General features: G+C 45.4%; 45 protein-coding genes, 8 long non-coding RNA genes and 3 other non-coding genes across 104 annotated transcripts; 23 read left to right on the top strand and 33 right to left on the bottom strand.

Annotated features, from left to right (window-relative positions):
• Positions 1 to 13,986: 13,986 nt before the first annotated feature.
• On the bottom strand, positions 13,987 to 20,347 carry LOC125391389 (spermatogenesis-associated protein 31F1B-like). Its single transcript, XM_048420737.3, has 4 exons — positions 20,093 to 20,347; positions 19,457 to 19,502; positions 18,494 to 18,554; positions 13,987 to 17,848 (listed from the first exon to the last, which is right to left on the bottom strand). The coding sequence occupies exons 1-4, from the start codon at positions 20,234 to 20,236 to the stop codon at positions 14,149 to 14,151; spliced, it is 3,951 nt and encodes a 1,316-aa protein (XP_048276694.3). The 5' UTR covers positions 20,237 to 20,347; the 3' UTR covers positions 13,987 to 14,148.
• A 13,670-nt stretch (positions 20,348 to 34,017) lies between these two features.
• On the top strand, positions 34,018 to 41,805 carry LOC146891448 (uncharacterized). Its single transcript, XR_015735181.1, has 2 exons — positions 34,018 to 34,181; positions 40,017 to 41,805. It is a non-coding gene; the product is annotated as an uncharacterized LOC146891448 (long non-coding RNA).
• Positions 41,806 to 86,805: 45,000 nt separating this feature from the next.
• LOC146891447 (spermatogenesis-associated protein 31F1B-like) lies at positions 86,806 to 93,022 on the bottom strand. The gene is made up of 4 exons (XM_087897171.1): positions 92,822 to 93,022; positions 92,206 to 92,251; positions 91,690 to 91,750; positions 86,806 to 90,644 (listed from the first exon to the last, which is right to left on the bottom strand). Exons 1-4 carry the CDS (start codon positions 92,963 to 92,965, stop codon positions 86,975 to 86,977), a joined length of 3,921 nt encoding a protein of 1,306 aa, XP_087753297.1. The 5' UTR covers positions 92,966 to 93,022; the 3' UTR covers positions 86,806 to 86,974.
• Positions 93,023 to 107,667: 14,645 nt separating this feature from the next.
• On the bottom strand, positions 107,668 to 115,560 carry Spata31f3 (SPATA31 subfamily F member 3). The gene is made up of 5 exons (XM_048420607.3): positions 115,322 to 115,560; positions 114,817 to 114,862; positions 114,119 to 114,179; positions 112,661 to 113,133; positions 107,668 to 108,242 (listed from the first exon to the last, which is right to left on the bottom strand). Exons 1-5 carry the CDS (start codon positions 115,463 to 115,465, stop codon positions 108,049 to 108,051), a joined length of 918 nt encoding a protein of 305 aa, XP_048276564.1. The 5' UTR covers positions 115,466 to 115,560; the 3' UTR covers positions 107,668 to 108,048.
• Positions 115,561 to 141,541: 25,981 nt separating this feature from the next.
• Positions 141,542 to 143,609, top strand: LOC148119561 (uncharacterized). The gene is made up of 2 exons (XR_015735109.1): positions 141,542 to 142,702; positions 143,156 to 143,609. It is a non-coding gene; the product is annotated as an uncharacterized LOC148119561 (long non-coding RNA).
• A 3,836-nt stretch (positions 143,610 to 147,445) lies between these two features.
• Positions 147,446 to 150,911, top strand: LOC146891446 (uncharacterized). The gene is made up of 2 exons (XR_015735108.1): positions 147,446 to 147,574; positions 148,780 to 150,911. It is a non-coding gene; the product is annotated as an uncharacterized LOC146891446 (long non-coding RNA).
• A 21,977-nt stretch (positions 150,912 to 172,888) lies between these two features.
• Phf24 (PHD finger protein 24) lies at positions 172,889 to 201,561 on the top strand. Of its 6 annotated transcripts, none has more exons than XM_085677231.2 (9): positions 172,891 to 173,090; positions 178,875 to 179,007; positions 190,487 to 190,868; positions 191,567 to 191,752; positions 194,854 to 194,932; positions 195,235 to 195,440; positions 195,748 to 195,908; positions 196,178 to 196,273; positions 196,643 to 201,561. In XM_085677231.2, the coding sequence occupies exons 3-9, from the start codon at positions 190,491 to 190,493 to the stop codon at positions 196,737 to 196,739; spliced, it is 1,203 nt and encodes a 400-aa protein (XP_085533357.2). In that variant the 5' UTR covers positions 172,891 to 173,090; positions 178,875 to 179,007; positions 190,487 to 190,490; the 3' UTR covers positions 196,740 to 201,561. The 6 variants fall into 6 exon arrangements, with proteins under 6 accessions (XP_085533358.2, XP_085533357.2, XP_085533356.2 ...); XM_085677230.2 differs by having other exon boundaries at positions 178,800 to 179,007; XM_048420423.3 differs by lacking the exon at positions 172,891 to 173,090 and adding an exon at positions 173,595 to 173,707 and having other exon boundaries at positions 178,800 to 179,007.
• A 6,685-nt stretch (positions 201,562 to 208,246) lies between these two features.
• On the top strand, positions 208,247 to 216,722 carry Dnajb5 (DnaJ heat shock protein family (Hsp40) member B5). Of its 5 annotated transcripts, XM_048420089.3 has the most exons (5): positions 208,263 to 208,393; positions 209,139 to 209,280; positions 211,425 to 211,669; positions 214,586 to 215,187; positions 215,337 to 216,722. In XM_048420089.3, the coding sequence occupies exons 2-5, from the start codon at positions 209,213 to 209,215 to the stop codon at positions 215,568 to 215,570; spliced, it is 1,149 nt and encodes a 382-aa protein (XP_048276046.1). In that variant the 5' UTR covers positions 208,263 to 208,393; positions 209,139 to 209,212; the 3' UTR covers positions 215,571 to 216,722. The 5 variants fall into 5 exon arrangements, with proteins under 5 accessions (XP_048276048.1, XP_048276050.1, XP_048276046.1 ...); XM_048420091.3 differs by lacking the exon at positions 209,139 to 209,280 and having other exon boundaries at positions 208,247 to 208,337; XM_048420093.3 differs by lacking the exon at positions 209,139 to 209,280 and having other exon boundaries at positions 208,255 to 208,393.
• Positions 216,723 to 225,899: 9,177 nt separating this feature from the next.
• LOC125391273 (SPATA31 subfamily G member 1) lies at positions 225,900 to 227,280 on the top strand. Its single transcript, XM_048420614.3, has 2 exons — positions 225,900 to 226,160; positions 226,522 to 227,280. The coding sequence occupies exons 1-2, from the start codon at positions 225,924 to 225,926 to the stop codon at positions 227,278 to 227,280; spliced, it is 996 nt and encodes a 331-aa protein (XP_048276571.3). The 5' UTR covers positions 225,900 to 225,923.
• Positions 227,281 to 227,442: 162 nt separating this feature from the next.
• Positions 227,443 to 229,988, top strand: Spata31g1 (SPATA31 subfamily G member 1). The gene has a single exon (XM_085677227.2). The coding sequence runs from the start codon at positions 227,443 to 227,445 to the stop codon at positions 229,390 to 229,392; it is 1,950 nt and encodes a 649-aa protein (XP_085533353.2). The 3' UTR covers positions 229,393 to 229,988.
• An 8,929-nt stretch (positions 229,989 to 238,917) lies between these two features.
• On the bottom strand, positions 238,918 to 257,138 carry Vcp (valosin containing protein). Its single transcript, XM_048419857.3, has 17 exons — positions 256,861 to 257,138; positions 252,334 to 252,445; positions 251,989 to 252,161; positions 250,703 to 250,845; positions 250,125 to 250,255; positions 248,509 to 248,640; positions 246,753 to 246,855; positions 244,947 to 245,080; positions 244,733 to 244,868; positions 243,959 to 244,071; positions 243,367 to 243,531; positions 243,142 to 243,264; positions 242,664 to 242,876; positions 242,171 to 242,479; positions 241,748 to 241,903; positions 239,755 to 239,909; positions 238,918 to 239,595 (listed from the first exon to the last, which is right to left on the bottom strand). Exons 1-17 carry the CDS (start codon positions 256,875 to 256,877, stop codon positions 239,490 to 239,492), a joined length of 2,421 nt encoding a protein of 806 aa, XP_048275814.1. The 5' UTR covers positions 256,878 to 257,138; the 3' UTR covers positions 238,918 to 239,489.
• Positions 257,139 to 258,864: 1,726 nt separating this feature from the next.
• Positions 258,865 to 268,391, bottom strand: Fancg (FA complementation group G). Of its 3 annotated transcripts, none has more exons than XM_048420372.3 (14): positions 267,881 to 268,389; positions 267,631 to 267,724; positions 266,626 to 266,757; positions 265,984 to 266,186; positions 263,916 to 264,051; positions 263,645 to 263,775; positions 263,410 to 263,556; positions 263,123 to 263,283; positions 261,627 to 261,693; positions 261,180 to 261,466; positions 260,996 to 261,042; positions 260,340 to 260,495; positions 259,793 to 259,910; positions 258,865 to 259,653 (listed from the first exon to the last, which is right to left on the bottom strand). In XM_048420372.3, exons 1-14 carry the CDS (start codon positions 267,971 to 267,973, stop codon positions 259,545 to 259,547), a joined length of 1,881 nt encoding a protein of 626 aa, XP_048276329.1. In that variant the 5' UTR covers positions 267,974 to 268,389; the 3' UTR covers positions 258,865 to 259,544. The 3 variants fall into 3 exon arrangements, 2 of the variants coding, with proteins under 2 accessions (XP_048276329.1, XP_048276330.1); XM_048420373.3 differs by having other exon boundaries at positions 267,631 to 267,721; XR_014997327.2 differs by lacking the exon at positions 258,865 to 259,653 and having other exon boundaries at positions 261,193 to 261,466; positions 267,881 to 268,391.
• A 19,555-nt stretch (positions 268,392 to 287,946) lies between these two features.
• On the bottom strand, positions 287,947 to 296,561 carry Pigo (phosphatidylinositol glycan anchor biosynthesis class O). Of its 3 annotated transcripts, none has more exons than XM_048420280.3 (11): positions 296,499 to 296,561; positions 295,281 to 295,792; positions 294,112 to 294,255; positions 293,802 to 293,925; positions 293,129 to 293,288; positions 292,445 to 292,624; positions 290,622 to 292,149; positions 289,987 to 290,193; positions 289,556 to 289,773; positions 289,018 to 289,088; positions 287,947 to 288,867 (listed from the first exon to the last, which is right to left on the bottom strand). In XM_048420280.3, the coding sequence occupies exons 2-11, from the start codon at positions 295,789 to 295,791 to the stop codon at positions 288,738 to 288,740; spliced, it is 3,273 nt and encodes a 1,090-aa protein (XP_048276237.1). In that variant the 5' UTR covers position 295,792; positions 296,499 to 296,561; the 3' UTR covers positions 287,947 to 288,737. The 3 variants fall into 3 exon arrangements, with proteins under 3 accessions (XP_048276237.1, XP_048276236.1, XP_048276238.1); XM_048420279.3 differs by lacking the exon at positions 296,499 to 296,561 and adding an exon at positions 295,881 to 296,033; XM_048420281.3 differs by lacking the exons at positions 287,947 to 288,867; positions 289,018 to 289,088; positions 296,499 to 296,561 and adding an exon at positions 295,881 to 296,055 and having other exon boundaries at positions 289,591 to 289,777.
• Positions 296,263 to 298,803, top strand: LOC146891444 (uncharacterized). The gene is made up of 2 exons (XR_014997326.2): positions 296,263 to 296,625; positions 297,764 to 298,803. It is a non-coding gene; the product is annotated as an uncharacterized LOC146891444 (long non-coding RNA).
• Positions 298,804 to 300,589: 1,786 nt separating this feature from the next.
• Stoml2 (stomatin like 2) lies at positions 300,590 to 303,995 on the bottom strand. 2 transcript variants are annotated; one of them, XM_087897169.1, is made up of 10 exons: positions 303,848 to 303,995; positions 303,485 to 303,622; positions 302,911 to 303,010; positions 302,720 to 302,778; positions 302,529 to 302,630; positions 302,251 to 302,385; positions 302,004 to 302,148; positions 301,787 to 301,866; positions 301,448 to 301,576; positions 300,590 to 300,859 (listed from the first exon to the last, which is right to left on the bottom strand). In XM_087897169.1, exons 1-10 carry the CDS (start codon positions 303,890 to 303,892, stop codon positions 300,731 to 300,733), a joined length of 1,062 nt encoding a protein of 353 aa, XP_087753295.1. In that variant the 5' UTR covers positions 303,893 to 303,995; the 3' UTR covers positions 300,590 to 300,730. The 2 variants fall into 2 exon arrangements, with proteins under 2 accessions (XP_087753295.1, XP_087753296.1); XM_087897170.1 differs by having other exon boundaries at positions 303,485 to 303,591; positions 303,891 to 303,909.
• A 971-nt stretch (positions 303,996 to 304,966) lies between these two features.
• Positions 304,967 to 317,723, bottom strand: Atosb (atos homolog B). Of its 6 annotated transcripts, none has more exons than XM_048420284.3 (9): positions 317,588 to 317,723; positions 309,316 to 309,459; positions 308,106 to 309,074; positions 307,489 to 307,547; positions 307,205 to 307,310; positions 306,920 to 307,078; positions 306,640 to 306,708; positions 306,368 to 306,543; positions 304,967 to 306,244 (listed from the first exon to the last, which is right to left on the bottom strand). In XM_048420284.3, the coding sequence occupies exons 3-9, from the start codon at positions 308,997 to 308,999 to the stop codon at positions 306,091 to 306,093; spliced, it is 1,617 nt and encodes a 538-aa protein (XP_048276241.1). In that variant the 5' UTR covers positions 309,000 to 309,074; positions 309,316 to 309,459; positions 317,588 to 317,723; the 3' UTR covers positions 304,967 to 306,090. The 6 variants fall into 6 exon arrangements, with proteins under 6 accessions (XP_048276241.1, XP_085533352.1, XP_048276243.1 ...); XM_085677226.2 differs by having other exon boundaries at positions 307,205 to 307,307; XM_048420286.3 differs by lacking the exon at positions 317,588 to 317,723 and adding an exon at positions 312,564 to 312,588.
• Positions 317,724 to 333,719: 15,996 nt separating this feature from the next.
• Positions 333,720 to 538,357, top strand: Unc13b (unc-13 homolog B). Of its 5 annotated transcripts, none has more exons than XM_048419901.3 (40): positions 333,720 to 334,057; positions 376,582 to 376,611; positions 381,840 to 381,939; positions 387,570 to 387,687; positions 388,695 to 388,818; positions 395,378 to 395,451; positions 404,235 to 404,292; positions 444,535 to 444,769; positions 448,016 to 456,043; positions 458,038 to 458,352; positions 460,299 to 460,389; positions 503,665 to 503,711; positions 506,406 to 506,484; positions 508,788 to 508,862; positions 509,491 to 509,710; positions 511,292 to 511,519; positions 512,112 to 512,253; positions 513,785 to 513,954; positions 514,350 to 514,465; positions 514,760 to 514,923; positions 515,539 to 515,689; positions 517,956 to 518,024; positions 520,234 to 520,323; positions 520,948 to 521,076; positions 524,841 to 524,968; positions 525,559 to 525,644; positions 529,323 to 529,449; positions 529,638 to 529,734; positions 529,944 to 530,087; positions 530,545 to 530,622; positions 531,088 to 531,165; positions 531,637 to 531,725; positions 531,942 to 532,094; positions 532,209 to 532,332; positions 532,430 to 532,486; positions 532,651 to 532,731; positions 533,225 to 533,372; positions 536,209 to 536,301; positions 536,479 to 536,638; positions 536,802 to 538,357. In XM_048419901.3, the coding sequence occupies exons 1-40, from the start codon at positions 334,036 to 334,038 to the stop codon at positions 537,085 to 537,087; spliced, it is 12,804 nt and encodes a 4,267-aa protein (XP_048275858.3). In that variant the 5' UTR covers positions 333,720 to 334,035; the 3' UTR covers positions 537,088 to 538,357. The 5 variants fall into 5 exon arrangements, with proteins under 5 accessions (XP_048275858.3, XP_048275860.1, XP_048275861.1 ...); XM_048419903.3 differs by lacking the exon at positions 448,016 to 456,043 and adding an exon at positions 439,633 to 439,668; XM_048419904.3 differs by lacking the exon at positions 448,016 to 456,043.
• On the top strand, positions 472,263 to 472,413 carry LOC125391430 (U4 spliceosomal RNA). Its single transcript, XR_007229119.1, has one exon. It is a non-coding gene; the product is annotated as a U4 spliceosomal RNA (small nuclear RNA).
• LOC125390792 (uncharacterized) lies at positions 511,505 to 539,961 on the bottom strand. Its single transcript, XR_007228881.3, has 3 exons — positions 539,788 to 539,961; positions 513,770 to 513,963; positions 511,505 to 511,616 (listed from the first exon to the last, which is right to left on the bottom strand). It is a non-coding gene; the product is annotated as an uncharacterized LOC125390792 (long non-coding RNA).
• Positions 539,962 to 540,021: 60 nt separating this feature from the next.
• On the top strand, positions 540,022 to 661,710 carry LOC125390791 (phospholipid-transporting ATPase FetA). Its single transcript, XM_087897168.1, has 29 exons — positions 540,022 to 540,099; positions 544,302 to 544,345; positions 572,022 to 572,102; positions 592,103 to 592,158; positions 594,131 to 594,244; positions 595,226 to 595,324; positions 597,305 to 597,366; positions 602,036 to 602,108; positions 602,441 to 602,511; positions 609,653 to 609,735; positions 610,940 to 611,098; positions 613,263 to 613,351; positions 628,360 to 628,556; positions 633,511 to 633,719; positions 635,220 to 635,263; positions 644,388 to 644,550; positions 645,598 to 645,786; positions 646,458 to 646,573; positions 649,712 to 649,876; positions 651,878 to 651,989; positions 653,286 to 653,391; positions 653,838 to 653,985; positions 654,505 to 654,688; positions 656,111 to 656,334; positions 657,739 to 657,822; positions 658,727 to 658,972; positions 659,126 to 659,264; positions 660,471 to 660,601; positions 660,697 to 661,710. The coding sequence occupies exons 2-29, from the start codon at positions 544,318 to 544,320 to the stop codon at positions 660,880 to 660,882; spliced, it is 3,558 nt and encodes a 1,185-aa protein (XP_087753294.1). The 5' UTR covers positions 540,022 to 540,099; positions 544,302 to 544,317; the 3' UTR covers positions 660,883 to 661,710.
• A 4,426-nt stretch (positions 661,711 to 666,136) lies between these two features.
• Rusc2 (RUN and SH3 domain containing 2) lies at positions 666,137 to 716,566 on the top strand. 4 transcript variants are annotated; one of them, XM_085677223.2, is made up of 13 exons: positions 688,317 to 688,405; positions 689,407 to 689,801; positions 703,905 to 706,004; positions 711,141 to 711,791; positions 711,981 to 712,166; positions 712,310 to 712,450; positions 713,158 to 713,234; positions 713,376 to 713,550; positions 713,640 to 713,745; positions 714,330 to 714,376; positions 714,751 to 715,540; positions 715,628 to 715,765; positions 715,848 to 716,566. In XM_085677223.2, exons 3-13 carry the CDS (start codon positions 703,973 to 703,975, stop codon positions 716,041 to 716,043), a joined length of 4,539 nt encoding a protein of 1,512 aa, XP_085533349.2. In that variant the 5' UTR covers positions 688,317 to 688,405; positions 689,407 to 689,801; positions 703,905 to 703,972; the 3' UTR covers positions 716,044 to 716,566. The 4 variants fall into 4 exon arrangements, with proteins under 4 accessions (XP_085533348.2, XP_085533350.2, XP_085533349.2 ...); XM_085677222.2 differs by lacking the exons at positions 688,317 to 688,405; positions 689,407 to 689,801 and adding an exon at positions 666,137 to 666,281; XM_085677224.2 differs by lacking the exons at positions 688,317 to 688,405; positions 689,407 to 689,801 and adding an exon at positions 668,871 to 669,040.
• Positions 716,493 to 718,666, bottom strand: Cimip2b (ciliary microtubule inner protein 2B). Of its 2 annotated transcripts, none has more exons than XM_048419921.3 (6): positions 718,511 to 718,666; positions 717,694 to 717,917; positions 717,419 to 717,615; positions 717,253 to 717,304; positions 716,976 to 717,173; positions 716,493 to 716,740 (listed from the first exon to the last, which is right to left on the bottom strand). In XM_048419921.3, the coding sequence occupies exons 1-6, from the start codon at positions 718,570 to 718,572 to the stop codon at positions 716,652 to 716,654; spliced, it is 822 nt and encodes a 273-aa protein (XP_048275878.2). In that variant the 5' UTR covers positions 718,573 to 718,666; the 3' UTR covers positions 716,493 to 716,651. The 2 variants fall into 2 exon arrangements, with proteins under 2 accessions (XP_048275878.2, XP_048275879.2); XM_048419922.3 differs by having other exon boundaries at positions 716,976 to 717,028.
• An 11,868-nt stretch (positions 718,667 to 730,534) lies between these two features.
• On the bottom strand, positions 730,535 to 738,612 carry LOC125391301 (uncharacterized). The gene is made up of 3 exons (XR_007229055.3): positions 738,320 to 738,612; positions 735,524 to 735,918; positions 730,535 to 732,007 (listed from the first exon to the last, which is right to left on the bottom strand). It is a non-coding gene; the product is annotated as an uncharacterized LOC125391301 (long non-coding RNA).
• A 1,078-nt stretch (positions 738,613 to 739,690) lies between these two features.
• On the top strand, positions 739,691 to 744,286 carry Tesk1 (testis associated actin remodelling kinase 1). The gene is made up of 10 exons (XM_048419887.3): positions 739,691 to 740,139; positions 740,288 to 740,409; positions 740,538 to 740,586; positions 741,109 to 741,255; positions 741,565 to 741,647; positions 741,808 to 741,898; positions 742,069 to 742,152; positions 742,279 to 742,368; positions 742,491 to 742,620; positions 743,101 to 744,286. The coding sequence occupies exons 1-10, from the start codon at positions 739,936 to 739,938 to the stop codon at positions 743,985 to 743,987; spliced, it is 1,887 nt and encodes a 628-aa protein (XP_048275844.3). The 5' UTR covers positions 739,691 to 739,935; the 3' UTR covers positions 743,988 to 744,286.
• Cd72 (CD72 molecule) lies at positions 744,229 to 753,694 on the bottom strand. The gene is made up of 9 exons (XM_087897167.1): positions 751,853 to 753,694; positions 751,659 to 751,766; positions 751,019 to 751,090; positions 750,457 to 750,546; positions 749,686 to 750,018; positions 746,620 to 746,774; positions 745,950 to 746,059; positions 744,762 to 744,919; positions 744,229 to 744,515 (listed from the first exon to the last, which is right to left on the bottom strand). Exons 1-9 carry the CDS (start codon positions 751,932 to 751,934, stop codon positions 744,481 to 744,483), a joined length of 1,143 nt encoding a protein of 380 aa, XP_087753293.1. The 5' UTR covers positions 751,935 to 753,694; the 3' UTR covers positions 744,229 to 744,480.
• Positions 753,695 to 753,908: 214 nt separating this feature from the next.
• LOC125390784 (uncharacterized) lies at positions 753,909 to 763,069 on the top strand. The gene is made up of 3 exons (XR_015735107.1): positions 753,909 to 755,303; positions 757,583 to 757,679; positions 758,982 to 763,069. It is a non-coding gene; the product is annotated as an uncharacterized LOC125390784 (long non-coding RNA).
• A 10,144-nt stretch (positions 763,070 to 773,213) lies between these two features.
• Positions 773,214 to 774,881, bottom strand: Sit1 (signaling threshold regulating transmembrane adaptor 1). Of its 2 annotated transcripts, XM_048420576.3 has the most exons (5): positions 774,650 to 774,874; positions 774,393 to 774,528; positions 774,258 to 774,316; positions 774,074 to 774,135; positions 773,214 to 773,983 (listed from the first exon to the last, which is right to left on the bottom strand). In XM_048420576.3, exons 1-5 carry the CDS (start codon positions 774,690 to 774,692, stop codon positions 773,750 to 773,752), a joined length of 534 nt encoding a protein of 177 aa, XP_048276533.2. In that variant the 5' UTR covers positions 774,693 to 774,874; the 3' UTR covers positions 773,214 to 773,749. The 2 variants fall into 2 exon arrangements, with proteins under 2 accessions (XP_048276533.2, XP_085533347.2); XM_085677221.2 differs by having other exon boundaries at positions 773,214 to 774,135; positions 774,650 to 774,881.
• Positions 774,882 to 776,873: 1,992 nt separating this feature from the next.
• LOC148119560 (large ribosomal subunit protein uL23) lies at positions 776,874 to 777,396 on the top strand. The gene has a single exon (XM_087897166.1). It carries the CDS (start codon positions 776,877 to 776,879, stop codon positions 777,345 to 777,347), a length of 471 nt encoding a protein of 156 aa, XP_087753292.1. The 5' UTR covers positions 776,874 to 776,876; the 3' UTR covers positions 777,348 to 777,396.
• Positions 777,397 to 783,518: 6,122 nt separating this feature from the next.
• Positions 783,519 to 783,787, bottom strand: LOC146891442 (RNase MRP). The gene has a single exon (XR_014997481.2).
• A 295-nt stretch (positions 783,788 to 784,082) lies between these two features.
• Ccdc107 (coiled-coil domain containing 107) lies at positions 784,083 to 786,478 on the top strand. Its single transcript, XM_048420207.3, has 5 exons — positions 784,083 to 784,260; positions 784,343 to 784,494; positions 785,761 to 785,818; positions 785,906 to 785,996; positions 786,068 to 786,478. Exons 1-5 carry the CDS (start codon positions 784,155 to 784,157, stop codon positions 786,444 to 786,446), a joined length of 786 nt encoding a protein of 261 aa, XP_048276164.3. The 5' UTR covers positions 784,083 to 784,154; the 3' UTR covers positions 786,447 to 786,478.
• A 223-nt stretch (positions 786,479 to 786,701) lies between these two features.
• Arhgef39 (Rho guanine nucleotide exchange factor 39) lies at positions 786,702 to 790,613 on the bottom strand. 2 transcript variants are annotated; one of them, XM_087897165.1, is made up of 9 exons: positions 790,405 to 790,613; positions 790,180 to 790,274; positions 789,850 to 789,970; positions 789,525 to 789,643; positions 788,820 to 788,890; positions 788,452 to 788,634; positions 787,910 to 788,139; positions 787,611 to 787,699; positions 786,702 to 787,487 (listed from the first exon to the last, which is right to left on the bottom strand). In XM_087897165.1, exons 1-9 carry the CDS (start codon positions 790,540 to 790,542, stop codon positions 787,472 to 787,474), a joined length of 1,062 nt encoding a protein of 353 aa, XP_087753291.1. In that variant the 5' UTR covers positions 790,543 to 790,613; the 3' UTR covers positions 786,702 to 787,471. The 2 variants fall into 2 exon arrangements, with proteins under 2 accessions (XP_087753291.1, XP_048276163.3); XM_048420206.3 differs by having other exon boundaries at positions 788,452 to 788,580; positions 790,405 to 790,611.
• Positions 790,614 to 797,361: 6,748 nt separating this feature from the next.
• Positions 797,362 to 800,476, bottom strand: LOC125390947 (uncharacterized). 3 transcript variants are annotated; one of them, XR_015735105.1, is made up of 6 exons: positions 800,379 to 800,476; positions 799,884 to 799,976; positions 799,621 to 799,696; positions 798,707 to 798,990; positions 798,539 to 798,621; positions 797,362 to 798,103 (listed from the first exon to the last, which is right to left on the bottom strand). It is a non-coding gene; the product is annotated as an uncharacterized LOC125390947 (long non-coding RNA). The 3 variants fall into 3 exon arrangements; XR_015735104.1 differs by having other exon boundaries at positions 798,546 to 798,621; XR_015735106.1 differs by having other exon boundaries at positions 798,546 to 798,621; positions 798,806 to 798,990.
• Positions 798,753 to 805,403, top strand: Ca9 (carbonic anhydrase 9). Its single transcript, XM_048420168.3, has 11 exons — positions 798,753 to 799,077; positions 800,016 to 800,045; positions 800,300 to 800,470; positions 800,585 to 800,727; positions 800,810 to 800,902; positions 802,210 to 802,276; positions 803,530 to 803,687; positions 803,846 to 803,981; positions 804,114 to 804,140; positions 804,545 to 804,623; positions 804,734 to 805,403. The coding sequence occupies exons 1-11, from the start codon at positions 798,753 to 798,755 to the stop codon at positions 804,798 to 804,800; spliced, it is 1,296 nt and encodes a 431-aa protein (XP_048276125.3). The 3' UTR covers positions 804,801 to 805,403.
• A 905-nt stretch (positions 805,404 to 806,308) lies between these two features.
• On the bottom strand, positions 806,309 to 815,455 carry Tpm2 (tropomyosin 2). 4 transcript variants are annotated; one of them, XM_087897163.1, is made up of 9 exons: positions 815,210 to 815,451; positions 814,660 to 814,785; positions 811,227 to 811,360; positions 811,005 to 811,122; positions 810,843 to 810,913; positions 810,287 to 810,362; positions 810,042 to 810,104; positions 809,855 to 809,924; positions 806,309 to 806,476 (listed from the first exon to the last, which is right to left on the bottom strand). In XM_087897163.1, the coding sequence occupies exons 1-9, from the start codon at positions 815,321 to 815,323 to the stop codon at positions 806,394 to 806,396; spliced, it is 855 nt and encodes a 284-aa protein (XP_087753289.1). In that variant the 5' UTR covers positions 815,324 to 815,451; the 3' UTR covers positions 806,309 to 806,393. The 4 variants fall into 4 exon arrangements, with proteins under 4 accessions (XP_087753289.1, XP_087753287.1, XP_087753290.1 ...); XM_087897161.1 differs by lacking the exon at positions 810,287 to 810,362 and adding an exon at positions 810,637 to 810,712 and having other exon boundaries at positions 815,210 to 815,448; XM_087897164.1 differs by lacking the exon at positions 806,309 to 806,476 and adding an exon at positions 807,194 to 807,514 and having other exon boundaries at positions 815,210 to 815,455.
• Positions 815,456 to 823,367: 7,912 nt separating this feature from the next.
• Tln1 (talin 1) lies at positions 823,368 to 854,557 on the bottom strand. 2 transcript variants are annotated; one of them, XM_085677219.2, is made up of 58 exons: positions 854,307 to 854,557; positions 848,701 to 848,863; positions 848,176 to 848,273; positions 847,766 to 847,895; positions 847,536 to 847,688; positions 847,205 to 847,347; positions 846,980 to 847,107; positions 846,231 to 846,291; positions 845,387 to 845,491; positions 844,873 to 845,028; positions 843,497 to 843,598; positions 843,273 to 843,349; positions 842,193 to 842,373; positions 841,936 to 842,049; positions 841,718 to 841,826; positions 841,312 to 841,520; positions 841,052 to 841,150; positions 840,651 to 840,707; positions 839,987 to 840,154; positions 839,509 to 839,803; positions 838,757 to 838,923; positions 837,920 to 838,048; positions 837,631 to 837,747; positions 837,416 to 837,529; positions 837,099 to 837,233; positions 836,843 to 836,971; positions 836,590 to 836,692; positions 836,270 to 836,478; positions 835,816 to 835,935; positions 835,435 to 835,632; positions 835,123 to 835,262; positions 834,848 to 834,941; positions 834,678 to 834,767; positions 834,445 to 834,567; positions 832,404 to 832,547; positions 831,275 to 831,436; positions 830,913 to 831,053; positions 830,643 to 830,824; positions 830,340 to 830,472; positions 829,986 to 830,087; positions 829,737 to 829,907; positions 829,500 to 829,649; positions 829,291 to 829,392; positions 829,096 to 829,215; positions 828,070 to 828,216; positions 827,796 to 827,962; positions 827,504 to 827,687; positions 827,288 to 827,413; positions 827,074 to 827,190; positions 826,428 to 826,613; positions 826,231 to 826,338; positions 825,678 to 825,783; positions 825,360 to 825,484; positions 825,132 to 825,257; positions 824,948 to 825,010; positions 824,660 to 824,842; positions 824,047 to 824,175; positions 823,368 to 823,937 (listed from the first exon to the last, which is right to left on the bottom strand). In XM_085677219.2, the coding sequence occupies exons 2-58, from the start codon at positions 848,828 to 848,830 to the stop codon at positions 823,812 to 823,814; spliced, it is 7,683 nt and encodes a 2,560-aa protein (XP_085533345.1). In that variant the 5' UTR covers positions 848,831 to 848,863; positions 854,307 to 854,557; the 3' UTR covers positions 823,368 to 823,811. The 2 variants fall into 2 exon arrangements, with proteins under 2 accessions (XP_085533345.1, XP_048276364.1); XM_048420407.3 differs by lacking the exon at positions 840,651 to 840,707.
• A 176-nt stretch (positions 854,558 to 854,733) lies between these two features.
• On the top strand, positions 854,734 to 859,976 carry Creb3 (cAMP responsive element binding protein 3). 3 transcript variants are annotated; one of them, XM_048420414.3, is made up of 10 exons: positions 854,734 to 854,914; positions 855,001 to 855,156; positions 855,248 to 855,404; positions 855,480 to 855,550; positions 855,666 to 855,755; positions 857,833 to 857,939; positions 858,030 to 858,098; positions 859,113 to 859,197; positions 859,277 to 859,361; positions 859,449 to 859,976. In XM_048420414.3, exons 2-10 carry the CDS (start codon positions 855,004 to 855,006, stop codon positions 859,772 to 859,774), a joined length of 1,143 nt encoding a protein of 380 aa, XP_048276371.3. In that variant the 5' UTR covers positions 854,734 to 854,914; positions 855,001 to 855,003; the 3' UTR covers positions 859,775 to 859,976. The 3 variants fall into 3 exon arrangements, with proteins under 3 accessions (XP_048276371.3, XP_048276370.3, XP_085533346.2); XM_048420413.3 differs by having other exon boundaries at positions 859,434 to 859,976; XM_085677220.2 differs by lacking the exon at positions 855,248 to 855,404 and having other exon boundaries at positions 855,001 to 855,091; positions 859,434 to 859,976.
• Gba2 (glucosylceramidase beta 2) lies at positions 859,908 to 872,029 on the bottom strand. Of its 2 annotated transcripts, none has more exons than XM_048420409.3 (17): positions 871,391 to 872,029; positions 867,201 to 867,292; positions 866,907 to 867,022; positions 864,255 to 864,473; positions 863,717 to 863,956; positions 863,393 to 863,495; positions 863,081 to 863,234; positions 862,881 to 863,006; positions 862,532 to 862,704; positions 862,221 to 862,325; positions 861,919 to 862,026; positions 861,669 to 861,820; positions 861,445 to 861,551; positions 861,184 to 861,326; positions 860,992 to 861,107; positions 860,709 to 860,900; positions 859,908 to 860,454 (listed from the first exon to the last, which is right to left on the bottom strand). In XM_048420409.3, exons 1-17 carry the CDS (start codon positions 871,723 to 871,725, stop codon positions 860,176 to 860,178), a joined length of 2,760 nt encoding a protein of 919 aa, XP_048276366.3. In that variant the 5' UTR covers positions 871,726 to 872,029; the 3' UTR covers positions 859,908 to 860,175. The 2 variants fall into 2 exon arrangements, with proteins under 2 accessions (XP_048276366.3, XP_087753286.1); XM_087897160.1 differs by having other exon boundaries at positions 863,717 to 863,951; positions 871,391 to 871,437.
• Positions 872,030 to 872,199: 170 nt separating this feature from the next.
• Rgp1 (RGP1 partner of RAB6A GEF complex) lies at positions 872,200 to 881,037 on the top strand. Of its 2 annotated transcripts, none has more exons than XM_048420411.3 (9): positions 872,200 to 872,351; positions 872,726 to 872,860; positions 873,174 to 873,310; positions 873,571 to 873,654; positions 873,753 to 873,902; positions 874,116 to 874,262; positions 874,466 to 874,593; positions 874,767 to 874,956; positions 876,302 to 881,037. In XM_048420411.3, the coding sequence occupies exons 2-9, from the start codon at positions 872,745 to 872,747 to the stop codon at positions 876,523 to 876,525; spliced, it is 1,176 nt and encodes a 391-aa protein (XP_048276368.1). In that variant the 5' UTR covers positions 872,200 to 872,351; positions 872,726 to 872,744; the 3' UTR covers positions 876,526 to 881,037. The 2 variants fall into 2 exon arrangements, with proteins under 2 accessions (XP_048276368.1, XP_048276369.1); XM_048420412.3 differs by having other exon boundaries at positions 872,250 to 872,452.
• Msmp (microseminoprotein, prostate associated) lies at positions 876,647 to 877,710 on the bottom strand. Its single transcript, XM_048420416.3, has 3 exons — positions 877,577 to 877,710; positions 877,252 to 877,360; positions 876,647 to 876,931 (listed from the first exon to the last, which is right to left on the bottom strand). The coding sequence occupies exons 1-3, from the start codon at positions 877,704 to 877,706 to the stop codon at positions 876,751 to 876,753; spliced, it is 420 nt and encodes a 139-aa protein (XP_048276373.1). The 5' UTR covers positions 877,707 to 877,710; the 3' UTR covers positions 876,647 to 876,750.
• Positions 881,038 to 884,655: 3,618 nt separating the features above from the next.
• On the bottom strand, positions 884,656 to 884,759 carry LOC125391442 (U6 spliceosomal RNA). The gene has a single exon (XR_007229130.1). It is a non-coding gene; the product is annotated as a U6 spliceosomal RNA (small nuclear RNA).
• Positions 884,760 to 916,127: 31,368 nt separating this feature from the next.
• Npr2 (natriuretic peptide receptor 2) lies at positions 916,128 to 935,478 on the top strand. 2 transcript variants are annotated; one of them, XM_048420009.3, is made up of 22 exons: positions 916,128 to 917,571; positions 918,351 to 918,556; positions 924,358 to 924,471; positions 924,746 to 924,881; positions 925,100 to 925,194; positions 925,364 to 925,496; positions 925,713 to 925,797; positions 927,172 to 927,292; positions 927,451 to 927,525; positions 927,728 to 927,805; positions 928,020 to 928,124; positions 928,242 to 928,313; positions 930,340 to 930,499; positions 930,782 to 930,937; positions 931,185 to 931,353; positions 931,534 to 931,680; positions 932,145 to 932,268; positions 932,412 to 932,480; positions 934,321 to 934,495; positions 934,566 to 934,664; positions 934,919 to 935,010; positions 935,125 to 935,478. In XM_048420009.3, exons 1-22 carry the CDS (start codon positions 916,905 to 916,907, stop codon positions 935,188 to 935,190), a joined length of 3,144 nt encoding a protein of 1,047 aa, XP_048275966.1. In that variant the 5' UTR covers positions 916,128 to 916,904; the 3' UTR covers positions 935,191 to 935,478. The 2 variants fall into 2 exon arrangements, with proteins under 2 accessions (XP_048275966.1, XP_048275967.1); XM_048420010.3 differs by lacking the exon at positions 927,451 to 927,525.
• A 90-nt stretch (positions 935,479 to 935,568) lies between these two features.
• Positions 935,569 to 938,044, bottom strand: Spag8 (sperm associated antigen 8). 2 transcript variants are annotated; one of them, XM_048420011.3, is made up of 7 exons: positions 937,649 to 938,031; positions 936,849 to 937,560; positions 936,549 to 936,723; positions 936,341 to 936,386; positions 936,144 to 936,258; positions 935,983 to 936,045; positions 935,569 to 935,885 (listed from the first exon to the last, which is right to left on the bottom strand). In XM_048420011.3, exons 1-7 carry the CDS (start codon positions 937,687 to 937,689, stop codon positions 935,691 to 935,693), a joined length of 1,347 nt encoding a protein of 448 aa, XP_048275968.3. In that variant the 5' UTR covers positions 937,690 to 938,031; the 3' UTR covers positions 935,569 to 935,690. The 2 variants fall into 2 exon arrangements, with proteins under 2 accessions (XP_048275968.3, XP_048275969.3); XM_048420012.3 differs by lacking the exon at positions 936,144 to 936,258 and having other exon boundaries at positions 937,649 to 938,044.
• A 386-nt stretch (positions 938,045 to 938,430) lies between these two features.
• On the bottom strand, positions 938,431 to 940,679 carry Hint2 (histidine triad nucleotide binding protein 2). The gene is made up of 5 exons (XM_048420013.3): positions 940,528 to 940,679; positions 939,102 to 939,242; positions 938,900 to 939,004; positions 938,728 to 938,800; positions 938,431 to 938,614 (listed from the first exon to the last, which is right to left on the bottom strand). The coding sequence occupies exons 1-5, from the start codon at positions 940,651 to 940,653 to the stop codon at positions 938,523 to 938,525; spliced, it is 537 nt and encodes a 178-aa protein (XP_048275970.2). The 5' UTR covers positions 940,654 to 940,679; the 3' UTR covers positions 938,431 to 938,522.
• Positions 940,680 to 943,806: 3,127 nt separating this feature from the next.
• Fam221b (family with sequence similarity 221 member B) lies at positions 943,807 to 952,178 on the bottom strand. Of its 3 annotated transcripts, none has more exons than XM_048420193.3 (7): positions 951,815 to 952,178; positions 948,918 to 949,617; positions 948,623 to 948,766; positions 944,841 to 944,951; positions 944,480 to 944,677; positions 944,245 to 944,364; positions 943,807 to 944,094 (listed from the first exon to the last, which is right to left on the bottom strand). In XM_048420193.3, the coding sequence occupies exons 2-7, from the start codon at positions 949,615 to 949,617 to the stop codon at positions 943,913 to 943,915; spliced, it is 1,455 nt and encodes a 484-aa protein (XP_048276150.3). In that variant the 5' UTR covers positions 951,815 to 952,178; the 3' UTR covers positions 943,807 to 943,912. The 3 variants fall into 3 exon arrangements, with proteins under 3 accessions (XP_048276150.3, XP_048276151.2, XP_048276152.3); XM_048420194.3 differs by having other exon boundaries at positions 943,807 to 943,882; XM_048420195.3 differs by lacking the exon at positions 948,623 to 948,766.
• A 79-nt stretch (positions 952,179 to 952,257) lies between these two features.
• On the top strand, positions 952,258 to 974,434 carry Tmem8b (transmembrane protein 8B). Of its 5 annotated transcripts, none has more exons than XM_087897158.1 (13): positions 952,689 to 953,256; positions 956,673 to 956,862; positions 957,202 to 957,409; positions 964,181 to 964,314; positions 964,570 to 964,823; positions 965,791 to 966,116; positions 968,406 to 968,499; positions 968,616 to 968,739; positions 968,825 to 968,967; positions 969,127 to 969,305; positions 972,756 to 972,902; positions 973,025 to 973,141; positions 973,384 to 974,434. In XM_087897158.1, the coding sequence occupies exons 1-13, from the start codon at positions 952,731 to 952,733 to the stop codon at positions 973,717 to 973,719; spliced, it is 2,778 nt and encodes a 925-aa protein (XP_087753284.1). In that variant the 5' UTR covers positions 952,689 to 952,730; the 3' UTR covers positions 973,720 to 974,434. The 5 variants fall into 5 exon arrangements, with proteins under 5 accessions (XP_087753285.1, XP_087753284.1, XP_048276148.2 ...); XM_048420191.3 differs by having other exon boundaries at positions 964,555 to 964,823; positions 973,388 to 973,715; XM_048420189.3 differs by having other exon boundaries at positions 952,690 to 953,256; positions 964,555 to 964,823.
• A 5,325-nt stretch (positions 974,435 to 979,759) lies between these two features.
• Positions 979,760 to 980,710, bottom strand: LOC125391370 (olfactory receptor 13C2-like). The gene has a single exon (XM_048420726.1). The coding sequence runs from the start codon at positions 980,708 to 980,710 to the stop codon at positions 979,760 to 979,762; it is 951 nt and encodes a 316-aa protein (XP_048276683.1).
• A 6,712-nt stretch (positions 980,711 to 987,422) lies between these two features.
• On the bottom strand, positions 987,423 to 988,361 carry Or13j1 (olfactory receptor family 13 subfamily J member 1). The gene has a single exon (XM_048420593.2). The coding sequence runs from the start codon at positions 988,359 to 988,361 to the stop codon at positions 987,423 to 987,425; it is 939 nt and encodes a 312-aa protein (XP_048276550.1).
• Positions 988,362 to 1,010,007: 21,646 nt separating this feature from the next.
• Positions 1,010,008 to 1,010,975, top strand: Hrct1 (histidine rich carboxyl terminus 1). The gene has a single exon (XM_048420417.2). It carries the CDS (start codon positions 1,010,179 to 1,010,181, stop codon positions 1,010,530 to 1,010,532), a length of 354 nt encoding a protein of 117 aa, XP_048276374.1. The 5' UTR covers positions 1,010,008 to 1,010,178; the 3' UTR covers positions 1,010,533 to 1,010,975.
• Positions 1,010,976 to 1,012,432: 1,457 nt separating this feature from the next.
• Positions 1,012,433 to 1,014,991, top strand: Spaar (small regulatory polypeptide of amino acid response). 2 transcript variants are annotated; one of them, XM_048420419.3, is made up of 2 exons: positions 1,012,433 to 1,013,048; positions 1,013,658 to 1,014,991. In XM_048420419.3, exon 2 carries the CDS (start codon positions 1,013,871 to 1,013,873, stop codon positions 1,014,096 to 1,014,098), a length of 228 nt encoding a protein of 75 aa, XP_048276376.1. In that variant the 5' UTR covers positions 1,012,433 to 1,013,048; positions 1,013,658 to 1,013,870; the 3' UTR covers positions 1,014,099 to 1,014,991. The 2 variants fall into 2 exon arrangements, with proteins under 2 accessions (XP_048276376.1, XP_048276375.1); XM_048420418.3 differs by having other exon boundaries at positions 1,013,620 to 1,014,991.
• Positions 1,014,992 to 1,047,731: 32,740 nt separating this feature from the next.
• On the bottom strand, positions 1,047,732 to 1,048,691 carry LOC148119559 (olfactory receptor 13C7-like). The gene has a single exon (XM_087897157.1). The coding sequence runs from the start codon at positions 1,048,689 to 1,048,691 to the stop codon at positions 1,047,732 to 1,047,734; it is 960 nt and encodes a 319-aa protein (XP_087753283.1).
• Positions 1,048,692 to 1,054,414: 5,723 nt separating this feature from the next.
• LOC148119558 (olfactory receptor 13C7-like) lies at positions 1,054,415 to 1,055,374 on the bottom strand. The gene has a single exon (XM_087897289.1). It carries the CDS (start codon positions 1,055,372 to 1,055,374, stop codon positions 1,054,415 to 1,054,417), a length of 960 nt encoding a protein of 319 aa, XP_087753415.1.
• A 5,541-nt stretch (positions 1,055,375 to 1,060,915) lies between these two features.
• LOC148119557 (olfactory receptor 13C7-like) lies at positions 1,060,916 to 1,062,031 on the bottom strand. The gene has a single exon (XM_087897288.1). The coding sequence runs from the start codon at positions 1,062,029 to 1,062,031 to the stop codon at positions 1,061,072 to 1,061,074; it is 960 nt and encodes a 319-aa protein (XP_087753414.1). The 3' UTR covers positions 1,060,916 to 1,061,071.
• A 5,703-nt stretch (positions 1,062,032 to 1,067,734) lies between these two features.
• On the bottom strand, positions 1,067,735 to 1,068,694 carry LOC148119556 (olfactory receptor 13C7-like). Its single transcript, XM_087897287.1, has one exon. The coding sequence runs from the start codon at positions 1,068,692 to 1,068,694 to the stop codon at positions 1,067,735 to 1,067,737; it is 960 nt and encodes a 319-aa protein (XP_087753413.1).
• Positions 1,068,695 to 1,074,394: 5,700 nt separating this feature from the next.
• On the bottom strand, positions 1,074,395 to 1,075,354 carry LOC148119555 (olfactory receptor 13C7-like). The gene has a single exon (XM_087897286.1). The coding sequence runs from the start codon at positions 1,075,352 to 1,075,354 to the stop codon at positions 1,074,395 to 1,074,397; it is 960 nt and encodes a 319-aa protein (XP_087753412.1).
• A 5,708-nt stretch (positions 1,075,355 to 1,081,062) lies between these two features.
• LOC125390738 (olfactory receptor 13C7) lies at positions 1,081,063 to 1,082,022 on the bottom strand. The gene has a single exon (XM_085677217.2). It carries the CDS (start codon positions 1,082,020 to 1,082,022, stop codon positions 1,081,063 to 1,081,065), a length of 960 nt encoding a protein of 319 aa, XP_085533343.2.
• Positions 1,082,023 to 1,096,074: 14,052 nt separating this feature from the next.
• On the bottom strand, positions 1,096,075 to 1,097,117 carry LOC125391024 (olfactory receptor 13C7-like). The gene has a single exon (XM_048420293.3). It carries the CDS (start codon positions 1,097,115 to 1,097,117, stop codon positions 1,096,155 to 1,096,157), a length of 963 nt encoding a protein of 320 aa, XP_048276250.1. The 3' UTR covers positions 1,096,075 to 1,096,154.
• Positions 1,097,118 to 1,097,772: the final 655 nt, after the last annotated feature.

The raw sequence follows: 1,097,772 nt of genomic DNA, 5'->3' as shown, positions 1-1,097,772 counted from the left end.
GTAGTGAATAGCTGTGGTTGTTACACCCCCCTCCCTTCCTCTTCTTTTTGAGACAGGGTCTCATTATGTAGCTCAGCCTGTCCTGGAACTCACTATATAGATCAGGCTGGCCTCAAACTCATAGATATCCATCTGCCTCTGCCTCCTAAATTCTAGGATTAAAGGTGTGTGCCACCACACTAGGATTGTGTTTTGTTTTTAGATTTATTTTATTTTTTATGTGTGTCCAGCTGTGTGTGCATGTAGCCAGAAGCGTGTGTCATATGTTCTGAAGCTGGAGTTATAGCCACCCAGAGTGGGTACCAGGAATTGAGCTCTCTCCAGTTTCTCTGGTGGTTAATCTTCCTTTTCAAGATTTTCCTTGACTGGCTCTGTAATTAAGATCTAAGCCTCTAGGTCACACCTGTGAGGAGAGATCTAGATAAGCTTAGCCTGTGAGACTATCTATGAAAGTTTTTCTTTAAATAATTAACTCTGTGTGTGTGTGAGAGAGAGACAGAGACAGAGACAGAGACAGAGAGAGACTATAGATCTATAGATGCATGCAGTTGCCTTTTTCTCGTGGATTCTGTAACTGAACTCAGGCTCTCTCTCTCTCTCTCTCTCTCTCTCTGTCTGTCCCTTCCTCTCTTTCTTTTTCATTCTTTCTTTTTCCTTTTTTTTTTCTTTTTTTGAGGTAGGGTTTCACTGTGTAGCCCTAGCTCCCCTGGAACTCACTTTGTAGACCATGCTGGCCTTGAACTTACAGAGATCCACTTGTCTCTGCCTCCAGAGTTCTGGGATTTAAGATGTGTGCCGCCATCACTGCCACCCTACCAGGCCATCAGGCTCTCAAGACAAATGTTTCCACTCCTCCAGTTAATTCTCTGGTGCCAGGATTTTCCTGACTGCATTAATCAAAGGCACACCATAGAGGTGGGTAGCTCAGGGTAGACACACCATAGAGGTGGGTGGCTCAGGGTAGACACACCATAGAGGTGGGTAGCTCAGGGTAGACACACCATAGAGACAGGTAGCTCAGGGTAGACACACCATAGAGACAGGTAGCTCAGGATAGACACACCATAGAGGTGGGTAGCTCAGGGTAGACACACCATAGAGACAGCTAGCTCAGGGTAGACACACCATAGAGACAGCTAGCTCAGGGTAGACACACCATAGAGACAGGTAGCTCAGGGTAGACACACCATAGAGGTGGGTAGCTCAGGGTAGGCAAGAGGTGGGTAGCTCATGGAAGACATACCATAGAGAGGATTGGCTCCTTCCAGTGACCATTCAGCTATAATAAGGTCAGAGGTACAAAACCATTTGACGTTTTGCCTGCTTACCTTGAGTCTGCTAGTGAGTTCATCTACTCTGTTGCTGCCACTAATATCTTTGCTGAACCAGATTCTTCTGGCTTCCAACCTGTACTGAAGACCAGTGGTTCTCTTAGACTCTTTAGATCATCAGTGCTAGACTGGGATGCTAAGGTGTCTATCCTGTCTTGTGGATATCAGCTACCAGACTCTTAGCCTCTTCAGTGTGAAGTCAGCCATTGTGAAGACACCCAGACAGTACTGTATAAGCCAATCTGATAAATAGCCTTTTAAAATATATATTCATTCTATCTTTTTGGTTCCCCTAGGGAAGGCTAATATATAACCTGTCTGAGTTTTCTAAAAAGAAAGATATCATGGACCTGAAGCAAGGTACGACAATCATCAGAGTCACCGGAGAGCTTGTTAAAAATAAAAACTCAGTCACTATTGCAGACCATCCTAAATAGCACCTCAGAACAGAGCCAAATAAGCTGTATTTTTACCAGGTTGTCCAGGTAATTCCAGGCATGTGATGGATGCCACCAACAGAGCCAGCTGGGACCGTTCTACTTCATCCCACACTGCAGATGGGCAAAGAGCTCGTGGGAGGCAACGAGGGTGGTCTGAGAAAAATGGTGACCCCCCACCCCTCCTGAGGGAGCAAAGTGGTGACCCCACCCCTCCTGAGAGAGCAAAGTGGTGACCCCACCCCTCCTGAGGGAGAAAAGTGGTGACCCCTACCCCTCCCAAGTAAGGTCACTTCCGGCCCAGCACAGGACCAAAGGGGAAGATGAAGCCGGAAAACGAGGCTGCGTGGGTTCCAACTCCTAAAATCTCTAGGTCTTCTCTTCCACCTGAGATCCCATTATGCCCTTGCCTTTGTTTATGCTCTTACTGGTGGTACCCGTTCCCTCCAGGTCCCATCGTGGCCCGCGTTCCTAGATCCAGGAAGCTTTTCCTAGCACAGACCAGGGGGACATCGCCCTTCGAACTTGAGCCTGCAGAGGCAGAACAGCCTGAAAGAGATGTTCCGTTCAGGGGCAGCGGGGGTCTTCCTGCTTGGTCCTGGGCTTAGACTCAAGGGGCCTTGAGGGAAAGTGGAGGTTTGATGGCGACGGAAATTTGCTGGACAAAAAACTTCTGCCCCGAGAATAAAGGGAATTGACAAGCTTCTGCCCTACCCGGAACAGGAACCAGGGAAGCTGAGAGGGAGGCGCCGAGGCAGCCTAGAGAGGAGTAAGCCTAGCAGAGAGGGCAAGATGAGGGGGACATAGTTACTTTCCCCCAGGACTCCAAGAACCCATGCCCAGCCAGTCCCCTGCCCTTAACAGATGGGCTAGCCTCATCTCAGCCCACAGTCCCGCCTGAACCCCCAACATAGGCACAGAGGTTCTGAGTTTACATCCTAGAGCCTCTTTGGGTCCCTGAGCCAGACTGGACATACACTGTTGGGGGAAGGACACGAAGGTTGACGCTGTCCATCTGAGAGTTCAGTGTCCACATAAGCGTTCCAGTCCTTAGAGTGAAGGTTTCGACCCCTCGGGAAACCCGGTTACTGTGACGGTCCATGGAGGCCCAGGGGCAGAGGGTACCCACACCAGCACCTAAGGGTAAAGAGTGGAGCAAGTACCATGGCTGATGCCAGAGCTCCTGATGGAGCAGAACTATCCTGATCACAGGACAGTGCCTGCAGAGTAGGGGGAGATCTGTGGGTGCTGCTGCCTCCCCCAGTTTCAGTAGATCCACTTCCTGTCTGCGACAGGTACCTGCGCCATTCTGGGGTAGGCATCTTCGCGTCTTAGGTCTTGGAAGGGTCTGGAAATCCCCGTATTAGAATGCCACATTTCCTTCAGCCCTGGTCCTTCATGCTCTCCTCTACTTGGGGGCTCCAGCGCAACAGATGCTCCCTCAAAGCTTGGCAGACGAGAGCCAAGGGGAGGGTATGGCGGGAATTTCAGTTCAAGGGTTGGGCTAATCCTGGAAGAGGCTTTGGGGTGGGCCAGGACTCATGGGCTTGCATATTCAACCTGGGTCAAAAGGCCTGGGTACTTGGTGCTCCTGGGTTCCCGGCAGAGCACTGAGCCATCCAGGAATAAGATGCCTTGAGGACAAGGTGGATGGTAACCGTACCAGCAGGAGCCATTGAGTTCCTGAAGGTGTGAAAGCTGTGTGCCCAGCATAGAGGTACACATGACGCAGTGTGTAACTGTTTGGGGCAGGGCTAGAGTAGAAAGGTATTGACATTGTGGTTACAGATCACGGCAAAAGTCAACAAGGACAGGGATCCTGGTGATGTTAAATTGGGGTTTGGAGTTGGGCTGTAATTTCGCTGATAAAGATTGCTCTGTCTTGGATTGGTCCTTTGGAGAGGGCATGGAGCACATCGCTGAATTTAGGGTGAAGATTGGCCAAGGAGTTCCATTGTGTGTTGGAGGTTGGTTCTCAACTTCTAAGACAGTCTAGGGAGAGATGTGGGGTTATGTGCCCTGTGAAGTTCTGCTCTGATAGTGGGGAGCTTGTTGACTGTTTTCTGGGCTCTCTGTGTGAGGTTAGAAGTCTCTCTGCAGCCATCCAAGTAGGGCAGGCTATCCAAGTCCCAGGATGTAGAAGGGACATCACAGCCTTCTACAGCAGGCTCACCTTGCATCCAAAGGCCTTGCTGGCTTTCAACAGCATCTTCTTTCTCTAGAACATTTGTCTCTTTCTGGGAACGAGGTGGGAGTTGTGTTTAGGAGCAAGGTTTAAGACTGGGATTGTAGCTAACATTAAGGCCTGACAGAGAGATAGAAAACGAATCATGCCTTGTGTCAGCAGCTCCCTCCTGGGCACCTGGGACTTTGATGGTTGCCAGAGGGCAGCCTGGATCAGGTATGGCTGCCTGGCTTGTTCTTTCCCTGTGCTTGCTGGGTCTGGGCTGTCAGCGGTCTGACGGCGTGGAGCTCTGAGTAAACGGAGACGTGTTTACAGTGAGCGGTAGATGGGTTTCTAAAGAGGCTCGTGACCTCATGCCCAGACTCCAGCAATTCTTGCAAGGGAATCTTTTCAATGTGAGCAGCTTCAAGTGTTCACTTAGCTTTGTCAACATTAGCTAGTTACCACTCTCAAGTGTGGGGGGCATTGTCGTTTGAACCCAGTGAGGCAAGCGCTCTGCCACTGGGCTGGACCCTCCTTGGGTGATTCCTTAAGATCTAACAGTCAAGTTGTTGAGACCAGGATGTGGACACGAATCCAAGGCTATCCCATCAAAGACAGGCAGTAGGATAGAAGTGAGAAACCAGATTTCAAGGAGGGAGAAGGGCCAGCATGGTGGCACAGCTTTAATCCCAGCACTATGGTGGCAGAAACAGGTGGATCTCTGTGGGTTTGAGGCTGACCTGGTCTAAATACTGAGTTCCAGGTTAGTCAGGGCTCCACAGTGAGACCTAGAAGCTTGCTTAAGGGATGGATCTGGACAGCATTTGTGTCTGTGGATCTGGGCAACAGGCTGTATGGCTATGTGTGTTAACTTGTCTTTGTGTCTGCATGACTGTCTTGCCTGTGTCTGCTCCACAGTGTCTGACAGGGTAGGCACCTGAGCCTATGTAGGCACATTGTCTAGACAAGACTTTGCAGGAGTTGACTCAGTTTTTGAGTGGTGTGATTGACTTTGTCATATGAACCTGTGAGACTGGATATGTTTCCATGGGAGTCTGCTTTGGCCTATCTTTTTGCCCCCCCCCATGCCCCCTGACACACCGCAGCTGCCAGCACCATTTACCGCAAATAATGGCTTCCCTTCCCGCTGTCTGGATTCCCATGGGTGAGGCTGCCTGCCCAGGTCCCTGGCCCTGTGGCCTCTGAAGCGGGTCTGACCTTGGGAGCGCTAAACGCTGGAAATCCCCAATGCTCCTTGCCTGGGTAGGGGCTGAGAGAAGTTATGTGGAGAGGGGGAAGGCAAGAAAGGCAGCAGTTGGCAGCACCCACTCTCCTGGAAACGAGATCTTTTCCTGATTCTTTCTCGGGCCAGAGTCCTGATCTCAGTCTCTGGGTATGAGGATAGCAGTTCCCCCACAAGCCCAGGCCTATTAGGTGTAGATCTTTGCTGTGTCACGGGAGTCGGAATTGTGTAAGAGCTCCTGTCCACACTCAGGGTTGTCTTCCCTTCCCTTCTCTCTCTGCAGTGGACAAAGGAGGTATTCTTGTACTCTGTAGGGCAGGCTGGCTGTCCTGTTGAAGATTAGACCCGGGTGGGTTGGCATAGTAGCAGGGACCCAACCACAGCACCCACAGTGCAGGAGCAGTGTCTCCATCTTGTTTATCCCCGTGTTCATCTGTGATCTTTGTCATCCTGTATAGGCTGCAATGAAGAGGCGCAGAAAGGAAGTATGTGCACACACACACACTTACGCACGCAGTTTCACACGGAGTCAGACACACACACTCCTCCATTCACAGTAACACAGACACATACAGTCTCACACACATACTGTCACAGACATGCACACACACTCTCTCACACGCACAGACACAGACACTCACACACACAGTACACACACACTCTCACAGACAGATAGACACACACACACACAGACCCACTGTGGGACAGAAGTGCTGAAGCTGCGTAGAGGATCTTCTCCTATGTCTACTTTCAGCTGCACAATTTTTTTTCCAGAGAATTCTGCTTTATTTTTATTTCGTTTTGTTCCAAACCATATTGGTAATTGAAACCAGGGCCCTCCATGCTAGGCAAGCACTTAACCATGAAAAAGCATTCTCTCTCAATAAGATATAGCTCTCCCAAGATATTTTTTTTAAACTGTATTTTTGCTAACTATGGTAACACATGCCCTTGTTCCCATCACTCAGGAGGCAGAAATGGTCAAATCTCTGTGAGTTCCAGGCCAGCCAGGACTCCATCATGAGACCTTATGTCTGGGTTAGGGTTACTGCTGTGATTAGACGCCATGACCAGAAGTAAGCTGGGGAGGAAAGGGGTTATTTGGCTTACACTTCAGATCATAATCCATCCCGGAGGAAGTCAGAACAGGAACTTAAGCAGGGCTGGAACCTGGAGGCAGGAGTTGATGCAGAGGCCATAGAAGGGAGCTGTTTACTGACTTCCTCCCCACGGTTTGCTCAGCCTTCTTTCTTACAGAATCCAGGGCTACCATATAGGGATGGCACTACCCACAATTATTCTGGGCCCTACCCCAGCAATCACTAATTAAGAAAATACCCTAGAGGCTCACCTACAGCCCTATCTTTTGGAGGCAGTTTCTCAATTGAAGTATTTTCCTCTTAGATGACTTCAGTTTGTGAAGGTTAACATAAAACTAGCCAGAACACTTGTATTACATTTTTATATTTTAAATTTAGTTGGGCAGTTGTGGCACACACTATTAATCCCAATCCTTGGAAGGCAGAGGCAGGTGGATCTCTTGAGCTGGAGGCCAGTTTGGTTTACAGAATGAGTTCCAAGACAGCCAGGGGTACTCAGAGAAACTATCTTGGAAAAAAATTTTGAAATTAATTCTTGGAGAATTTCATACATACAATGTATTTTTATTATAGTCACCCCTCACTGTCCCTAACTCCTCCAAGACTCATCTGAGATCTCTACCCAGCTCCACCCCTCCCAACTTTATGTCCATTTTTAAATTTATTTTTTATAACCCATCGAGTCTAATTTGCGCTACTCATAAACATAGGCTTATAGAGCCATCCACTAGAGTTCAGGCCATACCCTTGAATGAAGCTGATTCTCTCCTTCCTAGGAGCCCCCAGCTGTCAATAACTCTTCAGCTAGCAGTGGGGGTACATGTCTCTCAGGCTGTTTTAAAATGCTCTTCCTGAGATCCAAAGGGAATTCTCTAGGCCAGTGCCATTCATCCCGGCAGGGTATACTAGAGCGACCCTCACATTTCTAATCAAGCACGGATACACTCCTAGCATCTACTCTTAAATCTAAGGCAATAAATTCTTGAATTTGTGCCTTTGTGAGGCTTCTGCTTCTTCAGATTTTCCTGAAGTCTAAGGGAAGGTGACAGGTGGCATTGTGCTCAGCTGGTGGGAAGGAACGGGAGGTTTCATCCTCTTCAGCATCTTCCCTCAGCATCCTCCTCAGCATCCTCCCTCAGCATCCTCCCTCAGCATCTTCCCTCAGCATCCTGCTTGACTTGTCGGCTCTGGCTCCCCGTTCTCTACTCTACCGAGAACTCAGGGTTCCGAAGATCTCTGTTGCAGTTCATCTCTCCACCCCTTGTCGCGGGAGGTTGGTCAGCAGCATGGGCCCACCATGGAATATGACAGAGGACCTGTGGGTGCCTTCGGAAGGACCTCCACCCTAAACCAGGATGTGTGCAGAGTAACCTGCCTTCCTACCTTAGGCCACCATGACATTTCTGAGTCAATTCCCTTCACAACTACAGCCCCCGCCCCTCCACCCAGTCTCCTAGCTCTGTGGCTCTCTGCCCAGTTCCCACAGGGCAGAGAGGATGCGCCTGTCACAAGACCTCCTTTTCATCTTTGGGATGCTTCAGGAAAACACCTGGGAGAATGTTGGCTCAGCAGGCCTGGTTGTGTGTCTCTCTGCCCTCTGGACCAGTGAGGGTCTGGGTTTCCTTCCTTTAGGGGCAGATCATCCATCATTCCAAGTGCAGACACGTCCATGTGTTTGCCATCTGGACTTTTCTGCTGTGGATGGACGATGCCAAATGCTCATGTTCTGCTGGATTGCATAAGCTTTGCCCCCACTTCTTACTCATTAGATGAGCTGTTTACTGGCACTAGATTTCCTTAAGACCAAGGGCATCCTCTCACCCCTAATAATGTACCGTTTCCCGCATTCCCAGCCTCCTTCACAGTTCTCATTGGAAGGATGCAGCGGAAGTACGTTTTGGGGGCTTTTGGGGGCCAGTTCTTTTGCTCTTTGTGGCTCCAAAGACAGAAAGTCTCTCCCTTAACTAATGAGAGTATGGTCAATGACCCCAAGGGGTGAAGGAGAATCTGGGAAGGGACAGTCACTCAGGACACCTTCCTCTCCTTCCTTCCTGGGGTTCTCCTCTGATGCACTTGTCCTTGGTCCCCCGTTGAACACTTAGCTCTTCTCAGACTTTGAGCATTCTGTGCTTTCTGAAGGCTCTCTCCTGCAGCTCCCGTGTTCCATCAGCACCTGTTCAGATGTCTGAGCAGCAACATCAACTACCTTTCTGTGTGCGTCTGGGCATGTATGCTGCTACCCAGTTTTTGCACTGATAGAAACTTCCCTGGGCTTTCCTGTGAGGCCATGGTCCCTTCCTAAATCCCCCTTCACCCTTAGGGTCTTTGTCCACACACTAATTAATTTATGAGAAACTTTCTTCTTTTGATTCATGAAGGACTCCTGTTAATTCTATGTTCTGTGTGTGGGAGCAAAGGGAGTTCTAGGAAGTTCATGGGAGCTAGGCCTGTTCTCTTTCCTCATCCCTTCACCTTCTGTCTCCCCTTCTTCCCAGAAAGACTCTCACTATTAGACCAGGCTGTCCTGGAATGCACTGTGTATGTAACTCATGCTACCCTCGAACTCACCATCGGCCTTTTCCAGGGCTTTTACAGAACTCTTCAGGTATAAACCTCCATACCTGGCTTCCACCTTTCTCCCCTTGGAACCATTCCACCAAGTCTGCATGATTTACCCACCCAAGGCTCTTCTTAAGGTCATAGGTCATTTCTTGACAGTGAAATCAGATGTCGGCATCTGACATGGCAGATGTGCACGCCTCACGCGGTTCATCGCTTTGTTCTGGAAACCCCTCCACAGCCTGATTTCACTATGTCATGCCCACTGCGTTTCAATTTCTTCCGCTTATTAGCTTCTCCTCTAATTTCAGATTTGTACCTCTGCCCCTTCTAGGGGTCACACGCAAGGCCTCTCACAGTTTAAGCAAGCACTCCACTGTTGCTCTCTATCCCCAACCCTTCAATTTCTTAAAGAAACAGCATCCCAAGGCCCAGTCCTTATAGTATGTCTCTATTTTCACTGGCTCCCTGAGTGGCCTTATCTGGTACCACAGTTTTGTTACTGAGAGCACAGCACACTGCCTTACCTAATCTTGTCTTTGGGGAATAAGGTGGGTCATGGCGGTGTTTCCCACTGGGGGCTGAATATAAAGCTACTAACCAGTAAAAGAATGTTCTGGGCGGCCTTTTGTTGTTTCTGGTATTCTGTGTAAGGTAGGGATGGTTGCCTGAGAGGATGTGGCTTGTTGGGTCTGCCTGATGGTGGGGACTTGCTTCCAGGAGGCTGAGAGCAACCTTGTTGTGAGGTCGCTCCAGGCAGGTTGCAGGAAATCTAAGTTTGTAAACTTGAGGCTTCTGATGGAGACTTGGTGTTCTTCAAGGACCTTTCTGGAATCTTTCTGACATCAGATGAGCATCTGCCTGGATTTTTCCTGGCCTCAGAATCAGGATTTGGTACCCTATACATCCTGTTACCATGTTTATCTCCACAGCCTGCCTATACCTTAGTGTTTTCTTCCGTCTGAGAATTTTCTTTCCTGATTTCCTCTTGCACTGAGGACGACTAGTTCCCAGATTCCAGGGCCCCTCAGTCCTTTTCTGAAATAAGGGCCAGGAGAGTGTCAATGAGTGGTGCAGGCCCATGGCTGATACTTGGGCTGGAGGAAGTCTAATGATTTGTCAAGAAAGTCGCTTTGATTCTCCACACCCGACCTTCCAAGCTGTCATGTTCTGTGGGATTTCCTCCTGCTCTGACCTGACAAGGCAGGTAAGAAAGATGCAAGACACTCAAGGAGACGCTCTTAAGAAGGGTGAGCATGGATGGTCTCTTGGCCTCCTCCTTGACGGACTGAATCTGACTAGAAAATGAGTTATGGGTCTGGAGAGAAGGCTCAGGGCTTGAGAACATTGGCTGCTCCTCCAGAGGTCCCTGGTTCACGGGTTCAATCCCCAGCACCACATGGTAGTTCACACCTATCTGTAACTACAGTTTCGGGGGTTACAACACCCTCACGTAGATATACATGCAGGCAAAATACCAATCAATGCTCATAAAACAAAAATAATAAATCAAGAAAAGAAAATGAGTTGCATCAAGCATTTACATTTACCTAGACAGGTCTCTAAAGTATGTCTACCTGACATTTTAGTTAGCCATGTAAAAATTCACATCAAAAGACATTTCCATTTGAAAGCCTTGCTTATTAGCTCTTAAAAGCAAGGACAATTCCCACACAAGACTGTCCAACACTCTCTGACCTTTGATTTCCACTGGGTTTTTATCCAAGGCTTTCTTAATGATGTTTACATAAAACTCGGTATTTTTTAGTAAATTTCTATGAAGTCTTATGACATTTAGAGGTGCAGATTCAACCACTGTGTGCAGTGGTTTAATGCTTTTAGTCCTAGCGCTTGGAAGACAGAGACAGGAGAATCTCTGAGTCTGAGGTCAGCCTGGTCTACAGAGTGAGTTCCAGGACAGTCAGTTAGAACTGTACAGTGAAACCTTGTCTGAGAGAGAGGGAGAGGTGGGGATAGATAGAGAGAGAAGAATAAAAAATAAAGAAAAATGGACAAAATGACCTATCTAAGTGAAAGCAATCCAGTCTGTGGATTTTGTCAGCTATTTTATGAATGACTGTATACATCTGTGTTTTGTATGTTATGTCTACATATATGCTTGTATTTGTATATTTGCATTGTACTAATTGCCTTATAGATCAGCGATGGTTCATGCAGGTTAAAGTAATTAAATCAGCCCTAAATGGGGGCTGGAGAGATGACTCAGTAATTAAGTGTGCTGGCTGTTCTTCTAGAGGACTTAGGTTCAGTTCCCAGCACCCACACGGCAGCTCACAACTGGCTCTGACTTCAGTCCCAGGGGCTTCTCTTATAGCCTTTGTGGGAACCAGACACTCCTATGGTACATACACATATATGCACACATACAAATAAAAACTTTTTTTAAATTAAAAAAAAACAGCCTTAAATGCCTTTTGGTTCACATGATTTACGTAAATCTTTGACATTATGTTAATTTAAATTTATTCGTAAGATTAAAGAAATAAAGATGTCTTTAAAATTAATATGTCTCTACCTCAGTTGCTAAGTCAATAAACATGATGTTTTATCTATTAAGTCTCAAAGGAATGTGTATTTATTTCAAACGATCACTTTCTAGCTCTGGTTAAATAAACACCTATTATTTTAGGTTATTGTACTGTATTTGATATCCCTTATCTAGTATCTAGTTATATACAAATATCTGCAGGCTTAACATGTGATGTGTTGAGCTTCACCCAAATGTTCTGCAAAAGTCTGCACAGAAGGCTGGGCCATGCGAGGAACTCAGTAAGTGCTGTGTTTTGTATACTATGCGTGGCATCTAGAGCTTCAACACAAAACCAGCCATAAAATTCTCAGCGTTATTGCCATTTGTGTTTGTTTCATTTAGAAAAAAAGAAACATTATTTGGGAAATTTTGCTTTATCTGGTTAAAATCTGGCCTTCCCCTTTTCTCTTTAAAGGAATAGAAGGTATCTTTGTAGATTTTTTTGAGATTTATTATTTTATAAATATGCGTGTTTTGTCTGTGTGTATGGCTATGCACCATGTGCATGCCTGGTGCCCCTGGAGGTAAGAAAAGGGCATCAGATCCCATAGAACTGGAGTTACAGATGGTTGTCAGCCGCCATTTGAATCCAGGTTCTCTGGAAGAACAGTGCTCTCCAGCCTGGAAACTTGGTCTTCGTCTGCTGTTTTAATCACTTTTGCCACAGTCTGTACAAGATAAACCTGTGTATCAGATAAATCTACTATGATCATTACTATTCCTTCCTAAACTGATAAGATGTTTAAAACTGATTTATGTAGACCCATCAGAGACAAAATCACTGAATTATAGGTTCTGCTGTGCCAGAGGTTTTAAATGTCGTGTTAAATATAAAAAACTTAGTTTATAGAAGATCTATTGATCTGATTATTAGATTTTTTAAAATGTAGAATGTATTTATGGCCCCAAGCCTCCTAAAATGATAGTTTAGAGAAATACCAAGTGGATAGCCTCCGAACTAAAATTGTACTAATAGCCTTTTCAGATTTACACTTGTGTGCTCCCAACTGCATTATGGTCGTCTCTGTGCACACTATGGTGGGGATGATGGCAGCGGAGGGCGTGACAGTAGACCTGAGTCTGCATGCATTTTGATGGTAGAGCTAACAGGATTGGCTGGTGAACTGGATGTGCTCTCTTAGGTGGAAAAAAAAAAATCAAGGATGGCACCATTGCTTAGACCAAACTCCTGGGAAGACAGGGCTGCCATTAAACTTCTATGATTAATACTGACCGGAGCAGTTGTTACAGGAGTGATGGGGGGCCGGATTTGTGATTCATTTCTGCAGGGTTGGGGGTGAGCAATGGGATTCCAAGTGTATCTGTTGAGTAGGCAATTTGGATATGCAAAATGAGAACTGCGTGAGTTCTGAAACATGGCTGCGGCCCAGCCCGTGTTTTATTTATTTATTTATGTTGTGTTTAGTGTGATTCCTGATGCAGAGCCAAGCACCTGGCCCACCGTTAACGTATTTGTTGAGTACAAGGTCTTTCTCAAAGTCAAACTTCTGGAGACTGCTTCCTCATCTGAGTACACCCTCCTGTGTCAGGACCCCGTGCTCCATGGCATCGGTGACACGAATGGGAGGCTGTGTCTACAATGGGTGTGACTATTACTGATACGTCATCCAAAGCTAGAAATGAAGGAGTATCTGAAATAAAGGACTTCATGAAGCCGCTATACACCAGCCAGAAGGAATTGTTTCCTGGGACAAGATTTCAGAGCTTTCAGCAGCAGTAGGGTAGATGAGAACTGGAAATAGTCATTGTCGGAGCTAAGAACATTTTATAGACTTTGAGGGAAGAATTGTATCCCATGGTGGCTATAGATAAAAGGAGAAAGAGCGTAGGCAAAGGGAGTGGGAGGGGAATGGGAGGCTGGGAGGAGGTGGAAATTTTAAATAAATAAATTAATTAATTAAAAAAATAAATCCTTTATACCAGTGGGGTGGGGGAGATCATTGGCAAAGACAATGTTTTGGAAAAGGAGGGTAGACTCTGGGAATGTGTTTGAGACAGGGTCTCACTGTGTAGCCCTTGCTGGCCTCAAACTCACAGAGATCCGCCAGTCTGTGCCTCCTGAGTGCTACGATTAAAGGCGTGTGCTACTATACTGGGCAACTAGTTTCTTCTGGATTGATTGGAGCTAATCATTTGGCTTGTTCATGCATAAATAGGACTCAGTAACCCTGGTGGTGATGGGATTTAAGGAATGGCTCATAAATATGAACAGTCTTTTTGATTGGGTCTCTAATTTGTTGCTAATGAATTAATTTCCTTTTCATTCCATCCTTTGGTCTTCTTAATTAAGTCAAGAACATCTCAGATTTTTTCTTTTATCTCCTTATCTTTGGCCAGAGATATGAGACAGGCCAAGAGTTCAGTGAAGGAAGTAAAGCTTACCCTTTATTTTTAGTGTACATTGCACAAGAGACTTCCTTTCTGATCAAGTCTTTTAATTCATTCTATGGTAGGGACACCTGACTTGTCTAAAAATGTGCTTTTACATCTCCTTCCTGAGACGAGGGCAGATATTTCAGTTTCTTTCATACTTTCCCTTAATGATGCGCATCAGAGACAAAGAAGACAGACAACTCATTTAGAGATATAGAATCTATTTTGGGTGGTACCCTCCCCACCTGTTCATTAAAGAAAATGACCATAATAGTGCTCTTAAAGGGATACAGAAGTCGGGGAGCCTAGAAACTGTCATCACACTGGGGGTTCTCCTTTACCAGATGAACATTTCTGAGCTGAACCTTAGGACCTAGGTGGATTTTCTTGTTGGGTGGCACAAGCCAATCTAGGGCAGTGCCGAGGACAGTGTCGGGGCTGGCCTGTTACTGAGACAGAGCCATGCTGGTGAGAGCATGGCCCGAGCTTACTGTCTAGAATGTGGGGAGCAGTTGAAAACGATGTGATTACTGACCTCTCAGACGACGCAGGTTGGGCCTTGGGCCCTCTGCAGTTCTCTCTCTTAGTTTCCTTGGTGGGGCTTTTGGCTTGAGGCAGACCCTTGTCAACATTTTCTTTACTGGGTTTGGACACTTTCCCGGGTGTAGAGACCGTGGGTTCCATGTGGGTTCTGTCTTTTACCTTGGGGCTCATAGAGTGAAGAAAATATTTCATCTTATTTTTGAAGCCAGCCCCTGGAAGGCTGGGGCTAGCGTGAGGAGAGGCTGGCATCACCTGTCTCCATGAAATGTGGTCTTGCCAAGCTTGGCCCCTAAAAGGTTTTCCCTGAGTTGGTGGGTGTGGGAAAGGCAGACCCTGGGAAGTCTTGGAGGCCATAGGCTGGGGGACCTTGGCAATCCTTGCAGGTTCTGGGATGGCATCTACCTTGGTCAGACTGTCTTGCATGTCCTGTGCAGCATCTATCTCTATAACGACTTCTGGAGGTGGTTCTGGGAACTCAAACTCTGAGAAATTCTGGGGGCTGGGTGGATAGGGATCCTCAAGATGAGAGCTAGGCCTCTGCTTTGAGGAGCCTTGGGGTGTCTCAGGGGGAGGCCTGTTTTCTGGCTCCTCTTCTCCATCATGGTATGTCTCCCCACTGGTTGGGGAAAGCCCAAGACCTGCATCTTGTTCTTCAAGGTCCCACACTGCCTTGTGTTTCCATGACTTGTTGCTCTTTTCTGTCAGCGTGGGGACATGGGCTGAATACCTGCTCTTGCCTGGGTTTTGAGACTCACTGATAAAAGTTTTCTCTCGGTTGGGTTTTTCCCCACTGGTCTCCAGCTGAACACAGTGCACTTGGGCCTCAGTCATATTCCTGAGGAGTGAGGCCTTGGAGCCCCACTGGGCAGAACCATGGGGTGCTGCTTTGGAACTAGGTTGCTTTTGCTTGAGGCACATGGCCTGCCCTGCAGTGGCTGGCTGTTTTCCAAGGTGGACCCTGTTTGCATCTGGGGCCGGAGAAGAGTCCCCTGAGTTGGGCAGTTGTGGCCCCGCTGTGCTTTCTGGGATGCCGAGACTCCTAAGAAACTCCTGTATAGATTCACTCTCTAGGTCCGCTACGGCCAGCTCTTTGTACTCCCTCTCCTTTGTGGAAATTCCAAATTGCATCGCTAGGACCTTCTTTTTCAGGTGGAAATTCAGTCTCGCCAAGATATGTGTGTTTAACAAGTTGGAGATGCTGTGAGCCTGGCTCTCTGGAGGCCCCTTCTCTGTCCTTCCTGCCACCTGCACTTCAGACTGGACCTGGCCTGTAATATCCGCAGAAGCCTCCTTGTCATCCCGAGTACATGGCTCAAGTGGACCTTCGAGGGAGGTCGTGTGAGGCAGAGTTTCTGGTGGGCTTTTGACAGCCCCAGACATTCTCTCTGTGGTTCTAGGTTTGCTAGTGACTGCTGGGGATGAGGGTCTAGAGAGGGCCACGCAGTAAAGGGCAGGCAGGCCTGACAGGAAGGCCAGATACTTATGCTGCAATGTTGTCTCCAGTTTCTTAATGGTTTCCTCAGGTAGGGCTTGGGGCCGCTTACAGTGTTCAATGAGAGTGCCTGACAGGGCCTCTTTTTCCTGGTCAAGGGCTGCCGGTTCTGGTTCCTGAGAAACAGCTCTGTGATGTAGGTCAGGGTTTTTTTCTGCCTGTAGCTCCAGATGCCGGCTTGCTGGAATGTTTGAGAAAGAAGCCCCGACTGACAAACTCCTGGGAATCCTGCATTCCCAAGAGCTTTGGACACAGGCAGGGACCTGGCCCTGGTGGATCTGTCCACATTTGGAATCAACGTGAGCCTTCAACATTGCCTTTGCCTGGCCAAACAAGTGAGGTGCGGGAACTGACTCTCTGTCCACTGCAACTGCAAACGGGTCACCAGACCCATCGGCCTCTGGGTCTCCGGGCTGCAGGATGCTCACATTGGGTAGTGCCCCGCTGCTGCAGGACCGGGGCTTCTGGTCAGGAGAGGAGAGGACCAAGTGAATGGAGCGTTGGATCCTCTGGGGCAGGCCCCAGCGCAGGTGAATGAGCTGCTTCTGGAGGTGGAATTCCAGCAGCCTGCGTGCATGCTCTGGGAAGGAAGATTCCCTGGCGCAATGCCAGAAGGGCCAGGTGATTTTTACATTCTTAGCTTTACCATGTGTTTCACACAGCACGTGACTCCGGGTGTCCTGATTTCTCAGGACAACTGCCGGCAGGCCCCACTGAAGCTTGACTTGCTTCTCTAGGAGGTGGCATTCTAATGCTTCACACTCAGCCAGAGTTAGAACTGGGACGTCCATCCGTGCTCCTTTATGCTCATGGGGATTCTGGGCATTTGGAGAAGAAGAGGAAGAGGGAGGGGCTGACTTACGTGGAGTTTGGGGCAAGAAGGGGAGTGAGAGCTCCCTTGTGGGCTGAGGATCCTGGGAGGAGGGCTTGGACATAGTCTTGTTCTTGGAACCACTTCGAGAGCGTAGGGAATCCAGGGACTCACTGTGAAGAGATGGAAGGCCACAGAATAACTGACTATAGTATTCACTCTGAAAATTGCTCTCCGAGTCATTAGCTTGTGCCTTGGAGGATGGATAGAAGCCACTTAGGTGTTCAGCTTCACAAGAGGGCAAGAAAGTGTGGATCTGACGCCAGTGCTCCCTTTGTTTCAGGCTTACAACAGACCATTCGGAAACCCAGCAGGTCTGGGTGGGCTGGTCTGCCCAGCACAAGCTTTTGGTGTGGTGGGACATGGTCCCTGTTCTGTCCATAGTGAGCTCAGAACCACTGCTCAAGCTGGAAGAGAAAGAATTTTTTCTAAATTGACAAAATAGCATCGGGTCTGGCATAAGCTGCCTCAAGGACTCCTCCACACGTCTGGGGAGGCCCCACTTCTGGAAATGTATCCATTTTTTTACATGTATTTCAAGAAGCCTGCAGACTTGAGGACTAAGAAATGGCATGTGGGAAGACAGCACCGCATCCATATCCAATGACATAGTATGGGTCAAGTTAGTGATCTCTGGATCCAGGGATAGTAAAGACACAGAGGACTTCAAGTGATGGTGGTCTTGGCTTTCCTGGTCAACCTCTGGTTTGTTTGGCGTTAATTTTTTCTCAATCATTAAAACCACAGGATCCTCGAACCTTAAAGGAACCATAGTCTCTGGAACCACGGGCATGTCTGCCAGGTGAAATTTCTGATCTAGCTGGAGGTGATCCTCATAGCACTGTTGAACACCGGCTGCATTGGTTGACTGTGCTAAGTGTTCTGTTAGCTGTGCTACTGATGCAGTTTCAGATGCTAGTGAAAGATTTATGGAGGGTCCGGAATGAAGCTCCATGTTTTGCTCAAAAGACGCACTGGATATGGGCACCATCTCTGGGCAAGAAGAGCCCCGTGGCAGTCCCAACAAAGCAGGGGAGATCTGTCTTTGCTCGCTCTCCAGCAACTGACGAATCTCTAGAGTTGCAGCATCACAGATTTGGCAGCAGGGATCTACACACAGGAGCTGCCGCACATGTTCCTCCTTGGGGAGCCAGCTTTGGCTAGGAAGAGAAAAATGGCCACTGTTAATGGTGGAATGACATGTCTGGGGATTGCTGTACCCTTTCCTCCACGCCCACAGTTCTGAGCCTACACTGTGGCAAATGAGGTCCTCGTGGGAACCCTTCAAAGTATGGGATGTCCCTGCTGCCGTGCCCAGAGAACCATTGAGATCATTCACAGCCTCTAGAAATTAAGTCGAGGCAAAGATGATGGACTGAAGGCGTCCCAGCAACTGCTCCCTCGTCCCAGACAGACAGGAGGTCACACCATCGGGTCCAGCCAGCCAGACCCAGGGCTTTGTTCTTGAAAGGGAGCAGCTGGAAGCAGGCGACAGGGTGACCTCTTTGTCCTAAATCTACTCTCTTGACAACTTGGTGTCTGAGTGCAGCTCCAGCGATGCCCTTCACAAAGTGTGCAAAGGCGGCTCTGAAATGCGGAACCGTGAGACCCTAACAGAGGGACCTGGGTATCGGGTGGGTCTTCCCTCCCGAGGTGTGAACCATCTCTGCCCTGACAACCTCTCAGCTGGTGACTTCGCCTCCTTGGTGTGTTTCTCCTTCCATCTGCTATTCCCTTTGCTCACCCCTGGCCCACACCAGGCCAAGAAATCATCACAGTTTAGACCACAAAGGTCAAGAGGTCACCTTTTCATGATAGACAGCAGCTCCCACGGCTTCTCAGCTTCTTCTCGGGAAAGTCTCCTGGCTGAGGAATCAGAACACAGTGTTAGGTGGTGAATGGGCATTTTAGGGTGTTCTATAGGTAGGCAGGCCTTTGGCTCAGCAAAAGGAGACTGAAGACCCAGACCCAGTGCTCTAAGGCACGAGTTTGTATCTAGCATGGCTGTCCTTGCCTAGTCTCATTTATCTCCACAACCATGTGAGGCTCACCAGGATCGTACCGATTGTGCAGATGACCAAATAAGTTGAATTTTACAGGGTATTAAACCTAGTTCTTAAATCAGATTTTCTCTCTTTTTTTTTATGACAAAATACCCGATATTAGTAACTTAGGTTTATTTTGGCACTTAGTTCCATCCACTGAGGCAATTGGTACCTAGTGTAGCCAGTCCTAGAGACAGCCCACATGCCTTGCGAGTGGCAGGGCCATAGGAGTGGACCTTTAAGGATTACAGTGCCCCTTCCACTCTGCTGCACACTGCTTCCAGATGTACCCTGATTCGAAGAAGCCACGCTGCCAGCAAGCTCTTTCTTGCTGCTGAGACAAGTCACCCAGCCACTCTGCCTTCCCTGCCGTGACGGACTGCCAAACTCCGAAACTATAAGCCAAAATAAGCCTTCCTCCTGCGTTCTGCTACGCGTGCCGTCACTGCCACGAGAAGAGGAAGCAGTAAATCCCAACTGATCTCCTGCTGTACAGTGATCTATATTATTTCCTTAATTGCCTATTCTCGAGGAAATTAGGTAGAACCTTTTAGAATACCCCCCATGTTCTCCGTTCCCACCCACAGCAGCCTTCTGTGTGAATCCCAGGTTGGAGAAGTGGATTTTCAGAAGGGAAAGCGCCTGACTCTGGGCAGCATCATAGGGAAGAGGACTGTGGGGAGCTCTCCCAGGGGCAGGGCGCAGGGGTCGCTGGGACTTTACCTCTTGATGCTGCATCTCTAGCCCTCTGTCTGACTTTTCGGTGACGCTTAAAGAGAAAATATTACAGTGTAAAGGTAGGACTCCATTTTCTTCTTCATGTCTCGAACGAGCGAAAGATCGTATCCATTTCCCTATATGTTACATGCTCCCTTATGTGGCCTCACCTAGACTTCACCTCCCTTCCCACTGAATGTTTCCCTTCCCTGCTTGTTTCTGATTCATTTAAGGCTCTCCATACTCCTTCCTTACGCCTCTACTTCCATAAGAACTTCTGTAGAGAGGGTGATACAGGGAGAAAAGCTGAACAGACTCTAAGGTATTTGCGCCAGCCGGAGGACGTCTGCTCACTAAGTCCTCCAAGTCCCCACTGGGAGGGGTCTTTTGAGACCCAGTGTGGTAGTTTTTCTATTGCCTAATTCTCAACTCAAGATAAACAGGGAGGCTGTTGCCTTTTCAATTGCAGTACATTGCAGGGGGAGGGCCTGGTAAGGAATTATTTATGGGTCTTTTGTAACCACTTGCTTTCTTTTCTAAGTCCTTTGGCACAAAATGGGGGCAATCAGAAGGAACACTTAGCATTTAAAAGTTACTTAGTTAGGCTTAAATTAGCTCAAGTTTAGTCAGCGTTTTTCCTACCCGGCAGCAGCTCTTTTTAGGTTCCAACTGCAATCCCTGGTAACTCCGTCTTATTTGCCAGGCAATTAGAAAAATGATGAAGATGGAGCTATAGGTACATAAAGGATACTCGACATCCCACAGAGTACACACAGAGCTCAACATGACCTAAACCTCGTCAGCACGAGGGGACCAGTCATCTCTGCCTCTAGTCATTCAGGGGCCTCAGTGCCTAATGGCTCTCAGCACTGGACACTGTCATGGCTGCCTCACAGAGGATAGAATTAGGACGCCAGAGTGCATCACAAAGCTCTGTGTTCCACAGAGGTTGTTCCAGTGGAATTCACTCTGCAGAAGTGTGTGTGCATGTGTGTGTGCGTGTGTGTGGTCATCTGTAAAGGCGATGGAGCACGAGGCTATAGGTACCAGGCTCACAATCTCTCAATCCCCTTTCCTTTCCTTCCTTTGTCTCCCATACCAGCCTCTTCGTTCAGCTCCCTCCTTCCACAGTTCGTTTATCTTCAGAATCTTGAGTTCTTTGGCACACGGGGAACCTTGCAAGAAAGAGTGACTAGGAGAGAGACCTCCACTAACTCCATTCCCCGAGACCCACAGGAGTTTCGAGGGTATGGCATGGTCCCGGCATTGAAACTGAGAGCTTTGATGTTTCAAACAAGGGGTTATCAGAGATCAAAACCGCTCGAGGGGCTGGTTGTGGCTGATGTGCTAAAGCCAAGGTGGCAGCATCTCTAAAGGACCCCATTCAGGGAAGAAAGACGACCTGCAGTGTGCGGGTGGAGAGCAACGGTAAACATCGCCCTCCTCCAAGGCACACTGACTAGCACACTCGTGCAACTGCACCCTAGCCTTGAGTTCCCAGCCACGTGAGAGCCTCCCAGCACCCAGCCTTCCCTGCTACTGGTGTAGTGGATACACGATGCGCTCACTCCTGCACTGCAAGGTCAAGAGCACAAAGACATTTAGGGTGTCCGTTTGTAGTCTCTGATCTCAAGAAACTAAAACTCTAGTTGCAAATGTTAATTCAAATAAAGTAGGAGTTAACACCAGGATAAACAGAATTTTGTATTCATCTTATTCTTGCAGCCATCCAATTTCTGAGAAGAGGAAGCATAGCAAGGGGCCTGGTTATCCGAGACGACTCCTGGACTTCTGGGTAGTTAGAATTTGGCTTAAAACTCCTGACTGTGCTTCAGGACTCTCCCTAATAGGATGAGAACTTGCTAACAAATATATGAGCTAAGGAATGGGCCACTAAGTTCATTTGGCAGCAAAAAATTCAGGTTTGCTCTTGAAGAGGTATAGGTAAATAGCTGAATGGGAAAAGATTTGAGCAGGGTTGAGACCTACTGGGGACGACTGCCATTTCTTTATTTGAGTCATTAACATTGATTTTTTTTCTTAAAGTAGGCATGCATAGTACAAAAATAGGAACACACATATGGTACAAAATATATGTAATACATATGTATAATTACAAAATAGGAAAGTCAGAAGGTACATTTCTTTCCCATCTTTGTCTCTGTCCACTTAATTTTCTTATCCAAGTATGTTTTAAAATTACATTAGTGTGGTGGTTTGAATGAGAATGGCCCCATGGGCTGATGTGTTTGAATGCTTAGTCCTCAGTTAGTGGAACTGCTTGTGAAGGATTAGGAGGTGTGGCCTTGTTGGAGTAGGTGTGTCACTGGGGGTGGGTTTTGAGGTTTTAAAAACATATGCCAGGCTCAGTCTCTTCTCCCACAACTTGCACATTAGATGTGAGCTCTCAGCTACTTCTCCAACACCATGTCTGACTGTCTGCTGCCATGCTTCCTGCCCTGCTAATCATGGTCTAACTCTCTGAAATTGTAAGCAAGACCCCAGTTAAATGTTTCCTTCTGTAAATTACCTTGGTCATGGTGTTTCATCACAGCAGTAGATCAGTGACCAAGACACATAGGAAGCATAAATAATAAGCTTGGTTATGCGGTTTTTAGGCTTTGTAGTCGGTTTGTGGGAAGAATGTGGGAGAGTTTGGAGCTGTAGGCTAGAGAAGCTTTATGATGCTGTATTGATGGGCATTCAGCTGGAGAACAGAAAACCAAGATGCTGCTAGGAACATGGGTAGTGGAGGCCATGCTGTTGAGGTTTCAGAGAACAGGGGCTCTATTGAGAACCGGACTAGATGTCATCCATGATACATTCTTGTGATGGCATTTCAATTGTATTTTAATAAATAAAGACTGCCCGAAGATCTGAGACTAAAACAATCTGACTAGTCAGCCTTACAGACCAGATTATGGTAACACACATCTTTAATCTCAGTAGCCACAATAACACACACCTTTAATCCTAGTAGCCACAATGGCATGTACCTTTAATCCCAGCGGTGCACGTCTTTAATCCCAGCCCTAGGGAGGAATATAAAATGGTATGGCAGGGAGCAGGGGAGGCTCTCAGACAGACAGTCTCATTCTGAGACTCCTGGAGGCAGGATCACCATTTTCACACTGAGGTCGAGGTAAGAGTCAGTGGCTAGATGTTTTGCTTTTCAGATCTTCAGGTTGAACCTCAATTTCTGACCCTAAATTTTTATCAACTGTACTTCACATTCTGGAAAAGCTTAAGGTTATATTAAACCTATGTCTTGAAAGTTTGAGGCTGAATTCAAAAATAATGGACTAATTTGTTTGACAGAGGAAATTTCAAGACAGCATAGCATCCTTGTTGTGTTGCAACATTGCTTACTCTTAGCCAGAATTCTGATGAGAGAAAGCAGAAAGGTAAGAAAAATGTACAGCCTGGTCAGAAAAAGAGGGGGACCCCAGTTGTGGTGGTTGGAATAAAAATGTCCCCATAGGCTTTTGTATTTGAATGCTTAATTACCATGAAGTAGAACTATTGTTTGGGAAGGATTAGAAGGATTAGGAGGTATGGCTTTGTTGGAGTAGGTGTGTCCTGGTTAAAAGAAGCTTGTCACTGGGGATGGACTTGGAGATTTCAGAAGCTCACACCAGACCCAGTCTGTTGTAGGAGCCTGCTTGCTTATTCCCGGCCACTCAGACTCAAAATAACCACACAGAAACTATTAATTAAGTCACTGCTTGGCCTATTAGCTTTATCTTCTTATTGGCTAGCTCTTACATCTTAATTTAACTCATTTTTTTTTATCTGTGTATTGCCACATAGCTGTGGCTTACCGGCAAGGTTCCAGCTCATCTGTCCCCCATGGCTACTACATGGTGTCTCCCTAATCGGCCTTCTTTCTCCCAGCATTCAGTTCTGCCCTACTATAGTTCAAAGCAGTTTCTTTATTCATTAAGCAATAACAATAAAAGCAATAGATATGTTGAAGGACTTCCCACACCATTTCCTCCTTTCTGTTTAAATAAAAGGAAGGTTTTAACTTTACATAGTAAAATTACATATAACAAAACAGGAATCAAGCAAGAATTACAGTTACAACATTTATATCTACTTTGTCTTTTATCATAACTAAGGAAAACTATAACTATATCTATTCTTCAACTCCAGAAGGCTATAATATTACCCAAGTAAACAGGAAGTTCATTGTAGGCAACTTCCAAAACTCTAGAAATGACAGAGACGTCTTGCTGCCTGGACAGTCACCCAAAATTCTTCTGTAACATTGCGGGCACCCATCTTCAGCCTGCTGTCCTGTAGTATATGGAAGATTTTTTCCATGAAGCAGGAAATTTCAAAGACAGTTTTGCCTATATTGACAGTTTGTCAGTTATTTTCTTCTGTGTTCTGCAGAATGTCTAGCAGACTCTCATGAAGCAGGAACCCTGAAGGACTGTCTCACCTTTATGCAAGTTCAGCAGTCATTTTTCTGTGGGTCCCACATGTCCAGTTCATACAGAATGACATCAAGCAGTCCAGGCAAGAACAGTTTCTTGCCCAAATGGCTAGCAAACTCCATAAGGAGTCTCTTCACTGCCCATCTTCCTCTTGAAGTTATTAGTATTGACAGGAGCAGATGTGTCTCATTGCCATGAAAAGTCTAAGTTCTTCAAACATTTTAAATGTCATATTCTGTAGTCTTTGAAAGATCTGAAGAATACCTATCTAACTGAAATATATCTCTAAATATCTAGAAAACCTAACATGACTATAAGCTTGAATATTTTAGAAGACTATCTATTAACCTGTTTTCCTTAATTATGTATTACATTTTTAAATGAACAGCACAATCATAATACCTTAATCAAGAGCAGAAATATACATATAACAAGATTGACCTAAAATTTGTATCAATAGACCAAGATCCATACCAATACAAATCTCTATAGCATATCCCTCTTTAAATGTAGACAAACATTTATGAACAATATATGGGAATTTGGGTATTGTTCTCTCCAAACTGCTTCCTGCTTTTTGTTGGGTGAAGTAATTTTTGGGGGTGTTCACAGTGACCTTTCGGCAGTTCTTGATTCATCAAACCACTTAGTCTGGAAGAAATCCATAGGTTTTCATCTTCTGTGGAAACAAAAGGAGAACCTCTCTTCCAAAGCAACAAATCATTAGACCCAAATTTTGGAATCAAGATATCTTTAAAATATATAGGTTGGTTTAGTTTAGTAGCCCATACAATGAAATATTTCTCTGTGCTTAGCTCCTTCACAACCAAAAACGCAAAGGAAACACATAATAAACATAACCCAGACTCTAAGCATATATTTTCTTTATGTAGCTTCTTTTTCTTATTCTATTATTTTCTCTACAAGTTTAATATTCATTTTATTATCTTTACTCCTTTAATCTATGACTGTCTGTACTCTTTTATATTACATTTACTGTCTCTTTACTCTTTTTCTTCTCTCTCCCAAGCCTACTTACATTTTGTAAACACACTGTGTCTCGTTTAGAGGTCTTTTAAGTCTGAATCTGTCCTATCGTGTATCTGTAATTTTTTTTTTCTGACCAGGACCGCTTCTTAAAATGCTAAAGCAGCTTGACCAGTACTAAGGCTATTTTGCCTTTTGGCTCTGCCCAGACCAGCATGGTGGAGGTCCGTTCACTGCCTCTGAGACTGTCCAGTGGAAGCCGTCCTCATCACCTCAACTCTGATAACCAGATGGCCCATGCTGCCACCAAGTAACTTGCAGCACACTGTCCACAAACCCCATTTAAATGCTCAGCCTCCTGAAAGAGCCAGAGTTTGTGCTGGCTGAATCAGGAAGACCTCTCTTAAAGAAGCCACCAGCAAACAGAGCAAGAAGCTGCATTAAACTCCGCTTTTTGTTTTTGGGTTTTTGTTTTTTTTTTTGTGACTAGGATTCCTTTTCAAGCTCTCTCAGGTTTTTATGTGGATATAGTTACCCACATTGGTGCACCTCTGTCCCACCCAGTCCTGCAGCCATTCAGTCCCAAAGAAATACACAGAGGTTTACAATAATTATAAACTGGTTGGCCTGTTAGCTCAGGCTTCTTATTAACTCTTACATCTTAAAGTGATCCATAATTCTTGTCTGTGTTAGCCATGTGGCTTGGTACCTTTTATCAGTGAGGCATTCTCATCTTGCTTCCTCTTGGTTTGGGTGACAACTGCAGACTCAGCCTTTCCTCTTCCCAGATTTCTCCTGTTCTGGTTCTGGTTGCCCCACCTATACTGCCTGGTTGCCTATACCTCTCTCTCTCTCTCTCTCTCTCTCTCTCTCTCTCTCTCTCTCTCTCTTTCTCTGTCTCTCTCTGTCTCTCTCTTTCTCCAGAGCAGAAGATGCTAAAGTCAAGCAATGGGTAGCAGGATTGCGCGCCTTCTATGGAACTCATGAATGGGCTGTGTATGAAGCTGTGAAGGCATCTGAGTTGCAATGGAGACTCCAGGTTGTTGGTGATTCTAGCGTTGTGGGATGTCTGATGAGGAAAACTTCAGGCACCAAGTGGAGCCAGCCCCAGAGAGAGGCAGTGCTGAAGAGTAGGTCCCTCTGTAGCCCATAGGATGCCACAATAAGTCCCAGATGCCTGACATGAAGGGACTCATGTTTGTCCTGCTGGGCTTCAGTTTTGCTTTGTTCTTTCCTTGCTAAATGCCTCCATTTCTCACCTTTGGAATGGGTCATTTACTCTGTGCCATTGGAGGTAGAAAGTATTCAACTTATTTTTAGATTTGACAGGCAGCACAGTTAAGAGATGGCTTTGAGTTTTATAAGAGACTTTGTTATTTTCAACAGTACTGACATTGGTAAGACTCTGGGTACTTTTGAAGTTAGAATGAATGTATTTTTGCACTATGAGAGGATCATGAGCCTATGAGGGCCAGTAGCGGAATGTTATAATTTAATGTAAAATGTTCCCCATGGGCTCATGTCTTTGAACACTTAGTATCCAGCTGATGGCACTATTTTTGGAGGTTATGGAACCTTTTGGGAGGTGGAAGAAGCAGGTCACAGGAAGGCAGGCTGTATAGACTCTAACCGAGTCCTGCTTCTGGGCCCAGTGTTTGTACTTTCTGATGGGTTATGTGGTATAACTAGCCATCTATGCTCCTGCCCTTGCAAGAGCAAGCCACTCTGGCTGCCATGGCTTCCCTGCATTCTCCCTGCTCACAAACTCTTCCTCCAAGAGCTGCTTCTGTCAAGTACCCACCACAGAGGGAAGAAGGAAGCAGGACACTGTGAGGAAGAGAGGAAGAGATGCCTCATCCTGAGCTAGAGTCCCTGAGGTGAATTGTCCCTCAGCTGGGGGAGATAGTAAGGAAGCTGTTGAAAACGCAGCACAGCTGGGTTCTGAAGAAAGCAGGTAGTGCACATGCATACATGCAGGGAAAACACACATACGTGCTTTTTAAAAAAAAAACAGATTTGGAGGTTGGTGAGACAAATCAGCAGTTAAGGTAGTTACCAAGTCTGACGAACCTGGACTGCCAGGACCCATGTATTAGGAGAGAACCACTCTTGAAAAGCTCTCACACTCTCTCTCTCTCTCTCTCTCTCTCTCTCTCTCTCTCTCTCTCTCTCTCTCTCACACACACACACACACACACACACACACAATTCACTAGAGGGGGAAAAAAAAGAACAGATCTTGCCAAGATTAGGTAATCTTTGGCCTAGGGACGCTTCCAGTAGGTGGAGGAGGGACATTTGTCATGACTTTGGAAGGTTTGTTTTTATCCGGATCCATGACAAACTCATTAATCACTTACTGCGCTAGCCAGACAGGTGTTCACAGGAATCTCGGGGTTAGTTACAACTTGATGGGAATCCATTAGCACGGAGAGAGGAGGGAGCCGTCTCCTCCTCAGCCTGGGGCAGAAGCTGACATCACTGCTGACATGGGTGCTAACAGAGTTCCAGGGGTGACCTGAACACCTAGAGAAGGAGGTGTGAGCAGAGCTAACTGGTAGACCATCCCCACGGCCCAGGAGAGCTCAGGAAGGGGCTGAAATGGGCTGAATATGGGCTCTTGACTGGGGGAATCGTCGATTCTGGCCATGCACCCCCTTTCTACTTCCCCATGCCTGGTTTCTTGCATGGAAAGCTTCATTGGCCAAAACTGTGAGCCACACACTAGGAGCAGTAGAGGGGACAGCTCTGTCTTCCTGTCATCTGCCACCTTCATGTGCAGGTAACTAGTTCATAGACGTGTACAAAGTAACTGCAGGTCTAAGAATGTCATAGCTTTTAGGGGGAAATGATATTTATAGTAAGCTAATGTCATGCCTAGTTTATTGTCAATGTAACACAAGCTAAAGTCATTCAGGAAGAGCTCTCAATTGGGAAAATGCCTCCATAAGACTTGTCTGCAGGCAAGGATGCAGTGCATGTTCTTAATTAGTGATTGATGTTGATGGGCCCAACCTGTTATGGGTGGTGCCACCCCTGGGCAAGGGAGTGGTCCTGGGGTGTTTATGAAAGTAGGCTGAGAAGCCGGGGACCAAATAAGCAGCCCTTCTCTATGGCTTCTGCATCAGTTCCTGCTTCCAGGTTCCTGCCTTGCATTCTTGCCCCAGCTTCCTTGGATGACAGACTACAAGCCACAAGATGAAATAAACCATCTTTTGTCAGGTTTCTCTTGGTCATGGTGTTTTACCGCAGCAACAGAGACCCTGACTTAAGGCACTAGGTAAAAACGTGAATTGGAATAAGGTTGTGGGGGGCAACATGTGAAATTAATTGAACACCACAAGTCTAACCATGTAAAACTGTGACCTTGAGAGAAAAGAACAGAAAAAAAACACTCCATACTGAATCAGAGTTGCTTAGGTGTGTTTTGACTCATTTTGGATAGGGCTCTCCTATGGTTTGAATAATTCCACCAAAATGCACGTTGAAATATAGTTTCTATGATGAGATGGGTCCTATTAAGAGATGGGATCACAAAACAAAAGGGAAAAAGAAGGAAGTGGGGGAGGAAGAGAAGCATATGAGGTATTAGAAGGTGACCGTTTGGATCTGGACAGCCAATCCATGTGATATTTCCTGGGGAAGAAAGCCTCTCACACTCCTGGATTTTCTCAGTTGCCTATTTTTCTTTGTGTAGGGTTGAGGCCCTGTGGACTTTTCCCTCCCACTTTGGCATGTCCATTGGTGATCAAATTGTATTTAAGAATATATATATATCATATATATATATATTGCATATAAATATATATGTATATATATATATGTAATGATGATGAAAAAAGAGACCATGAATTTGAAGAAGAACAAGGAGGGCTATATGGGAAGGCTTGGAGGAAGGACAGGGAAGGGAGAAATGTTGTAATTGTGTGTGTCTGTATGTGTGTGTGTATACATACGTGTTGTAGTTAGTCTCAAAATAAATAAAAGATGAATTGGGTTAGTATCCTCATGGATTAATGTCAGTGAGTTAATAAGTTGTTTCTTGAGTATTTTGTTACACAGTCAAGCTCTTTGCGCTTAGCTTGCTTTGTGTCACCATGGCCTGCACAGATGCCAGGTGTTGTCACTGCCATGCTCAGAACTTTGAGGGAATAGATGCTTTCTTTATAAAGTTTTCTTCATAAGTTATGTCACCTGTGACATTCTGTTATAACAACAGGAAATGGACTATCCCATGGTTTTAGGAAGGCCACAACAAATCCTAAAGCTTCTGGACTATAACATAGAATGTCTTCTTTAGGACTTTTAAAAAATAGTGCTGCATATCCAACCAAGGGATTGTGCATACCAGGCAAACATTCTTCCATTCTTCCACTGAGTCACATCGCCAACCCTTTCATTAGGAAATTCTTGAGGGTAGAAAAAATTCCTTGAAGAGTCATAATAAGCAATAATCATAAAGGAAGACAGATACATTGGACTACATTTTTAAAATCACTATTTTTTTAAAGAGTAGTGTGGTAGTTTGAATAAGAATGCCCTGCCCCCACAGGCTCATGTTTTAAATGCTTAGTCCTCAGAAAGTGGCACTATTTGAGAAGGATCAAGAGGTGTGGCCTTGTTGGAGAAAGTGTGTCACTGGGGGTGGGCTTTGAGGTTTCAAAAGCCCAAGCCAGGCCCAGTGTCCCTCCCTCTTCCTGCTGCCACAGATCCAGAGGTAGAACTCTCAGCTACTTCTCCAGCACCATGTCTGTTTGTGTACCACCATGCTCCCAGTCATGATAATGAACTAAACTTCTGAAAGTGTAAGTAAGTCCCAGTTAAATGCTTTCCTTATAGGAGTTACTGTGGTCATGGTGTCTCTTCAGGGCCACAGAACACTGACTAAGACAGGTGGGGAAAGATCTATTACTTGCAGCAGGGAAGGGAAAGCACTAGAGTAATTCCCAAAGTGGTGGCCTTCGCAAACAAAGCATGAGGCCTTTCCGTAGTCACCTAAGACAGCACATTAGGAATGGACACGTTCCTAAGCATGCTCAGTTATGGATCATGCTCCCGAGTAGTTACAGTTTAAGGTCATTGTCTTTGCTAGGGTTCCTACTGCTGAGATAAAGATCCAACCAAAGCAACCCTTTTTGTCTCACACTTCCAGGTAGCAGTCCAACACTGGTGGAAATCAGGTCAGGAACTAAAACAGGCCAGGAGCCTGGAGGCAGGAGCTGTTACAGAGGCCATGGAGGGGTGCTGCCTACTGCCCTGCTCCCCATGGCTTGCTCAGCCTGTTTTCTTATAGCACCCAGGACCCCCAGCCCAGTGATAGCACCAACCACAAGGGGAGGGGCCCTCCCACTTCAGTAACTAATTAAGGAAATGCCCCACAGGTTGCCTACAGGCCGGTCCACGGAGGCATTTTTTTTTCGGTTGTAGTTCCCTCTTTCAGAGAATTTTGCTTGTGTCAAGTTGATAAAAACAAAACAACACCAAACCCAACCAGGACAATTCAAGAAAGAAGAGTAACTGACACATTTTGGCCATGCTTAGCTCAAGGTTCTGGAGCACAAGCTTAAGAGGTTAAACTGGCCAACACGAATATTTTGGGGGCATGCCCCACTGAGGCCCGAGCTATGGCTGACAGGAGGGCCTATAGGTGGCCTCAGTTTTCTCCAACAAGTTTGAGTTTTTTAGTTCTTCACCCTGTTTCTCTGGCGTGATGACTCCAGGTGTCTTACAGGTTTCTTACAGGATGGAAGTACTTCCAATCTCTCAAATCCCAAATCTCTAACAGAGATCTCTTTCAGGCTTTCGAGACCTCTCTGAAGTGGGTGTGTGCCTACAGGTGCATGTTCGTGCAAGTACACGTGGCTGTGAGTATGTACCTATAAATGCATTTGTGTGCAAGTACACATGGGTGTGTATGCGCCTATAGGTGCACATGTGTGCAAATACACATGTGTGCATGTGCCTGCATGTACACGTGTGTGCAAGTACACATGGGTATCTTTGTGTTTGTGCCTACAGGTGCACATATGTACAAGTATACATGGGTGTGTGTGTGTGTATCTGCTTATAGGTGCACATGTATGCAAGTACACATTGGTGTGTGTATGTGCCTATAGGTACATGTGTGTGTAAGTACAATTGTGTGTGTGTGTGTGTCTACAGGTGAATGTGTGTGCAAGTATACATGGGTGTGTGTTTGTATGTGCCTACAGGTACATGTTTGTGCAAGTACACACGGGTGTGTGTGCTTATGGAGGCCAGAGGACAACTTTGTCAGTTATTTTAAAAATGCTGTCCATCTTGCTTCTATGAGACAGCGTCTCTTATTGGCCTTGAGCTCACCAACTGGGCTGGTTGCCTGGTGAGCCCAAATGTCTGCCTATTTTTGCCTGTCTAGCACTGAGATTTCAAGTATTTGCCACCACTCCCTGCTTTTTAATGTGTGGGTTCTGGGGCTCCCACTCAGGTCCTCACACAGCTCTCCTCTGCAGTACCGATGGCCAGACAGCCTTGATGAGGCTTCCCTATAAGAAGGGACTCCTTTTACTCTCGTGCCTCTGAAGTTAGTCTAGATAAAGGTTATTCCGACCCCTGCCAGAGGTTGGGGCCAGCATGCAATCTCAGCCTTAGACTGACACCTGTGCGCTTTCCAATCATCAAGTTCTTCTTTGTTTTCAGGACGCTTATGGCCAACTCAGGGTCTGGTCCCATCCATTGATTTTGTAAACAAAAGATTTGGAGTAGCTTCCAAGTTCACCCAGAAGCACAGCAGCGGTGTTGGATGGTCCTGTGCAGGGGTCAAGCCTAGAGGACGGCCTGCCTTCATCGATTCTTGGGTCAAGTTGACATAGACTATCTAGTCCAGACAGGTAACAAAACAGACAAGTGGGCAAAGGACTCCAACATGCATTTCTTGGAAGAAGGCCTCTGTCCTGACTGGTTTTATGTCAACTTGATGACAGAGTTACCAGAGAGAAGGGAACCTTAATGAGAAAATGCCTCCACAAGATCTGGCTGTAGGCAAGCCTGTGGGAGCTTGATAGGGGAGGGCTCAGCCCATTGTGGGCTCTGTCATCCCTGGCCTATGAGACGTCTCTGTGGACTCCGGGTGTCCACAGCACAGTAAAGGACCCTTGCGTATTTGCCTCTAGGGAACGTGTGGAAGTCAGACCGTTCCCACCGTCAGGCTGCAGTGCCACAATTATCACCTTCAGATCTCTCCAGGAAGCTGTTCACAGCTCCCAGTTCCTAGGTGCTGTGGGTCACATAGCCTTGTAAAGACACCCGGACAGTCGTGCCTCTGACAGCCCCTCACAGAAGCATTCACAGCAGCTTTGCTGTGTCTTTTGCTCATAAAATACCAACAGACACCCCAGGTTCCGAGAACAGGGATTTTCTTCCTCTTTTTAATATTTGAGCATCTTTGTGTCAATTTGACACAGGCTAGAGTCATTTGAGAGATGGAAATCTCAGTTTAGAAAAATACATTCATAAGGCTGCAGGCAAGCCTGTAGTGCCTTCCCTGGGCTGGGGGTCCTGGGTTCTATAAAAAAGCAGGCTGAGCAAACCATGAGGAGCAAACCAGTAAGCAGCACCCGTCCACGCCCTCTGCATCAGCTCCTGCCTCCAGGTTCCTGCCCAGTCTGAGTTCCTAGCCTGGCTTCCTTCTATGATGGACTATGATGTGGCAGTGTAAGCCACAGACCTTCTCCTCCCCAGCTTGCTTTTGGTCATGGTGTTTCATCTCAGCAATAGAAGCCCTAACTAAAACAGGTCCCTTGTTTTAAAAGCAGGGAATAATAAAGGTAGTAATTAGAAAATCTTACTCTTTCCCGAGATGGGGTTTCTGCATAACAGCCCTAGCTGTCCTGGAACTCACTGTGTAGACCAGGCTGGCCTCAAACTCACAGGGATCCGCCTGCTTCTGCCTCCCAAGTGCTGGGATTAAAGTCGTGTGCCACCACTGCCCAGCTGAAATTTACCCTTTTTATCTCTAATGTTCTAAATCTCAAGGATAAACAATATGCATGGATTTTAACTGTTCATATTTATGCTGTGTGCTGTCGGTCTTAAGCACCAATATCAGATAATTTAAACTTTGCGTCCTCACTGACAGTTCATAATTCATATATCCTAGTTCACTGGTACAGAGAGAAGTCCTTCATTCTTACCAGAACAGTAGAAATCCTCATACCAATACATCCTCATTTGTATCCTTCGTCCTGATCAGTGTGCACCTCCTGCACACTGCGGAAGGTGTGGCCTCCCCATCACAGTTATCTTATTCTCACTTCAGGTCCCACCCACGGTTCACCAGAATTCTGTGCTCCTGGGCATTGCATATTACAGGTCAGGGACAGAGAAACAATGCATGAGCTTCCTGGGTCTGTGCCAATTCTCAATTAAGATGAGAATTTCAAATTATACACCACACACAAGTTTGTAACATTTCAAATGGGAAACCACAAAGCCACTCAGGAGTCCCCTGGGGGCTCGTGTAACCTTGTTAAGTAGCTTAAGTCCTGCTGAAGCTGTGGAGCACAGTCCCTGGGTGGATGGGGTGTTTCTCAGCGGCAGAACACCTGCTGAGCTTGCACTAGGCCTTGGACTCAATCCCAAGGAGGTGGGTGGGAAGAGAAGGAGGAGAAGCAAGAGAAGGGGGAGAGAGGAGGAGAGGAGGAGGAGAAAGAAGGAGACTCATACTTTGAGGAGTCACTGAGAAGGGGGGGAATAGAAACTTTCAGGAGTCCATTTTCTGTATAATCAGCGTATCTGACGGTGATTCTGATAAAAGATGTATTATGAGAGCAACCACTAAGCAAATACCCATAAGAGAAAAAACACACAAAAAAATCAAAATTGTACTAGGATTTTTCACTAAATGCAAAACAAGCCATTAAAGAGGAACATCAAAAAAAAGAAAACTGTGAGACTTCAATTTAACCATAAACACAGCCTTGGGAGAATATGCAATAAATAAAGCAACTAAAGGGAAGATTTGCATCAGATCAAATGAGGTCTGCTGGCTCCACATTTCCTGTACGTGCAGAGGACCCAGGCTTGAGTCCCAGCACCTCAGCTCGCAATGGTGACGTGGTGATGTGAGAGAATTGTCTGTATTCTGTCAATCATGTTTTAAATAAATGCTGATTGGCCAGGCAGGATGTGTAGGTGGGAAAACCAGACAGGAAGTGGAAATGATGCAAGGAGAGCAGGAGAATTCTGGGGAGGAGGAAGTTGATTCCTTCCACTCCTGCCCAGATCACCGAAGCAGCAGGATGTGAGCTGCCCCACTGGAAAAGGTACTGAGCCACATGGCTAACATAGATCAGAAAAATGGGTTAATCAAGATGTGAGAGTTAGCCAGTAAGAGGCTAGAGCTAATGGGCCAATCAGCATTATAACTTACAGAGATCTCTTGTGTGATTTCACTTTGGGACTAAACAGCTGGGGAAACTAGGCAGGACAAAAGCCCCAACAAGCAGGCCCACTCATGTTACAACATGGGGTGTCCCTCTGTATGCTGTGAACATGTTTTATTACCGTTGGTTAATAAAGAAACTGTATTGGTCTATGGCAAGGCAGAATATAGCAAGGCGGGAAATCCAAGCAGAGATAGAGGAGGAAAGAAGGTGGAGTCAAGGAGACACCATGGAGCTGCGGAAGAAGAAAGACAGCAGAACCTTACCGGTTAGCTACAGTCTTGTGGCGATACACAGATTAATAGACATGCGTTAATTAAAATGTAAGAGCTAGCTAGGAATATGCCAAAGCTGTTGACCAAGGAGTGTTGTATTTAATATAGTTTCTGTGTGATTATTCGGGTCTGGGCAGTGGGGAAATGAAGGCACAGTCTCTGACTACAGAATGGTCAGTAACTCCACTTTCAGGAAACGTGATGTCCTCTTCTGGCCTCCAAGGGCACCAGGTAGGCACATGGTATACATATATATATGCTGACAAATAACCATACACATAAAATAAACATAAATCTTGAAAATGTGGTACTGGGTGATGACTCAGTGGGTAAAGCACTTCCCGTGCAAGCTGAGGAACCGATTAGCATCCCCAGCACACACTGGAAGACCAAGCTGGTTTTGTGTTCATGTGTGCCTGCCTACAAGCCCAGGACTTTGTGGAGTCTCTTAAGAAGAGGGAGTTGCAACTGAGGAGTGACTTTCATCAGACTGGCCTGTGGTCATGTCTGTAGGGCATTTTTCTTGATTAGCATTGGTGTGGGAGGACCCAGCACCCCATGGGCAGGTATTCCTCAATTGCGTAAGAAGGCAAGCTGAGCAAAAGACAGGGCCAGCCAGCAATAGTGTTTCTCTGTGGCCTCTGCAGGTTGGTTTTTGTAAGCGTCTTACTACAGCAGCAGAGACCAACCTAGAACAGGGGCTCAGGTCAGCATCCTCTCTATCTGAAGATTTCTATTACAACCTTCCAAACTGTATGTGTGAGTGACGACTATGTGTGTGACTGTGTGTGTGACTGGGTGTGTGGGTGACTGTGTGTGAGTAATTGTGTGTGACTCTGTGTGTGACTGTGTGTGTGACTGTGTGTGTTTGACTGTATATGTGTGACTGTGTGTTTGACTGTGTGTATGTGACTGTGTGTGTTTGACTGTGTGTGACTCTGTGTGTGACTGTGTGTGTGACTGTGTGTGTGACTCTGTGACTGTGACTGCGTGTGACTGTGTATGTGACTATTTTATCACCAGCATCTAGCTCAGGGCCTATTATCCAGTCAATACTTGTGGAAAACCAGTGAAGTAAAGAGCTGAGAAAAGCATGCACGCTAAGCAGTTTGTTCTCTCGGCACTGGGATCTTTGAAGGGTTCTGAGCAGAGGATGAAGTGGTCCGGTGTGGGGGTTCCCAAGCGTTTCCAAGCCGTCACACTCACTATACGCAGCAGTCTGTATTACCCCAGGTAGCACTGCTAACCATTGTGACATAGTACAGGGAGCGCTCACAACTGTGGCTATTAACATCTGTGAGTCTCCTGAGGGGAGGGGAGGGAGATTTCAGAGGCACTCATTACCCGGGCGCCCTGCAGTTAGCACCCTCTTTCCACTCTCCTCCTTACCCCGGGCTCTTTTGTGAGCTGCACCAGCTGGGTAGGGACCCCGTAACAGTTTCGGCCGAGATCTGGATACCCAGACCGCTCTACTGTCATATTTGCATTTCATACTAAATTTGTCTATAACGTTATAAATTTCACACTCCTACATTTCTGTTATAACATTATAATCATAAAAATGACATTTTTGTCTTCTCTTTTGCAAGTGAAATGAGCATTTCCATATATAATGGAGAAGAGAAATTGCTGGTCATCTCGCAGAGTGCTTTGGGGGCTTGCTACAGGCTGAGGCTTAAGTCCTCAGTGTCTGGAAGAAACCATGTCCTGTGTGGGCTCCCAGCTGCCCTCGTGACTGCGGTGCTCACCGGTCCACATTTCTTTCACTGAAACTGAAGGAGCTTGAGACGAGACACAGTTTGGGAGTGGTCCTCTGAAATGTTTACCATTGGTTACTCCTAAATACTCTTCCAAGATTTCTGACAGAGGGAAGCTCTCTCCCTAAAGAGCGTGTGCAGAGCACTGCAGGCCTAAGATATAGGATCAAGAGAGTTGGGGGAGGAAAAAGGATGGGGAGGGGAAGAGAGGAAAAGGACAGGGAGGGGTGACTCGGGGTGGGGGAAGAGGGCCTTTGCAGCTAGCACTCGCCCCAGAGAGAAGAGGATATGTGCAGAATGGGGCATCATGAAGCAATACAGTCCAACATCCATTTCTCTAAAGACTAGGGCCACTTCCTGATGCCACATATGAAGATTCCTAGTAACCTTATGACAGTTATATGAATTCTTACCACTGGGTAACTGACCCTGTAACAAGTCCAATCCCAAGTCCAAGGAACTAATGAACAGATCTCAGAGAGGGTCAAGAACATGGAGAATCCGTCTAAGTAAACCTGAATTTGACATTTTTTCCTCAATATTATAACTTCAATAATAGCCTTTAAAAAAGATTCATAAGCTGTGTGAGTGTCTGGAAGGTGAGAGGGAGTTGGGAAACGTCATCTTCATTGGAGATGCATTTAGGGAAGAACCCAGCCAGGCAACATGGTTGGAAGAAGCCTTGCTCTCTGCCTGAATCATGACTCCAAATCAGTGTGTTTCAAGGTTGTCCCTAAGGGACTTTGGCTTTGCTCTCTACACATAGGCTATATCCTAAAGGACAGGAAAATGTAGGGGCTCTTGGGGTAACGACAGCTGTTTTCTGCAGAAGTCACTTGCAAGTGGAAATCCAGGGCGCCCTTCAAGCTCCCGAACTGTCTCTCTGGTCTCCAGATGCCTGATATATTTCGGGCCTGTAGTTCCTTCTATTCTGTACATCTTGCTTTGTTTCTTCTCAGCAAGGCCAACATTCCCCTTCTGAGTCTAATCGTAACAAAGTACCTTAGACTAGGTAACTTAAAAACAATAGAAGTCTGAAGCTCACAATTCTGGAGGCAGAGTCACCTGAGGTTAACATGCCAGCGTATTTGGTGTTGGGTAAAGTTTCAGGTTGTGCCGTGCATTTACCCTGAGCTTTCTCACCTGACTCTGAATGTTTGTTTGTTTGTTTGTTTGTTTGTTTGTTTGTTTTGAGACCAGGTCTCTCTGTGTAGCCCCTGCTGACCTGGCGCTCCTTATGTAGACCAGGATGGCCTGGAACTCACAGAGATCCTCTGGCCTCTGCTTGGGTCAAAGGCCTGCACCACCACGCCTGGTCCTTAACAACCTCTAAGTATACAGTCTCATAGCATTAAGAACACTGTCATTGGTGAGTCATCAGCATCTGTCTCCAGAACTCTTACTGTGCCATAAAACCACACCCGCCAACATCGGCGTCACCTCCTCCCCGCCACCCGTAAGCCCCCGTCCCTCCTCTTCTGTATCTATGGTTTCCACTCCTCCGAGTACCTCCTATAAATGCACCTATACAACATTTGTCTTTTTCTGGCTGGCTTGTTTTACTTAATTTAGGTCCATCTGTATTGCAGCATGTCACAGAATTTCCTTCCTTCCTAAAACTGAATATTTCATTACTTTGATAAGCAGCATTTTATGGATCTCCTAACCTGCACTGGCTGGTTGAGCTGTTCCTGTGTTTTATCTCCTGTAGACTGTGCTGCCATGACGCTAGGTGTAAAAGTTTTCACAAATATGGAGCGCTATAGACACGCAAGGCACCTTTGAGAGAGGAGTTTTCCTTTCACTTTTATTAATAAATTTTATTTTATTTCACACACACATACACCCTGACCACTTCTCCCATTTCCTCCCTCTCTCCAGTCCCTTCTCTACAAATATTTCTCCCATATTCATGTTTTATTAAAAATTACAGAATTTACCCAAGGCCATACGTCTCTGTGACCACGGCTGCAGAACTACCCGTTAGAGCATTGGTTCTCAGCTTGTGGGTCATGACCCTTTTGGGGGTGATGTCAAATGACCCTTTCACAGAGGTCACCTAAGACCATTGGAAAACACAGGTATTTACATTATGATTCATTATAGCAAAATCACAGCTATGAACTAGCCATGAAAACAATTTTGTGGGTGGGGTCACTATAACATGGGGAACTGTATTAAAGGGTCACACATTAGGAAGGCTGAGAACCGCTGCATTAGAGCCATTGTACTTAGAGAGGTAACCAAGCCCCAGAAAGACAAATGTAACATGTCTCCCTCACATGTGGATCCTAGCTGTGACTCTTCAATTTCATATGTTTATTCTGGAAGACCCCAGGAAGCCAGGAAACTGGAAAGGGTTTGGGGATGAGGGTAGCAGCACATAGGACAAGTGATGGGTATTTAACTATGCAAAGATGTGTTGCATTTATTTAACTAGGTAAGGATGTGTTGCAGTTTTAACTTGCCTACCTAAGGCACCTGATTGGTCTACTAAAAAGTTGAATGGCCAATAGCAAGGAAGGAGGTATAGGCAGGAATTTCAAGCAGGGAGAATAAGTAGGAGGTAAAATTTAGGCCAAAGGGAGAAAGAAAAGGAGACAACAGGGAGATGCCAGGGGCCAGACAGACAGACACAGAGGGAGTAGGGAAGTGGGACATACAGATTGAGAAAAAAAGGTAATAAGCCCTGAGGCAAAATGTAGATGAATAGAAACAAGTTAAATTAAGTTAAAAGAGCTAGTGGGACGAGCCTAAGCTAAGGCCAAGAATTCATGATTAATAATAAATCTCTGCATTTTTATTTGGTAGCTGATTGGTGGCCCAAAGAAAACAGCAACTACTATAGGAGACAGAGAGAGAGAGAGAGAGAGAGAGAGAGAGAGAGAGAGAGAGAGAGAACTGGGGGGTGAGAAGGCTCATACACGGAGAAGGGTGAGGGATGGGGGTGGGTAGGAGAAGGCTAATCAAAACAAAAGGGAATATGAGTCTACAGTCTGACAACCCAATTTAAAAATTACAGAGAATTATCCTGCAAGGGTAGATAATGCCAGCCCTAGAAGTAAAGGCCACCAGACCGCCCCACCCCCCCAAAATAGTGCCAACTGTGGGATGCCTCCACAGCAGTGCTTGGTCAAGGAGGACTCAAAGGTCACCCAATAATTCAGACACTTGTCATTTCTCTTGTTTGTCCACCAGCACAAGATTCTGTGGCTGAAGGCACTACATCCTTGAATGTAAGATATAGAAAAATCCGGCTGAAGCTGAGCGCAAGTTTCCCGCGGGCTGGCTAGCTTTCACAGTGCCAGCTGAGGCTACGCAGGCTGCTGGGGGAGTAAAGGCACTGGTGGTCGTATCCACTGTGAACTCTATGAACTATAATACTATCCTTCGGGCAAGATGTGCCCATTGCTGAGACACTGCCATAGTTGCCATGGAGACGACCAACTACTCCATATTTGGGTGTGAGACCCCCTCGAGAAGATTCCACACTCAGTAATTAGTTTTCCTCATCGCTCTCTCTACTCTCTGTGTGGAAACTCTTTCCCAAAACTCATTTCAGAAATTTAATGACCCTTCCTCTCTTTTTCCAGATCCCTCGTTCATTCTAGATGTAGAAGTTCCCCTTTTCTTTCTATCCCTTTGTTCCTTTCAGCTGTTGATTCCCCCCTTCTCTCTTCCAGGTGTCCGACAAGACTGAAGCCTGTGACTCGGAGTTCTCTGAAGAAGCAGAGTCCAGACTGAAGATGCCCCTAGACTGCCCTTGGCCGACAGAATGCAATGGTGGTGGAAAGAGGGGTTGTTATAGAATGCTACAGAGCTGATGCTGGCTTCTCAAGATGGTCGTATGGACACAGACAGACAGAACTCACCTCAACCTGAATCTGCTATGTAACTTCAGAAAGAGACGAGAAACGTGGAAGGGCAAGGAAGGCTGTGGCAAACGGCAGACAATGAGAAACCAGGTACAACAAAGATAATAAATGCTGGATTTATAAAGGTGATCACAGACTCAAACTTAGAACACTGAACAAAGCAGTTGGAAAATGGGAAAATGCCTCCTTTGCCCCTCTGGCTTCCAAACTGAAGAGAGAGAGAGAGAGAGAGAGAGAGAGAGAGAGAGAGAGAGAGAGAGAGAGAGAGAGAAGACTCAGCAGAAGCAAACAGAGCAACAGCAAACTTTTAGACAGCAGATTTGCAAGCTACATGTTGCAGATGTGGGGGAAGGGTCCTGCGTAGGTGGGAAGGGACACTGTGGGCTGAGTATGAAGGGAAATGATATTAAGAGAAACTCCCTAATCAGGCTACTCTGCCAAGGAGCATAGAAAAGCGCTACAATGTATCCGTAGAAAACTGCTACAATGTACCCATAGAAAACTGTGCTACAACGTATCCCAGCATCAAAGGCCCTTAGCCCTCTCATCTCAACTAAGCAAATTAAGGCCCCAGATTCATGTGAACACCCCACAGGAGCTGACCTCTTCAAACAATGGAATAATTTCTCCTCCCTTTAACAGCCACCAAACCTAGACAGTTTCTATTCAAATGTGCTCCAGTTAAACTGGGTACAAGGGTAGGAGGACCAATGTAGCCTGAACTAGCTTCAGTTGCATGCACAATTGGGCAAGCTGTGTCCTATGAAAGAATAGTGGAGAATCTTCTGTTTACCACATTTGGGTGTGTATATGGTTGAAATTAGATGCAATGTGGGAAGAGATGTTCAGTAGATGAAAAGATTCTATCATTCAAATCTGTCAATCAAAATACAGAACCATCCAGCTGTGCCTTGTAGTAAACAGCTCCTTCTTTCTTTAGACCCCATAAAAGAAGTTCCAGGCATGAACTTGGAACCCTGAGAGTTCTCTTGATTATGTGGCCCCCTGTCACTCTTGTTAGCATATTTCTAATCTATTCTATCATCTTGATTTTGAACAGTTTCCTGGCTATTTTGCAGTCTGTGTGTGCTTATTTCAGTTACTGGAATATGATGCTAAGAATCCAGAAACACCTGGTCCAGATAGAGACTGCTGATAACACAAGAATATGATAATATACCGGGCCTGGAAAGATGGCTCAGCAGTTACCAGCACTTGCTGTTCTTCCAGAAAATCTGGGTTCAGTTCCCATCATCCATGGACACTGGGCACACATGGTGAGTGCTCAGACATACATGCAGGCAAAGCACCCAAACTCATGAATCTAATAAAAGAATAAACATCTAAATCATGCAAAAGAAATCTCCTCTATCTGAAGACCCCGCCTGTGAATTTTTTTTTGTTCTGTTCCTACGAAAGTCCATATTGTTGGGTGTGGTGGACTATGCCTCTAATCCTCAGCGTTTGGGAAGTGGAGGCAGGTGGATCTCTATGAGTTCAAGGACAGCCTGGTATTTATAGCAATTTCCAGATGTGCTAGAGTCACACAGTGTACCCTGTCTTAAAAAATAAAAAAGCTCTTCCATGGTGGACCTGCCATCCAGTGTAACTTGCATCTGTGTTCCCAGGTTAAGGTCACTCGTACTTTGTTGATAACCAGGTATCTGGTTATTTAATAAAGCAGAGTTGTTTATATTCACTATATATATGTGCATATATATATATATATATATATATATATATATATATATATATATATAGAGAGAGAGAGAGAGAGAGAGAGAGAGAGAATATCTATATATAGCCCTGGCTATCCCGGAACGTGTGTAGCCCAGGCTGGCTTCCAACTCATAGAGATCCTCCTGACTCTGCCTCCAGAGTACTGGAATTAAAGATGTGCGCCACCATGCTTGGTGACCATATTGATGATAAGAAGACAAAAGAGGCCTTCATGATCCCTGAGCCTTGCCAATCCCCCCGCACAGACAGAAAGTGAGCACAAGCCCGGAGAGGTGTGCAGACTGAGGTGTTAACACAAGCCCCTGTCCTCCCACAGAGGAAGTGATTTTCCTTCCTCCGAGCTCTGGGAAGCTCAGGAACTGCAGTAAAATAGTTTATGAATCATAAGGAAAACTTTCTGCCATGTCCTAGTTTAATTGTAAAAGGGAAGCAGATGGAAGGGAGGAGGGTAATTAGTCATAATGTACAGGCCAAAAGGACACAGACTATTTTACAATCTTTGATGTGTGTTAAAGCCCAAATTCAAATACTATCATTATCATTTAGGTATTTTGCTTGTGGTCCAACCTACCCATAGCCAATCATCGCTTTTTCCTAAAGACTTTCCTCCTATTCTATAACTTTCCCTGTTGCCCATAATTCTGCCCCTCTTACCTGTAGCCTTTATAGGCTCAATGTGTACACCTTCTTTTGTTAGGAAGGCAATTTACAGCAGGTTTAAGTGCTTTGGAAGTCCTGGAATGATTCACATTCTATTAGGATAATGAAGACTATTTTCTTTCGGCCAAATAACGATACTGACTGCATTGCTGTTGGCCAGGGGTAGGACCCCAGCAAGAAGTAATTCCCTGTGTGAAGCATGTAGGAACACAGAGGTACTCAAAATAGAAACTTTACAGAGACTCAAGAAATTATATGATCTTGTTTGATGGAACCACTTGTTAGTGACTTTCCTGTTGTTGCAATAAACGATCTTGACAAAAGGGGACTTGGGGAGCCCGGCGGTGGTGGCGCACACCTTTAATCCCTCTTCTTGGGAAGCAGAGGCAGGCGGATCTCTGAGTTTGAGGCCAGCCTGGTCTGCAGAGCAAGTTCCAGGACAGCCAGGGCTACACAGAGAAACCTTGTCTCCAAGAAACCAAAACAAAAAAACAAACAAAAAGGAACTTTGGGAAGAGAGTTTTCAGCTGATGGTTCCAGAAGGGTAGAATCCACCATCATAGAAGGAGAGACAGCAGCAGAGAAAGCAGGGCAGCAGAAGCAGGAAGCTGACTGACCACAACTTCATCCACACATAGGAAGGAGAGGGAGAGGAGGGAGAGAGAAAGGGGAGGGGGGAGAGGCAGTGAGAAAGGAGAGAAAGGGGGAGAGCAGGAAGCGGAGTTGGGCTATAAAAATCTCAAAGCTGGCTCCCAGTGATGTACTCCCTCCGCCAGGTTCTACTTTGGAAAGGCTCCATAGCCTCCCCAGATAGCACCACCCACTCGGGAGCAAGTGTTCAAATCCAGGAGCCTTAAGGAAACAGTCTCATTCAAACCCCATAGCTGTGTTGAGATGGTTCCACCTTCTGAATGCTAAGACAAGCACAAGATTCCCAAAGCAGCAAAGAATCCTGCATCTTAAATACAGTCTTTGAAAGATAAAACAAACATTTTCATTCAGTTTGCTTTCTGTTTTATTTTGCATTTGCTATTTTAAAAAATATTTATTTTATTCCATGTATGAGGTATATATGTACATGCCACATGCATGCTTGGTGCCTGCGGAAGTCAGAAGAGGGTATTAGATCCCCCGGAACTGGAGTCACAAGTGTATAAGAACCACCACACGGGTGCTAGCAACCGAACTCAGGTTCTCTCCAAGGACATTCAGTGTTCTTAACTGTGGAGCGTCTGTCCAGCCCCTCATCTGGTATTTACTGATCCTGGTGTTCTAATGTTGTTTCGGTTGTACTAGGGAGGGCCTGACAGCAGTCTGGAGTCCACGTGATAAGGAGCAGTAATTTCCACACCAGACAGAAACTGTGGTCAGGGAAGGCAAATCATTGCCGTAAAATGTCACTAGACACAACATCCAGGCAGCCTTTGCTCCCCCTTTCTAGTGTTCATCTTTTTCTTCCTTTCTCTTCTTTTTTCTTTTTCTTTTTTTCTTCTTGAGACACAGCCCCTCTGCATAGCCTCGACTATCCTAGAACTCACTATGTAGACCACAAACTCACAGAGATCCACCTGCCTCCTGAGTTCTAGTTTTGAAAGCATGAGCCACTACACCTGGCTCTAGTGTTTATTTTGAAGAGTTTGCATTTTGTTTAATTAAGAAGAGCATAACATCTTTGTACAATTATTATCTTTTCTATAATTCTAAAACCATAAAATCAATAGCTCTAAAATCAGTTGTAGTAAGATCAGGTGTGCACTAACACAATGTCTCTCCTGCAAAATGGAACTCAAAAATGTCAAGATTTAACTCTCTGGAACAAGGGAATCTTGTCCTCTGGGGTCCTCCCAGCCTTTGGGACTCGCTTACAACAGGAACCATTGCCGACTCTAGGGAGCCACTTTCAACAGACCCAGAAACTACCTGTGCCTTTGCAGAGGAGAAACAGAGATCCCACTCACTGGGGCTGGAATTGAGACACAGTGTACTGAAAGACAAATGCTGGCAGTGGGATTAGACGGGAAGCCAGAGCCCGCAGTACTGAAGTGCCAGTGCTGGTTAGATGATTTTTGCACAACTTACGTTTAGCCCAGTCTGAAACCTTGACTTAGACACTAGAATGGTCTGGTTTGTCGAAGCCTTGACAAAAATACTTTTTACCAGTGGTAGGGGCGTGGGAATTGAAGAAATATAAGTAAAGAATATGAAGACACATAAAAATAATAAGACAGAAAAATAGAAAGTATTGGGAGGGCATTTTAGTGACTGAAATCCTGAAATGTATCTGTGTTTATTTTTTATACCCACAGTAAGCCAGGGGAGAAGGTAACAAGGGACTTTATTAACATGATACAGAGGATAATTCACAGGTCAATGGCTTTATCACTCTGCGACATCAAATCCTCAGCATTTTGCCATCTAGGTAGCTAAGGTGCTCTAGGTCACATAAGCTGAAGATCGCCCTTCCCTAGGTGACCTCATAGTTACAAGAGAAGGAGCAGAGCACACCTGCATATCCTGACCACCCGACCACCCATCAGGATGACATGAACTTACTAGAATGAGCTATCTTAATTTCAAAAGAGCCAGGCAACCACCTCCTGAGTTAGGAGGTACAGTTATGTCTGTCAGTCTCCAAAACTCTCTGACCTGCAGACAAAGTGGAAATGGGCCCACATTTTTTTGGCCTCCATACTGTTTCAAAGAGGTCTTCTAATATTCATCGGGATGTCTGTCTGTCTGTCTGTCTCTCCCTCAGTCTTCTGATAGTGCCCCAGGCTCTCTTTCATCGCTTTGGCAATGGCACTAGTAAAGAAGTTTCTATTTAGAGCAGCTGAGCTCCCAAGGGGATGGGGTGAACCCCTGTAGCATCCTCCTGCAGTTTGGCCCTGATACATTAGTGGGAAGTGGTGGAGCAGGGTAAGCAAAAGCCAGGTTTTCACGTGTGTGCACAGTCTCTGGGGGTTTTTCTGTGGAAACAGTGCTGTTCAAACCCTGCACAGGCTGTAGGTGGTGGACACACAGGAAAGACTAGAATAGTGCTGTAAAGCCTTTGAAGACTGAGCTGACATCATATCACAGCTCAGAAGGTCACTTAGAAGAGTCTGAGTCCAGCTGGATCCATTGTCTGCTAAAGTTAAAACACCATCAGTAGGGTGTTTCAAGAAAAACTTCAAGTCTCATAAAATAACATTCAAGACATCTAGGATCAATGCAGTAATTCAACTTATGAAAAGCCAGAAAAATCTCTGGTGGAAAAATATAAGCAATAACAATGCCAAGATTAGTCAAATACTGAAGTAATCTAATAGAAAGTTAAAGGAAATGAAACAAAAGAAAAAATTGAAAATTCCTGTAAAGAACTAGGTTTAGCTGGGTGTGGAGTCACACGCCTTTAATTCCAGCCCTGGTGAGGCAGAGGCAGGTGGATCTCTGTGAGTCTGAGGCCAGCCTGGTCTACTTAGTGATACCGTGTCTCAAAAAAAGAAAACGTTTTTCTGAAAAATTAATTTGAAGAGAAAGACAAGCGCACCAATTTAAGAAGCCTAAAATATTTGGAACAGGAATAAATACAAAGAGACTTTATGCTCAGACATATAATAATGAAAGTGATGAAAAACGGAGACACAGAAGTTTTGAAGTAACCAGAAAAAAGCAACATATTCATGAAAAGGAATGAAATTTCAGCGAGAATGGATTCTCATGAGAAACCGTGATGACCAAAAGAAAACGGAGCAATAATTGCCAAGGCAGAATTCTGTAGCTACTGAAATGTTCTTCAGAATGAAGGAAGGGGAAGACATCTGAGAAAAAAATGAAGTAAATGGAGGAACCCAATACTGGAGGAACTCCTCTGTGATTGATGCTTGAGAGAAACAGTGACTGAAGGCAACCGAGAGCTTTAGGAGTGAAGGGCAGAAACAGGAATTATGTAAATATCCTAATTATCTTTCCTCTGGGGCTGAAATGCCTGGCGGCTGAAAGCAGCCGGGTAACTCTGCTGTGTTAGTTTCTTTCCTACGGCTGTGATCCAAGCACCAGGCAAAAGCAGCAGAAGGAAGGTGGGGCCCATTCCCGCTCGCTGTGTGATGGGGCAGTCTACCCTGACCGAGAGTATGGCTGCAGGAGTATGAAGCAACCGGCCAGGCGCGCCCGCACTCAGAGAGCGGAGAGAAACGGACGCTGGTGCTCGGGTCACTTTGTCCTTTTTACTCAGTCTGGCAGTGGTGTCCACACTCAGGATGTATTTTCCCTTTTTGGTTAAAGTTTGTTGGACACAGCCTCGTAGACACACCAGAGGTGTTTCCAACGTGATTCTCAATCTAACCATCTTGACGATGAAGATTACTCATCTCAGTTGCCTAATAATATATTTCATTGAACCTAGGGCCTCACACGTGCTAGAGAAGTGTCCTCCACCAAGCTCCAGCCCCAGCAACGATGCGGTGTCCAGTGTACATGAGTGTAATATATAAGGGGGAGATACCTAATGTAAGACTTCCTATCACATACAATTGTTTTTCCATCAGCTTAATGGCTGCACCTGGATCTACTGATAATTTTAACTACAGACACTGCCCGATTGCTTCCGCTCTGCGGCTGCCACCCACTGTAGTTTTTAACTAAGTATCTATTGTTCTGTTTACCAATAGAGACTCGGGAGTCAGATGTTGACGTGAAAACCTGCTAGCTCAGAGAGGCTGAGAAGCAACCAGCTGACCTTCCCTTTTGGCTGGAGACTCAACAAGAGAGATCATCTCTCCAGCCATCCCAAACCAAATAAATGGGAAACTCCAAGCCCCCCTCCACTCCTTCCTGTTCACCTCTCATACTCTCTATGGCTAATTACTGCCAACTAGTTGATGACTCCGCCCCCAATTCAAGGTTGATTTTTATGACCAGTTTCAGGTTTCACAGTGTGACCACGTATCCCATAATATACAGTGATCTACATACATAGAGCAAGAGGAAGACAAAACCATAGAGGACCAGAGGTCTTCACAGTATAGGTGGTCAATGTTTGAATTTATATAGAACAGAAATTGGACAAAGATTTTTTGGTTTTGGTCAAATAGTGTTGATTGTGACATCCACACGCAATAAAACCGACCGCACCCTAAACCTCATGCACCTTCATTTGCAGTTCATGTGACAGTTTATCCCAGTGCTACAGTGCTTGTCTGGAATGCTTCAGACCTTGGTTAGACTCCTAAGGCTGACAGCAAAGCAAAAACCAAACCACCAAAACCTCAAAACAGGTCATAATTAAAATGTGACATGTGAAATTATACCGCTTTTGAAAGAAAATTTTTGTGACTGAATTATGATAGAATTCTTGGATATGATACTGAAAGAATAAATGGTGCATGAAAATACTGGATTTCATTTTAAAATTATGCAAAGGATGCCTTCTTTTTTTAAAGAGGGGGACTAAAGAGAAGCACAAGGCAGAACGACAGCCTCCAGAATGGGGAAAGATCTTCACTAACCCCACATTGGAGAGAGGGCTGATCTCCAAAATATACAAAGAACTCAAGAAATTGGTCATCAAAAGAACAAATAATCCAATAAAAAAAAAATCGAGAACAGACCCAAATAGAGAACTTTCAACAGAGGAATTTAAAATGGCTGAAAGACACTTAAGGAAATGTTCGACATCCTTAGCCACCAGAGAAATGCAAATCAAAACAACTCTGAGATTCCATTGTACACCTGTAAGTAAGGTCAAGATCTCCTGAGTAAATGTAGAGCTCAATAATACTAAGAGCTCTTGCTGCTATTCCAGAGGACCTGATTCAATCCCTAGAACTATGTCAGGTGACTCACAACTGTCTGTAACCTCCACTTCTGGCGTCCTCTGGGACCTACACTCATAACCACACATCCACATGTAGACACACACACCTACACATAATTAAAAACAATAAAAATCCATGAAAAGATGAGCTATAGTTCGTAGGAAATATTTGTAAATCAAACATTGGACAGAGGATTTATATACAGAATATATTTTATTTATTTAAAATTTAAAGTCAGGATGCAAAGTATCAGACACCAAAGTGTGCTGTAGACTCTTCCCCCCCCCCTTCCTCTGTCTCCTCCCGCTTCTGGTCTCTTTTCCTTTTTTATGTCAGGTGTCCTCTGACCCACCCCTCAACACCTATTTTTCTCTTCCTTGGTCTTGTTCTAGTTTCTCTCGGGTTTGACCCACATTTGTACCCTTTACACACGCATACAGATAGGATCCATGTATATGAAAGACCACGTGGTCTTTGTCTTTCTGAGTCTGAGTCACCTCACTTAATACTATACTTCACAGGCCATCCATTCTCCTGCAAATTTCACTTTTCTTTACAGCTGAATAAAGTTCGACTGTGTATCTGTACCACATTTTCCTTATGTGTCTGTCCATCTTTTGATGGACATCTAGGGAGATTTCAGATTCCTTGGTATTATAAACACTATAGCTTAGATTTTTTTTAATGGTTAAAATGCAACAGGAAGAAAAATAATTCAATTAAAAACAGCCAGATTGTTTAAATTCTATGTGTACGGGTGCTCTGTCTGCGAAAATAGCCAGATTGAGAAGACGCTTGACCAGAATGTGTATGGACGCCAGTTAAGCACATGAAAAGCTGGACAACAGCCATTCGGAAGGATCAACTTAGAAAGACTACGTGTTCCAAGTAGCAGCTACAAATGCTGGTGACTCTTTTTGCGTCCTCTAACCTGAAGAGCAAAATGATGTTTTCAGTCTGGCAAGCCTTCTCTCAAGCAAAACAAATTCTGGATTAAACACGTCTGACTCGGGACTGGAAAGATGGCTTGGAGGTGAAGAGCGTCTGGTGCTCTTGGAGAGGACCCAGCTTCAGTTCCCAGCACCCACATGGCAGCCCGCAACATTTTGTGACTCCAGTTCCAGGGGACCCCAAACCCTCTTCTGTCCTCTGTGGGCACCTGTATGTACATGGTACACATACAGAGAAGCAAGCAGACACACATACACATACATTTTTTTAAGTCTGACTTAATTGTAGATTACACAATTAGGTAAACAAAATCTATAAAATTGCTCAAGAAGTTAAGACACTTCCACTAATGGGAAGGCTTCTCTGTCTGTGGCACTTCTTAAATGTTGAAAAGGCTGACCCTCTGGCCCCCTGCTTGATCTGGCTACCCGATACAAAACCTCAAAGCATAGTTCCTGGAGGTGGGTGAGTTCTGCTGGCACATTACTGAGTCAGACTAGAAGCTGCCCAACCACAAGTCTCCTCTGATTTGAACTGTAATAGGCTTTGGTTTAGCAAAGCAAATCCCCGCCCCTTCCTTCACACACATCCATTCGCAGTGTGCTCTCCTCAAACCACCTCAGGGGATGTGTGTGGCTCACACTGTAGAACGGAGATGTCTAAAAACATGGTCTATTTTTGACTATAAATCACGGAAGAAGGTACAGAAAAATTTCCAGGCTACAAAAAAAAGGCCCCTGGGGAATTCTGGTGCAAGCTCAGCTTGTCAATCAAGAACTATATTCCAGGTGGTGACAAGTATTAGCATCATTCAGGTGGATGCCATTTAAATACTTCCTACCCTGGGGAAAGTGGAGTAAAGAACAACCTTTGAAATAGTCAGAACATTCCAGATGAGTATCTTCTTAGTACATTTGGAAGTCTCTAATCAAACTTCTTTAGTGGGAAGTCGTTCATTTCTGAATTCTTTTTTAAAAATTTATTTATTTATTATTATTCAGTGTTCTGCCTGCATGTATCCCTGCATACCAGAAGAGAGCACCAAATCTCATTACAGGTTGTTGTGAGCACATGTGGTTGCTGGGAATTGAACTCAGGACCTTTGGAAGAGCAGGCAAAGCTCCTAACCACTGAGCCATCTCTCCAGCCCAATTTCTGAATTCTTATTTATTTATTTATTTATTTGTTTATTATGTATACGATATTCTGTCTGTGTGTATGTCTGCAGGCCAGAAGAGGGCACCAGACCCCATTACAGATGGTTGTGAGCCACCATGTGGTTGCTGGGAATTGAACTCAGGACCTTTGGAAGAACAGGCAATGCTCTTAACCACTGAGTCATCTCTCCAGCCCGCAGTTTCTGAATTCTTTAAAAAAAATATCAACAACAACAACAACAACAACAAAAGCAGTTTACTGACATACTGGACTCAGACTCAGTATGCTTTGATTCAGTTAAAAGGCCAGGAAAGCTGAGGCAGGAGGATACTTGAGTCTGAGAGCTCGGGGTTAGTTTGAGCAATACAGTAAAACTTAGCTCAAAAAACAAACAAACAAGCAGCATCTTGGGATTGCAAATCTTTGCTGGTAATTTGATGGGACCTAAAATCCAGAGACATGCCTCTGGGTGTGTTCCGTGTTGGAATTTCCTATAAAGACCTTTTTACAGAGCATGCAGAACCTTCCTGTCCAGGTACAAAGAGATCTGATGTAAAAGGAATGACGCTATTAGCCTACCTGCCTTTTTCCTTGCTGGTGAGCATATCTGCTCTGATCATCCGTTGCTGACCTCGAAGCCTGGTCTCTTCAGTTTCCCAGTGTAGACTGAACACCAGGAACCTCCCAGGTCTTCAGTGCCAGATTGGAACCATGGGTGCATCCAGCCCTGAGAAGTCTCTAGTTCTCAGCTTTTCCAACATGCAGAATCGTAGGTGCATGGAACGAAGCTAATAACATCCTCAAATGACCCAAGAATGTAAGAGTCTTCCTTGAAAAAAAAAAAAAAAAAAACGCTTTGGGATGGGAGAGGGTCAGAATGATATTCCCAGATGAAATAATTATACTCTTGGCTCAGTAAGAGCTAGCTCTCTGTAGGCAACCCTTTAAGTCCTAAAACAGGACCTGGGGAGAACATCATATAACAGTCTAAAGCAATGATATTCATGTCAGTATGCATTATTGTTATGTGATGTCCAGGATGATCTGAACACACATCCGGGCACTCCAGACATAGCACAGGGAATAGTCTAGGGAAACAGTCCCACCCAATCACAGCTTGGTGAAACAGTGAGTTTAGCTGGGGTTACTTAGAGGAGCACAGACAGCTACATCAAGAAAGAAGAGTCTCTCTCTCTCTCTCTCTCTCTCTCTCTCTCTCTCTCTCTCTCGTGTGTGTGTGTGTGTGTGTGTGTAGACAGGGTCTCTCTGTGTAGGCCTGGCTTTCCTGGAACTTGGAGGTTGGCCTCATATTTACAGAGATCCTCCTACCTCTGCCATCCAAGGGCTGGGATCAGAGGTGTGAGCTTCCACCACACCAGGCCGATCCCCCCGCAATTGGTAGCGGGTCCCCGTACTACTTCATCCTCTCTTCCTCCTTCCACAAGGAAAGCAGTGAACCCAGTACACCGTGGGCCATCATGGCTGCCTTTCCTTTTAAGACAGCAATGAGCTGACCTTATCTAGAGGCCAGAGTACCACAATCTTGCTAAAAACTCTCTTACATTTAGAAAAATACATAATTTACATAGTTTCTGGAAGAAATCCATTAGATTTTAAAAAGTTGTTGTTATTTTGTTGTTGTTTTGTTTCTGTGGGACTGACTCAGCAGGTAAGAGCACTGGAACTCTCCCAGAGGGCTTGGGTTTAGTTCCCAGGACACACACAACAGCTCACAGCCATCTGTGATTTCCGTTCCAGGGGATCCACCACCCACAGGCAATGCATGCATGTTATACACAGACATACGAGCAGGAAAAACACCCTTACACAGTTAATAAAAATAAATGAATCTTAAATTTAAAAATTTACACTGTGTATGAGTTTTTTTTGTGTGTGTATGTGGTATGGTGTGGTGTCTGTGGTGTGTGTGTATGTGGTGTCTGTGTGTATGTGGTGTGTGTATGTTCAGGAGCATACAAACAAGCTATAGCCCTCATATGGAAGTCAGACAACAACTTGTAGAAGTTGGTGCTCTTTTTCCACCATGAGGATAAAACTCAGATTTGATACCTTTAAGCTGAGCCATCTCACCAACACATCCTTGGATTTAAAGACACAAATTCTAAGACAGAGAGAGTGTGAGTGAACCCAAGTTCTCCAAAAGCCTCAGCATCCTGTGTTGAAAGCTGGGAGGACTCAATAGGAGTCCAGCATCTTCTACGACTCACACAACTCTCAGTCTGGGGTCAAGGGTCAGCACCGGGGTCATACTACAAGCAACAGCAGGACCCTCTTGTATAAAAAACAAAGAGGACCAGGGTCCAGGACTGAAAGCTTCGAAGATTATTGAAGCACAATTAATAAAAACCCAGAGACAGATATTGGGGTTCAACCTGAAGGTCAGAAAATCAAAACAGCCAGTCACTGGCTCTTACCTCTTCCTCAGTCTAAGGTGGCAATCCTGCCTCCAGGAATCTCAGAATGAGACTGAGAGCTGTCTCCTCCCATCTTATATTCCTCTCTAGGGCCGGGATTAAAGACTTTACTCTTAGATCTGCAGAACATTTGTAAGGACAAGGTGCTGTGACCTCCTCAATAGACACTGAAAATGCTTCTCACAGAGAGACTGGAAGGGAGGAGGGGGAGACTCACTTTCTCCTAGGGCTGATAAATTGAGATGACAATCTCTTTTTTTATTAATAAAATGTATTTATTCTGTATGTTTTCATATTATGAATCTTGATCCGATGCATTCTTTATCCCTTCACATCCACCCTCCACCCTTGCACCCCCCCAATAAAATAAAATTCAAGAGAAAAAAATGAAGAAAATAATTAAAAAGGAAATGAATTTAAAAATTTCATCATGGAAGCTGCAGTATGACCCAATAAGTCACACCGTAGACCCTTTTGTCCACACATCTCTACTTGCAAGTGTTCATTGCAGGGAGTCATTGAACTGATTTGAGGCCCCTGGTCTCCACTACACATATGATGCTGGACCTCCACTAGGATTCTTCCTGGATATCCCGTGAGTGCCCTGGATTGTAGAGGTACTGTAGCTTTGGGTGTGCAGGTCAGGTCCCTTCACATGCTCCAGCAGATCATAGATGAGGTGGATGCTAGGACAGGCCAAGTCATAACTCTAGGTCTGGGCCTGAGCAGCTGTAGGGTTGGTTGGTCAGATGGAAAATGGGGACAGCTCTCCCATGCTCATCCACACCTCCACTAACAGGATTAGCCCTGTTGTGTTGCCCTGGTGGGCAGGGCCTGCTCTCCAGAGTGTTGCAGAGGGTGGGGGTCAGGGATGGCGCTCCCCTTCTTATGACTACAGGACCAGCTCTCCTACCATGCTTCAGGCACTGATAGGTGATGGGGGAGGGCAACTCTCCTCTGCATATGCCATCATAGCATCTATACCATGCTCATTTCAGGGCTGGCTCACCCACACCTCCACTAATAGGGTGGGCCCTGTTGTGCTGCTCTGGTGGGGTGCAGGGCCTGTTCTCCAGAGTGTTGCAGCTAGTGGGGGCCGGGGACAGTTCTCTTGATCTTATGACTACAGGGCCAGCTCTCCCACCTGCCCCCCCGGATTGATAGATGGGCAAGAAAGGAGAGGGCATCTCTCCCCAGCCCATGTCACTATGTGGCAGATGAAGGTTGGGGCTGGGTCTCCCACGATCCCATCCTCAAAGATGGCTCACCTGTGCTCTCATCAACAGGGTCAAGATAACATAATCTTGAGGCTATCTCCAGTTATATTCTACTCTCTCAGCCTGGCACAACCCAAGCTCAGTAGGAGAGTGAAGGTCACAGAGAGACCCAAAATTGAAGAGAATTTGTTAAGGAGCAGGGACTCTGCCTCTGGATGCCCAGCTTCCTGTCATGTAAACCAGTGAATTCTTCTTATCATTTAAGATTTGTTTGGATTATATTTCTACTACTTGTAAATGAAAAAGAACTCAGAAAGCTGAATAGAGAATTGACAAGTAAATCTGAGGTGATAGGTGTTATAAGAAGAGGGCCAAAGTCAAGACAAGAAAATCAGTATCTCTAAACCAACAAATACAACACCTAAGCTTAAAAAATATTTTGTGTGTGTGTGTCTGTGTGTGTGCATACACCTAGGCAATGTTCCTGTGTGCTCAGAGACCAGAAGACAGCGCTGGATCCCTTGGAACTGCAGCGCTTGGCTTGTGCTGTGAGCGCCTGCATCAGCACTCTGAAGTCCTCGTGACTGCACAGTGAGCTCTGAATACTGAGCTGTACCTCTCATCCTACCTACGCCACTCTCTACTATGTCTTGGGGCCACTTTCTCTGAGTATAATATAAAGGAATTAGTGTTGCTTGTGAAATTAGAATTCAGCTCTAAACATTTTGTTATTTTGGAACCTAGCTGACATTATAATACCTAAAATCAAGTAAGTTGAGTCCAGGCATTATACTCTTTAATATGTTTTGCTTTATTAAACCACCAAAGACAAGAAAATTGAGACTGGTTAAACGGATTCTTTAAATTGCCAAGGAAATTTGGAGAACCGCCATAGTCTGGAAATTGAATGTCCTCCAAAGGTCTGTGTGTTGAGGGATTGGCCCACAGGATGATACCATTTGAAAGTCCTGTGGACCTTTAAGGAGATGGGGCTTTAGAGGATGCCCTTAGATCACTGAGGATGTGCCTGTCAAAGGACATCCTGAGACCTTGCTGCCTTCTTCTTGCTCTTTGCTCCCTGGCTGGTGTGGTAAATGTGCTTGCTCCACCGTGTGTGCTCCCTACCATTGCCAACTGGCAAACCCGCAGAGAACTGAAATGCCCATCGGCTTTAAGCTCCACAGCCGCTGAGCTCCGACGAACCCTTTCTCATGGTGTTTTCCCTGAGGTGTTTTGTGATAGTGATTGACAGCTGACTAACACGGGCTCTGTACGTCGTTTACTCTGATGTTAGAGCACAGACTTGCTTTTGACTTTAAAGGTGTATTTGCTAAGTTAGGGGTGGTGGCATCTGTACCATCTCAGTGCTTGGAAATTGAAGCAGGGGGGTCATGAGGACAAGGTCAGTATGGGCTACATAGTGAAATTCTATTATAAAAAGATAGATATAATTTACATACTTTAATATATATCTAATTGATCAATTTATGGCGCAGTACTCAATGGTTTTTGGCATATTCAGAGGTAACAAACCATCATTACAATTTTAGTGCACACTCATCACCTTAAAGGAGAATTTCCATACTGCTTATCATCTTAGTGTTTCTTTTGCGACTATAGCCAAATAGACAAAGACAGAGTAATTTATACAGAATAGAAATGTATTTGGTTCACAAGAGATCTGGAAGTCCAAAAGACCAGTCTCTGCTTGCCTTTTCCTCTTTTTTTCTTTTTATTTATTCTTCTCTCATACAATACATCCTGACTACCATCTCCCCTCCCTTCACTTCTCCCATTGCCCCCTCCTTCTCTCTCCCCCAGGTCCATTTCTCTTCTGTTTCCCCTCGGGAAAGAGGACCAAGTGCAGACCCAGGCAGGCTCTGGGATTGCTGCTGCAGTCTCTGTGAGGCCCTGTGAGCCCTGCTTAGCTGGTTCTGTGTGTTCTCCTGGTGTCATCAACCCCTCTGGCTCCTACGATCCTTCCTCCTTCTCTTCCACGGGGTTTCCTGAGTCCCTCCTAACCTTTGGGTGTGGCTCTCTGCATCTACTCCTATCCGCTGCAGGAGAAAACCTCTCTGATGACTATAGGACAAGGCACCAATATTTGGGTATAGCAGAATATCATGTGGAATCATTTCATTTTTTTTTAAATTTTTGTCAGTTGTGTTTGGTTCTGTCCTAGGCTTCTGAGGCACCTAACTCCTATCCATACAGTGTCTGGCATGGGCCTCTGCTGGCCTTCTAGTCATGGCTTGATAGCTACATCGTGATATCATAACATGGCTAAAAAGAACATGCATCCTTATTTGGGTATCTTTTTTTCTCCTCCTCCTTCTCATCCTCCTCTTTTTCCTTCTTCTGACACACGTGTATCACACGGGTCTTATCTCCATGATATCATCTAATCCCAATTATTTTCTAGAGGTCTTACTTCAAAATACTATTAATATATGGATTTGGAGGATTTTGTTTCCAACATGCAATTTTTGGAGAACACATTAGAATTAATATACACCTGTCATCATCTGCCACCCTCCCCCCAATCCTTCTGCAACCAGTAATCTCTGTATTGAGCTCATTCTTGTGAGCCAGTTGGCCTACCTGCCTATCTTCCTTCCCATCTCCCTCTTTTTCTCTTCCTGTTTCTCCTGCTTTCTTGTTGCTATTCTTGTGTTTTGAGACAGGATCTTGCTAGGTAGTCTAAACTTGAATTCACTATGTAGCCTAGGTGGCACTTGACCTCAAAATCCTGCCTCTGCTTCCCAAGTGCTAGGACTATGGGCATGTATCACTATGCCCAGCTTAGAGATTTAAGTTATCTCACACAGTAAACGATGTATTATGTTTATTTTCATTTAGCATCATATTTTCAAAACTCATTGTAACACGTGTCAGTATATGCTTTCAGTGGCTGACTAGAAATATTCTTTTAATAATTAATAATGGAATAATAAATAAAAGTCCATTGTGTGGACAAATCCCATTTTGCTTGTCCGTCAGTCTGTTGGTGGACATTTGGGTTGTTTTTCCCTGTGGTAGCTATGAACAATGCTACTATAAACAGTCATGATTCTGAGGATGTACATTTTAATCTACTAAAATAGTAGCTGGCCATGTGGCAATTCTATCTTTAACTTTTCGGAAGCCGTCAGGCCTCTTTTTAGAGCAGTCTCATCCTTTAAAGTCCTCACCAGAGATTCATGGGGCTTCATCTCTTCGGGTCCTTGGAACTCCAGATACCGGACTTTCTGATTTTAGAGATGCCTGGGGCTCCATGTGTGTATATATATTCTAATTTATATATGTTCTAAAATCCTTGTCAGATGCAAGACTGGTAACTATTCCATCGACTTCTTCCTGGTTTGCCTTTATGAGATCTCAGTGGTGTCCTTGTCTTACAAAATTATGTTTGTAGTGTGTGCGCGCACGCGCATGTGTACATGTGTGTACGTGCGTGTGTGAGCATGTGTGCGTGTAAAGGTCTGAAGGCAGTCGGTTCTTTCCTTCTACTATGTGGGTCATAACTGCAGGTCACCAGGCTTGGCATCTTTTCCCAAGAAACCGTTGTCACTTGCAACAACACAAGTTTCCCCTTATGTTTTCAGGCAAGGGTTTTGTAATGTGAGCTCTTTTTAAAAGCCCCTAATCCAATTTAGATATGAGCTAGGGATCCAACAGTACGTTTTGCATGTGAGTAGCAATTAGTTTAGCACCATTTGCTCAAAGACTATTCTTTTTAAATTTCTGAGTACATCATACATTTATACAATGTGTTATGATCATAACTATCTCTACTTCCTGCTTCTAACTCCTCCTGGATTCCCCAGCCATGTCCCCATCCCAACTTCATACCCTCCCTTTTAAATTAATTTTTTCTTTCCTTTTTTTCCCCCCTCTGATCCTTGGGAATTTTTTTTTTGTGTGTGTGTGTGTGTGTCCACCCTCATGTCAATACTGAACAGACTTAATTACTATTATTTTGTAGTAAGTTTTAAAATTGTGAAGTGAGAGTCTCCCTACATCATTATTTTTAAAATTGTTTGGCTGTTCAGAGCTATTTAAAATTCATTCTCTTAGGAACTGCATTGAATATGCAAATACAGCTTTGAATATGTAAATTGGGGAGTATGTCCATCTTAATAATGTTAAGTCTTCTAACCATGAATATAGGCTTTAAAAATAATATTTACTTGGATTTAATTTTTTTCAAAAATGGTTTTGTTTTTATATTTCTTACACTTTTGCAAAATTTATTTGTATCTTTTTCTTTTTAATTCTATTAAGAATGTAATGGGTGGAGTGGAGCTGCAGAGGTGGCTCAGGTACTCTTGCAGAGGACCTGGTCTCAATTCCCAGGACCCACATAGTGGCTCAAGCTGCCTGTAACTCCATTTCCAAGGCCTCCAACGCCTCTTCTGACCTCTCTGCACATCAGGCACACATGTGGTGCGCATAGATATATGCAGGCAAACCCTCCTAGGCATGAAATAAATAAATAATAAATGTAATTTTTGCAAAGCTTCATTTTTATGAAGATAAAATGCATAGGAATAAAATAGAGTCCTGTACATCCCTCTCCCAGCCCACCTATTTCTGTTCCCACCTTGTAGGCAGAGTTTCCTATACCGACCGCTGCTCCCAAATAACCAACACGGAGACTTAAGATTACTTAAAAATGTTTGGCTCATAGTTCAGGCTTATTACTATCTAACTCTTATAACGTAACCCATTTCTATTAATGGATGTGCTGTCCCAAAGCTCATGGCTTTTACCGCTATCCAACTTTGTGTGTACAACTCATTCTCCATCTGTCTGGCAACTCCTCTGACTCCACCCTTCCTCATCCCCTCATTCTCAGTTTGGCTTTCCCACCTAACTGTATCCTGTTCAGCTATTGGCCAGTCAGCTTGCTTATTAAACCAATCATGGTGACATACGTTCACACAGTGTACAGAAGGATTATTCCACAGCACCCCTTCCCTATTTCCCTCATCCACCTCTGTGTGCTACCCCTCCACAGAATATGGCAACCCTGAGCAGTGTCTGCCTGGATGCTGGGACTCCCTGCTTGGAATTTCAGGGCTTAGAGAGGTTCCAGAATCTTGGCCATGGCTCATGCGTTTATAGAGTCAAGCTGAAGGCCTCAGGGTACCTTTCCTGGACCATGCTGAGGGGAGATTGCATGGGACCAGAGTTCATGCATGCTGTCAAGGAAATGTTCAAGGCTGTGTGGGTTAAATTCAAAGGGTAACTCTGAGCCAGATGCACAATGGATTCTGAGGAGCAGGAGCAGGTACCAGCTTCTGTGAAGAACAAAGTTGCCATTATTGGAAAGATCTACACCCTGGTGGAGTATAAAGAGGAATCAGTCTTGTATGTGGTATGTAGCTGTGGCTTAAGTTGGACTTGGTTGCCAATGTAGTCACTGTGAGGTCACTTCCTGGATACACGATTCAGCCCAGCAAGCTATGCCTAGAAACTATTCTTGGGCAGACAGATGAACATTATCACTCTTTGGAACACCAGAGCTGGAAGGGTGTAATTGAGTGCTTGAAGACTGTCTACGCAACTAACAATGCCACAAGGATTGAATGCAAGGATTGTGCTTTACTATACCTTCAAAAAGAGGCAGGGCCAGGCCACAGCTGTCCTTCAGGCCAAATCTGTGAAACCTGGGTGTGTTTGTTTCTGCAGTGATGTGAGGGAGTTGCCAGGCTATACACCTCTGATGGCTGTTGGGAGCTGTGAACCCCCAGATCCTAGATTTCTGGTAAACAATTCATTTCCCCCTGATCTGAGTGCCTACAGCTGCTCTGAGCACGAGACCCTCAGGAGTTCCTGATGGCAGGGGAATGGTTTCTGGTGCGTTTGGCTGGGGCGTGGCTATCAGTTAAGGATCCCCATATAAGCTGCCCCTAGACACAATAAAGGAGGAATTCTTGGGGCATTCCTGTCTGTGAGTCTTTTTGTATGTTCAAATCTACAGACCCTTGCCTGAGACTCGCGAACTCGTACTGTCCCATGGTAGACAGGAGGGCAGTACAGATGGCTGTTCTTGGTTACCAATTTGACTACATCTAGAATCAACTAAAACCCAAAGGCATGGGTGTTATGATCTACTGGCCTGGCCTGTCACCTGGGTATCCTGTCCGTTTAGCTCAAGTTTAATGGATATTAGTGCTCCTGGGTGGCCTCTAGGCCCTCAGAGAGGAGGTGGGGGAAGGAAGATCCGGAAAACCATGAAAACCACATTTATTCTCTGGGGAGCAGTTTAAATAGCCTGTAGGAGTGGTCTTGAGCATCTCTAAGGAGGGATCATTGTTTGGCAGGTTTTCTCAGAGGTAGAGTCTGGACTGAGGCAACTCCCAGAGAAGAGGGCTTGGGCTGAAACTTTCCACCCAAACATTGGAGGTGGAGTCTGGACTGAGACAACTCTCCGGGAAAGGGCTTGGGATGGAACTTTCCACCCAAACATTTCAGACTCTTTGAATATAAAGATGGGGCTGAGGTGCCTGCTTCTAACCAAACATCGGGTACATGTGTGAAGGGTTTTTTCTTAATTAAGTCATTTGAAATGGGAAGACCTACTTTCAATCAGGGTAGTGTGAGGTTGAAGATCCACCTTTAATCTGGACCGCACCCGCTGCTGGCGTTGTATGTAAAGGACATGGGAAAGAGGAAGCTTGATCTCTCTGCCTGTTTGCGCTCCTTCTCTCTGGCAAGCCCATCCCTTCACTTGTGTTAGAATGCACTTCTTTGGAATTCTGACATTACTGAAGACAGGTTGAGACATTCAGTGTGGTAGTTTGAATGTAACTGACCCCCATAATCTCACATGGAATGGCACTAGTAGGAGGTGTGGACTTGTTGAAGGAAGTATGTCCCTGTGGAGGTGAACTTTGAGGTCTCTTACATGCTCAAAATACCACCCAGTGTCACAATCCACTCACTTCCTACTGCCTTATGATCAAAACACAGCCAGCACCATGTCTGACTGAAAGTCACCATGGCCTCTACCATGATGATAATGGAGTAAACCATCTGAAACTTTAACTCTTCACCCCAATTAGTTGTTTTCCTGATAAGAGTTGCCGTGGTCAGGGTGTCACAGCAATAGAAATCCTAACTCAGACAGAAATTGGAACCAGGGACTGGGGTATTGCTGTGATAGGCTTGACCATGTTTTTGTTTGGAGGAATTTGGACTTTGGTACTTTGGGTTAGGAAAGCAGTGGAATGCTTTAAGCCCTGCTTAATGGGTCAGATTAATAGGAGCATGGGAAACAGTCGTACTGAGCATGGTTTGATGAACTGTAGGGGGCTGGCCGAAGAGATGTCAGAGGAGAAGAATTTTAGTATGTCGCCTAGAGATCATTCTTGTGATATTTTGGTGAAGAGAGTGGCTGGTTTTGGCCCTTGTCTGAAGAGTCTGAATGTGGCTAAAGGGAAGATCTTTGGATTAGTTTCATTGACAGAGGAAAATCTCAAAACACCCTAGTATAGACTCTGTTGTGTGATTATTAGTGGTAACTCTAATAAAGATTTATAATGAAAAGGAGATTGCTGAGCAAGGAAAATTACGAAACATACAGGTTGAGAAAAGGGGCACCAAATCCTGTGTTTAAGGAGAAAAACAGGTTAAGAAATGGAATACATGAAGTGGTGACCTCAGGGCAAGATCCCATCCAGCTAAGTTTCCAGCTTGTGAAAAGGAATTTAAAAAAAAAGTTTAGAGCTAGGTGTGGGGGTGCACACCTTTAATTGTAGCACTGGGAAGGCAGGGGTTGGTGGATCTCTGAGTTTGAAGCCAGCCTGGTCTACAGAGCAAGTTTCAGGACAGCCAAGTTTAGGCAGTGAAAGACAGAAAGCTGGTGGGAATGCAATTGAAGGAGGGGTCACGTCCCGGCAACAGCAGAACTTGGCAGCTTCAGCAGTGTGGTTCTGGAGTTAAGGACAGAAGAAAGAGGCTAAGGAGTTTGCCTCCATGACTAAGGAAAGCTGCTGAGGCCAGGCGTGTGTCAGGGGTGTCACAGGGGAATGGAGGCCTAGAGAGGCGGCCATTGCATGAAGCTGTGAAGTTGAAGCCTGGATTGCCTTGGAGAACCCCAGATGTGAGAGATGCCAGAGTCACAGGATACCCTGTAAAGGAGAGCTGCTTACAGGAAGTGGAACCAGCCCAAGAGAGTGTGCTGCCGTCAACAAAGCTGAATGGAGTTGGAGATCTGAAGAGTGTTTGACATCAGACATGGAGATGCAGAGTCTGGAGTTTGTCCAGCTGATTTCCGGTCTTACTTTGGTCCAGTAGCTCCTTACCACGCTTCCTTCCCTATTTTTGTGGGGTGGTGATATATATCCTGTATCATTATATGTTAGAAGTATGTGATATGATCACATGCTCCATCAGTCCCAGTCCAGCTGGCCTTGGTGAGTTCTCATTAGATCAGCCCCACCATCACAGTGGGTAGGCACAACCCTTGCGGCCCTGACTTCCTTGCTCATGTTCTCTCTCCTTCTGCTCCTCATTTGGACCTTGGGAGCTCAGTCCAGTGCTCCAATGTGGGTCTCTGTCTCTATCTCCATCCATTGCCAGATGAAGGTTCTATGGTGATATGCAAGATATTCATCAGAGTGGCTATAGGATAAGGCCAGTTCAGGAACCCTCTCCTCAGCTGCTCAAGGAACAAGCTGGGGACATCTCCTTGGACACCTGGGAACCCCTCTAGAGTCCAGTCTCTTGACAACCCTGATCAAACCAGACTCTTTGAACATGGCTGACATGGATGACTGACTGAGAAGCCAAGGACAATGGCACTGGGTTTTGATTCTACTCCATGTACTGGCTTTGTGGGAACCTAGTCTGTTTGGATCCTCACCTTCCTAGACCTGGATGGAGGTGGGAGGACCTTGAACTTCCCACAGGGCAGGGAACCCTGACTGCTCTTTGGACTGGAGAGGAAGGGGAAGGGGGAGTGGGGGAGGGGGAGGGAAATGGGAGGAGAGGAATGGTGAAAATTTGTAATAATAATAAGAATAAGAATAATAGAACAAAAAAGAAGTATGTGATATGCTTTTTTGTTTTTATTTCTGCAGGTGATTGCAGTTAAGAGATTGCATGCATCTCCAAAAAGACTTTGAACCTTAGGCTTTTAAATAAGTTTGAGACTGTGATAGACTATAGGCACTTTTGAAGTTAGATTAAGTGCATTTTGCATTATGATATTGTTACAAGATTATGGGGACCAAGGAGTGGAATGTGGTGGTTTGAATGTAATTAGCTTCCATAAGCTCATAGGGAATGTCACTATTAGGAGGTATGGCTTCGTTGAAGTAGGTGTGACCTTATTGGAGGAAGTGTGACACTGTGGGGATGGGCTTTTTTGAGGTCTCTTGCTCAGGCTTCTTTCAGTGTGACAGACAGTCCACTTCCTGTTGCTTCTGATCAAGATGTAACCAGCACCATGTCTACCTGAATGCTACCATGCTCCCCACCATGGTGATGATGAACTGAACATCTGAACTGTAAGTGAGCCTCCCCAAATAAATGTGTTCCTCTATAAAAGTTGCCATAGCCATGTCTCTCTTCACAGCAATAGAAACCCTAACTAAGACATCCATCCTCATGGACTGAACAACTACTGAATTCTTGGATTGTTTGTTGGTTGACTGTCACTGTTACACTAGCTGGACCACAACATGTAAGCCAATCTAATAAATCATATATACACATATATATGAATTCATTATATAAAAAATCATACACATGTTTTAGAATAAGTTCTATATATTTGTCATATAATAAATTCTATATATTAATCATATAATAAATCACAAATTCATTTATATAATAAATTATATATATATATATATATTCATTCTATGAGTTCTGTTTCTCTAGAGAATCCTGACTAATACAACACCCAAATCAATTTTGAGACAATGATCACAGCCAATTGCTGCATGCAGCTGGAACAGAATCCTTTCCACTCGTGCCACCCAGTCTTTATGAGAACATTATTGATCGTTGGGCTGCTGGTCTTGTTAGAGGATCTGATGTAGTCCTTAGTGAGTATATGCAGTCTTTGAGATGAGGGCCTGGCGTCCATTTGTCCAGGTAGTGGCCGGAAAAGAGCCAATGCCATGGTATGCTGCCATCAGCTTCCAACATGCCGAGAAATGTCAGTCTTGAGTATCACTCCAACATGATTCAGTGAAGAAGGAATCAAAGTTGGAAAGGTGTAGACTCACTGCTTGGGTGGTCACAGCTCCACAGTGAACTTCATCAGGTCTGTCACAGGCTGCCTGCACACCTTGACTCCAACCAGCTTCAAAGGGACCACGATACCTATACATTCCCTGGTACAGTGGACTAGGGAAGAGAACTTTGAACCATAATTTTTTTGGGGGGAGGGGGGCAGAGGCTAGGGTGTCCTGGGGCTGGCTTCCTTAGCGGGTGCAGTGGTTTGAATAAAATGGCTCCCATAGGCTCAGGTATTTGAATGCTTACTCACAAGGAAGTAGAAGTATTTGGAAAGATTAGAAGTTTTAGGAGGTGTGGCCTTGTTGGAGGAAGTGTGTCGCTGAAAGTAGGTTTCAAGGTTTCAGAAGCCCATGCCATGTAATAATGAGGGGCCTTGCTAGTTTGTGGTTTCTGTCCCTGCCTGGTAGCCCACAACCAGCAGGCCCCAGAGAAAATCAACCACACAGATCTCTATAAGTTATAATGCTGATTGGCCCATTAGGTCAGGCTTCTTATTGGCTAACTCTCACATCTTGATTAACCCATTTTTCTGATTTATATTAGCCATGTGGCTCAGTACCTTTTTCAGGGGGCAGCTCACATCCTGCTGCTTCGGTGATCTGTGTAGGAGTGGGAGGAATCAACTTCCTCCTCCCCAGAATTCTCCTGCTCTCCTTGCATCATTTCCACTTCCTGTCTGGTTTTCCCACCTACACCTCCTGCCTGACCAATCAGCATTTATTTACAACATGATTGACAGAATACAGACAATTCTCCCGCACCAATGCCAGGCCCAGCCCAGGTCTCTCTGTCTCTCTCTGTCTCTCTGTCTCTCTCTGTCTGCCTATGGATCAGGGTGTAAAACTCTCAGCTACTGCACCAGAGCCTACCTGCAGGCCACTATGCTCCTCCCCTCCATGATGATGAAGGACTAAACCCTCGAAACTGTAAGCCAGCCCCAATTAAATGTTTTCTTTTAAGAGTTGCAGTGTCGTGTGCTTCCTCACAGCAATAGAACAGAGGCTAAGACACCACAGGTGGGGTTGTGGCAGTGGGTGTTTGTGACTAGGCCACCACCTGTCCCTCCTCCCTGAGGTTTTTCAAACCATGAACTCTTCAACATTTACAATTCATTCTATCCCCTCTCCGCAGGACAGCCTGGACCTTACTGTGCAGTTCAAACTGGCCTCAAACTTGTGGCAATACTCCTACCAACCTCCTCAGTGTCAGGATTGCAGGCATGAGCCACCACGCTTGAGTTTGATGGCATCTTCCCTAAGTGACATGGGAAAACTCCCGTTCTACCTGCCGGCTAAGGAAAGTCACTGGTAATCAAGGGCAGAGTTTTACTTAATCGATGTTATTTTTAAACCAAATGACTCTTCCAGGAATTCTCCAGTGCAAGGAAATTTGGTTAGCTGTTCCCCTACCCCCATCTTCAGAACAATTTGTTTTTGTGCATCAGGTATCGACAGTGGGATAGGCATCCTGCCTGGGGCCCTTAGAACTCCCGGATGTTCTTATTGGGTGCATCAAGGAGACATCGGTTCCTCCCACCCTTTCTTTCTAAGTTACTTTTCTATTGCTGTGATAAAATACCACCATTTTATTACTGAAATAAACCTTCCATGCCAAGTTTGCTTTCTTATACACCCTAGGAGCACCTTCCAGGAATGGCCCTGCCCCCACTGGGCCGGGTCCTCTTTTATCAATCATCAGTTAAGAAAATGCATGCAGACTTGTCTGCAGGCCAGCTGATGGGGGTAATGCTGTGGAACATTTCTTTACACTCTGTGAAGATGTGTCATTGTGACCGGTTTAATAAGGAGCTGAATGGCCATAGTTAGGCAGGAAGAGGTTCAGCAGGACTTTTGGGGACAGAGAGGACTCAGAAAGGAAGAAAGCAGAGCCACCAGCCAGACACAGAAGAAGCAGGATGGGCAGTACAGAGCAAAGGTAACAGAGCCACTAAAAGAACATGGATTTAAAAATATGGGTTATAAAAACTAGTTAAGAACAAGGCTGAGCTTTCATAATTAAGAATACGTGTCTGTGTTATTTTTTGTGAGCTGGAAGCCCAAAGAAAAAGCATACTACAGAGCAACTTTTTTATTTTATTAAATTGTGTGTGTGTGTGTGTGTGTGTGTGTGTGTGTGTGTGTGTGTGTGTGTACGCAGGTACCCACTGAAGCCAGAGGTGTTGGATACCCCTGGAGCTGGTGGCTGAAAACTGAACTTAGGTTCTCTGGAAGAGCAGTGTATGCTTTTAACTACTGAGCCGTCTGTCCAGCCCCCGGGGGCAACTTCTCAGTGAAGTCTCCGTCTTTCCATAGGGTTCTAACTTGTGTCGCATTGCTAAGAAAGAAAAAGTCCTTACTCGTTTCTTTCTCTTTAACCTGGGACATTTCTCATTCACCCTCGTTTGCAACAAGCAGCCTTGAGAGTTAAGGAAATGTCTGCTCCTAGTGAAGAGCAGGCTTGTTTTTTTCTTACTGTAAAAGCTACTTACCGTTAATGCTCTGTGTTCACCCGCTACCCCAGAGCACGCTACATGGACAGGCGTCTGTCATAGGCCCTTCCCACACCTGTGGAACTTGGGGGACCTGGAACAACAGCAACAAAGCTGCCACGGCTGAGCTGAGAGAGATCAGGTTCCTTACCTCTGACTTAGGGGGCCTCTGCCAGCATTCATGAAACATGAGGCAGACGGTTTGTTAGCTTAGAAATAAAACCTCGGTCTCTGAATAATTAGTTTTTGCCCATCACTGCTGTGTGTTTTTCTAAATGTTAAAACTGATTTTGTTCATTTCTCAAGTGTCCCAGGAACATATCCTTGGTAATTAGACATCTTTAGTAACAATGTTTTTTTTTGTTTTGTTTTTTGTTTTGGTGCCACATACCTTTAATCCCAGCACTCTAAGAGGCAGAAGCAGGTGGATCTCTATGAGTTTGAGGCTAGCCTGGGCTACATAATGAACTCAGGCCAGCCAGGGCTACACAATAAGACCATGTGTAAAAAAAAAAAGTTTTATCTTGGTCTTCATATAAGATATAGACCCCAAGGTACTGGAAACATGTCACAGTTCATATCTGAAGGCCTCAGAACCAGGGAGGTTGATGATACAAATCTCACTCTGAGGTCAAAGGCGACAGAACCTTAGAGCCAACTGCTATTCACTGGTGCTCAAATTCAGAAGAAGCTGGGATTCTGGCGTCCAAGGTGAGGAGCACCGTTCATCGGCTCCTGCTGCCGGTTACATATTTTCACTCTCTTCCTGGGTGTTGATGTTGTTTGTTTTAGTTTTTTTCTAGTCCTGTGCTGATTGGTGTGTACACACCCAGTACTCAGGGTGGATCTTCACCTCTGGAAACACTCAGACAGTGCCCCCATTCCACCATCGCTGTAACCAAATACCTGACAAGAAGCAATGTAAAGGAGGAAGTCTGGCTCACAGTTTAGAGATATGGTCCCTTATGGCAGGGAAAGTAAGACAATGGGAGTGGCTCGTGGCTGTAGGGACAGGAGCATGAGGCCACCTGCTCACATCTGCTCATATCTGCCTGCTAATCAACATGACTTTGGGGAAGACATGGATATAGAATAATTTACCCTCTCTCCTCCTCTTCCTCTCCCTTCTTGAGTGAAGATTGAACTTGGCACCTGGTACAGACAAGTACCACTGAACTACATCTACAAACGGCAACGCCAAACTTTCTTCAGGCAGAGGCACACTAACAGCTGTCCATCTCCACTTGACCTTCCATCTGCAAAGACTCTTAGAAAACAGCATCAGTTAGAATCTGTTCTTGGACCATTGCAACCAACGGCATGGTTTATATTCAAACGTCGCCCTTGTCTCTTAGAGAAGACTACCCATTTTTATTTGTTTGTTTGTCTTTGTTTTTGAGACAGGCTCTCCCTACATAGTCATGGTTGTCCCAGAACTCACTATGTAGTCCAGACCGACCTCAGCTGTTGACCTGGGTCCCAGGGCAGAAAATTGCACACATGTTCTGAGTAGCATTCTTGCAGACCATGTTTGTTCTGATTATTTTTTTATAAATAAATCCTTCCTTTCTTTTTTTTTTAAAGATTTATTTATTATTTTTGCCTGCATGTATGCCTGCACACCAGAAGAGGGCACCAGATTTTATCACAGATGGTTGTGAGTCACCATGTGGTTGCTGGGAATTGAACTCAGGACCTCTGGAAGAGCAGACAATGCTCTTAACCTCTGAGCCATCTCTCCAGCCCCCTGTTCTGCTTATTTTGTTTTAGTTTTTCTGAGTTATGCTTATTTGGGGCTGTGCCACAGACTGTCCGTTTACAGGGGTGTTTAAGCTGTCTCAGGGTTTCAGTTACAATAAATTATGCCTTTTATAAGAACTCACACGCACGTTTACACAAACAGTGTATCCATTTCTTTTGAGTAAATTGGGATTGATGGGGTATGTTATAAATGTTTTATTAACTTTGCCATAAACTTCAAGACTGTTTTCCAATGTGACTGCACCCTTTCGCCTCCTCGACAGAAATACAAGAATTTCAGCTGCTCTGTTTTCCCTGGAAGTTGGCTTTGTCCACTTCCTTCCATTGTCCTTTCCTTTCTCCCTCCGTCTCCCCTCCCTACTCCTTCCTTCCTTCCTTCCTTCCTTCCTTCCTTCCTTCCTTCCTTCCTTCCTTCCTTCCTTCCTTCCTTCCTGCGGTGCTTTGAAAGAAAATGGCCCCCAAAGGGAGTGGCACTGTTAGGAGGTGTGGCCTTGTTAGAGGGAGTGTGTCACTGTGGGGGCAGGCTTCAAGGTCTCTTTTACTCAAGCTTCCCTCAGTGTGGCGGTCAGTTGACTTCCTGCTGTCTGCTCAATGTAGGATTCTCAGCTATTCCTCCAGCACCACGCCTCCCTGCCATGATGATAATGGACTGAACCTCTGAAACTGTACATGAGCCTCCCAATTAAATGTTTTCCTTATAAGAGTTGCATGGTCATGGTGTCTCTTCACAGCAATAAAAACTCTAAGACATTTTTTCTTTCTTTCTCTTCTTTTTATTAAACCTTTTAATTATTATTTTATTTTCTGTGTGTGGGTGTTTTGCCTACATGTATGTCTATGCACCACATGTGTCTGCAGAGGCTAGAAGGCAGAGGCATTGGATCTCCTGAAACCTGAGTTATAGACGGTTGTTAGCTTTCCTGTGGGTTCTGAGAATTGAACCTAGGTCCTCTGGAAGAGCAGCCAGTGCTCTGAACTCCTGAGCCCTCTCTCCAGCCCCATTGTCACTTTTTTCAACTTGAGCCATTTAAATGGGTGTTAAATTATTATTTAAATGGGTGTTATTATTATGATTTTAACTGTATTTCCTCAATAACTAGTAATGTTGAAGTCTTTGTTTATTTTACACTTATTCATTTATTTGTCTCTGTGTGTGTGTGTGTGTGTGTGTGTGTGTGTGTGTGTGTGTGTATGTGCATACATGTGGAGGTCAGAGGACAACCTGCAAAAGTCATTTCTTTCCCTCTACCATTTGGGTTCTGGGGATCAAATGAGGTCGTCAGACTTGGCAGCAAGTGTCTTTACCTGCTGAACCATCTTGCTGGCTCAACATCTTGCTTTTCAGAGATGTGGTATTTTGTTGAACCTGAAGCTCACTGCTTTGGCTAGCTTGGCTGACTACTAAGTTCCTGGGATCCACCTGTCTCCGGCCTCCAGTGCTAGGGTTGCAAGCAGTGTGGCTGTGGCTAGCTTTTCATGGACTGAGGACTTGAACTCTTGCACTCAGAGCTAGTACTCTTGCCCCAGGGGCATGAGCCACAGATTTTTATATCTTACGAATTTGTCATTTATCTGGTACATGGTTTGCAAATGTTCCCTCCAGTATTTGGTCTTTTTAGTCTCTCAAAAATATCTTTTGAAGAGTAGAAACTCTTATTTTGATGAAGCCAAGCATCGCTGTTTCCTTACGGACCGTACTTTTGGCTTCATAGTTCCGGGGCTGTAGATCTCATATTTAGTTTCTGTGTTTTTGAGGAGCAGCCAGATGTCTCCCTCCTAGTGTTTTAATGGCTCTGCTGTGCTTTGTGAGTGCGCTCTCTGTGACTGCTAAACCCTTCTGAGCTGTTTTGTGGGTCAGCCTGTGGTCTACTGATGTTTGGTGTGCCAACAGAAACAACCTAGACCTTGCTGTTTTGGAAAAAGCCTTCTATAAACACCAATTATGTCAATTGTTTGGCACCTGTGTCCAAATCCACAACCCATTTATCTCCAGAAAATTTTCTCTCTTAATCATTGTGAAAGATACTTCTAAAAAAAAAAAAACAAAAAAACCCCTATTTTCATGATAAATGTATGTGTTTATTGTACCAGATTCTGTTTTTGTGTATTTTGAAGCTGTGTTATTCGATGATTAAACGTTTAAGATCTGTATGTCCTTTCAATGAACCTGTTGCCTACCACTCTAAAATCACCTTCATCCTGCTAGTCAGTTTTGCTCTGTAAAACATTTCAGTTAATATTACATGCCCACTGTAGCGTTCTCTTGGCTAATATTATCACGGTACACATTTCCCTAACCTTTCCATTTTAACCTAATCTACTTATGACTTTACATCCAGATTAGACTTGTTGAGGCAGGATATCATTGTTCATTACTGTTTTTTTCAGATTTATTTATTATGTATACAGTGTTCTGCCTGCATGTATGTCCGCACACCAGAATAGGGCACCAGATCTCATTATAGATGGTTGTGAGTCACCGTGTGGTTGCAGGGAATTGAACTCATGATCTCTGAAAGAACTGACCAGTGCTCTTAATCCCTGACCCATCTCTCCAGCCTGCCTAACTGGTTTTTAAAACCAGTCTCAACAATCTCCATATGTTATTTGAATGTTTAAGACATTGATACTTAATTATTGTAAATGAACTCAATTATTATAAATGAACCATCTTGATATTTGATTTATCACTTTTATATACAAAAATAAAAATAGTATTGTAGTGTTTGGTATTATTCATGTTTTAATATCATGTTTTGGTATTATTTGTGGTATTATTCATGATTTCAACCATCCACTGGGCATCTTGGAACATATTATCGCTGTATACATGCCCCATATTTCCTGGGTTAGTTTATTGGTAGGAAGGCATAAGTAGGTCTTCAAGACCTTTCCCTGGGTCCCCATCAATCTCTCTGGTTTCTGTGCTAAGTGTATGTGTTTAACTCCATAACAAAGAACTGTGACCTTGATAATATATCACACTCCAAGATCAGTAGACCAGAACTGACATGGACTTCAGCCGATCCTTGTGACTCAGCTTATGGTTGGGGGTTTCAGCTTAGTCTTACAAGCTCTCATTTCACACTCATCATTTTCCCCAACTCTGTCTCATGGGCTACCGTCTCTGGCATTGGAGACAAAGACAGTAACCATGTAGGATCTGTAACAAGTCCATATACACACATACACATAAACACACACACATACACACATATACATATACACACATAAATAATACATACATATATACACACATACATGATACACACATACATATATATACACACATACATAATACATACACATGTACATAATATGTTCCAACTCTTATTTATATAAAATATCGGTTATTATTTGAATATTAAATATTCTTCACAGACTCATGCATCGATTGTATTCTCAACTATTGGCACTATTTCTGGGAACTTTCTAGACAGAAGCTGGTTGAAGGAAGCAGGTCAGTTGGGGCAAGCCTTTGAAGGCTCTCCCTGGTCTCCAGCTCCTTCTCCCTCCATGCTCTGCTCACACCATCATGGTGTTCTGCTTCACCATGGATGGACTGAAGTCGCTGAAACCATAAACCAAAATAAAGATTTCTTCTCTTCGATGGTTTCTGTCAAGCATTTGTAGCAGCAATTAGAAAAGCGACTAATAAAATGCCAGAGAAGCGGGGTCACTGTCCAGGCTGACCCTGCCCGTGTGGTTCAGAAGTCTTCGGGAAGGTTGATGGGAGGAACTGGAAATGCCGCTAGAGAAACCCTTGCTGTAGTCAAGGCTTGATGGAGGACTATAGTGAGTTCAGGGAAGGAAGACAGACTGGAAATGCCATTTCCCCAAATCCTGGCTGTCAGACAAAATCCAGTTCCCCTCTACCAAAGTGACTCCTTATTGCTGGCAGAAAGGACAAATGGCTACCTGTGATGCCTATTAGCATATCAAAGTGCCTGCTGGCCTCCAGGCTCCCTCCTTATCACAAGTACCTGCTGCACACTGTTAGGAATATTTCTTAAGAGCTTCTCCACTGACACAAATAATTCCAATCAGATCAAATCATACCGAATAAAAGATGCCCTTGTTTGCTGCAGCGCTCCTGGATGGCACCGGGAAAGCATGGCGAGGGGAAGAGAGAGCAGGGGAGACCACGTGTTCCTTTTCTGGGGGGCAGCCTAAATAGCCTATGGGAGTGGTCCTGACCCTCCCTAGTGAGAGGTTACCGGCTTGGAGGGCTTGCTTGAGCCTTTCTGGGGAGGGGTCACAGCTTGGTGGGCTTTCTCAGAGGTGGAGTCTGGACCAAGGCAACTTCCAGGGGAGGGGGCTTGAAGTGGATGCCAGGGACTGGGGGTGACGCTTCCAACAAATATCCCAGACTCCTTGGGTATGGGGTTGTCAGGGGCCTAGGGTCTCACTTCCAACCAAACAGACACTTCAGCATCCATGCTGGGCTGGCCTCCTGGCTCCCTCAGTACCACAGGTACCTGTGACACACTTCAGCATCCATGTTGGCCTCCTGGCTCTTCTCAGCTTCCCCCCAAAATTTCTCCAGCTCCTGGGCTTCCCTCCCCACCAGCTACCCATCCTCCTTGTAGCCCTGCTATGACAGCTCTGCGCTCTCCTGTGCCTCCCTCTCTTTACCCTCTCTTGCTTCCTTCTCTGTGCTCCTTTTCACTCCCATCTCTGCTCTGCTCCTGCTCTGCTCATGGCCAGGGCTCATTTGCTGACCGTGCTCAGCCTACTGCCTTCTCTCTCTGCTCTGGACTCCTCCAGATGCCTCTGGCCATTCTCTGCCTCACATTACAACACAAACCTCCCCCTTAACCATGCCACGGAGCAGCCTTGTCATCATTGGCTTGTCCAGTGGTTGCACAGGAGGTCAGAACGAGAACAAGAACCAGGACCACGAAGGCCACAAGGCTCCCGCGGTTTCAGTTGGGAGGCGATAATCTTAGGACTTAGACTGTGTCGCCTAGAAAAGAAATCGTCTGTATTTTATTTGTGTCCTGAGACTTTGAGTAAGGCTAAATATAAAAGTAATGGACTAATTAACTTGGCGGAACTTTCAAAACAGCAAAGTTGGACTCAGGCTGTTTCTATGGTTAAGGCAGCATGCTTTCAGCCAGGTTTATGGCGAGGATTTGGGATAAGTGGAAAGTTTTGAAAATTATGCAATTTGGCTAGCAATTGGAAGTGTTTTTAAAGTTTTGGACAAGAAGCATCTGGCTATAAAAGATATTAGTGTCATTAAAAAGAAATAAGCTACTTTAGTACAACAAGAAAAATGTCTTGAGGGCATCTTAAGAATTGGCCAGACCATACAGGCTTAGAGGGTATAAAAAAAAATCTTTCAAAGGACTCCCTGGAGAAGGGACCCTGTGCCTGACAGCAACTGTGTCACTGGATCCATTTCTGTAACAGGATATGTGAGACAATTAACTTAAAAAGAGGAAGAATGGGGCTGGAGGGACGACTCAGCAATTAAGAGCACTTACTGCCTTGCAGAAGAACTGAGCTCATTTCCAAACACCTGCATGACACCTGACAACTGTCTGGAGCTCCAGTTTCTTCTTCTGGCTTCCTCAGGAGCCAGCCACACACAGGGTGCACAGGCATGCATGCAGACAAAACACCCAGATACATAACATAAAAGAAGAGGCCAAAGAGGGAAAGTTTGTGGGGACTTATTGTCGGGGGTGTCAGTCAATGTTTGGCCGGCTTCTTGCTTGGGTTCCTGTGGAAAGGCCTCGCAGAATGGCTGGGAGTTTTAGTTAGCCAAAGCTCATTAATCATACACCTCATGATAGCCAAGAAACAAGAGAGATGTGGGTAGGGTTCCACTGTGTCTGTAACGACCAGGATGAATAAAAGTAACCCTTTAGGACTATGCAATTCAACGGTAGACCCTTGTTTGGCAAGCACAAGACCCTAGGTCCGGTCTTCGGCACTGCAACCGCCTCTCACTAGGCTCTACTTCTTAAAGATTTGCTACCTCTTCACACACACCTTGCTAGGGACCAATCCTTTAACCCACAAGCCTTTGGATGGGTGGGTAGAGGTGGCATTTCAGATTTAAGCTGTAGCAAAAGTCAATTATAGCTCTTTGGGTCCAAGAACAGCTTGTTTATGCATTCCCTAGGTTCCAGGGCAGTAAGTGCTCCTTGTTTGGCAGGAAAGAGAGCCTGAAGGTCTATAGCGGGAATATGAGTTCAAGGGCTGGACTGGTCCCAGAAGAGGCTGTGGGGTGGTCCAGCTGCCATGGGCCTGTATATCCAACAAGGGTCAGAGGCAGTTTGATTCTCTTAGGTTCTCTGGCAGATTGTTAAACTCTCAGGCAGCACAATGCCCCAGGGATAATGCAGCTGCCCCTGAAAAAGTCTATGTTCCCTCGAGGGTGTCCATGATACAGCCCTTCATGTGCCTGTGAAATTCTTTTGCTCACGTAGAGGCGTGTGTTATCCAAAGTGTAGCTTCTATGGGCTCAGAGTTATTCCGTAGCTTAGACCAGCATTGACGTAGTCACAGACCAGACTTGGGCCGTGGAAAAGTCAAAGTGGTCCTGTTGATATTAAAGTGGGGTTTGAAAGTGAGTTTGTAATCCAGGGAGATGACTTAACAGGTGACGGCACTTGCCGCTAAGCCTGACAGTCTAAGTGATTCCTGGGTCCTACATGGTAAAGAAGAAAACTGACTCCCAAAAGTTGACCCCTAACCTCCACGCCCACAGTGTGGTGCTTGCATGTATGCTTATGCGCATGCGTGCGCACACACACACACACACACACACACACACACACACTCACTCACTCATACATGCATACCTTAAAAATAATTAAATAAAACTTTTAAAATGTAATAATTTCTTTTTTAAAGAATTGGTGTATTTTATATTAAGGTCGTGTTGGGGATGGAGTAGAGAATTATCTGCATTTAGCCTTAGGGCTGAAATGTCCAAGAATATAAACTGTGTGTTAGTTTTTAACTTCTTAAATATTTGTTTTTGTTTTTTTACTTATGTATGTGTATGTGTGTGCTTGTGTATGCCACATGTGTTGATGTCCTTGGACACCAGAAGAGGGTGTTAGACCCCCTGGAGCTAGAACTACAGGCAGTTGTGAGCTGCCTGATGTGATGCTGGTGTTCCAACTCGGGTCCTCTGGAAGAGCAGCACCTGCTCTTAGCTGCCAACCGTCTCACGAGGCCCCCTTAACGTCAGACTGTCTGGCAGACAAAAGCCAGGAAGGTCTGGTGTGAACTTGGGCTGAAACACACCCAGGCTTGTGTATTCTGTGTAGTTTTTTTCTGATTTACATGGGAACTTTTTGGCTGTTTTCTGGGCCCTCTGTATTTGATGGTTATGAGTGTCTCTATAGTCATTCAAAACAGACAGACAGCCAATCATCTGCCAAGGAGAAGGGGGATGTCACAGTTGTCCTATGGTCATCCAAACAGGACAGGCAGCCAGTCGGCTGCCAAGGAGAAGGGGGATGTCACAGCTCTCTGTCAAACTGACTTAACCACACTCACAGACTTTGTTGACACCAGCATACAGTACTGGGGCTTTCCTGGTGAGGGGTTTGTAACTGAAAGGTGATGGAGAGGGTACTGGAGTGACTGCCTGGTCGGAGAGTATCTCAGGGCGCACAGCCAAGTCGCTGAGACCAAGCTATGCGCGTGAATCCACGACTTCCCTGCAAAAGGACAAGCAATAAGATAAAAATTACAAACCAAGTTTAGCAGAGTGGGGGAGAGGCCAGAAGAGGCCGAGAGGTTTAGTGATGGAGAAGGGCTGGAGGGTGCATTTGGAGTACAACTGTGTCCATTCATCTTTGCAACAGGCTGTGGCACTGTGTGCACAAAGGGGTGTCTGTGTCAACACTTGTGTACCTAATGTGGGGTGCTCATGGTTTGTAGTGGACGATTCCTTGGTACGATTCTGTGTTCCCTGAACTTGTTCCTGACTGACAGGGTTACCTTTGACATATTTGTGTGACTGGGTATCTGTTTCCCTATGGGTTGGTTTCACACCCCCCCCCCTTTGCCTCCACTTTCCACCTGACACACCCCAGCTGCCAGCACTATTTACCGAAAATAATGGCTTCCCTTCCCCCTGTCTGGATTCCCATGTGTCAGGCTGCCTGCCCAGGTCCCTGGCCCTGTGACCTCTGAAGCAGGCCTGACCTTGGGAGTGCTAAGTGCTGGAAATCCCCAGTGTGCTCCTTCCTATCTGAGGACCGAGAGAAGTTATGCGGAGAGAGGCAAAGTGGGAAAAGCTGCAATGACAGCAGCAAGTCTTGCTTCTGGAAATAAGATCCTCTCTTGATTCTTTCCCAGGTCCCCTGCATTGCCCCATGCTCTCCTCCCAACAGGCTGTGAGAGTTCCGTTCTTGTCATCTCCAGGCATGGGACCTGGAAGATTTCTGCAATCTCACCTGCTGTGGATGTCCCCAGTGCCTGCCCTGCTCAAGTCCTTATATGCCTGCTCAATTCCCAATTGTACTATTTTTCACTTTGTGCTTCCCACAGCCTTCACCCTTTCCTTTTTCTCCTCCTATTCTCTCTCCTCATTCTAGTTTGCTTCTTGTTTGCTGTGAATAAAAGCAACAGACCATAACCAAAAGCAACTTGGGAAGGAAAAGGTTTATTTTAGCTTACTGTTTGTAGTGCATCATTGGGGAAACCAGGGCAAAACTCAAGACAAGACCTTGAGGTAGAAACCTCTGGGTGAAGGAATGCCAGTGAGCAGTTCTGTTCTCATACCTACCTAGGGGTGGCATCACCCATCGAGGCCAGCCTGCACCAATAAAATGCCCACAGACGTGCCCACAGGCCAGCATGATGGAGGCAATTCCTCAGTGGAGGGTCCTCCTTCCCAGATGTGTCATTGTCTGAGGCTGGCCTTCTACCCACAGCTCTCCTTCCTCAGCCTCTAGAAGGCTGGGATTACAGATGTATGCCACCACGCTCACCGCTTACATCATTCTCTCTTTGCAGTGCATACAGAAAGCATCCTCGTCTTTCCTTCTATGATCCTCCTGGCCTAGGCCGTGGGATGACTGTTCCAGTTAGGGCATTAGGCCTTGGTAGGCTGATGAACACTAGAGACTCAGCCACAGCCCATGATGCGGTGTGCTCCCATGTGACTTATGCCTGTGCACATCCTGTGGTTTCTGCCCTCCCTCCCTGGCTTGCAGTCAGCAGGCACAGAAGTGAGGCAGCATAGGCTCAGTCCTCTACAACCCAGTGTTTAACAGGAGTGACGTGGAAAGGTCGCTCTTCTCCTTCTGTGTTCAGTTGCCAGAAATTTGATGTGGGATATTCTCCTGTACGCTGGGAATGTGTTGCTTTTACTGGTTAATGAACAAAGCTGCTTTGGCCTATGGCAGGGCGTAACATAGCTAGGTGGGAAAGCCGAACTGAACACAGGGAGAAAGACGATGGGGTAGAAAGACGCCAGCAGCCGCCGGAGAAGCAAGATGTGAGGTAACAAATCACAAGCCTTGTGGTAAAGTATAAACTAATAGAAATGGACTAATTTAAATGTGAGAGCTAGCCAGTAATAAGCCTGAGCCATCAACCAAACAATTATAATTAATCGTAAGCCTCTGATTTTTTTTATAAGCGGCTGCGGGAACTTGTGGGTGGAAGAGAAACCAGTCCAGGCTGGAATGGGCGGGACACAAAAAAAGTATCCGGCTACAGAAATTTCTTCCAAACAATTTGAAGTGCTCTGCTGGGAGTCCCAAAGGAAGAGCTTCTAAAATGGTCTGCACTGTTCTCAGTGGCACGCCATGCGAGGGGTGAACTACAGATTTCTAACCCAGTGCTGATGTAGAGCAGTGAGTTAGCAAATTAGTCTTGACAACCTCTGTCTTTAATTTATGCCTTCGTGAGGTTTCTGCTTCTTCAGATTTCCCTTCTCTTAAGTCTGAGGGAAGGTGACAGGTGGCATTGTGCTCAGCTGGTGGGAAGGGACTTCATCCTCCGTCAGCATCCTGCTTGACTCGTTGGCTCTGGCTCTGGCTCCCCATTCTCTACTCTGCCAAGAACTCAGGGTCCCAAAGGTCTCTGTTGCAGTTCATCTCTCCACCCCTTGTCGCGGGAGGTTGATCATCAGCATGGGCCCATCATGGAGTATGACAGACAGGACCTGTGGGTGCCTTCAGAAGGACCTCCACCCTAAACCAGGATGTGTGCAGAGTAAGCTGCCTTCCTATCTTAGGCCACCATGACCCTTCCAGTCAGTTCCCTTCATCCAAGTCTCTTCTGGTCTTACTGCTCTGCTTAGCCCCCACCAGGAAGAGGATACACCTGTCACAGGGCCTCCTTTTCATCTTTAGGATGCTTCAGGAAACACCTGGAGATTGAGATGGCTCCGCAGGGCTGGGACTTGTATCTCCAGGACCAACGATGCGCTGGGCTTCTACCCTTCAGACACAGACATACCATTCAGAGAAAAGCAGCACCCACACTTGCAGCCCTCTAGGCTCTCTGCTAGAGGTAGGCCCGTGGCGCTTTGCACTCTGGTCACCTGTCATAGCAGCACACCCTCCACTAATACTTCTTGGTTTGACCAGATTGGTTAATATTTCCTTAGAGACCCAGAATATTCCTACTTCTCATAGCACATTGTAAAGGAATTCAAGCACTCTTACGTTGGCCCTTGCTGTGCTATGACAGGCCGGAAGGAGAGCATAGAAGTGTCACCTTCTGAGAGCTATACTGTATCCAAATAAAGGTGGATGATATCTACTCAGGAATGCCTTGTCTTGCTGATACCCAGTGATTAATTCTCATCTGCTCTCTCTCTGTTACCTTTTTCATTGTGAGAACAAACTTCTCTTTCTTACAAGGAGATTTCCTTTGACTCACATTTTCAGGGAGTTTCTGTGTATCACAGCATGGAGGACATGGTAGGAGGAGCTTATGGGATCAATCCACACTTGGAAGCAAGGAGCTCGGGCCACAAGCAGAAGCGATTGTTACCTTCAAAGTTCTGCTTGTCGTGACCTACTTCTCCCAGCCAGCCTCAACTCCTAATGGCTTCAGATTCTTCAAAAACATTTCCAGAAGCTGAGGGTCGCTCACTGAAACACGAGCCTGTGTGGGACAAGCTGTGATCAAGCCCTGAGATGCTCCCAAGCCTTTCTGAATATTAGGTCAACACCCACACTGTCTCACATTCAGAGCTTTCTCTGGGATCTGGTCCTATGTCCCAAGAACATCTGCTTCTCAGCCATAATCAGTGACTTCCACCGCATTTTCATGCCCACCTGTGCTAACACTGCTCCCAACTTCTGAAATCCTGTCTGCTGTACCAGGGTTCTCTACAGGAACAAAACTGATAGAGAGAGAGAGAGAGAGAGAGAGAGAGAGAGAGAGAGAGAAGAGGAGAGGAGAGAATATATATGGGATTTACTAGAGTGGCTTACAGGCTTTGTTCTGGCTCTTCCAACAACAGCTGCCTCTTGACAGAAAGACCAAGAATCCAGTAGTTGTTCAGTTCATGAGGCTGGACACCTTGGCTGGTCTTCAGTCTGCATTGGAATCCCAAATAAGTAGCTTCCAATACTAGCGAAGGAACGCCTCAACAGCAGGATACACGACCCTGTCAGTGAGAAAGAGACCAGCAAGCAAAAGCCAAAGCTTCCCTCTTCCTTGTCCTTTTACGTGGGCTGACACAGAAGGTGTAGCCCAGATTTAGGCTGGGCCTTCTGACCTCACATGTTCTGGATTTAAGGTAGGTCTTTCCACGGCAAATGATCCAATTAAGAAAAATCTCTCACAAGTGTGCCCGACTGCTTGGGTTTTAGTTGATTCCAGATGTAGCCAATGAAAGACTCTAGCAGGCAGGACCATGGCAAACACAGGCTAGAGCATGGCAAACACGGCACAGGCCGGTTTTGCCTTTTACCCTTCTCCCCCTTGCTAAACCGTAGATTATATTCTTCCTAAAGCTAGCCATCAAGATCTGTTCCCTTATATGACACTGACTCACTCCTGAGACTGAGCACCAAAGCCCAACTACCAAAACATCAAGGTCCAGCAATCAACACTCATTATTTTAATTAGCCTAATTAAAATACCCAATTAGAACTTACCGACCTGCCCTCGCTCATTTTAATACAGACCTCCCGTTTTCCCTTCTTAAAACTGACACTTGCAAAGTGATTTGTTGCTATTTCTGCCAAATTCAGATCCAGCCACCTTGTCTCTTTGCCTTGCTTAATAAAGGATCTCTGTGTTTGGTTTGTGCTTGGAAATTGGTGCTTGAGTGTGGTCTGCGCCTGACCCGGGGTCCAGAGGGGCGGTACCCTGCAGCCGCAGGTCCCTTCAGCCAAGGTGGCATCCAAGATTAGCCTTCACACCTGCCACTTCCAGGATCTCTGGGCACCTCCAGTTCTCCAGCCTCGTGTCCCTTCCCTGCTGTCATCCTGTCTGTGTCTTTGCTGGCAGTCCCCTATTTCTGGGAGAAACTCTCTTCTTTTATGTTTACCGTTTCTTTACCGCCACCAAGATATCTCTGCTCTTGGGCAAGACCAACTTCTTGAGTTGGCCCCCATCACTGCCAGCTTGTGTAACTATGAGAAAGAAAATGCCTGCAGCAGTTAGAAAAGGGGAAGGCTTTCTTCCGACTTGGGGTTTCAGAGGTTTTAGTTCCTGATCAGTGAGTTTTGCTACTTTGGGTGACGAGTCTGCTTATCATGGTCAGCCGCAAATGACCAAGAAAAACAGCTCATCTCAAAATGGCCAGGAAAGCCCCTTCTCGTGACTGCACCCATCAACCCGACCTCCTTCACTAAGACATCCCCAGCCATACCTCCCTGCTGATCGCACTAGGTACTTACTTGTCCCTTTGCTGTGGCATGATGTTTGATGAAGACAACCAAAGGATGTTTACTTTGGCTCCCATGACAAAAGAATGGAGAGAAGTCATGGCGGCCAGAGCTTGAGGCAGCCAGTCACACTGAAACTACAGTCAGTAAGCAGGCAGACATGAACGGACGTGCTTAGCATGCTTTTTCCAGTGTATTGAGTCTGGGACCCCAGGCCACGAAATGGTACCACCCACATTTAGGTGGCTCTTCCTACCTCAGTTAACCAAACCTGAATAAACCTTTACAGACAAGCTCAGAGGTTTGTTTTCATCGCAATTCTAAACGCCACCAAATTGACAGTCAGGGTCGCTCACCACAGCACCTCAGCCTGGCAACAGTGTTTGCAGCATGCGGTCCTTCTGAGCCATTTCAGAGCCACCCTACAGCAGCAAAGCTCTCCCTCCTCCAAAGCAGCACTTGGACCTGACGGCTCTTCCTCCCTTGCTGTCTTGCATTGTTAATTTATTGCTCTTGAGCAGCGCTTTCCCGCCTGTATTCAATATGCTGTGTCTCTTAAGAAAACCGAGGTGCTGGGGTAGAGCTCAGCACCTTCAGCACTTGCCCAGAATACTCTAGGCTGTTGTGGGAAGTCATTCAGTCACAGCTTTTGGGTACCGGCCCATTAGGGCGTGGTCGGAGGTACTATGATGCAGATGAAGAGCCTGCTCACTCTCTCTTGGCTGGTGGTCTGGATTCTGTTCACAGCTCCCAGCACCCACAGAGCAGAGGATGACAGCAGCTTTCTTATTATGAGTGTTCCCCAAATAAACCTTTGTTATCTCTTATTCCAGGTTCTTGTGGATTTCCTTAATTATGCCTACACTCTGGCACCCAATGTGGGACCCAAATCCCTGATCCTGAGATTAAGAGTCTCATGTTCTACTGACTGAGCTAGGGACTAAGGTTATCAAAATTCTACTTTCAAAAATTCTACTTCTCCCCATACCTATTTTTGTCTCTATGGTACCTTTCTTTAAATTTATGTCTATCAAAATTTAAACTTTCTGTTTTGACATGAATAATGTTTAAACTTTCCACAGTAATCTACAGTACTCTCTGAAGTCTCCAGAAAGAAGATGGGGCCCCACAACAATGATCCCACCTGGTTCATATGATGCCATTGAGCTGATAGTACCACTCAAAGATCAGTTTTGGGCTACAACTTGCTCAAGATAATTCTAACTTTACTAGCTGAGATGGTGCACCTTCTTACAACATTCTGGCCAAAACTTCAAATAAGAACTTCAGAAAAGCCTACTGACTACTCAAAGACTATCTACAATTGTACCAGACAACAATCTTGAGACCTAACCATCATTTTAGTTTTTACAGGATCCCATAGACATAACATCACCCCCATGACAACTGGAAGTAATTCTAGAAAATGACATCCCCTCTCCCAACAGAATTTGTCCTCAGGGTTAGGGACAATTGTTATCTGTTAGAGGTTGGTTGTAAGTTGTATAAATTGTATATGCTATATAGGGTTGGGGTGGAAATGAAATAGGCCCAGGGATCTCTTATGGAAAAGAAAAAAAGGGAGGAATGGATGTGATGGAATAATGGGTAGATTAGTGTCTCTACTGTGAACTATTAAAGACAATTTACATTGGTATAGATTCTTGTATAGTAATACACATTTACAACTATTTTCACATTCCTGTCTAAGATAATTTATATATTGATACAAATTCAAATTATATTTGTTATATTGGGTATGCTCCTATTTCTGCTTACAATATTTGTGCACATGTGCAAAGTTATTTTTATCAAATTGTATGCATGTGTGTTTCTACCTCTGCTTACGTTTTTTGTATATTGATGCAATTTTAAGATATATTCATCATATTGAACTATACATTTCTAACTCTGATCAAGATTCTTATACATATTATTTACATTTTGAGGTCATTGTTCTCATTTGTTGCACATCTGTTTAAAGATTGTTTAATTTTATAATGTGAAGCCTTAGTCTTTAAGCTATATAGGTATTAAGAATTACAATTCATGCTTGTCATACTTATAGTTAGGCTAGTCAGGTTCTCTAGATGCACAGAGATTGTATTCTGCACAAATAGGTAATCTTCAAACACTTCAAAGAACTGTAGAATATGGCATTGGAATAACTCAGGATTCTGTTGTGAGACATGATTGCTCCTGGCAGCATTTATCTATTCCTGAGAGAATGAATGTTGGGCAGCAAAGACTCTCCAGTTGGAGCTTGTTTTCTTCTTGGCAAAACTGATCTTTGGGCAAAGAACTGCCCTTGCCTTGACTATTGGCAATATTCACACTGCCCAAACTAGACAAGCATAATACAAGCAAAAATGACTCCCAAACCTTACCAAGACAGGGTAGGGCAGCCTTTTGAATTTTCCTGCCTCTGAAAATGGTCTGCCAAATACTCTAGGCTTTAGCCAAGGTTGGTTGCCCCAACGTTGCAAATGAGATTTTGGGTGATTGCCCAGGTAGCCAGAAGTCTCTGTCATTTCTTGTACCTATTGGAAATCGCTTTCTTGCAACTCCTGCTTACTCAGATAATATTATTTTCCTTAACAGGTCTTTGATGAGGTTGAAGACTAGACAGTCATAGCTTTCCTCTCATAACTTAGCTAAGACATTTTTAATACAAGACTTAGATACCTCAGGCTAGGATAACTATTGAAATAATCTGTTATTTGCTAATTACCTTAGATTGAACATTTAGCATGTGTTTCTTGCTTGAAGATGTTCATGTCTGTTGTATGCTTTGTGTGTGTGTGACTTTGCCTTTTCTTTTTCCTGGACAATGCTTGATATTTGTTCTTATTGTATATAGTTTTGCATTAGGTTTAGAACCCTCTTATTTAGGCAAAAGGGGGAAGTGTTGTGGGAATTCATTCAGTCAGTAGCCTTTTGGGTATCTGCCCATTAGGGCATGGTCTGAGGTACTGTAAGTGCAGATGAAAGTGTGCTTACTTTCTCTTAGCTGGTGGTCTTGATTCTGTTCACAGCTCCCAGTGCCCACAGAGCAGAGAACAGCAGAGACTTCCTTATTGTGAGTGTTCCCCAAATAAACATTTGTTATCTTTTATTCCATTTGTTATCTTTTATTCCATGTTCTCGTGGACCTCCTTAATTACACCTCCATGATACCCTGGATTTGATTCCCAGGATCACAGACAACAAGCAGACCCACCCTCTGTGGAGTCTCCACGTCTCCCTATGACTTTCCTACACCCCTATGAAATAAATTCTTGAAGGACCAGTTGCTTCCCTCTGTTCTCACATCACTTCCGTTGATGTAGGAGAAGCTTGAAGTAGTAACACTGACATTATAAAGCATTTACTAATAAATTTACCTAGGAGATATTAAGTTATGTAGAATTTAGCTAAAGTGGTGTTGCCTTGCACAGGACCGTATCTTACTATGCAATTCTCACATCTGCCTAAGTGGACAGCCTTGCAGTCCCCTGTCTCAGTTTAAATTAAACCTGGGGCTGGGACCTAAAAGAGATTTCCTATGACAGCAGGACTAGGGTTTGTAGCACCTACAGTCTACTCTCAACTTCCTATAATTTCAGCTTCTAAGGATCTGTTAACATAGGTGAAACCATCTTGTGTAACTTGAAAACCAGTTTGTGACTTAGAGTAATACAAGACAGGAGCCTGTCCCATGGCAGCTCAGGTAGGACCTAAGCCCAAAGTGGCGTTGCTGTGCTAGTGAACCAGACTAACCTGTGAACCTGGACCGTGCAAAGCTTTTACAACATCCCCTAGGATTGTATTGCTGTGCCTTGCTCCCACGTTAGCATCTCAAGTCTTAGCACTGATGCCCATCTGCGAGATAACTTGGAGACTGTCCTCTCTGTGTGGCTCTGGCTTTGACAACCCATTTCAGTGTGCTGAGCTCACACATGCTGCCAGTGAGCACCAGCAGCTAGCTGAAAGCTCTCAAGGACCTTTCTGGAACCTCCACAAGTGCCATCTTCCTGGCCTGGCACAGCTGAGGACTTCATGGTGGACATGGGTTGAGCCACCAAGTTCCTAAAGCAACCCAAGTGGAAGCCAAATTGCAGTGGCACATTCCTTTAATCCCAGCACTAAGGAGGCAGAAGTAAGTGGATCTCTGTGAGTTTAAGGCTAGTCTGGTCTGTAGAGTGAGTTCCAGAACAGCTGGCACTACACAGAGAACCCCCCCCCCCCAAAAAAAAAGACAAATGAAAAACACAAACGAAACGAAAGCATCCTAACTGGAGAAGTCTCCCGGTGGAAGCCTGCAGCAGAGTGATCTGCCCATTTGCTCCCCACCAGGAAATGTCAAACCTTTATAGCAATATGATATTGTAAGTAATAACTGTGTGAATCGTCTGAGCATAATTAAAAGGCAAATTTCACGTGGACATCCTACTTCCTGACCAGCGCAGAGTCTGCTAGCTGTGCTTTCTACAGGATCTGATGCCTTTTTCTGGCCTTTGTGGGCTCGTACACATATGTAACACACAATCACATATGCAGGAAAAACACCCATAGGCATGAAACAATAAAACAAAAGTATATTGGAAGAGTAAGGTTGGCAGACGAGAGGGTGGGCTGTAACGACAGAGGTGTGTGTGATACCAACAGGACACGGCAGTTGAACTCGGTACAAGCCGTTGGCCTTAATGGTCACAAATACACTTACATAATGTCTTAGTGCTGGGATCTTTGCCAAGAAACTCTAAAGCTCCATTCATTCCTTTATCACACAAGCAGCCTACAGTGACTGCACTCCTGTCCCCACCTCCTGTGCTGGCCTTGGGCTAGCCTCCTGCTTCAGTTTCTTTTGGTGTTAAGAAAACTGGCCTTTTGTTCCTTGTGTGCCCATCACGAACACAGCTGCTTTGTCCCAAGTACAAGAACTCCCTCTGTATGTGTCTGCGCCTTCCCTGGATCCCCCTTCCAGGAGGCACCTAGGCCACACAACTGAGCACACAAACCAGGCAAAGGGGCTGATGCAGGCTGTTGGATGGGTCCTTAGAGGCATTCCCAACACCAATGGGTTGAGCAAGGAGATTCCGAGACCCAGACGTGCTATTTGTCATATACGCTCTGTGCATCTTCATTTTAGCTAGCTGCTTTTGATCAACTCAAAGGCAGTCCTTGAAGAAAGGTGTACTAATGGTACTTCTCTAAAACAAGCATGCGAACTTGGGGCTAAATCTCCGCTCCTGGATGGGGTTGACGTCATCACTTCCTTCATACCCCCCCCCTTAATAATAAAAGGCAGAGACAAGAAGAAACAGACTGTTTATAGGTACAGAATATATTTTGGGTGGTTTTTTTTATCCACCTGTTCATTAAAGGAAATGACAATAATACTGCTCTTTAAAGATACCGAGGAGGGGGAGCCTAGCGGAAGAGCCTGAGTGGTCACCATTAGCAGAAGAACATTTCCAAGTAAACCTTGGGACCTAGGGTGGGTTTCTGTATTGAGTGGTACGAGCCAATCTAGGGCAGTGCCGAGGACAGTGTCGGGGCTGGCCTGGTACTGAGACAAAGCTATGCTGTCCAGAGCGTGGCCCAAGCTTACTGTCTAGAATGTGGGGAGCAGTTGAAAACGATGTGATCACTGACTTCTCAGAGGGCGCAGGTTGGGCCCTGGGCCCTCTGCAGTTCTTTCTCTTAGTTTCCTTGGTGGGGCTTTTGGCTTGAGGCAGACCCTTGTCAACATTTTCTTTACTGGGTTTGGACACTTTCCCGGGTGTAGAGACCGTGGATTTCTTGTGGGTTCTGTCTTTTATCTTGGGGCTCATAGAGTGAAGAAAGGCTTTCATCTTATTTTTCAAGCCAGCCCCTGGAAGGCTGGGGCTAGCGTGAGGAGAGGCTGGCATCACCTGTCTCCGTGAAATGTGGTCTTGCCAAGTTTGGCCCCTAAAAGGTTTTCCCTGAGTTGATGGGTGTGGGAAAGGCAGACCCTGGGAAGTCTTGGAGGCCATAGGCTGGGGGACCTTGGCAATCCTTGCAGGTTCCGGGATGGCATCTACCTTGGTCAGACTGTCTTGCATGTCCTGTGCAGCATCTATCTCTATAACGACTTCTGGAGGTGGTTCTGGGAACTCAAACTCTGAGAAATTCTGAGGGCTGGGCGGATAGGGATCCTCAAGATGAGAGCTAGGCCTCTGCTTTGAGGAGCCTTGGGGTGTCTCAGGGGGAGGCCTCTTTTCTGACTCCTCATCTCCATCATGGTATGTCTCCCCACCGGTTGGGGAAAGCCCAAGACCTGCATCCCCTTCTTCAAGGTCCCCCCCTGCCTTGGGTTTCCCTAACTTGTTGCTCTTTTCTGTCAGCGTGGGGACATGGGCTGAATACCTGCTCTTGCCTGGGCTTTGAGGCTCAGTGCTAAAGGTTAGGTTGGGTTTTGCCCTACTGGTCTCCAGCTGAACAAATTTCACTTGGGCCTTGATCATATTCCTGAGGAGTGAGGCCTTGGAGCCCCACTGGGCAGAACCATAGGGCGCTGCTTTGGAACTAGGTTGCTTTTGCTTGAGGCACACAGCCTGCCCTGCAGAGGCTGACTGTTTTCCAAGGTGGACCCTGTTTGCATCTGGGGCCGGAGAAGAGTCCCCTGAGTTGGGCAGTTGTGGTAGCGCTGTGCTTTCTGGGATACTTAGAGTCCCAACAGGCTCCTCTGTGTATTCACTCTCTGGGTCCTTTGCATTTGACTCTTTGAGTTCATTTTCTATTATAGGCATTCCCAACTTTATCTCTAGAACCTTTTTTTTCAGGTGGAAACTCAGTTTCGCCAAGATCTCTGTCTGCGTCTCTAGAGGCACCTTCTCTGTCTCTCCTGCCACCTGCACTTTAGGCTGGACCTCTTCTGCAATGTCCTCAGAAGTCTCATTGTCATCCCGTGCAATGAGCGCAGAAGCCTCGTTCTCATCCTGAGTACAAGGTTCAAGCCTACTCCGATATGGGTCTTCAGGTAAGGTCACCTGGCTAACAGTTGCTGGGGATGTTGCTCTAGAGGGGGTCACACAGTAATGCACAGGCAGGCCTGACAGGAAGGCCAGATACTTATGTCGTAACGTCGTCTCCAGTTTCTTAATGGTTTCCTCAGGTAGGGCTTGGGGCCGCTTACAGTGTTCAATGAGAGTGCCTGATAAGGCCTCTTTTTCCTGGTCAAGGGCTGCTGGTTCTGGTTCCTGAGAAACAGCTCTGTGATGTAGGTCAGGGTTTTTTTCTGCCAGTAGCTCCAGGTGTTGGCTTGCTGGAATATTTGAGAAAGAAGCCCCGACTGACAAACTCCTGGGAATCCTGCATTCCCAGGAGCTTTGGACACAGGCAGGGACCTTGCCCTGGTGGATCTGTCCACATTTGGAATCAATGTGAGCCTTCAACATTGCCTTTGCCTGGCCAAACAAGTGAGGTGTGGGAACTGACCCTCTGTCCACTGCAACTGCAGATGTGTCACCAGACCCGGCCTCTGGGTCTCCTGGCTGCAGGATGCTCACATTGGGTAGTGCCCCGCTGCTGCAGGACCGGGGCTTCTGGTCAGGAGAGGAGAGGACCAAGTGAATGGAGCGTTGGATCCTCTGGGGCAGGCCCCAGCGCAGGTGAATGAGCTGCTTCTGGAGGTGGAATTCCAGCAGCCTGCGTGCAGGCTCTGGGATGAAGGCCAGGTCTCTGGTGAGGACTGCGGATGACTTTCTTGGCCAGGAGGCTTTTAAAGTCTTGTGGGGCTTTGCTTTATTACATGGCTTATACCGTATGTGGCTCTGCTCATAGGGAGATCCGGGGATGACAGCCGGCAGGCCCCACTGTAGCTGAAGCTGTCTTTGTAGAAGGTGCCATTCCAAGGCTTTACACTCAGCCAGAGTCAGACACGGCACGTTGATCTGAGCTTGGCGCTCATACAAAGACTCTTTTGGGGAAGCCAAGGAAGAGGGAGGGACTGCCGTAGGTGGAGGTGGCGTGTGGGGTGGCAAGAGGAAGGGCGAGGCCTCTTTCAAGAGGTAAGGATCTTTGCAGGAGGGCTCGGGTGTGTCCTTGGAGAGACCTTGAGTGCCTAAGAAGGTAGCCGCCAAAGACTCGCTGTGTATAGAAGGGAGGCCACAGAATAACTGAGGGAATGTCTTCGGGAGTTTGTTCTTGGAGTCGTTCGCCTGTCCCTCGGGCAGTAGCCAGATGCCATGGAGAATGTCATGGTCAGGAGAGGATAAGGACTTCTCCACAGGACTTGTGATTTGTCCGCAGTGTGCTTTTTGTTCCAGCTCCACATTAGACCACTGAGAAACCCAAAAGATCTGGGTAGGTTGGTTGTCTTTATATGAGCACCAGGTCTCAGGGGAAAGACTCCCAAACCCGTGAACATAGTCTTGAGGAGTATTGTTCATGATCAAAGAAACTGGTTGGTTATTTTCTAGCTGGAAATACATTGGGGGGTTTGGCATAAGTTGCCTTAGTGATTCCTCTACACGTCTGGGGAGCCCCCACCTTTGGAAATGCATCAATTTTTTCACATGTAGCTCAAGAAGCCTTACCACTTCCGGATTGTGGGATGGCGGGAGGACAGTGGTGACAGGAGACAGGGTCATCGGATGTGTGACGTGAATACTATCTGGGCTCAGGGTTTGAAAAGGGGTCTGTGAGTTGAAAGATGGGTGGTCTTGGATCTCCTGGATGTAGTTATAGCTTAGTTCGCTGTGCATCATCTCTTCGGCATTCACTAAAACCGCAGGCTCCCTAAGCCTTGAAGAAGCTGCAGCCTCAGAGACCATGAGCATGTCTGCCCGATGAAATCCCTGTCCTGACAGGAGGTGATCCGCACAGTGCTGTTGAACTGCGGCTGTGCTGGTCGACTGTGTTAAGTGTTCCGTTAGTGTTTGGGTCACAGGTGCTGGTGGGAAGTCTGTGGAGGGTCTGGAATGAAGCTCCACGTTCTGCTCAAAAGACGCACTGGACATGGGCACCATCTCCAGGCAAGAAGAGCCCCGTGGCAGTACCAAAAAAGCAGGGGAGATCTGACTTTGCTCGCTCTCCAGCAACTGACGAATCTCTAGAGTTGCAGCATCACAGATTTGGCAGCAGGGATCTACACACAGGAGCTGCCGCACATGTTCCTCCTTGGGGAGCCAGCTTTGGCTAGGAAGAGGAAAACAGCCACCGTTCATGATGGAGGAATGTGTCTGGGGATTGCTGTACCCTTTCCTCCACGCCCACAGTTCTGAGCCTACACTGTGGCAGATGAGGTCCTCGTGGGAACCCTTCAAAGTATGGGATGTCCCTGCTGCCGTACCCAGAGAACCATTGAGATCATTCACAGCCTCTAGAAATTAAGTCGAGGCAAAGATGATGGACTGAAGGGGTCCCAGCAACTGCTCCCTCGTCCCAGACAGACAGGAGGTCACACCATCGGGTCCAGCCAGCCAGACCCCGGGCTTCGTCCTTGAAAGGGTGCAGCTGGAAGCAGGTGACAGGGTGACCTCTTTGTCCTAAATCTACTCTCTTGACAACTTGGTGTCTGAGTGCAGCTCCAGCGATGCCCTTCACAAAGTGTGCAAAGGCGGCTCTGAAATGCGGAACCGCTGAGACCCTAACAGAGGGACCTGGGTATCGGGTGGGTCTTCCCTCCCAAGGTGTGAACTATCTCTGCCCTGACAACCTGTCAGCTGGTGACCTCGCCTCCTCGGTGTGTTTCTCCTTCCATCTGCTATTCCCATCCCCTTTTTACCTTCTCTGATAGATCACATCCTAACAGAAGTTCCCCTCCCTCCACTCCTCCCAGACCCCCTCTCACCTCCCTTCTCCCCCAGTTCCTTTCCTCCTCTGTTTACCTTTCCAGAAAAGAGCATGAAAATTGCAAGCGAATGAATGGAACTAGAAAAAAAAATCATCCTGAGTGAGGTAACCCAGACCCGGAAAGACACAATGACGTGTATTCACATAAAAGTAGATGTTAGCTGTTAGTTAAAGGATAGCCGTGCTACAACCTACAAATCCAGAGAGGCTAAGTAACAAAGAGGGCTCAGGGTGGGGTGCATGAATCTCCTTGGGAAGGAGAAATCGGATAGATTTTGTGGGCAGACTGGGGGTAGGTGGGATGGAAACAGTTACCCCCTTTTCACACCAGCCCAGAGCAGGCAAAAAAATTATTACAGCTCAGAGTCCACAAAGGTCAAGAGGTCACCTTTTCATGATAGACAGCAGCTCCCACGGCTTCTCAGCTTCTTCTCGGGAAAGTCTCCTGGCTGAGGAATCCGGACACAGTGTTAGATGGTGAATGGGCATTTTAGGGTGTTTTACCAGAATCTGAATAGTCAGCCTTTAGCTCAGCAAGAGGAATCTGTGCACCTAGACTCAGTGTTCTATGGGGTATTTGGCTATAGCATCACCATTTACAGTATATGTTCCCCCGGAGGAAAAATTAATGTTACGCTTATTTTATTGCTAACCTTACAGGTGAAACAAATTCTCGTCAATGACTGCTAAAGACATCTTAATTCCTCGGTTCTTTGTCAGGGGAGTAAGGCAGAGGAGTTTCAGCTTTACTTTCTGATTCCCCATCTAGGGCAGTTTTTAATGTCACCAGTTAGTGGCTCTGGAGGCTCAGAAGTTAGAGCCGGTGGCCCTGGGTGGGGTCACAGGAAAGAGGACTGTGGGGAGCTCTGCCAGGGGCAGGGCGCAGGGGACGCTGGGACTTTACCTCTTGATGCTGCATCTTTAGCCCTCTGCCTGACTTTTCGGTGACGCTTAAAGAGAAAATATTACAGTGTGAAGCTGGAACTGTTTTCATGTCTGTAATGTGACAAGGGTCATATATACATTTTCTTTTCCTTTCAATTATCTATGTGCAGTTTTGGAACTCTCCTACACTGCCCTTGGCAATGCTCCGCCCCTCTCCCCCACCCCCTTCTCTGCATCCTTCTGGTTCTCCTGGAAATCGATCTGAACTCCATTTTCCACCCAACTACTGAGTGACGTTCTACTGGAAACTGCGGTAATATTATAGACACATTATAGGATGTGTTCTTATATAAAAGACCTTCCACGTATAAATGGCATAACAGATTTAACTGGGAAATTCTGTACTGGGAGATCTGGAATAATGGTAGTCTCTATTCAAACCAATAGAAAGGATTTTGGTTTATGCCTCATGAACGTCCTAGTAAGGAAAGGCTTCCAGCCTCACAGAGGAAATCTATTACACACTTGAAAGTATCCTATCCAAACTGTCAGACAGTGCTGGTGAGGGCCTATGTAGAGGGTGAACAGACACTGGAACTTGAAAGCTCCTCCGCTAGGTCACAGGGTTTCCCTACCCGGCAGCAGCTCCTCTTCTGTTCCCACTTCAGTCTGCAGTAATTCTGTTGCACTTGCCAGATAAGTAGGATAACAATGAAGATGTAGATATAGACATATAAGGGATAGTCACTATCCCACAGAAAGTAGGCAGAAGTCAACATGGTCCAAACCTCATTAGCGTGAGGAGACCAGCCATCCCTGTCCTAGGACATTCAGAATCCTAGTGCCTATCATCTCCCAGGACTGAACCTTGTCAGGTCCGCCTCACAGAGGACAGAACTGGGCCACTAGACGGCGTCACAAAGCCCTCCATTCCACAAGCCGAGGTGGTAATTCGGTCCTTAGAAGGCGGCATGTGGCCATCTTTTAAGGCTCTGTACCCTGGATCTGAATGGGCCACACTCACAAGCTGTGCCTGTTCCTTAGGTCACTTCATATTCGTTCCCGCCATCCCAGCTTGGCTTCACAACTGTGTAGTTGTTCCTGGTGGCCAGAGTCTGGGCTTGAGCTTCCCGGCTTGTGATGTCAGTAGGAAATTTTATTCAAAGCAAAGTAATAGTATAGATCAGAAAGAAAGAAAGCCGTTAGACTAGTGACAGTGGGCCACACATGTAAAGGAACACAAGACCTCCAACTACTGTTGGACACTTCCTTTCATGGAATTTAAGAGAAGGAAGATTTTGATTACGTAGGTGACTCTTATCTTGACTGACAGATTGTTATATAACCTCTTTGCTACTGAGCATGCTCCTTCCCATACTGCATCTGATCTTGACCATAGCAGACTCAATCATTCTGTGCAGACATAATCCTTATGCACAGGCATGAGATGGATAAGTAGTGGTCTCTCCCTAAAAGCTCCCTCAGTGTACATATTATCTTGTTACACATGCATCCCAAGTTAATTCAGGCCACACCAGCTCTTCCACCCTCTTACAGGATGTATTGGAAACACCTGTGAACAGAAACTGTCCATGTTGGATGGTTGTTAAGAGTTTGTGGACAACCTATAGTCAAGGCAACATCCTGGGTTGTTTGGGGATTCCCATGGGGCCCTTTGGGCCATCAACTCAATTAGATGCAACCCAATCCTGGTACTGGAAGCTTTGCTTCATAACAAGAACTGGCCAGTTGGGGTTCTGTTCCCCCACCCCCAGTATTTGACAATTTTATTTAAATCACCCTCATTTATGTATAAATCTTAGAAAGTTTCTACTGTAGTATGTTCCATTATCTATCTATCCATCCATCCATCCATCCATCTATCTGTCTATCCATCTATCTATCTATCTATCTATCTATCTATCTATCTATCTATCTATCTATCTAATCTATTTCTGGTTCCCAATGAGCTCTCTCTGTCCCCTCTAGTCCCATATTCTACACCTACCACCTGTTGTCCTATCGATTGTGGCTTAGTGATCATTGACTTAACAGCTAATATCTACATATAAGTGAGTACACACTGTGTTTGTCTTTGGGGTCTAGGATATCTCACTCAGGAGAATTTTTCTAGTTCCATCTATTTGCCTGTAATTTTCATGGTGTCATTTTTTAAAAGTGTCTCTTAACTTGTATTGACTCTCTGTAGATTTAACATCATGCATCCCTAACCCACTTAGCTCCCTGTCCTCTCATTTCTGCCCTCTGCCCTTGCAACTCCCACCACCCCAAAACAAAACAAAATCTAAAAGAAAAAAACAAAATCAAACCAAACAAGGAGAGAGAGAGAGAGAGAGAGAGAGAGAGAGAGAGAGAGAGAGAGAGAGAGAGAGAAAGAGAAGAATCTCATCGTAGAATTTGTAGTACGGTCCAATGAGTCACAGTTTACCCTGTAGTCCATTCATCTTTATTCATTACTATGAGTAAATAGTCTGCTTTGACACCTCTGGCTTCTGCTTCACCACCAAGAATGGGCTTTCACTGGGGCCCCCCTTGGATCCCCTTCACATGCTCCAACAGTTGATAGGTGAGGTGAATGCTGGGGTGGCCCACTGATAGCCCTGGTTCTTGGCCTGTGTGATACATTGCTGGCTTGGTCAGCCTGTCAGCTTTCCCTCGTCATCTCTACCTGGGCAAGCTCTCCAGCACAGCCTCAGCTAGCTCACCCCATGGAGCCTGCAGCAAGGACCAGTTTTCCTGCTCTCAGGTCCCCGGGTTCAGCTCACCCACACTCTCCAGCTCTATTGTTTTGTCCAAGCGAAGTACATGGGTCATTCTCCCAACTGATGTAGGGGGCATATAAGGGGTGGGGGCGGAATCAGCTCTCCTTCTCTCACACCCTCTGGGTCAGTTTTAGTGTGCTGCCCAGATGGAGTGCAGGGCCCCCTCCCTTGTGGGCTGCCCCTGGGCAGGGGCAGGGCTAGTTTACCCACTCTTGTGACCCCAGGGCCAGATATCTCACCTGCTGCAGGTAGTGAGGGCAGGGCATCTTTCCTTCACCCATGCCACCACATGGCAGACAAGGGTGGGTAGGGTCGCTCTCCTGCTCACACATCCTCAGGGCTGGCTCATCTGAGGCCTCTTCAACAGGATCAGCTCCAGTGTGCTGCTCAGGTGAGGTGCAGGCCTGTGGTGACGGGTAGGGCCATCTTCCCCGAGTAAAGGGAGCCAACTCTCCCATGAGAGGTGGGACCAACTATCCTGCTGCAATATTCAGCAAGGGGCAGGGCCAGCTATCCCAAGACCAGTAAAGGGCAGGGATAGTTCAGCATAGGCTTCGGACTTCAACACGCTTCCTATGATCCCTTATGGTAACATGGACCATGGATATCAACATAGACTCAGATGCAGCAGGACCATGGACCCAAACATGTCTCCGCGGCCCCAGATGACAGTGCAGGCCACTCCGTGCATGACCCTGGTGGCAGTGGCATCATGGCCCTCAGACAGCAACATGGCCCCAGGTAGCAGCCCAGATCCCTGGCATCGGCATAGCCTTCTATTGTGTCAGGAGGCACAGACATTAACACCGACCCTGGCTGCAGCAAGGTAACAGACCCAGACACGGCCCTCGGCAGCAGTCCTGGCCCGGATAACTTCATGGCCCCAGGTGACAGTGCTGGTCACGCAAATCGGAGGCCATAGTGTCTACAGCCCTCATACACCAGCGTGGTCTCAGGTTGTGGCCTAGACCCTGGGCATCCATGTGGTCTTTGGTGGCAACGTGGGCTACTGGATTGCCGCGCCAGCACGGCAACTGTCGTTCTTCTGAGCCAGGGACGTCGGGATTAACACACAACACAACTTCAGGTTCTGCAGACAAGCCTTTATTCCACTTTCTCACACAGTATATATAGCCCTCAGCAGGGGAGGACAAGACAGCAAAAGCAGGAAGCTCATCACCGTAACTCAATGGCTTAGGGGTAAACATCCTTAGAAACATTGCTGAAAACAACAGGTTGTTCCTGTTTTTGTTCCTGTTTTCAACCAAGTGCAAGAGTGCAAAACAGATCAAGTGGGGGTGCAAAGGCCTGTCCTCTAGGGACCCAACACTGGATGATGTCATTTTTAATGTCTGAGTAGTACTCCATTGTGTAAATGTTCTACATTTTCTTTATCCATCCTTCTGTTGAGGGACAGCTAGGTTGTTTTCAGCTTCTGGCTGTTGTGAATAGAGGAGCAAAGAACACGATTGAGCAAATGTCTCTGTGGAAGGATAAGGCGTCCTCTGGGCATGTGCTCAGAGTTATAGAGCTGGATCTTGAGGAAGATCAATTCTCAGTTTTCTGAGAGGCCACCACACTGTTTTCCACGGCGGCCGTGCAAGTTTGCACTCTCACCAGCAACACATGAGTGTTCCCCTCGCCACGTCCTTGCCATCTAAGTCATTCTGACAGGTGTGAGATGGAATCTCAGAGTAATTCTGATCTGCATTTCCCTGATGACTAAGGATGTTGAACATTTCTGTAAGTGTTTCTCAGCCATTTGGGTTTCCTCTATTGAGAATTCTCTGTTTAGATCTGTACCCCAATATTTAATTGGGTTGCTTATTTTCTTGATACATAGGTTGGGTGTTTGGCTCTGTCTTGTTTTGTTTTTAACTATGCATTTGGATATTTGCCCTCTATCGGATGTGTAGCTGGTAAAAATCTCTTCACATTGTTGCTTTGTACAAATGATGGTGTTCTTGGCTGTTGCAATAGCTTCTCAATTCCATGAGGTCCCACTTATTGTTGATTTGGGTGCCTAAGCTAACAATGCTCTGTTCTGAAAATCTTTTCCCGTGACAATGAGCTCAAGGCTATACACACATGCCCCTAACAAACAAACAAACAAACAAACACTTCAGAGAATGCTTCAATGGGATCAGTGGGGTCAGACATGACTCCTGGGATAGCAACATTGGGTTTAGTCTAAAACTACAGGTTTTAGGGCAAGAACTGGGAAAGAAAACTCTAACAAATCCAGGACACTGGGGAATGGGCCCCAGAGATCAGTAGGCAGTGAGAAACACTGGCTCTCTGTAGCAGAGGCGCTGGTAGATGGGAATGCAGATGTGGAGGAAGCGGAGGGGAAGTGATAAAGCCTTTGAATTTGCTTCCTGTCCCTTACTAACAGTGGTGAGACAGCCTCATTCTATAGTCCTGGCTAGCCTGAAACTCACCAGGTAGACCAGGTTAGCTTTGAAGTCACAGAGATTCACCTGCCTCTGCCCCTGAAGTGCTGGGATTAAAGGTGAGTGCCTGGCTAAAGGTGTCCAGTCTAAGGATTTTTTAACATGTACATGGCATACGTGTACACATACAACATGCAAACGCAAAGGGGGATGACATCTGTCTGTCTGCCTTCCCCACTCTCATCTCACTTCATCTGCTGTTGTGTTTCTTTTGTGTGCGTATTTCCAGATATCCCAGTACACTTTAGCGGGAGAGAGTCTGTCTCCAGCGAATTCTGTTTTTAATTGTAGAGGCTATTTGTGATTTCCCTTATAATCTCTCCATTCTGTTTCATTGATCTGTTGTCTTTTTTCTGAATTCTGTATCTGGATTAATTTATGAAGCCTGATAACAAAGAAAGTTTAGGGCCAGGCAGAGCTACAGTTTTTAAAGACATTATATTGATAGGCGTCTCATAAATGTCCTTTTCAGGTTGCTGGACTTTCCTTCTATGCTTTGTTTGATGAGAGGATTTTTTTGTTTTGTTTTGTTTTTGATTTTGTTTTTGTTACTTTAAAAAAAATCTTGAAATATGTTGAATTTTATCAAATAAATTTACTATATCTATTATTGTGACCATCTAAATTTTCTCCTTTATACTGTTGTGGTAGTCTACACTGATTTTCAAAATTTTGATTTAGCATTAAGCTCCTGGAATAATTCCATTTTGGTCTTATTTAATGTATTGAAAAGATTGGACTTGCTAATATTTTGTTGAGGATTTTTTTTGTTTCCACATTTATGAGTGATAATATGTATTTTACCTATTTATTTGTTTATTGTTTGTTAGGCTAGCAGGATAAGCCTGACCTCAAAAGATGAACTGGAATCGGGACTGGTGGCAAGCTTCTCCTAGTACTAGGGTGCTGAGACAAAGGCCATTATCTCCTAATCTCGCAATCCTTTCAAACAGTTCCACTTCCTGGTGACTGAGCATTCAAATACCTGAGCCTGTGGGGGTCATTCTTGTTCAGGCCACCACACTGTGTGTCCCAGTGCAACTTCAATGAAGTTCTCTCATCAAACTTTCCCTTTGCTTGGTGTAGAATTTGTCTTTTTTTCTAATTTTAGTGATAGGGATTACTGTTTTGAAATCTTTTCTAATCTGGATATTTAGTGCTATAAATCTCCTTGTGTGCATACGTGTGAGTGCACCAGGTGTGTGCAAATACATGTGGAGGCCAGAGATCAACCTTGGATGTCTTTTTTTTCTTGAGCCAGCACCTTGGTGTCAGCTTGGAGTCTGCCAGTTAAGGCAGGCTGATGATGGACTATTGAGTCCCAGGACTCTTCCTGCCTCTGCCTCTCCAGTGTTGGTTATCACAAGTGTGTGCCACCGTGCCTAGCTTGAAAACTATTTTTACTTTTGAGAATTTTGTATCTACACTCAAATATGATCATATCTGTCTTTTTTACCTCTTCCAACAAGCTCCCCTCCTAGTTTCATGTTTGTTTGTTTGTTTTAAATAACCCACTACATCCAGCTAGTATAGCCTGGGCTGTAGAGTGGGGGGGGGGCGCATCTAGTGGAGCATGGGAATCCAACCGGTAACCACATCAGAATGATTCTCTCTCCCCAGCAGCTGTCAATGCTCACAGTTTCTCAGCAAAAGGAGGGGCCTGGAGACCACCTGAAGGCCCATATTTCTATAAGGTGTGGCAGCCAGGCTCTAAAGCCATAGACCCCACCTGAGGAGGTCACATAGCCTTCCAGACAGGCTCTCGCTGCCCAAACAAAGGGCCAGGATGTTGTTGCTCCTTTCTTTGTAATTTGGAGAATGCCTGATAGAGATGCTGATTCACTGACTCAAGCCTACAAGACAGTTAGCATACAGAGCAGACAGGTAGTTGTGGATGTGACTAAAAACCATTCACCTGGTTACCTAGGAAACAGAATGCTAATATATTTCCCCTCAGTTAAGTTTTGGTATAAAGGCTGTTTGGATAATAAATGAGGAGGAATTCTTTAGGATGTGAACTTGGGACTTTATGAGGGACCACTGAGAATCTTCCTCCTGATAAAACCATGTGAGTTGTGTCTTTATTTCTGCACCTCCACCCCAGTCCAGAGAGATAGTTTATGTTGGAGTCTGGTGGAGAGACTTAATTTAGGATCCAGATAGCACCGGACCCCGACAACCACCTACCCCCATCTATGCCAGGGTTTCGGCTGGTATGATCTTGCACAGGTCTTGTGAAGCAGCTGTGCGATCATGAGCGTGATAGGCATGCCATGCTCAGAGGATGCCATTCCACAGCTCTCCTCCCATTATACCCTTTCCCTCTCCCGAACCATTGATGGTGGTGGCCATGGGCATTCATACAGACACTCTGTTTAGGTCAGAGCCCTCAGTCTCATTCCTAACACTTTCACCAGTTAAACATCTTAGATTTGGCTTATTTCCACTGCAAAAATGAAGCTTCTCTGGCCTAGGTTAAAAACATTCCGCATGTATGGGTATAAGAATAAATGTTTAGAAGACAATTTGACAGCATGAGCATTTAGCAAAACAGCAATAGCTGGTTCTACCCTAGGGCCTGTGACCTCCCTAGAGATGGGCTTTTGACTAGGATGACAGTACCAGGCATAAAATTTTCTCCTGTGGCATATTAATATGATCAAAATATATTGTATAAATATATTTTGCATAAAATTCTCAAAGAAGTAATTTAAAATATTATAACCTTAAAAAATCTGTTTTTTTTTTTTCCTAAGGATACTGTTAAGCTGGACAAAGTGGTACAGGCTTGTAATCCCAGTACTTGAAAGTCTGAGGCAGAAGAATAATGAATTCAATGCCAGCCTGAGCTACATAGTGAGACACTGTCTCAAGAAACAAAGAAGGAAGGAAAGTAAAAGAAAGGGTGGGGAGGAGGAAATGAGGGCTAGATAGTAGTTCAGCAGTACTGTATATATTTGCATGTATGTGGTCCTTGGTCTGATACCCAGTGTATCCACTGGATAGAAAGCTTTAAAGAGACGTGGAGGAATCTTAAACACATATTACTAAGTGAAGGGCCATTTCTATAAAGGGAACATACTATATGATTTCAACATACAGCACCCTGGAAAAGACAGAACTATGGAGACAGCTACTCCAAAGTTCTCAGCAATGCTTAGCAATTAAATGTTCAGTAACTAAAACAGCAACACAAAAGCACAGTTCAAATATAGGCAATGGTCTTATGTAAATGTTTCTCTTAGAAGATACACTTGTGTACACGAAAAGATGTGTAGAGACTATTATCAGCTGGTAGAAAAATGCAAATCAAAACCGTAGTGAGATGCTACTTCACACACTTCAGCACGACCAATAGAGAACAAGCATTGGCAGAGATAAGGATGAAGTGCAATGCTGGTGCGTTGCAATGCTGGTGCGCTGCTGATGCGACTACAAAATGGCACGGCTGCTGTGGAAAACGATCTAGCAATTCTTTAAAAATTAAAGATAGTCACTAAAGAGATGGCCAAGCAGTTAAGAGCATGGGCTGCTCTTCCAGAGGACCCAGCTTCAGTTCACGGCACTCTCACGGCAGATCACAACTGTAACTCTAGTTCCAAAGGACCTGACTCCCACGTCTGGCCTCTGAGAGCATCAGTCATGCACACAGCACACATACATGTTCACATACACATACACGCACATATACATACACACACATGCAGGCAAAGCACTCATACCCACAAAATAAAAATAAATCTTAAGAAAGAGGTTCTCTTTGCAAAAAAAAAATCTTTTTAAGAAATTAAAAGATAGAATTATCACAATGGCTCAGCAGTTTTCCTCCAAGGTACATGTCCAAAGGAAACATAAGGATTCGAAAAGATACTCACATACCAGTGTTAACGTGATACATACATGGTACACAGACACACATGCAGCCAAACATGTATACACGTTAAAAATAAGTGAAAATTTTTTTAAAGGCCCACAGCTAGGGAGGCCATGGGCACCAGGGTAGAGCCTGCTTTCATTTTGCACAGTGGTCGGTGTTGTGACTTCAAATGCCCTCATAGGTTTGTGTGTTTAAACACTTGGTCCCCAACTGGTGGACTGTTCAAGAACACTATGGAACATTTAGGGGTTAGAGCCTTGCTGGAGGTTGTGGGTCCCTGGGGTGGTCTTTACTGTTTTATAACCTGGCCCTGCTTCCTGTTGTCTCTCTGAGTTTCACATGTGTGAATGAACTGTGACCAGCCAGACTCCTGACTACCAGGCCAGCCTTAGGCTTCTGCTGCCACGCCTTTCCTGTTGTGTTGGATGGTATCCCCTCTGGGAATAGAAGCCAGAATAAACCATTTCTTCCCTACGCTGCTGTTTGTTGGGATATTCTACCGCAGCAACATGGGAGAAACTGATATCATGTCAAATATAATAGTAACCAATAATATAACCAATACAGTCATGTTGTCAAATGGCATTCTACATACTGATGCTTGTATCCACAGAACTTGGCTGCTCTCGACCTTGGTTGAAGAAGCTGCTTTTTGCGGTGGAGAGTAGTCAAAGCAGAGATGGTCAAAGGGCTGAAGATCAGAGTACACATCCCTAAATGGGACACCTGTATTCACTCCCCTAACACCAAGGGTCATGAACACTGCAGAAGACAGAATGAGTGTAAGCCAGAGGATGGGGAGGGGTGTGTAAAATGCTGTCTGCCAGACAAGCCACGGCTCACAACCATGAATCCACTGCAGCTGTGACAACCAACTCAAGATCAAGCCACCCAAAATCCTGGTGGAGATGGGGTGATGACCTCCAGTCCCCACCCCTTTTGGTGGTTACTAGCTTTTGGTAGTTACTAGCTTCTGGGGAAGGGAGGATCATTATTTTTTGAAGCTATGGCCATTGTTTGGTTCCCATTCTCTACTGGATGGCCCCACACCCTTGCACATACAGGCAGCACTAACTGGACTTAGTGGGCTACCAAAAAAAAAAAAAAAATGAAGTTGAGAGAGGGCATATTAGGGGAATAAGGGAGAGTTGGAGGGGTAAATTGAAGTTTGTGGTAGTCTCAATGCAATTGAGCCCCATAAACTCATAGGGAGTGACACTGTCAGGAGGTGTGGCTTATTGGAGGAAGTGTGACACTGTGGGGGTGGGGTTTGAGATCACCTATGCTCAAGCTACACCCAGTGTGAACACAGTCTACTTCGGCTGCTGGTGGAAAAAGATGGAGAACTCTCAGCTCCTTCTTCAGCACCAGCTCTGCCCGCACGCCACCATGTCCCACCATGACGGTAATGGACTCAGCCTCTGAAACTGGAAGTCGTCCAGTTAAATGTTTTCCTTTATAGGAGTTGCCGTGGTCATGGTGTCTCTTCACAGCAATAGAAACCCTAATACAAGGGTGAATATGATAGTTCATATTTCACTGTGTGAAGTTCTCAAGAATGAAGAAAAATTATAATTAAAAACTTAGAGATTAAAAAGAGAAAGAAAAAAGGAAGCAGGGAAGAGAGAGAGAGAGGGAGAGAGAGAGAGAGAGAGAGAAACGAAAGAGGGAAGGAAACCATAGCATGTATAACACAAATAAAAACCTCTGCTCAGTGGGAGTGACCCAAGGTAGACAATATTAATACAAAAGCCACAGCCGCCACTCAGCCTGATCAGGATGACAGCATCAAAGTCAGGCACAGTGGGGTACACTTGTGGCCCCAGAGAAAGGATTAGCAGGGTCACTATGAGTTAAAGACCAGCCTACCAAGATTTTTTTTTTTTTTTTTTTTGGTTTTTCAAGACAGGGTTTCTCTGTCTTGAAGCCTGTCTTGAAGGCTTTGAAGCCTGTCCTGGAACTCACTCTGTAGATCAGGTTGGCCTTGAACTCACAGAGGTCTGCCTGTGTCTGTCTCCCAAGTGCTGGGATTAAAAGTGTGCACCATCACCACCCAGCCCAAGACTTTTTCTTAAAACAAGTCAAGAATAAAAAATGTGACACCAAGACTTCATAGCCAAGCCTGCAACAGAGCAGTCACGAAAGAGCCTGGTCAACATGGTGAAGTTCTGGGCGAAAGCTAGATAAACGGGGCTTCAACAAGGCCTGTGCGGTCCCTGGTCTGGTGTTAGAAACACGTGACGACTTCTCCAGAGAATGTATGAAGACATTGCTGTGTGTGTCTTCAGCGGTGAATATTGTTTTATAGTGGGGATCCCTCTGCCCCTCACATCTGGCCCTGAGTCTCCAGAGCCAAGCGGGGCTCCTCCCAGTCCTCTGCAAAGCAAAACTTGCTGGTGTCCCTCTTGCCAACCACTCCAGGGTCTCTGGAGTTCTCCCTTCGCCATTTCAACTGCTTCGGAATTCTCACGTGGACAAGCAGCTCCCTTCTCTGCCAGTTCCAAGGTGACTGTCTCCAGATTTCTCAAGTGGATCCCTGCCCCCTTCCCTTCACATTCACCTTTGATCTACTTGGTGCTATTCGCTCCCTATTTTGCTGAAACAATCACTGTCTTTGTAAAGGTGCTTAAACCAATAGTCAGTGAGCTTAAAAATAAAAATGCCTTGTAGTGTACAAGATGAACATTAGTAATTCATCAATATTGGTTCCTCAACTGTAAGAAAGAAAGACACCACACTAATGCAAGATGTAATAATTAAGTAAATTTCCGGGGACAGAAAAGGGTTCATGGGAACTTCCTACTTTCTCACCAGTTTTCCTGAAAATCTTAAACTGCTTTTTAAAAAAGTTACAGCATCATAATATGAATATTTTTATGAACTATCATCGTCCATGAACACCTTTCTTGGGACTCAGCTTGGACAGGCAAAGGTAAGCTAAGATGGCAACGAAGAGGTATGTTAAAAGGTGAGGTTGTAGAAAGGTAAGATTCAGAGGCTGGGAGAACTTGAGAGCCAGTATATGGAGATTTCAAGGGCCTACGTGGACTAGGGCCCTAGAGTCAGAGATGTCCCACAAGCTGAAATGCTGAATAGGGTGGGGCACTTCTGCCCCTGCTCAGGATGTCCCAGCCACTTACTGACAAGAGATTGTCATGATAAGATGGAGCAAAGTCAGGAAATGAAACATCATGCATTGAGCGCTGTGTTCTGTGTGTCTTATGACCTCCTCTTTCCAGGATGGAGTGGTGGGGGATGGCAGTGAAAAGGTTAAGTATTTCTGGGGAAGACAATGTTTCCTCAAAATCATCCACCACTCCTGCCTCTTACAATCTTTCCACTTCCTCTCCCACATAGACGCCTGAGTCTTGAGTGAAGGGTGTTTAATAAAAACATCCCATTTAAGAATGAGTTCTCCAAAGTCTCTCACTCCCTCCACATTAAGCAGCTGGGGATCTCTTTGTTAAGTACCATCTACAGCAGGGGCTTGAGCGGTGCCCTGATTTATGAGTATTATAAATTCATGGGTGTAACATGAGGGGGCCGGCTTGTTGGGGTTTCCGTCCCGCCCGGTACCCCACAACCGGCAAATCCCAAAGAGAAATCACACACAGGACTTCATAAGGTTATAAACTGATTGGCCCATTAGGTCAGGCTTCTTGTTAACTCTTATAACTTATGTTACCCCATTATCCTTATCTACATTAGCCACATGGCTCCGTATCTTTCTCAGCTGGGCAAGTTACATGCTGCCTCTTCGGTGGTCTGCGCAGAGTGACGGAGGGAGCTTTCTGTGTCCCAGAATACGCCCAGTCTCTTTGTTCCACCCCTACTTCCTGTCTGGCTTTCCCGCCTATACTGCCTGCCTGGCCAATCAGCGTTTTATTAAAATATGATTGACAGAATACAGACAATTCTCCCACAACACATGGGTAGCAATATGTGGGTGGGGAGGATCTGAAAGAAGTTGGGGGAGGGGAAAGAGTATGATCAAAATATATTCTATGAAAAAATAAAAGAAAATAAAAGCACTGTTGGGGATCAATTGCCTGATTTTGCCATGAAATAGGAGCCAGTTAACAACATGGAGGAGGGCATGGGAAGAACACACTCCATCGTAACCTGGGAAATATACATATTAACTCAGGTTCCTACCTGAGCCAGTCAGTTCCCTTCAGACAGGCCTCCCTCTAGAACTCCCCATCCCCTCCTCCAATCCATACTCTGTGAATTTCTGCCTAGCTCCCCGCAGGCAGAGAGGATGCCTGTTGGAAGGCCCCTTGATCTTTGTGGATGCTTCAGGAAAACACCTGTAGAGTGTTGACTCAGCGAGCCTGGGCTTTGTGTTTCTCCACTTAGAGGATCAACTAAGGGCTGATCTTCCTTCCTTTAGGCACAGAATCACCACTGAGAGGAGGAATGACACACACACACCCATACTTTTTCCCACCCGGCTTTTCCGCATTCTGCTAGCAGTGAACACATTGTACTAAACACTGGGGTCCTATGAGAGGAAGCAGCTCCCATTACCACTTCCTCTTGACTTTATGGGATGGTGATAGATCCTGGCTGTCCTTATGAACCAAAGGTATCCCAACCCTGCCTCACACCACATCACAAGGAAGCCCAGGACTTCCTGCACTTGCTTTAGCTCTCCTCTGAGGTAGGCTAGCAGGACGCAGCAACATGCTGCCTCTTTTCCTTTCTGCTTGCCAGTTTTCATTTCCTGGTCCACTTCCAAATCCTTGCTCATCCATGCTGAGCATAGGATCCTCACCCCCACTGCCTTGTTTCTATCTCCAGTCTCTGTTCTTCCTGGATCCAGCTCCAAGGATTCGGAGCTTTCTCAGATACCTTTTTTCTTGCTGCTCCCAGTTTCAAGAGCGCCTGCTTCACACCTGTGATGAGCAGCTCCAGGCATCTTTCCTCCCCATTCCTCCCCAGCTGAAGTCTCACTGCCTCCAGCTCCTGAGTTCCAGACAGACACTTCCATGGTAACCTCCACAAACCAACTCCTTCGAGGGCTCTCCAACTCTTGATTCCCAGCTTGCTCCTCCCCCTGAAAGCCCAGGCTCAACAAACAGTTCACTGGCAGGTGATGACAATGACAGCCGAGAGACAAACTGATGATTTGAGAAGCAAGTGAAGAACTTGCAAAAGGAGCGAGAATAAGCACCCACAACGAAGAGTAGCTAAAACCGCATTTGGCTGGTGGTGTAAGGAATGAAGTTTAGGAAAAGGAAGTTTCTCCATATACAAGTGAGCATGCGTCTCAAATTATCAGTATACAAGTGAGCATGCGTCTCAAATTATCAGTTCGTCTCTCTGGACTATCATTGCCATCACCTGCCAATGAACTATTTGGTTTTGCTTTCTGGCTTTTTGAGACAGGGTTTCTCTGTGTCACCTCAGTTGTCCTGGAACTTGCTCTGTAGGCCAGACTGACCTCACATTCAGAGATTCGCCAACCTCTGCCTCCCAGGTGCAGGGATTAAAGGGGTGCACACCACTGCCCGGCAGAACTATTTTCTGTCTTTAAAAACACACAAAGACCAACCTTGTAGGGCAGTTGATCCCTTCCTCGCTGCCCCTTGCTCAGTAGTGCACTCAGTAACCCTACAAAAGAAAGCAGCCTTCGTGGGCCCCACACCCCTTCCATTGTATTTCTATGAAACAAAAACCCTCAAAAGAGTTAATTATATGTGTTGTCGCCAATTGCTTTCCTGTCAGTTGGCTGCCAAGTCTTACCTGTTCCTTGAGACTCAAGGTCTCGAAACCATGAAGGATCTCTGTATTTCTCAGGGTGACAGGCAGCGCCAAGTCCTCATGTCACCACTAGACTGGCTGCTCTCCAGCTGACGGATAATGTTCTCCTCGGGCCATTTTCACTCCCCAGCTTCAAGGTCTCTTCTCTCCTGGTTTCTCTCCCCGCCTCAATGACTGCTGCTTCCTAGTGCCTTGGGCTCACTCACTGGTATCATCAGGAATTTTCTTTTCTCTTCCTTTCTCTTCTTTCCTCCCTACGATCCTTCTTTTCTTTCCTTCTAACTTCCAAATGACTTTATCGAGTTTTTAAATTACATGAAGTGTTCATTTGGGTGGAGCCGACAGAATAAGTAAATTGTAAAAGGGAGCCATCAACGCAGAGACAGCCTGAACACTTTTTCGGGGAAAGGCAGGTTGCACATTTCTTATTTCAAGCCTGACTATACTTTTAGTTTATCTTATACAAGGGCCCCTCCCTTTTCAACACAAGTCCCTCTACCCCTAGGAGTCAATACAAAAGGCAGGCTTAAGCACCTATACCACAGCAAGAACATTATCTACTTTATCGCACACAGTAATGAACACAAAGAAAAATACCAGTGTTTTCGCTTATAGGCAGAGTATATTTGGAGAATACCATGCCTCACTTAGACGGCAGTGGACATGACGGTTGTCAGCCTTTGTCAGGGAAGGTGCAGAGCTTTGGGAACCTACAAACTCTTTCGGCTTGAAGTGGTTGGTCCTCTCTGTGCTAACCAATGCCTTCTGATGAGAGGAGTAGCTGCTCCTGCTACTGATTTTCTAGCTGGGTGACACAAATCAGCTGTGGACAATTTTCAAGGCAGTCGTGGGAGTAGCCATGAGGCCCAGGGTTGGTTGGGCCGAAGTGGGTGTTGCTGGAACTGGATAGGCACTGTAGGAATCGACGCAAGTCAAATGTTATTCTTGGCACAGAGAGGAGTGGCCTTCGGGTCTTCTGTCATTCACTTCATGTCGGCTCCCTCCGTGTGGTCTCTGACAGGAGTCAGGCTCTTTGGGGGCTCTGCATTCTTGGGTTTGGCCTCTGTTTTAGACTTAGACAGGGCAATGGGTTCCTCCAGCTGTTCACCGTTAACTTCAGGGTTAACCCAGTGGGAAAAGAACGTCATCTTATTTTCCTCTTCGGCTTCTGGGGGTTCTGGAAAGGTGGAACTCCAGTGAGTATAGTCTTCCCCATCAGACCCCCCAACTCTCAGCCCTACCAAGTTTCACCCCTACAACATGGCCTGGAAGTGGAAGAATTCCACTTTGAAATTTTTCTATTTAAAAAATGAAGTCCCACAAATACTGGGTCAGTAGATGATGGCCCAATAAGTTCGCATTGAAAGGTCTGGCCTTGTAAGAACTGGGCACCCCAGGCTGGGCATCCCCAGGGACCACTGGGTGAAATAAACGTGGGTTTAGCCTAACAGATGTGCAGAACATTTTTATCTGTCCCAAGGAATCCTGAAGGATGTTCCGGGTACCAGCAAAGAAACTGATAAAAACCGAGGGGCTAGAGATGGTAGCTTTACCAACAGAGGTAGAGCTCTCACCTCCTCTCACCGGTCCCTCTCTCCACTGAAAGCAACTTGCTTAAACTAAAATTCTACCCAAGAAAGATCCCAATGAGTCCGTGGGAAGGAAAGCAGCCCTGGGGTTCTGCTTAGAAATCTTCTATTGGCCCATGAACCTCAGCAAAGTGTCTACTTGGACTCCACTAGGTCCGCTGTTTTCCATGCTTAGGTAAGAACTCGGCTTCACTCTGGTCTAAGGGATTCAGGGAATCTTCTGGTTGGATTATTCACACTGGTCCCCAGCTACACACAAAGAACCTGGGTGTCTATGGTGTCCCAAGTGACTGTGAGATGTCAGAGGCACAATGGGCAGAACCTTAGGGCTCTCTGCTCAGAGTTCAGCTGGAAATTCTTTCAAGCAGACCCACGCTAGATCTAAGGGGTGTGGGGATCCTGGGGATAGGACTCTTGGAGCCGTGCTTTTCTTTACTGGCTTAGATCCCCAAAGGTCTCCAGTGTGGAGATATTCTTTGGACAAAAGGTGTCCCCTGTCCTCCTATCTGAATGGGACTTTTCCAAACATATCGCTAGGAATTTTTTTTTTAAAGTAGAAATTTAGTTTGGAAATGATAAGAGCTTTGAGTGATTAAGGAATGTCAGGATCATGTGCTCAGTTGTACTTCAGCCTGGAATACATCTCTGGTTATGGCGTACTGGCGCTTGGAACATGTGGCCAGAATTTAGCATGCCACTATTAAGGTTAAAACTGAATTAGAGATTCTAATGGGCTCAGGACTCATCTCTGTGAATGTGTATTAGCTAAAACTGCCCGGGTAATAATAGCCCAGAGAGAACCACAAAATAGCAGGCAGCCCTGGCAGGAAAGCAAATTTGTTTCCAGTTCCTAAATGTCTGTGTGAGACAAGGCTTGGGCAACTTAGGGCCAGCAGTGTCGATGTCTGGAGAGACTGTCACTGCTGGCCAAGGCCTGTAGGTGCCAAGCAGTCTGATCTGATTACTATCTGTGTGGCTCAGACTTGTTTTCCAGGGAAGAACAGAACCAAGTTGCTGTCAGAGCTCCTGGGGGTACTGTAGACAGTGACTTTCAGTCTCAGAAGTTAGGGACGCGGGCATGGTGCTCTTGGGGGTCTTCCCTCTGTGGGCTCTGCCACAATGTTTTGGTCTAACCAACCAACTGTGGACTGGCCCTGTTGCTGCAGTAGATCAGTACAGGCCATCATTCTCAAGGGTTCTGGCCGAGGAAAACGTCCCAAAGATCGGGGTGGTGCTGCTTAGGGCAGGCGCTGCTGTTCCGCAGGGACTAGAAGCAGCTGGTCGGACTGCTGAATCTTTAGGGACCGGTTCCAGCGATAATAAAATCAACCCGCTGTTTCAACCGCTGCTGGAGGGAGAACTCCAGCAGGCACACTCCAGGACAAGGCTGCTACCCTCTTGAGGTCGGAAATGGCCTTTCATCAGGCAGATGCCTGGATCTGATGAGACAAGCTCTAACACATCTCAGGGTTTATACGCTACATGGTTCTCTGCATCTACAGAGCTCTCTGGAAGAGAGGCAAGTCCCTCTGAGGCTACCACTGCCATATTCACAGGTGCCACGCCAGGACTTCACCCTTGGCCCAGAATTGGGACATTAATCTGGGTTTGTCAATGGAAATGCCCAAGTTTGGGAAAGTGGGGAAGAAACTGGTAATATCTGAAGTGTAGGAAATTTTAGGCAATACAGACATAAAGGAGTAATTGAATAAGAAAGGTTATAACTCTCCTGTTGTGGAAAGATCCCTAAATGCAAACTCAAAATCCACTGTGCAGAAGATGAACTACAGAAAGCGACCCAGCGATGGCACACTGAGTTTCAATGTGACCACGCCACCCCAAACACACACTCCTTCAAGGCCATGTATTAAGACCACTTAAATATAACAAGAACTTTAAATCTTTGAAGGAAAAAATTGAAGAAGACACCAGAAAGTGGAAAGATATCCCACGTTCTTGGGTATGTAGAATTAACATAGTAAAAATGGCAATCTTACCAAAAGCAATTTACAGATTCAACACAATGCCTGTCAAAATCTCAGCAAAATTCTTCACAGACCTCGAAAGAATGGTACTCAACTTCATATGGAAAAGCAAAAAACTCAGGATAGCCAAAACAATCTTGTACAATAAAAGAACTTCTGGAGGCATCACAATCCCTGACTTCAAACTCTACTATAGAGCTACAGTACTAAAAACAGCCTGGCATTGGCATAAGAACAGACAGGAGGACCAATGGAAACAAATAGAAGACCCAGATATCAATCAACACATCTTCAAACACCTGATCTTTGATAAAGAAGCAAAAAATATCAAAAAGAAAGAAGAAAGCATATTTAACAAGTGGTGCTAGCATAACTGGATATCAACGTGTAGAAGAATGAAAACAGATCCATATCTATCACCATGCACAAAACTCAAGTCCAAATGGATCAAAGACCTCAACATAAAGCCATCCACACTGAACCTCATAGACGAGAAAATGGGAAGTACACTTGAACGCATTGGCACAGTAGACCACTTCCTAAATAGAACCTCAGTAGCACAGACACTGAAAGAAACAATTAATAAACAGGACTACCTGATACTGAAAAGCTTCTGTAAAGCAAAGGACACAGTCAACAAGACAAAACGGCAGCCTACAGAATGGGAAAAGATCTTCACCAACCCCACATTGGACAGAGGGTTGATCTCCAAAATATACAAAGAACTCAAGAAATTGGTCATCAAAAGAACAAATAATCCAATAAAAAAAATATTGGGTACAGACCTAAACAAAGAACTCTCAACAGAGGAATCTAAAATGGCTGACAGAAACTTAAGGAAATGTTCAATATTCTTAGACATCAGAGAAATTCAAATCAAAACAACTCTGAGATTCCATCTTACACCTGTAAGAATGGCCAAGATCAAAAACACTGACGACAACTTATGCTGGAGAGAATGTGGAGTAAAGGGAACACTTCTGTATTGCTGGTGGGAGTGCAAGCTGGTACAGCTGCTTTGGATGTCAGTATGGCGATTTCTCAGAAAATTAGGAAACAACCTTCCTCAAGATCCAGCAATACCACTTTTGGGTATATATCCAAAGGATGCTCAATCGTACCACAAGGACATGTGCTCAACTATGTTCAAAGCAGCATTGTTTGTCATAGCCAGAGTCTGGAAACAACTTAGATGCCTCTTCACCTAAGAATGAATAAGGAAAATGTGGTACATTTACACAATGAAGTACTACACAGCAGAAAAAAATGACATTTTTGAAATTTGCAGGTAAATGGATAGATCTAGAAAACATCATATTGAGTGAGGTAACCCAGACCCAGAAAGACAAATAGCATATATACTCATCCATCAGTGGCTTTTAGACATAAAGCAAAGAAAAACCAGCCTAAAATTTACAATCCCAGAGAACCTAGATAACAAAGAGGACTGTAAAAGAGACATATGTGGATCTAATCTACATGGGAAGTAGAAAAAGACAAGATCTTCGGAGTAAATTGGGAGCATGGGGATCATGGGAGAGGGTAGATGGGGAGGGGAGAAAAAGGGAGGGGATTAGAGAAAAATATATAGCTCAATAAAATCAATAAAAGATGTCTTAAAAAGACTACTTAAACACAGCTAAAAGAAGGAGAGAGCAGAACCTAGGCAATGGGATAGAGTTGGAAACTACTCTGTAGTGGCCTTCTGAGGCTGCTAGAGTCGAGGGGATGGTAACCCATCCTCCAATGGTTGTTCGTTGTCGGGTTTCTGGTCTTTGAAAATATGGGAAGTGGTGAAGCGGTGTACTACAGATGTCCCCAGGAACTCCTCCACAGAACGGGGGAAAGCTCAATGTGAGAATGTATGCATTTATGTCTTCCTATACTCACAGGCACCTTGCCACCTTTGGGACATACGAACAGCAGGTGACAAGAATATGGGATCATAGGGTATTGTTTCAGGTTCAGGAAGCAATGGGTACCCGGACAAAGAAGGAATCTAATACTCAAGGGCTGCTGACCTTCACTCTTCAAGACAAGCTTCGTGATTTTCTTCTTCTTTTGCTGGTTTGCAGGAACCCCGGGTTCTTCCACACTTGAGGAAGACAGAGAGCCTGCACCCTGGGACACATTTGACCCTTGAGGCTCCTGTTTTTGCCGATGATCAGCATGGTAACATCGCAAGTTGGCATCACCGGTTGATGGGGCAGATTTCTGATCTGTTGACTGTGATGGTGTGAGGCTGGATGCCAGTGAAATGTCCCTGGAGTCTTGGGAACAGAACTCTGAATTCTTGTCAAACAACACTTTTGATGAAGCCAGTGCCTCCAGGCTAGAAAAGTTCTGTGATGGTCTCAGCGAAGTCAGACAGGTCTCTTTGTTCTCATACCCCAGCAACTGCTGAATTTCCAGAGCCATCGCATTGCAGATGGGGCAGGAAGGGTCTGAGCACAGGAGCCGCCGGACACTTCCTTCCTGAGGAAGCCAGCCCTGGCTAGGAAGGAAAATGGCAACTATTAAAGACAAAGTCAGCATGGCGCCTGACTCCTTGGGAGTGGGGAAAGATCGCTTTCCCTCCTGCACCCTGCAAGTCCTGGTTCTGTGCCTCCAGGAGTCCTACCTCTCTGCTCCTCTTTCTGGGAAATTTTCAGGTGGTGAGGTCTGTGGCTGAGCTGAGGGTCTGGGAAAAGGTCTCAGGCAACCTGTCAGAGGGTACAGCCCTCAGAGAGGACTAGAAACCTGGGTCAGTTTTCTATCAACCTTACCGAGAAGCTCAACTAGAAAAAAAGAGCCAGGTAGATAAGAGGCACCGAGGGATTAGCTGATGGGCGGCATTAAGGACACCACCATGTGAGGTCAAATCAGTTTTTTTGGGGGGGCGGAGGGGGGAAATCTAAGAAACTTGGTGTCTGGTAAACAGTTTATCCAACTGAGAAACGAGGCCCTCACTCTAAGAACTGTGGGTGTCCCTGCTGCTGTCCCCAGCATCTCTTAGGAATCAATCCCATTCTATAGAAGTCCAAGGGAGAGTGTAAAATGGCTGACTGAGGGTGTCCCAGAAACCGGCCTTATGGAAGAGAGACCTTCTGAGGAGACGCATGTGTCTGTCAGCAGAATTCAGCCAGACCCAAAGCTCTGCCCTTGAAAGGATGTAGCTAGTAAGAGATGGGACAGTAATGGCTTCTTTATGCCAAACCTATTCTCTTGACAAAACTATTCTCACGACAGGAGCGCCACCATCCCTAGTCAACCCTGAAAAGTAGAACTACTCAGACCCTAGAGTAAAACAGGTGGCTTCTCCTTCTTGAGAGACATACAAACCCTCTCGGCCCTGGCAAACTTCTCAGCTTGGACTGAGACACTCCATGGTGTATCTCTCTAGTCAACAGCCCCATTCCCATCCTTTGCCCAGGCCAGCCTAAGCAATCATCAGAGCCAGGCTGGGACTTGGAAGACCACAGAGAGTAAGAAGAGTTCACCTTTTCATGACAGTGAGCAGCTTCTGCAGTTTCTCAGCTTCTTCCTTGGAGGTTCTCTTAGCTGAAGGAGGAGGACAGAGGGTTAGGCAGAGTGGAAAGTTGAGGGGGCAATGGATAAGCTGAAGGCCGCTGGGCGGTGGGGCACGCCTTTAACCCCAGCACTCAGGAGGCAGAGGCAGGCCGATCTGTGAGTTCCAAGTCAGCCTGATCTACAGAGTGAGTTCTAGGACAGCCAGGGCTACACCAAGTCTTGAGAAACAACGACAACAAAAAGAAGCGGAAGGCTTTTGAAGGGCAGGTGACCCACAACCCAAAGAGTAAATGCTCTGCGCATAGCTAATTGCGGCACTGTCCTATACCCAATTTCATTTGACCTTCACAACCACGCAGTTAGCGCCCGTTTTGTGGAGAACAAAGATGAAAGTAATGTGGCTTCCACAGGGCTTTAAAAACTCGCAAAAGACAGAATTAAGGATATTGGCTTCCCATCCTTGTACTTTATCTCAGGAAGGTCAGACGGAAGATGGAGCATGCCTGGTCTCTTTCCCACCACAGACATCTTCTTTGGTTGTCACTGGTTTATAGCACAGTCTCCGAGGGTTGGAAACACCTGACTCCTGGTGTCAGTCAGCGCAGAGGGCCAGAATCTGTGCAAACCTCACCCACAGAGGTAGGGAGTCAAAGAAACTGGGATTTACCTCTTGGTGTTTTATCTCTAGGCCTGTGCTTGATTCTTCGATAACACTTGAAAGACAAAAATATTAGACTATGAAGTAGAAACACCAACTTTTTTCATGTCTAAAATGAAACAAAATCCAGAAATAATGCCTAATCTTTTTCTGTCTTCCAGCCTTGCACTCCCCACCCTCCCTTTCCATCTCATCACCCTTGTTTCTCCCATTTCTGCCTCACTTCGAGACTCTTCCATACTCTATATCTTCCATCCCATTTCATAGACAAGCTCTGTGGTGGATTCAAGGGTCAAGCAGAAAGACAGGGCAAACTAAAGAACAGGCAACACCAGTAACCAAAGGGCTCTGTTATCCAAGATCCTAAATGTTCACCAACCAGAGCTGAACTGGGATCCAGTGAAGAGATCCTCATTGAAAAATAAAAATCAAGGGGTATGATAACCAACAGATGGTGAGGGGGTAAACTTCTCCTTATAAACAACATATTCAGGCCTGGTTAGTATTTCCCTACCTTGTGACAGTTCTTGTCAGGTCCCAACCTTAATCCCTGATAGCTCCTTTTCACATGCCAAATAATTAATGCAATAATGAAGATAGATCCATACGTATATATCGGGTATCCCACATCCCACAGAATAAAATTAGGGTTCAACATCACTCAACTTCCCTAGTCATCCCTCCCCCAGAATTCCATGGTGTTAGAATGCAAAGCCTCCGAATTCTAGAGTTTGGCTTTCTGCCTCACAGAAGACATACTCAGGCCATCAAACTACCTCACAAAGCCCTCCTGCTCCACCAAGCAAGCAGAGAATCAAAACCTTTGTCTAGCTTGGATAAAATTATGAGGTGGTTCAATATTCAGATGAGGATGTCGGTTGTCTTATAGGCTGCAGAGCCTGTGACAAAAGATATCACAGTCGCTGGGCGGTGGCGGTGCACGCCTTTAATCCCAGCACTCGGGAGGCAGAGGCAGGCCTGTGAGTTTGAGACCAGCCTGGTTTACAAGAGCTAATTACAGGACAGGCTCCAAAGCTACACAGAGAAACAATGTCTGGGGCAGAGGGGAGGTGGGAAGGCAGTGTAGGAGGAAGATGTCACATTCGCAGGTGCTATATACCCCTTCCTGCCTCCCTCCCTACTCTATGCTGTGACAGCTCAGTTCTGTGTTAATTCCGTGGTCTGGCAATTGTCTCCAGATAACTTGTGTCTTTATGCACAATGCATCCACTAAGCAAGACAGAGGCTAAGTCAGAGCAATACCAGGAATTCCATGTACTGGGGAGACAACTAAAACTCACACAACAGGCTTGGGCAGGAATTATAGTGCTAAATTTAATGTCACAGGTAATGACTGACAGCCAGTATTGAAAGGTTTAGGAAGAAGATCATGTAAAACAGGTCTGGGGAAAAAAAAACAAAAAACAAACCAAACCTATCTGGCTGCTGTACTTCTGAATATTTCTGAGAAAGGACTTACGCTAGGCTGTGCAACCTATCTGGAGAAGGGTAGGATGCTGGTGGAGACAGCCCCTTCCACGGAAGTGTAGGACAAGACTCGCTTTGAAAGCTCCAGTCCAGGCTCAATTCTTCATAATTGTCTCGCAGATCTTGTGGCACCTGGCCTATTCCTTTAGATAGGTTAGTGGCATGACTTTTGCCAAGGGCTCCCAACTAGTAAATCTTTGTTTGAAACCATCATGATTACGATATTTGACTGAAATGGTGTTTATGAACATCTGAATAGCCTCAGGCATAGCAAGATTTATTCCATTTGACCCCAGCAGGTGTAAAGCTTTGGCTTGAGCCCAGCACCAAAAGAATATAATAAATAAATAAATGCCAAGAAAAGTTATTAAAATGATGAGTTTGTTTTATGCTAAATATATCATAGCATAATTTTTAGAATTGTGGTTATAGGACTTTTTAAACTAGTTAGAAGGAAGAATATTCTGGAAATTATTTGATGAATGGATCAGTGAGTGTTTTCCTTATGTGTCTCTTATCTACAACACAAAATCAATTTTTAGATTAAAGATGATTTACGGAAAGTTTCCATGTGAATATGAGATGAGTTTGAGCCATTTCAACATCTTCTATGAATTTGCAAATGTCGAAATGAGAAAGGAATGAGAAGTTTCTGCAAACAAAGAGTGCGAAACGGCAGATTAGCAAAAGCCAAGTGAAAAGCAGCGTGAAGGTTTGAATCTGGAATAACCCCACCGGCTCATATTTTGACTCTGGGAGGCTCTGGAAACCTCAAGAGGGGTCTAGCTGGCAGAGGCAGTTCATCAGGGCAGGCCTTTCCAGGTTATAGATCTTGGTCTGTTCCCCTTTCTCTACTTCCTGGCCCACCACCATGGGAACAACCACCGCTTCATGTTCCCACTGCCACGGGCTGCGCCGCTCCGCCATGCTTCCCCACTATGAAAACTGAAACTGTACATAAGCCAAGATAAATCTCACCCTCCTGTCTGTCAGATGTTTTCGTTCCAGTGACACAATTCATGCAGTCAGCATGTCGACCCCTTAGCGGCAGGCCCATGCGCCTAAAAGTAGCAGATTTCCTTAACTGATGAGAATCCCTACTCTGAAACTCAAAAGGTCCCAAAATCTGACTTTCTAAAAATCCTAGCATGATTCCACACATGGAAAATTCCATGTCTAATCTCACGTGACAGGTCATAGACAAAGCGCGGGTGCAGTAAGCAACCTTGGGTCGACATTTATGAGGTACCCATGAATTCTCAGTGATGTCGTGGTGGACTTTTGTATGTGCAAACATGTCTAAAAATCTCAAACCTTTCAGATAGTCAATCTGTATAACTCTTTTTTTTTTAATCCTTGAGCTCCTGGGTTCAAAATATCCTCTCACCCAAAGCCCCTAAGTCTTAGGACTGCAGAGGCACGCTGCCAGCACATCCCAACTGGGTTTTAGCCGGTTCAGTTGACAGGCTCTAACTTCCAACGGGGGTCTGCTGCCCTCTAGGCTACAATGGCAGATCTTGGGCTTGACTTCCTGACTTCTCTTTCCCAGGCAAAAATCAACAAATTCTGTAAACCTGCTCCTCCTAGTGCCCCATTTACTACACAGGTGACCCACGGCCGCTGTGACCTCATTACGTCACTAAGACTTCCTCTTGCGCCCTCCTCTCCATCGATACCCAGGGCAGGTGCTGCTCCTTACTCACTTGTTTCTTGGAAGCAAGCTTAAGGCAGATCCTGCTCCCGTTGTGATGCTGCAGTGCCATGGTGGCTGTCATCAGATCTCTCCAGGAAGCTGTTCGTGGCTGTAAGTTCATAGGTGCTGTGGGTCACATAGCCTTGTAAAAAAAAATCTGGAGAGACAAACCATGGGTATCAGTGTTGTCTCTCCAAGAAAGTCTTGGATTTGAAACAATGGTGACACCTGAGATGTTCTAAGGCTCTGGAGACAGAGATCCACGACCACTTTCACACACGAGCATCTTGGCTAATGCATTGCACACAGTCCAGTACCCACACCTTGAAACGAAAGAACCTCCACAGCGCCACTAGAGGGCAGCACAAGCCCACCTAACGATCCCACACTCCAGCAATGGTCCCACTGAAGAACGTTTTTACAAGGTCATTCTCTCCAGAGGCTCTCAGCACGTCAAATCTCGGGGAAGCTGTAAAAATATTTTTATTCGGGCGTTACTTCAGATAAAATGAATAAGAATCTATAGAGGGAGTATCTAGCAACTTATCATAAAGTAAATATTAAGATTAAAATCTTATGCAAAAGAGTACTAGGTTATTTAGACATAATCTAATATCAACTGACCTCCAAAAGGGTGAAATTTCTAGACTTGGATGAAACTATGTCCTATCTTTGTTCTTTTTTCTTTCTTTCTTTCTCTCTTTTGCTTGTTTGTTCGTTTTGAGACAAGGTCTCTCTAGGTGACCCTGGGTATTCTGGAGCTCACTATGTAGACCAGGCTGCTCTCAAACTTGTAGAGATCTGTCCCCTCTGCTCTCTCAGGTTGGGGTTAAAGGTGTGGACCATCACACCCAGCTTCTGTCCTTATCTTCACGCTCAGTTTCTTTATTTCATGTTGGGGCATGGACTTACTGTGGATATCTTAGGAAACCCAAGAAACTTGGTTAAGAAACTCCAATATGATTCACACCAGGCCAAAGAGCACAGCTGGACTATGGGACCTCTTCAAGGCCAGCGTCCTTTGTAGTCTAGGAAGTTATAGGAAATAACTACAAAAATAAAATGGGGGGGCGGGGGCTGCGGAGAAAGAGTGTACAAACTACCAAGGCCAAGAATGAAAGAGGTGACCAACTCAAATTCCAAAAATACTGAAGGGATAATAAAGTTGTAATACGAACATTTTAATGTCTATAAATTGACATCTAAGATTAAATGGACTATTAAGGCTTGAATATATTCCCTCAAAATACACATGAATCAGAAAGCTGACTGACAAGGCAACAGTCTTAGGAAGATAGGCCACTCTCAAAGCAGTTGTGGAAGCACATCCTGTCTTCAGTCCTCACAGCTGGGACACAGCCTCTACTCCCTCACCCTCACAGCTGGGACACAGCCTCTACTCCCTCACCCTCACAGCTGGGACATAGCCTCTACTCCCTCACCCTCACAGCTGGGACACAGCCTCTACTCCCTCACCCTCACAGCTGGGACACGGCCTCTACTCCTCACAGCTGGGACACGGCCTCTACTCCCTCGTCCTCATAGCTGGGACACGGCCTCTACTCCTCACAGCTGGGACACGGCCTCTACTCCCTCGTCCTCACAGCTGGGACACGGCCTCTACTCCTCACAGCTGGGACACGGTCTCTACTCCTCACAGCTGGGACACAGCCTCTACTCCCTCGTCCTCACAGCTGGGACACAGCACCTACTCCCTCACCCTCACAGCTGGGACATGGCCTCTACTCCTCACAGCTGGGACACGGCCTCTACTCCTCACAGCTGGGACACGGCCTCTACTCCCTCACCCTCACAGCTGGGACACAGCCTCTACTCCCTCACCCTCACAGCTGGGACACGGCCTCTACTCCCTCACCCTCACAGCTGGGACACGGCCTCTACTCCCTCACCCTCACAGCTGGGACACGGCCTCTACTCCCTCACCCTCACAGCTGGGACACAGCCTCTACTCCCTCACCCTCACAGCTGGGACACAGCATCTACTCCTCACAGCTGGGACACGGCCTCTACTCCTCACAGCTGGGACACGGCCTCTACTCCCTCACCCTCACAGCTGGGACACAGCCTCTACTCCCTCACCCTCACAGCTGGGACACAGCCTCTACTCCCTCACCCTCACAGCTGGAACACAGCCTTTACTCCCTCGTCCTCACAGCTGGGACACAGCCTCTACTCCTCACAGCTGGAACACAGCCTCTACTCCCTCGTCTTCACAGCTGGGACATGGCCTCTACTCCTCACAGCTGGGACACGGCCTCTACTCCCTCGTCCTCACAGGAGGACACAGCCTCTACTCCTCACAGCTGGAACACAGCCTTTACTCCCTCGTCCTCACAGCTGGGACACGGCCTCTACTCCTCACAGCTGGAACACAGCCTCTACTCCCTCGTCCTCACAGCTGGGACATGGCCTCTACTCCTCACAGCTGGGACACGGCCTCTACTCCCTCGTCCTCACAGCTGGGACACGGCCTCTACTCCCTCGTCCTCACAGGGGGACACAGCATCTGCTCCCTCACCCTCACAGCTGGGACACGGCCTCTACTCCCTCGTCCTCACAGGGGGACACAGCATCTGCTCCCTCACCCTCACAGCTGGGACATGGCCTCTACTCCTCACAGCTGGGACACGGCCTCTACTCCCTCGTCCTCACAGCTGGGACACGGCCTCTACTCCCTCGTCCTCACAGGGGGACACAGCCTCTACTCCCTCACCCTCACAGCTGGGACACGGCCTCTACTCCCTCATCCTCACAGGGGGACACAGCATCTGCTCCCTCACCCTCACAGCTGGAACACGGCCTCTATTCCCTCGTCCTCACAGGGGGACACAGCATCTGCTCCCTCGCCCTCCTGATTTCTGCCATGTGAGAACACAGCAGGAAAGTCCTCACCAGGACCCTCTGGTCTAGTGTTTTCAGCTTGGACCTCCCAGTTGACAGCTGAAAAACTAAATCTCTATTCTTTATAATTGCGCCAGTTTGTGGCATTCTGTTCTAGCAGCACAAAGCAGGTTAAGAGATTAACAACTTATGTTTTAACTATGGAGGCTCAAACAGAAATAGATAACTTGAACGGTTTGTATCTGTCTAAAGAAAGCACATTTTTTACTTAAAACCTCATGGCCAAAAACTACTGCTGGCAAGAACGTTCCAGGACATATATGTTCACTGTGAATCCTATCAAATATTTAAGGAAGAAATAACACCAGTTCTATAGAAATTCTTTCAAAACACACATGGAGACACAAACCTAAATGTAGAGTCCATATATGAGAGAAAATATGCAATGTTTATCTTTCTGAGTCTGGCTTATTTTTTTAACATGATTTCTACCTCTATTTCATTGGAATTTTGCTTTATTTATGGATGAAAATGTAACACATTGTCCTTAACCATATATCTGTTGATGAGCATCAAAACTAGTCCCATTGTTTAGTTATTTTTTTAAAAAAAAAAAGCAGCAATAAACATGGATGTGCAGCATCTCTGTGGTAGGACTTACGATTCTTTGGACATCTTCCTGATGTGGTATAGAGGGATCACATGAGAGACCTAATGCTAGTTTGTCAACAGTTCCTTCCAGTGTTGCCCCAAATGTTCTGGCCAGTTCAACAGGCAGGAGAGAAACAGAAGGTAGTATCAGAAAGGAAGAGACAAGACTGCCCTAATTCACAAATGGCATGTTTAGATAATGCTTGAGTTTGGGTTTTTTGTTTTTGTTTTTGTTTTGAAACAGGCTCTCTCTGTGTAGCCCTGGCTGCCCCGGAGCTCACTATGTAGACCAGGCTGACCTCAAACTCGTAAAGATCTGCCTGCCTCTGCCTTCCAAGTGCTGGGATTAAAAGCATGTGCCACCATGCCTGGAACAAATTGAAAAAAAAAATTAAATGTCATTTACATTTGCACCAAAATTAAGATAGAATTAAATCTAACAAAAAATGTAACAGACTTTCACAATGAAAGCTACAAAATCATTCTAGAAGAGTTTAAAGGCATCCACAAAAAGATAAATTCACATCATTCACAGGTCATAAGCCTTAACATTGCTCCTCAAATTATCTAGAGACTCCAGAAAATCCCCAACAAAATCTCAGCAGACCCTTTTGCATGAATTGACCACCTGACTCTAAAATCCAGGGTAATACCAAGACTCTAAACAGTAAAATTTGCTTTGAAAAAAGCCAGAAGTTTGAGTCTGGTTTCAAGACTGAAGCGTAGTGATCAAAACTCTGTGGTACTGACATGAAAACTGCCCACGGATCTGAGGCACTGAGACAAAATGGCCTAACTCCCTAGTTCGCAGACAGGTCAAACTGTTGAATGCTGCTGTGAATGCTTGTTTTATGTAGAGATTTCATAAGCATTGTAAGCACCCTATAATGTTGTCTCTGGATTTTAAATGGCAGCAAATAGAATTTTCCCCAGCCTGGCAGCCTGGAATAGGAAACTGTCAGTAAACTGCCCATTCTCAGGAGGGTAGCCACATGGCTGCCAGCTGTTCTGGGCACTTTATGCTCTCTGGCTACAAAGACCACTGTGACCGAAGCTGCAAGGGCTGATACAGAAGACCTCGCTTCAGTTACAGCTGCTGTAGATGGCTTGTATCAGACCTCAACATGAACATTCCGAACAAGACAAGATTTGATGAATCTCAGATGCCCCTGGAACTAGTCTCACTCAAAATGGGAGAAAAAGTAATACCCTGCAGCTCAGCAAGAAGCCAGCCATGAGTTTGTGCTGTGTAGTAGTTTCTGTTGAGGTGAAACAGGGAGGTAAAACAACAGCGTGTCCTAAGGGGAGGAGAAATACTGCAGGGAAACTCCTGAAGACAGGAAAAGGGCAACTCAGAATAGCTTCAGGAAGTTCCTGAAACTGACCTGAGTCACTAGCATCATCCTCTCAAAGTGTCTAAGGAGTAAAGGCTAAGACTCCCTCTCAGACAAGCCCAGCCACCTAGAAGCAGAGACCAACTGGCTGCCTGGAAGAGGCTCTGACCGCCTGAGGCACTGGGGAAGGCCGCTCTCCAACCTCTTGAGTTGCCTGCAGGCTGTCTAGTCTGCTCCAGTTTTCCCAGGATTTGTGCGCTGCCCCCATGTTAGTGTGGGCTTTGGTGATGAAGCTGTCTTTGAATCATTTCTACTCCTCTAAACCTTTCACCTATGTTCCTATAAGTAACCCAATAAAACATTGGTTCACCAAGTTGAACTTCGGTGGTATCCATGTTTGTGTCTGTCATAGGCTCCCTATATGGGATAAGGAGGCACATGTGGTGTGTGTGTGTGTGTGTGTGTGTGTGTGTGTGTGTGTGTGTGTGTTTTGCATCCTCTCAGAAAACCCTTCACACAACAGTGTGATTCAGGATGTACAATTGATTCTTAAGCAGAACCTGTATGATCCCTACACAGGGTTTCTTGTTGGTAGAACTCGAGTCTGTGCTATGATTGTCGCAAATACAATTCTTTGTCTATAGGTCATACCCATACCTCATGCTCCTCCTGGATACGTAAGCAGGTGGTCCCACTCGGTCAGCTTCTAGACACTGACTTATGCTACCTATGGTGTTGCAACATCAGGCTGCCAAAGGGTTTCTCTACAAAGTCTTTTCTGGCCCATTTTAATATTCATCATGGGTGGAGCAGGCTGAGCTGGTAACAAGGAGATGGTGGCAGCAATAGCAGCAGGAGTGTGCAAGGAGTGTGGAGGATGAAAAACACAGCAATATCAAGGATAGCATATATATGAAGCCAGAGAAAGGCCAGAAGCTCTTCCCCGGCTGGGTTCACCCAAAACAAAATATGGAACATGCTCAAGAAGAGCTTGCAGTACACACCCACGGCAGAGATGGGTTGTGTGGAGATGGCTTATTAAGGGTCATGCAATTCACGGCTTTGGGAAAGCACGCTTTCCTGCAGCTCACTAGCCAACCCCTATTCTAGTGCATTCTTTCCCTTTTTTAAGAAGCTGCTTCTATTTCTATTTCAGTCCATGTGCCCTAGTACACAAGAATCTGCATACAGTCTCAAATTCATGCGGGTAACAGTAGTGACGAGAAGGTGCCTGGAGAGTTCTAGAGAATGACTTGGGACACAGATCACAAACCACGGTGAGAGTATTGGAGAAAGGTGTGAATAGACCGAGAAGGCTGTACCTGGAAGAGTTCCAGGGAGCTACAAACCCTTGGGGTCAAAGGTCTAGTTCTAAGAAGTCCAACGCCAGCCATTCTAAGTGCTAACACTCAAGAACTATGGCACTAACTTTCACTGAGAGCACACCAGGGCCGACTGTTGCTGCTATCTGTGCTAAGAGGATTATGGTAGCTGCCAAGCGCCAAGCCGTGGGCAATCAGAGCCTGAACACCTCTATCCGCCAGTCTTTGACATCCAGAGCCTAGATCTGTAATCCCCTAGTTCTTGGGGGTTGATATTGAAGTCTGAGCGAGCCAGCCCAGCCCAGAAGCCTTTGGCACTCAAGGGCCTAAGCCAGACAACACTAGAAGAGCTAGTCCTTGCAGGCTCGCGATTTTTACCCGCAGAAAGCAAAAGGGACGCCAGTCAGCCGCATGTGGACAGAACAAGCAAGGGGATCTATGAATGGAGCCACACATAAGCGACACGGGATTTTTGACAAAACTGCCAAAGCAATTCAGTGGCAAAGGAGAATCTTTTCAATAAACGACTGTGGGATGATTGATATCAGTATGTAAAAGCAATTTGTTTTAATTGATTCCTCTCACTATATAAAAATATGGCAAAAGAATGAGCTAGGAATGCAATTCTATAAATGTACTTAATGCTACTGAGTTGTACTGTTAAAATGATTAAAATCATAAATTTTATATAATACCTATTTTATCATACTGAAGAATTTGGTAGACATTTGATGTGGGATGAACATATTTGTGGCTGTTCTTGTGGTTATTACATAATATAGCAGGAAAAGTCAGTATTTACAGTTCATCCACAAATAGTCCTGTTGTGTTTTGTGTCTACACAGCTTGTTCTTAGGAAATATTGGATATTTCCTTTTTTAAAACCAGCATTAAATATTTAAATAGAGAAGTCTTTATAAATTCCATTTAAGAGTAAAACATGTAGTCTCATCCTTTTGTGGAATTATTCATCTAATGTCATCTATATTTATATCAAGATTTTGTCTTACTAATAGATTAGAAAAAAATCAACATCTGTCAGGGTAAAAGGATTTTGTTAGGATCACTGCTCCTGATAAAAAGACAAAATTTTTAAGAATTAAGGAACTGAATATATAACCTAAAATGAATTTTTTCTGGAGAAAATCTTTATGATCTTGGATTATGCAAAAAAAATTCAGATTTTCCATCAAAAGCATGATCCATAGAATAACAAAATAGCAAGCTTTGTTCCTTCGGAACTAAAATCTGATCAGGTGTGGTAATGACATCTGTACGCCAGGTTGAGGAATTACATCATGAGTTCAAGGCCAGCCTGGGATACATAGAGACTGCTAAGCCAACCTGAAAGTCCTGGTTAGAGTTTCTACCACTATGAGAAACACCAACACCAAAAGCAAGCTAGGGAGCAAGGAGTTTGCTTGCCTTATGCTTCAACACCATACATCGTCCTTCACTGAAGGAAGTCTGGACACAATATCAAACAGGGCGGGAACCTGGAGGCGGAAGCTGATGATGCAGAGGCCGCGGAGGGGAGCTGCTTACTGGCTTACTCAAGTGACCTGCTCTGCCTGCTTTCTTATAGAACCCAGGACCACCAGCTCAGGGATAGTACCACCCACAATAGTCTGGGTCCTCCCACATCAATCACTGATTCGGAAAATGCCCTACATCTGGATCTTATGGAGGCGTTTTCTCTGTTGAGGTTTCCTCCTTTCCGACGACTCTCGCTTGTGTCAAGTTGACATAAAATTAGCTACTGAGCTAAAGAGAAGAAAAAAGATTAAAAACCTTCAACATCATACTTTAACATTATAACAAATATATGGATATAGCCATTAATAATCAAACATCATTAATGTAATATAATATATTAATTAATAATATATAGCTGGTATTTTGCTTATTCTGAAGAAAGTATTTAATGCCACTTATAAGGCATTATTGCTAAAAAAGAATCTAACTTAAATGTCTTTAAGTCTTTGGACCTAACTACCATTTAGGGGAAGGAAAAAGTAGAGGGACATGCCCAAACCACAGGGATGTAATTAGTAAAACCAAGACTGTAGTCAAATGACCTAGTTTAATTAAAACAAGATTAAGGAGAAAAACGAGATCAATTGAGCAGAACCTATGTATTAATAGGTATTTACAGGGGCCGGGTGGAGGATTAACAGAAAGGAAGAATGTAAGAGCCATATGGAAGCCTATTTTGCGAGATAATTTTAAGACATACTTTTTCAGAAAAAGGAGTTCTAAGGGAGGGGCCTTGCATGGGTGGATAACAGCTCCCAGAAGCCATAGGTTATTAAGCGAAATCCCAGTGTTGGGTGTGTGCATCTCCTTTCGAGTCGCTGGTCAAAGAAAACTCAGAAGTTCCACAAAACAATACAGGGTATGAACATTGCTCCTAGGTGCTAGCCAGAACTAGATGATAGAACCCGGTTACTGAAGACACGGAACGGACTCAAACTGAAACTGAGCCGGAAGCTTCCTTCTCACTGACTAGCTTTCAGGAGGCTGGGAAGTGCTATGCAGGCTACTGAGGGAGAAAAGTTGGCTGTAAACCGTGAACTGACACCTCAGATCGCAGGCGAGATGTGCCCACTACTGCAACCGTTGTGGTGGTAGACAAACACTTTCTGACTGAATTCTGGCCAGCTCCACTGGAGGAATTCATACTACACAACGGGTTAAAAGCCCTAGACTGCGGAGGTCATAGCCCTGTGAGGGAAGCTACTATTGTTTTGCTAAATGGACGAGGATTTCAAACCGCCTTCTAAATATTTATGTTTATATCCATATATTAGTACCGCTCTCAAGCCTTCTTCCGAGAAGCTCCTGTTTGCCGTGTGCAACCGTTGATGCAGAGGCTTACAACTGGCCAAAATGTTGGAACTAAGTGGCTGTTAGGGACTCAGTGGGGCATCTTTATAACCTCCAAGACTCAGAGGACACTCAGAAGAGAAAGCAAAAAGAAAGTTAAAGCCAGCTTTGGAAGCAGTGATGTGAAACACTGTCTCACGGCCGGGCATGCCATGAGCTCACAGCACCTACATGCCATCCTGGATGAGGGAGCGGTTCATGAGGGCCCTCCCCCGCCCTGAGGAGCCATAGGCAGTTAATGGTTATAACAGGGGAAGAGCTGATGCCTCGGGGGTATAGCCATTAGTAACTTGCCCTTGCCCAAGGAAAACCTCGGCCACCCATGCTCATACAGATAACCCTAATGAAATGCTACACACACACCAAAGCATGAGAGTTGGAGGAGGACACATTGGTAGAAAGAAAGGGTTTGATGGAAGAGGGACAGAAATAAGAGAGGATAATTGGGGAGGTTGGAATATGATCAAAGTATATTAAATGTGTATATATATGAATTATGAAAGAATAAATAAGCCAAATAAGGTTTTAGATACATTAGACATTTAATATTAAAAAATTATTCTAAGTCAAGCATGGTGCCATACACCTATAATCCTAGTATTTGGAAGATGGAAATTGGAAAATCAGATAGTCAAGGATATCCTCAGCTCCATAGCAAATCCAAGGCCACCCTGGGCTACATGAGAGCACCCAGGTTTAATCACAGCAGCTTAGTCACTTTAAGTTTTTGTGTTTCCCAGCCAGGCACAGTGGTAAATGCTTTTAATCCCAGTACTTGGGAGGCACAGGCAGACAGATGTCTATGTGTGCAAGGCCAGCCTGGGCTACATAGTGAGTTTCAGGCCATGCAAGGCTATATAGGAAGACCTCATTTCAAAAAAAATTGTATATTTTCTGATAGACACTGAAATGTTTCATGTTATAACTGATATGTAGAACTTGCCTTAAATTGTTTGAGTAGAAATGCTATGGGAATATAGACGGAAAAAGATTTGACAAAAGTACTGAACATTAGTTAATGTTAGATTACCTAATTAGGTAAAATTAATATATAATATTATCATATTATATATAATATGATATATATAGTATAATAAAATAGAATTAGATGAAAGTTAGATGACAGGCATGGAAAGGTATGTTATCCTGTTAAGGACTGTAGCACATTTGTCCCGGCAATAGAAAGGCTGATGCAGGAGGATCATGAGTTCGAGGCCAGCCTGGGCTACATAGCAAGACACAATTTTGAAAGAAAAAAGGTCTTATTTCTGTCTTAGAAACACATTGCTGTGGTGATTCCCCAGCAGGCTCTCAGCCGGCAGGGATAAGGACCTGGGAGAGGAAAGAGGGAAACTCGGCCCAGCCCGATTTTATTCTAACTGCTGCTAGACCAGGACTACTAGAGTCTGACCCAGACCATTTTACTTTGACCATATTTAAGCACAGAACAGTTTTGGAGAAAACTATTCAGATAACAATGAACTCAGCCCCAGGAGCACACAAAGCTTAAGACTGTTTACACTGAAGCTCTTTGCAAAGTATCTGTGACTTCACCCTAAGAAGGGCTCTTGTTGACTTAGAAACAAGGCTGGAGATAAGGGTTTAGGAAGATTGACTGAGATAAACCTTAACGCCTTAGGTGTCAGGATTGGCCTGGCCCTAAAATATCACAGAAGCCACTTAGGCTGCTGTAAAGCACAGTGGCCTCACTCATAAGGATGGCTTTTATGACCAAAAAGCAATGCTCAGGATTTAGGGGGAAAGAGCCTGAAATAAGTACATTCTGGGAGAGACCGGCAGAGCCTGCCTCATCAGACAGTGAAGGACCCCCAGGTTGTAAAACTACACCCACCATCCCTGGCATTCCAGGAAGAGTGGCTGCGTGCCTCATTCAGTTGAAGAGGTCTGTGTGTTTAACTTCCCTGACTTCTCCGATGCCTGACTGTGTGCACAAGGCCTTTTTACTTTCTACACATTACTATGATTACAAAAGCAAATTCTAAGTATTATTCTTATATAAAACATGCTTTTATTAAATAGTACTGAGCTACCCATTCAGTCATAGGAAGTACATTTCCATCTGCCCTATTGCATCTCAAAGAAATTTTGAAAATGAAAATTGTATTCATGATTTTAACATTTCAGGATCTACATACCCTCCCATTTAAACAAATGCTTCTAAATGTTTTGAACTTTGATTACTATCTGTGAAAGATTTTAGTTAAAAGCAAAAAGTCTTCTACATAACGGGATTGAGTAAGAACTGGTGGCAAAGATTCACAGACTTTAAAGCAGCTCTGGAAGGTGTGTGTATGGTGTCTCCAACAACGACCAGTTCTGGGCAGTGGACTACAAACAAGGATTGAAGAATCTAGAAACACAAGGGAGAATACTGCTGGTCACATGATCCAGTGAAAGACTCCCGTGGGCGTCTTCCTTCGGGAGAGACCCCGTACCCAAAGATCAGTCGAAAACACGCAGCCGGATGCAACAGCAAGAGGTTTATTGGATGATACGCAGGTACCTGGGGCGACAAGTCGTTCGGAGGACTTGCGCGCCTGCAGGTTGGGGGTGAGGGGTTCTTATAGGAGAGCAAAAAGCGAGGTTTACAGAAGCAAGATGCAGGGTGGTAAATTTTTAACCTAAATAACAATGAGGGGACTACTCAGCGGTTTACTGTTTCTCTTATCCTGCCCCCCCTTTCCTGGCTGGCGACTAGATGTCTGATTGCACAGCCCCTGACTCGTGAGAGCCCCGCTTTATACGTGACTCAGGCCTCGCAATCCTCTCTTTCTTTGTTCCTATGGCCAGTCCATAAATCCCTGTCTTGCAGCCAGATAAGGCTGTCCTTGCTCTAATCTCAGGTGTCTTTGCTTTAGCATTCCGGAGGCCCTGAGCTTGTTATTTGTTCAGCATTCCGGAGGCCCTGAATTAAGCTAAACGGTATAATTGTGGTTAAAACGAGTTGGGGTCCTTCATTCCCCCATTTTTTTTAGTGCCTAGTTCTAATCATAGAACTAGATTTCAATATCTTCTTGACCTTAAAGCACTGTATTGAAGGTGTAACATCCAAATCTGAACAGCACTTGTTCTTTTTCTAATAAAGGTAATATCAGTAGCAGAAGCAAAATTAGGAGTGGTCCCATAAGGGAGGATATCAAAGTAGTCATCCAGGGAGATCTATTCGCATAATCCTCCATCCTTTAAGAATAACAAATCTAATCCCCTTCTATTTTGTAAGACCATTTCTGAGAGGGAAGTCAATGACTCTTCGAGTTTGGAAACAGATTGTTCTAAAGCCCTCAAATCTTAATACATTGAAGTACTGAGGGGCCTGTATTAGGGCAGCAGTACCTGCCCCAACATCGGCAGCTTCTCTAAGGCCCAGGATTACTGCTAGTGTCAGAGAAATAGGTTCTCGTCGAAAGCGAGATGGGTGCCATACCAGTTGTGCAAGCATACAGTAATCTTTGGTATCATCAAAAATTAACATTGACATGCAAGGCATCAAGCCTGTACTACAAACCCATCATCTACCTAAACCAGGAACCAAGTACTAGGTGTCAGGAGTCTTAGGGTTCTTTAGAGTCTCATTACATAACCTCAGTAAGAGACCAGTCCTCTAAACCCAAGCCTTTTGACTGGTAGCGTTGTCAAAAGCCTCGGATACTGTAGTTCGGGTAGTTCAGGAGCTCGCTTCATGTGGGAGGCGTGGACCCAGGCAGAGATGCATACTTCTTTCAGTTGTTTTCAGATCTGGTGTCTCTCCATTTCAAGGGCCTTTAGACGGGGAAAATAAAGGTCTAGAAAGAATAACATCAGGATTATACATTTTATCCGATTCAGTGAGCAGTGGTGGTTCTCCATATAGGATCTTATAAGGGATGAGTTTAAATCGCCCTGGGGCATTCCAAACCTGGAACAGGGCAAAAGGGAAGGAGGGCTGTCCAGTCATTTCTGCAGGTCTCTTTAGAATTTTATTTATCCTTTCTACCTGTCCTGACTCTGGGGTCGGTAAGCACAATGTAATTTCCAATTGATCCCCAGTTGGGCGGCCAGTCCCTGACTTACCTGGGCAACAAAGGCAGGTCCAGTATCAGACCCAATTACCTTGGGTATCCCAAACCTTGGGAAGATTTCTTCTTTGATCTTCATAGTCACCGCATTGGCTGTCTCAGTCCTGGTAGGAAAAGCTTCTACCCAGCCTGAAAAGGTATCTATAAAAACTAATAAGTACTTGTTGCCATATCTGGCTGGCTTAATTTCTGTAAAATATACTTCCCAGTAGGCTCCAGGCCAATCGCCCCTGAGCCTCTTCCCAGGAGCATATATGGAGTGTCCTGCATTAATCATAGCACAGGCCTTGCAGTTTTTGACTACTTCTTCTGCCAAGACAGAGAGTCTGCCATCTGATTTCCTTCAGCCATAGCATCTCAAGTTTTTTTGGTGTCTTAGACAAGTATATGTCTTTTCCTGCAGATGTTAACAGTCCTCTTCGTCTGTATATTGCTCCATGAATATGGGCAGTAGCAAAAGCATACCTGTTGTCAGTGTAGATACTGGCTGAGACTTTTTCCTCTGCCACTCATAGAGCTGGTATCAAAGCCGCAAGTCCGGCTTTTTGTGCCAACGTCCTTCAGGGAGGCTATGCCCAGGCCATTTGCTTCCCATCCACCACTGCTGTCCCCGCCTTCCGCTTACCTTCGATCACGAAACAGCTGCCATCCGTACACCAGCTCGGACTTTCAGGCCAAGGCTGATCCTTCAGATCATTTCTGGTGCCAGCTTCTCAGCGCATTGATGAGTAGACGAGGTGTCATCAGCCTCAGGCAGTAGGGTAGCGGGATGGGGGACACCAGGGGGAGCGAAGGTCACTGGTTCAGTCAACAAAAGGCTTTAATCACCTCCAGCCTGGTTTGAGTAAACCCGATCTGGGCCTTCAGCTTCGTTAGCAAGTCTCTTTCTAACAAAGATAGGACGCTCGGGGATAACCAGAAAGGAATGAGTCACTTGTCCTCTCCCCAAATCTACAGTTCGTGAGGTGGTCCATAGATATTGTTTCTGTCCAGTTGCTCCAATTATTATAGTCTTTTATTTTCTCCCCTCTAATTATCTTCTGCTAGGGCCAGTACCTTAGAGTCCCTTCCTTTCTTCTTTGGGCATTTTCTTGCCCAATGTTCTTTTTCTTTGCAATAAGCACATCGTCCTTTGTCCAAGGGGTGCCTGTCCATGTTCATCTTTGGTCTTCTGTTGCCCAGGTTCCCTATCTGTCTAGGTTCTATCTTTCCTTTTTCTCCTATCACTGTGGCCAAAATTTTATCAAATTTCCCTTTTGTCTATGATCCCTCCAGTCCTCTTTCTTCTGCCTCCATCTCTCTCTCTCTCTTTCTCTCTCTCATGCTTCTCTTTCTCCGTGTCTCATTTATGAAACATTTTCTCTGCCTCCTTTAAATGCTCAAGAAACATAGATGGCAGAGCCCTGCAGTGATGGACTGTCAGCTGCTCCCTACCTGCTTTAAGTTTGACCTTAAAAACATACATGGGGACCTAGATAAGGCCCATCTGTTTATATATTTTTTTAACCAAAATCTCCCTTGCTTTTTAGACAACACAGCAAAAATTTCTCTTGCTTTTTAGACAACATAAAAACTCTTACCAAAGTCTTTCTTGTGGTTTTTCTCAGTGGGGATATATGGCTATATTTTAAACAAGAACAGCATATAAAATCCTATACCAGTGTGAAACATTTGAGATCAACAATAGGCTCTTTTTTTAAAAAAAAAATGAAACATTAACCAATGATAATTTTTTGAACAAGAACAGTACATACCAGTACGAAACATTTGAGACCAGCAATTTTTTTTAACATTAACCGACAATAATTTGTAACCAGCCTCTATAAATGATGACAGATATTTATAATATTTATAACCCATAGGATCTGAGAGAGCTCTTCATAGGTGGAGTTAAGCCTTGGCCAGCTTTGACCAAAGGTTTGAGGCGCACAGCTCCCAGGGCACTGAGGAAAAAAGATTGTTAACCTCTTTAGGTCATAGCAATTATCCAGCCCAGCCATCCACGTGCTTGGGGCTGAGGCTGACCCTTTTTTTTTTTTTGAAATATACCCCTATGCTTATGGCCATATCTCTAAAGTCTTGTAAGTGATCACAATATCAAAGTCAAAGAAAGGCACAACAATACACAGACATTTAAGACAAAGGCACCAAACAAACCAAAGACTTCAAGCTGCTGCTTCATGGGTGTGACCAGCCCCATTTCCAGTCTGGGCCACGCACTACGTGGGCGCCGACCCCCCTCCATCATCACCCGGTTGTTGCAGGAGTTATTCATCGGGGCCCACGGCCCGCAGACGGCGAGGGGGAGGGGAGCGCGCCTTTGGGGCCGCGCGGGGAGAAAGACACTGGAAGGCGGCGGTGGGCGTGCAAGCGCGCGGGGCCGCAGAGGAGTGCCAGGCCACGACCGTAGCCCGCGGGGCCCTGCGAGGCTAGAGTCCTCGGTCCCGCAAAACAATGCGCAGCGCGCGGCGGAGCTCTCCTGGCCCAGCCCCCCCCCACTGGAGTCCCGCCCGTGACGGCTCGCAAGCCGAGGGCGGGCGGTCGTGGGCAGGGACTCTGCTGCTTGCCCTGGGCTCGCCGGCAAACCTCGCTCTCCGCGGCGAGCGCGGCGGGAGGCCAGGCAGGCTGCCGGCCCTTGCGGTTCCCGGCCGCTCGCCCAGGCCTGGGCGCCCGGGAGCCGGGTCCACGGTGGGCAGCGGCACTAGTGGCCGGCGAAAGGCCGGTAACCGGGCCCCGGGGGCCCACTTCCCTAGCCCCCGCGCACGCCGCCGCGCTGGGGGTGGATCATAGGCCAAACTCTCCCAGGTGCCGATCTGTAGTAAGGCTTAAAAGGGGTAGTCAGAGACTGCCCCCTGCTGGTGTTTCAGTAAACAAACAGACAAACCTCAAAGATGCACAATAGGACAAACAGACCGACAATCAAGCACGCTGCGCAAACGGAGGTTACAAAGGGGCTCCGGACACCCCCTCTCCCAAACGAACCCCGTACCCTCAGACAGAAGTCCGACTCTGGTCGTGGGTTCAGACAAACGAGCCCTGTACCCTCGGACAAAAGTCCGACTTTGGTCGTGGGTTCAGACAAATGAGCCCGAAAAATCGGGCTCCCAAACTCCTTCGGAACGTCTTCCGGGGTGCAGGGGGGAAAGTACGAACTCGTCAGTTCCTTTCCGAGGCCCGCCAAATACAAATCGACCCAGCTGAAACGTACAAATTCAAATTCGCAGCGCAACAATCAGACGCCAAAGACGTAAGACAAGTACAGGACATAGAACATAGAACATGGAATTCTGACCAGCTTACCTCACCTCCCGGCAGTGGTTCGGCGGTCTCTGGGATAGGGGCCTCAACTTCCCGGCCAATGCACCAAATGAAAGACTCCCGTGGGCGTCTTCCTTCGGGAGAGACCCCGTACCCAAAGATCAGTCGAAAACACGCAGCCGGATGCAACAGCAAGAGGTTTATTGGATGATACGCAGGTACCTGGGGCGACAAGTCGTTCGGAGGACTTGCGCGCCTGCAGGTTGGGGGTGAGGGGTTCTTATAGGAGAGCAAAAAGCGAGGTTTACAGAAGCAAGATGCAGGGTGGTAAATTTTTAACCTAAATAACAATGAGGGGACTACTCAGCGGTTTACTGTTTCTCTTATCCTGCCCCCCCTTTCCTGGCTGGCGACTAGATGTCTGATTGCACAGCCCCTGACTCGTGAGAGCCCCGCTTTATACGTGACTCAGGCCTCGCAATCCTCTCTTTCTTTGTTCCTATGGCCAGTCCATAAATCCCTGTCTTGCAGCCAGATAAGGCTGTCCTTGCTCTAATCTCAGGTGTCTTTGCTTTAGCATTCCAGAGGCCCTGAGCTTGTTATTTGTTCAGCATTCCGGAGGCCCTGAATTAAGCTAAACGGTATAATTGTGGTTAAAACGAGTTGGGGTCCTTCACCAGGAAGACACTGAACCACAAAGAATTAAAGACACCAGCCCACAGGGACACAGAAATACGGTGACGATAAAAAGGGCAATTCTTAACTCATTAGCCCTTGCCCCCTAACTATCCGATCATGCAGAATACTCACATATCCTTTGGGTTTATCTCACTGTTGTTTTAAGACAGGGTCTCCCTATGCTTCCCTGGTTGCTGGCCCGGAGCTCCCTATGTAGACTAAGCTGTTCTCAAAGTTGTAGTGATCTTCCTGCCTCTGCCTCTAGAGTGCTGTGATTATAGACATGATCTGTGATATCTAGCTATGCAACAGATATATATATATATATATATATATATATATATAGTATTTGAAAATAAAATATAACATTTTCCCTTCCCTCTCATCTCTCCAATCCTCCCTATGAACCCCCCTTCCTTGCTCTCCCTCAAATTCATAGCCTCTATTTCTTTAATTGTTATTGGTGGTGGTGGTGGTGGTGGTGTGTGTGTGTTCATGTTCCTAGATACATAAATACAACCTGCAGTCTGTATAATGTTATTTGTGTGTTTAAGACTTCAGGGCTGACGGCTTGGTATTGGATAACCAGTCTGGTACTCTTCCCTGGGAAAGGCTTATTTCTCCCTCTCTGGTCGGTCCTTAGGCGCCTGTACTCTGTCTGGAGCTGAGGCTTCCGTGAAGTTTCCCCTTCTGGTTTGGCATGTCTCTTTGTGTCATCCTCCTTCAGCTGTGATGAGGACTCTTCACGGTGTAGCCTTTCTGACTTTCCTAGGAGACGCAATCTCACACCAAACTTCCTGTCTGCCATCTCTTACACTCTTTCTGCCCCTCTGCTTCTGTGATCCCCAAGAGCTGTGTTGTAGACGGACTAGTTGGGGCTGGGCACCACACGGCTACTTGTTCTCTGTATTTTCCTCAGTTGTGGTTTTCTGTGATGGTCTCATCTATTACAGAAAGACATTTCTCTGGTGAGGGATGAGAACCATACTCATCTGTAAGTGTGAGGATAAATATTTATAATATTAATAATTATATTGCTGTTATGAACTTCCTGGTCCTTAGGAAAAGACCATAGACTCAATCCGAGTATAACTAAATGATTTATTGATTACCGCTAGCAAGACAACAATCTCTGAGACAAACTTGAGATTGTCATGAAAAGGGGGGTGAGGGAAGGATTTTGTTTTATTTATTTATTTTTATTCATTTTGGCTTTTCAAGACAAGGTTTCTCTGTGTAGCCCTGGATGTCCTGGAACTTACTCTGTAGACCAGGCTGAACTTGAACTAAGAGATTTGCCTGCCTCTGCCTCCCTCCTGAGTGCTGGGACTGAAGGTGTGTCACCAGCCCACACCCAGCAAGGGAAGGGTTTTTAAAGAAGAAATTCACAAGAAGACCTTGAATATCTGCACAAACAAGCCAAGAATTGGTTCGCTCTGCCAAGATTAGGTAGTTAGTCTTAGAGGCCAGGCTGTGGTAGCATACCCCTTTAATCCCAGCATTTGGGAGACAGAGGCAGGCGAAGTTCTGTGAGTTCAAGGCCACCCCAGGGCTACGTGAGATTAAATCAGACTAAAAGAGAAACACTCGCAGCAGGAGGGAGGTGGAGATGGGAAGGGTGGAGAGAGGAATATAAGGTGGGAGGAGCCAGGAGCTCAGGATTCACTCTGAGGTTTCATAGAGACAGCATTCAGTCTGAGGACTTGCAGAGACAGGATACCCCATGTGGTCTGAGGATTTCATAGCGGCGAGAACTAGTGACTGGCTGCTCTGCTTCTCTGATCTTTCACCCCCTAATATCTGACTCTGGGTTTTTTATTATTAAAACCAATTAGAATTCGCACTGCAGACAAGAGTCAGAGACAAATGGCTAGAGGGTACCGAGATGGATGCCTAGCATAAAATGGAGGTTTGTTTGTTGGTTTGTCTGATTTTTAGCCATCCCACTGGTTTAGTAAAGTGGTGGTTGTAGGTTCAAGGACTTCACTAGCCCCAGTTAGTTGGCTAGGTTTCCAGACCAGGCATCTCTCTTGTTCAGTTGGTTGGAAGTTCAACTAGAGCAGATTTTAAATCCAATTAAAGACCTACTGGTTACTGCCAAGGTATGCATGCCACTACTGTGCCCTCAGGGATATTGGATTTTTTTCTTTTTCTTTTTCTTTTTTTTTCTTTTCTTTCTTTCTTTTTCTTTCTTTTTTTAAGAGAGAGAGAGAAAAAAAGAACCATCTTAATAGAATCTGAAAATAGGAAACCAAAGAGAAAGTCTGGACTCAAAAACCTACAGTGTCCTATAGGTGCACACCTGGCCCTTAAGAGTAAGTGTTCACCTCAGGTATTAATAGAGATGCCCAGCCCAGTGATAGAAGCACTAACAACATTCATGCCTCTGACTTGATCGCAAGTTCATCAATCACTTTCTGTAACTAGATCTACAAGAAGAGAGTGTCCTGCCCAGCAGGGTGGCAGCATGCCAGGTCCCTGGAGGTGGGGATGGTCCCACTGTGGACTGGGGTATTAGCATTCTGATGTATCCTTCCGTCTCGTTCTGGTTTAATTTCAATGGCTCCATCCCAAAGAAACTATTTGGCTCAAAGCTCATCACCAAAATCAGAGCCACGTGGCTGCAAAGCCGAGCAATGCTGACACCTGGTTCTCCCCACTAACTGTGCCTCCCAATTCTCACCCTGCTGGCCCAGGGCAGAGGCAGGGAGACAATTCTGAACATCAGGGCTGTGGTGACCACAACCCCCAGCCTTCTAACCAAAGAACGTGAGTGCCACCGTTTCTCCTCTGAGCTGATCTCTTCTGAGTCTGCTCTCTCTGAGATGAAAGCATTGCCCACTAAAGCTTTTAGACTACAGTATTGTGGAGGATATAAATTAAATATATCTTGCTAACGCAAATCTTACGGGTGAGCCACAGTGTCACACAACTTGGGCATTCAAGGTCAGCCTGATCTACAAGGCAAGTTCCAGTCCAACCAAGGATACAAAGTGAGAACCTGTCTCAAAAATATAAACAAAAATCCATGTTTTAAGCTGTGGAGATAGCTCAGTCAGTACCCATAGCTCTTCAGAACCTAGGTTTTAAAAAAAAATCAGAGGTAGTGGTGTGCTCCTGAAGTCCCAGTGCTGGGAAGACAGAGACAGAGGGACCCTGGGACTCACTAGCCGACTAGCCCAGCCACACTTGGCAAGCTCCAGGTTACTTTTTTTAATGAATGATGCCTTAGGAAAGATACTTGAAGTTGTCCTCTAACCTCCATGTGCGTGAACACACATGTGCATGTGTACCAGGACCTGTACCCACATGGAGTTACACGTTTTCTGAATAGTAGGGATTATGAGGCATTCACCCATACAATAGTACTCAAAGTATCTGAGGTGTGCCTGGTAGAAGAGCTGCCATAGATCTATAAAGAGAGAGGTCGTTTGGACTGAAGCAGTCTGGGAAAGCTTCCCGTAGACATGGGTACATAAGCCGGGGGAAGAGAGGCTTTTTCCTATGGGTGATTTGAATGTAGACATCAGCACATGCAACCTGCTGAAATCTCTGTGATGCTCACAGGATGTGGGGCTCACAGGATACCGTTAATCTAAGAGCATTTTATTTTATATATAACTCATCTGAATTCAGTGAATCTGGGGCTTCATTTTGTCTCTGTGTGGAAACTGGGGTTGTGGATGTCTCCCTCCCTGTGGGCACATTTTTTCTGCCTCACATGAACAGAAACTGAGGAGATGGGTCTTCCGAACCTGACCATATGTGTTTCTAGGTATAGACATCTGTGTGGGTGCATTTCTCCACAGAATTTTTGGTCTTTGTGGGTGTGTGCACATGCAGTCCTAAGGGGATGAGAAGAAAAGAGAAAAGGTCTAGAGGGACTGAGAGTTTGTGGAGGGAGCCCCTGCTCAGAAGCCTGTGGGCTTTCACACATTGCACTTTCCTGGGGTCCTTGAGTACCAGCCTCAGTACCCACTCAGGGCTCAGAATTGGACGTTTATGGCAGGCGAGGATCTGAGGGTAAAAAGATGAACTCAAGAACCCTGGCTCTGCATCTTCTTTATTTTTCAGGGGAGGGGAGGAAGTGAAGTGAAGGGGTGCGAAGACAGAGAGTAAGGGGACGAATAAGGAAAGTAAGGGGTGATCTCCTTGAGATTTCTAGTTTTCACACAGGCATAGTTGGAAAATTCCATAGGCAAGGACAATGATAATATGCATATCAAAGTCACAAAATGGGCAGGTAGAACCTGACAAAGCAGTACTCCGGAGCAGGTGACCTGACCCAGGAATAAGCCTGACCTTCCAATCCATTAGATAAAGTTACTAAACATCCCTGAACCCTGGATCCACCCATTCTCCTCATCTAATCTCTGTGGTGATAACCAGTTTTGGGGACGCCCAGATTTGTTTGTAAGCAAGGTGAGGCATGCTGCCTTCCTGCTCAGTGCCTGTCTTCTATAGAAATTTCTATGTGGTCTCTTAGCCGGTAATTTTGTGGGATTGACTCTATGTAAATCTGACTGTTAGAATAGAGTGAGTGTTATGGCTCTAAGGCCTCATGGTGTCGGGGAATGGAGCAAGGTCACCCCGTTGCTGCGCTGGAGAAGTTACACTGCCGAGGTGTTTTGGGAATGAATCCCATTTTGAAGGGAGAATCATGATCTCACGAGGTGTCCACAGCGACTTTTCCAAAAGACAAGACTTCCCGCAGCTCCACAAAACGTGTTAGTCCATGTGGACATGTATGTATAGAGTTGTATGTATTCCATGTGGATCTGCCTATCGGTCTCTCGCTGTTCATTTACTGTGTGGTCTTCTGGGCTCCAGCAACATTCATGTAATCAATACCTGAAAAAGAATCAACACTTCATGTAATCAATAACTGAAAAGGAGTCTACTGTCGTGGCGGGAGCTTAAAACCCCAGAGCTGGGGAGGTGGAGATCAGCATATCCCCAGGACTCGCTGGCCTGTCAGCCTAACCCAGTTGGCAAGTTCCAGGCCGTGAGAGACCCAGTCTCAAGTTAAAAATAAAACACAAAAATTTTAAAAAGGTAAAGATCATCTGAGTGAGGATGAAAGACCTGGATAAATCCAGATCCCCCTAGCAGGAAAAAAATAGAGCCAAAAATCTAAGCAGGGAGGGAAGAATCAGAAATCTAGGATTAGCCGGTTCAGTGTTTCAGGAACTAGCTGAAGATAAAGTTAGATTGTAATCTTAAGAATAATCTTGAGAAACAGGGAGTTTCCCCCCTTGTGATTATCATTGGTATTTTTGGGATACTGTGTTTCAGGAACTAGCTGATTATAATCTTGAATAACCTTGAGGAACAGGGAGTTGCCCCCTTGTGATCAGCACTGGACCTCCCTACCCCTTTCAGATTACTGGGCTGTGGTTTCTTCCCTTAAAAACCCCTTCTCCCAGCTACTCAGGGTCGAACTCTTCCCCTGCGTGGGTTCTGAGTCTCGGCTCCAGTGCACTGGTACTAACTCGATTAAAACCTCATGTGATTGCAGTAAGGACAGTCTCTCATGAGTTACTGGGGGGGTCGTGTCATCCCGAGGCTTGAGTGAGAGTCTCCCCAAATTGGGGGTCTTTCAAGGAACCCATTTGTCCTCTGTCTGTGTTCTCACCAAATAAACACAAAATTAGCTTTCACTAGCTAGTCTTCAGTTTTCATGTGTTTTAAAACATGCTTGCATGATGAATATATGGTCAATCCAAGTAATAAACATGTTTGACGTCTAAAGAAAAAGAATTAGTGTAGACAGTTCATGCTTCTTCTCGTGAACTCTAAGCATACAGTTGCATAGTGGTCTCTATACTACAGCTGTGTGCTGACAAGAGACGGAATTAGTTCAAAGTCAGTGTTAGTCTTCTGCTGCCACTTTAAGAACTAACCACGCCCACCCCAGCCACTTTTGGACCTCCCCCGCAGCCATCTTCTCTCTCTCTCTCTCTGGTGCATGTGTGCTTGTGTGCGTGTGTGTGCGCGCGTGCGCACGTGCATGCGTGTGTGTGTGTGTGTGTGTGTGTGTGTGTGTGTCTTTGTTCTCTCTATGTTTGTCTATGTTTTTCTTTCTTTAAGTAATAAATGTCTAGCTTTATATATAGCCTTATGTCCATTTACTCTATCGTCCACCACCTGACTCTGCTGCGCGCCCAGCGGGGACCCTGACTCCCCGGCCGCATGGCGCTGCCACTTGCAGCTGCTCCGTGAGCTGCCCGGGACATCCCACCATGGTATTATTTTTAAAAGAACAAAATTTGGTGCCGCGGACTCAACAGATTCACCCGCCAAGGGCCGGTCCTGGCTTCACATATCGTCCGGGACTCTGAGCTCCAGTTTCCGGGATTGAATCGGAACCGAGGACTTCTCAACCCCACCAACTGCCTGGACTCCTTGCTACAAACAACACCGGCTTCTGCCTTTTTAACCCGGGATTGACCGGTCCTCCCGGTGTTTCTGGGCTCGGGATGGCGTACGGCTTGCATCCTGTTAAGCCCATGCATTCCCTCACCTGGTGGCCCGAGGCCTCCAGTCTCCTTCTTCCTCTTTATTTCATTCTGTTCTTCTTTCTCATCTTTCTCACAGAAAAGGCTGATCCGGTTCGGCCTATACCCCCCACACGTGGATTGAGGACGCTCACCCACATGTCCTGGGTGGTCGATGATTATTTGCATCTCACCCTAAACGGGGACCCGTTCCCCATAGGCTTGAGACGCCACAGTTTTTGAGGAATTTTCACGGTCTTGACCTGGAAAAGCAAGTCATACCAGCCTAAATATGCCTTAAATTATCTGTTTATATGGGTTTTTCACGATTCAGACTCTGCATAACAACCAAGCGGCCCCCGGCTTTTAAAATTCCCGTGGTCTTTCCATTCAAGCCACAACACGTGGCCGCTGCCATGTTCATTGGGGTCAGGTGACTTTATCGCTAGATTCACTGAGAGCCAGATCACGCCACCAGGCCCTCCCACTGTTATGTATGTCCCGCTTTCCCCTCCCCCTCCTCAGTGTTCACTGAAATCCTCTCCTTAACTGTGATTACAGGTGTTTTGCATAGTGACGTGCTTTCTGATAGGGCCCATCAGAAACATACACTTTGCCTAATTCCTGTTCTCTGTATATAATGATTGTTCATTTCATCTCGTTTCAGACTACAAAATCATAAACTGGTATGGACTTTTAAGCTGTTTTCTACCATTGTCAGTTCTGCCACTAATCTTAATGTTACAAACAGTTTTTTTTCTTTCTGTCTGTCTTTTTACAAATGTGGATCTTACCTATTAAAAGTCAATACAGTCAAGCTCAAACCCAATCTTCCAGACAGATTCTATACTGCAGCTACACCTAATAATCAGCCCTCAACTGCTCAGAGATCTGGGGAATGCGATATTAATTGTTTAATTATTTAAAAAACTTTTCATAACAAAAAGAGACAGGTTGGCTCCTAGCAAGCACTCTGTTTCCTCAGAGAAGACAGAAGACAGACGGTCACGTCACTGACCACCATCCATCTGCAGTTTGCTTCGACTGCCAAGCGTTGACCATTGGGCAAAGACTGCCTTTCACCTAAACTGGAGACCTCCAAATGTGGACAGGATCACTGAAATCGACAGCCTAGCTGCCCAGGGTCAAGGTAGGCCTGTCTTCCTAAAGATTTCTTGGTCCACAGGGTCTTCAAAAGCCTGGCAGGCTCTACATTAAACAACAAAGGTCAATGCAACCTTCAGCGACCAGGGAGGACCAAAGAGTAGCTCTGGGTGCCAACCAAGTAAGTTCTCTGTCATTTTTTAATCAGTAACTCAAGTAAAATCTTATCTTTCTCAAAGATCTCTGACAGTCTGATAGCTGAGAGGTTTTGCCAGGTTGTCTCATCAAATAAAAATACTTTTCATTATAATTTCTGTTTTTACAAACCCAAGGAGTTCTTAATACAATGTATATGCCTAAAACTTCTGTTTTTCTTATAAGTTCCAGGGAGCCAAATTTAAAAACCCACCGTAAACAGGTCAGATACAAACCTCTCAATTCCCTGGTCCTAAAATTTTTTCTCAGTTTAACTTTATCCTCTGTTCTGCCAACACCCTAGCCAGGTCCAAGGGACACCAGACATTTCCATGCCACAGACACCTGTCCTGTCAGAAACAGAGACCAACTATGCCAAGATGTGACCAGCACCCAGCTTCTCTCGGATCTCCCTCACCCCCACACCCCCCAAAGACGATGCCCACAAATCAGCCGGAAGCAGTCTTGAGAATTCGCCGCCCCAATTCCTTCAACCTATAATGCCTAACCTACTTTTTATTATAAAAAGGATCCGGGAATGTTAGTCTTCTGCTGCCACTTTAAGAACTAACCACGCCCACCCCAGCCACTTTTGGACCTCCCCCGCAGCCATCTTCTCTCTCTCTGGTGTGTGTGTGTGTGTGTGCGTGTGCGTGTGCGTGTGTGTGTGTGTGTGTGTGTGTGTGTGTATGTGAGTCTTTGTTTTCTTTATGTTTGTCTATGTTTTCCTTTCTTTAAGTAATAAATGTCTAGCTTTATGTATAGCCTTATGTCCATTTACTCTGCCGTCCACCGCATCCAGCCGCCTGACTCTGCCGCTCGCCCGGGGACCCTGACTCCCCCCGCCGCATGGCGCTGCCACTTGCAGCTGCTCCGCGAGCTGCCCGGGACATCCCACCATGGTATTATTTTTAAAAAGAACAATAGTCAGTGTAGGAAGTTTGGGTACAATTCTGGGTCTCTAAAATCTAGCTTACCTTACAAAACCACCAACACACAAGATTTTGGTTTTTATAAAGGAAGTGAATAATTTCCTGTGACCCAAATTCCCTGATTTTTCTACCTTAGTTTTCTGAGTTAAGTAAAGTACCTCCCTTCAACCAAAACTTCCTCTAAATTTAAAAATGCAAGCATATGTATGTCTAAATGCATTGACAGTCATAGGTATATTTTGAAGGGGGCTAATTTTATGCAATTGTTGTAATTGTGGAAATCATAAGCATGTGTGTTAAAATAATTGTGACTTTCATACTGGGCTATAGCTCACTGGTGGAATGTGAGCCTAGCATGTACAAGACTCTGGGTTCACGCCACAGTAGGGTGAGAAAATTAAACCAAAACCTAACTGTCATTTTCAGATCCTCAACTAACCTTAATAATTTAAATAAATTATAGATAAGTTTTGGATGCATGAAATCTTTCCAAGAAACACACAAAACACTGTTCACTAAATATAATTTACACTTTTCTTTCCTAGAATAGCAATACATGTATTATTATGTATTAATACAATGCACAAATGTATTAGAGGGTCCTCTGCTATCTTAAATTTGCTGGTTTAGTATGTAGGGGATGCTCATGAAACAAACTAGATTAATAGCTTGTGGTTTTCTGTCTTCTCACTTCTCTTCATCCTCAGTTTCTTATTTTGTTAAAGATGATAATACCTTAATCCCAGCACTTGGGAGGCAGAGGCAGGTGGATCTCTGAGTTCGAGGCCAACCTAATCTATAAGAGCTAGTTCCAGGACAGGCTTGAAAGCTACAGAGAAAACCTGTCTCAAAAAACAAAAACAAATAAAAAAAAAGATGATAATATAATTGATTAAATATATAAGATTATATATCTGATATGTCATAGAGAAAATGGAAGGCAAGTGATAGTTACTATGATTTACCGCCTTCTCCCATGCAAAAATATCCTTCCAAGCTGGAGTTCAATCCACTTTGTGAGACATTAAGAGCAAAGAACCAATGGACTTGAAGTTAAAAATAATAGAAAGTTTCCATGTGAAATGCAGGAGCTCCTGGGTAAAATGATGGGCTAGAGGGTGTCTCTAATGCTGTCTCTGTGTGATTACGAGAAGGCAAGCACAGTGGAACATTAACAGGGCCATCACACCTGGCATTTACTCTGGAGCAATGGTCACTTAGGCCTCGGAATTATCTCTGTAAATATCAGTGGTTGTTATCTGAGATTTATGCAGTTGCTCTTTCTGGGGATTTCAGAGTCTTAGCATAGCCTCAGTCATAAAACCTGGAATTCTTATAATTGACAGTGTTTGCTTAGGTAATGGTTCCTTAAGACAACTCCCAGTTCAGGTAAGAGACATTGGTCCGCGGGAAATGACTTGCTAAATGGATTCTTGTGTATCTATAAACAAAGCTGCTGCAGAGCTCTGGTCAGTGGGTCCTTGAGGCTGATTCCTCCTGCTGCTTCTGCTGAGCCTAAATTCATTCTGCAGTGTCTCTTTCTTTGTCTGACCTGCATAGCTCAGAGCACCAAGGGGAAAGAGTCAGAAAAAGAAAAAGTCGACTTTGCCACAATAGTGAAATAGAAGAACATAGAAACCCCCAAAAGTGAAAAGATCCTGGCAAGGATGGAGAGACCGTGCCACTCAGAAGTCAGGCGTAACACAGCCTGGGGTTCAGACCTCTAGCAAAGGGGTGGGACAGAGACCACTTTTCAGGGTAACAGAAAAGTCAGGCAGTCCCACCCCCAGGACAAGCCCACAGCCTTCTAGACTGCAAATGAGACAGGGTTTGTTGCCACAGTGACTCCTCCCATGGTGAGGACAGCGGTAGACAAATACCAACGTGCCACACTGTGTGACTTAGAAGGAAGAAGTGGCTGCTCTTCCAGAGGTCCTGAGTTCAATTTCCAGCAACTACATGGTGGCTCACTACCACCTATATTGGGATCTGGTGCCCTCTTCTGGTATAAAGGCATACATGCTAATAGAGCACTCATACATAAAACAAATAAATACATCTTTAAAAAGTTTAGGATTAAAAATATCACCACATAATAATAAAGGGAACAATTCACAAGAAGGTTTAACAATTATATATATATGCACCAACTGTTGGAATATGTGTAATATAAAAATGGGGGATTATTTGGGGTTACTAGGGAGACCTACAAGAATTTAACTTTCTGATGCACTGAATAAAGTTGGCTATTGCATGAGAATTTAATCCACCTCATTTTTAGGTCCTGCTCTCCCAGATTCATGCTGCCACTAGAGCGGTAAACAAGATATACGAGAAAAAGAAAAAAATCTAAAATAATCAATACCACCACAGAGACCTTTGGAGCAGTATCAGAAGCATTGAATTGATGTCAGAAGGATTACAGGGACAAAAGCAGACTGGGACAGAACTGTACAATGCCAGCAAACTGCCCAAATTTAATGAAAATTACACATTTACAGATTCGAAAAACCTTGGTGATTCTCAACCAATGTAAGAAGTCCATGCCTATTGATGTAACCGTGTCATCCCCGCTCCCAGCATCCCAGGAGAGGCTGAGGCTGGAGGACCACACCTCCAAAACCTTCCCGGGCTGCAAACAGTTCAAGGCCACCTGGGGCAACCTGACAAGGCCATCTCAAAATAGCATTGTTTCAAGGGAAGAGTATGCAAGACATATAGCTCAATGACTTACCTTGTATGATAATGACCTAGATTCAAGTCCCAGGACCACAGGGGTAAGGGACAACTGAGGGAGGGAAATGCAGGAAACCATGCCTTAACCCTTGGGGGAGTGGGGTGGTGGTGATTGGTTTGTTTTCCTAACCTGGAAAACTCAATTCAATTCTTGTGATAGAGAAATAAGTCATATAATTCATTCCTACAGAATACTGCTGGGCTGGAGAGATGGTTCAGTGGTTAGGAGCACTGATTGCTCTTCCAGGGGTTCAATCCAAGCAACCACATGGCAGCTTACAAGCATCTATAGTGGGGTTTGATGCCCTCTTCTGGCATAAAGGCATACAGGCAGATAGAGCACCCATATACATAAAATAAATGAACTTAAAAAAATAATAATACTGTGAAAGTGCTAGAGACATGGTTGCTCTTCCAGAAGACTCTGGTTTAGTTCCCAGCACCCACATGGTAGTTTACAGCCATTTGTAACTCGAGTTTCAGGAGATTCATTGGCCTCTTCAGGAACTAGGCACGCACATGATATACAAACATACAAGTAAGAAAAACACTCAAACACATAAAACAAAAATTTAAAAAAAGAATTCTGTAAAATTCTTTCTCCTCATGATTCCATTATCTTCGCTACCTGGGAAATGTTAGGGATATTAACAGGATTCTAAAATTAAACTTTGCACAGTTTAGGCTTCAGAAGCGCTTGGATCTTTACGGCCTAGTGCAGCGGTCAGCAAGTTTTTCTGTGAAGAATCAGATAATAAATAATGTAGGCTTTGTAGATAGTGTTCTAAGAAAGGGCCAGATAGTAAATTATTTATTTAGACTTTGCAAATCCCTCCTCCAGTCTCCTTCCTGGTGCGGGAGAATTGTCTGTATTCTGTCAATCATGTTTTAAATAAACGCTGATTGGCCAGGCAGGAGGTGTAGGCGGGAAAACCAGACAGGAAGTGGAAATGATGCATGGAGAGCAGGAGAATTCTAGGAAGGAGGAAGCTTATTCCTCCCACTCCTGCCCAGATCACCGAAGCCGCAGGATGTGAGCTGCCCCACTGAAAAAGGTACTGAGCCACATGGCTAACATAGATCAGAAAAATGGGTTAATCAAGATGTGAAAGTTAGCCAGTAAGAAGCCTGACCTAATGGGCCAATCAGCTTTATAACTTACAGAAATCTCTGTGTGGTTGATTTTCTCTGGGGCCTGCCGGCTGGGGGAACTGAGCGGGACAGAAAATCCCCAACAAACAGGCCCCCTCAGGTTACACCTTCCCAGAAGGCAGTGCGGGCAAGGTGCTCTCTGCATGTGTTTGGGGGCCCAGGCTCCATTAGTTTCTCTGGAGCAAACCTTTAAATGCTGCCACCTTTGGGAGGGGGGATGAGGCGTGGGAGAGGAGACTTGGGGATCTGTCTGCGTATGTTCAACATACCGCCCTTCACACACACAAACTCTCTCTCTCTCTCTCTCTCTCTCTCTCTCTCTCTCTCTCTCTCTCTCTCTCCTTCTGATATAGCTGGGGCACAAATCACGAATCCTGGGCCCTTCCGGAGTTTGTCTTTTTCTTGTACCCCCCTCCATGGCGTTTAGCCGTCGCTTTCTCCGGGCTCCCAAGCCGGTCCCCACCAGTCCATCTGGTTTTCAGCTCTCAATTTTTGAAAGTCTTTCTCACCTTTCATCTCACTGTCTCTCCATCTGCTCCACTCTCTTTATTTTCTTAGATCATGAGCTTATTCCTTTTAGTTTTTAGTACCCTCCCCCGCGTATGTGCGGCTTTGTGTATGTGGGGAGAGGGTGGGTTTCTGTGTGTCTGTGTGTGTGTGTATATCAGTGCCTCTCTCTCTCTCTCACTCTGTGTGTGTGTGTGTGTGTGTGTGTGTGTGTGTGTGTCTATATAGCTCTGTGTGTGAGTGTGTGTGGAACCTCTGCATTCCAGCTGCGAATCACTGGGAACTCAGGACTACTTGGGAGTCCTAACTACACACAAGCTTCTGCTTGTGTGTATCAGGAAGCTTCTGCTAGGTTGGTACTCTGTCTCTTGGCCTTCTCCTGCCTTCATGCTCCCACCCTCAGGGGCTCCTGCTCCTCCTCATTCCCCTCTCCTCTGAAAGGAGTTTCTCTTTTCTCAGGTGCCCCTGCTTTTACTGGGTTCATGGAAATGCTATAGATAGGTAGAACTGGAGTGTCAGTGTATGATTTGGATCCTCACTGGTTCATTGTCCAAATATTAGTCCCACTTAAGTCCCCTGCTTATTTCTATTTCCACCACAGGATACGAGCCTCGGGTGGATGCTACTCCCTCATCTGGTCTCCTTACTGCCGTATCTTCTATCTATAGCACAAGGCCTGTAACCAACAGATACAAAGAACGAAGGAATGAGAGAGAAAACTGAAAACCGGGGAACAATGCTTATTTCACTGGCACTGGGACTCTAAGCAAAGTCTTAAGGATGGGATTGGCAGGTGGTTCAGTGTCTCCAGGCACTGGGATTGTAATCATGGGAAGCAGCAGCCTGCATCATCCCCACCCTCGATAAGAGCTATTAAATCGGGTCTCAGCTGCATGCTGTGTGGTAGAATCCACTACTGTAAATATTCAAGTCCATAAAGTAGCCTCCTGAGGAGAACTGAACAGACATCGCCAACCTAAGGCAGCCAGCCTCTCCACTCCATCCTCTTAGTCATGATCTCTTGCCTCTCCCCCCGAAATTGGGGCTCTTTAGTCAATCCAGTGACCTAGCATCTTGTAAACCTTTTCCAAGAATCTCAGTTCTGGTCTGGATAACTTCATCCCCTGCAAAGATCGTCTGTAACGTTACAAAACCAGTGTTCCTGCATTTCTACTTCTGAAGGATAAAGATTACTACTATAGAACATCACTTTCATATGTGAAATTACCATTTCCATGAAAAATGGGTGAGAAAAAAAAATGTTGGTTGTCTCCCTAAAATCTCAGGGGCTGAAGCCACAGCTGGAGTCGAGTCTCCTGCGTCAGGAAGGGGCCACTGAATGCACAGGTTTCTTGTCAGAGGCTGACCCGGCCAACTTGCCCTCTGCTAGAATAGAAGGAACCTGATGTCCGACATGTCATTTGGGAGCTGTCACTCAAAATGTTTAATAGCTCTCGTTCAAAGGGCAGGCACAAGACTTCCCTTATTAAAAGTCATACCCAGAATCCTACAGGCCTGGTTACCAAAGAGTGCTGAGGGTGTGGTGGCTAATTCCCACCACCAGAGCAATCCAGAAGGTGTTAAAGGAAACAAAAGAGCCTGGATGTAGTGCCATGAGGATCAGGGACATTTTACTCGTGGTATTTAAGAAGACTCAGAGTAATTATGTCACCGTCGTTTTTCCAGAACTGACCATCAGGGAGCAGATCATTTAAACTGTACAGAAAAACTAAAGAAGTCCTGAGGCAGGGAAGGGACACGGAGAACTGAAGTAAAAGATTGGGCGTATTTTTCAAGCTAACAATTTTAATGCTATCACACAAAAAAAAAAGGTTCTAAATATACTTCGGTGTCAACGGTGAGATTAAATTGAGAGACTGTATTCCACCTGGAAACCTGGAAACATATCTAGGCAAGAACCCAGCCTGGGAGGAGTTGACAGAAGCTGAACAAGAGGAAGAAACTGAGCCATCAACCTATAGCACTGACTTCCCCAGGTTAGTGTTGAGGAGACTCGGACCCTCATCTGATCCCACACGCCAATACTCAAGGAACAAACAGTGTAAGTTTTATGCTGTCACATATAGGCAACCAGCTCCCTAGAGGTCAGAAGTCAGCAGTGGAACCCTTCAGTGCTCCTCTGAAGGGAGCCTGCCTCTAGAACCTTCTCTCTGATCTCCAGCCACCTCACACGTCTCAAGGGTTGAACCCAGATTCAGTCTCCACGTCTGTGCCCACTTTAATCTGTATGTCCACTCTCTCTCCCACCCTTCCCTATCTCTAGGCTTCAAACCAAACCCTGGCCTAAGAAAGCTCAGGGTGAGTTTATGGGATAACATCTCCTGTCGTACCCATCCGTACCCATCCTTCAGAGATGTCGGTTGTCCAAGCCACTCTCTATTGGGAAATGAACCCAAATTTCCCCACACCACAGATGTTAGTGTAATGGTTGTTCTGTCTCTTTAAGAGACAAGCCATGCCCACTCCCTCCCCCATCCGCTGAGGCAGACTGATCTTCAGCTTCCAGCCTGAGCTCACTCTCTTTTCTGTCTTCTTCTCGGAGAGGCAACTTTGCTTCTGCCTCTCTCCCCACTTCTCCGCTTCCCCCTCTCTGTCTCTTTCTCCTCTTCTCTCTCTCTCTCTCTCTCTCTCTCTCTCTCTCTCTCTCTCTCTCTCTCTCTCCCCCCTTCTCCCTTTCCCCTCCATAACCCCCTGAATAAATATTCAACCTCACTCTGCATGTCATGTCTATCCATGTCTCTGTCTCCTACCCGCCCGCCGTATGTTTCCCTGCCTGGGACCAGCCATTCCCCCGGGGAACAGCAGCTGTCTCTGCCTGGGACTGACTGCTCCCAGGGACTGCTGTCTGCCGCCACATGGCCCACTACCACCATTTGGGACCTACAGCATTTCTGCTGCCTACTGCCACCGGGGATCTTGCACCTTTTTTAAAAAATCATAAAAGTTAGCAGTTCAAGTAAGGAGAAGAGGTTGGGCTTCAATTTCTTCCAACCCTGAGGATCTGTAGAAGGCAAGTGACAGACTTCCAGTAACTGTAGTGTTCTATGATATCAGGAAGATGATTACCATAATTTTTCAGTTAAGCTTATGCATCTTTTTTGTATCCTAACCTAACCACTGTTCGATTTCACATAGACCAGAAACTTGGCACACACACAAAAAGATACTTAATAAGACTAAACAAACAATTTAAAGGGATAATAATAGCAATGAAATTTCAGGTGGTTGTTCTAGGTTTATAAGTTTCACTATAGTGTCTTCATTACCCAGGTTTCTGTTACTGAAATTATCAACTTAGAGAGAGGGGAGGTTTATTTTGTCTCCCAGCTTCACAGGATAGAGTCTATACTCAGTTAGCCACATTGGTTCTGGGTCCTTGTCAAAGCAGAACATCACCGTTGGGAGGATTGCATGGCAAAACAAAATCACTCATCTCAGCACTAGGAAACAAAAGGGGAAAAAAGAAGAGGCCAGGGTCCTACAATCTCCATAGTAGGTGTGTCCCCAGTAACTTAAAAACCTTCTGCTTGGGTCCACTTCTTTTTTAAAAATATTTTTATGTATTTATTATGTATACAGTATTCTGTCTGCATGTATGCCTGCAGGCCAGAAGAGGGCACCAGATCTTATTACAGATGGTTGTGAGCCACCATGTGGTTGCTGGGTATTGAACTCAGGACCTCTGGAAGAGCAGTCAGTGCTCTTAACCTCTGAGCCATCTCTCCAGCCCCTTGGGTCCACTTCTTAAAAGTTTCCACTGCCTTCAAATGGTGCCCAGATGAGACCAAGTGTTTAACACCAGGACCTTTAGGGAAATTCCAGATTCAAGAAGTGATAGAGGAATGACAATATTACTAATATGATAATAAGCTAAGTAATTCTTCAAATGTTTTATATTAATGGATATGTTTGTCTTAGTTACTTTTCTATTACCATGGCAAAACATCAAGACCAAGGCAACTTATAAAAGAAAATATTCAATTTACAGCTTGAGGTGAAAGTCCATGACTATCTTGGTGGGGAACATGGTGTTGGAACAGTAGCTGAAAGCTCACATCCTCATTTGTAAGTGGGGGACAGGAGAGCTAACTGGGCTTCCAGCCCACCCTCAGTGACACGCCTCCTCCAACAAGGCCACGCCTCCTAACCCTTCCCAAACAGTTCCGGCAACTGGGTACTAAGTATGCAAATATATGATTCCATGTGTAGGCCATTATAATTCAAACCACCACAATATTTTAAAATTAAATATGTAAATATAGTTAAAATTTTCATTTTAAGTATAAACAGCTGGTCTACACTAGACTATCTCTATAACAAAATGCTACTCTATATATTCCAGAAAATTTTTCTAAATGTGCACTCATCATCACTCCTTGGCTCGCTATCCCAGCCTAGCTCATTTTAAAATGTGAGCCCCTCCACCATGATAGCATGAGCCCCCAGTCTACCCTAGCAGACAGGCTCCACGAGAGAAGGAATTCCTGGGCCTTCACTGCTGTATCCTAGCTCCAAGAACAATGTTTGGTAACTGTGAGTCACTCCCTAACCATCGCAGAATTAATGAACGAAAATCTGTGTAAGTCTTTTAGTAGCTGTAGTTACGTTTCCTGTGTGAGTCTCTGTGTCGGTATGTGCATGTCAGTGCCAGCACCCACGGAGGACAAGCTGGCTCTCCAAGAGCTGGAGATACAGACAGTTGTCTTTACAGACAGTTGTATAAGCCACCCAAAATGGGTGCTGAGAATCTAGCCCAGGTCCTCTACAAGAGCAACTCTTAGCCATGGAACCATTTCTCCAGCCCTGTTCTTTATCCAAAGACAGGTATACTTATGCAGTTAAGCGGAAGCAAGGAAAATAAACTGATTACACATATTTTCTGGAGGAATTTTTAAAACTTTGTTTATTTTATATGCATGGGCATTCCGTCTACATTTATGTTCATGTACCACATTCATGACTGCGGAGGCCAGAGAGGGTGTTAAATTCTCTGGGCCTGGGGTAATGGGCGGCTGTAAACTGCCATGAGTGCTGGGACTCGAACTTGGGTCCTCTGGAATTACAGTGCTCTCAACTGCTAAGCCATCTCTCCAGCCCTCTTGCAGAGTTTATGACAAACACTCACAGTAGATGTGTTAGGTTCTATACTAAGCGCTTGACTTACAAACACTTTATGATACGGCCCCTCTGGTGAGCTTTCCTTCTAAAAACCTGGGAGAAGCAGACATAAAGGAGCTCAAAGAGGTGAGCAATCCTGTTAGCTGGCCATAGATGATTTCATTTTCAGTTTAGTGAAGCCTGAGTCAACTTCATGTGTTGTTCTTGACGTTCTAAATCACAAAGGACCATGCTGGACCTCCTGTGATCTGTCTTCTCAAAATAGTGAGCAGAAGGGCTGCTCTGAGGTTTGGGGCTCCTCGGTCCTGGTGTGCACTGCAGCAGCTCTGAGGTTTGGGGCTCCTCGGTCCTGGTGTGCACTGCAGCAGCTCTGAGGTTTGGGGCTCCTCGGTCCTGGTGTGCAGTGCAGTCACTCAGAGGTTTGGGGTTCCTCGGTCCTGGTGTGCACTGCAGCCGCTCAGAGGTTTGGGGTTCCTTGGTCCTGGTGTGCACTGCATCAGCTCCGGTGTTTGGGGTTCCTCAGTCCTGGTGTGCACTGCAGCCGCTCAGAGGTTTGGGTTCCTTGGTCCTGCTGTGCACCGCAGCAGCACTGAGGTTTGGGGTTCCTCAGTCCTGGTGTGCACTGCAGCCGCTCAGAGGTTTGAATTCCTTGGTCCTGCTGTGCACCGCAGCCGCTCAGAGGTTTGGGGTTCCTCGGTCCTGGTGTGCACCACCACTGTCCTGCTGTGCACCACCACTGTCCGACTGTGCACCACCACTGCTCAGATTCTCCCCAGATGACAAATGGCAAGCAATGTAGTCATGCTGCCCGTGTCACAAGGCTATGGAGAGGGAGCATTAATAAGTGATTACAAAATTCTTTGTAAACACAGGGTACCATAGAAATGCAAAACATCGACAACAACAGTAATTACTTCTAATTGCCACCTCTATTCTGTGTGCAGCTGTCTCTCAGAACCCACTTGGAGAGTTTAATCATCCCGATCAATAAAGTCACCTCCCTCCCTCCCAGACCTGCCTAACAAGCTGTCCTTGTCTCTTTCTACCCCCCACTGGCTATCCTCCTCTGTGTTTCCCCTTTCCTTCTTCCAGATGGTCAGCAAGGGCTAAACACTAGTATTAATGTGGAGGGTCTGCTTGAGCCCTCCAAATCCCTCAAACACAAGTGGGTGTGAGGGCACAGATAGACTGAACCGCCTCCCCATCCCTATCCACCCCCATTCCCATCCCTACCCACCCCCACCCCCATCCTTACCCACCCCCCACCCCCGCCCCTTACACAGGAAAGGAAAACTTCCTCTTACAAAGCTCACAGAAGATTTTGTTTTGATTTTTTGTTTGTTTGTTTGTTTGTTTGTTTTTCAGAGTCCTACGATTCACTCTGCCTGGCCTGGAGCTCATTCTGTAGACCAGGCTGCCTTGAACACGCACAGATCCGCCTGCCTCTGCCTCCCGAGGGCTGGGATTAAAGTGTATGCTACCCTGCCTGGCTTACAGTATAGATTTTGAATGTCCCCCAAAGATACACATGTCAGTGGCTTGGGTTTGGATCTGTTGCTTTACTGGGCAGTGGTGGAATCTTCCTGAGGTGAGGGCTGGTCGGAGGAAGTTAGGCCACCGGAGGGATGCTGTGTTGAAGGGGCTAGGGGACCCTTGCCTTCTCCTGTTTCTTTTTTTGTTTCCTGGACATCATGAGGTGAAAGCTCTCTCCCTCCACATGCTCCTACAATGGGACTCCACAGGCCCAAAGCAACAATGCCAAGTGACCATGTATTGAAACCTCTCAAAACCGTAAGCCAACATAAACCTTTCTTTTTTTTAAGATCCTTTCGGGCATTTTGTCCCAGTTGGCTTCTGGTAACTGTCATGAAACACTGGGCTGACAGATGGTTATTTAGTTAACAATGTAGGTCACTGAATAAATGGAGCAGTCCTAACAATGATCATTTCAACATTCTACATTCACGTATGTTCTGTCTATGTCTTCCCGGATGGCTGCAATGGAAATCATAGGGCTTGAGAACTACAAAGCTATTTATTCTCTGGTCAGCCAAGCAGTCCGCTCAAGCGCTGCCCATCATCCTCACCTTGGCTCTAGTCCCTCCTGCAACGGTTGAAAAGTTGTCACAACGGAAATGTCTGTCCTTCACTCACCAGGCTTTCGCCTTTTCCTTCCTTCAGCCGCATATTCCAGGGGAAACCTAATTTCTTGGTGTCTATTATTTCAATAGTCTGACAGCTACAGGAAAGAGCATGAGTGTCTCTTTAGGACATCTTTGTTCCTGTCAGGAGTGTGACAAGAGCAAGAGATCAACTACAATAATGGTGGCTAGGGGGAAATCGTGCGTGGAGAAACACGTGCTGGTTTCTGCGGGCTGGCGAGGACCCTCCCAGGAGGGGAGCCTTGCAGAGAGGGGAGCCTTGCAGAGAGGGGAGCATAAAGGAAATGGTTTGTTTTGTGTGGGTTTTTTTTTTTTGAAGGGTGGTGTCTCATGACATCTTTGGTGCTGATACTATGGAAATGATCCAACAGACATAACAATAATGAAAAATAATGAAATTAAGGCTAAAAGAGTACAAAAGAAGGAAGAGATTAAGCGACAAGACGCATCTACTCTGAGCTGCACTGGTGAAGAACAGAGGCGCAGCTGTGAAAGTGAAGCCAATCCCCGATCCCTGTGTCAAACACACAAATGCTCCCGCAAAAGGAGAACGGAACCCAGAACCAAGAAGGAAGGAACGATGCCGTATGAGAGGCCCGGCACCAGTTTCTATTGCTGGCATGCTGAAGGACAGCCACTGCGCCTGCGCCACCCTGATGCGTTCCATTACCCGCCGAAAGCAGAGCCTGGGAAGCATGGGGGTGAGTGTGGTCGTTTATTCAGAGGCAGCAGTAGCCAGGACTGCAGAAGCCTTCACTAGGATTCGCACCAAGATAGGCTCCATCCTGTATTTTCTCATCATTAACATTCCCAGCACCTGGGCAGTCTTCGGTCCTTCTCCAGCTTCCTTACTGTAATATCTTTTACCCCAGTGGCCATGAGCCCAGGTGAGAGTTATGCTAAGATCAATCAAGTACATGAGTGCAGTCGGGAACAGAGGGGATGACCACGGGGAACATCTGCCAACCCAGCCGCCCACTCTGATCCAGGACTTATTAACTGCGCCCACGGAACCTTAGTTATTATAACTATAATAACACTTTTCCCTTCACAGGCCCCTTTGGAGAAAGACCCGAACATCATCACAGCAGATCTGTGCCATGGTGTCAACCTTGTTTTTCTTCTAGGTCAAGCCTCTTGCTGCCTTCTCTCTGTCCTTGAAGGTCATTTCATGATTCTGGCTTCTTACATTGGAGCTCTCCATCCCTACGTGATACTAAAGAGCCCAGATCTGTGACTCTTCCTACTATCAGCCTGAACTGGGAAGTACAGCCACCACTGCTATGCCAGTGCCCCTCTCCAGTGTTTCTGCAGTGGCCTGGTAGATGGTGTGTCCCTAGGCTCTCCTATGGAACATGATCAACTGTGCTATTATGATTTCACATGATGCAGTCATTCTGCTTGCCCATTTTCCTCAGTTTCTTTATTCTTTCCACCATCTTTTAGGATGCCTCAGGCACACCTCCTTCCCTCAACATTGGCCATTACCTTTTTAAGCTTCTAAGAAACACTCCATTCTCTTGGGCTCTTAGTAGGACTTTAAATCCTGTGTCAGCAAACACATGTATGCGCGCGCGCGCACACACACACACACACACACACACAACTACCCACAAGTCAATCAATTCTTTTTTTTATTTTTTTTTTTTATACCTGGAGGGACAGCCGTGGGTGCTGGGAACCAAACTCTTATATTTTTGGTTGTGAGCCTAGCCTTTAACGGCTGAGCCATCCCTCCAGGCCAAGTCAATCAATTCTTGATTATCCAATTTTATAGTACCCTTATGAAAGCTCCTTCAAGGGCTGGAGAGATGGCTCACTGGTTAAAATCATCTGGTTGCTCTTTTGGAGGATCCAGGTTCAGTTTCTAGCACTGACCTGGCAGCTCACAACCTTCTGTAACTCTAGTTTCAGGAGATCTAATGCCTTCTTCTGACCTCTGCTGGTCTCTGCAACCACCAGGAAAGCACACATGCACGCTGGAAACACACACACACACACACACACATACACACATAAAATAAAATACATCTAAAAAGTAAGCATCCTGAAAACACAGTCTTGGATATACACTGTCTTGCTTTCATCAATGTATGATAGTCAAGGTTTTTACATCTTAGCATATACAATATCTTTGCTCCCTTACCAGGTAATAGGCCTCCCCTTCTAGGTTATGTTGATGTTTAACCTTACATCATTGGCCTGGCAGGAGGGGGTAGGGCTCCTGAGGGGGAGTTGTACAATGGCGAAAAGGGCAGAATCTGAAACATCTATTAAAATGTCAAGTATTGGGGCTTCCGAAAGAAGAGCAGGCCATGCCTGCAGTCTTGGCATTCAGACGGGCTTCAGAGCCAGCAACCCCAGGAGCATCCCTCCAGATGTCTCTTCCCATATGTCAGGGTCCAGGTGTCTCCAAGCAGGACCCTGAACTCAGCACAGCGGATTTGCTTTGACTGATGACTTAGGACTCTGGAGCCACTAACTCCCAGATCTCTGGGCTGCTTGTCTGTGCTCTCTTTACTGCCATGCATAAGGGTTCTCCTGCTTGGGTTCTGGTTCTCCGTTAGCGGCCCCCTGAGTCTGTTATCTCTCTGGACAGCATCAGTGGGTTCTGGTTCTCCATTAGCGGCCCCCTGAGTCCCGTTATCTCTCTGCACAGCATCAGTGGGTTCTGGTTCTCCGGTAGTGGCCCGCTGAGTCCCGTTATCTCTCTGCACAGCATCATCAGTCAGCTTAGCCAGAACTAGCAAGCTCTGCTGCCTTTGTCTGGATTGCCCCCACACACACCATATGTTCCCGGCAAATGAATCACTGCTCCAAAAGGCAATCCTTCTAACCATGAAGCTTCCCTGATCACTTTCAGAAACGGCACCACCATTGTATGCCAGGGACTAGCCACCCAAATGGGAGCAATCTTTGCCCATCAGGCAATAAGTGAACCATACCCAGAATTTGTTCATAGAATACATTTTCTTGGACCATGTAGACCAAGAAGATATCAAAATGAAATAAGATACATAGAGAGAGACCTCAGAGAGAGAAGGAGAGGCAGACAGACAGACAGACACAGAAAGGAAGGATAAATATTAGACTGCATGTAGTTCTAATAAAAATTCAAGCCGGGCGGTGGTGGCGCACGACTTTCCCAGCACTCGGGAAGCAGAGGCAGGTGGATCTCTGTGAGTTCGAGGCCAGCCTGGTCTACAAGAGCTAGTTCCAGGACAGACTCCAAAGCTACAGAGAAACCCTGTCTCGAAAAACCAATAAATAAATAAATAAATAAATAAATAAATAAATAAATAAATAAAAATTCAACAAGGTCATGGGAAATCCTCGTGCCAAAGTGGCTGTCAAATATGTGCCTACTGCTGGGCAGTGGTGGCACACGCCTTTAATCCCAGCTCTCAGGAGGCAGAGGCAGGCAGACCTCTGTGAGTTTGAGGCCAGACTTGTCTACAGAGTGATTTCCAGGACAGGCTCCAAAGCTACACAGAGAAACCCTACCTTGAAAAAAAAAATGTGTCTAAGGAATAGTCCTGCCAAGCATCCCTGCTTGAAGCCCTCTCATGCTGAGGATGACCCACAGAGAGCACGGCCTTTGTGTAAACAGTGAATTCAGAGCGTGTCACGCTCAAGCTGTCAATGAATCATATACCATGTGATATGAGTGCCTTTTCGTGGCTGCCACAAGACTTCACAGAATTCTCTTGAATATTAAATAACATACACAGAATGTTTGGTTTTATCTAGGATGTAGAAACCACACAGATTTTGTTGGTTGGTGGAATTATAATTTTTATTAATAGTCAGTGCCTGTTCCATTGAGAAGGCATTGTCTCATGGTTCCAACCATGTAGATGTCACACCATAACATCCTGACACCTTAATTTCTATGTTGTCCACCAAGAATTTTAACTTTTGACATTCTCTCTCTCTCTCTCTCTCTCTCTCTCTCTCTCTCTCTCTCTCTCTCGTTTATTGTTGTTGTTTTTGTTTTTGTGAGACAGGGTCTCACTTTTTAGAGTGGGCTGGCCTCGAACTCACCCTGTAGACCAGGTTGGCTTTGAACTCACAGATATCTGCTTGCTTCTGCCTCCTGGGTGCAGGGATTAAAGGTGTGTGCCATCATGCCCTGCTGGCTTACTTTCTAAATGACACTATTTATCTAGTAAGAGTCTACAAGCTAATTTCCATATTCACTCAAAGATATGCATTAGCTGTCTCACAGGTTTATATGAACAATTTTATATTAATCTAGCAAAAACCAGTTTACTACATACCTAAAACTAGACTTCTAATGGAGCACCTCTGGCCGTGTGTAAAAGCGCCTTAAGACGCATACTGGAATTCAATAAGCGCCGACAGTATCACTTTACAATAATGGTGACATAGCGGTGGTTGAAGAAGGTGCTTTTGGAGAGCTAGGCTAATTGGTGACTTAGGCTGCATCCTCAGCAATTAAGGGGCTGAGATAGAAAGATGGCTGCATTCAAGGCCAGCCTGGGCTTCATAGGAACTTCCAAGCAAGTCTAGGCTAAAATAGAAAACTCTGTCTTTAAAAGGCAATTGTACACCAAGCAGTGATGACCCATGCCTTTAATCCCAGCACGCAGAGGCGGAGGCAGATGGATCTCCGTGAGTTTGGGGAGTAGGAACTTATTGCCACACGCAATGTGGGGCCAGGAGGAGCTGCACCGGCGCTAAGACAACATTTGTAATGGAAACAAAGAGAATAAGAAACTTCCAGAAGGGAAAAAAATCATCTAAAGTTAGTCATTAATTTATTCTAGTGGGTAAGGAAAAGAAATTAAAAAAATAAAAACTCCCAGGTCCTGAGAAAGAAAATGGACCAACTGGGAGTATTAAAAGCCAGGCGCTGTCTGCTTTGGTTTGGTTTTAATACTCCCATCAATCACTTGCTCTTCTTCTAATGGCAGCCCCCTCAAAGACCCACGCAAACAAAATTGTTACAAATTAAAATAAATTTAGAGAGAAAAAACAGACCAAAGGCATGATATTTCTTCAGAATCAACGCTCAATTTCACCTTTAAAACACTGTGTTTGAGTTATGTGTCTGTGTGTGGGTATGCACACGCGTGTGCTTACAGAGGTCCGAGGCATCGAATCCCCTGGAGCTGGAGTTACAGGCTGTTGAGAGCTGCCACCTCCTCTGTTTCCACCCACCAATCCATGCCTCCTCCAGTTCTGTTTAGGAAAGGGCTGATCTCTCATGAGTAGCAACAAAACTATTAACGGGTGATCATCTCTCTGACCTTTAAGATTCCAATTGTATAAACCATTTCTTCAACATATTTTCTTTTGCTTGAACTGGATTTCTTTCATTTGACAGCTCAGACAGTACAAAGCGAGTTTCAGAGTTCCAGGACAGCCTCAAAAAAAAAAAAAAAAAAAAAAGACCCAACTGCAAGACAAAGGAGCTATATTTACAAACTAACAGTAATCTTAAGAAACACAGAAAACTATACACTATCTTAGCATTCACGTGGCGAAAGCTTGGCGAGAGCTATGTGACAGACATGGTGTTATTTACGAAGTTTAGACCCCAGCACTGATCTGACAACTTTGCCATCTTGTACACTGTAATGACTGACATGTACTAGCACGTACTTTATGTCAATCATGATGCAAAGAACTTTACATGCATCACTTTGATCATTTCACACTTAAGGAGACAGAATCAGGACCGTAAGAACCCATCCCCAACGACACACGCCTGCCAAGTGTGGTTTTGCAGTCTGAGTTCCGATCTCTCACTCCAGACCCCGGTTCTTCACGGGCCCCTGCATAGCCTCTCTTGTGGTCTGTCTGTATCTATGATGTGAAGCTAAAATACTTCCAAAATCTATAGACGTCATTTTCTAAGACTCCTAAGTCCTCTGCTCGCTGGAGTGCTTTAAGACTATTGAACGGTCTTTGTTTTCAGATGCTCAAATACGCTTGTTTCATCTTGTGCCTTGGGGAGCCACATCAGAGAACCTCAACTCCCTTTTAACTCTTAATACCTTATGAAGGCTGAACAAGTGGGTTTGATGGAAACAGTAAACCTCGTATAGAGCCACAAGGAACTCCGAGGTCTTGAGCTGTCTCTTCTCTCTCACGGAATCCCCACGGACAGGCCTGGAAAGTTCAAAGTTCCCCTTTTCTGCTCTTCATGGTCCGTGGTCCAGGATGTAAAAGGAAGACCGAGAGACATAATAAAATAAATCCTCAGCAGACAGATACAGCTCTCCTTCCTCTACCCAGCGCGCTGAGTTTAAGTCTTCACTGTCATTTATGGTCTCAGTGAGAGACATTTCCCACACAGAAGTCCATTAGGCACGTGGGAAACCACGTTAAGTGTGATATACTCACCAAACCCCACTAATGTAAACATTTATCACGATGGAGACATTGGCAAGACACATCTTAGAACTCCCCACTGTCTTCCAGAGCCTGTCCAGTCTGGTTCCTACCTTCAAGCTCGTCTCTGAAATTGCTTTTGAGACATCCCCAGTAACACCCACACTGTTTAATGCACAAGTGGGCTTAATATACACCATTGAAATCTGTCATTAAAACTTTTAAAACTGACTGAGCCTGGTGGCATTTGCCTACAACCACGGCGCTTGGGAGGCAGAGACTGGAGAATCGAAAGGCCCCATGGTAAGTTTAAGCCAGTCTAGGCTACTTAGCCAAAATTGTCTCAGAAATACCACAGCGGGGGGGGCGGGGGGGGGCAGGGACTCGCTATGTAGTTCTGTGGTAGAGCACTTGCTTAGCACGTATAACTGGCGTCGTCTTCAGCATACCCTCTACCCACCCACTGCCCACCCACTCCCCAAAAGAAGACTGTTGCTGACACTCAGCAGGAGCTGAATTCTGTGGCTCCTCTGCTGTTTCTGCCTCCCTCTACCTGATGCCTTCTTCCTGCTTCTGGTCGTTTTCTGGCTTCATGTTCTAGTTCTTTCCCCGCCCGTGCAGCCACTCCTCGGTCTCTTGGAAGACTTTACAGCTTCCCCTAGCTCCTTAGGAGAATGTGTCCTCCATCTCTTCCTACGTGCTTTCTCTCTACATCGCCCGAGTGATCGCAAGCGTAGCCTCAGCCTCAGGAACTGCACTGATGCTCCCAAATCTGTGTCCTCAGCCCTGGCTTGTCTTGTGAACTTCCTGTCCGTATACCTTTCATCTCCAACGAGGTGTGCAGTTGGCTTCTCAGATAGAACACCATCTCCCATGAGTACCTGGACCTTCTCCATCAGGCCACGGCTCCAATAATGACTGTATGGTTCACAGTCTATGGTTCTTGGCCTTGAGCAGCCAGCACTCTTCCATCCCCTCCCCTGCCCCACCAGTACTTCACTTGTCTAGCTTTTGTTCACCTCCCTTCACCTCTACACACCCTCTCCTCTGCATCCATGTGAAACCTCTTCACTCGCACCACTTACCGCAATACAAGGTTGCCATTTCCCGTTTTCTTGTCTATACCTTTGATAGGTTTCAAGCGGGGGCTTTATTTATTGATTTTAATATTTATTATTTCTATTTGTGTGTGTGTGTGTGTGTGGTGCTTGTGAAGGTCAAAGGGAACTGAATTCCTTGGAGCTAGAGTCACAAGCAGCTATGAGCTGCCTGATAGGTATGGGAGCTGGGAACTGAGTCTAGGTCCTCTACAAGAGCAGTAAGTGCTCTCTCTACTCACTGTTCTAAGCTTAGGAGCTAACCCAGTTCCTGAGGCATGATAGGTACTCAAGGAACGAACAAATGAATTCCTAAGGCTTTACCTGGGCTCAGAGCCAGGCATGCTTGCTGTGCCTCGTCTGCTCTGCTCCAAACGACTCCAAATCATTTCTTGGCTACTGCGCTATTTCCCTAACTCAAATGTCATGCAGTTTCTAGGATGATCTTTCTAAAGCCAAATTAGGTTACAGTGCTCCTGACTGAAAGGTTCCAACGGATTAGCTAGAGCCTCCAAGGCAGTTCAAAGCCTGAGAATAGCATAACACACAGGGGTCTCTGCTCCCTGCCTGTCCCCACTCGAGCCACACCATCCACCACCAGTGACTCCACCGTGTCAGTAATTCTTTCATGCATACACTCTTATTTGTCCAACAAAATATCTAATGGCTGCTCTATGGGAGCCAATGAAAACACCCCAGATCACCAAGATGAGGAGATACGCCATGTTTAAACCCCCCTGCCCTTCTGGAGCGCATCCTCATCACCTTCACGTGCCACCCTGAGCAGGAGACCTTTGTTCAGTGTCTGTTCTGTAGAAATGTAAGAATTCCAGCCAGGCCTGTAATCCCAGCACTTGGGAGGCAGAGGCAAGCGGGAGTTTGAAGCCAGCCTGGTCTACGGAGCTAGTTCCAGGACAGAGAAACCCAGTCTCAAAAAAAACAAAAAAGAAACAAACCAAAAAACAACTTCATGATTCTTTATAACCATCACTTGTACCTATTAGCCATGTTGGTCTAGGTTTTTACGAGCATTTGGTTATGCATGTGAGAGGCGGGGCTTCCTTGAGGGAAAATATAATATTTCTAAGCCTGTCTCGGAGCCTTGGAATGAGCCTGTAGAAGTCGCTTCATGGTAAATCACGCGTGTGTACTGTATCCCTCACTAAGCTATGAACTCCCACTCCAGCTGTCCTCCGTGCCAGCTCAGAGTCCTTCTTCCCTGGTCTGTGATCTCTGCTTGTACTTGCCCACAAAGGTCACTGCAGGACCAGAGCGGTACCCAGGAGTTCATCTGCATTTCTTTTTCAGGGTAACAATGCCCTGCAGCTTGCTTGTGACCTAGAGGAGCACTCATCCTAACACTTCCTTCCAATTCCTGCAGCTTTTATTAGAAGTAGAAATCTGGGGCTGGCGAGACGACCTGGCAGTGAAGAGCACCTGCCGCTCTAGCAGAAGACCTAAGCTTGGCTCCAGGCACCCACATCAGGTGGCTCACAGCTACCTCTAACTCCAGCTCCAGGGGACCTGACACCCTCGTCCTGCCTCTGCAATCATATACACACACACAACAACAACAATAATAATCTTCAGAGAACTGCTCACTGATTCCAGGACACTGCGGCTGTTCTCAGTCTGTTCCCATAAGGCACAGGACCCGTTAAAGCTGATTAAGAACATGTGTAAGAGTATTCTGTACTTATCAAGGGATTTTGAAGCTAAGTATAATTTGGACTGTTGTACAAAGGGCCTACGTAGAATCTAGACTTATAAAAATTCTCTCTGGATTCCTCCCTAAGTCTACATAAGTCTCTCATGCTAACTAAATCTGTAGTTCCCTTGGTCTAAGATCATTTTGTCTGGCTTCTCTGGAAGTACATACTATATTCGTCTATTTCCTAAGCTGCCCAAAATCAAAGGATCAAAATCACTTAGAGCAGGCAGAGCCATCCAGGCCCTTGATGTGTCTATTATGAGTGGAGACCTGAGAGGCTTCAAAGAATCTAATTCTCAGAAAGATGGGAAAAGTCTAGGTCTTGTCATGAGCACATTTTTCTTACCTATCTTACGATCGTTCCTTCACGTCTCAGCTGTGAGTCTATGAGTTGAAGCCAATTCCATTAATGAGCCACATGTTCTGTCAGGGGAATGCTTCCAGACAAAGCAGCCTCGTTATTAACTCTTCTCTGGATGTGGTCAACGGACACAGAGAAAACTGTCTTTTTAATATCTCTTTCTTGCCTTTTAATATATTAATGCAAGGCAACACATTCTGAAACCCACTAAATTTCATTAACTAGAAAATGAGCCTCTGAGCTCAAAGGAACAACCAAGGCCTTAGGCCCTGGGAGCACCTGCGTCGCTGTGAAGTTCCACACGGAAAATCGTCGTTTTGAGGCAAATAAAGAATTTAGGGTCAAAAACGATAACATCCACAGAACATCTGTGTTTATATCTCCGAGTCCCCACTGCAAATCAGGCGCTGGAAAGAAAACAAGGTTCCTGCTGTTAGAGTCTAGCCCACCACTGAAGCAACAACACACAATGTTGAAACCAGCAAATACGATGATGGAAGTGAGCACCAGATGCTGCGTTAGTCTAGGCGAGGTGAGGGCCAAGCTACTGTGGGAAGTGATATCTGATCCGACTTACACAGAAAGGTTTAGCCAGCCAAACTGGAGAGCCGAGCAGAGCGGTGAACATGCAGTCAGACAGCAACCGGCTGACTTCATTAACAAGGAAGGGTTTTTGTTGGGTTGGGGTTTTTGTTTGTTTGTTTGGGTTTGGGTTTTGTTGTTACTGTTGTTTTGTCGTTTAGGTTTTTTCTCCCCCCCCCCCTTTTATTTCAGGGGCTGTGGAGTATGAGTATTTGGGGGCAGTGGTTTGCACATGAGGCAAGAAGAGGGTATTCAGTATCCCATCCTAACTCTGGCCAGGGATCTGTATGCCACAGTGATCCTCCTGCCTCAAGTGCCACAGTGCTAGAGAGTTACTGGTACGGCCACACCCAGATTTCTATTTTCACCTTTTAATATTATTTTATGTGCATGAGTGGTTTACCTGCATATGTGTCGGGGAACCACGTGTGTGCCTGGTACCTCCAGAGATCAGAAGAGAAAGCTGGATCCTCTAGAACTAGATAGAATTACAGACAGCTGTGACCCCGATGTGGGAGAATCAAATCCAGGTCCTCTGGAAGAGCAGCCAGTGGTCCTAACCACCCAGTCATCTCTCCAGCCCCACACCTGGTTTTTATGTGAATGCTGGAATTTGAACTCAGGTCTTTAATGCTTGCACCGCAAGCATCCTTACCCTTAGCACAGGAAGTCTTTGAAAAGCTGCTAGATAATCCAGATGCCTGAGAAAGATGAAGATGGGGGACTAAAAGACATATAAGCAGGAACAAAGGGTGCTGCTTTGGATAACTATAGTCAAAATAATTCCAAAGAACCAGGCTAATGAAGCTGCTGCTAGTGGCGGCAGTGGCAGCAGCAGTGGAGGAGGAGGAGTTGGTGGTGGCGGTGCTGGTGCTGATGCTGGTGGTGCTGGTGCTGATGCTGGTGGTGCTGGTGCTGATGCTGGTGCTGATGCTGGTGGTGCTGGTGCTGATGCTGGTGCTGATGCTGGTGGTGCTGGTGCTGATGCTAGTGGTGCTGGCGGTGCTGGTGCTGATGCTGGCGGTGCTGGCGGTGCTGGTGCTGATGCTGGCGGTGCTGGTGCTGATGCTGGCGGTGCTGGTGCTGATGCTGGCGGTGCTGGTGCTGATGCTGGTGGTGCTGGTGCTGATGCTGGTGGTGCTGGTGGTGCTGGTGGCGCTGGTGGTGGCGGCAGTAACAGTGGAGGAAGAGAAGTTGGTGGTGGTAGAGGTGGTGGTGATGTGTCCTCAGACCTTGGTGATACTGACAATAGTTCTGGTACTAGATCCTGAATGCTGGTATCTAAAAGTAGATCCCTAGAGCAAAGCCCCACCATCCCATTGGCAACCTGCAAGAATCACAAAATGGACAATTCCTGAATCAGATAGGAAGCGATTTCAATGCTAACAGATAAAAAGGGGACACCCATAAAATAGATGGGCAAAGATTGGGCATGCTTATACTCCCAACAGCTAAGAAACTGAGGCAGAAATGCTTTGGTGGAGGGGCAGGTGGGACTTGCAAATAACTTAAAATATCACACAACAAAATTAACTAGATGCAAGTCAATAAAATTCCATGATCTTCTATACAGTTAGAAACAGCATTGTGTACATGTGATGCACTCACCAGAAATTTCTGCTCAGTTCTTTGCTATTTTCTTTACTTACTTTGCATTATTTGCTAATGTTACCTGATAGCTTTAAATTTTATATTATTAATTTAGGATCATCTTCTCCAATATATGTTGGAAATATGTTTGTGAATATTTAGTGTGTGTGTGTGTGTGTGTGTGTGTGTGAAGCTGTGCACATGCCGTAGCTCTCATGTGGGGACAGGACGTAGAGAAATCATGCTCGTACTGATCCGGAAGCTTTCTCCCTGCTGGCTAGCTTTCTTTCCCATAGAAGCTATAATAAGATCTCTTAAAACCAGCATGGGACTTCACAAAATCACAGAACACAAGGTGGTGTGTACTGCAGATGTAACTCGGTAGTAAAGCTTATGCTTGGCATTCACAGGCCTTGGGCTCAGTTTCCAGAGCAAAAAGTCAGTCATGTTTATATTCTAGCAGCGAACAACTGGGAATCAAAATCGTGACACTGTGTGGTATGTGAAGTGCTGTCAGGTGCGGTGGCACATGACGCCTTCAATCCCAGCACTTGGGAGGCAGAGGCAGGCGGATCTCTGGGAGTCAAAGCCAACCGGGTCTACAAAGCGAGTTCCAGGACAGCCAGGGCTGCACAGAGAAACCCTGCCCAAAAAAAAAAAAAAAAAAAAAAAGGCAAAAGATATGAAGTACTTAGCTGTAAATACAACACATATGAAAGGTCTGTATATTTGAGAGACTTTAAAATATTGGCTGAACTCAGAAGAGATCTAAATAAGTGAAGGTGTCCTTTGTAAGGGTTGAAACAGTCAATCTTGGAATGAAAATTGTTAATCTAAAGATTTAACATAATTCCATTTAAAATGCCAACATAATTTTTTATATAATAAATAAGCTTCCTCTAGAATTGCCATGGAAAGATAAAAGAATTAGAATACCCAAAAACGTTTTTAAAAGAACAAAGGAGAGTCGTACTACCTCAGCGCCAGGACAATAACAATCACCCTTGTAAAGAAAGCAGTGCCCGGGGAGTGAATACAGGCACTGAACAGTAGAATGGAGTTGACGCCACGTGTTGGGAAAAGCAGAACGTTTCTTTCCTCTGTTCTCACACCAACATCTAAACAAGTCTTCTGTGACCTCAGATGTGTGGGAATTCTCTACACTAGCACGCAATGACTCCGCATAGCTGGACATCCTCCAGTCCTGTCCACTCTGACACTATTGCCCAGGACAAGCTCAGTGCACTTGCAAGGTCCCGGGTACAACCCCTGGCACACAATGAAGAAGGAAAGGAAGAAAGATGGAAGGAGGAATGGAGAGACAGAAGGAAAGAAAAAGGGAAAGGAAGGAAGGAAAGAAAACTTGTCCACTTTGTCGACATGCCTTGAAGCAGTATCGGCTCTCACAGACTGGCGGCTTAGGCCCAAGACTGCCCTGTTCAGACCTAGTTGTGGGTCTAGGACTCCAGAACTTCTGACCAATGCACTACAAACCGGATTTCTCATGATGTCCTCTTCAGGTTTGATTTGTCCAGCAAGCTCACTCATAGAACTCAGGGAAACACGATCCTTTATGGAGCCCTAAACAAGTTCTTAAAGAACACAGATATGCACCCAGATGAAGAGATACATAGGTCTTCACCTGCAAAGATCTCAAACACGGGAGTCTCTACCTTTTCAGCATGCCAAACCGTCTACAATCTCCTCCCTGCAAGTCTCTGTATGTTCTGCTTCAAAAAGCTGTCCAAATTCTGTCCTTCGGGGTGTTTGTGTATTAAATAGGTATGAGCTCTACTAAACTGGGCAGGGAACCCCAAGAATGGCCTGTCCAGATTCCTCCTCCAGTGTATGTGGCAGGATCCTTCTAAGTGAGGGAGACCTTGTGATTTATTAGGTAAGTATTTCTATACAGCCACCTAAAGGCAAGGAGAGACGAGAGTTTCTATAACTCGCATTTAGACAGGAGTTATAAATTAGTAACCATGGTCAAAAACAAAAATATAGGACTGGAATTGTGGTCAGTGGTAGTGTGTTTTGTCTGCTATGTTCAGTGTTTAGTGAATGCACATATACATGCATATACATGCACACTCTCACATACATATTCCAGAAAAAAAAGGCCCACCCAAAAAGTGGGCAAATGATTCGTAACAGTTTTATTGACATATAATTGATATTTTTTTTAAAAAAAGAACTATATGCATTTAACTTGTGTAACCTGAGCTTAGACACAGACTAAGCAATTTCTTGTCCATTCCAGGCTGCAGACTGGATGATTTACAAACAAAACTTTATTTGGCTCATGGTTCGGCAGGCTGGGTTGCCCAAGAGTGTGGTCTTTGTACCGCATCATCTCATGGTGGAAGCCAGGAGGACAAGAGCGGGGGCGGGGAGCTGAACTTGCTTCTGGGATCAGCCCACTCTAGCGACATTAACCCATCCCAAAGGCAGCACCTTTCTGACTACTGACTCAGGCCTCACTTCCCAACACTGTGGCACTGAGGATTAAATTTGTAACACATAAAATCTCAACCGGTGACAGGCAGCAGCTGGAATAAGACAAGGCAGTAGAAAAGCTTCTTAAACCTGGTCCTGTTTATAGGCTGAAGTGGGGGAGCCAATAAGGGAGAAAGCTGGGGTTCAGAATGACAGTAGATCAAGCAGAAGAAGGAACAAAGGGAAATGTGATCAAAGGCACAGGTGGGTGAGTTGGCAGTCTGCAGAAGGACGTGGCTCTCCTTCTAAAACTATGGGAAAGGAAAAGCGGATAAGTAAATATGGATGTTTTACATCACCTTTGATGCTCAGGATAAAGATTTCCAATCATGCGCCCTGTCGTGAAAGCTCTGATTCTTTTATTTTTACTACAGCAGTCTCAGATGAGGGTTTTCAAAGTCTTAGTTAGGGTTTCTATGCTCTGTGTCTATGAGACGCCATGACCACAGCAACTCTTATAAGGAGAACAGTTCATTGAGGCTGGCTTATAGTGCAGAGGTTCGGTCCATTATCATCATGGTAGGGAGCTTGGTGGCATGCAGGCAGACAAGGTAGTGGCTTCATCTTGATCAGAAGGCAACAGGAACACTAAGTGGTATCTTGAGCATCAAAGCCCACCTCCACAGTGACACACTTCTCCAACAAGGCCACACCCACTTTAACAAGGCCACACCTCCTATTAGTGCCACTCCCTATGAGACTATGCAGGCCAATTACATTCAAACTACCACACCAGTCCTAATAGGCACAAAGCCCACTGCTTCTTTGGCAAATGGGTGTAAAGAGACTGTTGTATTGAGGGTCTAGGATCTTTTTCCTGTACATGCATGTTTATTGTGGTACTGCTCACAGAAATCAATATACGGAATGGGCCTTGGTACCTGTCTTATAGTGCTGTGACGGCACACCGTGACCAAAACTAAGTTGGGGAGGAAAGGGTTTATTTGGCTTACACTTCCTTATAATAATGACAGTACATCATGGAAGGAAGCCAGGACAAGAACTAAAACAGGGCAGGAACCTGGAGGCAGGAGCTGATGCAGAGACCATGGAGGGGCCCTGTTTACTAGTAAGCTTTCACTAGCTTGCTCAGCCTGCTCTCTGATAAAACCCAGGACCACTAGCCCAGGGATGGCACCACCCACCATGGGCTGGGTCCAACCCCATCAATCACTATTTAAAAAAAAAATGCCCTACAGCCAGATCTTACAGAGGCATTTTCTCAACTGAAGTTTCCTCCTTTCAGACAACTCTAGTATGTGTCAAGTTGACATAGACTAGCAGGCACAATGTCCATCAACAGAAAAGAAAATGGAAAAGAAGATATAGTTTATATACCCAATAGGGCTTTATTTAATATAAAAACTAAATTGTGTCATTTTCAGGTAGATGGACTTAGAACTAGTTATCACTGTGTTGAGCGAAATAACAAGACTCAGAAAAACAGGTTTCACCTTTTCTCTCCTACATCGAATCTAGATTCTTCTGGGAAAATATAACCCTGAAAGTAGAAGAGTAAGCACTTGGGAAGGGGAAGGGTGTCCACGGAGAGTATGGGGGTGGAGTAATCACGGCACAGTAGATATACCATGAAAACGCCAGAATGAAGCCCACTGGGGGGGGGGGGTGTTGAAACAGTCTCGTGTAGCTCAGGCTGGGCTCACATTCACCAGCATCTTAGAATGACTAAGTCCTGATCCTCCTGCTGCCACCTCCCCAGCGCTGCTGGTATTACAGGCATGCTCCACCACTCCCAGATGAAACCCAGGGTGCCAGGTCTTGAATTACTATGCTGAGGTATTAAAAGGAGAAACTGAAGCTGACTTCGGTGTTTGGAGATGGGGACTGTCTTCGGGTTTCTATTGCTGTGAAGAGACACCATAACTAGGGCAACTCTTATAAAGGAAAACATTCAATTGAGGTGGCAGCTTACAGTTCAGAAGTTCAGTCCATTATCATCATGGCAGGGAGCATGGCAGCATGCAGGCGGACATGGTGCTGGCTACATCTTGATCAGAAGGCAACAGGAAGTGGACTGTGACACTGGGCAGTTACTTGAGCATAGGAGACCTCAAAGCCCGTCCCCTCAGTGACTCACTTCCTACAAAGTCACACCTCCTAATAGTGCCACTCCCTATAAGCCTATGGGGCCAGTTACATTCAAACTACTACAGGGGCTTAGGGAAGTGATTGCCTTGGGTGTTAGGGTGAACCCCTCAGGGTTGATATTACAGGTCCTTGGCAGGAGGACGGTGCCTTTTTGTTTCCTGTTTCTTCAAGGAATGGCATATTACAGATGCACAAGACATAGTTTTGAAGAAAAGAAGAAATTCTTTCCTTTTTGGACACTTCTATGAGGACATTATAACAGCCTTCTCTTCCATATAGGCCCATCAAGTAGCCTAGGAATAGCACACTGTAGACAGTTCTATGGTCCCTGTCTGAAATTGTTGGCCTGACATGATTCTAAAGGTGAGTACCCCACACCACATGGAAGGCGCAGTCTGCTCTTCAATGTTAGTTTCACAAGAAAAAAAAAAAAAACAGGGACTCTTGTTAACACGAATCCTGTAGCTGTGGGTTGTGATGCCTAGCTGCCTCAGTCCTCAACAGCAATTTGGGTTCTGATATCAGAACACCTGGGTTTCAGTCTCATTGCCATCACAGAGTAACTCTGCTCCCTTAGGCAAGTTGTTTCATCTCTGTGCCTCAGTACAATTCCTCCGAGGCATAGTGTCTTAACCCACCTTGGGAGCTCATGCCTGTAACCCCAGTAGGAGGGCTGTATGACTGCTTGGAGTTTGAGGCCACCCGAAGCTCTATTACAGAGCAGTCATAGCTCTATACAAGGTATTTAAAATAGTACCTTTGCACTTGGCATTTTTATTACCAGTTTTATCATCAGATAATAATATATACTACTATATTTACGCAAATTCTACATTAAGTACAAAGTATCCCCCCCATAACACCTGGAAAGTGTGGCACGGGAGGGGGGGATACTAAATGCTCAAAAAATAGCGTGAGCTGTGTTTGATAGACACAAATGAAGGCGTCTCTAAAATGTAATTTAGATAAGAGGGGTCTGGGGATATGTACACATAGTCTGTTATTTTCCTGTAATTAGTTGCTAGATGCTTTGTGACTTGGTCTTTTCCTTGCCCTCTTCAAAGCGTGAAGTTTGTTGCAATGCGCGTTAGAGTTCTCAGAACGCTAGCGGCCTGACAAGCTGGCTGTTTGGCTAGTCTGAGGGCTGAGGTTGCTGCAACAAAAAGTGGGTTACATGACAGAACAGCTCTGTTGCTGGAGGTGGAGAACCAATAGACTCCGACCAAGCACACAGGGCGAAATGGAGCAGCTACGGTCTTTGTGACAGTTCCTCTGGCCACTCCCGAGCCCAGTGGGTACCTGACGGTAAGCGCCCCATGCTGAGCCCGGAGACCTGGGTGGGTGCGCTGATACAGTCGGACGGGTGTGTTCTTCCTAGCCCGAGCAGGTGCTGGCTGGTGGCAGCATCCGCACGTACCCTGCTCTGCCCCGTGAGCGGGTCGGTGGGAGCCTTGCCGCAACGCCTGCAGCGCAGACCCGGGCCAGGTCCGGGGCGCGCTGACCTTGCCGCGAGCGGCCGGGCTGGCGCAGTCCCCGCGCTGCAGTGCGGGCTGCTCGTGCGGGCGCCCCCTGGCACCCGGACCGCCCGCTCCTGGGCCGCCGCCGCCGCAGCGCGCCCGTGCTCTCACCGCGCGCCACACCCGCCCGCGGCCAGCCCAGCAGCGCGGTCCGCGCCCGCGGCTCGGGAGGGTGGGGCGGCGCGCGCCCACGGGCCGGCCGGAGGCGCCGGGCGCGGGTGCACGCGCAGCGGGTGGGCGTGCTCCGGGCGCGCGCACCGCCGCCTCAGCCTGTCGCGCCGCCCGCGCCGCCCGCTCCCGGCGCTCGACCCAGCACGTCGGCTCCGGAGCGGCCGTGGGCAGCGCGGGCCCGCGGCATTAGAGTCCGCCGGCCTCGGACCCGCGTCCCGCACGGGGACTGTCCCGGTAAGCGAGGGCGGGGGCGGTGGGACCCGGCCGTCACCCTGAGGGGCGGGTCTGCGGTCCCGGACAGTCCTCCCCGGACTTGGATGCTGGTGTGGGAGCCGCCCCCAGGGGGCCCCTGTGCAAATGGATGCACCCCAGTGACAGCCGCCTGTACCCCTAAGGGAGTCCGTGGGGCGGAAGGGAGACGCCCAGGGCGCTCTGCACTTTCTGCCTTGCACAGCCCCAGTCTGGAGAGCATCCTCCCCAGGCCCCCAGAGAGGCCTTCTGTGTAAGAGTGGCAGCATCAAGGTAGTCTCTGGACTTGGCTCCATGTGAGACCATCTGGACCCCAGGGACCTTCCCGGTGGTGTTGGTGAACCCCGGGTGATCTCAGCCTGTGCCCCAGAGATGCCCAGAAGGAACCCTTGCCTGGAAAAATTGGATCCGTTTGTAGCATCATAGCTCCAAGGACTTTGGCATTGACCTCCTATGGGGCTCAGCATGCCCTCACTTGTACCCCTCAACATAGTGGAAAGGAGTGGGGACTCTGTGGAACTGTGGCCTTTGTTCATTCCAATTCCCACCCTGCCCCCATTAGAATTTCTCTTCCGTATGATAGCCCAGTTGGCTTCAAGCTGGACTTTAGGGGAGACAGAAACTGCTTCTAAGAGCACAGGGCCCAAGGGGTACCAGGACCAGTGAGGCCTCCAAATCAGAAATAGGAGATCTGAGCTCTTGAGTTTGACTATGCTGAGCAGTAAGACCAAGTTTCTGGAGGAAGGAATAAGGAAGAGGAGAGGGTTTTTGAACGCCCCTGTGCCAGGCACTGTGCTACATGTTTAAACATCTTACGTAATAACAACAGCTTCATAAACTTGCCCCATTTAAACATTAGGTATTTGTGACGCAGAGATCACAAACGTTTGGAGGATGGCGTCTGTTCTTCAAATTTAACTCAGAGAAAAGTATCCAAGAGGGGCAGAAGAAAGAGTGGATGTTGGTAATAAGTTGTGGTGTAGTGTCAAGCATGGAGCTTTGCGGTAGCAGATGCTCAGCAAATGTGATGCTTAAACAGATGAGGTCGGTTTAACTGAACATGGAACCATGGGGGCGGCTATCCACTTCATCCCCAGGCTGTCAGGACTTGCTTGAGAGAACTAGAGGGGCTCCCAACGGAGTCTCCTGGGGCCACTTTCCCTGCTGCAGGATCTTGGGAACAAAGACGGGGAGACATTGTCACCTCTGAGTCACCCACGCTTCCCTTGTGGCCCTCTACATGCACCAGAGGACACTCATCCATAAATACCACTCGGGACACTTTGCCGAAGAGTTCTTCTATGTGAGGGAAGCAGGAGAGTGGGGAGGATGAGAGCCAAGAAAGGCTTCTTGGAGAGAACGCCTGAATCTGATACACTAATGCCCCTGTCTCACCCCCTCAACACTTTCATTCCAACCGAATCCTAAGGATTTAACTTTGGACCCAAAGATAGATTCTGGCTTCTTATCTAAAAGTGGAGTGTTGAAAGGGCCAAGCAATGGAATTTACCAGAGAGCCATTGAATGTTCCTGTTCGTCTCTGTCCTCCTCCTGCACAGCCAAATCTCCTCCTTTAATGAAACCAGCCTCCTAGAACTGGGCTCCAGCGAGCCATGGCCAAATCAGAGCAGAGGTCCATCATATAGTCAGGCTTGGTCCTGGGCTTCTTTGAAGCCATATATACCTACTTTGCAACTGAGGCAGGGAGATTACCACAAGTTGAATACCAGCCTGGGCCACAAGGAAAACTGTCTCAGAAAACCAAAACCAAACAAACAAGAAAACACTATTTTTTTCTGCACTGGCTGTGGTAACATATGCCTATTATCCTGGTACTTGGGAGACGGAGGCAGGAAAAGCTCAAGTTCAAAGCCAGCCTGGCTAGATAGCAAGTTCTAGACCCTGTCTCAAAAAGAAAAGATAAAAAGAAAAAAAAATGCTTATTTGGGCTTCTGCAGTTACACGGTGAGAAGAGAGACCAAGCTAGTGAAGAAACGGAATGACCTGACTCACCAGTTGTTAGTAGGGCTTGCTTTTCCTTAACCCCTTGGCTCCTTTAAGGATGTAATAGCTGTGGTACCTCACGCATGGCTCAACAAGCAAATTCTTATAGAGGTTCCTATCCCTGTTTAAAGGTATCTAATCCCCTTTCTGCTGAAAGCCCCTCTCATTAGCTCATCTGACCAAATTAAACACATACGTCGTTTAAAGAGGGAACTGAGGCCAAGCCTGCAAATATGGTGGAGTTGGTCCTAATTCAGATAGTTCTTTGCTTGGTTTTGATTTGTTTTTTGTTTTTTTCGAGACAGGGTTTCTCTGTGTAGCCCTGGCTGTCCTGGAACTTGTTTGAAGCTGGCCTCGAACTCAGAGATCTGCCTATCACTGCCCCCTGAGAGCTGGGTCAAAGGCTCGCAGATATTTCTTACTGAAGTGTTGTTGCGATATTGTTGCTATTGTTGTTACTAAACTGGTCTTTTCATCAAGGGCTCTGAGTATCACTCCCTGGTAAGCTTAGGGGGAAATATCTTGATTGATCCAAATGCTCCTCAAATCTTGGATTCTCAGTACCATCTCCTGATGTCTAGTACTGAGTAAACATTGCGTTTCAGAACTTGTCAGAACAGTAGCTAAGCACAGCCTGAGTCAGAATGTGTGTGTCGGGTGTCACTGGACAGCCTTACTCTTCTCAAAAATGCTTCCTTCCAAAGGAAAGGAAGGAGACTGTCCCTTCCCCACCTGAGTAAGCATAAACAGATATGGATTTCTCAGCCTTGGCTCTTCCACAAATCCCCTGACCACATTCTAACCACTTTCTTCTTCCAGCTTTACCCATGTATTTTCTAAGTGCTTCCTTTGCTTGGAACATGGATAATAAAGCCTCCCCAGGTCCATTTCCCATGCCCCTCACTTTCTCCCATACACCTGTTCCTAAGTGGCTCAGATTTATGCTGATAGTCTCCCGTCTCTTCAGCTACAGCATCCGTTGACCCTCGTCCCACATGCCTCTCTAGCGATGCTTCTTCATTCCCCGAATTTACTTATTCATATCTGATGGGAATATCATTATCTACTTGGTCCTCCAGTCTTAATGACTAAGTCCTGACTGGAATTGCACTGCCGCCTTTGGATCAGGAAGCTTGAACTGTCGGTGTCCATCTGGAGACATGATTATTGGTTCCATTACAGCATCTTCTCCACTCTCCACCCACCTTCCAGCAATCCCCTCAGAGGTCTGCGCACATCCTAAGTGCTGCTGACTTGCCGGCGCTGTGCCGTATAAATAGGAAAGTTCTTGTCCTTGAGAAGTTTGCATAGACTCAGTCTGCATTTCTTCACTCGTTCACTATTAATATAAAGTGCAGGGAAAGGATTGGGGGAAATACAGCTTCACAGGCCGTGCATGGCAGTCAGAATAGAGTGTGTCCTTTTCCCGGGTGTCACAGACAGCAAGCTGCTAAGATGTGCTTCTACGGGCAGCCACGGTCCAACCCCCCCTTCCAGAGTTTTGCCTGTGTGTGTTGAGCGAACTGGTCACACACGCTCTTGCCTTCCTATGCTGGTCACATGTTTGGTCACATGTTTGGGTAGCGCATCACAAGTGACAAGGCCCTTTACATGTCGTCGTCTCTGATCTTGAAAAGGTTTCCTGTCACTGTGGTCTTCTCACGGACGTAAAGCGAGATGACTGGCTCGTTCTCTTCTTGCTTGTGTTTGTTTTTCAAGCTTATGTCTCCCGTAGACAAAGCCCCAGTGATTACTACAATTACTACCTGCCAGATCTTAGGTTGAGGGAAGAGTTTCCTGTTACAAAGTTTGGGAAGAAAGGTCACAGTGCACTCACTGCTCAGCCCTGGGGTTTGTAGGACTGCCCCTCCTCATCCTGGTCAGGCTCCCCCTTCCCTGGATTCAAACGAATAGGCTTTGTTAAACAAATATTTTAAGCATACTACATCAAACCAGTTCTTTGAGCTGATGCTAATTCATATGTGAATGCAGATTTCCTTGCCTATTTCTATCCAACACCCAAGCTGGCTTCATAGCTCTAAGTCATGATGGAGTCCCCATATAGCTCCATGCTTGGCATGTGTTCTTACCTCTTCCTGGAATGCTTTTTTTTCCCTCATCCACTGGGTTAACTCCCACTCATCTTCAAAATTTAGCTCCAGCAACACCTTTTATTTTAATCCTACACGCATGCCCCTACACATACTCTCTGCATCCTACACGCATGCCCCTACACATACTCTCTGCATCCTACACGCATGCCCCTACACATGCACATACTCCCTGCATCCTACACGCATGCCCCTACACATACTCTCTGCGTCCTACACGCATGCCCCTACACATGCACATACTCTCTGCATCCTACACGCATGCCCCTACACATGCACATACTCCCTGCATCCTACACGCATGCCCCTACACATGCACATACTCCCTGCATCCTATACACATACCCCTACATATGCACACACTCTCTGCATCCTCACAGACAGAGATCCCATTCGTTCATCCTACCAACAGCTATATTAGCACTTATTTGTGCTGAACACATAGTAGGCTGCACGCACGCATGCACGCACACACACACACACACACACACATACACACACACATATTTACAGCCTCAAAAAGCAAGCAAATGGTAATAATTAAGGTGTAATAACTGCGTAAGTGGAGCTGAATCTGTGCTTTGGGGATCTGAGAGCAGAAAACAGGGAGTGCCTCTCCATCTTGCTGGAAAAATTCACTTGCTGAGTGCAATCACACCAGCCAATCACTGCCAGTGTGATGTTCCTTAACTGTTGCTCTGCTTCTGTGGGAAGTCAGAGCTGTAGCTTTTAATGAAGACAGCCCAATCCCCAGAGGCTAAAGATCATGCCATCATTTTGTTCTCGTGTATATTAAAGCTCCATGAGCTTTCAGTAAATATTAAGCAGCAGCAGGATGTCCCTCCTGCCTCGTAGGCTTGCGCTGAGGCCAGGAAGACAGTTTTACTGTCTTTAGCCTGTCTGCTTCTTAGAAAGTCCTGAGCATCTCTCTGCAGTGTGGGTGACTGTGTCTTCCCAAATAGGCAGACGTGGACGGCAGGAGATGGGGAGGGAGACCTTCAAGGTCTACAGACATGAGAACTGAACCCCGTCTGTAGGCTCCGGCGGGGGACCGACAACTAGAAACGGACTCTGAGGACACTGAACTGAGAGGCTGGATTCCTAAAGCAACAGGCAGCAGAGAAGACCTGGACCATTTGGGGCTTGGGTCGCCTCAGAGCCCTACAGAGGGTAAGGGACTTCTTCGTGATAGCTCTGCTTAAGTTCTGCGGGCTGATGCTGGTGTGTGTGGTGAGCTCGGGGTCTGCGCCGTGCCCTCTAAATCAGTGCTTCTCCACCCGTGGGCGATACCTCTTTGGGGGTTGCATGTCCCTTCCACCGGGCCACATATCAGATCTCCTGCATGTCAGATATTTACATAATGATTCCTAACACACACAGAATTATGGTTATGTAGTAGCAATAAAACAATTGTATGGTGGGGGTCACCCCAACATGAGGGTCACAGCATTAGGGAGGCTGAGAACCGCTGCTCTAAGTTGATTTTCACAGACCACAGTTCCGTTGGCTTTCTATACTTTGTAACTTTTCCCTTCTGTGTTAACTGTGGCGCTTTCCCTGAGGTTCTTGGTCAGTCCTTCGGAGACATGCTTCCAGGACACGCTCATGCACAGCTGCCGCTCCTGCTCAGCTCTCTGCCCAGATCCAGAACGGAGGAGATGCATTTCCCAAGCTTCCTTCTTATGCTCCTAGCAAGCTGCCCTCCTGTGGGCCAAGCTATAGTCGACAGGACACAGACTTGGAAATGGTGGTTTCCCCATCTTACCGTTGTGGTGGTGGAAACTGGCTAAGTTCCAGGATTTCATCCCTCCCATTTGTAGACAGATAGTAGCAGACACTGCCCTCTGTGGCCAGAAAATCACTCATAGTTGCTGTATGGTGGGTGGGTGTTCTTACCGCAGAACCCTGACTCATGTTCGTTCGGGCTCCACCTCTGAGGGGGTAGCGCTGATGTGATGCACTGAGCATAGTTCCAGAGACGTGTTCTGATCCAAGTTTCAGCAGATTTATTTGCCTTTGTTTTCTTTAGTTTTTTAATACTGGGAATTAAATCTAGGATCCCATGTCTTTTACACGTCCTTTATCGCTCAGCCACATCCCTAGCCCTCTTTTCGGTTTTCGAGACTGAGTGCTGCTAAATTGCCCAGGCTGGCCTTGAATTCACTTCACAGCTCAGGCTGGCCTTGAACTTCTGATTCCCTGCTGCCTCAGAATCGTGAGCAGCCGGGATTACAGGCCGGTTTAACAAGCCCAGCTTCTGGCCAACACTGATGAAAAGGAAGGTATTGGAGCCAGGCGCCGGTGGCACACGCCTAATACCAGCACTCGGGGACAGAGGTGGATCTCTGAGAGTTCAAGGCCAACGAGGATAGCCAGAGCTGTTACACAAACCCTGTCTCGAAAACAAAAAAAGAAATGATACTGATACCATGTCTGAAATAAACTTATTTTGCCCAGTCATCTCTGCAACATTCATGTTCTGAGAAAGGCAGAGGAGACATCTATATTTTTCTACCTTTGTTTTCATTTCTTTTGCCACAAGCTCAACCCCCCTCATCTATCTATCTATCTATCTATCTGTCTGTCTGTCTGTCTATGTATCTATCATCGTCTATCTATCATCCATCCATCATCCATCTACCCATCTATCATCTATCTATCATCTGTCTCCTCCCTTCTCTCCCTCTGTCGACCAGGCTGTCCTCAGATTCACAATGACGTTCCTGCCTCAGCCCCTCAAATGCTGGGATTATAGGTGTGTGTCAACACACTCAACTTTCAGTACCCCCCCAGCCTGCTTCTTCACACTGAGGGGTTCTCATTGCCTGTTCCTGCCTCGGAAAGTCCTCATAAGCTCCAGAAAACCCCTTTTAATTGCTCTTGGGCCCTCCAAACAGCATTCATTCCTATACAAAGGCTCAGGCTCAAGTGGGTGAGTGTACTTTATGGCAGCATGCTGGATAAGGAAACTCCTGCCTATTGGGAGGGTTGTCCCTCAGTCTCTCCACAGCCACAAGCCTTTATAGAGAGCGCCTGGCAAGAGAGGTTCCCTTGCTGCCTTCGCCTTCCTTATTTCTTTCCTAGCTCCTACTGTGGAGCAAAACCTCTCCACTCCCACAACTTCGCCCTTATAAATAATCCCATTGCATTCTAAGCAGGCACTCTGCGAAGAATGGGTGTGTCTTGCACACACACACTCTAAGCTTCCCACATACTCGCTCTGCCTGACAAGTGCATCTAAACAGCCTTCTCTTGCTGAAGGAAAGATTCTGACATTCCTGTTCCACAGTCGGCTGACCCTGCTTGTCTACGTCATCCGCCCCCCACCTGCCCCTACCCCAAAGGGTCTTTTTTTTTTCCTGTATGCCACAAAACCTTGATAGTCACATAGTCACCTCACTCCTGAGAGACAACATCTTCTAATCCTCTTTTCATTCTTGTTGAAGAAGCAGAAAAAGAGAGAAAGAGAGATTCCACCCACCAGCCAAAGAAGTAGTCATTAGGAATAATCTGTGAGATCTTTCACTTCCTTTCGAGTTGCTCTTCTTCCTGGGACTTTCTTCCGGCACAGGAGAGACCAGGCTTTCTCACCAGGCACCCGTTTTACCCGTCACTAATCAGTGCCACTTGTTCCTCCAGGAATTAGAGCTGATTGTGTTAATTTCTCGAACACCACAGGTGTGCGTCCCAGCTATCCCGGCACACTCGCTTTTAATCAAGGTGTCTTCTGTAGTCCTCTCCATTAAACCCTAAGAGGTTTCGCCTTGTTCTTCAGGCTTAATTCTGTTGTGTCCTCACAACAGCTTATAATCAAATCAGAGTCGTCATTTCAAAATGATGAAAAAAATGAACAAACAAAAAAAATGGCGTGAGGTCTCGTCTGGATCTTAATGGCTTCCTACTCATGGTTCTGCTTCACACTCTTTGCCTTAGAGGTATACAGTGATCTAGAAAAATGAACCATCTGTAATAAAAAAGAATAGCCATGTTCAAAGAAACTGTGGCAAGGAATATTAAGTTACTTACCTTTTATACTTGATTATTTTCTCAGGGCATGTAAGCTTCTGTCTTCATAAAAGTTCCCCCAAAAATAAACTCCCAAAGCCATTGCGGTGGCTTCATTATCATCTGAGCTATCTTCTTATCTTCACACTGAGAAAGTGGTTTCCTGGCAGGGGTCAGTGGGTGGAAGCAGACAGTGGGAGGAGCTACAGTGTTGGGAGGTATCTGGGTCCAGACGCTAACCCTGCAGAGTGATGTTCCTAACTGGGGGAGCTTGTCCAGTATCCCTTTTTATGTCGTCAGAAAAAGCCAAAACACCAAATGCCATCCTGCGGCTCTCCCGGTGCCTCCGCCCTGGAAAGTGATTTTAGTATGCTCCAGATCCCCAGATAAACGTCTGCAGCTACGTTTCAGCATGTGCCTTCTCATAAACATAAAAGTGTCATCACTGTTCTCTAAGTCTTCTGACATAGCTCCTAAGAAAGAGGCTCCTCCTGTTTGTCTGGAGAGCTGTGCACTCCCTATGACCCCAGGATCCAGGTGGGCACTGCCAAGCTCTGGTGTTTTACAATCTGTTACACTGGCGAAAATAAAATTAGATAAATAAATAAATAAATAAATTTTAAAATGAAGAAAGGATGGCTTTTACTATTTGTTAGAAATATAAGTGTAGGACTGGAGACATGGCTCAGAGGTTAAGAGCACTGGCTGCTCTTCCAGAGGTCCTGAGTTCAACTCCCAGCAACCACATGGTGGCTCATAACCATCTGTAATGAGATCTGGCGCCCTCTTCTGGCCTGCAAGCATACATGCAAGCAGAACACTGTATATGTAATAAATAAATAAATAAATAAAAGTTTTTTAAAAGACATATAAGTGTATATTATACTTGCTGTGCCCTTCAGCCCACTCACTTAACCCCTGAGGTTTTTGACATGGCTTTTCCCTACCCTCAGAATCCAGCTAATCCACTGTTTGGGAGCCATTGCTCTCATCTTTGTATTTCAGAAACTTACGTCAAACTTTATGTAGTTTGTCTATTAAGTTATGTTGTAGTTTCCTGTTGAAATTATTTCTCCCCTCTTACCATTGTTTTTTAAAATGCTTTAATAAATTGGAAGGGCATGGTGGTGTGTACGCCTTTAATCTGACTCACGATGCAGAATCAAGTGGGTATCTTCAAGTCAAGGCCAGCCTGGAGTCCCAGGTCAGCCAGGCCTACATGGAAAGACCTTGTCTCAGAAAGGGGGTGGTGGGCATTAGTAAATGTTTAGCACTGTGGTTTTAAAAGAATCAGTCTGTCGTGGAGAGTGTAACTCTTTTCTCCTTCCGTTCTCTTCACCCTTTTCTTCCTTTTCTCCGTCATTATTTCCCCTTTAGAAGTACAAATCCATTCTCTTTCCCATTCTTGGTGCCAGTGATGGACCACAGTCTCACTAGACTAGCTTTGAGGTGTCCGTCTGCAGGGGTGCATAACTCTCTGGAGACTCCAGGGGGCGCCTGTTCCTTTCAGCGTCTCGAGTCCACCAACATTGCTTGGCTGTGACCTCTCTTTTTTTCAAAGCCACTGTCGTCTTTCACATCTTCCCCATGTCCCGTCACAGAGCAGGCATCCTTCGGCCAGTCTCCCACTGGTAGACCTCCCATCCACACACTGTTAGAAATCACAGCCATCTTTAAATCCACAGGAAGAGTGGAGTGGAGTTCCTGAGTGACATGCGCAAAGCCCTGGTCAGTTCCAACACTGCCAAAGGAAAAGAATCATGCTGTGCAGTGGTGGTGCACGCCTTGAGTCCCAGCACTTGGGAATCAGGGAGGCAGACCTCTGTAAGCCTGGTCTACAAAGCGACTTCCAAGATAGCCAAAGCTGTTACAGAGAGAAACCTTAGAGAGAGAGAGAATAAGTTGAATGAAATGTCTCAAAAGACATTTATATGGAAAATAAACATATAAAAGAACTTCTGGGGCTGGGGAGATGGCTCAGTGGTTAAGAGCACTGACTGCTCTTCCAAAGGACCCGGGTTCAATTCCCAGAACCCATATGGCAGCTCACACCCATCTGTAACTACAGTCCTGGCATCATCACACAGACATACATGCAGGCAAAACCCCAAGGTACATAAAAAAAAAAAAAATAAATCTTTAAAAAAAATTTTTTTTAAAGTTCACTGTGCTTTGTCACCAGGAAATGCAAATCTAAACTGCGTTGAGATTTACCTCTCCCCAGTCAGAATAGCTGTCTCCGTGAAAACACAACAATGCTGACATGGATATTGGGTTATTAGTCCAGTCCCCTTGGAAATAAGCACAGAGGTCCAAAAAAAAAAATAACCTGAAATAAGACTGCCATACTGTCTACTCCTGAATTGTGTACCTGAAGGAACCTAAAATCAGAATACGCCAGAGATAACTAAGCCAAGCACTCAGGAAGCTGTGGTAGGAGGACCCTGACATCCAGGCCAGCTTTGGAGAGAGAGAGAGAGAGAGAGAGAGAGAGAGAGAGAGAGAGAGAGAGAGAGAGAGAGAGAGAAACAGAGAGAGAGAGAGAAACAGAGAGAGAGAGAGAGAATGAGAATGGTTTCTTACCAGCCTGAGCTACACAGAGACTCTGCCTCAAAACAAACAAACAAAAAAGTAGATATATTGAGATATCTGTGTACCTTTTTGGTTATATGTTTTGAGGCAGGGTCTCACTATTAGACTCAACTCATCTGGAGCTACTCTATAGACTGGTTGGCCTCAAACTCACAGAGATTGGCAGCCTCTGCCTTCTGAGTGCTGGGATTAAATGTAGTACGTGTGCCCATGTCCAGGTACACTCATGGTACTGTGGCACTCTTTACAGTAGTCAGGTTATTAGATGCCCATCCACAGATGAATGGGGAATGAGATGTGGCATTTATACACAATAGAATCTTCTTCAGCTCTCAGGAAGAGTAAAATATTTACAGGAAGATAAGTAGAGCCAGAGACTGTCAAGTTAAACAGGTGAGACAGACTCAGATGATGCTCAATGTTTTCACTCATATGCGAATATAGACTTCTATAAAAGGTGTCAGGGTAGAAGGGGGATTTTTTCATAAAGAGGAATGACCAATGGGAGAAGGGATGAGGAAGGGCAATCAAGAGTGAATATGTTCAAAGTACATTCTGCTATATGTGTGGAAAAGCATAATGGAACCCATTATTTTGTACAATTACTAGACATTAAAACTGTTTTGATGATTCTGAATCACTATAGAGAATCATTATAGGGTAGTTTGGGGGTTTCCTTTATTTGGTTGGTTTGGTTTGGCTTTTTCAAGACAGGGATTCTCTGTGGAGCCCTGGCTGTCCTGGATCTCGCTTTGTAGACCAGATTGGCCTCGAACTCACAGAGATCAGCCTGCCTCTGCTTGAGTACTGGGGTTAAAGGCCTGTACCACCACCCAGCAGGTAGCTTTAACTAAATAAGATGTATTGAAAATAGCAGTGAGGGGGACTGGAGAGATGACTCAGTGGTTAAGAACACTGGCTGCTCTTCCAGAGGACAAGAGTTTGATTTCTGACATCCATATGGTTACAACTGATTGTAACTCCAGTTCCAGGGGATCTGACGCCCTCTTCTGGCCTTTGTGAGTAATGCATATGGAATACACAGACATACATGCAGACACAACACTTATACACATAAAACAAAAAGAAATAAATCTTTTTTTTTTCAAAAGAAAAACAGCAGGGAAGGGTTGTGTGTCGATTTAGCACTCCTCCTCTTTGTGTGTCTAGGGGAATTGCCTTCCTGCCTAACACAGAACACAGCTATTGCACATGAAGCATCTGGGCAGTGTTGGGGTCATAGGCCCATCTAGAACCCCATAGTCTAGCTTTAACATACATTCTTCTCTATACCCCTTAGTGCTGGCAACCCTCTTTAGGTCATTTGGGATTTTAAAAGAACGTGAATGTTCTAAACGCCTAGAATATACGCTCCAGACACAGGCTTTAAGAGATAGTCCACAGCAATAAACTATCTCACACCAAAGTTAGCTGCCAACTCGGGCAAGGGGGTAGGAAGGGAAAGTGGAAAACATAGACTAGAAAATGTGAAAACTGGATACATTCATTCATTGAAACTCAGACCCTGCTTTAGTTTCTCTTCTGTTGCTGTAGTAAGATCACATGACTAAGGAAACCTATAAAAGAGACAGTGTGATGAGGCTTAAGCTCCCAGAGCGTTAAACTCCGCGATGGCAGAGTGACCGCATGGCAGCGGGCAGTTGAGAAGCAGCTGAGAGCTCCCGTCTTGATCCACAAGCAGAACACCTAGCGACACACCTCCTCCATCAAGGCCACATCTCCTAAGGCTTCCCGAACAGTCCCACCAACTGGGGGCCAAGTATGCAAACATGGGGGCCTATGGGGACCGTTCTCATTCACAGATCACAGGTCCTGTCGGCATTGTGTGCTGTGCCCCGTTTGCTAGTGGGCTCCCATGTTTGGGACTTTTTTTCGATAGTGACACACTTGCACCTCAGTGGTTTTCACGCTCTTGAGTCTTCCCTGTCCTGTGCCATTCATCTTTTCAATATTAGAAACAAAGCATCTTTTTAAATTTAACTTTTTATTTATTTGTATATGGGGGAGCAGTATATGCTTGTAAGTGCAGGTGTCTGTGGAGGCCAGAGGGAACCCATCCCCTAGAGATGAAGGTGGAGGAGTTTGTGAGCTGCCATGCATGGGTGTTGAGCACAGAGCTTGGATCCTTCGTGAGCTTTAGCTGCTGAGATCTCTCCAGCCCCTGATATTTATTTTCAATAGGAAGGAAAGAAGTATGTTTTAATCAGAATTTACTTTGAGGGCCTGGAGAGGTGGCTCAGTGGTTAGAACACTTGCTCTTCCAGAAGACCTGGGCTGAATTCCCGGCATCCATACAGTGCTTCACAGCCATCCGTAGCTGCAGCTCTAGAGAAGTTGATGCCACTTTCTGGCTTCTGAGGACACCGGGCATGCAAGTGGTACCAGACATACATGTGATCAAAACACTCATAAAATTAAGATTATTCTTTAAAAAGAATCTACTTTGTCAACTGAGTTACGCTTTCCTAGATCAGTGATTCTCAACCTTCCTTTAATACAGTTCCCCAACCATGAAGTTACTTCATCGCTACTTCATAACTGTAATTTTGCTACTTTTATGAATTATAATGTAAATATCTGATATGCGACCCTGTGAAAGGGTCATTTGATCCCACAGGTTGAGAACCACTGCCTTGGAAGACACATTCACAGTAAATATTCTTTAGTTTTCTATGTCAGGGTTTTTAGCCTTTTGAGTTTCTCACCCGGATTTTATAAACTAACATGGAAGAGGCAAGGCCTCTCAATTTACCAATTCAAGAATATGGGTTTCTGTCAGGCGTGGTGGCACACACCTTGAATCCCAGCCCTCATGAGACAGAAACAGGAAGACCTCTGTGAGTTTGAGGCCAGCCTGGTCCACAGAGCGAGTTGCAGGACAGCCATGGCTACATAGTGAGACCCCCATCTCAAAAAAAAAAAAAAAAGTGAGAATATGTGAGTTTGCCTAGTAACAGGAAGTCGTGAAGTAGAAATTTGTACCACTGTGGTGCGCACAAGCAATAAATATTTCTGGAAAGAATATGTGACTCTCCCCAGGCATGGTACATAGTAAGGTTCTGCTTGGAAAAGGAAGAGTTCTTGCCAATTAACTGCAAAGATTTGGCTTTGGCTTTATCTGTGTGTGTGTGTGTGTCTGCATGTACAGAGGGCTCCCCCCCTTCTCTCTCTCTCTCTCTCTCTCTCTCTCTCTCTCTCTCTCTCTCTCTGTGTGTGTGTGTGTGTGTGTGTGTGTGTGTGTGTGTGTGTGTGTGTGTATACAGATATATGCATGTGGAGGCGGAGGCCAACTTTGGGTATCATCCTTCGGAGCCATCCACCTTGTGTTTTGAGACAGTGTCTTCCTCTGTATCCCAGGCTGTCCCTGAACTCACAGCAGCCCTTGCTCAGTCCCCAGAGTACTAGAATTACAGGCATGAGCCCACCATGCCTGGTTTTGAAAATGCTTATTAAAATCTATTATGTTCCAGATAGCTCACTAGGGTGGAGGTGAAAATTGTGCAGGGTGAACTAGTCAGGGGAAGTTGACATTGATCAGATAATCATCCCATTAAATATATGATGAGGAAAGTTGCTACTCTAGAGAAGGAGCTTGGTCTGGGAGCACTCCAGTCTGGAGACTGCTCTAGAGAAAGAGCCTGGTCTGGGAGCACTCCAGTCTGGAGACTGCTCTAGAGAAGGAGCCTGGTCTGGGAGCACTCTAGTCTGGAAACTGCAGTGACTTCCCCCAAAGAAATAACACTTGAGCAAGCTGGAAAGAGGAGTCAGTATTGGTGCGCTTACTTCCGGAAATAAAGAAAGCATGTCAAATAAAGACTGGAGCGGGACTAGTAGAGCTTGGAACACAGAGAAGAGAAGGAAAGTTGGGATATATGGCGCCTCATAAGCCGTAAGGCACAGACTGAAAGGATCTGATCCTAAAAGCTGTAGAGAGCCCTGGAAAACATTCATGCTGCTGTGGAAATCCTGAACGTCCCAGGGTTCCTTAACCCAGTGATTCCTCTAGCTTATTTCCAATTCTCTGACTGGTATTTCTCTTCTTCTAGTCTACTTAAAACTGCCATCTACCATTCTGTCCTTCAGCCAACCAGTTACCAGTTTATTCCTAAAAGTCCCCAATTCTATTTTCATGGCAGCAAATGCACTTGGCGTCATACCTGCTCTTATTCATTGCAAACCCTCACTCAGCCTCTTGCCCAGCCTAGTCCTCTCATTGTCTCTGCCTTTTCCCTGCTGCCACTTTCCCCCCCCAAATAAACTGAAGATAGCTTCTCACACATTCCCTGAGGTCCTCTGTGACCTGATAGTGTGGTCTCACACTTTTTTTTTAATCCTTAAAAATAGCCAGATTGCTATATAGTTTGTGGCATAAAATTTACTCATTTAAAGTGTAGCACTAAATTATTTTTAGCATATGCAGTTAGGCAGTCATCACCATGCTCCTACATTAGAACGCCTTTGTTGCCCCTCCACCACCAAATAAGGCCATACCTATTAGCAGCACACCCACCCACGAGCTCTCTGCAGACTTAGGGAAGCACCAGTTTATTTTATTTCCCTAGATTTCCTGGCCATGTCACAGAAACGGAATCACAGAACCTCTGCCCTCACATGACTGTCTCCTTCCCAGGCTCACCCATGTTTCATGTGTGTCTACACTGTTTTGTAAGAGAAGGCTATTCCATTGTATGGATAGTCGGTCTGTCTGTCCTGTCTCAGCTCTCTCTAAGTCGTCCTGGAGTTCTTCCTTGGAGTCTGACGTTTAAAAGCGTGTGTGGTGTGGTGCTATCCGTCTCCGTTTCTGATGGTGGGTACTTAGTGACGTGAACGTGGCACCATTCAATAAGCCTTGATTAGCGTGTGTTGAGCACAAGGTTAACGTGGACTGTTGTTCTGCTAGAGCAGACATTCCCCGGCCATCTTCCAGTGAGGCTTCTGAGAGTAGGAAGGCGTAGACCAGCTTTGCAATGCACTGTGTCGTGTCCTTACTCTCCCACGCTGTACTGTGGTTCTGCAGGGAACAGGGATAATGTTCCTTTTAACTTGTGAAAAGTTATGGGCCTTATTGGAGAGTCTAAAAGCAAAGGTGAAAATGTGAGCGTTAGCAGTAATAAAGTCTTAGAAGAGCAAAGGCACCTACCATAGAATTTGACTAGGCCTGTTGTCTGTGAGTGGGAGACCCACATGAGGGGATCGAGGGGTATTTGTGCTTGACTAGGCCTGTTGTCTGTGAGTGGGAGACCCACATGAGGAGATCGAGGAGTGTTTGTGCTTGACTGGGCCTGTTGTCTGTGAGTGGGAGACCCACATGAGGGGATCGAGGGGTGTTTGTGGCCTTGACCACATACGTGGAGGTGACAGAGCTTCCTGGCTGCCTGATTATTATTATTATTCTTAGAAGGAGTCTTCTAAGAATAGAAATTCATTCACTCTGGCTTGAAAGTTAGCCAGCACTCGATAAGGATGGACCCTGGGGTGAACCGTGCACAGTGCTCACTGGAGGAGCTTTCTTACAATCAGAAAACCTGAAATATGTTAAGTCTTCTTTAGAAGATGAAAAACTTGAGGTCTAGAGTCTCAACCACCCCAACCACCTCAGAGTCGCAGAGACCTAGTGCCCCGAGCTAGACCAGCTCTCCATAACAAGGAAGACAGTTACCACATATTATAGTACACTCTACTTAATTAAACACTATTTTTCATCTTTCTTGTATGTGGGGTGTGTGTGTGTGTGTGTGATGCTGAGGTCAAGCCCAGGGCCTTAAGCATTCGGCACAAAGCTCTCTAATGTGGAGCTATATCCCCTACCCAAGTTCACTTTCTTACGTTATCCTCATGGCACCCCTGTGAAGTGCGCTGCACAGATATGCCTCCTTCCACAGATGGCAAAACCAGAATCACACAGCCAGTCAGAAGCAGACCAAGCAAGGCCTTCTGACGTCTTAGCTTGTACCCTTTCCAGTATGCCTTGCTGCACTATTTAATAGTACCTGCCTTTTCCGTGAATGGATAAAACTGATTTTGTCCACAGAGCCATGGGGGTGCTGATGTCCAAGCGGCAGACCGTAGAGCAGGTGCAGAAGGTGAGCCTGGCTGTGTCGGCCTTCAAGGATGGACTACGGGACAGGCCTTCCATCAGACGTGGGGGTGAGCTACCAGGGTCCCGCCGCGGCACTGTGGAGGGCTCTGTTCAGGAAGTACAGGAAGAAAAAGAGGCAGAGACCAGTGCCCCTGTGGTTCAGGAAGAGAGCAGCATCAACCGTGCAGCCTGGGAGCGGCTCCGGGATGGGCGTGGAGTTGAGCCTGAGGAGTTTGACAGGACCAGTCGATTCACACCTCCTGCCTTCATCCGGCCCACCCGGAAGCTGGATGATGACAAACCTCCAGATATCTGCCTGGATCCCCGGGAGCCTGTGAGTGTTCCGTTAAGGCAGGATTCCCCTGTCTTCGCCCTTATAAGGATTAAAGAACAGGACAGGGAAAACTAGGTGTGGTTGAGGTGAGACTTGGAACCAGAAGAGGGAGCTGGGTTCAGAACAGTCCTTGCCCCACAAGACGGGTTTAAATGTGTCTCTTTGTAGAGTGCTTGCCTTGCGTGTTCAAGTCTCTCTATCCCCAGTACCACAAAGGGAAGCAATATTTCATAAGAATAAAATACTAAGTATAGCTTGGATTAGTCATAGTGAAAGACTTGGACTTTTGAGTGGGAAGGAATGGCGGCATGACAAAGCTTGAACTAATCCTATCTATGAATTCTCAACCACAGAAGGTACTAACCCTTGTAGGGGACCTTGGGAAATTAGAAAGGGGAACTGAGGTAAGTTACAATGACTGGGGGTTCTATGGCATATAGATAGTATTAAGACCGCTGGGGATGTTGATGTCATATAGTGCTTGGGACAATCACTCACACAGATTATTTTCTATGAAGTGCCAGTTGTATCCCAGAAACACAGTAACAGGGCCCTAAGCATCTAGAAGAGCTTCCTGGTTCTCATCCACCAGGAAGAACACTCTTACCCTTCACCGTGGCTCCAGAGAGACCCAGTCCCACACAGCAGCCCGTAGGATCTTGCTCTCTGTACTTTCAAATCCTGTTCATTCCGGCCAGGTTGTCAATGATGAGATGTGTGATATCTGCGAAGTCTGGACCGCTGAGAGCCTCTTCCCATGCCGCGTCTGCACCAGGGTCTTCCACGACGGCTGTCTGCGCCGCATGGGCTACCTCCAAGGAAACAGTGCAGCGGAGGTGACAGAGTTGGCCCACACCGACACCGGCTGGAGCTGCTACTACTGTGTGAGTCTGGACTGCAGGACGGCAGGAAAACTTGGCATCTTTCCAGAGGCCCAGTCTTAAAAATGACTGTTTCTAAGCCGTGACCTAAGGGGTTTTCTAACAGTGCATGCAAGGGTCCTAGGTAGATAGATAATCAATTCCTTGTTGTGTGGTGCATTACATGACACTTAAAAAAAAACCACATGCCAGCAGCGCACAGATCCGGTTGTAATATGCTGGACCTTGCCAAGTGTGTTCCAGAGGGAGCAAACCACCCTCAGCTGGGAATCAAAAAGAACAGGTCTAACTGACGAGGAGCGAGCAGTCCTGCACAGGGAAGTGTTAGCTTCTCTAGAAGTCTGTAGCTGTTGTTCCTCGTACTTACCTGGAAAAACCACCTGGCGTCCTGACCAGCGTGCTTCCAGGGGAGGTAGCTTCTGTCTCAGGGAAACACTCAGTCTTGATGTCCTCGCTTGACCTGCTGCCTATTGGGAGCTTTGATTCTTCATCTCTGAAATGATGGTTATGTGAATTAAGTAGCAAAGCTGTATTGATTCAGAACGCTGCAACTCTGTATAAATGCCTTCCAGCTCTTAATGGCAGAAAGGATCTTAGGTTTCCATTGAAAGCCAGCTTCACAACCGTTCATCACCACTCCTGAGTAGACTCCCAGTCTTTCCTTCCTGCTGTGCCATCCTGCGGATTCTTCACCAGCCTCTGACTCAGTGCACGGAGCAGCTGCTGGCCGTCTTCCTCTGCCTGCAGAAAGGAAACGTGTGCTACTTTCTGACTCTCCACCTATGGCTGATCCACAAAACCAAGTCTGGGAGTTATTTCCAGCTACTGCGTACCCCACTCTGAAATACACCACAGAATACACACCCTGCTCTGCTGTCCTGTCCATCCTTGTCTCCCTCCCCTCCTCTCCCCGACCCTTACATACATACACTGCCACCAGCGCCAGCATGTACAGCAACCCTGCCTACGGTGTGCTGCCAGCACAGGCCTGCGTCAGCCAGCGCGTGTCTCCTTGCTGTCTCCTGTGAATCCTCTGCTTGCTTCCCAGCTCTGCTAAGGTCCTGCCATTACCACCTCTACCAGCCTCTTACAGAGACTTCCTCTGAGTTCATCCCTTTCTCTTCCCTCCATCTACAACCATACTTCCTAAGAGCTGTCTCCCGACTTCTCCGCCCCTCCAGCCTGACCTCTGCGTTCAGCTCCTTGCTGAATGGACTTTTACTGAGGTCATCAAAAATCTCTTAATGGTCAAGTCCAAAGATGTCTTTTCAGGTGTCTTTGAAGAAAGTATCTAACGCTTCCTTATTTCCTTCTCTTTCTCTTGTCATTTGTTTTCTAGAATGTATCACTAGATGGAAACTAGACAAAATGTTCACAAATAATAAATATCACCACTCTTAATACCACCTCCCACAGCCTGCCACAGCCTGCCACAGTCTTTGCTTGGTATCCAGGACTCCCAGTCTCTTCCGGCCGCTTTTGATCATTCTTTCTCAACAGCAATGGTTTGTTTCCATTCTGGGCACTGTGTTCCTGGGGGTCCCATCGTCTTTCTCACTATCTAAACATTAGTGATTCCCGTATCTGTGTCCAGACTTAAATTTCCTACCTCCCTCGGGGGCTTCCCCATCTTGTTGTCTCACCGGTACTTCATGCTCAGACTGCCCCCAAATGAACTTGCCTTTCTGCCCACAGCTGCTCTTTCTCCATCCCTTACCTCTGGGAACAGTAATGTCATTCTCCGGTTTCCCAGTCCCAGCTCTTCCCTGGCCCTCATCCCTCACAGCCGCTGGGCCACCAGGTTCTGTTGACTCGGCTACTGACACTCCTCACCTCTCTGCCCCTCCCTCTGCTCATCTCTGGTTTTAGACACTCATTTTTTCTTACCCGTTCCTTTACAACAGCCACTTAACTGCTCGCTGAACCACCAGATTTTGTCCCTCTGAACCATTTCCCTATAGCAGTCAGAGATCTAACAATGACAGCCACCCTTCCGTGCCTTCCCGTTGTCCTAGAACAAACGCCTAAGCTAAGGGTCTCAGCCCAGGCCATCTGAGAAGCGTCACAGTTCCTTATCTATTTCTGTTTCTCCTTGCACCCCCTTCGCGGACACATGCAGCAGCCACACCAAATATCACAGTGTCGAGCACACAGCCATTGTGCCCAGAACATGCCAAATGCTCAGTAGGTATCTACTGAAAGACTCATCGGGTTCTCGGGGAAACCCTTAGATGGGTACCCATGTGATACCTGCATGTGCTCTTGGCTGACAGTTCAGGAGAACAGCTAACCAACTACTGCAAAGGACTTTTATTCTCTAATCTTTTTCAGTTTTATTTTCTTATTATTTACTTATTTATTTGGCTTTCCGAGACAGAGTTTCTCTGTGTAGCCCTGGTTGTCCTGAAACTTGCTCTGTAGACCAGGCTGGCCTCAAACTCACAGAGATTCGGCTGCCTCTGCCTCCCGCGTGCTGGGATTCAAGGCGCACACCACTCCACAAAGAACTTTCATAATTTAAGGACTTCGTAGTACTGCCAACAGGATAAGTTCTCAGTGCTTCCTCGTAATTACAACTTCTATGACAGCATAGAAACTCACTTTGTTTAGGAACATTTCGGAACCGTTCTAGAACCACTTAAAGCTGCATAGCCCCCTAGAAGCAGGGCTGTTTGTTTTTATGATGAAAATGTGCATTAAGCACAGCCAGTGCTTCTAATAAATCCGTGCTGAGCATCTGGGCTAGGATGGACAGGGATCGACAGCGCCAGGTATTCAGTGTCTCTTTATGCCTGCAGCAGCTTCATGGGGTACTTCTGTGACATCCCTGTTTGCTCGGGGTAACTTGAAAGCAGTATTTACTAAAGGGACTTAGCCAGATATCTGGATTCCAGGGAGGACTCTTCCCCAAATTCAGACAGCTCAGAGCAAATCTTCCCTTTTTCTAGGGCCTTAGTCTCCTTAACTGTGAGTGGGGGCTGGGATCGGGGGTCCTGGTATCTGTTTCGGGGGGGGGGGGGGAACGTCCCCATCCCACTTGACCCAGGGCTTCTCGTTTGTCGCTGACCTGTCTGGCCACTGACTTCGCTTTCACGTTCCCCCAGGACAACCTTAACCTGCTGCTCACCGAGGAGGAGATGTACAGCCTCACAGAGACCTTTCAGCGGTGTAAAGTCATCCCTGGTAAGGCCGGCAGCTGCTGCGGAGAAGGAGGGGCCCGCCGCATCCCCTTTCTTCCTTTCCGGGATGAACGGTGAAAAGAGAATTTGGGGATTTGGGGAGTAGGAGTGAGTGAGTCCTCGTTCCTGGGTTATGGCCATCAGAGGCACTGCCTTCCCCCACAGCTCCCCTGAGCTCTCCTGGCTATGGGAAGTATAACCCGACGAGAACCGGGACGGTGGGGGCACTGAGGGTGCCTTAGAGGGGGGTGAAGGTGTCCAGGGCTGAGGAAGGGTGGGCATGGCCAGCACTGATGCCTCCCACAGATTGCTCCCTGACCCTGGAGGACTTCGTGCGCTATCGCCACCAAGCAGCGAAGCGAGGGGAGAGCAGCAGGGCCCTGAGCGATGAGCAAGAGGAACAGGCAGCCCGCCAGTTTGCAGCCTTGGACCCTGAACACCGAGGCCACGTAGAGTGGTCCGACTTCTTGTCCCATGAATCTCTCCGACTGCTGCAGCAGCTGCGTCCGCAGGTGAGGAGCGGCAGGAATGGATGTCCATGGGGGTCAGAGGCCTCAGGCGCATGCTGGGCACATTAGGGGAGCATTGGGAACTGTCTAAACAAGAGCAGAGATCAGCAAAGGGTGCCAGGCCCATCCAGTGATAGATGACCAGTGACCAGGGCTGAGGAAACTGATGGAAGATCGGCTTTCGCTGGACTCCCCTAAAATTGTCAGGCTATCAAAAAGGCTCTGGGAACATCTAAGGAGGGCAGCAGAGGTTTGGACATGGAAGTGCAATTTTCACCTTCGCAACGTTAACTTAGCTCTTCTTCCCTAGAACTCTCTTTTGAGGCTTCTCACCGTCAAGGAGAGGGAACGCGCCCGGGCCACCTTCCTGGCACGGGGCAGCGGGAGCACCATCAGTGAGGCAGAGTGCCACCATGCCCGGCACTCTTGGTTCTGCAAACGCCTGGCAGAGGCGTCCTCCTGTAGTGTCAGGTCTGCTCCCCACCAGTCCTACCCTCTTGGCCTTCTGCTTGTTCCATCTGGACGCCCTTGGTATAGCATGTGCTTCTCCTGTGGGCAGAAGGTCCCCCTGTGGACTAGGTAGAGGCAGCACGTAGGGCAGTCTCTGTCCTAGACTGTGCTGCCCCATGTCCGAAAGCCTGGACAGGCGTGTCTAGGTCCATGGGTTCACCGGATTTTAGGAGGGAGGCTCACAGCCTTTTGTTTTCGCGCTCCTAACTGTATGTTCTTGTGCCTGGCAGCATCAGCCACGTGGGTCCCATAGCAGACAGCAGCCCAGCCGGCAACAGTAGCAAGAGTGAAGATAAGACCCCGCTGCCCACAGAGCAGGAGTCCAGGTGAGCTGACACTCCTCTCTTCTGTATACAGCCACAACACCCTTTATAGATAAAAGAAGGCATTACCACTTCCACTCCAGAAGAGCAAGCGTCCACCCTAGAAACCAGGCCCCAGAAGGACACATTTGACCCCAGGTCTCTAGGGCTAGACAGCTGATCTGCTAGCTTTGTGGCATAGCCCACCCTGACCATATTTAGACATGAGGCAGGCTTTCCCGAGTTTCGTCCAGGCCAGGCCAGCCTGCCACCAGGATCAGGTCTGATGGGACTTCAGGCTCTCTACCCAGGCTGGCAAATCTCTCTCTCTCTCTCTCTCTCTCTCTCTCTCTCTCTCTCTCTCTCTCTCTCTCTCTCTCTCTCTCTCTGCAGATCTGTGGACTGGCCCACCTTCCTCAGAGAGAATGTCATCTACATCTTGGCTGCTCGCCCTAACAGTGGAGCGATTCACCTGAAACCCCCAGGATAGTGTGGGGCAGAGATTAGTTCTGGGACGGTGGCACCTTCCCCCTCCTCTCCTTTCACTTTCCTCAACCAACCTCTGGCACTGAGACTCACAGGAATGGGGCACTGCCAGCATCTTAATTTGTCATTAAGTTCTATGGCATTGAAGCCACTGTTCCCCTGACAACAGAGGCAGTATATGTAATGCCACACTGAGAAGCCCTGAGAGCTGTGGCATCATCTCCTGCCCTCACATCATGAAACTACCTGCCACCTCATGCGTACATATGTGCGCATGCAAATGCAGCCACATACATGCCTAGATAGCCATGCCTTCAAACTCCTGGTTCTTTTTTCGATGAAAAAGGACCAAAATCCCTTTGTGAACCCCCTGGTGTAGATGAGATGGTCTCGTCTCACTCTTTCTATTGGCCAGTTCTGAATTCCAGTAGAAAGAAAGGTGCAGACTAGCCTCGCTTCCTCCCCTCCAGGAGATGCCCAGAGGCCCCCTGCCCACATTGAAACCCCCTTCCGTGATGAGCCGCTGTTGCTCATAAGTGTCTGTGTGTCCCTCAGGTGTGTTGTGGGAGAACAGTGAAAAATCATCCCTGAAGTTTGTGTTTAAATTCTAATTCCTCGTGACAGAAAAGGAAACTAGCTTGTGGGTTTCTCACTGGAAAAAGTGGAGACAGCCTCTCCCAGAGACCCAGAATTCTAGGAACTTTTCAACTAGGTCATCCAACTTCACAAGCCGTTAGCAGACCAGGAAAGCCAAGGTGAGACTCCTGGCCCCTACATGGTATCGCATGGTCCAAAGCTCTAGGGACCCGAATGGGACAGATGCACTGACAGAAATCGCAGCCCTCTGTGGGAGATGCTTCACTGGCTGCCACGGAGGTCGACGAGGATACAATCTCATGGGAGAGGAGAGAAAAGCAGGCTTTTCCTGCTTCCCAGCCCAGCTCCACCACAGACATAGAAATGTGGCGTTGTGGAGGGCCGGCCAGCATCATCCATAGCCTGGAGGAGCCCTGCAGAATCCCTAAGCAGTCGTACTGAAACAGAAGAGGATACAGCCAAGGCTTGTGAAGCTTTGTATCTCAACTGTCAAGAAGTCCTAGTCGGCACCCTAAGGGGGCAGAGTTTGTCCTTCTGCCCATCGTGGAGGTGTAGCCTCAGCTGCTGCTTCTCTGCTGCTAACTCGTGTCTTCCCCTCCGTGCTAGGAGCTGGAGCTAGCCTGAGAGCAAGGGAGCCATAGGTGCACCAAGGTTGGCCAGCAAGCTTTACCCAAGCCCATTACCCAGTTCCGAAGCTCTCAAGTCAGTACATGGCGGGGGTCAGCCCTTAGACCTAGGGCTCCAGGTTCTGGGTTTCTGTTTTCAACCAGATGACTTAGGTATAGCCAGTTCTGACAACGAAGGGTTCTTCAAGAGAGGGTTGAGCCAAGTCATGCAGAAGCTTGCAATATCTCCACTGCTCAAAGCCCTTGTACTAAAGTAGATGGTTAGAAAGAAGGAGCCCATCACTCAGTGTTGACATGCTTAGGTGAAGTGGGAACTGAAGCCAGGGCCTTGCCTAGAGTCCTGGGTGGTCTGTTTGTAGGAACTGCCTGCCCCAGAAGCAGGGTGGTAAACTGCTGGAGAGAGATTATTTAGGACTGAGATGATACAGATAGGAGATACATTTTGGGGTTCATTGTAAAACCCACAGCTTTTAAAAACTACCACTTAAAGCTGGGCGTGATGGTACATATCCTTAATCCCAGCACTTGGGGGACAGAGGCAGGTAGATCTCTATGAGTTAAAGGCCAGCCTGTTCTAAATAGTAAGTTACACAAGTGAGACTTGGTCTCAAAAATAACAATGAAAACTACTCAGCCATGTCCCCCAAACTGATTGGTAAGGGGGCCCATTATTCAATCTAGACGAAAGGAAGGAAGGAAGGAAGGAAGGAAGGAAGGAAGGAAGGAAGGAAGGAAGGAAGGAAAGAAAGAAAGAAAGAAAGAAAGAAAGAAAGAAAGAAAGAAAGAAAGAAAGAAAGAAAGAAAGAAAGAGCGAGCTCCTGGGCTCAAGGACTGTCTGTAGCAGCCAGGCCTGGGGTTTTCCATTGAGAAGATTAAAGCATGTTAAATACAAGGTCTCTTGCTCACTCTCCCAGTGAGTCATCATCTATCCCTGTGGCTGGGAGCTGCTGAACCTCACAAGACAGTTTGGACAGAGATCATCTCTGGGCTTTGAAAACTTAACAGAGCTTTCCTGCCACTCCCCAGCTGTAGGTACTGGGAGCCCATCTTGCTCCATGGGCCTTTACAGATCCAGATGATGCTTGCCACTTTGGAGCTGTGGGGGATTTGTTTGTTTGTTTGTTTGTTCTGAGTTTCTTGCGCCTGCAGTTGAAGGGCAGAAGACCACAGGTTGGCTGGGTCCCAAAGTTTGCAGAACCAGCCCCACAGCTCATCCACACTAGGACCAGGCCTATTTGGGAGCACCTCTGTATCCAGAACAGTGGTTTTCCTTGGTGGGGGCCTGATGCAGAGGGCCCACGGGACTCTACCCCCAACAAAGAATGGGGGTTCCAACTTACAATAATCCTGAGAAGCAAAAAGCAGACAGAACAGCTGGCCTCTTCCCCATAAGCATCTAGTGCTCCAAAGGGGGGTCCCTTGCTCCCTTAATCCACTGCTACAGAGGCTCACCCCAACCCCAGTGTCCATGCTCTCTCTTTCTGAAGTGGCCCCCCGGAACCCCTGCCATGTGCACAGAGGTGCACTGTCATCACCTAGTGAGACTCATCCCTATTCAAGCCTTCCTATCACTGTGACTGTCTGAAACCCTGCCAAGTGCAAACATTAATGTCTGGCTCTGATGAGGGTATGAGAAAATGTTTCTGTCTTTTCCATCTTGGCTGCCAACAATTAAGATCGATGCTTTTCCCAAACACCATCCATCCTGAACTCCAACCAAGGGAGGCTTGGAGGCTTGAGTTACACATATGCTTCCCTGAAGACTGCTTGTCCCAAGCCTGGTTTTCCTCCAGCAGTTTTCGTCCACATGTTCAAAATTAGATGAAGGGGCATCGTGATGACACAGCAGCGCTTCAGGGTCAGAGTTCCTGAGGTTGGCTTAGCCCTGCACAACCTCTCCAGGTCTGTTCCTTGGCCTCCTCCCCTGAGGCAGTGACCCCTTGTGGTATCCCAGGGATGGAGCAGTTTACTCATTCCTGGGTACTGATCCTCTCAAGTGCTCTTCCTCTGAGGATAGCTGCAGCAGAAGCCATGAATACATTGCCTCTTTCTGCCCCCAGCCCAAGCGGTGGGCTGGCAGGGTAGACTCTTGCCTTTCCAGCCCTAGTGCTCCCTATGGGAGGTCACCTGGACCTTGTTTAAGTGGCCAAGCCTTGGAGTTCCCCCCTTCCTATCACCCAAACAGAAAGCACAGAATTTTACCGCCTGGAAAGAGGCCACTCCCCAGGGAAATGAATACCAAGGCTGCCCCATGCCTTAGCCCAAAGCACAGCAGTACAGCAGTCATTGTAGGCAGCACAGCTTCCAGCAGTGCAGAGAGCACTCGCGCCAGGAGTTAGGCTCCACAGAAACTGTCTGTAGGGGCCCATCCAGCCAACACTACCCAAGAGCCAAAACTAAGCAACCTTGAGGCACAAAACTTGAACTGGCAACAGGCTCTGATGTCAGCATGCCACGTCTCCTTCCAACCAGCAGAGTAAAGACACACATGCTGTCATGCACTGCATATGTAATAGAAAGACAAGTCTATAGGGTCACTCATGGCCCAGAGCATGGAAAATAAGGTCAGGCCTTGTCTGGACCAATAAGTAAGAAGCCCAGTTCCACTCTGGAAATCCATTCAGAGAACTGTGTCATTAGGCAACTTCTTAGTGCAAGCATCAAAGCATCTTACATAAACCAAGACAGCTACCATGCTATTAGGCAATATAACTTATGGGACCACCATTGTACATGCCATCTGTTGTTGGTTGAAATGTCACTATGTGGCACATGACTATTCTGTACTTGGCACTAAAAGGCAAAACAACCTTGATGCCAGAATTTCAGAAGACCCTGGCAGTACCTGTTACTACGGCCCCCTTTTAACCTGTCATTTACAGTGGAGTCAAGTCATCACAGTCTCCTTGCCATTTGGGTTTAATTTGCTCACTGTATCTCCCTTGGTCCTGGCTGCAGCCCAGACAATGGAGATCTTAAGTGGGCGTGATGAGTGTATGGCCTGTTCCCACAGCTCAGCCCTGGACTATGGTGGGGCCGAGCTTTCCTCCTGGAGTCGCTTGCTTTTTGCCACTATTTTTGGCAACCTTGAAAAGAATTTCCACTAGACCAACACTAAAGAAAAGCTGCCCCCCTCTGGGCTGCATGTCCCAATAGCTCAGAGCATGGAGAAGAGGATCTAGTCTGATCTAAAATAATGATTAGGAAGCCTAACTCCAGTCCAGCTTGGGATGGAAAGGGTTGGCCTCTCCATATCGGCAAAGGCCTTCAGATTTAGCCTCCAAGCATTAAGGGATATTGTGGTCTGTTTCCAGCCAAACAGGCTGGGCGAGGGGTGGGGGGGATGTGGGGGGTGGAGGAGAGGGGAGGCTCTGAGAGCCCTGAAGTAACTGAGGACCCAAGTCTCTCTGGTTCCTCACGTCCTTCCCACAGCCTTTTCTGCTGAAGGTAACTTGGCAGCAATCAGAAGGGACCCACCCCTAGCCCTCTTCCTATCTACAGCTGCATGCTCCTCCCTGTGACTCAGCCTTCACAGTACTCCGAGCAGGAGCTCCCAGAGGCTGGGCCCTGCAGAAACCAGAATAAAAAGATTGTGATGTTGTTTCTGCTGCTTGCTTCCTGTTGTTGGGGATCCTCCCATTTCTCTGTCGTTTCCCATCACTGACCAGTTCCTGGCCTGAGTATAAAGCAGGGCACTGCAGCCTTCGGTCTGTCTTCAGTGTTCATAGTCTTAGAGGTGTGTGTGTGTGTGTGTGTGCGTGTGTGTGTGTGTGCCTGTCAGAGTACCTCAAGGGACCTGTTGCCATGTAGTCTAGCACCTCCCCTCTCCACTCCTCAGAATAGACCCAGACAGAGAACCAGGCTTGTACAGAGAACCACATTACAGACGTTTCACCACCTGCACAAGTCTTCCACGCATCCTGCTTCCACACCTCCCTCAGCTAGGGTTTTCCCACAGGGCAGGGAGTGTCCACCCAACTAGGGAAGTTTGATAATATCACAGGAGTTCCTTCTTATCTCCAGACTGGGGAAGCTGAGCAGCAGGGTTGCAAAAAGCATGAAAACTAGATCCTTGGCTGGTAAGATGGCTTCAGAGAGGAAGGCGTGGTGCGGGAGAATTATCTGTATTCTGTCAATCATATTTTAATAAAACGCTGATTGGCCAGGCAGGCAGTATAGGCAGGAAAGCCAGACAGGAAGTAGAGGTGGAGCAAAGAGACTGGGAGTATTCTAGGAAGCTCCCTCTGCCAGTTCTGCCCAGACCACTGGAGAGGAAAGATGTAAGCTGCCCCGCTGGAAAAGGTACTGAGCCATGTGGCTAACATAGATAATGATAATGGGTTAATATACGTTACAAGAAACCTGACCTAATGGGCCAATCAGCTTTATAACTTATAGAGATCTCTGTGTGATTGATTTTCTCTGGGACTTGCCGGCTGTGGGGTACTGGGCGGGAACAGATACCCCAACAAGCCGGCCCTCATGTTACATATGGCACCCAACGTGGAGAGAAGATGGAGCCCCATAACAACAACTCCACCTGGTTGAGATGACGTCATGATACTGATAGCACTACTACAAGACCTGTTTTGGGTACCAGCTGCACAAGCCGGTCCTTGTGCTACAAAGGCGCTTGCTGCCAAGCCTGATGACCTAAGTTCGATCCCCCCGGCAAATGGAGATAACTCCCATAAGTTGCCCTCTGGTCTCCACATGGCATGGCATGTATGCACACACAAAATAAATAAATATGCAATCTTTAAAAATTAAAATCCTGCCAGGCTGTAGTGGTGCACATCTTTAAACCCAGCACTTGGGAGGCAGAGGCAGGCAAATCTCTGTGACTTTGAGGTCAGCCTGTTCTACAGCCAGAACTGTTACACAGAGAAACCTTGTCTCAAAAAACCAAAAATAAAATAAAATAAAATCTTGTATCTCTATGAACAACTAAGTCGTCGTGTTCTCCCCGCCTGCCCCGGTCAGCAATTCTAGTTGGAGGTTTAATCCCTGCTAGGACCATGACTCCCACCAGGTGCCACTTGCTCCCACGGCTTGTTGGAACCCCACCTCTGCACAAACTTCTACCTGTCTGGCTCTGTACGTACCCTCTGTCTACCAAGAAAGTCATTCCCCCAAGGAGAAACAGTGCTACTCAGTTCTCTAAACGTCAAGTTAAACGCAGTGTTCTCCCTAACTCCACTTCTTCCAGGGGTTCCTTGGATTTGACTTGGCAAACCTGTTTCCTCATCTTTAAAAAGCTAAAGAACAGTCCCTGTCATGTCTGCCTTCTGAACTGATAGAAAAAACAGGTTGAGGTTGGTGAGAGGAAAGGCGCCGCGCGAGCGGAGCAGCTAGATTCTGTTTCCTCTGAAGCTGTGTGTCAGCTTCCACCCTCCTGCAGTCTCAGGCAGAGCGCTAGGTACCGCCCGTGGTCTCTGTCCACAGTGCTGAAGTCACAGCCAGCTAGAGACTGTCGGTCCTTTGTTCCCACTTGAAGTAAACATCAAATGTAGAGATTTCCAGGCTCAAAAATTGCCCTCAAATTCAGAAAGTATCATCAAAATGTTTTTATTTAACTTATTTCAAGTTTTTTTTTTTTCAAAATCATAATAGACCAGAGATGAATCAGCAGCTCAGGGGCAAAAAAAGTACTTGTGGTTTTAACTTGGTATGAGTGATCTATATGAGTTAGCTACCAAAAAAGGGGGAAAAAAATGAATACAACCTAAGGCTACATGGAAAGAAGTCTAGCTAGTCAGGGAGGGGAGGCAAGCCATCTTTTTTTTTTTTCTTTTTGGATTTTCAAGACAGGGTTTCTCTGTAGCTTTGGGGGCCTGTCCTGGAACTAGCTCTTGTAGACCAGGTTGGTCTGGAACTCACAGAGATCCACCTCCCTCTGCCTCCTGAGTGCTGGGATTAAAGGCGTGCACCACCACCGCCCTGCTAAGGCAAGCCATTTTGTTCATATCCAGCACTTCTGGAACAAGCACTTGACGAACAAGCCTTGAATGGCTGGAATCGAACATGGCAGATGAAAAGCCCATGAAGACCTGAATCCTGGAGAGGGCGAGCATGAGTGGTGCAGATGGCTGGGGTTTGGCAATGGGATCTATAAAGCTGGAGGAATCTCAAGGACAGAGCCTAGCTGAAGGGTGAACCTTGTGAAAAGACACAGTTCTTCTCAATAGGCACGAAGGACAACTAACCCCCAGGAGAGGCAGTGCAGCCATCAAAACATTCCACAAGGGTGCTGAGTTTGAGAGTGTCATACCTGGCAAGATACTGAGTCCTCTTCACACCTGAGGAGCCAGTCCACATTAAGCACCTTCCCAGCCCTTATCCAAGCTGATCTGAAGATAAGTTTGTAAGTTCAAGCAGTCACATGACTTTAAAGTTTAAGTATCAAAAACCTAAAACTTTCTTAGTTCATTGGTAGGCTCCTGGAAGCTTGCCTTGAGACTCTTATGCTACTCGCCCTCTGCTGGCCATCCCTAGAACTGCCATCTCGTCCTAAAGTGAGAAATTAAATCTTTCAAACCTCAAAGGTACTGATCACTTTTGGCCTCGAAGCTCAAGGAGATGCCAGCAGGTACCAGGGAGTTAAATTGCTGGTCAGTGCTCAGTCAGTGAAAAAGACAAGAGTGACAATGACGATAAGTTCATGTGTCTAGCATTAAAATTAGGGCTTAACTATGTCTAGGAAATAAGCGAAGGCTGAGGCTGGATTCAGGGATTGCTTTGGCCAAGATTATAACTAGAGGCAGTGTCTCAAGCAAGTGCCAAAGTTGGGACTCGGTGTGGGACAAAGTCTATGTTCATATGTCAGCACGAAGCACGTATCAGATGAGATGCTAAGAGTTTGACCACAGGAAGGAGTCAGTCTGCATTCAAAGCAGCATTTGTATGGCCAGGTAAAACATCACATGATGAGCAACCAGTCACTGGAGAGCCCCAGACATAGATGCCACCCAGGGGACCAGTGGGGAAGATGAGAAACAGAAGAAAGTAACCTCTAGCTTCTCTAAGGAGTTGCTGGCTTTAAACGTGGTGATGGGGTAGACTGAGGATCCCCCTTTCTCCTCAGAAGATGTTGCAGTCCCAGCTTCATATTATAGGCTCCTCACACACCACACTGCCACACATGATTCATAGGTTCAGTTTGGGGAAAGGGACAGCCCAAGAGCCAGTGCTGTTGCTGCATAAAGCTGGCAGTTGTGGGGGTAGTCTTTCTTGCCTCCAAGATTCTGTTTCTACTAGCAACAGGGCCTGGCATCCTCCCACACCCATATCTTAGCAACCATGGGAGCCCCTGGCAACTGCTGCCATGGTGACAAGACAGGGAACTAGAAACAGGCCGAGGGGGGAAGCACTTCCTCTGGAGGATTTGGGATGTGCAAGATAGGGGGCTCCCCCTCCCATACACAGTCTGGGAGGGGACATGAGCTCCTGCTCAAACACCTCCTCACTGGCACCCACCCCCACCCCCTGCCCACAGGTTCCGGTTCCCTCAGGGTGAGGAAATGAGGGACACCTAGGGTTATGACGTCTCCATGAGCAGGGAGGACAAGCGGGGGTGTTTGGAGCCAACATGATCACAGATGGGTACATACACTGGCAGAAATGGTGTCAGTAGCCACATACTTCCCCCCTTCTTCATGTAGCCACTTGCTTGTACAGCCATTCATTTAATCATACATGTGTGCTATCATGAAAATCGCACACCGATAGCAAGTACAGAATCGGGCATACTACACACAAAGATAACTGTGCAGATACACCCTTACAATGGAATTATGATTATAACAGTAAATAACTCCCAATCAGACACACATATGTGTAATTGCACTCACACACAGATAGCCCTGAACACACAGTAGAGTTAATTTGAATATTAATCCCATGCCGAGCTCAGAAGGAAGACCATTATTACATGTGTCACCTTAATTAACCCTTGAAAAAGCCCTGAGAGCTTCTATTGTTGCTTGGCCAATTTGCCAAGAACAAATGAGGCACAAAAGGGGTGAGTGGCCCCCCAAGATCAGCAGGCTCTCCGACTTCAGCGCTCGTTCTTACAGCCCATGCTGCACTGCGCACCTTGCTCAGATGCCCTGGACAGTGGGACAGAAGGCAACGGTGGTGGTGCAGACAGTGGAGTCTGGGTCCCACTCCCAAGGACACAAACCTAGAGTCCCTGAAGTTCACACCCACAGTTTAGCAGGGGCAGAGCCAGGTGACGAAGTTCAGCCTCTGAGCTGACAAGGACAAGGCTGGGAGCAGCAAGAGGCAGACCTAGATTTAGAAAGAAACATAGCTGTGGGCTGTTGGGGTCACTAAGTCAGGAGGAAGGATAGTGAGAGCCCCCAAACCCTAGGAGGCAGTACCACTCCCAGACCCCTCTTCCCAGGCTGCCCCATCTCTTCCTCCTCACTACTTCTTCCCCTCATCGCTGCCCATCCCTTCCTCCTCACTCTTCCCCCTCTGGTCTCTCTGTCCCATTTTGTTGCTCCTACAATCTCCGCCCCGGCCTAGCTCACCTTCCCCTCACCCCTCACTTCCTCTTTGCCTCCCACCCTGTCTTCCTCTGGCCCCTTTCCAGTTCCCATTCCACCTCCTTCAGCCAGATACCTGCTCGTTCCCAAACTGATCATGCCATCTCCCATCCTTCATCACTCCTCTACCCCGCTTCCTCTTCCCACCCTCATTCCTTTTCTTACTCAAATTCCTTTACACTCAAGAGTCCCAGGTGGCACAACGGGAAGAGACAGGTAGTTAAGAATATGTAGACCTTGCCTCCAAATCCCCAGACCCCTCTCCTGCTCTAATCTGTGGCCTAGATAGCCCAAGCCTCAGTTTACAGTTCTATCCAGCTTGCATGGCCTCCTAGGTATCTAAATCTGTCTCTTGAAACTGGCAAAGAATGAGAGACGAGAGCATTTTCTCAGGCCTTTTCTTTGTCACTAAATCTCCCAAGAACCCTTCCCCCTCTTCACCCCCAGATTACCCCCTCCCACCCCCGCTCCCTCCAGCACAGATGGGCCTGGGAGACAGTAACGTGGGCGCAAGCTCGGTGTCTGCTGGAGCGGCGGCTTCCGCTGGCGACCGCCTCCGCAGCCCCGCCTGCTCTGAGTATCGGGGACACTGGGGCTGAGATTTAATGATTTACTGGGGATTGGGGGAGCAGAGGTGACAGTGTATGAGGGTGTTAAGAAAGGGGACCATGAGAAGCTGAGGTAAAGGGTTAAAGGGAAAGCCATGAGCTGTGATATTGCAGACCACAGAAGTAGGGAGATAAATTAAGAATAAGACAAAAAAAAATAAGAAAGATGCAGAAAAAGACAGAATATTGGGGTGAGGGAAGGACGGGTATCATGGGGGCAAGAAAAAGAAGTTAAAGACAAAGATGAAAGGTTGATTATAAGGGGCCCTGTGGACTCCAAGTAGCTGAGAAGTGGCTGTTCCTAAGACAGTCAACAGCCAGCGAGAAAGGACTGCACGGAAGATGGAAGGCAGCTGGACAGAGAATCATGAAGGTGTCACTCCTGGAGTTACCAGTTACTATTGTGTGCAGAGAGGAGGTCGCAAGGGCACATAGACTCCCAGGTCTGTCCTGGTCCGTTTCGTACTACAGTTAAGCCATGTCAGGTCAACCCCAGAACAAGACAAACTAAAGCTAAACCAGGCCAGGTCGGGTTGGCTCACAGTTTGCTAAACGGTAAGAACAGTGGCTTCACCTCCCCCAGTGCACTATTCCCGCTCTCCTTCGACTCTCCTAAATGAAGAAAGGAAAGAATGACTGGTGTAACCGCCAAGTGGAGAACGCAGTTTTCCTATTAGGTGGTCTTTGAGGTTGAACTCATTCCAGAAGGTTCTTCCTGGACTCAAGTAGTTGCCAGCACGTCTCACCTCATACTGGAGACTGGACTAATATAGTTGCCCCGCTGGCTTGGGTCGAAGTCACAGGGATGAGCCAATAAAATCAAAGGGCGCCTGGAGTTGACGCCCTCTGTCCTTTTCACCAATGACACGACGAGATGGAGAAGAGGTGTGGTTGATTGATCCCGGAGGGCACCAATCACACCCACACCAATCACTGCCCGGAATGTGTGCGCGTGTGGCCGGGTGACAGGGGCGGAGAAGGGGTGGCTATCACCCGGACGCTCGTTGAGAGATGTCCAATCATAGCAGAGTCTGAGCTGAGTGACGGGCAGACAGTACAATGGGAAGCCCGGAGGCGGAGCTGTGGGGGCGGGCTCCCGGTCCCGCTGTCTGCGGCCGGCGGGCAGGCGACTCCTGTCCCGAGTGGAGGCGGCGGAGCCGGAGCCGGGGGAGGGGGCAGCGGCTGATAGAAGGACCGCGGCGGCGCCCGCAGCTCCTCACCGGTGAGGGCGCTGAGCGAGGACTCGGGGGTCCCAGGAGTGAGGCGTCGAGAAGACAGGTCCGGAGCCGGAGGGGGGACGGGGGACACCGAGGGTCCATAGCCTTCTCTGCCATAGGGGTGTGGGGCCTGAAAGCTTGGGGTCTGCCAGGTGCTAGGTGTCTGCGACGAGGGTCGGGCTGGGTCGGGTCGGATTGGGTTGCGCCGGGCAGAGGCGTTTCTGAGCAGGCCAGCCAGCCAGCCAGCTGGGGTGACATCACCGACCCCCTCCCCCGCGCGAACCCCCTTCCTTCCTCTCCCCGCCGCGCCTTTTGTCCGGGCCAGGCTCGGCTCTGCCCCGCCCCTCCCCGCCCATCTGCGGAGGAGGAGACTCCCCGTCAGTGACTTCATTGAGTAGATTCTTGGAGATTGGCCTTGGTCCTCCCCAGAGAGGCGAGAGGAGCTCACTGCCTCTCAGGCCCTCACTATCACACCTGTCACAGGTACACACGCTGCCACTCAACAAGCACATACTGTCACTTCCAGCCTCACTGTCACACAGCCATACAGCCACTCACATTCAGCCAGACACTGCTGTACCTGAGAGCAGGTGGCCGCTGGACCCTCTCCCTCCACTCCGCACCTGGGGATCAGGTCCAGCTCCTGCTGCACGAGACAGGCCTTGCTGGGCAAGGGCCTCTGAGAATCTGAGGAGGTGGCTGCCAGAGCTACAGCGTCCCAAGCAGGCTCCGGTGGAGCGATCAGAGGTGAGGGGCTTGGCTGGGCATGTTTAAGCGCACAGTGCTCTCCTGCCCACCCCCAGCAGCACCCCCACTACAGGCTCGAGGAGCTTTCCGGAGCTTCCCACACTTCTGGGGAGAAGACTTCTTAGCCAGCTTGATGTTTAAAATTCAGCTGGAGCCCTTAAAACTTCGAGCGTGGACGCTGAATGGGTTTGTAAAGTTTCGGTAAGTCCCTCCTGAGAAGGGCACTCATATCCATGCCGAGTCAATTCTCCACATCAGCCATTCCCTGCACTGCCTCCCTCCTTCCTCCCTTGCATCGCATCCTCATTTATTTCACCCTGTGGCATCCTTTGACCTCACCTGATCGTTTGAATGAATTGTCCCCATATCATTCATCTCTCTCAAACTCTTTGTTTCCACACCATCTCCAATATTTCAGTTCCTCTGTTCTCCTTCCCAAGCCACCAGTGACCTGTTTTCCACTTTGGCCATTTCCTTTTGTCATCTCTTGTCCCCTCTGTCAGTACCCACTCCTCCCTGTCCTTGACAGTCCCTTTGCTCTTCATCCTTGTTTTTTTCATTCCGAGCTCTACCCTAACATATTCCTCATTCATCAAAGACAGAGCCATGCCATGGGGCTCCTTTGTCATTCTGCCACGTGGCTTGTGGGGAGGGAGAGGGAAGGAGGGTGGAAAGGTGGGAAAGGAGGCAGGTCCCGAGAGTTTGCCCTGTGTCTGTGGAGGCAAGAGAATTATGGGTCGAGAATAGCTAGCAGGTGGATGCCAGGGAGGAAGCTGGCAGTGGTGAAGTGGTAGTGAAAGGACCACAAAAGGTGGGCGGGCTGGTAGGCTATGCCACTTGCCCCTCTGCCTAGAACATGCTGGAGTTTTCTGGCACCCTGTTGCTGTTCTAGGTTTCTTTCAATCCAGGGGTAAAGAAAGTGTGGGCTGAGGCAAAGATGGCAGACCACCCCGTCTCCCTCTCAGACTGCTAATGCCGCTTCCGAAAATGGCTGCCCTCCCCCAGATGCTCTTTCTTCTCTGCCTCCCCCAAGTCCTGTCTCCCCCACAGGCGTGACATGCTGGTGTGGGGAAATGGGGGAGTACCCGCCTCTATGGTGCCTTCTCTTTGTCAGAGTGAGGTGACTCCCAGAGCCATGAGTCAACCTAGCCACCTACAGCAGGCCCTGTAGGGCCAGGAGCTAAGGCCATTCTCCCTGCCTACCTGGGGCCCCTGAGGCTTCTCCCCCAACTGTCATAGCCCTTAGTCCTGCCAGGATACCTTGTACACCTCACTACTGTGAAGTAGTAGGGTCAGAAAAACAGACCTCAGCTGTGGCTGCCAGACATTGCTGGAAAGACTCTGGTTCTCCCTGTTTTGACAAGGGCTGGCTACACCTCAAAAATGCTAAAGAACAATATCTGGCCACTCCCTTCATCTTGTCCACAGATCCATTGATGAGAGCAGGCTAGAGCAGAAGAGTCAGAGCATGTTGGTGTCCGTGAACCCCACTCAGAAGGGGTTGTCGGAGGAGTCAGATCCTAAACTGTAGGAGCAGATAGAGGAGGGGCTTCAACAAAGGTATTTAGGACAAGGTGGTAGGTGTCCATCTGTCTCCTGGTGCTTTTGTGGTTCACTACCGTTGGTGCGTAGGCCACGCAGACATGTATTCCCACGTCAGTGCGTAGATGCTGGGAAACGAGTAAAGGCAACTGTTACCCTGCTTGGGGGATAGACAGTGCCCCCCCCCTTGCTAATGAGGGTGTTAGAAACAGCAGGTTCCAACGGCTGTGAGTCATCCTGTGATCTGAGTTACACGTGAAGCTTAGCATAGCCTGGGGAGAAAGGGCAGAGAGACCTAGGGTCCCCAGAGGCAGAAAAGACTCCAAACTCCCATACCCTGGTTCAACTGGCCAAAGACTGGAGCCTGGTCCCAGTCCTGGGTTACTACCCCAGCTGTCCTCAGTCTGGGCACCATGCCTGAGGTGTGGCGTAGGAAGACTATGAAGTTCAGGTGACCTCACTCAGTCCGCTGACCTTCGCCAGCTTCTGTGAGCCTGTCAGTCTACAGAGCCATCTCACTCAGAAGGGCCTCCCAGGGGTCCTCAGGTTGGCTCAAGGGTCTGGGCCGCAGCTTAGCCCCAAGAAGTGGACCACAAAGGAATCACAGAATCCTAGCATGTCAGAACGGGAAGACATCATCTAGCCCAAAACTTTCATTGTACAGATGGGGAGAGAGAGGCCCAGAGAACAGGCATGACCTTTTGAAGGTCATACAGGGAGTCATTCAAGGATTGCAGGATCATCAGGAGTGGGGCTGGGCTGTAGAGAACAGGGCACCAAAGACTGGACTTGGGTTCTTTCAGAAACAAGGAGCCCAGCACCGGTCCAGTGGCTGTGATGGGAAAAGATTATTACAAGATTCTCGGAATCCCGTCAGGGGCCAATGAGGATGAGATCAAGAAAGCCTATCGGAAGATGGCCTTGAAATACCACCCAGACAAGAACAAAGAACCCAATGCTGAGGAGAAGTTTAAGGAGATTGCTGAGGCCTATGACGTGCTGAGTGACCCTAAGAAACGGAGCCTGTATGACCAGTATGGGGAGGAAGGTAAGAAGGTGGTACCGCGGCCCAAACCCGAACCCCTGGGTGAGCCAGCTCTCATAGTGGGGTTGAAGGAGGCAAGTTTCCTTAGAGTAGCCCACTCCTCACTACCTGGTTCCTGCTCACTCTCCTCCCCATCTATCTCTCCCCCCTCCCTTGTCCCCTTCTGGCCCTAGAGAGGCTGGAGTCTGAGCCAGAGGCCTCCTCCCCCTCTCCTCCTACCTTCTTTCCTTCCCAGCCTTATTAGTCCTGCCTGAAGTCCCTGCTGCTTCATTGGCTGATCTGAAAGGTTGGGGAGAGCGAGCCTGTGGCTCTCTGAGGACGGCATTTACATTCATCAGCATAAAAGTCTGGCCCTTGAACAGCCGGGGAATTAACCACTAGAGTTCTGAGTGGAAATGGTTGTTGCCACCATCCCCCAACCCCTGGCCACTTTGGGCCAGCAGCACAGATTTGTCTCCCAGAGGAAGTGGCAGGGATCCAGGACTGGAAGGGGAGATGTTGCTGGCATCTTACCCCATCCCTAGGGCAGCTGGTGGACATGCACAGGGCGGACAGCAGGAAAGGCCCAAATAAAGCCTCTAAGAGCGTGGCTCCTCCCAGCACATCCCACGGGCATGATGTAGCTGCTAATTCTGGGCCTGCCCCTCGGGGCCCGCCTGCCACCCGCCAGCCACAGGCACCTGTCAGGCTATATTAAGAGACATTGTCACAGCTGAGGACTCTCCTTCCTGGGAAGACCTGCCCTTCCTCCTGACGACATCCACCGTTCTCTCACACTGTCCTCCTCTTCACCTTCCCCAGCGTGTGCTTAGAATGAGACCGGCTAATGGCATGTACCATGCCTGACTAAAGGCAGGGGCTCAAGAGCATGCTCCTTCCGTCCCCTCTTCATTTTGTGTTTTGTTCGTCTCTGCTGCTCTCCTCCCCATGCCCTGTCTTCCCAGCCCCCTCTTTTTAGTCTCCATGCTGTGAACTTATTCCATTTTTCCCTGATCATTCCTAGACTTGCCAATTCTCAGAGAGTTCAGGCACCTGCTTGAATCCCCGGCATTCTCTCAGCTAAGGAGGGAGGATGGGAAGGATGGGAGTGGAGAAAGAAGGCAGGCAGTGCCGGCGCCACGCCTCACGTGGCCTGTCTCAGAACTGCATTTAATCCTGCACTTAACCTAACCTTTGTTAAGCGAAGGAGCTGGAGAAGCTACTGAGAAACTTCCTCCCCCACCACATACAAGCCCAAGTGAAGGAAACACCCAGACTCGAACCCTAGGCAGAGCCCCTGGGTTCTGGTGTAGATCTCTGTGGCCCAGGGAAGACCACTGGGTTGGAGGAGGGAGAAACCACCTTGGAAAGTCAGGTCTATTTCTGTCCACTCTGATTCTTCCTCAACAGCCAGCCAGAACAATTGTGCACGGAGTGTGTGTGCAGCTCTGGCTTGGGACAAGTTGTTCTCTTTGAAGTGTGGTGGTGTGGTAGAGTCCCCACAGTGAGAATTACCCCCGTCTTGTTCTCAGTCCAGCCTCCTGCTCTCTCAGCAAGCTCTGCCTAGCTTTGTAAACTTGCTTCATAACTAGCCCTTAACAGAAAGAACAGACCCCAAGTCTTCGGTGAGAGGTTAGGAGGCAGCTGCCACAAGCCCCTGAGTGCCTGTTATTTGCTTGCCCTGTCTAATGAAACCCAAACCCATCCTCATGGTCCCATGAAATAAGAGGATATTTTAGGCCCAGGTTCCCAAGGCCAATTGAAATTTTAGATAAAAGGCTCAAGAGGGCTAAGAATATAGTCTAGTGCTAAGAGCACAGTACACGAAGCCCTAGGATCCATCCCAGAAGCACTAAATTAATAAATAAGTCTCAATGAGAGGGACCCCTCCCCTATCTGGGCCTCAGCCCTGAATCAGTCTGTGTTAATCCTCTTCCCACTACTCCATCACACACCTACCACAAAAATACCATCCAGAAATCCGCGTCCCTTAGACAAGACCCAACTCCAGAGAGAGCATCTGTGGTCGTTCGTCCCTTGCATGGTGCCAGCCCACTGGGTTGTGGTTGCTCCACGTTAGCTGTGGGATGCAGGGCTGGTGTGGTGTAACTCTGGGGAGACTGGTCTACTGGAGCCTATGTCTGTACAATATGTGAATGACGGTCCCTGAAGCTGTGTGTCGTGGGACCAGAGTATGGGAAGAAAGTAATTGAGTTTTTTTCCTAGAAAAATTGTTTTCCATTTCCATGTCAATGAGCTTCCTTGTTTTTTTGAGACCTCTTGCTTTCCTGTTGGAGCAAAAATTAGGGAAAGATGAAGAAGAACCAAAGCAGGGTTCCTCCTGGATTGTGCCCACACTTCATTTAGGACAGGTCGATTACTAGCCCCCTCTGTGGTCAAACCCTGTCTGTTTCTAGCTCTGTGTGTCTTGGGAAGTAAACAGGGATTTGGGAGTCAGGTATAGCCTGTCATGTGATATGAGGCCAGCTGCCCAAGCTTTCATGAGGCATGTTTGGACTGAGTAAGTGGGGAGGATTACATAACAGAGGCTATCTCCTAAGTCCCCTGGTCCTAACTTTTCAACTCACTGGCTAACTAGTTTGATGGACTCTCAAGATGCAGGTTGTCTGGGTTTGTGTTTTGAGACCAGATCTCACCGCACAGCCCAGATTGGCCTAAAACTCTCAGTACCCTGCCCAGTCTTTTGAATATTGAGGTTACAGATATGCACCACCATGCCCAGATGTCTGCTCCTAAATATGTAGTTAAGTGAGTGGATATTAATTTTGTCCAACGCTTTTTATACTGTTACCCTCTCTGTGGGAGTTAAAGATTGCTTCTTTCTCTAGGTCCATGAACTGGCAGCTTAGCAGGCAGGGGAAAAAGACTGGGATGGGGCCAGGATGGACCACACTGCCCCTAATTTCTCCTCCCCTTTAGGCCTCAAGACCGGCGGTGGTACGTCAGGTGGCTCCGGTGGCTCCTTTCACTACACCTTTCATGGGGACCCTCATGCCACCTTTGCTTCCTTCTTTGGTGGCTCCAACCCCTTCGATATCTTCTTTGCCAGCAGCCGCTCCACTCGGCCCTTCAGTGGCTTTGACCCAGATGACATGGATGTGGATGAAGATGAGGACCCATTTGGTGCCTTTGGCCGCTTTGGCTTCAATGGGCTGAGTAGGGGTCCAAGACGAGCCCCAGAACAGCTGTACCCCCGGCGCAAGGTGCAGGACCCCCCTGTGGTGCATGAGCTTCGGGTGTCCCTGGAGGAGATCTACCATGGCTCCACTAAGCGTATGAAGATCACAAGACGACGCCTTAACCCTGATGGGCGAACTGTGCGCACTGAGGACAAAATCCTGCACATCGTCATCAAGCGTGGCTGGAAGGAAGGTACCAAGATCACCTTCCCCAAAGAGGGTGATGCCACACCTGACAACATCCCAGCTGACATTGTCTTCGTGCTCAAAGACAAGCCTCATGCACACTTCCGCCGAGATGGCACCAATGTGCTCTACAGTGCACTGATCAGCCTCAAGGAGGTGGGGCGCGTGCGTGCGTGCGTGCGTGCGTCTGTCTGTCTGTCTGTCTGTCTGTCTTTCTGTCTCACATCCCCCCCACCCTGTGTACATCTTCCTTTCTCCCCACTCTCTGCCTCCCTTTGCCTCACTCTCTGCCTTGTTTTCCCCAGGCGCTGTGTGGCTGCACTGTGAACATTCCCACCATTGATGGCCGAGTGATCCCTTTGCCCTGCAATGATGTAATCAAGCCAGGCACCGTGAAGAGACTCCGTGGGGAGGGCCTTCCCTTCCCCAAGGTGCCCACACAGCGGGGAGACCTTATTGTTGAGTTCAAAGTTCGATTCCCAGACAGATTAACACCACAGACCCGGCAGATCCTTAAGCAGCACCTACCCTGCTCCTAGGCTCTGCCCCGGCCGGTCTGGAGCCTACCACAGCAATACCCCCACACTCACTCCATCTCATGTGGACCCGGCTGGATGTCCACTGGACACTGGCACTTTTCTAAAACGCAAACAAAAGCCACTGATTTTCAGGAAAATGTTCCTGTCCCCAACCCCTTTCAGAGCTGGGCTGCTTTGGGGGAATGGGAGGGAGGTGGGAAGAGCTAGCCCAGGCCAGGGGTCAATTTTCCGTCACTAGCTTTGAATCCAGTCCCCACTCCAGTGGCTGGAGAGTGACTCGAGTGCTACTTGAAGATCTAGAGTCCTTGTCCATGCCTGTAAATAGCATGTCCTCCTCCTTCTCAGCCTTGCTAACCCTTTCCTCCCCCTTCCCTTTTGCGTCCTCCTGTTTCTGGAGAAAGAGGACAGAAAGGACCCCCCCCAGGTCTGTAGTGTCCAAGACTAACCCACAAGTATTCATGCACACGAAGCACTTGCCTGAAGTGGTCTGTGTCTCTCTGGGAGACGAGAGGAGAGGACATAGGAAGGAGAGGTCATTACCTGTGAACAAGGCCATTCATTGAGCACGAGACACTTTTTCATTTGGGGCAGGGAGGTGAACCACCACTCAGGAGCCTCCCCAACAGCTGCCCTGCCCTACACCCACCGAGTTGAAGGGTCCGCTCCCCCCGCTGCTCTGAGGAGTGTTCAAGGATGGAGAAAAGAGGGGTTGAAGCATTACAGCCAAGAGGTGGGGCAGGACCCATCTCCCAGCCACCGTCAGGAAGGAAAGGGCTTTGGGGTCAGGTGGCAGCTACTCCCCACCAAGAGATTCAGGATTATAGGTTCCTCCCCACATCTCTGAACTCAGGGTCGAGCCACCCCAAACTTCCAAACCCCACTTTTGTGATATGTGAAGCTACTTATTTCTTACCTTTCTGGAGGCTGTGTCGGAGATTTCCAGCCCCTCTCTACCTATGTGACCCCCACCTCACTCCCACAGTTGTATAAAAGTCAAATAGTGAAGGAGATGGGAGAAGACTGCTTCAGCTGGTCCTGGGGTGGGGTCTTTAGGTTTTCTCACTTTGACAAGCCCCTGAATGTTTTTATAGTAGTTTTTTGTATTTTTTTGTAATGACAGTATTATGAAAAAAATAAAGTATTTTAAAAATATGGCCTCTGAACAGGAGCAGGGCCCCTGGGGTGCAGGCAGGAATGCAGGGGCACTGTCGGCCTCCTTCCAGAGCCCTGATCACCCCCAGAAAAGCCAAACAACCTCAGTCTAAGCCGAACTCAACCCCTTCTTCCTGTAAGCTCTGACTTTTTGGAGTTCTGGAATATACACCCCAAACAACAAAGCTAGAAGCCACAGCCCAGCTGTCTGTGGAGAAGATGCCCTTGGCTGTGAGAAACAGAGCCTGTTCTCTTCAGAAGCTGTCAACATGAGAGCTAACAGACTTGTCTGAATGTTCTCTTTGAATTAGAGACATTTTATTCCTTGGAGGGAATGGAGGACTTTCTGACTGAAGAGAATAGGCACACTCCCAAAGACAGTTTGGCCAGCAAGTGGGCTGAAGAGATGGCTCAGCGGCTAAGAGCACTTCCTGTTCTTACAGAGGAGCCAAGTTCAGTTCCCAGGACACACATCAAGCAGCTCACAGTGGCTCAGGGGAACCTGACAACCCTGGCCTCCTCAGGAACCTGCATTCATTCACACACACAATTAATTAAAAATAATAAAACTAATTTTTTTAAAAGTTTGGGTACAAAAAATGTAGCTAGAGCATGCTGGCAGGCCTGGCTGGGGTCTGGGTTCTGCGAAGGGCACTGACCACAGTTGCAACTCCTTGAATCACCATTTTCTGAGGATGTCTGTCCTGCTACCTGACTTGCCTGTCCCTGCTAGACAACCCTGAATCTCAGGGCCTGGTTAATACTACATAAAGGCCACTGCCTTTTCCCCTTGTGTCTGGGTAGGAAGGAATCCTGTGGTTACAGGAATGGCCACCTTCAAGTATGGCAGTCACACTGCTAGAGAGAGGCCTAAGACAGTCTTGAGACCACTTCCCAGTAGCACAAGGACGGCTGCCTTCTGCTGGGCCTGGCCCCCCACAGGTGGACACTGGGCTTCTTGGGACCTTTCTGACTCACTCTTCACCCTGTGCAGAAACACCAACAAAGGCTCCTTCCTGTCTTTCCACTTCCTGTGGGAGGCTCTTCTCCTACTCCGCAAACCAGAGGGTCTGGATCACAAAGATGTCTGCTATGGGCAGGGTGGACCCCCACCCTACATAATCCTACTTCATTCTCTCCTTCATTGGGAATTCTAAAGTGCTCTCACTCACTTGAAGCTAAATATTATCTTGTGCCTTCCCTGAGACCTAAAACTTGAGGATCTGAATGTCCTGGACCAGAATTCTCCTTCCCGCCCCTCTGTGAACACACAGGACCTAGGAAATTGTCCTGTCTTCATATTTTCACTGAACACACTCTTCTGGGACCACAGGACCCTGAGATCCTAGAAAACAGGCTACCTGAGGCAAGATAAGCTTCTGTTGAAATGCACACCACACACACAATAGAAAGAGGAGAGGAAGGAGAAAGGAAAGAGGGGAATGCAGGGTAGAACTTTATGAAAATAAAGAAACTAGGGAGTGTTTCCTGGATGGATCTTTATTGGATTTAAGTTTTTAGTGTGTGTGAGTGATTGTGTGTGTGTGTGATTCTGTAGTAATATCTGTGGCAATCATTTGTCCAGTTTTGTATGACAATAAGATGTCTTCAGACTTGGCTACCCTGATCGTGAACCATCTTAGCCATTGAAGTCACTCAGTCACTCAAACATTTAGTTTCTGGACACCTCTCAGCTCACTGGCTGTCAGGAACTCTGACTGTGACTTGGACCTCACTTCTCCTGGGCCTATTTGGATTACAAACGAAATTCCAAATCTCCAATATCCTTCTAAAGAGGAAACTGAAAAGCTGCTGCTCTCTGTGATGCGCCCTCCAGCCGCTCTAGCTTTCTGCTCCTGAGCACTGCTCCTCCACAGCCCGAGTCTGTTACAGAGCGCCCTCTCACAACTGGCTCACAGTGGGTGAGCGTATGCCCTCTTCTGGCTTCCTTAAGCCACTGCATGGACTGGTGCAATCATACATTCAAGCAAAACACTCAAGCAAGCATATAAGAAAGTAAAATACACAGCCAAGGCTACACAGAGAAACTGTCTCAAAAAAAAAAAAAAGGCCACAAAGAAGAAAGGAAAATACAAAAAGAGAGAGACATTTTTAAGTCAACAAATTGAAACTTTGGAGTTGAAAAATACAATATCTGAAATGAAATTTTTGATAGGCATATTAACAGATTAGGAAGACAGACAAAAACCAGTAAACTTAAAGATAAGTCAATGAGCTGGGTGTGGTGGCTCAGTCCTTTAATCCCAGCACTTGGGAGGCAAAGGCAGGTGGATCTCTGTGAGTTTAAAAACAGCCTGGTCTATAAAGCGAGTTCCAGGTCAGCCAGCACTGTTACATAGAGAAACCCTGTCTCAGGGAAGAAAAAAAAAAATAGGTCAATGAAATTATTCAATTTGAAGAATAGAGAGAAAAAAGAATAAAGGAAGAGGGAGAAAACCTTTGACCTGTGAAACACCACCAAGCAAAACGTAAATAATGGAAGTTCTAGAAACAGGAGAAAAAGTAAGAAATGTGCACAAAGTCCTGGGTTGGATTCCCTAGCACTAGAAAGAAGGGGAAGAAAAGGAGAAGGAGAAAGAGGAAGATGAAATGGCTGAAAATTCTCCAAATCTGATGCAAGAACTTATTTATATGTATACCCAAAAAGTTCAGTAATGGAGATCATTGGTGAGTGCTTTGCCTAGCATGTGAAAGGCCTTGTTCAATTCCAGCACAATAAAAGAGTAATCCCAGGTGGGTGTAGGGGACAATAAAAGACCCAAAGCTGGACAGATTGCATCCAACTTCAGTAAGGCTTGGAGCTGATTGTAATCAGAAGTTCTTCAAATCAGAAAGCACATATGATGTAATCCAAGTGTTGGAGGGAAATTCTATACACAGAAAAACTACCTATCAAAAATGAAAGAGACAGGGAATGGGGGTCACTGCTTTCATCCCCACAATGAAGAGACCACAGCAGGAAGACCAGGTTGGACTAGATAGCAAGTTTAAGGGAGAAAGAGGAAGGGTGGTAAAGCTAAAGTCAGACACTAACAAAATTACACCTTTGATCCTAGCACTCAGGAGGAAAGGGCAGGTGCATATTTGGATGTTTAAAGCCAGTCTGGTCTATTTAGTGAGTTCCAGGACAGCCAGGGCTACATAGTGAGACTGTCTCAAACAAAACCCTGAAGGAAAAATCAAGACATCCCTAGGTAAATACTGAGAAAATTACTCACCGGTAAATATGTCCAAAAACTCCTCAAGGGCCCTTCAGGCTGACATAAAGGAAACTAAGAAGTAACTCAGATCTACATGAAATAAAGAGAACTAGTCAAAGGAATTACACAGATAAAAATAAAAGTAGGTACAAATATTTTTATTTGTATTTTTTTTTATCTTACTCCACATGACAGCTCACAAAATCTGCAACTCCAGTCCCAGGAGAACCAACACTCTCTTCAGCTCTCTTGGGCACTGCACACACATGCAGGTAAAACACCCAAACACATAAAATTAAATTTAAGAAATAATTAGAAATCAGATTCCTGCATTAATCCGTATTTATAAATATGAGTTGATGGAGATACATTGCAAAAATACTACTTTATTCTCAAAAAGCCATGTGTATATGCACACACATACACATGGACCCACACATATGCCAAAACCGGCATAGGCACACACACACATGAAAATGGAATAATAAAATATCAAGATGAACAAACTTAGGCTCTGTATGGAGATAATGAGAAAAGAGCCTACAGGGCAGTATCCCAGCCATTGAGGATCCTATCTTGTGAAAACAAAGCTCCTTTGGAGAGATCCTGAACTAAGAACAACACTGAAGAGGTCTTTGCTGGAAAATAAGTGCCTAGGGTGTGTGCTCTGAGTTCAGTTCCCAGGCACCCAGAGCACTACAGCTGTGGAGAGTGGTGCCAGACTGCATGTCAGACAGGAAACAGAATTAGCAGTAAGAAAACATACAAATTTGGATAGACGACTAATTTATGACTCTTCCTTTATTCTTCCTGCCGTATATTTCTTTCATAAATTCTCTGACTTACTCACCCTCCACCACTGACCTCAATCCAACCTGCACTAGGGCTCTAGACTGGCATGGGTCATGCTAGGATAAAAAGGTACAGCAGAGATTAATGAATACTACCCTCCATCCCCACCTGGCCCACCAAAGAGCAAGCAAGTCCTGAGTCTCACGAGCTGTATTCTGGTAAGTTCTCCAAGGCTTGGCCACATGTGATGGAGAACGAGCAAGCAAAAGTAGTACAGACGATGCCTAAAACAGTCTTTTGTGGGAGGCTCTGGAGCACTTGAGTGGCCAATGACAACTAATGAGCTGGCACAAGAACACCGTATATTTTAAAGTGCTTTCTTGTCCACTATACCATATGTTCTTTATAAGCATGCTGTGAGGGATACAGGTCAAGAGTATCTCAAGGAGGAATCTGAGCCGAAGGAAGTTAAATAATTTGTCCAAAATCAAAACTCAGAAAGCCGAGGTCTTGGGACATTTGTTCTACTGTATCACACTGCCACCTGGTGGGCATTTGCCAGAAATACATGGTTCTTCCATTTTCAGAGCAAAGCAAGAACCAGAAAGCTGGTATTCCGAATGCTGGTTTCTTCCTTTAGTTTCCTCATGGTGAAGTGTTTTGCTGCAGAAATGAGCTCTAGCAATGAACATTCTCAAAGACTGTGGGCTATGAAAAGAGAGAATTTCGTTAACCCTTGAGAGCTCTGAGCAAATAGACCTTTAGCAATGAATACCTATTTGCTGTGTGTTCTTCCCTTTGCACTGATGCTGAAGGACAAGAAATGAGAGAAATGACAGCAAGGGTTTCACCAACATGACTCTCACAATTGTGCAGAAACTATGATGTCCTTTAAAAGGACCAAGACCAAGATCACCAAGAAGCCCCTCAGAGGGCAACATCTGGTATGTCTGCCATATGTGAACAGTTAGGGATCCAGGAATTCCAAAAGGTTTTCAACACAACCAAAACAGATGGTTTCATTGACAAAGAAGATTCACATGATATTCTGGCCTCACTGGAGAAAAACTCAGTGGATAAATATCTGGATGTTGTGATGAATGAAGTTATAGCCCCACTGATTTCACCATTTTTCTCAGCATGTTGTTGAAAAGTTAAATAGTACAGATCCTGAAAATAAAATCAGAAATGCTTTAGCTTGCTTTCATAAAGAAGTGACTGGTGAATCAGGTGATGGTGATGTACGCTTTTAATCACAGTACATGGGAGGCAGAGGCAGGCAGATCTCCGTGAGTTTGAGGCCAGCCTGGTCTACAAAGTGAGTTCCAGCGCAGTCAGGGCTACACAGAGAAACCCTGTCTTGAAAATGAAAACAAAAAAGTGATTGGTGGGAGCTAGAGTGATGATTCCACAGCTAAGAGTAATGGCTGCTCTTCCAGAGGACACAGGATCGATTCCCAACAACCATATCTGTAATTCCAGTTCCAGAGGATCCAACCCCCTTTCTGATCTCTTTGGATATCAGGAAGGCAAGTGATGCAAAAATATACATGTAGGTAAAACATCCACACACATAAAAAACAAAATGAAAAGAAGAGGAATGCTGTGGAATAGTAATTTAACTAGGCAAAGATGTGTTACATTTGCTTATGCTGCAGAATATCACTAACTATGTGAAGGTGTATGACGTTTGTTTACGCTGCATTTGTTTAATGTTGTACAGATGTGTTGCATTTGTTTCACCTTGCCTGCCTAAGGCACCTGATTCATCTAAAACAAACAAACAAACAAATAAAAAAACGCTGAACGGCCAATCACTAGACAGAGAAAGATAGACAGGGCTGGCAGGCAGAGAGGATAAATAGGAGGAATCTAGGCTCAGGGGAAGAACAGGAGGAATGAGGGGAGGAGCAGAGAACAATAGAGAGGCCTTGGGCCAACTAGCAGACATGAGGAGCACTGAAAGTAAGATATACAGAAAGAAAGTAAAAAACCCTGAGGCAAAAAGTAGATGAAGAGAAACAGGTTAATTTAAGTTAAAAGAGCATTCAAAACTAATAATAAGTCTCCACAGCATGATTTGGGAGCTGGTTGGTGGCCCAAAAGAAAAAGTCTGGAACAGAGAAAGAGGAAGAAGAATTTGCACCATTCAGAAGGATTACCCGAGCTGATGACAAACATACAATCAATTACAGATGAGCAAATTGAATCAACAGTACATGGAAGCACAAATTGACAAAATGGGGATTCCAACTACTACATTCATATGCATTCTTACACATGGAGCAAAAGACAAAGGTGTCTAAAAGGCCTTCCTATTTGAGCCAATCATACCTTGTTGCCACTTTGGGCACTTCTGAGATTTATCTCCCCTCAGCACCCTTTGCATGCCCTTAGGTTTACAGTTTTTTTATTTTGCACTTATTGCCTGCCAGTTGAGGGCACACGTATCTTTACAGACTGTAACAAGACCTTCTGTCATTTTCAGAATAGAAAATAGGGCGACTTAACTTACCAGTGGTCTCAACACTCCCAAATAATCACAATTCACACAAAACCCACACAGTTTTCCAGAGAAAACTGTCCATCATTTTTTTTTCTGAACAGTAATTAAACTTTATGGTAAAAAGCAAAACAAAAAGAAATAAAAGAAGGGCTTGGTACCAATTGTCATTCTCTTCGGTTTAGGTAAACTATAGACATTCTCTATGTATGGATAATGTGATTTGCTAATTTAATTAATGAATTTGTGGGGGATTTTCTGAAATTCAAATTTTGAAGATGTTGAATCTCTCTACACATTTACTCTTCGAGCCTATAGTCCCAGCTACTAGAGGGTGAGGAAGGAGGACTACTTCAGTTCAACAGTTTGAGCACAATCCACATGACAGTGAGACCATGTCTTTAAAACATATATGCAAACCTTTAACCCTAACCCTGAAAGACAGAAGCAGGCCGATCTTTGTGAGTTCTAGGTCAGTCTGGTTTACACAGCAAATTCTAGGCCAGCCAGGACTACATAGTGAGAGCCTATCTTGAAAAAAAAAAAAAAAACGTAAAAGAAAAAACCCAGGAATGATGTTTCAGTCCTGTAATCCAAGCACTCAAGAGACTGAGGCAGGAGGATTGCCATGATTTGAGGCCAACCTGGGATGTGTATACAATGAGTTCCAAAACAGCCACCACTACAAAGGGAGACCATGTCAATGTAAACTGAATGTATGCAGTGGGAATGTATGATGAATGTATGATGAATGGGAAAATCACAGAATTCTATGTCCCCATACTGACGTACTGTTGGTGAGAGTGTAAACTGGTGCCACAGAAATCATTGTGGGGGTTTCTCAAAACAACAACTAAAATTAAAAAGAGAGCTACATGGAAGCTAGAGAGATGGCTCAGCAGTTAAGAGCACTGAGGTCCTGAGCCGCCCACATGGTGGCTCACAGCAGTACATACTGAGATCTGGGGCCCTCTTCTGGCCTGCAACATACACACAGGCAGAGCACTGTATACATAATAAATAAATAAATCTTAAAAAAAAATAGAGCTATCAGCCAGGTGGTGGTGGCACATGCCCATATGCTTTTAATCCCAGCACTCAGGAGGCAAAGGCACGCAGATCTCTGTGAGTTCGAGACCAGCCTGGTCTTCTACAAGAGCTAGTTCCAGGATATGCTCCAAAGCTACAGAGAAACCCTGCCTGTCTTGAAAAACCAAAAAAAAAAAAAAAAAAAAAAAAAAAAAAAAAAAAAAAAAAAAAAAGAGCTATCATATGACTCAGTAATACCACTCCTGGGCATATACACACAAATGGCTTTATACCCGACCTTAGAGATACTTACATATCTCTCTCTCTCTCTCTCTCTTTTTTTTTCCTGTTCTACTTACAGTAGCAAGGACATAAAATCAGCAAAAAAATAAAAAGGAAAATTAAAATGTGATAAAAATACAAAATAGAATTTTCATTCCTAAAGAAAAATGACAGTTGTGCACTTGTACACACAAATAAAAATGAAAAATCCTGGAAAATGGAAAGAACTGGAAAATACAGAAAGTGAGGTAACTCAAGCTGTACTATGTAGCTTGTACTCAAGCTAGTATTATGTCAACCGGGCACAAGCTAACATCCAGGAAGGTGAACCTTGGGTAAGAAAATGACCCCACCAGATTGGACTATGGACAAGACTATGACTCATTTTCTTGACTGATGAGTGATGTGGGAGGATCCAGCCCATGTGGGTGGTACCACCCCTGGGCTGGTAGTCCTGAATGCTATTAATAAGAAATCAGGCTGAGCAAGTCACGAGGAGCAAGCCAGTAAAAGTGCTCTTCCATGGCTTCTGCATCAGCTCCTGCCTCCAGGTTCTGCCTTGAGTTCCTTCCTGCCCTAACTTCCTCAGTGACGAACTATGATGTGGAAGCATAAGCAGAAATGAACCCTTTTTTCCCCACATTGTTTGTTTTATTATGTTTTGCTTTTTGGTTTTTTGGTTTGGGGTCTTTATTTTGGGTGGGAGGAGTGATAGTATTTCATACCAGAAATAAAAATTGTAACTAAGGACAGGCGTGGGAGCACACACCTTTCTTTAATCCCAGCACTCAGAAGGCAGAGGCAGGCAGATATCTGTGAGTTCAAGGCCAGCCCGCAAAAAGGAAGGGGTTGGCAGAGAAACGACCAAAATTAGTATTATGAAAATGCCATAAGAAAACCAATTTGTGCTAGGAATAAAAATTAAACACACAAAAGCAGATTAAAAATTGCACACACCTTTAATCCCAGCACTCGGGAGGCAGAGGCAGAGGCAGGTAGACCTCTGTGAGTTCAAGGCCAGATGGTCTACAAAGTGAGTTCCAAGACAGTCAGAGCTATGAAGAGAGACCCTGTCTCAAAATAAAACAAAACAAAACAAAAAAACCAAAAACCCTGAGGTACTAAGTTGTTAGACTGAGGTTTCACAGTAGAGTTTGGATGGCATAGTTCAATGTTAAAATGCATGTCCTAGAGCATGGACAGTTCTGATCCTGGCGATCAAGACAAGGGCAGCACTGAAATTTCACTGTCTGATAGAGGTAACATTTTAGTCCTAAGCTCCAGGACATGGCTCTGGGGTCCATGTGGGGGTTGGGAGTTCTGTGTTCTATGATGTAGTGATGACCTCAAGAAACTGCCACTAAGTTGAAGAAAATGAAATGGCTGCTACAAGATCAGTTTAGGGCTAAGGGAGATATGGGGTTTCTCCAAGGCCAGCTGACCCAGGCTCTAGCCTGCAGACACTGCAGCAGCATCATCTGCCTTCAAAGTCCAGGGAGTCTGGTGATATTATTCTTGTTTATGGTTTGGCAGATCCGAAGATGGCAGCAGCTCAGGAAATGGCAACAGCTTCAGCCCTGGTACTCTGGAGACATAAGGATGCAAGGCAAGGTAGGTGCCCACTGATGTGGATATGTATGAATAACTATTGAGATGACATGTGAGGTCAAAATGGAGGGTCAATGTCATGGATGTGGTCCCAGATATGTGATTATATGATTATAAGGCACAGATTAGTGACTGGGTGAGTGTTCAGTGGCACGATTTGAAAGACTAATCACAGACCCTGACATGAAGAAATGCTGATCTCTAAATGTGAACTGGGTTCTGACATTAACAATGGATGAAGAGCAGGAAAAGTGACTCCTCACCAGAGCTGTGAGGCAGGTGAGCCTGCACATAGAGCTAAGGAATGTATGATACGTCACATGTCTCTGAGATGTCATACCTAACAGTATGCTCTATTCCCTAGGGACTACAGCTTCTGTACCATTTAGCCTTCCTTGATTGCTTGTGGAAGCAAAAGTCAGAGGAGGAAGAGGAATGTGGAGAAGAGAAGGCAGAAGAATCATTATCTCTGGATCCACTAAAACCATATTCTCCTTCCAAAGACATTCACACTGGAAATGAAGTCACTGCAGCTCCACCCCAGCCATCCTGTAGTTCTGAGGGCCTCCCTGAGGCCACAGAGTTACGAGAGCAAGTACTCACGCAACCTCCAAGTCCTTCCAGATCCTTCCCTACCTTCCAGATCCTGACCAACCTACCTGAGGGGAACAAGACAGCTTCAGGGGATTACCTACCGCAGAGAAAAAGCCAGCTCTTCTGGGGTCTCCCCTCGCTACACAGTGAGTCCTTGGAGACTATTTTCCTGAGCTCAGATGACCCTTCTCTACTAATGTTGTCTATTTGTCCTTCTGTCTTCTTCAACAAGGCTGCCTTCCTGCCTGTGTACAACTTGTTGCTTTCCTATTATCACTCCCCAACTTACTATCCTAGCCCTGAAGCCCACACTATGAGAAATCTGGAAGGAACAGCAGCTGGTTCTCAACTAGTTCAATCTCCACCTTCCCCTCTTATCCCATCAGTATCCTCTACTATTAAGCCCTTGCCTATAGGTTGCAAGGGAATCATATCTGACACTGAGGCATACACACCGTGGTTTACACAGCAGAAAGAGGTTCCTTATGTCTCTGAGAATCAAGTCCCACACCCACAGCCTGAATGCTAAAAAATCAGATCTTCCACATTCTTATATTCATCTGAGGCCTGGAGGGAAACGCCAGGGGACCCCAGCCTCCTTCAACACAATCCAGAATCACCTTCTGCCTCTCTGTTGTATCCTTCTAATCCTCAGGAAGTCCTAACTAGATCTGAGGCTTCATGGATAACCATGAAACAACATGAGCACCCAAAAGCCTCTCAATCTGCAATGCCAACTGCAAGCCCACACCCAGCTTCCCTGACAGAATACCAGAGAACCAACCCTATAGGAGACCTGTCTGGATTGAAAGCTCTCTGGGAACCTACAGGGCAAAACAAGAACCCTCAGATCTGTAAGCTTCCACTCTTAGCCACTGTCACAGTAGCCATGACAGAACCTCAAGTAACTGGCCCTCCAGGAACTCCCCCTGAATATGAAGCTCAGTGGGGAATTACACAACATAAAGACAATCCCCAAACTTTTGATCCCCTAATGCCAGCCTCCTGTCAACCACCAGGTTCTCTGTCAGAAGTAAAAAATGTTAACCTCAAAGGAAGACTTCCTGCACCAAAGGACTTCTGGGGTAGCATGGTATCTAGAGAGAGCCCATCTGTTTCCAGGTCTCCAGTGTCAGTCCCCTGCCCTCCTCTAGACATCCTGTCAGAACACCACAGGCCCCTAGAGCATCTGCCCGGATACAAGCCTCAACAGCAATACAGAGAAAACTCGGGCAATCTCTGGGCCTTTGAAACCCCAACTTTGAACTTCAACATGGGGTTCTATGAAGCCAACCCTGCATGTGTCCCCCCGGGATCTGAGGCTCCACCAAAGGATAGACCTGATATAGAAAATCTCTGTGTCTATGCAGACCTAGTTTCATCTCCTAGCCTTCCTTCTGCCTCTCAGCCAGACTTTGTAATAATGGGTCAAAGAGTCTTTTTAGAATCTAAAGTTTTATGGGAGACAAAGGGGCAGAGAAAGAATCTCTGGGTGTCTGACTCCCCATGTCCTGCCCACATACCTCTAGCCCCCTTTATAGAGCCACAAAGAATCAATACTGTGGATGGCTTCCCTAGATCAGAAGCTACATGGAAAGATCCTGTGCATACAAGAAAATGTTTGTCTTCTGAGCCTCCATTTCTGAACCTCAACCCAACCCCGGTTCTTGTACAGTCACCCCTCAGAGTTAGCCCCATAGAGAACCTATTTAAATCTAAAGTGTGCTGTGGGGACACTCAAAGAAAAAATAACTTCTTGGCCTCTGAGCATCTAGCTCAAAGCTTATCCCAACACCTGCTTGGAGCCAGTTCCTCAGGAGTCCTATCTGAGCCTGCTGGAGGGTACATGAAGCAGAACGAAAACTGTTGTGTTTCTGCATCCTCAGTTTGGGAATCCAGCCCACCTCCAAACTCTGTTTTGAAGTTTCACATAAGTGAGCTTTCTGGAGATCCATGCAACTATAAGCCTATGGAGTCAGTAGGAGAGCAGAGAAAGGACTCCTGGGCCACTGAGCTACCAGACCCCAGTTTTCTCTCTGCTCACCCCAACACCGAGTTTCTATGTAAAAATGTACAAGAAAGACAGGCCTCCCAGGCCCCCAGTCCTCCAGTAATAAATCCTCTGCAGCCAACATCCTGGACTCCCATTCTAGCTAAAGCCCTAAAGTCTGAGTCTATCCAGCCTGGCCTACAGAAGGAAAAGATGTCCTCAGAAGCCAAGGCGAAGGTCCCATCTTCCCAGGGTGGGGCTGTCTCTGGGGTGTGTGACCACCCTGTGAGCCATGCCTGGCAATGGAGTAGAGAATTAAAGCTCAGACTAAAGAAACTACAGCAGAGCCCCACTCTCAAACCCCTAGGCCGACATCACCCACTTTGCAGCTCCCCAGCTCTTAGCTCAACTCCAGAATCTTGGGGACTCTCCTCTTGTCCTCAGTATCAGACTCATCCTTTCAGTCTGTACCCCTGCTCTTCAAGTAGTAGTCCCCCAAAAGTTCAAAGGACAGAACCTCAGCCTGTCCAGGCCCCTCACTGCCCTCACTCCTCTTCTAGCAGAACAGAACAAGTCTCAGAAAAACAAGAGGATGAAATGGAAAGTAAAGGTCCGGACCCCATCCCCAGGGAATGTTCACATGAAGGCTAATGAAAACTGCTCAGGAATGGGGGAGTCCTCAAATACAGCGGTTCTGGTCTCTAGCAAGAGACAGGACAAGACTTCAGTACTAATTTCAGCCCAAAAGAAAGGGAGTCCCAGAAAATTCAAAGCAGAGAAATGTGGAGGGACTGCAAGATTGGGATCCTCCCCTGTCACAAGGAAAAACAACCCTGCCCGGGCCTGCAGACCAACATAGGCCCCTAGACACAGATTTCCTATAAAGTCTCAGCATAGAGCTCAGTGTTCTCCACACACTGTTGTTGCTCAGCAGCTTCTCCCAAACGCAGCTGGTCCCCAGGATCAACAAAGGGCAGGCCTGGTAGCTGGTGATACCCAGAATCCTCGCCATCGTAAGCACTGTCCTTGAGCCCCCAAGGGGAAGCAGCTCCAGTCCTCCACATCCCATAGTTCCCCTACCAGAGGTTTTCAAAGGTTGTTAGCTAAATTTCTAGGTGTCTGTAGGCCCTTGCCAACTAAGTCATCAATAAAGTATGATAGTACTGGCACCCAATATCCTACAGTGTGAACCAAACCAGGTGTGGGTATGAAGGTAGAGACAAACAGAAAATTCTAATAAAGTAGTTCAACTAGACAAATCCCATTTATGTCTTCTTTAAAGTCTAGGTTACTAAAGATGTCAGTTCCCTATTCTAGATTCGATATAGCCCCTATTCATTAGGTTTTAAGCAGTGGTTTTACACTCTGAGGGGTTAAGCAGTCCTTTCACAGGGGTCACCTAAGACAACTAAAAACAGATATTTACATTATGATTCCTAACAGTAGCAATTTTGGTTAGGGATACCAGAGAACATGAGGAACTGTATTAAAGGGTCACAGCATTGGGAAGGTTAAGAACCATTGCTCTAGAGAAAAGATAAAGAGTTCTGCAGCTTTAACTTTCTTTTCCAGGCTTTTAGGAGTCCACACGTCTCTGTTCTTTAGGGTAAAGCTGCAAGGCCAGAGAAACACAGTTGGTGCAGTTCTTGAGAGAAAAATACTTCATACCAAATGAAAGAAAAATGCATCCATTCACATAAGAACCAATGATATAAACAACTGTTGTTCATATTACAGTTCTTCTCTTCATTTACTTGACCTATAAATTCTGTTGTTTTGAGACAGGGTCTTACTATAGCCCAGATTAGTCTGAACTTAGTATCCTCTTCCCTCAACTTCCCAAGTTCAGGGACTCCAGATGTGTGCCACCATGTTTATTTAGCTTCTGTATCTTTCTAATCACTCCTTTTCATCTTTACATCTCAAGCCCGCCCTTCTCTCTCCTTGAATCAGCTAATTAGACCCCAAGGCCACATAAAACAAGTGTCTTCACATTTTGGACCTGTATTGAGACTTGTAATTTGTCTTTTTGTTTTTGTTTGCTGTTTACTTTGTTTCCTAGAGATTCAATTTAGGGCCTTGCAGTGTTCAGCAAGTGCCCTACCACTTGCTAAATCCCCAACCCATTTCACATCTTTAGTAATTGCCAATTTACAGCTTTTACCCATTTTCTTGGTGTACTGTTGGTTGGGTAGGGTACTAGCTTTCTCTTGTTGATGTAACAATTCAGACAAAACACGTTTGCCAAAAGACTAACACATCTCACACTGCTATATCAAGGGATTGGCAGAGAAGCAACTCCTTTCTGCCTTGCCTTTTCCCAGCTTCTGGGAGATGCTCATGAACCTTGGCTATTAACTCCTTTTCTTCATTTCTAAAGTTATCAAACGCAAGACAGGTCTTTCTCACATTGCTTCTCTCTAGCCTCTCTTGTCTCTCTCTTCCTTTTGGGTGAAGGGGACTGGATCTTGAGTATTCAACAAAAATGCTTTACCACTGAGCTACATCCCTAGCCCATCTTCTTCCACTTTTAAAGATCCTTGTAATTATGTGAACCTACCTGTACAATCCTAGATACTTCCCGGTTTATCAAACCCAGGGCTTAACCCCATGATCAGCAAGCATTCTGTTATAGGCGCAGGCTTCACATCTGTCTTAAAAGTCAGATGATGGAGCCAGGTGTGCTCCCTTTAATCCCAGCACTCAGGAGGCAGAGGCAGGCAGATCTTTACAAGTTCAAGGCCAACCTGGTCTACAAAATGAGTTCCAGGGTAGCCAAGGCTACACAGAGAAACTGTTTCAAAAACACAACAAAAAAAATCTGATGATGAATGACCTTATTTCCTCTTTCATCCTTATTCTCCTTTGTATGTACAATTAATACATTCAGGGGTTACAAATATTACAGATGTAGACATCTTGCCAGGCATGGTGGTATGGTACACTACCTTTAATCTAAGCATTCTGGAGGCAGTGGTAGGCAGATCTGAGTTCTAGTCCAGCTAAAGTTACCTAGTGAGACCCTGTCTCAAAACAACAAAAAAGATGTAGACATCTTAGAAGACCACTATCCTACATATAAAATGTATCAAGTCAATTCCAAAATGAAACAAATTACTTGGCATGTTAACTTTAAAACATTAAGAGAAAAAAGACTACTAACTCAATTTCTTTTTTTTGTTGTTGTTGTTGTTTTGGTTTTTTTGTTTTGTTTGTTTTTTCCTTGAGACAGGGTTTCCTTGTAACTTTGGAGCCTGACCTGGAACTAGCTCTTGTAGACCAGGCTGGCCTCGAACTCAAAAAGATCTGCCTCCCGAGTGCTGGGATTAAAGGCGTGCGCCACCACGCCCGGCTAACTCAATTTCTTGTAACTGCAAATATGCAAATACTTCCTTCCAGTTGTTTATAGTAGTGACTTTTACTATACCAAAGTTTTACATCTTATGTAGTTTTAAGTCCATCTTCTTTTTTCTTTCTTTCTTTCTTTCTTTCTTTCTTTTTTTTTTTGAAGTAAGATCTCATGTAGAAGTCTGGCCACAAACTGGTTGTGCCAGGGTTACAGGCATGTATCACATGACTATGACTTCTGAAACATTTATAGTTTGTATATTTAGGTTGGTAAACAAACATTTTAGCATGGGATTTAGTCTTTAATTCCCCCCCAAATAATATCCAACTTCACCAATACTATACTCTTAAGTCCTCTGCATTAACTAGATCAAAGTGCAAAATATGGGAAATTTTCAACTATCTCTAGACCTGATCCACATGATCTCATTCTATTCTCACTTTAAGAAAAACTTTCCCCTTTAATCTTTTTGTTTTTCCTAAAGTTTCTCTGTGTAGCCCTGGCTAGTCTTGAATTTACTGCCTCTGCCTCCCAAGCACTGGGATTAAAGGGATGCATCACCACTGCCTGGCAAAATGTGTAGCCCAGACTGGCCTTGAACTCATGATTCCTCTGCCTCTACCTCCTTCAGCAAACCCTATAGCTATGCACCACAATCACCTTAAACCCATCATTCTTAATTCTTCCTATACTCATCTGATTTAATCCATTATTAATCATTAACATACCTATGTTTCAAATCCATCTCCACTATTACTTTCATAGTCATTTCTCACCAAACTGGTTGCCTTAATCCTTTCAATCTATTTCTGCTACTACAATTCTCTAGAAGTCAACACAATTTCATGTGTGTCATAAAATTGAGCAAAAGGATTAATGCTCACCTAGCACACACAGAACCCTGAATTCAACCCCCTAGAACTTCAAAGGAAAAGAAAGCACATCTTCCTCCACATCAAAAAATTTGTCTTTTGTCAAATATCTTCAATGCTTACTTATATTTATTTATTATGTATACAATATTCTGTCTGTGTGTATGCCTTCAGGCCAGAAGAGGGCAGCAGACCTCATTACAGATGGTTGTGAGCCACCATGTGGTTGCCAGGAATTGAACTCAGGATCTTTGGAAGAACAGGCAATGCTCTTAACCGCTGAGCCATCTCTCCAGCCCTGTCTTTTGTCTTCTTGAGACAAGTATTGGAGACACAGGTCTCACTGTGTAGCCCAGGAAGGCCTTGAATTTGCAATCCTCTTGCCTCACTCTTCCAAAAAGGACTCAAAAGAAAAAGGACTTTAAATGTTATGTATGCATGGTGGCTTACAACTGCAATCCCAACAGCTGAGATACAGGTTATGAGGAAGCAGGAGAATCGCTGCAAGTTTGAAGCCAGCCCGGGCTAGTCTATAGTGAGTTTCAAGCCACCCAGACTATAGAATAATAACCTGACTCAAAAACAAAACAAAACCAACAACAAAAAACAAAGTCATTCTCAGAGTTTGAGGCCAGCCTGGTCTACTGAGTGAATTAATTCCAGGCTTCACAGAGAAACCCTGTCTGAAAAAACAAAAACAAAACAACTTTAAGCAAAGAAACACATAGATGTAAATTATACTGGTTTGGTCAAAATAGTTTTAAATGACATTTGGCTCACTAGGGAAAGTCTGAATATGGGGTATGGCTATCAGACTGGTTCTTGATACCTACACCCACACACAGACACACACCAGGAAATTACTAAAAAGAAATATAGACCTCACTAACTTTTAAAATAATTTTATAAAATTAACTTCAGCAAGTAAAAACATTTACTGTCACATCTGACAGCCTGAATTCAATTCTCTAAACCCACACAGTCAAAGAAACAACTCCTGAAAGCTATCTTCTAAACTCCATACTCACCACCCAGACATACCCACAAAATACAAATATATGTTCACACATAAATGCAAAAAAATTTACATATACATACATAATACACACACACACATACACATATATATATATACACACACACACACATACACACATACACACACAGTAATAGAAAGCTAGGCATCCTGGCACATACCTGTGATCTCGACATACAGGAGGCTTACGCAAGAGGTCAGTTTGAATTCAAGGCTAGCCGAGGACACACAGTAAAACTTTGTCTTAAAAAAAAGCCAGGGTTATACTTAATCTATTGTCAAAAAAAAAGAAAGGAAAAAAAAAGTCAGGCATAGTGTTATATGCCTTTGATTCCAGCACTTCAGAGGCAGAGACAGGCAGCCTGGTCTATAGAAAGTTCCAGAATACTGTAATAGTGAGAACCTGCTCCCTACCAAAAAAAGAAAAAAGCCAAAAAAAGGAGTGTCTCAAAAATTTTTTTAATGCCACGTGTGGGCTAGAAGAGTAGCACATACCTATAATCCCCTAATAGCATAGAGGAAGAGTCAAAGAAGACAAGTTCAAGGTCAGCTTGGGCAATGAAATGGGATACTACATCAATAAACTAATTATTAAAAGGAAATTAATCAAAATAAATACATGTGGGGTCTATGGTACAGCTTAGTTACAGGACATTCATTTAGCATGAATAATTCTCAGCATGGTCAAGAAAATTAAATACTACATAAAGTGACACATTTACACACCTACCTAGAAAGCTGATTTCTGGCCACTGGAGATACTATTTTTGCTAGGTATGATAGTATATACTTGTAATCCTAGCACTTGTACAGCTGAGGCAAGAGGATCATCCCAAATTGGAAGTCAGCCTGAGGTAGAGAGAGCCCTTGCCTCAAAAATAACTTTTTACTTTTATTTTTCTAAATTTCTATAATGCACATCACCACTTCTTCTTTTGGGGCAGGGTTGATTTGAGACAGGGTTTTTCTGTGTAACAGCCGTCAAACTTGCTCTGCCGACCAGGTTGACCTCAAACTCAAGAGATCCACCCGCCTCTGCTGCTGGTAATAAAGGTGTGCACCACCAAATCTGGCTCACATTACTTCTATGAAGGTTAAAGAGTAAATTATAAAACTATATATTGTAGTGCTTATCTCTAAGCCCAGCACTTGAAAGAATGACAAAAAGGAAAACTAAGGTTGAGGCCACTTTGGTCTCAACAGACTGCCTCGAACCCAACCCTCAAGGGTAAATTTAAATTCTATGTGCAGAACAATGAGTATATGAATGACAACACTGTGCTGCTGTATCACAGAAGTTGGATGATTGGGTTTTTCTTAAAGGTAAAGGGCTGGATATGATGGCACATACTTTTAATCCTAGCGCTAAGGAGATAGAAACAGGCAGATCTCTTAGAGTTCAAGACTAACACGATCCACAAAGAGTTACAGGCCAGACAGGCCCACATAATGAAACACTGTCTCAAAAAAGGTGGGAGAGCAGAGGGGACTGGTGAAATGGCTCTGTGGATAGTGTTTGCCACCAAGACCACCAATTTGATTCCTAGGAGTCCATGGGTGAGAAAATTTGACTCCTGAAATTTGTCTGACCTCCACCTGCACTTGTCACTTTGCATGTCTGTCTCTCAGGGGCCAGAGAGATGACTCAGTTGTGAGCAGGGGGGGGCTCTTCCAGAGGACCTGCTTCTCAGCACCGACCTGGCAGCTCACAACCATCTGTGGTTCCAGTTCCAAGGGATGACTCTCTTATGGTCTCTGATGCTATTAGGCACACATGTGGTGCAGATATAAACACTTGCCCATACAAATAATTTTTAAAAATAGATTTTAAATGCAAAAAATAAGGAAAAAGGGATAAAAAGTGAATTGCCTTTTTTTGTGTGATATTGAGGATCAAACCCATGCATAGGCGAGGCAATCTATGCCCCTAGCTCAAAAGTGAATTAATATTAAATCTTGCAATATTACTTACATACCACCTTAATTTCCCACATTTTTTTTAGCATAAAATGCACTATGGGGATCAAGTATTTTAGGTGATTTCTGACCTCTCCAAACTCAAATTCCTTTCTTTGCATGCCTAACCTCACACTGATCAAGCACACCCTGTGACTTCACTCAAATGTTATCCTGCACTTCATCAGTCTCTTATGTTACCATGGTTTCCCTCCTTGATTTCAGTTCTTTTGAATGCCCCATCTCTCCAAAGTCCAAATTTCAGGGCTTGGAGGTTAAGAGCTTCTTGCTCTTCCAGAGGACCCAATTCAGTCCAGAACTTCGATAAACAGTTCACAAACCACCTGTAACTCCAGCCCCAGGAAATCCAACACTCTTCTGGCCTGAGGTAGCACACAACACATAAACCCATACTCATATAACTGAGAAACAGGCTGTAGGTAACAGTAGAGTACTTACTTACCTAGGATGCACAAGGCTCTAGTTCAATCCCTGACCACAACAAAATTAGCCATTAGCTAGGAGAGGTGGTAAAGGCCTTTGATGCAAACATTCAGGAGACAGCTTGGTCTGGTCTACCTAGTGAGTTCCAAGACAGACAGGGCTACAGTGATATCCTGTCTCAAAAACATTCACTTGACGTTAATTTTGTGGCACTGTACGTCCGTTGGACTTTCTTAAGGGCAAATTCTGAGTTATCTTGGACCCAAATAGGTCTTTGGATGGTATTTAAAATCTTGCCTTTGCTATGTTGGTTCTCTATAATGTAGTTTATGTCATTCTTTTTAGATAATTACATCATTTCCTCCTTCCCTGTCCTCACTCCAAAACTTTCCACATGCCTCTCCATGCTTTCAAATTCATGGTCTCTTTTTCTGTTGTTACATGTAATGTTATGCCACATTCTTGACCTGATTCTCGTCCTCTGATCACAGCACATCCTTCTTACACAAGTACCCAATAGTTCAGAGGGCATTTTCAAACATTTTAGCTAAGAAAGTGGAGGTCCAACTGTCAACCCTAGTATGACAAGTAACCATCCTAATGCACCTTCCAGTAACTTAACCTGTATCCCTATGTCCTGGGGGGAAATGATCCATGTCTTGCTATGATCATAACTTGATGAAAGAGTCCCCAAAGTCTTTCTCCAAGTAGGCTCATCTCCGGCCTTTAACGAAAATGGGTTGTCAGCATACAAGGATGACAGTGCAAAGTGGGTAGAAAAACTACAGACCACATAATCAGGAAAGCCCAAATGGCAAGGGGAATAAAAGCTAAGTGGTGGGTAGAGACAGTGATTCAAATCCTAACAGCAAAATCTATTTACCGAACAAGTCTAGAGAAGATGTTCCAGTCTGTAATCAGACAATCTAAGTTATCTTATGTCCTTGTAGTTTGCCCATACAGACTAGAACTTTTTTCTTATTGTAGATTTTGTGATGACCAATTCTGCTTAGTGGATTAGTAACTATTAGTTACTAATAGTTACTAATTAGTTAATAATTAGTAATTATTTTCAGTTATTACACTCTTGGGGCAAGGTTATGGCACTGACTTCAGAAACAGTAGTCATAACTATGGTATATTCTTGAATGACCAAATTAGAGAGCTGGGGGATATAGTTCAGTGGAACAATGCTTAGCTGGAATGCACAAACCTCCAGTATTTTAAGATATGTATGTCTACATGTGGCATGTGCAAGTAATAAGGAGGTGGTACAAGGATTTGGAGTCCTCCGCAGAGTATAACCTCTTAATGATTGAGTATTCTCTTCTGCCCAAAACCTTTTTTTCTTTTTTGAGACGAAGCCTTGGCTGTCCTAGAACTTACTATGTAGACCAGGTTGACCTCAAACTCAGAGATCTGTCTGTCTCTGCATGCATTCTGAGTGAATCACCATGTCCAACTCTCCAAAACATTTTTTTTTTTTTTTTGCAAATCTAGTACCTAATCCTTCAGGATAAAGGGTTCTACAAACCTGGTTTTATCAAATACAGGTAGAAGGGGAACACATTCACCACATATGCAGCTCCATCAGGCTGCTCCCCTTTACTACAGACCTACCCACTGATGCTGAATGTATAGTCCAAGAAAGTACAAAAGAAATGCTATCCCCACCCACCCTGCTCAGTAAGGCTACATTAAAGTGTTAAAGAAAGGGGGTGGGACTGCTTTTAGGAAATCCTGGATGCTCAGAGAAGAGAGAAAAGACTTTATTGGGTTTTTCAGGAGTGTAGGAGTCATGAAAAAAAATTTTTTTAAAAAAAAAAATTTCTGATTTAAGTTCTTCCCATGTACAAGACACAGGTCAGTGACAAATTTCACCCCAAAGTATTCTGGCAATATTCTGTCCCTGGTGGGTTTTACCCTTGTGATAAAGAGATAAGGAATAAACTCATTCCCATCCTTAGTTATGGATCAAGAGTAGTATGAAAGAAGGCTAGGGATAGATGGATTAGTGAACAAACACTTGCCACATTAAGTGTGAGGACCTGAGTTTGAGTCGTCAGGACCCACAAAGCCAGATGCCAACAGTATATAATTCTAGTGCTCCCAAGGCAGCATGATGGGAAGGAGAGAAAAAAGAACCCGTGTCAGTGGTGGCACACACCTCTAATCCCAGCACTTGGGATGCAGAGGCAGGGCAGATCTCTGTGAGGCCAGCCCAGTCTACAAAGTGAGTTCCAGGACAGCCACGGCTCTTAACACTGTACAGAGAAAAGAATCCCCCCAAAATTCCCAAGCCAGATGTAAGGAACAGCAAAGAGACTTCTTAGTCGCAAAAAAGGTAGAAGGTGAGGACTGATACCCAACAGTGTCCTCTAACCCACTTGCATGCAATCACACTTATAAAAAAGCAGGTACATTTTTTTTTAAAAGTGTAAACTTTTTTGGACCCCTGAGTATGTCAGTAGGATGCAAACTTCCAGGAAAAGAAGAGGCATAGTGGCCAGGACTCAGGCTCCATTTTGACCCAACATTTATTGTCCTTTTACAACATGTCATTTTTTTTTAATTTTTAATTTTTTTTTTTGGTTTAGAAACTGCTTATGATTAGTCTTCCAACAGTAACTCAAAAGCATGTAAAATAAAATCAACCTACTTTCTATATAAACACCCAGCAAACTGTGGCCCCTCATCCACCTACCCAGGTTGGCTAGGGGTAAGGGAGGGCTTGGGCAGCATTGAGAAAAGTACAGACGCTTTATTGTGGTAATGGTGAGGGTAGTGCCTTGGTTTACACGCCACAGGTTGCCTGCACCACCCCACTCTGCAGAAGAAATGGTGTAGGCCCAAGGCCCAATTCCTTGCTGGTAATTCACTCTTCACCTCCCAAATGAAAATCACTTTTATTTTATCGCTTTTGTAATTTTTTCAACAGAAAACCCCTGTCCAGAGTCTAACTGGAGCTGAACTGTTCAGACTGAGGAATGGAACAGGCCACGGGTACACCCATGGTCCCTCTCGGGCAAGTGCCCCCACCCCCAGGGAACAAGGTCCAGCTAGGCCAGCTCACTGCATGCTGGCACACCACTTAGCCATACAGGTCATCGTCATTGTCTTCTGTGTACACACTGCCACCTGTGCCACCTCCACTGCCCTGGCTGGGGCCAGCTCCACCCTGGTTCCCTGAAGGGAATCTGTATATACAAGAAAAAAGCCAAAAAAGAAGATATGGATAGGGCCTGTGCAAGGTTTTCATAACTACTGCTCTAGCCTCCTTATGAGTCCCCACCACTGTTTCTACAAGCCCAAGTCCCCCAAGCAACTTAGGAATTGCCCATTGCCACCAAGATTACCTGAAGCTGCCGAAACCTCGACTTTGCTGAAGTGTCTGGGCAAACATTTCATATTTCCGAATGTCATTATCACTGACAGAACGACGGGCAAAGCGCATAGCTTCTTCAAAGTGATCTCTGCGGATCTCAGGCACTGGATCATCCTCTTCTACTTCCTATAAAGTTGGTAAGCACAGACCACTATGCTAGTTAGGACCCAGTATGCACTCCATCCCTGGTCTTCTTATCCTCCAATTATTGTAGCAGTTTATGGATCTTTGACTCTCCAACCTTAATTAGGTGCCAGGCCAAATTTCCTAAAGGTAAACACTGCTCTGTTTAAAAATGTACCAGTGCATCCTAGAAATGGGAAAACTATACAGAAAGAATTCTTATCAGTTGTTGCCAGGGGCTTAAGAAAAAAAAGATACCGATTGAAGTGCCCTAAGGGAACTTTTTGTATCCTAACTGTTCCAGCAGTTAACTTAGACAGATGTGTGAGACACATGGAAATTAGTACTTAAAGAGACTATAGCACTTTAAGCCTCAAATCAGAGTGTCAATAGATCTTCACTATTCTTTACATACTATATTGTACACTGCTTTACCTAGAAGCTTCATTTTCAGTTAACACATACTTCATAGTTGCTTTGTATTTTTGAGACCAGGCCTAGGCTGACCTGGAAATTCTGTCTTCATACATCCTGATTCTGTCTTCATACATCCTGATTCCTACAACCTTTCTAGAAGTTATTTGCCCTCTTACTCCTTTATTGAAAGATCTCTTCAAATCTCAGCTTAACCCCTACTCTTCTATTGAGAATTAACTCCAATTGCTATGATTTATGAGACTAATTTCCAGCATCAATTGCTTTTTTTCTCTAAGAAACTCCTTAACAGTTATACTGCAAAGGCTCTCTCTAAAAGGCAAAGAAAGCCACTTGCTCATTTTTTATTCATTCACAGAGTGAATTCCAAATAGAGTGGAACCACTTTTTTTTCCTAAAGGTTTTTCAAGACAGGGTTTCTCTTGTGTTACAGTCCTACCTGTCCTGGAACTAGCTCTTGTAGACCAGACTGGCCTCAAACTCGAGATCCACCTGCCTCTGCCTCCCGAGTACTGGGATTAAAGGCGTGCGCCACTACTGCCCAGCTAGTTTTTACATTCACAGGGTTTCTCTGTGTTTTACATTCTTATATATACATACATTTACATTTTTCATTTTGGGAGTACATGAATTCCCTTCCCCACCAGAATGGAAAAGTCCAGACTCTAAGTTTAAAAAAATCTTTTCCAGAGCTGGAGAGTTAGTTCAGCGGTTAAGAGCATTGCCTGCTCTTCCAAAGGTTCTGAGTTTAAATTCCCAGTAACCACACGGTGGCTCACAACCATTTGTCTGGTGCCCTCTTCTGGTCTGCAGACAGAATATATAAATATGTATATAAATATACATAATATATAAATAAATATTTTAAAAAATCTTTTCCAAGCTGGAGAGAAGTCTCAGCAGTTGTTAATAACACTGGCTGCTCTTCCAGAGGACCAAGGTTCAATACCCAGCACCCATATGGCAGCTCACAACTGCTTGCAACTCTAGTTCCAGGAAACCTGACACCCTCACAAATAAATGTAGGTAAAACACCAAATGCACATACAATTGAAAAATATAAATAAAACCTGGTTTATCTGTTGCACAATCGTACTTTCATTTCCCTCTAGGCATCAAGTTTAAACCGAACACATAGTCAACCCATCTCTTTCTACATGGGTTCACTTCCTTTTTTATACAGTATCATGTAGTCTTGTTTGGTCCTGTGCTTCTCATCTTTCTGTATTCACTACTGAGAGATGGAATAGGTATGCACAGTAGAACAGGCATGGACCACACCCAGCTTAGCTGTTTAGTATTCATTTTCTTAGATACCCATCTTATCATTTCAGTCAAGGGACCCTTCCTAATACCTTCTGCTCTCAACTCATAGACTGGCACATCTGGACAAAGTGCTGACTCACCATAGCTGATGGATTTGTCTGCCTCTCTCGTTCTCGCCTAATCTCACTCTCAATAGATTCACGAATGGCCAGTTTACAAGCACGTTGGCAAATCTCTGTCAGATCAGCTCCAGAAAAACCGTTAGTCATCTTAGCCAGGAACTCCAAATCCACATCCTAAAGGAAGCAAAAGAGCTACTTTAGCATCATGCCTTCCTGCCATGGGGACACATGGATCTTTGGGCCATCCACTTTAAACACATTGCTCCTGCCTCTGCCACCCCATTTTATTCTTTATTTCTTAAATTATCCTAATAGTCACAAAACTTTCATGTTCCCTTTAGCTAACACAGAGACCTCCAAAGGCATCCTATTCAGGAATCAAAAACATTCTATATTAGTTTCAAAGAAAAAAGCCCCTACAATTGACAATTTTGCACCTGCCTTGGCAACTGGGGACTTGCGCAGATTAGCTTTTAGGATGGCAACACGGGACTTCTCATCAGGAAGTGGGATATAGATGAGTTGATCAAGACGGCCAGGTCTTAGGATAGCAGGATCAATGATGTCAGGCCGGTTAGTAGCTCCAATGATAAACACATTCTTTTTTGTGGACATGCCATCCATTTCTGTCAGGATCTGATTGATGACTCGGTCAGCAGCTCCACCACCATCTCCAATATTACCACCACGAGCCTTGGCAATTGAATCTAACTCATCAAAGAAGAGTACACAGGGGGCAGCTTGCCGTGCCTGTGAAAGTGAAAGAGATCAACTCAAATATTAACTAAATTTCTCAGACTTCAAAAGAAAACAAATAATCACCAATGCCTCAACTGGGCTGCCAGTTAACAAAATGGTTCTGACTCTGGAGAAATAGCCTCTTATTCTATCTTGCCCCCAAACATATGAACATTAGCCAGCCTCTGAAGCTCACCTTGTCAAAAATTTCCCTGACATTGGCCTCAGATTCCCCAAACCACATGGTCAGCAGCTCAGGACCCTTGATGGAGATGAAGTTAGCCTGGCACTCATTAGCAATGGCTTTGGCCAGCAAGGTCTTCCCACAGCCAGGAGGTCCATAGAAAAGAACACCTTTGGAAGGAGTCATGCCAAATTTGAGGAATTTGTCTGGATGTTCCACAGGATACTAGGAAAAAAAAAAGATAATTTAGTTAACTTCCATATTTTAAATAAAATTGTTTTTAGTCATAAGCCTATCATCTACTTCATGGTACATCCTATGGTCTATGATGCAAGTTTTTTGAAGATATGCTCCTTACTACCTAAAACTGGCTAACAGCAGGCTTCTGGGTTATACTCAGATTCTAAGTAAATTTTTAAGTCTGAGGCTTAAAAGGCCAACTACTAGATACCAAGGCAATGACCCACTACCCTAGGTCAAATTAGCCTACCTGAACCAACTCCTGAAGCTCCCGTTTGACATCCTCCAGGCCTCCAATGTCTTCCCAGGTTACTTGTGGCACCTCCACCACAGTTTCCCGAAGGGCTGATGGGTTGCTCTGACTCAAGGCCCACTAAAAAGAGTGTTTGAAAAAGTGGGAATAAGATGGGGAGGAAAGCTTTGCATACAATAGAATACATGTTTGTGTTCTTAATTTGGGGGATGTGGTTCTTACCCGGAAGTCATCCATAGTAACTGCCAAGGAATTCATGACCTCAGCATCAATGGTCTCATCCTCAAGGTCAATGAGGTCCATTTTTTTTCGGATGGCCTGTAGAGCAGCCTCTGAACATAGGGCTGCCAAATCAGCACCCACATGGCCATGAGTCTCATTGGCTACCTGCAGAGAGAAGATCTACTGACGACCTATCCTTAAGACCCAGCTTCCTTAAGAAGTCAGAAACAGAATTCTAACTTCATCCCATGATTCCTATCTCTGATTCCTCCTGTATTCTTGAAGAGATACACTAGACCATTTATTGGTAGAGGTGTTAAATATTCAAGCCTGGATTTGAGAGGTGGAAATAAAGCTGCCCCAACAACTAAAAACATATTCCTGCCCTGAAAACAAAATAATCTCCATCCAACTCTAACATTGCTGTGTAGCCTACACTGGCCTCAAACTCAAGATCCTCCTGCCTCAACCCTTCCTGAGTCCTGAGATTACTGATATGAATCCTCTCATACTAGGTTATGTTTGTAGTCCCTTGCAACTTCCTAAAAACAGAGCTACCCTATATCTTGGCCATCCATCATCACCACTCCACCTGTTCCAAGTCCACATCATCTGCCAGTTTCATGTTCTTGGTATGAATCTGAAGAATTTCCAAGCGTCCTGTAGCATCAGGGATTCCAATATCTACCTCTCTGTCAAAGCGACCTGTGGGACAATACAAAGATGTAAAACAGGAATATCTGCTGATCGTAGACAAGTCATTCCAGAACTCTCTTATTTAGAGTTAACATTAATGCCTCACAACCTGCAAAACCTTCAGGTTTAGGTAAACCAATAGGTGGTTACTCCAGAGCAATGGTTCTCAACCTGTGGGTCATAACCCCTTTGGATCAGATATTTATTTACATTACCATTCATAACAGTAGCAAAATTAGTTATGAAAGTAGCAACGAAATAATTTAATGGTTGGGAGGTTCATCACAACATAAGGAACTGTATTAAAGGGTGGCAGCATTAGAAAGGTTGAGAACCACCATTCTAGAGGGAATACAGAATGGAAAAAAGACAGTAGACCCTGCCATGGCAAAGAAACTGAGGATTAAATAACCTGGATGAAAGACAGTGAGATAAGGAAATCAAGCCAGCAGAACTATAATATGCCAACAAGTAAGAACAAGTTGAGTTAGGCAGTGGTGGCACACACCTTTAATTCCAGCACTTAGGAGGCAGAGGCAGGTAGATCTCTGAGTTCAAGAACAGCTTGGTCTACAGAGAATTCCAGGACAGTCGGGGCTTCATAGAGAAACCCTGTCTTAAAAACCAAACAGACAAAAAGAACAAGCTGGAAAGAATTTGCGTTCTTTACCAAACCGCCGTAGGGCTGGGTCAATGCTATTGGGTCTATTGGTTGCTGCCATAACGATCACGTGTGCTCTTTGCTTTAGGCCATCCATAAGGGTCAACAACTGAGACACGATACGGCGCTCCACTTCCCCGTGAGTCTGTGAAAACAGTATGTCTGGTTAGAAACTAAGTCAGGACCTTCCAAGTCCCCACCATCCCCCTAGGTAAGTTCCTACTTTCTCTCTTTTGGGCGCAATGGCATCAAGCTCATCAATGAAGATGATAGCAGGAGCATTCTTTTCTGCTTCCTCAAAGGCTTTACGGAGGTTGCTCTCAGACTCGCCAGCCAATTTGCTCATGATCTCAGGACCTGAAAAGATACAGAATAGACAAGAGAGGGCCAATGAGGTGGCTTAATGGGTCAAGGTGCTTGTTTACAAAGCTTGATAACCAGATTTTAGTCCTGCACCCCATGTGGTAGAAAGAAGAAACTAATACCCTCAAGTTGTCCTCATGTGTGCATGTTCATACAAACACAATAAATTAATAAAATAGTTGGGTTTTTTTAGAGACAACAAAAAACAATCTCGAAAGAAACTTGTATTTTCTTCCCTAGCCCCAGTATAGGTCCTGAGTAAGAATGTAGTCATTTCTGTCTCTCACAGCATTCTCGGCCCGTTATCAAGCTCAAGCCAGAGCTACCAGATCAGACTAGAAATGGACTCTGCATACCTCCATAGCACAGTTCCAACTGTGAAGATGACAAGGATGATTTGGTAAAAGGCTACTTACCATTGGACCCCTAAGATCTAATTATCATGCTAAAGACAGACAAATGATTTTTTAGCCCATATTCCCCAAAAACTCTCAGATAAGAATAGATTTTATCCAGGTGGCAGTGGCACATGCCTTTAACCCCAGCACTCAGGAGACAGAGGCAGGTGAATCTGAGTTCCAAGACAGCCAGGACTACATAGAGAAACTATGCCTCAAAAACAAAGCAACCTTTTGATTGATCATTACATCTTGTTTCCCAAATGTCTTCAGGTTATCCACAATCTTTCGCAAGGGAAAAAAGAGGAGAATCCCAGCACTTGGGAGGCATAAACAGGCGGTTTTCTGTGAGTTCAAGGCCAGCCTGGGCTACAAAGCAAAGCAGCCAGGCCACACAATAAAACCATGTCTTAACTCCCATCCTATACCTCATTGCCCACACCCAAAATATACTCATTTATCAGAAAATGCTTAAGTGAGGTTACAGAGATAGTTCAAGTGCTAAAAGAGTCTACCTACCTTAGAAGAATGAATACCCAAGTTAGATCCCTAAAACCTACTGTCAAAATAAAACAGAAAAACAGGCATGGTGACACACACTTGTAAACCCAGCACTAAAGAGGTAGGTGGATTCCTGGGGCTGGCTGGTTAGTCAACCTAATATACTTGAACAGTTCCAGGCCAGGTAGACTGCACCTGAAGAATAAGAGTCCTCTGAACTGGACACAAGTGCATGCATACTCCTACACACAAACACACACACGGCTAAAAACTAAAGAGATGAGTCAGCAGTTAAGAACACTAGCTACTCTGCTAGACATCCTGGTTCAATCCCCAGCATCTATATATATCATGGTTCATAGGTTCATAATCAGCTTTAACTCCATTTCTAGAGGTTCTGATGCTCTCTTATGGCCTCCTCATGTATAGCACACACACAGTATACACACATATATGCAAACAAAACAGAACAAACTTGTTAAAATAAAACAATTTTTTAAAGATTTATTTATTATGTATACAGTGCTCTGCCTGCAGGCCAGAAGAGGGCACCAGATCTTATTAGCTACCCATGTGATTGCTGGGAATTGAACTCAGGCCCTCTGGAAGACCAGCCAGTGCTATTAACTACTGAGCCCTCTCTCCAGCTCCAAAATAAAACAATATTTTAAAATATGCTGAAATGTATGGATACAAGTGGATATATCTGTGAGCTTCCCATCTCAGAAATGGGTCTAGTCAGATACAAGATAGACCAAGTTTCTTACCATTGATCAGGAAGAAGAAGGCTCCAGTTTCATTTGCCACAGCTCGGGCAATCAGCGTCTTCCCTGTCCCAGGAGGTCCATATAGCAAGATTCCCCTAGGAGGCTAAGGAAAGTAGAGAGTAGTTAGGGTCAGGAGCTTACCTTCCCCCAACTTCATCCATCCTAGACTAGCTTGACTAGGGATCTAGTGAGGGATGAGAGCCAGGGCTCTCATTAAGAAAAAGCCTCCAGAGGTTGGAAAGATGGCTCAGCACTCAAGAGCACTGGCTGCTCTTCCATAGGACTCAGTTTGGTTGTGGCTGACAACCACCTGTAACTCCAGTTACAGTAGATCTAATGCCTTTTTTTGTCTCTCTGAACACTGAAAGCTCGTGGTACATAGTCATACATACAGGAGTAACACCCATACATATAAAATAATAATAAAAAAGAACAAACAAGCATTTGAGACATGTTTATAATCACAAGTGAAGAGGACAAGGTGGAAAGATTACATGCTTGAGGTGAGACTGGGTAACAATGGGAGACCAAACAAAAACACAAAGAGCAAGGACTGGCAGCACATATCTTTATTCCCAGTACTGAGGCAGAGGCAAATGGATCTAAATTCAGTGCTAACCTGGTGAGTTCCAAGATACCCAGGGATACAGAGAGTCTCAAATATCCTATCCTGCTACCACCCAAAACAAACAAACAAAAACCACAAAGAATGAGTCCCTGGAAATAAACACCGATTAAACGATCATACATTTCTTTTACTGACAGGGAAAGTGATGCCAGCAAGTTAGTAACATTTATAAATTCAACTTCCACAGGAGACTAACATATGTTATGACTCAATTAACATATGCTAAGGGCTCAATTTGACAAACCAGGATCTAGGTCACTGGATAAAGCAGGGTCTGTTTTTCATTGTTAGAGGCTTTCACAGGTGTTTATAACCTTCTAGGAAAGGGATTCTCAATCTGTGGGTCATGACCATCAGAAAACACGTATTTCTGATGGCCTTAGGCATGCCCAACCATAAATTTTCACTGCTACTTCATAATGGTAATTTTGCTGCTGAGGTGTCTCAGTACCTAAGACCATCAGAAATGTGTTTTCCAATGGTCATGACACACAGGTTGAGAACTGTTGCTCTGATTTAATCTCAGGTTAAGATGTCTATTTTTTTGTTTGTTTGTTTGTTTGTTTATTTTTCAAAATAGGGTTTTTCTGTGTAGCCCTGGCTGTGTGCTGGAACTCACTTTGTAGACCCAGCTGGCCTCAAACACTAAGAAATCCGGCACTCCAGTGCTGTGATTTAAAGTGCACATCACCACCACCCAGCCCAAATTGTTTTTTAACAATCAATAATCAATTGCAACTTTTCCTCTTTGAAGTTGTCTGCAGCCTTATCCACAGTACACTGAAACTGCCCTCAAAGAAGTCAAAACCATTTGTATGCTTCCTAGACAAATTAGTCATTTCTTTTTTGGTATGATCTATTACATACAAAAGGTCAGAAAACTATATTCTAGATAGGTGGTTCTCAAATGTTTAACTCAGAAATCTAATACTTGATCAATTTTCTTCCTTTATTGAGTAATGGGCTATAAAACTGGCAAACTTATGGCTAACATTTTAATATGATCCATGAAAGAACTGTAATGTATATTATGTATGTGTATGTATCCACAAATATATACCACCCATTTTGTTCTTTATAATGGCTCTAATGAATTTAGAGCCTTCTCTAAACGCTAAGGATGCTCACCTTCACACCGATTGCCTTAAAGAGCGCAGGATGTCTCAATGGCAGTTCCACCATCTCCTTTATCTGAGCTAGCTGCTTCCTGCAGCCACCGATATCATCATAGCCTACTTCATTCAAGGACTCTTCCTCATCCTGGAAATGGAAGCATACAAAGAACAAAGAAAATAAGAATAGTATTGTCAGCAAAAATACAATTTTTCTAAATTCTCCCACTATGTGGTGTGGGGAAATATTCTGTACAAGAAGATTCTCTTCTATAGTAATCTCATCTTAAGCCAGATGTAATGGCACATGCTTGTAATCTCCAGCACTTGAAAGGCAGAGGGAGAAAAGACTGAATTTGAGGCCAGCTCGGGCTACAAAGTGAGTTCCAGACAGCCTATTTAGCAATACCCTGTCAAAGGAAAACAAAACAAACAAAAAACAGAAACAAAAACCCAAACCCTCCTCTGTGACAGTCCTTAGTCTTATTGATAAGGGATCCCTAAAATTAAAGCTAACCTACATTACTGGGCCCATCAACATCCCATTTTGAATGGAGTGGGGGTGGTTCACAAAGCACCACCCAACTGAGGAGCAAGCTGTATGTAGGCAGTTAATGGCTGCTAGGAGACAGAATCATATTCCTTAGTGGTACAGCCACTGTCATTGGCAAGCTGGTCAATAACCCCCCCCCCCATAGCAATGATCAACTCTAAATAAATTCAGTGGGCCACCAAGAGGGGAAAAAAAACAAAGAAATAGAAACAGAAACATGAAGTAGGAAGATTTTGAGAGAAAAGGGAGGATCAGCAGAATTAGGCATGGTGGCGCATGCCTTTAATCCCAACTTGGGAAGCAGAGGCAGGCAGATGTGTGAGTTCCAGGTCAGCCTAAGTGACACAGTGAGACCCTGTCTAAAAAAACAAACAAGCTGAGTGGTGGTGGGGCACACCTTTAATACCCTTTATACCAGCATTTGGGAGGCAGAGCCAGGTGGGATCTCTGTGAGTTTGAGGCCAGCCTGGTCTACAAAGTTGAGTTCCACAACAGTCAGGACTGTTACAGAGAAACCCTGTCTTATAAATGAATGAATGAATGAATAAATACAAAAAACCCAAAGGGGGTAGGAATGAAAGAGTAATGAGGAGGGATAATATGATCAAACACAGCTACGTGGGTGCTGGGAACAGAACCTAGAACCTCTGGAAGAGCAACCAGTGTTCTTAACCACCAAGCCATATCTCCAGCCGTTTATATTTTTTGAGACAGGATCTTCCATCATAGACCATCATGCTGGACTCAAACTTACAGTAATACTCCCATTTCCACCTCCTAAACATTAGGATTATTTTCATGTACCACCACACTCAGTGTCAATCTTCTAGACTTCATCTCAAATCCATGGCATTGGGTTCTTTCAATAAATACTTGGGTGATTTTTCACTTCCATAAGGTCATCTAATCTCCAAAAGCATTCAGCTTGATAACCAACACAAATGCCACTTGAGTGGTAATAAAATTGGGAGACGCGGATACAGTTCAGTGGCAGAGCACTTGCCTAAAATACACAAACCCTGGGTTCAATTCCCCAGCACCACAAACAGAAAACAAACTGGGATAAGGGAGTAACTCACCTCTCGCTTGATTGGCTCCCCTTCACAGTGGATCACTGTGTCTGGAGCAACAATACAGTAAGGGCTGGGATCTGTCTCTACTACTTTGAACTCCACAGCTCGCATACCACCCCGGACAAGGAAAATATCTCCTATAATACAAAGCAATACAAGCAAAATTAGAGGTGTCAAGAACAAGATCAAGTGAAAATTCCCCACCAGACCCATGAGCACTCAGTAGATACCCTTCTTCCCTAACCAGGCAATAGTAAAACCCTAATCTGTATTGCATTTCTCTGCTACTCAAGACTAGTATATAGAAATGATATGACAGAAGCTCCCTTTAACAAACAATTAGGGTACAGATAGCCTAAGCTTTCACTACAACCAACAATGGCAGAGGTGTACACTTTAACCTTGAGAGTCAGCAAAAAGAGAGACATGAGAACTACTTACTATCCTGGAGCACAGAGGAGGTAAGAGGGCAGACAAATATGCGTGCAGGATACATATATGCATACTCATAGACATGAAAATAACATGAAACTGTTCCAAAGTTTACTCAAGTATCAACCATTCTTAAACTCAGTTTCTCTCACCTTTCCGGATGGGTCGATAAGCTTCCAGGAAGTACGGCTTAAGGTACACTTCAAAGAGATTGCCAGTGATGCCTTCCACCGTGTCATCGATGGGTAGCACATGGATACGTTTGCCATACTTTACATCAGGGCATGGCTGGATGCTGAGGATGACAAGCAGACTCCACATTACCAACCACACTGCAGCCCCAAGCACTGGGTGTCCGAAAGGGCCTGGCACAGACAGCTGATGGCAAGCGAAAGAGAAAAGGCAGGGATGGCCTTAGGTGAAGAGAAGAAGGAGAGCAGGGTGGGAGAGGAGGCAAAGGAACAGCCAAGCAGAACTAAGAAAAGTCACAACCACAACAAGATAATAGAAGTCCACTCATCATTAAGTCAAAATTAAGAACACTTGGAAGCCGCACATATGCACAGTTCTACCACTTGAGTCTTCAATACGGAATAGTCAAGGATAATCTTTTCTAGTTAATACTGACCATAGTCTGTTTCTCCCAAGTGTTGAGATTACTGGGAATATAGGTACATGCTACCATGTGTGGTTGACATCCCACTTTTACAAGGGGGAGGGGGATGGCAAGGTTTGACAAGAGAATCAAAACTTTTGATGTCAGTGAAAGACATAAAAAAAAAATTTCAATCACAAGATCAAAACACCTTGAGAAAGTGACTAAGCAGGCTCAAGAAGGTACTTAAATTTAAAAAAACTTCAGAAACTTGATTGATCCTGGCCAAGTAACTGGAGATTGTGGAAGCCTCGTGCCTAGCTGGGAAGAACAACTAAAATCATTCATACCAGAGCAATCCCAGGTATAGCCGTAACTATGCTCTTCTCCCCAGGTTTAATTATCTTTATTGCTTTCCTTTTCCTTTTTGGAGACAGTCTCACTATGTAGACCACATTAGCCTGAACTCATAGCCCCACCTGTCTCTGGGTCCCACGTGCTGGGATTAAAGGTATGCACCACCAAGCCCAGCCTAGGTTTACTTATTTTTAGAAGTACTGTTTTAGAAGACCTCCCTTCCTACTCTCACTTCCACTTCATTACAGCACCATCACAAGCCATTAAGAAAGCCATGGAGATGCCAATTTGTCCTAACAATCATAAAGGGGAGGTGGATTTTGAAGTCTCTAGAAAGGCAATGCAACCTGAAGACAACCCTGAAAACATGAGTCTTCCCATGACCAGGTAGCTGCCATGGATTCCGTCCTGGTTGTAATGGAGGGTTGGTGTCTATAATGCAGGCTGTAGTATATGGCCTCACATCCCACTCCACCCCACACACACCTGATGACATCCCCTAGGCGAACACGGAGGTTATTCCGAACAACTCTATTCATTCGAATCTTCTCATCAGAGCATGTGTCATCAGAAAGTACAATGCACACAGCTTCCCGTCTCTTCTTTCCTTTTAGCAACACTGTGTCACCTCGGAACAACTGCAGTTCATCCATCTTGGGCTAAGAAAAAAACAGTTAAAGACTTGGAGCCACTGAGCTTTTCAGTAGGCAGAAGCCCTCTAGGTTAGAATTCCCTATAAACCCCCACTTTATCCGTCACTGCAAGAAAAATGACAAAAGAAAGCTGGGGAAATCTAAGTGCAGTAAAGAGTGGACTGTACACTCAATTTACCTGGGACAAGGACACCACACTGTTATCTTCATTGATGGCTTCATCAACAATTAACCGATTGGGTCGGTTCTTTTGTTTGAGAATGGCTGTTGATAAATCATCGCCTTTTGAACTGGAAGAAAGAAAATGGGATCAGACCTAAAGGATACTGAGCCCCACCAATCCCTAAGATTCACAAAGGCAAGAAAGAATGCATAGATGAAGCTTAAAAGCTCAGATAAGCAGGTCGGTAGTGGTACATGCCTTTAATCCTAACATTTGGGAGGCAGAGGCAGGTGGATCTCTGAGGCAGGCCTGGTCCACAGAGCTAGTTCCAGGACAGCTAGGACTGTTACACAGAGAAACCCTGCCTGGGGGGTAGGGGTGGGGGGAGGGACTAAGAAAGAAATGAAAATGCTTTCATAACGCCTGGTGCATGGTCACCACTGAAAAAGTTCTCTTATTGCTTGTCCTCCAAAGGAATAAAGTGAGCCAGAAAATGTTTAGGGAGGCCATGTTCTACCTAGCAAGCCTCTGTACAACAAAACACAATTTTTAACACTATCCTCCTCAAAAACTAAATCTCATGAATCCAAGAATATTTCCAAGTACCACAAGACCACCAAGCACAAAACAACATAAAATAAAAAGTAATATACAACAGGACAAAAAAAAACCGTATCTAGAACCTTCAGAAAGAGGATCCAACTCCTGGCATTTCTATAAAAGCACATGACTTTTGTTAATTCAGAAACAAAAATCGAGAATGTTTGAGACATGGGAAAATCCTTCACTTAAATTAAGAAACTAAGTTGTTGCTGGGCAATGGCACCTTTAATAACAGCACTAAAGAGAGGCAGATCTCTGAGTTCAAGGTCAGCCTGGTCTATAGACTTGAGTTCTGGGACAGCCAGGTTTAAAAAAAAAAAAAAGGAAGAAAGGAAACCATGTTTCTTTTTAAAGGTTATTACCACATGAATTAATTACAAATGTTAGTTTCATTGACATTTCCATACTTGTATGTATTTTTATGAGCCCCCATTGCCCTCTTTAGGCCCTCTCCCACTGATCCTTTTCCTGTTTTGTGTATGTGATCCAATTATTTTAATTAAGAGCTAACATGATGAGGGGTAATCTACATGAGCAACCTGTCAGTGGCTACACTACTTGAGAAAATGTGTCCCTTTACCCATGCAAACCATTAGCTGCCACTAACTCCTAAGGAACTGGTGGGACCTTATGGGCCTTTCCCACTAACTTTATAGAAGTTAGTGTTATTCACTGGACAGTGATACTAACTCCTTTCTTTCTACATTTATATCTGTCTTGACTGTATATATGTTATGGTAGTTGCTTTGTCTTCCTACCATGTGGGTTCGTTCAATGGACTGAACTTAGGTTGTCAGGTCTGGCAGCATGTGTCTTTACCTTCTAAACCAATTCACTGGTACCAAATGTCATAACTAGCTCTTTTCTAGCATCCATCTACTCAGTGGACTCTCCCTCTGAAGTTACCTCTGACCACGAACTGTGGGATAAGCCTTTCTTTAATCCTAGCAGTTGGGAGGAAGAGGCACATCGATTATCTATGCATTTGAAACCTGTTTAGTCCACAGAGTTCCAGGCTGGGGCTATATAGTGAAACCCTATCTCATCAAAAAGAAACAAATGAAATCCCCAAAACACTTTTCTTCCAATGTTTGAGAAACGTTATTAACCAAAATAGAAGTCAAATGATGGAAAAAGCAAATGAAGGGGAGAAAAAAAATCTATTTCTGCAACAAATTAATAATAGGCATAGTGCTTCATTATAGTGCTTCATGCCTGTATCTCAGCAATTGCCTGAGCAGCACAGCAAGACTATTTCAATAGTAGTAATCATAAATGAGTGCCTATAAAGCATCACATTGTTCTAGGAGCTGAGATGAGACAGCAAAATCAAACAAAAAAGCACTGCCACTGGAAATAATCTTACCCTCACTTATAGACTATTGTTTATTTATTATTATAAAGGGCCTTGCTATATATAGCCCTGTCTGACTATATAAACTAGGTTGACCTTGAACTTGCAGTGATCCTCCTGACTGAAATCAGAGGCCTGCATCACCACACTCAGCTATGTTACATCTTTAATCACTACTTCAGATAAACTAGTTTCCAGAGTAGTTTCCTTAGCTCTAACTTGCCTCCTCATTTCAAAGGGTGTGGCCATAATGATGCTGAGATTCCAAAAATAAAAGTGTATTCACCAAATTTTCTATTTTCCCATCTTCTCAAACTGCTTTCCCCAGAGGCTGCCCATCTTCTTATTTTATTTACAGGACTGAATTAAAGATAATTCCTCAAGTTATCACTTTGTATTTTAATCTCAAAATTGCATTTCAGAATCGGGGCATGGTGGCAAACACCTTTAATCCCAACACTTGAGATTGGCCAGCTAGTCTACTGAGTGAGTACCAGGGCAGCCAGGCTGTCACACAGCGAGGCCCTATCTGGAAAGGAAAAAAAGACTGCAACTCCAATCTGACTGAGTCCAGACCCTGGCTCTAGAGATGAGTGGTATGCCCTTAAAGACCTGTAATTCATCTACCCATGGAGTTAGAGCTGGTAAACATTTGAAAAGAGCTGAGAGCAACTGCAGCTCTAAATGTTCTTTAGGGAAATCTATCGTCTGCATGACTCAGGTCCTTTCCAGAACTCAAAACCACACAAGGGAACTTGGAAGAAGTTCAGGTAAGAACCATCAAGAAGACCTAAAGGTAAAAACCATCTATGATGCCAAATTTCAGGAATTTTAATTAAAAAAAAAATCTGGATATAAATGTGCATACTGTGACTTTTCTATGACCCCATTATTGGGGGATAAGGGTGGCACAGCAGCAAGACCAGATATATTCAAAACAACCTTGACTACCGTGGCTGAGTTTACCGTGGCTGAGTTTAAGCCCAGTACCTGAAAGGCAGAAGCAAGCTATCTCTGAGTTCTGGGCCAACCCTGTCTACAGAGTGAGTTCCAGGACAGCCAGGGCTACACAAAAACCCTGTCTTGAAAAATAAACAAACAAACTTAACTTTAAAAAAAGATAGGGGGCTGGTTAGATGGCTCAGTGGTTAACAGCACTAACTGCTCCTCCAGAGGACCCGGGTTCAATTCAAAGCACCCACATGGCAGCTCCCAGTTGTCTGTCACTCCAGTTCCAGAGAATCTGACATAGTTATACCAATGCGCATGAAATAAAGTTAAATAAAGTTTTTTAAAAAAAAGATAAATAAAACAAAGGTGAACTACTACAGAATATTTTTAAAGTATATTTGTTTTTGAGACAAGGACTAGGTAGCCCGGGAACTCTCAATGTAAACTAGGCTAGCCTAGATAGAACTTTCTGCCTTTCGAGTGCTGGGGATTAAAGGCGTGCACCACCCCACCCACCCTGGCTATTTAATACTAATAGTCCTTTTAACTAAGCAACTGAGTGAATATTTCATTCTAAGGAAATGAAATTTGAAACACCTAATCGTCTCAAAACAGCAAGATTTGTATAAATTATTTTCCTAGGCTTGCTGGTTTTTCTTTTTTGCTTGGGTAGCTCTAGTTTCTAAACGGAATGTCTGAAGTAACTGGGTTTTATTCGATGTTTTCCTAAGAAAGTTGGGGCCATAAAATCCCAAGGCCCAAACAATCTCTAATCGTAGCTACTTGGGAGAGAAATGTGTATGTTTTTAAGAGTTATTTAAGACTTAAGTCAACTCTAACCTGCAATTTCTGAAAGCCGTAATACAGAAAGCAAAACCAAAACAAAACCAACTCAGACTCTAACTTTAGCACCATAAAATAGAAAAATACCTTTCTAGCCACCCCCTGGACAAAGAAAAAAATAATAATAGGTAAAGTTTCCTTGAATTTACAACGGGCCTAACGAGGTGAAAATCGCCATTTAAGAAAAGCACGCCCTTCCCTCTCCCTATCAGGCCCGCAATACCCAGGGTGTAAAAGATGCCAACCTCCGGCAAGGCCGTCCGGCTCTACCAAGGCCGACCTGGGCTTCCTTCTCCCGGGTAGCTCGGCCCGGCCCTCCCGAGTCCCGGGGCTCCTGAGGCCTTCACGTGGCCCCAAGTCCACGCCCACTGGGCCCAGTCGGGGCCTCCGGCTCGTAGTGTTTTCTCTTCGCGGGCTCAGGGTCTTCCGCGAGTGGTCGGAGAAGCGCCCGACCGGCGTTCCAGCGCCATGGAGCTCCGCGCCGGCAGCGTGGACCCTAAGGCCTAAGTAGGCCGGGGCCGCCGTGCCCAGGGAGCGAGGCAGGCCGGCCGGGGCCTGCATGACACAGCACCATCTTGCCCAGGCTCCGACCCAGGCCCAGCGCGGGCCCGACCTAGGGGGCGCGCGGGTGCACAGCCCGGCCCGAGGCCCTCACTCGCCCCTTTCCTCTCCTTCCGTCTCTCTCCTCCCGGCCTAGACTCTCCGACGCGGCCCTGCCTGGCCTACCCAGCGTGGCGAGTCCCACGGTGCGCGCCGCCGCAGCCGGCGGCCGTGCGCGCGCATCCACTTACTCGGCTCCAGAGGCCATGGCGCGCGCCTGTCCCGGTCGGCGGCTGTGGCGGCCTGAGGGTAACGGCTACGAGAATGGCAGGCGACCGGCTAGGCCCGGGCTTGACTCACTCAGGCGGTGGATCAACAGCAGTGACAGACCCTCAGACAGCCTCCCTCTCGCTTCCTCCCAGCGGCACCGGGGCGGCAGGCGGGCGGGAGACGCTAGCTCCGGATCCGCGAGGGGGGCAGCGGCAGCGACTAATCAAACGACGGCTGCAAACGCTTCGCTGAGACTGAGCCGAGAAGAGCCGAATCATCGGAAGGAGAGCTGCCCTCACCTCCACCAATCAGCGCCTGCCTGGGGACTCGTGCCCGCCTCTCCGTGCCTCTCCCCAGCAACCCGCGGACCACGACCAATCAGAAAATTCGTTTAGTGTGTAGCCCCGCCTCAAGGCTGCAACACGCCTAGTAACGCCACGTCAATTGGCCGCAGCACTACGCTTCCTCGACGGATTGGGATTCCTGACCAATCAGCAAAAGTAATAGGCCAGCTCGGCTGGTAAAAGGAGAGCCTTTAATTCCTCCGAGGAGGCCTCTCCTACTTGGCTCCAGTTGATTGGCTCCTTAGTTTATAAGCTGCAGGAAGAACCTGACACAATGGCTTGAACCCTTATTAGTTTAGTCGGGTCGTAATGGTAACCCACACAGTTCATTTCTCGCCAATCCTGGGGATCCTCTTACTCCACTACACCAACCCTTCGTGCTCCTTTACAATACTGGCTCCAACGAAGGGCGTGGTGGATGGGCTAGATCTGTAATCCTAACAGTTGGGAAGCAGAGGCAGGAGGATTATTAGTTGGAGATCAACTCAGGAGACAGGACCTTTTCTGAAAAACAAAACCAGATCGGGTGTAGTGGCGCAAATCTATACTTCTAGCATCGATACAGTGTCTCAAAATTAAATTTTAAAAGCAGTGTGGTGGCACATTCTTTTAATGTGCCACTTGAGAGGCAGAGGCAGGCGGATCTCTGAGTTATAAATCAGCCTGATCTATAAAAAAATAAAATAATAAAATAAAAAAGTCACAGCCAGGCAGGGCCGCATAGTGAGACTCTATCTGAAAACTAAGTAAATAAAATTTTAAAAAGCAAAAACAACTGAGTATGGTGGTATTGACCTTAGATGCCCGTGCTCTACAGCTAAGAGCAGGAGGGCTGAGAGTTTGAAGCCAGCGAGTGCTGAAGAGATAGACTAGTTCTAGGCACCTTTTTCCGAACCCTAGTACTGAGTCAGCAGCACCCCAGCTCCTAATCCATTCTGTTGACACTGCACGCTCTTAACTAATCCCCCAGGCTTCACAATTCCTCGGGCTTTGGGAGTCCATACTCCCTGTCATAGTGCATAAATAGCACCTGGTGAGGAGGACTCAGGTTCAGAGAGGTCAGTGACTTCTACAGAGCACACAGCACTTCAGCAGTGCCTAAGAGCAAGAAAATCAACCCCAGGCTCGGGCTTAAGGTCCTTAGGCCCCAAAAGACAATGAATTGGCACTCATTGTAGTCCACAGACTGTTAGCTCAAATGGAATCCTGATTCAGTTGACCTTTAACCTCCTATCCCAGACTGATCTGAAATAGTTTGGCTCTAGAGATGGAACTACTCTGAGAAACATCTCTTTCATCCACCTGTCTCTGCCTCCCGAGTGCTGGGATTAAAGCTGTGCACCACTTGTCCCTCCCTTAAGTATCATGTACCCACTCTTCCTTAAGAGGCCTGTCAAAATCAGTCTTCAGACCTGACCTCACTCACTGTCACCTAGCCCAGATTCCTGTGCTTTCAGATAACAGAGCTAGCGAGATGGTTCAGTGGCTAAGACAATGTAATTGCTCTTCCAGAGAACACAGGATGGATTCCCACCACCCGTCAGGTGGTTCACAACCTCCTGTAACTATGGCTCTGAGGGACCTAACGCCTCTGGCCTCCAAGGGCACCCACGCACATATGGATAGCATACACACACATGATTTAAAATAAGTAATTGAAAATTTTAATAATAATTTTTAAAGGACTATATCACTGCTTCCTCGAAAGGATTAATGTAGCATTTTACTCATACACCTCAAGCTCTTAAATTAGATGGGGAGGGGGGCTGGGTAAGGGATAGGGACTGCGGATTATATATGAGGAATTGGAGTTCAGTCTCCACAATCCACCCTTCCAAAAGGAAAGTGGGGGAAAAGGGGGGTCTGGAAGGCAGGGAAGGCAGACAGAAATGGATGTTGGAAAGATAGCATCTTAAAAAATAACACCTATGAGTCTACCATGAGCCTTCCCATTCAACCATGTGTAGTAAGCAGATAAGAAATAAATATGGGATTTTACTCAACACACACACCAAAAAGGAAGAAAGGAAGGAAGGAAGGAAGGAAGGAAGGAAGGAAGGAAGGAAGGAAGGAAGGAAGAAAAGAAGGAAGGAAGGAAAAAGTGTCATGACCAAAGTCAATGATTTGCTCAAGAAAGCATTCTGGAACTAGAATGGCAGTAAGCAGACCAAGGTTCATAATACACCAACCTCATCAGTGGAAGAATTATTTGGGAACAGTCAGCTCCAACCATATTATCCAAAGAGGATAAGGCAAAGAAAACCCCTCCCCATGGAGATGGTCCACAGGGGCCCCAGCTCAAGCTCCTGGGAACAAGAAAGCTACAGGTCACAAGACTCCAGAAGAGACGTTCCAAACTCCTCGAGAAGAGCTTCACAGTTAGGGGGATGGATCCAGCTCAAACAGGTTTCTAAATACAGTGGAAGAGACCTGCAAAGCAAGAATGGTGATGCCTAAGAGTGAAAGACCGACATAGGTTTGACATCCTTTCTTCCTTTTGTTCCTCATGACCCCCACTACAGAATTCCAGCTCCCTCCACAGCCCCAAGTCAGGAAGATTCAGTCTTACCAGGTGGTTTCTTCCTGTGCTGGCTGAGTTTGGGCCTTCTGCCAGAAAGCAGCAGCCTCATTCTTCCGTTCCAATCTCTTCAGAGTCTGAAGCAGGTAAAAGGAACCATCTCTGTTGCCTATAGCCCCACCACAAAGTACAAAGACTTAGAACCTGATTTACAGACCTGGAGAGAGGAAGCATCTTGTCTACACACACACACACACACACACACACACACACACACACACACACACGAAACCAAAACTAGATTATTTATAACCATACTCTCCCAGAAGCCACCACTTGCCCAGTACAAAGTGTTCAATTGGCCCTGTTCCTACAAAACCATCCTTACATAGTCCAGATCTTTATGTCTGAGGACAACAGGGAGACCAGGGAATTCTTAGGAGCTTGCATACATGTTTGTTTGTATATGCATACATGGGTACCTCCTGGGTAATACAGTAAAAGCCTATCCCAGTCTTCCTATCTGGGCATACTATGCTTACACTTCTGTTCAAGTATTACCCCTCCTGTACAGCTAACGTCATACAAATGTACTCACCTGGGCATATCTGCACACTAAGGAGGAAGTCACTTAAGGCCTTGGTATCCTGGTTACTAGCTGCCCATTCCAGCCCACGGCTAAGCAGAGCGGCTACTTGAAGATGTTTCAGCACCACATCAGGCCTACACTTCTGCTCACAGTTGGAGCCTGCCCCTAGAGATCACCACCAAAGTCAGCAAGTATCTTCCTGTCATCCAAGACACACAGTTGCTAAACCCCCAAGTCCCCATCCTGCCTTTCCCAACTTTTTTATTTTATTTTATTTTTTTTTTTGAGACAAGGTCTTACCACAGAGTCCCAGCTGACTCAGAACTCACTATGTACATTAGGATGGCCTCAAACTCAGAAGTCTACCTGCTGAAGCACTAGGATTAAAGGTATGTGCTACCATGCCCAGCAGGTCTCCTGAAGTCTCCCAGTCTAGTGGATTGAAATACAATGGAAAGGGGAATTCACAAGCCACTTTCAGTAGTTAAGAAAAATTGACAATCTAAATTAGAGTCAGGCATGGTGGCAAACACTGAGAGGTAGAGGCAGGAGGAACAGAAAGTCATCCTTGACTAAAATAGTAAACTTAAGGCCAGCTGGTCTAAATGAGAACCTCTTTCATAAAAAAGAAAAGAAAAGAGAAAAATTTTTTAAAAATTAAATACCTTGTTCTTTGTCCTCAGGCAGGGCCCGAAAGAGCAGCTCGAGGCACCTGAAGTAGAATAGAAACAGAGCGATAAAGAGCTGACCCTGACATTAAGGTGACTACTGAGAACAAAGTCCATCAACCAAGGTCCCCACCAGAAGTCATCCTTCCACACCTCCCCAGCGCTCTGCTTCCTGACTCACTGGCTAAACTCACTAAGTGCCTCTTTTTGAGCCTTTAGTTGTGACCAGGCCTGGCCCTGAAGCAGGTGGGTGGCAGAGACCCAGATTGGGCAGTATGACAGTTCTTTGGTTCTTTTTCTGGCATTTTCCCACAAGGACATCTTGGGAAGCAGAGAAGAGGTTCGGCTGAGCAGCTCCTCACATACAGTCAAAGCATCTGGAGCTCGGCCTGCCTGGATCAGCGCTGCCGCCGCCTCCAGACACAACTCTGGTATACAAGGCCCTGTAGAGGAGGTGGGTGGGGGGAACTGGGGGAGGGAGGGAAGAGACAGTGTCCTGAAGTGGCATGACACCATTCCTGAGCTCACCACCATGCAAAGAGAACTGGTTCCCCAGAGAGACCAATGAATAGGGTGGGGGTGTCCCAACCCACCCAGCTAATTGCAGAGAACCTTAAGACACACCTACCCCTGGTTCTGAGTCGCCCAGCAACATAGCTAGCAGGTCCAGGTAATGTTCTGCAGCATCTTCTGCCCTGGAGAGGTAGGCAGCCCCTGAGTTTCACCAAGGACTCTGGCCCCCCCATAAAGGTTAGAATGCTCTCTTTGCTAATGGATGCCTTGGTTCCTGAGGAGTAAAGGGGGAGCAGGGTTTGGGAGCTCCAACCCTGGCTCAGTATATATCTATCCCATTTCAGGAGAGATGGGAGAGGTTACTGTCTGCATGAGGACTTCTCAGTTAAGGTCCCTCTTTAAGGCAGGAGGCTATGTCTTGCCAATGCTTTAATCACAAGGATAAGCAATCACACAAAAGAAAAAAGGGGTCTGGGGAACATGGTTCCGTGGATAGAGTGCTAGTTATGCAACTATGAGGAGTTTAGCGCCCCAGTACTCTTGTAAAAACCCAGTACGGCAATACACTTTTTTGTTTTGGTTTGGTTTGTTTATTTGTTGTTTTTTTTTAAGATTTATTACGTATATAGTGTTCTGTCTGTATGTATGCGTGCAGGCCAGAAGAGGGCACCAGATCTTACAGACAGTTGCAAGCCACTATGTGGTTACTGGGAATTGAACTCAGGACCTCTGGAAGAGCAGTCAGTGCTCTTAACCTCTGAGCCATCTCTCCAGGCCCTTGTTTTTGTTTTTTTTGAGACTGTGTAGCCCTAGCTATCCTAGAACTCACTCTGTAGACCAGGCTGGCCTCAAACTCAGAGATGCACCTGCCTCTGCCTCCCAAGTGCTGGGTTTTAAAGGCACACACCACCACAGCTGCAGCTACCACCACCAGGCTACAGTACACATTTTTTCCCCTTATTTATTTATTTATTTATTTAAAGAATTTCCACTTCCTCCCCTCCTCCCAATACCCTCCCGCTCCCCCGACTCCCTCTCTTCCTCCCTCACCATTCCCAAGAGCAGTCAGGGTTTCCTGCCCTGTGGGAAATCCAAGTTCCTCCCCCCTCCCTCCAGGTCCAGGAAGGTGAGCATCCAAACAGGCCAGAATCCCAAAAAGCCAGTCCATGCAGACGAAACAAGACCCAGTGCCATTGTCAATGGTTTCTCAGTCAGCCCCCATGTCAGCCACATTCAGAGAATCCGGTTTGATCACATGCTCGTTCAGTCCCAGTCCTACAGTACACATTTTAACCACAGCACTGGGGATGAGGGAGGAGTCAGAGACAAGCAAATCACAAGGCTTCACTGGCCAGTCAGTCTAGCCAAAACTAGTGAGCTCCAGGTTCACAGAAAGATCCTGTCTCAAAACTTACAGTATACAGCAATAGAGGAAGATACCTACTGTCAATCTCTAGCTTTCATACACCCCAAAATAGCCAAGTGGAAGCTCCCCCATCCCTGCACACACACATACCAAAAATAAATAAAATTTTAGAGAGAGAGAATCACAGCCCAGCAAAAGCATGAGAAATGCAAAAAGAGGCTCAGGTGAGCAGCTGGGAGACTCACCTCCCTGTCTGTAGACATCGACTTGCTAGCAGGTGCTTAGCCTGGCTCTGTGTGCCACAGCGAAGAGGAGAGGCTGGGCCAGGTTGTGGAAGTAGCAATTCTACCTCAATAAGAAGTTTGAGTGTAGAACTATGAATGGGACTATGAGTGGCACTCAAGGCCTAAAAAGAACAGAAAGAATTTAAATCTTTGAGCCCCACACATCTGTGTACTTCTGTCTTGATGAGTCACCCCAACACAAGCACCTGCTCAGTCCTCCACAAGGTGTCTCCACTGAAGCTCCTCACCTCAACCAGCAGCTCCAGACTCTCCAGCTCAGCTACTGTGTCTCCTAGTTGCCGATATATTCTGGAAGCCTCCAGAAGTGGAAGGGCACAGGTGACTCCCACCTTCAGGGCTGCAGTCAAGTACAACAGTGCTCTCTGTGGATTTCCCTACATGAATGGGAAGAGACAAGTCTTAGCTACCCTCACAAAGCATGCTGCCCATGGTTTCTCCCAACCCCTATAGCTTTATCTTTACCATCTTACGAAGACAAGTCCCCAGTGCTGTGTACACCTGGACTAATACAGACGGTGGACACAGGCCTGAGGCTGCTTCATGCAGGTTGCTTAGTGCATGGGGTAGGCTCCCTGTGATTAGCTCCTGGAGGCCTGGGGGCAATCACAGGACAGGATTAGAAAAGTCAGGAAACAAGATGGAAAACAAGAACCTAGAGAATTCCATGAAGATACAGAGAGCATAAGCCCAGAGGACCCCTTATGGAAAGAGGAGATGAATCAGGTTACTAGACCTTGGCGGCAGGCAAATGCTGTCAAAAGAACATCCCTCAAACTCTCAGCATCCTGTATAATCAATGGGGCAGCTGCCTTCTCAGCCGGAGGGTTCCAGGACTTTAGCAGTAGTAGCAGATCCTCAGAGGTCTCGGTCTGGAGAGAGAAGGGCAGTCAGAGGCTTTATCCCTGTGAGCATTCTGTCTCCTCCTGCCAGTCTATCCCAGTCTTTGAGCCCAAGAATCCTTCTGATTACTGTTCCCTCGTTATAAGAGAAAGATAACTATGGGGCAATGATGTGGGCAGGACAAAAAATCCTAGAAAGTAATAACTGAAGTTCCTTGTCACTCATATGCCCAAGTGGACCTGGGACATGGAATGTGCTTGGGTTACTATGAGAAGACCGAGGCTAGGAGGTAGCTTTAGCAGTCACAAGAGCCTTATCCTGACTTGGATTTATTAAGCTATTTTTAAAACTGTCCTCAAGAAAAATCCCCAACGAGGAACTAACCAGAGAAAGGTCACTCAAAAAAAAAAAAAAAAAAAACCAAAATACTGGTTTTAGTGGGCAGTAGTGGCACAGGCCTTTAATCCTAGCACTCAGGAAGCAGAGGCAGGCAGATCTTTGTGAGTTTGAGGCCAGCCTAGTCTACAAGAATGCCAGGGCTACACAGAAAATCCCTGTCTCGGGGGGGGGGGGGGGGAGGAAAAAAAAACTGGTTTGGTTTTTGTTTGGGTTTTTTTTTTTTTTTGCCAACTATCATAGCAGCATATGACGCTGTAAACTGAGAATGGTGGTACAGGCCTGTTACCATAGTGACGCAGCCTCTGAGTGGTGGTTCTCAAGTTCCTGATGCTGCGACCGTCTCATACAGTTCGTTATATTGTGATGACCCAACCACAAAATTGTTCCATTGCTTCTTCATAACTGTAATTTTGATACTGTTATGAATCATAATGTAAATATCTGTTTCTGATGGTCTTTGGTGATCCTGTGAAAGGGTTATTTGACCCTCAAAGGGGTCACAGCCCACAGGTTGAGAACCACTACTCTAGTGGCTAAGGCTAAAAGGATCATCTTGAACGTGGGCTACAGAGTAAGTCCAATGCTAGACTCAACAACTTAGTAAGGTTCTATCTCCAATTAAAAACATGAGAGCCAGGCAGTGGTGGTGCACACCTTTAATCCCAGCAGAGGCAGGCGGATCTCTCGAGTTCAAGACCAGTCTGGTCTAAAGGAGCTAGTTCCAGGACAGGCTCCAAAACTACAGAGAAACCCTGTCTCGAAAAACAAACAAACAAAAAAATAAGCCAATGAGAATTGAGAGCTGGGTACTGTGGTTCGTACCTGTAAAACTCAGCATAGGAGAGGCTGAGCCAAGGAGGACCGCAGCAAGTTTGCGGCCTGGGTACACAGTAAGAGCCTGTCTCAAAAAACGACAAGACCTGTCATGATGGCGCAATCCTCTAAACCCAGCACTTAGAGGCAGAGGCAGGAAGATCTTTCTGAGTTTGAAGCCAGCCTGGTCTGCCTTGAGAACTAAGGCTACACAATGAGACCCTGTTTCAAACAAGTGTGGGTGGGTGGGTAAGGGGTGGCATGGACTGGAGAGATGGCATTTGTTCTTACAGAGGACCCAAGTCTGGTTCCCAGCACCCACATGGGGGCTCACAACTATCTGGAACTCCAGTTCCAGGGAATCTGACCCCTTCTTCTGACCTCCATGGGTACCGGGCATGAACACTGTATACATGCATATGTGTAAGTCAAACACTCATACATATAGAAATATTTTTTTTTTTTTTGGTTTTTCGAGACAGGATTTCTCTGTAGCTTTGGAGCCGGTCCTGGAACTAGCTCTTTTAGACCAGACTAGCCTCAGACTCACAGAGACCCACCTGCCTCTGGCTCCCGAGTGCTGGGATTAAAGGCGTGTGCCACCACAGCCGGGCTAGAAATAAATGGGAAGAAAATGGTAAATGTATCTCAGCGGTAGAGTGCTTGCCTAGCGTGTCTGAAGCCCTAGGTAAGATACACAGCTATGAAGACAGGAGGGTAGGCAAGTTCGTCTTCACTTCCCCAGTTACCTGGCTGCCATGTAGGGTTTGCAACAGCAAGGCCAGATCCCCCAGGTGGTCAGTACTCATCCAGAGGATAGCCTGAAGGCTGGCCAGGCAGTGTAAGGCAGGTAGCAGCTCTGGCAGAAGGGAGGAGGCAGACAGGACAGAGTGCCACAGCTCCGGGAGTCTCTGCTGCAACTTGGGCTCCAGCTGATTCTGGGTCTCCAGCACTGTGGAGCACACACACACACACATACATATCATCATCTCTCAGCTCCCCACACTCTCTGGTCTAAAATCCCAAAGAAAACAATAACGCACCCTGAGGACTAGAAAGGGCATTGATCTCAGCGGAGGTCAACCTCACTCTGCATGTCGTGGCTATCCAGGTCTCTGTCTCCTGCCCGCTTGCCATATGTCTCCCTGCCTGGGACCAGCCATTGCTCGGGGACCAGTCACTGCCTGGGACTGGCTGCTCCCAGAGCCCGCTGCCTGCCGCCACATGGCCCGCCACCACCATTTGGGACCTACAGCATTTCTGCTGCCTACTGCCGCCAGGGATCTTGCAACATTTTTTAAAAAATCATAAAAGTGCCTCTCACTCCTCCCCCAGTCCCTAGCTTCACCTCTAAATCCAGACTGGATTCTTAGGGGCATGGGAGGCCTTACCTCTCTCTAGGCCCCTTTGGACATCCTGGGTAAGGTCTTCAGTGAAACCCTGGGCCAGGCTAGCCCTCAGGATTATATAATTACAGGTGACAGTCAGCTCCAAGGGGAGAGCAGGAACAGCAGCAGGGAGTCCTGGAGCAACAGATGCTGGTCTCTCAGGCTGTCCCAGGAAATACAGCCCGAATGCCTTCCATCCCAGAGATCAAACCCACTCCAACCAAGATGGCTTCAATAAGGAATTCATCTTTGGCTCAGACAACTTGGAGAGTAGGTCTCGAAATCTCCTGAAAAATCATTCTTCAAATGTTGCAGTGTGTGTGTGCATGTGTGTGTGCCCGCGCACACACGTGTATGTGTGTAGGGTAAGGAGGCATTCACCTATTGAAAGACAATTCCACCCCTGTCTCTTTTGTGCTTTAAACAATGTAGGCGGACGATTAGTTTGTATCTAGGGTAAACATCAGAATGAACAGTTGTTTTCTAGAAGTTCTTAGACTTTGAAAAAAACATGTGGAAACAGTGATTGTTCTGTTATCTACAGAGCTGTTTTTCTGAAGGAGCTGTACACCCTTTGCATGGTTTTGTCACCGTGAGACAGTTCTGGCACACTTGGAGCACCTAGAATTATCGGGCACTACAAACAGTACACAATAAGGACTAAAGTGACAAGGGTGTGATGTTGTCCTCCAGAAAAACATGCAGATTAAATTAGGGGCTATGGTATGAGGAGCTTGTTTTACCCCAAAAGCAACTTTTGTGTAACAGTCAACCAATATGCCTTTGCACTGTTGTTCGAGGTTTAGTCCATTGGAGGCTGGACCTCCCTGCTGCAAAGAGGCGAAAATTCATCTTGAAGTGACCTTTCTTTCTTTGATCGTCCGCACAATACAGACAAAACAGGGATCCCTAAGCCCCAAAATACTCAACAGTTCCAGAACCACGTAAGAGAAGCTGATCTTTGGCTGCTGGGGAGAGGAAATGAACTTCCTGGAAGCTCTGTCTTACCTTGCAAAGTGATGAGGAGCTCTTTAAACCCTTCCAGTGTGTCTTGAGCCAACTGCTGTCGCCTCAGAGAGGGACGAGAATCCCCAGTCAGCTGCTGAAATTAGAAGGGGAGGGACACATTTTCCAGTCCCTTCTGGTTCTTCGGATAGAAATCAAGTTCTCTTCCTTTCCCTAAGCTAGGGTGAAATCATTACAAAACCGCTTTCTGGGATCTTGAGGATACAGGACGAGGGTCCCAGCAACATCTTACCTTAGCCTGTCTAACGAGCCGGTCATTCTTTTCCCTCCACAGGTCCAGGATACTAGATGTTTTGGGGAGGGCTGGAATGATCTGGTTGGACATTGTCGCGGAGGTGGCGCCCCGTTGCCCGAAAAGGTTTTCTGATGGGTGAGGCTGGTCCCACCGATGCCTTCACCTTAGCCGCGAGGAGGGTGCCCCTCTCGGTCGCAGCCGGCGGGCTCTCGGTGGCCAGAAGTTCACTCACTCCTCGCCGCCGCCACCGCGGCTCTGGTTGGCCAGGCTGCAAAACTCTCTGCCGCGGTTGGTTCACTTCAAGAGTCGGTTCCCGCGGGAAACTGAAAAGAAACCCGGAACAACGAGGTGGTGGAGACAGGCCAGCCACAGGCCAGGTACAGACTGTTAGCCTTGGCGGGGGCCAAAGTAGTGAGACTAGGTTAGGGAGCGAGCCTTGACCCCAGAGTCTCTGGCCCCGCTCTGCCTTAGCACCAACGGCAACCCAGGTTTTCCCCTCCGTGGCAGGCTGGCCCGCGCGGTGCCTGCTGGGGGTTGTAGTACTGTGGAGAGAGCCCAAGGAAGGGTTCCCCACCCCCACCTCCACTGACCCCCTCCACCCCACTCCCCTATCAAAGAAATGTCTCTTAAAAGCTAGGGACAGGGGATTGAAGAAGTCCTTGGTAATCTTCCCATCCTTTCTCTTTGAGCAAATAGTCAGGGGAATCGGACATCCCAAAGCAGAAAGGAGAAAAAAGTACACGACACTGTTATAATTCAAAATGATTCAAAGAAGAAATGCAAAATCCCCAAATATAAAGCTTAGAAAACAAGCGATCACCTTCATGGATTTAACAAGTTTTGGTTTTGCTTCGCTGTAGTTATTTCTGAAGACTGGTTTTTGTTTGGTAATTATGTGTATGTGTCTGTTATGAGTAGGTGCATGAGAATACGTGTACATGAGGTAGCCAATGCCCTGGACCTGAGCTTCAGACCTGACCCGCCTGACATGGGTACTGGGAACAGAACACAGGCCTGCAAGAGTACAATATACTCTTACCCCGGAGCCATCTGTCCAGCCCAATGTTATTTTTGAAAAAAATCTCACTATGTAATCCTGCCTGGACTGGTACGGGCTTTGCAACCTCCAACTGGTGGTAGTCCTTCTGCCTCAGTCTCTTAAGTGCTGGAATCACAGGTGTGTGCCACCATGCCCAGCAAGCAATGAGGGTTTTGTTGTTGTTTTGCTTTCTGAAGCAAGGTCTCTCTATGTAGCCTTATCTACATGGAATTCATTTCAAAGATTCTCAAACTGTGGTTCTTAACCTATGGTCAAGGCCCCTTTGGGGTCCCATATCAGATATTTGTGTTATGATTCATAACAGTAGCAAAGTTATAGTTAAGAAGTAACAGTTAATAATAATTTTATGACTCAGGGGTCACCACAACATGAGGAACAGTATTAAAGGGTTTCAGCATTAGAAAAGTTACAAACCACTGGTCTAGAATATCTGGCCTCAAACTCCTAAGGATTTTGCCTTAGGAAAAACAGCTGCCTCTGTTTCCCAGTGCTGGGATTAAAATGTGTGCCACTGTGCCCCGCCAAAACATTTCTTATTTGGTTCATTCATTTTTGTCTTATGTGTGAGTGTTTTCCATATTTATGCTATGTAGCTCTCGGGCATGCTTAGTGCTTGGGGAGGGCTAGAGGAGGGCATCAGATCTCCTTGTACTGGATGGATGGGAATAAACCAACATGTGTGCTGGGAATTGAATCCATATCCTCTACAAGAGCAACAAGTGTTCTTAGCCACTGCACCAACCCTGCAGCCCAACAATATGTTCTTAAATCAAAAAATAAGCATGAACATTAAGTAAGAATGAAAAATGAACAATAAAAAGTTGAATTTCATTAAAATGGAAAATATTTAAACTGGGAGTGGTGGTGCATGTCTCTGATCGTAGCAGGGTGATGGGAGTGGTAGACCAAGATCTGAGGCAGGAGGATCAACAATTCAAGGCCAGCCTTGATCCACATGAGACCCTGAAAACCAAAAAGCAAACAAACAAGCAAAAAATAATAATAAATAAATCTCATGCTCCAAAGAGAAAGGTATCTATCTATAAGAAAAATCACACCTTCAATCCCAGCACTCTGGAGGCAGAGGCAGGTTGATCTCTTTGAGTTTGAGGCCTACAAAGTGAGTTCCAGGACAGCTAGGGCTGTCAAAGAGAAGCCCTGTCTCAGAAAACAAGCAAAGAGGGGGGGGCGGAGAAGGAGGAGTAGAAAAAGGAGGAAGAGGAGGAGGAGGAGGAAGAAGAGGAGGAAGAAGAGGAGGAAGAGGAGGAGGAAGAGGAGGAGGAGGAGGAAGAAGAGGAGGAGGAGGAAGAAGAGGAGGAGGAGGAAGAAGAGGAGGAGGAGGAAGAAGAAGAAGAAGAAGAAGAAGAAGAAGAAGAAGAAGAAGAAGAAGAAGAAGAAGAAGAAGAAGAAAAGAAGAAGAAGAAGAAGAAGAGGAAGAAGAAGAAGAAGAAGAAGAAGAAGAACTAGGTCCGTGAGGACAGTTCAATGGTAGAGTTCTTGGGTGTTTTTTATTGTTTTGTTCTTGAAACAAGATCTCACTATATACCTTTGCCCTGGAACTCTCTATGCAGACAAGGCTAGCCTTGAACTCACAGAACTCCACCTCCCTCTGCCTCCCAAGTGCAAGCACCACCACACCTAGCAGTGGCAAAGAAAAAAATTAGACAGAGGATCTGAATGGACATTTCTCTGGTAACCACAAGAAAAATATTCTACAAGTCCTCAGGAAAAACGAGAATGTAAAATTAAAACACATCACATCTGCTAGGAAGACTGAAATCGTCACTAGGAGACAGATAACAAGTATTACACAGATACAAAGAAATCAAAGCCCACATCTGGAGATATGACTCAGTAGCAAAGCCATTATTCTCAGGAAATGTTAGTCAGTGTTGTGCTGTAGGCCTGTAACCCTGCTGTGGTCGGTCCTGCCGAGGCCAGGGTTCAAGTCCTAAGGTGGGGAAGGGGCTTCGGTATGAAGAAATGAAGCAGTGTCCAACCTCCAGATGAATTTCACACAAGTGGCTGTCCCGAGTAGCTCGAGGCACCTTTATTTATACTTCAAAAAAAAGCATATTTTTCCATACTAACAAACATGTTTGTGGTGATATTTTGTTTGTGCTTTAACAAATAAAGCTTACCTGAAGATCAGAGTGTGGAGCTAGCCACACTACTTAGCCATAGAGGCCAGGCCGTGGTGGCCCACACCTTTAATCCCAGCACTCAGGAGACAGAGGCAGATGGATCTCTGTGAGTTCAAGGCCACCCTGGGTTAAGTGAGGCGTGAATCAGTCTAAAAGACAAACAGTCAAGCAGTGGTGGATCACACCTTTAATCCCAGCACTAGGAAACTGATATGGCTGGGCAGAGAGAGGGATACTAGGCGGGAGGAGATAGGAGCTCAGGGCATTCAGTCTGAGGATTTGTCAAAACAGGATACTCCATTCGGTAGTGCTAAGAACTAGTGACTGGCTGCTCTGCTTCTCTGATCTTTAAGCATCTACCCCGATATCTGATTCTGGGTTTTTATTATTAAGACCAATTAGAAATCACACAACACATGCTTTTTCCACCCTCCAACTTTAACTCCAGCAAAAACAAATACATCAACTATGGTTTTTTTTCCCCCAACCTTTACATCAAAATATCTTTTAAATCAAAAAACAACACTTATAATTTTGCTAGGCCAAATATCAAGCCACATAATCCTGTCTTTACAAAGTTAAAAGGTGGTAAACATAGGCACACATTCTCAAGAACAGCATCATTCGAAACTTAACAAAGCATATATACAGAAACATGGGTGATCTATCGCAGATCCTGTCAACACTGAATCAGAACAGCTCCGGAGGTCTGCAGTGATAGCTGTCACCCCAGACAAGAAACCCGAGAAGCATAAGCTCCCAAAGGATTTTAGGGAAAATATGAGAAAAAAAATGGGTTTTCCAGGAATGATCACATCTGTCCCATGCATTATTAACACTAAAAACCAAGAAAATCATCAATATTATGAGAGAGAAGGAAGCATGCAGGCAGTGCAATCCCAGCAGTATTCTACGCTGTCTTGAAGTTCACTGGTTCTTGCCGAGTGAGACTGTCTCCTTGGGCTTTGTCTTGGGGAGAACCGTTGGACCAGCACTCACATGCTGATCCAAAACTAGGCTGAATGGCTCCCAACATCATCCCAACACTCAAGAGTAGGACAAAGGAGGGGGCTGGAGAGATTGCTCAGTGGTTCAGAGCACTGACTGCTCTTCCAGAGGTCCTGAGTTCAATTCCCAGCAACCACATGGTGGCTCACAGCCATCTATAATGAGATCTGGTGTCCTCTTCTGGTGTGCGGTCATACATGGAAGGAATACTGTCTACATAATAAATAAATAAATCTTTAAAAAAAAAAAGAGTAGGACAAAGGATAGGAGTTCAAGGCCATCTTTGGCTATAAAGTGAGGTGGAGGCCAGCCCGGGCTGCCGGAGACACTGTGAGCAACAGAAATAAACACATACAGTGCTGGAGAGAATGTAAAACGGTGTGCAACTTTACAAAAAGTTCTCTGACTTATGCTTTGCTTTTAAGGCAGGGTGTCCTTGAAGTCAGGATGAACCCACTTCAATCTCCCAACTGCTGGGGTCACAGGCACGTGCCACTGTGCTCAGGAGCCCAGCATGTACGGCAATCTGTTTGTTTGTTTATTTATTTATTTATTTATAGTTTTTTCTTTAATAATTATGTACTTCCTTAAATTTTTTTCATTGGTTTCGTTAATTGTACATGGTACTGGCTTCCATAAGGACATTCTCAAACAAGTATAGATGATACTTTGAGCATCTCACGTCACTCCACACTCCCTATTCTCCCTTCTCTCACTCCCTCTCTTAGTTCCCTTTGTTTCTCTACCAAGTAAGCTGGACAGGGCTGAGTGCTATGGGGTAGCTATGAATATGGCCCAACATAAAATCATAAACATATTTAAAACAATGTAAGATTGTTTTTGCATTTTTTGTAACTTGATTATATGGTTCGGAAGTATGGCTTTTGTTGCAATATAAAAAGATTGGACATATCTGCGTGGTGACACACAACTTTGAATTCAATGTTCCATAGACAGAGGTAGGCTTTTCTTTAAGAGTTCATTACTAGTTTAGTCTAAAAGCAAGTTTCAGGACAGCCAGGAGTGACACCCTATCCAAGAGTTTCAGTTTTTGGCACATGTGCATGTGCCTATGTGCATGTGTGTGTGTGTGCACGTGTGCGTGTGTGCATTTGCTAGCTAAGATTGGCTGAGGAGCAAGCAGCTGACCTTCCTCCTTAGCCAGTGTCTCAGAAAGAGAACTTCTGTTCTGCTCTCAAAAAAAAAAAAAAAAAAAAAAGCTGCCAGACTCAGTTCCATCTTCCATCTCACTACTTCCTGTTCCTTTCTCTATCCATTTCCTGGCTCCCTCTCAACTCTCTATGGTACTTCTTGCTGTCAACTAGTTGCTGGCTCCTCTTCTTGGTCCAAGGTTCATTTTATTTAACTGATGCAATCTTTGAGTCCACAGTGTGATCAAATATCTCTCAACACTCTACCTTATTCCTTTAGACCAGTGGTTTCTCAACCTGTGGATCTTGATCTTTTGGGGAGATGGGATGACCCTTTCACAGGGGGTCACCATCAGAAAACACAGGTATTTACATTATGATTTATAACAATAGCAAAACTACAGTTATAAAGTAGCAATAAAATAATTTTATGGGTGGAGGTCACTACAACATGAGGAATTGTATTAAATGGTTGCAGCATTAGGAAGGTTGAGAACCACTGCTCTAGATGGTTTCTGTTCCAGAAACTGGCTGTTTGGCTAGACTGCCATGGTTAGGAGAGTACTTAGTGGGCACAGAGTTTCGTTGAAGGTGTGATGCCACGCACCGCACCCTCCCCTCCCCCCTTGTCTGCACTCTATGCACTAAAATCCAGTTCGCAAGTTTCGAGCAAGGGGCTGGAGGTTGAGAAAACACACAGAGACAAACAGACACGCAGACCTCCAATCACTGGTACAAAGGTCCCTCTTTAATAGCACCATGGAGGCTTAAATAGCCTGCAGTCAATGACCAACAGGTGAAAATCCCATCCTCTGACTCTCTAGGCAAGGCACAGCTTTTAGTAACTTCAATTAGAAGGCTCTAGTAGGGAAGAGCAGCTGAAGGCCAGGACTCAATTAGTGCCAACAGGGTGAACTGTTCTGGAATTGATAATTGTTATCTTTGCTAATTACATACTTATGACCACTGAACTCTACACTTTTTCTGGTCTTTTGAGACAGTTGTCTCATTCTGTAACCCTGAGTAGCCTACAACTTGCTATGATAATCTAATGGCCTTTAATGTGTGGCAGCTATCCTACTTCTGCCTACTGTTTGCTGGTAATATATAGAAATATATAATATATATTAGATTTATTTTACTTAATATATGTATTTATATATCTTATGTACTCTGCATGCCAGAACAGGGCATTATATCTCACTATAGAAATGGCTGTGAACTGCCATATGGTCCATGGGAATTGAACTCAGGACCTCTGGAAAAACAGCCAATGTTCTTAACTGCTAAGCCATATCTCCAGCCTGAAATTTTAATTTTCTTGTCATTTTTAATTTTCCTGGAGTTTTCATTCTACTTCTTTATTTGGCTATGGAAACTGCACATGTGTTGGGGGTCAGAGGGCAACTTGTGAGAGTCAGTACAGGGTTCAAATTTACTCTACTTGCTAAGCCATCATCTCTCCACCCCCACACACAGAAACCTTAAGAAAATAATACTTCTAAATGGTGAATTTTGTAGTCATGATAGTACACATGCCTATATCCTAGCACTCAGGATGGTAAAGTAGAGAGATCAGAGGTTCCAGGCTGGAGAGATGGCTCAGAGGTTAAGAGCATTGCCTGCTCTTCCAAAGGTCCTGAGTTCAATTCCCAGCAACCACATGGTTGAAGGTGTAAGTCACAGACAATCCCACACCAGTTTGGAATTATGATTAATAGAATGGTTATTTATTCAAAGGGGAAAAAACTTACAGATTACCGTCCCAGACAACAGCCCCTCCGCGCGAACAGGAAAGGAGTCCAGGGGCCGGAAACGGAGCCGGAAGACAAAGAGAGAGTGGAGGACAGCCGCTGCTTTTTTTTAAAGGGAGAGACCACGCCCCAATGGGCTGGTAACTCAGCGGCGATTGGCTGAAGGAGCTGAAGGAACTCCCACAGTATCTCCCCCTTTTGTTTAAGTAAGAGAGTTCTAAGCCTACTACGCAATTATATACAATAAGTACAAACCTACGAAATTATATACAATAAATACAAATATCCTATTCTAACTAGCTTAAGTCTTGTATAACAAATAACTTGGCCAAGTCATGAAAGGAAAGTAACTACATTTATATAATCTTCAATCCCATCGAAGATCTGAGAAGGGAAATAATGTTATCTGAGTAATTAGGAAGTGCAATCAAACAACTTCCAGAACATGTAACAAATCGCAGAGACAACTGGCTACCTGGACAAACACCCAAAGTCACATTTGCAGCGTTGAAGCAACCAACTTTGGCTAAGGCCTGATGTAACTGACATACCATTTTCAAAGGCAAGAAACTTCAAAACTATCTTACCCTGTCTTGGCAGGATATGACAGTCTTGTTTTATCCATTTACGGATATTCTGTAACTCTGTCAGTAATTGAGGTATGAGCATTTCTTTACCCAAAGGCCAGTTCTGCCAAGAAGAAAGGCTCCAGGTGGAGTGTCTTTGGTGCTCAACATTCTCTCGGGCATAGATCAGTGTTGCCAGGAGTGATTGTGTCTCCCTACCATAGAACTCTGAATTAGATTAAAGGCCATTTTCTACAGCTCTTTGAAGAGGTTGAAGATTATCTATCTATACTGAATATAATCTCTATATATCTAAAGAACCTGATTAGTCTAATTATAAATGACAAACTTAGATGACTGTTGATCTATATAATTCTCAATATCTGTCTAACTTAAAGACTGAGATAATAAACAACTGTGCAATAAATGAGGACAATGTGACCTCCAAATATAAACAATGTGCAAGTATACATTACAATATGGTAAATATATATTAATACATAAACAATATATAAGTATCTTAATCAGAGGTAGAAGTGTACAATGCAATATGGTAAATATACATATATCAGTACAATATATATATACAAATACATAAAAATGTTTTAAACAGAAGTAGAAGCATGAAGCATGCATGCATAAAATAATCAACATAATTTAACTTTGTATCAATATATAAGAATGAATACCAATACATTTGTCAAAAACAATAACTCACAAGTACAAAGCTATTATCCCATAATCCAATTATCCCTTTTTTTTTTTTTTTTTTTTTTTTGGATTCCTGCACTTATAAAATTCCTCCCCCAACCCTCAACCCTATACTAATTATAACCAACCCCTAAATGATGTCCCTAAACCCAAGGACAAACTTTACTGGGAGAGGGGACGTCGTTCTCTAGAATTACTTCCAGCTGTCATGGGGGCGACGTTCTTTCTGGGGGATCCTGTGAAAGTAAAATGATGGTTAAATTTCAAGATCAATGTCTTTTAAAATTGCAAATAGTCTCTGAGTATTTTGTGGAGGTCTGGCCAGAATGTTGTACAAGATGTGCATCATTTCAGCTAACCACGTTGGCATCGTCTTGTGCAGCTGGTACCCAAAACAGGTCTTGTAGTAGCGCTATCAGTATCATGATGTCATCTCAACCAGGTGGAGTTGTTGTTATGGGGCCCCATCTTCTTCCTGGAAACTTCAAATGTCACTGTAGGAAAAACTCATTGTTCATTGTGGAAAACTTAAACATTAATTATATAGACATATACATGAATACCTATATTCAATGAGAGACATGATAGATATATTTAATGAAGGTATGATAGATATGAAGAAAAGTAAAGATGTTTTCTAAACTCATATTTCTTTCTGTCCCATATCATGGCTCTTGACATGAGACAGAAACTCCAGAAACTCTGGGTTTTTCTTTAAACAACAGGCTTGGAATTAGAGAGGGACTGAGCCAGAGTCCAACTCTAAAACCAGCTCTATAAATTTAGAAATATAATTTAGTATGGTACTTACAGAACCTATTCAGTTTTCTTGATAGTCCCTATTGGGCCGTTATTTTCCATCTGTCAGTATTCAAATATCCAGGGTCCCTTGAACTTTTCAAAGATCAGTGTTTTCCTGTGGAGATAAGAACAGAACCCTGCCCCCATTCTATATGCTTTTCTTACCACCTGTATGGTTATCATCATTGTAGATGCTGTCATTTCTCCTTTCCAAGAGGTTTCTCCTCTTCAAATCGAACCTTTATTAATTTTGATGGTATCCACAATTTTTCTTCTCCTGTGGAAACAAGAGCAAAACCCCTTCCCCAACGTAGCACATCTCCTGGCTTCCATTGAGAGGTCAGCACGTCTTTGAAATAAACAGGTTGGTTTAGTTCAGAAGTTTTTTCCATTATCCAATGCCTCTCTGCTGCTGTTGTTCCTTTCTCATTAGCATTAAGAAAATTCAAGGTTAATAAAGCATTATGCAATCTATTTCTGGGGGTATCTTTCGTCCCTTTCTGTTTGTTTAGCATATCCTTTATAGTACGATTTGATCTTTCTATAACTGCCTGACCTGTAGGATTATTTGGTATACCTGTAACGTGTTTTATATTATAATAAGCAAAGAAGCGTTTCATTTTCTTAGATACATATGCTGGACCATTGTCTGTCTTTATTTGTGCAGGTATACCCATGATGGCCATAACTTCCAATAAATGTGTGATTACCGAATCAGCCTTTTCTGAGCTCAGGGCAGTTGCCCATTGAAAACCTGAATACGTGTCTATGGTGTGGTGTACATATTTTAATTTACCAAATTCCATAAAGTGGAACACATCCATCTGCCAGATTTCATTCCTTTGAGTACCCTTTGGGTTACTCCCTGCAGGCAATGGTGTTTGATTATAGAAAGAACAAGTAGGACATCTCTTTATAATGTCCTTAGCTTGTTGCCATGTAATGGAAAACTCTTTCTTTAAGCCTTTACTATTGACATGATGTTTTTTATGAAATTCTGAGGCCTGCAGAACGCTTCCAATCAATAATTGGTCAATTTCAGCGTTACCTTGTGCTAGAGGCCCAGGCAGACCGGTATGGGACCGGATGTGTGTTATGTACATTGGACAAAGCCTATTCCTAATTATGTCCTGTACCTCGATAAACAATGAAGTCAACTCTGTGTCATCTGGTATGAATTCAGCGGTTTCAATATGCAAGATAACTCTTTCTGCATATTGTGAATCTGTAACTATATTAAGAGGTTCTTTAAAATCCCTTAGCACCATAAGAATGGCATATAATTCTGCCTTCTGGACAGAATTATAAGGGCTTTGTTCCACCTTACTCAATTCTTCCGATTTATAACCTGCTTTCCCTGATTTATTTGCATCGGTATAAAATGTCCGAGCTCCAGTTATTGGAGCATCACGTACAATTCTAGGAAGAATCCAAGAAGTTCTCTTTATGAGGTTAAGTCTATCACTTTTGGGATAGTTGCTGCTAATTTCTCCCAAAAAATTAGCACAAGCTCTTTGCCATGGTTCATTATCTTCCCATAACTTTCTTATTTCCTCAGTAGTAAAAGGCACTATAATTTCTGCTGGGTCTATACCTGCTAGTTGACGAAGTCTCAGTTTACCTTTTATAATTAATTCTGAAACCTTTTCTACATAAGTTTTTAATTTTTTACTTGGTTTATGAGGTATAAATATCCACTCTAAAATAATATCTTCCCTCTGCATTAAAATCCCTGTAGGAGAAATTCTGGAAGGCAGTATGACTAGGATGGAACTAAGATTCGGGTTGACCCTATCCACATGTGCCTCCTGTAATTTTTCCTCAATCATTGTCAGTTCCTTTTCTGCTTCAACTGTCAATTTTCTGGGACTATTCAAATCCTTATCACCATCTAAGGTTTTGTTTAAATGAACTATTAGATCAGGTGTTATCCCAACAGCTGGTCGTAGACTGGAAATATCTCCTAACAATCTTTGGAAGTCATTAAGAGTCCGTAACCGGTCTCTCCTAATTTGTGCCTTTTGTGTTCGAATTTTCTCTAACCCTATTCTGTAGCCTAGGTAATTAATAGAATCTCCTCTTTGAATCTTTTCAGGGGCAATTTGTAATCCCCACCTAGGCAAAACTTTCTTTACTTCTTCAAACATACTTTCCAAAATATCTTTATTTGAATCAGATAATAAAATGTCATCCATGTAATGATAAATTATGGACTTGGGAAATTGCTTACGAATTATTTCCAGTGGCTTATTAACAAAATATTGACACAATGTGGGACTATTGAGCATCCCCTGTGGGAGGACAGTCCATTGATATCTCCTAGTAGGCTGAGAATTATTATAAGTAGGCACTGTGAAGGCAAATTTTTCTCTATCCTTTTTTTGCAAAGGTATAGTGAAAAAACAATCTTTCAAATCAATAACTATAAGAGGCCATCCTCTTGGTAATAGAGAAGGCAAAGGAATTCCAGATTGTAGCGGACCCATAGGCTGAATTACCTTGTTGACAGCTCTTAGATCTGTCACCATTCTCCATTTACCAGATTTCTTTTTTACAACAAACACAGGAGAATTCCAAGGGCTGGTTGATTCTTCAATATGGTTAGCATCTAGTTGCTCTTGTACCAGCTGTTCCAAAGCCTGTAACTTATCTTCAGCTAGAGGCCACTGCTTGATCCATATTGGCTTCTCAGTTAGCCATTTTAAAGGTAGGGCTGTTGGTACCTCTAAAGGTTTGCTATTGGCTGTGTGTTCTTGTACAGCCTGAATGGCTGGTGACCTTTTTCCATAATACCTCATTATATCCTTCCCAGAATTGTGAGTTCCTGGAACTACAGGAATGTTAATCTGGGTATTCCATTGCTGTAGCAGGTCACGGCCCCATAAATTTATTGCAATATTTGCTATATATGGCCTTAATCTTCCTATTTGCCCTTCAGGCCCTATGCATTCCACCCATCTTGTGCTTTGTTTTACACGAGATAGGGTTCCAATTCCCAGGAACTGAACATCTACCTCATGAAGAGGCCAATTCGGATGCCAGGATTCTGGAGTAATTATACTTACATCCGCACCTGTGTCTAATAAGCCTTCAATAAAAATGCCATTTATACAGACTCTTAGCTTTGGTCTTTGATCGTTAATATACGTTTGCCAAAATATACGTTTACTCTGTCCTCCTGAATTTTTTGACTCATTCTCCACATGTAATTCATCATTTAGACCAGTATTACTTTTTACGGCAGACATTGGAGTTTTTAATTTTCTTGGTGAGACACATTTTCGACTGTAACTGGGAATGACTGGGCCACTTTTGGCTTGGGGGCCTGCGAGAGGCCCCTCAAGGAGTTTCCCGATGGTATCGGGTTGCCTTGTCTGTCTGTTGTTGACCTGCATTCGTTGGACCAATGTCGGCCTTTACCGCATCTTCTGCATATACCTGAAGGCTGAGATCTCCTACTTTTGTCATTCCCAGAGGAGATATTATTCCTAGGATTTCTTTGCCTGCAATCCCTTTTCAGATGTCCTAATTTACCACAATTAAAACACCTGGTAGTTTGATGTCTCCTCATAGCTTTGGAAATCGCTTCTCCTACCCAGGATTCATCGTTATAGCTAAACATCTCAACATTCATTGTATGCTGTATCCATTCTTCCATTGGTGCTGATCTAGATCTTAAAGGCCCAATTATCTTTTTACATTCAGTATTTGCATTTTCAAAAGCTAGAGATTCAAGAAGTATTCGTCTAGCTTCTGGGTCTGTTACCCCTATGTCCAGAGCCTTAATTAATCTTTGCACAAAGTCAGTAAAGGGTTCTCTCTGTCCCTGCCTAACCCTGGTATATGATTCGACCCTTTTTGCTGGATCTTGTATTCTATTCAAAGCATTCAAGGCTGCTTTGTGACATAAGGACAGCACTTCTTCATCATAAAGAGCTTGGACCTGTGGATCAGCATATGCTCCTACACCAAGAATTTGATCTTGGGAAACCTCCACACCTTTTGCTCTTCCTTGCTGTTCCATATGTTTGGATTCTTCTCTGAAATAAATTCCAAACATCAAGGAAGGCCCATCATCTAAAACTGCAGACACTAGCTGAGAGAAATCATGGGGGGTAGCTCTGACATTAGAAGCCCAAGTCCTTATCATTTCCTTAACAAATGCAGAGTGCAAGCCAAAGTTAACAACAGCTTGCTTAATTTCTTTTAAATCATTCATTGCTATTGGTGTCCATCTAGCTTCTTTAACTCCCTTTGAGCCTTTGGAAGTTAACCCTTTGTCAGAATAAATTACAGGGTATGTTGTTAGGACCCTGGGTAAGCCAGTTCTAACAGCTGGTGGTGGCATTGTATCCTGTCCTTGTGCCTTCTTACTCTGTTCACCAGCTCCAATAGTTTCTTCAATCATTTCTAATCTTTTTATCATTGTATCCCTTAAATCCTGAATCTCCTGACCTACCCGTGTTTCTAGTAATTTCACTAAGGTATCAGTTTTTTGGTTCCCATTCTGGAGGTTCATTCTATCTGTTACCTTATCAAAACTTTGTGGTAACATCTGAACGTCAAATTCAACAGCCTGTACCCTTTCAGGTAACTTCCTAGTACCCTTGGACATGGAGTCAATTTTGTCTATCATAGTATCCACTTGTTCAGATAACCCCTGATTTTCAATAATTTTAATCCTTTCAACTAGTTGTTCAATATTAGTCCGTAAAAATCGTATCTTTCTTAATGATAAAATATTGAAAAGAAAACTGAAACCTAGTAACAAGTAAATTAATATATTCCCATAGTCATATAAACCTTGCATGACATAATCCATTGTATTAATAAAGAAAACAGTAAAATTGGCATTGGAAACAAAAACTGCCATATTACCTCTTGTCTAGTTGGTGGCGCTGTTGCCAAGTTGCGACTAGAACCACTGCAAAGGTGACTTAAACAGGTCCTGTTTCAGTGTCTGCCTTAGTATTTGTTAAAAACTAGGAAATATAAGTTGCTCAAGAAAGAAAGTTTAATTAAATCAATTCCATACACGGAACCAGAAACCCAGAATCCAGGGGTAGAAAAGAGCAACCCGGAAGCCGCGTATGCCTCCACGTGACTGAGTCGTTCTGATTCACGCCACTAAAGCGCCGCACTTACAAGGGAAATTTGAAAACAACTCAGAAAAGAGCAAACCAGGCAGGCAGAGACTGTCCCGAGCCTGTGGAGCTTGGGAGGCGTGGGGTTTAACTGAACTGCTGGCTCCACACACAGGGCACAGGCCGCAGCTGAGGGAGGTCTCGTGACTAGCCGAGCTGGTAGCAAGCAGTTGAGTGGGGGGGAAGGGGGGGTTCTACAACCAAACGTGGGGCGCCAGATGAAGGTGTAAGTCACAGACAATCCCACACCAGTTTGGAATTATGATTAATAGAATGGTTATTTATTCAAAGGGGAAAAAACTTACAGATTACCGTCCCAGACAACAGCCCCTCCGCGCGAACAGGAAAGGAGTCCAGGGGCCGGAAACGGAGCCGGAAGACAAAGAGAGAGTGGAGGACAGCCGCTGCTTTTTTTAAAGGGAGAGACAACGCCCCAATGGGCTGGTAACTCAGCGGCGATTGGCTGAAGGAGCTGAAGGAACTCCCACAGTACATGGTGGCTCACAACCATCTGTAATGGGGTCTGGTGCCCTCTTCTGGCCTGCAGCATACACACAAACAGAATATTGTATACATAATAAAGAAAGAAAGAAAGAAGTTCCAGGCCATCATGGACTATATAATGAGAGCCTATTATAAAACAAAAATTACTCTTATTGTCTGAAGTTTGTTCAACAACGGGGTCTCACCATGTAGCCCTGGTGGCCTGAATTCCAGGCTAGTCTGGAACTCAGAGGGATGCTCTTACCTCTGTCTCCTAGGTGCTAGGATTAAAAAAAGCATGCACCACCGTGTCTGACTTTATCTCAACTTTTAAAAAGAACGAATAAACATTGTACTGAAAGATGTCAGTCACGAAAGATCATGAGTTAGAGGGCCTCCTTTCTATGAAAAGCCGAAATGCTCGCAGCAGGCAAACCGAGACAGAGAGCAGGTTGATGAAGGCGGGTGCAGTGGCACATGCATGACTGCAACTTGAGCACCTAGAAGGAGGATCCAGAGTTCAAAGCCATCTTCAGCTACGCAGGACCCTTTCTAACAAGCAGATTAGTGAACCTCCAGAAGCTAGAAAAACTGCAGGGTACAGTTTTTCTTCTGAGTTGGACTGATCTTAGGGATAATTATGCAACTTTGTGAATATATAAAAACTACTGAATTGGGCGGTAGTAGCACACACCTTTAATCCCAGCATTTGGGAGGCAGAGGCAGGCAGATCTCTGTGAGTTCAAGGCCAGCCTGATCTACAAAAGATAGTTCCAGGCCTAGGACCGTAACACAGAGAAACACTGTTTTGGAAAAAAAATAATAACACTGAATTTTATACTTCTAATGGATTTCCTCTTAAAATTGCCTCAACTTGGCTGGCCTGAACCTCACTACATAGAGTAGGTTGTCTCAAACATTTTTAGATTTTCTGTTTCCCAAATGCTGGAATCACAGACATTTTCCATCATACCAAGTTTTTGTTTCTTTTTTTTTTTAATCCATTTTACAAGATAGCTGGGGACTAACCTCTCCCCTTTCCATTTCTGTTAGTGTAAGCAAAGATCAACTAATTTGCCTCAAATACTATATAATTTTCATCTGATCTATACTAGGGTTTGGCCATTAACAATTTGAACATTTTTTGGCTGTTAATCAAAGCAGTGAATGCTTCTATCGCTTAACTATTGTTTAACTTTTCTCCTACACACTAAGACTCCTGATGTCCTATTGTTGATTTTTTTTTTACTCAAATTTTTATGTGTTTGTGCCTGAGTGTATATATACACACCATGAGCATGCAGGAGCCAATGGGAGTCAGAAGAGGTTGCTGGATCTCCTAAAGCTAGAGTTACAGGTGGTTGTGAGAAGTCATGTGGGTACTGGGCATCAAACCCGGTCTTTTGTAAGAGCAGAAGTGTTCTTAACGGCTGAAACTCTCTCTAGTTCCAGTTGCTGAATTTTACTTTTCTTTCTAAGAAAGGGTCTTATGTAGTCTATATTGGCTTCCAACCCAACTAAGTATGTAATTGAAGATATCCTTGAACTCTTCATCCTCTTGCCTAGACCCCTCAAGTACTGGGACCCACGAGTGTGCCACTATCTTAGTTAGGCTTTTATTGCTGTGAAGAGACACCATGACCATGACAACTCTTAGAAAGAAAACATTTAATTGCGGTGGGAAGCTCACTTATAGTTTCGAAGGTTCAGTCCATTATCATCCTGGTAGGGACAACAGCAGGCAGGCAGACTTGGTGCTGGAGCTGAGAGTGCTACGTGTGTCTCAGGCAACAGGAAGTCAACTGACTGTCACACTGAGGAAGCTTGAGCAAAAAGACCTCGAAGCCTATCCTCACAGTGACACACTAACTCCAACAAGGCCACACCTCCTAACAGTGCCACTTCCTTTGGGGGTCACTTTCTTTCAAACCACCTCATTCCACTCCCTGGCCCCCAGAGGCTTATAGTCATATCATAATGCAAAAATGCATTCCGTCCAACTTCAAAAGTTTCCATAGTCTTTAATAGTCTCTTCTGAGACACATGGCCTTCTCTTAACTGTAATCACCTGCAAAAAATCAAAATAAAAAACTCAGATCACAGTGCGAGGCCAGCTTGGTCTACAAGAGCTAGTTCCAGGACAGGCTCCAAAGCTACAGAGAAACCCTGTCTTGAAAAACTTTAAAAAACAAAACAAAACAAAAAAACAAGATCACATACTTGTAACATGAGGGCCGGCTTGTTGGGGTATCTATCCCGCCCGGCACCCCAACAAGTTGGCAAACCCCAAAGAAAACCAATCACACAGAGATCTCTATAAGTTATAAAGCTGATTGGCCCATTAGGTCAGGCTTCTTGTTAACTCTTATAACTTATGTTACCCCATTATTCTTATCTACGTTAGCCACATGGGCTCAGTACCTTTCTCAGTGTGACAGCTTACATGTTGCCTCTTCAGTGGTCTGCGCAGGAGTGGCAGAGGAACTTTCCTGCTTCCCAGAATTCTCCTGTTCTCATTGCATCACCTCTACTTCCTGTCTGGTTTTCCCGCCTATACTGCCTGCCTGGCCAATCAGCGTTTTATTAAAATATGATTGACAGAATACAGACAATTCTCCCACATCATTTCCCTCTTTTTTTTTTTAAACAAAGGAAAATACCCATAGTCCATTTGTTGGGAATGTGGGCGTAATATTTCAGGCTACTTCCTGCTGGTTGGGGGCGCTGATAATCAAATGGGGACCTAAAGAAAATTTAGAGTTATAATCAAGTCCTGACTGGAGTATCCTGTGAGTCTTGATCATCTCAGGCAGCAGTCTTGAATCTGTTCTGGATGTGGAACTATGTCATCTGGGCCCTCTATTCCTGTCGGAGATTTTTCAGGTGGCCTCCCTTGGTCAAAGGTGATTTTTCTTAACTTTGAATAAATCCAGAGCCTCTCATTTTCTGTGGAAACAAAAGCAAAATCTCTTCTCCAAAGTAACATACCTTTTGACTTCAAATTTGAAGCCAAGGTATTTTCAAAATATCTATATTGGGTTAATTCAGCAGCATTTATAAACAAAAGTCTTTTGGCAGCTGTTGCTCCTTCCTCAGCATTCAAACAATTAAAAGAGAGCATAATAGCATACAGTATCAAGATTCTCTGTGTATTTTCCATCTTTATGATGGCTTTATTTTAACCTCTATTTCTTTTATTTTTACTTTTACTTTTTGAGACTGGTTCTCTGTATATCTTTGTCCTGGAATAACTCTGTAGACCAGGCTGTCCTTGAACTCAAGAGATCCCACTGTCTCAGCCTCCCCAGCACTGGGATTAAAGCCGTGCACTACCACACCTTGAGGTCACAGAGGTCAAATCTCTACCTCTGTCTCTTGAAGTCACAGAGGTCAATATGCCTCTGCCTCCCAGGCATTGGGATTAAAGGTGTGTACCACCACACCCTATACATACTTCCAACATGTGATGGCACAGGATATACATTACCATTCTAAAATTCAGGAAAGAGAACATAGCAAGGAAATACTGGATCAAAGCAAGATCAAAAACAAGCTGGGCAAACTGCAAATTCTGCATCTCCACGTCTGATGTCAACACACTCCACATCTCAGCTCCATTCAGCTTTGTTGACTGCAACACTTCTTTCTCTTGGCTTGGTTTCACTCCCTGTTAGCGGGCTCTTCTTGGCGGGTATCTCATGACTCTGGCATCTTTAACATCTTGGGTACTTCAAGGCAATCCAGGCTTCACCTTTACAGTTTCACACAATGACCTCTCTACTAGGCCTCCATTCAGGGACACTTCTGACACATGCCTGGCCTCAGTGGCTTTATTCCATAACTCCTTTCTTCTGTCCTGAACTCTAAAACCAGAATCGCATGACTGAAGCTGTCAAGTTCTGTTGCTTGCTGGGGCTGAAACATAGCCCCCTCATTCAATTAAATCTTCACCAGTTTTCTGTCTTTCACTGCTAAGCTGGATTGTCCTGAAACTTGATCTGTAGAACAGGCTGGCCTCAGACTCAGATATCCACCAGCCTCTGCCTTCCCAGTGCTGGGAATAAAGGTGTGCCCCACCATATCCAGCTCTATGCTTTTTGTTTGTTTGTTTGTTTGTTTTTTTAAATTCCTTTCCACAAATTGGAAACTTAGCTGGGTGGGATCTTGCCCTGAGGTCACCACTCCCTTTATTTAATTTCTTAATCCATTTATCTCTTTGAACACAAGGTTAGCTCCCTTCCACTTCCTGGTGCTTTTATTCTCCTCAAAATATACCTTTTGTAATTTACCCTGCTCAGCTTGTTCCTTTTCATAAATCTTTATTAGTTACCACTAATAACCACATGACAGAGTCTATACTAGGCTGTTTTGAGATTTCCTCTGCTGATAGAATTAGTCCAAATCTCTTCACTTTAGCCTCAAGCAGACACTTCAGACAAGGGCAAAAGGCAGCACTTTCTCCACAAAATATCACAAAAATGATTTCTAGATGACATACTAAAATTTTTCTCTTCTGAAACCTCTTGAGTGAGTCTCTGACAGTTCAAATAACTCTTAGAACCTCTGTCTTTGATGCTCCTACTAGTATGCCCCATTAAGCAATGCTTAAAGCATCCTATTGCTTTCATAATCCAAAGCACCAAAGTCAAAATTCCTCCAAATAAAAACATGGTCAGGTCTATCACAGCAGTACCCCAGTCCCTGGAACCAACTTTCTGTCTTAGTTAGGGTTTCTAATGCTGTGAAGAGACACTTTGACCATGACAAGTCTTATATGGAAAACATTTAATTGGGGTGGCTCACTTAGAGTTTCAAAGGTTCAGTTCATTATCATGGTAGGGAGCATGGCAGCATGCAGGCAGACTTGGTACTAGGGTTTAAGAGTGCTACATGTTCCAGTAACTGTTCACATGTAAAGTGAACTGTCACACTGAAGGAACTTGAAGCCCGCCCCCAGTGACACACTTCCGCCAACAAGGCCACTCTTCCTAACAGTGCCACTCTTTATAGGGGCCATTTTCTTTCACACCACCACAGTCACTATACCTAGCTGTCCCCGTTTTAACATCTGTTCCATCTCCTCCTGACTGGAACACAAACCTCAAGAGCTGTCCCTGCCCCTATCTCCAGAGCCTCTTCCCAAGTCTATGGGTGGACATTTTCAGGACAATGTCACACCTTAAACTCGACATGTGAGTGGTGGGATAAGTAGAGGCACAGGATGAACATAAAAGAGAATCATTTAGCCTGACACACACCTTTATTCTGGCAGGCAGAGGCAGGAGGATCTCTGTGATTTCAAGGCTAGCCTACTCCACATGTTGAGTTACAAGCTACAGATACATAGTGAGATTGTTTTTAAAAAAGACACATTACATTCATTTCATTTTGGCTTTAAGTTGGGAATAATCAATAGGCAGGTAGATGTGATAAAGGTGACATGGGCTGAAAAGCTAGAGAGAGGCTTCTACGGCCATGGGAGGGAAAGGGTACCAGAGGAAGAAACGGTGCTGCTTAAGGCTTCAGACGCAGACGTCTGTGTGCTTCCCAATGCTGGGCTTGTCTTCTCTGCTATCAGTTAAAGCACAAAATGACCAAAACCAAACAAACAAGGAAGATGGCAGGACAAATGGGATGACTAGAACATTTGGGAAGAACCCAGACAGCTTCTCGTCAAAGAGTTCTCGGGTACAGCAAACCCTGCCTAAGATGACATATCTAACTAATGGTGGGAGGAGAGGCTGACTTGGTGAGCTCTTCCACATCTTAGATACACACATTTACACTGCTATTTCATGCCACTTGGGTGACCACCCCATAGTCCATCAGCTGCATCCAAATAAGGAGCAAAGGCTCAGGCTCCACAGAGATTCTGAATTATAAAATGAAGTCCCGGGGTAAGCAGTCTCTGCTTACATGATGGTAAGAGGTGTGTCTGAGGCTCTCTTGCAGAATGTCCAGCACCAATACAGGTCAGGCCAGATGATTCTTCAGCCCTCTCCATGGCTAGGTGCCAACACGCAAGGCCTGGGCTACCTCTGCTGAGTCAGAACTAATCGTCTGAACCAGGAACTCACGGCGCCATCCACTCGCATCACCAAAGCTATGCCCAGGAGAAGTCCCACACTGCTCACAATGAAACCGATGGCTTCAAAAATGAACCTGTGAAGAAAGATGGAGTATTTCAGGACACAGGTAATAATAGGTCAAATGCCTTTCCCTAAAGAGGCAAAACCTTGTCGACTTAGGATAGCCATGGTTTCCTCAAAGTCTTCCCCTCCATACCACTTCTTCTTAAGCAAACCCACTTACTTTGGGGCAAACACCTTCCAGACCATGAGATGCCTTCGGAGGATGGAAGCTGCCAAGGCACAGGCTAGAATCTACAGGAAGAGAGGTGGGCAGTTACTTTGGAGGAAGCAAGACAAAGGAGGAAAGCAGTGTATACCACTGGAAAACACCCTGGGTTGGGAGTCAGGAAGCCCAGTTCTTGTCCTGGTTCAACTACTGACTCCTGTGAGCTTGGATCAGTCACTGTCACACTGTCTGTAATGCTGACATTAGTGCTTTGCCTTCCAGCAGGGGGCGACACCAGTAACTCATCTCCACCTCTGTATCAGTCTGGAAAAGAATCCTGGCCATACCCACGACTTTTCCATTATGCCTGACAGGCAACGAACAGGACCCATATCTAGACACAGCAGAGAAAAATGATCCAGGATTGGAATAACAAAGCCCAGGCCAGTACAAATCTGCCCTCTGAAGCTCCCCAAGGTATTTGAAACTAAGAAAAAGTGTAAGTGTGCACTGGGGCAAAGGTCATCAGCTCCCATGTCTCCACTGCACCCACCTGAACTCCAAGGACAAAGAGGTACTTGAGGCCAAGCTGCAACAGGGCTGCATTGAAGTGATGCGGAGCATCCCGGAGGCGCATCTCCATCAGGGGCCCCTCTGCCTCCTCCTCAGGCCTGACTCTGGCCTCAGCTTCACTCCCTGAGAGCTGCTGCCTCTTCCTTGACACTTGACTCTCACACAGGAAGGGCCAGAGCAGGAGCAGCGGGCAACCTACTGCCTCCGGGAGGACAGACTGGCATCAAAGGAGGGCCCTGGGACCAGCCCAGCCTGATCCCCAACCCCGAGCTGGCTTGGGCTGCAAGGAGCTCAGGGCCAAGGGATTGCAATGAGCCAACAAAAACTGCATCTTCCCTTCCAGTCAAAGTTTCCCTTTCTTTCCACAAAGCTGGAGTCAACAGAAGTTAGGGAGGAAAAGCAAAGAGGTACCTGCAAAGAGGATGTGGGAGGCAAAGGTGTTGGCTCCCACTAGTAAAGCAGGCAACCAAGTAGAAGAGCCATGACCTTCTGGGAATCCCACGAACGCTGCATGCCAATGGATGGCTGAAAAGACAGGCTGGTGGCCAGTGGAGTAGAAGGTCTGGGTGGCCAGAAGGGCCCAAGCTGAGACCGCCTGCCACAGCACAATAAAAGGACCTAGAAGAAAAGCACATTTCTTTACAATTACATCTCACCAATAGCCTTCTGTTCTGGGACCATCCACTCTGAGGACTTGAGCAAAGTTTTGTAGACAGTCATAGCTACCCCAACCTTCCTTACAGTCAATATTGCTATTCTCATTGCCTCAGTGTTGCAAGTTATAGCACAAGACCATAGTGTTTGGTTTCTTCTTCCTCACAAAGCGCTCACCATGCCATAATATATTCATAGTGTATCATGTTTGTAACTGAAGTGCATTTCTCTGAGAAGTGAGTTCTGAAACCCCGCTTGGGAGTGGGGTAGGACGAGTATGGTGACGGCAGATAAGGGAGATCTTCCCAACTGCAGGGGCGCGGGGACTGTGGGTCAAGGTGAGAAACACCTGCCTCCAAACAAGATGCATCAGGGCTAAGGTTCGTATTTACCAGTGGTGGTGACTGATGTCCCAGCCGCAAGCAGATGCAGGAGAAGGAAGCTCTGCAGAAACAGGAGCAGGAACACGAGGCTGACACGCTCGACATGCAACAGCAGAAGCGGGAAGGCCAAAAGGATGAGGGCTGTGACCATCGTGGCGGAGTAGACACTTCCCAACTGGTACGCGGCTACAGTGACAGGACCCTGAGATTTGGTCCTCTCTAACCGGCCCTGGAGCTCTTCCTGCATGTGGCGGTAGATTTGTGGGACCACATAATCTAGGTCAGCCTGAGAAGTAGGGGGACCTGAGAAGGGAGTGAGGATAGTCCTGGTCCTCGAAGCACCAGCCCCAACCTTGACCAGCACCGTCACAGGCCTCCACAGCAGCAGCATGAGCCCTGAGGCAGCCAGTCCTACCACAGCCCGAGGCAGCATGGCTGATGCCCCAGAAACCAGGGCCCGGAGGCGTGGTGGTGCTTCATCTGCCCCTGATGCCAACGCCCAGTAGGCAGCCGTGCCTAGTACCATGAGGGGCAACCCCCAGCGCACAAAGAGCACAGGAGGCTCAGGACTCTTGAGATTACCATAGCGGCGAAGCCACAGGCGCACAACAACTAACAGAGTCACCAGTGCCCCCACGCAAGCTCCGTACCACAAATTCTTGGCTCGACCGCCCACCATAGACGCCAAAGGACTCAGCCAGGGAGAGGAGTGGCAAGCAGGTGTCTCTTCAGGGCAGCGATGGAAAAGCCCAGCTAGCCTTGTACATAAAAGCAACCCAATTCCAAGCCTCAGGGCATATGTGCCACTGTGCCGTGGAAGGCCTGTTGGGGCAGAAGAGCCAAGGCGGGACATTGTAAGCAGTTTAGGTGGCAGTAGCTGGCCCTCCCAGTGAAGATGAGCAACCAGGAATAGGATGAGAGAGCCCAAAAGGAAGGGAGTAGCCCTGGCCTCAGCAACAACAAAACTATCAGAGAAGAAAGTGGCCCAGCGAATGAGCAGGAGCAAGAGAACAGGTCCAGGGACAGGGAGTAGGGGTACCAGGGGCCTACTGGATCCCCAGCTAACCCACACTTTCCACAGAAAAGGGAGGAGTGACCCTGCTGCAGCTACAGCCCCTAGAACCACTGCATCCACCTTTGACCCTGCAGTTACCGCAAGTCCAGCATATAGTACGGCCCAAGTTAGGCCCCAGGCTACAGGTATTAGCAGTAGCGGGCGGAAGGGAAAGCCTGGGGATACTGCCAACTGTGATGCAAGCAGACAGAGAAAGCAGGCAGCAGCCAAGAGAGCAGCACCCCCTGCCATTCGGACCAGAGAGAAACGGGCCCAAGACTCGATGCATATGGCCCGAGCTCCCCGCAGGAACCGCTGCAACTCAGCGGTCAACGTCTTCAGCGATGTCTCAGCCTCCTGGGGATCCTGCAGGAGCTGCTGGTAGCTAGCAGAGGCCTTGGAGAAGAGCTGCTGCAGCTGACGGAGCTCTTTAACCTGGAGATCCTGAGTAGCAGCTGCGTAAGTATGCAAAAATCGGGACACCTGGCAGGAAAGGTCAAACAAACAGGAATAGGTCGGGGAACAAAACTGGGACAGGGGTAAGGACAGATATAAGGACAAAGGTGAGGACGGGAAGGGGAGGTGAGGATGGGGGTGAGGACGGGGGTAAGGACAGAGGTACTTGGAAATCGGGGGCCCAAACTCTGTCCACAATGGGAGAAGGGAGGATAATAGAAGAAGGGCATGGCTATGTTATGGAGGCGAGGTGAGGACAGGAAGGACAATGGTGTGTTTAATCCTCATACTTGGCACACACACGTCTAGCCCTTTCACCTACCTGCTGGGCATTGATGTAGAGAGCTGAGACTTGGGCCAGAGCAGAGGCCTGAGGATGGGAGTCGTTGCCCCCTGAGAACAGCTCAGTTATCACTTCCCCGATGTTCCCAAACGGGATGGGCAGGCCTAGCAGCAGTGCCAGTGTGGGCACAAGGCTGACTTGAGGAATAACCTCTGGCTCCTAGAAGGAAAGGACAGGTATCAATTGGCTCATCAGGCCTAGGTTAGAATGGTGGGAGGGAGAGTCTGGAGAGATGGTCCAGTGGGTGAGAGCGTTTGCTGCATTAAACAGAAGGACCGGAGTTTGGATCACAGAATCCATGTAGGAAGCTGGGCATGGTCATGCATGTCTGTAATCTAGTGCCGTGGTGGCGGACAGGATTTCTGGCCACCAGGATGGCTTAGGTTCAGTGAGAAACCCTGTGTCAGTGGAAGAAGGTGGAGCATGCGAGAGCAGGATCCCCAATGTCCCTTGGCCTCCTTGTACACAAGTTATACCAGCACACACGTGTGCACATATACCACATACATATCACACACACACACACACACACACACACACACACACACATAAATAAATAAATAAATAAAAATAAATGAGAGTGGGGCCAGATCGTGGTTTTGGGAGCCTAAGGTGAAGGGACCACAATGTGGGGAGAGCAGAAGAGGTACAAGCAGGCCTCACCTCTGGTGGGACAGTAGGGAAGAAGGGGGTGGGGCTGTACAGGAAGAGTGCAGCTGAGACCTCCAGCTCACTGTCCCCTCCATGGTCTCCATTCATGGTCATCCCATGGTCACCAGCTACTACCAGCAGTGTGTCATTCTCCAGACGTTCCAGAAGTTCCCTGGGGGCCAAGAAATGTGTCAGAGGGTAGGGAGAGATAAAGATTCTCCTCGGGGGCCCATTCAGCCCCATCCACTGACTTCCATAACAGGCCTTTGTCAAAAAGACATCTCTTCAGTCATAACACTGCAGCCCAGAGTACACGCCAAGTTATTCAAAATGGATGGTGCCCCTAGGTTTTGGGGAAAAGGCCTATAGAAAATAATTCAGAGTCAGAGCATGGTAGTGCATGCCTTAAATCGCTGCACTTGGATGCCAGAGGCAGATGAATCTCCGTGAGTTTCAGTCCAGCCTGATCTGGTTTATATTGCAAGTTCCAGGTCAGTCAGAGCTATATAATGAGACCCTGTCTCAAAATATATACATATATACATTCATACATGCAAACATACAAACATACATTTCATCCAGGAAAGAGGCTCCAAATAAGGTTTTTTTTTTTTTCCTCATAGTAGCCTATGTCCTGAGATTTTCAAACATAAACCCACTCCCCCGGCCAATATCCCACACTCACTGGATCACCTGGTCCATCTGGCTAAGTTTCTTGGCCATTTCAGGGTGGTGAGGGCCATGCTTGTGACCACAATGATCCACGCCCAGGAAGTGGGCGATCAGCACGTCCCAGGCACCGCTGTCCACTGCGGAGGGGAGAACACTGAATACAGGGCAGCAAGGCCCACTCCTCACCTGAGCCCAGCCTTGGCACTCCTGTATGCCCAGGGAGACAGCCACAGGCTCTGCCACAGCCAGCATCTATAGACTAAAAGCACCCTCTCTGACTTCCAGGGTTGGGCAGGCACTAAGCGCTCTCTCCCCATGCTCACTGGTAGGATAGAGGTGTTCTAGGATGCCATTGTCCACTGTGTGTAGGTCTCTGACATTGAAGGAGGAGAAGAAGAAAGCTTGAGAAAACGCTCCAGGGAAAAGGTCTTTCCAGGTATCATCTCCCATGAAAACGATACGCCTTCCTGTAGAGACAAGAGGGGAATCAGAGCAGGGGAGAACATGAGAGAAGACTCTAAAAAGCCCATCAGAGAACAGGTGGGACAGCTCAGTGGGTCAAAGTGCTTGCCACCAAGTCTGACAACTTGAGCTCAAGACTCAGAACCCACATGGTGTAAGGAGAGAATCAGCGTCTAACGCTGACCTCTTACCTCCACACATGGACCATGGCATGTGCACTTGCACAAAGCACACTATGTGTGTGTATGTATACACATATCCAGTAGAAATGTCTCTCTTTTTGTTTTGTTTGAGACAGGGTTTCTCTGTGGTTTTGGAGCCTGTCCTGGAACTCGCTCTGTAGACCAGGCTGGCCTCGAACTCACAGAGATTCGCCTGCCTCTGCCTTCTGAGTGCTGGGATTAAGGCATGCACCACCACTGCCCAGTGTTTCGATAGGAATCCCAACCACACATCCCCAAGATTAGGAATTCATTCAGTATCACCTAAAATTTCCTATCAAGCTTTCTCTGACAACCATATTCCCCCTAGACCACATTCCATTCCTGTAAAATGATCTGCTACTCCTTGGTCCCTAGGGTTTCTGCTGACATGTATGTTTGTTTGCTTTGAGACAGGTCTCACTATACAGACCAGGCTAATTTGGAACTCAGAGATCCTCTTGCCTCTGCCTCCTGAGTGCTGGGATTACAGGCATATGCATTATGTTCTGCCTTTGACTTCTTTTTTTTTCACAAGCAGTCAGTGAACACCTCTATTCTTTTCTCCGCACTTGCAAGCCAAGACCCCTGCCTTCATTTCTTCCTTAATTGGGAGCTCCCAAGAGTTAAAACAAACATTTTGTGTGTATTAGAAGCTTCATCAAGGACAAAAAAAAAAAAATCTCTTGAGTTCTCCACAAGCAAGGTCCCATCTATTTCTACTCTTCAGTTTCTCTACACCATAGTCCTTACAGCTGGGAACCCTAAGTCCTGGCTCCCCAACATCTAAAGGCCAGTTACACCCGGCTTCCAAAGAGGTACATACTGACCTGCACTGTTGAGCTGCTTAATGAGATTATCTTCCACTATAGCATGGCTGGCAAAGTTACTGCCAGCATCAATAAAGGTAGGCAGGGAACCAGTGGTGAGAGCTTTGAGACGCTGCATGGTGGTCGTGGGGGGATCCACTTGAGATCGGTATAGTCGGGCATGGTGGGGTTTATTCTCTAGGATCCTCTGCAAGGAGCCTAATTTTCCCAGAAAAGGCACGGAGACAGGACGTTCCCCAGGTACATGTGAGCGCTGGGGCTGGGCAAAGTCAAATCGCAGAGCGTCTATCAGCACCAACACAACCCTGGAGAACCGGGATGGCATCCAGCAGGCCCCAGATTTTCCTTGGCTCCCCCATGGTAGGGAACCAGGGCCGGGGGGTTCTTGGCAGCTGCTTTGGTTGGTGAGCTCCAAACGGGTGAGAAGGAAGCCACTTGTGAAGAGTGCAATACCAGCGTAGAAAAGAAAACAGACCCAGGCTAAGAAGAGGAGCACGGAGACCTTCTGCATCCTGGTAGAGAAGAGGAAAGTTTCATTGTGGTGCAAAGAAAGAGTGGACATTTTGTCCCTCAAAACAATACCCAACAACAACCACTTACTGCAATAAACTTCAGGATGTAAGCAACTCATAGTCAACTCATTCCAGCTGTTTCTACCAGTCATACTATCTGAGGGAGAGATGCAGCGACTCTGGATCTCAACCTGGAACCCACGTTACATCTACTGCTTCGGGCTCTGGGCGTGAGCACAAGAACCTGGGCATATACAACCAGGAGATCTAATGCTATCAAACCACAGTTTAGAAGCAAGACTATTCCAAACGGCTGGTAGATGGTTCTCTGTCAGTTCATTTCAATGAATCCCTTCGGACTATCTCAACATTGCTAGGGTGGCAACAGAGAAGCAGCCACACAGAAAACCGGACTGAGTAAACGGCGCCGCCTGGCGGGGGCGGAGGAGACGAGGGGGAGGAGTCACGCGCCGCTTCCGGGCGGCCAGGATCAACAGAAAGCAGAGGACCGGCGTCCCCAGGAGCCCTGGTCTAGAGCCCGTTGAGCTAAGCGGGATCCAGGAGTCCCGGCGGCTCTGTCTCCTCCGGTGGAAACCCGGCCAACACGTGGGCATGCTCACTCCGGTGCCGGGCAGCCCGGCAGCAAGCTGAGGCACCTGTACTAGGGATGGCTGAGACAGAGGGTTCTCGGGAGATCTTGGCTCACCTGGATCCGCGCCCGGAAGTGCAGCGGCGGTGCCTGTAGCCTGACACCACAGAGGTGCGCACGTCGGAGAGAGCGCCCTGCAGGAGATTCGTCGCCACCTGCTGGCCGGCGCCAGGATGGAAGGCTGGCAAGTTTGATGGAGGTTCTAAGAGTTGGGAGGAGAATTGGAAGGACGACGGGTGTATACATAATCATAAAAGAAAAATTCAGGGGAACACTTTTTTTGAAAAAAAAAATTCATTTATTTTATGCGAATGTGTTTTGTGTACCTGAGTGTATTTGTGTACCAAATGCATTTAGAGCTGCAATTGCTCTCAACCACTAAGCCGTCTTTTTTTCGTTTTTTGAAATACGGTCTAGTCTATTATGTAGCTTTGGCTGTTGTGGAACTTGTTATGTAGACCAGGCTGGCCTCGAACTCAGAGACCCGCCTGCCTCTGCCTATTTTTTTTTGTTGTTGTTGTTGTTTTTCGAGACAGGGTTTGTTTGTAGCTTTGGAGCCTATCCTGGAACTAGCTCTTGTAGACTAGGCTGGCCTCGAACTCACAGAGATCCGCCTGCCTCTGCCTCTCAAGTGCTGGGACTAAAGGCTTGCGCCACCAGTGCCCGGTTCCCTTTTTCTCTTGCATCCTTCTCTTCCCCTCTTTCTGAGCCAAGGTTGCATTATGGAGCCTAAATAGGTTTCTCGCTTGTGAACTTTCTGCATCTCCTGAGTGCTGAGTTTTGGACAGGCTCCAAAAACTACAGAGAAACCTTATCTCGAAAATAAAATAAAAAACCCAAAAAACAATAAACAAAACTGTTAGTTGAATCTTAAAAAATATTAATTAGGGCCTGAAAAGATGGATCAGTGGTTAAGAGCACTTGTTTTTACAGAGGACCTGGGTTCAATTCCCAGCCACCACATGATGGCTCAAAACCATACAGAACTCCAGTTCTAAGAGACCCAAAGCGCTCCTCTGACCTCAAAGGCACCAGGCACACATATGGTACATATCCATACATGTGAGCCAAAACACTCATCACATAAAAAAATCTAATTAATAAAAATCAAATAATGCAATTTAAAGATGAACAGCGTGCCTCCAGACATTCCTCTAAAGAGGATACACATAGCCAACAAGCACATGAAAAGATTCTCAGTATCATTAGCCATCTAGGAGGTTCTAGAAGTAGCATTGTAACTGTCCTAGTTTGGACTACGGATGTATCCCAGCACTAGAGTACTGGACTGGCAGACACAAGTCTCTGCGTTCAATCCCTAGCATACCAAAGAAAACAATAGCTGGAATGGTTGCTTGTAATACCTGGATTCAGGGAGGAGGATCGCCACACGCTCAAGGCCAGCCTGTGCCAACAGAGACCCACACACCTCAGGGAGGAGGAAGAAAGATGGTGACAAGTACGAGCAAGGATGTGCAGAGACTGGAGCCTTCACACACTGCTGGCTGTGAAATGGCACAGCAGCTTCTCAAAAGGTTTAGCCGCTGTGTTGCCCAGAAATTCCCCACCTACGTAGACACCCGGGGGTGATGCTCAATGGTAACCATCAACAGAACCTGAAGTCACTTGGGGGATGGGCTCTGGACACACTGTGGGGGTTCTCTTAGCTGAGGTGGGAAGGCGCGTTATACTGTGGATGGAACCATTCCTTAGGCAGGGATCCTGAACAGAGTAAGAGTGGGCCAATAGTAAGCGTGCTACGAATGCATACATTCGTCGTGCTCTTCTGATTTACAGAGGTAATGTGACTGCTACAAAAAAATAAAACAATAAAACTACCTCAAATTTGTTTTTAGTTTATTTTAGTTATATGTGTGTTTGTGTTTGTGTGTATGTGCCTCATGGAGGTTGGCATGTCGGAGTCAGATGGAGCTGGAGTTAGGTAAGGCTGCAGTTTCCCTGATATGGGGGCTGGGAAATGAACTCTAGTCATCTACAAGAGCAATACGTGCTCTGAACCACTGAGCTGTCTCTCCAGTTCTCACTGCTGTGACTTTCCTGCCATGATGGGCTGTGACCTGAAATTGTTCGCTAAATAACCTTTCTCAGGGCTGGAGAGATGGCTCAGTGGTTAAGAGCACTGACTGCTCTTCCAGAGGACCCGGGTTCAATTCCCAGCACCCACATGACAGCTCAAAACTGTCTGAAGATCCAGTTCCAGGGGATCTGACACCTTCACATCAATGCACATAAAAATAAAGTTAAATAAACCATAAAAATATTTAAATAAATAAATAACCTTTCTCCTTTACATGTTTTTGCTAGAGCACTTTATCACAAAAGAGAAACTACACACCAAGATGTACAATACATCTCAATAAAAACCTGTATGTGCCAGGTGGTAGCGCACACACTTAAGGCACCTAAGAGGCAGAGACAGGTGGATCTCTGTGAGCTTGAAGTCAGCCTGGTCTACAGAGTGAGTTCCAGGACAGCCAGGGCTACACAGAGAAACCCTGTCTCCAAAAACCAAAACAACTATATGTAAACATACAAAGTAGCATCTATAATTACCAAAAGATCAAAACTCAAATTTCCTTTAGTGAATAAATAAAACCTGGCATGTGCATGTGGCAGTGTGTGTAGGGAGGGGTCTACATTCTAATGTGTGCTTACACAGTCTCTAAGTATATTAAAATCTACTGGATTTACTGGTTGATGGAAGATGTACAGAACCCTGGGTTAGATCTCCAGCATTCCATAACATCTGGTATAGTTGCACACACCTGCAATCCTAGCACTTGAGAGGTAGAGGCAGGAGGAACAGATGTTCAGGGTCATTCTAGCTTGTTTGGGGCCAGACTGGGATACACGAAACACTGTCTCAAAAACAGTAAGTAGTTAGCTAACTAAAAGCCTAACATACATAAAATGGGTAAGTTGGCTGAACATGGTAGCACATACCCGTATTAGCACTTGGAAGGTGAAAGCAGGTATACCACAAGATCAGCCTACCTCCAGAAACAACAAAAAGGGCAATTTGTATATGTGAGTTTATCTTGGCAGGAAAAACAACTCAATCTTCTTTTGGTTTCTTAGTAAATATGGGGCATTTTATCTACAGATTATCTACAGCCCTACAAATGTACTTCTTCCTTTCCCATTAAATATATCTAGTTGCTACTTCTTGCTTCTATTACCTGTCCCAGCCACAGCAGTTCCTTTCTCTTGTGTTCATAAACCAGATGCGCTCTGCCTCTCAGCAGTTACACACTGCTTTTTACACACTTCATTTCCAGATCACCAAATGGGTCTCTTTCCCTCCTTCATATCTAAGCTACAGTATCATTTTCATTGACATTTCCTGGAACCCAAGCTAACTTACATTAGTTCTTTCATCAGAACAGTATGACTTAAAAATGACTGTATGTATGTGCATGTGCCACGGTGTGCGTGTTCCACATGTGTGTGTGGAGGTTAGAGAACACCTTTTATGAAACTGGTTCTTCCAGCTTTTGGATGGTTCCAGAGATCCAACCAGGTCATTTGGCTTGCACAGCAAGACGCTTTAGCCCCCTGGTGACCAGCCCTGTTTATGACTTTCTATCACTGTCTACTTCCCTACCTGACTTTGTATTTTGGGAAAGCAGACCCACTGGGGTTCAACTTTATTGCTGCTGCTTTGAGAGAGGGTCTCACTAAATACTTCAATCTGGCCTTGAACTCACTCCTGCTGCTTCAGCCTACCAAGAGCTGGGATTTTAGGTATGTATTGCCATGGCCATCTCTTAACTGCTCTTTAAACCCTAGTTGGTATCTTTTCTACTTGGTACACAGTAGACATTGAATGGTTCTGAATGAACGAGGTCCACCCTCAGTCCTTCAAGACCGCTGAAGTACCATTCTGCCAAGGTAGTCCTCTTTCGGCAAGTTTACCCAAACACCTGCACCAATCAGCAGGAGGAGCGGGAACAACTCTCCAGCTCACAGCTCAGTAGACACACGCTTTAATCCCGCACTGGTGTAGGCTTCCCTTGAAAACAGAATGATTTCATGTCACGTGAAGTTCATTCTTGTGGAGTGGGAGTGGCCATCCAAAGAAAGTATGAGTGATGTTTCTAACTTCATTCTCTAATCAAAAAGGACAGTTTCCAATTTGCCGCTGATAAGTTTATTACTTGATTATTAAGTTCAAATAAAAAAATAAAAACTAAAATTTTATCAGGGAGGCTAGAGCCAGAATCGGAGAGTAGTTTCCTGTCCCCAGACTCCCTGGCCAAGCCATCTCCTTAACTGAGCTTGACTCTACCCAGTTCTTCAAGACTTGCATCTGTACCCTGGACATCTCTGCCGTTCTCACTGGAGTTCTGGGCTCCAGGCACTGGGGTTTTAGTGAGAGCCCCATATACACCCATGGCCTGTGGAGAGAGGAAGAGAGCCATGAGGACACTGCAGAAGAGATCTGCTCCAGACTGCTAACAGGAGCCACTCAACTCCTTTGTTTCTTTCGTTTTCCCCTTTCTCTCTCTCTCTTTTTTTTCTTCCTTTCGAGACAGGGTTTCTCTGTAGCTTTGAAGCCTGTCCTGGAACTCGCTCCTGTAGACCAGGCTGGCCTCGAACTCACAGAGATCTGCCTGCCTCTGCCTCCCAAGTGCTGGGATTAAAGGCAGGCGCCACCACCGCCCAGCTCCCTTTTCTCTTTCATCCTTCTCTTCCCCTTTCTGAGCCAAGGTTGCATTATACGGAGCCTAGATAGGTTTCTCGCTTGTGAACTTCCTGCATCTCCTCCTGAGTGCTGATATTAAGGCATGTACCACCACCCCCAGCCCCTTGCTTTTTCTTGTTCCTTCAACCTAAGCATTGCAGTCAGTGATAAGAATCCTGCAAACCATCACCCCGGGGTGACTCAGAACACTGACACGGGTATCTGCAGGACTGAGTGGAGATTTCCATTCTTAGCTCCTGACACTGTTATTATTGTACGCTTGTCTTCAAAGAGCTCTAACCTGAGCCACCATACTTGTGACGTCACTGGGATTGGAGGGCAGTAGGACTGTGTTGGAGTCCTTGGCAAGCTTGGAGAATGCGTTGACATACTGCTCAGCCACAGTCAGTGAAGCTGCCGCATCTCCATTCTGTGGGCACAGGGGGTTCAAATCAAAGGCCATAAATTTAAGGAGAGAAGAGAAAGGTCAGGTTCCCGGAGAAGCGGTATACAAATCCTAATACAAAGCTCAGGTCGTCTGGCTCAATGGAGTCCACAGTGTCAGGAACTCTCCATAAGGGTAGATGAGCGGAACCCTTTGTCTATTCCTACCCCCCATTCCCACCCATCGGCCTCTCACATGTTGAGTCAAAGCTGAAGCCAGGATTCGAATTGCTTCAGCTTTAGCCTTGGCCTTGGCCAGAACAGCACTGGCTTCTCCTGGAAGGAAAAAAAAAAAAAAAAAAAAAAACAGTTTGACCCAAGAAATGAGAGTACCCCAAAGTTCCTGCTCCAGCAATTACCTGTCATATCCATGCTGTGTTCCTCCCTCAGCCTCTATGCTACTCACTGCTCACCTGCTGCCTGATTTATCTGTTCAGCTTTTTCTGCTTCCGAGGCCAGAATCTGGGCCTGCTTCTTCCCCTCTGCCACATTGATAGCTGACTCTCGCGTCCCTTCAGACTCTAGAACTGTGGCCCGTTTCCGCCGCTCTGCCTCTACCTGAAAGTCCCAACAACCCCATCAAGAAGCAGCCAGGGGGAACCCTACCCAGGACTCACGACTATATCTACCACAGTAGGGGATTCTGATCCTGTCCCCCACCTGCATCTGCATAGACTCTTTCACGCGGGGTGGCACATGGATGTCCTTGATCTCATAGCGGAGGCAGCGGATACCCCAACAGTCAGCAGCTTGGTTGATGGCATCCACAATGTTGGCATTCAGGGATTCCCGCTCCTAGAGATAAATGTGAGCAGGTACAAGTCACTGTAGCTATCAAGAGCCTAAACTGGGAAGGTCCCGGGCTAATCTTCATCTCCAGAAAAGATCTGGCAGGGCAAGGAATGTGCCCCCAAGCCCTCAGTCCCAGATGTGCTTACTCGAAAAACTTTGTCCAGAGAGAGTTTGCCAAGCTCTGATCTCATCGTCGTCTGAGCTAACTGGGTGACAGCATACTCAGGGTCTTCCACACCATAACTTGCCTGAAAAAGGCAAGTATAGGGTAAGAAATGAAGATACAAGATTTTAATGAGGGGCAACTGAGAAGGCTGGATAAAGCTGGGGCAGATACCTTGTAAGGATCCATAATACGCAGGTAAAGGACTCCATCTATTTGCAGAGTTACATTGTCTACAGAAGCAAAAGAGAAAAGGAAGGTGGTCAGACCTCTTGTCTCAACCAACTCTTTTCACCTAAGCCCCAGATCTACAGAAATCACATCCTAATGCACTTAGCACATCCCCATCACCCTGTGTCTCTCACCAAGGGTCACAGCCGACTGCTCTGGAACATTGATGACAATTTCCTTGAGACTTTGCACATATCGGATTCGGTCTAACACAGGGATGAGGATATTCAAGCCCTGGGAAAAGAAGTCATAGATTCTCAGTGGGAGTACTAAACCTGAAATCCAAGCTAAGTTTGGAGTAAGCAGAAAGTCATGTACGGAACCCAGGAAAGCGATAGCTTCTGCCAAGACGTGTCCTCAAAGGCTGAAGTGTCATTGATAGGGAAACCTAAGAGCACAAGAATTAAAGACTAGGCCTCTGAATGTCAAGAGAATGGGAGCCAGCAAGAATAGCCATTTTTTGGAAGACAGGTGATGCTGAGAGGATGGGTAGCTTTAAGAATGCAGCCTGTGGAATACTTGGGTAAAAGGAAAGCAGAGGAACACGGATGTGATGGTCAGGGGCTCTGTCAGATCCGGTCCCTGCTAGGAATGGTCCCTAGTAGTCAAAAGGCAAAAGTGTAGACAGGCCCCGGGTAAGTCCCACTCCCACATGAGTAAGAGACCCGATCACTTGGCTGGCTGGAGGAGGACAAAAGAGGTTCTCACAGGTTCCAGGATCCGGTGGAATCGGCCCATCCGCTCCACCACCCAGGCCTCCTGCTGAGGCACAAACAGCACCACGGTGTTTCGGGGCAGTCCAGAGGAGGCGCGGCGCGGAGCGCGGCCAGAAGCCTGCACAGAGCCCTGAAGAAAGACCAGAGTCGACTGAGGACGCGGCGCGGAACCCCACTTCTATTCGGAAGGCATCTCCCTAAATCGCGACCCCCAAGGATCCCCGGAGAATGACTCACGTGGGGACCATGACCTCTGACCCCAGTCCTTCCCCAAAGTTGGAATCCCGCTCCTTCCCAGCTGAGGACCCAGGTGATTTCTGTCCCGGGCCTCTGAAGAAGGTTGCCTCGTCCTCACCCTCAGCAGAAGGGCTCCAGTGCCCCGCGCCGCGCGCGCCAGCATTTCCCACAGCCTCAGTGACCTCCGGAACCAACGAGAGGTGGGGCAGAGCGGCCTCTCCTGAAGCCTAAACCCGAGCCCTTCCTCCTGATGTTCCACTCCGCCCGACGTACTTCCGGCGTCTCATTCCACTTTTTGCCCTCGTCCGTCCCGCCCCTCCTCCCCGCCCCCCCAATTGGCGTACTTAGCAGAGCGTACGTCAAATCGTTCCCTGGGAAACGTAGACTTCGAAGAGAGAGCCCAAGAGTGGAAGTTTGTTTTGGTACTCAAGAAGTTCCTGGGTATTGTAGTCGAAACTGAAGTAATATTCTGTCTGCAAGTGATACAGAAACACCTCCCACCAAATTCTGTACCCACACCCGTGACTCAGTTTACTCCCCAGCTCATTTAACTGCCCCAATCTGTCACCATAACAATCAGTGGTTTGGCGCTGACTAGTTGCCGTGGTTGCCATAGTAACATTCTTGGGTAGTCGTGCTGTTGTGCCCAACCCACCCACTGGGGACTGACCCCATTCCCGTTGTCATGGTAACTAGGAGGCCTAACTTTGCTTGACGACTGGGCGGAGATTTTTTTTTTCCCTCTTCCCTCTTTTCCCAAGTCGTCAACAGTTGTTTCCATATTTTCTGAGCCAGATACTGTCAGGCGTGATTTCCTTACGTTCAGAGACCAGCGAAGAACCTCAGTCTTTCATTTTGTCTGGAGTATGTCAATTGCTCAATCTCTGACACTCTCGAATACATCCCTTAAACGGCCCGTATTATCATCATCCTCATCCTTGTTTGACATACAAGGACAATGAGGTTCTGGAGGGCTAAAGTGACCTAGGAAATTAATGCAAGAATCCAGATCCTCAGAGTTTAGCTTCTCTATAACTTCACTATACCCTCCCACCCCCAGCACCTTATCATATGAAGAGGAATAAGACTATGCTCCAAGAATCAGCCCGACCTCGCCTAAGATCCCTCGGGGTTAGCAGCCTGTTGCTTCCTCTTTAGAAGAGAGAACAGTTCCAGCTCCAACTAGGCCCTACCTCTCCATCCACATCTCTGAACACAGAAAAAAAGTAGAACTTAGTTCAAGTTTCCAAACAAGAATTTATTTTTTTTTCTAAAAAAATGTACCAGGTACAATTTTTCCTGTTTTCTGTTTTGTTTTCAAGTTTCAGCAAATGCTTGTTCCCCTCAGTCAAGCCCCAAGAGATAACAGTTGAGGCTGGGTCAGAGTCTTGAGTGGGGAATGTGGTAACTGGAAACCACATGACCGAATAAGAGGGGCACCCCTCATCCCAGCTGAGGTAGGTGGGTCAGAGTCTGGTCAGGTGAGAGGAGGCTCCCCAGTCCTTAGGCCTGACTCTGTCCCTGGACACCTTCCTCAGTCAGGACCCCAAAGCAAGGAAACACAGGCAGGAGGAGAGGGACAACTGAGTCTGAAGCCCTAGGTAAGGGGTGGTTAAACCCCTGTTATGCACACATGCACATTCTCTCCCGCACGCACACCCACACAAACCCAAGTTTGTGTGCATGCATATATTTGCATGAGCACTTGCACATGCGCAAACACACACACACACACACACTCACTCACACACACATAATCACATTAGCTTTCAAAGATGGGTTGGAGGGGAGGGAAGGGAAGGGAAGGGAAAAGAGGAGAACGCAGGAAGCTGAGTCTTTGGCTAGTGACTCAGTTCCTCTGGAATCCACTCTCCGCCCTCAGCCGAGGGAGAGCAGTTCTTCCCTCGCCCCGACATCAGCTTCTTCAAGTCCTGAGGTTGGAGCAGTATCTGAGAGTGGGGTGATGCCAATGATCAGGTTTGGGAGGTCACCAAGGCCATCCAATTTGAATAAATTATAAATTAAAAATAAATAAAATAATAAGTGGCCCCTGCCCAGGACAGGGAGGCAACACTGGCATTACTTGCCTAGGAACTTGGGACAATCTCAGGGTAGCTCTGGTTCCTCCCTACTACCTAAGCTGGCCTGGAAAACCCAAGGGAGGGGACAGGCACATGGAGGACCCAGAGTAGACAGAGTATGGAAGGATCAGAAGCTTTAAACACCCAAATAATCAATTTGGGTGTGAGCGTGGTGAGGACTTTAATTAATGGGGCTCTCACCATTTCTCCACAGTTTACCCTGTCCAGGATGGAGCAGGCTAGGCAGGCTTTGTGCCCACCTAACTTAAGATGATGTCAATCAGAGCAAAGGTGAATAACGTGGATTATGGGGGGCCTCAGTCACAGCCTGCAGTTCATAGGGGAGCCCTGTGTCCAGCTCCAGGCTCCGGCGGGAAAAAAGCAGGCGGATATCTCCATGCAGGCTTAGGCGGCCTGAGCGGGAGCTCCGGAACCTAGGGGAAGACAGCACGGACCAAGTCAGTATCCAGATGACTGAGAAGAAAGGAGAGATCCTATTTGACAGTACGGGACAGATACCCGAATTTCCCCCAGCGTTCCCGTGGTCCTGCATTTACCTGAGGTGCAGCAAGTAGCAGAGGAGGCGGTGGGTGGGGTTAGCATTTCCCTCCTCACCTACAGGCACCAGAAAGAGGCGATGGCGCAGGAAGGTCATGTGGGCAGCAGGCATGTCCGAGAAGTCAAAGGTCACAAGGAACATCTTCACCACAGTCTGGTTGGGGTTAAATAAGGTCTGGGGACAGGACGGTCCAAGTCGGTAGGGTCTATGGGTTAATTTTCCTCTCTTCCCACATCAACAACTCCCTCTGGGTACCACTCTCTCACTCACCACTTGGATGGTGCCCACCTTGGGCACACTGTAACCCTTCCTCCCCAGAGGATTCAGGTCCACAACACCCTAGGAAGATCGTAATCCATTAGCCAGGCTAGGAAGTAGAGAGCCGTGTGCACTAAACCCTGGCTGCTCTGTAATGTCTCCCCTTAGACTTAGCCTCACCCCATAGTAGAGTTTTGCCCACATGACTCTGACTAACTCTTAGAAGAACAAGTAAGGCACACCTTTTCCCACTTCTACCCCCAACCCCTCTGAGGTAACTTTGGGGTCATACCAAGAAGGGGGCCGGGGCATTTTGCTCAGAAACATCAAAAAAGGTGACAGTGACAGGCAGCGTGACATGCTGGGGACAGTAAGACCCACTGGCTCCAATCTCTGCAGTAAAGCCCTCAATGTGGCCAGATGGTGCAAAGCGTCCTCGAAGCAATGATTCCTGGTATTGGGGTGGAGTAGACACAGTCTGAGAGTGACGCCTATTCTTTCCTTTGTCTGTTTGCGCCACACTCCACCACTGAATTCCTCCCAGGAACCCCTAATCACAAAGGCCAAAAGGAGTTACCTCAAAGTTGCCCAGCAGGGTACGGCTGACAGCAGGGGTAGGAAAGGGGGAGGCACTGGGAGGGCTCAGCAGGCCTGGCCCCTTCCGGAGGCTTCGAAGGGAGCTTCTGGTAAGAGAAGGGGCATGTGGGTTGGTCCGAGTAGTCTGGATAGTCCTATATCCAATCCTTGGACCCCACTCTTTGCCACTCCCCAGGGCTCCCTACTATATATAGCGCTGGAAAAAATGACAGACTTCTGCCTGTGCTTTCGTGGCCAGGGTAGAGGGAGAATCTGGTCACTTACAGCTTCAGGCGACGGGCACCTTTCAGCCTCCGCCCCATGGGACTGCAGTCTGTTGGGTCCTATGGTGAAAATATTGAGAAAAGAGACTGCATGAAGACCTGACATATTTTGGGATAAGGACTGACTACAAGTTCTCTGAAGAACATCTCTATAGGTCTCCGCTACCTTCACCTACACTAATGTCCACTTAAAAGTGATGAGAGTACTCTGGATGTGGCAACATATGCCTGTACTCTTAGCACTCAGAAGACAGAGGCAGGAGGGTGAAGAACTCATGCTTGGCTGCATAGGAAGTCTGAAGTCACTCTAGGCTATCTGAGACTTTGTCTCAGAAAGCAAGACCAAGAGACTGGGGATATAGCTCAGTTGATGAGAGTGTTTGCATAGCATGCACACAGCCCTGGGTTTGATCCACAGCACCACGGAAACTACGGTGGGGTTGGGGTGGCACGGTGGGATTGGGGTGGCACCTGCCTTGTGTAATCCCAACACTGTACTTGGAAGGTGGAGAAGTTCAAGGTCATCTCTGGCAACCTAGGCTTGCCTGGGATACATAAGACCCTGCCTCCAAAGAAAGAAAAATAAAAAAGAATAGATGAACTCATCCACTGGCTTACCAAAACAGGCTCCTTGGGCCCAGGCAGCAGGTGGCTCCAGAAGGGTGTGGCTTTGGCATCAGAACTATTGGCAGCAAGAGGGCAGCCCAGGGTTCCCCGGCGCCTCCGAGGGGCTGGCCCCTCATCCTCAGAGCTGACATCCAAGGCTTCTCCAGCGGGCAGCAGCCTTCGCTTGGTGGGGCAGGGGCCTGGAGGTCCAGGGCCAGGGGGTGTGTGCTCGGGACTGTGCCCATTGGCAGTTCCAGGGGACTCCCTAGGCCAGGGGCTGCTCCCATTGCCCACCCTAGCCACTGGGCTCTTACCCCCTGTTTGTGCAAGATTGTGCAAATCAGTGTCAAGTGTGTGCAGCTGGCCTGAAGGGCCTGGCCCTAGAGACTCCCCCAGGTACCCCTGTCCCCCTTGATCTGGGAAAGCCCAGTCTCTGGTGTGCAAAGTATTGCAGGAAGCATTTGATGAGGGCCAGGGGGTACTTTGGGTCCCTGAAGTCCAAGGTGAGGTGGCACTACCTCCCTGTTCCACAACACAGAGGCCATGATGGGAAAAATGCTGGCTGGCCACACCCAGTCCCAGACCCAGTCCCTCTGGGCTCAAAGGTCCCACAGTACATGGTTCTTCAGGGGGTAGGCTCTCTCTGGTCCCCAGCCCAGGGCCTCTCTTCAGCTCCCGGGGACCCTCAGTGGCAGGGGCGGGCCGCTTCAGAGCCCTAGGAGGCTCAGAGGCACCAGCTGGAGGGGAAAAGATGGATACCTGGTAGACCCCGGGGGATGTCGCCCCCCCTGCTGGGCTGTAGCCCATGAGCAGGCCACCCTGGAGGGTCCCCTGTCTGACTGGAGGCTGTGAAGGGCCAGCCTCTGGCTCTGAGGATGGAGACGGCTCCGCCTGCACGTGGCGCATGAAGCCCCCCTTGGGTCAGGGGGGGGCCCCCACACGGCCTTTATGCTGGGCCTGGGCTGGGGGGCCTGGGGACATCTGTAAAAAAGAAGAAAGGGAGGTCAGGGGAATCAAGGAGTTTTCTTTCTTCCAGCTGAGTTTCAGACCCTCCTCCATCCTCAGCAGGTGACCTTGAGCAGTGTGTGGAGTTAAAGTTGACCAATCCTGGGACAGATTAATGTAATTCAGAGGCTACTCTCAGAATTTCAGGCCGGGGTGGGGGGCACACTTGGCTCCAGATTCTTACTGAATTTGCTATTCCCTCCTTGCTGGAAATTACCCCGATGAAGACGCCTCAAGCCTAGGTGTGTGTCTGCTCTTCCTGTCTGATGTCTTGTCCCTTTAGCTTGCAGTCTGGTCCATGCCCACTGCACTGGCAAGGTGACTGCCACCATTCCGTGCAGCTCCTGGGCTCAGCTGGACCCTGAAAGCAAAGAGAAAATATAAGTCAGGATCCCTGAAACCATTGATATGGGCTACTAGATTAGCACATACACCAAGACACCCTCCCCCTTTGCCACAAGCTCTTCTAAAAAAGAGGCAGACTTGAGACCCAGGGCCCAGGCAGAAGAGTTGGGCTACTTGAGGAGTCAACAGAGAAGCAAGTCGTGCCTGACTGCATTAGGGGTGTGAGAAGTGAGTAGAGGCAAGATGAACCATTCAGCCGGGTCACTATCTTGGCAACTGGTCAATAGGGGATAAGATGCCCCAAAGATCCGAGATACCATGTCAGCTAGTAGGTGGATAGGGCAATAAGTTACCTCTCTTACTCAAGGCCACCCAGTTACACAACCCACTTCCATGCATCTATCCCAAGGGGCAAGTGCCACCTGAGAGCGCTAGGGGCAGAGGTTGTGAAGACAGTCGGTCACACCCCATCACACACCTACAAGCCTCAAGTCAACTCCACGCCAGCCTTTCATATCTGAAACCCCAACTGCTTCCAGCAATCTGTCTTCTTAGCAAGAGAAAAGAAATCCAACCAAAAACATGTAGTAGGGGAGGACCTGGTGGGAAGGCACTTTCTGGTTCCCACCCCTCCCCCCAGGCCCTGCTCGCCAGAGATAAGGAGGCAGCAGGCAGTGGACTGGAAACAACAGGAGAATCTCTCCACGCCCCTCCCCCAGCGCACAACCAATACTCAAAAAACCTAAGCCATTTCTTTGTGCTGCCCAGGCACCAAAGTGGTATCCCTGGGCCAGAAGCCAATATTACAGTGATGAGACTGTCAAGTTGAAGGTCGGCTGTCCCAACTGTCATCCTTATTTGGTCAGCAGCCCATGAGTACTACCAACCACATCGCCCTTTAACATAATGCTAGAGGCTGAGGCAGGAGGATCTTGAATTTAGGTCTGGTCTAGCTACATTTTGAGGATCTCTCTCAAAATCAAACAAAACAATAAAAAAGAAGCAATAAAAACCAGGTTACATCCAGCCTCCACTACACCAGAGTTTTCAAAGGTCATCTGAGACTACAAGAGACCCTGTCTCAAACAAAACAAAACAAAACAAAACAAAAAACAAGCTGGGGCGGTGGTGGCGCACACCTTTAATCCCAGCACTCAGGAGGCAGGGCAGGTGGATCTCTGAGTTCCAGGCCAGCCTGGTCTACAGAGCAAGTTCCAGGACAGTTAGGGTTACACAGAGAAAACCTGTCGAGAGAGAGAGAGAGAGAGAGAGAGAGAGAGAGAGAGAGAGAGAGAGAGAGAGACAAGAAAACAAACAAATTCCAACAAACTAAACAAAATCCTCTTTCCCACTCCCCTTCCTTGGATAGCTCAAATCCCATCCCCTCCGAAAGGTCTCTCCTCTGAGACTTCCCCATGATGGCCACTACATTTTGCAACCCAATAATACGTCTGTTCACTTTTGATCAAGCCAGACCTGAGGACAGGTTCAGTTTTAAGCTCAGGAGAAACATACAAGCCTGGAAAAAGCCTAAATACCAGCCCTAGTGAGTTGGGCAGCAGTTCTGACAGTGCCCAGAAAGCCTCCCCGAACATAGGGAGAATTGCCACAGCAGATGTGGTGGTAGGAGGCAGAGAGAAAGGAGACATTTACACTTCGGGACTGAAAAGCTCTTCTGCATCAACAACCCCCATCATTGCAGGTCATATGTTCCCATTTCCCCAGACCCTCTTTAGCATGGAGATCCTAAGAGTATTCTGGTCCTTTTTGGTGGGTGAGATGGCTAGAAAGAGGAGAACACTAATAGTGGCAGTGTGTTGAGAGAGTACAATCTGTTCTCATTTCTGCCCCTCCTATTCTCCACCCAGGTCTTAAAGTTCAAGAAGGGCATTTTCCTTAGCATCCCAATTTCCAGGTCATCTCAGTTGGCCTCCTGAGTCCTTGCCGTGAGGAAGTCAGGTGACAGCATGATGCTCTACTTGACCCCAGCACGCCTGGCATCTGCTCATTAACCCAGAGCCTATTAGTTCCCTCCCTGTCAAGAGACGCTCTAAGATTCACTCCTCTGCCACCCAGCCGGTCTGGCTTTAGACCATGGCTTCAAGCTGACTCATGGGGCAGGACTGCAGGGAGGGGGGACAGACCAGGATAAGCCAAACCTCACCCTCCATGCAGGGGATGGGCAGCAGCTGGCATTAAACAGCTGTGCCAGACTGTGGCTGCCAAGGACTACAGCTCCCAACATGCCGAGAACAAGGCCAGCAAAAACAACAAGTCCCAGAATACCATGAGGTCTGTACCCTCAGATACTTGTTAGGCCCCAGAGGTGGGAGAGGTTCTAGTATAGGAAGAACACCTAGGCTCACTCTTTCCTTCCTTTCAGTGTTCACGACACCCATTTCACCCTGACCAAGAAGTGTTCCAGGAAGAATTCCTATCCATGTGTTTTTTCACTCTTATCCTATGCAGAGTACTGCTGCTCACTGCTGTACGTTTTGTCCTCACACACGGCTACACACGCTACGGTGACTGTTCTAAGACCACCACTGTGAGTAGGAAGGTCAGTCTCTGCTTTCACCCTCCCTCTGGCTCCTGACCTAGAGTCCTTCACCCTTAACAGAGAGGGAACAGACCTCAGCAACCCCTTCAAACTGAAGCGAGTAGACTCACCTTGGCTCCTGGACTCCTTGTTCTGGACGATCCCCCACCCCCTGTTTAGCCTCCCAGGTCGGTTCTCACTCCCTTCCTCTTCACAACCTGGGGCAGGCCCCATAACCTGCAGAGGCTTTGAAGATCTGCACCTTCCACCTAGTACACACTCACCCCGCTCCCAAATTGGCTCCGCTGCGGTGGCCGCTGCTCCGGGCCCTTCCGTCCCGTCCCGGTCCCTCCCCTCGGATAACCAGTCTCCCCTGTTACGGGCCCCCAACCCAGACAAAGGGTGGCTTAGGCTGAGAGCCTTGCTCTTGTTTGGCTCTTCTCTGATCAGCTTCGTGTGCAGCACTAGCGGGCCCTGGCGTCCGAAGCCCCTCTAGCCGCTGCTGTACCCCTCCCCGCGACGGTCCCTCCCCGGGGCCGCCCCGGCTCCGCGCCGCAGACTCCGCTGCCCCTCTGACTCACAGGCCATTTCCTACCAGCTGATGGGGCCGCCCGCCCCGCCCAGCGCCCGGCCACCCCCGCCACTGCGACCACGGCTGCCACGCCCCCCTCAGACCACACCCTCTTTGGGCAACAAGTATGCTCATTGGCCCAGTGGAGGCCAGCCTCTCAGCAACCTCAAGTGTGAGTCACGCCCTCTCCAAGGGGCGAACATCTATTGGTCCACATAAGGGCAGGCCTACCCAATGTTGCCCCGCCCACCCTATTAACCCTTTTTTCTGTCCAAGACCCAAGTAATTCTCCGTCCTGTCATTTAACCCTTTCAGACTTCATCCTCACCCGTCTCAAGAAATGTTTCTCCTCCACCCTTCCTGTTCTGAGGTAAATTAATAGGAAGCTCCAGCCTATTCTTCTCATACCAAAACCAAGACTAGGTAGGTTCCAAGCCTATTCACCTCTCCCAGCATTCCTAAACAGAGCTCCAAAGTGAGAGGGTTGTTGCTATCCAGTAAGCTTCCTACAGGTCAGAGGGGAAGAAAAAGACCTAACATCAGAGGCTATCTCCATCCATACTGACCCCCTTCTCTCCCCCATCCCCTCATCCCTTTTTTTTTTTTTTTTTTTTTTTTTTTTTTTTTTTTTTTGTCTTTGTTTCTAATCCCAGGGAATTCCTGAGACAGGGATATATTTAAATTTCAGGGACTCAGGCCTTATTCTTTGTATCTCAAAACTCTTCTCAGATTGGGCTTTGAAACACTTTTTGCTGAGAGGCCTCTGCTCTGTTTGAGGAAGCACAGCACCCTACGAAATGAGTTAAAGAGGCTTCTACCCAGAGTCACCCTGAGATGAAGCTAGTCTTCATGACTCAGCTCTCTCCATCTCACCAACCTCCCCCTGAGTCACTGGGCCCCAGGCCCAGCCCTGTCCAACCAAATCAAGTGGCAGCAGAATCAGCATCCCTAACCTTTGTCCTCTGGCTCGGTACATAACCAGGGTGGAATCTTTGCACGGACCGGGCATTCACAGACACCTTTTAGAGGGGCTGCTCTGGAGATAACCTCGGAAAATGGATAGCCTTGTCTACCTTGTCCTCTGAACGTAACAAACAGCGAGTCAGACAGGTTGTCACCAAATCAGACCTTTCCTCCCGTTCAGTTACAGAAACAGGAAACAAATACCAGAGCCAAAAGAAGTAGAGTTCATTCTGTCCTAGTTAAAGGTCCAGTAAGGCCCAAGGTCCTTTTCTGCCCTGCCTATGCTATGAGCCCCCGGGATCGTCAGTTGAAACTGAACTGTATAAAGAGACGCCCCCTTCCTCCCTACTTCCTCTCTATGTTCTACGATTAGCTACAGCAAACAACAGTTTTCTAGGGTTCTTTCTCTTTACCTCTGATGAGCAGGAAGCCCTCCCAAAAAGGATGTACTTCCCTAAGACTGACTTCCCTGCCAGCAGCAGGATTTATAAAATTGCCAAAGCCCTCACAAAACTGCAGCATATCAAAGTGTGAACCTATTTGCCTTAGTAAAGCCCTCCAGGAAGACAGAAGAGACAGAGACCAGCTCAGGAAAGCCCTCAGCAGCTCTACCTGGTTCTGTCTTACTATCCTACACTCTCAGTCCTCAGCTTTGTACAAAAATCAGGGAGTAATATTAAAGGAGTCAGGATCGAAAATATTCCAGGCCTCAGTGTGCCCTGGGGAAAGAAGTTCAATCATGCATGAGGTCACACCTAGCTGCACTGAACTCTGAGCTTGCATTTTTGTAGTTGTTTTGAGTTTTAGAGCCAAGATCCTGCTGTGTAACCTAGGCTGACCTTGAACTCATGATCCTCTTGCCTTAGCTTCCAGAAGGTTAGGACTACAGGTTATTGGGTGTTTTGTTTATTGTCTTTGCTTTGTTTCTTTGGGACAGGGTATCTAGTAGCTGAGACTGTATTTAACACTGGTAATCTCTTGCCTCTGCTGCTGGAGTGCTGGGATTACCTAGACACAGCCTGACTTTAAAAATTATATTGTTATTTGGTTATGGTTGTTAGGGTTTTGTGTGTGTGTATGTGTGTGTGTGTGTAGCCTTGGCTGTCCTAGAACTAGCTCTGTGGACCAGGCTGGCCTTGAACTCACAGACATCTGCCTGCCTTTAACGAGTTTGAAGCCAGTCTGGTCTACAGAGCAAGTTCCAGGACAGCCAGGGTTACACAGAGGCTCAAAAAACAAATGAACAAAATTATTCACTGCTGGGAATGGTTGCACATGCCAGCTCTAGGGAGGCAAAGGCAGGCAAATCTCTGGGAGTTTCAGGCCAGCCTGGCCTACACACAGAGCTCCAGGCTAGCCAAGGCTATGTAATCAGACCTTCTCTTAAAAAACCAAACATTTTCTACTTTGTTATGACGATGATACATATATGTATGTGTGAGGGCAGATCAGAGGACAACTTGGAGAATTTCGTTCTCTTGTTTCACCGTGAGGTCAGGGACAGGAATCCGGTCATCAGGATTGCACAGCAGCTGCTTTCATAAGCTGGCTCACCTTACTGCCCACCCCCTCCTTTTAAAATAAATAGCAGTTATCACTAGTTTACTTCTTTTGGGGGGGGTGTTACTCGTTACTCTTTGTTTTGTTTGTTTTTGAAACAGGGTTTCTACACAGAGAAATCTGTATATCCCTGACTGTCCTGGAACTCCTTCTGTAGACCAGGTTGGCCTCAAACTCACAGAGATCCACCTGTCTCTGCCTCCTGAGTGCTGGGATTAAAGGCGTGCCCCGCAATTTAATTTCTCACAAGCATACACATGTGTTTGTCTGTGTTATTTTTCTCTCTTTTCCTTCTTACTGGAAACGCTATGAGCACAGCAACTTTGTCCTTCGCGCTAACATTCTCAGAGTCTGGCACATAGTAGGTATTCAATAAAATTTAGTGACGAAAACAATGGGCCCAGATACTGAACAGCAATTTGAAAACTTGAATCTTAACTCCTGCTCTCTCACCAAGTCGCCTTAGGAAAGAAGCCAGTTTCTTTGACCGCAAGTTTGCAAATTTAAAATGAGAGGTTCTGAGCTGGGTTTGGAGGTGTGCATCTATAATCCCAACTTTTAGGAGGAGGACACAGAAAGATTAGGAATTCAAAGTCATAATCGGCTACATAGTGAAATAGTGAGTTTGAGGACAGTCTGGGTTACTTAAAACCCTGTCCCCAAGTCCAAAATTAAAAAAAAAAACAAAAATAAACAAACAGACAAATAAATAAAATAAGGTTTCCATTAAACAATGACCGCTGAGGACATCTACAACCCCGGCTTTATAATCCTAATGGCTAATGCGCACTCACGTCTATCACAGAGGACAAGCAACTGAATTCCTGGCTGCTGGAAGCAAAGCGGAAAGGCTATATACTCAGCATAGCAAACTGGTGGCTTTTCTCTTTATGCCCCACCCACTCACACAAAATGCCCTAGCCCAGAGGAAGCTTGAATGCCTCTGCCCTAGGCCCGCCCCCCTCTGATAAAGAGCGGCTGGGAAGCAGTGTTGCCATAGAGATCAGTGCCTCCTCAAAAGGCTTCAGTCTGCCCTTCTTTACCCCACCCTACCCCATGGCTTTGTCTGTCTTGAGCACCCCTCCCTTCCTCAGCCAGGCTCTCAGCAACTGGGTGGCTGTGTGAGAAGGCTGGCTTGGGGCCCCTTGTCACACTCGTTCAGTCACGGTGTGGAAGGCAGCCCTTTCCCACCATCCCCAAGCCAATCCAGAGGCAAAAAGAACGGTGGCACCACATTGATTCTCTTGGCCCCACTTTGTGTTCTGACAGTCTACTTCCAAACCCAGAGTGTAGGGAGCCATTCTCTCTTCATCCCCTAGCTGGGCTAGAACCTTTCATCCCTTCCCAGGTCACATTTACCATAGTGGCCCACCATTCAGAGCATACAGGATCTTCACTACTCAGCATTTCTCTCTAGAGAATCCACAGAATTTCTGAGGATCTTGTAATTCCCCACCCAAGGAAGGACAAAGGTAGAGAAATCAGTTTCTGGCAAGAGGTAAAATGTGGATTTCCTGGCAGAGGTGTTGGTGGTAGCAGCATGGTGGGATCTAGGCCTCCAGGCTGGTCACCAGGGTCTCTGAACATTAAGTACAAAGTCTGGAACAGGTCACAGATCCTAGACTGGCAAGAACCAGGCCAGGCCCCAGTGTGAGGAAGGAAGTGGGAAATGAGCACACCCAGAGCATAAGGGCAGGGCAGGGGGTGGGGTGGGGTGGGCAGAGACCAAAGCAGGTTTCTGTAGGAACAGGAACTAGATTGGGAATTGACAGGAACCCTGTGACAGAAAGGGTCCCCAAAGATACTAGTTGGGGAAAGTATCCTAGCCTTAGCTAGATAGATTCGAAGTAGGATCTAAAGACAGTCACACAAACCCTGTGGCAAGCAGGGCCTGCCGGTTCTCTGTGTACACAAGTCAGAAGGAGGGGTTAGGAGCTCAGCATCCAGTAGCACCAGATTAGCTTCTTGTTCTATTAAGTTCAGCACCCTGACTCCTAGAATACAGACCACAAATGTCTTCCTGGAGGCCCTACAATGCAGTAGATAGAATGTTACTCTCTAGAAGTATTAGGATTCTCCCCAACAGGGGTGCCTACAACTCCTGCCCTTCACATATTACCCTACAGCCCATCCCTCTTTCCCTACACAACCCCACCGACTCTCCCATATGCTGGACCACCAGCCAGTTTTCCATCCCATAGACCCCCATTCTCCCGAAATTCCTCCAAATCGCTCAAGTATCACCTTTAATCCTTCCATCAGACAGCGATCCTTTTCCCTAACCCTAACCTCCAAATTCACAAAGCACTCCCGCCCTTCCCCCACAACAGCCCCTAGAGAGTGCACCTCCTTGCTCACACACTAACCCCTAACTGCTCCCCCAATTCCGCATCATCCACTCCAGAGCAACAATCTCCAAATTCTTTTCTTCGCTAACGGTGGTCCTACTTCAGGTCTGCCCAAGCCCACCCTCGGCCTTTCCTCTTTTTCCACGCGCACCCCGCCCCACACCTGTAGTTCCGTGGGTCCTGTGGCACTTGAGAAGGTAGTAGATGGGAGCAGTGACTGAGCAGCCCTAGCTGCAGCCTGGGCCTGTAAACCTCGCCCCTTGGGTCCGAGCCCCGCCCCCGCAGCGCCCGGCCCACCCTCTCCCTTGTCCTAGCTCCCACCTTCCCCGGGTTTGTCCCCCTTGCCCCGGTTCTTTAATCCTTCAGACTCCTCCTCTGCAGCCGAAACCACGCCCCCTCCATAACCGCGCCCCTTTCGTCTTCTTTGCATTACCCCAGGATCCTCTGCTTTCTGAGCACCACCCCCTGATTACCGCCCCCTTTGGTTCTCTCCACCTTCCATCAGGACCCAGCCCCTTGGATTACAGTCTGGTGGAACTCCTTCTAGGTCCCTTTCACGTGAACACTGTCCCCTCTGACTGCAGTGACTTTTATCCCCCGCCCCTTCTCCCGCCTGCCTCACCAGGGCACACACGCTCCTTGGCCCGGGTCGGCAGGCTGTGATTGGCGGCGGCTGCCCCAACAGATGACGGTGGAGACAAAGTGATGGCTGTAGGTCGTCTGAGGTCCCACCCCGGCCACGTGCGGCTTCTGTGATGACAGGTCCAGGAGGGCGGGGCTTTGCCTGACCAGTTACAACCCCAAAATGACCAGATCTGGCCGCGGCTGGGGAGCCGGAGCTCCGGCCAAAACTCAATAAACTCTCTCTCTCCAGGTTCCTCTCCTCTTCCCTCCCCTCTCCTTCCCTTCTCTCTCTTCTTCTTTTCCTTTAAGTGTTCCAGTTTACTGTAAACTGGCCTCTAACTATCCGTTCTTCTGCCTCCCTCCTCCTCCCAAGTGCTTGAGTTCCTGAGGTTTTCTTGCTGGTGTGAAAGAGCCTCTTGAGTCCTCTGTAAAGACTCTGAGTTAGTAATGTGTATTTGTCCTAACGAATATCCGAGAGGTTTACAACATAGTGTATAGGAGTCACAGGTGTCTAAGAAAAGTGGAAGAATCTGAAGAGTGAGGTTACAGTTTAGCTAAATTTTAAGGTCGGGTCTGGGTCCAGGAATGGGCAGTAGGAGTCACATCTGTTTCTGTTGAGGTGGCTCAAGGAAATGTGTGACCTTGTATCGAAAGCAGGGAGGCAAGACGCAGAGGGATTTTTTTTGTTCAGTAGATTTCTCTAGCAAAAGACGACTCTCAGTAATAAACAGAGACCTCCCTCAAAGTAGAAAAACACAAGTGAAAATACATGGTGCTGTTACTTGAAATGTAAAGTACTGAAACGGGGCTATGGGAGCCTGAAACTGATGAAGAAAAGTATTTTGCCTTGCAAAGGTGCTGAGTGAGCTATCTGAAAACCAGAAAGCAGATGCATTGCAATGTGGAGGTCCTGAGTCCTCCGGAGGAGATCCAGGAGCACAGAGAGATGTAGCCTAGATACCGGTAGGTGGCAGCACAGGACACTTGTAGACCTCAGTGAGGCTAGCCGTAGAGCCAGTTGGGGGTTTTCCTGATGATTTGACAGAGTTGATTCTGATAAACAGAGAAAGAAGTTCTTGGAGGCTCTGATTCTTTAGGTTCTGTGACTTTAGTTAATGTGTGTGTGTGTTTATTCATTTGTATTTTTTTTTGCTTGGAGATAGGGCCTATCTTACTCCAGTGTTACTGGCTTAGAACTCACAGTGTAGCCCAAGCTGGCTTTGAATGTGCATGGATCCTTTTGTCTCAGTTGCTTGTGAAGTAGGATGGGGGGGAAGTGAGTAAAGTAAACTGGCCAATTCAATGCCGAAGGTGTGCTACACAGCTGCAAACAGAAGAAAAGAGAAAAAGAAAAAAAAATTCTCCATCTTTAAGAAATTCACTTACGCAGCCTGGAGAGTTTGTAGTGACTTGAGCTCAGAATTGTCTTTATCTTCAAATCTGGGGGACCTGACATTGGTCATTGGATTTGCCAGCACCTGCAGGTACATCTGCATAATTAAAATCTTTTTAATTTTTTTTTTCGAGACAGGATTTCTCTGTGTAGCCCTGACTATCCTGGAACTCAAGCTGTAGACCAGGCTGAACTCACAGAGATCTGCTTTCTTCTGCGTCCCGAGTGCTAGGATTAAAGGTGTGTGCCACCACTGCCTGATAAAATAAATCTTTAATCCCAGCGTTTGGGAGGAAGAGACAGGCCGATCACTGTGAGTTTGAGGCCAGCCTGGTCTACATAGTAGGATAGCCAGGGCTACATTAACAGATTTTGTTTTTTTTAAAAAAGGATTGTGCCAACAGAGTTGTGTGTGCATGGATGTGTGCACATGCATGTGAGTACAAGCTTGCATGCATGCTCATACCACATGGCGTGTGTGAATGTCATAGGATAAATTTTCTGGAGTCTGTCCTCTCGTACCACCATGTAGGGTCTAGGGACCAAACTCAGGTTGTCAGGCTTGACAGCAAAGGGCCTTTATCCACTGAGTCATGATGTGGGATCTCCCTCTGTATGCTGTGAATATGTTTTATTACCATTGGTTAATAAAGAAGCTACTTTGGCCTATGGCAGGGCAGGATATAGCAAAACAAGAAATCTAAGCAGAGATAAAGGAGGAAAGAAGGCAGAGTTAAGGAGATACCATGTAGATGCCGAAGACACTAGAACCTTACTGGTAAACCATGAGTCTCGTGGTAAAATATAAAATAATAGAAATGGGTTAATTTAAGATGTAAGAGCTAGCTAGGAATATGCCTGAGCCATTGACCAAGCAGTGTTGTAATTAATATAGTTTTGTGTGATTATTCGGGTCTGGGTGGCCGGGAAATGGAATCGCAATCTCTGATTGCAGAGCCAGCTCACCAGTCACAGAACAACGTTGTTTTTAGATTTACAGAAGTCTTGTGAAGATGGGATAGTTTCCATACATACCTCAAACCCAGTTCCATTATTATTATTATTTCAGTTAAGCTTAGGGCACTGTACACCCCAGGCAAGCAATCCATCACTGACTATTCAAACTCTGTTTATTATTAAGACCATACAGTATATGGGCCATTTATTATGATTAAAGAAACAATATTGGTACAGTACCATCGATTAACATTGATGTTTTATACAGCTTTTCTTAGTTTCTCTTTTTTTTTTCCTGTGTTAGGATTCCTTCCAGGATTGCACATCATATGAAGTAACCTTAGTCTTCTGTTTGGCTGTGACAGCCTTTCAGATTTACTTGATTATTGATGATCTTTAACAGAATCTCAATTTGTGTTCTGACTCAGACTCCCAAGAGCAGGGATTACACATGTGCCCACCACGTCTGAATTCTCCTTTAGTCAGTTGGAACTGAACGTGTATTAGAAACCTGTAATCCCAATGCTGGGTAGACGCAGAGGCAAGAGGATAAGAGTCAGTGTTAGCCTCTGCTACATAGACCAGTTGATACAAACCTGGGTTACATAAGGGCCTGTCCCAAATGGGAAAATAGCATCTGGGGAGTGGCTCAGTGGGTAAAGTATTTGCTATGTAAACATGAGGGCCGAGTTTAGATCCCAAGCACCCGTATAAATGCCAGGCATGCATGATGGTTCTGCCAATACATTAATTTTTTTCCTATAAGACCCATTTTCTGGGTGGTGGTGGTGCATACCTTTAATACCAGCACTTGGAAGGCTGGGAGGATCTCTGTGAGTTTGAGGCCAGCCTGGTCTACAGAAGGAGTTCCCAAAGCTACACAGAAAAAAAAAAAGACAACCAACTTGGGGTTGGAGAGATGGCTCAGCACTTAAGAGCACTGACTGCTCTTCCAGAGGTCCTGAGTTCAATTCCTAGCAACCATATAGTGGCTTACAACCATCTGTAATGAGATCCGGTGTTCTCTTTTGGCCTGCAGGCAGAAATATGGGCAGAACACTGTATTTATAATAAATAAATCTTTAAAAAATAGACCCATTTTCGGATTTCTGAATGAAATAACTAGGAAATGATGAATGTGTGATGTTTAGGCATAAAGTTGTTGACTATTCTTTAAAATATTACATTTTCTTTCTTCCTTTCTCTCTTTCTTTCTCTTTCTCTTTCTTTCTTTCTTTCTTTCTTTCTTTCTTTCTTTCTTTCTTTCTTTCTCTCTCTTTCTCTTTCTTCCTCTCTTTCCTTCTTTATTTATTTTGGTTTTCCAATACAGGATTTCTGTATTGGACAGTGGTGGTGCACGCCTTTAATCCCAGTACTTGGGAGGCAGAGGCATACGGATCTCTGTGAGTTCAAGGCCAGCCTGGTTGACAGACCCAGTTCTAGGACAGGCTCCAAAGCTATTAAAAAAAAAAGTTTGGAGGAGGCATGGTGGTGCAAGCCTTTAATTCCAGTACTTGGGAGGCAGAGTCAGGGAGATTTCTATGAGTTCAACATTGGCCTGGTCTACATAGTGAGTTCCTAGCCTGCCAGGACTATCTGAGACCCTATCTCAAAAAAAAAAAATTTTATTAATAGTAGTAGTATTGGCATTTTATGTGTCTGGGTGTTTTGCCTTCATGTATGTCTGTGTATCATGTGTGTGTCTAGTGCTCAAGGAGGCCAGAAGAGGGTATTGAATTCCCAGGAGCTGGAATTACAGACAGTTGTGAGCTGTCCAGTGGGTGCTGGAATCGAACTGGAGCCCCTGCCAACATATTTTTTTTTTAAAGAAATTGTAGCAGTTTCAATTCCTAAAGCAATATATGAGAGCTGTACTTTCTTTACATTTTTCCACCCTTTTCCCCTTGCCAGTGCTTGATGCCAATCTGTTTTTAAAGATTTATGTATTTATTGATTATGTATACAGTGTTCTACTTGCATGTATGTCTGCAGACCAGAAGAAGGCGCCAGATCTCATTACAAATGGCTTTAAGCAAACATGTGATTGCTGGGAATTGAACTCAGGTCCTTTGGAAGAGCAGCCAGTGCTCTTAACCTCTGAGCCATCTCTCCATCCCCGATGCCAATATTTTTAATTCAATTCTAGTGGATATGTAGTAGCACCTCACTGAGGCTTTAATTTTATTTCAGTCGCTTCCCTGGAACTGAAGTTACAGACATTAATGAGTTGTCTTGTGGGTTCTGGGAACCAAACTCAGGTCATCTAAGAAGAACAACCAGTGCTCTCAGCTGATGAGCCGACTCTGCAGTCCTGTTTAGGAAACTTTTTTAATATATATTTGACAAAGGAAACTATTGCAAATATCTTTTTCCCCACTCTCTGTGAGCTGTGAGCTGGGCCTGGTGGAGAAAGAGGCATGTGGATCTCTGTGAGTTTGAGGCCAGCCCAGAGCCAGGACAGCCATGGCTATACAGAAAAACCCTGCCTTGAAATATCAAAAAAAAAAGGGGGGGGGCTGGAAAGATGGCTCAGCAGTTAAGAGCATTGCCTGCTCTTCCAAAGGTCCTGAGTTCAATTCCCAGCAACCACATGGTGGCTCACAACCCTCTGTAATGAGGTCTGGTGCCCTCTTCTGGACTTCAGGCATACACACAGACAGAATATTGTATACATAATAAATAAATATTTAAAAAAAAAGAAATACCAAAAAAAAAATGACTGTGTAGTACAGGTTGGCTTTGAGTTGAGATCTTCCTATCTCAGCCACTGAAGGTGGTTGGTGCTAGGTTAGAACCGAGGTTTAATCAGGTCTTCCTCTCTTTTTTTTCCTCTGTCTTTCTCTTCCTCTGGATGTGGATAGAACACAGGGCCTTGCCCATTCTAGCTATAAACTTTACCATTGAGCTATAACCCCAATCTATTTAACGGTGTCTTCAATGAACTTAAGTTCTCAACTATAGTGATCAAATTATTACTGAAATCAGGTCTGATCTGTTCTGCTGAAAACCTAGAAGTCAGATACCGGAGAAAGGAGCAGGGTGAGGTAACACACACCGGTAATCTCAGTACCAGGGAAGTTGAAGTAGGAGGATTACCATAAATTCAAGGTAAGTCTAGAGTACATAGTACTTGATCAGCGAGAGATACATAGCAAGCCTCTGTTTCAAAACATCAGCAATACGGGCTGGAGAGATGGCTCAGAGGTTAAGAGCACTGACTGCTCTTCCAGAGGTCATGAGTTCAATTCCCAGCAACAACATGGTAGCTCATAGCCATCTGTAATGAGATCTGGCGCCCTCTTCTGGCATGCAAGCATACAAAGAAGGAAAGTTGTATACATAATGAATAAATAAATCTAAAAAAAAAAAACCAAACCAAAACAAACAAACAAAAAAACATCAGCAATAAAACAAATGAGTGGGAGGAAAACAGGACTAGTTAAAGAGGGCCCTGAGGAAAATGGAGGAGACATTTCCAGGGCAAATTTCTATCTTCAGGGGCTCGGGAAGGGCAAGTGGCTGTTGTGAGACACACACACAAAAAAATCAAACAATAGGTGGGAAAGCTGGCTGAATGGGTCTTTCTCTTCAGAGCCATTTCGTCCTCCTTAAAAAAAGATTTATTTTCACCGGGTAGTGGTGGCACACCACCTTTGATCCCAGCACTCAGGAGTCAGATACAGGAGGATCACTGTGAGTTTGAGGCCAGCCTGGTCTACAGAGCAAGTTCCAGGACAGGCTCCAAAACTGTGTGCAGAGAAACCCTACCTTGAAAAACAAACAAAATTTATTTCATTTTACGTTACGTGTATATATGTAGGTCTATGTATAGGTATGTGCATGTGAGCCCAGGTGCTTTAGGAGTCAGTTCAGAAGAGAGTGTCAGATCCCTGGAGCTGGAGCTACAGGGAGTTGTGAGCCACCCCACATGTGCTGCAAACCAACCTTGGTCCTCTGAAGGAGCAGTACGACCTTTCAGCCCCTCTCCATCTTCTTGAAGCTGGTCTGCACCTTAACCTCCTCCCGCAGCATCTGTGTTTTCTTTTCGATAAACCAGTTTCTGTGAACACGAGAGGAGGAGGCTTTATAAGCAATGTCCTCAGAAAATGACAGATGGGGGTGGAGAGATAGCTCAGAAGTCAAGAGCACTGGCTGCTCTTTCAAAGGACCTTGGTTCGATTGTCACCTACCTGGCAGCTTGAAACTGCAACTCCAGTTCCAAGTGATTCAATGCCTTCCAGCTTCTGTGTACACTGCATGCAAATGGTTCATAGACATATTTTCATGGAAAACAGCCATACACTATATATATGATATATATAAATGTATAAGTATAAATATATAAATATATAGTGTATGGTATATATACACACCACACACACACACACACACACACACACACACACACACACTTTTTTTTTAACAAGCATAAATTAGAGTATAACCAGGCATAGTGGTGCCTGCCTATAACCCCAATGTTTGTGTGGAGGTCAGAGAACAATGATGCTGTCTAGGGGTACAGGAACATATTTGTTTTTTCTGCCAATTAAAATGCAGGAAAGGTCGGCCAGTGGTGGTGCACGCCTTTAATCCAAGCACTCAGGAAGTAGAGACAGGCAGATCTCTTTGAGTTTGAGGCTAGCCTGGTTTACTAAGTGAGCTCCAGGACAGCAGAGCTACCCAGAGAAACCCTGCCTTAAAATAAATAAATAAATAAATAAATAAAATGCAGGAAAGAAGTTTTATTGAAAATCTTGGGGGAATACTAGCAGAGCCATCATATAATATCAGAAAAAACAGGGTCCTCATTCAGGGTTCTTTGTTTCATTAATAAAATAATGCAAAATGAACTTAAACGGAAGCTCATGTACAATTTATTAGAGTTTAAAAAGAAAATCCCAGGTAGGCAAACTGCAAAGGTGCAGCATCCGGGGCAGAGGAGGGTGGAGAAGATAAGCGTGGAGGTAAACCCAGGTGGCAGGCAGCCCCATCTGGAGGAGGGCTTAAGAAAAAGAAAGGAAGCACAAAGCACTAGTTACAGAGTTTAAAAGCATATTTAGGTTCCGGTCAGTATGTGAGCGAAAAAGACAGAAGAGAAGAAAAAGAAATGGTTAGGCCTCAGAAAGGTGGCTCTTAGGGACTGCACTAGAGAAGGGAATGCTGGGAAGGAAAACATATTGTGTTAAGGTGAACCTGCATTCGTAGCCGAGACTCTGTCCGGCTCCACTGCAGCAGGGAGGAGACAGGAGCACAGCGCCATCTAGAGGTAGATTCTATTATTTGCAGGAAGGTGCCGAACTTAGCTTTTCCTCTTTTGTGAGTCTTAGGTTTGAACTCAGGCCACCAGGACTGGCAGCAAGCCCTGCTACCCACTGGCCCGTCTCACCTATTTCGGAGTTTTGCATTAGAAGACCCACCTTGAATGTAGGTGACGCTGTTCCTTGGTCTTGGAGAAAATGGGAAGAATACTCCCATACATACATCCCTCTGATTTCTGTTCTAGGTTGTGGACGTAACCAGCTCTCTCGACTCTGCCACTGTGACTTTCCTGCTATGATGGGCCTTACTTGGAACTGTGATTTAAAATAAACCTCCTTCCCTCCGTGACTTTCGTCACTGCAATTGATCACACCAACAGGAAACAAAACTAATAGGTCAGGTGTCCTGTTCTGTCATTCCTTTCTCATTCCCTTGAGGTGGCGTCTCTTACTGAACCAGAAACTCACATTTTATGGTTTGCTTGGCTGGCCTGCAAGACCCGGTGACTCTCATGTCTCTTTCCCTACCATTGCATACACTCCACAGACAGCTGGACAACGCTGCAGAGGACATGTAGCTGCTTTACTCTGGCGCCTGTGGTGTAGCCTCAGACAAGACCGTTTCAAATAGTTTGCATCAGACTTTTTGCTACCACAAGTCTTAAGGGACCATACAACAGTTTCCACTAAGGCAAAAGGTGTATGTTTGTGTCTATGTGTGCACACGCCCTAGCAGATGGACTCTGGTAACTAGTGAAAAGGAACAATGCCAGTAGTGTAAACAACTTGGCACAAAGGTTTTGTTTGGCATGATTAGCACAAATATTTGTGTTTTTGTTTTGCTTTGTTTGAGTCAAGGTCTCTCTGTATAGCCGTGGCTGTCCTAGAACTCACTATGTAGACCAGGCCAGCCTCAACCTCACAGAGATCCATCTACCTTTGCCTCCCAAGTAAAGGGATTAAAGGCATGCATCATCATGCCTGGCCTTGTTTTGTTAGTTTTTCTTTTTGTTTTTTAAAATGTAGCTGTGAGTGGTGGCACATGCTTTTGATCCCAGCTCTTGGAAGGGAGAGGCAGGCAGATCTCTGAGTTTGAGGATAGCTTGGTCTACAGGATGAGTTCCATGACAGCCAGGGTTACAGAGTTACAGAGATACTTTGCTTCAAAAAACAAAAAAATACATTTAATTTATCTTTAAAATTTAAATTAACGTTAGCTGGGTAATGGTGGCATATACCTTTAATCCCAGCACTCGGGAGGCAGAGGCAGGTGGATCTCTGTGAGTTCAAGGCCAGCCTGGTCTACAAGAGATAGTTCCAGGATAGGTTCCAAAACTACAGAGAAACCCTGTCTCAAAAACCCCAATTTTTTTAAAAATTACATTTAGTTAATTACTTAGTTAATTTTGTGTGTGTATGATCGAGGGCAGTTTGTGGGAGTTGGTTCTCTCTATTCACTATGTGAGTTCTCAGGTTTGTCAGCAAGCCACGTTCAAAGACTGAACCATCTCTCTAACCCTTGCTTTGGTTTTTATTTGCTGGCTGGATAAGAAAGTAAGCCCCTGGGTGTCACATTCCTGTTCTTCCTCTTTGACATTGTAACAGAAAACCTTCAGACATTTTCTTCCATGCTCCTTCCCCTTCCCTCGTTTCAGGAGCAGGCTGAACAAGTAATGTGAAGAAAGAAGCTGCTAAATGAAGTTGACCATGGTGGTGACACACACACACACACACACACACACGCTGTTGCAGCAGAGCGGCATCTGCAGCGCTGACAGCAGAGCAGCCAGTTCTGATATCCACAGAAGTCGTGTTGTCATAAGAGCGGCCCCAGGGTTGAGGAACTGTGCAGTCTTTCCAGTGGCAAAGGCAGAGCCACCGGAGCAGTGGCCGTGCTAAAGCAAAGGCCCCTGGAGTGTCAGTAATCAGTGCATCAGTAATGACGGTGGCAGAGACAGCATGATAACTTCCAGACAGGGTCTCAGACACCCAAGCTTTGGAACCAGTGCCATTAAGTGCTGTCAAGAGTAGACAAATCAGCTGGGTGGTGGTGGTGCACACCTTCAATTCCAGCACTCGGGAGGCAGAGGCAGGCGGATCTCTGTGAGTTCGAGGTCAGCCTGGTCTACAGAGCTAGTTCCAGGACAGGCTTCAAAGCTACACAGAGAAACCCTGTCTTGAAAAATAGAGTAGACAAATCTCAGGAGCCTAGACTTGGGAGCTATAATGCAAACAGCTGTAGGCACCAGCAACTCCCCAGTGCCCTAGATCTGGGTGCTATGCTAGCATGAGCTGAGGAATTCTGACACCAGGTCTACATACGTGCCTTAACAATTTTGTTAAAGGTCCCTTATACCCCAGGCCTACAAAAAGAGTGGTAAGATTTGTCACTGTAAGCCTAAGGGTCCTGGTACCTCAGTCCTGCACACAGAGCTGTCATACTAGTACGTGCCACCTACTGCTGTTCCCTACCGTTTATTGCCACTGTGCTACTGATCTCTGTCAAAGGCCAAGGGACACAGCAGCTGCCAAACCCAGTACTGGAAGGACTTCACTTACACTTTGCATCCAGGCAGAGGACCCCCAGCCAACTGATTGACAACATGATGAGGCCTGGGCAGGTCTAGGCAGGATATAAGGGACTCTAAGTGCTTTTCTCTGGTAAGAGCATCACAAGGGAGTTTGACTTCCTCCAGCGAGTTGACTGACACTTAAGGCAGGGCTTCCTTGAAGTCAAAAGGTTTAGAACTTGATCCTAGAGCCTCGGGTCTCAACCTATGAGTTTTGACCCTTTTGGAGGTTTCATATCAGATATCCTGCTTATTAGGTATTTACAATACAATTCATAACAGCAAAATTACAGATATGAAATAGCAATGAAATAATTTTATGGTTGGCAGTCACCACAACATGAGGAACTTTGCATTAAAGGTTTGCAGCTTTAAGAAGGTTGGGAAGCACTGCCCTAGAGAAATGTCTGAAGAAAGAATAGAAGAAGAAAGGTGCTTCAAGGCCAGCCTGGTCTACAGAGCTAGTTCCAGGCCAGCCTAGTCTACAGAGTGAGTTCCAGGCCAGCCAGGGTTTCTCTGTGTAGCCAACCAACGAACCAAACAGAAAGGAAGGAAGGAAGGAAGGAAGGAAGGAAGGAAGGAAGGAAGGAAGGAAGGAAGGAAGGAAGGAAAAGAAGAAAGATGCAGCAAAAGCCCAAGTAAGCTAGCTTGAGTATCCGTGGAGACTTCAGGAGCAGCATATAGATGCTGAAGGCTTGAGATGCTGGTGCAAGTTGTTGGACTGGAAGTTACTGTTCATCACTGTCTTGTGCAATTCTTTTTCTTTAACTTGTTTGTTCATTTGTTTTTGCTTTTTTGAGACAAGGTTTCTCTGTGTAGTCCTAGCTGTCCTGTAACTCATTCTGTAGACCAGGCTGGTCTTGAACTCATGAAGCTCCACCTGCTTCTTCCTCCCAAGTGCTGGGATTGAAGGTGTGTGCCATCACCGCCTGGCAGTATTTTATCGTTTGTATGTGTGTGATTGTATGTATGTGTGTGTGTAAGTGGAGGTCAGAGGGAGGCAGTAGTGGGAGACAGTTCTCTCATTCCACATTGTGGGTCCCAGGGATCAAACTGGTCATTAGTATTGGTAGCAAGCACCTCTACCCACTGAGCATCTTGCCAATCTTGTGAGCCACTTTTGATATATAGAACACATTAAAAAAGAAGGGCGTTGGGGAAATGGATGTACTCAGCACTTATGTACTCCTTTTGCAGAAGACTCAAGTTTCGCTCCATGCATCCAAGTTGGGTGACACACAGCTGTCTGTAACTCCAGCTTGAGAGGCGTTGGTTCCTTTGGCCTCTAAGAGCACTTGCACACACACATAATTAAAAATGACATAAATTGACCTGCTGGGTTCTTCCTCGGCCTGGACAGGTGGAAGACACTCACAGGTCAGTCCGGCACCTCAAGGTGACGAGTGGGCAATGTTACAATGAACAACTGTGTGGTGGAGAGATGGGAAAGAGAAGCTGAGTGGGTCATGTGCTGTGGAGAGGCAGGACTGAACAAGAAGGCAGTGGGGAAGAGGCAGAGTGGGTGGTCTGTGCTGCCACCTGGGGTCATGGTCATGTCCAGCCAGGGCTGATGCCAAGAGCCATGTCTGGATCCGTTGCTCTAGAGCAGCCAGGGTCTACGTGGATGTCCGTGGCTCCTATGACCACCAAAAGTCCCGTAGATTCCCCAGGGTCTGGGTCTCTACCTGCTGCCATGTTGGTGTCTGAGAGTGTTGAGAGAGGTTTCTGTCCTGCCCAGTCCTGCAGCCATTTAGTCCCAAAGAAACACACAGAGGTCTGCATTAATTATAAACTGGTTGGCCTGTTAGCTCAGGCTTCTTATTAACTCTTACATCTTAAAATAATCCATAATTCTTGCCTGTGTTAGCCATGTGGCTTGGTACGTTTTATCAGTGATGCATTCTCATATTGCTTCCTCTGCATCTAGGTGATAACTGCAAACTGAGTCTTTCCTCTTCCCAGAATTCTCCTGTTCTGGTCACCCCACAATATACTTCCTGCCTGGTTACTGGCCAATCAGCATTTTATCAAACCATTACAAGTGACAAATCTTTACAAGGTACAAGACCATTGTCCCACAGCAGAGAGCCAGGCTGCCACCTTGCCATGCTGATCTGAGTGGCCTGTACTGTCACCCAGGGCCATGGTGACATTTGGCTCGGTCTATGTCTGGGCCTCTGGTCTTACCACGGCTGGGGGCTGTGTTGATGTCTGTGGCCTGTGATGTCACCAAAGACCACATGGATGCCCGGGTCCTGGGTTGCCACCTGTAGCCATGTTGATGTCCGAGGACTTTGCCACTATTGGGGCCATACAGATCTGGGGCCTTTGCTGCTATCCAGGATCACGATGGTATTTGACCCTTGCTGCTGCCAAGGGTCATGTTTGGGTCCATCGTCCTGTTGCAGTTGGGGTCTATATTGTGTTCATGGCCTGTGGCCATGCAGACTACATGTGTTGAAATCTGAGGGCCATGTTGAGCTGGCCCTGCTCTTTGCTGATCATGGGAGGTCTGGCCTTGCCTCTCTCTGGCTGCTGCAGTGGGAGGGCCCTGACAAACACAGAAGAGTTCGCCCCATGACCCTGGCCCCTCGGGAGAGATAGTCCACCCTCAGCACATCCACAGGAGAGCTGTCCCTGATGGTGTGTACACAAGAGTGCTGTTTCTACCCCTTGCCTGAGGGAGGTGGTCCCTGCAGAGGTTGGGACTGACCAACTCAGCTACCACCCAGGCCCACACTCAGTGCCTTGAATTGGTCCACCCCAACATCTACCCCATTTATGACTTGCAACAGCGCTAGAAGGGAGCCTTCCTATGGAATCAGAACCACAGGATCTCTTGACTTGAGGGGGTAGCAGGATGCCCGAGAGGAGTTTCAGTGAGGGTCCAGTATTGATGACATACCAGAAGCCAGAGGCTTTGAACCAGACCCACAACTCATTGCAGTGACCATTTGCAAGGGAAGCTGATTGGACAAGGAGGTTTACTGCATGACACACCGCAGCTCCAATTGATGGAGAGCAAACCAAGAGGTGATAGAGAGGCAGGAAAGACAGAGGAGCCAAGTGGTTTGTTGTTGTTTCTTTTTAAATTAATACTTTTTTTCCTTTTTTTTTTGTGTGTGGGGACACTGTAAGGGTGAGGAGTGGATATGGAGGGACTGGGAAATGAGTGGGATTGGGGTGCATGATGTGAAATTCCCAAAGAATCAATAAAAATTGTTTTAATAAAATTAAATAAATCTTTAAAAAATGAGGTGTCGTCACTCTTATAATTGGGATAGCAAAGATTATGACTTATTTTTTTCAGGAGACTATTGCTTTCTCAGTTTCATGCTTCAACTTCCATTTTTTGTTTATTATTATTAGTTTTTTAAAATTTTTATATATTTTTACTTTGTGTACATTGGTGTTTTGCCTGCAGGTATATCTGTATGAGGGCATCAGATCCCCTGGAACAGAAGTTATAGATAGCTGTAAGCTGCTATGTGGGTGCTGGGAATTGAACTTGGGTCCTCTAGAAAGTAGTACTTTTAACTGTTGAGCTATCTCTCTAGCCCCGTTTTATTATTTTTAAGATTATTTTTATTTCATGTGTAGGAATGTTTGCCTGTATGTGTGTATGTGTACCATGTGCATGCCTGATGCAGGTGGAGGCCAAGAAAAGGTGATTGGATGTACTTTAACTGGAGTTGCAGATAGTTGTGACCTGCCATGTGGCTGCTGGGAACCAAAGGTAGGTTCTCTGCAAGCGCAGCGAAAGCTTTTAACTCCTGAGTCATCTCTTCTGCCCCTTACTCTTTTTCTATTTGTTTTTTAGACAGGGTCCCATGTAGTTCAGGATTGCACTGAACAAACTGTGTAGCCAAGAATTGCCTTAAATTTCTGAGCCTGAGCTGGGTGGTGGTGGTACACGCTTTTAATCCCAGCAATTGGGAGGCAGAGGCAGGTGAATTTCTGTGAGTTCAAGATCAGGCTGGTCTACAGAGCGAGTTCCAGGACAGGCTCTAAAACTACACAGAGAAATCATGACTCAAAAAAACTAAAAATAAATAAAAAAATTTACTGAATCTGCTGTCTCTATCTCCCAAGTGCTGAGATTACAGGCAGGTGATGTCATGCCTGGCCTCATCTTGCATGCTTTGGTAAAGCAAGCAGCCATGTTGGTCAGGCCCACATGTCAAGGAACTGAGGCTTGCCCCTAGTTACTAAAGAGCTGAGGCTGTTACTCCAAGCCCTGGAGGAACCGAGTTCTGCCAACAATCATGGGAGACAGCTCAGAGCAGAGATACTCCAGCCAACCTGGCACGTCAAAGTTTCTGAGAAGCCCTAAACTGGAGGGCCCAGTTAATTTGTGCCTAAATTCTCGACCTGCAGAGACTTTGAGATAACCAGTGTTGTTTTAGGTTGCTAAATCCTGGGGTTATTACATACCAATAGAGAATACCCTGGCTGAATCTACCAAGCTCTTAATTGTGTGCGCCTCACTATTCTATTATTTCCAGGTGCAAAGGGATTACTAGTCTCTCATTGGCTGGCCTCTGCGTTCTCTAGAAGGATCCTTGAAAAATCAATAACAGCTCTGTTCTGTCTACACCCAGTACCACAATTCGAAAGTTCAACTCCTTTTTTTGGTGTATGTTTTTGAGAGAGGGCTTTCTGTGTAACAGCCAGGTTGTCCTAGAACTTGCTTTGTAGACCAGGAAGAACTCTAACTCTCAGAGATCCACCTACCTCTGCCCGCTGTGTGCTGGGAATAAAGGTTTGTGCCACCGTGCCCAGCTTCAACTCCTTTTTCAGTTTCTTGTTTGCTCTAGAAAAAAAAAAACTGCGATAAATAGCTAAATACTCAGACCACTGTCTTTGAGATCTCTTGATTAGGGTGCCGAGTTAGCTTGCTCCAAATCTTCCCCAGATTTGTAGTTATACCATTTAGAAAATCAGTCTCTCTCTCTCTTTCTCTCTCTCTCTCTCTCTCTCTCTCTCTCTCTCTCTCTCTCTCTCTCTCTCTCTCTCTCATACAGGGTTTCGTAGTTTCGCGCAGCACAGGCTGCCCTCAGATTTTCAGATTTACCATTTAGCCATGAGTTCCTAATTCTCAGCCTCCATCGTCGAAGAGCTGGAATTTTGCCTCCACAGCCCAAATGCAACCTTCTGTAATTACTATGGCAAGTACCTCTTCGGTTGTAAGGTCTAGCCTCATTAAGGAAATCCATTGCAAGTCTTCAATTAAAAGAATCTGTTTTTTGTGTGGAAAAACCCACACGCGCGAAAGGAGCAAAAGGTTTCAATTCCCGCCGCTCACAGGTGAGGGTTAGTTCCGCCCACCCTTGCTTGACAAGCCCTTTCAGTGGGCGGAGCTGCTTTCAATCTCACAGATTAGGAAAATGAAGCGGACCTGGTTGTCGACGCGCTACTGAGGGGGCGTGGTCGGCAGACTGGGCGCGAGCGGATTGGCTGGGGGCGTGGCCCTGAGGCTTGGCCCCGCCCAGACCCTCGCACGGATCCCAGCCCGAGTGACGGGAGGGAGCTCTGGTCGCTCCCGCTTCTCAGCTATGGCGCCTCGGGGCCGCGCCCAGTCCTCAGTTGGCCGGCGGAGCCTCAGCCCTTTCCTCTGCTCGCTACGACCGTGAGAACCCGGGCGGCTCCGAGGGAGCGGGGAACGCGGCCGGCGACGGGCACCATGAGTAGCGGCCGGCCCCGCGAGGCGGACAGCCCGAGGCGGCGCGGCACCTGCTGAGAGAAAAGAGGGAGCGGCCCGGCGCGGCGAGCGGCTGAGGTGTGGCGGAGGCTGGTCCGTGCCTCGGCCATGTCGCTGCTCTGCGTGCGTGGTGAGTGCGCGGCCGGCGGGACCCGAGTCTCCCGCGCCTGCCCCACGCGCTTCTCGGAGCGTCCGGGCACCGCCTCTCCCGAACTTCACTCCTCGTGCATCCCGGGGTGGGTGCCCCGGAGGGGGATGCGTTCCTCGTCCCGGGTAAACATTCGGCGAGGTCTCCCCTCTCTTCCGACCTCCCCTCTGCAGTGGACTGCTGCTCTCCTTTCTGGCAGCCGGTGACAGTGTTGGCTGTCTTGCCAGGTGCTGTAAACAGCGGACGGGGTCCGAAGAGGGTGGCTTCGTTAGGGGACCGCCAGCCTGTCCGGAGCCGGCAGCCTCGCCTTCTTCCCCCTGCTCTGTGAAAGTACTGGGCTTGGAAGCGGCTTCTCTTTTATTGCTCTGGCCGTGTTAGTGGTACAGCTGTCACGTCGCTTTAGTTTATTTCTTGATTTGCATCTTACTCTTGTCTGGCTCCTCCCTGACTCCTTCCCTTGTCTAGGCTCAGATTATTTTCGCATAACGCTTTGAGGAAGGATATGCTGGCTTCTCTGCTTTGGGAGCAAAGCATGGAGATATGGTTTATTGTAGTTTAGCTTCTGTCCCTTTCTCTGAGGGCACTGGATCCATCCAGGAAGGGATGTGTGTTTGTGTGTGATTTTTTTTTGTTGGTAACAAGCAGTCTTGTTATGTAGCCCAGGCTGGTTTTGAACTCATTGTATAGCTCAGGCTGCTTTGGAAGTCGTAATCTAGCCGCCTCACCTCCTGGGATTACAGGAAGTTTAGAGTTTCAGTCGTATGAGGTACAGTGCCCTGGTTGGACGTAGATCTGTGTGAGTAAGGTCTATTCGTTGCTGGTTTTTGTAGTATTCCGAGAGCCAGACTCCGTAGACGTTTTGAATGAATGTAAGAACCGTGATTTTAGAGAGATTATCAGGTCAGAAAAAGTAGGGGTTTGGATGGCTGATTGAATTTGATCTTGAGAAATTCAAGCTAGAAGCTAGTCGTATCTGTGAACAAAATGGTGTACTAAAGTGGCTTGATTGCGAGAGCACATTTACCCGCTAAGGCCTCTTCCAGAGCCTTTTCCTGTCACTTTTTATGGAACAGCCAAGAGTTCATGTTGCTTTTGGCCATCCAGATTAGAAGCATTGTTGTTTGTGAGCCCTCTGATTACAGGGCTTTCCCCAGCTGCTGGCAAATGGGGCCGCTTTGGGCTGTTCTCTTCCACTGTCTTGTAAAGCTGCACTAACCCCAAATAGGATTTGGTTACTTCTGGGGATTATGAGGGATACAGTTTTTCTTCTTTAGTGGTTGATTTTTCATTAATGAGAATTTTGCTTTGGTTTTAGGGAGGCATTTTCCTGCAGCAGCTAGCTGGGAATCTATTTATTCCTTTAGATCCCTGCTGCTGAGTAGCAGGATTTGGGAGAGGTTGGGTTTGGGAATGCCTCTTGGACAGTTTATTAATTCCCTGCTGCCACACCATACCATATGAAAGATTCTGTAGGCAGGCGCATTTTAAAACCAGATATTATCTGAATTTAAATAAATAGAGAAGCTGCTGCGGTTCTTGTTTGATTGTCTGGACATCCAGCTATTTAGTCTCTCACGGTCTCTGTCCCCTCTGCCCCTTCTCCAGCCTTACTCTAGAGTCAGGTCCTCCTATGTCCCAATTTCTTGGATTATAGGTTTGCATTACCGTGCCTGATTTGCTTCCTGCTTGTTTGCTGGGGTTTGAACTTGTGCCCTTGGCACGTTAGGCATGCACTTAACCACAGATCTAGACCCTTAGCTCCTCTGCTTTTTGAGTGGGGGAGTGGGCAGGGCAGAGTAGCCTAGGCTGGCCTTGGGCTTCGGAGTTTTTCAGTTGTTGGTGTGAGCTATTACACCTGACAAAAACTAAATTTTATACAGTAACATTCCTTGCATTATATTTTGTCAGCTGGAATTTGTAGTTTTGTTACTTTTTTTATTTTTTGAGATAATGTTTCATTTTGTAGTCCACAATAGCCTACATAACTCATTATGTAGCCCTGGCTGGGTTTTGACTGGTGGTGATTCTTCTACCTTAGTCTTCTAAATACCGGGATTTGCTGTACCTCATCACACACACATTTAATTCCAGAATTTGGGAGGCAGAGACAGGCAGATCTCTGAGTTTCAGGCCAGCCTGATCTACATAATGAATTCCCTGCCTGCTGTGGCTACTTAGTGAGACTTTCTCTCTAAAATAATCAAAAACCAAAACAACTCCACAAACAATGCTGGGATTATAGACATATGCCCACCCAGCACTCCTCACTGGGAGGAGGAATGTTACTTACTGTCTGAGAGCATACTATCTAGTGATAACTTTTTAACAACTCAATTTCAATTCATCTTGGAGTTGAATTGGGTTAGAAACTTTTCAGTCTGGCAATGGTGGCACATGCCTTTAATGGGAAGGCTGAGGTAATTGGACCTCTGAGTTTGAGGCCACCCTGGTTTACAAAGCAAGTTTCAGGACAGTCAGGGCTACACAGAAAAACCCTGTCACCAAGAGAGAAAAAAAAAAAAGAAAAAGAAAAAAAAAAGAAACTTTTTCATGCATTTAAATTCAAATTGTAGTTAGTGATATATAAATTGGTAAATTGTGTTTTTGTTTTTTATTGTTTTGCCTTGCCTTTATTAATTTATTTGAGACAGTGCCTCTACCTTCTAAGTGCCTCTACCTCCACCCTCTACCTCCTAAGTGCTGGCCAAATTGGCTTTGACCCTTCAATCATGCCTTATTTCCCACAGGTTAAAGGCTCTCAGTATCTTGATTCCTGTGTTCTCTCTCATATGCTAATTTAATTTTCTTTTAATTTTTATTATATTAGTGTGTGTATGAATGTTTTGCCTGCATGTATGTTTGTGCACCACATGTGTGCCTGATGCTGTGGGAGACCAGAAGAGGCCTTGGATCCCCTGGAACTGGTATTATAGATGGCAATAAGTCACTATGTGGATCCTGGAATCGAATCCTTGTCCTTTGGAAGAGTAGCTAGTGCTCTTAACTGATGAGCCATCTCCTCAGTCCCTAAAAAGTGTTTATTTAGAGTGTGCATATGTGCAGGTTCATGCCTTTTGTGGAGGTCAAATGACAACTAGCTGGAGTCAGTTCTTTCCTCCCACCATGTGGGTCTGGAGATGGAAGTCTGGTTATTAGTCTTGGCAGCAAGTGCCTTTGCCTACTAAGTCCCTGGCTGGCCCTAGCTCTCCTTTTTGATATATGTGTTCTTTTTAAGAATTTATTTTAAATTATGTGTATATACGTATGTCTGTCTGGGGGTATGTCCATCTGTAGATACAGGTGTCCCCAGAGTGACAGTTGGATGCTGGAACTTGAGTTGCAGGAGGGTGAGACACTCCTGTGTGGGTGCAGGCAACTGAATTCAGGTCCTCTACAAGAGCTACAGTGTGTGCTCTTAACTGCTGCAGCGTCTCTCCAGAGATGACACTTTTACCAGCACTTTGCTCTTAGCACTAACTTTGTTCGTTCCTGCATCTGCTTTGTTCTGTGCTGGTACCCTCTAAAAGACTTACATCTCATCTCCTATTTATCTAAAATACTTCCTTTCACAGTTTAAAGCCTACCTTTGTTGAAAACTTCCTCAGTCCCCAGTGACCTTTTTCTCCTTTAAACCTTAGAGAACTTGTGGTCTGGGCAGCGGCATTAATTTGGATGTGAATCATGTACTCTGGCATTGGTCTTGTATTATTACACTTAAGGTGACCTGAACAGAGAGACAGCATTGGTCAGATCAAACTGGAATTGTCTTGAGCTGGAATAACCCCTTGTAAGAGGTACAATGAAAACTAGATTGAGGGAATTATTGTTATTATTGAAGAGGAGATTGGTTAGACTAATAAACAGTGTAGAAGCCATTTGAATAACACAGAAAGTTTAATTCTGAGTAGATTTAAGATGGAAAGTTTCATAATAACAGATGGAAAATAGTTTAAAAGTTTTCTAGATCACTTCATCAATAAAAGAATAGAACCAAGATAAATGGGTTAGTGGTTTAAATTATAGGATTTTGTCAGGTGGTGGCTCATTCCTGTAATCTTAGCACTTGAGAAGTAGAGACAGAAAGATCAGGAGTTCATGACTAGTCTAAAAGTTCTGTGAGAGTGTTTGTCAAAAGACCAAATATAAACAAATAATGAAATAACTAATAAAATTATAGGAAATTTAATTATAGCTTAACATAAAGAAGACCTTTATGTTAAGGGCTGGGGTTATAGCTGAGTGGTTGAGCTGCCTCACAGGTCCAGTCCCTGGAATTGATCCCTAACACCACAAAAGTGAATACAAACCCAAAAAGAATGTTGACAGTTAAGGTTTTTCTTAAAAAAGAAATATAATAGCCTGCTTATGAGAACTACTGTATATATATATTGTAAGCAGTAAGTGAAGCAGTTGGAGGAGTGTCCTAAAAGGATGTCATCCTTTGGGTAGGAAGTTTTTTTTTTTCTTTTTTTCTTTTTAAAAAAATCTTATTTTGGGGCTGGGCAGATGGCTAAGTGTCTAAGAGCACTGGCTGCTCTTCCAGAGGTCCTGAGTTCGATTCCCAGTACCCGCATGGCAACTCACAACTGTTTGTAACTCCAGTTCCGGGGCATTTGCTCTCACACCAATGAACATAAAATAATAATAATAAATTAAAAAAATAATTAAAAAAATCTTATTTTATATACCAATTCCAGTTCCCTCTCCCTCCTGTCCTCCTGCTCCCCCCACCTTCTCCCCAACCCACCCTCTATCCACTCCTCAGAGAGGGTGAGGCCTCCTATGGGGAGTCAACAAAGTCTATCACATCACTTTGAGGCAGGACCAAGGCCCTCCCTCTGTATCTAGGCTGAGCAGGGTATTCCTCCATAGGGAATGGGCTCCAAAGAGCCGTTTATGCACTAGGGATAAATACTGATTCCACTGTTAATGGCTTCACAAACTGCCCAAATCACACAACTGTTGGAGGGACTAGTTCGGTCGTATGCGTGTTTTCCCTCTTAGTCCAGAGTCAGTGATCTCTCGCTTGCTGGGGTCAGCTGTTTCTGTGGGTTTCCCCATCTTGATTTTGGTCCCTTTGCTGATAATATCGCTCTCTATCTCTAAAACTGGACTCCAGGAGAGTTCGGCCCAGTGCTTAGCTATGGATCTCTGCAACTGCCTCCATCAGTTACTGGATGAAGGTTCTATGATGACTATTAAGGTAGTCATCAATATGATTACAGAGCAAGGCCAGTTCAGATACCCTCTCTACTATTGCTAGCTTACCTTGTGGACTCCTGGGAATTTTCCTAGCACCAGGTTTATACTAACCCCATGACTCCCTCTTTCAAGGTATCTCTTTCTTTGCTCTCCCTCTGTGTCTTTCACCCAACTCAACTTTCCCTATTTCTCATGTTCTCCTCCCTACCCCCCTTATCCCCTTCCCACTCCCCTGTTTGAGTTTTTAAGAAACCATTATGTTGCCAGGTGGTGATAGACACATTTAATTCCAACATTGGGGAAGCAGAATCAGGTGGATCTCTGAGTTCAAGGCTTTGAGTTTCAGGTATATACAGAGATGGTGTTATATAGCTCAGGCAGGCCTCAGGGTGACCTTGAACTCATGATCCTTCTGCTTCTGCCTCTCAAATGGTGATATTAACCATATCATGATGCCAAGCTTTGTATGAGTATGTGGTTATATATAATTTAATATACACAATATTCTATATTTGAACCTAGGGCTTTATGCATGGTAGGCAGGTTCTTTACAGTAAGCTACATCTTCAGCCAATATTATTTCTCAATTTTAATTTTGTTTTGCTTTGTTTTGTTGAGACAGGGTTTCTCTGTAGCCCTGGCTGTCCTGGAACTCACGCTGTAGACTAGGCTGGTCTCGAACTTAAGAGATCTACCTACCTCTGTTCACCAAGTGATGGGATTTAAAGGCATGCACCACCACTGCCTGGCCTATTTCTCATTTTTTCTTTCTTTCTTTCTTTCTTTTTTTTTTTGTGGCTGGAGAGATAACCGTGGGTGCTGGGAACCGAACTCTTATATTTTTGGTTGTGAGCCTAGCCTTTAACGGCTGAGCCATCTCTCCAGCCCTATTTCTCATTTTTTAAAAGTTAATTTTATGGGGCTAGAGAGATTGTTCAGCAGTTAAGAGTGCTGACTGCTCTTCCAGAGGACCTGGGTTCAATTCCCATCACTCACATGACGACTTAAAACTATCTGTAACTCCAGTTCCAGGGGATCCAATACCCTCACACAGATGACATACCTACAGGCAAAACACCAATGCACATAAAATAAAAATAAATCATAAAAAAGTTAATTTTATGTTTTCTTATATAAGTCGTGTGTGTGTGTGTGTGTGTGTGTGTGTGTGTGTGTGTGTATGTGTATAATTTTTTATTTTATTTATTTTGTTTTGAGACAAGTCACTATGTAGTCCTTGCCTGTCTGGAACTCTCCTATTTGTACACTGGGTTGGCCTTGAACTTGTAGGGATCTTTCTGATTACTAGAATTATAGGCATATATTACCACATCCAATACGTGGTTTTTCTTTTTTTCTTTTTTCTTTTTTTTTTTAAGATTTATTTATTTATTATGTATACAGTGTTCTGTCTGTCTGTATGCTTGCTGGCCAGAAGAGGGCGCCAGATCTCATTACAGATGGCTTGAGCCACCATGTAATTGCTGGGAATTGAACTCAGGACCTCTGGAAGAGCAGCCAGTGCTCTTAACCTCTGAGCCATCTCTCCAGCCCCCCTGGTTTTTCTTAGTAATGTGGAACATTTCACTGTATATGTCCTTACTTTAAACAGTTTAGTATTGGTAGATATTTAGAATTTTTAAAATTTCTTTAACATAGTGCTACAGCTTCCTGGCTATTTTATTGTTAGGTGTTTAGCTTTACAATCAGGTTTTAACCTGAATCTCCTGTGTGGTTTACTGGCTGCTGTTTTCCTTGGTGTAATAATTATACTCAGGTGGATCCATTAGGAAATGCAATGTCTATGTCTTAGATGAGCATCTTCTAGGGTGTTAGGAATATTTCCTAACACGAGCTCCCTGCCAACGCAAAATTTCCCAATCAAGCCAAATTAAGAAATATCCAGGTTTAATGTGAGATCTGTGCTCTTGGGTGGATCCGAGGGAGAAACGGGGTTGGGGGGAGGTCTCACTGAGGAAGAAAGGGAGACCACGTGTTCCTCTTTTGGGGGATCACTCAAATACTCTGGGAAGTGGTCCTGATCCCACCCCCAGGGAAGGGTCAGGACCTGGCCTGCTGGGATTTGGAGTCCAGACCAGGCCTGGGGACTGGGATAGATGCGAGGGGCAGGGACCTATACTCCCAACTTGATATAGAGGATCATCATTATTAGCAGTTAATATTTTATGTTATCAAAAGGATCAAAGAGGACTGGCAAGATGGCAAAATGGCAAGTTAAAACCTTCCTTTTTTATTTAGAAACAAAGGGGGAGATGATGTGGGATTTCCCTCTGTGTGCTATGAATATGTTTTATTATCATTGGTTATTAAAGAAACTGTTTTGGTCAATGACTTAGTAGTTTAAAGCCAGGTGGAAAATCTGAACAGAGGTACAGAGAGAATGTAGGTGGAGTCAAGGAGATGCCATGTAACTGAAGGAGAAAGACGCCAGCTGCCAGCTAGAACCTTACCCGTAGACCACAGCCTCTTGGTGATTCACAGATTAATAGAAATGAGTTAATTTAATATCTAAGAGTTAGCTAGAAATATGCATAAGCTATTGGCCAAAAAGTGTTGGAATTAATACAGTTTTTGTGTTATTATTCGCGTTCGGGCAGCCAGAAATGAGCAGTCTCCAGCTACAAATGAGTAAAATCACATGCCACCAACCTTGGTGGAAGGTGAGAGCAGACTGAACTCTGGCCTCCACATGTGCCTGTGGCATGTGTACCTCCTATAAGGAAACAAATACATATACATAATAAAGCTTAAAAACTTCTATTCTAAGTGTGACTTGTCATTTACCCATTTTTTTCTGTTTTAAAAATCATTTGTTATTTTGATGTATATGTATCTGTGTCTACATAAGTTTATGTGTATCTTGTGTGTGTAGAAGTCCAAGGAGACAAGAAGAGAACATCAGATTTCTGGAACTGGAGTAATAGATGGTTGTGAGCCACTATGTAATGCTGGGAACCAAACCCAATCCTCTGTAGTAAGTACCACTGAGCCATTTCTCCAGGCTCTCTCTCGCTCTTAATAAATAAATAAATAAAATATATACACATTTATAATATATATCATAATATATAACAAATCATAGATATAATTTTAAAATTGGAAACATGTACAGTGTGGTGCATCTGTGTTACTTCTGTCTCAAACACACAAAATAGGTCAATAATAAATGCTTTTAAAAATTTGTGCTTGGTTGTAGCTCTGACAGAGTTCCTATCTGTTTGCCCAAGGCTGTGGAGTCATCCTTGTACCACAATTTTTCACATATTGCACAAGAATTGCTTCCATTTTTAAAGTAAAATAATGGTTTTAGTAATGTTAAGTGAACATAGGTGATTTATGTTGCAACTTGCCCTTAAATAGCTTATGATTTATTGTCACTAATTAGTTACCCAATTAACTTAATGGGAAACTTGTAGGTTAACTTTAATGGTTCAAATATTTATAGGACATTCATAATCATCGTGTCCATTCTACTCAGAGATGCCCTGAGGATAAATTTTGGTTTCCAGTCACTCTGGCAAGTAGTAATGATTTTAATGTTCTAGGCATAAGAATAGATTGATAAAACATTTATTTCTCTTACTTTTTCTTGACACTATTGTCATCTGTTGCATCTAGTTTCTTGTTTCTTTCTATCACATTAGAATTCTGGTAATCCCTGTCTTTATAAGTAGAGTAGTTACTGGATTCCTTTTTCTTAACCAAGTCACCAGGAAGTTTATGCTGCTTTGTCCTTTCCAGGCACCAGGCAACAGCAAAGGAGGAAAGGGCCAGCTTCCTCTAATATGGCTCATGTCATAAACTCTGTGTAAGCAGTGCGTTCTCTAATTTCTTAGGTTTATTTGCTTGTTTTGTGATAGTCTCGTGTTCTTAAGGTTAGTCCTAAAGTCCTGATCCTCCTGCTTCCAATTTCCAAATATTGGGATTCTAGGTGTGTGTCATTACTTTGGTTTAATTTCTTTGTTTATAAAATTATGGTTTCTCTAAGATTTGGGCTTTTCAGGCAAATATGCTAAAGATATGTATAAAATGTGCTCCAAACCTGAAGAATCATGTTTTAGCTAAATTTTCAAATTTTATTTACCTGTGCTGTGTGTTTCAGACTTACTTTTCTATGAGTTTGTTTAAAGTTTGGGCTATGTATCTTTTGTAAATATTTGTTGAGTACCATCTCTATGCTTGCTTATGATAGAAATTTATATTAGATAAGAGGCCATAGACTCTACATGGGTTTTAAAAATATGTCCTTAGCTGAGTGTGATAGTGAATGCCAGTAGATGAAGGCAGGAAGACCAAGGACTGCCTAAGCTACATAGCAAGTTCCTCTCCCAAAACAAAAACAGCAGTCTCTGAAATGTCTCAGAAGTTAAAAGTGCTTTGCTGTGCAAGTCTGATGTCCATGACTCTGAATCTGACTCCTGGAACCTATGGTAGAAAGAAAGAACTGAGTCCCAAAGTTGTCCTCTTATGCACACATGCACACACACATAACAATGATAAATAAAAGAAAAGTAAAATAAACATTTAAAAATAAATTCTTTTTTAAAAAAATATTTATTTATTTATTTTATTATGTATACACTATTCTGTCTGTGTGTCTGCCTGCAGGCCAGAAGAGGGCGTCAGATCTCATTTCAGATGACTGTGAGCCACCATGTGGTTGCTGGGAATTGAACTCAGGACCTTTGGAAGAACAGGCAATGCTTTTAACCACTGAGCCATCTCTCCAGCCCACATTTAAAAATAAAGATGAAAATGTTTGTATAAATTCGAAGACTATTCTTTTTAAATCTGAGTTAGGATGAGCAAAATAATGTATTTTTTTCTGTACTAGGGAAATAACTGTATTGTCTTTTAAAAGTGTGTTTTGTACTGTTTTCAGTGCTGAAGATTGAATTTGAATCCTTACACCAAGTGCTCTACCACTGAACTACATCTCCAGCCCTCTTTTTCTAATTTTGTGTCCCTGGATGCTTTTGTTTTTGCATCCAGGCTGGCATCTAGAGTGCTAAGATTATAAACATATGCAACCTGGGAGGTGTTAGCCAGATACTTCCACTTAATTACAGTAGTGCATATGCTGTATTTCACTGTGTGAATATACCATGGTTTTCTGGATGTACTTATTAGCCTGGTGACAATGTAGATTGGATGAGGTGGGCAAGTGACTGGAGGTAGTTAAGTTAAAACAGGAGTAATTTTGGTTGTCTGTAAAGTTTCTTCCCGCTCTCACTGTGTTGCCCAATATGGTTCAGGACGTTCAGTTGTCTGCTTCAACTTCAGGAGTCTGGAATTACAGTTGAGTAGCAGCATATCCACATTTTTTTTCTTTTTTTTGCTATACTGTACGTTGAACCCGGGGCCTCACACATGATAGCTATGTTAATTTATCACAGTTATACCTCAAACCTTTCTAAACTTAAAAGATGTATCTTACATATATGAGTTTACGTGCTTGTGCCATGTTGCATGTATGGACATCAGAGGACAACTTTCAGGAGTTAACTCTCTTCTTCCAGGGGATCCTGAGCTTAATTAAGCTCAGATTCTCAGACTTTCATGGAAAACACTTTTCCTGCTTTGCCATTTTATTAGCATATGTTGATTATACAGACTAATGGGCTTCATGTTTTTCATTATTTGGAGTCTCCGTTAAAGCTCTCTTGTTCTTCTCCCACTTTAGCTAATCCCTGTAGCCTTCTTTCTACTTTCATGCTTTTGTTGTTGTTAAGTTACCCAATGAAGATCATCAGGGTCACTTACAGGGGCCCATATGCCCTACCAGTAATTATACCATTGAAGAAAATATACTTTCCCCCATCAGTTGCTAAATTTAAAACTGAGGGAGGAGGGATTGGGTCCTATGAGCTCCTCCTCCTTCTATGACCGAATGTTGACATGCAGATCTAGTGCAGATAATCACAGATGTTATTAAGTTCAAGAGTTCAGTACCATGTCATGTGTGAAAAGTCAAGTGTTTCACACCACTCCCCGACTTCTTTTGGCTTTTATTTATTTTTTGCTCCTTCTTCTGTGATATTCTCTGAGCCTTTAAGAAAGTGAAATAGATATCACATTTATGGATTCATTTGTTCTTCCTTTGACCACTATAAATTTCTTCAATCACTGAGAACTTCTGCAGAAAGAAGTTTGTATGGCCAAAGCAGACAGCTTCATGAATATGTTACTTAGAATATATATGTATATAGTTATTTAGAAGGCAATTCGACAGGCCCTATTTTAACTTAAAAAAAAATCTTCCTTGAGACTGGGTCTTGCTAAATTGTCCAGGTTAGCCTTAAACTTGTGATCCTCCTGCCTCAGCTTTTTACATAATTGGGATTACATTTATTTATTTGAAACATGGTCTCGCTGTGTAGCCCAGATGGACCTTGAACTCCTCATCCTCCTGCCTCAGTCTCGAGTAGCTAGATTACAGCCCTTACTCCTGGTCTGTAGGTATAATGTTTTCTGATGAGATTTGAACTATCATAGAAAAACTGTGAAATCTATCACTCCCATCTCCTACCTCCCACCTCCCATTTAGTTTCATGTCACACAAACTGGCCTTGAACTCAGTATGTAACTGAAAATGGCCTTTAACTGATCTTTCTGCCTCCTTCTCCCCAGTGCTGCAATGATAGGCATACTCTATTTTTGTTCCCCACTTTTAAGATTTATTTATTTATTTAATTTATGTGGGTGTCTGCATGTATATCTGCATACCAGATGAGGGCATCTGATCTCATGGGACTATAGTTGCAGATAGTTGTGAGCCACCATGTGGGTGCTGACAATTGAACTCAGATTCTCTGGAAGAGCAGTCAGTGCTCTTAACCACTGAACAATCTCTCTGACCACTATTTATATAGATTTTAAGACAAGGTCTTACTGTATAGTTCTGACTTAGTAGTTCTGGCTGTCCTGGACTCATTCTATAGACCAGGCTGGCCTTGAACTCACAGAAATCCTCCTGCCTTTACCTTCCAAGTGCTGAGATTAAAGGCACGTACCACCATGCACAACCCTGACTTAGTGTGTGTTGTGCCTGTGCCCCTGCCCCTGCCCCTGCCCTGACAGGATTTCTCTGTGTAACAGCTCTGGCTGTCCTGGAAATCTCTCTGTAGACTAAGCTGGCCTCGAATTCACTGAGATCCGCCTGCTTCTGCCTCCTGAGTGCAGGGATTAAAGGTGTGAGCACTACTGCCTGCCCTGACTTAAATTTTTTGAAGATTAATTTAGTGTTGTGTGGGTTTGTGTGCATGTATTTGGAGGCTAGAGGTGATTCTCCTGGTGGTATTTATCACAGGGGTGGCCACCTTATTTTCTGAGTTCATTGCTGGTACCTGGGGTTCACTTATTAGGCTTACCTGGCTGGTCAGCAAACCCCATGGATTCTGCTGTCTCTGCTTCTCCAGTACTGGGATGGCATGGCTTTTTTATGTGGGTGCTGAGAATCAAATTCAAGTCTCTATACGTACATGGCAAGTACTTTATAGTAGGTTTTCTCCCCCCATACCCCCATAGGTTTCTCTGCTGGCACAGTAAGCCAGATCAACCAAAATTGAAAAAATATAACAAGTTTATTCCCGGTGAGTTCTCCAATCCCAGAGATCAAGGAAGCCCCACCCACAAACGAAAGCAGGAAGACTTTATAGGTTGTAGGCAAGGGGTGATGACATGTCCATCACAAGCTGGGTTTGTGCTAAGTATGGTCAAAAACTGGGTGCTTTAGGTGGGGACTTGGTGGCAACTTAAGGGGAGGAAGCTGCAGTAGCCACTAAGAATGCAGAACTGGGCTTGGTGCCTTTCCTTTGTTCAGAGACTCTGAGCAGGTGGGGTTTAGAGAGAGAGAGACTGATAGAAAGACAGGAATGGGGCTTTCTAGATCATGCAGGGGTGAACTGGAGGTTCCAACTGAACACTTTACAGACTGACTTTTTTGTTTGTTTGATTTTAAGAGTCTTTTTTTTTTTTAATGTATGTGTTGACTTGTTGGTACAGGTGCATACAGTTGCTCATGGTGACCAGAAGAGGGTGTCAGATACCCTGGAGCTGGAGTTACAGATCGCTTCAGTCCTTTGCAAGAGCAGCAAGCACTTTTAAACACAGAGCCATCTCTCCAGGCCTCCTGGCTTACTTTTTAAATAGCACTTTAAATTTATTTATTGTGATGCTGGAGGTCATGCCTTAAACATGTTACATAAGAGCTCTTCCACTGACCAATTGGTGGTGATGCACTGACCTTTAATCCCAGCACTTGGGAGGCAGAGGCAGGAGGATTTCTGTGAGTTCAAGGCTAGCCTGGTCTATAGAAAAGAGTTCCAGGACAGCCAGGGCTACACAAAGAAACCCTGTCTTAGAAGAAAAAAAAAATAGAGAGAGCTTTACTACTGGGCCATATTTCCAGGAGCTCGTTCCCCTTCCTTGCGCCTTTTGAAAATGGAATCACTTGTAGCTTAAGCTCTCCTGGAACTCAAATTCACTGTAATCCTTCTGTCTTAGCTCCTGAAGTACTAAGATTACAGGTGTGATTCACCTTTAAAGAGCTTTACAAACCTTCCCTTTGTACGCACTGTCTAGATGTAGCTGCCCGAGGAAGGCTCCTGGCCAGCTTTGCAGTCTGCTTTGTTGTGATCCTTTCTGTGATTCTTGGGAAATGCAATGCAAATTTAGTCACTAGGTACATTTCTTTTTCTTGAGACAATATCTCATGTACCACAGGTTAGCCTTCACTATGCAGGTAAGGATGGCCTTGAATTTCCGATCTCCTGTCTTAACCTCTGAGTGTTGTTATTACAGGCACGTGCCGACCACCTTGCTGGTTATGTAGCATTCGGGGCTGAATCCTAAACTGCACGCATAGATAAGTACTTGAATAGCTGAGCTACATCCCTGTCCTCATGTTAAGATTTATGTTTAACTTAATAACAACCTTTAATTATTATTTAGTGAAAATGCAATATTCTCAAGTCTACAAAAGCAACTCTCCTAATTAGTTTCAGCTGTCAACTTGACATAGCCTAGGGTTACCTGAGGGAGTCTTAATTGAGGAATTGCCTTGATAAAATTAGTCTATGTACAAGTTTGTGCTACATTTTTAAAAAATGATTTATTTATTTTTATTTTACATGCATTGGTGTTTTGTCTGCATATATATCTGTGTGAGGGTGTTGGGTCCCCTGGAATTGTAGTTATACACAGTTGTGAGTCACCATGTGGGTGCTGGGAATTGAACCCAGGTCCTCAGGAAGAGCAGCCAGTGCTCTTAACCACTGAGCCATCTCCCCATCCCCAATGTGCTGCATTTTTTGATTGTCAGTTGATATAGGAAGGGCCAGCCCACTGTGACTAGCCATAGGCAGGGCTTCTGGGCTGTACAGGAAAGTTAACTGAACAGACACTGGAGAGCAGGCTATTAAGTAGCCTACCTCTGGTTTCTGCTTCAGTTTTTCCCTACTTTACTCAAAGATGTACTGTGACTTGGAAGCTTAAGATGAAATGAACTTTTTCCCCCTAAACTGCTTTTGGTTAGAGTGGAATATCATAGCAACAGAAGATTCACTGGAATAGCAGCTATCTGCGGGATGTGTGGGAGAGGTCCTTAGGTCAAAGGAAAAAGAAGCGTGAGAGTCTCTTTCTGTGTTTGTGAGGTCCACAGTGATTAAGTGCTTACTTGGTGTTGTGATCAAGACATTTAGGTTTTCTTGCAGCTATTTTTTTTGATGTAAACAATACCGCCTTGTAAATGATGCTGAGAAGAAAGAGGTTAGAGGGCAGTGAATGAGGAAGGTGTGCTTAGCAACCATGAAGAGGCTGGCATTTGGACACTGGGAAGATAAATACTTGTATATAATTTGAACTGAGTCCTAAATAAGGAGGAGGGGAGGGAATTAATAAAAAGAGAAAAATAGGAAACCAAAATACTGCCAGGTAACCTTTAAGGACAGGGAACTCTAAGAAGTAGTGATCAGAGGGTAGAGATGAATGATAATGATTGAATATTAAGAAAAAATAAAGAGGTCATTGGGTTTTAGAAGTAGAGCAGTTTCAATAATGTGAGGGCAGCACCATATTCCAGGAGTTGAGCATTTGGGAAGTGAAGACATAGAATGAGCAAGTGTAGGCTAGTCAGAAGTTTTGTGATGAAAAGAATGGTTCCAAATAGTCTTAAGAATGAAGGAATTTTAGTGTTGGAGCCTGAAGGGAAGGACTCAAGAGCTGAGGACTTAGTCTACTGGTAGAGGGCTTGCTTAGTATGCACAAGGCCTTGGAGATTGATTCTCAGTGCCTTAAGAAAACAAAGGGCAAAGTCACAATGAGGTGAGAATAAGGATTGATGGTAATTGATTTCTTTATCAAATGGGATGGAAGATTATTGGTTAGTAATAACATGATGGGAATGAGTTAGAGAACTTAAGAAAAGTGCAAAGGGTTTCATTCATTCATGTTTTGTCCCAGCATGTGTTGTGCTAGCCTCTTGGGGCAGAAGAATGAGAGAAAAATCTCTTCCCCACTTAGAAGTTTTGCTAAAGGCAATGAGAGAGTAGACATTAAGCTAACAAGTATTACACAAATTAATATAAAAGTATAACTGTGGGGTGCTGAGATGGCTCAGCAAATATGGGTGCTTACGATCAAGTCTGATGGCCTGAGTTTGATTTCTGGAACCCATGTGGACATAGATAACTGACTCTTGCAAGTTCCTCTGACCTTTACGTGGGTGCATGGTATGCCCTCTCTCAAAATAAACTAAAAAACAAAAGCAAAAACAAAAACCAACCCACTAAAATTGCAACTAGTAAAAAGACAGACCATTCTGTGAGGTAGTCTACATGTTATTGTGAGAACAAAAGCTAGGGGAAGTGATCTACTCAGATCACAGAAACCTTTCCTAATAAAACTAAGATCTGGAAGAAGAGGAAATCTTACCAAGTGAGAGGAGAACAATGCTGTAGGCAAGAAGAAATGATGTTTTTAAAGAAAGAGAAGCTGAAAGCAAGCAAGGATAGTATATAAAGAAGAGAAAAGATGCTTTAATGTGAGGCAAGGGAGACAAGAAAGGCCCAGTTATTACAGGGCTTTGTAAGGCTACATGAAGCATGAGATGTTAGTTGAAACGAGATGGAAAAGAGACCAGTAAAGTGTTTGCCCTGCAAGCAGGAGTGTAGGCAAAATATTCTGTACCACCAGTCAGTTCTATCCTGCCAGATGGTTCCCAAATAACCACACAGAGACTTATTTATAAATGCTCATCCAATAGCTTAGGCTCATTACTAACTAGCACTTACAACTTAAATTAACCCATATTTAATCTATGTTTTGCCACATGACTCATGACTTGCTATTTTATTTTCTACACATCCCCAAAGCAACATACCTTTTGACATAGGGAGTCTGGATTCTCTATAGTATTATGTTGTCTTTAAATTTTGATTGCTAATGAATGAACAATAGTTGCTGAGAGACACTGGATTATGGAAATTGCCAGGGGTGCAAATGGTGCACAGACATACGTGCAGGCAGAATACCCATACACATAAAATAAAGACAATTAAAAACAAAGGAGGAAAGAACTAAGGTGATGGCACCTGATGAACCATGCCTAACGAATGATACCTGAGGTTGACCTCTGATTTCTGCATACATGTATGTGCATGCACTCACATGAACACACACATATATACAAAGAACAGTATAGGCATGATGACACACTTGTAATCTGAGCATTTGGGAGGCTGAGGCAAGAGCAGTATTGGGTTTGAGACTTTTTCAAAGAAAATAAAAATAGTCTAGCCTGTATAGATCCTGTCTCAAAGTGCAAAAATTTGGCTGGGCAACATGACTCATGCCTTTAATCCCAGCACTTGGGAGTCAGAGATAGGCACATCTCTGTCAGTTCTAGATTAGGCTGGTCTGCATAGCAAGTTCCAGTCCAACTAGCTAAGGCTATGTGGTGAGACCCTATCTCAAAACAAAAACAAAACTCCCCAAAACCCAACACCCCTAAAAACCACATACTAATTAAACAAACAACCCAGCCCCCAAACCCCAAAACAAAGCAAGAAAGAAACAAGAACAACAATAACAAAACAAAGAACAACAACAAAACCAGGACCAGTAATGGTACATATACTTGTAATCTCAGAATTTGGGAAGGGAATGCTGAAGAATCAGGAATACAGGATCACCCTTGACTACGTATCTAGTTAATACTAATCTGGTATACATGAGACCCCTTTTCAGAAACACAAAAGCCAAAATAAAGAAAAAAGTGAAGAAAGAAATATAAATGAAAATATACTCACAAGAGAAAAATAAAAGTTAATTTAACCTTTTTTCTTTTATCTATTTCCTTTTTATCATATGCATTAAATTACATTACACTTCATATGTCCTGATTTCTTATCCTTTATTTTTCTTATATTTTTTGTGTATGGGTGTTTTGACTTTATGTCTACCACTTTAGTGCCTATGAATTCTGGAATTGGACATTAGGTCCTCTGGAACTAGAGTTACAGGCAGTTGTGAGCTACCATGTGAGTGCTGGGTCCTTTGGAAGAGTAGCCAGTCCTTTGATTTCTTTCTTTCTTTTTAAAGTATTTATTTTATTTATGTATATGTGTTTGTGTTGTTATGTGCATGTGCAAGTATCCAGGGAAGTCAGAAGAGGGAGTTGGGTCCTGTAAAACTGGAGTTTCCGGTGCTTGAGAGACACCTGACATAGGAGTTGGGACTTGAACTCTAGTCCTCTGCAGAGCAGTAGATACTCTTAACCGCTAAGTCATTTCTCCTGCCATGCCACATTTAGAAAAATCTTGTGTGAGCCGGGCGGTGGTGGTGCACGCTTTTTAATCCCAGCACTTGGGAGGCAAAGCAGGTGGATCTCTGTGAGTTTGAGGCCAGCCTGGTCTGCAAGAGCTAGTTCCAGGACAGACACCAAAGCTACAGAGAAACCCTGTCTTGAAAAACCAAAAAAAAAAAAAAAATCGTGTGTGTGTGTGTATGTGTATGTGTGTGTGCCCACGTGGTAGAGAGGTGGGGAGAGGTGTATGTATCCATTTGTAAGCACACATGAATATGAAGGTAAGGACAGCTTTTGGTGTTGGCTCATCTTCCATCTTGTTTGAGATTGGGCCTTTTTATTGTTCCTGTTTGGAGGACTTTCCTGTCTCTGTTCTCATCTCCCTGGGATTAGAGACATATACTACTCAGTCTAACTTTTATGTTGATTCTAAGAATTCAAACTCAGGTTCACAATCTTTACAGAAAGCATTTTTTTTTTCCTGAGACAGGGTTTCTCTGTGTAACTTTGGCTGTCCTGGAACACACTCTGTAGATCGGGCTGGCCTCATACTAAGATATCTACCTGCTTCTGCCTCCCCAGTGCTGGGGTTGCCAGTGAGCCATCTTCCTAGCTCCTGATTTTGTAATTCTAATCTGTTTACTATTAAAAGAGCACACTAATGAAATCACTATAAATTACTGAAATAAAAAAAAAAATAAGGAGCCAGTAATTGACGTTTAAGGACATTGGTCTGGCAGTATGCTTTTTGTGGTATCAGTATTGCTTGCTTAGTAGAATAGGCCAACTGTTTCTAGTAGGAGCCGGTCAGGAGGGCATAACCTCTGCTTCCTAGTCAGATGATGACAGGTGTTTCTTGGTTTCTATGACATCTGATGTTGCTTTCTAATTTCCTTGAGATCTAGTTCCATGACTTGTTCTAACTAGAGAGAAGAGGTATGGTAAGCTGTTAACACAGCTCTGAGCACATGCACCTTAATGACTTGAATTCTTACTTGTAGCTTTACCTCCCAGGCTCCTAGTCTTACATAATATATAATGCTAAATAAGCATTTGATTTGGTTCAGTGTGTGTATATGTTAGTAACTTAATGAGTTCTGACTTTCCTGTAGGAAAAATGAAATTATTTGGTGGTTGGTTGGTTTGTTTGTTTTTTTTAATGATTTATTTATCTTTATTTTTATGTGCATTGGTGTGAAGGTGTCAGATCCCCTGGAACTGGATTTTCAGACAGTTGTGAGCTGCCATGTGGGTGCTGGAATTGAACCCGGGTCCTCTGGAAGAGCAGTCAGTGCTCTTAACCACTGAGCCATTTCTCCAGCCCGGTTTGTTTGTTTTTGATTTTGAATTTGTACTTGTTTTGTATTTGTTTCCAGGCTGGCCTTGAACTCACAGAGATCCACCTGTCTCTGCCTTGTGTGCCATATGCCTGGCTGTTTATTTGGTGTTTTCAGACAGTGTCTCATATATAGCACAGACTAGACTTAAACTCTCCCATCCAGGTACTCACTAGGCTTGACCCTGCTTAACTTCTAAGATCAAAGTAGGTTAGGTGCATGCAGAGTGCCATGATTATAGATTGACATTATGTAAGAGAGGATGACCTTGAATTCTTGATTCTCCTGCCTCCACCTCCTGAATGTTGGGATTGTAGATGTGTGCCATCCCACCCAATTTATGTGGTTCTAGTATCTTCATGCATTCAAGGTAAGCATTCTACCACCTGAACTACACCCCCAAACTCTAGTTAATGAATTTTAATAAATACCAATAAATAGTTTTGCTACAGTGATAAACAGCTATAGTTCCAGTTATTGGGGAGCCTGAGGTAGGAGAATTTCTTGAGCCTAGGAGTTTAGGGTCAGCTTGGACAACATAGTGAAACCTACCTATAAAATAATAAAATAGCAATTATGATTTATGTGCTAGAAAAGAGACTTTTGGTACTGGAACTCAATGAATGCTAGGCAAGTACTCTATTCTATAGTTACAACTTTCATCTATGTTTTTTTTTTTTTTATGACAGGGCCTTACCAAGTTAACCCAGGACTGACCTTGAACTTGGAATCTTCTTGTAGCTGAAGTTATATGCTTGTACCACCAAGCTTTGTAAGAGTTCTCTCTCTCTCTCTGTCTTCCTCTCTCTCCCTCTCTCTCCCTCTCTTTCCCTTCCCCCTCTCTCTGTCTCTTTCTCTGTTTCTCTCTCTCTCTCTCTCTCTCTCTCTCTCTCTCTCTCTCTCTTTCTCGTGTCTCTCATCTTACTATGTAGCTCTATCTGGAATTTACTCTGTAGACTAGGCTGGTCTCGAACTTACAGAGCTCCCTCTGTTCTTGCTTCCTGAATGCTGGGATTAAAGGTATGTGCCACCACACCCAGCTTTGTAAGAGATCTTAAAATAACAGTGTTAGCTATTAAGTTAAATATTAAGTTGACTGAATTTGAAAATACCTTAATATTTCATATTATACTCCACTAGAATTGTAATAATCACTTGATTTAGAAAGTAGTTAGGTAGATGGATGAACTGACCTTGTCCTGTCCATATGTAAGCAAACTTGAATTGCTTCTGATAAATAGTAACTATAGAAATCTGATAGCATATTAATGTAAACACAACTGAGGCCTACTTATTTATAAAACATTTTAAAAGATACATGAGCACTTGTATGTGTTCAATTCTAACCTGGATTGTGTTTACTTTAGAATTAGTCATTGGCTTTGTTAGTTGAGGATTGACGTAAGTACTTGTTTGTCTTTTGGTTTGAAAAGGACCTTATAGTTAGTAAATTTTTTTGGCTCTTGGATAAATTATGCTTTTAAATACAAGGCAGCATATTTTATATTCTTCATTCTTAGTCTCTTCAAGTTATGATAGAAATCTATAAAGTGTAGTGGAAATTTACCAGTGATATTTAAGACTTTTCAGATGGGCTGGGCTGTAACTCAGTGGTGGAAAGTGCTCCCCAGCATGATAGCCCTGTGTTCAATCCTTAGTATTACTGTAAAAGTAAAATAACTCTATATAATACAAGAAATCATATATATATATATATTATTTAGTTTTGTTTATACCAACCATGCTATACAGTATCCATGCTATCTTCCACTTTTATGTGGAATTCAGGGACTGAACTGAGGCTGCCAGGCTTGCCTGAAAAGTGCATTTACTCACTGTGCCGTCTTGCTGCCTCCCAAGATAGTTTCACTGTTTCCCCCAAGCTAGTCTAGAAAAGTATACATTGCAGGCTGGTCTGGATCTCTCTTTCTCTCTCTTTCTCTCTCTTTCTCTCTCTTTCTCTCTCTCTCTCTCTCTCTCTCTCTCTCTCTCTCTCTCTCTCTCTCTCTGTGTGTGTGTGTGTGTGTGTGTAAGCCAGAGGTCAATCAATGTTAGATGTCTTCATCAGTTGCTCTCTACCTTACTGGGTTAGGGTCTCTCACTGAACGTGGAGCTCGCTGATTTGGCAGGGTAGTTGACTAAGGTCCAGAGATCTACCTGTGTCTGATTACCATCCCCTCTAGTGCTGGAGTTACAGGCACTCACTGCCATGCTGTTCATTTTTATTTTTTATAAATGCTTGGGATATGAACTCAGGCCCTCATGCTTGCATAGCAAGTACCTTATTGACTGAGCCATCTTTCAAGCCCTTGCAATGCTAGATCCTGCCTCAGTCTCCTTAGGACTGGGGTTACAGGCATGTGCTACTCTACTATAGCTAGCCATACTACCATATTTTCACAAAATTAATTTTGTTTTTCTTTGACTTGGTTTATGTTGGCATAAATTATAGCTTTAGCTATTTCAGTTGGTGTGAATCTGATATTAGTGCTGCAGTGAGAAAGCTGTGGGCTGCCCAAAGTGTAGGCTTTCAAATCTGGGCTTGAGTTTCAGAGTGTACTGTTTAATTAAGTCTGAGACCTTGGGCAGTTGACTGTGTTTTAATTAATCTTTAAAGAGAAAATTGTATGTTGTATAGTAGGTTTTTCATTCTCTCTCTCTCTCTCTTTCTGAGATGGGGGTCTTACCATAGCCCTGGCAGATGCTAAGTCTTGATCAGCCAAGTTCCAAAGTACATGCCTTGTAATTTCATTTCTTTTCTACTTTGTTTTTTTGAGACAGAAATTTAGCTGCATACATTTAGAGTGTGTGGTGGTTTGAATAAGATTGATTCCCACAGACCCATGTATTTGAATGCTTAGATATTAGGGAGTGGCACTATTTGAGAAGGATTAGAAGGGTTAGGAGATGTGGCCTTGTTGGAGGTAGTGTGTTACTAAGGCTGGGCTTTGAGGTTTCAGAAGCCCAGGCCCAGGCTGTCTCTCTTTCTCTCTCTGCTGTCTGTGGATCAGGATATAAACCATTCAGCTCCAGGGCTATGCCTGCCTGTGTAGCAACTCTTGTTGCTACAGTCACAGTGTCTTTTCACAGCAATAAAACAGTGACTAAAACAGACTGGACAACACTTAAAGACAGGTATGATGACAAGTCCTCTTCTATAACCCAGCCCCAGGACTAGTTGTTCAGTCTGAATTTTGATATATACAAGAGGGGATATGTAATGTTAGACCATGCAAAGTGATGATGGCATTGATAATTAGATTGGGTCTGAGAATAAAGAGTTGGCAATTTTAAAGCTAAAAAAATCCCCTTCCTCAATTTTCTTTGTAAATTTTCTTTTTTTTCCTTCAGGTTTTTCCATTGTGGGAGTTTACAATGGTTTATTTATTTATTTATCTTTTTACAATTCGTAGTGCTTGTCCAAGTTGATTTTCAGGTCTTAAGATTATTATAGTTATTCCTGTATGAGGAGGATATTTTAAAAAAAATATTTATTTATTTATTTATTTGTTTATTTATTATGTATACAATATTCTGTCTGTGTGTGTGCTTGCAGACCAAAAGAGGGCACCAGACCCCATTACAGATGGTTGTGAGCCACCATGTGGTTGCTGGGAATTGAACTCAGGACCTTTGGAAGAGCAGGCAATGCTCTTAACCTCTGAGCCGTCTCTCCAGCCCAAGAGGAGATTTTAAAAGACTCCCCCCGCCTCTCCCATTTCTTTCTTTGTGTAGCCCTGGCTGTCCTGGAGCTAGCTCTGTAGACCAGGCTGACCTCAAACTCAAAGATCTGATTGCCTTTGCCTCCCAAGTGCTGAAATTAAAGTTGTGTCTCCACTGCCTGGCTAAAAACTTTTTAATGTGGACTTATAGGTATGTGTTTATTTAGTATGTGTATGTGGTATTGAGAATTGAACTCATGGCTTTGCACATGCTGGGCAAATGCTTTGCCACTGAGCGACACATCCCAGCCTCATGATGGGATTTTTCTTTTTTCTTTTTTTAAGTTTGAGATAGTCTGGGCTATCTCTCTCTCTCTCTCTCTCTCTCTCTCTCTCTCTGGATACCTTTTTTCTGTGTTTGGTGTTCAGTGGTAATATATTACCACTGAACATTCAGTAGTTTATTCAGGTTAATATACTCTCTTTATTTTAAGATATCACTTCTGGTCTGATCCTTTTTTTAATTTATTATTTATTTTTTTAAATATTTTTTTCTATAGTTCAAAGTAGAGACCAGAGGAAGCTTATCTCTCCTGCCCCCCAATGCACACGCTTTTAAGACAGGGTCTCATGTAACTCAGGATGGCCTCAAACTTCCTTTGTAGGTGAATATGACTGATCCTCCTATCTCTACCTCCTAAGTGCTGAGATCACAGGCATGTGCCATCATGCCTGACTAAAACACCCTTGTTTTATATTTCAATTTTAGAGTAAATCCAGGCCCAAATAGTTAGCCACACTTTTTATTTGTTAGGTCATAGAAAGTTTCTAAGTAGAAAACATTATTGGTTCTATCTTGGCAAGAGTACAGAGAAGTTTGTGTGGCAGCATATCCCTGTAATCTTAACACTTAGGAGTCTTAGTTGTCATGGACCAGCCACCTTGTCTACGTAATGATGTCTTGTTTCAAACAAAACCACAACAGCAGCAACAACAAAGTATACGAAATCTGGATGTGGTTGCACAAGCCGTTTTTCCCACCACTTGGGGTAGAGGCAAGTAGATTCTGAGAGTTAAGCAAATGCCTTTACCTGATACCATCCCAGTATCTTGATTTTTCTCCTTGTGATATGGTATTTAACAGTAGATATTCTATAAATACTGAAGGAATGTATGCAAAATACAAAAGTGGCTTTGTATTTGAGACTACTAGTGTTCAACAGGTTTGTTTTGGCTTCATAAACTAATGGTTTGTCTTTCTTTCTTTGTTGAGACAGGGTCTCTAATCCTGGCTGTTCTAAAACTTGCTAGGTAGATGAGACTTTCCTTGATTTTCTAGTGTTGGGATTCATAGATTAATTCTTAATTATTTACCTACTTTATTTTCTCATCCCTTTTTAAAAAAAATCATCTTTACTTCTATTATATTGGTACAAGCCACCATCATTCCTCATCTGGACTACTTCAACAGGTTTTCAGTGTATCATTTTTTTTTAAAATAATTTGTGTACCTGTAAGTGCATTTTCAACACAGTAGACAAGTAGACAGAGATATCTTCTAAAAATACAAATCAAACCCAGTGGCTTCCCAGTTTATTTCTCATTTTTATTTGTTCATTGTTAACTTTTTTTTTAAGTTTTTCAAGACAGGGTTTTAACTAGCTTAGTAGAGCAGGCTGACCTCTGCCTCTTGAGTGCTGGGATTAAAGATATGTGTCACCACCACCTGACTTATTTACTGGTTTTTAGAAAGATTTATTTATACCAGTTTTAATTTTGTGTAGGTGTCTGTGTATCTAGGTGTGATTTTTGTACATGTGAATGCATGTTCCCACGGAAACTAAAGGCCTTAGATCCCCTGGAGTTGAAGTTATGATAATGAACTTCCTTACATGGGTGCTGGGAACAGAACTTGAGTACTTTGGAAGAGCAACAAATGTCCATAACTACTGAGCCATCTCTCTTGTCCCATACTAACTTTTTTGAGATAGTGTCTTGCTATGTAGCTCAGATTGACCTTGAACCTGGGATCTTCCTGCCTGTCTCCTGAGTCTTGTACTACCATGCTCAATTTTATCTCTAATTTTTAGAATCTATTCCATCCCTGAGTTAGGAGACAGGACATTCTGACGTTGATAGTCTATTCAGAAGTATTTCCACTTCTCTCCTCTCCCCAACCAAAACACATACAGAAATAAAATATGCTTGGGAAGATGATTCATTAAGAGCAGACAGAAAGGCTTCAAAAGACAGACTAGAATCCAGGAGTTGTCTTAGTTAGGGTTTCTATTGCTGTGAAAAGACATTGTGACCATGGCAACTCTTATAAAGGAAAAAAACTTAATTGGGGTGGCTTACATTTTCAGAGGTTTAGTTCATTATCATCATGGTGCGATATAGTGCTGAAGCACATCTTGACCCACAGGCAACAGGAAGTGGTCTGAGATACTGGACATGGCTTGAGCATATATGAGACCTTAAAGCTTGCCTTTGCAGTGACATATTTCCTCTAATAAAGATTCACTTACTAATAGTGTCACTCCCTATAGGCTTATGGGGGCTAATTATATTTAAACTACCACAGGAGTCTATATCCAGAGCTAATAAGGTGGTCCAGGCTGGTAATCATGTCTGGAGAGTTCCAGACAGCAATGCAAGAACCCTGTCTGTCTTGGTCACTCACATGGAAGTTGTGTACCTTTGCTGTCCTCTCCCTCCAGCTTCTTAGGAAAGTCCTCTAGCATGCTAGTGGGATTGAAGAGATTTTCAAGCTCCACTCACTATGGAGCTAACAGAGATAGCTACTAGAAAGAAAGATATTCTTACCACTCAGACTAAAGTCATGGGAATCCTCCTGAGCAACAGACCTTGCAGTCAGAGGACCAATGATGGAGTCCCAGCTCTATTACTTGGTCTGTGACCTTATGCAAATTGTTTAAATCTCCTAAGATTTAAGCAAGGAAGTACTAGTAGGATTTATCTCAAAGTTTCTGTAGGGATTAGAGCATTTAAAAGATTAAGTTACTTTCCCACTTTTCTCATGGTTCTGTAAGACCATTGTTGCTCATAGTTATCTCTGCTGTAACATTTATGTTGTAACTTTGTTATATTTAGGGGAGTGGTCATGCTTGTGCCATTCCTGAGTGTGTAGACATCAGAGGACAATGGAGCCATTCAGGTTCTCTCCTTACAGCTGTGGCTTCAGGAGATGAAACTCAGATCATCAACCTAAACCTGTTTTTTTTTAAAAGATACTTACGAGACGACATGTTTTGAAATTTATATTTAATTATTGTCTAGTATTCTTGACATATGTTTCAAGTTCTCTAAATGACTAGTCCTTTGTATAGAATACTTAAAATATGGATAAATTATAAGCAACCTTTATTGCTGTCCTCCAGGATTTGGTTGGGAAGAAATGACCTTGCCATGTATATATGCAAAAATATCCTTTTGGTATAGCTTTCCTTTCAGAACATGTACAGAGCTGCTTGCTTCCTGCATGTCAACTGTCCTTGGTGTAGCTAAAGGGGACAGGATGATAGGGTCATACTACACATATGAGTACTTTAAAACATGAATTACACTGTGCTGATTTCCTTTTCTCAGGGCTAGCTAGATGCCTAGAACATTATGGATTTCACATGTGAGTGGCAACTGATGGTATAGAATTTCTGGGTTATAGTGCTTTGCTGTTAGACAACGTTGATGGTCGCTTTTCTTGAGAATTTTTAAAATATTTTCATTAGTATTATTTGATGTTCTTTGAGAACTCTCAAGTTGCAAATTTAGATCTTTATCTGTAGAAAACTTTCTTCTATATTTGAAATTACTTATGTTCTAAGTACTCAGGAAGTTGAAGTGGGAAAATCATCTAAGTACTCAGGAAGTTGAAGTGGGAAGGTCATATCACCTGATTGATATCAGCCTAAGTAACACAGTGAGACCCAGCCTCAAAAACAAACAAAGTGGGGGGAATATGAGATGGGGTATAGCTGAGTTGGCAGAACACATAACCCCAGCTCCCAGAAGTCAGGAAATGGAGGCAGGAGAATCAGAGTTCAGGTCATTCTTGGCTACATAGGGAGTTTGAGTTTAGTCTGGGATACAGGAGACATGAAGAACACAAATGGTAGTTGCTTAAGCACAATACAAGTCTCCGTACAAGTTGCTGTGCATCAGGAAAAGCGGCAGGTGGGGGAAAGCGTGCGAGAGCCCGGGAAATTTTCAAGTCCCCATGTAGCTCTGCTGTGTGCAAAAATCCGCTTGTAGGTGAAATCAAGACAGAGGTGCGGGGGTGGGAGACCCTCGGCCACAGACCTTTTGGGCCTTTAGGCTGGTCCACCAGGTAGGTGTGGAGTTGGGATTCACGCTGGACAGGATGAAGATGGACACTAAAAAGAAATCCCTCACTACCTCAGAATTGAGTATAATAAAGGATTATTTATTTAGGGGTAGACTCACAGATCACAGACCTTTGCACAAACCGGGGGAACAGGAACTGAAACCAAATCCAGCAGCTGGAAGAGAGAGTGGCACACAAGTTTTACAGCTGCATTTATAGTATGAGACCATGCCCAAGTGGGTTGATATCTTAAAGGCTATTGACTGAAGGAGTTCCCACAACAGAGACACGTCTCTAGAACAACAAAAGCATTAATAAACAAGTTAACTTAGTAGAAAACTAAAGTGATAATGTGAGAAAAAATTTAAGAAACTTCCAAAGAATAAAGAGATCAGTACAATTTTTAAAGGGGAGGAATCAAATTTAGCATGTCAGCAAAAGCCAGAAGTGATAGCACATGCCTGTAGTCCCAAAAGTTCGAGACCAGAATGAAATGGATTCCAGGTCTTATCTTAAAAACAAACAAACATTCAAAACAATGGCCATCAGAATCCCAGCAAAATTCTTCAAAAGACCTTGAAAGAACGACACTCAACTTCATATGGAAAAGCAAAAAACCCACGATAGCCAAAACAATCCTGTACAATAAAAGAACTTCTGGAGGCATCACAATTCCTGACTTCAAACTCTACTACAGAGCTACAGTACTGAAAACAGGCTGGTATTGGCATAAGAACAGACGGCAGGATCAATGAAACTGAATAGAAGACCCTGATATCAGTCCACACATCTTCGAACACCTGATCTTTGATAAAGAAGCAAAAATTATCATATGGAAAAAAGAAAGCATGTTTAACAAATGGTGCTGGCATAACTGGATATCAACATGTAGAAGAATGAAAATTGACCCATATCTATCACCATGCACAAAACTCAAGTCCAAATGAATCAAAGACCTCAACATAAAGCCTGCCACACTGAGTCTTATAGAAGAGAAAGTGGAAAGTACACTTGAACACATTGGCACAGGGAACCACTTCCTAAATATAACCCTAGCAGCACAGACACTGAGAGAAACAATTAATAGATGGGACCTCCTGAAACTGAAATGCTTCTATAAAGCAAAGGACATAGTCAACAAGACAAAACGACAGCCTACAGAATGGGAAAAGATCTTCACTAACCCCACATTGGACAGAGGTCTGATCTCCAAAATATACAAAGAACTCAAGAAATTGGACACCAAAAGATCACATAATCCAATAAAAAAATGGAGTACAGACCTAAACAGAGAACTCTCAACAGAGGAATCTAAAATGGCTGAAAGACACTTAAGGAAATGTTCAATATCCTTAGTCATCGGAGAAATGCAAATCAAAAAACTCTGAGATTCCATCTTATACCTGTAAGAATGACCAAGATCGAAAACACTGATGACAACTTATGCTGGAGAGGTTGTAGGGAAAAGGGAACACTTCTACATTGCTGATGGGAATGCAAGCTGGTACAGCCCCTTTGGATGTCAGTGTGTTGATTTCTCAGAAAATTGGAAAACAACCTTCCTCAAGACCCAGTAATATACCACTTTTGGGTATATATCCAAAGAATGCTCAACTGTGCCACCAGGACATGTGCTCAAACTAGCTTTGTTTGTCATAGCCAGAACCTGGAAATAACCTAAATGCCCTTTGACCGAAGAATGGATAAGGAAAATGTTGTACATTTACACAATGGAGTACTACACAGCAGAAAAAATGATGACAGCTTGAATTTTGCAGGAAAATGGATGGAGCCAAAAAACATTATTTTGAGTGAGGTAACCCAGACCCAGAAAGACAATTATCACATGTACTCACTCATAAGTGGTTTTTAAACATAAAGCAAAGAAAGCCAACCTACAAACCACAATCCCAGATAACTTAGACAACAATGAGGACACTAAGAGAGACTTACATAGATCTGATATACATGGAAAGTAGAAAGTATAAAATGACAAGATCTCCTGAATAAATTGGGAGTATGGGGACCTTGGGTGAGAACTAAAGTGGGGAGGGGAGAGGTAAGGAGGGGATCAGAAAAAATGTAGAGCTCAATAAATATCAATAAAACAAAACAAAACAAAAAAGAAACCAAAAAGCAGAACTGGGTAGTAGTGGTGCACGCCTTTAATACTAGCATTTGGGAGGCAGAGAGGGGCAGATCTATGTGAGATCAAGGCCAGCCTGGTACAATGAGAAACCCTGTTTTGAAAAACCAAAAAATCAAACAAACAAAACCTACCACCACCACCACCACCAAAACAAAAAAGCAAAACAAAACATCAACAACAAAACCCCAACCAGAATCTAGTTAGAGCCCTAATACAAGGATAACTGGAGCTCCTGAAGTTGACCGAAGTACAGATGGCCAGGCATGGTGTGCATGCATATAACCCCAGCACAAGGGAGGTGGAAGTGGGAAGACTAGGAGTTCAAGACCAGCTTCAGCTACGCAGACTTTCATATTTTTCTCCTATTTTGTTAAATAGTCTTATCTTACTGAGTTTCTTTTTATTTAGTCTTCACTTATTTTGTGTTGAGAGTCAAACTCAAAGCCTCAAAAATGTGGTGCACTACCTCGTTGATGCCCTCTGCCCCTTTAAATGCTTTTAAAATGTCTCTCTGTGTGTGTATGTGTGTGTGTGTGGTTTGATGTGTTGTATGTCACAAATGTGGGTATCAGATGATAACTTTTACCAGTCAGTTCTCTCTTTCCACTCTTGGTACCCAGGATTAAACTCAGATTGTCAGGCTTGTGCACTACCCACTGTCTCACTAGTCCCCCTTTAAGTTTAAATTCTTTCCTGTCTCTTAGTAGGCATCTTTATTATTTTAGTCCTTGGTCTTTCATCCTTTGCTTCTGTGTCACCCTCTTCTGTTTTGGTATTTGTTTGTTTATTCATTTATTTATTTTTGGCCTCAAACTTGCTATGAAGCTGAAGATGATCATGAACTTGTGATCTTCTTGTCTCCATCTTCCAAGTTCTGGAATTACAGGTGTATACCTCCATGCCAGATTTATGCAGCACTGGGGACCGAACACAGGGCTTTGTGCATGCTAGGTTAGCTTTATACATTCCCATTACAATTTGTTTTTGTGATAATGTCTTCTGTTGCCCAGTCTGGCTTAACATTTCTGGGTTTCAGAGATCTTGGGCTGGAGATGTAACACTCATCTACTGTGTAAAGGTACTGGGATAAAAGCTATAGATTAAACATTGCCTTAAAAAATAGCGGGACATGGTAGTGTATATGTTTAATCCTAGTACTTGGGAGGACTCAGGAGGCAGAGGCAGGCAGATCTCTGTGAGTTGGAGGCCAGCAAGGTCTGCACAGCGAGTACCAAGCCAGTCAGGTCTACACAGTGAGGCCCTGCATGTATATTAAGTGCTTTTTTGATGTCTTTTATCATTTTAAGGATCATTTTATAGTCTTCAAAAGAATACATTTTTTTCTTAAAGAAAAATGAGGTAAAGTCTGATGTGGTGGTGCACGCCTTTAATTCCAGCACTCAGGAGGCAGAGGCAGGTGGATCTTTGTGAGTTCAAGGCCAGCATGGTCCACATATCAAGCAAGCTCCAGGCCAGCTAAGGATACATACATGGTAAAACCCTAACTCAAACCAAACAAAAAAACAAGAAAAGAAAAATGAGGTAGATTCATTCAATCATATTCCCTTTACCCTTCATGGGATGAAATAGTATTTCTTTGTTGGTCTCAGATTGTATTTGCTGCTAGAAATCTCTGAAAGTTATGTGACTTTCCACTTGTGTCATCAACCCACATGCCCTAGGCCTTCTAGGGACAGTTTTCAGATTCTGTCCCTAACAGTGGTATCATCAGTGAGATGCTATTCCAGCTCTGCTTCACATTTTCTTAAATCCTTTCAGTTGGTAGCTGTTTAAAGAACTTTTCACAATTTTTTCTCTTACAATTTAGACAGTGTTCATAGTTTGTTTCCTTTTTAGTATTTTTTCTTTTTTTTTTATAAGATACAGTGTTTTGCCTGCATGTATGTCTGCACACCAGAAGAGAGCATCAGATCTCATCACAGTTGTGAGCCACCATGTGGTTGCTGGGAATTGAACTCAGGACCTCTGGAAGAGCAGGCAGTGCTCTTAACCTCTGAGCCGTCTCTCCAGCCCCTTTAGTATTTTTCTGATGGTTATTATCCTGAACATTTTTTTTTCTTTTTGAGACAGGGTCTCATTATGTAATTCAGACTGGTGTTGAACTTGAGGTCTTGCCTTGGCCTTCTAAGTGTTAGGTTACAGACATGTTCTACCACACTTGACTAAATCATCACTGTCTTCTGTCTCTCTCAGATAAGGTCTCACATAGCCTAAGCTGACCTTGCACTCACTATGTAGCCCAGGCTGTTCTTGAACCTGAGGTCTTCTTGCCTCAGTTTCCTCTAAGTGTTGGGATTACAGACACATGCCACCACACTTAGCCGTATTACCAATTTCTTTCCTTTTTTTTGATATAGGATCTCCTGTAGCCCAGTTTCTCAAACTCACTATATAGCCAAGAATGACCTTAATTTTCCTACCTCCACTTCCTAAGTGCTGCGATTATAGGTATGGATTACCACACCTGGTTTATTTTGTGCTGAGGACCACACCCAGGACTTCGTGTATAGTAGGCAGCACTCTATCAATGGACGTATGTCCCCTTCCCCACCATTTTTTATTCTGTCCTGGAACTCATTTGGTAGACCAGCCTGGTCTCAAACTCACAGAGATTTGCTTGCCTCTGCCTCCCAAGTGCTGGGATTAAAGGTGTGTGCCACCACCACCTGGCTCCCCACTATTTTTTAAGAAGCAATTTTTATACATAATTTTTGTTAGAAGATTAAACTTTATGTCATGAGAACTAATGAGAGAAGGCATCAAAATACAAATGAAACAAAATGACAATGTTTAAATGTATAGAAATGTGCAAAATCAGAATACAATAACATATTCAGTAGCATTATTTACCAGAAGGAATACAGGAATACTTCTAGAAGTAAATTTGATCAGTACTTCCCCTTTTAAATATATATATATATGTAGTACACAATATTCTGTCTGTGTGTATACCTGCAGGCCAGAAGAGGGCACCAGACTCATTACAGATGGTTGTGAGCCACCATGTGGTTGCTGGGAATTGAACTCAGGACCTTTGGAAGAGTAGGCAATGCTCTTAACCTCTGAGCCTTCTCTCCAACCCTCTTCCCTTTTTAAAAAAAAATTATTTAAAAGTTTTTATCATTTTACATACCAACCACAGTTCTCCCTCCTTCCCCTCCTCCTGCTCCCTCCCACATCTTCCCCCACCCAAGCCTCCTTCCATTCTTTAGAAAGGGTAAGACCTCCCATGAGGAGGAGTCAACAAAGTCTGGTATATCAAGTTGAGGCAGGACCAAGCCCCTCCCACTGTATCAAGGCTGAACAAGGTATCGCTCCATAGGGAATGGGCTCCAAAAAGCCCTGGGATAAATCCTGGTCCAACTGCTAGTGACCCCACAGACTGCCCAAGCCATAGAACTGTCACCCACCTTCAGAGGGCTTAGTTTGAGCCCATGTAGATTCCCAAACTATCAGTCCAGAGTCAGTGAGCTCCCACTAGCTCAGGTTAGCTGTTTCTGTAGGTTTCTCTGTTGGGGAATATTATTTTCAGGTGTGTGACTTTTGTTTACGCTGTATTTAACTCTGAAGCTGTGTTACTGCACCTGTCTAAAACACCTGATGGTCCTAATAAGGAGATGAGTGGCCAGGAGCGAGGCAGGAGCAAGGACTGGCAGACAGTATAAATAGAAGGAAAAATCTGAGAAAGAGAGAACAAGGAGGAGAGGCCATCAGGGGCCAGTCAGCCAGCCAGTTGCGGAGTAGGAAGGAAAGAAAGGTATACTGAAATAGAGATAAAAGCCAAAAGGTAGTCAGGATAATTTAAGAAAAGCTGTCAAGAAACAAGCCAAGCTAGGGCTGGGCATTTATAACTAAGAATAAGCCTCCGTGTGTGATTTATTTGGAGCTGGGTGGCAGGCTCCCCAAAAACCAGAAGAGCAAAACAACATACATTTCCCCGTCTTTATCTTGACCCCTTTGTTCATAGAATCCCTCCTCCCTCTCTTCCGACTGGACTCTGGGAGCTCAGCCCACTGCTTAGCTGTGGATCTCTGCATCTGATCAGCACTTCCTTCTAGAGTAACAGGAATTAAAAATATCCTGTAAGGGCCATGAGATGGTGGACAAAGGTACTGTCTACCAAGTCTAACAGTCTGAGTTAGATTCCAGAGATCCACATGATGGAAAGAGAGAATCAACTCCGTTTGGTTGTCCTCTGACCCCCACACATCTGTTGTGGTTTGTGTGCATGCACACAAAATAAATAAATGCAATAAATTATATCATAAATGGTCATCTGTTAACCTAATCACTTATGACTTTTATTTATTTACTTAGTTTTTTGAGAGAAGGTTTTGCTGTGTAGCTCTGTAGACCAAACTGACCTTGAATTTACAGAGATCACCTGCCTCTGTTTCCTCACTGCTGGGATTAAAGGTGTGTACCACCATCCTTGGCAAAACTCTTTGCATATTGAGACAGAATGTCCTGTGCAGTTCAGGCTGACCTCAAACTTAGGAGTCTTCTGCTTCAGCCTCTCAAGCTCTGGAATTACACATTTGTACCACTATGCCTGATTTAAGATAATTTAAGAAAAAAAAAGCCAGGTGGTGGTGGCACATACCTTTAATCCCAGCATTTAGGAGGCAGAGGCAGGTGAATCTCTTGAGTTTGAGGCCAGTCTGGTCTACAGAATAAGTTTTAGGACAGCCGGGGCTACACAGAGAAACCCTGTCTTGACCCACCCCCCCCCTCAAAAATATTTTAGATTTATTTATTTTATGTGTCTGAATATTTTGCCTGCATGTGTATGTATGTGTACCAGGTACATGCTGGAGGTCAGAGGGGAGCATTAGATCTCGTAGAACTGGAGGTGTTGGGAATTGAACTTAAGTCCTCTGCAAGAACAAAAGGTGTTCTTAACCACTGATCCATCTCTTCAACCCTTATGATAACTTTTAAAAACAAGGCCTAAAGTGAACTGGGAGACTTAGAGTCAATGGTAGAGCATATGTTTAGCCTAGGAAACTTGTGGGTTCAATTGTACAACCTGAATATATACTACACTATTTAAAACAGGGTATTTTTAGAACCATTAAAAGTGACAGTTGTAGGCCAGATGGAGTAGTAAATCCCTGTAATTGCAGCACTAAAGAGGCTGAGTGGGGTACACATTAAGTTCAAAGCCGGCCTGAACGTACATAGCTGGTCTCTGTTAAAAAACAGAAGAGACAGTTGTAAATAATGAGTGTTGTCGGAGTTTCTGTGTATCTTTGTCCTGCCTGGTTCCCGCAGTCGTTAAGCCCCAAAGAAATCCACAGAGGTCTACATTAGTTATAAACTGGTTGGCCCACTATCTCAGACTTCTTATTAACTCTTACAACTTATATTAGCCCATTATTCTTATCTGTGTTAGCCATGTGGCTCAGTACCTTTTTCAGCAAAGCAGTCACATCTTGTTTTTTGTTTGGCTGGGCAAAGACTGTAGAGGAATGGGCTCCCTCCTTCCCAGAATTCTGTTCTCATTGACCCGCCTCTACTTCCTGTCTGGTTGTTCCATCTATACTTACTGCCTGGCTATGGGCCAATCAGCATTTATTTAAAATATAATTGCCAGAATACAGACCATGGTCTCACACCAAATGAGCTCTTCTGTTTTTCCAAGAGGACCTGTGTTCAGTTCCCAGCACCCAGCACCCAGGTGGTAGCTCACAACTGTCTGTAATATCAATTCCAGGGGGTCTGACAGCCAGGCTGGCACCAAGTAGGCATGTGGCACACAGATACATATACAAACAAAACACCCACCATACACATTAAGAAAAAGTTGTAAAGATTGAGTAAACATGGAAAATGTATTTGCTATTCTGTAAGAGAAGAACTATTTTTTTCAATATTTTATTTTCTTTCATTTTGAATATTCAGGTTTTATCTTTCATGTGTGTGCATGTGTGTGTGTGCACGCGCGTGTGTAGGGCAGAGACTAACTTCTGGTGTTGTTTCCTTCTTTTCTTCATTTCTTTTTCTCCTTCCTCCCTTCTCCCTCCCTCTCCCTCCTCCCTCTTCAGAGCATCTTTGTTACATAGCCCTGACTGCCCTGGAACTCACCATGCAGACCAGGCTGGCCTTTAACTCAGAGATCCACTTTCCTTAGCCTCCAAAGTACTGGGATTAAAGGCGTGCACCATCACTCTTGACTAGTGTTATTTCCTGAGAGCAATCTACTTTGATTTTTAGTGATAGCACATACTCTCTTATTTTTGCTATTTACCAGGATTCACTGGGACTTGGGACTGGTCGATTTGGGTAGGTATTCTGGTCAGTGAATCCAACTGATCTGCCTGTCTCTGCCTTCTCAGGGCTGGGATTGCCCAGCTTTTTTGGTTTAGATTTGTTTATTTAATTATGTGTATTTGTATTTGTTTGCCTATGTGTGAGTGTCTGGGGGCCAAGAAAAGGTCACTGAATCTCCTGGAAGCTGCAGCCTCCTGACCACGGGTGCTAGGGACTGAACTCAGATCCTGTAAGATCCCCTTATTCTGTAAGAGTAGTATGATCTCTTAGCTGCTGAACCAGCTCTCTCTCTCTCTCTCTCTCTCTCTCTCTCTCTCTCTCTCTCTCTCTCTCTCTCTTTTTCTGATGATAGGGATCAAATTCAGGTGCTCAGGCTTGCATGACAAGCAGTTTACTGACTGAACCATCTTTTCAGCCCTAAGTATTCAGTTTTAATAGGTAATAGGGAAAAGGACGTCATGCCAACCAGTCTTCATGGTTTTGTCAGTCCCTGTGGCCAGTTGGTTGACAAGTGTTGTAATGTGTCTTTTATATTAAAATATTTGACAGATATGAAAGTCAATAAAACATACTATGCAAATTGATCATTATAAGTGTTTGATGTTCACCAGAGATTGATAATAAGGCAGTAGGAATACATGTAATTTCTGTTTTAAACGATGTTACCGGGGCTGGAGAGATGGCTCAGAGGTTAAGAGCACTGACTGCTCTTCCAGAGGTCCTGAGTTCAATACCCAGCAACCACATGGTGGCTCACAACCATCTATAATGAGATCTGGTGCCCTCTTCTGGCCTGCAGGCATACATGCAGACAGAACACTGTATACATAATAAATAAATAAATAAATATTAAAAAAATAAACGATGTTACCTTTCAAATAGAAAGAAAATGGTAGTTACTGCACTTTAGACTTTAATGCTGAGTTCTGAAGCAGGAGGGTAACAAACAAGAGACCAAATTCCATATGGCTTTGGAAATTGTTTCCTGAGAGGTCAGGCTTGATCAGGCAGGTTAGTGTCCATGTGCCTAGAGAACTAGGTCACTGCTTGTGAGTCAGAGTGAATAGGATTATCTCCTATAATCTTAAGAGTACCTGTAGTAGATTTGGGCCTATAGTAAGATTAGAGAAACACAGGTGCCAAAGTTAGATTTCTTTTTTGAATTATAGGCACATAGTCTCTCTCTCTCTCTCTCTCTCTCTCTCTCTCTCTCTCTCTCTCTCTCTCTCTTGCCTTTATTTGTGAGGAGCCTAGGGAAATGGGCTCTGTCTGGATCTGTCTTTAGCTGACTTCAGGGTTTTTATATCAGCTGTAGCATTTAAGAACCTCAGTGTTCATTACTGATTGTTATTTTCCCATCATTTCTGCTTTTTTTTTAAAAAAATAAACAGTAGTGGTGTAAACAGAGGCAGCTCGCTTGTTTCCCAACTGCTCAGACCTGAATAATCACACAGAAACTACACTAATTGCAACACTGCTTGACCTATTAGCTCAGGCTTCTTATTAAGTAACTCTTACAGCTTAAATTAACCCATTTCTATTAATCTGTGTATTGGCATGAGGCTGTGACTTACTGGTAAGGATCTGGTGTCTGTCTCCTTCAGCAGCTACATGGCATCTTCATGACTCTGCCTTTCTCTCTCTCTCTGTATCACTTCCAACCTGGCTATATTCTGCCCTGCTATAGGCTGAAGCAGCTTCTTTATTAACCAATGGTAAAACATATTCATAGCATCAACGAGGGATTTTTGTGTTAGAGTCCTTAGTAGCTTTGATTTTGAAAACAATTTTAATTTTAAATTGGCTTCATAGATAGTAAATTTGTTTAGTATGTTGTTTGGTAGCATTGAGGTTGAGACATATACTTTATTTTGTCTATCTATACATTCTACTTTATCTATCTATTCATTTATTTGTTTAGTTTTGAAGCAAGGTCTAGTCTTGAATTTGCAGTGTACCTGAGGCTGCCTTTGAACTCTTGGTCCTCCTGCCTCTATCTCTCAGCTGCAGGAATTACCAGTATGTGCTACCATGCTTGACTCTGACTGTATTCTTATTTAACTATAATATATTTAATGGATTTTTGTTTGTTAGTTTTTGAGACAGTCTTATTTTGCCAAGGTTAGAGTCACATTTGCTATGTAGTTGAGGATGATCTTTAACTTCTGATTTTATTGCCTCCATCTCTCAAGTACTGGGATTAGAGCCCTTCACCACCATGCCCAGTTTACTCATTGTTTTAAAAATGTTGACACCAGGGCCTGGAGGGTTGACTTAAAGGTTAAGAGCATTGACCAGTGTTCCAGAGATCCCGAATTCAAGTCCTAGCAACTACATGGTGGCTTACAACCATCTGTAATGAGATCTGATGCCCTCTTTTGGCCTGCAGGTATACATGCAGACAGAACACTGCATACATAATAAATAAATAAAGCTTTTAAAAAAATGTTGAAGCCAGACCTGGTGGTGCATGACTTTAGTCCCAGCATTTGGGAGGTAGAGGCAGGCAGATTTCTATGAAATCAAGACCAGCCTAGTTTGTAGAGCAAGTTCCACACCAACCAGGACTCCATAGTGAGATCTATCTTAACCTACCCCCAAAATAATAACAACCACAACAACAAATGGAAAAACAAAGCCAGAAAACCACAAGAAAAACAACAATGAAAATCTTATGTTGAAAGTAATATGGACCTATTTTTACACATCAACAGCATAAAGATTTTGTTTTTTGAAAACAAAATAGTATAGGTCTTATAGTGTAGGTTGACCTGAAACTCATTATTTAACTCAAAGACTGTCCTTAAACTCTTGCTCTTACTGCCCTCACCTCCCAAATGCTGGGATTAAAGCATGTGCTGTCCCATCTAGATCTAATATTAGAATTTAAAATCTAAAACTTTGAGTCAGATGGAGTGGCACACCTTTAATCTCAGCTCCCAGGAGGCAGAGGCAGGTGGATCTCTGAATTCAAGACCAGACTGGTCTACGTAGTGAGTTCTAGGACAACCAGGGCTACATAGTAAGATCCTGTCTTGAAAAACAAAAACCAAAACCCAAAAAAACCAACAACCCAAAAAACTAAAATGGTGATAGCCTCACATCTGAGTGGACATAATCTCATTGTGTGACCCTGACTGGCCTAGAACTCAGATATCTGATTGCCTCTACCTCTCCAGTGCTGGGATCAAAGGTGTGTACCACTGAGCCCAGCATTTTATATTTTTTTTAAACTTATGAGACAAGGTTTTACATAATTTAGGATTTGACATTGTGGGCCTTCTATCTTATCTTCCCAAGTGCCAGGATTACAGCATATACATTGTTGGGTCCATTTCCCTGCTTTGTCTGATCTCTCTCTTCACAGTCTCCTGCCTTAAAAGCTGTAGTGTTAGTTTTCAGGGATGAATTATTATATGTAATCTACCGTAACTATTTATTATAATGAGATAATTTCCATTCCATGTAATGTTATTTTAATTCTCTCCCTTTCTTTTTAAGAAAGGAGTTTTTTTATTTTTTAATTTTATGTGTACAAGTGTTCTGCTTTCATGTATGTGTGTGCACCATGTGTATCCTTGGTGCCCAAGGAGACCAGGAGAGGATGTGGGATCTCCTGGAACGGAGTTACACAAGGTTGTGAGCCACCATGTGGGGGCTGGGAACTGAATCCAAGTCTTCTTCAATAGCAACAAATGATCTTATTTGATGAGCCATCTCTTTAGCCCCATTTTTGAAACAGGATTTTACTAAGTAGCTCTTCTAGTATTTAGAAGTCATTATATGACCTCCAACTTGCATAGATCTTTGTCTCTTCCTACCAAGCGATGGGATTATAGGCATTGACCAGCCCAACCAGCTAATTTTTAAAAATTTTAACTATGTTTTAAATTTTGTTTGTAGTTTTCATTTATGCTAATTTTATTTAATTTTCATAGGTATTGATAGGACAATGATAAATATTAAAATAGATTAATTTTATTAAGCAGTTTTTTTTTTGTTTTTGTTTTTTGAGACACGTTTTCTTTGTGTAGCCCCCACTCTGTAGACCAGGCTAGCCTAGATTTCAAAGATATTCCTGCCTTTGCCTACCAGTGCTGCTAGGATTAAAGGTGTGCGCCACTACTGTCTGACTTTTATCAAACTTTTAAAAAACTTTATTTTTATGTATTTAGTATGTGTGTATGTGCATGTCAAAGTGTGCATGTGGAGATTAGGGACCAGTTTTGGGGACTTGGTGTTCTCTTTTACCATTATGGGTCCTGGGAATCAAACTCAAGTGGTCAGACATGGAAATAAGCACCTATTCACTCAGCTGTCTCTTGAGTCCTGTTTGAGTTTTATGAGAGACTCGTGTAGCTGAGGCTAACTTCGAACTTCTGTTCTTCCTGCCTCTGCTTTTTTTTTTTTAAAATTTATTTAAAAAGAAACTATCTTTTCTCATTTTACATGCCAAATCCAGTTCCCACTCCTTCCTCTCCTCCCACTATCTCTACCTCTCCCTCATTCCACCCCTCATCCACTCCTCAGAGAGGATAAGGCTTGCCATGGGGAGTCAACAAAGTAGTCTAGCACATTGCTTTGAGGCAGGATGAAGGCCCTCCCCACTATATCTAGGCTTAGCAAGGTATCCCTCCAGAGAAAATGGGTTCCAAAAAGTCAGAACAAGCAGTAGGGATAAATCCTGGTCTCACTTGCCAGTGGCCCCACAGTCTGCCCCAGTCACACAACTGTCACCCAACACATTCAGTGGACCTAGTTTGGTCTTATGCTGGTTCCCTAAGTGTCAGATCAGAGTTGATAGGCTTTCATTAGCTCAGGTAAGCTGATTCAGTAGGTGTCCCCATCATGGCCTTGACCTCTTTGCTCGTATTCTCACTACTCCCACTCTTCAACTGGACTTTGGGAGCTTATCAGCCCAGTGCTCTGCTGTGGGTCTCTGCATCTACTTCCATCAGTTGCTGGATGAAGCTTCTACGGTGACATTTAAGATAGTCATCAATCTCACTACAGGGCAAGACCAGTTCAGGCACCCTCTCCACTATTGCTTAGGGTCTTAGCTGGGGTCATTCTTGTGGATTCCTGGGAATTTCTCTAGTCACAGGTTTCTTATTAGCTCCATAATGACTCCTTCAAGCAAGATATCTATTTCATTGCTCTCTGTCTTTGTCCTTCCCCAATCTCGACCACCCTATTTCCTCAAGTTATCTTCTCCTTCTCCCCTTCTTCTTCCCTTCTGTCTTCCTTTCTCCCCCCACCCTCATGCTCCCAATTTTCTCAGGAGATCTTGTCTCTTTCCCCTTTCCAGGGGAATATATGTATGTTTCTCTTAGGGTTCTCCTTGTTACTTAGTTTCTCTGGGGTCATGTACATACCATGTTCGTCTTTCAGGGTCTAGGTTACCTCACTCAGTATAGTTTTTTTTTGTTCCATTCTTTTTCATGCAAATTTCAAGATGTCATTGTTTTTTACTGTTGAGTAGTACTCTCCATTGTGTAAATGTACCACATTTTCTTTATCCAGTCTTTGGCTGAGGGGCATCTAGTTTGTTTCCAGGTTCTGGCTATTCCAAATAATGCTGCTATGAACATAGTTGAACAAAAGTCCTTACAGTATGGTTGAACATCCTGGATATATGTCCAAGAGTAGTATTGTTTGGTCCTGAGGTAGGTTGACCCAATTTTCTGAGAAACCGCCACACTGATTTCCAGAGTGGTTGTACAAATTTGCATTTTCACGAGTAATGGAGAAGTGTTTCCCTTACTCTGCATCCTCTCCAGCATATGCTATCATTTGTGTTTTTGATCTTAGCCATTCTAACAGGTGTAAGATGGTATCTCAGAGTCATTTTGATTTGCATTTCCCTGATGGCTAAGGATGTTGAGCATTTCCTTAAGTGTCTTTCAGCCATTTGAGATTCTTCTGTTGAGAATTCTCTGTTTAGATCTGTACTCCATTTTTAATTGGGTTACTTGGAATTTTGGTGTCTAATTTCTTGAGTTCTTTATATATTTTGGAGATCAGTCCTCTGTCTGATGTAGGGTTGGTGAAGATCTTTTCCCATTCAGTAGGCTGCCTTTTTGTCTTATTGACTGTGTCCTTTGCTTTACAGAAGCTTCTCAGTTTCAGGAGGTCCCGTTTCTTTATTGTTGCTCTCAGTGTCTGTGCTACTAGTGTTACAGTGATTTCCTGTGCCCATGCTTTGAAATACCTCTACTTTTTAAGTGCTAGGATTACAAGCAAGCACTAACAAGCCCAGCTGAAATGTATTCTCTCTCCCCCCTCCCTCACTAAATCCCTCCCTCTCCCTCACTAAATCCCTCTCTCTGCCCTCTCTTATGTATATGACAGCTCTATCGACTTTATGCCAGAAGAGGACATCAGATCCCACTATAGATGGTAGTGATCCACTATTGCTGGGAATTGAACTCAGGACCTCTGGAAGAACAGCCAGTGCTCTTAACCATTGAGGCATCTCTTTAGACCTATAACTTAAACTTTACAAAGACATCTAGCATAAAACTGGTCCCCTACCATTTGGATTTCTATACCACCTCGTCAGGAGGTGGAAATGTAGGTTTTTTTCATTTGGGTATGAGGTTGGGCTGAATGCATTTGAGAAGGTCGTTCAGCTTCTTTTCCCAATTATTAGACTTAACTTCCTAATTCTGCCTCTTTTGTTTTCTTTCAGTTAAAAGAGCCAAATTCCAGGGTTCACCAGGTAAGTCCACCCCTCCATTATTGTTTCCTTTCATGCTTGTTGTGATTTAAAGTGCTCTCTCTTCTCTTCTCTCTCTCTCTCTCTCTCTCTCTCTCTCTCTCTCTCTCTCTCTCTCTGTGTGTGTGTGTGTGTGTGTGTGTGTATGCAGGACCCCAAGGAGGCTAGAAAAGGGTGTCATATCCCCTGGAACTAGAATTATGGGGTGATAAACTGCCATGTGGGAACTGGGATTTGAACCCAGGTGTTCTGTAAGAGCAGCTAGTGCTCTTAACTACTGAACCATCTCTGTCTGTGTTAAGAAAAATCCTCTCCCCCATGCACAGAAATCCAATCAGGCCAAATTAAACCAAATTAAAATGCCCGTGTTTTAATAAATGCAGCACTCTCTGGTGGCCGAGAGCATGGCAGGGGAGACAGAAAACCGGGGAAAATATAAAAGGCCCCGGACTATGTATTCCTCCTTGGGCACCCCACTTAAATACCCTGTGGGAGCGGTCCTGGCCCTCCCCCGGGGAGGGGTCAAGACCTGACATGCTGGGATTTGCGGTTCAGACCAAGGCAACTCCCAGGCTAGGGGGCTGGAATGGAATGGGGAGGGGTGGGACTGGGGTGACGCTCCCAACTTTAACATCACAGTCTCCTTTAGAGCAATCTTAAAAAACACAAAGCCAAAACCATAGGCGAGCAGGATGTCTCAGGAACGAAGCCCTTCCTGTGAAAGTCTGATGACCTGAGTACATCTTTGTGGATTCCATTTTATGCTTCTACCATGTATTTTCCAGAGAATGCAGTCAGGTTGTTTAGGTTTCATATCAGGCACCTCTCCCTGCTGAGCCATCTCAAAAGCAATCTTAAAAAAGAATCATTAATTATAAACTGGACATAATGCTGCTTCTGTAATCCTGTACTTGGGAGGCTGGTGCAGGAGGATTGCATGTCCAGGTCAGCCTAGGCTATATAATGAGACCTTGTCTCAGAAAACAACAATGATTTCATTTAGTTTACTACTTAAATTCATTGGTTAAACCAATTCACTAAGTTAATTTATGAAATTATTAATTCATTGCTGTAAAGCATTTAACTTTGTTTTCCTGTATTTTTCTTGTTTTACTTGTGTCTATCAGTGAAAAGTGTACCCTTTTCTCTCTTTCCAACCCAATTATACTCCTCTAAAGCAATTATTTAGAAGTTTTTTGTTTACCTTCCCAGATCTTTTTTTATATGTATTCTTGTAAACATAAATGAAACATGATCCTAATTAGTCTTAACAATATACACCCAGAATCAGAAATCGGGGGGAGGGGTGGTGAAAGCTGAAAGATCAGAGAAGCAGAGCAGCCAGCCACTAGAGACTTTTTATCTCGACGAAATCTCAGAATGAATGGGGGAGATCTTGTCTCTACGAATCGAATCCTCAGACTAAATGGCCCAAGATCTCTACCCGCATTATATTCCTGTCTCCACCTCCCAAGTGCTGGGATCAAAGGTGTGAGCCACTATTGCCTGGCTCTATTTCTTTTAAAAATTGGTTCAATCTTGCATAGCCCAGAGTAACTTGGAACTCCTGATCTTCCTGCTTCTTCCTCCCAAGCGCTAGGATTAAAGGTGTTTGCCACCAATGCCTGGCCTCTATGGTTAACTAGTGGCTAGCTCTGTCCTCTGATATCCAGGCAAGCTTTATTTGCCAGAACACAAAATATCGTACAACATATAAATGGATCACACAACTATCTGTGTGAAGCATGTTTAGTTTCCTCAGTGATACATCATGAAAATCCTTTCACATTTGTGTATATCAGACATTTTAAAAAATATTTATTTATTATAGTGTTCTCCCTGCATGTACACCTGATCGCCAGAAGAGGACACTAGAGCTCATTACAGATGACTGTGAGCCACCATGTGGTTGCTGGGAATTGAATTCAGGACCTCTGGAAGAGCAGCCAGTGCTCTTAACCTCCGAGCCATCTCTCCAGCCCCCAGACATTTTCTTTTAAAGTACTTTGTAGATTTTGTTGTAGATTGTACCCAAGGTCCCTATGGATAAATATTTATTTATTTTTAATGTCTTGATATTATAAACAATGAAAGTTATTGTATATTTATGGCTGTCCAGTTTTGTAAATATATTAATACTAATGTCTAAAAATATAGTCAGTGGTTCAGAGCTATGTATTTTTAAAATATTTGTTATTACTGAAAATGGTTCTTTTTTTTCAAAGATTTATTTATGTATAATAGTGATCTTTATGCCAGAAGAGAGCATCAGATCCTATAATAGATGGTTGTGATCCACCATGTGAGTTGCTAGGAATTAAACTTGGGACCTCTGAAAGAGCAGCCAGTGCTCTTAAGCACCGAGCCATTTCTCCAGTCCCTGAATATGGTTCTTAGTTAAAAAAAAATTTAAAGAAAAAAATGATGTTTTGGTGTTGGCAATTGTTTTGCTGTATTTTGTTTGCATTAAGCACACCCTCTACCTCAGAGTATATCCCAGTAAAAATTTTAATTTTTATTAATTTAATATTCTTTTTTTCTGTGTGTATGCCCATGCATGCTCATGGCGCAGCATGTGTGTGGACCTTCGCCTATGTGGGTTCTAGGAATCAAATTCAGGATTCAGGTTGCCAATCTTGGTAGCAGACATACTTGCCTACCAAGTCATCTTTCTGACTTTAAAAATTCTTTTGAGATAGTTCTCATGTAGCCCAGGGTGGCCTTGAGGTTTCTATATAGTTAAGGGTGACTTTGAACTTCTAATCACCTTGCCACCCTCTCCCCACTGCTGGGATTATAGATGTGATTCCAGGTCTTTGGTGCTGGAAAATCAAACCCAGGGGCTTATATATCCTAGGTAAGTACTTTGTCAATCCTCCTTTATTATTTTCTTTCAAAAACAGAGTGTCACTCTGTAGCCCGGGCTGACCTGGAAATTACTCTGTGGCCTAGGATGGATTTTGTTTTTCAGTAACTCTGTCTTAGCCTCTGAAGTGTTGTAATTGCAAACAGGAGCCACCATTCTTGTCTGGAATATTTTACTGACATCAAAAATTATATTAGCTTTAAAAAAATTAACTGGCCAGGTGTGGTGGCACATACATTTAATCCCAGCTCTCTGAGGCAGAGGCAGGAGAATCTGAATTCAAGGCCAGCCTGGTCTACATATTTAGTTCTAGGACAGCTAGGACTACACAGAGAGACCTCTTTTCTAAAAGAAAAGATGTGACCTTGGATCTCTTCCTCAATTGCTTTTATTTCCACTTTAGTTGAGTCAATTTTTTTTTTCCTTTGATGAACCTGGAGTTCCCCAGTTGGTTTGGTTAGATTGTCAGCAAGCCCCTGGGGTCCTCCTATCTCTAGCTTCGAACTGCTAGGATTATAGGTGTGTACCACCCAGCCTAGAAAAAATTTAAATTTTGTTTTCTAGTACTGAGGATTAAATTGGGACCTCACATTCTGTGAAGATGCTCTACCACTTAGCTCTTCCTCCAGCTCATTTAATAATATCTTATGATACAAAATGTAGTTCAGGGGTTAGAAGTATAGGTGGGTGCTTAAGGTTTTGACTAGCCTGTGAGACCCTGGTTTTGATCTCAAACAAGAAAATAAATTAAAAAAAAACAAATTAGAGCTCCGTGGTTTACTGCATTCCTACTTCTGGACATGGGTGAGGGTCCCGTTAAATGTGCTGGGTTTTATTATCACTTACCTTCAGTACAATTATAAACCTGCCATCTTGCTACAAAGCTACATTATTTTGTATGTGTGAGTGCATGTGTGTAAGTGCATACACTTGTGCTTGCATGTGTCCAGGCCAGAGGTCAACACTGGCTATCTCCCTCAACCTTCTGCCATATTTTTTTTTTGAGACAGGGTCCCTCACTATATCTGGATCTAGCTGTTTTGGCTAGACTATCTGATTAGCAAACCCTCAAGGACCACCTATTTCTATCCCCCTAGAGCTGGGTTGTAGACATGTTACCTACTGCTCCTTCCCAAGGTGCTGGGATCTGAACTCAGGTCCTCATGCTTAAGTGTTTTGTCCACTGAGCCATCTCCCCAGTTCTTTTTTTTCCTGCTTTTGAGATAGTCTTGCTTTGTAGCCTAGGCTAGCTTGAAATGTGAGTTCTTTCTTTTCTGGCTAAAAATCCCCATACCTTTTGAAGGATACTTGGACAGTTTATTTTCTGATAGTGTATGCCAGTACCCATTTTCTCATATTATCTAACATTAGGTATTGTTAGATAATTGTTTTAAGCAGTATTTGGCAGTTTGATAAGTTACATGATAGCTTTTCTTTTCTTTTATGAAATGATTGTCTTATATAAAAAGCAAACCCTCAGGCCACATGTGATTGTACACACGTGTGATCCTACTACTCAGTAGGCTGAGGCAGGAGAATCATGAGTTCAAAGTCAGCATAGTGAATTTTAAGACAGCCTGGACTGCATAGTTGTTTAGTACAAATATGCAGGGATTCAGACTTCTGAGGTTTGAGTTTTAGATTACTCCCTTGTATGCAGTTTATCCTGTCAGAATTTCCTTTTCTTGACTTTATGATAATGTTCATTTTCATGTAAACTATAGATCAGGCTTGAAGTCCAGTTCTTTCATGACAGTTTCCCCTTCAATTTGTGTTCCTCGTCAAAGGAACAACTGCTACCTCTTTCTGTAGTTTATGATTACCTCTATTTTTGTTGGATTTTTTTTTGAGAGAGAATTTCATATAGTCAGTCTGGCCTTGAACTTGCTGTTAGCTGAGGCTTAAACTCCTGACTCACCTCTGCCTCCTGCTGTTCCTGGGATTATGGATGATGACCACTTAATCTGCCTCAAATACATGTCTTAAAATTTAGGTTATATATTTGAAGTTAAGTGTATTGTTTTATACATTTTTGTAGTTCTGATGTGCCTTGAACTGTATAACATATAGCTTCAGTTTTAATTGCACATTTAATACTTTTATTTGATATTACTTAATTCTGTCTCTCTTTTAAAAATTTTATGTGTGTGGATATTTTGTCTGTATGTGCCTGTGCATCACATGTGTGTCTGGTGCCTATGAAAGCAAGAAGAGGGTGTCAGAATGCCAGGAACTCTTCCTCTTGAAGAGCAGCTAATGTTTTTGACTATTTCTCCAGCTTCTGATATAACTTAATTTAACAAATTTGTGAAATTGGGTAGTACTCTGAATACTGTTAACATCTTTGTTTTGCAATTTTTCAAAGATAAATTTAACACATATGTGACCCTGAAAGTCCAGAATGTGAAGAGCACAACTGTAGCAGTTCGTGGTGATCAGCCCTCCTGGGAACAAGATTTCATGTTGTAAGCACTATGCCTAAGTGTTTGTCTGTACATTCCATGTCAGGGATATCAGATAAAACAGTTAATGCGTCTATGTGTGCCAGTGATGTATTAATGTGCCAGCAGTGCTATGGATTTTTTTTAAATCTGTTACTGGAGCAAGTGAGGCTTGTGGTAGTAGGCAAGATATATTACAGTTTTTTTCTCTCATTGATTTATAATTTATTCTTGGAGATGAATGATTAATATGAATAATTTAGTGAGTTGTGGATACTGCCTGCTCAGACTTCTCACTGGTCAATTCAGATGCTGTACAGTAGTACACTTAGCATAATATCAAATGTAACTTTATCTTTGGTTCTCAGAGGCTAAGGTGGTCATATGTGTTTGAGACTGTGTTTATGTTAAATTTCTTTTCCTTCCTTCCTTCATTTCTTCCTTCTTTTGGCCTTTTGAGACATGGTTTCTTTATATAACAGTCGTGGCTGTCCTGGAACTTGCTTTGTAGACCAGGATGGCCTTGAACTCATACAGATCTGCCTGCCTCTGTCTCCTAGTGCTAGAATTAAAGGCATACACCACCACTTCCCAGCTCCTAAATAATTTCTTTAGAGCACAGTTCTCAAACTGTTTCTACTCTTGACATTTTCTCTTGAAAAATAAAATAATTATTTGACTATATATATATATATGTATGTATGTATATAAAATAGGTATATGGAACAGACATTTACAATAATAAATAAATTTAACTTTTTAGGGCTGGGGATATGGCTCAGCTGATAAAGTATTTGCTTAGCATGTTGGATATCTTGGATTCCATCCCTAGCACTTCATATCCCCCGCAAAAGTTTTTCTTTTGGATTAGGGATGTAGCTTAGGTATAGTTCTCAGAATTGAAAAAAAAATTAATATTTTTTTCCAAGACAGGATTTCTTTGTAGCTTTGGAGCCTGTCCTGGAACTAGCTCTTGTAGACCAGGATGGCCTCGAACTCAGAGATCAGCCTGCCTCTGCCTCCTGAGTGCTGGGATTAAAGGTGTATGCCATCACCGCCTGACAATTTTTTTTTAAATTTATTTATTTGTTATGTATACAATGTTCTGTCTGTATGTATGCCTGCCCACCAGAAGAGGGCACCAGATCTCATAGATGGTTGTGAGCCACCATGTGATTGCTGGGAATTGAACTCAGTACCTCTGGAAGAGCAGCAATTGCTCTTAAGCTCTGAGCCATCTCTCCAGCCCCTGCAAATTTTTTTATTAAAAAAATTTACTTTTATTAAAAATATACATACCAACCCAGTTCTCCTCCCACCCCTGCTCTTGCCCCCCCCCCCCACTTCACACTTCACACCTTCCCCCTTCTCATCCTGCAACCACTCTTCAGAGGTGGTAAGGCCTTCCTTGGGGAGTCAACAAGGTCTGGCATACCAACTTGAGACAGGACCAAGTCCCCACCACCACCCTGTCTCCTCCCTCACCCCTGTATCAAGACACCATAGGGAATGGGCTCTAAAAAGCTAGTTCATGCACCTGGGATAAATCCTGGTGCCATTGCCAGGCACCCTTCCCCTCAACAGATCAAACCGCATAACTGTTCACCTATATTTGGAGGGTCTAGTGCAGTCCCATGAAGGTTCCCCAGCTGTCAGTCCGTGAGCACCCACTAGCTTGGATCAGCTGTCTCTGTGGGTTTACCATCGTTTTAAAGGAAAATAAAAGAAATTTTACTTTTAAACAATTCTTTGTAGTTAGAGATGAAAGCAGGCTGTATACAAATGAGATGGAAACAGCAATCCTCAAGGTAAAACATGTTAGCATTATACAGTGTAAAGATAAAACTTTTATGTTTCTATGCAGAAGGATGACATAATTAAACCATTATGAGTCTGTAAGAGAAATCTTTGTATGTATAGTATAGTAAAAGAGTACAGTCCATAGCAAACAGTAGTCTTGAATCGGAGGCAAGCTATTTCAGGACCATTCTTTGGCATTGTGTGGTGCAGTGGCGCGCACAGTACAGAGCTGTAGTGACATCAAGTGGTGCAGCACAGGCCAGCACTGCTGGAAACAGCTCAGGTTCAGTCCATTGCACTTTGGACGTTGAGTTAATGGTTGGGCATCGTGTGTTTGGGAACTTTGACTGTTTGCACATTTTTTGTGACCTCCCAGTTCAATTACGTGGCCGCCTTATGGTGTAGCAACCCAGAGTCTAAGCAGCTGCCTTAGGAGATGAAGATTCTCTCCTTATACTTCTCCTATTTTAACGAACAAGGTGATAAGCCTCATGTACTTTTTTACATAAGAAATACCTAGGGTCAACTACTATGGCTTATACAAGCCTCTTCCCCTAGTAACTGTACCCATAGTATGGTATGCCAGTCTAGCCTTCCTGTTCTTTCCTGACTTGAGTCCTGTAACAATCCCTCCATTAGAACTCTTCCCACTGTGTGAAAAATTCTGCTCTTCTGTGGTCTCCCTGTATTTGTGCATGTTTGTTTTCCAATTGCCCAGAGAATTTCTTTCAACCTTGCTGTGATTTGTGTGAATTTTTGTCTGTTTCCTATATTGAGATGTTTTGTGAATTTTGTTTTTTTCACTTTTACACATAGACCTTATTAGCTATTTTCTTTCTTTCTCTCATTCCTTATTCCTTCTATTGTGTCCTTTGGTTGCTAGCAGCTCCATTCTCATCTGCCTGCATTTTCATTCTTTGTGGGTTTTTTTAAACCTTTTTCTCCTCATTATATTTTGTAACTAATTGGTATAGATTTTGGTATTTCTCACAATATTTTATACTATACTATTATTTTATTTGTTTATTTGTGGTTTTGCAATAAAGGCTGACATAGCTCAGGTTAGCCTCAAGTTCAGTACATTGCTGAGCATGACCTTGAACTTCTAGCTTTTGTGAGACCCCATGATTGGCTTCGTGTGTGTGTATGTGTCTGTGTGTCTGTGTGTGTGCACGCATGCACACTTATGCATGTATGTGTTTGTGTATTTTAAGACATTGTAGCCTAGGGTTTTCTGGAACTCAGTACAAGGAGAATGACTTCTAAGTTGCAGAAACCCTTCTGCCTCAGTCGCTAAGTTCTAGAATAATAAGCATGCTTCATCATACCCAGATCATGTTATTTATATTTAATAGTCTGTGTTTTATTGGCAGCACTAGATTGGTCATTTCTTATAATTATTCATTTTTATAATTATTTGAGGATCAAACCTAGAGCCTTATGCATTCTAGGCAAGCACTCTACTACCAAGTTATATGCTCCAGCCCTCAGATTTATTTTTTAAAGAGGGCATCTTCACTTATTGGTGTGAGTGTTCCTGACTCTGAATCTTGTATACTCATGTGCCTGTATACCCTTGGTTGTGTTAATTAACAAGGAAAATAATTTTCCTCTGGGATCTGGGGATATATATAGAGTTCTGACTTCTTGCTGTATGTTCTGTGCATACACATACATGAGAGAAGAGACCCCTCATAGAAGAGAAATCTGTGAATAGATTTTCTTTATCTGTTCGTGTCAGGCTGTTAAAGACTATGGGCTATTTCTTTTATCTGGCAGCTTGAAATGCAATTTAGGAGTTGCATTGGGACTGTATTTATGTATCCCAAGAAATGTTTCACTTTTAGATATAAATGAAATACACTTCAGATAGATTTACAGATGTTGCGTGTACTTTTATTATCCTGAAAGCCCAGTTTCCCCACCATGAACAGCCTAAGTTAGTGACTGGGTTAATTACCTAGTGTGGCTTTGGACATTTCTCCAGATACCTTGGAAGAGTTTTTGGAGTTGAAAACTGGGTTTGATGTTAAGTGTCCTCCCCCAAAGTATCAATTACATTTAAGTGCTTGGCAAATATTAATTGAAAAGGTAAATGAACTCACAATATACTCTGTACTCTACTGTATTTATAAAAGGAATACATTTTCTTTACCTTATATGTTTGCAACATAGTTGGTATGATTTCTGTGACTAAAACTCCACACGCCAAATTTTTTTAAAAATTATTTATATATTTTTATTTTATGTGCATTGTTGTTTTGCCTGCATGTATGTCTGTGTGAGGGTGTCAGGTACCCTGGAACTGGAGTTACAGACAGTTGTGAGCTGCCATGTGGGTGTTAGGAATTGAACCTGGCTGCTCTGGAAAGAGCAGTCATCTCTTGAGCCCCAACTCCAAACTTTTTATAAGACAACAGAGAGGCCATGCTTTCTCTAAAGCACATACTTTGCACTTCCTGTGATGAGTAGCTCATGCTTTTCTGGACTGTCTGTTTTTTATATTGGTAGCAACTGTTTCTTATCTTTCTTGCCTTTTTCTTCAAATCACCTTGTGTTCAACAAAAGCTTTCTTGAGAATATTCTTAACAATAATATATGTATTTTTTGTTTTACTCTAACAGTGTGATTGTGCTTGTGATAGCCCCTCCAAGTCAGTGTTCTACTGTATGTGACATTGCTTTTATTTATGCTTTTTCATTGCTTGAGATAGAACCCAGGGCCTCACATATTAGAAAAGCACTCTATTGCCCAGCCCTCCCCCCCAATCCATGTGTTCTCAGAACCCCTTTCTTCTCCCTGGGTGCTGTTTCATAAATCTTGTAAAGAAGACTTTTCTTCCTGAAAATTTCTTGTATATATTCTATAAATTTAAGTCAGGGCAGTGATAATGTTAACAATAAAACATTTAAAGTTGCTGCACAGGGATAGAAATATAGGCAGGCCTGAAAGGAATGCCCAAATCACCTAACCTCATGTTTAATGTGCTGCTGCATTGGTCTGATCATGATAGCATCTCCAGAGGGCAGAGGATATTGCAAAGGTCTTTTTCTTCCTTTTTGCTTCATCCCTCCATCATTTTCTCCTTCCTTCTTTGTTTTTCTTTTGTTTGTTTGGATTTTTTTGAGACTGAGTTTCTCTGTGTGTAGCCTTGGCTGTCTGGAACTCACTCTGTAGACCAGTCTATCCTCAAACAAAGATCCTCTTGCCTCTGCTTTCTGAGTGCAGGAGTTAAAGACGTGTGCCACCATCATCTAGTCCCTTCCTTCTTTCTTATCTCCTTCCCTTCTTTCCTTTTCTGCTTTTGCTAAGGTATAATCACTGTATAAAAATTAGACCTATTACATATACAGCATGGGAGATTGAACATACATACATACTTAAGTTCATAGTAACTTTTTGTTAATAATAGGTGTTATGTTGTATAGCAGGCCTCTAGATCTTAACTTGAATCATGCATTTTTGAAAACCCTGTCTTACACAATAGCAATAAAATATAAAAATAAATTTATTTTCTCCTTTCCTCTCTCACCTCTCTTTATATCCTCTGCCCTGTCCCTTCTAGAGTTTGTGTAGCACTGACTGGCTTTGAACTTGTAGTTCTCTGGCCTCAGCTTCCTAAACTCTGGAATTACAGGCATATACCACCTTGTCCAGCCAGAACATTATTTTACGGATAACTAGCTGTTATGGGTTTCTTGAAATGGAAAGTGTACTTGCAGCATTCAGGGATACTTAGATTTTCCCTAAAATAGATAGTAGTGAAAAGTGTCCAAGGATAGCAAAGTAGGGAATAATAGTGTTTTCTTCCATGTCACCTGGCTCTCCTCAAAGGGCTTTCTTTTGCCCATTAGTGAGATCAGTCGTCTGGACCTGGGCCTAAGTGTGGAGGTGTGGAACAAAGGACTGATATGGGACACAATGGTGGGGACTGTGTGGATCGCATTGAAGACTATTCGTCAGTCAGATGAGGTAAGTCAGTGTGTTGCCTGTTTGGAAGTATGGTTGCAGCCTTTGCCTTCCTTCATCTTAGCTCCACTTGAGCTGATATTTATCCTTGCATACCTGATCCTTGTCTAATTAGAGCGCATGTGCTGTCCCCACTTCTGATCTCAACCAGAGGGTTAGGAAATTGTCTTTAAGCTGCTCTTCCCTGTGTCCTGTGACTGAGTACCTCTTAATCCTATCAGATAGTCTTGTCTCAGTAATGTGTGTGTGGTCTGAAATCCTCATCTTAGACACTGTCCTGGGAAGAATGCCATTAAACCTCCTTAGCCAACTGGCTGGATACTATTTTGGGGTTTTGTTTCTCTGAGCTACTCCCCAGGCAACTGGTTTTAGACCAGTTTGGATATAAGGAATTGCCAGATGTGGTGGTAGGTATTTGTATTGTTGCTATTCATATTTAGGTCAAACTCTCAGTCCACCACCCCAGATTTGACGTAGATATCACTGTAAATACAATTTGCAAAGAAGCTGTTTTATTCCTGTTAGCCTGACTGTGTACTACAAGCTTTCACTGGAAGTGGGGACATTGAAGGCATTGACTTCATTTTCTATATTTCTTTGAGTTCTGATAAGTCTGCTCCTCTAGGCAGAGAAGCAGCTCATTTTCATAGCAGCTTTATTCAAGTCTTTCAGTGACAATTGCTCAGTGACATAGTCATTAAGAAGCACGAGACTGAGAATTGGTTCACACTGATGCTTACTTTTAAAGCTTGGTACTCTGGAAAGTCTGTCCTCACCAGGACTTCAGAGCTGAACACACAGTGAAAGCTGACCCTGGAGTCCCCATCTCAGCAGAAGGGAAAGCAGAGTCACAGAGTGGGTGGTGGTAATGGCTTTTCTCCCCTATTATCAGGATGTGAGTGGTCCTCTGAAGCTCTTGAAGAAGAAAATTCATAAGAAAGCACCTGGTTCTTGAACCACAGAGGGAGCCAACAAAGTTTAAAGTTTAATCTTAGGCCTTTGTTTCCTAGGAAGGACCTGGGGAGTGGTCTACACTGGAGGCAGAGACGTTAATGAAAGATGATGAGATCTGTGGAACTAAAAACCCAACTCCTCATAAAATTTTGCTTGATACAAGATTTGAATTGCCTTTCGGTGAGTCTATTTTGATGAGATTTTAAAATGATTTAATTCTCTTTATGATATTGATTGAGATTGTCTGATAGTTTTGTTAATGTCTGTTTTGTCTGCTTAGCCATTTTCTCTAGAGGCATACGTATTCATCCATTCTTTGCCCCATGGCATTTAACCGAAGGTGAAGTATGTTGGTCTTCGTTAAAGATTGCACATTATCTGAGCTTGGTGGTTTATGCCTATAATCCCAGTGCTCTGTAAGTGGAATTAGGAGGATCCTTAGAAATACAAGCCCAGGGGTTTGAAGAGATGACTCAGCGGTTAAGAGCACTGACTGCTCTTCCAGAGGTCCTTAGTTTAATTCCCAGCAGCCACATGGTGACTCACAGTCATTTGTAGTGGGATCTGATGCCTTCTTCTTGGCATAAAGACTTACATGAGATAGAGCACCATATATAGAAAATGAATAAATAAAACTTGAAAAAGAAAAAAGAAATACAAGGTCAACCTAGTCTACACAGCAAGCTTAAGATAGGGCCACACAGTGAGATCCTACCAACAAACAAAAAACACTAAACATAGTGAAGCAGTGGTGGCACAAGCCTTTAATCAGCAGAGGCAAGCAGATCTTATCCATTATCTACAGAATGAGTTCCAGGACAGCCAGATCTACACAGTGAAACTCTGTCTTAACACCCTCAAAAGAAAAGAAAACACTAAAAAGAGTATACTCTTCAAGTTGTTTAGGTTTCTCTTACTATTTACTAAATGACATGAAATTTCTAAGTTTTAGATTTAGTCTTTAAAAAAGACCACCTTGAAGTGAATATTCACTCGGTTTTGTTAATTTAAGATTAAAGAGCACTGAAAAAAGAATATACTTAATTGATTTTTTAGTATTTGAATTTTTGAGACTACTCTAAATTCCAGACTAACTTTGAACTCAGAGCAATTATCCAGCCTCCAGTGGTATATAGCTCCATGGTAAACTTTAATATCTGTTTTGCTGGTTGGAGCATTCACCTTAAGTGTAATTTGTTCAGTAATCCTTTATTAGTTGGCATGCAGGGTATTCTTTATTTTCCTTTTTTTGATGTTATGTATTACTGTAACTAACAACATTGTGTTTTTGTGATCCTTATGAGTCTAGGATAAATGCCTTAAAGTAGAATTGCAGGGTCAAAAGTTTATACATTATTATTTTCATAGCTATTGCAGAGTTATTTGGTAGAAAGGTTGTATAGTTTATACTCTCACTGTCTGAGGAGTGTCCCATCTCTGCACATCTTGGCTGATATTTTGTGTCTCCCAATTTTAACCTTTATAATTGGTTTAAGTCAGGGGTGTCCAGCTTTGACATTGTGATTGACCATTGCCATCTGCAGATGAGCTGGGCTACCTTCATAGCTATCCAGGGATGTAAATCGCAGCTTGGACATGACTAGAAATGTTACCTTCTTTTCACTTGAATTATTTTAGTATTCTTTAAATATTTGTCATTTACATTAATGGTGTCCACATTACAATTATTGTAGCTTTTCATCATTTCACTTATTTATTTAGCTGCTTTCAAGTTGACAGTCATGCATCAGACTCTCAGATGCTGGAACCATAGGTTTGTGCCATCACAGCTAGTGTGATTTCAGTTTTGAAACAGGATCTCACTTTGGAGCTCATGTTAGCCTAAAACACAGAGACCCACCTTTCCCTGTCTTCTGAGTGCTGTGATTAAAGGCATGCACTCTACCATGCCTGGCTCAGTTTGTGTCTTGAATAATAATGGTAATTTAAACAAAAATTAAATGATTTTCCTAACTAGCTCAAAAATAACTAAAGTCAAAATAGTTGCTATTTCAAAACAGAAAGGAAGAGTTTATTACATTTGAACAAAAGAAATTTTCCTTTGAATAATACAAAAACACTTAAAAATTCTTCATTCATGGAGGCTGGAGAGGTGATTCAACAGTTAAGAGCACCTAGTTCAATTTCCATCCACTACATGGTAGCTCACAACCATCTGTAATGAGATCTGGTGCCCTCTTTTGACCTTCAGGGATACATGCAGACAGAATACTGTATACATAATAAATAAATCTTAAAAAATTCTTCATTCAATTATATATTATCAACTTAAAAACATTTTTTCCAATTATAAACTAATTGGCCTAGTATCTCAGGCTCTTCTTATCAACTCTTTCTTACATCGTACTTTAACCCATTATTCTTGTCTGTGCTAGCCATGTGGCTTGGTACCTTATTCTGCTAGGCAGTCACATCTTGCTTCCTCTGAGTCTGGGTCACGACTGCAGACTTCAGAATCCTCTTCCCAGAATTCTCTTGTTCTCATTACCCCACCTCTACTTCCTGTTTAGTTGCCCCAGGATAAAAGAACATTGTTGCACAGCACTTCCCCCCTCTTTTTTTTTTATTAAACGAGAACTCTGAATCTAATATCCTTTGTTTAGCTTTTTTCCTGACCATTATCCATACAACTTGTAACCAACACTCTAAACAAAGAAAAACATCCATAATCCATTTTTTTGAAATGTGGGCATAGTTTTCTAGGCTATTTCCTGCTGATTGGGGGCACTGAAAATCTTATAGGGACCTAAAGAAAATTTTGAATTATGGTTAAATCCTGAATGGAATATTGTGTGAGGCTTGATCATCTCAATCAGCAGTCTTGAGGCTGTTATGGATATAGAACTCAGACATCTGGGCCATCTGTTCCTACGGGAGATTTTTCAGGTGGTCTTCCTTGATCAAACTTGATTTTTCTTAACCCAGAATAAATCCACAACCTTTCATTTATTTTTATTGAATCAAAAAGAAATACAGATATGCAAAAGGAAAGTTTCTTCTAATTTGATCAATTGATACTTGATTTTTGCATGTTGATAATGCTAAGTGTTTTAAATGTAAATGTACATATAGTTTTTTGCTTCTTACCTGTTTCACCTACTAATTACATAGTTCAAATATAAAGGTTGTATACAATATTCTTCTAGAAAATTTCAGTACTTGGCTTTATGTTATGAATGTTCATTGTAATTAAAAACACCATTTATGGTGGCTGAGTGTAGCTCTACCACTGAGCTATCCCAACCTATTATAACAGCCTGTATTATCTCATTTGACCTTCTTTCTACTCCTTTGAAGTAGATCCAGTTGTTTTTAATACCTCAGAATCAGGGAAACTGAGGCACAGAGTATTTAAATATTTTTCCCAAGGTTGCATAGCTATGACGTGGTAAAAACACTATGCTTGATCTTTTCTGGCAAGATGACATAGTTCCATAACCCAAGTACTTGGAAACTGAAGTGGGAGGATCCCTTGAACTCTGGAGTAATGGGTAATATAATGAGACCTGGTAAAGAAAAGGAACAGTAAATGGATGAAAAGGGAAAGGAAAGTGGGGAAAATGTGGATGACTTGGTTCCAGAATCTAGGGTGTTAATTTGAACTATAATACACTTAAGCTGCTTTCCTCTACTGTTTGACTGTTCCACTATAAAATGTTGCATAAAATACCCATGTAGCTCTGAATTTTTTCTCTTTCAAATTACTTCTGTGGTGTTTGGCAGTCAGTAATAACTTACAGTCATGGGTCATGAGAATTAATGACAGGCATCAATTCTAAAAAATGTTACCTTTGTTGTGTGGGCATTATGGAGTATACTCACACTGACCTAGGTTGCATAGATAATTGCCATGGTCCCTTGATGTAATCAAATTAAACATTAAACAGGGCTGAGGATATAGTTTAGTGGTAAACTACTTGCCTGGCTCATGCAAGGGTTCAACTCCCAGCAACACACACACACACACACACACACACACACACACACTCATGCACTCACGCACTCACACACTCACACACCATGAAATGCATGAAGCTGCTTCTGATGTAACATGGCATAGTTATAGTAAGCTCTTTTCTTTCCTTTTCCCTTCCTCTCTCCCTTCATTTCTTCTCTGCACAGCCAGGGTTTCTCTGTGTAACAGCTATGACTGACTTGGGACTTGTTTACAGACCAGGCTGGCCTTGAACTCAGAGATCTGCTTGCCTCTGTCTCCCAAATGCTGGGATTAAAGGCATGCGCCACCACCATTTGGCATTTCTTCCTATTATTCTTATTTGGTCTTTTCATAGTGTACCAGATTTCTTGGATGTTTTGTGCCAGTATTTAGGGGTCCACATGAGGGAAGAAAGCAGGCTTTCACCAGGAATAAGTGCAGAGAGTGAGGAGAGATCACAGCAGATAGTCTACAGAGCTAGGGATGAGACTGGGGATTGAATATGGAGGCAAAGAGGGAGAGTGAAGATTTGAAGTTTGCCTACCTACAGACTGGCCTACCTGCTTCTCTGGCAGGCTTGGCCAGTAGGTTCTCAGGGAATACCCGCTGCTGTTGGGGGCTGGAAGAATGGGATAGATGTGTGGGGGAAGGGATGTTGGAAAAGAAGATGTATGTGATCCACTGAAGAAGGGGACAGGGAGTGAGGGAATGCTGCAGCAAGTGATCTGCTGTAGAGTTTGGGGTGAAATTAGAAATTGACTTAGAGCAAAGGAGGGTGAGGTGAAGATTTGCAGTTAGTCTACCTGCTTCCCTGGCTGGAGTGGCTTGTGGATTCCCAGGGAATGTCTGCTGTTGTTGGGGGATCGCATAATGGGATGGGCTGAAGGAGTATACTTATATATTGATAAAATGTACAGTTTTATATGCATATAAGAAACATTGTTATTTGTACTATCAATCTGATATACATCAAGTATTGTACATAATTGTAATTGCTATGCCTTTTAAAGCATATCAGGCTTATTTACAGAATTTTCCCTATTGTATTTCATGAGGTGAAATGTATTTTGTAGCTCCATAGTAATCATAGGAGTCCAGCATCATGCATGTAGCCTGCCTTTCTTTCTTCTTGTTTTTGAGATAGGATCTCACCATGTAGCCCAAGATGACTGAGGATTAATTATCTTCCTACCTCTGCCTCCAAGTATTGGAGTTGCAGACGTGTACTACTATGCCTAACTTAGCAGTTTGCAGTTGTTTTTTTTCTTCCCTGAATGAGGGTTTCTTTGTGTATCTCTGTCTGTCCTAGAACTCACTCTGTAGACCAGGCTGGCCTTGAACTCACAGAGATTCATCTGCCTCGCCTCCCAAGTGCAGGGATTGAAGGCACGCGCCATCACTAAGGTCTGGCTTGCAGTTTGTTCTTGACTAATACGTTATGTGACACACAACTTTGTAATACTTTAAAGAGTTGACAAGTGGAATTTAAGTCTCCTTCCAAGCCAGTTCACATTCTTGTAGGCTATGTAAGAATATATTCCTTCAGTTTGTAAGCATATATATACCCTTTCAAACTCTTTTATTTATAATTTTAGTATTTTTAGGGACAGTCTGGCTAATGTAGCTCAGGCTGGCTCAGAACTTGTTAGGACAAATTGGCCTCAGTCTTGTGATCTTCCCATGTAAGTATTCTAAGAGTTGGTCTTATAGGAGTGTGTTGTAATCTTGGCCTCATACTCTTAAAACACAAATAATAACAGTCTTGAAGGTTTATTTATTTATTTATTTATTTTTTTTGTGTGTGTGTTTTGAGACAGAGCTGTTTTTGTAGTCAGGCCGACTTTGAACTTAACTATGTGTTTCCAGCTGGCTTCAAACTCACTATCTCATCCTTCTGGTGCTTTCCTGTTCCTTGTTTGCCATTGAGCTAAGAACCAGCTTGGAATTCTTCCCTTTTAAAGGATGAATGATGTTCCATTGTGTATATATAAGTAATTTATTTTTCATCTATTTATGTTTTTTTATCTGTTTTGTTTATTTCATCTATTTCATCATTTATGGACATGGGAACTTTAACTCTTGTCCAGTGTGACTAAATGTTGCTATGAGCTTTGATGTACAAGTATTCCTTTGAGATTCTTTTAGTTATTTTGACTATATTCCCACATGGTAATTTTATATATATATTTATATATATATATATATGTGTATATATATATATATTTTGTTTTTGGGACAAAGTTTCACTATGTCCATATATAGTCCAGACTGACCATTAACTTATAATCTTATCTCCTTAGCTTACTGAATATATTGGAATTAGAAATGCATACCACTGTGCATGCCTGTATTTTTAATTTTTTGAAGGCAAAATAAAAATTTAAACATCTTTTAACAGCTTTTCTTCTAATCCCTTGGAGTGTTTTTTTGGAGTGGTCTTGCCGAGTGAAAGGTGGTATGGTTACATAAACCATAATTTTGGCATCATACCGACATCAGTTTTAATCATGGCTTATATGTGGAGGAACTCAGCCATAGATAGAATATATATCCTCTCAGAGCTTTAGTTTCATCCTCCTCAAAAAGAGAATCAGGAACCGTAGATTTATTATATTGTCTTTCTGAAATAGAGTCAGTAATGTTCATGGCAACAATTGAGATACTGTTAAAATTCATCTGTCACTACCACCTTTCTAATTATATTCATTTGTCTAAATAAAGTATTGTTTGCTGATGACTGACTTATTACCAGCTAATATCATCTGTTCTTTTTTATTGTAGACATCCCAGAGGAGGAAGCCAGATATTGGACCTATAAATTGGAGCAAATCAATGCCTTGACAGATGATAATGAGGTAGGAACTGCTTTATTTGCAATATTGAAAGATGGGGAAAATCTCTCATCCGTTATAGATTTTCCAGGGAGGGGCCAAGAGCATATTGTCTGAGGCATTACAGTTGTGGTAAGAGAATCTAATCCATGGCTTTACATTTCCAGACACATGCTTTACCAGTGAGCTACAACCCACTCCGTAATAATGAAGCTGTCATTATGATTTTTAGTTTCTTTTTGAGACAGGGTCTTGCTGTATAGCCTTGACTGGTCTTGAACTTGATATCCTACTGCCACAACTTCCTGAGGGCTGAGAGTACTGGCATGCACACTGTGCCCGCTATCGTGAATGGGGGCAGGAGAAAATCTCCTGAAATCTCAGTGGAAAGCTCTGTCTCCCACTCTTCCTATTTCTCCCAGTGCTGCTCAGATGGTAGTGTTAGTTTGACTCTGGGCTGTTGAGGAAGGAGCTGATAGCAGCCCCTCTTATGTTATGTAGAGGAGTAAAAGGTATTTCTTCTGTTTCTGCTCGAATTTTTGGATATTAATTTATCGTTATCCTGAATCATATGTACTTTTTAGCACCGTTTAAACCATTGCTTTGCTTGGTCCTGTTGTCAAGACTTATCTCCAGCTCTGCGTCTGGTGTGTAAAGAGAAGACAGTCACCTGCATCTGGGGCATGAGGAATGGGAGAGTGATTTTGTTATTGGCGGTGTAAAGAGATTTACTTTGAGATATGTTAGCTATTAGAAACACAAATTGCCAGGTATGGCATTCTTTAATTCTAGCACTCAGGAGGCAGAGGCTAACAAATCTCTCTGAGTTCAAGGCCAACCTGGTCTACAAAGCAAGTTCCAGGACAGCCAAGGCTGTTACGTAGAGAAGCCCTATCTTGAAAAACAAAACCAAAACAAACAAAAGAAACAAATAGTTATGAAATAGCAGTTGAGTGCTATTTTATATATGCTATTTTAGGAGAAATGTGGAAGAAGGCAACCTATGAGAAACACCTGAGGTTCAGGGTCAAACCAGCTCAGGTTCAGAGTCTGGTTCCATGACCATTAGTAGTAGTTGCACAGCAAAGCCTCCTCTCTCTGTCTCTCTCTGTCTCTGTCTCTGTCTCTGTCTCTCTCTCTCTCTCTCTCTCTCTCTCTCTCTTTGTGACAGAGACTTTCTGTATTGCCCAAAAAAGCATTGAGCTCATCACATAGCCCAGACTGGCCTTGATTTCATGGTGAGCCTCCTGCCTTAGCCTCTTGGTGTTGATATTTCATGTCCATACCATCGTGCTTGTCCCTGTGAATCTTTTGCTTTCTGTTCACTTTCTAGGGAACAGAAGGACTACATTCACACCTTTATTTTCTGTTCTGTTGCCTTGTTCTTTAACACCTTTATTGAGTCATAACTTATACCTATCATGCAGTCACCTGTTAAATATACAATTCAGTGACTTTTAGAATATTTGCTGAGTTGTCTGTGCATATATCCCTACAATCACCTTTGAACATTTTCATTACAATATAACTTCATCTTGTGCCCTTAACCATCTTTCTTTGATTCTTCTCCCTCGTCAGCCATAGACAATCATTACATTCTGTTTTTCTATAGCATATTCTGGACATTTCACATAAATAGAATTATGCAGGATTCTTTGTGACCATCTTCTTTCAGCTTGCATGTTTTCAAGATTTTATTGTTGTGGAATGTATCAGTACATTCTTTCTTTTTACTGCTAAATAATACTTTATTGTGTGGATCTTAAGCATTTTGGTTTTGAATCAGGGTCTCACTCTGTAGTGCTAGCTGTTTGGGAACTCACTGGTAGATGTCATTAATAAGAGGACTTACCATCATGATCTATTTATGTCTGAAAGGCTCCTGTTCTGTTTTTTTTTCTAATGTCGAATTCAAATTTATTTTGTCTGATTTTCATCCCCTGATAATCAATAGTATGTTTTAGAATAATTTCTTGATATTTATGTGTATGGATATTTTTCTGCACGTATAGTCCATGTACATTCCTGGTGTATGTGGAAGTCAGAAGAGAGCACTGATGTTCTGGAACTGGAATTAAATAGTTGTGAGTCACCCTATGGGATGCTGGAAATCAAATCTAGGTCCTCAGAAGAGCAGTAAGTGCTCTAAATCACTAAGTTATCTCTTTAACTCCTGATGAATAATGGATGTTTAAAATAAAATTTGTAATAAGTCTTCACTATTATTAGTACTTTGATATCTATTTTTAAAGTACTTATCTTACTCAACAAATCTCATTCTCAAGTTTAGTGATTCTTAGCTAGATTTTGCATTTTTTTTTTGAGACAGTGGTATCTCACTACATAGCTCTGACTATCCTAGAGTTTGAGGCTGGCCTCAAACTTAGAGATATGCCTTTGCTGGGATTAAAGGAATGTGCCAACATCTCCCTGTCAGGCTAGATTTTGCATCTTTAAATATTATTTTATTCTCTTTCCAAACTTTAAGTCTTTGAACATTTGAATTTTACGCATATATTTTTATTTAGCAGAGTTAATTTTTTAAAAGTAGCTATGATTTACAGAAAATGGAGCAAATGGTTCAGTTATCTCTTCTCTTCCACCCCTACCCTGTAGTTTTTTTTCTATTATCAACATCTTTCATTAGTGAGGTACACATGTTACATTTAGTGAACACATATTAGCATATTATTATTAACTAAGGATTTTATTATTATAAATTTTATAGTACACTGAAGAAATAAAGCTTGACTATTTTTATTCTAAGGAAGTTATAATTTTTTGAGGAGGTAGATCTGTTATCCTAAAGAAAGCATGTCTAACCTGCAGCCTACAAACACATGTGTCCCAACGTAGCTTTGAATGTGGTCCAGCATTTGTAGATGACAGCAGCATGTCATTGTCACAAGTTAAATACCCCTGTGTATCCAAAAAGAAAAGAAGGGGGCTGGAGAGATGGCTCAGAGGTTAAGAGCATTGCCTGTTCTTCCAAAGGTCCTGAGTTCAATTCCCAGCAACCACATGGTGGCTCACAACCATCTGTAATGGGGTCTGGTGCCCTCTTCTGGCCTGCAGGCATACACACTGACAGAATATTGTATCCATAATAAATAAATAAATATTAAAAAAACAAAAAGAAAAGAAGGGTAGATAGAGGAGGAGAAGAAAGGAAAACTGATATTGATAGTTGAAATATATATTTACATATGACTTATACATCCTTGTGTATACTTCAGATACCTTACCTGGGCATAGTACAGGCCTGTAATTCCAGTACTTTGGAGATAGACACAGGAAGATCTCGAGCTCTGTAGCTTTGGCGCCTGTCATGGAACTCCCTCTATAGACCAGGCTGGCCTTGAACTCATAGAGATCCACCTGCATCTGCCTCCCAAGTGCTGGGATTAAAGACGTGCACCACCACCGCCCAGCAACAATAAGGGTCTTAAGCATTTGAATTTTGTTGTATGTTGTGGGTATTGTCTTGGAATGTTGACATAACCAGGCTAGCTAAAGGATACAACAATTATATTTTTATTTATTTTAAGGGGGAAAACTCACAAAACAGGAAATGAGAAATCCAAGCACAGCAGTGTCCTGCAGGAATGGCGCAGAGAGACAGCACCTGGGTGCTGCACAGGCTTTTCCTTGGGTCCCAGAAAACTATGCCTTACCTGGGCTCTACCTCTTAAAGATAATTGGCTAACAAGGTTTTCCCTGTCATTGGAACCACTATCGGAACTACTGTCCAGTGGATAAGAGTGGAAATAAGTATTGTCTCTTTCTCGACATTGAGCTTTTGTTTGTTTGAGACAGGATCTCACTCTGTGGTTCTAGCTGACCTTCAATTTAATGAGATCTTCCTGCCTCAGCATCCCAAGTGCTGGGATTACTGGACCACTGTGCCTGACTTTTCATTAGTGTCTTGGTTACTGTGCTATTGCTGTGAGGAGACACTATGACCAAGGATTTAATTGGATACTTGCTTACAGTTTTTTTTTATAGGGTTAGTCCATGCTCATCCTGTTGGGGAGTGTGGTGGATAACAGGCAGGTATGACACTGGAACAGTAGCTGAGAGTATTACGACCAAAGTCCAGATCCCCGAATTACCACCACAAGACTAGATCCAATGCAAAAACAGAGTCTTTATTTCAAGTTAACTTAGATCCCTCTGTCTATCCAGAGCTACAGCAGCAGTGGTGATGGCAGCAATAGCAGCAACAGGAGCAGAGTAGGAGAGACCCCGAGTGGTGTGGGGAGGGGATTTTTATAGAGGAGAGGGCTTGGGGAATTCCAAGCCTACAGGAGTGTGATTGACTGTCCCCCCATGGGGTGAGAGAAATTTTCAAGTCTACAAGTTTGTGAATGGTTGCCCTCTCATGGGGTGAGGGAAATCCCAAGCCTTGGGATTGGCTGCCTCCTCAGGGCAAAGATCTAGGAAAGGTCATGGTACATCTCTAGACTAGAGGTTACCACTTCCCTACGTAGGGTTTGGTTGGTTTTGTGTCAGGGACAGAAATGGCTCTGATTTTAGGGCCAAACTCTCTCTCTCTCTCTCTCTCTCTCTCTCTCTCTCTCTCTCTCTCTCTCTAGTTTTTTTTTTTATTATTATTAAATCTCTCTAGTTTTTAAGCTCCAATTTTAGGGCCAGGATGAATTTCTTTGACCGGCTCTGGTTCTAGGGGTAAAGTGTGTTCTTTTGGGTCTGATTTCAGACTCGGTTCTGGGTTCAAGGATAAATTGTTTCTTTTACTGATCCTAGTCCCAAATTCAAGGTGTGTTTCTTTTACTGGCTCTGGCCTGAGAGCCTGGGTGCTCAGGGATTGTGCTAGGGCTACAGATCACAGATACACCCTGGCCTGGACCTCTCAGAGTTTACAATTGATCTTCAAGTTGGAGGCTGAGTCAGAGAGAGACACAGAGAGAGATACCAGAGACACAGATACAGACAGACACTAACTGACCGGGCCTGGCTTGGGTTTTAAAATGTTAAAGTACACCCACAAGTGACACACCTCTGTTGTAGGAACGAGCGGGCCTGCTTTTTGTCCTGGCCACTCAGCTAGCTTACACCCGAAATAATCACACAGAAACTGTATTCATTTAAATTACTGCTTGGCCCATTATCTCTAGCCCCTTATTGGCTAACCCTCACATCTTGATTTATCCCATTTCTAATAATCTGTGTTCACCATGAGGTTGTGGCTTACTAGGAAAGATTCAACGTGTGTGAACTGGCATCTCCATGGCGGCTCTCTCTCTGACCTTCTTCCCAGCATTCAGTTCTGCCTACTCTGCCTACTTAAGTGCTGCCCTATCAAAAGGTCAAGGCAGTTTCTTTATTCAACCAATGAAAACAACACATAGACAGAAGGACCTCCTACACCACACCTCCAACAAGCCCACACCTCCTAATCCTTCTCAAACAGTTCTAGCAACTGTTGGCCAAGCATTCAAATATTTGACCCTATGGATGCCACCACATAAATCCTTTTTTTCCCCCTTATTTTGAGACAGGCTCTAGTTTATAGCTCTGGCTGACTTAGAACTCACTAAGTAGACCAAGCTGGCCTCCAACTCACAGAAGTCTACTTCCCTCTGCCTCCCAAGTTCTGGATATGTGCTGGCTGTCTTTATAAGTCTTTAAATTTTATTTTATTACATTTACTATGTGTGCATGCATGAGCGTGTACCATGAAATATATTTGGAAGTCAGAGGGAAAGTTGCAGACTTGAATTTCTCCTGCTGCTGTGTACAACTGGGGAGCGGGGGTTGATCTCAGATAGGCTGGACACAGGTGCATTTACCCACTGAACCATCCTGCTAGAATATACATTTTAAATTTAATTTTAAGTTATCATACAGAATAATATGTTTTTAAAAATTCTCATGTAGTCCAGGCTGGCCTTGAATTAGTTGTAGTCCTCCTGCTTTAACTTCCCAGGTTCTTCATTTCCTCTCATGATCTCCTTTCTAATTTAAACACACACACACACACACACACACACACACACACAATTTTAAAGTATACTATTTTGCCATTGATTTTTGTAGACTGTATTTAGGTATGTACTACCATGCCAGGCTGTGGATAGATTTTATTTGACTTATTTATGTATTTATTTATATGTAGTGCTAAAGATTCAATTTGGGCCTTTGACTTGCTAAACAGATTTTTAACCACTGAACCACATCCTTGTCTTTTTATTCTTTTTTTTAGACTTATTTTTTCACATGTTTGAACATTTTTCTGTATATATATATGTACACCATGGGCATACCTGGTACCCATGGAGCTTAGAAGAAAACATCAAATATCTGAGAACTGGAGTTGTGGATGGTTGTGAGTCACCATGTAGGTGCTGGAAATCGAATCCTGGTCCTCTTTAGGAGCAGCAAGTACTCTTCAGCCCCCATCTATCCTTTTTAAAACAATCTTAATTTTATTAATTTTGTTGTTGTTCCCTGGGCTTTAACTTCTTGTTTGGGGCCTAAAACAAGATTGATTAAATGTAGCTTCTTGAAAGTATCTAGTCTGATCTCTTACATGTGAATTCTTCTACTTTAATACTTAAATTTTGGGACTTCTTTCTGTTATTCCTATGTCCTGCCTGAAAAACCATCAATACTGAAGAGATGCTGGAGAGATGGCTCATTATTAAAGAATACTGATTGCTCTTCTAGAGGACGTGGTACCCACATAGTAGGTCATAACTACTTATAACTTTGGTTCTAGGAGATCTGATGTCTTCTTATGGCCTCTGATGGTCCCAGGCATGCATGTGGTGCATAGATATTCATAAAGGTAAAACATCACTCATGGAATAAAAAAAAATCACCCGTCATTATTTAGAATGGTTATAATTAATAGTTGAGTCTTCTGTCACTTTGGAGTGAGTGTTCAGCCTTGGATTGCTGAGCAGATTCATGGTTGTCAGCTTTATTAATGCAGTCTTACTGTGTACATTGTGCTTGACTTTTATATCTCCTCCTAGAAGTATTAATATCAATATTTTCTTATATTTGTATTATGGTTTACTGCTTGTGAAATACATTATATGCAAAAATTGTTTCGGATCCAACTACTTGAAATATCCTTTGCTACTGAATTCTCATTTATATACAAATCACCAGCTTTTGTCTGGATTATCTTAATGGACAACCCATCATAATTCCCTAACAGTTCATCCCTGTAACAGCTGGCATAGTCATTTTATTTCATTTTTTTAATTTTATGTTTGTGTGCCTGATACCCAGGGAGGCAAGAAGACAATGTTGATTCCTCTAGAACTGGAGTTACAGATGGTTGTGAGCTGCCATCTGGGTTCTGGGAAACAACCCCGGGTCCTCTGGAAGATCAGCTAGTGCTCTTTACCACTGAACTATCTTTCCAGTCTCTTATTATCTTTTAAAAGTGTAATTGTTTTAGTTACTTTTCTATTGCCGTAATAAAACACTGTGACCAAGGTGACTTAGAGAAGAAAAAGTTCATTAGAGCTATTGTTCTAGAGAATAAAGGTCCATCATGGTGTGGAGTCAGGGCAGTAGGCACAGTGACAGGAACAGCTGAGAACTCAAATCTCAAATCAGAAACAGAAAGCAAAGAACGAGTTAAGTGGGAATGACATATGACTTTTGAAAACACACCTGTGACATACTCCTTCCAACAAGGCCATGCCTCTCATACCTACCCAGACAGTTCCACCAACTGGGAACCAAGATTTCAAATGCCCAAGTCTATAGGGACAGCTCATCCAAATCAACACAGTAACCAAATCATATTTCTCTCATATTTAAAGCTAGAGGGCCTCCCAATACACTATTATAAACTTCAGACTCCTTACTGTGACTTAAACTCTATTTTTCCAACAAACCTTTGCAAGCAGTGGGTGCTAAGTCAATATTTACTGGATGAGTGACTCACTGGCAGGTTAGCTGCGTCTTGCCCAGAACCTCATAACTTATTAATGATTGGCAAAGTTAGCATGTGAAGGTCAGATACCTTGTAGCCCATGGTGACCTCTAACTCTTCATGTAGTTGAGGTTTACCTTGAGTTCATGATATCTTCATTCCTTCTGCTGAGTGGAGGAATTAAGCATGTACTACCCTGACTACCTGGCCTAGGTCTTTACACCTTTCCAGTCCTCCACTGTGCTCAAACTGAACTATCTTTCTAAGCTGTGTACATCTGTTGGTTTATATCTTTTTGATTTCTGCCCACTCTCGAAACTTCACCTTAATTCTGTTCTCTTTTATAGAGAATTTTCTGATGGTCTCAGTACCCTGTACATTTATCATTGTAGTGGTTGTGGGTGGCCGTGGAAAGGCTAGAGTGGGAGGAAACTCCCAGATATATCTGAAGTCCAACTGTATACTCTCAGATATGCAATTTCAATATCCATAAGCATTTGCAAGGGAAGTAGCATTGTTGCCCAAGGACATGCAGACAGCCTGATAGAGGTTTTTAGTTTTATCATTTGGTTTGTAAAATCTTGACGTTGACCACCAACATGCACAGAATCCTTTGAAACACTCTAAGACCAGGCCTTCTGTAACTTCCTGGCATGCTCTTGGTCAGAATGGTCCCTCTGTTGTACTGCTTTGAGCCAGCACCATAACTGAAGATCTAACCTAAGCCAGAATCCCACAGAGAGGATAGCAATAGGAAATTCTGTATGTTCAATAAAAAAATTGACCCCAGTCAAGCACTGAATATTTTTTTTTATAGGTAACAGAGATCCTCACCCACTTCTGTACTTGAAACTCTTACTATATATTTTTTTCTTCTCTTTTCTGCTTTTAGTATTCTAGTCAAGAAGAAAGCCAGAGGAAGCCATTGCCCACTGCTGCCGCCCAGTGTTGTAAGTGAGAAATTTGTCTCTGAGCTGGTTTTAATTGCAGCTGCCTGTCCTGTGTGTTGAGTTGAGGAGAGCTGAGCTGTGTAAACAGAGGCTGTTCCAGAGTTTTGGAGGGGGTCTTTTGGTTTGTGTGCTGTGGTAGGACAGTGCTATCTGCCCTACACTGACTAACTCTTACTCCATGGTGCATGGTTTTACCCGCTCTATCCTTATTTACCTGCTAGTATGTTTTAGGGCTCAGGTTGATCTCTGTGAAAACCTCCTGCTGTTTCGTGTTTCACAGCATACTTCACATGTTTCTCTTTTATATTTCCATGTACCATGTATGTGCACTGTCATTATCAGACATTAGAACCTGGGTCTACTTTATATATACAGTCATTTGGGGGTATTTAGAATAGATCTCAGTGTTAGAGGGCTTGTCTAATGGGCACAATATCAAACATTGGTTTGATATCCAATACTGAAAAAGAGAAGAGAAACATAAAGATCATTAGGAACACCACAAAGTTTTAAAAGACATAGACATTATTCCATTTTGTATTTCTTGTGTTTATCTTAATTTTAAGTGCATAGTAAACTTTAATAAAGTTGAGTGAATTAACAAAGGAAAAGAACATGTCATTTTTTTCCTGAGTTAATTTGTCCAGGTCACAGATTTTTTTCTGGGAATGAGTCATGAGTTATTAGTGTGTTGCTAGCTTTCTTCAAGTCCTTACAAAACTGCTTGAGAGATACTGAAGGACTACTGTAGAGTTTTAGTTTTTCAACCTGAGAGGTGGTGGTGGTGGTGTGTGTATATTGTAATTTGCTTTGCCCTCATTTTCCTGAATCAAATGCTAAATTGTATCATCTGCAGATTAAAATTGGCTGTGGTAGCAGTTGTCATAATAGTACTAGTAATAAAAACCATAGGGACACAGGTCAGTCAGCAAACCAACAAACAGTCAAATAATAACAATAAAAGCACAGAAGAACATATGGAAAGTTAAAATATATATACAGATGTTCTTCTTAGAGCTTAACTATTATCTGTTCTATTGAACTTACGTACTCTTCACAATAACCCTAAACAGATTCTACAGTTCCCTTATCTTAGATGATGAAATTGATGTACGAAGAGGTTGAATAATCTTCTAAGACTCCCATAGATTATAAGTGGTGAATGAACACTTAAACTGAGGCAATCCTAGTTCATAGCACCTATCTTGTGTGACTGTGTTACATCACTTCCTTCTTACAATCAGAGAAAAACCTCCATTCATAGTTTGCACATGCTTTAATACTCTTTCTTGATAAAAGTAAGACTGGTGATAAGAAAATGTATTTTTATGTGGTTCTTGTGACCTATTGCTGCTCCTATTTAGGATCAAATATTTAGGGTCATATAAGGCTGGAAAAATCTGAATAGAAGATTAAACTGTAAGCTAGAATCTAGAAGTCTTTTTCAAAACTCATTGCAATGAGTTAATTTTCATCTTTTTCTTAAACCCTTTCTCAGGATTGCTAGTCAGAAACAAATGGAATGATTACTTGTTCAAAGTTTCTTTCTTCCTGAACTCATGCGATGAAGTGCAGTTGAAGCAGCAATGCCATGTGGGCAAGAGGAAATGAAAAGTGATAAATAATCACAGTTTTCATTAAGTTGATAGTTTTATTTTGCTGTGAAACTCTGTTCCTATAGCCTCCCTGCTTCATCATTTGAAAAAAAATCTTAATCTTACAGAAATGTTGCTTAAAAATTCAATGAACAGTCTTTATTGTTCTATTTTTTAATTTTATTGTATGTAGTAATTGAAGACCCTTGATAAGATGGCCTTTGAGCAGAAGCCAGTACAAGCTAATAATTGTTTGTAGAGAGTGTGTTCCAGTCAGAAGGCACCAGAAGCTGAAAGGACTGGTGAGGTCCAGGGTATGTCAGGAGCTTGAATGCATCTCACCTGGATATCTTCTGTTACTATGTTCAGAGGTCCCAGACCTTTGGGCGTTAGGGGCCCCTGGTAGTCTTCATCTCTTCTACCAATGACTGACCCAGAACCTTAGCAGAGACATGTGTGCTGCATCTCATGGAAGCCTAATCTGGTTACCATCTGCCACTGACCATTTGTGTTGCAACCTTGGACAGGGTACTTCCTTCTCTGAGCTTTTTAAAAAAGTGTATCCTAGGTCATTTTGCCCTTTTGGATGCATAGCCCTATTATTCTTTGATCACTTGTGTACAATGAATGTTCTAGGATCATCTTCCTTTTCTCGCTTTAGTTTTAGAAGAAGCCATCTCTCCTTGTGAAGCTTTGCTTGTCTTTATTGAGGAATGATATTTTGATTCTATAACTAGTTCTAGGTCATTGTGAAGATTGCTATTGTTTCTTAGCTCTCTGAATGGATAGAGCTAGGAAACACACACATAAAACATTCGTCTGGTATCACTTATTAACTTCCTTGTTTTTTTTTATGGTTTTCATTCATATATGTCTTTCATTCATATATGTATCTTACTTCTCTCTCAATGAGAATTCCTCTTCTTCTTTTGTTTTTGAGACAGGGTTTCTCTGAGTAACCCTGGCTATCCTGGAACTTACTCTGTAGATCAGGCTGGCCTTAGAGGCTGGCCTTAGAGAGCTGCTAGTGCTGGAATTAAAGGACTGCACCACCACACCCTGCTGAGAAGCTCCGTTGTTAAAAACATAAATTACCCATTCATTTCCTGTGTGCTATAATGAATACAAATAGATTTTAGAATATATTATCATTAATAACAAGCTTACTCAGTAAAGTTTAAGATTCTTAAAAGGTTTTTTTTTTTTTACCTTGGAAAAGAGCTCAAAATAGGATTACAAAATCACTGTTATATCTAATAACAAAATTTCATGTTATAATGATATCTGTCCTATTTCAGTTCCCCCATATTTCTAAAACTTCCCCCTTTTGTCTCACTATATATCTAAGTCAGGATGCATGAGTTGCATTTTTATGTAGAGTTTGATAACTAACTTTTGTTTGTTGTATTTCATTCAGTGCTGGAGACCAAACCTAGGGCCTGTGCATATTAGGCACGTGCTTTATCAATGAGTTACATTCCTGGCTTAAAAAAAGGTTTAAGATAACCTTTTTGTGTGTGTATTGCCTATTAGACTGACTTTGTATTTCTGTTAAAATTATTTTGCAGTCAGAGAGATGACTCATTGGTTAAGAGTGCTTGTTGATTTTCTAGAGGACTAGAGGTTAGGTGCCAGCACTATGTTGTACAGATCATAGCTATTAAAACTGTAGCTCTAGAAGATCCAATCCCTCTAGCCTCTGTAGGTACCTGTACTCATATGTGCATGTGCGTGCGTGCGTGCGTGCGTGCGTGCGTGCGTGTGTGTGTGTGTGTGTGTGTCTGTGCGTATGAGCATGTGCACACACATTTATAAAATTCTTAAAAAATTATTCTCGGTCACTACTACTGTTGTAAAAGAGGATACTTGTTGCTTCCTGACTGCTCAGACTCCCAAAATAATCACACAGAACCTTTATTATTTAAATCACTGCTGGGCCTATTAGCTCTAGCTTCTTATTGACTAACTCTTATATCTTAATTTAACCAATCTCCATTAATTTGTGTATTGCCATATGGCAGTCGCTTACTGGGTAAAGTTCCTGCATCTGCCTCCGGCTGGGCTACATGGCTTCTCTCTGACTCCACCTCCTTTCTCCCTGCATTCAGCTTAGTTTCCCCTGCCTACCTCTATTTCCTGTGTAGGCCCAAGAGAGTTTCTTTATTAACCAATGGTATTCACAGCATACAGAGGGGAATCCCACATCACATTACAGTATCATATTACTTTCTTTCCTGCACTATTTCTCAGACTGGGTTTATATATTTGCATTAGAGATTCAATATACTTCCTTAAGACATATTTCTTATATATGACATCAGTTTTGAGTTTGTAGCATGCTGCTTTTTATATGTTTTGACCTCAGAATATCATGCTTTTTGTTGCTTTTCATACTGGAGTCCCCCCTTTTTTTTTTCTCAAATGGAAGATAACAAAATGGTAGTCTGATCTGTATATCTTGTGCATATCTGCTTAGCAACAAATGGTAAAATTATGAACTATAGCCACAGGGCTAAATATCAGAAATTTATGTAGAATAGTTTTTCTTACAAGTGCATCTAGCTCTCCACAGTATTCAACTTTGACTCTTCGATAAAGGTATTCGTATGTATGTCTTGTCTGAGCATGCAGTAACACATCATGGTGCCATACTTAACAGACTCATTGTGAATAAGTTCAGTAGCGGTCTGCTATCCTCAGTTTTTATACATATCAGCTTTGCCCACTCACTGTATTAATGACAGCATTGCTAGCTGTAAGTTAGATGGATCAAAAGTGATTTAGTCTCTGGTAAGAATTTGATAAGTATGCATATTCCTGGTACATTGTCCCCAATCTGTAGGAAGTGTTCAAGGAAACTAGATGTACAAGGGAAGAATGTATAGCTTTTAAGTAAAAAAAAAAATTTTTTTTGAGATACAGGAATATTTATGTGAAAAAGTTTTAAAGTAGGTGTTGGGAATATTTTCTAACAGAGCCTCTCCCCTGATGCAAAGGATTTCAACCAAACCAGATTAAACCAAATTAAATGCCAGTGTTTAATAGACGGCGGTTCTACGTGGCCAAGAGCACAGCAGGGGAAAGACACAGGGAGTGCACATGCAAAACCCAAATCACAACTATGTGTTTCTTTTTCCAGCGGGACCCTAAATACCCTGTGGGAGTGGTCCTGACCCTCCCCGGGAAGGGGTCAGTGCTTGTCAGGCTGGGAATTGGAGCCCACGCACTTGGCAGCCTGGGGTGACACTTCCAACTCAATATTACAGTTGAGTCTTAAAAGTATTAATATGATTCTAGTTATCTAGGGAAAATATATACACATGAATAGATGAAAGCTTCAATGTAGTTTTAGTAGTAGCTCCCAGTGGTAAAATTGTAGTGTATATATGTCTATATATTGGATTTTCAAGATAGGGTGTCTCTGTGTAATAGTCCTGGCTGTTCTGAAATTTACTCTGTATACCAGGATGACCTCAAACTCACAAAGGACCACCTGCTTCTGCCTCCTGAGTGCTGGGATTAAAGCTGTGCACCACCACAGCCCAGCTATATTTTAATATTTACCTTACTGTACAGTACTAATGTTATAATTTAAAAAACTGTGTATGTGAGAGAGAGAATGAGAGAGAGAGAGAGAGAGAGAGAGAGAGAGAGAGAGAGAGAGAGAGAGAGAGACATGCCATCCTGCAATAGGGCTCATGTGAAGAATATTTTTATTGGGGGAAGGGAATTAGAAAGGGAAGAGGGGAGATACCTGAGAAACCTGGAGTGCTGGTCATGTCCAGCAATATCTGGTAGGCTCTGTCTGGCACCATTTGGATCTGGCAAGATGTTGGCAGAGCAGAGGATAAAGTTAAGTTTAGGGATTTTTTTTTCTTAGGTTCTGGTAATTGAGGGGAGGGGAGTCCCAAGACCAGGGAAAGATGGGGAGGCTTAGGCTGTTGATTGTCAGTACTTGTTTAGAGTGTGTCAGACAGTGCATCTGACTTGTTCAAGGTGGATCCAAGTCAACTCCCTGGAGCGCACAATAATTCTTTGAGTTTGTGAAAAGATGAGTTTTAGAGACATTAGTGTTCCCGCTGTTTGTAACCTATACTGAAATTTATATTGTAGAAATGACAATATACTCATGTGAGAAGTGATTCTGGTTGAAAGCATTAACTCGTTCTTCTATCCAGAAAACTGTGAGAGATGTTTTTTAGCACAATGAAAAGCACCTTCTAAGTCTATAGTTAGAAAGCAACTAAAAGGGCTTTAAGGTCCTGGGCTTGTGGCTATGATTGTATAGTGATATAGTATAGTGGTAGTACTCACCAGAGGTAGATTAACAGCTTATCAGAATCCCATCAAGTACTGTTAAGAATATAACAGTAGCATAGTGAGGGAAAGAAATCTGAAACATTTCATTTGTTATACATCTCAGATCACTTTCTCCTTATTACCACTTAAGCTTTCCCATCTTCACAGAAACAAACCTTAAGATACCTTTCATCTAATTCATCAGATGTAGATGGCTGACCTCTGAAAGCAGTCACTGCAAAGTAAGTTCCTTGAAATATGTTTTGTGAGCTTATCTCTTTTCTGAGTCTGGTGATGAGGTAAATTGTGTATAGACTTAGTATTGGCTCTAGGGGAGTGAGGCCTGTGACCTGAATTTTACAGAGAACTGAGAAAGCAGCTGAAGCTTTGGTTGCTGCTGTTAAATTGACAAAGCTACTGATAGCCTAGTCATCAGACAACCTCAGGGTTCTGAGAAGGATAAATTCTACCTGAGTTAGCAAATAAAAATGACAGAGACTTGCTGGGCAGTGGTGGCACACTCCTTTAATGCCAGCACTTGGGAGGCAGAGGCAGGCAGTCTGCCTCTGTGAATCTCTGTGAGTTCAAGGCCAGTCTGGTCTACAGAGTTCCAGGACAGGCTCCAAAGCTACAGAGAAATCCTGTCTCGAAAATAAAAATAATAATAATAATAATAAAAAAGAATAAAAGAGACTTGCTGACTACCTAGACAGCTACCCCAGGGTCCTCCATAATTGTTGAGGACAGAGGTTTCAGGGCAACGTCAGTCTTTGGACTGGAAGGTCTAGGTCTTCCAGGCCCCAGAAGGTCCATGTAGCATGAATTCTAATTGGTCTTAATAATAAAAACCCAGAGTCACATATAGGGGTTAATGCTGAAGATGAGAGAAGCAGTGTAGCCAGCCATTAGAGAGACCCTTTACCTCTACAAAATCCTCTGATTGAAAGGGTGCTCCTGTCCTCAGACTGTCTCCTAGGACTGCTTCAGACAATCACCTGGAAAGCCTGCTGAGATCACAGAACCAGTATTGTAATTTAAAGTGTGAGAGGAAGAGCATCAGGGCTCACTGGATGGATGGTATTTTCCTTGGGGGAAGGAAATGAGAAAGGGGGAGGAAAAGGGGGAGACCAGCTTCTGGAGACAGGCACAGCAGAAAAGAGAAAAGAGAGACAGAAAGATAGAAGGAGATGAGGTGGGCAGGGCCTACCTTTTAAAGGGGGTGTAATGCATGTGCACAGAGACCAAATAGTCAGAACCCTGATATGGCCAGAGTACTGCCTGAGTACTGGCAAGCACATGCATGTATCCTGCTAGATCCCCAAGGGCAGGCCAGTGCAGATGCCTGAATGCTAACAACTTTTTTTTTTTAAAGGAAAAACACAACTAAATACTTTTAAAGACTAGATAATATGAAGGCAAATTGCTGTATACTCTTTCTTTTAGTTTGGAGTGGGATTTAGTTAGGCAGAGTTGACCGTTGAGCTTGATACAGTTAACATCAATAGTACCAATCATTTCTTGATTATACATTCTAAGGAGCTCTGAAGTGTTCTTTATTGATAATACTTCTATTTTTCCCCCTAATTAGTTTCTTTTGGATGTAACAAAATGTTTTTTGGAGTCTTTGTAGTCCTGTTGGCAATGTGATCCCAACTATAGTTGGAACTTTGAAATTATTTTTCAATTTTTAAAATTTTTTCTTAAATGTGTGTAGGTGCACACCTGTCACAGCACATGGAGATCAGACAGCAAATTTTTAGAAGATTCTCTTCTAATGTGGATCCCAGCGACTGAACTTTGATTTCCAGCCTTGGTGGCAATTACCCTTACTGGCTGTCTTAGTTTTCTATTGGTGTGATTAAACACCATGACCAAGGAAACTCATAATGAAAGCACTTAATTGGGATTGGGTTTACAGTTCCAGAGGGTTAGCATTCATAATGGTCAGGTAAGGGCACGAGGGTAGACAGTTTGAGTAGCAGCTAAGAGATCACATCTTGATCCCCAAGGAGGAGGCAGAGAGCACGCTGAGATTGTCAAGAATTATTTGAAACCTCAAGCATGCCCCCAAGTGACACACTTTCAACAAGGTCACACTTCCTAATCCTGGAATTCCTAATTAGGAATAGTACCACCAGCTGGGGACCAAATAGTCAAACATATGAGCCTCTGCGAGCCCCTTTTAGTCAAATTACCACATCCCTTGAGCCATCTTGTCAGATTCAGTCTGAACTTTTATTTGAGATACAGTCAACCATTTGTGTTTCATAGAAATATTTCTGGTTATCTACAAAGTGTTTGTTTTATTGTTTAAAAAAACTATAGATTATAGGGATATGATACATTTATATGTGCATGTGTGAATATGTGTATATATATATATACATATATATATATATAAAATATCCCAAAATTGAATTAATGTTTTGAATAGGAAAAGGGGTTTATAATTTTGCATAGTAGTTTAAAATATTTCTTAAAGAATGAACTGTTCAGAACAGAGGGTGTGAATTACATCGTGAATAACAGCAATCAGACATTCAGAAGTACTGTCAGTAATGCTCTGTGATTTTGCCATTTTGTAACACTTTAGTTATCATTGTATCCAAAAGAGACATGTTTATGTAAAACTTTACCCTTCTTTATTTTCTTTATTTCATGCTGGTATTTGTTGGATCTTAGGAAACAGAAGTTAGTTTATGCTTTCCACTGTTATTCATCCATCAGTATGTGTTATCTAATGTGCCACACCACATTCAAGTATTTCTCTTAATCCTCCCAATTACTCTCTGTTTCTGTGTAAAGCTGCCCACTGCTGCTATATGGCCTGTAATTTCTAATGTGTACCCTAGAGGGAGGTAGAGAAATGGACTATTTATTCTGTGTATGTAACCAGATATCCACCCCCATGTGGAAGAATAGAATACGGAATGTTCTAATGGATAATGATTTCATTAAAACACAGAATGCAAGTTGGCAATGCTGATCTTAGTCTGCTTCTCTGTTTAACATGAGCAAGATTAGCTTTAAGTTTATGAACTATGCTGGATACCTCTCAAAGAGGGCCTTGCTTTCCCAGTGAGATAATGGTGAGTTCCCATAGAACAGATAAGTTTGTCCATCTATTTCTGGTTCAGAATCAGCACTTTATGCTGGAGGACACCAAATTGAGAGGACTTGACACTTCCTCATCATCAGATCTAATCACCTTACAAAGTTTCCAGATGTAAAGGAACCTTGGGCTGCACCAGAATATGTGGCCTATTCTGCAGGTGATTTGGTTCCTACTTATATGCATCTCTTGGAGACCTTGTATTCTCACTTTCTCGAATGGTGTTAGAATTCTCTCAAAAGCAAATAGGTGAATCCACAAATAAAATATTGTCCATTACCAGCAATCTAGATGGAGCCCCTTACCATAAATTTTGAAGTAGAAATCAGTCATCACAATAGTCATTCAGGATGTTTTATTCTTGTCCAAATATATATGCACGCTTTGTTTTCTCTCCATCTTTTGAGTTGGCTTTAGAATACAATATACTGTAGTGAAATGTCTACAGTCATCTTATATTTGATATTAATACTTCTTGATTAGTGTCATACTTAACTTCAACTGTCTGCTGTCAGCTGGACACAAATGTAGAGTTACCTGGGAAGAGGGAGCCTCAATTAAAGAATTGCTTCTGTATTAGCCTGTGGGTGCGTTGTCTATAGGACATTTCTTGATTGTTAATTGACATAGGAAGGACCAGTCCATAGTGAGCAGTACCATGCCTAGACCTGGGCTATATAAGAAAGGTAGCTTATTCCTTGCCCACCTCTGAGCTTTGGAATGTTTGAACAGATCACTAGCTTCCACAAACCCAAAAGCTAAAATGCGATCAAGCACCATCTGAAATCTACGCCCAGAGACTTCCCTGCTTTGTCATGATCCACCCTTTCCACTACACTGCTTTTGGTCATGATAGCTTATAACAACAGTAAAACTGTACCAGTTAGTGTTCCTGGGATTTTTAACCCATTTTAAGGAATTTATTGAATCCCTAAGAAATAAATTTATAGCTGCTCTTCACAACTGAGATCTGTTTCTGGACTTCTGTCTAGAGTACATTGGGAATGCTTCCTGTTTTCCTACAGTGGCTTTGGTACGTTTGCTATGATCTGAGAATTTTTGACAGTTTGTGTCCATAGAGCGTGCCAGTTTCCTCGTTGATTCTGAATACTTGGTAGCCACTTTGCCTAGAATTGTGGGAAGGGTTGCTTCTCTCACCCTCAAACACACTAATCCCTGCCTCCTTTTTCTTTATTCGTCATTTCTAAAAAAATTATTTATTTATTCATTCATTCATTTTGCCTCTGGTCAGTGTACCCTCCCTCTTCCCTTCCCCTCTCCTCCCCTCCCCTCCCCTCTCCTCCCCTTTCCTCCCCTTCCCTCCCTTCTCCTCTCCTCTGTCACCCCATCCATTCCTCCTCCATTTCTGTTCAGAAAAGGGCAGTTTTTGTTCACTCTCCCTAGTTGTCTTTCTGCCTCCACATTGTGTGTGTGTTTCAGAAAACAGCTTGCAGGAGTCCATTCTCCTCACCACATATGAATTCTGATCATCAGACTAGGTGGCCTTTACCACTGAACCATCTCATCAATCCAAGTTGTGGATTTTGAAAACAAACATTTTTTTTTGAGACAAGATTTCTCTGTGTAGCCCCAAAGCTACAGAAAAACACTGTCTCAAAAAACCAAAAAATAAACCCACCCCAAAAAAGGTTTCTTTGTGTAACCCTGGCTGTCCTGGAACTCTCTCTATATACCAGGCTTGCCTCAAACTCAGAGATCCACCTGCCTCTGCCTCCCAAGTGCTAGAATTAAAGGCATGTGCCACCACTGCCTGGTGAAACAAGATTTTAAAATGAAACATGTTTACTATAAAATCTTTAAATGACTTTGAAATCTATACCAGAGAGCAAAAATTATACATATCCATTCTCTACTCTGATATGGCAACTCTATGATTTGGTATATATTCTCTCACCTTGTGTTTTCCTCCGCCTTTCCCTTCTCTTTCTTGAGAATATAATACAGTGCTTTGCAGGTACTAGATACTCTACCACCATCCTAAAAAAAATGAATACAAGTAAGATGCAGGTTGTCCCAAGTAGCATTCCATTACGGATATAGTTTCATGAAGTTTTAAACTTTTATTTATTTAAGTTGCATATGCACCAACATGCACCTTGGTTGCACCTTTGGAGCCAGAGAACGGCTTGTGGAAGTCAGTGCTCTCCTTCTAATATGTGGGCCTTGGCCAGGTCTTCAGGCTTAGCCACAAGTGCCTTTATCCACTGAGCCATCTCTTGGCATCATGATTCTTTTTTACTTACAGAACAAAAATTAGGTCATAAATATTTTCAAATACATTGATGGAAACATGAGGTGGGTGAATTGTAGTGAAGCAGGGTAGTCTGTGTATAGATTTCAGTTGATGCCTGATGATATTTTAGCTTTTGGGTTTATGGAAGCTAGTTGTCTGGTATTACTTTGTAAATAAGATTACCTGATAGTTATGAGTTTGTCATAGGTGGGCTGTGAATGGCTATTAAGGGACTTGTCCTAGTTTCATTCTGTTGCTATGATAAAACACTGACCAAAAGCCACTTGGGGGAAGGAAAGGGTTCATCTTATCTTACACTTTTAGGTCATCGTCTTTTTTTTTTTTTAATGTTTTTATTGAGCTATACATTTTCCCCCACTTCCCTTCTTTCTTCCCCTCCCCTTCTGTCTTAATTAAGGTTCCTATTGCTGCAAAGAGACACCATGACTGCAGCAACTTCTATAAAGGAAAGCATTTAATTGGATGGCTTACATTTCAGGGGTTGAGTTCATTATCATCATGACAGGACATGGTGCTGTAGAAGGAGCTGAGAGTTCTATATCTTGATCCGTAGGCTACAGCAAGTGGACTATGTGCCACACTGATTATAGCTTGAGGAAAGGAGACCTCAAAGCCCACCCCCACAGTGACACACTTACTCCTAATAGTGCCACTCCCTTTTGGTGCCATTTTCTTTCAAGCCACCACACAGTTCATCATTAAGGGCAGTCAGGACAGGAACTCAGTGCAAAACAAATGGAAGAATTCTGCTTACTGACTTACTTATTCACTGGATTGTGCTCAGCTACCTTTCTTATATACGCCAGAAACTTTCTGCCTAGGGTTGATTCCTCCCACTGTAGACTGGGCACCCCTATATCAATCTGTAGTCAAGATGGTGCTCCACAGACATGCCCCAGGCAAATCTGAAGGCAGTTCTTCCATGGAGGCTCTCTCTTCCTAGATGTATTTAATTGACTAAAGAATTAACCAGGACAGGGCTAAGCCCAGGATAAACTGGCTGTGGATCTGTAACTTTGCATTCTGACACAATCATGAAGTTGGGATCACTTGTAGAATGTTTAATACAGGCACCCCCCCTTCAGAACTTTGACTTACATCAACATTGTACTGTAAACATTTCCTAAAGGAAAAAAAAAACTTTTCAAAACCCTTTCTTTTTTAATTATTTTCTGAATGACAAGATAATTCCCCCATGCAGTCATAAGGACATAATCTTTCATTTCCTAGTCTTACTGTCTGATATTTTAGGTGCTGAGAATTGAGAATTGGTGATTTGCTCCTAAAGGAACTCATCTCTCCTGGATTTTAAAAAAGACTAGCTGGCCTATTTGAGAAGAGGGGGAAAAACATAATTTGAGTACTTATTGAAAGGTGGCTTGGAGGGTCTGGAGAGATGGCTCAGTGGTTAAGAGTATTGATTGTTCTTACAGAGGACTCAGGTTCTGTCTCAAAATAATGAAAAGAAAAAGCAAAACCTGAAAGCTTCCCAGAGTGGAGTTTAGAAACACCTCAGTCCCTTTGCTTCTGCACACCCTCTTCTTTAAGCAGTTTTTTCTTTTTTCTTTCTTTTTTTCTCTCTTTTCTTTTCAGTGCTGAGGATAGAGCCTAGATCTTTGTACATGCAAGTACCCTACCCCTGAGCTACATCCCCAGCTTCGAATTTTTAATTTTATTAGACAGGATTTTATGTAATCCAGACTTACCTTTAATTTACTGTGTTATTAAAGATAAACTTGAATTCCTGATCCTTGTGCTTCCATTCCCTGGTGCTGGGATTATAGGAATGTATAATGCCTGGCTAGAAATTACTTGAAGATAGAGTATCTTTTAGTTACTTTGACAATTTCATAATATAAACAATGCATCTTGATCATATGCACCCCCAACTTCCTTTTCCCACTCTCCTAGGAAACCTCAGCTCTCATATTCCACTCCTTCCAGGAATCCCCGATTCCTCACTCCTATCCTCCCCAGTGAACCTCTAACACATTCTCCTCCCCATTCACATCCTCTTCTTTAAAAATTTAATAATCCACTAAGTTCAGTCAGTGCTGCCTGTTGAAAATTTGACTGATTTTGACTTGATCTTGGGTAAGTAATCATAGCTGTGTGAATTCATGCGTACAGTAGGTCATATCATATCCCAAAGAAAGCATTTGAGAGCATTCTTCCCCATTCTCTGGTTTTTGCATTCTTTCAGCCTCTCTTCTGAGATGGTCTCTGAACCTTGTGGTGGTGATATTGCTACAAATAGCCCTGTTAGGGCTGAGCACTTAATAGACACTTAGTCTCAGTGATTTGGACAATTAATGAGTTTCTATATTAACTATTGACTAATGAAGAGAGAAGTTTCTCAGGTACTGGTCTTTGGGTATAAGCATTAGTATTTAGAAGACAGTTTGAAAACATGTTTAGGAAAACAATACAGGTTCTTCCCTAGGGCTTGTGACATCCTACACCTTGGACTCTTGATCAGTTTTAAAGCATTAGGCCTCAATTAGTTCTGGTTGAAGACGCCTCAGATCCAATCCAAAGCAGTTGATTACTATAATCTTTGTGCTGCTATTATGTCAGAGATCACATCTTGCCTGGCAGGTTGGTATTGTTGCTTTCAGGATGAGTTGAAGGAATAGCATTGATGTCTTTCTCGCCTGGCAACCTGCTCAGCACCTCTTGGATTATGAAAGCTAGTCAGCAGGAAAAAAGTTTTTAGGTCAGTTCCAACTGATTTCTCTATGTCCTGCAAGTAAAGTATGCTGCATTTTCAGCAATAGGGTCTTACCCTCTAGTTCAGTGGGTTATCAAGAGTAATGGCACTAGCTTGTGTTGGTGTCTGATCTCTGGGGCCTTCCTGACCAATAATTTATAGGGAGGTATCCCAAACCTAGTACTGAGATTTTTATTTAGTAATTCATGTCTTCTCAGGAACTCACTGTTCACTCTTGTAGGAGATATCTATGTTCAAACTTCTATTTTTCAAATTATATTTTTAATTAGCTAACAAAGTACTAAGTTTCCTTAGGGGATTTTCATATAGCCTTTGTTTTGATTTACCATCCTCATCCATTTCTTTCCCCTTATCCCAATCCCTGCTTAAACTTTTATTCCAGTGTTCTCCCCTCTACCTTCATATCATATATGTAGAAATGACTTTTGAAAGAACTAGTTGAAATGTGTTGATTGAATGGAAAGTTTTTTTTTCTATTAGGGTAACATGAAAAGCATGAGAAAGTCAAACTATTTCAAGCCATACTGACTGAGAGGCATAGGGTTGTGTTGTAACTATGCTACAAGTCTATTGATGGAAATTAGTGCCTTGGAAATGTGCAGTTTCCTTCAGTGGACTAAGAAATTCATGACTGCTGTTGTTTGGCAGATTTGCCCATTTAGGAGACTATTTACTTAAGACACCTAGTATTCGTTTGGAGTGTAGCTCAGTTGGTAAAGGGCTTGCCTCACATACACAAAGTCCTGAGTTCAACTCCTTAGCAGCTATGTAAATGGTACCCACTTGTAATCCTAGAACTTGGGAGGTAGAAGCAGGAGAATCAGTAGTTCAAGGTTGCCCTTAGATACATAAAGAGGCTGCATGAGACCTTGTCTAAAACAGACCCCCTCCCCACAAAAAGCCCACTTGATATCCTTTTCACTATTATCTTCTCTCCTTTTAAATCTGCAGAGGATTGAAATTTTTTGCCATTTAAGATTTTGGTGGCTAGATTATGATTGTTGTGATAGAAGAACTTTCTCTGTGAGTGCTGAGAGCAGAAGAGTAAGCCTTATGTCACTAGCGATTTCTCTGCCTTGGACCACACACCATTCCAGGCAATAGAATTAGGTGGCCAACTGGTCTGTAGCTTGCAAATTCTTCTACCTCACCAGCCTCCCCCCCAGTTTCTTTTGCTTTTTATTAACAAATTTTATTATTTCACAATTTCATAAACACAACCTATATATTTTGGTTCCCCCACCCCCAGCCTCACCATTTTTTTCTTCCTACCATTACCAGCCATTCCTCCTCTAATCTTCACCCTCCCCCCATTTGCTAGTTTAGTTTGGTTATAGCTGTCTGTGAGATGAGTTTGGAGCTAACTATCAGAACTTGATGGGACTCACCTGTGTTTTATGCCTGACTCGAATGCCTCTATTTTGTACTTTTACCTGGTTCTCCTGTTTTGATTCAGGATGAAAGCATCCTGGTCATTCTGGTGTTGTTCAGGGGCCTGGTTCTTGCTTACTAAGTACTCTATTTCACCCTGTTTTATTTTCTTTTTACATTGCAGCATTGGCTGGCCTGTAGCTTGATATGTAGATCTGGTTGGCCTTGAACCCACAGAAATCCACTCAAATCTGCCTTCAGAGCTCTAGGATTAAAGACATCACTACCATGCCTGGCCCCATTAAAATATTTTCTTTTAAGTGTTTATTTTGTAACATTTAATATATTTTAAAATTAAGATACAATTACATAATTTCCCTTTCCCTTTCTTTATGCAACACCCTTTCACGTACCTACTTCCCACTCCTTCTCAATTCACAGCTTCTTTTTCTTTAATTATTGTTGTTATGTATATGTATAAATATAACCTGCTGAGTCTGTTTAGTGTTGCTTATATGTATATAATTTCCGTACTGACCATTTGGAATTGAATAACCAATTAAGGGGCTCATCCCTAGGAGGGACTAATTCTCCCTCTCTCAACAGTCCTTAGCTGTCTGTAGTTCTTTGTCTAGAAGTGGGGTCTCCTCTGTTGATGTTGTCAGTGTTCACATCCTGTTTAGGCAGCTGTATTACTGAGGTACCATGGGTGTAGCTTCCTTGTCCCTTCTAGGAGACACATTCTCATAGTAGACTTGCTGGACTTTTGGCTCTTAGAGTTCTTTCATCGCCTCTTCTGCAGTGTTCTTTGAACCTTAGGAACTGCATTGCAAATGTATTCATTGGGTTTGGGAGCTCCACAATCAGCTGCTCTCTGCATTTTGACCAGTTGTTCTTTTCTGTAATGATCTCTGTCTCCTGTAAAAAGAACCTTTGATGAAGGGTTGAGAACAACACTGACCTGTGAGTACAAGGAATCTTAGCTAGAATGCAGTCAGGAATTATGCTGGCTTAGTAAAGTGGTAGCAGGAGGTTCTCTAAGACTTGTGACCTACTTGCTCTGGTTCCCAGTGCCAGTGCCTCTGGTTCAGTGCAAGGGCAGTTGAAATAGCCTATAATACTGTTTTGGGAGTCTCTTAGACTACCAACAACTGGAAAAGGTAGTGGAAAGTAAAGTGCCGGCCACTCAGTAGCTTCTTGTGTCCCCAGTCCAGGACTAGTATTCTTAGAAGTCGAACATGTTGTAGCTATGAGCTCTTTGGAATGCACCAGTGATATGATTTTAGTGGCAGTGCAGTGCAATCTGTCCAGGGACTTCTGTCAGTAAGAGTGGGTGAGGAGTTTCACACTATACATATGGTAGCAGTGGAAGCAGCTAATATTGATGCTGATTATAGGTGCTGGCAAACAAAGAAAAGGAAGAAACTGTAACAATATGGTTTGGCTGATAAAAATAATGTTAATTGTAGTCTTCTGACTCATTTATTTATTTCTATCCTATCTTCTCACAGAAAGATTGAGGTAGATAATTGCAGTCATTACATTAACTATGCAGTTATGTTTGTTAAAAATGTCAGTTTAATGTATCAATTTGACTTGATGACACTGGACTCAGTATGTGTTGTAAGTACAGTAAGTATAATTATTTCCGTGAATGTTATCTGATGATTTTAAAGGTTTCTTTAGAGTGATAAATTTGATAGAATGCAATTGACACAATAATTGTAAATATAAACAATTGGCAAAATTGCTCATTACAGAAGTAGTTATTGAGTGTTTTTTTTTTCTCCTGCCAAGAGGCATGGAAAGGGAGCTTAAGTATAGAGAGGGAGGGACATGCAAGCAGTACCATGTGACAAATGATAAAGGTAATGTTGGTATTGAATGAAACTGGGGAAAGAATATTCGATTGGGTATTGTTAAGAAATGCTTTCCAGGATGCCATGTAGCTGCTTAAGGAGACAGATACCCTGGAACCTTACTGGTAAACCATGAATCTCATGGTAAAATACAAAATAATAGGAATGGGTTAATTTAAGATATAAGAAATAGTTAATAAGAAGCCTAAGATTCTTATTAATTATAATCAAGCAGTGTTATAATCAATGTAATTTCTGTGTGTTTTTTGGGGGGGTCTGGGCAGCTGGGAAATGAATGAGCAGTCTCTGTTTACTAATGGCGCCCATACATTTGGGACTAACCCGCATGGCCAGCCACATACTTCAGGTTGGGTGCTTATATGCCCGCTTGAGGTTTGGAGGAAAGTAGCTGAGAACATGCTTGCCCCTCAGCACCCCTGCCTAGACAAGCAGCTGGATCGGTCTGCTAAGTGTGCACAGGCAGGAAAGCATTCCCACTGCCATACACAGAGACATTTCCAGGCCATGCAGCCCTCTGCATGTCAGATTTAGCTTTTACTAAGACAAAAAGGGTTTTTGTGCTGCATGGTGCTTCCCATAGTTGAGGTGGTGAGTATGGCTCTCACTCAGCAATCCCAGAGCAGGCAGTAAATGTACCTCTGCCTTATTGAAAGGTCAAGAGAGGTGGAGCCAGCCTCCAGGGCTGCCATAACCACACTGCTTACCATTTTAAAGTGCTACTTGTCAGAAAAGGATCTCAGATACACAATAGTACAGATTCAGACATAAAAGACCTCTAAATGAGACACAGTGTGTTTAAAAATGTTTGTAGGTTTAGGAGAGAGAAGAAAAAGAGTATAGATAGTTATAAAAAAGTAAAGTCTTTAAAGAGACAGTAAAAGTAATATAAGAGAGTACAGACAGTCATAGATTAAAGGAGTAAAAAGAGATAAGCCACGTAAAGATGGAATATATACAGAGTATGGATTATGTATATTATTGTGTTTTCTTTGAATTTTTTGACTGTGAATGAGATAAGTACAGAGAGACATTTTATTGTACAGGCTGCTAAGCACAACCAACATATATATTTTAAAGTATCTTGACTTCAAAATTTGGGCCTAAGGATATGTTGCTTTGGAAAAGAGGTTCTGCTTTAGTTTCCACAGAGGATGAGAATGTGTGGATTCCTTCCAGACTAATGTGGTTTGATGGGCCAAGACCCTCGAAAGGTCTCCACGAAGCCCCCCAAATGCTTTGCCCAACAAAAAGCAGGAAGCAGTTTGGAGAAAACTGCACCCAAATTCCCAAATATTATTTATACATGTTTGTTTTCTTTTAAACGGGATTTGATATAGAGATGAATACTTTGCATCCGTACAGATCTTGGTCTATTGATACAGATTTAAGGTCAATTTTTAAATATGTATATTTCTGCTCTCGATTAAGGTATTGTATTTGTGCAACTCATTTAAAATATATAATTAAGAAATACAGATTAATGAATAGCCATCTATAATAATCAAACTTATAGTCATGTTAGGTTTTATAGATGTACAGAGATATATTTCAGATGGATAGGTATTCTTCAAACCTTTTAAAGACTAACAGAATATGGCATTCAAAATGCTTTAAGAACTGAGGATATTTCATGACAATGAGACATCTGCTTCTAGCAGCACCAAGCTACTTCAAGAGGATAATGGGCATCAATGAGGTTTCTTATGGAGTTGGTTAGCCATTTGGGCAAGAAACTGCTCTTGCCTGGACTGCTTGATGGTATGCTGTGTGAACTGGGCATGCAGGACCCACATAAAATTGACTGCTGAAGTTGCCTAAAGAAGGTGAGACAGTCCTTCAGGGTTCCTGCTTCATGAAAGAGTCGTCAGACATTCTGCAGGACACAGAAGAAAGTAACTGACAAACTGCCAATATAGGTGGAAATGTCTTTGAAATTTTCTGCTTCATGGATAAGTCTGCCAGATACTATGGGTAGGCTGAAGATGGATGCTCCAATGTTACAGAAGAACTTTGGGTGACTGCTCAGGCAGCAAGATGTCTCTGTCAATTCTAGAGTTTTAAAAATTGCTTACAGTACACTTTCTGTTTACTTAGGTTGTATTATAGCCTTCTGGAGTCTTTGATGGAGTTGAAGAAAGGTAGTTATAATTAAAAATGATAGATTAAACATAAAACTTTAGACTCACAAAGATAGGATAAATGATATTTTCCTTAATTTGCCAAATGTAAATGAACTAAATATTGTAATTATAATTCTTGCTTGATAACTTTTTTTGTTGAATGTAATCTTGCTATATTAAAGTTAAAATATTCCTTTTTATTTAGACAGAAAAGGGGAGGTAATGTGGAATTCCCCTTTGTATACTGTGAATATGTTTTATTGTGAATATGTTTTATTACCATTGGTTAATAAAGAAGCTACTTTGGACCTATGGCAATGCAGAATAGAGGAAGGCTGGAATTCCAAACAGAGATAGAGGAGAAAAGAAGGTAGAGTCAGGAGACGAAAAAGCCTTCAACAAAATACAGCATTCCTTCATGATAAAGGTCTTGAAGAGAGCAGGGATACCTAAACATAATAAAGGCAATACAGATTCAATGCAATGCCCAGCAAAATTCTTCACAGACCTCGAAAGAATAATACTCAACTTCATATGGAAAAGTCAAAAACCCAGGATAGCTAAAACAGTCCTGTACAACAAAGAAACTTCTGGAGGGATCACAATCCCTGAGTTTAAACTCTACTACAGAGCTACAGTAATGAAAGCAGCCTGATATTGGCATAAAAACAGACAGGAGGACCAATGGAACCGAATTGACGACCTGGATATCAAACCACACACCTATGAATACCTGATTTTTGACAAAGCAGCAAAAAATATAAATTGGAAAAAGAAAGCATTTTCAACAAATGATGCTGGCATAACTGGATATCAACATGTAGAAGAATGAAAATAGATCCATATCTATTGTCATGCACAAAACTCAAGTCCAAATGGATCAAAGACCTCAACATAAAATCCAATGACACTGAGCCTAATAGAAGAGAAAGTGGGAAGTACACTTGAACACATTGGCACAGGAGACCACTTCCTAAATATAACCCTAGTAGCACAGACACTGAGAGAAATAGTTAATAAATGGGACCTCCTGAAACTGAAATGCGTCTGTAAGGCAAAGGACACAGTCAACAAGACAAAACGACAGCCTACAGAATGGGAAAAGATCTTCACCAACCCCACATTGGACAGAGGGCTGATCTCCAAAATATATAAAAACTCAAGAAATTGGTCATCGAAAAAACAAATAATCCAATTAAAAAAGTGGGGTACAGACCTAAACAGAACACTCAACAGAGGAATCTAAAATGGCTGAAAGACACCTAAGGAAATGCTCAACATCCTTAGTCATCAGGGAAATGCAAATCAAAACTACTCTGAGATTCCATCTTACACATGTAAGAATGGTCAAGATCAAAAACACTGATGACAGCTTATGCTGGGGAGAATGTGGAGTAAAGGAACATCCTCCATTGCTGGTGGGAGTGCAAACTGGTAAAGCCACTTGGATATCAGTATGGTGATTTCTCAGAAAATTAGTAAACAACCTACTTCAAGACCCAGCAGTAGCACTTTTGGGTATATACCCAAAGGATTTTCAATTGTACCATAAGAACATGTGCTCAGCTATGTTCATAGCAGTATTGTTTGTCATAGCCAGAACATGGAAACAACCTAAATGCCCTTGAACCAAAGAATGGATAAGGAAAATGTGGTATAGTTTCAGAATGAACTACTACACAGAAGAAAAAAATAATGACATCTTGAAATTTGCAGGCAAATGGATGGATCATATTGAGTGAGGTAACTCAGACTCAGAAAGACAAATACTGTATGTATTCACTCATAAGTGACTTTTAGTTTATTTTTAATTTATTTATTTTTATTTATTTTTCCATTCAAAAATTTACACTTCCTCCCCTTCTCCCATTCCCCTCCCACTCCCCCACTCACTCTCCTCCTTCCCTCTCCCTCCTTTAAGAGAGGGTAGGGAACCCTGCCTTGTGGGAAGTTCAAGGTTCCCCCTCTACATCCAGGCCTAGGAAGCTTTGCTTCCAAATAGACTAGGGTCCCAAAAAGCCAGTACATTCAGTAGAAACAAGTCCCAGTGCCTTTATCAATGGCTTCTCAGTCAACCCCCATTTTTAGCCACATTCAGAGAGTCCGGTTTGATCACATGCTCATTCAGTCCCGGTCCAGCTGGATTTGATGAGCTCCCATTAGAACAGGCACACTGTCTCAGTGGGTGGACCAACTCCTTGCTGTCCAGACTTCCTTGCTCATCTTCTTCCTCCTTCTGCTCTTCAACTGGACCTTGGGGGCTCAGGCCGTTGCTCTGATGAGGGTCTCTGTCTCTATCTAGAAATAAAGCAAAGAAAAACCAGCCTACAATTCACAATCCCAGAGAACCTAGATTACAAAGAGGACTGTAAGAGAGACATACATGGATTTGATCTACATGGGAAGTAGAAAAAGACAAGATTTCCTGCATAAATTGGGAGCATGGGAATCATGGGAGAGGGTTGAAGGGGAGGGAAGAGAAAGGGAGGGAAGCGGAGAAAAATATGTAGCTCAATAAAAACAATTAGAAAAAGAAGAGAAAACCAATTACTTGATTCTTTGTTTATATGCTTTATTTCAAAGCATTACATGATAGAGTAAAAAATAATGAACTAGATTCTGAGAAAATAAACTAAGTACTTAATGAAAAAAAACTTTACAAAGAAAGTAATATTTCACCTGAAATAACATGGTTTTATCTTGGTATTATATGTTCTAATATGTTTGATATATGTATAATGACACTTAATCTATGAATATAGTATTATTAGGTTTTAATGTTCTCCAAATCTCCTTTTCACTTATTCACTTCTTCCTATCAGATCCTAGTATAAATTGAGTCTTAAAGGCTAAGTAAAAGAGTTAAAAGTATAATTATCAGACATGGTGAGTTTTTTACAAGTTGAAATTTCAGAATGACTTGAGGTTAAAGAAATAAGAGTCCAAAGGGGCAGAGAGCTTGTAGCATGAAGGTATTGAATACGAAGGCGTTTGTAATTTATCTTGAAGACAACAAGGAGCCTTCAAGGATTTTGTGCAGAGAAATGAAACAATCAGATGTCACTGGTGATAGTAATATAAGCAGTTTGCCCTTTTAAGAAATCTTGATTATAGACATGTGTAGACAATATCACAAACAAATGTTTGGTGTAAAGAATTAGTATGAGGTAGAAAACAAGTGCATTTTTATCAACCATCCCAGAAACCTCACTAGTGCTCACTTCACAGTTACAACCCTGTCCTTCCTAAACGTTACTACTATTTTGGCTTTTTATGTTGACTGATTTTTTTTGTGTATGATTACCCATGTGTGTATATATAAACATTAGCATTTACTTCAGCCTGTTTATTATTCTTTTTAATTCATTATATAATAATAAAAATATTTTTGAAGCAGAGTTTTGCTAGACAGCCCAGACTGTCCTGAAACCTGAGACCCCACCCCCCAGTCTTCTGAGTGCTGGTGTTGCAATTGTATGCTGTCATCCCAGCCTCTTTTTTTTTCGTTAGACTTGTTTATTCAAGTATCCGAAAACATTCTTTCCACTTCCTCCCCAAATCCCAGCCTTTTATAATTCTTTTTTAGTTCAAGAATTTCTCTTTCACCTCTTAATTTTTTCCTTGAAGTTTGCTTGTTGAGAATATCAAGCTATTTTTGATATGATTTTGTTTGACAGAAAGCTTTCCTATATTGTAGATTTTGCTCAGTGTGTTCCAACTTATTCTGCGGTTCCTGTGTTTCTTGTAAATTGGTCATTGGGACTGGAAGGTTGATCATATTTAAGTATGTTATATTTTATAGTTGAATTATATTATAATTTTTTTTTAAAATCCTGTATGTCTTGGTGGACATTTGGTCCAAACACAATGTAATTAGAGAAATGTAATGTAAATATATTTTTGTTAGAATATGCACTAGGCCTTTGCTCTATTATATATTCTTCATGTGTGCATGTATGGGAAATTGACATCAGATGTCTTTCTCAGTTGACGACCACCGTATTTTTTAATATGTGTTTTACTAGTTCTTTGGGAATTTCATATAGTATATTTTGATCATATTCTCTCTCATTCTCTTAAGTCTCCCCTGATCTGCACTCTTTCCATCCCACTCAACTTTTTGTTCTTCTCTTTTTCCATCTTATTTTTTTATCATCATCAAGTACTTTTCTGTGCCTTATATTTCAGTAGAATTTTTATATTTAAGTTAAGAAATAGTCTTAGAAGCCAGGCGGTGGTGGTGCACACCTTTAATCCCAGCACTTGGGAGGCAGAGGCAGGTGAATATCTGTGAACTTGAGGCCAGGCTGGTCTACAAGAGATAGTTCCAGGACAGGCTCTGAAAACTGCAGAGAAACCCTATCTTGAAAAAAACCAAAAAGAAAAAAGAAAAGAAATTGTCTTAATTTGCTTCTTATTGCTATGATAAAGACCATAACTAAAATCAACATAGGAAAGAAAAGATTTATTTCAATATTTCAGCTTACAGGTGTAGTCCATCATGAAGGGAATTCAGGGCGGGAAGTTGAGGCAGGAACTGAAGCAGAAGTCCTGAGAGACTCTGCTTACTGGACTGCTTGGGGTGCTTTGTTTTGTACCACTCAGAACCACCTGCCCAAGGGTGGTACTGTCCCAAGTGAGCTGGGCCTTCCTGCATCAATCTTTAATGAAGAAAAGGCCCTACAGACATGACAATCTGATGGAGGCATTTTGCCAGTTGAAGTTCCTCTTAGCAAAGAACTCTCGTTTGTGTCAACTTACAAAAAGAGAAAAAAAAAAGAAAGAAAACAGGATAGAAGGGAATATTGGACATCTTATCATGCCTTAGTACTAACTCAGTTGTGGGATTTTGATCTCTTTAGCCAGTGGTTTTTCTTCTCAGCTCTTTGGGATTGAAGACTAGATAGTCACAGTCACAGTTTTCTCATATTGTAGCTAGGGCATATTAGGTACAAGACTTAGACTCTCTAGTATAGGACAGCTATTGGAATAATCTCTGTTATTTGCGAATTACCTATGGCCTGGACATTTAGAATTTTTTCTTGCTTGATGTTGTTCTTGTTGGTTGTAATTTCATCTTTGATTATGTTATTTATTATCTTTTCTTTTTCTGCATAGTACTTCATGGTTGTTCTTATTGTATATAATTTTATGTTAGGATTAGAACCTTATTTAGAAAAAAGGGGAAGTGTGAATTTCGATCCTTTTAGCCAATGGTTTTGGGGATTATGACCCCTTGGGCATGGTCTTCTCTGTGGTCATGATAGTTTATAAGCTGAGGGCCTTGTGCTCTCTTGCTCCTGTGCTCTCTTGAGTGGTCAGAATGGAGCAGGTGACTTGCTCTTCATTTCTGGACAGAACGACTGGACAAAGGCATCTGGATCAGTGATGGTGTATAAACCATTCTGTATCAGCGATTCTTGAGAATCTTTAACGGACTCTCATGGCTTCTTGTAACACTTTTTTTTTCTTTTGAAATGATTTGTTTTCTGTTCATTGGTGTTCTGCCTATATGAATGTTTGTGTGAAGGTATTGGATCCCCTGGAACTGGAGTTACAGATAGTTGTGAACCACAATATAGGTGCTGGGAATTGAACACAGGTCCTCTGAAAGAGCAGCCAGTGCTTGTAACCCCTGAGCCATTTCTCTAGCCCAGCTAACTCAGTTTTTCATCAGTGTTTTCTTTTGGTTCATTAATATGATGAATATATTAATCAATTTCTATTGAAAATCATCATCACCTTCTTGTTATACACCCTGATTGATTGTGGTCAGTAGCTTTTTTGCATATTTAATGCTAGTGTTGATTTGCTTATATTTCATTTTTGAGCTCTTCGTATCTATATTCACAAGTAAGGTTGGCCAGTATTTTGTTTTCTCTTAGTCACTCTCCTATGCTGGATTTGAAGCATTTTTCTTAATTATAGGTTCTTTTCTATTGTTTTACAAAGAAAGAAGTTCTGTGGTACTTGTTTAACCTACTGTCTAGCAAAAGGAAAGGAATAATTTCTACTGCTTGATTTTATGTCCTTTCTGAGCTATCTGATAATTACTACAATTTAGTAATTTAGAAGTGAGTCCTGTCATTGCATGGGCAATGTCTATTCACTTGGAGTCTGGATCTCAAGTATTCTGGTGTTGCAGAGTCACAGAAAAAAAACCCAAACAAACCCAACTGGTGCGGGAGAATTGTCTGTATTCTGTCAATCATGTATTTTAATAAAACGCTGATTGGCCAGGCAGGAAGTATAGGCGGGTCAACCAGACAGGAAGTAGAGGCGGGGCAATGAGAATAGGAAAGGGCTAGGGAGGAGAAAGCTCCCTCTGGCACTCCTGCGCAGACCACTGAAGAGGCAGCATGTAACTTGCCCAGCTGAAAAAGGTACCAAGCCATATGGCTAACATAGATAAGGATAATGGGGTAATATATGTTATAAGAACTAATAAGTAGCCTGAAATAATGGGCCAATCAGCTTTATAACTTACAGAGATCTCTGTGTGGTTGATTTTCTCTGGCACTTGCCGGTTGTGGGGTACCGGGCAAGAACAGATACCCCAACAAGCCGGCCCTTCATGCTACACCCAACAGCTAGCATTGGACTGTTAATTGGTGATGTAACAGTTGCCTGGGGGATGTTCTGTTTGGTAATTATAGACCTTATTTTTTAATGTGACTATTTCTATTTTTTTTTTACATTGCCACTAGAAACAAGATAAAAAATATAGACCCAGAGAGATGACTCAGTTCATAAAGGCATGTGCCTCAAAGCCTGCCAAACTGAGTTTGGTCTCTGGGATACATATGGTAGGAGGAGAGGATTGAGTCCTGCAAGTTGTTCTTTGACCTCCACACATACCCTGTGGTATGAGTGTACCCACACAATACATGCATGCACCTAAAATAAATAACCTAAAACTGATAAAAATTTGAAAGATAAAATATAGAAAATTGGAGGAATGTATGTTGATGTAACCCACATAGCCCAACCAGCCAGCCTGGGCATAAATGCCAAAGATTTACCTTACAAAAAGTATCTGTATTGAATTAGGTTCTAGAGTGGCTAGAATTTCTTATATTACATGGAGGGGGGCAGAGAGAGACACCCAGAAAAAGTACACATGTGGAAGTGGGAGAACAGCTCCTGGGAGTTGGTTTGCTCTACCATGTGGGATAAAGCTCAGTCTTCAGACTTGATGAAAATCTCCTTTACCTGAGCTACTGAGCCATTTATTGGCTCAGTGGTTATAATTTTTTTAACTTACTGTGTAATCACAGTGTAGAAGACTTCAGCATAATAGCATAGTGTGGCTCTAGCCACCTTCTTCTCTCCATTAGCACAGGAGCACTGTGCTTTGATGTGAGAGACTATGTTTTTTTTTAATGGATGAATTTCTGTTGCTTATTTTTCCCAATGTAATTAAAAAATTATTGGCACAAGAATCAACAAGGTGTTCATTAAAGGAAGGTCCATGGCAATAACAACAAATACAGATTCCCAAACCTTTCTCAGCCCTTTGACTCAGAATCTTTGAGAACAGGATCTAGAAATCAGTATTTTTTTTAAATATTTATTTTTCTGAACCAAGTGGTAGTGGTACACACCTTTAATCCCAGTACTTGGGAGGCAGAGGCAGGTGGATTTCTGAGTTCGTGGCCAACCTAGTTTAGAGAGCGAGTTCCAGGACATCAGGGACTACACAAAGAAACACTATCTCAGAAAAACAAAAAAAATAAAATCTATTTATCTTTAATTTTGTGTTTGCATGTGTGTCTGTGCATAGATTTGTGCATGTGTGAGTGTGGTTGCTCATGGAGTCCAGAAGAGGGTGTCAGATCCCTTGTGAACTGCCCCCTGTTCAAGCTGGGAACTAAACTCAAGATCTCTGTAAAAATAATAACATGCTCTTAGTTGCTGAACTATCTCTTCAGCCCTCAAATCTGTATTTTAGAAAGAACCTTGACCAATTCTTACGAAAAACCAATGTTCTTGAGCTTAAAAAGAATCTACTTTGTCTGATTTGCCCTTCAGCATAGGATTTTTATGCCCAACATGGGAGAAGCCCAAAGTCATAGCCTATGACTTAGCTTTGAGTCATGCTTGGTTATGTATACCAGTAATCTCAGCATTTGGGAGACTGATTCAGGCCAATTAAGGGTTTAAGGTCATCCTCCAGTACACGATGAGTTTGAGGCCAGCCTGGGTTATCTGAGACTCCAGTGCAAAAGAAACAAGTAGATAGACACGTTTCTCTGATGTACTGGGAATTTGCAACATGTAGGGTGTACATAGGATAGGTTAGATCAACAACGAAATAATACTATTTTAAGACAAGCATTAAAAAAACAAGTATACTGAGACAGAACTTGTATAAGATGAACTTCTATTAATAATATAGTTTGATTAATTTGAGGGCCTACAGCTTTACTCAGTGGCTGAGCACTTGCCTGGAATGCTTGATGCCCCAAATGTAATTTGTTGCTAGATTGTTTTGTTAAAAGCTACAGTGGTGAATTTTTCTATTAGAAAATAGGAGATGACTTAGCAGTACCTTATCCCTTCCTATGCCTCCATATCACTGTCTGTAAGGCCAGTGTCTTTTAATTTTTGTTAATATAATAAGTATATTGTCCTACTGTAGAAAAAAACCACAATTTGATTAGTTTAGTTTTGACTTCTACTGTAGTGACATACCATAATGGAAATACAAAAGACTTTCCATCTCTGTTTCTTCATGCTCTTGCCATTTGTTCATCTCATTACCCCTGTCTCCTGATAACATCTGATGGGCTTTCTGGCACTATAGATTAAATTTGGCTTCCTAGAATTTTTGTTTGTTTTGTTTTTTAACTTCTCCCATACAGTACATCCCACCAAAGTTTCCTCTTCTTCCACTTCTTCTAGTTCCTTCCTACTTCCTGTCTTCCCTAGATCCACTCTCCTTCTTTTTTTCCCTCCAGAAAAGAGAAGGCCCTCAAGAGATGACAGTCAGGCCAAAACAAGGTACAAAAAGACAAGGCGAAGCCCTCATATTGAGATTGGCCAAGGCAATCCAATAGGAAAAGAGTCGCAAGAGCAGGCAAAACGGTCAGAGATACACTCACTCCCACTGTTAGGAGTCTCAAAAAACCACCAAGTTAACAGCCATAGCACATATGCCGAGGACCTGGTGCAGACCCATGCAGGTCCCCTGCTTGCCTCTTTGGTCTCTGTGAGCCCATGTGAGCCCTGCTTAGTTGTTTCAGTGGCCCATGTTCTCCTGGTGTCCTCCATCCCATCTGACTCCTACAGTCTTTCCTCCCCCTCTTGTGTGGGGCTCCCCCATTTCCAAGGAAGGGACCCGATGGAGACCTCCCATTTAGACTCTCTGCATAATGTCTGATTGTGAGTCTCTGCAACTACTCCTGTCTGCTGCTGGAGGAAATCTCTCTGATGATGGCTGGACAAGGCACCAGTCTATGAGTGTAGCAGAATATCATTAGGAATAATTTCTTTAATTTTTTAAAATTTTAGTTAAATTTTTATTTAAAGATTTATTTTTTATTTTGTGTATATATATTTTACCTATTTATACCACAACTTGCTTATTCGTTCACCTATTGATAGATATTCAAATGTGTCCAGTTATGAATAGTACTTTTGTATGATTTTTTATTTGTGTTTTGACAAATATAGCTTGCCTGAATATCAGAGAAGCAGAGCAGCCAGACACTAGAGACTTCTTATACCTCTATGAAATCTTAGACTAAATGAGCAAGATCCTGCCTCCATCTGCCTTCTTGTCTCAACCTCCCTAGTGCTAGGATTAAAGGCATGAGCTTCCCATGTGCTGGGAGATCAAAGGCTTACGATCCCAAGTGCTGGAATCAAAGGTGTGAGCCACCACTGCCCAGCTCTGTTTCTCTTTTAGGCTGTTTCAATCTCCTGTAGCCCAGGGTGGCCTTGAACTCCTGATTTTCCTGATTTCTACTCCAAGTGCTGGGATTAAAGGTGTGTGCCACCATGGCCTGGCCTCTATGGTTGGTTAACTAGTGGCTAGTTCTGCCCTCTGATCTCCAGGCAAGCTCTATTTGTCAGAACACAAATAAAATATCATACAACATAGTACTATCATTTTCACAGTCATACACACACACACACACACACACACACACACACAAACACACACATTTTGTTAAAAAACATAGAAATAGAATGGCTGAGTCACATGGGTAGTAGATAAAGGTGTGTGTGTGTATATATGTATATATACATATATCTTGTAAAGGAGTTGCCAGTTATTATTTTGATAATAGAGACATTGGACTAGAGTTACTGAGCGCTGTGTAAGAAGAATTAACTGGAGTTTTAGGGTACCGATTATTGGGAGGAGTATTAGGGAACACCTATTATTACCCATGGTAGCTACATACATGCTGTTTCAATATTTATAAAACCTGAGGAGTATCATTAACCATTACTTGTAATGAATGAGAAAACAAGTAGAGAGACAGTACCAATCTGAAATGTCATACCTAGTAAGTGATAGCACTGAACCCAGGTTTGTCTGGTTGCAAAATTAGAATACTATGATTTATGCAATGAGCAGAAGTATGCTTCAGTTTGAGAAGACGAAAGTAGAGGAAATCAGGCTGTTGCTGGCTCCACCTCCTGAGGATGTGAGTATCTGAGAATTGAGATACCCATCTTGAGGAACTAAAGCATGAGAGACTGATCACCACTGAGATTTGATGTTTATTTGACTTGAAAGCCATAGAAATACTGAATACTGTGTAATAAATTATTAAAAGGACAATATGTGGCTAGAAGTGAGACTAATTTTTTTCTAAATCCAGTCGTATGCTAAGTAGATTGAATGGGACAGCAATTAGAAGCCTGGAGGTCTAGCAAAAAGTCTGTAGGAAGCCAGGTATAAAGTCATAATGACAGATGAGACATTATGAAAGATGAATTAAAAAGTTTTAGCAAAATCATAGCCTATGGTTTATGATTTTGCATTATTAGAAGTTAAGAAGTTTTAGATTTTAAGGTTTTCTCTCTCTCTTTCTTAAAAAAAACAACCAAACTATCTCTTTTCATTATACATACCAATCCAAGTTCCCACTCCCTCCCCTCCTCCCATTTCATCTGCCTTCCCTCCCCGCCATCCACTCCTCAGAATGGGTAAGGCACATTGCTTTGGGGAATGTCCAAGGCCCTCCCTACTATATCTAGGCTGAGCAAGGTATCCATCCAAAGAGAATAGGTCCCAAAAAGCCAGTACAAGCAGTACGGATAAATCCTGGTGTCACTGCCAGTGGCCCCACAGTCTGCCCCAGCCATACAACTGTCACCCACATTCAAAGGGTCTGGTTTGGTCCTTTCCTTATTCCTTCCCAATCCAGCTGGAGTTGGTGAGCTCCCATCAGCTCAGGTAAACTGTGTCAATGTCTTGACCTCTTTGCTCATATTCTCATTCCTCCCACATTTTGGCTAGAGAAATGTTATGTGTTATAACTATGCTTTCAGGAATCATTATTTTAGTTCAAGACGTTTGGTTCTGTATTGAGTGTGAAAGTAGCAAAAATGGTGAGTTTTCCAGTCTCCCAGAGAGTGCTAGTTAACTTTTTAGATTCTTTTAACAGGTGCGCCTGAGCTAGGAAGGGTTGACTATTCCTCTTCTAAACATGTGAGCCAACGAGGTTTGGGGCTCTTTAGAAGTGGAAATGTTAGTATGCTCATTAAAGTAAACATCTTTAGCTCATTTGGCATGTGTAAATGTCCAGTTTGAGAATGATACTGGTTTAAGCTCTTAGGATACTATTTACCAATTCTTTTCTGTAATATATGTGCTTATTATCTTTTTGTTGCTTGTTTCTCTTTGGCATCCTATGATAGGTAATACCTTTTCTTCTCTGCTCACATCTGGCATTTTAATTAATTAATTAATTTTTGGTTTTTTGAGAAGGGTTTCTTTGTAGCTTTGGAGCCTGTCCTGGAACTAGCTCTTGTAGACCAGACTGGCCTTGAACTCACAGAGATCCACCTTCCTCTGCCTCCCGAGTGCTGGGATTAAAGGCGTGTGCACCACCACTCAGCTTGTTCTTTTTTTTATCCTTCTCTCATGTATTGTAGCTTTCATTCATTGAAATTCCTCATTGAAGTTGCTGTTAGCCTCTTTATTTCTAAATCTACCAGGCCTTATCAGTTTTAATTGTTCTGACCACTTGTGTCCTGTCTACATCTTTTCAGAGTCTTGTAAACTCTTCTGCTTTTTAAAAAAAGACTTGTTTATTAATGTGTAATTTAAAATTTGCCTTTTAGTATACAGTTAGAAATTTTAGAGTATCATAGTTTGTAGCCTCCCCCATCGTTGAGATATATAGCTGTATAAATGGAATCACATAACACATAGCTGTTTGAGTCTGTCTTCTTTAACTTACAATGTGTTTGAGACACACCTGCATGTGGCAGTGGTTCATCCTTGTTATTCCTGATCAGCATACCTTATGAATGTGCCAATTTGTTTACCGATTTGTCAATTGAAGGACATTTCTATTTCCAGTTTTTATGACTCTAAAACCTGAAACAAGCAACTGCAAATATTCCTATACAGGTTTTTGTGTGAGCATGTTTTTGTTTCTTTTGGGTAAAAATCAAGTAGGGATATAACTGGATTGTATGGTGTGTGCATAACCTTAAAAGAAATGTCAAGAACATTCTCTAGAATGTTCTGCACTTTGCATTCTTGCTAGAAACGTACAAGAGTCTCAGTGTCTCCATGACCTCACCGACACTGTACTGTCAGTCATTGCAGTTGGCCTCACCCTCCTCTTCTTGTTAAAAGGTGAGTGTTGTCGTTCTTCTCTTTGTAACCCCTCCCCACATGTTGTCTCTGGTTTCTTGATGACACAGTCTTGCTTCACAGCCCAGGCTGTCCTTGAATTTGGTATCTTCCTCCTTCAGCTTTCTCAGTGCTGAAATTATAAGCATGTACTAGCATGACTGGCAGTTAATTTGTTTATTTGTTCTTTCTGCTTTTTTTTTTTGAAAGTTGAGCACATGCTAAAGTGCCCTTCTTTGAGCAATATCTGCAGCTTTTTTGGTCTTAATTTACAATATTCCCCAGTGTTCTTTTATCTACATTTTTGTTTTTATTTATCCATTTACAAGTATTTGCTAGAACTTCTGCTTTAGAAATAATAATAATATTATTGTGTGTGAGAGAGAAAGATTTGACTGTGTGCTTACTATGGTATGCATATGGATAGCTTTTCAGGAGTTGATTCCCTCCTCCCATCTTTTTTTAAGGCAGGGTATCTCCCATGCTGCATACACCAACTTCAAACTGATTCTTCTGTTTCCACATTTCATTTTACCGTAGGAGTACTGAGATTACAGATACCAGCCAGCACATCTGACTTTTAGGTGGCTTTCAGGATTCAAAATTAAGTCTTCAGGCTTGTAAATCAAGTGTTTAGATTCACTGAACCATATTTTCTGAACTTCTATTTTCCATTAAATATTATTTAGACACAATACAACAAAAGAACAAAACAGAAAAAGGCATTTTTTTTTATTGGAACTTATATTCTGAAAACTTTAAAATCTCTGCTTTTCCTCTCTTTCCTGAGTACTGTATTCAGATACCCAGTTGTGTGTTAACAGAACTCATTTAATATTAGATACCCCAAAGTTAATATGCCTCATTTTCACTTGATCATATCTCTAATCCTGACCCCCAGTTTATGTACCTCTTCTCAGAGATTGTTACATTCCCCTACTAGTACAAGCTAAAAAGCTTACTATTCAGTTACTCATCAAGCCTGATTGATTTTTACCTTCAGAATGTCTCATGGATCTATCCATGTCTTCCCACCCTCTGTGTCACATGTATAATTCAGGCTATTGACAAATGTGTATAACAACTTCCTTACCAGCCCCTCTATACCAGTAGACCACTGACTACACTGCATTGCTGTTTTCTTTATGAAATAGGAAACTAGATCCTATCTCCTTCCTCTTAAAAGATGTAGCTCTGTATTGCCTTCCTGATAATTCCACTATTGAAAATGCCCTGTGATTGGGCACTTTCTTAGTAAAATTATTCTTAATTGTTGTCTTATTAAGTAGTGAGCTATACTAATGATACGTTTTTGGGTGGGGAAGAAAACTTGTTTGATTAAACTAGTATTGTTTCTGTTAACAGTGCTACTTGGCTGAAGTAGTGAGAATAGAGAGTAGCATATTAGAGAGCCTGAGGTGTGGGATGCTCCCTCAATCCCAGGTTTAGGATGGTACCAGTAGATGGGTTCAGATTTACACATTCAATTTCTTTATGTAATAGATACATATTTAATTAGGTAGAAGATGCTGTGTTCTGTTGTGGAGTGCTCAAAGAAAGAAGCAGTGTCTGCAGGAGAATTGCCTTTAGGCTCAGAGTTAGAGAAACAGTCTTGTCACTTTCCTGGAGCAATGTATGCTAAGTTTCTATGTATATTTTCCCCCCTATTTCTTAAATAAAAAGAAAGGTATTTACCCTCTAGCAGTTGCTATTGGCAACAGTACTATAGCCTGGGGTAATTTTTTTTGTCTTCTACTCATGACTAGACAATTAACCCAATTATTAAAAAAATTAAATGGCACACTAAACCAATGTACCATCCCTGAGGAAGTATTAAGTGGAGACATATGGTAGGAAGAAGGTGAGTGCCCAGGAAGAAAGGGGTTATCAGCTAAATAGTCTGCAACTTATTAGTAGTCAGGTGAATGCAACCAGCTGGGCTTGCCATCAACTGACGCCCCCAGAAATTTGGGTCTTAATGTGAAATTTCAAGACAGCCACGCTCTCAAAATTCTGAGGGTCTTCTGGACCAGACATTGAATATTCTTCATGGACCTTAGGTGGCAGAAAGAAAACAACTTCTTGACTTGTGCTCTCTGACAGTCCTGTTATTAGGAACCTATAAGACAAGCAACAACCTGGCAACCTGACAACCCAACAAATGATAGCTGCTGACCACAGTCGCGGGACTAAGCACTTGGTGTGCATTTTCTCACCTAAGTCTTAGAGTGGCACAGAGGGAACAACTCATGTTGTTATTCTCATGTTACAGATGAGGACACATCTGCAGTGATGTTTTCAAGATTATATTCTTAATAGGTAATAGAGCAGGAGAATTGAGCTTTGACTTTAAAGCTTATGTTCCTAATTAGGTAGCTAAATTATTTCCATTTTCCTAGGAATAACTGCTGATCTTTATCCAATTTTTTGTTCCAAATTCAGTTTGGGTATAAGAAAGAATTTAAATTTAACTAATTTTTGACTTTACTTTGAAAAGTAGATAGAAAATGCTCTTATTTTTCTTCAAGTGTATATTTTAATAGTCTTAATTAAAATGTTATATATAATTCAAGAAAAAAGTGGCTTCCTCTGAGGATCCAATATGCTAGGGTATTTTTATTACATATTGGAAAATTAGAGGCTAAATTTTTAAGATAGACATTGTTCTTCCTCCATTTTCAAATGTCCTGTGTAGAGAGTAGCAAAGTTGAATCTCAGATGGATGATCACTCCTTTGAATGTGTTATGAGAGCTGAGCTTCTCATGGACATACTGTGGCAGGCCTAAGCTTAGAGGACATGTGGACAAGGAAGTAATTTTTTGAGACAGGTGATCAATGTTTTATTTTGACTAAGTGAAGACATATGAGCTCCTAAGTGATGAAATTCTGAGAGACCTGGAAGGAAATTTGAATAGTACCAAATCAGCAAACTGCAAAGAGCAAGAATATTGTGTAGGTTTGCCTTATGCTTTTTAGAAGGTATTATAATCTATAATGTAAAGCTCTTGCCCCACAAATACAGTAGGCAGGAGTACAATAAAGCATTTAAGAATTGGTGGGGGAGGAATGGTCTTTTAATTACTACTAAAATGATATCTGTCATACTTCTTTTGCTTCTTTGTGGTTTCCTTAGGTCACTGGACCTATTTGGGCTGGGGAGAGCATCAGAGTACGTAAGCATTTCAATTCCTTATCATTTTCTAGACCTTTTTTTTGTGTGTGTGTGTATAACTATGTGTGCAGGTGGGTATGACACACAAATGTACGTGTCACAGTGGGAATGTGGAAGTCAAAGCACAACTTGTAGGAGTTGGTTTTCTTCGACCACGTGCACCCTGAGGATTGAACTCAGGTCTATAGGTACCGTTACCTGCTGAGCCAGCCAGTTTTCTTGATTTTTCCCCTTTAATGTTTTCCCTCTCAGCTATGAAGCTGAAGCTGGATATTCATACGTACTAGTATATGTAATTCAGTTCTCTTTTCCTTCCTTATTTAAACGGTGGCAAGAGTGGGGTAGGGAGACAAGGAAAAGGAGAAGGTAAGTAAGGTTATTGATTTTTGAGTGAGGTTCAAACACCGAAGTTGCAGTTAGAATCTTCATGAACTACTGAACTTTATTCCCTAGACACAAATAGTGCCGCCAACTTTTGGTGTTGGCATTTTTGGTCTCCTGACTGACATAGAAAGATTATGACCAGAGAAGGTTTGTTCTGAACTGAACTAGAGATGGAGCTATTGTTGTGAATCTCAGTGTGACCATGTCATGATAAAGCTGGGAAGATCTAGAGAATAGACTGGTGTTTCTGGTTTATTAGTCTAGGTTTGTGTCATTTCAGGAAATGAGAAACAGAGGCTATGCTTTGACTTTTCCTTGAAGCAGCCTACAGAGACCAGAATCTACCTTTGTTCTGAGCTTGGAGAGCAGGGCACCCAGTACTTTTCAGCAAAATGACTCAGTTTTAGACTGATTTTGTCCATGAGCAGGGCAAGAACCAGTCTCAGTGATTAGGTATCCAGCAGGTGCATGGCCAGACTTAAGTCATCATTGTCATTGGAGTGTCTAAGTACTTCTGTGGATTGAGTGCTAGAGTGGATTTCTACTGCTAGAGAACTGCTCAAAATGCCTGAAAAAGATGAGAAATGTTAAGTTTCTTAAGTGGAAAAAAGTAAACCATGAAGAATATGTATCAGTTCTCTTGTTTCCTCTATGACCAATAAACTTCTAGTGGTATTCAGGATTTAGAGACGGTGACCAAATCCAAGACTACTACAAACCAGAGAGCCACATTCAGTATTTCATTCTGTTTTCTTGAGTGTTTTCTGTATGGTTGGAGGACTATCTTTGCTGCAGGTTAAATTACCTCCTAGGCTACATTTATTTTCTTTTTTTCTCCCAATAAAATGGAAATTTATTTCACAATTGGCAGCAACTGCCTTAAAAAATACAGTTGATATGCAAATGCTTTTCTTTTTTATATAAATAACATTTTTCACTTTTTAAATTTATTTTCTATTATTGCCTTTCATATACTTGCCAAGAGAATTACCAATTTTTCTTAATATGTATATGTGTGTGTGTGTGTGTGTGTGTGTGTGTGTGTGTGTGTGTATATATACACATACTCAGAGACAGAAATTGAGGACCAACCTGAAGGTCAGAAAAATAAAGCAGTTAAAGCAGTTAGCCACTGGTTCTTACCTCAACCTTAGTCCACAAATGGTGATCCTGCCTCCAGGAATTTCAGAATGAGACTGAACCTGAGAGCTGTCTCCTCCCATTTTATAAGGGCGTGTACCACTACCACCTGGTTTCTAAGGCAAGCTAGTGTGGTTACTGGAATTAAAGGTGTGTGTCATTGCTGCCTGGTCTGTAAGGCTGACCAGTGTGACTGTTTTACTTTTCTGATCCTCAGGCAAACTTTATCTATTAGAGTATAAATGAAATTTCACTCCATGTATGTATATACACAAACACATATGTCTCACATATACATATCATATATATGTATATAAATATATCTTTTTATGATGCCATCTTTCTTATCTGAACTCCAGCAGGTATTCCCTTCCTCCTCCATTCTTACTTACCTACATCTCTATAAAGCTTTCCTTCCTTCCATATCAGGAAGTGAACTTCCTTCTTTTTTTTTTAACTTTTATTTATTTATTTATTTATTAAAAATTTCCACCTCTTCCCCGCCTCCCTTTTCCCTCCCCCTCCCCACCTCCCCCTCCCCACCTCCCCCTTCCTCTTTAGTCTTAAGAGCAGTCAGGATTCCTTGCCCCGTGGGAAGTCCAAGGTTCCCCACCCCCCATCCATACAGGTCTTTAACGGTGAACATCCAAACAAACCAGGCTCCCACAAAGTTAGTCCATGCAGTAGAATTAAATCCCAATGCCACTGTCCTTGGCTTCTCAGTTGTGAACTTCCTTCTTTTGAGTGATATATAGCCTGGCTTATGGTATTCTCATGTACTAACTTCCTTGAGTAAAAATTCAGTATTTGGTTGTGAGTCTAGCCTTTAACAGCTGAGCCATCTCATTTGAGTTGGGCAATGGTGGCACATGCCTTAAATCCCAGCCCTTGGGATGCAGAGGCAGGTGGATCTCTGTGAGTTCAAGGCCAGCCTAGTCTACAAGAACTAGTTCCAGGACAGCTAGGGTTGTTATACAAAAAAAACTTTGTCCAAAAAAAAAAAAAAAAAAAAAAGTAGAGCAGTTAAGAGTACTTGGTCAGATGCAACCAATAGTTTCTAGCTTTGACACATGAGATTTTACCTCTGACTAAGCTCCTCCTTCTGCCTCAATAGGTTGTCTTTGTGGCCTCTAAAAACTTAAAAGATTTTCTAGTTTAAATACTAATATCCTTCTTGTCACGGTTCAGGGAGACTTGACCTCCGCTCCCTCCTCTATATGCATGGGTAGTTCAATACTGACTTCCTCAGAATTACTTTTGTGAGTTCAGAAAGAACTAAGTCTGAGTGGCATATTGGTTTTGTTTCTAGATCATTTCTAGTCTTCAGAATGAAAAGAATATGAAAGTCTGAATACGGTGCCTCCAAGTCTCTTTTCCTAATGTGTCTTCAGAATGCTTCTAAAGTCAAATGCTTTGCCCTTCCCAGTTTCTAACCTTTACCACTTTTGTTGTTGTTGTTGTTTTTTTTCCAAGATAAGGTCTCATTTTGTAGCCTTGGTTGTCCATGAATTCACTCTGTAGACTAGGCTGGCCTTGGCCTCCCTCCCACTCCCAAGTGCTAGGATTAAAGGTGGGTGCCACCACACAGAGTTTCAACAGATTTGTTTTAACTGTTGAGTGTAAGCAGTAATTTTTGACCATTTGAAGTCTAGTCTCATTGTCATTCTCATGTTTTACTGTAGTTTGATGACATTCTCTCTCAGTTTTTTTTTAAAAATTTTTTAAGTGTTCATATGTTACCATAAACTAAGTGCAATTTTATCCTAAGAAGCCCTTGGTGTCCCTAACACCAACCTCACTTTTTCACCCTAAATTCAATAGAAAAGACTCACAAGATCGTTTCACCCTTGTGCCCCAGCTGTACTCACAAAGGTGATTTGGACTTCAGTGCTCAAATATATTTCTTTCTTGCTTCCATTTGTTTGTGTGGAATTGTTACCTATAGACTAACGCTGAAGCCCAGGAATTCTTTCCTTATCATTGCTTGTTTTTTTTTCTTATTTTTAATGAAAACCAGTTTTTAAATGTTATATCTCACTGAATATCCTTGCCCAAACCCAAAATTAAGTTCATCTGGCTAATGCTTCTATTTCTTTCACTTTTTTGAGACAGAGCTCACATAGTCCAGGCTGGTCTTGAACTTGCTATGTAACTGAGAATGGCTTTGAATTCCCAATCCTCCTGCCACTACATTGCAAGTTCTGGAATTGCAGCTGTGTGTTTCATCAGTTCTGTCTTGATTTTTGTTTATGTATTTGAGTTCATTGGGTCTTTGCCGTTTCTGCTGTGTGTTCACAAGTCCAGATTTCCTGCCCTAGTAAAAGTTTGATGTTCTAGTTTTTGGGGAGATTTCTGAAGCCTACACTGCTATGAAGATTATCTTTCAAAATTATTAATATGAGATGCCCATTATATGCTAAAAGTCTTTCCATTTGGGAATGATGAATTTTCCTTTTTTTTTTTTTTCATGGTGAGCCAAATAGAAACACTTGGCAAAAAAAAAAAAAAAGAACATGTGGGACCTTGTTAATCATGTTTGTATGATTATCAGCTATGACTTCTCTATAATGTAGTTTACATACTCTTAGATTCATTCCTTCCCAAACACAGTTTTTATTTGTGATAAACCAGTTGCTGGTTTGAAAAACAAAACTACTTTTGAACACTGCTGCTCAGGAAATGTGAATGCGTTGTCAGTGAGAGTGCAAACGGTTTCCTTCTTTCAGCCAGTGCTCAGGGTGGGAATTCTGAGCACAGATTACAGACTCTTGATAGGAATTGTCTTACAGCAAGACTTTTCTGCTGTTCTTAAACTGCATTTTGAGCCTTTGACTAGACCTGAAAGCCCTGATCTTGGCTCTCCTGATTTCTAGGACCAGATTCTGATAATGCTTTGACTCAGCCCATGTATTTTAAAAGCTGAAAACTCCTGACCAATTTTAAATTAAAATTTATTTTCTTCTAAGACATGGAAAAGGCATTTCTACCCTTTGCTCCTTCCCCTTTGATAATCAGAGAGACGCAGAGTATATGTGAGACATTTCAAAGCAGAGCTCAATTAAATTATGATAGCTAGAAAACTGGAAGCAGACTTCCAGAGAATTTTGCACTGGGAAAATGCAATTTAGGTGTTCCTCTAAGAATCAACAATAAAATGAAACTTCCATTTCTTATTTGATAATGAGAGAGACTATTTTGCATGTGTTTTTGATGTCACTGGACTTCTGTACAGCTCAGTTTTTACTCTTAAGCTTCTAGAATATGGCTACCTAAGTTCGAAGCAGGAAATGTTCTGAAGAATTACATAAAACTTGGGTGGTTGGTCTGTTTTTTCTACAGCCTTTGAAGACCCTGACAGTGCCGTTGATGACCGAGACAGTGACTATCGCAGTGAGACCAGCAATAGCATCCCACCTCCTTACCATACAACTTCCCAACCCAATGCTTCTGTGCACCAGTTCCCTGTGCCAGTGCGATTGCCACAGCAGCTGTTTCTTCAAGGCAGTTCCCGGGACTCTTGCAATGATTCTATGCAGAGTTATGACTTTGATTATCCAGAGCGTCGGGCACTCAGGTCGGTATTGATCCAGGTCCTGTGATAGCAACTGACAGGCACGATGCTGGCGTTCTGATGGAGGTGATAGTGGAAGTGTAGCAGTATGACAGGCCAAACTAAAGGCATTTTAATGTAGGTTCTTGGTCTCTTTCCCACACACTTGTATTTAGACGTTTCCAGTAGGAATGCTTGTCTTTGTGATCCTATCTGTGAGGATATGCCCACCTGGGGTGGTTTGCTGAAAAGAGGCAAGCAGATCTCTGAGTTTGAGACTAGCCTGGTCTACAGAGTGAGTTTCAGGGCTACACAGAAAAAGCCAGTCTCCAAAAAAAAAAAAAGAAAAAAGAAAAAAAGAAAAAAGCACAACAACAAGAAAAACCTAAAAGAAAAAAAAATTGTTCTATCCTTCCTGGATTAGTAATTTTGACAAACCATTTACTAAGATTAAAACAAATAAAGCGACCAATATACGTGTTTGAGTACTCTTTCCTGCTTGAGTATTTCCCTAGAAGTTTCCTAAAAAGACCAATTTAGTCTCATTATAGCAGATTTGGTATTTTTGCTGGAACTTTATTTTAATTCATTTTATTAATTTCTTAAGTACACAATATTTATGATTAAATAAATTAAGGTACAATATGACAGTGAAGAATCTCCCAAGCACACCCATGGTCTTTCTCCAGCCTATCTCCTTCCTGTCTCCTAGTTCTCTTCCTACTGTTATATTCTGTGTGTTCTTCTGTAGACTATTGTAACATATTATGAGTATAAAGGAAAATCATACCTTTGTGCTCCTCCCCATTTCCCAATTTAAATTCCAATAATTAAAAAAAATATTTTCAACTTTAACTTTGGGGAAATAATAAAATGAATACTCGTATACTTGTTGCTTAGATTTATTAGTTGTGTTAACATGTAGCCACACTTATTTGATTTCATGATCACTAAAATATTTTTCTATCTACTGTGCTATTTTTCCTGACATCTACAGTAAGTTGCAGGCATTTTGTTACATCACTAGAAAGTACTTCAGCACATAGCTTCTGAAAAGAGGACTTACCTTACATAACTTCAGTGCTCTGATAATACTAAGAAATTTTATAATACAGTGACATTGTCTAATACATAAATAATTTCTCCAGTTCTCCCATTGTTCTTTGTGCGCATTGCTCCTTTTTCAAAATTTTATTGTATTTTGTTTTGAATCAGGATCTCATGATGAAACTCAGTCTTGTAGTTTTTCTTCTTAAAAATAGTATTTTTCCTTTTAAAAATGGTTTATTTATTTTTATTATATGCACATTTGTCTTTTGCCTGCATAAATACCTGTGAAGGTGTTGCATCCTCAGGAACTAGAGTTACAGACAATGGTGATCTGCCATGTGGGTGCTGGGATTTGAACTGAGGTCCTCTAGAAGAGCAGCCAATGTTCTTAACCACTGAGCTGTCTCTCCAGCCCCTATTTTTTCTTTTGATGTATGATAACTCTAGTCAAGAATCATGAAGCATTATGCTTAATTTTCCTGTTTCTTTAGTTTCCTTTAATTTAGCAATATTTCTTTGTGTTTTTTTCTCTAGCTGTGTAAGATACATTTTTTGAGGAATCAAGCTCTTAATTTGGTCTTATTTGATTGCTTCTTTGTGTTTAGAATCAGTTTAAACATTTTTCGTAGAAATACTAGATAGGGTGCTATTTTCTTTTTAGTTCACCAGGAAATATGTACTTTATCTTAATGTTAGGGATACTTTAATTAATATATTGGTAAAGAAATCTAGTATATGCTATATTGATCCCCATACTCTTTCTCATTTATAGCAAATTAATATCCAGGATTACATCTATAGTGCATTTTCCTAACAAATTTTACCAATAATTTTTAACATCTATTGATTCTTGCTTGAATCATTTATTTTACTGGTGAAGTATTAGTTATTAAAAAAACCTTTCCAATTTAGCTGATAATTTTGAATTTTAAAATTCACCAGATCATAGGAATGACCTCACCCTACCTCCATTTCACCAATTGTACACTGGTGATTTTTTATCTGGAGCTTTAAAAGGTCATCTCCTGCTAGAAAATATCATGTGCCAGTTTACTGTCAATGTTGAAAGTATTGTCAATGAAGTTTTCTTATATACCAACTATAACATTAGTTTTCAATCTTCTGAATCTAAAATGAAATAATATTCAGAATCTTATAGAAGTTGGTTACCATTCCTTAATGGTTTATTGAATGAATGCTTGTACTTTTTGCTTATTTGTTTGGTTCTGGCAGTGCCAAGAATTGAAATTTCTGCCTTGTGCATGCTAGGGGAAGGATAGTCCTTTATCTTTATGTCCTCAATGCTATATAGCCTTTAGATTTCACAGACAAAAAATTGCAATGCTTCAAATAATTTGCTTGTTTGGTGTTATACTCATGATAGCTGAAAGTTATTTTTGGGATGTGTATATTTTTTTCTTCTTAAAAGATACACATTTGGCTATAATCTTATGTATACAGCCTCAAATATAACATTCAGCAAGTTAACATTTAGATTTTCTTTTATTCATTGGAATCTTTTAATACTTTTTCTTGTGTATACTTAACAGTTCAAACTTGGGCATTGTATATTCAGTGTGGATATCAATATAACTATAAATTTTGTTTGTTTCTCAGAAAATAAAAGAAACTGAGAAAATAGCAGTGATAAATGGTAACAAGTGAACTTAAAAGTTGTTCTTAAAGCTGTTGTTTTTCTTATGAGAAAAGCTCTGTATTGCACAAGATTCCTTGATATGTGGATTTCCTTTTCATGTTTTTTTTTTTTCAGTTTGGTTTTTTAAACTGTATTGGAGTTTTAGTGTTCTAAACTCAATAAGCAGGTATTCAGTCTTATTACTTATTTCTTCCTTTTCTCTGTTTCTCCTTTTTCATTTCTCTCATTCCTCCAATTTTACCTTCTTACCTCAGACAAGACTGGCAGGCTAAGAATGACAAAATTAGGATTATTTCAGCTTTTTCTAATGTTAATTATGAAGAGCAAGAAAATAAATATGAGATGAATGGGAAAACATCACAAGACTTTCTAGAAAACAGTGATATAAATTTGAAGGAAATAGAGGTAAAAGAATCAAGAGCCTTTTCAAAAGCTGTGAAGAACCACCACCACCAAAAACAGCCAGAGGACAGTTTGAGAAAGATATCTCTCAAGAGCAAGCACACAGACTCCTCTGCTGCTCTTAATTTTGACTGTAAGTGTGAAGCACCTACATTTTCCAGATATCCTCAGAAATATCACACAATAGATAGAAGGAGAAAAAAATTCTTATGCACATATTCTGAAGATAATGAAAGATGGCATTATAATACCAAGATTAATCCTAAATGTACATACCCTGATACTGATAATTCTGGCTGTTGTCACATTGAAAAGAAGAAACTGAACTGTACAGTTTTGTTCCCTTACAAAAATGGATTTGTGAAAAGTAGCACCTGGAACGTGAGCTCAGAAAGCCGTGATTGTGGTCTTCCCTCTTGCTTAAGGAACCGTGGAAACTCTTCTGGCTCTAACCACTCTGTCACTGATTTTACTCCACTAGATATTTATGAAGATTCTACCAGCAGTACTTCTGAAGAACTTCTAGATTCCCCCATTTCTGATGAGCAGGAAACCATGTCGCCAACATGGCGTCCATCCAATGTCCATCATATGGGAGACTTTTCTGAAGACTGTTGTGTGGCACATTCAGCATTGCCATTACAAAGGATGAACTGTGATACAAATGCAGTTGGAAATTTGTCCAGATGCTCCATGGAAGATATGACCCCTTCCTCTATTGAGGGACCCAAAGGGAACTACGCTGACACGATGGATGAGCTTCAGTGTTTGGTAGAAACAGTGTCAGAATATTTAGCAGAGAAGGAAGAAGAGATTAATAAATTTGGTTCCCTTTCAAAAACTACAAAACCACACAAACACAACACTGCTGTTGATAATGCAGAACGGAAAACACCTGAGGATCAAACGACACCTTTAATTGTTACCCAGAATGCCAAGGCCAAGGCCGTATCTTTCCCTGAGCTGAATGGAGTAAAATGTGCTGTGGGTTCTTTATTCAGTTCACTAACAGGAAAGGTAGGTTCTGGCACAAAACATCTTACAACCTCTGTGGAAAAACTGGTTCATTTAGTTCCAGAGAGAACAGAAACTCTTAATCAAACAGAGACAGTTAATTTGGGAACTAGCTCCAGTCCCAACTCAGTATTAGAGAAGACTCTTTCCGAGCAGTCGTTATTATCCTCTCAAACAACTGATGATAAGGATGCTGACAGACATAGCAGAACCTCTGAGAGTGAGCACCTGGGTGATGAGACTAAAGGTGTAAGCCTTCAGGACAGCACAGAAACTGTGAGAAAGGACTCAGCTCCACAGGGTCAGAGTTCAATTATGAAGTCTGTTTTCAGTATGCTGAATCCATTAAAGATATTTTCTGAGAAAGAGGAAGACCATAACAAAAATGAAGACCGTAACAAAGCACTGAAGAGGGAAAACTTTGTTGGGTGTGGTTCAGAGTCAGATCAAAGGAAGGACATTTTTGACAACCAGAGTAGAAGTCTTGTTGCTGTAAGTGGAAGTAAAATAGATACTACAGATCTCCAGATGCAAGTAAGGGAAGATTTGCTGTCCTTACAAGTGGCCAATGAACCTTCAAACATAGCTAGTAGTACAAGTAAGAAAGGTGATATTGAGAATATATTGGAAGGAAAACCTTGTGTAGATCTTTCTTTGTTACAAGAACAAGAAAAACTAAGTGCCAAAGATACTAGGGGGCATCATGATGTAGCTGGTAGTACCCCTGCAAATCAAGAGCCTTCTGCAAAGCCATTAGAGGAAAACAAAGTTAGTAGTGATGATGATCTCCTTGAGCCACTCAGAAAATCATTTAGCCAGTTTCTATTTACTTCTCCTGAGACCCATCAAAAGGAAACTTTGTCAGAATCTGTAAAAATTCTTAAGCTGGAGGAAGATGAACAGGAAAAGGGTGCTAAGAAAGATGGACATTCATTTTCATTTAGCGGAAAACTACGTATTCCATTTTTCAGTGTCCTTAGCCATTCTGAAAAGCATCAGGATATTAAAGAGAAAGGAAGCATTTTTCCTTTGTTTAAATTTTCTCTCACTGACAGTCATACTACTGCTAATAACCAGAGTCTTCAGACCTCAGTAGCATGTACTGAGAGCCTACAAAATAGCCACATGGATACCAGACGTAGTTCAGTAAAATCTAGTCCATTTCCAGATAGCCATAATGATCTAGAAAGATTAGGTAGTCCTGAGGAATTCAATAAGAATGACCAAATAAATTGTCCTGAAAATGTTGAACTTAATTCATTAAAGTCTAGTTCAGTTTTAAATATTCATAATGACCCAGAGAAATTTAGCAGCATAGAGGAATTTAATAAAAGTGACCAAATACATTGTTCTGAAGATGAAAAACATAATACAGTTTGGTTTAACTCACCTTCTAATATTAATAGTGATTTTGGAAAATTTGGGAGGTTAGAAGAATTGAACCCAAGCAGCCATGCAGCAGTGGAGCACTATGAAAGAGCTGACCCTGAAGTTGTACCTAAAGAACACGTAACATTAGAGCTCCCAGAAGAACTTGAGACTCTTACACAAGTGGCATTTCCCTTGATACCAGAGTCTTCACCGAAGCTTATTTCTGCCATCTCAAAATCCACATTGGTTAATGACATTAATGAGGATGAAATCAAAGATAAAACTTCTAAAAAAGAAATCCAAAGAGGCTTCCTTTCTGGCCTTTTAAACATGTTTACTTCTCTAGAAAACATGCCTAGTCAACAAGAATCCAATCTGAAAAATGATTGTTCCCATCACAAGATTAATATCTCAAGCCCATTACTCTCTGGACTATTTGGTTTGATATCAAACAATAGTGTGAATGATTATAATCCAAATGAATCAAAGCTCATATCTTTAGATGACACAAAAAAATTAGATGGAAGTAAGCATTTATCCACAGATGAAGTCCCTGTTGATTCATGTGTGACTTCTGAGAACCAGAGGAGCAAGGTTGAAAACAATGAAACGTCTAGCTTCATAAAAAGGTCTTCATCATTACTGAAAGAAACCATCCCATCATCTGATGGTTGGGTTGATTATCATCTTTGCCCTCCTACATGGAAAAACCAGGAGAGTGAAAAGCATTGCCCTTCTTCTGAGAACGTACTCCATTGCACTGAACAGGGTCTCTTAGAGAAATCTTTGGCTAAAAGGTCAACAGCAAACCATATTCTTGAAGCAAAACTTCCTGAAAGGTCAAACAAGTTAAGTTCACCGGTATTTAATACTAACATTTTAAGTAAGTCAAACCGTTATCAGGAATTTGATGAGGACTGTTTTCAATTGTATCCTGATATAAGAGATTTCTCTAAAAACTCCAGAAGACTTCAACCAGTTTATCATTTGTTGAATCCAAACACATTTCCATCAGCAGATGCTTTCTTGTGGCCTGACTCAGAAAACCCAGTAATAAATTTGTGCCAAAAAGATCAAAATGCAAATATCTTTGAGTGGGGCACAAATCCAAACAGTGTCATTTCATATGACTTACCATATGAATCATCAGACCAGTTAGCATTTAATGAAGGTTACTTATTAAGAGGTGATATGTGGGCAACCAACTCATTATATGGAAACTCTGGTTATCTTCCAGTTAATGAGACCAAGAATTCACTAGAAGAATTGCCCGTTGATTTAAGTTACTCTTCAGATTATAAGAAAATTATGTACTCTCTACAAGAGCAAGAATCAATAAGAATGGATGAAAACTTTCTTTTTTCAAGTTTTGGTTATGAGTACAAGGAGTGGTTATCATGTCTTGAACATGGAGTTTGGTGTCCCTCAGAGGATGGGAATTGTGGATATTATATGTTTCATGATGGTCAGTATATATACTCTCTTCTCACTGATTCTACTGGGCAGTATGTATATTTATTTATACCTGATTATTATTATCATGAATATTTGAATTATAATTTACAAACAGATGATCCCCCAAGTATTATGCTAGATGAAAGCATTATTTCTACCCATAGTCTTAAAGTTCTTGACAAGGAAGATGATTTAATATGGTGTGTTGAAGAAGAACCATTTGAAGATCCTCTTGATTTATCTATAACTTTGCCGAGAAGTGAGAGGTCATTGTATGTAAACCTAGAAGCCTTTTCTCAAGTACTTGAGTCAAGTTTTGATCAAAGGGATAAACCATTAGATTTTTCAGGCTATAATTCTCAAAAATTTAAAAGAGATTTCAGATCTTTCGCAGGGACATCTGATGGCTTGGAAGGTTTTGAGTATATTTTGGATCTCAGAAACAAACCTGTAACTATGAGCAATCGTGTCTTAAATAGAGGCCAAATTATAGAGAGAAATACGAACTGGTCTTTAGTTAAAAAGTCATCAGCTCACCTTTCCAGACTCAATTCGCTTCAGCCGTCTTCTGAAGAAACATCCTTTTTAATTCATCCAGAAAGTGTGACTAAAAGTTCACAAAAAGAAGATACATCATCATTGAACAAATTGACATCTGTATCTTCTGTTTTGGGTGCCTTAATTAGAAGTACTTTGAATTTTGACAAGACTGAATCTGTAGAAGCTTTGGTCATGCAGAAAGTAGATCAGCAACCAGAATTAGCTGAGCCCGTATGTGCTGGTCTTCAGTCCCTAATCTTGAGTAAACAGTTTCCGTGTAACTCCACAAAGGGAGAAGAAAGTCATCCTGAGGATCTGGAGAGGCTAACAGTATCCAGTATTCAGCAACAAGAGTTTACTGACAACATAAGGCAAAATGGTCAGATGAAGAAAGAAAGTTTATTAAAATCTAATTTTGAAGTAAGCCAAACAACTTTTAAAGCTAAAATAGATGTAGAGGATGTTAAAATTATTACAGCAAAGTCTATTTCAAATCCTCTTGCACCACAGCTTAGTAGGGATGAACATAAAAATTGTGAACTTCTGCAGGACCCATCTTCCAAAGAGTCTGAGAAAACTTTGCTTAGGACTGCATTGAGACTCTTTGGTTTGGAAGAAGAGTCTTCAGGAAGTCCAGTGACAAATGAAACACAGGCTCTTGGAATTCTGGACCTTTTTAAAACCCAAGTGAAAAAGGAAGAATTGTCAAACTTGGAAAAGAATGATGATAAAGGTGGAAAGATTTTATCTCAGGGAAAAAAAGAATCTTCTGGTGTTTCAAATTTTTTTGGTACCCTTGGGGATTTCTTTAAAACTAATGTGTCTCCCAAACAGATAACTGAAAATAGGTCTGTTTCTTCATTGACTGATGAGCATGAAGACCAGTCAAGTCCTAACCCTGTGCATCTAGTGAATCAGGATACTGGAAATTTTCCTCCTATATCAGTTTCCTCAAAAAAGAAGATCAGAATTAGAAGTCTGAACAAACAGACCACTGTTGATGACAGTGGGCTAAACGAGTCATCAACCAGGGAGATGCAGAGTGATGATTTGAATGAAAAAGAGGTACCTTTCAGAGACCATCAGGCACAGCAGCCAGCAAGTTCACCTGTCTCAACAGGTAGTCCCAAAGAGTCTCCCAGAGGCTATTCAAAAGGAACTTATGCTGTATCTGTAGGAATAGAAGTTCCAAGGAATAATAAAAAGTCTTTTGATCCTCTGGGCAGAAGAAATGCAAATGAACAGTATCATTTTCCTAACAAAGAATGGAAATTTTCAGCTGCTACATCTCAATCCCAACAAGAGCTTCCAACCAGAAAGAATATATTTTCTTTCTTAACTGGATCTCAAAAATCTGAAAACAAAGCCCCTGCAGCTCTCCCAAGGGCCAAATCTCAATCAGAAGGGCTATTCACACTTCCTTCCTTTTTCTCCACCACTAACTTAAGCATCAAGAAGGATGCCTCTCGAAACAGCTCTGCTTTCAGTTTGTTTAGCTTGTCTTTTTTGGATGAGAAGCAGCAAACCTCTGAGGAGAAGCAAAGCTTTTCAACTGTTGCTCCAGTGGCTGCCCAGCCCTGTAAGAAGCCATTTGTTTCTGTAGACGGTACAGACACAATGAGGGAAGGTTCTAATGATCATAAAGAAAGCATAGTCCAAAAAGCAGTTCATGAAGAGCAAGTGGCTCCTTGTTTGTCCATTAACAGCACCACTAAGCTAACTACCTCCCTTGCAGATGAGCTTATAGAGAAAACCCAGGGAAAAGTGAGTTCTAGTAAGGAAGGAGCAGAAGGAGCAACTGTTTCTGATTTTCAAGTGAATCAGTTGCCAGACAACATTGTTCCTCTTTTATCAGAATTTCAGGAACAAGCCCTAGGGGTAGCTCCTCATGAAGAAGAAGCTTCCCACCAGAAAACCTTCCTCGAGAACTCAGAGGCTAAGCCTTTTCCTCATGGTGAAGTTTTGATTGAAAGACTCAATGATTTAGATGTTTGTACTGAACACCAAAATGAAAGATTTACCACTGACCCATTGAACTTGCCATTGGAGAATGCCTCTGATAGTCTTTCAACACAGACCCTGGATTCACCTTCTGCTTCTCCAGAGCCAGGGCATGCAGGGCTCTTCCAGAACCAAGATGCAGATAAATTAGAAGACAGATCAGTATTAGGTTCCAATGTAGAAATGCTTTCAGGACTTGTAACCAAAGTAAAATCTTTTTCTGGGTGTTTAATTGAACAGCCTAAGACTCTTTCTGGACTTTTTTCTACCCCTAAATCTCCAAAGAAAAATTCCTTTTTTTCTTTTTCCTCTGATGCATCATCTCAGTCCCTCAAAAGTGAATTGTTTGGAATTTTCAGAAGTCCCAAACCAGAGACACATAAACAAGAACCATCCGTATCTACTTCATGCCTTCAAAGTGGTTATTCCAGAGACACTGTAGGATCAGTACCTCCAGAAAACTTGCATAGACAAGCTGCCTCTGCAGGACTCAATTCAGAATCTGCTTTCAGTGGCTATAGCATGACTATGGTTGGTGCAAAGACAGAATCAGATACCTTAATGGATAACCCTAAACTAATACCTGAAATAGAGAAAAATAATATTCCTGAAAATATATCGGAATCCCCAGGTTTTGAAGCACTTGCTACATCTTCTGTCTCAGAGGATGATATGGGACAAGGAATATTATCTTTGAGTGATGAAGGAGACATGGGGATGTTGCAGGGCACAGACACAGAGGCATCATTGGAAGCAGAACATATTCTTTCTCCAACACAGCTACAGCCAGAGCCTGCCTGTGTTGCTGAAGAGATTCCTCCTTTAAGCCAACCACTTCTTGAACCAGAGCCAGAAATACAGATGATTGACACAAGCCAAGAATTCTTGGGGCTTGCAAGCTCTTCTCTAGAAACCAATACTTCGCTGCTTGATGAGACAGGAGTCAGTGGGAATACTACAGTGGAAATACAAAGGGATCTCTCTTGTTCTTTGCAAGAGGAACCTGTGCTTTGTACCGAAGAACATTCTAGTATACTTCATGGGCAAAAAGATCCACTTAAAGCCCCTCAGGAAACAGAGCAGGCAAGACGTTTTGAGATCCCAAATGTGGCCAGTTGGCCAAAGTTTCACTTCCCATCTACTCCTGACCATGGGAAGACACTGAGTTCTATTTTTAACCCCTCTTGCTCATCTGGTAACACGGCGGTCGAGACTGGCTTAATGTCAAGTTTTAAGAAGTTGTCCACTTTATTTGAAGGAGCTAGTGAGGGGAGAGGGGGTGTTCTGGGAAATGATCCAAAACTAGTGTTAGGAAATAAACTCAATCTTTCATTTCCGTGGTCAAAAGAAAGTAAAGGAGCCTCTGAGCAAATGCCTAAAGAGTCTTCTCCTCCAGTTTTGGTTGTTAGCAGGGATCAGGACCTTATTATCAGCAAGGCAAACAAAGTTTTAGAGTCTTCTCAAATACCTAGTGCTAATCCTGAACCAGTTGACATCTATACTCAGTCCTCTGGAACCCCTGGACAGTTGGAGGACAAGCCAAGGGACTGTACTCATGGGCTCTCAAGATCTGGGGAAGTGGAAAGGCAGTTGGAAATTCCAGCATCTGGAGATCATTGGGGTACAAACAGTGATCTGTCTGGATCTGCCTGCCCTTCTGAGAAATACAAGGAAGAACACTGCAATATCTCTGGGCTACTTCAGCCAGAAAAGCAAGAAGAGGAGATATCTGCTAGCACTGGCTCTGCTTTGAATGTGGGGCAGCTAGTCATTCTGGAGGATGTCAAGGAACCAGTGACCAACAAAAGGCCTGTTCTGAAACCAGGCATCATAAATGGTTTTAAGGAATTGACCATTTATGATGCAGATGACTAGTGGTAGATTATCATAGCTTACTTTTGGTCCATCCTGTGTCGTTCCTAACACCTAAGCTTCATGTTAATTAGTAGCTAAGTGACAAAATCTAATGTGTGGTGTTTTCCTTCTCTTACTTTTCTAGTGCCAAATAGGATTCATTTAGTGAACAGGGAGCATCTAGCATAAATTAAAGAATATTTACTTAGTTTATTTTATTTTGTCTTTTATCAAATGGAATGGAGAAAAGAAAAAGGAAGGGGCAGCGAGCATTTAAGTATCTATTAATTATAATTGTATAGCCAGATAGGATGCTTTTTTGGGACTTAGCTTATCTATATTACAGTATAGCTTATACAGTATAGCTTATCTATATTACAGTAGATGGGAATAGCTGTGGTTTGCTTTGGTTTTCTAAGTCTTCTAAGATGTCTCCCCAGTGGCTGTGAAGGTATAAAGTAAAATACAAACTGCAAAAGATGACTTAGGAGCACTGAACAAGGTACATCGGTAGAGGTTGCTACGATTGCCTCTGAGCATAAACACTGCAAGTATAGTTTAGGAATGCTACTTTAAACTCTGGCCCAAACATACCCAAAGCATTAGATCTACTTAGAACAGTGAAGAGACAGACAGACAGACAGACAGACAGACAGAGAGAACATACTGATCTACTTAGAACCCTGACCTGATACATGTTCTGCTAATATGTCCTGAAAAGTCAGAAATCAGTCTGAAAATAGTAGGTAATTGAGTACCCATTGGGAGAATCTCTTTGGAAAACATCAATGCTTTCTTTTAATCTAACCAGAGGTAATTATAAGACCTTAAGTTAAAGACTTGACCCTGGGAAAAATAAAATCAATTCTTTTTGCATAAAAGCTTTCCGGCAGGATACCTACTAGTAAGAAAACAAGAACTCTTGACTTAGGATTGAGATGTCCAAATAGGCTGGCCTGGTCTCACTCATTTCCAAGTCCATCTGTCTTCATTAAGATTGACTGACATCTTTCCCTTGGAAGATGAGCTTCAGGGTTCCAGGGGGTGCCTTGAAATGTTCTTCTCACTAGTTTGCCTTTCTTGCCACCATCATAGTTACTGTCAGCTACAACTGCTAACTCTCGTAGCATGGAACACTTCTTTCTGTGCATGGGAATTCAGGTGATGGAGAGAGGACTGAACTGGCCTTCCTTCATAGATAGAAAACTTTCATATAGTCCTGATTTAGAGGAGTTGGACATAGTTCACTTTATGTATAACTGAGCCTCTAGACCTGAGACTCAGCTACAGATGGATAGATTTATCTTAGGGATATTTACCATACCACTGAGGGTATCACTATTACATTTGTGTTGGTGAGGCCTGTAGAATTCCCTGCAGAATTTCTTAATCCTGATCTTCATCACCTAGTTGCTTCCATACTCCATCCTGCAGGGTTAAGGAATATGCCTTTCTGTTTTGCTAAGGTGCAGGCACATGCATTGTAATTGTAGATGAATCAGTAAGGACTTTTTATTAAGTAATAGAAGGGGGTGAAGCTCATTTACTGTACTTTACTATGTGGAATTTGGAAAACTTTAATCACAGCCACTGGAAAAGTTTCTTTAGAAGACTGACTAGCATTTTATAAATAAATAATAGGTCATTTTACTATTTCTTCATTCTACTGACAGGTAGCAATTTAGTAAAATATTCTTTGAAGTCATAACTGAAGTCATAGTTTAAGTGGTGCCAGAGAGCTTAATGTGTTGTCTTTTTTCCTTTTGTGGTTATGCTGAATGTCTAGAACAATTTTTCTAGATTGAAATGTTTGCCCTCACTTCCCAGGAACCTCCTATTTGTGTTTATTTCTGCTTCATGCAATTATTAGTTCCCTAGTGTATCTGTATTTTTGGTCTGGTTTTGGTTTGCATTTATTTACTAATCTGCTTTCTTTTCATTCTTACAGCCCTGCCAGCAGTAGCAGGTATGGCTCCTCCTGTAATGTGAGTCAAGGAAGTTCTCTACTGAGTGAACTAGACCAGTATCATGAACAAGATGATGATCGGCGGGAGAGGGACTCCATTCATTCTAGCCATAGCTATGGCAGCCTCTCCAAAGATGGCCAGGCTGTTTTGGGAGAACAAGAAAAAACCTTGGAGGTGACATGTGAATCAGAGAAGGGGAAAACAGGTGAATCCAAGGAGGTGAGAGAAGATGCCACAACTCACCCTCTTCCAGATCTGGTGCTACATAAGGACCATGCCCTAGGACCCCAGGAAAGGTAGGTGATGGCTAGCTCACATGATACCTGTTATATCTCTTATTGAATACAAACACTTTCACTTGTTTCTTGCATCTAGGTAGGGTGGCAATCATGGTTAAGTTGGTTTTCCTTTGAGTTTTGATATAATCCCCAAAATATTTGAGGGACTTGTGTTACTGAGGTGCAGGTGCACTAGGACTTCTTTAGTGTGTAACCTTGATCCCACAGATGCATTCTTTGAGTCTGAAAGTGGGCCTGAGTCCCACAGATCTTTTAGTTACTATTGCTTAGGGTTCCTTGGCTGTATCCAACTCTATTCATATTTTAATTTTATTTGTGAATATTGATATTTATTTCTGTTTTACCCTGTCTGAGGAAAAGAATTAAGGAAGAACTGACAGATTTAATGCATCTGCTTGTAATTAAAAAGTTATTGTACATGGTTTAGCAGTGTGTTTGGCATTTTGTATCCATAAAAAGAAAATTTTATAATGTGTCTTTTGGCCAAGTGCAATGTACACTTAGTACATTACATTACTAATACATTTACATTAGTACTAAATACTAATGTAATTTAGTATTCTGGAGGCTGAAGCAAAGGGTCAGGAGCTTTTGACCAACCTGAGCTACACGTCAAGACCTTATCTAAATACGGTGTCAATAATAACTAAAAGTAGTCCTTTTAATAGTTATATAATAAAGTTTAGTATAGAGTTTGAGTGTTCTTTTTATACCCTGAACTAACCTGTTTAGAATAGCTGAGAGGTTTGGGCATATTATGTCTCTCAATTTTAGTATTGTTGATATTTTTGGGAAAATAATTATGAGAAACTGCTGTATTCATTTTAGGCACTTGTTTGATTATCTGGCCTTTACACAGAAGATGCTAATAGCAGTGCCCAGACACTGTTAGATAGTTTTCCAAGGACAAAATCCTGCCCCTGCACCAAGATGAAAACTACTAGGATAGAATGCTAAGAGGATGGCTTAGATTTTCAGACATCTAGATCTCATCACAGAGCTAAGAGACCAGGAAAGTTAATGCCAGGTGGCTGGATGAATCATGGATCTTCCTGAAGATTGTTATAAAGCTGCTTTTTCTCTTTCCCTATTTTTATTTTGCTTGTTTTTCTTTCTTTTTATAAGATAAGGTCTTATGTTATAGCCCATGCTGGTTACAGTCTCATAACTTAAGCTCCTGCCTCAGCCTCCTGATTGCTGAGATTATAGGCATATACTATAATGCTCAGATCCATTCTCAGGTTTTAGTCATCTGTTGTGCTTCAGTTAATAATGAAGAGGCCTAAGAGACTTAGGTCTGGACCAGGCCTTCTTCTGGGTCGATGGCCCACCAAAAGGTTGGTTTTTTTAGATCTTGAACCTGACATTACTATTGTCAGGGCTGAGCTCTTGGTAGAGGTGAAGTCCTTCACATGAATACTCGTTCATCTCTCCTGTTGTATCCTCTTAGGTCTTAGCTATCTAATCTCTACACTTGGGGTTGACTCAGGGCCCTTGCCATTGCTTCTTGTTTCATTGCCTCCCAGTATCTATGAACTGTTTCATGAACAAAGGAGAAGGAAGGGGGTGGTGGTGGTGAAGAGTTGCCATTTTAGAGAGGAATTGTTTTCAAAATAGATATTCAGAACTATGCTGGTTTTTTAGTTTTTTTGAGACAGGGTTTCTCTGTAGCTTTGCAGCCTGTCCTGGAATTCACTCTGTAGACCAGGCTGGCCTCGAACTCACATAGATCCACCTACCTCTGCCTCCTGAGTGCTGGGATTAAAGGCGTGTGCCACCATCACCCATCTTAGAACTATGCTGTTTTATGGCCTGAATCACTAGTCACATCCAGGCATGACCACAAAAATATTTTTTTTCTAGATATTTGGCAGTCTTGCCTTGAATATTGTTACCTTGTTGCCTCTGCTATTTACAAGAAATATTGTTTTCTTTGTTACAAGTCTTCCCGAGGAGAATGCATCTTCACCATTTACCCAAGCCAGAGCACACTGGATCCGAGCAGTTACCAAGGTTCGACTCCAGCTGCAGGAGGTAGGAAATTTGTTCCGGTAATGGTTGGGACAGTTTTTTCCGTTGAGAAATTTGAGAGACATATGGTGCTGGAGAAGCTGTCAGTGATTAGTCATCTTCTTACAGTGTGCTTCTGGAAGTGCATGGCAATTAAACTAGAGCCTTAAGAAATGGGAGGTGGCCTTGACCTTTTCTAGGCTGCCTAATGAAAATCAAATAGGGATAGGAGGTGGGATCTTGAAGGTAGGGCTAAATGCCTATTTTCTCTACTATCATCTCTTCGGTTTGATGTTACAGTAAGGAACAAGGCCTCTTCAGTAATTTGTTGTATTCTTTATTGGCCAGTTCAAGTACCACTGGCTGATTTTACACAGGGTTGGAAATGGGGTACAGACATTTTTATGGAAAAATTTGGCCCTAATATAAGACCTAAAACATGGATACTTTAAGATCTCAATGAGGGGCCTGGAGACATGGCTTAGTGGGTATAGGTACTTTCTGTGCAAGCATGAAGATCTGGATTTGATTCTTGGCAACCATGTAAAAATTTGGGCATGGCTGCATGCATCTGGAACTCCAACACTATGAGGGGAGGTGATAACAGCAGGATCATGAGGACACCCTGGTCCCTATCCTATTTCCAGATCCTGTCAGAGACCCTGCCTTAGAATAAGGCAGAGATTGATAGTGCAAGACACCTAACTTCTTTTGTCTTCCATGCACCTTTACATTTTTGACCACACACAAAAATACACATTGGAGTTGGGAGGGAGCAGGGGACACAGAAAAAGGGGAGAAAAGGCGATAGAGGAAAAAAGCAAGAGTAGATGATCTAGTGAGGTTCTATTACTGTTATAAATACCATGACCACAAGCTACTTGGTGCGGGAAAGAGTTTATTTTACCTTACAGTTTACTTCATGAAGTAAAGACAGGACAGGAACCTAAGGTAGGAACTGAAGCAGAAGCCATGGAGAAACACTGCTTACTGCCGTGCTCTCCATGCCTTGCTCAGCTACCTTTCTTATGCAGTCCAGGACCACTTGCCCAGGGGCACAGCACTCCTAGTGAGCTGTTCTTTCCATGGCAATTGTTAATTGAGAAAATATCCTACAGGTAAAGTGATGGAGGTATTTTCTTAATCAAGATCCCTCCTCCCAGATAGCTCTGTTTTCATCACGTTGACATAAAATTCACCAGGACAAAAGATATTTTTTTTCCACTTTTAGCATTAAAAGTTTCCTCTTCACAAAACATGTTCTTATCTGGGCATCAGAAGATAGGCAGTCTACAAGCAGATGTGTAGTTTTTAAATGACAGTGGCAGTCACTAGTGTAAAACTTGGCAGATATTAAAAGTTCAATCATGCTCACATGTGTGCACATACCCTTTAAAGACTAATTTGAAACGTAAGGGAAGTTATGAGACAGCAATGTAGCTTTGTATCCCTTTATCAAATGCTGCAGCTACTACCATGTCACATTTGCTTCATTGTTTTCTCTCTATTATGACCAATCTTTCTCTCAATTTTAGAGAAAGTTTGTGTTCGCCCCTAAAAATAAGGCCACTCTCCAGAATACCCACACTTGCACTATCCAAAGAAAACTTGCACCATCAAGAAAACACCAGCATCAGGATCCCATCAAATTTGCCACCTGCCCCCAACAAGCTCTCTCTTTCCTTTCTGATCCAGAATCTAATGGCCGCTACATTTAATTGGTATCTCTTTTGTCTCCTTCAGCTTGGAACAGTTCTTAGTCTTTGTTATCTTACAGTTTTAAATAATGAAGGATTACATTTTGTAGCATGAGTCCACTCTGTGTTTCCTCGTGTTAGGGTGTTAGGCTCAGGCCATGCTTTCTTGATAGAAATTATGAAAGAAATGTCTAATGTGAAGCTGTCCTGCCACATCTGACATTTGCCTTAATATCTGACTAAGTTTGTATCAGTCATGTCCCTCCACTGTCAGCCCTTTCCCTTTGTAGTTGGTGCTTTGTAGCAAGATCCTCTGAGACTGTGTTCTATCTTGGTCCTCATCAGATCTGTGCCTTCTAGTGATAACACATCTGGACCTACCACTAGTGGTGGTTGCATGTGGTGACTGTTTCCACCATCCTTTCTAGAGTGAGGAGTATAAAAAAAAATTTCCTTTTCACCTATTAATTTAATTCAGTAAGACTCATAAGTTCTTTAGTGCATCAGTTGTAATATTAACATTTATTTCAATAAATTATTCTAGGTGCCCTTTATACACTATTAAATACACATACATACACATGGTTTTGTGGATTTTTTAATAGATTTTTAAAATTTAACCTTTTTCATTTATTTTACATATCAACCAACTTCCTCTCCTTCCTCTCTTCCTGTCTTCTTCTCTTTTCCATCTACCCCATCCCCATCCACTCCTCCTCCATCTCCATTCAGAAAGGGGCAGGCCTCCCCCACAGAATTGCACAAAGCATGGCACATGAATTTGAGGCAGGATCTAGCTCCCCCTTATGTTGAGACACCCAAGGTAATCCAGCATGGGGAACAAGTTATCAAAAGCCAGCTAAGTACCAGGGAGAGGTCCTGCTCTCACTGTTAGAAGTCTTAGTAAGAGATCAAGTTACACAGTTATCACATGCAGAGGACCTAGGTTGGTCCTATGCAGGCTCCTTAACCACTGGTCCAGTGTCCATCAGCTTTCTAGAGCTCAGGTCAACTGTCTCTTTGGGTTCCCCCATCATGACCCCCCTGACTCATACAGTCTCTCCTCGCTTTCTTCTGCAAGACTCTCAGAGCTCAGTTCATTGCTTGTCTGTGGATATCTGCTTCTGCTCTATACTGGATAGAGTATCTCTGATGGCAATTAGGGTAGTTGCCAATCAGCTTACAGTAGATGGCCAGTTTAGGCACCCTTTCCATTTTTGCTAGGAGTCTTAGTTGGGGTCATCTTTGTGGGTTCCTGGAGGTACCTGGCACCAGGTTTCTCCCTAACCCCAAAATGCCTCCCTCAATCAAGAGGGCTCTTTTGTTACCTTCCCCCTTCATCCTGCCTTCAACCTGCCTCCACTTGCCTCCTGCACCCAGCCCACTCAATCCACTCCCTCAAATTTCCATTTGCCCCCACCCCACCCTCAGGGTGATATTTTCTACTTCCCCTTCCCAGGGAAATCCATGCATTCCTCTTTGGGCCCTCCTTGTTATCTAGACTCTCTGGAGCTGTGGATTATAGGTTGGTTACCCTATACTTTACTGATAATATCCACCCATGAGTGAGTATATACCATGTTTGTCTTTCTGGGTCTAGGCTAACTCACTCAGAATCATTTTTTTCTAGTTCTGTCCATTTGCCTGCAAATTTCATGAGGTCATTCATTGGGGTTTTGTTTTTAAACAGCTGGATAGTACTCCATTGTGGGAATGTATTTGTGGATTATTTTTAAGGGCGGGTCTCCATATATAGCCTAGGCTAGCTTGGTATTCCCAAAAGATAGCATTTCATGACTCAGCTTACAAATCTACAGAGAAAGAGTAAATTCTGGGTAGGCTCAGCAGATAAAGCCTGACACACTGAGTCAGGACCCACACGTGGAAGGAGAGAATCAACTTCTGCAAGTTGTCTGCTGACTCACACACATTCACATGCATGTGTACATGCACACATAGTTTTGTGGGTTGTTTGTAAGGCAGGGTCTCTCTATATAGCCTAGGCTAGCTTGGAGTTTACCATGTGTTCTTGGTTTGTCTCAAACTTTCAATCCTCATGCCTAAACCTCTGGAAAATACTGGGATTGTATAATGTGCTGTTATACTCAGATTGAAAAAAATATAACATTTAAATTTTTAAAAATTTTAATTTAATGATTTTGTTTCTTTGAATCAAGGTCTTGTTACACAGGCCAGATTGGCCACAAATTTATGCTGTTCCTCCATCAGCCTTCTGTGTGTTAGGATTATAAGTGTGTACTACCATGCCTGTCTTAAAAATGTTTTTTAGCGTTAATAAATATTCTTAGATGTCAGCTATTAATTTGTTATGCTTTTCACATTTTTAATTTACATGTTGTAATATGTTAATATAATTGTATGTATATATAATTTTAGGTGCATAATGTGTCTGGGTAATAAGACACTGGTAATCTGTTGAACTGGACTGACTGATGTGAGGAAAACAAAAACTAAACCAACATTTATAGAGTCAGTGTCATAACGCTAAGTTTTTATTTTGAATGTTTTTAATGTAAAAGTCCTGAAATTCTTACTATGAAGTAAAATCATCTTCACTGTATGAGAAGAAAACTCGGAATGAGAACAAGAAGAATGCATTGGTATGAGTTCAGTTGGTTATAACACTAAGGAGATAATTGTTGAAAATATTAAACAAAAACAAAGTCAAATTAAAATCAAATCCAAAAAGTAAAGCTTGTAATTGTCTGGAGAAAGGCCAAGATTTAATCCTGAATTAAGAGCAATCACTATTTAACTGAATGATGATTCTTAACATAGAGACTGCTGGTCATTGATTAGTAGTGGCCAAAGGGGGAAAGATAAGCTGGAGCTTAAAATGTGTTCCATTTATACTTACAATGAGCTTTGTTGACAGAGTGGATGAGATTATAAGACAGAATGAACACAGCACCAAGAATTTTTTTCTCCTGAATTATCAAAGTTCAACTTGTGTTGCCCCTTTACCTTCTGCTGAAGACACTAATTTTTATTAGTTTGTTATTTATCGTGATAGTCTTTTTATGTAAGCATAAAATCAAATATGAATATACATTCTACTTTCTGTTTCATATAAAAGGTTATGGTATAGACCTAAAGATCACAGTGTGAACCTGGGAGAGTGAGGGCCTGAAAATGGGGGATACTAAAGTCTGATGCAAAAGTCAACTTTATTCAGAACATCAGACAGTTTATACTCGGAAGGTTTACATGAGTAAAGTTCTCATGAGTTCAAACTGTTTATAATCATAAGAATAAGCTGCATGTGGCAAAAACATATTTTTCCATAGAGACATATAAACAAATAAAAATCCAGTTGTAATAAATAATCTAAAGTGAACTCACTCCCATCTGATATATCTGAAGGGGTGTGAAAGCACATTCCAAGAACAGTTTCATGTTTTTGAAAAAACTGAGGTCATAAGACTCTTGTTTTCTTGGCAGTTTCTCACAGACACTCAGAATTCATCTTGCTTGACTGACTCCATTCTTGGACTGTGTTCCACCAGTATAATATACACAGGGGCAACTTTTGCTTCTTCACTTGAAGACCCTCTTATTTCTCAGCCCTGAGAACTTTTCCAGTGTGTGACTCCACTGCAGTTATCAATCCTCTGTTGCTGTCCTTTTGACCAACAAACCATGCAAGAAATGAGAATCCTTTTATGTTGGTCATTTCACGTGTGTGTGTGTGTATCTGCAATTTTAAGATACATTACCACATAGTTACTTATTTTTCAATAATTTACATGAACACCAGAGGTCTGCTTTAAGTTGTCTTTTATAATGTGGACTGATGGAGCAGCCAGCATTGGGAACATTGCCAGTAGAATTGCAAAGGGAAAGTAAAGATGAGAATTAAATGAGAGCACAGCAAATGACTCTGCAGGTCTGCTTCCACACAGAGATTAGACATGTCACTCTTGTTCACATTTGCCATGCTAGAAGCACTTCATCAATCATCCCTAATTCAGTGAGCAGTCTGAGGACATTTGCTAAAGGCTTTACTGACCACCCCAAAGGGCCTGTGCCTTCCATAGGGTATACTGGCAATTTAGTCCCCTACCAGTAATGCCAGGAGGTGTTTTTCTTTTCTAACCCACCAATAGAGTAATTTGAAAAGTTTTGGGGTTTTGGTATTCTTTTAGGTGGTAGTATCTTAGTTTAAATGTATGTTTCTTGCCAGTAAAGTTGATCATTTTTCTTAAATAGAAAGACTAATTATAACTATTTTGTGTGACTAACTTATTCTTTCCTCATCTTTATTGAGTATTTTGTTTGTTTTCTTATTAGTCCTCTGGACTTTTTGTGTTTTAGGGAAATTAAGTCTTTGTTACATGAATTGCCAGTCTTTTCTCAGTATATCATTGTGAGGAAATGTAAAGAAATTTAAAGAACCATGTTTTTGTAATCCTGAAAATAAAGAGAACACTATCTCTTTGCATTGTAAATTGTCCAGGAAATCCATGACTTTAGAAAGGAATATCAGGAAAGAAAAAATGTGCATACTTCATGCTCCACATCTTCTCCATGACACAATAAATTCCTTCTGGTCTAGCTCTACGCAGTTCAAAGTGTGAGTCATGGGCCAGCACAACTGTTGTTTTCAGTCTTGGATGAAGTAGATACTAAAATTGGAAGTGTGCCTTCAGAGGCAATTTGAATTGCCATGACATCAGTCACATCAAGGCCCAGTCTCATTGAACAGGATATGAACCAAAAGTATCAGACCATGATATTGGAAATGAAAAACCAGGTCCTTAACAAAAAGTAATTTGGAACACATTAATTGATACTCGTAAAACATGGAATAATTTATTTTCCCCAAATCCTCAGAGACTTGGTACTTGCTGTTTCTTGTGCCTGGAATTTTTTCTTAATTCAGCTTGCTAGCTTATCATCCATGTCTTTTAATACCCAGCCAGATGTGAAGTGTTTGGAGAAAGTTTCCCGACTGTGAAAACCTGCTTAGAATTGACACTCATAATGAGATAATGGGGTTATTATTTGCTGATTTGCCTTTTTTTTTTTTGAAAAAAAAAAGTGTGTGTAAGTTCCTGGGATGTCAGGGATATACTTTTTTGTGTGATATTGCCTGGTATAGAATAAGGCAAAGAATGTCTAGCAAATCATTTCTAGTTATTTAGCTAGCTGAAAATGCCCATCATTTTCCTAAATGACTCCATGTATAAATTGCTTTTCTATCGTGATAAAAATACTGTAACCAAAGGCAATTTAAGGAAGAGTTTATTTGGGCTATGGTTTGGTTTCCAAAGCACTAGATAGATGTTGAGGAAGGCATTGTAGCAGGAGCCGGAAGCCAAAAGTCATATCACAACCATGCATAGGAAACAGAGAGAGGGTACTGAAAGTGGGGCAAGTGATGTACTTCGTCCAGCAAGACTCCCTCCTAAAAGTTCTGTAACCTCCCCCAAACACACCACCAGCTGGGGTTTAGTCTTTAAATATGAGCCTGTGGGGGGACAAATCTCATTCAAAACAATGAAATATGCTTTCTTATCTTCTAGTTCATCCTGTTTCCCAAGGTCAGCCACTAAAGTTAATAACAGCAAAATATTAACCATATCATATCAATTGTTCTCTCCTTTGTGTTTCTTTTGTAAACACAAGTTTACTGACTTATTATAGTATTATATTATATATAAGATTATAGTATGAGTAGTTTTTATTTTTCTCAGTTTTTGTAAACTTTATTCTGGGTTAGCAAATGTTTTTAAAAAGCTTAATTAGTAGATTGATAATACCCCACAATATGACTGTTCCCTAGTAGTTGTTTGTACATTGTCATGAATAGGGTTTTAGTAAATGTTGTCATAGAAATATAGTTTCATTTCTGTATATTTCTTTAACTTACCTTAAAATATTCTAGTAAGTGGCCATCTAAGGACTATTTTTTTAATTAATAAATTCCTAAATTTATTTTAGAAAATATTTCACAGTTTGTGCTTTGAGTGTCTAAATGTGCTGGACCAACTCTGAGTATTAACATTTTTGTCAGTTTGATCAAAGATTAGCAATTGACTTTTAAAATTTACATTTTTCTGTTGTCTGTGACTTGAGTATCCCCATAAACTTAGAGTCATTTATACTGAGTTGTTATTACATTAAACAGATTTTAGGACACTACCCAGAAAGTCAGCTACACTTACGCTATTCCTATAAAACTGTCAGAGACTTAAGGGATTGATTATTCAGGGCCATACTTGTGTCCTCTGAGTACCTGCTCATCCGAACTTAATAACTGTTTGATGACATTGCTGGTGCTGACAAGGCAGTAATGTTGGTAGTGTGGGTGGGAATGGGTATGAATCTGTACCTTATTTGGTTTAGTTGCAGAAGAATCTGAGGGAGGAGGTGAGACTTTTAGCTCTAGAAACAGAGACTGCGGTGGCAGCAGGTGGGTGGGTGTTCCAGGTGGAAGGGACAGTAAAGGAGAAGGCATGGAGGCAGGCCATAAGGAAGGCTTGACAGGAGCTCTTAGGCTGTTGAAAGCTGAGAAAGGCAAGCCTTGGTAATAAGACGCTAAAGTGAACAAAGAGATCAGACGGCCCACGTTTGAATGGAGCTGTCACAGGAGACACAAGGTTGTCGCAGGTCAACCTTTGAGATGAATCGGCAATTTCTCAGGGCAGTCCCTAAAACAAAAACCAAATTGATTGTCTACTGCAAAGTGCTGGTTTCACTTGTAACTTCCTCCAAGCAAAGAAGTTTCCTTCTTGTCTCATAATTGAAGCTCTAAAAAGGTGGTCCTTTAGGGAGACAATGATAAGCCTCAGAGAGAAGTGGGCCTTTGGGGACCTTCCTCTTAGACTAAGTAGCACTAGGAAAACACTTTGTAACCTGATACTCCAGGGTTTCATTTGATCATGACTGCCCATCTTAACTTACATTATCTCAATCTTTGCTCTTTGATTAAGATCACTAATTTCCTTTCTCTTTTGGATCACTGAAAGATCACAAACCTTAGTGGCTGAGAGCACTGACTGATCTTCTGGAAGCCCTGAATTGGATTCCTAGCACCCACATGGCAGCTTACAATTCTGGGGCACTGCATTTACATAGCGCACATATATACACACAGGCAAAACATCCATACAAATAAAATAAAAAATAAAATTGTTAACAATTGTTTTAAGTAACTAATAAATGCAACAGGATATGAGGCTGAAGATCTGGCTTGGGGGTTCAGAGCACTGACTGTTCTTCTAGAGGACCCAGATTCAACTACTAGCACCCATATGGCTTCTCACAACTGTAACTCTGGTTCCAGGAGACTGATGCCCTCCATAGCCTTTGCAATGCTCTAGGCACATACATGGTGCACATACATATATGTAGACAAAATAAACCATACCCATAAAATAATAAAGTATTTAGAAACTTTAAAAAAAGAATAAAAGTAATCAAAATGATGTATATAATGTAAAGGTTTCCTGTTTTTCCAGCTCCCAGGTCTCCCACTCCTTCCCCATTACATTGCTACCCTGTTTTATGAGTCTCCAGAGTAATGTGAACCTTTACAGATGCAAGCTTGTATGTGTATTGCATATTCTCCTTTGCCTTGCTGTAGTTACTGCTATATTTGTGTATTTTTCCTTATTAGTGTGCATGAAGCTACTGCTCTATTAAGGCTGTTAAAAGTGGGTTTTCCTCTGGCACAGAGTTACTGAATTTTTTAATATAGGTATTTATTTTGTGAATTATAATTTGCATACCTTTTCTCCTATGGATGGATCTTTGAGTTGTTTCTAATACTATAATGCAAGTTCTGCCAATGGGTCTAAATACTTGAAGACCTCTTTTGACCAGAGGTTTCAGTCTCTGTTCCTCATAAGTTCTTATCCAGAACAGGCCTACTACTACTTCATAAACTAGAGAAAACTCCTCTAGACAAGAACTTTTGCTGCTTCTCTGAATTACTGTGAGATTGCCTTTGCTCCTCTTGCCCTTTGACAAACTGAGTTGTCCTTACCTGATATGAGAGACCAAACCTAATTTTTTTTAGCATCTAACCTTGACTAAAACCTGGCTGTTCTCTTCAAATCCTCTTTAGTGAAGAGCATGCCTTCTTGTTTGTTTCATGTTTCTACATAGAAGTAAAGCTTAGTTTACTTTGGCTTCTTCTGCCACTTCTAAACCATTAACATGCCCTATTCTTACTTTCCTAATTGCAATTAGATTGCAACTTTCTCACAACCCTTTGTTTGTTCATTGGGAACTCTAATACCTATGTCATAGTTTGCATTTTACTGTCAATTACTGCCATAATAATTACCATAATAACCACATTGAATATTATGTCTCAGGCATTGTTAGGTCAGTGATCATCTCATAATACTTTTATAGTTTATTTAGGATTACATTATTAGCACCACTGAATAGAATAAGTAACTGAATGTCTCGTTGACTTTGTGGTATGTGCATGAGGGGTGTTTATGTACATGTGCATATGGGGTTCAGAAGTTGACACTGAATGTCTTTATCTTTTCTACCTTATATTATTTATTTATTGAGACAGGGTCTCACTGTGTAGCTGTAGCTGGCCCAGAACTTACTGTTTAGACCAGGCTGGTCTTAAGCTCATGTAGAGATTCATCTACCTCTGCCTCCCAAGTGCTGGCATTAAGGGCATGTGCTACTATGCACTGCTCCATCTTATTTTAAAAAAATTATAGAGCACATGTGTTTGTGTGTGTTTTCATGTGTGTGCGTGTGCATGCATGTGCGTGTGTTCATGAACAGTGTGTGGCATACATCTAGAGATAAGAGAACCTTGTGGTAATCAATTCTTTCCTTCCATCATGTGGTTTTGGAGGTTAAACTCAGGTATGGTAGCAAGCACTTTTACCAGCTGATCCATCATACTGTCTCTTCCCCACCTTAGTTTTTGAGACAGTGTTGCCCACTGAATCTAGAGTTCCATTGCTTTTGCTAGACTGGCTGTCCAGTGAACACCAAAGATCCAGTTATCTCTGCCCCACAACACTGAAGTTACGGGTGTATTCATCCACACTCGGCTTTTATGTGGGTGTTGGGGATCCTGTCTTCATGCTTCTGCTATAAGTGCTTTGTCAACTGAGCTATGTCTCAAGTGTAGGAACTCAAATGTTTTGTAAGGTAGCACCAGGGTCACCCAGTTAGTTAATAAGTATAGACCTGAGATTTTAGTCCAGATATGCTTTACTTGGAAGCTTCCCTGTCTTTTAAACATCATTTTCCAAAGTGTGTTCCATATGATTGAAGTCTAGAGTTGTTAAAACTGTCAGGTGACGCAAATTCTGTGGCCAAAGAAATTTTAGAAACACTGAGTTCATTAGAATGTAACACTGAACAGATTGCTCTTGGGAGGCAGGGTTGAACCCATTCTTTTCAGAATTTGGATACACTTAGCCCTAAGACTCTTTACACAGAGACTTTCATAACGTACAGCAATTTTGCTCACATACTTGGTAATGAAACCTTATTTTTCAGAAGTGTTTAATTGAACTTATTTTCCAATGAAAATTTCAAGGAACATTTAGAATTGCACCTCTCAAGGTTATCAGTGAGCAAAGGCAAATGCTGTCCTGTCTTTATTTTACTAGATTCTGTCTGCTGTATTTGATACTCTGAGCACATGCTCCTCTTTGACTTATTAGAACCATCTTCAACTTTCTTCTCTGACCTCACTGCAATCTGTTTCTCTTTTCACATCTTAAATGCTAGTCTTTCTGTGACTCTATACTTGATCGTTTTTTTTTCATATAGCAGTATTCATCCTTCCTATGAAACCCCATTTATTATGCCAAGAGCCATATATATATATTCTTCCTTTCATGTATCTATAGCCCACATTTCTCTCCTGAACTCCATGTCATATTTCCAACTACTTCTTAGACAGTCACTTGTCATATCAGCACCCTAGATTTAGCACTTCCTAATGGAGATGTCACTTCTTACTCAACAACCTATTTTACATGTTAGTTTTGATTCCCATGCTCCCCAAATCAATTTTGAACCCTTATTTTGATAAGGCTGGGTTTTTGATAAGTAAGAGAAAGCAAAGCCATTCTTCCTATAAATGGAAGAATTAGAAGCAGGAATTTCACTTATTTCTAAAATAAGAGAAGGAGACAACAGCCTTGTATAAGAGGCCTTGTGCACCAGAGAGGGGCTTGTATATGCTTTATGCAGCAGCAATATCATAGCCAGTGATTTTTATCTGAGGTATGACTATTGCTAATTGAAAAATTTCCCCAGTAGAGACTGCCTTTGATGCAGTTAATGAAAAAGTATAGAGTAGGAAGGGTAGTTTTCCTAAACTCTGGGGTGTAAAAGGAGACTGCTAGTTCATTTCCTGACCATCCAGACCCAAATAATCACAGAGAAAGTATATTAATTACAACACTCTTTGGCCTATTATCTCAGTCTCTTATTAACTAACTCTTACATCTTAAATTAACCCATTTCTATTAATCTATGTATCTCCATGAGACTGTGGCCTACTGATAAGGTTCCAGTGGCGTCTTTCTCCTTCGGCAAGTACATAGTGTCTCCTTGACTCCACTTACCCTCTCTCTTTATCTCTTCCAGCCTGGCTATATTCTGCCCTGCCAAAGGCCAAAGCATCTTTATTCATTAACCAATAAGAGCAATACATATACAGAAGGACAACCCACATCACTGGGAATTATGAAGAATAAAGTTTTTCTTAATCAAAGAAGTCATAATCAAAAAGAGATCATAGTTATTTTTCCTACAGTCATTTTGGCCAAACTAAACACACACACACACACACACACACGGGGGGGGGGGGAGAGAGAGAGAGAGAGAGAGAGAGAGAGAGAGAGAGAGAGAGAGACAGAGACAGAGACAGAGGGAGGATCTTTGAGAGCAAAGAGTTGAAGTAATGGAAGTTAAGATGGGTAGCCATGGTCAGAGAAAATTCTGAAGTATCAGATTATAAAAAGTGTTTTCCTAGCCAGGCATGGTGGCACACACCTTTAGTCTCAGCACTGAAGAGGCATAGAATGTGAATCTCTGAGTTTGAGGCCAGGCTAGTCTACAAAGGGAGTTCCAGGACAGCCAGGGGTATTACATAGAGAAACCCAGTCTTGAAAAACAAAAAGAAAAAGTATTTTCTAGTGCTACTATGTTTAAGAGGTAGGGTTACCCCAGTTTCAGATCTGATGCCCTTTTCTGTCCTCTGTGGACATTTCATGCATGTGGTACACATACATACATTTTGGAAAAGAACCCATACATGTAAAATAAAATAGAAAATGTTTTCAAGAACAGAAGTAGGAGCCAGGCAGTGGTGGCACATATCTTTAATCCCAGAACTTGGGATGCAGAGGCAGGTAGAGTTCGAGGTGAGTTCAAGGCTAGCCTGATCTACAGCGCTAGTTCTAGGACAGCCAGAGCTACACAGAGAAACCCTGTCTTGAAAAACCAGAAAGGAAAAAAAAAGGACTAGGGTGTAGCTCAACACTAGAACACTTAGCTGTCAAGGCCTTGAGTTCAATTCCCAGCACCACATAGAGGTACTAAATAAAGATATACCCATTGAAAAGAAAGATATCATATAGATTTATTTGTGAAGTACTTCTCATTAAACAAACAAAACAAGGAATAGGAATAATCTATGGTGTCTGCTATCTGTGTAGTGATTACCTCTGGGGAAGAGAATTGACAATAATTAGATATGAGTACAAGAAACCTTTGGAGTTTTGTGGGTACTATTTCTTAATTTGGATTCTGTTTGCCAAGGTGAACATACACTTTTGACTTGTATAGTTTTTTTTACAAATATTCAGTTCAATAAAAGTCTTTTTTAAAAGCTTAAGTGTGCTGGACAGTTTTGGTGCATGCCTTTAATCTCAGCACTCATATCTCTGTGAGTTCGAGGCCAGCCTGTCTACCAAGTGAGTCCCAGGACAGCCAGGGTTATTACACAGGGAAACCATGTCTTGGGGACGGGGAAAGATAAGGGAAAATTAGCATTGAGATACAAAATAGAGTCTATCTTTATATTCTGATGTAAACATCAAACTAACAGATATCAGTAGATGGGTGAGTAAAATTTTTCCTCAGAATCTTTTTTTCATTGCATTTCAGTATCAACTTTATAGCCTGGCATCCACGACCACCATGACCTGATTCAACATCCTTTTTTAGCCATATGGATAGAATAGCTTAGGCCTTGGATTCCCCTAGACCCATAGTTTAAACAGCTTTATCACTTCCTGCTTATGTAACTTTTGACTTAGGCAAGTCACTGAGCCTTTTAGAAACTTAGTTTTCTTCCCCTTTGAAAGAATACCATACCTGCTGACTAATTGCATATGGAGTAAAACCTAGCATACTATTAACACCAAATAAATGTTAGTTTGATTTTCTTTTTAGCAACATGACTTGTTTCTTCTGTTAATCCCATTTTCTACCTTGAGTGCCCATTCTCTCAAATTTCCATAGTCAAATAATAACCACACTTAAAAATTACTCCTAGAAATTCTTAAATTCTTTTTTTCTTTTCGCTCTTCTCTTCTCTTCTCTTCTCTTCTCTTCTCTTCTCTTCTCTTCTCTTCTCTTCTCTTCTCTTCTCGTCTCTTCTCTTCTCGACAGGATTTCTCTGGGTTTTTCTTCACTGTCTTGGATCTCACGCTGTAGACCAGGCCGACCTAGAACTCATAGGGATCCACCTACCTCTGCCTCCGAATGCTGGAATTAAAGGCGTGTGCTGCCAACACATGGCTAAATTCATTTATATTTTAACTGCTTCTTGTGATACATTTTAGTCTTTCACTATAGTGTTTAGGAGTTGCTGAATGCTGCCTTCTTATTGGAGACCCAAAGAACATTGGCATTCTTTCTAAGCAGGCTGTTGTGAGAGGCAGAGCCCACTCAGTTCAGTAAACTGGTGCATGAAAAGGCAGGCTGAAAAAGCTATTTTGGCCCTTTGACATTCATTTTTGTACCAAGAAAAGTTCAGATGTCTAGTCAAACATGTGGAGTGAGGGTGTCAAGTTGTAGTCTGTTTGTCCCATCTTTTGAATTGGTCTTCTGTTAAAAAGGCCTGTTTCAAAAATAACTTTTCTTGTGCACTTGGGATTTACAAAGTAATGCTCGTGAGATACATATAGTGAGTGTGTGATGGTCATTATAATGAAGCAGGTTAACACATAGAGCAGAGCCTAACATATTATAAGCATTCGATAAACATATCTGTTGTCGGCATGGTCCTTTTTGTAACAAGAGAAGCTAAAATGTACATATTCAACAAAAATCTCTAACACAATTTTATTTACTGCATTCCTTGTTTTATACATTAAATTTCTAGACCTATTTTTCTTATATATATGTTATTTTATCTTATTTTTGTAACTTTTTATTACAGTTTAAAAGTTTATTTAGTATGTGTTGTCATTCATGTATGTGCCTGTATGTATGTGTGAAGGTCAGAGAGCAACTTGCATAGGTTCTGTCTTTTCATGTAGATCTTTGAAGATCAAATTCAGGTCATTAGGCTTGGTAACAAGTGTCCTTACCCATGGAGTGGTTTAACTAGCAAATGTTGTTTTATATTTTTTGGCCTATATTTCTTCATTTTCCCTACCCATCACTATTTCCCCTGTCTCTATTTTTGTTTATCTTTATTATGTTGCTGAATATTTCTTTTAACCGTCTCTTCTGTTTTCCTTTGTGTTCAGGTATATTTTTAAACTTTGAGATTATAATATAGTTATATCATTTCCCTTTTCCTTCTTCCAGACCCTCTCATATATCCCTTCTTGCTCTCTTTCAAATTCATGGTCTCTTTTTTTTCATTAATTATTGTTACACACACACACACACACACACACACACACACACGCATATGGGAGTGCACACGTGCACACTCAGATACTCAAACACAACCCGCTCGACTCTATACTGTTACTTGTATGTATATATTTTCAGGTCTGACCATTTGGTGTTAGATAACCAATTGGTATGCTCTTCCCTGAGAAAGACTGTTTCTTCTGCTCTGAATATTCCTTAGTGTCCTGTAGTTTTGTTTTGTTTTGTTTTGTTTTTGTAACACGTTTATTGTCATTGTCCTAGTTCAGCTTCTCCTCACTGGAGAGAGAAGTCATGTTAAGGCAGTCATCTTGGTGAGAGTTTATGGGTATAGCTTATAACATTTTTTTGGAGACACAGTCTCATGGGAAAATTCCTGTTCTTCTGACTTTTACAATCTTGCCCTTTTTGCTGTGATCCCTAATCTTTAGGGGTGTAAGTTGTACTATAGTTGTAGTAGTTGGAACTGGGCTGTACAACTCTGTATTTTGATTGGTTATGGTTTTCTTTATTTGTCTCTGTTTCCAAAGGGAAGTGTGTTCAAGTCTTAAATTTTGTTTATCCCATCATGTATGTTTGTATGAATGCTTATACATGTGTATACAAACACTGCATTTTTTATTCATCTATTAATAGATACAAGTCTTCTGGCTTATCAAGCTAAGAAGTCAGTCATGACCATAAATAATTTATTGCAAAAGTAATACTTATAGTGAAAATTTAGTTAGCCTTGGGCTATAAAGTAGCAAATAAGCCTGCTGAGTTAGGCGGTTAGAAAAGTCCTATCAGAGGAACTCCTAGAGAATATTAAATTAGTAGTTATTTTTTAAGTACCAGAAAAATAAAAGAAAATAAGATGAGCTTAGAAAGATGAAATCAAGGGTTAACCTGCATCCTGTGTGTATGTTTGTCATAAAGGAGATCCATAACTTCTATTTATTTATTTATTTATAAAAATTTCCACTTCCTCCCTTCCTCCTACTTCCCCCACTCCCTCTTCCCCTCCCTCTCCAGTCCTAAAAGCAGTCAGGGTTTCCTGCCCTGTGGGAAGTCCAAGGTCCTCCCCTCTCCCTCCAGATCTAGGAAGATGAGCATCCAAACAGACTAGGCTCCCACAAGGCCAGTCCATGCAGTACAATCAAAACTCAGTGCCATTGTCCTTGGCTTCTCAGTCAGCCCTCATTGTCAGCCACATTCAGCAAATCTGGTTTGATCACATGCTCCATCAGTCCCAGTTCAGCTGGCCTTGGTGAGCTCTCATTAAATCAGTTCCATTGTCTCAGTGGGTGGACGCACCCCTTGCCGTCCTGACTTCCTTGCTCATGTTCTCCCTCCTTCTGCTCCTCATTTGGACCTTGGGAGCTCAGTCCTGTGCTCCAATGTGGGTCTCTGTCTCTATCTCCATCCATCGCCGGATGAAGGTTCTATGGTGATATGCAAGATATTCATTAGTGTGGCTATAGGATAAGGTTAGTACAGGCACCCTCTCCTCTGCTGCCCATGGAATTAGTTGGGGAAATCCCTTTGGATACCTGGGAACCCCTCTAGAGTTCTACTCAGCGGTAAAAAAATAATGATATCTTGAACTTTGCATGCAAATGGATGGAAATAGGAAACACTTTACTGAGTGAGATAACCCAGACCCAAAAAGAGGAATATGGTATGTATTCACTCATAAGCGGATTCTAGCCATAAGCAAAGGATATTGAGTCTACAGTTTGTGATCCTAGAGAAGCTAAATAAGAAGGTGAACTCAAAGAAAAACATATATTTATCCTCCAGGATATTGGAAGTTGACAAGATCGTCAGGCAAAAATTGGGAGCAGGTGGGTGGGGTGAGTTGGGGGGAAGGGGAGATGGGGAGAGAGAAGGGAGAAGGGGAGGATTGGGGAGAGCTTGGGGGAATGGGATAATTGAGATGTAGGAAGGGTGGATATGGGAGCAGGGAAGAAGTTATCCTAACCAAGGGAGCCATTTTAGGATTGGCTAGATCCATAGCTTTTTACACGTGCCACTAACCATCAGTTTTAAAAGTGGATATATCTTTTGGGGTGATGGTGACACATATCTTTAATCCGAGCATTGGGAGGTAGAGGCAAGTGGATCTCTGTGAGTTCAAGGCCAGCCTGAACTCACAGAGAAAGTTTCAGGACAGCTAGGGTTAAACAGAGAAACCTTGTCTCAAAACAAAACAAAACAAAACAAAAACCAAACAAACAAGAAGGAAACATTCTAAAGTCCAGCTATAGTTTAAACAATAATATAACTGTTGATATTACTATTATTAGTGTTGCTGCTGCTGCTACTGCTAATACTACTGTTTGCAGTGCTGGGGATTAAACCTAGAACCTCTCACATGCTAAGCAAATGTTCTACCACTGAGCTACATCCCTGCCCTTTTCTGTCTCTCTTCCCTTTTCCTCCTCCTCCTTCTTATCATCATTACCCCTACTCCTTCTCTTTCCCCTTCTCATTCCTTTCTTCTTCCTTTTCAAACAGGTTCTCATTCTGTAGCCCAGTCTGTCTGGGAACCTGCTGAATAGACTGAGCCAACCTCAAACTTGCAGCAACCCTCCTGCCTGAGTCTTCCAAGTGCTGGGATCATATGCCACCACATGCAGCTAGTGGGTAGAGAGGTGAATCTATTAAGAGCGTGTGTTGCTCTTGCAGTAGACCCAGGTTTGACTCCCAGTATCTACATGGTGACTTACAACCCTCCATAACTCCAGTGCCAAGGAATCAACACCCTCTTCTGGTCTCTGTAGGTTCCAGGCAAGCATGTGGTATTTATACATATACAGACAAAACACTTATACTTTTTTTTTTAAAAAAAAAATTGGGAAAAAGGTAACTTCTTGAAGTCGAAGGAAAAAGACATATTATTTCTTAGTTTTTTTCAGCTTCCACATTCTGTGATTGGATGTCATCTTCAAGTATTATAAGAAAATGTATTTATTCAGCACACACCTAAGGACACTTGGGCATAAACAGGTAAAGATGACAAGTTGGGAAGGGCATTCCAGATGAGAATGAGCATCCTGAAGCAGTTCTTGACAAGTGAAATAAAAACTGTGCATTGATTTTTCCCCAAAGACACTCCTCCTTCCTGGCATCTGTGCTGTTTTCCTTCAAGTTGTTTCTTATTTTTGACAGTTCAGTTTTTGTTTCCTTCACACCATTTGCGATCTTCTGCTTGTCTCTTAGCCTCAGTGACTCCCAGACTCTGTTTCTCCGTCTCTCTCTTCTCTAGATAACCTAATCTGTGTCCTTTCCTGTGACTGATGAATCCCAGTTGCAGTCTCGGTTGTCTTTCCTGAGCTCTAGACCTACAGCTCCAATTGCCTGTGGATATTGTCACCTGTATGCTCAGAGGCACCTCATTATATTTTATCTGTACTCTTCTTTTCTTTCTTCGCCATGTCCTCTTCTATAATTTTTTTCAGTAAACGATACTATCAGTCACCCAAGCACAGCATTTTCCTTCCCCCTCACAATAAGATTTGGATATAACAATTGTTTGTTAGAACATCTCATTCTGTGAACTGCCTTAGACCAAAGATAATGACACCTTTTCACCATGCCTTGTTTAATACCTAGGTAGTTGATTGGTATCCATCTATTATTATATTTTGTTCTCGTTTCATTTCTGTTATTGTTATTTTTTAAAATAAAAACTAGCAAAAAGCCACTCAGGGGAGAGGTGATTTATTTTACCTCATAGTTCCAGTTTACAGTCTATTATTGAAGGGAAATTGCATTTGCAGCAGCTTGAGACAGCTGGTCGCACATCCACAGTCAAGAGCAGAGAGAAACAGGTATGTTTATGTTCACGTGTTTGTTCTCAGTTGAATTGTTCCACTCTTTACAGGTCAGTACCCACTGCATTGTAGTGGTGCTGCTAAAGTAGACTGGGTCTTCCCACATAGGTTAACTTAATTAAATGATGTCCAGTAGTCATGTTTACAGGTCACCCTAATGTGGTCAATTTCTCATTAAGACTCTTTTCTCAGGTGATTCTAGATTGTGTCAAAGTAACAATGAAAGCTAACTATCTCTCTCTCTCTCTCTCTCTCTCTCTCTCTCTCTCTCTCTCTCTGTGTGTGTGTGCGTGTGTGATCAATAGTTCTGGAAGATTCTGTTTAGTTTATACTAAGTCTGCCATAGGAGCAAGCCCTTTACCAATTGAGCCTATATTTCCCACTTTTATAAAAATACTGTCAGATTAGAGCCAAGTTTGATGAACTGATTGATGGCCTTGGTGGCCTTTTTAAAGACCATATCTCCAAGTAAAATCACATTATGAGGTAGTAGGAGTTAGAATTTCAAAGTATAAATTGGGAGGGTCAGGTCACAATTTGTTGTAGCCTAGCCTTTCAGAACCAGTTACCATGAACAATGTAATTTATATACAACAAAAGTGCCTTTCAGTCCTGAAAGCTGAGTTGTTCAAGATCAAAGCACTGGAAGGTTTTGTGTACACACACACATACATATACACATGTACATACACACAGTGAGAGAGACAGACAGATAGACACATGCACGCACACAAACACGGGGGGGCTATAGCTCAGGAACTATATTTTTTTTTAGTTTTACAGTGGTTTGAATAAAAATGGCTCCCAAAGGCTCATAGGGAGTGGCACTATTATGAGGTGTGTCCTTGTTGGAGAAAGTTTGTCTCTGGGGGTGGTCTTTGGGGTTTCTGCAGCCCATACCAGGCTCTTCGTGCTGTGTGCTGATCCTACCTCTCCAGCACCATGTCTGCCTGTGTGCTTCCATGTTTCCCACTATGACAAGAAACAAAACCATTAAACTGTAAGCCGGCCCCAGTGAAATATTTTCTTGTCTAAGAGTTGCTGTGGTCATGATGTCTCTTTACAGCAACAAAACCCTGGCTAAGATTAGTCTAGACGCTGCGACTTTTGATCAGGGTTGTGTGAAAGCATAAGCATGTATACTACTTTAAGAGTTTTTAAACAAAGACAAAGAACTCTTCAAAACCCTTTCAATCATTTGGTTCTGAAATGGATATAGCCCACAGCCTTTGTCAGTACAGGCAGAAAACTTAACTCTTTAGTTGGGCAGTCCTGAGCATTTTGTTTATTGTCTCTTTATGCTCAAGATTCTAATTGGGCATGGTGCTTGACCTGCTTGTAGAACTGAGGCTTGTCAGCAGTTTGTGACTCCCGAGGCTTGCCTTGCAGCTTGTCAGGTCACATTTGGGCTGTGTGGCAGCTCTGTCTTAGCACATCAGTAAACTCAGCAAGTCCCTGCCAGGTTTATCATTCTCTTAGGGCAACATGTTCCTGGAGGAAGAAAGAGGAACACCTCCCATTGCCAATCATTCTCTGCTTGTATATAGTTACTAAATAGTTTGGGGAGAACATAATTCTATAAGGAGGAGAAAAAAAAAAGACTTTTCTCAGGCACCAGAACAAACGATTTTCCCCACGCACCAAAGAAATCCCAGCTGTGTGACCACATGTCAGCCTCTTCGTGATACTTCTGGGTTTTCTTAGTGGTAGAGAAGGAAAATAGTCACAAGCTGACTCCTATGTAAAACAGAACTGAGTTTCTCCTTCCTTTGTCTCCATATTTATGACTGCCATCATGGCACCTGCTGGTCCTAACCCAGCCAGTCTCTGGAAGTGATTCCTGGAAAGAGAGGCCAGGTTTGGAGTAGGCATATTCTTTGCTTCCAAACTAGTTGTGTCTGATCGTAGGGAGCCCTAGACTGGTTACTTGAGGGAGAGAATTAGGACTCTGGAGGCCCTCCTGAATGACCCTGTGGTACTACATAATGACTTCAGTTGAAGAGGGTTTTGTGCACCAGGTGGCCTCCTGACTAATCTATCCATTCAGCTCCCCATTAGAGCTCCTGCCACTCTGAACCTTCCTACAACTCTGCGTGAGTGTCAGTGTCTCATTTTTGAATTTCTATCTTGACTCATCTGTCTCTAGGCAAAAATCCCTGCAAAGACTTAAATTTGGAACTAGACCTTGAGAATGTCTGTGAAAGCATTTCACAGTTTCTGGAAAAATGCCTCTCCCTTCTTAACCCAATCTGTTTTCCTAGCTCTGCCCAGTGCACTCTGGAGCAGGCTAGCTTTGAGGATGTTTCCCAGCTGAGGAGGACACTGTGCTATTTCTTACTCAAAAAAAGTACCTGGTCTTCTTAGCCTGTCTAAGATTATCAGGGGTCAGATTCATTGTGGCAAAGAGGTCTCTATTGTTGCTCTTACAGCCAAAGGAACAAAAATGGCCTACTACCTATCCCAGAGGAGAACTGGTTATTTTGTGGTCATGTGATGTTTGAAACTGAGCCCTGTAGGATAGTGACTGAAGGAATATCCCCTTTATTACCAGAGCATATGCTAACTGCTCTTTACCACATTTTATCCTCTGTATTAGTTTTTTTATTTCATTGCTGTGATAAAATACTTGACCAAAAAATCAGCTTCAGGAAGGATTGATTTATTGTGGCTCATACTTTGAGGATGCAGTCTATCTATTATAGTGAGAAAGCTGTGGTGGCAGGAGCTCATGTGAAGCAGCTACTCATTTGAGTTTACAGCTAGTAGGCAGGGCGAGATGAACACTGGCGTCTATTTACTTTCTCCTTTTTATTCAGTCTTTATTTATTCAGTATCAGTCCAAGAATGGTACCACCTAAAAATGCCTTTACAGATGCACTCAGATATAATGTCATCCAGATGATTTTAAATCCTAGCAAGTAGACAGGATTAACCATCACATGCTCCTTGCTCTTGCTCAAGCAGGGGGCAGTGGTAAGCCGAAGAATAATTTGTGGTCAAAGGTGTGAACACTCATGTGAAATTTGAAGGTTCTAATGGGAGATAGATAATTTTGTTGTGCTTTCTGATGTCTTGAACATATCCTCCATTCTCTGAGACATCATTTTTCTAGAAAATCAAAGCTGCTTAAGAGAGGGGTTGTGCACATCTGTACAGGTGAACCAGACTGGGTCCATTAGCCCTAGGCCGAGGCCTCAGGAACTTGAGGCCCTGGGCAAGCCCTAGAATCCCACTGTGGATAGGGCATGAAGAAATAGGTTGCTTAGGCAATGCCCTGGCCCTGGGGATCTTCCTCGTTCTTGATAGTGTGAGCTTTTCCTCAATTTAGAATGCCTGGACCCAGACCTCATAAAGGACAGTTACCGCTCTTGACTCCTTATGCTTGGCTGCAGAGCTGGGGGAAGGAATTCTGATTTAATCAGTCTTTCCTCTATTTGTGTTAAACCCTGTACCTCTCCTGGCTCAAGCCTGGGAAACTCCACAGTAAATTGGCTGTGATTTCCACTGAAATTTGACAGTTTTCAAGTTATTTTCTTCCTCTGTATTTAGATGTGGTTATAGTTGTGCTGTCAGCCCTTATCTCTTCTGTCATCCCGCCAACTCCCAACTGGGTTAGGAGGTATTTGTTCTGCTGTCAGTGTTGGCTGCATAATGAGGTGGATGGTTAAGAAATGGGTTATTTAGCATCTTCTAGAATCTAATTTTTCTGCCTTGGCTGAGGGGAAATCAGTGTTATTGGAAGAAGGCAGCAAGGAGGCAAATGTTGGCTCTGAAACTACCCCTTTCTCCTTGGGATCTTGGATAAGATATGGAGATTATGATTGATTTAAAATATTGTTTTGAGCCAGACATGATGGCTCAGGAACATGTAATTCTAGCATTGGGAGGTAGAAGCAGGAGGACTATTGCAAGTTCAAAGTTAGCCTGGGCTACAAAATGAGACTCTGCCTCAGACAAGCCAAAATTAAATAAATCAAAGCTTTGTTTTATCTCTCATATAGGACTGCCTGCCCTACAATGACAGATCTCAGGGTAGTGCCCACTGACTTACCACCTGACTTTTGGGTTAGATGGGCAAGATTCTTTTGTGGATTGTTAAAGGAATGTTTGAGATAGATTCTGAATCAGTTAAGTATGCTGAATCAATCAAGTTTGTCACCCTGTTTTTGACCTGAGGCCTGAGGAAGAAGAAGGCCTTTTCTCATTGTGCCAGGTTCAGGGAAGGCCGAAGAGAAGCAATGCTCCTGGGTTGTTACTGGCAGGTCAGGAGTAAGCACAGCAAGCAGTGCTTTCCTGTCTGTGTCTGCAGAGTGTACGAAGGGAGCCTGTTTCATGTACCTGCCATTTTATGTTCCAGAGCTTCAATGGTACCTGCATTATACTCAGACATGATGTTATTGTGAGCAGTTTGGGTTGTCTTTGAAGATAGACACTTGATTTTGTAGTACGTTCTACATAGACTTATGAAATTGTTGGGATTAGGACATGAGAACCACTAGACTAGAAAATCTCCATAGAGATGGGGCTGCCATTGGCAAAGGCAAGCTGGGATATTGGGGATCATGGACATAGAACTCTGCATCTTAGACAGCTTTTGATTGATGTTGTATTAATTTGGGTTGCCAAGTTCTGATTTCTGGATTCCAGAAGCAGCCTTTGGTCTTGACTGCTGCAATTGAGAGTTCATTTTGGTTTTCTCAGTTTCTCCTCCTTCCTAGTTGCTATATTGTCATAGCCTAAGGGAATTCTTTTGCAGTAGCTGTTCAGGATGTGAACTATGAGAAACGGCACCATGAGATGTAAACTGTACTTGGTCACTGTCCCTGTCCTTCAGCTTCTCTAAAGGCTGGTGACAGACCTTATATATGGTGAGCCAATCCAGAGCTTATTTTAATAGAACAGAAAACTGTCTTTGTATTGTACGCTAGCCATATTCTGGGTTCCCCCTTGAGATTCGGAGCTCCTCTGTGTTTTCTCTCTCTTAAATTCTATGGCTTAGATGTGAAAGGGGTGTATAGGGAGGAAAGAAGGAAGAAAATGGGTGAGGGGAGAGAGAGTAAGATCTATATTTAGCAGGGAGAGACACTCACCAAGGGTGTGTGAGTGAGCTTGCTGGCAGGATTGTGTGTGCGTGAGTGTGCTGGGAAGGGGGTGTGTGCACCAGCAACGTGTGAGGAGGGCTGGTGCCCTATGGGAGAGTGCAGGCAGGCAGGAAGCAGCTGGAGAGGAGGAGGAGCAGAAGCGGGAGCCGGAGCTGCCCTGCTTTCCTCTCAGTCTCAAAGCCGGGAAAGGATTGAGTTAGAATTCCACATCCAGTTGAAGTTTGCTGCTGTTGCCTTCAGTAGCCTGGTCTTCAGAATCCCCCCTCAGCAGAGAGGTGTGGACCAGACTGGATTCCTAGATTTGCAGCCACCAGACTCCTGCCCCGCCTTCACGGAGGGGATTTCTCTGCTAGGCATTGTTCCTATCATCAACTTTGCACGGAGGAGCCAGCCAGCTAGGTGCAACTGAGAATAACAGCTCCTTGGCTCTGTTTGTCGATTGGGCAGGCGACTGTGCTGTGGCTCAGAAAGTTCGTCCTGTGGCTTCTCTGTCAGTCTAAGGAGTGCTTCTAAATGGATTACCTCTTAAAGGCAGCACTTGCATTCTAAAACTTGAGAATCTGTGGCTTTAATGGTTTTTTTTTCTCCCTTTTCATTTCCTTAACCTTATTTTGGTTGAAGCAGTAAGGTAAGTGATATTGAATAGATGATTGACTCTGAACGACAAGCAGGAACAAAAGCAAAGCATTTGTGGGTGGAATATGGAACAGCTACATTAATTATATAACTGCTTGAGCCAAGTTGCTGGTGGGGGTCATTATAATGAGTGAAAAATAGCATACTCAGCACTGGGGTGGAATCTTCACATACACGTGTTTGTGTGCTGATAATCTGGCCATCCATTCTTCCTGTATACTCTGCTGTATGTCTACAGCTACCTGTCCATTCCATTGAATGTGTGCATAGTTTCTGTCTTGACATGTCTATATGTTTATGACTAACCTACCTGGTCCTCTCCTGTATATACATTGCATATAGGCAATCATTTTATTTATCTTATATAAATATATATTTATATATACATATATAAACTTATCTCTACCTCTTTATAATTCATATATAGAGCTCATTTGTCCCTCCATGCATTTATTCATGTACTTAGGTAACCTTCCTGTTCTTAGGCATATTCAGAAACTTTTCTATATTCTTACATGTGTGGAGAGGGGCTATACTGTCCAGGTCTGATATGTACACAAGTCTCATGTGTACAAATGCCGTATAAACAAATGTCCATCCTGAGCTTTTCCATCTTTGAATGTATGTACACATATATATAATTTGTCTATTTATGTGTATTTTCAAAGAGCCTTAACTTTGCAAATTGAAAACTTACTTAATCCTGACCTTTCTTAGTGACCTTGATCAAGTCTAATTTACCCTCTCAACGCTCTATTTTTGTCTTCTATGAAATCAAAACAATAATTCTTCTTGCCTTATAGGGTTGTAATAATAAGTGAAAATTATGTAAACTGAAAATTCTAAATAAATGAGTCTTTTGCCATTATTATCTGCCCCTCTAGTAGACCGTGCACCTAGCTGCATTAAGATTATACTCTTGTTCATGCAAGGTCTCCAAACCTTCCATGTCAATGGGTAGTTTCTGCTGAAGTAACAATGTTTGACCTGTAGTTTTCTCCAGAATATTGGAAAGAAGCTACACAGAGCTACAAGATATTGACAAATGGTTGGATTGAGAGGGAAAAAAAAGGGTCTCATTTTTTGCAGTTAGGACTTGATATTTGGTTCTTTGTAGCCTTAAGGAGAAGTGAGTGTGTCCACAAACAGAATTGAGCTACTTCCAACTAGGATCAAAGTAAACAGGTAAAAAGGTGAGCGAAAGAAACAGTTCACTGTCACTGCGATGACACTCTTCTCTGCACTCAGCACCTGCTCTGGGTTTTGGAGGCTATCTAGAGTATTTCCTACCCCAGATTTCTAAGTCCAATATGGTAACCACTTGACCATGTTACTGTTTAGTCTACTTTGATTTTTTTGAAACAGAGACTCATGTAGCTTAGATTGTCCTTGAACTGTATATAGCTGAAGATGACCTTGAAATCTTGCTCTCCTATCTCTGTCTCCTAAGTGTGGGGAGCGGACCAGGCACTTACGTTTAGGTCTAATGGCCTGAGTCTGATCCTCAGATCCCACAAAATGAGAACCAAATCTCACATGTACCCTGACATATGTACACCTCTGCATGTGTATATACACACACAAATACTTAGATTACAGGCATGTGCTACCATGCCTAACTAGTTAGTCTGCTTTGAGATGTTCTGGAAAATAAGATGTAAAATATGAGATTCAAGGATTTAATATAAAAAAGAATACAAATATATAATTAATGATATTTTTATCGATTACATGTTGTAATAATATTTTGAATTTGGGGTTAAATAATACATATTAAGATTAATTTTACATGCTTCCTTTACTTTTTTATAGTTTTGCTAGGGAACTAGTTTTGCTAGGGATCAGGGCAGCTTTTCTTACTGGAAGGGCAGGTGAGCCCTTTCAACAGCCCACAACAGTAGTGGGGATTCTCTCCACCAGTCTCATGTGCTAGGGAGATAATAGCTAACTGATAGCCTGGTAATTTTTGTCCTAAATAAGTTCTAGAAAATTGTGAGTACATGCTACTGGGAAGAGATTTCCAGCTGAGTTTTACAATGGAAATAGGTTGTTGGTCATTAATCTAGAAGGAAACCTGAACCTTGAAGTTTTCATGTTGTCATGGAAACAGAGAAGGATCAGAATAAATAGGAGAGTGCATTCTAATCCAGCTGTACCATCAATTCCTCAAGGTACTGAGATATCACTGTGTGCCAGTCCCAGTGCTTTTTTCATAGTGAGGTTCTATATTCCAGGTACTAGGAATTTGAACATAAATGAAGAAAATTTATTATGTTCTTATGGTTCATATCAATTGTGGACCCATAAGCAAGAACTTAGTAACAATAAGGATATCCTTCTGACACAAGGGTTATAATCTTAGGTAATTGGGCTTTTAAGAAGCTAAATACTTTCAAGTTAAAAATTTAGAAAAAATACTTTAATAGCCAAACAAAAGAATTCATTGGTATAGGTAGACCACAAGAATGTTGAGAGATGGTACATCCTAGAAACTGCAGGACTGGGACTAAGCTAAGCCCTTGGTCCAGGGCATTCTCTTTTCTTTGTACTAATCTTGCTCTTTATACTTTGGGTTCTGATCTCTTTCTTCTGAAAAGATACTCTAGGAATTGATTCTTCCCCAAAGATTGACATCCTAAGAGTACCCCTACCTGCTGTGACTGGCCCTAGAAATCACTCCTCACCACATTCACCTTACAGCATAATTGGTAAATGGCACAGGGATTATATAGCCTTGATGGGAGGAGACTTCCCTTGGCGTTTTTGTCCTGCTGCCCTCTGGGATTGTTTCACAGAATTGAGAGACTGCTTGATAATATGTTCATAGAATTCTTGCTTGTTTCCCAGAGGTCCTTGATTGGTTGTTTCCTTCAAGCCAAGATTTGGGTCTTAGGTGTTTTTTTTTTTCAAGAACTAGTCACATCTTTAATCATGTTTACTTTATAAGTCAGAGAGAAGAGTAAATGAATCAGCCATTTAAGAATACTGACTTGATTTAGTAGGTTGGTGCTGATGAAATATAATTTAAGCATCTACTCCTGGCCCTAAGTCTTAGATTTCCATCATTAAATCTTTAGCTTTCTGGTTACTTCACTTTCTTTTCCTATGTTTTCTTTTCAAATACAGCTAACTCTTGAAGGAGAGGCTTATTTTTCCCAGCATCAAGCATTCCTCAGGGGAAAAAGTGAATTCTCATTTCAGAATGAGTGCAGGAAGTTAGACAGTGAACAGGCCAGCAAGACAGGCAGAGTGGTAGCATGAGTACTCTGACGGCAACTGGAGGCCTAGATTGAAGCAGAGGATTCACCAAAGGAAGTATTTTCTGTGACCTATACCTGTCCTGGTTTTATGCATTGCTTCTTTTGTATTTTTCACTCCTATAATAAATACTTTTTAATTAGAATTTGTCAGTATTATATATCATTTCATATTGTCATTCATTCTTATCGGAATCCTATCCCCCTATTTGTAACACATAAAGAGTAGAGACTGTTTCTTATATTCTTAGCATTTAGCTTAATACCTGGCATTTTCTTTTTGTATTTATTAATTCAAATTGACTTGGAGATCAGGTGGTCCTTCTACACAGAAGGACCCCTGTAATTTCATTCAGCAGTAGCAAAGAGAGACTGAGGAAGAAGGCTAACTTGAGTCTCCTGGCTTCACAGGTTACCCCTTTTTGATAGTCTGTAGAGTTCTGAGCAGAGTGGGTGGTTAATCCTCAGGTAGTACATTGAACTTATCTTTTGCTTTGGAGCCTAAAAGCCAGGATGGCTGAGTGAATTTGGTGCCATTGCAGAACATGTATGCCAAACAGGTAATTGTTAAATTCAGTCCTTTGAGAGGCAGTGGCTACCAAGTGAAAGAAGGTTTGAAGGGTTTTGTTTGTTTACAGGGAGAAGCTGCTATTAACCTGGCTTCTTGAAACTCAGGGTGTTAATATTCAGGCATTTATACTGGCCTGCCCTTGGGGTTCTGAAGGGCTCTGTCCTCAGCTGTAGCCACTAAGAGAACCTCCTGTGCACATTCACTACATTCCCTTTTCAAAGGGCCCTGCCCACCTTCCATCTCTCTCTATTTCTGTCTGTCTGTCTCTCTTCTCTTCTGCCACTCCTGTCCCCAGGGGCTAGACTCCCTTTTCCCTCCCCCCCTTTTCCAATTCACTTCCCCCAATTAAAAAAATAAAAAACCCTCCACCTGAACTTTGTTGATGACATCTTTCTCTTATGCTATGCGCCACTATTTTCTAAATTATAACACAGGTTAAAGCAGTAATGGGTGAACTGGACATGTTTGTGGCCTCACGAAATAGTTAAATGAGGGATTCCTTGTTAAAGTAGAGTCCTCATAGGAGCTGTCAAGAAGGCAGGGAACTAGAAAATAAGAATTCATGTAGTTTCTGTCTCTTAGTTCTTGACCTAGTCATCTCCTGTAAAAGAACCAGCTCGTCTTTATCCCAAGTCCTATGACTTCTGCTGCTTCTCAATTCAGGGAAGTACAGTGCTTTTAAATTTTAGCCCCACAGACTAATTGTAGATGGTGGCTTTTCTTGAAAATGAGTAGCTATTAGGTCAGCTTTGTTCTTTAAGGCAGTTTTCCTCTTCTAGTAAGGATTTAGAAGACTTACAAATCATGATAAAATCTAAAAGAAAATGAGGGAAACAATCTCATGTCAAATAATTTAAGGGCAGTGTGTCTCCCATTAGCTCATCTTGTCCTTGGTATGTTGCCTAGCAGGACCATCATGTATTGGTAGCCCTATGCATCTCATGAGTCTTTGTTTTCCCCTTGTACTTTCCACTCTGTTCCTCCCCACATTTTTCATCTTCCTAATAAGCAGAGTCTCAGAAAAACTGAATCAGAATATTGATTGTGCTGCTCCAGGCTGAGACTGAGCTTCCATCTCACTCTGTTGTGAGTCTATTATTTGTGGGCCTTTAGTTGTCTGTCCCATTAGACTTAAGTATGTTGACTGCCATCTGAGTTCTGAACAGTGCTACACCTGTACTTTACCATTGTATTCTGGAATTAGTTGTAGTGATACTTCTCTTCCTTCAATCTGAAATACTTTCCATGATCTCTTTTTTTAAGTGAATGGTTGCTATCATTAAATAAAGATGAATGACAGAATATCTGAATCCTCATCAGAAAAACAAAATAGATAGGAAAGAAATGTCCTGTGTTGGTCTTTTCATTGTGTGCATGGTGGTTAAACATCTACACAATCATCCCTGAATCAGAGTCTAGTGCTGAATTTTGTGAAGGTTCAAGTAAAAATTCACTAATTGACCTTAACTTATCCACATCCCAGGAGCTTGTCTCAATACTGATAACTTTGTACTTGTTAAGAACATAAAAGACTTGATTTGGTTTTGAATCAATATTTTAAAGGGAGCCAAAGGAGGAGCAGGGATGCCTATAGCCTTTAAGACTCAGTGGAAGGCTGGTCAGGGTAGATTCTTACTCTCTTTGAAGGCATTGTTCTTAATCCTGCTTGACAGCTTGGTCTGATTTAAGTTTCCTGTTTCTTTCTGATCTGAGTGTACTATTTTTCTTTTTCATGAGCTACAGGATAAGAGCCAAGCCAGGAACCAGGGGCATGTGTCAGGTTTGAGACCCATACATGAGGTCATTCCAGGCAGCACTGTGGGCTAAGCCAAAGGCCTCAACTAGCAATAATTGCTAAAAACCAATCAAAAAAAGAAAAGGAATAAAGAAGGAAGAAAGAAAAGAAAGGAAAAAGCAGGACAGGCTCTTCTAAGGCAATTCCTATTAAGCTTTCCAATAAGAAATAAGAACCAACACCTCTCCTGAGCGGGAAAATGAAACGATTGTTGCGAGAGTCTGAGGAAGAAATCATGCTCACGTTGGGACCTTCATCCAGCCTCTCACCAGATAAGGTTAGGGCAGAGACTATATGTGGTGTCAAGAGCAAGTCTGCAGGCCCTACTGGATCCTTACCAGAAGACAACTTCCTGCCCCCTTGCTGTGAGTCAACAGACTCTACCACTGCTGGAGAGAGAGATGGGGACCTGGGCCAGCTTTGCATCTTTGAGCAGCAAACCAGCAATCAGCTTCCTCTGACTTCTGCTGCCTGTGTTTCAGGGTCCGATTCTCAGGAACTCTCACCTGCCAGCTGTTCAGAGCCTTCAGAGAAAAACCAAGCCAGGCCCCCTTTGTCCAGAGACCCTGGCCAAAACTGTAGCCATGGACAACAAGAACCTTTGGGAGATGTGGTAGATTATATCATCAGAGAGCTGCAAGGTATCAGTCGTCTTCAGTCTGAGATTGCTGAGCTGCGACAGCACTTGAGCCAAGTTCGGGGCTCTGTGGATGAAGTGTCTAGCTGTGTAGACTCAGTATTGAGTGAAATAGAAGGTTTGCATGTGGGTAGCAGCTCTCTGGCCAAGGTGTGTGATGGGGGAAAGGCCCAGGAACCCCATGTAGAAAGATCCAGAGAGGAAGCCATTCTTTATCTATATGGTCTTCCTGAACATGATGGGGAAAACACCATGGAGCTAGTGGACAACTTCCTAGCTAAGCACCTCTGTGTTAATGGTATGCAGTGCAACAGGTACATCAGAGAGGCATATAGGGCAGGCACAGCTCCTGCCCCCCGGCCCACTGTAGTGAAGCTTGTCCATCTAGAGCACAGGGACCTCATTTTGCAGAAATCCATCCTCTTGCAGAGTGTGGGGGTCAGGGTTGCTACCAGAGAAGAGCCAATATGGCCACAAGGGTCTAAGAATCCCACAAAGGACTCTCTATCATGCTTGCAACAACTTCAAGACCATAGTTGGAACTCTTTAAGCCAGGGTAAACCAGCTCTTCAGATGGAAACAGGGAACAGAAGATACATGATGGGATCGTACCAGATGAGGACTCAGAATCAACAGAGAGGACACCAGGTTTCTGAGCAGCAAGGCCTTTGCTTCCCACCAAAGGATGGTTTAGCAAAACAGAATGATGTGTCTAAGCTTCAGGATGAAGTAGGAGCATCAGGAGCCTCCCGGGTAATCAATGATCATTGTTCTGAACTATCTCCCCTCTATCAACTTGGGGAGTCTTCCTCGGTGTCAGTATCAAAAGAGGAAGATTGTGGAAAGTCACAGATTTTCAAACAGGGCAGCCAAGAACATGAAGCATGTAAAGTAACAAAACCACAGACTGACTGCAGCAATAAAAGTAAGGACAGCAGTTGCCTTGCACTGTCCAGCTCACTGAAAGCAGAGAGCGTAAATACAGAGGACACAATTCTAGACTGTGAAGCTGGCCTTGATATTCTGAGCTCAAGGCAGCTGGAGGACCTTTTGGCAGATAAGTCTAGAAGGTTTACAACTCTGAGCTCTGACAGCACAATAGAGGAAATGATCATAGGGCCTGAGACTTTCAGTAACATGGTTCCTATTGACCTGAATGAAGAAGAGAACTGTGCTGCCCAGGTCCTTAAGGATGTCTTTGATAAGTCCTCCTGTATTCTAAGTGACTCCCAGGAGGATGAGGATGTAGAAATTAAATTTTACTCAACTAAACTGAGTCGAGCAATCCACCACTTTCGTTTGGCTCTGCAGGGGGTGTTTCAGAAGCTGGAGAACAGTGAATCCATCAGTCCTGAGGACCTGGAAAGCAACGAAAGTGGTTCCCAATCAGAGAACAGTGATAGACTTCTCAGGACAGCAAGTTCAGGAGGAGCCCATGATTGTTCAGTGGAGAGTCCTGGAAGTCAGGGGAGTGAGAGCTTTCTCAGCGTGGTCTCTGGTGGAGCAGGCATCTCTACACAGGGTGATCAGACACCTCAAGACCCAAGCAACGTCTCTCTTGCTTCTAATAACTCACCACTTGCAAACTCATTGCTCAGTTTCTCTCTAGCCCCATGTCTGGGAAATGAGACTTGTTCCAGGCCTGACTCTCCTGATCAAGGCAAACTGAGTTTAGAACAAGTATGTGCAGAGACCATTTACCTTAACAAGTGTATCAACAATTTTAAAAATGTTCTAAGAGAGAAAAGACTGAAGCAGAAAAAACTTTTGCAAGAATTAGTGCAGACGGCAAGCCATCTTTCAGTAGAAGACATCCCCTCAGGTATTCTGAGTTTCTGTGTGGGATTCCAGCTGACTCAGTATGGCATTCATCTGCTGATGGGGTTGGTCCATGTCTTGAATCAGTGTAAACTATTTTAATACATACCTTAAGCAGTTCTATGGGAAATAGAAGGAAAGAGAATGCTAAGGTGGTAGGAGGAAGTTCTAGTCTCCATCCTTAGGACATTTTCAGTCTATTAGGGAACCTTGGGAAGTAGCCTTTCCGAAGAGACCGGAACATTTGGGCTACAGTAGGCTGCAGTTGTAGACGTGGGAAGCAAAAATGGGAAATAAAGCACGTTTATTCCTGGGTGCCAGAGGGGCAGAAAAAGAATCCTATGTTGTATTTTAAAATACTTCTTTCTGGTAGCTGATGGTGCTTCTTCATGGCCACTGGAAATTTCCTTACCTCTGCCTCTCCCTGTTGCCATCCTAGTTCTGGCCTTGCCCACACAGAGCACCTAGCAGCTACCTGCTTATAATACTGGTCCTGCTCAAGGGTCCAGCTGCCCTCCATGGATCATATTCCCCTTTTGCTTTCCCCAAATACCTGAGAACTAAAATGAAATGTGTTTCTTAACAGCAGGAAATGAAAGAACTTGTTTCTAGGCAGTATGGAAATACGTGGTTTTACATTTTCTTCTCCCAATCAAAATTAAATTTATCCAAAGAGCATATGCTATATTTATCCAATTTTAAATGTAAATGGGGTTATCCTGTTTTGCATATAACCTGATTCAGTTTCCCAAGACAAAATTAAATGGAAAAACATATTTTACTGGTAGAGGTGTAAGGGATCAGATACTCATACAATGCTGATGGGATGGGATGATGTAGCTTCTAAGGAAAGCATTTGGGAAAATGTATCAATGTTATAAATATACACACCTTTTGAGCCCTCAGCCTCACTTCCAGGAATGTATCCTGCAGACATATTTGTACATGTGGAAGTGGCATATGTACAGGGCTATTTTTGAAGTATTGTTTTTAATAGTAAGGATTGAAAACAACCTAAATGTCCTTTAAATATATAATGAAATAAAATTTTGGCACACATAAACAATGGGATGCAGTGCCATGTAGTTATAAAAAAAAAGTGAGGTAGCTCATTATCCAAATGGAAAGCTACCTAAGTTTTGTCAACCTGAAAAAAACAAAACAAAACAAAACCATAGTGCAGAATGGTATATATGAGATTGTATGAGATCTTTCCATTTCTATAAGAGAGGGGAAATATTCACCCTCACAGAACCTGCTGTAGTAGATAATACTGAGGGAAAGATACATGAGAAACTGGTATAGTCATGTATTACTTGACAGAAATGCAGCCTGAGAAAGACACTATTGGTAACCTCCATATTGTGTTAGCACAAAAGTATGCATACATAAACCTAGATGGTATTTTCTACAGTAGACCTAGATGTGACATACAATATTCTTATATGTAGCTTGCTTTTCACTCATATGGTATGTAGCACATGGCCATATATGGTTCTCCTTGGGTTTATTGGGTGGAAAAACTAGTGGAATAGAATGGAGTTTTTTTTTAAATTTTAAATACACTATTTACCTCTTCATTACTTAAGGATTTAAATAATGTGAGTGGTAATGTCAAGTCATAAAATTCAATTTAGAAAGAAAAAAATTGAAATCATGCCAGTCTCTTTTCAAATACTCCTAGAGCTGTTCTGATAACATATCTGTATAAAACAATCCAAATTCCTTTACTTGTCATTACTGGTCTTGGGTTTATCTTCTCTTGTTCCACTGTACCCCTCCCCAAAAGAAACTTCTATCTTTCTATTGTCCTTGCTTTTTCTGTTTTCAGTATATTCGCGTATATATGCTTCCTTCTGACCTGAAGCACTGCATTTACCATGTCAGCCTGCTGCATCTTCTCATTCTTCAACAGCCCAAAGCACTTTCTATAATTCTCCGTCTATAAAGAATTTTTCTTCTTTATTCTGAAGTCAGTTTTTTTCTTCCTTGAACATCCAGAAATGATTTCTTTGCGCAGCAAGAGAACCACTGTTGACAAAGCAGTTCGTCTTTATAACTCCTTAAAGCTTGAAGGAGACCAGGGCCAAGAAAGCCTGGAAATGACTGCCATACTTTAAACTGCTGGTCAATCTTTAATCCTCCTCCTGATGAGTCAGTCAGCAACTAGACACAACTGATAGACATTTTCTTGTTTTTATTATGAAAGTTTTAGTATTGTAATTTACATATCCTAAAATTGCCCTTACATCCCTTCAAAGGTAGTATAGCATCCTTATTGTTTGCTTGTTTATTCACATAATTATAAAACCATCCATTATCTAATATAAGAACATTTCTAACACCTTAAGAATCCTCATTAACAACCAGTCTCCCATCCCTTTGCCTTCAGCCTCTGATAACTACTAGTCTACTTTTTTTTTGTGTCTTCTGCATAGTTTCCATAAATAAATTCCTTTAATAGCAGACACTTTGTGTCTGGTTTCTTTTATTTAGCATTTTTTTAGTCACTAGTGGTTTTGTGCATATCAGTGCTTCATTTGTTTTTTTGAAGAGTTTTATAGTTCTAGTTGGTATATTTAGGTCTGTGATCCATTCGTAGTTGTGTGTGCATGGTGCAGAGAATGGTCCAACCTCACTCTTATTCATTCTTATTCATTATGTATATCTACTTGCCCTGCATAATTTATTAAGCTATTTGTTTCCTCTAAAACAACCTTAGCACATTTATCTGACATGAACTGGGCATGAGAGTAGGAGTTTGTTGCTGGACATTCCTCCTCTTTGTTTTATGCCTCAATTCTTTTGAGACACTCTCTTTACTTGGCTTCCATAAAAACTGTCTGGCTCTTTATCACTGTAATTTTCTTTTGTCATTGGTTTCAAGTTATGCTTGTCTATCTTTTTTTTATCTCTACAACTTTGTAGCACCCTACGGCTCAACCTTGCCACTTTCTCTGTTCATATCCACCTCTGAAATGATAATCTTCTAACCGTATGGGTTTTATAGTCATTCTGAGACTTACAGCTCAAGTCCAAACATCTTCCACAAATACCACTTCAAATCTACTCAGTATTATTATTAGGAAGTAAACAGGTGTCTCAGACAGAGCACATCCCACACCAAACTCTAGATCTTTCTTCTCAATTCCCCAACAACTCTGGTTTTTATCTAATTTTCCTTGTAGTAAATTGTAGTCATTCCTGACTTCTGTTTGTCTCAGAAAACTAATATCCTATCCATTAGTAAATTATGTGTTCTCTACCTTCTACTTTATTAATTGATTCATTCTATCTTTTTATCTCTCTGTTTGTGTGTATACATGTGCATCTGTCAGAGGACAACTTACAGGAGTCAGTTCTTTGTGCTTAGCATGTGGGTCCCAGGGGTTGAACTCTGTGCTGAGCCATCCTGCTAACCTATCCACTACATTTTAAGCAATGATCTCTACCTCCGTCACGTTCATTTCTGTTTAAGACACATTTTCTTTCATCTAGATTATTGCAGTAGTCTAATTGGTCTCCTTGTTTAAACTCTTGTCCCTCTATAGTCTGTATTTAAATAGCAATCAGAGTCGTTGTTATAAAAGGTTGCATTGCTTCTTATTCTAAACATTGAGTGATTTTTTTCTCTTCCACCCAGAATGAAAGCCAGAGGTCTTTTGGAGAGCTTGAACTGGCTCTTCATTGAAAACTTGCTATTCTTCCACACCAGTTATATTCTCACCTGAGACTTACACGTGCATGCATTAGACCTAAAATACTTTTCTTCAAAGACTCGAAATGTTATTTTTATTCTTTTCCTCCACATCTCTGCTTAAATGTATTATTGATGAGACCTCCCTGCCAACTTTTAATTTAAAAAGTTTGGTTATTTTTTTTTCCTCGAGACAACCTTATATATACTACATTGACATTTAGTTCACTAGGTAGCTAAGGATAACCTTGAACTTCTGATTCTTCTGCCTCTCCCTCTGAAAATGGTAAAGGCTTCTGACATATTTTCTTTGGTCCTGGACAAAAGAGGTTTTCTTTCTTTCTGTATTTTGCTCTCTTTCTTTCTTTCTTTCTTTTTTTTCTTTCTTTCTTTCATTCTTTCTTTCTTTCTTTTTTTCTTTCTTTCTCTCTTTCTTTCTTTCTTTCTTTCTTTCTTTCTTTCTTTCTTCTCTGTTTCTTTTTTCTTTTTTTGAAAAAAAAAGCCTTTTGTTTTCTAAGTCATGAAATTTATAGATTCCTTTTGTTAAATACAATACTTAGATTTGCCAAGCCTTCTGGCTAAAAAGGTAAGATCAGATATATAGTGCTTATTCTCAATAAGATCATAGATTTCTTGATCACAAGATGTTCTCAATAAATTCACAGTTCTCAGGCTGGGGGATAGCCTACTTGGTACAATGCTTGTTTACAAACTTTAGGATCTGAGTTTGAACCTCAGTACTCACATAAAACACCAGTCATTGAGGCACATAACCCTATAATCCCAGCACTGTGGAGGCAGAGATAGGAGGCTCTCTAGGGCTTGCTGGCCAGCCAGTCTAGCCAAATTTTGAGTTCTAAGTTCAGCAAAAGACCCTATCTCTAAAAGTAATGTAAAAGGCCAGCAAGATAGCTCAGTGGGTAAAGGCATGTACCACCAAATTTAACAATCTGAATTTGGTCTTTGGAAACTCACATGATGGAAAGAAAGAACTGACTCCTACATTTTTTTCTGACTTTCACATATATGCCATGATACTTGTGAATACTTGCATTATTTACACAAACACACACAAATAGTTTATTTTTTTTAAAAATAGTTTCTTTTTTTTAAAAAAACTAAGGTATAGAATGATTAAAGAAAACACTAACCTTGACCTTTGGCATCTACATACATGTGTATACAATTATACACACATACGTACAAGTCCACAGTTCTCAAGAAGTATAAAGGGAGATGTTTATACAGACAACTGCAATGAAACATACTATTGATAACATACTGCCACAGAAGAGTCCACACAGAAGAGTGGGTACTATTGACACATGATGAAGAGATACCTTATTCTGCCCTTGGAAGCCAAATAAGGAAATTTCACAGAGGTTTTAATATTTGATCTCAATCATGAAGAATAAGCCCTGGTCTGTTCCATGAGCTTGAGAGGGAGATGTGCAGGCATTCAGTGGGAAGAATGCAGTAAGACTTTTGCAATGGGACAGATACAGATGGGAAGCAGAAGGGTAAGTTACAATGGTGTCAAAATTTAAAATGTTGAAGTATTTTATATGTTGTAATAAGGCATGGTGAGCCACTGGTGCTGCCAAGCAAAGGAAAACTGTGATGAACAGTTTGAAATAGATTGTGAAGTATGAATTGGAGAGGACCATGTCCAGTGCCAAGGGAGGTGAGCATAGAGTTTCTTGTTGTAGTCCAGATGAGAGGCAATGAGGGTATGGATTAGGTCAGTGGCAATCTAGAATACAGATCAGGAAAAAAATGTCAAAAGATAGTTAGGAGGTAGAGGATTGAACGATCAACCCATACTGTACTAGTTAGAATTTCTCCTGCTGTGAAGAGATGCCATGACCACGGCAACTCCCATAAAGGAAAAACATTTAGTTGGAGTAGCTTACTTTTCCAGAAATTTAGTCCGTTATCATCATGGCAGGACATGGAGGTGTGTAGAAGACATGGTGCTGGCTACATCTTGATCAGAAGCTAACAGGGAGTGGTCTGAGATACTAGGCATGGCTTGAGCATATATGAGACCTCAAAGCCTGCCTCTGCAGTGACCCACTTCCTCCTACAAGGCCATACCTTCTAATAGCACCGCTCACTTTGGGGACCATTTTCTTTCAAATCACCACACATATTTACTGAGTGAAAAGAAGGAGGAATCCAGTTGTCTGGCTGTGGTGGTGAAGGGAAAGTAAGAGGAGGTATTTTGTGGTGGTGGTGGTGGTGGTGTGTGTGTGTGTTTTGAAACATCTTCAGTTTAAACTAAGCATGAGTTATGCAGGTGCTATGCAATAGTCAGTTAATAGTATGCTAGGCTAAGCAGGGATCTGAAGGTATGGTGTAACTACTATTAATATCCAGCTGAGATTCCACACCTGTATCCATTTGTCATACTCTCGTGTGTGTGATGGTGGAATTTGTCAAGGTATGATATAAGTACTAAAAAGAAGACAAAGATAAAAAGACCTTAGATGCCTTAGTAGGACTTAATTAACTCCTACCTGGATGGGCATCAGGAAAAGCTGTGTCAGGCTAGATGAAATGGAGTAAATAAATATGTGGATTTTTGACTATGTGAGAAAATGAGATTGTATACAGTATATAAATCTGAGAAAGTAGGTGGTAGAGGAAAATTTGGGGAATCAAATCTTTAAGAGTTTTAATGGCATTGTCAGCTTATTGTATATTTTAAAAAATTATGTGTGTTTGTGTGTTTACATGTGTGTGCATGTACACATTCTTGAGCCTAAGGTTAATGTCAGGATCTTGATTACTTTCCACCTTGGTCATTGAGGCAGGGTTTCAAATGAACCCAGAACTTGCTAATACAGATAGTCTAGCAAACCAGGTTGTTCCAAAGATCTCACATCTTTGTCTTCCAGATGCTAGAGTTAAAGGTGGGCTATCTTTCTGTCTGGGGCATTTGAACTCCAGTCCTCAGGCCTGTGCAGCAGCATTCTATTCACAGAGCCATTTCCTCACCCGAAATTGATTATATTTTATTCTTGAGAATAAAATTTTGGAAAAACCAATGGCAGGGAGGGGATAATCAAAATATGGTATGATATCTAGTCTGTGTTTAAGAAGTGGAGAAGGAAAGAAACACTTTCAATTTGAGTCTTTAGGGTCAAAGTATTTCTTACCTAATTTTCTTATTTAGAGAGAAAAAGTATCCTCAGGAGGGTGGGATGTGGATGTGAAAGAGTTCTGTTTCTGCTCCAGGAAGAACCTATCCTTCCGTCCTCACTCACCTTCCTGGTGCCACACTATTGTGGAGGATTCCTATTACAGAATTCATTCTTCTCTCTAAACAAGAGATTCATTTGGCCATCAAAAATAGAATTGAGAACTTATGAATTAGTTTCTTCTATTTGCAATATAATAGTGATGGACTTTTCAAATGAAGAGACAAGAAAGTGAAAGGGCCTAGTCGGATGATTACATAGAGAAGGAAGCCGGTGGGCCTGGCCACATGTGGTCCTGTAAAGCAGCGTAGTCGCTGGGGAGTAGAAAAGGAGACTTTGTCTTTTGCTGTGACTTGCTTGACCAGTCTGGAAGTGCCCATTTCCGTTAGAGTATTGCTCTGAGATTAATACATAATAATCAAACCTGAGATTGGAGTCATAGTTTGAATATCCAGATCACTGTGATTTCTGTTAGAGCAGTTGACACTCCAAGGTCTTTCCATATTCAACATCCTGATCCTGGCTGTATCTCTAGGTTCTACTTTGGCCCAGCTCCATTTAGTCTGGAGAAAAATGCCCAGGTATATAGCCAAGTCTGCACTGTGTAATGGAAAGGGCTCAGCCACCAAGCTTAGGGTTTGAGGAGCTATATACAGATGAAGTTAGCTCATATGGCTTTTGCAGAAAGAAGATACTGTGTGCTTAGCAGCTTGTGCTGCCTGCAGTAGAAGTCTGATTCTGTAGCCTTGGCAGCCCTGACTCTGAACACAGACTTCTTTGGGAGAGGAAAAGGACAAATGGAAACCCCAGGCAGACCTTGTCCTTTGCACTAAGTACCCCCTGTTTATTCAGACTAAAAACCAGACCAGCCAACACAGGAAGTAAGGATTCTGGGAGTCAGTCAGGTGTCCTTTATGGCCTCCCCCAATGTTCAGAGTCCCTCTTCTCCATGTCCTTTTAGGATTAGCTGCCGTTCTTTTGGGTTCCTGCAATAGAACTGAACCTACTAACCTTTCTGCCCTTTTTGTTTTTTTCCTGCTCTTTCTCTCCTACAGAAGGAAAGCAAGAAGCTCTTCAGGTTGTGCCTCTGGTCATTTGAGCCTATTTTGTTGTTTATTTTCTACTGCTTTCTGATTACTGTGTGTATGTATATGTGTGCATGATCTGTGCCTCTGAGCTGTGGTTCACATTAGATAGCCTGTTTTTCCAGAAAGAAGTTTGTATGCATGCTCCTGCTGTGTGTGCTCATGCCATCTTCCCTGGAACGTAGTGAGAGAATGTGTGTGTGCTGGCATGGATGCACATTCAATGTAGCATGTGTGTGCTTCCACTTGTATTCAGTCTGACACGGCAACACACTTGATTGCCCTCCTCTTCTCCTAGTTTGCACAGTGTGTGTCCATTTCCTACTTGTTGCCAACTCTAGCATATGTTGTAACCAACCCTGACTGAGCCCAGCATGTTCACATACTTTATATTTGATTTCGGGAGCTACGACAGATATATTTAGGGTCTGGAACCCTAAGTATGAAAGTGCATTCATGCTTTTCAGCTAACTCCCTGACTTCTGGTTGGGCATAAGCCTCTGTACATACACCTGTTATTTGGCCATTGCAAGCCTTGTGAAGCACTAATGCCCTGTGCTTGTTAGTTATGGCTCTTGAATTTAGTGAGGATTTATGTTGCTTGTGACTTTGGCTCTAACAAACACTGAATCCTGTTCAGATGAGTTTGTTCATAGGTTCTGAACCTATAAGCACAGGATTCATGTTCACCTTGACTTTTCTTTAGGTATATCTCTGTTTATGAGCATACCTTCTATAAGTATTTGGCTAGACTTCTTCCTGCTCCCTCCCTCCTTCAGTGTGCTGTGAATGCATGCTCTGTGCTTCTGCAAACTGTTGCCCTCTCTGAGCACAGGAAGTGTTCACGATCTGGGCCTAGCTCCCAAAGACTTTTTTTGTCTGTTTTCTGAAGCCAAGTAGTTTCTGGCAAATGTCTAATTCCAAGAATTAAAAAAAAAGAGGTAAGAATCCTTTCAGTACAGTAGCTGCTTCCAGAGGGAAGATATGGCCTGGTTGGTAGGGTCTAGATACACAGATCTCTGCCTCTGCCCCAGCATCCTTGGGAGACTTGTTTCCCATGGCTGTCACCCATGGTTGTTTCTTCTGTTGGCACATTCCTAGCCCTCCCCTTATCACTGTCCTCCCCTCCAGGACTAGGATGGGAGGCAGATGAGCTGGAATAGGGATGGAGTAGACAGATGGGTGACAGGTGTTTACAGAGGAGGACCTCCAATCCTAAGTCCACCTGAACTGTTGCCCTCCTTTCCATCACCTGTTAGCCTGTCTTAGCTCCCCATACTGTTCTGTCTGTCACTCCCTCCACAGTTAACCACCTTATTTTTGTCCCCCTTCTGGAGCTCATTTGCAGTAGGAGAGTTAAGGACCAAGGCAGTTGGGGTGAAAGGAACAAAGCACGCTAGGAAGCCCCAGATGTGCCAGTATTGATTTCTTGTTCCCCAAAAGCCTGCACGATGGCTTTCCTGGGGACCCCTGTTAACTTTAGAACTCTCTCTTCTCTGCACTGCTTAAAAATTTTTTTATTGTTCATTTGGTTTTGTGCTCTTGTTTTATGTAGAAACTTTAAAAAAGTGGGTTTTGTTTTATTTTCTTTTTGTAACTGTTCTTTTCTTGATTGCTTGGTACCTCAGCTTTCAACTTCTTATCCTAAGTTTTATGTACCGTAAAATCCACCAGAATCATAGCCCAAGTATTTAATCTGCCCTATGACCTCTTACTAGATAGTTTATAAAATGTAGGGGCTAGGCTCATTCTTATCTTTACATAGTGACCTTGAGGTTTGAGGACCCCAAGCTACACCAAGTTGTCCTTTTACCTCAATAAATGGGATCCCAAGAAATTCCTTTCTCCTGCTGTCTCCCAATTGCTTATATAAAGAAGGTAAGAGTTCCAGCAGCTTGCTGCTCCCAGTGAATCTCAGCCCTGAGATCTTGAGATCTTTCTGTTTACTGTGGAGAAGGTACTGCTCACCACAGCAGTCTATTTGATGCCCAAGGTAATAGGCTATTGGTTTAGACTTCAGATTGGCTCTCTCACAAAATGGCTCATGTGACCTACTTTGCTCACTGCCCAACCCATAGGCACTCTTCCATTTCCCCTGAGCTAACTTTTTTCTTCTCTTTTTAAAGATTTCAGATGATGGTGACTCCTCTTTGCCTCAGTGGCTCCCAGATGGGTACGTGCAAGCTTCCTGTGGACTCCATCTTTTCTCTGGGGATATGTGAGACAGCTCCGTATGCTGATTGTGGGAGGGAAAGGGAAAGGTCCCACCATGGGTTGGATGGCTGTCTGGGGTAGAGGAAAGAGCTGCTGACTGACTCCTTAGAGGCTGAGGCAGGAGCTTTGTGTAACAGTTCTTGGACCAGGAGAGGTTGATTTAGCACTCACATCCTTGCCTGTCTAATTTCTCTCTCTCTCTCCCCCTCCCCAATTTTTTATTTGTATTGATTTTCTGCCTGCATATGTGAGGGTGTAGGATCCCCCAGAACTGGAGTTGTAGACAGTTGTGAGCTACCATGTGGGTGCTAGGAATTGAACCACAATCCTCTGGAAGAGTCAGTGCTCTTAACCATTGAACAATCATCTCTGAATGTGTAGTTTTTTATCTTTTGTATCATAGTGGAGATGTGCTTTTTATATAGAAAATAAAAGCATTAGAATAAATATATTCATCTGAAATTTTTTCCTATTTCATTGTTGGTGTAGCTGATTGTATTACTGCCTGGACTCAGTCCTGCTCTAGTTGTGAGTCACTTATTACATCCCACTCCAGTCAAGACACAAGTGGCATCCCTTCTGAGCTCTGTGTTCTGTCTGTGCTTTGTTTCTGACCCATGTGATTGCACCAGAGTCATTTTAGAGCTCAACTGCTACCCCTAACCTACTGATTGTTCTCAAGAGAGGAGCTCTAGTATCCCCCAGGGCCTCTCCCTCCAGCAGCTCATTTAGTTCTCCTACCTTCCCTTTCCTGTTGCCCCACAAAGGCTTTTGACATCAGCTTCTCAGCCTGCCTCCTCCCACTCTTAGCCAGGGAAGAATGTCAGAGCACAAAGTTAGCTACTACATATTCTCTCTCTCTCTCTCTCTCTCTCTCTCTCTCTCTCTCTCTCTCTCTCTCACACACACACACACACACACACACACACACACACACACACACTCTTTGTCTTGTCTTCTTTGGTCAAGGAGTCATTTGAAAGAGCCAGCCAGCCCTTTCCATCTTTTTCAAAAGTTTAGTTGTTGCAAAAACCTTTGACTTAACCAAAGCATATTGTAGTTGCTAGAATTCACTGTGAATTCTTGTCACTAGTTGCTTTTTCAGTGAACTTTAGATTCTTTCTTATAATAATTATGAAATGTATACATGTCAGTAGAGCCTATCCAAATTGGTTTTAAAATAGGATGCAAGGGTTTTCAAAGAATTTCCTCTTGTCTTCCTTTCTGTGCTTCTTAGGTTTGTTAGTCTCACTGAAACAAAGTCCACCGCCTGTGCTGAGGGACCTAGTTCACTAGACATTTGTATGTTGAGTTGGCTCTTCCAGCTTCTGGTCTTAACCCAATTTGTGGCTTCCTTTTATGCCTATATCATGGTCACATCTACTGATTTTTCTGGTACTTCTATGTTTAGACCAATTATGGTGGACAACCCAGCTACCCACTAGCTCTAGCTCACTGTTACTGGAAGCAAATACATGATTAGTTGAGTATGTTTGTATGCATCTGTAAACTGAAGACTATGAGGCAGGAGGCCTGTGGTTTATGGCTATCCTTAGGTTGCTATATAGCGAATCCAAGGCCAGCCTAGACAAAGCAGCGAGACCCTTTCTCAAAACAAAACTAAGTACTTAAGGTTTGTTTTGGGGGATAGTTTGTTTGTTTTCCTTATAGTTCATAATTCAGCATTGAAAGAGCCAGAGACTTTTTTTCCTTTTTAACTCAACTGTATTTTATGAAAGTGACACTAAGACTCAAAGAGGAGGAGGAATATTGGCAGAGGACATAGGGAATTGACCAAACTGCAGCCAAAATTCAGGTTATAGCAATATAAGACTGATACTCTTTTGAAGGCATACTGTTTTTGTTTTTCTTTTTTAAACTTTATGTTAAGAAAATTAGGCAATGACAAAAGAAAATAGTATAGCAAAGTGTAAACACTTTATAGGTCTTCAGTTGCTTTTGCTGTAATTCTTCTCTGGTTTTTGTTGAGAGATATTTATGTAGATATTTAGTATTGATCTACACTATCACTGTCAGAGTCTCTTCGCTGTTACCTCCTACCTCCAGTCCTTGACTTTGTAAGTCACACTTCCTCAGCCTCTTCTGAGTTGTAGGACCTTAACTCTTCATGGAGACCCTCTGTGTCGGAAATCTCAAGTAGACAGAACAGATGAGCCTCTTACTGGTAGATGGAAGTCTCCTTCAACATGTCATTGTTTAGTCGTCTTACTTGCCTAGGCAGGAGGCTCTTCTGGTGGAGCCACCTTTTGGGCTCTGTTGTAGCATAGGCTATACTAGACTTCTCTTTGGGGAGTTATCTGGTCTATGTATAGCGGAAGCTCTCTTGGTCACCAGTTCCTTTTGAAGTACAAGCATCATCAAATAAACAAAAGTGCCTTGAATTGTTCCAGTGAGATAAAAGAGCTTTCAGACCTTGCTGAAATGGCAGGAAGCACTGAGAAACTAAAAGAAGATTCCATTGCTAATCCCTTGGATTTCCTTCCTTGCTTACTGTCTTCCTTAATCTTCTAAAGGTACATGGAGGTTAGTTCATCATCCTCTGAGCAGGAGGAGAGCAAAGATAATAGAATAAAGGATCTGGCAGTAGGACAAAGCTAGGACTAAAGATTCTGATGCTTTCTTCTCTCCTTAGGCCAGCTGGAGGGCTCTATGGCATTGACAGCATGCCAGATCTACGAAGAAAGAAGCCACTGCCACTTGTCAGTGATCTGGTGAGTGAAAACCCTGGCATTAGCTCAGTAGTAGCCTTTGGATATACACCCCAATAGGACTTGGCAAACTCTCAGGATTAGAATCAGCTATTTCAGACTTACTGATACTTAATAATGGTTTCAGTGGATCCTAGTTCTAAATTACTTCTAAGCCAGGACCCTGGGTTCTTCAATGAGTCAAGTTCCTACCTGGAACATTTGTAGCTTATGCTTTAAATACTGAATTCAAAGATCTTACTTATATCAGGCATCTTAATTCCTCTAGGTAGCTTTGCAACCTTTTCTGATAACCTAGAATGGAAACTGACCCCAACCCCCTGCCTTTAATTTAGATTATTGACACCTTGGTGTGTGCTACAAATAACTGGAACTTGATCATTCCTAGAAGTCAAATGAAAATGTCTTAAAACATAAGTTCTATTGACTGTGTCTTAACCTAAGACATTGAGAAGATATGATAAAACATTTATGGAACTGAATTGCATTAGGCTTAGGAGTTAAAGGTGCTCTTGGAATCTCAAGGATGACCAAAACCTCCTATTCTAGGCCTTACTTCCATTTATTTATTTATTTATTTATTTATTTATTTAATTTTTTTTTGAGACAGGGTTTCTCTGTAGCTTTGGAGCCTGTCATAGAACTAGCTCTTGTAGACCAGGCTGGCCTCAACTCACAAAGATCTGCCTGCCTCTGCCTCCCAGATTAAAGGCATGTGCCACCACCGCCCGGCTTAGGCCATGCTTTCTAAAGCAGGATCAATGTGAGGAATTTTCCGTAGCCTGTGAGTGGTAGGAATAGAGTGGGACCCAGGCTTTCCCAGAATCTCTGAGCTCTAAGGTCAGATATGAGGTGGGAGGATTCAGCAGGATTTGAACCCTCTTCTTTTTCCCATTTTCTACTCCTGTGACTCTTTCTCTCTGTTCTGTCCATTCTGGCTTTCCTATCCACTCCTTTTCTTTTTTTCTCCTATTCTCTGTTCTTTCTCTTTTTCTCCTACCAGTTTCTCTTTCCTTCACTGGGTAAATGGAAATGTCATTTCCCTTATTTTCATCACCATTTCTTTCTTTATTTACTTCCTACCATTTCTGTATCTTCCTTTTCATTCTCTTTTTAGTGAACCTTATCTCCCACCAGCTTCTCATCTAGCCGGTAGAAGGTGAATTCTGATCTCATATTTTCCTTATTATCATTTCCTTTATCTCCTTGCTTACCTTTCTTCTTACTCTTTTATTTCTACCTCCCTTCCCTTTCTCCACAAACAGGTCTGGATCATTTCTTGTTTTCCCTTCTCTGTCTTTTAGCTTTGCCTGTTTTTCACTTTGAGACACACTGGCCCTTAGAGTGTGAGTACTCTCAGCCTGGGCCCTGGGCAGCTCTCTGGATGAGAGACAGTTTTTAGTAGATAGTTATTAGAACATGTCTCTGTGATAAACTGGAGGAAAGAACCTCTTAGTTGCCTCTGAAAGTTTTTATGCCCTTAGGGGACTTTAACATCATGTTGTTCCTTTCTTTGCTTTCCTCTGCACAGGCTATGGTGAGTGCATCCAGGGCCCTTCCCCATCCTCTTAAGAGTCCACATTCCCAAATTATTTGGACCCCTCTCAACTGATGTTTTGCTGAGGTTCATGAATTCTGCCTGCTCAATTTCTGCTGCCTTAATGAAGTCATATGTCTTCCAGGGGCCCCCTTTAAGACTTTGGCTTGGCAGAAACATGGAGTTCCTCTACATAAGAACCTGGCTAGCAGGACAGCCCCCATTATTGAACTTTACTTTCTGTCCTGTTTGACCTTCACTGCCCCTTTTTACTTGCCAAATACCCCGTTTATTTGGGCTGCTGGCCTTTAATGCCCCATGGATTGGGTGTGGGGAGGTATCTGGGCATAGGAGTTAGCATGGATGGTTCTTATATGTGACTCTGATAACTTGTGTGTGTATCTCATTCTTATAACCTGTTCCTTACTATATTCTAAGCTTTTCATTTTTCCTTTGCCTTCTCATAGACAAGGAATTTCTATGGGATAAGACACCCTAAGAGTAGTGAAAGAGGAAAGCCCTTTGGATGGTGGATATCCTGAAAGAAGTACCATACTAACATTGCTAGAACAGTCCCTTGAGGACCTGGGGTGTTACATCTTAACCTAGGACTCCATTACCTATTACCCAGGGGCAGTTTCTAAATGACAGTAAAAGTAGAATGGTTATCTGTTATAGTCAAGTAGTATTAGAAACTGAAGCTGTCTCTTCAGGACTTTGCTAGTCTTTTGTGGCAACCAGGGTTGACAGGACAGCTCTTCTCTCATAGTCACTGGTTCAGTCACGGAAAGCGGGGATTACTTCTGCAATGGCTACACGTACCTCTCTCAAGGATGAAGAGCTGGTAAGTGACTCATGGACTTTCGTTGAGTCTACTGGCATCAGGATTGATCATCTTTGTAGCTGTACTAACTATGAATTTTAAAATTCTGGGCATATATGGTTGTCAAAATAATATCTGGTCTTAATTTTCTACACTGGGAGAAACAAGAGTCCAGATTGGAGTATTAAAGCATATGGCCACTGATCTTGGGGTTTTGTTTTTTTTAAAAGATTTATTTATTTATTATGTATACAGTGTTCTTTTTGTCTGCTGGCCAGAAGAGGGCACCAGATCTCATTACAGTTGGCTGTGAGCCACCATGTGGTTCCTGGGAATTGAACTCAGGACCTCTGGAAGAGCAGTCAGTGCTCTTAACCTCTGAGCCATCTCTCCAGCCCCTGATCTTGGGGGTTTTATAGTGAGTCTTTTGCCCTCTTGTTTCTCTAGAGTGAATGAATGTTCAGATTCAACTGTGTGCCCACATTGGATGACTAGAAGTACATTTAGTGGGGCCTTCTCTGTGCCAGGCTGGGCTCTGGGCTGGCCCAGGCTAGGTTGTGTTATTCAGAGAAGAAACCAGGTTGCAGCCCTGGCACTTTTCAGCATGATCATACAGTTGTTGGTATGTGATGGGGCATGTGTCTTTCAGAAATCCCATGTGTATAAGAAAACTCTGCAGGCCTTAATCTACCCCATCTCGTGTACCACACCCCACAACTTTGAGGTCTGGTCAGCTACTGCTCCTACCTACTGCTATGAGTGTGAAGGTTTGCTCTGGGGCCTTGCCCGGCAAGGCATGCGCTGCAGCGAGTGTGGAGTCAAGTGCCATGAGAAGTGCCAGGATCTGCTCAATGCCGATTGCCTACAACGTGAGTCGTCCCACGGGATGAGGACTGGGAAGCAGGGACAACGGGGCCTTTTTAAAACAGTCTGCAGCAAACAGCAATGGTGTCTGGTTTATTGTTTTCTATTCTAATTTACTCTGAGAGCCTTTACTTTTCAGAAATGTAAGAGATCAAGAATCAAGAGATACTGCCTTTCCAAACAATGGGCCTTACATTTTCCCTTAACTTCCTTTAGGGAAAATCCTTGAACTTTCTATAGCTTTCTGTTGGAGCTCAAGTCTCTTGCAAGATTTCATTTGGTTCCAGAGGCTCAACTAGAATAGTATATACACCATTGCTCATGTGACTAGAGCATGTTTAATCAAGGACTGAGAGGACAAGAAAAGAGAGTTCTTTGAATTTCCAGGCCTCCCAGAGAAGCCTCCCATAGGTCTATCTAGATCCTAGGAGACAGAATTTATTACTTGTAGACAGATCTTCTAGACAACAGAAGTTTCAGGTAGATGGAGCAACAGTCTATAAGAAAAGTGTACCAGGTGCTCAAAGCCCAGCTACGTATATCACGTGTGCCGCTGATGGTATTTGTACATAGGAACAGGAAAAGCAACAAGTTCCTAGCAGGGAAGGTGATAGTACTCAAAGTTACTGCCACTCTGCCCAACTTTTACTGAGTATGCTCTCAGTGTAGCCAGACTCCAGGAAGAGTGGCAGTAAAGGAATGTAGGTAAGTATTCTCTTAGCCCTCCATGTATCCCTGCTGTTACTCATAATAATGCTTTAAAGGTTGTAGTAGAAGAAGATAAGCAGATAATAATTGTAACCATTTCTTGAGCAATTGCTGCATGCCGGGAAAGAATGTGTATCATAATACACATGTTGAAAGACTGTGTATTACACTCTTGTGCCAGGCATGATAGGACACACCCTTAATCCCAGCATTGGAAGGCAGAGGCAGGCATATCTCTATGAGTTCAAGACCAGCCTGGTCTACATAGTGAGTTCTTAATTCTAGGACAATTAAGGCTACATAGTGAGACCCTGTCTCAAATAACAAAGTAAAAAGAAAAAAATCCTGAGAGATAAATGCCACTGTTTCCTCACAGAGAGAAAGTAGTTCACAAAACTAGGAGTGGTAGAACTAGGGTTTAAACCCAGGTTTGATACCAAAGATTTTATTTTCTTATCATACTACACTATTTGCTGAGATTAAAAGCACTAGAACCATAGAGCACAACCCAATTGGCAGGCAAGATTGGCCGAATTGTCATGGCCACCTACCATTGCTCCACAACATCTGAAACACCCTTTGGATATATGTTGACCATAGAGTTAGAGACTTGATGGAGACTCTTCCAATATTTGTCTAAACAGAATAGTATAATGAATTCCCATCATCATTATCAAGATTTTGCTCCCTTTCAAATTTTATTTTAAACTCCTCTGGGCAAGCAGCAGGCATCACAGTGATCACCTTTTTGAAGGGAATTCACAGCATCCTTAAGCTTCCCCCATTATTTCATGCCTCTTCCCAACACTTCTTCCTGGCTTGACCTTGATCTGGGAGGTAGTCTGTTGCTTAGTTCTGCTCTCTGGGCCATCCTTCAGGGGCTGCTGAAAAGAGCTCTAAACATGGAGCTGAGGACAGGACGCAGAACATTATTATGGCTATGAAGGACCGTATGAAGATTCGAGAACGGAATAAACCAGAGATCTTTGAGGTTATCCGAGATGTCTTCACAGTGAGCAAAGTTGCCCACGTGCAGCAGATGAAAACAGTGAAGCAGAGTGTCCTGGATGGTACCTCCAAATGGTCAGCCAAAATTACCATCACTGGTAAGCAAGCTAAAGCTTACGGAGACCGTGGGGAAAGCACAAGGAGGTAGCATCTCATGTATGAGGGAGCAAGGTGTTGAGGAGAAAGAATCTATAACTGAGAAGAAAAGAGAATCCTATCATCCATCACTCCTCTCCCACTTAGACCCTGGTGCTAGAAGAAGCCAGTATTCACAAGCACTATGAACCGTAATACAAGCATATCCAAACAATCTGACATTGTACACTCAGTTGGATTTTTATAAAAATGGCATGGGAGGAAAGGGGTAAGGAGGAGACCAAAGACTAGTTCACTAGTGGTTTGCTAGTATGGTAGGCAGAACTGAAGCATGTGTATATTAGAGAGTTAAGGACCAGTGAGATCGGTGGCCATTGATCAGAAAGTACTCAGGGAAGGAGATGAGATTCTTGGATTAAACTTTGAAGGAGAGGCTGATAGCCTATGGCTAAGGTTAAATGTGGAGAAGTAAGGCGCTAGACTTGCTGTGCATATACAGGAGGCTTCTCTGAGTTGGAGAGAATGTGGTCAGTGCTATGGGAACTTGTGACTTAACTCTGAAATGTACTTTTCTGATTTGTGCTTGGGTTGCAGTGGTTTGTGCCCAGGGCCTACAAGCCAAAGATAAGACAGGATCCAGTGACCCTTATGTGACTGTGCAAGTTGGGAAAACCAAGAAGCGCACCAAAACCATCTTTGGAAATTTGAATCCTGTTTGGGAAGAGAAGTTCCATTTGTAAGTCACAGAGGGGTAGGCACACATGACTCTCTGTCTGGAAACTTATATATTTTAGAAGCGATATTAGAACCCACTTTTCTGGCTTGAGCCCTAAGACTGCATAAAGACTATGGAGATTCTCACCTGCCTCGCTGGGCAGCAGCCATACTTTCTTTGGGTTTCTTCTTACAGTCTTTGGTAGTTTACCAAAGCCCTGTCTTAACTAGGTCAGTTTATGGGTCCTGGGGCTTTTTCTAGCACTAGAACAATTTTACTACTACCCTGTTACTACTCCCTAACCCTGCTTAGAAAGTATTAAGTTTTTCTCAGGACTGAGGAAAGGATGTCTTGGCCTATAACTGGGTAATTATGCTTGAAAATGGCAATCAGGTCTGGAGACGTTTCCCTCTTTCCTAAGGAAAGTCTTTCTTCCTACCCCAGCATATTCCTCCGTTCCTTTCCCCTTACCTCTCTTTCTTACAGACTATTTCACTATATCCTAGAATTTGAATGAAAGTCTGGAGTGGCCAAATGCTTTGTCTTACATCCCTACTCCCCAAAGTATAAGACCAGGACTTTGGGTCTGAATCTGCTGAGCAGGCTGACTATATAGAAAGCAGGCTCTGCTGACTCCTCTGAGCACTCAGGGAAAGGGATTGGGATACAGTGAAATTACTGTCCAGTTCAGGTAGCAATTACTGAGGAAAGCTCCTGTGTGTTTGAGAATCTGAGTCGTTCCTGTAGCTACTTTAAAGTGGACTGGTTCACGGTTGTCATCTTTTACTCATTATAGATGAACAATTTATTCAGTTCCTATATGCAAGATACTTTACATGGTACTGTTCATCTCAGAATGGGTGATAGAGTTTCTGTCTTCAAGATGTGCATTGTTGATTTATCCATTATTTTTTTCAGTAGAGAAGTAACTACTATAGTATAGTATTTTAATGGAAATATCTTGACTCTAGAAAGATATGAGAACAGAGGGAATTGAGTAAAACATTCTGCTTAGTAATGGTTTGGGGTGAGAGACCAAGATTCAGAAAACAGCTTCTAGGTAGGAGAACAAATGGAGACAGGCATCTCCCTTTTCCAAAGCAAAAACACCACAGAAGAGAACAGCCATTCAAGGGAATAATAGAGTGGTGGAAGTTCTTAAGCCCTGAGTTGGGTACATGGGGGAATTAGAAAACCTAAGCAGATATAACCTGATCACCCTACCAGGATCATGTCTTGGACTCTGAGGAAGGGGCTACCAGTTGTTTCTGGAGCCCTAGTGTTGTCCTGTTGGAATTGATGATACAGTTAGCTGCATAAGAAGCCAGACTTGACCGTAACCACTCATTTCCTACCTATCCATAAGGATTGAAAACCTTTTGCTTGGATAGACTAATTCACTTGGAATTTGAGTACCATAATCTGCTGTAATTTTCTTTTTCTTTTTCAAGTGTAGTTAGTTGGTGGAGCTTTGGGGGCTGGAAACTGGAAGTGATAGTGATGCTGCTAGCTAGGTCTGTCCAACCTAATTCTCTACCTGCTTCTTTCACAGTGAGTGCCACAACTCTTCCGATCGCATCAAGGTACGTGTGTGGGATGAGGACGATGACATCAAATCCAGAGTGAAACAGCGACTGAAGCGAGAGTCTGATGATTTCCTTGGTCAAACCATCATTGAGGTTCGGACACTCAGTGGAGAGATGGATGTCTGGTACAATCTGGGTGAGGAAACTGAATCATAAAATGTTACTGTGATTGGAGACCATTCTGAGGAATCTAGGAAATCTATCAAATCACCAAACTCCAGATCATATCCTATATAAAACTTGTCTTACCTTTAGAGAGCTGACCATTGGTAATGGTGGAAAACAGAATGGCAATGGCTAAAACTTAGTTCTAGCTTTTATATTCTTCAAGTTTCATATCTTTTCATCTCCATCCTAATCCCTAATCCTTGTAAGTCTCTGAGCACTCCTGTTCTTCCACTTAGTACGGGGTTATTTATAGAATGTGTGGCCACTTGGGTTGTTGCCATTCCCGCCCCCTTGAATTAAACCAGGATAGGGCTATATCTGTAGTTGCATTGCTGTGAATCCCAAGTCTTCTTTCCTTTGTAGAAAAGAGGACAGACAAGTCAGCTGTCTCGGGGGCTATTCGACTACAAATCAATGTGGAGATCAAGGGAGAGGAGAAGGTAGCCCCATACCATGTGCAATATACATGTCTTCATGAGGTGAGCAGTGCTTTGTAAGTGAAGAGATGGAAAGCAGGAGTGGGTTTTGACTATAAGAAAGATTTTCAGGTTCTTGGAGACCTAGGACTATTTTTGTTGTTGTTTTATTATTGGTTCATTGTGCTACTTTGGTTAACCTGAGGGACTAGACCTGTGGTTCTTTTCTTTCAGTATGAGAACTGCCTGCAATGACCTTTGGAAAGACTGAGCAATGATGTAAAGAAAATTTTCTACTGAAATTTTTAGTTATGATATGCTTGTAACCCTTTGTTCTCTCTACTCTGTGTCCTGCAGAACCTTTTCCATTACCTCACAGACATTCAAGGCAATGGAGGAGTCTGGATCCCAGAGGCTCGGGGTGATGATGCATGGAAGGTGTACTTTGATGAGACAGCCCAAGAAATTGTGGATGAATTTGCCATGCGCTATGGCATCGAGTCCATATATCAGGCCATGACGTGAGGCTCCCCTGGGGTCCTGGGAAGTAGCTACTAATGCTTTAGGTAGCTAATGAAGACACAAGACATAGTAGATAGGTGCTTAGTAACCATAAAGTGCAGTGATTCCATACTTTCCTCTTTGAACTGGGTGGAGTGTGTCCATGCCTTAATGCAAAAAAGCATGTATTAGAAAGGGAGCATATTTGCCAGCATCTCATGAATTTGCCTGTTTACCCACCAAGATCATGATTAGGAAAGGAAAAAGGCGTGAGTAGGTATACAAAGACACAGATGCAGATATCACATGTCTGAGCAAATACAGCATGTTTTTGCCCATGTATGCATATGCATAGCCAACAAGCTGACCTAGATTGAGTCAACAAAGAGTGCTCTAAACTGTAGGGAAAATATTTCTCTGTGGAATCCACCAGTACACCTATAATAGAAATTCTTGTTTATAGGGAGAAACATCAGTTGGTGATATTGCCATAGAGGTGTACATATGAATCCATACTGCAAAGCAGAGGAAGGCGATTTGATCTGGCTTTACTTTCACAAACTATAATTGGCTTCTTACTTGACTTCTACTACAAACTGTGAAAAGTCTTTGAGAATGTGGTTTCTGTTTTTCAGGCATTTTGCATGTTTGTCATCCAAGTACATGTGTCCTGGTGTACCAGCAGTGATGAGCACCTTACTGGCCAACATCAATGCCTATTATGCTCACACAACTGCCTCCACTAATGTCTCTGCATCTGATCGTTTCTCAGCCTCCAACTTTGGTGTGAGTGTGATGAAATACACATACCAAAATGCTACCATTTGATGGTTTGGTGTGTTCTGGCCAGTTATATAGATTGACTGATGTGCCTAATATTCAGATAGTTGCTACCTTGAAAGATAATCCTTTTTTCCCCTTCTTAATAGACTATCTTAAGACTCTAAGAAGTGATGGCACTGCTATGCTCTAGAAGACATTGCTGTGTCAGCCCATACAAAACTCCTCTAGTCAGGACCATAACTGAATCACAATCCTGTTTAGTCTTGCAGCCTTTACTCAGAATGCCACCTGACATAAATTCAGGATAAACAGGATGAAATGACCTATCACGAATGTTCTGTCTGTAGGCATAAAATTACTGATATCCCCACAGTCTACTGCATCTGTGGTCCCTGACTTTGGGTATTTATAATGTTTTGTTGTTAATAGATTTTTTTCTGTAGATGAGTTAATGTTACTGATTAGGCCAATCAGATCCCATTATATATTGAATTAATATCTATTGATGTAATCAATATAATGAATTCTAGAAATGTGCTAATAGCCTATAGGCATGTGATTCTACAGGCACTTTTTCTATGAAAATCAAACTGTTAAAATAGTACATATTATATATTTTAATCTTAAAATATACACTAAGGAAAATTGCATGAAACTTAGTTAAAAGAGACACTTCTTATGTCTTTCTGGCATCTTTCAAATACATCACTATTTTCTCTCTCATCATCATTGCTAGACTCTGTCTGTTAAGAATGCCCCGGGATAGCTGGGTAATAGTGGTGCATGCTTTTAAGCCCAATACTTGGGAGGCAAAGGCAGGTAGATCTCTGAGTTCAAGGACAACCTAGTTTACAGAGTGTGTTCTAGGACACTCAGGGCTACCCAGAAACCCTGTCTTAAACCCCCTGCTCAAAGAAAAAGAATACCCAAGAGGCTCTTTGGCACCGAGGTGGCAAGGAAGAGGTGAAGACCCAGTCTCTGTTAGGCCCCTCAGGCCCCAAAGCTATGTAGACTGAGTGGACACTGGCCTCACTGTGCTGGCTATAGCTGTGGGAAGGTGGGCTAGGGGGTCTTATAGGTAAGTGAGGCAAGGGGCCTGTGATAGAATGAGGAAGATCCAGAATGTGGTAGTCTGTGTAGGAAAAGTGTCCTAAGGGGAGGGAAGTTGGGAGCTTGGGAGTGTCTGATTGGGGCCAAGATTGCAAAGTGAAGGTAGCTAGAAGCAGAGTGACTTGGGTGCCCACTGCTCTTGTCCATCCGCATGCCTGGCTTCCTACCCCCCCTCCCCGCCCACCACCACTTTGAGTTAATAGCCACTCATTGGCAGGGCTTGAGTATGGTTTGTCTTTTCCCAGCTCTTCCAAGGTCCTCATTACCTGCAGAGAATCTGGAAGGGCTTCTGAGGGACATTGAAGGCTGTGGCTCTGAGACACTCTTGAAAACCATACTTTGCCTCTACAGCCTCAGTTCCACTACCCCTGACAATTCCAGACCTCTCTTTCAATCTCTCTGTGAGCTATTTTGGGCTTGTCTCTTCCTCTTAGTCATATGAGTCAAACCAAGGATGACTCAGCTAGATGACCCTCATCTTAGACCTTCCCAGACTCTGCTGCTAGGGTTGGGAAGAGCAAAGCAGAAACTGTCTCTTCAAAGCACCCAGGATGAGGTCCCAGCCCAGCCCTGAGTCTTTTTTTTCAGTGAACCTTTCCCCAAGTCCTTGGACCCACAAGATGTGACTGATGCTCAGGGATACCCAGTCCCCCAGCCCTGCTTGATCACGTCACTAATTACTTCCAGTGCTCTCTAGTGCCTTGAAGGTTTCAATCATCTTCTAGATATGGCATGAATAATCTATATACACTGTTTAAGCTTCTGTCATCAACAAATGCTTTATTTAAAGCTCAAAAGAAAAATACACCAACAGAAGTCCAGAGATCTCAGACTTAGGAGCAAGTCAGAGAAAGTGTTTGAATTTCCTTTTGACTGACTAAGATGAATTAAAGTCTCAAACAGACAGAGAATATACTTACTGGTCACATCCTTGTGTTTAGAAAGAGATTTTTCCCTTTCAAGGGATATGGATGTCTCTTTGTCAGCGTGAAAAGGTTTCCTAGTTTAAGACAGTGCTGCTGAGAAAACAATAGAACTGGGTTCACCTAGTCTGTTCTCCTTTACAGTGATTGTTCCCATGGGCAGAGATTAGAAAAGATGTGTTGTCCACCGGATGCCCCCTCCCACTCTCTTTTTCATTGTTTTTTCTCACCCTCAGAAAGAGAGATTTGTGAAACTGCTGGATCAACTACACAACTCACTGAGAATAGACCTCTCTACTTATAGAGTAAGTGAAGACATGCTGTGAGTAGAGTAATAAGTAATATCAAACTCAATCTGGAAGACACAGGAAAATCTTAGTTATAAGGATGAAAGGCAAGGAAACTGATCTGTGTCATTATGCCCACCTGGATGCCCAATGCCGTTAATACCATGGTTCTTCTGACTCAATGTCATAATACCATGTATGACAGCTTTTAGTGGACAGGTCGCTTTCCAGCCCTATTCATACCACTCTAGCCAACTTTCTAACGACATAATCTCTCCCAGAACTTCCCTTAAAATATTAGATACTTAGTCATATTTCTCTCTCCCTCCCTCCCTCCCTCCCTCCCTCTCTCCCTCCTTCCCTCCTTCACTCTCTCCCTCTCTCTTCCCTCTTCTCAATCCTGAGGAGACGTATGAGTCTTTGGCCAGGGGAAGAAAGAGTAGTCTGTCTTGGACAAGTAAACTATATTAGGTGTTATACCTTTTTCTGGTATAGGAGGAAATAGATGTAGGACAGTGGGCACTCAGGATGAGAAATGGACATCTTCTCAGCTCCTTTTAAATTGGATCTTCTTATACTGGCTTTATCACTCGCTTCAAATGTTAGGAATGTCCACAGCAAGCAGTGCGTGTACATTAGAAAGTAAGTGCAAGAGCAGCCTCCAGCTTAACAAAAGTGAGGCTTTGGTTATCTGCACTTTTCTTACTCTGCATTTGCACGAATAATGGAGAAATAACTATAATCTCACCTTTGGCATTAGTAGCCATCTACCAGCTTAAAGCTGACAGAGTGGAGAATAGCTCAGTCTTTCCTTTCAGCTCTCCATGACAGCTTCCTCCTAAAATTTATGTCAAAGAGAATGATCTGTGACATACAGGAAAATCCTAAGGAATTTACTTCAAAGATTTCGTTCAAAACTCTGCCATCTGCTGGTGTCAGAAAACTAGACAAGCAGGATAGATTGAAAGTACAGGTTCTGGACTCACAGAGCTCAACCTGGTGCTTGACTGTGGATCTCTGCATCTGTTTCCATTGGTTACTGGATGAAGGCTTTATGATGACAGTTGGGGTAGTCACCGATCTGATTACCGGGGAAGGCCAGTTCATACACCCTCTCCACTATTGCTAGGAGTCTTAGCTGGGGTCATTCTTGTGGATTACTGGGAATTTCCCTAGCACCATGTTTCTCCCTAACCCCATAATGGCTCCTTCTATCAAGACATCTCTTTTCTTGTTTTCCCAATCCGTCCCTCCACCAACTCGACCATCCTGTTCCCTCATGTTCTCATCCATCATTCCCTCCCCTTTACCCCCCCCCCCCCCCAATTTATCCAGGAGATCTCATCTATTTCCCCTTTCCAGGACAATTCCTGTGTCTCTCTTAGCTAAGAACATGACAGGGAAACCCACAGAGACAGGCTACCTGTGAATATAAGTTCTGGATTCTAGACTGACAGCTGGGGAGTCTATATAGGACCAAACTAGGACCTCTGCATGTGGGTGACAATTGTGTAGCCTAGACTGTTTGTGGTACCCCTGGCAGTAGGACCAGGATCTATCCCTGGTCGATGAGCTGACTTGGAGCCCATTCCATATGATGGAATAACTTTTGCTCGGCCTCGATACAGGGGGGAGGGTCTTGGTCCTGCCTCAATGGAACAGGCCAGGCTTTGTTGACTCCCCATGGGAGGCCTTACCCTTGCTGAGGAGTGGATGAGGGGGATGGGTTGGGGGAGGGGGAGAGGAAAAAGGTGAGGGAGGGGAAATTGGTTGGTATGTAAAATGGATAAAGAATTTTAAAAAAGAAAGTACAGGTTCTGGATCTCAGTTTGGTCTTTAACATGGCTTCACTTATATTCATGATATGCAATTAGATTGTAGTTTTTGAAGTACTCATTGGGTGTAAAAATCTTCATCCAAGAAGTGGGGAGGGAGGGGGAGGGTGACTGTATCTGTGTTCATCTGAACAAATGCTTACACATTCATGGGAAGCAGATTTGGGAAGAAGTGTGGTTTTCTGAGTTGTAAAGTATTCATCTTGGCACCAGGCAAGGACCTGTCTGCATCAGTAGTGAAGAAAAAAGGAGTCCAGTAATGTAGGTTGCCCAGCTCAGCTATAGAAAATCCCAGTGGGCAGCAGTTAGGGAAACTGTGGTTTCATTACTTTTGGCAGTGAAGGTTTTGTGTTCCTCTGTTCCTTTCTTAACACTGGCTTGATTTGTAACAGAATAACTTCCCTGCTGGGAGTCCTGAGAGACTTCAGGATTTAAAGTCTACAGTGGACTTGCTGACCAGCATTACTTTCTTCAGGATGAAGGTAAGGGTGGACAGAACTTGCTAGTGCTGGCCTTAGGATTTGGCCATAGAAACCTGGAGAGTAAGAGTCATTGGATAGTCTGAGGCTACGGGATTCATCCACTTCCAAACACGCCAGTTCCCCAGATTACTTCTAAGAGTGTGCAATCCATAGATGAATGAGGAAGACCTGGAGGTTCTCCCCATCAGCTACCCTGCTGTATTATGATAGGGTGTGCTCACTAGTTTCTAAGGGAAGAGAGACGTATGAGCGGTGCAGGTGCTTAGTACAGGACAGTAGGAACTTGCTTCTGCTTCTCATATATTGGTGGATTAGGTAGCAGAGAGCAGAACTGGGAGCAGTGCCACACTCTAACCCTCAAATGTCTGCTCCTTGTGATCTGTGTCTGATAGCTAGACACTGTGACCCACAGTCTCCACAGTCTCCCAAAACAGTACCTCCAGCAGGAGACTAAGAAAACATGAGCCTATGGGGGATATTTTCCAGTCAAACCATAACACTGGGCAAGGTTTGAAGATCTGGAAAAGGTGAAATAAATCTAAAGAAGATTTGCAGGAATGATGCGAGGATATCCCACCTAGGTGAGCAGGACCCTAGGCCTGTATTTCTTCTGTTAACTGGCAGGTACAAGAACTGCAGAGTCCCCCAAGAGCCAGCCAGGTGGTAAAGGATTGTGTGAAAGCCTGCTTGAACTCTACATATGAATATATCTTCAACAACTGCCATGACCTCTACAGTCGCCAGTACCAGCTGGTAAGAGATTTAGGGCTTAGTGAGGTCAGTTGACAGTAACTCTTTTGGGAGGCTCAGCTTTTCTTTACTAGAAATTCCTGGTGGAGACGAGCTCAAAACAAAGTCTTTGATGTTCTCAAGGATGAGTAAGTTGTTGACTTTGGACCACTTGTCTTAGTGTAGATGTCTTTGATTGACAAAGGACCCTTCGACAAAATGTGGCATACACATGCCCGAGTTGAACAGCAATGGCTGTGATAAGTTTTGCTTTGAGCAGTTTGGTAGTTCAATTTGAGTAGAATTCTCAGGCCACCCCAGCATCTTTCTTCTACCTTTGCTGTCTCACGGTTAATTTTGATCAAGTGTATATGGACCCATGCAAATTCTGCACTGCCTTCCTCTAAGACTATAGCTGCCTCTGAGCTCCTGGCACAAAGGTTTAACTTTTTCCTTTAGTGACTCATTCTTCTGTACATGCCTTCTGAGATTATATTCGCTGACTAACTCTTAAGGCTGAGCCCGACCTCCTGTGAGGCTGAACCACTTCACCTATTTTGGGTTGCTTAGAAACTTAGGTCTTTTTCTTTAAACAAGTTTTTATTACATTTATTTGTTTACTTTTTGTGTGTGAATGTGTGTGCACATATACATATGGGAGTCAAAGGAATATTTGTAGGACTTGCTTCTCTCTTTCTACCATGTTAGTCCCAGGGATCAAACTCAAGTCATCAGACTTGGTGACAAGTACCATACCTTTACTTGCTGAGCTACTTCTCTAGCCCCATCTTTCTGGATACTTCCAACCATATCTTTCCTCTGCCACCCACTTAAAAGCCAGGACTACTTTTTAGTTCCAGTAACTCTAATTACAGTTCATGTCTTAGGACTGCTTCTGCATATATACTTTCCTTTAGTGCAATAAACACACACAGTCCAACAAAGTACACTCGCACGCACATACATGCGTGTATGTGTGTGTGTATGCATATTTATGTAAAATGTTCCAGGACAGGTCCAAGAAAAGTCTTAAGTACTCCCTCAAGAATCCACGGTGTCATGGGCATGCATGTATATTCAATCAATGTGGTCTGTTAGAAGTATTTTGAGAGCCAGGTGGTGGATGTGCATACATTTAATCCTGGCACTTGGGAGGCAGAGGCAAGCAGATATCTGTGAGTTCAGGCCCCATCTGGTTTCAAAGCAAGTTCTAGGACAGCCAGAGCTGTTAAACAGAGAAACCCTGTCTTGACTAAAAAAAAGGGGAAGGGGGAAGTATTTTGAGAAAGGGATAGAGTGAAGGGATTCCAAGGAGTAAGAATTTAGTCTTGATTCGACAGTGGGAAAAATGACATAAAAAAAGGGAAATAGCTCTTGAAAGGCAGTAGAACCAAATGAGGGAAATCTATTGAACATCTACCTTCTGGTGAATGTATCCAATCTGTAATGCTTCCTCTGAAGACCTTAGTAAAGATCTAAGACAATGGTTCTCAACCAGCGTGGTTGACCCCTTTGTGGGTTGAACAACCCTTTCACAGGGGTTGCCTAATTGGAAAGCACAGATATTTACAGTATGGTTCATAACAGTAGCAAAATTACAATTATGAAGTGGCAATGAAAATAATTTTAGGTTGGGGGTCCCCACAACATAAGAAATTGTATTAAAAGGTCACAGCATTATAGGAAGTCCGAGAACCACTGATCTAAGAACTTTCTTTTTTCTACTGCCTTTTCTCATTCTAAATGTTCTTTTTATTCTAATCATATATTTAAGGCTTCCCTCTTTAAAGGCTTTATAAAACTTTCTACTGGTTCTGATGTCCATAGGAGGGTTTCCTGGGGCCTTTGTTTAGCTAGGTACATTCTGGGCTTCTCTGTCATCTTTGGATTCCCTTTGGTTAGGGAAGGTACTGTTCTCAGGTTTGATCTTTTAACCATGCAGATGTTTTAATATTTGATCTCTCTTTCCCAGCATAATAATGAACTCGACTCTGAATAAGGCCTACAAACTTTAGCCTTTGTATTTTACTATCTACTTTTTCCCAATCTCATTTTCATGAGGCAATATATACATTTGAATAAACTCTTGGATTTTTTTTGTTTATTAGCTTGTTTTGGTTTAATATTTCTGTCTACTCATCTTTAATCATAGGATCATTTATCCACCCATTTATTTAACAAAAATAGAATATTAGATATGTAAAGTCAAATAAGACATTTCTGTCTTGGGGAAAATTATTGTTTGGTAGAAATTAGGGAAATTATTGCATGTATCATTCTTTTGTTTTATTACATTTTATTATAGAATTAGATAGCTGATATACTAATACCAGAAATTCATAGACTATGTTCTGGGAGCTCAGGAGAGAGACATCTAACTAAGCCAGAAGCATCAGAGACAACTTCATAGGAGTAAAATTCAACCTGGATTTTGAGGAAGGGGGAAAATAGAGTATTTGGAGGCACAGAATTATGCATGAGTGTGTTAATTTAAGGAAACATAAGTAGTTTTTATTAGGGTGTTTATAATTTCAAACTCTGAAGTTTAACTATTGTGGGATCAAATCCTAACTGCTGCTTAGCTCTATGACAGTAAGCAAATCATAGACCCTTGCTGTCCTTCAGTTTCCTCATCCAAAACGAGATGATAGTAACTTGTGCTCGAGTCATCAAGACAATAAAATGAAGCTGGGTGGTGATGCATGCCCTTAATGTCAGATGGAGGAGTCCAAGTTTAATTGAAGGTTGTGAGAAAGCTTTAAGCCGAAGGTCATACTCCAAGATTTCCCTTATAGAGAAATCACTGACAGCTCGCTGGAGGACATAGTGGATTGAAGTTCAAAGGCCAAAGATGTCTTTTGAGTGAGTCTTTGATGGGATAGTGGCAAAAAAAAAAACCTAAAAGAAAAAGATGCATGTATGTGAATTGAGGTACAATCAGTAGGATAAGATTGTGTCCTTGTTTCTACTAACTTCTTGTTGAGGACTTTGGAGACTGCAATGGCATTTAGTATCCACATAAAAGTTCCCATCCCTGTCCCGGGCAGCTTCACCTTTGCTTTTGTCCCTATGAGAGAGATTGTCCATTCCAGTAGCTGCAATGATCACAGCATGTCCTTGTCTGGGGTCTGAATGTGAGTAGCTCTTCTTTTCCTGAGATCCACTGTTGCATGCCTTTGTCTTCTTCTAAACAAATCCTCTTCTCCAGCTAGGCAAATAGCTTTCCAGGTGCATTTCTTCCAGCTAATATAACCTTCAAAGGACCCAAAGGGGACCTGCCCCACTGAAAGTTGAGTCAAACTGCACACAGGGTGTGTCTGTTGAATAGCTCCTGCTCCACTTGAAGGGGCTTTGCAGAGATGAGATGTTTGTGTGTGGTGTGTGAAGTGTGGATCTGAATAGGGATATCTGGAAGAGGGTTGCCTGGATGTGGGCAGACCTTACAGAACCAGACCTACTTGAGTGAGGCTAAAGGGTGCTCATTTCAGCCAGTCACCTGTCCATACTAACTAAGAGAGGGGGCACAGGTGCCTTTATCTCTCACATTATACAAGATTACCAGAACAGTGCCCCAGAGCTGAGAATAGCAATTCTCAATAGTTGAATTTTCTCCCAGTTGTCACCCCTCATTGGAACATAGGCAGACATTTAGAAGACATGTGCCAGCAGAGGAAGTATCTCTGACTTTAAAATAACAAACACGGTGAAGGGAAAAGAAAAAGGATGAGTCTTTTCAATTTGCTGTGATTATTTCCCTTTCTCCTCCACTCTCCTGTTCTCTGAACAAGAACCTGGAGCAACCACTAGAGGAACCAGGACCCAGCATTAGGAATCTGGATTTCTGGCCCAAACTTATCACACTCATTGTGTCAATCATAGAAGAGGATAAGAATTCCTATACACCTGTTCTGAACCAGTGAGTATAATTCTACTTGGCTCTATTTTGTTGATGATTGGTCTGTCTATCTGTCTAACAACCTCTTTCTTTCCTATCTCTGTATGTTTGCAGTGCCACTTCTTCCAACTGTCCGTCCATCTGTCCCTCTGTCCTTTGTATCTGTCTGAGTAACTGTTTCTGGAGACAGGTGTGGAAACATAAGGGGGGCCCAATCCAGAATGGGATAGCCTTCCTAGAGAGAAAAGCTTCTGTGACTGGGACTGCTAGGGGAGCCCGAGGGGATCCAGAGACTGTGCATGTGCCTGTCCACATTGAATAAAACTGGCCTTCTTAAGGCCCACCCCCTGTTCTTTCTCCTCCAGCTAACCCTCCAGCCTCAACCCTTCTCAGAGAGATAATGCCTTTCTTACCTTCTGGGCATTCTGTCCTCTGGGCTCATCTTAGCTGATAGGGTCCCCTTTGCCCTCATTTATCTTATCAGACTAAACCTAGTCCTGTTCCCGAGGACTCTCCTCTCTTCATTATGTCTTGTAAGAACTAGGTACCTTGGGATAAATAAAATCAAATAGCTCTTGCCTTGATGTTTACTGTGTTTTTCCATCTCTCAGGTTTCCTCAGGAGCTGAATGTAGGAAAAGTCAGTGCAGAAGTGATGTGGCATCTGTTTGCTCAAGACATGAAGTATGCATTGGAGGGTAAGGGTCTGCCAGAATCCACCCATCTCATAAACTGTCTCTTTCCTTTCCCAGACCACTCTAAGTTCTAGGTAAACAGGGCAGTAAGAAATTAGAGGGCTTCTAGCTAGCCAGAGTGGCAGGTAAACTAAAGGAGGCATTGGATGAATAAAGCCGTAGCCAAAAGAAATAAGGAAAATTGATGTGCAGATGTAGATTTCTCCTTCCAGCTTTATAACAAATGCCTATCCAAGACCTTTCAAGTCCAGAGAGCAGCTTCACCCATGGTGAATTTTCCCAGAGTTGTGACCTGCTTCCCAGAGAATGGTCTCACTAGACTTACGTTTGCAGTTTTGAAGAACAAGAGAAGCTTAAATATAATATCATTATTTCTTTATATTTACTAGCCTGGCTTTAAAAACAAACAAACAAAGAAACAAAAAATCCTTCTCAGAAAGCTTCTTCCCTCACTCTTCTAATGCAGAGCCACAGATAAGTTTTTATTCACTTTGTTCATTCTGCTTACTCTTTTTTCCACTTCTCACCTCCACAAAGATATCACTTTCTGTCTGTGTCGATGTCGAACTCTCTCATCTGTACCCATCTGTGCTCACCAATTTAGCTGCCTTTCCTATCTGTATATGTTAGTCTAGCTCCTCAGTCTGTAAAAGTGAATCTAGAAGGAAAAGGAGCCATCTGGGACAAGCTCAAAGCAGAGTTTGGATCGCTTGCTTGGGTGGAATGAAGACATGGATCATTCTCATACCCTTAAATTTATGAGGTTTAGAATCAGTGATTTTTGAGATTAAAAGATACTTTGAAGGTCAGCCAAACCATATGTGTAGTTTGCATTGTGTAATGTAGCCCCAGAGCAGTGACTGAGTCTTGCTTACTTTGGACTCATCTTTCTGGGGTGTGGTCCACACATTGGTTGAAAGGCTTTATACAGGTTTTACCTGACTCCCTACCTCAGTGAGACGGCACTCACCAAGCCTCATGGGAAGTTTGGTGTCGGTTCTTGAATATATCTATGGTGCACTTAGCAGAAAATAAAGTAAATACTTCTGAAAAATGAGCCAATTCATATTCTGTTCAATTTCATTTTGGGGTATTAAGACAGCAAGAGATGGAAAGAAACAAGTTAAAACTTAGGCACGGAATTCCATCAGAATCTTTACAGACATTTCCTGAATTAGAGAGATTTTGCAGAGAACCCTCCAGGAATGAAGGGTGGATGAAATGAAACAGGCCTGGGGAGATGGGTCAGTGGGTTAAAGCTCTACCCACATAATTCTGATGGCTTCGGTTCCTCAGAATCCATGTAGAACGCTGGATGCAGGCCAAACATGGTAGCACATACCTTGAATCCCAGTATTCAGGAGTCAGAGGCAAGAAGATCTTTCTGAGTTCGAGACCAGCCTGGTCTACATAGCAAATTTCAAGCCAACCAGGGCTAAGTAGGAGACCCTGTAAAGGCAGGTGCGGAGAAGACAGATGAAACAGGCTGGGTTGCCCGGAGTTACTACTCCTCAACAGAAGCATCAGAGATACCCTACTGCAGTAAGGCAGATGACAAGAACCAACTCCTGAAAATTGTCCTCTGACCTCTACCTGTGGATACACACATACACAATAGATAATCGAATAAAACAATAAATAAGTAAAAGTTTTAATGCACAAGTCAAGGATAGGTTATGGAAACATTATTGCTCCTTCTGATAGATTAACCCCAATTTAACCACAAGTAACAACAATCTCATGAAATTTGCATACATACATACACGTGTTCATGTGTCAATGAGTGCATTTGTTGATTTGTATGCATGTGTGCAGTGCTTAGAAGACAAATATCCAGACTCAGTCCTTAGGTGCCTTTTTATTTGAGACAGAGTCTCTCATTGGCTTGGAACTTCAAGTAAGTCAGGTTGGGTAGCCCATGAGCTTTCAGGCGTCTTCCTATTTCTACCTCCCATCTGTTTTCGCCTCCCATCTTGCCACCATGCCCAGCTTTTTTATAGGTTCTGGGATCTGAACTCAGGTGCTCATGCTAATGAGGCGCAAGCCCTTTACCAACTGAGCTATCTTCCCAGTGCAATCTTGCCACAGCATTAACTCTTTGGGTCTTGTTAAAATGTATGCAATATTTGAAAACTCATCTACTTAGCGTTTATATACTTAGCTTAATGTTTAGTATAGAAATTGTTGGCCTGGTACAGAGGACACATACTGGATTGTCAGAAAGTATAAGAATTACATGCAAATATAGAAACTTAAAGGTGCTCAAACAAACAAACAAAATGTTCAGAAGTCACCAGGAAGCCCTGCCCCCATTTCCATTGGGTCGTTAAACAAGCATGGGGGGAGGGGTTGCACCTGATGCTGTCATTCTGTGTTTCAAGGTCAGGAACTGGTTCAAGGGCATCAGGGAATGGAGTAGAAAAGAGGGTCTCTTTGCTGTCCTTGATTTTCCTACTCTTTGTTGCTCATTGGCATCTCTGCTTTGTCACAAGCAACTACTACCATTCGTATTCGAAAAGTCTCCTTTGCTGGTGGTAAGAACTTTTGGTTGTCCCCTTGCCTCTAGTTTTATACCCTTCCTTCTGCTGCTCACTGCTTCTTAGAAGAGATGGCAAATGCATTTTTGGGTTACAATGGTCCTACAGTATTAGATGATGAAAGTTTAGGGGCCTGAAACCCTTCTAGGCGCTGGCCAGCCCAAGCTTCTCTTCCCCTGATGAGTGTCTCCTGTCCCAGTCACTAGAGTCCCCAGAGTAGATGCTCTGCTCTGACTTGGAGGAGCAATACCTCTGCTATCTCAAAGTTGAACAATGACATCTCCAAGGATACCAGCTGCTCCTTCTCTCTTGCTTAGTTTCTCCTTCTTTATAACCTTTTTATTGGCACTCATTGACTTTTATTATTCAAAATGATACTCCAGCTATAACAGGTAGGTATCATTATAGTGTGTGGATGCGGAGCGTGCTTTAGACTCTATCAGCCATGAGTGGTCTTCATCCTAGATTGAGATTCAGCTACTTAACCCATTAGATCCATAATAATAGTCATATTTGCTATAGCACAGTAGTCTGATCTGGGTTTCCATAGTTTCCAAACAGATGATCCTTATTTGCATATTTCCCTGAGAGCTCATTTTCTTTGTTTCAGCTCTTCTTGGGAGCCCTTCACTTTACCTCAGGAGTCTGTCATAACATGGCTGTTCTACTGTCTTTCTGTTTGGTTTTCTCTGTCTCTGGAAGTTCCCATTAACATACTTATGCCATGTATATCTTAATAGCTCTTTATTTAAGCCTATTTCATAGAAAAGATCAGTTCCTAAGATTGAAAACAAACACAAGAAAACCATTGTCTTTCCTTCCCCTCAGCCCTCCTATTCCCTGACAAGCTCCACTAGGTATCATTATCATCCTCTTTTCTTCACCAGAGATTTCACTTTGCACTTCTATAAGTTAGAGCAAAAAGACTATAGACTTTACTTGACTTAGCCTCTGTAAAGGAAGGTGTGGGCCAGGCTTTTAGGGAGTGGCTGAGTAGGGCACTAGTGGAGGTGGAAGGTAGATGTTAGAAGGACTTGTAAATTCCCTATCTTCTAAGCTATCTGACAGAACAACCTGTCTAGACCTACTGGCTTAGGAAATTCAGGAGCCATGACTACTGATCCAGCTTCTCTCTCTTCACTAGAACATGAGAAAGACCGGCTGTGTAAGAGTGCTGACTACATGAACCTGCACTTCAAGGTGAAGTGGCTCCACAACGAATACGTGCGGGATCTGCCTGCCCTCCAGGGACAGGTGCCTGAGTACCCAGCGTGAGTGTGTGGGCAACAAAAAGGAGGGGACGGGTCAGTTCAGTAGGCCAGGCTCAGATTGCCTGTTGCAGGTACTGCTGTAGAAAGAGGAGAATTAATGCCCTACCTTCTGGAAGATTCCATCTGGAGGCATTATGTTGTATACCAATTAGCTCCAGCCCTAGTTTTCCTGTTCTAACTAACTACAGGTGGTTTGAGCAGTTTGTACTACAGTGGCTAGATGAGAATGAAGATGTGTCCCTGGAATTCCTGCGAGGGGCCCTGGAACGAGATAAAAAGGATGGGGTAAGTTGGGAACTTTGACTACACAGTGGTTCATCCATGTTTCAGCATTTAGTTATTGGCAAGAAGTTTTTGATTTCTGCTAGGCTAATCTGCCCAATCCTATAGAACCTTCAGGAAACCTGTGGAGAACACAGAGCCGCCTCTGCCAGGCCGAGCTCCTTTCATACCCTAAAGCTATGGATGGTTACTCTATGTGTGGTCTTCTTTAGTTCCAGCAGACATCAGAGCATGCACTCTTTTCCTGTTCTGTGGTGGATGTCTTCACGCAACTCAATCAGAGCTTTGAGATCATCCGGAAGTTGGAATGCCCAGACCCCAGCATCCTTGCCCACTACATGAGAAGGTTTGCTAAGGTAACGATGGGCCTCCTAGATCCTTGCCCCTTCACATCACTACACACAGTCACAAGCCTGAGTTCCACCCTCGTCTATGCTTGTCTTCTTGCAAAGCCTATTGCTCCCCCTTTGCCATGTCTAGTTGTCAGGTTGTCTGTCTCAGATTTGTTCTGCAATTGAGAGAGTTTTGCTCCTCTTAGTATTTGGGGGGTTTTCTTTGGTTTGGGATGTTTCGTATATTTGAGACCTGATCTTCTATATAGCCCTGACTGGTTTAGAACCCACAGCATAGCCCAGAGTGGCTTTGAACCTGCAGTAGTACTCCTCGCCTCTGCCTCCAGAGTGTTGGGATTATATATGTGCACTCCTGCAGCCAACTTGCTGATATTATTGTTCTAGGATGAGAAATGGTACTTCAGGCAAGATCCCTGTGAAGACATTAAGGATTCTCTCCTCTTTTCTTCTCTTTCCTCAGACCATTGGGAAAGTGCTGATGCAGTATGCAGACATATTGTCAAAGAGCTTCCCAGCTTACTGCACAAAGGAGAAACTGGTAGGCCCGGCACTGGGGCACTGAGAGGAAAGGAGTGGAGGACGTTGAATGTGCCTCAGCTGTTCCATGGCTCACTTCCATGCTTTGCTTGAGACTCATACCACAAGATAATGAGAAATTAGCTAGGAGTGCTTCTGAGCCTCCCATTTTTGTGCTTCTTCCTTCGCTAAGCATTTGCTTAGTCTTTTTCAATAAAAAAATTCAGATATTCAGAGTTATAAATAGAAATACCATGAGTATCTTTGTAACTATCACCTAACCAAAATTTAGGTAAAAATGTTTGCTACTAGTCTTTGTTCAAAGAGAATTGTCTGATTTGGCTCCAGATCTCAGTCTTTAGAGTGAGACCTATGCAATGGGAAGTCCCTGTGGCCTTGGAATAGCATGAAAGAGTGAGAGACCCTAAACTAATGGGTGTTGTGCTAAAAGGAGCTAAGACTGAAGAGATCCTGTCTGTCCCCAAAGCCTTGCATCCTGATGAACAACATGCAGCAACTGAGGGTCCAGCTGGAGAAAATGTTTGAGGCCATGGGAGGCAAAGAGGTAAGTCTTAGGGTCTGTGGTTACTGTACCTGCCTAGGTTGAGTTGCCTGGCCACAGAACTCTACCCTCTCTCAATTAAGTGTATGCTAGGTGTTTGGCTTTAGACTTAAGGTGGCTCCATTTGAGATAGGCATTGTTCTAGAAAGGAAAAGTAGCCACTGGAATATGATACCAACCCAGAGGAACAAGCATAGAGATAGGGCCCTAGGAGGGAGAACCAGGCATTTGGGATATGGGCCTAGGAAAGAGAATTAGCCATTGTGGTAAGAAGGAGAATTAGACTTGGGAGTAGAGGGTGGTCCTAGGAGGGAGGAGCAAACATTGAGTTATAGTCCTAGGAAAGAGGAGAAAGCTTTGGGATATGGTCCTGTGAGGGAAGAAGAGGTGTCGGGGTATGGCTCTAAGAGGGAAAGTGGTGGTATATGAAAAGGTGAAAGCCAGCAGTCTAACCTGGCTACTACATGAATATAGCTGGACTCTGAAGCTTCAGACAGTCTGAAGGAGCTACAGGTGAAACTGAATACAGTTCTGGATGAGCTCAGCATGGTGTTTGGAAACAGGTCAGTGACCCCCAAAATACACGGCCCTTAGACCCAGGTGAGGTTCCTGGCTACTCCCAGAGCTGCTAGCCATGCCCATGCAGCTGCAGATCTTCCTGTATTTCTGCCTATTGTCCCTCATGGAGATGCAACATAAAGAAATGAGTTTAAATTGCTGGTGTTGCTCCAGTGTTGGTGTGGGGGGCAGGGAGGGCTGCACTGTGAGCACATGTGTAGCTTCCAGGTGCGGATTGATGAATGTGTTCGACAAATGGCTGACATCCTGGGCCAAGTTCGGGGCACGGGAAATGCATCCCCCAACGCCAGGGCCTCAGTGGCTCAGGATGCAGATAGTGTACTGCGACCTCTTATGGATTTCCTGGATGGCAAGTGAGTATAGCACCCTGAGAGGAAAGTGAAGCTGAGGCCATCGGACAGAGGAGCCTCTGGGGGAGCAGGCATCCCAGACTTTCCCCTGGCCTCACCTATTGCCTGAATCTGTAGCCTCACGCTCTTTGCCACTGTGTGTGAGAAGACAGTTCTGAAGCGCGTCCTGAAGGAGCTCTGGCGGGTGGTGATGAACACCATGGAACGGGTGATCGTCCTGCCCCCGCTCACTGACCAGACAGTAAGAACACCACCCTTCCAGTTGCTCCCATTTTCTCTTTTCCCTCACTCCCCACTTCCTTTGCAGCCCCTCTTTTGACTGATCTCTTTCTGCCCAGGGCACCCAGCTGATCATAACTGCTGCCAAGGAGCTGAGCCAGCTTTCCAAACTCAAGGTTCTTGGGATGTGGGGTCCTCATGAGCTGCTGGGAGGATGCCTGGGGGCCTGGATTGGGAGCACAGAGCTATTACTGTGGGATGATTTGTGAACTGACTGGTGGGGGCACTGCATTTATGACTTTCTTGGGCTTTCCTGATACTGGTTTTTCTGGGGTTCCAGGACCACATGGTACGAGAGGAAACACGGAATCTCACTCCAAAGCAGTGTGCCGTCCTTGACCTGGCTTTGGACACCATCAAGGTAGAGACTTTCCCCTTTTCCAGACAGTCTCCCTCTGTACACTTGGCCTTGGCATCCCACCCTGCCAGACTAGCTATCTGCCTCTTAGCATTCCACATCCAGAGAACAAGGCCTAGACAGTGTCAGGGATACAGAGAGAAAAAGAAACGATCCCAAGTCAAATACCCAAGTCTGGTGCATGTGAACTGTGATTGAGGCATTTGGGGAAAGTATATCTGAGGTATCAAGTTCCCTAAGGTTCAGAGAGGTAAAAGATCACTTTTGGCTCTTCTCCCTATCTAAAGTGCTTCTATCTCATACCGGCCCAGCTAGACAGGCCCTTTCTTCAAACACCACCTCCAGGAAAATGTTCCTCCCCTCCCAAATGATGCTAAGGGACTATGGCCGACTCTGTAGGTACTTTGTCCTTACAGTCCTCTTCTGACTTCTCTGAGGACAGTTAGGGAGTTGCTTCTCTGTGAGAGGATGAAGCAGGTTCTCATTTATCTTTCAGCAATACTTCCATGCAGGAGGCAATGGTCTGAAGAAAACATTCCTGGAGAAGAGCCCAGACCTGCAGTCTCTACGTTATGCCCTGTCTCTGTACACACAGACTACAGACACTCTCATCAAGACATTTGTGCGCTCACAGACTGCCCAGGGTAAGGGCCTAAGGACTGACTGTATGTTCCCACCTCCCCTCCCATTTACAGTGCCTGTAGGGAATTAGTATTGTTTAGCCCTTGGAGAGGATCCAATTGCTCCTTAAAGCTTGAATTTCAACATTCAGTACTTAAATTCAGTACTTACTGAGGCACATGCCCATACCAGGCAGAAGAATGAGAGTCACAGGGGCTTTGAAAATGTGCCTGGTCTTTATTCCTTTTCCTGGACATTTCCTACCCAGTGCATATTTACTGGGCTCAGCTATACCCTATCTGGTAATGGGGAAGAAGTAAGAAAATCTGTGAGGAAGCCTTGACAGGGATTGCTTGGATACATACACATGAAGCCTTGTAGCTTTACTTGGTGTTCTGGAGAGAAAAAGCAAAGGGCTTCTCATACACTGCAGCATAGATGAAAAGAGAACCAAGGCAAATCATGGGCAGCTGAGGGGTGCACATAGCAGAGGCTCAAAAATGATGCTTATGCACCGGGACTAGACAACTGGATTGGTTTGTTTTGGGGGTGGGAACATATTTTTACTTGAGAATTTCCAGTCCCCAAATCTACTTCCTGCCACCAGCCAGGCATGTCCAGACTAAAGCACATCTGCAAAGAGAGGCTCATCCTGGAATTCTGACCTGATCCTGAAGCAGGGTCCTTCCAGGAAGCACCTGTAGGCATTCTTAAATGGAGTCCTCCAAGAAAATTTGGGTGGGTTACCTGGAGTATGAACCTAATAGCATAGCAAGCATGGGAGGCTTGAGTCTTCCCAAGCTGTGGATGTGGAGTGCAGAGTTGACTTGGAAGGGAGAAATCAAGTAGTTAAGAATGGAAGCAACTGGGCTGGAGAGATGGCTCAGAGGTTAAGAGCATTGCCTGCTCTTCCAAAGGTCCTGAGTTCAATTCCCAGCAACCACATGGTGGCTCACAACCATCTGTAATGGGGTCTGGTACCCTCTTCTGGCCTGCAGGCATATACGCAGACAGAATATTGTATGCGTAATAAATAAATATTTTTAAAAAAAAGAATGGAAGCAACTGAAGGTGAGAAAATGGAGGAATGGAGGGGTCATGCAGTGCTGCTCCATTTCTTACAGCTGTTCGCAGTCGAGGGTAGAGGAAAAGCAAGAAAAGCAGGCATGGGTATGGCTGAAGAGGGAAGGGGACCTTTTGCAGAGCTAAGGATGTGTAAGGCCTGTAATATCAGGGAGGTTCTGAGTTAATCCAGAAAGGCTTTTGGCAGCTGTGATACAGCTGGAGAACAGTGAAGCGCGGGCATACAGTGCTAGCAGGGCTGCACCACAGGGAGACTGCACCTTCCCTTGCCCCACTGATCTTAGATACTTTCCATGTTTTCTACTGTTCTGCTATGAAGTCTAATGTGGAACACTTAGACACTGACCTTGACTCTCAGACCTCTTTCTGTACCCTGTCCCAGTCTGAGCTTCCTCAGAATGTATTTGGACTCTCATGAATGTCTGTAACTCCTTGACCTCTAACAACTCTTCTTTCTTGTTCTGCTGCTGCTCACCTCTTGACTTGACTGTCATCCTCGCTCAGTGCATGATGGGAAAGGTATTAGGTTTACTGCTAATGAGGACATTCGTCCAGAAAAGGGTATGTTCTTTTACATTGTGCAGTCATGAATCAAAACATTGACTCACCCTGTGAACTACAGTGAAGTGTATGCTTGGGATGGCTGAACCAGCTGTCAAAAGTTCAGGAGCTCTATGCTGAACCTTTGACCTTGGCAATGTATTCATATAGTGTAACATGAGACGCCGGCTTGTTGGGGTATCTGTCCCGCCTGGTACCCCACAACCGGCATACCCCAAGGAAAATCACACAGAGGACTCCATAAGGTTATAAACTGATTGGCCCATTAGGTCAGGCTTCTTGTTAACTCTTATAACTTATATTACCCCATTATCCTTATCTATGTTAGCCACATGGGCTCAGTACCTTTCTCAGTGTGACAACTTACATGTTGCCTCTTCGGTGGTCTGCGCAGGAATAGCAGAGAAAATTTCTGCTTCCAGAATACTCCCAGTCTCTTTGCTCCACCCCTACTTCCTGTCTGGCTTTCACGCCTATACTGCCTGCCTGACCAATCAGCGTTTTATTAAAATATGATTGACAGAATACAGACAATTCTCCCACACCAATATAGCCCAGGAAGAACTTCTGTTCTTGACCTCTGTCTTGTCCTCCAAATTCCCCACCACTACACCTCAGGACAAAGGAGGGTTTTCTTTGAGGTACAGGGTAGTGACATGTTCTCAAAATCAGGTGGAGACCCTACTGAGACAAACCTACAGACTGACCCTATGCAGAGATTGTGACTAGAGAGTTGTTCTGTGGGTTTAAGTAGGATAGAGAAGACCTCCCAAGCAAGGGCACCCAGAAATCCTGAGAAAAGCATGAGGTTGCATCTCTTGGCTAGAGCAGTAAGAGATATCATAAGTCAGTGCACAATAACACATGCCTATAATCCGAGAAATCAAGAGGCTGAAGCATGAGGCTCTCAAATTCAAGTCCAGCCTGCACCATATAAGGAGTAAGAACAAGCGAAAAGCAGAGAGAAAGAGGGAAGAAGGGAGAGAGAATTCTCAGTGCATGTTTCAGTAACTTTCTCCCAAGATTCTGTCAGCTTATTTTGTGTTAGAGTACACATCCTCATTCTTTCTCTTCTGTTGTTTCTTCTCCCATTTGTTACTTCCCCATGACTACTGTGGGTGATATCTTCTTGCTTTAGGGAAGGGTGTAAGGTGGGAGCATTCTAAACTTATTTTATCTGGAACTAGTTCTCTATAGACAATCATCTGTCCTCAGGGGCTGGTGTGGATGACCCTGTGGGAGAAGTCTCCATTCAGGTGGACTTATTTACACATCCTGGCACTGGGGAGCATAAGGTGACAGTGAAAGGTGAGTGCTCTTGACTTGTAAGTTTGCCTTTTTCTTGTGATGACCTCACTCATCCTGTGAAAGCAGGGTCTGCTCATCCCAGTGCTCCAGCTCAGTCCTTCTCAGGGGGAACATGACCTGGGGTTCAAGAACTGGGATACTGGGGGGATCCCTCACAGATCTCCCTTGTTTGGGTAGTGGTAGCAGCCAATGACCTCAAGTGGCAGACAGCGGGTATGTTCCGGCCTTTTGTGGAAGTGACCATGGTTGGCCCACACCAAAGTGATAAGAAGAGGAAGTTCACAACCAAGTCTAAAAGCAACAACTGGACCCCCAAGTACAATGAGACATTCCACTTGTAAGTTACAGAGTTGGAAACCTACAGGTTCTGGAATGAGGGAGTGCTGGCTGGTAAGGGTGAAGAGACTGGGAATAGATCCATGGGTTGGATGTCAAACTTGAATGAATTCAGCAGAGAATGTTCATTTCTGGCTTTTTTTCCCTCTACCCTTTGCTCATAGCCTCCTGGGAAATGAAGAGGGTCCAGAGGCCTATGAGTTACAGATATGCGTGAAGGATTACTGCTTTGCCCGGGAGGATCGTGTGATAGGACTGGCAGTAATGCCTCTGAGGGATGTGGCAGCCAAGGGCAGCTGTGCCTGCTGGTGCCCACTGGGACGGAAGATCCACATGGATGAGACAGGCATGACCATTCTCCGGATTCTGTCTCAGAGGAGCAATGACGAGGTGGCTCGAGAGTTCGTGAAGCTCAAATCGGAGTCTCGTTCCACAGAGGAAGGGAGTTGAGCATCTTTGGTTTATGTGCCATCCAGACAACACCAACTGCACACATCAGTCAGGGAGAGTTAGCTGTGTAGCCAGTTTAGAGTTCTTGTAGTCAAAAGGCTGACTCTCCTCTCCCAGTTAAGGATGTTTAAGGAGAATCTTGGGGTAGTAAGACTGTGGCTTTTCAGAGAAAAGTCATGAAACCCAACCAGTAGGTCTGTGGTGCTAGAAGCTGGTCCGTGGAGCTACTTCCTGGAGAGATTTTTCTATAAATAGAGAGGGACAGACATTTCCAAGAATGTCAGCTATTCTTGGTGGTCAACTGTCCATTTCCACTTCCCACTTCTAGCCTTCTCTAAACCACACTTTGTCCAGTTAGATGCTTACATGCTCATCATTAGAAGATGTTTAGAAGGCCTACAGCTTGTTTCCTGGCTGACCTATTGATGTTCCTGAGCTCCAAGGTCCATACTGGAGATTAGCCAGAGCAGGAATGAACAGACTGGAATTCACTGTCCCTTGAACTGGACTGATTTGTGTGGATCCAGTGAGAACAAGGCTTGGGAATTGAACAAGATATCTTCTGCAAAGGAGTTGGCTGATTTGCTTAGCTCAGACTGTCACGAGTCAGAGAAGGTTCACACGGTGCTTTGGAGCCCTGAGCAGAATATTTCTTTGGAATCCAGGCACCAGGGGTCTTACACACACACATACACACACACACACACACACACACACACACACACACACACACACACACACACAGAATTCTTTTATGTAGAGACTTGAGGGCTAATAAGGATCCAAGGATATTTTCTTGAGTAGTCCCTGAACAAAGCCAAAAATCTTGGAGAAGTATCTAGAAAGAGCTGTCCTCACCTATGGCTACAACCTTCTTGCTGTCCTCCTTGAAGAAAACATCTCGTCTTTGGCCTTCCCTCTTCTCCTTGGGATCAGCGGTTGTTCCCCATGGATTGGTCAAGCATAAGAAAGGAGCTTGGACTCTCATTTCTCTGTATGAACTGGATGGAGAGGGTCCTCAGCACTGGTTGGAAGGTCAGGGACAAACTTTCAGAGGGTCAGAGGAGTTTCATGAACCCTTGCTCAGAGATGTGACTTGGTCCTTGGATTTCCTGTTACTAACTTACTGAAACTGCTGAGGACTCAACATTGTCCACACTACACTGGCCAACACATGAAACAAACCAAGCATTTGTGCTGTTTTTAATTATTATATGTGCCATTGTTACAGAAAATTATAGGCTAGACTGTAATAAATTATCTTATAGCAGCTTTTGGGGTCTGGAATTCTGTGAAGATGTGGAAAACCATAAAACTGACTGTCATATTTAATGATAGCTTTTGGATCAAAAGCCCCCTCCCTACCTACACTTATAGCCAAATGGTGGGACCTAAAGTGGTTCTGAATGAGGACTGAATCATTTTGGTCTTGACTGAGAACCAGTCTGATAACAGTCTTGTAACCTAGGACATCAGCTTTCTGCAAAAGGTCCAGAAAAGAAGATGACATGTGCCCTGGGAAGTAACCCATGCTTCCTCCTTCCTTGTCTAGGATAACTAGGACAGGCCACAGCTGTGAAACAGGTAGATATCTGCTGGGGAGAGATGCAGAACGTATCACAGGCCTGAGGTTGCTATGGACAGCCCAGATTAGGCTTGTCAGCTCTTTTCAAGGAAGATAAGCTGTGGTAACAAAACTAATGAGGCCTTCTGGAATCAGAGAAGATGACATGAGAAATGTAGGCCCCACATACTCCTTCAGACACCGCCTGCAACGAGAAACTAGCCCCATTTCCATTTCTTGCAAATAGATCCTCTCTATTCATTTGCCAAGGAGTTTTAAAGCTTCTTCCTTCTCCCCCACCCCACCACTAAAACAGCCACCTTCTGTCATTTCTGCATCAAAACTGCCCCCAGGGGCTGGGCAGAGAAGCTCACACTTTGAGCCCAACAACTGGGAGACAGAGAGGCATTTGGATCTCTGTGAATTTGAGGCCAGCCATGGCTACAGTTAGACCATGTCTAAAAATGAAATGTCCCCCATGAAGCTACTTTCTATTATCTGGTCCTGCTACCACTAGTTGTTAAGAGTCTTGATTGGTTTCATTTTCTCTACCAGTTAAAGAAATATTTATTAACCATAACAGACAGGTAGCTGTAGAGAAACCACAAACACAGCAAACAGGCAGACAGATACAGCAGGTAAGAAAACACTGTAACAGTAGGTACACACAAAGAAGGACCCTCTTTAAAGCAGAAGCTCAGCTTCTTGAGGCCTGGAAACCTGTAAAGTGTGTTTTACCTGTGCCCCACCTGGGTGCCTGGTGCCCACAGAGGTCAGAAGGCATCCAACCCTGGAACTGAAATCATGCATGTTTTGAGTCACTGTAAGAGTGCTTGGAATCAAACCCAGGACTTCTGCAAGACGGAGTACTCTTATCGCTGAGCCCTCTCTCTGGGGTCCCCCCTCTTTCCTTTTCATGCTCTCCAATTAAAAGCTACTCAGTGCTCACCCATGGCTTCTAAGCTTAAACTTAAGACCCTCCAAGAGGACATACCAATTATATACCTCACTCCCAATCCTGCAGCTATCTGAATTATCTCTACGTGCTTCTGCACTCGTGTCCCTCGGTCCCCTTTTACATCGTGTGACCTTCTTGAGGTGTCAGATATCCTTTTCCACCTTGTTTATCTTATTACCTCTGGGAAGTCACCGGGATTCAGCCAACTCTGGGCAGCACTCCCCATTGTTATTCTGCCTCTCCTCAGCAGCCCATAGTCTCTGGCCTCAGCCATCCCAGGGATTCACTCAGTACTTCAAAGGCAGAATTTGATTTGCAGGTTGCTTAAACAGTCACCGGGTAGGGCTGAGTTCGGTAATGGGCCCCGCGTGGAGCGCGCGGTTGGGGGTGGGGCAAATCCTGCCCTGAGCGGAAGCTGTGCCTCTGTAGCACCTGCGCAAAAAGATGCGTTAAGATGGAGGTTGCTGGAGTAGAAGGCTGTGAGGCGACGGTAAGCAGGGGGCGCCCAAGAGAAGTTAGGATCTTAATTTATCTGGTGGTTATTCATCTTCCTTCCTTGAGAACTATTGTAATACTTCCCAAGAGCTGTCAGTACTCCTCAAACATACAAGTTTACCCAGCGCTCCCAGATACTTCCAAAGAGAGTCTTTATACCCCGCTCCCCAGATAATTTCCCAAGGGGAGAAGTTAGGATCTTACTTTATCTGGTGGTTATTCATCTTCCTTCCTTGAGAACTATTGTAATACTTCCCAAGAGCTGTCAGTACTCCTCAAACATACAAGTTTACCCAGCGCTCCCAGATACTTCCAAAGAGAGTCTTTATACCCCGCTCCCCAGATAATTTCCCAAGGGGAGAAGTTAGGATCTTACTTTATCTGGTGGTTATTCATCTTCCTTCCTTGAGAACTATTGTAATACTTCCCAAGAGCTGTCAGTACTCCTCAAACATACAAGTTTACCCAGCGCTCCCAGATACTTCCAAAGAGAGTCTTTATACCCCGCTCCCCAGATAATTTCCCAAAAGCGCACATTTGTCCATTTATTCCATAAAGCAGATTAACCCTCTCCCCTAGCTGTGTGTGTTGCTTTTCCCAAGACTGTTAAGGCTCTCCTGCATTTTCCATCATTCTCTTCCTTTTAATGTCTACCTGGAAAGAAAAAAAAAACTGTCTACCATGAACATACTCTCTAATGTGAATATGTAGCCAGGTATTTATTTATTATTAACTATAAACATAGACATTGTTTGTTTGCTTTGAGACAGGGTTTTGCTAGATAGCCCTAAATGGCTGGAAATTCACTGTGTAGACCAAACTTGGAACTTGTAGTGGTTCTCTTGCCTCTGCCTGCTGACTGCTAGGATTACAAGTATAAATTACCACACCCAGCGGTAACTAAAACCTTTTCCAGCCAGCACTTACAAGGTTGAGGCAGTTCAAGATCAGTCTGGGCTATGTGAGATCCCTCTCAAAAGTTAAAAAACAAAACAAAACAACAACAACAAAAAACCCACTTTTTTTAAGTTTTAAAATATACATTTTGCAGGTTCACCACACACCGCTCTTGTTTTCTCATCCCGGGCTGTACATCTAGTAGGCATTTGAATATATGACCCTTGGTTTAGAACTTGGGGTCATTTTCTTAGCTAATATTTAAGCTCCTAATGAAAACAGAAATTCCAATGTTGTGTGTGTTAACTTCATCTCCTATGCTGATTGTACCAGAAGACATCCTAGGAGGTAAAACCAAGGGTGAAATCCATACCAAAATAGTTTGGGTAAGAGAATTCAAGCAAAATATCTGAAAGAGCCATGGTTCATTTGAAGAGGATCCATCCATGTACAACTCCTCTTGATAGAGCAGACTAAAGATAAGGTATTATTTTTCTCTCTTGTGGATATCTGGTCACAAAAGGGCCTGGCTCTAATGTATCCCTATAGTAAAGTCTCAAATAGTTTGCATCCAGGCAAGAGTGTAGCATATGCAAGACACTAGAATTTAAAAGGATCAAAAATTCTGGCCCTTTCACTCAAGAAGACACAATGGTAACCCTTTGTCTGGAAAATAATTATCTTTAGGCTGAGTCTAACTACACAAAACAGAACACACCTTCATTAGTGGATATATTAAGAAATTGTGACATACTCTATGTGTAGAAATACAATGTACATGTTAAATAATACTACAATAGGATGAGTTGATAGTTTTAAAACTATTTTTATTTGTGTCTCTGGATATTTTAACTTCTTGTTTGTGCAACACATGTATGGGTGCCCTTGGAGGACAGAAGAAGGTATCAGATCCCCTGGGACTGAAGTTAGTGACAAATGTGAACTGCCATGTGGGTGCTGGGAATTCAACACCACTGGGAGAGAAACCAGTGGTTTTAACCACTGAGCCATCTCTCCAGCCCCTTGATACAGTTTTAAATAAAAGAAAAACAGGAAAACTTTGAGGTTAGACAAGCTGAACTAGTGGATTTTAAAGGACAGAATAAACATGTGACACACCTGTTCACTGAATATTTCCCACATGATCTTCCTAGACCCAGAAGCAGAAAAGCAAAGTTGAAAAAGCAACATAAAATGCAAAGATGGTATTGAAGCAGAAATCAGAAGACAGACGTGGGTCTCTGACGCATACTGTTTAGGATCCTGGCCTTTACATAGTCATTTGTTGCAATTGTTATTTGGACTGGTAAATCCTTCCATATCTAACTCAGAGGGGTGAAATGGGCTTATCTACATACATAAGAGCACTTTGAAAACTATACATTTTCTCTATGTGAATAAAGAAACATTATGCAGGATCCTCTGTGTTCTGATAAATTAGCTTCTACAGAATTTGTCTTGATTAGTCGCAGGTTCAAGAAAATTACATTTGTTGAACAATTACTATATGTCTGGTATTATCTAGACACAGACCCTAGCATTGAATAAGAGACAAATAATCCTATAAACTTAGGGATGGTCGTCAGCATATCAATTGCCTACTAAGCATCAAGTGCAGAGGAGGCAGGAAAAATCTAAGTTCTAGACTTAACTCTGCTGCTGTGTAAACTGACAAGGACTTTTGTGTGTCAACCCGGATATCCTCATCTGTAAAATAAGGAGATAAAGTGACCTCACATGTTCTTTACAGTTGAGCTTTCCTAACTTAATGTGTTGCCTTCCTACAATGTCCCTGTTGAAAAAGCTGAACAGTTAGAGTAAGGACAAGTACTAAAGTCATGCTAGATTCAGCACAATAGTAACAGAGGTACCATGTTTGGTAGTAGAGTGCTCAGAGAGACTTCATGGAAGACTAGGCAGATTGAGAAGGATGGAGACTTTGGAGCAGAAAGAAGGGAGGAGACTCTTGTATGTACTGGAAATTGAGTGGAAGTTCAAAGAAGTAGAGCATTCGTCTTTTTTTCCTATTTTTTTTTTTAAAAAAGAGTTAAATTTTAATTATTTGTGTGGGTCTGTGTCCACTGAAGCCAGAAGTGTCAGATCCCCCTGAAGCTGGAGTTACAGACAGTTGTTATAGCCTGATGGACGTTCTGGGTATCAAATTCTGGTCCTGTAAAAGTGGTTCATGCTCTTAACCAGTGAACTATCTCTCCAGCCCAGCCCCCATATATTATTTTTCTAATGTAGCAGTCAGAGTCTTAGCAGAAAGGCCGTTGATACAGACATAAAGATTTAACTTAAGGGCCTGGTCGGTAATAAAGGGACTAGCAAGAAGTAGACACAAGAGGAATAAGAACAGAAGCTCTCCTAAGGCTAAGGGGATCAAAGGAAAGGACTGTTTATCCTGGAGTCAAGCTAGAGCTACAGCTTTGGGAGAAGGGGCTTCCTGACAAGCTATGATCCTAAGTGGTAAGAAACCACTGCAGGAATTTGAGCAAGGTGCAGAGGAATAAATACCCTAATGTTTCCCTTGTCCTTCAATTGCCAGCTAGTACTTTTCATTGCTAAGACCTAAATGGCAGTCTAGAGCCAAGAGAGTATGGAGTATATACTTCATAGACTTCAGCTTCCCAGACCAGGACAGATGAGTTGGAGAATGGGAAAGGAAATAGCAAACAACATTTTCTCCAGGAGCAAACCATCATTGTAGATGCTTTCCAAATAGTATCGTGTCCCCTATGTGAAAATACTGTAAGGTTCAGTGTCCTTATCTGTGTTTGAAGGTTCTGTGATGTATATGAGTGCCCAGCATGGAGCCTTGCTCCTCTGGATCCCCACTTTATATTAGGTCCTTTCTTACATGCCCAAATAGCTCCTTCTCTAGCTCATTCTAGCTAATTCTAGCTATTCAGCAGGCTGAGGCAGAAGATTTTGAGTTCAAAGTCATGGTGCAGCATAATGAAACCAAGTCTCAAAAACAAAGTGAGAGGGGCTGTAGACATAGCTCAGCAGCAGAGTGTACTTGCTGCTCTTCCAGAAGACTCAAGTGCAGTTCCCAGCACCCACAGTCTCCTGCAACTCCAGCTTCAGGGAATCTGACACCCTGTTCTGGCCTCCACAGCTGCCTGCACTCAGGTCCATTTACTCCCACACAAACACGGGCACATAATTTTAAAGTAAAAAGATAACCTCCTTAAAGCACTGAGTAGAGTGTCCATCACACTCCATTGTTAATGAGTGGTAGGTATTATAGCATCAGGATGCCAGCTCACTGACAAGCAGTTTTTGTTTCATTCTTAGGTGGTGTTTCTCTGAGATGAAATACATAAAAGTTTTTATTTCAGGTAAGTACTCAGCTCATATCAGTTGAGGTAGAGTTCACAAGCAGTACTAGGATCTGCCTAGTCCTGCACTGTACCACATTCCACTCACACAGCTTGTGCTTTCCAAACATTTGCTTTTTGTTTTTCTTTGTTTGTTTTGCTTTTTTAAGACAGAGTTCTCTGTAGCTTGGAGCCAGTCCTGGAACTCACGCTATAGACCAGGCTGGCCTCGAACTCAAAGAGATCCGCCTGCCTCCACCTCCCGAGTGTGTGCCACCACCGCATTTGTAAAGCATTGAACAGGTGTCCTCCTAGAAGCACCTTACAAATTGGGATCTGCATTGGCTAAAGAAGTATGTTCTCGGGGCCTGGGGAGATGGCTCAGAGGTTAAGAGCACTGGCTGTTCTTCCAAAGGTCCCAAGTTCAATTCCCAGCAACCACATGGTGGCTCACAACCATCTGTAATGAGATCTGGTGCCCTCCTCTGGCCTGCAGACATACATGCAGGCAGAACAGTGTAAAAATAAATAAATCTTAAAAAAAAAAAAGAAGAAGAATGTTCTCAGTGATAGGAGGCCCACCTAGCATGCATAATGCTCTACGTTCAGCCACCAGATAACCGGAATGGGGGGAATTATATAGCTTGCTGGGCACATTTCTAAGCCCAGAACTTGGGAAATGGAGGGAGGATGATAAAGAACCCAAGGCCAGCCTCAGTAGGTAGTGGGTTCCAGACCAGCTTGAGTTATGTGAGACCTCATCTCAAAAACAAACAAATACAAAATAGAACTGCAAGAAACTTGACTAGGATTCAAACTTGATTTGCCTCTGACCTTGCCTGGAACTACTTTTTCTGTAGAATCAAGGGGAAAAATTTGTAAAATTGAACTTGAGGTTATTATTGAGTTTAGTTATAACCCCTGATGATATTAGTTTGTACATGACAGTAGTGTTTAAGTATTCTTTTTAGAGGCCAATAAGAGTAGTAATGTTTAAGGAGTTGAAACAGGTGGATAAGTAATTTAATCCTGAAGATTTGCAATAGAAAGCCATACTATGATAACCTTGGTAACAAAGCGTAAGGTGAGAATGTTTCTAATCTTTGAGCCTTCAAGGGAGACATCAATAATCCAGCAGACTATTGGTGAAGGTATCAGTTTAATGGAGATTATTGGACCATCTCTTGCTTAGACAGTGTGTATATGGATAAGCCTAGCCATTTGACCCTTTGTTGGACTTGAATTGAAAGAAAAAGGGAGAATATAAGACAAGTTATTGGAAATCTCTGAGAGACATTCTGGAGAAGATAAATTCCTGAAAGAATCTGAGGATGGACAACATGGAGGATAATGCATTTGAGAATTAGGGCAAACAGGAAAGCTAGGATGTTCACAATTAGTGCTAGGGAAAAGTAAAGTGCTCATGTTTTGTTGTTTTGTTGGCTACCCATGTAGTAAGTAGATGGATAGTCCAAATATTAGGTTTCAGGAGCACAATTCGCAAACCAGTGGCCACAGTATCTCCTGATGGAAGATGACCATAGAGAAGACAGACTGAACACCATATCAAATACCACATTCAAGGGATAGGTGCTTTGTTTGTTTCAATGCTGGCCAGCTGGGGAGAACTCAAGATCAATTTAGACAAACCCTGATTTTGGCCCTTTCTAGCATTTTGTGTTTTCTAAGGGTCCAGAGAAAGTGTATGTATAAGGGAATTTATTTTTATTTTAAAAATTTTTATTATTAAAAAAATTACTTAAATTTTTAAATTTCATTATACATACCCAATCCAAGTTCCCACTCCCTCCCCTCCTCCCATTCCCTCTACTTACCCCATACTCCCATCTACTCCTCAGAAAGGGTAAGGCACATTGCTTTGGGGAAGGTCCAAGGCCCTCCCTACTATATCTAGGCTGAGCAAGGTGTCCATCCAAAGAGAATAGGTTCCCAAAAAGCCAGTACAAGCCGTAGGGATAAATCCTGGTGACACTGCCAGTGGCCTCACAGTCTGCCCCAGCCATGCAACTGTCATCCACATTCAGAGGGACTAGTTTGGACCTATGCTTGTTCCTTCCCAGTCCAGCTGGAGTTGGTGAGCTTCCATTAGTTCAGGTAAACTGTTTCAGTTTCAGTGGGTGTCCCCATCATGGTGTTGACCACTTTGCTCATATTCTCACTCCTCCCACTCTTCAGCTGGACTTTGGGAGCTCAATTCAGTGCTCTGAAGTGGGTCTCTGCCTCTGTTTCCATCAGTTGCTGGATAAAGGTTCTATGGAGATATTTAAGATATTCATCAGTCTGACTAAGGGCAAGGCCAGTTCAGGCACCCTCCACACACCTATGAACACCTGATTTTTGACAAAGAAGCTAAAATTATACAATGGAAAAAAGAAAGCATCTTCAACAATGGTGCTGGCATAACTGGATGTCAACATGTAGAAGAATGAAAATAGATCCATATCTATCCTCATGCACAAAACTCACTCAAGTCCAAGTGGATTAAAGACCTCAATATAAATCTGACTACACTAAACCTGGTTGTAGAGAAAGTGGGAAGTAGTCTTCAATGCATGGTCACAAGAGAACACTTCCTAAATATAGCCCCAGTAGCACAGACACTGAAAGCAACAATAAATAAATGGGACCTCCTGAAACTGAGAAGCTTCTGTAAAGCAAAGGACACAATAAGACAAAAAGGCAGCCTACTGAATGGGAAAAGATCTTCACCAATCCCACATCAGACAGAGGGCTGATCTCTAAAATATATAAAGAACTCAAGAAATTAAACATTAAAATTCCACATAACCCAATTAAAAAATGAGGTACAGAACTAAACAGAGAATTCTCAACAGAAGAATCTCAAATTACCAAAAGACACTTAAGAAATAAGGAGATGCTCAACATCATTAACTATCAGGGAAATGCAAATCAAAACTCTGAGATACCATCTTACCTGTCAGAATGGCTAAGATCAAAAATGCACAAACTAATTTATAAACAGAGCTGACTGAAACTGGAAAAGTTGTCTGGAGAGATTTATTTTCACTGAAAGTGTTTAAACCGGCTGGACATAGAGGAAAAACTGCTCAGGGTGGACGGGTGAAGTAGATAGCTCCCAGTGCCCTTCTAATTTTGAAATTTTGCAATTTCCAGAATCAGAGTGATCATAAAAGGTTATCAGAGATCTAGAATGACTCCTAGACCAGACACCCTTGGTGGGGATAGAATTCAGTTCTGTATTTTGCTATATTTGAGACAGGGATTCACTGTGTAGACCTAACTGGCCTGAAACACTCTGCATAGACCAAGCTGACTTCAACCCCACAGAAACCTCCTGCCTTTATCTCCTGAGTACAAAAATTATAGGGGTATATTGCCATGCCCATTTGGAAGGCAATTTTGAATTTTTTTTTTAAAAAAACATAAGACATACTTTAATTTTAGCATGCTCGGTTTGGTTTCCTCATGGACATTTGACTTAGACTCGTTAGAAATGTGCTGCTTTTACTGTGAAGGCCCGGGGTCCCCGGTGTAGGGGCTAGAGTAAGACAGTCACAGGAGTGCCTCACTCTGTGGCCACCACATTGTCTCTCAGGAAGTACGGCAGCTAAGGATAATGTGCTTTTGGATTGCTTTTAGCTGAGAGACTTACAGGTCCCAGAGCTGATTTTTAGCATCAGACAGATAATGTGCTTGTGTTCTTTGTAGCAATTGTCTTGAAGAATTTATCCGCAGGAGACATCATGTAATGAGCGAGTTTCAGGGAGAGTTTCCTTGGACTGGTATTTCAAGTAAACCTACCTAGTGTTTCTGTTCACTCTTCTTTTAAAAAAGTATGTCGTTTATTATTTGTATGTCTCTGTGCATGTGTATGAAGATCAGAGGACAACTTTTAGAAATTAGCTTTCCTTCTACTGTGGGTTGTAGAGCCAGGCTCACACAGCAAGGGCTTTTTACCCACAGAACCATCCTGCCCCACCCTGTGTTCACTCCTTAGTCCATTTCCTTAAAAACAAAACAAAACCTTCTCCCCTATTTAGAAGACAGGAATGAATATAGTTCCAGTTACTAGACTGGTAACGAAGAAGATGAAATTTAAAAAAAAAATTATAGCACATAGAGCAATGGCTTGTTTTGGAGAATAAAATCAAAGTGTTGTTGGAGTTGGAAGGGTAAAGTATTTTTGTATGTGGGAACATAGATATTTCATTGAGAAGTTCCCAGAATTTGCACTGACCTTTGTAAGACAGCTTTAAAGGAATCATTTTTTTTTTCTCCTAAGTCAGGTTTTCTCTGTAGCATTAGAGCCTATTCTGGAACTCGCTCTGTAGACCAGGCTGGCCTCAGACTCACAGAGATCCACCTGCCTCTGCCTGTGGAGGATTATAAGATGGAGGAAGGCAATACTTTTAGAAGTGACAGTATGAAGAGTGCACAGATGAGAGAATCTGGGTCACATAGACTAGTTTGCATAAAGGTAAGTGGTGGAAGGGAAAAAGGAGAAGAGTAGTTTGGGTACAAATCCAAGCATCTTGGATGATTGTTGATGACTCCGTTGGGTAACACGTGGAAACCACTAAGGTTTTTGGCTGGTATCTAAGGTACCACAGTAGCTGTTGGTGCTCAGCTCTGCCCTCTCTGTCTATAGAGCGCATTCCTGCTTCCTTGCTTGTGCACTTGAACTTTTGGCTGCTTGTTCTACTACTGTGTCCCATGTGGATGATTTCCATTTGGGAGCACAGGAACATAGACTGTTGCTTGCCACGCACCGCACCCCCGCCCCCGTGTCTGTGCTCTATGCGCTAGAACCCAGTTCGCGAGCTTCGGGCAAAGGGCTGGAGGTTGAGAATACACACAGACAGACAAACCGACACACGCAGAGACAGACCGACACACGGACCTCCAAACGCTGGTTCAGAAAAGCTCCCTTTATTAACACCATGTAGGCTTAAGTACTTTGCGGTCAATGGCCAACAGGTGATAATCCTATCCTCTGATCCTCTAAACTAGGCACAGTTTCTAGTAACTTTAATTAGAAGGTTCTAGGAGGGAAGAGCAGCTGAAGGCCAGAACTCATTAATCCCAACAGTTGCTGACTTTGACACCAGAGGAAAGGGGAGTCTTCCCTAATGTTTGGTGTTGTACATGGTCACCTTCGACTCCAGATAAGATTCTACACTAAACCACCAAATGATGCTGAGAAGGGATACCAAATCTTCACCACCATGACCACCTCCTTCTGTAGAACACCCCTGGATAGTTGGCTCAGTGGGTAAAGGCACTTGTTATCAAACCTGAAAACCTGAGTTTGATACTTGGATCCCTTGTGATGGAAGAAAGGAACCATTTCCTGCAAATTGTCCTAGGACCCCCCCATATGTTGCTATGGCACATTTTCATATATATGTATATTCAATAAATGCTAAACAATTTTTTTTCTAGAATGCTCCTGGATTGGTCCTCTGCAGAGGCAATGGAACTCCCTGGCCCCATTATAATAACATTCTCACCTAGAAGGGAGTAATCAGACAAGAATCATTGCCCCCCCTTTTAAGTTTTCAGGGGCACAATATTCAGGGGAATGTTAGCCTGTAGATTACCTTTAGGACTGAGCAACATCCCCTCAAAATAGGACATAAAGAATGATAGATACAGTGGTTGGCTAGCTCAAGGTTCTTACACAGGAGATAGAGGATAATGGGTGGCAGTGTTAGATCAGAGAAGGTAAACTGGACATTGTGGTGTGTCCAGGATTATAGGTCCTGCCTATAATCCCAGGACCTGAGAGGCCAAAGTAGGATTGCTATGAGTTCAAAGCCAGCCTGAGCTACTTACCAAGTTCAAAGTCAGTCAGGACCATGTAGCAAGACCATATCTCAAAGCAAATCAGTAAAGGCTGATGAGGAGGCTTACTAGATGCCTGTAACCAAGTCTGAAAACCTGAATTAGATTTTAGGACCAACATGGTGAGAGAACTGACTTCCACAAATTGCTCTTTCTTTAATTTAAAAGTTTTTTTTTCATTTTGTATCCAACCGCAGTTCCCCCTTCCTCCCCTCCTCCTACTCCTTCTCCACCTTTCCCCTCCCCAACCCCCACCCACTCCTCAGAAAGGATGAGGCCTCCCATGGGGAGTCAACAAAGACTGACACATCAAGTTGAGGCAGGACCAAGTCCCCCTGTTTTGAGGTTGAGCAAGGTATCCCTCCATAGGAAATGGGCTCCAAAAAGCCAGTTCGTACACCAGGGGTAAATCCTGGTCCCATTGCCAGTGGCCACATAACTGTCATTCACATCCAGAGGGCCTAGTTTGGGCCAATGCAGGTTCCCCAGCTGTCAATCCAGAGTCAGTGAACTCCCACTAGCTCAGGTCAGCTGTCTTCATGGGTTTCCCCATCATGATCTTGACACCTTTGTTTATATAATCTCTCTTCCCTCTCTTCAACTGAACCCCCAGAGCTTGGCCCAGTTCTAGCTGTGGATCTCTGCATCTGCTTCCATCAGTTACTGGATGAAAGTTCTATGATGACAATTAGGTTAGTCACCAATCTGATTACAGGAGAAGGCCAGTTCAGGCACCCTCTCCATTATCGCTAGGAGTCTTAGCTGGGGTCATCCTTGTGGATTCCTGGGTATTTCCCTAGCACCTGGTTTATCCCTAACACCACAGTGGCTCCCTCTACCAAGATACCTCTTTCATTCCTCTCCCTCTTAGTTCCTCCCCCAACTTAACCATCCTGTTCCCTCATGTTTTCCTCCCTCTCTCCTCTCCTTCCCCCATGCTTGCTCCCAATTTACTCAAGAGATTTTATCTATTTTCCCTTCCCAGGGACATCCATGCATGTCTCTCTTATGGCCCTCCTTGTTTCCTATCTTCTCAGGGGTTGTGGATTGTAGCCTGGTTATCCTTTTCTTTACATCTAATATCCACTTGTGAGTGTGTGCATATCATGTTTGTCTTTCTGGGTCTGGGTTACCTCACTCAGGATGGTTTTTTCTAGTTCTAGACATTTGCCTGCAAATTTCAAGGTATTATTGTTTCTACCACTGAGTAATACTCCATTGTGCAAATGTACCACATTTTCTTTATTCATTCTTCAAGCATCTAGGTTGCTTCCAGGTACTAGCTTATTACAAATAATGCTGCTATGAACACGGTTGAGCAAATGTACTTGTGGTATGAGTATGCCTGCTTTGGGTATATGCCCAAAGGTGATATTGCTGGATCTTGAAGTAGATTGATTCCCAATTTTCTGAGAAACTGCCATACTGATTTCCAAAGTGACTGTACAGTTTGTACTCCCACCAGCACTGGAGGAGTGTTCCCCTTATTCTACATCCTCTCCAGAATAAGCTGTCATCAGCTTAATCATTCTGACAGGTGTGAAATGGTTTCTCAGAGTCATTTTACTTTGCATTTCTCTGATAACTAAGGATGCTGAGCAAGTCTTTAAGTGTATTTCAGCCATTTGAGATTTTTCTATTGAGAATTCTATTTAGATCTGCACCCCATTTTTAAATTCGATTAATTGGTATTTTGATGTCTAGTTTCTTGAGTTCTTTATATATTTTTGAGATCTGTCTTTTGTCAGATATGGTGTTGCTGAAGATCTTTTCCCATTTTTTAGGCTACTGTTTTGTTTTATTGGCTGTGTTCTTTGCCTTACAGAAGCTTCTCAGTTTCAGGAGGTTCCATTTATTAATTGTTTCTCTCAGTGTCTATGCTACTGATATTATATTTAGGAAGTGGTCTCCTGTGCCAATGTGTTCAAGGCTAATTCCCAGTTTGTCTTATATCAGGTTCAGTGTGGCTGGATTTATGTTGAGGTCTTTGACACACTTGGACTTGAGTTTTGTGCATGGTGATAGATATGGGTCTATTTGCATTCTTCAACATGTCGACATCCAATTATGTGAGCACCATTTGTGGAAGATGCTTTCTTTTTTTCCACTGTAAAATTTTACCTTCTTTCTCAAAAATCAGGTGATCATATGTATGTAGATTAATATCAGGGTCTTCGATTCAATTCCATTAATCCATGTATCTGTTTTTATGCCAGTACCATGCTGTTTTTATTACTATTGCTCTATAGTAGAGCTTGAAGTCAGAGATAGTGATGCCTCCCAAGGTTCCTTTATTGTACAGGATTATTTTGGCTATGCTGGATTTTTTGTTTTTCCATGTGAAGTTGGGTATTGTTCTTTTGAGGTCTGTGTAGAATTGCGATGGAATTTTGATGGGGATTGAATTGAATCTGTAGATTGCTTTTGGTAAAAATGATATTTTTATGCCAGGTGGTATTGGCGCACGCCTTTAATCCTAGTACTCAAGAGGCAGAGGTCGGCAGATCTCTGTGAGTTTAAGGCCAGTCTGGTCTATAAGAGCTAGTTCCAGGACAGCTAGGACTATTACACATAGAAACCCAGTCTCAAAAAAACCAGAAAGAGAGAGGAGAGAGAGAGAGAGAGAGAGAGAGAGAGAGAGAGAGAGAGAACAAAACCCGTGCCATTTTACCGTGTTTATCCTGTTGATCTAAGTGCATGGGAGATCTTTTCATTTTCTGATATCTTCTTCAATTTCTTTCTTCAGAGACTTAAAGTTCTTGAGTCTTTGATGGAGTTGAAGAATGATTAGTTATAGTTATAGTTTTCCTTAGTTATGATAAAAGATAAAATAGATATAAATATTGTAACTATAATTCTTGCTTGATAACTGTTTTGCTATATGTAATTTTACTATGTTAAAGTGAAAGCCTTTCTTTTTGTTTAAACAGAAAAAGGGGAAATGATGTAGGAGGGTCATCTATCTATGTGTTGCTTTCATTGGTTAATAAAGAAACTGCCTTGGCTTTTTGATAGGGCAGGATTTAGGTAGGTGGAGTAGACAGAACAGAATGCTGGGAGAAAGAAGCAGAGTCAGGCAGACACGATGAAGTTCCTCTCCAAGATGGACGCTGGTTAAACTCATGCCGGTAAGTCACAGTCAAGTGGCAATACAGATTATTAGAAATGGGTTAATTAAGATGTGAGAGTTAGCCAAGAAGAGACTAGACATAATGGGCCAGGTAGTGTTTAAATGAATACAGTTTCTGTGTAATTATTTTGGGTAAAGCTAGCCGGGTGGTGGGACGCAGCTCACTGCTTCTTTTACATATTGTAGCCACTGTGGAAATCAATATGGAAGGCCCTCAAAAATTTAAAAATAGGGCTTATGCAAAGATTTGGTGGATAGAAGCATTCACTGTATATAAATGAGTTTGATCCCCAGGAACCACATAAAGGTGGAAGGAGAGAATGGACTCCACAAGTTATCCTCTGATCTCTCTGTCTCTGTCTCTGTCTCTGTCTCTCTCACACACACATGTCATGTGCACTCACATAATAATGATAGTCTTAATTTTTTAAATTAAAAATAAAACCATCATATGACTCAAGTATACTACTTCTGGGCGCAAACCTAAAGAATTCCATACCCTACCACAGAAGTATTTCCAAACCAGTGTTTATTGCTGTACTGTTGGCAATAGCAAGGAGATGGATCCAGTCTAGGTGGGCATCAACTGTAGAATGGATGGTGAGAATGGCATAGATGCACCATGGAAGTTTTCTCCACTATAACAATTGCAGGAAAATAGATGAAACTGGGAAGAATTATATTAGGTAAGGTCTCAGAAAGACAAACATCTCATTCTTTCTAATATTTGGGGTCTAAGAGTGAGTATAGACTATAAAACTAGATAGACCAAACAAAGAAAAGTAGATGTTGAAGAAGGGAGGGGAGGACAGAGGTCGCATGATAACATGATATGAACATGGAAAAAGATGATACAAGGGTGGGACGTTATGATGGAGGGAGGAAGAATGGGAAGAATCAGATGAAAGAGATAACAAAAACAAATTTTGTTTTTAAAATGTCTTAATGAAATCCAATTCTTTGTAAACAAATAATAAATACTTTGGTCATCTTTCCCCAGCATGTAAGTATCAAATTAGTATATTTTTAGGTTGTATTGTGTTATTTGATTGAAGAATTTTTTCTTTTCTTTTTTGCCTTTTTGCTTTCTCTGTGTATCCCTGGCTGCCCTGGAACTCGCTCTGTAAACCAGGCTGGTCTCAAACTCATGGAGATCTGCCTGCCTCTGCCTCCCAAGTGCTGGGATTAAAGGTGTGTGCCACTATTATCTGGCTATTTTAGAAATACTTTTAATAGTATGTGTGTTTGTGCATGTGTCTGCATGTTTTGCACTTTTCATAGCATGTTGTAATGAGTGGGCCTGCTTTTCGTCCTACCCGGCTCCCAGCCGCCCAGCCTGCTTAGCCCTGAAATAAACACACAGAAATTGTATTAATTAAATCACTGAGTAGCCCATTAGTTCTAGCCTCTTTTTGGCTAATTCTTACATCTTGATTTAAGTCATCTCCATTAATGTATATCGCCACTTGACTGTGGCTTACCGGCAAGAGTCTAACCAGCGTCCGTCTCAGGAGAGCCATGGCGTCTGCCACACTGCTATCTTCCTCCCAGAATTCTGTTCTGTCTACCACGCCCATCTAAGGGCTGTCCTATCAAAAGGCCAAGGCAGTTTTCTTTATTCAACCAATGAAAGCAACACATAGAAAGAAGATTCTCCTTTCCCCCCTTTTCTGTTTAAACAAAAAAGAAAGACTTTCACTTTAACATAGTAAAATTACATATAACAAAACAGTTATCAAGCAAGAATTGCAGTCACAATATTTATATCTATTTTATCTCTTATCATAACAAAGGAAAGCTATAACTATCTATCCATTTTTTAATTCCATCAAAGACTCCAGAAGGATAGAATATTACTTAAGTAAACAATAAATAAGCAACTTCCAAAACTCTACTATTGACATAAACATCTCGCTGCCTGTACAGTCACCTAAAGTTTTTTTGTACCATTGGGGCATCTATCTTTGGCCTTCAGGTCCATAGTATCCAGCAGACTTTTTCATGAAGCAGGAAATTTTGAAGACAGTTTAGTCACTTTTTTTGTATTCTGCAGAATGTCTCACAGACTCTTTCATGAAACAACCCCAAAGGACCATCTCACCATTAGGCAACTTTAGCAGTCCTCTCTCTGTGGGTTCTTTGTGTCCAGTTTATATAACAGTCCAGGCAAGAGCAGTTTCTTACACAAATGGCTATCAAACTCCGTAAGAAGCCTCTTTGATGCCCATCTTTGTGGAGGTCAGAGGACAACTTTCAGGAGTTGGTTCTCTCCTTCCACAGTGGGATTTGGGAGTCTCAGATTTTCAGGTCTGTATGGCAAGTATTTTTACCCACTGAGGCATCTCATTGATTCAGAATGTCTAATTTTAAAAGTTACTATTTGAGCTGAGTGTGATGGCATACTCTAGAGGTAGAAGCAGGTGGATCTCTGTGAATTTGAGTCCAGCCTGATCTACATAATGAGTTTCAGATTAGCCAGGGGCTACATAGTGAGACCCTGTCTGAAAAAAAAAAAAGGGTTTGAGTTGATGCCTTGAATTTTTTTCTTGGGAGTAGGCCAGGATTTTCAATAATTTTTGAAATGGTTCCTCTTCTTCTTGGCCCAAGCTTACTTCTGCTCTTTTCTATTATATATTTACGTGAAGTGTCATTCTCATCATTTACAATTATAAAATCACAATATTGATATACTGAAAAGTTTTGAAGGTATTCTGTATCTTACAGTATCATATATTCAGCCAAAAATTAATTCCTTATGGAAAAATAAGTCTATTACTTCATTAGCATGATGATTTTATGTTCATCTTTAATGAATTATACAATTATGTGTTTAACCAAAAATGATTTAAAAATAACTTTTATTTTGATTTATTCTCAATAAATGTTTGATTTGTATACTTATTTTATATACTAACCCATTAGGGTCATCTAAAATTTTCTTAGGTGAATAGGGGTTACACATAGTTAAGAGCATTTGTTGCCCTTCCAAAGAACCTAGATTTAGCTCTCAGCACCCATGACTACCTAAAACTCCAGATCCAGGGAATCTAGTTCCCTCTCTGACCTCTGGGAACACTGTACTCACATGGCATATGAACACACACACACACACACACACACACACACACTCAGACAAACAATTTTAAAGCTTTTAAAAATAATTTTATTATTAATTTTTTATATCCTGACTGCAGTTTCCCTCCTTCCTCTCCTCCCCATACTTCCCCTATACCTCCCCTTCGCCCCCTCCGCCTATCCACTCCTTCTCCTTTTCTATTTAGAAGGCAGGCCTCCTTTGGATATCAACCAAACACGGTACATCAAGTTGCAGTAAGATGAGACACTTCCCTCATATTAAGACTGGACAAATCAGCCCAATATGAGGAGTAGAGTCCCAAAATCCATCAAAAGAGTCAAAGACAGCCCCTGTTCCCACTGTTAGGAGTCCCACAAGAGAACCAAGCTTCACAAATGTAACATATATGCAGAGTGTCTACGTCAGTCCCATGCAGGCTCCCTGGTTGTCGGTTCAGTCTCTTTGAGGCCCTATAAACCCAGGTTAGTTGATTCTGTGGATTTTCCTATAGTGTCCTTGACTCCTCTGGCTCCTATAATCCTTCCTCCCCGTCTTCTGCAGGGTTCCCTGAGTTCTGCCTAATGTTTGGTTGTGGCTCTCTGCATCTGTTTCCATCAGTTAATTGGTGAAGTCTCTCTGATGACAGTTGGGCTAGGCATTACGAAGACTTTTTTGATGCCAGTGGTGTTGGTTCTATCCCAGGGTTGGGCTCCCTCTCATGGTATGGGTTTCAGACTAGACCAGTTACTAGTTGGTCACTCCCCCAATTTCTGCACCACCTTTACCCCAGCACACCTTGTAATCAGGACAAATTGTAGTCCCTCCAATGGAAGTCTTGCCTGGTTAGCCGAGATGGCCAGTTCAGACTATGTATGCCCGATAGCTAGGTGTCTTAGTTGGGGTCACCCTTGTAGATTCCTGGGCGTTTCCACTGCACTAGGTTTCTACCTCACCCCAAATGCGCCCTTTTCCCAGTTGTCTCTTCCAGTACTCCTCCCCCACCCCACCTGATCCTTCCTGTTCCCATCCCCAGTGTGCCCTTGAAATCTATTCCATTTCCCCCTCCCAGGGAGATCCAAGCATCCCCTTTGAGCTCTCCTTGTTACTTAGCTTCTTTGGGTCTATGGATTGTAGCATGGTTATCCTTTACAGCTAAAACACACTTTTAAGTGTGTACATACCATGTGCCTTAGGTTTTCTATTGCTATGATGAAACACCATGACCAAAAAGCAAACTGGGGAGGCAAGGGTTTAATGGACTCACACTTCAGCATTGCTGTTCATCACTGAAGGACGTCAGGACAGGAACTCAACCAGGGCAGGATCCCGGAGGCAGGAGCTGATGCAGACCCCACTGAGGGGATCTGCTTACTGGCTTGCTTCCCCTGGTGTACTCAGCTTGCTTTCTTATAGAACCCAGGATCACCAGCCCAGGGATGGTACCACCCACAATGGACTGGGCCCTCTCTTATTGATCAGTAGTTGAGAAAATGCCTTACAGCTGGATCTCAAGAAGGCATTTCCTCAGCAGAGGTCCCTTCCTCTCTGATGATTCTAGCTTATATCAAGTTGGCACACAAAACCAGCCAGTACACCATGTTTGTCTTTCTGGGTCTGGGTTACTTTATTCAGGATGAATTTTTTCTAGTTCCATCCATTTGCCTGCAAATTTCATTGTTTTTTTTAACAGCTGAGTAATACTCTATTGTATAAATGTACCTTTTTTTTTAATCCATTCTTTGGTTGAGGGTCATATAGGTTGTTTCCAGCTTCTGGCTATTGTGATTAAACTGTTATGGTTGAGCAAGTATTCTTGTGGTATGGTGGAATGTCCTTTGGATATATGCCCAGGTGTGGTATAGCTGGGTCTTCAGGTACATAAATTTCCAATTTTCTGAGAAACTGTCATTTTGATTTCCAAAGTAGCTGTACAAGTTTGCACTCCTACTATCAGTGGAAGAATGTTCTTCTTACACATCCTTACCAACGTGAGCGTCAATTGTGTTTTTGATCTTAGCTGTTCTGAGAGTTGTAAGATGAAATCTCAGAGTACTTTTGATTTCCATTTTTCTGTTTAGAATGCATGTTGTCTCACCATAAAAGTTGTTTTCTTGTATACAAATCTTCATCTTCAAAGCATTTTAAATATAAGATTATTCTCTAAAAAACAGTTAATTTGCAGAACTATATTGGTCTACACATAGAAGTGTGCTTACTGCCCTTAAAGACATGAACTCAGTGTATTACTCAAATATTCATTAGGAGTGTTACCCAGATATGTACCTTTTGCTTTGTTTTGATTTTGTTAGTTCACTATGCAAGAAACATAGAAAAGCATTGTTTTCCTACAATGCCAGAGTTTACTAAATAGCGATAAATCCACAAGGTTCCGTGGTTTCAGTGACTGATTTCCCAGAGAGTCCCCTCTACCATGGCAATGTGGCAGAGGCCAATGCACATTCTTTCATTGTGATATTAATTACTAATATTAAATTGAATTTCACACATCTCACAGCATACAGTAACTATGCATATATGTGGTTTACAGAACTATAAGATAGGCTATAGCAGAGTTGCAGACATTTCAGGAGTAGGTTGATAGAAATGCTAATAGCATCTGTGTAGATAAGATAACAAAAAAAGCAGGGGGTTTCTGGTCTGGGATAGAACTGGGAGGGAGCTGTACTGAGACCTGCTGGAGAGCCTGGCCAAACGTAAGGCTACAGAGTGGAATCCCACCGATAGAGCAGAACCAGTCAGAACCAGAAAGATGTGTTCCTGTGCAGTGGGCAAATGGGTGGACAGATAGACGCTTGAGTGCACAGAGTCAACAGCTGGGGATGGAACTGAGACCAGTCTGGAGCTCCAGGAACAGACAAGTGTTCTTTGCTGTCAGTCATTGTCACACAATTTGGGTGTCAGACCGGTAGAGCAGAGCTAGACATTCATCACTTGGCTGGATCCAGGGGAGGGAGTTACAGTCTTTCTTGGTGTTCTGTGTCTGATAAGTTCTTAGGCATGTTTCTTAATATTCCTATATGTCACACAGTATTGATTCACCCTGATAAACTGATAGGGTGGCACCCTTTTTACTCCCAAGAATAAGTCGTTCATCTGTCTTTGCCGTATGACAGACAGGTGGTGTTGTTGTGGGTCCACCCAGGGGCTATAATCACCCTTCTCCCTCAAAGATGGAGTCAAAAGCTTTTGTAAAGTAGAATTTTCTAGGGCAAGACATGCCTAAAAAAACAACTGTTTTATACACTATGGAGTAGCTTAGTGTAGAGTATAACATGAGGCCAAGTGTTTGATTCAGGTTTTGTTTTGAGGCAGGGTCTCCCATAGGCTGGTCCAAAGTTGTGATGCTCTGGCTCACCTTTCTGAACACTGGACTAGCAGACATGTGCCTCAGATGTGTACCTTTCACGTAATGGTTGTCTTAGTTTTAAAAGACAATGCATTCTCCCTGTCTTTATCTTTTCAGTGAACTGCAGGTAGCTTTATTCCAGCTATCAGTGAGCCTCATCTTACTAAACCCAGAGCCTCTTTATCTCACATGACCTGCCGGCTGGTTTTCCTTTCCTAGGCCTCTCACCTGGAGTGCCCGGAGCTTGTACCTGTTCTCTTTCCTCTTGGTTGATCTCATGTCTTCCAAAGGTCTAAACGCCCTGGCTGTACTTAAGACTCCTAATTCCCTATCTGCAAGCTGACTTCTCTCTCTAAAACTCTCAGTTGGTGTATCCAACTGTCAAGCACCCAAAAGCTCTACTTAGGATGGGGTGTTGGCACATGCCTGTAAGAGACGGAGACAGGAAAACTGCAAATACAAGGCAAGCCTGGACTACTGAAAAGCTGTCTTAGAAAACCAAAAAAAAAAAAAAAAAAAAAAAAAAACGAAAGAAAGGGAGGAAAAAGGGAAGGAAGGATGAAAAAACAGGCAGGTAAATTGTTCTGTAATTTCAGCACTCAAGAAACTGAGACAGGAGGATTGCCATGAGTTTGAGGTCAGGCTAGGCTACATAACAAGAGTTGGTCTCAAACAATGAAAAATTATTTCTTTTTAAAATTTTTCATTTTAAAAAGTGTTTTCATACAATGTTCTTTGATTATATTCTTTTCCCTCCTCTAACTCCTCCCAGATTTTCCCTAACTCCCTACCCACCTTATTCATGTTTTTTTTTCCTTTCAAAAAATAAAAACAAAAAAGACAAACTACCAAAAAGATAAAAATAAAGTGTACCTTCCAAAAATAGGGTTCCATTTTTCGTTGGCCAAGTGCCCTTGGGCATGGAATCTGCTCTGCAGCATGGCTGATACCCAGTGCCACTCCAGTGAAGAAAACTAGACTTCCCTTTCCTAGCAGATACCAATTCCAAACAGCTTCCTAGTTAGGGATGAGACTGTCGTCTGTTGAACTTTGCATGCTCTCATGGTCTCTGCGAGTCCCTATGTCTATCGGTCATGTTGTCTGATGACTCTGTCTCTGTGCGGTCATCCTTCCAGCTCTCCCACACAGATCCTATACCTCGAGAAGAAGGAGTTTGGTGAAGATGTCTCATTTACGGCTAAGTACTTCAAAGTCTTTCACTCTGCACATTATCCAGTTGTGGGTCTCTGCATTAATTACCTTCTACTGCAAGAAAACCCTTCTTTGATGAGAGTAGAGCAATGTTCTGATTATGTGTATAAAAAATATCTAGCGGAAAACCCATGACTATTTTTCTGCTAAAGGGATAGAGAAAAGAAGAAATAAAAAATTTAAAAACAAAAACCTACTTCTGGGCTTGGTGGCACATGCCTTTAATATAAGTACTTGAGAGACAAACCAGGTAAACTTCTGTAAGTTCAAAGCCAACCTGGTCTACATAGTGAGTTCTAGACTACCCAGGGCTACACAGTGAGACCCTATCTCAAAAAATAAAACAAACACAATACCAAGTAAAATCCAATTTACTTCGATTTTTAATCTTCTGTCATATTTATTTTTGTGTGTATACATGTTCATGTGCACATATGTGTGGAGATGCATGTGTCTGCATGCTTGTGGAAGTCAGAAGTTTTTAAGTTCCTTTCTTAGTTGCTCTTATTTTTTGAGACAAGTTTCCTTACTGACCATGAAGCTTATCAGTTCAGCTAGACTGGCTGGCCAGCAAGCCCCAAGATCTTGTCTCCCTCCCTGAGCTGAAATTGAGGCACCCCAGCTTTCATTCGGGTGCTGGGGATTCAAACTCAGGTACTCACGCTTACACAGTGAACACTTTACTGACTGAGACATTTCTGTAATCCCTCTAATTAAATATCTTAATGACAAACTTTAAAATATCTAAGGGCCAATGATGTAGCCAGTGGTAGCCTCATATGCATTAAGCTCATTCTCAGCACTGCAAAGAAGAAAAAACATAAAATTGACACCGAAGCCTAACTCCCAGTTTTCATCACCTGAGCCTTCTTCTGACTCATCTAGCATCACTCTGCTTACCAGTTGTTTGAGAAAAACAAAAAAAACCCTTGTTGCCCTTTTTGGCTACTCCTTTTCTCTTAATCCATTTTCATTTACCTGCACATTTTTTGCCTTCAGATTATATGCAGTGTCTACCTACTTCTCACTGCTGGTTCTGTTCCTGTTAATCCAAACTATTATCATTACTTGCTTGGATTATTGCAACAACCATCAGCTGGCCTCCCTGCTTCTATATTATACTTTATTCTAAACGCCATAGACAAAGTGATCATCAGAGTCAGATCAGAGCATTTGTTCAAAAACTTTTCACACCATTCAGAATCATTCTGTCTTCCAAACTTATTTGACAGCTGATTTTATTTCATTGCTTTCTCATTTACTACCTTGTAGCCATGCTGCCTCGTTTTTCTTCCTTCAGAACATCACCACATTCCTGCTTAAGGTCTTTGTAATTGCTTACTTGCTTCATTCAGTTATATTCATGGTTTAATCTTTGACACCTCTTATTAAACATCACATTCTCAGTGAGGTTTTTCTTGACTATCCTTTTTAAAATTCCATCTACAGCCACATATCCTCTCAGTATCTCTGTCTCTGATGTGTAAGGAATATAGTCCCAGTATCTTCGGTAGTATTTAAGAAATGTCTACTTGCAGAGACCCGTGTTAGGGACAGAGAGAACCCAAACTGAAGATCTCCATCAGGTCCCTTCCCTCAGAGTTTTGGAAACCCCAAGGAAAAGGGAGAGGAAGATTGTAGGAGCCAGAGGAATCAAGGACAAAATGAGAACACAGCTCACAGAATCCACTAAACAGGGCTCATAGGGGCTCACAGAGCCTGCCTGGGTTGGAGCTAGGTCCTCTGCACACACATTATGGTTGTTAGATGGGTGTTTCTGTGGGTCTCTGTGGTGGCTGGAAAAAAATGCTGCCCAAGGGGAGTGACATGATTAACAGATGTGACTTTGCTGAAGTTGGTGTGGTCTTGTTGGAGGAAGTGTGTCACTGTGGAGGCGGGCTTTAAGGTCTCATATATGCTCAAGATACCACTCAGTGTCTCAGTTCACTTCCTGTTGCCTGTGGATCAAAGATGTAGAATTCTCTAACACCATGTCTGCCTGTATGCTACTGTACTCCCACCCACTGTGCTCCTAACCATGATGAAAATGGAAACCTCTGGAACTGTAAGATGCCACCTCATTTGTTTTCCTTTGTAAGAGTTGCCACAGTCATGGTGTCTCTTCATAGAAATAGGAACCTTCTAATTGAGACAGACTCCTAACAGTGGAAGTGGGGGTATCTCTGGCTCTTTTGTCTTTCCTTGGGACCCTTTCCTTCCTACTGGGTTGCCTTGCCCAGCCCTGACATAAAGGTCTGTGCTTAGTCTTATTGTAACTTGTTGTGCTGTGTTCAGTTGATATTACTGGGAGGCCCGCTCCTTTCTGAAGGGAAACCAAGGAGGAGTGGATCTGGGTAGAGTGAGGGAAACTAGGAGGAGTGGAAGGATGGGAGGCCTCAAAGCCAAGAGAAAATAACGTCCTAGAAACAAACTTTGGAAAATAAAGGAAGAAAAAAATAAGTAAAAAGAAACAACTGTCAACTGAACAGTGAGTAATTTTCTTTCAGTGCTTCAGAGTCACATCCAGTTGCAAAATTGGTACTCCTCCATGTCATAGCAAACCAACCAAAGTGTAAGGAGCCCTTGAACACCCTGCCCCCAGGCATCTCTCCATAGGCTTATTGATCTCGTTTAATGGTACTTCCACCCAAACCATTTTTTTTTAATTTCACACTCCATATCCAAACCATTGACAACTCCAGTCAACTTTAAGAGGTATCCTATAACCATTCAATTCCTGTCGCCTTTACTTCCATGGTCTAAAGTTACTCTGTTGCCATTTCTCACCCAGACCCCTGCAGAAACTCCCCAGTATTACAGATTGAGAAAGGAGAAAAAACAAAGCAGGAACATCGAGTGTTTTTTAAAGGGACTATCTTCTTTCCTTCCTTCCCTCCCTCCATCTCTTCCTTCTTCCTTCCTTCCTTCCTTCCTTCCTTCCTTCCTTCCTTCCTTCCTTCCTTCCTTCCTTCCTTCCTTCTCGCCTTTCTGTTTGGTGGACCCTCAGGCCCAGGGCTCTCCTACTGAGCTATACCCCCAGTACCCTTGAAAAAGATATTTCTATATAAAAGGTTATGCTTAGAAAATGGGAAAAAGGCAAAAAAAAAAAAGGTTATGCTTGAGAGATCCAGCTCTGAGAAGCTCGGGCTGTTACTCGGCCAGTGGTGGAACATGCCTCCAATCTACAAGATCCTGAGATGGTCCCCAGCACTGTGAATGAGAAATTTGATGTAGAAAATAAATATAAAGTGCCTTTGTTTACTGGACTTGCATTAGGTCTGGGGAACAATAAGGATAAAAACAGGAAGACATTTTTTAAATGCTTAGTCTTTGTTCTAAAGGTAGACAAAGGAGGTCCTTGTAGCTCACTGTTGTTTTCAAAGCCGGCCTTGTAGTCTGAGCAAATGGTTGCTGTGGGAGACAGAACCTGAAGACAAAGCTGTCGTTTCTTCAGACCCCTCTGTCTCAGTTTGTGTTAGAAGGCTGTTCATGCTCACCTTCAGCCCTTGGTTTTTACCTTGAAATCAAAACAATGTTTGCTGAGAAGTTATTAAAAGTCCACAAACCACCTTTGGAGAAACAGGCTGTAAATGAAGATTTTGAGATTCAATTTATTTCCTGCTGTGTACAAGAAACAGAAATAGAAAAATTCCACAAGAGAATCTGGAAAATTCCCAAAACTCGGAGTGGATTAGAATTGGGAACCAAACTGCCAGACAGAACACGTATGTATCTACACTTGGACTGCTGAGACAGGAAGACCCTGTGTTGGAGGCCAGCCTGCGTTGTACAGCAAGACTCTATCTCAGAGAAGATTTTGAATAGAGAATTAGAAGCATATCTGGCCATCTGTACTGGCTATTTTTGTCAACTTGACACGAGCTATAACCATCAGGAAGGGCTCCTCAATTGGGAAAATGTCCCCCTAAGATCTGGCGTAGGTAAGCTCATAGGGCACTTCTTAAATTAGTGATTGATGCCACAGGGCCCAGGCTGTTGTGGGTGGGGCCATCTCTCCAGCCCCTAAAATAAGAAAATAGGCTGAGCAAGTCTGTGAGCGGCACTCTTTCATGGCCCCTACATCAGCTCCTGCCTCTAGGTTCCACCCTGTTTGAGTTCCTGCCCTCACTGCTTTTGATGATGAACTGTGATATGAAACTGTGAGTGAAATAGCCTTTTCCTCCCTTACTTTCTTTTGGTCATCACAACAATAGTAACCCTAACTGAGATGTCGTCTAAATGGCACCCTTCTACACCACTGAGTTTTAAAGTTCTTAAGTTTAGGAGTCTTTGTTGTTGGGAGTCCTGACTGACACGAGTGGACAACTAATAAAGAATATAGAGCGCTGACAGATGTCTTTTGTTGTTGCCTTTTTGTGTATGTGCTTATGCTACACAAAGTAAGGAAAACATTTTTTTGCTGAGATTTTGTGGAGAGAATCAGGATGGGAATCTTGGTTTTTGGGGTAACTGGGACTTTGTAGATAGGTGGGGTATAATAGCTAAACCAAAGAAACTAGGATAAGAAGACTATGGTTTTATACAATAATTTTAGGAAAATATAACTCTTATTTTAGTCAGCCAATGAGAGGCATATCTGCTTCTGTGAGAGTCCTTTAGATTCTTAAGCGCACTCAAGCCTTTGTTGATGAGGAGCATCTTCCTGCGAGGCGGGTTTACTCACTGGGAGCCTGTCGATCAGAGCTCTCATGGCTGCAGTAAGAATCATTGGTGTTGGTACACATATAGCTCGTTGCTACACTCCATTGTGCTTATATTGTATCTAGCCTTCAGACTGAGATAAATAGAAGCTTTGAAACCTGTCCTTAAAGCCTTTCTCCCATTTTTCTACTTAGTAAATTATTCAGTTGTTTATGTGTAAATAAGAGGGCTAGAGGAATACTGGTATCACAGAGTTCCGGTGGTGGCTGTTGAAGTTGGTCTGCAGTGGGGCCCATCTGAAGACTGTAGGCTAATGAATCATGGGTGTCCTCTCCCCACCCTTAAGTTTCAGGTCACCTTCATTTCTGTCTTATGACATTCAGACCAGGGTCTAAGCACCTGGGGGCCTGTGAATCCAAGCTAGATGGGTTACTTATTTCTTCCTCTGTATTTTGAAGTCAAAATGGGAAGGCTTGGATCCTGTGTCTGGCTTCTGTAGAGGTACTGCGCTATTTCTCGATTTTGGTATCTTTTTTTGATGACTCTAATGTTTCTCAAAATATTTTTATGTGATGACTGCCCTCTACCTATATTTGGTAATTAAAGGGAAAATGTTTACAGCAAAGTCTTAGCTAGTAGGTTCACATCTCCAACAGCAGGTTTCTAGAGCATGTACAGCCTTACATTGTGTAGTAGAAGGGGCACATCAGACAAATCAGATACATTCAACAAGATGGGCTGGCAAGATGACTGAGTGAGTGAAGACACTTGCTGGCCAGCCTGATGATCCCTGACATCCACCTGTGGAAAGAGATAACCAACTTCCACCATATGTTCCCCGACCTCCACATAAACAGCATGCTATATGCACAGGTGCCTTTTATACACATAAATGTATAAATAAGCAAATGTAAAACTTAAAAAACTGATTAGTACTCTGCAAAAGTGTCACAGTTCAAGACAAGGAAAGAATGAGTGACAGTCACAAGTTAGAGAAGACTAAGGAGATACAATGGCTAAACACCATGTGAGAGTCCAGAGTAGCCCTGGAGCTGAAAAGAGAAAGGGCAAAATGTGAGTCTACCATCACCTCAGTGCATGGTTCCATCATTTCTTACTTTGTTACGTGCTCTGTGGTTACATCAGGTTCGAACATAAGTGTGATGCAGATAAAGAATAGATGGAAATTCTCTGTACTATTTTTTTGTAACACTTCTATAAGTTATCTCAAATAAGACATTTTTAAAAACACAGTGACTGAATTGGTAAGATGGCTCAGCAGATAAAGATGTTTGCCACCAAGCCTGACGGCCTAAGTTTAGTCCATGGAATCCACATGGTGGGAGAGAACTGAGCTACGTGAGTCCTCTGACAGCCATACAATGCGCATGCACATGCATACACATGCACATACACACACTCATACACACACACACACACTCATACACGTACACATACTCATACACGCACACACACTCATACACGCACACACACATTCTGATGCATACACACATGCACATACATACATTCATACACACACAGTAAAAATCTAAAAACCGTAGCAACTCAGATTGAACCTATTCTTTATCTTAAAGTTATTTAAAAATTACTCCACCTCAGTTTTTTTCATTTTTTTGTGATTATTTATTGAGTTGGTGTAATGTGTTGACAAATATGTAAATTGTAAAAAGTAATAACACAGGTGTAAGAGTAGCTTGAAGTTTTCTGTGTGTTCCATCCTATCCCCAACCCTCTCCATGAACTTGGTCCATGATTTTCTATTTTTATTTTTCATACGTTTTTATGTGTTTATCTTGACATATTTGACACATATCTCTAAAGATATACTTTAGTATGACATTTAAATAGAATTGGATAAAATAATAATTTTATATATTCCTTTGAAATTTGTTTCTCCCTAACTGAAGTCATTGAGATTATCAGTTGAGATATACATATGTATGTGTGTGTATATAACTTTGGTTTTCTCATTTTAGTGGCATATGTATGATCATACTTTAAGTTACTTTTTCTGCTTCTCAATTTTTTTTTATTTTTGAGACGGGGTCTGTGATGATTTGAATAAGAATATTCCCCATAGGCTCAGATGTTGAACTTTTGGTACCCAGTTGATGGAGCTTTTCGGGTAGGTTTAGGAGGTGTGGCCTTGTTGGGAAATGTGTGTCACTGGAGGCGAGTTTTTGAGAATTTAAGGACATGTGTCATTTGAGTTCTCTCTCTGCTTCCTACCTGTGGTTCAGTATGAAAGCTGTCAGCTTCCTGTCCCAGCTGCCATGCCTTCCTGTTGACACACTTTCTTGCCGTGATGGTGATGGGCTCTCATCCCTGTGGTACCCAAAGCTCAAGTAAACCTTTCCTTTTATTTGTTATCTTGGTTGTGATAATCTCAGCTGTAGAAAAGTAACTAATACAGGGACTCACTGTGGTGTAGCCATGGCTGTCTCGGAGCTCACTGGGTAGATCAGACTGCTGCACACTCACAGAATCTACCTGCTTGTCTTCTGAGTGCTAGGATAAATTATACATCACACACTTGGCCAAGTTACGTCTTGGTTTTACTCCTTAGAATCATTTGCATAGGAGCAGCTACTTCATACTTTTTTTGTATGAGCCATGAGAGTTTTGCTAGTGTGTACAACTAGAAATGGACTTGAGTTATAGAGTAAGCATTTTTTATCATCTTTTAAAAATAAGGCTGAATTATTTTTCTGTAGTGGTTGTCCAAATTGTTGTTGTTGTTGTTTTAAGTTTGGGGATTGCATCTAGAACCTCACACGCAATAGAGGTGACAGTTAATATTGTCAACTTGCTGGGGTCTAGAATCACATCTGGGTATCAATGTTGAGGAATATCCAGGTTAGGTTAATAAGGCAGTAAGACCTACCTTAAGTGTGAGTGTCACTATCCCCCATATAACAATGTTCAGAAGCTGGTTCTTTCAGGTCTGCCAAGTTTGACAGCAAGAACCTTTATCTGCTAAGTCATCTTAGTGGCCCAGATCATCCATTCTTTATTCTACATTTTAGAAAGGCTATCATGGAGGTGTGGCATCCTAAATGAGACTGGCACCTACCCATATGTTCATATGGCTCATATGTTTGAATGCTTGGTTCCCAATTAGTGGAACTATTTGGTAAGGATTAGGAGGTGTGGTCTTGTTGAAGGACATGTGTCACTGGGGGTAGGCTTTGAGGTTTAAAAGAACTCATGCCATTCCCAGTATGCCTCTCTCTGGCCTGCCTCTTGTGTGCAGATTAAAATGTAAGCTCTCAACTACTGCAGCATTATGCTTGCTGTATGTTCCCTGCCATGATTGTCACAATGGATTCTAATCCCTTGAAACCATAGTAAATTCTTCTATAAATGTCTTGGTCATGGTGTCTTATCATAGACCATAATCAGTAGATCAATGAAAACATAACCAATACAGGAGGTGAAACAATAAGAGAATGGACTAGGTACCTAGAGAATTGTGTCTCAGAATTGCCATTATTAAACAGATTCTACGGTCATATCTAAGAACTTTACTCCAGAAGTTGAACTAAATAACTTGTAGTCTGCTGGGCAGTGGTGGTACATGTCTTTAATCCCAGCACTCAGGAGTCAGAGGCAGCAGGTACCTGTTCTACAAATTGAGTTCCAGCACAGCTAGGAGATATACACAGAGAAACTCTGTTTCAAAAAACAAAACAAACAAACCCCCAAACAAACAAAAACTGCTGTCCACAAGAATTTTGACTTGAACAACATTTAATTTTCTATATATTTGTCTGTTTATTTTTTTCGGTTTTTCAAGACAGGGTTTCGCTGTAGCTTTGGACCGTGTCCTGGAACTAGCTCTTGTAGACTAGGCTGGCCTTGAACTCACAGAGATTTACCTGCTTCTGCCTCCCAAGAGCTGGGATTAAAAGCATGCATCACCATGGCCTGGAAGTTTTCCTTTTAAAAATCTTGATACTTGAGACTGGCAAGATGGACCAGTAGGTTAGGGCACTTGCTGTCAGCCCTGACAACCTAAGTTCCATCCCTGGGACCACATGGTGGAAGGAGAGAACTGATGCTTGTAAGTTGTCCTCTGACCTCCACATACATACCATGCCACATATACATGTGTACATATGTGCACACATGCAGAGAGAGGCACACAGACACATATTGAATAAATAAAAAATTTGAAAATTAAAAAGTTAGACATTTTTATAGGAAGCTTGCACTCACTAATTTGTCAAAATACTCAACATTTCGTTTCCTATGGTTTGACAACTAATTTTTTTTAAAAATGCAGCATTCACAATTTTTTTTAAATTTTATTTATTTATTATATATACAATATTCTGTCTGTGTGTCTGCCTGCAGGCCAGAAGAGGGCATCAGATCTCATTTCAGATGGTTGTGAGCCACCATGTGGATGCTGGGAATTGAACTCAGGACCTTTGGAAGAGCAGGCAATGCTCTTAACCGCTGAGCCATCTCTCCAGCCCTTGACAACTAATTTTGCATGTATTTTCACCTAAGTTTTCTTTTAAGCATGTATGTTCTTCTTTGACCCCCTTCTCTTATCTGTGATGGTTTGAATATGACTCATCTACATGTGGTGACTTGTGGGACCTCAAAGAAACTGGTTAGAATAAATTCGTTTTATTGTTATTTTCTCAGTTGTACTAAAAAATAGTCTATCAGCTTTCTCATCCCTGAGATGTCTGAAATCATCTGAAATCTCAACATCTGAAATAAACATCTTAAGGGGAAAGGATTTGTTTTAGTTCATTGTTCAGAGTGTTCCTTCCATGGCTGCTTGGCTATCTGTGCTTGGACAGAGCACAGTACCAACAAACCTGTATAGAGGAGGCTCTTCACCTCATAGAGAATAAGGAGTAAGGAGCAGGCTGGGGCCTGGGGAGCTGTGTAACCCTCTCTCTCTCTCTCTCTCTCTCTCTCTCTCTCTCTCTCTCACACACACACACACACACACACACACACACACAGAGAGAGAGAGAGAGAGAGAGAGAGAGAGAGAGAGAGAGACATACAGACACATATACACTAAATTAATTAATGTAAAAAACAAATGTCAAAAGCAGCCTGTTTCCTGCACGGCCCCACTCTTAAAGAAATTCCTAAAGTAGCAGCACCAGGGCGGAAGCAAACATTCAGCACGTGAACCATGGAGAACATTTCATAGTTAAACAGTCACGGATGGAGGAGTGGGCCAAAGAGGAACAGACAAACTTAAAAGTTGATAAACTACAATTTTAAAAAAGCTAAACGTGATTTTCATATGAAAGGATAGATGTCTGGCCAGCAAGATGGCTCAGTGGGTAAAGGTGCTTTCCACCAGGACTGACGGTTCTAGCTGGGACCCCAGAACCCATAAGGTGGGAGGAGAGAGCCAACTCCTGCAAGGTGTTCTAATCTCATGATTGATTGTGACATTCTCTCTCTCTCTCTCTCTCTCTCTCTCACACACACACACACACACACACAGAGAGAGAGAGAGAGAAAGAGAGAGAGAGAGAGAGAGAGAGAGAGAGAGTGAGAGGCACACATACACACACATATACACTAAATTAATGAATGTAAAAAAAACAAATGTCAAAAGACACACTTCTTAGGTAGGAAGGCCACAAGGTCAGGCACTGTCTGGGCTACAGTGTGAGTTCAGGGTCAACCTGGGTAACTTAGCGAGAATTAAGAGAAGAAATAAAGCCTGGTGACAGAGCTCAGTGTCTGCCTAGCATATGTGAGACCCTGGTTTCAATCTTCAGTGTTGAAGAAAAAAGAAGTTGTTTTATTTGACTGACGAGAGAACCAGTAAGATGTTAAGATCGGCTACAGTGAAAATGTAGGGTGTGAATATTTGTAGACGGTTCAGTAAAGAAATGTTAAAGACAGAGGCGAGAAGACTGAAAGTTCAAGGCCAGCCCTACATAACAAGACACTAGCATAATAAAGAAATATTAAGATTTCTGAAGTGACTGTAAGTTGAGCAATGTGCTAAAGTGCAATACACCACAGCCTTTGGAGCTGTCTTCATCTCCACTGGATACAATCCACGTTGTCTTCTGCCCTGGAGATTAGGAGACTAACCAGGGATGGAAGCCAGAGCTGGGCTGTGATATTACCCAGCAGCTTCTGATAATTTTTTTTCTGACAGATGTAGTCATCTATAAACTTGTTTGCTATGAAGTGAGGCACGTTTCCCAAGCTCTGAAACTGTCTTAATAATGAGGGTAAATGCAGTGAGTCCTAAAACCTAGTCGTGTGTGTAAGAGGTAGATTTTTGGAGGTTTAAGAAATGGAATTCCAAGTTTCTTAAACACATGTCAGGATGAGATAGTGTCAGTATGGACAATCCTCATTCCGGCCTCTGGTTTCCTTACAGAGATCCCACGGAATTGTAGTTGGCGCTACTCTGCAATGTCTGCGCATGAGAGGGAAAATGAATACAAGCAAAGTGAATATGGTAGGTAAACTCAGAAGAAGAATTGACGTCTGTACATCCTTCCTGCTGCCTCTGAAAAGTGTGTGCGTGTGCGCGTCCATGTGCGTGTCCGTGTGCATGCACACAACTGTATATGGCAGACTCAGCCAGCTTTCCAATCAAAGTAGCAGCCCACCAAGAAAATGACCAAGAAAGGAAATAGGTTTTGCAGAAGAAAATACTTCATGCTTCTAAGCACACAGTCTCCAGTTTTACTATATGAGAATTCTAATTTAAGTAGTTGAAAGTTTTCATTTTTATAATTTCACAGTATTTAGAAATTGACCAGGAAAGCTTGTATTTCTTTCCCTCTTTCCATGTTTATATCTGCTTTTTGCTAAAAAGAGGACAGTGTTAAAAAAAAATGCTGAGGCATTTAATACCCTCAGCAATCTTTTTGTGAATAAAACAAATGGATGTGGCTGGTGCTGGGGAGGGATCCAGTATATCGTCATGGGGTCCTGGGGTAGACAGGGTGGGCACAGGAGGGGCACGCCCAGCTGTCTTTCAGAGTGGAGCTGCCTGACTTGTAAATAGCAAAATAAAAAATTCTGACATGAAAATTCTGAAAAAGCAAGTTAGAATATCCTTCCAGATTTAGGACTCCTTTTGAGAATTGGGTAAAGTGTAGAGAGTGAAATTAATTTGCTGCTTAAAAACCACACTGCACCTTCTCTCCAGCTTAAGTCTGAACTCTGCTCCTTGCTCTTTCCTCTCGCACGAATCTCTTAGTTCTCTGTGCTCAGTGAAAAAGCAACTGCCAAGTATCCAGTGTCAAACAGGGCAGTCGTATGGGTGCTTTTGTAACTGGCTTCTTTCCCTTGATCCATCTGTGCTGCGGCCTGCCGCAGTTTTTATTGCGTCTCTACAGTGAGTGCTACTCCACTGTGGAGATGCACCACAGTTTGCTTATCTGTTGCTCAGTTAACAGCATGTGTATAACTTGTACTTTTCAGCCATAACACATAACTGTTATGCTACATACTTGTATACAAATGTTTGTGTGACTGTAATTTCAGCTCTCATAGATCTTCGCAGGTCACAGTTGTTTTTAGTGGGGAGACCTGGAGGACACAGGAAGGAAACTCTACATCTTTTCCATATAAATTTGTTTTGGAATCTTCTACAGTGAAAAATGTATTTCATATTACTTTGACTAATTTAAAAAACAGGGAAAATAAATAGAAAAGGGATAGTAAATAAGAAAGGAACAGAAAGAAGAAAGCATTTGGAAGGAGGAAGACATAATAGATGTGGCATGTGGACAAACTCATGAGAGGCTGGAGACACCTCTGCGGGTAAGAGCTCGTGTTGTGTCAGAGGGCCTGGTCTCGATTCCCAACATCCATCTGTAGCTCCAGTCCCAGGGGATCCAGGACCATCTCTGACCTCCATGGGCTGGGCGAGCACAGGGTGCACAGACATACATGCAGACAGAACACCCATACACACAAAATGAAATTTATAAAAGAGTTAAACAGAGCCTTAGAATTAGAGTATGGTCCAAGAGAGCATTTAAATAAACATACACCAAAAATAGACATTTAGGGCACATAACTCGTCAGTACACTACAGCTATGAATTATACATTTCAGATGGGTGCATTTTTGTGCTGTGTAAGTTATCCAGCCTTCTGAAGTGGCTAGACCTAGTTTCTGGAATTTTCTTTCTTTATTGGTCCTCTTAGGAATAGGTCTGATTGTTCTAAAGTAATTGTTTCTGAGACTTGATTCTGTTTTCCTCCTGTTACTGTTTCCTTTTCTCTGGAATTTAAAAAGATGCGAGATCTGTTGTCTTGGAATATTTTTCTAGGGAGTCATAAAGAGGTTCACTTAATGAGGAAAGGCAGCTTTCATCACAGTTGTGCTAAGGTGACAAGCTGAGGATTCTGTTAAAGGCAAAGAAAGAGGGGAAATCCTTGCAGACACTACAGTAATATTAGGAATTTCTTCCCCTCAGTAGCTGGAAAAAGTTCCTGAGTAAATCTGAGTTTCAGATAAACAATGCAGGTCTTTATTGCTGAATGTGCCCCATGTAAGTTGTGGAATATCATCATTTGGAATCTCTTTTATTTGCTAAATCTGGCAACCCTACAGAGAAGGGACTGAGTTTTAACTGAAGAGTGAAATCACTTTGTTGACATCACTAGGCATTTGTTCCAAAGGGTGGCCTTTATCATAACTTTCTAGGGAAATGATGTCTAGCAGTTTAGTCTAGTGGGACTGGTTTTATTGTCACCTTGTGGGGATGGTGCGCAGTGTCCCTCCTATTGTCTTCTAAGTCTGTCCACTTCTACCTCAGAGAGAAGAGGGAAGAGCCCTAAGGTCACACAAAGGCATGGGGGTAGGATCTGTTTCTAGCAAGTCCTGAATTATGCTACCCACACAAGTTGGTTTGTTTGCACTTGCTTGCTCATTTGTTTTTGAGACAGACTCTCCTTATGTTGCCCAGGGTGACTTCAATTCCCGGGCCTCCTGCCTCAGCCTCTGAAGTGTTAGGACAGCAGCTGTGCCACCATGCCGAACTCTAAACCACGTTTCTGTGGGACTATGCTTAATATAATAGGATTTTTTCTTTTATGACATTTTGGTTTTCTTTAGGACCTTATCTTTTTTATTTTTATTTTTTGCTGGTGGTATTGGGGGTTGAACCTATGGCCTCTTCCTATGAGGCATATGCTCTACCGTGCTCCCATCAGGACCAGGTCTTCCAACAGATCTACTCGTGATTTCACTGAGCTCACGGAGCAGACTCAGGGATGCTCTAGGATGTGAGAGAAGAGGCACAGGACTGTGAGGGCTCAGGGATGTGAGAACAGAGGCACAGGACTGTGAGGGCTCAGGATGGCGCCACAAAATACCAAAGACTTCAGTGAGCTTCCTATCAGGCTCTCCTGGGCAAGGCTGCACACCTCCTCCAACCCTGCTGGAACGTCCACCTGCTTGCTGACTGTAGCTTCCCAAGGTCAGCAAGTCTCAACCTTAGCTGAGGGTCCTCCCACGGGGAGAGTCGCAGAGATCTGACCTCAGTGTGACAGAACATGTCTGTAAGCATCTTTTCATGTCTGTGTTTGTGTGGAGGGCCGGACCACATTCTCCATTGCTTCTAGGAACAAAGGTAGAGATTGACCTCGGTGACCCCAAGGTGTGGCGGTACACGCCTTTAGTCCTGATGCCTGGGCGGCAGAGGCAGATTGACCTCTGTGACCTCAAGGCGTGGTAGTATACGCCTTTGGTCCCAATGCCTGGGAGGCAGAGACAAGCAGATCTCTGTGAGTTCAAGGTGATGTAGCACACGCCTTTAATCCCAGCGCACGTGCTTGGTAACTCTCTACCGCTGCGTCCCTGCCTACTCCCGAGGCATCATCTGGGATAATGGGCAGTGAACCAATCAAAGAGTGACACGTCCAAAGCAGGGTCTGTTTCCTATATAAGGGATGGGTTCCATCTTATCTGGGTCTCCGCCATGTTGGCTGATGCCCGCTCTCCCAAGGGGCATTAAAGCTTTACTGCAGAAGTATCCTATGTGTACCGCGTGGTTCTTGCTGGCGAGACGGTAGCGCGGGACATGTTTGTCCATTAAACAAATCTTCAGGGCCTTAGAGCTGAACTTCAGTGAAATTTCAGTGGGATGCTGAAATTTAAAGAAAAAAAACAAAAAACAAAAGAATTACCGAAGCATGGTGGTTCAACTTCAGCTCCAGCCCCAGTGACGCTGGAGCAGGAGGATTGCCTGTTCCAGGCCAGTCTGGACTAGTGACACCCTGCCTCAAAACAAAACAAAACAACCCAGAAAATAAATAGCAGCAGCAAACTATATTCTCCATATTTTAAAGGCCAAGTATAAAATTGTACATGTTTAATATGTACATGATATTCTAAGATATATACATGCATTTTGGAATGAGTAAATCATGCTAATTATCCTGCATAGTCAGTGTGTGTGTGTTGGTTTGCTTGTTTGTTTGGTGAGAACACTAAAATCTATTTTCAACATGTTTCAAGGACGCAATATATTATCAACTACAGTCATCATATTTGAGCAATGGATCTGACAGTCTGAACCCTTTAATCAGCACTTCCCAAACCTTCCCTCATGGCTGTCTCAGGCTGGTAACCAGAGTACTGTTCAGCCATTAAAAAAAAAAAGTCTTGTAATTTACAACAGCATGTATGATCCTAAAGAATATTATGTAACTGAAGTAAGGCATGCAAAGAAAAATGAATACCACGTGGTATCATTGTTATATATGCAACCTTTAAAAAAAAGGTGGGTCAGGACTGGCCATGCTGGTACAATTATAATCCCAGCACTTGAAAGTCAGAGGCAGGAGGATCTCATGTTTGAGGCGCGCATGAGCTCCATAGTGAGACTCTGGAAAGAGAGGAAAACAAAGACAGATCTTATTATCTTTATTTTAAGGACCTGTTTAGTGAAGAAGAAAGGCTGTTTTAGGCCTGATACATGAATGATTGTAGCCCATTGGTTACACAATTGCTATGTAATGAAATGAAATTGTAATGAAAGAACAAATTAGTTTACTACACCTCCTTTAGGGCCATAGATTCTGGTCTTCCTTCCCACGATTCTGCTGTGCCCCTTGGTTGCTGTCATTATTATTTATGTGGAACATCATCTTGTGGCTGTACTCCATAAATGTCAGAGTTTGAAGAGATTATAAATGTTCTTGTGTGCCCAAGACTATAAGCCATATGGCTAACTAAATCGACTGCTAACTATCCTGTTATATATATATATATATATATATAAAATTTGACTACCATAAATCATAATTATTTAAAAATCTAAGAAATTCCAGTATTCCTAATACGAGTAGATATCCTCCCCTAGCAGCTTGTATTTAGACAAGAGGGAGAAGGGACTGTGTCAGTAACAGTTGGCATCACCTCTCCCTGCTTATGGAAGCCTGCCAGAAGTCATCCTCCTTTTCCCCTCCTAGCACCTGAGCTGAATTTAGAGGGCTGGAAGGAGAAATTCCGCTGGGGCAGGTCCAGGCAGGGACCTCCATAGGGGCAGGCCTGAGCCAGGGACCTCTGCAGGACTGGGCCTGTTGTAAAAGGAGCGGCGGGCTACTTCCTAACGCCCGACTCCGGGCTAGCTTTACCCAAAATAATTACATGGAAACTGTATTTATTTAAACACTGCCTGGCCCATTAGTTATAGCCTTTTATTTGCTAACTCTTATGTATTGATTCAATCCATTTCTAATAATCTGTATCACCACTTGACTGTGGCTTACCAGCATGAGTCTAACCAGCGTTCATCTCGGAGATAAGAGCCATGGTGTCTGCCTGACTCTGCTTTCTTTCTCCCAGCATTCTGTTTGGTCTACTCCATCTATCTAAGCTACTGTCCTATGAAAAGGCCAAGGCAGTTTCTTTATTTGACCAATGAAAGTAACACATAGAAAGAAGACCCTCCTACACCATGGGCCCAAATCACGAACTTCTGTGGGAACAGGCCTGAGCCAGTGACCTCAGCCGGAGCAGGCCCAAGGCAGCAACCTCAGCGGGAGCAGCCCCAAGTAAGCAACCTCCTTGGCAGCAGTGTGGAACAACCCCCAAGATTACAGAGTGACCCCCTGGGAGTGCTGAGTGACCTCCAGGAACTCAGAGTGACCTCTGGGGTGACTAGAACCTTGGCCCTGACTGCATCACAAGGAGTAACCATCTGAGCACCTGGAAGATCGATCACTAGAGACAGTCCCAACTAAATCAGAGGAAAAGATGGGTAAACAAGGTAAGAACACACTAAACACCACAAAGAGCAACATGACACCAGCAAAAACTAGTTAACCTACAGCAGCAAGGCTTGAACACCCAAATATGGATGAAGCAGAAGAAAATGATCTAAAAAATAACTTTAGGAGAATGTTTGAGGCCCTTAAAAGGGAATTGAAAAATTCCCTCAAATAAATGGAGGAAAAGACAAACAAAAATTGGAAGAAATCAACAAATCCCTTAATGAAAATCAAGAAAAAACAATCAAGCAGATGAAAGAAATGAATCAAGATTTGAAAACCAAAATAGAAGCAATAAAGAAAACACAAACTGAGGGAATTATAGAAATGAAAATTATGGGAAAACCATCAGGAACCACAAATGCAAGCATAAACAGCAGAATATGAGAGATGGAAGAGAGAATCTTAAGCACTGAAGATACAATAGAGGAAATAGACTCATCGGTCAAAGAAAACATTAAATCTAACAAAAGCTTAACACAAAATATCCAGGAAATATGGGACATAATGAAAAGACCAAACCTAAGAATAATAGAGATAGAAGAAGAAGAAGTCCAACTCAAAAGCACAGAAATATATTCAACAAAATCATAGAAGAAAACTTTCCCAACCCAAAGAAAGATATGCCTATGAAGATACAAGAAGCTTACAGAACACCAAATAGACTGGATAAAAAAAAGTCCCCTCATCACATAATAATCAAAACACTAAACATACAGAATAAAGAAAGAATATTAAGAGCAGCAAAGGAAAAAGGCCAAATAACATATAAAGGCAGACCTATCAGAATTATACCTGACTTCTCAACTGAAACAATGAAAGCCAGAAGGTCCTTGTCAAGCATTATGCAGACATTAAAAGACCATGGATGCCAGCCCAGACTATTATACCCAGCAAAACTTTCAATCACTATAGATGGACAAAACAAGATATTCCATGACAAACCAGATTTAACCAATGCCTAGCCCCAAATCCAGCCCTACACAAAGTCATGGATGGAAAACTCCAACCTAAGGAAGTTAGCTACATCCACAAAAACACAGACAATAGATAATCTCACAGCAGCAAATCCCAAACAAGGGAAAAACACACATAGTAACATCACCAACAACAAAAACTAAAATAACAAGAACTAGCAATCACTGGTCATTAATATTCCTTAATCTGACTCAACTCACCTATAAAAAGACACAGATTAACAGATTGGATACGAAAACAGAATCCATCCTTCTGCTGCATACAAGAAACACACCTCAACCTCAAAGACAGACATTGACTCTGAGTAAAGAGTTGGGGAATTTTTTTCCAATCAAATGGGCCTAAGAAACAAGCTAGTGTAGCTATCCTAATATCTAACAAAATAGACTTAAAACTAAAATCAATCAAAAGAGACAAAGAAGGACATTTCATATTAGTCACAGGAAAAATCCATCAAGAGGAAATATCAATACTGATCATCTATGCCCCAAATACAATGGCACCTTCATATGTAAAAGAAACACTACTAAAGCTTAAATCATACATTAAACCCCACACACTAATAGTGGGAGACTTCAACACCCCACTCTCACCACTGGTCAGTCTGTCAGATAGAAAATCAACAGAGAAATAAGAGAACTAACAGATGTTATGACTCAAATGGACTTAACAGACATCTATAGAATATTCCGTCCAAACATAGGGAAAGGTTTGATTAATTCAGCCAGAGACATGCAGTTTTGACCATCACTTCCTCTTTACCTGGAAAATACCATTTGTCGTCATCTCCCATTTTGAGCAAGCAAATAATCACTGCTGATTTCCTGAGCCAGATGCCTAACCAGCTCACCACGTTTCCCCTCTTCATAACTCACTTTCCAGCATTTCCAGTTCTCGAGCCTGTGGCCCCCGGCATCCTCCATGGCTCCTGCTGAACTTTGCTGTGAGTGAGTTCCATGGTCAGAGGTAACACTCTGTGGAAAGGCAAGCATTCCTGGCTTCGAGTTTCTGCTTGGGTTCATGCCCTGACTTCCCTCAGTGACGGACCATGACCTGGGACTGTGAGCCAAATAACCACTTTTATTCTGTGAGTTGCTTTGGGTCAGTGTTTTCTCACAACAGACATGAGACTAGTACCATCATTTCCTTGTCTGAGTTAATTTCCAATCTTCTGTATCTTTAACCTCTAAAACTTAAGGTTGGAACACATCAGTATTGTATAAAAACTGGACTTTTTCGTATGTAAGAACACATGCATGAACTGACAGGTGTATGTCCACACTCGTACATAAGAACACATGCAGGTACTGACAGGTGTGTGTTCACACTCGTACATAAGAACACATGCAGGTACTGACAGGTGTGCATACACACTCATACATAAGAATACATGCATGAACTGACAGGAGTGTGTTCACTCTCTCATACATAAGGACACATGCATGAACTGACAGGTGTGTGTCCATACTTGTACATAAGAACACATGCAGGTGCCAACAGGTATGCATACACACTTGTACATAAGCACACATGCAGGTACTGACAGGTGTGTGTCCACACTCGTACATAAGAACACATGCATGAACTGACAGGTGTGTGTTCACACTCATACATAAGAAAACATGCGGGCGCACAGACACAGTACACACAGTGAGAGGTTTTAAGATTTATTTTTATTTTTATGGGTATGAGTGTTTTGCCATGTGTATGTATGTCTATGCATCATGTTCATGCCTGGGGCCCTTTAAAGACCAGAGGAAGGCATTGGAACTGGATCCCCTGGAGCTGGAGTTACTAACAGCTGTAAGCAGTCATGTGAATGCTTAGAACTGAATTCAGGTCCTTTGCAGGAGCAGCAAGTGCTCCTAACCACTGAGCCATCTCTACAACCACCAATTTTTTTTAACCTGCTTTAAAGTCTAGAGAAATATCTTAGTGGTTAAAAATGTACACTATTCTTGTAGAAGACCCAATTTCAGTTCCCAGCACCCCTGTTGGATGGTTCACAACTGCCTATAACTCTAGCTCTAGGAATCTGACATCCTCTTCTAGACTCTGTGGCCACCTGCACTCACACATCCACACCCCTCACACTCCTGTGCGTGTGCCTGCATGCGTCCACACGCATACACACACATACACTCACAATTTTAAAAATAAATAAAATCTACTCTAGATATAGATAGCTGTATTGGTACTTATGGTATACCCTTTATCGTTAGACTAAGAACAAAACCTAACATTAGACATTTAGCCTTCATATTAGCATGTGAGGTAGGTTTTAGCTACCCCACTTTTGTGTGATTTTTGTTTTATTTATAGAGTCTCCACTGTAGTCCAGGCCAATCTTGAATTCTCTGACCTCCTGCAACAGCCCCTGAGGAACTGGGAGTACAGTGCACATTGTCAGGCTTAGCTATCTCATTTTACATGAGAAGAAACTGAAGCTCAGAAATGGAAAATGACTTGCCCCACGTCACTTCAAAGTCCAGTCAAAGCTCCAGATAAAACTGCTACAATTTTCCCAGCGTATTTTATGAGCCGAGAGCTCTTTTCAAATGTGTTACATGCCTTAGCTCATTAGCCTCACAGTAACTTTAGGAGTTCAAGGTCTCCCACTCTCTAAATAACGTCTAGCTGTGGGTCTCTGTATTTTTTTCCCATCTGCTACAGGAGGACACTGTTTTGATAATGACTGAGCAATGAGTTTAGGAGTAATTTTATTGCTGTTTATTTATTTTAGATCAGTAGTGTTTGGTTTTACTTTGGGTTTCTGAGCTATCTAGTCTCCGATTCTTGATCACCCAAGTAATGTCAGATATGGGTTGCAGCTCATGAAATAGGCCTTAAGTCAAATCTGATATTGGTTGGTAACTCTTATAAGCTTTGTGCCACCATTGCCCTAGCTTATCTTGTAGGCAGGACACCATTGTAGATCAAAGGGTTTATGGCAAGACTGGTGTTTGTGTTGGTGTCTTAGTTAAGGTTTCTATTTCTGTGGAGAGAGACTACGACTACAGCAACTCTTATAAAGGAAAACATTTAATTAAGGTGATAGCTTACAGTTCAGAGGTTCAATCCATTATCGTCATGGTGGGGAGCATGGCAGCATGCAGGAAGACATGGTGCTGGAGAAGTAGCCGAGAGTTCTACATCTTGCAGGCAACAGGAAGCGGTGTGTCTCCCTGGGGGATATCTTGAGCATATATGAGACATCAAAGTCCACCCCTGCAAATTTAATAATTTAATGGTTAAGTAGTTACTCCATTGTGTAAATGTGCCACAGTTTCTCTATTCATTCTTCTGTTGATGGACATCTAGGTTGTTTCCAATTCCTGGCTATTATTATTATTGTTATGCCCAAATCTGCGAACTCCCCTCAAGGCCAACCAGGAAATCAAGCCCCACGTGTTAAAGCAAAGAGCCTTTATTTTAATCAAGTTTGCAAACTCAGTCTCTCCGCATTTCCAACATATTAGAATAACCAGAGAGCCCTGAGCTCAATTAGAATTGGGTTTTTATAGTAGTAAAGGTGGGGATGAGGGGTCTCTGAGATTCAGGACCCCTGATTGGCTGACATTTGTCTAGGGGTGTCCGGGTGAGGTACACTGGCAGGTGATCCTATCTATATCAGCTGGAATGTCAGGCATTTCCTTTGAATGGTCTGCTCCTGGGTGGTGGTCTAGTAATCTCAGTTTGTGGCTTTTTCCTGCTACCAGGTATTGCTTCAGGGTAAACTACTGAGACTCAGGCCTCTATTAAATTTATCGATGGCTGAGCTCTACTCGGGCAGGTGATAATGGTTGGAAGTAAAGAACTTCCTTTGGGTTACCTGCCCAGACTTAGCTTATCATGGCTGCCCCCCACAATTATTTAGGATTCTTTTAGTTATCCTAGGTTTATTGTGCTTCCATATGAAGCTGAAAATTGTCCTTTCAATATCTGTGTTAGAATTTTGATGGGGATTGGTTTGCATCTGTAGATTGCTTTTGGAAGGATGGCTGTTTTTACTATATAATTCCTATCTATCCATGATCATAAGAGATCTTTCCATCTTCTGATATCTCTTCAATTTCTTTCATCAATGACTTGAAGTTTTTTGTTTGTTTGTTTGTTTGTTTGTTTATTATGTATACAATATTCTGTCTGTGTGTATGCTGAAGGCCAGAAGAGGACACCAGACCTCATTACAGATGGTTGTGAGCCACCATGTAGTTGCTGGGAATTGAACTCAGGACCTTTGGAAGAACAGGCAATGCTCTTAACCACTGAGTCATCTCTCCAACCCCTATGACTTAAGTTTTTATCATACAAGTCTTTCACATGCTTGGTTAGAGTACCCAGAGATATTATATATTATTTGAGGCTATTGTGCAAGATGTAGTTTTCCTGATTTCTTTCTCAGTCCGTTTCTTATTTGTATATTTATTTTTGTGAGTTAATTTTATATCCAGCTGCTTTGCTGGAAGTGTGTATCATCTGTAGGAGCTTCCTAATGAAATTTTTAGGGTCACTTATTTATATTATTATATCATCTTAAAATAAAGATACTTTGGCTTCTTCCTTTCCAATTTGTGCCACATTGACCTATTTTAGGTGTCTTATTGCTCTAGCTAAGACTCAAGAACTATATTGAATAGATATGAGAGAGTGAACAGCCTTGTCTTATTCCTGATTTTAGTGAAATTGCTTTGAGTTTCTCTCCATTGTTTTTAAGTTGTCTCTTGGCATGCTGTAACTGTCTTTATTATGTTCAGGTATGTCCCTCATATCCCTAATCACCTTTGTTGGAACATCTGGGATGAAGCCTACTTGATCATGGTGGCTGATCTTTTTTTATGTGTTCTTGGAATCAGTTTGTAAGCATTTTGGCATGTATGTTCATGAGGAAATTTGGTCTGCAGCTCTCTTTGTTGGTTCTCTATGTGGCTTGGGTTTTAGGGTAATCGTGGCCTCATAAAAATGAATTGGGCAATGTTCCTTCTGTTTCTATATTGTGGACTAATTTGAGGAGTATTAACCTCAACTCTTCTTTGAAAGCTTAGTAGAATTCTGCACTAAACCCATTTGACCCTGGCCTTTTTCAGTTGGAAGACTTTTAATGACTACTTCTATTTCACTAAGGCTTATCGGTCTATTTAAATTGTGTTTCTGATCTTGATTTAACTTTGGTAATTGGTATGTATCAAGAAAATTATTCATTTCTTTTATATTTTCCAGTTTTGTGGAGTACAGGTTTTTAAAGTGTGCCTTTACAATTCTTCAGTGTCTGTCATGTTTGCCTGTTCATTCTAGTTTTGTTATTTGGATATTCTCTCAATGCCTTTTAGTTAATTTGGATAAAGTCTTACAGATTTTCCCATAAAACCAAATCTTTGTTCTTTGTTTCATTGATTCATTATGGTTTTTTTGTTTCTATTTTATTGATTTCAGTTCCAAGTTTTAATGTTTGTCCCTTTTAATTGTACAGCAGAACTTCATTAGACCATTTTCTGGACTCTCCTGACCCAAGTTGATTTCCATTCTTTTCTGCCATAGGCTACATCCTGTCATTCGTGTTCCATAGAGGAATAACCAAATGGTAGTAATCTTTGAATTAACAACAGGGAACACTTAGTTCTTTTAGTTTTCTCTTATATTATTTACAAGTTCTTGACGAGTTTGTATTAATCTTTTTTGCTTTTTTGGGAGGGCGGTTAGAACAGGTCTCCCAGACTGGTCTCAAACTTGAATTCTTCTTGCCTCAACCTGCCAAATGTCTGGATTATAGACATGCACTTAGCCTCAAAGGAGTACTTGAGAAAGCTTGTCAACTTTTGCTGAGTTTCAAAAGAGTAAAATAAAATATAATAAGAAATATGAAGTTTAGCAAAAGTATTAGAACTTCATCAAATGTAAAATGACATTACAAATAAGTGGAGGGACTGTGTTGGTGGGCGGGATGTGGTTGGAAGGATAACTGACAACTGTAATGGGAAAGATGGATCTTATACACCTCTGCCTAATAAACTGTGCTCGTAGCTTTTACAGGGATTTGATAATCTTAGCAATACTGCCTGGTGCTCTACCTTGAAAGGGTTCTACCATGAAAGACTAAATTCTTATATAAGAACTCAGGCTGTGATTAAAGGAGATTTGGACCCTGGATGTGACTGCATTACCTGGGCCACACATGTTCTACCACCTTGGAAAACCTAGACTACAAAGGTTAGCAGAAGCTCTTGAAAATAAGCCACTAGCCAGTCAAAGCAGGGATGAGAAACACCCTTTCAGTCCCCTTCATGTGAATCTGCAGCTTCTCCACCTTTACTCAGCTGTAATCCTCCTAGCAATCATTAATGCTAAATGAATATAATAAATACATGACTAGAACAAACTGTAATTTGTATAGCTGGTTATAAACCCAGTCTTGTTTGTGCATCTTTGGTAAGATCTCTCTCTCTCTCTCTCTCTCTCTCTCTCTCTCTCTCTCTCTCTCTCTCTCTCTTTCTCTCTCTCTCCCTCTCTCTCCTGGTTTGGGGCATGGAAGAATATATAGTTTAAGATTAAAGTTATATATTAACTTAGGTTAAATAGCTGATTGCATGGGAAATCCAAGACAAGGTAAGGTTTGTTACATTGCTCTCTTAAAGGCAGGTTAAACTGAATCCACAGTAGGACAACATATTGAATACAAAGTCTTAATAATCTTAAAATACATTATTAACTTGGTTGCAAGGTCTAGAAAAAGTTCCCTCTACAGACACAAAGAGAGAGAGAGAGAGAGAGAGAGAGAGAGAGAGAATAAATGATGATAGAAGATAGATAGATGATAGATAGATAGATGGATGATGGATAGATAGATAAATAGATAGATAGATAGATAGATAGATAGATAGATAGATAGATAGATAGATAGATAGATAGATGGATGGATGGATGGATGGATGGATGGATGGATGGATAGGTAGATAGATAGATAGATAGATAGATAGATAGATAGATAGATAGATAGATAGATAGATGGATGGATGGATGGATAGGTAGGTAGATAGATAGATAGATAGATGATAGGTAGATAGATGGATAGATGGACAGATGGATAGATGGATGGATGGATGGATAGATAGATGGATGGATGGATGGATGGATGGATGGATGGATGGATGGACGGATGGACAGGTGGACAGATGGACGGATAGACAGACAGACGGACAGACGGACGGACGGACGGACAGACAGACAGACAGACAGATAGATAGATAGACAGATAGATAGATAGACAGATAGATGGATGTCCCAAGTACCCACCACCAAATATTCCTTTTACAACAGTGACTTGAGTGAGTTCAGGATCAGAGCCTAGTATGGAATCTGAAAATTAAGAAAGGAAATGTCTTTCCACTCTTTGAAACAATGGACCAAAGGGATTCTTAGAGAGCCAGAAAAGCTCCCAGGTGAACCCAGTACAATTAAGAGGCAGAGTGGCTGTTAGGGCCTACTCTCTGAGGGAAAAAATCCTGTGGAGACATAGCCTGGTAGTTAGTAAAAGTGGAAGGCTTTGCAACAGTCAACCTTCAGCCTAAATTCTGGCTCACCTGGTACAATATGCAGGCTAACAAGACCTCGAGAGTTCTTTTGTGTGCTATCTAAATAAATGCAGGCATTTTCCCTTCAGTGTACTCCCACATCCTACTGCATCCATCCATCACACCCCCAAACCCTGTATGCTTACGTGAATCTCTGTACTTGTTTTTCTTACTAGGATTAGGAGTCTGAGATGGTCAGGATGATACCTGGTCCCTCTGACAACATTTCGACATAAAGAGGGCCTCCCGAGCCCTGTCAAAAATTCATGATTCCCTAAATACTATAGCTTAATGAGTATTTAAATGGTGTTTAAATTTGAGTGTTTACTTGAGATTATGTGAAATTTAAAGGAGGGTTACATGAAAATACTATATCATCTAAGAGTTTTATGAATTCGGTTGGAGACCTGAAACCAAACCCCACAGATAGAGAGGGACATATATAATCTTAGTGGACTCACCATTTTTTATAGTGTGAAACACATCCGGTTTTCATGTGATGATAATACCAGGTGTTGTAGTTAGCAGACTCATTCTGACACAAAGTCCTTTAAAGCCTGGGACTCTGTCTTCCTCAGCTTTCCCACCCCACCCAGCTGGATCTTTCTAGCTTCTGCACAATGGAAGCTCAGTGGTGATTATTAATTTAAATTTACTGGACGATTTTGTTGGAACTTCTCTCATAACACAGTCAACACACAGGCTTCTGTGATACTCAGCGATATGGGGCTTTCACCTCAGCAGCAAGAAGGTCACCCCAGAGCAGCAGACGCCAGCTCGGAGTCCCCTGACCCATTAGTCCTTGTGCTGCCTCCCCCTAGACAGTGAAGGGCCCCACAAGCTGAAGGCTCAGCTCAGCGGTCCCCACTTAAAGGCCTCTGGAGCTTCTGATGATCTATAAAGGGTTTTGGTTGTATTTTTTTTTGAGTGCCCCTCCCCCAACACACACACAGACTTGATTACTTTGTTAGAACATTACAACTCATGAAAACATCATGCTCAAATTTACTGCTTAATATAAAGAATATCTTAAAGTATACAAATAAGAGCCAGATTGTGGTGAGCCCACAAGTATTATATAGTAAATGTACAGCTGATGGCTCATTGGTCTATCCATGGGAAGTGTATATATATGTACACATCCACTTGGAGTAGCCCATTTTTGCAGAGCTGCAGGGACACCTGACTTTGGATAAGTCACTATCCATTCTGTAAAAATCTCATGAGATCATGGCGTTTCTCCCTTCTACAGTATCCCAGCAGTGTATAAAATGACTTTTCCTGTAAGGCATCCAGATATCTCCCCCCACACCATGAAGCCTCTGTGTGAAAAGGATTCAGTCAGTCAAGTCCTTGTTCTCATCCCCACAAACCTTCTTTATTGACAGTACTCACTGATAAGTAAGGAGCCTCATACAGGAGGCGATGTGTCTGCTCTCACAGCAGACTCAGGAAGGTGTGATCTACTGGTCTGCTCTGACTTAACAGGCTACTAATATTCTGCATTTACCCTTCACCTTGGTTTCAATCAACACAGGATCATAGCCCAGGAAATTAACTGTTTATACAGGAAAAGGGCCTGATGTGCTGAAGCTAGAGAAACATTCTCACTTGGGCACCCTGCTGAAGTCAAAAGGTCCCCAGAAGAGATTCCTTTTAACTCAGCCAGCTAGATGCTAAAGCAAATCAAGTCCACTGGTCAGTATAACTACCAAGGCTGTGCTCCCAGCACAGGGGAACTTCACAGCCACGCCCTCTGAGATGTAAAGCCAGATCCACGGTTTCTTGTGACTCTGTGAAAATCCATGCTTGATACTATAGTTACTGCCTATGGGGTTGCTAACTTGTCTCCATGCCTACATAAACTGAAAGCTTTGTGGAGATCACCCCTGTGCTTTATACCCTTATGCTTTTTCTTCTTCTTCTCCCTTCTTTCATCTTTCCCCAAGGAATAAAGAAACTTGCAGGAAAGTTCGTCAGTTAGTTCTACCCCTCAGATCCCATTCACAAGCCAGTTTTTGCTTGTGGAAGAAGTCTCGTTCTGAACCCTGAGAGAGTCCTGTGACAGGTACTCATTAGCTCCTGATACCAGATGAACACACACACACACACACACACACACACACACACACGACAAGTGTAATCTCAGCCCCGGCATCCATCTTTGGAAGCCCACCTCCCCAAGGAGGGTCAAGGAAGTCCACCAAACCTTTACCCCTCCCCAGGAAAGGTCATGACCACTCCCACAGACTAAACACGTGGTCTTGCCTCTTCCTCTTCCTCTTCCTCTTCGATGGTCTTGTTGGCTTTCCATTTCTCCCTCGGGTCCACCAGAAAGCACAGACTTCCAATTAAACCTGGATATCTTTTAATTTGGTCTCATTTGGTCTGATAGGGATTATTTGCATCAACAGAGAGGCTCGTTCTTAGGAATTATTCCTAACAACAAGGTCTAGAAAAACCATGAGAACAGAAACACTGACCCTGTGGAGTTGAAGTATACTACCTTCCTAACCCATGAATGTGTCCTCGTTCACGTCCCTTTTGGCCTCTACAGCTTCCATGAGCTCTGAACCCTGGTCCGTGAGGTTTTATGGAAGTTTATTACATGTACATGATTACTACTAGACTGTATGTCTAGACAGTAATAGTAGACATACAGGCCAACAAGGCCTGTCTAGACTCCACTCAGCCTCTCTGTGTGGGAGTCCTGCCTCTAGAATAAAGAAGGTCTTTTTTTTTTATTGATTTTTATTGAGCTCTACATTTTTCTCTGCTTCCCTCCCTGCCTTTCCCCTCCCCTTCAAACCCTCTCATAACGTCCCCATGCTCCCAATTTACTCAGGACATCTTGTCTTTTTCTACTTCCCATGTCAATTGGATCTATGTAAGTCTCTCTTAGGGTTCTCATTGTTGTCTAGGTTCTCTGGAATGTGATTTGTAGCCTGGTTTTCTTTATTTATGTTTAAAAACCACTTATGAGTGAGTACAATGTGATAATTGTCTTTCTGGGTCTGGGTTACCTCACTCAAAATGATGTTTTCTAGCTTCATTCATTTACCTGCAAAATTTAAGATGTCATTTTTTTCTGCTGTGTAGTACTCCATGGTGTACATGTACTACATTTTCCTTATCCATTCTTCAGTTGAGGGGCATTTAGGTTGTTTCCATGTTCTGGCTATGACAAACAAAGCTAATATGAACATAGTTGAGCGCATGTCCTTGTGACATGATTAAGCATCCTTTGGATATATACCCAAAAGTGGTATTGCTGGGTCTTGAAGAAAATTTTTTCCTAATTTTCTGAGAAATCACACTGACTTCCAAAGGGATTGTACCAGCTTGCACTCCCACCAACAATGCAGGAGTGTTCCCTTTTCCCTACAACCTCTCCAGCATAAGTTGTCATCAGTGTTTTTGATCTTGGCCATTCTTACAGATATAAGATGGAATCTCAGAGCTGTTTGATTTGCATTTCTCTGATGACTAAGGATGTTGAACATTTCCTTAAGTGTCTTTCAGCCATTTTAGATTCCTCTGTTGAGAGTTCTCTTTTTAGGTTTGTACTCCATTTTTTTAATTGGATTATTTGTTGTTTTGATAACCAATTTCTTGAGTTCTTTGTATATTTTGGAGATTAGACCTCTGTCTGATGTGGGGTTAGTGAAGATCCTTTCCCATTCTGTAGGCCGTCTTTTTGTCTTGTTGATCGTGTTCTTTGTTTTACAGAAGCTTTTCAGTCTCAGAAGGTCTAATTTATTGTTTCTCTCAGTGTCTGTGCTACTGGGGTTATATTTAGGAAGTGGTCTCCTGTGCCAATGCGTTCAAATGCATTTCCCACTTTCTCTTCTATGAGGTTCAGTGTGGCTGGCTAATAATGAAGGTCTTATTACTTATCATCAGATAAGAGTCAGGGAATTTCTTTATGGAAAGCCCTGAAAAGTTTCTGCACACCGATAAGCCTCTCCTCTGGGGCAAAAATCCGAATCAGATCAAACTAGAAAAAGCCCAGGTTTATGGATACAAATGCTCCCAGATACTTTCCAGTGCCCCAGAGAGGAAAGAAAGACCAGAATCCCACGTGTTTGTTTTCTGGGGGGCAGTTTAAATAGCCTCTTGGAGTGGTCTTGAGCATTTCTGAGGAAGGGTCACCATTTGGCGGGCTTTCTCGGGGGCAGAGTCTGGACTGAGGCAACTCCCAGGGGATGGAACTTCCATCCAAACATTCCAGACTCTTTGAATATATGGATGCCAGGGTTTGGGGTGAGGCCTTTACCCAAACAAGCTCTAAGATCAAAAGGTAGTAGATGATTAGTGTTTCATGACCTGTATTAGAGAAGAAAAACACTGATATTGTGGCCTGCCTCAGGGAGGGAGTCAGGAGCCATGGGTAAAAGTGCAGACACAGACACATGATAGTCTTACAGCAACCGTAGGTGAAAAGCCTCGGTTACCCTAAGACAAGGTGTGGAACTGACCAGATTCAGCAGTTGACTGTGGGACATAATCAGGACAGCACTTTTGAAGGATTAATGTATGGATTCCTCTAGAGATACTTGTTTTGCTGTTTCTAGAAAGCTGAATCACTTGAATCTTTTTTCTAGTTTGCTTTCTTTCTTTCTTTCTTTCTTTCTTTCTTTCTTTCTTTCTTTTCTTCTTCTTCTTCTTCTTCTTCTTCTTCTTCTTCTTCTTCTTCTTCTTCTTCTTCTTCTTCTTCTCCTCCTCCTCCTCCTCCTCCTCCTCCTCCTCTTCCTTCTTCTCCTCCTGTTCTTCCTCCTCCTCCTCCTGTTTTTTTTTGTGTGTGTGTGTGAGTTAGGATTTCATGGAGCCCAGGTGAGCCTCATATTCATTATATAACTGAGCATGGCTGTGAACTTCTGATTGTTTGTCTCCATTTCCTGAGTGTGTGCCACCATGCCTGGTTTTATGTGGTGCTAGGGACCAAACTCAGTGCCTCATGCATACTGGGCAAATAACTGAGTTATAGTCTTAGCCCTTTTTGTGGTAGGAGGCACCTTGAGTCAAGGCCTTATTATATAGCTCAGGCTTCTCTCCAACCAGATATCCTCCTGCCTCAGCTAAGATTACAAGTATGCACCACCACCTCACCACTGCCTGTCTATAACATTCCATTTTTTTGTTTACTTTTTATTTATTTTGAGACAGGGTCTCATGTATGCCAGGGTTGTTTTGAACTTAATATGTAGGTGAAGAGGCCCTTGAAAAGAATTCTGATCTTTTGTCCTGCATTTCTCAACTCCTGGAATTCAGGCTTCCATCATACCTGGTTGATGCAGAACTGGGACTCAGACAGAGAGTTTCTTTTTTTAACTTTATTTTTATGTGAATTGGTGTGAAGGTATCAGATCTTCTGGAACTGGGGCTACAGACAGTTGTAAACTGCCATGTGGGTGCTGGGAATTGAACCCAGGTCCTCTGGAGGAACAGGCAGTGTCCTTAACCTCTGAGCCATCTCCCCAGCCCCAAGAGAGCTTCTTACCTGTTAGGTGCGCACTCTATTAACCAAGATGCATTTCCAGCACCCAAAATTGTCTCATAACAGATATCCTCAGCAAGACGGTGTGAGGAGCTAGTGAGGTCTTCACTAGCTCGCATCATTTCAGGATAGCCTGTGAGGGACAGGCTTCTGACCATTCTTCTCCTTTTTCTTTCAGAAGAAAGAATTTTGATGGCCAACAATAGAAAATTCAACTCTCTTTTTGAGTATCCGGTAAGTTTCCTGTCCCTGAGTATTTCAGAAGTGGTTAGTGTTCCATGCATTCTCCTTTTGAGAGGAAGACAATTCATTGTTGATGCAGAAACTAAGTAAATCCCAACTTGAGCCCCTCTGTAATGAATGGCACAGTGAAAGCTCAGAAGCCAAAATTAAGCCAGGAGAATATGTCTCAGGTTTGGTATTTATGTATGACCCCAGAAAAGAACTATTTTAGCTTTCCACACAAATACTCCCCCAGTTCTCTTTGTCTCACTTAGACAGTGGCGACAAAACATGCGCGGTGACTCCATTTGCTGCCCAGCAGTGTTGTCCCCACTTTACGGGATGAACCTTAACTTAGCCAGCCTCCTGCTGGGGAACATTTAAAATGCTTCCAGTGTTTTCTATAATAAATGGTCCTGAGTGAACGTCGCTCTGCGTATCAGTTGGCACATCTGTGTTTGTATATATTATGAGCTTTCTGGAAGTGAACTGTCTAGTCCTAAAGGGAAACACATTTAAAAAAAAAAACTGTGACACATTTTCCAGCTCGCCCTCTGAGAAGATCACATCCATTTATGTGTCTCCCCACTTCATATCCTTGCCAAACCAAGTTTGATTGTTGTTGTTGCTTTTCTGAGCTAGGGGTCTCTTTTGTGGCCTCCGTTTTGCTAGCTTTCCACCACACCCTGGGATTGCAGCCTTGCAGTTCCCAGGCCGGGGTGAAGCTGTTTATTATCAGTCTCGTCCATCATTGCCAGCTCTTAGATGGAAAATGATATTGCTATCAATTCTTTTAAGTTTTTTAGTGAAATTAATCATCTTTTTTGTTAATTGGGCTTTTGCATTTTTAAAAACTATGTGTTAAAGATTTTTGCCCAATTTTCTATTTGATTTTTCATTTATTTATTTATGAAGTAATTTATAACATAGCAAATATATTATAAAATCATGCTTCAGCGCCCATCTTTGCTCGCATCTACTCCCTTATAGGGAGCCACTATGGTTAGTTTCTCATGTACTCATTGGTACCTTTTGTGTACATAAAGGAAATATGAATGTATTCTCTTTTCTGTATTTTTACATGCTCTAGACCTTAATACTTTTCAGAGTCCTAATTTCATAATAGCTTTTTTATTTTTTCTTTTTTCGGTTATATAGAGTTTTCTCTTCAGATTTGGCTTAAAATGATCCTTTGGGTAATTTTCAGTCTTAGTCACAAACAATGCTTTTATTTTCCTTGGTTTGGCTTAGCTTTTGAGAGAAGGTCTTGCTATGTAATCCAGGCTGGCCTTGAACTCAAAATCCTCCTCCCTCAGCCTACCAAGTGCTAGAATTACAGGCATGTTCTACCACATCCACTTCAAACCGTGCTCTTACATGCTATTTCCTACATCTATGGCTACACACACACACACACACACACACACACACACACACAATCATGTGTACATATAACTCTAAGTATATGAAAAATATGTAGCCATATATGCTTGTGGTTCCTGCAGGATATTAATGTATGGCTTCTGAGTTACCGTGCTTACAGTGTGGCACTGGGAGCAGACTTTCCCTTTCTCTGTATGGAAAACAAAGCAGTGAGACACAGGAAAACAAGCGTTGGATAGCAGCCGACCTAAGCATGATTCTAACTGTGCCCCGTACTCACCTTGAGACATACAGGTGTTTCATTTCTCTGATGTTTAGTTCATTCATCTATAATGAATATGGCATTGTTCGCCATATATGGTGGATATGAGAGTTAAATACAATTACACAAATGTTAGTTTTCTTTCTCCATAGCTGTTATCCTGTCTCATTCACTTCTGTACCCATAGTTCTTGCTAGATGTTTACTATATAGTCTACATTCAATACTTATATCCTGAATATTGAGGGAACAGACAGGTCAGCCAGTTTTGAACTCACTTTCTGGTTCTTCTACTTGTGTTTGCCTTTTATTGTTATTGTTGTTTGTATTTTACCTACAGGACAATTCCATCAAGACCTCAAAATATAGTTGGTTTAACTTCCTGCCCATAAACCTGTTTGAACAGTTCCAGAGACTCGCAAATGCTTATTTCCTTATTTTGCTGTTCCTACAGGTATGGCCTGCTAAGACATTTTCCAGGGTTTTCTTGTCTTCTCTGGGGTCAGGCTGTATAATCAGTACCTGAACTGGAAGATAGCCTCTTTATTTTGACATTGACAAATGGATAGCTGGGGTCTTTAACCAGTTCCCTAGTGTAGCAGAAGTCAGGAGTCGTCAGTGTGAAGCAAGTCTCTGTATGAAGGAGACAAACTCTGGAGTCCCATGGAGAGGGAGCTCCTTCATCATGACCATATAGCCACGGTTCAGCTTGATCATAAGAAACCAGAGTCTTTACCCCAGCTCTGGTACAGTCCTGTTCCTCTCTCTCATCCCAGCCTCTGTGATAGGAAGTTGACACATACCAAGGGAGAAGAATGGTACAGAATTAAGACAGCCAGCACAGGGAAAGGAATCCATGTAGGGTAGCCCCATGTTGAGAGAAGAGGACAGATCATCTTACCCTCCCTTGTACTGAAAATGTGGGTGAGTGCATAGTTTTCCCATGCCCACTGTTTTCGGATTATTTTAATTTTATGTATGTGTATGGGTGTTTACCTACATGTATGTTCATGTGCCATATGCATGCCTGGTACATTCAGAAGAGGGCATCAGAAACCCTAGAATTGTAATTATAAATGGATGGTGCTGGGAATTGAACCTGAGTCCTCTGGAAGAGCATCTGGTCCTTTTGACCACAGAGCCTTGCCACGTAAACTCTAAACACTCTACCTTCCAATACCCTTCATTATTAGAGAAGAGTGACTCTCTGCCATTAGGAATAAGGCAGAGACATTCACAACGTGTGAATCGTAACCTGCATCCCTTTCTTCCTCTTTTGGGAAGTGTTTACTTGGAACAGTGAAGACTAGCTATGACATTTGGGTCTATAGTAATAAACCCAGAGAGATGAAAATGATAGTGGGGGCAAGAAATTTGGGGGAGCATGTTATTCTTTAGGCTTCTGATCTAAGATCCCTCTATTTTCTTCTCAAAGTTTGTTCCTCAGATCTCCTCCCTGGCATGGTATACAACTGTGGTGCCCCTGGTCGTGGTGCTAGCCATAACAGGAGTGAAAGATGCCATCGATGATGTGGTGAAGTAGCTTCTGGGCTTCCTTCACTAGACCTAGGAATTGGGCTGTGGGCCAAAAGACTTCCCAGAGCTACCTCATGCCGAGAAATGCTAAATAGAAATATGTTTTTCATACTTGTTCCCTTATCTATCCCAGATAGATGTCCACAAGCCTGTGACTCTGCTTAGTTTCTGCTTGGCCAGAAAGGGCAGTGCAGGGCTTTTCTCTGCTCCACTTTTGGCCCTTCCTCCAGACTTTCTTCTCTCCCTTCTCAGTAGCCCCACCCTTGACCCCTTTAGCTTTGTCTGGCTTTGCTGACATCTTTCTTCATCTGACTCTCCTCCCACTTCATATCCCCTCCCCTTTCCCTCTGATCCCATTCCCCTTCTTTTTCCTGCTTCTCCTTTCTTCTCTCCCTTCACATTCCCCTTCTCTCCAGTATTCTTTTTTCCCCCCTTTCCAAATGCTACTTGTGTTTGGCATACACAGCTAGGAGCTCTTTGGTTTTAGAATGGTGTGATCAAAAATCCCCTCTTTTCCTGGCCTTGGAAAGAGACACTGACCTGGGGGCAGGTTGGGAAGCTGTCCTTGCAGTGTCTTCAAAGAGGCCTGATTTTTGTCCAGACAGATTATGTACAGAAGTTTAAGAATATGGCATTTTCTACTTTTTTTAACTCTGTAAAATACAGGCTTAGCACGTGTAGTGCTAAATTTTAACCACAACCCAATAAACAAACTGAGCTATATAAACTCATTTTATCTCAGAACCACATACATATCCCTGATACCATCTCTTTCTAGTAAGAACTGAAAACTCAACTTGCCAACGTAGAGCAGTCCAACTCTGTCTGGTTCAGAACTCAGTCTTTTTTTTTTTAAGAATTTTTTAAAATTTATTATGTGTACAGTATTCTCAGTATTCTGTCTGCATGTATGCCTGCAGGCCAGAAGAGGGTACCAGACCCCATTACAGATGGTTGTGAGCCACCATGTGGTTGCTGGGAATTGAACTCGGGACCTTTGGAAGAGCAGGCAATGCTCTTAACTGCTGAGCCATCTCTCCAGCCTCTGAACTCAGTCTTTTTAGAATAAATGTTAGGGGAACCTTGAATCATGGAAAACTGAGTGTTCTGCCTGCCCCTTCCTAGCCCTGTCCTTCTGCAGGAAGGACTCGCCTTGGAAGGAAGTGGTTCCTGAGTCCTGTCGCTGGGGCATGTGCTGTATCTGTTCTCCTGCTCCCTGCCGACTGACTATTGGTCTCTTCACTCCCCACGTCTGCTGAAGAGGCTTCTGTGTGTCCCATGGTTCTTTGTGCAGCTCGTGGGATTCCCTAGTGCTGTCAGGCATGCACCCTGTCCTCTTAGCTTTTGACAGAGTCATTTGTTTTCAAGCTCCTGGACTTTAGGATTTTTTTTATATTTCGCACAAAGATTTGTGTTGCTGGTGACTTTTCTCTTTCCCGCCTAGTTCCTGCAGCTGCTTATAAAATAATCACTAAGAGGCTCAATATTAATTATAATTGTTTGGTCGATGGCTCAGGCTTCTTATTGGCTAGCTCTGCACATAAATTAACCCATTTTTAATCATCTGTGTATTGCCACATACCCTGTGGCTTACCAGAAATGCTCTGATATCTTCCTCCTCCGGAGGCTGCTGTCATCTTCCTGACTCTGCCTTCTTTCTCGCTGTCTCCCTGCTTAGATTTTCTGCCTCGCTATCTGCTGCCCTGTCATAGGCCAAAGAGGCTTCTTTATTAACCAATGGTAATAAAACTATTCGCAGCATACAGAGGGGCATCCCACATCAATTGTGTCTCTTTCTTTTCCCTGGGTTCTTTTTATACTTTCCTTCTAAGCTTCCATGGAGCCTGGGTTTAATGGTAGGAGGGCTTTGGTATATGGGAAAGGGGAATCACATACAAGAACCATATTTTCAACCTTTTACATTGTACATACAGTTTTCTATATGTTTATTTTCTGAACATTCTCTGTATGGTTTTAGAAAAGACACAAAAATGACAAGCAAGTCAACAACCGCTCTGTTCTGCTGGTGGTGAATGGCAGGTATGTTCTCTTAGGAAAGCCAGTTTAGGTAGGACCAGTCCAGGGAGAGGTCAGCATTGCTAAAATTTGATGTGGTCGTTACTTTAGAAAGGTAATTTAGGACAGTAAAATGAGCCTCGTGTTAAACTTTAAAAAAAAAATGTTTCTATTTAATTGAAATTTTTTTGAGGTGCTGTGGATCAAATCCAAGACCTTGGGAGAGCTAGGAAAGTACTCTAAGAATTTGCCTATAGATGTGGTCCAGCATACCCTGAACCTGCTGTATTAATTGAGATGCCACTGGGCTTCATTTCTATAAAATGGAATTAATATTCTCCTACTTAGAATATGCCTGAGAAAATAAAAAGGAAATAATATATCAAAGGAATTGACAAGTCACAGCATGAAATGAATATGCTGGCAATTGTGATCAGAGTGGTTGGCATTTGTCTTTAGGACATAAAGGCCTCCAGCGTGGCTCGCTGCTGAGTCCACTGTAGCTGTCTGTTGGGTGCAGACAGTGCCTGTGCCCACTCCATGGCTGTGCTATTTGGTGGTAGGACTGGAATGAGGCAGACATGTTCCTACAAAAGGCAAAATGTAAAAACCTGTTCAAAGAGGTATGGCAAGCTACATAGAGTCACATCTGACAAACGGGATTAAGGGACACCTTTCGGGGGTGACTTCTGTACCAGGTGTTAAAGACCAGTGCGAGCAGAACACGAGGAGGAAACACAAACCTGACGGAGTCAAGATTCAAGCCCAACCTTTCTCACTGTGGCTTTGCTGAGTTCTAAACACCTGTGGCTTTGTCAAGTCACAGATATCCAAGCTTTGGGGCTCTGGCCCATCTGTTATTATGTTGCTGACCTTAATCAGAGTGGATTGTTTCCTCCGTGATCCAAATGGCCGAAAGTCTGGATATATCACATAGGTGATTTACTATTTAAAAAGGTAAAGGAATGACATGACTTTAAAAAGACAGACCTGGGTATATTAGAAACTGATCAAGCTGTGAATTACTGACCAAATACATTTAGTCAGATGAGCTCCTTCAAATAGCTCGAGTACTTAGGCTGTACAGGATTTTTAGAGAAGAATTTGTCACAGAGAGAGTTTAGGAGTTATCCAGAGGCCCTGGTTAAACTTTGTAACCAGTCAGTGTCTACTTAGTTTAGAACATACAGGAAAAGCTCACCATGAAATAGCTTCTTTCAAGAAAGCAACTGGAAGGAAAGCTTGAAAATGTGAATCCGTGGTCCGTGGTCCGTGGCCAGTGCGCGAGAGGCAGCCTCTGGCTAGCAAGCTGTGACTTTCGTTTTGTTGGTTTGGAGTGTTTTTGTTTTTTCAGACAGGGTTTCATTCCATAGTAATCTGTTCTAGAATTCACTCTGTAACCCAAACTGGCTCCAATCCATGGCAATCCTACTGCCTCAGCCTCCCAAGTGCTGGGATTACAGGTGTGAACCACCACACCCAACAAATGCTCTTTTGCTACCACCCAACAAATGAACTGACTTTACAATGAGTGGCTTATTATTTAGGCCATCTTTTCACTAATGGTGTTTTCCTTTGAAGATATTGATTTTAGGAGAGGCTCTTAGTCTCAGTCCACAGCCTCTCACAATCATAAGTCTTTTCTTGCCACGTTAGAGGGAGAAACTGAAACTCGGGGTAAAAGGTTATTAAAATGACAATCCCTCCCCTGTCCAGAGCAAGAGCAACATCAGAGCATGCTTATACTGTCCTGGACATCAACCTTCTGTTTTCCTGGCTCTTTTATTTCCTGGCTCTTTTACTTCAAGGACAGTCTTGCTTTTGAAAGAGTGCTGGCTTTGTCTTATCAAGTATTTCTAAATATTTGCAGTGTGAAAAGTACAGGATATTAAAGAACTCTGGAGGTGCCATTCAGTGGTGCTGTCTTCCTCTCTGTCTAATCTGGACTCCATTTTTATTAAAATATCCAGGAGTACATTTGTAATAGCTTGGCAGCTCCTTATAAAATAAAATATAATCTTTAAAGTCTCCAGTAGAAGGGGAATCTTATAACCCTGCTTTTCCTTCCTGTCTCTTTGGTGAAAATCCTGCCTAGAGAACCCCTGAAAGTAAATGTCAAATCAGGATAAAATTTTCATTTGTCTTTTTCCACAGCTATTGTTACTCTTCAGTGCTACCAGAAAATCCTTAAAACAAAGAGCGAATTTATAGTAAATTATTTATAAATAAAATAAGCAAAGAGGTGGTCTTTCCGGGAATACCTATGTCTTCGTGAGTCTGGTAAAGCAGGGTTGTGTGTGAGAAGCCTGCACTGAGAAATGAGCTGGAGAATGGCTGTGCCCTCTCTTCCCCTGCTCTTCGTGTCCTCGGCACAGTAGGATTCTTCAGTGTGTGTGTGTGCATATATCTAAGTCCGTTACCAGAGAGGAGGTGACTTAGGAATCCTGTTGGGAAACTGGAGAGAGAGAGAGAGAGAGAGAGAGAGAGAGAGAGAGAGAGAGAGAGAAAGAATGGTGTTGTTGCTGAATCTGCTCATACTGCCAGGCTCCCTTTTCTAGGAAATGAGGATTTGAAGGGTCAAAGGTGACCCAATGAGAGAACAAAATAAAATTAGTGAAGCCACATGGCAGAATACATTTTAGCTGTTGACTAACAGAGCACGCCGCATATATGTGTCCTCTAAGGGGTGTCATTGAGTGAAAAGTGAAGAAGCTACTGTTTAACTTTGTTTTTTGAGACAGGGTCTCACTCTATGTCCCTGACTGGCCTGGAGCTCAATATGTAGACAGGCTGGCCCTCAGCCCACCCAAATACTCCTGCCTCTGCCTCCCAGGTGCTGGGATTAAAAATCTTACTCTGTAACTTTGATTTTCCTAGGAAAGATTTTGTTATTTTTTTCTATTTTTTTACTTTGCTTTTGCTTTTTTTTATTAAATTATAAAAGTTTCCATTTCCGCCCCTCCTCCCAACACCCTCCCACTCCCCTCACTCCCTCTCCTCCTCCCTCTCCATCCCTAAGAGCAGTCAGGGTTTCCTGCCCTGTGGGTAGTTCAAGTTCCTCCCCCCTCCCTCCAGGTCCAGGGAAGGTGAGAATCCAAACAGACTGGATCGCCAAAATCCAGTATATGCAGAGGAAACAAGTCCCAGTGTCATTGTCAATGGCTTTTCAGAAAGGCTTCGGGCCAGCCACATTCAGAGAATCCAGCCACATTCAGAGAATCTGGTTGGATCACGTCCTCGTTCAGTCCCAGTCCAACTGGCCTTGGTGAACTCTCATTATATGAGTCCCCTTGTATCAGTGGGTGCTCGCATCCCTCGCGGTCTTGATTTCTTTTTTTATTTTCTTCATCCTTCTGCTCCTCATTTGGACCTTGGAGGGGGCTCAGTCCGGTGCTCCAATATGGGTCTCCCGTCTGTATCGCCATCCATCGTCGGATGAAGGTTTCCTCTGCTCTTGCCTTCTTTGCTCATGTTCTCTTTCCTTCTGCCTCTCGTTTGGACCTAGGGAGTTAAGTCCAGTATTCCAACGTGGGTCTCCGCCTCCATCTCCATCCATCGCCAGATGAGGATTCTATGGTGATATGCAAAATATTCATCAGTATGGTTGTGGGCCAAGGCCGGTTCAGGCACCCTCTCCTCTGTCCAGAGAACAATCTGGGGATCTCTCCTTGGACCTGGGATCCCCTTTATAATCAAGTCTCTTGTAAACCCTAAAATGACTCCCTTGGGTTGAGGTATATACTTCCCTGATCCCATATCCATCCTTCCTCCCTCCCCCCCATCCCAGTCCCCCGATCTTTCCCCATTCCTCCCCTACTCCCTTCTCTCTAACCCTCTCCCCTTCCAACAGCCCCCCCACCCACCCCCATGCACCCGAGGTTACCTGGCACTCTTGTCTATTTCCAATCTCCAGGAGGATAGCTACATGATTTTCATCAGGTTCACCTTCTTATTTAGCTTCTCTAGGATCACGAATAATAGGCTCAAAGACCTTTAATTATGGTTAGAATCCACTTATGAGTGAATACATACCATATTCCTCTTTTTGGGTCTGGCTTACCTCACTCAGTAAAGCGTTTTCTATTTCCATCCATTTGCATGCAAAATTCAAGATGGCATTGTTTTTTACCACTGAGTAAAACTCCAATGTGTATATGTTCCACACCTTCTTTAACCATTCTTCTATTGAGGGGCACCTAGGTTGTTTCCAGGTTCTGGCTATTACAAATAGTGCTGCTATGAACATTTTGATTTTGCTTTTGTTGTTGGGTTTTTTGGTTTTGTTTTTGTTTGTTTGTTTGTTTGTTTGTTTCAAGACAGGGTTTCTCTGTGTATAGCTCTGGCTGTCCTAGAATTTGCTTTGTCGACCAGGTTGGCCTTGAACTCACAGAGATCTACCTGCCTCTGCCTACCGAGTGCTGGGATAAAAGGCGTGTGCCACCACCACCCGGCTTCTAGGAAAGTTCTAAAAATGTAGTGGCTATCTTTGAAGAACAGAGCTAAGTACTGGGGAAAGAGACTTGTCAAAAGAAACAGAGCTTGTTCTTGACTGCCCAGAGCATGCAACCAAAACCAGTTGGCCCTCCCGAGACATATCTTCATCCATCTTGGCCTTTCCTGTTTCTTTTGCTTTGTTTTGTCTCGCTGTCATAGCAGAAGGTTGGGGGAACTCACAAGGCCCATTTTCTTACAGGTTTGAGGAGCACAAATGGATGAATGTTCAAGTGGGAGACATAATAAAACTACAAAATAATCACCCTGTTACCGTGAGTATCTGCTCTCTCCTTGAATTGAGATCAGGGAGCCCTGTAGCATTGTTGCCTCCACCGCTCTGGGCAATCTCCAGCTGCCTTGCTTTGCAGTGAAATCACTAGCTTCTCTGCCAAGAAGCTTGTCCGTCTCTCATCATAGCTTCAGGTAGATTGGAGCAGCTGCGAGAGAAGGACATGGTAGCAGCGAGGGGCCACAGATAATGAGAGCAGCCAAGAGTGCGCAAAGTTCTTAGAGTGGACATCTATCCCCGAGGGGCTAATTTCTGTCACACTGTAAGGCTAGGGGCCAGCCTCCTGTGCCTCTTCTCTGGCTTTTCTGATTACAGGCAGATGTACTGTTACTCTCTAGCAGTGAGCCGTATGGTCTGACATACATTGAAACAGCAGACCTGGATGGGTAAGTGTTTTCTCCTGATACTGCATTAAGAAAATTTAGCCACTTAGAGGGCAAATACAATGGAGGGTGCTAATTTTATTCTCAGGTGAAAGTAGTAGTTTATGCCAGAAAACTGAAGCTATCCAAGTGAGAAGAGACAAGAAGCCACAGCCTTGGATTCTTCAAGTCTAAATCTGAGCCCTGGGCAACAAGAATGAGCATTCATTGAATACAGGATTGGGAAAATAAACTCCAAATTCTCTAAACTGGGGTCAGTCTGCCCTCCCTGTCTTTGAGTTCCATGCCTTGTCTTTAAGAACTTCAGAATGAAAATATTGAAAAAAGTGCCCCCCTTTTACAATTGAATTCATATGGCATTCATATTTTTTTTCATACAATGGATTTAAACTGCTTTTAAAAAAAGTGACCTGTTCCCCTGCTTGGATTTCAGGGGAGATGTGTTTAAGGCCAGAACTCTTCCTCAATATTTGGTTTTCCCAGTATTTGTTTAACTGACAGGTGCTGCATTTATATCTGCTAGTTTCAATTCTGCCATGTCTCACGTCTGGCCTTTCATTGTGGCAAACCATGCTTTACTTTCACTTAGGCATTGGTAGTCTGGAGTACCTGGTGCTGAGAGGAATCTATAACTGAGTTTTGTATTCACCATTTATGGATCATTTCTCATCTATAATGTGCCCCAGATGCAGCTTCGTTTTCCAGGTACCTTGATGCAGAATAAAGTTTTCATCATAAGCCACAAAAAAAAAAGAAAATATTGAAAAAAAGATTTCTCTGTACTGAATATGCACAGATTATTTTTCTCATTGGTATTCCCTAAAAATAAGATAGAACACATATTTACATAGCATTTACATTGTATGAAGAGAGTGTTTATTGGTTATATGCAAATACTGTACCGTTTTATAAAAGATAGCTGAGCATTGATGGACTTCGGTGTTCATGTAGGGTCCTGGAGCCAATTGCCTGAAGGCAGTGAGGGACAGCTATATTCCATGATACTGACTAGCATGAGAGAGAATCATAGGATTGCAAAATTTCAGAATGGGGTTACAATGTTTCTAAGAAGAAATTTGAAGGAGGAAGTAATTCTGCTCTAAAAAGAATTCAAAGTGAACCTTTACTTCCTCGTAGAAGCTATGGCTTCCCTTGTGAAGCTGGAGGCCATCTCAGAGATGTTTTTCATGGCGTTTGTTATCAGTCTGCCTTCCTCTTTGTGCCTGTAACGACCATTCTTGGTTGTCAACTTTGGCAACATCTGGAATGAACTAAAACCCAAGCAGCTGGGTACACCCATCACCCATGAGGGAGTCTTTATTAAATGATTTGAGGAAGGAAGGTAGACCTTTAATCTTGACCACACCTGGTAGCACGCTATATAAAGGACATGAAAGAAGGAATTGTTCACCCTTTGCCTGCTTGCCCTTGCTCCCAGTTCGTTGGTATTAGAGCCTACTTCTTTGGGATTCCAGTGTATACTGAAGAGCAGCTGATACAGCCAGTTTTGTGGACTGAACAGCTACTAGAGTTTTGGACTTTTTTGGGGAGACAACCAGTGTTGGATTAGCTCGACCACAGCCTGTAAGCCACCCTAAGAAACCCCCATTTTATATATACATGGATTCATTCTGTCAAGTCTGTTCCTCTAAAGAACCGGAGTAACACAGATTTTGGAACCAGAAATGTTTTTAGAGCAGCGGCTCTCAATCTTCCTAACGTTGCGACCCTTAACACAGTTCTTCATGTTGTGGTGACCCCAACATAAAATTATTTTCATTTCTAATTTAAGATGTAAATATCTGTGTTTTCCAATGGTGTTTGGTGACCCCTGTGAAAGGGTTGTGGAACCCCCTCAAGGGGTCACGACCCAGAGGTTGAGAACCACTATTTTAGAGTAAAGAAGTATAAGCTTCTGGAATAGGCTTTCCAACTTGCTGACACCTGTAGTTACTGAAGACTCCCCGGTAGTATTGGAGCATCTTGAAAGCCATGGTTAGAAATATTTGAAAGGTTTACTGTGTGGAATAAAGAATTTAGTGACTCTCTATATAAAACTTTTTGACAATTTGTGGAAAAATAAGGAAAATGATGCTACTGGTTGTATCCAACATTTCCGGATAAATTGACAACAGATAAGAACGCATTTATGATCAAATTAAGCAACTTCTAGTGCCTCAAGAAACAGTGGCAAAGGGAAAGGACAAGCCCAGGGAAACCATCGGCTGCCTCCAGATGTGTCTAAGATCTCCACGTGTGCCCTGGAAGAGAATCTTCTCTCTAGTAGCCAGAGAGCTCAAGTTGCAGAAAACCAGACCTAAGCCCCCATTATTAGGTTGGATAAATTATAACAAAAATTTAAATCCCAACCTCAGAGGGTGACGATGGTTAAAGTGGGGGGACTTATTGGTAAGTTGGGATCCTTGGACTTGGGGTGAGATTTGTGGGCGGGCCCTACTGAGGCTGTAGACTTTGAGCTCTCAGATTCTCACCCAAGGAAATAGTCTTTCCACCCTTAGCAGAGGATGTATCCCCATCCCCACCTTCTGAGGAAATCAATACTTCATTGCTGCTAAACCAGAAGTAACCTTCCCTCAAGGAGACTCCAGCAAGAGAATACCAATATCCCTCAGGGTCCTCTAATAGTCTCTAGACCTACAACCAGACTTAATTTCAAGTAGAAATCTGAGAAATATGTATGAGAGCGGATTTTAAGGGGACCGGATACCGGGAAAGAGTATAAAACTAGATCAGGCTGAGGATATTGATATGGGTCCTCAGATTGGAGACTCTGTTTAATATGGAAGCTTGCACAATAAAAAGAAAGGTGTCAAATGGTTGGATGAAGCATTTACCAAAGATGGTCTACTGGAAAGGAGTTGAAGGCGCCTGACATCCCTTGACTTAGTGTTGATGAAAGGATTTTAAGGCTCAGGGAGATTCCAATGCTGTGGAAGTCTAATCCTCTACAGTGGGAAGGCCCAGAAGACATGCCTTTATGAATCCTGTAAGATGCTATCTATAAAAAAAAATCCACAGCTCTCAACTTAAAGGGAATAAGCTGTATCCTGGATTCACAAAGTTTTTTTTTATAGTTTTACAGAATAAAGAAAGCCATAAATCAAAGCAACTTTAAATATATTGGTGGAGCTAGGCATGGTGGTATATTTAATAGCACTGAGGAGGCAGAGGCAGGCAGAGCTCTGTGAGTTTGAGACCAACCTGGTCTTTATAATGTATTCCAGGACATCCAGGGCTACGTAGAGAGATCTTGTCTCAAAAACTCTTGGGTCTATAGAATAGCTCCTCCGTTTTATTGTGCCTGCCTCTGTGTATTTTCTAATTATACATTACATTTTTAAATGAACTACACAATCACAATACCTTAATCAAGATCAGGAATACATATACATATAACAAAATTGACCTTAAAATCCATACCAATGCAAATTATTCATATCTATACCATATCCCCCTTTAAATGTAAAAGAACATTTATAAACAATATCTGGGAATATGGACATAGTTACTTTTTTAAAACATTTTTTTTGTTGTTGTATGGGGCGTTGTTAATCAGATCTTTTATGGTGTACCCTTTGTGTCAGGTTTATCTCAATTGGCAGTTGAGTGAAGTAATTTTTGAGGGTGTTTACAGCAACCTTTAGGAGGGCATGGTCTATCATACCATATTGTGATAGAAGCAATCCACAGGGTCTCATCTTCTGTGAAAACAAAGAAGAATCTTTTTCAAAGTATCATATCCTTAGGTCCAAATTTTGAAGTCATAATATTTTTATAATAGTATACATGGTGGTTTAGCCTAGCAGCATATACAATGAAATGTCTCTCTGTATATAGCTCCTTTATAGTCAAGAAATTTAAAGAAAATTTAATATGCAGAATCCAAACTCTCTGTGATTTTTTTATTTTTATGTGACTTATTTTTTATTTTTTTTAATTTATAACTATTTGTATTTCATCTCTTTAAAGACTTTACCCTTCTTTTTTTAAGGTATTAACTTTATTTTTTATATTTTTTTCTTTTCTCTCTCAAGCCTATGTACATTCATCCAACATTGTGAGGTCTTTTATGTCTGAATCTGTCCAATTATGAATCTGTAATTTTTTTATTATTTAGGAATAATTTTTATCTTGCGCTTTTAAATCATTAAGCATTTAAGAATCTAAGCTGTGACATTCCTAGGTCAAAAACAGGTATTGTGGGATTGCCCTGCCCAGTCCAACATGGCGGAGCCATTTCATTCAGCAGTCCAACATAGAGAATGAGCGTGCAACATATAAACAGTTTTTATCTGAGTTACAGTCAAATCTGTCATGCAGAGCATTGTGCAGCTTGGAAACATCTCTGTGTATGGCGGCAGAAATCCGCCATGCTCTCTGGCTTGCCTAAGCCTGATCCAGCCATCTGCCCAGGCACAGGTGGGGAGCGCTAAGTCATTGGCATGAACTCAGAGTACTTTCTTCCAGATCCTGAGCAGGCACACAAATATCTGGGCCCAGAAATGCTCCATAGCCAGAGTTTGCACCCGCAGCACAATCCAGGAAGCTGCGTTTTAAAATGGTGTGGCTTTTTTTATGCTTCTGTTGTTGAATCAGGAAATCTCTCTACAGCATGCCCTAGTAAACAGCAAAAGGCTGTGTTAAATTCTCTTTTCCTTTTTTTTTAAAGCCCTTTCAGGTTTTTACGTGGATTTAGCCCTACATTGGGCACCAATTGTAGAAGTGGTGGGCTGCGTCCTGCCACCCAGCTCCCAGCTATCTTTACCCGAAATAATTACACGAAAACTGTATTCATTTAAACATTGCCTGACCCGTTAGTTCTAGCCTCTTATTGGCTAATTCTCACATCTTGATTAACCCATTTCTAATAATCTGTGTGTCACCACGAGGTGGTGGCTTACCGGGAAAGATTGAGCATGTCTGACCTGGCGGCTGGCTCCACAACATCTGCCTGACTCTGCTTCTTTCTCCCAGCATCCTGTTCTGTCTACTCCACCTATCTAAGTTGCTGTCCTATCAAAAGCCAAGGCAGTTTCTTTATTAACCAATGAAAGTAACACATAGATGACCCTCCTACATCAAGCCTTTTAGAAGGATGGATGACCTTTTGAAGACACAGTTACAATGCCAATTAAGTGGCAGTAGCATGGAGTGCTGGGACAGGGTTCTCTAGAAGGCGGTATATTCTTTGAATCAGTGTCCAGTATATGGTATGAGTTCTTCCTGAGTCAGTATTTATGGGCTCAGAGATCAGTGCTAGAAAGAGGATCATTTCTAGCCCCACTAGAACATTTTTGCTTCTTGTTTCCATGACCTTCAGTTTTGCCAGCCTAAAAGTTTTGGTTCCAGAATGGGGAGTACTCCTGACAGGAGCCACAACAAACATTCCATTGAACTAGAAGCTCAGATTTCTCACTGGTCACTCTGAGCTTCTGATGCCCTTAAGCCAACAAGTTAAGATAAAGGAACAACAGTGTCAGGAAGGGTGGTTGACCAGAATACCAAGGGGAAATTGGATTGCTTCTCCACATGGAGGTAAGGAAGATTATGCCTGGAGTGCAGGAGATTTTTTACGGTGTCTCTTGGTCCTGCCATGTCCTGTGATTGAAGTTAATGGGAACTACAATAACCTAACCCAGAAAGGAGGACAAAGGGCACAGACCCGTCAGGAAAAGAGACATACCTGCTGAGGTCTTGCTGTTGGAGAACCCAGAATGGGTAGTAGAGGAAAGTAGCTATAAACACCAGCTAAGGCTATTTAGCCAGTTACAGAAATGAGGACTATAAGTGACATGAGTTAAGAATGTAATTATATAGATATTTGTGTTTTCTTTCCTTAATTTCTTTATCATGCAATATAACATCAATTGAGAGAATATCAGTGATTATCATGATTAAGTTTTGAGATACTAAAAGATTACTCAAGGGACATTGCCACCTATTCTAAAATCTATAATGTGTTTGCAGCTGTATGTGGAAGAGTTATGTAATGTTAGGTGTAACTGTGACCTGACTCAGCATATGTGCACTTGCAGTTGTAGGTGAGATAGCTGTATTGTGTTAGGCATAATTATAAGCTGATTAATGTTTTCATTTGTAAATGAAATATGTCGTGAGAAGACATGATTGTGTGACAGGTTTGACAAGGGGTGGATGGACTTGTCATGGCTAGTCTTGGCTGTCAACTTGACTACATCGAGAACTAACTATAACCCAAGCAACTGGATACACCAGTAAGGCATTTTTCTTAACTAAATTTTTTTGAAGTGTGAAGACAGACCTACCTTTAATCCAGATCTTTTGAGGTGGGAAGATTCACCTTTAATCTGAGCCACACCTGGTGGCACCCTACATAAAGGACATGGAAGAAGGAATTGCTGACCCTTTTCCTGCTTACCCTCATTCTCAATTGACTAGTGTTCGCGCCCACTTATTTGGGATTCCAGTGTGTACTGAAGATCAACTAACCCAGTCAGCCTCCTGCTCTTGACTCTTGGATTTCCACTGGGAAACAGTCATTGCTGGACTAGCTGGACTACAGTCTGTAGGCCACTCTAATAAGTTGGTTTCATATATGTATTCTACCAGTTCTAGTCCTCTACAGAGCCTGACTGATCCCCAAAACCAAAAGCTTTTGAAGTCTATAGTTGTTACTATCTGTGCGTTCTTGTATCCAAAAATGGTTAACTGTGATCTTTTCATGGACCCTGTAAATATTTTTGAATATTTTGAATATTTGAATATTTTTGAATATATTTGAATTATATTTGAATATTTTGAACTATGTTTCCTCCGAGATGTGAACAAGTTCTCACCAGAACCTGCTCCATCTTCTGAAGGGAGCAGATGCTTGCCACCTCCAGGTTACTCCCTAACATTCCTAACTGCTACTTCTCCTGTGTTGGTTAAAGTGGTGGTGGTATGTTGTGCAGGGTCTGAGGGCAGGGTGACAGGGAGTGGGTGGGTTCCTTACCGCCATGAGAACCAAGTGTAACTAGTGTGAGGCGCTCACTTCAAGCCCTTAGCCTGTATTCTGCTGGCAACAACCCAGCAATGTAGCACAAACTGGCCCTGTGCTATTGTTGTGTTTATGTCTTATGCATCTGATGAACCTTTACTCTAGTGAAACCAACCTGAAAGTGAAGCAGGCCATTTCAGTTACCAGTGACATGGAGGATAACCTGGAGCTGCTGTCTGCCTTTGATGGTGAGTCAGGAAATGAGTGGGGTGCCCACCCAAACTTTCATCATCAGAGGACTAGCTAAATAAAGAATGGTACATCCATGCAGGAATTCTATACAGCTCATTTTAAACAATATGCAAGTTGATAGATAGTCCTTGACATGGAAGAAAGCTTACACAACGTAATAGGAGAAATATATAGATTACATAAGCCAGCATGTACACATAATGTTGAACATATTTGGGGTGGGACTGGAGAGATGGCTCAGTCCTTCCAGAAGTCCTAAGTTCAATTCCTGGCAACCACGTGGTGTCTCACAACCATCCATAATGAGATCTGGTGCCTTCTTCTGGCCTGAAGGCATCCATGCAGGCAGAACACTGTATGCATAATAAATAAACCTTAAAAACAAACAAAACATGCTCTGGGGAAACATGCACAGAACAGAAAGCTTACAGGATGTAATTCAAAGGCTAATAGACTTTTCTCTAAACAATAAGTAGACTACAATGTTTTCCAAAAGCCTTTAATCCCAGCCCTCTGGAGACAGAGGCCAACAATCTCTGCATTTAGAGCCAACCTAGTCTACATAATGAGTTCCAGGCTAGCCAGGGATGCGTAGTACGGTCTTGTTTCAAAAACATTTCTTGGTTGTTTTAGCATGTTATAAATATTTACAAAGGAGATCCAGCAAGATGGCTCAGAGAATAAAGGCACCTGCTCCCAAGCCTGGACCCAGATGGTGGAAGGAGAGAGCGGCTCCCACACGCTGTCCTCTGGTCTCCACACATGCACCACTGCATACGTCCCCCTCCTCTTACGTGTAAAGTAAATAAATAAAGACAATAAACATTTAAAAATATTTACAAAGGATATGTTTGCTAATCAAGAAGAAGTCAACTATTCTATTTTGAGAAAAAATAGTGGTTCCCTTTAGAGTAATATTTTCATTTCTTCTGCTTCACTGATACTGACTGATCAAGCACCCTGTGGTGGTTTCTCTGGGTGATCTTTGGCAATACAGAATCGCTGTTTTGTTTAGGTTAATGCCCTGAAATATTTGTGTGCTTTCTAAAGGAATTGAATGCAGGAGGGGGAGTAGCTGAGAAAAGATAGAGAAAAAAATCTATGCTTTTGTGTTGTATATTGTATGTTGTTTCCTGCTTTTCTGCTGAGCATTCTACCAAGGTTACAGAGCTAGCACCTTCCTGCTTTCCTTATCTGCAGGAGAAGTTCGGTGCGAGCCCCCCAATAACAAGCTGGACAAGTTTTCCGGAATCCTGACCTATCTGGGGGAAAACTACTTCCTGGACCATGACAAGCTTCTGCTCCGGGGCTGCGTCATCAGGAACACAGACTGGTGTTACGGTTTGGTGATTTATACTGGTATGCTTCTTGCAGCTAGAACCAGACCCAGCCCGTTAGAGCCTGCTCACCACCCAGTTATGATTCGGATATAATATTCAAACACGTATCAGAAGAGAAGCTTAGTGCTGGGTTGATGCTAGGTTAACAAGTGCCTGGAGAAGAAGTTGAGAGAGAAAGTGACTTTGTTCCAGGCAAATGTACTTTAAACATGTCAGCTCCTTCTTTCTTAGAGAACAGCTTTGTGTTTCAACACTATAAGGCATTCATGGGTTTTCCCAACCATACGTGGACACAGGAGAGGGTGTTCATATAGAGAAAGTACAACAGAATTAGCATGTGAACATAAGATTATACAGAGATTACACCCATTAAAAGGGAATATAGACAGTGCTCATTATATAAAATAATAGAAAATATATCATGGAGACTTCATAGAAGAGAAAAACACCATGTTAGTGGCCCGTATTGAGATGTCATTTAGAATCACGGCCCACAATATGTAGCGAGACATTTTCTTGGTTCATGGCATGACTGGGAAAGAGCCTCTGCTCCACCCTGCACCCTTAGTGGCAACAGACACTGAGAGCTTTGTTCCTGTTCTGTCCCTGTGATAACTATCTTAGGTTAACTCTTTAGGACGAAAGTGGTTTTGCTCAGTTTCCTAGGTGTTAGTCCACAGTTGCTTGACCCTATAGCATTGGACTGTAGCAAGGCCAACGTCATAGTGGGAATACATGCTGGGCACCGCTGCTCATGTCCTGCTAGTGAAGATGCAGAGGACCGTGCCCCTAATAACTTTCTTCAGCTAAGCTCCGGCTCTTCAAGTTTCTACTACCTCAATAGCGCCATCTACTGGATACAAAGCCTTCACCAAATGAGCTCTCAGGGCATAATTGAAATGTAGGCTTTAACACAACCATAACCACAATAGGAAGAATCGAGAAAATTTAGCGTAGAGAATATTACTAAACTTGGATTTCTGGAGGTCTTTTCTAGAGCATCCACTCTTAAACATGAGACTTAGTTCTCCTTCTGTGGAAAATAAGACAAACACCTTCTGGAGAAGATGAGGAGTCCAAGGAAGCCCTGGTAGAACTTGTTTTTGGTTCTTGATGTGGAATGGCGGCTTCTAAACTGCTCAGTTTCCAACTCAAATGATGTAAAGTAGACTTAGTTCCTTCACTACATCAGCAGCTACCCACACACAGGAAAACCGCTCCTAGATAGTTCATTTGTAGCGGCAGGTTTTCCCCAAAGCGATAGTAACGATAGTGATGTACTTTGGGGAGCTCAGTGCAGGTGTCTCATGGTGCAGTCATGAGGTGTCCTGAGACCCTCAGTGCAGACCTGTGTCACTGTTGTGTGTACAGTGCTACCACCATCTCTACCTCCGTTGTGAAAGCCAGTCTTTCTGCAGTCCTTGGGAGATGTGATCCCTCCACTGCCTCGAAATCTCAGAGACCCAAACCTGTGGAGGACAGAATGCTGCAGCTCGCATTCTGTGTTCCCGGTGTTTGCCCACAAACCAGAACACCCAGCCACCCCACATGAGCACATCTGTGGCTCCCCTGCATTAGAACACATGTAAACCGGTAGTTAGAAATTACTACTTACACTTCCTTCCTAAACCCCCTTAGGAATATTTTCTCTCACTCTGCTAGCAATATCTCTGACCAGTAGTTTGCAAGTCAGGTCCATGCCATTCAAAGCTCCTTTGCTCACCATCTGTGAGGAAAAAGAAACATGGCATCTATGTCTCTCAGCCACAGAGAAGTCTCAGCTCCCAAGCTTCTACTCCAGAAAGAAATTGCTGTCATCACCATTTCCTTTCTTCAGTTCTCAGGAACTTTGAATATAACCTGACTCAGCAGTGGGTTTCCTCAAAAGAAAGCTGAGTGTCTCTTATCAGAAAATTCCTTCCCTTAGCTACATAAGCCAGGTGGGGACAAGGACACCCAGGCGACTCCGATTCTGACTTAGGGGAGAATCCGGACGGGAGGTGCTGGTAAGAGAGGAGTCAGTGTGGACACTCAGTAAGGAAACAAGTTACTCTCTGTGTGTCGCTGATTGGATTTACATAAAAGCTTCAAATAAGTGAACATAAAGGCATACGTCAACACAATTTCAAGCTCTGAGTATATTCGGTGATTCTAAGAACTGGAATTCTCCCTGTTTTGCTTAGGGCGAGACACCAAATTAATGCAGAACAGCGGAAAGTCCACCTTCAAACGAACACATATAGACCATCTCATGAATGTCCTGGTGGTCTGGGTGAGTGAGACACTTTCCCCTGTGTCCTTCCATAGACATATGTCCACAGCAGTAGCTGGCACTTCAAATCAGAATGTTTGAAGTCATGAGAAGTTTAATGACCCCACAAACTAGGGTGTGAGCCAGGAGAACAGACTGGATGTACAGTATGATCTAGGTTATGCCTTCTTTTCAAGATAATGACAACTAAGAAACTGTTGCCTCTGGTAATGGGACCAGAGTGAACCTAGGGCCCTACTTTAGAAGTAAAGATACTTTCTCATGTCAGTTTTGGTCATTACCTTTACTAACCTATCACATAGACTAATGATACACCTTATTTAAACTGGTCGTTTTAAAGCCGTATTCCTCAAAGGGGTCTTAAGGCTGCTGCATAGGCAGGAGATCTGAGAGCGTTTGCTCTGGCCTTTCCTGAGTTCCTCCTTCAAGTAGAGCAACTTCTCACAATGCTGTTTTATAACATCTCAATGGGGAGAATAGGGCCTCTTCCGCTTTAAAAAAAAATTCTTAAAATCACTAATAAAGAGAATCATGAGAAAGCGAAATGTACCACATTTTCCTTATCCATTCTTCAGGCAAGGGGCATTTAGGTTGTTTCCAGGTTCTGGCTATGACAAAGCTGCTATGAACATAGTTGAGCACATGTCCTTATGGCACGATTGAGCATCCTTTGGATATATACCCAAAAGTGGTATTGCTGGGTCTTGAGGAAGGTTGTTTCCTAATTTTCTGAGAAATCACCACACTGACATCCAAAGGGGCTGTACCAGCTTGCATTCCCACCAGCAATGCAGAAGTGTTCCCTTTTCCCACAACACCTCCAGCATAAGTTGTCGTCAGTGTTCTTGATCTTGGCCATTCTTACAGGTATAAGATGGAATCTCAGAGTTCCTTTGATTTGCATTTCTCTGATGACTAAGGATGTTGAACATTTCCTTAAGTGTCTTTCAGTCATTTTAGATTCCTCTGTTGAGAGTTCTCTGTTAGGTCTGTACTCCATTTTTTATTGGATTATGTGATCTTTTAGTGTCCAATTTCTTGAATTCTTTGTATATTTTGGAGATCAAACCTCTGTCTGATGTGTGGTTAGTGAAGATCTTTTTCCATTCATTTTGTCTTGTTGACCGTGTCCTTTACTTTACAGAAGCTTTTCAGTTTCAGGAGGTCCCATTTATGAATTGTTTCTCTCAGTATCTTTGCTGCTGGGGTTATATTTAGGAAGTGGATCCCTGTGCCAATGCGTTCAAGTGTACTTCCCACTTTCTCTTCTATAAGGTTCAGTGTGACTGACTTTATGTTGAGGTCTTTGAACCATTTGGACTTGAGTTTTGTGCATAGATACGGGTCTATTTTCATTCTTCTGCATGTTGATGTCCAGTTATGCCAGCACCATTTGTTAAATATGCTTTCTTTTTTCCATTTAATATTTTTTGCTTCTTTGTCAAAAATCAGGTGTTCAAAGATGTGCGGATTGATATCCAGATCTTCTATTCAGTTCCATTGGTCCTCCTGTCTGTTCGTATGCCAGTACCAGGCTGTTTTCAGTACTGTAGCTCTGTAGTAGAGTTTGAAGTCAGGGATTGTGATGCCTCCAGAAGTTCTTCTATTGTACAGGATTGTTTTGGCTATCCTGGGTTTTTTGCTTTTCCATATGAAGTTGAGTACTGTTCTTTCAAGGTCTTTAAAGAATTTTGCTGCGATTTTGAAAGGCATTGCATTGAATCTGTAGATTGCTTTTGGTAAGATTGCCATTTTTTTCTTTTTTTTTATTTGTTTTTGTTTATAAAAATTTCCACTTCCTCCCCTCCTCCTCATATCATCCCATTCTCCCCACTCCCTCTCCTCCTTCCCCCTTCTCCCTCTCCTCCTCCCTCTCCAGTCCTAAGAGCAGTCAGGGTTTCCTGCCCTGTGGGAAGTTCAAGTTCCTCCCCTCTCCCTCCAGGTCTAGGAAGGTGAGCATCTAAACAGACTAGGATCCCAAAAAGCCAGTACATGCAGACAAAACAGGACCCAGTGCCATTGTCAATGGCTTCTCAGTCAGCCCCCATGTCAGCCACATTCAGAGACTCCGGTTTGATCACATGCTCGTTCAGTCCCAGTCCAGCTGGCCTTGGTGAGCTCTCATTAGATCAGTCCCATTGTATCAGTGGGTGAACACACCCCTCGTGGTCCTGATTTCCTTTTTCATGTTCTCCCTCCTTCTGCTCCTCATTTGGACCTTGGGGGCTCAGTCCAGTGCTCCAATGTGGATCTCCGTCTCTATCTCCATTTATCGTCAGATGAGGGTTCCCTCTGCTCCAGCCTTTCTTGCTCACATTCTCCCTCCTTCTGCTTCTCATTTGGACCTAGGGAATTAAGTCCAGTGTTCCAATGTGGAGCATATACACATTAGAGTTTTACTCAACGGTAAAGATTGCCATTTTTACTATGTTAAATCTGCCTACCCAAGAGCATGGGAGATCTTTCCACTTTCTGGTGTCTTCTTCAATTTCTTTCTTCAAAGATTTAAAGTTCTTGTCATACAAGTCATCCACTTGTTTGGTTAGAGTTACTCCGAGATATTTTATACTATTTGTGGCTATTGTGAAAGGTGTTGTTTCTTTTCTTTCTTTCCCAGCCCTTTTATCATCTGTGTACAGGAGGGATACTGATTTTTTTTTGAGTTAATCTTGTGTCCTGCTACATTACTGAAAGTGTTTATGAGTTGTAGAAGTTCCTTGGTAGAATTTTTGGGATCGTTTATGTAAACTATCATATCATCAGCAAACAGGGAGAGTTTGACTTCTTCCTTTCCAGTTTGTATCCACTTGATCTCCCTTAGGTGTCTTATTGCTCTAGCTAGGACCTCAAGCACTATATTGAATAGATATGGGGAGAATGGACAACCTTGTCTTGTTCCTGATTTCAGTGGAATCGCTGGGAGTTTCTCTCCATTTAGATTGATGTTGGTTGTTGGCTTGTTGTATATGGCCTTCATAATGTTTAGGTATGTTCCTTGTATCCCTGCTCTCTCCAAGACTTTTATCATGATGGGATGTTGTATTTTGTCAAAACCCTTTTCAGCCTAATGAGATGATCATGTGGTTTTTATTTTTCAGCTTGTTTATATGGTGGATCACGTTGACAGATTTTCGTATGTTGAACCATCCATGCATCTGTGGGATGAAGCCGACTTGATCATGGTGGATGATGGTTCTGATGTATTCTTGGATTTGATTTGCCAGTATTTTATTTAGTATTTTTGCTTCAGTGTTCATGAGTGAGATTGGTCTGTAATTCCCTTTCTTAGCAATGTCTTTCTGTGGTTTGGGTATCAGGGTAATTGTAGCCTCATAAAAAGAGTTTGGCAATGTTCTGTCTGTTTCTATTGTGTAGAATAATTTGAGGAATATTGTAACATGAGGGGGCCGGCTTGTTGGGTTTATAAGTTATAAAGCTGATTGGCCCATTAGGTCAGGCTTCTTGTTAACTCTTATAACTTATGTTACCCCATTATTCTTATCTACGTTAGCCACATGGGCTCAGTACCTTTCTCAGTGTGACAGCTTACATGTTGCCTCTTTGGTGGTCTGGACAGGAGTGGCGGAGGGAGTTTCCTCCTCCCTAGCTTTATCCTATTCTCATTGCCCCGCCTCAACTTCCTGTCTGGTTGACCCGCCTATACTTCCTGCCTGGCCAATCAGCGTTTTATTAGAATACATGATTGACAGAATACAGACAATTCTCTCGCACCAGAATATTGGTATTAGTTCTTCTTTGAAAGTCTTGTAGAATTCTGAGCTGAAACCATCTGGTCCTGGGCTTTTTTGGCTGGGAGACTTTTGATGACTGCTTCTATTTCTTCAGCAGTTATAGGTCTGCTTAATTTGCTTATCTGGTCTTGATTTAATTTTGGTAAGTGATAGTTATCCAGAAAGTTGTCCATTTCCTTTAAGTTTTCCAATGTTGTGGAGTACAGGTTTTCTAAATATGACCTGATGATTCTCTGGATTTCCTCCGTGTCTGTTGTGTCCCCCTTTTCATTTCTAATTTTGTTAATTTGGATATTCTCTCTCTGCCTTTTGGTTAGTTTGGATAAAGGTTTGTCCATTTTGTTGATTTTCTCAAAGAACCAGCTCTTTGTCTCATTGATTCTTTGTATTGTTTTCTTTGTTTCTATTTTGTTGATTTCAGCTCTCAATTTATTTCCTGCCCTCTAAGTTCTCTTAGTTGAGTTTACTTCTTTTTGTTCTAAAGTTTTCAAATGTTTTGTTAATTCACTAGTGTGGGATTTTTCCAGCTTCTTTATGTAGGCACTTAGTGCTATGAACTTTCCTCTTAACACTGCTTTCATCGTGTCCCATAAATTTGGGTATGTTGTGTGGTCATTTTCATTGTATTTTAGGAAGTCTTTAATTTCTCCCTTTATTTTTTCCTTGACCCATTGATGATTCAGGTGAGCACTGTTTAATTTCCATGTATTTGTGGGTTTTCTGGGATTAGTATTGCTGTTGACTTCTGTTTTTTTTTTTTTTTTTTTTTTGACTTCTAGTTTTAAACTGATAAGGTACATTGGGTTATTCCAGTTTTTTGTATGTGTTGCATTTTGTTTTGTTACCGAGTATGTGGTCAGTTTTTGAGAAGGTTCCATGAGGTGCTGAGAAGAAGGCATATTCTTTTCTGTTTGGATGGAATATTCTATAGATGTCTGTTAAGCCCATTTGAGTCATAACAACTGTTAGTTTTCTTATTTCTTTGTTCATTTTTTGTCTGATTGACCTGTCCAGTGGTGAGAGGGGAGTGTTGAAGTCTTCCACTATTAGTGTGTGGGGTTTAATGTATAATTTAAGCTTTAGAAGTGTTTTTTTGACATATGAGTGTGCCCCTGTATTTGGGGCATAGATGTTCAGTTTTGAAATTTCCTCTTGATGGATTTTTTTCTGTGATTAATATGAAATGATCTTCTTTGTCTCTTTTGACTGATTTTAGCTTAAAGTCTATTTTGTTAGATATTAGGATAGCTACACCCACTTTCTTAGGTCCATTTGATTGGTATATTTTTTCCCAACCCTTTACTCTGAGATGATGTCTGTCTTTGAGGTTGAGATGTGTTTCTTGTATGCAGAGGAAGGATGGATTCTGTTTTCATATCTAATCTGTGCCCTTTTTATAGGTGAGTTGAGTCCATTTACATTAAGGGATATCAATGACCAGTGATTGCTATCTCCTGTTAGTTAGTTTTCATTGTTGGTGATGTTAATTTGTGCATTTTCCCCTTCTTTGGGATTTGCTGCTATGAGACCATCAATTATCTGTGTTTTTATTGGTGTAGCCAACATCCTTGAGTTGGAGTTTTCCTTCTAGTATTTTGTGTAGGGCTGGGTTTATGGCTAGGTATTGGTGAAATCTATATTTGTCATGGAATATCTTGTTTTGTCCTCCTATAGTGATTGAAAGTTTTGCTGGGTATAATAGTAGTCTGTACTGGCATCCGTGGTCTCTTAATGTCTGCATAATGCTTGACCACGATCTTCTGGCTTTCATTGTCTCCAATGAGAAGTCAGGTGTAATTCTTGTAACAAGAGGGGCTAGCTTGTTTGTGTTTTCTGTCCTGCCTGGTTCCCACAGCTTTTTAGTCCCAAATAAAATCACACAGAAATCTCTATAAGTTATAAAGCTGATTGGCCCATTAGGTCAGGCTTCTTATTAGTTCTTGTAAGTTATATTAACCCATTGTTCTTATCTATGCTAGCCATGTGGCTCAGTACCTTTTTCAGTGGGGCAGATCACATCTTGCTGCTTCGGTGATCTGGGCAGGAGGAGGAATCAACTTCCTTCTCCCCAGAATTCTCCTGTTCTCCTTGCATCATTTCCACTTCCGGTCTGGTTTTCCCACCTACACCTCCTGCCTGGCCAATCAGCATTTATTTAAAACATGATTGACAGAATACAGACAATTCTTCCATACCAAATTCTGATAGATCTACCTTTATATGTTACTTGGTCTTTTCCCTTTGCAGCTCTTAATATTCTTTCTTTACTCTGTATGTTTAGTGTTTTGATTATTATCTGGCAAGGGAACTTTTTATTTGGATCCAGTCTATTTGGTGTTCTGTAAGCTTCTTGTATCTACATAGACATATTTTTCTTTAGATTGGGAAAGTTTTCTTCTATGATTTTGTTAAATATATTTTCTGTGCTTTTGAGTTGAACTTCTCCTTCTTTTATACCTATTATTCTTAGATTTGGCCTTTTCATGGTGTCCCATATTTCCTGGATGTTTTGTAGTAAGCTTTTGTTAAATTTAATGTTTTCTTTAACTGATGAGTCTATTTTCTCTATTGTATCTTCAACGCTTGAGATTCTCTCTTCCATCTCTTGTATTCTGCTGTTCATGCTTGTGTTTGTGGTTCCTGATTGTTTTCTCATGATTTCTGTTTCTATAATTCCTTTGATTTGTGTTTTCTTTATTGTCTCTATTTCAGTTTTCAAGTCCTTAATACTTTCTTTCATATCTTTGATTTCTTTTTCTTGGTTTTCTTTAAGTGATTTGCTGATGCCTTTGAGCTGGACTTCTCCTTCTTCTATCCCTATTTTTTTTTTGATCATTTCATGGTGTCCTAGATTTTCTGGATGTTTTGTGTTAGAAATATATTGGATCTAACATTTTCTTTGTCTGATAAATCTATTTCCTCTATCATATATTCAGTGCCTGAGATTCTCTCTTCCATGTCTTGTATTCTGATTGTTTTTTTTTCTTGACTTTCTTCGTTTTCTTTAAGGGATTTATTGATTTCTTCCAATCCGATTAATTTGTCTTTTCCTCAACTTCTTTAAGAGAATTTTTCATCTCCTCTTTAGCAGCTTCTATTGTCTTCATAAAGTAATTTTTAAGTTCATTTTCTTGTGTTTCAGCTGCACTGAAATGTTGAGGTCTTGCTGTTGTGGATCACTGGGTTCTGGTGAATTGCTCTTGGATTGTTGAATGTATTCTTACACTGGTGTGACTTGCGTCTGTGCCTGTTCTTCCAGCTGTTGTAGTTTGCACCTGTGCCTATGTAGTCTGCTGTTTTTCCACCTGGTGTTGTTTTTGCCTATATCTATGTAGTCTTCTGGGGTTACAGAGGAAGACTGGTTATGGGGAGTATGTTCATGTGCATGGGGCTGGGCGGCAGAGTGGGTATTGAAGTGACAGAGTCCAGTGGTGGGATTTGGATGCAGTCTGGAGGCAGGTCCCTCATCTGCTTACAGGCTGGTGGGAAGGTGAGGGGCATGAAATGTGCCCTAGGGTTAAGTTAGGGTCTGGACTTTGGGGCAGTCCAGCTGAGAGGCCAGTCACTCACCTGTTTTTCCAATTGGTGTAGTTTCTGCAGTCTTCTGGGGTTGCTGGGGAGGGCTGGCCATGGGCAGGATGTTCAGGTGTGTGGTTGGGCAGCAGAGTAGGTCTTGGCGGGACAATATCCAATGGGTGGACGGGTGGGTGTGCATTCTGGAGGCAGGTCTCTCACCTGTTTGCAGACTGGTCTCAACATTTTTTAGGTGATTCTCAGCTATTTGTGTTTCATCTTTCAAGAACTCTGTTTAGTTCTATATCATTTTTTTAACCAGGTTTTTTTTTCTTTGTGTTCAGTTTTTTTTTTGTGTGTGTTTGTTCTTTGTATATTCTGACACTAACCTTCTGTCAGGTGAATAATTAGTAGAGGTTTTTTCCCCCCATTTTCTAGGCTGCCACTTTGCTTGAATGATGGTATCTTTCTTTTCTTTTTCTTTCTTTCTTTCATTCTTTCTTTTTTTTTCTTTTTTTTCCTGTTAGACTTGTTTATTCAAGTATCCAAAAACACTCTTTCCACTTCCTCCCCTCCTCCCAATACCCTCCCGCTCCCCCCACTCCCTCTCCTCCTCCCTCACCATTCCCAAGAGCAGTCAGGGTTTCCTGTCCTGTGGGAAATCCAAGTTCCTCCACCCTCTCTCCAGGTCCAGGAAGGTGAGCATTCAAACAGGCCAGGATCCCAAAAATTTGAAACAGGGTTTCTTTGTGTTGCCCTGGCTGTCCTGGAACACACTTTATAGACTAGGCTGACCTCAAACTCATAGAGATCCTTCTGCCTCTGCCTCTGCCTACCAAGTGCTGGAATTAAAGGTGCACCACCACCCAGTTAGAAAGGTGTGCTCCAAACTCAGACCATCCTTGGGTGGGCATCTTTTTTTTTCCATTAGACTTGTTTATTCAAGTATCCAAAAACACTCTTTCCACTTCCTCCCCTCCTCCCAATACCCTCCCGCTCCCCCCACTCCCCCCACTCCCTCTCCTCCTCCCTCACCATTCCCAAGAGCTGTCAGGGTTTCCTGCCCTGTGGGAAGTCCAAGTTCCTTCCCCCTCTCTCCAGGTCCAGGAAGGTGAGCATCCAAACAGGCCAGGATCCCAAAAAGCCAGTCCATGCAGACGAAACAAGACCCAGTGCCATTGTCAATGGCTTCTCAGTCTTCATTTGGACCTTGGGGGCTCAGTCAGCCCCCATGTCAACCACATTCAGAGAGTCCAGTTTGATCACATGCTCGTTCAGTCCCAGTCCAGCTGGCCTTGGTGAGCTCTCATTCGATCAGTCCCCTTGTATCAGTGGGTGAACGCGCCCTTCGCGGTCCTGACTTCCAGTGCTCCAATGTGGGTCTCCGTCTCTATCTCCATCCATCGTCAGATGAAGGCCCCCTCTGATTTTGCTTTCCTTGCTCACGATCTCCCTCCCTCTGCTTCTCATTTGGACCTAGGGAGTTAAGTCCAGTGTTCCAATATGTGTCTCTGTCTCTATCTCCATCCATCGCCATATGAAGGTTCTGTGGTGACATGCAAAATATTCATCAGTATGGTTATGGGCCAAGGCCAGTTCAGGCACCCTCTCCTCTGCTGCCCAGAGTACAATCTTTTGCTGTACAAAGTTGTTCAGTTTCATGAGGTTCCATTTATTAGTTGTTGGTTGTAGTGTCTGTGCTGTATTCTGCTCAGGAAATCTTTTCCTGTGCCAATGAAGTCAAGCCTAGTCCTCATTCTCTCGTCTATCAAATTCAGGTATCTTGTTTTATGTTGTGCTCCTTGATCTCTTGGAGTTAAGTTTTGTGCAGAGCGATATATGTGGATCTGTTTTCCTTCTTCCACATGCAGCTATCCAGCTTGATAAGCACCATTTTTTTTAAAGATGTTATCTTCAGCATAAGTTTTCAGCTTCAGGTGTCAGTGTGTGGATCCCATTGAACAGCATGTCTATCTGTATGCTGATGCCGTGTTGTTTGAGTCTTGGAGCTCTGCAGTAGTGCTGGAGATCAGAGATGGTGGTGCCTCTAGCAGTTCTTTATTAGTCAGGATTGTTGGGATGTGTATGTGTGTGTCTCTGTGCAATTCTATGTGATGTTAAAGATTGTTTGGCTTTGTTTTTTTTAATTTTTTTCATTTTTAGATTGGTGGTGGTGGCACACACCTTTAATCCCAATACTTGGAAGGCAGAGGCAGATGAGTTCAAGGCCAGTCTGGTTTATAGAGCTAGTTCTAGGACAGCCAAGGCTATACAAAGAAATCCTGTCTCAAAAAAACAAAACAAAATAAATAAATAAGATTGGTTTTTTTTCTTTCAATTTCTATAAAGAATTGTGTTGGAATCTTGATGAGTATTGCATTGAATATGTAGATTATTTCTGGTAGAATGAGCATGTGAAGAGACACCATGACCATGGCAACTCTTATAAAGAAAAACATTTAATTGAGGTGGCAATTTATAGTTCAGAGGGTCAGTCTGTTATCATCATGGCAAGGAACATGGTGGCATTCAGGCAGACATGGTGCTGGCTACATCTTGATCATCTTGATCAGAGGCAACTGGAAGTGAACTGTGTCACACCAAGCAAAGCTTGAGTGGAAGAGAGCTCAAATCCCGCCCCCAGGGTGATGCACTTCCTCCAACAAGACCACACCTCCCAATAGTGCCACTCCCTATGAGCTTATGAGAGCCACTCACATATAAACTACCACGTCCATTTCCATACTCTTTTTTTTTTAATCGAAAATAGATTCTTCTCTCATACATTGCATCCTAACCACAGATTCCCCTCCTTCCACTCCCCATACTTCCCCCCATGTCCCCTCTCTCCCAGATTTGCTCCCCTTCTATTTCCTCTTCAGAAAAGAGCAAGCTTCCAAGAGCCAAATGGGACAAAACAACATATCATAAAACAAAAAAAAAGCCCTCATACAGAGGCTGAACAAGGCAACCCAATAGGAGCAAAAGAGTCACAAGAACAGGTGAAGAGTCAGAGACACACCCACTTCCACTGTTAGGAGTTCCACAAAAACACCAAGCTAACAGCCATAGCACATATGCAGAGGACCTGGTGCAGACCCATGCAGACCCCCTGCTTGCCACTTTGGTCTCTGAGCCTGTGTGAGCCCTGCTTAGTTGATTCAGTGGCCCAAGTTCTGGTGTCCTCCATCCCCTCTGACTCCTTCAATCTTTCCCACCTATCTTCTAGGGGGTTCCTCCATCTCCCAGGGGAAGGACTTGGTGGAGACCTCCAATTTAGGCTCCCTCTCTCTCTCTGCATAATATCTGGCTGTGGGTCTCTGCACCCCTTCCATCTGCTGCCAGCGGAAGCCTCTCTCATGATGACTGAAGAAGACACCAGTCTATGAGTATAGCAGAATATCATTATGAGTCATTTCATTTATATACATATATGTTTTTCCCTACCCTGAGTATCTGGTTTATCTCCAGTTCCTGGCCCTGTAGGCTGTGTAGGGCATGGGCTCCCTCTTTTAGCATGAACCTCAAACCAGATATTGGTTGGCCACTCCCACAAGCTCTGCCCACTCATTGCCCCAGCACTTCTTGCAGTCAGGACAGATTGTAGTTGGAAGATTTTGTGGCTGGGTTGGTGTTCAGGTTTCTTCTCTGTAGCCTGAAGAGTATCTTCTTGTGCTAAAGAGACCAGACCACAGCGGTGAAGACTCTCAGCTGTGTGGATGTTGTCCACAACAATGGTGGCCTGCTCTCAGTTTTCGGAGAGCAACCGTCTCTCCTAGCATCAGCCTGGGCTCGTTAGGGATTTCTACAGGACATCCTTAACCAACAACTCAACCATATGTGACCCAATCCCACCACTGGAAGCCTTACCTGGCTACAAAAGATGACCATTCAGACTCTATGTCCTCTATGACTAGGAATCCCCACTGGGGTCACCCTCAGATTCCAGGAAGTTTCTGCTGTGCTAGGGTTTCCAGCAACCCAGTACCAGTTCATGAGCATGGGAGATCTTTACATCTCTGATGTCTTCAATTTCGTTCTTCAATGTCTTAGAGTTTTTATTATACAAGTCTGAGTTAACCCAAGCTATTCTTTTTAGGCTATTGGGGAAGGTGCTGTTTCCCTGATTTCTCAGTGTGTTTGTCATTTGTATAGATGAAGGCTGTTGTTTTTCTGTGTTAATTTTGTGTCTGCTACTTTGCTGAAAATGTTTATCAGCTGTAGAAGTTTCTTAGTGGAATCTTTTTTAAATTTTTTATTTTAATTGTATGTGTATGAGTGTTTGCCCACATACATGTGTACCATGTACATGTATGATGCCCTCAGAGCTCAGAAGAGGGGATCAGATCCCCTGAACCTGGAGTAATGGACAATGTAAGCCATTATGTGGGTGCTGGGCATCAAGCCTGGGTCCTCTAACAGAGCAACAAATTCTTTGAGCCACTGAGGCATCTTCAGCCCTGGGAAAAGCTGTCTTAAGAGATGGAGTGGAGAGAAGGTGATAGGATTGCCTGTGAGAAGAAAATTAAAGGGAGAACTAGCTATGGGGGAGGGAATGAACCAGCCAGATGGCAGAGAGGATGAGAGAGAGAAAAGAAGGGAGACAGAGCAGAACAATGTCTAATGATACATACGTATGAACATGCTACAGTGAAATGCATTACTTTGTATGCTAATTTAAATTTTTATATCATGAAATAGAGAAAATCAACAAAATCTAAAGCAATATAATATATAATGATCAACTTTAATAATAGAAGCTTAAATTGAAGATTACTAATAATTACATCCTTTATAGCCAACACAGATGGCTTTTGTCCTTGTTGGATAGAAATTAACTTCATTATTAAAATACCTTCTTTGCATAACTGAGCTATTCTGGTGGTATCTACACTTAATTTCTTTTCATTTTGTTTTTATTGTATTGCTAGAACCTGAAAACATCTTGAATGCCTTTTCTTTGTATAGACTTCTCATCAATGTCTAAATTATAAACTGCCTTTTTAATGAGAAGTATCTCTAGGGTGAAGGCTGTGGCTCAGTGGTGGAGTACTCACGTCGTATGTTTAAGGCTCTGGGTCCCCAGTACTGCAACAAACAGAAATAAGGAAAGCTTAAGATCACAGTTCCTTCCCACAGTCCTTCAGATGCAGTGCTTTAAAAACTAGCAAAGCTTGTTGACCGTTAAGAGTGGCTGCAAGCATCCACCGCTTTTTTTCTGCTGCTGAGTGCTTAGCCTTGGCAGTAAGCAGAGTTCCATATCCTGATTTTTTAAACGAAACAGATTTTCACAGTCAGTAATAAAGGAGAGTGATATTCTCAGTAACATCAGGAGCATGTGGTGTCACCCAGTAAGCTAGGTCACTTGGTCAAAGGTTATCTTCAAAACAGGACATCTCCTGTCAGCCTAGACAGACTCAACCGTTTGTGCGTCTGTCTGAAGAGAGGTGGCAGTTGGAACCTGACATCTGCAGTGGGAATTTTAACTTTGAAATGAAAAAAATCAAGAAATTTATTAATTGAAACAGATACTGGCAAATATTATAAAATTCCACAGAGAAAAAAACCAAAGGCAAGAAGTCCATGACTCTCAAATCATGCTATTACATATTACGGGTTATGTGTAAAATGTTCCCCAAAGGCTTGTGTATTTGAGTACTTTGTCCACCTACAGTTGGGGACATTATGGAACCTTTATAAGCTGGGCTCTATTTGGAGGAAATGACATACTGTCAGGACAGCCTTGAGGGTTGCAGCTCAGCTCCATTCCTGCTCCAGCCGCTGCTTCCCAGTCTGCCAGAATGTGAGCAGCCTGGCATACAGGACCACCATGGAGCCACACACCACATGCCTTCCCCACCTGTGATGGCCTACATGCCTAAACGTCAGAACAGATCCTTCCTTAAGGTACTTCTTTCCGGTGTTTTATTTCCCCAACAAAAAACAAATAGACTGGGGCTGGAGAGATGACTCAGCGATTAAGAGCATTGTCTGCTCTTCCAAAGGTCCTGAGTTCAATTCCCGGCAACCACATGGTGGCTCACAACCATCTGTAATGAGGTCTGGTGCCCTCTACTGGCCGCAAGCGTACACTCAGACAGAATATTGTATACATAATAAATATTTAAAAACAAATAGACTGAGAATCCAATATGTATCTGAAGTGTGTCAGATGCTGCAAGAGTCATGGATGTAGGTATGTAGGATGATTCCAGTTCTGAAGCATGTATGTCCACTGATGGGGAGGTATCCATATCAGCACCCAGTAGTTGTAAGTTTCATTCAGTGGTCACATCTGGGGTTAGGAAGATTGCTCAGTCAATAAAGTGCTTGCCTTGAAAACAGGGGACCCAAGTTTGAACTCCAGAACTCACATACAAATATGAGGTGTGAAGAAAAGGTCAGGCATTGTGGTGTGTACTTACCCCACACTTGGGAGGTGTGATGGCGTGTACTTGTAATCCCACACTTGGGAGGTGTGGTGCCGTGTATTTGTAATCCCAAGTCTTGGGAAGCAAAGGCTGGAAGGTCTCTGGGACTTGCTGGCCAACTAGGCTAGCCTAACTAGTGAGCTTCAAGCCAGTGAGAGATCTGTTCTCAAAGTGGATGGTATTCCTAAGGATGACATCCTCTGGCCTACACATACCGGTAAATATGTGTGTAAATGCATGTGCACAAACATTAACATTGACATATATACATTTACACATATTTTAAAAATAGTCACACCTATCCAACTAGACAAAACTTTTCAGCTTCAAGGTTCTTTTTCTTCAACTTGATATCTTCCTGGAAAGAAAAAAATAAAATTTATTTCAAGTCCTGTCTAAAGATTGCAGATTGGCATGAAAAGTAGATGTGGGAGGCTGGAGAAATGGTTCGGCGATTAAGAACACTTACTACTTTTCTCATGTACCCATGTTCAATTCCCAGCACCCACATCAGACAGCTCACAACTGCTGTAAGTCTAGCTTCAGGGGATCTGATGCCCTCTTCTGACCTCCACAGACACATGTGCATGTGTGCACGCACACACAAACACACATACATGCATAAACACACATAAATCGTTTTCAAAAAAGTTATGAAATTGCTTAGAACAAAGGGTACAAAAAGAAGAGAAAGGTAGGTGTCAGAAACAGGAGGGAAATGTGTCCAACACACAGCATATGCGTGCATGAAAACTTAAAGTGTATAAATAAATAAATTTAGTATTAAGATATTGCAGATTGCTAGACGGTGGTGACATATGCCTTTAGTCCCAGCACTTAGGACGCAAAGGCAGGTGAATCTCTGTGAGTTCAAGGTCAGCCTGGTCTACAGAGTGAGTTCCAGAGAACTCACAGAGAAACCTTGCCTCAAAGTAAATAAATAAATAAATAATAAAAAAAGAAAGAAAGAATAAGATCAATCATATGTAAAGAGATTAAAAAGAATATAACCAAGGATTGTGAGTTGGGAAGCATCCACGCTTCCATCAATGTCAAACAACACGTGGAACAGTTGGCACAGCCCCTGTTAGTTAGTCCTTGTTGTAGTCTAGCTGTTGTCCCCTCTCTTCAGACTCCCACAGAAGGCTCATGCTGGGCTTCCTTCTTTGCCCTTACCACTCTAGGGTCTCCCTGTCTCCAAGGAAACACACCGCGGTAGAGCTAAGCCTCTAGAAGGTAGGTGAAGAAGCACAGCCTTAGATGGATGTTCATTTCGTTCATATTTTGCATTTCTGTTTTGTTTTCTATACAGATTTTCCTGGTTTTAGGTGCAATGTGCCTTATGCTTTCCATTGGACACGGCATTTGGGAGAGCAACAAAGGCTACTTCTTCCAGGCCTTTCTCCCATGGCAGCATTACATAGCTTCATCAGCTACAAGCTCTGCCCTCGTTTTCTGGTCCTACTTCATAGTCCTCAACACCATGGTTCCCATTTCGCTCTATGTCAGGTAGGTGTCTTTGATGGTTGTGTTCAAGGGCGGGGTGACTTTATACTTCCTGCTTTAATAACCAACTAGAGTATGACTTCAGGAAATGTGAATTACATTTCTCTTTAAAAGATGAGCACTTGCAGTGCTGTCCAAGCCAACTTCAAACTTCAGATCCTCCTGCCTCAGCCTCAGCATTGGGATTGCGGACAACTTCCACTGTTCCTAGCTCACTTTGTAGGCTTTATCTCTTTTCTTTCCACAAGCTTGGTGTATAAAGCACTCTGAGGAGTATCTAGAAACTGCATAAATGTCTTTCCTGGCTAAAACACTGCTAGATATGATGTAATTTGTATAAAAGAATAATTATCTGTACCCTTAGGAAACCTGTAAGTGACTATGCAAACCCACAAAACGATATTGCCTAACTACGCAGACAGCCTTTCCTTACCAATGAGTTAGGTCCCAAACATTCACTCTCATGTCAGTTATATAGAGCTCAGAATATATTTTCCCATTTAAAAAGAAAAGAGAGAGAGAGTGGAAAACTGGTATGGTAGTTTAAAGAATGGCCCCCACAGGCTCATAAATTTGAATGCTTAGTAGGATTAGCAGGTGCGGCCTTGTTAGAGGAAGTGTCATTGGGATGGGCTTTGAGGTCTTAAAAGTCCATGCCAGCACCAGTGTCTCTTTCTCTCCCTGCTGCCTATGGATCAGGATGTAACGCTCTCAGCTCCAGGGCCATGCCTACCTGCCTGCCTGCTGCCATGCCCCGTTATGATGATAATGGACTAACCCTCTGAAAGTGTAAGCGAGCCCCCAATTAAATGATTTGTCTTTAATACGTGTTGTCTTGGTCACAGTGTCTCTTCAAAAACTTAGAAAGTAACTAAGACAATAGGTATATTGACTTATATTGAGTTCCAAATATAAGTTGTATAAGTTTTCTATTTTAAAATTTATAATTTTATTTCATTTATTATTATGAGTTAAAGTTTTCTAAGTTTTCATAATGTTTCTCTGGCTTTCATTGGAGTGTGTTGTAACAATCCCTGTTTAACCTCTAATTTTATTAATTTGAGATTTTTTTTCTTTTTTCTTTAATTAGTGTGGCTATTTGTTTGTGGATTTTATTTATCTTTTCAAAGAACAAATTGTGTGTGTGCGTGTGTGTGCACGCATGTGTCGTCCGTCCATGTCCTCTTTTCCAAGTCTCCTAAAATCTGACCTCTGATATCCCACCCAGAAAGCATTCTCCATAACTGAGTTACCTTATTTACTAAATGTTTCTGACCACCAGTATGTGCCAAGTCCTCTGCTAGGTACTAGGGATAGAAATCTTAGTGATAAGGCATTACTTTTTTCTTTTCTTCCTTCCTTTCTTTTTTTCTTTTTACTTTCTTTTTTTTTTAGAGAAGCTTGCTCATAGCTGTAGAAATCATACATAATTGTGGTACAATACAAAAATTCTGTTATAAAATACACGTGAGTATTATAAACACTCTAAGCTGGAGTATGTTAGTTCTGCCCAGGGAGTCTGAGAGCAGTTTACAGGAAAGGCAAGCCTCAACTACATTTGGGCGGTCCACAGGTGCAAGATGTGGACGTGATCTAAAAGAACATAAATTACAAGCAAAAAAATTTGGATTTTATCCTATAAGCAGTAAATAACCAACCAAGATCTAAGAAATAATGTAAATTATTAACATACTTATATCTAACCATATAATATTAAGTATGTAATAAGATATCACATGGCAATTGGCATATTAATTATATGATATGATATTTATGTATTATATAATGTTATATTATTATAATAAACTCTCCCTGTACATGACACAATCTCTCCAGCTCTAAATACTTTTAGAAGGTCTGAAAATGGGAGCTGGAGAGGTGGTTCAGTAGTTAAGATCTCCCCTTGCTCTTGTAAAGATTTTAGGGTCAGTTCCTGGCACCTACATGATAGCTCACAAAGATTTGTATTTCCAGTTTCAGGGGATTTGTTGCTTTCTTCTGGACTCTGAGGATACCAGGCACACATGGTGCTCATACATACATACAGGCAAAACACTAATATACAATAAGAATTTTTTTTAGAATGGTCTAAAAATAAACTACAGCAAGAAGCAGATAAGGAAGAAAAGGAAGAGGATACATCATGACCAAGTTGGTTCACCTTGGGACACAAAGATCAATAAATGTAACACAGCAGATAAACAGACCTGACAGAAATCACTCAGTCATCTCAGTAGACGCAGAGGAAAATGGAGATGCAGTTGTACACCGGGGACCCAAGATGTTGCTTCCCCAAGTGGGAGCCACACCCTGGCCACTTTTCCAACATCTTGACTCAGCCAAGGATGTCTTAAGTGGGAGGATCTCCTTCAGCCCAACGACCCCAGACACTGAGGGCACATTGACGGTTGTGATTTGATTCACTAGACCTAAGCAAGATAAGAAAATAGCGATCCTAATTTCAGACTCACTCCCAAGAACTCTCTTTTAGGAACTGTGTTGGGTATTAGGCCCCTCATCTTACAGTGTTATGTTTTCAAAGCAGATGGGGAAAGAAAAGAAAGATTTATCCAGGAAGGAAGATTGGACTGAACATTTAGCCTCTCCTATTAACTTTGCTGTATTCTTGAATAAATAAATGTTCTATTAATCACTGGAAGAAAAGAAAAAAGATTTTGAGAAAGCTCAGTATCCCTTCGTAGTAAAACCCTGAAGAAAATGGGAAAAGAAGGAAAATACCTCAGCATGATGAAAACTGTGTGTAACAAACCTAACACCATAATTGTAGCAAGTTGGAAATACAGCATTTCCTCTACAATAAGAATGAAACAAGGATGTCTACTCTCTCCACTGATTTTTTGCATGTGTATGTATATATGGTGTGCATGCATGTGTGTATATGCATGTGCATGTATATGTGTGGGGGTGCTGCTTATGCACGTGTGTGGAAACCAAAGCTTAGTACCAGGAGTCTCTACCATTCATTGAGATGGATCTCTTGTTGAACCGCTTCAGCTGAACCGAGAACTCCCTGACACAGGCTGGTCTAGCCAGACTCCTCATTCTGGGGGTGGCCTGTCTTCACCATTCAAGTACTAGAATTGCAGGCAGGTCACCAAACCCCATAGCCCCAATTCTTAGGATCACACAGCAAATGTTGTATCATTAAACTGTCATCCTAGCCCTTCACTCTTGTGCAATATAGTTTTGAAGTCTTAGCTAGAGCGAGACAATAAAAGAAAAACAATTAGGGAAGGGAGTTAAATGATCCTTATTTGCAGATGACAGCATATAAAGACACTGAAACTTTCATCTTAAAAGCCTTATATCTAATTTTAAAACCAGTTATTAAAGTATCAGGATACAAAACCAACACACAACTAATTAGTAGCTTCTCTATATGCTGATAATCAAGCTTTCAGGTAAGGAGCTGGAGGGAGGGGTTCTCAGTCACAGGTGCTCCAAAAAACAACACACCTAGACATAAACCTATCTAAGGAGGAAAGACTTCCACAGTGAGAATGTTTAAACCCTGAATAGATGAGTGAAAGAAGACACTAGGAGAAGGAAAGTCCTCCTGTGCTCCTGGATTGGCAGAATTCATATTGTGAAATTATTAGTGGTTCTAAAAGCACTAATGTTTTATAGATTTAACACAATTGCCACCAAATTCCACTGACATTCTTTATGACTCTAGAAAAAAAATCTTTAATGTGGAAGTTTGGAAGATTTTGAGTAGCCAGACAATCCTACACAGGAAAACAGAAAACAAAGAAAACCAAATGCTGGGGTGTCACAGTATCTGACCTCACTGTAGAGCTATGGTAACACAAGCAGCATGGCACTAGCACCAACAGATACGGTGGCTCATGCAGCAGGACAGGAGACCTAAAATCATTCCCTTAATAAGTGAGTCAAAGCATACGTTGGAGACATGACAGCCTCTTCAAAATTGTGGAAATCATTACAGTAAGCAAAATAAGCCAAACTCGGACGATCACTGCATGTTTTCTCACATGTGGAACCTAGATTAGAATTTGTCTGTGTGTGCATGTATGTGTAGGGAAAAGGAGATTTTAGGGGAGCAGCAGAAAGAGGGTAATGAAGTGTATTTGACATGAAATAGAAGGTGGACAGTTCAAGGGAGGTGAAGGGACTAGGGAGAGGATTAAGAGTTCAGAAGCTGGTGGGGCGGGGTGAACAAGAACAAAATATATAATGGGCCACAGTGAAGCCTATTACTTGTTACATACTCAAAAGTTTTTAGTCAGGGTCTTACCATGTGGCCCTGGCTGGCCTGGAACTTCACTGTGTAGACCAGGCTGGCCTCAAACTCACAGAAATCTGCCTGCCTCTGCCTCCCAAGAACTGGGATTTAAAGTACATGCCACCACACCTGGATATGTGCTCACTTAAAACCGATACACTGACCTGCGTGAGAACCACTGTTATAGAGAGATCTTTCAGAGAGACAGAGCACAGTGGACCAGCTGATCAAAGGATGAACCCGTCAAACAACCTCTGATTTGTACAGCTTCTTCTTTTTTCCTGAAACAAGAATACCTGAATGCTGCAAGTTTTCCTTCCTTTCCAAAAACTTGACCACAGTAGTAATCTTTTTCATTACACCAACATAACCTTTTGTAAGTTAACTGTTACTCCAAAGGTGTTTTTAATTGGCTTTTCCTGGATACATTTCAGAAGATGTGTGGAAGCAAGGTATGTCTCCGACACATTGATCAGCTGTATCAGGGTCCTGGTGAGAAAACCTTGCATAGCAGTATGAGTTGTAATGGACTGACTAGCGTGGAAAAGTCCGTATGAAGGTAGACCCAGGGAAGGTGCTCTTTCCACATGCAGACCCTCCTCTATCATGGACCTATAAGAAGGAAACCAGAATAATATATTTGCTTGTCCTGCTCTGACCTGGACCATTTTTTCCTTTCTTTCTTCTTAGTGTTGAAATAATAAGACTGGGCAACAGTTTCTATATCAACTGGGATCGACAGATGTTTTATGCACCAAAGAACATCCCAGCACAGGCTCGCACTACCACTCTCAATGAAGAACTCGGCCAAGTTAAATATGTGTTCTCTGACAAGACAGGAACTCTGACGGAGAATGTGATGGTCTTCAACAAATGCTCTATCAACGGGAAGACCTATGGTATGTGCACATTTCCTCTCTCTCTGAGTCAAATAGAACTAAATTTACAAAGTCTCTGAAATTATATTTACCTTCTATTCTTACAACCCTTTCTTAACTAGGCTGGGAGTGGGAAAGGTGCTCCTCCCCAGGAAGGAGCACAGTAGTGGGAGCACAGTAGTGGGAGCACAGTAGTGGGCTGTCCAGCGCCCAGTAGCCCTAAAAACACATGTATCAGTAACATTATTTTAACTCAGGTTACATTTAGAACTAAATCAAATACATATATGCATAAAATAACAATTAGTAAAAAAGAGGCCATGAATTTGAAGGAAAATTGGGAGGGTTATATAGGAATACCTAGAAGGGGAAGAGAAGGGAGAAATGATGTAATTAGATTATAATCTAACAGAAACACATTTATTTAGCGCCTAGTTGATACAATCTATTGCTTTGTGTTTTAAGAAGACCAAGATTTACAAGATTTAGTCCCTGTCCACAAGGAGTTCCCGATATTTTGAAAAATAATATGCTCCATTATTTTAATACAAAATCAGGTGGAAATTGGTAAAAGAGTAGAAATATTTCATTGAAAAGAAAAGTTTTTGAGTCTATCCTATAGTACAGCAACCAACCACAGTTAACATAGTACAGCAACCAACCACAGTTAACAACAGTGTCTTGTATGATTCAAGCTCATTGTCTAAAATAAAAGAAAAAACCCTAAATGAAGGAAAGAAGATTGTGGAAGGTACGCACAAATGACATCCAGGATGGCCCCTGGCCCTACACACGCGTGTGCATATGCACAAACACACAAAAAGATTAGTGAAGCAGAGCCTTCTTCTAAATTACCCAGCAATCCCCTTCCTAGAGATCCTCCGAAAGGGGCAAAAGATATTAAAACAGGTGTTTGCAAATATTCATTGCAGCATGAATATTACTCAGAGGTGGAGATGCCCACACACTCATGAACAGATGAGTGGACATTTTAAAGTCGTCCATAAATATATGTAGCTGATTTGATCATGAACAATCATGAGTTTGGTACCAGGTACAATCCAGATTATAAATCTGAGGTACAGTGTGTTGAGTAAATGAGCCAGACACAAAAGGACAAACGCTGTATGGTTCTCCTTAGGCAAAGAATACATAACAGGAAAATCCACTGAAATATGAGCAGAAAAAGGTAGCTAGGGCAGAATTGAGGAAGGATGGGGAGTTTCCGTTTGAAGAACTTACAAAGTGTTGAGAGCTGGAAATGTAGTGGTAGACGACTGCCTCAGAGTCAAGAGGCTCTGGGTGTGATCCTCAGCACTGCCAAAGAGAAGAGAAAAAGAAAGAAAGGAATGGGGGGGAGAGTACTGCAAATAGATGGTAATGATAATTGCATAACACTGTGGATGTAATTAATACTCTGAATCTTAACTTAAAAACATCTAAATGGCAGGTTTATAGTACACACAATAAAGCCTCCTCTAAACCCTTCACTAAATCTCTGCTCTGTTTGCTTGTCAATAGGTTATTTCTATGACGCCAATGGACACTGTGTGCCTGTATCTCCGGTGAGTAATCAGCTTCTGTGACATACGTGTGGGAGGTGAAGGGAGCATCTTTACACAGTTCAGTCTCTGCTCCCGAGATAACGAGCCTTTAGAGCCTATAACGTTAAAAATGTCTATACATGGCCTATTTTTATTTGAGAAATTTTTGTGAAAATAGTTTTGTTGGTATTGGCTTGCTGTGTTTGCTTCACCTCTCCTCCTTCTCCCCCCGCCCCCTCTATCCCTCTCTCTCAACAGAATCTGTGTAGATCAGTTCCTTAAAACAACCTGTGATCATTGTCTTAGCTCTGTTGCTGTGAGGAGACACCATGTCCACGGCAATACTTCTCAAAGCGCACTAAGTGGCACTTGCTCATTTTCGAGGGCTGGTCTGTGATCACTAAGGCAGGAGGCAGACAGGCACTGGAGCCGTGGCTCCAGCTTTACATCCTGATGTACCAGAAGTGGGCAGAGGGAGCGACTCCAGGCCAGAGCCCAACCCAGCAGCACATCTACTGCAATAAGAACACACTTTCTAATCCTTACAAACAGTTCAACTGGGGACCAATCATGCAAATAATTGAGCCTCTGGGAGCCTTCTCATTCAAACCATAGAAAATACCAGGAGGGCATTCCGGTGAATACTGAAATCAACCCTGTTTAATTTTCTATGCTTTTATACCCAATATGAAAGGGGGAAGAAGACAACAAAAGACTCTTTAACATGGTACAAAGGACAACTCACACAGTTAATTGCTTTAACACCATGAGGCATCAAGTCATTAGCATTGTTTAGGCTGTGAAGCCACCCTAGACCAAGTATCCTGAAGACAGCCATTCCCCCAGGTAACCTCCAATTACAAAAGAAGGAGCAGAAGTACATTTTCATATCCTGACCATCTGTAGGATGGAATTAGGCTCACACTTTGAAATGTGGGGAAAAGGAAACAATCAGACTTTTCAAGGTCTATTGGATACTGTATTTGAATTGACACTGATTCTGGGAGATCCCAAGAAACATTGTGGTCCTCCAGTTAAAGTAGGGGCTTATGGGTTTCAAGTGATTAATGGAGTTTTGACTCAGAGTAGGTACAGTGGGTTCTCAAATTCATCCTGTGGATATTTTCCCAGTCCGAGAATGTATAATTGGAGTAGATATACTTAGAAGTTGGCAGAAGTTCCACACTGGTTCTGTGGCCTGTGGAGTGAGGGTTATTATGGTTGAAAAAACTAAATGGAAGCCATTAGTTGCCCCTGCCAGGGAAAATCGTGAATCAAAACTAGTATGGCATCTCTGGAGGAACTTCAAAAATTAGTACCACCACCAAGGACTTGAAAAATACACGGTATTGGCTCCAACATTCCTATCTAACCAGTTCAGAAGACAGATGGATCACAGAGAGTGATGAGTGACTATAAGTGGTGACTCCAATTGCAGCTGCTATGTCATATGTAGTGTCCTTACTTGAGCAGATTAACACATGCATGGTACATGTACATACATGACATGCAGCTATTGATATAGCAAAAGCCCTTTTCTTGGTACTTGTCCATAAATCCACAGGGAGCTGTTTGCTTTCGGTTGGCAAGGTCAGCAGTATACCTTTAGCGTGTTACCTCAAGGATATATTAACTCACCATCCTTGTGTCATAACTTATCCGAAGGGATCTTGTCTCTTCCACAAAATACCCCACTCGTTCACGCTATTGACAACATTATGCCGATTGGACCAAGTGAGCAGGAGACAGCAACCACTTTGGATTTGTAACACTAAGCGTATCAGAGGATGGGGGGAAATAACCAAAATTCAACAGTCTTCTACCTCAGTGAAATTCTTAGGAACCCAGTGGTGCAGGGTGTGCAGAGACATTCCTTCTAAGATGAGTTATTGCACCTGGCCCCTCCCACCACCAAGAAAGAAGCACAACAGTTATTGGGCTTGTTTGGATTCTGGAGACAGCACATTCCCCACTTGAATGTGTTACTCTGAACCGTATACCAGGTGACTCTGAAAGCTGCCAGCTTTGTGTGGGGCCTGGAAGAGGAGACAGCTGGAAGAGAAGACAGCTCTTCAACAAGTCCAGGCTGCTGCGCAGGCTGCCCTGTCACTTGGACCCTATGACAGCAGATGGGATGTTCTTTACGGTGTCAGTGGCTGATGAAGGAAGAGAAGTCCAGGGCCTGGCTCACTGGCAGCTCTGCTTCCTCTGCATGCATCACTCAGAAGTGCACAGCTGCAGCATTACAGCCTCTTCCTGAGACAGCCTTGAAAGATGCTGGCAAAGGGAGAGCCTCACAGTGGGCAGAACTTTGGGGGGTACACATGTTTGTATATTTTTCTTGGAAGGAGAAGTGGCCAGATGTGTGTTCACTGATTCCTGGGCTGTAGTCAGTGGGTGGTCAGGGACCTGGAAAGAACATGACTGGAAAATTGGGAAGAAAGATATCTGGGGAAGAAATGTATAGATAGATCTCTTTAATGGGCAAAGGATGTGAAGATCCTGTGCCCCATATCAATTCTCATCAAAGGGTGACTTCAGCTGAGGAAGGGTTTAATAATCAGTCGATAGCATGACCCGTTCTGTGGACAGCTTCTTTCCCCAGCCAACCTGTCATTGCCCAGTGGGCTCATGAACAAAGTAGCGATGATGGCAGAGATGGACGTTCTGCATGGGCTTGACAACATGGACTTCTACTCTCCAGGCTGAGTGCCAGACCTGCCAACACAAAGCCCCAGATAGAGCGCCCTGCCCCAGGGTGACCAGTCAGCTACCTGGTGGCAGGTTGACTATGTTGGACCACTTCCCTCTGTGGAAAGGACAGTACTTTGACATTACTAGAGTAGATCTTATTCTGGTTATGAATTTGCCTTTCCTGCATGTAATGCTTCTGCCAAAACCACTATCTTTGGATTTACAGGATGCCTTATCCACCATCATGGTATTCTACATAGTATTGTTTCTGACCAAGGAACTCACTTCACAGCCATAGAAGTGTGACAGTGGGTCCATGTTCATGGAATCCACTGGTCTTACCATGTTTCCCATCATCCTGAAGTATTTGGCCTGACAGACACAGTTACAGCACTGTTTAGGTGACAGCAGCATGGAGTTCTGGGACAGGATTCTCCAGAAGGCAGTATATTCTTTGAATTAGCATCCAGTATATGGCATGGTGCCTCCCATAGCCAGGATCTGTGGGCCCAGGAATTAAGGGGTGAGAAGAGGAGTAGTTCTAATCACTGTCACCCCTAGTAACCCACTAGGAAAGTTTTTGCTTCCTGTTTCCACAACCCTAAGTTCTGCTAGCCTAGAAGTCTTGGTTCCAGAGGCGGGAGCACTCCTGCCAGGAGCCACAACAAACATTCCACTGAACTGAAAGCTCAGGCTTGCCCCTGGTCACTTTGGCCTTCTAGTGCCCTTAAACCAGCATGCTAAGATAAAGAAATAGCAGTGTTAGGAGGAGTGATTGACCAAGATTATCAAGGAAATTGGATTGCTGCTCCACAGTGGAGGTACCTAAAATTGTCTCTGGAGTGCAGAGATCCTTCAGGACAGTGATTCTCAACTTTCCTAATGCTGTGACCTTTAATACAGTTTCTCATGGTGTGATGACCCCAACCATACAATTATTTCATTGATATTTCATAACTGTAATTTCTCTGTTGGTAGGAATCATAATGTAAACATCTGATATGCAGGATATCTGCTATGCATCCCCTGTAAAAGGGTTGTTCAACCCCCAAGGGATCATAACCCATGAGTTGAGAACCACTGCATTAGGGCATCTCTTGGTGCTACCATGCCCTGTGATTAAAGTCAATGGGAAACTACAACATCCTAATGGAGGCAGAATGACAAAGGGCACAGACCTGTCAGGAATGGAGACATGTGTCCCTCCAGGAAGAGCCAAGACCTGCTGAGGTATTTGCTAAGGGTAGAAGAAATGCAGACCGGATAGTAAAAGAAGGTAACTATAAATACCAGCTAAGGCCACATGACCGGTTGCAGAAACAAGGATTATAACTGCCATGGGTGGTTCTGTCATATGTTGTTAAAGGTGTATTTGTACAGATATTTGTACAGATACTGTATTTTTATTTCTCTATCATATCATATAACATCAATTTAAAAAATGTCAGTGGTTATCATAGTTAAGTTTGATGTTTTAAAAGAATATCCCTCTCCCAAAGAAGAAAAAAAAGTACAAATTAGCATCACCAATGATGAAAACTAAATTAACAGGAGATAGCAATCACTGATCATTAATATCCCTTAATGTAAATGGACTCAACTCACCTATAAAAAGGCACAGGCTAACAGATTGGTACGAAAAAAAATCCATCCTTCTTTTGCATACAAGAAACACATCTCAACCTCAAAGACACATCATCTCAGAGTAAAGGGTTGGGAAAATATACAAATCAAATGGACCTAAGAAACAAGCGGGTGTAGCTATCCTAATATCTAACAAAATAAACTTCAAGCTAAAATCAGTCAAAAGAGACAAAGAAGGTCATTTCATATTAGTCACAGAAAAAATTCATCAAGAGGAAATTTCAAAACTGAACATCTATGCCCCAAATACAAGGGCACACTCATATGTCAAAGAAACACTTCTAAAGCTTAAATCATACATTAAACCCCACACACTAATAGTGGGAGACTTCAACACTCCCCTCTCACCACTGGACAGGTCAATCAGACAAAAAAATGAACAAAGAAATAAAACTAACAGATGTTATGACTCAAATGGACTTAACAGACATCTATAGAATATTCCATCCAAACAGAAAAGAATATACCTTCTTCTCAGCACCTCATGGAACCTTCTCAAAAATTGACCACATACTCAGTAACAAAATAAAACTCAACAAATACAAAAAAAAATTGGAATAACCCAATGTGCCTTATCAGATCACCATGGTTGAAAACTAGAAGTCAACAGCAATACTAATTCCAAAAAAACCACAAACACATGGAAATTAAACAGTGCTCACCTGAATCATCAATGGGTCAAGGAAGAAATAAAGGGAGAAATTAAAGACTTCCTAAAATACAATGAAAATGACCACACAACATACCCAAATTTATGGGACACGATGAAAGCAGTGTTAAGAGGAAAGTTCATAGCACTAAACGCCTACATAAAAAAGCTGGAAAAATCCCACACTAGTAAATTAACAGAACATTTGAAAACTTTAGAACAAAAGGAAGCAAACTCAACTAAGAGAACTAGACGGCAGGAAATAATCAAATTGAGAGCTGAAATCAACAAAATAGAAACAAAGAAAACAATACAAAGAATCAATGAGACAAAGAGCTGGTTCTTTGAGAAAATCAACAAAATGGACAAACCTTTATCCAAACTAACCAAAAGGCAGAGAGAGAATATCCAAATTAGCAAAATCAGAAATGAAAAGGGGACATAACAACAGACACGGAGGAAATACATAGAATCATCAGGTCATATTTCGAAACCTGTACTCCACAACATTGGAAAACTTAAAGAAAATGGACAACTTTCTGGATAAATAACACTTACCAAAATTAAATCAAGACCAGATAAGCAAATTAAACAGACCTTTAACTGCTGAAGAAATAGAAACAGTCATCAAAAGTCTCCCAACCAAAAAAGCCCAGGACCAGATGGTTTCAGCTCAGGATTCTACAAGACTTTCAATGAAGGACTAATACCAATACTCCTCAAATTATTCCACACAATAGAAATAGAAGGAAGACTGCCAAACTCTTTTTATGAGGCTACAATTACCCTGATACCCAAACCACAGAAAGACATTACTAAGAAAGGGTATTTTAGACCAGTCTCACTCATGAACATTGATGCAAAAATACTAAATAAAATACTGGCAAATCAAATCCAAGAATACATCAGAACCATCATCCACCATGATCAAGTCGGCTTCATCCCAAAGATGCATGGATGGTTCAACATATGAAAATCTGTCAACGTAATCCACCATATAAATAAGCTGAAAAAAAAACACATAATCATCTCTTTAGATGCCCAAAAAGCTTTTGACAAAATACAACATCCCATCATGATAAAGGTCTTGGAGAGAGCAGGGATACAAGGAACATACCTAAACATTATGAAGGCAATATACAACAAGCCAACAGCCAACATCAAACTAAATGGAGAGGAACTCCCAGCGATTCCACTGAAATCAGGAACAAGACAAGGTTGTCCACCCTCTCCATATCTATTCAATATAGTGCTTGAGGTCCTAGCTAGAGCAATAAGACACCTAAGGGAGATAAAGGGGATACAAATTGGAAAAGAAGAAGTCAAACTCTCCCTGTTTGCTGATGATATGATAGCTTACATAAGTGATCCCAAAAATTCTACCAAGGAACTTCTACAACTCATAAACTTTCAGCAATGTAGCAGGATACAAGATGAACTCAAAAAAAATCAGTATCCCTCCTGTACACAGATGATAAAAGGCCTGGGGAAGAAATCAGAGAATCAACACTCTTCACAATAGCCACAAATAGCATAAAATATCTCAGAGTAACTCCAACCAAACAAGTGGAAGACTTGTATGACAAGAACTTTAAATCTTTGAAGAAAGAAATTGAAATAGACACCAGAAAGTGGAAAGATCTCCCATGCTCTTGGGTAGGCAGATTTAACATAGTAAAAATGGTAATCTTACCAAAAGCAATCTACAGATTCAACACAATGCCCATCAAAATCCCAGCAAAGTCTTCAAAGACTTCGAAAGAACGGTACTCAATTTCCTATGGAAAAGAAAAAAAAACAAAAAACAAAAACAAATCAGAACCAGGATAGCCAAAACAATCCTGTACAATGAAAGAACTTTTGGAGGCTTCACAATCCCTGACTTCAAACTCTACCACAGAGTAACAGTATTGAAAATAGCCTGCTATTGCCATAACAAGAGAGAAGGACCAATGGAACCAAATAGAAGTCCCAGATATCAATCCACACATCTTCGAACACCTGATTTTTGACAATTAAGCAAAACAAAATCAAGAGGAAAAAGAAAGCATATTTAACAAGTGGTGCTGGCATAACTGGATATCAACATGTAGATGAATAAAATAGACCCATATCTATCACCATGCACAAAACTCAAGTCCAAATGGTTCAAAGACCTCAACATAAAGCCAGCCACACTGAACCTCATAGAAGAGAAAATGGGAAGTACACTTGAATGCATTGGCACAGGAGACCATTTCCTAAATATAACCCCAGTAGCACAGACACTGAGAGAAACAATTCATAAATGGGACCTCCTGAAACTTAAAATCTTCTGTAAAGCAAAGGACATGGTCAACAAGACAAAATGACAGCCTACAGAATGGGAAAAGATCTCCACTAACCACACATCAGACAGAGGTCTGATCTCCAAAATATACAAAGAATTCAAGAAATTGAACACCAAAAGGACACATAATCCAATTAAAAAAAAGTACAGACCTAAACAGAAAACTCTCAACAGAGGAATCTAAAATGGCTGAAAGACACTTAAGGAAATGTTCAACATCCTTAGTCATCAGAGAAATGCAAATCAAGACAATTCTGAGATTCCATCTTATACCTGTAAGAATGGCCAAGATCAAAAACACTGATGACAACTTATGCTGGAGAGGTTATGGGGAAAAGGGAACACTTCTGCATTGCTGGTGGGAATGCAAGCTGGTACAGCCCCTTTGGATGTCAGTGTGGTGATTTCTCAGAAAATTAGGAAACAACCTTCCTCAAGACCCAGCAATACCACTTTTGGGTATATATCCAAAGGATGCTCAATCATGCCACAAGGACATGTGCTCAACTATGTTCATATCAGCATTGTCTGTCATAGTCAGAACCTGGAAACAACCTAAATGCCCCTTGCCTGAAGGATGGATAAGGAAAATGTTGTACATTTACACAATGGAGTACTACACAGCAGAAAAAAATAACAGCACCTTGAAATTTGAGGCAAATGGATAGAGCTAGAAAACATCATTTTGTGTGTCTGAACAAAAAGACAATTATCACATGCACTCACTCATAGGTGGGTTTTAAACATAAAGCAAAGAAAGCCAGTCTACAAACCACAATCCCAGAGAATTTAGACAACAATGAGGACACTAAGAGAGACTTACATAGATCTAATCTTCATGGGAAGTAGAAAAAGACAAGATCTCCTGAGGAAATTGGGAGCATGGGGACCTTGGGGAGGGCTGAAGAGTGGAGGGGAGAGGAAGGGAGGGGAGCAGAGAAAAATGTAGAGCTCAATAAATATCAATAAAAAAATAAAAAAGAATATACCTCAAGGGACATTGCCAACTATTCTAAACTTCTACAGAACCCTGACTAAAACACACCATAGTACAACTCTGAAGAACTGGAAAGAGCTGTGTGGAGATTCTGCTGCAGACTAGGCACACGTGTTTGTTAACAGACTGCTGTCTTCAGACCAGCATTCATTCATAGAGACTGCAAGTAGGCTGACTTCAAGTCTGAAGAGTCAAGGTCATAACTAAGCAATTAGTCAATTATAGATCCACAAATTGAGTCGAGGATTAAATCGAAGTTAGGATAGACTGTGAGAGTTAGAGATGGGAAGAGCCAGGTACACTTATAGATCAGACAATATTAATATGTAAACAAGCAGATACTGAAGCTTGTCATGTGGCATTTCCAACGTTATTCTCCAGCCCACTTTTTCTCTGTGGGATCCATTACAATGATACCATTGAACCAGGACCAGTTCTTTTCTCAGCCCCTATATCAGACAGAAGAAACAAGAAATGAGGATTTCTCAGATACCAGTTCCTAACAGAGATAAGCTAGTCCTTCACACCCTCACGCCTGATTAGCAGATAGGTTTAGGAACTGGTCTCCACCGACTGTTTAGTCTAGCGGTAATGCAAGGGGCAGGAGGTTCAGCAAGCCTTGTGTGTTCCTGCAGGATGGTTCTTTCCTGGCTCACGTGAATCAACAGCCCTGGTCAGCAGGCAAAGCCACACTGGTGCATTTGCCATCTCTCTTGCATTCCCTCTCTCATTTCCTGACACATCTTGTCACATCCCAGAAGCAACCCCAACGTGACATTCTGGAAAAAGTCCAGCTGCGGCTGAGAACTTTGCTCTGGCGCTTCTGTTCCAGAACGACAAGGTTGACTTCTCCTACAACCGCCTGGCTGACCCGAAGTTTTCGTTCTATGATAACGCTTTGGTGGAGGCCGTGAAGAGTGAAGACCGCTTGGTGTACTTGTTCTTCCTCTGCCTTTCATTGTGCCACACGGTGATGTCAGAAGAGAAGGTGGAAGGTGAGCATAGGCCTGAGCCTCGTGGACTGAGACTGTGCTCCAGACTCAGGACTGGTTGGAAGTGGGGTGGTACGATATGCTCTGAGCAGTCAAAGCTGAGAAAGAACTTTCCAACGAGCGAGTACTGGCCAGCAGTGGAACAATAAAAACAAGGTGAGGAGCGAGTTGGGTTAGGGAAAGAGTCAAACTTGGTGAGGCTCTGTGGGTTCTGAGCTGGATCTGACGGATCAGTCCCACTGTCGTTGACGAAGCTCCCTGGAGGGCGAGCTGAGCGGTCCTCTTGTCACTTTGTTATCATCATGTGTCTTAATGTCTCTCACATGACAAAGTCATCTATTAATTTACCCAAGCTTTTTTTAAACAATGAATGAGAAATGCCTGTTTATTCATTATTAAGACTTTCTTCTTAAAACAATAATGGTTTTAATTTTATTATCATTATTTTAAGTGTATGCACATTTTGCCTACATGTACGTCTGTATGCCTCTTATGTGCCTGGTGTTTGTGGGGTCAGAAGAGGGCATTGGATCCCCTGGGACTGAAGTGGAGGTGGTTGTGACCTACCATGTGGGTGCTGGAAATCGAACTTGGGTCCTTTTCTTTGAGGCAAGGTTTCTCTATGTAGTCCTAGCTGTCTTGGAATTCAACATGTAGACCAGGCTGGCTTCAAACTCATAGAGATCCTCCTGCCTCTGTCTCCTGTGTGCTAGAATTAAAGGTTCGCACCATTATGCCCAGCTTAAGATTTATTTTTATATGTATGGATTTTTCTTGTATGTATGTGTACCATGTACATGTCTGGTACCTAAAGTGTCAGATCCCTTTGGACTAAAGTTACAGATGGTTGTGAGCCATCGTGTGAGCGCTGGGGATAGAACCATGGTCCTCTTGAAGAGCAGCCAGTGTTCTCAACCTTTTGGGCTAGGCATGTACGGAAGTTTTGAAGAACTATATCCCCTTCTGGGCCACTTGAAATATGGTTTCACTTCTGGGTGGACTTAAGTTGCTCATCTCTGTAGGCTCTGTTGCCTTCTTGTTTGTTGTCAGGTGAGCTGGTGTACCAGGCTCAGTCACCAGATGAAGGTGCCCTGGTCACTGCTTCTAGGAACTTTGGCTTTGTGTTCAGTTCCCGCACATCTGAGACAATCACAGTGATCGAAATGGGGAAAATCCGAGTTTACCAGCTGCTGGCTCTTCTGGACTTCAGCAACGAGCGCAAGAGGATGTCTGTCGTTGGTGGGTGCGCCCTCTGTGTCAGTCTCTTTGGGCCTTTGAGCACATTTGCATGTTGACTTTCTGTTTCGTCTATACATAAATCCTTTCCCCCTCACGTGACTTCTCAAATATACATACTTTCTCTCTTGTCTCCTTTAAATCGTCTCTTAGGTATAAATAGGGGCTTACTACTGAATGCTAAGTCCTTTCTTTAGTATTTCTGCTGGTGACCTGCCAATATGCTCACTGCTAAGATGAGGACATAAATTAATCCTTAAAGCCTGAACATGGCATAAGAATGGGAGCCAATAGCATAGTAGCCCTCCTTGCCCATGTAGTCACAGATCAGCAACTATAGATCAAAAATATTTTTTAAATATTTGGGGGCAAATTACAAGCCCCAGCCTCAGATAATAGTGAGACCCTGCCTCACAACTAAATAACAATGTGTACCACACTTCTCCACGGGGGATGGTGAGCCCACAGAAGGCTTCTTTCAGAACGTTTCTCCGCCACTATCTGGCCCTTACTACATGATCTATCCTGTGTGACCACGCCACTGTGTTCTTAGCCTCAAAAGGCAGCAGAAATGAGTGTTACAGGGAACAGCCCCTCACGCCCCTCAGTGAACCCAGGCAAACTCCCAAATAGTAGGCCTATGTGGTTATTTTGCCTAATTTGCTCATCTTTAGTTCGGACGCCTGAAGATCGGGTCATGTTGTTCTGCAAGGGAGCAGACACCATCATCTACGAGCTGCTCCATCCGTCCTGTGCATACCTGAGTGAGGTGACCATGGATCATTTGGATGTAAGTGTTTAAGTGGAAGCAGACGGACACTGGGTGTGGGTCTCTGCAGCTTCTCACATGACCAGCAGTGAGCCCCTGTGCGAGTGTGTTTCTACACGGGCATGGGTTGGCATCAGTTTTCCTTGGTTGACCAAAAACAACCAAAACTATTTTATTCTGTTGTATTCTCACTGAGCATATTTCCAACTTCCGTGTCAAAGAATTGCATGGGACAAGACCCTGTAGGATCACACACAGTGATCAGAATAGTTCTAGGATCCTTGCCTCCAGAGGGCCTCCAGACCTGGTATTTGCTTCAGAATATGATCTGCTAGTATGGAGGCCTTACTCTACAAGACCTGATACTTTATGGTAAGGATTAGAAAGGAAGCACTAGGCTGTTTGAGCGACTATCTGTTATCAAATCCTCGAGGGCACCTTCCCTCTTCCTATCTCGTTCTACTCCTGCCCACTAGCACTTGGAATATATCATCTAAAAAAGAGAGTGGCCTCTGCTTGCTGTCACAAGAATGAGAAACCAGATCAAAACACTCTGAGACTTCTAACACTCTACCTGTAAATATAAGAGGCCAGCAGTATAAGGAAAGAATAAAAGACAGGATGGAGAGGGATGAACAAACCAGTAAAGTATTTCATAAAATAGATTGTAAAAATCACTATTTTACTATGTGGTAACACGTAGACAGAAGTCAGAGAACAAATATCCAATAAACGCATGAAAAGATGGTTGACATCCTTAGTTATTAGAAAAATACAAATTAAAAAAACATGAAATGCTGCTCTTATCTACACCAGGATAGTTTAAAACAGATAACCAGACCATAATAAGTGCCATCTAGATGCAAGAAAATATAGCCCTCATATATTGCTGATAAAAAGGTAAAATGGCATGAACATTTGGGAAAACAGTCTTGCATTTCCACAAAAAATTAAACATAGAGTTATCATGTGACCCAGAAATTCCATTCTAGTTCTGTTTACAGAGAAACGAAAACACGTCCACGGTGGGGGGGAGGGGGTGTGGGAGTACATGAATGCTTACAGTTGATTATTCATGACTGCAAAATGGCTGAAGTAACCCGAATGTCCGTCAACAGATAAAGGAGTAAATAAAATGTGCTTTTTTTTCCCTACAAAACAAAGTTTGGCAATAAAAGGGAATGAAGTCCACACAGCGACAGATGAGCCTTGAATGCTACCTGAATAAAGTCGAAAGGTGGCATTTCATGACTCCGCATGCAAATCTACAGGGGAGGAGTAAATTCTGGGTAGGCTCAGAGATAAAGCCTGATACGCTGAGTCAGGGCCCACACGTGGAAGGAGAGAACCAGATTCTTCAAGTTGTCCACTGATTTACACACGCACACACACACTCAATGTGTGTGTGGGGGGGGGGTGTGGGCGAATGTGTGTGTGTGCATCACACTAAATAAATAAACAGGTGTTTTCGTATACAGAACAGAGGAGGTAAGTTAGTTGCCAGGGCCAGGGAGGAAAGGCGTAGACAGTGGCGCTAATGGACTTGTGTTTCTCTGGAGATTTATGGGTGTTCTAGCGTTAAATAATGGTGAGCATTCTACAAACTAAGTGAACTATAAACTAAATTGTGTGTTTTAAAATGGTGAATTTTCAATATGTGGATTATATATCAAGTTTTTAATCTGTGTATGTGTGTGGGTGAATGAGTACCATGGCACAGTGTAGAGGTCAGAGGACAGTTTGCCGAGTTGGCTCATTTCTTCCATGTGGGCCCTGGGTCCTAACGCAGGCTATCAGCCTTGCAGAAAGTGTCTTTACCCACTAAGCCATCTTGCCAGCCCGTATCTCAAGTTTTAAGAAGCCCTTCCATCTTATTCTTTTCCAGGCCCCAGTGTTTTCTCATGGCCTGGTCTCTTACCTAGACTACTTCTCAGAGACCATTGCCCCAGCCTGGCTTCAAAGAACTGTCATAAAACCACCTCAAACCTCTGGGCATGTTTCCTGATGTCACTCTCAGCTGCACTGGACACTGATGACAAGCCTGTGAGAGGCAGACTCCAGTGCACAGAAGCCCAGGCCCAGGCCCACTGGAACAGGAATCAGCAAATAGGCCACAGAAAAATAGGTGGCAGGGAAGACTTGGGCACCAGGCCATGGTTTGCCCATGCTAAGAGAAAAGAAAATACACAATTAAGATGAGAGATGGTAGCATATTCCGCAGAGTGATTTGTCAACGGATTAATGCATCCGTTGGTATATTATCCTCTTACATTCTGTCATTATCACGTTTGCCCTACAGGACAATACTTAAGATTTGGCATTCCCTATGGATATTGCCTTACATTGTTTATACCTGGAAGTTAAACAAGGAATAAGAACAAATTTGTGTTTTCTCTGACCTTATCCTGCCAGTGAATTCTCACTCACTTTACTCTAGCAGTGAGCATGTGGAATCATGATGTTTTAAAGTCTCAGTACATAAAATCTGCTCCTAACCCGCCCTCAGATAGGTGAACTCTGCTCTAAACCACACACATTCTCACCCAGGCCTCCTAAGATCAAGCTGTACTCCAGCAACATGGCTCCCTATGTCTACTTCAGACATACCTGTGTCTGAGGAAGAAACATGCTAACTCATGCAAGAACATGCCTGCTGTGCTGTCGTTAGCACAGATGTCTGTAGCGGCTCAGCTGAGCACTGAGATGCAGACAGACTGTGCGCATGCACTGTCTAAGTTGTTTATTGAGTGCCTGGTGGAGAAAGGATGAGGGGAAAATTGAATGTGGATTTGCTAAAAGTTATAACCTTTTAATGTAACATTATTTTATAACAACTCCCTCTTAGTTTATTATTCTCTCCATTTCATGCCATCATCATCACTACCCTCTCTGTAGGGAGTAATTATTATCCAGATCTTAGAAGGAAGTCCAGATGTCGCCTAGGCCAGCCTGAGCTTAGGAGCTTCCAATCTCGGTCTTCAAGTGCTCTGATTACATACATGGTCACCTCACCTGGCTTCCTGGAACACTTTTCTTAGAGAGTACAAGACTAACCCCAGGAAGTTCTATTGTCCAGGAAGGTTGGCCCTATGGTCAGTCTTCCAGTCTCTTATCGCAGTCTTACCCAGCTCAGACCTGGCACACACATGTATCTTCCAGGATTTTGCCAGTGAAGGCCTTCGCACCCTCATGGTAGCTTACCGAGAGTTGGATAATACATTTTTCCAGACGTGGATTAAAAAGCACAGTGAAGCCTGCCTGACTTTAGAGGATCGGGAAAGAAAATTAAATCTGGTCTATGAAGAGGCTGAAAGAGACTTGATAGTGAGTATAAAGAAGACTGAGGGAGAGATGGTGGGAATGGCAGCTCGTAGACCGCAAGGGTTCTAAGAGTGACCTCCACAGGATCGACACATGAGGCTTTCTCTGGGAGGAAGATGGGTAAGCTCAACAAGAAAGCCACAAAATTTTGTCCCTGAAAAACTAAGTACAGGGTTTCATGTTGCTTGGACAGGCCTAGAATCTTCTAAATCCATTATGAAAAATTGTTCTGGCTACAGTTTTGTTTTAAGTCCTTCTTCTTAGCCCTCAGAATTTCTCAGTGAAACCACACAATCTGGGGCCAGGAACGCAGCTCAGTTGGTAATGTGCTGGCCTAGCACACACAGAGCCCTGGGCTCCATCCTCAGTGTGACATAAAGCTGGGTATGGGAACATGAGCCTGTAATTGCAGCACTGAGGAGGTGGAGACAGGAGGATTGGAACCTCAGGATCATCCTCAGCTACATAGCAAAATGGAGATTCTGTTTCAAAATAAAGAAAGAGAGGGATGAAGAAGGAAGAAAGGGAAGAAATAGGAATTGATCCAGAAGAAAAAGATCTGAATAATATACAGATTTGGTAATTCAGAATGAATTAATGTCATAGTCAAGACAAAAATAATTTACTCATTCATTCAACATATAAAGGGCTGCCTATTAGCCACTGTGTCCTATGTAACAGTAAACAGGCAAAAGAAATATATATATACAGTATGTTAGTGGTGAAAATATTACAGGAAAAATGAAATGATGGCAGAAGAGAAGGTCAGCATGTGCTTCAGGTTTGTGGGGCAGAGGCACTCGGTCTGACGTCTGAGAGAATCCTTAGGAGCTGACAAACCAGGCCACTCTCTCGCTGTGAAGACCAGCTCATCACACACTGTCACACACCGTGAGGGCAATAGGAAAGACCCCAGCAAGGGCAGGCTTGACTTGTTAAGGAGCAGATCAGCTGGAATGGGATGAGTGAGGGGGGCAGAGCAAAGGCCCGAGACAGAAGGTGAGAGTCCTCAGAGTCCTCATAGGCCAGTGTGACACCTGATACTGAAGGAAGTCACAGGAGGGCTGGAGCAGAGAAGTCATGTGACAGCTTCTCAAGCCACCACTCCACAGAGCAGCTGCTGAGGAGAAGGTGGTTACCACAGGGCTGTACACACTTTGCCCTTCTGAAGAGAGCCAATAGGATTTGGACATGGGTTGAATTATAGGCATAAGAAAAAGAGACGATAAGATGACCCTAAAAGGTGTGCATTTGCTTGTTACTAGACTGATCGAGCTGGCTCTACTAGAAAAAGAGAAATTACTGACAGCGAAAAAAAAAAAGCAAATGGTAGAGACCTCAGCTTTCCTTCTCCCTGCTCCTCAGTTTGGTTGTGGGGCTCACGCCCCATGTCAGCACCTTAGGATACTGTAAACAAAAGGCTTAGTGTTAGACAAGATTCTCCTGATCCAGTGAGGTGGGAAGTCGTGAAAGCCCTGGGTGCTCTCAGGGGAGTCAAACCAGCTCTGATACAAGAAGTGAAGCTTTGGTGTGAGCGCATAGCTTCATATAGGACTTGGACAAGGGCTTCTGGCTCCAGTTTCTAACGCTGCGTCTCTAAATTTGATTTTGGTGTGTGGTTAAAAAAACCTGCATGTTAAGAGGCCTTACCCTTTCTGAGGAGGGGGTAGGGGGAGGGGTAACTGTGGTTGGTATGTAAAATGAATAAGAATAAAATAAAATATAAAAAAAAAAAACCTGCGTATTGCCAGGTGTGGCACACACCTTTAATCCCGGGCAGAGGCAGGCGGATCTCAGTGAGGTCGCGGCCAGCCTGGTCTACAGAGTGAGTTCTAAGACGGCCAGGGCTGCACAGAGAGACAACAGCTGTGTGTGGCAGAGGCACGGCATGCTACCTTTTCCCTCTGGGAGCCTCCCAGCAGGAGAGTCAGCTCAGAGTGTTGAGGTGCGCATGCAGTCTTCAGGCTGTCCTGGACCTCACTCACCAGTGTTTCCTATCTGAAGTTACTAGGGGCCACAGCCATCGAGGACAAGCTTCAGAGCGGAGTACCCGAGACTATCTGCACCCTGACCAAAGCCAAAATTAAGGTGTGGGTTCTAACTGGAGACAAACAAGGTAAAGGAAACGACTCACCTGGACAAGCCCCTTTCTGCCCGGTTCAACCATGTTTCCCTTCTTCGTTTGACGAAAGCTTGCCGGTTACCTGGCTTCCTGTCCATGTTTGTATGTGATTTGTCATTTGCTTTTGGGCTGGTGGTCACTGGTGACATGACCCATCAGGAAGGAGTGGACAGCTGAAGCCCTTTCTAGTGTTGTGTGTAACAGCCCTTTCTGTTGTCCCGAGATCTGTTTTCTTACCACCTCCCACCTTCCCTCTGAAAATCCCGACTGCTGCCACCCTTCTTCCCTGTCTGTCTGCTCTCTCTGCCTCTTGTCCTTACCAACTTCAGCATCGTCTGCACGCAACCATCAACTTAACTGTCCTCACATAGACTGACTTCATCTTCCACCTCTGCCCGGGGACCTGCAGTGACTTCATGATGGAAGCTCCCTTTGGCCTTCCAGGACCTGCGGTGACTTCATGATGGAAGCTCCCTTTGGCCTTCCAGGACCTAGGCGGCCTGTTGCCACTCACATGTCTTTGTCCCCTGTTGTGACCTTTATTTTCATGTGTCCTCCCCAAACTCAGTTCTTACTCCTGGGCTTGGATTGTTGTCCTGCTCAAGGTAGCTTTGCTTCTCCTACACAGTCCTATGAATCCTTCAAGAATTTCCAGTAAGAAATTTCTGGGGAAAAAAATGCATCTCTCATCTGCATTCTCACTGCACTTGGGCACTAATTTTATTTTTATTTTTTCTTTAGTATTAATTTATTCCAAATCTGAGGTTTCTTAATATAAAAGAAATGTTGCAAATTGAGCATGTCTCTAGTCTCATAATATTTAGCATAGAAATTGGAACAATACTTTCAACAAAACACATCCACAGGCCGGCAAGATGACCCAGAGGGGGAAGGCGCTTGCCTCTAGGACTGTGACTTCCTGACATCAATCCCTGGAACCCATGTGGGAGAAGAAGAGAACAGACTCCTACGAGCTGTCCTCCAACCTCCGCACGTGTACTGAGGCACACACATGCACACTCACCAATAAGGAAAGGCCTTTTAGAGAAGATAAAGTCTGAATGACCCTGGCCATTCATAAACACGCCCCAAGGCAATGCCAAGTAGAAACTAACCTGTTACAGTTAGGCTACAGTCTCCCCTGGCTCATGAAAAACAAATTTTATTTTAATGGATCAAGAGCAAACATGGACGGATGGGCTCTGAGCCTGCTACCCCTGTCCAAGTAGCTTGCCCTATAAAGACTCTGTAAGGAGCAGTCAAAATGAAACCATGTTTCCTTTTCCACAGAGACTGCTGTGAACATTGCCTACTCCTGTAGGATATTCAAGGATGAAATGGATGGGTTATTCGTGGTGGAAGGCACAGACAGGGAAACGGTTCTGCAAGAACTCAGGTACACGTGGGAAGGCAGCCTGAGTCCGGACCCCAGATGTGGCCCCCTCCACAGAAGGCACAGAGAAGAGATGAGGAAAGGGAAACAAACAAACGCCCCAAATAGCTGAAATACTTTTATAAAGAAATATTTGGCCTACAGGACCTAGAGTATGGGTGGGAAAACAGGAAGGCGGCAGCAAAGGCCTCGGCAACCATGAGTCTAAGGCTATCTGCTGTTCTGCAGAGGCCTGGGTCCCGCCTTGTCCACTTTACCTTGGACATGTTGTTTTCTTCCTACGTTGTAGGGCTTCAGATGAGACTCTGACCACGTTTTTTTGGTTTCCAGGGCTGCTGTTCTGCAGAGGCCTGGGTCCCGCCTTGTCCACTTTACCTTGGACATGTTGTTTTCTTCCTACGTTGTAGGGCTTCAGATGAGACTCTGACCACGTTTTTTTTGGTTTCCAGGGCTGCAAGGAACAAGATGAAGCCTGAGTCTCTCCTGGAGTCAGATCCCATAAATATTTGTCTTGCCAGGAAAACCAAACTACCTTTCAGAGTGCTCGACGAGACGCCCAACGGCAGCTATGGCTTGGTCATCAATGGCTACAGTCTGGTGGGCAGCACAGAACACCTCTCTGCTCCTTTATTCCGAGCCCTCTACCCCAGGGCCACCCAGCTTCAGGAAATAAGCCTTCTCTATTTCCCTCCCTGGGCACCATTCCCTGAAAGACATCTTTTCCCAGGCTACTCTAGACAAGTGTATACTAACAAAGTGAAGCCAAAGAGAAGAAGAAAAGTCTCCCTTTATTCTTTATTCAGGTTTTTCCTACTAACATGGCTTGCTGCTTGGGGTAAAGGGGCAAACAAGCAGAACAGGACCCTTAAAATTCACTTGGCCTAATGACCCACTGACTGTTCTGACCAATGAGAGGCCATAAATGATTTCCCACTAGAGCCGAACCAGATGTGAGGGAATAACTCACGTCTAGAACTAACTCAAGAAGTAGACCCCTGTCAGGGGTAGCACACCTTGTGAGGAGCTAGGCTTGCCCTAGAAAGGAGAGGACAAAGGGAAGGTCCCCCCGAGAGACTGTGGGGTAACACCTTGAGTAAGTGTGTCTTGGCGCTACAGGCCTATGCTCTAGAAGGGAACATGGAGTTGGAGCTGCTGCGGACGGCGTGCATGTGCAAGGGGGTGGTCTGCTGCCGGATGACACCCCTGCAGAAGGCCCAAGTGGTAGACCTGGTGAAGAGGTACAAGAAAGTGGTGACACTGGCCATCGGGGATGGGGCCAATGACATCGGCATGATCAAAGGCATGTGAGGGGAGGTGGGCAGTAGTCCCCACCCATGGCTTATCCCTCTTTTCCTCTGTGGGCAAAACTGGTCTAAATGGTATTGTGCTGTTGATTCACTGACTCAAACTCCCACCTAACGTATGAAGTGTGCGACTAATGTGCACAACCCCACTCACACGCTGTATACTGGCGCTGTCACCAAATCCACATCTACAGGCATGCACCACGTCAGACCCGTTCACTGATACAGTGATGGTAACCCCACACAAACACATGCATGCCCACCCTTGCATCACAGCAGGCTGTGCAGCTACTGTGCCTTCCATCTGAGATGGCATCTGCTCCACAGAAAGACCCTCTGTGCAGGGTCTTTCTTTCTGTTGAAGTCTGTGGGCTCAAGGTTGGGCTCCCTAGAACCTGCTGGGGCTCCCCTGGCTAGAGGGGGGTAGGTGATTTACTGAACTTCATACCAGTAGAAGCAAAGAGCTGAAATTTTCCGATTTAAATTTCACGTATGTGTCTAGAAACGTGTTGGTCTGTGAGGTATAAACAAAATCTCATGCAGGAGGCACCACCAGATAGTCCAGCCTCTATTTCCAGCCTCTTTAGAAACTTCAGTTGTCCTAGCTGAGCATGGTGGTGCACGCCTTTAATCCAGCACTCATGAGGCAGAAGTAGGTGGATCTCTGAGGTGGGGACCAGCCTGGTCTACAGAATGAGTTCCAGTGTAACCAGGACTACACAGAGAAATCCTGTCTTGAGGATGAATGAATAAATGAATGAATGAATGAATGAATGAGAAAAAAGACATTTCAGTTAACCCCCATTGAGCAATAATGTAGCTATATACATGAGAAAATCAGTGAAAAAGACCAGAACAGTGAATTGGGAGAATAATTAAAACTTTTAGGAAATTTGGTGTCTTATGGTCTATCAAATACAATCTTGCTTTATCCAGCAAAATTCACTTTAAGTACAAAGTATATTCATTGCCTATCTCTCTGAATAGCTGGGATTTTGCTCCTTGGATAAATATGGGTGATTAAATATTGTGTTAGATTGGCATTCACCCTGTATTCTTAATTCATTTAAGTAGCTTCTGTGGATAACAAGGGATTTAAATCACAACTATCTGAGTAGTAAGAAAGAGTTCAGGTGGCTGGCATGGGACAGAGGACAACCTTCTAGTGCTGGATCTACCAAGCAATCTTAAATGACAGTATCCAAAACAGAGTGAAGAAAGGGGGCTTCCCAGAGTATGGGGAAAGGGTGATCAATCAAAAGAGATTCTACTACGAAGGTGCCATTTTTAACTGGGTCTAACAGTCGTCCCAAATGTAAAATAAAAGGCTTGTATCTCCACGCTCCCTTTTCACTTCCCAGGGGTAAGAACCCAGCAAAAGTCTTCCTGTCTTAGGAATCTCTGGGGTTTCATTGCAGCTGCCCATATTGGGGTTGGCATCAGCGGCCATGAAGGGATGCAGGCCATGCTCAACAGTGACTTTTCCTTCTGCCAGTTCCGCTACCTTCAGCGCCTCCTCTTGGTCCATGGCCGCTGGTCGTACAATCGCATGTGCAAGTTTCTCAGCTACTTCTTTTACAAAAACTTTGCCTTTACACTGGTGCACTTCTGGTATGCCTTCTTCAACGGGTTCTCCGCACAGGTAAGAGAGGAGGAACCGCTTTCCTCCTCTAGAAGACAGTATATGTAGTATATATGTGGTATATACGTATCCATTTCCTCACCCTGTGTTAATCCTGCTGCCCAAACCTACATTAACCTTACTTTTCCACATCATGACTGCTACCTTCAGAACTCTCCCAGGATCTACACTGATACTAGAGTTCTCAACATAAAAAATCAAGAAAAATTGGAGGATCTGGACGCTCTCTTAGCATTCAAAGTCATATTTTTGTTTTGGTTGTCCATGATATCTTAACAATTCTCTACTTTTACTATTTTTAGATTTTTTATTTTATATATTTGAATGTCTTGCCTACATGTATGTATGTGTACATGTGCCTGGTATCCTCCAAGGCCAGAAGAGGGTTTCAGATCCTCGGGAACTGGACTTCTCCACTTTTAAATACTGGTTTTAATTTTGTGACTATAATGTGGAAGAGCCACCTTTATTTTTAAATCATCAGAATCATAAAGTATAATAGTTACATTCTACATCCTTCCAAAGTACTGTACAGTGGTTATATTTCAAGTCTGTAGATGAATAATGACAACAGTCCAAATATATCATCCCTGCAGCTTAGACTAAATACTGGGCAAGCCTCCAGGAGCTTTTTGGGTCATGACAGGCAGACTGTCACGGTATTCCCTTGTACTGAGAACTACAGCTGCCAGGGCTCCAACATGCACAGAATTGTTCCCCTGATAAATTAATTTCACGTGTGACTATGAAACCACAACCTGGCCTGGAAATGTAGTTTTGGTGTTATAAGAAGAGCGCTTTGTCCTGTGAGAAGTCTTTCAGGAGTCTCTCGAGGAATTCCAAGAAAAACAACATGAGGATCGGTTATCTCAGGAGATGTCTGCACCAGTCAGCAGACAGGGTAGACTGGTTCACCCCAATCCTAGTCAGGCCAGTCTGGTCTGCGGGAGTGGTCGGACCTCCTGTGGACAGTGAGGAAAGCAGCCCTCCCTAGGTTCCAGATGGAACACTCAACTGGAGGAGCGTCATTGCATCTTTCTCCCTTGTCCTGCTAGTAAATGTTCAGGGCCACAGAAGCCACTGCAAGCCACCAGGCAGATAAAGAAAAGAACCTCAAGCTTCACTGGTCTAGAGGCTCAGGACTATGGCTAGCTTTCCTTGGAAGTCTAGCTGTGTCCTCTCTGTACCCAGAGGAACAGTACAGGTCAATCTTGGAAGCTCAGCGTGGTCTTACCTCAGTCTAAGATGTGGGCTCTAGAGTAAGATCAAAGAAACGCTGGGACTCTACCTAGGTTTCAGTCGTGCTAGGCAGGGGACCAGGAGAGGGTTGCATTGGACCTGGGAGGTAGAGCTGGGCTTTATGAAGAAAGTAATCTAAAAACAATCTCCTTGGTACTCTTCCAGACAGTTTATGATACTTGGTTCATCACCTGCTACAATCTGATCTACACTTCCCTCCCTATCCTCGGCTTGAGTCTCTTTGATAAGGTAAGACCCAGGAGCAGGGTTCTTAGACAGGGCTGAAACCCTGGACTCACAGAGCAAGGAGGGTAACGAGAGTGAGCTCTCCAAAGTCAAGTGTGAAGAAAATAATTTCTAGAGCAGGGAAAGGAGCTGATCCACTGGACAGTGGCATAGGGTGAGGAAGGAATCCTCCAAAAATTAATGAGAGGAACCGAGCCGTTAAGCCAAGACTTGGTAGAGCAAAGAACTGAGAAAGGGGAAGCCGATTCAGAGGTACTAGGATGAGACCACCTGCTGCAGGAAGGCCTCAGTGAGAGTTCTAAGGCCAGCCATGGGGCTGTGGGCACAATACCTTATGACACAGGGAACCAGCCCAGGGCTGATTCTGTCCCTGTTAGAGAGTCCCTCTGTAGGAAGAGTCTGATACCTCTTCTCCCTAATGCTTCTACTCCAGCCTCCATTCTGGGCAGCAGTTAGAGTCTCAAAGAGGAACACAATCGATGAAGAGCAGCTTCCAAAGGACTTGCTAATTCTAATTGATTTTCCTGCCTCCGCCCCCTGACTTTTGACGTAAACTTAACAAAGGAACACCTCTACCTGGGGACCTATGCCCTAGTTCCTCCCCTCTCCCACACTCCACACTCCAGCCCTCCCTTCCAGTTGCCCCTGAGCCAAACTGCCCCCTTTGTCACCCCCAAATCCTAAGTGCCTCCAAGTGCTTCCCAACTTCCCGTCTCCGAGTTTTCTTCTACTACAGGCCCTTACCTAGAGAGGGCTGTGGTCACTACTCTGTTCTCTGGTTCTGCTTCTCAAGCACTCCATGAGGAAATGCCTGGGCAGCCTGGCAGCAGACTGAGTGAGGCGAGACACCCCTGCTCTGAGGAGATGGAAAGGTTCTGACGGTCTCCTTCCCCTCTGATGTTACCAGGATGTGAATGAAACATGGAGTCTGTGTTACCCAGAGCTTTATGAGCCAGGACAGCACAACCTGTATTTCAACAAGAAGGAGTTTCTGAAGTGTCTAATGCATGGTATCTACAGTTCCTTCGTACTGTTCTTTGTCTCCATGGGGACCGTCTTCAACTCAGAGCGCAGTGATGGAAAAGACATCTCGGATTTCCAGTCTTTCTCCCTGATAGTGCAGTCCACCTTGATCTGGGTGGTGACAATGCAGGTGTGGCCCCTGGTGGTAGGAGTAAGGGGGCTGGGTGGGGAGCCTGTCCGGCAGGAAAGGGAGAGAGGGCAGGGGGCGTCTTCCATTACAGGCTTAGCCGATGCAAGTGGCTGACGAGTTGTACAGCGTTGTCCACGAGCCGGTGCTTTTCAGATCGCCCTGAGGACAAACTTCTGGACGCTGATAAGCCATGCCTTCATCTGGGGGAGCCTGGGTTTCTACTTTTGCATGTTACTCTTCCTGTGTAGTGATGGCTTGTACCTAATGTTCCCCAGCATCTTCCACTTCCTAGGTAAGACCCTGACCCGCGGGTGCTTGGCATGGGGGAGGCCTAATAAAACGCTAATCTAATGTTTACTAAGAAACTATGTGTTACATACGTGGTGCTTAGCTAGAGTATGAATACAGTCTCTGCTCCAAAGGGCGCAGAGCCTTCCCAGGAGAATAGTTCACTTTAGAATTTCCAATTTTTTTCAAATATCTTAGATTATTTGATCTTCACAAGTCTCTCTTGAAACAACAGAGCAAGAATTATTAGCAGAATTCTGGGGGCTTTTGTTTGCTTATGATTTATAACTTTTATTTTATGTGCATTGGTATGTGTTTTTCCTGCATGTGTGTCTGTGCGAGGCTGTCAGATCCCTGGAACTGGAGTTACAGACAGGCATGAGCTGCCATGTGGGTGCTGGGAATTGAACCCAGGTCCTCTGGAAGAGCAGCCAGTGCTCCTAAACACTGAGCCATCTCTCTAGCCTTTGGTGTTTGTGTGCGTGTGTGTGTGTGTGTGTGTGTGTGTGTTCGTTTTTAATTAAATGACTTGAACCTGCAGTACACACTCCTCTCTGCTGAGGCAAACTGCCTTCCTGTCTTACATTGCTCTGCTCTCTTACAGTGTGCAGAGACCATGCTGTGTACTTGCTGCCTGCCTCTTGGCAGATCACTGACTCATTTTTCTTCCCCAAAGCCTTTGAGTCTTTTTTAAAATTGTATCACATCCGTTATATAATTATTTATTGGGCATGTGAGAGACAGAGAGAAATAACAACTTGAAGGAGTTGGTCCTCACCTTCCATCATATGGGGCCCAGGGATGGAACTCGGGTAGTCAGGCTTGGAGGCATGCTAACCTCTCCACTCTCTGCTGGCCCCAGTGCCTTCCACTCATTCTTGCATGAATGCACTAGGAGGCCCTTACAACCGCCCTCCCCCCTGCTCTGTCCAGCCCTGCCTTTAGAGGGAGACAAAGGTGTGTGAATTGCATCAGCCCCCAAAGCAACTGTTTCCCAGGAAGGGGAAGCTACTGCTGCTGAGTAGCTATGCAAAGAGAAGACATTGCTCACATGTGTACTACTTCTCAAGGGCCTAGACTGTCTGGAAATCAGGAACTGACTTCTTGGGCCTGGAGAATGGAGCTGTGCCCTGTTGATTTCTCCCACCCCTACCTCTATCTCCCTCCCCAAGCTGTTTCACCCTCTCCTTTCCGGGTTCACTGTTTGCAGGTGTGGCCAGGAACATCCTTAACCAGCCACAGATGTGGCTGTGTCTTGTGCTCAGCACCATCCTCTGTCTGATTCCTGGGATTGGCTACAACTTCCTCAGATTGTTCCTCTGGCCTGTCAATGTGGACAAGGTGAGTGGAAGTGGGACCCTGCACAGACGGAATTCACCGTCCCCTTTGCCTTGGCCTCCATTCTAAAAACCTTGTCCCCCGTGCTCTGAATATAGGTTCTGAACAGGATTCATGTTTGCTTGAAACATCCGCTGCCACCCCCAGTCAAGACCAAAATAAAACACCCAGGCCTTCGACGTTCTGCCTATGCATTCTCCCATAAACATGGCTTTGGAGCCCTCATCACGTCTGGCAAGACCCTGAAGCCCAATGCCTTCAAAACAAGCAAGAGGGTCTTGTAAAAAGCGGACGTCCTCAGGAAAATCTCAGTCAGTCAGCCATTGCTCTTCCTTTCTTGTATTTATGCAACTCAATAAAAAGGGATTCGGATTTTCAGACACCAGCATAAAGTGACTCCCAGGGCTTCAGTTTCTTCATTCCCAAGAAAGCTGTGCCCAGGAAAGGCAAGGAAAGCGATAACAGCCCCCAGATATCAGCCAGAGTTACAGCATTTCAAGAAAAAGCAAGTCGAAGCCTCCTGTCGTTCCTTCCATATGGTAATCCAGACAAGCGGATGTAGAAGAGGAGAAGAAGGGCAACAGAGAAGAAGGTAAGGCCTAAGAGCCTCAGTTTGGACCCTGTCTCTCCCATACCCAGAGCAACTATAAACCTTTCAAGAACCCCACAGGAACATATCCCCACCCAGATACCGTTTTCAGATTTATCTGGAAGAGTCAGGGTGCCAGGGTGAGTGTTTGGCTGGCCCTGAGTAGCAAAGGAAGAGGGAGCTGTGAAGACTTGGTCTGAAGAAGCCAAAGGAGAATTTCTGGGCCAAACAGAAAAGAAGAAAGGAAAGAAAACAGAGGCTGGTCCCACCTGGATAGGACAGTGCAAAGTTTTGCCTTCCCCTTTCTGACCCCTTTGATCTAAGAACTGAGGTGTATTCAGGCATTCGAAGCAGAAGGGGAACAACCCAGGAGATTTAAAGATTAATTTCTGGATGGGATGTAAGCCATTGCTGGTGAGCATTTGTCTTCCATAAAATAAGTTTGAGAAGAAATTGTATGTACTTGAAAAAAAAATGTTTCCAAGAAGTTTGTGGAGAAATAAATGGAGAAATAAATTGCTTATTTAAGAGTCAAGAGATGTGTGTAGTCTATGGGAGCCCTAGTGAAAATAATGCAGTCTGAGCAATAGCATCGTGCAGCATTATCCATAGATAATAGAGCAATAGCCTGGGTCCCACATTCCCTGCCCCTCTCCTTTCTCAGCTCTGCACTGCTTTTCTTCCCCCTGAGGTCTGTGTTGGCCTTGGTCTGACCACACATTTCCACACAATATTGTTTTGTTTGGTTGGTTTTTGGAGGTGGGCTTTTCAAGACAGGGTTTCTCTGTGTATAGCTCTGGCTGTCCTGGAACTCACTTTGTGGACCAGGCTGACCTCGAACTCACAGAGATCCACTTGCCTCTGCCTCCTGTGTGCTGGGATTAATGGTGTGTGCCACCACCACCCTGACCACACACTTTTAACTACATAATCCTATCCTGTTCACATATCTTCAGCATATGTCCCAAGAGCTCAGTCCTAGGTCTAAGTTTTCTGAGTATCTTATCCTAACTCATGATATCCCTACCAACAGAAGACAGTTCTCAGCTCTGTAGCCTCCAACCCTTCTTAGGTCTTAGTCTAAATAGTGAACTGAATCTGAGATTGTTCACTTAGTGGAACCTCTCAAAATGGAAACCCACATGCCCAACTTATATATGACCACTTCCCCCAGATACCAGGACATCATCGCTGTCACCCAAGTGGCCAAATTGAAGGTACCCTTTGCTTTTTCTTCTAGTTATATTCAGTCAGTCACCAAGTCATATGAATTCTTCATCCTATTTCTTGGTCTTTCTTCTTCCTTATTACTCTAGTATTATTACCTTTGCTCAGATTTTTATCACACGCATGTACACACACACACAGGCACACACACACACACACCTGCACATACACAGGCATGCACACATGCATGTGCAAGCCTATTTTGCTGGTTCTTTTCCATCTGCATCATCTCTTAGTATTTCCAGATTAATATTCCTGAGAGGAAAATGTCAATGTCTAGTCCTAATTTTGCTTTCTGCATAGATTTAAAATTTAGAAACTAAGCCAGGCGGTAGTGATGCATGCCCTTAATCTCAGTACTCGGGAGGCAGAGGCAGGCAGATTTCTGTGAGGTCAAGATTAACCTGGTCTACAAGAGCTAGTTCTAGGACAGGCTCCAAAGCTACAGAGAAACCTTGTCTGAAAAAAAAAAAAAACCAACAACAATTATTGGGCCTTTCTCAAGCCTTGTCTTCAATCACTGCTCCATCTACCTTCAGCTATCCTGAAATTGCTGGGTTTCATGTCATTATGAACATATATTGTTTTCATATCCTCAAATGCTTTTCCCTGCCCTTTTTTTTAATCTAGTGAATCTAATGCCTATTCTTAAAAACTTGGACTCAATCTGTTAATTTATTAAGTGCCACTGAATTGTACATTATGTGACTTCACCTCACTATGGAACTCACAGGTTGGCCTAGAACTGAGCCGCCTAGTCTAGCCCCAAATTTATGATCTTCTTGCCTCCCAAGTGCTGGTGTGGTTGGTGTGAGCCACTGTACCCTGCCTTAGTGCTCATTCCTGCTCCTGCCTCTGTGCACTTATCAGACGATGACTTGATCACGATTTACTTCCTGGTTCTAGCATGCGCCTCTAATAGATGGCTGATGGATGAATGGGCGAACGAAAACATTACTGAAAGCCGCTGTTCTTCCTATGTATGTTTTTAATGTATGCATGCATGTGGATAAGTGTGTATGCAATGGGTACCCATGTATGTGCAGGCCAGCTACAGGCATCCTTCTCAGAACTGCTGTTCGCCTCCTTACAACCTTTCATTGGCCTGAAGCTCACCAGTTCAGCCAGGTTGGCTAGCCAGCACAGCCCAGGTCTCCTGGGGCTGGCATTACAACCATGTATCATCACTTCCCATCGTGGCTGAAATGCAGGTCTTTGTGTTTACAAGGCAAGCACTTTACCAACTGAGCTACCTCCCAGACCTGTATTTCTCTTTGTTTGCTGATCTCTCTCTAGCCCAAACTGACCTGGAACCTAATCTACAGCTCTGGCCAGCCTTGAACTCACAGAAACCTTCCTTCTCATACTCCCAAGTGCTGGACTCACAGGCCTGAGTCACCAGTCCTGTCTCTTAACCACTGAGCCATCTCTCCAGGGTTTATTTATCTTATGTTCATTGCTGTTCACCACTGAAGGAAGTCAGGGCAAGAACTCAAGCGGGGCAGGAACCCAAATGCAGGAGCTGATGCAGAGGCCTTGGGGGGGGGGTCTGCTTACTAGCTTGCTTCCCCTGGCTTGCCCAGCCTGTTTTCTTTTAGAACCCAGACCACCAGCCCAGGGATAGCACCATCCACCATGGGCTGGGCCCTCCCCCATTGACCACTAATTGAGAAAGTGCCTTGCAGCTGGATCTCATAGAGGCATTTCCTCAACTGAGGCTCCTTCCTCTCTGATAACTCTAGTTCATGTCAAGTTGACCAACAAAGTCAGCCAGCACATCCTCCAAACCACTTTGTAAGTATCTTAAAATATTTGAGGCTGGAACTGCAGGGGCTAGGGAAGTGTTCCTTGTTTATTGGGTTACATCCGTGGTAAATAAGGTGGTGAAGGAGAAGGTGCAGAGTGAGCTGGGCCTGTCCTCTCCAGGTTTCTGGGAGGTGTTAACAGTGTGGGCCTGGCCCGTGTAAACTGAAGCTGCCCTGTGTGTTCTGGCTCTCCACTCTGGAGGATAATATTCTCGGTTTCTCAGGTGATGCCTTTCTGACCCAGCTCAGAAAGCCCCTCCTGAGGCTTCCTTCTGGACTGAAACAGTGCTTGACTGTTCCTCTCTTTGGGTAACTGCTTTATTCTCTATGTAGAAGACTACAGACTTCAGATGATTATTCTGACAAATGCTGGCCACTTTAAAATGGAGGCCTCAACTTCTGAAACTACATGGCCTCTTATTTTTATTTTTATTATTTTTAAATTTTTATGTGTATGGGTGTTTTGCCTACATGTATGTCTGTGTACCAAGTGTATGCAGAAAGACCTGGGTTCCATTCCTAGGATCCACACCGTGGCTCACAACCACCTGTAACTCCAGTTCCAAGGGATCTAATGCCCTTTTCTGGCTTCTGTAGGCACTAGGTGCCTCCTCATGGCTCCCCCTGTTGGAAGAGTTAACAACCAACTCCACTTCACCCTCAAGCAAACCTGACTTCAAAAGTTCTTAAGTAACTTGCCTGCTTCTGCATAAAGCACTTTATTGGGGCAAAGTGTGGTGGTGCACTTTTTAATCCCAGAACTGGAGAGGCAGGCAGAGCTCTGTGAGTCTGAGGCCAGCCTTCATTACATAGAACTCCAGGTAGGAAAAAAAGAAAAAAAAAACTGCTTCACAAAAAACAGAAAAGCAAGCAAGCAAGAACTTTATTGTCTCTCCATCATTTACAGGTAAACTCTAAGTCTCCATCATCCAAACCTGTCCAACTGCCTCTTCCAGGGCTCCACCGCTTCTCACCCCCAAATATCCTTACTTTGACCCTTTGTCTATTCTATGCCGATTCCCCCTACAGCTGCTTTTGCTGTTGTTTGCTTGCTTTGGGGGTCGGGATCCTACTATGTATGTAGTAGCCTTGTCTGTCCTGGAACACACTATAAAAACCAGGCTTAGCTCAAACTCACAGAGATCCGCCTGCCCCGTGAGATTAAAGGCATGTGGCATCAAGCTCGACAAACTTTCCTCTCACTCATTCGTTAAACTCAAGTCTCCAGCATTTCTGTGACTGTGAGACTAGGATACATTAACACACTATGACTTTTATCTGCTGCTTTGACTGCCATACAAAGGTGGAGCTTCTAAAGGATAGGGTCTCAGGCTCTCGCCATTTCTAGAATGGTTGTCGCTTTATTGGGCTTCCAGTAACTGCCTACAGAACAACCGCCTGCTCGGCCCGCCTGGAGCAGCAGGGAGGCACTGGCGTCCTTCCCCAGCCCAGCCCGCGCTGCCCTCAAGGAGCATGGGTACCAAGTTTCATCATGGGGTATTTTTTGAAAACCCCGAAGCCGGAGTGCCCGCCCTGTCCACACCACACCCCAGTGGCCGAGTCCACTGGTCTCGAGGGAGGTCAGGCTCTGGCGTTTTGTCCTTGCTCTGTTTTTCACATTTCTTCACTGCTGCTCTCCCGGAATCCACAGTGAGGTGCTCGCTGCCGATGCCGAAGGCGGAGGCCACACGCACCTGCCCGCGAGACCCCGCAGTCTGCGTCCCTCGTCCCTCCCACCCCGGCTCGAGCGCAGGGCGGCGCCGCACCCTGGCTGCTGACTCCGGGCGAGGCTGTGCGCGTGACTCGCGCCGGGCGCAGCGCCGCAGCCGAGAAGGTGGGCGCGCCCGCGGGCTTGGCGGGCCGAACCAACGCGCTCCGCGGAGGGGCCGCACCGGGCTGCCCAGAGCGGACCATCGGCACCACGCCTGCAGGGGGCGCCGGGCGTTACCAACGCCGAGCCGAGGGGAGCGGAGGGGAGCGCCGGCGTGGGCTGCCACGCGATCCCTGGAGGCGCCGGGAGGCGCGAGACGACGCCGCCCGCGCGGAAGGACGTGGCTGACAGGTAAGCAGCGGGCTAGGCGCGCCTCTCCCCGGGCTAGCGGGACCCTGGACTCCCACTCTCCCCGCGTTGCGAGGGGTCCTTCGGGACGGGGCCTCGGCCTGCCCACCCACCATGCCCACAGCAAGGCACTCGGCCTGCCCGCCCCGCCCCGCCCTCGCGCCTCCCGTCCGCACGCTCTGGTCCCCGGCTCTGCTGCAGACCCTGCTGTTCCGAGGTCCAAGGAACCCTCAAAAACCCAGCATCAGTCAGTCCTCTGGGCACCACCCCGAGTCCACCCCTAACCGTCTCCTCAAACTGTCCCCCTTTCCCCGAGACGCCCGGACTGGCTCGTGCCAGCCGTCGCTGCACCCACATCTGTGTCCTCCCTGTGGGAGCACAGCTGCCTGTCGTCTCTGGCAGTGACCGCAACGGGTCCTCTGCGCCATCAGTCCCTTTGCCTCCGGGTTCCCAAGTTGGACCCTGCCCAGCGCCAGCTTCGGTCCTCCCTCATTCTCGCCCAGTTTTCCCTGGGAGAAACCTTTAGTTTGCTGCCGCCCTGTTACTGCGCTCACCTGCCGTGAAGGACAAGGTGATCCAGTTGTCATAGACTGGCTGTGGCTTGCCAAGGTGGCCCTGCCAACTCTGAGAGGACCACACACTGCTAATCTTTGTTACCCCAGCTCCCAGCACAGTGCCTGGCACATAGTAGCACGAATGTACCTAATGGGCAGATGAATGAATACATGAGCTCGATGCAGGGACTGCGGGGCAGGAAAGGTGTGTCTCGTTACATAAAGAAGAAAGGGGTGTCTTTGGGGGTTTTGGTTCAGCCTTTCAGTCTAGGAATGTGCAGAATTTATCACCTTCCCATCCGTTCTTCCAGTTTCATTTGCAATAGGACTTCTATGTATCTGCTTGTTTATGTGTTTTTTTTTTTTTGTTTTTTGTTTTAAAGGCAGTCATAGAGCTTCGGAGGTTTTTATTGGTTGGTGCCTTAGCAGCTACCCAGATAATCTTGAAAGAGCTTTGCCAGGGTTACAGTTCCTCTTCCTTGGAGACTAGCTGCTCCCCCTGGGGAAGAACTCTAGAGCCAGCCCTAGCCGCTAAACCTAACTCTAACTAGCGAGCAGGTGCAGCAGGCAGGTTGAAGAAGAGAAGGACCTTGATCAGGTTCACGGTTGGCCCAGGCTTTCAGGAAAGCAGGCAGTGTTGCTGGATGCTGAAACAGTGCTGGAAAACGGTAGTCATTTACAAGCTAAGAAGGGCCTGATAGCATTCATTATTTCAACATGGGCTCAAAGTATTAGCAAGACTGAGGGACTAGGGGTGCAACTCACTGGCAAAGCACTTGGCCTGACATCAAGTCAAAGGCTTCAATCTCCAGAAACAAACAAATGAACAAATCACAAAGAAATAGCACAGGAGTTCCCTCAGCGGCTCTGTAGAATGTAAGCGGTAGTGTGCCTTCAAGGAAAGAAGCCGCTAACTATCCCTAGTGCCCCTCCTGCTGCCTGACTTTGGGCACTTGATGGTTGTTTCTTTCTTCTTTCTGCTGGTTTTTATATTGGAGTCAAAGGACACTTTTTGTTGTTTGGTTTTGTTTGTTTGTTTGTTTTTTTGTGGATATTTTTGAGACAAGGTCTCACTTTATATCCCTGGCATGCCTTGAACTCAAAGACATCCAACTGCCACTGCCTCCTGAGGGGTGGAATTAAAGGCGTGTGCCCCCATGCGCAACTTGACCATCACTTTCAGAAATCAAGCCTTAACTTTTCTTTTTTTGTAATCAGTAGGTTTCCCAGCATGGGCTCCTTGCAGACCTCAGTAACCCCAGATCAGAACAGCCTGGATTATTGATTTTCTTCTCAATTCCCAAACTTCAGATCACTACCAGATAAGATAGTAGCCCAGTGAAATTTGAATTTCCGATAAACAACAGAGCCCTATAATTTTACTTGCTAAATCTGGCTACCATAGTTCACAGGGAGGCTTGTGTGTTCTGTTTTCCTCTCAGGGCTGGCTTGCATATTTAGGACAATAGCTCACCCTTTTCTTCCTGTCTTCCTGTTACTCAGCGCAATGACTGTGCATCTGCTAAAAGTCACTTGACCAAAGAGGTCATGCGTGCATGCTTGGGTGAGGCCAGGCTCTGTGAAGTGCTCAGATAGCACGGTATTCAGGTTACCGTGAAGGTTCCCACTCCCACGGTGGCCTGTAATCTTGTTCTTTCTATCCAGTGAGTCTGATTTGCATGAGAGCATCTTTTGGGAGGACAGGTGCTAACACTGGGCACTGGGGTAGGCGTGGGTGTGGGATTCTTACCACAGCAGTAAAGCATTAGCCGATGGATAGCGTATCTCCATTGTATCAGATTTACCCTGCTCTTCATTGTGATAAAACTTTATGTTCATTTTGTGGTAGAGCCATCTCCATCCCTTTTTAGAATGTTCATTTTTTAAAATTTATTTATTTTTATGTGTTTGGGTGTTTGGCTTGCATGTATGTCTGTGTACCACATGCATGCAGAGGGCCCTTGGAGGCCAGAAGATGTCTAATCACCCTGGGACTGGAATTACAGAGCGTGGAGAGCCAGCATATGGCTGCTGGGAATCAAACCCAGGTCCTCTGGAAGAGCAGCCAGTGCTCCTAACCACTGAGCCATCTCTCTATCTCCTTTCTTCATCTTCTAAACTGAGACTCTGTACCTGTAAGACTAACGCCCCCCTTTCCCCACCTCTGAGCTCCTGGAGTCAGCATCTCAAGTCTGCCTCTGACACCACGTAAGTGGACTCGTGGTGATTTGAAATAGTTTCTTTTACCTAACATAGCATTTTCAAGTTTGATCCATGTTGTAGCTTATATCAGAATTCCTCTCATATTTAAGACTGACTATACACGGTGTGTGTGTGTGTGTGTGTGTGTGTGTGTACACGCGAGTGCACGCATGCATACTTTTCTGTGTGCCCTGGAGAGTGTGTGCATGCCACGGTCCGTGATACCTGGGCTTTTGTCCTTCGCTGTTAGGAATAACACTGGGATGAACCTGAGTGTACAGATGTGTTGGAGTTTCTTCTTTCAATTTTTATGATTTATACCAAGAAATTAGTTGCTGGGTTATGATAGTTTTATGGGGTATATTTTTTATAAGAACCAGCATAGTTTCTCATAAATATTGTGCATTTCTGACTCCCACCAGTGCACAAGGAGTCCTGTTTTTCCATATCCTTGCCAACTTGTGTGATTCTATAGGTTTTAAGTGGCCGTCGCCACGCGTATAAAGAAATGTCATTGTAGGCTTATTTTGTCTCTCTGTTCGAGACGATTTACAATGCCAGGGATCACATCCAAAGCCATTGCTACAACACAGGCCCTGTTTTCAGAATGGAGACTAGGTCTGTTCGGGATTGGCCTTGAACTCAGCGTGTAGCCCAAGCAGGCCTTGATCTCAGGCAGCTGGCGTTGTTTATGACAGCATTTCCAGACACCTCCCACTGTAAGTTGCCTCCCTCCCTCCCTTCCTGCTGTTTGGTCTGCACGCCACTGAAGAGAAGATGTGAACATCGTTTGTCTGTTTATTGGCCACGCTTAGCTCCTCTTTGGAGAAATGTCTACTCAAGTCCTAGCCCAGCTTTGTACTGGGTTGGTTTCTGTTATATGTTCTTTACATATGTGAGCCCTAGCCTGCTGTCAGATAAGTGCTTTGTGATATTTTTCTCACATTCCATGAGTTGGCGTTTCTCTCTTAATAATTTGTGTGTTTGTTTTACTTAATTAGGGTCTCACTATTTAACCCAGACTGGCTTGGAACTCAGTGTACAGGTCTTTTATTTCTTTGACTAAGATTTTTCATAAGTATATTTTTCTTTTTGGTGTTATTACGTATGGAATCAGTTTCTTGATTTTCATTTTGGTTTATCCATGGTTAGTGTGTAGAAACACAGCTGATTTTTAGGTGTTATTGTGTGTCCTGCAATTTTATGAAAATTTGTACTAATGCTTTTTGTGGAATTTTTAGGGTTTCCTGATTGTGGGATCATTTTATTTGGGGATAAAGATAATTTTACTTATTATTTTTTTCAATTTGGATGCCATCAATTTTTTTACTTATTGGCCTCGCTTCTTAGGTGAGGCCTCCTAGTATCTGTTGAATAGAGCTGGCAAAGTAAAATGTATTTACCCCTAACACACAGTCCTTATGGATTTGATAATTTGGTGTCTGAGTTTTCAGTTGACACCTAGAAGAAAACTTGTCCATTAATCAACGACTGAGAACTGTGGGCCTGGAGAGGTGGCCCAGCAATTAAGAGCACTTGTTGATCGTTCAGAGGACCAGAGTTCAGTTCCCAGGACCCGTCAAACAGCTCACAAGTGTCTGTAAGTCCAGCTCCAGGAGATCAGATGCCCTATTTTGGCCCCAGTGAACACATGCACACACACACACACACACACACACACACACACACACACATATGCACACAGACACGGCTATAGACATGTAAAAAAAGTTAATCTTTAAAAACACCAGAATTGAAAAAAACAAAATCAAGGAAAGGTTACATTACAGCCTATGTACTCTAAATAAAACAAAGTAATGTAATACATTTTAGAAGGATTTATACCAGAGCGGCTAAGGCTTTTTGTAATTTTTGTGTGTGTGTATGTGTGTGTATACACACATACATATATATGGGTGTATACACACACATATATACACATACGTGTGTGTGGTTTATATATTTATTTTCTTTTTTAATTTTATTGATTTTTATTGAGCTCTACATTTTTTCTGCTCCCCTCCCTGCCTCTCCCCTTCCCCTTCAACCCTCTCCCAAGGTCCCCATGCTCCGAATTTACTCAGGAGATCTTGTCTTTTTCGCCTTACCATGTCAATTAGATTTATATATGTCTCTCCTAGGGTCCTCATTGTTGTCTAGGCTCTCTGGGATTGTGATTTGTAGGCTGGTTTTCTTTGCTTTATGTTTAAAAATCACTTCTGAGTGGGTATATGTGATAATTGACTTTCTGGATTTGGGTTACCTCACTCAAAGTGATGTTTTCTAGTTCCATCCTTTTGCCTGCAAAATCTAAGTTGTTGTTGTTTTTTCTGCTGTGTAGTACTCTATTGTGTAAATGTACCACATTTTCCTTATCCATTCTTCAGTGCATTTAGGTTGTTTCCAGGTTCTGGCTATGACAAACAATGCTGATATGAACATAGTTGAGCACTTGTCCTTGTGGCACAATTGAGCATCCTTTGGATATATACCCAAAAGAGGTATTGCTGGGTCTTGAGGACGGTTGTTTTGAAATTTTCTGAAAAATCGCCACACTGACATGCAAAGGGGCTGTACCAGCTTGCACTCCCACCAGCAATGCAGAAGTGTTCCCTTTTCCCCACCACCTCTCCAGCATAAGTTGTCATCAGTGTCTTTGATCTTGGCCATTCTTCCAGGTGTACGATGGAATCTCAGAGTTGTCTTGATTTGCATTTCTCTGATGACTAAGGATGTTGAACATTTCCTTAAGTGTCTTTCAGCCATTTTAGATTCCTCTGTTGAGAGTTCTCTGTTTAGTTCTATCTCCATTTTCTTATTGGATTATGTGATCTTTTGGTGTCCAGTTTCTTGAGTTCTTTGTATATTTTGGAGATCAGACCTCTGTCTGATGTGGGGTTAGTGAAGATCTTTTCCCATTCTGTAGGCTGTCGTTTTTGTCTTGTTGACCATGTCCTTTGCTTTACAGAAGCTTCTCAGTTTCAGGGGGTCCCATTTATTAACTGTTTCTCTCAGTGTCTGAGCTGCTGGGGTTATATTTAGGAAGTGGTTCCCTGTGCCAATGCGTTCAAGTGTATTTCCCACTTTCTCTTCTATAAGGTTCAGTGTGGCTGGTTTTATGTTGAGGTCTTTGATCCATTTGGACTTGAGTTTTGTGCATGGTGATAGATATGGGTCTATTTTCATTGTTCTACATGTTGATATCCAGTTATGCCAGAATCATTTGTTAAATATGCTTTCTTTTTTTCCATTTAATATTTTTTTTGCTTCCTTGTCAAAAATCAGGTGTTTGAAGGTGTGTGGATTAATATCCAGGTCTTCTATTCGGTTCCATTGGTCCTCCTGTCTGTTTTTATGCCAATACCAGGCTGTTTTCAGTACTGTAGCTCTGTAGTAGAGTTTGAAGTCAGGGATTGTGATGCCTCCAGAAGTTTTTTTATTGTACAGGATTGTTTTGACTATCCTGGGTTTTTTGCTTTTCCATATGAAGTTGAGTATTGTTCTTCTGAGGTCTGTGAAGAATTTTGCTTGGATTTTGATGGGCATTGTATTGAATCTGTAGATTGCTTTTGGTAAGATTGCCATTTTTACTGTGTTAATTCTACCTACCTAAGAGCATGGGAGATCTTTCCACTTTCTGGTGTCTTCTTCAATTTCTTTCTTCAAAGATTTAAAGTTCTTGTCATACAAGTCTTCTACTTGTTTGATTAGAGTTCCTCCGAGATAGTTTATGCTATTTGTGGCTATTGTGAAGGGTGATGTTTCTCTGATTTCTTTCTCAGCCCATTTATCATCTGTGTACAGGAGAGCTACTGATTATTTTGAGTTAATCTTGTATCCTACTACCTTACTGAAAGTGTTTGAGATGTAGAAGTTCCTTGGTAGAATTTTTGGGGTCACTTATGTAAGCTATCATATCATCAGCAAATAGTGAGAGTTGATTTCTTCTTTTCTGATTTGCATTTCCTTGATCTCCTTTTGTTGTCTTATTGCTCTAGCTAGGACCTCAAGAACTGGTTTTAGTTTTACTTTATGTTTTTTGACTGTCTTGCCTACATGTACAGATGCATGCCGGTGCCTTGGGAGGCCAAAAGAGGGCATCAGACCCCTGGAACTATCACTTCAAACAGTTCTAAGTTGTCATGTTGGTTCTGGGAACCAAACCCCAATCCTCCACAAGAGCAGCAACTGCTCTTAACCTATGAGCCATCTCTCTGAGGACCCCTGCTGGGTTTGTTTGGTTTTTTCCTAAGTAATTTGATCCTTAAAAACCGAAAACCTCTCTTTTTTGGAATTCTTGGTTTAATAAAAAGTCTCTTATCTTCTCCAAGAATGTAAGACAGTAAGCCTGTGTGTTTCAGCTTCTTATGTAAGGTCCTGTGGACAAGAACCATGGGTTGATAACTGATCTTCTGTTGTGTTCTGGCTCCCTCAGATAGCTTCAAACTCGTGGCCGCAGAGATGGCCCTGGTTAGACTCAGTGGGTCTTTAAATAAAACAAATGGGCATGAATGTGAGAAAGATGAGTAGGGAGGATGGGGTGGAGACTCTAGACAGGTGGGAAGGAGGTGAGAGGGTAGAGGTGAGAATGACCGTATGCGTTGTCAGTGCAGTGATTAATGAAAGTAAGGCCCTTCTCACTGTCTGCTAGAATGAACCATCTAAGGCTCCCAAGGCTAAGCTTATTTCCTATATAACTAAACCAGAAATCTGTGTTGATCTGTTTATATGTTTTTATACTTTTGTGTTTTCTTTCATTTCCTGTACAGTTCTTTTTAAAAAGGAAAAGCAGCTTCACATTTCATATACTTAAGCAAAAATGGAGAGTTGTTTTTATCCATGTGCAGGTAAGAGAAGAGAGGAGAGTTCTCAAAGCGGCATAGCTGGACTTGGGATGAAGTTAGGGTAAACGGGAACCCTGGAGAGGGCTGGAGACTTTCTGCTGCTCCTGTTCACCCTGGGGTTGTTTTCCTTCCAAAATAGTCTTACATTTTTCTTTGAATATTAACCAAATCTGTTGACTCTAGATACAGCCAAATTTTGTTATACAGAAAAACAATTTTCTGATAGTTCTGAATAGCCAGAGATGTTTCTGTAAGATGCTAATACTGGTGGTTCTAATACTGCTGTCTTCCCAAAGGATTTACTTTCCCATTTGCCTATCACTATGTGGCAGATCAGCCCAGAGTAACCACTGAGAACCGATAATGGCACTGGGAGACTGAGGCAGGTTCATGAGTTCGAAACCTGCCTGAGCTACATAGGGAGTCCGTCTCAGATAGCTACAGCTGAGTATGAGTTGGCTGACTGGGTATTATCCAAGTGTCCTAGAATGTTTGCTGTTAATTAGCTTTAAGACACGGTCCACTATATAGTTTGAGGCTGGCCTCAAACTCAGGATTCTCTTGCCTCAGCCTCCCAGACTGCTGGGTTTGCAGCATATGCCAGACCCTGGGAAGTTCTGACTCTCCCTCTGCGTCGTGATTCCCATGGTTGGGTTGAGAGCCTGTCACCTGTTAATGAGTAGCTTAGTGGTGGCTCGAGAGAAGCATTACCAAAATACTGCATCCGTACTGTCCCCAAACACCTGTGAAACTCGTAGCCTTGAGTCACTGGGCTGCATGAGCCGGATGAGCTTACGTCTCCCACCCTTTTAGTCCAACGCCTGTACTCGTTTGTCAATTTCTTTTCGTCCAGAGTTAAAGATGTTTTTCTACTCATATTTTCTTGTTTGCAACTTTGGGGTTTGGAGATTAAATGTATGCCTGCATGTAGATTCTGAATGAGGGTTCTACTCCTCCTCTTTAAGTGTCGTGACCTTCTTCCTCTGATCTCCTGTAGACATACGCTTTCAGATTTTAAGATGGAAAAAAAAAAAAGAATCCACCTACATTACCCTTGAAGTTCTCATTGGGAATCCTAACATGAGGCCCAGGTTCTTAACTACTTAGAAACATCCCTAGGAAAGGGGCCTGGAGAGGTGGCTCAGCGGGTAAGAGCACTGGCTGCTCTTCCAGAGGACCTGGGTTTGGTTCCCGTCACCTCTGCTGTGGCTAACCATCTGTAACTCCAGCTCCAAGGTATCTGAAGCTCTCCTCTAGCCTCTGCTGGTGTTGCATGCACATGGTACATGGACACACAAAACACTCATGCAACAAATAAAAATTAATCTTGTTTTTTAAAAAAAAAATCCCTAGGTAAGGTAGATTCTGTGGGTTCACGGACCACACTTTGAGAACCGCTGCTCTTCCAACTTTAATCTCAACTTATTACTCTGCAGATGTCAGTTCTGACCAATGTAAGGGATTTTCTTCTTGTTTGTTTATTTGTTGTTACAGTTTTGTTTGTTTTGACACAAGGTCTTATTATGTAGCCCTAGCTAGCCAGTAGACAAGGCTGGCCCTGGACTAGAAATTCACTTCCCCTCCCTCCCAGAGGCCCTAGAAATCAAGCTGTGTGGAGCTGGGGAGGTAGCTCAGCTGCTACAAGCACTGGCTGCTCTTGCAGAGGACCCAGGTCCAGTTCCAGCACCTGCATAGCACCACACAGCCCCCTGTGACTCCAGCTCCTGGGGTCTGACCCTCGTCTGGCCTCTAGGCACCCACGTGGTGCACATACATACATGCAGGCCAAGTATTCATACACATAATTTTTTAAAAAAATTTGAGACACAGTCTCATTGTTTATAGTTGTCCTGGAACTTGCTCTGTAAACAAGACTGACCTTGAACTCAGAGACCTGTGGGCCTGTGCCTTCTAAAGTGCTAGGATTAAGGATGTGTTGTATCTGGCCATAAAGGCAGGCAGAGAGTCTCTTAAATCCAAGATTTCTCAGAGACCTAGGAAGAACTCGGCTTCTTCCAGTTTTTGAACTTCTAAATTTGTTTTAAATGATTGAGGGGTTGGGGAGATGGCTCAGTGGTTCAGAGCACTGGCTGCTCATGCAGAAGCCCCCGTACCAACTTTCACACCCAAATGGCATCTCACAACTGTCCATAACCCTAGTTACACAGAATCCAACCCCTCTTCTGGCCTCAATGCCAGCCATGTAGGTGATACACAGACATACACGCAGGCAAAACAAAATTTAAAAAAAAATAAGTGTTTAAATGATTGAATTTCAAGCCAGTTTTATAGTTATTGAAGAATGTTTTAAATATTTATATCAATACATTATTTTAATACAAAAATGCTCGGAGCATATATGAAGGTCCCCAAGGCAGGAAAATGATTGGTATTTTAGAAAAACCGACAGCATCGATACAGCTGAAAGTGTCCCTCATGTTTGCTAACCTGGAGTTCACTGATGGTCCAGACAATATCAGAGCAGTAACAGGACAATGGAAGGCTGGGGGTAGCATGTGTTACCAGCACTTAGGAGGCCGAGGCAGGAGGGTCATGAGTTCAAGCCCAGCCTGGACTATAGAATACATTTGAGGCCAGTCTTGGCTCTAGGACCAGATTCCGTCTCAAAGAGGTGAGGAGGGAAGAGCAAGGGTTGACTGGAAAATTAGATTTAAAAAAAAAAAAAAAGACATCATGGGTTACAGGCTCGGACCACCATGCCTAGTTTATAGCCTGAGTTTGACACATGCCTGTGTATGCATGTGTGCACGCATGTGTGTGTGTGTGGGTGCATGCATGAGCATGAGCGTGTGTGTGTGTGTGTGTGTGTGTGTGTGTTATTGTTATTTTGTTTTCTTTTCAAGACAGGGTCTACTATGTAGCCCTGACTTCCCTGGGATTTACTTTGTGGACCAGGCTTGCCTTGAACCCAAAGAGATTCGCCTGCCTCTGTCACTGAAGTATTGGGATTAAAAGTGTGTGCCACTATGCCCTCGCATGTGCATGTGTGTACATGTGTGTTTCTGAGCAGAGCCCCTAGCCTAGACTGATTTAGAGCTCACTGTATGCTAGGCAATGGTGGCACAAGCCTTTAATCCCAGCACTTGGGAGACAGAGGCAGGCAGATCTCTGTGAGTTCAAGGCCAGCCTGGTCTATAAGAGCTAGTTCCAGGACAGGCTCCAAAGCTGCAGAGAACACTATCTCAAAAAACCATTAAAAAAAAAAATTGTATATGTAACATGATGGGCCGGCTCGTTGGGGTATCTGTCCCACCCAGTACCCCACAGCCGGCAAGCCCAAAGAAAATCACACACAAGACTCCATAAGATTATAAACTGATTGGCCCATTAGGTCAGGCTTCTTGTTAACTCTTATAACTTATGTTACCCCATTATCCTTATCTACATTAGCCACATGGCTCCGTACCTTTCTCAGCTGGGCAAGTTACATGCTGCCTCTTCGGTGATCTGCGCAGGGGTGGCAGAGGAACCTTCCTGCTTCCCAGAATTCTCCTGTTCTCATTGCATCACCTCTACTTCCTGTCTGGTTTTCCCGCCTATACTTCCTGCCTGGCCAATCAGCGTTTTATTAAAATACATGATTGACAGAATACAGACAATTCTCCTGCACCAACAAATAAATAAATAAATAAAGGAACTCACTTTGTACTGTGTACCTGATCCTGAGCTCCTACCCCCTGCTGCTGAGGCCTCCCAGGTGCTGGTGCTGTGATTCTGTACAACCAAACCCAACTATTATCTCTTGATTTTAAATACCTTGTGACTTCTTAGCATAAAAATCAAAAATAGCATTAATAACCTACCTTCTTTACCTTCTTCTTTGAGGGAAGGTGGTGACTTTAATCCCAGCACTCAGGAGGCAGGGGCAGGTGGCTCTCTGTGAGTTCGAGGCCAGCCTGGTCTACAAAATGAGTTCCAGGACATCCAGGGCTACAGAAAGAAACCCTGTCTTGAGAAAATAATAATAATAATCTACTTTCTTCACAAGCTCCAATTACATAAGTATCTCGAGACTTGGTCTGTGAATCCTTATTACTGTGTACCTTGTGTAACTTTTAGTACTTTTGATTTGCTCAATTTTCTATATATTTTTCCTGATTCTCCTGAAGTTCCTTGGCAGAACTGTGAAAATACCTTACATGTTTTCTAACTGGCCAAGCACACTCTTCCTCCTCTGCCTAGACTCTTGCTGTCGGCCTTCATCTAAGTTCCTTTCAGGCCTCAACTTAAACATCTCTGCTTCAGGGCTTCTTGCCTGCTTATTTCTGGCCAGGTCTCTTGCTTATTCCTTTCTCACCTGCCTTCCTCTGCAAAATTGTCAACTTTTATCTTTTGCAAGAATTGTTGAGAGTCAAGGGAGTCCTAAGTAGTAGAGCATTGGTTGTAGGAATTTAGAAGACAGGATAAATAAGACACTCTCTCTGTCTCTGTCTCTCTCTCTTCCCTCCTTCCCTCCTTTCTTTCTTTCTTTCTTTCTTTCTTTCTTTCTTCCTTCTCTCTTCTCTTCCCTCCCCCTTCCCTTCCTTCCTTTCTGTTTTGTTGCTGTTGTTGTTTTTAAGACAGGGTCCTCTATCCTCTATGTCGTCCTGACTGACTCAGAACTTAAACCAGGCTGATGTAGGCCACCTTTTCGGGGTGACTTCTGCTGGGCTCCTAGCCACAGCGGGTGCGTCCATTCCAGGGTAGGAGCATGAGGATTAGAATTATTAGGGAAAAGGAACATAAATATAGGAGAAATAGGAGACCATAGGATAGTACCGGGAGGGTGGTCCAGTGAATACTGAAATCTCCCGAGTTTAATTTCCATTTGCTTAAATACCCCAACCCCAAAAGATAAAAGTAAGATTTAAAAATAAAAAAAAAATGCATTCATATGATAGAAGGAATGAGCAGGTCAGTTGAAGGATTATGGACTTCATTTTTACTTTAATATTCTGTTGCTAGAACAAGACAAGTAGTGCTCATACCGTAGACCAAAACATTCTGTTGGCAAACCACTCTCTGGGTGGAATCCATAATTATCTCCCTAAGGGAGTAGGATCCTTAGACTTTTGTTTGAGTAGGAACAGATCTACTTCTTAATTCCTGAAATACGAGGTCTGGATATTAGCCACACCTGTTGAAAATAACCTTGAAAGATCAGAACTCTCTGGTCTAAATCAAGGTGGGATGGAACCTTGACCTTGGCTTGAGGTAGAAACCGACCTACTTCTGAAAAACAGGTCTGGACTTGAACTGTTGACAGTAACAACCTTGAAGAAACAGAAGTAAGTTCCAACTCTCTGACCTTAGTCGAGGTAGAATGGACTCGTACCTATGGGCCCTGTCTCCAGGCTGGCCTCAAACTCCCAGAGCTTCACCTGCCTCTGCATTTTAAGCGTTAGGAGTAGAGTCGTGTGCCAACACTTTCAGCAAGAGCTTTCGAAAGCAGCTCTGTGGGGATGATGGCCTTTGTGTGATATTCTGTATGCTAATAATATGGCTTCTTAAAGGGAGAATCTTGTCAACCCCTGAGTTCATGTGGAAGATTCTCCCACCGTGTTCTGTTGACAGTGGGCTATTCAGGTAGTCATGTACCTAGCATTGTTTATTGGATGGGGAGTTCTTGATCTGTAGATAGCTTCCCATTCGCTGTACCTCTCTTTCTCTGCGTTCTCTTGGGATGTTCCCTACGACAGGGGAGCAAAGAACAGACCTGCGGAGAGAGGTTAAAGAACGGGATGTGACTGCCTGTGGAACAGGAAACGGTGGCCGTGGTAATGACACGCTTCCCCACTGTCAATTAGTCTCAGAAAGGCAGGAGCAGGGATTTGGAGTCAAGAAAGGAGACTCCTGGTATGTATTTAGTGTAGTTGTTATTTACTGAGACCTCAGGAAGTGCCAGTCACTGTATTTGGTTTATCTTTTCTCCTCTCACTTTTCCTTCCACCTGTAAGAAAGGTATTATTATCTCCATTAGAAAATGAATCTGAGGGCTGGAAAGGTGGCTCAGTGGTTAAGAGCACTGGCTGCTCTTAAAGAGGACCTGAGACCTGAGTGTTGGTCCCAGCACATACATGGTGGCTCACGGTAATTGTAACTCCGGGTCCAGGGCATGCCCTGATCTGGCCTCCAATGGTACCCAGTTGTTCATCCCTTCTAACAACTATGGAGGCAACATTTTCAGTTTAAGCACAAACTATTTCAGTGACTAGAACAGTATGTAATGATCTGTTCACACAATGTAAGCAGGCTTTAATTCAGAGTGGTGTGAGTGCTGGAGAGATGGCTCAGTGGTTAGGAGCACTGGCTGGTTAGCTACTGGACAAAACAGAGAGAATTCATGTGCATATAGGTGCACATGTGTGTGCGGGTACATACATTTATATGCTTGTGTGTGAGACAGAACAACCTTGGGTGCTTTTTCTCATCAGGTGCTGTCCCACTTGTATTTTGAAACAGGGTCTCTCTCTGGCCCAGAACTTGGCAGTTAGGCTAAGCTATCTGTCTCTACTTCTCCAGATGTAATTACAAATGCAAGCAAGGTTGGCTGGCCTTTCATGTGGGTTTGTTCAAACTCAGATCCTTATGTTTGCCCAGCAAGCACTTTAGGGACTGAATTATCACCACAGCTCCAGAGCTGACTGCTGTGGTCTTTTAGAGGATTTGCTTAAGTTAGTTGTGAGTGCTTGGTTGCATATGTGTAGGTATGTGCATGCCTGGTGCCCATGGGAGCCAGAAGAGGGCATCAAATAACACCCTGGAACGGAAGTTACAGATGGTTGTGAGCTGCCGTGTCTGTGCTAGGAACACACCCAGGTCTTCTATAAGAGCAGCCAGTGTGCTTACCCACTGAGCCATCTTTCTAGCCCACTTTGATCATATTTGAGTGTGTTCATTATTAAGAGTTGAGCCTAGAAACTTACGCATGTCAGACAAGAACTCTGTCTGGATTCATCCCTGGTGATTTTTAGAATTTAATTGTTTACTTATGATTCAGCCTTCCCAAGGCCCAGTTGATAGTTTGTATATTCACGTTTTAGTAGGGACTGTGTTAGGGATAAAGCCGCGCCTTTCCCATGTTAGGCAAACGTGCTGTTACTCAGCCGCGTGCCCAACCCAGCCTGCATCGTTGTGTTCGTTCACTTGGTCTGCCTGGATGAGCTGGAAGCTTCATGAGGACAGCCACCAGTCTGTTTGTCCACACAGTAGAGCACCTGGCACTGCAAAGGTCTCGGTTGTGATTACTGACTGAATTATCTGACTTGGGGGTCGGAATGGCATTGGAGTCCTTAGGACCACAGATTCGCTCTGTCTACCTGAGCAGGGAAGGAAACCCTGCCACGTAAGCTGTGGGGTTGGGTTGTTGAATTCCAAGATCCTGCTTCTTTTGGAGTGGGGGCCAAAGGCCTGATGCCAGATGGACTTTGTTTTGGCAAAGGGGCTTGTCCTTGTGATGTTAGACCATAGTGGATTGTGCAGTGTTCTGTCCCCAAGTGAACCCAGTGGGACTGCGGTTAGCCAGAACCTCCCTACCTCTAGATGTGACCCCAGTATAGGGCGTCCCAGCAGGACATGCCCAGCCCTTCCTTGAAATTCTAAGCAGCCTGAAGACTCTTCCAGATGGAGTTGGATTCGCTCCCAGCGAGGACAGCGGGTCTTATGTAACTTCATAAACTGCCCTCTTTATTTTCCTCTGCCCTTTTAAGGAAAAAAAAAATTGTTCCTCGACTAGTACTGGACTTTTTGCCACACAGCCTGCATTTTTTCCTTGCTACTCAGCAGCCCCCATGAATAGCTAATGGCAGAATTGGAGACTGGAGAGGTTAAAGGATGAGCTGGGAAGAGAGACGGAAATAGGAAGGAACGTCAGAACACGCTGTTCTGGGTTTCATACTGCGGCCCAGGCCCAGCGGTGAAGCAACCCCTGGATTGCTGCTCTGCGTGTCCCAGAAGCCAGTGAACCTCTTGTTTCCCCTCCAGCACCCCACACTCTGGCAAAGAGGAGTGGGGTCAGACTGCATGAATTGTCCACACTTGTCCAGTTTAGCTTAGTGAAGATTCCTTTGCTGGATGCATTCGGAGAGAGAGTTCTTGCCTGGCATGTGGAAGTTCAGGACACACTTTAAGCATCTACTGTTAGGTCAGGTAGCTACAATAATGAAGAACACAGCTGCTCTCTGCAGCATATAACCAAAGAGGAAAGAAAACATGCACGAGATATTTAAAATAGTTCAGGCCCAGGTGTGTGCTCATGGTGTTCTTTGGTAAGGTTGAGCATCTGTCCTGTATTCATCTGGGAATTATCATGCAATCCAGGATTTACAAAACTCTATGAAAATATGAGGGCTGTGTGGAGTTACCTAGGCAAATGAGCAGTTTCTAGACATTAGAGAAACCACAGGGCAGAGAGGATAAAGCGATTGTGAAGAGTCAAATAAACCTTTGAGAAGTTGGGCTACTTTAGAAGTCTTTGAGGATTTTTAAATGGCATAATTGTACAAGTGACAAGGCACAGCGTGATGTCTCCATGTATTCCATAATAGAAAATGGTCACGTCAGAGTAATTGGCATATCCTTCATCTTAAACATTTATCCCTGTGCAAGAAATGCTCAAAATCCTTACTGCTAGTCATTTTGAAATATTCAGTCAGTTATTCTGTTAAGAGTTTTTAGGCAAGAGAGTACTGTAATAGACTTTGTTTTAAAAGGCTGACTCGGTCTCAAGTCAGATGCTGTGAAGATTCAGACAAGTGATGATTGAGGTTAGGCTTTAGTAGGAATAGGGATGGAGAAAGGGGACAGGATCAGTAAGGCTTGATTATTGATATGTGGTAGGACATTGAAAGTAGAGTGTGTGCGTGCATGCATGTGTGTGTAACAGAAGCCCAAAATGTGTGACTTTGGTAAGATGGAAGCTTTATTTCTCTACCACAGCAGCAGAAGTCCAGCCCTAGGCTGGCGTGGCATTCTGTTGTCTCTGCCTTCCGTGCCCCTTCCAGTCCTTTGTTTCCTGCTGCTGTGGAGACCAGTCCTCAGCAGCTCAGGAACTGAAGGGGAGACGCAGAGTTGACTCTAGCTGAGGGAGTAAAACTGGGGCCATCAAAAAAAGAAGCGCAAGCGCGCGCGCGCGCGCACACACACACACACACACACACACACACACCTCCAACGTATCAGGATCTTACCTGGGGTGCTGACCTTCAGCAAGCCCCCAGCAGGTCAGAGAAACTGGAGAGGAGAGGCAGGGCACGAGAACTGCTGGACAGACAGACGCATTGGACAGACAGACGCATGAGGACAGACAGACGCATTGGACAGACAGACGCATTGGACAGACAGACGCATGAGGACTTTCTGAACTCAGGCCAAAGCTTAGTTCTTCATTTTATTCTTTCTGTTGCTTGTTCTCCTCTCCCTTTACTGTTCCGCTCTACCCTGACGCTTCCCTTCTTCCTCACTTCATTTCCCCCACAGCTTCTATACCCCAGCAAAATCTTTCAGGCAATGTAAAAATTACAATCTGGTTATGGTCTGTTTTTCAAGTTAACGATTACAAGTAAGAAACAGTGTGTTTCTCGTTTCCCTTATATGATTAAACATTTTATGTGTTACAGGTAAAAAACAAATTATCCCCAAGAATTTACATATTTGTGTTCAAGCAACTTGTTCTAGATTAACAGAGTGTAAGTTGTAAGTAAGCTAGGTATTTGTCTCAGGCAGTTCTTTTGCTGGCAGGCTGCATTTTGCAGTTGCAAAGAAAGGATCAATGATTTCATTATTTATCTCAAAAGGTGATCTTATAGAAATCTTAAAAGAATCACAAATCTAAACTTTTTTATATGAGAAACAGCCAGTCATTTCTACTTTCAGTCCTCAGGGTGCGTACCCACTCCTCAACACTAAATCATGTCAGGAAGCTGAGGGCAGAGAGGGTGCCCACCAACCCATTCTAGCAAGAAAGGTGCATCAGCCAGCAATAGCCAGGCTGCCATTGTTCCGTTCCCTGACCTCAGTGAGTCCTTTGTGCAACTATTAAAAGTGTACCTTTCTAAACTTTAAATTGTTCCCCAATGTTTTCTACATCAAAGTCATTACCAAAAGCATCTTAACCTAACTTTACTAATAATCTACATGTCTAAATTCTTTAAATTGTTCCCCAAGGTTTTCTACATCAAAGTCATTACCAAAAGCATCTTAACCTAACTTTACTAATAATCTACATGTCTAAATTCTTTTATTTAAAGGGTGGTGGTTGAATCATTACTGTGCTCCAGCATCAATGTTTGGAAACCGTCAGTCACTGTTATTGTAACTACCAGTAACACTGCTCAGTGAGGGGCTAGAAACCCCTGAGAGTGTTCATACAATCATAGATATGAGGGACGTGGTGACCGCAAAGGCAGTAACAGAGCTTTGTTCAATAAAAAACAAAGGCCTCATGTGAGGGCCTCATGAAACTTGGTCCTCTGGCTCTGTGTCTCCGAGGTTCACCTGGGTGTGGCTTTGCTGACCACCCAGCTATGTTCCCTGAATTCCAAAACTGCTGCTATTCCTTGTATGGCCTCTGACCGCTTTCCCCTGGCCATCTTTTGGCACTAGGTAGAAGCTGTAGTTGTCACACCTACCCCTAGGGTAGGGAAGAGAGGAAGGTCACATCCCATTCATCCTTCAGAGACCGCCCTAAAGCCTACACACTTACTCTAGAAGCAGGTCATTCCTGCAGGGGAAGTACAAATACATTGTATCCAGCCAAATTACCAAAGCTGAAAAAGAGTAAGAATGAATATTTGATTGGCAGCTAACAGTTTGGGGTGTGGGAAGGTAAGGGAACTGATCCAGACAGCCCAAAGCGTTTACAAAATAACAGAGGTGACACCAAGCACTTGAAGAGACTTCTTTAGCCACTAGGCAAAGATGAACATATTTACAGCTTTTTTTTATTCTTGTGGGGGGTAAATAAATATTGGTTCAGATAAGTCACAAGGTTAAGTGTGACTGTAACTGTATTGACTTGGTGTCAGTCACTGCCATGGGACATTGCCGGGCCTGTGGTTTGTAATAGCTTGTCATTTGTTAATAGCCATAGTATTAAAAAGGGCTAACCAACAGATTGCCGCTGTTTTAGAACAAAATCTAATCAAGTCTCAAATAAAGGCATTTACTCAGTGTTCCCCTCTGCCTAGGGCATTAGAGGATGTTGAGTAAAGACAGGGGGACTTGGGAGTGAGTCAGACCAGAGTTCCAAGCCCAGCACTGTTTTTTCCACTCTGTGATCTTGGATAAACTTAATCCCAGACTGCCTTGGTTTCCTCAGCTGCAAAGTCGGGCTTGAATATCTACTCTGCATAGTAATTGTAAAGATCTGAAATGTGTTTCTGACCAACAGCTAGCTCTGTGGTAGCACAGTAAGGAATGGAATCTTCCAAGGCTAAAGTTTTCAGCTGTTAGCCATTTGTTCCTTGCTTGAGACCACGCTGGCCTCGAACTCACAGAGATCTGCCTGCCCCTGCCTCCCGCGTGTTGGGATTAAAGGTGAGCACTACCCCTGGCTGACTTTTACATTTTTAAAAGATTGGACATTTCGCTATTTCTGACAGTGAATCAGATGACCTCACCACAGACAATGATTAAGTATTTGAGATGATGTTAGTGTTAAGAAAAATCCTCTCCACTGGCACACAGAAATCCAATCAGGCTGAATTAAACAGAATTAAAACGCCCATGTTTCGGGGCTGGAGAGATGACTCAGCAGTTAAGAGCACTGGCTGCTCTTCCAAAGGTCCTGAGTTCAATTCCCAGCAACCACATGGTGGCTCACAACCATCTGTAATGAGATCTGGTGCCCTCCTCTGGCGTGCGGGCATACATGAAGGCAGAATGTTGTATACATAATAAATAAATAAATCTTTAAAAAAAAAAGCCCATGTTTTATTAAATGCAGCACTCCGGTGTCCGAGAACATGGCAGGGGAGGCAGAAAACCGGGGAGCACTTGCAAAACCTGGGACCACGTGTTCCTCCTTGGGTGCCCCACTTAAATACCTTGTGGGAGTGGTCCTGATGCTCTCCTGGGGCTGGGTCAGGTCCTGATATGCTGGGATTTGGAGTCCAGACCAACGCAACTCCCAGGCCAGGGGGCTGGGATAAATGCCAGGGACTGGGGTGATGCTCCCACAGTTAGTTCATTTGTCTTACTTAGTCCACATTGCATTCATAAATCATAGCAAAACTTTGAACCTTATAAGTATACAGCTATAAATGGTCAATTTAAAATAAAATGGTTTTTAAAGAAAAGAAAAACCCGAGAGTCCATTGCATACCTATATTACCCTCAGATCCCAGTCTACTTCCTGGCCCTTTCCAAGTGGATTTGCTGGTCCGTAAGGCCCCTTCTCTAGAGGCAGGTGGGTGTCACTAGAGCTGGCAGGAGAGGTTCAGATGTGCACTTTGAACCTCAGGGAAGGCAGTAGCAGTAAACGTGTGTCAGGGAAGACTAGATGTCTCTTTTCCATCTCTGAGTTCTAGAGACCTGGCCAACCGAGGAGTTGCGGAACTAGAAAGAGTGAAGGCTCGTGCTGGCGTGGGTACAGTGCCGCCTTTGTCCCGGCTGCACACTGGTGCTCAGTCCTCCCTTCCTGTCGCCTCCCGGGGCCTTTTAAACTGAATCCAGAAGATCCTGCTGCTGACCGCATCCAGAGGAGCTCAGCCTCCAACCAGGGTCCTGGATCACCCAGTCATATAGAGCAGGGGTGAGCGGAGGAGCCCCTGAGGCGCTGCTTTAGACCGGCTTTCTCACACACCAGTGGAAACCGTGGCCTTGTGCGGAGCTAGGCAGGTTCTTAACTGCTGAGCTCCTGCTCAGACCCACTCCCCAGCATGGCCACTGTGACCTAGAAGCGGGAGAGCCCTGGAAGGGCCACAGTGCTCTACCTGGCCACATCGATTACAGTTCTGAAATGCTCTGGTCCAAATGCTTTATTTCATAGCATTTACATTTCCCGTTCTTGATATTTTTCAAATTTTGCTCTTGCTTCACCAGCAGACGATAACCACGAAGAGACCCTTTTGCAGGTGGCAGACCTGGAGCTAGTGAGGACAGGTAGCCTGCCCTTACGACCCAGCACTTCAGGGGATATGCAAGAATGAAAGCAGTGTCCCTGAGCTCGGGCATCCTGCCATGGTCCCAGGATGCCAGCTTCCAGAGGGAGCTGAGCTCAGAGACCTTTATCACTGGTGATCAAACCTGGTTGTCTCTGGGGCTGCATTGTTGTTCTGATGACCAGGTAGATAAGCCTTGAGTGACAGAAAAAGAATGCATTGACTGAGTTCACACCCGGGCTCCTGGTGCCACTCACGTGGCCGTGAGTCAGCCTCGGCAGGGAGGTGAAGGAGTCCTTGCAGCTCTGGGCACTCTTTCTTTGCACTTCAGCATTCCTACCTGATGTGTGGGACATTTTTGTCATTCTCCAACAGGCTACTGGGAGGAATAGCCCCTCATTAGGCCTGTCTCCATCTATTTACATAAGCAGCCCAGCTGTCTGCTTCCTCCCAGCCCTGTCTGCCTGACGGCAGGGAGAAGGCTGGCAGGAGCTGCCTTGTAGGGAGGTGTGGAAACAGCCTCGGGGCTCCACGTGCTGTGGTCAGTATGTCCACGGTTACTGGGCCCCTCTCTGCAGGCCCTTGGGGAGAGGTGACATAGGCGCTGGCTTCTGGCCAGACAGCTGGTTTCTGGGAGGCTCTAGCCTGCTGTGTCCTGTAGGAGTGCAGCTCTAAGAAATATGTTCCTGCTGGGAACGGCAAATGAGTTGAGGGCGGACTCAGCCTGTTCTCTGTCTCAGGTGTTCTATAATACTCCCCCAAATATTTCTTTCTTTTTCTGTCAGCACACAGTGCGCCAGTCTGCGACTTGTGACAAGGCCAAGCTTGGGAATGCTGGGTGGGAATCTTCCCTTGACTTTGCTCAGATCATTTCACACAACAGGTTGTAAGTGTATGTATACACGTGTCCTGACCGAAACAACCATTAGCTCTTCTGGAAGCGGCCTACCCAACTGAGGAGAATGTTGTGGGCAGCAGCCTTCAAGTTGAGGTCCATGTGATCGCAGAGGTCTGGGACCAGACACCTGGACACCTGACATCTGCTTGTTCCACTTCCTTGTCTGTCAACGCTGAACTGTTTTCCCCAAAGCTTGCTACCTTCTGAACCCATCTTAGCAACCTGGAGAAGCCCGAGGCCACTCCTGTAGCAGGAAGCTGCCCTACATTTGGACAGTAACCAGTAGAACTTGATCCTGACGCCAGAGTGTAAAAATAAACACCTCGTACGGTTCTGTCTTAATCCATCGCCATCAGGGTTGCTATTTTTAGCCTGTAGGCCAAACAGGCAGCTGTGATTGGACATACACCAGCCTGGGCAGCCCTATCCTGCCATCTTGGGATCAGGCTGTTCCTCCCCTTCACCTACTGGGAGCTGAGCTGGGGCCCCAGGAGAAGGACCTTCAGTCTGGGAACATGTCTTACAGCAGGTAACACTAGCGATGGTGTAGTGCCTTTGCTCTGAGAGGTAGATTGAGACTCCTGTGTAGATCTAATGGACACAGGATCGCCAGGCCCAGTTCAAGGAGGCGGGGGAAGAGACATGACCGTCCTTCCGTTCCCTCTGACTCTGTTTGTGTTTTGACAGTGTCTCTCTCAGTCTGGGTGGGCCTCAACCTTGCTCTGTAGCCGAGGACGGCCGCCTCTCTGTGGTGCCGGGACTACAGCTGTGCATCCATAGCCCGCTTAGCCCTCTGACTGGTAGGTAGTTTGCCCTCAAATACCTCAGACATAAAGCCTTTAGATTTCTCTGGAAACTGGGTGAGGAGAAAAAGAAGAACACTGGTCATCTGCCAGAGACAGAGTAATAATAGTGACATTGCTGAGCACTGATGTCAGGTATGACATAACTCTGTAATTCTCTGAGGGAATGCCACAACAGTTTACAGCCCAGAGTTTCCCAGAGTTCCATAGCGGGCCGGCTGTGTCTCAGATGGGAACTGATCTTAACACCAAATCCTTGCTCTGTACATTACAGACCCTAACCTCTTGAATCCTCAGGACAAAGCCAGACACCACACACCTGCATGATAAATTGTTTGTTTCAGTGAGCAAGACAAAACTTACGCTAACCTTTGTCTTCTAACTAAAGCAAACACCATTACTGGTGCCTAGAAAGTCTTTGCTGTCCCTACAAAGTCCCAGTGCTCTGCCCGAGCGTGGAGAACTAGCCGTCTAAACTCTACTGGCAAATAAGGCACCTCCAGGGCGGCCTTCCACTGCTGAGAGCCTGGCCAGCTGAGCCGGGTTCCCTAGAGAAGCCTGAGATGGCGGTCACGCTGAGGCAGGGGTGCGCTTGGAGGTTTCCTTGAAAAGCTTCCCTCTGCTCTCTCTCACCTCCCCCACTCCGGCCCCACGACTGGTTTGTGTAATTCAATCTGGATTCTTCTCCTAGCCACTTCTCTCTGCATATGTGCCCTTTTATTTACAGCTCTGGACAAACCGATTGGCCAGCAGTCTGGCAGCCTGCATGCTTCAGTCCACTGTCTGGGAGGAGGGGGAGCAGGGAACACTGGGGCTTTGCTTCCCAGATCCCAGGAGCCAGAAGCCACTGCCAAAGGATAAGCAAGGTGTTGACCACACTGGACAGTTGAAGCGGTGGAGGGTCCTTGTTTGATCCAACAGCCTTACTCCCACAAATCAGTGCATAAAAACTGTCTCTCAGCAAAGCAGGCCACTCTGGGCCTCAGCACCCTATTCCTGTCTCTAGTCTTGGTGATTTCTTGCTTTCTCACTTCACCTGCATCTGGCATTGGGAGACTTTGTCCTGTGGCCTCGTTGACGCCTGCCTTCTCCATCCCTTCTTCTGAAGAGCTATCTGTCAAGGTAGGACCTGAATCTTGCCGAGTTCCCTAATGTCTTCCTCTCCCTCTAACCTGGCATACCCGCAGAAGGAATAGTCTCTGGAGACGTAACTGACGTTACAAGCTGGCCTCTGAGCGTGAGGAGTGTGCCCGCACAGTCAGTCTGGAATGAAGAGGGTGGGAAGGAGGCCAGTCGTTAACACCCTGCATAGGACCTTCCCTGGAGTTAGGATTCGGATTCGGTTTACTTTATGATTATACCTGAAAGGAACCATAAAGGGTCTCCAGATGACTAGGTGCTAGAAGTTGAGCTAAGGAAGGGTGATGGCCTGATGGGGAAAGCAGTGCACCCAGGCTAGACCAGTGGGCAAGACTGTCTTCCCAGGAATAATCCCTTCCCTGCAAGAAGAGACCCTGAAGCAAAGCTCAATTTACTATCAGGTTTTTTTGAGATAAAGAAGAGCAATTCTTGCTGGTGGTGGTGGCGGCGGTGCACACCTTTAATCCCAGAACTCAGGGAAGAAGAGGCAGGCGAATCTCTGTGAGTTCGAGGCCAGCCTGGTCTACAGAATGAGTTCCAGGACAGCCAGAGATACATAGAGAAATTCTGTCTTGAAAAACCAAAAAAAAAAAAAAAGCAGTTCTTGGTCAGCCTGGCTGGCGTCTTGCTCTTTCCTGGGTGTAATTGCCCAGCGCTACAGTCTCCATTTATTGCATTGGTGCCTCGGGAGCTCAGGCACTGCGGAGACTAAGAAGCTGTGAACCAGTGTGAGTTCTGCCGTGGGTTCTTTCTATTAGCCATATTTTAAAGGTGCTGCACATTGTGGTTCATAAGGAAGCACAGACTCGGGGAAAAGACGATGCAGCCACACCAGGTCCTCGGTTCTGCTGCAGCGCCAGGCCTTTTGCAGAGGGCTTGCGTTTGATTGTTAGAGGCAGGCTTTTAGCCGGACTCATCGGCAGCAGCACACACAAGGAGCCCAAAGTCTGTGCTTCGAAGGAGGACACTATATTAGGGAGGCCTAATAAGGAAGCAGCTGGTGTGTCTGGGACAGCCCTTCCAGAACACTCCCAGCATTCTGGCTGGCCTTGCTTAGAGTCCAAAATAACATGAAACCAGTTAAGAACAGTATCCTGTTCAGCTAGGAGCAGTTCCACTGCCCAGAGGGAAGTCAGACGACCTTGTGGGTGTTGGCTCCATTCCAGTCGTAGAGTCAGACTCTTGAGGCCAGGGCCAGGTGTGCTCAGGCACCTGGCAGCTTGTTTATTTTCCTTGTTACTCAGCCACTGATATCCACTATCAATGCCAGTTCTTAAATCTCCAAATTCTTTGAGCATCTCTCGTATATTTCAGGGACAAGCGCTTTCCTCTAGGGAAGGCTGCGCCTTTGTCTGTACTCAGGGCCTCTGAAGCCCAGAACCAGAGACAGGGAAGGGGGTTCTACAAGAGAACACTCATAAATTCACAGGCAGCATGAAGCTTATTTCTGCTCCGGAAAGCCAGTCTGCTGTCTCATTAACAAGTGATGTAGGAGCCATGCAGAAAGGGGTGGTTTCTTCGTTTTGAGTATTTTTGTATGTGTTTGTATGTGTACATTTGTGGGTATCTCTGTGTGTGTGTGTGTGTGTGTGTGTGTGTGTGTGCGTGTGTGTGCACATGCGCACGGAGCCCAGAGTTCATATCAGGTGTCTTCCTCAATCACTTCTTCATCTTACTATTTTGAGACAGGGTTTTCCACTGAACCTGGAGTTCACCTACGAGGCTAGACTGTCCAGCAAGCCCCAGGGTCCTCCTACTTCCCTGGCTCAGGAATTACAGGCATGCTGCCATCATGCCCAGCTTTTTACGACCTGCCTCCAGCTTGCACTGCCAGCACTTCACTGAGTCACCTCCCCAGCCCCCAGAGGTGACTTCCTTTAGTCAGTCATTTATCTCAGTCTTCATTCTCTCAAGTCTCAGCAAACCATGTTTGGGCCTATCTTTGCCTTTGCCCTGATGTTTTTCTTTAAGTGGTAGAATCCCTTTGAATTCTATCTAGACTCCCCACAGTGGGAAAAGGAAGTTGGGGAGCATGGGGGTTTAGCATCCCATCTTCAACCAGAGCAGACCTGTTTTGTGTATTAAGGCTGGGGAATACAATTGAAATCCAATTGTATCATGTTCGCCAACATGGTGCTGCCCTGCGCCCTGCAGAGGCATAGTGACAGTGGTCTCAAACTGGGTTCCTTTGCGACACCCCACAGTGCCTCGCACAAGGCAGTTCCATAGATACTCACAGTATGGTCCTGGAGGCTGGACGGTGGCTCTGTCAGTGAAGCACTAGCCCTGTACACATGAGGGCGTGAGTTTGGATCCTTAACACCTCTGTAAAAACTGATCCCAGGGGCATGCCTGTCATCCCGGCAGCAGGGAGGCAGAAATGGGCAGATCCCTGGGGCTTCCTGACTAGTTTTGCTAGCCTTGGTGACATGTGAGCATGTACCCACCAACCCAGCACACACATGCATACCGCATGCACACTTAGATCTTAAGAGTCTCCGGATGGGCAATGAGTTTGTTCCATGGGTAAAGGGGCTTGCCACCAAGCCTGCCAACCTGAGTTCAATTCCCGGAATTCACATGAGGGTAAAGGAGAACTGACTCCTGAAAGTTGTGCCCTGACTTCCATATGTGTACGTGGCATGTATGCATACACACACACATACACATACACACATACAATCAATCAATCATCATCTAATAAATAAATGTAAAAGGAAAAAAATGCCTCAGGATGCTTCTAAATCAGAAGAGTGCAGAGTAGAGTTTATCATAACTTATTCTGACCTGTTTTAATTAAGCATTTCTTTGTGATTAGATTCAGTCATCCAATTTGGGGTGAGACATAGCCAAACATGGGTTGTCGCTGGCGTCAGATATGTCTGACTAGAGCAATGCAAACGAAAGAACTCCCTTATTTCCAAATAAGTCCCTGAGGTGAAAGGTCAGTGGAGTGATTGTTGGGAGATCAGGGTCAAAGGTGTCATTACATCATCCTCTTGCTCTGTCCCTTTTGACAAGGTCCTGCCATGTAATCCAGGCTGACCACAAACACAGTCCTCCTGCCACAGCCTCCTGAATGCTAGGACCACTACACCTGGCTTCTTGTTGTGTTGGGGGCTGTCCTCAAAAGTCTAGCATTCCTTAGCTCTGGATTAAATTTGAGAAGGAAACATTAGAAGCTGAAGAGATGGCTCAGGGTTAAAAGTTCCAACTGCTCTCCCAGAGGACCTGAGTTCAGTTCCCACCATGCCCGCAGCCGTTTTAGGAGATCCCACTCCTCCTCCTTCTTTCACTGGCACCAGGCGTGCAGTGAGGTTAGGAAGTAGTGACACTGTGGTCTGTAGTGTGCTGGCTTAAAGGAAGCCCTGAGCATGTGAGAGCTGTCGCCAGTCCTGCCAAACAGCGCTCGGTGTGGCCTCACAGGGGTACCAGGGACATACCCTGGACCCAGAGCTCCCACAGGAATCAGCGAGCACTCCATGCATCTTAACCTACAGCAAAGCCCCGCAGTGGTGTCTAGCAGCTCCGGAAGAGGCAAGAACCCCGAAACCTTTTCAGCCATCCTGAGAGGACCAGTCATGGCTTGACATTGTGAATTCCTCCCTCTCTCCTTCCTTCCCTTCTTCGTTGTTTCCTACTTTGTGGGCTCAGAGGCTGCTGTTCCTCAAGCAGGTCAAGGTTGGAGATGGGTCTCCAGCCACTTTGTATCTCTATAATCCTCCGGCTCAGTTCAGTGTGGAGTCGGGAGATACACAGGTCTCATGAGGCGTGGAAGCAGCAAGGAAAGGAAAGAGATGAGTGTCATAGCACGTACTGTAATCTCAGCACTCAGGAGGGTGAGGTAGAAGGATGGCCACAAGTTTGAGACCAACCTTGACTATACAGCCAGTTGGAGACCTGTCTGAGCGACACATTTCAGACACTGTCTCCAGAAAGCCAAGGGGAAAGGAAAAGACAGTTAGCGCCCAGACCCATGTTTTCTCCAGTCTTCACCATGGAGTGACGACAGCATGGCCGGCCCTCCATCGCATGGGTTCTACACCCACAGGCTCAATCAGCTGGGGAGAAGAAATTCTCGGGGGCGGGGGGGGAGGCTGGGAAGACGACTTTGGGATACAGAGCTTGCCTGATGCACACAAAGCCTTCGGTTCAGCCCCCACTTCGGGAAGATGGGGAAAGGAGAAAGGAAAACAGTTGAGAGGGAAAATCGAATGGGTAGGACAGGTGCTTGGGAGCCACCAAGCCCACCTTAGAGACAGGATCTCTCTCTATGTAGTTCTGGCCACCCTGGAATTTGGTAGGTAAACCAGGCTGTCCTTGAACTCACAGAGATCCACCTGCCTCTGCCCGCTCCCGAGTGCTAGGATTAAAGGTGTGCACCACCATTTCTGGTCTGAAAGCTGGTATCTTGAAGGATGGCATCACTGAGCGTGGAGTGGACAGAGATGACGCCCCACTGGCCGCCTGGCTCAGGTGTGGTCCACTACAGCTCATGTATTCTCACAGACTGGGCAAGAACCTGAGCGAGGAAGAGATGGAGGGTTCGCTGCGTCAATAGACAGAGCAGAAATTTTTCTCTGATCTGAGAGAAATCAGCCTCTTTCCTTGCCTCCCTTTCTCTGGAGGAGCTTACTGCAGGCTCCACCTGGTTAAAGGGATTCTCTCTCCTTACAAGCCCCGCTGGACCCCAGTCATCAAGGACCAAGCACTGATGTGACAGGCCCACCTCTGTCAGCTGTTAGACCCTCTGAAGACAGCTGGACCCCACCTTGGCTGTAAGCATCACCACCCTGCTAGAGAAGCCTGCCGGGCCCAGTGCTTTTGTGAACAGAGCCACCCTGTGTGCTGTGTGCGGTGGCCCTGACTGAGAGCGGGCTTCAAGAGAGGCGGCTGCTGTTCTGTTGGTGGACTGAGGCTAGGTGGTTGGGGGTTGGGCTTATTTTGTTTTCTTGTAGTCTTTGGGTGGGGCTTCCAAAATCCCTCCACCCTAACCCAGCTGGAAGCCTTACTAAAGGAAAAAGCTGGAAAACAAGTCATTCACAGTAAAAGGAAAGAGGGGGAGGGGCTAAAAGGGGCGGCCTGAGAAGGGAAGGAAGGAAGGAAGGGAGCTCCCAGGCTCTGCCCAGACTTCTCCCAACACGGAGGCCCGGAGAGAAGCTGGGCCCAACTCTCCCCATTTTTTGCTGCTGTCTGGAAAGTCTCCATCTTCCAGCACCTACTGCCCTCCGTGGCTGACTTCTGCCTCTACTCCCCCTCCCCCGGGCTAACCGGCCTCCGACCGGGAAGCTGAGTGGCTGGACTGTGGGCTTGCCTGCTCCTTTCCCTCCCCCTTAGTAGCTACGTCACCGCAGCCCAGCAGCCGTGGCAGCAGCAGCGGCGAGAAGACAGGCTGAGATTGCGCAGCCTCCCTGCATTAGCTAGGATGCCATTGTATTAGCAGAAAGCAGATCTTAGAAAATCAGCCCGATTCCCCTGTGCGACCGTGGGGACCAGTGACTCAGCTGAGATTGTCGAGGTAAAGCTTGGCGGGAGTCACCAGGTCCAGCTCGAGGCTCCTGGCAGAGGTATGACTCTGGCGGGGGAGGGGGCTAGCAGCTGGGCAGAGGCAGGCTCACCGTTAGCATCTGTCTCTCGGAAAGGGAGCGTGGCAGCATGCAGCCACAAACTCATTTCTGCATGCATGGGCGGGGGAGAGGGAGAGACTTGAGCTAATGCTATTTGGTCGACAAACATGATCTTTTTCTTCCTTTCGGATATTCCTAATGAAGTGCTGTAGCTGCAGTTGTCAGAATGAGGGGGATCAGATCTGTACACAAAGGCTGGGTGGGTGGAGACACCTCCACAGCTATTGTAAGTGAATGCTGGAAACAATACAGGGTCCACACATCTTTTCCAAGAAGGCTGGTGGCTTTGCCTCACACACGCACACATGTGTGCACATAGACACATACCTTGCTGCTGCTGGAGAAGCTGCCACAGTCCAGGTTTGGATGCCATAGGAAGGAATGATGTCTAAAATGACTCCCAGTGCATGGAGAGTGGGACCTTGTGCTACTGAAGGCACCTGGCCCGTTACACTCAGCCTCTCCCAGAGCCACTGGCTGGCAGGAAGAAACCTAAGCATAAGCTAAACTAATACTCTCAAATTCACCACTCTGCCCTGGGGAAGGTCCAGTCTTGAAGACTGTCAGTTCAACGGTGCCCAGCAGGACCTCAGGTCAAGGTCAGATTACTAAAGAACAGCTGTGACTACCTTTGCCCTCCCTGCTGACTCTAAAGAAACCAAAAAACAAGGAACTAGTGACCAACAGAAGGACGCAGATGGGCACAGACAGGAACCTTCTGCAGTTCTCTTGTCCACGGTGGCCTGTTGCCAACCAGGTAGAGCTCCTTAGATTCTGTTCCCATCATCCAGCTTGGTAGAGAACTGAGACACTTAGAAAAGATGGGGGCTCTGCAGTGTATAAGTCAGTCTGGGAGCACAGTGGGAGAGTGTCAGTTCCCAGGAAGTGTGGAGGAATGTGAGCCCAGAGCAAGGGCAGGCATGTAGGAGCCCTGAATGGGCAGGATGAGGAGCCTGGGAAGTGAAGGACAGGAAACAGGCTTGGCCAGCGTTGTGAGACCGTGGGGAGGCCAACATGAAAGGGCTGTGGGTTCAGAGTAGGTGATAGTCCCTATATAAGTAGACGCCGAAGTGAGGGCCCATCCAGGGAAGTAGGAAGCAGATGTTGTGGGTAAAGGAGAGAACTTTAGGAAGAGGACGTGACCTCAAGTGCTTGAGACTGAGTTGTCGTAGACGTCCTTGAGAACTGGACTAGCCAGGCCTGGATTCCATTTAAACTGCGTGACTGTGACTGTGTAACTGTTTCGAAACTACTTCTGCCCTGAGGCCTTGGTTTCCTCCGATCTCAGGAGGCAGAGGCTGGTAGATCTGTTTGAGGTCAGCCTGGTCCAGAGGACGAGTTCCAGGCCTCAAAAACTGTCCCAGCACTCGGGAGGCAGAGGCAGACAGATCTCTGGGTTCAAGGCCAGCCTGGTCTACAGCTGGTCTACAGAGCAGGTGCCAGGACAGTCAGGGCTACACAGAGAAACCCTGTCTTGAAAAAAAGTTAAATAAAATAAAGGACACTCACAATGAGTGTTGTGGTTATCCCTATCTGGGTGTTAGGATGGAACCGGAGACAACGTGTGTGCACCTCTTATGTAAGGCCCAGTAAACGACCACCCTAACATCATGTGCTAAGCTAGATCATGAGACACCCCAAGGGACAGGCCAGGAAAGGTGCTCACAGACGTTTTCCCTGAGTCTGGAGATCTAAGTTCCACATCTCTACTCTCTCTATCGAGCGAGGCATAGCTAGAAGGCTCATCTTCTGTGAGAATGTCCTCCGCCCCCGTCTCTGAGTCTCTCAAAAGCACAGCCCTCCCAGATACGCTCATTCATGGTTTCTGTGGTGTTTGAAGCAGAGCCACAAACCTCATTACATTGTTCCTCTTTGTGTTTGAGTCAGTCTCCTGTAGCCCAGGTTAGCTTGAACTGACTATATAGCTGTGGTTGGCCTTGAACTCCTAACCCTCCTTCCTGCCCCCCACCTGTTGGGATTATTGGTGTGCATCACCACTCCTGGCTCTCCTTTCATTCTCAACTGATTTTTCAAAATGTTCAAAAGTCAGGGTTCCTGGATCCTGTCTTAATTGTACTGTTTGTTTCTCTGTTTATCTGCAGAGTGCTCTGGCAATGAGCTTTATCTCCATGTCTCTCTTTCTACTTTAAAAAGTATTTATGTGTGTGAGTGTTGTGCCTGCATGTATGTATGTATGTATGTATACCGTGTGCCTGGTACCCACAGAGGTCAAAGGAGAGAGTCGGATCCCCTGGGACTGCAATCTGGGTTGGTTGTGAGCTGCTGCCTCGGTGCTGGGAACTGAACCTGGGCCTCTGCAGCAACAACAAGCAGTTTTTTGACCACCAAGTCATCTCTCCGCTCCCCCTCTTTTTTACTTTTTATTTTGAAATAGAGTTTTGCAATATATAGAAATAGATATTTTGCAAATATATATATTTGTTGTGTGTATATATATTTTATATATATATACACACACACATATATATATGGAGATAGGAAGAAGGAAGTAAAGAGAAAACTGTCGTGTCTCTCATATCAGAGCATCCTAAAAAGTCCTCTTCATTATTACCCCAAAATGACGCTAAGCAATCGTTCCCCATTCCCGGTCTTGTTCTCGCCTATTTCTGCACATGCCCAACCCCCTCCAGCCCTCCCAGTCTCCTCTGTCCCCAGCCCTCCACTGCAGCAGCATTTCTTCCTCACTCCTCTTCACATGAATCCTAATCTTCTGTGAGTTTGGTTTGGTTTGGTTTGGTTTTTCAAGACAGGGTTTCTCTGTAGCTTTGAAGCCTATCCTGGAATTTGCTCAGGTAGACCAGGCTGGCCTTGAACTCACAGAGATCCACCTGCCTCTGCCTCCTCCCAAGTGCTGGGATTAAAGGTGTGCACCACCACCACCACCACCACCCAGCTATTTTTTGTTTTTTATTTTGCTTTTTTTTTTAAAGATTTATTTATTATGTATACAGTATTCTGCCTGCATGTGTACCTGCACCCCAGAAGAGGGCACCAGATTTCATTATAGATGGTTGTGAGCCACCATGTGGTTGCTGGGAATTGAACTCAGAACCTCTGGAAGAAGAGTCAGTGCTCTTAACCGCTGAGCCATCTCTCCAGCACCTTTATTTTGCTTTTTGAGACAAAATTTCACAATGTAGCCTTGATTAGCTTGGAATGTCCTTATTGAGATACAATTCATATACCAGTTGTCTTATCTGTTGTAGAGAGCCTGTTTGTTTGTTAGTCCCCAGCCCCAAAATAGTCACACAGAAACCATATTATTTGCAATACTGTTTGGCCAATAGCTTAAGCATATTCTGGCTAACTCATATCTCAAATTAACCCATCTCCATTAGTCTGTATCTCCACGAGGATGTGGCTTATGGTAAGGTTACATGACCTCTCTCTAACTCTGCCTTCCTTCTCCCAGCATTCAGTTTAGTTTTCCCCGCCTAGCTCTGTTCTGCCCTGCTCTGCTATAGGCTTAAAACAGTTTCTTTATTTAACCAATGGTATTCACAGCATACAAAGGGGAATCCCGTGCCAGTCTTAGTTGGAGTTTTTATTACTGTGAAGCGATACCATGACCACAACAACTCTTACAAAAAGGAAAATATTTAATTGGGTGGCTTGCAGTTCAGAGTCAGTCCATTATCATCATGGTGGGACATGGCAGTGCACAGAGAGACATGGTGCTGGAGAAGGAGCCAAGACTCCTACGTCTTGATCTGCAGGCTACAGGAAGTGAACTGAGACACTGGTTGTGGCTTAAGCATATAGGAGACCTCAAAGCCTGCCTCCACAGTGACACACTCGCTCCAACAAAGCCACACCTCCTAATGGTGCCACTCCCTTTGGGGGGCATGTTTTTCAAACCACCACACCAGTATGTTCACCAATATATAATGTGTAACCATTACCAATGTCTGATAGCAGCATACTTTCATCACCCCATAGAGATTCCCCTTTGCCATGAAGCAGTTGCTTCCCATCTGCCGGCCCTTACAGATTACTAAGCTACCCTCCGTCAGTTGGTTTCCTGTTTGAGTCTGTGACGGCTCCTTTTTCCCAATATTACCTTTAAAGGTTCACGCGTGTCGTAGCATGCCCTAGTGCTCCGCTCCTTTTGTTGCCCAATAGTCCATTGTGTGCGTTCCTCATTGTTGCTAATTTTTAGCTGGTATATAAATGACGGGAGATAGATTACATCTTCTCCATTCATCAGCTGTCTTGGAGCCCGGCCACTTTCTGGGTTACTGTGAACGACGCGGCTGTGACGTTTCCGTACCAGCTTCTCTGTGAGTGCACTCTCCTTCCCTTTGAGTGTAGCCCTAGCAGTGAGGAAGTCTGGGTGTAACGTTCTGAGGGGCTGTTGGACAGTTTCCCCAAGGGCCTGCGCCATTTTGCCGTGCCCTCGGCAGTGGGTGGGGTGCCTGTTGTCCATGTTGTCATCAGTACTTGCTGCCTATGTGTTTGGTTTGGGCATCCTGGTGGGAGTGCCTCGGGATCTCACTGGGGTTCTTATTTTCTAATGACTAATGATATTGCCCGTCTTTTCATCTGGCTAACCACACATGGGTCTCCTTTAGAGAAATATCTGTTCAGTGCTGGCCATGGTGGCACACACTTTTAATCCCAGTTCTCTGTGGGCAAAGGAAGGTAGATCTCTGTGAGTTCAAAGACACCTTGAGTCCAAGGCCGGCCAGAGATACATAGGGAGGCCCTGTCTTAAAATAAAATAATAATAATAAAAAACTGTAAGAGTTCTTTGTAAATTTTGATTAGAAACCACTGTCAGAAGTATGTTCTAAACAGAGCTCCTCCTGTTGTTTGGGTTGGCTCTTCACTTCTGTGTGTCTGTCTGAGTGAGTGCACAGAGGCCAGAAGTCAGCCCCAGGGGTCATTCCTCAGGACTTTGTTTTCTGAGGCAGGCCCTCTCTGTGGTGTGGGGTTTACCACATCAGCTAGTCTGGCTCACCAAGAGTCCTAGCCATTTCTTGTCTTTAATGGTGGGTTTACAGCTGTGTGCCTTGCTTTCCAATACAGATTCTGGAGCTTAGACTCAGGACCCCATGCTCACAATGCAAGCACCTTCCTACCTGGCCTCCCTCAGGTCTCCATGCTCACAATGCAAGCACCTTCCTACCTGGCCTCCCTCCTGGCTCACTTCTCACTTTTTTAGTGGTTTCCTTTGAAGCAGGAGGATGTTTGGTTAGGTAAAAAGTCATCACCTTTAGGTTTGGTTTACCAAGGTTTCCTCTTGAGTTGAGGATGCAGCTCAGGTGGTCATGTTTGCTTAACATCCATAAAGGGCTGGGTAACGGCCTTAGCACCATATAACCTGGGCATGATGGTACATGCCTATAATCCTAGCACGTGGGCAGTGGAGGCAGGAAGACCAAGAATTCAGTGACATCCGTGGCTAGATATGGATTTGGAGGCCAGCCTGTAATACATGAGACCCTGTCTCAAAAAAAGATTTTTTATTCTAATTTTTTTCTATAATTCTTAATCTTGTAACTTAGTTTGCCTTCTCTAGTTTTTGCTTTTCCACATCCATGTTGATGATTGTACTCAACACAATAGGACTTACAAATCCAATACAGGAGAGTTCCTCTCAGAAGTCTTCATTTTAATGTGATTTAACATACACAATTGTAATATATATTCATTTTTAATTAAAACTTTCTATAGTTATTCCTCATGCATATAGTTATTGGGCATTGACTTTTTCCTTTGGTTAATTTTCTGTTTACCCTTCATATTCCACATGAAGAGCTTGGCCCTTTGGTCTAAATTAGTTAAAATTTAAGATAACGGTGGTAACAAGGGTTCAGTTAAATGATTAAGTAAGAGAAAGTAAACAAGGGATTTAGAGCCAGAATACCAAAGGGAAAATAGGAATCAGAAGGGAGAGAAGAGAGATGAATGGATCAGAAGAAATTAGATATGGGGAGTCTAGGAGAGAGAGGACCTGAATCTGACAGCTCAGGACAGTTTGAGAGGTCATTCCTCCACAGGGTGGCCAAGAAAGACCTCACCACTGAAGGAGCGTTAGCTTATCAGAGGTAAAACTTGGCTAGAGGAGACTCCAGGGATCCCCAATAGTGATAGTTCCCTGCGAGGGCAGAGCCATTTGGAGCACTGGCCTAAACAAGCATCGAGATTGGATGAGGCCCATGCGTGCCAGGTGTGGTGTGAAAGTCTGACTGGCTGATGTAGCGGAGGTAGAAGAGGGTGAGGTTAGCGTCAGCCAGACTTGCAGTCTCCTACTACCCCCCAACCTGTGTGTGTGCATGAAGCTTCATTACAGTATTAGAATAGGAAGAGTATGCAGCCCACCGTCGTCAGAGGGGGAGAAGGGTCAGCTCTGGTAGTCTTTGGTCAACTGGTTTAGTGTGTTCTAAAATACATTTCTTGTAAAATGACCACTGATTTCTGTGAGCTTATGATATCTGTCCAGTTTTTCTCCTCCGTGTAAACTTGTATGCTGTAGCTGTGCAGGCTTTGCTGTCCTTTCCTCAGTGCCTTGTGCTCTCCAGACATCCCACATGGTGTTCTGAGTTATGTCACTCTTGCACCATGTATGTATGTCTGTGTGCGTGCATGTCTATATGTCTGTGTGTGCATATGTGTGTGTGTATTGCGTGTGTGTCTGTGTGTGCATGTGTATGTATGTGTGCATATGTGTCTTTGTATGCGTGTGTGTCTGTGTGTGCATATGTATGTATATCTGTGTACTCGTGTGTGCATGTCTGTATGTCTGTGTGTGCATGTGTATGTGTATGTGCATGTGTATATCTGTCTATGTGTGTGTATATCTCAGTGTGTGCATATATCTGTGTGTATGCATGGCTATATGTCTGCATATGTCTGTGTGTCTACATGTGTATGTGTATTTTCTGTGCATATATCTGTGTGTGTGCGTGTCTGTATGTCTGTGTGTGCATATGCATATCTGTGTGTTTACATATGTGTGTATGTCTCTGTATGTGCACATGTCTATATGTCTGTGTGTCTACATGTGTATGTGTATTCTCTGTGTGCATGTATCTGTGTGTGCATGTCTGTGTGTCTATGTGTGCATACGTGTATCTGTGTGTCTACATATGTGTGTATGTTTCTGTGTGTGCATGTCTCTGTGTTCTGTGTGTGCATGTGTGTCTGTGAGTCTGTGTGCACATGTGTATGTGCATGTGTGTACATGCCTGTCTTTGTTGTTGGATACTGTTTGTTTGTTTCCTGGCCACCCAGTTCCAAAATAATCACACTGAAACTACACACACACACACACACACACACACACACACACACACACATATTTGTTTTGTTTTTGTTTTTCAAGACAAAGTTCTGCTGTAGCTTTGAGCCTTTCCTGGAACTAGCTCTTGTAGACCAGACTGGCCTCAAACTCACGGAGATCCGCCTGCCTCTGCCTCCCAGGTGCTGACATTAAAGGCGTGTGTCACCATCGCCCAGCTATACACTGAAACTATATTAATTACAATACTGTTTGGCCAATAGCTTAAGTATATTTCTAGCTAGCTCTTACATCTTAAATTAACCCATTTCTATTATTTTATATATTACCATGAGACTTGTGGTTTACTAGAAAGGTTCCAGCTGGCAGCTCGCATCTTTCTCCTCTGGTGGCTTCTGACTCCGCCTACTCTCTCTTTATATATCTCTTCCAGCCTGGCTATATTCTGCCCTGCTATAGGCTGAAGCAGCTTCTTTTATTAACCAGTGGTAGTAAAAAAAATATTCAGTATACAGAGGGGAATCCTGTATCATGTCTCTGTCTCTGTGTGTACATGTGTCTGTGTGTACGTGCATGTATGTTTCTATGTCCATGTGTGTCTGTGTCTGTTTCTGTGCATGTGTGTGCATGTCTGTATGTGCGTCTATGTCTGTCCGTGTATGTGTGTGTATTTGTGTTTGTGTGTGTGATTCGTCAATATTTACTGCTTAGAAGAGAATGGGAACCCTGAGAGGTCTCAGCTGAAGACACTTCCCATGAGTTCACTCCCTGAGTTCACATGGTAGAAGGAGAGAGCTGACTACCACAGGTTGTCCTCTGACCTCCACACACACATGCTGTAGCACACACATGCACACAACCACACACCCTCTCTAAATAAATAAAGGTAATTTTTTCATAAAGAGGGAGGAACATGTTGTCCCTGAGTTCCCCATACAGTCGTATGTATCATTAAAAGAGGTTGCAGTTGAACACACAGTGGCCTTAAAATGGACAGGGTCCCGGGACCTGGACCTGCGCAAGGCAGAGTCTGTGGCAGCGCCCTCTCTGTTGTTGGGCTCGGGCTGTCAGAACCCCACCTGACCCAGAGCCTTTATTCCTCTTGGACTCTCGTTCTTCTGAAAATAATTTGAAGGGCCTGTCCCTGATTTCCAGGGAGGTGACATTAGGTTCCCTTTCTCTTCCTCTCTCCAGGTGCCAAGCTCTCCTGATGAAATGTGTTCTGCCCCACTGGGCTCCAAAGGCAGTGTCTGGTGCTGTTGATGCCCTTGTTGGAACTTTCCAAAATGGATAGCCCCCCTAAGCTGACTGGAGAGACCCTCATCGTCCACCATATCCCTTTAGTGCACTGTCAAGTCCCAGACAGGCAATGCTGCGGGGTGCCAAGCGGAGGCAGCGGGGGCACAAGACCCAACCCCTTCTGCCCGCCCGAGCTGGGCCTCACCAAGTCTGACCAGGACCTGGGTCAAGCTGACTCCCTGCTATACAACAGTCTGCACTCTGCTGCAGGGGCATCTACGCGGTCTTCAGACAGCAGCAAGAGTAGGAGTCGGGATGGCCGCGGCCCTGGAGCTTCCAAACGACACAATCCCTTCTTGGTGCAGGAAGGTGTGGGTGAAGCAGGACTTGGTGACCTGTGTGACGACAACACTGGAGAGAGTGCCACCCAGCAGTCCTTCCATCTGCACAGCGCCAGCCAGCCCACCTTCCATCTGTCTTCTTTCCAGCTGCCATCGTCGGGCCCTGGCCTGCGAAGGCCGTGGTGCGCAACACGCAATCGACCCGGAGTGGTGGAGGGGCAGGAACAGGAGCCAGCAGCAGCCTTGGGGACCCAGCAGGGCAGCACCAGCCACTGCTGCCAGCCAGAGCTGGACTCTGAGACCATGGAGCTGGACGAGTGTGGGGGACCCGGTGGGAGTGGCAGCGGAGAGGGAGCCAGTGATACCTCTGCCTTTTCCTTTGAACAAGAGTGGAAGCTCAGTTCAGACGAATCCCCGAGAAACCCTGGGCGCTCGGGTTTGGGGGTTCAGCACTGCCACTGCAGCAGCGCGTCCAGTCAGTCCGAGGCGGCTGACCAGTCCATGGGTTACGTCAGCGACTCCTCCTGCAACAGTTCAGACGGTGTACTAGTCACCTTCAGCGCCCTCTACAACAAGACGCACGGCAGCTCCCGTGCCAACCTCAACTCTGTCCCTCCATCCTGCAGCGACTCTTCCTTCTGCAGCCAGTCCGACCCTGGAGCCTTTTACCTGGACCTGCAACCCTCCCCAGCTGAGTCGAAAATGTCCTGTGAGTCCCACCACCCCGAGAGTGGGGACAGGGAGGAGGGCTGTGGTTGTCCGCATGCCTCGTCTCCCGAGCTCGATGCCAACTGCAACTCCTACCGCCCACACTGTGAGCCCTGCCCAGCTGTGGCTGACCTCACAGCCTGCTTCCAGAGCCAGGCCCGCCTTGTGGTGGCCACACAAAATTACTATAAACTTGTCACCTGTGACCTGTCCTCGCAGTCCTCCCCCAGCCCGGCTGGCTCTTCCATCACCAGCTGCTCTGAAGAACACACCAAGATCAGTCCTCCACCAGGCCCTGGCTCGGAGCCAGACCCCAGCCAGCCCTCTGAGTATTACCTCTTCCAGAAGCCAGACATCCCGCCCGAGGAACAAGGAGGAGTGGCTTCCTCAACGGAAGCAGCAACTACCCTGGGCCCCACTGTACTTGAAGGGCAAGTGTACACAAATACTTCACCCCCCAACCTAAGCACCGGCCGGCAGCGCTCTCGAAGCTATGATCGGAGCCTGGAGCGCAGCCCCCCTGTCCGCCTGGGCTCGCTGGAGCGCATGCTGAGTTGCCCAGTACGCTTAAGTGAGGGCCCAGCAGCCTTAGCTGGGCCTGCTTCCCCACCCAGGAGGGTTACCTCTTTTGCTGAATTGGCCAAAGGCCGGAAGAAAACTGCACCAGGCTCTGGCTCGCCACCACTTCGGGTGAGCGTTGGAGACTCCTCCCAGGACTTCTCGCCCATCCAGGAAGCCCAGCACGACAGGACGGGCCAACTTGATGAAGGCACCCGATGCAGCTACAGTCTGCCAGCCATGCCCTTGGGGCCAAGCCTGGACCTCCTTGGCCCAGAACCCTGGTCCACCCAGCTTTGTCAGGGCTCCCAGTCCAGCGAGGTGCCACTTCCTAGCCTCAGAGCTGCTGGGCAGGGCCCCTTGGCCCAGCTGATGGATCCCGGGCCTGCTCTTCCAGGGAGCCCAGCCAGCAGCCATACCCAGAGGGATGCAAGAGCTAGAGCTGACGGTAAGGAACTCGGAGAACGCCAGAATGCCAGAATGCATCCATTCTGTACCAGCCTGGACCTCATTCCCAGGGTGGAGACAGGAAGAAGAGAATAGCAAATAGATAGGTCACTAGGACTTGGAGTCTGGTACCCGGGGAAACCCTGGAGCTGAAGCACAGGTCCTTAAACCAGAAATGAAATTGCTAACAGGCAAGGTGTGTTGTCAGTTGTAGACACGCAGGGATTTACAGTGCTTGGAGCAGCTGAGGGGCATGTCCAACAGGGAGACCGCAGTGGAAAACGGTGAAGTCTGTTCTTTGATCATTAATGACAGTCCTGCATGTAAGAGCCTGACGTGGCATGTGCCTCTGGAGACTGAGGCAGGAGAATTGTTTGAGGCCAGCTAGCATGAGCAACAAGGTGAGACCCCCCTCTTTAAGAAAAAACAAAATGGAAACCTCAGAACTGACCGTTGCCCTGACCTTTCAGTCCCTAAGTCTGGAAGAAAGGTTAGGGTTAGATTTTGTCCTCTCTTAGAAGAACATCTAGGCTCACAAAAGAGTCCGTACAAAGCCGCACGGGCTCGGAAGCTGATGCTTTCCAGGAACTGCAGTAGACTAATTTAGCATAACTGCCAGGATGGGGCGAGCCCCTCATGGGTTGGCATCAGAGCGACTGTGTGGTTTGGTTTTCTGTTTGCTGAATGGCACGTTTTGACTTGCATTTCTAGAAAGATCCTTGATGGTTTGGGTGGAGAGACTACCGGCTTGAGCGATGGTGGACCCCTGTGAATTCTAAGTCAGCTCTTCTACTTAGTGACAGCCCAGCTAGGGCTTCACAGTGAGACCCTGGACGGGGCGAGGTGGGGTGGGGTGGCAGTTAAATCTGATCGCAGGAAGAATGTGTGGGCTTACAAAGTAGACAGGAAGAGAGTCTGACCAGAGTGTGATTGAGGGCTAAGCAGAGCAGCCCTAACGGTCAATCGGGGATGCGGCTGGACTTGATGGGCACATCCTGTAATCCTAGCATTTAGGAAGTGAAGACTGGAGAGTCAGGAGTTCAAGATTGGGCCAGTGAGATGGCCAGGCAGGTGTAGGCACTTAGAGTCCAAGCTCTGCAACCTGAGTGAACTCCCTGGAACTCAGACAGCAGTGAAAGGAAAGTACCAGCTCCACAGTTGTCCTCTGCTCCCACACTGTGCACACATACAGTGATAATTAAAATGCATGCTTTAGCCAGGCGTGGTGTCACACATCTTTAATCCCAGCACTCAGGAGGTGGAGGCAGAGGCTTGGGGATCGTGTGCCATCTTGTTACACACAGTGAGTTTCAGGCCAGTCAGGGCTACATTGTCTCAAAGTGTTAAAGTAAAGGCGGTCTGGAGAGGTGATTTAGTGATTGAAGCGCCTGCCAGGTATCACGGTCCCCACCCTCAAAACTGTAGACGTCACAAATGCCTGGTGGTTTGGCAGCCTACCTGTAACCCCGGCCCCAGACAGCAGAGAGAGATGCCCAGAACAAGCGAGCTGTCAGTACTGACTCTATCCAAGAGCTCTAGGTTTGACTGAGTTATCCTGCCTCAGTGAATAAGGTAGATGAGTAATCAAGGGTGATTCCCAATATCACTCATACATGTGCAAATGTGCACATACATATTTACACATGTACTTATACATGTGCAAGCATATACACATACATACACACCACATAAGCAAAAATGGAAAAATGAAAAAAAGAGATGGAGAGAAAGAGATAGGTAGGAGAGGGCCATTAAAGTATTTTTACTGTACTAAAAAAAAAATTTTAATACTTTTTAAATTTAAGTATTTTTATTGGGTCAGTGAGATGGTTCAGCTGAGAAAGGCAGTGGCTGACAGGTTGTTCATCCTGAAGTCCACATGGTGGAAGGAGGAAGTTGTCCTCGTACCCCCTCCTGTACACACAATAAGGTTGTGGAAACTATGTAACTGTTTTGCGGCAGGGTCTTCTCCATCCTAGATTGGCCTCGAACTGTGTAGCCAGGACAACCTTGAGTTTCTGATTCTACTCTCTCTACCTCCTGCTGGGATCATAGGAATGAGCCTCTAGATTTATTCACCCCTCAGGACTGGCCAGGGCTTCTTCCTGCCTTACAAGGCAAGCACTCTACCAACTGAGCTCCGTCCCCAGTCCCTAGTATGACCTTTGTATCAAAGTCGTGCGTTGTCCCATAAGTCTCCAGTGAAATGTCACAGGTTTTTCTCTTGACTGTACACACCCTTCTTTAAATCAATAAGTGAATCGACAGTCCATCGAATGTATGGATGACCCAGGAAAAAGCAGTTTGGGAGTGACAGGAAGAAGCTGAAATGCCCCCCGAGAACCTGAGCAGCGGGGCCCACACTTAGTAAAGGGGCTTGTCAAATCATATAGAGCAAAACTAACAAAGCAGAGGGCAAAGAGAAACTTGATTTGTAAAGTCTCCTTGAGTTGATTTGGGGCTGGTAATTGATTGCAGACCCATGAGTCAGCAGTTTCGAAAAGCCCTGTACAAAGGTCAAATGACAGGCGTGCTAGGTGGGAGATTGCAGGGACAGCCCACCCCTCCTTTGAAAGAAAGCTTGATCACTGGCTTCCCGTGGAACTCTGCACGGGGCATTTTAAGAAGGAACTAAGGAACTAGGGCTGCTTCTCCCAGGTATACAGCATGTGGTGTGATCTCTGCCTAGGATTTTCTTAAGAATCCTCTCATAGGAAGGTGAGAGAACTTGTTTTGGGTCCCAGGGTAAAACTAACACCGGTTCCTCAAGGTGATCTCCCTTCTAAATTAATCTTATTCTTCTGTCTCCTACCATATATTGGGAATAGCGGGATGGATTTTGGTTTTGGAAGTAGGATCTCCCCATGTAGCCCAGGCTAGCTTCAATTTCAGATACCCCTGCCTCAGCCTCCCAAGTGCACATGCAGCAGAGGACAGTGTTTTCTTAGAGGGTAGGACTAGATAGATAGTCCGGATATGCTTTACTAGGACTAGATAGATAGACCGTCCAGATACGCTTTACTAGAACTAGATAGATAGTCCGGCGGATACGCTTTACTAGGACTAGATAGATAGACAGTCCGGATATCCTTTAAATAGGTGCTGATAAAACTGTTGGTAATAAAACTAAGAAGACCCAGTCAGCCTTGAAGTGTGATTTGTGGAAGGAAGACACGCCTAGTGGAGAAAGCCGTACTTAAAAATGGGGCTGAAGGAGGAGGCGGGGATAAGCTCAGGACAGCCCTTGGCCTAGTACATCTGGGACTAGATTCAGCCCCTGGTGGGGAGAGAGAAAAGAGAGTCAGAGAGAATGGCTGATATGGGAATTTGAGGAGAAAGCAACCCAATTATGGTGTAGATATTCCTGAGAACGTTGTCTTTATTCTTTAAGCACTAACCACGGAAGATAAGATACATTAATTTTTTAAGAAACTAGGTTTATAAAAGATATTTTGATATAGATGAGACTGGACTGGAATCAGAAATAGAGATTCATTTATTTAACTGTTCAGTTCCTGGACCCTGGAGACACAACAACCAATAGGATTTGGCCCCCACTTTGCTGGGCCACCTGTGAAGAGTCACAGAGCAGGCACATGGGGAAAGAAACTTCCCCATGCTTTACAGACGAAAGAGACCGGGTCAGAGGGCTCCTTGGCTGGGGTCTGGCCAGGATGTATGGGGTGAGATCTCCGGCAGAAGGGACAGCAGGATGGCCGTGAGTGTGCTGTGGTGAAGGACTGGATGAAGGATGACTAACTCATAGCAAGGAGAAGGACAAAGTGTCCTCAGCACTAGGGTTGACGGTCTCCCCAGCATGATTCTGAGAGGCTTCTCTGCGGCTGTACACCCATCCCTCGTGACTCATCGAGGTAAATAAGAAAGACGCACGGCAGACCCAGCCTGGTTCACTGCATGTGTGATGTGGTGGAGCACATGGCCCCAGAGCCAGACTCTGGCTTGGACAAAATTCTGGCTTGGCCATTTCCTAGCTGACTGATCTTAACCTGAGACAATGACTTAATGTCTCTACTTTTAAAATTTCCTGATCTATGTGTGGCGGGATGGCTCAAACCTATAATGCCAACACTTGGAGGTTGAGACAGGAGGATCAGAAATCCAAGGCCAATCTTGGCTACAAAGCAAGATCAAAATAAGCCAGAACTATGTGAGATCCTGTCGAAAGGAAGGAAGGAAGGAAGGAAGAAATTCTTGATCTGTGGAGAAGTCCTGCCTTATAGTGGTTGAGCCACGCCCAGGGTTTTAGGTCCTGTAAGGGTTATGGCGCCATCTTGTGTTCATTCAGATATCTGCAGCACGTGCTGTGTCCCCCTGCGTTGCCTCAGAGTTGGGGAGCACATTCCTGTGCAGGAAGAGTACACATGGACACTGAAGTTCTTAGGGGATCGTGGAAAAGCGAGAATGTGGATGCAGAATAGGAAGGCTGGTTCAGCTGCCAGCCTAAGTGTCTTGCTGCTGTGTGTACTCAGAAAATGGAGTATGTGAGCAAACTGTGTGAGTGGAGACAGGTGAGAGCTTGAAGTCAGCAGCATCTTGACACTGAGTCTGCGACTCTTACAGTCTGTGAGTGGTCCCACCATCGACAGAATGGAGGCATCAGGAAAAAACGGACAAAGCTGATAGGTGGATGGCGGTAGGGTCCGAGCATCTCCCAGGACACGGAGAAGCTGATAGGTGGATGCCGGTAGGGTCCAAGCATCTCCCAGGACGTGGTTTGGGGACTGTCTTTCTAGTGAGGCTGTTTTTGTTTAAAATGAAAGCAAAACCCATGGCAAGGTGATCTAAGATAAGGAGAAGATGAACTTAGTGCTGGGAGCTTGGGCATCTGCGTGAAAGTCTGAAATCCAGCTCCCTTTGCAAGGGAGAGCATGTTCAGTGTGAGGAAAGGACTGAGCCTCTCATACACCTTAAGACCTTTGGAGTTCAGAAAGTGGAGAGGCAGAAGGCAGTCCAGACCATAACACATGGGGAAGGTCTTACAAGGAGTAGTCCCCCCTCCACCAATGTGGGTCCAGCAGCCCAGGCTTGCCCGCCTTCCCCTCAGGTATCATATAGCTGCACTTATGTGGGTTTCAATGTCCCTCTGGCTCAGCCATTCTCCATCCTGTTGCTGCAGGGGGCGGCACTGAGAGCCGACCAGTGCTTCGCTACAGCAAGGAGCAGAGGCCGACCACACTGCCTATCCAGCCCTTCGTGTTCCAGCATCACTTCCCCAAGCAGCTGGCCAAGGCCCGTGCCCTCCACAGCCTCTCCCAGCTCTACAGTCTCTCAGGCTGCAGCCGTGCGCAGCAGCAGCAGCAGCAGCCTGCCTCGCTGGTTATCTCAGCTACTCAAGGCCCAGCCCCAGCTCCCTCAGGAGAGCCACAGCCATTCACACCCCACACCACTGGCAGGGGTGCCAGAAAAGCTGGGCCTGAGCCGGAGACCTCGAGGCCGTCACCCCTGGGAAGCTACTCCCCTATCCGGAGTGCCGGCCCCTTTGGGCCCAGCACTGACTCGTCCACCTCTACCTCCTGCTCCCCTCCTCCAGAGCAGGCCGCAGCAGCAGAAAGTCTCCCCCCGTGGAGCCACCCTTGTCCTCCTGTGCGGCCTGCTGCCTCCCAGCAGCCACTGAAGGAGGACCAGAAGATTCCAACCTTGACTGAGTACCGGCTTCATGGCACAGGAAGCTTGCCACCTCTGGGCTCCTGGAGATCTGGCTTTTCCCGGGCAGAGAGCCTGGCTCGAGGAGGTGGTGAGGGCAGCATGGCCTCCAGGCCCAACAATGGTATGACCTTCATCTGTAGCCCTGGCAATCCTCCCACTCCTTTGAATGGCTTCTTATGTGTTCAGCACGGGTCATACCCACAGCGTCTGGCGTATTTGCCATATCTTCTCAACCCTAGCATTATATGGGCCCCTGGGTCGATGTGAAATGCTGTCCCCTAACTCTGCCTCTCACCTGTTCTGCCCCCAGCCAACCACCTATCCCCTCAAGCCCTCAAGTGGCGGGAATACAGGAGGAAGAACCCATTAGGACCACCCGGCTTGTCAGGAAGCCTAGATCGAAGGCCACAGGAAGCTCGGCTGGCCCGCAGGAACCCCATCTTTGAGTTCCCCGGTTCTTTTGGCCCTGCCAGCCATCTGAATTACCGGCTGAACGGTGTGTGACCGCAGTCCCTGGTATACCCAGGACAAGCTGGGATGGGTTTGGAAAGGGGTCAGTTAGTCTAGAGGGAGGAGAGCACCAGCTGAGCCAAGAACTCTAGGGAAGAGCTTCAGGATAAGGTTTTTCTTTCTTTTCAGGTCAAGTAGCAAAGCCGTTACCACTGACCTGCCCTGACCTCCAAGACCCCTTCTCCTTAACGGAGAAACCTCCAGCTGAGTTCTGTCTGTCTCCAGATGGCAGCTCGGAGGCCATTTCCATTGATGTACTTCAGAAGAAAGGTTTGTATCAACACCAGCCTGGTCCAGGGGTTCTGCTCTCAGTACCCGCTGTGCCTGCTGCCCTAGCTAACCCTCCAGAAGGAGTCTGTGGGTGTTAGGGCAAGAGGTAGAAGTTTGTGTGGTATACTGCGTGAGGGTCATATATCAGGAACCTAAGAATCGGCTCCAGCCCTTCCTTCAGCAGTGAGAGAGACTATTCCATAGTTTCTGAAAATTTACAGGAGTCTGGTGTGGTGGGAGGCAGGGGCAGGTGGATCTCTGAGTTCAAGGCCAGCCTGGGTAATACAGTGAGACCATCTCAAAAACTCCAAACAAAGCCCTAAGTGCTGAAGGTGTGGCTACCTGGGTACACACGGTGGTGCCATCTGAGAAGACAAGGACTGGCAGGAACATGCTGTTAGCAGCGACCAGTGACCTCTGAGCAATGTTAGGGAGATGCTGGGAAGGGAACCAAGCATAAGTGTGGGCAAAGGGGCAGGGCTGGCAAAGGAGAAGCTGGAGGTCCTTGTAGCAAGTGAGACACAAAGGGTAGAGAGGGAGGGGAGAGCCCTCTGTGGGGAGAGCAGCCACCCATGGGTGCACAGTGAGATACAGATGGGTAGGGACAGGTATGAGTGGGGCTCCCTCTTGCCCACCGAGGGGTCAGCCTCCATTGGATGGGCTAGAGTCTTGAGAACGGCACAGTCATCCCAGCTCCTTCCTCACAGGGCTGGTGAAAGCTGTCAACACTGCTGTGGACCTTATCGTGGCCCATTTTGGCACAAGCCGGGATCCTGGGGTCAAGGTAGGCCGGAGCTATGAAGAGCTAAGATGTGCCCTGCAGACTCGGCTGTTTGTGTCCGGGGATGGAGGTGGCCAGGGGGAACCGGGGGGCTGGCTAAGTGAGAACCAGGCCAGGCTTCTCACGTTGCCCTATGATCTGCAGGCAAAGCTGGGGAACAGTTCTGTGAGCCCCAATGTGGGCCACCTGGTTCTGAAGTACCTGTGCCCTGCGGTCCAAGCTGTGCTGGATGACGGGCTCAAGGCCTTCGTGCTAGACGTGATCATTGGACAGCGTAAAAACACGCCTTGGAGTGTGGTCGAGGCTTCCACACAGCTAGGTAGGGGCCGGACTGCGACTCTGGGCTCCAGGATGAGTGCCGAGTTCCAGAGACTAGAAATGTGATCTTCAGCCCTGTCTCCTCCCCAGGCCCATCCACCAAGGTCCTGCATGGTCTCTACAACAAAGTCAGCCAGTTCCCGGAACTCACCAGCCACACTATGCGCTTCAACGCCTTCATCCTCGGCCTGCTCAAGTAAGTGTGTAGAAGGCAGGGTCTCAGCAGCCAGCCTCACCATAGCTCTGCATCCTCTAAAGGCCCTGCTGCCGGGAATGAGGCCGTTTGTGCAAGGCCTGGGGATGCCTTTACCCCCCTTCGCTGCAGCATCTCGGCAGGCACCCACCCACAAGCCCATCCACTTTCACAGGCCCATGGCCTGGCCTATTTAGAAACCGAGTTTCTCAGTGTTCAGGGTCTTGCAAACTGTGATCCTCTCAATCCCAGCTCTGCTTCTAAATCCTGCCTCAGACCACGTGCCATCGAGTAGCATGTCCCAGGTTTCAGCCCGGTCTTGACCTTTGGCCCAGAGCAGTCTGTTCTCACTCAGCAGTCACTCTGACTTATGTCTGCTGCCCCATTCCAAGAAGAAACGACTGACTTGTGTATTCCATGTGTGCCCCACTCCCCACATCCTCATTGACTTTCCAGAATTACATTACAAGGTGTACTGGCAGCAGCTGGCCATAAATGTCCATCTGTATTTCCTTCCTGTATCTGCCCTTCTGCGTTGTCTGACTGTGTTCATGTGAGACTTAACCTTTTCACCTCTCCCTCTCCAGCATCCGGTCCCTGGAGTTCTGGTTTAATCACCTGTACAACCATGAAGGTAATGCCCACAGACTGCTCCGGCTCATGAGCTAGGGTAGGAGGGGAGGGGGGGAAGGTAGGAGGGGGGGGAGGTAGGGGGAGGCCCACCCACACTTTCATTCTCGGAGTCTGGGGCTTCTCCTTGACTTAGAGCCGTGGAGGCAGCAGTAGGCTTAGGCTGTCTAGCAGTTAGGATGGCCGTGAGCCCCAGAATTTCTCTCTGACCTCAGAGCTGCCGCTTCAGGTGACAGGATGTACGCACTGCACGCTGCAGCTGGCGTCCTGTGAACCGAGGCAGAGCGCAGCCTATGCAGCAGCATGCAGACCTCGCCGTGTCCCTTTCAGACCAGATCCCACTTCTGTGCATGAATCCGTCACCCTCTCTTTCCCTAGATATCATCCAGACCCATTACCAGCCCTGGGGCTTCCTGCGCGCCGCTCACACAGTGTGCCCTGGCCTCTTCGAGGAGCTGCTGCTGCTGCTGCAGCCATTAGCCCTGCTGCCCTTCAGTCTTGACGTGCTATTCCAGCACCGGCTGCTGCAGAGTGGGCAGCAGCAGCGGCAGCACAAGGAGCTGCTGCGCGTGTCCCAGGACCTGCTGCTCTCTGCACACTCGACACTGCAGCTGGCCCGGGCCCGAGGCCAGGAGGGCCCTGGGGAGCGGGTGAAGGGTGTGGGTGCCTCAGAAGGCGGAGAAGAGGATGAGGAAGACACCCAAGAGGCGGCTGTGGCCGGAGGGAGCTCCGAGCACTCCAGGTGGACCCGAGGGGGTCAGGCGGGCTGGTGGTACCAGCTCATGCAGAGCTCCCAGGTCTACATCGATGGCGCTACCGAGGGCTCTCGGTTCCCTCGCAGTAGCAGCGCTGGTAGTGAGAAAAAGAAAGGGGTAGGCAGTGGGGGGCCTTCCCAGGCTCCGCCACCACGGGAAGGTGTAGTCGAGGGGGCTGAGGCCTGCCCTGCCCCGGAGGAGGCCCTTGGCCAAGAAAGGGGCTGGCCTTTTTGGATGGGGAGCCCCCCTGACTCCGTGCTAGCTGAACTGAGGCGGAGTCGAGAGAGGGAAGGGCCTGTTGCGCCCCCAACAGAAAATGAAGATGGAACCGCAGAGCCTTCCTCAGGAGGCATCAAATGGGGACACCTCTTTGGTTCTCGGAAAGCTCAGCGGGAAGCCCGGCCTGCAAACAGGTGAGAGCCACTGGTATAGACAGTGGTGGTGCAAGCCTGGTCTAAATCTGGACATAGGCAGAACACGAATCTGTTTCCTCCCCCTAGGCTGCCTTCAGACTGGCTGAGCCTGGACAGGTCTGTGTTCCAGCTGGTAGCGCAGACAATGGGGTCCCGTCGGGAGCCAGAGCCCAGGGAGAACCTGCAAGAGTCACACCCTCCAGCCCTGCCCTCCAAACCTCCGTGGTATGCCCAGGGGAATGAAGTATTGGGGAGCTTGACCGGCTTCTCAGAGGCCTTCTCTGACCTCCGTTCGTTGTTTCTCCAGTGAGGTGCAGGCGCTGTGCCACCATCTGGCCACAGGCCCTGGACAACTGAGCTTCCACAAAGGCGATGTCCTGCGGGTGCTGGGACCAGCTGGAGGAGACTGGCTGCATTGCAGCCGGGGCCCTGACACGGGCTTGGTACCTCTGGCCTATGTGACATTGACTCCAAGTTCACCACCTGGAAGCAGCCAGAACTGAGGCCTTATGCATGCTGGTGGCCTCAGGGACCCTGATATCCCCCCAAGACTCAGAATCTGAGAGTTCTTCCCAAGCCCTTAGGCTTGGCTGCAAAAAGTAGACTGAGAGCCGGGGGCCACGTATCCCTGTGCTGGCACCTGCTCCCTGTGCTCAGTATTAATTACTCCTCCTCAACCGTCCCAGCGACTTTGTCCAGACCTCCACCCAGGAGAGGAGGGGAGGACGCAGCACTGGGCTGCCAAGATCTTTCCTGGCCCATCTGGGCCAACACTTTATGGGTGTAGACAAGTCTCCAGAGGGAGGTGGCCCAGAGGCCATTTGTGGGTTTACTAGGCCGAGTGACAATGAGGATGGATCAACAGTATTGGGGCCAGAGCCCTGAGCCCCCCCATGCTGTAAATAGACAGTGACCAGTGCCTGGTCGTCAGAATAGGAGGAGGAGCCCAGGCTTCTGTTTATGTATTTATTTATTTATTTATTTATTATGCCTATTAATAAAAAGGTGCTCAGCCTCTAAACCATTTTCTTTGTGCCCCTCCCCCTACCTGCCTCTCTTCTTTCCAAAAAGATAGGATAGGACAAAAAGAGAGACCTTGAAATCCTGGTACTTAAGCCAGGAGCTGTTTCTGAGTGGTGCCAAGGCCCAGAGCATCATGGGTGAGGTGTCCAAATGTACCACCAAACTGGAACTTATACCCTGTGTGGTCAAGAGAGCCTGTCATGTGTAGCCAGAGGCATGAACAATCCATTTAATTCCCAGCTGCATAGACTCTCCAAACCGCCCTCGGAAATCTGCTCTGAAACCAGAGTGCCTTGGTTTCCTCTAAAGCTAAATCACAGAACCTGACATCCTCCTTATCTGCTTATTCCAGTTCCCCAAACCACCCCCACACCCACCACACACACACATCCCAGTTCCCAAAGCCTCTCACCTGGCACGTAACCACCATAGTGAGGAAGGAGACCCAGGTTTTGGAAGTTGGGCCTGGGGAGTGGAGAAAGAGGTTTGGGATCCTTCTGCACTCTGCCCTTTGAGCACTTCTGCCCAAATTCCTGCAGTGCCTGGTTGGTGAGCACGGGAAAGCTAGCGCCAAAGAGGAAGCGGGCACGGGGCACATAGCCAGTGAAGCCTGGGGGTAGGGAGAGATGCTAAGTCAAGACATCCTGGGGATCTCCCCATGCCTTTGGTCATTACCCACGTCCTCTTACCTGACATGAAGAATTTCTGGGGATCTGTGTCATCCATGGAGTAGGGGGACGTCTAACGAGAGATGTTAATGAAAGAAAACTAGGATTGTAAATTCAAGCTCCCAGGAGACAGAGCTGGCAGCCAATCCCCGTGTCCCTCCCCCATCACTAGCCTTCCCCAGCTCACTTGGGCCACCTCCTGCTTCAGCTCCGGCTCCTCTGCCTCAGGCCCTTGGTCTTTCTCGGCTTCTTTTCCTCCCTTGGCCTTCTTTGACAGCTCATGACTCTCCTCCTGCCCATGCCTTTGAGTAAAGTTGTTCATAGCTTCAGCCCAAACCTGGTTGCAATTCTTGGCAAACATGAACTGTGCCTGTGGTATAAAACCTAGCAGAGAGAACGATGTGTGTGTGTTCAGGACACATCCTGTGGGGAGGGGCCACCCGTTCAGGCCGCCATACACACCTGTATACCCAGGGACTATGCTGGAGCTGAGCCTTTCATGCCCATGCCTGGGAGGTAGCCTCCCGCTGGAAATCCCAGGAGATCTTGGAGACTCAATGGGAGGCAGAAGCTTGCGGTGAGCAGGAGGCCAGGCTAGGCCAGGAGGGCCTCGAAGTAGCTGACCGGTCACCTGCCCGTAGGTCTGGCCCATGCTGTACCGAAGTAGTGGGCAGTGTCCAGTGTACCTGAAGCACAGGACCGACCCCTTAGCTCCATGACTGATCGCCACTGTCACCATCATCCTGACACAGGCACAAAACCCTGCTCTTGTTATGTACTTGGAGCAAGTGTTTGTTTCCCTCTCTGTTTCTTTATAGACAGGGTCTCTGTAGCCCAGGCTGACCAAACTCCTTTTGTTCCTTCTGCGCCCCACCCCCTGCTGGAATCAGGCAGGTACCAACTACCCCTCATCCCCAGCTTTAGTCAATAGGTCATTTTTGTTCGTTTCTTTGTTTTCCCTACTGGAGACTGAATCTAGAGCCTTGTGCATGCTGGGTAAGCATTAAACCACTAAAGCTGCTCCTTGCCCAGCCCCTGAGCAAGTGTTTCTAGGCCCTCTGCTTGGTTTGCAATCCTCCCGCCCTGCTTTTACCCTGTTTCCATGGAGAAGACAACGCAAGCCTTTGTTAGACCCAGCTATTCCACGTCCCATTTCCCCTTTCCATACAACACCACAGGTACCCCCATTCTCAAACCCAGGGTCTAGGTGAACCAACTCCTATCCCCAAACCCCTGTTTCCCAAAGCAGGCAGAAGAGCGCTGCGGGAAGAAGGCTTACCCTGGAATATAATGAGGATTCCGAGGGCTGAGTCCTGGAATGTCGATGTTGACCACAGCCATGGGAACCGAAACAGTTCCTTTTATTTCCCTTCCAGGAGGGACTCTGGGCCGTGTGTACTGTGTCCAGGGCTATGGAGCTAGAGGAAGGGGTGGGGCTGAAGGTGGAGAAGGGAGGTACTGGTGAGGAGATTGCCTAGGCAAAGCCAGCAGAGCCTGAGAGGAGCAGACTTCTTGGTCTGCCCTGGGACTAATGCCATCCTGTCACCTGGGGCAAGGCAGAGACAGAGGGATACACCTGCTTCACTCCATCCCAAGAAAGCTGCTAGGTGGGGGGTGAGGGGATGAGAGAGACCTATAGGGTCATTCGGCTCTGTGTCGGAAGACTTCCTGCTTAAGGCCCTTCCTGGCTGAAGAGAGGTGGCTGTGCTGCCCCCATGAGGCTTGTGGGAAGAGCTGGGGTTTGTGTAGAGAGGCTTCAAGGAGAACGTGAGTCGAGTCGTTCAAAGGGGAAGCCTGGGGGTGGGAGGACAGTGGGGTCCTAAGCTCCTAGGCAGGACCACTGAAATGATTTGCGTCAACAAAGGATTAGCTAGAAGCAGCTATAACATGAATCTTCCATTCCTCCGTGCTCGGCTCAGCACCCTGTGATGGCGGAATGCGGGAATGGAATTCCGCAGGCCTCTGGGTGAGACTGAGTCACTGTCCCCTCTCACAGCTGCAAATGGCACTGTTTACTCTGTCCACTCTGAAGCCCAAATCAACGTATACAGGTGTTTATTTTTCCAGCGCAAGACTGGAAATCCCAGGCCGTGCGCATGCTACGCAAATCCTCTTCTGCTCGTGTGTGTCTCAGGACACAGCTATCTTTTAATTCAGGAAAGTATGAAGCCAGAATTGTGGAGTAAGGGCAAGACCTGGGGCATGAGGCCAGGCGGGCTTCGACTTCTATCCTGAAGGCCCCAGCCTCATGGAGCAGGGACCTTAACTTCCTTTGATCCCAACTTCTTCAGATCCCAGTGTGAAGGTTAAAATACCTGAGCTTACTGAGGCTCTAGGGCAGTGACCTCAGTGAAGAGAGTGAAGGACGCAGCTACCAAGACTGACTTTTCAGTGGCAGCAGCATTCAAGGGCAGAGGCAGGTGGATTTCTGTAAGTTCAAAGCCATCCTGGTCTGCAAAGTGAGTTCCGGGACAGCCAGGACTGTTTAAAAAAAAAAAAAAAAAAAAAAAGAGGGAGGGAGGGAGAGTGGGCAGGAGGGCAGGGGGGCATCAGCTCATGACACCTCAGCTTCCAACAAAGAAGGTCAGTGAGTGGCGACCCAGCAGATGTGATGGAGAGGTGTTCCTACTCAAGGGGTTCGGGGAAGGAGACTCATATAAGACCAACAGGCAAGTCAACTTTGCTCTTGAAAGATGGTCTAGACTCTAAAGCTGAGCTTCTGGCCCTTTGGACAAGATGGAGAGGATCTGCTGCCGCCGGGAAGGGTCCTGGGGGAAGTCTCGGCTCCTCAGAAGGAGACCCGTGAGAGGAAATGAGGCAGTTTCCTGCTTCTAGGCCATCTTTGGTGTGGTGCTGAACATTTCGGCAGGCATCTTGAATCCTTGAGAAAGCTTACTGGGGGCAAAGCCTCAATGCTTCTGGGAATAGAGCAGAAAGGCCAAGTCCCAACAGTAAACATGGAGCAGCTGACCTGACCGGCCTTTTTATTCCATTGTTAATATCCCACTTTCTCTCTCTTAGAGCCAAAAGCATCATTACCTAAAAACTTTTAAAACTAAACAGGCTCAAAGCTAACCGTGGTGGTACATTCCTCTAAGGCTAGCACTTGGGAGACTGAGGCAGGAGGATACATAGCAAGACCCTGTCTAAAAACAAACAGCTGCCTCAGGTTTTGACTTCCCTTGCCACGGACCTTGGACACATTCAGTACAGCTCAGTCTCCTTGACTGTACCACGGGAACATGGATGTGACTGCTTCGTAGAGTAGCAAGCAGACGGCGTGATACCTACAGAGCGCTCTGTTTCCTGGTAAGTTGCTAATTAAACGGCAACCCATAATACTTGATAGACATGGGGAGGAGAGTCAGGGACAATCCCAGATGTTAGTGCTGGTGTTCGGGTGTCTGCACGGGCCTGACCTTGGGGTACACATCTCAGCTGCAGCCACCAAGAGCGTCTCCTGTGCACATTCACTGTGTTCCCCTTTAAAAGGGCCCTGCCCACCTCCCATCTCTCCCTCCTTCTCTCTGTCTTTGTCTCTCTCTTTTCTGTCTTCTGCCATTCCTGTCTCCAGAGGCCAGTCTCCCCTCCCCCACTTTTCCACTTTTCCTCAGTAAAAAAAAATCCCTCCATCACATGGTGTCTTCCTCTTGGGTGCCACTTTTTATTTTTTTATTTGACTATAATTTTATTTGATTATTATTAGGTGTCTGTGTTCTATGGAAAGACAGAAAGGGTGTGGATCTGTATTAGATGAGAAGCATGGAGAAATCAGGAGGAATGAGAAAGGGGGAACATGGTCAGTATGTATTGTTTGAAAATAACTGTTCTCTTTTTTTTTTTACTTGACGAATTCAGTTTTATTTGTTACCTAGCATCTATCACTCAATATTTTTATATTGATTTTATTGAGCTCTACATTTTTCTCTGCTCCCCTCCCTTCCCCTCCCATGGTCCCCAACGTCCCAATTTACTCAGAAGATCTTGTCTTTTTATATTTCCCATGTAGATTAGATCTATGTAAGTCTCTCTTAGTGACCTCATTGTTGTCTAGATTCTCTAGGATTGTGATTTGTAAGCTGGTTTTCTTTGCCTTATGTTTAAAAACCACCTATGAGTGAGTACATATGATAATTGCCTTTCTGAGTCTGTGTTGCCTCACTCAATATGATGTTTTCTAGCTCTATCCATTCGCCTGCAATTTTCATGATGTCATTATTTATTTCTGCTGTGTAGTACTCCATTGTGTGAATGTACCACATTTTCCTTATCCATTCTTCAGTCGAGGGGCGTTTAGGTTGTTTCCAGGTTCTGGCAATGACAAACAATGCTGCTATGTACATAGTTGAATACATGTCCTTGTGATACAATTGAGCATCCTTTGGGTATATACCCAAAAGTGGTATTGCTAGGCCTTGAGGAAGGTTGTTTCCCAATTTTCTGAGAAATTGCCATACTGACATCCAAAGGGATTGTACCAGCTTGCACTCTCACCGGCAATGCAGGAGTGTTCCCCACAACCTCTCCAGCATAAGTTGTTATCAGTGTTTTTGATCTTGTATGCCACTTTTTCTAAATTACAATATTGGTTCCCTAACCAGAAAAGGTTCTTCTGGCATTTCCTCCTGCCCACAGGCAGTCTGAGGTATGCCAGGATCCTGGAATCCAGTTTACATAGGACGGCCTCGCTTCTCTGAATCGCTGGTCCCTCCATCCAGAACCACACAATCGGTGAGCCCCTCCCTTTTCCCCACCTCTGGCTATTTCCTGAGCGAGGACTCATCTCTCAAGTGTGCTTTTTCACTTTTTGACCTCATTAAGCCGTGGTATCAGACAACCATGGTTCTTCCGGGCCTTTTGCATGACCACCCACTGGACAGCCTGTGCCTGTGACCCTCTCTGAATTCGTGGCCCACCAGGAATTGCTGACCCTTGGGTCTTCCCTGCCTCTCCCATGGGAACTGTGTCATAGTTTATACCTCCTCACTCCCATCGGGATGCATTTTGGGGACCCACTGACCATTCCTGATCAGCTATGCTGCAAGAATACCAACTGTTAGTCATAGAGCTGGAGGCACAAGACCATCAGACACGTCCAGGTGAGGCTGTGGTGATGGGAAAGGATCGGGCGCTTCAAGCCCTAGGGAGTCGACCTGGATCCACCTCGAACAGCATCTTGTCAGGTCCAAGTGACGTGTGACAGTTCCACAGAGACTGAACGGTGAAGTGAAACAGCCAGATACTCCAGGACATGGCCAGTACCCCAGCTTCCCAGGTCCCCCCCAAAGATGAACAATGCCTCCAGGTCAGCAGGACGGAGGTTGTCTTGAGAACATGGTGTCCTCATCCCCGCCTCCCCTGCTACCCATTTTTAACTCCTCACCTTTGTTTGTTTGTTTGTTTGTTTTTGTTTTTTCCAGACAGGGTTTCTCTGTAGCTTTGGAGCCTGTCCTGGCACTCACTCTGTAGACCAGGATGGACTCAAACTCAAAAAGATCCATCTGCCTCTGCCTCCCGAGTGCTGGGATTAAAGGTGTGCGCCATCACCACCCGGCCAACTCCTCACCTTTTTATAATAACTAAAAAGGGAGGCTATTAGCGTTCAGGCACCTGCACCGGCCTGCCCTTGCGGTATATGTCCTCAGCTGCAGCCACTAAGAGCCCTCCTGTGCGCATTTACTGTGTTCTCCTTTGAAAGGGCCCTGCCCACCTCCCATCTCTCCCTCTTTCTCTCTCTGTCTCTGTCTGACTCTCAATCTCTCTCTTCTCTCCTGCCACTCCTGTCTCCAGAAGCCGGTCTCCCTCCCCCCTTTTCCCATTCACGACCCCCCAATAAAAAAAAAACCCTCTACCTGAGCTCTGTCACAAGGCGCCTTTCTCTTGCGTGCTGCTTTTTCTAAATTACGACAGTTAGGGTTTAGGAGAAAGTATGAACTGAGGACTGGAAAGGTTAAAATTCAAAGCTGAGGATTAAAACAAGGGTGTTTTTTCTCAGGGCAGGGAGACTGAGTCTGCTGTAGCCTAGACTAACCTCACACCGTGTAGCTGAGGATGACCTTGAACGGCTGCTCACAGGCTCGGGCTAGAGATCGATTTTTCTGCAGTAGAGACTGCCACAGAGAGAATCGGGGTACGGGTGAAGTGAGACCACACGACGCTTATGCCGTGTGGCTCAATGGTGGGTCACGTACTTTGTGTGTACAGGCCCTAGGTCAAATTACTAGCACTACAAATGTTTTTAAAAAGAAGAAAAAGTCGGGCAGTGATGGCACACTCCTTTCAGCCCTCGGGAGGCAGAGGCAGAGGCAGGCAGATCAATGTGAGTTCAAGGTCAGGCTGGTCTACAGGAGCTAGTTCCAGGACAGGCTCCAGAGCTACAGAGAAACCCTGTATCAAAAAAAGTGCGGCGGTTGGGGGTGGGGGGTGGGGGATAGAGACATAAAGACAAAAGAATCAGGAGTGTAAGGTCGCCCCTAACATCCTTAACTATGTTGCAAGTTCAAAGTTAGCATAGGTGGGCTATATAAAAAAAAATACTATAGATAAAATAAAACTGTTTGAAAAAGAAAAGACAGAATGATAGCATAGATTTCAGATGCTTACCTCAGATGGCATGAGATAAGGGGGGCGTGCTGCTGCCAGAATCCCAGCTTCTCTTGGGAACGTTGTTTTCATATTGTGTATTGTAATACATCGTACTAAATGGATCAGTGATAAGAGTCAGACTCCAAAAATGATAATGATGTACCTATGACACAAGACCCCCAAACAAGACCACCACAGAGCCAGTATCTGATGCAAACGCAAAGGGGTTTAATTGATTTTAAGCTTGAACTTGGTCCACTGTCCAGCACTCTGGCCTAGCGGGTGGAGGAAAGCGGCCTTGAGCGTTTACAGGTTAGTGTTTATATAAGGAAAACCACAAAGGAAACCCCAGGTGGCTCACAGCCTGGTCAGAGGGTCTTGGGGTAGCTGATATTTAACCTCATTGGTTACGGTGAGGGGAAGTACAGAATTGAAGAGTAAAGTAGTTAAAAATACATCAGGCGTGGTTGAGACATGTGGTTAGTCGCTGTCATTAGCCATGTGGTTTGTGGCTGTCATCAGTCATGCCCAGGGTGGAGTTCAACTCATTTGGGAACTTGGGGTCATGGAGAAGGCATAAGAGGGGTGGTCTTAGTTGAGTTCAGATTTGACCCTCGTAGATGTGACTCTGTTTGTGGTTCAGAGTGGAGGAAACTATTTAATCAGCCAGGATTATTTTTGGTGCAGGTTTGTGATCCCAGCTACTCAGGAGGCCAAATCACAAGAATTAGGTCAGCCTGGGCTACACAGTGGGACCCTGCCTCAAAATGGAAAATGTAAAAAGTGGTCCAGGGATGCAGTTCAAGAGTAGAGCATTCAGCCAAGTGGTGGTGGCGCACACCTTTAATCCCAGCACCTGGGAGGCAGAGGCAGGCGGATCTCTGTGAGTTCGAGGCCAGCCTGGTCTACAGAGCTAGTTCCAGGACAGGTTCCAAAGCCACAGAGAAACCCTGTCTCAAAAAAACAAATTTAAAGAGAGAGAGAGAGAGAGAGAGAGAGAGAGAGAGAGAGAGAGAGAGGAGCATTCACCTAGCATGGATGAGACTCCAGGTTCATCCCCAATACCCAAAAGAAAAAAAAAAGAGAAATTAACAGAAACAGTGATGTCTAGACATATCAAAGGAAAGACAATGGTACAATATCTGCCTGTTTTACATTTATAGCATTCTTCAAATCCACAATAATCAATATTCATTGGTTATTTGTTTGACAATTACAATGAATATGCATCAAACTCCCGTGGCTTATTTATCCAGCACTAAAATGAAAGGACACACTGAAGGGCTTCCCTATGCCCAAAGTCATGACCAGAAACAAAAACAGAATCAAATCCACAGAAACTTTAGATAATTATCAGTTTTTCCAGATATTTATCAGGGTTTCTCTGTGTTGCCCTAACCACCCTGGAACTCACTCTGTAGACCAGGCTGGCCTTGAACTCAAGAGATCTACCCTGCCTCTGCCTCCCTATTGCAATCCTGTAAGGCATTGAAATCCTGTATTTCAATGGTCAAAAAAGTTCAACATTTTCTCAAAAAGTTAAACATACTTCTCTGTCCTGAGAAGCCATCCTTAGCATTGTCTTATTTAGGGTTGCTATTGCTGCAATGAACACCATGACCAGAGCAAAGGAAAGGGTTTATTTAGTTTACATAGTGTGAATCACAGTCCACTGAGGGAAGCCAAGACCGGAACTCAAATAGGGCAGGAAGCTGGAGGCGGGACCTGACACAGAGGATATGGAGGGGTGCTGTTTACTGGCTTACTCCTAATGGCTTGCTCAGCCTGCTTTCTTTATAGACCCCAGGACCACCAGCCCAGGGATGGAATCATCTACAATGGGCTGGGCTGTTCCCATCAATTACTAATTGAGAAAATGTACTAGAGGCTTGTCCATATCCTCATCCTACGGATAACATCTTCTCAATTGAGTTTCCGGCCTCTCAGATGACTCTAGTGTGTGTCAAGTGGACAAGAAACTAGCCAGCACAAGCATGTGCATCCATGTACATATTCAGCATACAAGATACAAGCATGTGCATCCGTGTACATATTAGGCATACAAGATACAAGTATGTGCATCCGTGTACATATTTGGCATACAAGATACATCAGAGTTATTTGACGATTTATAAGGTCTTGTATTTACCCTTCAACAGTTTGACTATGTAATTCCTAGAACATCCCCTAAGAAGTTACTAAGTAGTATAGTACTATATTTGTATGTAAGTGTGGTGTCGGTTTAACGTTAGAAAACGACCTCATATGTCATTGTTTAGACTATGGTCTCTCTATTTTGAACTTGTTTTGTTTTGTTTTTGTTTTTCAAGACAGGGTTTCTCTGTAGCTTTGGAGCCTGTCCTGGAGCTAGCTCTTGTAGACCAGGCTGGCCTCGAACTCACAGAGATCCACCTCCCAAGTGCTGGGATTAAAGGTGTGTGCCACCACCACCTGGCTCTATTTTGAATTTAACTTGGAATACTGGAATTTGGGCAGGCATAATGTGAACCAGAGACACCAAAAGCACCTTCACGCAGACTCTCCCCAAATATCTGGCAGGAACAACACAATGGAGGAAGAATTTCTTCTGTTCATAATTTCACAGACCTCAGCCCATCGTGGCAGGGAGTGCATGGAGGAGCAGCCCGCAGCAGGGGTGCAGCTTGGCGGGAGCAGAACCGCTAAGAGGAAGGGGCAGAAACAAGGAGTCAGCTACTGCTTCCTCCCAGCCCCACCTTGCACCCCTGGGAGGTGGTGAACTCGACTGAATCCCTCAGTGGGCTAGAGCACTGTTTGGAGAGGAGCCCTCGGGGTCTAACCTCGGGAAACGCACTCACTGACGCATCTCGCTGTGTACTCTAGTGAGTTCCTAGGTGTCTTTAAATGCGATCAAGTTGGCAACCCAGAGACTCCCACAGATTCGCTGGTGCTCCTGTCCTTCCCTCCCATCACCGTGCCCATCACCATGCCCAGACTGGTCTAGGGGGGAAACGGGAGGAGGTGGAAAGAGGGCAGCACCCCTAACAAACCCCACATTAGAAAGCCAACCTCAGTCATCCCAGACTTGTGAGAGTAGCTGTTGTCTTGGAGCGCTGTTTGGGACAGCGGTGTTTTGTTTTGATTGGTTTAGGTTTTGTTTGTAGTTTAGTTTGTTATTTAGTGTATGTGAGTGCTTTGCCTGCATATATGTCTGTCTGTGTACCACATGCATGCCTGATTCCTGAGGAGGTTTTTGACCTCCACATGGGTGCTGGGAATTGAACCCCAGTCCTTTGCAAGAATGTGTGCTTTTAATCACTAAATCAACTATCCAGTCCCTGGTTTAGTTTTTGAAACAGAGTTTCATATGGTCTCTGGCTCACTATGTGGTTGAGGCTGGCCTTGGACTCCTATTTGCCTGCTTCTATCTTCCAAGTAATTATTATTACAGGTATGCACCACTATGCCCAGCTACCTCACTGAGATTTGATATAGTCTGTTACATGGCACTCTTGTGGTAATAGGTCATTGATATAAATTACCACTCAAAACACCCATATAGTAAACATTACACTTAAATGTTAGGAGCATTCCTTTAAGGATCGAGGGCCAGCAAGATTTCTCTTGCTGGTAAAGGTAAAGGTGTTTGCTTCCAAGCCTGAAGGCTTGCGTTTAATCCCTGGGACCCACACCTACAGGAGAAAACTCTGCTCTTACACATTGTCCTCTGGCCTCCAAATGTACACCAGGTCATGAGTGTATACATACACACATACATACATACACACACACACATACATACATACATACATACATACACACGCACAGAAATAAATAAGCAGACATAAATGCAACTTAAAAATTAATGATCAGGGCTAGGTATGGTGGTGCATGAATTTAATCCCAGCACTTGGGAGGTAGGTACAGGCAGATCTCTGTGAGTGTAAGGCCAGCCAGGTCTACTTAGTAAATTCCAGGAGAGCCAGAGCTACATAGACAGACCTTGTCTTGATAGATAGATAGATAGATAGATAGATAGATAGATAGATAGATAGATAGATAGATAGATAGATAGATAATAAATACATAAATAGAAAGAATCTAAACCTATCATCCTATCACTCTGGAGACTAACACAGGAGGCTTGCCAAGAGTTTGACACTAGCCTGGGCTACAGAATGAGACCTCTTTTTTTAAAAAGTCAGAAGCAAGGTAAGACTGCCGACTATCTCCTACCACCGTTTCACACTTTATACTGGAGATCTTAGGCAAGAAACTCGAAGTCAAACATGTAAGTATTAGATGGAAAGAAGACTATAGACAATTTTTTAAAATATTTATTTATTTATTATGTATACAACATTCTGCCTGTGTGTATGTCTGCAGGCCAGAAGAGGGCACTAGACCTCATTACAGACCTCATCACATGGTTGTGAGCCACCATGTGGTTGCCAGGAATTGAACTCAGGACCTTTGGAAGAGCAGGCAATGCTCTTAACCACTGAGCCATCTCTCCAGCCCCTATAGACAATTTTTTTAACTAGATTTTGAGTGCAGGTTTTGCACACACAGGTAAAATAATCAGACTTAATATTTTAAAAAGAATATTCTGGGGACAGCAGGTATAGTCCTGGTAAGTACTTGCCTGGCTCTGGGTTGAATTCTTAGAAGTGAAAACAAACACACAAAACAAAACCCTCTTTGTAGAGCAGTGGTTTGGTTCTCTGTGGGTCGCTACCCCTTTGAGGGGTCGGTCCCTAAGACCACTGGAAAACACAAATATTCACATTACATTTCATAACAGTAGCAAAATTACAGTTATGAAGTAACAATAAAAATATTTTTATGGTTGTTGGTCACTATAACATAAAGAACTGTATTAAAGGATCACAGAATTAGGAATTGAAAATCACTGCTATAGAGAGTAAGTTACAAAAGGACAAAGGCATTCATTAACATGGAGACCTGAAAAGGAAGCTGCTTCCAGAGTCCAGGCAAGGGATGTGGTGTGGCTACTGAGTCCGAGGTAGCAGTACTCACGCCACAGACACATCCCAGGGGTGCCTCCTGTAGCATGTGCTGATGGCTGGACACAAGACAAGGGCTCAGGCTAAACCAACTTTCTCACTGAGCATTTAGTAAGAATTATTGAGGTAGTGACACTTAGAGGCAAGCTGGGACTACAGGAGGAATCGAGTGTTTGTGCCGAGCATGATGACACACATCTTTAGTCCCAGCACTCAAGATCTCTGAGTGCTAGGCCAGTGTGGTCTATTTAGCAAGTTCTAAGACAGCCAGGGCTACAGAGAGAGACCTTGTCTTATGTTGGGGACCAGCTTCAACAAGAGTACCACTTACCAGGGTAGGGGCACGAGGATTAGAAAAATAAGTAAAGAGAATGAAGACCCAAGTGAAAATAATAAAACAGAAGTATATTATAGTACCGGGAGGAGTTCCAGTGAATACTGAAAACTGCCCACGCTTAATTTTCCATACACTTTTATATCCCAGTACAACGGGGAAGACAAAAGAGTGCCTTCACATGATACAAAGGACAACTAGAACAGTTACTTGCTTCAATACATCAAGTCATTAATTCTTGAGAAAAGCATTCTATTGTTTAGACAGTGAACCTACCCTAGACCAAGTATCCTGAAGGCAGCCACTCTCTAGGTCAAACCTCTTAAATGAAAGGAAGGAGCAGAAGTATGCTTGAATTCTCTGACCTTTGGTCAGGGTGGAGTGGATCTATCTGTGTGGGCCATCTTAATGTTAAAAAAGACCAAGTAACCACAACTTAGGTCAGGGTATGTAGTCACACTTGTTTTCAGCAACTCTGAGCAAGCTGAAATCCTCTGACCTTCAGACAAGGTGGAAATAAGCTCACATTTCTGGGCCTCCACATATCCCTCCATTTTTGTTAATTTTTATAAAGCCTGTACTTCTGCGACAGGACAGATGATTGTGTCTGCCGTAGGTGAACATGTTCCTGTATTCCAGACTTACCTGTCTTCAGTACATGCATTCCAATCATACATGCCCATATCTTAGGTACCTGGGGAGGATCTTACCCATTTCTGACTGGTGACTTCTGTAAGCAAAGGGTTAAAGGAGAAAGCAACTCTAGGTGCCCTTTGCTTCTGAGACAACTTTTTGGCAAGAGAGTTCACCAATGGTGAGATAATCACGGGCAAGCAGATGCTTTGGGATATACATGCTCCTACGGCTACAGCATCTCCCAATTAAAGGAGTGGAGGATCACCAAGGGTGGGAAAGCCCTTCTGAATTGGTGCAGGGTGTTTCTTAACAGTTTTCAGCTGTATCTAAATTTGTCTTAGTAAACATGTAAAACCCAGGAACTCATTGGTAATGTCAAAAGACAAGTTTTAATCTTTTTCTACTCATTAATATCTCATAGTGAACTAAAGCAGTTACAAACATTACCAGGTCAATACCATAATTCTAGCATAAATATTAACAACAAACATGCAATTTGTCGGGCTGGAGAGATGGCTCAGTGGTTAAGAGCATTGCCTGCTCTTCCAAAGGTCCTGAGTTCAATTCCCGGCAACCACATGGTGGCTCACAACCATCTGTAATGAGGTCTGGTGCCCTCTTCTGGCCTGCAGACATACACGCAGATAGAAGAATATTGTATACATAACAAATAAATAAATAAATATTAAAAAAAAGATGCAATTTGTCAAATCACAATTCTCTTAAATCTATTCTAATCAAAGGACAAGAAAAGGTTTCTGTGATTGGATGAGAGTCCAATTGCAATGCTGCTTTTAAATAATTGTCCCAGTCTCTGAGCAGCAGGAAAAACTCTCAGGCTACCCTCCTCATCTCTGAAGACGGGCTTCAGTCACCCCTTGTAATGAATCTTTTTTCCTCAAAGGAGAAAATTGAGGTCTCAGTTTTTAGGCCCCTTATTTCTTTGTTTTGTTTTGTTTTTTCGAGACAGGGTTTCTCTGTAGCTTTGTAGCCTGTCCTGGAGCTAGCTCTTGTAGACCAGGATGGCCTTGAACTCACAGAGATCTGCCTGCCTCTGCCTCTCGAGTGCTGGGATTAAAGGAGTGTGCCACCACTGCCCGGCCCGTAGTTCCCTTATTTCAACAGAAGATTGATTGTCATACTGGCAAAATGAGTTCTGAAGACCAGGGTATAAAACTGTCAAATGTTCAGTCAGGGTTTTGGGGATTGGCTCCAAGGTAAACAGGACACACTATATCTGAAAGTTTGCACAGCAAATCCATCAAGAGACTAGGAATCACCAGTTATCAATGTTGGGCCCACGGGGGTCCCGCAAAGATGGGGGACAGACCACCAAAGTCTTATAAACCAGGAGTAAACTTTATTCCAGGAAAAAGAAAAAACTAAAATCTCCATGGGACACAAAAATAAAATCTTCATGGAGCACAAAAAGCTTATCAGCTAGCTGTGACCACAGCCAGAGATGAACTTGTGCGGTTGTGACCATGGGCTGTTTATAGCAAGAAGTAAGCATTAGGCATGAACAAAAGAATTTTTACAATCTCAAGGTAAAACTCAGATACAAATGCTTTTTTTAATAACTTCCATTAACAGGGATTTTTAGTTAAACTCGTGATTGTATTTAGTTCATTATTTCTCTCCGGCACTTTCTGATGGAGTTCACCAAATCTCTACACTCCCCTGATACTGCCGGCTTTGTGTGGCAGGGTAGGGTATGGGACAATGCATGACCAAAAAGTCAGGAACATCCCATCATTGAAAAGTTAACTCAGCTCACATCAGTTGCTGGTCATGAGTGGCCAGGGGGTTCTCTAAAAGCTGACCCGCCGTTTGCAGAGGGACTCAGTTTACAGAGGGCCCCATCAGCCTTGCAGACAGAGCTGTGGATTGTAAAGCAGAGTAACCCACTGTTAATAGTTAATCCTTAAGTTGTTGGCAGCCTGCTCTCATTTTCCTAGGCTTGCTTTATATTTATTTATCTTTAAACTCTTAATTCTGGAATCTGCATTTCTATATTCTTATCCTTGGATTCTTCAGTCACCACAATGATCTTCCTTCCCATCTCCACCTGCAGCATGATGGGGGAGTCAGGAACACAGACTCTCATTCCGACTCTTCTGCCTGCAGGGGCTTAGCAGCTACAATGTCATCGGGACTGGCACTTCAGCTGTACGTGCAGTCATCTCAAGAAAACAAAAAAAGCTTTATTTTCTTCCTGTGAAAAAATCACAGACATATTTTCAACCCCAAATTAGTACAGGGTTGGGTCCTTTCCATAATCCAGTGCAAGGGTCTTTCCACCTTGCTTTAGCAAAGGTCACCTTGGTGCCATCATGCCAATATCTATCCATGGCAGACTGCTCATGGGTATAAAAAGGGCATGATTTAAGGCATTTTGTAGCGACTGAGTGTATAACTCCTCCTTATTTATTTATTTTTTGAAGTTGTGTCGTATGGGCGCATTAATTGCATGCCTTCTTAGAGACAGCATTTTATGAGCTGCCTGGGAATTAGAATCATTACTCCCCATAATCATCTCATGGAGGGGGGATAAGATCCCCTGTAAACAATAATAAGCAGGACCACAACCACTGGATAGCTTACTAAAAGTTTGTAAGCTATTTTTCTTTCTAATCCAAATTGCAAATCTGCCTAGCTGACAGGCTCAACTTGCTCATTTACATTTGCACAGACACTTGCTGGCCTGGAGCTGACATTCCCAGAGGCTACTTTTTGTAGCTTGGCTGTCAGGTTGGGAATCAGGATCTCTGCTAGCAGCTGAAGCCGAGCTGCGTGGCAGCAATGCCACGCTTTCTCCACCACTTGGCAGTCGCACCTTGGTACTTGGGACCAGGAGGCCCAGTCCCTCCTTGCTCACTGTGCCTGGGCAGGGCACAGGCCATGCGACTCTGAGACCACTAGCATACTTATGATTCCTTCTTCTGAATTAAGAGGTGTGACCTAGAGAGTGGCTGCCTTCAAGATACTTGGTCTAGGGTAGGTTCACTGTCTAAGCAACAGAATGCTTTTCTCAAGAATTAATGACTTGATGTCTCGAGTACTGAAGCAAGTAACTGTTCTAGTTGTCCTTTGTATCACGTGAAAGCAGTCTTTTGTCTTCTTCCCCCTGATGTACTGAGGTATAAAAGTGTATGGAAAATTAAGTGTGGGCAGTTTTCAGTATTCACCGGAACTCCCTTCTGGTACTATACTATGCTTCTTTTATTATTTTCACTTGGGTCTTCATTCTCTTATCTTTCTAATCCCCATGCCTCTACCCTGGTAAGCGGTACCCTTGTTGAAGTTGGTCCCCGACAGTCTTAAAAAGAAAGAGTTTTTTATGCCCACTGATTTCTTTTATTTGTTTTGCTTGAGATAGCCCAGTCTGAAGAATGGCCTTGAATACTGATTCTCCTGCCTCCACCTTCCAAGTGTTGGGATTATACCCATTCATATTTTTAAAAACAGATATTCAGGTGAAGATAATGAGCAATCGATATCACTTAAGACTTAGAAGTTCCGAGGCAATATAAGGCCATGATAAGGAAGAGAGTTCTTCAGCACAGTCTTTAACTTTTGGGATCAATGATTTGATCCACAGTATGTATACAGAGAAGAGGAGGTACTCCTGGTGGAGGAACGGGGAGTTGAAGAAAATACAGCAAAATCCACATGGAAACAGAAGCTAGTGACTTATGAAAATAGTCAAGAACTGATGAAGAAACTGAGTCAAGACACAATATGACAGGATATATAACTACATAGGCCATCAGTTATTTTTCTGCTGCTATAATAAAATGCCCTGGAATGAGCAACTTAACGCAGAAAAGGGTTATTTTGGCCACGGTGAGGGTGCAGTTTGTCATGAGGAGGAATTCACGGCAGCAGGAGCTAGAAGCAGCAGGCCACATTGTGTCTGCCATCAGGAAGGAGCAAGCCATGAAGGATTGTGCAAATTTTCTCCCCTATGCAGTCCAGGGCCCTAGTCCAAGGAATGATGCCATCTTCCATTACAGTGGCTCTTCCTCCTCAGCAACCCTAATCAAGACCACCCCTCACAGCTGTGTCTAGAGACCTGCCTCCTAGATAATTCCAGACCCTACGAGTTGACTGTCAACATCAACCATCACAGGAGACAGTGCTAAATACGTTTCATGGTTTTGGGCAATTTAACTTCAAATGGTATGATACTATTTTTCCCTTTTTCCATTTTCATGTGTGTGTGGTGTGCATGAGTATGTATGTTTTAATGTGTGTTGGCCCACTTGTATGTGGGGGGGGGGGTGTTGTACATGCCATGTAGAGGCCTGAGGCTGATATGAAGCATCCATCATTCTGGATCATTCTTCCACTTTATTCACTGAAGTGGGGTCTCTCAGTCAAATCCAGAGCTGGCCGACATGGTTAATCCTGCTTGTCAGCTTGTTTTATGGGTCCCTGTTCAGCTGCCATTCCCACATGGACTTTACATGGATTATGGAGATCCAAACTCCCATATACATGCTTGTGAGGGCAGCCCTTTAAGCACTGAGCCTTCTCCAGCCCTAAAATAAGACTGTAAACTGTATTATCTAACATTGCTTTCCTATCATGTTACAGACAGATGTGATAAGAGCGCCAAGACCCTGCTTATCTGGGCGAAGGATACGCAGGTGTTCCATGTGTATTTTCATAATAAAGCCGCTGGGAGCGGTTGTTTTGAAAGGGTCCATTATTGACTATATTCAGTTGCTTGTTCTTCCTAATGTCAAATACCCATCTATTCCTAGTACACATCTTTGTGTATAAATGCTATTCCTTTGCTATTCCTTTTTCGACAAGGGGAAATATCACTGTAAAGATAGCTGATACCAGCTCTAGTCTAGATAGGTACAAAACAAACATTTTCTAAGATAAAACATATCATAAAATAGCAAAAAGTTGGAATTGGTGATGTGCACCTATAATCTCAGCACACAGGTGTTGTGGAATATTATTTTAAGATATGCTACATTTGTTTATGCTGTGGAACATGTTTTAATGATGCAAAGATGTGTTGTATTCTCTTTTTTTGGATTTTTTATTGAGGCAGGGTTTTTCTGTAGCTTGGAGCCTGTCCTGGAGCTAGCTCTTGTAGACCAGGCTGGCCTCGAACTCACAGAGATCCGCCTGCCTCTGCCTCCCGAGTGCTGGGATTAAAGCCATGAGCCACCACTGCCCGGCGCATTCTTTTATGTTGCATTTGTTTAACTTCATGAGGCTGTGTTATTTTGCCTATCTAAAACACCTGATTGGTCTAGTAAAGAGCTAACTGGCCAATAGCTGGGCAGAAAAAGGATAGGTGGGGCCCATAGGCAGAGAAAATAAATAGGAGAAAAATGGCAGGGGAGAAGGAGAAGCAAAAAAAGAAGAGGACACTAGGGGCCAGGCATCCAGCTACACAGTAAGAAGTACAAGCCAGCCACAGAGTAAGAAGTAAAGAAAGATATACAGAATAGAGAAAGATAAAAGCCCAGAAGCAAAAGGTAGATAGGATAATTTAAGTTAAGAAAAACAAGAAACAAGCCCAGCTAAGGCCGGGCATTCATAAGAAAGAATAAACTCCCGTGTATTTATTTATTTGGGAACTGGGTGGCAGGCCCCCAAAGAGTAAAAAATGACAGCTACACACAGCAGATAATCAGGAGGAGAGTTCAAGGCTAACTTTGGAAATCAATATGGCAATTTCTCAGAAAATTAAGAATCAATCTACCTCCTCTTTCCTTTTGCAGCCATCGCTGGATTGCAGCCGCCAAAATGAAGTTCGATCCCGTTGTGACTTCTGACTGAAGCAAGTACGGTAAACGGCGTTTCGGTACACCTTCTCACGTTCGGAGGAAGATCGTGTCTCTCCCCCTTTCCAAAGAGCTGAGACAGAAGTGCAGTGTTCGATCTGTGCCCATTCGAAAGGATGGTGAAGCTCAGGCTGTCTGAGGGCAGTACAAAGGCCAGCAGATTGGCAGTGGTCCAAGTGTACGGGAAGCAATATGTCAGCTACACTGAACGGGTGCAGCGAGAAAAGGCTAATGGCAAACTGTCTATGTGGTCATCCACCCCAACAAGGTGGTTATCACCAGGATAAAGCTGGACAAGGACCGCAAGAAGATTCTGGAAAGAAAAGCGAAGTCTTGACAACTGTCCCCATCATCTCCCAAGGGTCTGTCTGCCTCTCAATAGCAGTTTAAGTAGCAGTTTAAATTTGACGTGTGTGTCAAAGGCAACATCCACACCATAGCATGTCAGAAGAACTTGGGCATCACCTTGGGGAGGTTTCCCGTGACCAAAACAAAATAGATGATCCAAGCATCAAAATTTACTTCAGCTGCCAACACCTGAGCACATGGCATGTGTTCAATTATGAGCTCATGGTGTGTACACGGGAATCTTCACTGGCTCCCCTGAAGAGGCTAGGACACCAACACTATCTGAAAGTTGGCAAAAGAAAACATTTATCCAGCTTCTCCTGGGAATTGCATCTCTGGATAACAAAGAGTTAACGTGGAAACCATGTTAGGTTTTTTTGTTCGTTTGTTTTGTTTTCTGTCCCAGTGTCAATTCCTGAGAGAGCCCCATGTCTAGGATTTATTCTGGCTCTGGGTTTCGGTGGCTTCTGTCTCTCTAGTGAGACAGTCAACTGTGCCGCTCCTGAGACAGGAGAGCATCCCTGTGCTGTAAGGTTCCCAGACCCTACCCAGACCTCAGACTACAGGATGGTGCCACCCACATTCTAGGTGTGTGGTCCCCCCCAAATCCTCTCTGGAAATGCCTTCACAGACACACCCTAAGCAGTGCTGTACCGATATAGGTGCTGCTCAACTCAATCAAGTGGATAAAATTAATCACTAGAGAAAAGGGGTTTTCTCCCACCCCCAGTGCAGAACCCCAGGGCCTCAAACAAGCCACCAGGCATGTGCTCTACTACCCAGTTATATATACCCAGCTTGTAAAGTTTCTTTTTCTTTCTTTCTTTTTTTTTTTTTTTTGAGGCAGTATCTCAATATACAGCCTAGGTTAGTCCCCAACGCAAAATCCTCCTGCCTTTGTGTCCTGAGTGCTGGTATGCTAGCTGTGCACCACTATGCTCCAATTCTTAATAACAATAATAACAATAATAATAATAATAGAGCCTGGGGAGAAGGCTCAACAGTTACAAGCACTGGCTGTTCTTCCAGAGGACCAGAGTTCAATTCCCAGCACCCACACGGAGCTCACAACTGTCTGTCACCACAATTCCAGGGAATCCAATGCCCTCTTCTGGCCTCCGTGAATACCAGGCATGTACACTGCACACTGACATGCATGCAGGTAAAACATGCATACACATAAAATAATAAAAATTGTAAACTAATAATGGAAGAAAATGGAGAATCAGACAAGAGATTTTTAAAGATTAAGAGCTATTTCAGGAGCAAAGTAAGGATCTCATTTAGATTTTGATTAAAATAGACAATTTTGAAAATCCAACATAAAGAAAAAAGTGAACAGCTGGATACTTGATATTAAAATCATTGTTTGGTTTGATTTGGCTTGATTTCTAAAATAAGTTCCTGCTATGTAGCCTAAACTGGCCTCAAACTCATGATCCTCCTGCCTCTACCTCCCAACTACTGGTTAGGATAAGTATTTATCTGACTTTTACTACTGTTTTTAATTTTATTTCTATTATTGTATGCATTATGGTGTGAGAGCACACACATGTCAAAACACATGAAGAGGTCAGAGGACAAGTCTGTGGAGCTGATTCTCTCCTTCCACTTGGCATGCATTCCAGGTATCAAACTCGGGTCACCAAGGTTTTAGAAGCAAGCACGACCCGCTGAGCCATCTTGTCAGCCCTGTCATTAGTTTTTAAAGGCACAACAATAACACTATGATTTTGTTTTAACAAAGAATCCTTATTTTCATCAGTAATACACTGAAACATCTATTAATAAAATAATGACATAGATATGCACCAAATAACTGGGGGAGGGGACAGACATATGGATGAAACAAGATTGGCCATGAATTGTCCCTGGGAGAGTTTACAGGCACAGAAGGTATCTGCAAGCGGTGAGAAAGATGTGTGTGTGTGTGTGTGTGTGTGTGTGTGTGTGTGTGTGTGATGACAATAATCTTCCTCCCACCCGCATCAACATCAATTTTTAAAGACGGGTGCCATCACTCAGTAAGCTAGAAACCTAAGGGAGCACTGGCTGCAGCAGTTCCCCCATGGGGTTTGCTATCGCACCTCCCAGCTAGCTAACATTCTCTCTTTCGTTAGTCCTGCCCTAGTTCAGTCTCTAGCCCCGGCAGATGGAACCACCTTCCAAAACATTCTCCCTCACTACAACCAGTTCTTCGGCCTGAGATTACTGCCACCAACATTAATATTACCTCAAATATGAATCCAGTGTCGGTTAAGCTTACTATGAAGGGGGTGATTATTCTATAGACACACATTTCGAGTGTCTCTAGGCGCTGCACGAACTACAGAAAACCAATTCCCTCCAGGCATGGTAGCACATACTTGGAATCCCAGTACAGGAGGAGTATTCATGAGTTCAAAGCCGGACCCAATCTCTACCCAAAAGATCATCAACAGTTTCTCAGTTAACTCTCATTTAACGTGAAGAGTATGTTTTTGCTGAGACCAAAGTCTCCGAAAAACTGAACAGGCATCGGCCTACCCACTGTCTCTGGGACATGACTCTATTCTCTCTCCAAACCTGCGCGATTCTTGCCCTTATACGGTGCACTACCCCCTCAAGCCCGCCTTGCACCGTCACAGTCTCTCCCGCCGCGCTCCACGCCGCCGCGAGGGGGCAGGAGACCCACGGCTGCAGGCCCGGAGACCGCCGCCGGGATGCAGTGACGTCACGCAACCCCGGCGCTGATTGGCTAGTTTCCCGACGACCTTGGGGGGGGGGGGAGGAGCCCGTGGCCGAGCCGGAAACGTGGGGCGCAGCGAAAGCCACGTCCCGAGACTGGGCGTGCGCACGCCGAGGAGCCCAACCGCTGTGGCGGCCTCTGCATCTCCTCCCCTGGCCTGAGGGGGCACACTCGCTGCTCCACGACCCGGGGCGCCACCTGCTGAAGGGGTCACACGGCCGCGGGCTGGGCGATCGCGAGGGGAGGAGTCACCTTGAGAGGAGGGACACAGTGGCGAGCCGAGTGCCCGGAGAGGGCTCGCTTAGCGAGAGGAACACAAAGAGGAGGGGTGCAGCGCCGAGGGGCTCGGGGCACACACGGAGGTGGCAGTGTCATCCCCAGGAAAGGTCCCCCCTGAAGGACAGCGACCTCCGAGGGGGCGGGATCTCGCCGAGGGGTGGGCTCTGGCGGAGGGAGGGGCTCCCCTGCAGGTGGAGGCTGCTCTTAGGAGAGGGTCATTAGGACAAAGAAGTAAGGGGGTGGTCACCGGGAGGAACCCCGGAATCTGAACTTCCCTTAGGGGAATCGGGATGGAGTGAGGAGGGGTCGGGGCAGGGCAGGGATGCGGCCAGATGCTCTCTACACCGCCGACCGCGGCCGCCCGAGAGGACAGGTGTTAGCGAGCCCCGAGATTGAGGGTGTCGGGGTCCGAAGACCCTAGAAATGGGCAGTCGGGGTTGGACGCAGGCCAGGCAGGCAGCGGGCTTGATCGGTGCAACCCAGGGCGGAGGCGGCCCCGCGCCCGCCGTCCACCCCTAAGACCCCAGTTCTTCACGCCCAGCCTACGCGCGGGTGCGTACCTGAGGGGGCGTGGCCGGGCCGCAGCCGGGCTTCAAGGAGTTAAACGCTAACCGGGCCCAGCCCCGCCCCGGGCAGGCCGCGCAGCCTGAGCCCGGCGGCGAAGCGGAGCAGCAGCCGCCCGCCCGCCTCCGCCCGCGGGGAGCCCGCCCGCCGGCGCCCCGGAGCGCCGCCGCCGCCCGGCCCAGGCCTAGGCCCAGGCCCCGTGCAGAGCGGAGAGCCGCGGCGTTCCACCGGGCCCAGCTCGCCGGCGCGGCGGGGGCGGGCCCAGGACCTTCGGCAGGTCCTCCGTCCTCCGGGCGGGAGCGGGAGTCCCGGCACCCGGGATCGGACTGGGCCGGCGCCCATGGCGAGCGCGGCCTGCCCGGGTCCTGGGGACCCGGCCATGTGAAGCAGGCCCGGGCTGGGGGCCCGGCCATGGCCGGGGAACGGCCCCCACTGCGGGGCCCTGGGCCCGGAGAAGCGCCGGGGGAGGGGCCGGGGGGCGCAGGCGGAGGCCCGGGCAGGGGCCGGCCCTCCTCCTACCGGGCCCTCCGCAGCGCCGTGTCCAGCCTGGCGCGTGTGGACGATTTCGACTGCGCAGAGAAGATCGGGGCCGGTTTCTTCTCTGAGGTCTACAAGGTAGGATCCACAGACGAGAGGGTAGAGGGGCGGGACCGAGCCTTTGACGGGAGGCTAGAACTTAGAGGCCCACAGCCTGGGTTAGAGATTCAGTACTTGAGCTAGCCACCCAACTTGCCTGGCACACACCGATCCTTGCTGCCCCCAGGTTCGGCACCGACAGTCGGGGCAAGTCATGGTGCTGAAGATGAACAAGCTCCCCAGTAACCGGAGCAATACGCTAAGGGAGGTGCAGCTGATGAACCGGCTCCGGCACCCTAACATCCTCAGGTTAGAGTGAATGACCTAGCCACTTGCTGGGCAGAAAGGAAAAGACAAGGTCCCTCGGGAAAGGAGGGAGATGCGGTGGAGCCCAGGCCCTCACAGCCTACCCTTCTATCCTCTCCATCGTCTTTCAGGTTCATGGGGGTCTGTGTGCACCAGGGGCAGCTGCACGCTCTTACCGAGGTAAGCACTAGGCTTAGGCCAGGAAAGAGGGAAGGCACCACACCTCCAAGTGAAAGTGTCAGCGGGCTTGGTGGATCTGCGGGGAGATTAAATAGGAGCCACCATGGACCTTGGGACCTCCCAACAGGAGGCTTCCTGAACTTCTTTTGGGCAAACCACATACCAGAATCCTCAGCTAGTCATTCAGTGTATCCCTGAGAACATAGAACTTTCTGCCCTGATGGAGATATTTTGTATCTGTGGCCACACAGGAACCACCAGCTACACATGGGCCTGGCTAAAGCAAGAGCTACTGTGACAGAATATCTGATTGTATTTGAATGCACTAGCTGGCATAGCTACACTATTGCTACTGTGATTGACAGGGTGGCAGCCTAGGCTCTAAGTGGGAACCTTAGAGCACAGGCTCGCCTTTCTCACCTTTGTGAGCCTCTTGAGTGTCACCTGGCTTATGCGTGGCAAACATAGAATGCGATTGACGCCTTGACAGTCGTTCCTTTTCTCTGTCCCCTGTGTCCCCAGTATATGAATGGGGGCACCCTGGAACAGCTGCTCAGCTCCCCAGAACCCCTGTCCTGGCCAGTCAGGCTCCACCTAGCACTGGACATTGCCCAAGGCCTACGGTACCTACATGCCAAAGGTGTGTTTCACCGAGACCTCACATCCAAGGTAGGCTGGCCAAGGCGGGCGGGAAAATGAAAGAGGGTTTGTGCCTATGAAGCCGTGATCGGCCTGTGGATGCTGGCATGTGGGGTAGTAGATATGCTCGGATGTTGGGGTGACAGGGTGCTTTAAATTGTTAAAGAACAGGGCTAGGAGTGCTCTGAGGAACTAGGTGTCACATCTAGTGTTGAGTGATGTCGCAATAATGGGGTGCATTGGAGAACTGGGAGGGAAGGTCGAGGTGATGACACAGGGCTTTGGGGACCAGAGAGCAGGTGATGGGTGTGTGAGGATGCCTATGTGTGTGTGTGTCAGAACTGTCTGGTCCGAAGGGAAGACCGAGGCTTCACAGCTGTCGTGGGTGATTTCGGACTGGCTGAAAAGATTCCTGTGTATAGGTGAGGTGAATGCCCTTCATACCCCAAGCCTCCCAGGGATCCCCTATACGTGAGTGAAGCCCCAGTGACATTTTCTGTGGGTGGGGAGAGGGCTCACCCCCGTCCTCTTTTCCTGGGGGAGATGTCTGAATAGGAGGTTCTGACTACCCTGCTCCTGCAGGGAAGGAGCAAGGAAGGAGCCATTGGCTGTGGTGGGCTCCCCATACTGGATGGCTCCAGAGGTGTTGCGGGGAGAGCTGTATGATGAAAAGGTAAGAGCCCCAAGTCTCCCAGAGACCTTGAATAGAGCCCTATCCAACAACAACCCTGCTAAATGTTCAGGACCTCCCCCTTCTCCCATATCCCTCACTGTCACCCTTCCAACACAAGATAACTGCCAACTCAACTCCGCCCCCGGGCACGGCCCATCTCCTACCTCCAGGCTGATGTCTTCGCCTTTGGGATTGTCCTCTGTGAACTCATTGCCCGAGTACCTGCGGACCCTGACTACCTGCCCCGCACTGAGGTGAAGTAACCTCCACACGAGGTGCCTTATAACCAAGGAGGGCTCCCTGGAGGCTGACATCCTCACAGGGGGCACAGACAGAGCCCAGGGAAGGCTAACTTGGCAGCCCCTCCTCTGTCCCCACAGGACTTTGGCCTGGATGTGCCTGCTTTTCGAACACTGGTGGGAAATGACTGTCCGCTGCCTTTCCTGCTTCTGGCCATCCACTGCTGCAGCGTAAGCTTCCTGCCCTCCCCCCACCCCATCCATGGTTGTCTTCTAAGTCCTGGGTGAGAAGGGGAGGGGAACTTCCCCTCTTCCTGAACCCCGAGTGGAGCTGCCCTGTCTTTACCCATCAGATGGAACCCAGCACCCGTGCCCCTTTTACCGAAATCACCCAGCACCTGGAGCAGATCCTGGAGCAGCTGCCTGAGCCTGCTCCCCTCTCCAAGATGCCCCTCACTAAGACTCCCTTGACATACAATCAGGGTAAGTGAGCATGACCTTGACCCAACAGAAGTCCTGCCTCTCCTCAGAATCAGTTATCTGGAGGAAGCTGAGTGGATCTACGGGTTTTGAAAGACTCGGGGTCAGGTGAAGTGGGGTGGGATAGAGAGGCTTCGCAGCCCAAGGGAGCAGAGGTAAGGAAGAAAAGATAGACAGATAGCTGGGGAGGGGCTGCTGATCATCAGGTCAAGGCACTTGCATAAGGACCCGAGTCCTGAAAGTCTCCTCTGACCTCTGACCTCCTCCTTCAGCTCCATCATCCTGTGGTTCACACAGGAGTACACATAGACATGAGTACATCTTTTTTTCCCCCTAAGGAAAAAGGTAGCTGGAACTAGCAGCCCTCCCTTCCAGAGCACCTGTAGGAAGCCCTCTCTCAGCTCTCACCACCTTCCTGGGGAATAAGGGCCTCAATCTTTGTGAGCAGATGCAGAAAACAGGGTCACACACCTCTTTCTACAGGGTCTGTTTCAAGAGGAGGTCCCTCTGCCACACTTCCCAGGCCAGACCCCCGGCTCTCCCGCAGCCGGTCAGACCTCTTCCTGCCACCTTCGCCAGAATCACCCCCCAGCTGGGGGGACAATCTAACACGAGTCAACCCCTTCTCACTGCGGGAAGACCTCAGGGGTGGCAAGATCAAACTTCTGGACACACCCTGCAAGCCGGCCACTCCGCTGTCCCTGGTACCGCCATCACCACTGACCTCTACCCAGCTGCCCTTGGTGACCACTCCAGAGACCTTGGTCCAGCCTGAGACTCCTGCCCGCCGCTGTCGCTCACTACCTTCATCCCCTGAGCTCCCCCGGCGGATGGAGACTGCACTGCCAGGTCCTGGCCCTTGCCCCATGGGCCCCTCGGCTGAAGAAAAGATGGAGTGTGAGGGCAGCAGCCCTGAGCCAGACCCTCCAGGGCCAGTTCCCCAGCTGCCTCTGGCTGTGGCCACTGACAACTTCATCAGTACTTGTTCCTCAGCCTCTCAACCCTGGTCTCCCAGATCAGGACCTCCCCTCAATAATAACCCCCCTGCCGTGGTGGTCAGTTCCCCGCAAGGATGGACTGGGGAGCCCTGGAACCGAGCACAGCATAGCCTTCCCCGGGCAGCAGCTCTGGAGCGGACAGAACCCTCGCCACCCCCATCAGCTCCTCGGGAGCCCGAGGAGGGCCTGCCCTGCCCTGGCTGCTGCCTTGGCCCCTTCAGCTTTGGCTTCCTATCCATGTGCCCCCGCCCCACCCCAGCTGTTGCCCGCTACCGCAACCTGAACTGTGAGGCGGGCAGTCTTCTCTGCCACCGAGGGCACCATGCCAAGCCACCCACACCCAGCCTGCAGCTGCCTGGGGCACGCTCTTAGCAGTGAGGCCTGCGATCTCAGGCTTCCAGCCTTGGCCTTCAGGATAGCCTGTAAGGACAGAGCGCACTTGCTGGACAATGCCAGCCCCAGATGGGCTGACTGGCTCTTCTCCCCGTCTAGGGGAGCCTCAGCATGGTCTCAATGGACAGAGCACTTCCTATCTGACCCCTGGGTTTGCCTTCCCATGGGGATCACAGAACTAGACACAGCATTGCTGACACACAAGACTAACACGTGCAAATTATTTAAAAATATTTCAATAAAACTGCCTGGCTGGCTCCGGGCCATCCATCCACTCAGCGGTGCGCCCTCCTCCCCTGACCCATCTCCAGTTTGGGAAGTTCTTAAGGGAGGCCAAGCCCTTACTCCCTTCCCAGGAATAGTCCAGTTTCTGGGCGACTTTGAAGCAGGCAGCAGGTTGCCAGGCCAGGATCAGCCCTTAGCTGAGCATGCCCGAGAGGGAGGGAATGCTGGAGGAATCGCAGTCCACAGGTTAAGGATGTAGGTCACAAGCTCTTGTTCCTGTGTCTGGAAAAATAAAGCAGCAGTGAGCTCCAGGTGACTGTCACTAACCCTCGTCCAGTTCACCCTGTCTTCCCTCTCCCCTGTTCAGGACGTACCTGTCCCCTTTCCCTGCCTAGCCTGGCCCTACATAAGCAGACTGAGCCCCTGGAGTTGTGGATGTGACAAATTTGGGAACAGATTTTCCCTGTGTCCTCTGGGCCTCTGTCCCCATGCACACAACTATGACTTCTCTCCCTCCCTCGTGCTTACTCGTTTCAGTGCAGTGATCCCCATCAGGAAACCGGAAAGCTTCCCGCTCACAAATGTAAGGTTTAGAGTCTGTACACCCTGAGAAGTATCTTCGCCATAATCCTTGCCGTTTCTCTAGCGGCCTACATTGTGGTCTTTGAGAATAAGATGCAGGAGATCTGTAAGATATGGTGAGTAGAATTGGGATACACTCTGAACCCCTCCTTTCCCCTTGCTCTTTGTAAAATGTAGTCCAAGTCCTATCACCTGCTAAGGCCACATGTTCAGGAACAGATTTCTGAATTTTAGCTTAACAGCCATTAAGGCCACAGAGGAAAGCTTACCAAATCATAAAAGATGAAAACTCCACCTAAGGAGTTGGGTGCACTGGTACATGCCTGTAATGCTTTTAAGCCCAGGAGACAGATGGGCCACACTACATAGACAGGACCATCTCAAAATCATACAACATGAAATAGCCATTCTCATTCTGCTGCTCTCTGCTTGGGGCAGTTCTAGTGGCCCAGTTGGCCTGAGCTAAGCAAGTGCAGCTGCAGTTGGGCAGCTTGTCAAGGCTTAGAGAGTTCAATGCCAGCAGCACTTCTCACTGGCTGTGACAGGACACAGACCTCAACCTAGTAATTCCTTTTTTGTTTGGGTTTTTTTGTTTGTTTTTCTTTTTCAAGATGGGGTTTCTCTGTAGCTTTGGAACCTGTCCTAGAATTCGCTCTGTAGACAAGGCTGGCCTTGAACTCACAGAAATCCACCTGCCTCTGCTTCCCAAAAGGTGGCATTAAAGGCGTGTGCCACCGCTGCCTGGCTTTGTTTTCATGTTTTTGAGAAGGGGAGTCGCAGCCCAGGCTGGCCTTAACTCCTAGGTGCTAGGATTACAGGAATATGCCATTGATCTTTTAAGTATGTGCTAGAGACCTCCAGGCGCTGTGGTGGAGTAAGAGTGCAGTCGATGCGCCGACTTAGGGTCAAGGCGCTGAGCCTAGTGACCCGAGTGTAGTCCCTGAGGGCCACATGGCAGGAGGGAACTGACTCCTGCCTGCCACATGGCACCCCTCCCTCAACACACAATTTTTTTTTTTTTTTAATGAAGACATCTTAAACATTTAAGTAGAAGAAACATTACAATGCTGGTTTGTGGAAGTATTGGGAGCAGGACTTAGGGAAGAAATATTATGTCTTTATGAGAGACAATACCCCCAAATCTTCCCAACTTGCCGGTAGTATTCTTCAACATAGCTTGGCTGCTGGATCCAATATGACTTTGAATCATTTAGCAACTCCGCTAAGCCACTGGGCAGAGAGACCTGAGGGGATTCAGAGAGGTGTGTGAAAAGTAGTGAGAATATGGAACAAAATGGGGACACCCTAAGAGGCTATGAGTTTTACTTAGCAAGAGACCTTGCCCATTTAGTACATAAATTAATTGCTCCTGCATCCTTGCAGGGCTACCAGATACAGTCACTCTCCATTTCACCTCTCAGCTGAGGAAGAATCTGGAATGGAGTCAGCCTGTGAACTTCTAGTCTCAGGCAATGGAGTATCCGGGTCTGACCCCACTCCCCTGAGAGGCACAATGAACAATTAAGCAGTCAAGGGCAGGCCAGCAAGGCACACACTAAAGTGGAGATGGCTCAGAATTCACCTCTCACCAGTGCTAAGCAATAGGAGCCATGGGACACAAGACTGAGAAGATGCCGAAGCCAGTGCCACATCTCCTTTCAAATGGTGTGATTGTTCATATCTGTCACGGGGAAGCAATGCAAACCATGGCATGTGGCAGACATGCACTGCCACTCCTGACTCAATGACATACCTCCCTTTACCAGTGGCACCCACTTCAGGATATGGAGAAGGGCATGCTCACTTGATAATAATACTTATCCGATTCTTTGGCTACAGCAGCCAGTTGGGAGGACAGAGATGTGCAGTATTTCTGGCTCTCCTCCAAACTCCTGAGAGTGTGTGAGATGTAAAAGCATCTTCCCTCGTGCTGTGTCCATCCCAGCAGACAGCAGAAGTCTACAAAGCAGAAGGAATATGACAGCCACACTTGGAGTAAAGTGACCAGTTGGCCAACTGGTTGCTAACAGTAGTCCCTCAGGTCTACTCTCGACATCTTCATCAACTTTAGCCCTTCATCTTTGCAAGCTTTTGCCTCCGGGAAACGTTGTACTTCGTAACGATATGGGAAGCTTATTTTAGTGGAGCTAGTGTTCCTGTCCCTGGTTTCTGAAAGGTTGAAATCTACCCTAACACTGGCCAACCTTGCCTGGGCTTCCACATTGGTCAAAGGACTTCTCACTCACTCACTCACTCATTCATTCATTCATTCATTCATTCCATTTACTCCTTAACACATCTCCACTGCACATTCAAAGTTTTGCCTCACTCCTCCAGCCCCTGACCACATCTCCGTAAGCAGACAGACTTGGTTCCTCTTTTTCTGAAGTTATCAACACTGACCATTTCCGTATTTCCACTTGAAGACACCTGTCTCTGTTGATTTCCAGGTTACCTTTAAGGAATAAACATCCTCCTTAACATCCCACACTCCACTCTGCTCTTGATCCTAGTCACCTTTCCTACTTCCGTTTGATCCATCAGTTTTCACTCTGTCACTCAGAAAGCATTCCCTATTCCCCCTCTCTCCCCCTCTCTATCTCTCTCTCATCTACATTTTTTTATGTCTCCATCAAACTTCCCCTATTGATCTGCATTGTGACTTAAAGGAGATTTTGATTTGATGTGACTGACTTGAAGAGAGTGAGAGAATAAGAAACATGCTGAAAGGTCTTGAAAGTCATGTGTGTGTGTGTGTGTGTGTGTCTGTGTGTGTGTGGGGGGGAGACAGATCTCATCAAATTCCTCATCCTCTTGCCTTAGCTTCCTAAATGCTGAAGTTACGAGTGTGGCCACCATATCTGACTCAGGATTCTTTTGTTATATTATGAGGAAGAGAAAAATAATGTCAGATTTTGCGTAGAGTTTTGCTCTCTCTCCACGCCTCATGTCTGCACGTACTGGAATGTGTTCTGCCCATCACTGCTTAGATAACTAATCAGAATGGCATGCCCTGGACGGGACAGCATGGTCAGATTTATGTGTTTTTAAGGACTTCCCCAGAAACCTGAATGTGGTGGCTTGACTAGAATGACCCTCGTAGGCGCATATATTTGAGTGTTTGGTCTCCAGTTGGTGGAACTGTTTGGGAAGGACTAGGAGGTGTGGCCTGTCAGTGGAGGCAGGCTTTGATAGGTTTCAGAAGACTCCTGCTACTCCCACATGCTCTCTCTGTCTCCCACTTGAGAAGCAAGCTGTGAGCTCTCAGCTGTTCCTGTCGCTATGCATTTGCTCTGCCGTCATGGACTCTGACCCTCTGAAACCACAAACCCAAGATTGCCTTGGTCTTGGTGTTTTGTCACAGTGGTAGAAAATTCACTAAGACCCCAAGTGAGTACCAGGTGAATGGCAGTCATCCTATCTGGCCTGCCTTGGAAGGCACATCAGAGAATCCCCACAGAAAGCTGGCTATAGCCATATTGATTGAGAGATCCTGCCTCAATGAATAAAGTAGACAAGCAATCAAGGATGAATCTCTGCATTGACCTGTGCACACACAAATACACGCATACATATACACATGCAACACAGACACACGAAAATGGACAAGGGGGAAATTGGTGCCATTGTGAAGAATTTCCTCCATTTGGGTTGGGTGAGGGTAATTAAGAAGAACACTCAGTTGTGGCAGTTGTCCTAAAAAGATCAGGATCTGCAGAACACAAATGTCCAGATGGACTTGGTGGAATCGTTCTGATGAGCTGATGGTGGTGGCACCCACTGAACATGCTGGAAAAGCAGTGGGGAAGGAGTCACTGTGGAAAGCACGCTGGCTGCTGCAGAGCAGAGCCTCAGTGGCACCAAGCTGTCATCTGTACAACGGGGCACTCCTGATGCAGGCCTAGACTACGTTGTCAGCTGGGTTCATCCAGGGTTGAGTTTTTTAATCAGTCTAGGCACCAGAACCATGGAACAAAAGAGTAAGTGACTGGGTAATAGACCCTGGAACCCAAGATGGATAGGGAGAGGAGCAAGGATAAGAGAGAGCTGTTGGGAAGAAAGAAAATTGGGACTCCACAGGCTGGATGCCTTGGGAAGGCTGGAGAAGTGTAGAGAGCCCTGTTGGGCTGGGTAGCTGCAACCAAAGTAGATGTCTACATCCCAGCTGTGGACAGATGAGCATCATGGGATGTCAAGGTCTGAAGTGTAGCTATGGGAGCGGGTGGTGGCACTGGCGAGGGACTGAAAGTCATGGAAAATAAGATGGTTAAGGAAAGGGGCTGGGAGATGGCTCAGTAGTTAATGTGTTTGCCACAAAAGCACGAGGACTTTAGTTAAGGTACCCGGCACCCATAGAAAACGTAGAACTGATCACGGCTGTGCTCGAGGTTGAGTGGAGGGATTCTATCTCAAAAACTAATCTGCAATGGCACACACGGGGGTGGGGAGGGGAGGGGAAGAGAAAAGGCACCCGCGAATGCACACTCTCACACACGCACACAGAACAGGAGCATAAGGAAATGGCAGCTATGAGTGTGTGCCTGCAATCTTGCTGTCTCGAGCTTGGCAGAAGCATCTAGATGCCTCTGGGTCAGAAAGAGATTTGGACAATGTGATACGGGATCTATGGAGAGTACTCCCCCACACACACATGATCTGCCACAGAGCTGAGTGCATCCCCCTAAACCCAGTGCTCAGCTTGGTCCTTCTCAATAACCAAGTCACAGCCCAGACCAGTCCCTGCTCCGGCTCACTGCCCCTTTCCTGAACAACTCACTGAGCTCTGGGCAGACCAGCCACTAGAGACTCCTGGATTCATTCTGTCCCTCACAGGCCATCCGCCCCACTTCCCTGATCCCAGAGCAGATACCTGAGGAACAGGAGAGAAAGCGCCTCAGTGTGTCCTGCATGTTGACCAGCCTCTGATTCAAGTTCCTTCTCTGCTGCTCCTCCCTTTCCAAGTTCTCCTTGGTCTTCTGTCCCTCAGACTGGCATTCCTGGAGTTGCTGCTCCGTGACCTCATGGATCTTCTGCTTCTCCTGTAAAGCGCCCCGACTCAGGGACAGCTCTGTCTGAGACTCTTGCAGATCCACCTCCTTCTGCCCCAGCTGAGCTGTCTTCTGCCTGAGCTGCTGCTGCAAGCTGCTGTTGGTGGCTTCCAAAATCCTGGTTACCTGCTGGAATTGCTGAGACACCTGCAGATCTGGTTGGCCATAGAAGAGACTGGTTGGGTGTAGCAACACACACCTGTACCCCTGCCTAGGGAAGGCTGAGATAGGAGGATAGCAAGTTCGAGGCCACCCTGGGCTACATATGAAGAACCTTGGCCGGAGGAGCAGGGAGACTGAGGATACTTCTTCCAGCTGGTACTCTAAGACTATAGTATCAACCTTTTGGCTTCTTGTAACTTCTTGTATAATGTGCTGAATTTAAGATCTGGCTGCCCAGTGTTTAAGGAACCCCTAACTGGTTAAGGATAATTTAGGAAGGCAGGACACTCCAGGACAGACTTGGCTGGAAACCAGACCCAAAAGCCAAGGATGTCGGGACAGTGTCTTTGAGCCTTCCCCATGAAAGGCCAAGTAGGGGGAGAGAAGAGGAGATGTTGAGAATGAGTGGGGAGTGGGGTACCCATACTCACAGCGAACTCCCAGGCAGATGGCAGCCACCCCTAACATCAGACAGGCCAGGAGAAGGCCCAGCAAAACGTACTGCAAGCCGACTGTGGGACCTTAAGGGACAGGGATGAGGGGCAGTCAGTCCCAGGGAAGAATATACCCACTGAGAGGATGGGAAGCATTCCTAAAGCGGGCTTTGTCAGTCAGGGAATAAGAGCTGGGGATCGTAACTGGTGGAAAGGATTGAGGGGGCACTACCCGACAGAAGGAGCTAAATTTCATACAGGGAAAGGGACCTGGAGTCATGTGACTAGGAGCCATCCGAACAGGGAATTGTGATATGGATTGACTCCCGGGTGCAAACAATCACTAGCAGGATGAGGTAGGTTGTGAGTGGCTGAGCAGTCCTTGAAGTCCCAAAGGCTCAATTCCAGAAAGAGTAACACAGGGCAGAAGCCAGCCCCACCCCTCCGGGAAGCGGTTTGGCATCCCTGCCCAGCATCCGCGGGTGCGCTGCTGGTGAATGGTGCGCTGGGGCTGAGAGGGTAGGGGTGTCGGGGGTGGGCGGGGAGGGGAGATACGCACAACGGGAAATCCACCCTACAGCAGGCGACTTCACGGAGCTCCAGGATGCAGCTGGCTGCTCTGACCTGACGCCTGCCGAAGGGGAGCGTCCGAAGTGAGGGTGGAAAGTCCCCATAACCTCCCTTCTCCCCAGTACCACACCATGCTGAGACCTTGGCCTCTCCTGGGCTAAGTGCTGTGGGACAGTCACTCTCGGTACTTCCTCTGCCGCCCCGGGACTCATGTCCCTGTCGCCTTTGGTGGTTTTGCAGATGGACCCTGCTCACCTCCTGCTTGCTCCCCAGAACTGCCACGCAGGGAGGTCCTCACTCGGAAGCCCTTTTTGGATTGCCTTCTCCACACTCCCCTCATATCCCTCCCTCATTTCTCTCCTGGGTCCTCCTTTTCTTATCATTTCCTCAGGGTCGTGACTCTCATTCTTCTTACCAATCTTGTTTCCCCGCCCCCCCCCCCCCCATCTCGCACCCGGCTGCTCTGATCCTGCCCCCGGCTTACGGCGAGGACCCTTCTGGGACCGTTCATCTTGCCCCTGGCTCTCAGAGAACTTGTCCTCAAGAACGGCCCTGCCTCTTTCTCCAAGACTGCTCTTCGCTCCCCAGATAAAGGCACCCGTCCTAAACACATCCCTGGGCCTCCATACCTGCTTTGTCCACTAGGGCAGAGGAAGCCAAGCCTGACGCCCCTCCTGGGACTGGAGACACTTGCACATTCTCGTAGGTGAGTTCTCCATCCTCGTAAGCCTCACAGTCTGAAGAGGAAAGGTCCCAAGAAGGAGTCAGGAATGAGGTCTGGAATGGGGGTGGAGTATGAAGGAGGGCGATAGGCAGGACTTACCTGGTCCCAGGTGATTAGAGACGCTGTTCTTCAAGGGCACCTTCACAAAGCGCAGGTCTGCATAGGTGATGGCGTCAGCCATGGCATTTGGCGCTTCTGCCACAGGGTCTTTCAGCTAACCCCACTGGCCCACACCTCCCTGGCCACTCTCCTCCCTTAGGCATTGAGTTCTGTCTGTGACTGTAAGGCTCAGCGCTTTGCAGTGTGACCCCAAACCAAAAAAGAGGAAGGCTTCTGGCAGATGGACTCAACGAAGCAGAAGAGATCCCCGGGTTGAAGCCAGAGGGCCACGGAGGGACACAGAGGGCCACGGAGCCACGGAGGGCCAAAACACAGGTGTTGAAGCTAGCCTGGACCTATGTCCAGCCAGTGCCCCTCCCCATATATCCTAGACTCACTTTGGCCTCTACAGTACTTAAGATCCACACAGTCCTGTATGTTCCCTGGTTGGCCACTCCCCTCCTGACCAGTCCTGTATGTTCCCTGGTTGGCCACTCCCCTCCTGAGGCCATTTACTGAGTTCTATCAATGTGTACTTGGGACTCTTTTGTTCTCAGCTGACCCAGGGCACATCCCCATATCTGCTCCAGATTGCAGCTTCATCCTCAGTCATCAGATTGGAGGCTCCTACCCTGGAACTTTAGCTCCTCCTCATTCTGGGGGTTCCAGTAGGCCCATGACTTAGCAGGAGGGGGTCCTTAGTTTGGTAACTTACATAAGGCTCGTATCTCCCATTTAGCCTGGAGTGCTTCTGAGGTGAGCCTAACTCCTCTCCTGCTTGCTGAACCCAGAAACCATTCCTGGGAATGTGACGGCTTGTTTGAGGACACAAAGGGGGCAGGAACAAGCTGATTTTCCTCTGTGAACACCCCAGACTCCCCCACTTCACACCTTTTTCTTGCTGTCTACCTGATCACACCTGTAACCAGGTGTCTGCTTCCGCCATGCATCCTTCCCTTAACAACCTGTAGCATCCTCTGTGTCCCCACATCAGAGCCATATCAGGAATCAGTGTCCACTCGGCAGGGGTTCGGGAGCAGCTCTGGGCTGTGCTGAAGGGCTAACCTGGAGCAACCGTAGTCCGCACATCCCTTCTACGAGGGATGAAAGGAAACTGTGGGCGTGGATTTCAAGAAGGGATGCGGTGGGTTGGAAAGATAGTCAGTAGTTAAGAATACTGGTTCGATTCCCAGCCATTCACAACCATCTGTGACCCCCTCAGTCATCAGCCCGCACATAGTATACAGACATACATGCAGGCAAAACACTCATATACATAAAAATAAAATAAAACTTAAAAAAGAAAAAGGGGCGGCCATGGCTTCCTAGGCTGAAGTGAGGCAAAGAAACGTTGCCTTGTTGCAATTCTTCCTTTAGCGGTCCTGGGGACTCCATGGAACACGGCGGGTATGACAGTCTGGCCTCACTTCCCAGCGCACACAGACATGCATACAGTCCAAACATTGCCCCATCATTCATCCCCAGAGAAAATGGCCTCTCGGGTCAAGTGTGGTGGGACATACCTTTAATCTTAGAAATCGGGAGGCAGAGGCAGGCACAGATGTAGCCTGTGAGTCAGAGGCCAGACTGGTCTACACCATGAGTTCCAGGCTGGCCAGGGTTATATAGTGAGACCCTATCTCAGAGAGAGAGAGACAGAGACAGAGAGAGACACACACAAAGAAATAGAGACCCAGAGCAAGCAGAGGCGTTTGCAGAGGAGACCACCAAACCTACGAAATTGTTGTAGGTGAAAGAGGCCTGGTTGACAGTGGGGTTGAGTGTAGCAGCGCCCGCAGGGCCTATCTAATGTTCTCTTACTGCAATATAGCCTATTAAAGAAATCCCAAAAGGCCTTCATGGTTGGGGGGGCGGGGGTTGGAACCGGATGAGGTATGAAGGTGAGAAAACCCCACCCCCTTTTGGGCCACATCCGCTCCGCCCCACCCCACCCCCAGCTGTCCTGTAGCTGGGAGGGGTGGGGGAGAAAGAAAAGGTGAAGTTCCTCACCACATGCTACTCGCTCATGTGACTGGTGGTGTTGGGCGGGGCCAGGTGGTGTTGGGAGAGCTTCCTTGCTGTAAGTAGGCTGGTGGAGCCTGCCTGCCCCAGAGAAAGTGGCCCCTGGGGCTGAAGGGCAAAGGCACTGTCACCAGAGCAAAGCGTCAGAGGAGAGGCAGGTGCACGCACACGTCTTTGTGTGCTTGCGTGTGTACAGCCTCCCTCCCCTCCCCCCCCCAGCACTCTGTGGCCTGTTAGGGGTGTCTGTGGGAGGGGTGGAGTGTCTATATCAAAGCCGCCGCTGGAGAATGAAGCAATGAAATACAGTGTGTCCTGTGGACTGAGGTGGCTGGTGAGAGCTGTCATCTTTTGCCACGACGGGAAATGATAAGAGAGCCCCTTCAGAAAAGCCATCATAGGTCAAGACAGCAGGTTTTACAAGTATTTCCTTTCTGAGATTCGTTTGTGTTTTAAGGGTTCTCTGCAACAGCTGTTAACGGTCCCTGCTTGACTAAAGTTTCCAGCACCTTCCTCCAGGCACCATCTCAGGTCCTCCCCCAGTTACTGGCAGCGGACTGGTGACTCCCTGGGGGCCTGTGGGGGCGTGTGAGAGTGAGTGGGAGGGTACAGAGCAGCTGGTGTCGGGAATGGGTGGGGACAGTTAGGGCACTGCATCTGTGGCACACATGTGGGCACAGACAGGGCCAGTGACTATGGGGCACTGGCATGGACGGCAGATGGTATCTCAGTTTCCAGAACCCCAGTACACAGGTGAACATGACCTGTATGTCAGGGAAGATGCCCAAGCCTGGCTTCTAATTTGCACTGGAAACAGCATCAGGGACCCTCACGCTGTTACCAAGAAAGTGTCACTGAGATGGAGCTGGGCTGAGGGGTGCAGCTCACCTGCATAGCCTTAGAGTCTTCATCAGGCGTGGTCTGGGCTTCACTCCTCCTGCTCCTCCTTAGCCCATTGGTGATGGTGAACCATCTCTTCATGACATTCTGAAATCCCTTCCATCTTAGGCCAGCTTGTAGTGTAAGGATGAGATGGGGCAGATCCTGGGAATGCCCAGGAGAGCTGCTGTTTGTATACCTTGATTGACTTCTAAGAGGTCTTGTATTTTACAGATGGGAAATAGACTGGGGCGGCATTCACATTACCTTTCAAAGCTGAACACCTAGACGTCTGGAACTCAGCTCTCCACACTGCCCAGACGTCAGGAACACTGGAGATCAGAACTGTGTGTTGCAGGACCACAACCTGAAATCGGATACCATGAGTTCAAACACCACACAGCCTTGCCTTGCCCTGACCGCCCCTCCGCTTACTATGGAGAATGGCTCCTCTGACTAGCACAGGGGTCCCGGCTGTGAGTTTGCTCTGTGTCATTTTGGTCTGCAGCAGACATCAGGAGACTCTGAGCTAGACTGTACCTTCATCATCACTGTGAGTACTGGCCTCGGGGGACCCTACCCTAATGACAGTGACAGACTAAGGACATCCCAGAAGTTCATACACTAGTCCAAGCTGTCTGTGACTATGTGACTTTACCTGAGAAAATGCAGACATGCTTAAGAAACGGCCCTTTAGATAGGCGGTCACCCTTCCTGCTCTGGGAGTTCCAGGTTAATTTCAGGGAACCTCAAAGGAAGATTAGGGGAAGAAAGACATTCTAAAAGGAGGAAGAGTCAGAAAGCTCAGCCCTTGCTGGTTTTGAAGGGAAGGGGCCAATAAACCAGGGAGTCCAGGCAGCTTCCAGTAACCAGTAGAACAAGGAAGCACGCTCCTCTTGAGCCCCCACAAATCCGCCAGCCCTTCGGATACCTTGACTTCAGCCTGTCACTGTCATCAACGTTCTGGCCTCCGGACCCACAAGGCAATGTATTTGTAGGGGCTGGAGACAGCTCAGCTGGTTAACAGCACTGTGTGTTACTCTTGCTACTTGTGGTACTTGAGTTCAGTTCCCACATCTGACACCTTAGAACTGCATGTAACCCCAGCAGGAAATCCCCTGGGGTGTCCTGTGTTCTGTGGCCTCCTTAGGTGTGTGCATGTGCACACACACACATGCACACATATTTAATTTTTAAAAATTATCTTTTAAGTAAAACTTTTAGACTCATTTTATTTTATGTGGATATTTTGCCCGCATATATGTGCTCCGGGTGCCTGCCTGGTGCCTGAGAAGGCCAGAAGAGGCCACTGGAGCTAGAATTACAGATGGTTGTGAACCGCCTTGTGGATGCTGAGAATTGAATCTGGGTCCTCTGCAAGAGTAGCCAGTGCTTTTAATCACTGAGCCACCTCTTCCAAATACAACAATTGAAGGTCATTAGGGACGGACCCCCCTTCAGAATCAGCAGCTTGTAGAATCAGGCTTGGAAATGCAGGACTTTTGATGACTGGTGGGCAGAGGGGGACACCTTTGTCGTAACTCTGACCTGGTGGAGACAGGACACTGTGCACTGCTTGGAATGTCAGTAATAGATAATTATTGAAACCTTATGAGAGTATTGCTTAGCTGTAGGATTTCTAGTAAAGAACAAAGATGTACCATACCATTGTCCCTTCCCTTAAGAGTAAATTCACGCTGGACATTGGTGGAGCACACCCTTAACCCCATCCCTGGGGAGGTAGAGACAGGTGGACTTGTGAGTTCAAGGCCAACCTGGTCTATATCAGTGAGTTCCAGGACAGTCAGAGGTACAGAGAGACCCTGTATAAAATAAAATTTTAAAAAAATGTAGAAAGAAAGGAAACGTAGCCGTTAAGCCACCAAGTGTATGCCACTTTGCTCTGGCAGCAGGAGGTAAGTTTTCTGGTTAGCAGTGAAGGTATCAGCGCATGACTGCAGATATGAAGATCAGTTCTGCACTGTGTCACTTTGGACAAGTTACAGCTGCTTTTCCTTTGGGCAGGGAGGAGGGAGGCCGGAGGGGGCAGGGTCTCATGTAGCCCAGGCTGGCATTGAACTTGCTACATTTCCACAGCTGTCCTTGAACTCCACAGGCTACTACTTCCTAACTGTAAATAAGGGATAATCTAGAATTCCCTCAAGGCTTTACTAGCAGGGGGTACTAGTGTCAGCAAAGGCCACTAAAAATCACAGCCCAGCATTAAGTCAGAAGGGTCACAAGTTCAAAGCCATCCTGGTGTCTGCAGGGCTGGCTGATTTGTGGGGGCTCAAGAGGAACGTGCTTCTTTGTTCTACTGGTTTCTGGAAGCTGCCTGGACTCCCTAGTTTATTGGCTTCTCCCCTTCAAAACCAGCAAGAACCTCTCGTCTCTCTGAGCTCTGAGCCTTCCTCCTTTTAGAATGTCTTTCTTCCCCTAGCTGGGAAATTGCCTCCTTTGAGGTCCCCAGTGTTCAGTTGGAGCTCTATTCCTCCCTCCCTCTCTCTCCAAACTCCACCTGCTCAGAGAATCTCCAAACAAAGGAAAAGCACCCAAAAGCCCAATTCTGCATTCTTGGCAGCTTCCTCCACTGTTGCTGCCAGCCATTCAAGTCCCCACCTACATGCTCAGCTTTTGAGCATACTTGGGCACAAACCCAGCTTTGGCAGACACATCATCAGCCCTCACCTACAATCTATAAAACCCTCTGCCTTAGTCCCAGTGTACAACTTCTCTAGCCTCAATCTCTGAGACCAGTGACCCTGCCCATGAGTTGCTTTGCTCAATAAACCTGTTACACTTTTCCAACTCTGTTACTCTTTTTCATTTCAGCTTGATGTGGCTTACTGTGTCGGTGGAGAAACTTATTATGGGAGAGGCAGAAAACCTGTTACTCTGAAATTAAACTGGGACTACCTTGCTCGAAAGGGTAATCATTTATCTAAGGGACTTTCACTTAAGCAAAGCACACCTATATTTTGTCAGGTAAAGACACATTCATAGATGGCTGGAATGGGTATATGAATATTTTGGGATGTCCTAACTCTGTCACTATTAGTAGATTAGGGTTTCCCAGAGGCTAATGGTTGCAGTGATGTTTCAGGCCAGCAAGACCCAAGATGCTTTTCTTTCTTTTCTTCTTCTTCTTCTTCTTTCTTCTTCTTCTTCTTCTTCTTCTTCTTCTTCTTCTTCTTCTTCTTCTTCTTCTTCTTCTTCTTCTTCTTCTTCCTCCTCCTCCTCTTCCTCCTCTTCCTCCTCCATCTTCTTCTTCACAGGGTCTCACTATGCTGAAACTCACTGTGTATACTAGGCTGGCCTGGAACTCACAAAGGCCACTTGCCTCCACCTCCCAAATGCTGGGATTAAAGTCGTGTGTAGCATGACTAACAAAAACCCAGCGACAGATACTGGAGTTCAACCTGAAGATCAGAAAAACAAAGCAGCCAGCTACGGGCCCTAACCTCTACCTCAAACCGAAATGGCAATCCTGCCTCCATGAATCCTCAGAATGAGACTGAGCTAAGAGCTGTCTCCTCCTGTTTTATGTTCCTTTCTAGTGCTGGGATTAAAGGTGTGTACCACCACTGCCCAACCTCTTTGGCCAACTAGTGTGGCTTCTGGGATTAAAGGTGTGTGCCACCACTGCCTGGCCTGTATGGCTACTAGTGTGGATGCTGTGCACTGACCTTCAGGCAAGCTTTATTTATTAAAACACAGATAATATACCTCTACAGTGTACCCATGCCTACCAAGATCTTCTTTCTTTCTTTTTTATTTATTTTTCTCTCATATTACATTCCAACCTCAGTTTCTCCTCCCATTCCCTCCCACCTCCTCCCTTCTCCCCCAGATCCTCTCCTCCTCTATTTCCCTTCAGAAAAGAGCAGGGCCTTCCAGGGATGTAAACCAAATGGCATGGCAAGCTACAGTAAGACCAGGCACATAGCTCATATCAAGGCTGGGCGAGGTAACCCAGTAGAAGAAAAAGGGTCCCAAAAACAGGCAAAAGAGTAAGAGACAATCCCCACTCCTACTTAGGAATCCCACAAAAACACCAAGCTACACAACCATATCTATGCAGAGGGCTGAGGTAAAATCTGTACAGGCTCTGATTGTTGGTTCAGTCTCTGTAAGCCCGTATGCACCCAGGTTAGTTGATTCTGTTGGCCGTTTTCTTGTGGTATCCTGGACCCCTCAGTCTCCTACAATCCTTCCTCACCCTCTTCCACAGGAGTCCCTGAGCTCCACCTAATGTTTGGCTGTGGATCTCTACATCTGCTCCCATCAGTTGCTGGGTGAAGCCTCTCTGATGATAATTACGCTGGGCTCCAGGCAAGACCTTTTCTTAAATAAATACATAACTGAAAACTGTCACATAGCTTCAGAGTCAGGAGAACAACTGTAGGCGTCTGGTAGCATCATGAAAGGGACTTGTGGCTGTTTGCTCTCTGAACCTCAAGACTCCTGGTATATCTCTGGTGACTTTGACTTCTTTGGTCTTGCCTTGAACAGTGACACATAAGATACCTTGATTCAAGCAGATGACAATTATTTGAAAAGAAGAGCAAACGCTGTACCTGGAACAGCCAACACAAGATCCAGACACTGGCACATGCCTGTCATTCAAGCCTGTGGGAAGCAGAGGCAGGAGGACTGGAGGACAGTTTGGTCTACATAGCAAACCACTGCTCAGCCAAGACCACATAGCAAGACCCAGATGAAGAAGATGATGGGGGAGGGGGGAAGGAGAAGAAGTTGATGATGTTGGTAGTGAAGAAAGTCGTACAATACAGTGGTACAAAATGATGGCTCAAAGCCCAGAATGCAGTGTCAGAAGGAAACAGGGCTAGCATTTAAAAAAAAAATGAGGGGGCTGGAGAGATGGCTCAGCCATTAAGAACACTGGCGCTTCTTCCAAAGGTCCTGAGTTCAATTCCCAGCAACCACATGGTGGCTCACAACCATCTGTAATGAGGTCTGCTGCCCTCTTCTGGCCTGCAGGCATACACACAGACAGAATATTGTATACATAATAAATAAATAAATAAATATTTTTAAAAAAATGAAACCGGGGACTCAAAACTCATATACAGCCCCAAAGATGGAAGGAATTGGGGCTTACAACAATTTATGTACCGAAGCACAAGAAACTGGTCGTGGTGGCACACGCCTTTAATTCTAGCCCCTGGGAGACTGAGGCAGTGGATCTCTGTGAGCTCAGGAGTGACACAGTCTCCATAGTGAGCTCTGGACCAGGCAGGACCAGATAGCGCAGTGGTTCGCAGCCTTCCTAACGCTGCGACCCTTTGATGTAGCTCCTCATGCGGTGGTGACCCCAACCATAAAATTGTTTTTGTTGCCCCTTCAGCAAGTCTTCTAAGGGGCAAAACCCTGCCAGTGAGACAGTCCTGGACCCTAAGACTGTGGTTTGTCACCTCTCAGCTCCTCAGCTCCAGGAGTTGAAAGAAGCAAGTGGGGAACTGAGCAGTCCATCCTCAGCCAGCGGCCTGGAAGTTGGTAGTGGTGTGACCCCACCCGGAGGTCATCGCAGAAAGTTAAGTGGAGATCCTGGAGATGACCACTCAGCAGGAGCTGGTGTTGACGCATGCGTCGACATCCACTCACAGCAACCGTGCCTGACTCCCGACTCCTACACTGACGGAGGTGGGTGAGGAGCCTGGCAGGGGTGCTTGCCCCGATTATCATCTGGAGACGGACAGATTCAGACCAGGAGCACACAGTAGGGATGCTCCAGTGTCTCTTGGTGCCCTGTGCCCCAAAATTCATCCACAAATGGGCAACTTCGACTACCAACTGGAAAAGAGCCCAGTAGCGCGGGCTCAGAACCCTCAGGGATGAAGCCTAGGTTAGACCAGGCAAGTTGCCTTGGCCATTAAGTGCTGCTTGAGTCCAGAACAGACGGCAGCAGAGGAAAAAGATCCCCTCAGCTTTAGAACCAACTGCACAGTTGGGGGTTTTATGTTCCGCGGGCCTCTTGCTAATGTCTTATTTCTCTTCCTCCTTCTTTTTAAAGAAGCAATGGCTGCATAAATTTAATTTCTGAGCCAGCTATGAAGGTGGCAGACACTGGGAGGGCATGGACTGACATATGAACTCACCAGGGGCCTCATTCCCAGGGATGAGAGATGCTTCAGAGGGCACACATTCTGAAGCGGCTCTCAGAGCGCCTTTCCAGAGGTCTTCAGCTTGCTTCCGCCCTGGATAGAAAGCGGATCCTGTTTTTAGGTTAAATTGTGCATCTGGACACCTAGTGAATTTGTATACGCTGTCATGTCTCTTAGCAAGCTGAATCTGCAGGTATTCTTTCAGCATAATTTTACTTTGAAAAAAAAATGTAAGCCTAAAGGAAAGCTGAAAGAATAGTACGAGGAGCAACAATGAGCCCCCTGTATTCTTTGGCCTTACCTGGACTTCTTATACAACAATGAGCCCCCTGTATTCTTTGGCCTTACCTGGACTTATACAGTCCAAGCCCACTTGCCTAGGGAATGGTGCTGCCCACAGTGGGCTGGACCCACTCCCATCAATCATCAGTCAAGCCAGTCTCACAGACATGGCTGGAGACCAACCTGATCTGGGAAATTTCCACTTGAGACTCCCTCACAGGAATCTGTGCCAAGTTGACGAACTAGGACCATCGCCAAAGAGAACTAGATGTCATGCCCCTGTTGATGAAGACGTCACATGCTTGGGTTGCAGAATCTGAAGAAATCAAGATGGAATGTGACTTTTGGTTCCCTCCCTGCTGCCTAGTTCACACACTGCTGTCAGGCCGCTGTGCAGATTGCTGGGGGAGTAGTGTTCCCCATGGTCTGAGGTTTGGGCCCTGGAGCTGTGGAAATGCTACTTGGGTTGTGCCAAGCAACTTCCTGATTGGATTTCAGATTTACTCCAGAGGGCAGAATTTACATCTGGTGCTGTAAAACAGGACAAAAGTCCATAGGCTCTAGTGAGGAAGCAAGTGCTTTGTTAACTGGATACGATAAATCTGTCAAATTTTTCTTCTAAATATTTATTTTTTAGGTCCATAGTTTATTGTGGCTATCAGAATTATCCAAGGAAGCTTGTTTTGTTTTGTTTTTTTCTGGGTTTTTGTTGTTGTTTTTGGTTTTTTTTGTTTTGTTTTGGGTTGGGTTTTGTTTTGTCTTCTTTTCTTTTCTCTTGTTTTTCAAATGGAGTTTCTCTGTGTCACTTTGGGTGTCCTGGAACTCACTCTATAAACCAGGCTAGCCTCAAACTCATAGAGACCCGCCTGCCTCTGCCTTCCAAGTGATGGGATTAAGGGCATGTGCCCCTACTGCCCTTAGTGTGCAGTATTTATTGTAAAGATTTACATTCTGGGGCTGGCAAGGTGACTCAGCCCAGCAGGTAAAGGTCCTGTCACTGAGCATCACATCTGAGTTCAATCCCCAAAGTCCACATAATGGAAGGAGAGAACCAACTCTCCCACCTCTCTCACATTGTCTTCTGACACCCTCCCACACACACACATGAAATATAATTTAAAAACTTATATTCAATAAAACTTCTGGTTTTTTTTTTTTTTGACAGGGTTTCACTGTGTGACCCTGGCTGTTCTGGAATTTGTTCTATAGACCAGTCTGGCCTCGAACTCACAGAGATCCGCCTGCCTCTGCCTCCTGAGTGCTGGGATTAAAGGTATATGCCACTACTGCCCAGTTTCAATAAAATTTCTGAAGATATTCCTGTATGGTGGCCCAATGTTCAGTGAGAAGTGGAAGAAAATAATCAGGCATATATCTCTCCCCCTTCCAAGGCTCAGGGACCGCTACAGAGAGAGGCAGAAGGAACTTAAAAGATGCAGGAAGGGGTGGGATGCTGTGGAATGCTGTCTTCCCAGGATAGCAGCCATGAACATCCTCAGAACAGCTGCAACTACTTGCAAAGACCCTCCAGACCAAGCCTGTTGACTCCCCCAATGAAGAAAGGGTGGAGCAGGTCCCTGGATCCCGGTCCAAGATTCCGGCCGTGCCTTACACTCACATCCCAGCTGTGTGTAATTCTGTACCTGCCGCTCTCTAGAAGTGATAGAGTCTATTCAGTGTGGACATTGTTGACTGAAATGGGAGCTCCATCTGTGTGGGCTATGTGGTTGAGCCTTTTCAGGGGTGTGACTGCTTTGGGGTCACTCATTTTCCTGTAAGTGGCCCCCACCCATGCTCTGTAAGTGAGTCCTATAAACTCGTTAGTTTCCAACTTGGGTGTCAGTAGAGTTGCACTTTGGTTTGTCACTGGTGCCCCATCTGGAAGGAGTAGAAATTTGCTGATGTTTTCCCAGAAAAGGTCACAACTGATATTTGGTAAAAATTTCTCACTATTCTCTTATGGTGCTGGGGATTGAACCCAGGGTCTCCCCTGTGCTGGGCAAGCACAGTTTGTATGTGTGAGTATGGGCACTCGCAGGCCGCTACCTCCCAACTCTCTGTAGGAGCGCTGAGATTGTGCTCCTGCTGCCACTTTACGTGAAGTCTGAGGATTCAAACTCGGGCCCTCAGGCTTGCATTGCGACATCTCCCCAGCCCTCTCTTGGCCAATTTTTCAAAAGTTTTTCTGGCCCATTCTTTGTAATTATACTAACTGTATACTTTCATTTTGGAAAGTTGACATTTTAAAATTATTTATTGTCCTACCTGATGAGATGGCTCGGCAGGCACGTGCTGCCAAGCCTGAGGATCTGGGTTCAGTGCCCCAGTACCCACATGGTAGGATGAGAATCAACTCCCCAAAGTTATCATCTGAGCTCCACGTGCACACTCACCCCCTCCAAAAATAAACAAATAATGTAATTAATTGTTTAAAGGAAAAGGGGACTGGTAAATTGGTTCGTTGGTTAAGAGCACTTGTTGCTCTTGTGGAGGACCTGGGTTCAGTTCCTAGCACCCACATGGTGGCTCACAATCATTCATAATTGCAGGAGAGCTGACACTCTCTTCTGACTTCTGCAGGCATTGTGCACACGTGAATGCACATAGGAGCATGCAGGCAAAACAACACAGTAAATGAAGTAGATCTAAAAAAGAAAAAGAAATGAAAAAAAAGTTAAAGAAAGAAAATTCTTATTGCCTCCTAACTCCGTTTAGTTTCTTTGAAGGCAATGATGACCCCCCCCCACCCTTAAGCCTGGGCTATAGATTGAATTCTACTGGTTTGAAACCAGTATACGTCTGTCTTTTTTGTTTTGTTTTGTTTTTGTTTTTCAAAACAGGGTTTCTCTGTAGCTTTGGAACCTGTCCAGGAACTAGCTCTTGTAGACCAGGTTGGTCTCAAACTTCCTGAGATCTGCCTGCCTCTGCCTCCCGAGTGCTGGGATTAAAGGCATGTGCCACCACCACCCAGCTCATATATTTGTGTTTGTTTGTTCGGTTTTCTAGTGTCTCTCTTCCACATCTTTATTTCAGAACTCTATCACTTTGCTGTAAGTGTGTTTCTCTTAAGTAAGCATTCATCTGATTTATGGAACAACTAGTCTTTCAATAGCAGAATTCAGTTCACTTGTATTTACTCTCAAGTATGATGTATGTGGTTCTCCGTATCATTTGTTCTGTTCTGTTTCCAGCACTTACGAGGCTGAGGCATAAAGGCTGGGAGCTAGAGGCCATTGTGGGCTACATACCAAGACTTGTCTCAAAAAAAAAAAAAAAAAAACCAGCATCAACAAAAACATTCAGAGAATTACAACCCTGGTCAGACACACGATTCTGCTAGCATATAAAAACACAGCAATTCCCAAAGTGTTGTGACTATCTTCCCACCCCCGTATAATGTGCGCCTTCTATTATGGTCACTTGTTTTCCTTCCCTGTCTCCTAACCCTCTCCTCTTTTAGACATCTGGAGCATGTTTGCCTACCTCCCTACCCCTTGATTCCAGAATTTAATTGAGATCATTTAGTCTTTGTTAGAATTTCCCTTACAGTGTGTTCCATCTGTCTTGCGTTTTTATTTAGCATGTATATTACACATTATAAATAGATTTAGATATAAATATATAGGTCATGTTTCGTTGCCCCCCACTGCTCTTGTTCCTCTCCATTTTCTCATCTTGACATCTCTGCTCTGATTCCTCTGCTGTTTGCTTAGGGTGTTTTCTCGAAACCACTTCGCAGATGGGATACTTCGTGATTTCTGAAAGGCTTCACAGCTCTCCCATCCCCCCCCTCCCTTGGCTGGGTCCATTTGCAGGTTGTTTCTCTCATTAGCCCATTTTCAATTTCTGTGAACCAGAGCTGCAGGTAAAGGAACCTGCTTGCTAGCTGCAAGGGTGTAAGATTTTCTACAACACTTTGAGTTTCGAGACTTTCTTTTTACTTGTGCATGGCTGAGCGTGTTTCTATCAGGCTGGGCTGGAGGGTAAGTGTTCCCTCAGTCCAGGGCGACATCAGCTACCCTTTAGTTACAGCCTTTAACTCTGGGAAGCCACAGCCTTTGCATGGTGCCTTTCCTGGTTCTGTTCTGATCCCATCGTTCACCACAGAATTTGCATGTCTATATTTTTGTCGAATGCTTTGAGATATTTCTCTCTCTCTCTTTTTTTTAACCTAGGCTTGTTTAGGGGATTCAGCAAAGAATCCCCTTTGATTTATCTATAGAAATTGTAAGCTATGACATCATGGTCTTTAGTTCAAGGAAATATTTTGCGTTTGAGCTTCCAAACTCACATATTTTCCAGCAGGGATTTACCCATCTCTGCCAGCAGGTTCCTCTGCTCTTGGGTTTGTTTGCATTTTCCTCATTAGAAAGTCTGAGAAATACAACCTCTCATTAGTTTGGGGGGAAGTCATGGAAACCCAGGGCTTCTTATCGGACCTGCTGTCTTCCAAACAGTCCTTGGCCTTGGCTCTGAGGCTGTCCTCCAGAACTGTCTGCAGCAAATTTTCTCTGCTGGAGAGCAGCAGAGCTGGGTTAACTCCTGGCCTGTAGTTGGGAGTTGTCAAAGAGGGTGTGGAAGAAACGACCTCATCACAGAGATCCACCTGCTTCTGCCTCCCGTGCTGGGATTGAAGGCGTGTGCCACTGTGCCGGGCATGGGTATACACTATTTTTCTATCAATAGATGTTTAACTGAGGCCACAGGCAAAGGAAGAAATGTGCAGCTGTTGTGAGAGAGTAGGCAACATTCAGGTGAAGGCAAGGGAAGCAGGTTTGCAAAACTGGGAAGAAGTGAGATGTATATAAACACAAGAAAGAATTCGAGATGGAGAGAGCATCTCAGAGGGAGCAGGAGCAGGAAGGCATCTTCCAGTCCCTGAGGCTGCACTGCAGGTCCTTGTACCACAGCCACAGTCCCGACATCCCCGTTCTGGGAGGTCTCCAGTTTCCCCAGCTGTTCTTTCAATATAAACCCCCTTCAGGTAGTCTATTCTTAGAAAGGCTTTTTGTTTCTTGACTTTGTCTCTAATCAAAGTGTGGGGCTGGAATCCCACTCACTTCTGAGAAGCACTTTTTTTTTCAAGACAGGGTTTCTCTGTGTAGCCATGGCTGTCCTGGAACTTACTCTGTAGTCCAGACTGGCCTCGAACTCAGAGATCCAGTTGCCTCTGCCTCCCAAGCGCTGGGATTAAAGGCGCACACCACCACTGCCCATCTTCGAATGTAGTTTGTAAAGATTTAAAAACAAAACAGAACACCATTTAGGCAATTCTCTTCCCAGGAACGACTCCTTGGTTCCTCCAGGTTGTTGCATACAGGAGTAAGCCAGAAGACTGTGTGGTGGTTGCTCAGACAGCAGGAGCAGAAGAAAAATGAGGAGGAGGCAGATTTGGTTCAAAATCTTAAAAGTTCTATGATTACAAAGATTGGAAATGAGTGCTTGGCCAAGCATAAAGTCCCCCAACTCTGGAAATGCTCGTGAGGAGGCCTGGAGGGTGACTCCTATAAACAGTGCAAGTTCAGATCAGATCTTCCAGCCTCTTCCTAACTAAATTATTCCAGAAATTGATCAGTTAAGCTGGAGAACAAGTTAGCCAGCACGTTAAACAAAAATATTATTACCAGGAGCTGGAGAGATGGTTAAGAGGTTAGGAGTACTGACTGCTCTTCAGGGGGCCCAGGTTCAAGTCCCAGCACCCACATGGCAGCTCACAACCATCTGTAACGCTAGTCTCGGGCATCCAGCATCCTCTTCTGGCCTCGTCCAGTACAGGTGGCACACATGCCAGTGAAGCACTCATACACAAAAAATAAAATAAAAACTTTAGAAATGAGGACAAAGGGTAGCAAAGCACGCTTTAATCAACATGGCCATGCTGAAAATAAAGAGGTTCAGTGACACACACACCCCCACCAAGTTCATTTTCAAGGGCCTAATGGAAGCTTTTAGCTTTAAAGGAAGCAGGGGATCCAGGGTTTGCACCTCTGACTGGGGTGGGGTGGTCTGGCTGATAACTCTCTCAGCTATGGCTCTCCAGGGAGCTCTGAAGAAGCTGTTAATGCCTTCACTTGAGGGCCACAGTCTGTCTCCAGGATGCAGCCTCACAGTGTGGATGACTGCCCTTACTCGGGGTGGGGGGGGGGTGGGGGGGTGGGGTCAGTCCTTGTAATAAAGGTGTTTCTCAATTAGCCCTCTTCTTCCTGCTGTCTGTAGGAGAGAGTGACCCAGGATATCAGGCCTAATGATCCAGGCCTATAATCCCAGACATTTAGGAGGTTGAGGCGAGAAGAACCCAAGTTCGAGACCAGCTGTTGAGACTCATGGAGAGGAAGGGACAGACTCAGAAGGAGGAAAAACTGTTGAAAGTCAAAAATTGAGTCAGAGTGGAACAAAATGATTTTATCTGGTGCCCCCTTCAATATCTTAAATCCCACAACATCTTATCAGCTAGTGAAGGCACTTGCTACCAAGCCTGGTGATCTAAATTCATTTCCCTGGACACACATAGTAGAAAAGATAACCAACTCTCAAAGGTTTTCCTCTAACTTCCCCTTGTTCACCATGACTTGTACATACCTACACACACACACACACACACACACACACACACACACACACACACCAAATTCAGGCCAGACTCACAAAGATCCACCTGCCTGTGCCTCCCGAGTGCTGGGATTAAAGGCGTGTGCCACCAATGCCTTTGTATACGGTTGTGTTTTTGTTTGTATTTTGTTTTAAATACCGTAGGGCCAAATGGCATGATAGTGCATCTAAGTCTGGAGCTGAGTGGCTCATGTAGGAACTGAGCAATGAGTAAAGATGCCAGTGGTCTGCATCTTTAGCTCTTATCTGCTGGTCTTTTCAAAGAAAATTATTCAGAACTCATGTGATTGCAGGATGGAAAACCTAACTTTGACTAAAACAAACTAGGGAATTTATTAGTTTACATGGCCAAAAGCCCCAGAAGGCAGATCTAGCTCTGCCCATGGTGGAATCCAAGACTTGAAGTGAAGTCACCAAGACCTGGTCTCATACAGCTGCCCAGCTCTGCCTCCCTCTTGATGGGCAAAGCCATCTTGGGATTCAAACCCATCTTGCCGGACTGAGAAGGCAAGGCTAAAGATGGAGGCCTAGCATAGACAGCTTCTGATATGGTGTGCAGGCCTTAGCTCCTGTATGTGAGGACACTTCAGAACTTCCTGCTGTTGACCCTTGGTCCCAAAGACTCTTCTGCTGGTCCTAAGTTTACAACTGTCATCAAAGACTGAGATCTCAGCAAGAGGGAAAGCTGAGGACCCAGAAGGCTCTAGTGAAGTCCCTTAAGAATATGCACCCTGCTCTACGACTTACCCGACCCGAATGATACACCAAAAAGGCAAAGGAATCCACAAAGAAAGGAACTCGAGCTGAAGGCAAGCTAAATTAAAAAAAAAAAAAAATGATCTTTTAAAAAAATTATAGACAACAAGAGAATACAAGAAAAGGGAAAGAAGTCAGACATAGTGACACACGCCTTTAATCCTAGCACTTGGAGAGCAGAAGTAGACAGATCTTTAAGTTTGAGGCCAGCCAGGTCTACAAAGCAATCTCCAGGATAGCCAGAGCTACTCAGAGAAACCCTGTCTTAAAGAAAAGAGAAGAGAAAAAAAGAAAAGAAGAAAGGATGGGGGCGGGGGGGCAGTTAGGAGCGTGGATCAGTGGAAGATCACTTGCCTAGAATGAATGAGGCCGGTGGGTTTGATTCCTAGCACAAAGAGCCTAGGGAGGGATGGGAAGAGAATGCTTAGAACACAGGCTTCAAGGACTGTAAAAAAAAAAAAAAAAAACTAAGTTCAGATCATACTCCACTGCAGCTATACATAAAATAAAACAACAACAAAACTATTGTATTACAGAAATTCAGTTAAAGAGCGGTGTTTGGCCAGCTCCAAATCCATTGAACCACACATAAAGACCTGAGTCGGATTCTGTGGCAAAGCCAAACCATAGGACTACAATTCCCAGGATGCTATGAGTCAGACCTCATTACGCCTGCGCAAAAGTGGTGCGTTGCCGACTTACGCCGGACGAGGGCACTGAAGCTTACTTAGTTCTGCGTGCTATGAGTTCAAGCTAAACCCAGTCTTGGAACGTAAATCAGTTTACCATGCTGGAGCCTCAAAGTCCTCAACCCTGATTCCCGCTAACGCGTGTGAGCTATTTCTATCATCTGCTCTTCCAAGCCTAAGATCTCGCGTCCTTCTGGTACAGACCCTGAACCAGCAGAAGCACAATAGCCCTCAGAAGCCTACTTCCCGATACAGTGGTTTCCCTCATCCAGAGCCCGTCCCCCCCACCCCCCGCCAAAAAAAAAAAAAACCACCCTTCCTCCTATACAACTGTCTGCCCTTGGGTCTCCAAGGGAGACATCCTCAGAGATGCAGAGACCAGAGGATCCCTGCTCTCACGTTCACCCCGTGTCTACCAAGTGCAAGGTTCCCTGTTCTCTGATTGTCTTTGGAACTTTGTAAATGGGAAGGAGAAAGGCGTGGGATGAAAACCTCGGCTTCCTATTTCTTCTGTCCTTCGAACCTCAGAAAGGTTGACGGAGCTGGACAGAGGCTCTTGCCAGAGAGGGGGCTGGAGCTCCGGCTAAAGGCGATTTCTTTTTTCCCCCTGTTATGCCGTGGGAAGCTGGAACTGAGGAGCTCACCAGGTTCAGCTTTTTGCCACAGTGAATCATAAATGGGCTACAAGAAAGATGGGGAGAGCAACCAATAGCGTGCGAGGGTTAGACAGAGCGGTGAGCCCTGTGTTACGGTCGTGGGTGTTGCAGAGAAAGCTTAAGCAGTTTGGAGCTGGTCTACATTTCTGTGATGGGGCTCAAACCACAAAGATGGATGATATGATAGATGACACTTTGTTTTGAAACCTAAACATTTCTAACCCATTATCTCCTTTCCATCCCTCCTACGACTTTTTTTTGAGGGGGAGGGGGTTACATTTTTGACGTCTTTGTAAGGGCCTGCGTAGCCTCACGCTACAGGCCTCCAGACCCCACAGCGGCCACTGAAGCTCATCCCTTGCTTCACTCGGCGACTCCTTTCCACCTCGCTAGAAGCAGAAAATCCAAACTCTTTGGCATAACTAGCTTCTGTCATCCCACCAGACTCACCTTGCCCTTTCCCTTTCCTTTGCCCCTTTCCCTCTGGGCGCATCAGGAACTCTCTAGAAGCCTCTTCTCCTCTGCCTTGTGGTGCCCCCTGCTGGACTGTATTCTGCTCTTTAAGTTTCCTTGCAGCCTGTGATGTTTCTCTGCTTAGTCACTTCACCTATGAATTTCTCCTCTACAGGACCCCGTGTTTTCCTGATCTTAATAATTCCTAGAGTTATTTAAATCACACAACACCCTTTTTTGTTGTTGTTGTTTAAATGAACAAGGGATCTGGAGAGATGACTCAGTCATTAAACGCACTTGTAGAGAAACTGTTGCAGAGGGTCCTGGTTTGGTTCCCAGAACCCACCTGGTGGCTCACAATCAACTGTAACTCCTGTTATATAGTTATGTTGGGTCCAGGAGACCCAACGCCCTCTACTGGCCTCCATGAGCACTGCACAAACATGGAGACAGAACACCCATAAACATAAAAATAAAGGTTCAATTTTAAAAATAATTTTATGGGGCTGTCTGTAGAAATGGTTCAGCAGTTAGAGCACTTGTTACTCTTTTTTTTTAATTATTCATTTATTATGTATACAGTGTTCTGTCTGCATGCATGCCTGCAGGCCAGAAGAGGGCACCAGATCTCATTACAGGTGGTGGTGAGTCACCATATGGTTGCTGGGAATTGAACTCAGGACCTCTGGAAGAGCAGTCAGTGCTCTTAACCACTGAGCTGTCTCCCCAGTCCGCACTTGTTACTCTTGCAGAGGACCCTGGTTTGGTTCCCAGCATCCACATGGTGGTTCAGACATACATGCAAACAAGACACTCATACACGTAAATATTAATAGAGATAATAAGAATCTTAAAAAGGCTGGGAAGATAGCTCAGACGATAAAGTGCTTGCTTTGCACACATGGGGATCTGAGCTCGATCCCAGCACCCGCATGAAAGAGCAGGGCACAGTGGCATATATTTGTAATCCCAGAATGAATTCCAGGACAGGTGGATCCCTGAAGCTGGAAGACCAACCAGCTGGCCTAGGCCACTAGCCTCAGGGCCCAATAAGAGACTGTCTCAAAAGCACAGGTAGGAGCTGTAAGTGGAGTTTCTCGTTTCCTTGGCAGCCGCTCCCAAGTTACCATTCAGAGACTTATTATCAATTATAAATGGTCAATCAGTAGCTCGGGCTCATTACTAGCTAACACTTATATTTTAAATTAACCCTTATTTCTTATCCACCCTCTGCCACACAGCTGCACCTTCTTCTTACACAGCATGTTCGTCTTGCTTCTCTCTGTGTCTCTCAAGACTCCTGAGACTCTGCCCTTCTTCCCAGCATTCTCTCTGCCCTGAAAATCTTTCCTAGCTATCAACCAATCAATTAACAATGAAAAAAACACGTATTTCCAGTGTACCAAGATTGTTCCACAGCAAGGACCTGACAAAATGGCTGGGGCAACAATGCTTGGTCGGGGAGGAGCAAGGGCCTTTGCTGACAGATCGGACAGCCTGAGTTCAATCCCTGGGTGCAACCTAGTAGAAGGAGAGAACCAAATTCTGCACACCTCGTTCCCTCATCGCCCTCTCCCATGAACACCACCACTAATAATAATAAATGTGATTTTTTAAAAATTTAAATCTAACAAGATAGACCATGCCTAACTAGGAACATCCAGGGTTAGCCTCTGGCCTCTACATGCACACATACAAGCATGCATGCATCATATATGTGCCCTCCCTTGTAAACACATGCATATGTATACACACATCATCATCATCATAATAATAAATGATAAGAATATCTCCCCATCATACAGGTTCAGAAATGGAGGCCTAGTTGCTTAGGTGTATTGGGTGGCTTATGGGCACCAATCTGTTGGAGGAGAGAGCCTCTTGTTGGTTCCTGACTGCTCAGCCCCAAAATAATCACACAGAAACCATACTAATTAAATCACTGCTTGACCCATTAGCCCTAACTTCTTATCGGCTAGCTCTTACATTTTTAATTTAACCCATTTCCATTATCTCTGTATCACCACGTGGCTATGGCTTACTGGCAAAGTTTTGGCATGTCTGACTCTGGTGGTGGCTCTATGGCATCTCGCTGACTCAGCCCTTCTCTCTCCCAGCATACATCCTAACTTTCCCTGCCTAGTTCTGTTCTTCCCTGCCATAGGCACAAAGCAGTTCTTTATTAACCAATAAAAGCAACACAGAGACAAAAGGACCTCCTGCACCACTTAGGAAGACAGGTAGCCAGTGAAAGCTGTAGAATTTGAACTCAGGCAGTATGGCTCCCACACCCACAGTTCTAACCTGGTTGCCAATCTGCCTGTTACCACTGCATGTTATATAGTGCAGGAGGTACAGGTTAAGAATAAAGCAGGTGATGGGTGGACAGGCAGGCATATTGGATAGGGGTTTTAAACACAAAGAGTGAGGCGCAAAACATTGTTGCCAGGACTGTAGGTGACAACTAAGAAGGTGGAGTAGATCAGTCCCATAATGATAGGGTGACGAGGAGGTCAATAGAGGTGCTTGTCAGACAGAATAAAGACAAGACAACGAATGCCACTGATAGGGAGGGGGGCAGGGAAGAATGGGTGTGGAAACTGATGAAGGCGCTAGGCCAGCAGGCAGGGAGACACTATTACCGAAGCTATGGAGAGAGCACTTCAGGACTGGTGAGGTTTCAGACCCCAGTGGCAATGGGGTGGCTCTGAACAGAAATCTTGTGACTGTTCTAGAATCAGGAATAGCACCTGAGCAACTGGGCTCCAATCCTTCAGCCTCCGCAACGACCTCTCCAATTGTTTCCCAGTTAGGCAACCCCAGAAATCCTCCACACAAAGTCAAAGCTCCCACCCCACCCTTTGGGGGTCTGTTACAGACCTGTAGCCTCTGGTTAAAATACAAAACGTTTTTGAGATGCTTTATTGAAAACCAAGGGACGCCAGAGACAGCAGCCTGGAGACCATTCTCTGTCCAGGGTTTTCAGGCCAGATATCAAGACTGAGACTCCAGAAGCCTTTCAGTGTGGGCTCCCATACATGGTACCCACCCACATCCTCTCTGGCTCTTACCACCTCCTCCCTGCCCACTTCCTGTGTCTGAGAAGACAATGAGGTATCTGATAAGCTGAGAAGGGGAGATAGGGAACCCAGCTAAACCCCGGAAGGAGGAAAAAGTGTGAAGCAGGGAGTTTGGGGGCTTACAGGAACACAGAGAAAAGATAAGTGGAAGGGGGTGAGGTCTTGCAACTGCATCCTCAGGCAGTCAGGAACCTTCATACTCTGAGATGTGTGCCTTGCAACTGCACTAAGTAACATCAACTGTCACAACGTCCTGGGGGTAGTCGGGAAGGAGGCACGCACTAGCCAATGCGGCGGGAGTCCCTGCTCCAGTAGCCAAGCCATGGTTGCCCACAGTTGCAGGTCCTCCTCAGCTGGGTGCAGGCTGACTGTTGGCATAGGCTTGATCTGGGAAGGAAGCCCGGGCTCGGCGTGTCTGGGCACACACTGAGGCATAGAGTTCCGGCTCAGGGCCCGGGGCCTGGGGCTTTGGCTCAGAGTCCAGCACCACCTCACAGTACTTTATGGGGGTCCCAGAGCTGGGGATCCGACCTTGTGCAGGTCGCAGCTGCAGGCTAGTGTAGCACGTCACCTCGTCCGTAGCCTGGAGAGGCGAGGATGTTAGACGTTCTCTGTTCCCTTGGGAACGATCCCCATTTCCTTCCCTCCCCTTTTCTTCAGCCAGCTGACTCACCCTGGCAGGGCCTCCAGAAGATGGGTCCTGCCCTTCTGGCCTTGGCTCTTGAGACAGCCGTCCTGGCACAAGGGAACAGGAATCTGGTCAGCTCCTGCTTGCCCCTGGCATCTCTACATCTCCACCCCACCTACTAAGTGCAGGCCCTTGTGCCCTGTTCCTCCCGACCGTCCGCAGTACCTACCTGTCTGTAAATAGTGCAGGTTTCCATACAGGGGAATTTCTTCCACGGACTCTCCGGAGCTGTGGCACAGAGTTTTGGAGAGTTTTTAGTTAAGAGGGAGTACTCCATTAACCCATTCCAATTATCTTTACTCACCATCCCTGTCCCTCCTGACTCCTGCTCCGACGGCTGGTCCACTGGGACAAGAGTACAGCCAGTGAAATGAGAAGCAGCACTGTCACAGACCCTAAGAGGGCCCACAGTCCCCACGCAAACGTCATGGAGGGGATCCCTGTAGATGTGAATGGAGGGGGCTGTTACTGCCCTGCACAAACCCCTTCCCCAACCAGCATCAGATAGGACATGGAGCCACATAACCCCTCCCCCAGGAGCCCCCGCCCCGCCCAGCTCACCCAATGCTAGTAGATGCCCTGTGCAGTTGCTACCGCTACTCATGTCTGCCGCCGGTCGGTGTTAGAGTCGAGTTCACGCTGTCCTGAGTCACGGGTCCGCCCTACTCATGGCCTGACAGCTGTCACAGCCCTCCGCAACCCCGGTGTCTTCTTAAACCTGGCCCTCACAGCTCAGCATCGCCAATACTGACGTTGACAAAGTTGCTGGTTTCCGGAGAGGAAGGCAGAGAGGAGGGATCAGCAAAAGAACAAAGACCCCGCCCTGTGCCTGCACCTGCAGCACCCTGAGCTCTCAACTCTCTGGCATCCCCAACGGCCCTGAGTCCCCTTTGTCACAGAGTAGTCACAGGTCTGAGTGTCCTGTGCATGTGCAGGCGAGTCCGCAAAGACTCTGAAGAGTACAGGTGGCTTCCATGTAGGAGATGTCTGCCTCGGTGAGCATGCTCAGAATTCAGGGTTCTATGCCAGGAAATAGACGTATTTATTTATGTAGTCCAGGCTGGCCTCAAACTCAATATGAACTCGAACTCCTGCACTTTCTTCCGCCACCTCCCTAGTTCTGAAATTACAGGCGTGTACCACCATGCCCAGCTGAGAAAATATCTATATATTATTGCCATTACTTGCATTATTTTCAGGAATAGGAAGATAGAGGAGGATTCCCTCCTCACCGCCTGACTCATCCCAACTGTCCGTAAGAACCTGACACTCTGTTAATCGCATTAAGGGAATCTCTGTTCCAGGCTAATTCAGGCAAGTTGAGCTTGTCTTTAAAGTTATTCACTTGCTAGAGAGAGCAGCAGCAAGTTCCAGGGCTACATAGTGAACCCCTGTCTAGAGGGAAACATCCTTCACAAGTGCTGGCTGGGAGACCGGTCAATGGGTAGAGTCCTTGCCTAGTCAATGTGAGGACCTCCAACACCCATACCAAAGCCAGGCTCAGTGCACACATCTGTAACCTCAGCTTTACATGGTGGCGGGGAGGCAGGTAGATCACTAGAGCTCGCTGGCCAGTCAGTCTAGCTGAATCAGTGAGCTCCCTGTCCAGTGAGAGACCTGTCAAAGAATAGAGTGGAGCCCGGCTGTGATGGCGCATGCCTTTAATCCCTCAGGAGGGAGGCAGAGGACCTAAGGCCAGCCTGATCCACAAAGTGAGTTCCAGGACAGCCAGGGCTACAAAGAGAAATCGTCGAAAAACTAAGACTAAACTAAACTAAAATAAAATAGAAAGAAAGAAAAAGAAAAAAAGAATAGAGTGGAGAATACTGGAGCAAGACACAAGAAGTTGGTTTCCAGGCTCCACAGGAACGTGTGGATGCATGCACACACGCAACTTTTAAAAATATGTTTTATAGGGGGCTGGAGAGATGGCTCAGTGGTTAAGAGCATTGCCTGCTCTTCCAAAGGTCCAGAGTTCAATTCCCAGCAACCACATGGTGGCTCACAATCATCTGTAATGATGTCTGGTGCCCTCTTCTGGCCTGTAGGCATACAAGCAGACAGAATATTGTATACATAATAAATAAATATTTAAAAAAATGTTTTATAGATCTTAGTTCTAAATTGTTATGAACAATAATGAGGTCCTAGGATGTGTATGCTTCAAATTAGCATAGAGTGGGGGCATGGTCTTATTTAGCCCAAGCTTGCTGTTCAGCAGAGACTGGCCTTGAACTGCTGCTCCGCCTGCTGAGGGCTAACTCAGCCAACCACCCAGCTGTTGCTTACCTTTATAAAAACAAACAGGTGGGGGCTGGAGAGATGGCTCTGTGATTAAGAGCACTGGCTGCTTTTCCAAAGGTCCTGAGTTCAATTCCCAGCAACCACATGGTGGCTCACAACCATCCGTAATGAGATCTGGTGCCCTCTTCTGGCATGGGGGAATACATGGAAGCAAAATGTTGTATACATAATAATAATAATAATAGAAAAAAATGGCTCATGTGCATAATTCTGGGAACACTGAATAAGGGGCCAGCTGGACTAGAGAGAGAGAGAGAGCTATAAACAAATAAATAAACTAAAAACACTGACTCTCCATAGAAGTTGATTCAGAGAACATCTTGTCATGCAACGTTCCTTGGCATTTTAAATTGTTCAGGTTTCTTTTAGGCACAGTGTCTCCAATTCCACAGATAACTAAATATTTTTACTCTTTGACTACTGGGCATGATGGCACATGCCTTTAAAACCAGCATTCAAAAGGCAGAGGCAGCTTTCCGTCAAGATGGCGCCTAAAGCGAAGAAGGAAGCTCCTGCCCCTCCCAAAGCCGAAGCTAAAGCGAAGGCCTTGAAAGCCAAGAAGGCAGTGCTGAAAGGCGTCCACAGCCACAAAAAGAAGAAGATCCGCACATCGCCCACTTTTCGGCGGCCCAAGACTCTGCGGCTACGAAGGCAGCCTAAATACCCCCGGAAGAGCGCGCCCAGGAGGAACAAGCTTGACCACTATGCCATCATCAAATTCCCCCTGACCACCGAGTCAGCCATGAAGAAGATAGAAGACAACAACACACTGGTGTTCATTGTGGACGTCAAGGCCAACAAGCACCAGATCAAACAGGCTGTGAAGAAACTCTACGACATTGATGTGGCCAAAGTCAACACCCTCATAAGGCCCGATGGAGAGAAGAAGGCATATGTTCGGTTGGCTCCTGATTATGATGCTCTGGATGTTGCCAACAAAATTGGAATCATCTAAACTGAGCCCAGCCGGCTAATTCTAAATATACACTTTTTCACCATAAAAAAAAAAAGGCAGAGGCAGGCAGAGCACTGGGAGTTCAAGGCCAGCCTGGTCTACATTAGAGGGTTCCAGGCCAAACAGGGCTATAAAATGAGACCTTGTATATATACATATACACATACATACATATACACACACATATATACACATACATACATATATACATACACACATATAAACACATATATACATACACACATATACACATGCATACATATATACATACATACGCACATATACACATACATACATATATACATACATACATACATACAATACATAAAACAAATAGCAAGGAACTAAGGGTACACATTACCCTTATTGGTAGCTCATTGGTAGAATTTGTCCTAAGTGCACTCAAGGCTTTGGGTTCAACCCCCAAAATCCCTGGCCCAAAATTTAAAACAAACAAAATAGGGCCTGGAGGGTCTGGCTCAGAGGTTAAGAGCACTAGCTGCTCTTGCAAAGAACCTGGGTTTGACTCCCAACGTCCATATGGAGGCTCACAACCATCTGTTACTCCAGTTCCAGAAGATCCAGTGTTCTCTTCTGACCACCAGGGGCACCAAACACAAACGTCTCTCACAGGCATAGGTGGAAACAAAAGGTTCCAGTGGCTCAGTCATGAAGATGCTCATTGCTCTTCTAGAGGTTCAGAGTCTGATTCCTAGCACCCATAGGGTAGCTCTCAACCATCTCTAAATCCAATTCCAGGGACTCTGATGCCCACTTCTAGCCACTGTGGGTACCAGGCATGCAAGTGGTACACAGACAGATATGTATGTACCCATAAAAAACAAAACCACTCTCATACATTAAATAAAATCTAAAACAAATCTAAATAGATCTAAAAAGGCAAAACAATTTAAGTCCAAAAATAATAGGAAAAAAAATGTTACAGGGGGAGGGACTAGGACCTGGGTTCAATCCCCAGAGCAAGTAGATAAGTAAAATTAAAAATCACGGAATAGTGATCATAAAGTTGAGAAAAAAATGTTTCTTTAGTTCCCAATTCCTTCACTCAAGGGGACCATTTGGAGTTTTAATTTATATTTAGGGTTTTCTCAAATTTGTTGTGAATCTTTGCTAAATTTTTCCCTATTGCTAAGACATTTTCTAGTATCTTTTACTTCATGTGAAGGAAACTTTTTCATAAATTGTGTGTATAGGATATGTATGTTTGAACAGGTGTAGGTGCCTTTGGAGGCCAGAGGGGGTGTCAGATCCCCTGAAGCTGGTGTTACAGGTAATTGTGAGCTATAGGACCTGCCTGATGTGATTTGAACTCTGGGCCTCTGAAAGAGCAGCAGGTGCTCTTAACTACTGAGCCATCCCTCCAGCCCCTAAAAGAAACTTTCTGAAATGAAATCTAGGGTGCGGGGTGGGTAGCTCAGTAAGACTGTTGCTATGGAGGCATGAGGACCTGGGTTTGAATTCCCAACTCCCATCCCTGTATTGAGAGCAGGCAGATCCCTAGAGTTCTCTGACCAGCCGGTCTAGCAAGACAAAATGCTAAGAAAGACAATGTCCTTCTCCACATGTGTGCATGTATGCACACACCCACATACACTACATACAAAAGGAAATACACTCTAAAAAAGGAAAAATTAAAATACTGTTCATCACTCATATCAACATGGAGAGTCACTATACTTTCTTCTTTAAAATGTAATGATGTAATTATTAATTAAAGTAATTAAGATTCATTACTCTTTCTTGTTCTGTAATTAACTTAAATTTGTTAACTATATACATTTCTACACTGGCATTTTTATATAGCTACAGAGTTCAGTAATTTTTAAATTATGTTCCTTTTCTGTGTTTACTGGTTTATTTTTTATTTTATTTTATTGAAAATAAATTTGACATTTAGAAAATTTTTTTATAAAGAATCACTTCTTTTTTTTTAAAGATTTATCAATTATTTATACAGCATCTGCCTGCATGTATCCCTGCACGCCAGAAGAGGGCGCCAGATCTTATTACAGATGGTTGTGAACCACCATGTGGTTGCTGGGAATTGAACTCAGGACCTCTGGAAGAGCAGTCAGTACTCTTAACCTCTGAGCCATCTCTCAGCCCCCGAGAATTTTTAAAAATATATTTTTTTGGGCTAGAGATGTAGCTCCATTGATAGCATAGTTACCTAATATGCCTATAGCCCTGGGTTTGATAGCCAGTACCAAATAAACTGCACGCATACAATCCCAGCACTCAAGAGGTAGTAGAATCCAAAGGCTCAGATATTCAAGGTCATCCTTGCCTATATAGCGTGCTCAAGACCAAGCCTGATTGCATAGGGTTCTGAGTCAAAAATTTAAAAAATATCCACTTGAGTGTCAAATACACTAAGTATAGCAGTGATTTCTTATCAGCATTTAAAAACGGAGAGATTTCCAGCTCTTGGGTGGTGAGGTGAGGAGGGAGGAGCATGAGTCGGAGGTCAACCTGGACTAATTAATGGGTCCAAATTCAGCCTAGACTACAAAGCATAAGCTTCTCAAAAAACAAAAAAAAAAAACAAAAAAACCATGAGATTTTCTGGCAAATGAATGGAACTAGAAAAAAAATCATCCTGAGTGAGATAACCCAGATTCAGAAAGACACATACGCATAAGTACTCACTTATAAGTGGATATTAGCTGTAAAAATAAAGGATAGCCAGGCTACAAGGCACAGAGAGGCTGAGTAACAAGGAGGGATCTAGGGAGAATTCATGGATCCCCCCAGGGAAGGGGAAATAGAAGGGAGCTCCTAGATGGACTAGAGTGAGTAGGATGGGAGGAGGGACCAGGTAGGGAGTGGTGTTGGTGGAGGCTGCTCGTTCATTTCCCAGCTGCTCAGATCAAATAATCCCACAAAAACAATATTGTTTGGCCAATAGAGTAAACATATTTCTAGCTAGCTCTTATATCTTAAATTAACACATTTCTATTATTTTATATTTTACCACGAGGCTCGTGGTTTACTGGGCATCTGTCTCCTCGGTGGCTCCATGGCATTTCTCCTTGACTCCGCCTACTCTCTCTATATATCATTTTCAGCCTGGCTATATATTCTGTTAAGCCGTTGGCCGAAAGCAGTTTCTCTACTAACCAATGGCAATAAAATATTCAAAGTATACAGAAGGGAATCCCACATCAGGGTGGGTGGAGGGAGAGAGTATGGAGAGAGACTGGAATTAGAGGGCATTTGGGGGGTGAAGTGGAAACCTAGCACAGTGAAAACTCTCAGGAATCTGTGAGGGTGAGTTCGTAAAGCCTCCTAGTAATGGCAGCTATGGAGCCTGAACAGGTTACCTTCTGTAACCAGGCAAGACTTCTAATGGTGAAACTGCCACAAAACCTTTGACCTACAATCTATCCTGCCTACAAGATGTGCTGGGGTAATGGTGGCACAGAATGTGTGGCAGGGGCCAACCAATGTCTGATCTAAATTGAGGCCCACTCCACAAGAGGAAGCCCATGCCGGACACTGCCTGGATTATCAGGAACCAGAGTTTAGATAGCCCAGAGACCTAGGGTAGAAAAAAAAATCAGTGAAATAATTCCTAATGATATTCTGCTATATTCATACATCAGTGCCTGTGTGAGAGAGATGGCTCAGCAGTTAAGAGCACTGCTCTTTCAGAGGACCTGGGTTCAATTTCTAGCACCCATATGACAGTTCACAACTCTCTGTAACTCCAGTCAGTAACTGTAACTGTCTGACACTCCCAACCCAGACATACATGCAAGCAAAACACTAATAAAATAATCATAGCTCAAGCCTAGCCCAGTCATCAGAGAGGCTTCCTCTGGCAGCTGATAGGAGCAGATGCAGAGACTCACAGCAAAACATGAGGCAGAGAGGGAGCCCAAATTCGAGATTCCCACGGGGTCCCTCCCCTTGGAGTTCAGGGGATCCCTGAGGAAGAGGGGGAGAAAGAATCATGTGAGGCAGAGAGGTTAAGGACATACATGATGAGAACACAGCACACAGAATCAACTAGGCAGGGCTCATTGGGGCTCACAGAGACTGAAGCGGCAAGCAAGGAGCCTGCATGGATCTGCACTAGGTTCTATGGTATGATTGTTTAGCTTAGGGTTCTTGTAGGACTCCTAAGGATTGGAGTGAGGGTGTCTCTGATTCTTTTGCCTGCCCTTGGGACCCTTTCCCTCCTACTGGGTTGCCTCAACCAGTCTTGATATGAGGGTTTGTGCTGGTCTTGTATCTTATGCTGTGTTCACTTGATATCCCTGGGAGTCCTGTTCTTTGTGCTTGAAACAGGGTTTCTCTGTAACTTTGGCTGTCCTGGAACTTGAGCTGTAGACCAGGCTGGCCTCTGATTCACAGAGATCTGCCTGCCTGCCTCCCTAGTGCTGGGATTAAAGGCGTGTGCCACTACTGCCTGAAAATAAATAAGAGTTTTAAAATATTTTTTGAGTGTCTCCTTGTGTGACTCTGGCTGTACTAGAACTCAATATGTAGACCAGCCTGGCCTTAAATTCACAGAGATCCTCCTGCCTCTGCCTCCTGAGTGCTAAGATCAAAGGCGTGTGCACTGTGGCCTGACAGTTCTTTAAAATCTTGATTGGCTGATTCTTTGTAGGAAAAGAAAGTTGGAAGATCAGGCAATAGTGGGCAAGAGTTCTCTGAGGCAGCGATCTGAGCCAGGCACTGTGACACATGTTCAGAAGGCTAGGGCAGAAGGATTTCAAGTTTGAATCTAGCCTGAGCTATAGATTGAGACCCTGTCTCAAACTAAAACTAAAACAAAGACAGTAGCTGGGATCACAGCTAAGTGGCATAATACTTGCCTACCACGTGTGAGGACATTGGCTAGACCCCCAGTACCACCAAAAGTAATGAAACCTTATTCTGAAGACCGGGTTTGGTGGCACACACTTATAGTCCCAGTGCACCTGTTGGAAAAGCAGGTGGTCCAGAAGTTCAAGGCCATCCTTGGCTGTATACATAGTGAGTTCTGAGGTCAGCCTGGACTACATGACTCAAAAAAAATCGAAAAACAGACAAAAAGGCAGCCCTCAGTGATGTAAACCATAGAATGGGCCTGGACTTACTTACATTACTTCCATGGCACTGTGCAGGTTTGAATGACCCCATCTTCCCATCCCAGCTATCTTGGAGCAATCAGATGTTGAGAGCTCCCGTTGCCCTGCCCTTCTGCTTCTCTTTCTGGAAAAACAGGAATCAGTCCCCCACATTTTATTCATTTATTTAACACATGTGGACCTCTTGCCTGGTGACTGACAAGTCCTGAAGACAGAGAAGCAAATGAAAAACACGTGCCTTCCCTTAGAGAGCTATTGATCTAGTTGAGAAGATGGCCCGCTGTTGCCCAGTTAAAAGTTAACAGGGAAAGTTGAGCATGCTGGCTGCATACCTTGTAACCCAACACTCCATAGACTACAGTAAGAGGATCTTGGACTTTAGGCCAGCGTGGGTTACTGAGATTGTCTCACACAAATAGCACAAGATGGGACAGAGGGTGTAACACCATGTCCTATCCTAGTTTCTTGGTTGTTTCTGAGACAGCGTCTCGCTATGTAGGCCAGGCTGGGCCTTGAACTCATAGAGATCCGCCTGCTTTTGTCACCCAGTGCTGGGATTAAAGGAGTGTGGCACCACATCTGGCAGTTCTAGTTATTAACCTTGTGTGGGTACTGCATGACTATAAACACGGCATGTGGGAAGTAGAAGCATGAGGATCAGGAGTTCTAGCCCAGCCTCAGCTACATTGCAAGTTTGAAGCCAGCCTAGGCTTCGTGAGACCCAGAAGAACCTAGTTATATTTACCTTTTGGGTCGTTGTGAACATTCATTCATTCATCCATTCATTCCGTTCCATTCCTCAAGCGCCCGCTAGTGTCTTTGTTAGGATCAGACAGTAAAATAGGAAAAGAGATACGGCTATATGTTCTCTTGGCACTAGCAGCCTAATAAAGAATAAATCAGAAATTAAGATACTTTTTAGATCTTTTTCTTTCTTCTATTAGCTAGTGTCTCGTGTCTCATGCCTCGAGGGTGGAAGTGACTTTGAGTTCCTGATCCTCTTGCTTCCACGAAGATTACTGGTATACACATCTGTAATTTCTACACAATTTGTCAGCAAGTAAAAGAAGTAGCCGCGCTGAGAATGAGCCCCGTTCGGTTGGTGCGCCAAGGCGCACTGCCTGCGTCACTAGGAGAGCTGACGGATGACGTCCCGCCGCACGCCGCTCGGCTCGCCCCGAGGGGATCGCTTCTTGGCGGGCTAGCTGTGACTCGCGGGGGTAGTCTACGCGCGTATGCACGCGGCACTCTCTGCCCGTGGTCCGGGGACTTTCCCCTAGGCGAAAGGGTAAGGAACTGGTCCTCCGTGTGTAGCCTAGGAAACAGGCCTTCAGAGCGAGCTGCTTACTGTGCTGCAACGCGGCCATTTTATGGCTCTAAAACAGTTCTAATTTTCTGCTTATGGTGAGAAAATTGATCCGTTCAGTTCTAAATACAGCGAGCCACTGCTTTAGGCACGATACTTTATACTTATAGATCCTGGAGCCATTCTTGCTTAAGGAATATATAAATAGATAGGAAATTAACTAATGTAAGAAAGTCAGATGGGCGTGGTGTTATGCAAATATTACTTGGACCGCCCTGTGCGATGGGCGTGACCACTCGAGGCGCCCTAGGGCAGGAGCAGCTGCGTTCGTGTGCGCGTGCGCACTACGGCGGGACGCCAACGCTGGAACGTGGGGGTTCTGGCGCACCTCCGCGGTGAGGCATGGCGGGCGCGGGCCCCGTGTCGAGTGTACTGGGGCTGCTGCTTGTGTCTGCGCTGTTTGGGGTCCTGGGAGAGCGCCCCAGCCCCGATCTGGGGGCACACCCAGGTACCAGCGAGGGCTGCTGGAGGGAGGCTTGGACTGCCTGGGAGAAGCGTCCTGTCCGCTAACGGGTGTCTTTAATCCACAGAACACCGCTCCCAGGTCGGTCCCGGGGCCACCGAACCCCGGCGGCGGCCGCCACCAAAGGACCAACGCGAGCGGGCCCGGGCCGGAGCGCTGCCTTTGGGAGCGCTGTACACTGCTGCCGTCGTGGCTTTTGTGCTGTACAAGTGTTTACAGGTGCGGTCTGGCCGTGGGTTGGGGGAGTCCTGGGCCTCAATCTCCTGGGGGCGCCACGGTGCCAAGAACGAGACCCCGCTTCCCGGCTGCCCGTGAAGTGAAGACTAGTTAGTTCCTTGGTTTTTCCCACATCGTGGGGGTTCGAGGAGCTAGAGAAGTAATGGATGTAAGGCGCCTGAGAGATGATAGCTGATGACCGTTACGTTTAATCCTCCCACAGTGCAGTGAAGAGCGATTTTTTTTTTTTTTTTACTCGAGATCATTCACCTAGTGACTGATGGAAGTGAGATTTTAACCCACCCATAGTGTCTATGTGCGAAACAATGCGGTTACTGCTGAGGTTCCAACTTTGGCCCAAGAGGGTGTTAGTGTGCCAGACACCAAGCCTTTTTCATGTTCTCCTTGGAAAGGAAGGCCCGAAATGTGAACTAACAGTACATTCTGATGGGGCTGAACTAGAGAGTGGAACCTCCCACCTAGGGCTGTATCTTCAGTTCTCATCAATTACTTGTATTAGGAAATAGAGACTGAACTAATTAGTGACAGAAAACTAGCTGAGATGGCTAGTAACGAGCCAGGCAGACTAGACAGGCTGGAATGAGGATTAATAAATGCTAGTCCTGTCCTGTGAATGGAGCTACGCGGTTAGGGAGACAAGCTGCAGGACCTGTGGAAGAGAGATGTGGGCATTGAGGTTGATAGGTTCACGGTGTGTTATAATAACCTACTTTGCAATTAAAGGGTCTGCCCCGTCTGAACAGTGAGAGAATTGTATCCTAAAACCTTAGGGCACCGCCTTTAAGAGCACTATATATTCAGTAAAACAACTTGGAGGGGTGATGTGAGTTGAAAACTAACTTGGCAGACTGGGGAATTCATACCAGCAGAAACTGAGGGAGCTGGACCTAGTGGCACAGCTACTCCAGAGGTTGAGGCAGGAGGATTGTAAGCCGAAACCTGTCTGGGCAATTTAACAAGACCCTATCTCAAAGGCAACGCAGAGGGTGGGGATGCTAAACAAGCAAGCAGGAGTACGGCCGGCCAGTCTTCAGATTCCTGCTCTAGAGTCTCACATTCCAAGGAGTTCTTTTGGCGGTGTAGCCATATGTGGGCATACCGGCATGTTCTTTCACGTTCTGGGTAAGCAGCTGGACTAGAAACTATTGTGATTCTGAGGTGAATGCCCGGAGCTTCCTCTGGTCCCTGCCTTTACTGCCATTGAGGACTGAGGTGCTGCAGCTTTACCCTTTCCCGCTTCCACAACAGGGCCCGGATGAGGCTGCCATTCTCCAAGAGGAAAAGAAGAAGAAACCCTTGCAGGCAGGTGGGTTGAGCAGCTGTAGTGGTGGCTTTTGTGGGGGAGTCGGTCAGGGGACTCCGGGAGGAACCATCTCATCTACCTTCCTCCCAGAGCAACAGCTGGTGCAGTTGACACAACAGCTGGCCCAGACAGAACAGCATCTCAACAATCTCATGATGCAGCTGGACCCCCTTTTTGAGCGGTGAGAATCTGTGGGGTGAGCGGGGAGCCACAGAGACAGATTGAGCAGACCCTGAGTGAGTATTTCTGCAGGGTGACTACACTGGTTGGAACCCAGCGGGAACTCCTCAGCATGAAGCTCAAGACCGTCCACCAGCTCCTCCAAGACCGCAAGCCTGACATGGGTGTGCAGGTTCCAAGTATACGATCACAAGGTGATGGCCGGGAGACAAAGCCCGCGAGACTGTATCCAGCTCATCTTTCCCTCACAGAGGTCAGCATACCCTTTCCTGAGGACTTGGGGAAAGAGGACCAACAAGAAGCTGGGAACAGTCAGACCTACGAGGAGCCCATAAACTGGAGCTCAGATTCATGGAACCTAGCTCCTTCGTGGGAGGTGGAGCAGGGACTGAGGCGTAGATGGCACAAGACTGTCACAAAGGACCCAGCGGTGAAGGGGGGCAGCCACTGAAGGGTCAGTAAAACCAAGTCACCTTGCCCTGGGTGCTCGTTTGTGTTTTTCCTGCTCCCAGCTGGTCAGACAAAGGAATACTAGATGTGTAAGCCAGCTGGGCCTCCCAGAAAAGGTTCCCTTATTAGGAAAACAGACAGCGTTCCAGAATTCGAAGAAGACAGAGGGAGCTACAGTTCCTCCCTGTACTCCAGAGGCTACTGAATGCCAGCCGTCAAGGCTCAAACTTCTTTTTCTCGTGGTTTAGACAGAAAGTTCTTTCCAAAAACACAACAAAACAGCACTTTATTAAAATCCAGCAGGGAAATAAATTATAGGACTTTTAAAATATAGGAGGTAGTTGAGGAAGATCTGGGGTTCAAGGCCAGCCTGGGCTACAATGAAATCTTGTCTCAAGAAAAGAAAGAACTATACAGTAGCTAGGTATGGCAGCGTACACCTGGTAAATACAACACTTGAAAGGCTGAGGCAGGTGGAATTCAAGCTCACATCAGCCTGTGTCACATAGGAAGACCCGTCTCAAAAGTGAAACAAGGACCCATTGATAACGAAAAGGGCCTCCTATACAAAGCTGCAGATTGAACAGACAGCGAGGCTCCCCCGGTGGCATGGGGTTAAAGGAGCTGGATCAGCTGGGGCTCAGCTAGGTTCAAGCCTGCTTTCGGATTCTTGTTTTGTTTTTTAAAACAAGACAGGGTTTCTAGAATTCTCTCTGTAGACAGTGCTGGCCTAGAACTCAGAGATCTTCCTGTTTCTGCCTCCCAAGCACTGGGATTAAAGGTGTGCGCCACCACTGCCAGCTTGCTTTCTGATAAACTAGTTAAATGACCCGTGTCAGCCCCATGGAGGGCCCTGTGGTTCCAGTGTTGAACTCAATTCCCTTTTGTTCTTGGCTCTGCCCTATCCCTGAGTATCCTGAGTTCTGGAATTTTAAGATGCTTCTTAGGCATGCCCAGCTGCCACATATATCCCAGGATAGCACATTTGTAGATGAGAGCATCGTGTTGCAGTAAGGTTGGACACTTCTAGCTCTTCTGACTCCTGTGGAAAGAGAAACAGTTCAGGCTGGAATGCGTGCTCTGTTCAAACAGTCACCCGTGGGCATGGGGGAGCCCGGCGGTGAGAGAAGCACCCCTTTCCAGCTCAGGAAAGGGCACAGCTTACCTGATGGCCACGGTCAGGCTGTGGTACCATCGTGACAGCTCCTCATGGTCAGTGGACATGAGTAGTAGCTTCTCATGGGGGAAGGACAGCTACGGATAAACCGCTTTAGTTCAGAACAAGTCAGGCCGAAGCGGTCACCGTTTCTATGGCGGTCACTCAGGGATAAGAGGGTGACTAAAAGGAGAGCTTGGCCCCAGCCATCCCCTCACTCTCATGGAAAGGGGCCCAAGCCAAGTGATACGCTGGTCTCTGAGTGCCTGTAGCATATCTGAGGCCCAGATTTCCCATCTACAACTTACACTGAGCAGACCGCCACAAGTTCCTCCCGAATGGCCAAAGACCCTGTTAAGTTGACACTGGGACATAGGGTACAGGGCCCTGCAGACAAAGGTGCCACTCTTCAGCAGGTGCAATGGGGGTCGAGGCTTGGCCATGAGGAGCACATCAGAGAAGAGGAAGAACATGCGGGGCCGGGGCTCCCCAGTGGGAGGCACCACTAAAAGCCAGCCCTGCCGCAGGAACCATCGCCCTATGAAATGAGAGCCGTTATCTTGTACACATCAGAATCCATGGGAACACAAAAGGGCAGGGAGGTATATGTTGGCTTTGAGGTTTTTGTTTTTTTAATTATCGTATGTATATGTAGAGGTTGGAGGAAAACTCCAGGGAGTCAGTTCTTTCCTGCTACCTTTACGTGGGTTCCGGGATTAACTCAGTCCATCCAGCAAGTGCTTTCACCTACTGAGCCGTCTTGCTAGCCCAATAATATGCTGACTTTGTAAAGGAAGAGAAGCAAGTAAGAAGGGGTAATGAGGTCTGAAGGGCAAAGTCCACGGTCTACCTGAGGTAAGCCCTTTTGCCTTGCGTCCACTGAGTAGAGCCTGGACACGGAGGAGGTGCTGGTCATTCTTCTGGCTCTGGCCAATGGCGTGGACTCTCTGAGCAGTCTCGCTTACCAGGCGGGCAGCCCCTGGAACAACACCCTCTACTTCATTTGCAACAGGACTTAGGCTCTGCGTGGCTACTGGTGGTAAAAGGCAAGCTAGTCTGGAGTGGCCTGCATCAGGCTCCAGCTTAAGAGGCAGGACACTTAGGGACACTATACACGTAGTGGGAGATGGGGACATACCAGGCATGTTGGAGGTCAGAACCAGAAAGGCTTTCAGGACAGGCAGCCTCTGCCTGAGTTGGAGAAGAACAAGAACCTACGTGTGAGCTGTTGGTAGTCGGGGCTGTTGGGAACTGTGTTTTCGGCCAAGGCCACGACAAGATTCTCGTACCTGGAAGTGGACAATTGGAAGAAAAGGGAAGTAGAGCCAGGCAAAATGCCCTGGTTTCAAATGTTCTGAAGAGCAGCTCCCAGATGTTCATTCCTTAATTATAAGGTCAGGAAAGGCCTGGCTGCTCTGCTGCCCCTCTCCAACCTGGGACTCAGAATCTGGGCTCACACTATGTAGGCCACTTCCATCCCACACTGAAGAATCAGTGGCCTACTGTAGTTCAGGAGGCTGGGTCAGAAATGGAAATTAATCAAACCAAGGAGGCTACCACAGACAACCTAGGAACCCCGGAATAGGCCTTCGAGACTAGCTAACCCCACACCCCAATGAGATTTTCTGGACAGCCTGTCTATGCCTTAGTGCAGGTTCCCTCCCTTCAGTATGCAGTCCCGCGGTTCCGGTCTGAAGTTGCAGGCACTGGGTATCCCCTATCCCTATACGTCAGCACACAGTCCCACAACCCCAGGTCTAGGCTGCAACCCCTGGGTACCCCTGAGCGCTCACATTTACTCTGGTAAAAGCTCCTTGGGCTCAGAGGGACAGAGCTGGGATAGAACCTACGGCAAACCCCACAAAGCTGTAGGCAGCAGTTATGCAGGCAGAGGAACTAACTAGTGGAGAGGGGTTCACTCACTGCTGGAGCCGCTGCAGAGGCAGAGGGAGCAGGTCCTGGAGTTGAAGACCCCTAAATTCAGGGCGGCCTTCCTGAAGCCGCACGAACCTCCGAAAACGTTTATTCTTCTTCAGCTGCACCTGAATCCATAGGGAGAGTTCGCATCAGGAAGAGAAACCACTCCCTTATATTATACTCTGTGTACACACGCTCAGCCTTCAGCAAGCAGTGCACTCCCGAGGGAAACCTGGTACTCCTGGGAATGTTAGTAAAGAGCTGGGTTCTAAATGCAAAACACTATTAGTTTAGGTCTCTAGATTAAGAAGGGGAGGTGGAAGAGAGTTACCTGAAGGATGGCCTGAGAACTCTCTGCATTGGCAGCAAACTGGGTGTAGAGCTCCAGGTGGGAGCAGAAGCCCTCTAGCCCCGGCCCCCAGTGCCCTTCTTCCAAGTAGGGAAGCAGCTCTCTGTGCGGGCAAAGGACAATAAAAAGGCAGGCCAGCAACTGCTCAAGCTCTCCCACATGTACCTCCCACAACCCTGTCTCGGAGGCAATGCTATTATCCCATTTTACAGCTGGAGCGCAGGCAGGTTGGGGCATTGGGCCAAGGCCACAGGTGAAAAAGTTGGCAGATGAACTTGGCCTTTCCGGCTACGCTGCAACGCTTCCACTCACAGGCTAGCGGCATAGATATGTTCCCAGTTCCCAAACAGGGCCTGGCGCTCTGATGGTCGTAGTGTCCCCTTGGCTTTCAGGATCCCCAGGAAGTACTGTGAAGGGAACGAATACAGTTTTCTCAGTCTGTCGCAAGAGGAAGCCAACGTCGAGGTGCAGCCAGATACTGCAGAAGTCAGTCCGAAGTAAGGACTGAGACCCTCCCATACCCCCGCCGAGCCCCACCGTGGCCACAAGGCCCAGTTGTTCCTGGTAGCGCCGCTCGGTCTCCAGCAGCTCCCGAGCGGTGCAGACACGTTTCCGTTCCCAACGAGCACGCTGCTGTCGCACCGGGCAGTGCGCGGTGGAGCCTGGGCTCTCCATGCCAGAGCCGGGGTTCCAGGATTCCCGCAGCGTCGCGCCGGAGATTCAAATTCCAACCGCTCGAGGGGCGGGGCCGCGGAGGTGTGGCCCGGGAGCACAGAGCATGCGCGGGTAGCGGCTCGTGGGGTGGGTCCCCTCTGCTATGTCTGCCCCATCCGCCAGAGCGGCGCTCTAGGAGCGCTGCGACGTCGCGCAAATGCCAGGTGTGGCTGCTGTGCACCCGGTTCAAGGCACGAAGGAGGCACAGCTGTCTGAACAGACAGGAGACTACAAAATGCAGACGTTGACAAGGACTGTCTAACTCCAGAATTGAGAATGTGGGGATAAGTACCGTCCATACTACGTCCTGAACCCAACGTCAAATAGAGAAGAAGTTGGCCAGTCATTCCCAGTGCTTTCACCAGCTAGGAACCTTTGAACTTTGGACCAAAGTGCACAAGTTTTAAGTTACTATGTTTCTTCATTTAGTTTTTTTTTTTTTTATTGAGATAGGTTCCTATAATGTAGGCTGGCCTTGAACAGAATTTGAGGTTGACCTTGGTTTTAGCTGCCTGCCTTCAGCTTCTAAATACTGACGTTAGTTTTGCAGCGTCATACCAGGCTTATGAGGGACTGAGATAAACCCACTCATGCAAGTACTCTACAGCAACATCCCCAGTCCTGGTTTTGTTGTTTTGTTTTGTTTCGTTTCATACTGATCTAAGCTTGATCACAAACTAGCTTCAGGCGAGGAGTTGGTAACATGGTAGTTTGGGTTTACTGGAGGTTTTTTTTTTTTTTAATTTTTCTCTCATAAAATACATTCAAACCACGGTTTCCCCTCCCTGCACTCCTCTCAACCCCCCCCATACTTCCTCTCTCCCTCATTCTGATCAAGGACAAAAGCTTTGATGTTACCTTATCAAAAGCTGGGTTATCTTATCAAAAGGAGAATGTTCTAAATTTTCCTTAGGACTTTGAGGAATTGGATATACCCCCCGTAAGGTAAATTTGCAGGAACATTTTGTCAATATGTCAGGAATCTCTTTTTAAAGATTTTGATGTTTAAAAACTATGTGTATGTGTACGTGAGAGTGGGGTGTGTGTATATGTGAATGCCAGTGCCCAGAGTCCAGAAAGAGATGTCCTATGAGCTGGAGTCATGAGCAGTTGTGGCCACTCGGTGTGGGTGCTGGAATTCTCCCAGGAGCTGGAGTCATGGGCAGTGTGGTCACCCAGTGTGGGTGCTGGGAATTTCCCAGGAGGAGTCATGGGCAGTGTGGTCACCCAGTGTGGGTGCTGGGAATCAAATCCTTGTCTTCTGAGAAAGCAGGGAGCACTCTTAACTCCCCAATCTTCTCTCATACCGATAGACAAATAATTTTTAAAATAATAAAAACAAATATTTTTAAACAAGGGGAAGGGTCTAGAGATATAGTTTATTAGTTAAGAGTGCTGGCTACTCTTCCAAAGGACTCAGGTTGAATTCCCACTACCCACATGATGACCCATAACCATCTGCACCTCTAGTTCCAGGGGATCAGGCACCCTCTTGTGGCTGTCTCAGGCATCAGGCATGCATATGAACATTTCTGTCCAACCCACCAGTTCACAAATACCTGGTAACCATTTCCCAAATAATTGACTCAAACAGAGGCTTAATATAAATTATAAATGCTTGGCCAATGGCTTAGGCTTATTACTAATTAGCTCTTACATTAAGTTAACCCATATTCCTTATTTACCCTCTGCCATGTGGTGGTACCTTTATTAACATGGTACATTCGTCTACTCCATCTGCATCTGACTGGCAACTCCTCACTCCACCTTTTCCTTCCCTTAATTTGGTCACCCCACCTATACTTCCTGCCTGGCTGCTGGCCAATCAACATTCTGTTAAACCAATTCAAGTGACAAATCTTTACAGTGTACATCAGACATAGGCAAAATACCCATACCTATAAAATAATAAAATAAGGAGGAGGAGTGGAAGGACAGGACAGGGGGGAACTGGGATTGGAATGTAAAAATAAATGAATTTTAAAAAATAAAATAATTTTAAAAAGTATTTATTATGTATACAGTGTTCTGCTTTCACAAATTCCTGCACACCAGAAGAGGGCACCAGATCTCATTATAGATGATTATGAGCCACCATGTAGTTGCTGGGAATAGAACTCAGGACTTCTGGAAGAGCAGCCAGTGCTCTTAACCTCTCCAACCCAATAAAATAAATATATTTTATTTTATTTACATTATATTGTACTTATATATAATAATTGATAAAATTTATATTTTATATATTTGTAAAATTTTGTTTGTATTGTGTTTTATTTATATTTATGTATAAAATAAAATAAATATTAAAAAGTTCAGCCAAATGTGGTGGTGTACACCTTTAATCCCAGCACTAGGGAGACAGAGGCAAGAGGATCTTTGTGAGTTCAAGGCCAGCCTGGTCTACAGAGCTAGTTCCTGGACAGCTAGGGTTGCACAGAGAAACCCTGCCTCAAAAAACAAAAATTCTCTCGATAGATAGATAGATAGATAGATAGATAGATAGATATGTAGCGAGAGAGATATCTACATATATCTATTTGTATTTTTTTTTCAGACTTAAGGCCTACAGAAAATTGAGATTTAAAAAAAGCATTGTCTTAAGACACTTGGTTTATGGATATATTTTAAAAAAATCAAAACACTCATAGTAAGTATAACGCCAAGAGAGAAGAGAAAAGGCAAGCGAAAGAGAGCTGTGTATGTAATGTGATTCCCTCTGCATAAAAAGATACATGAAAGGCTGAAGGCTAAGCAATCAAAACCTAATTGTGGTTTTTATCTCTGGGGGATGAGACAGAATATAATTGGACAAATGAGTGTCTACCTGTGCCAGGCAGTGGAATCCCGAGGCTAAAGGTCTAAGAGAGAATGGCACAAGTCGGGGGATATTTTAATTCCCCGAGACCCTTCTTCATGTTCCCCAATTTTCCTTCATTGGCTATGCACTATTTTGTAATTATAAAATACATTTTATATTGGAATACTAAATGTAAGAAACATCAGACCCATTTCTTCTATTTGGACTCTTAGGAATCTGGGCCCCAAGCCAAGAAGCAGGGGATTGCCGGGGTTCTAAGCTCCCCCAGCTCAGATATTCTAAGAATCCTGAAAATGTTAAATGCTGGGCTTAGACCAGAGAACAGCCTGGAAACCTTGGAGAAATGGAGAGTTTGGAGCAGACTATTTCTTTGGTTTGGGTTCCAAGAGAACTGGTGACACCAGGTTAAGGGCCAGTAACACTGTCTCAAGTGAATGCAGAGAAACTGGAATGGTGACTTACGTCTTTAATCCCAACATGTAGAAAGCTGAGGCAGAAGGATTGCTGCAAGTCTGAGGGTAGCCTGGGCCACACAGTGAGACCCTGTCTCAAAAAAATCAAAACAAAAGAGAAGCAAATAAAGGGCAGTCCATGCTAATACAGCTCAAATGTGGGTGAGCACAGATAATCCCATGGGGATCCTGTGAATCTAAACAGTAAGAATAGAGGGGCTACAGACACAACTTAGGGACTAAAAGCACTGGCTGCTCTGGTATAAGACCCAGGTTCAGTTCCCAGGGTCTGATACCCTCTTCTGGCCTCCTAGGGCTTCTTCATGCATGCCATCACTGGGCCATCACTGGTCTTGGGTATGTTTGAGTATGTCACCGGTCTGTGGGTGGGACAGGAGATGGGAATAGAGCTCACTTTGAACTCAGGTTGGGAGCACTGTCTAATTGGTAGAAGAGGGCACAGCTGAGGATGAGGAGACACACTAAGGACTTCTTGAAATGTATCCATTTCGGTTCTGCTACACGGTGGCCACATAAAGACATGTCCATAGCCCATGAGTGTAACCTTACCTGGAGAAGGGGTTTTTGCAGATATAACTAAGAATTTTTGTTGTTGTAACATGTTTTTTGTTTGTTTATTATTGCTATTATTATTAGTTATTATTGTCGTTATTATTACTTGAGACAAGGTCTCACCATGTAACTCTGGCTGGCTTCAAACTCACAAAGATCTGCCAGCCTGTACCTCTCAAGTAATGGGACCCAAGTTATGCACCACTAGAATCCAGGAATGAACAAAAGAGGTTCTGCCAGAGCCTCTGAGGTAACCTGGTCCTGCCTATACAACTTCAAACTGGAGGCCTACAGAACGTTGAGAGTTTTAAAAATCGAATTGCCGTAAGACACCTGGTTTATGGGTTTATGGTGATTTTTATGATAGCCCAAGCAATAATAGTGTGATGGGCCAGCCTCAAGACCTCAAAACAGCTTTGGTCTTGCCTTCCAATCTGTGACTAGGGAGAAGGGGGCTTCTCTCCCGCTCTACCAGTGAGTGGTTCCCTCTTCTGTAACCCAGGGCTAATCAGAAACCTGGTTTAGGAATGTGTTTGTCCAGGTTTAGAAACACAGATCCCAGTGACCAAAGACTTGGCTTTAACAACCGCGGAGGTGTACTGTGCCAGGTGGGGAGTGTCCCACGTGGTTAGATTCAGGATAAAAGGACTCAGAGCTCAAGCTTTAGGATTTGGCCGATTCCTGGGTTATAAAGGTGTGATCCAGGATCAGAGTCCACATCTCCACCCACGGCAAGGAAACGGCCGGCAGTATGGAGAGATAGAAGGGCACGGAGCTGTAGAGGACATTGGGAAAGCTAGCGAATGCTGCAGATCCCTGCTCGGAAACACAGACACAAAACCCTACAAAGGAGATGAGGAAAGGTGGAATCACGGTGCTGTCGGAAGGAAAATGAGTAAAAGCTGAGCTCGGTGTTAGAGAAAGGGATCCGTGCAGCCCCCAAGCTCCAGTGTACAGTATGGTCCTCTCTGTTCCCATGGCCTCTCCCTCCCAGACTAGTCTACTTATTACCACAGTCTGCCTTCAGCGAGCCCCTCCAATTCATATTTGTCCATGTGCCAGAGTCCAAACAAGGTTCTGAAAACAGCCGACTCTCCATGGTGCATGATGGGTCAAATGTCATGGATGGTGCTGAATTCAGCTTCAGAAAGGCCAGCAGGGCCTTGTGCATGAGCTACATCCATATCCACTCACACAAAGGTTTTTTTGTTTTGTTTTGTTTTTTGTTTTTTGTGTTTTTTTTTTTTTGGAGGGGGGAGTTATGGTCTGACACACACAAGTCATTGACAACGAGCCCCTAAAATCTGAGGATCTGGCAAGGTGTTTTACAATGAGAAAATGCTTGATAATAGCTGTTGAATAAAAACTGACTCAAATTTTGAACCCTGCCCTCATGGCCTCAAGGAACACAAGGTATAGTATGACAGATAAAATGTCATATATCATTGTAATATGATTAAATTGTGAGCAAGATTATTGCTGGGGTCAAGTGCAGTGCCGTGGTAGTTCGGAGGCACCACTGAACTCTCCCAGGTTGGAGGCAGAGGGTTGGTAAAGAAAGGTAGCTGGGTGGTGGTGGCGCACGCCTTTAACCCTAGCATTCAGGAGGCAGAGGCAGGTGGATTCCTGTGAGTTTGAGGCCAGCCTGGTCTACAGAGCGAGTTCCAGGATAGCCAGGGCTACACACAGAGAAACTGTATCTCAAAACAAATAAAAAAGGTTTCCTTAGGCTAGCAAGATGGTTCGGCAGATAAAGGCACTTGCCTTCCAAGCCTGACATGATGGGAGGAAGCCTACAAGTAGAGTAGGAGATGCACCTGGAAATGTGGGATCAGGGAGCTGCCAGAAGTAGCCAAAGATCCTGACAAGCTGAGATGCTCAGATTATGTAAAGAGAAGGAAAATGAACAAAAGCTGAGATGGGTGTTGGAAGAAAGGATCCATGCAGTCCCAAACTCCAGTTTAGAGTATGGTCCTCTCTGCTCTTATAGCCGCTGACGATCTGAGTTTGACCCCTGGCATCCACATAAAGGTAGAAGAGAAGTGACCCCATAAAGTTGCCCTCTGCCTCCACACCTCTGACTTCTGTGGGTAACTGTTCTCTCTCTCTCTCTCTCTCTCTCTCTCTCTCTCTCTCTCTCTTTCTCTCTCTCTCTCTCTCTCTCTCTCTCTCTCTCTCACACACACACACACACACACACACACTTTAAGAGCAGAGGCCGGAGTATCTCTGTGAGTTCCAGGATAGCCTGGTCTACAGAGCAAGTTCCAGGACAGATAGGGCAGTTACACAGAGAAACCTTGTCTTGAAAAACCAAAACAAAAAGAAAAGATTCCTGGAGAAGTTGCGTGTCATCTGAGTTGGGTATTTAGAAAAGAAAGATAATGAAAACATTTAGCACCATGGTGGGCCACAAACATTAATAACCGAAGTCAAACCTGATTGGGTTCCTTAGATGAGGCCTCTTGGACCCTTCTAAACTAGGCATTACCCTTTAGATCAGAAATCGTCTAGAAGGTTCTCAAAGAGAAGCTGGGATAGCAGAATTACCTGGAGCCATGGGATATGGCTGTATGCTGCAGAATTAAAACGAATTCGATACATTCAATTAACCTATACAGCCACCCTGCTGAATGTTCACTGCACAGTCCTCAATATGGACATGAAATGACCTTATTCTTTTGTGATTTGTTGAGGCCATGGGGATCCCCTGAGCATGAGCTGCAGAACTAACAGCTGTCCTCTATCCTATGCTGCGTACCTGGGAACAATAGCAGTATTTGGAAGACTGGAAGAGGCTCGATAAGTGTTCATTAAACGACGGACTGGAGCCCCGCGTCCATTCTCACGCTGTCCCAGTTCTTTACACCCAGTCTCTCTGCCCCATCCATGCTCATAGCAGTCTTCAACACGGCCTAATATGAAAACTGGGCTTGGTCACGCTCTGCAAAACATTTTTTACATCTCTTTACTTATTACATGTGCATTTGCATACATGCGTATGCCACGGCACACATGGGGGACAGAGGACAACTTGGAGGAGATGGGTCTCTTCTTCTACCATGTCAATTCTGGGAGCCCAACTCAGATCATCAGATGTGGTGGCAAATGCCTTTACCCACTGAGCCATCTGGCCAGCCTCTGCTCAAAATATCCCATGCCTCTTCTTTGCCTAGAATATGATTCTCCTTACTGTGGCTACCATCCACCTTCCCATGGAGCTCCTAGCTCTTCTTCAAAGGTGGGGTCGTATTTTGCCCACTTCCACACTTTCTTAGGCAGGATTATAATATTTTTCCTCACTCACTGGAGCGAGAGCACCTCAGACAGGGACTCCTCATTTTCATTTCCCGGTCTCTAGTCCACAGCCTAGCATGCCATAGGTATGAAATAAATACAGAAAGCAAACACGAGTGGCTTTCTAGGCACCGAGACTTAGATTTTAAAAGGCAGTAAAAAGTTTGGAGGAAAAAAAATGAGTATTTTAGGACTGGGAGTGTAGCTCAGTGGAAGAGTTCTTGCTTGGCACCTATGTCCCTGGATTTAGTCTCCAGCACTGAAAATCAAGAATGGCAGTGGCAGAGCGGGTTGGGGGGGCAAAAAAGTATAATCTAACTGGAACATTAGGGGAAAAGCAAGAGACAAAACAGAGTGGTTTCTTGGGTGAGGTTTTGCAGACCTGGAAGTTGGAAAAAGAAAGTGGTCATACTTTGGCAGGCAATGGGGGAGCCATCAGAGTCTCTCTCATATATATAATCAAACATTCATGCTCAAATTTGTCTCCTACTTACCCGTGGGCCCCTCTACCTACTCAGCCCTAGGCTCCCCCAGTGTCTTTACCTGCCCCCTCTACCCAAGACCTGACTGTGGCAGGATTTAGACACAGGTTTCTTGTCTTCTCAGCCCGACTACACCAGGGCCCCAGCTCCCCTTCTTTCCCCTTCCCTCCCGAGGCTGGGAAGCAAGCCAGGCCTAGCAGAGACTGGCAGGCAGAAGCTGGGTGGTGCCACGGAGAACCTATACAGTGCCAGGTGGTGCCTTGGGCTCCAAGCTGAGCTGGTGATTCCGATAACCTCCTGCCTGTGAACACACCTGCCTCTTGCCCCAACCCTACCTCTTACCCGAACTGTGTCCAGGCTTTGATATCGGGGAGGGGGGCACAGGGCCAGGCAGACCTGTGGGACTTTGGCTCCATCTCTGCAAAAGGGCATTCCGTGAGTCAGCCTGCTCCCCTCAAGGCTTGCTCCTCCCCCAACCCAGCTCCTATTTCCGATGCACGTACAGCCCGTACACTCCACACCGTGTCCTGGGACACCCCAGTCAGTCGCATGGCTTCCCTGGGCCCCAGACCCCGGCCCTCTTTGTTGATCCCAGCCCCTACTGTGCTGCTGCTGGTGGTGCTGCTTCTGCTGCCCCTAGTGTCTGCGCATCCCCAGGGCCTGTCCGGATTGCAGGGGGAGCCCTCCTTGGGAGAAAGTTCATCTGGGGAGGATGATCTGGGCGTGGAGGATCTGCCCAGTGAAGAGGATGCACCTGGAGCGGCTCCACCTGAAGTTAATGCTGAAGCTGAAAAGGAGGATTCCCCGAAGTTAGAGGATCTGCCCACTGTTGAGGCTCCTGAGGACAGTCATGGCTCCCACGAGGACGGAAAACGTAAGTGATCATCAGCTTCCAAACTGAGGCTCAGGTAGTTTTAGACCTCTCCTCCCCACACCCCAACCCTAGCAAAGCATGCAGGAAGGAGGCTGTGCTCTAATAGGCAGCCCTTCTCCCTAAAGGGGAGAATAATTGGGAGAGATGGCAAAGAAAAAGGGAGGAAGTTGAAGAGGAACTAGAACTGAGGAATGGACGGAGAGGGGAAAATTGTAGAGAGAGAAAAAAGAGGAAGGCAAGAGGAAGAGAGGAGAGGAGAGGAGAGGAGAGGAGAGGAGAGGAGAGGAGAGGAGAGGAGAGGAGAGGAGAGAAGAGAAGAGAAGAGAAGAGAAGAGAAGAGAAGAGAAGAGAAGAGAAGAGAAGAGAAGAGGGTCCCAGAGGACCTACAGAGAGCATACAACTGTTACTCACAATTTTCAGTGCAGGAAGAACCAAACAGGCAGAGGAACTTTGATTTGTTTTTTGGGGGGTGGGGAGGTAAGGGATGAGGCGGGGTCTTATCGTATAGATCGGGTTGGTCTTGAACTATTTTCTGCCGTCTACCTGTCTCTACCGCTGAGTTCCAGGATTTCAGGTGTGCGTCACCACACTTGGCTCTAAGTTAGGGACGCTTGGAAAGCTGGAGACAGGAGAAAGAGGAAGGTGAGCCGCGTAAAGGGAAAAGGACGACCTGCTGGCTTGGATCTGCTAACTGAAGCTGCTCTGCAGACCCTAGTATTTGCTGGTCTGCTGGTCACTCCCCAGAGGCCGAGTCACAGTTGGTGGCAGGCCACCGTGCTTTGCACCTAGCTTGCTTCATTCGTTACCTGCACACTCTTGTAAGACAGCCAGCCGGGTCTGTGAGGTCCCACCAGAGCCGGAGGGAATCTCCTTATTCTGGGCACCGAGAAGTGACTGGGCTGTAAGAGTGAGCTTATTAATTCTTCTCATTTATGCAGGGGGTGGCCACGGTCTTTGGAGCTATAGAGGTAAGACACCCACCTCCGACACACACCTAATCTGGGAGTCCAACCCTATTGATCTACTCCCCCACCCCCTCCCCGCCTCCCGCCACCTCCCGCCACCTCCCGCCACCTCCAATACTAGCTCTAGTCTGGACCCACGTCTCTGACCCCACCCCCACCCCACTCCCGCCTCTAAGCTTCCTGACTCCACCCCCTGCTTATCCTAACGGTTCTTGTCCTAATCATCAGACTTCGTGCACCTTTTTCTCTCATCCCAGGCACCCAACTCTGGCCCCAGGTGTCCCCAGCCTGCGCCGGCCGGTTTCAGTCCCCTATAGATATCCGCCCAGAGCTCACCTCGTTCTGCCGCGCCCTACAACCCCTGGAACTACTCGGCTATGAGCTCCAACCTCTCCCGGAACTGAGCCTGCAGAATAATGGCCACACCGGTGAGGTGTCTGGGGCGGGACCTACGGAGGGGAGTGGCAATTCAGCTGTGCTTGGGGGGTTCTGCTGGCGCTCACGGGTGGGTAGACATTGCTCCCTTGCCACTCTCCACGCAGTACAGCTGACTCTGCCACCTGGGCTGAAGATGGCTCTGGGACCAGGGCAGGAATACCGGGCTCTGCAGTTGCACTTACACTGGGGAACTTCAGATTACCCGGGCTCAGAGCACACTGTGAATGGCCACCGTTTCCCTGCTGAGGTGGGCATCGGGCTGTCCCGAGAGGAACAACGAGGATGTGATTGGAGCGCTGGGCTCATTCTGACCCTTAAACCCTCTCTAGATCCATGTGGTTCACCTCAGTACTGCTTTCTCCGAGTTTCATGAAGCCTTGGGTCGCCCTGGAGGCCTGGCCGTTTTGGCTGCCTTTCTGCAGGTACCACATTTGACACTCCTATCCCATGGGTTCGGTGCATCTTGTTAGCAGGGACTCCATTCCAGCATTCTCAAGCTGGTCAGTTAGCTGTCTGCTCCATTCACACCTTTGTTCATTCAGCAGCAGCAGGGAACCAGGAAGCAGGGTACAAGAAGGCTTCCTTTAAGAAGCCCACAGGGGGGCTGGAGAGATGCCTGCTCTTCCAAAGGTCCGGAGTTCAATTCCCAGCAACCACATGGTGGCTCACAACCATCTGTAATGAGGTCTGGTGCCTCTTCTGGCCTGCAGACATGCAGGCAGAGTACTGAGAATACTGTATGCATAATAAATAAATAAATAAATATCTTTTTTTTAAAAAAAAGAAGTCCACAGGGCTGGAGAGATGGCTCAGCGGTTAAGAGCATTGCCTGCTCTTTCAAAGGTCCTGAGTTCAATTCCCAGCAACCACATGGTGGCTCAACCATCTGTAATGAGGTCTGGTGCCCTCTTCTGGCCTGCAGGCATACACACAGACAGAATCAGAATATTGTATACATAAATAAATAAATATTTAAAAAAAAAGAAGCCCACAGGGCAAAGGCAGAGTCATAAATGAAGAACACTAAAAACAGTGGTCACGGAGGTGGGTCCTTCGCAGGTGGGAAGGGCTGTTGCACAGAGAGAGACCACCATGAGCAAACACAGTATGCACCGTTTCAGGGAACTCCACATGCAACAAATGGGGAGGAGGCATTTCTCGGCTACTTCTGTGAGCCCTCAGGTCCCCGTCATGAAATGCAGTATTCACTGATCTGTGTACCCTTAATGATCAAGAATGCACTTGCCATGGTAGGAGGAAGCCAGGAAGTGAGGAGATGCCATGCCTGTAAGCCTCACTAGTGTAAAGTTCACAGCATCAAGCCAGACAAGTGCCTCAGATATAGCATGCAGGACTCCACTCCAAGAGTCAAACTCATGAATCATTAAAGCAAATACAGAGGCAACACAAGTACAAAACCTATTATGGTTTTCTTCGGGAGACCATGGAGTGTATGTGGAAAGAATGACGAGGGACACTATGAAAGTGAGCAGGGCCCGGATCCCTGAGGGGCCAAGCAACCTCCTTCAGTTTGCCCTTGAAATCCAGGACACCAAGCTAATTCATTTGCAAAGCAAGAGTAACAGCATTTGAATAATCAGATTTTTTATATTTTCCCAGCATCCTCAGAGGTGAGGAATGGGGAAAGACTACTGGAACCCTACGCCATGTTCAGGCCTCTAACTGTGGTCAATCTGCCCTGTACTGTACCCCATGCCCGCCCCTGCAGGAGAGTCCAGAGGAGAACGGTGCCTATGAACAGCTGCTGTCGCATTTGGGAGAAATTGCAGAGGAAGGTCAGTTTGTGGCTTCCTCAGGAGCCGCCCATCTGAGGATGGACACGAGGAAGGAGTTGAGGGTGAACTGGCTCTGAATTGGTAACGATGGCGAAACTGCTGAGAGACAAATGGGAACAGGGAAACTACTGCCCGCAATTAGAAATCAAAACCAAACAGAAGATACAATTAGACGACAAAGCCGAGTTGGGGCTGGGCATGGTGGCACGTGCCTTTAGTTCAAGGCCAACCTGGTCTACATATGAGTTCCAACAGTCAGGGGTATATAGTGAGACCGTCTCAAAAACAAACAAACACAACAATAAGTAAAGTAGAGAGGAAAAATGTTTAATGTTTAAAACATAGGATTGAGTGTGGAAAGCTAAACTGACTTTGAGAACTGTCTACCATTTATGAACATCAAACATTTTATGTTTGTGAATGTTTGAGAGCAGGGCATGGGAGAGAAGGCTGACAATCCAGTGCTTGGGATGCTGGCTACATACCAAGTTGGAAGCCAGTCTAGGTTACACGAGACCATGTCTCTGAAAGGCTAGGGGTTTAGCTTAACGGCAGAGCAAGGGCATGTGTGACACCCTAGGTCTGGCACTGAAAACCCACTTTAGCTGAAAAGTTAGCTCCCTTCTCAGTGACTGAGTTATTTTAAATCTCAATTTACTAGACTTTAGGTTTTTGATAAACTAAAACACATAGAGCTTTGTGTCTTTTTGTTTTGTTTTGTTTTTTCAAGACAGGGTTTCACTGTGGAGCTCTGGCTGTCCTGGAACTCACTCTGAAGACTAGGCTGGACTTGAACTCATAGAGATCAGCTTGTCTCTGCCTCACAAGTGCTGGGATTAAAGGTGTGCGCCAGCACAGCCTGCATTTGTGTCAGTCTTTTCTGGTTACACATATTAAATGTATTTATAAATTATTCTACATATGTGTGCTCACTAGATAGAATACAGGATCTCCACCTGTGCCCTACATCCCAGCTCCACTTTCTCCTTTTATTCCAATCTGGGTTGAGTCAGCAGTCCTGCATGATATGGACGCGTACTCAGAAGACTGAAGGCCTCGAAGGAGGGCTGATGAGCTCTTGTCTTGGGACTGGAGAAATGGCTCAGCAGCACAAGGCCTCCTCTAATTGCCCAAAGCCCTTTACCTCCTTTTGAATCAACCACACATAGTGAGAAGCAGTGAACCTGGGCTTGTGCCTGGAGCTTCCAGGGCACATGATCTAGGTGAGACCTCAACACAGACCCTCTCCACAGGCACACAGATCCAGATCCCAGGTCTGGATGTCTCTGCATTGCTGCCCTCGGACCTCAGCCGCTACTATCGATATGAAGGGTCCCTAACCACACCTCCCTGCAGCCAGGGGGTCATCTGGACTGTGTTCAACCAGACAGTGAAGCTGAGCGCGAAGCAGGTGAGAGTCGGGTGCGGTACTGACATGGGGCGTTGGAAAAGGGGAACGTAGTAAGAGAGGAGGACGAGTCAAGGGGCCGTGTCGTGAAGGGAGACGGAGGGCTGGGGACCCCTTGCTCCTTTTTGTCTCGTACTATCTACCGACCCTCCCTCTCCCAGCTCCATACTCTCTCTGTTTCCCTGTGGGGACCTCATGATTCTCGGCTACAACGGAATTTCCGAGCCACACTACCTTTGAATGGGCGAAAGATTGAGGCTTCTTTCCCTGCCGAAGTGGACAGCAGCCCTGAGCCAGGTGCGCAGTTGTCTGATGGTCCATGTTGCCACGCCCCCTAGTCACGGGTCCCTCCTCTTCCCGTGTCTTTGTGCTACAGCCCTGTCACAGGTACTCATGGGCCTGGCTCTAATGTCTCCTTTTTCTCTTCAGTCCACACGAATTCCTGCCTTGCTGCTGGTGAGTTGGGGGTCCCTCTTGTTCCTGATGCTGGGGAACACCCTTTAGTATCCTTCAGTCTGGGAGTGAGTATTTTATTTTTCTGCAGAATAAATGGCCCTAAACCAATGATAGATCAAGTAGGGACCCCCACCCCCCATCCCCGTACCTCTGCTTTAGTTTATCAGGGCGAGGCCCCGGAACTCTTCTGCGATGCCCCTCCCTCCCCCAACACCCCTTTTACCTAGCAGATGGAGGAAAACGGGTGCTTTTCTTACACTATCCACCTCCAACCTCCAGCTGGCCTGCTCTGGAGACTGAAGCCCTGGGGCTGCTTGAGCACTCACTCGGGCAAAGGGTCACGAGTATAGGAAGTCAACTTGGAGGGAAACCCACTTTCTGAGGCAGCTCGTCCTTTCCCCTAGGTGACATCCTAGCCTTGGTGTTTGGCATTCTCTTTGCTGTCACCAGCGTGGCCTTCCTCATACAGCTGTGGCAGAACAGGTATCTTTGGTCCTCCTTTGGCACAGCCTCTTTTGTAGAACCCAGAATTCCAGGACTGCCAATGAGCTCATTCAGGGCTGGCTTTCTGATTCTAGTTCCCTGTTCTATAGGCACAGAAGTGAGACCAAAGATGGAGCTAGCTACAGCCCAGCGGAAATGGCAGAGACTGGAGCCTAATAAGGAGAAGCCAGCTGAGGGTTCTGAAAACCTTGTCCTGTCCTGCCCATTATACAACTCCTTTTAACCACTAAAGAACCTTCCTCATCTTTTTAACTTTTCTTCTTTTCCTTAAAGTACTGCAATGGGATCTTATAGTGAAAAGCCCAGGCTGGACTCAATTCTTGTTTTGTTTGTTTGTTTTGTTTTTTTGAGACAGGGTTTCTCTGTAGCCCTGACTGTCTTGGAACTAGCTCTATAGACCAGGCTGGCCTCAGAGATCTGAATGCCTCTGCCTTCTGGGTGCTGGAATTAAAGGCACACACCAGCACTGCCTGGCAATGCTTGCTCTTACTATGCGGTCAAATGCTCTACTACTAAGTAATACACCCCTTGATCTTACTATGGAGGCCAGGCTGACGTTGAACTGAGTGTGTGGGTAATGGAGTTTGAACCCAGTCTCTTGTTCTGACTAGGCAAGTGTTCTACCACTGACTAAGCTTCTAGCCCCTTCCCTTGAACGCTCCAGCCTGTCTCAGCCCCTTGAATGCTGGGGTTACAGGCATGCACCATCATGCCTGGCTCATCCTGATTATTTTTAAAATAAATATTTCTAATAAAATATGTATAAGTTGCCTTTGTCCTTGAATCAAAAGGATGTTCTAGTAATTTCCCATGGCTGCTGGGGGAAGAAACATCTCCCACAAGCTCAGAGGTGACACACTTAGAGGCCCCCAGGCAGGGTTGTCCAAGAAGAACTTTATGCGCTAGCCCAGGTGTGAGTGGGCTATGTTCTTCCTGGCTTTCTCAAGTTGAACACACCAACTTTCAGATTTTAGAATCTGCCTGCTTTCCTTGCTCACGGCCCCTTCCTTCTCTTCACTATGCCGACCCCTCACTTCCACTGTTCCATCTTCATTACTGCCTTTCACCTTATTCCCAGCCCCTCTTTTCCCTTCTTGACAGTCTTCTGCTGTAGCTTAGACTGGATCAAGCCTACAGGGCCTGCACCATCATGCATGGCTTTTCCCTAAAGCTCTGAGGACCTTGGGATGATACTGTGCCTGACCCCTAAACCCAAACCAACCTCCTCCATTTCCAGTTCTTTGCTCAGGCACGCAGTGTCTCTTCCTGGCTAACATGGCATTTCCCAGGATTAGAATATGGACCTTGTTGGGGCAAGAACACAGAGCAGTTTGAGTCAGATGGTTGGCTTAGTCACACGGAGTGAGCCTTTTGGGCTTTCACCCTGTTGAAATATCTGCCCCTTTTTGAAGTTTTGCCTTTAGAATGTCTGGCCCAGTAACTATTGAAGCAGAGGCTGGGCCATGGATGGTGGCTCTGCCCTGTGAGGACTAGAGGCCGGGACAGTTTCCTACCCGCTAGGGAACTGCTACACAGGATTGTTTGCCGAGTCCCAGATCCACACCTCAGAACTCCCATTGCAAAGGGGATCCCACTGCAGGGATGGGAGCCAGGCCCTGACCATTCAGGGCCCCTCCCAGCACTGCTGCCAACCAAAGAAAGGCTTAAAAGGGCCCTGGCATGCCAGGAACATCAGTTTATTGGCCTGAGGAGGGAACTATGTAGTCTGGTAGGCAGCAGGGCCAGCCCTTACAGGTTGTTGAGTTCCAGAAGGGTCTGGTCCAAGGTCTGGTGAATCTCCACGTTCTCTTCCTTGGCACTAGCCAAAGTCTCTGTGAGGGGAAGCAACAGGTGAGGTGGGGGAGGGGAAACTGGAGGCAGGAACATGAGGGAGGGAACCAAGGACAGGGATGGCAACACATACAGAAACATGTTAGGAGATAAACACATACAGAAACATGTTAGGAGACACTTTGGGGACCTGGGGCAAATGGGTAGACCGACCGGACACAGAAGGCTTGGGTGGCATCAATGGCCTGGGGAGGCCTGTATTGTAAACAGGTGGCCTTCCTTTAGAAGGTTTAGGAAAATTGAAAACAGAAGGAAAGACAAAGGTTCAGTCAGGAAAGGGAGGTTCAGACAGACAGAATTGGGACAGAAAACAGACCTGCAGTTGCTGTAAAAGCCCCTCTTGCTGAGATCCAATACTTTTTCGACTTCACAAGGACCTTTTCTGACCTTCTGGCCCCTCCCCTGTGTCTCACTACCTCATCTCCCTTCCAGCCATTCCATCAGATTCTAGAATCCCAGTTAAGTGCTCCAAGGTCAGTGATAGACTGCAGAGGGGAAGGGGGGCGGTGCTTGATGGACCCACTTATATCACATGCATGGATTCTCAGTGACAGGCTGGGGGTGCCATGCAGAAGGATCTGTGTGGGGGCTGAGTGTCACAAGACCGAGGACGTTGGTAAAAGCCAGGGTCTCAGGAGTAAACGGTGCTTTGACAGTGATGATGGAGGACTCTCTGGGGGGCAGGAAAACAGCATGGAGACCGAGTTCAGAGTTTATTAAATAGTAGAGAGGAGGGAGGTCAGTGGATGGTGGATAGATAGCAGGGGAAAGCCAGTGCCAGAGTAGGTGGCAGGAGTGACAGGCGTGCTCCCTCAGCTGCCCTCAGCCTGGCTACGCAATGTTGTCCATTTGTGCTCCTCTTGGCTGCCCCCACCCCCTCAGAGAGAATGGAAAGAGAGACGAGAAGGAGCCAGCAACGACCACAGTGGTATGGACTCAGAGAGAGGTGATGTCATTGAGCGCGTTGTCCAGCTCCTCGCTGATGGCCTTGTACTTCATCTTCTGTGCATAGACCTCATCTGGGGAGTCCGAAGAGGAGGGGAGGAGGAGATGGAAAAGGGGAGGAGGGAGCATGGGGAAGAGATGGAAGAGGGAAAGAGGAGATGGAGAAGGGGGGGGAGGAAACACATGGAGAGGAGGGGAGGAGGAAGGGGAGAGGAGGAGGGAGCACAGTGGGGGAGAGAAGGAGGAGATGGATGATGGGGAAAGGAGCACGGGGAGGAGATGGAGAAGGGGAGGGGGAAGGAAACACATGGGGAGGAGAGGAGCATGGGGGGAGCACGGAGAGGAGATGGAGGAGGGGAGGAGAAGAGGGAGAGAAGGTGATGAAATGGAAAATAGAATCAGAGAGATGAACAGAAGAGAGGCCAGAGGACAGACCAGATGGCAGTCAGGGCTTCCTCTTCCCCTTTCTCTCCCCTGGCTTCTTTTTGTCCTCTGCACCCCAACTTCTCTCTCCCGCTGCAGCATCTCCCAGGAGCCTGTGGGCAGTGCTCTGAGCAGGCAGCCATGCAAGCTTAAGAGGGAAAGGAAGGGTGCTGGCCAGAAAAGTCTAAAGTCCTAAAGTTGGAGATAAAATTCCTGCTTGCTGAGAAGACTGGAAACAAGAGACATGGGGATTAATGGAAGTAAAAGGTTATCAGAATAAAAGAGAAAGGCGACCTTTGTTGATAATAGCAGTAACCACAGACCAGCAGATACCTGGATTTCTGGTTTTGCTAAGGCTAGCTCAAAGTAGCATCTTCCATTAACAGTATTGTGTAAATCCTGACATTTGATCAAATAGTGACTGGGCATATAGCTCAGTGGCAAAGAACTTGCCTAACATGTAAGAAGCCCTAGGTTCAATCCCCAGCACTGAATTAAAAAAAAAAAAATCAAATATCTCTGTATTCAGTAAAGAAGTCTTGTGGCTGCAGACAGGTCTGCGGTAGAGCTCAGGTCTAAAACATACAAGGCTGTGAGTTCCATCCCCAGCACAAGGGGGTGGGGCGTCTCTGCAATAAGACCATTGCATTGTCCTTAGTGATAGCATTTGCTACACTAGTGTTATGCAAGACCAGCAGCATCAGCATGAAGGAGCCTGTAATCCCAATATTGTGGAGCCAGATTCCAGGGGATTGCCACAGTTCTGAGGCCAGCCTGGTCTACAGAATAAGATCCTGTCCAGTGAAAACAATCATTTGGAGTATAAGCTGCTTGTTTGGTCTTTCTTTCTTTCCTTCCTTCCTTCCTTCCTTCTTTCTTTCTTTCTTTCTTTCTTTCTTTCTTTCTTTCTTTCTTTCTCTGTCTCTCTCTCTTTCTTTCTTTTTTCTCTTCTTCTTCCTCCTCCTCTTCTTCTCTATTTCTCTTTACCTCCCATGTGATCTACCACTCCAGCCCTCAGAAATCCAATTTTGAAAATTGTGTGACTATATAATGATTTGTGTGTGTTTGTGGGTGTCTGTGTGGTGGTCAGAGGTCAACTCTGACGTTGGTCCTTAACTTCTATCCTGTTTGAGACCAAGTCTGATCATCATGTCGCATTCCAGACCAGTTTGATCTTCTAGCAATCCTCCTGTCTCCACCCCCATTTCCTCTCCTATAGTGTAGGAGTGTTGGGACTGCAGACATTGGCTACTGTGTCTAGCTTTTACATGCGTTCTGGGTTTCAGAATTCATGTTCTCACGTTTGTGGGATGTGTTTTACCCACTGAGTCACTCTTCCAAGCCCAGGAACATGTTTTCTTTTTTTAGATTTAAAAAAAAAAAAAAAAAACGTGCTGGGCAGTGGTGGCGCACACCTTTAATCCCAGCACTCCGAAGGCACAGGCAGGTGGATCTCTATGAGTTCGAAGCCAGCCTGGCCTACTGAGGTACAGGATAGTCAGGGATACACAGAGAAACCCTGTCTCAAAAAAAAAAAAAGAAAAAAATTCACACGTATGGGTGTTTTGTCTGCAGGTCTGTGTACTATGTGTATGCATGGTCATCAGAGGCCGGAAGAGGGTGTCAGGTCCTCTGGACCCGGAGTTTCAGACGCTTATGAGCCACCATGTAGATGCTGGGACTCAAGCCTAGGTCCTCTGGAAGAGCAGCCTGTGCTCTTAACCACTGAGCCAGCTCTATAGCCCCCATCAATCTGTTTTTAACTTTTCAGATAATCATTCATTCTAAGCCCAGAAAAGCACTGGAGCGGCCTGTCATAATTCCTTGGAATGTGGACACGGCCGGCCAGAGTCTGCAGAGCCCTGGGTAATTAACAAATACGATGAGATAAGGGGCAGGCCCAGGGGCATGGGTGCGGAGGGGCAGGCTGAGGGGTATGGGTGCGGAGGGGCAGGCTGAGGGGGATGGGTACGCAGGGGCATCCCTTTTACCTTCTAGGTCATCGATGGTCTTCTCCAGCTTTGCCACAGATCTTTCAGCAAACTCTGCTCGGGTCTCAGCCTGCGATCAAGACGGATAGGAGACACGGTCAAGAAAGAGGCCTTCCCAGAGAGTCTCCCAGCCGTCACCCCTCCTTCTTGTCTCAGAGCCTCAGTTTCCCCGCAGTGGCAATCTCACCTCCTTCAGCTTCTCCTCCAAAAGTTTGATCTCCTCTTCATACTTGTCCTCTTTGGTGGAATACTTAAAGAGACACACACATGCTGTCAGTGAACTGCTTCCTGCTCCCTGAACCCTGCAGCTCCCCATGAACCCCGCGGGCTCCTACCGACCTTCACAAGCACCTAGCCCTCCCTACCTAAGCCCTCTTTTCCGCGCCACATGACCCCAAGACCCAGTCCTCACTGCCCCTCTGCCCCTGCTACCTTGTCCGCTTGGGCTTCCAGGGATTTCAAGTTGTTGGTAACAATTTTCAGCTCTTCCTCTAGGTCCCCACATTTACTGCAGGGGTGTGTGGCAGGATGGAGCGTGAAGGCGCAGTGAGGTGAGACAGGGGTGGAGGGTGGGGGGGGGGGGTGGCACAGTGGGGGAGGGGTGGAGGAGAAAAGAGAAGAGCCAAGTGGTGAGAGTGACAGCAGGCTGAGTTTGGAAGCCGCATCCCCGCCCGACCCAATCCCTACTGCAAGAGAGACAGAAGCCTGAGATGCCGAGCCGAGGTGAGATGTGAGGTGAGAAAAAGGTGCTATTGCCTAGAAAGGCCCAGAGAGGTTACTACCTCCTCCTCAGAGGCTATCAGCGACTTGAGGGCCTGGTCCATGGTTCGAAGCTCCTCCTCCAGCTGCCTGGCTCGGCTGGGGGGCAGCAGGCATAGATCAGAGGACAAGGCCTGTCCCTGTGGCCTCTGGCCCGGGGAACTGCCTGACCACTGTGCACAGTGCCGAGCCCTTAGCTGTCCCCTTTCCGCCCCCAGGGTATCCTTACCTCTCGGCCACCTCAGCCCTCTCTTCTGAGCGCTCCAGCTCCCCTTCCAGGATCACCAGCTTCCTGGCCACCTGAGGGAAAGGGGGAGGGAGAAGTAGGTCAGTGGTGACTGACGGAGACTTTGGGAACTGCGGGTGAAACGAAGCGGGGCAAGGCCGGCACCTCCTCGTATTTGCGGTCTGAGTCCTCAGCGATGTGCTTGGCCTCCTTCAGCTGCATCTCCTGCAGCTCCATCTTTTCCTCATCCTTCATGGCCCGGTTTTCAATGACCTTCATTCCTCTGAGAAGCAGGGGGAGGAGTTCACGTGGGGTCAGTCCCAGCAGAGGCAGGCCCCTCCCCCTGTAGACCCCCGACCTGCCTCCCTCCAGGGCCCCCTTCCCCACCTCTCGCTCTCATCAGCCGCTTTCTCAGCCTCCTCCAGCTTTTGCAGGGCTGTAGCCAGGCGCTCCTGCGCCCGATCCAACTCCTCCTCTACTAGCTGGATGCGGCGGTTCAGGGAGGCCACATCTGCTTCAGCCTGTGGGTCAGAGGGCAGAGGTCAAAAGGTTTTGTGTGCCTTAATGAGCATCAGCTGAGCTCCAAGGACAGCACAATTCTTCTGAAAATTAGCTTTCTGGCTTCTGTGTGGTCAACGTATCTCCCTCCCCCACCCATCTGAACAATAATCTTCTGCTTAGGTGAAAACCTGCATCCCCGCCCCTCCCAAGCTCCATTCTCCAGAGGTGCTGCCTCTTCTGGCACTATACATGGCAGTTCCTGTAACTCCCTTGAGAGAGACCACTCCAAATGTTAACACCTAAGTCTGGGGCAGCTCTGTTTCCTATAAAGCAGACCCTGGTTCAGGTAAGAGGGAATTGGGAAGAAACAGAACAACTAGAGTTTGCCGCTGCTAAAAAAGCAGCCAATCACAGAATCAAGTTCTGTGATATCACCAGTTGCCAGGCAGACTCTCAACAAGGCAATCCAAAAAGGCAAGCCAGGCCAGGCCTGTATGGAGCTGTGGCAGCAGCAAGGGGCTCCCTGCCAAGGTGACAGTGGGGGGCGGGAGGAGGGAATGCAAGTGATGAGACTCAGACTCTGAATATGGAAGCAAAACCTTAGAGGTTTTGGAGAAGGTCCATGGAAACCCAGGCTGCCCTGAGAAAGAGAGCCGGGGCGGTGCAAGATGGCCCGTAAAGGAAGATGACAACAGCAGTGTGGTTTTCAAGCGCACTGGCTCGGAGTCAGACTGTCTGTTGTCTTTGAGCCACGGCTCAGGGACTCCACACTTATGTGACCTTGGGCAGCACATTTGGCCTCTCTAAGCCTCAGTTTCCTCCTTTACAAACCAGAACTAACAATCACAGCTTCTTCGGACACACTGTTAACCAACTGGACCAGGCAGGAAGCTCATGAAACTAAACAGGTTTTCGACCCCATGCTAGATTCACTGAACTGAGATCTCCAAGGGGCTTGGGACTCTTGTGCCTTTAAAGAAAAAGTATTGATTTTATTTTTATATATCATTGTTTTGCCCACACGTATGTGCACTGCATGTGTGCCTAGTACCCATATGGTTGTGAACCACCAGGAACCGAACCCAGGTCCTCTGAAAGAGCAGCCAGAGCTCTTAACCACTGAGCCATCTCTCCAGCCCCTCCCCACTTTAAGCCGCCATGGGAAAGAGGGACATTCTCTGCAGGTAACATGCTAAATGCATTGCCTGCTCAGAGTCCTCCCTTCATGTTAGATAGCCATGTCTCATTCTCCGAGACAAAGCCAGAGAGACCCCTGTTGAGATTTAAGACCAAAAGGAAAGGATGGGATAGGTGGAGGGGAAGGGGGGAGTGAAGGGGAAGAGCTGGGGAAGGGGGAGTGAGGGGAGAAGAGCTGGAGAAGGGGGGTGAAGGGGAAGAGCTGGGAAAGAGCAGAGTAAGGGGGGGAGAGTTGGGGAAGGGGGGTGAAGGGAAAGAGCTAGGGAAGGGGGCAGTGAAGGGGAAGAGTTGGGGAAGGGGAGACTAAGGGGGGAAGAGTTGGGGAAGGAGGGAGTAAGGGGGGAAGAGTTGGGATAGGAGGGGTGAAGGGGAAGAGCTGGGAAGGGGGGCTGAAGGGGGAAGAGTTGGGGAAGGGGGGAGTGAAGGGGAAGAGCTGGGAAGGGGGGAGTGAAGGGGGGAAAAGTTGGGGAAGGGGGGAGTGAAGGGGAAGAGCTGGGAAGGGGGGGGAAAGGGGAAGAGCTGGGAAGGGGGGGTGAAGGGCAAGAGCATGGCAAGGAGCGAGGCTGGCACAGAAGGAGGCCCTGGGAAACATCACCATATATAGAAAGCAGCTTATGGCTTGTCCTCCAGGTGCCTTAGTACCCGGAGTTTGGCCACCTAGAACAAGAGTCCATCGTGGGCACAGGGCCTGGTGACTCAATGTGGAAACACTGGAGACAGCACAGGGGAGAATGACTCTGGGGGACACTGGGGTTACTCTAGAGAGATGATGGTGGTAGGTAACCGTGACTGCCTATGGGCCTGAATAATATGGCCCTGACAAGCTTCAGAAGTCCTGGGGTCATCCACGACTGATATCTGTCATGTCTGCTCTCCTAAACTGTGGATGCTGGCTCTTCTCCCACTACAGGACAGTCACTACAATAGTCCCCACTGGCTGAACGGCAAACAGAGAAGAGAAACTGAGGCACTGTGTAAGTTAATGGCGGTGTTCGAGGTAACACTATAAAATGGGGCTGCATTTCCTATTTATGTTGGCAGGGCTGCCTGCTTCCCCAACTGTCCCTGCCCCCCCCCTGCCCCCCACCAAGCTCCTTGGGTTTCCAGTCTTGCCTCCAGCTGCACTGAGCCTTGGTTATTTATAGAGTACCAGATGCCCAGGGTCATCTTTGAGAGCAGCTGCTGGTCAGTTCCCTCCCAAGTGCCAGCGCTGGTAGAGAACCCAACCTGGAGACTAGAGGTCAAAGAAACCTAGCTACGGGGTTCGGAGAAATAGAGAAAGAGCAACCCCAGTGCCATCTCGGGTGTTCACACTATGCCTGTGTTACTCGCCCCCCAGGCCTACTTACAGACTCATCTTAAATCCCAAACAAGAAACTGAGGCAGGGAATGGTTGGCAGTGCCTCATCTACAGTCCTGTGATCACCCTGCCTGAGGATGTGAGAGGGGAGCGGCAGGAAGTAGAGAAGTCTGGCTGGGGATGGGCAGGCAAACCTCAGGGTAAGTGGAGCCTGCCAAGGTGGCTGCCTTGGCAGTTGTGGCCCTGTCCCTCGGCCTGAGGTTGACAGCTTAATGAGGGTAAATGAGGAGCCATCAGAACCTGAGCTGAGGCTCCAGGGCAGCAGCCCTGCTGGGCCAGAGGTCAGGGGTGAGGAATTCCTAACTGGGCCCCTTAGGGCTGTAACTCCAATCAGAGTCCCATCTCTGGAACTCTCTCCCTCTCCTGCCTGCTAGCTCCCCACATTCAACCCCAACCCTCACACACCCCAACTGTGGCTGCCATCTCCTCCTCTTCATGCTCAGAGGGAGGATGAATCAAGGGGGGGGGATGGTAAATTCTCACCTCCCACCCTCAGTGACTCACCCAGTCGATCACTGTACAGGCTAAGGGCTGGAACCCAAGGGAATTACAAGGCCGAGTCCTGAGGGGATGTAGTAGGTGGTTTTGATTTACCCAGTGTCTTGAGTTACTTGTGGAAACCTGTTCCTAGCTGGCGTTACAGAGAGGAAACCACTTCTGTTCTGGTGCTAGAGACCTAGATCCCTTTCTCTCTTCATGCTCATGCCTGGGGCTCCTAGTCAGTGTCCTACTGTTGTTAGAAGTCCCCAAAGCCACACTCACGTCGGTGGCCTTCTTCTCAGCCTGCTCCAGTTTCTCCTGAGCATCCTTCACAGACTCAGAATACTTTTCCACCTCATCCTCTGTCCCCTTCAGCTTCTTCTGGAGGGCCTGCTGCTCTTCCTCCAGCTGTGGAAGAGGGAGAATTGGTCAGCCAGGTCTGGGTCAGGCCCTGGAGGCAAGGAAGGCAGCGGTCTGGGAAGGAGTGTGTGTGTGTGTGTGTGTGTGTGTGTGTGTGTGTGTGTGTGTGTGTGTGTGTGTAAGGGAGGGTGTTTCTAGGAGACACTTGGAGATTGTTGGGGGAGAAGGAGAGACAGTGCAGTTAGCAGGGTTAGGAGGCCCTGGGAGGAGAAAGTGACAAACCTCAAGAGGCAAGGACCCACTGCAGCTTTGTAAAGACAGGAGTGGTAACTGGGGACTCCTGGGGGTGGGGTAAAAGGTCTAAGTTAGGGCTGAGCTCTGGAAGGTCCTGTGAAGACCCACATCGAAAGGAAGGCCTTGGAGAGCAGACACAAGGCTTGGGGAGAGAAGGGGAGGTTACACGGGACCCCACCTGCTTGCATCGGTCCTCAGCTTGCTTTTTGTCAGCTTCGGCCTGTTCCGCACGGTCGATGGCATTCTCCTTGTCCAGTTTCAGCATCTGCATCTTCTTCTTGATGGCGTCCATGGCTGCAGTTGCGGGTGGGCCGACAGGCGGGCTGTGAAGACTGGGTAGACTGGGCTGTCTGCGAGCACTGGATGCACGTGGGGGGACAGGTCAGGAGGACCGAGAGGGACTGGGATGTCCCAGCAGCGCGGGCGCCTAAAAGGCGGGGAGGGACCGGGCGGAGCCGGGGACCAGGACCCTCCCCCACCAAGGCCCAAACCTTGTAGGGGCAGAAGCACTGCCCGGTCGCGGGGCGCGGCCGCTCTTTGCGCCCACCCCTCCGGTCCGCCCCTTTGGGTCCTGGCCCCGCCTCCCTTTTTCCCCCGGGCCAGCCGTCGGAAGGAAAATTGAGGGCTGTACAATCTTGGTCAGCAGAGGGGACAGGACCCTTGGGCCGGGGGCTCAGCGTTTCCTCTGAGTGACAGCCGGGCCCAGTGGCAGCTGTGGCTGGGGCCCCCGGGGCTATTTCAGGGCGTGAGCTCACGGCAGCTGCCCGGGCGCAGGGACCGCGTGCCCTCCCTCAGCTAGCAGCAGCCGCTGCCCTTAATTTAGAAGTTTCCTGTAAATCCCCCCAGATTAAATGTCTCTTGGGAGGCGGATCCCCTGCACGCCTCGAGTGCCTCAGTTTACCCCGGGTTCCAGACTCCAGGTTTGCGCTAACGACGTGGAGGTGGTGGCAAAGTCTCTTCGAATGATTGGGGAAACTGAGGCAGGAGACCTGTTGCCCCCAAGGGCGGGCCTGGCATCTATTAACCTAGTGTCCCCTCCCAGTCTCAGTGCCCAGAGCCAGGTTCTCAGCTCCCTCCCGCCCCGCCCCCCACGTGCCCCGCATATTTTCCACGAGGCTGCAGCCCGGCTGGCCAGGGCGCTCTCCCCACCCCCACTCCCACCCGGGACCCGGCGCTCCCGCCCCCTCGGGCTCTGTCTGCTCCCCCCTTTCGCCTCTCTCTTTTTCCCAGGCGCCCGCCCTCCTCCCCACTTCTCCCAGCGGACTCCGCGGTCTTCCCCAATGGGCCAACTTGACTCCGAATTTTCTTTTCTGCCCTTTTTTGGGATGTTTCCCTGTGGAGGGGCGGGGCTGGGCCACCGAGAGCCGAGGGGAAACGCCAGGCGCTGGGAGAGGGCGGTGAGACGTCCCCCTCCTCCGAGGCTTCTATAAACCTCGGTGGAGCTGGGCGACCGTGGCGGGGATCTCATTCCCCTCTGGAGTGGGCGAGCGCAGCGGCGCCGGGGAGGAGGGCGCCCAGGGAGGGAGTGGGCAGCACCTCGCCTGGAGCAGCGAGTGCAGAGGGGTCAGAGGTCTGGGATTTGCTGGCGACGAGAGGACCACCGTGGGAATCTTGGACAGAGAGGGCTGGCGGGTGTGAAAAGGGTATGAGAGTGGATCCTCCTCTGCTAACTAGACTCTAACTAGAGCACACAGGTCTGACCTTGGCGTCTACTCCAGCCCACTGCTGTGTGTTCCCTAAATTTTGTGAAGGACAAAGATACCTCATCCATCCAATAAGTCTATACTAGACCCCTAGGGTTTTGCTTTTTCCCTCTTCCTTGTCTTTCACTTTTCATATGCACAGAAGCCTGGAGAGCCTTCTTGCTTCAAAGTCGACCGCTCCTGGAAGTCCAACTGGACTGTGAGCTTGCTTTCTTCAACAGTTCCTGGTGGTTTATTGGGTCGGTTGTGGCCTTTCTTGTTCCTGGTTCTCTAGTTTCTTCCTTTAACTCCCACTGGTTTTTGCTGCCTTTTTTTTTTTTTTAAGTTAGTGGAACAGAAAACTCCTCCAGTGCCCCCTCCTTATTCCTTTTGTGCCTTCAACATTTAAAAGAAAAGGACCACACATATTTCTTAATACGGTCTAACTACTCTTTGTTTGGGTCCTTATGTTATGCCCAAATCCGTGGGTCCCCACAAAAGCCAACAAAGAAGATCGAGTCCCATATGTAAAAGCAAAGAGCCTTTATTTTAATCAAGTTTGCAAACTCGGTCTCTCCGCATGTCCAATGTTTTAGAATAACCGGAGAGCCCCGAGTTCAATTTGAATAGGGTTTTATAGTAGTAAAGGTGGGGCGAGGGGTTTCTGAGGTTTTAAGAGCCCTGATTGGCTGACAATTGTCTAGGGTTTCCTGATGACTGTGCCCTGGCAGGTGTTTCTATCTACAGTGCTTAGAATGCCAGGAATTTCCTTCGAATGGTCTGTTCTTGGGTGGGGGGGTCTGGCCATCTCTGCTCGTGGTTTCTCCAGCAGCCTGGCACCTCTCAGGGTAAATAATTGAGACTCCAGCCTCCATTGAAATTCATCATCGATGGCCAGAGTCCCAGGTGATAACGGTTGGAGGAAGTAACTCCCTTTCTGCCCAGATTTAGCTTATCATGGCTGGCCCTCACACCTGATTACTTCGCTAACCTCATCTTCAGTTTCCAGCCCCACCCCAGTACTCAGACTGGTGCTTCATCTTACATTCATATCGAGCTATGGACCGGGCTGGAAATAGCCATACCTTCTTAACAGCGTCCACATTTTATGCATTCTGTTCCCTCTCCCTAAAACACCCGTCCCTAAATTGATTGCTAGTGGCCTTTAAGGCTCAGATCAAGTGTCAGCTCTTCTGGGATGTCCTTCCCTGGCCACCTGCCCTTCTGGCCCCTTTCACCTATTAGGTGTTTGTTTTCCAGTGTAAGCTTGATTCTCAGCCTCGTCTCCGCGCTACAAATTCTTGTACCTGTTTGAACTCTTGTGAGTTCTCCAGAGCAAGGACTATTGTTCTCAGTTCTGAGTCCCCGCAGCGCCTTGAACAGTACCAGGCTTAGAGTAAGCAGTACTTTATAAACATTCGACAGTGGGGTTTTTGCCTAGAAGCTTTCAGGCACTCAAATACACCAGCTAATATGGTATGGATTTAGAGGAACAAATGGCCTGGTACAAACTCTTCAAATGGTTTTTCCATTAGAACCCCCTATGCACTTAAAAATTATGGAAGATCCCCCAATAGTTTTGTTGAAGGTATTCTCAGACTCAACACTTGCTGTATAAAGATGCAAGCCCAGAAAATGTAAAAAAAAAATTAAAAATTATGAATTCATTAAAAATCACGAAAGTTAAGGCTGGAGGTGTAGCTTAGCTGGTAGTGTTTGCCTGGCATGCACCAAGCCTAGGTTCAACTCCTGAGGCAGCATGAGCTGATCAGGGTGGCTTACACCACTAACACCAGCTCTCAGGTGGCTATGGGAGGGTCAGAAGTACTAGGTCATCATCTGCTACGTATCCAGTTCGAGGCCAACCTGGACTACAGTTAGACCTTGTCTCAAACAAAACACACACGCATGCACGCATGCACACCCCCCGTCATATACTGTCATGTTAATATAAACAATATTTAGAATAAAAAAGTATATCCCCTCCCACAGACTAGTGAAGCATGGCAATTATTGTGCTTGCCAATTTTTTTCTGGGAGGGGTTGACAGGGTCTCATGTAGTCCAGGGCTGGCTGGTCTTGAATTGCTGAGGATGACCATGAACTTTTTTTATTCTCTTTCTTTCTTTCTTTCTTTCTTTCTTTCTTTTCTTTTCTTTTCTTTCTCTCTCTCTCCTTCCTTCCTTCCTTTCTTTCTTTCTTTTCTTTTCTTTTCTTTCTCTCTCTCTCCTTCCTTCCTTCCTTCCTTCCTTCCTTCCTTCCTTCCTTCCTTTCTTTCTTTCTTCATTTCTTTCTCTCTTTCTTCCTTTTTGAGACCGAGTCTCTCAATGCAGCCTGACTAATGTTGACGTGTTGTGCAGACTGGGCTGGTCTGGAGCTCTCCTTCCTCTGCCTGGGATCAAGGTTGTGTGCCACCGTGTCCACCTTGAATTCCTTACCCCTCCTTTGGGTAATCGTTTACACACACTTAAGTTTATTATCTCACTCATTGGTCATTTAGAAAATATTGACTCATTGAGCCACACAGATGTCCCAAATGTTGACACATCTCAATAAATGCACTATATCAAAATATCACATTCTTTAATATCATGATTTATTTTATCAGAGAGTCTACAACTATGTTCTAAATTTAGAGAAGCTGTGAGGTCACAGTGTCAGAAAAAAAGTTATTCAAAATTAGAATTTTCACTAAAATTTTAACTGTATAATTGGTAACAAATACTGTCAGATTTTTCTCTGAAGTGACAGCCATCGTTCCTTTTTGAGAACAGATCTGCCAGATATCCAAGTTTGAGTACGAGAATTATCTGTCGCTTTTTAAGTGAACATGGTATTGCACACACACTCACACGCGATCATGCCAAATGATTCACATTTAACAATGGTCTGTTTTCCTCAGGGGAGCCGTCACACTGCTGCAAGCAGAAGAGTTTCGTGTGTGCTTCACGTTCATGAGAAGGATTCCTGAAAGGCACAGCCAGCATGATCATAATACAAGCACTTGGGAAGCCCAGACAGAAAGATGAGTATTCGAGGCCAGGTTTGGACGCAGTGAATTTGAGGTCAGCCTGGTCTACATGAGACCCTGTCTCAAACACTGATAAACAATAACACAATCAGAGAAGAGAAGAGAGAAAAGTTTCTGCTTAAGAATTAAGATTCAGGGGCTTCCAGATGGCTCAACAGTTAAGAGCACTTGCTGCTCTTGCAAAGGACCCAGGTTTGGTTTCCATAGCGGCTCACAATGGCCTGTAACTTCAGTTCCAGAGGATATAGTGCCCTCTTCAAGCTTATGCAGGTGCTTCACACATGTAGTACACATACATACATTCAGGTGCACCACGCATGGGTGAACATACACACACATAAAATAAAAAAATAAATCTTCAGCAACTATGAGTTCAAGGCCAGCCTGGTCTACATAGCAAGTTTCAGGTCAGCCAGAGCTACATAGTGAGACCTTTCTTTAAAAACAAAACAAAATGCTGGGTGGTGGCAGATCACGTCTTTAATCCCACACTTGGGAGGCAGAGGCAGGTGGATTTCTGTGAGTTTGAGGCCAGCCTGGTCTACAGAGCAAGTTCCAGGACAGGCTCTATGGCTACACAGAGAAACCTGTCTCAAAACAAAACAAAACAAAACAAAACAAAACAAAAAACCCACACGGCTCAGGACTGATGATATTGCTCACTTAGTAGAGTGCTTCTCTAGCATGCAGAAGGCCTTGAGTTCAATCTCCAGAATCAAACTGGACGTGGTGCTACACACTTGTAATCCCAGCACTTGAGAGGTGGAGACAGGAGGATCAGGAGTTCAAGGTCACCCTTGGCTAAGCGGTAAATTCAAGGTCAGTCTGGGTTACACAATGTCCTGATCCTGTTTATTTGGATATGTGTGTGTGTGTGTGTGTGTGTGTGTGTGTGTGTGTGTGTGCTTATCTGTGCATGCAGGTGTGGAGGCAGAGGTTGATGTCAGACATTTACTTCTGTTGTTCTCTACCTTATTTTTATTATTTATTTTATTTTAGAGACAGGATCTCTTAATGAACATGGAGCTTGCCATTTAGGCTAGACTGGTTGGCCACTAAGACCCTGGTACCTGCCCAGTACTTGGTTATAGATGTGCTTGGGCACACTCAGCTTTTATGAGGGTGTTGTGATCCCAAATCCAGGTCTTCATGTTTGAGATATCTCCCCAGCCCTGAGACTTTTTTTTAAAAGAGGGGAAAGGAGTGATGGCTAGGTGGAAGAAGAGCTTACTGAGCCAGCACGAGGATTCAAGTTCATATTCCAGCACCCACATAAAGATCTGGGTGTGGCCTTTAATATACCTTTAACCCCAGCATTGTGGGAGGTGGGGGCAGGATTGCTGGGGATTGCTAGCCACCAGCCTAGCCTAGGCTTAGTGACAGCACAGTCTCTGGAGGACAGGATGGAAAGTGATAGAGGACACCAATGTCTTTCCCTGGCCTCCTCACAAGCACATAGTCATGTACACATGTGTGAGTGTGTGAGCATGCACATGCACACACATTCAGACACAAAAAGCACACATACCAAAAACCTGAAAGACAATAAAATTAACCATTTTGTACAATTTACTTGAACTCTTGATTCTTCTGCCTCTACCTCCTTCATATTAGAATTATAGGGAAATGTCAACATGTCTAAGATTAGGATACTCAAGAACATTCTTTTTTCAAGCAAGGTTTCTCTGTAGCTTTGGAGCTTGTCCTGGAACTCGCTCTGTAGACCAGGCTGGCCTCGAACTCACAGAGATCTGCCTGCCTCTGCCTCCTGAGTGCTGGGGTTAAAGGTGTGCACCACCTGTTCCCCCCCCCCCGCCCCCGGCTTAAGAATTTTCTTAAATAAAGGAGGATTTGGGAGCGCACGCCTGTAATCCCAGCGCTCAGGAGGCAGAGGCAGGTGGAGCTCTTTGAGTTCTAGGCCAGTGAAAGCTACAAGCTACATAGTAAAAACCTGACCCCCCCCCTCAAAAAAAAATCTTATGAAGTTGCATTTGTGTCTTATATGCAAATTCACAGTGAGTATGTGACAATCAGTGTAATTTGGGGCCACTGCTTTGATCTGTGCTGAGATCGTTTCACTTAACAGTATTATTTGTGTAATGTTGATGCTGTAAAAAAAGTTTTTGTTTTTTTTTTTCCCAATGCCTCATTGTGAAACTAATTTTGACTTCTGGATAACTGAAAGGGTCTTGGAGAATCTCCAGAGGGGGAGACCCCATCTGAAGAACAGCCAGAGGCGGCTGGGGCAGCTTGGGAAGCTACCACCATAAAGATGGACGTGACTGGCTGCAGTTCCTAAGGACACCATAAGGAAGTGGCAGCAGAAGTAGGCACCTGTGCTGGGCTCAGAGCTGGAGCTCAGTCTAGATTACTACTCGCGTGGGAGGCCGTGAAGAGACTTGATCTCCAAGGCCGTGAGTCACAGCGCTGTGACATTGAATCTGGGGTGCAGGGCCCACTGCAGTCCATGGTGGAGCTACCAGTCTGTGCGTCAGAGAAGCGATAATCATCTTGATTTTCCAGTGCTTAGCACAGGCATGGCTTAGTAAATATTGAATGAATGAATCACAGGTGACCGAGTGATGGTAGGAAGTGGGCACTGGCCCAGATGGGTGGCCCTGGAGAGGACAAAGTATTCTCGTCTGCTTTAAACTTGATGTAATGGGGAGAAAGCTGGTGATGCTGGGTACCCATAGCAGCAGCACTGAAATACACTGAGCAGCAGGACTGGTCAAAATAAAAGTCACACATAACACGGTCAGGCTGTGAGCAGGGGGCGGGGGGATTAGTGAAGAGGGAAGCAGAAGACAGTATGTATATACCTTCTTGACTGACTCCTTTTATGGAACCTGGATAGGCCAGGCTATAATCAGTAACCAACTTTTGCCTGGCCACTAGGGGGCGCTCTACCCATCTATAAAGTCTCAAAGATGGATCAAGGTCCCCTTTGTTTTTGACAGAAATCCCCCAAACCAATCAACAATAACCTGAGAAGCACACATACATGTTTAGAAAAGGATTTGTGTGTGTGTCCCCTAGAGGCCAGGAGAGGGTATTTATAGTCTACTCTTTATTTACTGGTTGTGCATGTGCCTCCCTGAGCTTAGGGGAAGGAGCCCAAGGTCAGAAGCTGGCACTACACCCTCCTGGATTGGAGTTACAGGCAGTTGTGAGCTGCCATGCGGGTGCTGGAAACAGAACCCATATCTTCTGCAAGAGCAGCAAGTGCTCCTTGACCACTATCTCTCCAGTCCCTTACTCTTATTTTTTAGTAAAGATGCTTTTGAAAAATGGAATTTGGCCAGGAACTAAATCTGAACCCTCTTTATACACTCTAACTGGGTACAAAGAATAAGGTGTACTGCTAGCCACAGAGAACAGAGAGACGCACTAGAAGCTTAGCTCTTGGCCAGTGAGATGGGGAGAGAGAATGGTTTTGGAGGCACAGTTTCCCATGTAGGGTGACGGCTGGGTGCAGGCAGAAGAAAGGGGCCTGATGGGCAGATGGCTCCATCTTCTCTGCTCCCATCTTGAACCAATCAAGCTGAGTGACAGCTCACTCCTACTTTCTCCCAGTGCCCCTGGGGAAGATCTTCCATCTCCTCACAAAGCCAGGCTGCAGCTGTAGGTAGAATCACTTTTATTGGAGCATGACCTTTTTGGGGTTTACAACCCCCAAGCTCCATAGGTAGCTGGGGTAGGGGATATAGTATCAAAAAGGGATGAGTTGAGCTGATGCGGCCGTGGGGACTGGCTGGAAGCTGCTGGCAGGGTGGAGCAGCTGAGGCCCTGGCAGGTTCAAACTGAGGTACAGCAGCGTTAATAATACTCTTGGAGCGTTAATACTCTGGGAAGGAGCAGGCACTTAGGGCCCTAGGTACGAAGGCACTTGGAGTTAGGAAGAGGACAGGGCTTGCAGTGGGCCTGGGCAGGGCCAGGCCCGGGGAATGGCAGGCACTTTTGGGGAGTGCTGGGGTTGGGCAGGTTGGGCCCGGATAGCCCAGAAGGCTTTGGTAGTGGCAGGCACAGTCTCTGGGCTGGGTCTGCATTAAATAGAAGCGGCTTCCCTAGTGCTCATCTCGAAGCTCTGAAGGCAAAAACTTGTACTGCTGCTGCCGGATCTGGGCAAGCTTCTTCCGTGCCTCTTCCAGCTCTCGTTCCTTCCGAAGCATCTCTTCCTGTGCTGCGATAATCTGAGGGATGAAGGGCCAAGAAAGCTCAACAAGATGCGCATCAGGGCAGAGGCTGGTGGGACAGTGCAGGCAACAAGACCATGTTCCCAAGTGTCCCTGAGTGGCTCACCTGGGCAATGCCCCCAACCATTTTCTCCTTCACCACCACCGTCTCATTCTCCTGGTCTTCAAAGGCCGCGGCCTTCTGGGCCGCCTTCACCAAATTATCTGAAGCCCTCTTCACTGCATTGCCCGCAGCCTGCATGAGAAGCAAGGAGCAACTCCTGAGGACTCAGGGTTTTAGTTCAGAGTTCCTCGACTCCCACAAAGACAGTTATCCCAAGTGTGGTAGTGTTAATTGTCAATTTTACATAACCTGGGATCAGCTGAGCAGGGAGGAAAAATGAACTGTCTGGATTGGGTAGGCCTGTGGGTGTGTCTGTGGGGAACTGTCTGACTACACTGATCAAGGTAGGAAGAACTGACCACTGTGGGCGGCACACCACATCAGCCTTGGGCACTCTGGATTACGTGAGTGGGTCAGCTAGCATGCACCTAGTAATCCACTGCTCTCTGCTCTTGACTGTGGATATAACGTACCCAGCTGCTTTAAGTTCCTGCTACACTGAGTAGTCAGCAATGATAAATTCTCCCTTAAACTGCTTTTGTTAGGGATGTTATCATCAGCATGTCCATTTAAAGCAGCGCTGCAGAGGGGATAGGGAAGGGTCAGGATTTCTTACCTGAAGCCTTTTCATTGCCTCAGAATCTTGATCGGCTTTGACTTTGCAAGCTACCAGGAGCTGGGCTGTGGAGGCAGCTACCTGCTTGGCTGAGGAAATGAGTTTCTCCTGGCTAGCATGGCCCTGGACAGCTGCATTGGCTGCCTCACATAGATTGTTGGTGGCTGCAGCCACCATACGGGCCTAATGGAGACAGAGTTGAGATTAAAGTATGCCTCTTGTTCTGGCCCATTCCATTCCATTCCATTCCACCCTCAAGTGGACACACAGAGGGTGTTAAACACTCACAGCAGAAATGAGGCCCTGGGACCACTGCCCATCATCCAGTGCATTGGCTGGAATGGCGCCCACCTGCAGAAGAAAGAAGTGAGCCTACTTAGACCTATGCTGTCCTACTTCAAAGCCACTCCTGGTTAAGGATGTGAGTGGGATTGGCCACCTTGTCCTCGTTCTTCTGAGGCAAAGTACTGACCTTTCCTTGAGCCACCAGCTCCCTCTGGGCTGCTGAAGCAGCCTTTACCAGTGCACTGGTGGCTGCTGCAATGGACTTGGCAGCTTCTAGGATTTGCTCCTCAAAGTTCAAGGACTCATCTGCCTCCTATAAAGAGAAGGTTGCAGAGGGGCAGGGAGGCTGTAAGAAGGGGAACAAGGTGGAGCCCTCCTGCCCCTGTGAGGGTGGAAGGGAGGGAACAACCCTGACCTTGGGTTTGGCCCGGGGCTTCAGCTGCTCTAGCTTTTTGGCTGCAGCCTCAATGGCAGCTGCAGCTCCCAGGAGCTCATTCTCAGCAATAACAGTGGGGTCCTCCGGGTCCACCCATTCGGTCCCTGTGGGATAAAGATGGAAGGAGGAGGCTGAGGCACGGCAGGGGGACAGAAGCACTGGGGTGTTTGTTCAGCATCACCAGGCCCTGGCACCTGTGACTGGAAGCAGAGGCTAGCTGAGGACCATCCAACCAGGAAATAGAGACCACGACAAGAGTTTCTCTTGCCCTCCCTTCTGTCTCTCATTACCCCTTACCTTTCATGGCCTCGGCAGCCTGGATGAGCTCAGTCACAGAGCCAGCCACCCGTTTTGAGTGTCCCGTCAATTGCTGCTTCAATTCTGGGTTTGGCTTTTGAAGGGTCTGGGAGAAGGGAGAGTGCACAACAAAGAACATTGGATCCTGGGTTTCACCTTGACCTGTGAGACAAGGCAGAGCACGCTCCCGCCCCACCCCCTAGAGCACTCCACAGCACAGCCCTTGAACACTCGGTCCTGTTCAAGCGCACACGGTGCAGCATCATGCTCCACGCACAGTGAAAAGTGGGCTGTCACTCACCGGCTGACAAGCATGGAGAATGGTGAAGTGAGAAGAGATGGTAAAGGTAGAGAAGCAGGTCAGGTGGGAAAGGAAACAAGAGAAGAGGAAGAAGAGGTGAAAGGAAGAACAACGGGGTCCCAGAGAAAGGAGACTTGAAAATGAGAATGAATTTGGGAACAGGTGATAGGGTGGGCCTGGGTCTGAGGTGCTAAGGAAACTCTTTGCAAAAGGCTGGGACAGAGGCTGGGACGAGGAGCAACACCTTCTTACCAGCAGCACATGGTCCAGCAGCTCCAGGTAGCCATTGGCACATTCCCGGCCATAGTGCAGGGCTCGAAGCCGCACATCAGGTGCCACTTCTGGATGGAAAGCTGCTTCCTGTCCCCAGAGCAGCGCGTTAGCTTTAGAGCTTCAGGCCCCCCAAATCCCTCCCTGCAGTGTTACTACCGCACTACCAGCATTTCTACCTTGCAAGCCCGAAGCATATCTGCAATAGCACGCCGGCTCAGATTGGCTGTGGCAATGACGTCTTCCTGTCGACAGGAATTGCCAGCAGCAACAGCTTTGGCTGTTGCCATAGTAATACCCTTGGTCATTCGGATGAAATCCTCAGGGGTAGAGGTCTTGGCAGGTGGTTCTGGGGAACAGAAGACCTGTTGAGAAAAAGGATGGAAGATTTTATGGTATCTAAGACTGGAAGACAAACAATCACATGATATAGTTCACACATCCAAAAGCTTTTCTTTCTTTTTTGTTTTTGGAGACATGGTTTCTGTGTGTAGCCCTGGCTACCCTTGAACTTAAAGAGATTCACCTGCTCTGCCTCCTAAGTGCTGGGTAAAGGTGTGTGGCACCACCACCTGGCTCAGAAAGCTTTCCTTGATTAGCTATTGCAGGTCAGGTCCCTGCAGATATTCCTACAGCAGCTGGTCACGCTCTGACTGAGGAGAGACTGGGAAGACTATCCGGAGTTTCAGCTGTGCCTTTTGGCCAGGATGCAGCTCAGCAGAGACACAGAGGTCATGTGGGAAATGTGGTAATAAGCAAGCAGAGTGTTGAGGAATGCAGGTGAGGTCCACACTCAGCTTATCACCCAATGCCCCGGGAGCTTACGGCCAGTTCCTGACGTATGTGTTCTGTGGTGGCCTCGAGGGCCCGTGTGCCTTTGGTGGCCTCATCTTCCACAGCCTTCACTGTCTTGAGCAATGATGTCACATTGGTCACCATCACCTGAGGGCGACAGTGGAATGGGGGTGGAGGTCACTTTAAGAAGCAGGGGAGAGACCATTAACCATCCCTCCTGCTGCTGCCCTTCACTGCCTCCCACCTTGGCAGAGTTCTTGAGCTGCCACACTGCAGGGTCATCCCCAACTTTGCCCGCTGCAGCCTTTGTTGCACTGATGAGGTCTCCCAGGGCCTTGGCTACATCCTTTACTGCATTGATCAGCACCACCTGTATGGGAGAGGCAACTCTGGTTTGTGAGAGGGAGCAGGGCAACAGGAAGTGAGGTTCTGGACAGAATTAGGGATGTTAGGTGGATACCTGAGTTTCTGGGTCTTCAGCTCCCAGGCTGGCTGCACCAAGTTTGACGACATCAGCGAGACGGGTAATGGTGGCCACTGAGGACTGGGCAGCTTGTGCCAACTTCTCCTGGCTCCCAGCTGCATTCTGCACCAGGACTTTGGTGTCCTCCACAAGAACCTTTGCTGTCTTTAAGATACCCTCCCTGGGGAGGTCCCAGCCTGGTCAGCTTCCCTCAGAGTCCCCAGGCTCCAGCCCAGTGTTCCTCTGGCTCATCCCCCAACCTTCTCCCTCTGGACAGTTCCCCCCTCACCGGTGGTCAGCGAAAGTTTCAGCACCCTCACGGTTGAGCGTGCCAGCAGTGGCAAACATGATGGTGGTGTCGAGGTCCGCAATAATACCCGACACGGCACTGGCTGCTGTAATGCAGGCCTGGGTTCCACGATTCCCAGCCTGGAGTGCAGCCAGCACATGGGAGACCTGCAGGTGAAGTTATGCAGCGCACAGTGAAGGGAAGGTCACCCATGCTTGACTGGAGAGGCACACAGAGGGGGAGAGACATACAGTCCCAGGAGGTTAGTAGTCACCTTTTCTGATACTCTCCGGGCACACTCTATGAGCTCCTTCTTGGTGTAGACATCATTGGGGCTACACTGCAGGGCACCTGCCTTCGTGACCAGAGCGGAACAGCCATGGCCTAGCTCCTGCACTCGGTGCTTGATATGGGCACCTATCTGTGAACAACAGAGGGGACACCTGTATTTTATGAGGGCGCTCAGGGGTCCTTTGCTGCACCTAGAGGAATCAATGAAGATGCATGAAAATGGGAGCAGTGGATGACTGGGGTAAGAACACCTGCTGTGTACGCTGATCACCTAAGGCAGCCTTCACAGCTGTCACCTGACCTCCACATGCGCACTGTGACATGCGCATGCCTGTACTCACACACGTCAAATATATACACATACACAAATAAGTAAAGAAACACGAACCACTGGCTAATGGAGTTATAAGGAACAGCTCCCAGCACAGCCCTTTTAGGTTTCAGACTCAAGCACGAGTGCCTTCTACACATGGAAAACAGTGAGAAGCAGTGAGAAGGCGCCACCGCGTGAGGGCTGTGTTCAGTACCATGGGAGGAGGGAATCACTTCAGGCCCGGTTATCTGAATCAGAGCTGTGGATTATGAGCCAGCCTGTCTGGGTTTATGGAGGGTTTGGGGATTAGGTGTGTCCTACTAAGATCCAGTTACTCACTTTCTTGGAAAGAGCTTAGGCAAGGGTGAACTTCATGAGTGTGCAACAAGGAAGTAATAAGGACAGAAGAGACTCATGACCCAGCAGAGAAGATGCCATAGGCCTCACAGGGATTGGCAGAGGCAAGAGAAAAAGAACCCAGAAGCCAAAGGGTCCTGAGCTGCCCTTTGTCCCTGTGTTGAAGGCTTTAATCCTTAATTTCTACTCTGCTTACTCTTTATGGAGTGGCCCTGAAGGTCAGTGTGTGCTGCCCTTCATCTAGAGAGAGGGAGTGTGGGGCAGCCCTGGACGCTGCCACAAAAACAAGGGGCATAACCTGGACTCCCCGAGAGAAGGCAGAACTGCCTCCGTGTTTACCTCTTCATTTTCAGCAGCCACAGCTGCAGGCTTGGCTTGTGAGGCCAGTCGGCCATAGTCACTGGTCAGCTGGTTAGCAAGAGGCCCCAGCTCTTCGGGACTGGTGTTGGACTTGGTTACCTAGCGATAAGGGAAGAAGTGAAATTCTGACCAAGCTCAGCTCTCTAGGGCAATCCTCTTTTGTCCCAAACTTACCATCTCCTGAACAGTGACAGCAATGGCCTTGGCTGTCCTCACCATGGTTGTTTGGTAATCTACGAACGAACCCTCTGGTTCACCCATAGGTCCTTCATCTAGCTGAAAGAGGAGGACAAGGCAAGGAGAAAGGCCATCAGGATCACGGCTGCTGTGCCCAAAGTCCCTAGACCAAGGCAGCCTGTGCCCACAGTACCCAAGGCTCTAACCTGGTTGATGGCCTGGGTGATAGAGTCCACCATGCCACCGACAACTCCGGCAGCACTGGCTGCTTCATTGAGGGTGGTTGTTAGGTCCTCCACAGCCTCTGTCATCATCTGGACAGCTTCCTCCAGGGCTTCCTGGGTGTGTGCCGCTTGCTATAGGGACACACGAGCAAAGGCAGCCTGTAGCTCCTGCTTTTCTGGCTCTTCCTAGCAATTACCCCTCCTGGGCCCCCTCACTACCTTGGGGTTACCACCAGCCTCCTTGGCAGTGTACAGCAACTGCAAGGCAGACTCTGCCAATGTTTTAGTCTGGTCCAGAAGTGCCATCTGCTGCGGGTGGCTCAGTGTCTTAGAAGCAGCACCCACTGCGGCCAGGGTGAGTGGTTCAAAGTACTGAGCCATCTGGGACACCTGAAGCAAAAGTTGGGGTTAGGGTCAGGTACTCTCTTAACTTGTCTCCTGGGACTCCTCACACGATCCCCTAGGTACCTTGTGTCCCAGCTGTGAGGCTTCAGCCCGGGCAGCAGTGGCCAGTGGCTCAATAAGATGGGAAATTTCCTGCACTGCAGTGAGCATCTGAGTGTGCAGAGCCTGGGGAGAAAGCAGACAGCAGTCCTGAGTGTAACTATAACCGGCCCGTTGGCGCAGTCTTCTGTTCAGCTGTCTGCATGGGGATGCAAACCACGGCTCACACTCTACACTGAGCTACACCCAGCCCCCAGGCTTCCTTCTGTATCTAACAACCTTATCAGACTCAGTTTGTTCTAGCCCTTGGAACCCTTCTACCCCTATATCCCCTTCCCCGAGCCTGACATCCCCATTCTTGAATACATTTCTCCTCACCTCCTGAGAGATTCCTTCCCGGGGAGCAAGCTGTTGGCTGACAGCGGCAAGAGAAGCCTGGTCTAGGTCCCGCAAGCAGCTGTTCAGAGCTGCAATGGCTGTCTCACACTCCAGCTGCCCTGGGGCTTTGTCTCTGCAGATACATCACAGGTTCACATAAGACCATCTCTTTAAAGGCATTTACCTCAGCTGACCCACCCGCAAATCTGGAATAAATGTCCACCAGCAGTGTGCCATCTCATTCCTACTCCGTCATCTGCCATGTCTGTCCTCCAGCCACACAAGCTTCCTAACCCTCAGTACCTCATGCTTGTAATAAGTTTCTTGATGGAATCTGAGACAGTCCGAGAGTGGCCAGCCAACACCGACCAGCGTGGGGGATCCCGGGGATTGACGGCTAGTGCCCGAGCTGTCTGGATGAGCCCTCCAGCACTCTCTAGCATTGTTTTGGCAGAGATTACAATAGGCTCCATGGCCGCTCGGCCCTGAGGAGAGAGGAGGCACGGAGGCAAGTCTCAGACTTGTGTCCACGAAGACGAAGTGGCTCATCAGTTCTCTGTGATAGTCACTCACCTCAGGGCTGATCTGAGCAGGGACGCTGGAGAATTCGGGGTTGGATGCAAAGGCACTCAGATTATCCACAGCTTCCAGTAGAGGAGCTGTAGCTGCTCGGCACTGGGCACGGTTCTCTTCTGTAAAGGCCCCGTCTAGAGCCTGGAAGTGAACAGGGAGCCCCAGGTCTCAGTAAGCAGGCACACAAGTGAAACCCAGGCCACCCTCAAGGGTTCAGAGGATTGAAGAGCTGGAATTGGTAAATCTGGAGAGGCAAGGGTAGGGGGATCGAGCAAAAGACTTCATGACTTTCTAGTCTTTCCCAGATTCAGGAAGAGAAGATGAGATGGGTCAGGGGACTTAAAAATTCAAACACTGGAAACCTTGATGGTCTTAACAAGATTGGCTGTACTGTTGGCCACCTCCTTGGCTGACTGTACAAACTGGCGTTTGGCAGTGGGATTGGCGGTCCGAGCAGAAGCCAGGCGACAGCTGTTACACAGTGCAGACGTGTGTTTGGCCACAATAGTGGCTGCAGATAACACCTGAGGAGAGAGACGGAGCAGCTGTGACAAGAGCAGGATGGAAGGATGCCAACCTAGGCGAGCACTTTAGAGCTGGAGGATGGAGGAGGGCGGAGGAGGACGGAGGACGGAGGAGGATGGAGGAGGGTGGAGGAGGATGGAGGAGGGCGGAGGAGGGCAGAGGAGGGCAGAGGAGGGCGGAGGAGGACGGAGGAGAGAGGAGGACGGAGGACAGAGGATGGAGGAGGACGGAGGAGGATGGAGGAGGGCGGGGGAGGCAGAGGAGGACGGAGGAGGATGGAGGAGGCCGGAGGAGGATGGAGGAGGCAGAGGAGGACAGAGGAGGACGGAGGAGGCAGAGGAGGACGAGGAGGATGGAGGAGGCTGGAGGAGGCGGAGGAGGACGGAGGAGGATGGAGGAGGCTGGAGGAGGCAGAGGAGGTGGAGGAGGACGGAGGAGGACAGAGGAGGCGGAGGAGGACGGAGGAGGACGGAGGAGGCGGAGGAGGCGGAGGAAGACAGAGGAGGTGGAGGAGTACGGAGGAGGATGGAGGAGAATGGAGGAGGCGGAGGAGGCCGGAGGAGGTGGAGGCCGGAGGACAGAGGAGGCGGAGGAGGATGGAGGAGAATACCCTGAAAGTCTGATGGAAAAGAGCTACGGGAAAAGTGGATACTTGGGAGAAAAAGGCACTTAAAGACAAACTGGGCATGGGGGTGGGAGAAATGAACAACAGATACAGTCACGGAGAAAAATCAAAATGGGGCAAGTGGAAGAATGAGTTCAGAGATCTTTAAAGAGGTGATGACCTCAGCACTAAGTGGAAGAACAAGGAAAGACGAGGCCAAAGTCAGTCAAAGCAAAGAGTTCTATGAACGGTGGGGGTGGATCCCCGCCCTCTCCTCCCTCATACACTTCCTCTCCCCTCTCCTCCTGGGGCCTGTCCATTCTTTCTCAGCCTTGCCCAGGGTACCTGTACTCTTGCATTACCTGGGCCTGGGTACAGCCCGGCTCCCCCAAACTCTGACAGGCCATCTGAATTGCCTGGTTTGCACGTGCAAATTGTGTGGGTTCCACCAGTCCTTGCTGTCCAGCTTGGCTATTGGGGTCAGAGACACCAACCAGATATGCTGCCTGAGGAGAAATGAACAGTGGTGGAGGGGAAAGGCGGTTTAGAGAGCAGACCTTATCCTTCTGAGTTGTATGTGCACAGAAGCAGTGCTAACAAACCATAGCTACCTGATTAAAACAAACGTTCATTCAGCTAAACTGATCCAACATTTCAGAAGATTAGAGAAATAAACAGGCTGGAGGTAGTGTTTGCCTGTAATCCCAATCCCAGGAGACAAAGATGCTGAGTTTGAAGACAGCCTGGAGTAGTAAGATATCATCTCAAAAAAACAAGTAGGATTTTATTGAACTTCATTTCAGTTTAGAAATACATGTGTTTGTGCTAGATCATAGACTGAAAAGTACCAAGCACAACACACTTAAGAAGCAGTATGAGTATTTGAAATGCACGTGCATACAAAGAGGCAAGAATGTATGAATGTTTGAGGCCTAGCCTAGTTTACACAGTGAATTTGAGGCCAGTCAAGGACTATCCTGCTCAAAAAGAAAAAGACAAAAAAGATAAAATTCTAGAATTATAAGGCTCTTAAACTAGTAGTATCCACTAGGCATTGGAGTCTGGGAAGTGGCAACAGATGCGTACATTGGAGTCTGGGAAGTGGCAACAGATTCGTACATTGGAGTCTGGGAAGTGGCAACAGATGCGTACATCGTTTACTTTTTGTTTTGTTTCTTTGTTTTTTGAAGACAGGATTTCTCTGTGTAGCCCTGGCTGTCCTGGACCTCGCTCTGTAGACCAGACTGGCCTCAAACTCAGAGATTCACCTCCCTTTGCCTCCCAAGTGCTGGGATTAAAGGCGTGTGCCACCACGCCCAGCAACATTTACCACTTTTATAATGGGAAGAGCATCAGAATGTTTAATTCATACTTAATCAACACAGGATAGCTTCACTTTTTCTTCTGTATGTTTCCCCAAAAATAAAAGAAACAAATCCAGGAAGATTTTTAAAAGTCAAGCCTGGGGGCTGGAGAGATGGCTCAGAGGTTAAGAGCATTGCCTGCTCTTCCAAAGGTCCTGAGTTCAATTCCAGCAACCACATAGTGGCTCACAACCATCTGTAATGGGGTCTGGTGCCCTCTTCTGGCCTGCAGGCATACACACAGACAGAATACTGTATACATAATAAATAAATAAATAAATAAATAAATAAATATTAAAAAGTCAAGCCTGGGGCAATTAAGAGTACTTGTTCTTGCAAAACACCTGGGTTCAATTCCCAGCACACACATAGTGCCTCACAACCAAAGTATGTCTGGGGTATCTGACACCCTCTTTCATCTCTGAAGGCACTAGGCTCTCACATGGTAGTACACAGACATACATACAAGAAAAACACTCATACACACACACAAAAAACAATTAAAAAGTCAAGCTACTTACAGCAGGGTACCTAGGGCAAAGGGAAATATGGGAGAGGGAAGAGAATGGTAGGCTTTCAGGAAAAAAATAGCTGGAAAGAAATTCCCAGGCGGTTTTTATTTTTTTGAGGGTCACCTGGAATTCACTCTGTAGACCAGGCTGGCCTCAAGCTCAGCGATCTGCCTGCCTCCGCCTAGTGCTTAGAGGTGAGCATGCTGACAACTGATCTTCCCTTCCCTGCAGTTACTTTAATTAAAGTGCTTCACCTAGGTGGGAGTGTAGCTCACAGTGCTTGCCCAACAGGCTGCGAGGCTTTAGTTCAATCCCCAGCACCACAAAAAGCCTCACAGCTGGTCAATATAATCAAAACTGAGGGTCACAGCAACCTCAGCTGTTGGTGTTCGACACTTCTGATGACCGTCCCCCTCCCCTGCTGGAGGAGCCCAGATTTTGCACTAGCCTCTTGAATTCTAGCCTTGCAAAGGGAGAAAGGGCGTGGAAAGCAGGAGCTGCTCTAGAGCCCATCTGAGGGAAATAACCTGTGCAGCTGCCTCGGTGAAGCCACAGAGGGCCTTGGAGGCTGTGGCAATGGCTTCTCCAAACTCCGGCAGATTTCCGTTCTTCGCATTTTGGGAGATGCCAGTCATGGCCTCACCTAGGACCTAAGGAAGAGAGGGTATCAGGAGGGTTGGATCACGTCCTGAGCACAAAGGTATTGGTGTTAAGTCCATTTTCCTGTTTCTGCCTCTCTGGAGCTCCCCAATCCACTAACCTTGGAGTTCTCCATGACACTGTCCAAGCATCCGAAGTAAGACATGTCGTTGATGGGCTGGACTGGATTCTCCAGGAGTTCTCGGACTGTCTGTGTAGGGGAGTGACATGAAATTCGAGACATTCCCTCAACCCCAGCTCCGTGTTTCAGTTTTCATGCTAAAGGCTCACCTCTAGTTCTCGAAGGGCATTGTCACACTCCTTCTGTCCAGGTGCTTGCTGGGTGCACATGGTGATGAGCTGGTTGATGCTGTCTGTCACTGCCCTGATTTGGGGTAGAGGTGTGGAACTAAGTGACTGGGTGATCTTCCCTAAGTCCTATGTGCATGGGACTGTATATATTTTCTTTTGCTTGACTATTGCCAAACCTGGGGATGTCTCATGAAATGTCCCTTCTCTGGCCTCTTCACAGGTCCCCAGAGCTGGGCTTTTCAGTTCCTGCTTACCTAGCAGCTGCAGCCAGTTGACTCTTGAGGTTGGGAGCAGCAGGATCTGTGGACAGGGCCTTAGCAGCCAGAAGAAGTTTGCTTGAAGACATGGATATGCCCTTCAAATTGGAGACCACCTGGGCTCGGTCCTCTTGGCTCTGTTAAAGGTGATGGCATACATTACCCTGTCATATCTGTTTCTAAAAGTATCTTCTTTCCCAAATGCTTACACTCTGTTAGACATTGGGCGAAGAGAACCAGGAGCAGACCCAGGCCCAGATACCCCGTGTTCCCTACAGCGCCCTCATTGCACCCGCTGCCCCTTCGTACCGGAGCCTGTCCTGCCATCTCCACCCCAGCTTCCAGGAAGGTGCTGAAGTCCTGTCCAAATCGACCCGAGGCCCGAGCCAGGTCCTGAGGGGTTCCTCGGGAGGCCTGCACCAGCTCTGTGGCTGCTTGATTTAACCCAGCAGCAGCTTCATTCAGTCGGCTCTGAGCTTCTTGAAATGTCCCCGTGCTGGGAGGAAGCTGAGGGGTCAAAGGGAAAAGTCAGTAAAATGGATGGGAGCTGAGACAGAGTTTGGGAAAGGAAGGCCAGTAAGAAGGGCACGGGACCTAGGACTGGTGGAAAGGGACAGCTCTGGGAAGGCACGGTCAGAGGAGAAGCCCAGAGACAGAAAGCTCTCCTCTGCTGGCCATGCCTGTTCCTACCGAGTCACTGAGGAGTCGCTTGCTGGCATCTCCAACTGTTCTTAGGGCATTATCCACATCTCTCTGGCCAGGCAGGCAGCTGACACAGCGGTTCAGTGCCTGGGTCACAGCTTTCGCCACCTGGAGTGCAAAAGAAACAGGGTTGCCAAAGAGAGAACAATCTGGGAGAGTCCTCCTTCCACACTGGGACGTAGGAGATAACCAGCTGTCCTGACACTAAAACTGAAAGAAGCTGAGGTCAGGGTCAGAAACAATGATCACCAAACATCCCCAAACCGGCTGTCTGCAAGCTTTGTGCCTAAATTAACAGATACTTCTAAGACAAGAGAGAAGGTGAAATTCAGATAGGTGCTCTATGAGCAGACACATGAAGCTGAAGAAGGTGTCCTGTTAGGGCGGGCCTTATGAAGAGATTAAAGGACGGGTGGGAGAAGCCCCTCCCTAATAACCTGACCTGAGCAAGTCTTTGCTGGCTCTCTGGGTCCCCTGGATGGCCAGCTGCTTTTTTTGCCTCCTCAATGAGGCTGCTGGCCTTGTCCAGAACGTCACTGGCTGTGTCGAGCACAATGGCCTGCACTGCAGGATCTGACGTCAGGGCAGCGACACCCCGAGCAGCCTGGGCAAGTGACCGGAGTCCACCTGCCACATCCCGAGCTGCAATACCTGGGAATACACAGAGCAGAGGGGTTTGCTCCATCAGCTTCTTTCTTCAACAAGCTCCCCCTTCTCCACGTCCCTATCATGTGTCCCATTTCTAGCCTTGTGCCCACATACCTGCATAGTTCTCATTGCCCTGGGCAACCTCCCCCAGCAGCTTAGCGATGGCCGAGCTCACTGCTTTGGTGCTGTTGCCAAGATCTTGGGTACACTTCTCCATCTGCAGATAAGGGGGTGAAGGCTTAGGAGGAGGAATTGAGGAGGCATTTGAGAAGGTTCTGGGACAGCTGGCAGACTAAAGGAAGCTTCTAGAGCCCAGCTGGGCAGACTTTCAGGGTTTGAGTGAAGGCCTGTTATTAAGAATACTCACTGTTTCCCCGGGTAAGGGTTTAAGCTTGCCATCTCGAGCTGCTGCCTTTACTTCCTGCAGGTCTTTCTCTAGATTCTGTACGACACTCAGTGCAGAATCCATCTCCAAAGGTCCACATGCCTCCTGAGCCTGTGACGGTGAGCCGCAAGGGTATGGCTAGAGTCATTCCTTCGAGGTTCTACCGTACAAATTCTCCCCCATCCCAGGAGTCCACATGCAGAGCCTCATCCTCCACAGCTAGAACCAGCGCCCATACCTTCTGGGCAGCAGTACGGAGTTCTGCCAGCGCAGTGCCCAGGTTCTTTGCACACTGACTCAGCTGCATTGCTGAAGCCTGGTCCTGAATTGTTGGCACTGAGGCTTTTGCAGCTGCCACCATCTTCCCACCTGGCTGTTGGAGAAGATATGCAAATCAGGTGCCAACACCCTGGCTCTAGCCTTCAATGGACACTGGCAGGATAGAGTAAGCACTCAGGTTCGGTCTTAGCTACTAGCAGATATTCAGATTGTGGGAGATCTAAGGTCTTGGAAAGGTGAGGAGGGTCTGGGTCTTAGAAGTGGGGAGTGTCTTGCCTGCAGGAAGCTCTGGCTGGCAGCAATGAGGGCGAGCTGAGCACTGGGGCTGTCAGGTTGAGCTTGGCTTCCTCGGACGCCCTGGACCAGCAGTGGAATCTGCTCTGCCACAGCCTGTAGGTCAAAGTGCCGTGAGTACCATGTTCTTGAACTTAGGGAAAGAAGAACCTTTCTTCTCATCCCTCCCCACTCCCACATGCCTCCTGGAGACTTACCTTACAGCTCTGTACCAGCAGGGGCTGGGGCCCCGCAGAGGCCTTGGAGGCAGAGGCTGCATGTTGGGCTGCAGCGATGGTCTGCGTAGCAGAAGCTGCGGCTTGCTTGGCTGCATGCTGAGAGGACAGAGTGATCAGAAGACCAGGAATTCCGAGGCTTTGGCTTACCAGGCCCATGTTATATACACCTTAAGGAAATACCGACTCTACCCATCTGTTCTTGCTCATTCCTCTTGCTGCATCCATGTGTTTATCCCCCCCACCCTCTGCACAGATGGTCCACCTTTACCTCCAAGCGCTGCACCAATTTTTTCTTGATGGCATTCTGTGCAGCCGCATTGGTGGCCATGCGAAGCCCCTCAGCTGCTTCACGCAGTCGCTGCTGCTGTTCCTCACTGTCAGGGTTGGCGGCTGCTCCCTAAGAGGAGAGACAGTCATCATCCATCATCACTTTGACCCCTCTAAACCCAGTTTAAAACTCACTTGTTTTCCTAATTGCTAATTACCTGTACTTAGGTAGTGACTATTGAGAACTGAGAACCATTTCTAAGTAGGCAGGCTGGCGGGGGGGGGGGGGGAGGAGTATGTGCCCCAGGTTACTCTTTTTCTAGCGGTTCCCCACAGACTACTCAGAGTTCTCCGTTAACTCAGGGTGGCCAGGGAGAGGGAGGCTTTCTTTGGAGAAGTGGCAGCAGGAACCTGCAGCAGTGGTAAAATCCGGGGATCTCTGGTGCTTCCTGACAGTCATCACACCCTGTGTATCAGCATCTAATACTATTTTATTCTGTATGACTAGCAGAGACCCTGGACCAAAAGGCTATCTGCCTTCACAGGGGACCAAGAAAGATGCCAAGCAGATGTGGTGGCGGCAGAAGGAACATGGGAACAACAGTCTTCAACACAAAGTAAGAAAAGGATGTGGACACTCACAGTCAGAGAGCACTGTGAGTCTCAGTGGCTGAAGGTCTGCCTGGTGGCCCCTGCTACAGCCTGGAAGCTGGGCGCTTCCTGGGGTTTCCTCATCTGGGCTATTTTCTGCTTTTCCCATCAGACAAGGTACCCATGTGGACTTCTCTACTTCCCCTCAGGGCCCAGTTCAGGGTCTGTACAGAAAACTACTCTGTACCTTGGCAGCCTCCACCATCTTGGCAGTGGCATCAGCAAGGATCTTCGCAGCACTCAGGAGCTTTCGAGAGTTCTCCAGATCGCTCTCCCCCTCAGCATCGGCCTTGATGGCATTGACCAGGTCTGAGGTGGCCTGGGCCAGGATGCGGGCCTGTCGTACCATCTCCCCTAGAACACAGGGTATCATCAAGTAAGAAAGCCAGAAACACTGAAAGCGGGCAAGGGAGGAGGAGTGGGACAGACAATGTAGACAAGGGCTTTCAGGGACAGAGGAGACTGGAAAGTTCTTAAGTGACTTCCTCGGCATTCCAGTTTCCTGGGTTAAGACCTTGGAGAACAGATCTAGGGAGCTCCCATGGGAGGAAGGTCAGTTTCCAGCTAGTATTCTAAGTAAATGTCTTTTGAGCAGAGAGACAGTCCGCTGAATGACGTGGGGGTAAGAAGGTGAAGTGGAGGAGGCCACATTTCCCCCTCTTCTTCCTTGTTTTCGAGGCTAGCTTTTAACCATGCAATTTGTCGCCTATTGTTGTCTTTTTTAAATGTTCCAAGGAAGACAGAACAGGCTTGTACTGCTTTTCTGATGGGGAAGTGAAGGTTCTAGACTCATTAATGAGTGACTCAATAGTCATACAGCTAGGAAGGCCACTGTGCTGATCTTCACAGATAGCATGGCTGGGTCTGTAAGGGACATGTCCAGTGGGCTTGGGGTAACTACACTGGGGCTTCTGGCTTCCTGGGGGTGAGTATTCTTACCAGCATCACCCATGGAGCTGAAGATATTCTCAGTGACAGTAAGGATGGTGTCAGTGGCCTGGTCATACCGGCCAGCAGGCCCAGCCCCTGTGGCATGGGCCTTCACATGCTGCAGCAGCTCATTGAGGGCCTGGGTGACAGCTGTGGCTGCAGCTCCTACCCCTCGCAACAGCTGTCCATCTTCCGTAGCTGCCTGGGAGGCAGACACACAGCCCTCCACAGCCTTGGCTACCAGTCGTCCAGCCTCTACCAGCTGCTCCTGGCAGACAGGTGAGCTGATCGTAGGCGCTACCACCTATGGGAAAATTGAGTTTCAGACATGTAGGCAAGGGACAGAGGCTATGAGATGAGGTGTTGGTGGCGTTCATAGTCATCACTGGGATGAATGCTGTAGCCTCAAGAGCCAGAAACAAAGACGTTTGCGTGAGTGTGTGGTTGTACTAGCCAAGGTCAGAAGACACAGCAAATCTGGGCTCACCTTCGTACAGGCCACCAGTTGGGAGGTAGACAGGGCACATTGTGTAGCTGCAGCAATAACTTGGGTCTGAAGCCCTGAATCCTCTGTGCGCTGGGCCACGCTCTTGGCCTTGAGGACCAGGGCAGCTGCAGCGCTTGCCACTGCCTTTGCTAGTTGCATTAGAACGTCCTGTGAGAAAAAAAGGAGTCAGCAAGATCTTATTCTGAGCTTAGGATCCACAGACACTTCTCACAGGCTTAAGCTGCTTCATTATTCCCACTGACTCCAATCAGAGGACAGTATATGCAGAAGCATTCAGAACCTATCCCAAGCCCCTCTACCTTGAGCACCCAGAAGGACAGACCCTCACCGGAAACAAACCCTCACCAACAGAAATAGAGTCTACACCAAAGGGAGAGATGCTTGAGGCGGATACACTCGGACAGTGATGGGGGTGTGGTAAAATGGGATGGGTGCTTCATGGCTCCATGCCTCTCAATCTCAGTGTGCAAGGAGCAAGACCCTGTCCTACCCTGTCTGATCTCTTTACTCCAACCATGCCAGTTTAGGCCTCCCCATCTCCCATCATGTCTGTTCCCCTAGGAGGCTGACGAAGAGGTGTAGAAGCGAGTGTATGCGGCTCAGAGAGGACCAAGCTGGGAAGGCCCAGGCCAGAGGCCGTTACCGTAGGGGAATCGGGGGGAGATCGAGCCCGAGCCCCAGCCCCTCTGGGTACACACATCTGCATGGGAAATCCAGGATGAAAAGTCAGCTGAGGCAACTTGCCTAGGGTGGGGGAAGGGGACAGCTTCCTCTTCGGTGTGGCAGGGGTATCTGAGATAGCTTAGAGCTGGGGCCATGGCTATGCACACCATCAATGAGGGCCAAAGTGAGGTAGGTTATATTTTTATTTAGGGTCTGAATTCTCACCCCAAGAGACTAGAAGTTCTCAGTCTCATTCCTGGAAACAGATGACCAGGCTGGTTTAGACAGGCCAATTCAAAGAAATAGGGACTAAGATCTGGATTTAGGATCAGAGATTTCCTCCTAGTAGTGGGGGTAATAGGAGCTGGGCACATCACCAACCTGGAAGTGGGGGTCAGTGTCACTTTCCCCAATTTGCTGCAACAGCTCCCCACTGGCCTGGCCCACGTTCCCAGCTGCTTGCAGCAGGTTCTGACGGGGCTGTGGAGAAGGAACACCGTCAGAAGCCGCTTGACCCCTGGCCACGTGCCCACAGGGCTAACAGGCTCCAGGGTTACATTTTCAACCTACAATCTGGACAGCCCTTCCTCCTCGGGGTGGAACCCTGTGTCCACCCTCACCCCGGCCCCGTGGCCCCTAACCTCGGCGCTAGCTGGCTGAGCACTGCGAAGCAGCTCTGACACTGCCCCTGCAAGGCCCTTCGCTGCTTGCAGGAGGGGCCGGCCATTGCCGCCTTCATCCTCCAGGAGGGCAGCCAACAACTTCACCCCACGGGACATCTCCGTCAGGTTGGAGGAGATGGTGGTGACTGCACAGCCCACTGCGGTATAGTCTGTCTCTGCAGGGTCTCCTGAAAACAGAGGGGAGGAACAGACGTGATGGGGAAGGAGCATCGCCGGTTAGTCACACGAGTCATGAGAGAGACGGACACACAACCTTCCACTGTGAGTCAAGGCACAGTCACACACGGAGCAGATCACATACTATGCTGGTGCACATTTGCTTCCCCTTCCCCTTCACACATACACAGGCTGACATCCAGCCTACCTGCTGTCAGGTTTACCACGGAGGCAGTGCCAGCTGTGATGGCATCTACCTGGGAGTGGATCTCATGCTTCGACTCATCCATTTTGTTCTTACGCCAAGCTTTGGAGGCCTGAGAGAAGGAAAAACCTTAGAATCTACTCTGGTTTAACTATCCCCTCTTTTCATTAGAGCTCAGCTTTAAATTAAATCACTTAGCTACTTTTCTACCCCACACTCACAGCATCCTGGCCAAGAGGGGGCAGTGTGTCAAAGTCATCCAGAGTAGCCTGGGCAGCCTGCACAGCCTGCATGCTGGAGTTAATGGTTCCAGTGAGCGCCTGCTGGGCTGAAGTCTAAAAGACAAGGAAAAGAGTAACTGACATTTAGAAGAAAGAAAAGATGAAGTCAGAGGCAGGGAGAGGACTATAAAACACTGCTTACTCAGGACACTTGGGAGAGGGACCCATGGACCATGCAGAAGTAGATGCACTCTTACCAAAGGCGGCATGTGGCCTCGGTGCATCTGGCCACTGGTAATCTGCTGCTGGGCAGGTGGCATGCTACCCACTTGGAAATTCTCGGGACCAGAGGCTCCAGAGCGCATGATGGCTGGTAGAGCCACAGAGCCGTGCTCCACTTTCCCCACTCGGTTATACTGCTGCTGAAGGACTGTTGACCTGGAGAGAGGATGAACAGCTGCGGTCCTTCGGCAGTCCTGGGATCTCAGGCAGCGGTTCTCAACCTTCCTAACCCTGCGACCCTTTAATACAGTTCCTCACAATGTGGTGACCCCCCAACCATAAAATGATTTCATTGCTAATTCAAAACTGTAATCTTTTACACCCTAACTGTCCTGGAACTTGATCTGTAGTAGACTGGCTTTAACCTCACAGAGATCCACCTGCCTCTGCCTCCCAAGTGCTGGGATTAAGGCGTGCACCACTATTGCCTGACCATAACTGTAATTTTCCTACTGTTATGAATCATAATGTAAGTATCTGACTCGCAGGATATCTGAGACCCCCAAAGGGGTCATGACCCACAGGTTGAGAAACACTGGTGTAGGGTTTCATAAGGTCTTATAGTGTGAGCCTAGTGAAAGAACCATGGGATGGACAACAGGCTCAGCAGTTAAGAGTGCCTGCTGCTCTTGCAAGGGGCAAAGTTCAGTTCCCAGAACCCAAGTCAGACAGCTCACAATTACTGTTCCAGGGACCAAACACCCTGTTCTGGTCTGAGAGCACCTGAACTCACCCACACAAATAAAAATAAAACAACTTTTTTAAAAAGAAGAAAGAACAAGCCAGGTGGAGGTGGCGCAGGCCTTTAATTCCAGCACTTGGGAGGCAGAGGCAGATGGATCTCTGTGAGTTCGAGATCAGCCTGGTCTACAAAAGCTAGTTCCAGTTCAGGCTCCAAAGCTACAGAGTAATCCTGTCTTGAAAAACCAAACTGAACAAAACAAAGGACAAAGAACAAAGAACTATGCTAAAGATGCCCAGCACTCAGTGACTCCTTGCAGTCAAGCCTTACTTTCCCTACTCATGGAATGGTTATCAGCCCACTCCCTTCCTACTTTTTGGGAGACACCGAGTCCTCCAACATAGTAGACTCTTCATCCCCCTCCAGCCCAAAATGGTCCTTGCTTTTTTTCTGTAAGAAGAAAAGGGAAAAAGAGTTAGGTAGTTAAGCAGAGGCAGTCAGTCATTTCTAGAACTCGGGCCTGTTTCTAGAGGGCTGGCGTGGGGAGGGGCTCAGGAGCAGAGCCAAGGAGTGCGCAGGCTGGGTGGCAGCACTCACCTTCTTAAGGATGATATCGATGTAGCCGGCAATGAGCTGTGCGATCTGCTCCCCTTCAGTCGTCTGTACTGAGTAGTAGCCATCCTGGTAGTCTCCAAAGTCCTAAAGAGACAAGGTGGAGACTGAGCAGGAGACATGAATCTACCCAGGGGGGATATGGAGGAGGAAAGGCTCAAAGTCTACCTGACGAACAGCCTTCCAGGATGCTGGCCCACCTTTCCTCAATCACTGATTTCTTTACCTCCCTTCCTAGAGGGGCCTTTGATTTTGAGAAGTGGCCTTTATGCAACACAGTTTCAGATACATGTCATTTAAAAGATCTCTTTTACCCTTCCCCAAAGGATACAATTGGGAAGGCATCAGTATGTTTATTAAATGACCATACTTGAAGGTCGGCAAAAACATCCAAAGTGGAAAAATAGCATCTATAATTTCCATTTCCGTCATCTGGCATTCTATCAAATTAGTATCAGTATTCAATCCATAACCTCAAAATTATAAAGCCAGAGGGAAAGAATTACTGTAAATAGCTGGAGTTCAAAGAAGGGAGGCCTATCTTTCTATTAGCATTTCCTGACAGTTCACATAACCTCAGTGGCTGACTACAGCATGCTCTGTCGACTTTACTTTTCTCTTTTGATACTATATAGCCTTGGATGGTTTGCTACTCACTCACTAGTCCAGGCTAGCCTCAAACTCACAGCAATCCCTTTGCCTCAGAGTGTTAAGTACATGCCCAACTTGTTTGTGTGTGTGGTACTGGGGCATGAACGCCTGTCTTTACAAATGATAGGCAAGCAGTTTACCACTGAGGTTACAGCCCCCTGTGGTAGTTTGAATGAGATGCTCCTCCCCCACAGTCTCAGGCATTTAAGCACTTGGCTGTACTGTTTAGGGAGGCTTAGGAGGTGTGGCCTTGCTGGAGAAAGTACATCACTGGGCTTCGAGAATTCAAGACTTCAACCATTGCCAGTTCGCTCTCTGCTTCCTGCCTGTGGTTTAATATATGATTTCTCAGCTCACTGCTCCAGCCACCATGACTGTCTGCTCTATGCATTTCCCAGTGATGGCAAAGAGCTCTTATCCCATTGGAACCATAAGCCCAAACAAACTCTTCCTTCTACAAGCTGCCTTGGTCATGTTGCTTTGGCAGAGCAATAGGATGGTAACGAATACTCCCTAAGCCTCTGTTGATCCATCCATTACCTGGTCCATTTATGCATCCTTCACTGAGTTTCTCTATCCAGTCTAACCTCCACTTCCCATGACAGAAGCACTTTTTCTGCAGCCCTGTTCAATTCATCCCACCCTAAGGAAGGAGGGAAAGACCTTTGTATGCAATCCCAAGCCCTTCCCATTGGAATCCCAACACACACCAGGGTAAAGCTCTTGGGAGAGGCAGCCCAGCGTTTGATGTTGGTGAGGCTCCATTCCTGGATCACCTCCTTGGTCTTCTCATCCACACGCATCACACACTCCTTAGTGATGCCCAACAGCCTGGGCACTAGTTTATTCTTCCCCTTCATCTTTTCCTGTGAGACAGAGGTTGTAGTTGGTATTAAGGTTAGAGGTCAAATGTGGGGCAAATGCTCAGATCAGCTCCAGACCACAAGGGAGCTGAGGTAGCCAGGAGGGCTAGACTACTGTGCTCATGAGCAGCCCAGGACGAAGCTCTACTACAGACAAAGGACTATGGTGGGGAAGGAAGGAGGAGGTGGTGGTGATGGAGGACTGACAATAGACAGGTTTTCACACAGTTGAAGCAACACTGAGAATCAGATTCCTGGGAACTGGAGGGAAAGACAGAGGACAGAGTCAGAGGAGTCTGGAGAGACAGGGAAGGGCAAGAGTTAGGCATAAGGAAGGCAATAAGAAGGGGCCAGGACCCACCTTGACTAGGAAGAAGGAGACACCATAAGTCTTGAGGGAACGGGCCAGCTTCACATAGCGTACCTTGGCCTCAATTTCACTCATCTGCCCACAATTCTTGTGTGCCTTTAAGTGGGAAACAGGGAAGTTAGCAATCTGGGGATAGTATTGCAATGAAGGAGTCAAGCAGGATGTTAACTGTAATGACAGAGTATTATTAGCACACAGAAAGGTTTAGGAAGGCAAGAGATGAGGAGATGCAGTGTGGGCTGGCTAAGGAGCAGAAGCAACGTAAGGAAGAAGGTTAAGGACCTTGCAGACATTCTAAACATGGGTCTGGGGAGTTAAGAAGCAGGAGGATCCAGGACCATCAGAGTTCACAAAGAGAAGGTATTGGGGCTGAGTATTCAGAACAGGGACAGAGATTACGTTTCACAGTCACTTCCGGCCAAAAGCCCAGTGATGCTCCTATCTGGTGTCCACAGTGTAGGCACCATTATCCCATGGAAGAGGACAAGGAAAATACTGAATTGAGCCAGGCATGGTAACTCACACCCATAATCCCAATACTCAGGAGTCTGAGGTAAGAGGATTGCTGTGTGTTTGAGGCCAGCCTGGACTACAAAGCGAGATCCTGTCTCAGACAAAAAGCAAAACCCCAAATGGAAATTCCACAGCAAAATTGGTGATGAGCTGAGACTAAAATGCAAATCTTCTGCTTTCTTGGCATAAGGCAGGTGGAGAACAGCTCAGAGGGCAGAAGCAAGGTGAGCAGAGATGGAGAGAAGGTGGGGGCCACTTAGCCAGGAGAATCAAGCAGCCAAGCTCCCAGGTCAGCCCAGACACTTTCCCCTACCCCATTCACCTGAAAGATCTTACGCTCTCCCTTCTGCTTCACATACTCCTTGGGCAGGAAGTCCTTCAGGCTACACCAGAAAAGGGAGGGTCAGCATGGAGTGGATAGCATCGGGGACATGTGGGCCATGAACTGTGGGCCTAGAGGTTTGAGGAAACGTCTAGGACAGCATCATCTCTAAGAGAGAGACTGAGGAAACTGGTTTGCACTGGTTTCTGAACTAGTCGGAACTCAGCATGAGCTCCTGAGTGACCTGTGTTTTCTTGGGGGATGGGGTATTGAGGAAACTTCAATTGGGAGCCTAGTTTTCTGAGAAAAAGAGGGAGCCAAGAAGAGAGGAAGCTCCCTAGAAGGATGGTCATGTACTTAGGATACTAACAAAGCCTCAACAAGGTCTTTGGATCTTGAGAAATAACAGTGAATGAGATTTGGGGAACCTTTTAATGTAATGTTCCCCAAAAGGAAAATGTCCTATTATTTTACTTTGGCTAATACTGCAAATTCTTCAGAGACTCTAAAACAAACAAAAACAAGTTACAGGGGACAGGGTGGAGATACTGAACAAACATTGCCACTCTGATGGGGCCAGTGAGGAGACAAAGGACGATGGTGGCTGAAAGCATGAATACCTGTGGGTGTCAAGTCCTCATACCTTGGAAGAGGAAACAGGGGAGGGAGATGGGACGCAGACAGGTCCACTGGATCACAATGGTAGGGGGTTCCAAGACATGGCAGGGTATGGGACGTGGGCCACTTACTCAAGGAAGCCAGCCTTGTGCTTCTGCTCATTGTGAGGTCCAAACTGGATCTGGCATTGGAAGCCTGCAAACTCACAGGCCTTGTCAAAGGAGACAGGGTGGGAGCCGTTCAGGATGTCATCTCGCGCCTGGGGAGCACAGAAGGAACAAACGCTGCATGGGTGCAGGGACAGCCCTGTTAATGCCTGCCCTGCCCCATCTCACCCCCCCAGGTCTACTCCATACCTGCACATAGAGAAGGTTCAGCTGTACAGGGTCCCGGGAATCCACATTCTGGTCTGAGTAGAAGAACTTTCTCCGCAGCAGCAGCGTCTCATGCTCTTCTACCCCCTGTTCCCTCAGTGTCCGCCCGTGGTCCAGCCAGTTCACTGGAGCACAGACAGTACCCTTAGCACCAGTCCCACGTGGCCCCTGTGCTGCCTCGTGTCTGGGCTTTCACGTCTTCATGCGGCCTTTCCTCATCAAAATGTAAATTCCACGACTCAGGGCAAACACAGAATAAATGGCTGCCCTTCCCCTCCCCTCCGTTTCCAAGGATCCCTTTGGTTCTGCTTACATTCATCATCTGTGTGCAATTTCTGCTTTAGCTTCTCCATCTTCTTTTCATCTCGCAAGAGGGTCTTGTCTTTTCTTAGGGTCCCTGTCCCCTCGTCCTTTTTCTCTTCCATCAGCTCTCGAACCAGTGAGTATTCATCGTGGTTGGTGATGCCTAGGGGGAATGGATGGCTTGGTAACTCCAGGCACAAAAGTCCCTGCCGAGGCCTTTGCCCTCCCAAGACCCCTTACCAATTCGGGCACAGATAGTCATGAGCATGTCAGTGACAGTCTTGGAGTCATCCACCATGATAGTCTTCACGGTTCCATCCAACATCCGGATCTTCAGGGGTCTCTGTTTCTTCCTGTACTCCATGGTGTCCTGTTGGAGCAGGGAAATGCAGTCAGGGCCTATTTAAACTAATTCTCTTTATAGCCAAGGAGAAAGGAAGACTATGGTGGCTCAGCTAAAAAGAGGGTGCTTTGACTGTCTGTCATAGAAAGCCACATGGGCATGCTAAGGGTAGTGGGACCTGGTACATGCAAAGCCCAGGGTTGGGGGAAGGAACTGGTATAAGGGAGGAGCAGCAGAGACTGACAGTGCTGGAAACAAGTGAGACACTGGTTAGAGGAAGCAGGTGGTCACCGAGAAAGACACTCACCCCATTTCGGAGCATGTAGTAGTCCAAAGCTTTCCCAGCCTCTAGCCATATACCTTTTTTGGGGTCATCATCTGACAGAAATAGCCCAAAGTCGCTGGCTAAAAGAGATGGTAGATCACCTTAGACTTACAAAAACTCCACTGTGGCCAAACAGCTATACCATTGTCTTTGTATATAATTTTCTCCCAGGATCGTGGACTTAAAGAGGAAAAGAAACACTGGGTGGTGGTGACACATGCCTTTAATCCCAGTACTCGGGAGGCAGAGGCTGGTGAATTTCTATGAGTTTAAGGCCAGCCTGGTCTACAGAGCTAGTTCCAGGACAGGTTCCAAAGCTACAGAGAAATCCTGTCTTAAAAACAACAACAACAAAAAAGACAAACAAAAAAAAAAAAAAAAGAGGAAAAGAAACTTTGGAACAATTGGAGCATAGGCTTAAGAGATGAAGAGTCTCAGAACACAATGCAGACACTGAATAAGGGATGGAAGATTCCTGCCCCCCACCACCGGGGTAGTCACACTCACGAGGGCCAGCCAGGGCCTCTGGGATCCGCTCACGAATCATGCGGCAGGCATCATACACCATGGTAGATGGCTCAAACTGCATCGTCTTCACCACATTCCCGATGCTGATCTTCAGTGAAAGTGCAACCATGGTGGCGGCTTCTGCTCCTCAGCCTGGCTATACCTGGCCCGTGGCATCAGAGCATTAGAACATACTCTCACTGGAGTCCCCAGACAGTCCCAGGCAGAGGGCTCCTAAGGGACTCACCACAACCGAGAATTATAATAAGTTGTTTTGCCCTATTTAATCATTTCAAAAGGTGAAAGGTTACTTCTATCAAGTGATCTGTCTTGATCACTGAAGACGTCCCAGAGAGAGGCTGGTCTCTGGAGAACAAGAGCAGGCCTGAAATGTGGTGTCACCTGAGGACACTGTCCTGCCTGCACCACTGGAATTCGTACCTCTCTGGTTCCAAGTGCCTCAGGCCTCTTGTTCCTGCTCTCCTCTTTTTCCAGCCCTGCCTCTGCTTTGTTTTTTTTTTCCTTTTCTTCGTCTCCCATTCTATCCTGGGATTTTCAGAGTGCTGCCCTGGCCCATTTGTGGCCTTCCCTCTCATAGCTTTCGCCTTCTTCTTGGCAAAATGCAGAATCTCAGGGGCTCCTGAATCCTGCTATCTGTGGCCAGCATTGTCAGGGAGACCTACTTCTGTGCCTGCTCTCTCCCAACCCGAATGGTATAGGCTCTCCCAGTGAGCTGTGCAGTCAAGGTGGAACTATGATCCTCTGTCTGCAGACTTCAGAAATGACCTCGTCAACAATTCTTGGAGAGGAAAAAGTTTGAAGCAAGCAAGACAGCGTCCAGACCTTTACACCCAGCCATTGATCCTTACTGAGGCTCTCTTGCACTCACTCTCGTTTGTTCAGGTCCTTCTCAGACTATCCTCCACCTTAACCAGGTACCCAGACAATGCTTTCAGTGCAGTTCAGCATTGCAAAGCCAACTCCGTTCCTCTACCTTTCAGCCACCACTTCTCAGTGGGCTAAAGAAGCCACAGCGAGCAGCAGGTTACATACAGGTCCAAGATGACTGGCCTGCCCAGCAGCTGAAAATGTGACCCGATGTGGTATGGGGCTGGGTGCCTCTTAATGAAGAGGGAAGGGAGGGAAGGCAGCCTCCCATCCTCCACCTAGCAAACTGCTAGCCCAAGGGTATAAGCTGGACTGGGAAACAGGTGGGTATCATGATACAGAAGGCACCTGAGAACCAGGTAAGCTAAAAAAGGGTAGAGGATAAGGAGGTTGGGAAAGATGGAGCAGGAGAGTAGAAAGTCTTGACAGAAACCAGACACAGTTGTAGGAAATACCAGGATCGGTGACCAGGAGGTTTCTGATCATACATACAGTCCAGGACTGCAGGAGAAGAGGCAGAGCTTGTTCTCCATCCTTACCCCAAGTGAGAAGATCCTCCCAGCCCCCCTTATTCATAGAGGACCTTTTTCAGCAGTGGGACAGACCTGGTTGTCAGCGACACAGGAGTGCGAGGAACCAGAGCAGGAGTGAGAGGCCAACGCAGCCCAAGCTGAAGCTGCATGTACGCCCCTCCTCCTCGTTTCCTCCGGACATATGGATACCCACTTCTTCCTCTGTGAGACCCCGATAACAGAGCCGAGTCATGCCTGCCCTAATTTCCAGGCTGGTTGTAGGTAGCTATCCACACAATTAATTGAGAGTGAAGGGAAGTCAAGGAATTGGACACTGAATTGGGACTAGTGGCCAACAAGACCCCTGGGACTATTAGTAGAGGCTATCTGCCTCCTGTCCTGATCTGAGAACCCTGGCCCACTTCCTCTCATGTTTTATGAACAACAACAACACCCCCTCCATGTCCCCCTCCCAGAGAACTCCTCCTCCCTCAATACATTCCTGAGATGCATTCCAGAGGCGTTGGGCAATTGAAGGGGGGAGTGGAGGACAGGAGGTCAAAACCCAGCAAGGAATGGAATGCAAGTACACTAGAGCTAAGGAATTTTGGGGTACAGGGAGACTATCACCAGTGCAGGTACCCACAAGAGGGAACCACAGAAAGATAGGGAGCTATGAAAGGGCACAAAGGGAGAGAGAAAGCCGAACACAGAGTCAAAATGTAAGAGGGTTGGGGGAATAACACTCAGTCTGTTACCAAATTTGGCCTCTGAGTCCTCAACCGCTGGGAGGGGGAGGGGTTTGTGGGTGAGACTGACATATCCGGCCTCGGGCTGCTGGAGGCTCATTTAAGGCTGGACTGGGCAGCTGATGGGCTGGGCCTGACTTCCTCCAGCATAGGGTCTTCATATCCATACATGCAAACTCACTCTTCACCAAGTCCCCTTAGCCTGCACACAACTCCTTCCCACAGAACTACTTATGCTGTCCCTACACAGACCTTATCGCGGTCTCACAGCCTCGACAAAAGATGTAACGCTTGAAGGCACCACACACGCGCACACACGACTTCCTCACCAGTGCACCAGGCCCCGATGCCAGGTTCCCAACCCCTCCCCTTCCATTATGCACACATTTTCCCTCCATGCATTTTTTGAGAGCCCATTGTGGGAAGGCCCCGGGCCAGACTTTCAGTGGCTGGGAACCAAGGTGAGTAAGACCTAGACTTTGCTTTCCCCAGGTTGCCAGCCTTCCAAGTGGGTGGATAAACTAAACACAGAGTTACAACAGAGGGCAGGATGTGAGAAGAGCCAAAATGTGCATGCTCAGAAAAGGGATCCCTTTTGGTTAGGGAAGAGGGACCAGGGTACCCATGAAAGGGATAATTTGAAGTTAGGACTTTAAAAACATGGAGATAATGAAAAGTAATAGTGATGTGCCATTTATTGACTATGTTAATTGCACTGTATACATAATATCAGCTTATCCTTCAACAATGCTGCAAGGTAGGTGTCCTTACTTCTATTTTTACAGATTAGAAACCAAGGCTCAAGAATGTTAAATACTTTTCCAAAGTACTTGTCCAAATAATAAGTTGTGAAGCCAAGATCCGAACTCAGGTCTCTTTGACTCCAAAGCCCAAGCAAGCTCTCTCTCTTTTAGGTCAGTCGAAGATGCGTCAGAGGTAGCATCCCAGGCAGAGAGAATGACATGAGCAAAGGTGGAGAAGCAGGAAATCGTGGAGGAACGTTCGGGAGGGTGAGTAGGCAAGCTGGCTGAAGCACAGCGACCTGCAAGGAGCAGCGGTGGGGAAGGCAGGGTTAAGATGGAGAGGCAAAGGCTGAGAGAAGAGTATGAGGAACTTAGCTGACGGGAGGGGAACGGGAGGTAAGGAACTTTGTGCAGGGACATCCCCAGAACTGGACTTTAGGGCACCTTTGGGGCCAGGTTAGGAGGACCCTGTATTAGTACAAGGGATAATGAAGCCAGAGTTAAAGCTGTGTGGAGAGGAAGCTGCCATTCATAAGAAAAACCTGAGGGAGGAACTGATGAGCCTCCTCTGCTCCCAGAAGCCTGAGCCCAGGGAGCAGCAGGCATTTATTAACGAGACAGCTCCAGTTAAGTAATGCAACGAAGGAAAGGGACGGGGCTAGGTTGGGATGGGGATGCGGGACAAGCTGTGTGTGTGGGGGGATGTGATGGGACAGTACGTGAAGGTAGAGGCAGATGGGTGGAGTTACTGACCACATCAGGCTGCGACTGGGGAGGACTGGGGAGGACAGAGGGGAGGTGATGATAAGAAACAGACACGTGTGATGGTGACCGGACCAGATGGGGAAGCGCAAGAATGACTCCATGGACGGTGACTAACTGGGGAATGACAGCAAGAGGTCAGAGGCCAGGTCAGGAGCTTCAGAAGAGCGAGGGATGTGGTAAGTGGCTAAATTAGGCTGCTGCTGGGGTAGTGGAGGGTCACTGGCAGTGTCTAAGTAATGTTGGAGCTGGGAGGAGGGGCAGCATGGGGTAGAGCCAAAGGCTGAATCAGTCTGGATAGCGTTGTGGTCAGTGGCAGGGTCAAGCTGGTAGTGACATGGGGGTGTGGTCAGTGGCCTGGCTGGGCGTGGGATCAGTAAGACCCAGTTTCCTCTTTGGGTATCATTTCCTCTTTTCCGTTGGGGATGGGGGAAGGGGATCTACAACTGGACCTAGATGTTAAAGGAGGCTCAGAAACCGGGAGGGGGGGTGACACACAGCAAGAGCTGGGAGATGGGGGTTCAGCAGCTGACTAGGGAGCATGCATGAGAAAGTGCTTTATGATGATGGGAAAGCTCAGATCTGAGTGACAGAAACTAAAGTAGGGTGTGTGGATGAACAGATGGGGAGAGAGGATGGGAATGAAGAGCTAAGACGGACAGCCAGGAAAGAGCTAGGGGCCAGGGAAGACTCTATAAGGAAGTGGACAGGGTGTGCATTGTAGGGCCAGGGGCAAGAGGCGGGCAGGGCAGGGAGGGAACGAAGCTGTCTGTTAAACTGTGGGAGCTCAGTTGAAACAGTGTTTGCCTGGCCAGCTTCCCCATCAGTCATGGGCCTCCTCTCTCCCAGTCTTCCCCACTTAGGACTAGACCTGGTCTGACTCCTGGGTCGCTTTCCAGTTCCCACCTTCCACCTAGTAAATGGTGTAAGTCTAGAAACCCCCGCCTCCCGGTGATGGTAGTCCCAGGAAGACTGGGGCTTAGGCAGCGGAATAAAGCGGAGTCCCAGGTGTCAGCAGTTCTAGCTGGAGCCCAGACTGTCACCTCTGGGTAAAAGAAGCCTCTGTGATTACATAGGAATAAGGGACCTCACCAGGAAACAAAGGCAGCTACGTGCTGCCAACCCCTCACGTTTTTACCTGTTCAACTGTGGCTGCAAAGCTCAACCCCTAACGCTGCCACCCGTTCCTAACATTAACCTTGACTTTGTTTCCGAATTCCCCAGACTTTGCCATTCATCCCTTCCACAGTAGACACCCAAACTAATCTAGCTTTTATTTTTGGGCCTAAATCCCTCGACTTTAACCCAAATACTGACCCTTAGTCCTAAAGTTTATTTTTTAACTTGCTTCCTAATTCACCTTTCCACTGTTTATTCTTAATTCTAACCATGACCATGGCCTTTAATCCCTAAAACGGGCTTCTAAGTCAATTCCTGTCGTTGATCCTTAATCTGATCCTGTACTCTGATATATTCTGCTCATACCATAAGACAAAATAATGACTTCAATCTAAATGCCACCTACACGAAACAGACTTGACTAGTGCAGCTAATGTTTCATATTTAGTCCCGCTTCATAACTTCTAAAGGGATCCTCGCTTCCTAATGTCGATCGCACCTATCCAAACTCACCCAAAGCTTTCCTAACCATATACTCACTATCTGTTAACACCAAAGGACATCCCCGCCCAGCGCCTCACTGCCACCCCATTACTCACCCTCCCCCAAACCTAGCCGAGACAGAGAACCGTTTGCTCCCTCGAAAGGGGCCTGCCTCTCGCCACACAGCTAGCTTAATTCCAAACCCCAAACGAAACGCACTGGACGCTGACCTCTCCAACAGAACCGGACACAGGATATGCAGGAGGATGGGGGGCCCCGCCCGCCGCTTCCCGGGCTGGCCTGTCCCCGCAGCCCCACCTAGAAGCTCCGGCCCTACCCGCCTGGCCTACCTGCGCTGCCGGCTCTGCGCCCCGCCCGCCGGCCCGCTACCCGCTCGTTCTCCGGGTCGCTCTGGGGCTCCGGCCTCGCCCTCCCTTCGACACTCTGGTCCACTTCCGTCCTGGAAACGTCCCCCACCCGCCGGCGGCGCCCTGGGCCCGCGCTCTATGGTCTCGGAGACTTCAGGAAGCTACTCTAGCCGCAGCTCTCGATGCTCAGGCGGGCGCTTGCTGAAGCCTGGCCGCCCCTCCCCGGCAGGAAGCGAGGGTGCGGCGCGCTGGAGAGAACGCCAGAACTAAGCTAGAGTTCCCTTTTAGACTCTTAGTCTTCTTTTTTTCTAGCTGGAGGCGAAGGCGGAGCCGGATCCCCCAGAATCCCCGCCCTGGGGTGTGGGAAACTGTAGGGACGTCCCTACAATTTGCATAGCTCCCGGGACGTGGCGCGGCACACGAGCCACTTCCGAGTAGGAGGGAACTCCAAGTTCCAAGATGCCATTGGGCTGGGCTATTGCATCTTTTCCGTTGTGTTGGAAGCTGAGGAGGCTAGAAGCTGGGAGGAGGCTGTGGTTTGCTGTGACCACTAGGCCCTCGGCCCTGCCCCCCGGAGAAGGGTGACTAAGGTAAGTCGAGCGATTTGACAGTTAGACCGAGGGGTCGTGCCTAAGGTTCCGAGATTGTATCTGCGCTCAGGGATTTCTATCCGTAGATAATGGAAATGGATCCTGGTGGTCAGGACCTGCTAGCTTTGGATCTTGATGATCCGGACGCGCTGGACTTCCTGCTAGAGGAAAGCGGAGGTTTGTGGACTGCGATCGAGCAGGACGTGGAGGCTCCGCTGGACCTAGAGCTGTCGCCTTCCGAGGTGGGTGGGTGGGTGTTCTGAGTGGGAAAGCTAAGCGACGTCCGTGAGACCCAAAGGTACAGAGATAAACCAAGGCCTGTGAATTTGTTAGAACTCCGGGCAAGCCCTGAGCGACTGGGAGGTAGAGGATTTACTGAGCTCTCTGCTCAGTCCCTCGGCATCTCTGGATGGTCTCAGTTCCGCCATCTCTTCTATTCGCCACGACCACAACTACTCCCTCTCACAGGACCATGTCTCCATAGATCTAGGTGGGTGTGAAATGTTAAGTTATGGGGGAGGAAAGAGCTCACAGGCCTAGCCAACCCGACTTTCGTTTTTTGCAGATCCTGTGAACTTCGAAAAGGAGGGGTTCTGCGTGACTCCGCTGTGTGCGGAGGAAACAGCCGCAGAACAGGTACTGGGCTTGAGTTTTCAGGATCGTCTCACCTTGCAGGACTGGGGTCAGATTCCCCCGTTCTTCTGTGACATCCCCATGCAACTCTGCTCTCCTCTCTGTCCTCCAACCTTAGGAGATTGCTAGGCTGGTACTGACTGAGGAAGAGAAGAGGCTCTTGGAGAAGGAGGGGATTTCTCTGCCCTCAACACTTCCTCTCACTAAGGTAGGGTTCCTGTTGTTGGAGCAAAAGCTGGAGGGGGATTTATGGCCCAAGTAGGCAAATTCAGTTTATTTCATATCAGTTACTTGAAAAAGGACTGAGGTCAGAATCTAAGCAAACTTGTTGCTAGTGGGAAGCTGGGTCGGGTAGACAATAGACTAGAAGCAAGAGCAGTTCTTGATCTTGTAGGTCTTATATAAATTTTGGTGGTCCCTTCAAAATTACCAGTGTGTGGCTTGGTTGGAAAAGGCCCTTGTTGCCCTGCCGGACCTGGTATCTATCCCCAGGACCCACACGATGGAAGGAAAGAACTGACTTCCTAGTTTTCTGATCTCCAAACAAGCCCACACCCACACATAAAAATAATTTTTGAATGTCAACTAACATTAATATAGGGCATTGAAAAGGCCTGCAGATGAAGAGACTTTATAGATGTCATTATGACCATAGCACCCCACCTCTTGCTCAGTGGTAGAAATGTCTAAGAGTCTGAACCAGCCTAACAAAACAGTTGTCAAAGCCAGCCATGATGGCTCGCACCTCTCTTGTCCCAGCACTCAGAGGCAGAGGCAAGAAGGTCCTCATACATTCAAAGCCATTTCCCAAGTGCTGGGATTACAGGCATACATTACATCTAGCTTTCGTGGCAAGTATTCTTACATTATTTGCCTTTTTAATGTTTTCGTGGTATCTATTGTTTGTTTGTCTTTTGTTTTTTTTCAAGGCAGGGTTTCTGTGTAGTAGCTCTGGCTGTCCTGGAACTCACTTTGTAGACCAGGCTGGCCTTGAACTCACAGAGATCTGCCTGCCTCTGCCTCCCAAGTGCTGGGATTAGAGGTGTGCATTGTCACTACCACCCAGCTTCATGGTATCTTTGGTTAATGTGGATGTTTATTTGTGGCTGGAGAATCAGGAGTTAAAGGCCAGACTTAGCTTCAGGATGAGTACAGGCAAGCCTGGGCTATGTGAGACACTGTCTCCTGTCCCTCTACCACCATTACAAGGTGAGTGAGTAAGATATTAGTAAGAAAGAAAATAGAATTTGGAAATGATCAGTAGTGGTGCTGTCCTTAGGACGGTGACTGGCTTGTCCTCCTTGCTACTGGTCAGGCCACACCTTAATCCCCCCCACCCATTGCGAGTTGAATATAACACCTCATGCTACATCCTCAGTCCTGCTTTTTGAGGGAGGGGCTTGTAAGCCCAGGCTGGGCTGACCTTAGACTGTGTACTGGCCTCAGACTTTGAACTCCTGACCCTCCTTCTACCTCCCTGGGACTAGATTACTGATGAATGATATCACTCTTGGCTAGTGTCCAGATTTGACAGGCTATATCGGAGAACATAAAAGTCAACAACTTCACTCAATTTTAATTTCTGGAATAAAAAGCTTAAGTGGCTTAAAATAAGGATTTATTCTATATAACCCCAGAGATTGTAGGTACATCCAGTAGATAGAAATTATGAGAAGATTGATGTTGGTTTAGGATAAGAATGGATTTTTGTTGTTGTTGTTCTTAGTTTTGAGACAGGTCTTATGTAGCTCAGTCTGGCCTCAAACTACTCTAGCCAAGGATGGTCTTGAAGTCCTGATCTCCTCCCTCTCCCTCCCAAGTGCTGAGATTACAGGCATGTGCTAACCCCTAGCTTAAGAGGAATTTTTAAAAATTTAATTAGAGACTGGAGAGTGGTTTAGAGCACTTTCTGCTCTTCTATGGGGTTCAGGTACAAGCCCCAGCCCCATATGACAGCTCACAACTGCCTGTAACGCCAATCCCAGGGGATCTGACACCCTCTTCTGGCCTATGTGGGCAGCAGGCAGACACATTATATACAGACATACAGATAGGCAAAAACACCCATACACATAAAAGTAATACCAAAAAAATAGTCTGGCTTTTGAGTGTTGAACACGTGGTCCTTAGAGACGTTCACAGAGAAGGCGGATATGTACTAGTCAGAGAAGCTGCAATCTTTCACTGGGAAGAAGGCTGGACTTAGCTGCCTTCTGACACACCGATATAATACGATATGTATATAACAATAAACCTTGGATGACCTTTTTCCCATCTTCTCTTAGGTGGAAGAACAGGTTCTAAAACGCGTACGGAGAAAGATTCGCAACAAGAGAGCTGCTCAGGAAAGCCGCAAGAAGAAGAAGGTGTATGTCGGAGGGCTGGAGAGCAGGTAGGGAAGAAAGAATATGGGGAAGCTGGAGGCCTTAAGGTTTTGAAGGGAAGACACGGGCAATATTTTGATATTCATGTTATCCTCCAGGGTCTTGAAATACACAGCCCAGAATCAGGAGCTGCAGAACAAAGTACAACTTCTAGAGGAACAGAATCTGTAAGCAACCATTTATAGTCATTAATTTTTTAAAATCTTGTTTGTTTTTTTCGAGGCAGGGTTTCTCTGTGCTTTGGAGCTTGTCCTGGAACTAGTTCTTGTAGTCTAGGCTGGCCTCGAACTCACAGAGATCCACCTGCCTCTGCCTCCCAAGTGCTGGGATTAAAGGCATACACCACCACTGCCTGGCTTAATCTTTTATTTTATTTTTTTTAACGATTTTTACTTTATGTGCAATATTGTTTTGCCTGCATGTATGTCTGTGTGAGGGTGTCAGGTCCTCTGGAACTGGAGTTACAGACAGCTGTGAGCTGCCATGCGGGTGCTGGGAATTGAACTTGGGTCCTCTGGCAGAGCAGTCAGTGTTCTTAACTGCGGAGTGAACTATCCAGCCTCCACACTAATTTCTTAATGCTTTCTCACTCTTTTCACTATTCCACACTTGACTTCTAACTAGATAGCTCCTAAATACAAAAACCTGGTGGTTGGTTTTACCAGGTCTCAAGCTCAGAGCAATGAGAAATAAATTTACAAGCAGCTAAGGAGAAATTAAGTACCAAGACAAAGAAAGGGAAGGAAGCAAAGACTGAATGGAGGTAGTCGGCATCAGAGCAGCTGCGATTTGGGCATGGGACTGGATAGGGGAAGCATTCTAGGCAGAGAGAAAACAATGTTTGTGTTTGGCTAGAACTCTCTAGCATGGTGGTGTTGTCCCAGAAAGTAGAGAACACAGTACCTGGTGAGGATTATGTGCATAGCTGATTAGGTATTACGAGAATTCTGGAAGGCATTTGCAAAGGGGTTTAAGTCAAGGCAGCGAAGTTTTGATTTGTTGTTTTAATAAGGAACTACAGGCACTTGTCCACAAAGGAGAAGTCATTTGGGAACAACAGGCAAGGAAGTTGAGGGATTGGCTCTTCTGCACTAGTGGAGAGGGTGGCCTAAGTGGAAGGGTTTCACTGTGACTTGGGTGCTCGGCCAGGGCATGCTCACCACTGTGTCCCTCTTCCTTAGGTCCCTTCTAGACCAACTGAGGAGACTTCAGGCCATGGTTATTGGGATAGCAAACAAAAGCAGCAGCAGCAGCACATGTGTTCTGGTGAGGAGGAGGACGAGAGATCCTTGGCAGAGACAGGGTGGTGACCCAGAACCCTCACCTCCTTTTTCTTGTGTTCTAGGTCCTGCTGTTTTCTTTCTGCCTTCTTCTTGTACCCGCTATGTACTCCTCTGACACAAGGGGGAGCGTGCCAGCTGAGTATGTTGGTAAGAGGCTGAAGGACACCTTTAAGGCATGGGCTGTGGTAAAGGGCTTCTTCTATGTTGTCTCTTGACCAGCCTTTGTCTCTCCAGTGTTGCACCGTCAGCTCCGTGCCCTCCCCAGTGAGGACCAGCATCAGATGAAGCTGCCTGCCCAGCAGTTAAAGTTAACGACGGACAGCACAAACCAGCTACTGGGTAGCTCAGAACATACGCTCCAGGCCTCCAGCAACTTTACCTGCCTGCTATACGACGCACCTCAAGCAGAACCACCTCTGTACTGGCCACACTTTGATCTTTCCTCAGAGACCCCCTTTGCAGGTCCCGACCATCCCCTGCAGGCAAATCTTTCAAAGGAAGAGGAGTGGCTGCCTACCCAGAGCCCTTCTGTCATCTTGCAGGGCAGGTATTCAGGTTAGATGTGATAACATGAGGGAATCCTCAGCCTGAGGATTCCTGTCTGTATTTAAGTAAGACGGAATGGGGGAAAGAGCTGGCCTTTTTTCCTGTGCCCTGTTAGGATGCCTGGGAACTCAAGCACACCACACTTACTAGTTTTATGGGTCTTTTATTTATACCCATGTGTATCTGTTGTTCCATGAATAGACTTGGAGAAATTTACTGGCCTTGACTGTTTCATCCACAGAAGGAACGGGTAGGGTAAGAAATAAATAAATGGTTCTTCAGCCCCTTCTTACTGGCACAGTTGGGTAGGAAGAAGGGAAGGGGCATGATTGTCCTAGTGGCTCAGGGCTGCAGGAGTTGTGGAGGAAAGGAGGAAAGACCAGTGTGGGTGCTGGGCTTCCACAGTTCAGAGGGATCACTCTGGACTTAGGTTTGTCCAAGATTTCTTTGGTCCATATTCAGGCTCTGTGCTTAGTCCTACGCCCTGTGTGACGAGTGGCCTGCTGCCCTTTTTATGCTGCTGCTGTTGCAGGGCCAGCTGCATGGCCCAGATGCTCAGTGGTCGCATGTAGGCCAGTGAGCGGAACACTCGCTGCTGGCAGTATGCCTCTGGGGTCTGGAAAGCCAGGCCCAGGCGTTCCCACACAGTGCGGTAACAGCCTTCAGCTGTCCGGAAACCTTCCCAGGTCAGACCCTGTGGGGAGAGGTAGAAGTCACACATAATAACTGGCTCCCATGGTACAATTACCTCTGGTGAGCAGATAAGATAGTATGCTTTTTGCCCCCAGGTTAGAACTAAAGGCAAAGGGTGGAACACATACCAGAGAAAAGGGGACTCAGTGGATGGATAAGATGACTTTAGGATGTTCTAAGAATAAATTTAGTAGTTGAGGAAGTTTTCTGGACCACAGTACAAGTGGTGAAGGGATGGGAAAGGGGATACATTACCTCTTGGATCATGGTGGCTGCCAGCCCGTAGACCACACCCACCCAGACTTCATCAGACTGCACACTGGATCTGTCGGGAACACCGTGAGGCTGCATCCCATTCACAGCCCCCATAGCTCCTCCTGCAAAGGCCTGGACATTGAGCTCGAAGATGGTTTGGAGAGCACGGACCACGTGCAGGGTAGGAAATACCTAGGGGAAGAGAAAAGGCAGAGAGATCGTCTCTTATACTTGCTTCCCACCTCCAGGGAAACCCACCTTTCTGGCTTTTCTAGTCTCTCACCTCAGTGTCTCCTTCTCCCAGGCCACAGGCCCTCAGGAACCACTGCCCAGCACACTGGTCAGACATGACACTACGGGACTGAGGCTGGGAGCTGCTGTCGTAGTTGTAGTAGCGGCCTAGAGTAGAAGGGCAAAGTAAAGCTGCTGTGTGCGTGTAGTTGGCTTTGAGATGTCCCAGATTGCTCTCACTCACCGTTCCAGAGCAGTCTCTCATAAGCTTCTCGGCCTCGGCAGAGAATGGAAGAAAACTTATCCTGGACATCCTGGGCCCCACACAGAACAGCCATCTGAACCATCACAGCCACAGCAGCCAGCCACAGCCCTCCACAGTAAGCACTGATCAGGGACAGGGGCTGAGGTGAGACTGGCAGCTCCAGCCCCTCCCATGCATAAGTGCCACCATCCTTCCACGACCAGTTCCCCACCTCAGACCTGGAAATCCCTATCCCCCAACCTGGGGCCTGTGGCGACCCATCCATCATAGGTCTGGTCTGCATAGCCTCCATTCTCAATGAGTCCATCCTGGTCCTTATCAAACTTCATTTCAGACTCCATCACAGCCTAGAGAGGAATCAAGACACTGAAGATGTAGGCTCTAAGAAAGATGCTGGCTATCTGGGCTCTCCCGAGACACTATTATGTCCCTGGTATACTGAACACTATATACACATGCCTTACCAGACACACAGGCCACATGTCCTTCAGGAAGCCTTGGTCACCTGTCAGGTAATAGTCCCGATAAACTTGCAGCACAAACTTCAGGTTCAAGTCCTTCCAGTCAGCAGTGTCATGAATCAAATAGGCATTGACCCGGAGCCATGGCTCATCATCTGTGGGAGAGGAGGGGACCTGGTTTTCTGCGTCGGTGGATGGGATAGAGGGCATAAAAATGGAGAGGAAGGTTGACTTGGGGACAGTGGAGCCTTACCTGGGTCCCCGATGTCATGAGGGATAACGTTCCTCCTCTTCACAGGCGCCACCACTCCACTCATCAGGTACCGTCGCCGTGTCAGATCCTCCTTGAAAGTTGCCAGAGCTGGGGGAGCAGATACACAAGTAGGTGAGGGAAAGCAGGAAATGGGCAGTTGGGTCAGGTCATAGAGCTGTGTGTGTGTGACCCAGAGGAAAACCAATAAGCAGGATGTAGTATGCTCAGGGCAAAGGGAAGGACATCATTTGAGAGACCACAAAGGTTCAAGGGTAAAAGAAGCTAAGAGGAGTTACCCTCACCCATATCATACTGTAGACTGAGTTCAAGTTTGGGCCACAGCATGACGAGGGCAAAAGAGGCATAAAAGTGGACGTCATATGTGTTGTACATGCGGTACTCCTGGCCTGGAGGGATGACAGAGACACTGCTGCAGGAATCCCAGCTCCCTTTGATAGCCCTTCAGAAGCTGGAAGCAGGGCACAGTCCTCCGCCCATATTCACCATTTATCCCTCAGCCCATCATTATCTTGGGACAGGCAAAAATCTATCATCTTGCTTTATGCAGGACACTAGCTAGCCTGACACACCCCAACCCAGCAGCAGCCCATACCCTCAAGATAGCCAAATCGCCCATAGTCCTGCAGAATGGGGCGGAGCTGATCCATGCTCCCTCCTAGCTCCTCTGGTAGAGAGTCTTCAGGAACTTCCAGCCATACTGTGCCTCCATCAGCCAGGAAGTATAACTCATTAAACAGTGCAGATTTGTACCAGGCAGGCAAGGATCTGGGAAGCCAAGAAGAGAGAATAGATCTTTATGAGCTTCCCAGGAGAGAAAGGATTCTAGAGTTCAGAGGAATAGGGGCACTCAGTGAATCCTAGCACAGCCCTACTGATGGGTGGAAGGGGTAGAACTAGATCAAGTCCTATTTGGAGTAAGTGCCTGGGGTTTCTACTAGCACCTGTCATCCAATACTGGGCTCTGCCATGCTGAGATTCTCTTCTCCCAGTCTGCATACTGGCACAGTGCATAGTGGCTAAGGGCAGGTGCCACATCACCGTCTGAACCAAAGAACCGTGTATATCGCCTGAGATGGAAAAAAAGACGTAAGAACAGGTGCTCTAGGTCAGAGCCCCAGTGCCTTTGGATCCCTGCATTCACCTGTAGTGGACTTGGCCCTTAGCTCCAAACATGATCCTAGGCATATCCCAAGCCAGTGAAAACTCCAGGCAGCACCGGCCTCGTGGTGGCAGCTTGCGGGAGATACATACAGCCCCAGCGACACCCTCTCCTTTCTGCGAGGGGGTGCTCTGGCCTAAGAAGCACAGGGGAATCAACACAGGCCCTCCCTTGAGCCCCAAAGCTAGGGACTCCTAACTCAGGGACAGGGCTAGCCATTATCAGGTCTCCCACTCTGGTCTAAGACAGGACACAGCCTTTCCCCCAACACCTCCCTGTCAACGCCCCCATCACCAGCAGGGGAGTCCAGCTGTCCATCCTGAAGTAGGTCCTGCCACACCTGCTGCCCAGTGCTGTCAGGGTCAAAGGCTGTGATGTGGGTTACGGTGGTGTCTGCCTGTTAAGGGGTCAAAGACTCAGTAAGGCAAGTACGAGGACCCTGGATTCTGACTAGCTCTTCTCCTCTTACACACTGTCACCTCTGAGTTCCAGAGGCAGGGCTGTGATGAGGATGGGACTTGGGAGCTGATGAAATGAAAGACTAAGAGAGTAGGTTTGGGGTCAGGCTGTGAGGGCTGGGGCTCGGCCGTAGAGGTATAGGGCAGACTCTTCCATTACCGTGCATCGTGCAGCCACAGCCATGGTGTAGGGATTTGGGGCGGTTGGATGATGCAGGAGTAGTCCCTGCACGGTCTTCCCATCCCGCTGCAGACAGAAAGGCTCATTCCATAGCCCTCCTGCAGCATCATCTTCACCCCCTAGTCCGTTCCGCATAGAGAACATGATAGACACATCCAGAGTCTCATCTCCTTCGTTTTCTACATCCCACACAAAGACTCCTACAGGGAGGCAGCTGTCCTGGGGATAAAAGACCAGACTCAGGCTCAGTGTATCCATTCTTGGCTCCACTCCTCAGGATCAGTCATGGGCACAGAGAACCTTTTCAATTATCCCCTGCTACACTCCTTCGGTCTCTCTTGCATCTCCCATATTCCCAGGAGAACGGCCTACCAGATTTAGAAGGCTAGCATTAACTGGACTGGGAAGCCAGTGTGATGCTCACAGCTTCAATCTCTCCCTTGTGTAGCTCATACAATGTCTGCAGAGGTGGACCTATGAGAGGGAAGGTCAAGGAAGAAACAGGAGGAAGCCTCACCTGGTAGTCATGGGGCAAGATAGGTGTGATCTGGCGGCAGGTGAGAGTGACGTTCTGCCCAGGAAGCTGATAGACTGTCCAGGCTCGGGGGTAAAGGGCATGGTAGAAAGCAAAGTGACCACACAGGCCCCAGTTCCAGCTGCGCAGGACACTTGGACGCTCCAGGGACAGAACTTGCTGATACACAGTCCGCCCATCTCGGCGCAAGCATACTGTAAACTTGATGGAGAGAGCAGACAGGCTGGAACAATGACCCCACAAGCAACACACACTGGTCCCCTCCCCCAAAGCATTTCCTCCCTTCTCAAACTCACCACCAGCCTTGGGTCGTCTCCCAGCTCAGTGAGCCATCACCATGTCCTCCTGCTTCCCCCTCCAGCTAGCTCCTAGACTTCCTCTCCCTTCATGCCTGATCTCAGTACCTTAATCAGGCCTATACAATCTCTGCCTTTTATGGTAGCAGAAATCAAGATGTTCCAATCCCTGCTTGGCATGTTTCAGTGACTCCTATGGCATTCAGGCTGAATTCTAAACTCTAAGCTGATTTTCTGGTCACACAAATACTCTTCAGTCTTTGAGCATCCTTTATTTCCTCTTCATGCATCTGCCCATACTCATCTCCATCTAGTTAGATTCCATCATCCTTCAAGGGCTAAGTCACATGTATCGTCTTCCTCCTCCTAGCAGGGAGCCAGCTACTCTGTTATGCCCTAGTCCTCTTTATTCTGGTATTCAGTGAATTATGTCACCATGTTTTTATTTGCTATCCTGTGTCCCCAATTGTCCCCATGGCTTACTCTGAAGGCAGGGGCCATTTCTAGCTTACTGAAGTGGTTCTCACAGAGCCGGCGTGTGTGCAAAGAACAAGCCAAGTCTCTGCAGCACTGTCTGTTTTCTCAGTACTGCACATCCCCCTCATGGTGGCAGTCTCCGTTTTCTCCAAGTCTCATTTCTCCAGTAAAACTTTAGGCTCCAGAAAGGAGGAATGCTGGGTTTTAATATTTCTTTCCTTGGTCCAAACTATGCTTGGTATTTTTATTGTATGTAAAGTTTTTCTTTCCCTTTCTTTTATCGCTTTTGAGATAGGGTTTTGCTCTATATCCTAGGCTGGCTTTGAACTGGTGATCCTCCTGCCTCGGTACCGGGATTACAGATACGGGCCTAGCCATAAAATAAATTTTTTCATTTTGCTGGTAAAGTACAAATGGTCGAGACCACCAGCTCTTTGTCACAGAGGTGACTGGCTCGGAGTCCCATCCTTTCCCTACCATGCTATCTTGAACATGTTACCAATGCCCTCTGGATCCTGTTTCCTCTTCTGTAAAATAATCACTAAATGGTACTTTGTAGGCTCGTTAATATAAACATCCCCAAAGCCTACCACAGTGTACTGACACAGTCTACAGGCCATAATTACCGCAGAGTCATGCTTCCAAAGGCATTCCCCTGGGAATACAGAAGAGATGAGGCATGCACAGGGGGCGGAGCATGGCTATTGAGCACAGCCACTAAACTTGAGTTGAGAAGGATACTGGCATCAACAGCTGTAAGACCTGCTAGTCACCTCCCCTTTGAAGATAAGCTGAAGGCGGAGGCATCCTCCAGGAAAAGGAACTTGCTAACTTAGAAGGGGAGGTCATAGAGAACTATGATGAAAGGCAGGTCATATACTGTTAGATAAGGCCCAGATAAGATATAGAAATAGAAATGAAAAACCTGAAGCTTTAGAAAAGTAAAGACAGCTAGAGGGAGGGGATTTTGGGAGTCCTGGGCAGACCTCAAGAGATCTGCAGCAGGGGAGCTGACCTTTGGCTAAAGGTTTATACATCTAGGTAAGGAGAGTTAGCGCTGTGCATCTGTTTTACCCCTTCCAATCTTTTTAAATGTCCTTTTTGTTAAAAAAAAAAAAAAAGTTGGGGGGGGCTGGCCAAGATGGCTCAAACAATGAAGGCACTTGTTACCAAGCCTAACCACTGGAGTTTGATCTCCTAAGCCCACGTGTGGGGTAAGAACCAGCTCCTTCCTATCAGTTGTCTCTGACCTTCACCCCAGGCCATAGTGTGCAGAGGCCACAGTGCATAGTGCACATAACTATGTATGGAGGCTGGAAGGGAATTTGTAGGAGCTGGTTCTCCCCTTTCTTCCACCAAGTGGGTACCAGGCATGGAATGCAGGTTGTCAGACTTGGGTAGCTTCACCCCTTGAGTCATCTCACTGTACCCCCACCCTTTTATTTTGAGAGAGAGGGTTTAGATAGCCTGGGCTAGTCTCAGCCTCACTATGTAACTGAGGCTGGTCTTGAACTCCTGATCCTTTTGCATCTACTTCCCAAGTACTGGGATAGGGATGTGCTACCCCACGCAGTTCCAAATGTTCTTTTAAGCCAGTTTAAATGTTCCAGGAAGTTTCTGCTCTTTGGAGGGTACTGACTGAGCTAGGCAGGAAACATGTACATGGGAATTATCAGGCGTGTTTACTCTTTCAAGGAACATGGGTTCTGTGTTCATCATAATGCACTGTCCATCCTAGCACTGGGCTGGGTATACAGCATCCTGAAAGCACTCACTGAGCTGGACCATGTGGATGTCTAACTGTACATCCCATGCTAGTCAAGAGCCACAGCTTTGCCTGCCCCCATTTCCTGGCCCTTACTTGGTCTGCAATGACTGTCTGGTGCTGGTACATTCCAGGATTAAGTTGCCAACGACAAAACTGGCCTCTCCAGCCCCGGGTGATAGTGCCTCCTCCAATGCCACCCAAGGGACAACCTGGAAAGAAAATCAGGATGGTTAGTAGAGAATTAGAAGAGGAACGCAGGCCTACAGCTCCTGTCTGGGCTCTAGGGAATGGAGCCATGCAGTATGCATGAACTGGAAGCCTCTTTGCCTGCCTCTGCAGAAGCATAGAAACCAGACCGGCTCCGAAAAAAGCTGAGCTGAGACTCACCATAGATCTGTCTCAGGGGTACAGAATTGAACATGTCGATGAAAGGGGTCTTCTTTTCCACCTGGGTCTTCCGGTACCACCACTTCAAGTACCTGAGGAGCAAGTGTCAACGTGAGTAGGAGGGTGAGTGTGCTGTTTCTTTATTTTTTTTAAAGATTTATTTATTATGTGTACAGTGTTCTGCCTGCATGTATCCCTACAAGCCAGGAGAGGGCACCAAATCTCACTACAGCTGGTTGTGAGACACCATGTGGTTGCTGGGAGTTGAACTCAGGACCATCTGAGCCATCTCTCCAGCCCAAGTGTGCTGTTTCTTATAAGCTATGGTCATCTCCCTTTCTCTTGATACTCCGCTGTGTTCTCCACTAAATGCCCCCAAGAATGTCAGGCTCCACGACCAGCCCTGTAATCATAGCATTCTGAAGGCTGAGGCAGAAGGATCACAAGTTTGAGGCCAGCATGGGCTATATGGTGAGACTCTGTCTCAAACAATAACCTAGGACCCATCACTATGTCTTCCACTGTCTTCCTCTGGATTACTCCACTTCGAGGACCTTTATCCCAGTTGCCCAGGTACTGGTGCAGGACGCCCTTGTTTCTCTATCCCGGGGAGAACTGATTATTCTAACTCTACCACCATTGTTAGCTCAAGCCCCAGGAGCTTTTGTCTGTGTTGAAAGGGCTAGTTGCCCTTCCCTGACTACATCCTCTATACATCCCCCTAATTTCCAAACAAGCAGAAGCTGCCAAAAGGACTTCCTCTTTTAAAAATGACTTTATTTATGATTATGAATAGTGGCAAATTAGGGAATATACCAGATAGGAGGGAGACAAATGGCCTCAGTAGAAGATAGCTGGTGACTATGTATTCTGGACTGTGTCCCCTTAAGCCCATGCCCTCTTCAATTTAACTGTAAGTTTTCAGATTGTGCTCTTTAAAAATACACAGTAAATTAAGTGGGCATAATGGCTCACACCTGTAAAACCAGCACTTGGGGTTGAGATTAGCCTGGGCTACATAATGATTTCCAGGACAACCAAGGCATCAGTGAGAACCTGTCTCAACAAAATAAAACAAAATCAAAATACCCACTACAGTAAAGCTTTCTAAAAATGTCACAGCATCAGCCAGGTGGTGTGGCCACACACTTAATCCCAGCACTCAGGAGGCTGGTGGATCTCTGTGAGTTCACGACAGCCTGGTCTACAGTTCAAGTTCCAGGACAGGTAGGGCTACACAGAGAAACCTTGTCTTGAAAAACAAAAACCAAAAAGGTCACAGTGTTTCCCTGGTTTTGCTTTTGCTTTGTACCTAACGGGAAAACAATCAGGACTGTCACATTCAAGTCGCTGGGTCTATTTTCAAGGCCAGCACCCCTGCTTCATCCTGCCCTCTGGTCATCTTCTTTATACATTCTCATTCAGGATGGGCTACTAAGCAAGACATGCCCTGATGTCCTTCCCACTTCCACTCTCCTCCTTAAGCAATCATTTTAGGCCTATAACATTCAGTCACATCTAAAAAAGTGATTGGCTATGTGAATCTTCAAGTTTCTGTTTCCTCATCTACAAAATGGGAATAGCTTCTGCCCTAGCTACCCTCCTGTAATCTCTGAAAGATCAAATACCCTAACAGATAAGAAAGTCATAAAGTCGACTATTGGTGACAGGTATGACTATTGCCACACACGATCTCAGCCCCTAATTAGACACTGCCTTGTTATTTCAGCGTGTTCTTCACGTGAGCATGACATTGGGGTTAGGGGACAGTGACCAAGAGATGAATGTTACCTGCAGCTCTAAGCACAGGACAAGGCACAGGGCCTGCAGCCTGTAAATATTTGACGAATTTATAAATGAATGGATGTACAAACAGTTGACATAGAACAATGGAAGACAGACTGGAGCAGGAGTTGGGAGGGGAGAAATGGATGAAAAATAATGGGTGGGGTAAATTCTGGGGGCAAGGTAAAAGGTGTGGAAGACACAGGATAGGTGGTGGCAAGTCTGAAGGTCCTCTGCCAGTTTAGAGGTGCGAGGACAGCAACGAGAGACCAGAAAGGATTGGAGAAAAATTCTAAGACAGGCAGAACAAAGGACTGTCTAGTAGTAAACATTATTGACTGAACTGACTGGCTAAAGGAACAGCAATCAAAATTGAAGCTGAGCCTTCAATAACTATCCTGCCAGTACTGTTGAGGGTGCTCCTCAGTTCAGCTCACTCCAAGGGGCTCCTTGTTCTCCTTCGGCAGGTGGCCATTCCTGGCAAACTCAGTCTTCTCTATAATACCAATCCCAGCTCAAAAATGGTCATTCTGAATTCTCGCCTCTCCTTTAACCTCAACGTGGGACCTCATCCCATTCTAAAAGCCATGTGTTTGATGATATCCACCCTATCCTACTATGGGAAGCCAAGGTCCAAGGGGCTGAGCAAGAGCTTGAGGCCTCTGTGACTCAGCTCATATTTAGTGGCTAAGAGGCTAGGATGAATGTACACCTGCTCCCGACCTTATCCTGATCACATGCAATCCACCGTGCTTGTCTCAGTACCCTAGAGCCCAATTTGACACAAAGGCTCTGGGATCAGAGCTAGACTGGAACAATATGATGGTTAATTCTTACTGACAACCTGCTCAGCTCTAGAGTCACCCAGAAGGCAAGCCTGTGGGCATGCCTATGAGGAACGGTTGTCCATATTAGGTTAACCGAGGTGGGTAGATACTCCTTAACTGTGGCTGACACCATCCCGTGGGCTGGAGTCCTGGAGAAAGAAAGCGGGGTTCTAGCATTCATTGCTGCTGGCTGTGATGGTGAGACCAGCTGCCTCTCATTCCTGTCACCATTTCTTCTCTGCCATGACAGAATGTACCCTCAAACTAGAAGCCAAACAAACCCTTGAATTACTTTTGTCTGGTTTTGATCATAGCAATAAGAAAAGTAACTAGTCCAGTCAGTTTCATAAAGGGCCTAGAGGAATGATTCTCCAAGATGGGCCACCCACAGGAGCACCATGCCTTCTCTCATTGCCTAGGGCTAGGGCTAGTTACGTAAGTGGATTTCCCACCACAGTCCCACAGCACTGACTGGGGCAGGAAGGTTTAGAAGCTGCTGGGGTTGAGTTTCCCAATTTTTATGCCTCCCTCCCCAGCACTGCGCTTATATGCGAACTGACTCAGAATGACCTCAGAATGATGCTCTGTTTTTATAGCCATCTGTTCCTGTTAATGGGTATGGCTGCTCATCACTAGCCTTCCAACTCCGCGGGAATCCAAAAGGGTTCCATAGTAGCTGCTCTGGAGTGTCTGCGACCTCTGGGATAGGAGGAAAAGCCAAGGCTGGCTCTGGAAGACTTACCTACAGTACAATGCAATACAATTTGGGGATGCTCGAGCACACTAGGCTGGAAATCATCTTTAAGGATCTGGGGAGGTATTACGGTGGTGGAATGTGTGCTCCCTACTACTGTGCTTTATCCCCAAATCTCCCCATTTTTTACATGCGGATGCTTTCACTGTGGTGTTCAGGTTTGCTCTGAACTCTTAGGTTCAAACTAATCTCCCACCTCAGCCTTCCAAGTAGGTGACACTAAATGTGTGCACTACTTTGCCCAATTCCAATTTTGCTTTTTTTTTTTTTTTTGTATCAGAAGTCCTCTGTCACAGAATAGAGTGAACTTGTCACCCTCTCTTTAGGGTTGACAAGAGCCAGACAGCTATTCCAGGAGTCAAGAGTCTGAGGACCGAAACAGATGTGCCAGCACTGAAGCGGCACATGCTTAAATAAGGTACAGAACGCTTCAGCTGCTGAGGGGAATGTCGGCTGGAGAACAAATAAAACACTGTATCAGGACAACAGAGGCTGGCCTTCTACTTTGCCACAAAGTATAGCTAATCTCAAAGTGAAGTCTGGGAAAGAGGAAGTGCTTGGGAGGGAGCCTAAGTAGGGAAAGACTGACGGCAGGACGAAACGCTCCTTCCCTTTGCTGCGGAGAAGATGCAAGGAAAAGGGAGTTTCAAAAAGATGCTCTTCAATCTCACCCTCAAAAACTGCAGGGGTAAAGAATTCTGGGGACATGGCACACTTGACTGGAACCAGGAGCCCACCGACTTGATTACCCTTCTCCACTTATGCAGGGAGTCTTGAATGGGAACAAAGGAACCAAGGCATTCTAGGCGACGGGATCTACTCACCTCAAGCCCAGACCGAAATGCTTTACCAAGTTGCTTAGAGAGACGTTGTTAGCTTGAAAGGGTTTCCTCTTCTCTGCAAACTCATGAGCCAAGCAGATCCGCCAGCCAAAAGGAGGCACCTGGTAGCCCCTAGCATTACCCTCGTAGGAGGCCATCAGCTGCCCAGAGTCCTCTGAATTGCAGTAGCCTGGATCATTCTGGGGTCCACTGTCCTCAGGGCTCCCGCAGTCAGTAACCCGCACAGCCTTAGTGTCCCCAGTATTTTCAGGACAATAAACTTGAGGATCTCCTTCGGCACAGCTGATTTGCTCTGAGGCCGGTACGTAGGTTACCATGTTCACTGGCTCCTGGGTCCTCACGACCCCGGGGGTCTCGGGTACCTCTGTCACCTTTTTGACGTTTCGAAACGCGGGCACCAGTTGCAGTTAGGGCCAGACGCTGGGGAAAGCCGTAGGAAGTTGGTGTCCGGGTAAAGTGTTGGAGAGCTCTTGCTGCAGCAGCAGTGGCCACAGCAATAAAGTCGCCGCGGGCTCTCTTGGGTCGCGTCTCTAGATCCTAGGCGGGAAGGGTTGGGCCTTGTTGTCATTGGGCCGTGGCGCGGCCGACTGGCTCCGCGGACGGGGGCGGAGCCGCGGTACCTGCCCGCAAAGCACCGCCCCTGGGCCCCGCCCGGGAGTTCGCGGCGACCCTGGGCCCCGCCCCTGTCCGAGGCTCCAGGGTCTCCAGGGCTGGGTACCGGGTCCCTCCGGCCGGGATCCCCAGCGCCCGCGCTCAGGTGCCTCCGCTGGGAGGTGACCCGCAGCCCAGGGACCACCCGAACCCCTTCCGGTCGGAAGCACCCCGCAGGTCGGACCGGAAGGGGCGCCTCAATCCTGCAATGTGACAAAGGAAGTCCCGCCTCTGCCGCGCCGCTGGCACCGCGGGCCACCGATCTCCGAGCCGGTCTCGGAGGGGCGGGCAGGTGAGGACCTCCATCTAGGAGTCCGCGTTTGAATCCAGAGACGTGACGCTCAGCGACGTCCTGAGCTAGGATGTGGAGCTTCGGGGGGAGCGGAGACAAAGGCAGGCCTGGGAGCCTGTGGGTGGCGGCGCAGGGGGCCTAGCTCGACTCTAGACGCGGAGAGGTCTGGGACTAGAGCGATGCCCTCACGCAGGCATTACGGAGTTAGTATCCGTCGCCAGCTCCCCAAATCCCAGCTCTTCCTACCCTTACCGAAACTTGAAAACCCCTACTTCTTGCCCCTGGGACCCAGATCTAGACATAACCCTAGGTCCTAGACACTCCTTTCTCCTTTCCCCTTGTACTGACTTCTGGCACTTTGTGTTTCCTTCTAGATTTGTTTCTGGAGCTGCCATGATTGAAGTGGTGGCTGAACTGAGTCGAGGTCCTGTATTTCTGGCGGGGGAGGCTCTGGAATGTTTAGTGACTGTCACTAATCCCCTGCCTCCGACCGCCACTTCTGCATCCAGGTGGGGATGCTGGTACTGAAGGTGGCGGCCCCTCCGGGAGGAAGCCTGGTATCACTCGCTCCTTCTAAACCAGAGCTTTGGTTATCCTGTAACTGCACTACCATCACCACCTACTTTGCTCGTTGTAGGGAAGAGTTTTTCAAAAGAGATATGGATGACATGGTCCCTACCACCTGTCCTCCTCCCTCTTTGAACTTGTTGCGCTTTGCTTTGTGTAATTAATGGTTTCCCATTGGTGATCTTGTCAGACAGTATCAGAGGGAAAGCATTTGTGAAGTCTATCTCCGCATCCCTTCTTTTTCCTTTTCCACAGTGAGGCTCTGGCCTGGGCCAGTGCCCAGATCCACTGCCAGTTCCATGCCAGTGAGAGTCGAGTAGCCCTGCCACCCCCGGACTCTAGTCAGCCAGATGTCCAGCCTGACAGCCAGACTGTCTTTCTGCCACACCGAGGTTAGAGACAGAGTATTTGTCTTGGAGGGAGGGGAAGTCGTTGTCACCCAAGGGTAGAGTTAAGTTGTTCTTGTATGATGCAGTCACCAATGCATCACGAGTGAGGGGAAGGTAGCTATTGGTTTGGGGCTATGAAACTCCCCGTACTACAACAGAAAGAGTTGGCAGCTCTTCCCTGTCTCCGCTTGCTGTGTGACCCTGGTCAATAACGGACAACAGAGTAATTTCATTGCATTCTTTCTCTTTCTTACTTTCCATAGGTGAGAGGGGTCAGTGTATTCTTTCTACTCCACCAAAAATTCTGTTTTGTGACTTGAGGCTAGACCCTGGCGAGTCCAAATCATGTGAGTGATTGTCCCCCAGCCCAGAACTGCCTACTCAGTTCCCTGGAAGGGGGATGCTGACGGCCTCCAGCTGCCCTGACTACTGTTTTCCCGCCCAGACTCCTACAGCGAAGTGCTGCCCACAGAGGGACCACCTTCCTTTCGGGGTCAGTCAGTCAAGTACGTCTACAAATTGACCATTGGCTGCCAGCGTGTCAACTCGCCCATCACTTTACTCAGGGTCCCTTTGAGAGTTCTTGTGCTGACTGGTGAGCCCGGTTCCTGGAGGGAAGGGGTGGGGTGGAGGCTTACCAAGCATAGTCCCAGAGGACCTGCAGGGACTCCTGGTATTAGGGACAGTGCTGGGGAGGAGGTGGGGGGGTAAGCTGAGACCTTCAGCCTCCACAGGTTGGACTCTCAAACCCGTTGTCTGTGTACATCTCTGATCCCTCCCGGTGTTACCTCTGCTCAATTCTGTCTAGGTCTTCAGGATGTCCACTTTCCCCAGGATGAGGCGGTGGCTCCATCCAGCCCATTCTTAGAGGAGGACGAAAGCAGCAAGAAGGATTCATGGCTAGCCGAGCTGGCTGGGGAACGCCTCATGGCTGCCACCTCCTGCCGCAGCCTCCGTGAGAATCCTTTCATAATTGCTCTGATCCAACTTTTCCCTCAGTGTGTCCCTGTCTGAAAAGTCTTCTGTCTACTACATCCCTTTATGGTCCACTAATATCTTGCCCCCATTGGAAAGAAAAGCCTCGTGTTCTGGCCTCTGAGACCCAGTCCTAGATATTCCCTAGTGTAAATGTAACCTTTTGGTATCTATTCTCCCCAGATCTGTACAATATCAGTGATGGCCGAGGGAAAGTTGGGACATTTGGTATCTTCAAATCTGTGTATAGACTCGGCGAGGATGTGGTGGGGACCTTAAACTTAGGGGAAGGAACTGTAGCCTGTTTGCAGGTGAGAAAGAAACAGCTTTATTGTGCTTGGCCTGAAGGGCAAGGGTGGAAGAGGGGCCTGCATGAAGAGGGGTGGTTTGTAGAAGTGGAAATTGGGGTTCCTCAGGGCTACCACTCACCTGCAGTCCAGATTTCCAAATGCCTGCTGGTATACGTCTCTCTTCTTGCTCCCAGTTTTCAGTAAGCTTGCAGACCGAAGAGCGTGTGCAGCCTGAATACCAGCGGCGCCGTGGGACAGGAGTTGCCCCTTCGGTGTCCCACGTGACGCATGCCCGGCACCAGGAGTCCTGCCTCCACACAACTAGAACCAGCTTCTCTCTCCCCATCCCTCTTTGCTCTACCCCTGGCTTCTGCACTGCCATCGGTGAGAACCTGACTGTTACTGGAGAAAGGAGTCTGGGAAGTAAATGCTGGGCTTTCGGAGAGTGTAATGATCCTAAAACTCCCGTGTGGCATGCATGCCCACATCCAGCCCAACCAAAAGATGCATTTTCTTACATCTTTCCATCTAAGATGTTACGTACTTAACTTAAGATGTTACTCTGTTAACAGCTTTATAAAACACTGTTCCTGCCCTGCAATGCACTGATCTCTGGCTTCTTAACACATTATTTCAAGCTGCCTAGTCTTGACTATCCTGACCTTGGGTTGCTAGGTAGTTGACACTGCTATCCTTAATGGCCTCTCTGGGTAACATATTAACACACCAGACTTCTTAGAAACAAAGTGTTTAATTGAAGCTCCTGCCCTGTGTCTTCTCTTTATGAATACAATCTGTTTTAACTTTCTTTTCTTTTTTTTTTTTTAATTGTTTTCTGAAGTGGGGCTTTCTTTGTTTCACCTTGAACCAACTCTGTAGACCAGACTGGTTGTGAGATTAAAGGCATGTGCCATTACTGCCTGCCTGTTTTTTGTTTTGTTTTGTTTTTTTGTTTTTGTTTTTAAGAGAGGGACTCATTGTACCTCTGGCTGGCCTGGAGTTCATCGTGTAAACCATGTTGGCCTCAAACTGTAGAGATCCACCTGCTTCAATCTCCTCTTTCTGAGCAATGGGGTGAAAGGCATGCACCATCACACCCAGTCAGAGAATTTTAAATTCATTCATTTTCTTTCATGTATGTGTCTGGGCATATGCCCCACAGCAAATGTGGTGGTCAGAGGACAACTTTCTGGTTGTTCTTTCCACCGCGTGAGTCCTGGGGATCAGATTTAGGTCGGCAGCCTTGGTGGCAAGTCCCCTTAACCTGCTGAGCCATCATGATGGGTCTTATTTCGGGTTTTTTTTTTTTAATTTACTGGCTACATCCCATCACTGACTTTACCACCTACCACTTGCTTGCTCTTTTTTGATATTAGGGTCTCATGTAGTCTCCCAGCTGGCATCAAACTGACCCTAAGCTTGTGGTCTCCCGCCTTCACCAAATGTTGGAATTCCGGGCATGTGCTACCACACCTGCTTACCTGCTTTAGAGCAGTGGTTCTCAACTTTCTAATGCTGTGACCCTTTAATACAGTTCCTCATGCTGTGCTGACCCCCAACCATACAATTATCTTTATTACTACATCATAACTGTAATTTTGCTACTGTTATGAATGGTTGTGTAAATAAATATCTCTTTTTCTGGTGGTCTTAGGCAACCCTGTGAAAGAGTCCCACAGGTTGAGAGCCACCATTTTAAAGTAGCTCTCTCCATCTTTTTCTTTTACAGTGTCCTTGAAGTGGCGACTGCATTTTGAGTTTGTAACATCCCGGGAACCAGGATTGGTTCTTTTGCCCCCATTGGAGCAGCCTGAACCTGCGACCTGGACGGGACCTGAGCAGGTGCCTGTAGACACCTTCAGCTGGGACCTCCCCATCAAAGTGCTTCCTACGAGCCCCACCCTGGTCTCGTATGCTGCTCCAGGCCCCAGCACCAGCAGCATAACTATCTGAAGGTGGCCCTCATGCCCACCATGACACTAGTTTCTTCAAGACATTGAAAACTCAACAGCTGGACCTGGTGGGGCCCGCTTTTCCCACCTGGGACCCTGCCGCACAGCGATGAGAACCAGGCTTTCAGCTGTGGCATTGATTTATTTATTCAGAGTAAACGGGCAGCTGCTAGTGGTTTCCCTGGAAGTGGCAGCAGCAATGGGCAGTCAGCAGATGGGTGATCCTTTAGCTGGAGTGGGGAGCAGGAGCTCTAGGAACAGGGGTGTTAGCTGAGCCCCATTCTAGGTCAGGTCCTCCCCCTTTGCAGGGCAGCCGAGGGTCAGATTTTTGCACCAGAGAAAACTGACAGGTTCCTGCTTCCTGGCGTACTTCACACCCAGCAGGGAAGTCAATGGGATGTTGAGACCTAGAAAACCAAAGATTGGGAGTCGGTGCAGTAAAAGCTGTTCTTATGGTGTGCCCTTCCCTCTCATACTGTCCCCCCTCCCTGGTATCGTCTGGTGTCCCCCAGACTCTCCAGCTCAGCTCTCTATAAGGAGCTCTTAGTCTCCTAAGCAGGAGTATGTCCCTCCAGATCTACCTCAACTCCTCTTCCTCATTGGTGCCTTCACCTCTGTGGTCGCATGATGCTCTCCTGCTTATTCTTGCCTCACAGAAATTAGTTTCCCCGGCCGCCCTCCCTCCATCACAGCAGCGGCATTCCCTCTGCCACTCTGGGTCGCTTACGTGTCGCAGCAGCCCACACCCACGGGATGCAGACAGGTGCAATGGAAGCAATCCTTGCGGAGCCAGGATTCCCCCAGAGTGAAGTATTTCCCATCGTAGTGGCAGGGAGCTAGGGAAGAGAGAGAACTGATCAGTTGGTAGGTGAAGACGGCGTGTCGGCAGCAGTCTCCTCTGGTCTAGGGTGGAGAGAAGCCGTGGATACTAGCCCTGTTATCGTCCCTCCTGCGTCACAGGTGAAGGACTGAATTTATACGTACATATTCTAACAGGGTCATCTCTGAGCTGTTGTCTCCCCTCATTTCCCTTAAGCACCAGTCCTCCTTACCTTGAGCTTGGAAGTAACACTTGCTGTTAACTCCTGGGTGCTGCAGAAGCAGAGACACCACCAAGCAGATGGTCCTCCAGCCTCCCAGGATCCCCTTGCCCTGTCCAGCCCAGAGCATCCTCAGAGCCATTCCTGCAGCTCAGCTCTCTCAGACCCTGCCTGGCTTTTGTTCAGACTCTTCTGGCCTTATCCCTTTGCTTTTCTTGCCTTGCTCCTTGACTCCTGAGTGTCTCTCTCCTTGGGCTCTGTCTCATACCATGGCAGTGCCCTCTGCTCTTACAGGCTGGGGATGTTTATAAAGTGAGGACCCTGGCCCCCTGCTGAGCAGAACTGGACAGGCTGTCGCTCTGTTTCCTGAGGTGAGGGCATGAAAACAAGAGGTCCTGCTTTTAACAAGCTGTGAGGGCTGATTCATGCCCCCACACAGCTAGGAGGAGGGAGGTGGCCATGGAAGGGGCACTGGACTGGGCACTTCCCCAGCTGGGAGGGGGAGGGTTGAAGGCCCCAGGTGGTCCCCAGATCTCCTTGACCTGCAGAGAGGAAGCATTCCATCAACCCTCCCTCCACCACCACCAGGGGTGTGTGTGCTGGGATCCCTGCCTGGACCGGAGGGAGGCATTTCCTGGGGATGGCTAATCCTGTGCCCCAGCCAAACCAAGGAGCTGCAGCAGGGTGCAGCTGCCAGAGGCTCCAGGAGAGCAGGCAGGCATCTGGAGTGGAGGGCATGTTTCCTTTAGTTCCGGGGGGGGGGGGGGAGGAGGGTTTCCCTGGTGCATCTGAGAAATGGCTATCCTCAGCATTATGGAGAGAGGGATTCATCCATGGGCACCCCAAAGGTAAACTTTCTGTTGTTTTTTTATACCCACTGGGTAGCATTTACAAGATTGCCCTATCCCTAGCAATGCCCTCCCTCAAAGAGAAGCATCTCTGCCTAGTACCCCCACAGATCATTCCCCTTCTACTGAGGTGCTCCCTCCCTCACGATGGAGCAAGGCCTCGTGGGCTTTCGTCTTTGGCATTCTTTGAGTTGTGCAGGCTCTGGAAGACTAGTTTCAGGTCGTCACTCTTACTAGCCGTCTGACTCGCACAAGTCACTTCCCCTCTGTCATTCTTTCTTCCTATCTGTACCTTGCCAGCTCATGGGCTCATCGTGAGATAGCACATGGAATGTTCTTAGTAGCATCTTTGGCCCGTGACCCTCAGAAAATAGCCTCTTCTTGAGGCTAAAGGTCAGAGACAAAATGCTGGTGACTCTCTGGAGGACAGTAAGCTGCTCGCACAGCTGAGGTCTGTGTTGTGAGCTGCCCTCTCCAGGCCACACTTGTGCTCCACGGTCCCTACCGCCTGCTGGTAGTGCTCCACGGTACCCTACCGCCTGCTGGTAGTGCTCCACGGTACCCTACCGCCTGCTTCAAAAACAGATGTGGCCCTGTGAGCATTTTGGTTTCAGTCGTTAACATCTGGAGTTCCTCACCTGATTTAAGCTGCTTTTCCTACCACAGTACCTTGGGAAGAGGAATCTTCTCACCCTCCCACTAGCTTTAGGACTCTGCTTTGTCTTCTTTGATCCTGACCCCCCCCTTTTTTTTTCCTTGTCCCCTCGTGTGGATCTCAAGTCTCCAATGTGACACTTGTGATAATAGTTTATCTATTACTAAGGCCCTGATCTAACTGGTCCTCTTTACTTTTTACTTCCCTGCATATCAAAGGCCCCGCTGCTGTCCCAACTGTCCCTCTCCTGCTGACAGGACGTTTGCTCTGGGTTTCATTCAAGCCTATAGTCCCGTGCAACCAAACTTTCACCTCGTCCAGCAGATATGACTTACTTCTGGCAGGCTTCTGTAGAAGCCACCCTGCCTGCCATCTCTTCGTCCAGCAGCCACTGTCAGTGCCCCTCTAATTCCTTAGCTGTCTTCCTCCAAGATACCTTTGGCTTTGGCTGGGGATGCAGTTCAGTGATAGAGTGCTTGCCTACCATCTCTGTGTCATAGGTTCCACCCCTGCACACACACACACACACATTTGGGTGAAAGAAAACAAGATTCCCTTTTAGAGGGGTGTCAAGACAAAAACAAAGGAAAACTTAGGGTACACCCAGGTAGGCTTTTGCGTAGAGGCCATGGCCTTGACTCCCTGATATCTTGACTGGAGAAGGGATTAGAAGACATCAAGCAAGCACAGGGTTTAGCAGTCTGGTCATTAGTTAGCTCTTCCTCCGCTTTGGGGGACCCACCTGAAGGCTGAGCGTAGACTATCTTCTACATGCACTACAGACTAGACGTGGGAGCGAGTGGGAAGCTAGAGACCCTGGAGGCAGTGGAGGTGCTGGAAGTGGACCTGGTGGGCACTGGTGTGTGAGCCACACTGCATTAGAAGATAGGATTAGCCTCCTGGAATGCAGATGAAGCAGGCATGTCACTGTGAGAGCGTCGGGAAGGAGGCTGGAGCTGAACAGGACTACTTTCTGAGGTTGCGGAGCAGTATAGAGCTGGTCAACAGCCTGGCCACTGCGGTGAATGTGTAGGGGTATCAGTGGCTTACGTCCAATCCGCTGGGTCCTTGGAGAGCAGCCTTTGGAGCAAGGGGCAGGGCGGGAGTTGGGGTGGGAGTTGGCACAGGCCACCTGTGCAGGGACAAGGAAAACATCCGCTGGAGGTGGGCCAGGCTGTGTTCCAGCAGTGCAGGCAGGTGCTCAGAGTGAGGAAGTGAGCACATTCCGGGGCTGAGTCACCCCAGTGCTGCCACTTTGCCCAGAAGGTACAGAGCATGGCCTTTGAAGATCATGGCTATGGGAGATTTGAGGACCGAACCCGGGGAGGGGAAGGTCTTGAAAGAGCCCAAAGAAATCAAGGAATGGGGCTGTCTAGCTGGCACCACAGTGTGAAATGCAAAGCCCCTAAATTCACAGCTTGTTTCTGAATAGAGACAGCCAGGCAGGGTAGAGCCCCTGGGAAACTTGAGGGGAGAGGCAGAGGAAAGGTCCTACAGAGGCTTCCCAGAGAGAGCAGATCCAGGAAAACTGGGAGGCAGGCATTGGGGCTCACCTGAGTTAGGCTTCTGAGAACAAAGTAACCAGCATCCCAGCAGCAGGGTGTGCTGGGCCAGAGATGACTGTCCAGAGGCCTGTGTGAAGGACGGGCTTCAGGGAGTGCGGAGAGTTGAGTGATCTGGATCTTTGCAGTAGTTCTTGGTCCTGGAAAGGCTTGCTGTGGTGGAAAAACGATGCGTGGATTTCTTGGGTGGACTGGGACATCGTGTTGGCCGGTGCAGCAAAGGTAGTCAAGGGTGTGAAAACAAAGCCATCTCTGTCTGCCATAGTCACCAGCCCAGCACCGAGAAATCTCAGGAGGGTTGCCACTAGTGTGAGGCCAACCTGGGCTACAGAGCAAGACCCTATCTTAAAAAACAATTTGTTCTTACTAAACTTTAAAACAAAATCTTGAATAAAAGTTGAAAATCAATGTCATGTGTTTGATTTAAAACTGACACTTAGGTCACTAGGATTAGTTTTTTGGGGTCTGGAGAGATGACTTGGGGTTTAAGAGCATTTATACTTGAAGACCTGGGTTCGATTTCCAGCACCCAAATGCTTGTTCATAACCATTCGTAATCCCAGTATCAGGGCATCTGACACCACACCCTTTTCTGATTTGGGGCACCCAGCATACTATACTCATTGTTCACGTCCGGACATGGATGGAAGACTCTCATCCACATGAATAAAACTTAAAGCATCCTAAAAGATGAGTTATAGCCGGGCGGTGGTGGTAGCACTCAGGGAGGCAAAGGCAAGTGGGTCTCTATGAGTGTGAAGCCAGCCTGGGCTACAAGAGCTAATTCCAGGACAGCCAGAGATACACAAAGAGATCCTGTCTTTGGAGGGGAGGGGAAATTAGTTAGATTGCCAAACCTAGTGGTTTCAGTCTGTGCTCGCATCACTTGGGATGGGGTGGCTGAGGCAGGAAGCTCCTCTTGAGCTGGTGAATTCCAGGGCAGAAAGAGGAAAGAAAGAGAAAGCTGAATACAGTGTTGGATGTTTTCCTTTTCTGATCTGAGGCTCCTGCGGATTCTGAACTGCACTGAATTCTGCATATCCGTCTCGGTTCTTATCAGCAGTACACTTCTGCTTCCCTTTCCTTTATTTAATTGTCTTTATTTTTAACCTTAACTTTTCCTCCACAGCCCTTTATTTAGCTTGTCCCATGTATTCTGACCTAAGTAAATGGTTCCTTAGGACGGGATACTGAATTCCAGTATGCAAAGAAAAGCGGGTCTCGATCCTGTCGTGTGTGCTGGGTACTGACTGTCTAGTGGGGACTGGTAGCCACTGTGAGTTTCTGTGTTTGTTCTGTGGTGGGTAAGAGGAAAACAGCCGTCTAAGTAGCGTTTCCACAACGCAGTCACTGACTCTGACTTCAAATGGATTTGTTTGTCTCAGAAACTGACACGCTCTATCTTGGTCCTAATTTGTGCGCTCTTACACCAAAGGCGTTGCAAGGGTGAGGATCTTCATAGTCTAAAGAGCACTAAACTCTGCAGTTGTCTTTGGTCCGAAACAAGAAAACTAGGTCAGTTAGTGAAAAGAAGAAAATGTCCTCTTTGGAGCCCTGTTGCTTTGTCCCGTGGTGTTCCAGCCCCGGCCCTGCCTCCTTCCCAGTGGCCCGGGCTTTATTTCTTCTTTGCTCTGCTGGACTTCTTGAGAGGAAAACTCCACACCAACTTCCTCTGCTATAAATTTTCTCCTTCCTCTCATCTCCTCACGTCTTTTTGCCAACATACACCACTACTTATTCACTCCCTTTTTAAAAAAAAGCCCACGGCCCTCCTTGGCTCTTTTCCGTCTTTAACACCCTTGTGGAAGTGCCCTATTTTTCTTTGATGTGTCCTTTGGTCTCTAAAAAGCTCTGCTTTGGCTATTTATTCTGCACGGTCCATTTCTGCCTTCCTTCCTCCGCTATCGCTTTTTTCCTTTTTTTATCCTAGATCATTTCTAAACCGCTTTTTATCCCAGCTCTTACCTTTCCTTGTGATTAAACTCCTTCCTCCAGATACAATAAAAGATGTTTGTGTTCCTATTTTATTATCACCATTATTTTGTTTTTAAGTTCTCAGTGGCCGGAGATGTAACCTGGTGACATGCTTGACTAGCGTACAAGGCCCTGGTTCAATCTCCTCCAGTACCATCTGGGCTTGGTTGCGCATGCCTACAATCCAACCCTCAGAAGGTGGAAGCAGGGTGATCAGATGTACAAGTTCAGCCTCAGCTACATGACACAAGGCCAGCTTAGACTAGTAAGAACTTGTCTCTAAAGGAAAATAAAAGCATTTTGAGATTCACATTTCTTGTAAATTCTTCTCTTAACCTGGCGTGTCCAGAATTGTAGTGAAACTCACTGATGGGTACTCTAAGTTCATGGTCGACACCGTGTGAAGAGTTTCATAATTCTGGATCCTAAGTGCTTTCCAAGCAAGGATGCCATCATGTATGTGCATGATGCTATCATGTGCACATATACAAATAGCAGCCCAAGGCAAATACATACAAATATGGATATTCAGTATATCACCTTAGAGTAGGCATTACATTTTGGGGATGGAAGATGACATTGGTTTCTGTATTCAGCCTGGAGACGGGTCAGAGGGGAGTCACTCATTCCTACGGACTTGAGACCTCACCGAGGAGGTCGAGTGTCCAGCGTTAAGATGGTTTGTAAGGCTGAGGTGAATGGCAGGAACATGGATGGGGGTGCCGACGTCTAAGGGTGTACAATGGCTATGTCTGAGACTATGAAGAGTCCTCTGTAGTCTGAGTGCAGCTATGATCTGTCTGCTAAGACTCACTGAGACTGGGTGCGGGGTAGGCGAAGGCAGGAGGGTTGCCATAAGTCTGAGGCCAGCCTGAGCTACAGAGTGAGCTCCTGTCTCATCCCACCTTGTCGCTGTCCCATTGGAGCCGTTCTCCAATGGGACATTATTGGAGTAATGGAGAGTTTACATTATTTTTGCTTGTAAGTTATTATGTTCATGGTAGTTCCTCCCACCAACAATTATCTCCAGCTCACGACCTCATTGACGTCCCTATTCACCTGTGTGCTTTCTCTCTGCCCTGCTACATCATCTGATTGTAATAATCGTGACTTAAAATTCCATTTGTTGGGCTGGAGAGATGGCTCAGAGGTTAAGAGCATTGCCTGCTCTTCTAAAGGTCCTGAGTTCAATTCCCAGCAACCACATGGTGGCTCACAACCATCTGTAATGGGGTCTGGTGCCCTCTTCTGGCCTGAAGGCACACACAGAGACAGAGTATTGTATACATAATAAATAAATAAATAAATAAATAAATAAATAAATAAATAAATATTTTTAAAAAAATTCCATTTGTTGCTCTTGCCCTTCTCACATTTGTAAATTGCTTACATTTTTATTAGGCCTTTGAAAATTTCACACATACACACATGTACTTTGATCGTATTTCCCCACTCCTCCCCTAACTGTCCACCCTACCACTATTTTCTTCCTTTTTTTTTTTTGAGACAGGGGTTTTGGCTGTCCTGGAACTCACTCTGTAGACCAGGTTGGCCTCGAACTCACGGAGATCCACCCGCCTCTGCCTCCTGAGTGCTGGGATCAAAGGTGTGCGCCACCTCCTCTGCCCCCTATTTCCTAAAACAGACTTAAAACTAGATTACTAAAAAAAAAGTTTCCAGTGTTTTGTTTGATTTATAATTCTACTCATTGAAAACAGTAGTCTGCTGGGCTCTCTGCTAAATGGAGTAGATTGCGTCCTGCTGGGACAGGGGCTGCCTGCTGTACTGTTACATAGCTTCTTAGCTTCTGTCCTCCAGAACTGTAACACTGTTCTGTTTTCTGTTCGTCTCGGCATTTCCAAATTCTCTTGGAAACAATTTGGGAGAATTATTATTATTATTATTGTTTTTGTTGTTGTTAGTTTTTTTTTTAAAGACTTTGTTTGTTTGTTTTGTTTTCTGTGTTGCCCTGGCTGTCCTGGACCTCACTATGTAGACCAGGCTGGCCTGCCTCTGCCTCCCAAGTGCTGAGACTAAAGGCATGTTCCACCACTGCCCATTTTAATGTTCATGAATTTGCATATCATTTTTGCGCAGGGGCCATGCTAGTCTCTGTATCATTCCAATTTTAGTATACATACTGCCGAAGCGATCATAAGAATTATTTTTACAACATGACTCGGTTTCTATGATAGTCTTTACTTTGTGTTTTGTTTTTGTGGTATTTTGCTTTGTTTTGAGACAGTCTCACATTGTATCCCTGATAGCCTGGAACTCTCTATATACACCACACTGGCCTTGAATTCACAGAGTTCACCAGTGTATCTGCCTCCCCAGTGCAGGGATTATAGGTGCTCACAATGCCCAGCAACCATCTTACTTTTTGAGACAGGGTGTCTCACTAAACCATTTCTGCTGGAGTGACTAGATTTGCCTATCCCTGTCTCACCCGTACTGGGATTATAGGTGTACACCATCACATCTGGCTTTTATGAGGGTGCTGGGAAGCTGAACAGGGGCCCCCAAACCAGCACTTTGCTCACTGAGCTGTTTCCCCATCCCAGAAGCTACTTTTAAAAATTAGATTTAAAATTTTTATTTTATGCGTGTAGGTGTTTTGTATAGGTGTTTTGACAGTGCACGGCATTTATGCCTGGTGCCCACAAAAGTCAGAAGATGGGATGCCCTGGGACTGGCGTTAGAGATGGTGGTGAGTCGCCAGGGGGGTGCTGGGAATCAACTCTGGGTCCTCTGGCCGGCCAGTGCTCTTAGCCACTAAGCCATCTCTCCAGCTCCACAGAAGCTACTGCTTGTGAGTTTTGTTTAAGAGATAGGAAAGGAGACGGGAACAACAGACAATAAAGGAATGTGAGCAAGACAGTAACAATGAGCCAAAAGAATGAAAGGAGGATGAGACACTAACAGCGTAGGGACACAGCTGCTGTGTCCTCGGTGGACCAGGCGTATTTATGCTTAGTAGACTGGCAAAGAAATGATAAGCCTCTTTAACAGACCTGGATGCAAAACAAAGGGTCAGAGAGCTGGCTTAGCAATCAAGAGCACTTGGTGCTCTTGCAAAGGACCCAGACTTGGTTCTCAGCACCCATGTGAGAATTCACAGCCAACTCCAGATCCTGCGCTGAGATTCCCTCCTCTGGTATCCATGGGCACTGTACATAGATGAGGCACACACATGCATTCAGGTAAACACTCACACACACATGAAATAAAAAGAAATCTTTTTTTAAATGCAAAACTTAAAAAGCTGACCAAAATGCTGTCTGTAGTGTGTCTGTCGAAGTAGCTTTGAGGTGTGTTGCAGCTTTTAGGGTCTGGAATGAAAAGAAAACGTTAGATATTTCTTCAAAAGAATGCTCAATTAACTTCCGGGGTGGTAGCATGTCTGTAACCCCAGCACTTGGAAGGCTAAGGTGGGAGGGTTGCCTCAAGTTTAAGGCCAGCCTGGGCTATATAAGTACCAGGCCAGTCAGGGCTGCACAGTTAGACACTGTCTAAAGCAAGACAAAAACAAAACACGGTGTCTTTGACCTTCTTGGTAGGAGACAGCCTCATGAACTCTTCAATGAGCTACCAAATCAGAAATGCTAGACATGAAATCCAGAGATCTGAATTTTATATGACAATCCCTTCCACCCTCCATTAAGTAACTCTTCTGTCCTAGGCCTGACCCTCCTGTGGCATAGCTGTTACCTTGCCCACATTTTTCCCTGCACATCTTCCTGGTGCTTTAGCTCTGCTTCCGCTCTTAGCCTCTGATGCCAACGCAAATAGGGAGGCCTCAGGTTACCAGGACAACCAAAGCACAGGAAACCATAAAGGTTCAGCACCCCCACAGGCATCATGGCCAGTGACTGTGGTGATCGCTTTTTAATTAGGGACCAAGTCATGCATCTTACACCCTGTGTCCCAAAGTCCTGATGCTAGAAGGTACCCCAGCCCACACCACACCCTCATTTCCTGAGGTGGTGGGATTTAATGGGTCTGGGGAGGGACAATGAATGAAGCTTTTGTTCCAACACTGCTGTTTCATATTGCCTTGATAGCAGTCAGATTTTGTAGTGAGAATTGTATTTCCCTGAAGTCTGGTTAGATCTCAAGCTTGGACGGCAGGATGCTTCCATGTATTTACCTTACTGATTCCTATTACATTGAGCCTCTGGTCTTGAATGGTTTTTTTCATACTCTCTCCCCAACTAGATGTCTTCATAATTTGCTTTGAACCAAAAGGTTTAGCTATCTACTTTTGATACACTGAGAGCAGCTAGTGTTTAGCCTGGGAGGAATAGTGGCCAAATAATAAAATGTGGGTTCTACTTATGTGTCGTTATCAGAGCTAGTCAAGAGCACTTATCTAGCGTAAGTTCTTTTAAAGTCAGCAGTAAAAGAAAATGAAAATCTACTTGTACTTAAATACTTAAAAAATGTTGAATTGAAGCTGGACTTGGTAGCTCATGCATGTAATCCCAGCACTAAGGAGGAATGGCCTGGACTAGAGTAAGATGTGTGTGTGTGTGTGTGTGTGTGTGTGTGTGTGTGTGTGTGTGTGTGTGTGTTTTGGACTGGGTGTTGAAAGATCTGAAATTTGGAAACATAAGGTCATCTTCGTGGACTATTCATGGCAAGAAGTAGCAAGGGAGATGAGGTAGTAAGGCAGATTTGATAGCTCTCTTCCTGTGAAGATGTCCAGGATGGATTGGACTCCCTTGCTTTAGCTCCAGAAAGTAGAACAAGAACGTTTAAAAAAAAAAATCACTACAGGCCAGGCGGTGGTGGCACACGTCTTTAATCCCAGTACTCGGGAGGCAGAGATAGGAGGATCTCTGTGAGTTCAAGGTCAGCCTGGTCTACAGAACAGATTCCAGGACAGGCTCCAAAGCTACAGAGAAACCCTGTCTAGAAAAAAATATTAAAAAAAAAAGACTGAGATGGAAAAGAATTTTGGCTTGATAATGAAGACCTTCTGAATAACAATGCTAGGTTAGCCAGGCAGTGGAGGTGTGCATCTGTTAACCCAGCACTCAGAAGGCAGAAGCAGGTGGATCTCTGTGAGTTCAAGGCCAGCCTGGTCTGCAAAGCAAGTTCTAGGACAGCCAGAGCTACACAGAGAAACCCTGTCGTGAAAAAACAAAACAAAACAAAACAAAAAAAAGGTCACCATTGGCACAGGTTCAGACATTTGGGTGTTAAACTGTTATAAAAAGAGTGAGGCAAATTTAACAGAACTCAATTCATCTTTTCTATGACTTCATGGCAACTATTCAAATTTATTTTTATTTATTTTCTGAGAGAGGGTCTCACCATGTAGTCTTGGTTCATCTGGAACCCGCTCTGTAGACCAGGTTGGCCTCAAACTTAGAGATCTGCCTGCCTCTGCCTCTGCCTCTGCCTCTGCCTCTGCCTCTGCCTCTGCCTCTGCCTCTGCCTCTGCCTCTGCCTCTGCCTCTGCCGGGATTTTAGGCGTGTGCCTCCATACCTGGCTTCCGTTCAACATTTTCAGGTATTTAAGTGCAAGCAGCACTCAGATAGTTTTTTTCTAGGTATCTCTGCCACCGTTCTACCTTGGGCCGTTGGCTAATGGAGCTCGTAAGGACTTGGGAGGTTTCAGAGGCCTTTCCCCCTGGTCTTCTGGAGGTTCAAGTGTCTGGGAAGCGGCAGTGGACGAAGAAGCTCTGGGGCCTTCACCCTTTTTCTAACTAGAACAATCTTGCTTTTATCTTTTTATTGTGAATTTTTATTCATGCTGTCTGGGCGTGGAAGCCATGGTATATATATGGAGGGCAGAGGACAACTTTGTATAGTCCGTGTTCTCCTTCTGCCCTGTGTGGGTCCTGGGGATTAAACATGGGTAATCAAGCTTGTATCTCACTGACCCTATTTGTTTCACACATTAGATTTCCTGCCAGACTTTTTTTTTTTTTTCAGAAAATAAAGGGGGGTTGTTAAATTATAAGCCAATCTCTCTGATACGGTAATATAATTTTATTGACAAAGAAACTGAGATAGGGAGCAGGGAAATTCTATCTCAAAGTCCACACCGCCAATAAATTTTACAAGTGGCCTCCAAATCTCACCATTATTTTTTTTCTCAGTAGTGCTGAGGATTGTGGGGATTGTGTGTGTGACCGCTAGTCAAGGGCTCTGCCACGAAACGGTATCCCCGAGTCCTCAGTCCTTCTAATTAAAGATCGTCTCTGTCATTTCCATTTTACCTTATGGTTCACCAAGACTTTCTGGCTACCACTCTAATCTCTAGAACAGCATTTCTTCTGATCTATCATGTATTTACTGAAACAGGGTCTCGCTGTGTATTAACTAGCACCCTGTTCCCTCGCTGTCCAGTCTCCCTCTTGCTCTATTTTGCTTACCCCACGACTATCTTTGTGTTCGCAGTCTGGTGTTTTGAAGCAGCTTTACTATCTAGCCACTTCCGGTGTTTGGCCTCCCCACCCTGCTGTCTCTGCCGCCTCCCAGTGCTTGGATTTCAGGTTCTTACCCTCTGCTATTTTTTGTGACTCTTGAAACATTGCCAGGCCTGAGATTTCTCTGCTTGACAGCCTCCTCCACGTGTGCGCCATGTGCTGGGTCCCTGTCATGCACACGTGCAATGAATAATAATAGCAATGATGGTGAAGTTTAGCAGAAAGAGGCATCTGTCTATAGTGGGGCAGGATAGAAAGGGAAATTACTGGGTCAGGAGAAAGGAAGTGAGACTCTCTGGAGTCTCAAGCCGCTTATTAGCCGGAGAGAATTCTAGAACAATTAACACCTGCTGGAAAGTCTGCCCGCATAGAAATAATATTTAGGTATGAAGACGTTGTTTTACACTTTTGAAAGCTACATTAATTTATTTGGTGTGTGTGAGTGTGTGCTTGTGTGTTCGTTGTGTGTACATGTGAGCTTATGTGCCCTGGCAAGTCACAGCACATGTGTGAAGGTCAGAGGACTTGCAGGGGGCAGATCTCTTCTCCCACCATGTGGTTTCAGGATCAAGCTCAGGGTGCTAGACGTAGAGGCAAGTGCCTTTACCCACCAAGTCATCTTTCCAGGCGAAATATTTAATTCTAAAACAGAACCAGGCTTAAGGGCAAAAGAGAGGAAAGGGGTGGGGGTGGGCTACTCTACTACTGTTCCCGAAATCCCTTTCTGCATTGAAGCCACACTTCCCAGTCTGACCTGAGTCCAGATCCCTAAGTATCTAGAGGAACTCCTTAGGCTGCTGAAGGAGGCAGTGGGGAGTCTCCCGACTGTCCCCTTAAACACTGACATATAAGAATTCAGAGTGTACTTTAGGATCACTTAGTAATGTATTCTGATCATTGTTTCTTCTCCTCTGTCTTCTACTTAGCATTCTTTAGCATGCTCCTTGTCTGCTGAGTGTGAGCCCAATGCATCCTAGTGTGAATCATTAACATGCTGTATAGCAGTGACATTAACTAGGGATTTCTGGCCTCATGCATGCTAGGCTAGTGCTTTACCACTGACTTTTTTTCTTTCTTTCTTTCTTTCTTTTTTTACTTTTTTTTTTTGTATGGTTTTTCAAGACAGGGTTTCTCTGTGTAGCTTTGGAACCTGTCTTGGAATTCACTTTGTAGACCAGCCTGGCCTCAAACTTACAGAGATCCACTTACCTCTGCCTCCCAAGTGCTGGGATTAAAGGTGTGTGCCACCACCGTCCGGCTACCACTGACTTCTGTCCCCAACCCCCATATATACAATGTGCAATTTTTCTTCAGATGTGATAAGAAGATAGAAAAAAAGATACCTATAATCCTAGAACTCCAAAAGGCAGGTCCAGCATGATCAAAGTATGAAGGCCAGCTAGGGCCACATAGCAAAGCCCTGTCTCAACCCAAACAAGTAAATATCATGACTCATAAAAAGCCACGTAACAATATGGATAATATAATGCTACTCATATCAAACATGGTGTGATTTAAAGAACCAGAGAGAGATATAAAATTATCTGGACGAGAACACATCAAACTGAACACAGACATTAGTTCTGATGGGAGAAAAGACAAGGACAGAGAAAGAAAGGAGGATTTGAAGTATTTTTCTTATGATTAATATTGTGCGTAAGGTGGCATGTGCCTTTACGGGGTGTGTGTGTGTGTGTGTGTGTGTGTGTGTGTGTGTGTGCCACAGCATGTGTGTGGAGTTGGTTCTCTTTTTTCACCCTTGTGTGGGTTCCAGGGATGGAACTTGCCCAGGCTTGCATAGCAAGTGTCTTTCCCCGGGGTCCTCAGGTCCTTGTTTTCCAGGACTACAAGTTGAATCCAGTGCTTTGCCCATGATAAGCAAGCACTCCCTGAGCCGTGTTCCCAACACTAAAGTATTCACATCACTACTCATGGAGGGAGGGGAATCTAAGGAGCCAGGTTCAGAAGGAACAAAAGAGGGCCTGTCATCAGGGACTGCTCAGCTGCCTTGCCAGGTTCTTGCCAATGGCACTCACATACACATACTCACCCTCACACACACATAAAAAATAATGGAAGTTTTTAAAAGAAGGAAATAAAGTAAAAACTGAAAGAAGAACCTAGGGATTCCCCATGTTCCTGTTTGGGGGCAGAGTGAGATTCTTCCAACAAGGTCAGTACATAGAGAGGGAAGAATATTGCTGGAAAGGACATCAGAGAAAGGTCTGTTGTGACTAGAAACGACAGACGCCCAGCACACTGAAACCCGCCAGCCCCCCTTTCTTATCCGTATGCCTTGGTCTCAGTCCTTTTCTATTTTGTTTTTGGTTTTGGTTTTCCGAGACAGGATTTCTCTGTAGCTTTGAAACCTGTCCTGGAACTCACTTTGTAGACTAGGCTGGCCTCGAACTCACAGAGATCCACCTGCCTCTGCCTTCCAAGTGCTGGGATTAAAGGTGTGCGCCACCACCACCCGGTATCCTTTCTGTTTAAACTTTTGTCTAGCCAAAGCCCCTCTGGTGTGGTCTGAACACATGCCGAGGGGCGAGAGCCGTGAAGTAAGGGACCAGAGCGGAGAAACGTGAGAGGGAGCAGGTAGGGCAGTCAGTGGGCTCGACCTTCGTTTTTCCTTTTCCTGTGTCTTTTTGGTGACTGACAGTCAAAGTTGGTTAAGTTACCAAGAGAGTCCACATTCATCTAGCTGTCCTAACAACCTGCAGGTCCAATGGGAAACCACGCTTCGCTGTGTCATAGTGATGGTGCCGGAGTCATGTCTGTCCATCTCCTGCCCTAACATCTACCTGATGGTTCTCTTGGAAGGTTCAGGAGCCAATCAGATGATGTCATCAACTTGTTCTGCTTTGCCATAATGGAGAGTGTTTACTTTGGGAGCAGCAACCTTCTGCTGAGGTCTTATTAAGTGCAATTTTTATTGAAGCTTGGGATGGTCTTTAAAAAAACAGCTATGACCGCTTAAGTCTGTGGTCCCGGCACTCTGGAAGCTGAACCATGAGGATCTGAATTCAGAGCAAGCCTGAACTATAGAGTGAAACTCTGTCTCAAGTAAATAAGTAAGTAAGGTTAACTCATGAGAGGGCATACACCTCCCCTAACCTGTTGTTTCCCCTGAACAGAGAACCTCCGCTATTTCACAAAGCCAAAAGGAAGAAGGCCAATCCCATTCTAATGACCTGATAAACCTTTGCCCTGGTTGCTTCGGGCCAACTACAGTTGATAACAGCAATGACTTAAAAGTAACTCCTTAACTGCTTCAGAAAACTGTATCAAAATATAATTTACACTTAGCAGATTGTAACCATCTAGTGCCCAGGAAAGAAACAGAACATCTCTGTTCCTCCTCTCTGTTTTTAAAAGAGGAATTTAGTTTTAATTATGTGTGAACCCGTGTGGGTGGGAGCCTGTGAGCAGGTAGCTGTGGAGGTGGAGGTCTGAGGAAGGTGTCAGACGCCCTGGAGCTGGAGTTATAGGCAATTGTAAACTGCCCTATGCGGGTGTTTGAAACTGAACTTGGGTACCCTGTAAGAGCAGTACACATTCTTAACCAGCCTCCCCTTTTTTGTGTGTGATGAAATCTCGATGTTTCTCAAACTCAAGCAACCCTCCTGCCTCAACCACTTTCATATCTGGGTCTACAGGTGGATACCACTGTGCCCAGCTCTGTGCTGTCCTTCAAAGCCATCCTCTTCGAGCCTACCCCAGACAGCTCCTCTCACCACTCTTTGTTTGCTTCACTTTGTAGACCAGGCTGGTCTCGAACTCACAGAGATCACCTGCCTCTGCCTCCTGAGTGCTGGGATTAAAGGCATGCACCTCCATGCCCAGTGATCTGACTTCTGTTTTACCTGTTGTTGGCCTTCTTGTAAATGGAGTCACAGAGACCGGACCTGCATTTGGCTTCTTCCATTCAGCATACTGTTTTTCCTATTTATTCAAGTCTTTGTGAATATCACTAGTTTCTTTTTTTGCTCTTCCTGATGGGCAATGTTCAGTTGTAAGAAAATACTATTCCATAATTTCTTTATCCTCTCATATTTCTATGGACATAAAAGTTTACACTTTTTAGAAACTGCTTCCAAGAAGAGTCTTTTGTGTACACATTCTTGTATGAATTGTTGGGGGTGACATTGTAAGTACCATAATACGTGATTCTTTCACTTGACAAAGAATAAACTAACCTAGCCCTTGGGAGGTAGGGCACAGAAGGACCAGGAGTTCAAGGCCAGTCTTGGCTGTTTGACATGCTTGAAGCTAGTCTGGGCTGCATGAACCCCACCCCCCACCGTGTGTGTGTGTGTGTGTGTGTGTGTGTGTGTGTTTATGTGTGTGTATACATAAGAAATATGCTAGATCCTGTGATCCTATAATCCTGGCACTCAGTAGACAGGGCAGGAGGATCTCCACAAACTCAAGGTTAACCTGGTCTATATGGTAAATTCCAGGCCAGCCAGGGCTACATAGGGATGGTCTCAAAAAAACAGAACAAAACAAACAAAAGAAATTACTTGCTCTTTATCCATTGTGTATATCTTTTGTGACTACTATTTGAATTAAGACTATTTCAGACTGGATGGTAGTGGTGCATATCTTTAGTCAGGAGGCAGAGGTAGGCAGATCTCTGTGAGTTTGAGGCCAGCCTGGTCTACAGAGTGAGTTCCAGGACAGCCAAGGCTACACAGAGGAACCCTGTCTAGAAAAAAATGACAACAACCAAAAGCAAAAAAATTTCCTTCCAGCTGGCGCTCAGCGTTTTCTTTTTCTTCTGCCCTTCTGGTTTTCAGACAGTCTCCCAGTGGTCCAGGCTGGCTTCAGAACTCAACATCCTCCTGCTTCAGCCTCCTGCATTTTGGGATTACAGGTGTAAGTCACCTTGCTCAGCTTTAAAAAAAATTATTATTTTAATGGTATATTTTGAAGAGCCAAAGTTTTAAAATTCTGAAGTCTAATTTATTGCTTCCTTTGACTAATTATTGAATTTGTTTATTTTTTTCTTCCCCAAAGTATGACTCATCCCTTTAGCCCTTTTAACCCAAGAATTTAAAAAACACACTCTGCTGACTTTCCTATTTATGTATTATTTTTATTTGGTTTGCTCTGTGAGGAGGGAGGAAATAAATTTCTTGCCCTTGATGCCAATCTTCCCTCACATCCTCCAGACGGTCTTTCCCCCGGGGTGTTGTATAGTATAATTCTATCCCTTTGTTGTGTGGCTTTTTCGGGGGCGATGTGAACAGACATCTGTTCACCCCAGAGAGGGTACTGCAGACAGGACCAAGAAAGGATCCCACAGGGTTCAGTTTAGTAAGTCAGTGAGGCTCCTGGTGTTATTTCCGGGACACTAGGTGAGAGGTTAGTTACAGGTGTGCAGGTGACTTGTAGGCGGTCATGTCACAAAAGTCACCGTAATGACTCATGAAAGCTGCAGCCCTTCAGCTCCTGGCACAACTCGCTGGCAACTCAACTCATCCATTTTGGGAGTCTTCTCTCCAGCAATTGTTACCATGAGCTCAGGGAGGGACCTCGTGACTCTTGGAAGTTTAGGCACTTTGTAAGCCTTGGAAGTTCCCTGGACTTTCTGAGTCTTCGGAAGCTCCCTCTGCCCTCCAGGAGGAAATGGCTACACCATACCATTGCTATTTGGCAATCTCAAAATACCTTATCTGTGTAGCAATGATAGCATCCTGTACACACCCAACAAAGCAAGTCATTGCAGAAGGTATGTATGAGGTGACAGGGAATTCCGTGACTGTGTGTGAACTCACCTGGGAAGTAGGCTCTGGCAAAAGCGTGTAGAAATCCAAGGACAAAAAAAAGCCCTGTCAGGAAAGCCAGCACACTTCCGAGGAGGAAGAGGAATTCTGTAGTGAGAGATCAGTCGAGCTTTGGGTGGAGAGGTGACTAGGGGCGCGAGCTATTGGATAAGCCACGGTAGGAGTCTCAGGGAGGAAGTGACTACCAACACGGTCAAGTGTGATCTCAGTGTCGCAGACAAATTGTCATCTGTAGGCTAACAACTCATCAGCTAGGTCAGTGGTTCTCAGCCTGTGAGTGGCGAGCCCTCTGGGGATGAATGACCCTTCACAGGGGTCACCTAAGACCATCGGAAAACACAGATATTTATATTATGATTCATAACAACAGCAAAATTGCAGTTATGAGGTAGCAGCAAATATAATTGTATGGTTGGTGGTCACCACAACACGAGAAACCGTATTGAAGGGTTGCAGCCCCAGGGAGATTGGGAACCACTGCACTAGGCCATTTGTAAAAAGTTTCCTGTCCCAGGTACAGTGGTGCAGATGTGTGGGTCCCGCGCGGTCTGTATGATGAGGACTCAGAGACACTGTGAGAATGAGCCGAGTCTGCGGCTGCAGGGATCCCAGCCTCAGTGGACTGAAGCCCTTCTCCTTAGCCCATGGCATCTTTATTTCCCCCTTTATTTACACTTTAGCCAGTAGATTTCCATATGCAAAAAAAAAAAAACCTGAATGAAGCTTCCAAAAATAAAATGCCAAATGCAAATACCTGATCAGGAGGTGCCACGGTTTTCTGGGTTGCCTCCTAACCAAGTTTTCCCATAGGCTTTGTATCCATGGAAAACTCTCAGACAAGATTCACATAGGGTGACACAAGGTATCTGTAACACAAAGGATGAAGTAGGCTGGGTTCTAATCCAGAGCTAAGCCAGGTATGGCCTGCTCTGTGGTGCCAGGCCAGCAAGAAACTCTGCCACAGATCCCCCTTTTTTTTATAAAAAAAAATCTTTATCTCAGAGCCTATGCAGCCTCACAGTATATCCAGCTTTTTCCTATTGTCTGTCTTACAATCTTACGTAAGGCCATTTTCAAACTAGTAAGGCTACTGTGCCTAGGACACGAGCAACACCTGCTACGGTAAGAATCCTACTAAAGTGATTCACAGGGTTGAATGAAGCTATGCTCTCTCCAAGACTTTCCATAATATCCATTCCTGTCGATCAGGCAACTTTTTTTTTTTTTTTTTTTGCAAAAGTTTTCTTAATTTTTTTCTGTAAATCATAAACCATTTGAGAAGAATTAGGGTGACCTAACAAATGATCCTTAACCTTATCCCAATCATGCTTGACTTCATTAATTAAAGGGTATATTATAATAAGAAACATTGCAATCACACTCTAATTTTATCTGCTCCTTCAAAATTTCTGATACGCCAACACTATAACAGCTTGCCTTAACTCAGCTAATTCAATTCATTGTCTCATTACCAATTTTTTTTTTGTTCAGTACAAAGTTTTCTTGAATGTTTATGCCAATCTCTAACGGATTCAGCAGTTGGATTTCTTTTTTTTAAATATAGATTTATTTATTTATTATGAATAGTGTTCTGCCTGCATGTATGCCTTCACCCCTGAAGAGGGTACCAGATCTCATTGTAGATGGTTGTGAGCCGTCATGTGGGTGCTGGGAATTGAACTCAGGACCACTGGAAGAGCAATCAGTGCTCTTAACCTCTGAGCTACCTCTCTAGCCCCTTTGGATTTCTTTATGAAGCACCACTGTAGCTGTTGCTGCTGTAGCCATCAATGCTATGATCCCCAAAATGGCTGCAACAACCTGTCCAACCATTTGACACGTCCTTTTCAATATTTTCTCAGCGCGTTTCTACACCAGGATTGTCACAGGAGAGTCTTGTCATGGCCCCAACAACCTCACTGGCATTCAGATTCCAGCCTTGCTCTAAGAATATATGAACTTTCAGCAGTCAAATTTAAAAACATACTAGAGTTAACACAGGTGTGAAGTGTACAGCGGTCACAAGTAATTGTCACTGTAATTGTTAGGGTGCCATTGTGCAGGTCCCTTCAGTAGCAAGTAAGGTAGTGGTACACAGACCAGAAGAGAATGGCTCTGATTTAGTCTAAAAGACAAATTGTATTTATCATCCTTAATGTTTAATTTTCCTTTCCATGCCTTAAGTGGGTGGAAGGTACTTAAGTTAGGCCACAAGTTAGTCTGAATTGAAGTGCCAAATTGCAGGCGAGGACTTGACATTCCAACTCCACGCCATTGGATAGGTTCATTAACAGAAGCACTGATTTCCACAGTTCCATTCAAATTATACCATTTCCATCTTAACTATGAGTGAGAATATTTTTCTTGAGCAGAACCAAAAGGGATCCAGTCTATGGCGTCTCCATGGGAGACATTAATGAACACTCGAGGCTTCTCACTCTTACACTGTTGCCAATGCACCCAGAGTCCTTGTTGGTAGCGCACATTTCACAGAATAGTAGACTTATGGAACTAGAAGCATTAATCTCCTGCCCTTTAAAACCAGATGCATGAAACATATAAAACTTGTTACAATAATCTCGAGTAGTATTGACTATGGTTAGCCATACTTGAGAAGTTATATTTAGGCACCGAGTTCCATTTTCCATGCAAACAGGAATTCCTTGTACTCCCACAGTGTAATTCTCAATCACTCTACCCTCCTCCATTGGCTGAGCAGGACTGCTGTTGTCATATGGACCAGGTAGCCATGAAGACTCATTAACTACTACAGGAATATCCATATCTCCCCCAAATTACGGCTAGGATAATTGGAGGATTGGGGATAAAAGCCCAATATGTATAGTTTGTCCCGGCTACCTATATAATTACCACAAATAAGTATAGCGAGGACCAGATCTGCAGCTTTCAGAGGTTTCTGGGACATTTGCCTCCCCTTGTCACAAACTCCAGCTGTCCCCAGGTGGGAAGATTGCGTCTGTTCCAAAGGCCTTTGTTTTCCAGAGGTGTCTCTGCATCTGCAGCATCTGGGAGATGTCTCTTGCTCATGCCCATTTTTATCAGTTTCCATAGGATCCACAGCTTATTATCTCCTGTGGAAACACAAGCGTAGCCTTGGCCCTGACTTAACACTTTCCCTGGTTTTACACAGGCCGACCAGATTTGGCAATTTTTTTCTACAATCCACTGAATTTCAGCAGCTGCCTTCCCTGTCTCATTAACGTTTAAAAATCTTAAAATTAGAAGTTAGTAAAGCATTATGCAATCTGTCTCTGGGGGTCCTCATATCCTCCTTTCTGTTTAACAAGCATCTCCCTTAGAGGGCAATTAGATTTTTCCTAATCTGTACCTTTTGAAGCTGAATTCTTAATTAAATCCTAAATAGTTTACTTAATTAAAATCCTAGAAGTTAGGAGAATCTTCTCTTTGTATTTTTTTTTTCAGGAGAAATTTGTAATCCCCAACTGGGTAAATTTTTCTCACCATATTAAACATTCTTTCTAAGGTATCTGCATTAGAAGCCACCAATCACATCATCTCTATAATGATAAATAATATACTGAGGAAATTGTTTACATACCACTTCCCGTGACTGATTTACAAAATATTGACACAAAGCTTGGCTATTTAACAATTTTTAAGGAAGTACTTTTATTGATATCTCTTTACAGGTGAGGCATTATTATAAATAGGCAGTGGAAAGGCAAATTTTCCTGTCCTGTAAATTCCTGTAAAGGAATCCCAGGCTGTAAAGATCCCATAGGTTGAATTATCTTTTTAATAGCTCTTAGCTCAGTGAATAGTCTCCATTTTCCAGATTCTTTTTTATTACAAATGCAGGAGAATTCTAAGGACTAGGAGTTTCCTCAATGTGCTTAGCTTCTAACTGTTCTTTCATTAACTTTTTAAGTGCCTACAATTTTTCTTTTTTAGTTAAGGGCATTGTTTTAACCTCATAGGCTCCATCCTTTCCTTCCTTTCTTCAGGTCCTTTACATTTATTTAACCTGCTTCACATTTTTCTCCACCTGAGATGAGATTTCAATGTCTATAAGCTGAGTGGAGATCTTGTAAAGGCCAATTGAGATTCCTGGATTTTTGAAAAATAACAGATACATCAGTTTTAGCGTCTGGTAGGCCCGAATCTCAGTGCCATTTACCTGCAATCTTAGCTTTGGCCTCTCATCATTAATAACAGTTTGCTGAAACACCTAGTTTTAAAGCCTATCCTATAATTGGAGCTGTTTTACTTTTAAAATATGGAAATAAGGATTGAGCAATTCTCTCACTGGCTTCCATCTGCATAATCTTTGTCACATAAACTATAACAGTATGGAAACAATCTCTGTAGGATTTTAGAGGTGATTTCAGGCAACACTCATGAGCATTTCTATAAAATCTTACAAAAGGATCCTTGCTTATAGGTTTCAAGTAACATGTTAATGCAAGTTGCCAATTACTAACAGTGTGGATCAAACAATTTGCCTGTATCTTTTTTAATGAAGAAACAATTCTGTAACCTTTTTTATCAGTAAAAGATTACTTTTTTATGAGCTTTTACCTTAGTAGCCATATTATCTAATAGCCTAACAACCCACTCTGTTTCAGGGGTCACATTTTTATAGAACTTAACCTGAATTTTTAGACAGCAACTTAAAGAGCAGAACCAAATTCTCAGTAATGATAAATACACAAGAGCATACCCAATAATGTAGCCTGAAATCATGAATTTTGTTCTTTTAGTTCATTTACACGAAAATTAAACATTCATTTAAACATTAATTAGACAATCAAAAGAAAACAGCCTCTATACAATGAACGATAATATCTTTGGAAATTTAAATAACATTACTTACTATTTCATGCCCCGACCTCAATTATTCTTTATAGAGGTGGGGCTTGTTTTAAATCCTTTTTTCTCCTATGAAGGAATTATTGATAATGAATTATTCCCACTATTAGGGAAAAATAAAAACATTCTCCACGAAGGGACCTTCAATATTGAATTATTCCCACTTTGAAGGATAAATAATAATAATAAAATTTTAATCAAAGTTAAGCAAGCAATAGAATTCTAAACTCTGGGCTTTCTGGCCTCCTTCTCTGCAGCAGGGAGGCCCACCTGTTGTTATTGAGATGCCTCTGCTCTGCGCTGACCTCTGGAAGAGCTGACAGGCAGCCTGCAGCCAGAGACAGGGAGCTCTGATTTTTAACTATTTTTAATTTCTTAGATTGGAAAGATCCTTTTTATTTCCGCTGGGAAGAGGTTTTTTCTTTTCTTTATTTTTCTTTTACAGGGCCCTTTAATTTCTAGACTTTGATTCAATATTTTCCCCCTTTTTACCAGGAAAATCTTTTTTCCTTCATTAACCATTTCTCCCTTTTCCTCGAGAAATTTCCTTTTATTTCCTTTCCTTCCCTCTTCTCTCTAAGGAAGATTTTCTTTCTTTCCCTTTTCTCAACCAGGAAGTTTCCTTTTTTCTCCTTTGTCTCAGGCGTCAACCTCCCAGCCTTTCTGTTTTCTACCTCTGGTTCATCTGATGAAGACAGAGCAGAGGCATCTCCAGGGTCCTGGCTTCCCTCACATTCCTATCCACCTGGGAAGGAACATTCTCCTCTCCCGACCATTTCTAGCCTGAGTTCTTCCCTTTTACTTTCCTGCTCTGCTTCTGATGCAGCTTTAAGTGACTCCTCTCACACTGCAACGGCTCCAGAGCCTTTGATATTAAATTACAGAAAGTCCAGATTTTTAACGGTTATGGGCTCTGCTTTTCGATGAACTCTCTTCAAAGCTCTCAGCTTGCTTCCATACCTTCAGCTTCAATTGAGCGTGAGGAGTCGCCTGAAACCAATGGCAATTAATACCAAACCAATTAACACCAAAAGCTCTGCAAGCTGTTTTCCTTCCCTTTCAATCCGTCTCTCTTTTGTTTGTTTGTTTTTCAAGACAGGGTTTCTCTGCAGCCTCACCAGAACTCTACGCCCCTGCTCTCAAGGGCTCGTGCTCAGAGCAGCTGCAGCCCCCAACAAATAAGTGCATATTCTATTGCTCCTGAGACTGGAGGTTTCCCATGACCCTGCCAATCCTGGAGTCCCCTTACCCTGAGGGCGCTTGTCCTTCCAGTTCTCAAAGTGGCTGATTTCTCTGTTCTTCAGTGGACCCTTTGTCCTCCTTCAAGTCAATGCGTTGGGCACCAAAATGTCGCCGGTAAAGCAACCCAGATGTGTGGGTTCACATGGTCTGTGGAATGAAGACTCAGAGACACTTTGAGAACGAACAGGGGTCCCAGCCTCAGTGGACTGAAACATTTTTTTCTTAGTCTGTGGCATTTTTATTTCCCTCTTTATTTATACTTTAGGCAGTAGAATTCCATATGCTGAAAAAAAGGAAACAAAACCCGAATGAAGCTTCCAGAAATAAAATGCCAAGCGTAAGCACCTGATTCAGGAGGTACCACGGTTTTCTGGGTTGCCTCCTAACCAAGTTCTCTATAGGCTTTGTATCCATGGGAAACTCTCAAGACAAGATTCACACATGCATCTGTAACACAAAGGATGGATTAGGGCTGGGTGCCCACTCTGTGGTGCCTGGGCAGCAGGGAACTCTGCCACAATTTATATTAGACAAACCCATCCTGGTCACATATTTAATTATTTATCATTTTACTTTATTTTTTGAGACAAGGTCTTACTCTGTAGCTCAGGCTGGCCTTGAATTTGTGGGTAATCCTTCTGCCTCAGGCTTCCACTGGCTGAAATTACAGGTAAGAGCCACCATGCTTGGTCCTCAAAACATTTTTTATTTTTAATCTTGAGACAGAATCATTTTACGTTGCCCAAGCTATCACTAAACTTGCCCTGTAGTCTAAACTGGCTTTGAACTCAAGGATCTCCTGCCCCTCAACTATCTGAGTAACTGGGATCATAGACATGTAATATTGCACCCAACAACAACAAATACCTGAGTAACTGGGATCATAGACATGTAATATTGCACCCAACAACAACAAATATCTATCGAGCTGAATACAAGCAGTGGTGGTTTGTACAGAAACCATTAAGTTGTATTATAAAGTACTATCTTTCTGTAAATAAGTATATGGGTTTGGCCTCAAAAAAAAAATCACTGGAGTTGTGTTGTTGCTTTATTGTGTGTATCTGAGGGAGGTCACAGGTCAGAAGAGGGCATCAGATCTCTGAGAGCCGGAGTTCCGGCAGTAGTGAACCTACTCACTGTGGGTGTTGGGATCTGCGCTCCATTGCTCTGAAAGAACACGGAACGTTTTTCATGGCTGAGCCATCTCTCCACTCCTTCCTGCCAGTTCTTCACTGGTAGAGTTTAGCTCCGTTTCTGTGGCTCGAACAACACCTGAGACGATGATATTTATAGAGAGCAGACTGCTGTAGTTCCAGAAACTGAGAAAGCTGAGGTCAAAGGCCTGGCAAGGGCCTTGCTACATCATCTCGGGGCAGAATATCAAAAGGAAGAGAGAGAAAAGAGAAGAGGAAGGGAAGTAAAGGAGGAGAGGGGGGAAAAGATGCTTTTATCAGACCCCCACCCCAGCAGTTTGTGAGAAGTCTTGGAATACTCGTGAAAGCAGGGCCTTTTTGGCCTAATTAAACCTGAAAGGTTCCCCTCCCCTTTCCTCTTCCCTTCTTTCTCCAGACAGGGACCCACTATGGAACCCTGGCTAACTTGGAACTCACTATGTAGACCAAGTTGCCCTTAAGCTCAGAGATCGGCTACCTGAGTGCTGGGTAAGGTGTGCAGAGGCCAGAAGAAGACATTAGATCCTCTGGAGCTGGAGTTACAGGTGATTGTGAGCCATCCTATGTGAATACCGGGGATGAGGCTTGGGTCCTACCCAAGAGCAGTACTCCTTTTTTAAAATTTCTTTTTATTTGTTCTTTGTGTCTTTCACATCATGCATCTCGATCCCATTCATTTCCCACCCCTGTATATCTGACCTCTGTTTGCCCTTGCGCCCCTCTGCAGCCCCCCTACAGATAAATGGAAGCTGTAGTGTGACGTAGTGAGTCACGCAGTAAACCCTTTGATCCATATATCTTTACTTACAAGTGTTCATTGCAGAGTCATTGGTCTGACCCAAGGCCTCTGGTTTCTTTCTTTCTTTCTTTAGTTTTAGTTTAGTTTATTATATATTCAGTGTTCTGTATGCATGCATGCCTACAGACTAGAAGAGGGCACCAGATCTCATAGATGGTTGTGAGCCACCATGCAGTTGCTGGGAATTGAATTCAAGTCCTCTGGAAGAGCAGCCAGGGCTCTTAACCTCTAAGCCATCTCTTCAGCCCAAGGCCTCTGGTTTCTGCTACACTATCAATGCTGGGCCCTCATTGGAGCTCCTCTTGGTTATACTGCTGTTGCCCTGTGGTATGGAGATCCTGCAGGACCAGTTCCTTCACGTGCTCCAGCAGATCACAGATGGGGTGAATGTTGGGGTGGACCAACCCATAACCCTGGTTCTGGGCCTGGGTAGTTGCAGGGTTGGTCAGCACTCCCCCCACCCCCTACTCCTGCTCCCAAGGTCGGATCTCCCACACCTACACCTTCAGGACTGGCTCTACTGTGTTGTTCAGACGTGGTGCAGAGGCCACTGTCCCAAGATCCGCAGTAGACAAGGGGCAGGACCTACTCCTCTCCTGTTCTTATGACCTCAGGGCCAGCTCTCCCACCTACCTCAGGTGCACAGGGTGGGGGGCACCTCCCTGTAGTCCACGCTGCCACATGACAGGTGCAGATGAGCAATGGGGACAGCTCTCACATGCTCACAACTTCCGGGCTGGTTCACCCACACCTTCACCCACAGGATTGGCTCTGTTGTGCTGCCCAGGCGAGGTGCAGGGCCAAGAGCAGTACTCTTAATGCCTAGCTAGTTCTCCAGTCCTGAGATTAAAAAAAAAAAAAAAGTGTTCTTTTATCCCTGTGGTATTTATTTTCAAAAAATAATTCTCAATTTCTTTCTCCTCTCTCCCTCCCTTCTTTATTTTCTTGAGACGGGATCTCACTGTGTAGCCCTGACTGGACTGGAACTTGCTAAGTAGATAGGCTGGATTCAAACTTACAGAGGTCAGTCTGTTTCTGCCTCCAAATGCTAGGATTCAATGTGTGTGCATCTCTACACCTACCTGGCTCTCAAAACTTTTTCTTTCTTTCTTTCTTTCTTTCTTCCTTCCTGCCAAAAATATCTTATTACAGGAGTGAAACAGCACACACACTAGTTCATGTTCTATCTAATACTGTTGTGGGGTATTCGCCAGAGCAGACTGCTCACACCTGGGTTTAAGCCAATCGACCGTCTTTATCAGCTTGCCAGTGACTGCACTGGCTGTTCAGAATCCCAGTGCAGCCCCGAGCCTTTCTCAGGATAAGCTCTCAAGCACAAAAGCCATGTTCTGGGTCAGCATACATCAGTTAACAAGAACAGGTAGCCAGAAGCGGAACCACAGAAGTCAAACGCAAGGCTAGTACATTTAGAGACTTCCCTATAACTGTGGACGTTGATGGGTTGGGCCTTTGTTTTAGTTTTGGCAGGTAGGGCTGTCTCTGTACTGGTTTTACAGCTTAAATTGCGCTTCCATCATGGAGTCAGTGTAGGGTCCTGTTACAATACAGCCCCTAGCAACAAAAAGTGTTGCTAAAAAGTTTATACTGTTTGGATTTCTATTGTGTATGTGTGTATGTTCATAAGGAAAATGGACTATACATCTTCAACCTCTCTCTTTCTCTTTCTCCCTTCCTCCTTCTTCCCTTCCTTCCTTCCTTCCTTCCTTCCTTCCTTCCTTCCTTCCTTCCTTCCTTCCTTCCTTCCTTCCTTCCTTCCTTCCTTTTATTGGTGAGGGTGAGACAGGTTTTCTCCATGTAGCCCTAGATGTCCTGGAACTGGCTCTGTAGACCAGGCTGGCCTCAAACTCACAGAGAACTTCCTGACTGCCTCCAAGGAATTAAAGGTGTGTGCTACCACTGCCCCACACTGCTGGGGCTTTTGTTTGTTTTCCTCTGACTCACAGGGGGACTTCTTTGATCTTCTTTTTAGCAGTTTCTCTACGAGTTGGTTGATGAGAGATGTTCTCAGCTGTCACTGGTGGGAGAGGCAGGATCCATTGCTACTCCCTGGTCACTTTAAGGGACCTTGCAGGTATTTGGGGTCCCAGTTGCCTTCCGGTGTGGTCTTTTTGCAGTCTCAGACATAGTACCTGTTATTTTCACATCTATTTTCCCACCTAAATACTTACTTTATTTATCACTTTTCTTTCTAGATGGTCAGGAAAGCCTGCATCGGCCGTACAGCTCAACTTCTCTGGTGTTTGGCACACATGTGCTTCATGGGAATAAAAGAACTAGAGTTATTCTTGCATCAGAAATGACCTAACCAATCTTAGTGTTTTGGATTTTGATTTTTCTTTTTTGTTTTATTTTAAATGCTCTGCTGAGAATACTTTTTAATTAATTTCTTTTTTAAAAAAATTAATTTTATGTGCATAGGTATTTGCTTGCAGAGGTCGGAAAAAAACCGTCCAATCCCTGGGAATGGGGTAAGAGGCAGCTGTGAGCCACCATGAGGGTGTTGGGAACCGAACCTGGGTTCTTGCTAAGCAGAGGTGACACACACCTTTAATCCCAACACTTGGGAGTGAGTTCGAGGCCAGCCTGGTCTAAAGAGCGAGTTCCAGGACAGCCAGAGCTGTTACACACAGAAAGTCTGTCTCAAAAAACTAAGCAACAACAACAATAAAATCTGGATTTTTTTTTTAAACCTGGATCTTTTAGAAGAACAGCATATGCTCTTAACTGTTGAGCCATCTTCTTCATTCCTGTTGCTATTTTGAGACAAAGTCTCATTGTGCAGCCCTGGCTGTCCTGGAATTCACTGTCACAGAGATCCATACGCTTCTGCCTCTCAAGTGCTGGGATTAAAGGTGTGCGCCACAACATCTGATTGTCATTTTGTTTTCATGACGCTGTACAGGAAACTGTGGAAATCATTTTTAGTGACTTTTTGGGATACCTATTTCATATAGAATATTTCAGTCCCAAGTCCTCTTTAGATCTCCTGATTTTAGATTACACTCCCTGGAATGTTTCATTTGTATCCTTTGTCCCAAATGACTGGTCTTCCAAAAAGCCCCTTAAGTTTTTATATCGCCATTCCAAATCTATGATGGGTTTAATCTCCCTGGAACAGATTTTGTTTCTGGACTAGGCCCATCTTGCCCACCACAGAATGCCACATAGTATGCCAGCCACTGAAAGAGGGGAGATTGTTCTCAAAGAACCAGACTTAGAAGTGTCAGGTCCCCCTCCCTCACTGCAGGTTTGGATCTCTGTGGGGAAAATGCAGAGAAGGTACATGCATAAGAAGTTTTCATGGCTCTCTACAGATGCACGCCCAGAAAACAAGACTTTTAGCATGCTTAAGAATAGAGTTTTTGCCAGGCAGTGGTGGTGCATGCCTTTAATCCCAGCACTCGGGAGGCAGAGGCAGATGGAGCTCTTTGAGTTCAAAGCCAGCTTGATCTACAGAGTGAGTTCCAGGACAGCCAGAACCATTACACAGAGAAAACCTATCTCGAAAAACAAGAAAACAAACCAACAAAAAAAATGAGTTTATGATCTTCTGATATCAAGGTCCTCATTAAACTCCCGAGCTGACCTAAATGTGTGACTTCCACCAGTGCCTCGAAAGAAACCCAGGTGACTATTACCATGTCACATATGGAGCCAGGGGAAATAATTCTGCCTGTGATCCTAGTGCTTGGGAGATGGGAGCACGAGGATCCAGAGTTCAGGTCCAGCCTGGGCTACATAATGAGCCTGAGGCTAGCTTGGGGTGTGAGTTGAGACACATTTCCAAATCCACATTTCAGTATGTAATCTCTAAAATTAGTGGATTTTTAAAAAAATTTGTTTGAGATAGGAAAAAATAAAGGCCTGGCTGGAACTTGTTCTGTAGCCCAGGGGTCCGTGGACTTGCTGACTGGGATTATAGGCTTGCCCGACCAGGTCCCATTACAAGTCATTTTTTAGTCCAGGCTGGCTGGCCTGGAACTCATGGTTCTTCTTCTGCCTCAAGCTGCCAAGTGTTGGGATTAAAGTATGTCTAACCAGGCCTAGATTTGTGTGTGTGTGTGTGTCTTCATCCCAGTTTGTGCTCATGTGCATACACAAGTACATGTATATGCCCACATGTGTGTGTAGACCAGAGGTCAACTTCTCTTGCAGTTTCTTAGGGACTGTCTTTTTAAAAAAATTTAAATTTATTTTTTGTGTCTTTGTTATTTATTTATTTATCTTGAGATGGGTCTCTCCGTGTAGTTCAGGCTTCCTCGGAACTCACTCTGTAGACCAGACTGGCCTCTAACTCACAGAGATCCACCTGCCTCTGCCTCTGCCTCCTGAGTGCTGGGATTGAAAGTGGGCGCCACTGTGCCTGGCTCTTTGTGTCTTTTACATCTTGCATCTTGGTCCCATTCATTTCCTGTCCCTTTGTATTCATCCGTCAAATAAAATAAATTAAATTTAAGGGATAAAAGAGAAAAAAGGAAAACTCTCATCATCAAAGCTGTAGGTTTTTTTATTGATTGATTTTTATTGAGCTCTACATTTTTCTCTGCTCCCCTCCCTGCCTCTCCCCTCCCCTTTAACCCTCTCCTAAGATCCCCACGCTCCCAATTTACTCAGTAGATCTTGTAGACTTGTAGATCTTGTCTTTTTCTACTTCCCACTTTTTTTTTTTTTTTTTTATGCAGGGTCTCTCTCTGCCCCAGGGCTTCCCAGGTAGGCTGTCTGGCTGTCAAGCCCTGGAGCTTTTCCCCTTCCCCTTCTCAGCACTGGGGTTAAAGATGTGTGCTGTCATATCTGGGTTCTGGGGAATCAGATTCTGACCTCGCCCTCTCCTGAATATACAGCATGCCCGCCCCCCCCCCCCCCCCGCTTCTCTCTATAGATGGGTTTTCCTGTAGCCCAAGCTGGCCTTGAACTCCCAATCCTTTCCACCTCATAAATACTAAAATTGAAGGTATGTGCCACTGCTCCCAGCTAAAAATTGTAATTAAAAAAAAAAATCCCCAAGGCACAAGATCATGATGAGTCCAAACCAGCCTGGGCTAAATTGAGACCCTGGCCAAAAAAAGTGATTTATCCAAAAAAAGTGTAATTCCTGCATTCAGAAGGTTGAGACAGTCTCAAAAACAACAAAAGAACAACGACAACAACAACAACAACAACAACAACAAAATGGGTCGGGTACAGTAGGATGTAGTCCAGTAACAGAGTACTTGCCTAGCATGCAACAGACCCTCAGCTCAGTCCCGTGCACTCTTACACACACACACTCGCACACATACATACACACTTGTACACACTTGTACATACACATGCGCGCACACACATGTACACACACACAGAGAACTGGGTCAGAATTGTTTATATTAGGACACAGCTCAGGGGAGAGACCCCACTGATCCTTCTAGAGAAACCGCAATTGCCCCATCAGAACCAGCATCTGGACATCTGCCAAGCAAGTTGTGATCTGTTATGGCCTCGGCCACGTGAAGAGGTGACTGTTCCTTCCTCCCATCTCCTTGACGTTAACAACTACTTAAAAGTTAGACCCCTTCTATAGACTGTTCCAGAAGACTAGGCGGAGAAGAGATGGGAGAGAGTATGTCATCCTCCCTGCATCAGGCTCCTGTCTGGGTTGGATAGGGAGAGGAGGGGAATTTTGTTTGAACTGAGAATAGATTGAACTTCTGATTGGGCTGGGTTCGTAGACACAAAAGAACACAGTCTGTGACAGCGCCTGTTCGCAAGGCTTTAAAGAGGTGAACTGGAGACCTTTGTCATGGCATAGGAGAAGTCTGTGATGGTATGGGAGATTTTACTTATACAAGCCTGGGTTTAATGCTCAATACGTAAATTTATTTATCGCTAACCCATCCCTGGATTCCATGTCCCACATTGCCCTGTTATCTGAGGGAAGGTATTTCTTTCCCCTTTAGTGTGAATCCCTTCATCTGCACCCTTGTTTATCCAACGAAGAAACAGTAATCTGACATCTAAAGATGTATTGCCAATGCTGAGGCACAAAGATGAAATATAATCAGATTCTTCTGGCCAAGGACATGCACTTGAAGTGCCCATTTGCCTTAGTGCTGGGGTAACAGGCCTGAACCACCCTGTCTGATGGTGCCACAGTAGCCGGGAACCGCAGTGTCTAGATTCTGAATGAGAGTCTGAGTAAAAGTGTGTCACATGGGGCAGGGGAGATGGCCCAGAGCACTTTCTGCTCTTCCAGATGCCCCGAGTTAGGTTCCCAGTACTAATGCTGGGACATGTCCAGTTCCAGGGAATTTGATGCCTCCTCTTGCCTCTGAGGGGACACGTGTGCATACACACCAGTAAATAAGCCCTTTTTAGAAGAATGTATCAAAGGAAGGGATTTTATTTTGTTGGTCTTTTTACAATACATTTGAGATGTTAAAAAAAAATCCTGAATTCTTCGTGATTTAGATGTCCTGAGTTTTGCAAAATCTTGGCATGCTCCACCAAACTGTTACGTGGGGCTTTATCTATAAATCAGTCCCCTCTATTACCCTAACATTAGTGTTAATTTAGTAGCCCTTGTTAGGGAACGGCTTTTGATCTTATTTCTCAAACATTCTATTCTATTCATTCCTTAGGGTGGAAGCATCTGGGAGCATCCATCTGATGCTTCTTCATCAAGTCTTCCACCACCATCATCCCCAGCCATGGACACGCTGCAATAGCCATCACTTTGGGATGTCTTTATTTTTCTCTTTATGTCTTGTTTGTTTCTTCGGTACTGAGGACCAGGTGGAGGGCCCGGCGCATGCTCGGCAAGTGCTCTGGCAATGCACTACACTCCAGCCCCATCTCTTATATATTACAGTTAGGTCGCCTTGTTGAACTTACGTGTATGGATTGACTGTGTCATCTCTCAATTTTATTTTAGGTTGGTAAATCCACTGTGGAGAGGAAGGTTGATAACACTGAGAAGTTCTTACTGCTCACCCCTGATTTTTTTTTTTCACTGTTATCTTGAGCCGCAGGCAAATGCCAGGGCTCAAACGCTGCTTTTGTTTCTGTTGCTTCGCCTTTTTCTTTTTGGTCATGGGTCAAACCCAGGGTTTTGCACAGGCTCACTAGGTGCTGTCCTGTTGAGCTAGGCCCCGCCCTCCTCTAGACTTAGAAGAAAATGTGTCCCTAGTGTATTCTCTTTTGCTCCATTCGTTTTTGAGACCCCACTGAGGTCGGAGTGTTAGCGCTGACCAGCAATCCTGACTAGTCGAGAGGTAGAGGCAGAAGGCCATTAGTAAGTTACAGGCCAGCCAGGGCTGCAAAATGAGACCTTGTCTTAAAAAATGATAATAAAATAAAATAAGACTGGAGAGATGGCTCGTATGTGAAGAGCAGTTGTTGCTCTCGTAAAGGATCCAGGTCAGTTCCCAGTGCCTACATGGTAGCTCACAACTATCTGTAGCTTCAGTTCCAGGGCTCCAGTGCTCCCTCCTGACACCTGAGGGCACCAGGCACATGTATGGTGCACATCATACAGGCAGCCAAAACATTCACACACATAAAATTAAATATATATAAATTTAAAAATCAAACAAAACAAGGCTTCAGGTAATGCTTTTATTACTGTCCCAGCTTGATAACTCCCCTGCAGTATACTAAATAAGCTTTTCTTTCTAAAAACAAAGAAGCAAATAATAACCAAATAAAACAAAAATAAAATATACACATAAACTTTTGTTGTTGTTGTGTTTGCTTTTTGTTTTGTTTTGTTTTTTGACACAGGATTTTTCTGTGTAACTCTGACAGTCCCGGAGCTCACTTTTTAGACCAGGCATGTCTTGAACTCACAGAGATGCCCTGCAATCTACCTGCTGCCTCCCCAGTACTGGGATTGAAGGTGAACATCACTGTGCCCTGCTACACATAAACTTCTAAAGTAAAACATAGAATCAGGGAAGAACATGGAGGCACAATTCTTTAGTCCCAGAACTCCAGGAGCAGAGGCAGTCAGAGCTCTGTGAGTTTGAGGATGTTTTTCTTCTCTTTTCTTTGTTTTGGGAGTGGTGATGGTGTTGTCCTGGAACTTGTTAAGTAAAGCAATCTAGCCTTGAACTTGCCATGACCCTTCCTCTTTAGCTCCCTGAGTGCTGGGATTAACCTCACGTCCTCTTCTTCTTCTTCTTCTTCTTCTTCTTCTTCTTCTTCTTCTTCTTCTTCTTCTTCTTCTTCTTCTTCTTCTTCTTCTTCTTCTTCTTCTTCTTCTTAAATGAAGGTATGGTGAGGATAGTGTGAATTCAGATTATTCTGGGGAAGAATACAGACACTCTGGAAAGGGCTCCTTAAGACCATCTCTGTATACACTTTGGCAAAGCTTTCTCTGCTGTCTTTCTTTACAAAAGTTCCTGGAGTTCTTGAGAGTCCTAGTCTAAGAAGGCTGTACAGGCATGGGGTCCGGGGTCCTGGGACCAGCACTGCCCCATTCGGAGTTCTTGGACTTGCTTATTTTGTTATTTATATTCTGTTTGTTTGTTTTTCTTTTTTTCTTCATTTAAAGGCAAGGTTTTGCTGCTAATAACAACAGTCTGAAAAACATCTTCCTTGGGGAACCATGGAAGAATTTTAAGCAGGGAATTGGCATAATTAGTTTTTTGCTTTAAAGATTGCTTTGGCATCTGGGCATGCTGCAGAGGCTAGATAGAAGGTGACCCTGTCAGATGGGCCCTTAGATGGAGCCAAGCTTCTTGGATGGCAGTACTGTCCTCTCCCCATTCCCTCCTGGAAGCTTCCTGCTCACCCTCGCTTTAGAACCCCTGCCTATAGCCATCATTGTCTCCTTTATTTTCATTTTACAAATTTAATCCTCTGCCAAGCCTGTTGTTTCTTTCTTCAAGTTTGTTTCTGGCTAATCCTATCTCGTTGTCTACATCAGTTTTGGCTTGTTTGTTTGTGACAGAGTCTTGCTGTGTAAGCTTAGCTGCCCTGGGCCTTACTGTGCAGGCCAGGCTGCCTGACACTTGAAGTGCTCCTCCTGCCCCTGCGCGTCATATACCACCACCATCCTTAGATGTTTCTTCTTGGAATCTTTCAACTGACCTTCCTGCTCGCTCTGCCATCAGCCAATCCTTCACTGTCACCCTTGGCTCCTCTTGTTTTTCATGAAATATCGCAGCACAGATAAGAGAGTAGTTTTGTCCAATTTTCCCCCAATTTCTCTTCCTATACAGCGTCTTTGGCTTTTCTAGGAAGTGCTAAGTAGAGCAGAAGGTTAAAATAAAGAGGAATATATCTCCATTCTCTGGGAGCTACTGTTTCCTTTGCTTCTTGCCCTGTGGGCTGTTTGCAAACCTAGCAGGGTTCGATGTGAGGAAACACCTTCCCCTTGGCCCTTATCACTTCTTCTCAAGGAAAGACATTTGTGAAGAAAGCAGAATGTGAAGTGGTGTAGAATAGAGACTCTAAGAATATTCGGGTGACACTTTTGTGTCAGCCGCTCCCCAAGGGTGAGCATCAATCAGGTCAGCAGTATGTGGACTTGAGAGAAGACAAGCCAAGTGTGAGGGAGCAGCAGAGGCCACTGGGGTCTCCCTGGACCCTCACAGGGATGCTTCTCAGGAGAAATACAGGTCACCTGGAATTCGAGTCAAAAAGAATATCAATGCAGCTGGGCAGTGGTGGTTCACGTCTTTAATTCCAGCACTCAGGAGGCAGAGGCAGGTGGATCTCTGTGAGCTCATGGCCAGCCTGGGCTACACAGAAAGTGCCTGGAGAGCCAAAGCTACATGGGGGAACATTGTCCCAACAAACAAACAAACAAACAACAACAACAACAAACCCTTAAAGAACTATAGATTTTCAACCCAGAGTTTGTGGGTGTTGTCCATTATGGTGGGGGAAGGTGTGGCACAGGAACATGAAGCAGCTGCTCATAGTTTGCTTGCTTCTTTTTTAAAAAAAAATAATTTATTTATTTATATTTTGTGTGCACTGGAGTTTTGCTTGCATTATGTCTGTGTGTGTGTGTGTGTGTGTGTGTGTGTGTGTGTGTGTGTGTGTATTGGATCCTAGAGTTACAAACAGTTGTGAGCTACCAAGTGGGTGCTGGAAATTGAACCCGGGTCCTCTGGAAGAACAGTCAGTGCTCTTAACCGCTGTTGCTTGTTTCTTCTGTTCAGTCAAGGACTCCACTTATGGAATGGTGCTATTCATTCAGGTTGGGCTTTCCTTCCTCTCCAGGAAGCCCTCACATTTCCTCGGTGATTCTGAGTCTCACCAAGGTGACAATGCCGGTTGTCCCTCCTGGTGGGGTTTCTTTTGGACCTAAGTAGAGGTCAGTGTGAGTGTGATCTCCTGGGGATCTGCTTGAGTCTCTTTTGACTGAGTGTGGCTGGGGTTGGGATTTCCTTTTGCTGGGGAACATGGCTTGTTGGAACCCATAGCTGTGTGCAGCAGCTAGCTGGATTAGCCGATAGGACAGGCTATGCATAGAATAGGAGGAAACCGTGACAGCATCGGAGGGGGCATTGAGGTCAGTAAACTCTGGGGTTTCCCAGGCTTTGCACGCATTGCAGCAGGGTCCTGAAACACAGCCCGGATCTTACTGTCCACATCAACAGGAACAGCAGAAGCTTGGGTAATTGGGATACATAGACAACCAAATCTTCATTTATGATCATTTTACCCTTCCTTTCAGAATTAAAGAACAAAGCCAAACCTTTCATTGGATGTTAAAAGCCTCATTAAGCCAGGGCTGGGAGATGGCTTTGCTGGAAAGAACTTGCTGTGTAAACTGAAGGGCCGAGTTTGGATTCCAGCGCCCAGGTAAAAGCTGGGTAGTGTGTGGTTGTGTGCCGGTAATCCCAGCCCTGAGGTGGGAACGGAAGGAGGGTTTCAGTCGCTAGGCAGCCAGTCTGGCCGTTCGTGGGCATCATATTCAGCGAGAGGGACAGAGGAGGACACTAAGTGTGGACCTCTGTGCTTTTTGTTTTGTTTTTGTATGCACACACACATGTGCACACCTGAGAAAACACAGCATGTTGTGTATACAATAAACAAATAAACTTAAAAATCCCATTAAGATATTTAACTTTTATGTCTAACTCCTTCAACTGTCTAGTATACACAGCTAATTGGAAGGAAGAAAGAGGGACTATTCTCTATGATGCTTGAATGTTTAGCCCTTAAGATAATGTCTTGTCCTGAGTACTGAGAGTAACACCATGTCCTCTATGCTTGGACCTTCTGGGTAACCGTGGCGGCTGCTCTCACTGGGATCTGCAGATGTCATCCCTGACGGACTGTCTGGAACTTGGTGACCATGACACTGTGAGCCCCGGAATCAGCAGAATTTCTGCCAGGAGCCTCACCTTGGGAAGCAGGGAACAGGGTTCCAGTTTCTGTTCCGCCACTGAAAGCCGTTGGGATCAGAGGGGAGGGGAGAGCGCCTGTGTGGCATGTCTCCTTTTGGTTAGTTCTAAATAGGAAGATCGGAGCCACTCTACCTCTGGCGTTCTGGGACTTGGCAAAGTTGTGGCATGTTTAAGCCGTCTCTCGTGAGAGCAATGATTCGGTTGGCTGGTCTGGAGTTAAAAGAATAGGCATTGTGGTACACACATGTCACGCCAGCATTTAGGAGATCAAGTCAAGAGCATTATGAGCTGGAGAGAAGCCTTAGTTATGCATTGGCACCCTGTTTCTAAATAAACAAGTAAATAAATAAAACACAAATGAGAGCGTTAAGAGCCATTTTCTTTGAGACACGTTCTTGTTAGTTAGCTCAGGCTGTCTCTGAACGCACTGTGTAGCCCAGGCTACTCAAATTCATGGTCATTCTCTTCAGTCCTCCCAGTCCTGAGATGACAGACCTGAGAGTCATGGCTTTCCACATTGTCACATCACCCTGTGACAGCTATTCTTTTTCTTGCCCAGATAGAACATAATTCCTTTACGCCAACAGTGCTGGCAGCCTAGAACAAGAGTTCTCTTGTCACCAGGCCTCTCCTATCGCCTTGGTGTTCACTCTGTGGACCAGGGGTTTCAGCTGTATGCCCCTCATAGGTAAGGGCGGAAACACTTAGCTTCCTTTGCGCTGCCTTTGAATAAAATGACTCGGTCCTTAATTTCTACCCAGGCCACTAGGTGTCGCCTTCATCTCAGAGAAAGTGTGTGGGTCCTCAGCCTGCATTCACTCCCTCTCTGCTGGGGAGCTTTTAGCTTCTTGGCACAGTGAATTCTGGAGAAATGGCTTCAAGGGGGAGAGAAGCTGGCTGTCAGCACTGGGAAGGATGTGTTTATGTGCGTGTCCTTTACGACAATTTGAGAACTCCCCAAGGTCCCATAGCAGTCCCCTCAGCAATGATGTCATTCCTCACAAGCTGTTCCTCCAGATGGGGCCAGCACTCCAGATGTGAGGTACCTGGAAGAACTTTCTTGTCAGGAATCTTAGGAATGGGGTGGGAAACAAGGTGGGGTTCAGTGACCTTTCATTGCTGGGACCTGTTGGGCTTAGCCAATCTATAAACTCCCGTGAAGTGTGGCTCAGAGAGACAAAAGGGACAAGGCCCTGGAACAGATGGCCGGTGGATCCAATAGACATAAGAACGGCCAGGGAGACAGAAACAGGGGAGAGTTGAGTCCTCAGGAAGAGGAAGACTAGCGGACTTCATAAAGACTGGAGTCCTTCATAAAAAACGGAGTCCTTTGGTCCCATGAGGGCCTGTCTTCCAGCTGCACTTAGGAGATGGGTAGAGTTTTCCCTACCTAGAAATAGATAAATGGACACCCAACGTTTGGGGATTCCTGACAGCTTCCTGGAGACTGGCGCGTCTGGGGAAATTTGATTGAGCAAATGGACCCTAAGAAAAGCGGGGTATCTAGCCGGGCTGGGAGAAGACAGGCCCAGGGGTCCCTGGCATGAGTGAGATGGAAGCAGCCTTGTGGACAAGGGACTTGGGAAAAGCAGAGGAAGGCCTTTACAGCGTGGGGACTCCCGGGAACCTCGGTGGCCTAGAGGCCCGGGTATCAAGCCCCCCACCCCCACCCCCGGGGCTCTCATCGGGTAGTTTGGGGACTGGGAGGTCCCCGGGCGACGCGCGCGGGGGGGGGGCGGGGAGGGCAGCAGCAGCCGGAGGGTGGGGCCGGGCGGGGAGGGGAGGAGAGGGGAGGGGAGGGGGAGGGGCGGGGTCGGGCGGCCTGCCGGGGAAGTCACACTCGGCCGCCGCCGCGGGCGCAGCGAGCGGAGACGCGCCGGGCCGAGGCGACCTGACCTGGACGAGCGGCGCGCGCGGGGGCCCAGGCGGGGGGCGGGAGGCAGCGCCGGGCAGTGCGGGCCACCGGGCCCGGGAGAAGCGGAGCCGAGAGGAGCGGGGTACACACGGGCGGGGCCGCCGCAGCTCCGGATGGGACCAGCGCCCGGGCCCGTTAGTCCAGGCAGGAGCTTCGGGAGAAGCCGTCACTGGGAGAGTCACCCCTGCCTTTCCCTTCCCTCCGGCCCAGGCCTCGCTTCACTCCCTGCCTGCCCATGTCCCAGTCCTTCCGCGGCGGGCGCCCTCCCACCTCAGCCCGGGGCTCCGGCTTTTCGCAGCTCTTTGCCCTCCCGGCCCAGTCAGCTGTGAGGTGCCCCCAGGCCGTTTCTTTGTACCAGCCTCCCCCAAGTCCCCACCCCATCCCAGTCTTAGATCCCCCCTTTCTTGGCTTGGGATTATCAGGCCACTTCACCCCTCACTGTCCTCATCCCGGTCGCAGGCCCCCTTGGTCCCTTCCTCCTTCTGCCACCCTATCCTTAGTCCTTGATCCTTGCCGTAGGTTGATAGCCCACTCCTTCCCGACCCAGGCTTTCCCCCCATCCCCTTCTTGCGTGGTCCCCAGCACTTTCTGTATCCGGGCCGACTAAGCTTGTCCCCAATTCTCTTCCTGGTCCTCTTCCCCAGGCTCCAGGCTGGGTGGTGCTTGTGCCTGCCCAGTAGGCCAAAGCGGCCCCTGGTTCGGGGTTCCGTGGGTCAGCTGCGCTATCCCTATGGCACTGCCATCACTGCTGCTGGTGGTGGCAGCCCTGGCAGGTGGGGTGCGTCCTCCGGGGGCGCGGAACCTGACGCTGGCGGTGGTGCTGCCAGAACATAACCTGAGCTATGCCTGGGCCTGGCCACGGGTGGGTCCTGCTGTGGCACTGGCTGTGGAGGCACTGGGCCGGGCACTGCCCGTGGACCTGCGGTTTGTCAGCTCCGAACTAGACGGCGCCTGCTCTGAGTACCTGGCACCACTGCGCGCGGTGGACCTCAAGCTGTACCATGACCCCGACCTTCTGTTGGGCCCTGGGTGTGTGTACCCTGCTGCCTCTGTGGCTCGCTTTGCCTCACACTGGCACCTTCCCCTCCTGACTGCGGGTGCAGTGGCCTCTGGTTTTGCAGCTAAGAATGAGCATTATCGTACCCTGGTTCGCACTGGCCCCTCTGCTCCCAAGCTGGGTGAGTTCGTAGTGACATTACACGGGCACTTCAATTGGACTGCTCGGGCTGCCTTGCTGTATCTGGATGCTCGGACAGATGACCGGCCCCACTACTTCACCATCGAGGGTGTCTTTGAGGCCCTGCAAGGCAGCAACCTCAGTGTGCAGCACCAGGTGTATGCCCGAGAGCCAGGTGGCCCAGAGCAAGCCACCCACTTCATCAGAGCCAACGGGCGCAGTAAGTGTGGCCCGGACTGTTTTAGGAACTGGGGAGGAGGGCCACTGTGTCCTTGGAGCACAGCACAGAAAAGTAGAGAGAGATTGGCATGGAAAAGTCACATGTGATGGTTGGGATGGAGGTGCTTATGAGAACAGACATCCGTGATAGGCCCTGAGTTAGGACACAGGGCTTTCGTATCATAGGCACAGGTCAGCGAAACTGAGACTGGGACTTGGGAGTGAAGAGTGGGTGGCAGCGTGGGTGGCTTTGAGAGGTAGATATGGGCGGTGTCTACCCTGAAATGTGCACCTGCCGGTGAGCAGAGACTCCATAGACTGGAGAACCAAGGTCTCCATGTAACATAGGGATGACTCTATTGGTTTGGTGCTTAGCAGATTTGGTTGGGAAAGCCGGTAAAGCTCACACAAAAATAGTGAGCACAAGAGCCTGTGTTCCTAGCAGGAGACAGGCAGGAGAGGAACATGGGGAGCTGTGAGGTGGGGCAAACAGCTCTGGGGGGGGAAGGAGCCATCACTCTGGAGTGAGGGGAGAGGAGCCATCACTCTGGAGTGAGGGAAGAGGAGCCATCACTCTGGAGTCGGGCTCTGACTTTTACCAGATGGTCCATGTGGCCCAAGGGCACTTACAACATGAGCTCCGAGGGGGAGGGTGGGGACATCTGTTGGGTGGTCGATAGGTAGGGCCCTCTTGTGTAATGGGATGATGATCCAGAGAGGCGGGCTGATAGGGGACCTGGATGCTGTCTCAGGGTGCCCTTCTGTCATGTGTATTCCCAGTTGTATATATCTGTGGCCCTCTGGAGATGCTGCATGAGATCCTGCTTCAGGCCCAGAGGGAGAACCTGACCAATGGGGATTATGTCTTCTTTTACCTCGATGTCTTTGGGGAGAGTCTCCGAGCAGGCCCCACTCGTGCAACAGGCCGGCCCTGGCAGGACAATCGAACCCAGGAACAGGCCCAGGCCCTCAGAGAGGCCTTTCAGGTATCTTTGGAACCCAAACTAGAGATGGGAAAAGGCGCTGGTTGGAAGGTCTGTTTCTCACAGGGCGCTATGGAAGCCCCAGGAACAGGGCAGGGCTTGTGAGCTATGGAAGAGAAGTGACCAGAAAGTTTCTATGCCTGGTGTCACTCTTCCTTCCCCAGATTTGTAACTGTTACTTAGTGTGCTTGCCAAGACTGACTTTGGCCACCGCCAGATCGTAGGGTGCTTTCCTGAGTGCCAGCAGGGAGCTAGAAGGCAGGAAGAAAAAGCCTTGTCCCAGAAAGGGCTGCCATCCTTATGGGACAGGCAAGGTGAAATTACAGCAGAGTAGGTGGCAAAAGGAGACAAACTTGTGCATGAAGCAGATCTTGAGAGTCAGTGGTTAAGGGAGGAAGGGTGGACATGGGCTGGGATAAGGAAAGGCTTTTGTAAAGGAAATTAGACTGTTGTAATTTTCAGGGCAGCGACCATATTCACAGAGTAGTGGGACAGGGCTTCAGAAGCCCATGCAAGGGAAAGACAGGAATATGTATATGTCTGGCCTGGTAAGAAATAAGGGATCACTTAAAAAAAAAAAAGTTTTTTCAGACAGGGTCCCACTTCCGCCTTGAATTTTAGCGCCAGCCTTCCAAGTACTGGGATCATAGGCATGAGCTTTAAAAAGCGTTGACTTAAGCACATCTCGGAAATCAGGTGACAAAGACATAGATTAATGGGACTTGGAATGTTAAGGACTAGGATTTGATTTTTTGTATGGCAGTAGAGTAGACCATAATTCAGGTTACATTAGGGGTCAGACTGTAGGTTGTCAAGGAATGAGGAGATACGGCTTGAATGAGGACGTGCTAGGAAGAATGGAAAGAAATCAATTAACAAAAGAACTCGCAGAGGAAGTCGGTGTTACTGTGCATTCCCCACCTCGTCCCCAAGCTTTCAACATCCTGCTCCCTACAGAGTAAAATCCCAACTCCTTACCGTGATGTGTAAGACTTGGTAGTTAGCTTTCTGCCTGTCATTTCAGTTGGGCTTTTGACGCTGAGAAGTCCTCCTGACTAACCCCTCGCCTGCCCAGGCCCCCATCCTCCTGCCTCTGTGCACTTTGCTCCTTCTGTCTGCATGTTCTATTTCTTCTCCCTCCATTCTGAACCTCCTGAGATCATGCCCATGGCTCTCTGTCTGGTTTCCTCACCAGTTCTTACTGATTTGTGTATGGAAGTGTTCTCTATTTATTTATCCATAGCCCTCAAAGAGTATTTGAGGTGGCTTATGGAATGACCTTAGGATCCTTTCCACTCTGGGATTCTTTGGGTCTAAGGAGAGTGTACCAGGGCCGGGCCTGGGTGGCCATTCTTCTCCAGTGAGTAAGGTTTTATGTGGCTGTGATTATATATTTGGTTGTGACTGGTGAGCATGTCTGGCTGTGAATGACGTATCTGTTTGCATGCCGGCCTCTGAGTCTATGACTCTCATACTTGAACATGGGCAGTGATAGGACAGGTTTGGTTTATGTTGTAACTTTTTCCGAAGACAACGATCTCACCTGTGTCTGTACAGCGATTCCATGTTCTGTAAGACTCAGAGCAGTCTTTGACTTTCTAAGGAACTATTCCTAAATCCCAGGTTAAGCCGAGTTTCTTAGTCTGCTAAGCACAGAGCACATCATTTAGTTCAGGTTTGAGTCCTTTAGAGACCAACTCATTGTTAGTATTCGCTGACTGATATGCCCTACAGAACATACTAGAAGCACTCTCTGTCTTACTGGAGTTTATAGTTAGTAGGCGAGACAGAGAAGAAACAAGCTTATTTACTGACGATAAGGGTTCCCAGAAGGAAAACAGTTGAGTGGTATGAGGAGAAAAGGGACTGAACCTTGGCTAATTCAGACAAGGCAGTGCTACCCCTTTCCTGAATGATAGAACTCTACCGTCCTCTCGGTAGGAATTTCTGTTTTGCTTTGTTTTTCTTTAAGTTTCAGGGTTCAACCTAGGGCCTTGTGCTTGCTAGACAAGTACCCCTGCCACTGCACTACACCCTCATCCCTGGATTATAGCCTTTGTGGGAGAGAAAAATCTCCTCCTCCATAGGAGAATTTGCAGCAGCCAAGAGACCCCAGTACTTAAGAGTGGCGGGGGAGGGGAGGTCTAGTCAGCTATATCAATTAATTTTTGGTTACTCCCCTCACTGAAGGCCTCGTATAGATGGAAAAGAAAGGAAGATTTTCGCTATGACTTAAGATAAAGGAAACAGGGCAGTGAAGGATGAGCCGAAGGGAGAGCAAGGCTGGTGTGTGTGCGGGGAAGAGTGAGGAATTTCAGGAAACCTTCTCTTGTCCATTGCCAGGACTGACAGAGGGGAGGGCAGCATGGAGGTCAGTGGTCAGCTCTGGCCAACAACAAAGAGCAGTGAGCCCTTTCTCCAGAGATGCTGGTCCACTTGGGTCTCAGACCAGGCCAACCCTGAAAAGATGGTAGATAAGGCAAGAGTCCTTGACTGTAGATGTTCAGAGCCTTTCTAAGCAACTGAAACACCCAAGGCAGAGGTGCCAGTGCAGTCTGGATGTCAGTAACGAGGGGAGGGAAAGAGCTGATCTTAAGTATGTTGATAGGGTTCTTCTTTCCCACCCAGTCATTGCTGTTCCAGGGCAGGGGTTGTGTTCATCTTTGTACCCCCTCAGCCTAGCATGTAGTAGATACTTAATGCATGTGTATTGAGTTAAATTAGCATGTATATAGTGGAGAAGGGAGATAGGCCTAGGGATTATTTTAGAGAGAAGTAAACCAGGATAATTAACCAGGACAGGTAAGCAAAGTTGGAAGAGTAGAACTTAACAAAGCAAGCAGTCAAGTTGGGAGAATTCAGGTTTGCACTGGGCAACTGAGGGTGCAGGGTTAGAAATCCTGAACCATGCACGCCCACAGTGGGAAACACTGGCGCTAAGAATGGAGGGAAGGGGTGTGTGTGGCGACTCTTATCCGTTATCTCAGCACTTGAGAGACTAAGCAGGGAGGTTGCTGAGCTTCTGAGGCCAGCCTGGGCTACCTGGTGAGATCCCATCTCAGAGCAACTAGAATGGAAGAAAGCGCTAAGGCCAAAGCTATGGAAGGCAGTGCCCCTTTCTGGAGACTATTCATGGTTTCGTCTGCCCATGACTGGCATCACTTTCTGCTGTGCCCAGAGCGGGACTCAAGGTGGGTGGTGCACTCTTGGCTCGCCCCCCATTGAACTCCTTATTTTTGGCAGCATTGCTTGTTTAGTTTTCCACTTGGGGGCCACTATGAATTAGTGGGACTCAATTAGCTACCTTTGCCTTCCTTTTAGTCCCTCAGTAAGGACAGAAAGTGTCTGGAGCTGTTTTTGTTTGGGGTTTGTTTTCTTTTTTTTTTTAGTAGCTAGTTAGTAACCACAGCAAAACATTCTTGAATAGCCATTTTCTAAGTGTGGCCTTTGGATCCTGGGGCCCCAGAAATCCTTTTAGGGGGGCCGTGAAGTGGAAATTATTTTGAAATACTGTCAGGATGTTATTTGCCGTTGTCACTATTCTCCTGTGATTTTGCAGTGGTTTTTTTTTTTTTTCTAGAGGCTACACAATGTGGGTGAGGTCACCGCTCTGACAGCCATGGAAAACATGCTTGTGCATTCTTGTGTTTTCATAATTTACCAAGCTCAGCTTTAATTTTAACTTCTAATTTGGTAACTATTGATAGATATAAAATTTCCTTGGGGTCCTCAGTAAGTTTCAAGAGGAGAACAGACTAGCGGCAGGCTTGTAACCCCAGCACCCTGGGTCTGAAGCAGGAGGATCTGGAGTTGTTGAGGCCAACAACAAAATCAAACCAAAAGAGAACAAAGCTAGGGCTGAAGGGATGGCTCGTCAGTTAAGAGCATCCACAGGTGGCTCGCCACCTCCTGTAACTCCAGTTCTCTCTCTCTCTCTCTCTCTCTCTCTCTCTCTCTCTCACACACACACACACACACACACACACACACACACACACAAGTGAAAAAGGACCCAGAGATTTTAAAAACATCTTGTTTTTGTTTAAGATAGGGTCTGCCTTGGAACCCAAATTGTCCTTCTGCCTTAGACTCCAGAGTGCTGGGATTATAGCAGTGTGTAACCCATGGCAAGGAAGTTGATTACTGCCAGCTTAGGGGTAAATTGCCAACCCGGAGAGTTCCAGTGTCCAGGAAGTGTTAAAAACCTATTATCAGCCTTTATCGAAGTATAAATTGTGCTACTCCCATCTTTTCAACTTTCTTCCTGACTGTCATTCGTCAGCATTACCACAACTTTCTATTTTTGGAACAGGTGTCAATGAACGAACCCTCCAGCCTGATGCTGAGGAGCACTTCCTGTCTTCCCCTCCCCCAGAGCTTCCCTCCTCCTTTTCTCCTGTTCCTCTTTCTCCCTCATCCTTTCCTTCTCCTTCTCCTGCCTGAGAGTGAATGCTGAAAGTACACAATCAGGCATCTAAATTCCCCAGTAAGAAAACTCTAATCTAATATAATGATTGCACAGTAGAAATTGACTTCATTGTTTCCTACCTGGAGCAAACTGATACCGGTAGATCGCATGTGATATATCCATTATGTCTGTATGGTCGACATGTGCTTTCTGTGATGAGAATAAACAAAACTGACAGAAATAGCCAGATTTTTGTTCTGATTTTGTTGTTGTTTTATGAAATGGGGTCTTGCTACGTAGCCCCCCCCACCCTGCTCCTTTGGCCTGGAACTCACTATGTAGACAAAGCTGGCCTTGATCTTACAGCTATCGTTTTGCCTCAGCCCCTGAGTGCTGGGATTACAGAAGTGAGCTGCCATACCTATCTTGAAATGGCTAGGTTTTAGCCTGTCAATCCACGTGGTCATATTTCACAAAATATAGCGAACTGACATCTTTCTCGGAAGTCATAAGCCCAATTTCCTGTCTGAGCAGTCTCATTTGGTTGTGTGGTCCAAGGCTGAGCAGTCTTGCAGCTGGAGAAGAGGGGATGTATGAGGCTCAGAGGAGCGAGGCAGGCAGTTTGACAAGGGAACGAGATGCGTTGATTCATGTTAGTAAAATGCGCACGTGGCTGAGACCACATGCATCACTTGCTTATCTGTGCAATGCGTGTGGCCATGTAACTTATGTAGCACACACCTGCTTCTTAATGAGCATGCTGTGCCTGGTAGATGTTTCCTCTATGCACAGTAAATTAAATTCGTGGTTTTCACAGATGGAATCCTTGTCTCAAAGTATTTCTCACCAGGCTTAAAATCTAATTTACTGAGAAAAGTCACCGTGTGCCAGTGACCCATATGAAAAAGTCAAGTTGTTGTTGTTGTTATTGCTGTTTTGTTGTTTTTGTTTTCGAGACAGGGTTTATCTGTGTATTCCTGGTTGCCGTGGAACTCGCTTTGTAGACCAGGCTGGCCTTGAACTCCCTGAGATCCAGCTGCCTTTTCTTTCTGAGGGCTGGCATCAAAGGGGCACCCAGAAAGTAGGGACAAAGGAGTTCCCATGAGTGTGGTAACCTGGCAGGAGACCTGATGATGGAAGGGAGGCAAGGAAGCTGATGGGCTGAGTTTGTAGTTGATTTCATTCTGCTGCCACCTTTCTGGGCCCAACCTATCTGTCTCTCATACAGGGGTGCCACTACCCTCCAGCCCCCACGCTCTCCACAGTTTAGTCCATTTCAGACTTCAGAGTCCCCTGTGCATGTTTTATGTGTGTTCTACCAGGTTTTGCTAGAATGATTTCTTTCTCTCCTGCTCAATTTGAATCCCATTCATTCTCCCCATGTGCCATGGTGCAGACTGTATTGGTGATCACATATCGAGAGCCCCCAAATCCTGAGTATCAGGAATTCCAGAATCGCTTGCTGATCAGAGCCCGGGAAGACTTTGGTGTGGAGCTGGCCCCATCCCTGGTAAGTAGATCTCAGAGTCACAGCAGGCTATGAGGAATCCATCACACTGGATCACAGAGCAAGCCCCTCTTTGGACTCTCACTTCCATCCAGGATGTTGCCTTTTAACCCCCCGGGACGGGGGGGGGATAAAGATGGCACCATAGGGGTCAAAGGAGGAGAGAAGAAAGCTGGGAAGAGGAGAACAGAAAGACACTGCAGGGGTGGGGAAAGGGACTGGGACGGGACCTCACAGGACACTGACTGGAAAGTGTGCTGAACTAACTGTCCTGCAGATGAACCTCATTGCCGGCTGTTTCTATGATGGAATCCTGCTCTATGCCCAAGTCCTGAATGAGACGATACAGGAAGGAGGCACTCGGGAAGATGGACTCCGGATTGTGGAGAAGATGCAGGGGCGAAGATACCACGGTAATGAAGAGGGCTAATGGAGGCCTGAGGGCTGACACTAGGCTGAGAGGTGAAGTACACAGGAGAGGAGACACCAGGGACCGCAGGGAGAGTCAATGGGTGTCAGGGACAGAACCACGGTGCGGGAGAGACTCAGACAGCGCACTGGGGTGGCAGGAGGTGGGCAAGGGGACCAGAGGAAGGTCTCAAGTGAGGGGATTTTTTTTTTTAAATCTTAGGTGTAACTGGGCTGGTTGTTATGGACAAGAACAATGACCGCGAGACTGATTTTGTCCTGTGGGCCATGGGAGACTTGGATTCTGGGGACTTCCAGGTGACGGGGAGAGGACAGGGAAGAGAAAGTGACCCTAAAATCCTGTGGGGACATAATCAGTGGTACTGGGGCAGGAGCTTACTCCCCCTGCTGGACCCATGCCATGGTGGGAGTCTCAGGGAGGAGGCTGGGGGCAGGCCTGTGGGCCCAGTGCTCTGCTTCCTCACAGCCCGCAGCCCACTACTCAGGAGCCGAGAAGCAGATCTGGTGGACAGGCCGGCCTATTCCCTGGGTGAAGGGGGCCCCACCTTTGGACAATCCCCCCTGTGCCTTTGACTTGGACGACCCATCCTGTGATAAAAGTGGGTGTGTGCAGGGACTGGGAGCAGTCCCCCCTTTTACCCAACCCCTGCGCTCTGCCTCCACTGACACCCACTCCCACACCTAGCTATATTCTATCTTTGCGGCTCTCTCTCCTTCCTTCTTTCCCTCCAGAAAGCTGTGCGCCCCTTGCACCCATGTCTCCTCCCCCTCGGCCCTTTCCAGTCTTTCTCAGGGTCTCTCTTTTCCTCCTTCAGCCCCGCTTTCCACTCTGGCCATTGTGGCGCTGGGCACGGGAATCACCTTCATCATGTTTGGTGTTTCCAGTTTCCTAATTTTCCGGTGAGTCTGGGGTTTCCCTACTCTTCCCCTCTCTCCTGCCACGATGCCTCAGGCTGAGGTCAAGGTTCCCTGCTATGTGGGCTGGGAGTGGCGAGTCTCCTAACCTGGTGCGGGTCTCTTGGACTAACACCTTCCTCTCAAGCCTTTTTTGGGTTGCCTTTCTTTGTAAATGTTTATTTTGCTTTTGTCTGTAGCCTGGGTAGACTAACCACTTTTCTGGTTTTGTTTGTTTTGAAACAAAGTCTTGCTAAGTAGCGCAGGCTGGCCTCGAACTGAAGATCCTTCTCCCTTGGCCTCCTGAGTGCTGGGATTTTGGATGTATGCCATAGTGCATTATTTGAGTACTGAATGTTTTTGTTTGTTTGAGACAGGGTCTCATTGTAGAACCCTAGCTGATATGAAACTGTTATGTAGAGCAAGCTGGCCTTGAAACGCTCAGAGATTTGCCTACTTTGGCCTTTCAAGTGCTGGGATTAAAGGCATCCTCCACCTAGCCCAACAATGAGTACTGATTTTTAAACTATTTTTATTTATGTATCTCCTGTATGTCTATATGAATGTATGCCACATTCACGCATAGGTGCCTGTAGAGACCAGAGGCCATCAGAACCCAGGACTCAGAGTTACAGGTGTTGTGAACCACGCAGGATGGGTGCTTGGAATTGAACTTGGGTCCTCTGTAAGAGTAGCAAGTACTCCTAACCACTTAGCCACCTCTCCAGACCTTGAGTACTGATTTTGAGTAGAGTTAGGATCAAAGATGAATTTCTACGCACTGGCTGTCCCTGGCTCCTCTTCCCACCCACTCCTACTAATATGCGACAAAACATTGCACAGTTCTGGATATTTGGGAAATCCATGACCAAGTTACCAACAAATTTTCTGTGTGGTGAGGGTGGAAAGTCGTGTTTCACGGTGTCTTCACATGGCGGAAGACTGGAAACCCCAGTGTATACTGGTTGGGTGGGAATGGAGCTGCTCGATGGTAGAACTCTTTTGCCTAGCATACTCAAGGCCACAGGTTTGACCCCTAGCCTGGAAGAAGGAAACCTCTCTCCTGAAGAGAGAGGAGAGGTAGGGGACATAAGGGAAGGGGAGGTGAGAGAGAGAGAGAGCTACAGCTGTGTGTGGTGGTACACATCTGTAATCCCAGCCTTTGGAAGGCCGAAGAAGGAAGAGCATCATGGGTTTGATGCCTACCTGGACCCTTTGTCAACACCCTCGACACTGACTGTGCATAAGCACTCACCAGCATGTGGTGCATGCTTCCTCCTGTCCCAGTCCTGACTCTGCTGTTACAGTTGTAGCTCCCTTGCAGCTTTGTGGGTGGCAGGACAGGGCTTGGCAGCCAACTGAGCTGTACAGTTCCTACAGGAAACTGATGCTGGAGAAGGAGCTGGCTAGCATGCTGTGGCGCATTCGCTGGGAAGAGCTACAGTTCGGCAACTCAGATCGCTACCATAAAGGTGCAGGCAGCCGCCTAACACTGTCGCTGGTGAGTCCTTGGCTCTCCTTCCTCTGAGTTCCTGTTCCCTGTTCTCTCTCATCCTGGACCTTCCCCAGCACATTGGCCTGTAATGACAGCCACTTGCTCTACCACCACCATCTAATGTTCCTTTCATCCTTCCGCCTCCATGTTGCCCTTGGCCCCAGCGGGGATCCAGTTACGGCTCGCTCATGACAGCCCATGGGAAATACCAGATCTTTGCCAACACCGGTCACTTCAAGGTGAACAGTCGTCTGCTTCTTCTGGTTCCCAGCCATTTCATTGTGTCTCATGCCCATCTGCCACCTCTGCCCCTGAACCTCTTGCGTCCCATAGTCCCCACTCCACACCCAGCCAAGCTCCTGGATGCTCTCAGTGCTCCAGTGTTTTTCAGACACTCCTTCTGATGCTCGATTCCTTTTTATCTTTCCGCCCCCACCTTAGGGAAATGTTGTTGCTATCAAACACGTGAATAAGAAGCGCATTGAGCTGACCCGGCAAGTTCTGTTTGAACTCAAACACGTACGTAACTGGGTATGAGTGGAAAGGGAGGGTCCATAGGGCAGAGGAAATGAGGAGACCATGCGATGGCCAACTGGCTAAGAGGGTAAGAGGCTTGTTTATCACGGATTCCCAGTTGTAGGCGTAAGTAGGAGAGAGGTCATCCCTCGAAGCCGTATGTTTCTCTACCTACGTTTCAGCGCTATCAGTTCTTTCCTTCTCTTGTTTCTGCCAGATGAGAGACGTCCAGTTCAACCATCTCACTCGCTTCATCGGGGCCTGCATAGACCCTCCCAACATTTGCATCGTCACAGAGTATTGTCCTCGCGGGAGCTTACAAGTGAGGGGCAGGTGTAGGAGATTGTGGTGGAGTGGGGAGATCCCCAAGTCACATTGTGCCGAATGATAGCCAGTGAAACTTAAGACAGATACTGATCTCTTCCACGTCACTTGCCAGGACATTCTAGAAAATGACAGCATCAATTTGGACTGGATGTTTCGCTATTCACTCATTAATGATCTTGTGAAGGTGAGTCTTCTCCAGCCCTTCTGCCTTCACCCACTAAAAACGCCTAAATGCCTCCATTGCTCAGCCTGTGCTCAGTTCCTCTCCTAGATGTCAGACACTCATGCCTTCTCCATGTTCCCTATGTCTGGGGTTGAGTGACAATGGGTAAACAGGGGTTCTGGGTTGCAATTGGGGGAGTTTGGGTCTATCACAGCAGTCGAATATCCAGAGAGGGTTCTTGTCTTCCTGCCCCACATATCTTCAATGTTTCCCCAGTGTCTCTTCTCCCTCAAAGAGGAGATACTAAAACCGCTTAGCTATAGCTGGGCTTGCCATCATCTGGGAGGTTGAGGCAGAAGGAATGCTGTGATTTTGGGCCCAGCCAAGGTTTCATAGTGAGTTTCAGGCCAGTTTGGACTACAGAATCAGGTCCTCTCCAGAAAAAGAAAATAAACAAACAAAACCGATGAAAAGACATCCCTTGTCTGGGTGTAGGCAATGCACACCTATAATCCCATATCCATTCTTTAACTAACATATCTAAATTTAACTGATTTTTTTTGGGGGGGGGACTGGGTGTTGCTATGTAGTCCTGGCTAACCTGGAACTTGATCTGTAGACCAGGTTGACCTTGAACTCAGAGATCTGCCTGCCTCTGTCTCCTGTGTGCTGGGATTAACTGTGTGTGACAACACTCCTGGCTTGATTTCTTTTTGAGACAGGGTTTCATGTTACCCTGTCTGGCCTCAAACTTATACAGCCAGAAATTGCTTTGAGTTTCTAACTCTCCTTTCTCTACCTCCCAAATGCTAACACAGGTGCATATCACCACACCTGTTTAGAGACTGAAATTAAAATAATATATGGATGTTAAACTCAGAGAGATGGAAGGAAAATTGTACTAAGTCTTTGTTTCCACTCCACTGCTCAGTTATGACCCAGAGGCTCACAAATGATGAGGGGAAGATGGCTGAATCTTGCACGGGTTAGACAGGTGTTGAGAAGCAGGTTTCAGAACCCATATGCCCACTAGTGAGATCACCTACTTGTATCTGACTCTGGTTCTGATTTTCTCCTAAATTCTCAGAAAGTTTTTTAAATTAATTTATGTACATGAAAGCTTGCAATCTAGCGAGAGAGAAATCTTAGGAAAAGCAGTGCCGTTTTCAGCTGGAGATGTGACGATAAACGGAGAGCGACTCCTTTTGCAGCCTTCACAGCAGGAAACTCAGCAGCTTAGGCATCCTGAAGGTGTCTTGGTGCTGAGAGGACTAAAGAGGAAGAGTTCGAGGCCAGAGCCTACCCTTTATGTGGACTCCGGTCACCATGCAGAGCCTTCTATTTGCTGGTCCTAGGGTGGGCTTCCAGAGCTTCTGTTTGGGGAAGCATTGTCCTGTCCGGCCTTTCAATTCCTGGGAGGCAAATGTCTGCCTCCAGGAAGCCATGCTTCTGCATTGGTTTGGCGGTTATTTCCCTCCTCTGTCTATTTTTCAGATTTTGCTGATTTACTGCCTTCTTCGCTACTGTCTGGTCTAGCATTCCTCTAGTAGATCACATTCCTCCCCCACCACAACCTGCTTCCTCCACAAAGCTGCAGACTAGACTCCCAGCTGGCTGGTTTGCTGTGGCGCCTCTAGAGGCTAGGTCAGAACCTTAAGCTCTGTCTTCCTAATCAGTTGCTGGGCACATGAAGCCGCTCTACGCGCCATCCTAGTTCCGGCCGTTCCCTTCACTGTTCAGAAGATTGCCATTTCCAGGGAAATAATTGGGGGTTCTCCTTAACCCGTTCCTAAGCATTTCCCCATCCCCTGAGCCTGAGCACCTAGATGCTATCTACTGTACCAGGAAGGGGTGGCTCTCCCATTCCTCCTTCTTCCTTGAGGGACATCATCTCAACTCAGCTTGTTTTTACTATCTCAAGATCCTTCCATTTCTAATGAATTTTGGTTAGTGGTCTGAATATCTTTATGCAGTTAGCTGAACCATCTCACGGACTGGGGTGGCCTAAGCCACACATGATCCAGACACTTAACTCTGTATCCTGTAGGGTATGGCCTTTCTCCACAACAGCATTATTTCATCTCATGGAAGTCTCAAGTCCTCCAACTGTGTGGTGGATAGCCGTTTTGTGCTCAAAATAACAGATTACGGTCTGGCTAGCTTCCGATCAACTGCTGAACCTGATGACAGCCATGCCCTCTATGCCAGTGAGACTCCTCCCCGCATCATCACTCCCCCTCCCTTCCCCTACCACGTATCTTTCATATTGCTCTCCAGGCCTAGATCATTTCCTCCAAGGGAGGCTGGGAGAGGTAGACCAGCAGCAGTAACTCAGGGATACCCCCAAGGGAGGCTGGGAGAGGTACACCAGCAGCAGTAACACTGGGATACCCCCAAGGGAGGTTGTGAGAGGAAGACCAGCAGCACATGGGAATGAGCCCAGGTGGAACCCAGGAGCCCTGTTTAGACAAACTGTTCACTCTTTGCAGAGAAGCTGTGGACTGCCCCGGAACTGCTTAGTGGGAACTCCTTGCCAACCACAGGCATGCAGAAGGCAGATGTCTACAGCTTTGCCATCATCCTACAGGAAATAGCACTCCGCAGTGGGCCTTTCTACTTGGAAGGCCTGGATCTCAGTCCCAAAGGTAAGAATCCATTGCTAGCTGGGTAGTGGTGGCTCACGCCTTTAATCCCAGTACTTGGGAGGCAGAAACAGGCAGATCTCTGTGAGTTCGAAGCCAGCTTGGTCTACAAGAGCTAATTCCAGAACATGCTACAAAGTATAGAGAAACCTTGTCTCAAAAAAAAAAAAATCGGTTTCGATAGTTTCGATTTACACCCTCTTTGGCGAGGGGAATCTTATTCTTCATGCAAATTTTCTGTCACCCTCAGAGATTGTCCAGAAGGTTCGAAATGGTCAGCGGCCATATTTCCGGCCAAGCATTGACCGGACGCAACTGAATGAAGAGTTAGTTTTGTTGATGGAGAGATGCTGGGCCCAGGACCCAGCGGAACGTCCAGACTTCGGGCAAATCAAGGGCTTCATTCGCCGGTTTAACAAGTGAGTAGCGCGGAGGCTCCCAGGGACAGAACCCTTACCATTCTTAGTAGATACTCCCAGGGACAGAAACCTTATCATTCTTAGTGGATGAGGCTGGTAGATCCCAAGGGTGGGTTGAACCGGAAGTCCTGCTGGTCTTGAGGACCTCGGAGCAGGTGTCATGCCCTGGCCTCCCTGCAGGGAGGGAGGTACGAGCATATTGGACAATCTCTTGCTGCGTATGGAGCAGTATGCCAATAACCTGGAGAAGCTGGTGGAGGAGCGCACACAGGCATACCTCGAGGAGAAGCGCAAGGCTGAGGCTCTGCTCTACCAGATCCTACCCCAGTAAGAGCTTTGTCCCCCTTTCCGAAACTTCCTTGGGTTCTGCCTCATCCACCTTCTGAGAACTCTTTTGTGACCCTGGGAACCCTCCAATGCTGCTTCTTGCCAGAGTGCGCCCTCCTGGCTGCAGGCTGAATGCTCTCACTGTGTCTTCAAATGAGCTGTGCAGCCTCGTTCTGCTCCCCATCCCTCCTTCTTAGGGTCCTGTTCTTCCTCGCCCTTGTCTCAGCGAGTGTGCACAGAACGAGTCCAGCTGGAACTGCTTAGCCCCACGTGGGTCCCCTCACAGCTCCCCACCCCTGTGCGCCCTACTGTGTACCAGGTGGCATCTTCTCAGCCACTTCCCTTTTCATCCACCAAAGCCAGCGTTCTAGCCACAGCTTGGCTGGGCTGCAGCCACACACCCTGTCCTCCTCACTGTCCCCCACTGCCTGGAGCTGGGCTGAAGGTGCCCCCATGTTTCCTAGTTCCGTGGCAGAGCAGTTAAAACGAGGAGAGACTGTCCAGGCAGAGGCTTTTGACAGTGTTACCATCTACTTCAGCGACATCGTGGGCTTCACAGCGCTGTCAGCTGAGAGCACGCCTATGCAGGTGAGAGCTGGGGAGGAATTGGGGAGACTGGGTCCTGGGCGCCCCACTGGACTAGTCTGCTCTAGAGCTCTTTATCCTTGGGCTTGAGGAAGATTAGGAACGTGGGCACACAATTCAGAGCCTCTGCTTTCCCATCCTGTTAGGTGGTGACACTTCTTAATGACCTTTATACCTGCTTTGATGCCATAATCGACAACTTTGATGTCTACAAGGTGAGAGCTGGAGCCGCCCTCCTTCTAAGCCCCATTTGAAACACGGTTTCCTAACCCCCCCATACCATAGCCACTCCACAGTCAATGCTCCCCAAGTTTCTCCAGCATCCTGGTGTTCTTTAGTGGATTTGGTTCCAGCAAACAAGGACACTCGGATCTGACACCTGTGATTCTCAGGGTTTCCTAATCAAAGCATGCTTTAGTTCCTCTCTCTCTGGGGCATTAATATTGACACCTTCTGGAATGTGGGCACGGATTGACTGTGGGGTGAGGGGCAGGACACAAATGCATGTTATAAAGCTCTTCGTTAAAGTCGTTGAGTTGGCTTACTTGTCCTTGGAAGTAAAAATGTGCTGAATTTGAATACTGATTTTATAGATAATTATGTGGCCTTAGACAAGTAACAGGGTTTCTCCGAGCCTCAGTTGTTGCAGTAATAGATTAGGGATATGAAAATCAATGGGCTGGTGAGATGGCTCAGTGGGTAAAGGTGCCAAGTCTGATGACTTAGGTTCTATCCCTGGGATTTGTGTGATGGAAGGAGAGAACTGACTCCCATAGGTTGTCTGCTGACTTCTTTGTGTGTGTGCACATGCACACAAAAATAAATGTGAGAAATAGGTCTTAAAAGTGCCTAACATTGAGTATGGCATATGGCAGATAAAAAATGCTGGGTGTGGTGATACCTGCTTGTCATCTCAGTATTTAGGAGGCTGGGACAGATGGATCACAAATGTAAGGTCAGCCCTGGCTACTCAGTGAGATGATACCTAAACATAAGTGAGGCTATTTTAAAGCTTACTTTACCTTCTCTGATGTTTCCCTAACAAAACGTTCACAAACCCTTTACCCAAATTCATCAATTGCCTTTATTTCCTCCTATTTATTTTAGATGTCTTCCCCCTCCCTGGAGTATCTGTGTGTGAAACCCACAGCTTTCCCCATGCTAATCTGTTCTGCTACTTGGCACCGTTCCAGGTCCTCTTTTATTTTTAAAAAAAACTCATCTAATTATTATGTGAACCGATTGAGAGGAAGTTTTAGACACAGTACCCTCTATCCCTAAATACTTGGTGTGGGCTCCCTATTAGCTTCACTTGGCACCCTAGGTTTGGTACAGTTATCAAAGTCAAGTGGCTCCTTCTTCCCTCTGACAGACAGGTTGCCTGGTCCCTGTTACTGAGCCTGGTTTACCTACTTTGAGCCTTGGGTTCTTTGGATTAGGATCCCGCTCCTGCCATTTGTTCAGCAGATGCCCCTGAGTGTTTATCAGGTCCTGGGAGTAGTGAGGGGGAGTTAAGTATTCTCCAACTGACCTCCTCTTCTCCACAGATCCTCAGGACCACGGCATGTAGCTCCTAGACAATCTGGCCAATCACGGCCTCCCAGGCTATCAGGATGACTCCTGGCCGTGTCCATCTTACCTCCCTGTCTCACTCCCATCAATATAGCTAGAGATGACCTCTTAAAAAGTTTTATTGCTGGGTGGTGATGGTACATGCCTTTAATCCCAGTACTTAGGAGGCAGAGACAGGTTCGAAATCAGCCTGGTCTACAGAGCAAGTTCAGGATAGGTTCCAAAACCTACAGAGAAATTCTGTCTCTGAAAACAAATATTAATAAAAATGTTTCATTATTTACCTTTGTGCATCTATGTGAATATATGCCACGTGTGTGCAGTTGCCTGTGGAGGCCAGAAGATGTCATAGTCCCTGAAACTGTTACAGGGGATTTGAACTGCATGGGTGTGTCGGGAACTAAACTCAGGTCCTCTGGAAGAGCAGCCAGAGTTCTGACTACTGAACCTACAGGTGACCTTTTAATTTTCCCTCTAAATCAGGTGGAAACCATTGGGGATGCCTACATGGTGGTATCTGGTCTTCCAGGCCGAAATGGTCAGCGCCATGCACCAGAAATTGCTCGCATGGCCCTAGCATTACTAGATGCAGTGTCTTCCTTCCGCATCCGCCACCGACCCCATGACCAGCTGAGGTTACGTATAGGCGTTCATACTGGTAAGGCTGATTCTTACCCAGCTCTAGGGTCTACTTGTCCAGGTCTCTCCCAACCACATTGTTTTTATAGGGCCGGTCTGTGCTGGGGTTGTCGGTCTGAAGATGCCCCGGTACTGTCTTTTTGGAGACACAGTTAACACTGCTTCTCGGATGGAGTCTAATGGTCAAGGTGAGGACATCAGCCTTTGCCTCCAACCCTGACCTGGATCTGTCTTGCTCCTTTCTCCTTTCTGGAGTTCCTCACATCTCTCAGAGGCTGGAGAGTTCTTAGGTGCCCTGGTCTTGGGCATATGTTGCCTCTCCTAAGTTTGCATTGGGAGGGTGGCTGACTGGGCAAAGCACTTTCCAGCTGTGCCATTTTTTTTCTTGCCTTTTTTCTTTGACTCTTCTTTCTCCGTCCATTACTGGCCCACACTACCCCAGCTCTAAAGATCCATGTCTCCTCGACCACCAAGGATGCCCTGGATGAACTAGGATGCTTCCAGTTGGAGCTGCGTGGGGATGTGGAGATGAAGGTGCCCGCAGGGCATGGGGGAATGGATCACGGGAGGATGGAAGTGGGAGAACAGAGGGAGATTAAAGGCACTAACACAGAAGAATCTCAACTACGCTCATTCCTCTGCCTCCAGGGAAAAGGAAAAATGCGAACGTATTGGCTCTTAGGGGAGCGGAAAGGACCTCCCGGCCTCCTGTGAACCCCAAGCCAGACAATCTCCTGCTGCTGGTACTTTGGACAATGACCACCATCTCTCCATACAACAAAAACAGACATTGTCGTATGAGATGGAAAACACACACACACACACACACACACACACACACACACACAAAATATAAAAACAAAAGCAGACCCCTGCTATGTGTGGAAGTCATAGCCCGCTGCAGCTCAGCCTTGTACATATACCTGCCCTCTCCCTGGCTTCTTGTAAATATCTGTATCTAGACCAGAATATTTTGTCCAAGTATAAAACAACAACAACAAATCCTGGTGTCATTGTCTGGGGTCCAAGCCATTCTAAGGGAAGAATACTGGGTGTGGGCACGGTTATTCACAGATTCAATGAGTTAGCAGCTTCAGGAGGAGAATGCTTTATGGGAAACCCTCACCAAGCACAGAGAAGTAACTCCACCCACACCTACTGTAATATAAACAAAAGCAGAATCTAAATTCCCCTTCTACTTCCCTCCTCAACCCTTAGGATGGAGTTGTCCTCGACCCTCCACACCCCTGCCCTCCTCCCTGGCAGGCAAGGGAAGACATTGCACCCATTTGGTGGGGGAAATTCTCAAGTTCGTAAGGCAAAGGGTGTCCCAGAGACAAGGGCACTGGTGTTGAGAAGCTGCAGTTCTTCCGGAACGGTGTGTCCAGTGTCCTGATGTTACTGACACCCTGGAGGAGTGTTAGGATGAGGACAGATGCCACCCTTCCCCAAGCTAGAGCAGAAGAGCCTCTCTCCCCCACCCAGCACCTAGTCACGTCCACACACCGGTAGCTGTGGTGCTCTCTGCTTCCAGAAGGTTTCAGGCTGTTCCTGGCGGTAATCATGAGGCTGTGAGGGAAGAGATATTGAGTAACTCCTGGTCTCTGGGGCTCTCTGTCAACTTCTGAGTTTGCTGTTTTCCCAAGTAAGGTGAGTTGGATTCTCACCTTTGTAGGGGCCGGAAGCCCTGTTTGGACCATCTTTGCTGTGTAGTCATGGTGTGTTACTGATTCCGCCTCAAAGAGCTTTCTGGGAGGGTCTTGTTCTGCCTGTGCCTCTTTACTAGGTAGCCCTTGGAGAGGTCAAGGCCAGTCCCAGTTTTCCCTTCCTCCTTGCCCTCCCTTTCCCCTTCCCAGGCTCTCACCAGATCTGGTGGTGCAGGAGCATCTCCAACATAGCTTCCCGCTTTCCTGTGAGAGGGCAGAAGAGGAGTCTGGTTAAGAAGCGGTTTCAGAAACAGAGCTGAGAAGGGAAATCTTGGGGTTTGCCCTTAGAGCCGCCAAAGGATCCACAGTCCTGCCTCTTTTTCTGCCTACTGAACTCTTTCTGGCCCCATCTCTCATGCTTCACACCTCGAAGTGGCTGACAGATGTTTCTGGGGGGCTGGTATGAGTCTTTCTGGGTGGTGCTGCAAGGCATGGCTGAGTGAAGCTGCATGCTCAGCAGTCCCTGGTGTCCGTGTCGGAAGAAATAACTCTCAGAGCCGTCTTGCGATCTTGGAATTTGATCCAGCTGGTTGGTGGCTCTCTGTGGACCACATGTTAAATGACCATGAGCCCCCCTTCCCCTGTTGGCCCTCATCACAAACTGTCGGCTTTTCTAGGAAACAGGGGCCCGTCTTCCAGAAGGGGAAGCAGGCCAAACCGTCATACCTCTTCCTCCCAGTTGTGAAGGAGGCACTGACCACGCGGCAGTGTTTTACAGAGAAACTCAGATTTTCCTTCAGCCTCTGGGGGTTTCAATGGCCCCCTCACTCCAGGCTCTGAGACTTGCAGAGGTTCCCAGGGTTGTCGGTGTGGTCCACAGTAGCAGAACTGATACCATGTCCTACACACATCTGATGGGGGGCCTCCGATCCCTTGAGGAATGCTGAAGCTGACCTTATGACCAGGTCCAGAGTCAGCAGGGCCAGGCCCAGGGACAAGAGCTGGTCCAGGGGCAGGCCCATGCTTAGGCTTACTGGTAGGACCGGTGTCCTTGCCAGCATCAGAACTCTGGCCAAGACCGGAGCCTGAGCCAGACAAAGGACCAGAGCTGTGAACAGAGCTCCTTTCAGGATAAGAAGAAGCAGGAACAGTGCTTGAGCTGGGGGCTGCCCTACAGGGATTCCGAGGAATATAAGAAACATAGAGGGGCTGGTAGCCAAACGTCCCATGGTCTATCTGATGGGACCCAGGGCAGGCAACCTCGAGAAGACTGTCAGAAGAAGGCTCTGTGAGCAAAGAATACTGCACGTGAGGCTCTGCACATAATACAGATGGGGCAGTTATGGCCGCTAGGGCCGACCTAGGACTGCCACTCGAAGAAGGCATGGGATCGGAAGTGCTCTCCAATCCTTCGGAGCTGGGTTGTACATCCAAAGATCTGAAAGAAAGAAATACATCAAGGTTGTCAAAAATCGCTGCAAAGTTAGTCCGTTGACCTTCCTTGTTCTCATAGCCGTGGCTCTTACCGCAGCGGAGGAGATTCCTCCGTAGACTCGGTCGTCTCCATTTTCAGAGGCCGGCTACCGGGTTGCCATAGAGACGGCAAACAACTCTAGGAGACTGCGCACAACTAGAGTTGGGCTGACCCGAGGTGGCCGGGCAGGACAGGAGAAAACAAACTCTTTCCAGGGGCGGAAGTCTTAGACTTGGTGCTTTGCAATTGTCTCAGCTACATTCGGCCTCACCTGGGCTTTTAAAGTTCCACTAGCATAAACTCTCGCCTCCATGGCCAACTTGATTCCTTGTGACTAAGGTGACTTACGGGGATGCATTGGCGACAAGTGCAGGATGGACATCAGTATAAACTCTTGTTTGCTTGGTTCATGGTTCATTCCCTAATGAACCAAGAGAGAGTGAAATCCTTTTTTTTTTTTTTTTTTTTTTTAACAATTTAAGGATCCAGTTCAGTGCTAGGAGTGCTTGTTGTCCAGTATACCCAAGGTCCTGGGCTCCATCCTCAGCACACACAGATATGGAGATAACAGCTAAATTGAAGGAATTATGGGACAATAGACAGGTCTCTGTCTTGTTGTCCAGGCAAATTTCTACTGCTATTTTTTTTTCTAGAGATTTGACCTAGAATGAACCACTAGAAACTAGCGTATCTGCACTATGTACTCCTTTATCCACTGCCTGGGCCATAGGATCTTTTATCCTGACTCTGGTCAAGAGAGATCACAGCTCCGAATCAATTTTCTTTCACCTTGGTGGCACAAATCTGTTACATAGTTAAGACAGGAACGCAAAATTGAGGGTGAATGGTTTATTAATGTCACAAGATTTCTTTCCCTTTTCTCCACCCAAGCATCCAGGTCTGTGGTCCTGGGGCAGCTGGCAGGTTTAGCCAGGCGGCCACTGCAGCTGTCGGCCTCCGAGGACATGAATGTGCAGGTGGTACACGGACTGCGCGCCCATCTTCCCATCGTTGACCACTGAAATGAGTTTGCCATCAGGGATCAGAGTCACAGGAGAGGTCAAGGACGAAAGATCACCTTGAGAAATGGGGATTCGTAGGGGAGAAGGCCAAAGGACAAAAACCACTCACCCAGTCGATATCCGTCTTTCAGACCCTCAGCCTTTGCCATCTTCTTGGCCACAAGGAGTAAATGTCCTAGAAGCTATAGGGAGAGGGACAGGGGTGGTACCCTTCACAGGAGTCAAACCTCTAGCTTAATCCAGGGCTCCCCCAGACAGGCCCCTGGCCCTGTTCTCCCCACCTGCTGGTCTTCTTCTTCCGCCTGGCTAATTCGAGGAATGGGCTTCTTGGGAATGACCAGGAAATGCACAGGAGCCTGAGGGGCCACATCACGGAACACCAGACACTGTAAGCAGCGACGGGTGAGAGATCACGGTTACTTCATCAGACCCAAGGGCACCTGTGAAATTCTCAAGAGAGCCGGGCCCTATGGGGACCTTCACCTGCTGATCTTCATATAGAATGTCAGCTGGGAGGCTTCGGTCCAGAATCCGGGAGAAGATGGTTGGCGTTGCTCCTCCAGGAGCTGCTTTCTGGGCCTTGGCCACTTCACCCCCATCAGTCACACCTGCATTTCCCCGGACCTGGAGGTGGGTGGGGGGAACCCAAGGGAGAGAGCCGGCAGTCATTTTCCCATGCACGTAGTTGGGGCTGGAAGGGGCTGGGCTCTAAGAGTGATTCTAACTTCATTCTTCTAAGAACCTATTAGTGGTTCCACTCTAGGGCAAGCCCCTGGATTTCAGGGCCTGAGCAGCAAAGGCTGGGCCAGATGATGGTGGGTCCGCTTACAGAACACGCAGTAATTACTATGTAGGATGCAGGAGTCCAATTGATTCCTGCAAGTGTGCCTAAAGATACCTAGCACTGTACAGGTAAAGGGATCCAGCAATCTGTCACACCAGCACTTGCGATGGGGAGGCAGGAGGCTCAGGAACTCCTCATTTTTAGCTATATTTAATAAATTCTAGGCTAGTGTGGGATACATAAGACACTGTGCCCATAAACAAACAACATAGGTCTCAGTTCCTATGCTACCATTGAATACATCAGATAAATACTTGAGAGCTTCAGGAATGGTTGAATCCTGTCCTAAAGAGAGCCTGAAGCTCTTTACTGTGTTTCCACTTATTTCTACTGTGCGTTTTCTGATCTTTAAGCCTTGCTTCTTGATTTATGTTTTAAGTGTATTTGTCCTATCTGACATTGGCTATCTCTCATTTGGGTGTCACATTTGATTCTTATTGCGCAGCTCCCTGTTGTTGCTATGCAGGCCAGGGGGTAGCCCTGCCTCCTCAGTTTCCTAAATGCTGGGATTACAGTCATGTGCCACCATGCTCCGCTTCTTACACTGGATTTTAATTCCGGTAATTGAATCAGCGAAGTCATGTAAGAGTTCAGCTACGTGAACTCGGCTGTCAGAAGGGATAGGAGGCAGGGCTATCCCAGTTTCTCACCAGTTCGGAGAAGGCCGGTATCAGTGCGTTACACTGAAGCGAAACTGTGGGATATACTGAATCACTGTTGGAAAGTGTGAAAGATCAAAGAGCATTGCTGACGCGCATTGTAGGGCTAGAGATCCGAGAACAGGCTAGCTCCCGAGGGAGAGCTCACTTCCTGAAGGGGGCACAGCAGAGGCAGGCCGAAGCACGCTCCCGGCCAGCAGCACCACCAGCTCGGTCCCAACCGGGAAGCTCCGGCTGTTCTGGGAAGCGGTCGCCGCCAGATCGCTTCTCTCGCGGACTCGACCGCAGAGTCCCTGAAATTGACCCTTGGGAGAGTCAGTGACTCCGCAATGATGCGCGACGCGCGTGCTGGTCCCGGAACGCGCCAGTGCCTGCGAGCCCCCAGGTCCCTCTGATTGCTTCTCACCTGCACCCCCCGTGACCCCGAGGCCGCCAGGGCTCTGCGCGCGGTGCGCAAACCCACTGCCAGCAGCACGGCAGCAGCCATCTTCCCGGAGCCTGCGGCCTTGCGGGCGCAGCCCATTGGCCGCATCCAGCTGGGGGCGGGTCCCACCGTGCAGCTCATTGGCTGCTCCTGCTAAAGCAGGGCCAATTTTTGTTTAGTAGCATGGAAATTCCTTTTCGATTGGATCCCTGCTTAGTTTCGCTCTGAGATACATTCCCACTCCATTGGAAGAACTAAATATGGGGGTGGGATTTTTTTTTTTTCCTATTCTGCTCAGGTTCACTACCTTGACCAAGCTTTGGTTGAGGCTCCTGAGTGGGTGGGACTTGTCCGCTTCGGCCTGTTCTTTTTAGCCCTGGCCCCCACTGGTGGGGGGAGGAGGGCGGGACCTCGCCACCTGCTGCACAAAAGGCTAAATGTAGTGCAGACCCTTCTCCGCATTGGCCAGGAGGGCGGGGTTCTGAGGACATTCGGAGCTTATTGGCTCCAGAAGTCACATGGGAGGAGCTAAAAGTGAATTGGGACCAATTTTTTTAATCTGTAGGATAGGTTTTAATCTGTAGAATAGGTACCTAACCTTTTCTATCCATTTCAGTCCTTTGACCACTCCAAAGATTTAAAACATATTTAAGATTTTTTTTTTTAAAAATTTCGGTCAATTTGTTTTATGTTTTTGCTCTCACATCATTATGCAGTCAGTTTTCAGAGCATTTTTTCCCCCTTAAGCAGGTGAGGATAGGCGCATCCTGTGAATGCTGTACTACGTATTACAGTTTTTTTTCCCCACCTCATAAGTGGCGTGAGGTGCCGTTAACTCTGTGAGGCAGTGAGACAGGCTTGCTTTGTATATACATTCTTTAAAATCGTGTATATGTTTCTGCCTGTGGGGTATGTGCATGTTGAGTGCAGGTGTCCATGGGTGCTGAGGAGGCACAGAATGTCCTGGAGCTGGAGTTACAGGCTGTTGGGAACCACTTGATGTGGGTGCTGGTAGCTGAGTTCCAGTGCTCCCCAAGAGCTACAGTATGTGCTCTTAACTGCTTAGCCATCTCTTTAGCACCTAAAGATTTATGTGTATGTGTGTGGGTATGTGCAAGTACGCATGGGTGCCTGCAGAGGCCTCCAAGAGGGTGTCAGATTCCATAGAGCTGGAGTTACATACAGGTGGTTGTGAGCCACCAGATGTGAACCAAGTTTCTGTACTCTAGAAGAGCAGCAAACACTCTTAAGCACTGAACCATCTCTTCATTTCCTTATATTTTGAAAGAAAAAACACGATATTCCACTTGAAAGGCAGAGACAGAAGGATCACTCAGGAGTTCCAGGGCAGCCTGGTCTACATAGCAAGACTAAATCTCAAAATATATCAGTATCCCCTCAAATACTCACCACCTGGTGAGTTCTGGTTTGGCACAATAGTGTAAGTTACCCTTATATCTTTAGAGGCTGTTTTGTCTTTACATGTAGCCTGGTATATAAATGTTCAATAATTATTAAATATTTGATGTTTCACTGTTCTACTTTTTTATATACAGTAACGAATTGCATGTTTATAATTCTTATATTTTTCAAATTAGTATAGTTTATATACTTTGCAATGAATTCATACTGTGTCTCCAATGACCTGACCACAGTAATTCTTCTATTAATTGAATATTTTTATACGATTATCACAGCACATACAACCAGTGTTGAGAAACTTCTGGAATTAGCACACTCTCTTTTACACAGTTATATTATTAGAAAGCCCTTTCTTCTTCCCAGGGTTGATATGGGATCATATGATTTTGCCCTGGGGTCCTAGCAGGCCATCCTTTCTTTTGCAAAGACAGATGACCTTTCTAATATCAGGAAATGCAGTATCACCTTGCCCCTGAGCCCTAGATGTGAGACTTGAAAACTGTACCAGAGAAGGACAAGGGGTAAGAGGAGCTGGGTTGAGAAGAGGATGGGATTCTAGGGAGCACAAAGTTTTGCAGCTGGAACTTCCTTTGGGTTTTCACAGAGTGCAGGCAACACAGGGGATTCCTGTCTTACAGATCTGGCAACCGAGGCCCGAAGAGTGAATCGAGCATCACAAAGCCCACCAGTGTCCAACTTGTCGTATGGCCATAAAATTGCCTATGGAGTTCTGTCACTCCCTGGCAGTCACAATTATGACGCCGACTGATTCCTCCTTATTCCAAACACTTGCCATCACCTGCAGCTGCTCTCTCAAAGTTGCGAGCTTTGCTGACCCCGCCCACTGTCTCCTTGTTGCAGCCCATGCCAACACACCTGCTCCTGAACCTCACTGGAGAGCTCTTATTCCTTTGAAAGCATCATGTCCCCAGTCTTTGACATCCCTTCACTTCTTCAGGCCTGCTCCTTTGCCTGCTTCTCACTATCCTGACGCCATTCCATCAGCACCCGTTAGTCTAAATAGTTTAGCCTCTCTTCTCCAACCAGATTCTCACTTCCAGGAACACTAAATTCTAGACTATGCACTTGCCATGATCTCTGATTCCCCACATCAGCCTTCCCCAGAGCTCACCTTTCCCTTCCAGTCCCTACTCCCCACTAATCCCTTGCTTGGTTCACAGAGAACAGAGATGTCACCAGAGGGGAGCTTTAGGAGGTCCTGCTCCCTGCAGCTCATATTCTCTTCTTTGTCTTAAGAAATGAAATTTCTCTTCGTCAGAGCAAATACCTTCACCCCTGCCTTGGCCTCATGCTCCCTTTTCTCCATATTTGAGATCTTGTCCCACCAAGCATCTCTCCTCCCTTTGGCATCCTTCGAGATCTTTTTGCATGTGGGCCTCTTCCCCCTTTCCTTCTTAAAAAGTCACTTCCTTGACCGACAGCCTGGGTTTTGTCTGAACTTCTTTCTTCTACTTCTTACCCAAGCTCCTTGAAGAGACGCCTTCAAATTAATAGATATTTAGTGTTTACCTCCACCGTGCCAGTGTGAAACCACACTGTCCAAAGCCTCCAAAGACTTACTAATTGCAATGTCTTTGCCTTATGGAGCCCCAGCTACCCCTGAAGTCACTGGCTATTCTACTCCGCAAACATTCTCCCTCCTTGGCCTTCTTGAAGCTCTTCTCCTAGTGTCAGGGCCAGCGGCTTGAATGTGGCTATGATAGAGGAAGAAGGCTGGAGCCAGCCTTCTTTCCACTCGATGCTGTCTCTTGCCTGCAGTTAGAGCTGCCTCTAAATTAAGTCTTGACGCTACCTGTCCCATATAGAGGCAGGTCAGAGTCTATTGGCTTCCATTTTATTGTTGATCTTGGCCAGGCTCAGAAAGGCCTGTGCCAGTTGTTGACAGTGTCTGCCCCTGCAGGAGGGAAGAGTAGAGGTGAAACAATCAGGTATGGGGGTCAGATTTAGGGTCAGGCTGGAGGGTGCTCGGGCCAGGGAGTTCAAGGGAACTAGAGTGGGAACTGGGATGGCCAGAGACACTCTGCATCTGGAGGGCCTCAAGCTCAGAGTTGGTGAGGATGGCATCTCGGAGGGCAGGCATCTCTGCAAAAGGCACATAGTCTGCTCCTGGGGACGCAAAGCAGTGCAGGCATGGGATGTGGGGTGGGCCGAGGGTGGGAGGCCTGGAGAGGATGGGGGGAGGGTGGGCATGCCTTTCTGCCTGCCCTTCTGATGACAGATGCTGACATGGTCCCCTGCCCCGTGTTGTTCCCTCACCATAAGGTCTCCCTCCTCTTCGCCTGGTCTCCTCAGTCTCGAAGAAAGTCTCGTGTTCCTCCCAGCGCCGGTCACAGGCCGCACAGAGGAAATTCGACTCAAAACTGCTGCAGCAACAGCCTAAGGCAAGAATATAAGGAATTAGTGGCATCCCCACGAGCTGACACATTCTTGCCTCATCTTCTTCCTGGATCTGCTTCTCCCCACCCAGACACCCCTTTGCACTAGAAGTTACCGCGGTGCCTGCAGGGATGCGCTCCGGTGGCCGCATGGTCTTCATGAGTATGCTTGCAACGACACTGGGCTCTCCACGCTTTGGGGTCAAAGGTGGCCCGTCTCTTAAGCCAGAACTCACCCACCTCCTCTGGGCGTGATGGGATGAAACAAAACATGAGGCACCTACACTGGCTCACACTACAGGGCACCGACAGATCTGGGAGAATGGGGATGGCGAAGCATTAGACCAGCACCTGGAAGGACCTGCTCCCCCCTCTGCAGATCCTCCCTGATCCAGTTCATCTCTGTCTCTCCCTCCAAGACATCAAAGGCTACAGGAACCCCTCCATACTTGACAGGTCTGGCAACTTCATTCCTACCTGAGATGATCTGGTGTTCTCTCAACAAATGTCCACAAAAGCACCTGGACTCATCTCCAATCCGGAAACAGTCCCATAAGTAATGAGGGCAGCGCCAGCCAATGTAAAGACCTACATATGGAGGGATTAACAGGGAAGAGTGAAAAAGAAAAAAAATCCTACACTCCCTACAAGTGTTCTGGTTTCCCCGGAGTGGGGGTGGGCAACTCACCACCATACCTTATACCTGTTTCCACTAGGGAGCCCTCCCTCTGGCCCTTAGACTTTTTTCATTAAAGATTTTTTTTTTTAAACCCCAAAGTATCGTCAGTTCCCTTCCTATCCCAGGATCTGCTCATGTTCGTCAGCCTAACTGAGATAACCAAAGGCAGTCTCCAGTTTCAGAGCAGGCCGATTACAGATGTTTGAAGATGAACGCGAGGCTCCGGTGATTGTTAAAGCTGTCTTACCTCCCCTCTCCATACCAGAGTCCAACCTTTTGAAGTGTTTATGGTGAGCAAGAGAGAAGCTAGCTGATCAGGTGGACAGTGGGTGATGGGGATTGGGTCCTGAAGAGAGTTACTAGTGAAGGACTCTGGAGAAAAGGAGGAAGTTGGAGAGACCTGGTGCCGAGAGGTGGGAGGAAGCCAGCGCTTTTACTCCCGGGGCTGCCACCTCTGTCAGCCCTTCTGTGTCCTAGTGTTATGTAACTAACGCTCTCTATGATCCTGAGAAGGGTGGCTGGTGGCTCTCCAGGGATCAGGAGGAAGGGGCAGACCAGAAGCCATGGCTGGAAGACCAAAGGATCTAGGTTGTGAGGACTGGAAGGCAGATCTGGGAAGGAGAGTGAGGCTAGTACCCTAGGATGCAGGGTTAGCAGGTGGCAACCAGAGCCTGCGTTTAGCAGTGGGGTCTGGAAGAATCTTGCTTCACAGAAAGTCCTATCGCAAGTCAAAGCAGGGCTAGGCAGAGGGGACAGGAGAACTGGCACACCTCCTGCCCATCTTCTCGTCCCTCATGAGAGCAGAGTATTCCAGCTTTAGTTCAGAACCTTGCTTGCGTCCTCATGGGGGACTGCGGCTGTGGGACCCAGATGCCTGGCAGCGGTCTCAACAGAAATGCCACCTCTTCTAAAAGTTATCCCTGGCTTCCCCACAAGAGAAGCGGCTGTTTTTTTCATCCATATCTCTAATCCTGCCATGAAAGAGATATCAGAGAAGATAGACTGCCTGATTGAAAAGGAACATGTTCCTTTAGTGCCATAATCCACAGGCCTGCGCCTCAGACCGGGTGTTCTTATCTTACCCATAGTTCATAAGGTCTTAAAACCTGGTCAGGTGTGGCTTTTGGCTTGGCTGCTTCTGGTGCCAGGATCCTGCTGTACCCGGAATGTTTGGTTGAGAGCACAAGGAGAAGCAAAGTCACAATGAGTGGGTGGGAGCCAGGACTCCACTAGAGGAATTCTGAACACTACAAAAGCCAAACACAGTGGCTGAGCAGGTGATGTGCAGGCGTGAACCTGGGTCTGCCTGAAGACCAACACTTGACCAGTTTAAGCATGGATGTGAGAATCAGTGTCTAGCATTCGAATGAAGAGTTTGAATACCTCAAATTCTATTATTCTATTCTATTCTATTCTATTCTATTCTATTCTATTCTATTCTATTCTATTCTATACTATTCTATACTGTTCTATTCTATGCCCTTAAAGTAGGGAAACTGCACCTGGCTCTGGACTCCATTCTCTGATTCCAAACTCTCTTCCTTTTAGAAGTGGACTAAGCAGGCAGAGGAGACATTATCTTGGATGCCATCCTGACTCAGTACAGCTGCATAGCCATGCTTGTATATCAACTCTTAATTTCTAGAAGGTTTCCATACTACATAAGTTGTCTTTACATGAGGGATACCTCTGCATCCTTGACCTCTCCTAGGCCTAGATCGCAGGGCCATCTGTTGTCTCATCAGCATGTTCCACTCAACACCCAGTGTTTACCTCAAAACTTCTCAACCTTCGTTCTCAGCTCACCAGGTTTCTATGTGCCCCACATCTGTTCTCACTTCATTCATACAAGCCAAAAACTTGTAACTCTCTGTCTCAGCCTTCCAAGTGCTGAAATCATAGTTGTGCACCACTACCCCCAGCTTGACTCTCTCTTCTTACCCTCTCATAGACATTAGCTCCAGCAGTCTTTCCTTCCCATGCCTATGTCTAGCTACCCAGCTGGGGGCCTCTTTCCTGTGTCTCTGCGGGACTCATGCACTTTGGTTGAGGGATCTTTGCTATTCGTTTTTTTGAGACAGGGCTTCACTGTGCAATTGGAGGACAAGTTTTATCCTTGAGACCTTTCTTGCCCCATTGCTTGCACAACTAAAACTCAATGCCTGGCAAATAGTTGGCGCATAATAACTGTTCGCTGAAAGAATTTTTAGAAAACTCAGATCTGCATATCACATATATTCTTAGGGAGTCTTGACTCAAGATCTTCAACATTGGAAGGATATGAACCCCAAATATCTTTGTGCAGGATTGAGTACACGAACCACTTGCTTAAGCAGGAAAACACAGACATTTAAAACAAAGAAGAAATACAGAGGTCTTGAAGAGCGAGGAGTGGGCAGGGGGATCTAAAAGAGGAAAGAGGGGAATAGACAGAACCTACATTTGCAAGAAAAAGGTATCAGTAATAGATATTAGCATAACTAAACATTTCACTATCAGTGGAAACTCAGAAACAAGTGAGACTTTAAAAAACTAGAGATGAAGGGGAGAGAGTCCGTATATGGAGGTGGGGTGTGCAGATTACTCAAGGAGGATAAGAGTATAGGGCTTTCTAGTTGTCTTTATCTCTTAGTCCTGTGGATGTAGTTCCATTATAAGCAGAACAGAAGGATGAAAAACCTGAGCAAGCGCAATGCTTTCTACTGAATTTATCTACACAATTCAGAACCCTAGAGTATCTGAGTGGCTGTCCTACTGAGATTAACAATCCTTATAGGTAGTGAAATACACAACACAGGTAAATATGCTTACATGAAATGTGCCACGTGTTTATACAGTTCACCTGCACACCCATTTCAGAGATGCAACTTCCCCTCACAGGACTACCAAGAGCATAACTCGGTGGGGAGGGTGCTTACTTAGCATACACAAAACCCCAGCATCATGTAAAACCAGCTGTGGGGGGCACACACATGTGACCCTAGCACTCAGGAAGTAGAAGTAGGAAGATTAGGAGTTCAAGGTTATCCTTAAAGGTCATCAATGACTATATAGGAAGTTTGAGGCTAGGGTCATGGCCTGGACTACGTGAGACCTTGTCTCAAAGGGGGATATGAATTATGAGCAGTGGCTTGAACTTCTCTTTGGTGGGGACCCTCAAGGGCTTTGGATACTCAGATGGTCATGGATCTAGCATGCAGATCCATACATCAGCGGAGTAAAGGGACCACAATCTTTTGCCATATCTATATGAGAACAAGGCTCCTAGAAACTGGCCAAGGTCCTGGGGCCACTCTGCGTTAGGATTGTTCTGGTATAGACTGTGTGGGTGCTAGATCTGGGGCTGGCCCTCAACTCTTCTGTTGCTAACAATTTTAGTTGCTTTTGTATATCTCTCTATTGCTGCTTGGACTTCATGTGCAATCTCCACTTTTCCCCAGGCCAGTCTACCTGCTCCCATTCTAGAGTCCAGCCAGGTGGCATGGCCATTTCTACATTGAAGGGGCAGGTTCCCAAATCTGTTGAATTGGAAGTTGTCCATGGGCCTGTTACAGGCCTCTGGAAGGCCACCAGGGCTCACCTGTCTGGATGGCCTTCAGGGCTGAATCCTTCTCCCATTGGAAAAGATACTCCACTTGAGTACCAAAATGTTCTCTGTGCATTGCCTTAGCCATTTCCACCAGCTCTGCCCGCTTAGCAGGGACCACTGGGCGGCTTGGGTAACCTGGGAAGGGAGGGACTGAGTAACCAGTGGGCAGTGAAAGGACCTTAAAACTAAGGGGGGCCATATGCAAGAATAACCCAGTCCCCCACTTCTGGGTAAGTCACGGGCAGTGCAAGAGTCACAGGGGTAGAGGAAAGGCAGGAACAATTACCGCTAACTCTTTTCTCCTTCTTGCTCACACGAGGCTCGGGCTTGGCTGCAGGAGTGGAGACGGTACTGGTCCCCACTATTGGCTCCTCATCCCGTACTTCCTCCTGCTTTGCAGATGGTTCCGGTTCCGTATCTGCGGTGGCCTGGCTGGAAGGTCCTGAAAAGGAGTGCTTGGGGATGTGTTCAGATCCAGGGACCTGGGCCTCTGGGCCTTCAGCAGTAGAAAGCTTATGGGGAGATGCAGGGGGATTGACTGCTGGTGAGAGCTGAAGAGACTTTTTTTTGACTTTAGTGCTGCGAATCTCATCTGTAAGGCTCTCCAAAGGGATCTCGGCGATGGCTTTTTCTAGAGAGCTCACAGACTGGGGAGACTTTGAGAGAGTTTCAGAGGCTGGGGCCCTTAAGGAAACCTGGGATGGTGTGGAAAGGATCTCAGTGGTATGGGGCTTTAAGCGAGTTTCAGAGTCAGGTGGCTCCACGAGGCTCTCAGAGGCCCCAGTCTCAGGATTTGGCGAAGCAGGTGTCACAAAAAGGGTGTCGGAGGCAGGAAGCTGTAAAGAGGTCTGTAAGCTGGAAAGATCCAAGGAAATTTCGGGGCTAGTGGGCTCCTCCCGCAAGTCTTCAGAATGGTCCTTTAAAGAAGGGCGTTCCTCTGCATCCTCGGTGGCCTGAGGACCATCTGTGATCTCATTTGCTTCCATCTAGTGGTAGAATAAGGTACAGGCTTCATTAGGTTGAGGCTGGAGGGTCTGTATGTCAGGGCAGAGCCCCAGGTTCAGGATGTTATGGGATGAGGAGAAAATTAATAGTGTGCCGAAGACATCAGAAGGAAGGAAGTAGAATTCTGGGTTTCAGGGTGCAGAACCAGAGGTTCACTTATGTGCCCTCACGCAGCATACTACGGTAGGTTGGCAGGGAGCTGTAATTTAAAGATGGAAAGACAGAAGCAGCCAGAATCCCATCAGTAGTAGCTGGTAGCAAAGGACCCAGGAGGGAGCCCCAACAAGCTACCTGGCCAGTCCAAGGGCAGAGTCTGAAGCATATCTTAGGACCCTGGAACTACAGTTATGGAGTGCCAGAGTCTGAAGATGAAGCCGGAGTTGGCTTCCAAGAGTGCGGGAAAATGCCACAGTAGATACACCAGGACTCTGTCTATCCTCTGCTTCTGTCCAGGGACCACACGCCTCTTCCTTTGGTCTCATTCCTGTTCAAGGCTTCAGCTACTTTCAGCTACATGCTGTGTGTACATTCTCTTCCTCCCTTAGTTTCTATGTAGCCCAGGCTGGCCTGAACTCCTCATAGACCTCCTGCCTCAGACTCTTGAGGATGGTATTACAAAGGTGCATCTCCATGCCAGGCTACCGCTGACTTCTAAGTCCATCTCTCTAACTCAGACCTCATTTTTCCCATGTGCTTTGGATGCTTCATGCCAGATATTTCCAACTGGCTGCTCCACAGGCTTCAGAACTGACTTTGGAAATGTGCGAGCACCACAGTCTTCCTCCCTAGCACTCATCTGCAACTAAAACCAAACACTCCCCAAATGGATCCTTTTCTCTCCATTCCCTCCAATTTGTTCATGATTTCCCGCCTGATTGTATAATAACATTGCCTCTCTATATCCCCAATGTATTTCCTCACTCAGTCTTCCGTTTATGAAACTTACATTTTATAAACAGCCTAAATCAACACTTCAGTCAGGCACCATGCTAAGCATTGGGGCCAGGTGAGCTCTGGAAAGAGAGTGTGACACACAGTGACAATGTGAATGACTTCTCTCCAAGATGCCTAGTTTACCCCAGGAAGATCTGAGAGGCAAGCTCTCTGTCCCCTTCCAGCAAGATCTTTTGAACACACAAAACATTCTGACTTAGGCCTAAAGGATTTGGACCTGCCATTCAAGGTCTGTTACCATCATGCCTGATCCCCTTTGAGTATTAAGGACTGAATGATAGCCTTTGTATGCTGGCAAGAAGTGCTCCATCACTGAGCTACAGCCTCAGCCCTTGTTTGTTTGTTTGTTTGTTTTGACAAGGTCTTACTCTATAGCCCTGGCTGGCCTAGAATTTGCTCTGTAGACCAAGTTGGCTTTGAACTGTCAGCAATTCTCTTGCCTCTGCTTTCCAAGTACTGGGATTACAGGTCAGTGCCATCACTTGGCTGAAATAGACTCTGTCATCATCTGTAAGCCCATCATCATTTGCAAGTGCTACCTGCAGATTCTTGAGTTTCACCGTTTCCTAGTGTTCCCCATGCGTCAGAGATAGCAGCTATCTTAAGATGTTACATCTTTCTTTCCTTCCTCCCTCCCTCCCTCCCTCCCTCCTTCCTTTCCTCTCTTTCTCTTTTTTATTTTTGAGACAAGGTTTCTTTGTGTAGCCCTAGCTGTCCTGGAACAAGCTTTGTAGATCAGGCTGGCCTTGAACTCACAGAGATCTACTTGCCTGCTAGGATTAAAGACGTACACCACCATCACCCAGCTAAGATATTTCATATTAAACTCATTAGATACATGGCTCAGCAGGGGACCTGGGTTCAATTCCCAGCACCCACATGGCAGCTCACACCTGTCTGTAACTCCAGTCCCAAGGCATCTATCTATCTGATCCTTTCTTCGGGGTTCCAGAGGCACTGTATACACCCACAGTGCACAGACATACATGCAGGCAAAACACATATATACATAAAATAAAACTAATGGTAAAAAAAAAGTAATTAAGCTCACTGGAGTCTTCCTAAAGGGAAGATTAGGGAAGGGGCAGAGGTAGGATGATGGGGAGAAAGTGGGTGGGTGGGGGTAGGAAAATGATGAAAAGTAGAGAATGTGTGGGGAGGGCAGAAGGTACCAGAGGGAAGGAGTCAAGGGTTGGGGTGGAGGGCTGTGGAGAAACTACATACCTCTGAGCTTAGGCTTGGTGGTTGCAAGTCCTTAGGTCAGGATCTTGACCTGGTGGGGGAAGTACTGGTCCTGACCGAGGGAATGAACGGTTTTGCTTTGGAAGAGCCAGGCTGTAGTTGCTAAGTGAGAGGTCTTGTTAAGTTTGTGGGGAAGACCTGGGCATCTGCAGACCTTCGCAAAGGGACTCTGGCCCGATTTGAGGAAGGGCAGTAAAGGGAAGGGTCAAGAGAGGTCCAGGGCCGATGAAGGATGTACTTGACTGAAACCTCTAGAACTCAGACCGGGGGGGGGGGGGGGGGCTGGCATCGATCTCCAGGGCAACCGGAACGCCCAGTAGTCTCCATAACAACAGATAACAACAGTAGTCTGGTCATCTGCGTGGGTGAGGTTTCCCGAGGGTGCTGCTTTGGATCTAGGTGGGAACGGAGTTGAGCGAGTCTCTGTGTAGGCTGTGCCAACATAGGACTGGGAAGACCATGTTCTGAGAGGAGTCTGGTTATGTGAGTTTCTGGAAGGTTCCTGTATCATTGCGTTCACTGGATGCTGTTGGAACCTAAGAGGTCACCCGGGTTCTCTGTAAGGGTGAGAAGGAGGTTCTCAGGTAGGTAGCCCAGCAGGCGTCAGTTGGAGGCCAATAGGATTTGGTGGGGGTGGGCTCTGCGGAGAGAGACCAATCAAATAGGCACAGGGCGGAGCACCAGGCGAGCGTCACGCCGAGGACGCCGCGGGGCCTGCTTATCGCCGGTTCAGCGCAGCCCGGAGTCGCCCAGGCCTGAACTCCTACCCAGGTCCCGGTCACGACCCCGGGCCCGCGAGGACGCCGGAGGCCACCCCCCGGGCGTGGGGAGCGGAGCCGCGGGTCAGCTCTGCGAGCGTCCCGTGCTGGCCTGGCCGGCCCCGCCCCCGCCCCGGGCCATGGCCCAGCCCTTGTCCCGGCCCCTCATCCTATCCCAATCTCAGCTTTGGCCTCCGGCCACGCCCTCGCCCCACTTCCCAAACCTGCCCCGGCCCCGGCCAATGTCCCAGCGAATGCCCAGGACCAGGTCCCAGCTCCAACCCCAGTCCCTGCCTCTGACTTGGCCGCTATCTCCGCCTCGGCCCTTGTTCCACCCCTTATCACAAATCCCAGCCCAGCCTCTGTCCCTGTCCCATTCCCAGCGTTTGCTTAAGCCCCTGGCCCAGCCCCAGCCCTTGCTCCCGTCCCCATTTCCCTCACTTCTCCCATCACGTCTTCTGCCCTTGTTTGAGCCCCAGTGCTCAGTCCAACGCAACCCACTATCTCAGCCTTTGCCCCCATCTCTGTGTTTGCCCAAGTCTCTTCCACTGCCTCCCCGCCTCTCTCATACTCTGCCCCTCTCCCAGCCTCGACTCAGGTCTGGGCTCCAGTTGCCGCCAGCCCTATTGCTGCTGTTGCTGTTTTCTGTCCTTGGTCCAGGGGCTGGTGAGTGCAGAAACAGGAAAAAATGAGAAAAGGATGGGGTTCCGGGAAGGATGGCTTGGAAAGGGTCGGGAGAGGTGGGACTTGGGGAGCTAGGTCACTGGGGAGAAGTGGGAGGAAATAAGAGGGAGAGGAGCTTACACAAGGGATGGTTTGGCAAACTTCAAGAGTGGTGTTGCTCAGCTGGTTCAGCAGGTGGCTAATAGTCCCGAAAAAACTCTGCGAGATCTCATTTCTTGGTGTCCATCCTGACCCTTTGGGTCTGGTTTTCTATGGGAAGTCTTGGGGGCTTTACTCCTGCGAAGTTCTATGGAGATGACATAGTCCTGTAGAATAGAGGCTTCAGGTCTAGCTCCAGACGTGGCCTAAATCTCTGAGATGCCAAGTGCACATTCCAAACAGTCTTGAAGACAATATGTTGCATTGCATAGATGGATGTGGGTTAGTTGCCGTTATAATGAGCTTTCTTCTTGTGCTGGGTCTTTCCCCAAGCAAGCGTCACTGGGCTACGGATAATTTGATACGTTTAAAGCATGGCTGGACCTCAGCAGCATTCTACAGATGGGGAAACTGAGGCTCAGTGAGGGCGTAATTTGTTTAGAGTTGTATTGTGTGTAAGTGGCAATAGTGGGGCTAGAAAAAAGGGTTCCTAGTTCCTATGACATACTGGTTGGCTCCCTCCCGTCACCTCCCTCCTTCTGTCTACATTCCAGGTTGAAGTATTCTTCCATTGGCTCAAAGCATAATCTCTTTTCTCCCTAGTCTGTCTGCCAGGAGGCTTAATTCATGAACAGTTTCTCATTTGTCAGGTGTCAATCTTTATCCAACGTGTAGCCTAGAAAGTCAGTTGGTTGGGAGGAGTGGCCCAGCTTCTAATGGTTGTACCGAGGGAAGCAGAGACAGTGCTAGCCTAAGGGCAGAGATGACCTCAGCCCCCGGCCACCTTTGCTGAGTGGCACTGGGACCGAGGTGTGCTCAGCAGTCTTTGGCAGTAACAGCTGTGGACAGAGGTGGGTTTCACTGATCTCAGTGGGCCGGCTTTAGTGTACAGCTTGAGATCAGCATATCCCTAAGGTCACAGTCCTGCAGAGGTGTGTGGGTGCTATATGTGCCTGTGTGTGTAACAGGGATCTGTGGGAATGGTGTGTGTGCGACGTGTGCTCATGAGTTTTATCTGAGTGTACATGAGCCGATGTGGTTTTGGAGTGTGTACATATGTCATTGTGTGAGGGGCAGGGGACATGTGATGTGGACCACACACTCTTAGCTTGGCCCGTTCCTTTTATGAATGTATCACTGAAGGGCTGCTTGTGGAAGAAAGGGCCCAGGGTGGAGGAATGGACATCCATTGTTGATGACTGCAGAAACAGCTGGCAATCAGGTTTTTGCTTTTGATGAGGGGAGTTTGCACACACTCGTATGATTTAGGTGGTAGGAAAGCACCTACATGTTATCGTAGAAGGGACGTCAGGACAAGTTCACTGGGACATGGTTCTGGTAGGCCTTGTTCAAATCCCAAGTCAAAGACTGAGGTAAATAAGCCTGTTTCCCAAGGATCCACCCGCCTTCAAACTCCTTCTAAGTTCCTCCCAAGCTCCAAGCTGCCACTTTCTCCTTTTCCTCCAAGCCCATCCTGTGACACCCACCGCCCCCATAGCCTCCGGTTTTCATGGAATTGGCTCCTGCAGTTCCCTGATTCTCCAGGCCAAGTAAGCTCTTTGTGCTTGCCTGGTGCTCACTTTAGGAGGAGCAGCCTGCTCTAACCCCAGCAGAGGGCACTCCAGAGCTCTTGTTGCTTGTAACAATAGTATTTAGGGCTGCTTAGTTTGGGGCTCCCGAGGCACAGCTGTCTTCTCCTTTAGCTAGTCCCCCTGCCCTCATCTGCTTTGGATACCTCCCCACCACTGTCTGAGTGCAGCTCTGAGCCTTTGGTTGCCGAGCAGTGCAAGTTGGCAGTTTCTCCTGTTGAGATTGGTCTTCGCTTGGCACAGCAGTCTAGTCCTTTGGTGCTGTCATGGCCTTTGAGCCACTCTGGCCGGTGGCTTCTGCTTGTATAAGGTACCTCTGGAGTGTGACTCTTCAAAGGTGCCCCAGTTTAGTGTGGCCAACCTGCCGTCCTTCAGCAGCTCCCTTTACTGATGTCCCATGTCTCTGTTACTTTAAATACCTCATTTTGGGGGTCATGACTCCCATTTTTAGGAGTAGAGACCATAAGATTAGGGAAGCCATGTGGGTATTTCTTGTGTTTCTGAAATCTCCCCTTCTAACCTCCACTGTGTCTTGAAGACACCTGAGTTCACCCAGTTTCCTTCCTGTCCAAAGACATATTCCTGGGCTTCTTTGGAACTGTTTTGAAATAGGGGGCAGTGACAGGCCATTGAGAGAGTGTTGAGAGAGGAAAGACAGAGAGACAGAGAGGTCATGAGAGTGCTTTATATGGGGACACTGCCTGCACTCTGAGCCACCTTCTCCTGTCAGGTATATATCCTGTTACCTTCACTGCCACGACACTCCTGTCCTATGTGCATGTTTGGCTAGGGCCTGTGGCTTTCCTGTCCACCGTGGCTCTGCTTCTGACAGCTGTCATCCAGGATCTGAGCATTTCAGCTAGAGATACACACACACACACACACACACACACACACACACACACCCTGGTCTACTCCAAATATTCCCAAGTAATTTAGGGTGCCACTTAGTCACCGAATGACTACCTTTCAGGACCTCCTCCTGGGAGAACACCCTCGCTACGCATTTTGACCCTAGAGGTTCTGATCACTCTCCTTTCTTGGGCACTGTCGTGGTGGCCTGCCAGCTCCTGTTCTTGACTCTGCCACCCAAGCAGCTCCCTTGCAGCCTCACCACACCTTCTCCTCCCCTCTTCTGCCCTGAGCTGGTATACAGACAGCTCTTGTGAAGCTTCTGAGAATTTTTACTGCTCCTAACCACTGGGGCATAGAGAAGGGCAGAAAACAAACAAGTTACACAGTTCTGTGCTGACTCCCAAGCCCCACAGGTGGAGTTCTAGCTTGCTCAGTGGCTTAAGAGCCTATGCCAACACACACACACGCGCGCGCACACACACACACACACACACATGCACAGACACACATGCACAGACACTTGCACACCCTGTTTTGTTAGGCTTGGTGAGAGGAGAATAATACCTTTTAAGTGAGTGACCTTGACGTTATATGAAGGGTCCTAAATTCTCAGTTTTCTAATTTTTTGCGATAGGAATTTTTTAAGATCAAGGTTTTATGAGGAACAAAGCAGATGCTGGCTAGGGTAGCACAAACCCCAGATCCTGGCTGGTGGAGCATGCTTGTTGACTTGGTGCTGTTGATGAGGAAAATAGGCCTGCGACCAAGTGGAAATGCCTCTGTCCTCCCTTCCGCTGACTTCCTTCTGCTTCCCAGGAGGCCTTTTCCTGACCGATTACTCCACCTGCTCACCCCGAAAGCTCAGCCCATTTCGCTCCTTTGCCAGCACCGAGCTCTTCCACTTCCACGTTCCTGAGGACACGTTCCTGGCTGTTTGGAACCTCATCATCTTCAAGGAACAGGGAGGAACCTTTGGGGACCACTGCCCAGATCAAAGTGTGACTGTGTGAGTGTTTGATCTGTATCCCCAATTTCCAACCCTAGTTACTTTCCAAACTGGAGTATGACGTTTTGTGGTCTAAACACGCCCCCTGACTGTGACCTTGACCCTTATCCAGGTTGAATAAGGCCTCCCTGTCACCTGACTTCTTGTAACTACTGTGAATACCTGAATTGACCTATTGCCCCTTATGAACTCCATCTCTTCCTGGGATAATTCTGTGGTATATGTCAGTGTAGGGAATCTGTTTGTTTACTAGTGATGAATGACAGTTCTTTTTTTAACCCCTATTTCCTAATTCCTATCCCACTGCCTGCTTTTCTCTCTTCCTTTCATATCACCCAGGTATTTCCGCTCTGGAGCGCCCCCTGTCATCAATCCCCTGCATACACACTTTCCAACAGACACGGCTGTGCCAGGGGTTTTCTCACTCACCCTCAGCTGGACACTGCCCAACAGAACCTCAGGCATCTTTAACGTCAGCAGCCCCTTACCTGGGGACTGGTTCTTGGCTGCCCACCTTCCCCAAGCCCATGGCCACATCTCTGTCAAGGTGGGTTAATGCTGCCTGGGACAGGAGGGGTCATATCTTCCCATCCATCGTTGCTGAGTGCTCACTGACATCCTAGCCCTGCTGTCAGGATGAGCAGCAGCACCAGAGTGGCTGGGATGGGGCACTATTATAGGCCAGCAGGTTGGCTTGTGGGATGGCCTGTAGTCGAAAACTGGGCCATGGTGGTTCTGGGTAGGTTGAAGAGAAACTACAAAGTCCAAAATCTGCCGTACAAACGCAGCACTGTTTATTTTTTATTTTTTTATTTTTGGTTGATAACAGCCCTGAAACATCTCTCAGGCCACATCCTTGTCTCTAGCTCAGGCATCATGGTTTCAGGTCTCTCCTTTGCCCTCTGGGAAACCGTGAGAGAAAGTTTTCCTAATGAAAGAAGTTTTAGATAGCTGATATCCTTCCCGACCGTTACCTTTCTTTTCTCTGAATATCAGCATGGACTTTAACACAGCGGGGATTGTCAGTCTGAAGGGCAGGGTCAAAGGTCAGGATGTTTCTTTAGTTTGGAGTGAAAGACGATACCACAATGTTTTCCTGTCACTCTGGTGTGTTAGACAAGTTGGGATTCCTCCTGGGAGTGAGGAAGTACATAGGTTTCCTCCTGTCCGTTGTAGGAGAGGGAGGGCGTGATGAGCTGGCCACTGTTAGTCTGGTAGCCGTGTGTGTGTTGAAGGACAAAGAATGAACAGGTGAGGGTTGTAGAGTGTTATAAAGTAAGAGCACTAAGCAAGAAAACCAGTGGGTTTGGCCTTTGAGGATTAAGAAGGACAGAAATTCCCAACCAGGTGAAAATTGCCTCTGAATTGGCATAGCGTCTTGACCAGTCTAGGCTGAGTGTTGTGAAGTTCAAGAAGACCTGGGAGCCCTCTAGATGAGAGCATGCTGGGAGATGACCTGTCTCTGGGCTCTTGATTCCTCTTGAACTAAGGATTTTTGTACTAGCAAGAATGTCTTCATTGATCTTTGGCCAAATTTCAAAGAGAATGCCTCTTGACTCAGCCATGATCTTGTCTCACTTTGTAAGAACTGAGGGAAGGATCGTCTAGCTCAGTGGTTCTCAACCTTCTTAATGTTAGATCATTTAACACAGTTCCTTATGTTATGATGACCCCCAACCATAAAGTTATTTCATTGCTACTTCATAAATATAATTTTTCTACTATTTTAAATCATAATATAAATATCTGACATGCAGGATATTTGATATGTGACTCCTGTGGGGCTTGCACCTCACAGGTTCAGAACCACTGGGCTAGAGGCTTCTCCCTGGACTAGAGTCCAGCTCTTGTTCTAGGTATCACTCTAAGCAAGCAGGAAGCACATGGAGCCTAGACCTAGTAAGGAATGTGGAGCTGAGACCCGAATAGGAGTGGCCAGGATTGCATGGGGATGGCAGTACAGTGCAAGGCTTCCTAGAACCTAATGCACGATTCAAAGTGTCTAGATCACTGGGGAGTGAGAAGGCAGCCAGGCCTGGCATACATGTTTCCATCTAGAGAGTTTTCAGTCCCAGCAAGACTTGATACTGCAAATGGAGGCCTAGATAGCCGTGCTCTTTGCAGTGTAGTGAGACCAGAGAGAAAGGGCACAGTTTGATCATTAGAGACTGCAGGTCCGAGCACTGTGAAGTGCAGCTCTTTGGACGTGCCTGTTCTAGAGGTTGGATGGGCAAGGATCTTGGGTGTGGTTCTTCTAAAGTGTTGATTACCTTCTTGAATCATACATGGGCCTCTAAGGATTTTTTAGCTCCTTGATCCTGGCTAGTTTCCCAGACTTACCTATAAGTTTACTGTTTGGGACCTTCTGCATTCCCAGCTTGTATCCCCTTGTACCATGGTTCTTCTGTAAGGTGTGGCAAGCACAGGAAGTGGTATGGCATCAGGATAACCCTGGTGGGGGCAGGAAGGATCCCAGCGAGATAAGATACTGTTTCTAGGGTCCTCCTAGGCTTTGGGCATGGGCTTAGATCTCTCCGTAACCCTTTGTCCTTCAGCTGCTTTGCACTAGGCTTGGACCGGGTGCTGGAACACTGAGGTAGGTATGACCTATGTTGGTGAGATGTGAAGATGCTTTGAAAAGACAAAGAAGAGATGGCCAATTCAGTCCGGTAGATGCTGGAGGTGGTGATCAGAGACTGGGCAGTGAGGCCTCAGTGGGAGGACACGGGGAAGTGTTTCAGCTGGTGGGAGTAGTGGGTGCCAGAGCTCAGGAGGAGCCTGAAGGAGGTCAGTGTGAGCTAGGTGGACAGAAGTCAGACCAAAGAGGGCCTAGAAGTTTAAATGTATCCTGAGGGTGACAGGGAGCCTCTAAAGACTGCCTCTCTCCAGTCCAGACCCTCTCCTGAATCGTGTACTCCTAGCCTCGAGCTGGCGTGTGGTGGGACTTGGTGTTTTTGTTGCCTTTCTTTCGCCTCAAATCCCTGCTGTCCTGAGTTGGTCTCATGACTCCTCCTCTCTGTGTCCCCTTCCTCCCATCAGCCTCCTCATCTGCCTTGTCCTTGCCTCTCATCTTGTTGTCTTCCATGTCTTAGCAAGTGTTCCTCCCAAGGCTCCGTTTACCAGCCTGCCTGTGATGGCTGGCTTCGGGTTGTGGGTACCAGCTGTTCTCCTAAACAGCGGGGTGTAGGTCTGAACGCTTCTCTTTCCAATCTAGGATTTGTATGTAAATAAAATCAGGTAAAATAATGAAAACCACTAGATAGAAAGACAGCAGCAGCTGTTAGAAGGCCTTCCAGTCATGAGGACCAAGCAGCTCCAAGTTTCAGCCACAGTAGGCGATAGCTGTTAACAGCGTCTCCTCTGCTTTCCCTCCCCTCTTAAGTTATTTTATTTATATTTCAGATAGGTGACATGTGCACATAGTGCAGCCTTTTAAAGGCACAAAATGCCCACAATGAAAAGTGAGTCTTCTTCCCTTCTGTTAGTCTTGAGTTTCTCTCCCTGTAGGAAACTAGTATCCAGATTTCAATTTCTTCCACATACCATTCTTTCCTTCTTAACTGGTCTTGTCTTGGCGTTATGACTCCCATCATCCTCCTGCTTTTCCTGACCACTGTTCATCCTCTATTGTACCAGGCCTTTTCTTTTGGACCACCAACTAGCTCCCAAATCATGACACAGAGACTTGTTTTTAGTTTTGAATGCTTGGCCTAGCTTAGGCTCATTTCTGTCTAGCTCTTTTAACTTAAAGCCAACCTGTTTCTTTTTTACCTCCCCTTTGCCTTGGGACTTAGTACTGTTCTCAGTCCAGTATGTCTTACTGCTTCTCATGTCTGGTTGGCGGCTGCCTGGCTTCTCACCCTGGGTGTCTCCCTCATTCTCTCCTCTTTCTTCTCTCATCCTTTTTCTCTCTAGATCCCTCCTCCTATTTATTCTCTCTGCTTGTCAGTCCCTCCTATCCCCCTCCTGCCTAGCTATTGACTGTGTAGCTTTTTATTAGACCAATCAGGTGCCTTTAGGCAGGCAGAGTGAAACAAATGCAACACATATTTACATAGTTAAACACACATCCTTACATCGTTAAACAAATACAGCATAAAGAAATGTAACACATCTTTGCCTAGTTAAAATAATATTCCACAACACTTTTTTCCTGATGTTTCTGCTTGATTTGTGTGTGCTGCTGCAACCCGATCCTTGGTCTCAGAAGAACTCCTTTTTGTTTTTCATTCTTTTTTTTTGGTGTCTATGGAAGAGTTGTTTTAAATACTATCTATGCCTCTTAAGAGTAGACAGCCAGTCTTATATTCTGTGAATCTCGAACTATATCTACGAGCTTTCTTGACACCTTCTACTGCTTCTAAGAACAGTCTCAAGTTTAATCTGACTCCTACTTCATTTCCGGGCTTGGCCTCCTCCTTCTGTTCATCTTCTTCCCAGTAGATAGCCGCTGCCCACCACTCTTGAGTCTTACTTTTTCTCTTACTTCCCCATGACCAATCCCTAAAGTGTGTTCCTCAGCTCTTAGCACACTCTGCAGATGCCTCTCTACCTAGCACGTCTCCAGTGCTCTCCCGTACCACCATAATAGTAACCTCCCAAATGTCGCTCTGCTTCCTCTCCTGCCCCTGCAGTCTGCACTGTTGTCGTTCACTTCTCCATTGATTGGTGTTGACTGACTGAGGACAAGAAAGCTGGGAACAGAGGAGGCCACATGTCCTTGAGTATCTTCAGTCTACAAGTCTGCCGTAGTCAGGGTTTCTCCTGCCGTGGTAGACACCGTGACTGTAGCAGTGTGGAGAGGAAGGGGTTTCTTTCAGCCTACAGTTCTCAGGTAGTTCCCTCCATTGCAGAGGGAAGCCAGGACAGGAACTCAAATAGGTAAGGGATCTGGAGGTACAGGAGCTGATGCAGAGGCCATGGAGGAACACTGCTTACTGACTTGCTTCCTCTGGCTTGCTCAGCCTGCTTTCTTATAGAACCCAGGATCACCAGCCCAAGGGTGACCCCACCCACAGTGAACAACCGCCCCATCAATCATCAATCAAGAAAATGCACCATAGGCTTGCCATGGTTTGCTGCAGGCACTTTAACAATTGGGCATGGTGACTTGTATCTGTAATCCTGTTTCTGAGATGCTGAGGTTGGAAGGCTGGCATAAATTGTAACTAGCCTGGACTACAAGGTGAGGTCAAGGATAGCCTGGAATACAGAATAAGACCCTGTATCCTCTCTAAAGAACAAAAAAGAAAAGACATTCCCTGTGCCCCACAAAATAGGAGTTCCCATAATCCAAAGCCTTCTGCTAGGCCCTCCACCGTTCTTGGTCTCTGCTTCATATTGAAGAAGAGACTGGATGTTTAAGGAACACAGCCTGAGCATGCCTGGTCCTGATCCTTTCCTGAACTCAACAGTAAGCATGGGAGCAGTGTTTCTTTCCCTCGGCTGTGAGGCAGGGACATCCCTAGCATGAGACTGCCGTGGATTCCTGTGTTCAGGGGATGGTGGACTGGGGGGGGGGTCCTCTGAAATGTATTGCCAGAGTATTTCTGATCCATAGGGCTTGGCATGAGAAGTGAGGGACATCTGCTTTGGATGTCAGAGATGGAAAATTCTGGATAATTGTATTACTTAAGGAACTCTCTTTTGGACACCCATCCTTCAGCCTGACAGCTGTTTTGTTTCCAACACCTCAGATGTGCCAGGTGGTGTGCTAAGCATCGGGAGCGCAACAGTGAGGTGGTAGGGCAGGGCGGCTGCCTCTTCTGACCTGGCACAGGTCAAGGCCTCCGCACAGCACTGTAGTCGGCCCAGAGCCCAAGGCTTGGCCGACTCATTCCATGGCATGAAACATGGTGGGATGTCAGGGCCTGGAACTTTCCCCGCGGAACGAGGCTTTGGAGGCACATCTTATCAGAACAACCACCATAGCGAGCCATAGTCCCTAGTTTATCAGGCCAACCAAAGGCCTGGTCTAGAAGGTTAGCAAAGCCTCATCAGAGACCCTTATGCCCTTTATCTGATGGGTTTGTGGGGTGTGGAAGGAGAGCTGTGACGAAGTGACAGGATTCCTGGGAGGGTGCTCTCACTATAGTAGGACGGGGGCTTGGGAGCTTGTCCAGTACAAGAGAAATCTTGGGAAGTGTGGTGGCTGCCCTTCGCTGTCCAAAGAGATAGTCTGAGGCCATAGGTCAGATCAGAGCAGCTGTGAGGGGACAGATTTTGGCTTCATAAAGGTCAGTGCTGTCTGCAGCTGGGCTGATTCATGTGTTTGGCAGACATTCATGGCAAGTTATGCACAGCACGATAGGCCTGTGTCAGGCGGGCCAAGTCCTGTTCTCAAGTTCCAAATAGTCTGGAGGTTGCTTGGGAGGTAGTAAGTAGTCTTCATGGGTGTGCTGGAGCAGAGACCAGACAGGCACACGTCAGAGAGCAGCCTAGAGAGCAGGAGCAGTTAAAGGTTCAGACTAGTGGTAGTGGTGGGAGGGTTGGACCAGAGGACTAGGAGGAGCTTTCCAAACCCAGAAGAGCCAGTGATAGTTGTGGAATGGGATGGTTTGCTGTTGCAGTGTGTGAGGGGATGTCCTGTCTAGCAGTGTACCAAGAGGAGGGCTGGGCTGGGAGAAGGTAAAGCAGAACCACAGCATCAGTTGGGCCTGAACTTGAGTCCTACACCTCATTCAGTGTTGGGTCCCTGAAGACCCAGATAGAGCAGAGGTGACCAGAATGATGGTCCTGAGAGCTGAGGGGACAGCTCAGTGGGTAAAGCACTTGCTTTACAAACATGAGGACATGAGTTCAGATCCCCGGAACCCACATAAAACTGGACAAGTGGCATACATCTAGAATCCAGTGCTCCTGTGGCAAGATGGTGGCGGAGACAGGAGACAGTCCGGAAACTCACCTAGGCTGGCCAGCTAGCCTAGGTGATCCAGCTGCGAACAAGATGAGGCCTGCCTCAAGCAAGGGGAAATGTGGAGACAGATCTGAGTTCCCCTCTGTCATGTGGCTGCACTAAAGTACATGAACACATACAAATAAAAAGGCAATTCTCCTTTGAAGAGGCTGTCCCTGTACTTGGTATGTCTTTCTTTCCCCCAACCCTTGTAGTTAGTTAAGCCCATTCTAAAATATTTGTAATACAAAACAGTCCTCAATAAAAATGACTACTCAGGTAGGAAATTCAGAACTTAACTCCAGAATGGGAGCCCCAGGAACTGGAGGAAAAGGGGTTTCTTCAGGACCCCTCCAGCAGGTTATGTTAGCCTTGGTTTGGTAGTGTTCCCACTGTCTCTCCTGCTACCCCTTTTTGTTTCAGGGTCTCCAGGATGAGTGTCAGTACCTCCTTCAGCCACAGCTGATTGTCCGACGTTTGCTGGACGTGGCTGTGCTGGTTCCTGGCCGTCCCTCAGAGCAAACCCTCTCCCCCCACAATCGTTCAGCCTTGTATAAGTGAGTGAACACTCCAAACCTGCCCTGCCCTTTCCTCCTCTGGTCTTACACAGGGATCTGTCTTGCTTTCCCTCTAACCAAAGTAACCCAGAGTTCCCAGGGTGGGTCCCATCCAGTCTCCTTTCCCCTCACACAGAGGAAGAGCTGACCAGGCCACCTGTTCCTTCCCTTTCTTCCTGTTTCCCTCTCATGTCTCTTACCTCTCTGTCTTTTCTTGCCCCCAACCTGTCCTCTATTCAGGGTCTTTGTGCCCAGCTTCACTTACAGGGTTTCAGCACAACTGGTGTGTGTAGGGGGCCGAGGGGCATCTGCCTGCCCCCTGACACTGCGCCTACGTCCCAAGGCCCCACCACTGCACAACTCAAGCTCTGTAGCCTGTGGAGGTGCCTCAGTATGCCAGCTGGAGTTGGCCCTGCCCCCCTGGGGGCACTGGGTCTATGTGCGTGTGGAGACACCATCCCGTGGCCCTGGCAGGATCATCCGCTTCCAGTTGTGTGTAAGGTTACAAGGTCAGAGCCCCTTTATCTGCCTCAACTCCCAACCTATGCAGGAATGTGACTGGGGTAATCTGGATGGCTCTGTTCTGAGACCCTCCTTACAGTTTCCTCTACCCCACCCTGGTTCCTTCACACTCCTGAGGTCCCATCTCCTTGGGACCTCAGGTCATTGGGCAGCCTTCTTAGTGTGTCTTTGTGCCTGACTTGGGACAACTAAAGGCTTTCTTTCTCTGACTCTGTCTCTGTCTCTCCCTCCCTCCCTCCCTCCCTCCCTCCCTCCCTCCCTCCCTTTCTTTCTTCCTCTCTCTCTCCCTTTCTTTCATTCCTTCCTTCCTCCCTCCCTCTCTTTCTTTCCTCCGTCTGTCCGTCCGTCCGTCCCTCCCTCTGCCCATCCCTCCCTCCCTCCCTCCCTCTGCCCATCCGTCCCTCCCTCCCTCCCTCCCTCCCTCCCTCTCTTTCCTCCCCCGTCCCTCCCTCTGCCCGTCCCTCCCTCCCTTCCTCTACCCCTCCCTCCCTCCCTCCCTTTCCTCCCCCATCCCTCCCTCTGCCCGTCCCTCCCTCCCTCCCCCTCCACTTCCTTCATTTCATTTTCAGTGTCCTGGGGTGGACATGGCCAACCAGGACTTCAGGAGCTGCCCTTGCTGCAGCGCTCACAGTCATCAGGACAGTGCCTCCCATTAGCTTATATTACGGTGTTTTCACTGCTTTGAGGAGGACACGTGTTCTTAATTCCTCTGCTCTGACCTTGGGGAGGGACAGATGGCTGCTGTGGTGGTGGCTGAATCGCTGTGACAATTAGGAAACATCTGGACCCTGTGCCATGGTCTCAATGCCTCCTTTCTCCAGGCCCATCCTGGTTTAGTTTACATCCTTCCTCCCCTTTGCTAGCTAACAGGAGTTGGGTTCAGTTCTGGTCTGTGGTGGGCCTGTGGGGCTATTTGGACCTCATGTCTCACCTTTGGTTTCTTCTCCTTCACAGAGTGTCCACAACCCAGCCTGTCCCGTGCCTTGGTCCCTGGGGCTTCCATGAATATGCCCCAATCACTGGGCAACCAGCCACTGCCCCCAGAGCCACCATCCCTGGAGACTCCTGTAGAAGGGTCTGGAGCCGTATCACCACCTGAGCACTGCTGGCCAGTGCGTCCGACTCTGCGCAACGAGCTGGATACCTTCTCTGTCCACTTCTACATCTTCTTTGGTCCCAGCGTGGCTCTTCCACCCGAGCGCCCAGCTGTGTTTGCTCTGAGGCTGTTGCCAGTGCTGGACAGTGGAGGTGTCCTCAGTCTGGAGCTCCAGCTCAATGTGGTACTTCTTGGGAAGGGGGTGGTTCCCTGTTGGGGAGTCTGCAGGGGAAGGTTGCAGGAGTGTAGGGCCCGCCTCCTTCAGGGCTCTTTCCAGGTCGAGCCTGTGCTTTGCTTCAGTTCTCAGCCCCCACTGCGCTGTGAGAACTGTGCCAGCCGGGATGCAGTGGCCCAGTGTTTCTAGTTTGTAGGTTGACCTCCTGTTAGAGGGCTGATCACAATGGTAGTTCATTTCTGTAACGGGAGGTCATGCAGCCTGTCTTCAGACAGCTCCTATAGCCAGTGGCATCCTGATAGTCTACTAGTACTGCTTTCATGAACTTCACCCGCTGACTTTGTTCTGTCTAGACGCTATATCTAGCAAATCCATGTGTGTCCTTGTTTGTAATAATAGATTCTTTTAGAGAAGTTTTAGATTTATAGAAAAAATGAAGAGTGAGTAACTGCCTGGGTCTGAGCTAGCTCAGAGGATAAAGTGCTTGCCTTTCAAGCACAAGGACCTGACTTTGGCACACACCTCTAATCTCAGCACTGAGGAGGTGGAAACAGGATAGTCCCTGGGCCAGCCTGGCCTATTGGTGAGTTCCAGGCCAAATGAGAGGCCATGCTTCAAAGACAAGGTAGATAGCATTTGAAGAATGATACCTAACATTGACCTCTGGCTTCACATGCACATGCCTGTACCCACACATGCATGCACATGTGCAGGTGCAAACACACACAAAGGCAGTGCAGACTCCATTCATTGCTGTGTATTACCTTAATGCTGTGCATTGGTTACAATGCTATGCTATTTTAACAGCCCTTCAGATGTTCCCATCACTCTCTCAACAGCTGAGCCCCTTCAGTGTTCGGGGACTCTGGTGTTACACTTCCCTCCACCTGACACTTGCCCCTCTGTTACACTTTGATTGGCTATCCTGTCTCTGAAACTGATAATCTGAGCTGGTGTGACCGGTGTGGCAGACACACTGTTTATCCATTTATTTATTTATTTTTCAGACAGAGTCTCACTAAGTAGCCCTGGGGGCCTGGAACTTGCTATATATACCAGGCTGGCCTAAAACTCAAAAGATCTGCCTGCTTCTGCCTCCTGAGCATTGGGATTAAAGGTGCATACCACACCCAGCCAAGCTTGAACTCGTGCACCTGGAGAACAGGTGTGGACTAAGAACCCTGGATCTTTTTCATTTCTTCCAAGTATTTTGATCTTTCCCCTGGAGGAAGGACTATGTACCTAGAGACTGCTTTTGGCTATTCCTATCACTTTCACTGAGTAGTACTTCTGCATATTGCCCTCCTGGCCTTCCACTGAAGGACGTGATAAACCAGTTGTAGGAGACTCACTCTTGTGCTTGAGGACAGAGTGTGCACACGCAGCGTCCTCTGGTGAGAATTCAGCTGAAGAAGGGTGTGTGTGGTGGTGTACACACATAGTCCCAGCACAGTGAGGCCAGTCAGAGCCCTAAGGTCAGCTACATAGCGAGTTTCAAGCCAGTCCAGCTACCTCAGAAATACCAAAAATAATAGTGAGAATTTAGCTGAGGTCGCTGCTGCTCTGGAGACTCCAGTGAACCCAGATGTGTTCACAGATGAGGAGACCCACCAGGGAGCCTTCTCCACTTTAGTCAAGTACATAAGTCATGTCTGGGGACAGCCTTATTTTTCCAGCCTGGTTTAAAATGTTCTCATAAGCCTTTATTTTTATCCTAATTTAATGTATCAGGCTGCTTCAGATCTTTCTTGAGATGAATTTGTGGCATCCCATTCCTCCCTCAAAGACAGCCACCCCTTACATCCACACCTGAGGATATCTATATTCTTTTAACCCCAATCAAATTGCTACATTTAATCTCTCTGGCTTCAGCTACCTCCATTTGTACTTGGGGTCATTTCACTTAGGAGTGCATTTTCTTAATAAGCTTTCAGCCCCAGGGCTAGGTGACTGAGAACCTTAAATTACCTTTATCTATTGCTGGTATCTATGGCTGGCATCAGGTGCCCAATTCCTCCCATAAACCAGATAGGATGAACCAAGGTGCCTTCTCTTCCAAAGGGAAGATTCGGAGTCAGGGCTTGCTTTGTTGTTAGGCTTTGAGAGTGGCTGTGCGGATCTGATGGATCTCTGGCTCCTACTGAGTAAGAGAACAGCTTTGATGGATTGATCCCCGGAGGAGTGGGCCCACCCAGAGGAGAATGGGATTTCCAGCCTTAGGGAGTGGGAGAAGTGACAGGCCTGGGGCGGCCCACCCCAAGGGTCTGACAGCTTCATTTGCATCTTCACCCTGCTCAGAGTTCCCTGCACCAAGAAAATGTAACAGTGTTTGGATGCCTGACTCATGAGGTGCCCTTGAGCCTGGGGGATGCTGCTGTGACCTGTTCCAAAGGTGGGGATGGGGATGGGGAATAAAGGGAGGCTGGGTACCCTCACAACAGGGGGCAGCCTAGGGTTCCCAGAAGTGCTGACCACTCCTCTCTCCTGGGCCCGTGCTTTCTCCTTTAGAGTCCCTCGCAGGTTTCCTCCTCTCCGTCAGTGTCACGTCCAGAGCAGCCAGACTTCGAATTCCGTTCCCACAGACGGGGACCTGGTTCCTGACCCTCCGCTCTCTTTGCGGGGTGGGACCTCGGTGAGCAGGAGCAATAGGGGCCATAGCTGGAGCTGGGTTGGGGGTGGCCCTGGCCTCAAATAACCAGGAGCGTCTATGCTCGCAGGTTTGTGCGATGCCGCAATGCAACGGCTGAAGTGCGGTTGCGCACCTTCCTGTCCCCATGTGTGGATGACTGTGGGCCCTATGGCCAGTGCAAGCTGCTGCGCACACACAACTACCTGTACGCGGCCTGCGAGTGCAAGGCTGGTGAGCCGGCTGGGGTGGGGAGCAGGTCAGACTTGGCTTGTGCATGGGGTGGCCAGCAGGGGTGCCCCAGGGCACTGGGTATGAGGACAGGAGTGAGCACAATTGTTGAGCCACGGGTGCCTTCTGCCCTCCTCCACCCTGTACCTTCCCTACTTGCAGGGTGGCGGGGCTGGGGTTGCACAGACAGTGCCGATGCGCTCACCTATGGATTCCAGCTGCTGTCCACACTCCTCCTCTGCCTGAGCAACCTCATGTTTTTGCCACCTGTGGTCTTGGCCATTCGGAGCCGGTACGTGCTGGAAGCTGCTGTCTACACCTTCACCATGTTCTTCTCCACGGTATGTATGCAGCAGCACCTCTGCTTCTCTGTGTTCTTACCGCAGGGTGGGGAGAGGGTCCACATTTCCACCACATTCTCCCCAGTTTGAGGATGACTGGACCTTCACTTTGTCTCCTAGAGCAATGCCCTGCCTGCCCCCAATAACTGTAGGAAGTGACTGTTTTGTCAGGTAGCTTGTGGGATAAATGGCCAAAGCTGCTTCCAAGTCAACCTCACAGGTGTGGAGCTTCTCCTCCCATGTGGAGGAGAGAAGAGATATTGGCTGGATACACGGAATGCAATGTGGGATTGGGTGTTCACCGTCTCTGTGGGAGGCTCCCCTGCTCAGCAGTCTCCATGTTCTCGTCCCAACTGCCTCACTCTCTCTCATCGTTTGTGAAGTAGAGTTCTAATCTACAGACAAGGTTGGCCTAAAACTCTCCATGTAGTCCAGGCTGGCATTAACCTCTTAGTACTCCTGCCTCAAACCTTCTGACATGCTCTGTGGTTTCTGTCTGTAGCATGCTCATTTTTATGACATGAAAGCATGTCCCCCATTCAGTCAGTTTGGCCTTCTTGGTTTCTGTGAGAACTTTTGGAAGGCAGGGAATCTCTGTCTTAGGCAGTTTATCAAAACTCTGTTTTAGAGTTTTGAGAAACTTTGTCCTGAGGCATCATGGGAGATATCAATGTGATATAGCTCCCAGCTCAAAGGAATACATTCTGATATAGATCTATAGGCTTTGTTTGCTTTGAAACAAGGAATCACTGTATACCTTGCTGGCCTGGAAGTCTATGTGTAGGCCAGGCTGGCCTTAGACTCACAGAGCTCCACCTGCTTTTCCTTCCAAGTGCTGAGATTAAAGGTGTGCACCACACCCAGCTAGATTTACAGTTTTTAAGTCTCCCTGTTCCCATTATGGAATCTTCGCAGTTCTGAGATTTCCAGCTTCTCTGTAGCCAGAAAGGTCCGCATTACTTTCACAAACCTCTCTGACAGGAAAGGTGGAAGTACATCTCCTTGTGTGACTTAGCTCCAAACAGGTTTGCTCCCTGCCGAGACCTGGTATCTGCAAATTCTGTATTCTCACCTGTAGGTCCTTGGTAAACTACGGCACACGATACCTACCTGCGAGCACCAAAGAAATCTTAGGTGGACTTTGATTCTCTGTGTTTTGGCAAGAAGAGTATCACACAAGACCATATCCATGGGATATCTCAGCCAGGAAAAACACTTGCCACTACACCTGACAACCCGAGCTCAACCCCTGTGACCTATGTAGAGGAGGGACAGAGTGACAGCCTCAGCTTGTCTTTTGAAGTGCAAACACGTGCACACACACACATACGCACACTATTCTACTATAAAATGTAATTAAAAAGATGAGTATCACAAAAGTCAATTTGTGCTTCCCTGGGTCCCAGGTTGTAGAAATCGTATTGGTAGTCTAGGAGAAAGTAGGGGATTATATGTCCAAGTGAGGATTGTGGGGAATTCTGGCTACTCAGCTACAGAGAAGGCAGAGGAGGCTGTAGCCATGCTACCAGATGGGACCAATGCACCCCAGTTTAGCTGGCTCCCTTTCAGGCATGGCCTGAGAGTCTCTTTCTATTTTTGTATTATATTCTGTTCCTTCTTATTACTAGGTGCCCTGTCTACTGTTACTCACAGCCCCCCCCCCAACAGCTGTTCTGCCAGTCCACTCTTGGCCTCATGGAAATCTAAACAGAATTAGTAAGAGCACCTTACTACAGCAGGAACTGCAGGAGAACACATCCATCTGTCCTGGAATATTCTAGCCCAGATGCCTCTTCGTTATCTAGATATGGTACTAACCTGAAAAGGGACCAAGGAGGAACTGGAGAAACCTTGTTCCCTCACCCCACATGAAGAAACTCTACTCCCCTTTAAAAGATCTATTGTTTTTACTTGGTGTGCATGAATTTTGTGCACCCAGTCCATGTGTGCAGTGCCCACAGAGGCCAGTGGGTCTTCTAGAACTGGAGTTACAGGAGGTTTTGAGCCATAGTGTGACTGTTGGGAACTGAACTAGGGGGGCTTTTGCAAGACAGCCTGTGCTCGTAACTGCCAAATTCTGTAGCCTTAACCCCTCTTTTTTTTTCCCCAAGACAGGGTTTTTCTGTAGCTTTGGAGCCTTTCCTGGAACTAGCTCTTGTAGACCAGGCTGGCCTTGAACTCACAGAGATCTGCCTACCTCTGCCTCCCGAGTGCTGGGATTAAAGGCGTGCGTCACTACCACTCAGTCCCCTCTTAAAGAAAAAAAAAGGACAGGAGTGTGAGAAAGAGCTGCTGGCTTTAAGACTGTTATTGAAAGTTCTCCTCTAGCTCTGTTCTTTTCCACGTGTTCAAAACAGAGCTAGCATGCCTTTAATCCCAGCAGTCAGCAAGGCTATAATTCAGGTGTTTATTCAGAGGCTTGTAGATATAAAATATATTCTTAAAAAATAGGCCCAAAACCTTGCACTTGGTTCTCTGTGTAGCCAAACATTCCAGATAATGAGGACAGAAACTGACAGCTATTGAATGTACTGTGTTACGTTGCTAATCAATTCTCACGATTGCACTAAGATAATAGGTGGGCGTGGCCATGGGAACGGCATGGCACTCACACTAGGGTGCCACATGGTGCAGGGGTATGGCCTGCTCTCCAAACCGTGAAGAATTAACATCTGAATATGGATTCATAGGACATTACTTTTCTCATGAACATCTCTTCCCAACCCATCCTGGACAGGGTCTGACTATGCTCAGGCTGGCACAGAACCTGCTGTGCAGCACGGGTTGACCTCGTCCTGAGTGCTGGGATTCCATGTGCCTATCTGGCTATTTTCCTCTTCCAATGCCAGATGTAAGAATACAAGCCACTAAATAATCTAGCAGACATCGGTTTCTGATTTGCATTTACTTCTCAAGATTAAGCTTACATTCCAGGCTTAATCAGCCTCTTGCAGCTGCCTTTGAAGCACACAGAAAGGAGGAGGGGCCTGTGATGACTCCTCACACAAGGAGAGGGGGACCAGTGTCTGAGCTGCCAGATATGCTTGGCTGTAAAGCAGACCAGACCTCGCTGCTATTTTTTCTCAAGAATAAGTGAATCAGGGCTGGAGAGATGGCTCAGTGGTTAAGAGCATGGCTGCTCTTGTAGAGGATTGGGGTTTGATTCCCAGAACCCACATGGTGGCTAACAACTGTCTGTAACTCCAATTTCAGTGGATTCTATGCTCTCTTCTTGTGCTTTTGTGGGCACTGTGTACATGTGGTACATAGACATACACGCAGGCAAACACCCATATACATAAATCTTAAAAAAAACAAAAAAAGGAGTCAGGCATTTCCTAGTATTGTTCACCTGTGACCTCTGACCTCTACTTCTCTGACTTTCTTTGGTTTCATAGCCCTGGACTTGTGGCCTCAAGGCCTTTTAACACCTGTTGTTTCTTTTTGCAGTTCTATCATGCCTGTGACCAGCCAGGCATTGTGGTTTTCTGCATCATGGACTATGATGTGCTTCAGTTCTGTGATTTCCTGGGCTCCTTAATGTCGGTTTGGGTCACCGTTATTGCCATGGCTCGTTTGCAGCCTGTGATCAAGCAGGTCAGTCCAGAGTGGGTCTTGGCAGACATCCATAGCTAACCTCTATTTAAAATCCACTCATGCTTGGGGCTTTTCCCATTGCCCCCACATCCTGGCCCAATCCTGGAGTCCTGTCTCTGTAGGTGTTGTATTTGCTGGGGGCTATGCTGCTGTCCATGGCTCTACAGCTTGACCGGCATGGACTCTGGAACCTGCTTGGACCCAGTCTCTTCGCCCTTGGGATCTTGGCTACAGCCTGGGTAAGAGTGGAGAGGCCTGTGAAGGGCAAAGGAGGGAGCAGGAGTGCATACAGGGCGTTGGCCATCTGGTCCCCAGTGTAAGGTAGCCTTGCATTCTGTTACCATCACCTGTTCACAGTGGCCACTCAAGTCTTGGCAGGTGCCTTTAGATCACACCTAGGGATGAGGGGAAGTCTGAACTGTCTCTGGCCTCATATTCTAGGGCCTCGTATTCCTGAATCCCACTTCTCTGCTTCCCCCAGACAGTTCGCAGCGTCCGGCGCCGGCACTGTTATCCGCCAACATGGCGCCGCTGGCTCTTCTACCTGTGCCCAGGCAGCCTTATTGCAGGCAGTGCTGTCCTTCTGTATGCTTTCGTGGAGACCCGGGACAACTACTTCTACATTCATAGCATTTGGCATATGCTCATTGCTGGCAGCGTAGGCTTCTTGCTGCCTCCTCGAGCCAAGACTGACTGCCGGGTCCCATCTGGAACTCGGGCCCGGGGCTGCGGTTACCAGCTGTGCATCAATGAACAAGAAGAACTGGGCCTTGTGGGCCCTGGAGGGGCCACTGTCAGCAGCATCTGTGCCAGCTGAGAGGGGCTTTGGGCCAGGCTCCTAGGGGTTATGAACCCTGCCTAGGGTTCCTCCTGGGGCTATGGAGCCCTTCTAGGAACAAGGGACAAGTTGTGTTTCTTAAAGACACACAGTCTTTCTCAAGGATGACTGTTTTCAGGGACCAGGAGGCCTTCTTAAGACATGGAGAATTTCCTGAGAGCCTGGAGTCCTCCTGTACTTATGGAGTCCTTCTTAAGGATGAGCTATGCAGGACACAGCCCCTCAGGACCAAGGAGGACCTAAGATTAGGAAGGCCTCCTACAGACATGAGATACTTCTCAAGCAGACAAATTGTCATCAGGAATGAATCATCAGTACAGAGGGAAAAGGAGTCCATCTTGGAGAAACACATCATCAGATTTTCCCAGAGGCTCTGCAACATTGGCTGCATCTGGACTGGACTGTACTGTGCTGGGCAGAGGGCTGGGGGAGCCAGCTGGGGCGGGCTAGGCAGCTGGGGTCCTGATTTGATGCAGGTGGAGTCTGGTATGTCTCCAATGAAGTCTGTACTGATTCTGTGCTGCCTTTCTTTCCCCTCTTGGGGCCAGGGTTTGGGGAGATGGAGGGAGAGGGACAGGACCTTCCTGAAGAAGATGCTGGAAGCTACTGTCCGTGACTTCTGCCCTGTGGTTTGCACACCCACATCTCAGTCATCTGGTTCCTGTGTCTAATTCCAAAAACTCCCTGCTGTCCATTTCCTGGTTGTTGTGGACCCTAATCTGTGGCAGTGAAGAGGGAAGTGCGCATGCATGCGTGCGTGTGCTTGGTGTGTGTGTACAGAGATGAATTAGTAAGACAGGCTCCCCCCCCCCCGACGCCTACACCCACAGAGAAGGAAGCTAAGGTGTCAGGAAACTGGAGTAACAGGTACAAATTTCCGATGTACAAGATACTATAAGAATGGAACTACTATTTTAAGCTTCCATTTTTTCTTGCATGCCAGAAATAATCTTGTATGAATTTAGATTTCTTTTTATATTTGTGTGTGTGTGTGTGTGTGTGTGTGTGTGTGTGTGTGTGTGTGTGTGTGTGCACACGTGTGTTGCTGTGTATATAGTTTGGTCTGGTCTGGACATCATAATCCTCGAGGTCCTGGAATTACAGACATGGACTTCATGCCTGACAACTGAACTCTTTACCCCCATGGGCTCTTAACTGAGTTTTGAGGACCTTGTCTTAGGCTGAGATACTAGGAGAATTCTCTCTGGTCCCCAGTGTCTCTACTTCATCCATTTTCTGAGCGCTCTGTCATCCCAACTGGTTCCCAGTCAGCAGTCAGACAGACTGCTAAATGCTGAGTCGGGTTTTTTTTGTTTGTTTGTTTGTTTGTTTTTGTTATTGTTGTTGTTGTTCTTTCTGCGTATCTCCGAGTTCTACGTATCTGCTCCCAAGTTCTGTGCCACGTGAGGTGTTTGTACTGGACTACCAGACACAGCATAAAGCCAGTTCTCTCCTGGGGTCCTCTGCCGGGTTTTACCTGATAGGGCAGAAGATGAGTTGTTTTCCCTGTAGATTAAGCCGGCTCAGCTCTGGCTTCTTCAGGGAATCTGGGACAGTGCTCATATTTCCCTCCTCTCGCCCCTCCCAGTTGTCAATCTGGAGGAGAGAACCTCACATTTCTATGGAATCTTTTCTCTGTGCCTTAATCCTTTCTATTCTCTCCACAGCCTAGGCCTTTGAAGCTCAGAGCCTAGAAAATACCACTTTATTCTTTACTCTCTGCAATCAAATCTCTTCCCTGAGGCACCGGGTAAAGAATAAAGTAGCTGACTGAGTGGCAAGGAATGAAGGTGGATGGGCCGGGTGTCTGCTCCTGTATCAGAAGTGCTGTTCTTGGGCCAGGTGTGGGGTGCACACCTTTATCCCAGCACTCTAGGGGTAGGAGCTGGCGAGTTAACATGAGTTCAAGCCAGCCAAATTTACATAGGCCCCCTCTTAAATAAATGGTTGGAGAAATGGCTCAGTGGTTAAGAGCATTGCTCTTCCAGAGGACTGGAGTTCAGTTCCCTGTACCCAGTTATAGGATAAGATGCCTGTAACAAGAGCTCCAGGGACACACCCCCTCTGGACCCCATCGAGACTTCTCCACACAAGTACACACACAGACACACACATCCCTGACTAAAAATAATAAACGTTTTTTTAAAAAGAAGAAATGCTATTCCTTACCGTATCTTTGACTATATATACTGCCCTGAGCACACTTGAACCTAGATGATCAAAGAAGCTAAGCAGAACTGGCCTGGTTAGTGCTGGATGGGAGATAAACTGTTCTCACCCTGAGATAGGTAGGTTAGGCCGTGAGGACAGTTGACCCAAATAGCCAGGAATCAGGACTGACTCAGCCAGAGTGTAGAAGGCAATGAATGGGGAAGTGAGTGGGGTTGCCACATTGCCAAGCTGTGAGGAAAGTTTTGCTGTGGTTATGAGTGCCCATCTTTGATTCCTTTCCCAAGACACTCATTCTGTCTGGTCCCCAGTCACTAAAGTACTTAGGACACTTAACATAGTGCCCAACCTGTTGCACATATGACAGACAATGGTCACGACATGTTTGGAAAGGGTTTCGATGATGGGGAGTGAGAGAGGCAGGAAAGACTGGTGTTTAGGAGCTGTGAAGAGTGTAGCGGGCCTGGAGAGGTGTGTGTGCCGGGCTGATGAAGGCAAGCAGCTGATGATGCTGTGGACAGATGGGTACTGTGGGCTTTACAGGGAAAGGGGAATGAGGAGCCACTGGAAACATTTAAGCAGGAGAATGGGCAAATTGTTTTGATGGCTGGGTGAAGGGTGTGTCTGGGGGAAGAGCACAGTGTCAAAGTTGCCACACTAACTGAAACGGAAACCATGAGGGCTCCTTCACATGGCACCCACAGGAGGAGGGGTCTGTCTCAAGAGCTCCAGGAGACAGACTTCAGGGCACCTAGCGCCCAGTGGCACATGTTGTGTGGTGGGGTATGAAAACCCAGGAGGGCCTCTCTCTCTTTTTTTTTTTTTTTGGCTTGGGTGATTGTGCCAACACACTTGTGATTGGGGAGAATGAGTACAGTTAGGGACATTTTGGATTTGAGGTGTTTGTTGAATTTCCAGGGGAAGCAGCAATAAGACAGGACTGGACCCTGAGTTGTCTGCTGACTTGGATCATTGGGAGAATCTAAGATCCAGCAAGCCTAGCCTGCCTTGGACACATGGCTGTGGCCAGCAGTTGTTACTGCTTCCTCGCATGTATCTGTACATGCAACCAAGTTCACTGCTTGGAGCATGCCTAGAAACATGGGCTCAGTGTCACCTGGTGGTGATGTGAGAACTTCCATGTGACAATTTAGTTTCATAGTCACATAAGGAAAGCCCCATTAGAGCCATGGGGATGAGTTGGTGACACCTTGCCCCAAAGGAGCTCTCATGTCAGTAAGGATGGGATTGATCCTAGTGAAGGGTCCCAACAAAGTGCCGTAGGAGATGAAGAAGACAGCCTCCAAATGCATCAAGAAAGAACCTATGAAGGAGATAGTGTCTACAATGGCTTGAAAACTTGACCTTGGTGTGATTCCTGAATAGCATGAGTAGAGGGGCGGTAAGATGATGTCATGAGAAGCTGACCCATGTTGGGGGGAGGTCATGCTGAGTATGGGCCAGACTCCTAAGGGCCTTGAGCCAAAGAACTTTAGACTTAGTACAGTGTTGGTGGGAGGCCATAAAAGGCGATGCTAGGAGTTTGTTGTAGCAATTGTGGGTAGTTAACATACTTAACCCCAGAGGATGCTAAATTGTATCAATGTTGCATTAAGGAATGGAAACAAAACACTTTCTCTTGACTTAAAATTGTTCTTATTTTTTGAGATAGGATCTCTCTTTGGAGCCCTGACTGGCCTAGAACTCACTCTGTAGACCAGGATGACCTCAAACCCATGAAGATCTGCCTGCCTCTTCCTCCCTATGCTGGTATTAATGGGATGCATATATTATACTCTATTATCTTGAATTAATTTGACCAACAATGAGCCAAAATTTGAAATCTTCACCCATCTGTCTGTAGTTGCAGTTACTGGCCTATCTATCTATAGTCTGTCGTGTGTGTGTGTGTGTGTGTGTGCGCGCGTGTGCGTGTGCGTGCGTGTGTGCGTGTGTGTGTATGTGTGTGTCCTATCTGTCCTGTGTCTGAATGTGCTTGTCCCTGTGTCTGTCTGGTCTCTGACTGTTCTGTGTCTGTCTCTAAAAACTGACTTTGAACTATATTTTATATAATAGTACAGACAATATGGCATTGGGCAAAAATGAGGGATTTTTACCAAAATATTAGAGTTTAAAAAGGAAGTAATTTTACTGCTCCCAATTGACCCAGGAGAGTAAACGAAACCACACAAGTGTTACCCACCTCTACCCACATGTTGCTTTCAGCATTTATGGTGATCTTCTGTTTAAAGTGCTTCCAATCTGTTAGCTGTTTGCAGAAAATGATTCCCACAACATGCATTATTCTGGGTCAAGAGCATGACCAGTACCTAACAAAGAGCAAAGCTATGGATTAGCTTAGGTTGAGAAGCTGATTGCATGAGAATTCCAAGTCCTATTAAGAATGATTTACATTGTCCTCTAAAAGGCAGGTTAATTTTTTTTTTCCCCCGAGACAGGAATTCTCTGTAGCTTTGGAGCCTTTTCTGGAACTTGTTCTGTAGACCAGGCTGGCCTTGACCTCACCTGTCTCTGCCTCTTGAGTGCTGAGATTAAAGGCGTGAACTGCCACTGCCCAGCATACTTAATGCAATTTTTTAAAAAAAGATTTATTATGTATACAGTGTTTGACCTGCATGACAGAAGAGGGCACAAAATCACATTATAGATGACTGTGAGCCACCACATGGTTTCTGGGAATTGAACTCTAAACCTCTGGAAGAGCAGCCAGTGCTCTTAACGTTTGAGCCACCTCTTCAGCCCAGCAGGTTAAACTTAAGCTGGATAGGACAGCAGGTTAAGTCCCCAGTCTTAAATAATCTCAAAGGATAGTACTTACATTACTAGTGGTCTGCCAACGGTTCAGCCTTTGGAGTATGAGATATGTTCATATAATCGTTATCAGTAAGATTAGACTTCCACAATCATAGCAGTAGTTCGCGAGACCCATCGAGTTGGATCTCTGCATTTGGCACCGGGCCTGAAGCTTTTACAGGCCCTTTGGACTGACAGTTAAGGGCATGAGAGAAGGAGAGTAAAGGTGGGTTAGAGCTGAGACAAATGGAAACTGTGTCCAGCTCAGTCTTAGATGTATCAAACTTAATGATACACACGGCCTGGAGGAGAAGCCGGCACCTTTTGGCCCATAGCTGCACTTGGTCCAGCCTGAGAACAGCTCAGGGAGGAGATCTGACTAGAACTGGACGGACCACGAACAATGGGATTCAGTGTATTAGTAATGGGAGTGCTCCTTCAGGGCTGGGTGGTGCTCCCTTTGGCTTCCACGTTTCTGTATATGCCCCATGGGCAAGTCTAACCAAACCCATATGAAAAGGAAATTCTGGAAAGCACTGTGTTAGCCTCATTTGGTTGTCCTGGTACAAAATTGTTGTAAGCTAACTGGAACTTTGTTGGGGTGATGAACCCAGTATGGGTCTGTGAGGAGAGATAAGGGCAGAGGAAACCAAGCCTGACTTCCTCTTGGGCTGACTCTCTGAGTCCTCTTTTCTTCTCTTCTAGGCATGTGCCAGGCTGGGCTTCTCCCCGTATGTTCGATGTGGCCACCTGTGGGCCAGTGAGATGAAGGGTGGGTGCAGCCTGTACCACTTGTCAGTGGAAGCTGTGAGAGCCCAGGCAGGCTGGTCACTGTAGTCTGCTGCGTTCTGGATTGAGACTGAGCTGTTGTCCTGAGTCCCAGAAGGGTGATGTGGAGCAGAACCCCAGCCAAGCTTAGTAGACCTGAAGCGTGAGTGAGAAACAAACCTTAATGGTTTGTAAGCCACTGAAACATTGAAGCCATCTCCCCAGGAGAACGTAGCCTCTTCTGGCTGACAAAGATGGAGGCTAGGAGTTAAAAGTGGGACATTTTCCTGGTGAGGAGACCTCCCCGCAGCAGGCCGGTCATAGCTGCTTTCACTTCCATGTTCCTCAGACTGTAGATGAAGGGGTTTAGTGAGGGTGCCACAATCCCATAGAATAGTGTGATGATCTTATCCACACTGGGGTCTTTGGCTTTGGGCTTGAGGTACATGAAGGAGATGGTCCCATAGAAAATCACCACCACTGTGAGGTGGGCAGAGCAGGTGGAGAAGGCTTTGGTCCGGCCTGCAGCAGAGGGTACCCTAAAGATGGCAGCTAGGATGAATGTGTAAGAGAGGCATATGAGCAGGAGTGGGGCCATTGTTAGGACAGTTGTAGCCACCATTAATATCAGTGCATTGAGGGAGATGTCCCCACAGGCCAGTTTCAGCACTGCCAGGATCTCACAGAAGAAATGGTTGATGACATTATGGCCACAGAAGGGGAGGCGCCAGACAAGGATGGACTGCAGCAGCGAGTTGGCAAAGCCCGTCCCCCAGCTTAGCACTGCCATCTGCACGCAGAGCTGCCCGTTCATGAGTTCTGAGTACCGAAGTGGCTGGCAGATAGCCACATACCGGTCGTACGCCATCACGGCCAGGAGCAGGCACTCCGTAGCACCCAGTGCCAGGGTCATGAACATCTGCAGGGCACAGCTGGGGAAGGAGATGGTCCTTTGGATGTCCAGGAAGTTGAGCAGCATCAGAGGTATGAAGGAAGAGGTCCCGCAGATGTCTATGAGAGAGAGGTTGCTGAGAAAGAAGTACATGGGGTTGTGCAGGTGGGGGTCCAGCCCAATCAGCCCCACAAGGAGGGCGTTCCCCACTAGCGTGGCGCCATAGATGCTCAGACAAAGCACAAAGAGGACTATCTCGAGGCCATGGTGCTCACGGAGTCCCAGCAGGACATACTCAGTCACAGCTGTGTGGTTTGCCCAATCCATCTCCTTCCTCCTCTTGCCACCTGGACCACACAGCTCTGGCTGCCTGGGACCTGCAGCAGGTCAGCCTCTCTCCAGAATTGAGTTCCACCAGCTGTAGAATGAGAGAGCTGGACTTTAGATCTGCAGCTGGTTCTCTCAGCGGCAGTGCTACTGACATAGCCAGGGGAGAATGTGGCACACTCGGGTCCCCTAAACCGCTTTCCGTTCTCCACAAGTGGTGCTCAGATTTTACAGGAGACTCATGTCTGACATCTTCTTTTGGAATCTAAAGTGATTCTTTTTGAGATAATGTCTCCCTGTGTAACCCAGGCTGGCCTCCAACTCTCCATCCTCCTGAGTGCTAGTATCACAGCAAGTGCCACCACACCCTGCTTGTCCAAGGTCCTTGACCGTTCAAAGGAAGCTCTTTTCTAGATTACTTCATATGACAATAGCAAATGCCCATAGCATTTCAGCTTCATTCATTCCGTGGGTATTTTGGGGGTACCTACTCCAAAAGAAAGAAAGGGGGGGGGATTCACACTTGCCATGGTTACTGCCCAGCTCCCTGACTGGGCGAGATGAGCTCTGGAAGGTAGGTGTCTGATGGGTGCTGTCACCTAGCATAGAATATTTGGCTCCAGTGCGTCTCTCTTACTACACATATAACGTGGATTTCAGAGGGCTCTCTTTAGAGACTGGCTAGTGGGGGGGGGGTCTCTGCCATGTGGAACATCACCAGTTATAAATAGGGAAGGACACACTGGAACATCTTTGCCAGCGGGTAAATGCTCAGACCCAGAAGTATGACACACTGTATGGATATCTACCTGCATACCACTGGGCCTGGGGAACCCCGACACGTGCTCAGAGGGGAGAAGCAGCGAGGCTGCAGCATGACAGTACCTGTTTGGGCACCATGGCATCTCACGACCCACGCAGATCCAATTGGGCATGGTGGCACATGCCTGTCACACCACGAAGGACACCGAGGCGTGAGAGCTGTAGGTTTGAGCCAGCTGGGCGACATGGAGAATTCCAGGCCAGATTTTTAAAAGTGATTGCAGCGTCTGTCTAGATGCCACACACTGTTATGGCCCAGGAAAACAGCGCATTCAAAGAGATGTGACACCGAGTGTCCCCAAGAACCATACCTCTTCTTTCATTCTACTGTCTAACAACTCAAAGAGGCAGGAGAAAGCATGGCTGGGTCCTGGAATGGAGGGGAAGAGATCTCAGTTTGTTTTCTGACTTTCGTTCCTGTTCCGCTGTGCAACTTTAGCCAAGTTCCTCCAGCTCAGAAATGGAGTCATCCAATCAGGTGGTCTCTAACACTCTGTAACCTCCCTAATAGTCTCTCACATTGTTCCAGAAACCTATAACCTTGAGATCTGGCAGACCAGTGTTATTTTGCAAGGTAAATATCGCATAAGTCTCACTGCTGGTGAATCTAATGGTAACCACTTAATTCTTAAAAACGCAGGCTTCAAAAATTATTCTCATAGAAAGAAAGGGAAATAATGAAGGCCCTATCTTTAAACTACCTGGGTTTGGGATTTCGGCATCACCGTTTCTACCACCACCATGTGAGAGGTTAGTGAGAGGGGCCTTGAACTCAGGCTGCCCTGGCCCACACCCAGTTTGAATTGCTAGAATATCACCTCTTGCCCCAACAGTTTTTGTTGTTGTTATTTTTGTTTTGGGGTGTGTGTGTGCATTCATTTGTTTGAGATAGGGCTATTAACTGGTCTGGAACTTGTTATACAGACCAGGCTAGCTTTAAATGCATGATAATCCTCCTGCCTCTGTCTCCCAATCTGGGATTGTAAGTGTGCACCACCATGTTCCATTTGCCAACCGTTGTTTGAGCCTCGCTTTCCTTACCTGTCATAGAGACGGGAGTGCTTCCTTGCAAATGGTGATATTTTCGGAATGCATCAGGGTGCAGTTAAGCTTTTAGTACAGAGCCTGGCTCATGGCAAATACTTACTGAGCATGGATATTCTTTTTATCATGTAATAGGTACTTTAGCTTTTAAATGTCTTGAAGAAAGGTTACTGAAAAGAGCATGCTAGATGAATTCCTTACCACAGACTTCGTGTTGCAATCGCATAAGAAAAGATGGAGTCTGGAGTCATGCTAGCTAACCTGAAGCTTGTGGGAGCTGGTGCGGTAGTCCTCAGTTCCTAACTAGCAGATGCAGTGTGCTAAGGTGGGTCAGGCTGAGGGGCCCCAAGGACCAGCGTCCTGGTCCCCTGCCACACAGCCCACTTGCTCCCTTTTCAGGGACCACGTAGTCCCTGCCCAATTTAAAGTTCAACTCTACAAGTTCACAAACTTTCAGGTTTGCCCGTTGAGGGACTCGGGCTCCTGGGACTCCAGGTTCCTTGCCCTGTCCCAGAAGGTCCCTGTGGATGTGAGGTGGACAGAGAAGGTCGTACCTTGTTGTAGCCTTGCCCCTCGCATGCCACAGGCTCTGGGGCAGGGGTGGTCCTTTCCTAGGCCTGGGTGCCTATACTGGAAAATGAGTTTTCTTCTTTCATGATTGCTGTGTGGTCTTGGATCTATTCATTCATCCATCCACCCAACTTTGAGGAAGGCTACTTTCTGGAGGTGTATGAGACCCCTCCAGGTGCATGTAAGGGGTGTTTTAAATACTTACTTACTCCAGGCAGGAGAATTTTTACAGGTTTTCCCCTTCCCTTCCTGGCCTTTTAAAATAGAGACACCCTTCACCATTTAGATACTAAAATACAGTTGTAAATAAGACAGTAGAATTTATAATTTCTCATATTAGGCCATGGTACATCTTCTGGAATTTTATCAGGAATACATGTCAAAATGATGGCTAGCCCTGATTTTCTATCTGCCTCAGGAATGGTCTAGGCCTGTTTGCTGCCTGGGAGATGCTTAAACGTAACAGGTCTGAGACCAGGGTCAGTGTCTCCTCAGCTTCCCGCTGCTGCACTTACTCCCTGTGCCACAGTCGATGGCACCTCTACCCAGCCAGGAACTCCCCCGAAGCCCACAGTCTCCCCTCTCCCTCACCTGTCTCTGCAGTGCCAGTTAGTAACGGTGAATCACACATATTCCCATGTATTTCCTCCTCCTAAATACTTTACTCATGCCTGTCAATATTCCCAACTCTTCTCCACCTCCTTTTCTCTCTGCTCCCACGGCTGAGGCTGCATCACCAGCTTCCTCACTCTGCCCCCCCCCCCAGAGCCCATCTACCGGGGAGCAAGGTAACCTCCCGCTCCATAAAAAGAACACCGTCATTTCTCAGATCTATTTATTTAGAAATTGTGAACAATATTGAAAAGGCCAAGAGAACAGTAGTTATCTGTAACCCCATAGCCCGGGGAGGAGGCAGCTCTATTAACATCTCATCGCAGTTTTCCGGAATTTTCTACAGACTTAATCATATAACCATGAGACAAATAATTAAAAAATAAGATTAGGGAGGCACTGAATGCAATGTTTCCTGATCTGTCTTTTCCCCCTCCTGTTGATTACATCGTGATAATTTCCTGTCATCTAGTATTTCTCAAAAAGTGTCTCCTTGCATCTGTGTTGCAGTCTGCCATTGGACTCCACCTGGATTTATTTAAACATTCTTTTCCAATTGGACATCAAGATTGCAACATTTTTTTGTATGGTGGACTAATGTGTTTTGTGCTGTAATTAATATTCTTATATATTAATTAATATTCTTATATATAAATTTTTAACTGTGTCCTGGTCTCTCTCTCTCTCTCTCTCTCTGTCTCTCTCTCTCTCTTCCTCTCTCTCTCTCTGTCTCTCTCTCTCTCTCTCTCTTTCTCTGTGTGTGCAGGCATCTCAAGTAGCCCAGACCTATCTCAAACTTGCTATATGGTTGAGAAGTGCCTTTAACTTCGGATCTTTCTGTCTCCATCTCCTAAGGGCTAAGATTACAGGCATGCGCCGTCATGCCCTTTCATGTACCCTTCATTTTTTCCCCTTAAACTAGATTCCTAAAAATGGCAGTGCAGAATTAAAAGATCTGGAAGTTTTTAAGGTCCCTGGTTCATCTTCCCACTTGCTATAAAAAAGTTCATATTGATTTATTATCACTTCCCACTCCTTACTTTGCAATAGGCACACGATCAGGAAAAGCTGATTCACTAAGTGTGTAAGGGAAGATGGCATCCTGTTAGTGACTGAATTAAAAGTCGTATGACCTGACTGCTGCCAGCCCCCACCCCACTCATGCATGCTCAGGAGGTATTCAGGAGCAGTGGTAACTTTTGGGCCTCTGCTAACATCAGCTGCAGTTGGGAGATGTAGCCCAGCATTACAAGTAGTGGCTTGAGAAGATCTCTGCCTAGGAACCTCTACTTGGGTAAAATCGAGTCCTTGGTTCACCACAGGAAAAATATTTCATCAAGAGTCAAAGAGACACAGAGGAAAAAGGCATACAGCTAAGGTGGGTGCTAACTAAAGAGAGGGGAAGCTGTACTTAGGTGTCTTTACAAGGACACACAAATATCTGTCATGTAATTTATAGCTGGGCATAATAGCACATGCCTTTAATCCCATCACTCAGGAAGCAGAGGCAGTCAGCTCACTATGAGTTTGAGGCCAGCCTGGTCTGCATAGGGAGTTCTAGGCCATCCAAGAGCTACATAAGACCTTGTCTCAAAAATAAATAAATAAATAAATAAATAAAACAAATAATGTAATTTATAAAACTTATAGATTAAGCAAAATTTGAAAAAATGTTTATCTTTATGTGTATGAATGTTTGTCTGCCTATCTGTATGTGCACCACATGTGTGCAGGGTCCATGGAGGTCAGAAAAGGGCACTGGAACCCCTGGACCTGGAGTTACACACAGCTGTGAGCCGCAGTGTGGGTGTGGATCCCATGTAAACACAGTAAGTGCTCTTGACTGCTGGGCCATCCTTCTAGCTCTTATTTCTTATCTTCAAGTTTTTCTTTTGTAGATGAAATGGTAAGGTGTATTAGACGTAGAGACGAGAAGGGAATGCTAACATTTAAGTTCAAGGCACATCTGTTCTGGTCCTAAGTAAGCTGAGTTCTTGATTGTTCTATGGTCTTTCTTTCTTTCTTTCTTTCTTTCTTTCTTTCTTTCTTTCTTTCTTTCTTTCTTCCTTCCTTCCTTCCTTCCTTCCTTCCTTCCTTCCTTCCTTCCTTCCTTCCTCCCCCCTCCTTCTTTCCTTCCTTTCTCTTTCTTTCTTTCTTTCTTTCTTTCTTTTTTCTTTTTTTTTTGGAGACAGGGGTTCTCTGTGTAACCACTCTCTCTATCCTGGAACTTGCTTTGTAGATCAGGCTGGCCTCAAACTCTCCAACTCTCAGAGATCACCTGCCTCTGCCTCCCAAGTGCTGGGATTAAAGATGTGCACCACCGCTGCTCAGTTTGGGCTCTTGACTGTTTTGAACATCCTGTTTGAGATGTCTTTAGAAAAATGGCCACTGCCTCATCAGCTATGTTCAAGTTTCCTGACTCTTGGCCAACTGGACACTCAAACTAGATCCCAGGAGGAGCAGCTTCTGTCCCTCGCCCTGCTCCTTAATTTCCTCTCTCTTTGTAGCCTGGCTCCCGGAGAGTCCCAAGGGAAGGAGACAGGCCCAATAGGGCAGCAGAAGCCTTGTGTGGGGCTGTGGTGGCCTGCAGCCAGCTGGCAGGAGGGCCGGACTGCTGCCTGGAGGGCACTGTGGTGCCGACGATGCCTGGCACTGAGGCCAGGGTGGGTGGAGAGTGGATGTCCTCAGTGACTCTGAAGCTTCGTGTGCTCTAAGCTCTCAGAAAGGAAAACTGGGGAGGCTGAGCAGCCAGCAGGGACAGCTAAGGAGAGCTCAGGGATGGGGTGAGGAAGGTACAGCAAGCACCCTCAGATGAGGCAGGAATACCGGAAGCTGCAGCTACTGTGGGGTGGGGTTGGAGAGGAATCCCAGCTTCAGGTTGCTCTGGGTGGTTGGTGTCCTGTGACCAGACAAGTCTGGGCTCTTGTATTTTTGAGCCTAATTTCTACCTCTCCTCTCGTCTCCCAGAGGACTGGGCCTTACCTAACCTCTGAGGACTTCATCTCTGTTCTGATTTGGGAAGGACCCTAAGCTATCATGTTCATGTACATTCTTCATAAAGGTGTTCAGGAGCCGGGCGGTGGTGGCGCACGCCTTTAATCCCAGCACTCGGGAGGCAGAGGCCGGCGGATCTTTGTGAGTTCGAGGCCAGCCTGGTCTACAAGAGCTAGCTCCAGGACAGGCTCCAAAGCTACAGAGAAACCCTGTCTTGAAAAACCAAAAAAACAAAACAAAACAAAACAAAACAAAAACAAAAACAACCCCTCCCCAAAACCCTCCCCTGATGCCCCATTGAAAGAGAGACTCAAGAGGGCAGTTCTAGTGATTAGTATTTATCTGTTTATTTGAGACTGGGTCTTACTATGTAGCACAGGCTGATATCAAGTTTACCATCCTCCTGCCTCCGCTTCACAAATGCTGGTATTATAGGTAGGAGCCATGGTACCTAGCCAAGGCTGAAGTCTTAAGATCAGCTGGGAGGCTACTATGGAGGCCCAGGGGCAGATGCTGGGCACTAGGACAGGGCAGGAGCAGAAGGCCCTAGGTCAGGATTAGAGGGACTTGGCGCTGTGTCCCCGGAGTGGAGGTCCCCATAGTTCTATGCTCGGCCTTGTGGCTGTGTTGGCATATGGTGACCCACTGTCCATGCAGAGCCCACCCTTCTTCACCTACAGGCCTGTCGACTGCCCCAAACTTTCCTGACAGCCTCCTTCACCTCCTTGTTCCTCAGGCTGTAGATGATGGGGTTCAGCATGGGGGTGACCACAGCGTAGAGGACTGTGAAGACCTGGTCGGAGATGTGGGCCTCCTTGCTCTTGGGTTTCATATACATGAAGATGATGGTGCTATAGAAAAGCAGGACCACAGCCAGGTGTGCTGAGCAGGTGGAGAAGGCTTTGCGGCGCCCGGCGGCTGAGGGCACTCTCAGGATGGTGGCCAGGATCAGCATGTAGGACAGGCAGATGAGGGTCAGGGGTACAGGCAGGAGGAGGATGGCGCCCACCAGCAGGAAAACATCGCTGACCGATGTGTCACCGCAGGCCAGCTTCAGCACAGCCAGGATCTCGCAGGTGAAGTGTCTGATCACGTGGTGGCCACAGAAGGGCAGCCTCATGGCAATGACGGTTTCTGTCACGGACTTAAAGAGGCAGAGTGCCCAGGAGGTACCTGCCAGCATCAGGCAGAGCCTCTGGCTCATGAGTACAGGGTACCTGAGTGGCTGGCAGATGGCCAGGTAGCGGTCATAGGCCATGATGGCAAGCAGCAGGCACTCTGTGGAGCCTGTAGAGAGGCTCAGACACATCTGGATGGCACAGCCAGTAAAGGAGATGGTCTTCCGGGACGACAGGAGGTGGACCAGCATCAGGGGCACGAAAGTAGATGTGTAGCAGATGTCCAGAATGGAAAGATTACCCAGAAAAAAGTACATGGGTGTGTGTAGGCGGGCATCCAGTGTGCTCACCGCCACAATGGCGCTGTTCCCCAGCAGGGTCACCAGGTACATGGATGAACACAGAGGAAAGAGTAGGTGCTCCAGGGCCGGGTAACCAGAAAATCCCTTCAAGATGAACTCGGAGACGGCTGTTCTGTTGCTGGGCTCCATACTGCGGGGTTCTGGCTGGATGCGCAGGGTGGTAAGACCACAGAGATTGTTAAGGTCTTTCCCAGATTGGACACACTTTCTGGGATGTTAGGACGGTCTCCACATCCTCTGTAGGCTCCAGGGCATCCATGTGAAACATGAGGATGATTTAGAGCAGAATCTATCAGATTCCCTACGACGGTGTTCACGGAAGCATGAATGGGCAGTCTGAAGAGTCACTGTGAGCCAATGCTGAATGAGGGATAACTTGTCAAAGCCTTTAAACGGCTAATGTTTATTGGCGGCTCTCCAAAAGCCAAGTAGATTATGTGCTCCCAAACTTATGTGACCCTAGATTCCTTTTCACCCTTTCACCTATCACAGACAAGTGATCTACAGAGTTTGGGAGCCGATGAACTGGGTTGGAGGTCCTTAAACTTGAACACACACTGGACTTTCTTGGAAGGCTGTCAAAACACAGCTCGCTTTCCTCCCAGAGTTTTTGGCTTAGGGGATCTGTTTGCTGCCACTGCTCTACTGGCCCAGGCACAGATGTCTCTGAAGGGTCCCCCTGGCTTTGCAGCAGCCTCTGAGTCATCGCTTACACCGTCCCCACTATCTGGAATGTCCTCATTTGTCCCTCTGCGGTAGTAGTCGGATTTGTCTCCCCACATCAGCTCTGGTCTCCACACTCTCTATGCTTTGCATCTCGGGTGCGTGGGTGGGTGGGGGCTGCTGCTGGCCTCTAAGCCTGTGAGTGGGCATCCATCCACACACAGAGATGCTCTGTCAGCCGCTCTGTGTGGGCTGAAGCCTCAGAAGTCACCTCTTTGTGAGCTCTCTGGTGGAAAGTCAAGGGGCCCTGGAACCCAGTCTCCAGTCTTATTTTCTCCCAGTCAGGACAAAGGATGTTTTGGCTTCCTAAGCTTCAAGGTTATTAGCACAGAAAGTGCCCTGACAAGCTCACTGGGGAGCTCTCTATGGCAGATGGGGAAACTGAGCTCACACAGTGCCTGCCAGGGAGGCGAGTCTCCAGGAGAGTCTGCCAGAATTGTGTCACCTCACCATATGGAGCAGACATTTGCCTTCAGCAAGCCCCAAACACCTGCTCTCCTAGTCGGACACCCTCCTGCTTCCTCCCCATAATCCTCTTACCAGCAAAAAAGCAGATTTTATCCCTTTCTCGGTGTCTCTGAGCACCTGGGGTGATGCCCCCATAACATGGAGCTTAGTGCCCAAATCCACCTCCTCTCTGAAGTTTCACCTGGAGACTGTCACTTCTTTTTACTTGCTTCTTATTTATTCTTCCCCAAACCAAGAAGTAACTTAGGACCTGCTACACACCAAACACTGTGCTAGCATTAGGGGGAGAAGTGAGGACACAGACTGAGTACTGACTCCAAACCCTTCCCAGGTAGAGTTCTCCACTCTCCTACGCCTGACTTTCCCTCTGTCTGCATGCCCTACATATAAACTTTTGATAATGGGGTGCTTGAAGGGTCTCTCTGGGTCTCTGACATACCTCATGTCAAGGCTAGGTAGCCCCAGTGGCTATTCCTTCTTCCTATTAGGTAGTAACATAGAGCCAAGACTTTAGTTCTACTCTGAGACCCATCTCTGGGAATCAAAGGCCGCTCAGCAGTCAGAAGAGCTCTGATCTAATCCTAGGGCTGCAGATAGAAGCTCTGGTCTCAACCTGACTGTGTCCACCGCACACGGGTTCAGGAGAACTATGAGCTGTGAGCTCCCCACCAAAACCCAGTAGGGATGCTCTGAGGCTGGTGTTTGGTGGGGGCATCTGTTCTAGCAGAGCACTTCAGAGGCAAGCCCTGGCACAAGGCACAGAGATGGTCCTGTCTTTTCCTGGAAGCTCCAGTGACCAGAGTAAGCCGTGGCTGACTCTTTGCATGGTTATACACACAGCAATTCACCACTTCAGTCACTAGGACACATCGGCACCTGAGGCTAAGGGCTCTGTGCACGCGGGGTCACCTCCTGTGCACACATTCAGGTAGGTGAACAAACACCTGTCTTGCACACTGGTACGTATGTACCTATGAGTGGTCATCCTACACATAGACTTATGTGCACATGTGACCATTCACATATTTATATCATTGTGTGTGCATAGGTCTCTCTCTCTCTTGTGCATGTACACACACACACACACACACACACACACACACACACACACACAGAGAGAGAGAGAGAGAGAGAGAGAGAGAGAGAGAGAGAGCACAGGACTGGCAGAGTCTTGGACCTATGACCAAAATGCTTTACTGAGCTAGGCAGGAGACCACAGCTTGGCAGGGGTAGCAGGGGAGTCATTAGGAAGGAGCAGCACTGAGGGTGGGGGTTACAAGGAAGCCTGGGACAAGTGGACAAAACTGTGTGTTCTGTCTGCTTCCCAGTCTGTGTGTCAAAGACGAGTCTCTGGCTCTGAGTTTTCTCCTGCACCTGGGGAAGAAAGGCGGGGGATACAGGCCAGGGAGCTTTGTCTGTAGAGCCCACAGGATCCTTTGTCTCCCCCTCTCTCCTGACCCACTGCTCCCTAAAACCCAGTTCACAAAGGAGCCTTCCCTTACCCCTCAAGCCAGACTGAGCTTTCCTGCTTCATATTGTTGCTCAGGGTGACAGCCACGTCTCTCACTCCTTGCCAGCTGCCCTCCCTGCCAGCCCACAGCAATGCCATCTCCTTTCTCCTTCTCTCTTAGATTCTGAAGGCCAAGGTGTGACTCTAAGTAACTTATTGCTGTCTTTCACAACTCCCTAGGACTAAGGAAAGTAGAATGGCAGCTGGTCAGTTATGGATGGCTTGCAGCCTAGGATAACACTCTTGCAGAACTTGGAAGGGGCTTACACATCAGCTGGAGCCTTATACTTAGGGAAACTGAGGCCCAGAGATGGGAAGTGGCACCGTGAATTAGAGTGGGAAGCCAGGGCCCTGGTGATTCCTCAGGGCCCTCCACCCTCCCTTCTGTCTGTGCGTTCCCTTTGTCACCTTACCTCCAACCTCCTCCCAGTCTGTGCTCTGGCTCCCTGGCAGAAGTTTCACTCCCGCCAACTTTCCAAACCATGGGAATGCTCCTAAGTTTTTGTGGAATTGATGAAGAGTTTTCCACTTGATAAGATCAAATGGACCATTTAGGATCTGACAGAATTATTTTCGGGGCTCAGAACTCAGCAGGGTTCTCCGAAGCAGGTAGAACTAGTCCATTCTGGCAGGCTCAAGGCTGAGTGGGTCTTAGTGGTTTTCTGTGGGCAGGACAGGTTCCCCATTCTGGGCAGTTGTTAGTGTCATCCCGACCAACAGCCTTCTAAGGGGCAGGTGGGCCAGATGGAGGAGGCACGGTTCAAAGCGCCTTGTGTACCAAGGGACTGCACAATTCCCAAGGCAACCTAGAGGGAGGAAAGGAAGCGGACCCAGCTAGCACACTTTGGGGTGCTTCAGGGATGATGTCCCAAAGACCCAATTACGCAGTCTAGTTAGAGAGTTTAATTAGTGTGAAAACGCTGGAGAAAGTGGCTCAGGGCTCAGGGCTCAGGGCTCCACACTTGCAGGGCAGTCCCCAGCCTGACCTGGACCAGGTCGGTTCAGGAACACTTAGGAGTAAATCAATCAATGAATGTATGCTTAATGAATGGCATGAATACAGAAACAATTTTATCCGTTTACAAATAAACCAAGGAACAAGTGAACAAAGGTTAAATGTTGCTGCTTTCTGGGTGGAGCGTGAGGGGTCTTGGCTCAATTCTCATCAGGAGTTTACAGAATCACAAAATCTGGAGTGTTGACTGGGGACTGGACAAGAATTCTAAGTTATCTGAACAAGCCAGTGCTCAATGACCACCTTGACCAAGACCCCCGTATGGACAGAGATTGCTGTGAGGGGTCTAGAATCAGCTCAGTGTCATCTGGTGAGGCAGGGGCACAGTCATGATTCCCTGTGTCGCTTCAGTCGCCTTGGTCAGTGCGTGGCTGCCCCAGGAGCTAGTGACCATTCTCCTCTGTCTCCACCTGGTCCCTCTGCCCTGTTCTCACAGCATCCCAGTGACGCTTCATTGCTGAAGTCCCCTCCAGTTCCCAGAGTCTAGACCCCAATGGCTTAAGGTCTCCTTAACCAGCATCATAAGGCGGGGGCGTAGCTCAAGGCATAGCTTAGTATACACAGGGTCTGGGGCTTGATTCCCAGCCTCAGAAAAAGAAACGAAACGAAACAAAAACAAAAACAATAACAAAGCAAGAAACCATAGTGTATTTTATTTTGGAACTGGGCTTTGGTTTGTTGTTGCTGGATTTCTGTTTAACCATTCTGAAACTTCAGGAGGTAGGCCTGTTGCTCACTCAGTAAAAGTGTTTGCCTAGCCGTGCATATAGCCCTGGATTCCATCCCCGCTATGATATAGGTTGGGCATGGTGGTACACACCCATGATCCTGACACTTTGGTAGGTGGAGGCAGGGGTATCAGATCTCTCTTTCCCTCCCTCCATCCCTCCCTCCTTCTTTCCCTCCCTCTCTCCCTCCCTCCTTTCCCCCTCTATATGTTTTGTCTCACCATGTTCCCAAATTATTAATATATTTTTAAAATATTTTTCCAATAACTTAATAAATTTTTGTTGCTCTTTTGAGGCAAAGTCTCACTCTGTAGCCCAGGCTAGCCTGAAACTCATGGCCTTTTTCATTCCTCAGGGTTTTCAAATTGTTTTTAACCTTGATTCTTATTTAGAATGTATCATCTCTGCATTGAGTAAAGTTAGGTGAGCTTATTTACTTCCCACAACAGGATTTATTATAAAGGCTGCCTTATCTTAGACCTAAAAATGCACTTCTGGGAAGTCTGAAGCCAACCTGTGCTATAGAGCAAGACCAAGTCTTTTTTTATTTTTTGGTAAAGATACCTTTGCCATATACTAATTTCGCAGGTACTTGTGTGTCTCTTCTGGACGTCTGCTCTAAGGACATGCCTCCCACTGTCCTCATGTCTCACTGTTTTAACTGCTGTGGTCAGCTTAGTGGAAGTGAATCTCTGTAAGCTGCAGCCACTAGGCCCAAGCCCTGTCAGCTCTTTCCGACAATTCCTTGGCTATTCTTGCACATTTCTCTTCCACACAAATTTTGCAATCAGCTTGTCATATTTCACGAAAATTCTTCTGGGACCTTGCCTGTGATCGATTGGCTGATTTGGGCAGGGCTTGATATCTTAACAAAATCCAGTTTCCTCAAGCAAGAACGTTGTCCCTCCATTATTAATACATGACTTGGCTCTGTTCTGATCACGACTCTTCTTCTGACATGTTAACAAAGTGATTTGCATCAGTACATATTTTTGTGATGTTGAATTCTCTTCCTTTTTCCTCCTGTTGTAGTTTATTCTCATCCCGAGTGCAGGATGAGTTTGAAGGGCGGGGAGGCGAGCTGACCAGCTCCCAGGCTCCCCCTGGTGGTCAGTGAGCCAATGCTCATGACCCCTGAAGATGGGGGTTGGAATTCCTGTAAAACCCCAGCCCTCAGGCCCAGATCACTATGGCGCAGAAATCCTGGATCTAGGGATAGGGTAGATATAAAATTTGTGTATTCCTGTTGGGTGACTGTCTGTATTGCCTCTGGGGCTCTACGTCTCAATACTAGGAAACCCTGAAGACATCTACAGTCTGCATGGAAAGAATCCAGTCTTCTAGGGAGAGCTGGAGGATGCAAAATGCTGTCTCCTAGAAATGACATGGCTGCTGCGCGGCAGTTACCTGTTCCAGACCTGAGCATGATCAGACCAATTCAATCAGTCAGCATTCCAGCTGAGGGAGGGGTGGGGGAGGGAGGAAGGGAGAGAGAGAGAGAGAGGAGAGAGAGAGAGAGAGAGAGAGAGAGAGAGAGAGAGAGAGAGAGAAAAGGCATAATGGATGGATAGGATGGTCGGATCTATATTTGTATACATGTATGAAATTGTCGAAGAACAAGCGAAAGGCAGAAATATCTAGATTTTTCCGGACAAGCAGCCCATTTGCCGACAGATCCTGCACTCTAAGCTTTAGGATTTCACATGCCTCTCCCCTTTCTCGGCTGAATCTTGAACCCAGGGATGCATGCATGTGAGGCAGGTGTTCCAGCACTGAGTGATACTACCGGCTGCATGTGGCCGATGTCATTTTCGAGAAGGTAAACCCTCAGATACAATTTCACTTTTCTGAACCAGGATGGTTTTCCTAGTAATAAACTCACACATTAGAAAACTATGTCTGAACTTTGGGTTCGGAGAATAAGCTCTGTGTTGCCAGCCCTGGTGTGTTGGCCCCAGACCGTTTGGAAACCTTCGATAAGCTATAGAAGGCAGATCTTAAACAAAGAGAGGTTCCTAAGGAGATTGAAAAGCAAGAGAAAGTGCCACTGGTCAGCTAGAAATCCTGAGGAATTCCTGGGAAGTGGCAACCAGATGAGTTGGGATGGTTGGGAGAAACCACAGCCGGAAGGAGGGCGGTTCTGGGCCTTCTCAGTCCAGGGCAGCAGGGACAGGAAGGGCCTCAGCTGCCAGCAGGAAACACACACTGAAGCCTGAGGGCCATTGCCAATGTCGATGCTTTCTGAGAATCTCTGGAGAAATGAAGAGAGCAGGTGACAGCCCTGGCTCCCCACCCCCAACTCCTCTAGAGTCTCATTGTCATTTCTGGAGACAATACATGCTAATCGTAGATAAGAATATACAAAGATACCCTACCAATAAGGAGCAGAACACACTCAAGAAAGTCAGCACCACAGAGGAGGAAAACCAGACCCAAGAAAGAATTAGCATCAAAGGAGACAAAACAAGTTGAAGACTTTGAAGCATGTGTGATTGACACATCACAGGGATAAGAATAGACTTCCCATCCACAGAATACTAATAAATCAGCAGGAAAGAAAAGCCGGGGAAAGAATCTGAGCCGGGTGTGGTGGCAGCACACGCTTTTAGGAGCTAGAGGCAGGTGGATCTCTGTGAGTTTGAGGTCAGCTTGGTCCACACAACGAGTTCTAGGACAGCTAGGTCTACATAGAGAGACCCAGTTTTTTTTTTTAAAGACTTAAAATAAGAAAAGACTTAAAATAAAGGAAACAGACAAAATCAAATCAGAAGGCACAGTTGAGGAACACTCCCAAATGACCAGGCCTGCTTCTCAGCCCTTGAGGGGTGAGGCAGTAGGATTGCCAGGAGAACTGGGTCAACCTTAGCCACACAAAGCAAAGAGAGGGAAGGGAAGAGTAGGAAAGGAGGGAAGGGGAAGGTAGGGAGAAGGGGGGAGGAAGGAAAGGAGGAAGGAAAGAGGAGGAAGGATGGAGAGGGGAAGGAGGGAGAGAGGAGGGAGGAAGAGGGGAGGGAGGGAGAGGGAAGGGAAGGAGAGGGGAGAGAGGGAGGGGGAAGGAGGAAGAGGAAAAGGAGTGAGAGGGGAGGGAGGGAGGGAGGGGGGAAGAAGAGAGAGAAAAAGGAGGGAGAGGGGAAGGAGGGAGAGACAGAGAGGGAGAAGGAGGGAGAGGGGAGGGAGGGAGAGACAAACGGACTCCCAGAGGCTCCACACATGTGCTGCTGTTCTACATTTGGACTGTGCCTGTCTTCTGGCTGTTAGAAACAAACCGCGATCAATGCGTGTGCTCAGGATGTGGAAACACATCTCCTTTTCTTGGACTTCCGTCTAAAAGGAGAGCTGCAGAGTCAGAGGGTAACTCTGCTTCATGTGTCGAGGAACCACCGGGCCCTATTCCAAAACAGCTGCCTAAGTTTGCACCTCAGCAGCTGTGCACGAGCTTCAGGTTCCTTGGAATCATTCTTGGTAATGTCTGACTTTTTGGTGTTTTCTGTAGCTGTGCTAAAATAGGGGTTGAAGTAGAGGACGAAGTGGAATCTCCTGCGTTTGATTTCCAGCCCAATAGGATGCTGGGCATCTTTTCGTGTGCTTATTGATGGTTTCTGTTCTTCAAATTGTTCTTCAAACTCTGTTTTGAAGTTGTGTGACCCATCTTTCTGTGAGTTCTCTGCATGTCCTCAGGGCAGGCCCCTTGTCGGATGGGTTCTTTGCAAACACCTCTTCCATCCCGTCGTTGCAGACTAACATGTGCCTCCAAATGTCCCTTGGCACCTTTTTTTTCTTAATAGTTTGAGCAGTTTATGAGGAATTGGTATTATTTCTTTAAATGTTTGGTAAATTGGTCAGAAAAGCTACTGGGTATCTGCTTTTTCTTATTACCAGTTCAACCTCTTTGTTGAGTATAAGTTAGCTTGGTCTGCTTTGGACCACTGTGAGGAAACCCCAGGACCGAAGCTACATAGGAAAGAAAGGGCATATTCCACCTCCTGGAGGCAGGAACTGCTACAGGGGCCATGGAGGGGTGCTGCTTACTGGCTTGCTCCCCAGAGCTAGTTTAGCCTGCTTTCTTAAAAAACCAGTCCAGGGATGGAACCACCCACAATGGTCTGGGCCCTCCCATTTGAATCATTAGTTTAGAAAATGCCCTACAGACCTGTCTACAGTGGATCTGGAGGAGGTGTTGTCTCAACTGAGGTTCCTCTTCCCAGACAGCTCTAGCTTGTGCCGGGTGGATGAACAGCTCATCAGGACAAAAGTCTATTCAGAATTTCTATTTCTTTTTGGGTGAGTTCGTGTGTATTCAGCATGCATGCATGTGTGTGCATGAGTGTGCTCCTCGTGTGTGTGTGTGTGTGTGTGTGTGAATGCTAATGTGTGTGCATCACAGCACGTGTGTGGAGGTCAGAGGATAACCTCGGTTGAATGTTGGTGTTTATCTTCCACCTTGTTTGAGATGAGCCTTCCAGGTTGTTCTTCTATGGCATATGCCAGGCCAACTGGCTGACCAGTTCCCAAGATCCTCCTGTGTCCACCTCCTGTCTCCCTGTAGTGGGATGCTGGGATTGCAGATATTTTAACTACACTCAGGCTGTGTGTGTGTGTGTGTGTGTGTGTGTGTGTGTGTGTGTGTGTGTGTGTAACTCAGACTTACAGACCTCAAGTTTATTTGGTGAATGCTTTTACCCCTCAAGCCATCTTTCTAGACCTCCTCCCCTTCTCTTTCTTGGAGTGAGGACTGAAGCGCAGGCTCATTCTCGCTCCACAAATGCTTTCTCCCACTGATCTACATGCCCAACCCTCTTTCACACTTTTAGTTTGGAAACAGGTTCTCACTGATTTGCTCCAGTCGGCCTTAAACCCACTCTGTAGCCCAGGCAGGCTTTAACTTGGAATCCCCTTGCCTCCTAAAGCAGCTGACCTTACACGCTTGTGCTGTGAGGCTTCGCTTTGAGAACTTCTGCTGTTGTTTGTAGGAAGTTGTCCATTTTGTCTAAGTTGTCTAATTTTTTGACATACAACTTAAACTGCTTATTAAACAGATAAAAGAGTGTTTTAATTTTTTTTTTTTTGGTTTTTCAAGATAAGGTTTCTCTGTAGCCTTGGAGCCTGTCCTGGAACTAGCTCTTGTAGACCAGGCTGGCCTTGAACTCACAGAGTTCTGCCTGCCTCTGCCTCCCGAGTGCTGGGATTAAAGGCATGCACCACCACCACCGGCTGTGTTTTAATCTTATATAATGTGATGGTGTGAAATACATACATTGTACAAGTATATATTATAAGATGTTAAATTAAACTAATTAACAACCTTCTTCCTTTCCACATTTGGGGTAATAACACATCATAGTCATTTTTTTTTACATTTTTAAAACTAATTTATTTTATGTGTATGGGTGTTTTGCCTGCAAGTATTTCTGGGCACCACGTGCATGCCTGGTACCTTTGGAGGCCAGAAGAGGGTGTTGGAACCCCAGAGACCAGAATTACAGACAGTGGTCACCCTCCATGTGGGCGCTGGGAACCGAGCCTGGGTCTCCTGCTAGAGCAGCCAGTGCCCTGAACTATGGAGCCATCTCCCCAGTTCTGTATTTTCCCATAATACATCAGTTCTCGTCACTTTGCTCTTTCAAAATGTGTTCCTTCTAGCCATCTTCTCTGCCTTCCCAATAACCTTCCCAAGCTTCTGCTAACCATTACACTCCCAGCTTCTCGGGAACTCTTTAGACACAACATACAAGTGAACTCATGTGAAATTTGTCTCTCCATGCCTAGCGTATTTCACTTAACATGGTCTCCCTTAGGTACCAACACATTGTTGCAAATTGTCGGTTTTCATCTTTTTTAAGCCTACAGTTGTTAAAGCGTTCCTTCACGATCCTTATTATTCTGTAAAGTCGGTAGCGATGTCTCCCCTTTCTTTTCTGATCCTAGTAACTCGAGTCTTCCCCCCACCAAAGATTTGCAATTTGGTCACTCATTTCAAAAGAATCATATTGTGACTTTGTTGATTTTCTCCATTATTTTTCTATTTTCTATGTTTACTTTCTACTCCAGTCTTCTTGCTTGCTGCTGTAGAACAGCCCATGGCAGGAGTATTCTGGCACACAGGCATTAGAGTTGCCTCTTCCTCAGTTTTCCAAATCAAATGATTCAGAAAACCTGGCTAATTCCACGTCACTATAGATTTTAGATCTGTCCTCCCTTCCCTACCCCCCCCCCATTCTTCTTCCTACCCATGCCATGATGTGAACATGCAGGTCCTTTTTCATGTGTGTTCTGGGAAGAGATTAAGGGTCCTTCTGCAGGCTGACATCCATCCTGCATCCCTCAGAGCTCACGCCCTTACCTGTGCTGTAGCCAAGGCTTTCTAAGGTCTGATGCATTGGGAGACTTCCAAGTCTATAAACCCAGTTCTAAGCGGCATCTACTCATAGCCGCCCTGCTCCAGCCCCTGAGATCCAACCAGACAGTCATGTCATTGCCCCTGGGTGCTGCCCCTGGAGGTGTTCTGCTGCTGTGGCATTTCATGCTAAGCTCCAGGGACAACTTCCCCGAAGATCAATTAGACTGCACTAATTGAACATTGCTTTTGGTGATCTCCATAATCACACAGATGTCCTGAGGGGAACCAAGCTCTCCAGTGTTCTGAATGCCTTGGGTGTTTCTCATACCCTCGGGTCCTGGGGAGTTCCCTGTTCTTACTATAAATAATTAAAACTGGTTGCTCAGTACAGGTTGGAGAACGGGCTTCAGCGCCCTTAAGCAGGAGACAGAAACAGGTGTGTTGGGTTTCCTCTGTCTTCAGGTCTCTCAGCAGGTGCATTTCGGAGAGGGCCAGTCTACCTTCTGCTGTTTGACCGCGTCATTGGAGGATACTTACCTCTCTCTGGTTCTTGTGCACTAAGTGTGGACTCCATCATTCTGACAAGTTCAATGCCCTTTATATTTCCATGTGCTGTCCAGGAAAGCAGGTCTGATCTAAAGGACATCAAGTGGATGTCCTCGGTGAGTCACTCACTGAGGTTCCCAGCAGCAAGCAAGCCTGCTCTTCTCAGGTCCTCCTTGGCTTGGTCCTGGATTTTCAGCCCTCTGCCTTCAGTGGCTGTGTTGGATTCTTCTTTGCCTTCCCCAGAAGAGGACACAGCTTGGAGCACCAGGGGTGGGGGGCAGTTATCCCCAGAGGTGTGCCATTTAGCTTTTTTATCTGTGTAATATACGGAAGGGTCATCTGGGAAGAGTGAATCTCAGCAGAGGAGATGCCTCCATGAGATTTGTCTTATAGGAGACATTTTATTGATTAGTGGTTTATGTGGGAACACCCAGGCCACTGTGGGTTATGACGCTCCTGGGCAGGTGGAGCAAGCCATGAGGAGCAAGCCAGGAAGCAGCATTCCTCCATGGTCTCTGCTTCTGTCCCTGTCCTGACTTCCTCGGTGATGGGTTGTGGCAGGGGAATGTGGGCAAATGAACCCTCTCCTCCCCAAGCTGCTCTGACAGGGTGTTTTAGCACAGCGCTAGAAGCCAACGCAGGACGAGTAGATATGCAGTAAAAATCACATTGCAAACTGGTGGGCAGCCCTGCCAGAGAGGCAGAAAGAAGAAATATATATACCAAGCTTCAGTGTGTGAACACGGTCAGAATAGCTATTGACTAGGTATTTACATTTCTTTATGTATTAAGTTTTGGAGTACAGAGGGTATACAGCATTTACTAAGCATCTCAGCTCTGTCTGGCTGTGTCTCCTCACTGACCATGTAGTTAGTGGCTGTCATGTTGGGCAACACCAGAAGGTTCTGTTTACCTTCCCGCCCACAACAGTTGCCTTGTTTATTTTTTTCAATTTTTGCCCCCCCCTTCCTTTTTTCTTTCTTTCTTTCTTTCTTTCTTTCTTTCTTTCTTTCTTTCTTTCTTCTCCCTCCCCTCTCTCATTCTCTTTCTCCTTCCATCCTTTCTTCTTTCCTTTCTTTTTTTGTGTATAGGTATGAAAAATTTCAAATATATAAAAAACTCGAGATAAATCTACAATAAATAGCTGTGCTGTGTTGGTTAGTTTCTAGTAACTGTGACAAAGACACCCACAGGACCAACTCAAGGGCAGAAAGAGAGCAGAGTTCCAGAGGGTCCAGTCGGTAGTCACGTCAATGCCAAAGCACAACTCCCACAATGAAGAGGACAAGAGACAGTTTGTTCTAGAGCCAAATATGACTAACCAATGGCCCAGATACAGGTTTCACCAAATTCTGTGTTGCAGCAAGGCAACAGTTTTATAAAGTTTTTTTTTTTATAGAGACAGAATAAAGAAGGACATGCATCAAGACACTTTTAAAATACTTTGATGAAACTTTGGGTATGTGGGTTAGAACGAAGTGTGGAGACCTCTGTTATATGCCTTTGGGTTGGTGGAAATGAGGCCTTGTTAGCTAGTACATTCCAAGAGGTTTTATCTGTTATTACAAGGGTGTTGAGTCAGACACAAAGATGGGCAAGGAATGGCATGATAGTTTGAGTGAGAATGCCCTCCAGAGGCTCATATATTTGAATACTTGGTCATCAGGGAGTACACTGCTTGGGGGATTAGGAGGTGTGGCCTTGTTAGAGTGGGTGTGGCCTTTTAGAGGAAGTGTGTCACTAGGGGTGGACTTTGAGGTATAAGAGCCCAAGCCAGTCCCAGTCTCTCTCTCTCTCTTCCTGCTGTCTGCAGATCTAGATGTGGAACTCTCAGTTCCTTCCCCAGCACCATGTCTGCCTGTGTGCTGCCATGCTTCCTGCCATGATGACAATGGACTGAACTTCTGAACTGTAAACCAGACCCACTTAAATGTTTTCTTTTATAACAGTAGCCATGGACATGGTGTCTATTCACAAAATAGAACACTAAGACAAATGACTATTAAAGGGGCTAAAGATAACCCAAGGTAAACAGCAATTAGGCTCTGGACCTGCCGCATCCCAACATCTCCACAATTCCTGAAGTTCTAATCCACTAATCAGCCTTGCAGAAGGCTCCTGTAGGGTGACTTCCTTCTGGGGACTTCAGTTCACACTTCTTAGTCCTGTGCCCTTGGGCAGAAAAATCACAATGGCTGAGAAACTTCTTTATGATAAGGTGGCCAGAAAGCAGGAGGAGGGAATACAGGGAAGGCCAGGGAAAGATATGACTCTCAGGACACCTCCAGTGATCTACCTTCCTCCACTTAGGCCACCGGCTCTAAAGACCTGTCAGCATCTGGGGAGGCAGCCACAGGGACATTTCATGTTCAGACTGTAATACCAGCTATCCATTCCACACTAGACTTCGCTGTCGCCAACCATTTAATAAGATTGTCTCACCACCTAACAATCTGCTTATCCATATTCATCCGTTTACAGTATTTTTTATTGTCTGTCTTTTTTTTTTTTTTAGGAGACATCTACGGGGCCTGTGCAGATAGTAAAGTGCTATATGCTAGCATGAGGATGTGCTTTTGAATGCCCAGCACCCACATGAAGATTCAGGTTGTGGGGGCCTGTGCTTGTAATCCCTGCTCAGGGTAGACAGAGACAGAAGGATTCCTGAAGCCTGTTGACTGGCCAGAGTAGGAGGATCAGTGAGCTCCAGTGTGAGACCCTGTCCCAGTAAATAAATAAATAAATAAATAAATAAATAAATAAATAAATAAATACAAAGTGATTGAGGGAGACCCTTCATATCAGCCTCTGGCCTCCACACACAAGACTTCACAGCACTTTGGAGACAGTCTCTAGGCGACATGAAACAGTCTCAAAACAACCAAACCCAAACCAAAGAATGACAATAAAAAAACCTGATATTAGAGAGGGCTGAGAGGAAAGCTGAGCTTGCCTTGTGAGCTTAAGTTTGAGCCCCAGAATCCATGCCTAAAAGAAAAAGAAAAAATAAAATAAAGAAGAAAAGAAAGGGGGAAAAAAAGGTATGATGGCAAGGACTTGTAGCCCCAGTGATGGGCCCGGGACTTGCTGGCTAGACAGCCTAGTCTACTTGACAAGTTCCAGGGCGTTCAGAGACTGCATCTCAAAAGACAAAAAACAAAAAACAGAAAACAAAACAAAACAAAATAAAAGGTGGGTGACACCAGAGGTTGTCCTTTTTTTTTTTAACATGTACACAAACACACATACACACATGTACAAACACGGGCATACACACATGTGTGCACACATGCACATACACACACATGCACGTATACACATGTACACAACATGCACACACAAACACACATCCACACACACACTATGCGTCCACACATACATGTACGCTGGCATACACACAAACGTGCACATACAGATCACTGTTAACGTTGCTTTTGTAGCTTTCTAAATGTCTATCTATGCCTGTTTATATTTTTTTTAATGGTTTTTCAGGACAGCGTTTCTCTGTAGCTCTGGAGCCTGTCCTGGAACTAGTTCTTGTAGACCAGGCTGACCTCGAACTCACAGAGATCTGCCTGCCTCTGTCTCCCGAGTGCTGGGATTAAAGGCATGCGCCACCACCGCCCGGCCACCTATTTATATTTGTAACACAAGCATCCTCAGATAATGAACAACATTTATGTAAAAACGAGGTCAAAGTTTCTTGAGCTTTTGTGTAAATCCCCTTGCCCAGTGACATCTGCGCTCTGGCTGATTCTCTCCGTGCCATCCGCCCACAACCCCCCGGTTATCTTTAGAGTTCGGAGCAGCGGCTGCACAATTCTGTATTTCCTTCTTATCTCTCTTTCCGCCATCCCTTGGGGCCAGAAATAGGTCATGGCTTCTGTCTGTCTACCTTGGGATGACTTTCTACAACATGGGGGATGTTGTGGGGCCTCTGCCTGGTTCTCTACTCTGTGTGCGGAAATGGAGAGAAACAAGATTGTAGAAGCTCCCCGGAAAGTGGCTGGACTTAGAAGACAAGGTTTTGAAGGTCAAGGCGATTTCCTACATTCTGCACAATTCAGGTCTTTCTCTGGATGACTGCCCTGGGCTACCTGGGAAAAATCTAACGTAACTGGAGAGACAAAACAAAAAAGCACACCCCTCCCCATTTCAAACTTTTACCTCTGTCCCTGCAACAGTTCCTCAGTGGTTTAGCTGGGTTTGCATGTACTGGGCTTAGCCGTGAGCTCTTCCCATAGGAACTCATGGTGGGTCATCTCAGCTGCAGGCATTTTCCTTCACGGCTCTTGACAAAGTATTGGATACCACACACGCTATTTTGTGGTTTTAGATTTCATATTTACTTATTTAATTTCTTGACAGCAGGTCTCTTGCAGCCCAGGCTGGTCCTAGATTCACTATATATAAACTCGAGGCTGAACTTGAATTCCTGGATGTCCCAATTCTGCCTCCTGGTTGCTTGAGTTGCAGGTGTCTGCTTTCATATCTGCCTTGTTTCACATTTCTTGCTAAGTTTATTCATAACTTTGCATTTTTATGATCACCAGTGTTAATGATGTCTTCATTTTACTATATTTTTGAACTAGTCATTATTGCTATGCAAGAAAATATTTACATTTTTAAATTTTAAATGATCTAATTCTGAGCTGGGGCTGTCGTAAACTGATTGATGGGGTGCCTACACACCACGCAGGAGGCCCTGGGCTTGATTCCTGGTGGAGCATAAAGCTTGCTGGATGGCACATGTCTGTAATCCCAGTACTCGGGAAGAGGAGGCAGGAGGGTCAGAATTTCTAGGTCATCCTCAGCTACATAATGAGTTCAAGGCCAGCATGGGAGACAAGAGATGCTGGCTCTAAAATGAACAGAATCTTAGTTCTAATTAGGATTAACCACTTTTCAGAAACTTATTTTAAGATTCCTAGATAAACAATGATAGTCCTACCTTTTCCAATATTCCCTAATTTAGTAGTTCTACGCTGAATAAAAAAATGGTGGGGGCAAACAGTTAGTTTGTTATTCCCTTTAAAGGAATGCTTATGTTTTTAAACTATGAATAATGATGTGAGCCTTTTTACTTAAGATATTTTTTTCTTTTAACGGCATTAAGAATGCAGTCTTCCTTAGCTTGTTCATTTGTGATACTCATCAGGAATGCACAGCTAATTTTATCAAATGCTTTTTGGGGACCATCTGTTCGGATGATGATGTGGTCTCACTTTTTATCCTACTTACAGAATTAATTACATCAGTAGATTTTTTTAAAAAAGAAATATCAACCCACCCCCGCTTTCCTAGAATACCCGTTAGTTGCTCGTGAACATTCATCTCTCAGTGCTGTGCAAGGGATAGCAATACACTCGCTGGCTAGGGTCTGTGGTGCTGTGTGACGGTCAGCTCTGGGGTCAGGGTCTGGTGGATTCAAAAAGTAAATAATACATGTTTTTGTTTTGTTTTGTTTTGAACATGGCATGGTGGCTCCCAGTTTGTAATCTAGCACCTGAAATCCTGCAGCAGGAGGATTGTCACAAATTTGTGGCCACCCAAGGCTATGTTACAACAAAATCAAGACTGATGAATCGTGAATGCCTCTTTCTCCGTATTTAAGCCATTTAGGGCTTCCTGTTGCGTGTGTGGCATTCTTCGTCTCTCTCCAGTCTTCGAGGAGTGGTGTGAGGATTACAGAAAAGTTAATTGGAAGAAACAAAATTCTCCTTTCCCTGTTGAACCTCATAGGCTCAGCCTTCCCCACCATCGACCTCCGGTACTACATCAGTACCTTTGTTAAGGGATGAGCCTTCAATCAACACATTGTCACTCAAAGTCGTGGTGACATTAGGGCTCTCCCTTGGTGGCATGTGCTATAGATTTTAAGAACTGTATGATGTCATGTAGTCACCATTACAGTGTCTTAAAAATACACACCCTACCTTCCTCCTGTCTCCTAGCTCCCTGACAACACTCATCTCTTGTTTAGTTCTCTGTAATTTCACATTTTCCAGTGTTGTAGAGTTGGGGCCTCACGGTGTGCAGTCTTTTCATATCGGCTTCTTTTACTTAGTGAAAGGTGTGTGCTTTGTGTCTGTCGGTTCCTGAGTTGATAACTCGTTTCTCTTTCACGGTGTACAGCATCGCACAGTCTGGCTGCCCCAGCGTTTGCTGGGCGCTCACCCGCTGAAGGGCACCTTGACCACCGCTAGATTTTTGGCAGTTATAAACAAGGCTGCTAGAATATAATATGCAGGGTTGGGGCAGGCATATCCTCCGCTCGTTTATGTAAATTTGGTTGTTTGGTAGACTGTGTTTAGTTTTAAATTAAACTGTCAGTGTTTTCCTATGTTGGTCCTACCTTATTGCCTTGAAAATTAATATTGTTATTCGGGTGATGTTAAGATCTCATTGGCCCTTCTTATGTGGCTTGGCCTCTTTAAACATAGTCAGCATATTTTTGATTAGAAGACTTACTTCATCAGGTTAGGAGATTGTCTTTATTTTTTTTAAGTGTTTTTATTACATTTTCTTTATTTGTATATTATACATTAATAATATTACTACATCTGTGGCACATGCGTGTGAAGATGAGAGGACAACTTCAACACAGTGTTCTCTCTCTACCATGTCAGTTTTGGGGACTGAACTCAGGTCACCATATTTGGGGGCAAAGCATCTTCATTCACCAAGACATCTCACTGACTCCATTTTCTTTGTTTCTTTAATGTTTATTTGTTCATAGACTCTGTTCTCTAATGTACAATAATGGTGTAGGAGGTTCTTCTGTCTGTGTTGCTTTCATTGGTTGAATAAAGAAACTTCCTTGGCCTTTTGATAGGGCAGAACTTAGGTAGGTGGAGTAGACAGAACTGGATGCTAGGAAGAAGGGCAGAGTGGCAGACACCATGGTTCTCCTGCCTGAGATGGACACTGGTTAGACTCATGCTGGTAAGCCACAGTCAAGTGGCAATACACATTAATGGAGATGGGTTAAACTAATATGTGAGAGTTAGCCAATAAGGGGCTGGAGATAATGGGCCAGGCAGTATTTGAATGAATACAGTTTCTGTGTGGTTATTTTGGGGGTTAAGCTAGCCGGGAGGCTAGGACCAAAATCAGGCCCTCTCACACAAGCAGCCCGGCCGGGACAAATAAACCCGTTCTCCCCACTACTGCACAATATTAATTACAGAAATATAGTTGAGTTCTGGGCATGGTGCTGTGTGCCATCCAGGACTTGGAAGGTCGGTGCTGGAGGATTGTAGTCTGAAGCCAAATTAGGCCATGTCATGTGTCCCAGGCCAGTATGGAACACATGGAGAAAGGAAGTCTCAAATAACCAAAAAGGAAAAAGCACGTTTGATTTCCAGACCTTCCTTTTCCTTCTCTCATCTTTTAATGCCATCTTTTTCTGAGTTATAAAGAATGTTCTGGGTTGAGCTCCTAATTAAAAATAAACATCCTGGGCTGGCGAGATGGCTCAGCTGGGTGTTGTTGCTCACTCCCAAGCCTGAAGATCTAGTGTGGGTCAGGACCCGCATGGTAGGAGGAGAAACTGACTTGTGCAAACTGTCCTCTAACACACACACACACACACACGCACCAGCAGCAGCAGCAATGACAAATATGTAAAATTAGGAAAACCCTGGTTGCACAGATTGACTATGTATGTAGAGCACAGACGAGGGAATTTTTACTGTTTCTCCTTGTGGAGCCCAGTGACCGTGGTTGGATACAGCCTCTTCTCTATCGATTCTTCTTTATGCACTCATTGAACAGAGGGACTCTGGTCTTGGCTGCCTTGGGATTAGTATCTATAAACATTTATGTAGAACTTTTCCGAGCGTGTTGCCTCCGAGGCCTTGGCGAGCCCTCCCCTCGGCTCGCCCGTGGTTTTGTTTTCTAGGCCCCCCTGGCAGCACTCAGCTTGCTGGCAGTGTCTCCTTTCTCTAACTGACCTGAGTGTCCAGGTAAGGAACCTGCTGGCCACTCTCCCTGCATTTTTGTCAAATGACAGGATGCCTGGAGCCCTGGCTGGCTTCTCTGGGATAGACACTCTCAGTCGTCAAGGTCACCCAGCTGTTTGTTGCTGAAGCCCACCTCTGGGCTTTTCTTCCACCTGGCTGTCTCTTGCACAGTTTTTGGACAGCCCTTCCCAGGTATGTCCTCGGAACTTACTAGGGCCAAAGATGTGATTACTAACTTCTACTGTGGAACACTATTTTCCCATGCTTAATTCTTTGGTCTCGTTATTGATAACTTAGGACGATGAGCTAGTTAAATGCATCGGTGTTAATTATGGTCTGCAAACAAAAGCTAAAATAATAGAAATTTTTGATGGGTCCGACTACAACAGTGATTTATTCTCTGCCACCACTAGGTGGTGCCACCAATTAGTGAAAACAATGTGGTTGTTCTTGCGGGTCAACCAAGAACCACCCACAGCCTTGTGTGGAACATGTATGAACAAGGACATGTGTGCATGAATAGGTGCACACACAAGTAAGAAGCTCATGAGTCCCCACAGGATGACACTGGCTTTAAAGTGTACTTGTGCCTGCAAAGGCATTCGCTGAGTTGAGACACCCTGGAAAGCATGGGATTGAAGAGAGAGAGTGGGAACTTCTAAAGTCTTGCACACCAGCTGGTAGTCTAAAAGCCCTGCCAAAGAAAGGTGCCTGTGGTGTACTGCTGCAGGGGGAAATACAACGACAGAACCACAGGACGGCTTTTCTGAGGCCGGGACTATGCCATCGTAATCAGTCCCCCTAAGGCCTGTGTCCAGTCAGGCCATTCAAAATGACCAGGGAAGCAGTCACAGAAATCAAAGTCGGGAAATACTATCCCACAGCGGACACGAGGGAGTTACTTCTGAAGCCCCGGAGACGGCAGCCTCTAAGTACCCAGAGCAGCTAATGAGATCCCAGTTTCTATCCAAGTGGAGAGAAAATGTGTACCTCATAAACTAAATATGCCCTGTGTGTATCTGCTCTCTCAGTCCCTGGCCCCCCGTGCTCACCCTTACTGTGCACCTCTTCTGCCGTCTGTGGAGGTCCCAACAGCAGGAAGTGTCCTCAACCCCGGACAGCTCTCCCCACTGCCAGTAAAGTGCTGTTGATTGCTTGTGGTAGACACTAACCCCCAAAGGTGAGAGACACGGGCAAGTTTCTTCCCCTCTCTGGCCTCAGTTTCCCTAGGGTGTGCTGAGGGAGGATGATTCCCAGGGGGGCATTAGGAACGACTGTGGGTCTTCAGGTCTGCGCACTGCAGCCCCTGGCTTGTGTGGAGTGGGCGTCTCCTTGGAGAAGTCCCGGAGAGAGGTTCTCTGTCTAGCCTTCTCTTCTGCCGATCCCTCTTCCTCTCCCGCCTCCTCACAGCTCCCAGCAGGCTTTCTCATCACTGTGCCTCTAGGGAAGACAGCTGGCTCCAGAGCCCCAGAAGTCTACAGGAGGAAAGTTCAAGTGACATCTCCAGAGGGCTGGCGACACCTCTCAACTTGGTCAAAGGTGACATTTAGCCCTTTGAGCCGCTGCAGGTTTTTACTGAAGATATCAGAGAAAGCAGCCAAGGTTGGGTATAGAGTAGAAGTACCCTAGAGGTCACCTCTGCCATGGGACCTCACAGAGGGAACAATGGGCCCGAGGAAGAGCCTTGCCCAACTTTACCGGGTGGAGCTTGAGAGCCAGCCTGGGAGCTTAGCACTTACCAGAAGGAGCTAGGAGGAAGGGACTGAAGGACCCCTGAGGGTCCAGGACACAGGGCTGGGGCTTTGGGGAGCATCCCCAATGCATTAGAGATCCCAGTCAGCTTGCAGATGACAGGGATGCTTTGGGAGAATATGAGCCTCATTTGTGATGACTGGCGATTGCGAGTTTCAGAGTCAGTAATGAGACTGTTGAAGACACACATTTCGATCACTGTCTGAGTCCCCAGCCAGGTAGGAACGGCCTGAGCTCTGGGGCAGGGAGAATGAGAGAACAAGGAGACTGACAGCCATTGAGAGTGTTGATCTGGAGCCCAGAGGCTGGCCTGTGTGACGTCGAGTGACTGTCTTCTGCTTCCTATTGACCTGACACTGACACCAGCCCTCTGGCTTCCTAGACCCAGCAGGAGAAGCAAGGGCCTCCTTGGACGGTGGACTGTGGTTGGCCCTTATCAGGCTCCAGTCATCCCTGACTGAGGTTCATAAGCCTTGGGGTGACTCTCTGGACAGCCTCTGACCCTTCACCACGGAGGACACTGCAGGCTGCCATCACAGAGCCTGGGAGTTGTGTGGGTCCAAACCCTACACCTTTAATCTCTGTAGAAGGCCAGAGGAGGCCCTCCCTCTGCCTGGAGGCAAGAATAGACAGATCTTGACCTCTTATCCCTAAAGTCAGGGCCCTTCCCTCAAGCAAGTCAGTCCCACAGCTCCTCAGCCTCCACCCACTCTTCCTGCCCAGCCTCCCCTCAAACAGCCTTCTGGCCTTGCTCTGGGTTGAGAAGCTAGTCCAAACAGGCCTCTCCCACATTCCCTGGCTGCTCTCCAGCTTGTAGGAGCCGAGAGAACCTTAACTTCAGGGACTGTGAGGGCCGAGCAGGGGCTGCTAAAGGGAGCCACCGAGTGAAGCGGGGAACTTCAGATGTTAGGCTTCCAGATGTTAGGCCTTCTGGGGAACACAAGCCTCGTGAGCTGGATCGCAGGCATTGTGCTGGCTCTCCTAATGTTGGTCATGCTGTCGGCCGTCTGTCTTTTCCACAGATCACGGGAGCATGACGTGGAGAGAAACCGAGTCCGGCAAACCCGGCCTCGACTCTTCCACGGCCGGCGCCTGGGTCTCCTGGGAGTCTCTCACCATCACCATCACCGTGGCCATGTGTCTGGGGTGACCAGTGCAGGCTTTCATCACCACCACCAGCATCTCCATCGCCAGCATCACCGTTCGCCCCATCGTCTCCACCACCATCACCACCATGCTCGCGGAGTCCGCCACTGAGGCCAATGGATGGTACCTACCTGGCCCTGCCCTCCACCCAGCACCGAAATGAGTGGACCCTGATGTCTCTGTAGAAAAGGATGTGTCTTTGGGGCCTATGAGGGGGACTGAGTTTGGCTTGGGTTTCATTTGTATATGAGCCCTTCTTCCACTGTGCAGCAGAGACCTGAGAACCACTTGGGTAACTATACACTGTAAGGCTTGGGTTTGGAGCAGGGCTGGCTGGACACCCTACCTTGTGACTACAATCCCTGGTGACACCGGAAGTAACAAGGGTGTCTGGTAGAACCAGTGCCCCAGTGGATACGAAGTGCTCGTCTGAGTGGGAAGACCCTGTGATGACCTTCAAGGGGCAGAATGTGTGGGACAGCCTGGCCCATACATTGTTCATCCAAACGTTCATTGTTGCTTGGCTATAACAATAAAAGCCACCAGAAATGGTTCTTGTGATGTGAAATGGGTCTTAGTTGTAGCACAGGGGGAGGAGGCAGCCGCTAGGGCCGCGTCACAGATCCCTGGGAACTCTTCTGGGATGAGCAGCTGGGCCTGGGATCTGCCTGTAGAACGGGGAGAAGTAGGTGGTCCCTGCCTAGGGTACAAGGAAACATTCAGTGTGGACATCCAGGGCTTTGGAGAAAGGACAGCTGAGATCACACAGACTAGTCTCCTGAGCAATCAGTGCATCTCCCAGCCTGGTCCAGGGCAGGCGCCACCCCCTAACTGCACTGGTTCAGTGTTTCTTTGGGAACTGGGTAGAGATTCTGCTCCTGACCTTGAGTCTCCAGCCAGCCTGTTAGCACATTCACAGCCTGTTAGCGGATTCACAGTAGCATCTGATAGGACCAGAGGGAGGGAACAGAGTTATTTAAATCACTTGGAGTGCTGGGTGGCCTTAAGAGGTGTTTGCTGGCCTGGACCTCAGTTTCCCCTTTCTTAAAATGGCATGGATAGTGGAGACTTCTACCAAAGTCAACAGGCATGCAAGGTTGAGCCCACGAAGGGGAAGGAGATCTTGTCCCAAGCTAAGCCTGGGAATGAAGGAGAAGCAGGCCAAGGCTCATGGGGGAGGGAGCTGGCGAGACAGTCAGTGACTCACTGGAATAGAATGTCCCTTTTCCTTCCCTTTCCCAGTGGACTCTCTTTGAGGACTAGAGGAGGAGTTACCAGGAGGTAAATGACAATGACGGCCACACTAGATTTCTGGGATGGAAATGTAGATGAGAAGTCTGATGGATTGACTGTCATCTATCAGCTCCACGCGTAGCCCAGCCCAGCCCCGGCTCCTGCTCCTCTCTATTCACAGTCTCCTGCCTTCTGCCTGCCTGCGGACCTGCCCACTTCCATAGCTTCACAGGACCATGACATTAAGTCAAGATGGAAAGAGGGAAAGGTTCAGGTAGAAGGTTACAGGACTGGACAAGTGTCCTGTATTCCTGATGAAGGCCAGGCCGTTCTCCCAGGCAGACTCAAAGAACAGGCAAAAGAGAAGCAAAATAAACCATGAGGCTCGCAATGACCTCCGGGGCTCATCTCCCAGCCCCGCCAGGTGATGCTGAGGGTTCAGATACCTCTGATGTGTGTGTCTCCTGTTTACATCTCTCTAATTCTGGTGGTCCCAATTAAGACGAATGTTGTCAAGTGCTTGACTCCGTGTACCCACGAGGAGGATAAGCCCAGATTGTTGTAGCATCTCAGAAAAGGGGCTGGGCTAGAACAGGACTGTGCATTGTTTCCTCTCCTTCTCTGTAGTAAGCGGTTTGCCTACACTGTTACTAAAGTTCTCTTGGACCCGGGAGAAACTGGAAAAGTTCCTGACTGTATGACCTTGGGCCCAGCTGTCTCTCTTCTGGGCGGTGTTAGGGGCCTGATCAGGCACATGGTGATCTGGTGGTCGCTCTGACTGGTTCCTGTGAAGAGCGAGCTGGCATACAGGAAGGGAACCCGTGCTCTGTCCTGGTGCTTCCTTATCCTCACTAACTGGCAACAGTCCTGGGCAGGCGTACCTGCTCTGTGGCTATACCTGTGCCAACGGAGGTGCCAATCACGGCATAGGGCTGTGGGACCAGTGTTTATGAGACCGGCCTGGCTGTGTCCAGTTCCCGGAAGGCTCCATTTTCCATAATATGGGCAAAGGGCAGGCCGATAACAGCGATTCCTTGCCAGATGTGGTGCTCTCAGGAGGCGCCTGGTTTGAGTGGGCTGGGGCCGAGCTCCCTCCTGACACCTCTTCAGGGGCAGTTAAGGAGTGATCCCGAAAGCGCAAGGGTGTGTGGGGCGGGCTGAGTGCTCGAGCTGAGGAGGTGGTGGCTACGGGTTACAGGCCTTCAATCACAATTGGAGGAAGGGATACAGGAAGTACTCACAGCTGCACAGACACCCCCGCGCCAAGATCCAGGCAGCACCAACAAAAGCCACGGCAGGCTTGGGGGAAGAGAGTCATGGCCACCTGGGGTGGTCTCCAGACAAAGAGTCTGACACACAAGGTACAGTTAGAGCTGGCACGCCTCAGATCCGGGGTAAGTCTTCACCGCACCCAGTGTGCTGTGGGCCAGAGTAGTGGGCCCTGGGTGGCGGCAAAGAGGGGGCCCCATGAGGGTGTGTAGAAAAGTGAAAGGGTCCCACGATGCCTCACTGAAGGGGCTGGAGGAGGTCCTTCCCTATCCATGCCACACTTTCCAGCCCTGCCCACGCCACAAAGTGGGGCCAAGTACAGCCTGCTCTCTCTCCCATCTCCCCCGCTGGAGGGCCCCGGCGTCCCTAATGACCTGTGTGTGCTGCCTCACCTCGCTTCCCTTTGTTCGTGGCTGGCGTGTATCCTTCTCCACAACTGCCTCTCAGTCCAGGTCCAGGGGCTGGGAGGGCCACAGAGAGGCCAATTGGAAGGCTGGTCCTGGGTCTCCCCTACTGGAACCAGGCTCCTCCTGGATCCACCAAAGGGGAGGCTTTTGTCTTTCTCAGTGTATGTTTGTTTTAATTTAATCAGTCACTCTTGAAGTCCTGAGGCCTTGATAATGGGCCAGGGCTGGCCTGGCCTTTCTCTCAGCATCTTCTGCTCCTCCTTGCTTCCCTTGCCCCCTCCATGTCCAGGGAATCACGGCTTACATCTTCCCTGATGGTGCTTCTAGAAGCCGCTAGTGGGGTTGACCACATCTCTTGGAGGTCTGACCCGAGGTTAAAAACCAGACAAAAGATCGCCTGGTTCCAGCAGAAGGGTTCGTGGCCTAGGATGGTACAATCCAAGGCCTCAGACCAGCGGGAGGAGCGACGGGCGCCCGGCATAGAGCCCCTGTGAGTTTCTGATGGGACCCTGAGGCTCAGAGACCGCCCACTCGGAAACCATGGAGACGGCAGTGATCGGAATGGTGGCCGTGCTCTTTGTGGTCACCCTGGCCATCACCTGCATCCTCTGCTACTTCAGCTATGACCCGAAGACCCAGGACCCAGAGAGAGTACCCAGGAGCAGCTTCACCGTGGCCACGTTCCATCAGGAAGCGTCTCTCTTCACAGGGCCTGGCCTCCAAGCCCGGCCCCTGCCGAGAGCCCAGAACTTCTGGACTGTTGTGTGAGGCTGGCGGGGCCCCTCAGCGGTCGTTCTGCTAGTGGGTCAGGCCCGCCTACCCCTTCAGCAAGCGTTGTCTGGTGTCTCACAGCTCTCAGGCCTCCTTCTTTGTCTTTCCATGTTCCATAAACTTCTTGCCTTCTTCCATTTCTGCTGGCTCTGCCCTGTGTCCTGAGGAAGCTGAAGTGCTGGGATCAGGTGTGAGTTACCGCTAAGCTGTGCCCTACTCACCACAATGGGGCTGAGGAGCCTGAGGAGGTGTGGACAGACACTGCGTGGCATTCTATGGTGGAGTGGCTCCAGCCAGCTATGGAACCTCACTCCAGGTTAGTTTAGCACCCTGTCAGTAGGATGCCTGAGACAAAGTCTACTTGCCACCCAAGGAACCAGCGCCCTCAAGTGGACATTTTGATGAACTACTTCTTGTTTGTTTGTATTTTTGGATGCCCTGTGACGCTCGACCCTGAGATTTGCTCCTTAATCAGCCCTGAAATTCTGACACCAAAGAGCTGTTTTCCGGGAACAAGTGACTTAGTTTATAATTGCAAATGTATATCCTTTTATGGGTCTTTCCAAATCTGCTTTGGAAAACCACAAAAGGAAGCAGAATAGAAAAAGACCCACAGAAAGCACAAGGTGTTTCATTACCAGGAAGGCCACCGAGAAGACTTTAAACACGTTTTGAACAAGACTTGCTTTATTGCTATAGTCCGACAGACCGCGTCTATTCTTAGCAGACGTGAGCGATTTGCGTCACTTAGGAATGATAGAAACATCGTGAACTGAAAGATAATTCCAAAAAAGTTAAATGTTGCTACATTTCAGCACATGTGAAGAAGTTGTTGGGGTTTTTTTTAAAACCACAAATAAAAGGACATTTGTTTCTTATTAATAGAAAAATCTGCTCTCTCTATGATTACGGAATAGATGCCATCTCTTATTTAAGGACTAGGATCTGAAGAGTGGGAAGCCATGGGCCTCCTGGATCGTATATCTGCATCTAGCCCTGTATAGCGGACTCTCTCAAGACTTTGTCGAAGGGGACAAGATTGAACAAGGGGGCTCTGGGATGTAGGGGTGTCCAGATGTGGCTGCCGTAGGAAGGACTGAGAACGACAGGCTTGGGTCTGGAGAGATGTGGAGGTGGAGACGGTGAAGAAGGGGTGCAGGAAGGGAGCCAGGCTGCTAGATGGGGTGGGGGTGGGGTGAATCTCGGGAGGTCACAGGAGCTCCTGGAAACATGTCCTTGTCACTCTGGATGCCAAGTCCTGGACTCGGGCTTCCATCGATAGGCCAGAAGGAGGGCAGGGGATCCTGGGGACTAAGCAAGGGGACTCCCTGCAGGCCAAGGGTCAGTGTGGTGTTGAGATGTCTGCTAGCGATGGGTGAGGTGGAAGCAGGCCTGGGTGGAGGAAGAAGTCAAACTGAGTCAGCCTTAGCTCCCTCTGAGGGATTGCTCGCCAGTGGTCTGGCTTCACCCGGGCAGAGCTCTGCCCCAGGCGGGCTCAACGGGCCAGACCTTTCCTGAAAGTCCACAGGTTCTCTGCAGAGTCCTTTTCCCAGGGACACCTAGACTGCTTGGAGTTGGGGTCCCCAGGTGCAATGAAGCACATGAACACAGGAGCCTGTGTTGGAGAGGGAGAAGGACCCTTCCCAAGTGGCTTTTGGTTATGGTGTTTGATCGCAGCAATAGATACCCTAGCTATGACACGATCCATCTCTCACCCAATCACATGCCGTGTCCTTTTTCTTCAATAACCCGTGTGTTTTATTCATTCATTCCTTTACCCTTTCACCTGTCCTCCAGTGAGCGCGGCCAGAGCTCTGTGTGCTCAGAGCAGGTGGAAGTCAGGCAGTCCGGGTCCTTGCACTAACTGATGGGAACAACAATCTTTAGTTGCCCGGGGATGGCGGTGGGGATCCCAGGGAAATTCGAGAGGAAGAGGTGTCTGAGCTGGACTGGAGGGGAGAGGGAGACCAGCGAGCAGATCCAGGAAGTTGCTGGCGTAGGGAACCTGCAGGGCAGAGAAACAACAGCTTGGCCTGGCCCGAAGGAGGTGAGACTAGACACCAGTCACCTCCTAAAGGAAGTATGTTTCCAGGAAATCGATGCTAAGCATACTACCGAGGCAGCCTTGCTTGTTCGGGCTAGGCAGGTGTAGGGTCCAGGCATGAATGAGGGCAGGGCCACCTGCTGCTGCTGCGGTGGGGAGGGGGCTCTTGAGGCAGAACATGGACCCCCCAGGCTCTCAGAGGACTGTGGCAGTGGGTCTCAGGGCAGGGAGATGGTGTCCAGAAAAGGAGGAGGACTTCAAAAAGGGATGGTTGTCCTCCCTGGAGCAAGTGACAAGGGAAAGGGGTAGGGATACAGCTAGGGCAGGGGCAGGAAGGTGGGGAGGACGCAGAATGAGAATCTAGGGAGTAGGGTTGCCAGTTTTAATGAATAAAAACATTATACTTACAGATAAGCTGGAGATTCATGTAGATGATAAGTAATTTCTAGTATAAATGTATTTCATGAGGTATTTGGAAAGCACACTGAAACCTCTATTGGCTGTATAAGGTTAAGTGTTACAGGGCATTCTATCTGGTAACCCCATGGGGACAGGATAAGTCTGAGAGGCTGGGGAGCTGGCTAAAGACAGTAGGAGGCTGTCAGAAGAGAGACTAGAGAAGAGGTCCCTGAATCTTGCCACATAAGGGTTGACAATGGCATTGGTGAGTGAATGGCCATTATTTTAGACTGTGATGTGTGCATGGTTTGTGTATATGCATGTGTATAGATGGTGTGTTGCATGTGTCTGCTGTGTGTCATGTATATGGTTCATGATATGTGGTATATGCAATGTGTACAGTACCTGTGTAGTATATGTGGTATCTTAGGGTTTCCATTGCTGTGATGAAATACCATGACCAAAGCAACTTGGGAGGAAAGGGTCTGTTTGGCTTACATTTCCACATCACTGTTCATCATCAAAGGAAGGCAGGACAGGAACTCAAACAGGGCAGGAAGCTGGAGGCAGGAGCTGCAGCAGAGACCATGGAGGGGTGCTGCTTACTGGCTTGCTCCTCAGGCTTGCTCAGCCAGCTTTCTTATAGAACCCAGGACCACCAGCCCAGGCATGGCACCACCCACAGTGGGTAGGGTCTTCCCACATCAATCACAAATTTCAAAAAATGGTACAGCTTGTTTTTTTTTTTTTTCAGCTTGGTTTTATGGAGGCATTTTCTCAACCGAGGTTCCTTTCTCTCAGATTTCTCTAGCTTGTGTCAAGTTGACATAAAATTAGCTAGCACATATGGTATGTGTATGACATGTAATGTGTAGAATGTGATACATATACTGAGGGGCAGTATGTTTTTGAGGGTATATGGTGTGTGTATATGGATTATATTTTGTATATGTGGTATGAGTGTGTGTATTGTGTGCTTCTGGTGTGCTTGGTGTGTGTGTGTGTGTGTGGTTTGACTGTGGCTGGTGCGGCACGCTTGTGTGCTGTGTTATATGTGTCTGGTATGTGTGATATTTGTATGGTGCATGAGGGATGTGGTGTGCCATTTTTCCCCTGCAGCCTGTTGGGTAAGCAGGAGAGACCTAGCAACAGTCAGCAGGGAGCTCTCTTACTGCCAAAGGCTGTCTTCTACCCACTGTCCCCAAGAGAGGAAGGTAGCAGTAGAAGGACAAGACAGAATGGCCCTGGAATACCAGCAAAGTGGGGAATGGTTAGCCGGCGGTGGTGAGGGAGGGCAGCAGCTGCTCCAGGCCAGCCTAGGAATCTGGGCCAGAGCCACCCTGGCCCCCGCCCTCCCAGTTCCAAATCTAGTACTTTTTCCACTTGCTCCGGAGCTACGGCCAGTTTCCATGGAGTCTCCCACTGCAACAGGCACTATGTTCTCACCATATATTCTCAGTACCCAGGGCACCCCATGGTCTCCATCACACCGGCGTGGGTACCCAGCTGCTGTGTGTGAGTGCTTTGGGCCAGTAGAAACTCCTCCGGAGCAAGGCTGGGCTGCTTATAATGTCTGTGTCACCTCAGCAGGATCCCGTTCACATCTTCAGGAGTTACAGAAGCTGGGGGACCAGGCTCTTCAGGCTTAACTAAGCAAATCTTACTGACACCCACCTCTGGTTGCATATCTGCTTTGAAGATAGGGCCTTTGCTACCTGCAATCTCTCTTGGCAGTTCCTGAGCCAAGAGCATCCCTTGAGGAGCCACCTCCAGCCCCCGCTGAGGGCTAGGACCCTGGAAAAACAGACTTCAGTCCACTAAGGCGTGAAGCTCCTGGTCAGATTAACTGCATCTTGCATCTACAGGTCTGTGTGGGTTCTGGGCACTCCAGCCTGTGCGTGGCAGTCCTGGGCCTCTACCATAACGTGCTGAGGTGCAGAGATGAAAAGCCTACCTAGCTTGTTTGCAAGATGAAAGATGGAGATTCTAGTCTGTAGCTGTAGGAGGCAGGGGGAAGGGCACCCCTACTGTGGCCTCTCTCCACAGTCCCTGGCTCTGAAACCTGGCGGGTTTCTCTGTGGGACTTGCTGCATTCTGGAATCAAGAGGCCTTGAAATAACATGTTTTCCGGAAAAGTACCTTCCTTAGAGGAAACCACTTGTTCCAAGGAATAGAAAAGGGTCATTGTGTCTTGCCAGGTCCCCATTCCTGAGGTCATGACACTTGAAAAGGCAGGCACAGTGGGAGACATAGAGGCCTGCGACCTCCCTATGCTCCCACCCAGATGCCCCCATTCAGCACATCTGCAGTTAGAAGCCCCTCAAGTGCTAACAGGAGAGGCTGATGGGCACATCCTAGCAGCCATAACCATCCACAGCAGGCAGCCTTCAAAATAATGAGGCCAGTCAGCAGCACAAACCAAGATGGCCTTGAGTCAGCTCCAGCAGTTGATCCTATTCTTGTTGCTGAAGCAGGTGGTGTGGACGTGGGTCTGGGCACTAAAGAGGGCTGCGGGCTTGGGGGATGAGGGCTTTGGACCATCGTGGGGTGAGGCTAGGAAGAGAGGAATTGCACTCCCATGGAGCAGGACGGTGCGGTGGTCATGCCCTGGTCACTGGGGAGTGTGCGCATTGAATACTCCAGTTGTATTCTATGGAAACGGGATACATGAGTATAAATATGTAAATCCAATGGTGTTCTTGGAGCCTTGTTCTAATTGCAAAATACTGTAAAGATCCAAGTGTCCATCAGTAGGGAAATACAGGAGCAAATTATGGTACAGCTCCAAAGTGAGATAATAGAGACAGAGACAATAAATACAGCCACGGTGTCAGAAAAGACAAAAGGGGCACCAGTCAGGTGCGGGATCACTGCCTGTCATCCCAGCACACGAGACAGGAAGATTAGGAACTCAAGATCGCCTGGCTGTGTTAGTGAATTTGAGACCAGTCTCAAGAACAAACCAAGAAGCCAAGCAAGAGCAACAACAGAGACTGAAAAATAGAAACGAAAAATCCTCCTCCATCAACAGTAAAAACGAAGCCTCCTAATTTAGGGGCCTGAGGTGATAGCTCGGAGGTTAAGAGCTCTTGAGAGAACGCCAGCTCGGTTCCCAGCACCCAGATGGCAGCTCGCAACCGTCTGTAACTCCAGGATCCCTGCAATCCTCTGACTGCCTCCAGCCCCTGCACACACATGGTACAAATACATACACTCAGGCACACACACTTTACACATAAATATTCTTAGACATTTCCTAACTTACATATTACGTTCGTGCTTGTGTGACTCTGGAATAAAAGCTCAGAAAGGTGTGGTGGCGGCAGGCGGCAGGTTTGGACGGAGGGAAGTGTAGGGACTAGCCATGAACAGACTCAACAGAGACCACTCAGGCACCACCCAGGAACAGACCATCCAAGGGTAACAGAAACTTCCACTTTGGTACCTCTTGAATGTCTACCTTATTTGAACAAGCATGTTTAGCTCTTTTATCATGTGTCATAATTTTTAATTAATTAATTAATAATTAATTAATTTTAAGAGATGATCTCTCTCTACTTATCTGTGGCTGTCCTGGAACTCACTATGTAGACCAGGATGGCCTTGAACTCACATCTCGTCACTCGCGGAGAACCTGGCTGAAGACATAGCTCTCTCCCTGGAAGCCAAAAAACAAAAGATGAGAAAGAGGGCCAATGTCCTGATGTTCCATTCAAAGATGTATCCCCAGTAACCTCACCTCCTTCGGTGAAGCTCCCTTCACCCCAAGGGATCCACTGCCTTCTGATGGCACTGGTAAGCAAGCCCATAACATGTGAGCTTTCGATGCACATGTCAGATCCAGGCTACAGCACAAATGCCTCTTCCCAACAGGAAGTTATGCGGCCACAGTGATGAGCTGTGAATAGAGTCTTGATGTCTTGCATGAGCCAGGTCTTCTACTTGTGCAAAGCTATCCTCCCACCCACACCCCGCACCGTTTCCTTAGCCCCCTCCACAAGCCTAGATCTAGTATTTGTATTAACAACTATTTACAGGGGAGGAAACAGACCCAGAGACTCCAAAACCCCTGCCCCTGCCCCAGATGCTCAGCAAATTGTTGCAAGCTCAAAGTCAGAACTATATCTCTTTATTTTTTGTGTCTTTCAGATGGAGGCTCATTTCTGTTGCTCTCACGCCTTAAAGAAAGGTCCCCCAAAACACAGGGTCTCAAAGCAACAGGAGCAAAGAAAAGCAAAACTCTAGATTCCCTCTTTTCTACTGTATTTCCAAGGTGGGGCTTTTTGTTTTGGAAAAAGTTCTGCTGCTTTAAAAGACACAGGGCTCAGGAGAATGTTTCCAGATTCCGAGCTGAGCTGAGCGTGGTGGGGTCTGCCAGCAATCCCAACTCTTGGTACCCAGGTGGGAGAAGTAGCAATTTAAGATTGACCCGAGTTAAGTGAGACCCTGTCTCAAAAAACAAAACAGGTCAACTGTGCATGTATAACTTTAATCTCAGTACTCAGAAGGCAGAGGCAGGAGGATCTCTTTGAGTTCCAGGTCAGCCATGGCTACATAATGAGATCCTGTCTCAAAAATAACACACACACACACACACACACACACACACAAACACAAAAGTTCAAGAAAAATAAAAAGTTAGAGGCTACCCTGGACTACATGAAACTATCTCAAAATCAGGGTGACGGGGGAGGGGATTTACATAAGATAGATGCCAATTTTAAAAGTTCACTTAAAGTTGGGCGGTGGTGGCACACACCTTTAATCCCAGCACTTGGGAGGCAGAGGCAGGTAGATCTCTGAGTTCGTGCCCTCAGAGGTAAAAGGAGGGAATGGGATCTCCTGGAACTAGAATTACACACGGTTGTGAACTGTTATGTAGACGCTGGGGATTGAACCCAGGTCCTTTGGAAGAGCAGTAAGTGTTCTTAACCACCAAGCCATCTCTCCAGCCCTCTACATAGAAATTTTCTTTTCAAATTCATCTATTATTTTACATCCTGGCTGCAGTCTCCTCCCATCCTCCCTTCCCGGTCCCTTCTCCCCACCCAATCCCCTTCTCTTCCTTCTCCATTCAGGAAAGGGCAGGTCTCCCATGAGTATCAATAAATCATGGCAAAATGAAGTTGCAGTAAGACTAAGCACCTCCCCATGTATTAAGGCTGGGCGAGGCAACCCAGTATGAGGAGTAGGGTCCCAAAATCCAGTAAAAGACTCCAAGACAGCCCCTGTTCCCACTGCTAGGAGTCCCACAAGAGGACCAAGCTTCACAACTGTAACATATATGTGAAGTGTCTAGGTCAGTCCCATGCAGGCTCCCTGGATGTCGGTTTGTAGAGAGCCGCGTGATGCCATGCCTTACAGGTGGCACTGATTCCCACCTTCCACCTTCCCAACGGTGAATGCTCTCAGAGGTGTAACAACTCCATATATGGCTAATGCTAAGATCTAGCTTGCTTCTGCGTTTCTGGACCTATCTGCGTCTCCTACGTGGCTTGCTGGGTGTTATGAGTCTGTAAGGACAAATAAGTCCAGGAGTTTTAGGAGACAATATTACATGAATTGATATGAGTTTATAAAAATAAGCCCAGAAATGTTAGACACAATATTAGGTGTCACACACAAAATGAAACTAAAAAGCATGAAGCAATGTGTGCAGTGGTGATAAGAGTTTGAGCTGGTGAACAAGTGTGATGTAACTATATGATAAGCAGACATGTGTGCTAATCTAAAAAGAAAAAAGTACCATAGCCACAAAATAGTATAAAAACTTGAGGCTTACGACCAGGAGGTATTCTCAAAATGACTTGCTAGACAGGCTGTCAGAGCGGTCATAGAGAATCCAACGAACCAGCAACTTCACAGCTGAGACCGTCCAAGAGCCAGAGAACTAGCTCTTGCCTGCGGATCAAGATTTGCTGAACCAGAGGCCTACGTCGAGAGTCACAGACCATTATCAGGTCGTATACACAAATGCCTCAGTAAGATAGAATAGAAGACCTTGCCTAGGACACATAGCAACCTTTGCTGAATGTGTGATGTGATTGATTGACTAGGATTGTTATAGGTGTGATGTTTACTTATATTTGATAGAAGAATAATTAGGGATTTAAATGATTGTTATAGTTTTGATGTTTGCCCATACCTGCTAACAATTGGAGATTTGACTATTGGCATAATAAACTTGTTCCTAGAACAAACACTGTGGTCATCCTGAGTATTTACTTGCAGACCTCTAAGTAAGGGCAGAATGCCCGCTCAGGAATAAGGCTCGCGACACTGGGGTTGGCTACCCAGAGGTTATTTAAGCTGGAGACTGGTTTTTCCTGGGGCAAGAGGTTGTGAGAGGTAGCGAAAGGATGAGAAGATTATTTTAAGGGCCTGAATAAACCGCAGTTAAGAAGAGTCCGGTGTTGCGTCTTCATTGCTGACAAGGCGGACGCGACATTGGTCCAATCTCTGTGAGCCCCTGTAAGTCCAGATTAGTTGATTGTATGAGTCTTCCCATGGTATCCTTGACCCCTCTGGCTCCTACTCTTCTTTCTCCTCCTCCTCCTCCTCAGGATTCTTGAAGTTCACCTAATGTTTGGCTGTGGGTCTCTGCCTCCATCAGTAGCCGGATGATGCTTCTCTGATGGTGATTGGGCCAAGTACCAGTCTGGTCACAGAAAACGGCCAGTTCAGACTACTTATTGGCTATTGCTAGGAGTCTAAGACAGGGCCCGACCCATAGGCTCCTGGAAGATTCCCCTGCACCAGATTTCCATCTCACCCCTGAAATGCCTCCACCAGCAGCCCCCCTCAGACTCTCCCCCTCCACGACCCCCCAAACCCAATCACTCATATTCTCATTCCCACCCACTCTCGGGGTACTCACAAAAATCTCTTCTATTTCTATTTTTCATTCCCAGAGATAATTGGTCCATCTCCCCCCCCTCCCCAACCCTACTTCTTACCTAGTCTCTCTGGGTCTGTGGATTGTAACATAGTTTTCCTTTATTTTATAGCTAACATTCATTTATGAGTGTGTATACACTATGTTTGTCTTTTTCTGTCTGGCTTTCCTTACCAGGATGATTCTTTCTAGTTCCAATCCTTTGCTTTCAAATTTCCTGGTGTTCTTATTTTTAACAGCTGAGTAGTACTCCATTGTGTAAATGTACTACATTTTCATTATCTATTCTTCTGAAGAATAGATATCTAGGTTTCTTCCAGGTTCTGACTATTACAAATAAAGTTGCTATGAACATAGTTGAGCAAGCGTCCTTGTGGTGTGATTGAGCATCCTTTGGGTGTATGCCCAAGAGTGGTATGGCTGGGTCTTGTGGTAGGTTGATTCCCAGTTTTCTGAGGAACCACCACACTGACTTCCAAAGTGGCTGTACAAGTTTGCACTCCCACCAGCAGTGGATGAGTGTTCCCTTTGCTCCACATCCTCTCCAGTATTAGCTGGCACTTGTGTTTTTAATATTAGCCATTGTGACAGGTGTGGAATCTCAAAGTCGTTTTGATTTACATTTTAAGTGTTTCTCAGTCATTTGAGATTCCTTTGTTTAGAATTCTCTGTTTAGATCTGTACCCCATTTTTAAATTGGATTATTTTGTTTGTTGATATTTAGTTTCTTGAGTTCTTTATATATTTCGGAAATCAGCCCTCTGTCAGATGTGGGGTTGGTGAAAATTTTTTTCCACTCTGTAGGCTGCCATTTTGTCCTATTGGTGTTCTTTGCCTTACAGAAACTTTTCAATTTCATGAGGTTCCATTTATTCATTGTCAATCTTAGGCCTGTGCTATTGGTGTTTTGTTCAGGAAGTTGTCTCCCATGCCAATGTGTTTGAGATTATTTCCCACTTTCCCTGTCTTTCTTTCTCTCTCTCTGTCTTTCTTTCTCTCTCTCTGTCTTTCTTTCTCTCTCTCTCTCTCTCTCTCTCTCTCTCTCTTGGTCTTTCAAGACAGGGTTTCCCTGTGTGGCTTTGGTGCCTATCCTGGAACTAGCTCTTGTAGACCATGCTGGCCTTGAACTCACAGAGATCCGTCTGCTTCTCGAGTGTTGGTATTAAAGGCGTGAGTCACCACCACCCAGCCCCACTTTCTCTTTTTATCAGGTTCAGTGTATCTGGATTTATATTGAGACCTTTGATTCACTTGGATTTGAGTTTTGTGCAGGGTGGTAAATATGGATCTATATGCATTCTTCTACACGCCGACATCTAGTTAGACCAGCACCATTTGTTGAAGATGTTTCTTTTTTTCCCATTGTATAATTTAGGGTTCCTTGTTGAAGTCATATGTCCATAGGAGTGTGGATTGGCATTTGGGTCTTTGATTCAAGTTAATTGAGCCACCTATCTGTTTTTACACTAATACCATTTGGTTTTTAATTACTATAGCTTTGTAGTAGAGTTAGAAATCAGGAATGGCGATAACTCCAGAAGTTGTTTTCTTTTTTTTTTGTTTTTTGTTTTGTTTTTGTTTTTGTTTTTTGTTTTTTTTTTTCGAGGCAGGGTTTTTCTGTGTATCTTTGGAGTCTTTCCTGTCCTGGAACTTGTTTTGTAGACCAGGCTGGCCTCAAACTCACATAGATTCGCCTGCCTCTGCCTCCCAAGTGCTGGGATTAAAGGCGTGCACCACCATTGCCTGGCTTAGAAATTCTTTTATTGCACAGGATTGTTTTAGACAGTCTGGGTTTTTTGTTTTTCCATATGAAGCTGAGTATTGTTCTTTCAAAGTCTGTAAAGAATTGTGTTGGGATTTTAATGGGAATTGCATTGAATCTGTAGATTGCTTTTGGTAAAATGGTCATTTTTACTATGTTAATCCTACTGATCAATGGGAAATTTTTTTCATCTTCTGATATCTTCTCCAATTTCTTTCTTCAAAGACTTGAAGTTTTTGTCATACAGGTCTTTCGCTTGCTTGGTTAGAGTTATACCGAGTTATTTTGTATTATTTGAGGCTATTGTAAAGGGTGTTGATTCTCTGATTCATTTCTTAGTCTTTTTATTGATATGTCCCTTGTATCCCTGATCTCTCCAAGACTTTTATCATGAAGGGGTGTTGGGTTTTTATCAAAGACTTTTTCAGCATCTAATGAGATGATCATGTGGGGTTTTTCTTTCAGTTTGTTCATATGGTGGACTACATTGACAGATTTTCATAAGTTGAACCATCTCCCCATCTCTGGGATTTCCTCAGGGGTTATAAGTCTATTTAAACGGTTTATCTCAACTTGATTTAACTTAGGTAAGTAGTACCTATCAAGAAATTTTTAAATTTTTTTTATTTTCCAATTTTTTGGAGTACAGGTTTTTGAAGTTTGATTTAATGATTCACTGCATTTCCTTGGAATCTGTTGTTATGTCTCTTTTTTTCCTAATTTTGTTGATTTGGATATTCTATCTTGGTCTTTTAGTTAGTTTGGATAAGGGCTAATTTATTTTGCCAATTTTCTCAAAGAACCAACTCTTTATTTCATTGATTTTTGGATTGTTCTGTTAAGTTGCTAATGTGAGATTTCTCCCGACTCCTCATGAAGGCACTTAGTGCTATGAACTTTCCTCTTTGCATTGCTTTCATTGTGTCCCATAAGTTTGGGTATGCTGTGCACTCATTTTTACTGAATTCTATGAAATCTTTATAATTTCTTTTTTTCTCCCTGACCCAGTGATAACTCATTAGAGAGTTGTTCAGTTTCCATGAGTTTATAAGCTTTCTGTTGTTTTTGTTGTTGTTGAAATCCAGCTTTTTTTAAATTCAGTGGTCTGATAAGATACAGGGTATTATTATTATTATTTCGGTGTCTATTGAGACTTGCTTTCTACATAGAACCTTTCCAAAGATGCTCTTGACTTTCACTTTATGTCAAACAGACTGTTGGAAGGCACAGCATAAGCCTGATTCTGCCAGCTCAGGGTTGATACTGACACTGGCGATGCTCAGGAGTCATCCTAGAGATGGGATTCTGGGAGATAGGAGACTTCACGCATTGAAAATTTTAGAAGAGTTTAGGTGACTTCATGGAGGGTCATAGGGCAAATGGGGCCCAAGGGTGCGATCGTCAATTTTACCCCCATTCGACAGGAACAGGGGTGGAGCTATCGCTACTTCTCCAGGATGCCTCTGTAGTTGGGGGAGGATTTATGCAAAGCATGCGCAGAGTGGGTGCTTCAGCTGAGCAGCATCTAAAGGCCAGTCTGCAGAGTCATGCCTGTCCATAAGAGGTTCCAGGTCTAGTTCCCAAATAAGGAATGTAAAAATTAAGTGTGTGTGCGCGCATGTGTGCGTGCGTGCGTGCGTGTGTGTATGTGTGTGTGTGTGTATTTAGAAACTATATATGTGATATGTTAAATATTCCCCATGCAAACTGCATTTCTCTTACCTTGAGGACATAATATAATGTCCTTTTTTGTTCTGTAGTGGGTGGTATCTTGGAAAAATCATACAAATTGTCACTTAAAAAACCTAACTCTGCTGTGAAAATCTGGTAACCACTGATAAAATGATGCTCTGGCCATCCCTCAATTAGCTTTCTAAGGCGCTGTAGTTTATAAATGTGGCCAGTAGAGGCCACTATTGTGTACAGTAGTGCAGTTTAGGGAAACCAGACGTTATGGTTGCCCCTAAGATTTTTGAGATTTGTTCTGGTCTTGAGGATGTAACCGAGAGGATTCCAAGCCATGTGAAAATTGTCCTGAACTCTAGAGTGGGGTGTGGCCCTGCAACGTCAGAAGCACAATCGGTTAGCAAGTTTTTAGAAGTCCTGTTTTCTCACAGCGGAGAAACGGCAGGTTCTAGGAATTAAGCGTGACTTTCTGTAACCCAGAGCGTGTTAATTCTGGGAAACTGTATTTTGGTTTCCTTAACACTTTAACTATGTAGGGCTTCACAACCCCCCACCCCCCAATCTCATTGTCCCTTTCAGTGAAAAGAGGCAGACTCTCTGGGAGCTGTTTCCTACCCCTGGACTGTATGGTATCCTCACTTACCCATCCATACAGGTGGATCCAGTGGGCATTTTTTTGTCATGAAGCAATATAAATATTAAATACTTATTTTTTCAGAATTTAATGGGTTTCATGAAATCTGTTGGCGACTGCTTTCCTTGTTTCCCATGTTCCCCATCTAACTCTGCATTTGTGTTTTGGATTCTTTTTGCCTTGTATACAGAGGACTAAAGATTAGCACAGACATTCTGACGTTGAGTAAGGTAGTGTGTCAGTGGGTGGTAGAGGTCTTGCTTTTCTCTGTTAGGAAGTTGTTAAAGAATGTATGAAGATAGTCATGAATGTATAGTGTTCGAATCCTGCTCTTAGTTCATGTGGCCGTGTCTGTATGGTGACAAATGTTTGTCAGGGAATAAAGTGTCTAGTGTCATTAACGCTCAGTGCCCTTCCCCTTCAGTGTTGAGCCCCAAGCCTTCCTTTCCTTTAAGTTAGGGGGTGAGGGGTTTATATCAGCAGCAATCATCAACCGACCAATGGGATCTACTTCGTGGTGACTGGATTTGGCCTGATCACACCACAGTGTGGCTGGCCTCTTGGGTTCTTAGAGAGATATCCTGTTTCTACCATTCCCCCAGAGATTGCTTCTTACCTGACTGGGAGGTTCCTGGAGACTCCTGGTTGGAAGTCACTGGGTCATTCTGAAGTGGGGGTGAGGGCCCAGGGCCTGGTACTGCTGTGGGAAGTCCTTGCCTCTTGTAGATCCAGCCTTAATGTCTGACATCCTAGCGTGAGCAGACCCTGCACAAGGTGGATGTCAGAGTTTCTACTGTGAGGAGTAAATAATGCGGACAGTTTTACCAAAGAGAACGAGACACCACATCATGTCTGCCTGTTACCATTGATCTGAGTGCACCCTTAGAAAGCTGAATGTAACACAAACCCAGGACATTTTTGGAAATTGTATGATCTCTAGCAACTTTGTGTGAATTTTTATACAAGCACTGTTTTATTAATTATATAAAATATAAAAATAGAAAAAAAAAGATTTTTGAGACTTATTTTTATTTTATTTTTATTCTCTTAACCATCCCTATGTCTTTTACACATTGTGGTAAGACATGATTAATCATTTTAACTGCTCTCCCCACATTAGGGACTCTAACACAGGGCCTTGCAGCAGGGCCAGCGCTCTACCGGTGAGCTCCATGCCATCTGACGTTTCCACTCATTTGGGTGCACAGTGAGTGGTACTGAGTACATTTGCAACGTTTCATAACCCTCACCACCATCTTCATAACTGTGTCCATCCTGCCGAACTGAAACGCTATTGGTAAATTACACAGTAATTCTCCCCGCAGCCCCCGGCAGCCATGGTCCTTTCTGTAAGCAGGTCAGTGTCTGTCCTTTAGGGACCGTCTTACTTCACCTAAAGTAACATCTTTAAGGTTGAACCACGATGTAGCAACTACCAGAACTTTCTCTTTTAGTGGTTGTGCTTCAGTGTGCTCCCGTGTACACAATCACTTTTAATATTTAATTTAATTTATTTAATTTCCTTTGCGTTTTTTAGATAGGGTCTCGCTAAGTTGCCCAAGCTGGCCTAGAATCCACTTGTAACCCAGGCTAACTGCAGACTTGGAATCTATCTGCCTCAGGTTCCTGGGTGCTGAGATTCTAAGTCTGGCTCGTGAAACTTGTATAGGGGAAATTTCCACCACACTAAAACCCTCAGAGAATAGTATGATATTCTCACGTGGACCTGTTGTCCACTTCCCACACAGTCTGATGGGCTCTTCTATGTGCTCCACTATACATATGAAGCTAATTCCAGAAACGCCATTAACCGGCAAACATTTTGACTAGATCTAAGAGATTTTTATTTATTTATTACTTTTATTTTATTGTATTTTATTTTGAGACAGAGTTCCTCTGCGTAGCCCTGGTCGTCCTGGAACTAGCTCTTATAGACCAGGCTAGCCTTGAATTTACAGAGATCTGCTTGCCTCTGCCTCCCCAGTGCTGGGATTAAAGGCGTGCACCACTGCCTGACTTCGAGGTTATTATTCTAAACATAACTAAAATATTGTTATCACATCTCAAGACATTTAATTATGATTTCTTAGTACAATCAACTCTCAAAACATGGCTCAAATTTCTACATAATTTTTCGTGCTTGGTTCGATTGTATTTTCTTATGTTTATAGCGGACCACTTGAAGCTTGCAAAGATCTGGCAGTGGTAGAGGGACCTGGTTCTAAACCAAGAGAAATGGGATTTGAGGAGATCAGAAAAGCTTCCTGGATGTGAAAGAATCTTTGCCATGCTGTCTATTCCACGCCGTTTGCTTACCTGTTCACTAGAGGCTGCCGGGAGAAGTAGGAACCAGCTGGGGAAGGAGGATTGTGGAGCAGCCCAGCTGCAAGCCTTGCGCCTCGAGAGGATTCGATTCGCTTGTGCTGGCAGTTTCGGAGTCCGCTTCTTCCTCCCCTAGGAACAAGTAGTAGCTTAGTTTCAAGCTGGGTCAGAAGGTCCAATCTTGAGTGCAAATGGAAAGGCTTCTGAATAAAACAGAAGGAACCATGAAATGAATGAGAGCCACTGGGTGGAGGCCGCTAAGACAGGTGCAAGGCTGTTGACGGGGCTGGAGAGATGGCTCCGCGGTTAGGAGGGCGAGCTGCTTTCCCAGAGTTCAGTTTTCAGTACTCTGGTTCTGCAGCTCACAACCGCCTGTTACTCCATCACTCCAGCCTCCAGGGATGCAGCTCCTCTTCTGCCTGCCCCGCCCCATATGCGTGAGCTCATAGGAATACAAATACCTTTCACATAAAAGGAGAAAGGTTAGAAAACAACATGAAAGGAGAGATTCCAAGGTTAAGATTTTGTATCTTGTTATTGTTGTTACTTTATATTAAATTAGAGTGCCAAACACAGGATACCCAGCATTTTAAGGATTCATTATTTATCTCAAAACCATATTAATGAAGACATCTATTCTTATTCGATGCATCTGGCACTCCTACCGTCAAGACTTGGGATTCCACAGGTCACACTGAGGATTTCTGGCCCCGGAGTTTCCTTCAATGGAGATAGTTTAAACCTTTTTATTTATGTAGGTCACTTGATTTGTATGCCTAGTGAAACCCGTTACTTCGTAAGATAACTTAAAAAAATTACTTTAAAAAATATTTAAGTCAATATTTAAGGTGTATGCTATATAAATGGTAAAGTTATCCAGTGAAATGTAATGACTTCTAGCACATTTGCTTAAAGGCCCACAGCCAGTTTCACATCAACCTCCAACAAGGCTTTTCTTTTTGGTATGGACAGGCTCGGCTCCACGCTCAGGCACTCCAGTTTAGCTTCAGCAAAAGCAAATATTTAGATTTTAAAAGTAAACATTTGATCCAGGGTCCACCAGATGAGAAAGCTAATGAACTAAAGCTGCCCTGTTAGTTAGTTAGTGCCCCCAAGGCCAAGTCTGAGTCAGTTGTCTATTGACCTGGAACACACTTTTTTTTTTTTTTGGCTTTGCACAATCATATTTATAATTGTTGAAATAAGGGGATTTTTAAAAACTAGCCTCTTTCATCTACATTCCCACAGAAAGCTATTGAAAGCACAAGTTTCTGTTCAGTTGTTTTTTCCTTTGCTTTAGAAAGAAAAAAAAAAAAAAAGAAGGAGCCAGGACTCCCACCCCACCCACGGCTGGGTAACAGTCAATCATTTGTGACTCCTGGCGCAAACACAGGCATTCATACCTAGGAAAACGCTTTGCGATGAATGGGATCTTGGTCTCTACTAAAAACAAAAAAGTGGCTAAAAAGAGACTCAATTTATTTTCAAGTCCTATGGCTAAATTCCTTTAATTCCTAACTGGTGAAAATATTGGCCAGCTGCTGGGTTTTACTTGGGGTCAGAGTGACTTCTTTGGCTACGCCTAGAGGCGCTGTGGAGCACTGTTCCAGACTCGGACGGGGTAAATATTGGCCCTGAAGTACAATGTCCGAGGAGACACAGATAAGAGGACTGAGCAGTGAAGAAAGCCAACACCTACTTCTTCATCACCATGGCTATCCGCAGGCCACCATGCTCACCTCCATAATGATAATGGACTAAACCTCTGAAACTGTAAGCAAACCCCAATGAAATGCTTTTGTTTATAAGAGTTCCCTTGGTCATGGAGTCTCTTCACAGCAATAGAACAGTGACTAAGACAGTGTCTACCAGAGCTGTTGACTCTAGCCTGCAGAAAGGGACAGAGGCAGCATCTGATGTGGTAAAGGTGCAAGGGGCTCTCAGGAAGCCTGTTTGCTCGTACAGAGTTAAATTACTCCCAAGCGCAGCTCATCTCTAAGATCCTGACGTTTTACTCCTGCTTATTTTTGGAAGCATGTCTCAGAAGATGAAAGACGTTTCTGTTGTCTGGAATAGTCAATGAAGCCCAACTCACATGCAAATTTATCTTTTAGATGCACACAGTCAACTAGTACCCATCATCCAAAATATAGTTACGATGTGCACTTTATCGGCACCCTAGTGAGAATTAAGAACAAAGAATGTGCCAGTCACTTTATCAAGGAATTCATGATTCAGAGGATCTGAACTGGGTATTTAAGGTCACTAATTCAGCCCTGTGATAGGCATTTTATTATGAATTAATAGTTGTGCAAGATTGTTCTGGACATTGTGAGAAAACCAATGCATATGAAGATAAAAGGTTTAATATCTAGTTTATTGGCTTATTTTGCTAATGTAGCTGAGTATGTTTCCATAGATTGGGTTTTACTTCACTTTGTGGTGCTGAGGATGGACCCTAGAGCATTGTGAACACTAACAACCTTCTCCCATTGAGCCACACCCTGACCCTTTTTTCTCTTTTTGAGAAAGCATTTTATTGTATAGTCCAGGCTAGCCTCATACTTCAGAGACTCCTGCCTCAGCCTCCCCAGCATTGAGATGCAGGTGTGTGCCGCCATGCTTGGCTCAGAGGTGGGAGTTCTTACATCAAGAACAAAATGATGTAAGTATGGCATTCTGCTATTTAGTGCCGCTAACAGGTTCTGGGAGCGGGGAAGGCATAGTATCCAGCTGTACACCTGTGGTGAGCCCACCATGTTCTGATGGCTAGTTCAAACTCAGGGTAGCCTAGACAGCCCTTGATAAATGCTACAGAACACTGAACAAGACACAAACTAGTAAATATGAATGAAATATCTGTAAGGAAGGAGAGGGGTTGGCAGAGATGGGGTGGACTTAAGGGGCTGTGTATGGGGAAATAACTAGAATATGTTATATACATGTATGAAATTGCTGAAAAACAACATTTATTAATAAAGACATAACACAAGAGGAGATAGAGCCATGGGGGCCATGGGACAGAAACTGTTGATTGTTTCTCAATATTTGGTCTCCTTTTCCAGTAATTGAAGAATCTGTCATTGTTAGCCAGGTCATGTTGAAGAGGAACGTGTCAGATGGGGGAACACAAATCAAATAATCCCATACTATCACCAAATAGGGTATGCTAAGGTTTTTCTTTTTTAAAAGGGAAACTCATGGATCACAATGATGAAATATGAATGGAGTCTAACAATCAGGTGTGGTGTGCTCCTGTGGGCCTTTTGGTACCCAAAAGCCATGCCCGACCTGGTCCAGCCTCGCAAAGGCCATTGACTGAAGGAGGTTCATCATCACCTTCCCCTTTTGTCTAAATAAGAGAGTTCTAAACCCAATACAAAACTATATACAATAAAAACAGATATCAAGTATAAAAAATAGAATTACAGCCAGTATAAACAATATTAAGCAAGAAACAAATGCTAAGTGTTTTAATAATCATTCTATCCTAAGGAGTCTGAGTCTTGTGTTAGAAATGGCTTGGTTAGATCATAAGAGGAAAGTAACTACGACTATCTAATCTTCAACCCCATCAAAGGCCTGAGAAGGGAGATAATACTACTTGAGTAGGCAGGAAGTGCAATCAAGCAGCTTCCAAAATGTGCAGTGGATGACAGAGACAACTGGCTGCCTGGGCAGTCACCCAAAGTCTCATTTGCAATGTTGAAGCAACCAACTTTGGCTAAGGCCAGAGCAACTGACAGACCATTTTCAGAGGCAGGAAGATTTTCAAAACCATCTTACCCTGTCTTGGCAAGGTTTGGCCATCTTTTTGCTTGTCTTCTGTTTGTCCAGGACGAACATCATACATTTTGTCAGTGGTCGATGCATGGGCAGTTCCTTGCCCAAAGGCCAGTTTTGCCAAGAAGAAAACAGGCTCCAAGTGGTGTGTCTTCGATGGCGCTCAACATTCTCTCAGGAATAGATTGGTACTGCCAGGAGCAATCGTGTCTCACATCAACAGAATCCTAAGTTATTTAAATGCCATGGGCCTCTCAAAGGTCATTGGCTGAAGGAGGTGTCCATCATCATGTGATGCTGTGAAGCTGAGTTTATGTCCCTCCTGCGTTGACTCTAGAAACTCTCACTAGTGATGGGGTGATATTTGGAGGGTCCCTTGGGAGGTAAGTAGGTTAATATCATGCCATGATATGGGACCCTGATATTTGTCTCTCCACACACATTTTCTCTCTCTCTCTCTCTCTCTCTCTCTCTCTCTCTCTCTCTCTCCCTCTCTCTCTCTCCCTACACACACACACACACACACACACACACACACACGAGCACACAGCAAGAAACCAGAAGACCATTATCTGTGGGCTAGAAAGACCAGGAGAAGCCCTTCCTGAGAACAGGAAGAGGTGGTGGGATGGAAGAATTGAATGCCCTTTAAGCCTGCGGTGCTCTTGTTACAGCCCAAGGTGGCTAAGAGACATTGTCACCAGGAGTCAAAGCTAACCTTAGCTTAGAGATTCAATTAACTGTAAGAGATACTGAGAAATAGTCTTGGTATTTGGGTTGTAAGCAGAACCTGAAGCGCAATGTCCCATAGAAACCCTTCTTAAGGGATGGTTGGCATATGGCCTTTACTTCTCTTCTTTTTGTTCTGTTTTCGTTTGACACAGAGTCTCACTATGTAGCCCTGGCTGACCTGGTGCTTGCTATGTAGACTAGGCGGGGCTTGAACTCACAGAGATTGACTTGCCCCTGCCTACTGAGTGCTGGGATTAAAGATGTGCTCCATCACTCCCAGTCTGCTCCCTTTCTCCTTTGTGCCTCTCTCCATCCTAATCGCTGGGAGTGTGGCCTGAGGGGGTCACATTGCAGGCTCTGACTGACTTACATGATAAGGTAAGGATCGTACCACAGGAATATTGAAGTTGGAAGCAGTGTGAATTGGAACTCTGAGGTATTGAAAGACTAGAGCCCTGGCTCGTCCATTCTCCAGAGATGCTGCTGATGTGGGATTCCCCTCTGTATGTTGTGAATATCATTGGTTAATAAGAGAACTGCTTTGGGCCTATAGCAGGCTATAGGGGAACAGAGCTGGGTGGGAGGGGGTGGTTGGAGGGAACTAAACTGAATGCTGGGAGAAAGGAGGTGGAATCAGAGAGAAGCCATGGAACCCCCGCCAGAGTCAGACATGTTGAAACTGCCAGTAAGTCACTGCCACGTGGCAATACACAGATTAATGGAGATGAGTTAAATTAATATGGAAGAGGTAGCCAATAAGAAGCTAGAGCTAATGGGCCAAGCAGGGATTTAAATAATACAATTTCTGTGTGTTTATTTCGGGTCTAAGCTGCCAAGTAGCCAGAAATCAACAAGTGGCCTCCTTGGAACATGCTGCTGTCTTGTTTAAGCAGTATAATTCAACTTGGAGGCTCCATTATTCTCAGTTAGACCCAATCCTTGCTGGTGAACAGCCTTTCCTTGGTGTCAGTGTGATTCCTCTTGGACCTGTCCGTGGATCCCTAGGTCAGCATGAGTGGCCCAGCCACAGGTACTTCAACCAGTCCCCCAAATAGTTGCCTGAAGCCCATTATGGACAATGTGACTCAGTTTTCACTCTGCAGGACGATGCTAACCCCAAACCATACCTTTTCATATAAAGGCACTTCACTGCCGTGATAGGGTCATTAGGTGAAGAAAAAAATCTCCGCTCTTAAAAGCTTTTAGAAATGTGTGTGTATGGATGTTTTGAATGTATGTATGTCTGTGGGCCACATGCCTGCCTGGTAACCAGAGAAGCCAGAAGAGGCCATCAGATCCTCTGGAACTGGAGCTTCAGATGGTTGTGAGCCACCATGTGAGTGCTAGGATTTGAGCCCCAGGCCTTTGCAAGAGGTGGCAGAGCTCTTAACCACTGAGCCATCTCTACCACCCCTGTTTTTTTAGATGTGTTGCACTGTGCAGCCCTGTCTGACCTTCAAACTTTGGTTTATCCTCCTGTCTTGACCTCTCAAGTGCTGAGACTCCAAGTCCATTCCCTCTGTCCCTGAGTTAGGGCCTCTTGCTACAGGCTGGGCAAGAGCTTGCTATGTAGCTACAGGTAACCTTGAGCCCCTGATCCTCATGGCTCTAGTGCTGAGACTATAGGCACGTATGGTTATTATGCAGTGTTGGGGAATTGACCCCACAGCTTTCTGCAGGCTAGGCAACCACTCTACCAATTGAACTATACCACCTGCCCCAAACTCATTTATTTTAATGGGAAAGTTCTATGTTTTATTCTGACCCATGCTATCTCAATGGCACGAGCAGAAAACCACAGCGACTGAAAGATGAGAGCGCAACTGTGTAAGAAACAGTGGGAAAGTCATCCGAATCTGTGTGTAAGGGTGACGTCATCAAGTCTAATCTTCTTACCATAGAAATAAGGCCTCCGTGTGGGTGGGGTCTGAAGACGGAACCTGAAGGACCTACTCTTTCAAAGAAATACTCTCCTATTTTTTATTAAATAGTATTTTTATTGTTTTTTATTGCACTATACATTTTTCTCCACTTCCCTCCTTTCCTCCCTTTTCCCATTCTACCCTCTCCCGTGACCCCAGTGCTCCCAACATCAGGAGATCTTGTCCTTTTCTCCTTTCTATATAGCTCCATGTATGTCTCTCTTAGGGTTCTCTTTGTTGTCTAGGTTCTCTGGGATTGTGAATTGTAGGCCGTTTTTTCTTTGCTTTATGTCTAAAAGTCACTTATGAGTGAGTACATATTATATTTGTCTTTCTGGGTCTGGGTTACCTCACTCAATATGATGCTTTCTAGATCCACCTATTTGCCTGCCTGCAAATTTCAAGATTAAGTTTTACCAGTGAGTAGTGCTCCATTGTGTAAATGTACCACATTTTCTTTATCCATTCTTCAGTTGAGGGGCATCTAGGTTGTTTCCAGGTTCTGGCTATGACAAACAATGCTGCTATAAACATAGCTGAGCACATGTCTTCATGGTATGAATGAGCATCCTTTGGGTATATACCCAAAAGTGGTATTGCTGGGTCCTGCCTCCGAAGAAGCAGTCTCCTTTATGGTGTTTTCTTCAATGTTTTTCCCACATTTTAGGCTGTTAAGGTGATCTTGCGCTAAAAGAACAACTAATAAAATTGTACCACAGGAAGTATTGTCTGGGACAAATATAAACTAAACATATAAGTGTATCGAAACATGTTTTAAGAAAAGGAACACATATGCAGAACCCATGGAGTTCTTTGGAAGACTCTACCAGTCTGTATATCTATCTGTCTGGCTTGGCGGTTACGTCATCTCTCCGTGACAAGCAATTCCTATTTGTTCCACAAGACAGTATCCATCTAGACTATAGAGTGCCAAAAAGTAAGTTTATAAATATGTCTTTTTCCGAAATAGAAAGTCAAACATTACTTCTTGTAAGATGTGTCATTGGGTTAAAACATTGTTATGATGGCTGGGGTCAGGGTGGGGTGGGGGTGCTGTTGTGTGGAAAGCAGAAGAAACTTCCGGAGCCAAAACGGTGGGAGTTCTTCTCTGGACTGCATGATGCCGGGAAGTGTGTATCTGGTGAGAGCTGAGCAAGAGACAGCTCAAATTCTTCCTCCAGGTTCTCCAGCGCCCTGAAGTGTGGTCAAGCCGGGAAGCTGCGAACCAACCTCTGCCACACACAGCCTTTCTGCCAGGGCCCTCACACCTCCGACCTCTCTGTTTTCTTTCGGCCAGACCTGGCTTGTGTGAGGCCTGTAAACTTTAGTGTTTCTGGGAAGCAGCGGTGGGAGCTCCCAAACACTTGGTGACTTAAAGAGACAGGACTTGGAATGCTTGGCCAGCTTGGGCACACAGAGGTTTGTTTTGTTGACTTGGAATGCTTCAGCCAGCCTGGGCACACATAGGTTTGTTTTGTTGAAGAATCGAGTCTTGCTGGGTGGTGAAAGCCACGCTGGGAGAAAGAATGGGGCAATTCATCAGCCCCTGCACACACTGCCTCTCCCATTTTGTTCTGAAATCTCTTGAGAGAAGGATTTGTTCTTCGGCAGGGAGGCCCTAGCAGAGCGAGCACTCCCAGCGCTGAGAGGTGTGGGCTGAGGCAGAGCTGGTTCAAGTCCCATTTCCTTTTCTAAACACATTAGGTCTTTTTCATCATCCGACCTCCACAGAAAGGAAACCACAGTCGCTCCGACCCGGCATTCCCCTGGGAAGGCGTCGCAGGGTGCTTTCTCTTCTCCACTGTGCGCAGTTGTTCAGCTCGTGATTTTATCCCAGAGACATTTTGTGCTGCCTTCGGGCTTGTTGGGGGCTCTTTAGAAGCCTTTTCCTTGCGGGTTTCCTTTCTGTTTGCTCTTCTGTCTTGCTGTTGCGTGTCCTGCTACTGGGGTCAGCTGTCACCCTGAGGTGGGACAGGTCCTGCAGGCTGCACAGTAGAACTGAGATGTGACCCACTAACCAATCTGAGCCCTTTAGTACCAACAGAGGCTAGTAAAACAAGCCTGAGTATTCCTTGGGGACATGAAGTTCCCAGCTCCTCCTTGAAGACAGGGAAGCCTCACCCCTAGAGTCCTGCCAACAATTCTGACACTGTGGGGTGGGGCACAAACCTGGCTCTCAATGGTAAGATGGCTCCTTCTGCCCCCCAGATGCCATGTTATTGCTTCATTTTATTGACCTCAGTCTGTTTTCTTAAGATTTGTTTTTAAGAGAGAGAGAGAGAGAGAGAGAGAGAGAGAGAGAGAGAGAGAGAGTGTGCGTGTGTGCGTGCGCATGTGTGCGTGCATGCATGCATGTAGTACACAGCCTACCATTGTTAACTCAGAGGACTCTTTCAAGAGTTGGTTCTTTCCTTCCAACCTGGCATTAACTCAGTTGTCAGGCTTGGTGGCAAGCTCCTACCAACTGAGCCATCTTGCCAGTCCTCTATGGCTTTTAAAAACCCCGTTTTGAAAGCTTGGCAGGGGAGGGGGTAGGGATACACACTTGCAATTCTAGCTCTTTAATGTAAAGGCAGGAGGATCATGACTTTAAAGGCAGCCTTGGCTACTTAGCAAGATTAAGGCTAGACTGAGCAGTACAGGATTTTGTCTTTAAAAACAGAACAAAACAATGGCTGGAGAAATAACAGAGCAGTTAAGATACTGCCCTTCCAAAGGATCCAAGTTCAAATCCCAACACCCACTTTAGGTGGCCTTCAACCTTCTGTTTCAATTTTAAGGGCTCTGATGCCCTCTTTCCGCCTCCTCTGGCACTGTACTCAAATGGACAAATAAAGAAACACATAAATATACACATAATTAAAAGTAAAATTAAAAAATTCCCCTTTTGGCTAATTTCCAGTTTTGACTAAGCATAAACAAATTAACATGTAAGTTATCAATATTAAACATTAACATTAAATAACAGTATTAAAGTTATTCTTTGGTTTTAATTTCAGTCTGTATTTCTTTCTAGTCTATAATACAATGGTTTTCCTGGGCGTGCCACCCTGACTGTCTTCAAACTGACCCTACTCAGGAGAGAAAGACTCTTCAGAGGCCTTAACTCCCAGCCCTTAAGGAGAGACTGGGGCTTTTGGCTTTCCGAGCCCTCCCTCTGCTTTGAAGAGGGTCTTTTTCTGTGTGTCTCTGAATGTGTTTCCTCGCCCACAATGAATGCTTTCGTTCAGCTGCTGATTCTGTCTATGATGCTTCAGATCCCTCTGCTGCTACATGCTGTCCTCAGATTCTGTAAGTGGGAGAGAAGACAAACCCAACCAAGACCCCTAGACTGTGTCAGTTGATATTTCCAGATCATTGTTGTTATAACAAATCTTATCTACTTTTTTGAGCATTAGCTACAATTCCTAACTCTTTTAAAACTAGAAGCATCCATTTATTTTTATAAAAAATTATCAATTCTTTTATTAGCATGATTTAAAATTCAAAAGTTTTAATCTTTTAAAATAACTTTGGTAAGTCTATTGAGATGATTTTTCTCTCTCCCTTTGCATGGCGTGTAGGGAATTATATCAGTATATGACTTAAATTATTTTATCTTTACACTGAAAATAAATAGAGGGTAGGGAGATGGCTCAGTGTTTGCTCTGCAAGCACGAGGTCCTAAGTTTGAGTCTCCAGCATCCATGTAAAAAGCTGGGCAAGGCTGCACATGCCTTTGACTCTAGCATTGAGGGGCTGAGACTGGAAGGTCCTGGAAGCTCCCTGGCCAGCCAGCCTAGCCAACTGTGACTCTAGCATTGAAGGGCTGAGACAGGAAGGTCCTGGAAGCTCCCTGGTTGGCCAGCCTAGCCAAAAAGGTCAACTTCAGGTTCAGTGAGAGATGTTGTCTCAAGGTGATGTAGTAGATGTCCAATGTCCTGGTCCTCAATTCAGTATACACACACACTGCACGTGCTTTCAACACACACACACACACACACACACACACACACACACACACACACTGCACATGCTTTCAAAACACACACACACAAATACACACACACAAACACACACACAAATACACACACACTGCACGTGCTTTCAACACACACACACACTGCACATTCTTTCAAAACACACACACAAAAATACACACACACAAACACACACACAAATACACACACACTGCACGTGCTTTCAACACACACACACACTGCACATTCTTTCAAAACACACACACAAAAATACACACACACAAACACACACACAAATACACACACATACAAATACACACACAAACACACACACAAATACACATACAAACACACACACACAAACACACACACACACAAAGTGTTATTACTCTTTTAATGTGTTGCTGAATTCTATTACACCTGTGTATGACATTTGTTAATGTGGTGGCTCTCAAGGCTTTCCCTTCTTGTCCCGTCTTTATCAAGTTTGATGCTAGTGCTATGCTAGGTTGGTTAAAGGAATTTGGAAGAAATTTGAGTGTGTGTGTTCCCAAATAATTTGAATAATCCTAAAGCTTTTTGTTCCCTGAGTGCTTTTTCCCCCAGTGACATTAATCTGGGAGATCATATGAAATTGAAATATCGTAAGGTGGTAACTCTGAAAATTCGTCTTCTTTTCAGTTATTTTGAGTTTTCTTTTCTTCTTTTTGCCATTTCTTCCTTAACTGACTAACTAGGTCACTTCATTATCTTTAGAATGTGTTCTCCCAAAGTTTTCCGGTGTTTTTGGTTGTTGTTCCCGAGTATGGGAAGAATTATTCTTATAAAATTCGAACTTTTCTTTGCAGTGATAACCTGTGTCTAACTAGAGGCTAGTAATGAAACAGGGGCCCTTGAGGGTGAGCATGAAGGGTCAGCAGAGCGGAGCGCGCCCACCCCCCCCCAACCCCCATCTCTCACATTGTGTCTCCAATCCCTGCACTCCCTGGTTCAACTGAAGCAGAGAAACCTTAAATTTGGAGTTTTCCATAAAACTTCCCTCTGGGGACTGACTTTTAGGAAGAAAAAAAAAAAAAAAACAATAACAACAGCAGCAGAACCACTGACCTGGAGCCGAGGCGTTGGCTGGGTTTTCAGTGTGTCCTGTTTATGCTAAACTGGGTGATTCTGGCACAGGTGGAGGGGTTGCTGTTAGAGCTGTCAGGGGGAGACTTGGAATCTGAACAGCCATCCCACAGAAGAGACCGGGTGTCTGCTGTGTAGAACGAGGACAGGACGGCCACTGCTGGAGGGCACAGGAGGACTGGGGGTGGGCACGAATGGAACAGCTAGAATCTGGAAACACTTGAGTTGCCCCTCTCGGGAGGTGTGGAGCGATGCTGGCTGAGCTCTATGTGTTGTTTGTTACTTCGATGAACCTCGGCTAAATTTCACGCAAGGACTCTGTGAATGCCTGAATTTGGCTCGAATGGCCACTAGATGTCACACTTGCGCATCTGCAGTGGCAACAGTGTTTCAGCAGTCTGCAACAACCCTCAGCTTAATAGGCTGTTAAGAAAATAAAATTCTATTTTGAGAATATGCACCCTAAGCCAAGCACAGCAGTTCACACCAATCCCAGTACTTGGAAGGCAGAGGCAAGTGAATCTCTGTTAATCCAAGGCTAGACCGGTCTCACACTGAGACCCTGTCTTAAGAAAAAAAAAAAGTCCTAAAACTGAGCCAGGTGTCACATGCACTCTGGAGGTGGTGGCAGGAGGATCAGGAATTTGAGGTCATCCTTAACTAGCCTGGCCTACAATAAGACCTGTCTCTGAAGTGTGTGTGTGTACATATCCTTATTATAGGCTATTAATTCTTAATACATTTAAGAAGACTTACATATAATTTTAATAAAAAATTAAGATGTACTCTCTAAACTGAACTTTCTCAGTTTTCTTTTCTGTGTCTTCTGATCTTCTCAGAATTAAATGTGACTTCCCATAAATGGCCATGTCCCCGGCCAGAAGCACTTCAGAGCCTCTTCTTCATCCTGTGTCTACCGTTATTGACAGGAACTATTCTCACTCTACTCTGCTCAGCACAGGGCACCGAGCAGCGTTACAGCATCGCTAGTGAGCCCTGTGCTTTGTTGTTCCTGCCGTCTGCAAAGCACTTGCTTATGGGATCTGATCTACGTAAAATCAGGTGCTTAGGTGGTGGTCTGAACGAGAATGGCCTCTGTGGGCTCATCTGTTTGAATGCTTGGTCCTCAGTTAGAGGAACTGTGTTTTTGTTGGAGGAATGTGTCACTGAGATTTGAGATTTCAAAAAACCTATGCACCCCCTTCTTTCTCTCTCTCTCTCCCTGCTGCCTGTGGATCAGGATGTAAGCTTTCAGTTATTGCTCCAGCACCATGCCTGCCTTGTGTCCTTACATGGCACTCATGGACTCCCTCATCCTCTGAAACCATAAGCAAGCCTCCAAATAAAGTCCTTGTTGTGGTGTTTCATCACAGCCAGAGAACGGTGACTCAGCCATTGGTCCACAATGCTATATGTGAAGAAGAGCCAAGAGGGGTCAAGCTGTCTGTTCATGTGAGAAGTGAGTGAGAAGCCACTGTCCAGTGTCTGTTGTGCTGAACCACGGATGCTCAGGGGCTGCTACAGGCTTCTACCTTCCTGGACATTCACAGCGGACTCCTATCAAAGGGTGTGGAGAATTTCTGGTAAAGAACCCGTGGAAGTGTCGCTACAACATCCAGACATACTCAGTCACAACCGATTGACTCTCTCCTTCCTGTCTTTTTCTCTGTCTCCCTCTGTCCCCCTTCTTCTTCCTGACTTCTTTTTTTCAAAACATATGTATTTATTGGAATACAGACAATGTCAAATCCAAATTCTGTATTCCCTCTTTATGTTTCTTGTTTGTGTGTGTGGTGTGCACACATGCATATGTGTATACATATGCACGTGCATGCATGTGTGTGCATGTGTACACATGTAGAGTCCAAAAATTGACACCAGATGTCTTCCTCATGTATCCTCCATCTTACTCTGGCGGCAGGCTCTCTCACTCGAACCCAGAGCACACGCACACTGCTTTGACTAGTCTAGCTAACCAGTGTTCCCGGACCCCTCTGTCTCTGTCTCTGGTGTGGGACCAGGCAGGATCCAGCTTCAGTCTTCATGCTTGCACGGTTGGTGTTTTTGAGGGCTGAGCCTTCTCCCCAGCTTCTTTTCATTTTAAGACAGACTTCACTACGAGCCCAGACCGGCTCCAGGTCACAATCCTCCTGCTTCAGTCTCCAGAGTACAGGTGTATACCAGCACACTTAGCTTAAACTTAATTTACGAGCACTGTTTCATAATCTGCCATGCATGGTGAAAGAGTAACTCAGTTCTGTTGTGTGAAAACGACATCAAGCTGTCAGGTAGATTCTCTCCAGACGCCCACTACATGAGGAGCTTCTTAGCCCTTCCTAAAAGCAAAACCCGGTAGGTGAACATCTTAGAGGGAATTTCTGTTTCCTCTTTATTCTCACTCCCCATGAGAGTAGGGGTGACCCTGTGGCTGTGCGAGCCAGGCTCACATCCCCCTAATAAGTTTATAGCTTTAGTACAACAAGGGCCTCTCAGCCTCATTGTGTTAATGGATGCTGTCTAAGTGGCTTTAGTGTGTATTTAGAATGTCTTTAGTGAAGTACATTAGAATAGTTTTTAAGTCTGATGCCTGATTAAGTTGTTAAACATGTGAGACTCAGGAGACAGCCTTTGAAAAGTTCAGTGTTGACTGAAGGCTGAGAGACTATTCTGATTGCCCCATCTTGGCTTTTGAATGGCAGCTGCTCCTATCCTTTCTTTTCTGTGCGTGGCAACCATAGGGGACCTTGCCACCACCACTGGGTAAAATGTTTCTTGAATATGAAGGTCCTCTCAGCAGTCAGAACCCCATAGAAGAGGAAGGTGAGCTTGTCTGCAAGGTCCTGCTTGTCTGCCCCCAGGGGGTCCTTGGACTTGGGCTTCCCGTACATGAAGAGGATGGTCCCATAGAAGACGATGACCACAGTGAGGTGGGCAGAGCAGGTGGAGAAGGCCTTCCTCCTCCCCTCAGCGGAGGGGATCCTCAGGATGGTGGTGAGTGTGAAGACGAACAGAACCCGGACCCCCAGGAAGCTCACATTGGCCACGCCCATGCTGATCACATTGATTGAAATGTCAGCACAGACCAACTTCAGGACAGTCAGGATCTTGCAGTTGAAGTGGTTCATGACAGAACAGTGCCACCAAGATCCAGGAGACATGAGGCAGCTCTGTTTGTTATCTCAGGTTAGCAGACAGCCAGGTAGTGACCAAACGCCATGGTGCTTAAGAGCCACACCCAGAGAAAGGGTCACCTGCACAGGATGAACCGAGAAGGATGCCTTCTCCAGTGGTCAGAAAGCAGCCCTGGACCAGAGAGACTGGGAGGTCGTGTAACAGATGTCCCCATGAGAGTCCTGGGAATTGAACTCAGGTTGTCAGGCTTGGTGGCAAGTGCCTTTCCCTGATGAGCCATATTATTGGCCCTTTTCAGTATTTTTCTCTTTTGCAGTATTTCCTGGATCTGACGCCATGAGGAGACTGTGATATGACAGACAGAGCAGATGTCAGGATGATGTCATGAGGAGTCTGTGATATGACAGACAGAGCAGATGTCAGGGTGACGTCATGAGGAGACTGTGATATGACAGACAGAGCAGATGTCAGGGTGACGTCATGAGGAGACTGTGATATGACAGACAGGGCAGATGTCAGGATGACGTCATGAGGAGTCTGTGATATGACAGACAGAGCAGATGTCAGGGTGACGTCATGAGGAGACTGTGATATGACAGACAGGGCAGATGTCAGGATCTGACATCATGAGGAGATTGTGATATGACAAACAGGGCAGATGTCAGGACATACAGGGGTTTTGTCACCAAGCAAGCTACCTTCACTACACTGATGCTTCCAACTTTGGCAAGGACTATTTTCTTTATTCAAGTTTCTTACTTTAAAAAAGTAAAAAGCTGAGTGGTGGTGGTGCACACCTTTAATCCCAGCACTCGGGAGGCAGAAGCAGGCCGATCTCTGTGAGTTTGAGGCCAGCCTGGTCTACAAGAGCTAGTTCCAGGACAGGCTCCAAAACTACAGAGAACTCCTGTCTCAACCCCCTCCCCCAAAAGTCATAAATTGGATGGGGAGGGCCTCATATAACCCCACTCCCAGCTGGGGAGCTTTGGGCAATTAATGGATAGTGGGGAGGGGGAGTCATTTTTCTTCAGGGATGTAGCCCCTAGTAAGTTAACCATGACCCAAGAAACAGCCTCACATCCATGTACATCCCAGTAACTCTCACTAAATTTGGTGGGTTATTAAAACAAGCAAAGACAGCGGGCCTGGGTGCACAGGGACACTGAGACAGGATAAAAATTCAAGGCCAGCCTGAGCTACATAACAAGGTGCCGTGCTAAGCAAGCACTCTATCACTGAGCTAACCCCCCAAGTCTGCTTTTTCTTTCATGAATATTTGTCTTCCATCCACCAGCTTTCAGGGCAAGGTGCTCAGTTCTTACACTAGTTCTAAATTCTGGGGCAGAAGTATGGTGGAATCTCGCCCACGGTCTCTTTTGTACCTCCCGTCTTTTGTTCAGCAAGTTAAATCTCTTCATGTTTTTCCCTCTGAAGACCTTTGAGTTGACTTATAATTAGAGAATTTGTTTTGGGGCTGGCAGGATGGCTCAGCTCGTTCAGGGGCTTGCCACCAAGTCTGATGACCTGAGTTTGCTCCCGGGGGCCCACATGGTCGAAGGAGAGAACAGGCTTCTCAAGCTGTCCTCTGACCTACACACACACACACACACACACACACACACACACACACACACACCATGGCACGTATGTACCCCTGGGGGAGGTAATAAAAAGAACACTTTGTAACAAAGCAAGAATTTATCTTTGTGTTGTCTCCCTACTTTTCTACTGGAAACTATTGATTTCGATTTGGTAAAAATAATGCCTGCTGACTCCCATTAAAACGTTCATATCATCCATTCATATGTTCTGGTAGACTGTTTTGTTATTTTGTTGTTAACGGGGTCTTGCTGTGTAGCCAGGCTGGCCTTGGCTTTCATGCTTGCTGTGTTCCTTCTGTCTCTGCCTCCTGAGTGCTGGGATTACAGGTGTGTGCCCTCACCCAGTTCCTCTTAAGAGACATCCTCTTAATTCCACGAAAATATCATGGGCAAGACAATGGCAAAGCCCTTAAGTTCTCTCTCTTATGTGTGCCCGTATGTCTCTGTGTGTGTCTGTGTATGTGCGTGTGTGTCTGTGTGTTTGTGTGTGTGTGCATCTGTGTGTGTGTCTGTGTGTGTGCATTACTCTCTCTTTTCCTTTTTTGAAGACCACTTATTTGATCCTTAGTTTTGTCCTTTCCCTTTGGATTGATGTCAGTATTCTGATTATCTCAGTTTGCATTTTATTCTAGTGACTCATAAGAGATGTTCACTGCTATCTAGGGACAAAGCTAGGAATAAATAAATTATATATATATATATATAAACAAATAAAACCTTCAAAAAAGAAAAAATATGAGTTGTTTTCTTTTAACCTGGTATCAGTTTGTCAAGGCTTCCCCTACTCTCCTATTTGTAATTTGAGGGAACAATGACTTCTGGTAAGGATCTTGATACAGGACAAGAGCTTAATTATGAACACACAGGAAGAGAACAATCCAGAAGACATTTATTAAGCATTTGCATTACTGCAGATAAAGATAGCTGTCACCAGGTTCTGTGCTGTGTGGGATATCAAAGGACAACTTAATGTAAACGTAAAGACACAGGTTGGAGGCAGGAAGATCCTGATTTGAGACTAGCCTCAACTTCACCGTGAGATTCTGTCCTCCCAAAGAAAGGAAGGAAGGAGGGAGGGAAGAAGGAAGGGAGGCAGAAACTCATCAACTATGGCCAATATTTGCAGAGAATCCGAGGAGTGGAAGTGGAAATCTCGAGCTAGCATCTTGCTGACTGCACAGTCATCTTTTCTTGACCTCTATATTGCTAGAATTCATGAACAAGCCTGAGGCGTGGGGCTGCAGACACGACTCAGTGGTTAAGAGCACTTACTGTCCTTGCTAGGACCTGCTTCAGTTCCCAGTACCCATATGGCAGTCACAGTCACCTGTCACTCCAGCCCTGGGGATGGAGAGATCTGACACCCTCTTCTGGCCTCTGTGTATTCCTTCACACGTGTGGTGCACATAAACTCTCACACGAACACATCAATAATATTTTAAAAAGCTTTAAAAGCGATGTGTGACACCAGGAGTGTTCAGTGAAATGGTTATGCACATTTGGGGAATACTTCTAGGACAAGATGGGAGAATTGCCATTGAAATCTTCCCCTTCATCAGAGCCCTTCTGTGTACTAGGATTTATTGTACATCCTTGTCGAAGAATTATACAGGAACCATGCAGCCCCTTCCCCATCATTGCTTTAAGTGCTTCTGAATCACCAGGTTCCTCACAGCAGCCCTCACATCCTTGTTCCTTAGGCTGTAGATGATGGGGTTCAGCATGGGGGTCAACACCCCATAAAATAAGGAGATGAGTTTGTCTGAAACATCCTGTTTGTCTGCCCCCTGTGGGTCCTTGGACTTGGGCTTCCCGTACATGAAGAGGATGGTCCCATAGAAGACAATGACCACAGTGAGGTGGGCAGAGCAGGTGGAGAAGGCCTTCCTCCTCCCCTCGGCGGAGGGGATCCTCAGGATGGTCACGAGGATGAAGACATAGGAGACAAAAATGAAGAGCACTGGGAGTCCCAAAAACATCACATTAGCCACCCCCATGCTGATGACATTGATGGTGATGTCGGCGCAGGCCAGTTTTAGGACAGCCAGGATCTCACAGGTGAAGTGATTGATGACATTGTCCCCACAGAAAGGCAGCCGCATTGCCAAAGATGTCTGCACTGTGGCTGTGATAATTCCAGACACCCAGGAACTGATGGCCATAGACATGTAGAGAGCCTTGCTCATGATCACTGGGTACCTAAGGGGGTTGCAGATGGCCACATAGCGATCAAACGCCATCATACTCAGGAGCACACACTCTGTGGCTCCCATGGCAAAGGAGAGAAACATCTGCACCGCACAGGCTGAGAAGGTGATGCTCTTCCTGGGGGTCAGGAAGCTGTCGAGGACGAGGGGGACCGAGGAGGTAGTGTAGCAGATATCCAGGAAGGAGAGGTTCCCCAGGAAGAAGTACATGGGCGTGTGCAGGTGGGCGTCAAGGATGGTCACCAGGATGAGCAGCCCATTGCCAAGCAGGATCACCAGGTACATCAGCAGGATGAGCAGGAAGAAGGTTTTCTCCAGCTTTGGGTGGGCAGAGAGGCCCAGGAGAATGAAGCGGGTCACGGGGGAGGTCTCATTGCATCTGTCCATGTTTCTTCCTGTGTTGTAGAAATTCAGAAGGTCATCTTCAGGATTCTGTGGTGCCTATAATACCAAGGGACCCTGTGAGAAAGAGCTCCCAGCTAGGCGATTGGCTCAGTGCTCTGATGTTCTGTGAGAAGTGGTTGTCCGTGTTGTTCTGAGTCAAACTCAGGGAACCTGAACAGTGTCGGTTTGGTAGTACCTGTCCCTGCTCAGAGATGTTTGAGAGGTCACCTGGGTAAACTTAATTTTGCTCATCACATTTAAACAGGTATCACACATTTAGTTGAGGTTGGACCATTTGTGGACAACTTATTCTTCTCAGCTTTGGCAAGAAATATTGTATTTTACTTGAAAAATTCCACCCATGGAGCCTAGGTCTGATGGAAGCCCCTGATACCCTTGTCCTCAGTTCCTGGCCATTCCCCTGCGTGAACACTCCTATGGGCTGGCTGACCTCTTCCTCACTCCTCACCCACTTTCATGAAATACACAGTCCCGAGCCGTTCGTTCGTTCGTTCATTCATTCATTCATTCATTCACATACACACACACAAGTCATTGACAGTCACTGGCATTGGTCAGGGCATGGGGACTGGTCAGACTCTCCTCTCTGTGGAGATGCTCAGTTTGGTCCTCACTGCTAGGAGAACCGTTTGGTATCAGGAATTTCTCTGTTTTGACCTTGTCCTATGTCACTGATGTGCCATTTTCTCTCACCTTCAGAGTTCCCCATGCCACTTAACATTGGGTTGGAATCCAAGAATGTGAAATGTCCCCCAGAGTTTCTTTATTCTTTTTAAAGTATTTTTGGTGCCAGGCAGTGGTGATGCATGCCTTTAATCCCAGCACTCAGGAGGCAGAGGCAGACGGATCTCTGTGAGTTGGAGGCCTTCCTGGTCTACAAGAGCTAGTTCCAGGACAGACTCCCTACAGAGAACCCTTGTCTTGAAAAACAAATAAAAACAGAACAAAAAAAGTTGTTGGCTCAACAGACAAACACTTGCTCCTAAGCTTGACAACCTCACTTTGACTCACAGGATCTACCAGGAAAGGACTGAGTCCTGCAAGTCATCCTTGGACTTCCGTGCACATGCCTCAGTGTGAGCATGCAGGTGAGTGCTCTCACACACACACAAATAAATTTGAAATTTAAAAAAGCTGTTTTTTCAGGTCTAGGGAGCTAACTCAGGGGTAGACTGCTTGCCTATGGGCCTGGGCTACACACACACACACACACACACACACACACACACACACACACACACACACACACAGAGTAATCGTACCTTTTTGACGAATGTGCATATAAAATCACTTATTTACCCAGTAATCAGAAAGAGCCGATCTGCCTGGAAGCACCAGCCAAAGGAGTGAGCACCTCAGGTCATGTATGTTTCCTTGTTATGGTCTCTTTTTGGATAAATCCACAACGGGACCCTTGAGACATCTGCAAAGCCATTTAAAGCCCGCTTTGCTGTCGGGATTATTCTAGTCTCTGCTGTGATTTGGAGTTACAAAACCAAAGTGACAAAGCTAGGAAACTTTCTGTGCTCCTGGGGCTCTGTCCCCATGATCCAATTATTCTGAAATCCCTCCAGAATTACTTTCCTCCTACCTGAGCTGTTGGAAGGCACTGGAGAAGAAGGGTCATCCCAGCCTCTAACTAGTGAGAACTCTCTGTGCGTACTAGAATAATCTGGGGGGAAATGTGGAGCCCACACATTGCCAAAGGAAAATCCTTGTGGCTTGGGATCCTTGGTTGTTTGCAAATTCAAGAGCTCGTGCTTCACAGAAGGTTCCCACAGGTTCCTTCTTAACTGGATGCAACCACAGAAACTGCGAGCTCCGTCACAGTCCAGGCCTTAAAGGGCATGAGAGGGGCCATAAATAGATCTGATCACGGTTCTGATACTTGCCACCAAGACTGCCAAACCTAATGACCTGTATGTGATCCCTAGGCCCACATCATGGAAAGAGAGAACTGACTCCTGCTAGCTACCCCCTTACCTCCATAGGTGCACGTGTATAGGGGTACACACTTGCACAAGCATACACACTAAATAAACAAATAAACACAACTGCAACTTAAGAAAAATAAAAATATATGCTCTTTAAGAGAAAAACAAAATTCACATTACGAGTGCCTTACAGGGTTAGAAATAGAATTTTCTAGTACATTATACGTACCCCCCTCGTCTTGTCCTGTCTCCTCACAGTGATGTGGAATTCCTGCTGTATGCTGTGAATATATTTTATTACCAATGGTTAATGAATAAATCAGTTTCAGTCCATGATTTAGCAGAGTAAAACCAGGCAGGAAATAGGAAAAGATATATATAGAGAGAGAGAGAGTAGGTAGAGTCAAAGACATGCCATGTAGCTGCCGAAGGAGAAAAACTCCCCAGAACCTTACCTGTAGGCCACAGCCTTGTGATGATACATAGATTGATAGAAATGGGTTAATTTAAGATAAAAGAGCTATCTAGAAAGATACCTAAGCTATTGGCCAAACAGTGTTGTAATTAATATAGTTTCTGTGTGATTATTCAGGTCTGGGTGGCCAGGATACCAATGAGCAGTCTCTGCTCACCTCACAGAACTATGGAAATGCCTCATTCCCCTCCTGAAATAGATTTCGTTCTATTTCTTTGAGACTTCTGTAGAAGCTGTTCATTTCCAGGCAGACTCTCATGATTCCCCACATGCCCATGGACCAACAGCAGCCAAGTATTGTCACAAGAGACCTTTTCCAGTGCCATTAAAGCCCCATGTGGTTACCTTTAAGTTTGTCCAGTTGAGTCTGGTGAGAAATCGTATCTACTGAAGGGAGATGACTCACACACCAAAGAGCTGCCAGAGATGGGGGAGAGAGGAGCACTGTGTGTGGCTGAGTGGATACCCTCGGCTAGCCCATCAGCTAGGCAGAGAGAGGGAACCACTGTGTGTGACTAGCTGGCCATCCAGTGTCAGTCTGCGACCAAGTTCCTTGCTAGACTAGGCAACGAGTCTGATGTGGTGTCAGCCATTAGCCTTTCATTTGGCAGTCACCAAAGCCCGGGCAACTGTTTTCCCTTGGAACATCCCCAAAGCTTCTCACGTCGGAAATCCTGGCGTTCATACTACAAGTCTACATGACTGTGTGTGGTTAGCTGGTCTGAAGTGGCAACAGCACAGCCATGGAGATAACCCAATGCAGAGTCACATCACACCTACTACAGTGGCATTAGAAAGCAGGCTTTCAGCCCTGTTACCCGCCTAAGGAGCAGTTGCAATACATACAGCACATTACTGTGACTATATGGGCATGTGAATATATAAATTTAGCTCAAACACAGCATATATGCATAAAATTCCAATATAATATATATAATATAGCTACATGTAAGTGGTAGATATGAGTTATAATTTATAAGTTTGTCTCTGTGTATTATATATTTTATCTATAATTATGTAATTCTTTCCCTAGTTCTTTCCACCATGGCAAACTTGATAACCTAAATAGCATTGCTAGGCTGCAGATGTGATTTCTAAATTACCATCCTTCACAAAAGGAAACTAAGGGTTCTTAGAGAAAATGGCTGCTTCCAGGTCTGAAGAGGACATGTGACTGTTGAACCAGGGACACCCAAACAGACCTGACAGCAGACAATTCATCAAAGAAGCACCCGTAGTCCTCCATAGTCTGGAGCCTTTTCTGGGTAACTACACTTAAGTGAAACCCTCCATTTCTAGATCTAGTCACCACTTTATGGAAAAATTAAGACACAGACAACACGGAGCTGTCACCAATCAAGCACACATGAGAGCCATGTCCTTTAGTGGCCAACTGTCTCTTCAAACAACTATCAGAGACGGGAGAGGACGGCCTCCTTCATCATCACTGCTATTTTGAACTTCCGTATTTTGAACCAAGGTCTCTCCCTAATTAGCCCAGAATGACCTTAAATTTGCAACCTTCTTGCCTCAGTCTCCCAGATACCTGGACTTTTCAGCATGGGAGAAGGGTTCATTTTGGCTCATGGTTTGAGAGGGTACAGTCCACCATGGCTGGGAACTGGGGGGCAGAGGCAGCCCCTAGCTTTGGCAAGAGGAGTGTGAAAGGAAAGGTTAATGGTTACATTGTGTCAGCAGTCAGGAAGTAGAGACTGCTCTGGGCCAGATGAGGGCTAACTCCTAACTATCCAATTCCAGCCCCAGTGACTTACTTCCTCCTGCTAGACCCTCCCTCCTGAAGCTTTCACACTGTCCCCAAAGAACGCCACCATCTGGGGACCAAGTGTTCAAACACATGAGGCTGTAGGGTAACATTTCACATTAACACCCAGGGTTTTCTGACTTCATCATCTCTCTCCCGACCTGCCATGTTAGCATCACAAACTTTCGGACACACCTGGTTGTAACATGTTGGGCCTGCTTGTTTGTGTTTTCTGTCCCTGCCTGGTACCCTACAGCCGGCAGGCCCCAGAGAAAATCAACCACACAAGAGATCTCTATAAGTTATAATGCTGATTGGCCCGTTAGGTCAGGCTTCTTACTGGCTAACTCTCACGTCTTGATTAACCCATTCATTTTTCTGATCTATGTTAGCCATGTGGCACAGTACCTTTTTCAGTGGGGCAGTTCACATCCTGTGGCTTCGGTGATCTGGGCAGGAGTGGGAGGAATCAACTTCCTTCTCCCCAGAATTCTCCTGCTCTCCTTGCTTCATTTCCATTTCCTGTCTGGTTTTCCCACCTACACCTCCTGCCTGGACAATCAGCGTTTTATTTAAAACATGATTGACAGAATACAGACAATTCTCCCGCACCACCTGGTTAGTTCCCAGCTCCCTTAATCACTGCGGTCACGACACTGACACTGGTTTTGCAATGAATCTGAAATCTGCCTTCCACCAGGACCCTTCCAACCTCCGTGTTTCATTGCTTCTAAATTGGTGGCTTAGTAGGAACTGCAGAGATGCTTGTTGGTTAGAATTACTCCTTGTTTTTAGCAGAAGACCCAGCACCCAAGGCTGGTGGGTCACAGCTGTCAGTATGTTCAGCTCCAGTAGGTCTGGCACCTTTCGATGGCCTCTGAAGGCAAGGCCATGCAAGTGTGTGCACGCACACCCAAATACAAAAACACACGCCTACACGTACAAGCGTACAAAAATATTTAGTCACACGCATACATACACAAAAATGAATTTAAGACATTGTTAGCTTATAAATAAAATTTGTAATTCCCCCAGTTGCGGTCCTGTCCCGTACAGAGGGCTATGGAAGGAGTGCACAGGCTTTGTGCTTACAGAGTAAGGCGAGATTGCACAGTGGGGGAAAGAGATCACACTTCCTGGGCCCACTGAAACAGAAGCACACCCCTGAGATCCTGAAGCCATGGATGACTTCACAAGATGTATGTTTCTTTTCCTCAAACAGAGAAGCAATCTGCTTAGAACGGTGGATTCAGACTTGCACGGTAGGGAATGAGATAACCCCTAGCCCCCACATCACCTCCCCCCTTTTTTGGCAGCACACTGTTTCCATCCTTTAAGGCACACGCCCAGCAGGCCTTAGGTTTCACTGTTTTAATTGTGTCCTATTCTCCAAGACATGTGAAATACCATTGGATAACGGTATATAATCGGATAATCACTTTTCACAACACCTCCTTTAGAGAACATGTTTCAGAGATTCATGGCTGAGCACAGCTAAGAAGCACAGAACTATGGACATATCTGTCCTCCATCACTAGGTGAAGCTCTTCCTCAGTACCACCAGGTTCCTCACAGCAGCCCTCACGTCCTTGTTCCTCAGGCTGTAGATGATGGGGTTCAGCATGGGGGTCACCACCCCGTAGAAGAGGGAGATGAGCTTGTCTGCAAGGTCCTGCTTGTCTGCCCCCAGGGGGTCCTTGGACTTGGGCTTCCCGTACATGAAGACGAGTGTTCCAAAGAAGACAATGACCACAGTGAGGTGGGCAGAGCAGGTGGAGAAGGCCTTCCTCCTCCCCTCGGCGGAGGGGATCCTCAGGATGGTGGTGAGTATGAAGGTGTAGGAGAGAGAAATAAAGAGAACCGGGAACCCCAGGAAGATTATATTTGTCACGCCAATGCTGATGACATTGATGGTGATGTCGGCACACGCCAGTTTCAGGACAGCCAGGATCTCACAGGTGAAGTGATTGATAACATTGTCCCCACAGAAGGGCAGCCTTATTGCAAGTGATGTTTGAACCGTGGAGGCAGCAATTCCACCTGCCCAGGAGCCCGCAGTCATGGGCACATACGCAGCTTTGCTCATGATCACTGGGTACCTAAGGGGGTTGCAGATGGCCACATAGCGATCAAGCGCCATCATACTCAGGAGCGCACACTCCGTGGCTCCCATGGCAAAACAGAGAAACATCTGCACCGCACAGGCTGAGAAGGTGATGCTCTTCCTGGGGGTCAGGAAGCTGTCGAGGACGAGGGGTACCGAGGAGGTAGTGTAGCAGATATCCAGGAAGGAGAGGTTCCACAGGAAGAAGTACATGGGCGTGTGCAGGTGGGCGTCAAGGATGGTCACCAGGATGAGCAGCCCGTTGCCCAGCAGGATCACCAGGTACATCAGCAGGATGAGCAGGAAGAAGGTTTTCTCCAGCTTTGGATGGGCAGAGAGGCCCAGGAGAATGAAGCGGGTCACGGGGGAGGTCTCATTGGATCTGTCCATGTTTCTTCCTGTGTTGTAGAAATTCAGAAGGTCATCTTCAGGATTCTGTGGTGCCTATAATACCAAGGGACCCTGTGAGAAAGAGCTCCCAGCTAGGCGATTGGCTCAGTGCTCTGATGTTCTGTGAGAAGTGGTTGTCTGTGTTGTTCTGAGTCAAACGCAGGGAACCTGAAAAGTGTCGGCTTGGTAGTACCTGTCCCTGCTCAGAGATGTTTGAGAGGTCACCTGGGTAAACTTAATTTTGCTCATCACATTTAAACAGGTATCACACATTTAGTTGAGGTTGGACCATTTGTGGACAACTTATTCTTCTCAGCTTTGGCAAGAAATATTGTATTTTACTTGAAAAATTCCACCCATGGAGCCTAGGTCTGATTGAAGCCCCTGATACCCTTGCCCTCAATTCCTGGCCATTCCCCTGCGTGAACACTCCTATGGGCTGGCTGACCTTTTCCTCACTCCTCACCCACTTTCATGATATACACAGTCGCGAGCCGTTTGTTTGTTCATTCATTCACATACACACACACAAGTCATTGACAGTCACTGGCATTGGTCAGGGCATGGGGACTGGTCAGACTCTCCTCTCTGTGGAGATGCTCAGTTTGGTCCTCACTGCTAGGAGTACCGTTTGGTATCAGGAATTTCTCTGTTTTGACCTTGTCCTATGTCACTGATGTGCCATTTTCTCTCACCTTCAGAGTTCCCCAGGCCGCTTAACATTGGGTTGGAATCCAAGAATGTGAAATGTCCCCCAAGAGTTTCTTTATTCTTTTAAAAGTATTCTTGGTGCCAGGCAGTGGTGATGCATGCCTTTAATCCCAGCACTCAGGAGGCAGAGGCAGACGGATCTCTGTGAGTTGGAGGCCTTCCTGGTCTACAAGAGCTAGTTCCAGGACAGACTCTCCACAGAGAACCCTTGTCTTAAAAAACAAATAAAAACAGAACAAAAAAAGTTGTTGGCTCAACAGACAAACACTTGCTCCTAAGCTTGACAACCTCACTTTGACTCACAGGATCTACCAGGAAAGGACTGAGTCCTGCAAATCATCCTTGGACTTCTGTGCACATGCCTCAGTGTGAGCATGCAGGTGAGTGCTCTCACACACACACAAATAAACTTGAAATTTAAAAAAGCTGTTTTTTCAGGTCTAGGGAGCTAACTCAGGGGTAGACTGCTTGCCTATGGGCCTGGGCTACACACACACACACACACACACACACACACACACACACACACACACACACAGAGTAATCTTACCTTTTTGACGAATGTGCATATAAAATCACTTATTTACCCAGTAATCAGAAAGAGCCGATCTGCCTGGAAGCACCAGCCAAAGGAGTGAGCACCTCAGGTCATGTATGTTTCCTTGCTATGGTCTCTGTTTGGATAAATCCACAACGGGACCCTTGAGACATCTGCAAAGCCATTTAAAGCCCGCTTTGCTGTCGGGATTATTCTAGTCTCTGCTGTGATTTGGAGTTACAAAACCAAAGTGACAAAGCTAGGAAACTTTCTGTGCTCCTGGGGCTCTGTCCCCATGATCCAATTATTCTGAAATCCCTCCAGAATTACTTTCCTCCTACCTGAGCTGTTGGAAGGCACTGGAGAAGAAGGGTCATCCCAGCCTCTAACTAGTGAGAACTCTCTGTGCGTACTAGAATAATCTGGGGGAAAATGTGGAGCCCACACATTGCCAAAGGAAAATCCTTGTGGCTTGGGATCCTTGGTTGTTTGCAAATTCAAGAGCTCGTGCTTCACAGAAGGTTCCCACAGGTTCCTTCTTAACTGGATGCAACCACAGAAACGGCAAGCTCCTGTCACAGTCCAGGCCTTAAAGGGCATGAGAGGGGCCATAAATAGATCTGATCACGGTTCTGATACTTGCCACCAAGACTGCCAAACCTAATGACCTGTATGTGATCCCTAGGCCCACATCATGGAAAGAGAGAACTGACACCTGCAAGCTACCCTCTGACCTCCATAGGTGCACGTGTATAGGGGTACACACTTACGCACGCCATACACACTAAATAAACAAATAAACACAACTGCAACTTAAGAAGAATAAAAAATATATGCTTTTTAAGAGAAAAACAAAATTCACATTACGAGTGCCTTACAGGGTTAGAAATAGAATTTTCTAGTACATTATATGTACCCCCTCGTCTTGTCCTGTCTCCTCACAGTGATGTGGAATTCCTGCTGTATGCTGTGAATATATTTTATTACCAATGGTCAATGAATGAAGTAGTTTCAGTCCATGACTAAGCAGAGTAAAACCAGGCAGGAAATAGGAAAAGAGATATATATAGAGAGAGTAGGTGGAGTCAAAGAGGTGCCATGTAGCTGCCGAAGGAGAAAAACTCCCCGGAACCTTACCTGTAGGCCACAGCCTTGTGATGATACATAGATTGATAGAAATGGGTTAATTTAAGATAAAAAATCTATCTACAAAGATACCTAAGCTATTGGCCAAACAGTGTCGTAATTAATATAGTTTCTGTGTGATTATTCAGGTCTGGGTGGCCAGGATACCAATGAGCAGTCTCTGCTCACCTCACAGAACTATGGAAATGCCTCATTCCCCTCCTGAAATAGATTTCCTTCTATTTCTTTGAGACTTCTGTAGAAGCTGTTCATTTCCAGGCAGACTCTCATGATTCCCCACATGCCCATGAACCAACAGCAGCCAAGTATTGTCACGAGGGACCTTTTCCAGTGCCATTAAAGCCCCCATGTGGTTACCTTTAAGTTTGTCCAGTGGAGTCTGGTGAGAAATCGTATCTACTGAAGGGAGGTGACTCACATGCCAAAGAGCTGCCAGAGATGGGGGAGAGAGGAGCACTGTGTGTGGCTGAGCGGACACCCTCAGCTAGCCCATCAGCTAGGCAGAGAGAGGGAACCACTGTGTGTGACTAGCTGGCCATCCAGTGTCAGTCTGTGACCAAGTTCCTTGCTAGACTAGGCAACGAGTCTGATGTGGTGTCAGCCATTAGCCTTTCATTTGGCAGTCACCAAAGCCCGGGCAGCTGTTTTCCCTTGGAACATCCCCGAAGATCTCAGGTCGGAAATCCTGGAGTTCATACTGCATGTCTACATGACTGTGTGTGGTTAGCTGGTCTGAAGTGGCAACAGCACAGCCATGGAGATAACCCAATGCAGAGTCACATCACACCTACTACAGTGGCATTAGAAAGCAGGCTTTCAGCCCTGTTACCCGCCTAAGGAGCAGTTGCAATACATACAGCACATCACTGTGACTATATGGGCATGTGAATATATAAATTTAGCTCAAATACAGCATATATGCATAAAATTCCAATATAGTATATATAATATAGCTACATGCAAATGGTAGATATGAGTTATAATTTATGTTTGTCTCTGTGTATTATATATTTTATCTATAATTATGTAATTCTTTCCCTAGCTCTTTCCACCATGGCAAACTTGACAACCTAAATAGCATTGCTAGGCTGCAGATGTGATTTCTAAATTACCATCCTTCACAAAAGGAAACTAAGGGTTCTTAGAGAAAATGGCTGCTTCCAGGTCTGAAGAGGACATGTGACTGTTGAACCAGGGACACCCAAACAGACCTTACAGCAGACAAGTCATCAAAGAAGCTCCCGTAGTCCTCCGTAGTCTGGAGCCTTGTCCGTGTAACTACACTTAAGTGAAACCCTCCATTTCTAGATCTAGTCACCACTTTATGGAAAAATTAAGACACAGACAACACGGAGCTGTCACCAATCAAGCACAGATGAGAGCCATGTCCTTTAGTGGCCAACTGTCTCTTCAAACAACTAACAGAGACGTGAGAGGATGGCCTCCTCCATCATCACTGCTATTTTGAACTTTCTTTTTTTGAGCCAAGGTCTCTCCCTAAGTAGCCCAGGTTGGCTTTGAACTTGCAAAATTCTTGCCTAAGTCTCCCAAATAGCTGGACTTTTCAGCATGGGAGAAGGGTTCATTTTGGCTCGTGGTTTGAGAGGGTACAGTCCACCATGGCTGGGAAGTGGGGGGCAGAGGCAGCCCCTAGCTTTGGCAACAGGAGTATGAATGGAAAGGTTAATGGTTACATTGTGTCAGCAGTCAGGAAGTAGAGACTGCTCTGGGCCAGATGAGGGCTAACTCATAACTATCCAATCCCAGCCCCAGTGACTTACTTCCCCCTGCTAGACCCTCCCCCCTGAAGCTTCCACACTGTCCCCAAAGAACGCCACCATCTGGGGACCAAGTGTTCAAACACATGAGGTTGTAGGGTAACATTTCACATTGACACCCAGGGTTTTCTGACTTCATCATCTCTCTTCCGACCTGCCATGTTAGCATCACTAACTTTGGGACACACCTGGTTGTAACATGTTGGGCTTGCTTGTTTGTGTTTTTTTGTCCCTGCCTGGTACCCTACAGCCGGCAGGCCCCAGAGAAAATCAACCACACAAGAGATCTCTATAAGTTTTAATGCTGATTGGCCCGTTAGGTCAGGTTTCTTACTGGCTAACTCTCACGTCTTCATTAAGCCATTTTTCTGATCTATGTTAGCCATGTGGCGCAGTACCTTTTTCAGTGGGGCAGCTCACATCCTGCGGCTTTTGTGATCTGGGCAGGAGTGGGATGAATCAACTTCCTCCTCCCCAGAATTCTCTTGCTCTCCTTGCATCATTTCCATTTCCTGTCTGGTTTTCCCACCTACACCTCCTGCCTGGACAATCAGCGTTTTATTTAAAACATGATTGACAGAATACAGACAATTCTCCCGCACCACCTGGTTAGTTCCCAGCTCCCTTATTCACTGCGGTCACGACACTGACACTGGTTTTGCACTGAATCTGAAATCTGCCTTCCACCAGGATCCTTCGAAACTCCCTGTTTCATTGCTTCTAAATTGGTGGCTTAGTAGGAACTGCAGAGATGCTTGTTGGTTAGAATTACTCCTTGTTTTTAGCAGAAGACCCAGCACCCAAGGCTGGTGGGTCACAGCTGCCAGTGTGTTCAGCTCCAGTAGGTCTGGCACCTTTCGATGGCCTCTGAAGGCAAGGCCATGCAAGTGTGTGCACGCACACCCAAATACAAAAACACACGCCTACACGTACAAGCGTACAAAAATGTTTAGTCACATGCATACATACACAAAAATGAATTTAAGACATTGTTAGCTTATAAATAAAAAGTTGTAATTCCCCCAGTTGCGGTCCTGTCCCGTACAGAGGGCTATGGAAGGAGTGCACAGGCTTTGTGCTTACAGAGTAAGGCAAAATTGCACAGTGGGGGAAAGAGATCACACTGCCTGGGCCCCCGAAACAGAAGCACACCCCTGAGATCCTGAAGCCATGGATGACTTCACAAGATGTATGTTTCTTTTCCTCAAACAGAGAAGCAATCTGCTTAGAATGGTGGATTCAGACTTGCACGGTAGGGAATGAGATATCCCCTAGTGCACACATCACCTCCCCCCTTTTTTGGCAGCACACTGTTTCCATCCTTTAAGGCACACGCCCAGCAGGCCTTAGGTTTCACTGTTTTAATTGTGTCCTATTCTCCAAGACATGTGAAATACCATTGGATAACGGTATATAATCGGATAATCACTTTTCACAACACCTCCTTTAGAGAACATGTTTCAGAGATTCATGGCTGAGCACAGCTAAGAAGCACAGAACTATGGACATATCTGTCCTCCATCACTAGGTGAAGCTCTTCCTCAGTACCACCAGGTTCCTCACAGCAGCCCTCACGTCCTTGTTCCTCAGGCTGTAAATGATGGGGTTCAGCATGGGGGTCACCAACCCATAGAAGAGGGAGATGAGCTTGTCTGCAAGGTCCTGCTTGTCTGCCCCCAGGGGGTCCTTGGATTTGGGCTTCCCATACATGAAGACGAGGGTTCCATAGAAGATGATGACCACAGTGAGGTGGGCAGAGCAGGTGGAGAAGGCCTTCCTTCTTCCCTCGGCAGAGGGGATCCTTAGGATGGTGGTGAGTATGAAGGTGTAGGAGAGAGAAATAAATAGAACCGGGACCCCCAGGAAGATTATATTTGTCATGCCAATGCTGATGACATTGATGGTGATGTCGGCACAGGCCAGTTTCAGGACAGCCAGGATCTCACAGGTGAATTGATTGATAACATTGTCCCCACAGAAGGGCAGCCGCATTGCAAGCGATGTTTGAACCGTGGAGGCAGCAATTCCACCTGCCCAGGAGCCGGCAGCCATGGGCACATAGGCAGCCTTGCTCATGATCACTGGGTACCTAAGGGGGATGCAGATGGCCACATAGCGATCAAGCGCCATCATACTCAGGAGCGCACACTCTGTGGCTCCCATAGCAAAGCAGAGAAACATCTGCACCGCACAGGCTGAGAAGGAGATGCTCTTCCTAGGGGTCAGGAAGCTGTCGAGGACGAGGGGGACCGAGGAGGTGGTGTAGCAGATGTCCAGGAAGGAGAGGTTCCCCAGGAAGAAGTACATGGGCGTGTGCAGGTGGGCATCAAGGATGGTCACCAGGATGAGCAGCCCGTTGCCAAGCAGGATCACCAGGTACATTAGCAGGATGAGCAGGAAGAAGGTTTTCTCCAGCTTTGGGTGGGCAGAGAGGCCCAGGAGAATGAAGCGGGTCACGGGGGAGGTCTCATTGGATCTGTCCATGTTTCTTCCTGTGTTGTAGAAATTCAGAAGGTCATCTTCAGGATTCTGTGGTGCCTATAATACCAAGGGACCCTGTGAGAAAGAGCTCCCAGCTAGGCGATTGGCTCAGTGCTCTGATGTTCTGTGAGAAGTGGTTGTCCGTGTTGTTCTGAGTCAAACGCAGGGAACCTGAACAGTGTCAGCTTGGTAGTACCTGTCCCTGCTCAGAGATGTTTGAGAGGTCACCTGGGTAAACTTAATTTTCCTCATCACATTTAAACATTTAGTTGAGGTTGGACCATTTGTGGACAACTTATTCTTCTCAGCTTTGGCAAGAAATATTGTATTTTACTTGAAAAATTCCACCCATGGAGCCTAGGTCTGATGGAAGCCCCTGATACCCTTGTCCTCAGTTCCTGGCCATTCCCATGCGTGAACATCTCCTATGGGCTGGCTGACCTTTTCCTCTCTCCTCACCCACTTTCATGATATACACAGTCGCGAGCCGTTTGTTCGTTCGTTCGTTCATTCATTCATTCATTCACAAACACACACACAAGTCATTGACAGTCACTGGCATTGGTCAGGGCATGGGGACTGGTCAGACTCTCCTCTCTGTGGAGATGCTCAGTTTGGTCCTCACTGCTAGGAGAACCGTTTGGTATCAGGAATTTCTCTGTTTTGACCTTGTCCTACGTCACTGATGTGCCATTTTCTCTCACCTTCAGAGTTCCCCAGGCCGCTTAACATTGGGTTGGAATCCAAGAATGTGAAATGTCCCCCAGAGTTTCTTTATTCTTTTAAAAGTATTCTTGGTGCCAGGCAGTGGTGATGCATGCCTTTAATCCCAGCACTCAGGAGGCAGAGGCAGAAAGATCTCTGTGAGTGGAGGCCTTCCTGGTCTACAAGAGCTAGTTCCAGGACAGACTCCCTACAGAGAACCCTTGTCTTAAAAAACAAATAAAAACAGAACAAAAAAAGTTGTTGGCTCAACAGACAAACACTTGCTCCTAAGCTTGACAACCCCGCTTTGACTCACAGGATCTACCAGGATAGGACCGACTCCTGTAAATCATCCTTGGACTTCTGTGCACATGCCTCAGTGTGAGCATGCAGGTGAGTGCTCTCACACACACACAAATAAACTTGAAATTTAAAAAAGCTGTTTTTTCAGTTCTAGGGAGCTAACTCAGGGGTAGACTGCTTGCCTATGGACCTAGGCTAGACACACACACACACACACACACACACACACACACACACACACAGTGCTCTTACCTTTTTGACAAATGTGCAGATAAAATCACTTATTTACCCAGTAATCAGAAAGAGCCGATCTGCCTGGAAGAACCAGCCAAAGGAGTGAGCACCTCAGGTCATGTATGTTTTCTTGTTATGGTCTCTGTTTGGATAAATCCACAACGGGACCCTTGAGACATCTGCAAAGCCGTTTAAAGCCCGCTTTGCTGTCGGGATTATTCTAGTCTCTGCTGTGATTTGGAGTTACAAAACCAAAGTGACAAAGCTAGGAAACTTTCTGTGCTCCTGGGGCTATGTCCCCATGATCCAATTATTCTGAAATCCCTCCAGAATTACTTTCCTCCTACCTGAGCTGTTGGAAGGCACTGGAGAAGAAGGGTCATCCCAGCCTCTAACTAGTGAGAACTCTCTGTGCGTACTAGAATAATCTGGGGGGAAATGTGGAGCCCACACATTGCCAAAGGAAAATCCTTGTGGCTTGGGATCCTTGGTTGTTTGCAAATTCAAGAGCTCGTGTTGTCCAGAAGGTTCCCAGAGGTTCCTTCTTAACTGGATGCAACCACAGAAACGGCAAGCTCCTGTCACAGTCCAGGCCTTAAAGGGCACGAGAGGGGCCATAAATAGATCTGATCACGGTTCTGATACTTGCCACCAAGACTGCCAAACCTAATGACCTGTATGTGATCCCTAGGCCCACATCATGGAAAGAGAGAACTGATTCCTGCAAGCTACTCTCTGACCTCCATAGGTGCACGTGTATAGGGGTACACACTTGCACACGCCATACACACTAAATAAACAAATAAACACAACTGCAACTTAAGAAGAATAAAAAATATATGCTCTTTAAGAGAAAAACAAAATTCACATTAGAGTGCCTTACAGGGTTAGAAATAGAATTTTCTAGTACATTATACGTATCCCCTCGTCTTGTCCTGTCTCCTCACAGTGATGTGGAATTCCTGCTGTATGCTGTGAATATATTTTATTACCAATGGTCAATGAATAAAGCAGTTTCAGTCCATGACTAAGCAGAGTAAAACCAGGCAGGAAATAGTAAAAGAGATATAGAGAGAGAGAGTAGGTGGAGTCAAAGAGATGCCATGTAGCTGCCGAAGGAGAAAAACTCCCCGGAACCTTACCTGTAGGCCACAGCCTTGTGATGATACATAGATTGATAGAAATGGGTTAATTTAAGATAAAAGAGCTATCTAGAAAGATACCTAAGCTATTGGCCAAACAGTGTTGTAATTAATATAGTTTCTGTGTGATTATTCAGGTCTGGGTGGCCAGGATACCAATGAGCAGTCTCTGCTCACCTCACAGAACTTGGAAATGCCTCATTCCCCTGCTGAAATAGATTTCCTTCTGTTTCTTTGATGGTGGTGACTGCTGACTTCTGTAGAAGCTGTTCATTTCCAGGCAGACTCTCATGATTCCCCACATGCCCATGGACCAACAGCAGCCAAGTATTGTCACAAGAGACCTTTTCCAGTGCCATTAAAGCCCCATGTGGTTACCTTTGTTTGTCCAGTTGAGTCTGGTGAGAAATCATATCTACTGAAGGGAGGTGACTCACATGCCAAAGTGCTGCCAGAGATGGGGGAGAGAGGAGCACTGTGTGTGGCTGAGCGGACACCCTCAGCTAGCCCATCAGCTAGGCAGAGAGAGGGAACCACTGTGTGTGACTAGTTGGCCATCCAGTGTCAGTCTGCGACCAAGTTCCTTGCTAGACTAGGCAACGAGTCTGATGTGGTGTCAGCCATTAGCCTTTCATTTGGCAGTCACCAAAGCCCGGGCAGCTGTTTTCCCTTGGAACATCCCCAAAGCTTCTCAGGTCGGAAATCCTGGAGCTCATACTGCAAGTCTACATGACTGTGTGTGGTTAGCTGGTCTGAAGTGGCAACAGCACAGCCATGGAGATAACCCACTGCAGAGTCACATCGCATCTACTACAGAGGCATTAGAAAGCAGGCTTTCAGTCCTGTTACCCGCCTAAGGAGCAGTTGCAATACATACAGCACATCACTGTGACTATATGGGCATGTGAATATATAAATTTAGCTCAAATACAGCATATATGCATAAAATTCCAATATAGTATATATAATATAGCTACATGCAAATGGTAGATATGAGTTATAATTTATGTTTGTGTCTGTGTATTATATATTTTATCTATAATTATGTAATTCTTTCCCTAGCTCTTTCCACCATGGCAAACTTGACAACCTAAATAGCATTGCTAGGCTGCAGATGTGATTTCTAAATTACCATCCTTCACAAAAGGAAACTAAGGGTTCTTAGAGAAAATGGCTGCTTCCAGGTCTGAAGAGGACATGTGACTGTTGAACCAGGGACACCCAAACAGACCCGACAGCAGACAAGTCATCAAAGAAGCTCCCGTAGTCCTCCATAGTCTGGAGCCTTGTCCGTGTAACTACACTTAAGTGAAACCCTCCATTTCTAGATCTAGTCACCACTTTATGGAAAAATTAAGACACAGACAACACGGAGCTGTCACCAATCAAGCACAGATGAGAGCCATGTCCTTTAGTGGCCAACTGTCTCTTCAAACAACTAACAGAGACGTGAGAGGATGGCCTCCTCCATCATCACTGCTATTTTGAACTTTCTTTTTTTGAGCCAAGGTCTCTCCCTAAGTAGCCCAGGTTGGCTTTGAACTTGCAACCTTCTTGCCTCAGTCTCCCAAATAGCTGGACTTTTCAGCATGGGAGAAGGGTTCATTTTGGCTCGTGGTTTGAGAGGGTACAGTCCACCATGGCTGGGAAGTGGGGGGCAGAGGCAGCCCCTAGCTTTGGCAACAGGAGTATGAATGGAAAGGTTAATGGTTACATTGTGTCAGCAGTCAGGAAGTAGAGACTGCTCTGGGCCAGATGAGGGCTAACTCATAACTATCCAATCCCAGCCCCAGTGACTTACTTCCTCCTGCTAGACCCTCCCTCCTGAAGCTTCCACACTGTCCCCAAAGAACGCCACCATCTGGGGACCAAGTGTTCAAACACATGAGGCTGTAGGGTAACATTTCACATTGACACCCAGGGTTTTCTGACTTCATCATCCCTCTTCCGACCTGCCATGTTAGCATCACTAACTTTGGGACACACCTGGTTGTAACATGTTGGGCCTGCTTGTTTGTGTTTTTTTTTCCCTGCCTGGTACCCTACAGCCGGCAGGCCCCAGAGAAAATCAACCACACAAGAGATCTCTATAAGTTTTAATGCTGATTGGCCCGTTAGGTCAGGCTTCTTACTGGCTAACTCTCACGTCTTGATTAACCCATTTTTCTGATCTATGTTAGCCATGTGGCACAGTACCTTTTTCAGTGGGGCAGCTCACATCCTGCGGCTTTGGTGATCTGGGCAGGAGTGGGAGGAATCAACTTCCTCCTCCCCAGAATTCTCTTGCTCTCCTTGCATCATTTCCATTTCCTGTCTGGTTTTCCCACCTACACCTCCTGCCTGGACAATCAGCATTTTATTTAAAACATGAATGACAGAATACAGACAATTCTCCCGCACCACCTGGTTAGTTCCCAGCTCCCTTATTCACTGCGGTCACGACACTGACACTGGTTTTGCACTGAATCTGAAATCTGCCTTCCACCAGGATCCTTCGAAACTCCCTGTTTCATTGCTTCTAAATTGGTGGCTTAGTAGGAACTGCAGAGAGGCTTGTTGGTTAGAATTACTCCTTGTTTTTAGCAGAAGACCCAGCACCCAAGGCTGGTGGGTCACAGCTGCCAGTGTGTTCAGCTCCAGTAGGTCTGGCACCTTTCGATGGCCTCTGAAGGCAAGGCCATACAAGTGTGTGCACGCACACCCAAATACAAAAACACACGCCTACACGTACAAGCGTACAAAAATGTTTAGTCACATGCATACATACACAAAAATGAATTTAAGACATTGTTAGCTTATAAATAAAAAGTTGTAATTCCCCCAGTTGCGGTCCTGTCCCGTACAGAGGGCTATGGAAGGAGTGCACAGGCTTTGTGCTTACAGAGTAAGGCAAAATTGCACAGTGGGGGAAAGAGATCACACTGCCTGGGCCCCCGAAACAGAAGCACACCCCTGAGATCCTGAAGCCATGGATGACTTCACAAGATGTATGTTTCTTTTCCTCAAACAGAGAAGCAATCTGCTTAGAATGGTGGATTCAGACTTGCACGGTAGGGAATGAGATAACCCCTAGCCCCCACATCACCTCTCCCCTTTTTTGGCAGCACACTGTTTCCATCCTTTAAGGCACACGCCCAGCAGGCCTTAGGTTTCACTGTTTTAATTGTGTCCTATTCTCCAAGACATGTGAAATACCATTGGATAACGGTATATAATCGGATAATCACTTTTCACAACACCTCCTTTAGAGAACATGTTTCAGAGATTCATGGCTGAGCACAGCTAAGAAGCACAGAACTATGGGCATATCTGTCCTCCATCACTAGGTGAAGCTCTTCCTCAGTACCACCAGGTTCCTCACAGCAGCCCTCACATCCTTGTTCCTCAGGCTGTAAATGATGGGGTTCAGCATGGGGGTCACCAACCCATAGAAGAGGGAGATGAGCTTGTCTGCAAGGTCCTGCTTGTCTGCCCCCAGGGGGTCCTTGGATTTGGGCTTCCCATACATGAAGACGAGGGTCCCATAGAAGATGATGACCACAGTGAGGTGGGCAGAGCAGGTGGAGAAGGCCTTCCTTCTTCCCTCGGCAGAGGGGATCCTTAGGATGGTGGTGAGTATGAAGGTGTAGGAGAGAGAAATAAATAGAACCGGGACCCCCAGGAAGATTATATTTGTCACGCCAATGCTGATGACATTGATGGTGATGTCGGCACACGCCAGTTTCAGGACAGCCAGGATCTCACAGGTGAAGTGATTGATAACATTGTCCCCACAGAAGGGCAGCCGCATTGCAAGCGATGTTTGAACCGTGGAGGCAGCAATTCCACCTGCCCAGGAGCCGGCAGCCATGGGCACATAGGCAGCCTTGCTCATGATCACTGGGTACCTAAGGGGGATGCAGATGGCCACATAGCGATCAAGCGCCATCATACTCAGGAGCGCACACTCTGTGGCTCCCATGGCAAAGCAGAGAAACATCTGCACCGCACAGGCTGAGAAGGAGATGCTCTTCCTAGGGGTCAGGAAGCTGTCGAGGACGAGGGGGACCGAGGAGGTGGTGTAGCAGATGTCCAGGAAGGAGAGGTTCCCCAGGAAGAAGTACATGGGCATGTGCAGGTGGGCATCAAGAATGGTCACCAGGATGAGCAGCCCGTTGCCCAGCAGGATCACCAGGTACATTAGCAGGATGAGCAGGAAGAAGGTTTTCTCCAGCTTTGGGTGGGCAGAGAGGCCCAGGAGAATGAAGCGGGTCACGGGGGAGGTATCATTGGATCTGTCCATGTTTCTTCCTGTGTTGTAGAAATTCAGAAGGTCATCTTCAGGATTCTGTGGTGCCTATAATACCAAGGGACCCTGTGAGAAAGAGCTCCCAGCTAGGCGATTGGCTCAGTGCTCTGATGTTCTGTGAGAAGTGGTTGTCTGTGTTGTTCTGAGTCAAACGCAGGGAACCTGAACAGTGTCAGCTTGGTAGTACCTGTCCCTGCTCAGAGATGTTTGAGAGGTCACCTGGGTAAACTTAATTTTGCTCATCACATTTAAACATTTAGTTGAGGTTGGACCATTTATGGACAACTTATTCTTCTCAGCTTTGGCAAGAAATATTGTATTTTACTTGAAAAATTCCACCCATGGAGCCTAGGTCTGATGGAAGCCCCTGATACCCTTGTCCTCAGTTCCTGGCCATTCCCCTGCGTGAACACTCCTATGGGCTGGCTGACCTTTTCCTCTCTCCTCACCCACTTTCATGATATACACAGTCGCGTGCCGTTTGTTCGTTCGTTCATTCATTCATTCATTCATTCATTCACAAACACACACACAAGTCATTGACAGTCACTGGCATTGGTCAGGGCATGGGGACTGGTCAGACTCTCCTCTCTGTGGAGATGCTCAGTTTGGTCCTCACTGCTAGGAGAACCATTTGGTATCAGGAATTTCTCTGTTTTGACCTTGTCACTGATGTGCCATTTCCTCTCACCTTCAGAGTTCCCCATGCCACTTAACATTGGGTTGGAATCCAAGAATGTGAAATGTCCCCCAAGAGTTTCTTTATTCTTTTAAAAGTATTTTTGGTGCCAGGCAGTGGTGATGCATGCCTTTAATCCCAGCACTCAGGAGGCAGAGGCAGACAGATCTCTGTGAGTTGGAGGCCTTCCTGGTCTACAAGAGCTAGTTCCAGGACAGACTCCCTACAGAGAACCCTTGTCTTAAAAAACAAATAAAAACAGAACAAAAAAAGTTGTTGGCTCAACAGACAAACACTTGCTCCTAAGCTTGACAACCTCACTTTGACTCACAGGATCTACCAGGAAAGGACTGACTCCTGCAAGTCATCCTTGGACTTCTGTTCACATGCCTCAGTGTGAGCATGCAGGTGAGTGCTCTCACACACACACAAATAAACTTGAAATTTAAAAAAGCTGTTTTTTCAGGTCTAGGGAGCTAACTCAGGGGTAGACTGCTTGCCTATGGGCCTGGGCTAGACACACACACACACACACACACACACACACACACACACACACACACACACAGTGCTCTTACCTTTTTGACAAATGTGCAGATAAAATCACTTATTTACCCAGTAATCAGAAAGAGCCGATCTGCCTGGAAGAACCAGCCAAAGGAGTGAGCACCTCAGGTCATGTATGTTTTCTTGTTATGGTCTCTGTTTGGATAAATCCACAACGGGACCCTTGAGACATCTGCAAAGCCGTTTAAAGCCCGCTTTGCTGTCGGGATTATTCTAGTCTCTGCTGTGATTTGGAGTTACAAAACCAAAGTGACAAAGCTAGGAAACTTTCTGTGCTCCTGGGGCTATGTCCCCATGATCCAATTATTCTGAAATCCCTCCAGAATTACTTTCCTCCTACCTGAGCTGTTGGAAGGCACTGGAGAAGAAGGGTCATCCCAGCCTCTAACTAGTGAGAACTCTCTGTGCGTACTAGAATAATCTGGGGGAAAATGTGGAGCCCACACATTGCCAAAGGAAAATCCTTGTGGCTTGGGATCCTTGGTTGTTTGCAAATTCAAGAGCTCGTGTTGTCCAGAAGGTTCCCACAGGTTCTTTCTTAACTGGATGCAACCACAGAAACGGCAAGCTCCTGTCACAGTCCAGGCCTTAAAGGGCACGAGAGGGGCCATAAATAGATCTGATCACGGTTCTGATACTTGCCACCAAGACTGCCAAACCTAATGACCTGTATGTGATCCCTAGGCCCACGTCATGGGAAGAGAGAACTGATTCCTGCAAGCTACCCTCTGACCTCCATAGGTGCACGTGTATAGGGGTACACACTTACACACGCCATACACACTAAATAAACAAATAAACACAACTGCAACTTAAGAAGAATAAAAAAATATATGCTTTTTAAAAGAAAAGCAAAATTCACATTACGAGTGCCTTACAGGGTTAGAAATAGAATTTTCTAGTACATTATACGTACCCCCTCGTCTTGTCCTGTCTCCTCACAGTGATGTGGAATTCCTGCTGTATGCTGTGAATATATTTTATTACCAATGGTCAATGAATAAAGCAGTTTCAGTCCATGACTTAGCAGAGTAAAACCAGGCAGGAAATAGGAAAAGAGATATATATAGAGAGAGTAGGTGGAGTCAAAGAGATGCCAAGAAGCTGCCGAAGGAGAAAAACTCCGGAACCTTACCTGTAGGCCACAGCCTTGTGATGATACATAGATTGATAGAAATGGGTTAATTTAAGATAAAAGAGCTATCTACAAAGATACCTAAGCTATTGGCCAAACAGTGTTGTAATTAATATAGTTTCTGTGTAATTATTCAGGTCTGGGTGGCCAGGATACCAATGAGCAGTCTCTGCTCACCTCACAGAACTATGGAAATGCCTCATCCCCCTCCTGAAATAGATTTCGTTCTATTTCTTTGAGACTTCTGTAGAAGCTGTTCATTTCCAGGCAGACTCTCATGATTCCCCACATGCCCATGGACCAACAGCAGCCAAGTATTGTCACAAGAGACCTTTTCCAGTGCCATTAAAGCCCCCATGTGGTTACCTTTAAGTTTGTCCAGTTGAGTCTGGTGAGAAATCGTATCTACTGAAGGGAGGTGACTCACATGCCAAAGAGCTGCCAGAGATGGGGGAGAGTGGAGCACTGTGTGTGGCTGAGCGGACACCCTCAGCTAGCCCATCAGCTAGGCAGAGAGAGGGAACCACTGTGTGTGACTAGCTGGCCATCCAGTGTCAGTCTGCGACCAAGTTCCTTGCTAGACTAGGCAACGAGTCTGATGTGGTGTCAGCCATTAGCCTTTCATTTGGCAGTCACCAAAGCCCGGGCAGCTGTTTTCCCTTGGAACATCCCCGAAGATCTCAGGTCGGAAATCCTGGAGTTAATACTACATGTCTACATGACTGTGTGTGGTTAGCTGGTCTGAAGTGGCAACAGCACAGCCATGGAGATAACCCAATGCAGAGTCACATCACACCTACTACAGTGGCATTAGAAAGCAGGCTTTCAGCCCTGTTACCCGCCTAAGGAGCAGTTGCAATGCATACAGCACATCACTGTGACTATATGGGCATGTGAATATATAAATTTAGCTCAAATACAGCATATATGCATAAAATTCCAATATAGTATATATAATATAGCTACATGCAAATGGTAGATATGAGTTATAATTTATAAGTTTGTCTCTGTGTATTATATATTTTATCTATAATTATGTAATTCTTTCCCTAGCTCTTTCCACCATGGCAAACTTGACAACCTAAATAGCATTGCTAGGCTGCAGATGTGATTTCTAAATTACCATCCTTCACGAAAGGAAACTAAGGGTTCTTAGAGAAAATGGCTGCTTCCAGGTCTGAAGAGGACATGTGACTGTTGAACCAGGGACACCCAAACAGACCCAACAGCAGACAAGTCATCAAAGAAGCTCCCGTAGTCCTCCGTAGTCTGGAGCCTTGTCCGTGTAACTACACTTAAGTGAAACCCTCCATTTCTAGATCTAGTCACCACTTTATGGAAAAATTAAGACACAGACAACACGGAGCTGTCACCAATCAAGCACAGATGAGAGCCATGTCCTTTAGTGGCCAACTGTCTCTTCAAACAACTAACAGAGTTGGGAGAGGACGGCCTCCTCCATCATCACTGCTATTTTGAACTTTCTTTTTTTGAGCCAAGGTCTCTCCCTAAGTAGCCCAGGTTGGCTTTGAACTTGCAACCTTCTTGCCTCAGTCTCCCAAATAGCTGGACTTTTCAGCATGGGAGAAGGGTTCATTTTGGCTCGTGGTTTGAGAGGGTACAGTCCACCATGACTGGGAAGTGGGGGGCAGTGGCAGCCCCTAGCTTTGGCAACAGGAGTATGAAGGGAAAGGTTAATGGTTACATTGTGTCAGCAGTCAGGAAGTAGAGACTGCTCTGGGCCAGATGAGGGCTAACTCATAACTATCCAATCCCAGCCCCAGTGACTTACTTCCTCCTGCTAGACCCTCCCTCCTGAAGCTTCCACACTGTCCCCAAAGAACGCCACCATCTGGGGACCAAGTGTTCAAACACATGAGGCTGTAGGGTAACATTTCACATTGACACCCAGGGTTTTCTGACTTCATCATCTCTCTTCCGACCTGCCATGTTAGCATCACTAACTTTGGAACACACCTGGTTGTAACATGTTGGGCCTGCTTGTTTGTGTTTTTTTGTCCCTGCCTGGTACCCTACAGCCGGCAGGCCCCAGAGAAAATCAACCACACAAGAGATCTCTATAAGTTTTAATGCTGATTGGCCCGTTAGGTCAGGCTTCTTACTGGCTAACTCTCACGTCTTGATTAACCCATTTTTCTGATCTATGTTAGCCATGTGGCACAGTACCTTTTTCAGTGGGGCAGCTCACATCCTGCGGCTTTGGTGATCTGGGCAGGAGTGGGAGGAATCAACTTCCTCCTCCCCAGAATTCTCTTGCTCTCCTTGCATCATTTCCATTTCCTGTCTGGTTTTCCCACCTACACCTCCTGCCTGGACAATCAGCGTTTTATTTAAAACATGATTGACAGAATACAGACAATTCTCCCGCACCACCTGGTTAGTTCCCAGCTCCCTTATTCACTGTGGTCACGACACTGACACTGGTTTTGCACTGAATCTGAAATCTGCCTTCCACCAGGATCCTTCGAAACTCCCTGTTTCATTGCTTCTAAATTGGTGGCTTAGTAGGAACTGCAGAGATGCTTGTTGGTTAGAATTACTCCTTGTTTTTAGCAGAAGACCCAGCACCCAAGGCTGGTGGGTCACAGCTGCCAGTGTGTTCAGCTCCAGTAGGTCTGGCACCTTTCGATGGCCTCTGAAGGCAAGGCCATGCAAGTGTGTGCACGCACACCCAAATACAAAAACACACGCCTACACGTACAAGCGTACAAAAATGTTTAGTCACATGCATACATACACAAAAATGAATTTAAGACATTGTTAGCTTATAAATAAAAAGTTGTAATTCCCCCAGTTGCGGTCCTGTCCCGTACAGAGGGCTATGGAAGGAGTGCACAGGCTTTGTGCTTACAGAGTAAGGCAAAATTGCACAGTGGGGGAAAGAGATCACACTGCCTGGGCCCCCGAAACAGAAGCACACCCCTGAGATCCTGAAGCCATGGATGACTTCACAAGATGTATGTTTCTTTTCCTCAAACAGAGAAGCAATCTGCTTAGAATGGTGGATTCAGACTTGCACGGTAGGGAATGAGATAACCCCTAGCCCCCACATCACCTCTCCCCTTTTTTGGCAGCACACTGTTTCCATCCTTTAAGGCACACGCCCAGCAGGCCTTAGGTTTCACTGTTTTAATTGTGTCCTATTCTCCAAGACATGTGAAATACCATTGGATAACGGTATATAATCGGATAATCACTTTTCACAACACCTCCTTTAGAGAACATGTTTCAGAGATTCATGGCTGAGCACAGCTAAGAAGCACAGAACTATGGGCATATCTGTCCTCCATCACTAGGTGAAGCTCTTCCTCAGTACCACCAGGTTCCTCACAGCAGCCCTCACATCCTTGTTCCTCAGGCTGTAAATGATGGGGTTCAGCATGGGGGTCACCAACCCATAGAAGAGGGAGATGAGCTTGTCTGCAAGGTCCTGCTTGTCTGCCCCCAGGGGGTCCTTGGATTTGGGCTTCCCATACATGAAGACGAGGGTCCCATAGAAGATGATGACCACAGTGAGGTGGGCAGAGCAGGTGGAGAAGGCCTTCCTTCTTCCCTCGGCAGAGGGGATCCTTAGGATGGTGGTGAGTATGAAGGTGTAGGAGAGAGAAATAAATAGAACCGGGACCCCCAGGAAGATTATATTTGTCACGCCAATGCTGATGACATTGATGGTGATGTCGGCACACGCCAGTTTCAGGACAGCCAGGATCTCACAGGTGAAGTGATTGATAACATTGTCCCCACAGAAGGGCAGCCGCATTGCAAGCGATGTTTGAACCGTGGAGGCAGCAATTCCACCTGCCCAGGAGCCGGCAGCCATGGGCACATAGGCAGCCTTGCTCATGATCACTGGGTACCTAAGGGGGATGCAGATGGCCACATAGCGATCAAGCGCCATCATACTCAGGAGCGCACACTCTGTGGCTCCCATGGCAAAGCAGAGAAACATCTGCACCGCACAGGCTGAGAAGGAGATGCTCTTCCTAGGGGTCAGGAAGCTGTCGAGGACGAGGGGGACCGAGGAGGTGGTGTAGCAGATGTCCAGGAAGGAGAGGTTCCCCAGGAAGAAGTACATGGGCGTGTGCAGGTGGGCATCAAGAATGGTCACCAGGATGAGCAGCCCATTGCCAAGCAGGATCACCAGGTACATCAGCAGGATGAGCAGGAAGAAGGTTTTCTCCAGCTTTGGGTGGGCAGAGAGGCCCAGGAGAATGAAGCGGGTCACGGGGGAGGTCTCATTGGATCTGTCCATGTTTCTTCCTGTGTTGTAGAAATTCAGAAGGTCATCTTCAGGATTCTGTGGTGCCTATAATACCAAGGGACCCTGTGAGAAAGAGCTCCCAGCTAGGCGATTGGCTCAGTGCTCTGATGATCTGTGAGAAGTGGTTGTCCGTGTTGTTCTGAGTCAAACGCAGGGAACCTGAACAGTGTCAGCTTGGTAGTACCTGTCCCTGCTCAGAGATGTTTGAGAGGTCACCTGGGTAAACTTAATTTTCCTCATCACATTTAAACATTTAGTTGAGGTTGGACCATTTGTGGACAACTTATTCTTCTCAGCTTTGGCAAGAAATATTGTATTTTACTTGAAAAATTCCACCCATGGAGCCTAGGTCTGATGGAAGCCCCTGATACCCTTGTCCTCAGTTCCTGACTATTCCCCTGCGTGAACACTCCTATGGGCTGGCTGACCTTTTCCTCTCTCCTCACCCACTTTCATGATATACACAGTTGCGAGCCGTTTGTTCGTTCGTTCATTCATTCATTCATTCATTCACAAACACACACACAAGTCATTGACAGTCACTGGCATTGGTCAGGGCATGGGGACTGGTCAGACTCTCCTCTCTGTGGAGATGCTCAGTTTGGTCCTCACTGCTAGGAGAACCGTTTGGTATCAGGAATTTCTCTGTTTTGACCTTGTCCTACGTCACTGATGTGCCATTTTCTCTCACCTTCAGAGTTCCCCATGCCACTTAACATTGGGTTGGAATCCAAGAATGTGAAATGTCCCCCAAGAGTTTCTTTATTCTTTTAAAAGTATTTTTAGTGCCAGGCAGTGGTGATGCACGCCTTTAATCCCAGCACTCAGGAGGCAGAGGCAGAGGGATCTCTGTGAGTTGGAGGCCTTCCTGGTCTACAAGAGCTAGTTCCAGGACAGACTCCCTACAGAGAACCCTTGTCTTAAAAAACAAATAAAAACAGAACAAAAAAAGTTGTTGGCTCAACAGACAAACACTTGCTCCTAAGCTTGACAACCTCACTTTGACTCACAGGATCTACCAGGAAAGGACTGACTCCTGCAAGTCATCCTTGGACTTCTGTTCACATGCCTCAGTGTGAGCATGCAGGTGAGTGCTCTCACACACACACAAATAAATTTGAAATTTAAAAAAGCTGTTTTTTCAGGTCTAGGGAGCTAACTCAGGGGTAGACTGCTTGCCTATGGGCCTGGGCTACACACACACACACACACACACACACACACACACACACACACACACACAGTGCTCTTACCTTTTTGACAAATGTGCAGATAAAATCACTTATTTACCCAGTAATCAGAAAGAGCCGATCTGCCTGGAAGAACCAGCCAAAGGAGTGAGCACCTCAGGTCATGTATGTTTTCTTGTTATGGTCTCTGTTTGGATAAATCCACAACGGGACCCTTGAGACATCTGCAAAGCCGTTTAAAGCCCGCTTTGCTGTCGGGATTATTCTAGTCTCTGCTGTGATTTGGAGTTACAAAACCAAAGTGACAAAGCTAGGAAACTTTCTGTGCTCCTGGGGCTCTGTCCCCATGATCCAATTATTCTGAAATCCCTCCAGAATTACTTTCCTCCTACCCGAGCTGTTGGAAGGCACTGGAGAAGAAGGGTCATCCCAGCCTCTAACTAGTGAGAACTCTCTGTGCGTACTAGAATAATCTGGGGGAAAATGTGGAGCCCACACATTGCCAAAGGAAAATCCTTGTGGCTTGGGATCCTTGGTTGTTTGCAAATTCAAGAGCTCGTGTTGTCCAGAAGGTTCCCACAGGTTCTTTCTTAACTGGATGCAACCACAGAAACGGCAAGCTCCGTCACAGTCCAGGCCTTAAAGGGCATGAGAGGGGCCATAAATAGATCTGATCACGGTTCTGATACTTGCCACCAAGACTGCCAAACCTAATGACCTGTATGTGATCCCTAGGCCCACGTCATGGGAAGAGAGAACTGATTCCTGCAAGCTACCCTCTGACCTCCATAGGTGCACGTGTATAGGGGTACACACTTGCACACGCCATACACACTAAATAAACAAATAAACACAACTGCAACTTAAGAAGAATAAAAAATATATGCTCTTTAAGAGAAAAACAAAATTCACATTAGAGTGCCTTACAGGGTTAGAAATAGAATTTTCTAGTACATTATACGTACTCCCTCATCTTGTCCTGTCTCCTCACAGTGATGTGGAATTCCTGCTGTATGCTGTGAATATATTTTATTACCAATGGTCAATGAATAAAGCAGTTTCAGTCCATGACTAAGCAGAGTAAAACCAGGCAGGAAATAGTAAAAGAGATATAGAGAGAGAGAGTAGGTGTAGTCAAAGAGATGCCATGTAGCTGCCGAAGGAGAAAAACTCCCCGGAACCTTACCTGTAGGCCACAGCCTTGTGATGATACATAGATTGATAGAAATGGGTTAATTTAGATAAAAGAGCTATCTAGAAAGATACCTAAGCTATTGGCCAAACAGTGTTGTAATTAATATAGTTTCTGTGTGATTATTCAGGTCTGGGTGGCCAGGATACCAATGAGCAGTCTCTGCTCACCTCACAGAACTTGGAAATGCCTCATTCCCCTGCTGAAATAGATTTCGTTCTATTTCTTTGAGGGTGGTGACTGCTGACTTCTTTAGAAGCTGTTCATTTCCAGGCAGACTCTCATGATTCCCCACATGCCCATGGACCAACAGCAGCCAAGTATTGTCACAAGAGACCTTTTCCAGTGCCATTAAAGCCCCATGTGGTTACCTTTAAGTTTGTCCAGTTGAGTCTGGTGAGAAATCATATCTACTGAAGGGAGATGACTCACACGCCAAAGTGCTGCCAGAGATGGGGGAGAGTGGAGCACTGTGTGTGACTGAGCAGATACCCTCGGCTAGCCCATCAGCTAGGCAGAGAGAGGGAACCACTGTGTGTGACTAGCTGGCCATCCAGTGTCAGTCTGCGACCAAGTTCCTTGCTAGACTAGGCAACGAGTCTGATGTGGTGTCAGCCATTAGCCTTTCATTTGGCAATCACCAAAGCCCGGGCAGCTGTTTTCCCTTAGAACATCCCCAAAGCTTCTCAGGTCGGAAATCCTGGAGCTCATACTGCAAGTCTACATGACTGTGTGTGGTTAGCTGGTCTGAAGTGGCAACAGCACAGCCATGGATATAACCCAATGCAGAGTCACGTCACACCTACTACAGTGGCATTAGAAAGCAGGCTTTCAGCCCTGTTACCCGCCTAAGGAGCAGTTGCAATACATACAGCACATCACTGTGACTATATGGGCATGTGAATATATAAATTTAGCTCAAATACAGCATATATGCATAAAATTTCAATATAGTATATATAATATAGCTACATGCAAATGGTAGATATGAGTTATAATTTATAAGTTTGTCTCTGTGTATTATATATTTTATCTATAATTATGTAATTCTTTCCCTAGCTCTTTCCACCATGGCAAACTTGACAACCTAAATAGCATTGCTAGGCTGCAGATGTGATTTCTAAATTACCATCCTTCACAAAAGGAAACTAAGGGTTCTTAGAGAAAATGGCTGCTTCCAGGTCTGAAGAGGACATGTGACTGTTGAACCAGGGACACCCAAACAGACCTGACAGCAGACAAGTCATCAAAGAAGCTCCCGTAGTCCTCCGTAGTCTGGAGCCTTGTCCGTGTAACTACACTTAAGTGAAACCCTCCATTTCTAGATCTAGTCACCACTTTATGGAAAAATTAAGACACAGACAACACGGAGCTGTCACCAAACAAGCACAGATGAGAGCCATGTCCTTTAGTGGCCAACTGTCTCTTCAAACAACTAACAGAGTTGGGAGAGGACGGCCTCCTCCATCATCACTGCTATTTTGAACTTTCCTATTTTGAGCCAAGGTCTCTCCCTAAGTAGCCCAGGTTGACCTTGAACTTGCAACCTTCTTGCCTCAGTCTTCCAAATAGCTGGACTTTTCAGCATGGGAGAAGGGTTCATTTTGGCTCGTGGTTTGAGAGGGTACAGTCCACCATGACTGGGAAGTGGGGAGGGCAGTGGCAGCCCCTAGCTTTGGCAACAGGAGTATGAAGGGAAAGGTTAATGGTTACATTGTGTCAGCAGTCAGGAAGTAGAGACTGCACTGGGCCAGATGAGGGCTAACTCATAACTATCCAATTCCAGCCCCAGTAATTTACTTCCTCCTGCTAGACCCTCCCTCCTGAAGCTTCCACACTGTCCCCAAAGAACGCCACCATCTGGGTCCAAGTGTTCAAACACATGAGGCTGTAGGGTAACATTTCACATTGACACCCAGGGTTTTCTGACTTCATCATCTCTCTTCCGACCTGCCATGTTAGCATCACAAACTTTGGGACACACCTGATTGTAACGTGTTGGGCCTGCTTGTTTGTGTTTTCTGTCCCCACCTGGTACCCCACAACCGGGAGGCCCCAGAGAAAATCAACCACACAAGAGATCTCTATAAGTTATAATGCTGATTGGCCCGTTAGGTCAGGCTTCTTACTGACTAACTCTCACGTCTTGATTAACCCATTTTTCTGATCTATGTTAGCCATGTGGCACAGTACCTTTTTCAGTGGGGCAGCTCACATCCTGCGGCTTCGGTGATCTGGGCAGGAGTGGGAGAAATCAACTTCCTCCTCTCCAGAATTCTCCTGCTCTCCTTGCATCATTTCCACTTCCTTCTGGTTTTCCTGCCTACACCTCCTGCCTGGACAATCAGCGTTTTATTTAAAACATGATTCACAGAATACAGACAATTCTCCCGCACCACCTGGTTAGTTCCCAGCTCCCTTATTCACTGCAGTCACGACACTGACACTGGTTTTGCACTGAATCTGAAATCTGCCTTCCACCAGGACCCTTCCAACCTCCCTGTTTAATTGCTTCTATATTGGTGGCTTAGTAGGAACTGCAGAGAGGCTTGTTGGTTAGAATTACTCCTTGTTTTTAGCAGAAGACGCAGCACGCAAGGCTGGTGGGTCACAGCTGCCAGTATGTTCAGCTCCAGTAGGTCTGGCACCTTTCGATGGCCTCTGAAGGCAAGGCCATGCAAGTGTGTGCACGCACACCCAAATACAAAAACACACGCCTACACGTACAAGCATACAAAAATGTTTAGTCACACGCATGCATACACAAAAATAAATTTAAGACATTGTTAGCTTATAAATAAAAAGTTGTAATTCCCCCAGTTGCGGTCCTGTCCCGTACAGAGGGCTATGGAAGGAGTGCACAGGCTTTGTGCTTACAGAGTAAGGCAAAATTGCACAGTGGGGGAAAGAGATCACACTTCCTGGGCCCCCGAAACAGAAGCACACCCCTGAGATCCTGAAGCCATAGATGACTTCACAAGATGTATGTTTCTTTTCCTCAAACAGAGAAGCAATCTGCTTAGAATGGTGGATTCAGACTTGCACGGTAGGGGATGAGATATCCCCTAGTGCACACATCACCTCCCCCCTTTTTTGGCAGCACACTGTTTCCATCCTTTAAGGCACACGCCCAGCAGGCCTAGGTTTCACTGTTTTAATTGTGTCCTATTCTCCAAGACATGTGAAATACCATTGGATAACGGTATATAATCGGATAATCACTTTTCACAACACCTCCTTTAGAGAACATGTTTCAGAGATTCATGGCTGAGCACAGCTAAGAAGCACAGAACTATGGGCATATCTGTCCTCCATCACTAGGTGAAGCTCTTCCTCAGTACCACCAGGTTCCTCACAGCAGCCCTCACGTCCTTGTTCCTCAGGCTGTAGATGATGGGGTTCAGCATGGGGGTCACCACCCCATAGAAGAGGGAGATGAGCTTGTCTGCAAGGTCCTGCTTGTCTGCCCCCAGGGGGTCCTTGGACTTGGGCTTCCCGTACATGAAGAGGATGGTCCCATAGAAGACGATGACCACAGTGAGGTGGGCAGAGCAGGTGGAGAAGGCCTTCCTCCTCCCCACGGCGGAGGGGATCCTTAGGATGGTGGTGAGTATGAAGGTGTAGGAGAGAGAAATAAATAGAACCGGGACCCCCAGGAAGATTATATTTGTCACGCCAATGCTGATGACATTGATGGTGATGTCGGCACACGCCAGTTTCAGGACAGCCAGGATCTCACAGGTGAAGTGATTGATAACATTGTCCCCACAGAAGGGCAGCCGCATTGCAAGCGATGTTTGAACCGTGGAGGCAGCAATTCCACCTGCCCAGGAGCTGGCTGCCATGGGCACATAGGCAGCCTTGCTCATGATCACTGGGTACCTAAGGGGGATGCAGATGGCCACATAGCGATCAAGCGCCATCATACTCAGGAGCGCACACTCTGTGGCTCCCATGGCAAAGCAGAGAAACATCTGCACCGCACAGGCTGAGAAGGAGATGCTCTTCCTGGGGGTCAGGAAGCTGTCGAGGATGAGGGGGACCGAGGAGGTGGTGTAGCAGATGTCCAGGAAGGAGAGGTTCCCCAGGAAGAAGTACATGGGCGTGTGCAGATGGGTGTCTAGGATGGTCACCAGGATGAGGACCCCATTGCCCAGCAGGATCACCAGGTACATCAGCAGGATGAGCAGGAAGAAGGTTTTCTCCAGCTTTGGGTGAGCAGAGAGGCCCAGGAGAATGAAGCGGGTCACGGGGGAGGTCTGATTGTTACTCTCCATTCTGTGTGGTCTCTGTCAACTGAAGCCAATACTTCGCTCCAAGCTGAACATTTTGCTTTGCTTTGGGTTAGGACATCAGGTCTGCAGTCCCAGTTTGGCAGAGTTATTAAAAGACAGCTCGGAAATCCCACAGCAGTATTTCTTTGCAAGAAAAAGAAGCAACAAAATCAATGGCAACAACTGGGTATTAAAAACAACAACATTACAAATCTGATGATTTAATGCATCTATCTGATCAATAAAATGACACACAAAGCATTGATTTTGTCCATGTTGTATCCTGTATGGCAATTCACCAGAGATTGTACTCAGAGAAGGGACTAAATATGTTTCGTGTTTCCCCTACTTTGTGTTAGAGACGTAAGTAGTGGTCCCTGCCTTAAAAGTTCTCCTTCCCTCCCTTCTTCTCTCCCTCCCTCTTTCCCTCCCTCCCTCCCTCCCTTCCTCCCTCCCTCCCTCCCCTTTCCTCCTTCCCTCCCTCCCCTCCCCTCCCTTTCTTCCTGTCTTTCTTCCTCCCTCCTTCCCTCCCTCCCTTCCTTCCTTTCTGTGTTTGTGTATTTTGTTTGTCCATTTGCTTTTGTTTTATAGGTCTCATTCTCACTGAGGCTGGGCTCAAAATCATGACTATCCTCCTACCTCAGCATCCTGAGTGCCGGGATTACAGGTGTGGGCCACCACACTTGCCAAAACCATTGCTTTGGTCTGGTGCCTTCTGAGAGAAAACACACTCAGTTACTCTCCAGGTTTCCTGTAACACTAACCCCAGGCCTTTCTGCCAATTGGAATCGCTTATCCATGCATCCATCCTCCATTAATCTATCCAATATGTGAATATCCAGCCACAAAAATACTTGTTGACCAGCAAGTAGGTGCGTGTAACAGTTGCTAAGAGGATCGTAATTGACCCATGGCCTGTGCTTAGGGGGATTCACTGCCTAGTAGAGGTGGGAAGCATAGGGATTCTGCAGAGGACATCAGTGGGAACTGGGCTCAGAGAAGCTCTCTTGGAAATATAGAACTCTATTGAGTCTTTAAATAGAAGGAAATGTGGTATCTAGAGAGAGATTGCAAAGGGGGAGCATTTTCCTAGGTGACGTTATACTCTGGAAATTCTAATATGTCCCTAATAGTTTGAATCTGGTGTTTCTTAAAGATAAACTGAGAAAATACATAGTATCTCACAATTTCTGGGATCCTAGTTCTTTTAGACAGGAGTGTGTGTGTGTGTGTGTGTGTGTGTGTGTGTGTGTGAGAGAGAGAGAGAGAGAGAGAGAGAGAGAGAGGGAGAGAGAGGGAGGGAGAGAGATTGCTAGGTTTCTTTTCCTTCTGGGTGGGCATCCTCACAGGTGTCAGTGGACAGAACAGTCCTCAAGACTTCTGATTCAGCATGTCACCCAGACCTCTGTTCCAACACTGACTATGCCTCTCAGTAATCTAGCTCAGCCTTCTCTCCCATTCTAGGTCCTTCCCTGAACAACACTGGAGCTCTGCCTTGCAGTTCTGGCTTGGTTTTTGCTGGAGGGGAAGAGCTCACTACATTCTCAGTCAGCCTGCTCTATGTTTGCTGAGCCCCTGAACAGCAGAGGATTCTCCACATGGAAGGAGCCAGCATCCTTCTGGGTTGCTCTCACTCATGGGTAGCGTCCATCTCCTCCTTAAACTGCCTGAGTCTGTGGAAGGTCACTGTGAGATGGGACCATCTTGGATATGGGTCAGTCTCTCAAGCTGGTGAACCCATGAACTCAGGCTGACAGTCCTTGTAAGTCTCTTGACATTCAGGGTTTTCAGCTTCAGGAAGGGGGTTCAGCCTGGTCCCCAGTCTTGGTGATGCCACTGAGACTGCTTCGTTTATTCCCTTCTCAAACTCAGTCACTGTAGAAAGTCAGATGCTAAAAATGCCGATTGGCTAATGAAAGGTTGAGGTTGGTTTTTTACAAGAATCCTTACTTACCTTAATTAGAAACTGCTGAGAAGGGGTGCCTGAGGCTAAGGTACGGTGTCCAGGCTGGAAATAGTAGCAGTGACTTAAGGGGCCCAGGCTGAGACGCCACTTCTGATTTGGAGAAAACACTCCAAGTTTGCCCTCCCACTTGGTCTCCTTCTGTTTCAGGTCGTGTCCCCTAATGAGCGCCACTACACGGGGGTGTTGATTCGAAACCAGCGCCGTACGTGGAACTCTGTACTCCCTGAAGTGATTAAAAGTTCAGAAATGGAAAAGCACAGTCAGGAAACTTCTTAACCCTTTGGGACAATGTCCCCAAGATCCAATTACACCGAAGCCCTCCCGGAGCCTCCTCTTTCCACCGCGCCTGCTGGAAACTCCCAGTCTTGCCGAGGGTCCTCTGGGTAGACACACGCCAACTCCTCGCCTGAATTTCTGCAAACTTCAGTTTGGCTAAATGTCTTTGAGAAGAAGGCGGGGAGGCAGTCTCCAGGGCAGCCCCGGCCTGGAAAGGAGTTAGGCTTCAGTGTTGTGACCCAGGAGAGGCAGCACACCAGGCCTGTGACAGAAGTAGCGTGCCATTGCCAGATCTGGACCTCGGTGGACCTCACCGGGCCAGCAGCAAGAGAGGAAACCACCTGATGGCCTCTTGCACCACAAATGGGCAGAGACCAAGAGGCAGAGAGGAAGGGCCCATGGGTCAAACCTTCACTGGAATCTGGGTCATTTCCAAGCAAGTGTACTATGAGATGTTCTAATGAGTGGGTCTAGACCTAGCAGGGTGCATGTTCTGTAGAGTTAGATTAGAGATCTGCCCAATCCATACAAGATGTAGGGATCAAGAGGTTAATCAGGCCGGGTGGTGGTAGAGCATGCCTTTAATCCCAGCACTTGGGAAGCAGAGGCAGGCAAATCCCTGTGAGTTCAAGGCCAGCCTGGTCTACAAGAGCTAGTTCCAGGAAAAAAAAAAGAGGTGGATCAGACCGCCTGCATGTGGTCCATAGCACAGCTAGGGACGGCCGCCTAGGAAAGACTTCGAGAAGGCGGCAGTGGAGTAGAAATTATGAGAAGGTAGACGAAGCTGTGCTTCTAGTATAAGAAAGTCAAACCCACCAATGCCGTCAATCCCAGCACTTGGGAGGCAGAGGCAGGCAGATCTCTGTGAGTTCTAGGCCAGCCTGGTCTGTAAGAGCTAGAGCTAGTTCTAGGATAGCCAGAAATGTTACACAGAGAAACCCTGTCTTGAATTAACAACAAACAAACAAGAATGCCAAATCTATGTTGAGAATAGACACAGGAATCACAGAACGATGCGCATGTACTAGGTTCCTTGTTACTACTGAGTAGTATTCTGTTGCACGGACACTCCAGGTTCATCTGCCCATCCTCCCTGCTGGTTATTTACATCCTGAGTCTTTATGAATAAAGCTATTGTTGACTGTCATAGACAAGTGTTTTGTATACCTTTATTTTTTTTCTTGGCTAAACACCTGGGGATGAGGTTGCTGGATCAAACCATAGACACACACTTAGTTTTTATAAGAACCTGGCAAGCCCTTTACAAAGGTGCTGGCCACAAGGGTGCTAACTGCACCACAGCCTTGCCAGTGTTCTCCGTTGTCAGTCTTTTAAGTTTTTGCTACCGTGGCCGGTGTAGTGGTAACTCACTGGGGCTTTAATCTTCATTTCTGGACCACAGAATATTGAGTACTTTTTTTTTTAATTTGGTAACTGGTTGCTCGTATATCTTCCTTTGGGCATTATCTACTTAGACCTTGTATGTCCATCATTCTCATTTCCATTGTTTTAAAAGAACACATTTTGTTCCTTATCCACTCTGCAATCTGACCTTCTTATGCTGTGTGAGCTGCACACGGCCTTCCAGGTTGTGGCTTATGTTTCTTTTGAGTTGGGGTCTTGCTGTGTCATCCAGGCTGGTCTGAGCCCTTCATCCTCCTGCCTCAGTGACACAGCATGCCTGGCATATGCACTCATTTTCATAATTGTGTCTTCTGCTGAACTGATGTCTTACGTTTTGATCAATCTTATCATTTTTTAGTCACTACTTTTGTAGTCATTGTTTTTCTCTAAGAAAAATTTGTCTACCCCTAGTCAAAAAGGTATTTTTTCTATGCTTTAAATTTCATAGTTTTAGCTTTGGTTTAGATCCATGATCCACCGTGAATTAACTTCTGTGTATTGTATGAGTTAGGAAGTAAAGATCATTTCCTCATATGACTACCTGGGCACCTAGCAACATTTACTTATTTTTACTTAGCAGGTTTTAATTTTTTAAATAATTAGTATACAAGCCAGGTATGGTGGCTCACATCCTTAATCATAGTGCTTGGAAAGCAGAGGCGGAAGGATCTCTGTGAGTTCAAAGCCAGCCTGATATACACAGGGAGTTCCAGACCAGCCTGGGCTATATAATGAGACCCTGTCTCAAAAAAAAATCAACATACCATGTATTAGATATTGTTATGGCATTTCCCAAAACAAACAAAACCAAAAAAATGTATTGTAGGGGATTCCTCCCACCTTCTTCACCCCCCTCTATCTCTATCCCACCTTTTAACCTCCCCCTAGTCTCTGCTCCTTTCTCATGTCTCATGGGTGTAATGGTCTGTCTTGTCCCTTTAAGGGACAAGCCCTGCTCACCCCTCCTTCTGCCAAGGCAAGCTGATCTTCCTTCCACTTCCAGCTCTCTCCCTGTCCCTGTGTCTCTTCCTAAGAGGTAACTTTCCCCCACCCCCTTCCTCTTCCCTTCCATAACCTACTAAATAAACTATACCCACTGTCTCTGCATGGTATCTATCTGTCTCTCATCCATGGTGGCTCCCCGTGGGACCGGCTGCCCCACCGACCTGCTGGGGTCTCTCACCCACCACCTCCCACCTGCCTGGAACCCACAAAGGCCTTGGGTGGCGGCACAAGCTGCCCATTTGCCCCTGCAGCCCCTTGGAGAACTGCACCACCGTTTTATCTAAGCCATAACAACTGGTCCTGCTGTTCAACCTTCACCCTTCCTCGGCACCTGCTTTTACTTTTTTCTCTAGCAGTTTTGGAGTTTCAAGTCTTTTCTCTGCCTAGAGTTGATTTTGTGCAAGGCGAGGGATAAGCATCTAGTTTCAGTTTTCTATCTGTAGAGATCCAGGTTTCTTAGCACTACTTGTTGAAGATGCTGTCTTTTTTTCTGATGTGTGTTTTTTGGCACCTTTGTAAAAAATGATCAGATGGCCATAGCTGTGACTTACGAACTTACATACAGATTTCGATTCTAGTCTATTGACTTGGGTGTTTGCTTTTGTGCCCAAACTCTGCTGTTTCCATTATTTTGTATCAGTAGTGTCAGCTTTGGTGACACCTTCAGCATATTCTCTTTGCTGAGGATGGCTTTGGTTATAAGTAGGGGCATATGTGCTTTCGAATGAGTGTGTCTTGGAGAGTTTTACGTCTCCTTGACACTAGCTAGAGTTGTATGAAAGGAGGGAGCCTTAATTGAGAAAATTAAGGTTGTAGGCAAGCCGTAGGGCATTTTCTTAATTAGTGATTTGTGGGGGTTCACAGATGTGGGTCGGCTCTGCTTTGACCAAAGGTAGAGAGTTTGCTCTTTCAACAGTCTTGACAACAAGTGTGGCAGCAAACAAGATGTCCTGACCTTGGGTGTGTTTACTTGGTATTTTGAGTACTAAGATGGTCCACTTCAATCAAAGATCAGAGAATTCAAGCCCATTCCTGTTCCTTCAAGGGGATCACAGGAGGTTTGACCTAGGGAGTAGCTGCCTACAGAATGCTTGGTTTAAGGTGTGGTGGTTACCTGTCCTGCCTAAACAACAGAGTACTGAACTAAGGATATAGTTGCTTGATATCTCAAGTATTGAAGCAAGTGATTGTTCTGTTTATCCTTTGTGTCCTGTAAAGCAAGCCTTTGTAGTAGCCAATCTTGGTAAGTTTAATATTTTACCCCTCAGTGAACATCTATAAATACAATAGTTTGGTTTTACATTAGAATTTCATTACAGTTACATTTTTAATAAAATAATTTATTATAGTTCTGTTATGATTTTACCAGGATAAACCCAACTTCGTGATAATGTATTATCTATAAAAATTGCACATATGTGTAAACATAGATCTTTTTGAAGTCTTACTGAATTTGATATAGTAATTTTAAGGTTTTTTGTGACAGTTTGGGTCTGGTCCCGACATTTCTATTTTTAACTCTACCTTCTGTCTTGAATTTGGGTTATTTCTTCCTCAAGTGATTGATATAATTCACCATATCTGGGCACAGTGGCACATTGCTAGAATCCAGTTCTTGGAAGGCTTAAGAAGGGGATCTCAAGTCTAAGGCCAGCCTGGGCTACAGAGTAGTATCCTGCCAATAATGATAATGATACTTATGTTAATAATATACTAGAAACAAAACCTAGGCCTGCAGCTTTTTTGTAGCTTTTTTCTAATAATAAATTTGGCTACTTTAATAGGTACAGAGTTGTTCAAATTTTCCATTTCCTCTTTTAGTGGTTTTTAAAATTGCATCTTTTTCAGAGATCTTGTGCATGCCACTTAAATTGTCGAAGTTCTTGTCCCTAAAGTCAATATGATATTCTTTTATTGTTATCATTTGATATCTGAAAGTCAGCAGCAACTCTTTTTCGCTTTTGATATTGATGGTTCACACACTCTCTGTCAGTCGTCTGTTTGTCTGTCTGCCCTCTTTCTATTGCTGCCTGAGTCACGCTGAGGACCGATCAGCTTTGCTCCCTTTCATAATAACTGTAGGTTTTGCTAATGCTTTCTTTTTTAACTAATTAATTAGTTAAAAAACTATCTTTTCTCATTTTTACATACCTATCCCATTTCCTACTCCCTCCCCTTCTCCTGCTCCCTCCACTTTCCCCCTCCAACCTCCCATTCACTCTTCAGAGAGTGGAAGTCAAAATGATATTTTTTAGTTCCTTCTATTTGCCTGCAAAATTCAAGATGTCGCTATTTTTTCTGCTGTGTAGGACATTTTCCTTATCCATTCTTTGGTCAAAGGGCATTTAGGTTGTTTCCAGGTTCTGGCTATAACAAACAAAGCTGCTATGAACATAGTTGAGCGCATGATCTTGTGGCACGATTGAGCATTCTTTGGATATATACCCAAAAGTGGTATTACTGGGTCTTGAGGAAGGTTGTTTCCTAATTTTCTGAGAAATTACCACACTGACATCCAAAGGGGTTATACCAGCTTGCATTCCTACCAGCAATGCAGAAGTGTTCCCTTTTCCCCACAACCTCTCCAGCATAAGTTTTCATCAGTGTTTTTGATGTTGGCCATTCTTACAGGTGTAAGATGGAATCTCAGAGTTGTTTTGATTTGCATTTCTCTGATGACTAAGGATGTCGTACATTTCCTTAAGTGTCTTTCAGTCATTTTAGATTCCTCTGTTGAGAGTTCTCTGCTTAGGTCTGTACTCCATTTTTTTTATTGGATTATGTGTTCTTTTGGTGACCAATTTCTTGAGTTCTTTGTATATTTTGGAGATCAGACCTCTGTCTGATGTGGGGTTAGTGAAGGTCTTTTCCCATTCTGTAGGCTGTTGTTTTGTCTTGTTGACTGTGTCCTTTACTTTACAGAAGCTTCTCAGTGTCAGGAGGTCCCATTTATTAATTGTTTCTCTCAGTGTCTGTGCTGCTGGGGTTATATTTAGGAAGTGGTCTCCTGTGCCAATGTGTTCAAGTGTACTTCCCACTTTCTCTTCTGTAAGGTTCAGTGTGGCTAGCTTTATGTTGAGATCTTTGATCTATTTGGACTTGAGTTTTATGCATGGTGATAGGTATGGATCTATTTTCATTGTTCTTCATGTTGATATCCAGTTATGCAAGCACCATTTGTTAAATATGTTTTCTTTTTTTCATTTGATATTTTTTTGCTTTTTTGGTCAAAAATCAGATGTTTGAAGGTGTGTGGATTAATATTTGAGTCTTGAATTCGGGTACCACATTTTCTTTATCTGTTCTTCAGTTGAGTGGCACCTAAGTTGTTTCCAAGTTCTGGATATTACAAAAAAATGCTGCTATGAACATAGTTGAGCAAATGTCCTTATAGGTTGATTGAGAATCCTTTGGGTATATGCCCAAGAGTAGTATTGTTGGGTCTTGTGGTAGGTTGATTCCCAATTTTCTGAGAAACCACCATACTGATTTCCAAAGCGGTTATACAAATTTACACTTCCACCAACAATGGAGGAGTGTTTCCCTTACTCTCCAGCATAATCTATCATTTTTTTTAATCTTGGCCATTCTGACTGTGTAAGATGGTATTTCAGAGTCATTTTTATTTACATTTCCCTGATGGCTAAGTCTTACAGTCATTTTAGATTCTTCTGTTGAGAATTCTCTGTTTACATTTGTACCCTATTTTTAAATTGCATTACTTGGTGTTTTGATGTCTAATTTTTGAGTTCTTTTTTTAAAATATTTATTTATTATGTATACAATATTCTGTCTGCGTGTATGCCTGAAGGCCAGAAGAAGGCACCAACCTCATTACAGATGGTTGAGAGCCACCATGTGGTTGCTGGGAATTGAACTCAGGACCTTTGGAAGAGCAGGCAATGCTCTTAACCACTGAGTCATCTCTCCAGCTCCAGTTTTTGAGTTCTTTATATATTTTGGAGATTAGTCCTCTGTCTGATGTGGGATTGGTGAGAACCTTTTCCCATTCAGTTAGCTGCCTTTTTGTCTTATTGACTGTGTCCTTTGCTTTACAGAAGCTTCTCAGTTACAGAAGGCCCATTTATTTATTGTTGCTCTCAATGTCTGTGCTACTGGTGTTATATTTAGGAAGTGGTCTCCTGTGCCCATGTGTTGAAGTCTACTTCCCACTTTCTCTTCTATCAGGTTCAGTGTGGCTAGATTTATATTGAGGTCTTTGATCCATTTGGACTTGAGTTTTATCCATGGGATAGATATGAATCTATTTGCATTCTTCTACATGCTGACATCCAGTTATGCCAGCATCATTTGTTAAAGATGTTTTCTTTTCTTCCATTGTATAATTTTAGCTTATTTGTCAAAAATCAGGTATTCATAGGTGTGTGGATTAATATCCGGGTCTTCATTTGATTCCTTTGGCCAACCTGTCTGTTTTTATGCCAATACCAAGCTGGTTTTTTTTTATTACTGTAGCTCTATAATAGAGCTTGATATCAGGGGTAATGTTGCCTCCAGAAGTTCCTTTATTGTACAAGATTGTTTTGGCTATCCAGGGTTTTTTGTTTTTCCATATGAAGTTGAGTATTTTTTCCCTGACGTCTGTAAAGAATTGTATTTGAATTTTGATGGGGATTGCATTGACTCTGTAGATTTCTTTTGGTAGGATTACCATTTTTATTATGTTGATACTATCTATCCTAGAGAATAGGAGATTTTTCTATTTTCTGATATCTTCCTCAGTTTCTTTCTTCAAACACTTAAAGTTCTTGTTGTATAGGTCTTTCACTTCTTTGGTTAGTGTTACCCCAAGATAGTGTATGTTATTTGTAGCTATTGTGAATGGTGATGTACCTTTATCATTTGTGTATAGGAAGGCTACTGATATTTTTGAGTTGATCTTGTATGCAGGGACATTACTGAAGGTGTTTATCAGCTGTAGGAGTTCCTTCATTGAATTTTTGGGGTCACTAATGTGTACTATCATATCATCTGCAAATAGTGAAAGTTTGACTTCTTCCTTTTCAATTTGTATCCCCTTGATCTCCTTTTGTTGTCTTATTGCTCTAGCTAGAACATTGAGTACTGTGCTGAATAGATATGGACAGAGTGGACAGGCATGTCTTTTTCCTGATTTTAGTGGAATCGCTTTGATTTTCTCTCCATTTAATCTGATGTTGGCTGTTGGCTTGCTGTATATTGCTTTTATTATGTTTAGGTATGTTCCTTGTATCCTTGATCTCTCCAAGATCTTTGTCATGAAGGAATGTTGTATTTTGCATTTTTTCAGCATCTAATGAGATAATTTTATGTTTTTTTCTTTCAGTTTGTTTATGTGGTGGATTACATTGTTAGATTTTTGTATGTTGAACCATCCCTGTATCTCTGGGATGAAGCCTACTTGATCATAGTAGATTTTGTGTGTGTGTGTGTGTTCTTGGATTCTGTTTACCAGTATTTTTGCATCAATGTTCATGAAGGAGATTGGTCTGTAATTCTGTTTCTTGGTTGAGCCTTTGTATGGTTTTGGTATTATCAGGGTAACTGTAGCCTTGTAAAAAGAGTTTGGCAATGTTCCTTTTGTTGCTATTGTGTGGAACAATTTGAGGAGTACAAGTATTAGCTCTTCTTTGAAGTTCTGATAGAATTCTGTGTTGAAACCATCAGGCCCTGGACGTTTTTTGGTTGGGAGACTTTTGATTACAGCTTCTATTTCCTTACAGGTTATAGGTCTATTTAAATTGTTCATCTGGTCTTCATTTAATTTGGTCTGTGGTACCTATCCAGAAAATTATCCGTTTCTTTTAAATTTTTCAATTTTGTGGAGTACAAGTTTTTCAAAGTATGACCTGATGATTCCCTGGATTTCCTCAGTGTCTGTTTTTATGTCCCCCTTTTCATTTCTGATTTTGTTAATTCGGATAGTCTCTCTTTGTCTTTTGGTTAGTTAGGATAAGGGATTTTCTATCTTGTTTATTTTCTCAAAGAACCAGCTCTTTGTTTCATTGATTCTTTGTATTATTTACTTTGTTTCTATTTTATTGATTTCAGCCATCAATTTGATTATTTCCTGACATTTCCTCCTCCTGGGTGAGTTTGGTTCTTTTTGTTCTAGAGCTTTCAGGTGTGCTATGAAGTTGCTAGTGTGAGATTTCTCCACTTTCTTTATGTAGGCACTTAGTGCTATGAACATTTCTCTTAGAACCGCTTTCATAGTATTCCATAGGTTTGGGTATGATGTGCATTCATTTTTGTTGAATTCTAGGAAGCCTTTAACTTCTTTGACACAAGGGTGATTCAGTTGAGTACTTTTCAATGTTTTTGAGTTTGTAGGCTTCCCCTCAATTAGTGTTGTTGATTTCTAACTTTACACCATGGTGATCTGATAAGATACATGGGGTTATTCCAACTTTTTTTTTTGTATCTGTTGAGGTTTGCTTTGTTACCGAGTATGTGTACAATTTTAGAGAAGGTTCCATGAGGCACTGAGAAGAAGGTATATTCTTTTGTGTTTGGGTGAAATGCTCTATAGATGTCTGTTAAGTTCATTTGAGTCATGACATCTGTTAGTTCTCTTATTTCTCTGTTAAGTTTCTGTCTAGTTGACCTGTCTTTTGGGGAGAGTGGGGTGTTGAAGTCTCCCACTATTAGTGTGTGGGACTTGATTGTGATTTGAGATTTAGTAGTGTTTCTTTTACATATGTGGGTTCTCTTGTATTTGGGGCATAGATGTTTAGGATTGAGATTTCATCTTGATGGATTTTTCCTGTTATGAGTATAAAGTGCCCTTCTCCATTTCTTCTGATTGATTTTAATTTGAAGTCTATTTTGTTAACTATTAAGATAACTACACCCATTTGTTTCTTAGGTCCATTTTATTGGAAAATCTTTTCCCAACTCTTTACTCTGAGGTAATGTCTGTCTTTGAGGTTGAGGTATTCTTATATGCAGCAGAAGAATGGATCCTGCTTTTTTATCCATTCTCTTAGCCTGTGTCTTTTTATAAGTGAATTGAGTCCATTGATATTAAGAAATATTAATGACCAATGATTGTTAGTTCCTTTTATTTTTCGGTGTTAGTGTTTGTGTGTTTCCCTTCTTTGAGATTTGCTGGTGTGAGATTATCTGTTGCTGTGTTTTTGTGTATGGAGCTAGCTTCTTTGGGTTGGAATTTTCCTTCTAGTACTTTCTGTAATGCTGGGTTTGTGGATACATATTGTTTAAATTTGGTTTTTTCATGGAATATCTTGTTTTCTCCATCGATGGTGATTGAAAACTTTGCTGAGTATAGTAGTCTGGGTATGCATCTGTGGACTCTTAGTGTCTGCAGCACATCTCTCCAGGACCTTCTGGCTTTCATAGTTTCCATTGAAAAGTCAGGTGTAATTCTGATAGGTCTACCATCATAAGTCACTTGACCTTTCTCCCTTGCAGATCTTAATATTCTTTTTTAATGTCTGTATGTTTAGTGTATGAGGCAAGGAGACTTTTTTTTTTGGTCCAGTCTATTTGGTGTTCTGTAAGCTTCTTGTACCTTCATAGGAATATCCTTCTTTAGGTTGGGAAAGTTTTCTTCTATGATTTTGTTGAATATATTTCTGTGCCTTTGAGTTGACTTCTTCTCCTTCTTCTATCCCTATTATTCTTAGATTTGGTCTTTTCATGGTATCCTAGATTTTCTGGATGTTTTGTGTTAAGAATTTGTTGGATTTAACATTTTATTTGACCAACGAATCTATTTTCTCTATCGAATCTTTAATGCCTGAGATTCTCTTTTCCGTATCTTGCATTCTGTTGGTTATGCTTGCAGCTGTAGTTCCTGTTCATTTACCCAGATTTTCCATTTCCAGAATTCCTTTGGTTTGTGTTTTCTTTATTGCCTTTATTTCAGTTTTCAAATCTTGAACTGTTTGAACTGTTTGCATCACCCGTTTGATTGGGTTTTTTTCTTAGTTTTCTTGGGTTTCTTTAAGAGATTTATTGATTTCTTCCAGTTTTTTATTTGTCTTTTCCTCCATTTCTTTAAGGGAATTTTTCATCTCTTTCTTAAGTGTCTCTATCATCTTCATAAAGTTATATTTAAGATCATTTTCTTCTGCTTCTTCTGGGCTAGGATGATCAGATCTTCTTGTTGTATGACCACTGGGTTCTGGTTTTACTATTTTGCATTTTAGATTATTAAATGAATTCTTGATTGGTGCCTACCCATGTCTTCCCATTGGTGCAGGCAGTGTCTCCAGGAATGGGCAGGTGTGGAGGTGGAGTGAAACTTGTAACTCACAAGGTCCAATCAATGTGGGTGGGGTGTTGAAGCAGCCTGCCTGCAGGTGACTTGCCTGCTAGCCAGCAGTGAAATTGAAGCAGGTGGGGGAGAGACCCAGTGTTTCACCCTGGTACCAAGGACCTAGAGACTGGGCTGTCCAGCTGGAGAACTGGTCACTCACATCTTGGTCCACTCTGTGCAGTCGCAGTCTGTGCATCAGAGTTCCTCTGAGGTAGCAGGGATGGTTGTTAATGTCTTCTATGGTCTCTTTTCCATTTAATTATGTTTGTTTATAGTTTGTATTATAATTTCCTTCCCTCACAAACATTAGATTTATTTTGTTGTTTTTATAGTTTGTGAAGGTGAAAAGTTATAAATTCTGGCATATATTTAAAGCTTTCACATTCCATTTAAACTCGGCTTTAGATATATATCACACTTTTATTTTTGAGAATTTTATGCATGAGTACAGTGTACTCTGCATTTGTATTGTATCTATTCCTCCCTCTTCACCCTCCAGCTTCTTCTGTGTGCCCCCTTGAATTCATGACCCCTTTTTCTTGATACATGTTAACACTGATAAACATCTAAAACATAAAAGAGAATAAGAAAAAAAATCTCAGACATAAAAATAAATGCACAATCTATTGTCTGAAATTTCTAGAAAACAAAACTTTCTGGAAATTACTTAGGAGTTCCTTGGGGTTGGGGATGTGGACTGGTTATAAGGGGGCGTGAGAGAACCTTTGGAAGTGATGTAAATGTTCTGCACTTGGGTGTATGTGTGTGGAATATTCCAGACCAACTTGGGTCACATAGCAAGACTCTGTTTAAATCAAAATAAAATAAGAATTGAGTTTTTCTCACAGTGTGCTCCCAATTGTACAGCTAGGAACTGTACAACAACAGCAAAACATGACACACACATCCCAACTAGTCTTTACTGATAAAGAGAGAAGCATATTTTTTTACCAAGTTTTATTGGGTTTTTTTGGCATAGAAAGAATATTTGATTTTCACAGTCTCTTTTTCTTGATTCAAGGCCAATGACTATACTAAAGTACCTCCACTGTCTTTAGTCTAAAGAGTTGATGGTCCAGCCTCAGGCACTCAAGAACTCAGTCCGAACTGATCTGTAGGACCAAGCAAGTCTATGCTTAATAAGTGGTCGTTCCTAGAAGAAGCCTGATGTGCACAGAACCAGAAATTAACCCACTTCCCTCACAATCCCTGAGTGAGGCAATTCCGACCCACCAGGTTCCACACGGCAACCTTCACATCCTTGTTCCTCAGGCTGTAGATGATGGGGTTCAGCATGGGGGTCAACACTCCATAAAATAAGGAGATGAGTTTGTCTGAAACATCCTGCTTGTCTGCCCCCAGGGGGTCCTTGGACTTGGGCTTCCCGTACATGAAGAGGATGGTCCCATAGAAGACGATGACCACAGTGAGGTGGGCAGAGCAGGTGGAGAAGGCCTTCCTCCTCCCCTCGGCGGAGGGGATCCTCAGGATGGTGGTGAGTATGAAGATGTAGGAGACAAAGATGAACAGAACTGGGACCCCCAGGAAGATCACGTTGGCCACGCCCATGCTGATCACATTGACTGAAATGTCAGCACAGGCCAACTTCAGGACAGCCAGGATCTCACAGGTGAAGTGATTAATGACATTGTCCCCACAGAAAGGCAACTGTACTGCAAGGGAGATCTGCACCAAGGAGTTGGCACCACCGGCCACCCAGGAGCTGATGGCCATGGGCACATAGGCAGCCTTGCTCATGACCACAGGGTACCTCAGGGGGTTGCAGATGGCCACATAGCGATCAAACGCCATCATGCCCAGGAGCACACACTCTGTGGCTCCCATGGCAAAGGAGAGGAACATCTGCACCGCACAGCCTGAGAAGGAGATTGTTTTTCTGGGAGTGAGGAAGCCATTCAGGACCAGGGGGATGGAGGAGGTGGTGTAGCAGATGTCCAGGAAGGAGAGGTTCCCCAGGAAGAAGTACATGGGCGTGTGCAGATGGGCGTCGAGGACGGTCACCAGGATGAGGACCCCGTTGCCCAGCAGGATCACCAGGTACATCAGCAGGATGAGCACAAAGAATGTTTTCTCCAGCGTTGGGTGATCTGACAGCCCCAGCAGGATGAATTCAGCTACCATGGACTGGTTGGCCACTTCCATTTCCCGTGCTCTCTCCCTCTCATGAAAACGGAAGTCAGCAAGCACATACCGGGACCAGCATATGGGCATGCTTCTAGAAGGTATAATTAGATTTACCCTTTAGATGCCAGCTTGTAAAATCAGTGTTGAAGGGATAAAACTCACTATCAGGCTACCAGAGAGGTCCAGATGCATTGGTTCAAGCAGGAAAAGGCTTCTGATAGACTAATCAACCATGATACATGGAAAGTCAGGATATAGCCAGCCAGCAGAGCTGGCATGCCTGAAGGAAGGGATGTGCTCTTTATGCATGCAGGGCTACATGAAAACCACAAAGAGGAAATCTTTAAAATGCTACATGGTTCTAGAAGAGGGGAGGGACACAGACTCCTCTGGCTACCCCTGCTTGTTCCAGAACCATTCCGCCAACTCTCATAGGCTGCTGTCACTCTTGGTAATGCTAGCTGTTGGCATCATCTCTGCCCTCTAGTTTCATTCTGTACTCTCACAATAATATTATGGTAATAATTTAGCCCCATAGAGCGATGACATGGTGGGCAGAGGCCAGGCTGTGAGAGTCTAGCCAGAATTAATTTCTATTTGTTGCACCGTGCCTGGCTTGATCTCAGTTTCTTGTGACCTTGATGGATGTTGTCACTGGGTGGCGCTATCGAGA

The sequence above is a fragment of the Myodes glareolus genome, chromosome 16 (assembly GCF_982192425.1).
Source record: "Myodes glareolus chromosome 16, mMyoGla1.1, whole genome shotgun sequence".
Lineage (NCBI taxonomy): Eukaryota > Metazoa > Chordata > Mammalia > Rodentia > Cricetidae > Myodes > Myodes glareolus.
This window is presented reverse-complemented; position numbering and strand designations above follow the sequence as displayed.

Excerpts from the sequence above, each read along its gene's own strand:
- LOC125391389 (XM_048420737.3), bottom strand. The coding sequence starts at position 20,236 with ATGTTGAGCTCTGTGTGTACTCTGTGGGATGTCGAGTATCCTTTATGT. Across the intron at positions 19,503-20,092 it reads CTAAAAAGAGCTGCTGCCGG|CGTCACCGAAAAGTCAGACA; the intron begins GTAGGAAAAACG and ends TTTCTCTTTAAG. Across the intron at positions 18,555-19,456 it reads TAGAGATGCAGCATCAAGAG|CCAGGAGACTTTCCCGAGAA; the intron begins GTAAAGTCCCAG and ends CTGATTCCTCAG.
- LOC146891447 (XM_087897171.1), bottom strand. The coding sequence starts at position 92,965 with ATGTTGACTTCTGCCTACTTTCTGTGGGATAGTGACTATCCCTTATAT. Across the intron at positions 92,252-92,821 it reads AGAAGAGGAGCTGCTGCCGG|CGTCACCGAAAAGTCAGGCA; the intron begins GTAGGGAAACCC and ends TTTCTCTTTAAG. Across the intron at positions 91,751-92,205 it reads TAAAGATGCAGCATCAAGAG|CCAGGAGACTTTCCCGAGAA; the intron begins GTAAAGTCCCAG and ends CGGATTCCTCAG.
- Spata31f3 (XM_048420607.3), bottom strand. The coding sequence starts at position 115,465 with ATGTTGAACCCTAATTTTATTCTGTGGGATGTGGGATACCCGATATAT. Across the intron at positions 114,180-114,816 it reads TAGAGATAAAACACCAAGAG|CTAAGAGAACCTCCAAGGAA; the intron begins GTAAATCCCAGT and ends CTCCTCCTTCAG. Across the intron at positions 113,134-114,118 it reads CTGCTCACTGTCATGAAAAG|CCAGGGCTGGCTTCCTCAGG; the intron begins GTGAACTCTTCT and ends TTTCCTTCCTAG.
- Phf24 (XM_085677232.2), top strand. The coding sequence starts at position 190,491 with ATGGGGGTGCTGATGTCCAAGCGGCAGACCGTAGAGCAGGTGCAGAAG. Across the intron at positions 190,869-191,566 it reads GCCTGGATCCCCGGGAGCCT|GTTGTCAATGATGAGATGTG; the intron begins GTGAGTGTTCCG and ends CATTCCGGCCAG. Across the intron at positions 191,753-194,853 it reads GCTGGAGCTGCTACTACTGT|GACAACCTTAACCTGCTGCT; the intron begins GTGAGTCTGGAC and ends ACGTTCCCCCAG.
- Dnajb5 (XM_085677228.2), top strand. The coding sequence starts at position 209,099 with ATGTTTAAGCGCACAGTGCTCTCCTGCCCACCCCCAGCAGCACCCCCA. Across the intron at positions 211,670-214,585 it reads TGACCAGTATGGGGAGGAAG|GCCTCAAGACCGGCGGTGGT; the intron begins GTAAGAAGGTGG and ends CCTCCCCTTTAG. Across the intron at positions 215,188-215,336 it reads CACTGATCAGCCTCAAGGAG|GCGCTGTGTGGCTGCACTGT; the intron begins GTGGGGCGCGTG and ends TGTTTTCCCCAG.
- LOC125391273 (XM_048420614.3), top strand. The coding sequence starts at position 225,924 with ATGAAATGGCTGCTACAAGATCAGTTTAGGGCTAAGGGAGATATGGGG. Across the intron at positions 226,161-226,521 it reads ACATAAGGATGCAAGGCAAG|GGACTACAGCTTCTGTACCA; the intron begins GTAGGTGCCCAC and ends TCTATTCCCTAG.
- Spata31g1 (XM_085677227.2), top strand. The coding sequence starts at position 227,443 with ATGAAACAACATGAGCACCCAAAAGCCTCTCAATCTGCAATGCCAACT.
- Vcp (XM_048419857.3), bottom strand. Across the intron at positions 243,532-243,958 it reads ATGATGTGGACTTGGAACAG|GTAGCCAATGAGACTCATGG; the intron begins GTGGAGTGGTGA and ends TTCTCTCTGCAG. Across the intron at positions 239,910-241,747 it reads AGACAAATCCATCAGCTATG|GAAGTAGAAGAGGATGATCC; the intron begins GTGAGTCAGCAC and ends CCAACTTTATAG.
- Fancg (XM_048420372.3), bottom strand. The coding sequence starts at position 267,973 with ATGTCCAACCAGATCATTCCAGCCCTCCCCAAAACATCTAGTATCCTG. Across the intron at positions 266,758-267,630 it reads GCTCCTCATCACTTTGCAAG|GACTCCCTGCTGCTGTTCCT; the intron begins GTAAGACAGAGC and ends CTGTTGCTCCAG. Across the intron at positions 261,694-263,122 it reads CGATGTCTACAGACAGGGAG|GGCAGAAGATGCTGCAGAAC; the intron begins GTGAGTCTCCCA and ends CTACCTCTCCAG.
- Pigo (XM_048420280.3), bottom strand. The coding sequence starts at position 295,791 with ATGCAGAAGGTCTCCGTGCTCCTCTTCTTAGCCTGGGTCTGTTTTCTT. Across the intron at positions 293,289-293,801 it reads CAGATGGACCAGGTGATCCA|GGAACTTCTGGAACGTCTGG; the intron begins GTGAGTGTGGGA and ends CTTGGCCCCCAG. Across the intron at positions 292,625-293,128 it reads TCCCTACTGTCCCACCAGAG|GAGCCAGAGGTTATTCCTCA; the intron begins GTGAGGCCTGCT and ends CTTTCCTTCTAG.
- Stoml2 (XM_087897169.1), bottom strand. The coding sequence starts at position 303,892 with ATGCTGGCGCGCGCGGCGCGGGGCACTGGAGCCCTTCTGCTGAGG. Across the intron at positions 302,149-302,250 it reads AAGAGTCTATGCAGATGCAG|GTAGAGGCAGAGCGGCGGAA; the intron begins GTGGGGGACAGG and ends TGGGACTTTCAG. Across the intron at positions 301,867-302,003 it reads ACAGATAAATCAGGCAGCAG|GAGAAGCCAGTGCTGTTCTG; the intron begins GTGAGCAGTGAG and ends TTTTCCTTCCAG.
- Atosb (XM_048420284.3), bottom strand. The coding sequence starts at position 308,999 with ATGCGCCACGTGCAGGCGGAGCCGTCTCCATCCTCAGAGCCAGAGGCT. Across the intron at positions 307,548-308,105 it reads GGCCCAAGGAGCCTGTTTTG|GACCCAACAGACTGCAGTCC; the intron begins GTAAGCCAGTGG and ends TTTTCACCATAG. Across the intron at positions 307,311-307,488 it reads GGTGCCCGTCGCCTGAAGCT|AAGCTCCCTTCGAAGCCTCC; the intron begins GTAAGTGACCAG and ends TTCTCTTACCAG.
- Unc13b (XM_048419901.3), top strand. The coding sequence starts at position 334,036 with ATGTCGCTGCTCTGCGTGCGTG. Across the intron at positions 509,711-511,291 it reads CAATGCCGATTGCCTACAAC|GGGCTGCTGAAAAGAGCTCT; the intron begins GTGAGTCGTCCC and ends GCCATCCTTCAG. Across the intron at positions 532,095-532,208 it reads ATGGATTTCCTGGATGGCAA|CCTCACGCTCTTTGCCACTG; the intron begins GTGAGTATAGCA and ends CTGAATCTGTAG.
- LOC125390791 (XM_087897168.1), top strand. The coding sequence starts at position 544,318 with ATGAAATACATAAAAGTTTTTATTTCAG. Across the intron at positions 645,787-646,457 it reads CAAGAGGATGTCTGTCGTTG|TTCGGACGCCTGAAGATCGG; the intron begins GTGGGTGCGCCC and ends GCTCATCTTTAG. Across the intron at positions 658,973-659,125 it reads TCTGGGTGGTGACAATGCAG|ATCGCCCTGAGGACAAACTT; the intron begins GTGTGGCCCCTG and ends GGTGCTTTTCAG.
- Rusc2 (XM_085677222.2), top strand. The coding sequence starts at position 703,973 with ATGCCCTTGTTGGAACTTTCCAAAATGGATAGCCCCCCTAAGCTGACT. Across the intron at positions 706,005-711,140 it reads TGCAAGAGCTAGAGCTGACG|GGGGCGGCACTGAGAGCCGA; the intron begins GTAAGGAACTCG and ends CTGTTGCTGCAG. Across the intron at positions 714,377-714,750 it reads TCACCTGTACAACCATGAAG|ATATCATCCAGACCCATTAC; the intron begins GTAATGCCCACA and ends CTCTTTCCCTAG.
- Cimip2b (XM_048419921.3), bottom strand. The coding sequence starts at position 718,572 with ATGGCTGTGGTCAACATCGACATTCCAGGACTCAGCCCTCGGAATCCT. Across the intron at positions 717,174-717,252 it reads CCAGAAATTCTTCATGTCAG|GCTTCACTGGCTATGTGCCC; the intron begins GTAAGAGGACGT and ends CCCTACCCCCAG. Across the intron at positions 716,741-716,975 it reads CTATGGTGGTTACGTGCCAG|GGTATAAGTTCCAGTTTGGT; the intron begins GTGAGAGGCTTT and ends TTGACCACACAG.
- Tesk1 (XM_048419887.3), top strand. The coding sequence starts at position 739,936 with ATGGCCGGGGAACGGCCCCCACTGCGGGGCCCTGGGCCCGGAGAAGCG. Across the intron at positions 740,410-740,537 it reads CGGCACCCTAACATCCTCAG|GTTCATGGGGGTCTGTGTGC; the intron begins GTTAGAGTGAAT and ends ATCGTCTTTCAG. Across the intron at positions 740,587-741,108 it reads AGCTGCACGCTCTTACCGAG|TATATGAATGGGGGCACCCT; the intron begins GTAAGCACTAGG and ends CTGTGTCCCCAG.
- Cd72 (XM_087897167.1), bottom strand. The coding sequence starts at position 751,934 with ATGGCTGACGCCATCACCTATGCAGACCTGCGCTTTGTGAAGGTGCCC. Across the intron at positions 746,775-749,685 it reads CTTTCTCTCCTGTTCCTCAG|ACTTCTGCTGTCTGCTGGGA; the intron begins GTATCTGCTCTG and ends TCTGCTTTGTAG. Across the intron at positions 746,060-746,619 it reads CGGATAAGTATTATTATCAA|GTCTCTCTGCCCAGTGGCTT; the intron begins GTGAGCATGCCC and ends GAATCCCCTCAG.
- Sit1 (XM_085677221.2), bottom strand. The coding sequence starts at position 774,692 with ATGAGTAGCGGTAGCAACTGCACAGGGCATCTACTAGCATTGG. Across the intron at positions 774,529-774,649 it reads AGGGCATCTACTAGCATTGG|GGATCCCCTCCATGACGTTT; the intron begins GTGAGCTGGGCG and ends TCACATCTACAG. Across the intron at positions 774,136-774,257 it reads CCTGCACTATTTACAGACAG|GACGGCTGTCTCAAGAGCCA; the intron begins GTAGGTACTGCG and ends CCCTTGTGCCAG.
- LOC148119560 (XM_087897166.1), top strand. The coding sequence starts at position 776,877 with ATGGCGCCTAAAGCGAAGAAGGAAGCTCCTGCCCCTCCCAAAGCCGAA.
- Ccdc107 (XM_048420207.3), top strand. The coding sequence starts at position 784,155 with ATGGCGGGCGCGGGCCCCGTGTCGAGTGTACTGGGGCTGCTGCTTGTG. Across the intron at positions 784,495-785,760 it reads TGCTGTACAAGTGTTTACAG|GGCCCGGATGAGGCTGCCAT; the intron begins GTGCGGTCTGGC and ends CTTCCACAACAG. Across the intron at positions 785,997-786,067 it reads CTGGACCCCCTTTTTGAGCG|GGTGACTACACTGGTTGGAA; the intron begins GTGAGAATCTGT and ends GTATTTCTGCAG.
- Arhgef39 (XM_087897165.1), bottom strand. The coding sequence starts at position 790,542 with ATGGAGAGCCCAGGCTCCACCGCGCACTGCCCGGTGCGACAGCAGCGT. Across the intron at positions 790,275-790,404 it reads AACTGGGCCTTGTGGCCACG|TACTTCCTGGGGATCCTGAA; the intron begins GTGGGGCTCGGC and ends TTCCCTTCACAG. Across the intron at positions 789,644-789,849 it reads GTTCTCAGGCCATCCTTCAG|GTGCAGCTGAAGAAGAATAA; the intron begins GTAACTCTCTTC and ends CTATGGATTCAG.
- Ca9 (XM_048420168.3), top strand. The coding sequence starts at position 798,753 with ATGGCTTCCCTGGGCCCCAGACCCCGGCCCTCTTTGTTGATCCCAGCC. Across the intron at positions 803,688-803,845 it reads TGAAGCTGAGCGCGAAGCAG|CTCCATACTCTCTCTGTTTC; the intron begins GTGAGAGTCGGG and ends TCCCTCTCCCAG. Across the intron at positions 804,141-804,544 it reads GAATTCCTGCCTTGCTGCTG|GTGACATCCTAGCCTTGGTG; the intron begins GTGAGTTGGGGG and ends CCTTTCCCCTAG.
- Tpm2 (XM_087897164.1), bottom strand. The coding sequence starts at position 815,323 with ATGGACGCCATCAAGAAGAAGATGCAGATGCTGAAACTGGACAAGGAG. Across the intron at positions 811,361-814,659 it reads CTGAGAAGAAGGCCACCGAC|GCTGAAGCAGATGTGGCCTC; the intron begins GTGAGTGTGGCT and ends TCTGACCCACAG. Across the intron at positions 810,363-810,842 it reads AGGGCTGAGGTGGCCGAGAG|TAAATGTGGGGACCTAGAGG; the intron begins GTAAGGATACCC and ends ACACCCCTGCAG.
- Tln1 (XM_085677219.2), bottom strand. The coding sequence starts at position 848,830 with ATGGTTGCACTTTCACTGAAGATCAGCATCGGGAATGTGGTGAAGACG. Across the intron at positions 836,693-836,842 it reads AACCCTTACCCGGGGAAACA|ATGGAGAAGTGTACCCAAGA; the intron begins GTGAGTATTCTT and ends CCTTATCTGCAG. Across the intron at positions 827,688-827,795 it reads GAAACTTTCGCTGACCACCG|GGAGGGTATCTTAAAGACAG; the intron begins GTGAGGGGGGAA and ends GGACCTCCCCAG.
- Creb3 (XM_048420413.3), top strand. The coding sequence starts at position 855,004 with ATGGAAATGGATCCTGGTGGTCAGGACCTGCTAGCTTTGGATCTTGAT. Across the intron at positions 857,940-858,029 it reads GTCGGAGGGCTGGAGAGCAG|GGTCTTGAAATACACAGCCC; the intron begins GTAGGGAAGAAA and ends GTTATCCTCCAG. Across the intron at positions 859,198-859,276 it reads GCAGCAGCACATGTGTTCTG|GTCCTGCTGTTTTCTTTCTG; the intron begins GTGAGGAGGAGG and ends CTTGTGTTCTAG.
- Gba2 (XM_048420409.3), bottom strand. The coding sequence starts at position 871,725 with ATGGTAACCTACGTACCGGCCTCAGAGCAAATCAGCTGTGCCGAAGGA. Across the intron at positions 867,293-871,390 it reads CATTTCGGTCTGGGCTTGAG|GTACTTGAAGTGGTGGTACC; the intron begins GTGAGTAGATCC and ends CTTGCTCCTCAG. Across the intron at positions 863,007-863,080 it reads AAGGGCCAAGTCCACTACAG|GCGATATACACGGTTCTTTG; the intron begins GTGAATGCAGGG and ends TTTCCATCTCAG.
- Rgp1 (XM_048420411.3), top strand. The coding sequence starts at position 872,745 with ATGATTGAAGTGGTGGCTGAACTGAGTCGAGGTCCTGTATTTCTGGCG. Across the intron at positions 872,861-873,173 it reads ACCGCCACTTCTGCATCCAG|TGAGGCTCTGGCCTGGGCCA; the intron begins GTGGGGATGCTG and ends CCTTTTCCACAG. Across the intron at positions 873,311-873,570 it reads TGTCTTTCTGCCACACCGAG|GTGAGAGGGGTCAGTGTATT; the intron begins GTTAGAGACAGA and ends TACTTTCCATAG.
- Msmp (XM_048420416.3), bottom strand. The coding sequence starts at position 877,706 with ATGGCTCTGAGGATGCTCTGGGCTGGACAGGGCAAGGGGATCCTGGGA. Across the intron at positions 877,361-877,576 it reads GTGTTACTTCCAAGCTCAAG|CTCCCTGCCACTACGATGGG; the intron begins GTAAGGAGGACT and ends TCTCTTCCCTAG. Across the intron at positions 876,932-877,251 it reads GGTGTGGGCTGCTGCGACAC|GTCTCAACATCCCATTGACT; the intron begins GTAAGCGACCCA and ends TTGGTTTTCTAG.
- Npr2 (XM_048420009.3), top strand. The coding sequence starts at position 916,905 with ATGGCACTGCCATCACTGCTGCTGGTGGTGGCAGCCCTGGCAGGTGGG. Across the intron at positions 925,798-927,171 it reads TCCAGTTTCCTAATTTTCCG|GAAACTGATGCTGGAGAAGG; the intron begins GTGAGTCTGGGG and ends CAGTTCCTACAG. Across the intron at positions 928,125-928,241 it reads GTCCTCGCGGGAGCTTACAA|GACATTCTAGAAAATGACAG; the intron begins GTGAGGGGCAGG and ends GTCACTTGCCAG.
- Spag8 (XM_048420011.3), bottom strand. The coding sequence starts at position 937,689 with ATGGAGACGACCGAGTCTACGGAGGAATCTCCTCCGCTGCG. Across the intron at positions 936,724-936,848 it reads TTCACAACTGGGAGGAAGAG|AGAGCCACCAACCAGCTGGA; the intron begins GTATGACGGTTT and ends TGTGGTCCACAG. Across the intron at positions 935,886-935,982 it reads AGAGAGCACCACAGCTACCG|GGTGTCAGTAACATCAGGAC; the intron begins GTGTGTGGACGT and ends ACACTCCTCCAG.
- Hint2 (XM_048420013.3), bottom strand. The coding sequence starts at position 940,653 with ATGCGGCCAATGGGCTGCGCCCGCAAGGCCGCAGGCTCCGGGAAGATG. Across the intron at positions 939,243-940,527 it reads CGGGGTCACGGGGGGTGCAG|GTCCGGGGAAATGCAGGTGT; the intron begins GTGAGAAGCAAT and ends ACCCACCTCCAG. Across the intron at positions 939,005-939,101 it reads TTCTATATGAAGATCAGCAG|TGTCTGGTGTTCCGTGATGT; the intron begins GTGAAGGTCCCC and ends CGCTGCTTACAG.
- Fam221b (XM_048420193.3), bottom strand. The coding sequence starts at position 949,617 with ATGGAAGCAAATGAGATCACAGATGGTCCTCAGGCCACCGAGGATGCA. Across the intron at positions 944,952-948,622 it reads CCTGAAGGCCATCCAGACAG|GTCTTTACATTGGCTGGCGC; the intron begins GTGAGCCCTGGT and ends CTCCATATGTAG. Across the intron at positions 944,678-944,840 it reads AGAACACCAGATCATCTCAG|ATCTGTCGGTGCCCTGTAGT; the intron begins GTAGGAATGAAG and ends CCATTCTCCCAG.
- Tmem8b (XM_048420189.3), top strand. The coding sequence starts at position 952,731 with ATGGCCCAGCCCTTGTCCCGGCCCCTCATCCTATCCCAATCTCAGCTT. Across the intron at positions 968,740-968,824 it reads CTTTGCGGGGTGGGACCTCG|GTTTGTGCGATGCCGCAATG; the intron begins GTGAGCAGGAGC and ends CTATGCTCGCAG. Across the intron at positions 972,903-973,024 it reads TGCAGCCTGTGATCAAGCAG|GTGTTGTATTTGCTGGGGGC; the intron begins GTCAGTCCAGAG and ends CTGTCTCTGTAG.
- LOC125391370 (XM_048420726.1), bottom strand. The coding sequence starts at position 980,710 with ATGGATTGGGCAAACCACACAGCTGTGACTGAGTATGTCCTGCTGGGA.
- Or13j1 (XM_048420593.2), bottom strand. The coding sequence starts at position 988,361 with ATGGAGCCCAGCAACAGAACAGCCGTCTCCGAGTTCATCTTGAAGGGA.
- Hrct1 (XM_048420417.2), top strand. The coding sequence starts at position 1,010,179 with ATGTTAGGCTTCCAGATGTTAGGCCTTCTGGGGAACACAAGCCTCGTG.
- Spaar (XM_048420419.3), top strand. The coding sequence starts at position 1,013,871 with ATGGAGACGGCAGTGATCGGAATGGTGGCCGTGCTCTTTGTGGTCACC.
- LOC148119559 (XM_087897157.1), bottom strand. The coding sequence starts at position 1,048,691 with ATGGACAGATGCAATGAGACCTCCCCCGTGACCCGCTTCATTCTCCTG.
- LOC148119558 (XM_087897289.1), bottom strand. The coding sequence starts at position 1,055,374 with ATGGACAGATCCAATGAGACCTCCCCCGTGACCCGCTTCATTCTCCTG.
- LOC148119557 (XM_087897288.1), bottom strand. The coding sequence starts at position 1,062,031 with ATGGACAGATCCAATGAGACCTCCCCCGTGACCCGCTTCATTCTCCTG.
- LOC148119556 (XM_087897287.1), bottom strand. The coding sequence starts at position 1,068,694 with ATGGACAGATCCAATGATACCTCCCCCGTGACCCGCTTCATTCTCCTG.
- LOC148119555 (XM_087897286.1), bottom strand. The coding sequence starts at position 1,075,354 with ATGGACAGATCCAATGAGACCTCCCCCGTGACCCGCTTCATTCTCCTG.
- LOC125390738 (XM_085677217.2), bottom strand. The coding sequence starts at position 1,082,022 with ATGGAGAGTAACAATCAGACCTCCCCCGTGACCCGCTTCATTCTCCTG.
- LOC125391024 (XM_048420293.3), bottom strand. The coding sequence starts at position 1,097,117 with ATGGAAGTGGCCAACCAGTCCATGGTAGCTGAATTCATCCTGCTGGGG.